Genomic DNA, 853,727 nt, shown 5'->3' with positions numbered 1-853,727 from the left:
GAAAGAGCAACCCTGGTGGAGGCTTGTGTTTGGAGCCTATCCTGTTGTCCCAAGCATATTTTATTCAGCGTACCTGATGTTCTGTATCAGAGCTATATATATAACCCTGTCAATAATCCTATTACTGAGAGGTAGGTACTCATAAAAACGTAATAAATTGATTCTGAAAATGAGTGGGAAGATGGACAGTCATCTTTCAGTGGTGCTCATGGAAGAGACTTGCATTTTAAAGATTCCCATGCCGCTATGTTGCACCTACTGCACCAACAGGTGGCACCCTCAAGCTCCAAAAAACTCAAGTTTGAGCTTTAGAAGATCTGGCAACAATCATGCCAGGATGACTGGTGCCACAGTTACCAATTTTACTTTCAAGTATATTGGTGGAGTAAAGACAGAATCTGGAGATTCCTGGCATTTCAGATCTGGTTACCTGAATGTGGTTTTACTGGTTGGAACAATAAAGGACTGGCTGATTGGCAAAGATCACTGGGTTGTCATTCCTAACTGACACCTTGTTTCTTCCATTGAAATATATACATTTTTTCACCTCCCCCAGTATCCTGCTCTTTTTTATGCTGGAATGATGTGTCTCCAAGTTTATCCATTCTTGGAACTGGACCATTTGGAATAACTGGCTGTGTTGCCGGAATGGTGAAGGATTCTACACAAGCTTGTGATTTATTTTCTCACACTTGCTTTTAAAAATAAAACAAAATTCTTACAAGAATGAAACTTTAAACTTGGTTGCCTTTTGGACCTCACCCAGTTGCCTATATTTGTAAGTTTATTCTTTCCATGTTTATACATTAGATGTTCGAAGAGAACAAAAATAATGTTTGCTCCCTTTCCAGCGGACGGAGTGAATTGTGGCGGTTAAAGTAAAAATCTCTCTATAGTGTGCCAAGATGTTCGGAATGAACGTCGTTAAGCTTAAGGTAATGAAAACCAAAACTTTAAACAGCGGCCAGAGAGCTTTAAGATCTTTTGGGTTTGCTTGGCCATGTAGTTGCTAGTGGTTTTAAAGTGTCTGTCCAAGCCTTGAAGTTCCAATTTACCACTAGCTTAAGCTTTGAAACATATTTTCAATGAAAAACACTGCACAGAGTCCACTTTTTCTGGTTTTTTCTGTGTGTGTTTTTTTTGTTTTCACCCCCCTCCATGTTGATTCAGGATGGATTTCAACTATTAGGATCATTATTAGCTCTGTGAAATGCTGAGATTTAAAAACTTCTTCTGCAGTTTTACGCTGCTCTAGAAGTCAGCTCATTTGTATATTTAGGGCTGATGGTACAAATGCACATAAATTAGAATAATAGAATCATAGAATCGTGGAGTTGAAAGGGACCCCAAGGGTAATCTAGTCTAACCCCCTGCAATGCAGGAAATTGATAGGTGTGTCTCTGTGCGTGTTGATAATTGATCTTTTTTGTGTAATCCAGGAACTTTCTGGTAGAATTATTAAAGATTTCAAAAAAGAGGGGGAAAGGAGTGCAAAGAAGTATTATTTATTAAATGTGTTAGTCACCATATTGTGAAGCCATTGGGCAATTTAGAATCTCTAGCAATTTACAACGCTGTGGCCCTTAACCCCTTCATTTACTAACTAGCATAGATAGGCATTGTTCAGTTTGACTGCAAAAACTCCCACACCCATTGCACTTGGTTGGATTTGTTTCTCCAAGGAGGCATGTGTAGGGATTTGATAGCAGGTCTGATCATCATCTTAATCAGCCTGAAGACTCGCCTCATGTGCAGGCACCAGTATCTCCACTTTCCCTTATGGTTTCTAATTCTTGCAGTTTGATGCTCAAAAACAGAGAGGGGACCTGTCTGATTGATCATCATCACTCTGCAAAAGGTGTGATTGCCTCGACATGATGCTCTCATCAGTCAAAAGTGGGAAGCAAATGGCTTTGTTTGTTTACTCCCTGCCTAACCAAGATAACATGCTCATCCCTCTCTCATCAGTTTGTTCTCCAACAATCACTCTCTGCCCTGGTTCTTGTGTAGACAGTTGGAACTTGCTCCTGAAATTATTTCCATCACTCTTTGTGCAGCAGCTGGAGAATTTGCCCAGTTTTCAAATTCAGGGATAATCGCTTATGATAATCATTGTATTAGTTTAAAAACAAACATTTATTTTCAATAGTCTCCCCTCCCCCACCAAAAAAACCCCCTTAGCATAGGGTGATATACACATTACCCAAACTGATACTGCTGAAAATGGCAGTCCTTCCACTGTACAATGTTTTCTTCATTTTCTCCATCTCCTGATGCAGTTGAGATGTGCCTATCACCCTAGCAAGAGCCAATGATGCAGAGTGGGGGGGGGGAGAAACACGCACTGTAATCTTCGTAAGGAGGGGAAGAAGGAACTTGACACATTTTCAGCAGCCAGTGTATGTTCTTTGTAATCTATCTTTCCACATGAGGTTGGCTATCACACTTTATCCTCACACAATAATCTTGTAGGTTTGGCTGAGGGACAGTGACTTGCCCAAGGCCAAACAGTGGTTTTCATAGCTAAGCTTTGGACATTTCCCAAGAGTGGTGAAGGAGGATGGATAAGTGCCTCACATACAGAAGGGGGAAGGCATGTCTGTCCCCTACAAGGAGATTGCAGTCTTTCAGTGCATACACCTCTCCCATGGGGTATATAGTCATCTTTCTTCTTCAGGCATGACCCAGAAGTGTGCGAGAAAAGTGGCTATTTTGAAACAAGGGAAGGTCTGCCGGTTGGGGCATGAATCGGGGCAAAATTAAGTACTGATGTGCTCTGTTCTCATTAACAAAACCCATGGGTCCTGATGCCACATATGTATGCTCAACAGTTCAACAGGGGAACCAGGCTATAAGCTCTACCACTGAGCTGTGGCCCTCCCCTTTGCAAAAATTATGTTGCAAGGACTCCCACAAAACACATACTGTATTTTATTTTCTTCCCAAGGCAGTCGGCACTGACCAGCTCCTTCCCAGTCTATTTTGGCTTCCACTCCTGTTCCTGCCACTCTTTCTCTCTCCCAGAGCATTTGGTGCATGTACACCAAGCAATTTGAAATATTTCGCTAGCTGGAGTGTCTTGATTGAAATGAAACCATGAAAAGCATGTTTCTGCTGGGATGAAGAAGGGCTGCCTTGTTTCCTGGAGAGATCCGATAAATCTTGTGTCACACCATCTCGGAGCACAATGAATTACAGGGAAGGCATGGAACAATGACCCATTGACAGCCACCACACTTCTGAACTTTCTATGCCTTTTCAGTCCCCAGATACAGGACAAAGAATGATGACGACAACTGTCATTTGCAAGGCATGGCTTAGCAGACTGGGTAACAGAAATGACTTAAAGGAAAGTCTGTGCCTTCTCTTCTACTAACTTTCTGTGTGACCCTGGTTGTGTCACTTTGCTTCATGTTGCTTTATTTATGTACATGCAATCTTAATGCACTGGGAAGGATTAATTTAGAAACCAACAAAAACCAAATGTTTCACAAGGCCCTTTGTTGGGAGAATATGTGCCAAGCAAATAAGCAAAATAAGTGATCACATGGAATCAATTAAGAAGGTATGGATTACATGTGTTTATCGCAATTATCCTAAAAGGTGTATTTTATTCTCTTACTATAAAGAACAATATGAAATGGAGAACATAAAATGCTAACATTCTAAAACAGGCAATATACATCTTTTAATGCTCTTTTAATTTTTTTGTTTTTAAACACAAGCTATCCCCTTCCCCCAAATACTGCCAGGAATAACAATATTATTTTGCTATAACTGCCTCAGATGACAAAAATACAAACATACACCTTAAAAAATTAAAGGCATTACTTGAAGAAACCCTTAAAAATAAATAATGCCAATATAACAACAACAAAAATGGCACAGAGTGTCATCTCTGAATTTATTTCTAAAAAAGGAAAGTTACTTAATGCCAACCTATTCTGTCTTGCCTTTACATTTTAAAAACATCACTGATGTGTCAATTTCTCCAAATCTCATTTCTACCCATTCTTTCACAATAAGACAAGATTGCCTTTCTAATGTGCCACTTCAGAATAGAGGTGAAGTTCAAACATTCCCCACCTATATGTTTATTAGAGGTAATAATGAGGGGCTCACTCCATAATTTGCCATCCCCATTGTTCCTTATAGCTCTGAAAGTTTCTCCGAGGCAGTTTCTCCTACGTACATTCCTTGCCTTCAACTCCAAAGCTTGATTCACACATGCAGCCGGCACTCAATGTATGATGGTCTATGAAGTTAAGATTTACATGTGTGAATGAGACACCGCAAATTAAACACCAGAGACACAGCTTTTGTTTTACCCAAAACACATTTTACTTCAGACATTCATCCGAGATTCATCAAGTGTTAAGTAATCAAGTAGCGAAAGATCAAGCAATCTACACGCGTATGTAAATGAGACCTTCACCCAAGCCTTTTTTATACTTTGGCTTACATTTCCAAATGTTACATTTCACCAGAAATCCAATGAGATAGCATGCCTTTTTTTTAAGCCCTTGGGATTTAGGATTGCCTTCTGCATATACTGCAAAGTGGCAAGGAAGAGACTGTGGAGAATGCGTTAGTTGAAGAAATCTGTAACAGAGCAAAGAAAGCTTATTCTGGAGTAGATGAACTCTGCACCCTTTGACCTCTTCCATCTTGTTTTCATTTCCATATCTCTCTTTTACACACACCCTTTCTCAGCATAGTTACCTCTCTCCCCCCACCAAAAAGCTATTAATCATGCCAGCTCAGAGCCAAACATTAGCTAACAGTGATACATTTGCCAGAGATCAGAAAGATGAGTGGTGCTGATTTAAATAAAATGTGATTGTTGACTTTTGAAACAGCCATGTTTAGGATCAGGGGATTTCTTCCAGCTGAAATCAGTCAGCATTTGTGAGGTCAGGATGGAGAGCTCTCCACTTCTGGTTCAAAGCCAGTTGTTGGAAAGCAATAAAATGGAGAGGAGTGAGATTAGGTGTGACATTATGCACCTTAGATGAATATGCAGCCAGTGAGGATTTCCCCACCTGTCTATGTCCTACTCATACTTTCCACTGTGTCCTTTTTTTGCACTGCTCCTGGCACCCTCTGAGCTCCCCTTCCTGTCATCTCTATTTGGCTGCATTTTCTGATCCTCGGGGATTGCTGCTGCCACCCTGAGTAGAGGAGATACCGCGAGGTGGCATGTGTGAGCAGTGTGGAGTGAAAATATATTATCAACTGCTTCACTTGATGGGGGGGGGGCTGTTCCATTTCTTTCGTTTGGGAGGAAGTCAGCGTCATATTATTATGATAGCTCCATCAACGCCAGCAATTCTGCTGTCAGACAGAGCAATCTCTTCCCTGTGCTGTTCTGCGGGTTCTCCTGACTGTCCATCTGCCCCCCCCCCAGCTGACAGAGGGAGGGAAAGTGGGGGCAGGGAAAGGCCCGTTGTGTTAGCAGGACTCATTGCACTGGCTTTCACTAGCACAATTGTCCAGCTGAATCTGGCAGGCACACACACACACACACACACACACAACACTTGCATTAACATTAACATTTCCTTCACCTACAAAATGAGAGAGCCCAGCCGGAGAAAACACATCACACAATGCTCCTGATCATATATTCCACCCTCCCTGTCTCAACTGAAAATGCATAAGCTGGGCCAGCCCTACCATTAGACAAAGTCACATAGCCAAAATCAGCAGCCTGGAGTGGCTGACATGAAAGGAAAGCAAATTGTTAGCTATTTAATTTACCGTTGTTGCATTTTTACTCACACAGAGATGTGCTTGCATGATTTTCTGTCTCAGGAGAACCAAAATAACTTTTCTAACCTTGGTGCTATGTGCCTTGACTTGTGGTGGGGCGTGCCATTTTCTGTTCCATCCCAGGGAGTCAATTCTCTTGGACTGGCCCTATGCACAATCACACCCCCGCCCTCTTAGAAAAGAATCAAGATGCCTCATTCAGCATAATCTTGCTTGAAAACTGAGCCAAGTGGTTCTAAGAAGAATGCTTCCCTATGCTTGGTGTGGGACAACTGGAAAGTAGACGTGACTTCTGATTGTTTCCTTCTGCTGCAATAAAGCCCACAATTCCTGAATGGAATGGGAATAGGTGATGGAGATGACTGCATACTTCTCCTCCTCAGTCCAGGCAGATTCCAATGGGCATGTCAAAATCATAGTTGCATTATGCTTATCCTCTGTGCCAGTGACATTTTGCTATGTAGAAAGGAACACTTAAAAGACTGGGACTACTAGCTATGACAGCTGAAAACAGAACATCCTTATACAGAGGCAACATTTTTCTGATTTCCAAATGCTAAACGGGTAGAAGCAGAGGAAATGGTCATGTTTGTTTGTTTGTTTGTTTGTTTATAAGTGTCCAGCCTTCCATTACGGTGAAATATGATGACACTGTAGGACTTTGCTAGGGAGAAAGTAGACACTGTGTTTCCTAAGGTGGGTAACATTAGGTACAATGTGGGTACACTGGGAGCCAGTGTAGATCCTTTAGGACCATTGTTACATGATCCTGGCGGCCACTTCCAGTCACCAGTCTAGCTGCTGCATTCTGCATTAGTCGTCGTTTTCAAGTCACCATCAAAGGTAGCCCCACGTAGAGCGCATTGCAGTAGACCAAGCGGGAGATAACCAGAGCATGTACCACACTGGTGAGACAGTGCTTCAGCAGGTAGGATCTCAGCCGGCGTACCAGGTGGAGCTGGTAGACAGCCATCCTGGGCACAGCTCAGGAGGGGTGAGGGACTTAGGTGGGCTCAGTCAGGAAAGCTTACAATCTGCCAAATCCAAACTGTCATCCTGATGGATCTTGGGTTTGGATTGCACTGTCAATTTATGCAGGACATAAAACAATTTTATATATATATATATATATATATATATATATATATATATATATATATATATAATTATATATATATATTCCAGTTCTTCAGATGAGGAATTTCATGTTGGTGCTAACCTGGGAAGTGGAATAAGGGTCTGTCTGTATCTTTCCCCCACCATTTTTTATTTGCTAAAACAGCTTGGAATTCGGTCACTGTTCTGATTTTAATTCACTTGCAAACTGAAATGAATAAACTGGGAATTTATCAAGCTTATACCACAATAAACTTTATGTCCCTAGCTGCATATCATGTTTCCAAACAAGACTTCTTGTGAGAGGGTAATCTCTGGAGGAGATCTTACTGTCTGAGCAGGCTAGATTGAAGCAATAAGGTTAAGCACATTTTAAAAGATATATCCTATTAAGGCTGAAACCATATGCCCACTTCCATGGGAGTAAGCACCGCTGCTCTCATGGAGACGTATTTCTGAATAAATATGCACAGGAATGGGCATAATTTCTCCCTTTATTTTGACAGTTCCCGAAACCTCAATTTCTCCCACTTCAGACAAAGCATGTTCTACCACATTGCTCTGAAGGATTATTACTATAAAATGTTATTATGGTAATAATGCCTCCCATTATGCTAGTGTGATCTGAAAATGCCCCACTCAATTGCCATTTTCTCTTTCAGAGAATTCTGGTTCTAAGAAGACTAAGATCAGAGCTCCTTGATTCTCTCGTTTCATTTAATTACGAGCGAGACTTTTAATTTGTCACAGATGGGAAGGGAATGCCTCTTCGAGCTGCCATTACTTGGATTGCATTGGTTCAGTGATAAGCTTCAAAAAGCTGCAAAGGAAAACAAAATGCCGCAAGAGAAAGTCCAATCTCTGCCTTTACAATAATAGATTGAAACGGCAAGGAACACTGAGAGATAACAAATGGAAAACATTTCTCTTTAGCGCCAATACCACACAATGATAAGCTTTGGTTGAGAAGCAAAGGGAGGTAAAATACAGTTACTCTGTCTTGTAAAGGAAACAGGAGCAGATCATAGTAGGATTCTGGGGTAGGGAGGGTTTGCAGCTGTCACTGCAGAGCGTGATAAATGAGCCAAAGAGATAGAGTGAAATTAAGGGTGTGCCCATGCCAGGTATTTCCCCCATGTTTCATTTCAGTATTTCCCCTCATTGTCCTGGAAAAATGGAGTGGCGGAAGCCAGTCTCTTGATTTCCTTTGAGTGGTATGTATGTTCACAGTTAGGAGCGCCAACTGACAGGCACCTATCAGTCCATTTACCAGGGACTGAGCATTTAGCATAGCAGCCCCTGCCCTGTGGAACTCTATTTATTGACATGTTGGGGGTTTTTAAGCAGGGGTTGGATGGCCATCTGTCACGGATGCTTTAGCTGAGAAACCTGCATTGCTGGGGGTTGGACTAGATGACACTCAGGACCCCTTCCAACTCTATACTTCTGTGACTCTACAATTTTACATTACAGGTGCTTTTACCAACGTTGTCATTTTTCTCTGTTGTATTCCGCAATCCTATTATTTCCTATGAACATGCAGCTTTTGTAAACATATAAACACATGAAATGATCATGTTAATGCTTATTCTCAGCCCCCTCTGCCACCCCCCCCTTCAATCTCTAGTACAGTTAGGGTCCATAATTCTGGCCTACCTTACAATGTGTCCCAGTTGAAGCAATGGTACAGTTCTCTCCGCACAGAGTTCCTCCATGGAGCTGCACTGAGGAAATCATAAGGCGCTGCTTCCAGGTGGGGAGTTGTGAGAAAGATCTCTACCAGGAAGATCCATGTGGCAGTATTATCTTTCTGGATCAGGTACTACTGCCCCCCATGAGGCCATCTCCAAGAGACACTCCATGCAGAAAGGTTTTAGAGCACTGGTCTTCAACTGGTGGGTCGAGACCCCTAGTGGGTCATGGCCTGATCCTATGCAAATATATGGTTGCTGGCATCTGTTTATCTCGAGAGTCAATGGAGTGTGCTTCTGGGGGTGAAGTCGAACTGCTGGAGAATCACAGTGCTTGCTGTAGCTGCAGAAACTCGTAACTGCTGCCTCCTGCATTGCTTTTGCTGTGTTAGCAACATCTTTGTGACCTCCCCAGGGCACAAGCCTGGAGAGTGTGTATGGAGGTCCTGGGCTGCCTGGACAACAGGGCCTCCCTCTCGGCCTACTGGTATGATCCAAAGGAGAGCAGAGCAATCAGCTTAACTGAAGGAGTTGCTGGAAGGAGGTGCACAACACACCATCCAGCCATCTTAGGGACTCCACTCTGGATTTCCCCCTTAGCTTTTTCCTCTCAAAAAGATGTCCTTCAAAGCAGCAGGTACAGATTTTCCCTCAGGATTTGCTCCCAAAGCCTTTCTCATGAATGAGTACAGCTGCAAGGAAGCGGAGGTTTAAATTCAGAGTTGACAAAGCCCTATCGCATTTGGGTACTCCTCGTGACCCGGAGGCACAACAGGGCTTTGCTGAAGCTGGTCAGGTCTCTTCCTCCACTTCTGGGGCCCAGCTGAGAGGTGCTGTTCCGGCATGTTCCGGCTGGAAAAAAAGCCTTGTCCGTATACATAATAACTGTCATTGTCTTCCTCAGGAGACAGGCAGATGGAGTGGCATGGCATGCACATCTTTTCTTGAGATGGAAAATGTGTGTTTCAAGAGAGATGGAAACACAGAGAACAAATTGCTTGCCTTCCAGATCCTTTTCCATCATCGCTCTCCACTCTGTGAGAGCGACAAAGCATCAGAATGTAAAGTATTGCACTTGGGCAAAAAAAATGAGAGGCACAAATACAAGATGGGTGACACCTGGCTTGAGAGCAGTACATGTGAAAAGGATCTAGGAGTCTTGGTTGACCACAAACTTGACATGAGCCAACAGTGTGACGCGGCAGCTAAAAAAGCCAATGCAATTCTGGGCTGCATCAATAGGAGTATAGCATCTAGATCAAGGGAAGTAATAGTGCCACTGTATTCTGCTCTGGTCAGACCTCACCTGGAGTACTGTGTCCAGTTCTGGGCACCACAGTTCAAGAAGGACACTGACAAACTGGAACGTGTCCAGAGGAGGGCAACCAAAATGGTCAAAGGCCTGGAAACGATGCCTTATGAGGAACGGCTAAGGGAGCTGGGCATGTTTAGCCTGGAGAAGAGGAGGTTAAGGGGTGATATGATAGCCATGTTCAAATATATAAAAGGATGTCATATAGAGGAGGGAGAAAGGTTGTTTTCTGCTGCTCCAGAGAAGCGGACACGGAGCAATGGATCCAAACTACAAGAAAGAAGATTCCACCTAAACATTAGGAAGAACTTCTTGACAGTAAGAGCTGTTTGGCAGTGGAATTTGCTGCCAAGGAGTGTGGTGGAGTCTCCTTCTTTGGAGGTCTTTAAGCAGAGGCTTGACAACCATATGTCCGGAGTGCTCTGATGGTGTTTCCTGCTTGGCAGGGGGTTGGACTCGATGGCCCTTGTGGTCTCTTCCAACTCTATGATTCTATGATTCTATGATTCTATGATTCTATGATTCTATGATTCTATGACTGTCTCCATGTGCCAAGGAACTACAGCTCCCACAGTCTCAGCAAACATTTGTTGTTCCAGAGAGAAATAAAATGTGTGTAAGATGCAGGACCGTGGGAAGAAACGGATGCTACAAGGAAACTATACTAATAGTAACATGGGACAAAGGCTATATATATGGGGTCACTCAAAGCAGGCCCCGGAGGAAATAGAGCTTGCTCCCAATTTGCAATGCAGCAAAGATGTGCACACAGTATACCTTTTGCCCAACTTGGCTGTGGAAGTCAGAGAATCCACAGCTGCCTGCAAATATCCATTCCCCTCAAAGTTGTCTGCAAACGACTGAGAAACTTTTCTCCCCCTGCTGGCCTTTCCTTGGTTGTGCTGAATTTCCGTTAACGATGAAGGGCTTTTGTCAGATGGTTTCAATTAGATCCATAAGGATTTCACTAAGAGAAACGGTCCAGTTTTTTGTGTGTGTTTTTTGGTAGATTCACACTTCATGAATTCCTTGGCAGGCTTGCCTTATGTAACACTGATGTTGCTTCGGATTGCGACATTGCGTCACTGGGCCTGAAATGTGTTGGGGACACACTATCTTACTCTCCAACGCTTCACGGGTGAAACTGAGGACACATATCCTTGTCACAACTTAAGTGTGGGGTTTGCTGCAAGGTACCCTGTGAATATCGGCTTTAAGGGCAGGGCTGAAACGTCAGTGACAATAACATCTGCAGTCACATTAAAAATAACTATCTTAACCCACATCTCTGCTACACATTGCCAAAGTTCTTCTGAGCCTATTGTATTGAGAATTGTAGTCCAAACATCTGGAGGGTCACAGGTTCCTCACCGCTGATGTGAAGGATTGCAGTATAAGGAAATTAAGGAACAATATCCTCTCTGTGGACCCATGGGTTTAAACTGTTCGGCTGCCTAATGGCTGTGGCCATGCTGGCTATGGATTTCAGACAAATAGATTAACTATCTTTTGAAACAATGTACAAACAGGAAAGTAACCATCCAGATTTCTCTCTCTCTCAGCTCTGATAGGTTCCTCCTTATCTTCAACAAATGTGGTATGGACTGTATCCAATATTCCTTTTAGCTTAAAAGGCAGTTGCCAAAAGAACCCGCTAGGAATTCCACCACCAATACATTTCTGCCACACATACAAATTTTATTGACAATAAGGAATATAGATTGAAAAAAATCTATATGGGCTGATAGCACTAAACATACGCACAAAATGCTCAACAGGGAGAGGGGTCAAATCATGAATCGGAAGAAAGGGAGAACAGGAAAAGGAACCACAAGACATAGTTTGATGGAGCTTCCTTGAGTGTTGGAGACTTCCTCTTGGCTATCTGAAGTGTTTGGCACCAGCTGTCCAGTGGAAGGGAGTTCTATCTGATCTAGTCCAACCCCTGTGGTACCTCGACAGAACTATCAGGCCCTTCCAATCCTTGAGAAGCTGTCTCTCGATCCTCCATCCCCTCCACCAAGGTGATGTAGAACTTGCTCTCAGTCTTTTCAGACACGTCCTCCTGAAGTTAGCCACAGGAATAAGGTGCACAATAAAGCCCTCTCCACGTTGCAAAGGTATCTTACTCAGGGGCCAGTTTCAGAAATGACATTTTTCCAGCACCCTGCACTATGAAGGGAGAATCCTCCATTCAGGAGCGCATCAGAAATAGTTACTATCAAAGCTAGAAAATAAATTACTGCACTGAGGAGACAGTGGGCATGGAAAAAGGAGGAGCAGAATGTGACACTTGATCCACCCATCCCAAAACACTGAAACAAATTGCGTGTGAACCTGAGTGAAACATTTGGAGCCTGATTTCCTCCCACTTATTGAATTATTCCCATACTAGATAAAGCCACATTTTTCAGGGGGAAGCATCAACTGATTGACTGGAGCTCCCTGTCTATAATATATTTACAGGCACACGCATTCCCTTTGCACGTAGGGTGCGCACAAAAAAGTATGCATAGTTCCTTTATCATTCACATAATGATGGTGGTTATTTCAGGGGTCATAATGTGCATTCAAGAAACTAATGATATTTCTTTTGCCTGCTTCAAAATGGCTGAGTAGCCACTCTGTGTTCTTTCATTCTACGTACAAACTTTTTTCCTTTTTTAGTCGTTGCTGAACTGCAGACATTGGCACAGGTGAAACAAAAGGTTTGGGATTTCTCCTATCTGACCAACACTATTGTCTGCAAACTCTTGATGAAGGGCTCCCTCTGTTGGGAAACTGGAGCAAACTAAATATGAGCTCTTTTTGTTCATTGTGTTGTACTTCCAGGTTGATAACAGTAGTAAAATCACTAGACTGGCCAGTCTGTAGTTACATAATTCATCATTCTCTTTGGTGGTTGGGACAACAATATGCCCAGCAAGTATATTACACATGAAGGATAGCAAAGCTATGGATATTTAGCTTTAGATTTAGATTTAGATTGGCTGTGTGTGTGTGTGTGTGTGTGTGTGTGTGTGTGTGTGTATGCTGTGTACACACTATACATTTAAAACACCCCCAAAGGAATCCTGGGAACTGTAGTTTGTTAAGAATGCTGGGAACTGTAACTCTGGGAGGACAAACTACAGTTCCCAGGATACTTTAGTGTGGAAATGTGCTTGTAATGCTCTCTACATGTATGGTGTATATGGTGTATACACAGCCGAAATCCTTTGCCCTAGACTAATTAACCAACAGGCAAGTCTCCACATGATGGCAGCAGAGTGTTGAATGAGTCATCCTATCCAGCGGTTTGTTACAGACACAGCTACAGTATATGCTGTTTCATTTGAATCCTCTTTGGGACCACAGAACCTATTTTCACACCTGGATGATGTTCCAAAAATGACCAGAGGAATCAGGGCTCACGCCTCCTCCAGCAAGTCCTGATCTTGCAACCTAAGGGATATTACGTGAGGATTCATTCTGTGGCACAACCCAGCTGTGACTTAAGAGAGGAAGACTGCACAGAGATCTGCCCGACACACAAGGAAGCTGGAGATTTCCCATGCAATCTCTGTGGCTGCCGACACTGGTATGAGGATGTTATGCTCGTTTGGTAAGTGGGTTACAATTATTCCATCTGCATAAAACTGTTCTTACTGGGCTGAATGCTGTTTGCGACTAGTGTTCTTGCTTTGCATCCGTTGCATTTTTAGGATGTTTTATGGTTTTAAATTGATATCTATTTGATTCTGTAAATTTGTATGTTAAATCACAAAATTTTAAAACAAATGGATCAAAAATTGAAAGTCATCAATAATAAAAAGAGATTCAAGCGGAAAATGTTACTAGCTACAAAAACGTATACTGTCCAACTTGCCCAAACATACGTATGTAGATAATTTTTGGTTCTTTGCAGAAAGAGGGAAAGAAAGGAACCACTTTGTGTTCCAATATACAAAGGCTTTCCTGCCTTGGATAGTCATGGCAACCAGGAAATGAGTAAACCTCTTCCCTTTCATTTAGAACACAAATCTAGAAACAGACAAATATTTATTTTGTATTTTCTTCCATATTGTACTTTTCTCCATTTAAGATGCATGTGTTTTCTTTTAACCCCACCCCACTGATTTTGGAACCATGATATAGCAGTGAGTGCTTGTACAGAGAATCATAGAATCGTGGAATTAGAAGGGACCATGAGGGTCATCTAGTTCAACCCCCTGCAATGCAGGAATCTTTAAGAGGGGGGAGGAACTAGGAAAAATTATAAAAAAGAAACTGCTCCTAAATTATGTAGAATGTACAGACAAAAATATTTGCGATAGCCAGCTCTGCTTCAGAAGTTTCTAGGTGTTTTTAGTATTCTGAAATAACTCCTACATGCCACAAGAGGGCTATGTATATATTGGTCTAGTTTTCAGACTGTTATTTCTGCAGTAAGTTCTACACGCAAAAAAACAAAACAAAAAACAACAACACATAAATATTAAAAAATATAAAATAATACATTTCTTACCCACCTTTCACCACCAGTTCCCAGCGCAGGATACAATAATTAAAAATTTAGAATTAAAAGTGGTTACAACAGATTTCAGTCACTGGAACAGGGTGGGTCTTGAAAACACACAAAAGACCAGGGTAAAAAGTGCATCTTTAGCAATCGCCAAAAACTGTATAGTGGACCCAGTACCCAGACCTCTGAAGGAGGTAGAACTTCCCTCTTTGTTGCCCTTAGCACCTCAGTGGATCTGTAGGGAAGGAGACAGTCTTTCAGATATTTGGGGCTGAAGTAACTGAGGGGTTTAAACACCAGCGTGAGCACTTTATATTGGGCCCAGAAACAAACTGGCAGCCAATGCAGCTGTTTTAGAACAGAGGTTATAGGAGGCAACCCAAGCCAATAATTTGGCTGCTGCATTTGGACTCGTTGAAATTTCTGAGTCGTTTCTGTGGCAGTCTCACACAGAGCTCATTGCAACAATCCAATCTGGAATCTGCCACAACATCATCTCCATCTAAAAGTTTGCTGCAGCTGGCAAACCAGTCATAGATGGCAATAGCCACCGATGCCACCTGGGCCTCAGGCAACAACACTGGATCCATGAGTACCCCCAAGCTACAGAACTGCTCCTTCTAAAGGAGGGCAACCCCACCCAGAAGAGGCTGCCTTCCCACTTCCTGGATTTGAGAACTTGGAACACAGAAGACCTGTCTTTTCAGGATTCAGCTTGAATGTGTTTGCCCACATCCAGTCCATCAGGGCCTGCAAACACCTGCCCAGCACTCGCACGTTTGTTGTAAACAGCTTTGTTTGCTTTGATAAAGAAAGGATATGTCATTAAAGTAAATAATTAAATAATCAGGACCAACCAGAAGCACCTGGTGATGACAGGAAATTACCATCAATATTGTTGGTGGGCTTAAAGTGTCATCTTTTGAGAAACAGCAACTGTTTGGGTTGAGCAAAAAAACCCAAAAACCCTTCAGTCTTGTTTTGATTGCCAGCTACTTGGAATGTAGCTGGAATGCAAAGGCTTTTCTGCAAGTCACACCCACCTTGCAAAAGCAGATTGGAGACCTTAAAAATATGTGCGTCGTTCTGGCTCAGTTGGTAAATGTGAGGCTCAAGGCAGGAGTCAGGTTTGTCTTTACAGCTGCAATAGACATTCTCATACTCTCTTCTTCCAAGGAAACTGACCCTGAATTCCATATGGCTATGGGAGGGGCTGCAATGAAGCAGGCAAACACATCCAGTGGCGTAGCGTGGGGGGTGCAGGGGGGGGCCCGGCCGCACCGGGCGCAACATCTGGGGGTTAGGGTTAGGGGGCGCAAATCCATGGGTTAGGGGGCGCAAATTACTTGCCTTGCCCCGGGTGCTGACAACCCACGCTACGCCACTGAACACATCTTTTGTATTGTCAACAGAAGGCATCATTTGAAATGATCAGGAAACAGGTGATGGGTAAAGCTTCTGTCTGCTCCCTTGGGGAGCTGCTAACAGCCAGAGAGGACAGTCCTGGGTTAGATGGCTTGAGCTGATATGAGGAAGCTTCTAAGCAGCACTGCTTTTCTAGAAAAAGAGATGCCGGAACTCACTATGAACACCTCCCTTCTTCTCTTATAATGACAATGGTGACCACCTGAGAGGTGCCGGAACTGAGTTCTGGCGAGTTCCGGGTGGAAAAAGCCCTGCTTCTAAGTGATTCTGTGAAAGGGAATTGGAGGTACCTCCATAATTGGAGAAGGATCATATGCAGGTCCACACTATTCCCATTTTCTTCACTGGATCCGGGGCGTTAAAATAAAGCTGCCTGAAGTAAACCCTACACAAATCCAGAGTGGAGTACCTAAGATGCTTGGATGGAGTCTTGTATGCCTCCTTCCAGCAACTCCTGCAGCCAAGCTGGTGCCAAATGTATTGCTCTGCTTTCCTTTGGACCACATCAGTGGGGCCAAGAGGGGGCTTTTGTTGTCTGGGCAGCCCAGGACCTCCATAGAGACTGCCCAGGCCTGTGTCCAGGAGTTTCATTTCAAGCCTCTTCTCATGCCCTTCTGTCCACATACTGCTTTGCCCACAATTTCTCTACCTAATCATGCCTGTGCTCAATTTTTTTCTCAAATTATAAAGTCCCTGGTTCCTGCTACTAGACACTCCCACCCTTCCCACCATATAGATTGTAAATAAATGTGGGCAAAGGGTCTCTGCCAGCCAGGCTCAGGAACTTTACTCCTTGCACTGCCATGGCAGAATTTGCAGAAGCCTTTTCCCCATAATATATGCTGTGTTGGAACTGCTTTTGAAGACAATTTGGACATCAGCTGACTCAAAATGCCAGAATTTTAACAGGTGCTGCCTGCTAAGACCATGTAAAAGAACCACATGGTCTGTCTGCTAGTTTCTGGGCTCAGAAGTGCTGTTTTTGACCTTTAAACCCCTACATGGTTTTGTTAATCCAAATAAATAACTCCTCCCACATACAGTGCAGTGGTACCTCGTTTTACAGACACTTCAGGTTACAGACTCTGCTAATCCAGAAATATTACCTCGGGTTAAGAAATTTGCTTCAGGATGAAAACAGAAATCGTGTGGCGGCAGCGGGAGGCCCCATTAGCTAAAGTGGTACCTCAGGTTAAGAACGCATCTCCGGAATGAATTAAGGTCTTAACCTGAGGTGCCACTGTATTCCACATACAACCCTTGGCTCCCTGTTAGTAGTATAGTGGGTGGCAGTTACAAGGTGTAGAGCCTTCTGGGTAGAGGCACCCCTGTTTGGAACCTGCTAATAAGGCAAATTCATCTATGGTCCTTAAGGAAGTAAGTAAAAAAAAGTTATCATTTTAGCAAGACGTTGGATTTAAGATGGAGTACCAATATTTTTAATCCTTGTCGTATTGGTTTTTTGAGTCTTGTGGTGGATTTTATCTTTATTTATTTCAGTGTTTGTATGAACACTTTCTTTTTGTTTTTTAACTGAATGTGCGAACCACTCAGAACTATGGTTATAGCGTGATATATAAATGTAATAACTGAAGTAATGACTGTAGAAACATTTTTTTTTTTTAACTATGTAAAAAAGTGAGACCAATGAAAGGGTGTGTGTGTCATACCAGTTTCCTTGGAGTGTGATTTGCCTGTTGCTTTGGAAATAAGCTCCAACTTCTGGATGACACAACTTCTGTTGTGACACAGAGGCACATGAACATTAACACAAGGTACTTGCTCTGTGCTAATAACAGATGTCACTACTTTTGGTAGGATTTGTCTTTTTATGAACAGGATTGGTTTAAGGAAGGCGCTGTTTATTTCAGCATTGTTACATCGTTAAGTAGAAAGAGATTTTGTTGTGCTGAAGGACTCTAATGGACATGCCTTAGTCGTATTCCCCCCCCCCCCCGGGAATGTGCAGCACACTTTTAAAGTTCCCAGTTAGCTGCCTGGTGGGGTGTGAATGGGTGTCTTTTCTGGGACAGATCCATACAATTGGCTCAGGCAAAGGAATTCCCAAATTGTTGAGTGTTAGATTTAAACTTAACTGCGGGAGGCAGTGGAAGACAGGAGTGCCTGGTCCATAGGGTCACGAAGAGTCGGACACGACTAAACGACTAAACAACAAGATTTAAACTTAGTTTTGGTCATTCTAGAAATGTGCAAAATATTAAGAAAACTGGATGACACGAGGTTAAAAAAAATGGATCACTTAAGAATCGCCTGAGCTAAATATTCCGAAGCGAGCGCGGGCGTGGCGGGGCTTTAGCAAGAGGAGGTGCACGTGTGTATGAGAGATTTCTTTCATGGGCAGATCGGTTACTCAGCAGACCTGTCATTTGTTCCACACGAAAATGTTTGCAGCGTGAAACCCGACGCTGTTGTTGCTGCAGCAGCAGCTGCCGCCAAGTGGGAGGGCCCAGGAGGAGGAGGAAGGAGGAGAAAGTTCAGCTCCTCCTCCTCCTCTTCTGGGCTCTTCAGTTACAGTATTTTCTTCCATCTCGGAGGAGTTAGGCGAGCAGAGCACGGCTGAGAAAGCAAGAGGAGGACACGCAGCGCTTGGGCGTGCCCTGGACCTTCCTTGACTGCCTTCCTGGGGGCTCACCTGCCAGGTGAGAGGGTTGCACCAGGGGGACGCCGCAGCTGCGCCTTCGTGCCCGGCTGCTGCGGGCGCTGGCGGGCATCGGGCGCGTCTCTGCTGGAAACGGAGCCCCGGGCGAGGCGGGCCTTGAAGCCAGCAAGGCGGGGGACTCCCTGCCACACACCTATAGCAGGTTGGGAAGCGGCCCCTCTTAATTCAAGGGGGCCTGAATCTCAGGGAAGCTGGTGCCCTTCCTCTCTTGGGTCGCCCCGATCTAAACTGGGTTTGGGGGAAGGGCTGCCCTCCCTTCTCAAGCGCAAACATGGCTTGCAAGTCTTCCTTCTCTGCCCGCCAAGGGCGGAGGTGCTGGGTTGGGTCGAGGAGGAGCGGGAGCCTCGGGCTTCCTGCTCCTTGTTGGGCCGAACAGCCTGGCTCGGTGCGGGCCTTGCTCTGCAACAGGGCGGAGGTGACTTTTCCAACTTACAGCTTCCAAAACTTGAGGGGTGCTCAAAAGTTGTAACGTGACTTGGGAATTCAAAAGATTTAATAGGATGTTTGGTGGGTAACACCAGTGTAAAATCGCATAGAAATCGTTAAAAAGGATGGCCAAGTGCTTGTAGTTGTGTAATATATTAATATTTATTATTTAGTGTTACCTGATGTTTTCAGAAGGTAGAATTAAAACGGTTTTCCGAAAGCAATTTCATGTTCTTCTTCATCAGACGTAGACTAACCGAGCTAAATGTTGTCCAAACACAAAAATAGCAGCAGATTTGAATTCCTCAGACATATTTTCAAGACCCCTCGCAGAAGAAAATGGCAAAAAATAAGCTTCACTCCCTAAAATGGCACGCTCTACTCGTGTAAGCTTTTCTGCTTTGCAGCATAGAATAATAGAATCATGGAGTTGTCAGGGACTATGAGAGTCATCTAGTCCAACCCCCTGCAATGCAGGAATCTCAACTGACATGACATATTGTCATCCAACTTCTGCTTAAAAACCTCCAAGGAAGGAGAGCCCACCATTATTATTATTATTATTATTATTATTATTATTATTATTATTATTATTATTATTCCTATTCCTTAAATGTATACTCGATGTCTTCTCTTAATGAATTCTTAACAACAACTGCCTTTACTTGTTTTCTTTTTTAAAAAAACCAACCAGGCAAATTTTAGATTAGAAGCTCCTTGGGGCAGGGACTTTTCTTTCTGATGTTGTGTGTTGTTGCCTTGGCATTGTGAAAGTAAATAATTTCTACGGGGCCGTTATAATAGCTGCATTTATGTTGTTTATTTCTGGCCTTTATAGTGCTTCAAGTGCATGATTTCAGTAATCCTGTAATTAACACCTGCATTTTTTGCCCCCTGTATCCTGGCCTATCACAGCAGCCCTCAAGTGCAGGACAGAAGTTATTTACTTATTTATTCTGTTATTTATTTATACTTCTTCCATCCTCCAAAGCAACATACATGGTTCATCTCTTTCTTCCATCGTATCTTAACAACAGACCTGTGAGGCAAATGAATGACATGCTCAAAACTTCCTTGCAAGTTCCATGCCTGAATAGAGATTTGAATCTGAGTCTCTCCAGTCCTAGAATGAAACTTTAATTGCTTCTCTGCACCACTTGTACATAGGGATAGGCCTGCTCTTGTCAGACTAGGTACATCCCGTGGGCTTAAGGTTAAGGTCGAAGACCTCGAGAACAAATACCTGCAAGCAGATGGGCAGTGCTTGGTGAAATCTCAAACCTGGGATGTGAGGAGGAATTCGGTGCCCTACATAGCATCTTCCCTATGACTAACGGAGGCAGACCAAATTATGTTAGATAAGCAGCTCTATGAAAATTTGCTTATTTGTACATAATATATACAGGGTGTGGAACCATGAGTTGTCTCAGTAGAGATGTTTTTTAATTTTACATGAAGTTGTACACCTTGCCTTCTGTGGATTGTAAAATGCTTTGCACAGTTGGAACGCTATAATATTTTTTATGAAGTGCGCTAGGTACCACACAATAATTTCTAGACATGCGTGATGCAGATTTTTAAGGCCTAGCTTATTTCTGTAAATTTAAGTTGCTTAAGACTGAATTCCATATTATGTTGTCATTGTTACCTGCCCCGAGACCTTAGGGTGAAGGATGAGCAATAAATTGTTTTAGTAGTAGTAATTAATAATAATAAATATTAGAAATGCATAGTGATATGTGTGGATTTGTGGTCTGCGATACTTTCCCTTGTTTCCCAAATGTGGCAGTGTTGTTTTCTTTCACTTCCTGTTTCTGAACTGACAACAAAGAATGTTCTGTCTCTTTATCTTCTATAGTTGTTCCTAATAACATTGCTGTTTCTGGGATCCTGTTTCTGGTTGTTTGTTGCAGAGGATTCTGGTTTAGGGGCTGCTGCACAGGATTATTTTGCTCCCAGGATTATTTTGGGATGTGTGTCTTGTTGGTAGACCTGCCTGAAAGCTACTGTAGTGACTGAAATGCTATGTTGCTGGTCTAGCATATCCCATAATGCTGTTGTAATATGCTAGTGGATAGGGGTGGGGTGCTTAGCCCTCCTCCCTGCCAATGAGTCCAAGCAGCTTTCAGTTCATTTCCCCCCAGGTGAGCTCTTAAACTGGAGCAAGGCCAGTTGAGATCAGACTTCAAAGAACATTTGTAGGGGAGAACTGGCAGCAGGTACAAGAGAGATTAGTCTCTCATTTCAGCCTGCTGACCCCTCTGCTCCGCAAGTCCCATCCCCAACCCCCAATTCCTGGTCGGGAATGGGGTTAGGAATGTTCTTATGCCAAAATCATATGTAGCTCTGCCCAGAGCGTAAGATGTGGGAATCCCCTGGTTCAAATTACCAGTACACATCGCGGAGAAACACATTTGATGGCTCCAAGCCACGGTCTTTTGATTTTTTCACTTCCCCATCTGCAATGTAGGGGATAATTATGCCGGCTCACTTTGTAGATCTCTCAAGTCTAGAGCGATGGGATGGATATCTGCAATGACTGTTCATTCCCATTTAGATTTCAGCCTGCGCAAATCAACAGGCTTCGCAGAACCAGCCAGTATAACATCAGATCCTCTTTTCCCCGCACACTGTTTTAATTTTTTATGTACTGCCACCCAACCCTTTTGAGCTGTGGTGTGAACTTGCCGTGGCAATGGGTGGCCATTTGTGTCTCCCCTGATAAAGTGAGGCAATTGTTACCACAGAATTTGCGTGTTGGCAACTGAACCCTGTTCCCCCCACCCTGCCTTACCTCACCATACTCCGTTGCTACGGGTGCTTCTACCCCAGCTAGAGTAGCGATTAAAAATGAGATTAAAAATGAAGAAATGTACCAGGGGAGAGGCAGGGTTCAGCTGCCTTCGCCCATGCGCAACATTTGTGGTAAGAGTTGCCACCTTCACCACCCGGGTGTTATGCGTGAATTGGGCAGAGAGGCCAGGAAGTGCGTCTGGCCCCTTCATGTCCGGTTTAGACCTTGGTTTCAGCATGTGGACGTCTGGAAAAAGGAATCGGTGTGGCCTCAGTTTGGGCCTTGGAGCTTTAAGTCAGTTCGTTACTCAGTTTCGGACAAATTCCAATCTCTTGGCTTCCATCCCTCAGCTGCTGGGCAGGGGAATGCAAATGCAGAACAGGGTGGTAACGAGGCCAAACTAAAAATAGGAATGTACATTTTGTAGTATTGAATAGCCAATAGGTTGTATTAATTATGACCACTACGTTTCATATAAAAATATATGCAGAAACATAACTCTGCTCTAGTAAAACAGGCCAGAGAATGAATTTTTTTGTAGGGGAGGGTTTCATGCAGTGGTGGTTGCTAGCTACCCCATATTATCCTGAGCCTATCTTGCCTCATAGGGTGGTTGTGAGAGAGAAGCAGCAGCCCAAGGTTGTTTGGGGATTTTTATGGACCCAAAATCCACATACACTCAAATTAATAAACACTGGCTCCAGTCTAGCAGAAGGTTGAACTGCAAACAACCCATTGAAATGACTGTGCTCATGCAAGTCCTCTTCATTTCAGTGGGACCTGTCCAAGAAAACCTCTCGAGTTGCACCTAGGGTAAATGCATTAAATTCTGTGCATCAAATCAATGATCAGGCAGGGAATTTTTTGATTGTGAATTCAAGCGCACTGGATAGGTTTTATTGTTGTAGGCCTCCAAACTTCAGGAAGAAGGATGTGGGAAGAAAACTTCATTAACCGAGGGCTGCTTTGTTTCATTGCCCTTTCTTCCTCATTAACTCCCACATGTTTCTTTGTGCATTACAGCTTTAAGTGCTCAGTAGCAGTTTCTGCTTTCCTTCTAGAATAATTGACTTGTGACATCACTGCTGGCTGTCATGGAAACCATAACAGCCCAGCACAGTGTGTGGCAACCTTCCCCAACTGGGTGCCCTGCATTTTTATGGGATCACATCTCCCATCAAGCCCAGCCAGCACAATGCAGCTTCTTAAAATGGGACAAGCGCTGCAGGAACTGGCCAGGAACTCCACTGCTGATGGGAGCTCTTCTCATGAACTTTCTTACCACCCCAGTTCAAGAAGGATGTAAATACAATGGATGGGATTTGGAGGAGGACGAGGGAGGTATGGAAGAGGTTTGTTAAAGTAATGGGGAAAGACTTCAGGTGTTGAAGATCAGTGTAGTTGGCCAACTGGTGATCCTTTGGCTGGAACAAGCTTTTGAAATAATTGTCCCTGGAAGCTCTGACAAAATCAAGATGTGGCAGAAAGTTTGCCTGTGCTTTTGGCTTGTAAGAAAATGGTTCCCCAAAAAGCGAATCCAACGCTTTAGGTTAAATCCGGATTGTAAATCTAATTCTGTAGAGTTTTGAAGCCCTTAAGATGGCACCAACTTCCTTGCCATCTGTGAAGAAAGGTCAGTTTGTATAGCAAAATATACTCTGGCTCCCAAGTTACTATAGTTCAGACCCTGAAAACATAGATTTGCCATTCCAGGGATACAGTTAAATTAATGGTTTTCAAATTTCATACCTTCTGGAAACCTTTTTGGATGGATCCATCTACTGAGGAACCTTCCTCTATAGAGAAAATTCTGGAAAGCATTAGAGGGGCACTCTGGATTGGTTAGTACATAATGGCCAAACTATGATTTGGTGACTGAGACTTTGCTTGTGCTTATAGTTTGCTTGATTTGAACCCAGTGGCAATCTAAGGAAGTAAATTAATGTGATCTGGCAGCATGGTATGCATGATCATGTGCAATTCCAATCTTTCGAAACCAAGTTGAGAGAGAGCTGCTACTCTAAATATAGCATTTGCCTACAAAAAGATTAGCCTTAAGGTACCAGTGTGGTTTTAAAAGGAAAGTAGTAATAGAAGCTTGCATTTTTAGCTGTATCATAGTATATTCTATATCTTAAATAGTAAGCTTAGTTCCCTGAGTGTCAGTCCTTATGTAGATGGAAATGAAAAGGGGAAGGCAGCAGAATTAAGAAACCCCTCCTCCCTGGGCTTTTTTTAGCTGGAAATCACCGGAACTCAGTGCTGACACCTCTCAGGTGGGCGCTGTTGCCATTCTTAGAGAACGAGGGAGGCGTTCATGGTGAGTTTCCAGCACCTCTTTTTCTATAAGAATAGCACTGGGAACACCAGTATTTACAGTAGTACTTTAAAAGCCTTGAGCAAAAAAATGGAGGTGGGTGGGAACTTGAAACAGATTAATTCTCATTGACCGCATAATGCTGACTGATAGGGAGGAAAAGGAAAATGGGTGGGAAGCTGGGAGTGGTATGGAATATCCTTGAAACTAGCATGGCTGGGGCTCGGAGCAGTCTGCACTGCATCATATATAGGGAGCCACCATGACTAGTTGCCATTGACACCCTTATCCTCTGTGACTTTGCCTACGTTAAAATGCAGGCTTTGCTCTCACAGAAGGCAGTGATGGCCATGAACAAGGAGCAGGGGTGGTTGCCCCAGGTGCAAAATTTCAGCACCTGGTACTTCCTCTATACTGCTGCATGCTTCTGTTGCTGGGCTCCGTTGAAAACGGCTTCTCCATACGAAGCAGGAAGTGAGCTCTCCAGACAACGGAATGACTCTTATCTCTGTGGCAGCAATCTTCTGGGTGACAGGGACGCTGTTAGGCAGTTGAATGCACATACGTCCTCCGTCCATTTCCCTCCCACCCACCCCTGCCCCTCTGCACAGCCCCGGACACTGGCTACCCATGCTATGCCACTGCTAGATGGGCATTGAGCTGATCCAGCAGGTTAAGCCCCTTTAGCTGTGTAAGGTGGTAGCCATCACAACATCTTCTGGTAACTAATTTCTTAAGTTCTGCATCCTACATATTGAAAAAGTCTCATCCTGCCCCAGTGGAGGCTAGTCCATTGCACCACCCTCAGCCAGCCTTCACCTGCCTGCTGTTGTACTTTCATCAGATCCAGGGCTGACTCTAGCTCTATCCACTTCTTGTCTCCCTTGGCTTCTGCCCTACTGGTTCCATGGAGCACCACTCCACCCCCTGACCCAAATGTATATTTATATTGGTGGACATGGCATGAAATCCTACAATCATCTGTACGAAAACTAAACAGGGGAACTCTGCAGTATAGAAACAGTGGCTTTATTAATGCTGCTAGGTAAAAAAAACAAACCCAAAACCCCATGGTTGTAAAAACTGTAGGCCTCTATTTACACTGCAGGCTTTGAGGGAAAGACCTTATTTATCCTTCAGCAAGCGAGTTCTCACATATAAATTGAGAAACTTTGTGCTTCTTTGGGGTATATAAATATGCCTCAGATGTCCAATTTAAAGAAGTCCATTCAGCCGTGTATTTGCCAGAGTCCAGTGATTCACCCTTTAATTGTTTTCTGATGTAAATTTATAAATCCCACTCATGACCTACTTTCCTTTTGGGGAGAAGTATTCTCTTTTATTATTTATTTTAAAAGATTAAATGAAACTGCTAAAGTAATGAAAAATTAATCTGGTGCCTTTAAAAACAACAACAGCATGTTAACTGTTACAATACTTTTTAAAAACGGGTAAAAGTAGTTATGTTGACTCAAAGGAAAAAATTCATATTGGGCCAGTACCTTCATTAAAACAACCAGTTAAGTCACATCATTCATTATTATGCAAGCTTTTGAGCTAAGCACCACTAGATGACTAGATGGTACAAAATAATGCAAGGCAATGGGATGAGGAACAGGATTTTATTTTATTTTATTGGCTGGTGTTCAAGTCACCCACATCTGGATCTAACAATAGTCTTATGATGGAGTGTGGCAACAGGAGCCCAGAAAACTTTCAAAAGAACAGCGAGCATAATATAATCTGCCTTGCTCTTGAATACTGTGGGAGGGTCTACTACCTTGTAAACTTTAGATATTTCATTGGGAAGGGTATAATTTTAAAAGCATTTGGGGGATGATCATCTTGCCCTTGGTACACTGGTCACTATTAAATCCAATAGGAATATGCAGTGGCAAATGGTTCCGGGTAATTCTTTGCTACTGTTTATATAGTTGAATATATTTTGGTGCGCTAATACTTATTAGTGAGGCCCATAGCATTCTTCTGTAGTTATGAGGAAGTTTTACTTTGAGGAAGACTCCTTGGGTTTCCCCCAGAGTTTCAAAAGACTATTTTCCCTTTGGATATTTAAGATGCCTCAGAACATTTCAGTTCCTCACAGCATGCAAGTCTCCTTTCTCTCTTCAATTGATCAAAGTACTTCAGCCAAATTATGGCACACGTTGGGTTTGGTTATATATACAGTGTCTCAGCATGTGGAATGGCTGTAGGGATGTGGCTCCCTTGGTGATATTTTTGTCCACATCTCTAATCTTTCAGTGCAGGAAAATGAATTGATGAGATAGAAATGGATTAAAACTTCCAAATGCCCCAGGACATTGAGAAGTCTGAGAAGTATCTGATCAGACAAGGTTTCATCTGGGTTTCCTGTGAATTAAGAGTAGAATTGCAGAAGGTGGTGCTCTATTCCAGTGAAATGCTAAAATGTGCAACACTTTAATTTAAAAAACTGCCCTGCAACTTCTAGATTAGTAATTCAGGGGCAACACTTCAGAATATCATTTGCAATCAAGCAACAACTTTCTGGTGATAGCTATGCGGTTTCAATCTGATAAAGAGTTCTTAAACCATTGAAACAATACATGTAGAGCTCCAAACCATTTCTTGATTCAGTCAGTTTGTAAAAGCCACATAAATCGGAGTGTTCATTTACAGATGTTTCGCCCGTTTTCTTTTGTCCATGATTGACAGCAACTTGCAGGAACAGTGCGAGTGTCTCACATGTGAAAACCTCTCTGTGTTAGCTGGATTGGGTCTGTTTAAATAGTTGCATCTTGGAAAGGTCAAATGCACCCAAAGGAAATGCTGATAAAAAGAATTGCTGCCTTATCACTCATAACAGGCATGTCATAAAGCAGAGTTCGAGGCTGCAGGAGACAGTGCTTCCTTAGATTAGTCAGGAGTTCACAAACTAATATATAATATGTTACAAAGGCGTCTCATGTGACTTTTAAGGTTTCTGTGTGATACAGTTGGATCTTTCTCAAGCTTATAGGCAGGGCTTTTTTCAGCCGGGACTCTTCAGAACTCAGTTGTGGCACCTTTCAGGTGGGCACCATTGCCATGATAAGAGAACAAGAGGCGTTCATGTTGAGTTCCAGCACCTCTTTTTCCCTAGAAAAATAGCTCTGCTTTTAATGTGTGGCCATCTTCATGTGCATCATTGTTAGGCGCTAACATTTGTAGCTCAAGAACAGGATATGATGGATTAGAAAATTTGTGGTGTGATGGATTAGAAAATTTGCTGGCTGCCTGGAAAAACCCACTGTTTTCAAATGGAGAACATGAAAGAGGCAGGTTCAACTTCATTCAGAAACTAAGCAAAGGCACTTCAGTTTTATGTCGCATGCCACTGAACTTGGTGGAGTTCTTTCAATTCAAACTTCACTTTTGTGACCTAGGCCCACATTTACAGCTGCAATGTCAAAATATTACATTAGACTGTGCTATGGATGGCTTTTGACAGGGTGACCCCACATGTTGGGTTTCTTCCTTGTTCAGCTGGCAATGTGGGTGGCTCCTATCCAAAGTTGCTTGCCTGGCTCTGCAACTCCTAAATATAATTTTCCCCTTTGGGTGGGCCTGAATATTTCTCAGTTGACAGCTGAATGCAGAGTTGGCTGGCTGGTTGCAGGGGTTTGTCTTGTTTGAAACTACGTGGAAAAGGAGGAAAGCTGTAGAGTGTGTATGAACAGACCACGCCAAATGCAACATGTTCTAATAGTTCTTCCTATATTTGGGTAGCTTGTCCTTCTGCTCTGTGTATTTGTACTTGCCCTTTGTCAATATTGTGTCATCAGCATTTATATTTTTAAGGGAGCAAGCAGAACACATGCTCTAGGGATTGCTTTAAAATAATGGCAGTAGGTGCTGAGAGTAAATTTCTCTAGGAAAACCACTATCTATTTTTCAGGTTTGTTTCATGTATTGCAAAATCTAATCAGTTACCAGGTTAGCTTAAAAGCACACCAGTGATTGACTAAAAGAAGTTCCAATTAAGTGGGCAGCATATATATATTTTTACAGAATTGTAAGGCAGGAAAAGCACATTCCATCTGCAAGTTATCGTAACAAACATTCCCCTCTTCTCTCTTTGCTTTCAGAGGATGTTGAGTTACTGCCCCCCCCACCCAATATTCTTTGCAAATTGATTTTGTTTGCCTTTGTAATACCTTTGTAATGCAAGTTGTTTACTCTTTCCAAATTCTGCTGCTGCTGGTGTAAGGCTGCTAGCTGGGATTGCAAAATACCACCAGAGTCCCATCTGATACTGTTTTCCGGAGTTGGTTCCGGGGGCCCTTTGGTGAGTTTGGGGCTGTTTGTTTAAGATACTTTGATAACATATTACCCAATGGAGGTATGGTACCAGAGAGAGAGAGAGAGAGGGGGGGGGAGCTCCACAGCCTGTGCCTGCTTGCAAACCAGGAAACAACATGATGTAACCTCCTGCTTTGTCATTCAGAATTTCACTTGAGCCTGTACATGGAAGGCTGTGGGATTTGCATGAGGAGGAAAGAGGATGCTAGTCAGTTTCGGCGTATTGGTGGATCTAACTCTCAAGATTGTTGTAGTGCTCAAGTGTTTCTGTTTTGGTGTGCTGGCAGGATTGATAACAGCCATCTATCTCCTAAACTTATAGCATTTTTATCCCACCTTTTTCTCCAAGGGGTACATGGTTCGCCCCCCCCCCTCAGTTAATCCCTACAGTTACCCTGCGAGCTAAGTTAAGAGGCTATGACTGGGCAAAGGTCACCCAGTGAGCTTCATAACTGAATGGGGATTTGAACCCTGAACTCCCTAACCCTAGTCCGACACTCGGGGGGAGAAGGCACCTACACATTCCGTCGTGGCGACCGTAAGCTGGGTTTAAGGTGCCATTTGGCGATTAGCTCATATATCTGAGTTTCTAACACTGCTTATTGCATCCTGCACCTGGTGGGAGCGTACTTGCAGTTGAGGCAGGTGACAGGGTGCAGTTGCGCAACATGTTTGCCTCTTTTACGACAGCCGGAATAGACTATGGAATGGACTTTGTTCGCAACCTCAGTTTGAATGGGGAATCCAGGCAACACAGGATTCCATCGCATCCCAGGGATCTCCACGGTGTTCCCCGTATTGTTCTTGTTGCGCCGTTGCAGTAATAACAGTGGGGGTGAACACGTAGCAAGCCATTTGTAGGATTTACTCAGGCTGCAGATAAGAACAGCTCTGCTGCAGGGTTGATGGCAACTGGGAGATAACCAAGAACTTGCGAATTGTAGGGCTCTCGCCACAGAGCGAAGTCTGAGTCATTAAAAAATACATCAAATAAGGAAGGAGGAAGTGCCTGGTTTTAAAAGGGGCTGAAAAAAGGAAGCAAGAAAGGAATTGCTTCTGAGGAGTTGCTTCTGCCTTTCCCATAGGGAAGGGCATTGTGCAAATATTACGGGGATTATAGCGACACTCTAAACACTTGGTGGTACCAGAAAATTGGGTAGGAGCAGTGCCCCAGCTGCACTCAAAGGTCCAAGTGTAGAAGCAAGTGTTCATCTCTACAAACTGAGAGCCAGGGCTTTTTTTTAAAAAAAAAATTAAAAGCCACAGTTTCAAGGTGTCAGGTTCCCTGGTTTGCATTTACGGATAGCTTTGCTGATGAGCCCACAACTGCTGCTAGCAACTAGTCTGTCAGCACTTATGCCTAGATGGGCTGTGTGTGCTGTGCATATTTCCTTGGCTTGTCTCCTGGAACCAGTTCTTACTTGTTACTGGCAAGTGGCTATTTATGCACCTGATTGAATGAACAACTGCCATTCATTCCTTCATTTCCATTCTCCACTTTTAGTTAGTTAGTTTAATCTAAGTCAGGCATAGGCAAACTCCAGCCCTCCAGATGTTTCGGACTACAATTCCCATCATTCCTAGCTAACAGGACCAGTGGTCAGGGATGATGGAAATTGTAGTCCCAAACATCTGGAGGGCTGGAGTTTGCCTATGCCTGTTCTAAGTCATTTCCCCCCTTGCAACAGTTTATTATAACTTTAAAAATCAAAGCGAATTAAGATGGGAAGAACCTCCAAATGGTTTTTAGAATGTCACAGTATAAGCACTTTGGTTTTAAACTGTGCTCATAGACTTGGAAGAGTTGGAGGGGACCCCCAAGGGTCATCTAGTCCCACCAAAGTCCTGCGATGCAAGAATCGAACTCACAACTTTCTGAGGAGCAAAATCACAACTAAGAGCTTTAAAGGCAACAGTTATTGTGGTGTAAGTTTTAGTAGGCTAGAGCTCACCTGATCAAGTGAGTCGCTCTTTCAGATGCAGGATGTCGTTTGGGGGGGGGGGCGTTGAAAGGCCATGGAATCTAAGATACAGCAGAATGAGTCTGTCACCCTAAGGCATTTCTCCCTAAGGAGCTTTCAGATTGTTAAGTAGGAAACTTGAGAAATCTAGAAGCAAAACCAAAGCAATTTCAGTTCCTGGTGTTTTAATGGTGGGAATCCGACCGTTAATTACAGGTCTGCGCAACTACTGACTAGCCAAGCCTCACGCAGCCCACCGTCCGTGCATCATGACCTGCCAGAGGCTGCACTGCTCTCCTCTTTTTAAAGTTCTGCTCTGGCAGCAAGAACAGGTGGTTTGTTGAGCCACTTGGTCAGTCAGTAGGGTGTGTTGAGCCTAATTGTGCCTCGAGTTGTGCTGGCCGGTAGTAGTAATACGTTGTATCTAGCATCCTCAGTTTGTGTTGCAGCGCCTCACTCCTCTGTTTCGTTCAGTCTTGGGGAAACTGGTGATGGAAGAGGAAAATTGAGTGGTTCAGCTCCCCATTTCTCTTAACTCCCTCTAACTTGCTATAGGTGGAAACTTCCCTTGGAAACTGCATGAGGCTTAAAAATTCCAGTACAACATCCTGTTGTTGAGAACTGGCTATTTTCCTCTTGCTTTTGTTCCCAATGTTTCATCCCACCCTGTTAGTAGGCTGCAAATTATCTGGTGGTCGGTTTACATAGAGCTGTGTGGCTTTGTCCCCCACCAAATCAAATTCAACCTGCTGGCTCTGAATGGCAGCCCAGTGAGGACTCAGTGAAGCCTCATGGTTTTCCTACCTTCCTAGAACTGCAAAAATGGGGAGGGGGGTGTTTAGTACCTGGCAGGCCTTAATAGGTTGCTAGTGGGCTACATTTGGCTTGACTGGTCAGTCACAATGGATTCTGGACTGATGTTATTGAATCTGTGATCTGTTGAATTACGCTGGAGGAGGAGGGAGGAGGCATGTTAACTCTATTTTTTTCCCTTTTGGTCTGTGCTGCGTTCCATGTGCTATAAGAGATTAGGGCATGGGTAGGCAAACTAAGGCCCGGGGGCCAGATCCAGCTTAATTGCCTTCTAAATCCACCCTGCAGACGGTCTGGGAATCAGCATGTTTTTACATAAGTAGATTGTCTCCTTTTATTTAAAACGCATCTCTGGGTTATTTGTGTGGCCTGCCTGGTGTTTTTACATGAGTAGAATGTGTGCTTTTATTTAAAATGCATCTCTGGGTTATTTGTGGGGCATAGGAATTCGTTCATTCCCCCCCCAAAAAATATAGTCCAGTCCCCCACAAGGTCTGAGGGACAGTGGACCGGCCCATGGCTGAAAAAGTTTGCTGACCCCTGGCTTAGGGCAATCCTTTTCAGTATTAACCATGGTTGGTGCCAGTGCATTTGTAACAGTGCACCTTGGTTAAATAAAACCATGCAGTTCAGATGAGAGGGTACGAGATGTTTTCCGCTTATAGAATCATAGAATGCTAGAGCTAGAAGGGACCCTGAGGATCATCTAGTTCCACCCCCTGCAATGCAGGAATATGCAGCTGTCCCACGTGGGGATCAAACCTGCAATCTTCACATTATCAGCCAACTGAGCTATTCAGGCTTGTCTTGTGCTTCCTGGGCATGAGTCCAAGCAGTTTTGCCTTTGCCCCACAGTCGTCCCCCCCCCCCAAGAAACCCCCCACTCTTCAGCAGTGAATTGGAGCAAACATCAATCTGGAGAAAATTGGTGTTGGCTCTGATTTAGCAGTAAAGATATCCCTGGGGGCAAGCAGCCGAAGTGTGAATGAGCCCTTAGTTCTGTAACACCTATGTAAAACTATTCTCGTCATGGGCAGCGGCATTGCTGGATATCATAGTTTCAGAAAGTGCTGTGTGAAACAGCCATTTTAATTCCATTCCCAGTTAATTGTGCAAAAAAAAAAAAAGCAATTCTAAAGGAATTTCAAACCTTGGAAAAGACCATGTGGTGCACCTCCTCAACACTGCCATTTCCCCCTAAATCCCTTTCATCTTCCATCTGTGTGTAAAATAGGAATAACATAAGTGTTTTACCAGTTTCACTAGTTCATAACGCCTCTGAGATTATCCATGTGCAGCTTCTGGTTAGCACAGTTCTAACTGGAATGTGGTCCCACAGTATCACCATAGTTCCTGCAGGTAACACAGGGTGGGAAAGTTGGCATAGCAACACACTTTGGCTTCATACAGACGAAATGAATTCCAACCTTGGGGAGGCAGCTAAATCAACAAGCTTCTCTGCCTGCCGACTTGTGTTGCCTCCCAGCACAGTTCTTCGCTTGTGCCCTTTGTTCCCTCTTTACTTGCTGGCATTTGGTGTGGCTGGTAGGAATGAATGAGCCTATTATGGCTGTATTTTTTTAAAAGAACTTTACAGTTCTAGAGGCAGAGGGATCTAAGTATAACATCAAAAACTTGCTCTCCTGGATTTGTTCATAATGGGGCAGATGTTTGTGTGCCACATCTGGAGAAGGCTCCCCTCTTTTTCCTGGTTGTTACTAAAAAGTAATACTAGGTTCCATTGATGTGTTTTCAGTTAGCTATGTTTCACACCAAAGTAATGTGTTTGAGTTCTTGTTAGCTCTCATTTGAAAACCTTTACTTTGAAAAGTAGAAGTTATAAATGTAGCTTAAAATAAAGGAAGTGGCTTTATGTTTTTACTAGGGAGAAAGAACTGCTTGTGCACAGGAGAGCTTGTCTAACCGCCTGATTCTGGGGGAACCACCCTGGGAGTATTATTTAAGAGGGGGGACGGAGGGCAGGGAAGCTGAAGACAAAGCAGGACCTGCTTTAGAAATTTAATCTGCAACATGCATCGGAAGAAAGGGAGAACAGGAAAAGGAACCACAAGACATAGTTTGATGGAGCTTCCTTGAGTGTTGGAGACTTCCTCTTGGCTATCTGAAGTGTTTGGCACCAGCTGTTCAGTGGAAGGGAGTTCTTATCTGATCTAGTCCAACCCCTGTGGTACCTCGACAGAACTATCAGGCCCTTCCAATCCTTGGGAAGCTGTCTCTCAATCCTCCATCCCCTCCACCAAGGTGATGTAGAACTTGCTCTCAGTCTTTTCAGACACGTCCTCCTGAAATTAGCCACAGGAATAAGGTGCACAATAAAGCCCTCTCCACGTTGCAAAGGTATCTTACTCAGGGGCCAGTTTCAGAAATGACTTTTTTCCAGCACCCTGCACTATGAAGGGAGAATCCTCCATTCAGGAGCGCATCAGAAATAGTTACTATCAAAGCTAGAAAATAAATTACTGCACTGAGGAGACAGTGGGCATGGAAAAAGGAGGAGCAGAATGTGACACTTGATCCACCCATCCCAAAACACTGAAACAAATTGCGTGTGAACCTGAGTGAAACATTTGGAGCCTGATTTCCTCCCACTTATTGAATTATTCCCATACTAGATAAAGCCACATTTTTCAGGGGGAAGCATCAACTGATTGACTGGAGCTCCCTGTCTATAATATATTTACAGGCACACGCATTCCCTTTGCACGTAGGGTGCACACAAAAAAGTATGCATAGTTCCTTTATCATTCACATAATGATGGTGGTTATTTCAGGGGTCATAATGTGCATTCAAGAAACTAATGATATTTCTTTTGCCTGCTTCAAAATGGCTGAGTGGCCACTCTGTGTTCTTTCATTCTACGTACAAACTTTTTTCCTTTTTTAGTCGTTGCTGAACTGCAGTCATTGGCACAGGTGAAACAAAAGGTTTGGGATTTCTCCTATCTGACCAACACTATTGTCTGCAAACTCTTGATGAAGGGCTCCCTCTGTTGGGAAACTGGAGCAAACTAAATATGAGCTCTTTTTGTTCATTGTGTTGTACTTCCAGGTTGATAACAGTAGTAAAATCACTAGACTGGCCAGTCTGTAGTTACATAATTCATCATTCTCTTTGGTGGTTGGGACAACAATATGCCCAGCAAGTATATTACACATGAAGGATAGCAAAGCTATGGATATTTAGCTTTAGCTTTAGCTTTAGCTTGGCTGTGTGTGTGTGTGTGTGTGTGTGTGTGTGTGTGTGTGCTGTGTACACACTATACATTTAAAACACCCCCAAAGGAATCCTGGGAACTGTAGTTTGTTAAGAATGCTGGGAACTGTAACTCTGGGAGGACAAACTACAGTTCCCATTATACTTTAGTGTGGAAATGTGCTTGTAATGCTCTCTACATGTATGGTGTATATGGTGTATACACAGCCGAAATCCTTTGCCCTAGACTAATTAACCAACAGGCAAGTCTCCACATGATGGCAGCAGAGTGTTGAATGAGTCATCCTATCCAGCGGTATGTTACAGACACAGCTACAGTATATGCTGTTTCATTTGAATCCTCTTTGGGACCACAGAACCTATTTTCACACCTGGATGATGTTCCAAAAATGACCAGAGGAATCAGGGCTCACGCCTCCTCCAACAAGTCCTGATCTTGCAACCTAAGGGATATTACGTGAGGATTCATTCTGTGGCACAACCCAGCTGTGACTTAAGAGAGGAAGACTGCACAGAGATCTGCCCGACACACAAGGAAGCTTGAGATTTCCCATGCAATCTCTGTGGCTGCCGACACTGGTATGAGGATGTTATGCTCGTTTGGTAAGTGGGTTACAATTATTCCATCTGCATAAAACTGTTCTTACTGGGCTGAATGCTGTTTGTGACTAGTGTTCTTGCTTTGCATCCGTTGCATTTTTAGGATGTTTTGTGGTTTTAAATTGATATCTATTTGATTCTGTAAATTTGTATGTTAAATCACAAAATTTTAAAACAAATGGATCAAAAATTGAAAGTCATCAATAATAAAAAGAGATTCAAGCGGAAAATGTTACTAGCTACAAAAACGTATACTGTCCAACTTGCCCAAACATACGTATGTAGATAATTTTTGGTTCTTTGCAGAAAGAGGGAAAGAAAGGAACCACTTTGTGTTCCAATATACAAAGGCTTTCCTGCCTTGGATAGTCATGGCAACCAGGAAATGAGTAAACCTCTTCCCTTTCATTTAGAACACAAATCTAGAAACAGAGTATCGCCCAGACAAATATTTATTTTGTATTTTCTTCCATATTGTACTTTTCTCCATTTAAGATGCATGTGTTTTCTTTTAACCCCACCCCACTGATTTTGGAACCATGATATAACAGTGAGTGCTTGTACAGAGAATCATAGAATCGTGGAATTAGAAGGGACCGTGAGGGTCATCTAGTTCAACCCCCTGCAATGCAGGAATCTTTAAGAGGGGGGAGGAACTAGGAAAAATTATAAAAAAGAAACTGTTCCTAAATTATGTAGAATGTACAGACAAAAATATTTGCGATAGCCAGCTCTGCTTCAGAAGTTTCTAGGTGTTTTTAGTATTCTGAAATAACTCCTACATGCCACAAGAGGGCTATGTATATATTGGTCTAGTTTTCAGACTGTTATTTCTGCAGTAAGTTCTACACGCAAAAAAACAAAAAACAAAAAACAACAACACATAAATATTAAAAAATATAAAATAATACATTTCTTACCCACCTTTCACCACCAGTTCCCAGCGCAGGATACAATAATTAAAAATTTATAATTAAAAGTGGTTACAACAGATTTCAGTCATTGGAACAGGGTGGGTCTTGAAAACACACAAAAGACCAGTGTAAAAAGTGCATCTTTAGCAATCGCCAAAAACTGTATAGTGGACCCAGTACCCAGACCTCTGAAGGAGGTAGAACTTCCCTCTTTGTTGCCCTTAGCACCTCAGTGGATCTGTAGGGAAGGAGACAGTCTTTCAGATATTTGGGGCTGAAGTAATTGAGGGGTTTAAACACCAGCGTGAGCACTTTATATTGGGCCCAGAAACAAACTGGCAGCCAATGCAGCTGTTTTAGAACAGAGGTTATAGGAGGCAACCCAAGCCAATAATTTGGCTGCTGCATTTGGACTCGTTGAAATTTCTGAGTCGTTTCTGTGGCAGTCCCACACAGAGCTCATTGCAACAATCCAATCTGGAATCTGCCACAACATCATCTCCATCTAAAAGTTTGCTGCAGCTGGCAAACCAGTCATAGATGGCAATAGCCACCGATGCCACCTGGGCCTCAGGCAACAACACTGGATCCATGAGTACCCCCAAGCTACAGAACTGCTCCTTCTAAAGGAGGGCAACCCCACCCAGAAGAGGCTGCCTTCCCACCTCCTGGATTTGAGAACTTGGAACACAGAAGACCTGTCTTTTCAGGATTCAGCTTGAATGTGTTTGCCCACATCCAGTCCATCAGGGCCTGCAAACACCTGCCCAGCACTCGCACGTTTGTTGTAAACAGCTTTGTTTGCTTTTATAAAGAAAGGATATGTCATTAAAGTAAATAATTAAATAATCAGGACCAACCAGAAGCACCTGGTGATGACAGGAAATTACCATCAATATTGTTGGTGGGCTTAAAGTGTCATCTTTTGAGAAACAGCAACTGTTTGGGTTGAGCAAAAAAACCCAAAAACCCTTCAGTCTTGTTTTGATTGCCAGCTACTTGGAATGTAGCTGGAATGCAAAGGCTTTTCTGCAAGTCACACCCACCTTGCAAAAGCAGATTGGAGACCTTAAAAATATGTGCGTCGTTCTGGCTCAGTTGGTAAATGTGAGGCTCAAGGCAGGAGTCAGGTTTGTCTTTACAGCTGCAATAGACATTCCTCATACTCTCTTCTTCCAAGGAAACTGACCCTGAATTCCATATGACTATGGGAGGGGCTGCAATGAAGCAGGCAAACACATCCAGTGGCATAGCGTGGGGGGTGCAGGGGGGGGCCGGCCGCACCGGGCGCAACATCTGGGGGTTAGGGTTAGGGGGTGCAAATCCATGGGTTAGGGGGCGCAAATTACTTGCCTTGCCCCGGGTGCTGACAACCCACGCTACGCCACTGAACACATCTTTTGTATTGTCAACAGAAGGCATCATTTGAAATGATCAGGAAACAGGTGATGGGTAAAGCTTCTGTCTGCTCCCTTGGGGAGCTGCTAACAGCCAGAGAGGACAGTCCTGGGTTAGATGGCCTGAGCTGATATGAGGAAGCTTCTAAGCAGCACTGCTTTTCTAGAAAAAGAGATGCCGGAACTCACTATGAACGCCTCCCTTCTTCTCTTATAATGACAATGGTGACCACCTGAGAGGTGCCAGAACTGAGTTCTGGCGAGTTCCGGGTGGAAAAAGCCCTGCTTCTAAGTGATGAACACTTTCTTTTTGTTTTTTAACTGAATGTGCGAACCACTCAGAACTATGGTTATAGCGTGATATATAAATGTAATAACTGAAGTAATGACTGTAGAAACATTTATTTTTTTTAACTATGTAAAAAAGTGAGACCAATGAAAGGGTGTGTGTGTCATACCAGTTTCCTTGGAGTGTGATTTGCCTGTTGCTTTGGAAATAAGCTCCAACTTCTGGATGACACAACTTCTGTTGTGACACAGAGGCACATGAACATTAACACAAGGTACTTGCTCTGTGCTAATAACAGATGTCACTACTTTTGGTAGGATTTGTCTTTTTATGAACAGGATTGGTTTAAGGAAGGTGCTGTTTATTTCAGCATTGTTAAGTAGAAAGAGATTTTGTTGTGCTGAAGGACTCTAATGGACATGCCTTAGTCGTATTCCCCCCCCCCCCCCGGGAATGTGCAGCACACTTTTAAAGTTCCCAGTTAGCTGCCTGGTGGGGTGTGAATGGGTGTCTTTTCTGGGACAGATCCATACAATTGGCTCAGGCAAAGGAATTCCCAAATTGTTGAGTGTTAGATTTAAACTTAACTGCGGGAGGCAGTGGAAGACAGGAGTGCCTGGTCCATAGGGTCACGAAGAGTCGGACACGACTAAACGACTAAACAACAAGATTTAAACTTAGTTTTGGTCATTCTAGAAATGTGCAAAATATTAAGAAAACTGGATGACACGAGGTTAAAAAAAATGGATCACTTGATATGGAATGACCCGTTGGTAACAGAAGCGGACTTAAGAATCGCCTGAGCTAAATATTCCGAAGCGAGCGCGGGGGTGGCGGGGCTTTAGCAAGAGGAGGTGCACGTGTGTATGAGAGATTTCTTTCATGGGCAGAGCGGTTACTCAGCAGACCTGTCATTTGTTCCACCCGAAAATGTTTGCAGCGTGAAACCCGACGCTGTTGTTGCTGCAGCAGCTGCCGCCAAGTGGGAGGGCCCAGGAGGAGGAGGAAGGAGGAGAAAGTTCAGCTCCTCCTCCTCCTCTTCTGGGCTCTTCAGTTACAGTATTTTCTTCCATCTCGGAAGAGTTAGGCGAGCAGAGCACGGCCGAGAAAGCAAGAGGAGGACACGCAGCGCTTGGGCGTGCCCTGGACCTTCCTTGACAGCCTTCCTGGGGGCTTACCTGCCAGGTGAGAGGGTTGCACCAGGGGGAGGCCGCAGCTGCGCCTTCGTGCCCGGCTGCTGCGGGCGCTGGCGGGCATCGGGCGCGTCTCTGCTGGAAACGGAGCCCCGGGCGAGGCGGGCCTTGCTCCGCCTGAAGCCAGCAAGGCGGGGGACTCCCTGCCACACACCTATAGCAGGTTGGGAAGCGGCCCCTCTTAATTCAAGGGGGCCAGAATCTCAGGGAAGCTGGTGCCCTTCCTCTCTTAGGTCGCCCCGATCTAAACTGGGTTTGGGGGAAGGGTTGCCCTCCCTTCTCAAGCGCAAACATGGCTTGCAAGTCTTCCTTCTCTGCCCGCCAAGGGCGGAGGTGCTGGGTTGGGTCGAAGAAGAGCGGGAGCCTCGGGCTGCTCCTCCTTGTTGGGTCGAACAGCCTGGCTCGGTGCGGGCCTTGCTCTGCAACAGGGCGGAGGTGACTTTTCCAACTTACAGCTTCCAAAACTTGAGGGGTGCTCAAAAGTTGTAACATGACTTGGGAATTCAAAAGATTTAATAGGATGTTTGGTGGGTAACACCAGTGTAAAATCGCATAGAAATCGTTAAAAAGGATGGCCAAGTGCTTGTAGTTGTGTAATATATTATTTATTATTTAGTGTTACCTGATGTTTTCAGAAGGTAGAATTAAAACGGTTTTCCGAAAGCAATTTCATGTTCTTCTTCATCAGATGTAGACTAACCAAGCTAAATGTTGTCCAAACACAAAAATAGCAGCAGATTTGAATTCCTCAGACATATTTTCAAGACCCCTCGCAGAAGAAAATGGCAAAAAATAAGCTTCACTCCCTAAAATGGCACGCTCTACTCGTGTAAGCTTTTCTGCTTCGCAGCATAGAATAATAGAATCATGGAGTTGGGAGGGACTATGAGGGTCATCTAGTCCAACCCCCTGCAATGCAGGAATCTCAACTGACATGACATATTGTCATCCAACTTCTGCTTAAAAACCTCCAAGGAAGGAGAGCCCACCATTATTATTATTATTATTATTATTATTATTATTATTATTATTATTATTATTATTACTATTATTACTATTATTACTATTATTACTATTATTATTATTCCTATTCCTTAAATGTATACTCGATGTCTTCTCTTAATGAATTCTTAACAACAGCTGCCTTTACTTGTTTTCTTTTTTAAAAAAACCAACCAGGCAAATTTTAGATTAGACGCTCCTTGGGGCAGGGACTTTTCTTTCTGATGTTGTGTGTTGTTGCCTTGGCATTGTGAAAGTAAATAATTTCTACGGGGCCGTTATAATAGCTGCATTTATGTTGTTTATTTCTGGCCTTTAAAGTGCTTCAAGTGCATGATTTCAGTAATCCTGTAATTAACACCTGCATTTTTTGCCCCCTGTATCCTGGCCCATCACAGCAGCCCTCAAGTGCAGGACAGAAGTTATTTACTTATTTATTCTGTTATTTATTTATACTTCTTCCATCCTCCAAAGCAACATACATGGTTCATCTCTTTCTTCCATCGTATCTTAACAACAGACCTGTGAGGCAAATGAATGACATGCTCAAAACTTCCTTGCAAGTTCCATGCCTGAATAGAGATTTGAATCTGAGTCTCTCCAGTCCTAGAATGAAACTTTAATTGCTTCTCTGCACCACTTGTACATAGGGATAGGCCTGCTCTTGTCAGACTAGGTACATCCCGTGGGCTTAAGGTTAAGGTCGAAGACCTCGAGAACAAATACCTGCAAGCAGATGGGCAGTGCTTGGTGAAATCTCAAACCTGGGATGTGAGGAGGAATTCGGTGCCCTACATAGCATCTTCCCTATGACTAATGGAGGCAGACCAAATTATGTTAGATAAGCAGCTCTATGAAGATTTGCTTACTTGTACATAATATATACAGGGTGTGGAACCATGAGTTGTCTCAGTAGAGATGTTTTTTAATTTTACATGAAGTTGTACACCTTGCCTTCTGTGGATTGTAAAATGCTTTGCACAGTTGGAACGCTATAATATTTTTAATGAAGTGCGCTAGGTACCACACAATAATTTCTAGACATGCGTGATGCAGATTTTTAAGGCCTAGCTTATTTCTGTAAATTTAAGTTGCTTAAGACTGAATTCCATATTATGTTGTCATTGTTACCTGCCCCGAGACCTTAGGGTGAAGGATGAGCAATAAATTGTTTTAGTAGTAGTAATTAATAATAATAAATATTAGAAATGCATAGTGATATGTGTGGATTTGTGGTCTGCGATACTTTCCCTTGTTTCCCAAATGTGGCAGTGTTGTTTTCTTTCACTTCCTGTTTCTGAACTGACAACAAAGAATGTTCTGTCTCTTTATCTTCTATAGTTGTTCCTAATAACATTGCTGTTTCTGGGATCCTGTTTCTGGTTGTTTGTTGCAGAGGATTCTGGTTTAGGGGCTGCTGCACAGGATTATTTTGCTCCCAGGATTATTTTGGGATGTGTGTCTTGTTGGTAGACCTGCCTGAAAGCTACTGTAGTGACTGAAATGCTATGTTGCTGGTCTAGCATATCCCATAATGCTGTTGTAATATGCTAGTGGATAGGGGTGGGGTGCTTAACCCTCCTCCCTGCCAATGAGTCCAAGCAGCTTTCAGTTCATTTCCCCCCAGGTGAGCTCTTAAACTGGAGCAAGGCCAGTTGAGATCAGACTTCAAAGAACATTTGTAGGGGAGAACTGGCAGCAGGTACAAGAGAGATTAGTCTCTCATTTCAGCCTGCTGACCCCTCTGCTCCGCAAGTCCCATCCCCAACCCCCAATTCCTGGTCGGGAATGGGGTTAGGAATGTTCTTATGCCAAAATCATATGTAGCTCTGCCCAGAGCGTAAGATGTGGGAATCCCCTGGTTCAAATTACCAGTACACATCGCGGAGAAACACATTTGATGGCTCCAAGCCACGGTCTTTTGATTTTTTCACTTCCCTATCTGCAATGTAGGGGATAATTATGCCGGCTCACTTTGTAGATCTCTCAAGTCTAGAGCGATGGGATGGATATTTGCAATGACTGTTCATTCTCATTTAGATTTCAGCCTGCGCAAATCAACAGGCTTCGCAGAACCAGCCAGTATAACATCAGATCCTCTTTTCCCCGCACACTGTTTTAATTTTTTATGTACTGCCACCCAACCCTTTTGAGCTGTGGTGTGAACTTGCCGTGGCAATGGGTGGCCATTTGTGTCTCCCCTGATAAAGTGAGGCAATTGTTACCACAGAATTTGCGTGTTGGCAACTGAACCCTGTTCCCCCCACCCTGCCTTACCTCACCATACTCCGTTGCTACGGGTGCTTCTACCCCAGCTAGAGTAGCGATTAAAAATGAGATTAAAAATGAAGAAATGTACCAGGGGAGAGGCAGGGTTCAGCTGCCTTCGCCCATGCGCAACATTTGTGGTAAGAGTTGCCACCTTCACCACCCGGGTGTTATGCGTGAATTGGGCAGAGAGGCCAGGAAGTGCGTCTGGCCCCTTCATGTCCGGTTTAGACCTTGGTTTCAGCATGTGGACGTCTGGAAAAAGGAATCGGTGTGGCCTCAGTTTGGGCCTTGGAGCTTTAAGTCAGTTCGTTACTCAGTTTCGGACAAATTCCAATCTCTTGGCTTCCATCCCTCAGCTGCTGGGCAGGGGAATGCAAATGCAGAACAGGGTGGTAACGAGGCCAAACTAAAAATAGGAATGTACATTTTGTAGTATTGAATAGCCAATAGGTTGTATTAATTATGACCACTACGTTTCATATAAAAATATATGCAGAAACATAACTCTGCTCTAGTAAAACAGGCCAGAGAATGAATTTTTTTGTAGGGGAGGGTTTCATGCAGTGGTGGTTGCTAGCTACCCCGTATTATCCTGAGCCTATCTTGCCTCATAGGGTGGTTGTGAGAGAGAAGCAGCAGCCCAAGGTTGTTTGGGGATTTTTATGGACCCAAAATCCACATACACTCAAATTAATAAACACTGGCTCCAGTCTAGCAGAAGGTTGAACTGCAAACAACCCATTGAAATGACTGTGCTCATGCAAGTCCTCTTCATTTCAGTGGGACCTGTCCAAGAAAACCTCTCGAGTTGCACCTAGGGTAAATGCATTAAATTCTGTGCATCAAATCAATGATCAGGCAGGGAATTTTTTGATTGTGAATTCAAGCGCACTGGATAGGTTTTATTGTTGTAGGCCTCCAAACTTCAGGAAGAAGGATGTGGGAAGAAAACTTCATTAACCGAGGGCTGCTTTGTTTCATTGCCCTTTCTTCCTCATTAACTCCCACATGTTTCTTTGTGCATTACAGCTTTAAGTGCTCAGTAGCAGTTTCTGCTTTCCTTCTAGAATAATTGACTTGTGACATCACTGCTGGCTGTCATGGAAACCATAACAGCCCAGCACAGTGTGTGGCAACCTTCCCCAACTGGGTGCCCTGCATTTTTATGGGATCACATCTCCCATCAAGCCCAGCCAGCACAATGCAGCTTCTTAAAATGGGACAAGCGCTGCAGGAACTGGCCAGGAACTCCACTGCTGATGGGAGCTCTTCTCATGAACTTTCTTACCACCCCAGTTCAAGAAGGATGTAAATACAATGGATGGGATTTGGAGGAGGACGAGGGAGGTATGGAAGAGGTTTGTTAAAGTAATGGGGAAAGACTTCAGGTGTTGAAGATCAGTGTAGTTGGCCAACTGGTGATCCTTTGGCTGGAACAAGCTTTTGAAATAATTGTCCCTGGAAGCTCTGACAAAATCAAGATGTGGCAGAAAGTTTGCCTGTGCTTTTGGCTTGTAAGAAAATGGTTCCCCAAAAAGCGAATCCAACGCTTTAGGTTAAATCCGGATTGTAAATCTAATTCTGTAGAGTTTTGAAGCCCTTAAGATGGCACCAACTTCCTTGCCATCTGTGAAGAAAGGTCAGTTTGTATAGCAAAATATACTCTGGCTCCCAAGTTACTATAGTTCAGACCCTGAAAACATAGATTTGCCATTCCAGGGATACAGTTAAATTAATGGTTTTCAAATTTCATACCTTCTGGAAACCTTTTTGGATGGATCCATCTACTGAGGAACCTTCCTCTATAGAGAAAATTCTGGAAAGCATTAGAGGGGCACTCTGGATTGGTTAGTACATAATGGCCAAACTATGATTTGGTGACTGAGACTTTGCTTGTGCTTATAGTTTGCTTGATTTGAACCCAGTGGCAATCTAAGGAAGTAAATTAATGTGATCTGGCAGCATGGTATGCATGATCATGTGCAATTCCAATCTTTCGAAACCAAGTTGAGAGAGAGCTGCTACTCTAAATATAGCATTTGCCTACAAAAAGATTAGCCTTAAGGTACCAGTGTGGTTTTAAAAGGAAAGTAGTAATAGAAGCTTGCATTTTTAGCTGTATCATAGTATATTCTATATCTTAAATAGTAAGCTTAGTTCCCTGAGTGTCAGTCCTTATGTAGATGGAAATGAAAAGGGGAAGGCAGCAGAATTAAGAAACCCCTCCTCCCTGGGCTTTTTTTAGCTGGAAATCACCGGAACTCAGTGCTGACACCTCTCAGGTGGGCGCTGTTGCCATTCTTAGAGAACGAGGGAGGCGTTCATGGTGAGTTTCCAGCACCTCTTTTTCTATAAGAATAGCACTGGGAACACCAGTATTTACAGTAGTACTTTAAAAGCCTTGAGCAAAAAAATGGAGGTGGGTGGGAACTTGAAACAGATTAATTCTCATTGACCGCATAATGCTGACTGATAGGGAGGAAAAGGAAAATGGGTGGGAAGCTGGGAGTGGTATGGAATATCCTTGAAACTAGCATGGCTGGGGCTCGGAGCAGTCTGCACTGCATCATATATAGGGAGCCACCATGACTAGTTGCCATTGACACCCTTATCCTCTGTGACTTTGCCTACGTTAAAATGCAGGCTTTGCTCTCACAGAAGGCAGTGATGGCCATGAACAAGGAGCAGGGGTGGTTGCCCCAGGTGCAAAATTTCAGCACCTGGTACTTCCTCTATACTGCTGCATGCTTCTGTTGCTGGGCTCCGTTGAAAACGGCTTCTCCATACGAAGCAGGAAGTGAGCTCTCCAGACAACGGAATGACTCTTATCTCTGTGGCAGCAATCTTCTGGGTGACAGGGACGCTGTTAGGCAGTTGAATGCACATACGTCCTCCGTCCATTTCCCTCCCACCCACCCCTGCCCCTCTGCACAGCCCCGGACACTGGCTACCCATGCTATGCCACTGCTAGATGGGCATTGAGCTGATCCAGCAGGTTAAGCCCCTTTAGCTGTGTAAGGTGGTAGCCATCACAACATCTTCTGGTAACTAATTTCTTAAGTTCTGCATCCTACATATTGAAAAAGTCTCATCCTGCCCCAGTGGAGGCTAGTCCATTGCACCACCCTCAGCCAGCCTTCACCTGCCTGCTGTTGTACTTTCATCAGATCCAGGGCTGACTCTAGCTCTATCCACTTCTTGTCTCCCTTGGCTTCTGCCCTACTGGTTCCATGGAGCACCACTCCACCCCCTGACCCAAATGTATATTTATATTGGTGGACATGGCATGAAATCCTACAATCATCTGTACGAAAACTAAACAGGGGAACTCTGCAGTATAGAAACAGTGGCTTTATTAATGCTGCTAGGTAAAAAAAACAAACCCAAAACCCCATGGTTGTAAAAACTGTAGGCCTCTATTTACACTGCAGGCTTTGAGGGAAAGACCTTATTTATCCTTCAGCAAGCGAGTTCTCACATATAAATTGAGAAACTTTGTGCTTCTTTGGGGTATATAAATATGCCTCAGATGTCCAATTTAAAGAAGTCCATTCAGCCGTGTATTTGCCAGAGTCCAGTGATTCACCCTTTAATTGTTTTCTGATGTAAATTTATAAATCCCACTCATGACCTACTTTCCTTTTGGGGAGAAGTATTCTCTTTTATTATTTATTTTAAAAGATTAAATGAAACTGCTAAAGTAATGAAAAATTAATCTGGTGCCTTTAAAAACAACAACAGCATGTTAACTGTTACAATACTTTTTAAAAACGGGTAAAAGTAGTTATGTTGACTCAAAGGAAAAAATTCATATTGGGCCAGTACCTTCATTAAAACAACCAGTTAAGTCACATCATTCATTATTATGCAAGCTTTTGAGCTAAGCACCACTAGATGACTAGATGGTACAAAATAATGCAAGGCAATGGGATGAGGAACAGGATTTTATTTTATTTTATTGGCTGGTGTTCAAGTCACCCACATCTGGATCTAACAATAGTCTTATGATGGAGTGTGGCAACAGGAGCCCAGAAAACTTTCAAAAGAACAGCGAGCATAATATAATCTGCCTTGCTCTTGAATACTGTGGGAGGGTCTACTACCTTGTAAACTTTAGATATTTCATTGGGAAGGGTATAATTTTAAAAGCATTTGGGGGATGATCATCTTGCCCTTGGTACACTGGTCACTATTAAATCCAATAGGAATATGCAGTGGCAAATGGTTCCGGGTAATTCTTTGCTACTGTTTATATAGTTGAATATATTTTGGTGCGCTAATACTTATTAGTGAGGCCCATAGCATTCTTCTGTAGTTATGAGGAAGTTTTACTTTGAGGAAGACTCCTTGGGTTTCCCCCAGAGTTTCAAAAGACTATTTTCCCTTTGGATATTTAAGATGCCTCAGAACATTTCAGTTCCTCACAGCATGCAAGTCTCCTTTCTCTCTTCAATTGATCAAAGTACTTCAGCCAAATTATGGCACACGTTGGGTTTGGTTATATATACAGTGTCTCAGCATGTGGAATGGCTGTAGGGATGTGGCTCCCTTGGTGATATTTTTGTCCACATCTCTAATCTTTCAGTGCAGGAAAATGAATTGATGAGATAGAAATGGATTAAAACTTCCAAATGCCCCAGGACATTGAGAAGTCTGAGAAGTATCTGATCAGACAAGGTTTCATCTGGGTTTCCTGTGAATTAAGAGTAGAATTGCAGAAGGTGGTGCTCTATTCCAGTGAAATGCTAAAATGTGCAACACTTTAATTTAAAAAACTGCCCTGCAACTTCTAGATTAGTAATTCAGGGGCAACACTTCAGAATATCATTTGCAATCAAGCAACAACTTTCTGGTGATAGCTATGCGGTTTCAATCTGATAAAGAGTTCTTAAACCATTGAAACAATACATGTAGAGCTCCAAACCATTTCTTGATTCAGTCAGTTTGTAAAAGCCACATAAATCGGAGTGTTCATTTACAGATGTTTCGCCCGTTTTCTTTTGTCCATGATTGACAGCAACTTGCAGGAACAGTGCGAGTGTCTCACATGTGAAAACCTCTCTGTGTTAGCTGGATTGGGTCTGTTTAAATAGTTGCATCTTGGAAAGGTCAAATGCACCCAAAGGAAATGCTGATAAAAAGAATTGCTGCCTTATCACTCATAACAGGCATGTCATAAAGCAGAGTTCGAGGCTGCAGGAGACAGTGCTTCCTTAGATTAGTCAGGAGTTCACAAACTAATATATAATATGTTACAAAGGCGTCTCATGTGACTTTTAAGGTTTCTGTGTGATACAGTTGGATCTTTCTCAAGCTTATAGGCAGGGCTTTTTTCAGCCGGGACTCTTCAGAACTCAGTTGTGGCACCTTTCAGGTGGGCACCATTGCCATGATAAGAGAACAAGAGGCGTTCATGTTGAGTTCCAGCACCTCTTTTTCCCTAGAAAAATAGCTCTGCTTTTAATGTGTGGCCATCTTCATGTGCATCATTGTTAGGCGCTAACATTTGTAGCTCAAGAACAGGATATGATGGATTAGAAAATTTGTGGTGTGATGGATTAGAAAATTTGCTGGCTGCCTGGAAAAACCCACTGTTTTCAAATGGAGAACATGAAAGAGGCAGGTTCAACTTCATTCAGAAACTAAGCAAAGGCACTTCAGTTTTATGTCGCATGCCACTGAACTTGGTGGAGTTCTTTCAATTCAAACTTCACTTTTGTGACCTAGGCCCACATTTACAGCTGCAATGTCAAAATATTACATTAGACTGTGCTATGGATGGCTTTTGACAGGGTGACCCCACATGTTGGGTTTCTTCCTTGTTCAGCTGGCAATGTGGGTGGCTCCTATCCAAAGTTGCTTGCCTGGCTCTGCAACTCCTAAATATAATTTTCCCCTTTGGGTGGGCCTGAATATTTCTCAGTTGACAGCTGAATGCAGAGTTGGCTGGCTGGTTGCAGGGGTTTGTCTTGTTTGAAACTACGTGGAAAAGGAGGAAAGCTGTAGAGTGTGTATGAACAGACCACGCCAAATGCAACATGTTCTAATAGTTCTTCCTATATTTGGGTAGCTTGTCCTTCTGCTCTGTGTATTTGTACTTGCCCTTTGTCAATATTGTGTCATCAGCATTTATATTTTTAAGGGAGCAAGCAGAACACATGCTCTAGGGATTGCTTTAAAATAATGGCAGTAGGTGCTGAGAGTAAATTTCTCTAGGAAAACCACTATCTATTTTTCAGGTTTGTTTCATGTATTGCAAAATCTAATCAGTTACCAGGTTAGCTTAAAAGCACACCAGTGATTGACTAAAAGAAGTTCCAATTAAGTGGGCAGCATATATATATTTTTACAGAATTGTAAGGCAGGAAAAGCACATTCCATCTGCAAGTTATCGTAACAAACATTCCCCTCTTCTCTCTTTGCTTTCAGAGGATGTTGAGTTACTGCCCCCCCCACCCAATATTCTTTGCAAATTGATTTTGTTTGCCTTTGTAATACCTTTGTAATGCAAGTTGTTTACTCTTTCCAAATTCTGCTGCTGCTGGTGTAAGGCTGCTAGCTGGGATTGCAAAATACCACCAGAGTCCCATCTGATACTGTTTTCCGGAGTTGGTTCCGGGGGCCCTTTGGTGAGTTTGGGGCTGTTTGTTTAAGATACTTTGATAACATATTACCCAATGGAGGTATGGTACCAGAGAGAGAGAGAGAGGGGGGGGGGAGCTCCACAGCCTGTGCCTGCTTGCAAACCAGGAAACAACATGATGTAACCTCCTGCTTTGTCATTCAGAATTTCACTTGAGCCTGTACATGGAAGGCTGTGGGATTTGCATGAGGAGGAAAGAGGATGCTAGTCAGTTTCGGCGTATTGGTGGATCTAACTCTCAAGATTGTTGTAGTGCTCAAGTGTTTCTGTTTTGGTGTGCTGGCAGGATTGATAACAGCCATCTATCTCCTAAACTTATAGCATTTTTATCCCACCTTTTTCTCCAAGGGGTACATGGTTCGCCCCCCCCCCTCAGTTAATCCCTACAGTTACCCTGCGAGCTAAGTTAAGAGGCTATGACTGGGCAAAGGTCACCCAGTGAGCTTCATAACTGAATGGGGATTTGAACCCTGAACTCCCTAACCCTAGTCCGACACTCGGGGGGAGAAGGCACCTACACATTCCGTCGTGGCGACCGTAAGCTGGGTTTAAGGTGCCATTTGGCGATTAGCTCATATATCTGAGTTTCTAACACTGCTTATTGCATCCTGCACCTGGTGGGAGCGTACTTGCAGTTGAGGCAGGTGACAGGGTGCAGTTGCGCAACATGTTTGCCTCTTTTACGACAGCCGGAATAGACTATGGAATGGACTTTGTTCGCAACCTCAGTTTGAATGGGGAATCCAGGCAACACAGGATTCCATCGCATCCCAGGGATCTCCACGGTGTTCCCCGTATTGTTCTTGTTGCGCCGTTGCAGTAATAACAGTGGGGGTGAACACGTAGCAAGCCATTTGTAGGATTTACTCAGGCTGCAGATAAGAACAGCTCTGCTGCAGGGTTGATGGCAACTGGGAGATAACCAAGAACTTGCGAATTGTAGGGCTCTCGCCACAGAGCGAAGTCTGAGTCATTAAAAAATACATCAAATAAGGAAGGAGGAAGTGCCTGGTTTTAAAAGGGGCTGAAAAAAGGAAGCAAGAAAGGAATTGCTTCTGAGGAGTTGCTTCTGCCTTTCCCATAGGGAAGGGCATTGTGCAAATATTACGGGGATTATAGCGACACTCTAAACACTTGGTGGTACCAGAAAATTGGGTAGGAGCAGTGCCCCAGCTGCACTCAAAGGTCCAAGTGTAGAAGCAAGTGTTCATCTCTACAAACTGAGAGCCAGGGCTTTTTTTTAAAAAAAAAATTAAAAGCCACAGTTTCAAGGTGTCAGGTTCCCTGGTTTGCATTTACGGATAGCTTTGCTGATGAGCCCACAACTGCTGCTAGCAACTAGTCTGTCAGCACTTATGCCTAGATGGGCTGTGTGTGCTGTGCATATTTCCTTGGCTTGTCTCCTGGAACCAGTTCTTACTTGTTACTGGCAAGTGGCTATTTATGCACCTGATTGAATGAACAACTGCCATTCATTCCTTCATTTCCATTCTCCACTTTTAGTTAGTTAGTTTAATCTAAGTCAGGCATAGGCAAACTCCAGCCCTCCAGATGTTTCGGACTACAATTCCCATCATTCCTAGCTAACAGGACCAGTGGTCAGGGATGATGGAAATTGTAGTCCCAAACATCTGGAGGGCTGGAGTTTGCCTATGCCTGTTCTAAGTCATTTCCCCCCTTGCAACAGTTTATTATAACTTTAAAAATCAAAGCGAATTAAGATGGGAAGAACCTCCAAATGGTTTTTAGAATGTCACAGTATAAGCACTTTGGTTTTAAACTGTGCTCATAGACTTGGAAGAGTTGGAGGGGACCCCCAAGGGTCATCTAGTCCCACCAAAGTCCTGCGATGCAAGAATCGAACTCACAACTTTCTGAGGAGCAAAATCACAACTAAGAGCTTTAAAGGCAACAGTTATTGTGGTGTAAGTTTTAGTAGGCTAGAGCTCACCTGATCAAGTGAGTCGCTCTTTCAGATGCAGGATGTCGTTTGGGGGGGGGGGCGTTGAAAGGCCATGGAATCTAAGATACAGCAGAATGAGTCTGTCACCCTAAGGCATTTCTCCCTAAGGAGCTTTCAGATTGTTAAGTAGGAAACTTGAGAAATCTAGAAGCAAAACCAAAGCAATTTCAGTTCCTGGTGTTTTAATGGTGGGAATCCGACCGTTAATTACAGGTCTGCGCAACTACTGACTAGCCAAGCCTCACGCAGCCCACCGTCCGTGCATCATGACCTGCCAGAGGCTGCACTGCTCTCCTCTTTTTAAAGTTCTGCTCTGGCAGCAAGAACAGGTGGTTTGTTGAGCCACTTGGTCAGTCAGTAGGGTGTGTTGAGCCTAATTGTGCCTCGAGTTGTGCTGGCCGGTAGTAGTAATACGTTGTATCTAGCATCCTCAGTTTGTGTTGCAGCGCCTCACTCCTCTGTTTCGTTCAGTCTTGGGGAAACTGGTGATGGAAGAGGAAAATTGAGTGGTTCAGCTCCCCATTTCTCTTAACTCCCTCTAACTTGCTATAGGTGGAAACTTCCCTTGGAAACTGCATGAGGCTTAAAAATTCCAGTACAACATCCTGTTGTTGAGAACTGGCTATTTTCCTCTTGCTTTTGTTCCCAATGTTTCATCCCACCCTGTTAGTAGGCTGCAAATTATCTGGTGGTCGGTTTACATAGAGCTGTGTGGCTTTGTCCCCCACCAAATCAAATTCAACCTGCTGGCTCTGAATGGCAGCCCAGTGAGGACTCAGTGAAGCCTCATGGTTTTCCTACCTTCCTAGAACTGCAAAAATGGGGAGGGGGGTGTTTAGTACCTGGCAGGCCTTAATAGGTTGCTAGTGGGCTACATTTGGCTTGACTGGTCAGTCACAATGGATTCTGGACTGATGTTATTGAATCTGTGATCTGTTGAATTACGCTGGAGGAGGAGGGAGGAGGCATGTTAACTCTATTTTTTTCCCTTTTGGTCTGTGCTGCGTTCCATGTGCTATAAGAGATTAGGGCATGGGTAGGCAAACTAAGGCCCGGGGGCCAGATCCAGCTTAATTGCCTTCTAAATCCACCCTGCAGACGGTCTGGGAATCAGCATGTTTTTACATAAGTAGATTGTCTCCTTTTATTTAAAACGCATCTCTGGGTTATTTGTGTGGCCTGCCTGGTGTTTTTACATGAGTAGAATGTGTGCTTTTATTTAAAATGCATCTCTGGGTTATTTGTGGGGCATAGGAATTCGTTCATTCCCCCCCCAAAAAATATAGTCCAGTCCCCCACAAGGTCTGAGGGACAGTGGACCGGCCCATGGCTGAAAAAGTTTGCTGACCCCTGGCTTAGGGCAATCCTTTTCAGTATTAACCATGGTTGGTGCCAGTGCATTTGTAACAGTGCACCTTGGTTAAATAAAACCATGCAGTTCAGATGAGAGGGTACGAGATGTTTTCCGCTTATAGAATCATAGAATGCTAGAGCTAGAAGGGACCCTGAGGATCATCTAGTTCCACCCCCTGCAATGCAGGAATATGCAGCTGTCCCACGTGGGGATCAAACCTGCAATCTTCACATTATCAGCCAACTGAGCTATTCAGGCTTGTCTTGTGCTTCCTGGGCATGAGTCCAAGCAGTTTTGCCTTTGCCCCACAGTCGTCCCCCCCCCCCCAAGAAACCCCCCACTCTTCAGCAGTGAATTGGAGCAAACATCAATCTGGAGAAAATTGGTGTTGGCTCTGATTTAGCAGTAAAGATATCCCTGGGGGCAAGCAGCCGAAGTGTGAATGAGCCCTTAGTTCTGTAACACCTATGTAAAACTATTCTCGTCATGGGCAGCGGCATTGCTGGATATCATAGTTTCAGAAAGTGCTGTGTGAAACAGCCATTTTAATTCCATTCCCAGTTAATTGTGCAAAAAAAAAAAAAGCAATTCTAAAGGAATTTCAAACCTTGGAAAAGACCATGTGGTGCACCTCCTCAACACTGCCATTTCCCCCTAAATCCCTTTCATCTTCCATCTGTGTGTAAAATAGGAATAACATAAGTGTTTTACCAGTTTCACTAGTTCATAACGCCTCTGAGATTATCCATGTGCAGCTTCTGGTTAGCACAGTTCTAACTGGAATGTGGTCCCACAGTATCACCATAGTTCCTGCAGGTAACACAGGGTGGGAAAGTTGGCATAGCAACACACTTTGGCTTCATACAGACGAAATGAATTCCAACCTTGGGGAGGCAGCTAAATCAACAAGCTTCTCTGCCTGCCGACTTGTGTTGCCTCCCAGCACAGTTCTTCGCTTGTGCCCTTTGTTCCCTCTTTACTTGCTGGCATTTGGTGTGGCTGGTAGGAATGAATGAGCCTATTATGGCTGTATTTTTTTAAAAGAACTTTACAGTTCTAGAGGCAGAGGGATCTAAGTATAACATCAAAAACTTGCTCTCCTGGATTTGTTCATAATGGGGCAGATGTTTGTGTGCCACATCTGGAGAAGGCTCCCCTCTTTTTCCTGGTTGTTACTAAAAAGTAATACTAGGTTCCATTGATGTGTTTTCAGTTAGCTATGTTTCACACCAAAGTAATGTGTTTGAGTTCTTGTTAGCTCTCATTTGAAAACCTTTACTTTGAAAAGTAGAAGTTATAAATGTAGCTTAAAATAAAGGAAGTGGCTTTATGTTTTTACTAGGGAGAAAGAACTGCTTGTGCACAGGAGAGCTTGTCTAACCGCCTGATTCTGGGGGAACCACCCTGGGAGTATTATTTAAGAGGGGGGACGGAGGGCAGGGAAGCTGAAGACAAAGCAGGACCTGCTTTAGAAATTTAATCTGCAACATGCATATTTAAAGTGTTTTATATGTGAAGATAAGGAAAAAATGTGCTTGCAGCATACACATGCAGCATATCACTTGCGTTTGATTGACTGCTGGTTCCCCACTTTGTGAACATGGTGCATGATGTTCACTGTCTGAACATGCATTGCAGGGGGTTAGACCACATGACCTTTGGTGTCCCTTCCAATTCTACAGTTCTCTGATTCTGAGATTAATAAGTACACATCTGCAGCTGTGTCATTAAAAAGGTGCACCAGTTTCCAGCCTGAGGATGAAAAACCACTAAAGTGTCCTTATTTTACCTGTGATTGCAATCATATGAAAAAGTCCCGTAGCTACAGTGCTTTGCGGTTTCCTAAATCTAGATCTCATACAGTTTTGGATGGCAGGATCTCCTGAGATTGCCAGGATCATGAGGTTACAATTCATCTCAGTGATAGTGGCATCAAAAGTATAAAAATGCACAACATGATGTAATGAGAAATAGTTGCGTAGTGGCTAGGATTTGACAAAAAGACCCTTCATTTGTCCACAGATCCTACTTTGAGCCACTTGCCATCTCTCAGTGTAACCTACCACAAAGAATGATTTTGAGGATAATGGGTGAGGATGGGCAGAGCTTCGTGGAAGAAAGGCAAAACGAAGCTAAATTTGATGGTGAAATCCCAAAAGTTCAAAACAATCCCATCTGCTTTAGTTTTAAGCTGCTATGTGTTGCGTATGTAAGAATGTACGGAGAGCCTGCAGGATCAGGCCAGTGGCTCATATAGGCCAGCATCCTGTTCTCAAAGTGCCTTTTTGGAAGCCGCAAGCAGGATCTCAGCACCACTGCCTTCTTTCCAGCGACTGGCATTCAGAATATAGAATTGTAGAGTTGGAAGAGACCATGGGAGTCATCTAGTCCAACTCTCTTCAATACAGGAACATTTTGCCCAGTGTGGGGCTTGAACCTGTGAACCTAAGATTAAGAGCCTCATGCTCTACCAACTGATATAAATAAAATGTGTAATTAACACTTTGCAGTGTATTAAATCATTGTTCTTCTTTTTGCAGTCCTGCAGAATGAGTTATCCCGGGTACCCTCCTGCCGGTGGTTATCCACCTGCTGCTCCAGGTAAGCTTACTGTATTTCATTTAAGAATCATAGTAACCTGGCGGGAATTGGATAACAGAAGGGTGCAAACCAGAGGAGTAGTGCAAATAACCTTGGATTCAGTCACCAGCATATTCAGTTGAAGGGATCTCCGATTTGTAGAGCTCAAGAGGCCTGGGAGAACTGTTGCCAGTCAGAGTAGACAGAATTGTGACTGATAAACTACTGGTCTGACTCTTGTATGCAGCAGCTGCATATAGCTTCCTATGAAGATATAGTTTACATTCCCTGCTGTTATCACCTGTTCTCTCTTACATTGTTAGAAGGAAGGAAGAGACCGTTCCTCTTGCCATGTATTTTGCTCTAGTGTCTGTTATTTATACGCTGCATGTTTTGCAAACAGATGATTATCTATTTGACGGCCGTTTATTAGCCTTTGAAATGCACACATGGTTTTAGCGTAGCTGTAGTGAAGTTGGGGAATTTCAATAGATCCAAACTTTGGTCAAGTGAGAAGCAAAGTATTGTGGGAAGTCAAAAGCCATAAGATTTATGGGAAATGGGTTTTGTTGCTTTAACACTGCAGGCTAACAGTCTCCAAATGTGTGAAGTTGCTTATCTCGGGAAGAAACTTCTCCAGGTTGATTAGTGGCCTTCTGACACCTGGTACCTAACTCATTCACACCCAAACAGCATTGTTATCAACCCTAATCACTCTGGGAATGTGCATCTGCTGAGTATCTGAAGAAGGGAGGAACTCTTTGATTCAAAGTCCTGGGAACTAACGAACTCAGCTGTCACAAGTTAAAATTATTAGTCAATTAGCTGACCATTGGTGAATTTAAACATAATCAGGAATTTTGGTTGGATCTGAGTTCTGTTTCCAAGTGAGATTTAGAAATAAAGATCCTAAAAAATCCGCAATTCGCCCGTCTGTTAGTTGCCACCTTGCTAACAGTTGTCCTGCCTGTGTGTCTTTGTGATGAAGATTCCTGCTGTCTTTGAGATGTGGATTTTACTGAGAACTCTGAAACTATGTATGTAACTAAGTATGTTAGTTAGCTATATTCTACCATGTCTTTGTTTTACTGGTTTGAAATATATAAGAGAAGTGTCTGCTTTTTAAGCATGTTTAATTTTGTTTTTTAAAATAAATTTTAAAAAGAGACCTTTTCCTGTCTTGTGTGCCAATCTGAGGGAAAGCCTGAATCCAGAGCCTGAACAATTAGCCATACTACATCTGTTAAACTTCCTGCCTTTTGTGGAAACAAATTGTAGGTTGGGGCAGCCGGTAACTAGGAAGTATAACCTCCTCCCTTGGGTTATGTCTTCTGGTGCCCTGGCACAGGGGAGTGGTGGCAGCAACTACCTTTTTTGATGCGCTTTGTTCTGTAAAAAAGTACATGCTGCCAGCCACCATTCCTGGAGACCTGATCCATCTGGATGGTAAGGACAGGTGAGGGAGGGGCGAGTGGCCGGAGCATTACTACAGTAGCTTTCAGAGAAGCTGCTGCTTTATGTTGCAACATCTGTTGGTTCAGGGATGGAGAACAGAGCAAAATGGAACTGCATCAAAGCCTGCCTGCTTTTGCCAGTGGCCATTACAGTGAAAATTCTGCCATAGAAATCCATATGCTAACAAACAGATATACAACTGTTCTGTAGCTCTTGTGTATTTTTATTTTTTAATATTTCAGGTGGCAACCCCTGGGGGGCTCCCAGCTATCCTCCTGCAAATCCTCCTCCAATTGGGCTAGAAAATGTTGGAAGCTATGCCAACCAGTTTAATCCAGACTATATGTCAGGCATGGTGAGTAATTTCAGTTGGAATTTGGTAGATCTTCCTGTTTCCGCTAAAGCCAGCTGCGAAATTCTGCTGCCTGAATTTTTGTCTTCTTTTAATATATTTAGATCCTGCTTTTCAAGGAAGGGCCTCATAGCGGTTTACAGCAGTTATAAAGTTACATTCAATTTCTCTTCCCCTTGTCTTCTTTCCATATCTGTCCTTTATTTCATCAGTGGTAAAAGCTGTAACAGACAGATTATGTTCGCAACAGTATTCTCTGAAGCTCCTCCTGGCGGTTGCGGCAACAATACTGTTAGCACATTTGCGAAGCTAAGCAGGGTCCGATATGGTTTCAAACTGGATGAGGGACCATGAGTTCAGATTATTGCATTTCAGGGAGTTGGCCTAGATGGCCCTCGGGGTTCCTCCAAATTTATGATTCTACAGTTCTGTGAAGCACAGTGTGTAACAGGGTGCTCCACATCCCCAACTCTGTTTAACATGGCAAATGAGATATTTGCATACGCCCATATCTCAAGCAGGCAAATGATACAGAATGGTAAAACCCTGTTTATATGCCAATAAAAACCCCATATTATCGAGGAGGAAATGGATACTTTGCAGGTGCAAAGTATTGGACATTAGGATACGCTTACATAGATGAAATGCAGAACATAAAATATAAAGGTAGAAAATATAAAATAAAAATTTCTATGCCATGGTTCAGTGTTGTACAAACAAACCTACCTTCCCTATCATAAGCTTTTTCTGATTAACTGCAGTGCAGCTTGTTGTTCAAATTCTAAACTGTGGTTTTTACTGTAGGTAGAGAAAACAAGACAGATTCATAAACTACGGTGTGAAGTTACCTTGTTTCCACTAAGCATAGTTAACCCACAGTTTGGGTTACCATGGTAACATGGCAAACTGTGGTTAATCAAAACCAGAAACGAAAGATTCCAAATTCATCTCTGCCACTGTGTTGGTGGAGGAGCAGGGAGTACACAAGCTCAGTAGTAGTCTAGACTCTGGGACCTAGGGAGATCTTCTAGCCTGTTCAAAATGATGACCTCTTAATAGTTTGGATTGATGTGGAGCATCACACAGACAATAATAATAATAATAATAATAATAATAATAATAATAATAATAATTTATTTATACCATGCCCATCTGGCTGGGTATCCCCAGCCACTCTGGATGGCTTCCAACCAAATATTAAAAACAATACAGCATCATACATTAAAAACTTCCCTAAACAGGGCCGCCTTCCGTTGTCTTTTAAAAGTAAAATAGTTGTTTATTGCCTTGACATCTGCTGGGAGGGCGTTCCACAGGGCAGGCGCCACTACCGAGAAGGCCCTCTGCCTGCTTCCCTGTAACCTCACTTCGCACAGCGAGGGAACTGCCAGAAGGCCCTCGGCACTGGACTTCAGTGTCCGGCCTGGATGATGGGGGTGGAGACGCTCCTTCAGACAAGAGTAGCACAGTGGACAAGTAGCTGGGCGGTCTTGCCAAGAAGTCCCAAGCTCAAATCTAGTGAACCCCAGAGGTCTTAAGCAACCTCCTATCTTGTGGCTTCTTAGCTGTAATAATACTGGCCTATTTAGATTGCGGTTGTAAAGATGTACATAGAGTGCTCTCAACCCTCAAAGTGTTACAGAAATGTTACGTGCTATTTGAGGCACACGTGCTAACTTTGTGCATTTGATTGTTCAGGCTTCCAACATGTCGGGAACATTTGGTGGCGCCAACGTGCCACAGAGCATGTACCCTCCAGTCCCCGGTGGCTACCCCCCGGTTCCCCCAGGAGGCTTTGGACAAGCTCCTGGGGGCTTTGGGCAACCTCCTCAAGGACAGCAGCCGTCTTATGGAATGTACCCGCCAGCGCCAGGAGGAAACCCGCCAACAGGAATGCCATCTTATCCAGGGTATCCAGGCGGCCCGATGCCAGGAGCAGGACAGCAGCCCCAGCCGTATCCTGGGCAACAGCCATATCCTGGGCAGCAGCCAATGCCGCCGCCAGGGCACCAGCAGCCTATGCCAAGTTACCCTTCTGGCCCAGCTGTTAATCCTTCTATGCCATCTTACCCAGGACCAACAGTGCCCACCATTACTCCCGGAGCGGTAAGAGAACCTCTTCTTAAATTATTGAGCTTCCTTTTCTTCCAGTGTATAATAGGAAAAGTGCAAAAACTAAGTGTTTGATGGCACATGTTGCATCTGTGTGCCCCAGATGCTGTCGAATGCTAAAAAGTGATGGGAAGGAGTTCAATTGGTGGTTGACAGGTGGTGCATGGGAAGGATGCTTGACCCTTACCCCACCACTTTCCACCAGCTATGGTTTCTGGGTATGCGTTTGCCACGTTGAGCGCTGGGGGAAGGACGGGTAGTGATGTGTTGTAAGGGAAAGTGGCAGGCAGGCGAAGTAGCAAACGTTGGCTGATAGCTCCCCCCCCCCCCATTCTTCTTTGGACAATGCAGTCTGGAAACCGAGGCACAGTTCGTGATGCACCATCCTTTGACCCTCTGAGGGACGCAGAGGTGTTGAGGAAAGCCATGAAAGGGTTTGGTGAGTAGTGCTTGCACTCAAAAGTTAGGTGCTTTTTCTTCACGTAATGATGTCCTCTTTGTCCCACCCTTTTGCTTCTTGCACGTTCAGGGATGGTTTGGGTACTGCTTTGCAAAACATTGCAGGTTACGTCTGTGTTCTGGGTAACATGAAAGCGATTCTGACTGTTGCCTCTTCTGCCCTTGGAACACAGCCTGTGACACTGGCCATGGGTCTGTTCTCTGTACCAGGGATTCAGAAATTCCATGAGTCCAACAGATGTATGCCCAAGTACACATAGAATAATAGAAATGTAAAAATGGAAGAGGGTCGTCTAGTCCGACCCGCTGCAATGCAGGGATCTCAGCTAAAGCATCCATGGCAGATGGCCATCCAACCTCTTCTTCTAAACCTCCAAGGATGGAGAGTCCACCAGCTTCTGAAGGAGTCCTGGAGAGTCCACTGTTGAACAGGATCAGAAAGTTCTTCCTTGTGTTTAGTCAGATTCTCCTCCTTGTAAGTTGAATCCATTGGTTCGGGTCCCACCCTCCAGAGATGGAGGGAACATCTTCCATGTGGCAGCCCTTGAGATATTGGAGGAAGGCTATCCGACCTCCTCTCACAGAGGAAAGACTGTTCATGACTACTCTCCCTGATGGAAGCAGTCGTGCTTCTGATTTGCAGTTGCTGGACACAGGAGGTGAGTGTGCACTTGTGTTAAGTCCTCCTTGCGGGGTTCACAAAGGCATCTGGTCAGCCACTAAGAACAGGATGCTGGGCTGGATAGGCTGGATCCAGTAGGCTCCTCTTACACTTAAGGTTGTTTCAGCAAGGCTGCAACCCACCTGCTCTACACCAGATGTCCTATTGAACTTTAGGTATGGGGCAGGTCAAGGTGTGTGTGTGTGTGTGTGTGTGTGTGTGTGTGTGTTGTGGAATAACCAATAAAGCCAGCCGTCCAGATCTGGCTTCCCATCCTTGCTTTGCAAAGTCAGTCACTCATATATACCTTTATAAGCCGGAAGGAACAAGTTTAATGTCCACCACCTCTTCCAGCTAGAAAACGTAAGAGGGATTTTGTGGAGCTTGCTTGCTACCCTTGAGGGCAGGGCCCCCCAACACTCTCCCCAAGCCACCCCCCTTTCCGGTCCTGCTCTGTGCCTGGAGGGAATCTGGTCCTGCCTGGATAGAGAGGGCTGTGTATAGACATCAAACTTTTGCATGGCTGGAATGGAGCCTACTGTGCAAAGATAGAAGGGCATCTGTTGCTGCACTCAAGTTTTCCGTAGTTGCTCATTCTGATCGCAACGCCCAGATTTCTATTCCTTTTTAGCATTTGATCTTTTCTTCAAGGTTGGAAGACCTCAAAAGTTGCTTTTAGCTTCTTTGCTTTTTGTGAAACATTTTTCAGTGTTATACAAATTATTTCTCTTTCCTTTCCCACTGAATTCTGTCCTGCTTTTTTTCTCCCAACTTAAACCTCTCCATTCCTAGTCTATGCAAAACGTGTATGACTCTTCAGTCCAAACCAAATGCACAACTGTCCCTTCCCTCAGAAATTTAAATATTTGGATTTCTTTTTTTTTAAAAAAAGTAATTGGAATGTGTGCGAATACCCCATAATGTCATACAGGCTTAGCTCATCTGTGAGGCTTTGCTGCCTAAAGTACAACAGAATATAGAATCACAGAATCCTAGAGATGGAAGGGACTATGAGAATCATCTATTCCAATAATCCAACTCCCTACAATGCACGGAATCTTTTGCCCAGTGTGGCGCTCAAACCCACAACCCTGAGATTAAGAGTCTCGTGCTCTACCAACTGAGCCATCCCATAGTTACTCATGACTGCCGCAGATTCAAATATGCATTTGAACAAGTGATGCCATGCAGTGTATAAGGTAGCAGGAGAGAATATTGGCCTTTTAAAATTTGGCCTTTTCCGATTACTAAATGCTGGGTTAGATTCTGCTGAAGTGGGTTGATCAGAAAGTACTATGGCGGTGGAAGAGGCTGCACTAAACACTTGATTCTGTATATTTTCAGGAACCGACGAGCAGGCAATCATTGATTGTCTGGGAAGTCGCTCAAACAAGCAACGCCAGCAGATTCTGCTCTCCTTCAAAACAGCTTATGGAAAGGTAAGTTCTCCACCATGAAATTATTCTTTGATTATTGCAACAGAGGAAGAAAGTGGAGGCAGAGCTAAACATGGAAGTCATGTGCAGTCGGTCTAGTTTGTATGTTCTTTGGCTTAGCTTCATGCTGAAGTCACCAGAGGGCTAGGATTTTGTGCCAAGGGTTAAACGGAAAGGGCAGGGTTTGAGGATGGATTTAAAGGGAGGGGTGGCATTTGTGCAGGTGTTCTGGGAGGCAATTTTAGGGCTGCAGCACAGTTAAGGGAGAAGGAGTCTTTTGAAGGAAGCCTTCAAATGGATAAGGATGGTGGAGCTGGGCAGACAAACATCACAGGCAGGAATGCAGAGAGATAAGGGGACAAGGCCATGGGAGGAGTTGTATGTAGGAACAAGGCAGCTGGATCTGAGAATGGACAGGAAGCCATTGAAGAGATTTAAGGACAAGGGGTTGTCACATTATCGTAATGATGATGGTGAATGATTTTGGCAACAAAATAATGAAAGAGACTTTAAATATCTTGACACCCCAATGAATGAGAGGTACAAAATAAGTTTGGTAATATCTTGCAGTTTTCAGCAGGATGACTTTTGTATTCCTCAAACACACTCTCTTCATATCATCAACTTTTACTGGTCAGCCACTCTTAAAAACCTTTGCATCAGAGTTCTACATTTTTGCTAATGAACAATTATCAGCATCATCTTAAGATTACTAAGTGTAAAAGCACAAAATATGTAACAAAATAACAATACACATTCTTCTAAGGAATTACTTTTGCCAGTTTTGTGCTAGCTTAATTTTTAAATGGCACCATGACCCTTTTGAGCAAATTATTTAATAAATAAAATAAGTATTATGTTCCTAGGTTGCTGCTTTTTAGTTTATGACATTGTTTATAATGTGTTCATTTGCTTTTTCCATATTTCTTATGCTGTGAAGTTGCTCTCAGCATATCGTGGACATAAGAGCGGGGTTTAAATTACTGGCTACTATGGTTCATTGCCCTATTCAGCTGAAATAAAACCTAAAATTTGTGTGGCTGCAAATATTCACACTGTTACATTTGTCCTCTGCTCTGGTAGAAATTTAGTTTGTAAACTCCTTTGGGCAGAAATCTTACCTTTACCCTTCCTTATGTTACTCAATAAAGTGCAGTCGACACTGATTGTGCTATATTAATAACTTCACAGATATTACCGAACTTTTCTGAAGTCTGACATTGCAAGAAAAGAGATTCAGATCATTAGTATGCCTTCAATAGGAAGCTTTGGCATAAACCTTTTGTTTCTCATCCTTTAAAAAACTCACTAAATATTACTTTACAAGGGAAACATGTGGTGTTTTTTCACTTAAAAAAAACCAGGATTTGATCAAGGACCTGAAGTCTGAGCTTTCCGGCAACTTCGAGAGGACAATCTTGGCAATGATGAAGACTCCTGTCCAGTTTGATGTTTATGAAATAAAAGAAGCCATCAAGGTCTGTATGGTTTAAATGAAAGCTACTGTTGTTGTTACATAATTATTGCCTCCCTAAATTCTTTATTTGACGCATCATCTTTCTCCTGCTTCAAGCCTGTCTTCAAAACCCACCATTCTGGATTTGCATGTGTGAATACCTATCCTGTGACCCCCTCCACCCAACCCTTGCAGTATCAGTTTTTATTATGCTACTGAATCAAGAGACTTCTGCTTATCTTTCTGTCTCAAGAGCTATGTACAGTGTGATGGGACTACGGTATACCGTTATCAAAAGCAACTCTCCCTTTGTATAATTCTTGGAGGAGGGGATTGCACAGCAGTTGCAGTTTAATCTAACTGAAGAAACTGAGAGCTCTGTTGCAATATTTGCAGTTCCTGCCCTCTACACCTGTGTCATTGCTTAGCCTGTGCTGGCATCCAGCAGTCCACTGAAGTGCGCATATGAAAAAAAATGCAATAATAGTTCTTTTGTCCTTTGTGTGATGCGCTCCTGTCACATGTGAGAGGACACCTCTTTTTAGGTGGCCTTTGTCAACCCTCATTCTTAAAAGTACATTCAGTAATACTTTATCTGTAGACCAGTTAAGTCTATCAAAAAATAGAGTAATCAAACTGAGCAATGGATTAAACATTGCAGACCTAGTAAGAGTACCCTCAGTCCACGTGAGGCCTAGAAATAGGAGTCACGCCAATAAGCCTGGCACTCTCTTAGCCTTAAAGTGGGCATAACCCAGGAGAGAAATGCTTCTGCCTAGTGGTGAGCTTGAGTGTCTCTTCCTTGTCTTAGGGAGCTGGCACGGATGAAGCCTGCCTGATAGAAATCTTGGCATCTCGCAGCAATGAGCACATTCGGGAAATCAGTCGGGCATACAAAGCAGGTGAGTTTTCCTCTCAACTCTGCAACTTCTGCTGTTCTGATAGAAGGCCATCCCAATACCTTTAAAGATGACGGGTTTAAGTTGAGCAGAAACATTTGTAGGAGGAATTGCATTTTGGACATTGAGGTCGAAGGCTGTTCAGTGCATAAGCTGCTGCTTTGTTTATAAATTTGAGCTTTGTTGGTTTGTTGGGTGGGGCTGTCAAATTTAGAACGGAGAAGACAATTTACAAGGGCAAACTGGAGTTCATGAAGGTTCACCCTTTTTCAGGCAGTTGTTTGATCCAGTGGTTTGTGCAGAAAGAGCCACTTAGTGCAATTGTACATTGGTAACAGTTCCTGGAGCTGAACATGCTGTGTGTCTCTCTTTGTTCTCCTTCCCCGCCTCTGTATTTTGTGTGATTGCAAAGTGCTGTACAGACTTGATGCACCACAAAGATTGCAGTCTGTACCTGCTTTTTCTAAGATTAAGACCCATTTAGTTCAACGGTACGTGCGTCTAAGTGGACACATAAGGCAGCAATCCTGCACACAGTTGCTTAAGAATAAACCTCAGTAAAGTTGTTGAGACTTCATCTCCAAGGAAGCATATGCTGGATCAGCTTGCAAATTCATAAAGGACTAACATCAGCTGGCATGGTCAGTGGTTTGGGACGATGGAAATTATAGGCCAGCAACTTCTGAAGCACACTACATTATCTAGGGTTTCATTTGTTTAAAACACATAATTTTAAGGGTTTTCTTGATAGTTCTTGGTTCCTTTTCTGTGCCGTATAGAATCCTATCATGTGTTTGATCCGCCATCTGAGCTTACGGTACCCAAAGTTTGCCCTGATTTAGATGTCCTAGTTTTACTTTCCGGGAATAAAACCGAGAGCTCCCTCTCCCTGCTCCTCTAACAGTGCTCCATAAATCTGTTTGCCCCTGGTGTGCTTACTCCCATTCCCACATATCTTCCCCCCCACACACACATTTTGAAGGGGGCAGAGACATCATCAAAGCACTGCTGAATTATCTTGCAAAGTCCCAGTGTGAGAGACGGAAAAAGCACCAATCACCCCTTTTCTGCCCATGGCAAATTCAAAGGAAGAAACGGATGATGGTTTCTCAAAGTAGGATTTGTTAGTATCTTTGGAAGCCCAGCTTGAGTGATGGAAGGTATCTTGCGAGGAGGAACTAGTGGGCCGCCTTAAATATTCCCTTTGGCTAGTAGGTCAAACCAAAATGGGGCTATTTACACAAACTACTTTTAGTGTAAAATTTCCCTTTTCATCTTTTCCCCCCCTTGATATTTTGGCTGGAGTATAAAAGAGTGGAATGTGAATCCTCCCTCCCCCAAGCAGATGTCCTTGCGGTGTGTTATAAAAAAATAGATAAGAATTATCTCTTCCTCTCCTCCCTTCTCTTTCTTCCCACCCAGTGATCCTTATAATGAAATAAACATGGACCATTTACAAAACGAGTTTCCTTTGTATTTCTCACAGAGCATAAGAAAACTTTGGAAGAAGCCATCAGAAACGACACATCTGGACACTTCCAGAGGCTTTTAATCTCGCTGTCTCAGGTATGCGCAAGATCCTTGCACCCGGTTGTCCTGTGTTGGTGTTGCTATAATTTATACGTAACCCAAGTTCTCCTAAGATTTACATTCATCCATTGAAGTAAAATTCACCGAAGTATTGGGGTGATATCTGTTGTCAGGCATATTTTGAGTCCATTCCTTTCAGTGGTTCTACCCATGAGTATGACTAAGACTGGAGATCACCTTTTTGTTTTTAAGCCAGTGTTTTGAGGTTATGCCCTCTTGCTTCTAATGGAGGGCACAGAACATCCTGGCTGTGCTACTGGATGTCTGTTCCCTATGATGTGATATAATTCAAGACGAAAAGCATTGGAGTTAATGGAATTGTATATTGCAAGTTTCTTCCCCCTAACCAAACAATTCTCCCTCCTCAATTAAAACATTAAAACTTTCCTACCATTTACATTGTCTCTTCTCACTCCTCTCACAGTGGTACCTTGGGTTACATACGCTTCAGGTTACATACGCTTCAGAAACTAACCCAGAAATAGTGCTTCAGGTTAAGAACTTTGCTTCAGGATGAGAACAGAAATTGCGCTCCGGCGTCGCGGCAGCAGCAGGAGGCCCCATTAGCTAAAGTGGTGCTTCAGGTTAAGAACAGTTTCAGGTTAAGAACGGACCTCCGGAACAAATTAAGTACTTAACCCGAGGTACCACTGTACAGAATAGTTTTTTATTTATCATGGCTCAGGCAATGAGGTTATATAACAGACCCCACCCCCATTGTTGTATTTTAAAGTCTGACCTTTTGCTCCACAGCTTTTCACAGAAAGCTTATTTTAACCAATATTTGGAACCTATTGAATCATGAAATCATTTACTTAGTTTGGTTCAAAATGTTATTTTAAATGTAATGTATGTAGATCTCTGATAACTGTTGTCCATCTATATTTTACCAAAGAATCTTAAATTATCAGATCTTGGATATCGAGTTAATAATGATCATGTCTGAAAATATACAGACTGGTGATAATTTGTCTGTCCCATTTAACCTTAATGCGTTGCAATATTAAATGGGAAGCATCATGAAACAAATACGCATGTTTAATGAGCAAATAGAACAAAGCATACTTTAAACTGTTCGGCTTGCTTTTTGCTGGACTAACATCAGTTACAGTATTTCAAAAGCAGTGCTTCATCTTTTGACTGACTTGGTAATTATTTCAGGGAAACAGAGATGAAAGTACCAATGTCAACATGGCGGCTGTCCAAAGCGATGCTCAGGTTGGTATGAAGGCCCAGCCAGGTGGCTGCTGCATTGAGCAGACTCTTGCCTGAAGTGGTTTCCTTTAAACATCTCCTACTTTAATGAAATCTAAAACTTGAGACCGTGTGTACTCCCTCACAACCTGGCATGTTTCTCCTCTGGCCTAATTTCTAGCGTGGAAGTTACCCTGAAAACAGTTTGCTTTTAAAAAATATTCTTCCTGCCCCCACAGTCCCTGTTTTTGAAAAAAAAGGGAGGATTGGTATGGCTTTCCCTCACCTCTACATCGAGCAGTTTGCACGGTTTCCCTTTTTCAAGTTACTACAGATAAATGATCCCAAGATAACAGCAATAAGAAGATTGCAATCAAATATATTTTTTAAAAACCCTTCTCAAATCTACCTGCACCTATTCCATTTTTGGAACGATTTACTAAATGAATTGGTGCTGCAGTAATAATTTCCCTGAAATGTGCAACTTTCTCCTTTTGGTTCATCATGTGGTGAATTTTTTTGTTTATTTCAAATTGTATGGAAGGAGGAACCACACACCTTTCTCAGGGTTGCATAGACTTGTGACTTACAAACCTGTCAAGTTTTTATGAGCGAAAGCACGGAGGGAGGAGAGTTGGAATGTACTTGTGGAATTTTTCATTCACCCCCATTTCACACCAAAAACGTTCGCTCTGTCACATTTTGGCTTGGCTCTAGTTATAAGGAATACGCCACTGCCATTTTCAGTGGCATCCCTTTGTCCCAATATCACTTTGCAAGGATTTTTGCGCCAGTAACTTTCAGTCAGTAGTATGAAGTGGGGGGGGGGGCAAGTGAAATGTGCAGCTTAACAGCATCTGTTGGGATGCAAGGTGAAGTTGTGCTGCGTGCAAGGGGAAGAAAGCAAAATTCAACATGAGCCTGTAGTATTTTGGCTGCAGCCCCAGGTTGCTTGCATTATAGTTGCATCCTTGATTGTTAGGGAGGTTAGCAAAGGTTAGCTACATGAATAAAGGTGTGGGAAAGATATAGGACCAGTCCAGAAATATCAAGATAATTAAAGAATGAGTAGTAAGGGAGAAGAAGCCTTCGAAAGCAGAGTGAAATTTGGAAAGCAGCTGAACTCAAGTAATGACCTGTGATTTTTTCTTTTCTTTTAAGGCGCTGTATGCAGCAGGAGAAAATCGACTTGGGACTGATGAGTCCAAATTCAATGCAATTCTCTGTGCCAGAAGTAAAGCTCACCTAATAGCAGGTAATTTCTGTCTATACTTTGCATCGAGAGGATGTTTGGTGATTGTAAAATTAGGCTGCAACAGTGCAAGAGACTACACATGCTTTTTCTTGACAAGTGGTAACTAATATTTTCATTTTTGATGGTGCCTGAGATCAGCCAACTCTGATCAGATGCAAAGAAGGGCTGGGTTCTTCGACCCTTTTAAATAGTTATGTAGAAATTTGTCAGGTGAGACAAGCTGCACCGCCTGAAAGTCCTCCTTCTACATAACAAAGGGCGTTTGTCCTCCTGTTAGGGTCCACAGTTAATAATTGGGGAGGGGGTGTCTGTAGTGGCGTAGCGTGGGTTGTCAGCACCCGGGGCAAGGCAAGTAATTTGCGCCCCCTAACCCTAACCCCCAGATGTTGCGCCCGGTGCGGCCTGCCCCCCCTGCACCCCCCACGCTACGCCACTGGGTGTCTGTCTGTCATCCAGCCGCCAGATGTCAACTTAGATAAGTGATCGGAGTTAGGGCCATACCAGAGAAAACAACTGAAGGCCTGTGATGGGGCAGTGCAACTGACTCAAGACTTAGCAACAGCCTTCAAGAGCTGGTTGTCAGACTTCACTCTTCACACTCACTTGGCTTAAATGACTGATGATCCCTTTTTTCTCTCTCAACAGTTTTCAGTGAATATCAGCGAATGTGTAACCGTGACATTGAGAAGAGCATAATCAGAGAGATGTCGGGAGACCTCGAATCTGGGATGCTGGCAGTAGGTGGGTGAGGTCTCTTTAAGAGTGAAGATCATAGAATCATAGAGTTGGAAGGGATCCCCGCGGGTCATCTAGTCCAACCCCCTGCAATACAGGAATCCAGATCACAGGCATCCCTTGGTGGGCTCAAACCACCAGCTTTCTGGTTAACAGCCAGATGTACTTGACCCATTGTACCACTATGAATCTAACTTTCCAAATTGTGGTTTGAATGTTCCTTTGCTGCCCTAAACACACACAGTTTTCTGGCCTGGACTGCACTCTTTAAAATATATATTTTTTGAAAAAGATCCAGAAGTTGGGGGATAGCAGGCTATGCATGGCACCTATTGGCTAGCACCTGCGGTATCACCAACCTCTTCTCCCGCAAATTCTAAGAGTGGCTTTTAAAGTATTTGTGTGTTTTGGCAGGGTAAAATGTGACATGTATGTTACTTAAGATGTATTTCAAAGCACAAAAGAGGGGCAAAGCTAAGAGATGATACCCTATCTGAGTCATGTATATGTGTGGAAAGCAAGTCATGAAGCTCGGTTCAACGTGTAGGTGAAAAACTTTGCCGTTCAGAATATTTTATCATATATTTCATGCCACTTTCTATACAGTAGTTCTCTTGAGAATATTTAGCTTTGGCTGCGAGTTTCAGTTTGAAGCTACTTTTACTTCCCCCAGAGAACTTGGTTATAAATTGCATTTACCATTCCTTTGATTTCTTGTTAAACCTGGTTCCCATTTAACAAGTCACAGTTAATGTGATTGGGGAAATGGCTAGGATTCCACTGAGGATGCCCTTTGAACTTGCTACTTCACCTTCCATGCCAGGCACAGCAACCTTTGTCTGTATCCTCTCATCTTTCATTCCTCTGGTTTTGAAGATAAGTCATGTTCAACAACACCATGTTTACATTCTAAGTGTGTTTCTTGGATAGGGGCGAGTGTTGTGCCAAAAGCTTTTGCCATCACCAAGTTCCTTTTCAAAAATGTTAAATAGCTTCTAGGATCACTTACCCTGTCATAAGTGACCAACTATCAACCAGTGAATCCCGGAGTGCTAGTTAAAGTGTCATATTGGCCACAAATTCATTGGGTGATCTTAGGCAAACTACTATACTGACGAACCCTGCAGCACGGTTGTAAGGATTTACAAGGCAATAACATATGAAGCTGCTTGAATATTTAAAATGTGTTCTATAAACACTCACTGTTTTATTTTCGTATAAAATGGCTTTTACTCTTTGCACCAGATCTAACTGGAAATATGTACCCTTTTTTTGGCTCCATTATAGCTTTCAGGATTGTAAGCTTGGTAACTGTATGCAATACTCCCATAGTGTGTGACTAACTTCACTGCCTTCCATTTTCCGGTCTTGAAGTGTAATGTTCATCTACATGAGAAATCTTAACATTGATATCAAAAAAGGAACATACCTTGTATTAGGTTACAAATGAACATCACCATTGGTTCCTTCCACTCCCATAAAATGCTCAAGTAAAAAGGTAGATGCTGGTTTGATAGCTGTTTGGATTGCATGACCGTGTGCTTTTTTTTTTTTTAATCTGATTTTGTGTGATTGTCCCCTTGGTTCCTCCCAATGACATTCACTGAGTCATCTCAACTCCCAGGTTAACCTGAGAAAGCAGATTTCAGCAAAAACAGTATGGCATTGATGTTTTGTTTTGTTTTTTTTTAAAAAAAGGTTAGCAAATGGTTAACAGTCAGTAACCGGTGATCTCAATTTCTTTTTCAGTTAAGTGTGTAAGAAATACACCTGCTTTCTTTGCAGAGAGGCTGCACAAGGCCATGAAGGTGAGTTGAAATCATGTGGTCAGATATTCAAATGAGCTGTTAGAAGCTGACTCTGTTGGGATGTAGATCTGAGCCCAGGATATCAGATTTTAGGGCTGGCAGACATGTTTCACACAAACCTGTGTAACTGTAGCTTGAAAAACCTCTGGAGGCAATGACCGAGCAAGAAACGGCTGCAGGTGTGTGCACATAACCCATTGCCATTTTCTTCATTCCAATTCCTCCCCTCCCACCCGGGTTCCACAGCCCTGATTTTAAATGACAGAGGTGTTGGGGTTGGGGTGTTTGTGACCTGAGATGGGGTGACAGCAGGGAGGCAAAGGGTTTGGTGCCCCCTTTTCTCCCCTCTCCTATTCTCCCTTCTCAGTTGTCCCTTCCTTCCCCCAACATCTTTTCAGGCTAAAAAGGATATGCCAGCCTGTTAACAAATGGGCATGTGTAAGGTTTTGGACTTTGAAATTGTTATCAATTAAGCAGCTGTCCCCAACTCTGTTCTCCATATATTTTGGACTGCCACTCATATCAGCCTCAGCCGTTGTGACCAATGGAGAAGGATGGCAGGAGTTGTATAGTCCAAAGCATATTGAGGGCACCACATTAGGTGAGGCCTGCCATAAAGCCTTGAGCGGCCATTTTGAGTAACAGTCAATGCTACGTGTTCAGAGGGAGCGTCGCAGTCTGGTAACAATTCACATTCTGCCACGTTCTTCGCAGGGAGCTGGAACCAAAGACCGGACTCTCATTCGCATCATGGTGTCACGCAGTGAGGTTGACCTGCTAGACATCAGGCAGGAATACAAGAGGATGTATGGCAAATCTCTCTACACAGACATTACGGTAAGATTGCGAGGGGCTTGTCTCGCTTTCCATGCGTGCCAACTCAAAATGCCAGTGTTCACACCGAAACCTTGAACTTGGCCCAGTACCATTTTTGGGAGCCGGTGCCATGTTCATTCATCTTCACAGCAGGGCTTTCTCCACCTGTACTCTAGCCATCATCTGGCCCAGTGTTTCCCAAACCTGGGTCCCCAGCTGATTTTGGACTACAACTCCTTAGCTAGCCAGACCCAGTGGTCAGGGTTGATGGGAACTGTAGTCCAAAAACCGCTGGAGACCCAAGTTTGGGAAATACTGATCTGGCCTGTTTCATAGGCTGTAGCTCCACAGTATACCAGGGGGCTGGATGTGCTCCACACCACTGTTGTTTTAACAGAAAGCAAAACAAAAACCCCCATCATATTAAATAAGATGTTGCTATTGGAGTGGTGGGGGGGGGGAGGGAGAGAAAAAAATCAGGTGGTTTCTGTCTCCCCAGGTATAAAAGTCTTGTCTATAGGTTCAGAGGGGCAGGGTGTATGCCTTGTGTAACTGGGAGGTTCACCTGTTGGCTTCTGACACAAAGATGATTGCTCTCTTTAACCTTTGGCACAAGATCACTTTTTTCTCCTTTTGGTGTTTCTTACCAGGGTGACACTTCTGGAGACTACAGGAAAATCCTGCTGAAATTGTGCGGTGGAAACGACTAAGTTGAGTCCCCTAGAATTTTGTGTTTGTTTTTTTTTAAAAAAAATTAGCTGGTTTTATGCTATCATTTCACACATGCTGTCGAAACTCCAAATATCCAGAAGTGCCACGTTATTCCTTTCTTTGAATAATATATAATGAGTACAGAAATAAATCCTGCTGTAGAGAGAGAGGCTGCTGCACCAGATAACTGTAGTTCACAAACAGGTTTTTGCTTTCTTATGGGGGGGACACACACTCCACTGTATGGAAGTGGCTTGTGTTGCATGAATAGCTTTTGTTTGGAAACGCCTTTATTTGTGCGTGCCAAATGATTCTATACAGCTTTGTGTCTTACAAAAAAAAGTAGAAAACATTTTTTGTATGTGTGGTGCATGGTGCATTTGATATCTACATGCTTGTTGCTTAAATTTTTAAAAAGATCCTGTTCTGAAGAGTGATTGGGTAGACTTTCAGACCCTGTTCACTCACTGCTGTTCAAGGAGAAATGTAAAAGTCTGGCTAGAATCTTTATGCTGCCTTATGTTTTGAATGCTGGATCTCCCTGAAGTCTGTGATATTGTCCCTAAATTGAAGGAAAAGGGATGTGGTGCGTTGGCAGAATTCAGGACCAAGATGTTAGGAAGTCTGCCAGGGTGTTTGCCATTAGGGTCCCTCCGAATGTCCTGTTTCATGTGCATTCTTGCAGATTTATGCTCCTGCTGATAACCTGGTGGTTATGCATGACCCTACTTCCAAGAGTGCACCTGCAAAAATGTGGCACAGCTATGTTTTCTGCTAGAAATGTTCCAGTTTATTTTTCTCCCATTTTCATGTGCTAAGAGAGCAAGACTGCTGTTGTTGAAGCATCACAGAACAACTAAGACAGCGGGATAGTGTATGGTTGACCCACCACTGTTCATAATGCACTATTGTGCCAATGGCGTGTTACAAAGCACACCCTAAGTCTGCTAAGGCTGATACTTGCCAATGAGAGCTTTCCTCTCCAAGAGGTAATAGCAGCATGAAATGGAACAGTTTGTTTTTTTGTTCAGAGTTGGGATAAGGAGAGGAAAGGGCTTAATCTCTCTGCGCATGCAGAATCCCAACACTTCAAACACACACAGCCATTTTTAAAACTTAAAAATCTACTGGCTCCCTGTTGATGTCTTCAGCATCATATCTAGTTTAGCTCTCAGGGACAGCCTACAATCAAACAAATATTTCCACTCATTCGTTTTTCGATATGCGGAGGATCAGCTTTTTCTCTTGAAAGCAACATGTGAACAAGGCTTCATTGTTACAAAAGGCTGCTTTACAAGCTCCAAACATTTTATTGGAATATAAACAGGAACACAGAAGTCAATGGAGATTCCACATAATGCTCCTCTTTTACAAAAATAGGCACAAAGGAAACCCCCATTGATTTAAGCGTTCAGCACATGTTTCACTTTCCCCATTCAGTTCCCTGATTCTTAGATGGACTTGCCGCTAGCATGATCCAGCCAAAGTTGTCTTTTGGGAGGCTCAAAATGCCTTCAATCTGAGTGTATGCCAAAGCTTTTTCTCTTTGCGTGTTTTTGTAGAATTCTACCTTAAAATCAAATATATTTTTTAAAAGATGATTTGTACAAATAAACCAAATTAGTACCCAAGCCTCCTGCATCAGTGTTCTTATTTCTGCCATGTTGAGAGCATCATTTCTTTGGGATATTCAGCTTCAACCATGGATGGCTCCCCTTGGGGAATGGGTTGTGTCTCAGGCAAATCAGACTAGCGAGCTTAAGCACCATCAGGCAGTTTCTTGAGCAAATGTTTCAGAGGCATGTGCAGAGGGGTTCTAGCTTCTACATAAAACATGAAATCATTCCACTTTGGTTGCTCACTGTGGCTCCTTGGTGATCTGTCCCTTCATAGGAAAGGCTTGAGCAAAGACACGAGGACAAACAAACCCTTTCCTGGGCCACTGAGCTCTGCATCCTATTTCCAACACTGGACAAAGCTGGATATTTCAAGAAGTTTGGAACCAGTTTTTGGCAAGTGTGCCACAAGTCCAGAAGTTAAGAGAATGCCCCTCAGTAGATAGGCACTCAATGCGCTTTCACAAGGTGTTTCAGCTGGGGAGTACTGCCAGATTTGGACATCTTGCTGGACCAGACCAAAACTCCCACCATGGTGCCTCCAGCAATGATCAGCGTTAGATGCCTCTAGGAAGCTTGCGAACAAGGCTGTATATTTGACTGTGCTGCAGCCAGGCTCACACGCTTTCCTGCCCCTACTCTCCAGGAGCGCCATAAGCACCTGTTGCTTATTTTCCCTTGTGGCACCAGTGCTACAGGTTAGCTAGTTAACAGGTTAACCATCCTAAAATTTGAGCAATCAATTAACAACAACAACAATTTCTTTGTGACCAGAGATGCCATTTTGGAGACTACCAGGTACCCCGTGAAAACTTCCAACACTACCTCTCTTAATTTCTGCTCCTTTTTCTTTACCACCAGACGGCTGGACCTTCCGGGACATTTAACTTCTCCACAGGGGTCCTTGCAGTGAGGATTCTTTTAAACAATTTTAGGAGTCTTTAAATCTTCAGAATAGGTGGGAAGAAAACTTCTCTTTTGGTAGTCTGCGTCAGTATGTTAGATCATAACACAGAGGAACTTGTGATGGAATGCTCCCCATCCCAAGTCTGAAGACATCTGTCTGGTCTGGAAGCTTACGAAAGAGTGCAATATGGGTTAATTATGCAGGTGGGAGGTATAGGTATATAGATATTACAGTCTGTTCCTTTGGTCCGTCGTCTTGAAGCTCAACTGGTATCTAGCAAATGAGAGAGAGGAAGGGAGATTGTAGTGGCAATCCACCAAGCCTAGAGAAGGCAGTATTTGTTAAAAAGCAGATGAAGGGTCACATCTCAGTGTTAGCCTTCCACTAACAGAAGCAGGAGGTGCAGTTTTCACTTGATTCTCCCCCCCCGCCTCCCCCAAAACACCCCAGAGATAACCAAATTTTCTAGAGCAGATTTCAGGGCAGCACAGGGTCCTGCAGAGGGGAAACTTCCCCTCTCCCCACCACACCCATCCACTAGTGAAGGTTTTGCTAGATTAAAGCCCTTCTCTGAACAGGATTACTTACTTCATTTACAGAAGGTCAACAATGAATAGTAGCTGATGAACTTGAAACAGATATTTCAGTAGCGTTACACATCTTGGAGTTTTAAGGGTACAGCAACCGACCGTATTATTCCCCAAGTGAAGTGATCTTCAGCGTACAACTGCATTCTGTGCGCTGAATTGCAACATTTACAAGCGGTTGTGGACACTTGGATAATAGATGCACTACATTTCTCTATGACTCATACCTTCAAAGATATCCATCAAGGGAGTTCCAGGAGCAAGAGGAACGTTCCATGCAGTTTCACTTATGGTGTTCAGCAGGGACTTGACTTCAGAGTCAAGAAGATCAACCGTCTTTTCCACCTGCTAATGAAGAAAAGCGAAATTTAGGGTAATCCACTTCTATCAGCATCTCCTGAATTAGCCTGGTTCTATGGCTTAGCATTTTGTGAGAACTCTGCCAAACAGCTTAACTATGGTTGGTTGGTTTCCTCTATATCCCAAAATTTTCCTTCAATGAGCTGGTGTACAAGGTTCTCCCCCCCCCCCATTTTCTCCTCACAACAACCCTGTGAGGTAGGATGTTAATAATAATAATAATTTTTATTTATACCCCAGCCAAGGCCGGGCTCAAGGCGGCTAACAAGCAATAATAAAAACAAGTTGAATGAATACAACTTAAAAACAATATTAAAATATTGAAACTTTAAAATATTAAAATGCAGCCCCATCACAGGAGGAGAAAGGAAAAAGAAAGAGAGGGAGGGAATCAAATTGGCTCCAAGCCAAAGGCCAGGCGGAACAACTCTGTCTTACAGGCCCTGCAGAAAGAAATCAGATCCTGCAAGATTAGGCTGAGAGACGTTGACTGCCCCTAGGTCACCCAGTGAGTTTCATCGCTAAGTGAGGATTTACTGCCAACAAGCCACTATCAATCCAAAGGCCTTGTCTTTTGTTGGCTTATGAATCTTGTCTTCGGCTATGACTTGACGTTGCATGTGAACCATAAGGCTTGTTTGACCACCCTATCACAGCTGTCCAATCTACAAAGGTCCAAGGCAAGAGCAAGGCTGGAAGAGACGTCAAACTTTTAAGAAAAACCGTGGTTTGTCTGGTCATCCTGGGGGGGGGGGGGACTTGTAGTCACCACAAGAACGTTCTCTGTTTTACTGAATGGGCTCTGGGAGGCTCTTGCGCGGGTTGCGGAGGCTTTCGCAAGAGCCTCACAGAGCCTGGGAAGCAAATCGGAGAGCTTAAAGGTTCTTCCCACGATGGGCTTTTAAGCTCTCCGCCTTGGATGCATTTAATTTGTTTGATTTCAGCTGGCTGGCTGGCCGCCACGCACATAGCACTGCAGCTGTACAAGTTAAATATGCGTAAGTTGCAAGTCCATTGTACCCCTTGCCCGCTTGGATTCATCACTCCCACAGAGTTCATCCTTTGCAAGCTACATCCACCGTAAGCCAACCCTACACCAAGGACACTTCAAACAGGGAGAGATCTGTAGAGAGCAGGGTTAGCATTTCTGGTCTTGTGCTGCCCTCTAGTGGACAAGGGTGTTGATTTATTTATTTTTTAATTGATGAGATTAACTGGGCACTGGCCTGGTTTACATGTACCGGTACTTGTAATGTTAAACCACCTTCCTCTGCTGTGGTTGATAGAAGTGTTTTTTGTCTGTTGAGTGTATAAATTTATATTATTTTTATTGTAACAGAACAAAATAAAGCAAATAGAGTTGTAAAGAAAACAAAAACATGAATACACATATTAAACACCAAAAAAGAAAAAAAACAGAAAATGGATATTGTGAGCTAAAAACAAATGAATTTCTTTACCAAAATCATATAGAACACATTGAAGTCCTAAAGTACCAAGTAATACAAACAGCTTTGCCTAATCTTGAACCTTGTTGCTCCAATACACTATGAAAACAATCCTTTTTTTCACAAATACCATCTTACTGGTATTGTCTGGTTCTCGCCATATTTGTAACCTTAACCATATATACACAATGTCCAAAATCTGATTATCCATTCTCATGAATGGCGTCCTCCTCCTCCTCCAGTTACAGAGGGTGATCATTCTGCCTACAGTCAAATTCCCTATTTTCTGTGTACAGTGCCTTTAACATAAAACAAGAGGACCCACTTATAATCTATAAACCTTTATCACTTCCAGTTACGTTCTTATGTCCTCCCCCAATGCAGGGGCGGACTTTGGTAGTTCGGTGCCCTGAGTTGAGGACAAAGTTTAGCGCCTTCCGTGCTATGCATGCTCTCAAGTGCCCCGTGTCAGAGTTTTACGCCCCCTCATCTTGGCACCTGTTCAAGGGAACTGCCGTAAACCCAGCGCTGCGAAATGCTATGACTTCAGGACACAGCCAGAGTATATACACCACAGCCCAGCATTTGCTATTTTTGCTGTACTATATATCTGATTAAGGCACGACAGCGTTAAGTACCAGCAACACAGAACTGTATAATAGCTTGGCTTGAGGCTTACACTGATTGTTTGCTGGGGAACATTCTTCCAGGTCCCATTTCCAAGGATCTGGTGGAATTTCCTGCCCTAGATCTCCCTCCCAGCTGAAGAGGAGTTTTGATTAATAGCAGCTTAGTGGCTCATCCGAACCCACACAAACTGCAGTTACTCTTAACTATAATCTACCAAAAACAAAACAAAACCCCAAGCCAACTTCAGACAGTGATGAAACTGATTTAGTTTACAAAAAACTGTATGCTAGAACATAGTCTTATAACAAGCCAGGCTATTGGTCTATCTGATTCAGGGTTATCAATCTTGCCTAGCAGCCATTTTGCAGGGCTTCAGGTAAGAGATTTTCACTAGGCCTACCTGGAGAACTTTCACATACAAAGAATGTGCAAGCCCCTCATTTTATGATTAACTATAGTTTGGGGTTCAGATGCAATGGTAAACTGTAGTTAAAATGGAAGGAGAAGCTTCTGCTTTCTTCAAAGCCACACCAGAGGGAGTGCATCCTGAGGCTCGCATGAGCTCATTCTCATACCTCTGAATGTTCCATGCAAATACAGCCAGTGAGGGGTTCTTATACGTTGCTGTAAACACATACAAACAGAGGTAAAATAAAAGTGCTGTGTGCAAAACATGTGGATGAAGAATCGAGGCAAGAATGTATTTGACAATCAGATTTCTGCCCAAAGGTTTCATGCACAGTCGTACCTTGGTTGTCGAACGCCTTGGTACTCCTACGTTTCGGCTCCCGAACGACTGAAACCCAGAAGTGAGTGTTTTGGTTTTTGAACGTTTTTTTGGAAGCCAAATGTCTGATGGGGCTTTTGCGGCTTCTGATTGGCTGCAGGAGGTTACTGCAGCCTATCAGAAGTCACGCTTTGGTTTCCAAACGTTTTGGAAGTCGAACAGACTTCTGGAACGGATTCTGTTCAACTTCCAAGGTACAACTGTACTCCCAAAAGTGATCATGGATTATTTGCATCCACAATGCATGAGCTGTAATAATGAATCTATAGCCCTGCTTGCTGGTATACTGTCACGTCTAATTGCCCCTGAACCTTCCCAGCACAGTAGTTCATATATTATTTGTATGTGTCTAACGCAAGATTCATGAAAAGAAAGATGTTGTATTCCCCACCCCACCTCAGTGTGACACAATTACAGATCTCTTGCCCCTTTGACTGCGACCCATATACTGTGCAACCAAATTTTGTGGAAATCCTCAGTCAAACCTGGTATTTTAAGTGAGCCATTTTGGAGAGGTACCAAGGAACAGACTGGAAGAGTAACCTTGGCCTGTAACATTGCTCTGCTAGATCGCCTTACCTCTTGGATAGTATCTAAGCGCTTATGAATTGTATTGTGTTCATCACACCAGTCATTCTGTTCCAAACTCCCTGGGAGATCAGTGACAGGATCAGCAGCAACTGCAAGAGATGGGAAAGCAAGCAATATTAAAACTTTGCCTAGGCCTTGTTTTGTTATTCCACACTATATTTAGGTTTTGCAAAAATACTTAGAATCCCCCATGTGTGGGAACATCCACTGAAGAGTTGAACTCTTAAGGGTTCCACAATTCAGAAGAACTGGGACCTCCTATAGCATCAAAGCTCATCAGGGGTGACTCACCACAGAGATGACCTCTTCTTTCTAAAGTTTACTAGTGTGTGGAGGGAAATATGCCAAAGATCACAACTGTGTGGTTTTTCAATGTAATACCAAGAGAACAGAACATGCAACTGAACTCTGTTAGAGTAAGTGACATTATTTATTGGTTGGTTGATCATCTCAGTCACCCTCCTCTACACATGTTCCAGCTTGTCAATATCCTTCTTAAATTGTGGCCAGAACTAGACACGGTATTCCATTTCTGGTCTGACCAAGGCAGAATAGAGTGGTACTATTACTTCTCTTGATCTTGACACTATACAGTGGTACCTTGGGTTACATACACTTCAGATTACAGACTCCGCTAACCCAGAAATAGTGCCCCAGGTTAAGAACTTTGCTTCAGGATGAGAACAGAAATTGTGCAGCAGCGGCGCAGCGGCAGCAGGAGGCCCCATTAGCTAAAGTGGTACCTCAGGTTAAGAACAGACCTCCAGAACAAATTAAGTTCTTAACCCAAGGTACCACTGTACTTTTGTTGATGCAGCCTGGAATAGCATTAGCTTTTTTTGCTGCTGCATCACACTGCTGACTTGTGTTAAGCTTGTGGACTAGATCCTCAATAAATATTGTTCGTAATATTTATATTGTTTACATCAATAATATTCTGTTGTTGTTAAACATAAGAACAGAAACTGGAGCGCTGTGAGATTAGGCGCATCAGGCCACATAGCGCTAGATTCTAGGAGTGTTTACTCTGGCTAACTGAATTCAAGATTCAGCAGTAAATTAGTATTAGTGCTAACTCTTTACACAGGTTTCTTTATTTTGCCTTTAGCATTGTTTTTATATGAGGGAAGCTGTCTCCTCATAATGGCAACACAAAGATCTCTTTTTAAATCTTTATGGAAAGAAAAACAACATGTAATTAAAGAGTATGGAAAAGGCCCTCCTCAAATATTTGGGCCAACCATCAAACCTTAAAAGGTTTTAGTGAAGGTCCCACCCATTTCAGAATGATGAGTGCAACCAAAACTATGTGGAATTCGCTTGCCTCAAAGTCAGGAAAGTTGGTTAAAAGTGTGTGTAACACTAAACCACCACTGAGCTTTGCAAAATGTTTTTCGGGGGGGGGGGGACAGCAAATGTCAACAATGTATTCCCTGACTTAATATGAAAGAGGCCACTTTACACAGGAAACTCCCAAGATGTTACTATAAAATAAGTACAAATGCTGCCAGCTTAAGAAAATGTAGGCTGTCAGCAGGTTTTTAACTTGGCATGGCAACTCTTGCCTGTGGCTGGTATGTATAATCACCTCAATGAGAAATAATGGAATTTCCAAAAAGAATTTATTTCCATTAATTTACTTCCAGAGAGCATATCCCACAGATCCGTCGTATAATTTGTCCCTGCACAACACTGAAAATTTTCAGCTTTAAAACTCATCTAAAAACTTCATGCCGCCACAACCTTTTCCTCCCTGCCTGGTTATCCTTTGTTGCAAAACAGTCTTCAGTCATTTCACATCTGCTGCCCAAAATGTTCACCTCTTCTATCACTCAGGCATATGACACCCCTCCTCAAATTCCTACCCTGGTTTCCTACATCCAGTGAAATCTCTTCACCTCTCAAGTGCTTTTTCCCCCTGGGGGACACATACCCCTAAACATTTTGTGAATCTTTGTACTTTTGTCCATTTACTGTACAGTCATACCTCGGGTTACAGATGCTTCAGGTTGTGTTTTTTCAGGTTACGAACCGCCAAAACCCGGAAGTACCGGAACGGGTTACTTCCGGGTTTCGGTGGCCGCGCATGCGCATAAGCGCTAAATCATGCTTTGCACATGCGCAGAAGCGCTGAATTGCAACCCGCGCGCGCGCAGATGTGCAGCTGCAGGTTGCAAACGTGCATCTCGCAGGGATCACATTCGCAACCCGAGCATCCACTGTATTTATTTTCCTCGATCTGAACTAAAAAATGGTGATTTTCTTGAGTCAAAATGAGAGTACCCCTAAACATTTTTTTAAGAAAAAAAAGCACTGCCTCTCTCAGAACAGCCTTAGCGTCCATAGGTAGGTTAGGTTGAAACCTGATTAACTGGCCCAAGGTGATTGGGCAAGTTTCTGGGCTGAGTGGTGATTGGAACATGGGTTTCTCAAGTCCTAATCCAACACTAAGGGTTAACAACAATACCATGCCAACTATTGCTTTGCGCAGCAATACAAACAGATGAGAGAAAAAGGCAGACAGCATTTTTATTTTGGAATTAACTTTCAAACCACATAATAATTAATGTGAGTTATTATAATTAAAGAGGCAACGTTCCTAGCTGTAGGACACAGAGCCACACACAGAACGATACAACCAGAATAACAATTTCCACATGTGATATCAACATCTGCTCAGAATTTCTTGGGCCACTGAGTAAGAAGCATGGCAGCTTTGAGGGTTTTTTGCTGAATGCTTCCCTGGACTCATTGTGACTTAGTCCTGATTAAAATATTTCTGTTTTCACATGCTGGGGAAACCTCAGCAAGTTTAAAATCCTGTTTTTTAATGTATTGGGTACAGCAGATAAGAGAAACACAATTCTGCAAGATAAAACATCAGCCAGCGTGGAGGGGGGAAATAGAGTTTTGAGTGAAGTAATCACATGAGCTGGAGGGACGCGGGTGGCGCTGTGGGTAAAACCTCAGCGCCTAGGACTTGCCGATCGCATGGTCGGCGGTTCGAATCCCCGCGGTGGGGTGAGCTCCCGTCGTTCGGTCCCAGCGCCTGCCAACCTAGCAGTTTGAAAGCACCCCCGGGTGCAAGTAGATAAATAGGGACCGCTTACCAGCGGGAAGGTAAACGGCGTTCTGTGTGCTGCGCTGGCTCGCCAGATGCAGCTTGTCACACTGGCCATGTGACCCGGAAGTGTCTGCAGACAGCGCTGGCTCCTGGCCTCTAGAGTGAGATGAGCGCACAACCCTAGAGTCTGGCAAGACTGGCCCGTACGGGCAGGGGTACCTTTACCTTTAATCACATGAGCACAAGCAGTGGCGTGTAGAAAATGGTCTTTTCAAAATAAAAGCTACCAGAAGGCTGGTTCAGATGTGACATTCATGTTTTACCAAGCTGAAAATGAGCATCAGGCATGCAAGCTCCTCCTTTGTCCATCTTTCCTTCACCAACAAACCAGGATCTCTGCATCAAAGCTGGCACACAGGGAAAGCGTAGTTCACAAGCCCAACACTCATTTCTGGCTTCATATCTTCACAAAGATAAGAACGTTTTGCCTGACTCAAAACTGGGACAAAACTTTAACATGTTTTGTCCAAGCTTAGTGGACTGCATATTGCTTAAATCTCATTTAACAAGCAGGTGGAAATAGGGCTTCGGAGGTATAGGGTTCATCCAAGTAGATCTGAAATAGAGTCCTTGGACTGCTTCTGTTTCCCTGCCCATCCATTCCAGATAGCCTTTCTTGCTAAAGTTTGTGGATATCACTACTTTGTGGGGTGGGGGGCGGAATTGGACTAATTGCTCTTTAAATGTAAATTTGAGCTGGACTGCACTTGTCCCACCTTCAGAAAATGCACCTATCCCAAGATGAGGCAGCACACACACCTTCAGAGATAGGGAAATGTTGAGCTTTTTTTTTTTTTTTGCCCAAAATTGTTGGCAAATTCACAAAAAAATGAAGTTTTTGAGCTGTTTTTAAGGAACATAGTCAAAAATGACACTGCCAACATAAGTTGGATTTTCCCAGACATTTTTAGTGATTTTTGCCCGGACACAGATATGTCCAGGAAATTCCAGACATATAGCAACCCTACTAGACACCAAACCACCCCTTCTCACCTGGAGACCCTATCATAAGCTCTCCTCCAATACCTTTGTCAGCAGCCTAATGCCAAAATTTATGAGGAGGTCCAACCACCAACTTGCCAGAGGAAATGCTTTGCTTGCTATTTGTGTGTGTGTGTGTGTGTGTGTGTTATGCTGTTGCTAAAATACAGCCATGGTGGGGCAGAACCAGTGAAAATGGTGACAAGCCAAAGAGGCAAAGTTTCCTCATAAGCCTGAATTATTTGGTTCAGGCTGTTTCTTGTGGTTGCTATCTTCTGTACTCTAGCGTGAGCTAGAGCCTCACAAAGGAGCAGGGTGGAACGTAAGTTCTGATAGAACAAAACAAAGATTATTAACAGTGGATTGCAGCCAAGGGTGAGAGATGATTTCTAAAAAGAAATCTGGGAGCTGATTATACTGAGGTCATTCTCTCCAGCAGAGACCACTTCTTATGCACAGTCTATTTTGATTAATGCAAAAAGCAACCCACCATTTCTTTTCTTAGATATGTAGCCTCAAAGCAGCAATTGTCAAATTGTTCCTGGTGCATTCTCAGTTAACACAGTATGACTGTCAGGCCCAATGGGTCTGGCTCGTTCCCATGTAAACGGAGTCAACCATCTCCCTGGGATCCTCTCCAATGCACAAAAATTCCTCCTCTAGCAAAGCAACATGAAACAGCTTCTTTGGAAAATATAGGGAACTGAATGCATGTCTCTCTTATATGGTGAAGTCAAACAAAAGATCCACAGAGCCGAGGTGATTTTTGTCTGGGTGTTTTTGTCCCACTCGCTTTCGTTTACTTGACAACGTCCCCTCTGTCCAAAATATTACGTCAGGGAAATAAGAACTCGCTTGGCTTAATTCTGTGCTTGCTTTGGCTATCCTTCCTTGTGCTTGGGAAGAAGATAAATATTTCTGAGAGGACTAAGAGCATTTTCAATTGCTCTTCAGTGGTAGATGGAGTTATGTGTCTGTGTGACTATGGTGATACTCAGCACCGATAAGAGTTCTTCAGAGTGTTCAAAGTACTTTACATATATTACTTTGGAGTTATAATTCCGACAAGCCTGTAAGATCTGAGCTCCCTGGAATAGTCCATACCCACCAAGTGTCCCGATTTTCCAGGGATAGTCCCAGAATTACAAAAGTCATCTTGGCTTCTGATTGGATCCTGGAATGTCCTTCTTTACCCCGCCAGTGCCGCCGTAGCTGAGCCTGGAGAGGATAAGCCAGGGCTTATACCGAGCAGTGACAGTGGCTGCCAGGAGCATCCCGTGGCCTCTCCATGGCCAATGATGCCAGCCTCCTCCCTTGGGGAGCTTGTAGTGGCTGCTGGAGAGTGAGCGAGGAGGAGGAGAGGCTGTCGCTGCCGTGGCCCAGCCCTGTGTGACGTGTCAGCTCTCTGAGGGGCAGGCAAAGGGCAGGGCTGCCCTGGGAGGGAAGAAAGTCTTGATTTTTAAAATAACAATACTTTGCGTGTTTGCATCTAATCGTGCTCCTTTCCAAAATTTACTTATTGTGGTCTGTTTTTCTTTGTGTAAATCTACCAAAGAATAAAATAAAAGCGGGGTCAAGGGGTTTTCTCAGGACGGTGGAGTGTCCTGTTGACATAGTTGTATTGGCACCTGCACTTCTTCCAATAGGAAATGCTCTGCGGCAGGGGTGAGAAACACAACAATGGGGGTGTCTAGTGGGAAAAGTCCCTACAGTATTTTCATCTGTGGGATGTTGGAGGGTATTCATTTGTACTCTGCCTTTTGGATCCAAAGTTTCTCCCCCAGCTGGCTACACCTTTCAGTAGCTAACCCATAAAACCTCCCAATTAACCATAAAAAACAGCAATCTCAAACAACAAAAGCTAAAACCCAACCAGAACAAAACAATCATTCATCAATATGTATTTACTTGATTTGTGTTTGCCATTGTGAAAACTTGCCCCCAACTCCATCTCATAAAATCAGAATCACTTCAAGCCCATGAAGTTACTATAGGGATAAAATCCTGATTGTGCTTCCGGGTTGACGCGATCTGGAAATGGCGGATTTCCTCCGAGCTCCGGAGGGAATCGGCTCCACTGAGGATGGGTCTTTGCCGCGCCGGCGACGCGGGGACCCTTAAAAACCGCAGGCGCGGAAGCCTGCGGACTGAAGACTCGGCGGGTGCCTTAAGCGCCCCCCCTGATTCGCAAAGAGCCTTTTTAAAGGCTGCGGAGGGGATACGGGGGTGGCGTGGCACTGAGAGTCGATCGCTACCTCGGTGGAGCGAAGCCGCGAGCCATAACCAGAGAGCGCTGACTTCCTTCCTTGAAAATTTGGACTGAAAGAATCGCCCGTGAGTAAGACGGATTGGGACTTTATAAAAATTCTACCTTGAATTGGAGACGAGCGGGGGGTGTCTAAAAGGAAGTCCGCACCCCCCCTTGCAGACGATCTAAGCAACGGCGCAAGAGCTAAGCTGGAGAGCCTACCCCTGGTGGGGTGAGTTAAAAAGGACATTAACTTCCGAGATTTAACTAAGGGAAATTTTGGGCTGGAGAGTGGAGTTTTGGGAACCTTTTTTTTTGCTTTAACCAACCCCCCCTCCCGGGCCCGGGAACGTCCTGCTTTGGTGCCTGTGTAAGAGCTGTGGAGTTTGACAGCTGTCAAAGCTGTCAAACGGCTGATTTAAAGTGGAAAATTTGTCATCTAAGATCCCTCTGGACTAAGACGAGTTATAATTGAGCTAAAACTGTTGGAAACAAAGTAATAATAATTAGTTAAAGGATTGTTGGTGAAAAGGCTAATAAGTAACCAGATTCCCCCTAGGGGGAATTCTGTGAAACTACAATGGATACAATGGCTGTGGAAGGAAAGTTACTTGTGGAAATCGAAAGGATGTTTCAATTGGTGGGAATCTTACAAGAACAGAGCTTGGCCATGAATAAACAACTTGAGACTATGACCTTGGGAACAGGCAACTCTGCTCTTAGTATTGAAAACCTCAATGAGAAAGAATCCACAGCTGAATGGGAAACAATACCTACAGAGCTGGAAGAGACTAAACAACAAGAAAAAGAAGAAGTAATCCTGGGAAGCAACAACCAAAAGCTGACATCTGCGGAACACAAGCAAGGAAATGCTGGGAACATATCTACTACAACTCTGCGAAAGACACAGAAGAAGAAGGAGGAGGTCCCGGGACAAAATGGGATACAGAAAACTAAAATAAAGAAATACGATTGGGGCCTCCGTTTGGACTTTGATTGTGAAGAGATAGGCTTTGTGGAAATTCTCCAGCAGTTATTTTTGAACCCCCTTGTGGGAAGAGGATACACTTTGATGGTGAAAGAGCTTTTCCCAGACCTGACGACTGACATAAAGGACTACCAACAGGACAGGCGGAGAGGGACTGAAAGGGATTTGAAAGCCTCGGACGTGAGGAACCCAGGCTGAGAATCTTGAATCTGGATCCTTATTGGGAAGGGACAAAAACCGGGGATGGGAGGGAGGGAAGAAGAGACTCTTAAAAACTCTTAAGACTTCTAAGTTTGGTTATTATGACTCTTAATTAAGATAAAATGAAAATCGATGGAAGAGAACTTAAGTCCAACTTAGGTAAATTAATTTTTATTATAAAAAAAGGTAATAAGATGAATAAGAATGTTGAGAGGAGAAATACCAACTTGCTGATATAACCTTGAAACTGGGATGCACGAGGGGAGGTGGGGGGAAGTCAGGGAACAAGTTTATGAAACGGGGATTTGCTGATTTTATATATGTTTTCGTCTTAGTCTTTTCTTTGTGTATGTCTTGTCTCTAAAAAATCAGAAAACCAAATAAAAATTTTATATATATAAAAAAAAATCCTGATTGTGCTATTTGCATTCTAATAATGGGAGCCAAAACCACTGCAGACCGCAGTTTTGTGGCTTGTGATGGGAATATAGATCTTAGGATTGGTGGGTTTTTTTTAAAAAAAATGTTGCAAATATTTTTCAGAGGGGTAACAGTGTTAAGTCTCTTGCAGCAAACACAACAAAGAGTCTTGTGGTGCCTTAAAGACTAACAAATGTGTTATGGCCACAATAATGTTGGTTTGGCTGTTCCAGACTCACTTATACATTTCACTAGAGGACTGTCCACAGCTATGGAGTTTTAATTAAAACTGTAGCAGACATGGTAAGCTTCTGCATTTTGTGTAAAACCTTTCACACTTGTGCCCATATTATATTTCTATTACTTTAAGGTGAAAGTAGTTGCCATCTATTCCCACACCCTTGCCACAGATTGAGGGAAATTTTCTCTTGTACTCCTCAGGAAATAGCTTCAGCTGTAACTGAACATTAGAAGTTTGCAGCTGCCAGAAAGAAATAGCAACCACTGAAAAAGCTGTTTTAGGCACATCTGAGAGTTTGCATGTGCACTGATGTGATTTGAGGTTGGTTGGTTTTTTTAATCTGCAGAGCCCATTGCAAAATGCCTTGGATATTCTCCTCAGGACAAAACTAGAGGTGATGGTGAACCCAGGTATCCCTGTATATCCCAAACATGCATATAATAGGGGGCAGATGACCGTTGTTGTTTTTTTAGAGTAAAAGGGGAGCACAGGTGTTGGGCACGAAATCCTCTGTACCTGCCCATCACCTCCCCTCCCTCTCACTGCACTGTCTTCCCAGCTTGGCATCTAAGCCCTATGAAGGTTAAAAGTGCTTGTGGGAACAGGTTGAAGGGACATAAGCCATAAAGATGGGGAGGGTTTACCATCTGCCCACCACCTCCAGAACACATACAGAGTAGCTGGGAGGGCCCAGTCAGATGGGTGGGGCATAAATAGTAACATTATTATCATCATCATCAACCTCATCATCATCATTATTATACACTTGCCTGCTCCTTTTGCTCTAAACAACAGGACACATGCATACCGATCACATAGGATTGTCACAGACCTCAGTTTAAATTACTGGGCTTCCTGCCACACAGTTTGTTTATCCCTTGATGTCTAGTACTGAGCTACTTAAGAAGAACAAATTATAATAAATAATTTGCTGTGTAATTATGGGAGTTTGCTGTCTGAAAAACGCAAGTCCTCTAAAACCTTGGGCACGTTGAACAGGCTGCATAGTTCTTTGCATCTTGCGCATTATCTGTGGGCACCACAGGTTTCACTTCAATAATGCTTAGTATTTGAACGTACCTGCGCATGTGTGTGCAGGAGCTGGTTTCTATGTGTGCATATTTCTTGCTGAATGGGGAATTGTGTGTGCAGTGTTTGCAATTCTACAGCACGCTCCCACTGCTGGTTTGGGAAGCTGTGGACAAGGGGTCTTAGCTGCCATCCATATGTATCCTGCAGCTATCCTGTTATTTGTTACAAAATACTTTGTTATGATGCATTTCCCCACAAAACAGTTTTGATCCGAACTGAGAAAGAAAAACTGCCTGGCTGTGTTTTAAGGCAGTACAGTGGTACCTCGGGTTAAGTACTTAATTTGTTCCGGAGGTCCGTTCTTAACCTGAAAGTGCTCTTAACCTGAAGCACCACTTTAGCTAATGGGGCCTCCCGCTGCCACCGTGCTGCTGAAGCATGATTTCTGTTCTCATCCTGAAGCAAAGTTCTTAACCCGAGGTACTATTTCTGGGTTAGCGGAGTCTGTAACCTGAAGCGTATGTAACCTGAAGCGTATGTAACCCGAGGTACCACTGTAATGTGTACACATCCTCAAGGCACAAAGCAACTCAAGAAGGTAGTAAAACTAAAGCAGATCCAAAAGAGGAAAGTGGGGGGGGGGGGGATCCAAATCAACAAGTAAAGTCCCAACTTGAATGTATTTCAAGTGAAAGGTCTTATTTTGCAACTGTGTCTGCATTTAGTGCTGCCTGCCAATCAACTGATCTGCCTGCAAGTTGGATTAGTTCCATGGCATTTTCCACAAGTGCTCAAAGGTTTACCTCAGTAATTCTTATAACAGCCCTGTAAGGTAATTCTACATTTTTATTATTATTCCCATACCGCAGATTTGAGGCCAAGGTTGAGAGACAGTGGCTTGATCTGGCAATTGAGAACAGAGGCAGGAACTGTCCTGACTTATAGCTTATTACTCACTGCTTCTACATAATGACTAAAGCAAACGCACAAGAGGGAAGTGAGGATCTACAAGTGGGATTTGCAGCCTATGTTTACTGTGATATAGGCTGGCAGGCAGCATCTGTATACCTGGATAAAAGTAATTAACGCTTGAAGAAATGCCGCAAAAACAACCTGTCTACACAGCCTTTAGCATTTCTATGCCATACCGAAAGAACAGAAAATATAAGAGGAGGGGGAAATGTACCCAATGGAGACAGTGTAAGAGAAGCATGAAAGCCTACCCCATGGCAAAAACAAAAATCTTTGCAGATTTAAAGCAATGTCTAGCAAGGATTTTTATACCCTGTTCATTTCAGTGAGACAGTTAAACACTGGCAAAATTTTCTTCTAGTGAAATAAATTTTAGTCAAATCCTCTGCAAATTAATTCAGAAGTGGGACCCAATAAATTCAATTAGACTCAAAAGTATGTATACATAGAGCTGCAGCCTTCATATTGTTTGCCTTCGCTAGATTGCACCCTTATTCAAGAATGGCAGTGTGTGTCACAAAGGTATCTTTAAAACATTTGTACATGCTAAAAGTCAAAGATCCAGCATCGTGCAAACCATTTCCCCTTCTACACAGTCCAATAAAACAACTTAGAGTGGCAAACACAGCACTATTAACCAAGAAAAAGCTTTAGAGGTAGGCTAACAAGCATCTTCATTACAGTACTAGCTTCTTGAAACACTGAAGTTCTCATAGCAATATAATTCTTAAGCTCTCCAAAACTGAATGCTGTTCAGAGGGCCATATGACTGACTGACAAAAGTGAATCGCACTTGAACCTGCATACCATTTTGGTGATATTACTCTGACTTTTGGCGAAGCCTGACAAGTACTGCATATTTTTGATCCCTGTAAAATTTTATAGTTTGCGTCTATAAAACACGATCTCCAATTGCACAGAGGTCACGCTTATTATACAGGGCTTTCCTTATGTGAACTTCAGAAGTTAAAATATCCCACTGGCTGTTTTGAACCAAGAATGAGCACATTGTATTTCTATCCATCTCTATCGATTTGCTTCCGATGGCTGCTCTTCCCTCGAGCAGATAATGCTTCTAACAAGCTGCCGGTTTTGAAAGACTTACCCAATCCTTGTCCATTCAGCATTAAAATAAAAAGCAGAGGCCAAATGCAAAGCATAGTTTCAGAGGCTCCGTCCGGAGGAATCTCTCCTGGTCCAGCAGATGAAGAGAAATAAGCAGCCTCTCTCCTCAGTATGCACTGGCCCTCTGCAGAACAGTTTGGATTGGCAGCCGGAGAATTGGGAGGAAATAGTCTCTGGCTGCTGAGCCAAGTTTCTTAGGCGGTCCTCGCCTTCCTTTCTCCCCACCCCCATCCAAGCCACCCTTTAAACTCCACATAGGGACCAGTCACCCAGGGAAACTCATTCTAGGCCAAATCTGCTGAAGCGAAAGGTGGGGTGTGTAAGAGTTTATTTACTTATATGGAACACGAATGGAATGTGCCGAAAAAGAGCTCCACTGAATACAACCAGTTGGATCAAGCACAAAGCAGCTGCCTTGGATTTCTGTATGCATAGTTTTTAGTCACTCTGCAGGAGAGAACAAAGTGGAGTTCACCAGTCAGGCCTATTATTACTTGTTTGATTAGATTTCTTTAAGAATTCCACTCTGTCTTGAAAGCTCAGCGCAGGTTACCATAGTTCCAGTATTTTACATGTACTCACAAACTTAAGATTCCCCTCAGAAACATAAATCAGTGGCATAGGAAATAGGCTTTATACCACATCAGACAAATAACTTATCACACCCAGCATTGTCCACAACAGAGATGGGGAACCTTTTGGGCTTCAGAGGCCAGATTGCACCCTGGGGGCCAACAGTGACGGTGGGTGGGACAATTCACCTGCTCAAATCCCTTGTGTGGCTTTCCACACAAGGGATTTTGAAAGCTAGCTGGCTATCAGGTGCTTGGGAACTGCAGCACAAGGGAAATTGCCTGCCTTACGCTTCCTGCTTTGGAAAGCCCAAAGCATAGTACTGGCAAAACATGGGCATATCCAGGATTTATGTCGGGGGGGGGGGCAGGACACTCACCTGTCATCATCCTCTGTCTGGCTCCATCTAGCAGATTTGCAACTCTTTAAATTACTTTCTTTTGACCCCAACTGCTCAGAAAAATCTCTCAAAACCTTTCTACAATTTCTACTTTTAGTTAAGTATCCTTATTTATTTACGTGATTTAAGGGGCAGCTGCCTCCGTCCCCCCCAAATACACCCATGTGACAGAGCACTTCTTCCCCTACCCATCGACTGTTTGGGGGTGGGGGGAGTGAAAGAAGGCTGCATTTTTCAAGTACTGGCTGTGCAAGGGAGAAGTCCTTCTCACAGACAACGCCCTCAATGGGTATTTAGGACCCCCACACATCAGCTGACAAGCAGGGAGGGGGGAGGTCAAATCCTGATGATTTGGCTGCAGGTGCCTGTTCCCTCCTGTGAACAGGCACGCACAGTGAACACAAAATCAAGAGAATTGTGCTCTTTTGTCTTTCCCATCAGCTGATGTCATGAGCTGCACAAGCTGATTGACAATTGGGCGTGGTTTGGGAGAAGTAGTATCATGGGACAAAACTGACTTGCAGACTGGGAGTCCCCCACTCTGGTCTACACTGACTAGAAGCAAATCCGTTATGTCTTGAGCTTGAATCCCAGAACAATAGGCAGGTAGGATTCTAGAATGCAGCAACTTGATTGGCCAGTAGGAGCTGTCCAATCTGGCTCCAGTAGGGAATCAGCCTATCAGGTGTAAATAAGGTATATATAGCCCGGGGTCTGGGCGGGGCAAAGACACAGGATGATTGACTGTTTTCACTATGAGCTGAAATAAACACATGAAAACTGATGGCTCTACACTGAATAAAATCTCAAGGGTCTCTAGGTGGCGTCTTTCCCACTCCCCCCGGAAATGCTGGGGACGGAACCTGGGATCTCTTGCGTACGAAACAATCTCTTGGCCACTACCTTTCACTAAAATGGTTTATCAACTGCTGTATTAATTTATTACTGTTGTACTTTTACCCTACCCTTTCTCCAAGGAGATCTCAGGGCAGCATCCATGGGAATGGCCACATTTTACTTGAACATCAGCCCAGAGGGGTTGCTTAGGCTAATACGGGAGTGGCGGAACCTGTGCTCCTCTAGATGCTGTACAACTCTCAACATCTCTCATCAATGGCTATACAGTTGTACCTCGAGTTAAGTACTTAATTCGTTCCGGAGGTCCGTTCTTAACCTGAAACTGTTCTTAACCTGAAGCACCACTTTAGCTAATGGGGCCTCCCGCTGCTGCCGCGCCGCCGGAGCACAATTTCTGTTCTCATCCTGAAACAAAGTTCTTAACCTGAGGTACTATTTCTGGGTTAGCGGAGTCTGTAACCTGAAGTGTATGTAACCCGAGGTACCACTGTACTGCCTGGGGCTGGGGGAGCTGGAGCCCCCCCCAAGGGACTGTGTGTTTTTAAACAACAACAACCCGACAATTTAAAATACAGCTGCAATTTTGCCATACAGTCTTCTTCAGTGGTGGAGATTGTTTACTGCTTCAGAACGGATCCAGAATACACAATAGCTCAGGCATCTTTAAACAGGGATGTAAACAAAACTGAGATACTGCATGTTCCATGCCACTGAAGAGGACTATGTTCAAAATGCATTTGGCAGCAGAAAGTGTTGTTAATTTGCAAGATATTTTGGGAAATCGTTTGTTCACTATACATTCAGACACTTCGTAAGGGATCATAACCCAATTTTGCATGGTGGTCCCCAGGAGCACGAGCTCCCGGGATCGAGCCCTTTTGGGGGGGCCCAATGTCCAAGAAGAGCGGAGTCCCTTCAATTTAACCCCAATACCAGTTATGTATCAGCAGAGCTACCTCAAAAAGTGTGTGTTATTTTCCATTTGAGCAGCAGCATTAGTCAAAAGCTATGCCACAAACAGGCTGACATTTCTGAATAGTCTTCAACAGCAGTCTCAGGTAAAGCACATTAAAACAGAAAGCACTATGGCAGGGGTTTTCAGTCTTTTGGGGACCACATTTAGAAGTCTGGAAAAACTAGTTGGCACTACCATAAAATGGTTGTCATTGGAGGGGTGTGGTGGCTGCACAGTAACAAAATGGCTGCTGATCTGACCTGCCTTTTCATAAAGGAGAAATCACTCCCCAAGGAAATGAGTGCAAGACAGAGGTTGAGGCTGAGCCCCAGATGCAAAACCACATGCTTGCCTTTACAAAGCACAACAGAACAACCCATTTCACAGAAAGGAAACTGACAATGCTTACCAGAGAAGACTTTGCTTACTATACCAAAGAGTGCTCATGTATCTTAAATAGTCGAATGGCAAAGTTTGTTCTGCAGCACATTTTAAGGCCATTTTCATCCTTTCTGTACCATCCCCTAGTTTTATGAGTCTGTCTGTTTAAATAAGCAGCATCTTCCCACACATGATTCCAAGTATAATAATAGCAGTAAAGCACACTGGTGTTTTTAAAGAGCCACTCAAGAGAAGTATTCAATTCAAAATAATGCCACAGATTTTTGGCACAATAATAGCCTGGAAAGCAAAAGCATTCCTTCGTATTTTTAGTCCTAATATGGACTATTCTGAGAAACTAGTGAAATCATGTGAATAAGAGGTTTCAGCAAAATCTAAGATTCAGTAATACCTTCAAGATGACAGCAGGTGCAGGGACTATCACCCTAATGCGATAGACAGTGTTTTTATTCTATCTGATTAGGTGTTGAGAGAGTGGGGACATGGTTGCTAAGCAACTGCCACCCCAATCCCTCAATTCTACTAGATATCAGTAACAACAAATTCATATTTTGTTTGCAAAGATCATAAAATGCAAAAAAGTGTACATACCCTTCAGTTGCAAAAGAGAGAAAATGAATGCTGATCAATCTGATACACGCTATATATGTGGGATGTAAACACAGGAGCAGTCAATGACAACATTCCTAGAGTGTACATGTTAGAACATGGGGAGGGATGTCTGTCCAGTAAGCAGGTAAACTTCCTGGAACAGACTTCCTTCGCATGTGACAGAGGTGGGTGTGGCCTCACCTGTGCAGGTAAATGATAAAAGCACAGGGCAGGCAGCCATTCTCTCTCTGCCATCTTCCTTCGATGAGGAAACATCTAAGGATGCTCTCTTGGCTCCCAGCCAAGAGAGGAGATAAGGACTATCTTCATATAAGATAGATTCTGGATGTATGTAACCTTTTAAAAGCTGTCTGCCTTCTGGGATCATATTGTGAACAGAACGTGAGTAATGACCGCTCCACGCTTAAAACGGGGGGCGCCCTTTGCGTGGACGCGTGCAGCCCCTAGATCTGGAGCGGCTCCAACAGCATAGGCTTGGTTTGCCTTCCCTCAGGTGGGATACCTGGAGATCTCCGCCTACCTCAGTCAGTTGTCCAATCCCACCTGGGGGAAGCGTTGCCAAGGAGACCAGGCCAGGTAGGGGAGGGATTACCTGCCCACACAATAGAGGGAGGAACAGAATGTGAGTAAACTCTTTTATACTTTTATAAAGACTGTGTCGTGTCTTGTATTTTAAGAGGGAACAAAGGGGAAATTACCAGAGTAATTATTATAGAGGTTCTAGCGAACCTGTGCAGACGTTACCGTTGTGAACTAAAAGGGGAATGTCATAAACTCTGCTGATATTTTGGGAACTTGTTAGCACAAGTTGGATTAGGATATAATCTCACAATATATCCTCTCCTGCACCCCTGAACATTCCCACAATATATATATTTCCCTTGGCTATAGCAGATATTTTCTGGGGGTGCTAATGTGGAGTTATAGGCACTAGGTTCCTGGGAGGGTTTCTATACCTACAAGAGTTGAGTAGAAGAGAGAATCTTGGCAGTGGCTGCTCTTATTACGGTGCCCCTGGGGGCCAGGAAAATGGCAGGTTGCTGTTAAAGGTACAGAAGCAGGACCTGTGAAAAGGGGTTGTCAGCCCAGCTCCTTTACAGGATGCTGAGTGAAAGGAAAGCAGGTGTGCCATAGCTGCTCACCTTATTCTTCTTATTTACCTATACAGGCAGATATATGGTTCTCTCTGTGCCCATTTTATCCTGCAACACTATACCCCGTGCCGGGGTGTATTATGATGAAGGGCAGGCTATAAATACGCCTAATCATCAAACAACCCTGCGAGGCAGGTCAGGCTGACAGCGTCTGGCTCAAGAGTCACTCCCTGTTCCACTTCTGTCTGAAGGGTGCCTGCGAGGAGAAGGGGAGATTGTGGGGAGAGGTGGTAGTAGCTGCATGTAGGAGAAGTGCCGAGCAACCAGGCCCTAGCAGCTGGGAGAGCAGCACCTGTAGCTCTCTGGATGCTATTGGACTCTATCATAATTTCTGACTGCTGCCTGAGTTAGCCAATGGGAGTTTGGAAAGCCAGAGTTTCCTCCGGTCTAGAAGCTGGTGTTTGGCGTTGATGGTGACCAGCTGCAAAGGAAGGCAGGCCTTCTTTCTCTTTAATGGTTGCGTAGGAAAGAGATTTTCAGCAAGTACAGTTTTCTTACCCTGTAATGACAAGCTAGGATTCGCACTTTACACATGCACTTTACACACGCACAGGAACCCTGTCCTCCTGTACAAACATCTGTTCATGCTATGGGCTGTGCATAGTCAAAGAAGTGTGAGTTCAGCTTTACATAGATAGCTGACATTGATAATCAGAAATCTGGAAGATGCCCTAATACATACACACACACAATTGGGTATGTATATACATGCATATATATACCGTATTTTTTTGTGTACAACATGCCCCTATGTATAAGACGGCCCCTATTTTGGGGGCCTCCAATTTAAGAAAATGAGGGGAGATGGGCCAGAGTTGTTGAGCTTTTCTTGGAAGGGAATGCTGAAAATAACTCGCCAGACTGACAATCGCACTCATCACAGAAGCCGCAAAGTATCTGCCTACTCGCCACCAGCAGCCGGCAAGCGCACGCCCAATTGCTGCTGCAGTAGCCAGTCCACAGCAGCCCTTGCCACAGCCACTAATCACCCACCCAATCGCCGCTGACAAGCTCCTGCTCGCGGCTGCAGCCAATCGCCCGCCCCCCTCTGCACTATCCGTGTATAAGATGACCCCCGATTTTGAACATTATTTTAGAGTAAATAAATAAATAAATAGAGAAAAGTACAGTACACACAAACACACGATTGGGTACTAGTAGAAAAATACTGCCTTTTCATATCAGCTTATTCATCACCATCTTTATCATGTTTGCAGAATAATCCTAAAGCCAAGATTGGTCAAGCTCACCTTATCGCTCTATCTCAGCCAAATGACTAACGTCTGACAACATTGTGTGCTAGACATTCATGGATTACTGTGGAAGACCCCTTGGGGGTCAAAATGTGCTTGGTCTTTTTGTTGTTTAATCATTTAGTCGTGTCCGACTCTTCGTGACTCCATGGACCAGAGCACGCCAGTCCCTCCTATCTTCCACTGCCTCCCGCAGTTTGGTCAAACTCATGCTGGTAGCTTCGAGAACACTGTCCAACCATCTCATCCTCTGTCGTCCCCTTCTCCTTGTGCCCTCCATCTTTCCCAGCATCAGGGTCTTTTCCAGGGAGTCTTCTCTTCTCAGGAGGTGGCCAAAGTATTGGAGCCTCAGCTTCACAACCTGTCCTTCCAGTGAGCACTCTGGGCTGATTTCCTTAAGAATGGATAGGTTTGATCTTCTTGCAGTCCATGGGACTCTCAAGAGTCTCCTCTAGCACCATAATTCAAAAGCATAAATTCTTTGGCAATCAGCCTTCTTTATGGTCCAGCTCTCACTTCCATACATCACTACTGGGAAAACCATAGCTTTAACTATATGGACCTTTGTTGGCAAGGTGATGTCTCTGCTTTTTAAGATGCTGTCTAGATTTGTCATTGCTTTCCTCCCAAGAAGCAGGCGTTTTTTAATTTCGTGACTTCTGTCACCATCTGCAGTGATCGTGGAACCCAAGAAAGTAAAATCTCTCACTGCCTCCATTTCTTCCCCTTCTATTTGCCAGGAGGTGATGGGCCCAGTGGCCATGATCTTAGTTTTTTTGATGTTGAGCTTCAGACCATATTTTGTGCTCTCCTCTTTCACCCTCATTAAAAGTTTCTTTAATTCCTCCTCACTTTCTGCCATCAAGGTTGTGTCATCTGCATATCTGAGGTTGTTGATATTTCTTCTGGCAATCTTAATTCCGGCTTGGGATTCATCCAGCCCAGCCTTTCGCATGATGAATTCTGCATATAAGTTAAATAAGCAGGGAGACAATATACAGCCTTGTCGTACTCCTTTCCCAATTTTGAACCAATCAGTTGTTCCATATCCAGTTCTAACTGTAGCTTCTTGTCCCACATAGAGATTTCTCAGGAGACAGATGAGGTGATCAGGCACTCCCATTTCTTTAAGAACTTGCTATAGTTTGCTATGGTCGACACAGTCAAAAGCTTTTGCATAGTCAATAAAGCAGAAGTAGATGTCTTTCTGGAACTCTCTAGCTTTCTCCATAATCCAGTGCATGTTTGCAATTTGGTCTCTGGTTCCTCTGCCCCTTTGAAATCCAGGTTGCACTTCTGGGAGTTCTCGGTCCACATACTGCTTAAGCCTGCCTTGTAGAATTTTAAGCATAACCTTGCTAGCGTGTGAAATGAGTGCAATTGTGCGGTAGTTGGAGTACTCTTTGGCACTGCCCTTCTTTCAAAATGAAGCAGGGCATAGGCTAATAGAGTTCTGCCAAGAGAACAAGCTGGTCATCACAAACACTCTTTTCCAACAACACAAGAGATGACTCTACACATGGACATCACCAGATGGGCAGCATCAAAATCAGATTTATTATATTCTCTGCAGCCAAAGATGGAGAAGCTCTATACAGTCAGCAAAAACAAGACCTGGAGCTGACTGTGGCTCAGATCATCAGCTTCTTATAGCAAAATTCCAGCTTAAACTGAAGAAAGTAGGAAAAACTACTGGGCCGGTAAGATACAATCTAAATCAAATCCCTTACGAATACACAGTAGAAGTGATGAACAGGTTTAAGGATTTAGATTTGGTGGACAGAGTGCCTGAGGAACTATGGATGGAGGCTCGTAACATTATACAAGAGGCAGCAACGAAAACCATCCCAATGAAAAGGAAATGCAAGAAAGCAAAGTGGCTGTCCAACGAGGCCTTACAAATAGCGGAGGAGAGAAGGCAAGCAAAATACGAGGGAGATAGTGAAAGATACAGGAAATTGAATGCTTGGTCTTTAGCATGAATCTAATCATTGCACGGTACATCAGCTCAGCACTGACACATCATTCTCTATTGTTGAGAACATAATTTCTTGGTTTTAGGAATTTCATTCATATTCTGAGTTGGGGCGGGGTGTCTGCCTGGATGATATCTGTGAATCCCTTCCAGGCCTGTGATGTAAATCCCATCAAAAAGGCTGTGTCAAGATAACGGCTTTGGCTGCTAGGTATGTACCACAATTTAGCATAAACAAAGAAGTTCCCCTGTGCCATAGAACAAATGGGTAGACCTTTTCCCCTCAGGCCTTCACCCCACCCCCTCACCTAGCTGCTATGTAGGAAAAGTATCTGTGTATGTGTGTGAGAGAGATACCCTCCAACATTTCTCCAGTGGAAATAGGGATGTCCTATTCAATAATAACAATTATAATAATTTTATGTGCTACCCATCTGACTGGGTTTCCCCTGCCACTCTGAGCAGCTTCCAACATATATAAAAGCATAGTAAAAGTATACAAGGCTGCCTTCAGATATCGTCTAAAGTATAGTTACTTATCTCCCTGGGTTGAGAGTCACATAACTGCACACCCTCCAACATTTCTCCAATAAAAATAGGGACATCCTAAGGAAAAGTGGGACATTCCAGGATCAAATCAGAACCCAGGATGGACTCTGTAAATCTGGGACTGTCCCTGGAAAATATGGAGACTTGGGGGGTCTGGTGTTTTGTGTGTGGGAGGGAGGGGGGGAGGGAAGCTGGCTAGAATCTGTAGAGAGACATGCCTTGTTTTGCTCTGTTCTGGACCTTTGGCTCCCCTGAAAACCTAAAAGGGAAGCAAGGTCTTAGGGGGTGTTGTAATACCACCCATCTTACATGCAGGTTGTATATATGTGTAAATAAAACCCTATATCCTAAAGACACAATAGTCTCTGCTGACTTGCATTCCAAGGAAACCAGACTTCTGGGACCCCTGGAGTCTGTCACTGCTCAGAGACTGAGGTGGCATTTAACAATATGTCTAATGTACATTCAGAGTTCAACTCCCAACAGCCCCAGACAGCTTGGCTGATGGTTGCGGGTGACGGGAGTTGGAGGGCCATGAGTTTTCCTAACCCTGAACGAGCCCAATGGCATAGACACCGCAAAACAACTCGCTGTATAGTCACATGTCTAAGAACAACTGGCCTGCATAACGATGCATATAACTACCTAATGAGAACCATGTGTCATGAAGGGAAGGGGCACTGGGAGGCCTCCCTGAAGAGCCAAGTCTGTTCAAACACAATACGGCTTGTACTACGCTGAGACATCCTGCCAGCAGCGAGTGAGTCAGCCTTCTGAAAAAATTTCTTTGGGGCTTTTCAGTGCCAATATCTGGTGCTAAGTATTGTTTGCCGAAGCTGAGAAAAGCTACACTGGTTCCAGGCCTGCTCTTCAGGACTGCTTGAAGAAAGGTGGGGCTTTGTAGTGACAAAGTACGGTCTGTTTTCTGTTTTTAAACTTCCCAAACTGAGCCCAAAGTTGAAGGCTGTGTAACACACATGCTTCCTTTCTGTTGTGTGACCATATGCCATCAGCTGCCTGTGTCCACTTCAGTAGGACAAATACCGAAGTTGTTTAGAGGTGGATCTCCTAGACCAGTGTTTCCCAAACTTGGGTCTCCAGCTGTCTTTGGATTACAACTCCCATCATCCCCAGCTAGCAGGACCAGTAGCCAGGGATGATGGGAACTGCACTCCAAAACCTGCTGGAGACCCAAGTTTGGGAAACCCTGTCCTAGATGATGGGCAGTGCCCAACATTTGCTTCCTGAGACGGCACCTGAATCACATTGGTGATGCAACCCTTGAAAAATGGTTTCTTTGGAAGGTCCAGTCACAGCAGAGAAGGGTGGGCATGCATTTGCAACAAATCCAATGTGCATAACACGGATGGGGTATGTTTTATAGGTTCCAAGATCAGGTTCCAAGCCCATGGTCAATATGTGCTTGCATTTTTGCGGTACTTTTCACTGACATTTGGGCAATAGTTAGACATAGAAACGGAGGTGCAGTGAGAATACCTGGGTTGGTCCAAAGTCAGCTAGCAGCAGACTTCGCATCAAATACACGTCAACTCTTCCTCTATTTCAAAGAAGCCAGTTGCGGCTAATGTTGTGAGTGCAGCTGCCCTCCTAACCCTGCCATCATTGCTGCTTACCTGGACTTGGCAGGGTCAGAGCAGCGGCAAAGTTGGAGCTGTGCAAGTAAATGGGTGGGACCACTGCCACTAATTTGGAGTTCTCACAAAGCCCTGATCTTGACGCTGCCCCACCCTCGACCCATCCAGCAACACTGGTGTCAGGAGGGCAGCTCCACCCCACTGCAGTCACCACTGCTACATCTCAAGCTTATTGGAACTTACTTGGGAGTAAATCAAGTACTGTATTGGGCCGAACATAAGCCGCACCCGCAAATAAGCTGCACCTTTAAAATTCAAGACTTATTTCTGGTGCAAGCTGCCTCCTGGCACTGCCGCCCTGAATGGGGGATGGCTGGCTCTCGGTGCCCTGCTTCCCAAGCCAGCGCCCGGTTTCTAGCATTCTGGGCGCCTGCCTCCTGGCACTACGGCCTCCCAGCGCTCCTGGCACAAGGTACCCAAGCCGGCGTCCAGGGAGGCTTTGGCGCTGCGGGCGGGCTGTGCACCATTGTCCCACACCCCGATGGCACTCCTGGGCAGCTGTTTCAGCAGCAAGGTCATAAGGATAAGCCGCACTTAACTTTTCACAATCGGAATTTGGGGGGAAAGTGCACCATATATATGGGCCAATACAGTGTAAGATTGAGTTGGAGACACTGGCCAGCTGCTCTGAGCAGCTCTCGGGGCAGAGCTTGCCCCAAAAGTTACCAAACTGTACAACTAAAGAAAATAACATGGGGGAGAGACGACAGCTTTGCCTCCTTGCTTTCTGGGAAATGACTTATAAGTAAACCCCAAAACAAAACAGCCAAACAGTTAGTTGATTCCCTGGCTGACAGGCTGCTGAAAGTCTTAATCCAGATTTAATTTCCCTTTTCTCTTGGTTCAGTCCATCCAGAGTACGAGTTCTGGAGTGGCACTAAGCTGGTCGTGAAGATTGCTTTTAAACGCAGAGTGAACTGTGATTCAAAGCTAAGTCGGTCTAATTGGACACAGCTGGAAGAAGGGGAAAGGGATTTAGATCAATAGGAGTCTAGAACAGCCTAAGAGACTTTGAATGTTTAAGCCTGCAGCTACTTACACTGATTGGAAAGGAAAGAAGTTTAGGTATTCCATTTTGACAGCCCTGATGGATTGTGTAAGGCAGAGGTTTTCAACGTTTTTGAGTCCACAGCTCCCTTGACCAACTACATTATTTCTGTGGCATCCCTGTGGGGCTCAGGAGCCCAGTTATGTCACACCCCTTGCCTGCAGAGCTGGCAGCCTCTCACTCTTTTTCCAACACCCTCCCTTGGGGTGTTCCCTCAGCCTCCTCTCCAATTCCACCCCTGGTCTCTGAGCTGCCTCCCCTATGTCAGAGAGGTTCCCTCTTCAGTTGTTGGGGAAATATACTCTTTTTATTTCGTACCTATGAGCTTTAAGCCCACAGTTCAGTGACACCCTTGGCTCCAGGTGAAACCAAGAGAGTTTGCTGCTTGGGTTGGTCAGGAAAAGGGTATTTTCTCAGAGGTATTTTCCCTCTGAAAAGATAGGTACCCTAAGATGCTTGTAACAATGAGCTACATTCCTAGATTTTGGTCTTTTTTCTGCCCTGCTACTAGTCCGTCCTGGTTTTAGCTACCTGGAACAACACAGGATTTTTAAAAAATTTATTTTTAAGTGCCCTGTACCAATTAAAAACCTTTCCCTATCATGTTTTGTGCTTGAACCATGTGTCAGCACTGGCAGGGGAAATAGGGACATTCCAGGATCAGACCAGAAGCTTTCATCATTCCAGGACTGTCCCTGGAAAATCGAGACACTTGGAGGGTGTGCAAGTGGTAGTATTTAGTTCCATGCTGTGAATAGCTTCAGAGGCTGATTTGTACTTGTGTAGATCAAGTTAAAGAGCTGGACCACACACACACACACACACACACACACACACACACACACACACACCCGAATGGCTGGCAGCCGTATCTGGACCTCCTACACTGCTTTCTGTTCCTGCCTAAAGTTGATCATTGTCTCCAGAGACCACCACTTCTGGATTTGAATGTTGTCCCAGATTACGGGCACCATGCCTTTCCCCTTTGGGGAGTCATCTCAGCCTGGCCTGCTCATTCAGACATGAATCCTGGCCTACATTGACCCTGCATTTGGCTTCACCTTTCGGTGCCTGTTCAATCTCTCTGTCCCCTGATCTTGTTGACCCTGATCCTCTCAAGGCCACTTACACACTTACTCTTAGCAGCCCGCAGAGATTCACAGATCAGAAAGCAAGCTGGCCCGGTTATCTTTCCCAATTGGTTCTGTAACCATCTAGGTGGAGGCGGACATTCTGAGAACTCTTCTACATGCCTTTATCTCATTGGAAAATCATGGTGTTTGATAAAGTGGAAGCATCTTTTGCTGTGCTGAAGGCTTTGGTAATAACTGGCCACAGGGGTCATTCATTGTCAAAGGAACAGACAGCAGAATCACATGGGAAAGCTTAGCAGGATCAGGCTTTAAATAGCCAGCGTCCTCCCAGTGTGTCTGCAAACACACCCCTTCCTTGTGAAATGTAGAAGCAAAGAGAAGAACCAGCCATACTATGAGGAGATGGTCCATATGGCACCTGAGCTGACTAATATATGTGCAAGCAATTTACTGAAATGTGTGGTGAAACATCCAAGAAGGGGAAAGCTAATGTGGGTTATAGCAGTTAGAATACCAAGGTAGGACAAGGGAGAGTTGGGTTCAAATCCCTGCCCAGTCACGAAGCTCACTGATATTATAATCTTTTACATCGGGGTTGGGGAACTTCAAGCCCTGTGGCCAAATGAGGTCCTCCAGCTCACTTATGATCCTTTCCATGCCACACCCATTTCCCCAGCCACACTTTTAATCTGGTTGGAATGTTTCCTTGAATTTTGATAGTTTGAGAATGTTTTTCTTAGCTACCTGGGGCACACAGGCGGGAAACATCAGAGAGAATAGGAATGTGTTCTAACTTGAGGGTTACTCCCAGTAAGTTGATCTGGTTCTCAAAAACTTTTGCAATTGAATAAGAAGATATTAAACCCAAGAGAGCTTATGGCTCATATCAGCGTCCAACCATTTATCTATCCCTAGGCTGCTGTGATCTCTTAATGGGACAAAGTACAAATGTGTGAGTCTGCTGTGTAATATTATTAGTTGTGCAGAATGGGCTTCTTTCTCTTAATGAAGGTCCTGATTAGAGCTGGGCAATATATCAACATTGTGATATACCACCAGCTAAACATCACAATATACCGTTATATCACAATGTCTGAAATAAGGATGGAGATATGGCTGACTTCACGTTTTTCCCACATCATGGTTTCTGAATAGCATACACAGACACAGAAACACACACACACACACACACACACACACACACACACAAGATTCACGATATATTGCCAGGTCAAAAATAATGAAACCAATATTATGGTGTGGACTTCAAGCTGGCTTTGGACAATATATCAATATATCGCCCAGCCCTAGTCCTCATTAATGATATCTGAGACCCGTGACTACTCCAAGCCACTGAAGCTTGTATCCAACCCCAACTGGTTGTAAGCTTGGAAATATAGTTTGAATGAATGCAGGCAGAAGTTAGAATACAAATTGAATTGAGAGCTTGCAGAAGCTGTTGCCAAGAGATTTCCAGGTGGCAGAAGTAGCTTGCCAAGATCTTGGGGTGCTTCATGGCTTTTGGTACAGGATTACTACTGCTTGCTTGCTTGCTAGCATGCATGCATGTATGCTTCTTTCCCATCTGTTGTGCACCTGTATGTTTTGTAAACAAACAGCTTGTTCCAAAAAGCACCATAAGACTCCAGTACTGTACCTTTACCATACAAAGGAGGCCAATGCTATAAAGTTGAAACTGTCTGTCAGTAAAGGGAGTGTGAATGGGCAATATGTACTGGGCAATATGTACAAGTAATTGCCTGGCAGAAGTTCATTTGGGATGGATGGAGGTGGAGGCCAGACTGAAGTTCGTTTTTTGGGCATCAATAGAAAGTGCACCAGGATAATCTGACACCAACCAATAATAGTATTAGTAACAAAGGAAGGATGCTGAATTTCCTAAGGCAGCATATAAAGGAAAAGGGCAGTGAGAAAGTCCAGATTAATTCTTTAGCAAAGACTGTCCTGGTTGCGGAGAGGATTTGAGCAGGATTACAGTACAGAGAGAGCAGGGTCAGCATTAGGGAAATATTCTGAAAGTCGATTGTTTGTTTTCCAACTGTCCCACGAGATTAAAAAGAAAAATCGTTTGTTACTAGACATACTGAAAGCAAGACTTATATTGTTTATATATAATGGTGGTGTAACACTGTCTCCTGAAAGAATTATGAAAGGCAAATCTGGTCAGTTAAAGGCATGAAGAACAGGGTAAGAGGATTTCCCAGCAGCAATAGGGTATGACAGGTGGGAATGAAAGGAAGGCCAGTACAATAATAGCTCCTTTACCCTTTATCTACCATTAAGAAGATGAACAGCTCCGACTATGGCTAGTTAATTTTAAACCCAGGATGGCAACTCAGCACCTTCCAGATTCAGCTCGTCAGTATCACCATATTAGTGAAACACTGTTTGTCAAAAATAATGACCTAAAACTGCCTTGGTGGTCTTTGCATTTTTCTCTAGAAAAAGGGAAACTTGAAGGAAACTTGGGTCAAGACAGACAACGTGTAGAAGCACCTACCATCTCCCCAGATGTTGAAAGGGGCTGAGCAATTTTGTCTCCTCCTCAATCTCTGTGTCCTCTTCTCATTTTTTCCCCCTTTGCGGAGCAATGAGAGACAGAGCTAATCAACAAGAGCTGCAGCACAGATATGGCCTAAGTATGACTTTATGGTTTGCTGCATGAATATGACAGTGTCAGCTCTGTGTGTCCTTACATTCTCTGAGATCTATAAGCCGATTTGTGTGCAGTCTGTTACCAAATTATAACCGTGTTCCAAGAACGGTTAAACTTTGTGACTTTTTGTGAATTTAAGAATGATTTCTCTTATTTTGCAGATATCCATGGCTGGGCTGTTTTCTCCAACTCTCAGTTCTTCATGGTAGGGTGGGAAGCTGTTGTGCCAACATTCCTTAAATTTGCTCTGCAAAAGCACTGGTAAGCATACATTGGAAGTGCAATGTTTGGACTCTTCTGCTCATTTCATTTCCTAGAAAGAGACACTTTGCAGCTTTGCAACAAACCACAATATCGTTCTTCAGCTCAGCAGTGAACATCTAAAGCTTTAAACATTCAGCTAACTGAATGCCAGCGAAGTATAATCCAGGGCCTAACTCAAATTGACAGGGACAGGTTGGCCTGTGAAATAATCTCTTTAAATAGTAGCAGCCAATCCTCAAAGTCGTTTCTTTGTCCCATCTTGAGTGGGAGGACGTCTTTCAGCAGCCTGTTCGCCAGGCAGACTGCTTTGCTGCCCTTCCTGACAGTATTTGGAAAGGCAAGTTTTGCTCATTGGCTGGGACTCCTACCTTTCAATAACAACCAAGACATTGCTATGAATTTTGCTGCACAATTTCTCTACTCCAGGGTTTTTAAGAACCGAACTCCCAGGGAATGCTTCAGAGAAGAAGAAGAATATGACCCTTTCTGGCAAAGGTTGGAGAATGTTGCCATGTGACGTAGACCTAGAGTGTTGATTTCTTCCCCTTAGGAATTATGGAAAGTCCTAGGTTTGTGTCTGGGGCCAAGCCACTGGCCGTCGCCTCCTCTGGATCCTTCCTGCCTCCTTATGGTGCAGTAGTTGGAGTATTGCTTCACTTCTTTGTTTATTTCATTGCCATGCTTTATAGGTAATGATGATGATAATATGTTCTTCTACTTTATCTGCTCCTAATTCCCAAGTAACTGCAGTCTGTGTGTTTATTTTCAAACAGTGGGCAAAAACCATTAACTCTTGAATAAATTGCTAGAATTCAAGGCGCCATCAAGAATTAGATGTGTTTTATTGTGCCTACAAATTAATTCTTGTGGATTTGCTTTAAATCTCTGGATCTTTTGACCTCTTGTTGTAAAGGTTCTGTTGAAAATGCGCGGCAACAGCCCAACAGAAATATCAGTAAATGGTACTTATCTCATGGGTTGTATTCAGTTTTAGATGCATTCCTTTAGCTGTTGTCATGATCACATTAGAAGTATATTTTGACGGGAATTTATGGATCTGCTTAAAGCTAATTGTATTACAGCAGTGTCCAGAGTCTTCAGTTGAGCTTAAGAAGCCTTGTGGAATGTTCAAGACATTTATTTGTCTCCCAGACTTCAGGTCCAAAGACCTAAAAAGTTAGGATAATGCATAAACATTTGAAAGATCAAATCCCAACTTTCCTTGTAATGTGCATGGAGCTAGAAGTAGTGCAGTTGAAGATGCTCTCATGTAAGCCATTCAAATTGCCATTATGTAATGGATGCTTCCACACTAGAACCATTTAGCACTGCTGAGGCATTAGCTGGAAGAATTAAAACTAGATGTACACAGCATTTAATACAGTGTCAAATTATCTAGCAACGCCCATACCCATTGCCAAAATCCTTCCTTCCGTAATGTCTATTCACAAGTAAATTGCATCCAGCGAAGGTCCCCCTGGTAACTTCAACTGACGTTTATAGTTTTTAGGATCAGCTGGTTGTATTACTGCCTATTATCATTTAGTAGTATTATATTGATATAGTATATCACTCAGAGCACCTCACATTCTTTCAGACTGTACAGTGTGATAATTACATGAGTAAAATGATAGACATTATTTTAAGATCAATAAAATCTAAAAGAGCAAAATTAGTCGAAAAACAGCAGGGATGACAAAAGTCAGTTGGAATAAAATATAGCGTCATTTCTGTATTTAAAATAAGAACATAAGACGAGCCGGCTGGATCATGCCAATGGCCCATTTAGTCCAGGATCCTGTTCTCACAGTGGTCCACCAGATCCCTGTGGGAAGCTCAGGACCCGAGGACAACAGCGCTCCCCCCTCCTGCTGCTTCCAGCAACTGGTATTCAAAAGCATATTGCCTCAAACAGTGAACGTGGATCGTGGTCATGGTGGCTAGTGGCCACTGGTAACTTTATTCTCTATGAATTTGTCTAATCTTCTTTTAAAGCCATCCAAATTGGTGGCCACCACTGTCTCCTGTGGGAGGAAATTTCAGCTTTAAGTATGCACTGTGGGAAGAAGTCTTTTTTTGTTGTTGTCTGCCCTGAATCTTCCAATGTACCCCTTCATTGGATGACCCTGAGTTCTAGTGCTATGAAATGGAAAAGCTTTTCTCTTTCCAGATTCTCTACACAATGTATAATTTTGTACATTTCTATCATGTTTCCTCTTTCTCACCTAATATTGAAGAAGAAGAATTTGTAATTAAACATCCCCACTGACACACAGGAACTAACATCGGACAATTCTCAGGAACAGAAACGGGCACGGGGGAGAGGTTATTCAATGGGAAATTGATCACTAATCCCTCAGTTTGGATAGGAAGCACTAAAATAGTCTAGATTTCCAATGGGGAGCTGTGTTATTTAAAGGCACAGGAGCCAATAGTACTAGTGATGAATAACAAATTGCCTGTGAATTGTTCTTTCATGTACACACACAAAGGCACACACAAAATGGGGGAAAGCCTCAATATCAGGTCTGCTCCACAAGGCTTACTGGCCTCCTCATTCCTTCTTGTGTGTAAGTGCAAAATATCACTTTTTCCTATAAAAATGGTAGAAAACAAGTAATTAAAGTCCAAAATAGAACCTGACTGAGTCTATATAAAACTAGAATCTTCCTTGCTTTATATCTTGTTGATCGGAGCTCAGAGATTACTAGCATTGTTATTGGCATCGGTCTTGTCTCGAGAGACAATGGAGTGCGCCTCCAGAGGTGAAGTAAAACCGCTGGAGAATCACAGCGCCTGCTGTGGCTGCAGAGACTGGTAATTTGTAACTGCTGCCTCCTGCATTGTTTTTGCTGTATTAGCAGTACCAGAGTGACCTTTCCAGGACACAAGCCTGGGCAGTGTGTACTGGGGTCATGGGCTGCCCAGTCTGCAAGACCCTCTCTCAGCCTTGCTGATGTAGTCCAAAGGAAAGCAGAGCAATACATTTAGCACCAGCTTGGCTGCAGGAGTAGGTGGAAAGAGGCGTACAAGGCACCATCCAACCATTTTAGGGACTTTACTCTGGATTTGTGTAGGGTTTGCTCCTTAGCCTTTTATTCTCCCAAAGATATCCTGCAAGGCAGTGGGTAGATTACTAATGAACAGCCTGTTAATTGCCCCTCAAATAACCTCTTGTAAGTGCAGTACTTTTGAGTACACATTATAAGAGGATCTTGCTGGATATGATAGTGCTATATTAAATGCTTATATGAAATCTTCATTTTAATTTAACATTCAGCTAATTATTAAAAAGCAGTGTCCCTCAGCAGTACTAAATGGGGCTCTGATGTGGAAGCAAACGTGGTATCTGACAGGCTGTTATAGGACTTTAGCATCTTTCCCGTTCTGCCAGGAGTAGGAGAGCTGGCTGCTAATGTATTGATTTCTTTCACTCCTTTATTGCCTTTTGTACCCATGTGGATTTTCTGTGTTTTCTTCCTCAGCTTTGCAAAGAAGCTATTTGCAAAAAAGTAGGTTTTAAAATCGCATTGCATGTTTTACTAATCCCACTAAAACTGAAATGGAAAAAATATAGGCACGTCTCCAAGTTCTATTATGCTTGCATATTTAACAAACAAACAAACAAAAAACAAACAAACAATCCCCTCAAACATAGTCCCATGCACTGGAAACAGTGAGACTTACTTCTGAATTAAACACATAGGATTTTGTTTTAGTGTGCTGGGATTATACATCAGCTCAATTACTGATTAATAAAGTTGACTATCCAATATACTTTCAGTTTGTTAATTTAAAACCTTTCACCAGAATTATGCATCTACAATCAAGGCCTTTAAGCAATAACCTCAGTGTGACAAGATCCTCAGTGGACTCTTGTTTTGTTTAGGCCTTCTTAAAAAGCGGAACAGGGTGATTTCACCCTGTGACATTGCTCTAGGCAGAGCTTTGTCTAGAGCAGGAGTGGGCAGGCTTGTGGGATCTACTTTGGGGTTTTTTACTAGAACCTTGAGATCCACCAAGCAGAGTCATATACAAGAGACCATTCCACATCCCAAAACTTAGAACAAATCATTTTGAAATCCCAACATATTAAAAAAAACACATCCATGGCCCGATAGTCTACTTTGTATTCTGCATAGAACTATATGACACATTTACTGCTGTCTCTTGAGTTTCCTTGCTGTTTGGTCTCACTGGAGTAGTTTATTAATGTAGCCATGTGTGCTGTGCATATGTATGATATGACACTGAATTTTACTATGTTAGACTAACATGGCTATCCTTCTGGAATCCATCATGTTTGCGTGTCGAGGTCCCCAAGACACCCCCCAACAAAACACAAGTGACACATTATTTTTGTTTAAGGTTTTTGGCATTAAATTACAATTATTAAATTACAAGCAATATGAGTGGTTGCTTAGGCATTGGTTGCGACTATCTGACCCCGAACGGGGACAGTCTGACATTCGTACACCTGCGAAGTCAGAAAAGGGTAAGACACCCAGGGAGAGAGACGGGACTGGGAACCATGCCTCACCTCTCCCTAAATGCTTCCGGGGGCTCTTGTGTGGCCCTAGCCCCTTGACAGGGTTCGGACAAAAGCATGGCGAGCCCTGGGTTCCTTTAACGGAAAACCCTTGCAGCAGCGCTTTTGGAGGGGCAGGCACAGCCAAATCCATACCCCTCCACCAACCAATTCCCAAACCAATGCCTAACCGCAACCTTACAAGTTGTGACGATTTGCTACGCAGTAGGCAAAAACCAAATGGCACCAGCCAGTCAGCCAAATGGACAAAATTCCTACCGGGCCCCTGCCCCAAATGCAGACGACCCCATGACAGGCATAGCAAGGTCAAGCGAACAGCCTAAAATAGGAAGGGTGGGAGGGTGATCCGATGCACGCAGCGAAAAGAGGAAGCTCAATGCTGCGTGCAGGGCATTTAAAGACTAGGGCTGTCAATCAAAAAATGGCAACATATAATTCTCCCCAGCAACAGCCAGGCCTCTGCTAATGGTGGCCAAACTCTTTCCCGCCCAGCAACGGCTGGCTGTCTTGCTAGCCCCCACTCCATGAAGGAGAACACGCTTTGTGGAAATGTGACTAGAGTGGTACCCACTCAAGGCCTTCTCCAGAGCTGACAGCAGCAGTTAGAAGACTCAGATAGGGCTCACCAGAAGCATCATGGCTGCTTTTTATTGGACTTGCTTTATTTTGTATTTCCTTTCATTATTGATTTTTTAAAAACCATTGAAATTTGCAACTACTGTTCCTTGGCCCTGCATGATTTGCAGAGGAGTGGTAAGTGTGACAAGAACGCTCACCCATTTTCTGCATGCCACACCCTCCCACCACGTCTCAAATATGGGTTTGGAACAGAGGCTGGGGAGAAGTAACTGTGGTATGTCTGTATGCAGGGGTTGCACCTTCCACTTACTCCAACTTAGATGCATGTTGCACCCTTCTGGCACTAACTTGAATAGGAGGAGAAGTAGCAAGGCTTTTAAGATACAACGGCCAAGCAAAACACACAAGTCAGATTATGTGGTTCCTGGAGTATCTGATGCAGAGGAAGCTAATCCACAAACTGGCAAGCTGATCTACAACTCATATTTAAAATGAACAGGGCATCTCTTGCTACTGCTTGTAAAATGTGCATTTAACTTGCAGCTTGTGACGATGGTTGACATCACCATTGCTACTCCACTCCTGGAACACAGTCATTCATTTGATCATGAGCATGCATGGTTGTCTGTCATCTTGCAATCAAACTGATTCACTGCATGTATGTGCTGTATAGGGAGTAGTATAGGGAGAGTGTAAAAGATGGAATAGGCTCATTATTATAAATGAGCCAAAGAGAGTGTGATGTATTAAAGGCACTTGAGACAAATATTGTAGAACACAAGCCATTCCAATATTGTACTTTACCCTGGCCTTTGACCCCTGAGGTGTATGTTTTTGGGACTCACCCTATTCTTGCACCTGTGGTTTGTTTTAGACTGTTGCAATACTGTAGTTTAAATTATTTTAACCTGTCCCCGGATGTCATGTTCACAGGAGAGTCATGGAATGGCCCACAAGTGCAATTTTTAAGCTAGCCAAACCAAGAAAATAGTGACTAGATGGGATTGGTGCAGAAAGCCACAATATGTGCACAGAGACAACTATTGGATACTGTTTCCAGACAATAGAGAGTGTCAACTTCTGAGCTACTCAAACCAACAAATTCACCATGTATAGATTACTAGGTTAGATTCATGGAGTAAGCAAAAAGAAAAAGAAAAGTCCACAGAAACTACATTCTAACATCCATTCCGAGCTATAAATGATTTTCCAGAACACCTTCCAAGTTAGTCAAAGCAACCAGATTCACCAGTTCAACATGACTAGATTGGCTTCATGTAGTAAGCCGCAAACTTTTCACAGAAACCATATTCACATGCTGGTTACAGGTCATAAACAATGCTCTAGAAAAATGGCCCAGAACACCAACTTCTAGCCAAACCAATTAAACTCCCCAGTTACAGACAGCTAGATCAGCTTATACAGTAAGACACAGAACGTCCACAGAAACCATGTTCCAATTCCCAATCTTGGCAATAAAAGGTATTCTGGGGAAATGATCCAGAACATCGTCATCAATTAATTAAATTTCTATAATATCTTTTATCGGATGATCACAGGGCAAATTTCTATAGCTAGAGCTATAGATATAAAACACAACATAACAACAAACAGAAACAATACCCTCCCAGAGTTTAAAAGGTCGCAGATGGTTTAATTAGCCAAAGGCCTGAGAGAAGAGGAATCTTTCTGCCTGCCACTTAAACATATGTAACAAAGGCACCAAGCTAGCCTGCCTGGGGAGAGCATTCCACAAGCAGGGAGCCACCACAGAAAAGGCCTGTTCTCATGTTGCTGCCCTTCAGACCTCTGGTGAAGGAGGCACTTGAAGAGGGGCCTCAGATGATGATTGCAGGCTCCAGGTCGGTCGATTTGGATGTTATCAGTTATTAGGAAGTTTTGTGGCTTACTATATTACCCACCATCTGGCTCAATGTGACTTTTGACCTGGGTTTATTTGGATAGCTCAGAAGTGGGCTATTTTTATGGGACAACATTAATCCAAATGTGGTTTATGTGGTAGCTTTGTGGCTTTCATTTGTTTTCATGTAACTGGTAAATTGGGTTAGTTCATCTAGCATAGAAGTTGGCGCATCTGGCTGTATTTCCAGAATGCCGTTGAGTGCCCTGAACTGGCTATCCAAATTTGGTTTCTGAGGACGTTTTTGTGGTTTATTCAGTTCACAGTGTCATCACACAGCTATACTTCTCCATAACATCTGACTCAGGGGAGGTCGTATATGACCTGGAACATTATCTGGGTACAGTGGTGGACCAGATGAGGGCTAGTAAACTGAGCTTGAACACTGGGAAGACAGAGACTTGGTTACTATTTCTGGTTGTTAATAGAAGGTGCCGATATGATATTTTTCTATGGTTTATTACTGTGGATCATGGCATGAGTAAAAAGGTTGGCATAACTTAATATGACAGGAGATCCCCACTATGAACTTTCTTGACCCTGGTCCCAGACTGATCTCAAACGTGTCCTGGAAGGCATCGAGGAGACATATTGAGCTCCTAATACCTTGTATAAAGATCAGCCCATGTAATCTAGTTACCAGTGAAATCTAATCAACATCTCCTGCTAAAGAATGGTTGCTACACAGACAAAATGGTATGACAACTTTTTGTAGGATGCAAACAAGGACGACCAGTTTAGCTATTGCTCACCAGGATTATAATCTTTTACCTTTCAATTAAGCAGAATAAACAAAATAGGAAATAGGCAGGAAACTATGGGAAGAAACAATAGAATAGAATTATTGGAATTAGCCCCTCCAACCTTCTCCACTAGAATGCATTGACTAAAATTAGTACAAAACCCCTAAATTTTCAATGGTTGGTTAGCTCTCCAAGTTCCAACAAGGAACTTGGCACTCTTAAGGAACCAACACACACCCTTTCTCTTGAATGAGCCACAGAATGTGATTTCTGAGGAAGTTTTGTGATTTACTATATCTGTCTGTCTCATTATACCTGGTGAATTTGGCTGGTTTGAACAGCTCAGAAACATGCTTCTGGACTGCTTTTCTTCTAGAACACCATTTATGCTCTGAAACAGATACTGTGGTACCTCGGGTTAAGTACTTAATTCGTTCCGGAGGTCCATTCTTAACCTGAAACTGTTCTTAACCTGAAGCACCACTTTAGCTAATGGGGCCTCCTGCTGCTGTTGCGCTGCCGGAGCATGATTTCTGTTCTCATCCTGAAGAAAAGTTCTTAACCCGAGGTACTATTTCTGGGTTAGCAGACTCTGTAACCTGAAGCGTATGTAACCTGAAGCATATGTAACCCAAGGTACCACTGTACCAGAATGTGGTTCTGTGGATATTTTGTGACTATAAAAATTCCAGGCCATTTCCCTGGAATACCATTTAGTGCCTTGAACAGGTATGGGAGTGTGGTTATAATTGATGTTTTGTGGTTTTCTGCTTCAACCTTTCTAGTAGGTTTGCTTAGCTTGGAAGCTGGTGTTCCAAGCAGTTCATGGTCATTCTGAACTGGATGGGATCTGGGCGTGAATGGATTGATGAAAAGTACACTGTTCGGATTCTTTGAGTTCTAAAATGTTATTCTCAACAGTCTCACACCCCATTGTTCCCAGAATGGGCACTAGAATATGGCTTCTATGGGCATTTTGAGGCTTAATGCACCATTCCTATTGGGTCCTATTGGATGAGTTAAAAGTTGGCTTTGGGGGCTATTTTATCTGGAATATTGTTTATTGCCTGGAAGGAGTATCAGAACATGGCTGCTCTGGATTTTTTGCAGCTTATTCAACCAATACCATATAGCCATGTTTGACCTGTGGATTTTATTGGTTTGGATAGCTTGGAAGTTGATGTTTGAGGTCATTTTTCTGGGATATCATTTAATGCTTGGAATGGGTATGAGGGTGTAGCTTCTGTGGATATTTTGTGGCATACTGCATCAATCACATCAAATCACTATTTTAGTTGGTTGAACTAGCTGGTTGGTTTGGTGAGAGCCACCCAGTCAGATGGGCAGGGTACAATTGTTGTTGTTGTTGCTGCTGCTGCTGCTGCTGTTTTGAAAGCTTGCCTTCTGGGCTGTTCCAAGAAGGTTTAGGGCATGAAGGGGCTAATAAAAAGGATTCTTTGAGTTATAAAATATTGTTCTCAACTGTTGCTGACACTTCCTACTGTGCTCAGAATGGTAGTGTGTGGTTTATGTGGCTTTGTGTTTGATTTGCATTTGGCTTAATATGACTGGTGAATTTGGTTGCTTTGCCTAGCTCAGGAATTGGCGTTTCCAACTATTTTTCCACCATACAATATATTTCTTGGAATGGCAATCTCTCCACTTGATCTCAGTGGAGGTTTTGTGGCTTACTGCATCCATTTCATCAAGTCACTACGTGGCTAATTTGGTTAGCTCAGAAATTGGCATTCTGGGATGTCCAGGGCAATTCCATTCTGCTCCAGGTGGGTTCTGGGTGTGAAGGGGTTAAATAAAAGTTTACCGTTGCAGTGGTTTCAGTTCTAAAATGTTGCTCTCAAGCTTCTGTAACACATATCTTTGTACCCAAAATGGGTATCTGAATGTCTTTTCTGTGGACATTTTGTTGTTTTTTTGGATCAGTCCCAAGAAATCCCATTGGACTGGCAGATTTGGTCAGTTTGACATTCCTGGCACTTTCCCCAGAATTCTGTTTTTCACTTAGCAGGTATCGGAATGTGAAGGAGTAAATGAAAAAATATATTGGAATAGTTTTTGTTTGAAAAAAAACATTGTTCTCAATTGTCTCTACCACATTCATCTGCTTTTTCCTGTGTAAAGGGTTTCCCCATCCTGTTCCAGTTTTTACACTGCCATTGTAGAATGCAAGTACAGGCATCTGTACCCAGGTGTGGCTTTTAACTCTGCTTGTTTCATAAGGCAGTTGTTTCTCTTTCCCTTTTCTCCATAGAGATGAATGTATAGTGAGAAAATTGGATGCCCCTGCACACTGTGAACTTCGGTGCTGTAAGGAGGGGCCAGTAGGAAATGGTCTCATTGGGCAGCGGCCACCCTCCATCAACCCTGAGAGACTGAAAGATTTTGGTGAAGAAGATTACCTAAATGGGGGAGTGAAGACATGGGAAATGAAGATAATCAGCCATAACGAGGAATTGCTAAGAGATCCAGTTGTTCATCCAGAAAGAAGTAGCCTGCCAGCCTACAACAAGTTTATTCGATTTGAAGATATCAGTGCAGCAGCATTCAAAATTCAGTGTGGAGTCCAGAAAACGCCTTGTACGGTATGATAAGCGACTTGTTTCACAACACTAGTTAAAATGCAATGCATCCTAGAAGTTATTTACTTTATCGGTGCCCCACTGGCTTTAGTATAACATATGGATTGTGGCCTTGCTTTAAACTTCTGCGCACAAGGCAAAGATGAAGGCAACTTAGCCCAAACAAAGTGCCTTCCTTTAGCTTTGCTTATACAGGTTGGGCATCTGTTAGCAATGTTTCTCATTATCTCACATGGGTTTCTGCTCAGCATGGGAGCCTCCAGACTGTCAGTATTTTGCAGGAAGAATTTGAGTGCATACTGGAACCTTAGGTTTGCAGAATTAAGGTGAATTAATGCAGCCTTTCTTTCACCCTAGCACAACAAATTCACTTAAAAAACAACCCCATAGACTTTTTGTGGTTTGGAAAGGGGCAGAGATCAAATTAACTCCAGAATGTTTCATTGTTTTCAGTATTCTAGGCTTTCAAAGCAGTATGGAATGGACATATATCTAAAGAAAGAGTTCCTTCAGTACACAGGATCTGTGAAGGAGCGGGGTGTGCTTTACCTTCTGATGTCTTTGCAACAGGTAGGAAAACAAGTGGAGCAAAATCTGAGCATCAGAGTGAAGTGGCTCTTCACTCAATTTATAAACAACCCTGTGAGGTAAGTTGGCCAGAAAGAGAACGCTTCTCTCCCCGTCCCTTAAAAAACCCACCACCTCTGTATTTGACCTTTGGATAAAATCAGCCAAGCTAAGAGGGTCTTCCAAAAGATGAGTCATAGTTAAATGGGAATGTGAACCATGGTTTGCAATGTGTAAGCCCCACTGTCATGGTCTGGTCTGCTGCCAGATCCCATAGGCATTTCAGGGACACACAGGCAACTTGCTCCAGCAAAGGTTGAGAGCAGATTGAGGCCTTGTAAGCTTCTTCCTCCAGACTGCTTCTTCTAGGCTCCATCTCCTTGTAGAGAACTTCAGATTCTTACAGGGCCAACCCTCTGGCTTGAAGATGGGTACTCCTCTGTTCTGTAGCCTTCTGCCAGTGTGCAGCCTGTGCTCCCAGACCACAGAGGTACGGTGAGAAGCATTATGGTCCTCTGATAGGAACCCACAGCTGACAACCTTTAAGCCAGAGGTGGCCAAACTTTTTTGGCTTGTAGATTGCGCTGCCACCACTCCAGGGGCTGCATGCCAGCAGCCAAAAAATGGGCAAGTCCACATTCTCTGGCCTACCACTTTCTAATTGCAACCTCCCCATAAAACTAATTGCTAATCAGTGTCCTATGATTTGATGCTTTGTGTTCTGCAGGATCAGCAAAGGAAAGGTGTGATCGTTGCCTCGGACACTAACTTCTCCATGGCAGTAGCATATCATGCCTCAGAGCACCAAATCCCGGTGTTTGTCATCATGTCCACCAGCACCTTGCCAGCCAGAGTTAAAATGTGCCGCGAGTACGGTGCCATGGTCATTTCCTATGGCTCTACAGCGAGAGATGCTCAGATGCACGCCAAGAGGCTGGCACAAGAAAATGGCTACTTGTATCTCGAAGAGTAAGTGGATATTTAACAGATAATAACCACAACACTCAGGATGACCTTTTATAGCAACATCACTATAAAGATCTTGTCGGAAACACAACTTGAGCCTTACCATATGTGGTGATGAGGAAAAGATGGGCTACATTTTGTCCATCATCATCACTACAAGAACACTGCAGATAAGTCCTCCCTAGGTAGGAATATGAGTAATGGAACATTTCCAGTGTTGCACATTATTTCCTTGGCTAAAAGTAGAAAAGTCCATTTGTTTCTGTAATTCTCTAAGCGGAAAATATAACACATGTATTGGCCGTAGCATCACAATAACTGTTGAGATACCTTGGAACTAGAATATTTTCTTTCTTGCCAGCTGTAAGCGTCAAGCATTCTGGATCTCTGCTTGCTGTATCCACTGATGAGGCCAATGGAATGGGCAGCTTCCAAATGCTATTTGGTACAACATTTCCATTAATTTGTCATCCTGCAGGTTAACGAATCAAATAAAAATAGCTCTTATAATTAGCTCTCTCCACTTCTTCCTGATCTGATATTGCTGCACCCACTTTAAACTTTGTTTCCTTCAGTTTACTCATAAATTGCTTGCTAACTGAAGGAGTTTTTTAGTTAGGATTTGGGCTGCCTTAAAACTTCTTTGTAGCCTTCAGGGAGGTCCTCCAAGTCAGAAGTTAAGGTATCAGATGTTGGCTTTGGGTCATGGAAAGACTTATCCAATGTTGGTCTGCACTGCGTTTCTGCAAAGAACTAAACTGAAAAGCTGTAGTTTCCTGTAAATTCCTTGCTGTCCAGAACACTAAACTGATTTTGCCCTTATAGCAGATTAAGAAAGAGATCCGACACCATTTCTTGCATTTTGAATGAGAGCAGAAAGCACAAGAGAAAGGAGAGCAATAGCAGTATAAGCAGAATAACCCAGAGATTCCTGCCAAGCCATAGCTGGTTTTTGCTGGAAAAACAACAACAACTAGAATAGCCCTCTCAGCTCTCTGAGAGGAAAAATGTACATTACAGACTTAATCTGATTTAATAGTTATGTCCTTTCCTTAGAATATCCTGGGAACTATTTGGACTACAAGGCAGCAAAGGGATCTCTAATGCTGATTCTCAGCCGACTCATCAAAAACAACTCCCAGGATTCTTTTTTTTGGGGGGGGGGGACATGACAGCTACACTTGTAAAGAACAAATACCAGTTTGGAGTACAGATGTGCCCTCTGTAACCCTTCCGTTACCGTAGTCTTGCCGGCCTCCTAGCTGTAGATGATGATTTCCACTAGCTCAAGTCATTTGCAGCAAGTGATGCATATGTTAGTTTTAAGAGTGTGTCTGTGACTTTTGTCACATGAAATTTGTCCGATGCAATAACACTGCCATGCATTTAAGGCAGTAAACAAAAAAAGGAGGTGGGGTGGTGGAGAGTAATCCTAAAATGAGGCTATGAAGCAGCTGGGTTGTACCACCAAGTTAGAGCAGGCAGGTATCTTCTCGAGTCTAGACCATTAAACCACACCAAGACCATATAATCTGCTATGGCTGCTGTTAAAAAGAAATTCATTTGCCTTCACCATTAACGATGGCATGTGCTTTGTTAAATTATCTTAAATTTACTAAACGTCTAAAATACGTAGGACACTCTTATCTCCCTGAATGATAGTGCAGAGGCCTGTTTCTTTCATCTCCTGATCTGGGTATGTCTGGAAGCCTCAACAAGAGATTTCAGTAACTCAGAAGCCTATGTGAACCTCCCAAATTCCATCCAGTCCTTAATCCTATCAGAGTTACTCTAGATCTAGAAATGGGGCAAAGGGAGGAAACTTCACACTGTGGAATACTTCAGGAGATCCAGCTGCACTTGGGTGCTGAACCCTCAGTTTAGGATTTGCGTTCCTAAAAAATTAGTCTTCAAGGTGTTGCCAAGCCATTTGCTGTATTATGGGGAAAAGATAATTTTTCAGTGTGCTCGGTGCCTTATATCCTTGTACAGCTTATTCATTCATGAACAAAATATTCAAAAATAAAAGCAAAGAAGGTGGCGGACTCTCTTTCCTTGGAGGATTTTAAGTAGAGGTTGGATGGCCATCAGTAATGTATGATATACGGTAGCTGAGATTCCTACATCGTGGGGGTTGGACTAGATGACCCTTGAGGTCCCTTCCAACTCTACAATTCTATGAACAAAAGCCATAAATTATACATACAAACTAAATATATAAGCAATGAGAGATGTTATTATTATTTTTTGCATTCCAACAGAACCTGCAGCTGCTTTAGCAACATGCTCATGAAGGTTAACCCTCAGCTATTTTATCACAGCAAATAATGAAGGTATTGTTCATTGCTGATGAGCAAATATTTTCGCTCTGCTTGCTTTTGCAGAGAAGACAGTTCTGTCTATCTATCAGGGCTGGGGACCATGGGACTGGAGATCTACGAACAGGTGCCAAAACTGGATGCAGTGATATTCCCGGCAGGGGCCCACTGTGGACTGCTAGCAGGTTCAGCTGCTGTACTGAAACACCTGAACGAACATATTTCTGTGATTGTAAGCATCTATATGGATTTAGCTCCTGCACGTATGCATTTTGAAAGCTGTACTTGGCTGTATTTTGGTTCAGACTCTAGTAGCATTAAGCCAGCTTGTTGAAACTAACAATAACTAAACAAATTAAAAAATTGTCCAGTAGCACCTTAGAGACCAACTAAGTTTGTTCTGGGTATAAGCTTTCGTATGCATGCACACTTCTTCAGATATTATTCTTGGTATCTTCAGATATTATTCTTGGTATCCGAAGAAGTGTGCATGCACATGAAAGCTTATACCCAGAACAAACTTAGTTAACCTCTAAGGTGCTACTGGACAAATTTTTATCTTTTTATTTATTTTGACTGCGTCAGACCAACACGGCCACCTACCTGTATCAATAACTAAACAGAAAGACATTGGGCTTTGATAGAGGAGTTAAGTAGAAAAGCACACCCAAGGAGCTTCCTGGCAAATGGCACCAAAAGCTTCAGCTTTTGCTCTTCAAATCACATGAGCCAATCTACCCTTAGCCATGCTTCAGAAAAAGGTATTTATGCGTGATGCATTGCGTCAGAATGTATGGAGGGTAGTGCATGGAGCAAATGTGTATCTCACTGAAAACAATGTAGTGAGGAGAGACAGGAATGATAGTTCAAAACACATTCCAAGACACACACACAATTATTATCATTAATATTATTATTACTGTCTTTCTTATATATCTCTCACATTTTTATCAGTTTGGGACTCAATTGGATATGCATCCAATTTATGCTTGTGATTTCTGGTCCCACAAGTGAAATGTGCAGAACGCCTATCTGTTCAAAAATCTCTTGAGGTTGTTCAAGGTGAAAGAGGTCTCTCTCTCTCTCTCTCTCTCTCTCTCTCTCTCTCTCTCTCTCTCTCTCTCTCATGTGTGTTTTAAGAAACCAGCTGAGGGAAATTTTAACCTACAATCAGAACTTGTCCTGCTACCTGTAAGGGTTAAGCCAACCCACTTAAAACAAAGTGCACCATCTAGTGAAAAAGTTCGGCCATGTTGATTTCAAACTAAACTAAAGCTCCAAATCACAGCTAGATCAATGGAACATGAAAGTGCTTACCTTTGATGGATCATAACCTAGATTTGCACAGGTACAAAGAATCGGTTTCACAATAATTTGGTGAAAGTATGGGTTGGGTGCAGTTTGTCAGGGTAAGAGTTGTATCTTACTTACTTATGAAAAGAGTTGTACTCATACTTATGAGAAGAGAGATGTCTGTAGCCCTGCCTCTCTGTAAAATTCACACTGGCTACTGGGTTGCCTAGTTGCAGATGAAAAACAAGGCCTGTGTGGTCGGCATGGCAACCCTATCTGAACTGCTACAAGAATGCTGCTGCTCCTGTCATAGAGGACAGGACCATCAATGGAAATTGTGTTGTGCCATCTAAATGGAGCTTTAGACCTTCAGAGGCAGTTTGTGCCCAGCTATATTTTTTTATCTTGGAGAGCTTTTTATGTGAAAAAAGCGCCCAGACTTTCCATGTCCCCACCTGTAGGCTGAAATGGTACAGTCCAAGGATAAGACACATAATCTAAGTTGATCACATTGTTCATCTCAGGATTCTTAGATTTGGATGGCATGAAAGAGGCAAGGATGAACTTTGTTGCCCATGACCACCTAACAAATCCTTTCTGGTAGGATGCTTTTGCAGTTTGTGTTTGTTAGGTTAAGTCTCATGGGTTATTCTGGCGTAGTTCTCACTGAGGTGATAAAGGTGACTGTACTTTGAACTTGGGAGTTCACGTGGCTGAATCCTCTTTCCCAGTCAACTATTCCTCTTCATCTAAAAAACTGGATGCTGAGGGTATGAGTTCTTGCCTAATTTTCTCTCTGACACATTTGTTCTCTGTATGCACTGAATTGTTCCACATGAAGTTGTATTCAATCACCTGAATCTTCCACCGGCAATTTGAAGTGGCAAAAGACAGTCATAGGTTTGCTGCCTTTGTGAAAACTAGATCTTGTACAAGGATTGAATTTCTGTGTCACTTTGCCTGGTCATAACACACTGCCAGAGTAACTCAAGACTGTACCTCTTTGGCACGGGAGAACATGGCTGAGAGCAGTTGACTGAGACATGGAATGTTAGGATGCATGTTTGAAAACTAAACTGAAATGCTAAACCATCATTTAAATTGGGCTTGTCTTTCTCAGGGTGTAGAATCGGAGAGTTTCCCTGTGTTGCAGCAATCGTTAAAGATTGGTCACCCGGTAGAAGATCAGACCCGCAGTAACCATCAGTTTTACCGAGGTAAGAGACTTTGGCATCTTTTCTACTTTACATATGTTCCCATTCCATTGAAAAGGAGACACTAAGTGGGACTTCCGGAGGCGGCGCGAAACTGTAATGGCGGTCCTCTTCGTTCTCTGAAGAGGGGCTCCGCGGAAAAGGGTCGTTCGCTGCGGCATAGTGACGACCCACCAAGATAAACCACGGGTAGAGTGAGCCCGTGGCCGTGGGACTCGGCGGGCACCAGAAGCTACCCCGAAATCACAGAAGGGACCCCGTAAGGAGATCCGGAGTGAAGGAGGGGGAGCGGTGCTGTGAGTTCATCGCTCTTTCCGCGGAAGTGAAGCCGCGCGGCTGTTGCAGATGAGCGCTGACCTTTCTTCCTAAAAATCAACACTAAACTGCAAGCAACATACCCGTGAGTAAGGGGCTTAAAATTGGCAAAGAATCTGTAAAATCTGGCTGAAATCGGGAGACGAGAAAAGGGAAGTCCGTCTCCCGACATTGCTGGCAAGATCAAAGCAAAGTTTTAAGAAGCGGAAAACGCTTAAAACGGGACTGTGGGAAGTTTTAACTTTCTTGCGCTACCAGACCTGCTTTCTTTTAAACGGAAGATAGAAACGGATATTGATTAAAAGAGGCTGTAAATGGGGACTTTCCTCCTATTTCTTCTCTCCTTTGGGCTGCATTTCTAAAGAGCCAGATCGTCGGGCTGCCGGGGAGTGAGACTGTGCTAAACAGCGGAAACAGTTACAAAAACTTTTTGGAGCGTAATTGATACATTTGAGCAGAAAAGACTGGATGTGATATTGTTACAAGCACCCCTTATGAAACTTTGTTGAACGTTAAAAAGTGCTTTGGGGAACTTTTGGTCTGTGAAGGGACTGTTGGACTAGTGGATTTTACGAGCTGAACTAATTTGGAACTTTAATGGTGGAATACCTCCTTCTTTGTCTTTGAAACTCGCTGGCACTCCCCCTACAGGGCTTTCGGATTATAAAATCCTGGGAATTGACTTTTGTTTTGACTTTCTCCTTGCTGGCTGTTTACAACTGGATCTGTCTTTCCCATGGAACAATAGACAATCTGACCTTGAACACTGACAGATGTGTAATGAGTGGTGCAGGGAGAACAAGAGCGTCTAAAGCTAAGGAATCTAAAGAGGCTAAGGAAAAAGAAAAGGAAAGAAAACCAGCACAATTCGTACAAACAACTCTGACCCAAGGACGCCGATCTTCGGTCCCAGCTGTACTGGTGACACAAAGGGAGGAAGCTGAAATAACCGAGAAGCCCACTGAGGAAGATATGGCAGCAGGTGGGTCAGATATAGTACTAAAACAAATATTGGAGCAATTGTCAAAGTTAAATCAAAAGGTGGACGACCAGTCTCTGAAAATAGATAAAGCGACTTCCTCGATTCAAAAATTGACTGAACAAGTTTCCCAGCACACGCAAGCTATAGAGAATTTGCAAGGAGCAACAGCGGAAAATCGGGAATTAGCTGGAGAAGCAATTCAGAAAGTGGGAGTTTTACAAAAAGAAGTTGAAGAAATTAAAGGAGAAGTCAAGCCTCTGCACAAACAGGTGGGTGAACAACAAGTTTATCTGTCAATGGTGGAACTGAAAAATCACGAGAGCAACATTAAATTGAGAGGTATCCCCGAACTCGAGCAAGGAGACTTGATTGGATATTTGACACAAGAATTTTCGAAGTTCTGGGGTATAAAGGAAGACACAGACTTCAGGATTGTCTCGGCATATAGACTGGGAAGATTGGTAAGGAAAGACAGATCTAGAGACTGTTTGATAATTCTAAGATCAAAGGAAGAGAGAGATAAGATCCTAGGCCTTCACTTCAAAAAAGCAATTGAAATACAAGACAAAAGGGTGGAAATCTACAGAGATATTCCGAGACAGCTGTTGGACCTCAGAGCCGCCTATACAGAATTAGCAAAATTGCTGAGACACAACGCAATTCCCTATAGGTGGGAGTTTCCACAAGGATTATCCTTTACTTACAAAGAAAGGAAGGTTAAAATTAGAACACCTGAAGACAACCAAAAGTTCCTTCACGACCACGGAGAAGATCTCCAAAAAGGAGCAGATTGGCTTCCATCTTTACCAACACCAATACCGCCTAGAGGCGGGCCAACGCCTGCACCCTCGGGATCTGAGGAAAAGGAAGGCACCTCATCTTAAGAACATCTTAAATAGAACAGGATGTCTCTGCAGCTACTTAGTTGGAATATAAATGGCGGGAATTCTCCGGAAAAAAGAAGGAGGATATTTCATATCCTAAAAAAAGAACAATTGGATGTAATATGTCTTCAAGAAACACATGTGACCAGGCTCCATAGGAAAGTATTAATTAATAAAAGACTTGGCCAAGAATTTATCTCATCAGACAAAGTTAAAAAAAGAGGCGTTGTAATATATGCAAAGGAGAACCTGTCACCAAAATTTTTATTTAAAGATGACCATGGAAGAACTCTCGCAATTGAAATTCAAACACAAGGGGAGAAGATTTTGATATTAGGAATTTATGCGCCAAATGATGGAAAATCAGAATTCTATAAGAAGCTGCATGAGACAATGTTGGACTATCTGGACTATTCTAATATTATTGTGATGGGAGACATGAATGGGGTGGTCTCAACAAATATGGACAAATCCCAAAATCAAAACTTAACAACAGACGGCAGACTTCCTAAAACGTTCTTCGAAATGACAGACAATATGGACTTGATTGACATTTGGAGGACAAAGAACCCCTTGGGTAAAGAAGGAACCTTCTTTTCTGAGGCCCATCTGTCATGGACACGAATTGACCAAATTTGGATATCTAGAGGGCTGGCACCTAAAACAAGAAAAGTGGAAATCTGCCCAAAAACCTGCTCCGACCATAACGCCTTGAAAATGGAACTGAGACTTATCCCAACCGGATCCTTCAGATGGAGGATGAATGACACCTTGTTAAGAGATCAAGAGATTGTTAAGAAGTCCCAAAAAACGCTAAAGGACTATTTTGAAATAAATCTGAACACTACGGTGGAGAAAAGAATAATCTGGGACGCAAGTAAAGCTGTAATGAGAGGGTTTCTGATACAACAGAACACAATAAAGAGAAAATTTTGGAATGGAAAAAAGGAAAAAATCCTGGAGAAAATAAGTGAAGGAGAGAAAAAGTTGAGAACCAAACCAAAGTCAAAAGAGGTCTTAAGAGAAATTAAATTCCATCAAGCACAATACTCGAAATTGATTAACCAAGAGATAGAATGGAAAATTAAACAAATGAAGCAGAGATCGTTTGAATCAGCGAACAAATGTGGAAAGCTGCTAGCTTGGCAGTTGAAAAAAAGACAAAAGTTAAATACGGTTACAAACTTAGAGATTCAAGGAAAAATAGTTCAGAAACCAGAAGAAATAAGGAAGTGCTTCCACAGATACTTTAAAGATCTTTATGCACAGGGGCCTCAGAAAGAATCGGAAATAGATCAATTTTTGAGGACAAATGGACTATCTAAAATAAGTCAAGACAAAAGATCAATTCTCAACAGTAAAATAACTCAACAAGAAATTGAAGGTGCCATCCAAAATATGCAACTTGGCAAATCTCCAGGCCCGGATGGACTCACCTCCAAATATTATAAGACTCTGAAAGACTTCTTGATACAACCGTTGTTGGAGGTTTGTAACCAGATTATGGAGGGGAAGAGGGCACCGGAAACGTGGAAAGAAGCATTCATCACATTGATACCCAAGTCAGAAATGGAAAAGACCCAGCTTAAGAACTACCGTCCCATCTCACTCCTGAATGTGGATTACAAAATATTTGCAGACATTTTAGCAAGTAGATTTAAAAAAGTTTTAAATGAAGTAATTCACAAGGACCAAGCAGGCTTTCTCCCTGGTAGACATATGTCTGATAATACCAGGAACATTATTGACATACTGGAGCTTTTGCGAATCAGGAACACAAGGGCGGCTTTAATCTTTATTGATGCGGAGAAAGCATTTGACAACATTTCTTGGATGTTTATGAAGAAAAATTTGAAAGGGATGGGAGTGGGACGGGGGTTTGAAAATGGTTTAGAAGCAATCTATTCAGAACAAAAAGCCAAATTGATAGTGAACAATGTGGTGTCGGAGGAACTCAAAATTGAAAAAGGGACACGACAGGGGTGCCCTCTATCTCCTTTGTTATTCATTTCTGTCCTGGAGGTGCTGCTGAATATGATCAGGGAGGACCGGTTGGTGCAGGGTATAGTGGTCGGAGCGAAACAGTACAAACTGAAAGCTTTTGCAGATGACCTAGTTTTAACATTACAGGAGCCAGAATCTAGCACGAAAAGAGTTCTGGAACTTATCTTGGAGTTTGGTCGGGTGGCGGGATTTAAGCTAAACAAACAAAAAACCAAGGTTTTGGTCAAAAATTTGACACTTACAGAGATAGAGGGGTACCAGAAAGAAACAGAACTAAGTGTGGTTAAAAAAGTGAAGTACCTGGGGGTATCTTTGTCCACCAAAAACTTAAATTTATTTAAAGATAACTATGAAAAATGTTGGGTGGAAATCAAAAAGGATTTGGATATTTGGTCAAGATTGAAACTTACCTTGTCAGGTCGAATCGCAGCTATAAAGATGTGTGTTTTGCCGAAAATGCTATTTTTGTTTCAAACCCTACAGGTCGTGGACAGAATGGAATGTTTTGGAAAATGGCAGAAGGATATATCTAAGTTTGTCTGGCAGGGCAAAAAACCCCGAATAAAATTCAAAATATTAACTGACTCAAAAGAAAGAGGGGGGTTTGCCCTGCCGGACTTAAGGTTATACTATGAAGCTGCAGCCTTCTGCTGGTTGAAAGATTGGTTTTTATTGGAAAACACCGATGTCCTAGATCTGGAAGGGTTTGACAATGCCTTTGGTTGGCATGCATATTTGTGGTATGACAAGGCGAAGGTTCATAAATTATTTAAAAACCATATTGTCAGAAAATCAATTTTTGCCGTCTGGATGAAGTACAAGGATTTACTAGAAAGTAAGACCCCGAGGTGGTTATCACCAGTGGAAGCCGAGGTCTTTAAAAAAAGACCCAATATGGAGGCCTACTGGCCAAAATATTGGGAATTAATTGAAAGAGTGGGAGACAACTGGAAGCTCCAAAGCCAAGACAAACTAAAAAGTAAGGTGCGAGATTGGTTACATTATGCTCAAATTCAAGAGGTTTTTAAAATGGATAAAAAAGTTGGTTTCCAGGTGGAGAAATCGAAACTGGAGACGGAATTACTAGAACCAAAAACTAAGGTACTTTCGAGAATGTATAACTTGCTGCTTAAATGGAATACACAGGATGAGACAGTTAAATCTGCTATGATAAAATGGGCACAGGATGTAGGACATAACATTATGTCTGTGGACTGGGAAAGGTTATGGAACACCGGTATGAAATTTACGGCATGCAGTGCCTTGAAAGAGAACATTATGAAAATGGTATACCGGTGGTACATGACCCCAGTCAAGTTGGCTAAAATATACCACCTGTCTGATAACAAATGTTGGAAATGTAAGGAGGCAGAAGGGACATTCTTTCACCTCTGGTGGACCTGCCCGAAAGTAAAGGCCTTCTGGGAAATGATATATAATGAGTTGAAAAAGGTATTTAAATATACCTTCCCTAAGAAACCAGAGGCCTTTCTTCTGGGCATGGTGGACCAGAAGGTGCTAAAGAAGGATAGAACTTTGTTTATGTATGCAACCACAGCAGCAAGGATTCTTATCGCAAAGTTCTGGAAGACACCAGATTTACCCACACTGGAGGACTGGCAGACACAGTTGTTGGACTATATGGAGTTGGCAGAAATGACTGGCAGAATCCGAGATCTGAGCGAAGAAACAATGGAGGAGGACTGGAAAAAATTCAAGGACTACTTGCAAAAATATTATAAGCTGTTTGAATGTTAAGATTGCGCAAGATTAGGAAATGCTACGTTTTCTGCAATTTGATTAAGTAAATGACAAAGTAAGTTATGATAAAAAAAAACGAGATAAATGTGAAACAAGTATATTATGTTTATTATAAAAGCGTTAAAATTAAATTACAAACTTTTGAAATTGGTAACATAATAGATTTAAAGGTACAATAAGGGTTGAAACAAGGTAATAAATTGCTGATTTGGCTAAAATAATGTACGCAATGTTGGGAGGACGCGAGGAGGTCCGAAAGAAAGCAAGTTGCTGAAAGATGATGTGAAACATATTCAACTCTTCCTTCTTCTTCTATTTTTCTTTATATATAAAAAAAATGTTTCTTGCATGTTGTTATGTAAACAAATCTGTGAACCTATGAAAAGAAACGCAATAAAAAAACTTTAAAAAAAAAAAAGAAAAGGAGACACTAAGTTATCCTGTTTTGTTTTTCTGCTGTTACCTGTGTAGGTAAGGTAGGTGCTCAGATGTTCTTTGCTGTGTTATAAGCTGCAAAATGGCCAAGTATTTTTTTTTAAAAGGTTTCACTTACAATTAGCAGGAAAAATAATTTACTACCTGCCCCCCCCCTGCTTTTTTAAAATGTGTTGCTTCAACCTACAGATGTGAGCGGACCTTGTTTTGGCACCAACTCGTTGCAGCTGACTGGGAAATTTGTTGATAAGGTTGTAACAGTGAGGTGAGTACAGCAAACGAGTAAATCAAGGACAACTATTGTCTGGTATGGTCCTAGAGCACTTCCAAGTGATTCCAAGAGGCATTTAACTTAAAACAAACCCAACCACCACCACAACAAAAGCCCCTGAGCACAAAATGTACTTAATATGATATGAAGAGTGAAAGATTCATTTGGGTTGGAAAGGCATCATAAATCACTATGTAATAAGAAAGGGGCCTGGAATCCCTCAGTGAGGTTGGCTGCTGCAGTCACCTTTTTGTGGCCTTTTTTGACATCCAGGGCACCACAGCCCTTTACAGTCATTTGGTGACATCAATGACAGTCATATGTGCTGCCACTTCCTGTCATGCCCAGTGAAATGCTTTGGGGGAAAAGAAATATGAGAAATCAAGTGATGTGTGCATAAGCAGCCCTCTGTTTGACCCGGTTCCTCTCACTCTTCAGAGAAGAGGACATTCTGATTGCCATGCTGAGGTTGCTGGAATACGAACGAGCCACGGTTGATGCAGAAGGATCCATTGGCCTTGCAGCTCTGGTCACTGGGAAGTTGCCAGAGTTAAAGGGTAAAAGGTACGGAAATATGAGGAAGAGAACTGCGTTTCTTAGATGCAAAGCCTCTCTCATTGCGTGTCCCATATTATCCACTACTTTGGGGTGGAACACATCCAGAACCAAAGGACCCCCTGTTTTGAAGGTATTTGAAGGGACTTCAGCTGTTCTGTGTTGTTTCTTTTCTTAACTTCTGTGAAGCAATACTGGATGAAGGCAGGAGCTAAGCTTGCCAGAAATAATACTTCGGTTTCAGTAAAACCAAGCCCATGCCACAGTTAAAGCACTTTAGCTTATACATTATGGAGACTTCCACCACTCAGTAAAAATGGTGTTCTACTTGAGCCAATGGCCAAGCACAGCTAAAAGGAAGTTTGAGGCCCAGATGATCATTCATCTCAAACCCACTTTTCAATCTTTTGAATGACATTAGCATTCTCTCAGGAGCCCATCTTTGTATTAAGAGTCAGGATAATGTAGTGTTAGCAGTATTGATGCCTCCATTCTTAACTTTCTATTCCAGGAGTAGCATACTCCTGTAACTCTGCCACCTCACTGCCCTTTCTTAGCATACCTTATTTAAAAGCGCCTTCCTGCCACCAAGTTCCTTTCTGGAAGGAGAGACAAGTGATCTCTTCTTGTCCCCTCATCGGCTTGTGACAGTTTGATCCTGCCAATTGCTGGACTGCAATAAGTTTACTCCACAAAGCGCAACATGCAAGCTACTTGTGAGCGGCCTAATTTTGAACATGAACAGATGCTCTACTGGGGAAGAACCAAGCCTGCCATTCAAAACAGTTTTCCTGGGGTGTAAATGGCTGATGTGATAGTACTCTTGGTTGATTTTGTTCATGGATGTCTGTTCTAAAAATGACATATAAACAATAGACTATTTCAGAGACCTGGCTTGAATTGACAGATATCAAATGAATATCATTTGCTTTGTAATCTATGCAAAAGGCAGCTGTAATGGATGGGGGAAAGCAATAACATACTGTACATTTCAGCAGATGTTATCACGCTGATATAAAACATGATGAAGGGACTTCTTTTGTATAGTAATGAATTTCTGGTGATCTTACTCATTTTCCAGAGTGGCTGTTGCAGTGTGCAGTGGTAACCTGGAGCTCTCACTGATGAGGCAGTGCATAGATCGTGCCCTTACACTGGACAACAGGGTCTGCAAATTCTCCATTCTGATCTCTGACTGTCCAGGCGATATTTCAAAGCTACTGGCGATCTTGGCTCGGGAGGAAACAAGGTAGCCTAGAATGATAACCAGGAAGAGAACAGTACTCAAAAAACAACTAATTGGACTGCTGACATTTATTTTATGTTTCATATTTTTTTGGGGGGGGTGTCACATTGAAAGATACAAGAATGGGTTTATTGTTTTCTTTTGAGCTATATTTCACTGAAAGAATAGAGGAGGTAGGAATACACGATTCCAAAGCTCTTCACTGCTCATTCATGTAACACCCAACCATGATTTGGTGTTACATCTGAATTGCATCTGGACTCAGGCGTCTCTTTTGAGATTCTTGGAACTTTTTCAGGTGTTATTTTGTCCCTGGGGTGAGAGGGCCTCAGGCTTGCAAACCCTGCTCTATACACTTTCTGGATACCACTAGAATATAAACCAAGTGCACTCAAAGGCAGCAGGTGTAATCCCTGCAGTATATAATGCAAATGAATGAAGAAGTACAATAACAAGTGAAAAATGAGAGAGATCAGGAGCAGTAAAGAGCTTCAGCCTATCAGCCATATCCTTCCCTTCTCTCTCTCTCTCTCTCTCTCTCTCTCTCTCTCTCTCTCTCTCTCCATACACACACACACACACACACACACACACAGCCCCCAAGCTGCTGGCCGGAAAGTATCTGTGCATTCAAGCTGAAGACCTTGGCAGGCAACCATTCCAGCACAAGCTGGAAGAATCAAAGTTTATGATCTCTCCATGCAATGCTGCAAGGATGCTGCTTGTTCAGGTTTTCATGAGTACAAGCAAAGAGAGTCAGCATGGCCCTCCCTGAGAGAGATAGGAGACCAAATTAAGAAAACGACCCATGACTCTTAAGACTCTGATGCTTTCCTTGATTTTTGCCTTCCTTTCCGCTAATTGGCAGATGCTAAAAAAAGAAAAGAAAATTACTTTCCGCACAAAGAGCATACAACTATGACTAGATCTGCTGTGATCTCACGTACAATCTCTTTGTTCTAGAGTTTTGGACATAAAACAAGAACACATGTACGTGGCGTCTGATCTGTTCACCAGCGAGGTAAGGAAAAGCCTTTCATTATGGCAATCCTGCACAGACTCAGTTGTGGCTGTGTATGAAACTGCCACATACAGTCATACCACTGGTCAATCTAACTCAAATGGCACATGTATTGACAGGCAGTAGCTTCCCAGCATCTTCAGTTGAGTTCTTCCCTAACCCCTGATATTTGAGATCCTTTTAAGTGAGCAGCTAATCTAACCCGTAGGAGTGGGTTAGATAACACTAGAACTGGAGATCCAGTGAAATTGGTTTGTTGTAGCTTCAGGAAAAATAAAAGAAAGCACATTTTTTTCATAGTACATCATTAGCTTATGGAATTCCCTGTCACAAGATGATGACCATGGCCTTAGATGGATTTGACAAAGGGACAGCTCTATGAATGCATGTATCAGGGAGCATTGACCAAGTAGGACTTCCTGGAGCAAATCCCTAAGTTTTTAGTAACGTGTGTCCCATTAGCTCACTTTATACAATTTCTGTGGAATGTGAGTACGGCCATGACAAACATGATAGCTGCATAAAGTGCAATGTTTCACGAGTGAACGGTTCCATCCACCAAGAACTGCTGCGAATCCAATGTAGTCATTTAAATGAACGGAGATTGAGCGTGAACAGTGCTTGGTGGTTCATACTGGCTCCGAGCCTTACTAGACAGCGCAGTTAATCTGAACTCATTAGCCAACTTTTGCTTGAACATTACACATTCGCTCATGGAGAGCTGAGCATTTCCTGGCTCACGTGGTTGCTTAGTGAAATACTGATGGGATGGTTTTGCTTTTTTTACATATAGCATTTATTCAGCCACTTTGGCCAGCTCTGGACAATTTTAATAATCCCCAGTGCTCCAATTATGTTTCGCTGGTAAAACGCAATACAAGAATATTTATAGCTGAAGCTCCCAATTGATTCCAGATTTTTGGAACTTTCATAGCCAGCAGAGATACATAGAATACATTAAAACATACATTGGAAATTCACTCGGCTTGCTAGAGAATAGATTATCTTTACAGAAAAGTACCTGGTTTCAAGAAAAACAGACTTTTGCCTCCCAGCTGCCACATGCTTTCATTTTAAAATGTATAATTTTCTTGGGAAAGGGGGTGGGGGGCGTAAGTTAAATGGGACAATACAATGTATATGAATAGTTGAAATAAAAATCCTTACAGTTTAACAAGATTTTGTGCACACCACTCTAGAAAAATGGTTGTTCTGGGCACTTCCAGACTGTCACTCTTTTCAGGGGGACAGAGAAAAGATCTGCACATAGTAAGGAGCTGCGAAGAAGGTGTGGAATTTTTCAAAATTGATTGGTGACAGAACCAGATAGATCTTTGGCTGGAGGCACCTGACATGTCTGTCACACACTTTGTGAATCCTGCACCTGATTCCACATTCCATGCTTTTTAAAGAGTTGCAGAATTTACACAGCCCTGATCACCAATTCCCCATTTCAAGGCATGCATGGTTCCTGGGATTAGTATTTCTATATCCCTTTTTCCTTGCCCTGGCCTAGCCTGTCCTCAGATTATTGCCCCCTCCACAGCCCTGCCCCTCCTCAGTCTTATGACACCCTGCCTCTGGACATTACTTTGCATTCAGCTGAAAAGCGCTCTCTCTTTCTGACAACACATCCCAATAACTCTATCTTCATGGCAACAGCTCACAGCTACCCTGTTCCTAGTTCTGTGTGAAGGTTTTTTCCCCTCAATGAAGTACACTTTTTACTTCTGCATCTTGTCAGCAGTTTCCTTGACAACTTCCCTCCTGAGTGTTCATGAAATTCTATGAGGTCACAATAACATGTCCAGTGTTTACAGGGGGCTCACAGGCAACTGGCTGGCAGTAGTTTTTAGCCTATTATATGTTTTGCAAGCCAGCCAAACCATATACTGTGTCTCGCTTGCCAACTAGTGTGTTGTAGTGCTGCCAAAATACATTCAATCTAAACCAGGTAAGGGTTAAGATAATTTGTAAATTCAGTTGAGCTGTTATGCCTGTTTAGAAGTGAGTCTCTCTACTGTATCAGTTTTCCAGCTGTAATTTCCTTGATGGTCTTATGTACAGCTTGCATGTCTTCATAGGTGAAGGCCATATGATATACTTTATCAAATAAAAGAACTGGATGAATTACAGATGCTACATCATAGCCATTCTCCATAAAGATGTTGTTTCCCATCTAATGATGGGAAGAATGTGAACACAATGTGGTCCTAATCACCCAGCTGTATACAGTGATCTCAGATGATGGTCCTAGGATGCGCCTGGCTGGGTAGGCAGCAGAGAGTTAGGAAGATGTTGCCCCAGTTTTAGTGGCAGCAGGAGGGGAAGGTATAGTAGGAGTGGGGGAGCTGACCACCATCTGGGGTGGAGACCTATCCATTTGGTTCCTATCCTGATTCTCATATAGTCACTGTTCCAACACATCAATATGAGGGATGGAGATTGAAGGTATGGGGGCAGTAATGAACTCCTTTGTCATGGCTGGACCATGTAATGTCGTTAACTTTGGAACTGTAGCAGCACTTTGCCCCTGTAAATCTGGTGGGTGTTCAGATCGTCTTCCAGTGGAGATGCCAACGATCCGGCCGAAACCCTGGCTTTGCTATGGCATGGCAAGATGAAATCGGCAATTGACACAATCACTCCCAATTATCCTCTCTAGCCCCGTGGAGCCTGAGTGGCTCCTTGATATCCTGGGGAGCTTCTGGCTATAAATTAAGCTGCACAAAGTCTAGAGCCCCAATGGTGCAAAACACACTCCAGAGCCAACTGAATGCTGGCTAGCGCACATAATCATGCTTACCATGTGGCGATGTGGGCTGCGAAGAAGGCTCATTTTGCAGCTTGCCTGGCATCCTCTAGTAACTAGTGGGGAAGCAACCTCTGAAGCACGCAGAGACCCACTGTGACCAACCGGCGACGCATTTGGAGGGTTAAGTCTAACTTCGGAGTGACCTTGATTCCGCAGTTCCAGATGAAGTATCCAGTGCCAAGGATGTGTGGTGGGATCAGTTTCAGCTTATGCAGTCACCTGGTGTACACAAGGTGCTGGTGACCATACGCCCAGCCACTTGCCCTCTTGACACCTGCCCCTCTTGGCTTATTAAAAATAACAGAGGTGACTTGACTACTTGGGTGCAGAATGTGGGTACCACTTCATTGCATGAGAGGGCAGTGCATTCTTTCAGGCCTCAGTTCTTGCCCAGGCATCCTTTGCCACTTGCTTTTTTCAGCCGAGTAACAAAAGTGGGGTTTTGCATTACCTGGGTGAAACTCCTTTCCCAAACACACATTTGCTAGGTGTAGTAGCAGCATTTGTGGGGAGAGTCACTGAGGATGGGAGTGAGAGAGTTAAGTCTTCCTTGCCTGCTGATTTCTCCAGCATTCCCTCCTGTCCGGTCTCCCCAGGCTAGAAGAAAAATGGGACAAATGGGTGAAGGCAGGGGAGGAGTGGTGAGTGGACAGCCTCCCGTTTGCCTTGCAACATGGAGCTCTCAACAGAATGACTTGAATGTATGTGTGAGCTGCGTGCATCAAGATGCGTCACATCGTTGTCTTTGAATGCCTTGAAAGCTGCACACAGTCGGAATATTGAAGATGCCAGATGGGGACTTTTTTAGGCAACAGCAAACACATGTGCTCCATGTGGACGATGGCTTCTTGCCAAATGGCTGGGTGGGGCGCTCCAAAGCGCTCCGCACGAGTTGTTTCCCAGCCCTCATTTATTGTTTTTATAAGGGGAGCTTGCCAGTTCTGCAACTCTCTTAATCTGCACCCCTTTGTTTAGCCTGACATTCCTCAGTGCAGGTGTGCGATAGCTGTTTTTTAAATGTCTTTTTTTCCCAGCAACGAAAAAATTCAGCTGGCCTGGCTTTTGAATTTTAAAATATCCTCTAACACAGGTGAAGTCCTTTCACCTCCTATATGTTGGCCATTTTAACCCCGAGGAAACCTGCCCTCTGGGCACACGGCAGGGCTTAAAGCAGGGATGAAATTTCCTGTAAAACGTAGCAGGGCTCGCTGAGACTTAGCCCTAGTCTGTGTGCCCCCCCCCAAAAAAAGTATTGTGTTAATTAGAAGACACTCAGCACATTCGAGCACACACAAAGTGCTTTTTGGTCACAGATGAAGAACCAGAGCCCTTGTGTACCCCAGAGAAGCAAAAGGAATGACTTCCAGCTCGTAAAGTGTGTCTTCCTAATAACCCTGAGCATTGACACCACTCATTAGAGATACAGCATTTGCCAGGAGTCAGACCTAGAACTGAACAATCTCCTATGATCCCAAGGTCATCTGTGGGGCAAAATACAGAACAATCACACCAGTCCCTGCAGACTTGCCTGGTATTTTTGCTGAAAGAGAAACCGTCAACCACACCTTCAATCGGTTGGCAACAGCGGCATACAGATAAAAACCCAATTTCTGGTCATGGGAATTGGCCCTTAAGAACAGAGTCTAACTTCCTTTCTACTTGATGGTTCCTGCTTGTCTGTGCTGTCAAGAACTTATTCATAACAGCAAACATATACCTGATCTGACGTTTCCTGAGAGAACTGGAGAAAATGAAAGCGAGCCTTAGAAGCAAGACTTTGGGCATTTACAGAAGAATCAGTAACTCACGACGCTTTCAGGAGACAACTGTTATCTTCCAGCTGCTCTGTCTAGGAACGTTGCACTCTGGGGGAGCAGTTGTTATAGCCAAAGGCAGGGGTAGGGTGCCTCAGCCCTGGGGGCCAAATGTGCCCCCCACGTCTTTCCATCCAACCCTCCAAACTCTTCCTGCGCCATGCCTCCTCCCCCAAGCAGCATTCCTCACCAGCCCTGCCCTGTGCTTTTGCCTGAATGGAATGTCCTTTGGAACTACAATGGCTCCCACTCACCTATGTGGAGGTGTGTGTTTGTGTGCACGCATGCCCATCCAGACACTTCTGACTTTTGCATGGTTGAAATGTAACCAGCTGCACAAAGGAAAGATTCACATCTGTTCCTCCATCAGTTTGCCTACAGCACCGCCCAGCAATGGTGTGTGACCCCTAGAATGCTGCTCATGGTGGAATGTGGTATTTGGGGAGAAAAAGGTTTCCTAGAGCGATATCACTGTATGTGGGTGCTTCACACATGGCGGACCGAACCAAAGTCCAACCATTTTATAGTGGCAAAGTTTCTGCGGATGAGAAACCTGGGAATAATCCCACTGGTTTAAATGATGTTTGTTGCTGTTGTTTTGCAGGTCACCTGCATTGTAGAGACCAGAGACAAAATCCACACTGCCCAGTTAAGGAACGCCCTGCTAGACTGCTACCCAATGATGACATGGATGGAGCGGTGATGAGCCAGCCAGTTTTGAAAAGCTCCACGATCATCTTCCTTGTTTCAGTTTCAGGAAAGTTGAAGATGTTATTGTTGCTTATTTCTATAGAGCCATCACACTGTATATGGTGCTTTACAAAGAACCGGGATCGACAGGTTCCTACTATCCCAAGGGGTTTACAGTCTAAAACGGCACTGCAATCAAAAATACAATTGTGAAAGCACTGGTATGTTTAAATCCTGCAAAGTGAAAAAGTTAGGAGAGAGCAGTAGGGTTTCTCTTCTGCGTATTCTCTCAAATAAGAATGAAACACTTATTCTGTATCATGAAGATGAATAACTTACATCTTTAACTTAAGTGCTTCATAGCAGCTGCAGAGTTCCAACTGTAGTCTTTGTATGAGCTATGTATTCCCCACCCCCACCCCCCACATGACACCACCCCCAAATTGCCTTCAGGATGATATAACTGAGAAACTGTTGAGGTCCCTAGTGTTGTATAGACTCCTGTAAAATACAGCAAGTAAATTCCAGAAAGCGACTTCTCCAAGCTCGTCTTCTGTGTAGGCAATTCCTGCTCCTTATGATGATACTTCCTTCCTCATTGCTTGGCTTATTCCACAACTTCCAAGCCAGAAAACATTACTTCAGCCTTGCAATAAGTCCCAAAAAGATTACAAGTCCACAGAAATGTTTACAAGCCTGCCTACTCTATGCTGGTTATTTGTACCACCCTGACAATCCAAAAGAGGGGAGGTGAAAGAGTACAGGATGTCCCAGTTTACAAAATCTTCTCTGGCTCAATACCTGGAGGCAACACTTGCTCACCTTAGGCCAGGGGTCAACAAGGTTTACCTTGCCTGGGCCGGTTCACTTCAGCGGAGATCCCTCTGTGGGCCGGATCGCATGCACACGCCATTTCTGGTGTCTGCATCTGCGCAGATGCGATTTCCAGGGCCACGAAAGGGAGTCCCCGGTGCCGCGCTGGTTCAGCGCAGCACGCGGGGACTTGCCAAGTGGGTGGCTCAGTTTGGGGACGGCTCATGGGCCAGTTAAACGACCCCCATGGACCACTTGTGGACCATGGGCCTTAGGCTGCCAGCCCCTGCCTTAGGCGATTAGGCATGTGAGTGTTTACAAGCCTGAATTACCTGAAAGTTGGGTTTTGTTTTGTTGGCTCCCAGCCCCCACTTTGCACAGATTAAAATGTTAGTGAAAACTTCTTAGGGATGTTGTAGTACTACATGTTATCATGCTAATTTAAAAAAAATAAAGAAGAGAATCAAAACCTTTCTAATTATCACAATTTAAGCAAAGTGTTTTTCCCTGATTGAACACTTCCAATCCATTTTTGGCATTAGTAAGGGGAACCATGCTTCAGTGAATAAGTGTGTTGCGCTAAATAAACTTTTTTTATATAAAAAAAATGGGGGTAATTTTCTTCTTCTTATGGCTGCTGTGGGGAATTCCCCAACCACAGCAGCTATGTCATAACCACTGATATGGATGGAACAAAGTGGGACAAGCATACAGGAAAAGTGCAATACCCCGGTGGTGTGGAAAGTCAATTGCTGTTATGCTTGTAGCTTACAGGGGAAGAGCTATGATTTATTAGCACTACGAATCATCTGTCTGGAAGCAGCCCAAGACTGTAAATCAGATCAGCTGATTAATAGCCATTCAACCTACAAGTCACAGCTATAATCTTTGCAAACCATTTTTCCTCCTGTTCAATCCAAATATGTAGTTACAAAAAGTGAGGTGGGGTATAGAAGCTTGAATCACATAGCAATTGTTCGTGATACTTTGGGGAGGCCTCATACTTTCACCTAGAAGGCTAAGTAATAAAAGATGGCACCCACTGAGTTCATAATTCATTTCTGTATCACTTGCGATTGTTTACATTATTTCTTGCTCTCCTGTAGGTCAATAGTATTTCCATTTTACAGATGGAGAACTGAGGCTGGGACTTGATGAATGCCATCCAGAGAATCTATGGGCAACCTATTAGATTTGGACTCCAGTAGTCCATGAATTATTTTTAAAAACAGACATCTTAATTGCAAATTATTCTAATTGCTAAAGTTGGTCCCTCCTTTAAACGCCAAGGAAATCAAAGGTGTGCTAAAGAAGGAAGATGTGATTGCAGGGAAGCTAAAGGAATTAGTTGTTTCTGTCTTTACCGTGGGAAATGCAAAGTGGATCCCTATGCCTGAACTTTCTGCGGGACTGAGGCAAACAGTTTCAACAAGAGATTAGATTCTAAGGCTTAATGGCAGATTAAAATGACCAGATGACTAGGCACAGATAGTATCCACTGAAGAAGCTTCTGTAAAGTAAGTCCTGTCTCACGTTTTAAGAGGTCTTTGAGAGTGTAAGTAAGCATGTGTATGGGGGTAATCACAGGGGACACAGCATTGTGTACATGGACTTTCAAAAAGCCCTTGATACAGGGTGTATCCAGCACTTCATGCAACAGGTTCCACTTGCAGAACAGACTTCTTCTCCACCTCCTGGTGTATTCCAGTGAGGCTGATGCATGAGAAAGGGCTCTTGCCCCATGTCCTGGTTGCACGGATGGGACAGTATGCTGGACTAGATAGGCCTTTGGTCTGATCCATTGGGACTCTTATGTTTGCATGCCGCCGCCACCAACTTTAAGCATTATATTAACTAAGGAGCTCAGTTTGATTAATGGGAAGTGGGACCACAAGACTGGATCTTCCCGACGTGGCACGCATTTCTGGCCCTGCCCTTTGGCCACATGTTGAACGCAGACTCTTGTAGTGAAGGGACAGGATACCCACACCTGACTGTGTAGTCCCCCCAACTAGGCCCCAAGACTTCCCAAATTCTTTCTTTGAGGATTCGGCAGCTAAAATGCATTAGCTAGAGCTGTATTTCTTTCTTTGAGGATGCAAACTTAAAATATGCATTAGCTTTTGCTGTATAACACAAAGTAGCTGAATGAACAAAGCCTTCTCCTCTTCTCAGTCCATGAAGGCGTAAAAGATGGCCTTGTCAGTGGCGCATTCAACTTATCTTACCAGGTTGCAACTATCCTGGCGCACTGACGCACAGACCCCGGGAATGACACCAGGAGTACAGAAACAATTTCTATTCATCATGAATGGAGATTGTTTCTGCAAACTTACATGTACAAGCTCATGAGGCTGGATTCTGGGGGGGGGGGGGACGACGACGGGACCTAAAGAGAATATAGGCTGCCTGTTTCTACTCTTAAAGTGCTGCTTGCTGTGGTTGACCACGCAAGTGCCTTTCTGCTGCCTGGGAAGCAGAAATAAAAAACTATTTCTCCGAAGCATCCTCGGTGTCTGTTTGGCTCCTCCCTCCCTCCCCGAGAGCAATGCTCATCCTACCCATGGGAAAGGCCTGAAAGGCTACAGTCGGAATCCTGATTGTGCACAGTATCTACGCACATTTCCCTGCTCATGCAAAGGTGTTTGAATTATAGCCATTGAAGGGTGATGGCCAGCAGCACAAGCCTGCTGGGATAGCTCAGTCAGTAGAGCATGAGGCTCTGAAACTCGAGGCTGTGGGTTTGAGCCCCACGTTGGGCAAATGATTCCTGAAACTGCAGGGGGTTGGACTTCCAAACTCTACAATTCTATGTATATGTACCCTTATCACTTGGGAGTCAATGGGGCTTGTGATGAGAGAATATGGGAAGCCAAACGGAATGTTGTTTTATGAAGAACACAAGAATCTTTCTTTCTTTCTTTCTTTCTTTCTTTCTTTCTTTCTTTCTTTCTTTCTTTCTTTCGATAGAGGGAAGTTCTCACTTTGAGGTTGACAAACATTGATGCAAACAACTGAAAAAAGATTAGAACTTTGCTTAGTTGGCATTGTTAAGTGAGAGCTCCTCCTGCTGGCCTTTCTGTGAACATGATCACAGTGATCAGGGTTGTAGATTAAGGCCGTCGTGCTTCCAGTCTACCAGTTCAGACTTAGCTCTCTACTTATTTTATTTTTTTACTTTTTTCTCACACTGCTAGGTGTTGTTGCTGTTGCTGCAGTTGCTTCCAGTTACTAGTTGTATTTCATTATAACGACACCTGCTGTAGCATGCTAGCTAAGAGAGCAAGCTAAAAATCAGAAAGCCCCAGCTTTGACTGTTGCCTCTCTCATGCATTCACCGGGTGACCTTTGGCAATCCACTTTCTGCACCCCCCACATCTGCAGCATGGGGGATAATAATACTGATTTCCATTACAGGGCTGTTAAAGTTTACAACAATATAACGCTCATTTGAGCACTTGAAAGCGCTATGCAAATGTTAAGGATTAGTCCATTGTTTTTCAAATGGTTATGAGATGCCTTTAAATGCTGTAAAATGAATGGTAACGTTACAGGATTCGAGAATGTGAAATCTTCCTGCACACAGTGTCTATGTGCAATACTTGGTGATCAAAATAAAGGTGGGGAAATACAGGAAGAAGGCTGGAAACAGTGACAAAATGCCTTTATTGGAAAGAAAGTTGCAACACTCCCCAGCCACCAATTTAACCAACTAAATTGTATTGGAAATCTTCTGGGTGTTTCAGTAACATTATGTTCCTGCCCTAATCTCCATCGATTATTCTTTATTACCACACTGCAACACCCTTAATCTTGTCTCTGGCTTAATGCAAGCAGACTAGAAGCAAGAAGTCCAGGATTTTGATAAATGCAGTGGAACCTCAGGTTATGTACCATCCTCCTTACGAACGCTTTGGGTAATGAGCTCCACTAACCTGGAAGTAGGTTTCCTGGTAGCGAACTTTGCCCCGGGATATGAGTGGAAGTCGCACAGCAGCAGCAGCAGCGGGAGGCCCCATTAGCGAAAGCACGCCTCAGGTTAAGAATGGTTTTGGGTTAAGAATGGACCTCCAGAACGAATTAAGTTCGTAACCAGAGGTACCACTGTGTATGGGTGGGGAGCCTATATTTGCCTACAGTTCCTCACACCTCATGGAATGCAAGTCTAGAATTACCATATTGGTCTGAATATAAGCCTCACTTTTTTCCCAAATTCTGACCGTGAAAAGTTAAAGTGCGGCTCATATTCGCAGCCTTATGGTATGTAGCTAGGAGTGTGGGGCAAACAGCGCCAGGAACACGGCAAAGCAGCACCCGCCCCATGCGTAGTCCCCCGTCCTCTCCCCCAAGGCTGGAAAGGGAGAGAGCGCCCCCAGTATGCAGCCAGGAACGCAACGGTTTATATTCGGGTATTTCTTTTTTTCTCCGCCCCCCCCCCATTTTTAAGGTGCGGCCTATATTTGAGACAATACGGTATCCTCTGGCATTCCTGAATGGCATTTGAATCTATCTGCTGTTGGAGGGAGGAGACTGAAAAGGTCCTACGTGCACTTGGCCTCCTCAATTTTCGGCTTAATATGTATCCATGTCTACATGGAAATTTTGTGCCAATTAGAACAGGTACAGCAGGAAGTTCTCCTGTCACCCGCCTCCTCAACTGGCGTGACAAGCAGTTCCCAGCGGTGGGGCACGGTGAAAGATAGAGGAGCACGTGGATGGGAACAGTTGCCAATGCCTTGTCTTCTACAGTATTGAGAAATGACAAGATCTCTTTCCTAGTGGGCAAAATGAGAGGGGAAACCTCCACAGGCGAGTCCCTTCATCCCATTATCACGGGGAAGAAACTGGCATGCCAGGAGCTGATGAGGAGTTCCATGAAAGTTCAGTGTCCAGCCTAATCAGATTTCGTGCAAATAATGGGGAAATGCGGAAACATGTGCTTTGCCTCAGCTAACAAAATGGCTTGCGCTGTTCCTGCTATCTACCCAAGTATCATCCTGCATATAATATTAAACCTTTTAATATGCATATTGCAAAATGTATGAAATGAATTCCTGCAGGCAGCTGAAAAAGGTGGCGATGACTTTCCTGTGCTGGTGCTGAGAGACTATGACATTCTGTTCCCAGAGGTTTATCTATCTTGACCTCTTCCCTCCCACTTTTTCACAGGCAAGTCAAGCCACATTTTTTCAGAGGATTTTCAAATATTTCTTTAGTCTGGTTTCCAAACATCTTTACTGCTATTTTTAATGCCTGGTGTGTGTGTTGTTAACCCTTTCTTTTCTTTTTTACACTTAATGTTGGCTTGAGAGATTGTCCTTTACAGGGCTACTGTGAAACTCCATATATAAACTGACTGGGCATTCCAATGTGGACAATATGTTCTCAGGCCAGTTGCAAGCAAAGACAGATTCCTGCATATTCTCCAGCAAGGGCAATGCAAAGTTTTGTCACATCACCCTTTGCCAACCCTCTGGGGGCAACATGCCAGTGGTAGTGTATGGACAAAAGTGGATGCGACCACCCTACACTGTCACACATGCACTCACACAAACAGCTCCCCCCCCCCCATTCCTAGTCAAAAATCAATGTGAGATATTTGCTTGAGAGATCAGGGCAGACCTGTCTATACCCACTCTATAGGGCAGGGATGAGAATGTCTAATTCCCAATTTGGCAGATGGGCAAGGGTTACATTCTGCCTCAAGTCAGACACTACAATGAGAGTAATCCAAAATGGTTGCGCCTGCTTTGGCAAGCCATTTGTGAATGCAAAAACAACATGTTTGTGTATGTATACACATGCACACTTGTACAAAATATCTGGCCGTGCTCCTGGGATGCCCAAGTGCATTTCCTCACCAACTCCTTAGCATTCCTGCTTCAAACAAAGGGAACTGAGGAAAGAACCCGATACGATGACACACAAAAGCAGGTATTGTTGAGTCAACCCCTTCATCCTATTAAGGCCTGGTTATTGTTCAAAATTTCCTAGAAGGTGGTTGGGAAAACCCAGGCTGCATTAGGAATCCTCAGGGAGCCCTATACTTTGTGTTTTGGCTAAAATTAAGGGTGAGGATTTGCTGAACTAAATTTTTGAAATGGGAATGAAGAAAGGGGAGGTATGAGGAGGGCGGTGAAATAAGTTTTAAGAAAATAAGGTTTTGAAATAATACTTGTCGTTTTTCCTTTTATTTTTGTTTTTGTGTATTGTTATGTCTATTATAATTTGTAAAATCCTATATATATATATATATATATATATATATATATATATATATATGTATATGTATATGTATATGTATATGTATATGTATATATATACACTTTGTGTTTTGGCACCCCTGCTTTAAGGATGTGAAACCACCACCCCACCCTTTGTAACAATTTCAGGGCATGCGTTATATTTTAGAGAGAATTATTAGCTTTATTCAAGGCCAGCAGTGAGACAGCTCTCGGAAATTATCAGCTCAAAATGCAGCATTATACCAATTAAGCACCCTGTCTTAGGACACATTTTTATCACAAGATGCAACAGTCAAACAGCTCACCATGTTTCCCTTTGAGTATTAACAGTATAAAGAACAGCAAAAGCTACCTTTAATCATCCAGACAATACCCAGGTAAAACGTAATGTGTTAAAGAGGTGATTCTCAATACAACAAGCATGACGGAATATGCAGGGTGTTCTAGCACAAAGGCAAAATGCTAAAACTATGAGCAGCAGTGTTTTTAAGAGCTGCCTAAAAATAAATCCAAATGAGACACAGAGTTTGAAAGACATTATAGGGCATTTCAGCAGAAATCATCAAGAGAATTAAAAGTCCAAACCAAAGGCAAGAACTATGGTCTAATGTGGCAGAGAGTCCCAACCTTTATATACTTGCTCAGGCACAGAATCAGCGGACCTGTCTCCTGCACCAACATAACAATGGCATGCACTACAGTAAAAATGCACTGCACTAATACAAAATGCTAAAAAGTTGGTAGGGTGGAGGGGTTTATTCAAGCTCCATGCTGGTGCCCTTTGCTTCTCACCTTCGTTCTGCCCCTGAGCTTATACTAGTGAAAAGTCTCTCTAGAGAGGGTAAAATCTTGTAAACCACTTCACCCTGCCAAGCAATGCCATGCCAGGGAAAAACTGCACCAGTAATTTTCCTTTCTCAGATCTGGGTGGTGGCATTGCATAACATGTAGGTACTAAACATGTAGATACTAAACAGATACTAAACACATTGGCCAACACATCTATGAATTAGACACCCACTCATCTGACAGGCACTGTTAATTACTACCTGCAAATCCAACTAACGTGCTGTTTCTAAACCTTCCCCACAGACAGCTCTGTCTATCACGACACAGCTTGGATGAGGAACGCCTAATGAAAGCTCTATCAAAGCGTTCTCTCAGACTGAAACTAGTAGACCTGCTTTGATGTATTTCTTGGGGGGGGGGGCATCTCCCCTAAAGAATTTAAGGCATGTAATATAAAACTACCTTTTAACAGCACGTTGGATCTCTGAGAAATAAAACTGCCCCAGTGGGGTTTCTTGGTCTTGACTGCAGTTCTAATGTGGTCACAGCTTTCTCTCTCACAGCCTTTTGCACTTCAAGAAAAGCTTGCGCCATGCCCAAGAATTTAGTGCCACGGTTATTAACTAAAGTGCTTTGCAATGCATGCAGGTTGTTAAGAGAGCACCAAGAAAACATAAGAGCAAAACCTGCTGGTAGACCATTATAAATCAGAGGGGTGGTGGCAGAGTTTGTGGAGAAAGATTGCAAGATGTTCAAGATGCAATGCTGACCACATCTACTTGCAGATAAACCCCTTTAAACTCTGGGTGGGAAGGTGGGTGAGAAATAGAAGGGGTTTATTTCTCAAGAAAGGGGAAGAAAAGTTAACCAAGCCACCTGCTAAAACTGGAAGCCCAACAAGGATAATCTGTACTGTTGCACATTATTTTTTAATAGTAATTATTATTATTATTATTATTATTATTATTATTATTATTATTATTAAGCACAGCTAAAAGTACTAATGGAGTAGCATTAGCCCTCTTGGTCTATGGTGCGAATGAAAGAGAAGGAAAATGCCACCTTGCCTCCCAGTCACAGCTACACCCTGGACACAGTGTGGCTGCATGTAGAGATCAGTGCTCACAGACCTGCTTAATCTGCAATCCTTACCTGTAAAAAGGGTGGCGGGGGAGGGGAGAAAGAGGCTCATAAAGGAAGGGGACTATCCATACAATCACTTATAGAGGGCAATCCAGCCATGGATGCAGGCAAAACCAGGGGAGCAACAGACAGGTGCAAGTTGGGCCCAAAGGAAGATGCCTCACCACACTTCTATACAGCTCAGTTTATGAATAAGGCTACTGTTAGACCTGAGAAGTAGAGGCTAAAGGTTGCTCTGTGCTTGCTCTGTTTGTCGCCCCTATTTTAAATTGGTCCTATGCAGATATCTTGTGAGTGTTGGCATTTTGGTCCTGACCATTAAGAACTGGATTTATTTCCTTGATCTAAAAAGAAAGGCTCCATCCCCCATTGTCACAAGCTAGTTTCCTCGCTTTGCCCACAGCTGCAAAACCTGCAGAGGAAACGTCTGAAAGAAATTTCTCTTTCCAAGTGAAAGAGAAGATTGCCACACTTTTGAACGCACAAAAAACGTTTAGGAATACACCCATCCCTCTCCCTGAAAAATATACCCCAAAGCTAGACTGCGTTGGAACCTTCTCTTCTGGCTGAATCCTTCACCAGCTTTTCTTCCGGGGGTTGTAGGTCAACAAAAAGTAGAGAGATCCTATTCCAAAGAAAAATGTTTGAACCAACCACAAACGCTGAGTTGAAGGGTCTGTGATGCCTTTCATCCTGCAGTGAAGAGACAGACAGATAAAGCCTGACATTTCTGCATGAATTACCTAAAATCCAAGTTAAGTAGATAGATGTCTATTTTGCCCTCAGCTGCCTGGAGGATGGGCAGAAACTGAAGTTGGGCTGTTATCCACACCCCTGCTCCCTCACCAGAAGCCTTCAGGGAACTTTCCAGGGTGGCATATGATACACCAATGAAGGAAAGATATCAGCAATGCAGTCACTAGTTCCAGATAACCTCCAAACAGGGTTTTGAATCCAAGTGCATATATCTGGGATTTAGAACCATCATACTGTATTGTTACTCCTCTACTGGCACTCACACAGACCAGCCTACTTACACAGTCACTGGCTCCTTCTTGTGCTTCTTTTATATTCTTTTATTTTGCTTACTTCATTTATACATCCCAAAGCAATTAACAATACAAAATCATCAACAATAAAGGCATATATAAACACAATGCAGATAAAGGCCAGGATAAAATTCTGATTAAAAGGCTTCTTAGAAGAGGAAGGTCTTTAAGAGGTGCCTAAAAGACAATAGACAGAGTTCTCAGGGGTAGGTGCCACCAAAATTTAAGGTCCAGTTCCCGCATTATATGGAGCAGATCTCCTGATGAGACGGTATCTGCAAGAGGCCCTCTCCTGCAGAATGCAACCATCAGTTGTATATATAAGGTGCAAGACAGCCTTTTAGGTATCCTGGTCCTCAGATGTATAAGGCTTTGTAAACTAGTACCAGCGCCTTTATTATTATTTTTTAAGAAACCTGACAAAAGGATCAGGGTAAGTTCACCTTCCACAGCTGGGTTGGGTTCCAATGCACAGCACACCTCATTGGTTCAATGTTGGAAAGCACTGGTTGCTTTTTAAAAGGCAAATTCAACGACAGCTCCGAAGTCGGTCCTTGACAGAATTTACTTTAGACCCAGTTCATGCAGATAGGTTGTGAAGATTATTAAAACCTGTGTGTCACTTCCATACCACTTTATGCAGCGAGAGGGAGTGCTCATGCACAACACCCCATATCCGTACCCAGAAAACCAGCTCACAAGCCCAGACACAGCTTTGCCATGCTATCTGCTGTTTAGAAGAGGGCAGAGGGAGGTGGAGGTAGAAGAGAGACCCAAAATAAAATAAAAATAGCTTACTTGCATAGCTTGAGGGCATATAATGCTTCCCCGATGTGGATTAACCAGGTAATTAAATATCTGAAAGGAAGGAAAATAACACCATTTGTAACTGGCGTAAATAAAAGCAAGATAAGGGTTAGCCCAAAACATTTAGGTATTCCCAGGGGGAAAGCCAAACACATTCCCAATCACCAGCTAATTAACAGGGGACACAACCCTGTTATTTCTCATGCAAGCCCTTGTGAAATGGACAGGAGTTCACTGAAGCAACGCAAATATGCTTTGTGCAATGCCTGTTCATTTCGGTAAGCATGGCTTGTGCAAGAGAAACACACAACAGGTGCAGGAATGGGGTTTTCAAAAAGCAGGCAATCATTCTGCCCTGCCCTTTATATTAATGGGCATATTTCTAATAACAAGTTATGCATAGCCTAAACCGGACCAGAAACACTACACAGTCCGAGTGGAGAAAGGCATGTATGGAGCTGCTCTTTAACCCATAGCTGTCAACCGCCCCTTATTTGGCGGGAAACTCCCTTATCCCAGCGCTGTGTCCCGCATTGATGATGTCCCTTAAATTTCCCGGGTTTCATGCGCGCCCAGCTCGGGAGGGAAGCAGCGGCTCGGGATCCTCCATCTTGAGAGAGCGAGCGCACGAGCTGCCATGTCTTCGTCTCTCCCTTTTCCCCCTCAGGGGCACATTGTGAGGAGACGGGTGGCGGCGGGCGGGCAGGCAGCCCCTCTTGCAAGACTTCTCCCACGCTGCCATGGGAAGTCGGAGGCGGCAGCGGTGGCTGCGGCTGAGGAGGCAGCCTGAGGGAGGAGGAAGAGGAGGGGATGGGGAGGGACACAGAAGGGCGGCACTTCAGCCGCCGCGCCGCAACCGCCTCATGCCGGGCTCACGGGCGGCATGGGCGAGAGTCTCTCTCCCTCCCTCCCTCTCTCTCAGGCGGGGAAGGGCCGATGGAACTCCTCGCCCCAGGACGATGGCAGCCCCAATGTGCTGCTTAGCATACCCTCCAACCAGTGCAGTGATTTCCCCCTCTGCATCCCTTTCATAACTCTATTTTTATAAATCATTTGTCCATCCATAGTTCAAATTTTTACTACAAGTTTTCTGTCAATCTTACAGATGTATGTAACTCTTTACAACAGCTTTTCAAATAAATTATAAACTTTCCCCATTCTTTATTAAAGAGGTCCTCTTCCTGTTTTCTAATTCTGCCTGTAAGCTTTGCCATCTCGATGTCGTTCATCAGTTTTGTCTGCCACTCTTCTTTGGTGGGAGTTGTAGACCCTTAGGATCATCTAGTCCAACCCCCTGCAAAACACAGTCAGTTGCAGCCAAAGCAGCATGGCTCCATGAGTGCGGGATTTCTGTATAAGCTAAGCCAAAATCCCTTATTTTGGCTGCTGATCCCTTATTTTCGAGGCCGCTGGTCCCCAAATCTGTAAGTTGACAGCTATGCTTTAACCCAGGTGACAAAAGTGCTCAGGGGAGATAATTATGGGCTGGAAAACTACCAGAGGAACAAAGGCTAGACAGCCTGTCCCGATCCACCCTTCACATGTGTGTCGGACTGGTTTTTACAGTTAAAAAGGAAGGAAGAGAAAAGAATGAGGCCCTGGGTCCATTGTTAGAAACTCTACAATTCTATGACTCTATAATCTCAAATACATTGCTTGACTGTAGCTTGCTCTTCCATTTCACTTGTCCCTCCCAATATGCAAGGAGAAGCACATATATATGGCTGCATATTATATTACTCACCCTCCCACCCACCCCCAAAATCCCCACTGTTGGGGGAGCAGAAGGAATGTGAACAGGTAGAAGATGAGAATTCAGCTTACCCGATATTGAGAAGAGTTTTATGCTTTTCCACCAAATATTTAGTGAAGGTGCCTAATGGTCCCAGAAAGTCATAGGGGATTGTTGAGGGTGAAAAGACTGCCCACTGAGGTGTGCGGAGGGGGAGGGGAGAAAGAGAGATACATTTAAGTAAGCATACTGGAGGTATTGTTTTATTTACTTCAGCTATACCACTTAATATTCCAAATTCCTAAGCGGCATACAGTGGTACCTCTGGTTACGTATTTAATTTGTTCCGGAGGTCTGTTCTTAACCTGAAGCACCACTTTAGCTAATGGGGCCTCCCGCTGCTGCTGCACCACCAGAGCACAATTTCTGTTCTCATCCTGAAGCAAAGTTCTTAACCCGAGGTTATATTTCTGGGTTAGCGGAGTCTGTAACCTGAGATGAATTTAACCTGAAGCATATGTAACCCGAGGTACCACTGTATATACGTGTCAACATAACCCATCATCCTGCAACATCAGAATTCACAACTTTTGTGTTTATCCCCCAGTATCCATACATAATATATGAAATTCGGGGACATCAATACAATGTGGCACAATCCAGAAATTAGCAGCCATTTGACCAGGGGTAGGCAACCGAAGGCCCGTGGGCCAGATCCAGCCCAATCGCCTTCTCAATCTGACCCACAGACGGTCCAGGAATCAGTGTGTTTTTATATGAGTAGCATGTGTGCTTTTATTTAAAATGCATCTCTGGGTTATTTGTGGGGAATAGGAATTCGTTCATTCCCCCCCCCAAAAAAATATAGTCCAGCCCACCACATGGTCTGAGGGACGGTGGACCAGCCCATGGCTGAAAAAGGTTCTGACCCTTGCATTTTGCAATGCAGGGTGTGGAGGACCCTGAAACACTGGACTTAGGCAAGAAAGCCCACAGCTGATGAGATCTCGGTCTAGATCCCACTAAAAAAATAAATCACAATTATCATATAATGTACTTCCAGAATAAACCTCACCAGTACAGTGTGTACTATGCATTAAAGCAGGCTGTCTTCATGAAATGCACTAAAAGTGCACTACGGCGGAAAACATATTTATACTGGACTCCAATCAGGGATTCAGCTCCCCAAAACCTTTGAGTGGGGGGGGGGGGGAGAGACAGAAACAAGAAAAATGGCCTCTATTTCAGAGCAGCAGAAAATAACTCAAGATTCCGGGGTTTGTTTTGGTTTTCCCCAACCCATTCATTTCAGTGGAAGAGTTTAAACACCTGCTTGAGGCTTCTACCCTGTGCCCAGTTGCAGTGGAGTAATGCCCACTGAACTCAATGGGGCGCCCTTCTGAATACTGTAAATTCTCCCCGTGAAATAAATGTGACTTTTAAAAAAACCACCCTTGATTTGGGCGGACTAATCCCTAACATCTTCAAAGCTAAGTACGGTACATAGGGATCCCCTCCAAGCCTTCCCATCTCTGGCTCCCACGGCAAGAGAGACAGAGCTCAGCCCGTGGAGGACGAAGACTTTAACCTCCAGGTCGCGCGTTCGAGTCTCGTCGGGCGAAATGTTCCGGGTTGGACTATGATCCTAGCTGTCAACGTTTCCCTTTTTAAAAGGGAAATTCCCTTATTCCGAATAGGATTCCTCGCAAGAAAAGGGAAAAAGAAAAGGGAAAAGAAAAGGGAAAAGTATGACTATGATCCCCGCACGTCCCCCTCGTGCCTTTTGGAGCACCAGGTGCCCCGGGAGCCTCCAGGGAGGCTGCGCTCACCCCGTAGTAGATCAGGCCGGTCAAGATCGCCACCATTACGAACAGGTTGGAGCGTTGGAAGTAATCGGCGCGGTGCTCGGCCTGGGAGTCCATCGAGCCAGCCACCCTCCTCATCTCTTCGGCGATCGGGTCTGTTCCCGCCGCCTCTTGCGAGCAGCCCCAAGCAAGCGCTCCGGGGGGGGGCGTGGCGACGGCGCCGTATTTGCATACGCCGCTCGCGTCACAGAGAGGGCCCTGTTGTTACGCTCAGCGCAGGCGCGGGGAGGAGGAGGGTTGGATTAGGAGGGATACGCGGGGCTCACTGCCGCGGGCTCCGCGCTGCTGCCTGCTGCTTTTCTCCTCTCGCTTATCTCGGGCAACCGCGAGTGCGAGTCTTTGTGGCAAACTGCTGGCGGCAATTCGCACAATTGGAGAGTCGGAAGAGATCCCCAAGGGTCATCTAGTCCAACCCCGCCTGCAGTGCAGGAATCCCGCCGAAAGCCGTCCCTGCGTGGGCTCGACTTCTGGTTAACAGGGCACTGACCCATTCTGCCACAATTCAGCACAGTAACAAGCGAGACAAGAGGGGGGATCGTAGAATCGTACAGTTGGAAGGGACCCTGATGATCATCTAGCCCCCCCCCCCCCCGCAGAGCAGGGATCTTTTGCCCAGCGTGGGGCTCGGACCCACGACCCTCAGATTAAGAGTCCCATGCGGTACCAGCTGACCTGCCCCTGGTGGTACAGTAGTGCCATGCGCACCTCATTCACACAAAGTCACCACCCACTCATTCGCCTTTCTGGAGCCAGTGTGGTGTAGTGGTTAAGAGCGGTAGTCACGTAATCTGGGGAACCGGGTTCGCGTCTCCGCTCCTCCACATGCAGCTGCTGGGTGACCTTGGGCCAGTCGCACTTCTGTGAAGTCTCTCAGCCCCACTCACCTCACAGAGTGTTTGTTGTGGGGGAGGAAGGGAAAGGAGAATGTTAGCCGCTTTGAGACTCCTGAAGGGGAGTGAAAGGCGGGATATCAAATCCAAACTCTTCTTTCTGGAGTTTGCACACTCACTGAGTCCCCATCCCTAATGTGCTGATTGTCTGCTCTTCTTGCCTTTTCCAGTGCCCAGTGCTTGACCCCTCTTGCTGTTGGCTATTCTGCAGATTAGTTGCGCTGCAGAAGGCGTGCTGGGGAGACCACACATTTCAAGAAACGCAAAAGTAACCTTTGGTAGGTTTTAATAACAAAACAAAAACTCCTTTTACACTAAATTACAATATATCAATAAGCATGACCCATCCATCAGGGTATTGAGAGAGCTACATGTTTAATTAGCATAACAGCTTAATTAACATAACTTAACAGCTCCTGCTAAACTGCTTCACAGCTGTAAAACTAGGTCATGTTATTTGCTCTGGCCCTTAAAGACATACACATCTTGTGAAACAATAATGAGCCTTATATTTAAAGAAACCATTCAACACTTGCTTCTGGTTTGCCTTCCTTCTCTTCTTTTATAAAACAAAAAATGGGCCAGGTTTTGTGTGTCAAAAAGGTTGGTTTTGCTGGACAGGTTGGATCAACAAGTGTTTTTTTTTTTGTGTTTTTATTTTCCTGCCTGCAAATTGTTAATGAATGGCAGCCTCTGATTGGCCATGGTTCCAGGAGGGAGAGTTTAAAAGGAGAGGCTTTGGAGAGACAGTTAGTTTGATGAGAGGGTTGGTTGAAGTGGGTTGGAATTGCGGTTGGAGAGGGTGGGAGATAGGTAGGGAGACAGGCTAGGAGACAGGCTGAGGTATAGAGAGTGAATGGGAGAAAGAGTTGGTTCTGGAAAAAACAACTTCCACTCTGAGCGTTTTGTGAAGGACAGAGTGTGGTGTCCTGTAGGAGGAATAGACCGGAATTTTACTGGGAGGCAGAGGTTGAGGCAGGAGAAGTAGGAGCTGGAAAGGAACAGCCTACTTGGGACTCAAACCTAGTCTGGAGGGGAGAGATTCTTCTAAGGAAAAGAAGAAACTCCCAGACCCAGTGAAGGAAGGGGGTGTGGAGAGCCCTGTGATCTACATCTGAAGGCAGCCTTGTTTAGGGAAGCTTTTAATGTTTGATGTATTACAGTATTTTAATATTTTTTTGGAAGCCACCCAGAGTGGCTGGGGAAGCCCAGCCAGATGGGCAGAGTATAAATAAATTATTATTATTATTATTAGAATGGACCTCCGAATGAGTTAAATTTGTAACCAGAGGTACCACTGTATTACTTAAAGTACCTCAGGAGCAGGATTGTTAAAGGGGTTGGGTAACTGAAAGAAAGTATCACCAGAAAAAAGAACCAAACCAATAATGCAAAAACTGAGGACAAATTTAAAGTGAAATCGCACTGTATTTCTGAACTAACCTAAATTGAATCCATTTGTGTTATATACTATCTTGCCTTAAAGAAATCTTTATTGTTTATTTAAAGAAAACCTGTCTGAGACTCCAACTTACTAGTTACCCCTTCACAAAGCTCCTTCGCAGCATACTCTGGGGCTAGAAATTTTAAGGGGAAAGGGAAAGAAACCTTCAGCTAAAAGGTTGTTTAGTGAGGTGGGGGCAATTTATCTAAGTGAGAGCGGGCCCAACGGCATGAGAGGAAAAAGTGCCGTCGCGTCCGTCACATTTTGTCCTCAGCATTTCTAGCACATGAAAGGAGTCAAAAGTGCTGGCTTCCTGCATGTCACATTTTCCAGAGAAGCCAGAAAAAGGGCTGCAGTGATGGAGAGGAGTGGGAGGGACCTGGTGCCAGAATATCACAAGTGCCAGGCTCTGCTGATCTGGCAGCTGCCTCCCTCTGAAAAGCAGGGGTAAGCACATTGTCTCGGCCAAAGAATGCTAGAAACAGCCATTTATCCCCTCATGGAGCTACAATTCCTGGAACCCCTATGGGTCCCAGGATTGTTTTAAAGGACCATTAAATGTATGGCATGCATGCAGTCCAGAAGTGTAGGTGGATGGGGCTTGCATGCTTGGGCCATCTGGATTTGTTTCTCATAATGTTACACGATGCTTCGCACATTTTAAGTATATTGCTATTACTGCAATTTAAAGCACAGGGGAAGTTTCAATTTAAATAAATTACTCCCAACTGTTTCCCCATGCGTATATTTTCAGAATGTACGTACATGAATGTAAATTACATATTCCCTGGGAGGACATGCATAGTAATTAGTTGCTACTTGACTTTCTATGAGAAGGCTTGCTGTTGCTGAGCCCAACCAACCTCAACTTCATTCTATGCTGTAGTGGTAGCAGAGGGAAACATGCAGCCTTTTGTAAAAAAATAAATAAGGCTCTGTGCTTTAGCCTGATGTGACTTGGTTGATTACTTACTTAATATTAATGATTACTAAATCTATTTCACCTGCCTACAGGAATTAATGACCTACAATGAAATTTTGGAATAAACATATTAAGTGGTTATTTACTCGTGTTGGAGGAGGGTAGTACCTCTGGTGGAGGACACATCATGCTCCTTCTGGGATAGATTGCCCACCTTTGGTCCCCACCCTGCACTCAGCTCTCACCTGTGGCTCCTAGAAGCCATCAGCATGCGACAGCAGCAACATCCTGGGAATGGCTTTGACTGGCAAGCTAAACCAGGGGAGGGTAGCTGATGGGTCTCAAGCCTTTGGTGAGTTAGGGACTTCCCTTGCAGGTGGAGATAGTCTCCAGCTGTTTGAGCAGACGAGACCAATAGTGGGTCTTGAAGTTTTGCAAGAGCTGCCTGTTGCAAAGTTGCATCTGTGTGGGCATTTTCGTTACCTGAGCAGCATGTTGCAGAGAGGAGCAATCTGCTGGAGCTGTCTGAATTTGTTCCCAGAAGATCTGCATTTAACTAAGAGGAAATGAAAGGATGAAGAAATCAGATAATAGGATTATCAGTGCATCAGAATATGAAGGTGTAATTTTGAGAGGGATTACAACTGGGCACGAGCATGGACCTTGTGCCTTCAAAGTTGCTACATGCAGTGGTCTGATTCTTAGAGAATTTTTTTTTTAACATTCATCAGAGCGAAAAGATTAAAATGTCTTCAGCTGTTGATGCAATGGGACATGCTGTTGATGCAATGCAACACCTACAAATGAGAAACATTTCCTCCTTGACTGTTTGTTGTTGTTTTTAAGTATACTTATACATAAGTGCGGGACACGGGTGGCGCTGTGGGTTAAACCACAGAGCCTAGGACTTGCCAATCAGAAGGTCAGTGGTTCAAATCCCCACAACAGGGTGAGCTCCTGTTGTTCAGTCCCTGCTCCTTCCAACCCCAGAGTCGGCCACGACTGGACCTAATGGTCAGGGGTCCCTTTACCTTTATACATAAGTGCAATTGAAGACGCAGTCCTGCAAAAGACTAGTTCTCTAGTTGGAGTAAGAGGGGAATGATATATGAGGAAGAGCAGCTGAAGCATCCCTGAATGAGAGAATGAGCTGTTTAAATCCAGGTTGAGCTAGGCTGTTCTTTCCTTGCTGGTATGCATCCATCCTTCCTTTAAAAAAAATATAAATTCATTATCTGCATTCTGCTGTCAATGTGCATGCCTCTTTACTAATAAAACAGCCAGATCTAAGTCCTGCTGAGCTTCCAGTGTACTATTCAGCCCAGGGAAGGAAGGGTTGGGATGAGAACTGGGGGGAACGTGTATCCTTTCTGGAGGGAGAACATGGAACACATCTCCTGGGCTGCCAATTTCTCCCCAAAGCCTTCTACATGATGATGAATGAGCTGAAGGGACTCACCTGTAGGAATGTTCCCTCTCACTTTGCCCGCTAGGCAGGAGATGTTATCATTTCTCAATACAGTATAAGACAGGGCATTTGCAACTGTTCCCATCCATTTGCTCCTCTACCTTGTCTTTCACCTGCCTCACTTGAGGAATGCTATGGACTGGGAGCTGCGAGGAGCGTCCAAACATTGAGGGGGCCCAACACCTCACTAACAAATATTGTGGGGGGCTCAAAGGGGTCCAGCCCCTAGGAGTCAGCGCTCCTGAGGGAAGACAAGCCATGTGGGGAACTACTTATCCCCCGCCCTCTTCTCTCAAATATCATGCCGATAATTATGTTCAGAATTTGGGCTTCTGGGCTACACAGACACAAAACTGCTTGTTTCTAGAGACCTGTTGCTCTTGGAAGGATGGGGCCTGGTGCTCCCAGGCTGCAGCTCTGTGGATGACCTTAACCCAGCCAAAGCTGCAGGGGACTAAAGCACATTATGAAAGCCTTGCCCTGGTTTGCTTCTCCTTGGGGGGCAGGATGAGGAGGGGGAGCAAGGAGTAAAAAAGGAAATAAACGAGTGGTGGTTTCTCCAGTCAAGTACTGGTATTTTGATACTATACTATACTGAAATATTTACCTAAATGTTTCTTTGGTTGTCCTTGAATTTTCCTGCTGCTCTTGCCACCCCCTCCTGCAACAGCAGTGTGGCGTGCCACACCTTTTGAGAACCACTGTATTAAGCCTGAAATGGAGGACACTGCGACAAGCTCGGTGCCTCAGTTACCACTCGCGCCGACTTGCCTGCTCTCTCTTACATATATTTCCCCGAACAACCCTTAAAACAAATGCTAACTATCCCGGAGTATCCTGTGGGGGACCTTGGTGTGGGGGATAACCAATAAGCTTGGAGTCTCAAGCAGATGTTTTTAAAACAACAATAAAGATTTATTTTAAAACAAGGTATTATAATACAAGTGGAGAAACTTAGGTTACTTCAGAATTAATAAGCTAGTTTTCTGAATTTGTTTCACAGAGGTTTCGGCTTTTTAGTTTGGTTCCTTTCTGAGGCGGCACTTTCCATCTGGTAAAAAGGTAAAGGTAAAGGGACCCCTGACCATTAGGTCCAGTCGTGGCCGACTCTGGGGTTGCGGCGCTCATCTCGCTTTATTGGCCAAGGGAGCCAGCGTACAGCTTCCGGGTCATGTGGCCAGCATGACTAAGCCGCTTCTAGCAAACCAGAGTAGCGCACGGAAATGCCGTTTACCTTCCCGCCAGAGTGGTACCTATTTATCTACTTGCACTTTGACGTGCTTTCGAACTGCTAGGTTGGCAGGAGCTGGGATCAAGCAACGGGAGCTCACCCCGTCACAGGGATTCGAACCGCCGACCTTCTGATCGGCAAGTCCTAGGCTTTGTGGTTTAACCCACAGCGCCACCCACGTCCCTTTCCTTCTGGTACCCACCCCTTTAACAAATCCAGCTCCTGAGGTAACTTTCAGTAATAGTCTTAAGGGCTCACAACCCCACTTCCTTAACTGGGTTTTGGGAGTCTAGAGACCTAAGTAGACTGATCCTTTTTCAGCTACTTCTCCCGTCTCTCCCTCAGTCTTCCAGCAAGATACAGTCCTATTACTCCTGCAAGACTCAGTCTTTCTCTGTACACTCGGAGTGGATGTTTTCTCCTGAACCAACTGTCCCTCCTCAGTACTCTGTATATTTCAACCTGTCTCCTAACCTAACTCCCAACCTTTCCAACCTCAATTCCATCCCCCTCCACAACCACAATTCCAAACCAACCTTACTATCTATCTCCCTCCTGGAACCTCAGCCAATCAGAGGCTGCTGTTCTTTAACCATTTGCTGGCAGGAGATAAAAGTAAAAAGAAATACTTGTGGAACCAACTTTTCTGTCACAGACACCATGTTTGTGTAGGGGCTTTTCACTCTCCTCCCTTCAGTGGCAAATCAGCCCACAGGCTATTCAGGAAAGTCAGAGAATCTTCTGGACTTGCATTCCATGATGTGTGAGGAGCTGCTGCCAAATGTGGGTAATCCTTCCCACTTCCCTTCCTCCCCACTCCCGCTTTTAGCATTATTCTGGACTTGTTTGGATCCCCATCTGCTTGGCATTGACCCAGAGGCAAGATTAAGGGTGGTGTCGCGGTATGGAAATGGATACACAAAGAGTCTCCTATGAATTTTAGGATAGGAAGAAATAATTTTAAAACATCCCGAGTCAGTGTGGTGTAGAGGTTAAGAGCGGTAGACTCGTAATCTAGGGAACTGGGTTCGAGTCTCCGCTCCTCCACATGCAGCTTGGGCCAGTCACACTTCTCTGAAGTCTCTCAGCCCCACTCACCTCACAGAGTGATTGTTGTGGGGAAGGAAGGGAAAGGAGAATGTTAGCTGCTTTGAGACACCTTCAGGTTAGTGATAAAGTGGGATATCAAATGCAAACTCTTCTTTCTGCTCAAATCAAGTCTATTGGATGTCAAAAAGCTGACAGAAAGAGGAAACAATGGAATTGTATGTTGAGTTTCCGATAAAGAAATTATGTCCTTGGCTACGACTTCCACATTCTTGAATATGTTCCCCACACATGATTTGGAATCCACATGTTGCCACATCCACAAGTGCGACTAGGGGTGCAGGTGAGAAGAGAAGTGGGCATTCAAAATGACCGCTGCCTTATCCACAAAATTGGCAAGGCCTCCCTCATTATGATGGCACAGCAATAATTCATTACTCTAATTCACCATATTTTTTTGCTGCACAGCTATGTACTAAGTTTGGATTGATAAGAACAGTTAAGATGCTACATGCAGCAAATAAATATATGGGGTGGGAAACTGCCTTTAAATAACATCACAGCAATGGTCTCAATCAAAATTTGGCTATCACAAGTGTATCCCTCTGTAGGAGCTCGGAAGGGAAAGGGTTTTTATCTCTATAGAAGCTTCTCTGAGAAGTGAGAGAGGATTGTGGGGTTTTTTGCTAAAGAGATTACATTTATTGCAGGAATTGGATGCTTTAGTTGAGACTCCTGAATTGCAGGGGATTGGCCTAGATGACACTCAGGGTCCCTTCCAACTCTGCAATTCTATGATTCTTTTTACTCCATAGATATAATCTAATCAAAATGTACATTATAAAAACAATTATTTACTTATATAACATGGTGTTAGGGATAATCAGCTATAGGTTGGCATGGTTCAAAGTGAGCCCCAGAAAAAGCTTTCAAGACCGGGTATTGAATGTACACTATTATTTTATCCATTAATGCATAGCCTTTCACATAATTCTCTTGTCCCAATAGCTTCATATGGATTTTAAACAACACTGGAGACATATCGCGCCCTGCAGCACCCCACAGCTGAAGAGACAGAGGGTTGAGAAACACTCATCCAATTCTGTCTTCTGGAATTGCCCATTATCTCAAGACAGTTGCAGATTTATGCTCCAGGGACCCATCTTCTGTAGACAGACCAGGAGGATGCCATGGCTGATGGTATCAAAAGCCAATGTGAGAGACTGCTGAAGCAGCGGTGTTGCACCTCATCACTCTCCCCACAAAGCTCATCTAACAGGACGGCCAAGGCAATTTTAGTCCAAATTTAGTAGCCCCCTCTGGGCCTCACTGATGTGGTCCAATGAGTTTTCACAGCATCAGACTGGGCTAACTCAGCAATACATTGCAGCCAGCACACAACTGTGTAGATGCACTGTGGAAATGCTAATTGACAGGCAGCAATTTGCCGTGTCATGAGGCTCTGCTATCAAGACACTGCTCATAACAGCAATATGAGACTTGGAATCAATGGCAACTTCTGCAAGACAGATTGCTCTTCTTACAAACTGATACAGTTTCCTTAACTTTTTATGTTGGAAGAGATTGTCTTAATATCTGCAGCTCCAGAATCTGGGTTTCCAGAACATTTATTTATCTGCCAAATAATATTTATTAGTTTTCCAATTTTTTAACAAACCAATGCCAGGTTACATCTATCTATCTATCTATCTATCTATCTATCTATCTATCTATCTATCTATCTATCTATCTATTTATTTATGTCTGTCTGTCTGTCTGTCTGTCTGTCTGTCTGTCTGTCCCTCATCCCCATTTATCTTCACAACAATTTTCTGAGGTAGGTTAGGCTGAGCTATAAGTGGCTTAAGTCTACCCAGTGATCTTCGTGGCTCAGTTAGCGCTTGAACCCATGTCTCCATGCATTCTAACCACTACACACTGTTCTGTCATGGGTAATAACTACAAAAAGAGTTTTTCTGTGCATGTGCAGATTGTTCTTTTACCCTTGAGCAGTCGCAACCTATCCATATTTATTTAAGAGTGAAGAAGTCAGGTGTCATGGTCCCCAAGCAAACATGACCTCTCTTTTCTAAAAACGAAGCATTGTTGCAGGCAGCACCATGGGCGTAGCCTGGATTTTTCTTTGTGGGGGGGGGGGCAGGACTTTTGTTAGGAGGTGCAGAACCGGCATGATTGGTTAGAACAGAGACTTTATTTGCGTAGCCGACAGGCCATAGCATCAAAGGACAAACACAGATAAATATAACCTCGGAGGGATGGTCAGGACAGGGAGAAAGATAATAATAACCAGATGCAGATAAATTAATAATCTCAGTACTTTAAACTTGGCAGAGGTAATAAAATAATAATAATAAAACATAATGATAATAATAATAATAATAAGATCCTAGGCGAGGAATCCGGGTGGCAACACTGATGTCATTCAGATAGCAGCTCTCAGTCTCATTGCTCTCTCGATAAATTTGGCAACCTTCTCTGTTGTCAAGCTGTTCTGGTCGGCTAGGAGTGAGAACAATTTGGCTTCACAAGAGCGGCCCGGGATGGCAGATAGGAGCGGCGTGATGGTCTCGTCCCTGAGATCTTTATATAGGGAGCAAGACAAGAGAACGTGTGACACAGTCTCCACGTATCCAGCTCCACAGGGGCAGAGCCGGTTCTCGAATGGAATTTTTTGATATCTACCTTCAAGAACAGCTGAGGGTAACATATTTTGTCTGGCCAGTGTAAAGGCCCACCTGAGTTTTGGTATGGTTAAGGTAATAATAATAATAATAATAATAATAATTTATTATTTCTACCCCGCCCATCTGGCTGGGTTTCCCCAGCCACTCTGGGCGGCTTCCAAAAGAATATTAAAATACTATGATACATCAAACATTAAAAGCTTCCCTAAACAGGGCTGCCTTCAGATGTCTTCTAAAAGTTTGGTAGTTGTTGTTCTCTCTGACATCTGGTGGGAGGGCATTCCACAGGGAGGGCGCCACTACCGAGAAGGCCCTCTGCCTGGTTCCCTGTAACTTGGCTTCTCGCAGGGAGGGAACCGCCAGAAGGCCCTCGGTGCTGGACCTCAGTGTCCGGGTAGAACGATGGAGGTGGAGACGCTCCTTCAGGTATACTGGACCGAGGCCGTTTAGGGCTTTAAAGGTCAGCACCAACACTTTGAATTGTGCTCGGAAACGTACTGGGAGCCAATGTAAGTCTTTCAAGACCGGTGTTATAAGGTAGACAAATAAGGTGCCCGAGAATCAAAGTGGGAGGGGGGGGCAGATAAGTGTACCAAGCACTAAATTTCTTAATATAGGCCAGATTATTCTGCAGCTCAATATCCTTCATGTGCTGGTCAATAATGGTTTTTGCCTTAGGGAGACCCATTTTCAGGAGATGCTGTGCTTGGAGGCCACATGTAAGTAGTTTTTGATGCACTACTTTGGACCACCTACTTCTATGAGCATCTTGTGCTACTAGAGGTAGTAGTCCGGATGGGTTTAAATTTAAGCGAAGCCAATAGTTGAATGTTCTTAACCAGGTTCGAGTTTCGACGGAGAGGAGGGCAGTCTCCAGCCGTAGGGCCGCATTTGGTGCGCATGGTGGAACGGCTAGAATCTGTCTTAAGAATTTAGACTGGACCGTTTCAAGTGTGCGGCAATGATTTCCCGTCCAGATTTGGGCCCCGTAGAGTAATTGTGCCAAGGGTTTTGCTTGAAAGACCTCCAGAGCTGCTGGAATATGTCTGCCCCCTTCATAAAGTAAAAGTGAGACAGTATTTTGGCGCTTTGAGATGCTTTTTTCCTAGCATATTTATGATGGGCCTCCTAGGCCCCTGTTGACTGGAAAACTACTCCGAGGTATTTGAAAATTTAGACCTGATTGTCCATCTCCCATCTGTGATGTCTGTGTCTCCTAGCGAAGACCATGACTTTGGTTTTTTGGTGATTAACCACCAGTTGATCTCTCCTGCAGTAGGCTGAAAATTCTCTTAGTAGCCTTTTGAGGCCTACTGTAGTTCGTGATAAGAGAACCGCGTTGTCCGCATAGAGGAGTGATTATTCGGCCCTACCATACACCAGCGGGGGCTGCAATTGGTCTTCCGAATCTACACATTTAAAGGCGCCTCCCGCCGACCTCTTGTCCACTAGGCACTTGGGGGATATAGGCCGTGTGTGTGAGCCTTCCGTAGTCTCAACATGGGCCTCCTTTTTGGTCAATCTGCTTCTCAAGGTGTCCAGTCTGACCAAGATTTCCTTTTGGGCTGGCATCTGCAGTGACCAGAACCGATTTATTAGGGCAAGTTCTTCTATGTAGAAAGAGTCCTCTCTGTCGTTCAAATGAAGTTGAGTCTCAATAGGGGCTATGTTTTCCTGCTGGTGCACTAGGCTCTGGTTTTGCTGGTTTTGTTGCATGTGTACTCTATCATTTTGTTCCTCTGTTCCTGGTCTCCCTTCCCCCTTGGCCGCCAGTAGGGAGGTTAGCGGGGCTCTATTTTCAAATAATCTTAATAAATCTATTCCTTTATTTAAAAATAGATTTCTTGTTCTAAAGATGAAGTTGACCAGATTATGATCTGTGAAAGTGACTGAATGTCCATCTTGATATAGGTAGACTATCATGGAACTTTGAAGTGTCAGGCATAGCCCTAATGGCTTTAGCCCAAACGTAGCAGAGTTTTCCTGTACAGCGAAGAAGCTAGTTGAGGTGGAAATGACTAGTCAGCTAGACTCAGAATAACTATTTACAGGATTTATTAAAAGGGGGGGGGGAAACCAGCAGAGCAAATAAAACCTTTCTCTCTCTCTCTCTTAGTCTTAACCATACACAGCACTCCTACTCCTTCAACACACCTAACACACCAAACTGTGCTAGCATTCCTAGATAACAGAGTTGAGTGCTGGTCGTTAACCAATCAGTGTAAATAGTTTCTAGGTCAAGCAGACCTTGGCTTTCTGCCAAGAGTAAATTGACACTGCCTTGAGTTAATTGTGTGAAGCCAGAATCTGTAAGTTTTCATGAGAATCAATTAACAGAAACTGAACACCCCCTCACAGATTCTGCTGGACAATTAACATCAAATAACACCTATGTAGGAGATTATTTTTCCAGCAAACCTAAACCCTTGCACATTTGCTTGTTCTTTATCTTTGCCAATGGTTTAGTTAATACATCTGCTACATTTTCTTCACTTGATACATAAGTACATGTGATTATATTGTACACAGCAACGTACATTTTGGTATTTTACAGAGATATGTTTGGAATGTGATTTGAAACCCTCCGTTTTACTTAAGGTTATACAAGCTTGATTATCAATGTAAACTCGTGCTGGTTCTCCACAATTTACATTTAAATCTGCTAACAAATGCTTGAAATAAATCACCTCGTTGCACAATTCACTCAATGCGGCGTACTCAGATTCCGTTGATGACACACTTACAACGTCTTGCTTGCGTGACCGCCAGCTGATTAAAGCTCCACCGACCATTATGACTAGTCCTGTGACAGATTTTTCTATCTGGCAAATTTCCCCAGTCACTATCACAGTAGCAACTCAACATTTCGTTCTCGGAAGAATTTAATTGTAACATATAGCCAATTGTCTGTTTGAGGTATCTCAGAACTTGTTTTACCCCTTTCGAGGCATTTAGTGTGGGTTTTGAGACTAATCTACTTAATATGCCTACTGCGTAGCTAATATCAGGTCTGGACCACTGTGCTAGATACAATAAACTTCCAATTACAGAATGATATACATCAGGATGTTCAAATTCAGGACTCTCATCTATATGAAGTGTTTTTATGAAACCTGGATCCATAGGCACCACTGCCCCTTTGCAATCCTGCATCCTGTATGTAGTCAGTAGTTGTTTAACTTTGTTCTGCTGACTAATTAGGCAGCTGCCATCTTGGGCCCAGCACACTTCCAACCCTAGATATGTCCTAACCGGGCCTAAGTCTTTCATTCTGAACTTACTGGACAATTGCTTGGCAAACCTTTTAGTTTGTTTATCTGTTTTGCAAGCATACAATACATCATCTACATAAATCAGACAAAACTCTTGATCACTGCCTGTACCACGTACATAAACACAATTGTCAGCTGTACTCTGCTTGAAGCCAAATGACACTAAGGCCTCATGGAAACATTTGTTCCAAGATCTTGCAGCCTGTTTGAGACCATATAGAGCTTTGTTTAATTTTAACACTCTATTGGAACCTGTCTCATAACCAGGCGGTTCAGCTAGATACAGGTCTTCTGATATTGATGCATGTAAATATGCAGTCTGGATATCAAAGTGGTTCAACAGGAGTTTTCTCTTTGCTCCAAGCGTTAAAATCAGCCTTACACTGTCCCCCTTAGCAGTAGGGGGGAAAATCTCGTCATAATCTTTTCCAGGCCTCTGAGAATATTCTTGAGCCACTAAACGAGCTTTGTATTTGTACTTTCCTGTCACCAGAGGTTTAAGTTTGTACACCCACCTGCAGCCTCCAATCTTTGCCCCCTCAGGCGCTGCTACTGGTGTAAAGACCTTATGCTCATTCAGAGAGGACATCTCTTCCTCCATTGCCTGTTTCCAGAGCTCTGCCTCCTCTTTTGGTAACTTTAACACCTCCTGAAAACTCTTGGGCTCTGCAATTACACTAAACACATTTGCAGTATCTGGAGAAAAACACACCGGAGGCACTCCTTTGTTTTGTCGTTTAGATCTTCTGGGAGAAAATTTTTCTTCTGACCCACTTTCCTCCTCAGAACTACGACCTCTCTTTTGTTGCTTAGCAACTGGTCTCTGGCTAACTCCACTTTCTTGAGAGCTCTTATCAGAACTTTCCTCCCCCTCAGACTCTGATTCTCTGTGTCTACCTTCAGAGTCATGAAGCTCCTGGGAAGGTTCAAACCAAACCTCAGTATTGGCATGTAGTCTCTCCCAGCCACTATGTTCACAAAAACTGGCATTCCTGGAGATCACAATGCCATTTGTCCCTTCAGCAAAGCGGAAACCTTTTCCCAGCTCCTGGTAACCCACAAACACTAACTGTTTGGTCTTAGGATCTCCCTTTTTCCTCATTTGTTTTGGAATTAATACCCAGGCTTTTGATCCAAACACATGCAAATGGTCAATTTTGGGTTTTTTTCTGAAACAATTTAAAGTACGGAGTTGTACCTATTGTTTGATGAAATAGCCTTTTTTGGAGATAACACGCGGTGAGCATGCTCTCCCCCCAATAAGACATCGGCAAATCAGCATCATCAAGCATGGCAAACATCATATTTTGTAAAGATCTGTGTTTTCGTTCTGCAACGCCATTCTCCTCTGGGGGAAAAACGTTCGTTTTCCTATGCCCAATGCCACGCTTTTGTAACCAATCTCTAAAAGCATTTGACATAAATTCGCCACCTCTGTCCGTCTGAATCCTTCTGAGTTTAATGGACAGAAATCTTTCCACAGATGCCACCCAGCCTTTAAACTTAGTGAACACGTCACCCTTATTATTCATGGGAAAAACCCAAGAGTAACGCGTGGCGTCATCCACAATTGTTAATGAAAAGCGCGATCCACCCCTGCTTACAGCAAATGGACCAATTACGTCCATGTGAACCAGCTGTAGCGGTGACTCACTAACTCTGTCACTTCTGGGGTAAGAGACTCTGTGGGTTTTAACCTTTTTACAAACATTACAATCAAGGTACTTGTTACAACTCTTTAAATTACCCCCATCAGCCAATTCAGACATTTTTAGTACACTTTTCCAGCCAGCATGCCCCATTTTCCTATGCAATAAATGCACACAGTTTCCTATGCAATAAATGCACACAGCTATACATGACTATAGCTTTGTTATTCACTGCAGGCTGAGATTTACTGACTACTGCTGCAACTTGAGATCCTGCTTTAAGCCAAAACAAGCCTCCCTCTGACTTAGCAGTGCCTAAAATCTCACCAGCCTTCTTAATAATGCAACTGTCTCCTTCAAAATTCACTTTAAACCCAGCTTTCAGCAAACAATCTATGGACATCAGATTGCTCCTTAATGAAGGCACACAAAGTACATTTTGCAGGCATTCACGAAGACAAGGAACAAAAACTGCACCCCCTGAAATTGCTTCGGAAGTACTTCTGTCTGCTAGAGCCACCTGGCTGCGCTGTGCTGAGTTCTTGGAAACAAACAATTCATCTGAATTTACGATGTGCTGAGACGCTCCCGAATCGACCACCCAGACAGCTTGTTTCTCATCAGCAATCTTGACCTCGGCGGTCAACAGCTGAGCCGACTGTTTACGTTTGAAGAATTTCCTTTTACGCTGCTGCTGCTGATCTCGTCTCTGCTCCTGCACCGGCCACTGAGACTTGACCAACTCTGGACATTGTAGTTTTAGGTGCGCTGAAGACCCACATCGGAAACAACGCCTAACAGCAAACGCTGACTCCTCACCGGTAACCTGCTTTTGCTTCACCTCTGGCACAGCATGAGAACTCCTTCCAAACCGCCCGCCTGTAGAAGCCTCTGCAGCAAATGACCTTTCTTGCCTCTTCTGCCATTCTTCAATCAAACGCCCAGTAACGTAACTGACTGATAAATCACGCTCCTGTATGCCCTCTAGAGACAAAACTAAATTATCCCAGCTTTCCGGGAGACAACTCAAAATAATAGCCACCTTCTCCTGCTGGTCTAACACACAGCCTCTTTCCTGTAGCGCAGCAAACTTTAACTGTAAACTGTGTAGGTGTTCCTGCATTGTAACCCCAGGCTGTAACATTGCCTTATACAATGCCTTGCGAATGAACAGCTTGGAAACCGCTGTCTCACGCACATGGAGTGCTTGCCACACACCTCTAGCTGTCTTGATTCCCCTCACATACGGCAACTGGGAATCTTCCAGCCCCAAGACAATGGTGGCCCTTGCTCTTTGGTCTTTATTGAGGTCTTCATCATCAGGCTTCGCAGGAAACTTACTCACCACTTGCCAGAGACGATCCCTCTGCAGCACTGCCTGCATGCGTTCCGACCACAGCAAGTAATTGGAGTCATTCAGACGCTCAAAAGCCATCTGAACTGGTTGTGAGGCCATCTTGAGAGCGATGTCTCTGGAACCCGGAACCAGCTACTCACAACCACCGAGAGAGAAAACAGGAACCACAGCACTCTGCACACACACACTGCAGCTGTTGTCCTTGTGTCCGCTGCGTCACCAACTCACAACAGTCAGGAACCAGCCAGTGTCCATCTGCTGCCCCAACAGGAACAACAACTTCTGGAACTAACGCCGTTGATGCTGACACCACCACAACTCAGGCTGGCAGCACAGTACCCATAACCTCATGGAACCTTAAAGTGTCAGGCATAGCCCTAATGGCTTTAGCCCAAACGTAGCAGAGTTTTCCTGCACAGCGAAGAAGCTAGTTGAGGTGGAAATGACTAGTCAGCTAGACTTAGAATAACTATTTACAGGATTTATTAAAAGGGGGGGAAAAACCAGCAGAGCAAATAAAACCTTTCTTTCTCTCTCTCTTAACCATACACAGCACTCCTACTCCTTCAATACACCTAACACACCAAACTGTGCTAGCATTCCTAGATAACAGAGTTGAGTGCTGGTCAAATAGTTTCTAGGTCAAGCAGACCTTGGCTTTCTGCCAAGAGTAAATTGACACTGCCTTGAGTTAATTGTGTGAAGCCAGAATATGTAAGCTTTCATGAGAATCAATTAACAGAAACTGAACAGTCTATACTGTCTGTCGGTTGCTTTAACTGCCCCAGGTAGAATGTTGTTTATAATAGTCAGCAAGTGCCTCACGCGGTCAGTCCCTGTGCGAGGACCCAGTGGTTTTGGATAGTTTGTGAATACCATCTTTTCCAGGCTTAGGACCAGGATCCATTCTTTCTTTCTACAGGGGGCTTGGAGTTCCCACGGGTTCCCGTCTATATTGGAGATCCCCGACTTACTTCTGTTTGCAGTTGCTACAGGGGTCCAAGGTGGATTCAAGACAGGAGCATCCAGCTGTAGTTTGGTTGCTTTTGTCAGGCTGGGCGAACACAGGGGGAGAACAGCCGTGGGGGGGCTTATTTCTTTGAATGTACTTGGGGAATTATTTTCACATATGGGGAGGGGTTTGATCTTTGGCGAGTCTCCCTTGTCGATCTCTTTGGTGCCTTGAGCTTTGATTTTTTTTGTGGATATAGGAGGTGATGATAATAAGTTGAAGAGTTTCTGCCACTGTTTTTAACTGATGTGTTGGGTTTTTCTAGATGGCTTAAAATTTTTAATGTTTTTAGTTTTCCTCATCTTGGGTTCTGGTTTTCTTTTGCGTGAGTTCTTTTTGGGTGGTATGTGGATTCTAGCATCTGAGTCCAGGGAATGATCTGTGGCTCTTTTTGCTTGTTTGAAATTCTCCACAAGTGTCAGGAGTAGGCCATTTGTTACTGCTAGGAAGTTTTTTATATTGTAGAGGTCTGTGCGTATCTGATCTATTTGATCGTGTAACTGGTCACCCCTCTCTTCTATACTGTTGGCATTCGCTGTGGGCTGAGGGTCTTGCTGGTTTTCCCTGAGGTTCTGAATTGATTTTTGGTACTCGAGGTCATTGGGGTTGGGGGAATTGGTCAACAAGGCGTTCTCAGCTAGGTCCAGTTCCTGTGCCCAGCTCATGGAATAATTTGGTCTTTCATGCTCAGTTTGTAAGTCTTTGCGTTGTATTGACCAATCCAGCACAGTAGGGGCAATTTCTTTTGGAGTGCTCTCCTGCTGTAGATTCTTATTCCCTTCTTTATGGGGGAAGTAATTGGTGATTTTACTTTGCTTCCTTTGGGGCTCCCACTCCCCCTGAGGTGATATTGGTGCAAATCCCAGGTCCATATAGTTCTTTCTTGTAAGGACCATGTTGAGCGTGGAAAAAGGTAATTGGGAGCAGTTTGCTGGAGTCTCTTAGTCCTCGGTTTTTTGGCTTCACTTGTCTCGCTCACAAGACGGATTATGTTTATCTTCCAGTTTCCCACCTTCGAAAGGTGGGGAGGGTTGTTTTACAAGCAAGGTTTCATGCTTGTCCCTTATCTCGGTGGGCCTCTAGGGTTTCTGCTCCCTTTTCCGTCTTTAGTTCTCAGCTTTGGGGCTTTTAACGCTTCTGTCTTGTGGTGCCTTTCCCCTTATATTTGCAAGCAAAAATACTAAGGCTGTCTCCAGTACCCTCGTCACCCTCAAAGAAGTTATAAATGACTAATAAATCAGGATGGTTTACTGCAGCAAGGTAATAGGGCTTGTGCCAGGGGATAAAATGAAGCAGAACTTGCCTTCAGTTTCAGCCACTCCTTGTTTCTCGGCTTTCTCCGTCGGTAAAGTCTAACAAGGCTACAGATTCCCAGAGCCCAGCAAAATGGTTCTTTTCCTTTCCTAAAAATGACCTGCCTTGTCCCCGCTAACAAGTGGAATGGGCCGAGGTACCAGAGGTTACAGATAAAAATGAAGTGGGGTTCCCTCCAGCCTTTTGTCCCTCTCTTCAGCGAGGCATTTAGAGAACCAGCAGTTTATCAACGTCGCCAGTAAAACAATAAAACGTTAGCTAAGAAAAACAGGGGCAGTGGTGAGGTGATAAGGCAGCCAATAAATCATTAAAACTGTAAAATTAGAGTCCAGGAAGGCTAAAAAAACTACTTAAAAACTTAATTGAAGGCAGGCGAACCTGACTATGCTGCTATCTCTGTTGCCATCCCATGATTGGTTAGTTACTTAAGTATTTCTATTGTTTTGCTTGATGGGGGGGGGCAGCTGCCCCCCTTGCTTACACCCATGAGCAGCACACTTATCTTTGGGCCTGGGAATGAGGCCCTTTACTGGTAACCCATCATCTAGGAAACACAACAAAATCCTGCAGGGAATAAGGATAATCTGTTGGGCACTGAATAACCTCTGTAGAAACAAATCCAGATAGCTCAAGCAAACAAGAGAAAGCAGATAAATAGCATCTTAAATTCACAAATAAGCACTAGGGGGCATTATATCCCAGTGTTTCGCATCTAGATCAGGTCCAAAAAGAACAGTCATTTCAGAAATTATCAAAATTAGGCATACGTATAGCCCAATATCAGATGTATAAAGTATTATCCTGAGTTGCAGGGGATTGTAAGTGAGATCAAAGGGAAAGGAAATGCCCCCAAACCTTCTTAATAATGGACTGTTAACCTAATTATCAGATTAGATTAGATTAGATAAATTTATTGTCATTGTCCGTATATACACAGTATACACAACAACGAAAATCAAACACCCACCCAAAGACCGGGTTCACATATACATTTGCACGTATCTCCGACACTCTCATCCTATTCAAACATAATCTATAAAAACATAAAATCCAGAATAAACATGACCTATTAAGGCATAACATAACCTAAAACCTAAAACATAACCTAAAACCTATCTCATTCCTTCCTACTCTCTGCTTGCTAAACCTTGCAACTGGCCCTGAGATCATTATTTAGTGCAGTCAGAGCTCTTGGATAGAAACTATTCAGAAGGCGTGTGGTTCGTGTTTTCATTGTCCTATATCTTCTGCCCGAAGGCAATAGTTCAAAGAAGTTGTGAGCAGGGTGGGTGGGATCTCTCAGGATATTATGTGACTTCTTCAAAATGCGAGACGTGAAGATCTCATCCAGGGTTGGTAGTCGGAGCCCAATAACATTCTGGGCAATTTTAATTGTTCTCTGTAAAGCTTTTTTATCCGTTTCAGAGCTGCTCCCATACCACAATAATATACTATAGGTTAAGACACTCTCAATGGTACTATGATAATAGGACAGAAGTAGGTGCTGGGATAGATTCAGTCCCCTGAGCATTCTCAGGAAATACAACCTCCCCTGCACCTTCCTCACAACCATATTAATATTTGCAGTCCATGAGAGGTCCTCCGAGATATAAATGCCCAGGTATTTAAAACTACCAACCCTCTCCACTTCCTCGCCATTTATGTGCAATGGTAAAAATACACTTTTCTTTCTCCTAAAGTCAATTATGAGTTCTTTGGTTTTTTTGGTGTTAAGCATGAGATTGTTTTCTTTACACCATTGAATTAACCCCTGTACTTCTTTCCTATAAGCAGTCTCATCGTTCTCACTGATGAGCCCCACCACTGTTGTATCATCTGCAAATTTGATGATTGTGTTGGACTTATACAGTGGGGTGCAATCAAATGTGTACAGGGAATAGAGAAAGGGACTTAGCACACATCCCTGGGGGACTCCTGTGCTTAATACTAGAGTAGAAGAATAGTAAGGTCCCATTCTCACTGTCTGCGGCCTATCAGTCAGGAAATTCCTTACCCACAGACAGATCTTCTGATGTATACCCAAATTGGTCATTTTAAGAAATAACCTGTCTGGCAGAATTGTATTGAAGGCAGAACTGTAGTCCACAAACAACAGCCTTGCGTAGGTTCCCTGTCGTTCTAGATGACTCAATACAGTATGGACAGCGATGGAAATAGCATCATCAGTAGATCTGTTTCTTCTGTATGCAAACTGGAACGGGTCTAAAGTGGATGGAAGACCAGCCTTAATATGATCTAGCACCAATCTCTCAAAACATTTCATAACGACAGATGTTAGGGCTATTGGTCTATAGTCATTGAGAGATACCACCACTGACTGCTTGGGGACTGGCACTATAATCGATGTCTTCAGGCAGGTAGGGACATGACCCTGCAACAGGGATAGGTTAAAAATGTCCGTAAATACGCCAGCTAATTCTGAAGCGCAGTCCCTAATAACTCGTCCCATGATTCCATCTGGTCCAGCTGCCTTCCTAATGTTAACGCTCCGGAAGGCACGTTGTACGTCACAGGTCTGTAATAAAAATGGTTGTCTATCAGTAGTAGTTTCTGATGATGTGCTGGTGGCCAATGCTGTAGTGACGGTAGTTCCAGTTCCCTCCTCAAAGCGGCTAAAAAATTGATTCAGTTGATCAGCCAGGTGCGCACTGCTGCTAGCCAATTCGTTTTTAATATTTTGCCCTGTAATTTGTCGCAAGCCTTGCCATACTCGACGAGGGTCGGAGCTCTCAAAATGTTTTTCGATCCTCCGGCAGTACATAGCTTTGGCGTTCTTAATGCCCCTTTTCAATTTGGCTCTGGCTTCTCTATACTGTTGCCCATCACCAGAGTGAAAAGCAGCATTCCTTGCCTTTAACAGAAGATACACATCCCTGTTTAGCCAGGGCTTGTTGTTAGGGAACACCCGTATTTGTTTGGTGGTAGTGACAACATCAATGCAGCTTTTAACGTAGAACAGTACTGTTGAAGCATATGTGTCCACATTATTCTCCACAAAAAGCGACCACTCGGTGCTCCGAAAGCAATCTTGGAGTTGCTCAGATGCACCTACTGGCCACACATCACCATCTGAACTTATCTTCCTGGCCTCTTCTATTTACAGTTCCTCCCACATACTGTATTTGCTGGCCCTCTGGATCATTTATAGCCTCAGCCCCTTTCAGGATCAACTGATATAAATTATCGGGGCTGGGGGAAGCCAGTTTGAATAACTGATATTCCCATTGATATAGCTCCATATATATTGCAACAGTGTTGATTTACAAGAAAAGATAGTATTGTTTATACTGTTATTTCCTTCTTACAACCAAGCTTCACATACCTTTTGCGGAAGAAAAACCGCAAATGCTAGGTGGTTGAATTGTGGAGGCATTGTTTTTGCAAGTGACACTGTCCTAAATAGTTGGTCTGCCATTTAAATCCTGCAATGAAAAGTGCACCTAGGATTGATTTCAACCTCATTTTTGTGGAGGGAAGATTAAGATACCCCCGGCCAGTATGATCAATAATCAAATATTATTAGAGGTGTAGTCCACCTAATACATTTTCCTGCATTGGAGAGGGTTGGACTAGATGACCCTCAGGGTCCCTGCCAACTTCACCATTTGATGGTTCTGCTTCAGCACTGTGGAGCAGGTCTCTGGGGTTTCAGGTGGGAGTCTCATCAAGCCCTACTACCTGGGAGACACCAGGAGCTGGACCGGGAACCTTCTGCATGCAAACAACATGTTCCGGCACTAAGTTACAGTGTTTCCCATCACTGCAATAAGGTTTTCCCAGTGGCCAGCAATCTGCAGTGGATCTGTTGGCTCTTGCATCAGCTCATTTCCAGCTTCCATCTCTTTGCTTATGCTTGTATCCATGCTTGGAACTCGTGAATGGGCAGAAAACTTTTCTGTCCCACCAAGCATATGCAGGCAATTTAAAGCACATCGCCCACAATGGTCTGCTGGTGTTTGTCTCTAATTACTTTTGCTTTTAATTTTTGATTTTATATATATATATATATATATATATATATATATATATATATATATATATATGCAGGTTTTGGTGTTTTCGGGTATCTTCCCGTGTAAGAGTTGGGGTGTCTAGGCGACGTTTCGACGAGGTCTCACTCGTCATCTTCAGGCTGGTGCTTTCGGCTTCTTGTTACTAGAACAGAGCAGGATCTCAGTGTTTGAGTTCCTATAAATACTGTTGAGGGGGTGTGGTGTATAGCCTCCAACGTTCTGGGCAGAGAGGAAGTTCCCAGGTTATTGTGCCTTTTCTTCTTTTGTTCATTAATTACTTGAGGGATATCTTGAGTGATTTCTTGAGTGATATTCTGAGTACCACTTAGGAGGGTCATTAGGTGTGGATTAGTTGCTAAAGCTTTCGTGTCTTGACCTCTTGAGCTTGTGAAGAGTTTTTCTGAGTTTTTCTGAGAAGAGTTTTTCTGAGAAGATGGCTGTACTGCACTTAGTTGTGCTCTGGCTTGGCTTCGTGTATAGGGGCGAGCTGTGGTTTTGTGTCCTGTGCCAGCCAGATCTGTGTAGGGATTGCAGGGGGGTGCAGCATCCGGAGGTGCCACTATGGTTTGGCTACTGGATGGTGTCTGTAATTTATCTGTGGAGAGGGTCTGGGTTTGGGTCTGGTGTGGTTGATTGGAGATGGCGTTCTGTGTGCCTCTGGTTCTGGTGTCGGTTTTTGTGGGGAGGGCTAATTTCCAGATGTCTGGCAGGCGGGACGTGTCGTCACGCTTGTTCATGTTGTGAGGGTGTTTCTCTATCTCGATGGCTTCCATGATTATTCTCTTGTGGTGATGTTCCATGTTAACGAGCAATTTGGAATCTGCAAAATTAATTTCGTGTCCTGTTTCTTTCATGTGTTGGTAAAGAGAGGAAGTTTTTTCTTCTTTTTTGACGGCATTCTTGTGTTCTGCGATACGTGCATTTATTCGTCTGTTTGTTTGTCCAATGTACGTGGCTGGGCAGACTTTGCAGGGTATTTCATAGACCCCTTGGTTTTCTAACTGGATTTTATCTTTTGGGTTTCTGAGGATATTGGCTATTTTTTGGTTGGTGCAAAAGGCTGTTTTGATATTGTGTTTATGGAGGATTTTGCTAATTTTATCTGTGGTGCCCTTGATATAAGGAAGGAGGGCCATGCCATTGTTTTCTTCTGTGTCTTGGTTTTTGGGGGGTGTTTCTTTTTGGATTAGCTTCGTAACCCTGTTTTGCTGGTATCCGTTGGCGATTAACACATTTGAGAGATTCTGTAACTCAGTTGTCAAGTGGTCTTCGTCAGCCAGGCGTTTGGTTCTGGAGATGAGAGTCTTGGCTACAGAGTTTATTTGTGCAGGGTGGTGGTGTGATTGTGCATGTAAGTAGCGGTTGGTGTGTGTTTTTTTCCGGTAGATAGTGTGTCCTAGGGAGCCATCAGGTTTTTTGTAGATTAGGACGTCAAGGAAGGGAAGTTGGTTGTTGGCTTCTATTTCCATAGTGAATTGTATTTTGGGGTGTAGGCTGTTGAGATGTGTGAGGAAGCTATCTAGTTTTTCCTTCCCGTGTGGCCAAATTACAAAGGTGTCGTCAACATATCTGAGCCAAAGTTTGGGTTTGTGTTCTGACTTGTCTAAAGCATTGGTTTCAAAGTGTTCCATGTACAGATTTGCGATGACCGGTGAGAGGGGTGATCCCATAGGTGCTCCTTCTATCTGTTTGTATCTTTGTCCATTGTGGATGAAGTACGTGTTGGTTAGGCAGTGGTTGGTCAGGTCCAGGATGTATTCGGGGGGATTGTATTTGTTTTGAATGGCTGTCAAGGCTTCATTAATGGGCACTTGTGTGAAGAGAGATACAACATCGAAGCTCACAAGTAGGTCATCGGGATGTAGGTTTTGCTTCTTTATTGTTTCTATGAACTGGAAGGAGTTTGTAACGTGTGAAGCGATAGATTCTGCATAGGGCTGAAGTTGCTTAGCGAGAAATTTAGCGAGATTTTGTAGAGGTGAGCCTATGGAGCTGACTATTGGTCTGAGTGGTGTTCCTTCTTTGTGTATCTTGGGGAGACCGTAGAGTTTGGGGCATCTGGATGATTTTTCTCTGGGGATAATTCTTAGCTGGATTTCTTCACTGATAGGAGAGGCTTTTATTTTGGATTTGGTGGTTTTTTCCAGATAGGTGGTGGGATCTGTTTTTATAGGTTGGTAGGTAGGGTCTTGGAGTAGATTTGATAGTTTTGCTTGGTAGTCCGATGTGTTCATCACAACAGTGGCATTACCTTTGTCTGCTGGGAGAATGATTATGTTGTTGTCTTTCTTCAGGTTGGTGAGTGCTTTCTGTTCTTCTTTGTGTAAATTGCTTCTGGGTGGTTTGCTGGAGCAGAGGATGTTGGTGACTTCGAGTCTGATTTTATTGGCTTCATCTGGGTTGATTTTGGTTAGGCTAGCTTCGACTCCGCATATGATGTTTTCCGTGGGGATGCGTCTCGGGGCGACTGCAAAGTTGAAGCCTTTGGAGAGTACTTTGGTTTCAGTTGAGGTGAGGATCCTGTCTGATATGTTATGTACTGTTTGTTTCATGGGTTGTTGTGGAGGGTGGCTGGGCTTCTGGCGTTTCTCTAGTTTGTGGAGTTTGTTGGTGTGTGTGTCTGTCTTATGTGAGGACTCTGTTTCAGCTCTCCAAACGGCTAGTTGTTTGCATATATATATATATATATATATATATATATATATGCGCAAATGTAAACCACTGTGATATATTATATCTATCTAATATTGCTTGCTGGTACCTCTTCATGCCTTTAGTTCCCTGTCTTGCTGCCATGAAGATGCAGTGATGGGAAACAGTTCACTGGTGACATTTCTGCTAATTGAACAATTGTAAATACAACTGAGCCACAAGAGAAGTAAAAGGAAGCTATTCTGGGAAGTGCAGACCTTCCCACATTTTGTGGGATAAACGTCTGTTTCCGTGGTCTGCTGATGTGAACAGGACCCTTGCAATGTTGCAAGCAGCTTCTTGTTCTCTTGATCTCTGTCCATCCAGGCTTGTAAAGCTGACAAGTGTATCCAGCGGCCTGCTCCCTTTGGTCAAGCAGTAGTACATAAATCCCTGGAGAAACCTCCGCGACGAAAAAGTTGGTTTTGCTGGACAGGTTGGATCAACAAGTGTTTCTTTCTTTTTTTTTCTGCCTGCAGATTGTTAATGAATGGCAGCCTCTGATTGGCCATGGTTCCAGGAGGGAGAGTTCAAAAGGAGAGGTTCTGGAGAGACAGTTAGTTTGAGAGGGTTGGAATTGTGGTTGGAGAGGGTGGGAGATAGGTAGGGAGACAGGTTAGGAGACAGGCTGAGGTATAAAGAATAAATGGGAGAAAGAGTTGGTTCTGGAAAAAACAACTTCCCCTCTGAGTGTATTGTGAAGGACAGAGTGTGGTGTCCTATAGGAGGAATAGACTGGGAGGCAGAGGTTGAGCCAGGAGAAGTAGGAGCTGGAAAGGAACAGCCTACTTGGGACTCAAATCTAGTCTGGAGGGGAGAGATAGATAGATCAATGGGGGGGGGGAATTCTGTGCAGTGTTTGATCTGGCAAGTAGTTTGAGGAGAAAGGATACACACCTGGTGCTTCAGAGATATGCCTGCCCTCACTGTAGTCTTATTCTTATCCTGAATGCAATTGTGGGACAGCCAAGCAGAGCAGTTTCCCAAGTTATCATTCTCTTAGGATTGCTTCACACACTATTTAGATAGACATCTGAATGCTCAACAAATCCATGTAAATTTCAATTCAGATAGAGCTCTTCATGACATCATAGATGTTAACATGGTGATCAGAGTTCTCTGTCAATAGTGTAATCACACTGATGAAGCAATACAGAAGAGTTTAAGTATTAACTGGTCAGGGTGGCAGAATCATTTGGTCTGGATAAATAGAAACTGGTCTAGAGAGCAACATTTTGGAACAAAAATGAGGTTCACATTTAACAAATAAATAATAAGCTCCAACCTCCCACTAAACTACACTTTTAAAAGCTACAATCCTAAAATCATTGAACTTTCCCCCCTTGCAGTTTGCCTTTGCTGTTTTATTACATTTTTAATGGATGCTTATTGTTTTGATATATTGATGTAAACCACTTTGTGAGGTTCCTTTCAAAAGCAGTACATAAGTAAATGAAATGGTAGGGATTGAGAGGGACGTATTTCTGACTAAATGGATCTGTCTTGATTTTTAACAATTAAAAATCAGGATCAACCAAAAATAAAAGAGAACAAAAAACTTCCAAGTAGAGGCGGATTTAGGGCAGCACAGCCCGTCGTCCGTCCGTCCCCCCCGCTGAGCCTGGAGGGGCCAGAGGGGAGCAGAAGGATGAAGGAATGAAAGGAGCAGCATGGAAGGCGAGAGGGGGCAGCCTTCCTCAGAGGCCAGACATGCTAATGTGCTTATCTCGCCTCACGGGTGGGTCCCCCCTGCGGGGTGGGGTGGGGGGTCATTGTGTGAAGAGGGAGCGAAGAGGAGACCGAGGGGAGGGGGGGAGAATCGGGGAGACCAGGGAGAAGGAGGAGGGGGGCGCCTGGTGTGACGCCGCAGGGGAAGCCGTGGCCAAAGGGCGCCAAGGCAGGACATTCGAGGGGGCGGTTTGGGCGGGAAATGGCGCGCGGCGTCAACCTTGATTCTATGAGGCGAGGCGAGAGGGAGTGGGGGATGGGCGGCCGTTGGGACCAGAAAGAGGAGCGGGAAGGACACCCCTCCCCCCCCCGTTGCCCCAGCCAGACGTTCGCTATAGCGCTGATGCTGCGGGAATGTAATAAGGGAAGACAGTGTCGAGAGGGAAGCCCTTCAGAGTTATCTCCTATCCGCTCCCCAGGCGCCACCACAGGGCGCGGCGGCGCCATCTTCCCTCAGGCATGTATATACCGTATTTGGCGGCGTATTAGCGTGTTGGTCTGAGGCAGGCAGGGTTCAAATCCCTGCATAAACGCACGCACACACCACAAACCCTGCACACACACACCCTACTACCAGCCCCGAAGCTCAGTCGGGTGCCTTTGCGCCAGTCGCCGCCTCTCAGGCTGGTCTCCCTCGCGCGGGTGTCGGAGGCTGAGAGGGAAGAAGGAGGTGGGCCGCCTCAAGGTCCCAGGGGGGAAAAGGTGGGGTCCCTTGCCCCCCAGGTCCCTTGTCCCCCCAAAAAAATTTTCTATTCAAGTGGGCGCCCCTGGGTGGGATATAAATAGAGAAATAAGCTCGTGGAATTGAAACCCGGTTTCAGAACCATTTGGCTGGAAAGCAAACCCTGAACCGCATAAGCAGAATTGGTCCCTTGTCTGGTTGTCAGAAGCTCAGCAAGGATTAGCTTGGTTTAAGATAAGGACAAGAGGAAATACTGAATGATGAAGTGATAATGTGTAGCATTATAAACAGAATCTTGTAAGGCATTCCCAATACTCTCAATTAGCATCCTCATTTAACACTTTGAATCCCCTGATTTAACCCAATGTCTGAGTCGCATCATCAAGCTACTGTGGATTTTGGTTTGGGTGAACTCTTCCTTCGTGGAAGTTGCACGCAAATGCAGAGAGGGGATCCAGCAGAACCAACCCCTTTCTGTATTCATGCAACATTTCAAAAAGGGAGTGCATTATGTAGCATAGCAGGCAGGGCTCAGAAAAATCCATCCCCATAGAATCACATGCACAAAAACACACATATATATCTATATCCATATATGGTTTATTGTTTTCTGCAAAAAGTACAAAAATACATTGTGCTTACAACACAATGCATCAAACATTTAACAACAAAACAAATAAATAGCAAACCAAGAAACCAATAGTAATAATAATAAATAATAATAATAATAATAATAATAATAATAACAATAACAATAATGAACAGTTTATACTTATACCCAAATTAAAATAACCGCCAACCCCAACTAAACATTTAACCCACATCAACCCGAAAAAAGCAAAAGCAAAATTGTAACATTTTGAAACATTTCCCCAATTGTTCCGACCCCAGATTTTGACTGTGGCCCTTATTTGAACAAGTGGCCAATTGTTCAGCTTTTATTTTTGATTTCAATATACAAGTGCTCTTAGCTTGCTTGGGCAAAGGGAAGAGAATGCTTCAGTAAAAGGAAAGCCAGATGATGATCCCAGACAAAGGCATTAAAATAACAAACTTTATTGAAAAACTGTAAAATGTATTCATATGGATGAGTATATATCGGGAGTATATATCGAGAGAAGGGAAGATATTGCTTTGCTGCCCATTTTGGTAATCTTCAGGCAACATTTGCACAGGATTTGCAGCTGGATAATTCCCCGTTGCATAAGTGTTCCCCATTGCATGACTGTTCCCCATTGCAGACCAGGGAGTTTTACTGCTTGATGGAGTACAGAAGTTACCATTCGATAGTGGAGGCTGCCTCATCATCTCTGCATCATAATATGGAACTGGGCAGTTGCTTGTCTTGGAAGTCTCACAAAGCCCTGTTCCACCAACAGCAGCTGGCTGGTAATGAACAGGGTTCAATTCCTGGGAGTTCTGCTGCTGTGTGGCATAGATGGGCTCTGCTGGTTGCGTGGTGCTGAGAGGCAGCTGCCAGAACCCTGCTCCTTCATAGCTTTCGGGATAATGGAAGCTGCGTGGCTGGTAATGTTGCTGCGTCGGACTTCTTGCACTGCTCCTCGGAGTGCTTGGACTTCATCTGTCAGAGCGGCTATAAGGAGTTGTAGCTCGGTTCCTGATCATTGTTTTGGACCCAGTCATCTTTGTTCTCGCTCTTCAGTTCTGAAACCAAGTCTGAACAAAAGCTTTCGGGATAATGGAAGCTGCATGGCTGCTTTTTGTGCTGCTCCCCAGACTGTTTGATGGACTTCTTCTTCTGTCACAGCGGCTATAAGGAGCTGTAGCTCGGTTCCTGATCATTATTTTGGAACCAGTCACCTTTGTTCTCGCTCTTCAGTTCTGAAACCAGGTCTGAACAAAAGAAAGGAGAGAACAAAATGCCCATTATTTCCAAAAGGATAGGTAATAATTTCACTTTCTAGCTCAGAGGACCACCGAATATTCGTGCCTCCTGTGGTGCAATTTTTTCAGTGTGGGAGAACTAGGGACTTTGCGGGACATTGGCTAGAAAAGCAATGTTGCTTAACTGTGGTTCCAGCTGAATGCTGCACATTTGGTCTCTCAATGCAAGGTGCTGAAAGCTGCCATCCTAATAGGAATATCCTATGCACACTCCCTTGGGAGTTCGGTCAGGTGGATCAGGCTATAAAGGCAGCCTAGAAAACCAGATGGTTTTATTATCAAATTAGGTTGAAACCAGGTCTGTTAAGAGTTTTTACTGTTCAAACCCAGAACCTTTGATATTTGAAAGTATGTGCCTCCAATAATTTGAGTGGGAAGGAAAAGGAAGCCTTAATCAGGAACCAGGATTTCTGAACAAGTATGGGCACAATTTCTTCCTGCAGTTGAAAAGGAGGGGACACAACGCACCCGCCCCTTACAAAAAGCCTTTACATCCACGGTACAACAGCCCCCCCCATAAAACCCCACAAAAACCCAGGAAAGAGGAAGTTGGCTCTTGAATACGGCACCTTTCACGTTAAGCTCGGAGGCATCAGGAAGATCTAACGCATTCGAATGACAACGAAAGAATTATTCTGAGCGATTTAATTTATCCAGTACTGTATTTGCTGTTTAAGGAAGTCCTAGGAACCTCCACTTTCCCACTTCTTACGTGCACACGATCTTCTTCGATTCCGATGCTCCTCGCCAGCGCCTCCCTAGTCTCGTATCCGGGGTACGGGTTCTCTTCAAACGACTTTTTTAGAAGCTCGACGTGAGATGGGCTAAAAACGGTTCTTTTTTCTCCTATCTCCTCCGGTTTTGGGGTAGCTTCCTCCTGGGAAAAGACAAAGAGGCAAATCTGAAGGAAGCGCTCGGCTTCAACTGAAGCGACACTTGCAGATCTTCCTCCCGACGTGGAAAGCTCGGGGCTGCATCGCCTGCACTTTCCCCCAGAAACGGGCGCTGCCTGAGGTTACACTGCGTAAAACCACCACCGGCTTCAGTGGCAATTCTGTCAACCGCCCCGCTGACCACCCACCCGGCCGAGCGCAGAAGGGCAAAGCATTCGCTTTTTACAGGAAGGCTTTTGTACCTGACATTGAAATCCATGCACTTTGTGGCCTTTAAATAAACCTCCGGTTGCTCTGAACTAGGCTTGAATGAAAACAAAGAATTTTCAGTAAGAAGTTTACGCTCTTATTTCTATGCCTGCCTTCGTTTTCCGCAGCCGATCCTAACCACGTTTATTGGGAAATTAAATCGCCGTTTATTTGAAAAGGATTTAACGTTCATGAAAGTGTGTCCTGTATAGGATCGCACTTTCCACGCACTAAATGCTTCGTGTTTACGAATAAAGGTGTGCAAAGCAGTCTTGTCTGGGCTTCTTCCCAGGAAATAGTGAGACATGTTTAATCTTTCCCCGACTACCACAAATGGATCTTTGAAAGCCTGCCCTACGCCGGGATCCTGACCCAGATGAAACAGAAATCATCTTCCTTCCTACTCATTCCCCTAGAAATCATTAGAGTAATGTTGTTGTTGTTTTTTAAAGACAGTGAATCAATAATCATTTTTTTAAAAGTTTCTGTTACCTTCGTTGTTGGTTGCCATCATGAAAAAACACTTTCTCGCTCTCTCCTGAATTGGTTTTGCCTTAAAAATGGACACTAAGATCCCTCAGGTTCACTCTGCTATTCTGCTGGGGGTTCGGTCTGGGCATTTATCTCCGGTGGGCGAAACCCACCCTTAGTTCTCAGCCGATAAGAGGGAGTCACCTTTTCTTCCGTCGTTTTGCTAAACTGAGTCAATCCCCTCCCTCCCTCCCTCGCCACCCCTTCGGCCGCCAATTGACTTTGACCTACTTTAGTCTGTGATTTCGTCCTTAGCCCTTGGTTTTAAGCAGTGGCTCCAACTTTAAACTGCTGTTGATTCCAAGAAACGACAGACTAGCAGATGTCGTTTATTGCATTTTAAATTGTGTTCATTGCATGTGAAAAAGCAATAAAATACATTTTAAAAACCGGCGTTGATCTGCTTAATATTTCGCTGTTGGCACGTTTCGACTTGGAGCATTATCCAGTGCAGGCAACTGAAGAGAAGAGAATTCAGAGGTGAGGAGAGAGAGAGAACTTTCCGGCGACTGCTACACATTTTCTTTGCCAAGCCAGTGCAAGTAACAGCCCCAGAACTGAATAAAGTGGGGTGTCCCACAACTGCATGGTAGAAAAATCACACTTGCGGTCCAACCAAAGAACACGCCCCCCCCCCCCCGCTTTACCAGGTAGCACACACTTCCTATCTTAAACGGATACTCTCCTTTTTTAAAAAAAAAAATTGTTGCTGTTCTAAAAAGAAGCAAGTGTAAATTATTTCATATCGACAAAGAAGCTTGGAACAACTTAATTCCAATACCCCTCATAGCATCCTCTCTCGTCTAAATAAATTTGTACATCGCCTTGGATGGAGGCAGTGGCCACGGCCAGGATTCGCATCAAATGCGAATAAGACGGTAAATATAACAGCGGCGGCAACCGAAGAAAGAAATATAAGCTATGTAAGCAAGCTATATTTTATTAACATGATTAAATTTGCACTCATTTTTCGCTTAGGTCTGTCACTGCTTGGAACTGATGTTGGGAGAAGTGTAATGTAGTGTAATAGAAGTGTAATAGACATCTGCTGTTGGGTTTTAAAATAGGAAACAAGGGGAGGGGAGTAGAGATTCAGAACTGTTTCTGATGCTGGGGAAGAGGTGTAAATACCATGCTATTTTACCCATCCAAGTTGCCCACTCAGAACTAATATTTGCCCAATAAGGGGGTTGCACGTCGCAGGCACCATGCAGCAAGAGATTTGCTTCCCTCCCTTTAACTAGAACCTAGGATCCAGCAAGGAAGAGCTTAGTACAAAAGCCATAGACTTAGAATACAAGAATTATGAGCCCAGGAACTTGTTTTGAGAATCAGAATTAATGGGAGCTCACAGGCTTTCCACACGTAAATCCGTTCCTGGTTAACTCAAGTATTCTTCATCTCAGCAGTATAATGGAGAGGGGGATTATTTTGCAGTTACTGTATTTATAAACACGGGGAGGTGAAGTCAGGAATCCTTTCTGATCTACTGCAAAACAACCAGCGCTCTTCCCACCTTCTTCCCACCACTGCCATGCTAAGGAAACAGCAATTTAGAAAGCAATTAGGACTGGAATGGGGGAGGGGAAAAGGGATTAATTGCTTCCCCCATCCCACCCTATGCATACAAGCAGGTGATGCGTTATCACAGATCTCCAGTTCAGATAATTCAGAAAAGGGCCGGCAGAGTGATCAAGGGGATGGAAGAATGAGGAAAGGTTGGAGCATTGGGGACTTTTTGGTTTAGAGAAAAGTTGGATAAGAGGTGGCATGACAGAAATTTATAAAATTTTATAATTGCATGGAGAAAGTGGATAGCGGAAATTTTCTCTCCCACTACACATTTAAAAGCTACAATCCTAAAAGCATTGAACTTTCCCCCCTTGCAGTTTGACTTCGCTGTTTTATTACATTTTTAATGTATGCTCATTGTTTTGATACATTGATGTATACCACTTTGTGAGGTTCATTTCAAAAGCAGTACATAAGTAAATGAAATGGTAGGGGTTGAGAGGGACATATTTCTGAATAAATGGATCTGTCTTGATTTATAATAATTTAAAATCATGATCAACCAAAAATAAAGAGAACAAAAAACTTATATGGATAGCATCACAGAGAGCATAAAACACCCAAGCTTCAATAAAGAATTAAACCATGTGGGTGAACCAAAAGGTCTTCACTAGATGATTTAGAGAAGATAAAAAAGGCACCAGGAAAGACTCACTGAGGAGGCTGTTCCATAACTGGGGTACTACTGCCAATAAAGCTCTCTCTCCCTGATCGACACCCACTTCATCTCCTTTTCCGTTTGAAATATTAAAATTATTATATTGCCCAAATACATCCAATCTGACTGCAGGCAATGTGTTATGCCTGCAGATATCAGAAAAAGTGGAGCTGTGTCGACATTTGCTTCAAAAGCTCAATGTATATTTTGAAAGAGCAATCTTTAAATAACCATCAAAGCTCTTTAAATACCCATAACTCTTCCATTCATTAAGTTTGCCTAAACATTCTTTTCACCCTATGTTATTTTACCAGAAATCATGCTTCAATGTGGGTGCTCTTTGGAATGATCTGTAGTGAATTAATGTGTGTGAGTGTGTTAATCTGCAGGTTGTTAGACAGTAACTTTGTGGTTTCTGAAGCCCATTGTGAATAGGTTGTTTTTCATAAAGTGTAGCCTTGTTGAAGAAAAGTATAGTGGAAATTTGATTAAACAAAAGAGTGCTGGAACAGAGACAATAGCAGACACAGCATTCTTTGAAGGGCTTTATAGTCTAGCTGCAGTTTTCAAACAAATGCCCACCAACAGTCAGCATTTGGACAGCAGACTAGGCAGGCATTCAGGTCACCTAAGTACGGTGAGATGTATTAATTTCTATTTAAATTACAGTAATTGTTTTTAAGTTGCCTTTGGCCAGTTGTTTATTTATTTCATTAAATGTATACACCACTTGACAGTAAACCACTTTGCACTTTTACAAACAGATAAAATAATAAAATTGTGGGGGGTGGAAATCAACCATACTTCAGAACACACAAATTAATATTACCTTAAATTAGCACAGAGCCATTGAATGATATCTGTGTCCTCCTTTTCGACAGTGCTGTGGTGGTCACCATTTAGTCTTCTTCCAATGAGTTCTGGGAGGCACCTACTAGGCTATCACTCTAGAAACCCTTTCTCTCACCTAAGGGAATCTAACAGACGCTGGTAGATGGTTTACTCCCAGGCATGTGCAGAGTGCTCACCCCTCATCATTTGGCAACCGCCCAGGGAATGCTAGTGTGAGGGCCCTCAGGGATTTCCTTATGGAGGAGGCAGAGGAACACCAGCCGAATTCCCAGGGGCAGGTTCAGAAGGAGGCAAAATCCTCCCTGGGTTGCATTTGCCTGATCTGACGTCCCAGCCCCCTTGGCCAGACTTACTCCTGCAGGGGGGTCATTTGGTCACCTGAGACGAGTCCCAAAACTGTCGTCCCCCCCAGGGAAGAATGGAGATTGTTGGGGGATCAAGATCAAATGGCGAGGAAAGGCGGGAAGAGACCAGTGGCGCCTCCTCTTTGCCCCGAGGCTGCTGTAGCGGCAGATTTGGAGTGGGGTAGAAGTGAGGAAGATCCAGCTCCCAAGCAGAGGCGGATTTAGGGCAGCCCAGCCGGTCCCCCCCCCCGTTGAGCCTGGAGGGGCCAGAGGGGAGCAGAAGGATGAAGGAATGACAGGAGCAGAATGGGAGGCGAGAGGGGGCAGCCTTCCTCAGAGGCCAGACATGCTAATGCGCTTATCTCGCCTCCTGGGTGGGTCCCCCCTACGGGGTGGGGGGTCATTGTGTGAAGAGGGAGCGAAGAGGAGACCGAGGCGAGGGGGGGGGGGAGAAGCGGGAGACCAGGGAGAAGGCATGTATTACAGCTAATACATGCCGCAGGGGAAGCCGTGGCCAAAGGGCGCCAAGGCAGGACATTCGAGGGGGCGGTTTGGGCGGGAAATGGCGCGCGGCGTCAACCTTGATTCTATGAGGCGAGGCGAGAGGGAGTGGGGGATGGGCGGCCGTTGGGACCAGAAAGAGGAGCGGGAAGGACACCCCTCCCCCCGTTGCCCCAGCCAGACGTTCGCTATAGCGCTGATGCTGCGGGAACGTAATAAGGGAAGACAGTGTCGAGAGGGAAGCCCTTCAGAGTTATCTCGTAGCCGGTCCCCATAGGGCGCCACCATCTTCCCTCAGGCATATACAGTGGTACCTCTAGTTCACAGGCAACCCTCCTATAAAGCTTCATTGAAGGCAGTAGAGCACAAAACGGGGGGGGGGGATTAAGAGCAAGAAAATGAAATAAAGTGTTCAAAATATCCCCCCACAAAGTTTTTAATAGATGCATGTGCCTTAGCCTGCAACATGGGCATTTATAAGTTAAACTTATATGTCTTTAAAGCTTTGGAGAGCAACTTAACACACTCATGGTAGGAAAATCAATTAAACCTTAAATCCCCATCTCAAAGTTCTGTTTTTTAAAAAATGGAAGACTCATGAATGGAAACCAAACTTATTAACACAGAAAAGTGTTACCAAATCTACTTATAGCAGGACCTACAAGTATACTTTTGCACACAAAGAAAATATAGCAACTTCCCACCACATTTATTGCCACCTACTCTAGCCTCAGAGACTTAAAAAGAAAAGGAAAGGGACAGAAAGCCATTGGTACATTAAAATGTGTCTCAGGAATATTCAGCCATTAGTAGACCTGACCTTTTATCTCTAGAACCACATGTACCGCACAACTGACTCTTTTCTATGGAAAAATTAAGCCCATGTTTATATGCTTGCACACAGGAAAGTGAATGTTTCAGCAAATGGAAAGTTAAATGAATACTCGAGACAAGCTAGTAAAGGAACAAACTTTATTCAAAACATTGAAGTCATACATTAAAAGGCATTAAAACAGGGAGCTTGTAAACTATGTACAGGATAGCAAGGGAGGAGTTGGGATGCTAATCTGGAACCTGACTTAAAGAGAAAACTGAGAGTCCGAAACACTTCCATCAACATTCTGCATTTGTACAGGATTTGTAGCTGAATAATTCCCCGTTGCAGACCAGGGAGTAGAAGTGCTTGATGCCATGAAGAAGTTCCCAGCTGATGGTGGAGGCTGCCTCACCATCTCCGTACCGTAATATGGAACTGGGCAGTTGCTCGCCTGAGAAGTCTCATAAAGCCCAGTTCCACAAAAAGCAGCTTGCTGGTAATAAGCAGGGTTCAATTCCAGGGAGCTCTGCTGTTGCGGGGCAGAGAGGTGCTCTCCTGATTGCGTGCTGTGGAGAGTTGGCTGCCACAACCCTGCTCCTCCATAGCTTTCAGCATAATGCAAGTTGTGTGGCTGATAATATTGTTGCGTGTGAATATTTTGGCTGTTTCCTGGACTGCTTCTTGGGCTGCTGTCCAGGCTGCTTCTTGGACAGGTTCTCTCACTGTGGCTATAAGGAGCTGCAGCATGGTTCCCGATCCTTATCCTGGAACCTATCCTCTTTGGTGTTCTGGCCCGTCTGTTTTGAAACCAGATCTGTGCAGAAGAAAGGAGAGAACCAAATGCCCATTATTTCCAAACGGGGAGGTCATAATTTCACTTTCAGTGAAATTATGGTACAACAACCAAGCAAAGATTAGTATATGACAGTGGGATAACCTACGTTAACTTGTTTTGTATTGTGCGAAAGGCATATAGGCATCATGTTCTGTGAATATAGAAGACATTGTTACCATGAATATGTCTTTTTGATCCAACAGAGAGAATTACATTTAATAAATTATGCTTATTCCTCTGGGGTTTCTCTTTAGTTCTCTGCAGCATTTTTCTACTCTCTTCAGCTCCACATTCAAATATCCCATGTTCATAATCTCCAGTTACTGTTAATCATATAGCTTCTAAGTTGGAGTGACTAAATAGTGCTATTTGGCTGTATTTTGTTCTGCAGTATCAGAAAAAGCCACCTTTAAAAGCTCCACAAGTGTACAGTTCCACAAGACTTTCTTTATTGAAGTATAACCTGTGGATGTGAGCTTCATCTGTAGGAAATTGTCAAGCATTTCTTAATGCCAAGTGGATGCCTGCATACAAGACTTAACATCTCTGTGTGCATTTGTGCTGGAAGGCAATTGTTTTTAAAATTCCATAAATATAGTAATAGTAATATCTCACTCAGAAGAGTGAGGTATTCTGCCCTGTTTGGGGTCAGAGTCTCAGAAAACTCGGAATCTGCATCAAATGAATGTGTGCTGTGCATAAATTTACTGGGAAGGAAAAGGAAGCCTTAATCAGGAACCATGATTTCTGAACAAGTATGGGCACAATTTCTTCCTAAATTTGAAAAGGAGGGAGCACAACCCACCCACCCTTTACAAAAAGCCTTTACATCCACGATACGCCCCCACCATCCCGATTCTTACGTGCACACGATCTTCTTCTATTCCGATGCACCTCGCCAGCGCCTCCCTGGTCTCGTACCCGGGGTACTGGTTCTCTTCAAAGGACTTTTTTAGGAGCTCGATTTGGGCAGGGGTGAAAACGGTCCTTTTTCTCCTATCTCCTCCGACTTTGGAGTAGCTTCCTCCTGGGAAAAGACAAAGAGGCAAATCTGAAGGAAGCGCTCGGCTTAAACAGATGCGACGCTTGCAGATCCTCCTCCCGACATGGAAAGCTCGGGGCTGCATCGCCTACACTTTTCCCCAGAATCGGGGGCTGCCTGAGATTACACTGCGTGAAACGACCCCCGGCTTCAGTGGCAATTCTGTCAACCGCCCCGCTGACCACCCACCCGGCCGAGCGCAGAAGGGCAAAGCCTTCGCTTTTTACAGGAAGGCTTTTGTACCTGACATTGAAACCCACGTACTTTGTGGCCTTTAAATAAACCTCCGGTTGATCGGAACAAGGCTTGATGAAAAGCCGAAGCGTAAGAATTTAACTCTTAATTCTACGCCTGCCATCTTTTGTCTCAACTGATCCCAACCACGTTTATTGGGAAATTTAATCCCGTTTATGTGAAAGGGATTTAACATTCAGAAAGTGTGTGCGTAGATACTTCATGCTTACAACTAAAGATGTGCAAACCAATCTTGCGAAATGTTTCCAAGCGAAGACATTTGAGCCCCTGTGTAATCCCTCCCTGGCTACCACAAATGGGTCTTTGAAAGCCTTCCCTACACCCCGATCCTGATCCTGACCCAGAAACAGAAACACCCTTCATTTATAAAAACCGTCGTTTATGAAACCCTGAATTTATATCAATCATTTGAGCAATTTTTTAAAGACAAGGGAACTAAAAATCTTCTTAACAAATCCTCTCTTCTTACCTCGGCTGGTGGTTTTCATCTTGCAAAAGCGCTGCCTCGTTCTCTTCCAACAAACTTGGTTTTCGCTTGCAAAGTGTCCTTGCTCCTCAAGGCCCGCTCCAGGTTTCTGGAGTTCGGCGCCTTTATAGCCCCTCCTGGCTGCCAATTGGCCGGCGCGTTTTCCTTGGAGAGAAGCGCTCCAATGGGGAGGCGGCTTTTGGGGAGGAGCGAGTTTCAAGTTCACTTTTCAAGCGCTGCTTGACCAATCTAGATGGGCTGGAGCGCACCATTAAGGCAAAAAAGGCCCCTTAGTTTTGCTAAGGGGTGACTTAGCATCACCCCTTAGCAAAACTGGAAAATAGCCCCATAGGCTTGGAGATTAGTGCGCACAGTTGAAGAGAAGGGAATTGATGAGGATGGGTTGGGGAGCGAGAGAGCCAGACAGAACTGTCGTTTAGTTTAAAAAAATATTATTATGAAGCTTTCATTTTACATACAGAGATGCGCCAAGACTTAGGCATGTTGAAAGGCTTTGCCCAAGAAGCCTACATGCAGCAAGTACACTCTGAAACCCCCTGCCTTTTGAGATGAAGAAGGCGCCTTCACCGCACCCTTTTCGGCGCCTGCTATAAACTTTGTTTCCTTTACTTTACCTGCAAAAAGTTGCTATGCCTTTTAATCGGTGGTTTTTGCTTAACTGTTATTGCATTTTGCGTGTTTTTCACTTTGACTTTTATCGATAATGTTCCTGCTTTCGTAAGCCGCTTAGAGGTTTTCGTTAAGGTTAGGCGGTGCAAAAACTTGAAGGGAAGAATGTGAGTAACACCATTGCAAATAAAGGGAAGGCAAACTCCTCTTGCCAAGAAGTCAGTAGGGATTTCAAGCCCAAGCGGTTGATGTTAGATTCTCGGAGTATTCACAGTCTCAAGGCACTATCGCTTGTAACTGCAAGGGGGTTGCATTCTGAGTGAAAGCGAGCTTTCCGTTTCCTAGATTTGCTTCAAACGTTGCTGGTGCTTCCTTTCTTTTTCACTTCAACTATTTCTCTTTCTGTCTTTCTATCCCCACAACTTTCACGTGGCCATATTCCTCTGCCTTTCAGGGACTTGCGGCATCCAAATAGCCTGCTGCTCCATCCTACACCCGAGGCAAGATAGTTGCCTCCGATCCTCAAAGGAACTGAAAACTTTCTGAAACCTTCCAGCTCATACAATGAATGTTCCCAGCCCCTGGCAGTTTGTTAATCAAGAATGGTTCCCTGTTGGTACATTCTTTGTTATTTTTGCCTAAGAAAATTAACACAAGGGACCCTCCCTAAGTGTACCTATAAACTCTAATCCTAAGTATGCTGACTCAGAATCGGCAAGGATACTTTTTTCGAGGAAGAACTGCATTTTTTGTGGTGACCTATGGGAATTTCAATATATTTTTCAAAATGTTTCATCTGCAGAGTGTTTTTTATGTGTAGATTCAACCCAGGGCAGCCGATAACGCTGCAATCTTTCCTCATCCACACCAGATGACACACCACCTAGTACCTCTCCTTTCACTAAGATTTAGCAGTCTCTCCTGCGTAATGATGCCCTCTGTTCTCCACCACTCAACTCTTTCCCTCATTCAGAGAGATGGATGTGGGGAAATAAATCCTGCAGCTTCCACTCCCAGAGAGGCGTGCCTGGCATCACTTTGATGTTTTTGTATGTGTCAGGTGAAGACATTTAGATCTAGTTGTAGCTAGTTGTTCTTAGTGCTGGTTTTATCCTCCAACCTTAGCTTTTTGATCTCAATTGGGAGTTGTTTTAATCTTGCCTTTTTTGTATTGTATTACATTTATCTCTCTCTCCAGAGCTGTTCTAGCATCTAGATTCCGGTATTTTGCCTATGTTAAACAGAGAGCAGCTTTGAATCAGGGGCAGATCTCCTTGGAAACCAATGAATCTTAAAATTCTGGGCACCTAATCTCAGAGAGATTTAGTTCACAAGAATAACCATTTTTATTCACACCAGTGTCTTTGACACGTGAGACAACCCATAACAGAAATTCTAATCAAAAACTGATTTTTTAAATGTGGTGATCTGTTGAAGAAGACAACAGTGGTTACCCAGAACTCATTGCTAGTTGTGAAGGGGCCCCCAGAACAGCTCAAGCTACAGGGCCCCTAAAGTGTAGGTCTGTCACTGCTTGGGACTGATGTTAGGAGAACTGTAAGTGATGTTGGGACTACTGGTGCACATTGCCATTCGAATGGTGTGTATGTGCCATGCCATGTGACAAAATATGTGGGGTGGGGCTTTCCTGGGACCCCCACTATTTTATTCAAGTTGGCACCCCTGATAATGGGTGTCGCCCCCCTTGCCTGGCATCACTTTAATGTTTTTGTATGTGTCAAGTGAAGACATTTAGATTTAGTTTCAGCTTTGTATTTTGTTCTTATTGCAGGTTTTTTTCCTTCAGTCTTAGTTTTTTGAATTCAAAAGGCAAGATTAAAACAACTCCCAATTATCTATTGTATTCCATTTATCTATCTCTCCAGAGCTGTTCTAGCATCTAGATTCTGGCATTTTGCCTATGTTATACAGAGAGCAGCATGGAATAAGGGACAGATCTCCGTGGAAACCAATGAATCTTAAGATTCTGGGCGCCAAATCCCAGAGGGGCCCCAGACCTGAATTTAGTTCACAAGCATAAACATTTTTATTCACACTAGTGACTTTGACACATGTGACAACCCCGAACAGAATTATTTTTTTTAATGTGGTAATCTGTCAGGGAACAACCCTATTGAAGTATACAACAGTTGTTACCCATTGATTAGTTGTGAAGGGGAACCCAGAACAGCTCAAGTTCAGGACCCCCAAAATGTAGGTCTGTCACTGCTTGGGACTGATGTTGGGAGAACTGTAATAGTCATCTGTTGTTGGGTTTGAAAACAGCAAACGAGGAGAGGGGAGGGGAGAGGAGTAGAGATTCAGAACTATTTGTGGCACTGGGGAAGAGGTGTAAATACCATGCTCTTTTATCCATCCAAGTTGCCCACTCAGAACTAATATTTGCCCAATAAGGGGGTTGCAAGTTGCAGGCACCATGCAGCAAGAGATTTGCTTCCCTCCCTTTAACTAGAACCTAGGATCCAGCAAGGAAGAGCTTAGTACAAAAGCCATACACTTAGAATACAATAATTATGAGCCCAGGAACTTGTTTTGAGAATTAGAATTAATGGGAGCTCACAGGCTTTCCACACGGTTAACTCAAGTATTATTCATCTCAGCAGTATAATGTAGAGGGGGAGGGGGATTATTTTGCGGTTACTGTATTTATAAACACGGGGAGGTGAGGTGAGGTGAGGAATCCTTTGTGATGTACCGCAAAACACCCATCGTTCTTCCCACCTTCTCCCCACCACTGCCATGCAAAGGAAACAGCAATTTATAAAGCAATTAGGACCGGAGAGGGGGAGCGGACAGGGATTAGTTGCGCCCCCCATCCCACCCTATGCATACAAGCAGGTGATGCGTTATCACAGCTCTCCAGTTCAGATAATTCAGAAAAGGGCCGGCAGAGTGATTAAGTGGATGGAAGAATGAGGAAAGGTTGGAGCATTGGGGACTTTTTGGTTTAGAGAAAAGCTGGATAAGAGGTGGCATGACAGAAATTTATAAAATTTTGCATTGCATGGAGAAAGTGGATAGAGAAAAATTTCTCTCCCACTAAACTACACTTTTAAAAGCTACAATCCTAAAATCATTGAACTATTCCCGCTTGCAGTTTGCCTTTGCTGTTTTATTGCATTTTTAATGGATGCTTATTGTTTTGATATATTGATGTAAACCACTTTGTGAGGTTCATTTCAAAAGCAGTACATAAGTAAATGGTGGGGATTCAGAGGGACGTATTTCTGACTAGATGGATCTGTCTTGATTCATAATAATTAAAAATCATGATCAACCATAAATAAAAGAGAGAGAAAACTTCCAAGCAGAGGCGGATTTAGGGCAGCCCAGCCGGCCCCCCCCCCCGCTGAGCCTGGAGGGGCCAAAGGATGAAGGAATGAAAGGAGCAGAATGGGAGGCGAGAGGGGGCAGCCTTCCTCAGAGGCCAGACATGCTAATGCGCTTATCTCGCCTCCCATTCTGGAGGGGAGGGGGGGAGAAGCGGGGAGACCAGGGAGGAGGAGGAGGAGGGCGGCTGGTGTGACGCCGCAGGGGAAGGCGTGCCCAAAGGGCGCGAAGGCAAGACAGGCGGGGGCGGTTTGGGCGGGAAACGGCGCGGCGCCAACCTGGATTCTATGAGGCGAAGCGAGAGGGAGTGGGGGATGGGCGGCCGTTGGGACCAGAAAGAGGAGCGGGAAGGACACCCCTCCCCCCGTTGCCCCAGCAAGACGTTCGTTATAGCGCTGATGCTGCGGGAACGTAATAAGGGAAGACAGTGTCGAGAGGGAAGCCCTTCAGAGTTATCTCGTAGCCGTTCCCAGGCGTCAGCATAGGGCGCGGCGGCGCCATCTTCCCTCAGGCATGTATATACCGTATTTGGCGGCGTATTAGCGTGTTGGTCTGAGGCAGGCAGCGTTCAAATCACCCCACACGCAGACAGACACACACCCCACAAACCCTGCACACACACACAAAGCGTGTACTGCCCATCTAGGCTCCGAGTATAAATTCAGTAAATAAAAACCATAAGAACATAGCAACCCAGAACATTGAATTGGGTTTATTTGTAGGAGGACGAGGAAAGGAAAACCAGCAAACAAAGTTTAGGTATCAAAGACATAGCTGCGTTGCAACCTATTACTACGTAATTCGTTTATACATTATGTCCCTTTCTCCTCCAAGGTTCAAAGATCACAATGTTTCACCGCGTAAATTGTAACTTGGCAACTTTCCAAGCACAATGTACCACAAAGTATCTTCCTAATATGAACAGCAGCAATGTCAATGTGAGATTAGCCCTGTGCTGGTGGTTGTTTTAATGAACAGTTAAACTTCATGGCTACTGAAACACACGGACCAGGAGGTCAAGTTTCTGCTCGGAAATACGTGTTGAATTAACAGCGCAAATCGTGACATCTCAAAGGCTACCGAATTTATTGTGGCATATACTTTCGTGAACGAAGGTCTACTCTATCCGATAAAGTTTCCCAGTTCCTGAGGAAGAGGACAGTGAGCAGGGGATCATAGAATCATACAATCATAGAGTTGGAAGAGACCACAAGGGCCATCGAGTCCAACCCCCTGCCAAGCAGGAAACACCATCAGAACACTTCTATAGAAGGATATAAAAAAATTCCTTCCAGTAGCACTAAAGACCAACTATTTAGTTCTTGGTATGAGCTTTCGTGTGCATGCACACGAAAGCTCATACCAAGAATTAAATACTTGGTCTTTAAGGTGCTACTGGAAGGAATTTTTTTATTTTGACTATGGCAGACCAACACGGCTACCTATCTGTAAATAGAAGGATATGTGTGTCTCAGATGTTTTAGGGGTGCCAGTGGAAGTCCTCAATCGCACCATTGCACCCCCAGTCCCCGTTTTGGTAACCCTCTTGGGAAGACCATATATTTCTCCCATTTTGAGATATGAAACTAATACTGAGGATGACGTGTCTTGGATATCCCCTTTATTGTGAGCTTTTTATTCATTTATTGTGGGAACACACAGGACTGTAAAGTGAGATAAAAGTACGATTCTCAAAAATGGAATATTAATGTCCCTAGCCAAGGCCAAATATTCTGGAAATATTTACTATCAGGTATAAATGGTCTGGAATCCACTTCACATACCCTCATAAACAGACATACTTGGATTCCAAGGTTGATGAATCAAAAATAAAAGGCTACTTTACAGCTAATAAATGCAGCAATCTCTAGATTTCAATGTTATATGGAAGTTTTATCTATCTGTCAGTCTTGTGAACTGTCCTGAGATATTGTGATGAAGGGTGGGATATAAATCAAGCAAGAAAGCAAACAGAAAGTCATATAGCGGACAAATAAGTCTTATACTTTTAACTCTATAAAAATCACACAAAAGTAACCCATGTGGTACAGTTTGCAACTTTTCACTACCACACCAAAATACACAATATTGGGAATGCTATTAACATTGCAACCTTAACCGCTATAATGAAGAAAATATTGAGATAAATTGCAACGTATTGTATCCCAAAGGATACAAGTAAATGTTTTCCTGGAAATTCTGCTAGTCCCTACTGTAAGTACCTTACAGGAATACATATTTAAATCAGTTGCCTTCTGCAGAAATACATCGAGCTTCTAAGCGATCATGATGGCAGAGATTAGAGACATTTCATCGTGTCTCTCCCACCCCCAATGTGAGCCCTCTTTTGTCCAGGGATAATATTTCCTGAGACAGTACTGATATGTTTGCTGAGGTTTCCACATCTTTCTGCAACACCCCCGACCTTCACGGAAGCTGTTTTTTCAGTAGTAAAAAATGTATTTCTTACTCGAAAAAAAGTTTCCTTGGCGATTCTGAGTCAGCATACCTATGAATAGGTACTCTTAGGGAGGGTCCCTTGTGTTAATTTTCTTAGGCAAAAATAACAAAGAATGTACCAACAGGGAACCATTATTGATTAACAAACTGCCAGGGACTGGGAACATTCATTGTATGAGCTGGAAGGTTTCAGTACGTTTTGAGTTCCTTTGAAGATCGGAGGCAACTATCTTGCCCCGGGTGTAGGGTGGAGCGGCAGGCTATTTGGATGCCGCAAGTCCTTGAAAGGCAGAGGAATATGGCCACGTGAAAGTTGTGGGGATAAAAAGACAGAAAGAGAAATAGTTGAAGTGAAAAAGAAAGGAAGCACCAGCAACGTTTGAAGCAAGCCTAGGAAACGGAAAGCTCGCTTTCACTCAGAATGCAACCCCCTTGCAGTTACAAGCGATAGTGCCTTGAGACTGTGTAGATTCAGGATTTGGTTGCGACGTCTGTCCGGGGCTGAATACTCTGAGCATCTAAGTGAAAAACACGCAAAATGCAATTACATTTAAGCTAAAACCACCAATTAAAAGGCATAGCAACTTTTTGCAGGTAAAGGTAAAAAGGAAAGGAAACAAAGTTTATAGCAGGCGCCGAAAAGGGTGCAGTGAAGGCGCCTTCTTCATCTCAAAAGGCAAAGGGTTTCAAAGTGTACTTGCTGCATCTAGGCTTCTTGGGCAAAGCCTTTCAACATGCCTAAGTCTTGGCGCATCTCTGTATGTAAAATGAAAGCTTCATAATAATATTTTTTTAAACTAAACCACATTTCTGTCTGGCTCTCTCGCTCCCCAACCCATCCTCTCAATTCCCTTCAACTGTGCGCACTCCAAGCCTATGGGGATATTTTCCAGTTTTGCTAAGGGGTGATGCTAAGGGAAGGGTGCGCTCCAGCCCATCTAGATTGGTCAAGCAGCGCTTGAAAAGTGAACTTGAAACTCGCTCCTCCCCAAATGCCGTCTCCCCATTGGAGCGCTTCTCTCCAAGGAAAACGCGCCGGCCAATTGGCAGCCAGGAGGGGCTATAAAGGCGCCGAACTCCAGAAACCTGGAGCGGACCTTGAGGAGCAAGGACACTTTGCAAGCGAAAACCAGCTTTGTTGGAAGAGAGCGAGGCAGCGCTTTTGCAAGATGAAAACTACCGGCCGAGGTTAGAAGAGAGGATTATTAAAACGATTTTTAGTTCACTTGACTTTAAAAAATTGCTCAAATGATTGATATAAATTCAGGGTTTCATAAACGAGGGTTTTTATAAAGGAAGGTTGTTTCTGTTTCTGGGTCAGGATGTAGGGAAGGCTTCCTAAGACACATTTGTTGCAGCCGGGGAGGGATTACACAGGGGCTCAAATATCTTCGGTTGGAAACATTTCGCAAGATCTTTCCTTATAAGCATGAAGCATTTGCTGCATTTTACTGCATGAAGCATTTACACACACATTTTCTGATTGTTAAATCCCTTTCACATAAACGGGATTAAATTTCCCAATAATCGTGGCTAGGATCGGCTACGGAAAACGATGGCAGCCATAGAAATAAGAGCGTAAACTTCTTATTTAAAATTCTTTGGTTTGTTTTCATGCAAGCCTTGTTGAGAGCAACCGGAGGTTTATTTAAAATTAGTTTCCATTGTTAAAAACCAATTCAGGGAGAAAGATCTGCAAGCGTCGCTTCAGTTTAAGCCTAGCGCTTCCTTCAGATTTGCCTCTTTGTCTTTTCCCAGGAGGAAGCTACCCCAAAGTCGGAGGAGGAAGGCGAAAAAGGACTGTTTTCAGGCCATCTCACGTCGAGCTCCTAAAAAAGTCATTTGAAGAGAACCAGTACCCCGGATACGAGACCAGGGAGGCGCTGGCGAGGTGCATCGGAGTCGAAGAAGATCGTGTGCACGTAAGAATCGGGATGGTGGGGGCTCCCAAGACTTCGCTAAACCGCACATACTGGAAGAATTTGAAACACTCAGAATAATCCTTGCGTAGTCGAAGGCCTTAATTCACCCTGGTGCCTCTCAACATATCGCGAAAGCCGCCTTGTTCAAGAGCTAACTTCCTCTTTCTTGGTTCTTTTTTTCGGGGGGGGGGGTGTGTATCGTGGGTTCTGGGTTTAAATCATTTTTAAAAAATCTTCAGAGACCCAGCTTAGAAATCTAATTTCTGCTTAGTGCTTAGAAATCTAATTTCTGCTTAGTGTTAAAAGTACATTAAATCTGGTTTTATAGGCTGCCTTTGCAGCCTGATCCAGGTAATACTAACTCCCAAGGTAATGTGCAGAGGACTGCAGCCATAAGCAGCTTGCACTGGGGAGACTAAAACGAGTTAAGCTGCATTGCTTTTTCTGGCAAAAGTTGAGCAAGTACTTAGTTCTCTCCTACAGAGAAATTGGCATTTAGAAATATATATAAATACACTTCCCTGCCTAGTCCATTACCCCCAGGAGACTTGGGAGGCTGAGGCAGAAGACCCCAAACAGGGCAGAACAAATGGGTAGGTCTTCTGAGTGAGCTATTTAAAATTACTATTACTATATTTATGGAATTTTAAAAACAATTGCCTTCCAGCACAAATGCACACAGAGATGTTAAGTCTTGTATGCAGCCATCCACTTGGCATTAACAAACACTTGACAATTTCTTACATGTGAAGCTCACATCCACAGGTTATACTTCAATAAAGAAAGTCTTGTGGAACTGTACACTTGTGGAGCTTTTAAAGGTGGCTTTTTCTGATACTGCAGAACTAAATACAGCCAAATAGCAGTATTTAATCATTCCAACTTAGAAGCTTTATATTTAACAGTAACTGGAGATTATGAACATGGGATATTTGAATGTGGAGCTGAAGAGAGTAGAAAAATGCTGCAGAGAACTAAAGAGAAACCCCAGAGGAATAAGCATACAGTAATTTATTAAATGTAATTCTCTTTGTTGGATCAAAAAGACATTTTCATGGTAACAATGTCTTCTATACTGGTTCTCTCCTTTCTTTTATTTAGGTCTGGTTTCAAAACAGAAGGGCCAGAACACCAAAGAGGATAGGTTCCAGGATAAGGATCGGGAACCATGCTGCAGCTCCTTATAGCCACAGTGAGAGAACCAGTTTAAGAAGCAGCCTGGACAGCAGCCCGAGAAGCAGTCCAGGAAACAGCCAAAATATTCACACGCAACAATATTATCAGCCACACAACTTGCATTATGCTGAAAGCTATGGAGGAGCAGGGTTGTGGCAGCCAACTCTCCACAGCACGCAACCAGGAGAGCACCTCTCTGCCCCGCAACAGCAGAGCTCCCTGGAATTGAACCCTGCTTATTACCAGCAAGCTGCTTTTTGTGGAACTGGGCTTTATGAGACTTCTCAGGCGAGCAACTGCCCAGTTCCATATTACGGTGCGGAGATGGTGAGGCAGCCTCCACCATCAGCTGGGAACTTCTTCATGGCATCAAGCACTTCTACTCCCTGGTCTGCAACGGGGAATTATTCAGCTACAAATCCTGTACAAATGCAGAATGTTGATGGAAGGGTTTCGGACTCTCAGTTTTACTCTTTAAGTCAGGTTCCAGATTATCATCACAACTCCTTCCTTGCTATCCTGTACATATTTTACAAGCTCCCTCTTTTAATGCCTTTTAATGTATGACTTCAATGTTTTGAATAAAGTTTGTTCCTTTACTAGCTTGTCTCGAGTATTCATTTAACTTTCCATTTACTGAAACATTCACTTTCCTGTGTGCAAGGTTAATTTTTCCATAGAAAAAAGTCAGTTGTGAGGTACATGTGGGTCTAGAGATAAAAGGTCACGTCTACTAATGGCTGGATATTCCTGAGACACATTTTAATGCACCAATGGCTTTCTGTCCCTTTTCTTTTCTTTTTAAGTCTCTGTATCTGAGGCTAGAGTAGGTGGCAATAAATTTGGGGAGAAGTTGCTGTATTTTCTTTGTATGCAAAAGTATATCTGTAGATCCTGCTATAAGTAGATTTGGGAACACTTTTCTGTGTTAATAAGTTTGGTTTCCATTCATGAGTCTTCCATTTTTTAAAACACAGAAGTTTGAGATGGGGATATAAGGTTTAATTGATTTTCCTACCATGAGTGTGTTAAGTTGCTCTCCAAAGCTTTAAAGACATATAAGTGTATCTTGTATGTGCCTTAGGCTGCAACATGGGCATTTATATCTATTAAAAACTTTGTGGGAGGATATTGTGAACACTTTATTTCATTTTCTTGCCCTTATCCCCCCCCAAGGTTTGTGCTCTACTGCCTTCAATGAAGCTTCAATGAAGTTGCCTGTGAACTAGATTGTGCCCAATACAGTTTGCCTTCTGTGCCGTTCAGCCTTGATTTAACCAGGTTTAATAATAATAAAATAAGTCAGTTAATTTTAGATTCTAAATTGGACCCTCTTAGGACAACTCATTTAGAAGTAGTCCCACTGAACGTGCTAATACACAACCAAATCAACAACAGCTGCAACATGCTCCCCGCCCGCCGCCCAGCAAAAACCGTGAAACAACTGAGCCTAAGAGTATAAATCTAGCAAAGCCTAAGACATCTCCAAATGGTTTTTTCAGGGCTTTTCACAAACAATGCTACATTATTGGCATATCATTATGTTCCCTGTTCATTCAATTATATATTCACATCTAAATGATTCTGCTAATGGGTCAGTGGAAAGTGCGAACAGCAGTGGGGATAGAGGACATCTCTGTTGAGTACCTCTACATAATTTGCATGAGTCTGAATTTGCTCCATTCACTGAGATATAGGCTTTAGGCTTGGAATATATTACAAATCCACATCATAAAACCTCACCTGCCCAGTCCACTATATTTCTCAACACTGCACTATGGAATTTAATGGGGCTGGGCACTAGATTTGGCAAATCAAACTGAATCTAGTGGATTTGGCCTGCCCTGCCCCTTTAGTCCTACCCTGATATAGGACCAGATCTGGGTTGGGTGTGACCTACGTTGGGATAGGGCTGATCTGGGTCCACATCTTAGTCTGTGTGTGTGTGTGTGTGTGTGTGTGTGTGTGTGTGTGTGTGTGTGTAAGCACAGCCCTGGAATGACTCAAGATGTGATTATGGCTGCCAACCTAGATGGCTTTCTCAAGAGATTAGGCAAATTCATGAATGCTAAGACTATCAGTGGCTACTAATCGTTATGGATATATGCTATCAGAGGCATATCAATTGCTGGGAAAGAACAGGGCAAAAGGGTACCCACCTGACCTGTGTCCTGCTTTTGGTATTGCATAGTGATATGGTTGGCTACAGTGTAGAGCAGAATGCTTGGAAAACCTGGCATTCTCCTAAACAGACCTCATATACAGAAAGGTGGTCACATATGCACAAATTAGATGTGATACAAGAGATCTATGAATAAAATAGCTACAAGTAGTTCTTTAGTTGTCAACTGACCAGATCTTCTTCCAGAATCATTTGCAGTTAAATAAAAACAAGCATTTAATGCATGCAATTTTAAAACCAACCAACCATATCCTTGCCTTCAGAAGATGCACTCAGTCTGTATTGATTCTGTATGTCCCTCATCCCTAAGAAAAAAGAAAAAAAGCTGCTTTCTCTCTTGGAGATGACGAGTACTCTATCCATTGTAAATAAGCTCAATTAAAAGCAAAAGTAGCCATGCTGGCCCATTAGAAAAGAACAACTCCAACTGATAAAGACCACAGGCTGAGATGCCATTCATCTGAGGCAGTAGAATCTAGCACAAAAGTTAGGACCCAATTCACAATGACTTTTTCAGATTACCATTTCATTATTTTTTAAAAAGATATTTATTGCAAATTTTAAACAAAAAATCACCAAACATATAAAATACCATCACCAAGATATAATAACGAAAAAAGAACAGAGAGAGACAAAAGAATAAACATAGAATAGAAAAGATACAACAAAACAACTATCCATAAATCATATTTCCATAACCTTTGGACTTCCTCACATCTCCCTTTCCTGCATTCTCAATAATAAAGTTATAAACAGCAATTTATTACCTTATTTCAGTTCTTATTTTGTAATTCTCAAATATTATGTCTCAGACTTTGAATATTTTTATCCAATACTTAACTGCTTAGTTTAAACATAATATTGCTTCAAGTTTCATCTTTTTCTTGAGCATCACTTATTCTCATATATCTTTCAGCTAAATTGCTGATGCCATGTTATTTTCTATCTGGCATTTTTTTAACATTCATATAGCTTATAATGTTTTTGTAAGTAGTCCTTAAACTTTTTCCAGTCCTCTTCCACAGTCTCTTCTCCCAGGTATCGAATTCTACCAGTCATTTCCGCCAGCTCCATATAGTCCATCAGTTGCGTCTGCCACTCTTCCAGCGTGGGCAAATCTTGGGTCTTCCAATGTTTTGCGATAAGTATTCTTGCTGCTGTTGTTGCATACATAAAAAAGGTTCGATCCTTCTTTAACACCCTCTGGCCAACAATGCCCAGAAGAAAGGCCTCTGGTTTCTTAGGGAAGGTATACTTAAATACAGCGGCGTAGCGTGAGTTGTCAGCACCCGGGGCAACGCAAGTAATTTGCGCCCCCTAACCCAGGGCAAGGCAAGTAATTTGCGCCCCCCCTAACCCCTAACCTGCGAGTTGCCACTGGCGCTGCCGCCCAAACGACGCCGCTTGCCCGGAGGGGGGGGGGCAGAGAGGCGAGGAAAATGCAACGGCCCAGCAGCTGTAGCAGCACCGGCAGAGGCGGGGCTGTGAGGAGGGGCTGCCTGGTGCGTCCTCCGCGGCGAGCGCTGAGAGCCGCTGCCTGCCGGGCGCCTTCAGCCCGGACGCGCGCACAGCTCGTCGGTTCCGCGAGACATGCGGCTCCGCTACAGCCTGCGCCTGAGGCTCTTCAGCGACTCCGGAGGCGGCGAGCGCGCCCCCCCCCAGATGTTGCGCCCGGTGCGGCCGGCCCCCCTGGCACCCCCCACGCTACGCCACTGCTTAAATACGTACCTTTTTTAACTCATTATAAATCATTTCCCAAAAGGCCTTTACCCTCGGGCAAGTCCACCAAAGGTGAAAGAATGTTCCTTCAGTCTCCTTACATTTCCAACATTTATTGTCATGCAAATGGTATATTTTTGCAAGCTTGACTGGGGTCATGTACCACCTATATATCATTTTCATAATATTTTCTTTCAAGGCATTACATGCCGTGAACCTCACACCGGTGGTCCATAACCTTTCCCAGTCAGCAAACATAATGTTGTACCCAATGTCCTGTGCCCATTTTATCATGGCTGATTTAACTGTTTCATCTTGAGTATTCCATTTTAACAGCAAGTTGTACATTTTTGAAAGTACCTTAGTCTTGGGTTCTAACAATTCTGTTTCTAGTTTCGATTTTTCCACCTGGAAACCTGTTTTTTTATCCAAGTTAAAAATCTCCCTAATCTGAGCATAATGTAACCAATCTCGCACTTTGTCCTTTAATTTCTCAAAACTCTGCAACCTCCAAGTATCTCCAACTTTTTCTAATATTTCCCAATATTTCGGCCATTTGGCCTCCATATTTAGTCTTTTCCGAGCCTTAGCTTCCATTGGTGACAACCACCTTGGGGTCTTGTTTTCTAGTAAGTCTTTGTATTTTATCCAGACATTAAATATTGCTTTCCTGACAATATGGTTCTTGAAAGCCTTATGCACTTTTACCTTGTCGTACCACAAATAAGCATGCCATCCAAAGGCGTTGTTAAACCCTTCCAGATCCAGATTACCATTTCAATCCTTAAGCAATCATTGTAAAATTGGTGCAGGGCGAGTCTTGTAGCACCTGAAAGATTAACAAATTTATTATGACACACACAATATAATTCACTTCATTGGATGCATAAAGTATTATCCTGAGTTGCAGGGACACAATTGGTGGGGAGCTTGTAAAAAGAAATCAGAGGGAAACTAAATGCTGAATTATACAGTTGAGGATAATGACCTTTTAAATTGCAATGATGCTCCAAAAACAGTAGTTGATAACACAGACATCCTTGCACTGGTAAGCCAGTTTTTAGCACATCCAGTGTGATTTTAAAAAATGTAAACCCGGCACCTATTGTACTGATTCCATCTGCAAATAATAGCACTGGTGCATTGTAATACAATGGTCTCATGGTTGGAGGTCACTTCATTCAATAATGAACACCTTAAGGTCAGTGACAGAGCATCCTGAGAAACTGAAATGTTCCCTCACTGGCTTTTCTATACTGCCATTTCAGATTTGTGCTCATTCATTCTTTTGCATAGACCAGCTAGAAGGTCATTCTTGGCAAATGATGGCATATATTACTTTGGAAGATGAGCAGGTGAATTAGCCCCTCAGGTTGTATTGACATTCTAAGCTCCTGTAATAATTATGTTAAACCAGATATGGGAATAAAGTTGGTACCTGGCTCTGCCACAGCGCCTGGTCCCTCTTGTCCACAATCCTGTTATATGGCCTGTTACTCATGAAGAGGTGTTTTTAGGTTAATGGGCTGTCATCCAAGGCCTGTGATAGGAAAGTGTCACAAATGCATCTCAGATAGAAGAGAGGCTTTCAGTTCTGTAGTCACTCTTGTTTTATAACAGATTGAACTAAGTAGGTAATTGACCTGATGTGATCAATCCTCTCCTCTGAACAGGTTGGGTCAACAGGTTGGATCAACAAATGTTTCTTTCTTTCTTTTTTCCTGCCTGCAGATTGTTAATGAATGGCAGCCTCTGACTGGCCGAGGTTCCAGGAGGGAGAGTTTAAAAGGAGAGGTTTTGGAGAGACAGTTAGTTTGATGAGAGGGTTGCTTGAAGTGGGTTGAAATTGTGGTTGGAGAGGGTGGGAGACAGGTAGGGAGACAGGCTGAGGTATAAAGAGTGAATGGGAGAAAGAGTTGGCTCTGGAAAAACAACTTCCACTCTGAGCGTATTGTGAAGGACAGAGTGTGGTGTCCTGTAGGAGGAATAGACCGGAATTTTACTGGGAGGCAGAGGTTGAGCCAGGATATTAGGAGCTGGAAAGGAACAGCCTACTTGGGACTCAAATCTAGTCTGGAGGGGAGAGATAGATTCTTCTAAGGAAAGGAAGAAACTCCCAGACCCAGTGAAGGGAGGGGGTGTGGAGAGCCCTGTGGTCAATTACTTAAAGTACCTCAGGAGCAGGATTGCTAAAGGGGGTGGATAACTGAAAGAATGTATCAAGGAACCAAACCAATAATGCAAAAACAACTGCGGACAAATTTAAAGTGAAATTGCACTTTATTTATGAACTAACCTAAGTTGAATCCATTTGTGTTATATACTATCTTGCCTTAAATAAATCTTTATTGTTTATTTAAAGAAAACCTGTCCGAGACTCCAACTTACCAGTTACCCCTTCACAAAGTTCCTTCGCAGCATACTCTGGGGCTAGAAATTTTAAGGGAAAAGGGAAAGAAACCTTCAGGTAAAGGGTTATTCAGTGAGGTGGGGGCAATTTACCTACGTGAGAGCCGGCCCAAAGGCATGAGAGGAAAAAGTGTCCTTGTGCCTCTTGCAACCTCCTCTTGCACCTTTTTTGTGCTTTACGACAACCACCATCTGCTTGCAAATACCCCCTTCTTGGGCAACATGGTGAAGAGAGAGGTGGAGGAGCTGTTACAGGAGTTTCTGGAGGATACAGCCCATCTGATCCCTTATATCACAGTTTGATGACTGAGGTTTTCAGGGAAGACATTGGTGGTGGTCCCCCATGGTTCAGATGGCATCCCAATAGACCTGTTGAGATTAGATGTAGAATGGTGGGCCATAAAACTTGTGCCGCTTTTTAATTCTATCTATCAATCAGCCCTTGTACCTAAGTCGTGGAACAACTCAATAGTGGTACCGATCTTTAAAAAAGGTGATAGGAATTGCCAAGAGAATTACAGGCCTATAAGTTTGTTACCATGCATAAGTAAAATCTATGCCAAATCTCTGCTTATTAAATTGGAAGAATGGATGCTGACAAAAGGTCTACCTGGTAAAGAGCAGGCTGGTTTTAAGGCAGGCTCGTCAACTCTTGACCAGTGTCTAGTGTTAAGTCATCTTGTGGATAAATATGTCATGAGAAATAAACAAAAACTCTTTGTGGCATTTGTGGATTTAAAAAGTGCCTTTGATTCGGTCGACCGCAACAAACTATGGACTAAACTAGAACACCTTGGTATCGACCCATATCTACTTACACTGATTCAAAGTTTACATTCAAATAACCAAATTTATGTTAAAGTATCAAAAGATGGTAGACTTGCAGGTCCTATTCTGAATAATCGAGGAGTTAGGCAAGGCTGTATCTTGGCCCCTACCCTATTTAATCTATTTTTATCTGACCTACCAGTATTTCTTCAAAACGCAACCACTCATACTCCTTATTTAAACAATAGCCCACTCTTTTTATTACTCTATGCAGATGATGCTGTAATTATTTCACTCTCTGTTCTGGGTTTAAAAAAATTATTTAAGAGTTTCTCAAACTACTGCTCTCTCAATAATCTTAAAATTAATTATGATAAGACAAAGATTATGCAATTCAGAAAGAGAGGGAACCCAAAAGGCTGTATAATTAATGGACATCTAATACAGGAAGTTAAGCACTTCAATTATCTGGGAATCACATTTAAAAATAATATGAATTGGAATACACATATATGTGCTGCAATAGTTAAGGCCAAACTGACAGCCCACCATATCAAATCCTATTTTTTCTCTCCAGTAGGAAACAGATTTATTCCAGCTGTATTGCAAGTGATTGACATGAAAATTTGTGCCCAACTTCTATACGGCACACCAGTGTGGATTTCAGGTGACCTCAAGAGGTTGGATAAATTTCACGCATCCCTTCTGAGGTCATTATTAGGACTTGCAAACTCTGTAAAATATGAAACAAAATGTTGTGAGCTGGGAATATTGTCTTTATCAGTAAGCGCATGGTTGAGGACCTTGAAATATTGGATCTTCCTCCATTATAGAGCCCTATCCCCTAATTCTCTACTTTACGATCTTTTAAGTGATAGTGTAATCTACAATTTATCATTGATCTGTAGGAGAAAACTGGATTTGATAGGGCTCACTCTAATTGACTTTGAAATCTCTGATCCCAAAGAAACATGGGAAATTATCAGGAAGACTCTCACAGAAAAAAGTGTTCTCGCCATGCTTGAGGTTGCAAAGCATAGCACCTGCTCTCCTATCCACTTAAATCTCCCTTTGTGTAGAGATTTCCAAAAGGGATACATGACAAATCTGAAGAAACATGAATCGTGTAGGCTGTTTATGTTGGCCAGATTTAACATGTTTCCCTCGGTGGTAGTGAGAGGAAGATACTTAGCTATCCCAGAATCAAAGCGTCTCTCCAAATGCAGAAAACAGGAACCCGATACTCTAGTGCATATATTCTTTTCCTGTGATTTTGGCAGTTATGCCAGAAAACAATTATTTGAGGCCCTAAAATTTAATAGACAGATTTTTAAACAACCAACTGTTCAGGACCTGCTGGCGGACAGCGATGACCAAATTACTTTAATAGCGGCTGAATTTTTAAGTGCTGTCCATGAAGAAAGAATGGGCCATGATAAAGAGACTTAGTGGTTTTTAATGGTAGGTGATGTTGCTGTGTTGTATTATATTATCTATGTACATCGATTTATTTCTTGGAGTTAAGAATAGGACTGGGATAAATTGTGTTCGCTGAGCCCGTATTTTATACAGTCTGTATATGATGTTTGTTATTGTGTGGTGTGCTATGCCTAATAAAGGATTTTGAATTGAATTGAATTGAAGACAAAAGGATATTGGGAAATGATTTATAATGAGTTGAAAAAGATGTTTAAAATTACTTTTGTGAAAAAAACTGAAGCTTTCTTACTAAGAATTTTAGATCCAGAAATACCTAAGGATCAGAATAGACAATTCATGTATGCTACAACAACTGCTATTTGCCCAAAGATGGAAAGAGGACAAAGTACCTACAAAAGAAGAATGGTTGATAAAGATGATGGACTATGCTGAAATGGCAAAAATGAATGGGAATATCAGAGATCAAGGGGACAATAAATTTAATAAAGAATGGGGAAACTTTATAAGTTACTTAAAAGAACACTGCAAACAATTAAAAACATTGGCAGGATTCCAAACAGCTCTTGCAGTGTGGTGGGAACTATGGTAAAAACTGAGTTTTAAGGAAATATGGAGAATATTATATGCTGCAGTTGGAAAAGAATATCTTGGGAAACCATGGAAAGGTGGAGGGAAGTCTCGGGATTCAGAGAATCCTATGTGTAGAATGACTATGATTTATGTGAGATGATAATTGTTAAAAGCAAAAATGAATAAAAAAAGAATGTAATAGATTTACAATACATTCTGATTCTTACCATGCTTCTTTTAAAAACAAAACAAAACAAAACTCCTTACTACTTTACTGAGTAGAGATAAACAACTAATGGCCTGGGAACTCAATCCATGTATTGGGAATCATTCAAATCTATCATCCATTTGCAAATTCTAAAGCCCACACCTCCATACATTTACTCCATGCACTATGTGAAATCTACTTCCTACACTAAAAATAGTTTGTCTGTGTTACACAGAAAGTGACTTGGAACCAAGCCAGACCTAATTTTGTAAGTTTATCTGTAATAAACTCATTTCTTGTTAATTTTAGAAATGGCAAACACAACATGGGGGGGCAGGTGGTAGTTATGGATTCAGATCTGTTTGCGGTGCTAAGGAATGGGTTTAAAACACCATGCCATTTCACCCACGTTGCCCCCTCAGAGCTAGTATTTGCCCAGCAGGAAGGGTGGAGGTTGCAGGCACCATGCAGCAAATTTGTTCCCCCCCCCCGGCCCATTTTATTTTATTTTTTACTGTATAGAACCTACAATTCTGAATTTAGGGGAGGGGGATTACTTTGTTGCTGTTATTGATAAACATGGGGAAGTCAGAAATCCACTCTGATCTACTTAAAATCACCTAGAGCTCATCTGATTTCCGGCCATCCCTACCATGTGAAGAGAATAGAAGCTTGGGAAGCCATTCAGATTGGTGGGGGGAACAAAGCAGAAAGGGTTAAAAATCCCCTTTCAAACTCTTTCTGACTCCACCCACCCCACCCCTCAGCTGCAAACATGTGATGCCTTATCACTGATCTCCAGACATTGAGTCTAAATTGATATCAGCTGTCTAGCAAGCCTTTGTTCACATTGGTGGGAGGAGTCAAACTGCCACAACTGTGTTGTTAAGGGATAATAATAAAGATTGCTTAACTACTGATTACTCAGTACTGTCAAGAACTGATCGCAAATGCCTTGTGTGTTAAAATGTCTGGTTTGTTTTGCACAAAATTGTCAAATGTCATGAATTAAAATAAAGCAAAGGCATTCTAAGGGGGAAAAAACAAAACTGCCAAGAATCAAAAGGCTTTGTGAAGAACACAAAATGTTGACCCTGAGAAAACTGGAGCACTCCAGTCTCTCAGCACTCTAGAATGGCAGTGGCAATGGTAATAGAATGTACAGTGGAATGGATATCTATACACATTACGTGAACTCAGAAATCAGGCTCAGTCTTCACAATGTGCTGCATGTTAGAATGTTGTTCCTCTAGGGAAAACACCATGAAGATGCTATATAAAGTAAAGGGTAAAGGGACCCCTGACCATTAGGTCCAGTTGTGAGAGACTCTGGGGTTGCGGTGCTCATCTCGCTTTATTGGCCGAGGGAGCCAGCATACAGCTTCCGGGTCATGTGGGCAGCATGACTAAGCCACTTCTGGCGAACCAGAGCAGCGCATGGAAACGCTGTTTACCTTCCCACCAGAGCGGTACCTATTTATCTACTTGCGCTTTGACGTGCTTTCGAACTGCTAGGTTGGCAGGAGCAGGGACCGAGCAACGGGAGCTCACCCCATCACAGGGATTCGAACCGCCGACCTTCTGATCGGCAAGTCCTAGGCTCTGTGGTTTAACCCACAGTGCCACCCGTGTTCCAAGATGCTATATAGATGGCATCATACCCCCTTGAAACTAGCGAAAATGCGTGTTAAAACATATTCACACAATGGCAGTGATCAGTCTCATGATCAATTATGGTTTATCATGCCAGGAATTCCCCTTCATGGATCACTGCCTTGCCGTGGCGAAGGGGCTTGAAGAACTTAGAGAAGCTATGAACTATGCCGAGCAGGGCACCCAAGATGAACAGGTCATAGTGGAGAGTTTTGACCAAACGTGATCCACCTGGAGTAGGAACCGGCAAGCCACTCCAGTATCCCTGCCAAGAAAACTCCATGGACAAAGACAACAGGCATATAAAAGTTATGACGCTGGAAGATGAGCCCCTCAGGTCGGAAGGTGTCCAACATGCTACTGGGGAAGAGCGGAGGACAAGTACAAGTAGATCCAGAGCTGATGAAGCGGCTGGGCCAAAGCCGAAAGGACGCTCAGTTGCGGATATGCATGGAAGCGAAAGGAAAGTCCAATGCTGTAAAGAAAAATATTGCATAGGAACCTGGAATGTAAGAACCATGAACCTGGGTAAGTTGGATGTGGTCAAAAATGAGATGGCGAGAATAAATATTGACATCCTGGGCATCAGTGAGCTAAAATGGACGGGAATGGGCGAATTCAGTTCGGATGACTATCATATCTACTACTGTGGGCAAGAAACCCGTAAAAGAAATGGAGTGGCCCTCATAGTCAACAAAAGAGTGGCGAAAGCTGTACTGGGATGCAGTCTCAAAAATGATAGAATGATCTCGATACGAATCCAAGGCAGACCCTTTAACATCACAGTAATCCAAGTTTATGCACCAACTACTGGTGCTGAAGAAACTGAAATTGACCAATTCTATGAAGAATTACAAGACCTTATAGAAGTGACACCAAAGAAGGATGTTCTGCTCATTATAGGGGATTGGAATGCTAAAGTAGGGAATCAAGAGATAAAAGGAACAACTGGCAAGTTTGGCCTTGGAGTTCAAAATGAAGCAGGGCAAAGGCTAATAGAGTTCTGCCAAGAGAACAAGCTGGTCATCACAAACACGCTTTTCCAACAACACAAGAGACGACTCTACACATGGACATCCCCAGATGGGCAACATCGAAATCAGATTGATTATATTCTCTGCAGCCAAAGATGGAGAAGCTCTATACAGTCAGCAAAAACAAGACCTGGAGCTGACTGTGGCTCAGATCATCAGCTTCTTATAGCAAAATTCAAGCTTAAACTGAAGAAAGTAGGAAAAACCACTGGACAGGTAAGATACAATCTAAACCAAATCCCTTATGAATACACAGTGGAAGTGAGGAACAGGTTTAAGGATTTAGATTTGCTGGACAGAGTGCCTGAAGAACTATGGGTGGAGGCTCGCAACATTATACAGGAGGCAGCAACTAAAACCATCCCAATGAAAAAGAAATGCAAGAAAGCAAAGTGGCTGTCCAACGAGGCCTTACAAATAGCGGGGGAGAGAAGGCAAGCAAAATGCGAGGGAGATAATGAAAGATACAAGAAATTGAATGCAGATTTCCAAAGAATAGCAAGGAGAGACAAGAAGGCCTTCTTAAACGAGCAATGCAAAGAAATAGAGGAAAGCAACAGAATGGGAAGAACCAGAGATCTGTTCAAGAAAATCGGAAATATGAAAGGAACATTTCGTACAAAGATTACCATAATAAAGGACAAAAGTGGTAAAGACCTAACTGAAGCAGAAGACATCAAGAAGAGGTGGCAAGAATACACAGAGGAATTATACCAGAAAGATATGGATGTCTCGTACACCCCAGGTAGTGTGGTTGCTGACCTTGAGCCAGACATCCTGGAGAGTGAAGTCAAATGGGCCTTAGAAAGCACTGCAAATAACAAGGCCAGTGGAAGTGATGGTATTCCAGCTGAACTGTTTAAAATTTTAAAAGATGATGCTGTTAAGGTGCTACACTCAATATGCCAGCAAGTTTGGAAAACTCAGCAGTGGCCAGAGGATTGGAGAAGATCAGTCTACATCCCAATCCCAAAGAAAGGCAGTGCCAAAGAATGCTCCAACTACCGCACAATTGCACTCATTTCACACGCTAGCAAGGTTATGCTTAAAATTCTACAAGGAAGGCTCAAGCAGTATGTGGACCGAGAACTCCCAGAAGTGCAAGCTGGATTTAGAAGAGGCAGAGGAACCAGAGACCAAATTGCAAACATGCGCTGGATTATGGAGAAAGCTAGAGAGTTCCAGAAAGATATCTACTTCTGCTTCATTGACTATGCAAAAGCCTTTGACTGTGTTGACCACAGCAAACTATGGCAAGTTCTTAAAGAAATGGGAGTGCCTGATCACCTCATCTGTCTCCTGAGAAATCTCTATGTGGGACAAGAAGCTACAGTTAGAACTGGATATGGAACAACTGATTGGTTCAAAATTGGGAAAGGAGTACGGCAAGGCTGTATATTGTCTCCCTGCTTATTTAACTTATATGCAGAATTCATCATGCGAAAGGCTGGGCTGGATGAATCCCAAGCCGGAATTAAGATTGCCGGAAGAAATATCAACAACCTCAGATATGCAGATGACACAACCTTGATGGCAGAAAGTGAAGAGGAATTAAAGAACCTTTTAATGAGGGTGAAAGAGGAGAGCGCAAAATATGGTCTGAAGCTCAACATCAAAAAAACAAAGATCATGGCCACTGGGCCCATCACCTCCTGGCAAATAGAAGGGGAAGAAATGGAGGCAGTGAGAGATTTTACCTTCTTGGGCTCCATGATCAGTGCAGATGGTGACAGCAGTCACGAAATTAAAAGACGCCTGCTCCTTGGGAGAAAGGCGATGGCAAACCTAGACAACATCTTAAAAAGCAGAGACATCACCTTGCCAACAAAGGTCCGTATAGTAAAAGCCATGGTTTTCCCAGTAGTGATGTATGGAAGTGAGAGCTGGACCATAAAGAAGGTTGATCGCCGAAGAATTGATGCTTTTGAATTATGGTGCTGGAGGAGACTCTTGAGAGTCCCATGGACTGCAAGAAGATCAAACCTCTCCATTCTGAAGGAAATCAGCCCTGAGCGCTCACTGGAAGGACAGATCGTGAAGCTGAGGCTCCAATACTTTGGCCACCTCATGAGAAGAGAAGACTCCCTGGAAAAGACCCTGATGTTGGGAAAGATGGAGGGCACAAGGAGAAGGGGACGACAGAGAATGAGATGGTTGGATGGTGTTCTTGAAGCTACCAGCATGAGTTTGATCAAACTGCGGGAGGCAGTGGAGGACAGAAGTGCCTGGCGTGCTCTGGTCCATGGGGTCACGAAGAGTCGGACACGACTAAACGACTAAACAACAACAACAACAACATGCCAGGAATAAGGCTGTAATACAAAGAAATCCTGTAATCTTAATTTTCAGATGAGGAATTCTCTCACAGTTAACTGAATAGATAATTTGTGCTCAAGCCAAGGAAGTTGGACCATCAACTCCAAATCAGCCTGAGATGACTCTGTCTCTCTAAATAATTATCTTCTTTATGGACACAATCAAGCCCAACCTTATCATTAACTTGTATACATTCCAAGGGGCTAGGGTTGAGAGACAGAACTTGTCTAGGGCCATCTCTTGAGTTCATAGCTAGATAAGGCAACATGAATGAAACAAAAGGCAACATGAATGAAAGGAAAGTTTCCATGCTATGCTAACAGGACATGAATGTATCCAGGCCCCATAAAAGTGTGTGTGTGTGGTTACTTATACATATATATTCACTCACACTAAAGTAACTATTGTCTTACTGAATAGAAAACCCTCTTTTAACTGAGAAATTTGGAAAGTATGAAACTGAAGTAGAGACAAGCTATTTGTTGTTTTGTTTTTTTTAAAGAAACAACTATGAAGAGAGGCCATTTTCAGAAATGATTCTCAAAATAGTTATTTTTATTCAAATCTTTATTGGCATTGATCTACAAAAACTGGCAAGGCACTGGAAAATAAAAACAACAACAAAAAAGTACTATATTCGGCACCTGCTAAAAGTGTTTTTGCTTAGGATAGCCTATCTAGGCATGTAGTAATTGGAATGTGTTTTAATATAGTTTTAACTTACTGCTGATTTAAATTATATTCCAAATTTTAAAAATACTTGTTTTTAACTGTCAGTCATTGGTAATTTTAATGTTTTGTTTATAGAGATTCTATTACAATCAAGTGATCTTTAAATGTTTCTTTTTAATGTATCTTTATTAAAGATTTTCTTGGTTTACAAAAGTGTGTGCAATCTCTCTCTCTCTCTCTATTTTGTCTTTAAATGTTTTTAATTAATTAATTGTTTTTAAAACCCTCCTAAAACTAGACAAATAGAGCAAATCAGCAGCTCTTCCTGCATCCCTAAATCAGACAGGAATAATCCAATGTAGATCAGTCGGTGGGGGAAATTCTGTGCAGTGTTTGATCTGGCAAGTAGTTTGAGGAGAAAGGATACACACCTGGTGCTTCAGAGATATGCCTGCCCTCACTGTAGTCTTATTCTTATCCTGAACGCAATTGTACGACAGCCAAGCAGAGCAGTTTCCCAAGTTATCATTCTCTTAGGATTACTTCACACACTATTTAGATAGACATCTGAATGCTCAACAAATCCATGTAAATTTCAATTCAGATAGAGCTATTCATGACATCATAGATGTTAACATGGTGATCAAAGTTCTCTGTCAATAGTGTAATCACACTGATGAAGCAATACAGAAGAGTTTAAGTATTAACTGGGCAGGGTGGCAGAATCATTTTGTCTGGATGAATAGAAACTGGTCCGGAGAGCAACAATTTGGAACAAAAATGAGGTTCACATTTAACAAATAAATAATAAGATCCAACCTCCCACTAAACTACACTTTTAAAAGCTACAATCCTAAAATCACTGAACTTTTCCCCCTTGCAGTTTGCCTTTGCAGTTTTATTACATTTTTAATGAATGCTGATTGTTTTGATATATTGATGTAAACCACTTTGTGAGGTTCATTTCAAAAGCAGTACAAAAGTAAATGAAATAGTAGGGATTGAGAGGGAGGTATTTCTGACTAGATGGATCTGTCTTGATTTATAGTAATTAAAAATCATAATCAACCAAAAATAAAAGAGAACAAAAAACCTCCAAGCAGAGGCGGATTTAGGGCAGCCCAGCCGGTCCCCGTCCCCCCCCCCCATGAGCCTGGAGGGGCCAGAGGGGAGCAGAAGGATGAAGGAATGAAAGGAGCAGAAGGGAAGGCGAGAGGGGGCAGCCTTCCTCAGAGGCCAGACATGCTAATGCCCTTATCTCGCCTCCTGGGTGGGTCCCCCCTGCGGGGTGGGGTGGGGGGTCATTGTGTTAAGAGGGAGCGAAGAGGAGACCGAGGGGGGGGGGAGAATCGGGGAGACCAGGGAGAAGGAGGAGGAGGGCGCCTGGTGTGACGCCGCAGGGGAAGCCGTGGCCAAAAGGCGCGAAGGCAGGAGAGGCGGGAGCGCATGCGCAGGGGCGGTTTGGACGGGAAACGGCGCGCGGCGCCAACCTGGATTCTACGCGGCGAAGCCAGAGGGAGTGGGGGATGGGCGGCCGTTGGGACAGGAAAGAGGAGCGGGAAGGACAACCCTCTCCCGTTGCCCCAGCAAGACGTATCCTTATAGCGCTGATGCTGCGGGAACGTAATAAGGGAAGACAGTGTCGAGAGGGAAGCCCTTCAGAGTTATCTCGTAGCCGGTCCCCATAGGGCGCCACCATCTTCCCTCAGGCATATACAGTGGTACCTCTAGTTCACAGGCAACCCTCCCATAGAGCTTCATTGAAGGCAGTAGAGCACAAACCTGGGGGGGGGGGTTAAGAGCAAGAAAATGAAATAAAGTGTTTAAAATATCCCCCCACAAAGTTTTTAATAAATGTATGTGCCTTAGCCTGCAACATGGGCATTTATAAGTTAAACTTATATGTCTTTAAAGCTTTGGAGAGCAACTTAACACACTCATGGTAGGAAAATCAATTAAACCTTATATCCCCATCTCAAAGTTCTGTTTTTTTAAAAATGGAAGACTCATTAATGGAAACCAAACTTATTAACACAGAAAAGTGTTACTAAATCGACTTATAGCAGGACCTACAAATATACTTTTGCATACAAAGAAAATATAGCAACTTCCCACCACATTTATTTTTACCTACTCTAGCCTCAGATACAGAGACTTAAAAAGAAAAGGAAAGGGACAGAAAGCCATTGGTGCATTAAAATGTGTCTCAGGAATATTCAGCCATTAGTAGACCTGACCTTTTATCTCTAGAACCACATTTACCGCACAACTGACTTTTTTCTATGGGAAAATTAAGCCCATGTAATATGGAACTAGGCAGTTGCTCGCCTGAGAAGTCTCACAAAGCCCAGTTCCACAAAAAGCAGCTTGCTGGTAATAACCAGGGTTCAATTCCAGGGAGCTCTGCTGTTGCAGGGCACACTCTCCTGGTTGCGTGTTGTTGAGAAGTGGCTGCCACAACTCTGCTCCTCTATAGCTTTCAGCATAATGAAAGTTGTGTGGCTGGAAATATTGTTGCGTGTGAATATTTTGGCTGCTTCCTGGACTGCTGCTTCCTGAACTTTGCTTCAGGATGAGAACAGAAATCATGCTCCGGCGGCACGGCGACGGCAGCAGGAGGCCCCATTAGTGGAAGCATGCCTCAGGTTAAGAACAGTTTTCGGTTAAGAATGGACCACCAGAAAGAATTAAGTACGTAAACAGAGGTACCACTGTGTATGGGTGGGGAGCCTATATTTGCTTACAGTCCCTCATGCCTCATGGAATGCAAGTCTAGAATTACCGTATTCGTCTCAATATAAGCCTCAAATTTTTCCCAAATTCTGACCATGAAAAGTTAAAGTGCGGCTCATATTCGCAAGCTTATGGTATGTAGCTAGGAGCATGGGGCAAACAGCACCAGGAGCACGACAAAGAGGCGCCCACCCCAGGCGTAGTCCCCCATCCTCTCCCCCAAGGCCAGGAAGGGAGAGAGTGACCCCAGTATGCAGCCAGGAATGCAGCAGTATATACTGGGGTATTTTTTCTTTTTTTCTTTCTCCCCTCCAATTTTTAAGGCAATACGGTACCCTCTGGCATTCCTGAATGGCCTTTGAATCTATCTGCCATTGTTGTTGTTGTTTAGTCATTTAGTCGTGTCCGACTCTTTGTGACCCCATCGACCAGAACACGCCAGGCCGTTGGAGGGAGGAGACTGAAAAGGCCCTACGGGCACTTGGCCCCTACAATTTTCGGCTTAATGTGAATCCATGTCTACATGGAAATTTTGTGCCAATTAGAACAGGTAAAGCAGGAAGTTCTCCTGTCACCTGCCTCCTCAACTGGCGTGACAAGCAGTTCCCGGGGGTGAGGCACGGTGAAAGATAGAGGAGCACGTGGATGGGAACAGTTGCCAATGCCTTGTCTTCTACAGTACTGAGAAATGAAAAGGTCTCTTTTCTAGTGGGTAAAATAAGAGGGGAAACCTCCACAGGCGAGTCCCTTCAGCTCATTATCACGTGGAAGGCCCTGGGGGAAGAAACTGGCATGCCAGGAGCTGCTGAGGAGTTCCATGTTCTCCCTCCAGAAAGGATGCCCATTCCCCTAGTTACCGTCCCTCATCCCATCGTCATCCCTTCCCCCTCTGGACTGAATGGTACACTGGAAGCTCATCAAGGCTTGGATCTGTCAGAACATTAGAAGCTATAAACTGCCTGCACACAGGGTTTCCTACCCTTCTGTGAAGCAGCTGCCTCAGGCGACAAATTCTGAGGGGTGGAAAGAGGCCCAAAATGTCTGCCATGTTTTCTGCCCTGCACTCCATATGCTATTCTGCTGCCCTAGAGTGCAGTTGAGGACTCTGCCCCATCAACAGTGCTGAAATTTCAGTGACCAGCCTAATCAGATTTCGTGCAAATAATGGGGAAATGCGCAAACATGTCCTTTGCCTCAGCTAACAAAATGGCTTGCGCTGTTCCTGCTATCTACCCAAGTATCATCCTGCATATAACATTAAACCTTTTAATATGCATATTGCAAAATGTATGAAATGAATTCCTGCAGGCAGCTGAAAAAGGTGGCGACAACTTTCCTGTGCTGGTGCTGAGAGACTATGACATTCTGTTCCCAGAGGTTTATCTATCTTGACCTCTTCCCTCCCACTTTTTCACAGGCAAGTCAAGCCACATTTTTTTAGAGGACTTTCAAATATTTCGTTAGTCTGGTTTCCAAACATCTTTACTGCTATTTTTAATGCCTGGTGTGTTGTGTTGTTAACCTTTTCTTTTCTTTTTTACGCTTAATGTTGGCTTGAGGAGAGATTGTCCTTTACAGGGCTACTGTGAAACTCCATATATAAACTGACTGGGCATTCCAATGTGGACAATATGTCCTCAGGCCAGTTGCAAGCAAAGACAGATTCCTGCATATTCTCCAGCAAGGGCAATGCAAAGTTTTGTCACATCACCCTTTGCCAACCCTCTGGGGGCAATATGCCAGTGGTGGGTATGGACAAATGTGGATGCGACCACCCTACACTGTCACACATGCACTCACACAAACAGCTTCCCCCCTTCCTAGTCAAAAATCAATGCAGTCTTAGGGGAAGGGAGAGATTTGCTTGAGAGATCAGGGCAGACCTGTCTATACCCACTCTATAGGGCAGGGATGAGAATGTCTAATTCCCAATTTGGCAGATGGGCAAGGGTTAAATTCTGCCTCAAGCCAGACACTACAATGAGAGTAATCCAAAATGGTTGCGCCTGCTTTGGCAAGCCATTTGTTCTTAACACATCTGTAGTGTGAATGCAAGAACAACATGTTTGTGTATGTATACACATGCACACTTGTACAAATTATCTGGCCGTGTTCCTGGGATGCCCAAGTGCATTTCCTCACCAACTCCTTAGCATTCCTGATTCAAACAAAGGGAACTGAGGAAAGAACCCGATACGATGACACACAAAAGCAGGTATTGTTGAGTCAACCCCTTCATCCTATTAAGGCCTGGTTATTGTTCAAAATTTCCGAGAAGGTGGTTGGGAAAACCCAGGCTGCATTAGGAATCCTCAGAGGGCCCTATACTTTGTGTTTTGGCACCCCTGCTTTAAGGATGTGAAACCACCACCCCATCCTTTGTAACAATTTCAGGGCACGCATTATATTTTAGAGAGAATTATTAGCTTTATTCAAGGCCAGCAGTGAGACAGCTCTTGGAAATTATCAGCTCAAAATGCAGCATTATACCAATTAAGCACCCTATCTTAGAACACATTTTTATCGCAAGAGGCAACAGTCAAAGAGCTCACCATGTTTCCCTTCAAGTATTAACAGTATAAAGAACAGCAGAAGCTACCTTTAATCATCCAGACAATAGCCAGGTAAAACGTAATGTGCTAAAGAGGTGATTCTCAATACAACAAGCATGACGGAATATGCAGGGTGTTCAAGCACAAAGGCAAAATGCTAAAACTATGAGCAGCAGTGTTGTTAAGAGCTGCCTAAAAATAAATCCAAATGAGACACAGAGTTTGAAAGACATTATAGGGCATTTCAGCAGAAATCATCAAGAGAATTAAAAGTCCAAACCAAAGGCAAGAACTACGGTCTAATGTGGCAGAGAGTCCCAACCTTTATATACTTGCTCAGGCACAGAATCAGCGGACCTGTCTCCTGCACCAACATAACAATGGCATGCACTACAGTAAAAATGCACTGCACTAATACAAAATGCTAAAAAGTTGGTAGGGTGGAGGGGTTTATTTAAGCTCCATGCTGGTGCCCTTTGCTTCTCACCTTCGTTCTGCCCCTGAGCTTACTCTCTAGAGGGGGTAAAATCTTGTAAACCACTTCACCCTGCCAAGCAATGCCATGCCAGGGAAAAACTGCACCAGTAATTTTCCTTTCTCAGATCTGGGTGGTGGCATTGCATAACATGTAGGTACTAAACATGTAGATACTAAACAGATACTAAACACATTGGCAAACACATCTATGAATTAGACACCCACTCATCTGACAGGCACTGTTAACTACTTCCTCCAAATCCAACTAATGTGTTCTAAACCTTCCCCACAGACAGCTCTGTCTATCACGACACAGCTTGGATGAGGAACGCCTAATGAAACCTCTATCAAAGCTTTCTCTCAGATTGAAACTAGTAGATCTGCTTTGACGTAGTACTTTTAGCTGTGAAAGAAGAGCGACGGGTTGGATCAACAGGAATATATCATGAAGAAGATACATCAGAGGTTCGGTATGTCAGCAGGACTGGATGGGGGGGAAACTTTTTTTCTTTTCTACTATGTGATTAACCAATAACCCCTCCACAAGTCAGAACTGTCATCTAACTTACCTAAGCAGGATGATTAAAGACTGTGTGGAAATGAATTCTAACCAAAAGTCTGTTTTAAGGATATTATTAAGTAAAGAACAAGAGCTTTTGGAATGACGCAGCAATAAAAAGAGAGTTGCCATGTTGGCAGGTTCTGTCGAAAGATTGACGACCGGGAGGAGGAATGGATTTGTTTTCATACTGGATTCCTGGCGAACCTCCTCAGTGGTCTGAGAAAGGCGACAGACCTGTGAAGATTAATGACGGTAAGAATGTCTTTATTTATGGAAGCGATGCTATACGGAAACCGTCTGGATATGGCTCTTGGACGAACGGAAATATCCACACAGGATTACAATTTGTCTTAACCCGTTTGTGGAGACCATCAGAGGTCACAAAGAGAAAGGAAAAATATATGAAAACAACAAGAAGAGATGTGGAGAACAACAAGAAAGGATTGGATAGAATTGTGAACATTATTTGGGCAGATTTGTGGACATTAAAGCAGCAGCAAGAAGATGATTGGATCCCCTTCGGAACTTGAAATATGGGTACCCCCAACAAAAATTTAAAATTCGGCTTTGTAATTTGGAATTTATGTGATTTGATTTGATTGGTCGGTTAATAAAAATTATTTTAAAAAAGAAAAAGACAGAGAAGATTGCCACACTTCTGAACACACAAAAAATATTTAGGAATACACCCATCCCTCTCGCTGTGAAGCACGTGAAATATAGGAGGTACCCACTTAGGGTTAAACAAGGATCAGACAGACGCAGCAACTTCGAGAAAAGAAGGTGAGGTTTATTGCTGAGCAATAACGGACCCAGTTGGAATCCTTTCCAAAAGACTGGGACCCAGAAGCATACAAATCCTGAGAATATATACCTGAGCAAATCACAGATCATGAGACAATCATGAGACAGTCACGAACGCCAGCGAAAAATAACCAATGAGAGCGCTTCTTGCCATGCTCCTGATCTTACGCAGAGTTCACTCCTAACTTCTGCTTTCCATTGTCTGCACAATGATGCACAATCTGACCTTTTCCCTAGTTCTGACAGAACAGGGAAATAAGACTCAGGGTGGGAATCTCCTGGCGCTACCTCCCCCTTATGCATCTGCTCTGTAGGGAGTTTTTGTGGTTTGGCCCTTCCTGTTTTGTGGACCATTTTAGCCTGTAGTTGAGGGGGGGATTTGTACCAGCGCCTTGTGATTCATGGCTTCCCTTTTCCTATAGGGTGCAGGATGTTACTAGGTGAAAGGTCGGTTCTGGACTTGCAGTTCCAAGCAGTTTGCAGTTAGCTTAGGCAAAAAGCTTTTCTTGATTCAAATGGATTATGATATTACTGTAAGCCCTGCTATGTGTGCATATGTGAATATATTGATTACTGATAACTGATTAGATGAATAGCATAAGGGTAGCGCCCCTTTTCTTGCTTCAGCTGAAAAATATACCCCAAAGCTAGAATGTGTTGGAACCTTCTCTTCTGGCTGAATCCTTCACCAGCTTTTCTTCCGGGGGTTGTAGGTCAACAAAAAGAAGAGAGATCCCATTCCAAAGAAAAATGTTTGAACCAACCACAACCGTTGAGTTGAAGGGTCTGTGATGCCTTTCAACCTGCAGTGAAGAGACAGACAGATAAAGCCTGACATTTCTGCATGTATTACTTAAAATCCAAGTTAAGTAGATAGATGTCTATTTTGTCCTCAGCTGCTTGGAGGATGGGCGGAAACTGAAGTTGGGCTGTGATCCACACCCCTGCTCCCTCACCAGAATCCTTCAGGGAACTTTCCAGAGTGGCATATGATACACCAATGAAGGAAAGATATCAGCAATGCAGTCACTAGTTCCAGATAACCTCCAAACAGGGTTTTGAATCCAAGTGCATATATCTGGGATTTAGAACCATCATATTGTTACTCCTCTACTGGCACTCACACAGACCAGCCTACTTACACAGTCACTGGCTCCTTCTTGTGCTTCTTTTATGTTCTTTTATTTTGCTTACTTCATTTATACATCCCTAAGCAATTAACAATACAAAATCATCAACAATAAAGGCATATATCAACCATCAAAATGTTTATTCGGCTTTACGCCCATCATAAAGCACAACACACAAAACAAATCAAATAAAACAGTGGTCTCGTACAAGCCACAAGTAATATAACACAATTCACAGCTCACAAGGACAAATATTGGCAATTCAAAAGAAAAATTTAAGATTAAGATTAAAAAATTTAGACACTACGCTAAAATCAATATCTGATGTCATTATCGAAAATTCTTATAACTATCAATAATCAGCTAACATTCCATTCCGTCTCTTGTACGAGAGGACGGCTGTTAGGAATTTAGCAACCTGTAGGGTAATATCAGGATCCACATCTTGAAGAACCCAGGCAAGCTGTAGGTCTACTGGTTTGTCAGCCATAGGCTGGATTATGGAGTTTAGTATACTAGCACGAGCTGAACTGTACATAGGGCAGATAAACATAACATGATGTAGAGATTCAGATGTTTTCATTTCACAAGCACACATTGAAGGGACTTGGCCCTTAGTGAATCTATGTCTCAGCACGTTTGTTGGAAAAACATTGAATCTAGCTCTAATGAAGGCATATCGGTGAGATGCGGCCATAAGCGATGTTAAGTAGGACGGAGCACGGTAGATAGGGGTTATGCTGAGATTTAATGGCGAGCAGGCTCCACCACCAGCTAAGAAATTTTGGTATAGCTCCGCATCATCCAGCCTTTGATTTATACACCTTTTTGCCACGTTTAGATCCAGTTTGAGCAATTCAGTGGGCGAGATCTCATAGGACAGCAATTTGGCATGGATTTTTCCTGACCACAAATTTGTGAAGTCATCCCGCCACACGCATTGAATGAGATAGTGGTTCGGGAGTTTATGCCATAGGGATATCCAATAAATCAAAACTCTCCTCCATAAAACTAACTCCACTGAGGGGATCTTCATTTCTAAGCGAATAGCCGCATTACTTACACATGTTGGTAGATTTAAAAGTCAGCATAAGAATTGGCTTTGAAGCGACTCTAAAGGTGAGAGGTTTGCAAAGGCAGCCCATAAAGGTGCAGCATAGGCCATTGTGGCCATCACTTTGATGCTATACACTTTCAAGGCCGCAGGGATGAATAAGGCCCCCTCAGAGTAGAAAAAACGGAGGAGGGAATGTGATAGGGCTTTTGTCTTGTTTTGAAGATATTCAACTTGTGCTTTCCACCCTAAATTATATTGAAAAAGGCATATATAAACACAATGCAGATAAGGGCCAGGATAAAATTCTGATTAAAAGGCTTCTTAGAAGAGGAAGGTCTTTAAGAGGTGCCTAAAAGACAGTAGACAGAGTTCTCAGGGGTAGGTACCACCAAAATTTAAGGTCCAGTTCCCACATTATACGGAGCAGATCTCCTGATGAGATGGTATCTGCAAGAGGCCCTCTCCTGCAGAATGCAACCATAAGCTGTATATATAAGGTGCAAGACAGCCTTTTAGGTATCCTGGTCCTCAGATGTATAAGGCTTTGTAAACTAGTACCAGCGCCTTTATTATTATTTTTTTAAGAAACCTGACAAAAGGATCAGGGTAAGTTCACCTGCCACAGCTGGGTTGGGTTCCAATGCACAGCACACCTCATTGGTTCAATGTTGGAAAGCACTGGTTGCTTTTTAAAAAGCAAATTCAACGACAGCTCCGAAGTCGGTCCATGACAGAATTTACTTTAGACCCAGTTCATGCAGATAGGTTGTGAAGATTATTAACACCTGTGTGTCACTTCCATACCACTTTAGGCAGCGAGAGGGAGTGCTCATGCACAACACCCCATATCCGTACCCAGAAAACCAGCTCACAAGCCCAGACACAGCTTTGCCATGCTATCTGCTGTTTAGGAGAGGGCAGAGGGAGGTGGAAGTAGAAAGAGACCCAAAATAAAATAAAAATAGCTTACTTGCAAAGCTTGAGGGCAATTAATGCTTCCCCGACGTGGCCTAACCAGGTAACTAAACATCTGAAAGGAAGGAAAATAACACCATTTGTAAGTGGCGTAAATTAAAGCAAGATAAGGGTTAGCCCAAAACATTTAGGTATTTCCAGGGGAAAACCAAACACATTCCCAATCACCAGCTAATTAACAGGGAACACAACCCTGGTTTTTCTCATGCAAGCCGTTGTGAAATGGACAGGAGTTCACTGAAGCAACGCAAATATGCTTTGTGCAATGCCTGTTCATTTCGATAAGCATGGCTTGTGCAAGAGAAACACACAACAGGTGCAGGAATGGGGTTTTCAAAAAGCAGGCAATCATTCTGCCCTGCCCTTTATATTAATGGGCATATTTCTAATAACAAGTTATGCATAGCCTAAACCAGACCAGAAACACTACACAGTCCGAGTGGAGTAAGGCGTGTATGGAGTGGCTCTTTAACACATAGCTGCCAACCGTCCCTTATTTGGCGGGAAACTCCCTTATCCCAGCGCTGTGTCCCGCTGCTTATTGATGATGTCCCTTAAATTTCCCGGGTTTCATGCTCGCCCGGCTCGGGAGGAAAGCAGCGGCTCGGGGTCCTCCGCCTCGAGAGAGAGAGCGCACGAGCTGCCATGTCTTCGTCTCTCCCTTTTCCCCCACAGGGGCACATTGTGAGGAGACGGGTGGCGGCGGGCGGGCAGGCAGCCCCTCTTGCGAGACTTCTGCCACACTGCCAGAGGAAGCGGTGGCTGCGGCTGAGGAGGTGGCCTGAGCAGTGGCGTAGCGTGGGTTGTCAGCACCCGGGGCAAGGCAAGTAATTTGCGCCCCCTAACCCGTAGATTTGTGCCCCCTAACCCCCAGATGTTGCGCCCGGTGCGGCCAGCCCCCCTGCACCCCCCACGCTACGCCACTGGGCCTGAGGGAGGAGGAAGAGGAGGGGATGACGAGGGACACAGAAGGGTGACACTTCAGCAGCCACGCCGCAACCGCCTCATGCCGGCAGCCCCAACGTGCTGCTTAGCATACCCTCCAACCAGTGCAGTGATTTCCCCCTCTGCATCCCTTTCATAACTCTATTTTTATAAATCATTTGTCCATCCATACTTTTCTGTCAATCTTACCAATGTATGTAACTCTTTACAATAGCTTTTCATATACATCATAAACTTTCCCCATTCTTTATTAAAGCGGTCCTCTTCCTGGTTTCTAATTCTGCCTGTAAGCTTTGCCATCTCGACGTCGTTCATCAGTTTTGTCTGCCACTCTTCTTTGGTGGGAGTTGTAGACCCTTAGGATCATCTAGTCCAACCCCCTGCAAAACACAGTCAGTTGCAGCCAAAGCAGCATGGCTCCATGAGTGCGGGATTTCTGTATAAGCTTATTTTGGCTGCTGATCCCTTATTTTCGAGGCTGCTGGTCCCTTATTTTCAAATCTGTAAGTTGACAGCTATGCTTTAACCCAGGTGACAAAAGTGCTCAGGGGAGATAATTATGGGCTGGAAAGCTACCAGAGGAAGAGGAACAAAGGCTAGACAGCCTGTCCCGATCCACCCTTCACACGTGTGTCGGACTGGTTTTTACAGTTAAAAAGGAAGGAAGAGAAAAGAATGAGGCCCTGGGTCCATTGTTAGAAACTCTACAATTCTATGACTCTATAATCTATGACTCTATAATCTCAAAATACATTGCTTGACTGTAGCTTGCTCTTCCATTTCACTTGTCCCTCCCAATATGCAAGGAGAAGCACATATATATGGCTGCATATTATATTACTCACCCTCCCACCCACCCCCAAAATCCCCACTGTTGGGTGAGCAGAAGGAATGTGAACAGGTAGAAGATGAGAATTCAGCTTACCCGATGTTGAGAAGAGTTTTATGGTTTTCCACCAAATATTTAGTGACGGTGCCTAATGGTCCCAGAAGGTCATAGGGGATTGTTGAGGGTGAAAAGACTGCCCACTGAGGTGTGAGAAGGGGGAGGGGAGAAAGAGAGATACATTTAAGTAAGCATACAGGAGGTATTGTTTTATTTACTTCAGCTATACCACTTAATATTCCAAATTCCTAAGCGGCATAGAGTGGTACCTCTGGCTACATACTTAATTTGTTCCGGAGGTCCGTTCTTAACCTGAAGCACCACTATAGCTAATGGGGCCTCCTGCTGCTGCTGCTGCACCATTGGAGCACAATTTCTGTTCTCATCCTGAAGCAAAGTTCTTAACCCGAGGTAATATTTCTGGGTTAGCGGAGTCTGTAACCTGAGACGTATTTAACCTGAAGCATATGTAACCAGAGGTACCACTGTATATACGTGTCAACATAACCCATCATCCTGCAACATCAGAATTCACAACTTTTGTGTTTATCCCCCAGTATCCATACATAATATATGAAATTCGGGGACATCAGTACAATGTGGCACAATCCAGAAATTAGCAGCCATTTGACCAGCGGTAGGCAACCGAAGGCCCGTGGGCCAGATCCAGCCCAGTCGCCTTCTCAATCTGACCCACAGACGGTCCAGGAATCAGTGTGTTTTTACCTGAGTAGAATGTGTCCTTTTATTTAAAATGCATCTCTGGGTTATTTGTGGGAATAATTTGTTCATCCCCCCCCAAAATATATAGTCCAGCCCACCACATGGTCTGAGGGACGGTGGACCGGCCCATGGCTGAAAAAGGTTCTGACCCTTGCCTTTTACAATGCAGAGTGTGGAGGACCCTGAAACACTGGACTTAGGCAAGAAAGCCCACAGCTGATGAGATCTCGGTCTAGATCCCCCTAAAAAAATAAATCACAATTATCATATAATGTACTTCCAGAATAAACCTCACCAGTACAGTGTGTGCTATGCATTAAAGCCGGCTGTCTTCATGAAATGCACTAAAAGTGCACTACGGCGGAAAACATATTTATACTGGACTCCAATCAGGGATTCAGCTCCCAAAAACCTTTGAGTGGGGGGAGAGAGACAGAAACAAGAAAAATGGCCTCTGTTTCAGAGCAGCAGAAAATAACTCAAGATTCCGGGGTTTGTTTTGGTTTTCCCCAACCCATTCATTTCAGTGGAAGAGTTTAAACACCTGCTTGAGGCTTCTACCCTTTGCCCAGTTGCAGTGGAGTAATGCCCACTGAACTCAATGGGGCGCCCTTCTGAATACTGTAAATTCTCCCCATGAAATAAATGTGACTTTTAAAAAAAACACGTTTGATTTGGGCGGACTAATCCCTAACATCTTCAAAGCTAAGTACGGTTCATAGGGATCCCCTCCAAGCCTTCCCATCTCTGGCTCCCACGGCAAGAGAGACATACCTCAGCCCGTGGAGGACGAAGACTTTAACCTCCAGGTCGCGCGTTCGAGTCTCGTCGGGCGAAATGTTCCGGGTTGGACTATGATCCTAGCTGTCAACGTTTCCCTTTTTAAAAGGAAAATTCCCTTATTCCGAATAGGATTCCTCACAAGAAAAGGGAAAAGTTGGCAGCTATGACTATGATCCCCGCACGTCCCCGTCCCCCCCCCCCGGGTGCCCTTTGGAGCCGTGGCGCCCCGCGCTTCTGCGCATCAGGTGCCCCGGGAGCCTCCAGGGAGGCTGCGCTCACCCCGTGGTAGCTCAGGCCGACCAAGATCGCCACCATTACGAACAGGTTGGAGCGTCGGAAGTAATCGGCGCGGTGCTCGGCCTGGGAGTCCATCGAGCCCGCCACCCTCCTCATCTCTTCGGCGATCGGATCTGCTCCCGCCGCCTCTTGCGAGCAGCCCCAAGCAAGCGCTCGGGAGGGGCGTGGCGCCGGCGCCGTATTTGCATTTGGGGAGGAGGAGGGATGGATTAGGAGGGATACGCGGGGCGCACTGCCGCGGGCTCCGCGCTGCTGCCTGCTGCTTTTCTCCTCTCGCTTATCTCGGGCAACCGCGAGTGCGAGTCTTTGTGGCAAACTGCTGGCGGCAATTCGCACAATTGGAGAGTCGGAAGAGGTCCCCAAGGGTCATCTAGTCCAACCCCGCCTGCAGTGCAGGAATCCCGCCGAAAGCCGTCCCTGCGTGGGCTCGACTTCTGGTTAACAGGGCACTGACCCATTGTGCCACAATTCAGCACAGTGACAAGGGAGACAAGAGGGGGGATCGTAGAATCGTACAGTTGGAAGGGACCCTGATGATCATCTAGCCCCCCCCCCCGCAGAGCAGGGATCTTTTGCCCAGCGTGGGGCTCGGACCCACGACCCTCAGATTAAGAGTCCCATGCACTACCAGCTGACCTGCCCGTGGTGGTGCAGTAGTGCCATGCGCACCTCATTCACACAAAATCACCACCACTCATTCGCCTTTCTGGAGTTTGCACACTCACTGAGTCCCCATCCCTAATGTGCTTATTGTCTGCTCTTCTTGCCTTTTCCAGTGCCCAGTGCTTGACCCCTCTTGCTGTTGGCTATTCTGCAGATTACCGTAATCCTTCCCACTTCCCTTCCTCCCCACTCCCGCTTTTAGCATTATTCTGGACTTGTTTGGATCCCCATCTGCTTGGCATTGACCCAGAGGCAAGATTAAGGGTGGTGTCGCGGTATGGAAATGGATACACAAAGAGTCTCCTATGAATTTTAGGATAGGAAGAAATAATTTTAAAACATCCGGAGTCAGTGTGGTGTAGAGGTTAAGAGCGGTAGACTCGTAATCTAGGGAACTGGGTTCGAGTCTCCGCTCCTCCACATGCAGCTTGGGCCAGTCACACTTCTCTGAAGTCTCTCAGCCCCACTCACCTCACAGAGTGTTTGTTGTGGGGGAGGAAGGGAAAGGAGAATGTTAGCTGCTTTGAGACACCTTCAGGTTAGTGATAAAGTGGGATATCAAATGCAAACTCTTCTTTCTGCTCAAATCAAGTCTATTGGATGTCAAAAAGCTGACAGAAAGAGGAAACAATGGAATTGTATGTTGAGTTTCCGATAAAGAAATTATGTCCTTGGCTACGACTTCCACATTCTTGAATATGTTCCCCACACATGATTTGGAATCCACATGTTGCCACATCCACAAGTGCGACTAGGGGTGCAGGTGAGAAGAGAAGTGGGCATTCAAAATGACCGCTGCCTTATCCACAAAATTGGCAAGCCTCCCTCATTTATGATGGTATGGCAATAATTCATTACTCTAATTCACCATAGTTTTTGCTGCACAGCTATGCACTAAGTTTGGATTGATAAGAACAGTTAAGATGCTACATGCAGCAAATAAATATATGGGGTGGGAAACTGCCTTTAAATAACATCACAGCAATGGTCTCAATCAAAATTTGGCTATCACAAGTGTATCCCTCTGTAGGAGCTCAGAAGGGAAAGGGTTTTTATCTCTATAGAAGCTTCTCTGAGAAGTGAGAGAGGATTGTGGGGTTTTTTTTGCTAAAGAGATTACATTTATTGCAGGAATTGGATGCTTTAGTTGAGATTCTTGAATTGCAGGGGATTGGCCTAGATGACCTTCAGGGTCCCTTCCAACTCTGCAATTCTATGATTCTATTTCCTCCATACATATAATCTAATCAAAATGTACATTATAAAAACAGTTATTTACTTATATAACATGGTGTTCAGGATAATCAGTTCTAGGTTGCCTTGGTTTAATGTGAGCCACAGAAAAAGCTTTCAAGACCGGGTATTGAATGTACACTATTATTTTATCAATTAATGCATTGCCTTTCACATAATTCTCAAGTCCCAATAGCTTCATATGGATTTTAAACAACAATCCTAAAATCATTGAACTTTTCCCCCTTGCAGTTTGCCTTCGCCAAAAATAAAAGAGAACCAAAAACTTCTTCTTCCGGAGGCGGCGCGCTCAGCAATGGCGGTCCTCTTCAGTTGCTGAAGAGGGGCTCCGCGGAAAAGGGTCGTGCGCTGCGGCACAGCGACGACCCATCCAGACAAACCACGGGTAGAGTGAGCTCGTGGCCGTGGGGTTCGGCGGGCACCAGAAGCGACCTCGGATACGCAGAAGAGACCCCGTAAGGGGTATCGGAACGTGGAGGGGGTAGCGGTGCTGTGAATCCATCGCTCTTTCCGCGGAAGCGAAGCCGCGCGGCTGCTGCTGATTAGCGCTGACCTTTCTTCCTTCAACAACTGAATTGAAACAACTTACTCGTGAGTAAGAAATCTAAAGTTTTATTCGGAATTAATTTGGTGAAATTCGGCTGAAAGCGGGAGACGCTAAAAAGGAAGTCAGTCTTCCGGCTCTGCTTAAAGTGTCAAGCAAAGACTTTTCTAAAGCGGAAGCATTGAAAGGAGCTTAAAAGAAGTTGGAATTTACTTTGCAAACTTGATCTAGACTGTTCAAATCTTAAAAAAAAGTTATAACAGCTTCGTAAGTGGATTAAAACTGTGGTCTCTCTTCTTCCCCATCTGTGGATTACAAAGTCTCGAAACCCAGCTCCCGATCTGCTTGGATATAAGTTGTATCGGACTGCGGTAACTGTATATAAATCACAAAACTAGATCGGGCTATTTTGTATCTGGAAAAGAAAAGGGAACTGTTGCATGCACCTTCGTTAAGAACTATTATTCTCTGCAGTTAAAATTGAATGGAAGATCCCCCTGTTTTGGATGTTATTTAACTTTTATTTTTTCTTTCTCCTTCTTTGTGGGAATTTAATGGTGGAAACTCTTTATCCTTCTCTTCTAAATTTGTTTTTGGGAGCTCCCCCTACTGGATTTAGAACTAATAGTCTCTGAGAACTGCCGGTTTTTTTTTCTGGATGTTTACTCTCTCTGGATTGTTTCCCATGGGATTTACAATTTGACCTTGATCCTGGGACAGCTGTGGAATGAGTGGCGCACCAAAAACAAGGGCTGCAAAGAAAGCAAAACAATCTGAACTTGTGCAAACAACTTTGCCTGGACAGCTACGCAGATCGTCTGTTCCAATTGTGACAGGTCTGCAAGAAGGACAAATTATACAACCACCCTTAGGGGAGATGGCTGCTGGAGGGATAGATCCTGTTTCTAAAGAAATATTGGATCAACTGGCAGCACTGAATAAGAAAGCTGACGAACAGGCAGCTAGATTTGATGAACAATCTGCTAAATTTGATCAGGTGACAGCTTCCATTAATAAATTGACAGACCAGGTCACTAAAAATACACAGGCAATAAGTAGTATTGAAAAGGCCACAACAGAAAACCGAAAATTAGTTGAAGAAGTAAATACAAAAACAGACGAAAACAAAAAGAGGATAGAGGAATTAAGAGGGGAGGTGAGGCCACTGAGTAGACAGGTAACTGAACAGCAAGCGTACCTGTCCCTGGCAGAATTGAAAAACAGGGAAAATAATCTCAGATTGAGAAATATTCCAGAATCCGAAAAAGAGGACTTGATCGGCTTTTTGACAACAGAAATCTCCAAATTTTGGGGATTGACAGAAGAGAAGGACTTTAAAATAGTCACCGCTTTTAGACTAGGAAGAGTGGTCAAGAAGGATAAACCAAGAGATTGCTTGATCATTTTGAGATCAAAGCAAGAAAAAGACAACATACTCGGCCTACATTTTAAAAATTCTTTGGTGATACAGGGAAAGACGGCAGAAATCTTCAGAGATATACCAAAACAGCTTTTGGATTTAAGAACCACGTATAAAGACCTAGCAAGCCTATTGAGAAACAATAAAATCCCTTATAGGTGGGAATTCCCTCAAGGACTATCTTTTACCTTGAAAGAGAGGAAGGTAAGAATTAGAACAGCGGAGGAGCAAGAAAAGTTTCTAAACGATCACGGGGAGGACCTTCGGAAAGGAGTAGCAGGAGCCTGGCCACCTCCTCCGTTTGGTGTTAACCCGGTTCCACCTCCAGGTGAAGAAGACAAAGGAGATACCCCTACTGACAAATAAATTGATCCAGGATGTCTCTGCAGTTACTTAGTTGGAACATAAATGGCGCAAATTCTCCCGAAAAAAGGAAGAAGATTTTTCACATTTTAAGAAAAGAGCAATTGGACGTTATTTGTCTTCAAGAAACGCATGTGACCAGGCTCCACAGGAGAGTGTTAATTAATAAGAAACTAGGCCAAGAGTTTATTTCATCAGACAAGGTTAAAAAAAGAGGAGTAGTGATTTATGCAAAGGAGAACCTGGCACCAAAATTGGTATTTAAAGATGAACAAGGAAGAATTTTGGCGATTGAAATACAATCACAAGGAGAAAAATTTCTGATAGTTGGAATATATGCACCAAATGATGGGAAATCGGAATTTTACAAGAGACTGCACGAGACAATGCTGGATCATACTGACTATACCAACATCATTTTGATGGGAGATATGAATGGGGTAGTCTCTACCTACATGGATAAGTCACAAAACCAAAACCTGAACAAGGATGGCAGACTTCCAAAGACCTTCTTTGAACTTACAGACAATATGGATCTGATTGACATTTGGAGGACAAAGAACCCTCTAGGCATGGAGGGAACTTTCTTCTCTGAGGCCCATCTATCATGGACAAGAATCGACCAAATCTGGATATCAAGAGGACTGGCACCTAAGACAAAAAAAATAGAGACCTGCCCTAAAACCTGCTCCGACCACAATGCTTTGAAAATGGACTTGAGACTCACACCAGCTGGATCCTTCAGATGGAGAATGAATGACTACTTGTTTAGAGATCAGGAGATTGTGAAGAAGGCCCAAAAAACGCTGAAAGACTATTTTGAAATAAACTTGAATACTTCGGTGGAAAAGAAGACAATCTGGGACGCAAGTAAAGCCGTTATGAGAGGGTTTCTGATACAACAGAACACCATCAAAAAGAAGCTCTGGAATGGTAAAAAGGACAAGATTTTGGAAAGAATAAGAGAGGGAGAAAGAAAATTGAGATTAAATCCAAAATCAAAAGAGGTCTTAAGAGAAATAAAATTTTATCAAGTACAATATACAAAATTGATAAACCAAGAAATCGAATGGAAAATTAAACAGATGAAACAAAGATCATTTGAGTCGGCGAATAAATGTGGGAAGCTGCTGGCATGGCAGCTGAAGAAGAGACAAAAATTGAACTTTGTTACCAATCTGGAGGTTGAAGGAGAATGTATTCAGAAACCAGAAGAAATTAGAAAGTGTTTCCAGAGATACTTTAAAAAGCTGTACACCCAAGGACCACAAGCAGAGATTGAAATAAATAATTTCTTAAAAAGTCATGGCCTGCAAAAACTAACACAAGACAAACAAACAACCCTGAACTGTAGAATAACACAACAGGAAATTGAAAGAGCCATTCAGAATCTGCAAATAGGCAAATCCCCGGGCCCAGATGGGCTTACCTCCAAATACTACAAGACTTTGATGGAATAGTTGATACAACCATTAATGGAGGTATGCAACCAGATCATGGAAGGGAAGGGGGCACCAGAATCGTGGAAAGAAGCATTCATCACTCTGATACCAAAATTGGAATCTGAAAAGACTCAACTCAGAAATTATCGTCCCATCTCACTCCTAAACGTGGATTACAAAATTTTTGCTGATATTTTAGCAAACAGACTGAAAAAAGTTTTGAATGAAGTAATTCATAAGGACCAAGCAGGCTTTCTCCCTGGTAGGCATTTGTCTGATAATACTAGGAATATTATTGATGTTTTGGAGCTACTTCAGACAAATATGAATACAAAAGCAGTTTTGATTTTTATAGATGCGGAGAAGGCCTTCGACAATATATCTTGGAAATTTATGAAGAAAAATTTGGAAGGGATGGGAGTGGGAAGGGCGTTTCAAAATAGTATTGAAGCAATCTATTCAGAACAAAAGGCTAAATTGATAGTAAACAGTGTGGTGACGGAGGAGTTTAAAATTGAAAAAGGGACACGACAGGGGTGCCCCCTATCACCCTTGTTATTTATTTCTGTCCTGGAGGTTTTACTGAACTGGATTAGGAGGGATCAGCTGGTGGAGGGAATACAGGTCGGAGAAAAGCAATACAAACTTAAGGCCTTTGCAGACGATTTGGTTTTGACACTACAGGAGCCAGAAATCAGTACAAAAAGAGCTCTTGAACTAATTTCTGAGTTTGGTCGGGTGGCGGGATTCAAGTTGAACAAACAAAAAACTAAGGTTCTGGCAAAAAACTTGACATCTGCAGAAATAGATGGGTTTCAGAAGGAAACAGAATTAAATGTGGTTACAAAAGTGAAATACCTAGGGGTTAATTTGACTGGGAGAAATTTGAATTTATTTAAGGACAATTATGAAAAATGCTGGTCAGAAATTAAAAAGGACTTGGAAACTTGGTCAAGATTGAAACTTACCTTGTCGGGAAGAATTGCTGCGGTAAAGATGAATGTATTGCCAAGAATGTTGTTCCTGTTTCAAACCCTTCAGATCGTGGACAGAGTGGAATGTTTTGGAAAGTGGCAGAGAGATATTACGAAATTTGTCTGGCAGGGCAAAAAGCCCCGAATAAAATTTAAGATATTAACAGATGCAAAGGAAAGAGGGGGGTTTGCCCTGCCGGACTTAAGATTGTACTATGAAGCTGCATCTCTCTGCTGGATGAAAGACTGGTTTCTGTTGGAAAACACTGATGTCCTAGATCTAGAAGGGCATAGTAATGTGTATGGGTGGCATGCATATTTGTGGTACGACAAGGCAAAGTCTCATAAATTGTTTAAAAGCCATATTGTCAGGAAAGCTTTACTTATTGTCTGGACTAAATACAAGGACTTACTTGAAAGCAAGACCCCGAGGTGGTTATCACCGACGGAGGCTAAGGCCATAAAACTACGTAATATGGGGAGTGGCTGGTTGAGATATTGTGATATAATTGAGAGAGATGGTGATACTTGGAGGTTGCAGAGCTTTGAAAAATTGAAAGGAAAGGTGCGAGACTGGTTTCATTATGCCCAAATTCTAGAGATTTTTAAAAAGGACAAAAAAATTGGTTTCCAGGTGGAGAAATCAAAATTAGAGACAGAACTACTTGAACCTAAGACGAAAGTGCTTTCAAGAATGTATAACTTGTTGCTTGAATGGAATACCCAAGACGAGATAGTTAAATCAGCAATGATAAAATGGGCACAAGACATTGGGTACAACATTATGTCTGAAGACTGGGAAAGGTTGTGGACCACCGGTATGAAATTTACGGCATGTAGTGCCTTAAAGGAAAACATTATGAAAATGGTATACAGGTGGTACATGACCCCAGTTAAACTTGCAAAGATTTATCACTTGTCTGATAATAAATGTTGGAAATGCAAGGAGGCTGAAGGAACTTTTTTTCACCTCTGGTGGACATGCCTGAGGGTGAAGGCTTTTTGGGAAATGATTTATAATGAGTTGAAAAAGGTGTTTAAATACACCTTTTGCAAGAAACCAGAGGCCTTCCTCCTGGGCATTGTGGGCCAGAGAGTGTTAAAAAAAGATAGAACCTTCTTCTTATATGCAACCACAGCAGCAAGGATTCTTATAGCTAAATACTGGAAAGCACAGGAACTACCCACGCTGGAAGAATGGCATTCGCAGCTGATCGACTATATGGAATTAGCCGAAATGACAGGCAGAATCCGAGACCTGGGAGATGATGCAGTGGAAGAGGACTGGAAAAAATTTAAGGACTATTTACAAAAACATTATAAGTTATATGAATGTTGAGAGTTTGCTAAGTGCATTGGAAAAACACGCCTCAGTATTGAAATTGGTAAATGATAGAAACTAAGTCTTAAGATTTTGAAACGTATAAATTATGGATTATATAACTAAATGAAAACACAAAAACAACTGAAATAAGGTATTAATTTGCTGTTTATTTTTCATTGTAAAGAAGGCAGGGGATGGAGGACGTGGGGAAGTCTGGTTGATTATGAAAATTGATCTGAAAAAGTGAATTTCTTCTTTTTCTTTATAACTTCCTTTTCTTTTCTGTAAAACCGCTTTTGTTGTGTTACTGATGTTGTATTTTTACCCTGGAAAAAAGCAAATAAAAAAACTATTATATATATAAAAAAAAAACTTCTTTTGCAACTTTATATGGATGGCATCACAGAGAGCACAAAACACCCAAGCTTCAATAAAGAATTAAACCATGTGGGTGAACCAAAAGGTCTTCACTAGATGATTTAGACAAGATAAAGACTCACTGGAAAGGAAAGACTCCCTGAGGCGGCTGTTCCATAGCTACGGTGCTACTGCCAATAAAGCTCTCTCTCCCTGATCGACACCCACTTCATCTCATTTCCGTTTCAAATATTAAAATTATTATATTACTCAAATAAGTCCTATTTGACTGTGGGCAATGTGCTAAGCCTGCAGATATCAGAAAAACTGGAGTTGTGTCTTGACATTTCCTTCAAAAGCTCAATGTATATTTTGAAAGAGCAATCTTTAAATAACCATGTAAGCTCTTTAAATACCCATAACTCTTCCATGCATTAAGTTTACCTAAAAATTCTTTTCACCATAAGATATTTTACCAGAAATCATACTTCAATGTGGGTGCTCTTTAGAACAATCTGTAATTAATTAATGTGTGTGAGTGTGTTAATCTGCAGCTTGTTAGACAGTAACTTTGTGGTTTCTGAAGCCTATTGTGAGTAGGTTGTTTTTCACAAAGTGTAGCCTTGTTGAAGAAAAGTATAGTGAAAATTTGATTAAACAAAAGAGTGCTGGAACATAGACATAGCAGACACACCATTCTTGGAAGGGCTAGCTGCAGTTTTCAAACAAATGCCCACCAACAGTCAGCATTTGGACAGCAGACTAAGCAGGCATTCAGGTCACCTAAATACGGTGAGAAGTATTATATTTCTATTTAAATTACAGTAATTGTTTTTAAGTTGCCTTTGGCCATTTGTTTATTTCATTAAATGTATACACCACTTGATTGTAAAACAAAAAACTGCAACGTGGTTTACAAACATAAAATAATAAAATTGAGGGCGGTGGGAATCAACTATACTTCAAACCATACAGATGAATATTACCTACATTAGCACAGAGCCATTGAATGATATCTGTGTCCTCGTTTTCGACAGGGCTGTGGTGGTCACCATTTAGTCTTCCTCCAATGAGTTCTGGGAGGCACCTACTAGGCTATCACTCTAGAAACCCTTTCTCTCACCTAAGGGAATCTAACAGGAGCTGGTAGATGGTTTACTCCCAGGCATGTGCAGAGTGCTCACCCCTCATCATTTGGCAACCGCCCAGGGAATGCTAGTGTGAGGGCCCTCAGGGATTTCCTTATGGAGGAGGGAGAGCAACACCAGCCGAATTCCCAGGGGCAGGTTCAGAAAAGGAGGCAAAGATGAAAAAGGGGGCACAGGCTTCAGGGTGAAATCCTCCCTGGGTTGCATTTGCCTCAGCTGACGTCCCAGCCCCCTTGGCCAGACTTACTCCTGCAGGGGGGGTCATTTGGTCCCCTGAGACGAGTCCCAAAACTGTCCCCCCCAGGGAAGAATGGAGATTGTTTTTTTAAAAAAAATTTTTATTAGTTTTACAAAAAAAATTTAGGACAATACAAACATATAAAAAGACATACAAACACGTATAATTTCATAACCTTTTTTCATAAACCGTGTTTCTCAGACTTCCCCATACCTCCCCTTTCTGCATCCCAATGACCAAAAGTTTTTAGCAACTCTAAATATATCTGTCAATCCTCTGTCCTCTCAATCTCTCCTTCAATCTAATCTTGTTTCGCTGTAACCCTTTCTTACTCAAACCTCGACATTCTAACATTCATCAAGTTTATAAGGGAAGAATGGAGATTGTTGGGGGATCAAGATCAAATGGCGAAGAAAGGCGGGAAGAGACCAGTGGCGCCTCCTCTTCGCCCCGAAGCTGCTGTAGAGGCAGATTTGGAGTGGGGTAGAAGTGGAAGCGGAGGAACATCCAGCTCCCAAGCAGAGGCGAATTTAGGGCAGCCCAGCCGGTGTCCCCCCCCCCCGCGCTGAGCCTGGAGGAGCCAGAGGGGAGCAAAAGGATGAAGGAATGAAAGGACCAGAATGGGAGGCGAGAGGGGGCAGCCTTCCTCAGAGGCCAGACATGCTAATGCGCTTATCTCGCCTCCTGGGTGGGTCCCCCCTGCGGGGTGGGGTGGGGGGTCATTGTGTTAAGAGGGAGCGAAGAGGAGACCGAGGGGACGGGGGGGAGAATCGGGGAGACCAGGGAGAAGGAGGAGGAGGGCGCCTGGTGTGACGCCGCAGGGGAAGCCGTGGCCAAAAGGCACGAAGGCAGGACATGCGGGGGCGCATGCGCGGGGGCGGTTTGGGCGGGAAACGGCGCGCGGCGTCAACCTGGATTCTATGAGGCGAAGCGAGAGGGAGTGGGGGATGGGCGGCCGTTGGGACCAGAAAGAGGAGCGGGAAGGACAACCCTCTCCCGTTGCCCCAGCAAGACGTTCCTTATAGCGCTGATGCGGCGGGAACGTAATAAGGGAAGACAGTGTCGAGAGGGAAGCCCTTCAGAGTTCTCTCGTAGCCGCTCCCCATAGGGCGCCACCACATCTTCCCTCAGGCATATACAGTGGTACCTCTAGTTCACAGGCAACCCTCCCATAAAGCTTCATCGAAGGCAGTAGACCACAAACCTTGGGGTGGGGGGAATTAACCGGGGGGGGGGAAGAGACGTGACCTTTTATCTCTAGAACCACATGTACCTCACAACTGACTTTTTTTCTATGGAAAAATTAAGCCCATGTTTATATGCTTGCACACAGGAAAGTGAATGTTTCAGTAAATGGAAAATTAAATCAAGACTCCAGACAAACTAGTAAAGGAACAAACTTTATTCAAAATATCAAAGTCATACAATAAAAGGCATTAAAAGAGGCAGCTTGGAAAATATGTACAGGATAGCAAGGAAGGAGTTGGGATGCTAATCTGGAACCTGACTTAAAGAGAAAAACTGAGAGTCCGAAGCACTTCCATCAACATTCTGCATTTGTACAGGATTTGTAGCTGAATAATTCCCCGTTGCAGACCAGGCAGTAGAGGTGCCTGATGCCATGAAGAAGTTCCCAGCTGATGGTGGAGGCTGCCTCACCATCTCCGCACCGTAATATGGAACTGGGCAGTTGCTTTCCTGGGAAGTCTCAGAAAGCCCAGTTCCACAAAAAGCAGCTTGCTGGTAGTAAGCAGGGTTCAATTCCAGGGAGCTCTGCTGTTCCGGGGCACACTCTCCCGGTTGCGTGTTGTTGAGAGGTGGCTGCCACAACCCTGCTCCTCCATAGCTTTCAGCATAATGCAAGTTGTGTGGCTTGTAATATTGTTCCGTGTGAATATTTTGGCTGTTTCCTGGACTGCTTCTTGGGCTGCTGTCCAGGCTGCTTCTTGGACGGGTTCTCTCACTGTGGCTATAAGGAGCTGCAGCATGGTTCCCGATCCTTATCCTGGAACCTATCCTCTTTGGTGTTCTGGCCCTTCTATTTTGAAACCAGATCTGAACAGAAGAAAGGAGAGAACCAAATGCCCATTATTTGCAAACAGGTAGGTCAAAATTTCACTTTCAGGTATAACAACTAAGCAAAGATTAGTGTATGACAGTGGGAGAACCTACGTTAACTTGTTTTGTGTTGTGTGAAAGGCATATAGGCATTATGTTATGTGAATATAGAAGACATTGTTACCATGAATATGTCTTTTTGATCCAACAGAGAGAATTACATTTAATAAATTATGCTTATTCCTCTGGGGTTTCTCTTTAGTTCTCTGTAGCATTTTTCTACTATCTTCAGCTCCACATTCAAATATCCCATGTTCATAATATCCAGTTACTGTTAATCATAAAGCTTCTAAGTTGGAGTGACTAAATACTGCTATTTGGCTGTATTTTGTTCTGCAGTATCAGAAAAAGCCACCTTTAAAAGCTGCACAAGTGTACAGTCCCACAAGACTCACTTTACCTGTGGATGTGAGCTTCATCTGTAGGAAATTGTCAAGCATTTGTTAATGCCAAGTGGATGCCTGCATACAAGACTTAACAGCTCTGTGTGCATTTGTGCTGGAAGGCAATTGTTTTTAAAAATTCCATAAATATAGTAATAGTAATTTTAAATAGCTCACTCAGAAGACCTACCCATTTATTCTGCCCTGTTTGGGGTCAGAGTCTCAGAAAACTCAGAATCTGCATTAAATGAATGTGTGCTGTGCATAAATTTACTGGGAAGGAAAAGGAAGCCTTAATCAGGAACCATGATTTCTGAACAAGTATGGGCACAATTTCTTCCTAAATTTGAAAAGGAGGGAGCACAACCCACCCACCCTTTACAAAAAGCCTTTACATCCACGATACACCCCCCCCCCCCAAGCTGAGATGCACCAGGGTGAACTAAGGCCTTCGACTGCGCAAGGATTATTCTGAGCGTTTCAAATTGTTTCAGTATGTGCGGTTTAGGGAAGTCTTGGGAGCCCCCACCATCCCGATTCTTACGTGCACACGATCTTCTTCGACTCCGATGCACCTCGCCAGCGCCTCCCTAGTCTCGTATCCGGGGTACTGGTTCTCTGCAAAGGACTTTTTTAGGAGCTCGACGTGAGATGGGCTAAAAACAGTCCTTTTTCGCCTTTCTCCTCCGACTTTGGGGTAGCTTCCTCCTGGGAAAAGACAAAGAGGCAAATCTGAAGGAAGCGCTGGGCAAGCTTAAACTGAAGCGACGCTTGCCGATGTTCCTCCCGACATGGAAAGCTCAGGGCTTAATAATCATTTTTTTAAAAGTTTCTCTTACCTTCCTTGTTCGTTGCCATCATGAAAAAACTCCCTCAGTTTCGTTCACTCTGCAGGGGATTCGGTCTGGGCATTTATCTCCGTTGGGCGACCCCACCCTTACTTCTCAACCAATACGAGGGAGTCACCCCACCCTTACTTCTCAACCAATACGAGGGAGTCACCCCACCCTTACTTCTCTACCAATACGAGGGAGTCACCCCGCCCTTACTTCTCTACCAATACGAGGTTTCCCGGTTGCGGAATGCCCTCCCAGTCAGCTGCCCCGTCTTCATCATTATTGCGTTTCACCCTTGCTTCTCAACCAATAGAAACAGTTACATTCTCTTTCAAAAAATCAGTTGCTTTGCCAAACTGGCTCAAACCCCTCCCTCCGTCGACACCCCTTTGGCAATTGACTCTTCATCTGAATGGAAGAGAAGAGAGAGGGGGGGGGAGAGAAAGAGATCTTTCGGGCGCCTGCTACACCTTTTCTTTGCCAAGCCACACCCGCATTGTACAAAAATGACACTTGCGAGGTCCAACCAAAGAACCCCCCCCCACACACACACTTTAGCACACACTTCGTTTCTTAAACGGGTACTCTCCTTTTTAAAAAGGTTTTGTTGTTGTTCTAAAAAGAACCAAGTATAAATTATTTCATATCGACAAAGAAGCTTGGAACAACTTAATTCCAATACCCCTCATTTCAGCCTCTGCCGTCTAAATAAATTAGTACATCGCCTTGGATGGAGGCTCTGGCAACTGCCAGCAATCATATCAAATGCGAATAATACGGTATACATAAGAGCGGAGGCAACCGAAGAAAGAAATCTAAGCTATGTAAGCAATCTATATTTTATTAACATATGATTAAATTTGCACTCATTTTTCGCTGGTTTTGAAAACTTAGGAAACAGCTTACGTTCTTTTCAAAACGGTGCATTGGATATTCAAGGTCATCCGCCATCTTAGAAGAGGAATTCCTTGCACCAAGAATGCCTTTTCCAAGCTGGTACCTGCAAGTTAGGATTCGTATGTTAATCTTTTAAAAACCTAAATAAATAAATAAAATGACGGTGCCGTTGTAGTTGGTTTAAATTGCTTTAATTCAGTCTGGACAGTTAGCCCATTTAAAGAGGTTCCCCGGTTGCGGAATGCTCTCTCTAGTGAGCTGCCCCGTCTTCATCATTATTGCGTTTCATTAGGAATTTGAAAATATTCCCGTTTGCTCAGGCATTTGGTGGCTGCAGAATAATGTTCCTGACAACCCCGAGATCAGCGGACAGAAGAATAGTTGAAAAAAACAAACCAACAAACCTCCTATAATTACTTTTAGGATTCTTCCAAACTGAAATTGCTTTTAGGTGTTTATTTTTTTAACGTTCGAAATGTTTTAGAATGTTTTTGCTTTGTTTCTGTTTTTAAAGTGTGTACTGTTTCTGTTTGCCGATCTGGGCTCCGAAGGGCGGCGTATAAATTCCGTAAATAAAAACCATAAGAACATAGAATTGGGTTTATTTGTAGGAGGACGAGGAAAGGAAAACAAGCAAGCAAAGTTGAGGGATCAAATACTGTACATAGCTGCGTTTCAACCTATTACTACGTAATTCGTTTATACATTATGTCCCTTTCTCCTCCAAGGTTCAAAGATCACAATGTTTCAACGCATAAATTGTAATTTGACAAATTTCAACGCAGAATGTACCACAAAGTAACTTCGTAATATGAACAGTAGCAATGCCAATTTGAGATTAGCGCTGTGATGGTGGTTGTTTTAATGAACATTTAAACTTCATGTCTACTGAAACACAGAGACCAGGAGGTCAAGTTTCTGCTCGGAAATACGTGTTGAATTAACACTGGGAGGACGCCTAAGGGGGCAGTTTCAATAGACTGACCTTTGCTGTAACTCGAGGGGTGTTTTCTATTAGGGATTTTGGGCAGAAAACCAATAGCAACCTAACCCGCAACCTCTGAGCTGCGACAGACTTGTCCACCACTCAACTCTTTCCCTCATTCAGAGAGATGGATTTGGGGAAATAAATCCCGCACCTTCCACTCCCAGAGAGGCTTGCCTAGCATCACTTTGATGTTTTTGTATGTGTCAGGTGAAGACATTCAGATCTAGTTGCAGCTAGTTGTCCTTATTGCAGGTTGTCAATTATGAGCCCAGGAACTTGTTTTGAGAATCAGAATTAATGGGAGCTCACAGGCTTTCCACACGTAAATCCGTTCCTGGTTAATTTAAGTATTCTTCATCTCAGCAGTAGAATGTAGAGGGGGAGGGGGATTATTTTGCGGTTACTGTATTTATAAACACGGGGAGGTGAGGTCAGCAATCCTTTGTGATCTACTGCAAAACACCCAGCGTTCTTCCCACTTTCTTCCCAGCACTGCCATGCAAAGGAAACAGCAATTTAGAAAGCAATTAGGACTGGAAGAGGAAAGGGATTAATTGCTTCCCCCATCCCACCCTATGCATACAAGCATGTGATGCGTTATCACAGATCTCCAGTTCAGATAATTCAGAAACGGGCAAGCAGAGTGATCAAGTGGATGGAACAATGAGGAAATGTTGGAGCATTGGGGACTTTTTGGTTTAGAGAAAAGTTGGATAAGAGGTGGCATGACAGAAATTTATAAAATTTTGTATTGCATGGAGAAAGTGGATAGAGAAAAATTTCTCTCCCACTAAACTACACTTTTAAAAGCTACAATCCTAAAATCATCGAACTTTCCCCCCTTGCAGTTTGCCTTTGCTGTTTTATTACATTTTAAATGGATGCTTATTGTTTTGATATATTGATGTAAACCACTTTGTGAAGTTCATTTCAAAAGCAGTACATAAGTAAATGGTGATTGAGAGGGAGGTATTTCTGACTAAATGGGTCTGTCTTGATTTATAATAATTAAAAATCATGATCAACAAAAAATAAAAGATAACAAAAAACCTCTTTGCAACTTATATTGATGGCATCATAGAGAGCATAAAACACCCAAGCTTCAATAAAGAATTAAACCATGTGGGTGAACCAAAAGGTCTTTACTAGATGATTTAGAGAAGAAGGCACCAGGAAAGACTCCCTGAGGAGGCTGTTCCATAGCTGGGATACTACTGCCAATAAAGCTCTATTTCCCTGATCGACACCCACTTCATCTCATTTCCGTTTCAAGTATTAAAATTATATTACTCAAATAAGTCCAGTTTGACTGTGAGCAATGTGTTATGACTGCAGATATCAGAAAAAGTTGTATCTTGACATTTCCTTCAAAAGCTCAATGTATATTTTGAAAGAGGAATCTATAAATAACCATCAAAGCTCTTTAAATACCCATAACTCTTCCATGCACTAAGTTTGCCTAAAAATTCTTTTCACCTTAATTTATTTTACCAGAAATCATACTTCAATGTGGGTGCTCTTTGGAACGATCTGCAATTAATTAATTAATGTGTGTGAGTGTGTTAATCTGCAGCTTGTTAGACAGTAACTTTGTGGTTTCTGAAGCCCATTGTGAATAGGTTCTTTTTCAGAAAGTGTAGCCTTGTTGAAGAAAAGTATAGTGGAAATTTGATTAAACAAAAGAGTGCTGGAACAGAGACATAGCAGACACAGCATTCTTTGAAGAGCTTTATGGTATAGCTGCAGTTTTCAAACAAATGCCCACCAACAGTTAGCATTTGGACAGCAGACTAAGCAGGCATTCAGGTCACCTAAATACAGTGAGAAGTATTATATTTCTATTTAAATTACAGTAATTGTTTTTAAGTTGCCTTTGGCCATTTGTTTATTTATTTCATTAAATGTATACACCACTTGATAGTAAACCACTTTGCAGTTTTTTGTTTTACAAACAGATAAAATAATAAAATTGATGGGGGTAGGGAATCAACCATACTTCCAAACGTAAGGATGAATATTACCTTAAATTAGCACAGACCCATTGAATGATATCTGTGTCCTCCTTTTCGACAGTGCTGTGGTGGTCACCATTTACTCTTCCTCCAATGAGTTCTGGGCTATCAAGGCTATCACTCTAGAAACCCTTTCTCTCACCTAAGGGAATCTAACAGACGCTGGTAGATGGTTTACTCCTAGGCATGTGCAGAGTGCTGACCCCTCATCATTTGGCAACCGCCCAGGGAATGCTAGTGTGAGGGCCCTCAGGGCTTTCCTTATGGAGGAGGGAGAAAAACACCAGCCGAATTCCCAGGGGCAGGTTCAGAAAAGGAGGCAAAGATGAAAAGGGGGCACAGGGTGAAATCCTCCCTGGGTTGTATTTGCCTGTGCTGACGTCCCAGCCACCTTGGCCAGACTTACTCCTGCAGCGGGGTCATTTGGTCCCCTGAGACGAGTCCCAAAATTCCCCCCCCCCAGAGAAGAATGGAGATTGTTGGGGGATCAAGATCAAATGGCGAAGAAAGGTGGGAAGAGACCAGTGGCGCCTCCTCTTCGCCCCGAAGCTGCTGTAGAGGCAGATTTGGAGTGGGGTGGAAGTGAGGAAGATCCAGCTCCCAAGCAGAGGCGGATTTAGGGCAGCCCAGCCGGGTCCCCCCCCCCCCGCGCGCTGAGCCTGGAGGGGCCAGAGGGGAGCAGAAGGACGAAGGAATGAAAGGAGCAGCATGGAAGGCGAGAGGGGGCAGCCTTCCTCAGAGGCCAGACATGCTAATGCGCTTATCTCGCCTCCTGGGTGGGTCCCCCCTTCCGGGTTGGGGCGGGGGTCATTGTGTTAAGAGGGAGCGAAGAGGAGACCGAGGGGGAGAAGCGGGGAGACCAGGGAGGAGGAAGAGGGCGGCCAAGGTGACGCCGTAGGGGAAGCCGTGGCCAAAGGGCAGGACATGCGGGGGCGCATGCGCGGGGGCGGTTTGGGCGGGAAACGGCGCGCGGCGTCAACCTGGATTCTATGAGGCGAAGCGAGAGGGAGTGGGGGATGGGCGGCCGTTGGGACCAGAAAGAGGAGCGGGAAGGACAACCCTCTCCCGTTGCCCCAGCAAGACGTTCCTTATAGCGCTGATGCGGCGGGAACGTAATAAGGGAAGACAGTGTCGAGAGGGAAGCCCTTCAGAGTTCTCTCGTAGCCGCTCCCCAGGCGCCACCACAGGGCGCGGCTATCTTCCCTCTGGTACCTCTAGTTCACAGGCAACCCTCCCATAAAGCTTCATTGAAGGCAGTAGAGCACAAACCTGAGGGGGGGAGGATTAAGAGCAAGAAAATGAAATAAAGTGTTCAAAATATGCCCCCGCAAAGTTTTTAATAGATGTATGTGCCTTAGCCTGCAACATGGACATTTATAAGTTAAACTTATATGTCTTTAAAGCTTTGGAGAGCAACTTTACACACTCATGGTAGGAAAATCAATTAAACCTTATATCCCCATCTCAAACTTCTGTTTTTTAAAAAATGGAAGACTCATGAATGGAACCCAAACTTATTACCACAGAAAAGTGTTATTAAATCGACTTATAGCAGGATCTACAAATATACTTTTCCATACAAAGAAAATATAGCAACTTCCCCCCACATTTATTGCCGCCTACTCTAGCCTCAGATACAGAGACTTAAAAAGAAAAGGAACAGAAAGCGATTGGTGCATTAAAATGTGTCTCAGGAATATTCAGCCATTAGTAGACCTGACCTTTTATCTCTAGAACCACATGTACCGCACAACTGACTCTTTTCTATGGAAAAATTAAGCCCGTGTTTATATGCTTGCACAAAGGAAAGTGAATGTTTCAGTAAAAGGAAAGTTAAATGAATACTCGAGACAAGCTAGTAAAGGAACAAACTTTATTCAAAACATCGAAGTCGTACATTAAAAGGCATTAAAAGAGGGAGCTTGGAAAATATGTACAGGATAGCAAGGAAGGAGTTGGGATGTTAATGTGGAACCTGACTTAAAGAGAAAAACTGAGAGTCCGAAACAATTCCATCAACATTCTGCATTTGTACAGGATTTGTATCTGAATAATTCCCCGTTGCAGACCAGGGAGTAGTAGTGCTTGATGCCATGAAGAGGTTCCCAGCTGATGGTGGAGGCTGCCTCACCATCTCCGCACCGTAATATGGAACTGGGCAGTTGCTCGCCTGGGAAGTCTCACAAAGCCCAGTTCCACAAAAACCAGCTTGCTGGTAATAAGCAGGGTTCAATTCCAGGGAATCCTGCTGTTGCGGGGCAGAGAGATGCTTTCCTGGTTGCGTGCTTTTGTGAGGTGGCTGCCACAACCCTGCTCCTCCATAGCTTTCAGCATAATGAAAGTTCTGTGGCTGGTCATAGTGTTGCGTTTGAATATTTTGGATGTTTCCTGGACTGCTTCTTGGGCTGCTGTCCAGGCTGCTTCTTGGACGGGTTCTCTCACTGTGGCTATAAGGAGCTGCAGCATGGTTCCCGTTCCTTATCCTGGAACCTATCCTCTTTGGTGTTCTGGCCCTTCTGTTTTGAAACCAGATCTGAACAGAGGAAAGGAGAGAAACAAATGCCCATTATTTCCAAACAGGTAGGTCATAATTTCACTTTCAGGTATAACAACTAAGCAAAGATTAGTGTATGACAGTGGGAGAACCTACGTTAACTTGTTTTGCGTTGTGTGATAGGCATATAGGCATTATGTTGATCCAACAGAGAGAATTACATTTAATAAATTATGCTTATTCCTCTGGGGTTTCTCTTTAGTTCTCTGCAGCATTTTTCTACTATCTTCAGCTCCACATTCATATATCCCATGTACATAATCTCCACTTACTGTTAAATATTAAGCTTCTAAGTTGGAATGTCTAAATACTGCTATTTGGCTGTATTTTGTTCTAAAGTATCAGAAAAAGCCACCTTTAAAAGCTGCACAAGTGTACAGTCCCACAAGACTCACGTTACCTGTGGGTGTAAGCTTCATCTGTAAGAAATTGTCAAGCATTTGTTAATGCCAAGTGGATGGCTGCGTACAAGACTTAACAGCTCTGTGTGCATTTGTGCTGGAAGGCAGTGGCGTAGCGTGGGTTGTCAGCACCCGGGGCAAGGCAAGTAATTTGCGCCCCCTAACCCGTGGATTTGCGCCCCCTAACCCGTGGATTTGCACCCCCTAACCCTAACCCCCAGATGTTGCGCCCGGTGCGGTCGGCCCCCCCTGCACCCCCCACGCTACGCCACTGCTGGAAGGCAACACTTTATGCCTGGCAATTGTTTTAAACATTCAATAAACTTAGTAACACTAATTTTAAATGGCTCACTCAGAAGACCTGCCCTGTTTGGGGTCTTCTGCCTCAGCCTCCCAAGTGTCCTGGGGGTAATGGACTAGGCAGGGAAGTGTATTTATATATATATTTCTAAATGACAATTTCTGTGTAGGAGAGAACTAAGTACTTGCTCAACTTTTGCCAGAAAAAGCAATGCAGCTTAACTCGTTTTAGTCTCCCCAGTGCAAGCTGCTTATGGCTGCAGTCCTCTGCACATTACCTTGGGAGTTAGTGTTACCTGGATCAGGCTGCAAAGGCAGCCTATAAAACCAGATTTAATGTACTTTTAGCACTACGCCCATCCATTGCAGAAATTAGATTTCTAAGCTGGGTCTCTAAAGATTTTTTTAAAATGATTTAAACCCAGAACCCACGATACGCCCCCCCCACCAAAAAAAAGAACCAAGAAAGAGGAAGTTAGCTCTTGAACAAGGCGCCTTTCGTGATAAACTGAGAGGCACACGGGTGAACCAACTACGCAAGGATTATGCGGAGCGTTTGAAATTGTTCCAGTATGTGCGGTTTAGGGAAGTCTTGGGAGCCCCCACCATCCCGATTCTTACGTGCACACGATCTTCTTCGACTCCGATGCACCTCGCCAGCGCCTCCCTGGTCTCGTATCCGGGGTACTGGTTCTCTGCAAAGGACTTTTTTAGGAGCTCGACGTGAGATGGGCTGAAAACAGTCCTTTTTCGCCTTCCTCCTGCGACTTTGGGGTGGCTTCCTCCTGGGAAAAGACAAAGAGGCAAATCTGAAGGGAGCGCTGGGCAAGTTTAAACTGAAGCTGCATCGCCTGCACTTGCCCGGGAGCAAGTCCCGCAGAAACGGGCGCTGCCTGAGGTTACACTGCGTAAAACGACCACCGGCTTCAGTGGCAATTCCTTCAACCGCCCCGCTGACCACCCACCCGGCAGAGCGCAGAAGGGCAAAGCTTTTTACAGGACATTGATTTCCACGAACTTTGTGGCCTTTAAATAAACCTCCGGTTGCTCGGAACAAGGCTTGAATGAAAAGCCATAGCGTACGAATTTAACTCTTATTTCTATGCCTGCCATCTTTTGTCTCAACTGATCCCAACCACGTTTATTGGGAAATTTAATCCCGTTTATGTGAAAGGGATTTAACATTCAGAAAGTGTGCGTGTAAATGCTTCATGCAGGAAAATGCAGTAAATGCTTCATGCTTATAAGGAAAGATGTGCAAACCAATCTTGCGAAATGTTTCCAACCGAAGACATTTGAGCCCCTGTGTAATCCCTCCCCGGCTACCACAAATGGGTCTTTGAAAGTCTTCCCTACATCCTGACCCAGAAACAGAAACACCCTGCATTTATAAAAACCGTTGAATTTATAACCCTGAATTTATATCATTCATTTGAGCAATTTTTTAAAGACAAGTGAACTAAAAATCTTCTTAACAATCCTCTATTCTTACCTTGGCTGTTGGTAGTTTTCATCTTGCAAAAGCGCTGCCTCGCTCTCTTCCAATACATCTGCTTTTCGCTTCCAAAATTGCCCTTGCTCCTCAAGGCTCGCTCCAGGTTTCTGGAGTTCGGCGCCTTTATAGCCCCTCCTGGCTGCCAATTGGCCGGCGCGTTTTCCTTGGAGAGAAGCGCTCCAATGGGGAGGCGGCTTTTGGGGAGGAGCGAGTTTCAAATTCACTTTTCAAGCGCTGCTTGACCAATCTAGATTGGCTGGAGCGCACCCTTCCCTTGGCATCACCCCTTAGCAAAACTGGAAAATAGCCCCATAGGCTTGGAGATTAGTGCGCACAGCTGAAGAGAAGGGAATTGAGAGGATGGGTTGAGGAGTGAGAGAGCCAGACACAACTGTGGTTCATTTTAAAAAAAATATTATAATGAGGCTTTCATTGTACAGACAGAGATGCGCCAAAACTTAGGCGTGTTGAAAGGCTTTGCCCAAGAAGCCTAGATGCAGCAAGTACACTCTGAAACCCCCTGCCTTTTGAGACGAAGCAGGCGCCTTCACTGCACCCTTTTCGGCGCCTGCTATAAACTTTGTTTCCTTTACTTTACCTGCAAAATGTTGCTATGCCCTTTAATCGGTGGTTTTTGCTTAACTGTTATTGCATTTTGCGTGTTTTTCACTTTTACTTTTATGGATCATGTTCATGCTTTCGTAAGCCGCTTAGAGGTTTTCGTTAAGCTAAGGGGGTGCAAAAACCTGAAGGGAAGAATGTGAGTAACACCATTGCAAATAAAGGGAAGGCAAACTCCTCTTGCCAAGAAGTCAGTAGGTCTTTCAAGCCCAAGCGGTTGATGTTAGATGCTCGGAGTATTCAGCCCCAGACAGACGTCGCAACCAAATCCTGAATCTACACAGTCTCAAGGCACTGTCGCTTGTAACTGCAAGGGGGTTGCATTCTCTTTCTTTTTTCTTCTTCTTTTATTAAAGATTTTCTTGTTTTTCAGAAGTATGTGTAATGTCTGTCATATTTTTTTACATGTAACATTTTTACAAATCCGTTTCATTTGTTGAGACATTAGGGGGAGAAAAAAAGCGGTGGAGGGTGGGGATATGAGTGGGGGTGGGTGGCGATGTTTCTATTATGCTTAATTTATGTTGGGTTTGGTGTCAGCGTTGCTTGTGCTGTTCACTTCTGTTCCTAACGGGGTTGCATTCTGAGTGAAAGCCAGCTTTCCGTTTCCTGGGCTTGCTTCAAACGTTGCTGGTGCTTCCTTTCTTTTCACTTCAACTATTTCTCTTTCTGTCTTTCTATACGCACAACTTTCACGTGGCATATTCCTCTGCCTTTCAGGGATTTGCGGCATCCAAATAGCCTGCCGCTCCACCCTACACCCGAGGCAAGATAGTTGCCTCCGATCCTCAAAGGAACTGAAAACGTACTGAAACCTTCCAGCTCATACAATGAATGTTCCCAGTCCCTGGCAGTTTGTTAATCAAGAATGGTTCTCTGTTGGTACATTCTTTGTTATTTTTGCATAAGATAATTAACACAAGGGACCCTCCCTAAGAGTACCTATAAACCCTAATCCTAAGTATGCTGACTCAGAATCGGCAAAGAAAATTTTTCGAGTAAGAACTACATTTTTTTGGTGAGCTATGGAGAATATATTTTTCAAAATGTTTTTTTAAAAAAAGCATTTGCAGAGTGTTTTTTATGCGTAGATTCCACCCAGGGCAGCCGATAACGCTGCAGTCTTTCCTCATCCACACCAGATGACACACCACCTAGTACCTCTCCTTTCACTAAGATTTAGCAGTCTCTCCTGCGTAATGATGCCCTCTGCTCTCCACCACTCAACTCTTTCCCTCATTCAGAGAGATGGATGTGGGGAAATAAATCCTGCACCTTCCACTCCCAGAGAGGCGTGCCTGGCATCACTTTGATGGTTTTTTATGTGTCAGGTGAAGACATTTAGATCTAGTTGTAGCTAGTTGTCCTTATTGCAGGTTTTATCTTCCAACCTTAGCTTTTTGATCTCAATTGGGAGTTGTTTTAATCTTGCCTTTTTTGTATTGTTTTACATTTATCTCTCTCTCCAGAGCTGTTCTAGCATCTAGATTCCAGTATTTTGCCTATGTTAAACAGAGAGCAGCTTGGAATCAGGGGCAGATCTTCTATGAAACCAATGAATCTTTATATTCTGGGCGCCTTATCTCAGAGGGATTTAGTCCACATGCGTAAAGATTTGTATTCGCAGCAGAGTCTTTGACACGTGAGACAACCCAGAACAGAAATTCTAATCAAAATCTGATTTTTTAAATGTGGTGATCTGTTGAAGAAGACAACAGTGGTTACCCAGAACTCATTGCTAGTTGTGAAGGGGACCCCAGAACAGCTCAAGCTACAGGGCCCCTAAAATGTAGGTCTGTCACTGCTTGGGACTGATGTTGGGATAACTGTAACAGATGTTGGGAGAACTGATGTGCATTGCCATTCAAATGGTGTGTATGTGCCGTTGCATGTGACAAATTATGTGGGATGGGGCTTTCCTGGGAACCCCCCTATTTTATTCAAGTTGGCACCCCAGATAATGGGTGTCCCCCCTTGCCTGGCCTCACTTTAATGTTTTTGTATGTGTCAGGTGAAGACATTTAGATTTAGTTTAAGCTTTGGATCTTGTTCTTATTGCAGGTTTTATCCTCCAAGCTTAGCTTTTTTATCTCTATTGGGAGTTGTTTTAATCTTGCCTTTTATCTATTGTATTACATTTACCTATCTCTCTAGAGCTGTTCTAGCATCTAGATTCTGGCATTTTGCCTATGTTATACAGAGAGCAGCTTGGAATCGGGGGGCAGATCTCCTATGAAACCAATGAATCTTAAGATTCTGGGCGCCAAATCCCAGAGGGGCCCCAGACCTGACTTTAGTCCACATTCTTAAACATTTATATTCACACCAGAGACTTTGACACATGTGACAACCCAGAGCAGAAATTGTAATCTAAATCTTATTTTTTAAATGTGGTGATCTGTCAGGGAACAACCCCATTGAAGACAACAACAGTGGTTACCCAGAACTGACTGCTAGTTGTGAAGGGGCCCCCAGAACAGCTCAAGTTCAGGACCCCCAAAATGTAGGTCTGTCACTGCTTGGGACTGATGTTGGGAGAACTGTAATAGTCATCTGTTGTTGGGTTTGAAAACAGCAAACGAGGGGAGGGGAGCAGAGATTCAGAACTATTTGTGGCACTGGGGAAGAGGTGTAAATACCATGCTCTTTTACCCATCCAAGTTGCCCATTCAGAACTAATATTGGCCGAAGAAGGGGATTGGAAGTCACAGGCACCATGCAGCAAGAGATCTGCTTCCCTCACTTTAACTAGAACCTAGGATCCAGCAAGGAAGTACAAAAGCCATAGACTTAGAATACAAGAATTATGAGCCCAGGAACTTGTTTTGAGAATCAGAATTAATGGGAGCTCACAGGCTTTCCACACGTAAATCCGTTCCTGGTTAATTTAAGTATTCTTCATCTCAGCAGTATAATGTAGAGGGGGGAGGGGATTATTTTGCGGTTACTGTATTTATAAACACGGGGAGGTGAGGTCAGCAATCCTTTGTGATCTACTGCAAAACACCCAGCGTTCTTCCCACCACTGCCATGCAAAGGAAACAGCAATTTAGAAAGCAATTAGGACTGGAGGAGGAAAGGGATTAATTGCTTTCCCCATCCCACCCTATGCATACAAACATGTGATGCGTTATCACAGATCTCCAGTTCAGATAATTTAGAAACGGGCAAGCAGAGTGATCAAGTGGATGGAACAATGAGGAAATGTTGGAGCATTGGGAACTTTTTGGTTTAGAGAAAAGTTGGATAAGAGGTGGCATGACAGAAATTTATAAAATTTTGCATTGCATGGAGAAAGTGGATAGAGAAAAATTTCTCTCCCACTAAACTACACTTTTAAAAGCTACAATCCTAAAATCATCGAACTTTCCCCCCTTGCAGTTTGCCTTTGCTGTTTTATTACATTTTAAATGGATGCTTATTGTTTTGATATATTGATGTAAACCACTTTGTGAGGTTCATTTCAAAAGCAGCACATAAGTAAATGAAATGGTAGGGACTGAGAGGGAGGTATTTCTGACTATATGGATCTGTCTTGATTTATAATAATTAAAAATCATGATCAACCAGAAATAAAATGTAGCCTTATTGGAGTAAAAATGTAGCTTTATCGGAGTTAAAATTGGAGTTAAAATGGAGTTAAAATGTAGCCTTATTAGAGAGAAAAAAAACTTCCAAGCAGAGGCGGATTTCGGGTAGCGCACCCGCCCCCCCCACTCGCGCTGAGCCTGGAGGGGCCAGAGGGGAGCAGAAGGATGAAGGAATGAAAGGAGCAGAAGGGAAGGCGAGAGGGGGCAGCCTTCCTCAGAGGCCAGACATGCTAATGCGCTTATCTTGCCTCACAGGTGGGTCCCCCCTGCGGGGTGGGGTGGGGGGTCATTGTGTTAAGAGGAAGCGAAGAGGAGACCGAGGGGACGGGGGGGGGGAGAAGCGGGGAGACCAGGGAGGAGGAGGGCGGCCGGTGTGACGCCGCAGGGGAAGCCGTGGCCAAAGGGCGCCAAGGCAGGAGAGGCGGGGGCGCATGCGCGGGGGCGGTTTGGGCGGGAAATGGCGCGCGGCGCCAACCTGGATTCTATGAGGTGAAGCGAGAGGGAGTGGGGGAGGGGCGGCCGTTTGGGACGAGAAAGAGGAGCGGGAAGGACACCCCCCCCTTGCCCCAGCAAGACGTTCGTTATAGCGCTGATGGTGAGGGAACGTAGCCACTCCGCCAGCACAGGGCGCGGCGGCGGAGGAGCCTTCTTCTGTCAGGCATATATATGTTTGGCGGCGTATCTGCGTGTTGGCCTGAGGCAGGCAGGGTGCAAATCCCTGCACACACACACACACACACACACACACACACACACACACACACACACACACAGTGTGTACTGCTGATCTAGGCCAGTATAAATTCAGTAAATGTAGTATAAATTCTGTAAATAAAAACCATGAGAACATAGCAACCCGGAACATCGAATTGGGTTTATTTGTAGGAGGACGAGGAAAGGAAAACCAGCAAGCAAAGTTTAGGTATCAAATACATAGCTCAGTTTCAAACTATTACTACGTAGTTTGTTTATACATTATGTCCCTTTCGAGATATTCAAGATCCAGCAAACTACCGCCCTATAAGCCTTCTGGACATCGCATACAAACTTTATACCCGGTACTTATTAAACAAGCTGACAGATTGGGCGGACCATTCTAACCTGTTCAACCAGGAACAGGCAGGATTTAGAAAGGGCCACAATACGATAGGTCACTGCATGGTACTACAGACCCTGGTAGCTAAATATGCAAAAGCGTATAAGAGCAGACTCTTTGTGGCCTTCGTTGACTTGACATCTGCCTTCGATTCAATCTGTAGAGATAGACTATGGAAAAAATTATATGAAACGGACATTGATAGACGACTTCTAAAAATTCTCAGAGAGCTACACACAGACATTACAGTCAAAATCAGAACTGGGCCATCAGGAACTCTTATGGACCCACTGCCATTGGGGAAAGGGGTCAAACAGGGATGCCTGCTAGCCCCATTTCTTTTTAACATTTATATAAACGACATTGTTCAGTACATGGCAAAGTACAAGTCATCGGCTCCAGCCCTTGAAGGTAAACGCCTGAATATATTGCTATATGCCGATGACATGGCTTTAATGGCACTCACCCGAAGAGGCTTACGCAGCATGCTGGAGGGGATCGCAGCCTACTGTTCCCATAACTCACTAAAGATAAACTATGACAAAACAAAAATTGTGGTGTTCACTAGAGCTCGCCACATCTTTAGATGGTCTTTAGATGAACATGTGATTGAACAGTGTCCTTTTTTAAAATATCTGGGTGTTACATTCCAGGCTACATCTAGTTGGCTAGCCCACTTTAAGGCTGTAACCATTCTAACACGAAGAACAATTGGTGTTTTGCTTAGTTTCTTCCATTCCAGGGGGGGACAACTGGTGATCCCGGCATTAAGAGCTTTTGTTGGGAAAGCTATCCCCCAGATGTTATATGGGATAGAACTCTGGGGATGGAACCAGAGGTTGTTGGAACGGCTTGGAATTTTGCAAAATTACTATCTCAAGAGAATTCTAGGCCTTCCTCAAGGAACCCCAGCAGCTTTCTTGAGGGTGGAGGTTGAATTACCCTCTGTATCTGCCAGGGCCCACTTAAGATTCCTACGATTTTACATCAACCTTGCAAACACTTCAAACACCTTATTGGCCAAACAAGCCTTTGTATCTTTTCAAAAGAACACCACTTGGCGCCAAAACTTATCTGAGATCCTGGTTAGATACACCCTACCGGAGTTTAATATCCTTAAACTGTGGAGCCAGGACAAAGTCCGGAAATGGATCCTGGAGAGAGACGCTTTGTTAGATATCACAAAAATACAGATCCTAGGGTCCTCCCACTGGTTTCCCCGACTGAAAGCAGTCAAAATCTGCGCCAATTATTTGGCGAATATCATCAATCCCACTCTTCGGAGAGCCTTTACTATGGCCCGTTTTCAAACCATTCCTACGGCCTATCTGTCAGGCAGATATGCAAAAATCCCAGTAGAGCAGCGTATATGTCCTTGTTATATGAGAACCAAAGAGGATCTCATACATTACATGTTGTATTGTCCCATCTATTCGGCTTTCAGGGATGCAATGTTACAAACTATTCCCAAATCAATAGTCAACTCTGAGGACCAAGTAAAGTTTTTACTGGTGGACGCTGATCCACGGATTTCTCACGTGGTAGCGGTCTTTGTGGTGAAGGCTATTAAAACTAGGGTATGGTTCCTGGATGAAACAGTGAGGTCCCTCCCATTGCTCTCCTAACCTGTTGCTGTATCTTCTTCCCTGAATGGTGGGGTTTATTGGGTAGTTTCCTTGCTGGGACAGCATGGCATGAATTTTAGCCTACTTTTATAATTTTATTGTTTATCTTTTAATAATGTTTTATGGTATTTTGTGTAAAGGCATGGACCTCACAAATTTAACTTGTCAACTTGTCATTATGTCCCTTTCTCCTCCAAGGTTCAAAGATCACATTGTTTCACCACGTAAATTGTAACTTAGCAACTTTCCAAGCACAATGTACCACAAAGTAACTTCCTAATATGAACAGTAGCAATGCCAATGTGAGATTAGCCCTGTGCTGGTGGTTGTTTTAATGAACAGTTAAACTTCATGGCTACTGAAACATACGGAGCAGGAGGTCAAGTTTCTGCTCGGAAATAAGTGTTGAATTAACAGCGCAAACAGAGGAATAAGCATAATTTATTAAATGTAATTTCTCTCTGTTGGATCAAAAAGACATATTCATGGCAACAATGTCTTCTATACTGGTTCTCTTCTTTCTTCTGTTCAGATCTGGTTTCAAAACAAAAGGGCCAGAACACCAAAGAGGATTGATTCCAGGATAAGGATCGGGAACCATGCTGCAGCTCCTTATAGCCGCGGTGAGAGAACCCATCCAAGAAGCAGCCTGGACAGCAGCCCAAGAAGCAGTCCAGGAAACAGCCAAAATATTCACAAGGAACAATATTATCAGCCACACAACTTGCATTATGCTGAAAGCTATGGGGGAGCAGGGTTGTGGCAGCCACCTCTCAACAACACGCAACCAGGAGTATAACATAGGCAACTACAACGGCACTGTCGTCTTATTTATTTGTTTGGATTTATAAAAGATTAACATACGAATCCTAACTTGCAGGTACCAGCTTGGAAAAGGCATTCTTGGTGCAAGGAACTCCTCTTCTAAGATGGCGGGTGACCTTGAATATCCAATGCACCGTTTTGAAAAGAACGTAAGCTGTTTCCTAAGTCTTCAAAACTAGCGAAAAATGAATGCAAATTTAATCATATGTTAATAAAATATAGATTGCTTACATAGCTTAGATTTCTTTCTTCGGTTGCCGCCGCTCTTATGTATACCGTATTATTCGCATTTGATACGATTGCTGGCAGTTGCCAGAGCCTCCATCCAAGGCGATGTACTAATTTATTTAGACGGCAGAGGCTGGAATGAGGGGTATTGGAATTAAGTTGTTCCAAGCTTCTTTGTCGATATGAAGTAATTTATCCTTGGTTCTTTTTAGAACAACAACAAAACCTTTTTAAAAAGGAGAGTACCCGTTTAAGATACAAAGTGTCTGCTAAAGTGTGTGTGGGGGTGGGTGGGTTTCTTTGGTTGGACCTCGCAAGTGTCATTTTTGTACAATGCGGGTGTGGCTTGGCAAAGAAAAGGTGTAGCAGGCGCCCGAAAGATCTCTTTCTCTCCCCCCCCCTCTCTCTTCTCTTCCATTCAGATGAAGAGTCAATTGCCAAAGGGGTGTCGACGGAGGGAGGGGTTTGAGCCAGTTTGGCAAAGCAACTGATTTTTTGAAAGAGAATGTAACTGTTTCTATTGGTTGAGAAGCAAGGGTGAAACGCAAAAATGATGAAGACGGGGCAGCTGACTGGGAGGGCATTCCGCAACCGGGAAACCTCGTATTGGTTGAGAAGTAAGGGTGGGGTGACTCCCTCGTATTGGTTGAGAAGTAAGGGTGGGGTCGCCAAACGGAGATAAATGCCAAGACCGAATCCCCTGCAGAGTGAACGAACCAGAGGGAGTTTTTTTTCATGATGACAACCAACAAGGAAGGTAAGAGAAACTTTTAAAAAAATGATTATTAAGCCCTGAGCTTTCCATGTCAGGAGGAACTTCGGCAAGCGTCGCTTCAGTTTAAGCTTGCTCAGCGCTTCCTTCAGATTTGCCTCTTTGTCTTTTCCCAGGACGAAGCTACCCCAAAGTCGGAGGAAACAGGAGAAAAAGGACCGTTTTTACGAGACTAGGGAGGCGCTGGCGAGGTGCATCGGAGTCGAAGAAGATCGTGTGCACGTAAGAATCGGGATGGTGGGGGTTCCCAAGACTTCCCTAAACCGCACATACTGGAACAATCTGAAACGCTCTGAATAAAACTTGCGTCGTCGAAGGCCTTAGTTCACCCTAGTGCCTCTCAGCTTATCTCGAAAGGCGCCTTGTTCAAGAGCTAACTTCCTCTTTCTTGGTTTTTTTTTGGTGGGGGAGGGTGTATCGTGGATGTAAACAAATAGCAGTATTTAGTCATTCCAACTTAGAAGCTTTATATTTAACAGTAACTGGAGATTATGTACATGGGATATATGAATGTGGAGCTGAAGAGAGTAGAAAAATGCTGCAGAGAACTAAAGAGAAACCCCAGAGGAATAAGCATAATTTATTAAATGTAATTCTCTCTGTTGGATCAAAAAGACATATTCATGGTAACAATGTCTTCTATATTCACAGAACATAATGCCTATATGCCTTTCACACAACACAAAACAAATTAATGTAGGTTCTCCCACTGTCATACACTAATCTTTGCTTGGTTGTTATACCTGAAAGTGAAATTATGACCTACCTGTTTGGAAATAATGGGCATTTGGTTCTCTCTTTTCTTCTGTTCAGATCTGGTTTCAAAACAGAAGGGCCAGAACACCAAAGAGGATAAGGATCGGGAACCATGCTGCAGCTCCTTATAGCCACAGTGAGAGAACCTGTCCAAGAAGCAGCCTGGACAGCAGCCCGAGAAGCAGTCCAGGAAACCTCCAAAATATTCATATGGAACAATATTACCAGCCACAGAACTTTCATTATTCTGAAAGCTATAAAGGAGCAGGGTTGTGGCAGCCACCTCTCAACAACACGCAACCGGGAGACTGTGCCCCGGAACAGCAGAGCTCCCCAGAATTGAACCCTGCTTATTACCAGCAAGCTGTTTTTTGTGGAACTGGGCTTTGTGAGACTTCCCAGGCGAGCAACTGCCCAATTCCATATTACGGTGCAGAGATGGTGAGGCAGCCTCCACCATCAGCTGGGAACTTCTTCATGGCATCAAGGACTTACACTCCCTGGTCTGCAACGGGGAATTATTCAGCTACAAATCCTGTACAAATGCAGAACGTTGATGGAAGTGCTTCGGGCTCTCAGTTTTTCTCTTTAAGTCAGGTTCCAGATTAGCATCCCAACTCCCCAACTCCTTCCTTGCTATCCTGTACATATTTTACAAGCTCCCTCTTTTAATGCCTTTTAATGTATGACTTCGATGTTTTGAATAAAGTTTGTTCCTTTACTAGCTTGTTTGGAGTCTTGATTTAATTTTCCATTTACTGCAACATTCACTTTCCTGTGTGCAAGCATATAAACATGGGCTTAATTTTCCCATAGAAAAATGTCAGTTGTGCGGTACATGTGGTTCTAGAGATAAAAGGTCAGGTCTACTAATGGCTGAATATTCCCAAGACACATTTTAATGCACCAATGGGCTTTCTGTCCCTTTCCTTTTCTTTTTAAGTCTCTGTATCTGAGGCTAGAGTAGGTGGCAATAAATGTGGGCGGAAGTTGGTATATTTTCTTTGTATGCAAAAATATATTTGTAGATCCTGCTATAAGTAGATTTAGTGACACTTTTCTGTGTTAATAAGTTTGCTTTCCATTCATGAGCTTTCCATTTTAGATGGGGATATAAGGTTTAATTGATTTTCCTACCATGAGTGTGTAAAGTTGCTCTCCAAAGCTTTAAAGACGTATAAGTTTAACTTATAAATGCTCATGTGGTAGGCTAAGGCACATACATCTATCAAAAACTTCTTGGGGGAATGTTTTGAACACTTTATTTCATTTTCTTGCTCTTAATTCCCCCCCCCCCTCGTTTTTTGCTCTACTGCATTCAATGAAGCTTTATAAGAGGGTTGCCTGTGAACTAGAGGTACCACTGTATATACCTGAGGGAAGATGGTGGTGCCCTATGGGGACCGGCTAAGAGATAACTCTTAAGGGCTTCCCTCTCGGCATTGTCTTTCCCTATTACATTCCCGCAGCATCAGCGTTATAACGAACGTCTTACTGGAGTAACGTGGGGGGTGTCCTTCCCGCTCCTCTTTCTCGTCCCAACGGCCGCCCATCCCCCACTCCTTCACATAATGACCCCCCACCCCGCAGGGGGGACCTACCCGTGAGGCGAGATAAGCGCATTAGCATCTCTGGCCTCTGAGGAAGGCTGCCCCCTCTAGCCTTCCCTTCTGCTCCTTTCATTCCTTCGTCCTTCTGCTCCCCTCTGGCCCCTCCAGGCTCAGCGCGGGGGGGGGGGGGCGGCGGCTGGGCTGCCCTAAATCCGCCTCTGCTTGGAAGTTTTTTCTCTCTTTTATTTTTGGCTGATCATGATTTCTAATTATTATAAATCAAGACAGATCCATCTAGTCAGAAATACGTCCCTCTCAATCCCTAACATTTCATTTACTTATGTACTGCTTTTGAAATGAACCTCACAAAGTGGTATACATCAATATATCAAAACAATGAGCATCCATTAAAAATGTAAGAAAACAGCAAAGGCAAACTGCAAGGGGGGAAGTTCAATGATTTTAGGATTGTAGCTTTTAAAAGTGTAGTTTAGTGGGAGAGATTTTTCTCTATCCCCTTTCCCCATGCAATGCAAAATTTTATAAATTTCTTTCATGCCACCTCTTATCCAACTTTTCTCTAAACCAAAAAGTCCCCAATGCTCCAAGCTTTCCTCATTGTTCCATCCACTTGATCACTCTGCTTGCCCTTTTCTGAATTATCTGAACTGGAGATCTGTGATAACGCATCACCTGCTTGTTTGCATAGGGTGGGATGGGGGGAGCAATTAATCCCTTTCCCGCTCCCCCCCAGTCCTAATTGCTTTCTAAATTGCTGTTTCATTTGCATGGCAGTGGTGGGAAGAAGGTGGGAAGAGCGCTGGGTGTTTTGCAGTAGATCACAAAGGATTGCTGACATCACCTCCCCGTGTTTATAAATACAGTAACCGCAAAATAATCCCCTCCCCCCTCTACATTATACTGCTGAGATGAAGAATACTTGAGTTAACCAGGAACGGATTTATGTGTGGAAAGCCTGTGAGCTCCCATTAATTCTGATTCTCAAAACAAGTTCCTAGGCTCATAATTCTTGTATTCTAAGTGTATGGCTTTTGTACTAAGCTCTTTATTGCTGGATCCTAGGTTCTAGTTAAAGTGAGGGAAGCAAATCTCTTGCTGCATGGTGCCTGTGACTTCCAGCCCCCTTATTGGGCAAATATTAGTTCTGATGGGTAAAATAGCATGGTATTTACACCTCTTCCCCAGTGCCACAAATAGTTCTGAATCTCTACTTCCCTCCCCTCATTTGCTGTTTTCAAACCCAACAACAGATGACTATCACAGATTTCCCAACATCAGTCCCAAGCAGTGACAGACCTACATTTTGGGGGTCCTGAACTTGAGCTGTTCTGGGGGGCCCTTCACAACTAGCAATGAGTTCTGGGTAACCACTGTTGTCGTCTTCAATGGGGTTGTTCCCTGACAGATCACCACATTTAAAAAATAAGATTTAGATTAGAATTTCTGCTCTGGGTTGTCACATGTGTCAAAGTCTCTGGTGTGAATGTAAAGGTTTAAGAATGTGGACTAAATTCAGGTCTGGGGCCCCTCTGGGATTTGACGCCCAGAATCTTAAGATTGATTTGTTTCGTAGGAGATCTGCCCCTGATTCCAAGCTGCTCTCTGTTTAACATAGACAAAATGCCAGAATCTAGATGCTAAAACAGCTCTAGAGAGATAGGTAAATGTAATACAATAGATAAAAGGCAAGATTAAAACAAGATCCAAAGCTGAAACTATATCTAAATGTCTTCACCTGACACATACAAAAACATTAAAGTGATGCCAGGCAAAGGGGGGGTACATCCATTATCAGGGGCGCCAGCTTGAATAAAATAGGGGGGGTCCCGGTAAAGCCCCATCCCACATAATTTGTCACATGGAACGGCACATACACACCATTTGAATGACAATGCACATCAGTTCTCCCAACATCAGTTACAGTTATCCCAACATCAGTCCCAAGCAGTGACAGACTTACATTTTAGGGGCCCTGTAGCTTGAGCTGTTCTGGGGTCCCCTTCACAACTAGCAATGAGTTCTGGGTAACCACTGTTGTCTTCTTTAACAGATCACCACATTTAAAAAATCAGATTTTGATTAGAATTTCTGTTCTGGGTTGTCTCACGTGTCAAAGACACTGCTGTGAATAAAAATGCTTATGCATGTGGACTAAATCCCTCTGCGATTAGGTGCCCAGAATCTTAAGATTCATTGGTTTCGCAGGAGATCTGCCCCTGATTCCAAGCTGCTCTCTGTTTAACATAGGCAAAATGCCGTAATCTAGATGCTAGAACAGCTCTGGAGAGAGAGATAAATGTAATACAATAGATAAAAGGTGATACGGACCGGGGGGGTGCCCCCTTCTTCCCCCCCTCTGAATCACCCGATTCAGTTTCAGACTCAGACTCAGAACCTTCATCAGTGGGTGTGGGTTGTTGTGGTTGCTTTTGACTATCCTCAGTCTCATCACCGTCATCAGGATAACATTGGAAAATTCCCACATTCTCCCCCCACTTTGCATTGTACTCAACACTTCTCGTGAGCTTAATTGTCTTAGAGTCAGTCATCTTTATTCTGTAAGACCCTTTCTGATAACCTAGAAAGATACCATGCAATCCACGCTTGTCTAACTTGGAGTTTTGTGGTGAGCGAACCCACATGTCAGAACCAAAAATCTTCATGTGTTTGATGTATGGCTTCTTGCCAAACATCTTCTCATAGGGGGTACAACCAATCGCTGAAGATAACCTGCGATTGTAACTGTAAACAAAACACGAGAGAGATTCGGCCCAATAACTCTCTGGAAGATTGGCATCATGCAGCAAGGTTTTTAACCCTTGAAGCAATGTCTGATTTGCCCGTTCCGCAAGTCCATTCTGCCATGGCGAGCGAGGACTAGACAAATCGTGTTGAATTCCTTTCTCAGTCAGAAAAGCTTCAAACTGCTGAGAAGTGAATTCTCCCCCGCGATCACTGAAAAGAGTCTTTATCTTCTTACCATGCACATTTTCCAACCAAGCACAGAATTCCTTGAACCTAGGAAAAGCCTCTGATTTCTGCTTGAGATTGTACACAAAAATATACCTAGAAAATGCATCAATGAGAACCATGAAGTACCTATTTCCACCCAAAGAGGGCGATAGTGGACCAACCAAATCAGCATGAACAATCTGGTATGGTTCTGTAGCTTGCCTACTAGACACCTTACCTTTCGCAGCCATTTTCACCTTGTTTGCTGCGCATGCTTTGCACTTCATGTGGTACCTGCAGGGTTTAATAGTCATACCTTCAACCAAGGCAGGCATTTTAGATACTGCCTCAAAATGCAAATGACCAAATTTTCTATGAAAATCATGAATACATCCTGCATGCAAACTTTTGTTAGAACCTGCAATGCAACAAGTGTCATCCTTTTCAACATCATCATAATACAAAACAAACAAACGATCAACATATTCAGCATGCAATACATAATCATTTTTCTTTGTGATGATGCACTTCTTGTTCTTGAAGGACACGTCAATGTTCCGCTCATTCAGCTGTCCAACGCTGAGCAGATTATGTTTGGCGTCTGGCACGTAAAGCACATTCTGTATCGATAAGTCCAAACTGTGAAGAACAACAGTTCCGTAGCCTTTACTGGGAATAGTGTGGTCATCCGCCTGGTGAATTGCACCTTCCTGCGGTGTAAAAGACACAAACAGTCTCTTATCGTTGCACATGTGGTGAGTTGCCGCTGAATCAACAACGAAGAAAGATCTAGATGTCTTCTGGACCTCTGCAACCTTTGGAGTGAAGCGTGAAACCATAGCCTTGTGCTGCGTTGTCCTAGACACCGGACCTTTGCCTTTGCCTCGGCCTTTTCCACGCGATGAGCTTTCGCTGCGCTGCTCTGTCTTGGCCCTGGGATATCTGCATTCCCTCTTCATATGGCCTAGACGTCCACACGAGTAGCATTTCACTGCCTTCAAAGCTTTGGCGCCATCTGGTGGTTCCACTGCACTAAGGGACGACGTCTGTGAAGACTCCCCCTTGCCCATGCAGCTAGCACCCCGGCGATCCGCTTCATTTAAAATCACGGCAGTAACAAAGTCCACTGTCAGCTGAGCGGTTGGCTGCACAGCAATCTGGGTTGCAACAGACTCCCAACCTGAACCCAAAGATTGTAGTATCATGAAAGAATACACAGCCTCTGGAAAGTTGAGTCCTCTCTGTTGCAGCTCATGTCTCAGATTTTGCATCTCCATCAGATGTAAACGCACATCTCCACCTTCAGCAAGAGCCATATTATGCAGCTTGTTAAAGTAAAACATAGTGGATCCAGCTTCTGTCCTTAAGTGAGCCTCTCTCAAAGCGTCCCAAATTTCTCTGGCTGAGGTCTTATCACACAATAGACAGAGCTCTTCTGGGGATACTATCAATGTAAGAGTTCCCCTTGCTTTGGAATCTTTAGCTTCCCATGCATCTGTAACTGGAAGGGTTTCTGTAATCACCTCAAACAAACCCTCTTTCCGCAGAATTGCCTCTGCATACAGAACCCAGTCTGCATAATTTTTCTTGTTGAGCTTAGGAATCCCACAAGCATCCTGAAGGGCCATCATGACTCTGGCATTAGCCTTCAGCGTCATATATGCTGCTTTAAATCTTGCTGCGTCACTGCTGCAGCTGCTTTATTCCAAAAGCGCACTTAAAAGTTACTTTCGATTTCCCCAGCATAGTAACTTGAGCCTGGGAGCCTTTTGCCTATTCCCTGCAAAACGGCTTTAAAAGTTCAAAGTCCAGCCATACAGCAAGTAACTAGAAGCTGGCAGGCTGCCCGGAGCAGTAGCACATACCTCATCAATCACTTTTACGCGCAGAGCGATCTGTCCCTCTGCATTCCGATCCTTTGCCGGCACTCCGATTCGACTTCTGGAGCCCATAACCACGTGTTGGTTTAAAGCAGAGTCCCGTGCCCAGCGGAAGGATGAGGAGTACGTGCTGCATACTCTATATTGCTTATTTATTTACAGTTCAAAGCTGGTATATTACAGAAAGACATCTTGCCTCTGCTTGAGCAGAAAAATGCATCCTCTCTCCTCGACAGCTCGGAGAGAATCACACAGTGAAAAAACAGGAAACCAGTGTACGTCACATCCAGCCTCCCTTTCCCGTGAGAAACTCCAACAGTACAGACTGTGGAATGTAAACACCTGTCTCGTGACAAGCCCTTTCGCTGCACAGTGAAGGAAAGCAGAAACCAACAGGATTAACCCCAATGATTGAAGATTTCCTCGAGAAAGGAATCCTAGTTCCATGCGCTTTACCCTGTAATACCCCAGTGCTCCCAGTGAAAAAGCCCTCAGCAGAAGGAGCCCCAATCCGGTATAGATTTGTTCAGGACTTAAGACTAGTAAACCAATTCGTCATACCCCGCCACCCGGTGGTGGGCAATCCAAACTCTCTACTAAATGCCATTCCGGCAGGGACAACTTGGTATTCCGCCGCGGACTTATGCTCCGCTTTCTTTAGCATACCCCTAGACCCCGCCAGCCAATTCCTCTTTGCCTTTACCTGGGGACCCAGCCAATTAACATGGACAAGACTGCCCCAAGGTTATGTGGAGTCGCCCGCAATTTTCTCCGCGGTGCTACATCAAGATTTAGAAGATATACGTTTACCTGCTAACGCCGCCCTCCTTCTCTATGTAGACGACCTCTTATTGTGTTCTACTAGCGAGGAGGCATGTAAAGTCGACACAAAGCATCTCCTGTCTGAGTTAGCGAAGAAGGGACATAAAGTGTCCCCCAAAAAGCTTCAATATTGCAAACAGGAAGTGAAGTACCTCGGGCACATCCTAGGAGTAGGCACCCGAAGCTTAGCCACCGACAGGATAGAAGCCGTCACTAAAATTCCCCTCCCAAAAACTAAGCGGCAGTTACGCGGCTTCCTTGGGATGGCCGGCTTTTGCCGAGCGTGGATTGCCGGCTACAGCGAAATCACCAAGCCTTTAACCATCATGACCCGCCAAGACCACCCGGACACACTGGTCTGGGAAGAGGAAGCCTATAAAGCTTTTGAAAGACTAAAACGGGAATTAAGGTCTGCCCCTGCCCTAGGACTGCCCGACTACCGCATTCCCTTTAACCTGTTCATTCATGAACAAATGGGGGTAGCCTCCGGTGTCCTAACCCAACCATTCCGGGATCAAGAAAGGCCAGTAGCCTATTACAGCTTGCAACTGGATAACACCGCAAAGGGGGCAGTCAGTTGCCTAAGAGCCATTGCCGCTGCCGCAATCCTCCTCGAGAAAGCTCAAGAAACGGTTTTAGGTCACGAAATCACCATTCATGTACCTCACTCAGTCTCAACCCTCCTTACCCTAAGAGGATGCCACCACTTTTCAAATTCCCGCCTCAACCGGTATGAAGCCCTCCTACTGACCCCGTCTAATGTCACCATTAAGCGAGTAAATTCCCTAAATCCAGCTACCCTATTACCCCTCCCGGATGATGGCACCCCACATCACGACTGTGCCACCATAGTCCGCCAGGCTGAGAAACCCCGGGAAGATTTAGACCACCTTCCCTTAGAGAATCCCGACCTCATACTCTACACGGATGGCAGCTCCAAAGTCATCGACGGGATTAGGAAGACTGGGTATGCAGTAGTCTCTGACTTTGAAGTACTAGAATCAAACCCAATCAACTCGCAGTACAGTGCCCAAGCCACCGAATTAATTGCTCTCATACGTGCCTGTGAGATTGCTGAAAGCAAAAGGGTAACCATATACACGGACAGCAAATATTGTTTCGGACTAGTACATACAACAGGACAAATTTGGCTTCAAAGAGGCTTCTTAACTGCAGCCGGATCCCAAATTTCACATGCGGCCCTAGTAGAAAGACTCCTCATGTCAATCCATTTACCTAGTGCAATAGCGGTTGTCCATTGCAAAGCACACACTAAAGGCAAAGATCCAGTCTCCAGAGGTAATAGACGAGCCGACAAAGCCGCCCAGGTAGCTGCCCTCCGCATCCCGAATGACGAATCTGAATTTCAAGCCCTACAACTCCCTGCCGACCTAGATCTATCATGGAACTTTGGAGTGTCAGGCATAGCCCTATTGGCTTTAGCCCAAACGTAGCAGAGTTTTCCTGCACAGCGAAGAAGCTAGTTGCGGCAGTAATGACTAGTCAGCTAGACTCAGAATAACTATTTACAGGATTTATTAAAAGGAAAAATAAAACCAGCAGAGTTTCTGCATACAAATAAAAGCAAAATAAATCCTCTTTCTCTCTCATAACCATACACAGCACTTCTAACTCCTAACACACCTCACATCAAACTGTGCTAGCAATCCCTAGATAACAGAGTTGAGTGCTGCTCGTTAACCAATCAGAGCGAGTAGTTTCTAGGTCAAGCAGACCTGGGCTTTCTGCCAAGAGTAAATTGACACCAGCTGGAGTTAATTGGTGAAGCTAGAATCTGCAAGTTTCCCACGAGAACCAATTAACAGAAACTGAAACCGAAACTGAACACCCCCTCACAGATTCTGCTGAACAATTAACTCCAAATACACCTATGTAGGAGATCATTTTTCCAGCAAACCTAAACCCTTGCACATTCGCTTGTTCTTTATCTTTGCCAATGGTTTAGTTAACACATCTGCTACATTTTCTTCACTTGACACATAAGTACAGGTGATTACATTGTCTTGTACACAGCAACGTACATTTTGGTATTTTACAGAGATATGTTTTGAACGCGATTTGAAACCCTCTGTTTTACTTAAGGTTATACAAGCCTGATTATCAATGTAAACTTGTACCGGTTCTCCACAATTTACATTTAAATCTGCCATCAAATGCTTGAAATAAATCACCTCGTTGCACAATTCACTCAATGCGGCGTACTCTGATTCCGTTGATGACACACTTACAACGTCTTGCTTGCGTGACCGCCAGCTGATTAAAGCTCCACCGACCATTATGACTAGTCCTGTGACAGATTTTCTATCTGGCAAATTTCCCCAGTCACTATCACAGTAGCAACTCAACATTTCATCCTCGGAAGAATTTAATTGTAACATATAGCCAATTGTCTGTTTGAGATATCTCAGAACTTGTTTTACTCCTTTCCAGGCATTTAGTGTGGGTTTTGAGACCAATCTACTTAATATGCCTACTGCATAGCTAATATCAGGTCTGGACCACTGTGCTATATACAATAAACTTCCAATTACAGAGTGATATACATCAGGGTGTTCAAATTCAGGACTCTCATCTGTATGAAGTGTTTTTATGAAACCTGGATCCATAGGCACCGCTGCCCCTTTGCAATCCTGCATCCTGTATGTAGTCAGTAGTTGTTTAACTTTGTTCTGCTGACTAATTAGGCAGCTGCCATCTTGGGCCCAGCACACTTCCAACCCTAGATATGTCCTAACCGGGCCTAAGTCTTTTGTACACCCACCTGCAGCCTACAATCTTTGCCCCCTCAGGCGCTGCTACTGGTGTAAAAACCTTGTGCTCATTCAGAGAGGACATCTCTTCCTCCATTGCCTGTTTCCAGAGCTCTGCCTCCTCTTTTGGTAACTTTAACACCTCCTGAAAACTCTTGGGTTCTGCACTTACACTAAACACATTTGCAGTATCTGGAGAAAAACGCACTGGAGGCACTCCTTTGTTTTGTCTTTTAGACCTTCTGGGAGAAAATTTTTCTTCTGACCCACTTTCCTCCTCAGAACTACGACCTCTCTTTTGTTGCTTAGCAACTGGTCTTTGGCTTTCTTGAGAGCTCTTATCTGAACTTTCCTCCCCCTCAGACTCTGACTCTCTGTGTCTACTTTCAGAGTCATGAAGCTCCTGGGAAGGTTCAAACCAAACCTCAGTATTGGCATGTAGTCTCTCCCAGCCACTATGTTCACAAAAACTGGCATTCCTGGAGATCACAATGCCATTTGTCCCTTCAGCAAAGCGGAAACCTTTTCCCAGCTCCTGGTAACCCACAAACACTAGCTGTTTGGTCTTAGGATCTCCCTTCTTTCTCATTTGTTTCGGAATTAATACCCAGGCTTTTGATCCAAACACATGCAAGTGGTCAATTTTAGGTTTTTTCTGAAACAATTTAAAGTATGGGGTTGTACTTATTGTTTGATGGAAGAGCCTATTTTGGAGATAGCACGCGGTGAGCATGCTCTCCCCCCAATAAGACATGGGCAAATCAGCATCATCAAGCATGGCAAACATCATATCTTGTAAAGATCTGTTTTTCCGCTCTGCAACGCCATTCTCCTCTGGGGAAAAAACGTTCGTTTTTCTATGCCCAATGCCACGCTTTTGTAACCAATCTTTAAAGGCATTTGACATAAATTCGCCACCTCTGTCCGTCTGAATCCTTTTGAGTTTAACAGACAGAAATCTTTCCGCAGATGCCACCCAGCCTTTAAACTTAGTGAACACGTCACCCTTATTCTTCATGGGAAAAACCCAAGAATAACGCGTGGCGTCATCCACAATTGTTAGTGAAAAGCGCGATCCACCCCTGCTTACAGCAAATGGACCAATTACGTCCATGTGAACCAGCTGTAGCGGTGACTCACTAACTCTGTCACTTCTGGGGTAAGAGACTCTGTGGGTTTTAACCTTTTTACACACATTACAATCTAGGTACTTGTTACAACTCTTTAAATTACCCCCATCAGCCAATTCAGACATTTTTAGTACACTTTTCCAGCAAGCATGCCCCATTTTCCTATGCAATAAGTGCACACAGTTGTCATGTATAGCTTTGTTATTTACTGCAGGCTGAGATTTACTGACTACTGCTGCAACTTGAGATCCTGCTTTAAGCCAAAACAAGCCTCCCTCTGACTTAGCAGTGCCTAAAATCTCACCAGCCTTCTTAATAATGCAACTGTCTCCTTCAAAATTCACTTTAAACCCAGCTTTTAGCAAACAATCTACAGACATCAGATTGCTCCTTAATGAAGGCACACAAAGTACATTTTGCAGGCATTCACGAAGACAAGGAACAAAAACTGCACCCCCCGAAATCACTTCGGATGTACTTCCGTCTGCTAGAGCCACCTGGCTGCGCTGTGCTGAGTTCTTGGAAACAAACAATTCATCTGAATTCACGATGTGGCGAGACGCTCCCGAATCGACCACCCAGACCGCTTGTTTCTCATCAGCAATCTTGACCTCGCCGGTCACCAGCTGAGCCGACTGTTTTCGTTTGAAGAAGTTCTTTTTCCTTTGCTGCTGCTGCTGCTGCTGATCTCGTCTCTGCTCCTGCACCGGCCACTGAGACTTGACCAACTCCGGACATTGTCGTTTTAGATGCGCTGAAGACCCACATCGGAAACAACGCCTAACAGCAAACGCTGACTCCTCACCGGTACGCTGCTCTTGCTTCACCTCTGGCACGGCATGAGAACTCCTTCCAAACCGCCCACCTGTAGAAGCCTCTGCAGCCACCGACCTTTCTTGCCTCTTCTGCCATTCTTCAATCAAACGCCCAGTAACGTAACTGACTGATAAATCACGCTCCTGTATGCCTTCTAGAGACAAAACTAAATTATCCCAGCTTTCCGGGAGAGAACTCAAAATAATAGCCACCTTCTCCTGCTGGTCTAATGCACAGTCTCTTTCCTGTAGCGCAATAAACTTTAACTGTAAACTGTGTAGGTGTTCTTGCATTGTAACCCCAGGCTGTAACATTGCCTTGTACAATGCCTTGCGAATGAACAGCTTGGAAACCGCTGTCTCACGCACATGGAGTTCTTTAAGTGCTTGCCACACACCTCTAGCTGTCTTGATTCCCCTCACATAGGGCAACTGGGAATCTTCCAGCCCCAAGACAATTGTGGCCCTTGCTCTTTGGTCTTTATCGAGGTCTTCATCATCAGGCTTCGCAGGAAACTTACTCACCACTTGCCAGAGACGATCCCTCTGCAGCACTGCCTGCATGCGTTCCGACCACAGCAAGTAATTGGAGTCATTCAGACGCTCAAAAGTCATCTGAACTGGTTGTGAGGCCATCTTGAGAGCGATGTCCCTGGAACCCGGAACCAGCTACTCACGACCACCGAGAGAGAAAACAGGAACCACAGCACCCAGCACTCACACGCTGCAGCTGTTGTCCTTGTGTCCGCTGCGTCACCAGCTCACCACGGTCAGGAACCAGCCAGGAACAACAACCTCTGGAACTACTGGAACCAACACCGTTGATGCTGACACCACCGCAACTCAGGCTGGCAGCACAATGCCCATAACCTCATGGAACTTTGGAGTGTCAGGCATAGCCCTATTGGCTTTAGCCCAAACGTAGCAGAGTTTTCCTGCACAGCGAAGAAGCTAGTTGCGGCAGTAATGACTAGTCAGCTAGACTCAGAATAACTATTTACAGGATTTATTAAAAGGAAAAATAAAACCAGCAGAGTTTCTGCATACAAATAAAAGCAAAATAAATCCTCTTTCTCTCTCATAACCATACACAGCACTTCTAACTCCTAACACACCTCACATCAAACTGTGCTAGCAATCCCTAGATAACAGAGTTGAGTGCTGCTCGTTAACCAATCAGAGCGAGTAGTTTCTAGGTCAAGCAGACCTGGGCTTTCTGCCAAGAGTAAATTGACACCAGCTGGAGTTAATTGGTGAAGCTAGAATCTGCAAGTTTCCCACGAGAACCAATTAACAGAAACTGAAACCGAAACTGAACAATCTAACTCAAATTTACAAGTCTGCCCCAGAGGATGAAAAAGCTATGTGGGAATCCCTAGGAGCCACAGAACATAATGGTATCTGGACCCTCCCCGATGGAAGAACTGTCCTTCCAAAGGCCTGGACTCCAAAATTAATGAGGGTTCTTCACCAACGGACACATTGGGGAAAGGGGAGGTTAATGGAACACGTAATTAGATCTTGGTATACTCCAGGGATAGCTGCCGCCGCTGCAGCAGCATCAAAGAATTGCATTACCTGCCACCAATTCAATCCTAAGCGCGAACCTAGAAAACCACCAGGAGCTAGACCATGGGCCTTTGTTCCTTTTGAGAGCCTACAGCTTGACTTCATTGATCTACCTCAATGCCAAGGGTTTAAACACGCTCTGATTATAGTGGACCAATTCTCCTCTTGGGTGGAGGGATTCCCTTGCCGAAAAGCCACCACATCAGTAGTCGCTAGGGCCCTCTTACAGGACATTATTCCCCGATACGGAATGCCCCGCCGCCTAGACAGCGATAGGGGAACTCACTTTACTGCCGAAGTAGTGCAACTAGTGGCCAGAGCTCTCCAAATCAGGTGGGACCTCCATACACCGTACCACCCACAGTCCTCTGGCCAGGTAGAACGCATGAACCAGGAGATAAAAACACAGTTGGGAAAACTTTGTAAACTCACTGGGCTGAAATGGGTAAACGCACTTCCACTGGTCCTTCACAACATACGCAGCGCCCCAACTGAACGTCTGAAACTTTCCCCTTTTGAACTTTTGTTCGGGAGGCCTCCTCCCGTATACAATGCTTCATACCCCCTCTCCGAACTAGAGGTGGGGGAAACAGAACTTACTAATTATATTGTTCAGCTCCAGACACAACTACAGCGTCTTCACAAATACACGGCCATCGAAGGACAAAATCTACCCATTGACGTCCAAGCCCACTCCTTCCATCCAGGCGATTGGATCGTCGTCAAGGCATACCAGAGGGTACCCCTCCAACCCGTGTGGGAAGGCCCTTACCAGGTACTACTGACCTCTCCGACGGCCGTGAAGGTAGGGGAAAAGAGCGCCTGGCTACACCACACGAGGTGCAAAGGGTCACCACCACCCCAAGAAACGCCGGAGGACTCCGGAGAAGATTACACCTACACGACCCCACCTTCCACACCGGACACCTACATCGACGACGAGGAACAGACCGGACCAGCAGATCGGGGCCAAGATCGGGCTCAACAGACCGGACCAGCAGATCGGGGCCAAGATCGGGCTCAACAGACCGGACCAGCAGATCGGGGCCAAGATCGGGCTCAACAGACCGGACCAGCAGATCGGGGCCAAGATCGGGCTCAACAGACCGGACCTGACACCACGACATCCAACTGGACGTCCGAGATCGTCCCAGACACCGACGCTATCAAGCTTCGCTTCTAACGCTTTGACAGCTCCACTTGACAGCTCCCTACGTCACCGCTTCATCTGACAGCTTCGTTTGACAGCTCCCTGCACCACCGCTTCATCTGACAGCTCCACTTGACAGCTCCCTACGTCACCGCTTCATCTGACAGCTCCACTTGACAGCTCCCTACGTCACCGCTTCATCTGACAGCTCCACTTGACAGCTCCCTACGTCACCGCTTCATCTGACAGCTTCGCTTGACAGCTCTCTACATCACTGCCTCATCTGACAGCTCCGCTTGACAGCCCTCTACGTCACCACTTCATTTGACACCTTCGTTTGACAGCCGCGCTTTGACAGTTACGAACTATATCTCTCCCTACACGCACACCGGCCATGGGTCTTATCTGCGCCACCCTTCTTCTCGCCGTCTTATCCAGGGTCATGTTTACCTTGTCGGACCACTGCACAGGATTGCAAACAGACTATCACTTCTTGGACTATCACGAGGTCGAGACAGGGGGAAGGTCTAACCCTGACCGAATGGGGGACTTTGATTTTTGCCTTCCTGAGTCTCGGACCCTACTGCGCCATTCTCTAGTACCCCGACTCACCAGTGACGAGTACTGGGAACTTTTCATCCGAAATAAGGACCTACGCCGTATCGGGTCTGCCGCCCTCACTATAGACCATTCTTCATACCGCCTGGCTTGCCATAACGGGACTTATCTCCTTTACAAGGACGGAGAGATCTCCCAAAACCCAAACTGGACTGAAGTCGAGATAGGAGGGGCCTCTCATGCTTACACAGACTCCAACCACCCCTCTGGAAACTTGATTTTCGGGTTCCAGTGTCTCCTCTCTACCCCAGAAACCCGGAAGCCTCAACTCCAGGGACTCTGCCTGCGACGGTTCTGCTGCTTATGGAACCTTGGGGTTACTCATGAGTGGAAAGGGGCCTAATATCTCGAAGGATGGCACCACCCCATACACCCTTCACGCCCCCCCTCCTGGGACCACGTCGGACCCCTGAGATGCGGCGGTATCGCCAGGGGCAGGCGGCTACTAAACACCACTGACCCACTCCACCCAGTCGGCACAGCACCCCGACAATCCGGCACTGACTCCACGCTCCCGGGAGAGGACCTCCTCTCTTCCTGGGAACAAAACTCCTATATCAAACTCCTCAGCCAGGTGGCAAAGGAAGCACCCTACCCAGACTGCTGGATCTGCGCACATGCGCCCAGCCACCTCCAGCAGAGCCTTCCACTGGTTCCAGTACCAGTGACCCTTGAGCAATTCCGTTCCGGAAACGTCACCTCCTGGAACCTAACTGCACTCAACTTGACACATCAATACCTCTATCTTACTGGCCCTACAAAGGGACCCCTTTGCCGCAGCTTCTCCGGGGAAGGAACCTTCATTGGGTCCAGTACATGCACCTACGCTCTCGAAATCCTACCAACTGGACTAGTCACCATCACCAACACCAGGGGTCCCCGGACTTTTCCTAACCTCACTACCGCCTGGGCCGCTGTCGTTGGACACCCCTTGGACTGGAAGCCCCAACCCACGGACTCCATGCTGCTGCAGACCTTTGCTTCAGGCAGAATGGAGTCTTACCTCAGCGGCTTATTCTGGGTGTGCGGACATCACGCGTATACCTGGGTGAGCCCACACATGTCCGGATCCTGCTTCGTCGGCTACATCGTTCCCGGAATTAGGATAGTCCCACACCTACCCCCCGGGAGACAAAGAAATAAGAGGGAACAGAAAGAGCTGTCAGATCTGTCAGATGTCGCTGCAAATGGAGAGACCGTAGGCCGGGCGCTTTTCCCCGCCTACGGTGCCGGTTCAAATCACGTGGATATTCTCCGACTCACCGACATCCTCCTTAAGTTCATGCAGGAGGCGACTCAGATAAGGGCTCTCTCATGTCGGAACAATCCGAGGTAAGACAATTGAGCCTACAGACGAGGATCGCGACAGACTTCCTCTTGTCCAGTCAAGGAGGCACCTGCGCATTAATAGGCACAGAGTGCTGCACATATGTGACTGACCAGACCTTAAATATAACTGGACATTTAAATATCATTCATGAACTAGCAGGGAAGCTCCACGATATCCAGCATGAGGGGCTATCCGATGTGGACTTATGGGGATGGTTGCCCAAGCTAGTATGGCTCAGACAACTATTGAAAGTCGTGTTGTTCATCATTTTAACTGTTTTCCTTTGTGTCTCTATCCTATGTTGTACCATGCATTGCATCACCCCTTGCTGTTCTCTCCTCCGTCACTCTACTTCTCCTAACTCCTTTCCTCTTCGAGCCTATTCCCGCTCCCGACATACTCCCACTTTCCCGGACTACGTACAGATGAGGCATTTGGGGGAAGGGGAATATGAGATCACCGAAATTTAGTGCTCCAATGGTGCGGAGAAAGGATTTGCAAGTTCTTACAGAACTTTAATGCAAATCTATCTCCGAATGGGGGACTGATACGGACTGGGGGGGTGCCCCCTTCTTCCCCCCCTTCTCCTTGAACGTCCGAGGCGATGACCTCGAGGGTGCCACAGCACACTCACCCTCAGCCCCCTCACCGTTGCATAAGCACCACACTTCTCCCAGACCCCAGTAGAACCCCTTTTCTCCTTCTTTCTACGAGCGAAATAAGCTCAAATATCCCCCTATCTTTTCCTATGCCTATCTGCGCTCCATACTTAGAACGAGTAGACCTGGTGTTCCTGTTTCTCCGCTGATTCATATGGCCGCGCTTTGGCCAATCACAGCCATGCATTTATCCTGCAGGAGCTAGCTCAGGGAGCTACTGCACGCCTCATTTCACCCCTGACAAGCTGCTGACGGCCCCCCACTGCGAGAACAATGGATCCGAAACCAGAGACCTCGTAAAACTGTCAAAATCCGGTTACAATGTATCCATTCTTGCTAAAATGTATCTATTCTGTTTCCGCTTTTGATTCATACTACGGAATAGGCTGGAAAGCATTAAAATCTTTAGAAATTGATATAAAATCAACCGTAACTCCGATTTCCTCACTTTTGGCGTCATTCAACTCAGCTCCCCTTGGACTCCATAATGCTATCCCTACTACCATAATCCCCAAAGCGGCAGGTCACATACACAGGAACTTCTAAATCCTGTCAGATCGTTTCGCCAAACCCTTCCTCCGGGCAATGCGAAGTGGCAGACGATGCATATCTCTAGCCCATTGTCTTGCCACCGCCGGTACTCAATAAATGTTTATCTATGTACATTTCTTGCTCTGCATATCCCCCCTCCCTCATCCGAAATGTTAATGAATGTAACCCCACCTTTCCCTAATCTATTCATGACGTGTAAAATATATTCATGATGTAATTCGCGAAACATGACCTTCCCATAATGTATTCATGACGTTTCCTGCACTGTATTCTGGGTCATGGAGGGAACTTTTAAAAGCCTATGTCACCCCATTCTCGGGGTTCAATGCCATTTTGAACCTGTTGCGCAATAAACTCGGATCTTCGTATTTTGCTCCTGTGTCCGGCTGAGCTCCTTTCTTCTCCGCAAGGACCCGCGGACTCTGTCCGACGAGCTGGGTGGCTGTGCACTCACGCACCCAGATTTTTCCGTAACAAAGGCAAGATTAAAACAACACCCATTTGAGATCAAAAAGCTAAGGTTGGAGGATAAAACCTGCAATAAGGACAACTAGCTGCAACTAGATCTAAATGTCTTCACCTGACACATACAAAAACATCAAAGTGATGCCAGGCACGCCTCTCTGGGAGTGGAAGGTGCGGGATTTATTTCCCCACATCCATTTCTCTGAATGAGGGAAAGAGTTGAGTGGTGGAGAACAGAGGGCATCATTACGCAGGAGAGACTAGTAAATCTTAGTGAAAGGAGAGGTACTAGGTGGTGTGTCATCTGGTGTGGATGAGGAAAGACTGCAGCGTTATCACCTGCCCTGGGTGGAATCTACACATAAAAAACACTCTGCAAATGAAACATTTTGAAAAATATATTGAATTTCCCATAGCTCACCACAAAAAATGTAGTTCTTACTCGAAAAAAAGTTTCCTTGGCGATTCTGAGTCAGCATACTTAGGATTAGAGTTTATAGGTACACTTAGGGAGGGTCCCTTGTGTTAATTATGTTATGCAAAAATAACAAAGAATCTACCAACAGGGAACCATTCTTGATTAACAAACTGCCAGGGACTGGGAACATTCATTGTATGAGCTGGAAGGTTTCAGAACGTTTTCAGTTCCTTTGAGGATTGGAGGCAACTATCTTGCTCCGGGTGTAGGGTGGAGCGGCAGGCTATCTGGATGCCGCAAATCCCTGAAAGGCAGAGGAATATGCCACGTGAAAGTTGTGGGGATAGACACTTCCGGCAAGCGTGAACTCACAGCGGGTGGGGATTTTGCCGCTGGGAAAATCCCGAGCTACTTAGGGGGAGAAGGGGGTGCAGATGGGCGTGGAAGCCCCCCCCCATTACCTCTTGAAAGGTGTCAAGAGGGCTAGGACCCCAGCAAGACCACAAGCGGCTCGCTTGGCTGTCAGGTAACTTCAAACAAGTGAAACGAAGAGAACTGCGGAGCGGAGCGGCAGGTCTAGGGGAAGCCATTACCTACCCCCAAGCAACGAAGCCCCGGTCTCGCTGAGAGAAGCGCTGCACTCTCAAACCAGACGAAACCTGGGATTAATTTGATTCGGCAAATGGACAGAACTAAAAGAATTCCGGGGGCTTAAGAAAACAGTGGAGTTCGGCCATTATTCGAAATCTACAAGGCGCAAGGTAATCTTCAGAGCGGAGAAAGGCAGTGAAATCTATTAGCGGGTCACATTCGTTTCCCTGAAAAGCTGCAACATTAAAGTAGCCGGCGGGGGGAAGTTACAAAGTATCAAGTGCCGGTCGTATTTAAACAGGGAAGAGAAAGTACTATTTCATGAACTGTAAATTCCTAAGGAGCTGGGGGGGGGAAGCGAAGGAAGAAAGACCCGTCTCCCTTCACAGCAGCGGGAAAGTAAGGAACGAGAAAACGGAAGTGTAGGACCTGATGTGATTATGGGAACTAAAAGACGTAATAACTGGAAAATACAATTAAATGAGACTGTTTTGAGGGAAACCACCTCTGTCTGGTAGTGTCATTTGGAACTGGGGTGCTGTTGAACCCAACTGATATTTAAGGAGTTCTTTAAAACCACTCTTTCATGTCCGGGAGTTGGCTTTAACAAAGAAGGTGTTGGTTTCGATAAAGACAAAGAAGGACATCTAGTGGACAAAATAGGATAAAACAACTGGTTTTTTCTGTGTTTGCTCTCATCGCTATCTATTCAACGTTTGACTTTATAGACTTAGGGATTTTCCTCTGTGTGCTTTCTCAATCTTAACAAATCTTAGCTAATAGGAATAGAGCCTACTGGGTCAGACAGACTTCAGCTGATAGAACACCACTTTTGTCACCTTCATTTGAGCTGGAAAAACCCTCCTATAATATTGGTGCACAGGACTGTAGAGGCGACAGTAAATCTGAGTATAAACTGGGATTGTCAATGCTAACCACAAGAAAAAAGCCACAAAGCAAATATCTGGACTAGCCTGAGTGGAGGCAAGAAGAAGAGTGGAAGAACGGTTGGAATGCTGATAACTCCTCTTTGGACTTGCTAATACAGCTAATATTATAGGGGGGGCATGATATTGAGGGCTGTGTAAAACTAGATGGAAATATTTGGGACTGGGCAAAACCCGTTGTCCATATTTAACCTCTTGGATTAGGGAGAGAGGAAGGTGCTTAGTTGACAACACGTAATTGATAAGTATAAAATTGAAGAGTGGGAACTTTTGAGTTTTATAGATACAATGTCGAACACAGCAAAGAGAGCAGAGGGAGGGACACCAATAGAAAGAAAGGGATCCAAACAGGAAACAGACTTCAAAGCAGATATTTTAAGAATGTTTGCAGAAATTAAACAAAGTGAGAAAAACTTAGAAGTAAAATTAGAACAAGTAGACAATAAGATAGGGAAAATGGACAAAAAAATGGACGAAACAGTTAATGAACTAAAAGGGCAAATAAAGGAAGTATTTAGGAGGACACAAGCTGTAGAAGAAGGTTTGAAAAAAACAAGATTAGAAATGGGAGAGGTGAGATATGAAGAGGACAAATTAAGAGCTGAGGTGTTAGAATTGAATAAAGTGCAAGAAGATATGAAAGATACAATAGCTATGCATGAATTAAGACAGAGGGAGAATAATTTGAGACTTAGGGCAGTACCAGAAACACAAGGAGAAAACATTAAAGAGAAATTGATAGCAGAGTTAGCACAATGGATGGAACTACCAACAGAAGAGATAGAAAGGACGATACAATCCGCCTTTAGACTAAAAGTGAAAACAACCAGGGCTAAAAAATTTGTGGGTGATTGCCTGATTACATTTAGAGATAAGGAAATGAGAAACATGATCCTGCAAAGAAATAGAGAAAAAAGGTTGTGCATTAACGGGAATTATATAATAATTTTTAAAGACATACCAATCAGAATTCTGAAACGTAGAGAGTCGTACAAGGCACTTGTGCAAACATTAAAGAAAAACAACATTGAGTTTAAATGGGAATTCCCGGAAGGGATCTCATTTACTTACAGGAGTAAGAGGCACAGGTTGATCAGTCCAGAGGAAACTGGGAAATTTTTGAGAAAATATAAAGAGTTGAGGCTAGAAAAAGAAGAGGAAAAAGGGGAAGAGGCAGCAGGGGGCCCAGACTCCGAGGAAGAAACAGAAAGTAGAGGAGGAGGAGAAGAGGAACAAGAGGTTTAAAAATCAGTCAAAATATAAAAGGGAAAATAAGCAAGACTAAATTCATTTATTATGGCATTAAAAATTTGTAGTTGGAATATTAATGGAATAAATGATAAGAAAAAACGAAATAAAACTGAACAAATACTAAAAAAAGAAAACCTAGACATCATCTGTTTACAAGAGACACATATAGCAAGAAGACATAAAAGAGTACTGATAAACAAAAGATTGGGAAATGAGTTTATCTCCTCAGATAAAGATAAAAAAAGAGGAGTGGTCATATATATCAAAAAGCAAATCGAAGCGCAACAAATTTTTAAAGACGAGGAGGGAAGGATAATGGCGGTCCAAATTAAGTGGCAGGGAGAAAACCTAATTATAATCGGGTTATATGCTCCAAATGGTAACAAGTTGGATTTTAAAAAAAAATTAGAAGAAAAACTAGCAGAGTACACAGATCAGAAAATGATGATATTGGGAGATATGAACGGGGTGGTGTCCTTAGAAATGGACAGACTTAGGGAGGGAAGTGGTAAGGATGGGTAGCTACCCAGAACTTTCTTTTCATTGGTCAAAAACTGTAACCTGATAGATAGCTGGAGACTCAGACACCCACTGGTAAAACAGTTCACGTACTATTCTGAGCCTAATCAGTCACTGTCCTGAATTGATCAGATTTGGACCTCAAATGAGCTGACTCCAAGAATTTTAAGGGTGGAGATCCAAGCTAAAACTATATCTGATCATAATCCAATAAAATTGGAGTTGAAAGGCTGGGAGGAGAGAACTTTTAGGTGGAGACTAAAAGACTATCTTCTGGACGATCAAGAAGTGGTTGAAAAAGCCCAGAAAAGGTTGATAGAATATTTTAGGGAAAACATGAATAAGGGTACCAAGACAAAGGTGGTATGGGATGCAAGCAAGGCAGTAATGAGGGGCTTCTTTATCCAGCAAAACACGATTAAAAATAAAGGAAGAGAAAAATGGAAAAAAGAGATCTTAAAGCAGATAATGGATAATGAACAAAAGTTAGTCCAAAAACCAAACAGCAAGAGAATAAAGGAGAATATTAAAGCATTGCAGGCGCAGTTTGCAATGTTGATAAATAGAGAAGTGGAATGGAACATCAAAAAATTGAGACTAAGAAGTTTTGAATACTCAAATAAATCAGGGAAGCTGCTAGCATGGCAGATAAAAAAAAGGAAAGAACAGAGTACAATAAATAAAATAATACTGGATGGTGAAGAAAAAACTAACCCCAAGGAAGTTAGGAAAGCATTTTTGGACTACTATAGTGGATTATATAATAATAGAGAGAGACATAATTTGAGGAAGATTGAAAGATTCTTAAAGGATAAAAAGGTTCAGAAGATACCAGTAGAGAAAAAAGAACAACTGAACACTCCAGTAGAGATAGAAGAAATAGAAAAAGTAATAAAAGAACTAAAAAGAGGGAAAGCCCCAGGCCCGGATGGGTTTACGGCTAGTTACTACAAAGAAATGAAGGCTGCATTGCTGCTCCCATTGAAGGAAGTGATAAATAACATCTTAAAAGAAAGAGAAAAACCAGAAACATGGAAAGAGGCATTCATTACATTAATCCCAAAACAAGATGCGGATTTATTGCAAGTTAAAAATTACAGGCTGATCTCATTGTTGAACATAGATTACAAAATTTTTACAGGAATTCTAGCTAGCAGAATGAAAAATATATTGTTAGATTATGTTCATGGAGACCAAACGGGCTTTCTACCGGGGAGGCAGATGAAGGATAATATAAGAAACATAATAAATATCATAGAATATCTGTCGGCCAAGAGTGACAAACAAGCTATACTGATGTTCGTGGATGCAGAGAAAGCATTCGATAACACAAATTGGGATTTTTTGTTAAAAAATCTAGAATACATGGAGGTTGGTGCAGAGTTTTTTAATGGAATAAAAGCAATCTATACGGAGCAGAAAGCGAAATTCATCATAAACAACGTAGTGTCAGAAGAAATAAAGATAGGGAAGGGTAGAAGGCAGGGCTGTCCGCTTTCCCCATTGCTGTTCATAACTGTATTGGAAGTGTTACTTAACTCAATAAGACAAAACAAGAAGATAAAGGGAATAACAATTGGACAAAATGAATACAAGGTAAAGGCATTTGCAGACGATTTGCTAATAACAATAGAAGACCCGACGAACTCAATAAAAGAGATATTGGAAGAACTAGAGCAATTCGGCAAAGTGGCTGGTTTTAAGTTAAATAAAAGTAAGACTAAATTAATGACAAAGAATATAGATCTAAGTACAATTGAAGAAATACAAAAGCAAACAGAGATAGAGGTGGCCAGAAAGGTGAAATATTTAGGAATATGGATAACCCCCAAAAATATAGAACTATTTAAAAATAATTATGAAGTGGTATGGAAAGAGATTAAAAAGGATTTGGTGACGTGGGGGAAGCTAAAATTGTCTTTCTGGGGCAGGATAGCCATAATTAAGATGAATGTACTTCCGAGAATGTTGTTTTTATTCCAGAATATTCCGATAATCAAAGGCACTAAGATATTCAAAGAGTGGCAAAGAGAGTTCTCAAAGTACGTATGGCAGGGTAAAAGACCGAGGATACAGTTTAAATTACTGACAGAGGCAAAAGAAGGGGGGGGGGATTCGCACTTCCAGATCTGAAACTATATTATGAGGCATCATGCCTATGTTGGATAAAACCGTGGATAAAATTAGATAATAAAGAACTTTTAGATCTGGAAGGCCACGACAATAGATTTGGGTGGCACGCGTATCTATGTTATGAAAAGAAGAAGGTACACAAGGGATTTGAAAGCCACATCTTTAAAGGTCCTTTGATAGAAGTATGGGAGAGGTACAGATTTTTATTGGAACCCACAGTCCCACACTGGATGTCCCCACTAGAAGGCACAAGTGTTAAAAAGACCAACATGAGGGATAAATGGGTTACCTATGAACAGCTGCTAATTAAAGATGGGGGGAAGTGGAAGCTAAAACCATATGACCAGGTTAAGGAAAAGGTGCTTGATTGGTTCCATTACTTTCAAATAAATGAAATGGCTAAGAAGGATATTAAAGATAGAGGATATGCAGAAAAAGATTCTAAATTCCAGACTGAGATAATAAATAATGATTACAAAATCCTATCAAAAATGTACAACCAGCTGCTAGAGTGGAATTTAATAGACGAGGAAGTGAAGTCGGTAATGATACATTGGGCAAAAGACTTCGGTTATAATATCTATTTTGAAGAGTGGGAGAAATTATGGGGAAAAAATCTTAAATTCACGGCATGTGTAACGTTGAAGGAAAACTTAATGAAGATGTTATACCGTTGGTACATTACCCCTGCGAAACTAGCAAAAATGTATAAGACATGCAGTAAATGTTGGAAATGCAGGGAAAATGAGGGGACTTTCTACCACATGTGGTGGGATTGCAAAAAAGGTTAAAGGTTTCTGGGAAAAGGTATATACAGAAATGGAAAAAATTCTAAAATATACTTTTCAAAAAAAAACCCAGAGGCCTTTCTGTTAGGTTTATCAGGAAAAGAGATTAAGAACAAAGACGGCAAATTTTTCCAATATGCAACAAGGGCAGCAAGAGTCCTATTAGCCCAAAACTGGAAACAACAGAAAATACCGACAATAGAGGAGTGGAGAGAGAAACTATTAGATTATGCGGAACTAGATAGACTGACGGGAAAAATTAGATATTTGAGAGATCAAAGATTTATGGAGGAATGGGGAAAATTCGTGGAATATCTGGATAATTTAAGTGAGGGACAAATAACGCTAGTAGGGTTTAAAAGAGCTCTGTGATATTTGTAAGAATATTGTCTAAAGAAAAGGGTGGAAAGGATTTTAATAATGTCAATAGATAGTAGGAGATGCGAAAGTATGTGTTGATAGACAACGGAGATTTGCGGAGACGCTGAAGGAAGTCTTAAAGAATGAATCGGTTGAATACAAGATGTGGTTTATTTGATTTTTATTTGTTTTGCTGTAAACTAATAAAAATTATGCTGAAAAAAAAAGAAAGTTGTGGGGATAGAAAGACAGAAAGAGAAATAGTTGAAGTGAAAAAGAAAAGAAGCACCAGCAACGTCTGAAGCAAGCCTAAGAAACGGAAAGTTCTCTTTCCCTCAGAATGCAACCGCCTTGCAGTTACAAGCGATAGTGCCTTGAGACTGTGTAGATTCAGGATTTGGTTGCGACGTCTGTCCGGGGCTGAATACTCCGAGCATCTAACATCAACTGCTTGGGCTTGAAATACCTACTGACTTCTTGGCAAGAGGAGTTTGCCTTCCCTTTATTTGCAATGGTGTTACTCACATTCTTCCCTTCAAGTTTTTGCACCGCCTAACCTTAACGAAAACCTCTAAGCGGCTTACGATAGCATGAACATTATCTATACAAGTCAAAGTGAAAAACACGCAAAATGCAATAACAGTTAAGCAAAAACCACCGATTAAAGGGCATAGCAACTTTTTGCAGGTAAAGGAAAGGAAACAAAGTTTATAGCAGGCGCCGAAAAGGGTACGGTGAAGGCGCCTTCTTCATCTCAAAAGGCAGGGGGTTTCAGAGTGTACTTGCTGCATCTAGGCTTCTTGGGCAAAGCCTTTCAACATGCCTAAGTCTTGGCGCATCTCTGTCTGTACAATGAAAGCCTCATTATAATATTTTTTTTAACTAAACCACAGTTCTGTCTGGCTCTCTCGCTCCCCAACCCGTCTTCTCAATTCCCTTCTCTTCAACTGTGGGCGCTAATTCTCCCCGCCTATAGGGCTATTTTCCAGTTTTGCTAAGGGGTGATGCTAAGGGAAGGGTGCGCTCCAGCCCATCTAGATTGGTCAAGCAGCGCTTGAAAAGTGAACTTGAAACTCGCTCCTCCCCAAAAGCCGCCTCCCCATTGGAGCGCTTCTCTCCAAGGAAAACGCGCCGGCCAATTGGCAGCCAGGAGGGGCTATAAAGGCGCCGAACTCCAGAAACCTGGAGCGGGCCTTGAGGAGCAAGGGCAATTTTGGAAGCGAAAAGCAGCTTTGTTGGAAGAGAGCGAGGCAGCGCTTTTGCAAGATGAAAACTACCGGCCGAGGTAAGAATAGAGGATTGTTAAAACGATTTTTAGTTCACTTGTCTTTAAAAAAATTGCTCAAATGATTGATATAAATTCAGGGTTTCATAAACGATGTTTTTTTTTATAAAGGAAGGTTGTTTCTGTTTCTGGGTCAGGATCAGGCTATAGGAAAGACCCATTTGTGGTAGCCAGGGAGGGATTACACAGGGGCTCAAATGTCTTCGGATGGAAACATTTCGCAAAATTGGTTTGCACATATTTTACTTGTAAGCATGAAGCATTTAGTGCATTTTACTGCATGAAGCATTTACACACACATTTTCTGAATGTTAAATCCCTTTCACATAAACGGGATTAAATTTCCTAATAAACGTGGTTAGGATCAGCTGCGGAAAACAATGGCAAGCATAGAAATAAGAGCGTAAACGTATTACCTAAAATTCTTTGGTTTGTTTTCATGCAAGCCTTGTTCAGAGCAACCGGAGGTTTATTTAAAGGCCACAAAGTGCGTGGATTTGAATGTCAGGTACAAAAGCCTTCCTGTAAAAAGCGAAGGCTTTGCCCTTCTGCGCTCGGCCGGGTGGGTGGTCAGCGGGGCGCTTGAAAGAATTGCCACTGAAGCGTTCTCTACCGGGGGTCGTTTTTACGCAGTGTAACCCCAGGCAGCGCCCGATTCTGGGGGAAAGTGCAGGCGATGCAGCCCCGAGCTTTCCATGTCGGGAGGAAGATCTGCAAGCGTCACTTTTGTTGAAGCCGAGCGCTTCCTTCAGATTTGCTTTTTTGTCTTTTCCCAGGAGGAAGCTACCCCAAAGTCGGAGGAGATAGGAGAAAAAGGACCGTTTTTACTCCTGCCCAAATCGAGCTCCTAAAAAAGTCCTTTGCAGAGAACCAGTACCCCGGATACGAGACCAGGGAGGCGCTGGCGAGGTGCATCGGAATCGAAGAAGATCGTGTGCACGTAAGAATCGGGATGGTGGGGGCTCCCAAGACTTCCCTAAACCGCACATAATTTGAAACACTCAGAATAATCCTTGCGTAGTCGAAGGCCTTAGTTCACCCTGGTGCCTCTCAGCTTATCGCGAAAGGCGCCTTGTTCAAGAGCTAACTTCCTCTTTCTTGGGATTTTTTTTTGGGGGGGGTGTATCGTGGATATAAAGGCTTTTGAACATAACGCTTATATGCCTTTCGCACAACACAAAACAAGTTAACGTAGGTTTTCCCACTGTAATACACTAATCTTTGTTTGGTTGTTGTACCTGAAAGTGAAATTATGACCTACCCGTTTGGAAATAATGGACATTTGGTTCTCTCCTTTCTTCTGTTCAGATCTGGTTTCAAAACCGACGAGCCAGAACACCAAAGAGGATAAGGATCGGGAACCATGCTGCAGCTCCTTATAGCCACAGTGAGAGAACCAGTTTAAGAAGCAGCCTGGACAGCAGCCCAAGAAGCAGTCCAGCAAGCAGCCAAAATATTCAAAATATTCACACGCAACAAAATTACCAGCCACACAACTTTCATTATGCTGAAAGCTATAGAGGAGCAGAGTTGTGGCAGCCACCTCTCAACAACACACAACCAGGAGAGTATTCCACGCAACAGCAGAGCTCCCTGGAATTGAACCCTGCTTATTACCAGCAAGCTGTTTTTTGTGGAACTGGGCTTTGTGAGACTTCCCAGGCGAGCAACTGCCCAGTTCCATATTACGGTGCGGAGATGGTGAGGCAGCCTCCACCATCAGCTGGGAACTTCTTCATGGCATCAAGCACTTACACTCCCTGGTCTGCAACGGGGAATTATTCAGCTACAAATCCTGTACAAATGCAGAATGTTGATGGAAGTGCTTCGGACTCTCAGTTTTTCTCTTTAAATCAGGTTCCAGATTAGCATCCCAACTCCTTCCTTGCTATCCTGTACATATTTTCCAAGCTCCCTCTTTTAATGTCTTTTAATGTATGACTTCAATGTTTTGAATAAAGTTGGTTCTTTTAATAGCTTGTCTGGACTCTTCATTTAACTTTCCATTTACTGTACTGAAACATTCACTTTCCTGTGTGCAAGCATATAAACATGGGCTTAATTTTCCCATAGAAAAAAGTCAGTTGCGCGGTACATGTGGTTCTAGAGATAAAAGGTCACGTCTTCTAATGGCTGGATATTCCTGAGACACATTTTAATGCACCAATGGCTTTCTGTCCCTTTCCTTTTCTTTTTAAGTCTCCGTATCTGAGGCTAGAGTAGGTGGCAATAAATGTGGAGGGAAGTTGCTGTATTTTCTTTGTATGCAAAAGAATATTTGTAGATCCTGCTATAAGTAGATTTGTTAATAAGTTTGGTTTTCATTAATGAGTCTTCCATTTTTTAAAACACAGAAGTTTGAGATGGGGATATAAGGTTTAATTTATTTTTCTACCGTAAGTGTGTTAAGTTGCTCTCCAAAGCGTTAAAGACATATAAGTGTAACTTTTATGTGCCTTAGACGGCAACATGGGCATTTATCTCTATTAAAAACTTTGTGGGGGATATTTTGAACACTTTATTTCATTTTCTTGCTCTTAATCCCCCCCACCAAGGTTTGTGCTCTACTGCCTTCAATGAAGCTTTATGCGAGGGTTGCCTGTGAACTAGAGGTACCACTGTATATGCCTGAGGGAAGATAGCCGCGCCCTGGCGGCTACCAGATAACTCTCGGCATTGTCTTCCCTTATTACTTTCCCGCAGCATCAGAGCTATAACGAACGTCATGCTGGGGCAACGGGGGGGGGGGTGTCCTTTCCGCTCCTTTTCAAATAAATGGCGATTTAATTTCCCAATAAACATGGTCAGGATCGGCTGCGGAAAACGATGGCAGGTATAGAAATAAGAGCGTAAACTTCTTACTGAAAATTCTTTGGTTTGTTTTCATGCAAGCCTTGTTCAGAGCAACCGGAGGTTTATTTAAAGGCCACAAAGTGCGTGGAAATCAATGTCAGGTACAAAAGCCTTCCTGTAAAAAGCGAAGGATTTGCCCTTCTGCGCTCGGCCGGGTGGGTGGTCAGCGGGGCGCTTGAAAGAATTGCCACTGAAACGTTCTCTACCGGGGGTCGCTTTACGCAGTGTAACCCCAGGCAGCGCCCGATTCTGGGGGACTTGCTCCAGGGCAAGTGCAGGCGATGCAGCCCCGAGCTTTCCATGTCGGGAGGAAGATCTGCAAGCGTCGCTTCAGTTTAAGCCGAGCGCTTCCTTCAGATTTGCCTCTTTGTCTTTTCCCAGGAGGAAGCTACCCCAAAGTCGGAGGAGATAGGAGGAAAAGGACTGTTTTTAGCCCATCTTACGTCGAGCTTCTAAAAAAGTAGTTTGAAGAGGACCCGTACCCGGGATACGAGACTAGGGAGTCGCTGGCGAGGAGCATCGGAATCGAAGAAGATCGTGTGCACGTAAGAAGAGGGATAGTGGGGGGGGGGGTCCTAGGACTTCCTTAAACCGCAAATACTGGATAAATTTAAATCGCTCAGAATAATTCTTTCTTTGTCATTCGAATGCGTTAGATCTTCCTGATGCCTCCGAGCTTAACGTGAAAGGTGCCGTATTCAAGAGCCAACTTCCTCTTTCCTGGGTTTTGTGGAGTTTTATGGGGGGGGGGCTGTTGTACCGTGGATGGAAAGGCTTTTTGTAAGGGGCGGGTGCGTTGTGTCCCCTCCATTTCAACTGCAGGAAGAAATTAAGGCTTCCTATGTTGGACTAAATTAAGGCTTCCTATGTTGGACTAAAGAATGGATAACCCTAGATAACACCGACCTATTGGATTTGGAGGGCTTTGATGCTAGGTTTGGGTGGCATGCATACTTATGGCATGATAAGGGGAGAGTGCATGCAGGATTCTCCAACCACATTATAAGAGGGGCGCTGGAAGTATGGAATAGATGTAAGAGACTGGTAGAAAAGGATACCCCATGGTGGCTGTCACCCATTGATATCCTAGCAATTAAGAAACTAAACATGGAAGGCAAAAGGTGGACATACGCTGATCTCCTGAGAAAGTCTGATAAAGGATGGGAAATCAGGCCCTACGAAGAGTTAAAAGATAAATTAACGGGATGGTTTCAATTCCACCAAATTAATGCCCTATGGAATGAGCATAAAAAGGTCGGAATGAGCAAGAACAAATCCAAGTTCCAACTAGAAATAATAGAGGGGAAGTCTAAACTCTTAACCAAAATGTACAACCAACTACTAGACTGGGACACTATGGACGAGGAGGTTAAAGAGGTTATGATCAAATGGGCCATAGACTTAGGATACCCCCTAGAATACGAAAGATGGACAAAACTATGGAATAAGGATATGAAATTTTCAGCCTGTGTCGGTCTCCGAGAAAATATGGAAAAGATGATGTACCGTTGGTACATCACACCAACAAAATTAGCTAAAATGTATAAAACCGGAGACAAGACCTGCTGGAAATGTAAGAAGAAGGAGGGAGACTTCCACCATATGTGGTGGACCTGTGAGGAGGTAAAGAAATTTTGGGCCTCAGTTTATGATGAACTAAAAAAGATTCTAAAGTATACCTTCCCTAAAAAGCCCGAGGCATTCCTTTTAGGAATGGTCAGGGATGAAATAAAGAAAGACGACCAAACCCTATTTCAGTACGCAACAGTATCCGCTAGGATACTGTTGGCACAGAATTGGAAAACACCCAACGTCCCAACAATCAGAGAATGGCAAACCAAACTAATTGAGTATATTGACTTAGCAATAATGACACAGAAAATCAGACAACAGAAAAACACCAAATTTATTAACGATTGGAATAAATTCCTCTCATACATGGAGACGACTTTAGGAAATATCAAAATCACAGTAGGTATAATATAAAAACTGCGAGGTAGTAATATTGGTTAGCAAAAGACACTGCCGAATATATTGTTGAATTACAGCTCACGTTGTGGTGGTGGGAAGTCTAACAATGTAACAGATGTGTATAAGGACTTAGTACCTGAACAGTATGGAATTTGATTTTGGATTTATTTAATTTTTTCCCCTTCTTTTTTCCTTCTTTGATGATGTTGTTTTAGTGAACGATGTATATGTGTTTTTAAGTTGTTGGAATAAAGATATTTTTAAAACTTAAAAAAAAAAAGGCTTCCTTTTCCTTCCCACTCAAATAATTGGAGGCACATACTTTCAAATATCAAAGGTTCTGGGTTTGAACAGTAAAAACTCTTAACAGACCTGGTTTCAACCTAATTTGAGGATAAAACCATCTGGTTTCCTGGGCCGCCTTTATAACCTGACCCACCTGACCGAACTCCCAAGGGAGTGTGCATAGGGTATTCCTATTAGGATGCCAGCTTTCAGACCTTGCATTGAGAGACCAAATGTGCAGCATTCAGCTGGAACCACAGTTAAGCAACATTGCTTTTTTAGCCAATGTCCCGCAAGTCCCTAGTTCTCCCACCCTGAAAAAATTACACCACACGAGGCACAAATATTCGGTGGTCCTCTGAGCTAGAAAGTGAAATTATGACCTATCCATTTGGAAATAATGGGCATTTTGTTCTCTCCTTTCTTTTGTTCAGACCTGGTTTCAGAACTGAAGAGCGAGAACAAAGGTGACTGGTTCCAAAATAATGATCAGGAACCAAGCTACAACTCCTTATAGCCGCTGTGACAGAAGAAGAAGTCCATTAAACAGCCAGGGGAGCAGCCCAAAAAGCAGCCATGCAGCTTCCATTATCCCGAAAGCTTTTGTTCAGACCTGGTTTCAGAACTGAAGAGCGAGAACAAAGATGACTGGGTCCAAAACAATGATCAGGAACCGAGCTACAACTCCTTATAGCCGCTCTGACAGAAGAAGTCCAAGCACTCCGAGGAGCAGTGCAAGAAGTCCAACTCAGCAACATTACCAGCCACGCAGCTTCCATTATCCCGAAAGCTATGAAGGAGCAGGGTTCTGGCAGCCATCTCTCAGCACCACGCAACCAGCAGAGCCCGTCTTTGCTGCACAGCAGCAGAACTCCCAGGAATTGAACCCGGTTCATTACCAGCCAGCTGCTGTTGGTGGAACAGCGCTTTGTGAGACTTCCCAGGCAAGCAACTGCCCAGTTCCATATTATGATGCAGAGATGATGAGGCAGCCTCCACTATCGAATGGTAAAACTTCTGTACTCCATCAAGCAGTAAAACTCCCTGGTCTGCAATGGGGAACACTTATGCAACGGGGAATTATCCAGCTGCAAATCCTGTGCAAATGTTGCCTGAAGATTACCAAAATTGGCAGCAAAGCAATATCTTCCCTTCTCCCGACGCCTTCTAGGGTTACTCATCCATATAAATACATTTTAAAGTTTTTCAATAAAGTTTGTTATTTTAATGCCTTTGTCTGGGATCATCATCTGGCTTTCCTTTTACTGAAGCATTCTCTTCCCTTTGCCCAAGCAAGCTAAGACCACTTGTATATTGAAATCAAAAATAAAAGCTGAACAATTGCCCAATTGTTCAAATAAGGACGAAAGTCAAAATCTGGGGTTAGAACAATTGGGTAAATGTTTCAAAATGTTCCAATTTTGCTTTTGTTTTTGTTGGGTTGATATGGGTTAAATGTTTAGTTGGGGTTGGCGGTTACTTTAATTTGGGTATAAGTATAAACTGTTCATTATTGTTGTTGTTGTTGTTGTTATTTATTACTATTGGTTTCTTGGTTTGCTATTTATTTATTTATTTGTTTTGTTGTTAAATGTTTGTTGCATTGTGTTGTAAGCACAATGTATTTTGTACATTTTGCAGAAAACAATAAAGCATATATGGATATAGATATATACGTGTGTGTTTTTGCATGTGATTCTATGGGGATGGATTTTTCTGAGCCCTGCCTGCCTGCCATGCTACATAATGCACTCCCTTTTTGAAATGTTGCCTGAATACAGAAAGGGGTTGGTTTTGCCAGATCCACTCTCTGCTTTTACGTGCATCTTCCACGAAGGAAGAGTTCACCCAAACCAAAATCCACAGTAGCTTGATGATGTGACTCAGACATTGGGTTAAATCATGGAATTCAAAGTGTTAAATGAGGATGGTAATTGAGAGTATTGGGAATGCCTTACAAGATTCCAATCTGTTTATAATGCTACACATTATCACTTCATCATTCAGTATTTCCTCTTGTCCCTAATCTTAAACCAAGCTAATCCTTGCTGAGCTTCTGACAACCTGACAGGGGACCAATTCTGCTTATGCGGTTCAGGGTTTGCTTTCCCTCTGCTTTCCACCCAAATGGTTCTGAAACCGGGTTTCAATTCCACGAGCTTATTTCTCTATTTATATCCCACCCAGGGGCGCCCACTAGAATAGAAAATTGGGGGGGGGAGGCCAGGTAAGCTCTGCCCTGTTCGATTTGGGGGTGGACAAGGGACCTGGGCCCAAGAGTTGGCTCCTAGGACCCCACCTTTTCCCCCCTGGGACCTTGAGGCGGCCCACCTCCTTCTTCCCCCTCCGCCCTCTCAGCCCCCGACACCCCCGCGAGGGAGACCAGCCTGAGAGGCGGCGACTGGCGCAAAGGCACCCGAGTGAGCTTCGGGGCTGGGAGTAGGGTGTGTGTGTGCAGGGATTGTGGAGTGTGTGTGTGTGTGTGTGTGTGTGTGTGTGTGTGTGTGTGTGTGTGTGTGTGTCTCTGCAGGGATTTGCACCCTGCCTGGCCTCAGGCCAACACGCTAATACGCCGCCTGAGGGAAGATAGCACCGCCGCCGCGCCCTCTAGTGGCGCCTGGGGACCGGCTACGAGATAACTCTGAAGGGCTTCCCTCTCGACACTGTCTTCCCTTATTACGTTCCCGCAGCACCAGCGCTATAACCAACGTCTTGCTGGGGCAACGGGGGGGGGCGGGGGTGTCCTTCCCGCTCCTCTTTCTGGTCCCAACGGCCGCCCATCCCCCACTCCCTCTCGCTTCGCCGCGTAGAATCCAGGTTGACGCCGCGCGCCGTTTCCCGCGCAAACCGCCCCCGCGCATGCGCCCCCGCCTGTCTTGCCTTGGCGCCCTTTGGCCACGCCTTCCCCTGCGGCATGTATTAGCTGTAATACATGCCTTCTCCCTGGTCTCTCGCTTGTCCCCCCTCCCCTCGGTCTCCTCTTCGCTCCCTCTTAACACAATGACCCCCCGCCCCACCCCGCAGGGGGGACCCACCCGTGAGGCGAGATAAGCGCATTAGCATGTCTGGCCTCTGAGGAAGGCTGCCCCCTCTCGCCTTCCATGCTGCTCCTTTCATTCCTTCATCCTTCTGCTCCCCAGGGCTTTCTCGGCTGTGGCTCCAATCTGGTGGAACGCTCTGTCACAAGAGACTAGGGCCCTGCAGGACCTGCCATCTTTCCGCAGGGCCTGCAAGACAGAGCTGTTCCACCAGGCCTTTGGTCAGGGCGCAGCCTGACTCCCTCCTCTGGCAATCTGCACAGAATTTTGCTTAACGGTTGCCATCAATTTGATTTTAATTAATTTTATAATGGAATGTTTTTAGAATGTGGTATTATTTGATTGTTGTTAGCCGCCCTGAGCCCGGCTTCGGCTGGGGAGGGCGGGATATAAATAAAAATTATTATTATTATTATTATTATTATTATCCACAGAGCTGCAGCCTGGGAGGAACAGGTCTCTAGAAACAAGCAGTTTTGTGTCTGTGTAGCCCAGAAGCCCAAATTCTGAACATAATTATCGGCATGATATTTGAGAGAAGAGGGCGGGGGATAAGTAGTTCCCCACATGGCTTGTCTTCCCACAGGAGTGCTGACTCCTAGGGGCTGGACCCCTTTGAGCCCCCCACAATATTTGTTAGTGAGGTGTTGGGCCCCCTCAATGTTTGGACACTCCTCGCAGCTCCCAGTCCATAGCATTCCTCAAGTGAGGCAGGTGAAAGACAAGGTAGAGGAGCAAATGGATGGGAACAGTTGCAAATGCCCTGTCTTATACTGTATTGAGAAATGATAACATCTCCTGCCTAGTGGGCAAAGTGAGAGGGAACATTCCTACAGGTGAGTCCCTTCAGCTCATTCATCATCATGTAGAAGGCTTTGGGGAGAAATTGGCAGCCCAGGATATGTGTTCCATGTTCTCCCTCCAGAAAGGATACATGTTCCCCCCAGTTCTCATCCCAACCCTTCCTTCCCTGGGCTGAATAGTACACTGGAAGCTCAGCAGGACTTAGATCTGGCTGTTTTGTTAGTAAAGAGGCATGCACGTTGACAGCAGAATGCAGATAATGAATTTATATTTTTAAAAAAAGGAAGGATGGATGCATACCAGCAAGGAAAGAACAGCCTAGCTCAACCTGGATTTAAACAGCTCATTCTCTCATTCAGGGATGCTTCAGCTGCTCTCCCTCATATATCATTCCCCTCTTACTCCGACTAGAGAACTAGTCTTTTGCAGGACTGTGTCTTCAATTGCACTTAAGTATAAGTATACTTAAAAACACCAATAGTCAAGGAGGAAATGTTTCTCATTTGTGGGTGTTGCATTGCATCAACAGCATGTCCCATTGCATCAACAGCTGAAGACATTTTAATCTTTTCGCTCTGATGAATGTTAAAAAAAACTCTCTAAGAATTAGGCCACTGCATGTAGTAACTTGCATGCTCGTGCCAAATTGTAATCCCTCTCAAAATTACACCTTCATATTCTGATGCAATGATAATCCTATTATCTGATTTCTTCATCCTTTCATTTCCTCTTAGTTAAATGCAGATCTTCTGGGAACAAATTCAGACAGCTCCAGCAGATTGCTCCTCTCTGCAACATGCTGCTCAGGTAACGAAAATGCCCACACAGATGCAACTTTGCAACAGGCAGCTCTTGCAAAACTTCAAGACCCACTATTGGTCTCGTCTGCTCAAACAGCTGGAGACTATCTCCACATGCAAGGGAAGTCCCTAACTCACCAAGGGCTTGCGACCCACCAGCTACCCTCCCCTGGTTTAGCTAGCCAGTCAAAGCCATTCCCAGGGTGTTGCTGCTGTCGCATGCTGACGGCTTCTAGGAGCCACAGGTGAGAGCTGAGTGCAGGGTGGGGACCAAAGGTGAGAAACTTATCCCAGAAGGAGCATGATGTGTCCTCCACCAGAGGTCCTAGCCTCCTCCAACATTCCACACACTAGAAAATAACAACTTAATATGTTTATTCCAAAATTTCATTGTAGGTCATTAATTCCTGTAGGCAGGTGAAATAGATTTAGTAATCATTAATATTAAGTAAGTAATCAACCAAGTCACATCAGGCTAAAGCACAGAGCCTTATTTTTTTATTTTACAAAAGGCTGCATGTTTCCCTCTGCTACCACTACAGCATAGAATGAAGTTGAGGTTGGTTGGGCTCAGCAACAGCAAGCCTTCTCATAGAAAGTCAAGTAGCAACTAATTACTATGCATGTCCTCCCAGGGAATATGTAATTTACATTCATCTACATACGTTCTGAAAATATACGCATGGGGAAACAGTTGGGAGTAATTTATTTAAATTGAAACTTCCCCTGTGCTTTAAATTGCAGTAATAGCTATATATTTAAAATGTGCGAAGCATCGCGTAACATTATGAGAAACAAATCCAGATGGCTCAAGCATGCAAGCCCCATCCACCTACACTTCTGGACTGCAGACACACCGTACATTTAATGGTCCTTTAAAACAATCCTGGGAGCCATAAGGGGGCCAGGAATTGTAGCTCCATGAGGGGATAAATGGCTGCTTCTAGCATTCTTTGGCAGAGACAATGTGCTTACCCCTGCTTTTCAGAGGGAGGCAGCTGCGAGATCAGCAGAGCCTGGCACTTGTGATATTCTGGCATCAGGTCCCTCCCACTCCTCTCCATCACAGCAGCCCTTTTTCTGGCTTCTCTGGAAAATGTGACATGCAGGAAGCCAGCACTTTTGCCTCCTTTCATGTGCTAGAAATGCTGAGGACAAAATGTGACTGACGCGACGGCACTTTTTCCTCTCATGCCGTTGGCCTGCTCTCATGCCGTTGGCCCGCTCTCACTTAGATAAATTGCCCCCACCTCACTGAATAACCCTTTACCTGAAGGTTTCTTTCCCTTTTCCCTTAAAAATTCTAGCCCCAGAGTATCCTGTGGAGGACCTTTGTGAAGGGGTAACTAGTAAGTTGGAGTCTCAGATAGGTTTTCTTTAAATAAACAATAAAGATTTATTTAAGGCAAGATAGTATATAACACAAATGGATTCAACTTAGGTTAGTTCAGAAATACAGTGCGATTTTACTTTAAATTTGTCCTCAGTTGTTTTTGCATTATTGGTTTGGTTCAGTTTGGTTCTTTTTTCTGGTGATACTTTATTTCAGTTATCCACCCCCTTTAACAATCCTGCTCCTGAGGTACTTTAAGTAATACAGTGGCACCTCTGGTTACAAACTTAACTCGTTCTGGAGGTCCATTCAAACAAACAAACAAACAAACAAATAATAAATACCCTGCCCATCTGGCTGGGCTTCCCCAGCCACTCTGGGTGGCTTCCAAAAAATATTAAAATACTGTAATACTTCAAACATTAAAAGCTTCCCTAAACAAGGCTGCCTTCAGATGTAGACCACAGAGCTCTCCACACCCCCTCCCTTCACTGGGTCTGGGAGTTTCATCCGTTTCCTTAGAAGAGTCTATCTCTCCCCTATAGACTAGGTTTGAGTCCCAAGTAGGCTGTTCCTTCCCAGCTCCTATTCTCCTGGCTCAGCCTCTGCCTCCCAGTAAAATTTCGGTCTATTCCTCCTACAGGACACCACAGTTTGTCCTTCACAATACGCTCAGAGTGGAAGTTGTTTTTTCCAGAGCCAACTCTTTCTCCCATTCACTCTTTGTACCTCAACCTGTCTCCCTACCTATCTCCCACCCTCTCCAACCACAATTCCAACCCACTTCAACCAACCCTCTCAAACTAACTATCTCTCCAAAACCTCTCCTTTTAAACTCTCCCTCCTGGAACCATAGCCAATCAGAGGCTGTCATTCATTAACAATTTGCAGGCAGGGAAATAAAAAGAAAAAAAGAAAAAACACTTGTTGATCCAGCCTGTCCAGCAAAAGCAACCATTTTGACACACAAAACCTGGCCCATTTTTTGTTTTATAAAAGAAGAGAAGGAAGGCAAACCAGAAGCAAGTGTTGAATGGTTTCTTTAAATATAAGGCTCATTATTGTTTCACAGGATGTGTATGGCTTTAAGGGCCAGAGCAAATAACATGACCTAGTTTTACAGCTGTGAAGCAGTTTAGCAGGTGCTGTTAATGTTTATTAAGCTGTTATGTTAAGCTGTTGTGTTAATTAAGCCCGTAGCTCTCTCAATACCCTGATGGATGGGTCATGCATATTGATATATTGTAATTTAGTGTAAAAGGAGTTTTTGTTTTTGTTATTAAAACCTAGCAAAAGTCACTTTTGCGTTTCTTGAAATGTGTGGTCTCTCCAGCACGCCTTCTACAGCACAACTAATCTGCAGAATAGCCAACAGCAAGAGGGGTCAAGCACTGGAAAAGGCAAGAAGAGCAGACAATCAGCACATTAGGGATGGGGACTCAGTGAGTGTGCAAACTCCAGAAAGGCGAGTGAGTGGTGGTGATTTTGTGTGAATGAGGTGCGCATGGCACTATTGCACCACCACGGGCAGGTCAGCTGGTAGCACATGGGACTCTTAATCTGAGGGTCGTGGGTCCGAGCCCCACGCTGGGCAAAAGATTCCTGCTCTGCGGGGGGGGGGGCTAGATGATCATCAGGGTCCCTTCCAACTGTACGATTCTACGATCCCCCCTCTTGTCTCGCTTGTCACTGTGCTGAATTGTGGCACAATGGGTCAGTGCCCTGTTAACCAGAAGTCGAGCCCACGCAGGGACGGCTTTCGGCGGGATTCCTGCACTGCAGGCGGGGTTGCACTAGATGACCCTTGGGGACCTCTTCCGACTCTCCAATTGTGCGAACTGCCGCCAGCAGTTTGCCACAAAGCCTCGCACTCGCGGTTGCCCGAGATACGCGAGAGGAGAAAAGCAGCAGGCAGCAGCGCGGAGCCGGCGGCAGTGCGCCCCGCGTATCCCTCCTAATCCAACCCTCCTCCTCCCCAAATGCAAATACGGCGCCGGCGCCACGCCCCCCGGAGCGCTTGCTTGGGGCTGCTCGCAAGAGGCGGCGGGAGCAGACCCGATCGCCGGAGAGATGAGGAGGGTGGCGGGCTCGATGGACTCCCAGGCCGAGCACCGCGCCGATTACTTCCGACGCTCCAACCTGTTCGTAATGGTGGCGATCTTGGTCGGCCTGAGCTACCACGGGGTGAGCGCAGCCTCCCTGGAGGCTCCCGGGGCACCTGGTGCGCGGAAGCGCGGGGCGCCACGGCTCCAAAGGGCACCCTGGGGGGGGGGGCGTGCGGGGATCATAGTCATAGCTGCCAACTTTTCCCTTTTCTTGCGAGGAATCCTATTCGGAATAAGGGAATTTCCCTTTAAAAAAGGGAAACGTTGACAGCTAGGATCATAGTACAGCCCGGAACATTTCGCCCGACGAGACTCGAACGCGCGACCTGCACGGGCTGAGCTATGTCTCTCTTGCCGTGGGAGCCAGAGATGGGAAGGCTTGGAGGGGATCCCTATGCACCGTACTTAGCTTTGAAGATGTTAGGGATGAACCCGCCCAAATCAAGCGTGGTTTTTTTAAAGTCACATTTATTTCACGGGGAGAATTTACAGTATTCAGAAGGGCGCCCCATTGAGTTCAGTGGGCATTACTCCACTGCAACTGGGCACAGGGTAGAAGCCTGAAGCAGGTGTTTAAACTCTTCCACTGAAATGAATGGGTTGGGAAAAACCAAAACAAACCCCGGAATCTTGAGTTATTTTCTGCTGCTCTGAAATAGAGGCCATTTTTCTTGTTTCTGTCTCTCCCCCCCCCCCCACTCAAAGGTTTTTGGGAGCTGAATCCCTGATTGGAGTCCAGTATAAATATGTTTTCCGCCATAGTGCACTTTTAGTGCATTTCATGAAGACAGCCGGCTTTAATGCATAGCACACACTGTACTGGTGAGGTTTATTCTGGAAGTACATTATATGATAATTGTGATTTATTTTTTTAGGGGGATCTAGACCAATATCTCATCAGATGTGGGCTTTCTTGCCTAAGTCCAGTGTTGTAAAATGCAAGGGTCAGAACCTTTTTCAGCCGTGGGCCGGTCCACCGTCCCTCAGACCATGTGGTGGGCTGGACTATTTTTTTTGGGGGGGGGGGAATGAACAAATTATTCCCACAAATAACCCAGAGATGCATTTTAAATAAAAGCACACATTCTACTCAGGTAAAAGCACCAGACAGGCCCCACAAATAACCCAGAGATGTATTTTAAATAAAAGGACACATTCTACTCATGTAAAAACACACTGATTCCTGGACCGTCTGTGGGCCAGATTGAGAAGGCGATTGGGCTGGATCTGGCCCACGGGCCTTCGGTTGCCTACCGCTGGTCAAATGGCTGCTAATTTCTGGATTGTGCCACATTGTATTGATGTCCCCGAATTTCATATATTATGTATGGATACTGGAGGATAAACACAAAAGTTGTGAATTCTGATGTTGCAGGATGGTGTGTTATGTTGACACGTATATACAGGGGTACCTCAGGTTACATATGCTTACTTAAATGTGTATCTCTTTCTCCCCTCCCCCTCCGCACACCTCAGTGGGCAGTCTTTTCACCCTCAACAATCCCCTATGACCTTCTGGGACCATTAGGCACCTTCACTAAATATTTGGTGGAAAACCATAAAACTCTTCTCAATATCGGGTAAGCTGAATTCTCATCTTCTACCTGTTCACATTCCTTCTGCTCACCTAACAGTGGGGATTTTGGGGGTGGGTGGGAGGGTGAGTAATATAATATGCAGCCCTATGTATGTGCTTCTCCATGCATATTGGGAGAGACAAGTGAAATGTAAGAGCAAGCTACAGTCAAGCAATGTATTTTGAGATTATAGAGTCATAGAATTGTAGAGTTTCTAACAATGGACCCAGGGCCTCATTCTTTTCTCTTCCTTCCTCTTTAACTGTAAAAACTAGCCCGACACACGTATGAAGGGTAGATCGGGACAGGCTGTCTAGCCTTTGTTCCTCTTCGTCTGGTAGCTTTCCAGCCCATAATTATCTCCCCTGAGCACTTTTGTCACCTGGGTTAAAGCATAGCTGTCAACTTACAGATTTGGGGACCAGCAGCCTCGAAAAAAGGGATCAGCAGCCATAATAAGGGATTTTGGCTTAGCTTATACAGAAATCCCACACTCATGGAGCCATGCTGCTTTGGCTGCGACTGACTGTGTTTTGCTGGGGGTTGGACTAGATGATCCTAAGGGTCTACAACTCCCACCAAAGAAGAGTGGCAGACAAAACTGATGAACGACGTCGAGATGGCAAAGCTTACAGGCAGAATTAGAAACCAGGAAGAGGACCGCTTTAATATGAATGAGGACCTCTTTAATAAAGAATGGGGAAAGTTTACAATTTATTTGAAAAGCTATTGTAAAGAGTTACATACATTGGTAAGATTGACAGAAAAGTATGGATGGACAAATGATTTATAAAAATAGAGTTATGAAAGGGATGAAGAGGGGGAAATCACTGCACTGGTTGGAGGGTATGCGAAGCAGCACGTTGGGGCTGCCGTCGTCCAGGGGCGAGGAGTTCCATCGGCCCTTCCCTGCCTGAGAGAGAGGGAGGGAGGGAGAGAGACTCTCGCCCATGCTGCCCGTGAGCCCGGCATGAGGCGGTTGCGGCGCGGCTGCTGAAGTGCCACCCTTCTGTGTCCCTCCCTATCCCCTCCTCTTCCTCCTCCCTCAGGCCGCCTCCTCAGCCGCAGCCACCACTGCCGCCTCCGGCTTCCCCTGGCAGCGTGGCAGAAGTCTCGCAAGAGGGGCTGCCTGCCCGCCCGCCGCCACCCGTCTCCTCACAATGTGCCCCTGAGGAGGAAAAGGGAGAGACAAAGACACGGCAGCTTGTGTGCTCGCTCTCTCGAGGCGGAGGACCCCGAGCCGCTGCTTCCCTCCCGAGCTGGGCGCGCATTAAACCCGGGAAATTTAAGGGACATCATCAATAAGGGACAGCAGCGGGACACAGCACTGGGATAAGGGAGTTTCCCACCCAATAAGGGACGGTTGGCAGCTATGGGTTAAAGAGCAGCTCCATACATGCCTTACTCCACTCGGACTGTGTAGTGTTTCTGGTCCGGTTTAGGCCATGCATAACTTGTTATTAGAAATATGCACATTAATGTAAAGGGCAGGGCAGAATGATTGCCTGCTTTTTGAAAACCCCATTCCTGCACCTGAACAGAGGGAGCCATACAATAAGACAAGCTCATCTTCGGTACCCTTCAGAGGCAGTGGCATGAGAGGCAGATAGAGCCTATGGCAGAGCCTGTTGCGTGTTTCTCTTGCACAAGCCATGCTTACCGAAATAAACAGGCATCACAGAAAGCATATTTGTGTTGCTTCAGTGAACTCCTGTCCATTTCACAAGGGCTTGCATGAGAAATAACAGGGTTGTGTCCCCTGTTAATTAGCTGGTGATTGGGAATGTGTTTGGCTTTCCCCCTGGGAATACCTAAATGTTTTGGGCTAACCCTTATCTTGCTTTAATTTACGCCAGTTACAAATGGTGTTATTTTCCTTCCTTTCAGATATTTAATTACCTGGTTAATCCACGTAGGGGAAGCATTATATGCCCTCAAGCTATGCAAGTAAGCTATTTTTATTTTATTTTGGGTCTCTCTTCTACCTCCACCTCCCTCTGCCCTCTCCTAAACAGCAGATAGCGCGGCAAAGCTGTGTCTGGGCTTGTGAGCTGGTTTTCTGGGTACGGATATGGGGTGTTGTGCATGAGCACTCCCTCTCGCTGCATAAAGTGGTATGGAAGTGACACACAGGTTTTAATAATCTTCACAACCTATCTGCATGAACTGGGTCTAAAGTAAATACTGTCAAGGACTGACTTCGGAGCTGTCGTTGAATTTGCTTTTTAAAAAGCAACCAGTGCATTCCAACATTGAACCAATGAGGTGTGCTATGTACATTGGAACCCAACCCAGCTGTGGCAGGTGAACTTACCCTGATCCTTTTGTCAGGTTTCTTAAAAAATAATAATAAAGGCGTTGGTACTAGTTTACAAAGCCTTATACATCTGAGGACCAGGATACCTAAAAGGCTGTCTTGCACCTTATATATACAACTGATGGTTGCATTCTGCAGGAGAGGGCCTCTTGCAGATACCATCTCATCAGGAGATCTGCTCCGTATAATGCGGGAACTGGACCTTAAATTTTGGTGGCACCTACCCCTGAGAACTCTGTCTATTGTCTTTTAGGCACCTCTTAAAGACCTTCCTCTTCTAAGAAGCCTTTTAATCAGAATTTTATCCTGGCCTTTATCTGCATTGTGTTTATATATGCCTTTATTGTTGATGATTTTGTATTGTTAATTGCTTTGGGATGTATAAATGAAGTAAGCAAAATAAAAGAACATAAAAGAAGCACAAGAAGACGCCAGTGACTGTGTAAGTAGGCTGGTCTGTGTGAGTGCCAGTAGAAGAGTAACAATATGATGGTTCTAAATCCCAGATATATGCACTTGGATTCAAAACCCTGTTTGGAGGTTATCTGGAACTAGTGACTGCATTGCTGATATCTTTCCTTCATTGGTGTATCACATGCCACCCTGGAAAGTTCCCTGAAGGCTTCTGGTGAGGGAGCAGGGGTGTGGATAACAGCCCAACTTCAGTTTCTGCCCATCCTCCAAGCAGCTGAGGGCAAAATAGACATCTATCTACTTAACTTGGATTTTAGGTAATTCATGCAGAAATGTCAGGCTTTATCTGTCTGTCTCTTCACTGCAGGATGAAAGGCATCACAGACCCTTCAACTCAGCGTTTGTGGTTGGTTCAAACATTTTTCTTTGGAATGGGATCTCTCTTCTTTTTGTTGACCTACAACCCTCGGAAGAAAAGTTGGTGAAGGATTCAGCCAGAAGAGAAGGTTCCAACGCAGTCTAGCTTTGGGGTATATTTTTCAGCGAGAGGGATGGGTGTATTTCTAAACGTTTTTTGTGCGTTCAAAAGTGTGGCAATCTTCTCTTTCACTTGGAAAGAGAAATTTCTTTCAGACGTCTTCTCTGCAGGTTTTGCAGCTGTGGGCAAAGCGAGGAAACTAGCTTGTGACAATGGGGGATGGAGCCTTTCTTTTTAGATCAAGGAAATAAAGCCAGTTCTTAATGGTCAGGACCAAAATGCCAACACTCACAAGATATCTGCATAGGACCAATTTAAAATAGGGGCGACAAACAGAGCAAGCACAGAGCAACCTATAGTCTCTACTTCTCAGGTCTAACAGTAGCCTTATTCATAAACTGAGCTGTATAGAAGTGTGGTGAGGCATCTTCCTTTGGGCCCAACTTGCACCTGTCTGTTGCTCCCCTGGTTTTGCCTGCATCCATGGCTGGATTGCCCTCTATAAGTGATTGTATGGATAGTCCCCTTCATTTATGAGCCTCTTTCTCCCCTCCCCCGCCACCCTTTTTACAGGTAAGGATTGCAGATTAAGCAGGTCTGTGAGCACTGATCTCTACATGCAGCCACACTGTGTCCAGGGTGTAGCTGTGACTGGGAGGCAAGGTGGCATTTTCATTTGCACCATAGACCAAGAGGGCTAATGCTACTCCATTAATACTTTTAGCTGTGCTTAATAATAATAATAATAATAATAATAATAATAATAATAATAATTACTATTAAAAATAATGTGCAACAGTACAGATTATCCTTGTTGGGCTTCCAGTTTTAACAGGTGGCTTGGTTAACTTTTCTTCCCGTTTCTTGAGAAATAAACCTCTTCTCTTTCTCACCCACCTTCCCACCCAGAGTTTAAAGGGGTTTATCTGCAAGTAGATGTGGTCAGCATTGCATCTTGAACATCTTGCAATCTTTCTCCACAAACTCTGCCACCACAAACTCTGATTTATAATGGTCTACCAGCAGGTTTTGCTCTTATGTTTTCTTGGTGCTCTCTTAACAACCTGCATGCATTGCAAAGCACTTTAGTTAATGACCGTGGCACTAAATTCTTGGGCATGGCGCAAGCTTTTCTTGAAGTGCAAAAGGCTGTGAGAGAGAAAGCTGTGACCACATTAGAACTGCAGTCAAGACCAAGAAACCCCACTGGGGCAGTTTTCTTTCTCAGAGATCCAACGTGCTGTTAAAAGGTAGTTTTATATTACATGCCTTAAATTCTTTAGGGGAGATTCCCCCCCAAGAAATACGTCAAAGCAGATCTACTAGTTTCAATCTGAGAGAAAGCTTTGATAGGGCTTTCATTAGGCTTTCCTCATCCAAGCTGTGTCGTGATAGACAGAGCTGTCTGTGAGGAAGGTTTAGAAACAGCACATTAGTTGGATTTGGAGGAAGTAATTAACAGTGCCTGTCAGATGAGTTGGTGTCTAATTCATAGATGTGTTGGCCAATGTGTTTAGTATCTGTTTAGTATGTACATGTTTAGTACCTACATGTTATGCAATGCCACCACCCAGATCTGAGAAAGGAAAATTACTGGTGCAGTTTTTCCCTGGCATGGCATTGCTTGGCAGGGTGAAGTGGTTTACAAGATTTTACCCTCTCTAGAGAGACTTTTCACTAGTATAAGCTCAGGGGCAGAACGAAGGTGAGAAGCAAAGGGCACCAGCACAGAGCTTGAATAAACCCCTCCACCCCACCAACTTTTTAGCATTTTGTATTAGTGCAGTGCATTTTTACTGTAGTGCATGCCATTGTTATGTTGGTGCAGGAGACAGGTCCACTGATTCTGTGCCTGTGCAAATATATAAAGGTTGGGACTCTCTGCCACATTAGACCGTAGTTCTTGCCTTTGGTTTGGACTTTTAATTCTCTTGATGATTTCTGCTGAAATGCCCTATAATGTCTTTCAAACTCTGTGTCTCATTTGGATTTATTTTTAGGCAGCTCTTAAGAACACTGCTGCTCATAGTTTTAGCATTTTGCCTTTTTGTGCTTGAACACCCTGCATATTCCGTCATGCTTGTTGTATTGAGAATCACCTCTTTAGCACATTACTTTTTACCTGGCTATTGTCTGGATGATTAAAGGTAGCTTCTGCTGTTCTTTATACTGTTAATACTTGAAGGGAAACATGGTGAGCTCTTTGACTGTTGCCTCTTGCGATAAAAATGTGTTCTAAGATAGGGTGCTTAATTGGTATAATGCTGCATTTTGAGCTGATAATTTCCGAGAGCTGTCTCACTGCTGGCCTTGAATAAAGCTAATAATTCTCTCTAAAATATAATGCGTGCCCTGGAATTGTTACAAAGGATGGGGTGGTGGTTTCACATCCTTAAAGCAGAGGTGCCAAAACACAAAGTATAGGCCCCCCAGAGGATTCCTAATGCAGCCTGGGTTTTCCCAACCACCTTCTAGGAAATTTTGAACAATAACCAGGCCTTAATAGGATGAAGGGGTTGACTCAACAATACCTGCTTTTGTGTGTCATCGTATCGGGTTCTTTCCTCAGTTCCCTTTGTTTGCAGCAGGAATGCTAAGGAGTTGGTGAGGAAATGCACTTGGGCATCCCAGGAACACGGCCAGATAATTTGTACAAGTGTGCATGTGTATACATACACAAACATGTTGTTTTTGCATTCACACTACAGATGTGTTAAGAGCAAATGGCTTGCCCTAGCAGGCGCAACCATTTTGGATTACTCTCATTGTAGTGTCTGACTTGAGGCAGAATTTAACCCTTCCCCATCTGCCAAATTGGGAATTAGACATTCTCATCCCTGCCCTATAGAGTGGGTATAGACAGGTCTGCCCTGATCTCTCAAGCAAATCTCTCCCTTCCCCCAAGACTGCATTGATTTTTGACTAGGAAGGGGGGGAGCTGTTTGTGTGAGTGCATGTGTGATAGTGTAGGGTGGTCGCATCCACATTTGTTCAAACCCACCACTGGCATATTGCCCCCAGAGGGTTGGCAAAGGGTGATGTGACAAAACTTTGCATTGCCCTTGCTGGAGAATATGCAGGAATCTGTCTTTGCTTGCAACTGGCCTGAGAACATATTGTCCACATTGGAATGCCCAGTCAGTTTATATATGGAGTTTCACAGTAGCCCTGTAAAGGACAATCTCTCAAGCCAACATTAAGTGTAAAAAAGAAAAGAAAGGGTTAACAACACACACACCAGGCATTAAAAATAGCAGTAAAGATGTTTGGAAACCAGACTAAAGAAATATTTGAAAATCCTCTGAAAAAATGTGGCTTCACTTGCTTGTGAAAAAGTGGGAGGGAAGAGGTCAAGATAGATAAACTTCTGGGAACAGAATGTCATAGTCTCTCAGCACCAGCACAGGAAAGTTCTTGCCACCTTTTTCAGCTGCCTGCAGGAATTCATTTCATACATTTTGCAATATGCATATTAAAAAGTTTAATGTTATATGAAGGATGATACTTGGGTAGATAGCAGGAACAGCGCAAGCCATTTTGTTAGCTGAGGCAAAGCACATGTTTCCGCATTTCCCCATTATTTGCACGAAATCTGATTAGGCTGGACACTGAACTTTCATGGAACTCCTCACCAGCTCCTGGCATGCCAGTTTCTTCCCCCACAGCCTTCCCCGTGATAATGGGCTGAAGGGACTCGCCTGTGGAGGTTTCCCCTCTCACTTTGCCCACTAGGAAAGAGATCTTGTCATTTCTCAATACTGTAGAAGACAAGGCATTGGCAACTGTTCCCATCCATCTCCTCTATCTTTCACCGTGCCTCACCCCCGGGAACTGCTTGTCACGCCAGTTGAGGAGGCAGGTGACAGGAGAACTTCCTGCTTTACCTGTTCGAATTGGCACAAAATTTCCATGTAGACATGGATACACATTAAGCCGAAAATTGTAGAGGCCAAGTGCCCATAGGGCCTTTTTAGTCTCCTTCCTCCAACGGCCTGGCGTTCTCACGTGGAAGGCCCTGGGGAAAGAAACTGGCATCCCAGGAGCTGCTGAGGAGTTCCATGTTCTCCCTCCAGAAAGGACGCCCATTATAAATAACTTATAAATGCCCATGTTGCAGGCTAAGGCACATACATCTATTAAAAACTTTGTGGGGGGGATATTTTGAACACTTTATTTCATTTTCTTGCTCTTAATTCCCCCCCCCCCGTTTTGTGCTCTACTGCCTTCAATGAAGCTTTATAGGAGGGTTGCCTGCGAACTAGAGGTACCACTGTATATGCCTGAGGGAAGATGGCGCCGCCGCGCCCTGTGGTGGCGCCTGGGGAGCGGCTACGAGATAACTCTTAAGGGCTTCCTTCTCGACATTGTCTTCCCTTATTACGTTCCCGCAGCATCAGCGCTATAACCAACGTCTTGCTGGGGCAACGGGGGGGCGGGGGTGTCCTTCCCGCTCCTCTTTCTGGTCCCAACTGCAGCCCCTCCCACACTCCCTCTCGCCTCGCCTCAGAGATTCAAGGTTGGCGCTGCGCGCCGTTTCCCTCCCAAACCGCCCCCGCGCATGCGCCCCCGCCTGTCTTGCCTTGGCGCCCTTTGGCCACGCCTTCCCCTGCGGCGTCACACCGGCCACCCTCCTCCTCCTCCTCCCTGGTCTCCCCCTTCTCCCCCCGTCCCCTCGGTCTCCTCTTCGCTTCCTCTTAACACAATGACCCCCCCCACCCCACCCCGCAGGGGGGACCCACCCAGGAGGCGAGATAAGCGCATTAGCATGTCTGGCCTCTGAGGAAGGCTGCCCCCTCTCGCCTCCCATTCTGCTCCTTTCATTCCTTCATCCTTCTGCTCCCCTCTGGCCCCTCCAGGCTCAGCGGGGGCGGGGGGGGGGCGGGGCGGCTGGGCTGCCCTAAATCCGCCTCTACTTGGGAGCTGGATCTTCCTCACTTCCACTTCTACCCCACTCCAAATCTGCCTCTACAGCAGCTTCGGAGCAAAGAGGAGGCGACACTGGTCTCTTCCCGCCTTTCTTCACCATTTGATCTTGATCCCCCAAAAATCTCCATTCTCCCCTTCTTCCCTGGGGGAGGGGGACAGTTTTGGAACTCGTCTCAGGTGACCAAATGTCTTGGGCCGGCCCTGCCGACCCCCCTGCAGGAGTAAGTCTGGCCAAGGTGGCTGGGACGTCAGCTCAGGCAAATGCTCACTTTTTCAACTTTGTCTCTTTTTCTGAACCTGCCCCTGGGAATTCGGCTGGTGTTTCTCTCCCTCCTCCATAAGGAAGCCCTGAGGGGCCTCACACTAGCATTCCCTGGGCGGTTGCCAAATGCTGAGGGGGAAGCACTCTGCACATGCCTAGGAGTAAACCATCTACCAGCTCCTGTTAGATTCCCTTAGGTGAGAGAAAGGGTTTCTACAGTGATAGCCCAGTAGGTGCCTCCCAGAACTCATTGGAGGAAGACTAAATGGTGACCACCACAGCACTGTCTAAAACGAGGACACAGATATCATTCAATTGGTCTGTGCTAATTTAAGGTAATATTAATTTGTGTGTTTTGAAGTATGGTTGATTCCCCCCCCCCCAATTTTATTATTTTATCTGTTTGTAAAGCAAAAAACTGCAAAGTGGTTTACTATCAAGTGGGGTATACATTTAATGAAATAAATAAACAAATGGACAAAGGCAACTTAAAAACGATTACTCTAATTTAAATAGAAATATAATACTTCTCACTGTATTTAGGTGACCTGAATGTCTGCTTAGTCTGCTGTCCAAATGCTGACTGTTAGTGGCATTTGTTTGAAAACTGCAGCTAGACCATAAAGCCCTTCAAAGAATGCTGTGTCTGCTATGTCTCTGTTCCAGCACTCTTTTCTTTAATCAAATTACCACTATACTTTTCTTCAACAAGGCTACACTTTCTAAAAAACAACCTATTCACAATGGGCTTCAGAAACCACAAAGTTGCTGTCTAACAACCTGCAGATTAACACACTCACACACATTAATTAATTACAGATCGTTCCAAAGAGCACCCACATTGAAGTATGATTTCTGGTAAAATATCTTATGGTGAAAAGAATTTTTAGGCAAACTTACGGTAATGAATGGAAGCATTATGGGTATTTAAAGAGCTTAGATGGTTATTTAAAGATTTCTCTTTCAAAATATACATTGAGCTTTTGAAGCAAATGTCGACACAGCTCCACTTTTTCTGATATCTGCAGGCATAACACATTGCCCACAGTCAAACTGGACATTTGAGTAATATAATAATTTTAATATTTGAAATGGAAATGAGATGAAGTGGGTGTCGATCAGGGAGAGAGAGCTTTATTGGCAGTATTTTTTAAATACTGAAATATACTATTCCTTTTTTAAAAAAACCGAAGTTTGAGATGGGGATATAAGGTTTAATTGATTTTTCTACCATATGCTTTATTTCATTTTCTTGCTCTTAATCTCCCCCCCAAGGTTTGTGCTCTACTGCCTTCAATGAAGCTTTATAGGAGGGTTGCCTGTGAACTAGAGGTACCACAGCATTGGTGCTGTTCATATTAGGAAGTTACCTTGTGGTACATTCTGCTTTGAAATTTGTCAAGTTACAATTTACACGGTGAAACATTGTGATCCTTGAACCTAGGAGGAAGAAAGGGACATAATGTCTAAACGAACTAGTAATAGGTTGAAAAGCTGCTATGTATTTGATACCTCAACTTTGCTTGCTTGTTTTCCTTTTTTCGTCCTCCTACAAATAAAACCTATTCAATGTTCTGGGTTGCTATGTTCTTATGGTTTTTATTTACTGAATTTATACGCCGCCCTTCGGAGCCTACATCGGCAAGCAGAAACAGTACAAACTTCAAAAACAAAAACAAAGCAAACAAATTCTAAAACATTTTGAACATTAAAAAAATAACAATTTTAAACACCTAAAAGCAATTTCAGCTTGGAAGAATCGTAAAACTAATTATAGGAGGTTTGTTGGTTTGTTTTTTAAATCATTCATCTGCCCGCTGATCTCGGGGTTGTCAGGATCATTATTCAGCAGACACCAAATGCCCGAGTAAATGGGAATATTTTCAAATTCCTAATGAAACGCAATAATGATGAAGACGGGGCAGCTCACTAGAGAGAGCATTCCGCAACCGGGAAACCTCTTTAAATGGGCTGACCATCCAGATTAAATTAAAGCAGTTTAAACCAACTACAACGTCACTGTCATTTTATTTATTTATTTAGGTTTTTAAAAGATTAACATATGAAAAAAACATATTAAAAATTAACATATGAATCCTAACTTGCAGGTACCAGCTTGAAAAAGACATTCTTAGTGCAAGGAATTCCTCTTCTAAGATGGCGGGTGCCCTTGCATATCCAATGCACCGTTTTTAAAGGAACGTAAGCTGTTTCCTAAGTCTTCAAAACCAGCAAAAAATGAATGCAAATTTAATCATATGTTAATAAAATATAGCTTGCTTACATAGCTTAGATTTCTTTCTTCGGTTGCTGCCGCTATATACGGTATTATTCGCGTTTGATGCGATTGCTGGCAGTTACCATCCAAGGCAATGTACATGTACAATGTACAATGTACCATCCAAGGCAATGTACTAATTTATTTAGACGGCAGAGGCTGGAATGAGGGGTATTGGAATTAAGTTGTTCCAAGCTTCTTTGTCGATATGAAATAATTTACACTTGCTTCTTTTTAGAACAACAAAAACCTTTTAAAAAAGAGAGTACCCGTTTAAGACACAAAGTGTGTGTGTGGGGGTGTTCTTTGGTTGGACCTCGCAAGTGTGTTTTTTGTACAATGCGGGTGTGCTTTGACAAAGAAAAGGTGTAGCAGGCACCCGAAAGGGGTGTCGATGGAGAGAGGGGTTACACCCAGTTTGGCAAAGCAACCGATTTTTTGAAAGAGAATGTAACTGTTTCTATTGGTTGAGAAGTAAGGGTGAAACGCAAAAATGATGAAGACAGGGCAGCTGACTGGGAGGGCATTCCGCAACCGGGGAACCTCGTATGGGTTGAGAAGTAAGGATGGGATTGCCCACCGGAGATAAATGCCCATACTGAACCCCCAGCAGAATAGCAGAGTGAACCTGAGGGATCTTAATGTCCATTTTTAAGGCAAAACCAATTCAGGAGAGAGCAAGAAAGAGTTTTTTCATGATGGCAACCAACAACGAAGGTAAGAGAAACTTTTTTAAAAAATGATTATTAAGCCCTGAGCTTTCCATGTCGGGAGGAAGATCTGCAAGCGTCGCTTCAGTTTAAGCTAACCAAGCGCTTCCTTCAGATTTGCCTCTTTGTTTTTTCCCAGTAGGAAGCTACCCCAAAGGAGGAGATAGGAGAAAAAGGAAAGTTTTTACCCCAGCCCAAATCGAGCTTTTAAAGAAGGGGTTTGAAAAAAACGTGTACCCCGGATACCAGACCAGGGAGGCGCTGGCGAGGAACATCAGAGTCGAGGAAGATTGTGTGCACGTAAGAAGGGGGAAAGCGGGGGTTCCTAGGACTTCCTTAAATCGCAAATACTGGATAAATTTAAAACACTCAGAATAATTCTTTCGTTGTCATTTGAATGCCTTTGCTCATCCAGGTGCCTCCAAGCTTAACGTGAAAGGTTCCTTAGTCAAGAGCCAAATTCCTCTTTCCTGGGTTTTTGTGGGGTTTTATTTCGGGGGGGGGGTGTTGTACCGTGGATGTAAAGGCTTTTTGTAAGGGATGGGTGCGTTGTGTCTGCTCCTTTTCAAATTTAGGAAGAAATTGTGCCCATACCTGTTCAGAAATCCTGGTTCCTGATTAAGGCTTCCTTTTCCTTCCCAGTAAAATTATTGGTGGCACATACTTTCAAATATCAAAGGTTCTGGGTTTGAACAGTAAAAACTCTTAACAGACGTGGTTTCAACTCTAATTTGAGGCTAAAACCATCCAGTTTTCTGGGCTGCCTTTATAGCCTGATCCACCTGACTGAACTCCCAAGGGAGTGTGCATAGGATACTCCTATTAGGATTGCAGCATTCAGCACCTTGCATTGAGAGACCAAATGTGCAGCATTCAGTTCGTACCACAGTTAAGCAACATTGCTTTTCTAGCCAATGTCCCGCAAGTCCCTAGTTCTCCCACACTGAAAAAATTACACTACACGAGGCACAATTATTTGGCGGTCCTTTGAGCTAGAAAGTGAAATGATGACCTATGCATTTGGAAATAATGGGCATTTTGTTCTCTCCTTTCTTTTGTTCAGACCTGGTTTCAGAACAGAAGAGCGAGAACAAAGGTTCCAAAGTAATGATCAGGAACTGAGCTACAGCTCCTTATAGCCGCTGTGACAGAAGAAGAAGTCCATTAAAAGCCTGGGGAGCAGCCCAAAAAGCTGCGCAATAACTCCGACGCAGCAATATTACCAGCCATGCAGCTTCCATTATCCCGAAAGCTTTTGTTCAGACCTGGTTTCAGAACTGAAGAGCGAGAACAAAGATGACTAGGTCCAAAACAATGATCAGGAACTGAGCTACAGCTCCTTATAGCCGCTGTGACAGAAGAAGTCCAAGCATTCCAAGAAGCAGCGCAAGAATTCCGACGCAGCAATAATAGCAGCCATGCAGCTTCCATTATCCCAAAAGCTATGGAGGAGCAGGGTTCTGGCAGCCGCCTCTCAGCACCACGCAACCAGGAGAGCCCGTCTATGCCACACAGCAGCAGAACTCCTAGGAATTGAACCCGGTTCATTACCAGCCAGCTGCTGTTTGTGGAACTGGGTTTTGTGAGACTTCCCAGGAAAGGAACTGCCCAGTTCCATATTATGGTGCACAGATGATGAGGCAGCCTCCACTATCGAATGGTGACTTCTGCACTCCATCAAGCAGTAAAACTCCCTGGTCTGCAATGGGGAACAGTCATGCAATGGGGAATTATCCAGCTGCAAATCCTGTGCAAATGTTGGCTGAAGATTGGCAGCAAAATTGGCAGCAAAATTGGCAGCAAAGCAATATTTCCCTTCTCCCGACGCCTTCAAGGGTTACCCATGCATATAAATCCCCCCCTAACTTTTAAATTTTGTATATTTTAAAGTTTTACAATAAAGTTTGTTATTTTAATGCCTTTGTCTGGGATCATCATCTGGCTTTCCTTTTACTGAAGCATTCTCTTCCCTCTGCCCAAGCAAGCTAAAAGCACTTGTATATAGAAATCAAAAATAAAAGCTGAACAATTGGCCACTTGTTCAAATAAGGGCCACAGTCAAAATCTGGGGTTGGAACAATTGGGGAAATGTTTCAAAAGTTTCCAATTTTGCTTTTGTTTTTGACGGGTTGATATGGGTTAAATGTTTAGTTGGGGTTGGCGGTTACTTTAATTTGGGTATAAGTATAAACTGTTCATTATTGCTATTATTATTTATTATTACTATTGGTTTCTTGGTTTGCTATTTTTTTGTTTTGTTTTTTAATGTTTGATGCATTGTGTTGTAAGCATAATGTATTTTTGTACTTTTTGCAGAAAACAAAGCATATATGGATATAGATATACACGTGTGTTTTTGTGCATGTGATTCTATGGGGATGGATTTTTCTGAGCCCTGCCTGTCTGTCATGCTACATAATGCACTTCCTTTTTGAAATGTTGCCTGAATACAGAAAGGGGTTGGTTTTGATGGTTCCCCTCTCTGCTTTTACGTGCAACTTCCACGAAGGAAGAGTTCACCCAAACCAAAATCCACAGTAGCTTGATGGTGTGACTCAGACATTGGGTTAAATCCTGGAATTCAAAAGGTTAAATGAGGATGCTAATTGAGAGTATTGGGAATGCCTTACAAGATTCTGTTTATAATGCTACACATTATCACTTCATCATTCAATATTTCCTTTTGTCCCTAATCTTAAACCAAGCTAATCCTTGCTGAGTTTCTGACAACCAGACAAGGGACCAATTTTGCTTATGCGGTTCAGGATTTGCTTTCCAGCCAAATGGTTCTGAAACTGGGTTTCAATTCCAGGAGCTTATTTCTCTATTTATATCCCACCCAGGGGCGCACACTTGGATAGAAAATTGGGGGGGGGGGACCTGGGCCCAAGAGTTGGCTCCTAGGACCCCACCTTCTCTCCCCTGGGACCTTGAGGCGGCCACCTCCTTCTCCCCCCTCCGCCCTCTCAGCCCCCGACACCCCCACCCCCGCGAGGGAGACCAGCCTGAGAGGCGGCGACTGGCGCAAAGGCACCCGAGTGAGCTTCGGGGCTGGTAGTAGGGTGTGTGTGTAGGGATTGTGGTGTGTGTGTGTCTGTAGGGATTGTGGTGTGCGTGCGTGCAGGGTTTGTGATGTGTGCGTGCGTTTATGCAGGGATTTGAACCCTGCCTGGCCTCAGACCAACACGCTAATACACCGCCAAATACGGTATATACATGCCTGAGGGAAGATGGCGCCGCCGCGCCCTGTGGTGGCGCCTGGGGAGCGGATAGGAGATAACTCTTAAGGCTCCCCGCTTCTCCCCCTCCCCTCGGTCTCCTCTTTGCTCCCTCTTAACACAATGACCCCCCACCCCGCAGGGGGGACCCACCCAGGAGGCGAGATAAGCGCATTAGCATCTCTGGCCTCTGAGGAAGGCTGCCCCCTCTCGCCTTCCCTTCTGCTCCTTTCATTCCTCCATCCTTCTGCTCCCCTGTGGCCCCTTCAGGCAAAGCGTGGGGGGGCTGTGCTGCCCTAAATCCGCCTCTGCTTGGAAGTTCTTTGTTCTCTTTTGTTTTTTGTTGATCATGATTTTTAATTATTATAAATCAAGACAGATCCATATAGTCAGAAATACCTCCCTCTCAATCCCTACAATTTCATTTACTTATGTGCTGCTTTTGAAATGAACCTCACAAGCATCCATTAAAAATGTAATAAAACAGCTAAGGCAAAGTGCAAGGGGGAAAAGTTCAATGCTGTTAGAATTGTAGTTTTAAAAAGTGTAGTTTAGTGGGAGGTTGGATCTTACTATTTTTTGTTAAAGGTGAACCTCATTTTTGTTCCAAATTGTTGCTCTCTAGACCAGTTTCTATTCACCCAGACCAAATGATTCTGCCACCCTGACCAGTTAATACTTAAACTCTTCTGTATTGCTTCATCAATGTGATTACACTATTGACAGAGAACTTTGATCACCATGTTTACATCTATGATGTCATGAATAGCTCTATCTGAATTGAAATTTACATGGATTTGCTGAACATTCAGATGTCTATCTAAATAGTGTGTGAAGCAATCCTAAGAGAATGATAACTTGGGAAACTGCTCTGCTTGGCTGTCCTCCAATTGCATTCAGGATAAGAATAAGACTACAGTGAGGGCAGGCAGATCTCTGAAGCACCAGGTGTGTATCCTTTCTCCTCAAACTACTTGCCAGCTCAAACACTGCACAGAATTTTCCCCACCGACTGATCTACATTGGATTATTCCTGTCTGATTTAGGGATGCAGGAAGAGCTGCTGATTTGCTCTATTTGTCTAGTTTTAGGAGGGTTTTAAAAACAATTAATTAATTAAAAACATTTAAAGACAAAATAGAGAGAGAGAGAGAGATTGCACATACTTTTGTAAACCAAGAAAATCTTTAATAATGATACATTAAAAAGAAACATTTAAAGACCACTTGATTGTAATAGAATCTCTGTAAACAAAACATTAAAATTACCAGTGACTGACAGTAATAATAATAATAATAATAATAATAATAATAATAATAATAATAATTTATTACGGCCGTAGGCCCATACAGATAAAAAAAAGACATAAATAACAGCCTGTGCACGTGGGAAAAAACAGCCGCTAAAACACTACTATAACAATAAAATACTATAAGATGGAATGGCATACTACGCCTTAATTAGCTTGTGGTGCTCCTTGGCAACGCTTTTGGGTAAGGACAGCGACCAGGAACCTAGCCACTTTCAGGGTCGTATGGGTATCCTTATCCTGCAAGATTTGGGCAAGGTGGAATTTTGGTGGGGTACCCTCTAGTTTCTGTATGATTGATCCCAACAAATTTGCCCGTGGCACCTTGAATAAGGGGCAAGTGAACATAATGTGCTGAAGCGACTCCGGCGTCTCCTTATCACATTCGCACATGGCGGAGGCTTGGCCCTTTGAGAATCTATGTCTCAGGACATTGGAGGGAAAAACGTTAAACCTCGCTTTGGTGAAGGCCAGCCTATGGGCAACAGTCGAAAGGGAGGAGAGGTATGATGGAACGCAGTAAGTTAAAGTGATACCAATGTTCTGGGGCGAACAAACACCTCCCCCCAGCGTATAATTTCGCTGTAAATCGATGTCATCCAGTCTTTGGCGGATCAGTCTTTGAGCAGTGATTTGATCTAGTTTTAGGGAATCTAAGGGAGAGATTCCATAGCTCAGGAGTTTGGCATGAATTCTACTAGTCCAAAGGCTGGAGAATTCATCTCGCCATAAGCATTGGACAAGGTAATGGTCTGGTAATCTATGCCACAATGATAACCAATAATTGAAGACTTGCTTCCACAGGCAAGTTTCTAAGGATGCGATCTTCAATTCTAGTCGCATGGCTGCGTTGCTTACGCACAGGGGGAGCATTAGGAGCCGACGTAGGAATTGGTTTTGCAGAGTCTCAAGAGGAGCAAGGTCTGTCATCACGGCCCAGAGCGGGGCAGCATAAGCAAGCACGGGAACCACTTTTGCCTTGAACACCTTTAGGGCCGAGGGAACATGCAAAGCTCCATCCGAAAAGAAAAATCGGAGGAGCGCATATGACAGAGTTTTGGCCTTGTTAAGTAGGTGTTGAATATGTGCTTTCCACCCCAAATTGTATTGAAAAATAACTCCTAGGTATTGAAATTTTAGGACTTGCTCTATTTTTGCTCCACCAAGCTTCCATTCGTATAATCTCCGACTTCTGGCGAAAATCAGAATCTTAGATTTAGCATGATTGATGGTTAATTGGTTGAGTTGACAATACGTGGCAAAGATCTTCAGAGCTCTGGTTAGTCCAACACGTGTATAAGATAGAATTACCGCGTCGTCTGCATATAAAAGGAGTGGACAGCGGTAATCCGCTAGTCTAGGCGCATGTGTACTTGGAGATGAGTTGACTAGGGGTGCTCGCATGTCGCTGATGAATAGATTGAATAGGCAGGGAGCCAATATACATCCTTGGCGCACTCCCTTGTTTATTGGTATCGAATTTGTGAGGTCGCCCGCAGGAGTAAGTCTCACTCTGGCAAGGGTATCTTTGTGGAGCTGACATATAAGCCATAAGAGTCTTCTATCGATGCCCTGTTTCGCAAGTTTCTCCCAAAGAATATTTCTAGGAACGCTGTCAAAGGCTGCCTTAAGATCTAAGAAGGCAGCACACAGGTAGCCCCGGGGAGGGGAGGAGTACTTCCGTGCCAGATGGTAAAGAACTATTGCATGATCAGTTGTAGAGCGTTTAATTCTGAACCCTGCTTGTTCGTGGCCAATCTGGTTAGTCTCATCTACCCATCGCAATAGTTTCGTCAGCATAAAGCTGGCATAAATTTTCCCTATGATCGAAAGGAGGCTGATGTTACGGTAATTTTCCGGCTCCATTCGAGAACCTTTTTTATGAATTGGTACTATAATGGCCTCCTTCCATATTTTGGGGATGAGACCAGAAGTGTTGATTGCGTCGAAGGTTTTGGCCAAGATGCCAGCCCACCATTTTGGGTGTAGTTTGATGGCTTCAGCAGGGATCAGGTCGGGCCCTGGGGCTTTGCCCGGTTTCAGCTGGGCTATTAGCTTGGCTATTTCGTCCGGATCGGTGGGAGGCCAAATAGGTAGGTGGGAAAATAGATGCATCAGATGGTCGGAGGGAGCATCTGCCTGTGAGAAACATTTCTTCAGGAACAATTCCCATGTCGGTGCAGGGATGACTGCCCTTGGGTATTTCCTCACCCTTCTGTTAATCAGAGACCAGAATTCCCTGGATCTATGTGATTTTGAAGCAGTAATCAAGGCCTGCCAGCGATTATGTTGCCACTCACGTTTGGCAATTTTCTGTGTGCGTTTGTAAACTTGCTTGGCTTGTGCATAACTAGCTGGCAAAGTAGATGCATCGGAGGTCTTATATACATTATATATAGCACGAAGGCGCTGTCTTGCTTGTTTGCACTGAGAGTTATACCAGGGGGCACCGTAAGTATACTCGTTTCGATTTAATATTTTGGGTGGTAACCTGAAGAAGGACGTAAGATCAGTCGTATGATGGTGGAAGCGTTTCAACACTATGCTATGCTCGTCTGAGGCAGAGCCTATGTAGGGATGGGGCCCGAGGATTTCTTTTTGAAAGAATTCCTGATACCTTTGAGCCTGGGTCTCCGACCATTTGATTCCTCTTACTTGGAGAGATACGTTGGTTACCATCTGGGTCGCATGTCTATAGGCCTCCGACTGCCAATTCAGGGAAAGCTTGGCTACAAGGGGAAGATGATCACTAGATTGTACATTCTCGATCTTAAAGGTGGAAATACACTTAAGTAGATCACTGGAGACCAGCAGGTAATCGAGGACGCTGTTTGATTTAACACTCAGGTGAGTGAAATCCCCTGGAATATCAGGGAGGCATGTGCCATTTAGGGGGACCAGATTTAAACGGATGGCCATTTGGTAGAGGAATACTCCAGCCTCATTAACTCGTTGGTCTTTAGAAGTTCTCCTCATGATATGTTCCAGATCATAATTATCAAGGTTTGGGGTAACCCACCATTTGGCTTTGGTCAGCGGGTCCCAATTTGCTGCTGTGCGGGCATTAAAATCGCCACCTATTATGGCCGGGGTGTTAGGAAACTTGACATAGCATGAGAGCAAATGCTCTTCTAGCGAGCCCCATTTAGAGCCCAGTTCGGAGGAAGAACCCCTGGGTGGCAAGTAAACATTTGTGACTGACAGTTAAAAACAAGTATTTTAAAAATTTGGAATATAATTTAAATCAGCAGTAAGCTAAAAAGATATTAAAACACATTCCATTTCTACATGCCTAGATAGGCTAGCCTAAGCAAAAACACCTTTATCAGGTGCCGAATATAGTACTTTGTTGTTGTTATTTTTATTTTCTAGTGCTTGCCAGTTTTTGTAGGTCAATGCCAATAAAGATTTGAATAAAAATAACTATTCTGAGAATCATTTCTGAAAATGGCCTCTCTTCAAAGTTTTTTTTTTAAAAAAACAGCCAACAACAACAAATAGCTTGTGTCTACTTCAGTTTCATACTTTCCAAATTTCTCAGTTAAAAGAGGGTTTCCTATTCAGTAAGACAATGGTTACTTTAGTGTGAGTAAACACACACACACACACTTTTATGGGGCCTGGATACATTCATGTCCTGTTAACATAGCATGGGAACTTTCCTTTCATTCATGTTGCCTTTTGTTTCATTCATGTGGCCTTATCTAGCTATGAACTCAAGAGATGGCCCTAGACAAGTTCTGTCTCTCAACCCTAGCCCCTTGGAATGATAAGGTTGGGCTTGATTGTGTCCATAAAAAAGATAATTATTTAGAGAGACAGAGTCATCTCAGGCTGATTTGGTGTTGATGGTCCAACTTCCTTGGCCTGAGCACAAATTATCTATTCAGTTAACTGTGAGAGAATTCCTCATCTGAAAATTAAGATTACAGGATTTCTTTGTATTACAGCCTTATTCCTGGCACGATGAACCATGATTGATCCTGAGACTGATCACTGCCATTGTGTGAGTATGTTTTATCATGCAGCCTGAAAAGAAGAGCTGCATGGTGAACCCAGCCCATAACTATGGTTTATTTACTATGGTTAAATGTTCTAGCTAGTTTAGAAATCTTAGCTAATGTTAACCAAAGCTTAGTGTTACGTGTGAACCTGGATACCCTCCTTGGCTATGGTTAAAGTGCCATTGCCCAAAACTTGCAATGTTGTCAATGAAGTGCTGCAAAAAATTCAAACTGCTCTGACTGTGCTTTTAATGATTCTACAATGCACTGAATCAAGATTTAACTGATTATCTGCCTGATGCCTCAGTTGTAACCATGGTTTATTAACTGTGGTTAATGTTAATAAGGGGTTAGTGTTATGTACAACCAGGCCAATGACATGTTCTAAGATCTGATCAGTAGCTTCAGTAAGAATTTATAAACTAGTTTGTGAAGGTTTTAATTTCTAATGGTAAGATGCCTAAAAGAAAGATCTCTGGGTTTTTTTTCAAGGTGAGTTTGAATAGTTTCTTAAATTCATTATAGATGTTATCCCAGAATTCCCCAATGACCACATATGGTAAAATAACCCCACATCTGTTTTACATCTCCAACAAATCGGTGATCCTCCTTTATACATTTTCGCTAGTTTCAAGGGGGTATGATGCCATCTATATAGCATCTTGGGATGCGGGTGGCACTGTGGGTTAAACCACAGAGCCTAGGACTTGCTGAAAAGAAGGTCGGCGGTTCGAATCCCTGTGATGGGGTGAGCTCCCGTTGCTTGGTCCTTGCTCCTGCCAACCTAGCAGTTCGAAAGCACGTCAAAGTGCAAGTAGATAAATAGGTACCGCTCTGGTGGGAAGGTAAACAGCGTTTCCGTGCGCTACTCTGGTTCGCCAGAAGCGGCTTAGTCATGCTGGCCACATAACCCGGAAGCTGTATGCCGGCTCCCTCAGCCAATAAAGCGAGATGAGCACCGCAACCCCAGAGTTGGTCACAACTGGATCTAATGGTCAGGGGTCCCTTTAGCCTTTACTTTATATAACATCTTCATGGTATTTTCCCTAGAGGAGCCACATTCTAACCTGCAGAACATTGTGAAGATTGGGCCTGATTTCTGAGTTCACGTAATGTGTATAGATATCCATTCCACTGTACATTCTATTACCATTGCCACTGCCATTTCTAGAGTGCTGAGAGACTAGAGTGCTCCAGTTTTCTCAGGGTCAACATTTTGTGTTCTTCACAATACAGTGGTACCTCGCAAGACGAATGCCTCATAAGACAGAAAACTCGCAATACGAAAGGGTTTTTGGTTTTTTGAGTTGCTTCGCAAGACGATTTTCCCTATGGGCTTGCTTCGCAAGATAGAAACATCTTGCAAGTTTTCTTAAAACCGTTAATACAGTTGCGACTTGACAGAAGCAACTCCTAGCACGCGGTGTGGTAGCCTTTTTTGAGGTTTTTGAAGACTTTGGTGATTTTTGAAGCTTTTCCAAAACTTTCCCGACACCGTGCTTCGCAACACGGAAAAAAGCAAGATAAAAAAACTCACGGAACGAATTAATTTCGTCTTGCGAGGCACCACTGTACTAACAAAGCCTTTTGACTCTTGGCAGTTTTTTCTTCTTCCTTAGAATGCCTTTGCTTTATTTTAATTCATGACATTTGACAATTTTGTGCAAAACAAACCAGACATTTTAACACACAAGGCATTTGCGATCAGTTCTTGACAGTACTGAGTAATCAGTATTTAAGCAATCTTTATTATTATCCCTTAACAACACAGTTGTGGCAGTTTGACTCCTCCCACCAATGCGAACAAAGCCTTGCTAGACAGCTGATATCAATCTAGACTCAATGTCTGGAGATCAGTGATAAGGCATCACATGTTTGCAGCTGAGGGGTGGGGTGGGTGGAGTCAGAAAGAGCTTGAAAGGGGATTTTTAACCCTTTCTGCTTTGTTTCCCGCCACCAATCTGAGTAAATGTATGGAGGTGTGGGCTTTAGAATTTGCAAACAGATGATAGATTTGAATGACTCCCAATACATGGATCTAGTTCCCAGGCCATTAGTTGTTTATCTCTACTCAGTAAAGAAGTAAGGAGTTTTGTTTTGTTTAGTTTTTAAAAGAAGCATGGTAAGAATCAGAATGTATTGTAAATCTATTACATTCTTTTTTATTCGTTTTTGCTTTTAACAATTATCATCTCACATAAATCATAGTCATTCTACACACAGGATTCTCTGAATCCCAAGACTTCCCTCCACCTTTCCATGGTTTCCCAAGATCTTCTTTTCCATCTGCGGCATATAATATTCTCCATATTTTCTTAAAACTCAGTTTTTACCATAGTTCCCACTACATTGCAAGAGCTTTTTGGAATCCTGCCAATGTTTTTAATTGTTTGCAGTGTTCTTTTAAGTAACTTATAAAGCTCCCCCATTCTTTATTAAATTTATTGTCCCCTTGATCTCTGATTTTCCCATTCATTTTTGCCATTTCGGCATAGTCCATCATCTTTATCAACCATTCTTTTGTAGGTACTTTGTCTTCATTCCATCTTTGGGCAAATAGCAGTTGTTGTAGCATACATAAATTGTCTATTCTGATCCTTAGGTATTTCTGGATCTAAAATTCTTAGTAAGAAAGCTTCAGGTTTTTCCCCAAAAGTAATTTTAAACATCTTTTTCAACTCATTATAAATCATTTCCCAATATACTTTTGTCTTCTTGCACGTCCATCACGTGTGGTCAAATCTGTCTTCTTTCTCTTTACCCTTCCAACATATATCTGTAGCCGTTCTATACATTTTTGCTAACTTGGTAGGAGTTCAGTACCAGCGATACATCACTTTCATATAATTCTCTTTCAACATACAGCATGTTGTAAATTTTAAATCTTCCCTCCATAATTTTTCCCATGATGCCAATTGTATATTATGTCCAATATCCCTTGCCCGTAAATCTACCACATTCTGATTCTTGCAATGCATTTTAAAAGAATCTCCTTTTGAAATATGTATGCTCAACAATCCCATTTCTGCATTGATCATGAAGACCTTCACTGCTGCAAGAATTTGACTATGCACTTTGGAAAGTATGATGGTTGCATTGAAAATGAGTGGCTTTTGTCTTGCCAGCCACAGAATTTTAACAAGGCCAGCAAGTTGCTAACCAATCAGAGAATCAGGAAACCATCTTAAAATACAAAATGCAAACTAGAGAAGGTTTTGTCAAGTTTCTGAAGTTTAGAAGGCAGGAGAGCTGTCTAAACTCAGTCAGGACTGGGTCCATAATATTGAATGCCTATAATCTGTAAAATACAAGCTGTTCATCTGAACTATTGGGGACCACCACCAATGTCTTCCCTGAAAACCTCAGTCATCAAACTCTTCACCATGTTGCCCAAGAAGGGGATATTTGCAAGCAGATGGTGGTTGTCGTAAAGCACAACAAAAGGTGCAAGAGGAGGTTGCAATGGGCACAACGACACTTTTTCCTTTCATGCCTTTGGGCCTGCTCTCACTTAGATAAATTCCCCGCGCCTCACTGAACAATCCTTTACCCGAAGGTTTCTATCCCTTTTCCGTTAAAAATTCTAGCCCCAGAGTATCCTGCAGTGTACCTTTGTGAAGGGGTAACTAGTAAGTTGGAGTCTCAGACAGGTTTTCTTTAAATAAACAAAGATTTATTTAAGGCAAGACAGTATATAATACAAATGGATTCAACTTAGGTTAGTTCAGAAATACTGTGCAATTTCACTTTAAATTTGTCCTCAGTTTGTTTTTGCATTATTGGTTTGGTTCCTTGATACTTTCTTTCAGTTATCCACCCACTTTAGCAATCCTGCTTCTGAGGTACTTTAAGTACGTAATTGACCACAGGGCTCTCCACACCCTCTCCCTTCACTGGGTCTGGGAGTTTCTTCCTTTCCTTAGAAGAATCTCTCCCCTCCAGACTAGATTTGAGTCCCAAGTAGGCTGTTCCTTTCCAGCTCCTACTTCTCCTGGCTCAACCTCTGCCTCCCAGTAAAATTCCGGTCTATTCCTCCTACAGGACACAATCCGCTTCACAATACGCTCAGAGTGGAAGTTGCTTTTTCCAGAGCCAACTCTTTCTCCCATTCACTCTTTATACCTCAGCCTGTCTCCTAGCCTGTCTCCCTACCTATCTCCCACCCTTTCCAGCCACAATTCCAACCCACTTCAACCAACCCTCTCATCAAACTAACTGTCTCTCAAAAGCCTCTCCTTTTAAACTCTCCCTCCTGGAACCATGGCCAATCAGAGGCTGCCATTCATTAACAATTTGCAGGCAGGAAAGAAAGAAAGAAGCACTTGTTGATCTAACCTGCTCAGCAAAACCAACATTTCGTCACAGAGGTTTCTTCAGGGATTTATGTACTACTGCTTGATCAAAGGGCGCAGGCCCCTGGATACACTTGTCACCTTTACCAGCCTGGATGGACAGAGATCAAGAGAACAAGAAGCTGCTTGCAACATTGCAAGGGTCCTGTTCACATTGACAGACCACAGAAACAGACATTTATCCCACAAAATGTGGGAAGGTGCTGCACTTCCCAGAATAGCTTCCTTTTACTTTTCTTGTGGCTCAGTTGTATTTACAATTGTTCAATTAGCAGAAATGTCACCAGTGAACTGTTTCCCATCACTGCGTCTTCATGGCAGCAAGACAGGGAACTAAAGGCATGAAGCAGTACCAGAAAAATTAGCTAACAATATTAGAGAGATATAATATATCACAGTAGTTTACCTTTGCAAAATAATTAAAAACAAACACCAGCAGACCATTGTGGGTGATGTGCTTTAAATTGCCTGCATAGGCTTGGTGGGACAGAAAAGTTTTCTTCCCATTCATGAGTTCCAAGCATGGATACAAGCATAAGCAAAGAGATGGAAGCTGGAAATGAGCTGATGCAAGAGCCAACAGATCCGGTGCAGATTGCTGGCCACTGGGAAAACCTTACTGCAGTGATGGGAAACACTGTAACTTCGTGGTAGAAGGTGTTGTTTTCATGCAGAAGGTCCCCAGTCCAGCTCCTGGTGTCTCCCAGGTAGTAGGGCTTGATCAGACTCCCACCTGAAACCCTAGAGAGCTGCTCCACAGTGCAGAAGCAGAACCATTAAATAGTGAAGTTGGCAGGGACCCTGAGGGTCATCTCTTCCAAGCAATGCTATTACAATGCCCTACAAATGCCCTACAATGCTAGAATCCTATTGTTTTTCTACAAACAACAAATGGGTAGTTTAAAAAGACCCTACCATCAGAAACCATTTCCTCCATTAAATGCATAGTTTGGAAACTGAAAACACACTCATTGAAGACTGTTGGGACACAACAAGAATAATAAACCAACCAAACAATGAACTCTATAATATTCTTTCCTTGTGGTCTCAAAATATGAGCAACCCATAAAAATCATGAACAGGAGACAACCCTATCATTAAAATTTGCAGTGTAATCCTTATGATTATGATTGTTATTAACTATTAAACAATCAACATTAACTTACATAACAGCACACAACAATACAATATTTACACCACACACTACATCCTTACAATCTACAACTACTTTTCAAAGAAAGAGGGAAAAGGAAAATAAAGAAAAAGGTAAAGATAAAAAATTAAAGTAATTAAAATAGAATTCCGATTATTCTCATTGTACTATTTCTCATTTTGTTATTTATCACACAGTGCCTTATTGTTGTTCTGTTCTCCAAAATCTTATCAAAGAAGTTCGATTGTATTTGTTATCACAATAATTTTTCAAATATTCTTTAAATACCATCCATTCCTTATTGATCTTCTGCATTGGGTATCCTGTAACTCTCCCTGTCATCCTTGCCAATTGTAAGTATTCTATCATTTTAACCTGCCATTCGGTTTTTGTGAGGGGTCTTTTCACTTTTCCAATTCTTCGCCACCAGGATGCTAGCTGCTGTTGGTTCGTATATGAAGAGTGGTCTGCTATTTTTAAAAAATTCTGTCAACATTATTCCTAAAAGGAAGGCTTCTGGTCTCTTTGTAAATGGGAATTTTAGTATCTTTTTAAATTCATTACTGTATATATGATGTCCCAAAATTGTCTTATACTCTTACATTCCCACCACATATGCATATACGAACCTTTACCTTTTTGCATCTCCAGCACACATCTGATCTATTTTTATACAACTTGGTCAGGGTACGGTACCATTTGTACATCATTGTCATGATGTTTTCTCTAAGATGATAGCATGCTGTAAACTTCATGTCCACCTTCCATAATTTCTCCCACTGGTTCATGCGAATACTATATCCAAGTTCTTGGGCCCAACACACCATCACCTCTTTCTTTTACCTGTTCTTTTACCTCCCACTCAAGATGTAGACTGTACATTTTTGAAATATATTTTCCTTTGGATTGGATTAGTTCTTTTCCCAAATCTGTTGTCTCATTTTCAAATCCTTTTTTTTAATCTATACTTAATTTTTCATTTAATTGAAAATATTGTAACTAATCCGTCAGGTACAACCTAATTTCTTCAAACTTCTTCAGCGTCAATTTGTTATTGTTTTCTTCTAATATCATTCTATACGTTGGCCAGTCTCCTTTCATATTTTTCTTTTTTACTGCCATGGCTTCTGTCAGTGAGGTCCAGTCTTAGGTTCTAGTATTTCTTTATATTTTCTCCCATATTCTATAAGGGGATTTTCTCACTATATGGTTTTTTTTATAAAAAAAAAAACCTGTGTACTGTCAGCTTCTCATAGACATACATGTGCCACAGAAATAAAATCCACTGAATTAAATGGGACTTACTCCATAGCGTGTTTAGGATTGTAGTCTAAATTTTAAAATGAAATAAAAATAAGCTTTCCTTGCAGTTGTGGCTGTGAATGCCTATTTTATTCAGTTGTATTTTATCCTTTTCTGATACTCTCTAAACAGCTCTGAGACTTTGGTAATCATCCAGTTTTGTTTAACCTGTTCAGAGGGGAGGGTTGATCACATCAGGTCAATTACCTACTTAGTTCAATCTGTTATAAAACAAGAGATGCATTGGTGACACTTTCCTATCATAGGCCTTGGGTGGCAGGCTGTACTTTATTTCATGAGTAACAGGCCATATAGCAGATATGTGGACAAGAGGCTCAGTTGTTTCAGGGTTTTTGCTGGGCAGTGGGCGGGTAGCATGTTGCAGCTGTTGTTCGTTGTGTATTAGTAAGTTCAGTGGGACTACTTCTAAATTAGTTGTCCTAAGAGGGTCCAATTTAGAATCTAAAATTAACTGACTTATTTTATTATGACTAAACCTGGTTAAATCAAGGCTGAACGGCACAGAAGGCAAACTGTATTGGGCACAATCTAGTTCACAGGGAACCCTCCTATAAACCTTATATCCCCATCTCAAACTTCTGTTTTTTTAAAAAAATGGAAGACTCATTAATGGAAACCAAACTTATTAACACAGAAAACTGCTACCAAATCAACTTATAGCAGGATCTACAAATATTATTTTGCATACAAAGAAAATACAGCAACTTCCCACCACATTTATTGCCCCCTACTCTAGCTCATAGGCGCCAACTCCATGGGGCTTGAGGGGGCGCGAGCCCCCTCAAAAAAATTTTTTGGGGGGGCTCAGCCCCCCCAATAATCTCGGGCGGGCGCCCTTCCAGCAGAGCGCCGCCGCCGTCCCCCGCCTCCTCCTCACCTGCTCCTTCGCCAGCCAGCCAGCCGCGCGCCCTAATCGGAGGCACTGCCGGAAATCCCGCGAGAACAGGGGAATCCTGACTGGCCACACCTCCCAGCCAGCCAATCGGCTGGCTGGGGGGGGCGTGGCTTGCCCTATTTAGGGCCGGAGCCACTTTATTTGCATATTCATGAGCTTATTTATTATTCATGAGCTTTCCCGGGCCCCCCCAATATTTTTTCTAAGTCCGCGTCCCTGACACAGAGTAGCTTGGAATCAGGGGCAGATCTCCTACGAAACCAATGAATTTTAAGATTCTGGGCGCCAAATCCCAGAACATAAGTAAATGAAATGGTAGGGATTGAGAGGGACGTATTTCTGACTATATGGATCTGTCTTGATTTATAATAATTAAATATCATGATCAACCAAAGATAAAAGAGAACCAAAAACATCTTTTGCAACTTATATGGATGGCATCACAGAGAGTATGAAACACCCAAGCTTCAATAAAGAATTAAACCATGTGGGTGAACCAAAAGGTCTTCACTAGATGATTTAGAGAAGATAAAGAAGGCACCAGGAAAGACTCACTGAGGAGGCTGTTCCATAGCTGGGGTGCTACTGCCAATGAAGCTCTTTCTCCCTGATCGACACCCACTTCCTCTCATTTCCGTTTCAAGTATTAAAATTATTATATTACTCAAATAAGTCCAATTTGACTGTGGGCAACGTGTTATGCCTGCAGATATCAGAAAAACTGGACTTGTGTCTTGACATTTCATTCAAAAGCTCAGTGTATATTTTGAAAGAGAGCAATCTTCAAATAACCATCTAAGCTCTTTAAATACCCATAACGCTTCCATGCATTAAGATTGCCTAAAGATTTTTTTAACCATAAGTTATTTTACTAGAAATCATACTTCAATGTGGGTGCTCTTTGGAACGATCTGTAATCAGTCAATCAATCAATCAATCAATATGTGTGAGTGTGTTAATCTGCAGGATGTTAGACAGCAACTTTGTGGTTTCTGAAGCCCATTGTGAGTAGGTTGTTTTTCAGAAAGTGTAGCCTTGTTGAAGAAAGGTATAGTGGAAATTTGATTAAACAAAAGAGTGCTGTAGGACTAGAGGAAGAAGGAGCGGAAATATTGCTGGTGGAAAGGGCCAACCAGAAGCCTACAATTGTGGAATATAAAGAAAACAAGGAATTTGTGGATTACAAAGAAAATAAGATTCGGATGATGAGAATTTGGACTGAAATTGAGTATGAAGTAGGGAGTGATCCCTTTATGGAGATGAAAGGGGAAGCCTTTGGGACATTTGGATTATTGGGACTCAAAAGAAGTAAGAAATATGATTGGGGCTCCCTTTTGGAATATGGAGGACTGGTTGGAAGAAACTTGGATCCTATTGGGAAAGAGCTCCTTCGAGACCCGATGACCAACACAAAGGACTATCAACAAAATCGGCGGAGAGGGACTGATGGGGACTTGAAGGCCTCGGACGTGAGAAATCCAGGCTAAGAACTGATATTGTGGACTTTTTTCTTTCTTTCTTTCTTTGTGTTTTGGGGGATCGTAACCGGGAAAGAGGGGGGGGGTGAGAGCTTCTGAATCCAAAAGGAGGAGAATTTTATGATGTTTAAGTTTAGTGTGTTTAGTAACTAATATTTAAAATTGGGAAATTTGTGGAAGGGAACTTAGGTCGACCTTAGAAAAGGATGTTAAGATTAGAATTGATGTATAAGTTAAAATTGGTTAATTAAGAAGAATCAAGTTTTTTAAAAAAGACTATAATAATATTTTGAAGATGAGAGTAAGAACTTGCTGAGCCAACTATTGGAATTAGGATGTATGAAGGGGTGGTGCGGGGAAGTCAGAGAATGTGGTTAAGAAAGTAAGGTTTTGAAATTATGCATGTTTGTCTTTGTCTCTGTGTGTTTGTGATGTCAATGTAAAATGTGAAAACTCAATAAAATTTATCAAAAAACAAAAAAAACAACCAAAAACAAAAGAGTGCTGTAACAGAGACATAGCAGACACAGCATTCTTTGAAGGGCTTTATAGTCTAGCTCAGTGTTTCCCAACCTTTTTTGGGCAAAGGCACACTTGTTTGATGAAAAAAATCTCGAGGCACACCACCATTACAGCCCCGTGACATCAGTGCGCAGCGTCACGCCGGGAGGGACGCACGAAAGTGTAAGTTTCAATTTTTTCCCCTCCCCCTTGCCGGGGAACCTCCAAGCTTTGGGGGTGGGGGGGGGAGGAGGCAGCAAAGCGAGGCAAGAAGGAGAGCGCGGCTTGGCTGAGTGAGCTTTGGCAGGGGCAGGGAATGAGAGCCGCGAGGCGGGCGCTGCGGACGGAGGCGCTGCCCACCGAGCTCGCAGGCAGCCAGGCAGGCAGACGGCGAGAGCCCCGCGCTGGGCGGCCTCTCCTCGCCGCCGCCGCCCCGCCTCTCGCCGCCCGACTCACCCGCCTCCCTCCAGGCAACATCTCGCGGCACACCAGGCAACATCTCGCGGCACACTAGTGTGCCGCGGAACAGTGGTTGGGAAACACTGGTCTAGCTGCAGTTTTCAAACAAATGCCCGCCAACAGTCAGCATTTGGACAGCAGACTAAGCAGGCATTCAGGTCACCAAAATACGGTGAGAAGTATTGTATTTCTATTTAAATTACAGTAATTGTTTTTAAGTTGCCTTTGGCCATTTGTTTATTTCATTAAATGTATACACCACTTGATTGTAAAACAAAAAACTGCAACGTGGTTTACTAACAGATAAAATAATAAAATTGAGGGCGGTGGGAATCAACCATACTTCCAAATATAAGGATCAATATTACCTTACATTAGCACAGACCCACTGAATGATATCTGTGTCCTCGTTTTCGACAGGGCTGTGGTGGTCACCATTTAGTCTTCCTCCAATGAGTTCTGGGAGGCACCTACTGGGCTATCACTCTAGAAACCCTTTCTCTCACCTAAGGGAATCTAATAGGAGCTGGTAGATGGTTTACTCCCAGGCATGTGCAGAGTGCTCACCCCTCATCATTTGGCAACCGCCCAGGGAATGCTAGTGTGAGGGCCCTCAGGGCTTTCCTTATGGAGGAGGGAGAGCAACAGCTACCTTGGCCAGACTTACTCCTGCAGGGGGGTCATTTGGTCACCTGAGACGAGTCCCAAAACTGCCCCCCCAGGGAAGAAGGGGAGAATGGAGATTGTTGGGGGATCAAGATCAAATGGCGAAGAAAGGCGGGAAGACACCAGTGGCGCCTCCTCCTTGCCCAGAAGCTGCTGTATTGTCAGCCACAGAACTTTCATTATGCTGAAAGCTATGGAGGAGCAGAGTTGTGGCAGCCCCCTCTCAACAACACGCAACCGGGAGAGTGTGCCCGCAGCAGCAGAGCTCCCTGTAATTGTACCCTGCTTATTACCAGCAAGCTGCTTTTTGTGGAACTGGGCTTTCTGAGACTTCCCAGGCAAGCAACTGCCCAGTTCCATATTACGGTGCGGAGATGGTGAGGCAGCCTCCACCATCAGCTGGGAACTTCTTCATGGCACCAAGCACTACTACTCCCTGGTCTGCAATGGGGAATTATTCAGCTACAAATCCTGTACAAATGCATTACGTTGATGGAAGTGCTTCGGGCTCTCAGTTTTTCTCTTTAAGTCAGGTTCCAGATTAGCATCCCAACTCCTTCCTTCCTATCCTGTACATATTTACAAGCTCCCTGTTTTAATGCCTTTTAATGTATTACTCTATGTTTTGAATAAAGTTTGTTCTTTTAATAGCTTGTCTGGAGTCTTCATTTAATTATCCATTTACTGCAACATTCACTTTCCTGTGTGCAAGCATATAAACATGGGCTTAATTTTTCCATAGAAAAAAGTCAGTTGTGCAGTACATGTGGTTCTAGAGATAAAAGGTCACGTCTACTACTGGCTGGATATTCCTGAGACACATTTTAATGCACCAATGGCTTTCTGTCCCTTTCCTTTTCTTTTTAAGTCTCTGTATCTGAAGCTAGAGTAGGTGGCAATAAATGTGGGGGGACATTGCTGTATTTTTTTTGTATGCAAAATAATATTTGTAGATCCTGCTATAAGTAGATTTGGTAACACTTTTTTGTGTTAATAAGTTTGGTTTCCATTCATGAGTCTTCCATTTTTTAAAAAACAGAAGTTTGAGATGGGGATATAAAGTTTGTGCTCTACTGCCTTCAATGAAGCTTTATAGGAGGGTTGCCTGTGAACTATATTCTGCCCAATACAGTTTGCCTTCTGTGCCGTTCAGCCTTGATTTAACCAGGTTTAGTCATAATAAAATAAGTCAGTTAATTTTAGATTCTTAATTGGACCCTCTTAGGACAACTAATTTAGAAGTAGTCCCACTGAATTTACTAATACACAACCAAATCAAGAACAGCTGCAACATGCTCCCCGCCTGCCGCCCAGCAAAAACCCTGAAACAACTGAGCCTAAGAGTATAAAGCTATCAAAGCCTAAGACATCTCCAAATGGTTTTTCACAAATAATGCTACATTATTTACCAATATCATTATGTTCCCTGTTCATTTGATTATATATTCAGATATAAATGGTTCTGCTTATGGGTCAGTGGAAAGTGCGAACAGCAGTGGGGATAGAGGACATCTCTGTTGAGTACCTCTACATAATCTGCGTGAGTCTGAATTTACTCCATTCACTGAGATATAGGCTTTGGGCTTGGAATATATTACAAATCCATATCATAAAACCTCACCTGCCCAGTCCACTATATTTCTCAACACTGCACTATGGAATTTAATTCGGCTGGGTGCTAGATTGGGCAGATCAAACTGAATCTAGTGGATTTGTCCTACCCTGCAATGCCCCTTTAGTCCTACCCAGATATAGGACCAGATCTGGGTTGGGTGTGACCTAGGTTGGGATAGGGCTGATCTGGGTCCACATCTTAGTGTGTGTGAGTGTGAGTGTGTGTGTAAGCACAGTCCTGGAATTACTCAAGATGTGATTATGGCTGCCAACCTAGATGGCTTTCTCAAGGGATTAGGCAAATTCATGAATGCTAAGACTATCAGTGGCTACTAATCATTATGGATATATGCTATCAGAGGCATATCAATTGCTGGGAAAGAACAGGGCGAAAGGGTCCTCAACTGACCTGTGTCCTGCTTTTGGAATTGCATAGTGATATGGTTGGCTACAGTGTAGAGCAGAATGCTTGGAGAACCTGGCATTCTCCTACACAGACCTCATATACAGAAAGTTGGTCACATATGCAGTAGAATCTAGCACAAAAGTTAGTACCCATTTCACAATGGCTTTTTAGATTACCATTTCATTCCTTAAGCAATCATTGTAAGATTGGTGCAGGGGGAATCTTTTTCAATCCTGCAAAACCAACAGAAGAGTCTTGTAGCACCTGAAAGATTAACAAATTTATTATGACACACACAATATAATTCACTTCATTGGATGCATAAAGTATTATCCTGAGTTGCAGGGACACAATTGGTGGGGAGCTTGTAAAAAGATACCAGAGGGAAACTAAGTGCTGAATTATACAGTTGAGGATAATGACCTTTTAAATTGCAATGATGCACCAAAAACAGTAGTTGATAACACAGACATCCTTGCACTGCTCATTCATGAGTTCCAAGCATGGATACAAGCATAAGCAAAGAGATGGAAGCTGGAAATGAGCTGATGCAAGAGCCAACACATCTGGTGCAGATTGCTGGCCACTGGGAAAACTTTATTGCAGTGATGGGAAACACTGTAACTTAGTGGTAAGAACGTGTTGTTTGCATGCAGAAGGTCCCCGGTCCAGCTCCTGGTGTCTCCCAGGTAGTAGGGCTTGATCAGACTCCCACCTGAAATATAGTATCAAGGAACCAAACCAATAATGCAAAAACAACTGAGGACAAATTTAGAGTGAAATTGCACTTTATTTATGAACTAACCTAAGTTGAATCCATTTGTGTTATATACTATCTTGCCTTAAATAAATCTTTATTGTTTATTTAAAGAAAACCTGTCCGAGACTCCAACTTACCAGTTACCCCTTCACAAAGGTGCTTCGCAGCATACTCTGGGGCTAGAAATTTTAAGGGAAAAGGGAAAGAAACCTTCGGGTAAAGGGTTGTTCAGTGAGGTGGGGGCAATTTACCTACGTGAGAGCCGGTCCAAAGACATGAGAGGAAAAAGTGTCCTTGTGCCTGTTGCAACCTCCTCTTGCACCTTTTTTTGTGCTTTACGACAACCACCATCTGCTTGCAAATACCCCCTTCTTGGGCAACATGGTGAAGAGAGAGGTGGAGGAGCTGTTACAGGAGTTTCTGGAGGATACAGCCCATCTGATCCCTTATATCACAGTTTGATGACTGAGGTTTTCAGGGAAGACGTTGGTGTTGGTCCCCCATGGTTCAGATGAACAGCTTGTAATTTACAGATTCTAGGCATTCAATATTATGGACCCAGTCCTGACTGAGTTTAGACAGCTCTCCTGCCTTTTGAACTTCAGACACTTGACAAAACCTTTTCTATTTTGTAGGCATTTTAAGATGCTTTCCTGATTCTCTGATTGGATAGCAACTTGCTGGCCTTGTTAAAATTCTGTGGCTGGCAAGACAAGGAACTCATTTTCAATTCAACCATCATACTTTCCAAAGTGCATAGTCAAATTCTTGCAGCAGTGAAGGTCTTCATGATCGATGCAGAAATGGGATAGTTGATCATACATATTTCAAAAGGAGATTCTTTTAAAATGCACTGCAAGAATCAGAATGTGATAGATTTACGGGCAAGGGATATTAGACATAATATACAATTGGCATCATGGGAAAAATTATGGAGGGAAGATTTAAAATTTACAACATGCTGTATGTTGAAAGAGAATTATATGAAAGTGATGTATCGCTGGTACTGAACTCCTACCAAGTTAGCAAAAATGTATAGAACAGCTACAGATATATGTTGGAAGTGTAAAGAGAAAGAAGGCACATTTGACCACACGTGATGGACGTGCAAGAAGACAAAAGTATATTGGGAAATGATTTATTTATTTATTTTTTAATAATTTTTTATTGCTTTTTTTCCAAGGTCAGAATACATCGTCAATAACACAACAAAAGCGATTTTACAGAAAAAAGAAGAAATTATAAAAGAAAATTCACTTTTCCAGATCTATTTTCATAAACAACTGGACTTCCCCACATCTTCCATCCCCTGCTTTCTTTACAATGGGAATGAACAGCAAATTGATACCTTATTTTATGTGTTTTTGTGCTTTCATTTAGTTATATAATCTGTAATTTATATTTTTCAAAATCCTGACTTAATTTCCATCATTTACAAATCTCAATACTGAAGCATGTTTTTCCCAAAAACTTAGCAAATTCTCAACATTCATATAACTTATAATGTTTTTGTAAATAGTCCTTAAATTTTTTCCAGTCCTCTTCCACTGCTTCTTCTCCCAGATCTCGGATTCTGCCGGTCATTTCGGCTAATTCCATGTAGTCCATCAGCTGTAAATGCCACTCTTCCAGCGTGGGTAGCTCCTGTGCCTTCCAATGTTTGGCTATAAGGATTCTTGCTGCTGTAGTTGCATATAAAAAGAAAGTTCTATCTTTCTTTAACACTCTCTGGCCCACAATGCCCAGGAGGAAGGCCCCTGGTTTCTTATGAAAGGTGTACTTAAACACCTTTTTCAACTCATTGTAAATCATTTCCCAGAAAGCCTTCACCCTCGGGCATGTCCACCAGAGGTGAAAAAATGTTCCTTCAGCCTCCTTACATTTCCAACATTTATTGTCAGACAGATGGTATATCTTTGCAAGTTTAACTGGGGTCATGTACCACCTGTATACCATTTTCATAATGTTTTCTTTTAAGGCACTACATGCCGTGAATTTCATACCGGTGGTACATAACCTTTCCCAGTCTTCAGACATAATGTTGTACCCAATGTCTTGTGCCCATTTTATCATAGCTGATTTAACTGTCTCATCTTGAGTATTCCATTTAAGCAACAAGTTATACATTCTTGAAAGCACTTTCGTCTTAGGTTCAAGTAATTCTGTCTCTAGTTTTGATTTTTCCACCTGGAAACCAATTTTTTATCCTTTTTAAAGACCTCTAGAATTTGGGCATAATGAAACCAGTCTCGCACCTTTCCCTTCAATTTTTCAAAACTCTGCAACCTCCAAGTATCACCAACTCTTTCTATTAACTCACAGTATTTTGCCCAGCCACTCTCCATGTTATGTAGTTTAATGGCCTTAGCCTCCGTCGGTGATAACCACCTCGGGGTCTTATTTTCAAGTAAGTCCTTATATTTAGTCCAGACAATGAATAGGGCTTTCCTGACAATATGGTTTTTAAACAATTTATGAAGCTTTACCTTGTCGTACCACAAATATGCATGCCACCCAAAAGCATTGCTGTGCCCTTCCAGGTCTAGGACATCAGTGTTTTCTAACAGAAACCAATCCTTCATCCAGCAGAAGGATGCAGCTTCATAGTACAATCTTAAGTCCGGCAGGGCAAATCCCCCTCTTTCCTTTGCATCTGTTAGTATCTTAAATTTTATTCGGGGCTTTTAGCCCTGCCAGTCAAACTTCGTGATGTCCTTCTGCCACTTTCCAAAACACTCCACTCTGTCCACGATCTGGAGGGCTTGAAACAAAAATAACATTCTTGGCAATACATTCATTTTAACTGCTGCAATCCTTCCCGACAAGGAAAGTTTCAATCTTGACCAAGTTTCTAAGTCCCTTTTAATTTCAGACCAACATTTTTCATAATTGTCTTTAAACAAATTCAAATTTCTTCCGGTCAAGTTAACCCCCAGGTATTTCACTTTTGTTACCACGTTTAATTCTGTTTCCTTCTGAAACCCATCTATTTCTGAAGGAGTCATATTTTTTGCCAAAACCTTAGTTTTTTGTTTGTTCAACTTAAATCCCGCTACCCGACCAAATTCAGAGATTAGCTCTAAAGCTCTTTTTGTACTAGTTTCTGGCTCCTGTACTGTCAAAACCAAATCGTCTGCAAAGGCCTTCAATTTATATTGTTTTTCTCCGACCTGTATTCCTTCCACCTGTTGGTCCTTCCTAATCAAGTTCAGCAGCACCTCCAGGACAGAAATAAATAACAAGGGTGATAGGGGGCATCCCTGTCGTGTCCCTTTTTCAATTTTAAACTCCTCTGTCACCACATTGTTTACTATCAATTTAGCTTTTTGTTCTGAATAAATTGCTTCAATACCATTTTGGAACGCCCTTCCCACACCCATCCCTTCCAAATTTTTCTTCATAAATTTCCAAGATATATTATCAAAGGCCTTCTCTGCATCTATAAAAATCAAAACTGCTTTTGTGTTCAAATTTGTCTGTAATAACTCCAAAACGTCAACAATATTCCTGGTGTTGTCAGACAAATGCCTGCCAGGGAGAAAGCCTGCTTGGTCTTTATGTATTACTTCGTTTAAAACTTTTTTCAATCTATTTGCCAAAATGTCAGCAAAAATTTTGTAATCCACGTTTAGGAGTGAGATGGGACGGTAGTTCTTAAGTTGAGTCTTTTCAGATTCCAATTTTGGTATCAAAGTGATGAATGCCTCTTTCCACGATTCTGGTGCCCCCTTCCCTTCCATAATTTGATTACATACCTCCATTAGTGGCTGGACCAAATATTCCTTCAATGTCTTATAATATTTGGAGGTAAGTCCATCTGGACCTGGGGATTTGCCTAATTGCATATTCTGAATGGCGCTTTCAATTTCCTGTTGTGTTATTTTATAATTCAGGGCTGTTTGTTTATCTTGTGTTAGTTTTTGCAGGCCATGACTTTTTAAAAATTGGTTTATCTCGGTCTCTGCTTGGTGTCCTTGGGTAAACAATTTTTTGAAGTATCTCTGGAAACACTTTCTAATTTCTTCTGGTTTCTGAATACATTCTCCTTCAACCTCGAGATTGGTAACAAAGTTCAATTTTTGTCTCTTTTTCAGCTGCCATGCCAGCAGCTTCCCACATTTATTTGCCGATTCAAATGATCTTTGCTTCATCTGTTTAATTTTCCATTCAACTTCTTGGTTTATTAGTTTCGCATATTGTGCTTGATGGAATTTTATTTCTCTTAAAACCTCTTTTGATTTTGGGTTTAATCTCAACTTTTTCTCTCCGTCTCTTATCTTCTCCAAGATCTTGTCCTTTTTACCATTCCGGAGTTTTTTCTTAATAGAGTTCTGTTGTATCAGAAACCCTCTCATAACAGCTTTACTCGCGTCCCAGATTATTCTCTTTTCCACCGAGGTATTCAAATTTATTTCAAAATAATCTTTCAGCGTTTTTTGGGCCTGCTTTACAATCTCCTGATCTCTAAATAAATAGTCATTCATTCTCCATCTGAAGGATCCAGCCGGTGTAAGTCTCAAGTCCATTTTCAAAGCATTATGGTCGGAGCAGGTTTTAGGGCAGATCTCTATTTTTTTAGTCTTAGGTGCCAGTCCTCTAGATATCCAGATTTGGTCGATTCTTGTCCAGGATAGGTGGGCTTCAGAAAAGAATGTTCCCTCTTTACCTAAAGGGTTCTTTGTTCTCCAAATATCAATCAAGTCCATATTGTCTGTAAGTTCAAAAAAAGTCTTTGGAAGTCTGCCATCTTTGGTCAAGTTTTGGTTTTGTGACTTATCCATGTAGGTGGAGACAACCCCATTCATGTCTCCCATCAAAATGATGTTAGAATAGTCAATATGGTCCAGCATTATCTCGTGCAGCTTCTTATAGAATTCCGATTTCCCATCATTTGGTGCATAGATTCCTACTATCAAAAATTTTTCTCCTTGTGCTTGTATTTCAATTGCCAAAATTCTTCCAAATTCATCTTTAAACACCAACTTTGGTGCTAGGCTCTCTTTTGCATATATCACTACTCCTCTTTTTTTAACCTTGTCTGATGAAATAAATTCTTGGCCTAGTCTCTTGTTAATTAACACTCTCCTGTGGAGCCTAGTCACATGTGTTTCTTGAAGGCAAATGACATCTAATTGTTCTTTTCTCAATATGTGAAAAATCTTTTTCCTTTTTTCGGGAGAATTTGCGCCATTAATATTCCAACTGAGAAGCTGTAGAGACATCCTGGATCGATTTATTAGCCAGTGGGGGTATCTCCTTTGTCGTCTTTGACTGGAGGTGGAACCGGGTTAAAGCCAAACGAAGGAGGTGGCCAGGCTCCTGCTACTCCTTTCCGGAGGTCCTCCCCGTGGTCGTTTAGGAACTTTTCTTGCTCTTCTGCTGTTCTGATTCTTACCTTCTTCCCTTTCCAGGTAAAAGATAGTCCTTGAGGGAATTCCCACCTGTAGGGTATTGTGTTATTCCTCAATAAGCTTGCCAGGTCTTTGTATATGACTCTTAAATCCAGTAGCTGTTTTGGTATGTCTCTGAAGATTTCTGCTGTCTTTCCCTGAATTACCAATGAATTTTTAAAATGTAGGCCGAGTATATTATCTTTTTCTTGCTTAGATCTCAAAATGATCAAGCAGTCTCTTGGTTTGTCCTTCTTGGCCACTCTTCCCAATCTAAAAGCGGTAACAATTTTAAAGTCCTTCTCTTCTGCCAGACCCCAGAACTTAGATATTTCTGTTGTCAAAAAGCCGATCAGGTCCTCTTTTTCTGATTCTGGGATATTTCTCAGCCTAAGATTGCTTTCCCTGTTTTTCAATTCCGCCATGGACAGGTACGCTTGCTGTTCATTGACCTGTCTGCTCAGTGGTCTTACTTCCCCTCTTAATTCCTCAATCCTCTCTTTATTTTGGTCTGCTTTAGTATTTGCTTCCTGAGCTAATTTTCGATTTTCTGTTGTAATCTTTTCAATATTGCCTACTGCCTGTGTATTTTGAGCGACTTGATCTGTCAGTTTATTAATTGTAGCTGTCACCTTATCAAATTTAGCCGCTTGTTCCTCAAATTTAGCTGCTTGTTCATCAGCCTTCTTATTTAACGCTGCCAGCTGATCCAATATTTCTTTAGAAACAGGGTCTAGCCCTCCTGCGGCCATATCCCCAAAAGCTGGCTGCTGGGGTTGTCCTTCTTGCAGACCTGTCACAATAGGAACAGATGATCTGCGCGGCTGCACAGGCAAAGTTGATTGCAAAAGTTCGGTTTGTTTTGCTTTCTTAGCAGCCCTTGTTTTTCCTGCACCACTCATTCCACAGCTGTCCAAGCGTCAAGGTCAAATTGTAAATCCCATGGGAAAGACAATCCAAAAAAAAGTAAACATCCAGACATAAAAATTCCAAATCAAACAGCAGTTCTCAGAGACTAATAATTCCACAATCCAGCAGGGGGAGCTCCCCAGAAATTAGGGAGAAGGATAGAAAATTTCCACCATTAAGTTCCCACAGAAAAAATTAAGTAAAATCCAAAACAGGGGGGGGGGGACCTTCCAAATTCAGTTTTAACTGCAGAGAATAAAAGTTCTTTATAAAGGTGCATGCAACAGTTCCTTTTTTACAGCTTACAAAGTAGCCCAATGTGACTTTATATATTTTTTTTTATATATAGTTACCACAGTCCGATGTTTCTTTGTATCCAGACAGACCGAGAGCAGGGTTTCATAGCTTTGTAATCCACAGAAAGATAGAAAGAGGAATCACAGTCTTTGTCCACTTATAAAACTGTTATAACTTTTCTTTAACTTTTAAGCAATCAAATCCGAATTTGCAGAGTATATTCCAACTTCTTTTGAACTCCTTTCAACACTTCTGCTTTAAAGAGTCTTTGCTCGATGCTTTAAACAGAGCCGGAAGACTGACTTCCTTTTTAGCGTCTCCCGCTTTCAGCCAAATTTCGCCAAATTAGGTTCAAATAAAGCCTCAAGTTTCTTACTCACGAGTATGTTGTTTCGATTCAATTGTTCAAAGAAGAAAGGTCAGCGCTAATCAGCAGCAGCCGCGCGGCTTCGCTTCCGCGGAAAGAGCGATGGATTCACAGCACCGCTACCCCCTCCACGTTCCGAAACCCCTTACGGGGTCTCTTCTGCGTTTCCGAGGTCGCTCCTGGTGCCCGCCGAACCCCACGGCCACGGGCTCACTCTACCCGTGGTTTTTCTGGATGGGTCGTCGCTGTGCCGCAGCGCACGACCCTTTTCCGCGGAGCCCCTCTTCAGCAGCTGAAGAGGACCACCATTGCTGAACGCGCCGCCTCCGGAAGCCCGGGAAATGATTTATAATGAGTTGAAAAAGATGTTTAAAATTACTTTTGGGGAAAAACCTGAAACTTTCTTACTAAGAATTTTAGATCCAGAAATATCTAAGGATCAGAATTTATGTATGCTACAACAACTGCTATTTGCCCAAAATGGAAAGAGGACAAAGTACCTAAAAAAGAAGAATGGTTGATAAAGATGATGGACTATGCCGAAATGGCAAAAATGACTGGGAAAATCAGAGATCAAGGGGACAATAAATTTAATAAAGAATGGGGGAACTTTATAAGTTACTTAAAAGAACACTGCAAACAATTAAAAACATTGGCAGGACTCCAAACAGCTCTTGCAATGTAGTGGGAACTATGGTAAAAACTGAGTTTTAAGAAAATATGGAGAATATTATATGCTGCAGTTGGAAAAGAATATCTTGGGAAACCATGGAAAGGTGGAGGGAAGTCTTGGGATTCAGAGAATCCTGTGTGTAGAATGACTATGATTTATGTGAGATGATAATTGTTAAAAGCAAAAATGAATAAAAAAGAATGTAATAGATTTACAATACATTCTGATTCTTACCATGCTTCTTTTAAAAACTAAACAAAACAAAACTCCTTACTTCTTTACTGAGTAGAGATAAACAACTAATGGCCTGGGAACTCAATCCATGTATTGGGAGTCATTCAAATCTATCATCCGTTTGCAAATTCTAAAGCCCACACCTCAATACATTTACTCCATGCACTATGTGAAATCTACTTCCTACACTAAAAATTGTTTGTCTGTGTTACACAGAAAGTGACTTGGAACCAAGCCAGACCTAATTTTGTAAGTTTATCTGTAATAAACTCATTTCTTGTTAATTTTAGAAATGGCAAACACAACATGGGGGGGGCAGGTGGTAGTTACAGATTCAGATCTGTTTGCGGTGCTAAGGAATGGGTTTAAAACACCATGCCATTTCACCCAAGTTGCCCCCTCAGAGCTAGTATTTGCCCAACAGGAAGGGTGGAGGTTGCAGGCACCATGCAGCAAATTTGTTTTTCCCCGCCCCATTTTATTTTATTTTTTACTGTATAGAACCTACAATTCTGAATTTAGGGGAGGGGATTACTTTGTTGCTGTTATTGATAAACATGGGGAAGTCAGAAATCCTTTCTGATCTACTTAAAATCACCCAGAGCTCATCTACCTTCGGACCATCCCTGCCATGTGAAGAAAATAGAAGCTTGGGAAGCCATTCAGATTGGTGGGGGAAAACAAAGCAGAAAGGGTTAAAAATCCCCTTTCAAGCTCTTTCTGACTCCACCCACCCCACCCCTCAGCTGCAAACATGTGATGCCTTATCACTGATCTCCAGACATTGATATCAGCTGTCTAGCAAGCCTTTGTTCACATTGGTGGGAGGAATCAAACTGCCACAACTGTGTTGTTAAGCGATAATAATAAAGATTGCTTAAATACTGATTACTCAGTAATGTCAGGAACTGATTGCAAATGCCTTGTGTGTTAAAATGTCTGGTTTGTTTTGCATAAAATTGTCAAATGCCATGAATTCAAATAAAGCAAAGGCATTCTAATGAAAAAAACAAAAAACTGCCAAGAGTCAAAAGGCTTTGTTAGCATTGTGAAGAAAAACAAAATGTTGTCCCTGAGAAAACTGGAGAACTCTAGTCTCTCAGCACTCTAGAAATGGCAGTGGCAATGGTAACAGAATGTACAGTAGAATGGATATCTATACACATTACGTGAACTCAGAAATCAGGCCCAATCTTCACAATGTGTTGCATGTTAGAATGTGGTTCCTCTAGGGAAAAACCATGAAGATGCTATATAAAATAAAGGGTAAAGGGACCCCATTAGGTCCAGTTGGGACCGACTCTGGGGTTGTGGTGCTCATCTCACTTTATTGGCCGAGGGAGCCGGCATACAGCTTCCGGGTCATGTGGCCAGCATGACTAAGCCGCTTCTAGCAAACCAGAGTAGCGCACGGAAACGCTGTTTACCTTTCCACCAGAGCGGTACCTATTTATCTACTTGATCTTTGACGTGCTTTCGAACTGCTAGGTTGGCAGGAGCAGGGACCGAGCAACGGGAGCTCACCCCATCATGGGGATTCGAACCTCTGACCTTCTGATCGGCAAGTCCTAGGCTCTGTGGTTTAACCCACAGTGCCACCCGCTTCCCAAGATGCTATATAGATGGCATCATACCCCCTTGAAACTAGCAAAAATGTATAAAGGAGGATCACCGATTTCTTGGAGATGTAAAACAGATGTGCGATTATTTTTACCATATGTGGAATTCTGGGATAACATCTATAATGAAGTTAAGAAACTATTCAAACCCACCTTTTAAAAAAAAAACCCAGAGATCTTACTTTTAGGCATCTTACCATTAGAAATTAAAAAAAACACCACCAGAAGGAAAACCTTCACAAACTAGTTTATAAATTCTTACTGAAGCTACTGATCAGATCTTAGAACATGTCATTGGCCTGGTTGTACGTAACACTAACCCCTTAGTAACATTAACCATAGTTAATAAACCATGGTTACAACTGAGGCATCAGGTAGATAATCAGTTAACTCTTGATTCAATGCATTGTAGAATCACTAAAAGCACAATGAGAGCAGTTGTATCTTGAGAGCAGTTTGAATTTTTTGCAGCACTTCATTGACAACATTGCAAGTTTTGAGCGATGGCACTTTTAACCATAGCTAAGGAGGGTATCCAGGTTCACATGTAACACTAAGCTATGGTCAACATTAGCTAAGATTTTTAAACTAGCTAGAACATTTAAACATAGTAAATAAACCATAGTTATGGGCTGGGCTCACACATCATGCAGCTAAACCATGGTTTAATAAACCATAGTTTAGTAAGCCATGGTTTAGCATTCTATACAAACTGAAATGCTAGGCAGGTTGCTGGAAGTCACAAGGGCTTACTGCCATCAGCAAAGCAAAACATTTCCAAGCAAACTCTGCCAATGAGTGGGGGTAGTCCACATGCTTCAGAACTCCTCTTCTTTTCAGGCTGCATGTTAAAACATACTCACACAATGGCAGTGATCAATCTCAGGATCAATTATGGTTCATCATGCCAGGAATAAGGGTGTAATACAAAGAAATCCTGTAATCTTAATTTTCAGATGAGGAATTCTCTCACAGTTAACTGAATAGATAATTTGTGCTCAGGCCAAGGAAGTTGACTCTCTAAATAATTATCTTTTTTATGGACACAATCAAGCCCAACCTTATCATTCCAAGGGGCTAGGGTTGAGAGACAGAACTTGTCTAGGACCATCTCTTGAATTCATAGCTAGATAAGGCAACATGAATGAAACAAAAGGCAACATGAATGAAAGTAATGTTTCCATGCTATGTTAACAGGACATGAATGTATCCTGGCCCCATAAAAGTGTGTGTGTGTGTGTGTGTGTGTGTGTTTACTTATACATATATATTCACTCACACTAAAGTAACTATTGTTTTACTGAATAGGAAACCCTCTTTTATCTGAGAAATTTGGAAAGTATGAAACTGAAGTAGACACAAGCTACCGTATTTGTTATTGTTGGCTGTTTTTTTAAAAAAAAAACTATGAAGAGAGGCCATTTTCAGAAATGATTCTCAAAATAGTTATTTTTATTCAAATCTTTATTGGCATTGACCTACAAAAACTGGCAAGCACTAGAAAATAAAAATAACAACAAAAAGTACTATATTTGGCACCTGATAAAGGTGTTTTTGCTTAGGCTAGCCTATCTAGGCATGTAGAAATGGAATGTGTTTTAATATCTTTTTAGCTTACTGCTGATTTAAATTATATTCCAAATTTTAAAAATACTTGTTTTTAACTGTCAGTCATTGGTAATTTTAATGTTTTATTTACAGATATTCTATTACAATCAAGTGGTCTTTAAATGTTTCTTTTTAATGTATCTTCATTAAAGATTTTCTTGGTTTACAAAATTATGTGCAATCTCTCTCTCTCGTCTTTAAATGTTTTTAATTAATTAATTGTTTTTAAAACCCTCTTAAAACTAGACAAATAGAACAAATCAGCAGCTCTTCCTGCATCCCTAAATCAGACAGGAATAATCCAATGTAGCTCAATCGGTGGGGGAAATTCTGTGCAGTGTTTGAGCTGGCAAGTAGCTTGAGGAGAATGGATACACACCTGGTGCTTCAGAGATCTGCCTGCCCTCACTGTAGTCTTATTCTTATCCTGAATGCAATTGGAGGACAGCCAAGCAGAGCAGTTTCCCAAGTTATCATTCTCTTAGGATTGCTTCACACACTATTTAGATAGATATCTGAATGTTCAGCAAATCCATGTAAATTTCAATTCAGATAGAGCTATTCATGACATCATAGATGTTAACGTGGTGATCAAAGTTCTTTGTCAATAGTGTAATCACACTGATGAAGCAATACAGAAGAGTTTAAGTATTAACTGGTCAGGGTGGCAGAATCATTTGGTCAGGGTGAATAGAAACTGGTCTAGAGAGCAGCAATTTGGAACAAAAATGAGGTTCACATTTAACAAAAAATAATAAGATCCAACCTCCCACTAAACTACACTTTTAAAAGCTACAATCCTAAAATCATTGAAGTTTTCCCCCTTGCACTTTGCCTTTGCAGTTTTATTACATTTTTAATGGATGCTTATTGTTTTGATATATTGATGTAAACCACTTTGTGAGGTGCATTTCAAAAGCAGTACATAAGTAAATGAAATGGTAGGGATTGAGAGGGAAGTATTTCTGACTAAATGGATCTGTGTTTTAATAATTAAAAATCATAATCAACCCAAAACCAAAGTGAGCTTCCAAGCAGAGGCGGATTTAGGGCAGCGCAGCCGGCCTCCCCCCCCCCTGCTGAGCCTGGAGGGGCCAGAGGGGAGCAGAAGGATGAAGGAATGAAAGGAGCAAAATGGGAGGCGAGAGGGGGCAGCCTTCCTCAGAGGCCAGACATGCTAATGCGCTTTTCTGCAAAGAGTACAAAAATACATTGTGCTTACAACACAATGCATCAAACATTAAAAAGCAAAACAAATAAATAGCAAACCAAGAAACCAATAGTAATAATAAATAATAATAATAATGAACAGTTTATACTTGTACCCAAATTAAAGTAACCGCCAACCCCAACTAAACATGTAACCCACATCAACCCAACAAAAGCAAAAGCAAAATTGGAACATTTTGAAACATTTACCCAATTGTTCTAACCCCAGATTTTGACTGTGGCCCTTATTTTAACAAGTGGCCAATTGCTCAGCTTTTATTTTTGATTTCAGTATACAAGTGGTCTTAGCTTGCTTGGGCAAAGGGAAGAGAATGCTTCAGTAAAAGGAAAGCCAGATGATGATCCCAGACAAAGGCATTAAAATAACAAACTTTATTGAAAAACTTTAAAATGTATTTATATGGATGAGTAACCCTAGAAGGCGTCGGGAGAAGGGAAGATATTGCTTTGCTGCCCATTTCGGTAATCTTCAAGCAACATTTGCACAGGATTTGCAGCTGGATAATTCCCCGTTGCATGTGTTCCCCATTGCATGACTGTTCCCCATTGCAGACCAGGGAGTTTTACTGCTTGATGGAGTGCAGAAGTTTTACCATTCGATAGTGGAGGCTGCTTCATCATCTCTGCATCATAATATGGAACTGGGCAGTTGCTTGCCTTGGAAGACTTACAAAGCGCTGTTCCACCAACAGCAGCTGGCTGGTAATGAACCGGGTTCAATTCCTGGGAGTTCTGCTGCTGTGTGGCATAGATGGGCTCTGCTGGTTGCGTGGTGCTGAGAAGTGGCTGCCAGAACCCTGCTCCTTCATAGCTTTCGGGATAATGGAAGCTGCGTGGCTGGTAATGTTGCTGCGTCGGACTTCTTGCACTGCTCCTCGGAGTGCTTGGACTTCTTCTGTCAGAGCGGCTATAAGGAGTTGTAGCTCGGTTCCTGATCATTGTTTTGGACCCAGTCATCTTTGTTCTCGCTCTTCAGTTCTGAAACCAGGTCTGAACAAAAGCTTTCGGGATAATGGAAGCTGCATGGCTGCTTTTGGGGCTGCTCCCCTGGCTGTTTAATGGACTTCTTCTTCTGTCACAGCGGCTATAAGGAGTTGTAGCTTGGTTCCTGATCATTATTTTGGAACCAGTCACCTTTGATCTCACTCTTCAGTTCTGAAACCAGGTCTGAACAAAAGAAAGGAGAGAACAAAATGCCCATTATTTCCAAATGGATAGGTCATAATTTCACTTTCTAGCTCAGAGGACCACCGAATATTTGTGCCTCATGTGGTGTAATTATTTCAGTGTGGGAGAACTAGGGACTTGCGGGACATTGGCTAGAAAAGCAATGTTGCTTAACTGCGGTTCCAGCTGAATGCTGCACATTTGGTCTCTCAATGCAAGGTGTTGAAAGCTGCCATCCTAATAGGAATATCCTATGCACACTCCCTTGGGAGTTCGGTCAGGTGGGTCAGGTGATAAAGGCAGCCTAGAAAACCAGATGATTTTATCCTCAAATTAGGTTGAAACCAGGTTTGTTAAGAGTTTTTACTGTTCAAACCCAGAGCCTTTGATATTTGAAAGTATGTGCCTCCAATAATTTGAGTGGGAAGGAAAAGGAAGCCTTAATCAGGAACCAGGATTTCTGAACAAGTATGGGCACAATTTCTTCCTGAAGTTGAAAAGGGGGGGACACAACGCACCCGCCCCTTACAAAAAGCCTTTACATCCACGGTACAACAGCCCCCCCCATAAAACCGCACAAAAACCCAGGAAAGAGGAAGTTGGCTCTTGAATACGGCACCTTTCACGTTAAGCTCGGAGGCATCAGGAAGATCTAACGCATTCGAATGACAGCGAAAGAATTATTCTGAGCGATTTAGAAGCTCGACGTAAGATGGGCTAAAAACGGTCCTTTTTCTCCTATCTCCTCCGACTTTGGGGTAGCTTCCTCCTGGGAAAAGACAAAGAGGCAAATCTGAAGGAAGCGCTCGGCTTCAACTGAAGCGACGCTTGCAGATCTTCCTCCCGACATGGAAAGCTCGGGGCTGCATCGCCTACACTTGCCCGGGAGCAAGTTCCCCAGAATCGGGCGCTGCCTGGGGTTACACTGCGTAAAACGACCCCCGGTAGAGAACGCTTCAGTGGCAATTCTTTCAAGCGCCCCGCTGACCACCCACCCGGCCGAGCGCAGAAGGGCAAATCCTTCGCTTTTTACAGGAAGGCTTTTATACCTGACATTGAAATCCACGCACTTTGTGGCCTTTAAATAAACCTCCGGTTGCTCTGAACTAGGCTTGAATGAAAACAAACCATAGAATTTTAGGTAATACGTTTACGCTCTTATTTATATGCCTGCCATCGTTTTCCGCAGCCGATCCTAACCATGTTTATTGGGAAATTAAATCGCCATTTATTTGAAAAGGAGCGGGAAGGACACCCCCGCCCCCTCCCCCGTTGCCCCAGCAAGACGTTCGTTATAGCTCTGATGCTGCGGGAAAGTAATAAGGGAAGACAATGCCGAGAGTTATCTGGTAGCCGGTCCCCAGGCGCCACCACAGGGCGCGGCTATCTTCCCTCAGGTATATACAGTGGTACCTCTAGTTCACAGGCAACCCTCCCATAAAGCAGTAGAGCACAAACCTTGGGGGGGATTAAGAGCAAGAAAATGAAATAAAGTGTTCAAAATATCCCCCCACAAAGTTTTTAATAGAGATAAATGCCCATGTTGCAGTCTAAGGCACATACAAGTTACACTTATATGTCTTTAAAGCTTTGGAGAGCAACTTAACACACTCATGGTAGAATAATCAATTAAACCTTATATCCCCATCTCAAACTTCTGTGTTTTAAAAAATGGAAGACTCATTAATGAAAACCAAACTTATTAACTTATTAACAAATCTACTTATAGCAGGATCTACAAATATTCTTTTGCATACAAAGAAAATACAGCAACTTCCCTCCACATTTATTGCCACCTACTCTAGCCTCAGATATAGAGACTTAAAAAGAAAAGGAAAGGGACAGAAAGCCCATTGGTGCATTAAAATGTGTCTCAGGAATATCCAGCCATTAGAAGACGTGACCTTTTATCTCTAGAACCACATGTACCGCGCAACTGACTTTTTTCTATGGGAAAATTAAGCCCATGTTTATATGCTTGCACACAGGAAAGTGAATGTTTCAGTAAATGGAAAATTAAATCAAGACTCCAGAAAAGCTAGTAAAGGAACAAACTTTATTCAAAATATCAAATACAATAAAAGGCATTAAAAGAGGGAGCTTGTAAAATATGTACAGGATAGCAAGGAAGGAGTTGGGATGCTAATCTGGAACCTGACTTAAAGAGAAAAACTGAGAGCCCGAAGCACTTCCATCAACGTTCTGCATTTGTCCAGGATTTGTAGCTGAATAATTCCCCGTTGCAGACCAGGGAGTAGAAGTGCTTGATGCCATGAAGAAGTTCCCAGCTGATGGTGGAGGCTGCCTCACCATCTCCGCACCGTAATATGGAACTGGGCAGTTGCTCGCCTGGGAAGTCTCGTAAAGCCCAGTTCCACAAAAAGCAGCTTGCTGGTAATAAGCAGGGTTCAATTCCAGGGAGCTCTGGTGTTGCGGGCCACACTCTCCTGGTTGCGTGTTGTTGAGAGGTGGCTGCCACAACTCTGCTCCTCTATAGCTTTCAGCATAATGAAAGTTCTGTGGCTGGTAATTTTGTTGCGTGTGAATATTTTGAATATTTTGGCTGCTTCCTGGACTGCTTCTTGGGCTGCTGTCCAGGCTGCTTCTTGGACGGGTTCTCTCACTGCGGCTATAAGGAGCTGCAGCATGGTTCCCGATCCTTCTCGTGGAACCTATCCTCTTTGGTGTTCTGGCTCGTCGGTTTTGAAACCAGATCTGAACAGAAGAAAGGAAAGAAACAAATGCCCATTATTTCCAAACAGGTAGGTCATAATTTCACTTTCAGGTACAACAACCAAACAAAGATTAGTGTATTACAGTGGAAGAACCTACGTTAACTTGTTTTTTGTTGTGCGAAAGGCATATAGGCGTTATGTTCAAAAGCCTTTATATCCATGATACACCCCCCCCCCCAAAAAAAAGAACCAAGAAAGAGGAAGTTAGCTCTTGAACAAGGCGCCTTTCGCGATAAGCTGAGAGGCACTAGGGTGAACTATGGCCTTCGACTACGCAAGGATTATTCTGAGTGTTTCAAATTGTTCCAGTATGTGAGGTTTAGGGAAGTCTTGGGAGCCCCCACCATCCCGATTCTTACGTGCACACGATCTTCTTCGATTCCGATGCACCTCGCCAGCGCCTCCCTGGTCTCGTATCCGGGGTACTGGTTCTCTTCAAACGCCTTCTTTAAAAGCTCGATTTGGGCAGGGGTGAAAACGGTCCTTTTTCTCCTATCTCCTCCGACTTTGGGGTAGCTTCCTCCTGGGAAAAGACAAAGAGGCAAATCTGAAGGAAGCGCTGGGCAAGCTTAAACTGAAGCAACGCTTGCCGAAGTTCCTCCCGACATGGAAAGCTCAGGGCTTAATAATCATTTTTTAAAAGTTTCTCTTACCTTCCTTGTTGGTTGCCATCATGAAAAAAACTCCCTCAGGTTCGTTCACTCTGCAGGGGATTCGGTCTGGGCATTTATCTCCGTTGGGCGACCCCACCCTTACTTCTCAACCAATAAGAGGGAGTCACCCCACCCTTACTTCTCTACCAATACGAGGTTTCCCGGTTGCGGAATGCCCTCCCAGTCAGCTGCCCCGTCTTCATCATTTTTGCGTTTCACCCTTGCTTCTCAACCAATAGAAAGTTACATTCTCTTTCAAAAAATCAGTTGCTTTGCCAAACTGGCTCTAACCCCTCCCTCCGACACCCCTTTGGCAATTGATTCCTCATCTGAATGGAAGAGGAGAGAGAGAGAGAGAGAGAGAGAGAGAGAGAGAGAGAGAGAGAGAGAGAGAGAGAGAGAGAGAGAGAGAGATATCTTTCGGCGCCTGCTACACCTTTTCTTTGCCAAGCCACACCCGCATTGTACAAAAATCACACTTGCGAGGTCCAACCAAAGAACACCCCCCCACACACACACTTTAGCACACACTTCGTATCTTAAACGGGTACTCTCCTTTTTAAAAAAGTTTTGTTGTTGTTCTAAAAAGAAGCAAGTGTAAATTATTTCATATCGACAAAAAAGCTTGGAACAACTTAATTCCAATACCCCTCATTTCAGCCTCTGCCGTCTAAATAAATTAGTACATCGCCTTGGATGGAGGCTCTGGCAACTGCCAGCAATCGTATCAAATGCGAATAATACGGTATACATAAGAGCGGCGGCAACAGAAGAAAGAAATCTAAGCTATGTAAGCAATCTATATTTTATTAACATATGATTAAATTTGCATTCATTTTTCGCTAGTTTTGTAGACTTAGGAAACAGCTTACGTTCTTTTCAAAACGGTGCATTGGATATTCAAGGTCACCCGTCATCTTAGAAGAGGAGTTCCTTGCACCAAGAATGCCTTTTCCAAGCTGGTACCTGCAAGTTAGGATTCGTATGTTAATCTTTTATAAATCCAAACAAATAAATAAGACGACAGTGCCGTTGTAGTTGGTTTAATTTGCTTTAATTCAGTCTGGACGGCCAGCCCATTTAAAGAGGTTCCCCGGTTGCGGAATGCTCTCTCTAGTGAGCTGCCCCGTCTTCATCATTATTGCGTTTCATTAGGAATTTGAAAATATTCCTGTTTGCTCAGGCATTTGGTGGCTGCAGAATAATGCTCCTGACAACCCCGAGATCAGCGGACAGAAGAATAGTTGAAAAAACAAACCAACAAACCTCCTATAATTACTTTTAGGATTCTTCCAAACTGAAATTGCTTTTAGGTGTTTGCAATTGTTATTTTTTTAACGTTCGAAATGTTTTAGAATGCTTTTGCTTTGTTTCTGTTTTTAAAGTGTGTACTGTTTCTGTTTGCCGATGTGGGCTCCGAAGGGCGGCGTATAAATTCAGTAAATAAAAGCCATAAGAACATAGAATTGGGTTTATTTGTAGGAGGACGAGGAAAGGAAAACAAGCAAGCATAGTTGAGGTATCAAATACATAGCTGCGTTTCAACCTATTACGAGTTCGTTTATACATTATGTCCCTTTCTCCTCCAAGATTCAAAGATCACAATGTTTCACCGCATAAATTATAATTTGACAAATTTCAAAGCAGAATGTACCACAAAGTAACTTCCTAATATGAACAGTAGCAATGCCAATTTGATATTAGCGCTTTGCTGATGGTTGTTTTAATGAACATTTAAACTTCATGGCTACTGAAACACACGGACCAGGAGGTCAGGTTTCTGCTCGGAAATACGTGTTGAAGTGTTGAATTTACACTGGGAGGACGCCTAAGGGGGCAGTTTCAATAAGGCTGACCTTTGCTGTAACTCGAGGGGTGTTTCTATTAGGGATTTTGGGTAGGAAACCGAGAGCAACCTAACCCCCCACCTCTGAGCTGCGACAGACTTGCATTGCAGGGCTGTTGTGTCAGTCCCTCAAACCCACGGAGAAGGGATTGCATTGGGATTGCATTCCGTTTCAGATACGAAGTGTGTGCAACCTTGTAAAGGGGGCGCGTGTTCTTTGGTTGGACCGCAAGTGTGATTTATGTAGGATGCAGGTGTGGGACACGCCACTTTATTCAGTTGTGGCGTAGTTACGTGCACTGGCTTGGCAGTTTAAGGTTGGAACCACTGCTTAAAACCAAGGGCTAAGGACGAAATCACAGACTAAAGTAGGTCAAAGTCAATTGGTTATTACTGGCGGCCGAAGAGTCAACGGCCCAAGGGGTGGCCTGGGAGGGAGGGAGGGGATTGACTCAGTTTAGCAAAACAACTGAAAGAAAAGGTGACTCCCTCTTATTTAGCAGTCTCTCCTGCGTAATGATGCCCTCTGTTCACCACCACTCAACTCTTACCCTCTTTCAGAGAGAAGGATGTGGGGAAATAAATCCCGCACCTTCCACTCACAGAGACATCACTTTGATGCTTTTGTATGTGTCAGGTGAAGACATTTAGATTTAGTTTCAGCTTTGGATCTTGTTCTTATTGCAGGTTTTATCCTCCAACCTTAGCTTTTTGATCTCAATTGGGAGTTGTTTTAATCTTGCCTTTTATCTATTGTATTACATTTATCTATCTCTCTAAAGCTGTTCTAGCATGTAGATTCTGTCATTTTGCCTATGTTATACACAGAGTAGCTTGGAATCAGGGGCAGATCCCCTACGAAGCCAATGAATTTTAAGATTCTGGGCGCCAAATCCCAGAACATAAGTAAATGAAATGGTAGGAATTGAGAGGGACGTATTTCTGACTATATGCATCTGTCTTGATTTATAATAATTAAATACCATGATCAACCAAAGATAAAAGAGAACCAAAAACATCTTTTGCAACTTATATGGATGGCATCACAGAGAGTATGAAACACCCAAGCTTCAATAAAGAATTAAACCATGTGGGTGAACCAAAAGGTCTTCACTAGATGATTTAGAGAAGATAAAGAAGGCACCAGGAAAGACTCACTGAGGAGGCTGTTCCATAGCTGGGGTGCTACTGCCAATGAAGCTCTTTCTCCCTGATCGACACCCACTTCATCTCATTTCCGTTTCAAGTATTAAAATTATTATATTACTCAAATAAGTCCACTTTGACTGTGGGCAACGTGTTATGCCTGCAGATATCAGAAAAACTGGACTCGTGTCTTGACATTTCCTTCAAAAGCTCAATGTATATTTTGAAAGAGCAATCTTCAAATAACCATCTAAGCTCTTTAAATACCCATAACGCTTCCATGCATTAAGATTGCCTAAAGATTTTTTTAACCATAAGATATTTTACCAGAAATCATACTTCAATGTGGGTGCTCTTTGGAACGATCTGTAATCAGTCAGTCAATCAATCAATCAATCAATTAATATGTGTGAGTGTGTTAATCTGCAGGATGTTAGACAGCAACTTTGTGGTTTCTGAAGCCCATTGTGAGTAGGTTGTTTTTCAGAAAGTGTAGCCTTGTTGAAGAAAAGTATAGTGGAAATTTGATTTAACAAAAGAGTGCTGTAGGACTAGAGGAAGAAGGAGCGGAAATATTGCTGGTGGAAAGGGCCAACCAGAAGCCTACAATTGTGGAATATAAAGAAAACAAGGAATTTGTGGATTACAAAGAAAATAAGATTCGGATGATGAGAATTTGGACTGAAATTGAGTATGAAGTAGGGAGTGATCCCTTTATGGAGATGAAAGGGGAAGCCTTTGGGACATTTGGGTTATTGGGACTCAAAAGAAGTAAGAAATATGATTGGGGCTCCCTTTTGGAATATGGAGGACTGGTTGGAAGAAACTTGGATCCTATTGGGAAAGAGCTCCTTCGAGACCCGATGACCAACACAAAGGACTATCAACAAAATCGGCGGAGAGGGACTGATGGGGACTTGAAGGCCTTGGACGTGAGAAATCCAGGCTAAGAACTGATATTGTGGACATTTTTTCTTTCTTTCTTTCTTTGTGTTTTGGGGGATCGTAACCGGGAAAGAGGGGGGGTGAGAGCTTCTGAATCCAAAAGGAGGAGAATTTTATGATGTTTAAGTTTAGTGTGTTTAGTAACTAATATTTAAAATTGGGAAATTTGTGGAAGGGAACTTAGGTCGACCTTAGAAAAGGATGTTCAGATTAGAATTGATGTATAAGTTAAAATTGGTTAATTAAGAAGAATCAAGTTTCAAAAAAAGACTATAATAATATTTTGAAGATGAGAGTAAGAACTTGCTGAGCCAACTATTGGAATTAGGATGTATGAAGGGGTGGTGCGGGGAAGTCAGAGAATGTGGTTAAGAAAGTAAGGTTTTGAAATTATGCATGTTTGTCTTTGTCTCTGTGTGTTTGTGATGTCAATGTAAAATGTGAAAACTCAACAAAAATTTATAAAAAAACAAACCAAAAACAAAAGAGTGCTGTAACAGAGACATAGCAGACACAGCATTATAGTCTAGCTGCAGTTTTCAAACAAATGCCCGCCAACAGTCAGCATTTGGAAAGCAGACTAAGCAGGCATTCAGGTCACCAAAATACGGTGAGAAGTATTATATTTCTATTTAAATTACAGTAATTGTTTTTAAGTTGCCTTTGGCCATTTGTTTATTTCATTAAATGTATACACCACTTGATTGTAAAACAAAAAACTGCAACGTGGTTTACTAACAGATAAAATAATAAAATTGAGGGCGGTGGGAATCAACCATACTTCCAAATATATATAAGGATCAATATTACCTTACATTAGCACAGACCCATTGAATGATATCTGTGTCCTCGTTTTCGACAGGGCTGTGGTGGTCACCATTTAGTCTTCCTCCAATGAGTTCTGGGAGGCACCTACTGGGCTATCACTCTAGAAACCCTTTCTCTCACCTAAGGGAATCTAACAGGAGCTGGTAGATGGTTTACTCCCAGGCATGTGCAGAGTGCTCACCCCTCATCATTTGGCAAACGCCCAGGGAATGCTAGTGTGAGGGCCCTCAGGGATTTCCTTATGGAGGAGGGAGAGCAACACCAGCCGAATTCCCAGGGGCAGGTTCAGAAGGAGGCAAAGATGAAAAGGGGGCACACGCTTCAGGGTGAAATCCTCCCTGGGTTGCATTTGCCTGAGCTGACGTCCCAGCCCCCTTGGCCAGACTTACTCCTGCAGGGGGGTCATTTGGTCCCCTGAGACGAGTCCCAAAACTGTCGTCCGTCCCCCCCCCCCAAGAAGGGGAGAATGGAGATTGTTGGGGGATCAAGATCAAATGGTGAAGAAAGGCGGGAAGAGACCAGTGGCGCCTCCTCTTTGCCCCGAAGCTGCTGTAGAGGCAGATTTGGAGTGGGGTGGAAGTGAGGAAGATCCAGCTCCCAAGCAGAGGCGGATTTAGGGCAGCCCAGCCGGTTCCGCCCCCCCCCCCCCCGCGCTGAGCCTGGAGGGGCCAGAGGGGAGCAGAAGGATGAAGGAATGAAAGGAGCAGAAGGGAAGGCGAGAGGGGGCAGCCTTCCTCAGAGGCCAGACATGCTAATGCGCTTATCTCGCCTCCTGGGTGGGTCCCCCCTGCGGGGTGGGGTGGGGGGGTCATTGTGTTAAGAAGGAGCGAAGAGGAGACCGAGGGGAGGGGGGGAGAATCGGGGAGACCAGGGAGAAGGAGGAGGAGGGCGCCTGGTGTGACGCCGCAGGGGAAGCCGTGGCCAAAGGGCGCCAAGGCAGGACATTCGAGGGGGCGGTTTGGGCGGGAAACGGCGCGCGGCGTCAACCTGGATTCTACGCGGTGAAGCCAGAGGGAGTGGGGGGTGGGCGGCCGTTGGGACCAGAAAGAGTAGCGGGAAGGACAACCCTCTCCCGTTGCCCCAGCAAGACGTTCGTTATAGCGCTGATGCTGCGGGAACGTAATAAGGGAAGACAGTGTCGAGAGGGAAGCCCTTCAGAGTTATCTCGTAGCCGATCCCCACCACAGGGCGCGGCTATCTTCCCTCAGGCATATACAGTGGTACCTCTAGTTCACAGGCAACCCTCCCATAAAGCTTCATCGAAGGCAGTAGAGCACAAACCTTGGGGTGGGGGAAATTAACGGGGGGGAGAGAGACGTGACCTTTTATCTCTAGACCCACATGTACCTCACAACTGACTTTTTTCTATGGAAAAATTAAGCCCATGTTTATATGCTTGCACACAGGAAAGTGAATGTTGCAGTAAATGGAAAATTAAATCAAGACTCCAGACAAACTAGTAAAGGAACAAACTTTATTCAAAATATCAAAGTCATACATTAAAAGGCATTAAAAGAGGGAGCTTGGAAAATATGTACAGGATAGCAAGGAAGGAGTTGGGATGTTAATGTGGAACCTGATTTAAAGAGAAAAACTGAGAGTCCAAAGCACTTCCATCAACATTCTGCATTTGTACAGGGTTTGTAGCTGAATAATTCCCCGTTGCAGACCAGGGAGTGTAAGTACTTGATGCCATGAAGAAGTTCCCAGCTGATGGTGGAGGCTGCCTCACCATCTCCGCACCGTAATATGGAACTGGGCAGTTGCTCACCTGGGAAGTCTCAGAAAGCCCAGTTCCACAAAAAGCAGCTTGCTGGTAACAAGTAGGGTTCGATTCCAGGGAATCCTGCTGTTGCGGGGCAGAGAGATGCTCTCCTGGTTGCGTGTTGTTGAGAGGTGGCTGCCACAACTCTGCTCCTCCATAGCTTTCAGCATAATGAAAGTTCTGTGACTGATAATATTGTTCCATATGAATATTTTGGCTGTTCCCTGGACTGCTTCTTGGGCTGCTGTCCAGGCTGCTTCTTAAACTGGTTCTCTCACCGCGGCTATAAGGAGCTGCAGCATGGTTCCCGATCCTTATCCTCTTTGGTGTTCTGGCCCTTCTGTTTTGAAACCAGATCTGAACAGAAGAAAGGAGAGAACCAAATGCCCATTATTTCCAAACAGGTAGGTCATAATTTCACTTTCAGGTATAACAACTAAGCAAAGATTAGTGTATGACAGTGGGAGAACCTACGTTAACTTGTTTTGTGTTGTGTGAAAGGCATATAGGCATTATGTTCTGTGAATATAGAAGACATTGTTACCATGAATATGTCTTTTTGATCCAACAGAGAGAATTACATTTAATAAATTATGCTTATTCCTCTGGGGTTTCTCTTTAGTTCTCTGCAGCATTTTTCTACTATCTTCAGCTCCACATTCATATATCCCATGTACATAATCTCCAGTTACTGTTAAGTATAAAGCTTTTACATCCACGATACACCCTCCCCCACCAAAAAAAAAAAACCAAGAAAGAGGAAGTTAGCTCTTGAACAAGGCGCCTTTCGCGATAAGTTGAACCATGGCCTTCGACTGCGCAAGGATTATTCTGAGCGTTTCAGATTGTTCCAGTATGTGCGGTTTAGGGAAGTCTTGGGAGCCCCCACCATCCCGATTCTTACGTGCACACGATCTTCTTCGATTCCTATGCACCTCGCCAGCGCCTCCCTGGTCTGGTATCCGGGGTACTGGTTCTTTTCAAACTCCTTCTTTAAAAGCTCGATTTGGGCAGGGGTGAAAACGGTCCTTTTTCTCCTATCTCCTCCGACTTTGGGGTAGCTTCGTCCTGGGAAAAGACAAAGAGGCAAATCTGAAGGAAGCGCTGGGCAAGCTTAAACTGAAGCGACGCTTGCCGAAGTTCCTCCCGACATGGAAAGCTCAGGGCTTAATAATCATTTTTTAAAAAAAGTTTCTCTTACCTTCCTTGTTGGTTGCCATCATGAAAAAAAACTCCCTCAGGTTCGTTCACTCGGCAGGGGATTCGGTCTGGGCATTTATCTCCGTTGGGCGACCCCACCCTTACTTCTCAACCAATACGAGGGAGTCACCCCACCCTTACTTCTCTACCAATACGAGGTTTCCCGGTTGCGGAATGCCCTCCCAGTCAGCTGCCCCGTCTTCATCATTTTTGCGTTTCACCCTTGCTTCTCAACCAATAGAAACAGTTACATTCTCTTTCAAAAAATCAGTTGCTTTGCCAAACTGGCTCTAACCCCTCCCTCCGACACCCCTTTGGCAATTGATTCCTCATCTGAATGGAAGAGGAGAGAGAGAGAGAGAGAGAGAGAGAGAGAGAGAGAGAGAGAGAGAGAGAGAGAGATCTTTCGGCGCCTGCAACACCTTTTCTTTGCCAAGCCACACCCGCATTGTACAAAAATCACACTTGCGAGGTCCAACCAAAGAACACCCCCCCACACACACACATACACACTTTAGCACACACTTCGTATCTTAAACGGGTACTCTCCTTTTTAAAAAGGTTTTGTTGTTGTTCTAAAAAGAAGCAAGTGTAAATTATTTCATATCGACAAAGAAGCTTGGAACAACTTAATTCCAATACCCCTCATTTCAGCCTCTGCCGTCTAAATAAATTAGTACATCGCCTTGGATGGAGGCTCTGGCAACTGCCAGCAATCGTATCAAATGCGAATAATACGGTATACATAAGAGCGGCGGCAACCGAAGAAAGAAATCTAAGCTATGTAAGCAATCTATATTTTATTAACATATGATTAAATTTGCATTCATTTTTCGCTAGTTTTGAAGACTTAGGAAACAGCTTACGTTCTTTTCAAAACGGTGCATTGGATATTCAAGGTCACCCGCCATCTTAGAAGAGGAGTTCCTTGCACCAAGAATGCCTTTTCCAAGCTGGTACCTGCAAGTTAGGATTCGTATGTTAATCTTTTATAAACCCAAACAAATAAATAAGACGACAGTGCCGTTGTAGTTGGTTTAATTTGCTTTAATTCAGTCTGGACGGCCAGCCCATTTAAAGAGGTTCCCCGGTTGCGGAATGCTCTCTCTAGTGAGCTGCCCCGTCTTCATCATTATTGCGTTTCATTAGGAATTTGAAAATATTCCTGTTTGCTCAGTCATTTGGTGGCTGCAGAATAATGCTCCTGACAACCCCGAGATCAGCGGACAGAAGAATAGTTGAAAAAACAAACCAACAAACCTCCTATAATTACTTTTAGGATTCTTCCAAACTGAAATTGCTTTTAGGTGTTTGCAATTGTTATTTTTTTAACGTTCGAAATGTTTTAGAATGCTTTTGCTTTGTTTCTGTTTTTAAAGTGTGTACTGTTTCTGTTTGCCGATGTGGGCTCCGAAGGGCGGCGTATAAATTCAGTAAATAAAAGCCATAAGAACATAGAATTGGGTTTATTTGTAGGAGGACGAGGAAAGGAAAACAAGCAAGCATAGTTGAGGTATCAAATACATAGCTGCGTTTCAACCTATTACGAGTTCGTTTATACATTATGTCCCTTTCTCCTCCAAGATTCAAAGATCACAATGTTTCACCGCATAAATTATAATTTGACAAATTTCAAAGCAGAATGTACCACAAAGTAACTTCCTAATATGAACAGTAGCAATGCCAATTTGATATTAGCGCTTTGCTGATGGTTGTTTTAATGAACATTTAAACTTCATGGCTACTGAAACACACGGACCAGGAGGTCAGGTTTCTGCTCGGAAATACGTGTTGAAGTGTTGAATTTACACTGGGAGGACGCCTAAGGGGGCAGTTTCAATAAGGCTGACCTTTGCTGTAACTCGAGGGGTGTTTCTATTAGGGATTTTGGGTAGGAAACCGAGAGCAACCTAACCCCCCACCTCTGAGCTGCGACAGACTTGCATTGCAGGGCTGTTGTGTCAGTCCCTCAAACCCACGGAGAAGGGATTGCATTGGGATGGCATTCCGTTTCAGATACGAAGTGTGTGCAACCTTGTAAAGGGGGCGCGTGTTCTTTGGTTGGACCGCAAGTGTGATTTATGTACGATGCAGGTGTGGGACACGCCACTTTATTCAGTTGTGGCGTAGTTACGTGCACTGGCTTGGCAGTTTAAGGTTGGAACCACTGCTTAAAACCAAGGGCTAAGGACGAAATCACAGACTAAAGTAGGTCAAAGTCAATTGGTTATTACTGGCGGCCGAAGAGTCAACGGCCCAAGGGGTGGCCTGGGAGGGAGGGAGGGGATTGACTCAGTTTAGTAAAACAACTGAAAGAAAAGGTGACTCCCTCTTATTTAGCAGTCTCTCCTGCGTAATGATGCCCTCTGTTCACCACCACTCAACTCTTACCCTCTTTCAGAGAGATGGATGTGGGGAAATAAATCCCGCACCTTCCACTCACAGAGACATCACTTTGATGCTTTTGTATGTGTCAGGTGAAGACATTTAGATTTAGTTTCAGCTTTGGATCTTGTTCTTATTGCAGGTTTTATCCTCCAACCTTAGCTTTTTGATCTCAATTGGGAGTTGTTTTAATCTTGCCTTTTATCTATTGTATTACATTTATCTATCTCTCTAAAGCTGTTCTAGCATGTAGATTCTGTCATTTTGCCTATGTTATACACAGAGTAGCTTGGAATCAGGGGCAGATCCCCTACGAAGCCAATGAATTTTAAGATTCTGGGCGCCAAATCCCAGAACATAAGTAAATGAAATGGTAGGAATTGAGAGGGACGTATTTCTGACTATATGCATCTGTCTTGATTTATAATAATTAAATACCATGATCAACCAAAGATAAAAGAGAACCAAAAACATCTTTTGCAACTTATATGGATGGCATCACAGAGAGTATGAAACACCCAAGCTTCAATAAAGAATTAAACCATGTGGGTGAACCAAAAGGTCTTCACTAGATGATTTAGAGAAGATAAAGAAGGCACCAGGAAAGACTCACTGAGGAGGCTGTTCCATAGCTGGGGTGCTACTGCCAATGAAGCTCTTTCTCCCTGATCGACACCCACTTCATCTCATTTCCGTTTCAAGTATTAAAATTATTATATTACTCAAATAAGTCCACTTTGACTGTGGGCAACGTGTTATGCCTGCAGATATCAGAAAAACTGGACTCGTGTCTTGACATTTCCTTCAAAAGCTCAATGTATATTTTGAAAGAGAGCAATCTTCAAATAACCATCTAAGCTCTTTAAATACCCATAACGCTTCCATGCATTAAGATTGCCTAAAGATTTTTTTAACCATAAGTTATTTTACTAGAAATCATACTTCAATGTGGGTGCTCTTTGGAACGATCTGTAATCAGTCAATCAATCAATCAATCAATATGTGTGAGTGTGTTAATCTGCAGGATGTTAGACAGCAACTTTGTGGTTTCTGAAGCCCATTGTGAGTAGGTTGTTTTTCAGAAAGTGTAGCCTTGTTGAAGAAAGGTATAGTGGAAATTTGATTAAACAAAAGAGTGCTGTAGGACTAGAGGAAGAAGGAGCGGAAATATTGCTGGTGGAAAGGGCCAACCAGAAGCCTACAATTGTGGAATATAAAGAAAACAAGGAATTTGTGGATTACAAAGAAAATAAGATTCGGATGATGAGAATTTGGACTGAAATTGAGTATGAAGTAGGGAGTGATCCCTTTATGGAGATGAAAGGGGAAGCCTTTGGGACATTTGGATTATTGGGACTCAAAAGAAGTAAGAAATATGATTGGGGCTCCCTTTTGGAATATGGAGGACTGGTTGGAAGAAACTTGGATCCTATTGGGAAAGAGCTCCTTCGAGACCCGATGACCAACACAAAGGACTATCAACAAAATCGGCGGAGAGGGACTGATGGGGACTTGAAGGCCTTGGACGTGAGAAATCCAGGCTAAGAACTGATATTGTGGACTTTTTTCTTTCTTTCTTTCTTTGTGTTTTGGGGGATCGTAACCGGGAAAGAGGGGGGGGGTGAGAGCTTCTGAATCCAAAAGGAGGAGAATTTTATGATGTTTAAGTTTAGTGTGTTTAGTAACTAATATTTAAAATTGGGAAATTTGTGGAAGGGAACTTAGGTCGACCTTAGAAAAGGATGTTAAGATTAGAATTGATGTATAAGTTAAAATTGGTTAATTAAGAAGAATCAAGTTTTTTAAAAAAGACTATAATAATATTTTGAAGATGAGAGTAAGAACTTGCTGAGCCAACTATTGGAATTAGGATGTATGAAGGGGTGGTGCGGGGAAGTCAGAGAATGTGGTTAAGAAAGTAAGGTTTTGAAATTATGCATGTTTGTCTTTGTCTCTGTGTGTTTGTGATGTCAATGTAAAATGTGAAAACTCAATAAAATTTATCAAAAAACAAAAAAAACAACCAAAAACAAAAGAGTGCTGTAACAGAGACATAGCAGACACAGCATTCTTTGAAGGGCTTTATAGTCTAGCTCAGTGTTTCCCAACCTTTTTTGGGCAAAGGCACACTTGTTTGATGAAAAAAATCTCGAGGCACACCACCATTACAGCCCCGTGACATCAGTGCGCAGCGTCACGCCGGGAGGGACGCACGAAAGTGTAAGTTTCAATTTTTTCCCCTCCCCCTTGCCGGGGAACCTCCAAGCTTTGGGGGTGGGGGGGGGAGGAGGCAGCAAAGCGAGGCAAGAAGGAGAGCGCGGCTTGGCTGAGTGAGCTTTGGCAGGGGCAGGGAATGAGAGCCGCGAGGCGGGCGCTGCGGACGGAGGCGCTGCCCACCGAGCTCGCAGGCAGCCAGGCAGGCAGACGGCGAGAGCCCCGCGCTGGGCGGCCTCTCCTCGCCGCCGCCGCCCCGCCTCTCGCCGCCCGACTCACCCGCCTCCCTCCAGGCAACATCTCGCGGCACACCAGGCAACATCTCGCGGCACACTAGTGTGCCGCGGAACAGTGGTTGGGAAACACTGGTCTAGCTGCAGTTTTCAAACAAATGCCCGCCAACAGTCAGCATTTGGACAGCAGACTAAGCAGGCATTCAGGTCACCAAAATACGGTGAGAAGTATTGTATTTCTATTTAAATTACAGTAATTGTTTTTAAGTTGCCTTTGGCCATTTGTTTATTTCATTAAATGTATACACCACTTGATTGTAAAACAAAAAACTGCAACGTGGTTTACTAACAGATAAAATAATAAAATTGAGGGCGGTGGGAATCAACCATACTTCCAAATATAAGGATCAATATTACCTTACATTAGCACAGACCCACTGAATGATATCTGTGTCCTCGTTTTCGACAGGGCTGTGGTGGTCACCATTTAGTCTTCCTCCAATGAGTTCTGGGAGGCACCTACTGGGCTATCACTCTAGAAACCCTTTCTCTCACCTAAGGGAATCTAATAGGAGCTGGTAGATGGTTTACTCCCAGGCATGTGCAGAGTGCTCACCCCTCATCATTTGGCAACCGCCCAGGGAATGCTAGTGTGAGGGCCCTCAGGGCTTTCCTTATGGAGGAGGGAGAGCAACAGCTACCTTGGCCAGACTTACTCCTGCAGGGGGGTCATTTGGTCACCTGAGACGAGTCCCAAAACTGCCCCCCCAGGGAAGAAGGGGAGAATGGAGATTGTTGGGGGATCAAGATCAAATGGCGAAGAAAGGCGGGAAGACACCAGTGGCGCCTCCTCCTTGCCCAGAAGCTGCTGTATTGTCAGCCACAGAACTTTCATTATGCTGAAAGCTATGGAGGAGCAGAGTTGTGGCAGCCCCCTCTCAACAACACGCAACCGGGAGAGTGTGCCCGCAGCAGCAGAGCTCCCTGTAATTGTACCCTGCTTATTACCAGCAAGCTGCTTTTTGTGGAACTGGGCTTTCTGAGACTTCCCAGGCAAGCAACTGCCCAGTTCCATATTACGGTGCGGAGATGGTGAGGCAGCCTCCACCATCAGCTGGGAACTTCTTCATGGCACCAAGCACTACTACTCCCTGGTCTGCAATGGGGAATTATTCAGCTACAAATCCTGTACAAATGCATTACGTTGATGGAAGTGCTTCGGGCTCTCAGTTTTTCTCTTTAAGTCAGGTTCCAGATTAGCATCCCAACTCCTTCCTTCCTATCCTGTACATATTTACAAGCTCCCTGTTTTAATGCCTTTTAATGTATTACTCTATGTTTTGAATAAAGTTTGTTCTTTTAATAGCTTGTCTGGAGTCTTCATTTAATTATCCATTTACTGCAACATTCACTTTCCTGTGTGCAAGCATATAAACATGGGCTTAATTTTTCCATAGAAAAAAGTCAGTTGTGCAGTACATGTGGTTCTAGAGATAAAAGGTCACGTCTACTACTGGCTGGATATTCCTGAGACACATTTTAATGCACCAATGGCTTTCTGTCCCTTTCCTTTTCTTTTTAAGTCTCTGTATCTGAAGCTAGAGTAGGTGGCAATAAATGTGGGGGGACATTGCTGTATTTTTTTTGTATGCAAAATAATATTTGTAGATCCTGCTATAAGTAGATTTGGTAACACTTTTTTGTGTTAATAAGTTTGGTTTCCATTCATGAGTCTTCCATTTTTTAAAAAACAGAAGTTTGAGATGGGGATATAAAGTTTGTGCTCTACTGCCTTCAATGAAGCTTTATAGGAGGGTTGCCTGTGAACTATATTCTGCCCAATACAGTTTGCCTTCTGTGCCGTTCAGCCTTGATTTAACCAGGTTTAGTCATAATAAAATAAGTCAGTTAATTTTAGATTCTTAATTGGACCCTCTTAGGACAACTAATTTAGAAGTAGTCCCACTGAATTTACTAATACACAACCAAATCAAGAACAGCTGCAACATGCTCCCCGCCTGCCGCCCAGCAAAAACCCTGAAACAACTGAGCCTAAGAGTATAAAGCTATCAAAGCCTAAGACATCTCCAAATGGTTTTTCACAAATAATGCTACATTATTTACCAATATCATTATGTTCCCTGTTCATTTGATTATATATTCAGATATAAATGGTTCTGCTTATGGGTCAGTGGAAAGTGCGAACAGCAGTGGGGATAGAGGACATCTCTGTTGAGTACCTCTACATAATCTGCGTGAGTCTGAATTTACTCCATTCACTGAGATATAGGCTTTGGGCTTGGAATATATTACAAATCCATATCATAAAACCTCACCTGCCCAGTCCACTATATTTCTCAACACTGCACTATGGAATTTAATTCGGCTGGGTGCTAGATTGGGCAGATCAAACTGAATCTAGTGGATTTGTCCTACCCTGCAATGCCCCTTTAGTCCTACCCAGATATAGGACCAGATCTGGGTTGGGTGTGACCTAGGTTGGGATAGGGCTGATCTGGGTCCACATCTTAGTGTGTGTGAGTGTGAGTGTGTGTGTAAGCACAGTCCTGGAATTACTCAAGATGTGATTATGGCTGCCAACCTAGATGGCTTTCTCAAGGGATTAGGCAAATTCATGAATGCTAAGACTATCAGTGGCTACTAATCATTATGGATATATGCTATCAGAGGCATATCAATTGCTGGGAAAGAACAGGGCGAAAGGGTCCTCAACTGACCTGTGTCCTGCTTTTGGAATTGCATAGTGATATGGTTGGCTACAGTGTAGAGCAGAATGCTTGGAGAACCTGGCATTCTCCTACACAGACCTCATATACAGAAAGTTGGTCACATATGCAGTAGAATCTAGCACAAAAGTTAGTACCCATTTCACAATGGCTTTTTAGATTACCATTTCATTCCTTAAGCAATCATTGTAAGATTGGTGCAGGGGGAATCTTTTTCAATCCTGCAAAACCAACAGAAGAGTCTTGTAGCACCTGAAAGATTAACAAATTTATTATGACACACACAATATAATTCACTTCATTGGATGCATAAAGTATTATCCTGAGTTGCAGGGACACAATTGGTGGGGAGCTTGTAAAAAGATACCAGAGGGAAACTAAGTGCTGAATTATACAGTTGAGGATAATGACCTTTTAAATTGCAATGATGCACCAAAAACAGTAGTTGATAACACAGACATCCTTGCACTGCTCATTCATGAGTTCCAAGCATGGATACAAGCATAAGCAAAGAGATGGAAGCTGGAAATGAGCTGATGCAAGAGCCAACACATCTGGTGCAGATTGCTGGCCACTGGGAAAACTTTATTGCAGTGATGGGAAACACTGTAACTTAGTGGTAAGAACGTGTTGTTTGCATGCAGAAGGTCCCCGGTCCAGCTCCTGGTGTCTCCCAGGTAGTAGGGCTTGATCAGACTCCCACCTGAAATATAGTATCAAGGAACCAAACCAATAATGCAAAAACAACTGAGGACAAATTTAGAGTGAAATTGCACTTTATTTATGAACTAACCTAAGTTGAATCCATTTGTGTTATATACTATCTTGCCTTAAATAAATCTTTATTGTTTATTTAAAGAAAACCTGTCCGAGACTCCAACTTACCAGTTACCCCTTCACAAAGGTGCTTCGCAGCATACTCTGGGGCTAGAAATTTTAAGGGAAAAGGGAAAGAAACCTTCGGGTAAAGGGTTGTTCAGTGAGGTGGGGGCAATTTACCTACGTGAGAGCCGGTCCAAAGACATGAGAGGAAAAAGTGTCCTTGTGCCTGTTGCAACCTCCTCTTGCACCTTTTTTTGTGCTTTACGACAACCACCATCTGCTTGCAAATACCCCCTTCTTGGGCAACATGGTGAAGAGAGAGGTGGAGGAGCTGTTACAGGAGTTTCTGGAGGATACAGCCCATCTGATCCCTTATATCACAGTTTGATGACTGAGGTTTTCAGGGAAGACGTTGGTGTTGGTCCCCCATGGTTCAGATGAACAGCTTGTAATTTACAGATTCTAGGCATTCAATATTATGGACCCAGTCCTGACTGAGTTTAGACAGCTCTCCTGCCTTTTGAACTTCAGACACTTGACAAAACCTTTTCTATTTTGTAGGCATTTTAAGATGCTTTCCTGATTCTCTGATTGGATAGCAACTTGCTGGCCTTGTTAAAATTCTGTGGCTGGCAAGACAAGGAACTCATTTTCAATTCAACCATCATACTTTCCAAAGTGCATAGTCAAATTCTTGCAGCAGTGAAGGTCTTCATGATCGATGCAGAAATGGGATAGTTGATCATACATATTTCAAAAGGAGATTCTTTTAAAATGCACTGCAAGAATCAGAATGTGATAGATTTACGGGCAAGGGATATTAGACATAATATACAATTGGCATCATGGGAAAAATTATGGAGGGAAGATTTAAAATTTACAACATGCTGTATGTTGAAAGAGAATTATATGAAAGTGATGTATCGCTGGTACTGAACTCCTACCAAGTTAGCAAAAATGTATAGAACAGCTACAGATATATGTTGGAAGTGTAAAGAGAAAGAAGGCACATTTGACCACACGTGATGGACGTGCAAGAAGACAAAAGTATATTGGGAAATGATTTATTTATTTATTTTTTAATAATTTTTTATTGCTTTTTTTCCAAGGTCAGAATACATCGTCAATAACACAACAAAAGCGATTTTACAGAAAAAAGAAGAAATTATAAAAGAAAATTCACTTTTCCAGATCTATTTTCATAAACAACTGGACTTCCCCACATCTTCCATCCCCTGCTTTCTTTACAATGGGAATGAACAGCAAATTGATACCTTATTTTATGTGTTTTTGTGCTTTCATTTAGTTATATAATCTGTAATTTATATTTTTCAAAATCCTGACTTAATTTCCATCATTTACAAATCTCAATACTGAAGCATGTTTTTCCCAAAAACTTAGCAAATTCTCAACATTCATATAACTTATAATGTTTTTGTAAATAGTCCTTAAATTTTTTCCAGTCCTCTTCCACTGCTTCTTCTCCCAGATCTCGGATTCTGCCGGTCATTTCGGCTAATTCCATGTAGTCCATCAGCTGTAAATGCCACTCTTCCAGCGTGGGTAGCTCCTGTGCCTTCCAATGTTTGGCTATAAGGATTCTTGCTGCTGTAGTTGCATATAAAAAGAAAGTTCTATCTTTCTTTAACACTCTCTGGCCCACAATGCCCAGGAGGAAGGCCCCTGGTTTCTTATGAAAGGTGTACTTAAACACCTTTTTCAACTCATTGTAAATCATTTCCCAGAAAGCCTTCACCCTCGGGCATGTCCACCAGAGGTGAAAAAATGTTCCTTCAGCCTCCTTACATTTCCAACATTTATTGTCAGACAGATGGTATATCTTTGCAAGTTTAACTGGGGTCATGTACCACCTGTATACCATTTTCATAATGTTTTCTTTTAAGGCACTACATGCCGTGAATTTCATACCGGTGGTACATAACCTTTCCCAGTCTTCAGACATAATGTTGTACCCAATGTCTTGTGCCCATTTTATCATAGCTGATTTAACTGTCTCATCTTGAGTATTCCATTTAAGCAACAAGTTATACATTCTTGAAAGCACTTTCGTCTTAGGTTCAAGTAATTCTGTCTCTAGTTTTGATTTTTCCACCTGGAAACCAATTTTTTATCCTTTTTAAAGACCTCTAGAATTTGGGCATAATGAAACCAGTCTCGCACCTTTCCCTTCAATTTTTCAAAACTCTGCAACCTCCAAGTATCACCAACTCTTTCTATTAACTCACAGTATTTTGCCCAGCCACTCTCCATGTTATGTAGTTTAATGGCCTTAGCCTCCGTCGGTGATAACCACCTCGGGGTCTTATTTTCAAGTAAGTCCTTATATTTAGTCCAGACAATGAATAGGGCTTTCCTGACAATATGGTTTTTAAACAATTTATGAAGCTTTACCTTGTCGTACCACAAATATGCATGCCACCCAAAAGCATTGCTGTGCCCTTCCAGGTCTAGGACATCAGTGTTTTCTAACAGAAACCAATCCTTCATCCAGCAGAAGGATGCAGCTTCATAGTACAATCTTAAGTCCGGCAGGGCAAATCCCCCTCTTTCCTTTGCATCTGTTAGTATCTTAAATTTTATTCGGGGCTTTTAGCCCTGCCAGTCAAACTTCGTGATGTCCTTCTGCCACTTTCCAAAACACTCCACTCTGTCCACGATCTGGAGGGCTTGAAACAAAAATAACATTCTTGGCAATACATTCATTTTAACTGCTGCAATCCTTCCCGACAAGGAAAGTTTCAATCTTGACCAAGTTTCTAAGTCCCTTTTAATTTCAGACCAACATTTTTCATAATTGTCTTTAAACAAATTCAAATTTCTTCCGGTCAAGTTAACCCCCAGGTATTTCACTTTTGTTACCACGTTTAATTCTGTTTCCTTCTGAAACCCATCTATTTCTGAAGGAGTCATATTTTTTGCCAAAACCTTAGTTTTTTGTTTGTTCAACTTAAATCCCGCTACCCGACCAAATTCAGAGATTAGCTCTAAAGCTCTTTTTGTACTAGTTTCTGGCTCCTGTACTGTCAAAACCAAATCGTCTGCAAAGGCCTTCAATTTATATTGTTTTTCTCCGACCTGTATTCCTTCCACCTGTTGGTCCTTCCTAATCAAGTTCAGCAGCACCTCCAGGACAGAAATAAATAACAAGGGTGATAGGGGGCATCCCTGTCGTGTCCCTTTTTCAATTTTAAACTCCTCTGTCACCACATTGTTTACTATCAATTTAGCTTTTTGTTCTGAATAAATTGCTTCAATACCATTTTGGAACGCCCTTCCCACACCCATCCCTTCCAAATTTTTCTTCATAAATTTCCAAGATATATTATCAAAGGCCTTCTCTGCATCTATAAAAATCAAAACTGCTTTTGTGTTCAAATTTGTCTGTAATAACTCCAAAACGTCAACAATATTCCTGGTGTTGTCAGACAAATGCCTGCCAGGGAGAAAGCCTGCTTGGTCTTTATGTATTACTTCGTTTAAAACTTTTTTCAATCTATTTGCCAAAATGTCAGCAAAAATTTTGTAATCCACGTTTAGGAGTGAGATGGGACGGTAGTTCTTAAGTTGAGTCTTTTCAGATTCCAATTTTGGTATCAAAGTGATGAATGCCTCTTTCCACGATTCTGGTGCCCCCTTCCCTTCCATAATTTGATTACATACCTCCATTAGTGGCTGGACCAAATATTCCTTCAATGTCTTATAATATTTGGAGGTAAGTCCATCTGGACCTGGGGATTTGCCTAATTGCATATTCTGAATGGCGCTTTCAATTTCCTGTTGTGTTATTTTATAATTCAGGGCTGTTTGTTTATCTTGTGTTAGTTTTTGCAGGCCATGACTTTTTAAAAATTGGTTTATCTCGGTCTCTGCTTGGTGTCCTTGGGTAAACAATTTTTTGAAGTATCTCTGGAAACACTTTCTAATTTCTTCTGGTTTCTGAATACATTCTCCTTCAACCTCGAGATTGGTAACAAAGTTCAATTTTTGTCTCTTTTTCAGCTGCCATGCCAGCAGCTTCCCACATTTATTTGCCGATTCAAATGATCTTTGCTTCATCTGTTTAATTTTCCATTCAACTTCTTGGTTTATTAGTTTCGCATATTGTGCTTGATGGAATTTTATTTCTCTTAAAACCTCTTTTGATTTTGGGTTTAATCTCAACTTTTTCTCTCCGTCTCTTATCTTCTCCAAGATCTTGTCCTTTTTACCATTCCGGAGTTTTTTCTTAATAGAGTTCTGTTGTATCAGAAACCCTCTCATAACAGCTTTACTCGCGTCCCAGATTATTCTCTTTTCCACCGAGGTATTCAAATTTATTTCAAAATAATCTTTCAGCGTTTTTTGGGCCTGCTTTACAATCTCCTGATCTCTAAATAAATAGTCATTCATTCTCCATCTGAAGGATCCAGCCGGTGTAAGTCTCAAGTCCATTTTCAAAGCATTATGGTCGGAGCAGGTTTTAGGGCAGATCTCTATTTTTTTAGTCTTAGGTGCCAGTCCTCTAGATATCCAGATTTGGTCGATTCTTGTCCAGGATAGGTGGGCTTCAGAAAAGAATGTTCCCTCTTTACCTAAAGGGTTCTTTGTTCTCCAAATATCAATCAAGTCCATATTGTCTGTAAGTTCAAAAAAAGTCTTTGGAAGTCTGCCATCTTTGGTCAAGTTTTGGTTTTGTGACTTATCCATGTAGGTGGAGACAACCCCATTCATGTCTCCCATCAAAATGATGTTAGAATAGTCAATATGGTCCAGCATTATCTCGTGCAGCTTCTTATAGAATTCCGATTTCCCATCATTTGGTGCATAGATTCCTACTATCAAAAATTTTTCTCCTTGTGCTTGTATTTCAATTGCCAAAATTCTTCCAAATTCATCTTTAAACACCAACTTTGGTGCTAGGCTCTCTTTTGCATATATCACTACTCCTCTTTTTTTAACCTTGTCTGATGAAATAAATTCTTGGCCTAGTCTCTTGTTAATTAACACTCTCCTGTGGAGCCTAGTCACATGTGTTTCTTGAAGGCAAATGACATCTAATTGTTCTTTTCTCAATATGTGAAAAATCTTTTTCCTTTTTTCGGGAGAATTTGCGCCATTAATATTCCAACTGAGAAGCTGTAGAGACATCCTGGATCGATTTATTAGCCAGTGGGGGTATCTCCTTTGTCGTCTTTGACTGGAGGTGGAACCGGGTTAAAGCCAAACGAAGGAGGTGGCCAGGCTCCTGCTACTCCTTTCCGGAGGTCCTCCCCGTGGTCGTTTAGGAACTTTTCTTGCTCTTCTGCTGTTCTGATTCTTACCTTCTTCCCTTTCCAGGTAAAAGATAGTCCTTGAGGGAATTCCCACCTGTAGGGTATTGTGTTATTCCTCAATAAGCTTGCCAGGTCTTTGTATATGACTCTTAAATCCAGTAGCTGTTTTGGTATGTCTCTGAAGATTTCTGCTGTCTTTCCCTGAATTACCAATGAATTTTTAAAATGTAGGCCGAGTATATTATCTTTTTCTTGCTTAGATCTCAAAATGATCAAGCAGTCTCTTGGTTTGTCCTTCTTGGCCACTCTTCCCAATCTAAAAGCGGTAACAATTTTAAAGTCCTTCTCTTCTGCCAGACCCCAGAACTTAGATATTTCTGTTGTCAAAAAGCCGATCAGGTCCTCTTTTTCTGATTCTGGGATATTTCTCAGCCTAAGATTGCTTTCCCTGTTTTTCAATTCCGCCATGGACAGGTACGCTTGCTGTTCATTGACCTGTCTGCTCAGTGGTCTTACTTCCCCTCTTAATTCCTCAATCCTCTCTTTATTTTGGTCTGCTTTAGTATTTGCTTCCTGAGCTAATTTTCGATTTTCTGTTGTAATCTTTTCAATATTGCCTACTGCCTGTGTATTTTGAGCGACTTGATCTGTCAGTTTATTAATTGTAGCTGTCACCTTATCAAATTTAGCCGCTTGTTCCTCAAATTTAGCTGCTTGTTCATCAGCCTTCTTATTTAACGCTGCCAGCTGATCCAATATTTCTTTAGAAACAGGGTCTAGCCCTCCTGCGGCCATATCCCCAAAAGCTGGCTGCTGGGGTTGTCCTTCTTGCAGACCTGTCACAATAGGAACAGATGATCTGCGCGGCTGCACAGGCAAAGTTGATTGCAAAAGTTCGGTTTGTTTTGCTTTCTTAGCAGCCCTTGTTTTTCCTGCACCACTCATTCCACAGCTGTCCAAGCGTCAAGGTCAAATTGTAAATCCCATGGGAAAGACAATCCAAAAAAAAGTAAACATCCAGACATAAAAATTCCAAATCAAACAGCAGTTCTCAGAGACTAATAATTCCACAATCCAGCAGGGGGAGCTCCCCAGAAATTAGGGAGAAGGATAGAAAATTTCCACCATTAAGTTCCCACAGAAAAAATTAAGTAAAATCCAAAACAGGGGGGGGGGGACCTTCCAAATTCAGTTTTAACTGCAGAGAATAAAAGTTCTTTATAAAGGTGCATGCAACAGTTCCTTTTTTACAGCTTACAAAGTAGCCCAATGTGACTTTATATATTTTTTTTTATATATAGTTACCACAGTCCGATGTTTCTTTGTATCCAGACAGACCGAGAGCAGGGTTTCATAGCTTTGTAATCCACAGAAAGATAGAAAGAGGAATCACAGTCTTTGTCCACTTATAAAACTGTTATAACTTTTCTTTAACTTTTAAGCAATCAAATCCGAATTTGCAGAGTATATTCCAACTTCTTTTGAACTCCTTTCAACACTTCTGCTTTAAAGAGTCTTTGCTCGATGCTTTAAACAGAGCCGGAAGACTGACTTCCTTTTTAGCGTCTCCCGCTTTCAGCCAAATTTCGCCAAATTAGGTTCAAATAAAGCCTCAAGTTTCTTACTCACGAGTATGTTGTTTCGATTCAATTGTTCAAAGAAGAAAGGTCAGCGCTAATCAGCAGCAGCCGCGCGGCTTCGCTTCCGCGGAAAGAGCGATGGATTCACAGCACCGCTACCCCCTCCACGTTCCGAAACCCCTTACGGGGTCTCTTCTGCGTTTCCGAGGTCGCTCCTGGTGCCCGCCGAACCCCACGGCCACGGGCTCACTCTACCCGTGGTTTTTCTGGATGGGTCGTCGCTGTGCCGCAGCGCACGACCCTTTTCCGCGGAGCCCCTCTTCAGCAGCTGAAGAGGACCACCATTGCTGAACGCGCCGCCTCCGGAAGCCCGGGAAATGATTTATAATGAGTTGAAAAAGATGTTTAAAATTACTTTTGGGGAAAAACCTGAAACTTTCTTACTAAGAATTTTAGATCCAGAAATATCTAAGGATCAGAATTTATGTATGCTACAACAACTGCTATTTGCCCAAAATGGAAAGAGGACAAAGTACCTAAAAAAGAAGAATGGTTGATAAAGATGATGGACTATGCCGAAATGGCAAAAATGACTGGGAAAATCAGAGATCAAGGGGACAATAAATTTAATAAAGAATGGGGGAACTTTATAAGTTACTTAAAAGAACACTGCAAACAATTAAAAACATTGGCAGGACTCCAAACAGCTCTTGCAATGTAGTGGGAACTATGGTAAAAACTGAGTTTTAAGAAAATATGGAGAATATTATATGCTGCAGTTGGAAAAGAATATCTTGGGAAACCATGGAAAGGTGGAGGGAAGTCTTGGGATTCAGAGAATCCTGTGTGTAGAATGACTATGATTTATGTGAGATGATAATTGTTAAAAGCAAAAATGAATAAAAAAGAATGTAATAGATTTACAATACATTCTGATTCTTACCATGCTTCTTTTAAAAACTAAACAAAACAAAACTCCTTACTTCTTTACTGAGTAGAGATAAACAACTAATGGCCTGGGAACTCAATCCATGTATTGGGAGTCATTCAAATCTATCATCCGTTTGCAAATTCTAAAGCCCACACCTCAATACATTTACTCCATGCACTATGTGAAATCTACTTCCTACACTAAAAATTGTTTGTCTGTGTTACACAGAAAGTGACTTGGAACCAAGCCAGACCTAATTTTGTAAGTTTATCTGTAATAAACTCATTTCTTGTTAATTTTAGAAATGGCAAACACAACATGGGGGGGGCAGGTGGTAGTTACAGATTCAGATCTGTTTGCGGTGCTAAGGAATGGGTTTAAAACACCATGCCATTTCACCCAAGTTGCCCCCTCAGAGCTAGTATTTGCCCAACAGGAAGGGTGGAGGTTGCAGGCACCATGCAGCAAATTTGTTTTTCCCCGCCCCATTTTATTTTATTTTTTACTGTATAGAACCTACAATTCTGAATTTAGGGGAGGGGATTACTTTGTTGCTGTTATTGATAAACATGGGGAAGTCAGAAATCCTTTCTGATCTACTTAAAATCACCCAGAGCTCATCTACCTTCGGACCATCCCTGCCATGTGAAGAAAATAGAAGCTTGGGAAGCCATTCAGATTGGTGGGGGAAAACAAAGCAGAAAGGGTTAAAAATCCCCTTTCAAGCTCTTTCTGACTCCACCCACCCCACCCCTCAGCTGCAAACATGTGATGCCTTATCACTGATCTCCAGACATTGATATCAGCTGTCTAGCAAGCCTTTGTTCACATTGGTGGGAGGAATCAAACTGCCACAACTGTGTTGTTAAGCGATAATAATAAAGATTGCTTAAATACTGATTACTCAGTAATGTCAGGAACTGATTGCAAATGCCTTGTGTGTTAAAATGTCTGGTTTGTTTTGCATAAAATTGTCAAATGCCATGAATTCAAATAAAGCAAAGGCATTCTAATGAAAAAAACAAAAAACTGCCAAGAGTCAAAAGGCTTTGTTAGCATTGTGAAGAAAAACAAAATGTTGTCCCTGAGAAAACTGGAGAACTCTAGTCTCTCAGCACTCTAGAAATGGCAGTGGCAATGGTAACAGAATGTACAGTAGAATGGATATCTATACACATTACGTGAACTCAGAAATCAGGCCCAATCTTCACAATGTGTTGCATGTTAGAATGTGGTTCCTCTAGGGAAAAACCATGAAGATGCTATATAAAATAAAGGGTAAAGGGACCCCATTAGGTCCAGTTGGGACCGACTCTGGGGTTGTGGTGCTCATCTCACTTTATTGGCCGAGGGAGCCGGCATACAGCTTCCGGGTCATGTGGCCAGCATGACTAAGCCGCTTCTAGCAAACCAGAGTAGCGCACGGAAACGCTGTTTACCTTTCCACCAGAGCGGTACCTATTTATCTACTTGATCTTTGACGTGCTTTCGAACTGCTAGGTTGGCAGGAGCAGGGACCGAGCAACGGGAGCTCACCCCATCATGGGGATTCGAACCTCTGACCTTCTGATCGGCAAGTCCTAGGCTCTGTGGTTTAACCCACAGTGCCACCCGCTTCCCAAGATGCTATATAGATGGCATCATACCCCCTTGAAACTAGCAAAAATGTATAAAGGAGGATCACCGATTTCTTGGAGATGTAAAACAGATGTGCGATTATTTTTACCATATGTGGAATTCTGGGATAACATCTATAATGAAGTTAAGAAACTATTCAAACCCACCTTTTAAAAAAAAAACCCAGAGATCTTACTTTTAGGCATCTTACCATTAGAAATTAAAAAAAACACCACCAGAAGGAAAACCTTCACAAACTAGTTTATAAATTCTTACTGAAGCTACTGATCAGATCTTAGAACATGTCATTGGCCTGGTTGTACGTAACACTAACCCCTTAGTAACATTAACCATAGTTAATAAACCATGGTTACAACTGAGGCATCAGGTAGATAATCAGTTAACTCTTGATTCAATGCATTGTAGAATCACTAAAAGCACAATGAGAGCAGTTGTATCTTGAGAGCAGTTTGAATTTTTTGCAGCACTTCATTGACAACATTGCAAGTTTTGAGCGATGGCACTTTTAACCATAGCTAAGGAGGGTATCCAGGTTCACATGTAACACTAAGCTATGGTCAACATTAGCTAAGATTTTTAAACTAGCTAGAACATTTAAACATAGTAAATAAACCATAGTTATGGGCTGGGCTCACACATCATGCAGCTAAACCATGGTTTAATAAACCATAGTTTAGTAAGCCATGGTTTAGCATTCTATACAAACTGAAATGCTAGGCAGGTTGCTGGAAGTCACAAGGGCTTACTGCCATCAGCAAAGCAAAACATTTCCAAGCAAACTCTGCCAATGAGTGGGGGTAGTCCACATGCTTCAGAACTCCTCTTCTTTTCAGGCTGCATGTTAAAACATACTCACACAATGGCAGTGATCAATCTCAGGATCAATTATGGTTCATCATGCCAGGAATAAGGGTGTAATACAAAGAAATCCTGTAATCTTAATTTTCAGATGAGGAATTCTCTCACAGTTAACTGAATAGATAATTTGTGCTCAGGCCAAGGAAGTTGACTCTCTAAATAATTATCTTTTTTATGGACACAATCAAGCCCAACCTTATCATTCCAAGGGGCTAGGGTTGAGAGACAGAACTTGTCTAGGACCATCTCTTGAATTCATAGCTAGATAAGGCAACATGAATGAAACAAAAGGCAACATGAATGAAAGTAATGTTTCCATGCTATGTTAACAGGACATGAATGTATCCTGGCCCCATAAAAGTGTGTGTGTGTGTGTGTGTGTGTGTGTTTACTTATACATATATATTCACTCACACTAAAGTAACTATTGTTTTACTGAATAGGAAACCCTCTTTTATCTGAGAAATTTGGAAAGTATGAAACTGAAGTAGACACAAGCTACCGTATTTGTTATTGTTGGCTGTTTTTTTAAAAAAAAAACTATGAAGAGAGGCCATTTTCAGAAATGATTCTCAAAATAGTTATTTTTATTCAAATCTTTATTGGCATTGACCTACAAAAACTGGCAAGCACTAGAAAATAAAAATAACAACAAAAAGTACTATATTTGGCACCTGATAAAGGTGTTTTTGCTTAGGCTAGCCTATCTAGGCATGTAGAAATGGAATGTGTTTTAATATCTTTTTAGCTTACTGCTGATTTAAATTATATTCCAAATTTTAAAAATACTTGTTTTTAACTGTCAGTCATTGGTAATTTTAATGTTTTATTTACAGATATTCTATTACAATCAAGTGGTCTTTAAATGTTTCTTTTTAATGTATCTTCATTAAAGATTTTCTTGGTTTACAAAATTATGTGCAATCTCTCTCTCTCGTCTTTAAATGTTTTTAATTAATTAATTGTTTTTAAAACCCTCTTAAAACTAGACAAATAGAACAAATCAGCAGCTCTTCCTGCATCCCTAAATCAGACAGGAATAATCCAATGTAGCTCAATCGGTGGGGGAAATTCTGTGCAGTGTTTGAGCTGGCAAGTAGCTTGAGGAGAATGGATACACACCTGGTGCTTCAGAGATCTGCCTGCCCTCACTGTAGTCTTATTCTTATCCTGAATGCAATTGGAGGACAGCCAAGCAGAGCAGTTTCCCAAGTTATCATTCTCTTAGGATTGCTTCACACACTATTTAGATAGATATCTGAATGTTCAGCAAATCCATGTAAATTTCAATTCAGATAGAGCTATTCATGACATCATAGATGTTAACGTGGTGATCAAAGTTCTTTGTCAATAGTGTAATCACACTGATGAAGCAATACAGAAGAGTTTAAGTATTAACTGGTCAGGGTGGCAGAATCATTTGGTCAGGGTGAATAGAAACTGGTCTAGAGAGCAGCAATTTGGAACAAAAATGAGGTTCACATTTAACAAAAAATAATAAGATCCAACCTCCCACTAAACTACACTTTTAAAAGCTACAATCCTAAAATCATTGAAGTTTTCCCCCTTGCACTTTGCCTTTGCAGTTTTATTACATTTTTAATGGATGCTTATTGTTTTGATATATTGATGTAAACCACTTTGTGAGGTGCATTTCAAAAGCAGTACATAAGTAAATGAAATGGTAGGGATTGAGAGGGAAGTATTTCTGACTAAATGGATCTGTGTTTTAATAATTAAAAATCATAATCAACCCAAAACCAAAGTGAGCTTCCAAGCAGAGGCGGATTTAGGGCAGCGCAGCCGGCCTCCCCCCCCCCTGCTGAGCCTGGAGGGGCCAGAGGGGAGCAGAAGGATGAAGGAATGAAAGGAGCAAAATGGGAGGCGAGAGGGGGCAGCCTTCCTCAGAGGCCAGACATGCTAATGCGCTTTTCTGCAAAGAGTACAAAAATACATTGTGCTTACAACACAATGCATCAAACATTAAAAAGCAAAACAAATAAATAGCAAACCAAGAAACCAATAGTAATAATAAATAATAATAATAATGAACAGTTTATACTTGTACCCAAATTAAAGTAACCGCCAACCCCAACTAAACATGTAACCCACATCAACCCAACAAAAGCAAAAGCAAAATTGGAACATTTTGAAACATTTACCCAATTGTTCTAACCCCAGATTTTGACTGTGGCCCTTATTTTAACAAGTGGCCAATTGCTCAGCTTTTATTTTTGATTTCAGTATACAAGTGGTCTTAGCTTGCTTGGGCAAAGGGAAGAGAATGCTTCAGTAAAAGGAAAGCCAGATGATGATCCCAGACAAAGGCATTAAAATAACAAACTTTATTGAAAAACTTTAAAATGTATTTATATGGATGAGTAACCCTAGAAGGCGTCGGGAGAAGGGAAGATATTGCTTTGCTGCCCATTTCGGTAATCTTCAAGCAACATTTGCACAGGATTTGCAGCTGGATAATTCCCCGTTGCATGTGTTCCCCATTGCATGACTGTTCCCCATTGCAGACCAGGGAGTTTTACTGCTTGATGGAGTGCAGAAGTTTTACCATTCGATAGTGGAGGCTGCTTCATCATCTCTGCATCATAATATGGAACTGGGCAGTTGCTTGCCTTGGAAGACTTACAAAGCGCTGTTCCACCAACAGCAGCTGGCTGGTAATGAACCGGGTTCAATTCCTGGGAGTTCTGCTGCTGTGTGGCATAGATGGGCTCTGCTGGTTGCGTGGTGCTGAGAAGTGGCTGCCAGAACCCTGCTCCTTCATAGCTTTCGGGATAATGGAAGCTGCGTGGCTGGTAATGTTGCTGCGTCGGACTTCTTGCACTGCTCCTCGGAGTGCTTGGACTTCTTCTGTCAGAGCGGCTATAAGGAGTTGTAGCTCGGTTCCTGATCATTGTTTTGGACCCAGTCATCTTTGTTCTCGCTCTTCAGTTCTGAAACCAGGTCTGAACAAAAGCTTTCGGGATAATGGAAGCTGCATGGCTGCTTTTGGGGCTGCTCCCCTGGCTGTTTAATGGACTTCTTCTTCTGTCACAGCGGCTATAAGGAGTTGTAGCTTGGTTCCTGATCATTATTTTGGAACCAGTCACCTTTGATCTCACTCTTCAGTTCTGAAACCAGGTCTGAACAAAAGAAAGGAGAGAACAAAATGCCCATTATTTCCAAATGGATAGGTCATAATTTCACTTTCTAGCTCAGAGGACCACCGAATATTTGTGCCTCATGTGGTGTAATTATTTCAGTGTGGGAGAACTAGGGACTTGCGGGACATTGGCTAGAAAAGCAATGTTGCTTAACTGCGGTTCCAGCTGAATGCTGCACATTTGGTCTCTCAATGCAAGGTGTTGAAAGCTGCCATCCTAATAGGAATATCCTATGCACACTCCCTTGGGAGTTCGGTCAGGTGGGTCAGGTGATAAAGGCAGCCTAGAAAACCAGATGATTTTATCCTCAAATTAGGTTGAAACCAGGTTTGTTAAGAGTTTTTACTGTTCAAACCCAGAGCCTTTGATATTTGAAAGTATGTGCCTCCAATAATTTGAGTGGGAAGGAAAAGGAAGCCTTAATCAGGAACCAGGATTTCTGAACAAGTATGGGCACAATTTCTTCCTGAAGTTGAAAAGGGGGGGACACAACGCACCCGCCCCTTACAAAAAGCCTTTACATCCACGGTACAACAGCCCCCCCCATAAAACCGCACAAAAACCCAGGAAAGAGGAAGTTGGCTCTTGAATACGGCACCTTTCACGTTAAGCTCGGAGGCATCAGGAAGATCTAACGCATTCGAATGACAGCGAAAGAATTATTCTGAGCGATTTAGAAGCTCGACGTAAGATGGGCTAAAAACGGTCCTTTTTCTCCTATCTCCTCCGACTTTGGGGTAGCTTCCTCCTGGGAAAAGACAAAGAGGCAAATCTGAAGGAAGCGCTCGGCTTCAACTGAAGCGACGCTTGCAGATCTTCCTCCCGACATGGAAAGCTCGGGGCTGCATCGCCTACACTTGCCCGGGAGCAAGTTCCCCAGAATCGGGCGCTGCCTGGGGTTACACTGCGTAAAACGACCCCCGGTAGAGAACGCTTCAGTGGCAATTCTTTCAAGCGCCCCGCTGACCACCCACCCGGCCGAGCGCAGAAGGGCAAATCCTTCGCTTTTTACAGGAAGGCTTTTATACCTGACATTGAAATCCACGCACTTTGTGGCCTTTAAATAAACCTCCGGTTGCTCTGAACTAGGCTTGAATGAAAACAAACCATAGAATTTTAGGTAATACGTTTACGCTCTTATTTATATGCCTGCCATCGTTTTCCGCAGCCGATCCTAACCATGTTTATTGGGAAATTAAATCGCCATTTATTTGAAAAGGAGCGGGAAGGACACCCCCGCCCCCTCCCCCGTTGCCCCAGCAAGACGTTCGTTATAGCTCTGATGCTGCGGGAAAGTAATAAGGGAAGACAATGCCGAGAGTTATCTGGTAGCCGGTCCCCAGGCGCCACCACAGGGCGCGGCTATCTTCCCTCAGGTATATACAGTGGTACCTCTAGTTCACAGGCAACCCTCCCATAAAGCAGTAGAGCACAAACCTTGGGGGGGATTAAGAGCAAGAAAATGAAATAAAGTGTTCAAAATATCCCCCCACAAAGTTTTTAATAGAGATAAATGCCCATGTTGCAGTCTAAGGCACATACAAGTTACACTTATATGTCTTTAAAGCTTTGGAGAGCAACTTAACACACTCATGGTAGAATAATCAATTAAACCTTATATCCCCATCTCAAACTTCTGTGTTTTAAAAAATGGAAGACTCATTAATGAAAACCAAACTTATTAACTTATTAACAAATCTACTTATAGCAGGATCTACAAATATTCTTTTGCATACAAAGAAAATACAGCAACTTCCCTCCACATTTATTGCCACCTACTCTAGCCTCAGATATAGAGACTTAAAAAGAAAAGGAAAGGGACAGAAAGCCCATTGGTGCATTAAAATGTGTCTCAGGAATATCCAGCCATTAGAAGACGTGACCTTTTATCTCTAGAACCACATGTACCGCGCAACTGACTTTTTTCTATGGGAAAATTAAGCCCATGTTTATATGCTTGCACACAGGAAAGTGAATGTTTCAGTAAATGGAAAATTAAATCAAGACTCCAGAAAAGCTAGTAAAGGAACAAACTTTATTCAAAATATCAAATACAATAAAAGGCATTAAAAGAGGGAGCTTGTAAAATATGTACAGGATAGCAAGGAAGGAGTTGGGATGCTAATCTGGAACCTGACTTAAAGAGAAAAACTGAGAGCCCGAAGCACTTCCATCAACGTTCTGCATTTGTCCAGGATTTGTAGCTGAATAATTCCCCGTTGCAGACCAGGGAGTAGAAGTGCTTGATGCCATGAAGAAGTTCCCAGCTGATGGTGGAGGCTGCCTCACCATCTCCGCACCGTAATATGGAACTGGGCAGTTGCTCGCCTGGGAAGTCTCGTAAAGCCCAGTTCCACAAAAAGCAGCTTGCTGGTAATAAGCAGGGTTCAATTCCAGGGAGCTCTGGTGTTGCGGGCCACACTCTCCTGGTTGCGTGTTGTTGAGAGGTGGCTGCCACAACTCTGCTCCTCTATAGCTTTCAGCATAATGAAAGTTCTGTGGCTGGTAATTTTGTTGCGTGTGAATATTTTGAATATTTTGGCTGCTTCCTGGACTGCTTCTTGGGCTGCTGTCCAGGCTGCTTCTTGGACGGGTTCTCTCACTGCGGCTATAAGGAGCTGCAGCATGGTTCCCGATCCTTCTCGTGGAACCTATCCTCTTTGGTGTTCTGGCTCGTCGGTTTTGAAACCAGATCTGAACAGAAGAAAGGAAAGAAACAAATGCCCATTATTTCCAAACAGGTAGGTCATAATTTCACTTTCAGGTACAACAACCAAACAAAGATTAGTGTATTACAGTGGAAGAACCTACGTTAACTTGTTTTTTGTTGTGCGAAAGGCATATAGGCGTTATGTTCAAAAGCCTTTATATCCATGATACACCCCCCCCCCCAAAAAAAAGAACCAAGAAAGAGGAAGTTAGCTCTTGAACAAGGCGCCTTTCGCGATAAGCTGAGAGGCACTAGGGTGAACTATGGCCTTCGACTACGCAAGGATTATTCTGAGTGTTTCAAATTGTTCCAGTATGTGAGGTTTAGGGAAGTCTTGGGAGCCCCCACCATCCCGATTCTTACGTGCACACGATCTTCTTCGATTCCGATGCACCTCGCCAGCGCCTCCCTGGTCTCGTATCCGGGGTACTGGTTCTCTTCAAACGCCTTCTTTAAAAGCTCGATTTGGGCAGGGGTGAAAACGGTCCTTTTTCTCCTATCTCCTCCGACTTTGGGGTAGCTTCCTCCTGGGAAAAGACAAAGAGGCAAATCTGAAGGAAGCGCTGGGCAAGCTTAAACTGAAGCAACGCTTGCCGAAGTTCCTCCCGACATGGAAAGCTCAGGGCTTAATAATCATTTTTTAAAAGTTTCTCTTACCTTCCTTGTTGGTTGCCATCATGAAAAAAACTCCCTCAGGTTCGTTCACTCTGCAGGGGATTCGGTCTGGGCATTTATCTCCGTTGGGCGACCCCACCCTTACTTCTCAACCAATAAGAGGGAGTCACCCCACCCTTACTTCTCTACCAATACGAGGTTTCCCGGTTGCGGAATGCCCTCCCAGTCAGCTGCCCCGTCTTCATCATTTTTGCGTTTCACCCTTGCTTCTCAACCAATAGAAAGTTACATTCTCTTTCAAAAAATCAGTTGCTTTGCCAAACTGGCTCTAACCCCTCCCTCCGACACCCCTTTGGCAATTGATTCCTCATCTGAATGGAAGAGGAGAGAGAGAGAGAGAGAGAGAGAGAGAGAGAGAGAGAGAGAGAGAGAGAGAGAGAGAGAGAGAGAGAGAGATATCTTTCGGCGCCTGCTACACCTTTTCTTTGCCAAGCCACACCCGCATTGTACAAAAATCACACTTGCGAGGTCCAACCAAAGAACACCCCCCCACACACACACTTTAGCACACACTTCGTATCTTAAACGGGTACTCTCCTTTTTAAAAAAGTTTTGTTGTTGTTCTAAAAAGAAGCAAGTGTAAATTATTTCATATCGACAAAAAAGCTTGGAACAACTTAATTCCAATACCCCTCATTTCAGCCTCTGCCGTCTAAATAAATTAGTACATCGCCTTGGATGGAGGCTCTGGCAACTGCCAGCAATCGTATCAAATGCGAATAATACGGTATACATAAGAGCGGCGGCAACAGAAGAAAGAAATCTAAGCTATGTAAGCAATCTATATTTTATTAACATATGATTAAATTTGCATTCATTTTTCGCTAGTTTTGTAGACTTAGGAAACAGCTTACGTTCTTTTCAAAACGGTGCATTGGATATTCAAGGTCACCCGTCATCTTAGAAGAGGAGTTCCTTGCACCAAGAATGCCTTTTCCAAGCTGGTACCTGCAAGTTAGGATTCGTATGTTAATCTTTTATAAATCCAAACAAATAAATAAGACGACAGTGCCGTTGTAGTTGGTTTAATTTGCTTTAATTCAGTCTGGACGGCCAGCCCATTTAAAGAGGTTCCCCGGTTGCGGAATGCTCTCTCTAGTGAGCTGCCCCGTCTTCATCATTATTGCGTTTCATTAGGAATTTGAAAATATTCCTGTTTGCTCAGGCATTTGGTGGCTGCAGAATAATGCTCCTGACAACCCCGAGATCAGCGGACAGAAGAATAGTTGAAAAAACAAACCAACAAACCTCCTATAATTACTTTTAGGATTCTTCCAAACTGAAATTGCTTTTAGGTGTTTGCAATTGTTATTTTTTTAACGTTCGAAATGTTTTAGAATGCTTTTGCTTTGTTTCTGTTTTTAAAGTGTGTACTGTTTCTGTTTGCCGATGTGGGCTCCGAAGGGCGGCGTATAAATTCAGTAAATAAAAGCCATAAGAACATAGAATTGGGTTTATTTGTAGGAGGACGAGGAAAGGAAAACAAGCAAGCATAGTTGAGGTATCAAATACATAGCTGCGTTTCAACCTATTACGAGTTCGTTTATACATTATGTCCCTTTCTCCTCCAAGATTCAAAGATCACAATGTTTCACCGCATAAATTATAATTTGACAAATTTCAAAGCAGAATGTACCACAAAGTAACTTCCTAATATGAACAGTAGCAATGCCAATTTGATATTAGCGCTTTGCTGATGGTTGTTTTAATGAACATTTAAACTTCATGGCTACTGAAACACACGGACCAGGAGGTCAGGTTTCTGCTCGGAAATACGTGTTGAAGTGTTGAATTTACACTGGGAGGACGCCTAAGGGGGCAGTTTCAATAAGGCTGACCTTTGCTGTAACTCGAGGGGTGTTTCTATTAGGGATTTTGGGTAGGAAACCGAGAGCAACCTAACCCCCCACCTCTGAGCTGCGACAGACTTGCATTGCAGGGCTGTTGTGTCAGTCCCTCAAACCCACGGAGAAGGGATTGCATTGGGATTGCATTCCGTTTCAGATACGAAGTGTGTGCAACCTTGTAAAGGGGGCGCGTGTTCTTTGGTTGGACCGCAAGTGTGATTTATGTAGGATGCAGGTGTGGGACACGCCACTTTATTCAGTTGTGGCGTAGTTACGTGCACTGGCTTGGCAGTTTAAGGTTGGAACCACTGCTTAAAACCAAGGGCTAAGGACGAAATCACAGACTAAAGTAGGTCAAAGTCAATTGGTTATTACTGGCGGCCGAAGAGTCAACGGCCCAAGGGGTGGCCTGGGAGGGAGGGAGGGGATTGACTCAGTTTAGCAAAACAACTGAAAGAAAAGGTGACTCCCTCTTATTTAGCAGTCTCTCCTGCGTAATGATGCCCTCTGTTCACCACCACTCAACTCTTACCCTCTTTCAGAGAGAAGGATGTGGGGAAATAAATCCCGCACCTTCCACTCACAGAGACATCACTTTGATGCTTTTGTATGTGTCAGGTGAAGACATTTAGATTTAGTTTCAGCTTTGGATCTTGTTCTTATTGCAGGTTTTATCCTCCAACCTTAGCTTTTTGATCTCAATTGGGAGTTGTTTTAATCTTGCCTTTTATCTATTGTATTACATTTATCTATCTCTCTAAAGCTGTTCTAGCATGTAGATTCTGTCATTTTGCCTATGTTATACACAGAGTAGCTTGGAATCAGGGGCAGATCCCCTACGAAGCCAATGAATTTTAAGATTCTGGGCGCCAAATCCCAGAACATAAGTAAATGAAATGGTAGGAATTGAGAGGGACGTATTTCTGACTATATGCATCTGTCTTGATTTATAATAATTAAATACCATGATCAACCAAAGATAAAAGAGAACCAAAAACATCTTTTGCAACTTATATGGATGGCATCACAGAGAGTATGAAACACCCAAGCTTCAATAAAGAATTAAACCATGTGGGTGAACCAAAAGGTCTTCACTAGATGATTTAGAGAAGATAAAGAAGGCACCAGGAAAGACTCACTGAGGAGGCTGTTCCATAGCTGGGGTGCTACTGCCAATGAAGCTCTTTCTCCCTGATCGACACCCACTTCATCTCATTTCCGTTTCAAGTATTAAAATTATTATATTACTCAAATAAGTCCACTTTGACTGTGGGCAACGTGTTATGCCTGCAGATATCAGAAAAACTGGACTCGTGTCTTGACATTTCCTTCAAAAGCTCAATGTATATTTTGAAAGAGCAATCTTCAAATAACCATCTAAGCTCTTTAAATACCCATAACGCTTCCATGCATTAAGATTGCCTAAAGATTTTTTTAACCATAAGATATTTTACCAGAAATCATACTTCAATGTGGGTGCTCTTTGGAACGATCTGTAATCAGTCAGTCAATCAATCAATCAATCAATTAATATGTGTGAGTGTGTTAATCTGCAGGATGTTAGACAGCAACTTTGTGGTTTCTGAAGCCCATTGTGAGTAGGTTGTTTTTCAGAAAGTGTAGCCTTGTTGAAGAAAAGTATAGTGGAAATTTGATTTAACAAAAGAGTGCTGTAGGACTAGAGGAAGAAGGAGCGGAAATATTGCTGGTGGAAAGGGCCAACCAGAAGCCTACAATTGTGGAATATAAAGAAAACAAGGAATTTGTGGATTACAAAGAAAATAAGATTCGGATGATGAGAATTTGGACTGAAATTGAGTATGAAGTAGGGAGTGATCCCTTTATGGAGATGAAAGGGGAAGCCTTTGGGACATTTGGGTTATTGGGACTCAAAAGAAGTAAGAAATATGATTGGGGCTCCCTTTTGGAATATGGAGGACTGGTTGGAAGAAACTTGGATCCTATTGGGAAAGAGCTCCTTCGAGACCCGATGACCAACACAAAGGACTATCAACAAAATCGGCGGAGAGGGACTGATGGGGACTTGAAGGCCTTGGACGTGAGAAATCCAGGCTAAGAACTGATATTGTGGACATTTTTTCTTTCTTTCTTTCTTTGTGTTTTGGGGGATCGTAACCGGGAAAGAGGGGGGGTGAGAGCTTCTGAATCCAAAAGGAGGAGAATTTTATGATGTTTAAGTTTAGTGTGTTTAGTAACTAATATTTAAAATTGGGAAATTTGTGGAAGGGAACTTAGGTCGACCTTAGAAAAGGATGTTCAGATTAGAATTGATGTATAAGTTAAAATTGGTTAATTAAGAAGAATCAAGTTTCAAAAAAAGACTATAATAATATTTTGAAGATGAGAGTAAGAACTTGCTGAGCCAACTATTGGAATTAGGATGTATGAAGGGGTGGTGCGGGGAAGTCAGAGAATGTGGTTAAGAAAGTAAGGTTTTGAAATTATGCATGTTTGTCTTTGTCTCTGTGTGTTTGTGATGTCAATGTAAAATGTGAAAACTCAACAAAAATTTATAAAAAAACAAACCAAAAACAAAAGAGTGCTGTAACAGAGACATAGCAGACACAGCATTATAGTCTAGCTGCAGTTTTCAAACAAATGCCCGCCAACAGTCAGCATTTGGAAAGCAGACTAAGCAGGCATTCAGGTCACCAAAATACGGTGAGAAGTATTATATTTCTATTTAAATTACAGTAATTGTTTTTAAGTTGCCTTTGGCCATTTGTTTATTTCATTAAATGTATACACCACTTGATTGTAAAACAAAAAACTGCAACGTGGTTTACTAACAGATAAAATAATAAAATTGAGGGCGGTGGGAATCAACCATACTTCCAAATATATATAAGGATCAATATTACCTTACATTAGCACAGACCCATTGAATGATATCTGTGTCCTCGTTTTCGACAGGGCTGTGGTGGTCACCATTTAGTCTTCCTCCAATGAGTTCTGGGAGGCACCTACTGGGCTATCACTCTAGAAACCCTTTCTCTCACCTAAGGGAATCTAACAGGAGCTGGTAGATGGTTTACTCCCAGGCATGTGCAGAGTGCTCACCCCTCATCATTTGGCAAACGCCCAGGGAATGCTAGTGTGAGGGCCCTCAGGGATTTCCTTATGGAGGAGGGAGAGCAACACCAGCCGAATTCCCAGGGGCAGGTTCAGAAGGAGGCAAAGATGAAAAGGGGGCACACGCTTCAGGGTGAAATCCTCCCTGGGTTGCATTTGCCTGAGCTGACGTCCCAGCCCCCTTGGCCAGACTTACTCCTGCAGGGGGGTCATTTGGTCCCCTGAGACGAGTCCCAAAACTGTCGTCCGTCCCCCCCCCCCAAGAAGGGGAGAATGGAGATTGTTGGGGGATCAAGATCAAATGGTGAAGAAAGGCGGGAAGAGACCAGTGGCGCCTCCTCTTTGCCCCGAAGCTGCTGTAGAGGCAGATTTGGAGTGGGGTGGAAGTGAGGAAGATCCAGCTCCCAAGCAGAGGCGGATTTAGGGCAGCCCAGCCGGTTCCGCCCCCCCCCCCCCCGCGCTGAGCCTGGAGGGGCCAGAGGGGAGCAGAAGGATGAAGGAATGAAAGGAGCAGAAGGGAAGGCGAGAGGGGGCAGCCTTCCTCAGAGGCCAGACATGCTAATGCGCTTATCTCGCCTCCTGGGTGGGTCCCCCCTGCGGGGTGGGGTGGGGGGGTCATTGTGTTAAGAAGGAGCGAAGAGGAGACCGAGGGGAGGGGGGGAGAATCGGGGAGACCAGGGAGAAGGAGGAGGAGGGCGCCTGGTGTGACGCCGCAGGGGAAGCCGTGGCCAAAGGGCGCCAAGGCAGGACATTCGAGGGGGCGGTTTGGGCGGGAAACGGCGCGCGGCGTCAACCTGGATTCTACGCGGTGAAGCCAGAGGGAGTGGGGGGTGGGCGGCCGTTGGGACCAGAAAGAGTAGCGGGAAGGACAACCCTCTCCCGTTGCCCCAGCAAGACGTTCGTTATAGCGCTGATGCTGCGGGAACGTAATAAGGGAAGACAGTGTCGAGAGGGAAGCCCTTCAGAGTTATCTCGTAGCCGATCCCCACCACAGGGCGCGGCTATCTTCCCTCAGGCATATACAGTGGTACCTCTAGTTCACAGGCAACCCTCCCATAAAGCTTCATCGAAGGCAGTAGAGCACAAACCTTGGGGTGGGGGAAATTAACGGGGGGGAGAGAGACGTGACCTTTTATCTCTAGACCCACATGTACCTCACAACTGACTTTTTTCTATGGAAAAATTAAGCCCATGTTTATATGCTTGCACACAGGAAAGTGAATGTTGCAGTAAATGGAAAATTAAATCAAGACTCCAGACAAACTAGTAAAGGAACAAACTTTATTCAAAATATCAAAGTCATACATTAAAAGGCATTAAAAGAGGGAGCTTGGAAAATATGTACAGGATAGCAAGGAAGGAGTTGGGATGTTAATGTGGAACCTGATTTAAAGAGAAAAACTGAGAGTCCAAAGCACTTCCATCAACATTCTGCATTTGTACAGGGTTTGTAGCTGAATAATTCCCCGTTGCAGACCAGGGAGTGTAAGTACTTGATGCCATGAAGAAGTTCCCAGCTGATGGTGGAGGCTGCCTCACCATCTCCGCACCGTAATATGGAACTGGGCAGTTGCTCACCTGGGAAGTCTCAGAAAGCCCAGTTCCACAAAAAGCAGCTTGCTGGTAACAAGTAGGGTTCGATTCCAGGGAATCCTGCTGTTGCGGGGCAGAGAGATGCTCTCCTGGTTGCGTGTTGTTGAGAGGTGGCTGCCACAACTCTGCTCCTCCATAGCTTTCAGCATAATGAAAGTTCTGTGACTGATAATATTGTTCCATATGAATATTTTGGCTGTTCCCTGGACTGCTTCTTGGGCTGCTGTCCAGGCTGCTTCTTAAACTGGTTCTCTCACCGCGGCTATAAGGAGCTGCAGCATGGTTCCCGATCCTTATCCTCTTTGGTGTTCTGGCCCTTCTGTTTTGAAACCAGATCTGAACAGAAGAAAGGAGAGAACCAAATGCCCATTATTTCCAAACAGGTAGGTCATAATTTCACTTTCAGGTATAACAACTAAGCAAAGATTAGTGTATGACAGTGGGAGAACCTACGTTAACTTGTTTTGTGTTGTGTGAAAGGCATATAGGCATTATGTTCTGTGAATATAGAAGACATTGTTACCATGAATATGTCTTTTTGATCCAACAGAGAGAATTACATTTAATAAATTATGCTTATTCCTCTGGGGTTTCTCTTTAGTTCTCTGCAGCATTTTTCTACTATCTTCAGCTCCACATTCATATATCCCATGTACATAATCTCCAGTTACTGTTAAGTATAAAGCTTTTACATCCACGATACACCCTCCCCCACCAAAAAAAAAAAACCAAGAAAGAGGAAGTTAGCTCTTGAACAAGGCGCCTTTCGCGATAAGTTGAACCATGGCCTTCGACTGCGCAAGGATTATTCTGAGCGTTTCAGATTGTTCCAGTATGTGCGGTTTAGGGAAGTCTTGGGAGCCCCCACCATCCCGATTCTTACGTGCACACGATCTTCTTCGATTCCTATGCACCTCGCCAGCGCCTCCCTGGTCTGGTATCCGGGGTACTGGTTCTTTTCAAACTCCTTCTTTAAAAGCTCGATTTGGGCAGGGGTGAAAACGGTCCTTTTTCTCCTATCTCCTCCGACTTTGGGGTAGCTTCGTCCTGGGAAAAGACAAAGAGGCAAATCTGAAGGAAGCGCTGGGCAAGCTTAAACTGAAGCGACGCTTGCCGAAGTTCCTCCCGACATGGAAAGCTCAGGGCTTAATAATCATTTTTTAAAAAAAGTTTCTCTTACCTTCCTTGTTGGTTGCCATCATGAAAAAAAACTCCCTCAGGTTCGTTCACTCGGCAGGGGATTCGGTCTGGGCATTTATCTCCGTTGGGCGACCCCACCCTTACTTCTCAACCAATACGAGGGAGTCACCCCACCCTTACTTCTCTACCAATACGAGGTTTCCCGGTTGCGGAATGCCCTCCCAGTCAGCTGCCCCGTCTTCATCATTTTTGCGTTTCACCCTTGCTTCTCAACCAATAGAAACAGTTACATTCTCTTTCAAAAAATCAGTTGCTTTGCCAAACTGGCTCTAACCCCTCCCTCCGACACCCCTTTGGCAATTGATTCCTCATCTGAATGGAAGAGGAGAGAGAGAGAGAGAGAGAGAGAGAGAGAGAGAGAGAGAGAGAGAGAGAGAGAGAGAGAGAGAGAGAGAGATCTTTCGGCGCCTGCAACACCTTTTCTTTGCCAAGCCACACCCGCATTGTACAAAAATCACACTTGCGAGGTCCAACCAAAGAACACCCCCCCACACACACACATACACACTTTAGCACACACTTCGTATCTTAAACGGGTACTCTCCTTTTTAAAAAGGTTTTGTTGTTGTTCTAAAAAGAAGCAAGTGTAAATTATTTCATATCGACAAAGAAGCTTGGAACAACTTAATTCCAATACCCCTCATTTCAGCCTCTGCCGTCTAAATAAATTAGTACATCGCCTTGGATGGAGGCTCTGGCAACTGCCAGCAATCGTATCAAATGCGAATAATACGGTATACATAAGAGCGGCGGCAACCGAAGAAAGAAATCTAAGCTATGTAAGCAATCTATATTTTATTAACATATGATTAAATTTGCATTCATTTTTCGCTAGTTTTGAAGACTTAGGAAACAGCTTACGTTCTTTTCAAAACGGTGCATTGGATATTCAAGGTCACCCGCCATCTTAGAAGAGGAGTTCCTTGCACCAAGAATGCCTTTTCCAAGCTGGTACCTGCAAGTTAGGATTCGTATGTTAATCTTTTATAAACCCAAACAAATAAATAAGACGACAGTGCCGTTGTAGTTGGTTTAATTTGCTTTAATTCAGTCTGGACGGCCAGCCCATTTAAAGAGGTTCCCCGGTTGCGGAATGCTCTCTCTAGTGAGCTGCCCCGTCTTCATCATTATTGCGTTTCATTAGGAATTTGAAAATATTCCTGTTTGCTCAGTCATTTGGTGGCTGCAGAATAATGCTCCTGACAACCCCGAGATCAGCGGACAGAAGAATAGTTGAAAAAACAAACCAACAAACCTCCTATAATTACTTTTAGGATTCTTCCAAACTGAAATTGCTTTTAGGTGTTTGCAATTGTTATTTTTTTAACGTTCGAAATGTTTTAGAATGCTTTTGCTTTGTTTCTGTTTTTAAAGTGTGTACTGTTTCTGTTTGCCGATGTGGGCTCCGAAGGGCGGCGTATAAATTCAGTAAATAAAAGCCATAAGAACATAGAATTGGGTTTATTTGTAGGAGGACGAGGAAAGGAAAACAAGCAAGCATAGTTGAGGTATCAAATACATAGCTGCGTTTCAACCTATTACGAGTTCGTTTATACATTATGTCCCTTTCTCCTCCAAGATTCAAAGATCACAATGTTTCACCGCATAAATTATAATTTGACAAATTTCAAAGCAGAATGTACCACAAAGTAACTTCCTAATATGAACAGTAGCAATGCCAATTTGATATTAGCGCTTTGCTGATGGTTGTTTTAATGAACATTTAAACTTCATGGCTACTGAAACACACGGACCAGGAGGTCAGGTTTCTGCTCGGAAATACGTGTTGAAGTGTTGAATTTACACTGGGAGGACGCCTAAGGGGGCAGTTTCAATAAGGCTGACCTTTGCTGTAACTCGAGGGGTGTTTCTATTAGGGATTTTGGGTAGGAAACCGAGAGCAACCTAACCCCCCACCTCTGAGCTGCGACAGACTTGCATTGCAGGGCTGTTGTGTCAGTCCCTCAAACCCACGGAGAAGGGATTGCATTGGGATGGCATTCCGTTTCAGATACGAAGTGTGTGCAACCTTGTAAAGGGGGCGCGTGTTCTTTGGTTGGACCGCAAGTGTGATTTATGTACGATGCAGGTGTGGGACACGCCACTTTATTCAGTTGTGGCGTAGTTACGTGCACTGGCTTGGCAGTTTAAGGTTGGAACCACTGCTTAAAACCAAGGGCTAAGGACGAAATCACAGACTAAAGTAGGTCAAAGTCAATTGGTTATTACTGGCGGCCGAAGAGTCAACGGCCCAAGGGGTGGCCTGGGAGGGAGGGAGGGGATTGACTCAGTTTAGTAAAACAACTGAAAGAAAAGGTGACTCCCTCTTATTTAGCAGTCTCTCCTGCGTAATGATGCCCTCTGTTCACCACCACTCAACTCTTACCCTCTTTCAGAGAGATGGATGTGGGGAAATAAATCCCGCACCTTCCACTCACAGAGACATCACTTTGATGCTTTTGTATGTGTCAGGTGAAGACATTTAGATTTAGTTTCAGCTTTGGATCTTGTTCTTATTGCAGGTTTTATCCTCCAACCTTAGCTTTTTGATCTCAATTGGGAGTTGTTTTAATCTTGCCTTTTATCTATTGTATTACATTTATCTATCTCTCTAAAGCTGTTCTAGCATGTAGATTCTGTCATTTTGCCTATGTTATACACAGAGTAGCTTGGAATCAGGGGCAGATCCCCTACGAAGCCAATGAATTTTAAGATTCTGGGCGCCAAATCCCAGAACATAAGTAAATGAAATGGTAGGAATTGAGAGGGACGTATTTCTGACTATATGCATCTGTCTTGATTTATAATAATTAAATACCATGATCAACCAAAGATAAAAGAGAACCAAAAACATCTTTTGCAACTTATATGGATGGCATCACAGAGAGTATGAAACACCCAAGCTTCAATAAAGAATTAAACCATGTGGGTGAACCAAAAGGTCTTCACTAGATGATTTAGAGAAGATAAAGAAGGCACCAGGAAAGACTCACTGAGGAGGCTGTTCCATAGCTGGGGTGCTACTGCCAATGAAGCTCTTTCTCCCTGATCGACACCCACTTCATCTCATTTCCGTTTCAAGTATTAAAATTATTATATTACTCAAATAAGTCCACTTTGACTGTGGGCAACGTGTTATGCCTGCAGATATCAGAAAAACTGGACTCGTGTCTTGACATTTCCTTCAAAAGCTCAATGTATATTTTGAAAGAGCAATCTTCAAATAACCATCTAAGCTCTTTAAATACCCATAACGCTTCCATGCATTAAGATTGCCTAAAGATTTTTTTAACCATAAGATATTTTACCAGAAATCATACTTCAATGTGGGTGCTCTTTGGAACGATCTGTAATCAGTCAGTCAATCAATCAATCAATCAATTAATATGTGTGAGTGTGTTAATCTGCAGGATGTTAGACAGCAACTTTGTGGTTTCTGAAGCCCATTGTGAGTAGGTTGTTTTTCAGAAAGTGTAGCCTTGTTGAAGAAAAGTATAGTGGAAATTTGATTTAACAAAAGAGTGCTGTAGGACTAGAGGAAGAAGGAGCGGAAATATTGCTGGTGGAAAGGGCCAACCAGAAGCCTACAATTGTGGAATATAAAGAAAACAAGGAATTTGTGGATTACAAAGAAAATAAGATTCGGATGATGAGAATTTGGACTGAAATTGAGTATGAAGTAGGGAGTGATCCCTTTATGGAGATGAAAGGGGAAGCCTTTGGGACATTTGGGTTATTGGGACTCAAAAGAAGTAAGAAATATGATTGGGGCTCCCTTTTGGAATATGGAGGACTGGTTGGAAGAAACTTGGATCCTATTGGGAAAGAGCTCCTTCGAGACCCGATGACCAACACAAAGGACTATCAACAAAATCGGCGGAGAGGGACTGATGGGGACTTGAAGGCCTTGGACGTGAGAAATCCAGGCTAAGAACTGATATTGTGGACATTTTTTCTTTCTTTCTTTCTTTGTGTTTTGGGGGATCGTAACCGGGAAAGAGGGGGGGTGAGAGCTTCTGAATCCAAAAGGAGGAGAATTTTATGATGTTTAAATTTAGTGTGTTTAGTAACTAATATTTAAAATTGGGAAATTTGTGGAAGGGAACTTAGGTCGACCTTAGAAAAGGATGTTCAGATTAGAATTGATGTATAAGTTAAAATTGGTTAATTAAGAAGAATCAAGTTTCAAAAAAAAGACTATAATAATATTTTGAAGATGAGAGTAAGAACTTGCTGAGCCAACTATTGGAATTAGGATGTATGAAGGGGTGGTGCGGGGAAGTCAGAGAATGTGGTTAAGAAAGTAAGGTTTTGAAATTATGCATGTTTGTCTTTGTCTCTGTGTGTTTGTGATGTCAATGTAAAATGTGAAAACTCAACAAAAATTTATAAAAAAACAAACAAACCAAAAACAAAAGAGTGCTGTAACAGAGACATAGCAGACACAGCATTATAGTCTAGCTGCAGTTTTCAAACAAATGCCCGCCAACAGTCAGCATTTGGACAGCAGACTAAGCAGGCATTCAGGTCACCAAAATACGGTGAGAAGTATTATATTTCTATTTAAATTACAGTAATTGTTTTTAAGTTGCCTTTGGCCATTTGTTTATTTCATTAAATGTATACACCACTTGATTGTAAAACAAAAAACTGCAACGTGGTTTACTAACAGATAAAATAATAAAATTGAGGGCGGTGGGAATCAACCATACTTCCAAATATATATAAGGATCAATATTACCTTACATTAGCACAGACCCATTGAATGATATCTGTGTCCTCGTTTTCGACAGGGCTGTGGTGGTCACCATTTAGTCTTCCTCCAATGAGTTCTGGGAGGCACCTACTGGGCTATCACTCTAGAAACCCTTTCTCTCACCTAAGGGAATCTAACAGGAGCTGGTAGATGGTTTACTCCCAGGCATGTGCAGAGTGCTCACCCCTCATCATTTGGCAACCGCCCAGGGAATGCTAGTGTGAGGGCCCTCAGGGATTTCCTTATGGAGGAGGGAGAGCAACACCAGCCGAATTCCCAGGGGCAGGTTCAGAAGGAGGCAAAGATGAAAAGGGGGCACACGCTTCAGGGTGAAATCCTCCCTGGGTTGCATTTGCCTGAGCTGACGTCCCAGCTACCTTGGCCAGACTTACTCCTGCAGGGGGGTCATTTGGTCACCTGAGACGAGTCCCAAAACTGTCGTCCCCCCCCCCGAAGAAGGGGAGAATGGAGATTGTTGGGGGATCAAGATCAAATGGCGAAGAAAGGCGGGAAGAGACCAGTGGCGCCTCCTCTTTGCCCCGAAGCTGCTGTAGAGGCAGATTTGGAGTGGGGTAGAAGTGGAAGTGAGGAAGATCCAGCTCCCAAGCAGAGGCGGATTTAGGGCAGCCCAGCCGGTTCCGCCCCCCCCCCCCCCGCGCTGAGCCTGGAGGGGCCAGAGGGGAGCAGAAGGATGAAGGAATGAAAGGAGCAGAAGGGAAGGCGAGAGGGGGCAGCCTTCCTCAGAGGCCAGACATGCTAATGCGCTTATCTCGCCTCCTGGGTGGGTCCCCCCTGCGGGGTGGGGTGGGGGGGTCATTGTGTTAAGAGGGAGCGAAGAGGAGACCGAAGGGAGGGGGAGAGAATCGGGGAGACCAGGGAGAAGGAGGGCGCCTGGTGTGACGCCGCAGGGGAAGCCGTGGCCAAAAGGCGCGAAGGCAGGACCGGCGGGGGCGGTTTGGGCGGGAAACGGCGCGCGGCGTCAACCTGGATTCTACGCGGCTAAGCGAGAGGGAGTGGGGGATGGGCGGCCTTTGGGACCAGAAAGAGGAGCGGGAAGGACACCCCCCCCCCCGTTGCCCCAGCAAGACGTTCCTTATGGCGCTGATGCTGCGGGAACGTAATAAGGGAAGACAGTGTCGAGAGGGAAGCCCTTCAGAGTTATCTCGTAGCCGATCCCCAGGCGCCACCACAGGGCGCGGCTATCTTCCCTCAGGCATATACAGTGGTACCTCTAGTTCACAGGCAACCCTCCCATAAAGCTTCATCGAAGGCAGTAGAGCACAAACCTTGGGGTGGGGGGAATTAACGGGGGGGGGGGAGAGACCTGACCTTTTATCTCTAGAACCACATGTACCTCACAACTGACTTTTTTTCTATGGAAAAATTAAGCCCATGTTTATATGCTTGCACACAGGAAAGTGAATGTTGCAGTAAATGGAAAATTAAATCAAGACTCCAGACAAACTAGTAAAGGAACAAACTTTATTCAAAATATCAAAGTCATACATTAAAAGGCATTAAAAGAGGGAGCTTGGAAAATATGTACAGGATAGCAAGGAAGGAGTTGGGATGTTAATGTGGAACCTGATTTAAAGAGAAAAACTGAGAGTCCAAAGCACTTCCATCAACATTCTGCATTTGTACAGGGTTTGTAGCTGAATAATTCCCCGTTGCAGACCAGGGAGTGTAAGTACTTGATGCCATGAAGAAGTTCCCAGCTGATGGTGGAGGCTGCCTCACCATCTCCGCACCGTAATATGGAACTGGGCAGTTGCTCGCCTGGGAAGTCTCAGAAAGCCCAGTTCCACAAAAAGCAGTTTGCTGGTAATAAGCAGGGTTCAATTCCAGGGAGCTCTGCTGTTCCGGGGCACACTCTCCCGGTTGCGTCTTGTTGAGAGGTGGCTGCCACAACTCTGCTCCTCCATAGCTTTCAGCATAATGAAAGTTCTGTGACTGATAATATTGTTCCATATGAATATTTTGGCTGTTCCCTGGACTGCTTCTTGGGCTGCTGTCCAGGCTGCTTCTTAAACTGGTTCTCTCACCGCGGCTATAAGGAGCTGCAGCATGGTTCCCGATCCTTATCCTCTTTGGTGTTCTGGCCCTTCTGTTTTGAAACCAGATCTGAACAGAAGAAAGGAGAGAACCAAATGCCCATTATTTCCAAACAGGTAGGTCATAATTTCACTTTCAGGTATAACAACTAAGCAAAGATTAGTGTATGACAGTGGGAGAACCTACGTTAACTTGTTTTGTGTTTTAAAGAATCTGAAGAAGTGTGCATGCACACGAAAGCTCATACCAAGAACTAACTTAGTTGGTCTTTAAGGTGCTACTGGAAGGAATTTTTTTATTTTGTTTTGTGTTGTGTGAAAGGCATATAGGCATTATGTTCTTGAATATAGAAGACATTGTTACCATGAATATGTCTTTTTGATCCAACAGAGAGAATTACATTTAATAAATTATGCTTATTCCTCTGGGGTTTCTCTTTAGTTCTCTGCAGCATTTTTCTACTATCTTCAGCTCCACATTCATATATCCCATGTACATAATCTCCAGTTACTGTTAAGTATAAAGCTTTTACATCCACGATACACCCTCCCCCCCAAAAAAAAAAACCAAGAAAGAGGAAGTTAGCTCTTGAACAGGGCGCCTTTCGCGATATGCTGAGAGGCACCCGGGTGAACCATGGCCTTCGACTACGCAAGGATTATTCTGAGCGTTTCAGATTGTTCCAGTATGTGCGGTTTAGGGAAGTCTTGGGAGCCCCCACCATCCCGATTCTTACGTGCACACGATCTTCTTCGACTCCGATGCACCTCGCCAGCGCCTCCCTAGTCTGGTATCCGGGGTACTGGTCTTCTTCAAATGCCTTCTTTAAAAGCTCGATTTGGGCAGGGGTGAAAACGGTCCTTTTTCTCCTATCTCCTCCGACTTTGGGGTAGCTTCCTCCTGGGAAAAGACAAAGAGGCAAATCTGAAGGAAGCGCTCGGCTTAAACAGAATCGACGCTTGCAGATCTTCCTCCCGACATGGAAAGCTCAGGGCTGCATCGCCTTCACTTGCCTGGGAACAAGTTCCCCAGAATCGGGCGCTGCCTGAGGCTACACTGCATAAAACGACCCCCGGCTTCAGTGGCAATTCTTTCAAGCGCCCCGCTGACCACCCACCCGGCAGAGCGCAGAAGGGCAAAGCTTTCGCTTTTTACAGGAAGGCTTTTGTACCTGACATGGATTTCCACGCACTTTGTGGCCTTTAAATAAACCTCCGGTTGCTCTGAACATGGCTTGAATGGAAACAAACCATAGAATTTTAGGTAATACGTTTACGCTCTTATTTCTATGCCTGCCATCGTTTTCCGCAGCTGATCCTAACCACGTTTATTAAGAAATTTAATCCCGTTTATGTGAAAGGGATTTAACATTCAGAAAGTGTGTGTGTAAATGCTTCATGCAGTAAAATGCACTAAATGCTTCATGCTTACAAGTAAAATATGTGCAAACCAATCTTGCGAAATGTTTCCAACCGAATACATTTGAGCCCCTGTGTAATCCCTCCCCGGCTACCACAAATGAGTCTTTCCTATACCCTGATCCTGACCCAGAAACAGAAACAACCTTCCTTTAGAAAAACCATCGTTTATGAAACCATGAATTTATATCAATCATTTGAGCAATTTTGTTAAAGACAAGTGAACTAAAAATCGTTTTAACAATCCTCTATTCTTACCTCGGCCGGTAGTTTTCATCTTGCAAAAGTGCTGCCTCGCTCTCTTCCAACAAAGCTGCTTTTCGCTTCCAAAATTGCCCTTGCTCCTCAAGGCCCGCTCCAGGTTTCTGGAGATCGGCGCCTTTATAGCCCCTCCTGGCTGCCAATTGGCCGGCGCGTTTTCCTTGGAGAGAAGCGCTCCAATGGGGAGGCGGCTTTTGGGGAGGAGCGAGTTTCAAGTTCACTTTTCAAGCGCTGTTTGACCAATCTAGATGGGCTGGAGCGCACCCTTCCCTTAGCATCACCCCTCAGCAAAACTGGAAAATAGCCCCATGGGCTTGGAGATTAGGGCGCACAGTTGAAGAGAAGGGAATTGAGAAGACGGGTTGGGGAGCGATAGAGCCAGACAGAACTGTGGTTTATTAAAAAAAAAAATTATAATGAGGCTTTCATTGTGCAGACAGAGATGCGCCAAAACTTAGGCATGTTGAAAGGCTTTGCCCAAGAAGCCTAGATGCAGCACGTACACTCTGAAACGCCCTGCCTTTTGAGATGAAGAAGGCGCCTTCACAGCACCCTTTTCGGCGCCTGCTATAAACTTTGTTTCCTTTATTTTACCTGCAAAAAGTTGCTATGCCCTTTAATCGGTGGTTTTTGCTTAACTGTTATTGCATTTTGCGTGTTTTTCACTTTGACTTTTATCGATCATGTTCCTGCTTTCGTAAGCCGCTTAGAGGTTTTCGTTAAGGTTAGGCGGTGCAAAAACTTGAAGGGAAGAATGTGAGTAACACCATTGCAAATAAAGGGAAGGCAAACTCCTCTTGCCAAGAAGTCAGTAGGTCTTTCAAGCCCAAGCAGTTGATGTTAGATGCTCGGAGTATTCAGCCTCGGACAGACGTCGCAACCAAATCCTGAATCTACACAGTCGCAATGCACTATCGCTTGTAACTGCAAGGGGGTTGCATTCTGAGGGAAAGAGAACTTTCCGTTTCCTAGGCTTGCTTCAGACGTTGCTGGTGCTTCCTTTCTTGTTCACTTCAACTATTTCTCTTTCTCTCTTTCTATTCCCACAACTTTCACGTGGCATATTCCTCTGCCTTTCAGGGACTTGCGGCATCCAAATAGCCTGCCGCTCCACCCTGCACCCGGGGCAAGATAGTTGCCTCCAATCCTCAAAGGAAGTGAAAACGTTCTGAAACCTTCCAGCTCATACAATGAATGTTCCCAGTCCCTGGCAGTTTGTTAATCAAGAATGGTTCCCTGTTGGTAGATTCTTTGTTATTTTTGCATAAGATAATTAACACAAGGGACCCTCCCTAAGAGTACCTATAAACCCTAATCCTAAGTATGCTGACTCAGAATCGGCAAAGAAATTTTTTTTCGAGTAAGAACTACATTTTTTGTGGTGAGCTATAGGGAATTCAATATATTTTTCAAAATGTTTTTTTTAAATAAAAGCAGTTGAAGAGTGTTTTTTATGTGTACATTCCACCCAAGGCAGCCGATAACGCTGCAGTCTTTCCTCATCCACACCAGATGACGCACCACCTAGTACCTTTCCTTTCACTAAGATTTAGCAGTCTCTCCTGCGTAATGATGCCCTCTGTTCTCCACCACTCAACTCTTTCCCTCATTCAGAGAGATGGATGTGGGGAAATAAATCCCGCACCTTCCACTCCCAGAGAGGCGTGCCTGGCATCACTTTGATGTTTTTGTATGTGTCAGATGAAGACATTTAGATCTAGTTGCAGCTAGTTGTCCTTATTGTAGGTTTTATCCTCCAACCTTAGCTTTTTGATCTCAATTGGGAGTTGTTTTAATCTTGCCTTTTATCTATTGTATTACATTTATCTCTCTCTCCAGAGCTGTTCTAGCATCTAGATTCCGGTACTTTGCCTATATTATACAGAGAGCTGCTTGGAATCAGGGGCAGATCTACTACGAAACCAATGAATCTTAAGATTCTGGGTGCTTAATCTCAGAGTGATTTAGTCCACATGCGTAAACATTTTTATTCACAGCAATGTCTTTGACACGTGAAACAACCCAGAATAGAAATTCTAACCAAAATCTGATTTTTTAAATGTGGTTATCTGTTGAAGAAGATAACAGTGGTTACCCAGAACTCATTGCTAGTTGTGAAGGGGACCCCAGAACAGCTCAAGCTACAGGGCCCCTAAAATGTAGGTAGGTCTGTCACTGCTTGGGACTGATGTTGGGAGAACTGATGCACATTGCCATTCAATGGTGTGTATGTGCCATGCCATGTGACAAAATATGTGGGGTGGGGCTTTCCTGGAACCCCCACTATTTTATTCAAGTTGGCACCCCTGATAATGGGTGTCGCCCCCCTTGCCTGGCATCACTTTGATGTTTTTGTATGTGTCAAGTGAAGACATTTAGATTTAGTTCAGGTTTGTATCTTGTTTTTATTGCAGGTTTTATCCTCCAGTCTTAGCTTTTTGATCTCAATTGGGAGTTGTTTTAATCTTGCCTTTTATCTATTGTATTGCATTTATCTATCTCTCCAGAGCTGTTCTAGCATCTAGATTCCGGTATTTTACCTATGTTAAACAGAGAGCATCTTGGAATCAGGGGCATATCTCCTAGGAAACCAATGAATCTTAAGATTCTGGGCGCCAAATCCCAGAGGGGCCCCAGACCTGAATTTAGTTCACAAGCAGAAACGTTTTTATTCCCACCAGTGACTTTGACAGATGTGACAACCCAGAACAGAAATTCTTTTTTTTAAATGTAGTAATCTATCAGGGAAAAACCCCATTGAAGAAGACAACAGTTGTTACCCAGAACTGATTGCTAGTTGTGAAGGGCCCCCAAAATGTAGGTCTGTCACTGCTTGGGACAGATGTTGGGAGAACTGGAATAGTCATCTGCTGTTGGGTTTGAAAACAGCAAACGAGGGGAGGGGAGTAGAGATTCAGAACGATTTTTGGTGCTGGGGAAGAGGTGTAAATCCCATGCTATTTTACCCATCCAAGTTGCTCACTCAGAAATAATATTGGCCCAATAAGGGGGCTGGAAGTCACAGGCACCATGCAGGAAGAGATTTGCTTCCCTCCCTTTAACTAGAACCTAGGATCCAGCAATAAAGAGCTTAGTACAAAAGCCATACACTTAGAATACAAGAATTATGAGCCCAGGAACTTGTTTTGAGAATCAGAATTATTGCGAGCTCACAGGCTTTCCACACGTAAATCCGTTCCAGCTTAACTCAAGTATTTTTCATCTCAGCAGTATAATGTAGAGGGGGAGGGGATTATTTTGCGGTTACTGTATTTATAAACACGGGGAGGTGAGGTCAGGAATCCTTTGTGATCTACTGCAAAACACGCAGCGTTCTTCCCACCTTCTCCCCACCACTGCCATGCAAAGGAAACAACAATTTAGAAAGCAATTAGGACCGGAGAGGGGGAGCGGGGCAGGGATTAGTTGCGCCCCCCATCCCACCCTCTGCATACAAGCATGTGATGTGTTATGACAGATCTCCAGTTCAGATAAATCAGAAAAGGGCCGACAGAGTGATCAAGTGGATGGAACAATGAGGAAAGGTTGGAGCATTGGGGACTTTTTGGTTTAGAGAAAAATTGAGTAAGAGGTGGCATGACAGAAATTTGTAAAATTTTGCATATTGCAACGTATTGTATCCCAAAGGATACAAGTAAACGTTTTCCAGGAAATTCTGCTAGTCCCTACTGTAAGTACCTTACAGCAACACATATTTAAATCAATTGCCTTCTTCAGAAATATACCGACCTTCTAAGCGATGATGATGGCAGAAATTAGAGACATTTAATCGTGTCTCTCCCACCCCCCAATGCGAGCCCTCTTTTGTTCAGGGGTAATCTTTCCCGAGACAGTACTGATATGTTTGCTGAGGTTTCCACATCTTTCTGTAACGCCCCCAACCTTCACGGAAGCTTTTTTTCAGTAGTAAAAAATGTACCGGTAGGTGGAAATAAATGTGGTGGGACGTTGCTGTATTTTTTTGGTATGCAAAATAATATTTGTAAATCCTGCTATAAGTAGATTTGGTAACACTTTTTTGTGTTAATAAGTTTGGTTTCCATTCATGAGTCTTCCATTTTTTTAAAAAAAACAGAAGTTTGAGATGGGGATATAAGGTTTGTGCTCTACTGCCTTCAATGAAGCTTTATAGGAGGGTTGCCTGTGAACTAGATAGTGCCCAATACAGTTTGCCTTCTGTGCCGTTCAGCCTTGATTTAACCAGGTTTAGTCATAATAAAATAAGTCAGTTAATTTTAGCTTCCTTCCAGTAGCACCTTAAAGACCAACTAAGTTAGTTCTTGGTATGAGCTTTCGTGTGCATGCACACTTCTTCAGATACTTCTTCAGTGGAAAGTGTGAACAGCAGTGGAGATAGAGGACATCTCTGTTGAGTACCTCTACATAATCTGCGTGAGTCTGAATTTACTCCATTCACTGAGATATAGGCTTTGGGCTTGGAATATATGACAAATCCATATCATAAAACCTCACCTGCCCAGTCCACTATATTTCTCAACACTGCACTATCGAATTTAATGGGGCTGGGCGCTAGATTGGGCAGATCAAACTGAATCTAGTGGATTTGTCCTACCCTGCAATTCCCCTTTAGTCCTACCCTGATATAGGACCAGATCTGGGTTGGGTGTGACCTAGGTTGGGATAGGGCTGATCTGGGTCCACATCTTAGTGTGTGTGAGTGTGAGTGTGTGTGTAAGCACAGTCCTGGAATTACTCAAGATGTGATTATGGCTGCCAACCTAGATGGCTTTCTCAAGGGATTAGGCAAATTCATGAATGCTAAGACTATCAGTGGCTACTAATCATTATGGATATATGCTATCAGAGGCATATCAATTGCTGGGAAAGAACAGGGCGAAAGGGTCCTCACCTGACCTGTGTCCTGCTTTTGGAATTGCATAGTGATATGGTTGGCTACAGTGTAGAGCAGAATGCTTTGAGAACCTGGCATTCTCCTACACAAACCTCATATACAGAAAGGTGGTCACATATGCAGTAGAATCTAGCACAAAAAGTTAGTACCCATTTCACAATGGCTTTTTAGATTACCATTTCAATCCTTAAGCAATCATTGTAAAATTGGTGCAGGGGGAATCTTTTCAATCCTGCAAAACCAACAGAAGAGTCTTGTAGCACCTGAAAGATTAACAAATTTATTATGACACACACAATATAATTCACTTCATTGGATGCATAAAGTATTATCCTGAGTTGCAGGGACACAATTGGTGGGGAGCTTGTAAAAAGATACCAGAGGGAAACTAAATGCTGAATTATACAGTTGAGGATAATGACCTTTTAAACTGCAATGATGCACCAAAAACAGTAGTTGATAACACAGACATCCTTGCAGTGGCGTAGCGTGGGGGGTGCCAAGGGTGCCGGCCGCACCGGGCGCAACATCTGGGGGGGCGCGAGTCCAGAGGGAAGGGACAAGTTCCTTCCTCCGCCGGGCTCCCCGCAGCCACCGCCAGCCTTGCGCCCTAGCGCGCGCGCGCCCCCCGCCGCCGCTGCGGCTGCGCTCCACTCACTGCTCACAGGAGGAGCAGCCGCTGCAGCAGCACCGACGCCTGGCCGGCACAGGCAGCCTCCGCACCCCGACGCACCACCGGGCCTCGCCGCGCCCTGCGCTCCCCAAAAACCTCCGAGAGGAAGCCGGTGGGCGGGCGAGGCCCGGCTAAGCCTCTCGCCAGCGGGTTAAGAGGCTTTCGGTTTCGTCAGCAAGTTTGGCGGGCTTGCTCACGAGTAAATGAGTGGTGGATCATCCCCCTAAGGGTGTGTGTGTGCGCGCTAAAGAAAGGCTTCCGGTTTAAGTTCTTTGTTACGCTGAATGTTTATCTTTTAAAGATACATAGTAATAATAAAAATAAATGAGAAAAACGAAGGCGTTTGATTTTGCTGTGCATGGTGCCCTTTGGGAACTGGCAAGGTGGGTTTTGAAGCTACTGCTGCAGAGTGGCGTAGCGTGGGGGGTGCAGGGGGGCCCGGCCGCACCGGCCACACTGGCCGCAACATCTGGGGGTTAGGGTTAGGGGCGCAAATCCACTGGTTAGGGGGCGCAAATTACTTGCCTTGCCCCGGGTGCTGACAACCCACGCTACGCCACTGCATCCTTGCACTGGTAAGCCACTTCTTAGCACATCCAGTGTGGTTTTAAAAAACATAAACCCAGCACCTATTGTATTGATTCCATCTGCAAATAATAGCACTGGTGCATTGTAATACAATGGTCTCATGGTTTGAGGTCACTTCATTCAATAATGGACACCTTAAGGTCAGTGACAGAGCATCCTGAGAAGCTGAAATGTTCCCTCATTGGCCTTTCTATACTGCCATTTCAGATTTGTGCTCATTCATTCTTTTGCATAGACCAGCTAGAAGGCAACTGATGGCATATATTACTTTGGAAGATGAGCAGGTGAATTAGCCCCATTCTTAGCTCCTGTAATAATTATGTTAAACTAGATATGGGAATAAAGTTGGTATCTGGCTCTGCCACAGCGTCTGGTCCCTCTTGTCCACAATCCTGTTATATGGCCTGTTACTCATGAAGAGGTGTTTTTAGGTTAATGGGCTGTCATCCAAGGCCTGTGATAGGAAAGTGTCACCAATGCATCTCAGATAGAAGAGAGGCTTTCAGTTCTGAGGTCACTCTTGTTTTATAACAGATTGAACTAAGTAGGTAATTGACCTGATGTGATCAATCCTCCCCTCTGAACAGGTTAACTGGATGATTACCAAAGTCTCAGAGCTGTTTAGAGAGTATCAGAAAAGGATAAAATACAACTGAATAAAATAGGCATTCACAGCCACAACTGCAAGGAAAGCTTATTTTTATTTCATTTTTTAAATTAAGACTACGATCCTAAACACGCTATGGAGTAAGTCCCATTTAATTCAGTGGATTTTATTTCTGTGGCACACGTATTTAGTCTATGAGAAGCTGACAGTACACAGTTTTTTTTAAAAAAAACCATATAGTGAGAAAATCCCCTTATAGAATATGGGAGAAAATATAAAGAAATACTAGAACCTAAGACCCCCTGGTGGACCTCACCGACAGAAGCCATGGCAGTAAAAAAGAAAAATATGAAAGGAGACTGGCCAACGTATAGAATGATATTAGAAGAAAACAATAACAAATTGACGCTGAAGAAGTTTGAAGAAATTAGGTTGTACCTGACGGATTAGTTACAATATTTTCAATTAAATGAAAAATTAAGTATAGATTAAAAAAAGGATTTGAAAATGAGACATCAGATTTGGGAAAGAACTAATCCAATCCAACGGAAAATATATTTCAAAAATGTACAATCTACATCTTGAGTGGGAGGTAAAAGAAAAGGAAAAAGAAAGGGGTGATGGTGTGTTGGGCCCAAGAACCTGGATATAATATTCGCATGAACCACTGGGAGAAATTATGGAAGGGGGACATGAAGTTTACAACATGCTATAATCTTAGAGAAAACACCATGACAATGATGTACAAATGGTACCTTACCCTGACCAAATTGTATGAAAATAGATCAGATGTGTGCTGGAGATGCAAAAGGGTAAAGGTTCGTATATGCATATGTGGTGGGAATGTAAGAGTATAAGACAGTTTTGGGACATCATATATATAGTAATGAATTAAAAAAGATACTAAAATTCCCATTTACAAAGAGACCAGAAGCCTTCCTTTTAGGAATAATGTTGACAGAATTTTTTAAAAATAGCAGACCACTCTTCATGTACGCAACAACAGCAGCCAGCATCCTGGTGGCGAAGAATTGGAAGAGTGAAAAGACCCCTCACAAAAACCGAATGGCAGGTTAAAATGATAGAATACTTACAATTGGCAAGGATGACAGGGAGAGTTACAGGATACCCAATGCAGAAGATCAATAAGGAATGGATAGTATTTAAAGAATATTTGAAAAATTATTGTGATAACAAATACAATAGAACTTCTTTGATAAGATTTTGGAAAACAGAACAACAATAAGGCACTATGTGATAAATAACAAAATGAGAAATAGTACAATGAGAATAATCGGAATTCTATTTTAATTACTTTAATTTTTTATCTTTACCTTTTTCTTTAATTTCCTTTTTCCTCTTTCTTTGAAAAGTAGTTGTAGATTGTAAGGATGTAGTGTGTGGTGTAAATATTGTATTGTTGTGTGCTGTTATGTAAGTTAATGTTGATTGTTTAATAGTTAATAATAATCATACACTCTAAATTTTAATGATAGGGTTGTCTCCTGTTCATGATTTTTATGGGTTGCTCATATTTTGAGACCACAAGGAAAGAATATTATAGAGTTTGGTGTTTGTTTGGTTTATTATTATTCTTGCGTCCCAACAGTCTTCAATGAGTGTGTATTCAGTTTCCAAACTATGCATTTAATGAAGGAAATGGTTTCCGATGGTAGGGTCTTTTTAAACTACCCATTTGTTGTTTGTAGAAAAACAATAGGATTCTAGCAGTGTAGGGGCTTGGAAGAGATGACCCTCAGGGTCCCTGCCAACTTCACCATTTGATGAAAACTACAAAAATACATTGTGCTTACAACACAATACATCAAATATTTAAAAAAAAACAAATAGCAAACCAAGAAACCAATTGGGTGTTGTTTTAATCTTGCCTTTTATCTATTGTATTACATTTATCTCTCTCTCCAGAGCTGTTCTAGCATCTAGATTCTGGCATTTTGCCTATGTAATCCAGAGAGCAGCTTGGAATCAGGGACAGATCTACTACGAAACCAATGAATCTTAAGATTCTGGGTGCTTAATCTCAGAGGGATTTAGTCCACATTTGTAAACATTTTTATTCACAGCAGTGTCTTTGACACGTGAGACAACCCAGAACAGAAATTCTAATCAAAGTCTGATTTTTAAAATGTGGTGATCTGTTGAAGAAGACAACAGTGGTTACCCACAATTCATTGCTAGTTGTGAAGGGTCCCCCAGAACAGCTCAAATTCAGGACCCCCAAAATGTAGGTCTGTCACTGCTTGGGACAGATGTTGGGAAATCTGTAATAGTCATCTGTTGTTGGGTTTGAAAACAGCAAACGAGGGGAGGGGAGTAGAGATTCAGAACGATTTGTGGCGCTGGGTTGAGGTGTAAATCCCATGCTATTTTACCCATTCAAGTTGCAAACACAGAACTAATATTTGCCCAGTATGGGGATTGGAAGTCACAGGCACCATGCAGCAAAATATTTGCTTCCCTCCCTTTAACGAGAACCTAGGATCCAGCAATAAAGAGCTTAGTACAAAAGCCATACACTTAGAATACAAGAATTATGAGCCCAGGAACTTGTATGGAGAATCAGAATTAATGGGAGCTCACAGGCTTTCCACACATAAATCCGTTCCTGGTTAACTCAAGTATTCTTCATCTCAGCAGTAGAATGTAGAGGGGGAGGGGGATTATTTTGCGGTTACTGTATTTATAAACACCAGGAGGTAAGGTCAGCAATCCTTTGTGATTTACTGCAAAACACCCAGCGTTCTTCCCATCTTCTTCCCACCACTGCCATGCAATGGAAACTGCCATTTTGAAAGCAATTAGGCCGGGGGGGGGGGGGAGCCGGACAGGGATTAATTGCTCCCCCAATCCCACCCTATGCATACAAGCATGTGATGGGTTATCACAGATCTCCAGTTCAGATAATTCAGAAAAGGGCCAGCAGACTTATCTAGTGGATGGATCAGTGAGTAAAGGCTGGAGCATTGGGAACTTTTTGGTTTAGAGAAAAGTTGAATAAGAGGTGGCATGACAGAAATTTATAAAATTTAGCATTGCATGAAGAAAGTGGATAGAGGAAATTTTCTCTCCCACTAAACTACAGTTTTAAAAGCTACAATCCTAAAATCATTGAACTTTTCTCCCTTGCAGTTTGCCTTTGCTGTTTTATTACATTTTTAATGGATGCTTATTGTTTTGATATATTGATGTAAACCACTTTGTGAGGTTCCTTTCAAAAGCAGTACATAAGTAAATGGGAATTGAGAGGGACGTATTTCTGATTAGATGGATCTGTCTTGATTTATAATAATTAAAAATCACGATCAACCATAAATAAAAGAGAGAGAAAACTTCCAAGCAGAGGCGGATTTAGGGCAGCCCAGCCGCCCCCCCCCCCTGAGCCTGGAGGGGCCAAAGGATGAAGGAATGAAAGGAGCAGAATGGGAGGAGAGAGGGGGCAGCCTTCCTCAGAGGCCAGACATGCTAATACGCTTATCTCGCCTCCTGGGTGGGTCCCCCCTGCGGGGTGGGGTGGGGGGGTCATTGTGTGAAGAGGGAGCGAAGAGGAGACCGAGGAGGGGGGGAAGAAGCGGGGAGACCAGAGAGAAGGAGGAGGAGGAGAGCGGCCGGTGTGACGCCGCAGGGGAAGGCGTGGCCAAAGGGCGGCAAGGCAGGACTGGCTGGAGCGCATGCGCGGGGGCGGTTCTGGGCGGGAAACGGCGCGCGGCGCCAACCTGGATTCTATGAGGCGAGGCGAGAGGGAGTGGGGGATGGGCGGCCGTTGGGACCAGAAAGAGGAGCGGGAAGGACACCCCTCCCCCCGTTGCCCCAGCAAGACGTTGGTTATGGCGCCGATGCTGCGGGAACGTAATAAGGGAAGACAGTGTCGAGAGGGAAGCCCTTCAGAGTTATCTCGTAGCCGCTCCCCAGGCGCCACCACAGGGCGCGGCTATCTTCCCTCAGGCACATATATATTTGGCGGCGTATCAGCGCCTTGGCCTGAGGCCAGGCAGGTTCAAATCCTTGCATAAACACACACACACACACACACACACCCTGCACGCACACACAAAGTGTGTACTGCCGATCTAGGCTCGGAAGGGCGACGTATAAATTCCGTAAATAAAAACCATAAGAACATAGCAACCCGGAACATTGAATTGCGTTTATTTGTAGGAGGACGAGGAAAGGAAAACCAGCAAACAAAGTTTAGGTATAAAATACATAGCTAAGTTTCCGCGTATTACTAGTTCGTTTATACATTATGTCCCTTTCTCCTCCAAGGTTCAAAGATCACAATGTTTCACCGCGTAAATTGTAACTTGGCAACTTTTCAAGCACAATGTACCACAAAGTAACTTCCTAATATGAACAGCAGCAATGTCAATGTGAGATTAGCCCTGTGCTGGTGGTTGTTTTAATGAACAGTTAAACTTCATGGCTACTGAAACACACGGAGCAGGAGGTCAAGTTTCTGCTCGGAAATACGTGTTGAATTAACAGCGCAAACAGTGTTTTGACACGTCAAAGGCTACCAAATTTATTGTGGCATATGCTTTTGTGAACGACGATCTACTCTATCCGATAAAGTTTCCCAGTTGCTGAGGAAGAGGGCAGTGAGCAGGGGAGATGTGTGTCTCAGATGTTTTTGGGGTGCCAGTGGAAGTCCTCAAGAGCACCATTGCACCCCAGTCCCCGTTTTGGTAACCCTCTTGGGAAGACCATATTTTTGTCCCATTTTGAGATATGAAACTAATACTGAGGATGACGTGACTTGGATATCAGCTTGATTGTGAGCTTTTTATTTATTTATTGTGGGAGTCTCACAAAGTGAGATAAAAGTACGATTCTCAAAAATGGAATATTAATGTCCCTAGCCAAGGCCAAATTGTCTGGAAATATTTACTATCAAGTATAAATGGTCTGGAATCCACTTCACATACCACCATAAACAGACATACTTGGATTCCAAGGTTGATGAATCAAAAATAAAAGGCTACTTCACAGCTAATACATGCCGCAATCCCTAGATTTTAATGTTACAGGCGCTTCAGGTTATAGACTCCACTAATGCGAATAAAGTTTTATCTCTTTATCTATCAGTCTTGTGAACTGTCCTGAGATATTGTGATGAAGGGTGGAATCTAAATCAAGCAAGCAAGCAAACAAACAAACAAACAAACAAACAAACAAACAGAAAGTCATATAGCAGACAAATAAGTCTTATACTTTTAACTCTATAAAAATCGCACAACAGTAACCCATGTGGTACAGTTTGCAGCTTTTCACCAGCACAAAATACACAATATTGGGAATGCTGTTAACAGAGCAACCTTAACCATGCCTACTCAGAAGTAGGTCCTAAGTCCCAAGAAAGTTAGGCTAGCAAAGCATCCTAAATCTCCCTTCCAAAATAAGAGAATTTTGAAGCAAATTAGTTTGGACACATTTCTATATTCTGGAACGAATAAGAAGCCCTTTATATTCTAGGTAGATGTTCCACCGCTATGATGAAGAATATATTGACATAGATTGCAACGTATTGTATCCCAAAGGATACAAGTAAATGTTTTCCAGGAAATTCTGCTAGTCCCTACTGTAAGTACCTTACAGGAATACATATTTAAATCAGTAGCCTTCTGCAGAAATATATCGAGCTTCTAAGCGATGATGATGGCAGAAATTAGAGACATTTAATCGTGTCTCTCCCACCCCCATTGTGAGCCGACTTTTGTTCAGGGATAATCTTTCCTGAGACAGTACTGACATGTTTGCTGAGGTTTCTACATCTTTCTGTAACGCCCCCAACCTTCACGGAAGCTTTTTTTCAGTAGTAAAAAATGTAGTTCTTACTCGAAAAAAAGTTTCATTGCCGATTCTGAGTCAGCATACCTATGAATAGAGTTTATAGGTAGACTTAGGGAGGGTCCCTTGTGTTAATTATCTTATGCAAAAATAACAAAGAATGTACCAACGGGGAATCATTAGTGATTAACAAACTGCCAGGGACTGGGAACATTCACTGCATGAGCTGGAAGGTTTCAGAACGTTTTCAGTTCTTTTGAGGATCGGAGGCAACTATCTTGCCCCGGGTGTAGGGTGGAGCGGCAGGCTATCTGGATGCCGCAAGTCCCTGAAAGGCAGAGGAATATGGCCACGTGAAAGTTGTGGGGATAGAAAGACAGAAAGAGAAATAGTTGAAGTGAAAAGAAAGGAAGCACCAGCAACGTTTGAAGCAAGCCTAGGAAACGGAAAGTTGGCTTTCACTCAAAATGCAACCCCGTTAGGAACAGAAGTGAACAGCACAAGCAACCCTGACATCAAACCCAACATAAATTAAGCATAATAGAAACATCGCCACCCACCCCCACTCATATCCCCACCCTCCATCCCTTTTTTTCTCCCCCTAATGTCTCAACAAATGAAACGGATTTGTAAAAATGTTACATGTTAAAAATACGAGAGACATTACACATAATGTCTGTAAAACAAGAAAATATTTAATAGAAGAAGAAGAAAGAAAGAGAATGCAACCCCCGTGCAGTTACAAGCGATAGTGCATTGAGACTGTGTAGATTCAGGATTTGGTTGCGACGTCTGTCCGGGGCTGAATACTCTGAGCATCTAACATCAACCGCTTGGGCTTGAAAGACCTACTGACTTCTTGGCAAGAGGAGTTTGCCTTCCCTTGATTTGCAATGGTGTTACTCACATTCTTCCCTTAAAGTTTCTGCACCGCCTAACCTTAACGAAAACCTCTAAGCGGCTTACGAAAGCAGGAACATGATCGATAAAAGTCAAAGTGAAAAACATGCAAAATGCAATCACAGTCAACCTAAAACCACCGATTAAAAGGCATAGCAACTTTTTGCAGGTAAAGGAAAGGAAATAAAGTTTATAGCAGGCGCCGAAAAGGGTGCAGTGAAGGCGCCTTCTTCATCTCAAAAGGCAGGGGGTTTCAGAGTGTACTTGCTGCATGTAGGCTTCTTGGGCAAAGCCTTTCAACATGCCTAAGTCTTGGCGCATCTCTGTCTGTACAATGAAAGCCTCATTACAATATTTTTTAAAAATAAACCACAGTTCTGTCTGGCTCTCTCGCTCCCCAACCCGTCTTCTCAATTCCCTTCTCTTCAACTGTGCGCACTAATTCTCCCAGTCTATGGGGCTATTTTCCAGTTTTGCTAAGGGGTGATGCCAAGGGAAGGGTGCGCTCCAGCCCATCTAGATTGGTCAAGCAGCGCTTGAAAAGTGAACTTGAAACTCGCTCCTCCCCAAAAGCCGCCTCCCCATTGGAGCGCTTCTCTCCAAGGAAAACGCGCCGGCCAATTGGCAGCCAGGAGGGGCTATAAAGGCGCCGAACTCCAGAAACCTGGAGCGGGCCTTGAGGAGCAAGGGCAATTTTGGCAGCGAAAACCAGCTTTGTTGGAAGAGAGCGAGGCAGCGCATTTGCAAGATGAAAACTACCAACAGCCAAGGTAAGAATAGAGGATTGTTAAAACGATTTAAAACGACTTGTCTTTAAAAAATTGCTCAAATGAATGATATAAATTAAGGGTTATAAATTCAACGGTTTTTATAAATGAAGGGTGTTTCTGTTTCTGGGTCAGGATGTAGGGAAGGCTTTGAAAGACCCATTTGTGGTAGCCGGGGAGGGATTACACAGGGGCTCAAATGTCTTCGGTTGGAAACATTTCGCAAGATTGGTTTGCACATCTTTACTTATAAGCATGAAGCATTTGCTGCATTTTACTGCATGAAGCATTTGCACACACACTTTCTGATTGTTAAATCCCTTTCACATAAACGGGATTAATTTTCCGAATAATCGTGGTTAGGATCGGCTACGGAAAACGAAGGCAGGCATAGAAATAAGAGCGTAATCTTCTTACTGAAAAGTCTTTGGTTTGTTTTCATGCAAGCCTTGTTCAGAGCAACCGGAGGTTTATTTAAAATTAGTGTCCACTGTTAAGGCAAAACCAATTCAGGGAGGAAGATCTGCAAGCATCAGTTCAGTTTAAGCCGAGCGCTTCCTTCAGATTTGCCTCTTTGTCTTTTCCCAGAAGGAAGCTACCCCAAAGTCGCAGGAGGAAGGCGAAAAAGGACTGTTTTCAGCCCATCTCACGTCGAGCTCCTAAAAAAGTCCTTTGCAGAGAACCAGTACCCCGGATACGAGACCAGGGAGGCGCTGGCGAGGTGCATAGGAGTCGAAGAAGATCGTGTGCACGTAAGAATCGGGATGGTGGGGGCTCCCAAGACTTCCCTAAACCGCACATACTGGAACAATTTGAAACTCTCAGAATAATTCTTGCTTGGTTGAAGGCCTTAGTTCACCCGGGTGCCTCTCAGCTTATCGCGAAAGGCGGCTTGTTCAAGAGCTAACTTCCACTTTCTTGGTGTGTGTTTTTTAGGGGGGGCGTATCGTGGGTTCTGGGTTTAGATCATATTAAAAAAAATCTTTAGAGACCCAGGTAGAAATCTAATTTCTGCAATGGATGGGCTTAGTGCTAAAAGTACATTAAATCTGGTTTTATAGGCTGCCTTTGCAGCCTGATCCAGTTAACACTAACTCCCAAGGTAGTGTGCAGGGGACTGCAGCCATAAGCAGCTTGCACTGGGGAGACTAAAACGAGTTAAGCTGCATTGCTTTTTCTGTCAAAAGTTGAGCAAGTACTTAGTTCTCTCCTACAGAGAAATTGGCATTTAGAAAATATATAAATACACTTCCCTGCCTAGTCCATTACCCCCAGGACACTTGGGAGGCTGAGGGAGAAGACCCCAAACAGGGCACAACAAACGGGTAGATCTTCTGAGTGAGCTATTTAAAATTACTATTGCTAAGTTTATTGAATTTTTAAAACAATTGTCAGACATATAAAGTGTTGCCTTCCAGCACAAATGCACACAGAGATGTTAAGTCTTGTATGCAGGCATCCACTTGGCATTAACAAACGCTTGACAATTTATTACAGTTGAAGCTCATATCCACAGGTTATACTTCAATAAAGCAAGTCTTGTGGGACTGCTGTACACTTGTGCAGCTTTTAAAGGTGGCTTTTTCTGATACTGCAGAACAAAAGACAGCCAAATAGCAGCTTTTAGTCATTCCAACTTAGAAGCTTTATATTTAACAGAAACTGGAGATTATGTACATGGGATATATGAATGTGGAGCTGAAGATAGTAGAAAAATGCTGCAGAGAACTAAAGAGAAACCCCAGAGGAATAAGCATAATTTATTAAATGTAATTCTCTCTGTTGGATCAAAAAGACAAATTCATGGTAACAATGTCCTGTATACTGGTTCTCTCCTTTCTTCTGTTCAGGTCTGGTTTCAAAACAGAAGGGCCAGAACACCAAAGAGGATAGGTTCCAGGATAAGGATCGGGAACCATGCTGCAGCTCCTTATAGCCGGAGTGAGAGAACCCGTCCAAGAAGCAGCCTGGACAGCAGCCCAAGAAGCAGTCCAGGAAACAGCCAAAATATTCACATAGAACAATTTTATCAGCCACAGAACTTTCATTATGCTGAAAGCTATAGAGGAGCAGAGTTGTGGCAGCCACCTCTCAACAACACGCATCCAGGAGAGTGTGCCTCGCAACAGCAGAGCTCCCTGGAATTGAACCCTGCTTATTACCAGCAAGCAGCCTTTTGTGGAACTGGGCTTTATGAGACTTCCCAGGTGAGCAACTGCCCAGTTCCATATTATGGAGCGGAGATGGTGAGGCAGCCTCCACCATCATCTGATAACTTCTTCATGGCATCAAGCACTTATACTCGCTGGTCTGCAACGGGGGATTATTCAGCTACAAATCCTGGACAAATGCAGAACGTTGATGGAAGTGCTTCGGGCTCTCAGTTTTTCTCTTTAAGTCAGGTTCCAGATTAGCATCCCAACTCCTTCCTTGCTATCCTGTACATAGTTTACAAGCTCCCTCTTTTAATGCCTTTTAATGTATTACTCTATGTTTTGAATAAAGTTTGTTCTTTTAATAGCTTGTCTGGAGTCTTGATTTAATTTTCCATTTACTGAAACATTCACTTTCCTTTGTGCAAGCATATAAACATGGGCTTAATTTTTCCCATAGAAAAAAGTCAGTTGTGCGGTGCATGTGGTTCTGGAGATAAAAGGTCACGTCTTCTAATGGCTGAATATTCCTGAGACACATTTTAATGCACCAATGGCTTTCTGTCCCTTTCCTTTCCTTTTTAAGTCTCTGTATCTGAGGCTAGAGTAGGTGGCAATAAATGTGGTGGGAAGTTGCTGTATTTTTTTTGTATGCAAAAGTATATTTGGAGATCCTGCTATAAGTAGATTTGGTAACACTTTTCTGTGTTAATAAGTTTGGTTTCCATTCATGAGTCTTCCATTTTTTAAAAAACAGAAGTTTGAGATGGGGATATAAGGTTTAATTGATTTTCCTACCATAAGTGTGTTTAGTTGCTCTCCAAACCTTTAAAGATATATAAGTTTAACATGTATGTGCCTTAGCCTGCAACATGGGCATTTATATCTATTAAAAACATTGTGGGGGGATATTGTGAACACTTTATTTCATTTTCTTGCTCTTAATCCCCCCCCCAGGTTTGTGCTCTACTGCCTTCAATGAAGCTTTATAGGAGGGTTGCCTGTGAACTACATTGTGCCCAATACAGTTTGCCTTCTGTGCAGTTCAGCCTTGATTTAACCAGGTTTCGCTTCTCGGCCTTTTGGCTAAGATCAAGTGTAGTAGTGTAGGTTTAGTCATAATAAAATAAGTCAGTTAATTTTAGATTCTAAAGGACAACTAAATTAGAAGTAGTCCCACTGAACTTACTAATACACAACCAAATCAAGGACAGCTGCAACATGCTCCCCGCCCGACGCCCAGCAAAAACCCTGAAACAACTGAGCCTAAGCGTATAAAGCTATCAAAGCCTAAGACATCTCCAAATGGTTTTTTCAGGGCTTTTCACAAATAATGCTACATTATTGGCATATCATTATGTTCCCTGTTCATTTGATTATATATTCAGATCTAAATGGTTCTGCTAATGGGTCAAGTTCTGCTAACAGTGGAAAGTGCAAACAGCAGTGGAGATAGAGGACATCTCTGTTGAGTACCTCTACATAATCTGTGTGAGTCTGAATTTACTCCATGCACTGAGGTATAGGCTTTGGGCTTGGAATATATGACAAATCCATATCATAAAACCTCACCTGCCCAGTCCACTATATTTCTCAACACTCCACTATGGAATTTAATGGGGCTGGGCGCTAGATTGGGCAGATCAAACTGAATCTAGTGGATTGGTCCTACCCTGCCCTGCCCCTTTAGTCCTACCCTGATATAGGACTAGATCTGGCTTGGGTGTGACCTAGGTTGGGATAGGGCTGATCTGGGTCCACATCTTTGTGTGTGTGTGTGTGTGTGTGTGTGTGTGTGTGTGTGTGTAAGCACAGCCCTGGAATGACTCAAGATGTGATTATGGCTGCCAACCTAGATGGCTTTCTCAAGAGATTAGGCAAATTCATGAATGCTAAGACTATCAGTGGCTACTAATCGTTATGGATATATGCTATCAGAGGCATATCAATTGCTGGGAAAGAACAGGGCGAAAGGGTACTCACCTGACCTGTGTCCTGCTTTTGGGATTGCATAGTGATATGGTTGGCTACTGTGTGGAGCAGAATGCTTGGAGAACCTGGCATTCTCCTAAACAGACCTCATATACAGAAAGGTGGTCACATATGCACAAATTAGATGTGATACAAGAGATCTATGAATAAAATAACTACAAGTAGTTCTTTAGTTGCCAACTGACCAGATCTTCTTCCAGAATCATTTGCAGTTAAAGAAATAAAAACAAGCATTTAATGCATGCAATTAAAAAACAAACAAACCATATCCTTGCCTTCAGAAGATGCACTCAGTGTATACCGATTTTGTATGTTCCCTCATCCCTAAAAAAAAAAAAAAAGCTGCTTTCTCTTTTGGAGATGAAGAGTACTCTACCCATTGTAAGTAAGCTCAATTAAAAGCAAAAGTAGCCATGCTGGCCCATTAGAAAACAACAACAACAACTCCACAATCCACAGTAGGGTAATGTGTTTATTGAAATCAACAGGAATGCCAAACAAGTATGGCAAGCTCTCCAGAACTCTTCACCAGACAAGGTGTTTCACAAAGCAGGGGGTGAGGGAGATCAGAGTTTCTTTCTTATTTAAGCACAAAAAGATGTTGTAATCATGACCTGCAAGATAAAGACAACAGACTGAGATGCCATACATTTGAGGCAGTAGAATCTAGCACAAAAGTTAGTACCCATTTCACAATGGCTTTTTCAGATTACCATTTCAATCCTTAAACAATCATTGTAAAATTGGTGCAGGGGGAATCTTTTCAATCCTGCAAAACCAACAGTAGAGTCTTGTAGCACCTGAAAGATTAAAAAAATTATTATGACACACACAATATAATTCACTTCATTGGATGCTTAAAGTATTATCCTGAGTTACAGGGACACAATTGGTGGGGAGCTTGTAAAAAGATACCAGAGGGAAACTAAATGCTGAATTATACAGTTGAGGATAATGACCTTTTAAACTGCAATGATGCACCAAAAACAGTAGTTGATAACACAGACATCCTTGCACTGGTAAGTCAGTTTTTAGCACATCCAGTGTGGTTTTAAAAAACATAAACCCAGCACCTATTGTATTGATTCCATCTGCAAATAATAGCACTGGTGCGTTCTAATACAATGGTCTCATGGTTTGAGGTCACTTCTTTCAATAATGAAGGTCAGTGACAGACCATCATGAGAAGCTGAAATGTTCCCTCATTGGCTTTTCTATACTGCCATTTCAGATTTGTGCTCATTCATTCTTTTGCAGACCAGCTAGAAGGTCATTGCATAGATCAGCTAGAAGGCAACTGATGGCATATATTACTTTGGAAGATGAGCAGGTGAATTAGCCCCATTATTAGCTCCTGTAATAATTATGTTAAACTAGATATGGGAATAAAGTTGGTATCTGGCTCTGCCACAGCGTCTGGTCCCTCTTGTCCACAATCCTGTTATATGGCCTGTTACTCATAAAGAGGTGTTTTTAGGTTAATGGGCTGTCACCCAAGGCCTGTGATAGGAAAGTGTCACCAATGCATCTCAGATAGAAGAGAGGCTTTCAGTTCTGAGGTCACTCTTGTTTTATAACAGATTGAACTAAGTAGGTAATTGACCTGATGTGATCAATCCTCTCCTTTGAACAGGTTAACCAAAACTCGATGATTACCAAAGTCTCAGAGCTGTTTGGAGAGTATCAGAAAAGGATGAAATACAACTGAATAAAATAGATAGGCATTCACGCCACAACTGCAAGGAAAGCTTATTTTTTATTTCATTTTTTAAATTAAGCCTACGATCCTAAACACACCATGGAGAAAGTCCCATTTAATTCAGTGGATTTTATTTCTGTGGCACACGTATTTAGTCTATGAGAAGGTGACGGTACACAGGGTTTTTTTAAACCATATAGTGAGAAAATCCCCTTATAAAATATGGGAGAAAATATAAATAAATACTAGAGCCTAAGACCCGCTGGTGAACCTCACCGACAGAAGCCATGGCAGTAAAAAAGAATAATATGAAAGGAGACTGCCAATGTATAGAATGATATTAGAAGAAAACAATAACAAATTGACGCTGAAGAAGTTTGAAGAAATTAGGTTGTACCTGACGGATTGGTTACATATTTTCAATTAAATGAAAGATTAAGTATAGATTAAAAAAAGGATTTGAAAATAAGACATCAGATTTGGAAAAAGAACTAATCCAACCCAACGGAAAATATATTTCAAAAATGTACAATCTACATCTTGATTGGGAGGTAAAAGAACAGGTAAAAGTAAGAGGTGATGGTGCGTTGGGCCCAAGAACTTGGATATAATATTCACATGAACCACTGGGAGAAGTTATGGAAGGTGGACATGAAGTTTACAGCATGCTATCATCTTAGAGAAAACATCATGAAAATGATGTACAGATGACACCTTACCCCGACCAAGTTGTATTAAAATAGATCAGAAGTGTGCTGGAGATGCAAAAATGGTAAAGGTTCGTATATGCATATGTGGTGGGAATGTAAGAGCATAAGAGAGTTTTGGGACATCATATATACAGTAATGAATTTATTTTTTTAAAAAAAATAGCAGACCACGCAACAACAACAGCCAGGATCCTGGTGGCGAAGAATTGGAAAAGTGAAAAGACCCCCCAGAAAAACCGAATGGCGGGTTAAAATGATAGAATACTTACAATTGGCAAGGATGACAGGGAAAGTAAGAGGATACCCGATGCAGAAGATCAATAAGGAATGGATAGTATTTAAAGAATATTTAAAAAACTATTGTGATAACAAAAACCTCCTGGCAGATCTTGAGTGACTCTTTTAATATAAAGGTGTAAACAATAGAACTTCTTTGATAAGATTTTGGAAAAGAGAACAACCATAAGGCACTGTGTGATAAATACTGTAACAAAATGAGAAATAGTACAATGAGAATAATCGGAATTATATTTTAATTACTTTAATTTTTTATCTTTACCTTTTCCTTTATTTTCCTTTTTCCTCTTTCTTTGAAAAGTAGTTGTAGATTGTAAGGATGTAGTGTATGGTGTAAATATTGTATTGTTGTGTGCTATTACGTAAGTTAATGTTGATTGTTTAATAGTTAATCATAATCATAAGGATTACACTGTAACTTTTAATGATAGGGTTGTCACCTGTTCATGATATTTATGGGTTGCTCATATTTTGAGACCACAAGGAAATAATATTATAGAGTTGTTGTTTGTTTGATTTAGTTTTCTTCTTGAATCCAAACAGTCTTCAATCCGTGTGTTTTCAGTTTCCAAACTATGCATTTAATGGACGAAATGGTTTCTGATGGTAGGGTCTTTTTAAACTACCCATTTGTTGTTTGTAGAAAAACAATAGGATTCTAGCATTGTAGGGCATTTGTAGGGCATTGTAGCATTGTAGGGCATTGTAGTAGCATTGCTTGGAAGAGATGACCCTCAGGGTCCCTGCCAACTTCACCATTTGATGGTTCTGCTTCTGCCAACTTCACCATTTGATGGTTCTGCGGAGCAGCTCTCTAGGGTTTCAGGTGGGAGTCTGATCAAGCCCTACTACCTGGGAGACACCAGGACCTGGACCTAGGACCTTCTGCATGCAAACAACACCTTCTACCACTAAGTTACAATGTTTCCCGTCACTACAATAAGGTTTTCCCAGTGGCCAGCAATCTGTAGTGGACCTGTTGGCTCTTGCATCAGCTCATTTCCAGCTTCCATCTCTTTGCTTATGCTTCTATCCATGCTTGGAACTCATGAATGGGCAGAAAACTTTTCTGTCCCACCAAGCCTTTGCAGGCAATTTAAAGCACATCACCCACAATGGTCTGCTGGTGTTTGTTTTTAATTATTTTGCAAATGTAAACTACTGTGATATATTATATCTCTCTAATATTGTTTGCTAATTTTTCTGGTACCTCTTCATGCCTTTAGTTCCCTGTCTTGCTGCCATGAAGACACAGTGATGGGAAACAGTTCACTGGTGACATTTCTGCTAATTGAACACTTGTAAATACAACTGAGCCACAAGAGAAGTAAAAGGAAACTATTATGGGAAGTGCAGCACCTTCCCACATTTTGTGGGATAGATTTCTGTTTCTGTGGTCTGCCGATGTGAACAGGACCCTTGCAATGTTGCAAGCAGCTTCTTGTTCTCTTGATCTCTGTCCATCCAGGCTGCTAAAGCTGACAAGTGTATCCAGGGGCCTGCTCCATTTGGTCAAGCAGTAGTACATAAATCCCTGGAGAAACCTCTGCGACGAAAAAGTTGGTTTTGCTGGACAGGTTGGAGCCCACACCTCCATACATTTACTCAGATTGGTGGCGGGAAACAAAGCAGAAAGGGTTAAAAATCCCCTTTCAAGCTCTTTCTGACTCCACCCACCCCACCCCTCAGCTGCAAACATGTGATGCCTTATCACTGATCTCCAGACATTGAGTCTAAATTGATATCAGCTGTCTAGCAAGCCTTTGTTCACATTGGTGGGAGGAGTCAAACTGCCACAGCTGTGTTGTTAAGGGATAATAATAAAGATTGCTTCACTACTGATTACTCAGTACTGTCAAAAACTGATCGCAAATGCCTTGTGTGTTAAAATGTCTGGTTTGTTTTGCACAAAATTGTCAAATGTCATGAATTAAAATAAAGCAAAGGCATTCTAAGGAAGAAAAAAAACTGCCAAGAGTCAAAAGGCTTTGTTAGTACAGTTGTGCCTCGCAAGACGAAATTAATTCGTTCCGTGAGTTTTTTTGTCTTGCGGTTTTTTCGTCTTGCGAAGCACGGTGTCAGGAAAGTTTTGGAAAAGCTTCAAAAATCACCAAAGTCTTCAAAAACCTCAAAAAAGGCTACCACACCATGTGCTATGAGTTGTTCCTGTCAAGTCGTAACTGTATTAACGGTTTTAAGAAAAAGGAAACAAACTTGCAAGATGTTTCCATCTTGCGAAGCAAGCCCATAGGGAAAATTGTCTTGCGAAGCAACTCAAAAAACCAAAAACCCTTTCGTATTGCGAGTTTTCCGTCTTGCGAGGCATTCGTCTTGCGAGGTACCACTGTATTGTGAAGAACACAAAATGTTGACCCTGAGAAAACTGGAGCACTCTAGTCTCTCAGCACTCTAGAAATGGCAGTGGCAATGGTAATAGAATGTACAGTGGAATGGATATCTATACACATTACGTGAACTCGGAAATCAGGCCCAGTCTTCACAATGTTCTGCAGGTTAGAATGTGGTTCCTCTAGGGAAAACACCATGAAGATGTTATATAAAGTAAAGGGTAAAGGGACCCCTGACCATTAGGTCCAGTTGTGACCGACTCTGGGGTTGCGGTGCTCATCTCGCTTTATTGGCTGAGGGAGCCGGCATACAGCTTCCGGGTCATGTGGCCAGCATGACTAAGCCGCTTCTGGCGAACCAGAGTAGCGCACGGAAACGCTGTTTACCTTCCCACCAGAGCGGTACCTATTTATCTACTTGCACTTTGACGTGCTTTCGAACTGCTAGGTTGGCAGGAGCAAGGACCGAGCAACGGGAGCTCACCCCATCACAGGGATTCGAACCGCCGACCTTCTGTTCGGCAAGTCCTACGCTCTGTGGTTTAACCCACAGCGCCACCCACATCCCAAGATGCTATATAGATGGCATCATACCCCCTTGAAACTAGCGAAAATGTATAAAGGAGGATCACCGATTTGTTGGAGATGTAAAACAGATGTGGGGTTATTTTACCATATGTGGTCATTGGGGAATTCTGGGATAACATCTATAATGAATTTAAGAAAATATTCAAACTCACCTTTAAAAAAAACCCCAGAGATCTTTCTTTTAGGCATCTTACCATTAGAAATTAAAACCTTCACAAACTAGTTTATAAATTCTTGCTGAAGCTACTGATCAGATCTTAGAACATGTCATTGGCCTCATTGTACATAACACTAACCCCTTATTAACATTAACCATAGTTAATAAACCATGGTTACAACTGAGGCATCAGGCAGATAATCAGTTAAATCTTGATTCAGTGCATTGTAGAATCATTAAAAGCACAGTGAGAGCAGTTTGAATTTTTTGCAGCACTTCATTGACAACATTGCAACTTTTGGGCGATGGCACTTTAACCATAGCTAAGGAGGGTATCCAGGTTTGCATGTAACACTTGTCAGCATCGCCCTAGAGCCAGTGCACCAACTGGACTCATGCACCTCAACCCCGACTGGGCTAGGCGAGCTGGGTAGCACCGCCAGAGACCTCCTTTCTCACAGGAACAGGTCACAGCACTGTAACACTAAGCTATGGTTAACATTAGCTAAGATTTCTAAACTAGCTAGAACATTTAAGGTAAAGGTACCCCTGCCCATACGAGCCAGTCGTGTCCGACTCTGGGGTTGCTCATCTCGCTTAAGAGGCCAGGAGCCAGCGCTGTCTGAAGACACTTCCGGGTCACGTGGCCAGCGTGACGAAGCTGCTCTAGCGAGCCAGCACCAGCACAGCGCACGGAAACGCCGTTACCTTCCCGCTAGAAAGCGGTACCTATTTATCTACTTGCACTTAGGGGTGCTTTTGAACTGCTAGGTGGGCAGGAGCTGGGACCGAACGACGGGAGCTCACCCCGCCGCAGGGATTCGAACCACCGACCATACGATTGGCAAGTCCTAGGCACTGAGGATTTACCCACAGCGCCACCCGTGCCCTTAGAACATTTAACCATAGTAAATAAACCACAGTTATGGGCTGGGTTCACCATGCAGCTCTTCTTTTCAGGCTGCATGCTAAAACATACTTACACAATGGCAGTGATCAATCTCAGGATCAATTATGGTTCATCATGCCAGGAATAAGGCTAAATAAAAAAATTCCTTCCAGTAACACCTTAAAGACCAACTAAGTTAGTTCTTGGTATGAAGAAGTGTGCATGCACACGAAAGCTCATACCAAGAACTAACTTAGTTGGTCTTTAAGGTGCTACTGGAAGGAATTTTTTTATTTTGACTATGGCAGACCAACACGGCTACCTATCTGTAACAGGAATAAGGCTGTAATACAAAGAAATCCTGTAATCTTAATTTTCAGATGAGGAATTCTCTCACAGTTAACTGAATAGATAATTTGTGCTCCGGCCAAGGAAGTTGAGCCATCAACTCCAAATCAGCCTGAGGTGACTCTGTCTCTCTAAATAATTATCTTCTTTATGGTATATATTCCAAGGGGCTAGGGTTGAGAGACAGAGCTTGTCTAGGGCCATCTCTTCAGGTCATAGCTAGATAAGGCAACATGAATGAAACAAAAGGCAACATGAATGAAAGGAAAGTTTCCATGCTATGTTAACAGGACATGAATGTATCCAGGCCCCATAAAAGTGTGGGTGGGTGTTTGCTTGTACATATATATTCACTTACACTAAAGTAACTATTGTCTTACTGAATAGGAAACCCTCTTTTAACTGAGAAATTTGGAAAGTATGAAACTGAAGTAGACACAAGCTAGTTGTTGTTGTTGTTGTTTTTTTTTTAAAAAAAACAACTATGAAGAGAGGCCATTTTCAGAAATGATTCTCAGAATAGTTATTTTTATTCAAATCTTTATTGGCATTGACCTACAAAAACTGGCAAGCACTAGAAAATAAAAATAACAACAAAAAGTAGTATATTCGGCACCTGCTAAAGGTGTTTTTGCTTAGGCTAGCCTATCTAGGCATGTAGAAATGGAATGTGTTTTAATATCTTTTTAGCTTACTGCTGATTTAAATTATATTCCAAATTTTTACAATACTGGTTTTTAACAGTCAGTCATTGGTAAATTTAATGTTTTGTTTACAGAGATTCTATTACAATCAAGTGGTCTTTAAATGTTTCTTTTTAATGTATCTTTACGGAAGATTTTCTTGGTTTACAAAAGTATGTGCCATCTCTCTCTCTCTTGTCTTTAAATGTTTTTAATTAATTAATTGTTTTTAAAACCCTCCTAAAACTAGACAAATAGAACAAATCAGCATCCCTAAATCAGACAGGAATAATCCAATGTAGATCAATCGGTGGGGGAAATTCTGTGCAGTGTTTGAGCTGGCAAGTAGTTTGAGGAGAAAGGATACACACCTGGTGCTTCAGAGATCTGCCTGCCCTCACTGTAGTCTTCTTCTTATCCTGAATGCAATTGTAGGACAGCCAAGCAGAGCAGTTTCCCAAGTGATCATTCTCTTACGATTACTTCACACACTATTTAGATAGACATCTGAATGTTCAGCAAATCCATGTAAATTTCAGTTCAGATAGAGCTATTCATGACAACATAGATGTTAACATGGTGATCAAAGTTCTCTGTCAATAGTGTAATCACACTGATGAAGCAATACAGAAGAGTTTAAGTATTAACTGGTCAGGGTGGCAGAATCATTTTGTGTGGATGATTAGAAACTGGTCTAGAGAGCAACAATTTGGAACAAAAATGAGGTTCACCTTTAACAAAAAAAATAGTAAGATCCAGCCTCCCACTAAACTACACTTTTAAAAGCTACAATCCTAAATTCATTGAACTTTTCCCCTTGCAGTTTGCCTTTGCTGTTTTATTACATTTTTAATGAATGCTTATTGTTTTGATATATTGATGTAAACCACTTTGTGAGGTTCATTTCAAAAGCAGTACATAAGTAAATGAAATGGTAGGGATTGAGAGGGACGTATTTTTGACTAAATGGATCTGTCTTGATTTACAATAATTAAAAATCATGATCAACAAAAAACAAAAGAGAACAAAGAACTTCCAAGCAGAGGCGGATTTAGGGCAGCCCAGCCGCCCGCCCGCCCCCCCAGCATGGAGGGGCCAGAGGGGAGCAGAAGGATGGAGGAATGAAAGGAGCAGAATGGGAGGCGAGAGGGGGCAGCCTTCCAAAGAGGCCAGACATGCTAATGCGCTTATCTCGCCTCCTGGGTGGGTCCCCCCTGCGGGGTGGGGTGGGGTCATTGTGTGAAGAGGGAGCGAAGAGGAGACCGAGGGGAGGGGGGGGAGAAGCGGGAGACCAGGGAGAAGGAGGAGGAGAGCGGCCGGTGTGACGCCGCAGGGGAAGGCGTGGCCAAAGGGCGCGAAGGCAGGACAGGCGGGGGGCGCATGCGCGGGGGCGGTTTGGGCGGGAAACGGCGCGCGGCGCCAACCTTGAATCTCGGAGGCGAAGCGAGAGGGAGTGGGGGAGGGGCTGCCGTTAGGACCAGAAAGAGGAGCGGGAAGGACACCCCCGCCCCCCCCCGTTGCCCCAGCAAGACGTTCGTTATAGCGCTGATGCTGCGGGAACGTAATAAGGGAAGACAATGTCGAGAGGGAAGCCCTTCAGAGTTATCTCGTAGCCGCTCCCCAGGCGCCACCACAGGGCGCGGCGGCGCCATCTTCCCTCAGGCATGTATAGATTTGGCGGCGTATCTGCGTGCTGGTCTGAGGCAGGCAGGGTTCAAATCCCTGCATAAACACACGCACACACCACAAACCCTACAGACACACACACCACAACCCCCCCCCACACCACAATCCCTATACACACACACACACACACCCTACTACCAGCCCCGAAGCTCACTCGGGTGCCTTTGCGCCAGTCGCCGCCTCTCAGGCTGGTCTCCCTCGCGGGAGTGTCGGGGGCTGAGAGGGAAGAAGGAGGTGGGCCGCCTCAAGGTCCCAGGGGGGAAAAGGTGGGGTCCTAGGAGCCAACTCTTGGGCCCAGGTCCCTTGTCCACCCCCAAATCGAACAGGGCAGAGCTTACCTGGCCTCCCCCCCCCCCAATTTTCTATTCTAGTGGGCGCCCCTGGGTGGGATATAAATAGAGAAATAAGCTCGTGGAATTGAAACCCAGTTTCAGAACCATTTGGCTGGAAAGCAAACCCTGAACCGCATAAGCAGAATTGGTCCCCTGTCAGGTTGTCAGAAAGTCAGCAAGGATTAGCTTGGTTTAAGATTAGGGACAAGAGGAAATACTGAATGATGAAGTGATAATTGTGTAGCATTATAAACAAATTGGAATCTTGTAAGGCATTGCCAATATTCTCCAATAGCCTCCTCATTTAATCTTTTGAATTCCATGATTTAACCCAATGTCTGAGTCACATCATCAAGCTACTGTGGATTTTGGTTTGGGTGAACTCTTCCTTCGTGGAAGTTACACGTAAAAGCAGAGAGGGGATCCGGCAGAAACAACCCCTTTCTGTATTCAGGCAACATTTCAAAAAGGGAGTGCATTATGTAGCATGGCAGGCAGGCAGGGCTCAGAAAAATCCATCCCCATAGAAGCACATGCACAAAACCACACATATATATTTATATCCATATATGCTTTATTGTTTTCTGCAAAAAGTACAAAATACATTGTGCTTACAACACAATGCAACAAACATTTAACAACAAAACAAATAAATAGCAAACCAAGAAACCAATAGTAATAATAAATAATAATAATAGCAATAATGAACAGTTTATACTTATACCCAAATTAAAGTAACCGCCAACCCCAACTAAACATGTAACCCACATCAACCCAACAAAAGCAAAAGCAAAATTGGAACATTTTGAAACATTTACCCAATTGTTCTAACCCCAGATTTTTACTTTGGTCCTTATTTGAACAAGTGGCGAATTGCTCAGCTTTTATTTTTGATTTCAGTATACAAGTGGTCTTAGCTTGCTTGGGCAAAGGGAAGAGAATGCTTCAGTAAAAGGAAAGCCAGATGATGATCCCAGACAAAGGCATTAAAATAACAAACTTTATTGAAAAACTTTAAAATGTATTTATATGGATGAGTAACCCTAGAAGGCGTCGGGAGAAGGGAAGATATTGCTTTGCTGCCCATTTCGGTAATCTTCAAGCAACATTTGCACAGGATTTGCAGCTGGGTAATTCCCCGTTGCATAAGTGTTCCCCATTGCAGACCAGGGAGTTTTACTGCTTGATGGAGTACAGAAGTTTTACCATTCGATAGTGGAGGCTGCCTCATCATCTCTGCATCATAATATGGAACTGGGCAGTTGCTTGCCTGGGAAGTCTCACAAAGCGCTGTTCCACCAACAGCAGCTGGCTGGTAATGAACCGGGTTCAATTCCTGGGAGTTCTGCTGCTGTGCAGCAAAGACGGGCTCTGCTGGTTGCGTGGTGCTGAGAGATGGCTGCCAGAACCCTGCTCCTTCATAGCTTTCGGGATAATGGAAGCTGCGTGGCTGGTAATGTTGCTGCGTCGGACTTCTTGCACTGCTCCTCGGAGTGCTTGGACTTCTTCTGTCAGAGCGGCTATAAGGAGTTGTAGCTCGGTTCCTGATCATTGTTTTGGACCCAGTCATCTTTGCTCTCGCTCTTCAGTTCTGAAACCAGGTCTGAACAAAAGCTTTCGGGATAATGGAAGCTGCATGGCTGCTTTTTGGGCTGCTCCCCTGGCTGTTGAATGGACTTCTTCTTCTGTCACAGCGGCTATAAGGAGCTGTAGCTCGTGTCCTGATCATTATTTTGGAACCAGTCACCTTTGTTCTCGCTCTTCTGTTCTGAAACCAGGTCTGAACAAAAGAAAGGAGAGAACAAAATGCCCATTATTTCCAAATGGATAGGTAATAATTTCACTTTCTAGCTCAGAGGACCACCGAATATTTGTGCCTCGTGTGGTGTATTTTATTAAGTGTGGGAGAACTAGGGATTTGCGGGACATTGGCTAGAAAAGCAATGTTGCTTAACTGTGGTTCCATCTGAATGCTGCACATTTGGTCTCTCAATGCAAGGTGCTGAAAGCTGCCCTCCTAATAAGAATATCCTATGCACACACTCCCTTGGGAGTTCGGTCAGGTGGGTCAGGTTATAAAGGCAGCCTAGAAAACCAGATGGTTTTATCCTCAAATTAGGTTGAAACCAGGTCTCTTAAGAGTTTTTACTGTTCAAACCCAGAACCTTTGATATTTGAAAGCATGTGCCTCCAATAATTTGAGTGGGAAGGAAAAGGAAGCTTTAATCAGGAACCAGGATTTCTGAACAAGTATGGGCACAATTTCTTCCTGCAGTTGAAAAGGAGGGGACACAACGCACCCGCCCCTTACAAAAAGCCTTTCCATCCACGGTACAACAGCCCCCCCCCCAATAAAACCCCACAAAAACCCAGGAAAGAGGAAGTTGGCTCTTGAATACGGCACCTTTCGCGTTAAGCTCGGAGGCATCAGGAAGATCTAACGAAATCGAATGACAACGAAAGAATTATTCTGAGCGATTTAAATTTATCCAGTATTTGCTGTTTAAGGAAGTCCCAGGAACCCACACTATCCCTCTTCTTACGTGCACACGATCTTCTTCGATTCCGATGCTCCTCGCCAGCGACTCCCTAGTCTCGTATCCCGGGTACCGGTTCTCTTCAAACTCCTTCTTTAAAAGCTCGATTTGGGCAGGAGTAAAAACGGTCCTTTTTCTCCTATCTCCTCCGACTTTGGGGTAGCTTCCTCCTGGGAAAAGACAAAGAGGCAAATCTGAAGGAAGCGCTCGGCTTCAACTGAAGCGACGCTTGCAGATCTTCCTTCCGACATGGAAAGCTCGGGGCTGCATCGCCTGCACTTTCCCCCAGAATCGGGTGCTGCCTGAGGTTACACTGCGTAAAACGACCCCCGGCTTCAGTGGCAATTCTTTCAACCGCCCCGCTGACCACCCACCCGGCAGAGCGCAGAAGGGCAAAGCCTTCGCTTTTTACAGGAAGGCTTTTACCTGACATTGAAATCCACGCACTTTGTGGCGTTTAAATAAACCTCCGGTTGCTCTGAACAAGGCTTGCATGAAAACAAACCAAAGAATTTTCAGTAAGAAGTTTACGTTCTTATTTCTATGCCTGCCATCCTTTTACGCAGCCGATCCTAACCACGTTTATTGGGAAATTAAATCGCCGTTTATTTGAAAAGGATTTAACGTTCATGAAAGTGTGTACTGTATAGGATCGCACTTTCCACGCACTAAATGCTTGGTGTTTACAAATAAAGTTGTGCAAAGCAGTCTTGCCTGGGCTTCTTCCCAGGAAATAGTGAGACATACTCAATCTCTCCCCGGCTACCACAAATGGGACTTTCAAAGTCTTCCCTACGCCGGGATCCTGACCCAGATGAAACAGAAATCATCTTCCTTCCTACTCATTCTCCTATAAATCATTAGAGCAATGTTGTTGTTGTTTTTTATAGACAGTGAATTAATAAACAATTTTTTTAAGTTTCTGTTACCTTCGTTGTTGGTTGCCATCATGAAAAAACTCTTTCTCGCTCTCTCCTGAATTGGTTTTGCCTTAAAAATGGACACTAAGATCCCTCAGGTTCACTCTGCTATTCTGCTGGGGGTCTGGGCTTTTATCTCCGGTGGGGGAACCCCACCCTTACTTCTCAGCCGATAAGAGGGAGTCACCTTTTCTTCCGTCGTTTTGGTAAACTGAGTCAATCCCCTCCCTCCCTCCCTGGCCACCCCTTTGGCAGTTGACTCTTCGGCCGCCAGTAATAACCAATTGACTTTCACCTACTTAGCCTGTGATTTCGTCCTTAGCCCTTGGTTTTAAGCTGTGGTTCCAACTTTAAACTGCTGTTGATTCCAAGACTAGCTGACGTCGTTTGCCTTAACAATGGACACTAATTTTAAATAAACCTCCTGTTGCTCTGAACAAGGCTTGGAAGAAAAGAAACCAAAGAATTTCCAGTAAGAAGTTTACCCTCTTATTTCTATGCCTGCCATCGTTTTCCGCAGCCGATCCTAACCATGTTTATTGGGAAATTCAATCGCCATTTATTTGAAAAGGAGCGGGAAGGACACCCCCGCCCCCCCCCGTTGCCCCAGCAAGACGTTCGTTATAGCTCTGATGCTGCGGGAAAGTAATAAGGGAAGACAATGCCGAGAGTTATCTGGTAGCCGGTCCCCAGGCGCCACCACACGGCGCGGCTATCTTCCCTCAGGTATATACAGTGGTACCTCTAGTTCGCAGGCAACCCTCCCATAAAGCTTCATTGAAGGCAGTAGAGCACAAACCTTGGGGGGGGGGGGAAATAAGGGCAAGAAAATGAAATAAAGTGTTCAAAATATCCCCCACAAAGTTTTTAATAGAGATAAATGTCCATGTTGCAGTCTAAGGCACATACAAGTTACACTTATATGTCTTTAAAGCTTTGGAGAGCAACTTAACACACTCATGGTAGAAAAATCAATTAAACCTTATATCCCCATCTCAAACTTCTGTGTTTTAAAAAATGGAAGACTCATTAATGAAAACCAAACTTATTAACAAATCTACTTATAGCAGGATCTACAAATATTCTTTTGCATACAAAGAAAATACAGCAACTTCCCTCCACATTTATTGCCACCTACTCTAGCCTCAGATACAGAGACTTAAAAAGAAAAGGAACAGAAAGCCATTGGTGCATTAAAATGTATCTCAAGAATATTTCAGCCATTAGAAGACGTGACCTTTTATCTCTAGAACCACATGTACCGCACAACTGACATTTTTCTATGGGCAAATTAAGCCCATGTTTATATGCTTGCACACAGGAAAGTGAATGTTTCAGTAAATGGAAAATTAAATCAAGACTCCAGACAAGCTAGTAAAGGAACAAACTTTATTCAAAATATCAAAGCAATACAATAAAAGGCATTAAAAGAGGGAGCTTGGAAAATATGTACAGGATAGCAAGGAAGGAGTTGGGATGCTAATCTGGAACCTGACTTAAAGAGAAAAACTGAGAGTCCGAAGCACTTCCATCAACATTCTGCATTTGTACAGGATTTGTAGCTGAATAATTCCCCGTTGCAGACCAGGGAGTAGAAGTGCTTGATGCCATGAAGAAGTTCCCAGCTGATGGTGGAGGCTGCCTCACCATTTCCGCACCGTAATATGGAACTGGGCAGTTGCTCGCCTGAGAAGTCTCATAAAGCCCAGTTCCACAAAAACCAGCTTGCTGGTAATAAGCAGGGTTCAATTCCAGGGAATCCTGCTGTTGCGGGGCAGAGAGATGCTCTCCTGGTTGCGTGTTGTTGAGAGGTGGCTGCCACAACTCTGCTCCTCCATAGCTTTCAGCATAATGAAAGTTGTGTGGCTGGTAATTTTCTTGCGTGTGAATCTTTTGAATATTTTGGCTGCTTCCTGGACTGCTTCTTGGGCTGCTGTCCAGGCTGCTTCTTGGAGTGGCTCTCTCACTGCGGCTATAAGGAGCTGCAGCATGGTTCCCGATCCTTCTCGTGGAACCTATCCTCTTTGGTGTTCTGGCTCGTCGGTTTTGAAACCAGATCTGAACAGAAGAAAGGAGAGAACCAAATGCCCATTATTTCCAAACAGGTAGGTCATAATTTCACTTTCAGGTACAACAACCAAACAAAGATTAGTGTATTACAGTGGGAGAACCTACGTTAACTTGTTTTGTGTTGTGCGAAAGGCATATAGGCGTTATGTTCAAAAGTCTTTATATCCACGATACACCCCCCCCAAAAAAAAAAAATCCCAAGAAAGAGGAAGTTAGCTCTTGAACAAGGCGCCTTTCGCGATAAGCTGAGAGGCACCCGGGTGAACTAACGCCTTCGACTACGCAAGAATTATTCTGAGCGTTTCAAATTGTTCCAGTATGTGCGGTTTAGGGAAGTCTTGGGAGCCCCCACCATCCCGATTCTTACGTGCACACGATCTTCTTCCATTCCGATGCACCTCGCCAGCGCCTCCCTGGTCTCGTATCCGGGGTACTGGTTCTCTTCAAAGGACTTTTTTAGGAGCTCGATTTGGGCAGGGGTGAAAACGGTCCTTTTTCTCCTATCTCCTCCCACTTTGGGGTAGCTTCCTCCTGGGAAAAGACAAAGAGGCAAATCTGAAGGAAGCGCTCGGGTTAAATTGAAGTGACGCTAGCAGATCTTCCTTCCGACATGGAAAGCTCAGGGCTGCATCGCCTGCACTTTCCCCCAGAATCGGGTGCTGCCTGGGGTTACACTGCGTAAAACGACCCCCGGTAGAGAACGCTTCAGTGGCAATTCTTTCAACCGCCCCGCTGACCACCCACCCGGCCGAGCGCAGAAGGGCAAATCCTTCGCTTTTTACAGAAAGGCTTTTGTACCTGACATTCAAATCCACGCACTTTGTGGCCTTTAAATAAACCTCCGCTTGCTCTGAACAAGGCTTGCATGAAAACAAACCAAAGAATTTTAGGTAATACGTTTACGCTCTTATTTCTATGCCTGCCATCGTTTTCCGCAGCCGATCCTAACCACGTTTATTGGGAAATTTAATCCCGTTTATGTGAAAGGGATTTAACAGTCATAAAGTGTGTGTGTAAATGCTTCATGCAGTAAAATGCAGCAAATGCTTCATGTTTACAAGTAAAATATGTGCAAACCAATATTGCGAAATGTTTCCAACCGAAGACATTTGAGCCCCTGTGTAATCCCTCCCCGGCTACCACAAATGGGTCTGTACTATACCCTGATCCTGACCCAGAAACAGAAACAACCTTCCTTTATAAAAACCCTCGTTTATGAAACCCTGAATTTATATCAATCATTTGAGCAATTTTTTATAGACAAGTGAACTAAAAATCGTTTTAACAATCCTCTATTCTTACCTCGGCCGGTAGTTTTCATCTTGTAAAAAAGCTGCCTCGCTCTCTTCCAACAAAGCTGCTTTTCGCTTCCAAAATTGCCCTTGCTCCTCAAGGCCCGCTCCCGGTTTCTGGAGTTCGGCGCCTTTATAGCCCCTCCTGGCTGCCAATTGGCTGGCGCGTTTTCCTTGGAGAGAAGCGCTCCAATGGGGAGACGGCATTTGGGGAGGAGCGAGTTTCAAGTTCACTTTTCAAGCGCTGCTTGACCAATCTAGATGGGCTGGAGCGCACCCTTCCCTTGGCATCACCCCTTAGCAAAACTGGAAAATACCCCATAGGCTTGGAGAATTAGTGCGCACAGTTGAAGAGAAGGGAATTGAGAAGACGGGTTGGGGAGCGAGAGAGCCAGACAGAACTGTGGTTTATTTTTTAAAAATATTGTAATGAGGCTTTCATTGTACAGACAGAGATGCGCCAAGACTTAGGCATGTTGAAAGGCTTTGCCCAAGAAGCCTACATGCAGCAAGTACACTCTGAAACCCCCTGCCTTTTGAGACGAAGCAGGCGCCTTCACCGCACCCTTTTCGGCGCCTGCTATAAACTTTGTTTCCTTTCCTTTACCTGCAGAAAGTTGCTATGCCTTTTAATCGGTGGTTTTAGCTTGACTGTAATTGCATTTTGCATGTTTTTCACTTTGACTTTTATCGATCATGTTCATGCTTTCGTAAGCCGCTTAGAGGTTTTCGTTAAGGTTAGGCGGTGCAGAAACTTTAAGGGAAGAATGTGAGTAACACCATTGCAAATAAAGGGAAGGCAAACTCCTCTTGCCAAGAAGTCAGTAGGTCTTTCAAGCCCAAGCGGTTGATGTTAGATGCTCAGAGTATTCAGGCCCGGACAGACGTCGCAACCAAATCCTGAATCTACACAGTCTCAAGGCACTATCGCTTGTAACTGCAACTGGGTTGCATTCTGAGGGAAAGAGAACTTTCCGTTTCTTAGGCTTGCTTCAGACGTTGCTGGTGCTTCTTTTCTTTTTCACTTCAACTATTTCTCTTTCTGTCTTTCTATCCCCACAACTTTCACGTGGCCATATTCCTCTGCCTTTCAGGGACTTGCGGCATCCAAATAGCCTGCCGCTCCACCCTACACCCGAGGCAAGATAGTTGCCTCCGATCCTCAAAGGAACTGAAAACGTTCTGAAACCTTCCAGCTCATGCAGTGAATGTTCCCAGTCCCTGGCAGTTTGTTAATCAATAATGGTTCCCTGTTGGTACATTCTTTGTTATTTTTGCCTAAGAAAAATAGGCCAAAGATTAGGTTCCCTGTTGGTACATTCTTTGTTATTTTTGCCTAAGAAAATTAACACAAGGGACCCTCCCTAAGTGTACCTATAAACCCTAGTTACAGATAGGTAGCCGTGTTGGTCTGCCATAGTCAAAATAAAAAAATTCCTTCCAGTAGCACCTTAAAGACCAACTAAGTTAGTTCTTGGTATGAGCTTTCGTGTGCATGCACACTTCTTCAGATACACACTATAAACCCTAATCATAGGGATGCTGACGCAGAATCGGCAAGGAAACTTTTTTTCGAGGAAGAACTACATTTTTTGTGGTGAGCTATGGGAAATTCAATATATTTTTCAAAATGTTTTTTTTTATAAAAAAAAGTATTTGCAGAGTGTTTTTTATGTGTAGATGCCACCCAGGGCAGCCGATAACGCTGCAGTCTTTCCTCATCCACACCAGATGACACACCACTTAGTACCTCTCCTTTCACTAAGATTTAGCAGTCTCTCCTGCGTAATGATGCCCTCTGTTCTCCACCACTCAACTCTTTCCCTCATTCAGAGAGACGGATGTGGGAAAATAAATCCTGCACCTTCCACTCACAGAGAGGCGTGCCTGGCATCACTTTGATGGTTTTGTATGTGTCAGGTGAAGACATTTAGATCTAGTTGCAGCTAGTTGTCCTTATTGCAGGTTTTATCCTTAGCTTTTTGATCTCAAATGGGTGTTGTTTTAATCTTGCCTTTTATCTATTGTATTACATTTATCTCTCTCTCCAGAGCTGTTCTAGCATCTAGATTCCGGCATTTTGCCTATGTTATACAGAGAGCAGCTTTGAATCAGGGGCAGATCTCCTACAAAACCAATGAATCTTAAGATTCTGGACACCTAATCTCAGAGGGATTTAGTCCACATGCATAAACATTTTTATTCACAGCAATGTCTTTGACACGTGAGACAACCCAGAACAGAAATTCTAATCAAAATCTGATTTTTTAAATGTGGTGATCTGTTGAAGAAGACAACAGTGGTTACCCAGAACTCATTGCTAGTTGTGAAGGGGCCCCCAGAACAGCTCAAGCTACAGGGCCCCTAAGATGTAGGTCTGTCACTGCTTGGGACTGATGTTGGGAGTACTGGTGCACATTGCCATTCAAATGGTGTGTATGTGCCGTTCCATGTGACAAATTATGTGGGATGGGGCTTTCCTGGGACCCCCCTATTTTATTCAAGCTGGCACCCCTGATAATGGATGTACCCCCCCTGCCTGGCATCACTTTAATGTTTTTGTATGTGTCCGTTGTGAAGGGCCCCCCAGAACAGCTCAAGTTCAGGACCCCCAAAATGTAGGTCTGTCACTGCTTGGGACTGATATTGGGAGAACTGTAATAGTCAACTGTTGTTGGGTTTGAAAACAGCAAACGAGGGGAGGGGAGTAGAGATTCAGAACTATTTGTGGCACTGGGGAAGAGGTGTAAATACCATGCTATTTTACCCATCAGAACTAATATTTGCCCAATAAGGGGTTTGGAAGTCGCAGGCACCCTGCAGCAAGAGATTTGCTTCCCTCACTTTAACTAGAACCTAGGATCCAGCAATAAAGAGCTTAGTAGAAAAGCCACACACTTTTTTGTTTTTAGATAAATTTATTGTCATTGTCCATATATACACAGTATACACAACAACGAAAATCAAACACCCACCCAAAGACCGGGTTCACATATACATTTGCACCTATCTCCGACACTCTCATCCTATTTAGACATAATCTATAAAACATAACATGATCCAGATTTAATAGCATGACCTATTAAAGGCATAACATAACCTAAAACCTATCTCATTCCTTCCTACTCCCTGCTTACTAAACCTTGCAACTGGCCCTGAGATCATTATTTAGTGCAATCAGAGCTCTTGGATAGAAACTATTCAGAAGGCGTGTGGTTCGTGTTTTCATTGTCCTATATCTTCTGCCCGAAGGCAATAGTTCAAAGAAGTTGTGAGCAGGGTGGGTGGGATCTCTCAGAATATTATGTGACTTCTTCAAGATGCGAGACGTGAAGATCTCATCCAGGGTTGGTAGTCGGAGCCCAATAACATTCTGGGCAATTTTAATTATTCTCTGTAAAGCTTTTTTATCCGTTTCAGAGCTGCTCCCATACCACGATAATATACTATAGGTTAAGACACTCTCGATGGTACTATGATAATAGGACAGAAGTAGGTGCTGGGATAGATTCAGTCCACTGAGCATTCTCAGGAAATACAACCTCCCCTGCACCTTCCTCACAACCATATTAATATTTGCAGTCCATGAGAGGTCCTCCGAGATATAAATGCCCAGGTATTTAAAACTACCAACCCTCTCCACTTCCTCGCCATTTATGTGCAATGGTAAAAATACACTTTTCTTTCTCCTAAAGTCAATTATGAGTTCTTTGTTTTTTTTGGTGTTAAGCATAAGATTGTTTTCTTTACACCATTGAATTAACCCCTGTACTTCTTTCCTATAAGCAGTCTCATCGTTCTCACTGATGAGCCCCACCACTGTTGTATCGTCCGCAAATTTGATGATTGTGTTGGACTTATACAGTGGGGTGCAATCAAATGTGTACAGGGAATAGAGAAAGGGACTTAGCACACATCCCTGAGGGGCTCCTGTGCTTAATACTAGAGTAGAAGAATAGTAAGGTCCCATTCTCACTGTCTGCGGCCTATCAGTCAGGAAATTCCTTACCCACAGACAGATCTTCTGGTGTATACCCAAATTGGTCATTTTAAGAAATAACCTGTCTGGCAGAATTGTATTGAAGGCAGAACTGTAGTCCACAAACAACAGCCTTGCATAGGTTCCCTGTCGTTCTAGATGACTCAATACAGTATGGACGGCGATGGAAATAGCATCATCAGTAGATCTGTTTCTTCTGTATGCAAACTGGAAAGGGGCCAAAAGTGGATGGAAGACTAGCCTTAATATAATCTAGCACCAATCTCTCAAAACATTTCATAACGACAGATGTTAAGGCTATTGGTCTATAATCATTGAGAGATACCACCACTGACTGCTTGGGGACTGGCACTATAATCGATGTTTTCAGGCAGGTAGGGACAAAACCCTGCAACAGGGATAGGTTAAAGATGTCCGTAAATACGTCGGCTAATTCTGCAGCACAGTCCCTAATAACCCGTCCCATGATTCCATCCGGTCCAGCTGCCTTCCTGATGTTAATGCTCCGAAAGGCACGTTGTACGTCACAGGTCTGTAATAAAAGTGGTTGTCTATCAGTAGTAGTTTCTGATGATGTGCTGGTGGCCAATGCTGTAGTGACGGTAGTTCCAGTTCCCTCCTCAAAGCGGCTAAAAAATTGATTCAGTTGATCAGCCAGGTGCGCACTGCTGCTAGCCAATTCGTTTTTAATATTTTGCCCTGTAATTTGTCGCAAGCCTTGCCATACTCGACGAGGGTCGGAGCTCTCAAAATGTTTTTCGATCCTCCGGCAGTACATAGCTTTGGCGTTCCTAATGCCCTTTTTCAATTTGGCTCTGGCTTCTCTATACTGTTGCGCATCACCAGAGTGAAAAGCAGCATTTCTTGCCTTTAACAGAAGATACACATCCCTGTTTAGCCAGGGCTTGTTGTTAGGGAACACCCGTATTTGTTTGGTGGTAGTGACAACATCAATGCAGCTTTTAACATAGAACAGTACTGTTGAAGCATATGTGTCCACATTATTCTCCTCAAAAAGCGACCACTCGGTGCTCCGAAAGCAGTCTTGGAGTTGCTCAGATGCACCTACTGGCCACACTCGTATCTCTCTAGTTGATGGTCTAATTCTGCGTACGAGAGGTCTATATGATGGTATCATAAGTAGGGATATGTGGTCTGACTGCCCCAAATTGGGCAAGGGCTTGGTCTTGTATCCATGCATGATGTTACTATATACTCGGTCCAAGGTGTTTCCCCCCCTAGTGGGACAATCAACATACTGGTGGAACTTAGGGAGCACAGTCCTTAAATCGGCTCGGTTGAAATCACCAGCAACCACAAGTGCTCCATCCGGGTGGGCCCGCTGCTGTCTGCTAATAGCAGTTAGCAGGTGGCCCATGGCTGTAGTAGTGTTTGCATCGGGAGGTATATACACCACTGTTATTATAACAACATTAAACTCACGTGGCAAGTAAAAAGGGCGGCACTTCACCACTAGGTACTCCAAGTCAGGAGAGCAATGCGTGTCCATTTGTTTAATGTCCGAGCTCCAGTTGTTGTTTATATAAACGCAAATTCCTCCTCCTCTGCTCTTCCCGGATTTGGCGGTTCTATCCGCTCTAATTACTGAGCGTCCTTCTAGCTGCAGAAGTCCCTGTGGAAAGGAGGGATCCAGCCACGTCTCTAGAAGGACCATAACACAACAGTCCCGGATACTTTTCTGCCGAGAGGTAATAAGTTTCAACTCCTCTACCTTGTTGGGTAAGGATCTCACATTTGATACAAGGAGACTTGGCAATGCAGGCTTGTGGGGATTTTTACCTAGCCTCACTCGTAGTCCAGCCCTGCAACCCCTCTTCTGCTTGCGCCCTCTCCGTTTCCTTTTCTTTCTGGCAAGGAGAGCAAGGGGAGTATCCCAAGAATGTGCAAGATATGAAGGCTCTCTGATAAGCTCAGCTGGAATGTTATAGGTTGAGACCTCCTGGTTGCAACCTTCCCCTCTGCCGATACTTAAGAGCTCTTGACGACTATAAATTACTTGTGCCTGAGTATTCACAGTCCATAGCAGCAATAAGTTCACAAATAAAAATAAAACACAAATCACTGAATACCGGTCTTCGGAGTGCCGAGCCGCTGCAAGTGCTTGCGCCGCCATCTTATCTCCCTTAGAATACAAGAATTATGAGCCCAGGAACTTGTTTTGAGATTCAGAATTAATGGGAGCTCACAGGCTTTCCACACGTAAATCCGTTCCTGGTTAACTCAAGTATTCTTCATCTCAGCAGTATAATGGAGAGGGGGAGGGGGTTATTTTGCGGTTACTGTATTTATAAACCCGGGGAGGTGAGGTCAGGAATCCTTTGTGATCTACTGCAAAACACCCAGCGTTCTTCCCACCACTGCCATGCAAAGGAAACAGCGATTTAGAGAGCAATTAGGACGGGGGGGGGGAGCGGGAAAGGGATTAATTGCTCTCCCCATCCCACCCTATGCATACAAGCATGTGATGCGTTATCACAGATCTCCAGTTCAGATAATTCAGAAACGGGCAAGCAGAGTGATCAAGTGGATGGAACAATGAGGAAAGGTTGGAGCATTGGGGACTTTTGGTTTAGAGAAAAGTTGGATAAGAGGTGGCATGACAGAAATTTATAAAATTTTGCATTGCATGGGGAAAGGGGATAGAGAAAAATCTCTCCCACTAAACTACACTTTTAAAAGCTACAATCCTAAATTCATTGAACTTTTCCCCCTTGCAGTTTGCCTTTGCTGTTTTCTTGCATTTTTAATGGATGCTTATTGTTTTGATATATTGATGTAAACCACTTTGTGAGGTTCATTTCAAAAGCAGTACATAAGTAAATGGTGGGGATTCAGAGGGACGTATTTCTGACTAGATGGATCTGTCTTGATTCATAATAATTAAAAATCATGATCAACCAAAAATAAAAGAGAGAAAAAAAACTTCCAAGCAGAGGCGGATTTAGGGCAGCCCCGCCCCCCCCGCCCCCTGCTAAGCCTCGAGGGGGCCACAGAGGAGCAGAAGGATGAAGGAATGAAAGGAGCAGAATGGGAGGCGAGAGGGGGCAGCCTTCCTCAGAGGCCAGACATGCTAACGCGCTTATCTCGCCTCACGGGTGGATCCCCCCTGCGGGGTGGGGCGGGGGTCATTGTGTTAAGAGCGAGCGGAGAGGAGACCGAGGGGAGGGGGGGAGAAGCGGGGAGACCAGGGAGGAGGAGGAGGAGGAGGGCGGCTGGTGTGACGCCGCAGGGGAAGGCGTGGCCAAAGGGCGCGAAGGCAGGACAGGCGGGGGCGCATGCGCGGGGGCGATTTGGGCGGGAAACGGCGCGGCGCCAACCTTGAATCTCTGAGGCGAAGCCAGAGGGAGTGGGGGATGGGCGGCCGTTGGGACCAGAAAGAGGAGCGGGAAGGACACCCCCCACCCCGCGTTGCCCCAGCAAGACGTTCGTTATAGCGCTGATGCTGCGGGATCGTAATAAGGGAAGACAGTGTCGAGAGGGAAGCCCTTCAGAGTTATCTCGTAGCCGCTCCCCAGGCGCCACCACAGGGCGCGGCGGCGCCATCTTCCCTCAGGCATGTATAGATTTGGCGGCGTATCTGCGTGTTGGCCTGAGGCAGGCAGGGTGCAAATCCCTGCACACACAAAAACACCACAATCCCTGCACACACACACAAATTGTGTGTACTGCCGATCTGGGCTCCGAGTACAAATTCCGTAAATAAAAACTATAAGAACATAGCAAAACGGAACATTGAATTACGTTTATTTGTAGGAGGACGAGGATAGGAAAACCAGCAAACAAAGTTTAGGAATCAAAGACATAGCTGCGTTTCAACCTATTACTACGTAATTCGTTTATACATTATGTCCCTTTCTCCTCCAAGGTTCAAAGATCACAATGTTTCACCGCGTAAATTGTAACTTGGCAACTTTCCAAGCACAATGTACCACAAAGTATCTTCCTAATATGAACAGCAGCAATGTCAATGTGAGATTAGCCCTGTGCTGGTGGTTGTTTTAATGAACAGTTACACTTCATGGCTACTGAAACACACGGAGCAGGAGGTCAAGTTTCTGCTCGGAAATACTAGTTGAATTAACAGCGCAAACAGTGTTTTGACACGTCAAAGGCTACCAAATTTATTGTGGCATATACTTTTGTGAACGACGATCTACTCTATCCGATAAAGTTTCCCAGCTGCTGAGGAAGAGGGCAGTGAGCAGGGGAGATGTGTGTCTCAGATGTTTTTGGGGTGCCAGTGGAAGTCCTCGAGAGCACCATTGCACCCCCAGTCCCCGTTTTGGTAACCCTTTTGGGAAGACCATATTTTTGTCCCATTTTGAGATATGAAACTAATATTGAGGATGACGTGACTTGGAAATCAGCTTTATTGTGAGCTTTTTATTTATTGTGGGAGCCTCACAGGACTGTCAAGTGAGATAGAAGTACTATTCTAAAAAATGGGATATTAATGTCCCTAGCCAAGGCCAAATTGTCTGGAAAAAATTAGTATCAGGTATAAATGGTCTGGAATCCACTTCACATACCACCATAAACAGATATACTTGGATTCCAAGGTTGATGAATCAAAAATAAAAGGCTACTTCACAGCTAATACATGCCACAATCCCTAGATTTTAATGTTACAGGCGCTTCAGGTTATAGACTCCACTAATGTGAATAAAGTTTTATCCATCAGTCTTGTGAACTGTCCTGAGATACTGTGATGAAGGGTGGAATCTAAATCAAGCAAGCAAGCAAGCAAACAAACAAACAAAGTTATATAGCAGACAAATAAGTCTTATACTTTTAACTCTATAAAAATCACACAACAGTAACCCATGTGGTACAGTTTGCAGCTTTTCACCAGCACACCAAAATACACGATATTGGGAATGCTGTTAACAGAGCAACCTTAACCATGCCTACTCAGAAGTAGGTCCTAAGTCCCAAGTAAGTTAGGCTAGCACAGCATCCTAAATCTCCCTTCCAAAATAAGAGAATTTTGAAGCAAATTAGTTTGGACACATTTCTATTCTGGAACGAATAAGAAGCCCCTTATATTCTAGGTAGATGTTCCACCGCTATAATGAAGAATATATTGAGATAAATTGCAGCGTATTGTATCCCAAAGGATACAAGTAAATGTTTTCCAGGAAATTCTGCTAGTCCCTACTGTAAGTATCTTACAGGAATACATATTCCTGTATCCATACCTCTTCAAAAATATACCGAGCTTCTAAGCGATGATGATGGCAGAAATTGGAAACATTTAATTGTATCTCTCCCACCCCCAATGTGAGCCCTCTTTTGTTCAGGGATAATCTTTCCCGAGACAGTACTGATATGGTTGCTGAGGTTTCCACATCTTTCTATAACACCCCCCAACCTTCACGGAAGCCTTTTTTCAGTCGTAAAAAATGTAGTTCTTACTCGAAAAAAAGTTTCCTTGCCGATTCTGAGTCAGCATACCTATGATTAGGGTTTATAGGTACTCTTAGGGAGGGTCCCTTGTGTTGATTATCTTATGCAAAAATAACAAAGAATGTACCATCAGAGAACCATTATTGATTAACAAACTGCCAGGGACTGGGAAATAGTGGAAGTGAACAAGAAAGGAAGCACCAGCAACGTTTGAAGCAAGCCTAGCAAACGGAAAGCTCGCTTTCACTCAGAATGCAACCCCATTAGGAATACAAGTGAACAGCACAAGCAACGCTGACACCAAACCCTACATAAATTAAGCATAAAAGAAACACCGCCACCCACCCCCACTCATATCCCCACCCTCCACCCCTTTTTTTTCTCCGCCTAATGTCTCAACAAATGAAACGGATTTGTAAAAATGTTACATGTAAAAAATACGAGAGACATTTCACATACTTCTGTAAAACAAGAAAATGTTTAATAAAAGAAGAAGAAGAAAGAAAGAGAATGCAGCCCCCTTGCAGTTACAAGCGATAGTGCCTTGGGACTGTGTAGATTCAGGATTTGGTTGCGACGTCTGTCCGGGGCTGAATACTCCGAGCATCTAACATCAACTGCTTGGGCTTGAAAGACCTACTGACTTCTTGGCAAGAGGAGTTTGCCTTCCCTTTATTTGCAGTGGTGTTACTCACATTCTTCCCTTCAAGTTTCTGCACCGCCTAACCTTAACGAAAACCTCTAAGCGGCTTACGAAAGCAGGAACATGATCGATAAAAGTCAAAGTGAAAAACATGCAAAATGCAATTACAGTGAAGCTAAAACCACCGATTAAAAGGCATAGCAACTTTTTGCAGGTAAAGGAAGGTAATCTTAAGAGGTAAGCTCCTAAAAAAGTCCTTTGCAGAGAACCAATACCCCGGATATGAGACCAGGGAAGCGCTGGCGAGGTGCATCGGAATCGAAGAAGATACCATAAGGTAAAAGAAAAGGAAAGGAAACAAAGTTTATAGCAGGCGCCGAAAAGGGTGCAGTGAATGCGTCTGCTTCATCTCAAAAGGCAGGGGGTTTCAGCGTGTACTTGCTGCATCTAGGCTTCTTGGCACATCTCTGTCTGTACAATGAAAGCCTCATTATAATATATTTTTTTAATAAACCACATTTCTGTCTGGGTCTCTCGCTCCCCAACCCATCCTCATCAATTCCCTTCTCTTCAACTGTGCGCACTAAACTCCAAGCCTATGGGGCTATTTTCCAGTTTTGCAAAGGGGTGATGCTAAGTCACCCCTTAGCAAAACTAAGGGGCCTTTTTTGCCTTAATGGTGCGCTCCAGCCCATCTAGATTGGTCAAGCAGCGCTTGAAAAGTGAACTTGAAACTCGCTCCTCCCCAAAAGCCGCCTCCCCATTGGAGCGCTTCTCTCCAAGGAAAACGCGCCGGCCAATTGGCAGCCAGGAGGGGCTATAAAGGAGCCGAACTCCAGAAACCTGGAGCGGGCCTTGAGGAGCAAGGACACTTTGCAAGCGAAAACCAAGTTTGTTGGAAGAGAGCGAGGCAGCGCTGTTGCAAGATGAAAACCACCAGCCGAGGTAAGAAGAGAGGAGTGTTAAGAAGATTTTTAGTTCCCTTGTCTTTAAAAAATTGCTCAAATGATTGATATAAATTCAGGGTTTCATAAGCGACAGTTTTTAAAATGAAGGGTGTTTCTGTTTCTGGGTCAGGATCAGGATCGGGGTGTAGGGAAGGCTTCCAAAGACCCATTTGTGGTAGCCGGGGAGGGATTACACAGGGGCTCAAATGTCTTCGGATGGAAACATTTCGCAAGATTGGTTTGCACATCTTTACTTGTAAGCATGAAGCATTTGCTGCATTTTACTGCATGAAGCATTTACACACACATTTTCTGATTGTTAAATCCCTTTCACATAAACGGGATTAAATTTCCCAATAATCGTGGCTAGGATCGGCTACGGAAAACGATGGCAGGCATAGAAATAAGCGTAAACTTCTTATTTAAAATTCTTTGGTTTGTTTTCATGCAAGACTTGTTCAGAGCAACCGGAGGTTTATTTAAAATTAGTGTCCATTGTTAAGGCAAAAACAATTCAGGGAGGAAGATCTGCAAGCTTAAGCCGAGCGCTCCCTTCAAATTTGCCTCTTTGTCTTTTCCCAGGAGGAAGCCACCCCAAAGTCGGGGGAGAAAGGCGAAAAAGGACTGTTTTTAGCCCATCTCATGTCGAGCTCCTAAAAAAGTCCTTTGAAGAGAACCAGTACCCCGGATACGAGACCAGGGAGGCGCTGGCGAGGTGCATCGGAGTCGAGGAAGATCGTGTGCACGTAAGAATCGGGATGGTGGGGGCTCCCAAGACTTCCCTAAACCGCACATACTGGAACAATTTGAAACGCTCCGCATAATCCTTGCGCAGTCGAAGGCCTTAGTTCAGCCTTGGACCCCTCAGCTCTTGAACAAGGCGCCTTTCGCGATAAGCGAACTTCCTCTTTCTTGGTGTGTTTTTTTTTTGGGGGGGGGGCGTATCGTGGGTTCTGGGTTTAGATCATATTAAAAAAAATCTTCAGAGACCCAGCTTAGAAATGTAATTTCTGCAATGGATAGGCTTAGTGCTAAAAGCACATTAAATCTGGTTTTATAGGCTGCTTTTGCAGCCTGATCGAGGTAACACTAACTCCCAAGGTAATGTGCAGAGGACTGCCGCCATAAGCAGCTTGCACCGGGGAGACTAAAACGAGTTAAGCTGCATTGCTTTTTCTGGCAAAAGTTGAGCAGGTACTTAGTTCTCTCCTACACAGAAATTGGCATTTAGAAATATATATACAAACACTTCCCTGCCTAGTCCATTACCCCCAGGACACTTGGGAGGCTGAGGCAAAAGACCCCAAACAGGGCACAACAGACGGGTAGGTCTTCTGAGTGAACCATTTAAAATTACTAAGTTTATTGAATCTTTAAAACAATTGCCAGCCATAAAGTGTTGCCTTCCAGCACAAATGCACACAGAGATGTTAAGTCTTGTATGCAGCCATCCACTTGACAATTTCTTACATGTGAAGCTCACATCCACAGGTTATACTTCAATAAAGCAAGTCTTGTGGAACTGTACACTTGTGCAGCTTTTAAAGGTGGCTTTTTCTGATACTGCAGAAGAAAAGACAGCCAAATAGCAGTATTTAGTCATTCCAACTTAGAAGGTTTATATTTAACAGTAACTAGAGATTATGCACATGGGATATATGAATGTGGAGCTGAAGAGAGTAGAAAAATGCTGCAGAGAACTAAAGAGAAACCCCAGAGGAATAAGCATAATTTATTAAATGTAATCCCCCCAGTTGGATCAAGAAGACAAATTCATGGTAGCAATGTCTTCTATACTGGTTCTCTCTTTTCTTCTGTTCAGGTCTGGTTTCAAAACAGAAGGGCAAGAACACCAAAGAGCATTGGTTCCAGGATAAGGATCGGGAACCATGCTACAGCTCCTTTTAGCCGGAGTGAAAGAATCCGTCCAAGAAGCAGCCTGGACAGCAGTCCAAGAAGCAGTCCAGGAAGCAGCCAAAATATTCATATGGAGCAATATTTTCAGCCACAGAACTTGCATTATGCTGAAAGCTTCAGAGGAACAGGGTTGTGGCAGCCACCTCTCAACAACACACAACCAGGAGAGTGTGCCCCGCAACAGCAGAGCTCCCTGGAATTGAACACTGCTTATTACCAGCAGGCTGCTTTTTGTGGAACTGGGCTTTATGAGACTTCCCAGGCGAGCAACTGCCCAGTTCCATATTACGGTGCGGAGATGGTGAGGCAGCCTCCACCATCAGCTGGGAACTTCTTCATGGCATCAAGCACTTATACTCCCTGGTCTGCAACGGGGAATTATTCAGCTACAAATCCTGTACAAATGCAGAACGTTGATGGAAGTGCTTCGGGCTCTCAGTTTTTCTCTTTAAGTCAGGTTCCAGATTAGCATCCCAACTCCTTCCTTGCTATCCTGTACATATTTTACAAGCTCCCTCTTTTAATGTATGACTTCGATGTTTTGAATAAAGTTTGTTCTTTTAATAGCCTGTCTGGAGTCGTCTTTTAACTTTCCATTTACTGAAACATTCACTTTCCTGTGTGCAAGCTTAATTTTTTCCATAGAAAAAAGTCAGTTGCGCGGTACATGTGGTTCTAGAGATAAAAGGTCACGTCTTCTAATGGCTGGATATTCCTGAGACACATTTTAATGCACCAATGGGCTTTCTGTCCCTTTCCTTTTCTTTTTAAGTCTCTGTATCTGAGGCTAGACTAGGTGGCAATAAATGTGGTGGGAAGTTGCTGTATTTTCTTTGTATGCAAAAGAATATTTGCAGATCCTGCTATAAGTAGATTTAGTAACACTTCTGTGTTAAAAAGTTTGGTTTCCATTAATGAGTCTTCAATTTTTAAAAAAAACAGAAGTTTGAGATGGGGATATAAGGTTTAATTGATTTTTCTACCATGAGTGTGTTAAGTTGCTCTCCAAAGCTTTAAAGACATCTAAGTTTAACTTGTATGTGCCTTAGCCTGCAACATGGGCATTTATTAAAACTTTGTGAGGGGATATTTTGAACACTTTATTTCATTTTCTTGCCCTTATTCCCCCCCCCCACCAAGGTTTGTGCTCTACTGCCTTCAATGAAGCTTTATGGGAGGGTTGCCTGTGAACTAGATTGTGTCCAATACAGTTTGCCGTCTTTGACATACAGCCTTGATTTAGCCAGGTTTAGTCATAATAAAATAAGTCAGTTAATTTTAGATTCTTATTCGGACCCTCTTAGGACAACTAATTTAGAAGTAGTCCCACTGAACTTACTAATACACAACCAAATCAACACAGCTGCAACATGCTCCCTGCCTGCCACCCAGCAAAAACCCCGAAACAACTGAGCCTAAGAGTATAAATCTATCAAAGCCTAAGACATCTCCAAATGGTTTTTTCACAAATAATGCTACATTATTGGCATATCATTATGTTCCCTGTTCATTTGATTATATATTCAGATCTAAATGGTTCTGCTAATGGGTCAAGTTCTGCTAACAGTGGAAAGTGTAAATAAAAAAATTCCTTCCAGTAGCACCTTAAAGACCAACTAAGTTAGTTCTTGGTATGAGCTTTCGTGTGCATGCACACTTCTTCAGATACTTCTTCAGTGGAAAGTGTGAACAGCAGTGGAGATAGAGGACATCTCTGTTGAGTACCTCTACATAATCTGTGTGAGTCTGAATTTACTCCATTCACTGAGATATAAGCTTTGGGCTTGGAATATATGACAAATCCATATCATAAAACCTCACCTGCCCAGTCCACTATATTTCTCAACACTGCACTATGGAATTTAATGGGGCTGGGCGCTAGATTGGGCAGATCATATTGAATCTAGTGGATTTGTCCTACCTGGCCCTGCCCCTTTAGTCCTACCCTGATATAGGACCAGATCTGGGTTGGGTGTGACCTAGGTTGGGATAGGGCTGATCTGGGTCCACATCTTTGTGTGTGTGTGTGTGTGTGTGTGTGTGTGTGTGTGTGTGTGTGTGTGTGTAAGCACAGCCCTGGAATTTCTCAAGATGTGATTATGGCTGCCAACCTAGATGGCTTTTTCAAGAGATTAGACAAATTCATGAATGCTAAGACTATCAGTGGCTACTAATCGTTATGGATATATGCTATCAGAGGCATAACAATTGCTGGGAAAGAACAGGGCGAAAGGGTACTCACCTGACTTGTGTCTTGCTTTTGGGATTGCATAGTGATATGGTTGGCTACAGTGTAGAGCAGAATGCTTGGAAAACCTGGCATTCTCCTAAACAGATCTCATATACAGAAAGGTGGTCACATATGCACAAATTAGATGTAATAGAAGAGATCTATGAATAAAATAGCTACAAGTAGTTCTTAGTTGCCAACTGACCAGATCTTCTTCCTGAATCATTTGCAGTTAAAGAAATAAAAACAAGCATTTAATGCATGCAGTTAAAAAACCAACCAACCATATCCTTGCCTTCAGAAGATGAACTTAGTCTATACTGACTCTGTATGTCCCTCATCCCTAAAAAAAAAAAGCAAAAAAAAAGCTGCTTTCTCTCTTGGAGATGACGAGTACTCTATCCATTGTAAATAAGCTCAATTCACAGCAAAAGTAGCCATGCTGGCCCATTAGAAAACAACAACAACAACTCCACAATCCACAGTAGGGTAATGTGTTTCACAAAGCAGGGGGTGAGGGAGATCAGAGTTTCTTTCTTAATTAAGCACAAAAAGATGTTGTAATCATGACCTGCAAGATAAAGACAACAGACTGAGATGCCATTCATTTGAGGCAGTAGAATCTAGCACAAAATTTAGCACCCATTTCACAATGGCTTTTTCAGATTACCATTTCAATTGGTAAGCATTCATTGTAAAATTGGTGCAGGGGGAATCTTTTCAATTCTGCAAAACCAACAGAAGAGTCTTGTAGCACCTGAAAGATTAACAAATTTATTATGACACACACAATATAATTCACTTCATTGGATGCATAAAGTATTATCCTGAGTTGCAGGGACACAATTGGTGGGGAGCTTGTAAAAAGATATCAGAGGGAAACTAAATGCTGAATTATACAGTTGAGGATAATCACCTTTTAAACTGCAATGATGCACCAAAAACAGTAGTTGATAACACAGACATCCTTGTGCTGGTAAGTCAGTTTTTAGCACATCCAGTGTGGTTTTAAAAAACGTAAACCCAGCACCTATTGTATTGATTCCATCTGCAAATAATAGCACTGGTGCGTTGTAATTCAATGGTCTCATGGTTTGAGGTCACTTCATTCAATAATGAAGGTCAGTGACAGAGCATCCTGAGAAGCTGAAATGTTCCCTCATTGGCTTTTCTATACTGCCATTTCAGATTTCTGCTCATTCATTCTTTTGCATAGACCAGCTAGAAGGTCATTGCATACATCAGCTAGAAGGCAACTGATGGCATATATTACTTTGGAAGATGAGCAGGTGAATTAGCCCCATTAGCTCCTGTAATAATTATGTTAAACTAGATATGGGAATAGAGTTGGTACCTGGCTCTGCCACAGCGTCTGGTCCCTCTTGTTCACAATCCTGTTATATGGCCTGTTACTCATAAAGAGGTGTTTTTAGGTTAATGGGCTGTCTGAAATAAAGTACAGCCTGCCACCCAAGGCCTGTGAGAGGAAAGTGTCACCAATGCATCTCAGATAGAAGAGAGACTTTCAGTTCTGTAGTCACTCTTGTTTTATAACAGATTGAACTAAGTAGGTAATTGACCTGATGTGATCAATCCTCTCCTCTGAACAGGTTAACCAAAACTGGATGATTACCAAAGTCTCAGAGCTGTTTGGAGAGTATCAGAAAAGGATAAAATACAACTGAATAAAATAGGCATTCACAGCCACAACTGCAAGGAAAGCTTATTTTTTATTTCATTTTTAAAATTAAGATTACAATCCTAAACACATTATGGAGTAAGTCCCATTTAATTTAGTGGATTTTATTTCTGTTGCACACGTATTTAGTCTATAAGAAGGTGACGGTACACAGGGTTTTAAAAAACCATATAGTGAGAAAATCCCCTTATAAAATATGGGAGAATATATAAAGAAATACTAGAAACTAAGACCTCACCGACAGAAGCCATGGCAGTAAAAAAGAAAAATATGAAAGGAGACTGGCCAATGTATAGAATATTAGAAGAAAACAATAACAAATTAACGCTGAAGAAGTTTGAAGAAATTAAGTTGTACCTGACGGTTAGTTACAATATTTTCAATTAAATGAAAGATTAAGTATAGATTAAAAAAAGGATTTGAAAATAAGACATCAGATTTGGAAAAAGAACTAATCCAATCCAAAGGAAAATATATTTCAAAAATGTACAATCTATATCTTGAGTGGGAGGTAAAAGAAAAGGTAAAAGAAAGGGGTGATGGTGTGTTGGGCCCAAGAACCTGGATATAATATTCACATGAACCAGTGGGAGAAATTATGGAAGGTGGACATGAAGTTTACAGTGTGCTATAATCTTAGAGAAAACATCATGAAAATGATGTACAGATGGCACCTTACGCCGATCAAGTTGTATTAAAATAGATCAGAAGTGTGCTGGAGATGCAAAAATGGTAAAGGTTCGTATATGCATATGTGGTGGGAATTATACAGTAATGAATTTAAAAAGATACTAAAATTCCCATTTACAAAGAGACCAGACCAGAAGCCTTCTTTTTAGGAATAATGTCAACAGAAATTTTAAAAAATAGCAGACCACTCTTCATGTACGCAACAACAGCAGCCATGATCCTGGTGGCAAAGTGAAAAGACCCCTCACAAAAACCGAATGGCAGGTTAAAATGATACAATACTTATACTTGGCAAGGATGGCAGTGAGAGTATACCTGATGCAGAATATCAATAAGGAATGGATAGTATTTAAAGAATATTAAAAAAAACTATTGTGATAACAAAAACCTCCTGGCAGATCTTGAGTGACTCTTTTAATATAAAGGTGAAAAACAATAGAACTTTGATAAGATTTTGGAAAACAGAACAACAATAAGGTACTGTGTGATAAATAACAAAATGAGAAATAGTACAATGAGAATAATCGGAATTATATTTTAATTACTTTAATTTTTTATCTTTACCTTTTTCTTTAATTTCCTTTTTCCTCTTTCTTTGAAAAGTAGTTGTAGATTGTAAGGATGTAGTGTGTGATGTAAATATTTTATTGTTGTGTGCTCTTATGTAGGTTAATGTTGATTGTTTAATAGTTAATAATCATAATAATAAGGATTACACTGTAAATTTCAATGATAGGGTTGTCACCTGTTCATGATTTTTATGGGTTGCTCATATTTTGAGACCACAAGGAAATAATATTACAGAGTTCGTTGTTTGTTTGGTTTATCATTCTTGTTGCGTCCCAACAGTCTTCAATGAGTGTGTTTTCATAGATTTCCAAACTATGCATTTAATGGAGGAAATGGTTTCTGATGATAGGGTCTTTTTAAACTACCCATTTGTTGCTTGTAGAAAAACAATAGGATTCTAGCATTGTAGGGGCTCATGGTACCTCATGGTACCTTCAAACTTCTACGATTCTATAATACCGGCATTATTTTGGCAGACATACTTTGAAAAAAGAAAATTGCTGTGAAGAATATCATGGTGTTATGACCATTAATCAATGATTACCTTTGTTTCCAAGTTCTTATTTAAAACAGCTATGACTCAGGAAGTCCATGGTTCAATTCTAATGTCTGCTAAAAGCTCACTAATGTCACAATCCAATGCACACACTGCTCTCAGAGTAAACCCCATAAGACACAGGCTATGTAGACATTAGTGGATTAAAACACATTGAGGTCATGCCCCCCTGCTGTGTTTCACATCATTTTAGCACATTGCTGTGCATACCAGATAAAGGGTTTAGGTCTGATGTCTTCATCTGATGTGAATTACCTGTTTGGTTTCCCCTTGCCTGCAACTCCTATCCACAAAGCTGTCATCTGCTCAAGTGCAACAACTGTCTGAAATGCACACACCTCAGCTTAATTGAAAAGTAAATGTGGATTATGTTTTTGACATGGTGGGAAACTGGTTTCAGGGCAAATGTATGAAACAGCAGCATTTCTCAATAAACTTTGGAATAGATATGGATTGTGGGAAGTGTCATGCCTACACGCGGTGGGAATGCTCTGGAGCCACAGTAAATGGTAATGTGTACACAGCCAAAGATAAGTCTGGGATGTAAGCTGTAGGTGGCCTTGAGCAAGACCCCCTGCCCCCCTGACCTTTGCAGCTGAGATAATGCTGATCTATCTTACAGGGTTGTTTAAGGATTGCAGAAAGGTATTTTTGCTCAAATGCATTAAATTAGAATCTTCATAATCATAACCTGATTGTAATCAGCCTCCTGATGTGACTCCTTGGCGTGCCCACAACTTGTCAAGGTTAAAAAGTGATAACTTTACATTTGAGAAAAGCTTGTACATCAGATTTTAAAACAAAAACCAACTTCTTATAATTGCAACAGTAGAAGTTGGCCTTCTCCCAAGCTGGTGCCCTTCAGTTGGACTATAACTGAATCATAGAATCATAGAATCATAGAGTTGGAAGAGACCACAAGGGCCATTGAGTCCAACCCCCTGCCAAGCAGGAAACACCATCAGAGCACTCCTGACATATGGTTGTCAAGCCTCTGCTTAAAGACCTCCAAAGAAGGAGACTCCACCACACTCCTTGGCAGCAAATTCCACTGTCAAACAGCTCTTACTGTCAGGAAGTTCTTCCTAATGTTTAGGTGGAATCTTCTTTCTTGTAGTTTGGATCCATTGCTCCGTGTCCGCTTCTCTGGAGCAGCAGAAAACAACCTTTCTCCCTCCTCTATGTGACATCCTTTTATATATTTGAACATGGCTATCATATCACCCCTTAACCTCCTCTTCTCCAGGCTAAACATGCCCAGCTCCCTTAGCCGTTCCTCATAAGGCATCGTTTCCAGGCCATTGACCATTTTGTTTGCCCTCCTCTGGACACGTTCCAGTTTGTCAGTGTCCTTCTTGAACTGTGGTGCCCAGAACTGGACACAGTACTCCAGGTGAGGTCTGACCAGAGCAGAATACAGTGGCACTATTACTTCCCTTGATCTAGATGCTATACTCCTATTGATGAGGCCCAGAATTGCATTGGCTTTTTTAGCTGCCGTGTCACACTGTTGGCTCATGTCAAGTTTGTGGTCAACCAAGACTCCTAGATCCTTTTCACATGTACTGGTTTGCTGGCTGCGGCTGTGAGCTCCAGTCCAAAACGTCTGGCGGGCACCAGCTTGGGAAAGCCTGAGACGAGTAGTGACTGCCAACAGAAAGTTGTGTTCCTGTTCAGGGCTCCAGTGAGCCTTAATTAGGAACCACATAGTGATCTTTGGAGTGCACAGGAGTACAGGGTGCACCTTTACCCTCTACTCTTTGAAATTACTATTATTATTTATCGCATTTATATTCCCACAAGTGTCAGTTCCTAGTTTTTAAGGCTTCACCGCCCTGCGGCTCCAGTCCATACACTTTGCCATAGTTGAAGGACGCTGTTGCAGGATCTCCTACGAGCAGAGAGCTTGCTCATGGGGATGTGGTGTGTCTGAGGGTTTATCCCTCTACAATGCCGGCTCACCCATGAGGTGAGGTGACTGCCGGGCGACAGGATCCAGCGCCCTATTCCTGATGTAAATCTTCCCGAGGGGGAGGTGCCATTTTGGGGTCCGCTTCAGGTGCCAAAATGTATTGGGCTGGCCCCGCCCCACTCCTTGCCGGTTTGCCCAATCTATTCAAGGACTCCAGCAGCCTTATTCAATTATTTAAAACTCCCAGCGGGGAGATCGATTGGGTATTCCGTTAACTTTTTATTACGGGACAGCCCTCCTGGACACCTCTGAAAAATTGGCCTGTTTTGCCAAAGAGCAGCAACTTTGAGGAGAAATGACTGTGGAGACGAGATGGCAAGTTACATTCTCCAGGGAAGCAAACTCTCCATCTGACAGAACGTCTGGTTTAAATGATTCTTTTATCCTTGTAATGTATTTTATTCTGCCTTGATTTTCTCTTCTGCGTTTTATCTTTTGTAATGGCTTTGGGCTGACAAAATTAATAAGTGATGAATAACAACAACAACAATATAGTCTTTTGTCCCTGTTCTGACAGGGGAAAGGGGTGCTGGAAGGGGTGTCACCCTCAGGGCCGGATTTAGGTTGATGAGGCCCTAAGCTACTGAAGGTAACAGGGCCCTTTATATGTCCAGCTGTCCTTTGTCAATAACAAACTGTCACTTTTTTTGTGTTGAATATATGCTATATGGTAATTTATGGACCGAATAGGAATCTAAAGCCATTTGAACATAACAAAATATGCAGAATGTAGGCACCCTACATATTGTTGTTGTTGTTGTTTAGTCGTGTCCGACTCTTCGTGACCCCATGGACCAAAGCACGCCAGGCACTCCTGTCTTCCACTGCCTCCCACATATTGGTCAAACTCATGTTTGTAGCTTCGAGAACACTGTCCAACCATCTCGTCCTCTGTCGCCCCCTTCTCCTTCTGCCCTCCATCTTTCCCAACATCAGGGTCTTTTCCAGGGGCTCTTCTCTTCTCATGAGGTGGCCAAAGTATTGGAGCCTCAGCTTCACAATCTGTCCTTCCAGTGAGCACTCAGGGCTGATTTCCTTCAGAATGGATGGGTTTGATCTTCTTGCAGTCCATGGGACTCTCAAGAGTCTCCTCCAGCACCATAATTCAAAAGCATCAATTCTTTGGCGATCAGCCTTCTTTATGGTCCAGCTCTCACTTCCATACATCACTACTGGGAAAACCATAGCTTTTACTACATGGACCTTTGTGGCAAGGCGATGTCTCTGCTTTTTAAGATGCTGTCTAGGTTTGTCATATATATATATATATATATATATATATATATATATATATATGAATGTCTATATATATATACATATATATATACACACATACACACACACACACACACACACACACATATATATATAGGACCCTATATATATAAATGAGCAAACCAGTAATATTTTAGGGAGCAGGCTAGCAGGCGGGGCCCATTACAGTACTTACACAACACAAAACACTGTTGCTGTATGTAAGTTTATTTTTACTTTATCTGTTTTTTATCTTATATTTTGGAAATGTACAACCCGTTTTTCCCCCTTTATTTTTTTTGGGGGGGCCCGAAAGAGAGTGGAGCCCTAAGCTATAGCTTCTTTAGCTAAAACGTAAATCCGGCACTGACTCACCCTATAGCTGCGTCTGGAATGCTTTCTATTGCTCAGGGAAGGAAGGGCTGAGGCTGGTTTGGACTCATAACACCCAAAAATCCCCTGTGCAAAACACTCCTCGGGGTAACCTGGGCGCCAACCGCCGACCCGTTTCAAATATCCCGGCTGCTATGGTTCCCGCCCACCTCCCTCCGGTGCCTCAGGCATTGCCTTCCTTTCCTCTCTCCCTCAGCTCCCGGTCCCCCCGGAACAAATAGTCGCGCGCCGTTGTTTCCGGGAGGAGCCACGAGAAGTGAGCACCGGCAACCACACGCTTCTTCCGTCTGGGCTGCCCATGAGGAGGAAGGAGTCGTCTGGTAAGCCGAGCTCGGTGGTTTCTGTCCCGGGAATTATTGCTGTTGTCCGAGAAATCCCGACCCTCCCCCCGCGGTAGAAGCGATTTCTCCGAACCATAAGCCGTAAGAAAAGCGCTTCTATGAATGGTAGGAGAAATACTAAGGCAGAGTATTTAAAAACGCGGATCATATCCGGGATGGCGAGCAAAGCGCTCATCCACGTGTAAGGCTAAGAAAATCAATGCTGCTCCCGAACGAAGCACCTCTTCCAAGGCTTGCGAGTTTCTGGCCTCTCGCTTCCCCGCACGGTTCATTAATAAAGTGCTGCCCCTATTTTGTCTTCCGGGAAGAGGTGCTGAATCGATGCTGGCTAGAAATCGGACCTGCGTGGTGCTACTCGGTTTGCCATTCTTCAGGTTTCATCTCCGCCTTCCAGCTGGCAAAAGAATAGCTGTTAGTGGGGAATGTTGCTTGAGCACCTAGGGTTCTGTTTACCTGCGATTATTTATTATGCTATTTAATACACACAATCCCTGGTTTACATGAGATGCTTTAACCAAGATACAAGTACTATTCCAATATTTTTTTTAAAAAAAATTAAAAACAAAACATTGTAGTAAAACTTGATAATCTTGGGGACCCTTGCATAAAAAGGTACGGTTTCCAGAAGTGTCTTAAGTCCTGTTTTCTACTCCCTAATTGCATTTGGGAAGGTGTTCCAGAGGGAGGCTGCCCTCACACAGAAGGCTTCCTAGATATTATAAAGTGGCAGTCCATTGATTGTAGTACAGTGGTACCTTGGGTTACAGACGCTTCAGGTTACAGACTCCGCCAACCCAGAAATAGTACCTCGGGTTAAGAACTTTGCTTCAGGATGAGAGCAGAAATTGTGCGGTAGCGGCAGGCCCCATTAGCTAAAGTGGTACCTCAGGTTAAGAACAGTTTCAGGTTAACAATGGACCTCCAGAACAAATTAAGTTCTTAAACCAAGGTACCACTGTACAGCTAGCAATGCTGCCTCCTGAAGAACTTAATGATTGGTTGGAAGCACAGAAGGGGAGGCAATATAAGGGGAAGCAGACTACTTGTTTCAAGTTATTTAGGGTTTTATATGGCAGTAGCAAGACCTTGAACATGGGTTTGGAGCTAACCTCCCCTGATGAGTGCAGTAGGATTTAATTCCAAGTAAACATGGGTGTGTGTGTTCAGACCACACTTTGTGTGGAAGCTAGTACAGTGGTACCCCGCAAGACGAATGCCTCGCAAGACGGAAAACCCGCAAGACGAAAGGGTTTTCTGTTTCGGAGGCACTTCGCAAGACGAATTTCCCTATGGGCTTGCTTCGCAAGACGAAAGCCCATAGGGAAATCTCCGGGGACCTGTTTTAAATTGCTGGCGGTCGGGAGCAAAGACTTTCGCCCACAGCTGGCCTTCAGAAGAGGTCCTGGACCTCTTCTGAAGGCCGGCGGGGGGCAAAAGTCTTTGCTCCCCCCGCCTGCCTTCCCGGGACAGCGGAGAAGTCCCGCCCCGCTCGGGATGGCGGCGCAGAGCTGTCTGCCGTGCCGGGATCAGCGCGGGCTCTGCACGGCCATCGGGAGCCGGGGGAGAAGCCCGCCCCGCTCCAGATGGCCGCGCAAAGCTGTCTGCCGTCCGGGGACGGCAGGCACATCTGCGCCGCCATCCCAAGCGGGGCGCTAAGTCCCGCCCCGCTCGGGATGGCGGCGCAGAGCTGTCTGCCGTCCTGGGACTGCAGGCAGATCTGTGCCACCATCCCGAGCGGGGCGCTAAGTCCCGCCCCGCTCGGGATGGCGGCGCAGAGCTGTCTGCCGTGCCGGGATCAGCGCGGGCTCTGCACGGCCATCGGGAGCCGGGGGAGAAGCCCGCCCCGCTCCAGATGGCCGCGCAAAGCTGTCTGCCGTCCGGGGACGGCAGGCACATCTGCGCTGCCATCCCAAGCGGGGCGCTAAGTCCCGCCCCGCTCAGGATGGCGGCGCAGAGCTGTCTGCCGTCCTGGGACTGCAGGCAGATCTGCGCCACCATCCCGAGCGGGGCGCTAAGTCCCGCCCCGCACGGGATGGCGGCGCAGAGCTGTCTGCCCTGCCGGGACTGCCATCCCGAGCAGGGCAGGAGCCTCCATAGGCGCGCGTCACCTCTCCAGCCGGGGGAGGGTCGCAGGGGGCTGCTTTAGCCCCGCGCGCGCTCTCCCAGCTGTAGAGGTGACGTGCGCCTATGGAGGCTCCTGCCATAGGCGCGTGTCACCTCTCCAGCCGGGGGAGGGTCGCAGGGGGCTGCTTTAGCCCCGCGCGCGCTCTCCCAGCTGGAGAGGTGACGTGCGCCTATGGAGGCTCCTGCCATAGGCGCGTGTCACCTCTCCAGCCGGGGGAGGGTCGCAGGGGGCTGCTTTAGCCCCGCGCGCGCTCTCCCAGCTGGAGAGGTGACGTGCGCCTATGGAGGCTCCTGCCATAGGCGCGTGTCACCTCTCCAGCCGGGGGAGGGTCGCAGGGGGCTGGGGGGAGATAGCGATCTCCCTGCAGCCCCTTGCTGCAAAAGACGTCGGGGGAAGCGGGGAAGCGAAGCGCTTCGCTTCCCGCTGCTCCTGGACCTCTTCTGAAGCAAGGGGTTGCGGGGAGATAGCGATCTCCCTGCAGCCCCTTGCTGCAAAAGACGTCGGGGGAAGCGAAGCGCTTCGCTTCCCGCTGCTCCCGGACCTCTTCTGAAGCAAGGGGTTGCGGGGAGATAGCGATCTCCCTGCAGCCCCTTGCTGCAAAAGACCGGGGGAAGCGGGGAAGCGAAGCGCTTCGCTTCCCGCTGCTCCCGGACCTCTTCTGAAGCAAGGGGTTGCGGGGAGATAGCGATCTCCCTGCAGCCCCTTGCTGCAAAAGACCGGGGGAAGCGGGGAAGCGAAGCGCTTCGCTTCCCGCTGCCCCCGGACCTCTTCTGAAGCAAGGGGTTGCAGGGAGATAGCGATCTCCCCGCAGCCCCTTGCTGCAAAAGACGTCGGGGGGAAGCGGGGAAGCGAAGCGCTTCGCTTCCCGCTGCCCCCAGGACCTCTTCTGAAGGCTGGCGGGGGGCAAAAGTCTTTGTCCCCCCTGCCTGCCTTCCCAGGGGCTTTTAAATCGCCCCGGACAGCAGAGAAGTCCTCCGCTGTCCGGGGCGATTTTAAAATGCCGCCCGCCAGCATTTTAAGATCGCCCCGGACAGCGGAGAAGTCCTCCGCTGTCCCAGGGTTTTTTAAAATGCTGGGGGTGGGAAGAAAAGCCCTTGTCCCCCCCCCAGCCTTCAGAAGAGGTCCGGGGACAGACTGTCCCCGGACCTGGTCTGAAGGCGGTTTCCCTAGGAATGCATTAATTGATTTTCAATGCATTCCTATGGGAAACCGTGCATCGCAAGACGAAAAAACCGCAAGACGAAGAGACTTGCGGAACGAATTAATTTCGTCTTGCGAGGCACCACTGTATTTTACTAGCTAAAGTGAGCAAACATTCTCCTCCACTTTTATTCCACCCAAGTGGATATACAAAGGGAAAACAGTCAGTTGCCACCTACTGAAAGTTGGGAATTAGGTCATTTTATTTTATCATCTTTTTTTTAGACAGTTGTTGAAGCACCTTCACTTCTCACCCAATGAATGATGCATATTATACATAGTACATTTGTTTGTTTATCTTAACATTACATTGGTAAAAACAGGTATTTTGCCCTGAGTGATAAAACACCAAGAAAAGCGATGGAGGAAACCGATAAGAAACATCACCGCAAGAGACATAGTGGGCCAAAGGCTGGCAAGAAAAGGAAGCGTCATTTGAAAGATTTAGGGCTTGAAGATGAGGAGGATGCCCGGAAAAGAAACCCAAAGGCCTTTGCGGTCCAATCTGCAGTCAAGATGGCCAGAACTTTCCACAGGTGTGGAACTGCTAGACTTCGTTAGCATACTGGTTTGCTCCTCCCTGTTAGAATGCTTTATTCTTACATTTAGCGTTTTCAGCTGCAGGTTGTGTTCTTCAGCTTAGAATTTGTAACTGTATAACACTCTGAGCTGTCTTCATATATATTCACATGATAGATCTCTCTCCATTTTGGTATGATGTGTTTTTTCTTAATCTATATCCTGTTCTTTAGGGAAACCAGCTTTTTAGCCTCACAATAATCTTATGAGAATGATTACACTGAGTAACTAGCTGATGACTGTCCACATCTAGGTCCATGAGTTGCAGCTGATCTTTTAGTTCTCATAGTGCTGTATAGGACTCCCAAATCATTTCCATGTAATTTTATGGGACTCAATGCAATCCTGATGTGAATGGATGTAACTAAATGGCATGAGATAATTTCCTTGGATTCTAGGCTGTTGTGGTACATGCAGGGTGGGGGGAGGAATTTGAGGATGGGTGAATCTTTGGTCTGAACAACTGGTGTTATTCTTGTTTTTCTGTGTGGCAGGGCACTTGTCCTGTCTACTTTGTAGCTTACAGTAAACATTATTCTTAAAAACAGGACCCAGGATTTGAAGACGAAAAAACATCACATTCCAGTGGTTGACCGCACTCCATTAGATCCTCCTCCTGTCGTTGTGGTTGTGGTTGGCCCTCCGAAAGTTGGAAAGAGCACCTTGATAAAATGTCTTATTAAGAATTTCACCAGGCAGAAGTTAGTTGAAATCCGGGGTCCTGTAACAATTGTGTCAGGTAAGAACTGACCCACATTAACAAAAGATTATGTACATGTGTGTGTTTGGTTTATGTTTAAAACAGTCCTCAGTTCAAACCTACTAACAGTTGGATGTTTTTAAGTACTGTTGATTTTCATGGAAGAAAATGGAAGTGCTTACAGAGTTCTGCTGTTTTGAAATAATTGTGGCTTTAAAGTACATTACTTTGACTGGACCCTGCCCTACATAAAAAAATCTATACTTCAAAGCTTGGGAGAATGGTACAGCTTTTATCTAGTGCCTGAAAGTTAGACTAGTTGAGTGTTCTTGGGGAGTGTCCACAAATGGGGTGCCACCACAGAGAAGGTCCATTGGCCCTTTGCCTCCTGCTGCATTTTGGATGGGAAAAAGTACTTGGAGCCAGGGCATCCAATGATCATGAATAGACAGGTGGTCCATATTTGTCTGAAAAGCAAGAACATAATTAGAGGAGTGAAGTGTGCTGTACATAATCATATGTGCTATAAGAAAATTTGAATAAACTAAAATCAGCCAAAATCATTTTAATTTCCCTGCTGGCCTATCTGATTTTGACAGGAAACCAATTATCACAGGGTAGTGTGATCTGATGTTCTCAATCAATGAGCTGAAAAGTATTGTCACACTTTTAATGGTAGTACTAAAATCTGTCATGTTTTGCTCTTCACCTTTGTTTACAGGTAAAAAGCGTAGGCTTACCATAATTGAATGTGGATGTGATATTAATACAATGATTGATCTAGCTAAAGTTGCCGATCTGGTGAGTTGTATCAGTATATGACGAGCTTTTCTTGCTATAAAACAACATATGCTAATTATAAACTTGGGAAAACATCATACACTAATTACAAGATGGATACAAGTCAAACTGTATATTTCTCTAGAGTTGAGCTCTATAAGTAGTAGTTATACACTGCAATTCTATGTGTGTGCTTAGAAAAAAGACCTATTCAGTGAATAAATTGGACTGATATACTGGATTAAGCATATTTTCTTTGAAAGAAGGAAAATGTTGTTTACTATGCAACATGCACTTTATTTGATTCAGGTGATCCATTGTTGATAGTTGAATCATTATACAAATTCTTTTCTTTATTAAATTCTCAATATATGCTAGTAATGTTCTGAAAAAAGTAAATTGAGAATTTAATTTATACTGAGCATTAACTTTTTCCAGCTCATTGTTGATCTGCATGTTTCCCCCCTGACAGTTTTCTTTCCATTTCTCAGGTTTTAATGCTCATTGATGCCAGCTTCGGATTTGAAATGGAAACATTTGAATTTTTAAACATTTGCCAGGTACATGGCTTCCCCAAAATTATGGGTGTTCTTACACACTTGGATACCTTCAAGAATAACAAACAGCTCAAGAAGACTAAAAAGAGATTGAAGCACAGATTCTGGACAGAGGTTTATCAGGTATGATATTGCATCAGTGGCTCACCCTGTGAGTTGAATGTAAAACATTTAGAGTTGTAACCAGTGAAGCTAGAAGGCTGCATTGTAACTCTTCAGTGTGTTTCTGTTACAATTTCCTTTGGATCCTTCCTGAAAATTTGTCCTTTATATAGTTCCATATCCATTCATGGTTAAAGTCACAAATTTGGATTTGGATTTTAATCTGGAAGATAATTATCTACAGTTTTGTGTAATGAACTTTCCACAGTTCAAATGAGTTTTCAAACCCAGTACAGATTTTGGTACTTGTATGACTTTGCTGTAGGTGCACTCTTTGTATAGCATTTTAGTCTTACCAGTAATCTTGATGCAGGACTGCAGTGCACTGAAAAACATGGCAAGATAACGTTTGCTGCAGTTTGTATAAATTGAGAGTGCAGGCCAAGTGTATGGATCACAGGTGGGGAAACACACAATGTGATATCCAGAAACATTAGGGGGAAGGAGATTGTAATTCAACTTGGGGATGCAGTCCTGGTGGCAATCCTGCTGGTTATAATGGCCATAGGTTAGCATAACATGCTTGATATGAGGTTGGGCTTCTCTTTCTCCTCCTGGGGGGACTTCAGAGGTGCATTTTTTTTTGCTTTAGTTAGCCATTGTTCATTTGGTCATCTGGCATGACAAACTGTGGCCAATACATAGCTCTCCCTGAAATTCTCAGGAAGCTGAATTCCCCCGTCAATATACTTGAGGTGCTTTTTCTTCTTATTGTGCAAAACTGCATCATGTACACAACTCCGTGTTTATTTTCAGAGGAAATCACGCTTATGCTAGAGAAACAGTAAAGTGTAGTGTCTTGCTTCAGTTGTTCTGTGAATTATTCTCTTAATTTGTCAATTTAGGGTGCCAAATTGTTCTATCTCTCTGGGATGGTACATGGAGAATATCAAAAACAGGAAATCCACAACCTGGGGCGCTTTATTTCCGTAATGAAATTTCGTCCCCTTACGTGGCAGACGTCTCATCCTTACGTACTAGCAGACAGGTAATTCCATACCACACACCTCTCATTTCCCCTGTTTCCCTCCCAGCACTCTGCAATGTTGTTAGATTACTTTTTATTTATTTATGTGAAAGTACTGTGAATCTTTCCTTATTTTCTGTAGGATGGAAGACTTGACAAACCCTGAAGATATCAGAGTTAATCCAAAGTGTGACAGGAAGGTTTCACTTTATGGTTACTTAAGAGGAACGCACTTGAAAAACAAAAGTCAAATACATATGCCAGGTTGGATACCACCACTTATTTCTTATTTTTTATTTCTTGCAGCACTGTGTCTTGTTAACAAAGGACAGCCTTGTATTAAGAAAAATACAATTTGCACATACATTGTTCCAATGAAGTGTACATGGAGCCCTTTTTAAAAGACTATGTTCCTGCAAACAGCTATCTTCCAATCAGCAATATTTTAGGGTTTAAACATTGCCCCCGTATTGCAGATTGGAAGGCTGAGGCTGTAATCCTATACACACTTTGCTGGGAATACCTGTTGAACCGGAAGTCAGGTGTTTAGTTTTGCCAGTCCATTGCTGTGAAACTCTTCTCCAGAAGAGATTTGGCAGGCACCCTTGCTTTTGACTTTTAGGTGTTTCTTGAGACTTTTTTTATGCTTACAGGCCTATGCAGTTGTTTAATTTTTTTACTGAGTAGCCTGTTACTTTAATTAATATTCTATATCGCTTTTAAAGTTGTATTGTAACCTGCTATTTAAGTAAATATAGAAAATACAGAAAAGTAAAAAACAAATATGGGAGATATATAATTAAAACTTGGGGTTTGTTCATATAGGCATTTTCCAGCTGGGCTCATTTTGCCAGTCTCTCTTCATGAGATTCCTGTACCTTAACAAGAAATAAAAAAATGTGGTAGGAGGTCTCATCCATACAGTACTTACAGTACAGATCACTAACACAGTGAAATCACTGTGGTCATTTCGCTGCATGCGTGGCTAATTTTTAGCACTTCCTACTTGGACCCCGTTTTGATTTTCTGTGCTTCTTCTCATCCAGGCGTTGGGGATTTCACAGTGAGTGATGTCAGTTTCCTGCCAGATCCCTGTGCGCTCCCTGAACACCAGAAGAAACGTTCCTTAAATGAGAAGGAGAAGCTTATTTATGCACCACTGTCAGGTGTTGGGGGCTTAGTTTATGATAAAGATGCAGTTTATATCGACCTTGGAGGAAGTCACACACATAAAGAAGAAGAGGTGAGGGTTAATTCTCTAGCAGTTGGTAATGTAGTGTTAATTCTTGTACAGTACTGAAGCCAGTTGTATGTACCCCTGACAGACTTCTCTCCCCAGCCTGCTTGTTGAGATGTAATCTCTTGGCATAAGTACCACTATGGTCTCAGCTAATTTACGCAAACAGCAAAATAAGTATATTTAGAAAATAGTTGCTAACAGAATTTTGGTTTGTCAGGAGGAAACGAGACCAAACCATGAACTAGTCCAGAGCCTCATCTCTACGCACTCCACTATTGATGCCAAAATGGCGTCAAGCAAAGTGTCTCTCTTCATGGATTCCCAACCGCTAGAGACTGACATTGACAACCAAGGGTAAGTTGATAACCCTTGATTACCAAGGGGGCAGTTGAGAGAATATTTTACTTTTTAATGTTTGCAGTTTTAGTCAGCCTAGCAGATTTTGATGTGTCCCAAAAAGTTTTTTGGGGGAGGCGGAGACCGTTTATGGCTCCGGAATCAATATCAAAATCCTTTGCATGGGGCCCCCATGCTTAAGAACTGCAGCACGAGGGTATTGACAGCCCTTTGTTTTGGAAGTCTCCCCCTATTTCTCCTTTCCACCCCAATGTTGGAGGTGGAGAAATGTCATTTGGGGAGTTTTCAAAGAGCAGCATTGGGAGGGGAAAAGGGTTTCCCTTCCTTGTGCAAGGCGCGTTCTTACTGCGCACCAGCGGATAGGTGATTGGGGCTTTTCCTTGCTCCAGCAGAGAAACAATCAGGAACTTATGTTAAGCTCCCAATTGTTCCTTTGAACAATCTTTACCTGTGCCACCCCCGACAGAGCGGGTGAGTGTGGCTTTCCAAAAACAGCCTCACAAACCAAATTTGACCTATGGCCTGGAAGCTCCCCAGATATTCTTTGCAGTATCTTTGTTTTCAAATAGTTCGTGATACTTCATTTTTGCTTCTTTTGGAAGTCTGTTTGAGATGCCTAAAGAAGAGAAGGAAACTGACCCACATACTGGGAGGGTACGTCGGAAGGCACTATTTGAAGACGAGGAAAAAGAAGATGGTGGAAGTGATGAGGAGGAAGATGAAGAAATGTCTGAGAGTGGTAGTGATGGTGATGATGAGGATGGGCAGCAAAGTGATGAAGATTTCCCAGATCCGGAGCTGGCCCTGAGATCTTCCAAGCGTTTTAAAAAAGGACCCAAACAAGGAACCCTAACAGAACTTCCAGCATTTGCTGATAGCGATGACAATCTTGAGATAAGTTCGGGTGAGGAAGAAGAAATGGGCCTTGATGTGGACGGGGAAGATGGAGAAGGAGATGGACAAGAAAGCGAGGAGGAGAGAGTTGCTGATTCTGAATCTACAGCTGGAAACACAGATTTATTGAATAGGTCTGCATGTGGTGAAATGGACAAAGAGGAGAGAAATAGTAGAAATCTGCGTAGAAAGGTGGCTGCCGCTACAGATTCTGGAAATGGGACAGCAGAAGAAGCATCAGCATCTGAGATGGAAGAATCATCTGCGGAGGACAAAGGAGACTCAATGGAAGATTCTGATACGGAAGAATCTGAGGGGGAAGATTCCCAGCCGCAGTGTGCTGGAGTTAAAACACAGGAATCAAAGTTTGACAAAAGCGAGGATGATGTTGAAGGTCTGTTGAAAGAGGAAGAGGAGTATAAAGAAGCCTCTGACTTTTCTCTAGATACAGTTGGTATGTACACACTGCTCTCTTGGCATGTTTGGCATGACATTCAATTGAGATTGCCCACCTTCTTTGGTGTTGTTCATTTGCTAGTAAAAGGAGCTGTGTTACTTAGGAATTATGATGGTCTGCCAATTATTTCTGTAGCATAAATGTAGTTCAGTTTAATTGCTCTTTTGTATTTTTGTTTTCATATTTCTAGTGGAAGAGGATAAAACTGTAGGTCTGTGTGCCCGAGAATAAGTCCCACTGAGCTGAATAGATATGTATAAGATTACCTTGTGAACCATGGGTTGGATCCAGACCAAGTTACTTGCCCTTAGGTCCTATTGAAATCAATTTGAAAAGTTAGCCATGACTTAATTTAGGCTGCAATCCGAATCCCATTTACTTGGGAGCAAGTCCCATTGAATTAAGTAGGTCTTTCTTCTGAGTAGACATGGTTGGGTTTGTGCTGTTAGTCTCAATGATCACAATGTGAACTGTGGGCAACTAATTTGCATACCTACTTAGTCCTATTGAATTCAACAAGGCTGTCTCCCTGCTAAGTGTAGTTAGGACTGAAGTCTCAGTTTGGATCCAGCCCCATGCATATGAGAGGGGATTAAGAAAAAGTGAACTCATATATTTTGGAGATTAATAGCAGCAGGGACCATTTATATTAGTGGTAGAATGGACAGTTGCGAATCTGAGCGAGCATTGAATCTGCTCAGTTAAAGAAACCATGTTGTCCCCCCCCCCCCCAGGTGCGCTTAAGTGGAAAGAAGGCATTACTCAAAAGGCAGCTGAAGCATTTCTGAGGCAACAACAATCGGCTCCCAATCTTCGCAAACTTATTTATGGAACAGGTATAATAAATTCACTGCTTTCCCTTAAACAGTTTAAGAAAAGGGACTAACAGACTGGGTTGTGGAAGGAGAGAAAAAAATAACATGTTAATCATTTGTGGTACATTGGCTGCATGAAAGAAGAAGAGGTCCAACTCTTTCCCATTTTATGAAAGCTGCTCTGGTTGGTCCCAGAATATTTATTTGCAACCAAGTGTGGTCCCTGATAGGCTTTCTGGGTTCTAATCTGTGTCCTTCAGCACAGTTGACCAGCTTCCCAGCAGTTGGCTCAGCCCAAAATCAGATTGTTGGAATCAAGTTTCAAGTTCTTAAGAGGTTATTGGTTATTTTGTAGCATATCGACCATGCTGATGATTAAGGGCAAACAATAACACAGCAAACAATAACGCAGATTCAGCAAACAATAACACAGCAAACAATAACACAGCAAACAATAACACAGCAAACAATAACACAGATTGAAATTATGAAGCTTGGCAAGCTATAGTTGGGAAAGACAGAAGATATTCCAGTGAGGTGGATCAACTTAGGTGGATCAACTTAATAACAAAAGCAAGAAGAGCAACTAAGATGACATTATTAAGTGTTGATTATGATATAATATTGCTATGTTTAGAGGAGAAGAGACTTGGAATTCAAAGAATAAGAGTCAAGATCTTTGTCATACATTTTGTAATAGAGGATACAGTGGTACCTCGGGTTACATACGCTTCAGGTTACAGACTCTGCTAACCCAGAAATAGTACCTTGGATTAAGAACTTTGCTTCAGGATGAGAACAGAAATCGTGCTCTGGCGGTGCGGCAGCAGCAGGAGTCCCCATTAGCTAAAGTGGTGCTTCAGGTTAAGAACGGACCTCCGGAACGAATTAAGTACTTAACCTGAGGTACCACTGTCTTTATTTTTCACTGCACAAAAACAAAATGCCTTTCTCTCAAGCTCTCTGGCATATGCAGAGGACTGGAAGAGCTTCAGGCTAAGAACGGACCTCCAGAACGAATTAAGTACTTAACCTGAGGTACCACTGTCTTTATTTTTCACTGCACAAAAACAAAATGCCTTTCTCTCAAGCTCTCTGGCATATGCAGAGGACTGGAAGAGCGATGGGGCTGTTTCTCAGTTGTGCAGACATTTTCACTATGCACCCTAAACCACTGGACAAGTGAGTGGGTGGAGGGAGGGAATGTATGTCAGTGAGCATTCTTCTCACCAGAAGACAAAACCCATTCAGTCCTGGGGAATGGATTTGCGGGTGCTTGCTCCCAACTCCTTAAGATTGCACCCTAGTAATGAAATATTAGAAGATGCAACATTCCCAGGGCTTCCTTTCAAAGTATAACTGTGAAGCACTTCTGTTTTTATTCAGTGGCTGAGAATGAGGGGGAGGAAGATGAAGAAAACAATGAGCTTGGAGGGTTGTTCCGCATCAGCCGTCCCAACGAAGAATCAAAGCGAAAAGCCGATGCCCTTGACTGCTCCAAATTCCCTGTGGAAACCCCACAAGATTGGGACTTGGACGAGGTGCTTACTGTAGATTCTGTATTCTTACTGTATTCTTAGAGCAGTATGCTGGAGGGATGGTTGGTTGGTGTGCCCTTCACACAGTCCGAGCTATTCAAGAAATTTAATAGAGGGAGAATTAAGAGAAACAGCTTCTAGGTGGCAGATGCACTGGGAGGACTTATTTGCTAGATTGATATCCCAGATACTGTATTCATAATAAGACAGTGCATACGGTATATGCTCACTTGCTGGTATCAATGGAGGTTGGGAGGAGTGGAAGTGGTGATGATGGTAGAAACATAATTTACCACTCCCACAAATTTGAGGATCTTTGAGAATTGTGGATTAGACTTGCAAAAAGAGAGGAGCTGGAGTTTGGAAAGGAAAAGAAGCAACAATCAATAGGGTGGAGATTAGTAGGGAACTAAACTGGCAATGTTTGGGAAGGATGGTTAAGGAAGGAGTGGCAGTATTTGAATTGTGCATGCATTTTTTTGTTTGTTTATGTTTGTCTATGCTGGTCAAATGGAAGGATAATTTTTAGGGCAGGTAGTCTTTTCTGTGTGGAAGGGTGCATAGACTAAGAAAGCCACTTTGAGGCATGATACTGCAGATCAGGTATAGGCAAACTCTGCCTTCCAGGTGTTTGGGGACTACAATTCCCATCATCCCTGACCACTGGTCCTGTTAGCTAGGGATGATGGAAGTTGTAGTCCCAAAACATCTGGAGGGCCGAGTTTGCCTATGCCTGCTGTAGATTATTTGATGCCTCACTTACATGTTGAGTATCCAGTTTACTGTACCTGATAGTCCTTCATTTTTGAAAACACAGTGTCCAGATCTTACTTTCATGGCTTCCTTGACAAATCTGTGCGTTGACCGTGTTCAGAAAAAACAATAGATTAGAAATATTAACGAATGTTTTTGTATGGGCGGCTCAGATTGTTGCAACTGGTAAAATAATTGCCGCTACAGTGGGTCAGTTCTAGAATTAGCGTGTGTTTGCAGCAGAAAACAAGTTTGCTACTCTGCCTGCAGGTTATGGACAGTATCAGAGACTGTTTTGTGACTGGAAACTGGGAAGCTGATAAAGATGCTGCAAAACTGTTGAAGGAGGATGGTAAGTTGGAGCCTTTTCCTATTGTTCTCTTAATAGTTGGAAGGAAAGGTCTGAGCAGCTATGGGTGGACCTGCTTCAGGGCCAGCTTTAGTGGGTAAGGGCTGATGAAAATATGGGTTTCAGCAGGGGGGGGGGGAGAGTTCTGCATGTGGAGACAATGCTGAAAACTAAGGAGGGTTTGGGAGGGACACTTTTTTTGTTTGTTTGTAGAAAAACAGTATCTGGGAGATCGTTTGGGAGATCTGTGGAGCAGGAATGGGCTCTGGAAATGGCTGATTTCCTTTATTGGAAGATCTGAGTGCCATTGCACTCACCTCCTTGTTTTAGTGGAAGACTTTGTATAGCCACTGAATGTATGCACACAGAAGACAGAGTACAAAAATGTCCACACATATATATACTACCTCCCACCTGCCAATTTTTCATGTCTTATGAAAATATCACAAATGAAGGGACCATGGGACCATGGGGTGTGTGTGTGTGTGTGTGTGTGTGTGTGTGTGTGTGTGTGTTTGAATGAAAACACATTCAGATGCATGCGTAAAATTTATCGATGACAAGCTGAAAGATTTACTGTCTAGGAGAAACTAAGGCAGAAAATATTAATGATTTTGCTGATGTTTACTTTTTATAGAAGAATTATATGGCGATTTTGAAGACCTTGAGACAGGAATTGTACACAAAGGCAAAGCAGCTGATCAAGGAGATGAAGTAGGTTTGAGAGAATTAACTGTGATTCATTTGTTGAACAGGTGTTCAAAGCTAGGAAGTTACAGATTCTCTTGTCAAGAGAGACCCAAATTCTTCAGCAAATATATGATACAGATCATGGGAATTTGAAAATATTCAGCATATTTTTTTCTCGGTGTTAGCAGATGTGTATTTGTTCTTTGTTTGCAGTTTTTGAGTGTCATTGCATCTCTTCTGTGTGGGACTCATAATTACCTTTGAACTGTTCAGAGCCCACAACTTTTTCCCTACAACTTTTTCCTTACTTTGTAGGATATCAGCTGCTGCACGTAGCTCATCTTAAGCTCTTGTCAGAACTGCTTAAATTCTCACATAAGACACTTGTCAAGTGGATTACAGTGGCAATTTTTTAAAGATTTCACAGACACTATAAACCCAATAATGTTTATCTGTTAATGATGCACAGATTGAGTTTGAACATTTTTTTGCTGTTTTGACTCCTTGTTACTGATGATCACTAGTTAATTACTTGAATGGGCAAGCCATAAATTTTGATCTTTCTTAGGCCTTAGGTCTAAGTTGAAAACAAAAAGCTGCAGTATTAAAATGACTTGTAATTTTGTTCCCTGAGGACAAAACATACAGAATAAAGCTCTCTTCCCCCTGCCTTCCCCATTAGGCATCAAGCGAAGAAGAGAAAGAGAATAATAATGGGAAAGATGACAAATCTGGTGAAGAGGAAGAGGAAAAGAAGAAGCGGATGGATAAGAAACGCAAGCTGAAGAGGATGTTTGATGCTGTGTACGACGAAGGAGATGCCACCTACTTTGATGACCTAAAAGGGGAGATGCAGAAACAGGCACAGGTATAAATTTCCTACCTGATCGGGAACTTCTGTAGCTTAGTGGCCAGAACTGCAAGACTGAATTAGATCGGACTTCCTTCTGAGTAGACATGGTTAAAAGGTTGAAATATGGTTCGGGATATCTCTGGTTTGAATTTCCCTCTTTTTCCACAATTCTAGGTAACCCCTTCGTGTCAGCTTCAACCCTTATTTATCATAAGAAAAATAACACAATGTATGTGAAATGGTTTGAACTCTCTAACATGCACTCTCCAGCTGTAAGGCACTAAGTATTATACAGCTTGATGGCAATGTTTTATAATTTGAAAAGAATGTGTACATTTTCCTTCTAGTTCATTAACCTGTACCAGGAGGCTCATAATGCAAATGTTCATTATTATCATTATTGGTTTACAAGTATTTTTTCTGTCAGTTTAACGGATCTCCGAACTGCTTCTGTCACACAGCTTAACCGGACTGAATTTGAAGATCAAGACGACGAGACCAGAGTTCAGTATGAGGGATTCCGGCCCGGAATGTATGTACGGATAGAACTGGAGAACGTCCCGTGTGAGCTGGTGCTGCATTTTGACCCACACTATCCAATTATCTTGGGTGGCCTGGGAAACACCGAAGGAAATGTGGGATATGTGCAGGTATGCAGTCGCAACACTACGTTCTCCTTTATGGTGCAGAATTCTTTTGTCTCTCAGTTCATCACCTCCTGTGTGACCACATTTTCCCACTCCTATATTTCTGGGTTAGGGTTGCAGCACTTGCTTATTCCACTTTTCAGATAATTATTGTCCCGCAATGCAGCTTTCCTCAAGGAGAGAGGGATGCCATGGCATCAGGCTTGCCAACTAAAAAGGCAATATTTGCAAGGGAAAGTGGGTGGAGGGAAGGTAGAGGAGGGAGAGTCATCCATCAGGTCTAGAACAAAGCATTTATTCCCATTTGGGGCTGGGCTGATCTTTTCTTACTTGCTTATTCAGTGCCAGAACAATTGCACTGAGTGTGGAAGAAGCTCTCATAAGGAGATTCTTTGAGCAGTGCCGCTCTTCTTACCTCCATGGAATCATATCTAGCTGTTTCTTCACATGAATGGCATTCCAATTTGCTGCTACATAAAAATCCTTCGTTTTTTGCCATCCTAGATGGCTTTCAGTGTGCCTCCACATTCCTTGCCTGCATCTCCTTTCTGCAGACCCTTGTCAAAGCTGGTTCTAGAACATAATTGTACTGCCAAGGCTGCCAGCCCTTGTGTGGAATGTCTTTTCTGCTCACAGAAGGGCTATCTTACACCTCATGATAAAGATATTTATGAGAGATTATACTCAGCTCACAGCTAGTTCTTAGGCAAGACTTCGCAGAACTTTCCTTCCTTTCAATGGTCCTTTGTATCAGTCTCTTTGAGGATGAAAGTTGCAAAATATTCTATGTGTTTCCTTGATCCCTGTTATCATTTTCTGTTTCCAACTTCTCAAAACATGAGGCACCGAACCACTCACTGCATTTTATATAGTGCAAGATGGCCTCAGTACTAAGACAGGATAAGGGACTGCTGAAATAATTACTGGCATAAATGTAGGAGTTTGCTTTTGATGAAACATCCTTGGTTTTCCTCAGATGCGCTTGAAGAAGCATCGCTGGTATAAGAAAATACTTAAGACTCGCGATCCTCTCATTTTCTCATTGGGCTGGAGGAGGTTTCAGACGATCCCTATGTACTACATTGAAGACCATAATGGCCGTCACAGGCTGCTCAAGTATACACCACAGCATATGCACTGTGGCACAACTTTTTGGGGTAAGAGCAAACTCTGCAACTTCCCAGCCTCAGGAACAGCACTGGTAAAGCCACCTAATGATGATGAGGAATTGTTTGAAGCTTTATGTCAAAGCAGTGGTGGAATTAGAGGGGGAAATGCAAAACCCGTGCCTCTGCCTCGTTTATCAAATTTACAGGGCTAGAAGGAGATTGACTGAGCCACAGTCAAGAAAAAGGGTTTGCTATTTCAAGGCATGGATTATGTCTTGTTTACCTAGCCAGGGTGTAGGATAAGAAATCATCCCTGGTTCACACAATGGTAAGCCAAGATAAGGGAAGCTTGATAAAAACTGAGATAAGTAGATACTGGCAGCCATGCAGGGGGAGGAAGGGGGAGCGTGTGAGTCAAGCTTTGAGCCAAAAACAAATTTAGTTCATAATAATAAGGCTAAGCCATGGCTTAGCATGGTTTTTTCCTGTCCTGGATCCCTATGTATTGTTGGGTTGTAATTCACATAATCTGCAGCCAGCATGGCCAATGATCTGGGCTGATGGGAGCCAGGATTCCAACATTATATGCAAACCCAAAGTTGAGGAAGGCTGGTTTAGTGATACATGTGAACCTGGCCACCGTGTTAAGAGCCAGGTCCAAGAAAGCTTCGTATTTCTTTACCTTAAACCATGCTCCCTTGATTATTACTTGTGCCGGGGGGTGGATATACAGTGGACGCTCGGGTCGCGAACGTGATCTGTGCGGGATGCACGTTCGCAACCCGTGTCTGCGCACGTGCAGGTTGCAATTCAGTGCTTCTGTGCATGTGCAAAGTGCGATTTAGCGCTTCTGTGCATGCGCAACCGCCGAAACCCAGAAGTAACCCGTTCTGGTACTTCCGGGTTTTGGCGGTCTGCAACCTGAAAAAACACAGCTGTAACCCGAGGTATGACTGTATTAAGAACATTACCTCGGTTTTGAAAGGAAGCATTTTGTATTTGCTTTTAACTCCCTCATTTGCCCTGGGTTTTACTTTTCTCACTACGTTTTTAAGTGAGGATATTCGCCTTTGAACCATACACTGAAGGTTTGGGTCAATCTTGTTTGTTAGGTCCTATCACGCCACAAGGAGCAGGGTGTCTGGCAATCCAGTCAGTGAGCGGAGCAACAGTAAGTATTTACCATGGACGGTTTATAGTTGGCCTAGGGTACATTGCAGGGGGTTGGACTAGATGACCCTCAGGATCCCGTCCAATTCTATGATTCTGTTGGTGGATTTATTTGTGAAGTGTGCAGGACGGCCATATGGATAGATAAGTAATGTAGGAAATAAGATACAGTACTCGGCTTCTACTTGCTAGGGCAAGTTCCTTGGTGAAATGTTTCCATTAGTCAAGGGAGGGGGAAGAAGAGAGGAGTTTCTCCTGTTGCATTGCTGAGTTTTGGACCAAGCAGAAGCAATGTGAGAGTCTCACTATTTCTGTATGTCGTGTGAAGCCAAGTGTGATGTGTGAGGCCCTTCTCTCCCCCAGCTTCTCTGGTATGCATACACATACAGTAAGCCAGACCAATATTTATAGACCCATGAGCAAAATAAATGAGAAATAGAGAAAAGCACCCTGAAACCTGCACTTTCCAATGCATTTCCACGCCCCATCCTGTCTGCCTGCATGTGTGTTCGTACATGCGTGCACCTGGATATCTTATAACAAATACAAGCAAGTTTCTGTGCTTTATATTTCAGCCTGATTTTCGGATCGCGGCCACTGGAGTTGTGCTTGACTTAGATAAGTCCATAAGAGTTGTGAAGAAATTAAAGTTGACCGGTTTCCCATTCAAAATTTTCAAGAATACAGCATTTATCAAGGTATGTGTTTGAGCAGTAGGAATGTTGAGGACCCTCTTGGGGGTCAGCAGAGTAGTAGTTCTGCCGCCTTCAGAATTTTGGTGTGTGGGTGGGTCCCACCACCACCACCAAAAAGCTGCATTTTCTGTGGCAGCCCTTGAGTTGTGGAATTCCCTACCTATAGAAGTGCATCTGGCACGACCAATATGCAACTTTTGGGAAATGCAGAAGATGTCAACCTTTGCTTGTTGACACCGGAGATGTGTGTTCTCAGGACTTGCCCTATTCCTGCAGCTTTAATTTGTTGTAGCTGTTTTTAAATATTTAATTATAACTCACCCTGGGAGTTGCTAGTGAAGGGTGGAGAGTACATTTAATTACTGCTGTTGTTATTATTTCCAGAGGCAGCATACCTCTTAATGCCTGCTCAGGGAAGTTTTTAATATTTAACGCTGTATTGTTTTTAATACTTGATTGGGAGCCGCCCAGAGTGGCTGGGGAAACTCAGCCAGATGGGTGGGGTATAAATAATAAATTATTATTATTATTATTACCTAGGCTGCCAGCAATGGTGATGAACTATGGCCCTGTTTCAGCTGCCCCTAAAACATCTGGCTGGCTTCTGTTGTGCATAGGGTGTTATGGATCCTTGGCCTGATCCAGCAAAGCTGTACCTACCAAAAATGGTAGCCAGGATCCTGAATCTTTGTCCCTAACCTTTCCCTACAGTCCTCAACTCCATTGAAAGAATAGCAAAAGCGTCATGTGCCGGGTGACACCCTATGATCTTGGATGCATAATGGATATTTTAAATGCCCAATGCATGTTTCTAAAAGCCTTACGCAATTTTCCTATTAAGTCAACATCTCCTGTGTTGCCTCCTTGTGCCTCCGATAAGGACCTTATTGAAATGTGTTGGTCATTTTCCAGGACCATTTTGAAGTTGCTCCCCCACCCCACACCTTTTAAAAACTTCTTTGTGTTTTAAACTCCTTTGGGAAGGAGCTTTTTTTATCTGTCATGCTCCATTTTGAACTTCAGACCCTATCTTGGAAGTCAGCTGGGTGTAACTGGGTGCTATGACTCACTCAGTGGCTCCATTCTTTGCTGTTATCTCTCTTAGGAGACAGTTTGGAACAGGCACCTCCCACAAAGACAGTATCTTTCCTTTTTGAAATTCAAAGTCTTCACCCAGCTCCCTTTTGTGATGCAAGCGTCTCTTTTCAGTATGTTTTTTGAATACGGACAAGAAGTCTAGTATGGTTGTTTTGCAGTGCAGGTAGTCCTTCCACATCAAGTAATCCCCTTTTTTTTACACCACGTCTTCCAATTTTCTTAGTATTTTGATATGGAATGACCCTCCCGTGTGAGCTTCAAAATCAGTTAGGGCCAATAAACTGGGTTTGAACTTTGATGAAATGGAGCCTCCGTAGGTAAGTAGCTCCTGCAGAGTGTTAGAAACTCAGATATATAATCTAATCACCAAATGGCTTCTTAAACCTAGACTATGGTTGCCACAATGGAATGTCTAGGTGCCACCCCCCACCCACCCTGATGGGATTTTATTAGTATTATTACCCATTCCATCACTATATAGTTTTCTATTTAAAGAAGAAATCCCAAAGCAGTTTACAACACATTTGAACAAACGGGAATAAAACTAATTCAGGTTTCAAAGGAAATATTTCAGATCCTCCTCTAAGTGACATTTTGTTCCCCCCAGTTGCCAACCTGGTGTCCAGAGATCTCCATGTGATTGCAATTGGACCCGCACCAGTTGCAAAACACACCTGGCGCCTGGCTAATTTTGAGCACTGCTCCTGCGTCAAGAGGATAGGCCAGCAGCCTGTTCTGGACAGGGTTGCATGCCCTCCAAAGGAATAGATCAGGCATCCCCAACCTGCGACCCTCCAGATGCTTTGGCCTACAACTCCCATGATCCCTAGCTAACAGGATCAGTGATCAGGGATGATGGGAATTGTAGTCTAAAACATCTGGAGGGCCGAAGGTTGGGGATGCCTGGAGTATTTGTCGTTAGAGGCACAAATGACATATGTGGCTAGGAGTTTCTTTGGGACATAGGAAGCTGCCTTATACCACGTCCATTGGCCCATATTGTTCAGTATGGTCCACAATGATTGGCAGCAGCTCTCTGGAGTTTTAGACATGGAGTTTCTCCCAGCCCTATCTGGGCTGTTGTTGAGGATTGAACCCAGGAACTCCTGCAGGTAAAGTACTTCCCCTGCAGGCTTTTACAAGCTTTGTCTGGTGTGCCAGCTATGACCATGTCTGGACTGGGATAACTTGGGAACTGTAGCCCATGCCTTTGTAACATCAAGGTTGGATTACTGCAGTGCACTCTCCGTAGGGCTGCTCCTCATGCAGAAGCTCCAGCTGGCACAGAACGCAGCAGATGATGGGGGCAACATACTGTATCTCTGTTTAACCATCTGCATTGGCTGCCCACTTGCTCCCAGACCAGGTCCAAGGCTCTTGTGTCAGTATACAAAGCTGTGGACAACTTGGGTGCAGGATCTCTTAAGGCCTGTGCGAGCCCTTTTATCTCTGCTCAGTCACTGGGTGAGCGCTGTAAGTTGTGGCTTGTCTTACAGAGGCCTTGCTGTGTTGAAGAGCTCACTGCTTGTCCTATGTGGAGTAGGGTACTGTCCCAGCAGATTTGGCAGGCATCCTCACTTTTGATTTTCAAGCGTCTCTTTCAAGCAGGCCTTTGCAGCTGTTGAATTTTTGTGATAAGCCAGTCACTAATGATTGTATGGTTCTAAATCAAAGCTTTGCAAACTTTTCATGTTAGTGACACACTTTAGACGTGCATCATTTCATGACACGGTAATTCAGTCTTACTATTAAACCAGAGGTTAAACTAACCCCTTTCCAGCCCCAGAAGGAGCATGGGAAGTATTGACACTGCAGCTGACACACTAACATGTCACGACACACAGTTTGGAAAGTTCTGTTCTGAATGGTGCTTCACGTTTTAATGTTGCACACTGCCCCAATATGATATGGTGGCATAAGGATAATTCTATTAATAAATCAGTAAAGCATACAGGGCAGTCATCTGGCTGGCCTCCTCTGTTCCCCAAGGCCTCACAGAAGCCTACACAGCTTTGGTATAGAAGGGGGCTTTTGGGGATATTGCAATATCAAGCTCAGTATGAAGTTTTTCATTCCTACTTTGTTTCACGTCAACATAGGGGATGTTTAACTCTGTACTGGAAGTGGCCAAGTTTGAAGGCGCAGCCATTCGTACTGTGAGCGGCATCCGAGGTCAGATTAAAAAAGCCCTGCGGACACCTGAGGGCGCCTTCCGAGCCACCTTTGAAGATAAGTTGCTAATGAGCGGTAAGTGGCACCTTCCAGTTGCTTTGCAGGATGATTTTTTCAGGAGCCTTTCTTTTCAGGAATTGCCAAAGGTGAGGTTGCACCCCTGTCATATCTGTGGAATGAATTGCACAGTCTTTCTGAGAGGGCAGGTTTCTCAAACTCTGCTATGCCTCCTTTAATGTAAAAAAGCTCTGCCCTCTAGTGGTGATCAGTGAAGTTGTCACACCAGGCTGGTATTTCTGATCATAGTTTCAGTGCATCCCTCCCCCCCCACCCCTATAAAAAAAGTATTGGTAGCAAGGGGTTAGTTTCAGAGATGCTACCTGTGTTCCTATAGTTGTAGCAATACCGTTCTGATTTTTACATTTATAGTAAGAGGCAAACTCAATAAAGTTATGTTTCTGCTTTGTGCTCTGGATTGCTGTCGTCTTTAAGACCGTCTCAGATTCCTGTGGTGGCAGTTGGCGTGTTCAGCTTCTGTACAGGGCTACAGTTTTGTACAGTGGTACCTCGCAAGACGAATGCCTCGCAAGACAAAAAACTCGCTAGACGAAAGGTTTTTCCGTTTTCGATTTGCCTCGCAAGACGAATTTCCCTATGGGTTTGCTTCGCAAGACGAAAACGTCTCGCGACTTTGTTAAACCGTTAAAACCGTGCTTCGCAAGACGAAAAATTTGCTAGACGGCAAAACTTGCGGAACGAATTAATTTCGTCTTGCGAGGCACCACTGTATTGTATTGTGTGACAGCAGGACCGGGGTCTTGCACATAACAGCAGAGTGAGGTGGTAGAATGGGCAATGTCACCTTCTGCTGGGAAAACTTCTGTATAAGTAGAAAACTAGTGGTACAGGGCAAAGGTTGAGCCAGAACCTGATGTGCTGGTTTTGTATTGTGTTCTACTTTCACATAAGGGAGATTCAGAAATGACATTCTCCTGCCACTCTTCTCGTCTCAGGGCTCTGTTGCCTCACTCTGCTTGCAGGTCTAGGAGGGGAACCCCTTAAGATGCAAAGCTGTCATCCAGATATGTGGGCATGAGGGTTCACCTGCAACTCTGCAAAGCTTGCCTCCTTAAAACAGTTTTAAAAGCTTAACCAGTTTCTTCCCTTTCTAGATATTGTTTTCTTGCGGACTTGGTATCCTGTCTCCACCCCAGCCTTCTATAACCCAGTGACTTCCTTGCTAAAGGCTGTGGGTGAAAAAGACTCCTGGGCAGGAATGAAGACAACAGGCCAGCTAAGGCATGAGAAGGGCATCAGACTAAAACAAAACAAAGATTCTCTCTACAAGGTAGGGGGTGTATGTTGTTTTGTGTCAAAATATGCATAGATTTTATCTTGAATTGCCTTTGATCAGCAACACTCAATAGCGGCACTATTAGTGAAATAGTGGAGGCTCTGAGTGTGAAAGGGACCCTGAGGGTCATTAGTCCAGCCCCTGCAATGCAGGAATATGCAGCTGTCCCTTATGGGGATCGAACCTGCAACCTTGGCATTCTCAGCACCATGCTCTAACCAGCTGAGTTATCCACCTGGTGATTTTGTACCTGAGATTCAGGATAACCCTGGGGGAGGACCTTCTGTGATTTCACAGGCCTATGTAAAGCGGGTTGGGCAACATGTGCCCCTTATTCCAGATGAGGTTGAACTACAACTCTCATCAGCCCCAGCCATTAGCCCTGCTGGCTGGGTCTGGTGAGAGCTGGAGTCCCAACATGTTGAAGTGGAAGGCACAATTTTCCCACTTCCGATTACTAAAGTATTCCGGCTTTAAAATTATAAAATTGCTTTCAGCCCCCTTGCTAGATATGCGGCAGTACATAGAACAGGATTCTGTCTGTCCGCAACAGTTGTGACATCATTTGATCTGTAAAATGATGATGAAGTCTGTTCATGAGACCCTGTTTTTGAATTACATTTATGCTAAGGGAGCCACTGCAAGGCAGTTCCCTCCTGCGTTGCTCAGATAACATAAATAGAGCTCACCCAGTGACTCTTGCTCTTGTCAGTATAAGCTAGATGTCATCACAGGCAAAAATGACAACATGAACTCCTCCTACATAGCCAAGGATTCAGATATTACATTTCAGTTGGGAAGGAGCTATGAACATAAGCCAAGAGATTTTATTTGCCTATTTTCCTCATTATAATACAGAATGTAATGGGCAAGTTAGAAAGCAAAATGAATGTTGCTGTTCAATTTACATTCACTCTTTTTTATTTTAGCCTATAATGCGAGAAAAGAAACATTTCAATAAACTGCATATTCCAAAAGCGCTTCAGAAGGCTTTGCCATTTAAAAGCAAACCTAAGCTTCAGGAAGGAAAAGGAAAAGTCACAAAGGACAAGTGGAGACCAGCTGTTATCAGGGAGCCTCATGAAAAGAAGGTAAGTTGTTTCAGGTTTTGTAATAATCCTTTATTGGGTGCAAGAACCACTTAAAAATAGCAAGTTAGGAGTTCTTTCTGATCGCTGACCAATATTGGTGTTTTTAGTCCTCGTTATTTTTGCTGTAATTTACAAGGATTACAAGTTATTCACAACCTGCAACACAGATTTCTACGTCAATGATTCCTTCCCATAAAAATCAACAGATTTGTCAGGAATTTCCCTGAGATGTGGATTGCAGCTTAAACTTGGACTAGGACAGTGTTTCTCAAATTTGGGTTCGCAGCTGTTGTTGGACTAGAACTCCCATCATGCCTGACCACTGATCCTGCTAGCTTGGGATGATAGGAGTTGTAGTACAACAACAGCTGGAGACCTAAGTTTGAGAAATACTGGACTAGGATCTGGGAGACCAGATTTCAACTCCACACTCAGCCATGCAGCTCGCTAAATGACTTTGTCCTGTCCCTCATCCTAACCTACCTCAGGATAAAATGGAGCAGGTGGGATGGCCATGTAAGTTGTCTTTTAAGAAAAATCCATCCATCCAAAATTTCTCAGGCAGACAGGCAGCTGTGGTTGTCTTGCATCCATTTCTATGGCCAAGGGAGTAAAGGGACTTCCAGTTTGTTGTAATCCTCCAATGTAAGGCAATTTGACTTGTAGCTTTTAGGATAGTAAACAAATAAAAATGTACCAACTGGTATATGACTGCCATGAATCTTAAAGGCCTGCTTTATGTAGCACAGGATGACTGCAATGAATCTTAAAGGCCTGCTTTATGTAGCACAGTGGTTCTCAAACTTTTTTTCTCTGGGCCACACTTCTAGAATAAAAATTTGCGGCTCGCACCACACCAATTTTTGTTCTTGATAGGAAATACACTGAGAAACAAAATGAAACAATTCCTTGATTTATAACATAGAACACAGCTACTTTCTAAGCTGATCATGGGACATCCACAAAGTACAAAACAATGCAGCTACAGCTACATGAGAACATGAATCATTCCCACAATATAATATTGGCTGTCCTGGAATCTTCCCACCGAACTCACCATCCTCTCCTGCCACGCCCTTTGAGAACCACTGGTGTAGTGTGTTTGATCCAAGAAACAGTGGATACAGTTATCAAGATACAAATTGTGTTAATTATCCTAGAGGGAGATGGGTGTGATAAATGGAACACAACCAACAGATCTGTTTGATATAAGAATCTGTTTGATAGGAGAGGGGGAAGTTCCTGCTTATGTCATTGCTAAGATTTTGATCTTCCTGAAGTGCATGTGCTGATTTGCATGGCTGCAGCTCAGTGCTAGTGAGTAGCGTTTTAGTGCTGGATCTCCTTTTCTAACAGCAATTAAATCCTGGGAAATCAGCCCTGTAATTTGCCAGTTCTTGCTCCCATTTGTCAGCCCTGAAGTTCAATATGTACATAACACACATTGTTCATTGTTTTCGTTAAGATTGCAGCACTTCTGTCTGCTTTGGGCACGGTACACAGTTACAAGCTGAAGAAAGCCAAAGTGAAACATCGGCAGCAGCTTAAAGAACGTCTCAAAGGGAGGCAGAAAGAGGAGGAAGAGAAAATAAAGAGGCAGAAAGAAGCAAAGAAGAAGCTCTTTCGCATTATTGGACAAAGGGAGAAAAAGCGGCAGAAATCAAGCCTGAGAGGATCTGCTGAAAGGGAGAAGTGAGTTTTCAGCAGCCACCTGAAGGAAGCGAGAAGACATTTTACCCTGGAGTGCCCAGTTAAGAGCAAGACCCAAAAATACTGTTAATAAGGTTCTGGACTCCAATGAACTTGCCTTGGAGGAGAAAAAACAATGACAATGTCATTTGAAAACAACAGTATCAGATGTAAATTATGGTTTATGGTGTTTACCCCGCAGTATGCTTCAGGAAGAAGTGAAGGTGTCACACACTTTGTGGTCTCTGATCATTCATTGAAGTATTTTACATGTGATTATTTGGATGGGATTCATGTTTGCTGTTAGTAAAAAATGTTTTACTAACAATGTTTACAAACATTTACAGCAAATGTTGTTTGCTGTTAGTAAAAAAATGGATCATGCAGTTGTACATGGTTTTAATACTAATGTTTGAATGAGATAAAAAAATGGGCAGCCCAAGTTGAATCTGTTCATGAGTTATTTCTTACACATTGAAATATTGTGCATTTCTCTAGGAAAAGCCATGCTTCCTAAGAAACGTGAAAGCAAATCTTTCTGCCAAGTAGCTGAACTTAGATCCAGCAAAATTTGTAGTGCACCTTCTGACTACATTTCATCTGTGGAGAGTAGACTGCTCCTTATTTATGCAATTACTTGATCATTGCCAAAACAGAATAATTGATAACTGATGGGGCATCATTTGACCTGCTTGAATCTTGACAAATCCTACACTGATCTCATTTCTGAGGGTGAAACTATGTGTTGTGTTTTATTTATAAAATTGTTATCCTTTCATTCTGAGGCTTGTACCTTACTCAAGGCAGCTTACATACATAAAAATCACATTCACAAATACAACTTATCAAATACAAAAAATATGGGTGGGATATATCAAACAGTCATCAACACAGGACTGCCACCAAAAATGCTAGCTCAGTGTCAAGGGTTGTATTTAAAGGTAAAGGTACCCCTGACTTTTAGGTCCGGTCGCGGACGACTCTGGGGTTGCAGTGCTCATCTCGCTCTATAGGCTGAGGGAGCCGGCATTTTGTCCGCAGACAGCCTCCGGGTCATGTTGCCGCTTCTGGCAAACCAGAGCAGCGCATGCAAATGCCATTTACCTTCCCGCCAGAACGGTACCTATTTATCTACTTGCACTTGACGTGCTTTTGAACTGCTAGGTGGGCAGGAGCAGGGACCGAACAACAGGAGCTCACCCAGTCGTGGGGATTCAAACCACCGACCTTCTGATTGGCAAGCCCTAGGCTATGTGGTTTAGACCACAGCGGCACCCAAGCCCTGTTTGGAAGAGACCCTTTAAAATTAATGAATTTAAGTTAGTCATGGTCATTAATTCAATGAGTCTATTTGTGAGTTACCCACTGCCTTGCAGGACATCATCGGGAGAGAAAAAAAGGCTACACAAATCTGAATGGAGTTCCTAAGGTAGTTTGATGATGCCTTGTATACCTCCTTCCGGCAACTGCAGCCAAGTTGTTGCCAAACGTATTGCTCTGCTTTCCTTTGGGCCACATTAGTGAGGCTGAGAGGCAGCCAGAACCTCCATACATGCTGCCCAGGCTTGTGCCCTGGAGAATTCACTTAGGTGCTGCTAACGCAGCAAAAACAATGCAGGAGGCAGTAGTTAGAGCATGGGTAGGCAAACTAAGGCCCGGGGGCCAGAGCCGGCCCAATCATCTTCTAAATCCTGCCCACAGACGGTCTGGGAAGCAGCATGTTTTTACTCGATTAGAATGTGTCCTTTTATTTAAAATTCATCTCTGGGTTATTTGTGGGGCATAGGAATTCGTTCATTCCACACACACACCCCTCCAAAAATTAGTCCGGCCTCCCACAAGGTCTGAGGGACAGTGGACCGGCCCCCTGCTGAAAAAGTTTGCTGACCCCCGAGTTACCAGTCTCTGCAGCCACAGGCAGGCACTGTGATTCTCCAGTGGTTTGACTTCCTCACTTCCAGAGGCGAACTCTGTGGTCTCTTGAGACAGACGGATGCTAACAGCAACTATTCTGAATGGACAACCGTTGAACCAGGTTTTCTCCCCACCACATATGTAGTACAGCTACCTTAGTTTCTTGATGTCACACTGATAGTTTCTTGATGTCACTATGATGTTTCCCTATCAATGGCAGCCATTTGAGGGTGAGTTGTGTGTACAGTATGTTACAGAAGTGGCAGAGTTTGTGGTGACCTGTTAGGCATAGTATGTCCTACTTCTCTAACAATATAATAAATAAATAAATATGGGAGCAGACTCCATATGTGTAATTTGCATTTGCTGAGTTACCAGCTGAGACCTAGACTTCAAATTCCTTTATCTCATATACACATATGAAAGTAATTAAGCAATTAAGGACCTCTGATCCTTGTGACCTCTGATCCTTATGCAATGAAGCGCATACAGGTTCGTTGGTAAACAAGTTTGCTTAAGAAAATGACGACAAATGCAAAGACTGTCTTTTTGCTTTTCTTAGGAATGAGCTTTGTGCAAAACAGCAATTCAGGTAAGAGAACATGGAAGCCTAGTGTTTTTCAAATAGGTAGCTTACATTTTTTTTGGGCTGTTTGGTTTTATGGATTGTAATTGGTTCTGTTTACAATGGGCAAACACATTATAATCCAAACATTCCTGCATGTGTTGCAAATATATGTTAAAATGTATTAAAATCATAACAGCATGATTGCTAGATAATTCACCTGCAGTTCAGTTCTGTATGTCAGGGAGTTTTGCATGGAGTCTCTTAGCAAGTTTTTTTAAAAAAATGAATCAGTTAAGGCAGGGAATTGGCCCTCATTATTAATGGAGCATTTATTTCAACAATATTTGGGACATTCAATGTACATCTCTCTCCCAGCCCCCATGTACATGTTTAGCTCTTTAACAATATAAAGCATAAGCTGGTGAGGGGAGGGCTTACATATAGAGAAAATTGAACCTGCACTTCGGCAGAGATGATGCCAAATTTTGTACACAACACTAAATGTGTGTGCAAATGTCCAAGAGCATAGGAGATGCTATATAATAGTGCATTGTCAAATGCAAAGCTCTTTTGTATTTTTCTGCTAGTTGACAGCTGCAATACTGTGGCAGAAAGCAATATTTTGCTGGTGGTTTCTAGCATGGCATGTGTTGCTCAGAAAACATTTTCCTTGTGTGCAATTAGATAATGAACTGAAGCTTGACCAGGCCCTGCTCTCTGTCAACAATTACCTTCCTGAACGAATTGCTGCTTTCTATGTCTCTGAAGCCTGCTACAAAGTAAGTAAAAAAAGGGCATCGCTGAGAAAATAAGGGCTGTGCTATCTGTAATAATGTGTGGGGAATCAGCTGAGTTTAGGGGGGTGAGGGTTTGTGGTATTGCAGAATTTGTTATCTGCTTGATCACAGAGCATCTAGTGTTTCTGTGAAGCAGTACAAATAACCACAGGCTTGCAGCCCACAGATCAGGCTAGTTATTTCAAATCAATATGGGATTTCTCAACTCCTCACCAGATAGTATAAGAACATAATAAAGACCTTCCTGGATTCAGTTAATAGCTCATTAGCATACCATTTTTCACTCTTTTGTTAAGCAAAACACATGCAAGGTGATTAGCTAACATTTAGTCATTTCTCAGGAGGGTGGGAAAAGTGAGAAAGGGGCAGGACTTGTTCATTCCAAAGCCTCTCCCTTCCTTACAAGAAATAGTATTTTTTATTTAAAAAAACAACAGATTCCCAGTAGGCAGTTAGTTGTTCTAGCTCCAGAATTTACCCAGTGCTCCCCAAAAGTCAGCACACTTCTGCTACGCATTAAGGACAAACGGATATATTTTCCTCCCTCCTCTTTCCACTTCTAATGTGGGTTAACTGAACCTGGCAATCTTTTTGTCTGCCTCCTGTACCAGCAATAGCTTGAAGCCATCCATTCAGCAGTTTGAATAGACTACTAGAAACTGGATTTGCATGCGTTGACCTTTACACAGTCTGAATCTGAGATGAGGCCAGTATCAGGCTTATACTAAAGTCATGCAAGATTTATCATGATGGAAAATCTCATATCATTTTAAAGTTATGCCAATGATCTACAGAGATAAACCATAGCATAAGATCAGATTCACACACGTCTGCTCCCAAATTGCCTTGAAACTTGAATAAACATATATAAAAGGCAATTCATAAATTAATAAAAATGATAGTAGCAGGGCTTATTTTTCAGCTGTGAACTTTCTGGAACTCACTTCTGGCACAGCTCAGGTGGACTCCATTTCCATTATAAGAGAACAAGGGAGTTCCAGCACCCTTTTTTCAATAGAAAAATGGAGGAGAGAGAGGAAATTAGTCTACTGGAAGGAGGAGGATATTAGGGTTAAAAAAGTTAAAAGGTTAAACAGCCACAAAAATCTCCCTGTTTTAGGCAGGAAGACCTCAGGAGAGAGGAAGGAGACCACATTTTTCTTTTTCTCACCCAGAACTGGTTGCAATTAAGTTATCCAGTTTAGGCCTGGCTGACATCCCTGAAATAAAGCCCTTCCGTTTATATTCATTCGCTCTCTCTCTCTCTCTCTCTCTCTCTCTCTCTCTCTCTCTCTCTCTCTGTTTCAGGAATGTTGGGAAAGACAAATGTGTCTATCTTATTGTGCCAAGCTAGCTGGAGCCCTGAACACCTGTTAAGGCCTGTGGATACATTGCAACAGTTGGCCTTCTTGTTTTGATAATAAAGTAGAGTTCCTCAGATCCACTCTATTCTAGATAGTTTGCTGGCATTCAGATTAATATCCCATCAGCACAGCCTGCTTCCCCTCAGCTAGATTACTATCCCCATCGGGGTCTTAAATCATAAAAGACGTGTCTGTTTATTCCCTTGTTTCTTTAGTGTCTGCCTCAGCCTCTCCTCACAGTTTCACCGGCTACCATGGGAGCTCCTTCAAACACAAGCGTGGCGGTTAGTTCCCGCTTTGCTCTCACAGTCACAATGTTTGCAGAAGCAGATGCAGTTGCTCCTGTTTGCAGGTAAATCGTGCACAGATGCATTTCAGGGAGGCGGTTCTGAGAGAAAATGGTGGGAACTTAAGGCCGCTTCACACACTCAGGGGAATCATGAGGCGAAACCTTTCCTGTACTGTATAATTTCAATGTTACTAAAAATGATACTTCATGGCAAAAACCTTACACCCAGAATGATATAATATTGGTGAGAAGTTGTTTATGGGCTTCTGTAAGTCTCCCTGAGAGGATTACTGTACTTTCCCCTGTATATGACTAGGTTTTTTTTACTTAAAAATTATGTGAAAAATTGGGGGTTGTCTTATTCATGGATAGTGAATGGTGGGGATTTCTTAAATTGGAGTCCCTAAAAATAGGGGGCATCTTATACATGGAAAAATATAGCATATTCTCGGCTGCTGAGTATACAGAGAGGGTGTTTTATTTGTTCCTAAGGCAGGCCAGAGGTCTGGGAGAATTTTTGAAATTTGCTTATCCAAAGTCTGGAAATCAAATTCTACTGGGGGTACAACTTGGAAACAGATTGGGCGTTTAGTTGTCATATCTACAATCCAGAGGTGATTGGACACTCCCTTCAGATTCTTGTAGTTTGTCTGAGTTGCAGGCCTCTTTTTTTGTCTGTGACTTAGAGATAAGCAGTTGGTTGCATGAACTGGGCCTTTTTGCATTGCAAAAGTCTCTCACATACCCCCAATCCCCCCTTGGCCTATTGTTCCCCATTCTAGGATAATGTGGCATCCAGCCAGATGAGGTGAGAAAAGGCTCACCTATTTGTCTTTATGGCAACAGGAGGTGAACAGTACTTAACTGGCCAGATAAGGCTACAGTCATACCTTGGGATAAATATGCTTCAGGTTGAACGCATTCGGGTTGCTCTCCGCGGCGACCCGGAAGTAATGGAGCGCGTTACTTCTGGGTTTCACTGCTTGTGAAGCATAGACGGTCAAAATGACGTCACGTGCATGCACAGAAGCGGCAAAACGTGACCCGCGCATGCACAGATGCGCTGCTGCGTCTTATGTTCTGTTCGGGATACGAATGGGGCTCTGGAACGGATCCCGTTCACATCCCGAGGTACCACCGTATTACCCTACAAATAAACTGGCTGATTGATTCAGGGGGCATCTTCTGCTAGATTCTAAATTCAACTGGATGCAGAATCACAGGCCTGGAAGGAACTCATCCAGACGGACCCCCCCCAACCCCCCCCCCAAAATCTTTAACAGTACTTTACCTTTATTTTCCGCTTCACACACAGGGGAATCATGAGGCGAAAACTTTCCTGTACTGTATAATTTCAATGTTACTCAAAATGATACTTCATGGCAAAAACCTTACACCCAGAATGATAGCACATTGGGGAGAAGTTGTTTATGGGCTTCTGTGAGTCTTCCTGAGAGGATTACTGTACTTTCCCCTGTATATGACTAGGGTTTTTTTTACTTAAAAATTATGTGAAAAACTGGGGGTTGTCTTATACATGGATAGTGAATGGTGGGGATTTTTTAAATTGGAGTCCCTAAAAATAGGGGGCATCTTATACACGGAAAAATACAGTATACTCTCTGCTGCTGAGTATACAGAGAGGGTGTTTTATTTGTTCCTAAGGCAGGCCAGAGGTCTGGGAGAACTTTTGAAATTTGCTTATCCAAAGTCTGGAAATCAAATTCTACTGGGGGTACAACTTGGAAACAGATTGGGTGTTTAGTGGCCATATCTACAAACCAGAGGTGATTGGACACTCCCTTCAGATTCTTGTAGTTTCTCTTAGTTTTTTTGTCTGTGACTTAGAGATAAGCAGTTGGTTGCATGAACTTGGCCTTTTTGCATTGCAAAAGTCTCTCACATCCTCCCAATCCTACTTGGCCTATTGTTCCCCATTCTAGGATAATGTGGCATCCAGCCAGATGAGGTGAGAAAAGGCTCACCCATTTGTCTTTATGGCAGCAGGAGGTCAACAGTACTTACCTGGCCAGATAAGGCTATTACCCTACAAATAAACTGGCTGATTGGTTTAGATGGCATCATCTGCTAGATGCTAAATTCCACTGGATGCAGAATCACAGGCCTGGAAGGAACTCATCCAGACAGACCCCCAACAAAAAGAAATCTTTAACAGTACATTACCTTTATTTTCCTACTTGCAACCTCTAACCCTGCCTTAACACTTATACAAAACCACTCCTGACATGCTAGTGTTTTAATTAATATATCAGAGAGAGAGAGAGAGAGAGAGAGAGAGAGAGAGAGAGAGAGAGAGAAATCAGAAATCTGCTTATACACAATATAGACAAACAGAAATACAAAGGCTAAAACATTTGCAAGGCTCAGTGCCAAAGTTCCAAAACAAGTGTGTTGATGTCTTGGAGTTCACTCTCTGTTCAAGAGAGTGAATTTGGGCTTCATGGTTCAAAACCTTGCTCAAGAAGGTAATTTTGAAATGGTCTGTAGAAGCATTAGCTTTTTCACGTGAATTTAAGAGCAACATATCATCTCCAAAATCAATGGTAAAATCCTTTCCTCAGCCCAGGGAACAATTTTAAAGCAGAAGTCCTGTCAGAACTGATCACATTACCATATACTGTATTTTTCTGTGTATAAGACTATATTCCCCCCATTTTTTTTTTAAAGTTGAAAATTGAGGGTTGTCTTATACACGGAATGTTGCAATTAATTATTTCTTAATTTGGGGCTAAAAAAAATACATTTGAGGCCGTCTTATACATGGGGGTGTCTTATACATGGAAAAATACGGTATATATTTTCAGAGTAATCAGTCGGGCCAAATTTAGATTGAGAAATGAAAGACAACTAGGGTAGAGTGTCTGCAGTATAATACTTTTGCAGTAACAAATAATAAATTGGTTAGCCTTTTAAAAGTGCTACAAAACTAACATAGCTATCTCTCTGGAAGATTTTGCAGCATCAAGGACTTGGTACTCCTTAGAGCTAAGCAAAAGCTGTGAACAGGGATTGACAGGATTTAGTTGTAGCCTCCTTCCCCAACTCCTCCTTTCACTGGGCCTACTGTGAATGGAACCAACTTTGGCTATAATCTGAAGAATAAATTCTGGGGCTAAAGTCATAGGATTTGGGATTCAGTCTGGTTGCCCCTTTCTGCTTGAATATGGCAGAGTCCCAATAACTATCATGGTCTTCTATAATCAGTACTATAGTCAGCAGTATCAGGGGGTCAGTCCAGTGTCAAAGGATGGAATGAAAAATTGAAGCTGACCCTAGTGTGAAAAATGAAGATTGATATTGGTATCGTGACCTCTGGCATTGCATAATAGGACTTTTATCCCTCCACCTTCTTCCTCCCCCCCCCTTGCTTGAATGAACTGGGATGATTTACTGATGCTGTCTTAAAATGGGACAGTAGTACCGAGGGAGAAGCTGAATCTCCCTCACCCTCATCTGAAAACCACTGCCCTCCCCGTACCCTTTGGCTGTTCTTTGGTTGAACTTCAGTGCTGTGAGTGTAGCGGCTGGCAGATGGTTCCTAATTTAAAATGTGCTGCCTGACATCAGCTCCAAATTTGCGTCGCTGTCAGATTTTTTATGTTCCCTCAAGTTTGTCCTTTCATGTACTTGACTTCCCCCTTGATAAGCAAGAAAATGCATTTCCTGTCTGTGAGGGTTTGATTAGCTGCTTGTGCGTGAAAACGTGCTCCCTCAGAGTTTGTGCGCCCCCACAAACCTCCGTGTGTGACGGAGCTCCTCAGACATGTCTGCTCTAGTCACTAGTAGAGTCCGACAGTGGCTGTCTGCGGAAGCGTTTCCAACAAAGAAGTTCCTTAACGGAAACGCGTCTCCTGGACTCACGGCGTGACAGTTTCCTGCGAGGTATGGGTCTCCCTATGGGAGACTCCGATACCTCCCCACTGTTTTCGCTGGAAGCCTCCCTGAGCCCTCCCTCCTGCTCGCATTCCCTCAGAGACCCACTCCTCCCCCTGCTGGTCCCTGCTTCAGCAGTTGAGTCTCTTTCATCCTGCCTGAGTCCCTCCACCACCTGATGCTCTGATGGCAGTTCCCTGACATCCACCTCCCCTCCAGGGCCCCCCTCACCCCCTCCCCATTCCTCCCCCCTGGGAGGTGAAGGGCTAAAACCCCGAAACGAATCTTCCTCATCTTCTGACGTCTCGAACAATTCTCTCCATCGATCGTCGTCCTGGCCAGCTGAATCCTCCTCCTCTTCAGAATCTGGGAACCCCTCCAACTCCTCTTCCTCGTCGGTGGTGGCAAAGTATTCCCTTCGGAACCTCGCTACAGGCTGAGGTTTACGTGGGAACCTCTGATGAAAAGTCTCTATTAAAACCTCGTCATTGACATCCTCTGCCCTAACCCAGGTGTTTTCCGACTCCGGTTCCCCTTCCCACATTACCAAATACTCTACTTGATCTCCCTTCCACCTGGAATCGAGGATCTCCGCTACATGGTAGCTGTGTTCCTTCTCCTCCATTGCTGGTCCCCTAGTGACCCTCCCCTCACTGTCTCCTCTATACGGTGACAGCAACGACCTGTGAAAAACTGGGTGCAGCTTCATGTGGTTCGGTAACCGGAGCCTGAAAGCCACTGGATTGACCTGCTGTATGACTTCAAACGGACCCAGCCTTTTGGGTCTTAATTTCTTACAACCTCCTTTGAATGGCAACCCTTGGGTTGACAGCCACACCTGGTCCCCCACCCTGATGCTTTCACCTTCCCTTCTGTTTTTGTCTGCTTGCCTCTTATATTCCTCCTTAGCCCTGTTTAAGTTGAGTTGGAGCTGGCGATGGATCGCTTCCATTTCTTCCACGAACTGTTCTGCAGCTGGAACGCTCCAGTTCTCCCCCTCCCCCCCTGGGAAGGCTCTGGGATGGCACCCGTGATTAGCCAAAAAGGGGCTCATCCCCGTGGACACGTTCTCTGCATTGTTGTAGGCAAATTCTGCCAACGCCAGCTTCTCCACCCAATCATTCTCTCTGTCATTAACATAACACCTCAAATATTGTTGGAGAACCCCATTTGCTCTTTCCGCCTGCCCGTTGGTTTCAGGATGACGGGCCGTCGAGAAATTAACCTCTACATGCAGTAAGCTCATGAGCTTCCTCCAGAACCTGGAAGTAAATTGTTTCCCTCGGTCTGAAACCACCCTCAAGGGGGCGCCATGCAACCTAAACACATTCTCTACAAACAATTTGGCGGTTTCTTCTGCTGTAACCGCATGTGAGCAGGCTATGAAGTGGGCCATTTTAGTTAACAGGTCTACTACAACCATGATGGCTGTTTTCCCTCTAGACCTTGGCAGATCAGTCATGAAATCTATTGCCACTGCTTCCCACGGTCTCTCAGGTGTGGGCAGTGGTTCTAATAAACCAGCCGGCGCCTGCCTCTCCCCCTTGGCTCTTTGGCATTGTTCACACCCTCTCACATACTCCCGCACATCTTCCCTGACCTTGGGCCACCAAAATTCCCTGGTAACCAGCCACATGGTTTTGTGTTGCCCAAAGTGCCCTGCTGTGGGGCTATCGTGCAGCTGCTTGAGTACTTTCTCCCTCAATTCCCCTTCAGGTATATATAACGCTCCCTTATAATACAATGCCCCATTTCTCTCCTCAAAACCACCGGGTTTGTCTTCCTCCCCTCTGAGATCCCTGAGTTTCCCCTGGGCGTATGCATCCTGCACCGTACCCTCTACCAATTCCCTTTGCCCCACCAAAGTCGCCCCACACACCCAGCGGTCCTCTGGAATGATATGGGTTTCTTCGGGTGCTCCCTCCCCCTCCAAATATTCAGGCTTGCGTGAGAGAGCGTCCGCCCTAACATTCTCTGGGCCTGGCACATAACAAATCTCAAAGTTAAATTTGGAGAACTCTTGGGCCCACCTCAACTGCCTTTGGTTGAGCACTCGCGCCGTTCTCCAGTACTCTAGATTTTTATGGTCCGTGCACACTTGCACTTTATGTTGTGCACCAACTAGCAGATGCCTCCATCTCCGGAACGCCTCATGAATAGCAAGCAGTTCTCGGTCGTACACCGTGTAGTTCCTCTCGGATTTGTTCAGCTTCCGCGAGAAGAAGGCACACGGACGCCACTCCGACTCCTCCTTCCCCGGCTGCAGAAGAAGCACCGCCCCTATGGCTCTGTCAGATGCGTCTGTTTCAACCCTTAGCTTCTTTCGTAAATCCACATGCAGAAGTTGTTCTTCAGAGGCGAAGGCCCTTTTCAGTTCCTCAAACGCTCGCCCCGCCTCCGCCGTCCATACAAACTTCTTCTTACTGCTGAGACAGTCAGTGATGGGCGCCGTCAGATGGGCGAAGTTGCGGATGAACTTACGATAAAAGTTTCCAAACCCTAGGAACCTCTGCACATCCTTCTTGGTTTTGGGTGTTTTCCATTCCAGCACTGCCTGTACCTTGCCGGGATCCATGGCCAATCCCTTGTCTGACAGGCGGTACCCCAGGAATTCCACCTCCTTGGTATGGAACCGACACTTCTCCAGTTTGACCCACAGCCTGTTGGCTTGCAGTCTGCTCAACACTTCTCTGACGTCTCTTACATGTTGCTCCTCATTCTCAGAATACACCAACACATCATCTAGAAAGGCAACGCAATTCTTGTAGAGCAAAGGGCCCAGCACGTGGTTCATAAAAGATTGAAAACACGCGGAGCCTGCTTGTAATCCAAATGGCATAACGAGGTATTCAAACGCCCCCAAAGGGGTAAACATGGTGGTTTTCCATTCATCCCCTTTCCTTATGCGTATCAGGTTGTACGCCCCCCTTAGATCCAGCTTTGTGAAAATCTTTCCCTTCCTCACCATGGTCAAAATATCATCAATTCTGGGCATAGGGAACGCCACCGGTTCAGTCACTGCATTCAGCCGCCTAAAATCACATACAAGTCTCGGCTTGTCCGCATTTTTTTTGTCCACAAAGAACACTGGGCTCCCCCCTGCTGCTTTGGACTCTCTGATGAAGCCTCTCTTCAGGTTCTTGTCAATGAACCCTCGCAACTCCTGCATTTCCCTGTCTGACATGGCATACAACTTGCCCACGGGAAGCTGTGCTCCAGGGAGTAAATTGATCTGACAATCAAAGGGTCTATGAGGTGGTAGTTGGTCAGCTTCCTTCTCGCTGAACACGTCGCTGAGATCTGCATACTGTGGTGGTACCTTCACCTTTCCCATTACTTCAGTCCCTGCTAGGGTGGCTTGGGCCCCTACTGAACCCTTCTCCCCTTTGCAGTGTTCTAGGCAATGTGCTGAACCAAAGGACACCACTCTTTGATGCCAGCCAACCAGCGGATCATGTAGAGCTAGCCAGCTCATTCCCAAAATAATGGGAGCGCCTCCCAGGGTGGCCACATTAAACGCTATCAGTTCTGTGTGCCTTGCCACCCTCATTATCATTGGGACAGTCTGCAAGCGGACTCCTCCTCCCAACAACTCCCTGCCATCAATCGTGGTCACCTGCAGGGGGTTGCTTAAAGGGATGGTCTGTATCTGGTGTTCAGCAACAAACTCCTTGCTCATAAAATTGCAGGAGCTGCCTGAGTCCAATAGCGCCTTTATTTTTAGGGGGTGCCCATTCTGCAGCTCTAGCGACACTTCAATCACTAGAGCAGGTCGAGGAGCTTCTGGCACGGGCACTTTCACTGCTCTTTGGCCTGGCTGCAGTGCCCCAATTGTGGCAACCAGGCGTTGGCTTTTACCTGCTCCGCTCCCCCTTCTTCTCCCCCCTCAACAGCTCCCACCATCCCTTGCCATTCCTTCCTCTGGGGGCAGACTCTGGCAAAGTGGCCTGGCTGTTGGCAGAGATAGCATTTCCGGGGGCCCTTTCCCTCCTTCTTAGCTCCCTCGCTGGTTTTTGAAAATGCGCGCGCGCGCGCTGTTCCGATTTCCATCGGCTCTGCCGGCGGGAAAGCTGGCTCAGGAATGTCTGGAATGCGGAACTCCTTCCAACGTTCCCCTCTCCCTTCCCGCCTCTCCAAGGCTCTTGCCTCCTGCCGCGCTCCTATGGTCAGCGCAGATTTGGTCAGCTGATCCAAAGACTCCGCCCTGGGGCTCCGTGCCAGCTCGTCTTTCACCCCCGAAGAAAGACCTTCTTCAAATAGCATTTGAACGGGTGCCGCCGATAAATCCCAACTCAGTCTGTGAATCAGCATGGTAAACTCAGTCCAATATTCACGGACAGATCGACTCCCCTGCTTACAAGCCATTAGCTGTCTGCGCACCACCCCTTCCTCAATATCGCTGGAAAACATGATATCCATTGCACGAAAGAACTTCATTGTGTCCTTTAGTATGTCATTGTGCGTTGCCATTAGGGGTCGCACCCAGTCTCTAGCCCCTTTCTCAAGATGCCCAATTACAAAAGCAACTCGCGATTCCTCATCAGGGAACTCATCGAACTGCACATTAAGGGCATATTGCATCTCTGTCCTAAAAGCATGGTAGTCCTTGGGGTCCCCCCCAAATTTCTGCACCAATCCTGGTACCTTTCTGGGGAATTGAGTGGCTCTCCCCTTCTTGTCTGCATCCTGAGCCCTTCTCTCCTCCAGCCTCGCCGTCTGCAGGGCCAGTTGAACCTCCAACGCTCGGTATCTATCTTCCAAGCTTGGACCAGCTCCAGCCCCTGCTCCTCCGGTTCCGGTTGGTTCGCTCATGATGCCTTCTCTTGCACAGGCAGCGTACAAAGACTGTCGGACTGCTGTGAGGGTTTGATTAGCTGCTTGTGCGTGAAAACGTGCTCCCTCAGAGTTTGTGCGCCCCCACAAACCTCCGTGTGTGACGGAGCTCCTCAGACATGTCTGCTCTAGTCACTAGTAGAGTCCGACAGTGGCTGTCTGCGGAAGCGTTTCCAACAAAGAAGTTCCTTAACGGAAACGCGTCTCCTGGACTCACGGCGTGACAGTTTCCTGCGAGGTATGGGTCTCCCTATGGGAGACTCCGATACCTCCCCACTGTTTTCGCTGGAAGCCTCCCTGAGCCCTCCCTCCTGCTCGCATTCCCTCAGAGACCCACTCCTCCCCCTGCTGGTCCCTGCTTCAGCAGTTGAGTCTCTTTCATCCTGCCTGAGTCCCTCCACCACCTGATGCTCTGATGGCAGTTCCCTGACACTGTCCTTTCTGCTATTCTCATATTTTAGTGAATTATATTAATTTTGATCCATTTGTCTTTGGCTTTCTTCTCTCTTTGCTGCACACCATTCTATTTTCACTAATCTGTAAGGTAGATTTGAATCTTCTCTCTCTTTATACATGCATTTAAATTTTTTTAAGCCAACAGAAATGTACTTGGGGTACATCTGATGGAGCTCTTTGATGCTTGAAGTTAAGCCTGCAAAAATAGTTTAAGTTAAGAAAATATACATTTGTGTGTCCTGTTTCCACAGTATTGTGTTTCTGGTTTTTCAGGAGAAATATATAAGAAGTAAAAGAGCCAGCAGATGTATCACTGAAATGTCATTGGTTTCAAAATATTTTAAATTGTATATATGTATATGTTTTAAGGCTACAATTTGTCCTTTTGGGAATACAATTTCAATAAGGTGTGTTACAGTGGGCCCTCATCAAATTGTATTTCCCAGATATTATCTGGGATATCAACTGTTGAGGCCTACACCTCACAAAGGATATTGTAAAGCTGGAAAAGGTGCAGAAGGGGGCAACCAAAAAAAAGGTGCTGGAGCAACTCTCCTTTATGGAAATGCTTCAAGATTTGGGCCTTTTTAGTTTAGGAAAAAGGCTATCCATCCATGGCCTCTAGCCATCATGGCTATGTTCAACCTCCACCATTAAAGGCAGTGTATGCCTCTGAATAACAGTTGCTCCCCATTTATTCTTTCCGATTTGTTCTTATGCATTTTCGTTCAGTTGGAGAGCTTTATATGGAGAACAAGGCCGGTACTTGCTAACTGTCAAGCCCATCAGGAATACAACTGAAGTCTCTTGTACGTTAAGTGTGGAGAAAGACCCTGAGAATGGTTACATCCGTAAGTATCCAAAACATTGTTAAATCACTTTACATAGGGAAGGGACTGATGTGTTACAAATATGTTTACCGATAAGAGTTTAAATTGAAGTGTATTTCAGTCAAAAGTTCATCTGAGCCTATTGAGCTTCCAAGAGCTTGTTTCAAGTTGTTTTATTCATGTCCTGTAATAAATTCATGTCCTGTGTTTCATTATGAGTCTAAGGCAGCTAACAATTTCAAATGAATTATCAAAGGCAGTTATTTTTGGTTAGATGTCTGTTCCATTATCTTGGCATGCTGACTTTGGGTTGCATTAGAGTGTTTTGTTGGTGCTTAATGGCAGATTGTGAGCCAAACCCTCTGCATTGCAGGTTGATCAGCTGTAGCTGAGATCACTTTTAGGGACATCAAACACAACAACCTAACAGTACAGGGCATGAGTCCACACCTCTCTTGTGCTTTGCTGATTGTCAGCCAAGCATGGCTCAGAGCAGGTGAGGCACCATTGCCTTTGCTACAGTTGGCCCTTGTTAGCATCTCCTGGGTTCTGTCCATCAAACTAGATTTATTGAAGAGGAACATAATGTCAGTGCTGGATGTTGCCCTGACTTTGCCACCCCTTGTTCATTCTTCATCTGGCACTCTCTCTCCTCATCGGAGAGTTCTTGTAATGCAAGGCAAGATACACTAAAGTACCACAAGGCAATCCATTTCCAGAATTTTGTCACTGACAGATGCAGTTGTCGTTTTCCCGCTGCAGGACAATCTTTCTTTCCAAACCCATAATTTTGGAAGTGATTGCAGAAAGTTACCAACGTTCCTATCATTCACAGGATTAGAAACGTAAGAACTAAAACCAGGTGATTCCACCCCCATTGAGGAAGTAAGATAATGTATCTTTCCTAAGAGATTTGGGAGTAACAAACCAGCCTTGAGAATGCTTCAGTATGTGTCCAGGTAGTGACTCATCACTGCTTGAAAAACCTCTCTAAATTCTGTTAAGCCAAAATATGGTGATTTGTGATTGGAAGCAGCATACAGGAAAATTTGCAAAACCATTTAAACATACTAATGCAAAGTTCAGCGTAGTTGATTTGATTGCATAAAAAGAAAACTTAAGTCCTTAATTTAAGGGCAAGGTTATACACAGATAAATGTTTCATGGTGCCATTCTGATGGGCTAAAGTCAAGAGTTATTGGTGGCGAAATAACCACAGGGGTGGTGGATTGAATGTATCCTTGTTGACAGCAGGAGCAACTAATAATGATGCTGTTTCTTAAAATATGTAATCCCTTATGCTTTTAATTAGGGTCACAACATAGACTGCAATCCTAACCCCACTTACCTGAAAATAAGTCCCAGTGAAGTCAGTAGAATTTCCTCCTTTTTAAATATATTTTACTGATTTTCAAAAAAATGGAAAAGTACAAGCAGGAAAAATAAAAGGAACATGCAGAGAATAATACAGATCTGCAATTCAAGGGATATCTTAGTGGGCAGCGGGACAGATAAACCATGGCAGATTAAACTGGCTTTAAACTTTAGGTATGCAATGGAAATATGCAGTGGTTGTGTTAATGTATGATACTAAATTGCCAATTTGCACCTGTGAAAACTGAGAACAGGAACTAATTAAAGGCAAATTGAGGGGCAATTTATCCATATTGTTATGGCCATTTTAAATAGAAGGAGGCGGCTTCTAATTAAAGGCCCAATACCCCTGGGCTGGGTGGCAATAGTGATTTAAGTGAGGGGAAATCGCTACACTTGAGGTCTGAAAAAAGGAGTATGGAATAGGGTTAGGGTCAGTGCTTTTTTCCTAGAGAAATACCGGCAGGTTCGTACTGTGAAGTTGTTACAGTAAGTGCCACACTTTTTAACAACAACAAAAAAGAGGTGTCGGTAGTATGTACGTTTAGCAGTGGCGTAGCGTGGGTTGTCAGCACCCGGGGCAAGGCAAGTAATTTGCGCCCCCTAACCCGTGGATTTTAGCACTCGAGCCAGGTAGGGGCAGAGAGCTGCGAGTGCGAGCGCCCCACCCAGATGTTGCGCCCGGTGCGGCCGGCCCCCCCTGCACCCCCCACGCTACGCCACTGACGTTTAGTACCCCCTTGACAAAAGCACTGGTTACAATTGCTTAGCAGTGACAATGTCTGAATTTACTGTAAATGTGTCCTGCTTTTTTTGCTTTTCTCTTCATTTTCCTGAACTGTCAGTCAGCATTATTTGCCCACTGAGCATGTTAAATTCTCATTCTTCTGCTGTTGTTGTTTTGTTCTTCCCTTAGGATTCCCCCTCCCCATTTGTTTTGTGCTACTCTGATTCTCCCAAGCCTACTGTGCATGGATAGTATTGTTTTGCTATATAAAGTCCAGTACCCTTTGAGATGCGGGTGATGCTGTGGGTTAAACCACAGAGCCTAGGACTTGCCGATCAGAAGGTTGGCGGTTCATATCCCCATGACGGGTTGAGCTCCCGTTGCTCGGTCCCTGCTCCTGCCAACCTTCCAGTTCAAAAGCACGTCAAAGTGCAAGTAGATAAATAGGTACTGCTCCGGTGGGAAGGTAAACGGCATTTCTGTGTACTGCTCTGGTTCGCCAGAAGCGGCTTAGTCATGCTGGCCACATGACCCGGAAGCTGTACGCCGGCTTCCTTGGCCAGTAAAGTGAGATGAGTGTCACAACCCCCGAGTCAGCCACGACTGGACCTAATGGTCAGGGGTCCTTTTACCTTTACCCTTTTACCCTTCGAGAATTTAGTTCGCTGTTAAATGAATTTTAAATTTTTTTATATCATGTGTCAGGAAACTTTGGCCCTCCAGATGTTGCCATCAGCCCCAACAATCATGAGAGTTGTTGTTTAGCAACATCTGGAGGGCCAAAGGTTCCCCACACATGATTTATATTATTTAGATCAGTGTTTCCCAAACTTAGGTCTCCAGCTGTTTTTGGAGTGACTACAACTCTCAGCATCCCTAGCTAGCTGGACCAGTGGTCAGGGATGATGGGAATTGTAGTCCAAAAATAGCTGGAGACCCACGTTTGGGAAACCCTGATTTAGACAGTCACAAGGACATCCCCCACTTATTTTAATTTAGTAAGTAAATATAGAGTTTTGTGCCTATTCATCAATTAACTCCCTTGGACATATTACAAAAAATTAAACAGCAGTGTGTTGTTTTAAACATTTGGGTACTGATAAAGTGACTTCCTGAAAAATGTATGGGTACAATAACTTCCTTTCTTGCTTTATAAAGAACATTCCCATTGATAGCTATTAAAAAAATGAACTTCCAAATTAGCCCTCAAATTCTTTCAAGTTTACTTCTTGCTACCTATGCTGCCCAGTAGAGGGAGCCACACACCTCCAAAAAACATGCAGCTCTGGGAAAAGTATCTGTCCTCAGCTGTTGTCCTTTGGGTGCCCCTCGCTGCTAAAAGCAGAAGTGGGGGAGTTAAAATGACATTTTCCTAGCATGCTTTTACAATTTGGGTGAAGAATAGGAGAGAGAATGAATTATGGAGTAAAAAAGTAATAATTTATATACTGTAATGCTTCAGAATGTTTAAAAGCAGGCGTTTCAGGCTTGTCAGATTTGCTAGAACCTAAAGATCTACCAACTTCAGGTGCAAAAGACCTACAGGTAGAATTAATGAAGTACCCTTGAGCATATTCTGAGTCTAGGATTCCACCCCCCCTGCCTGGACCAGTACTGAACATACCGTACTTTCCCCCTGTATAAGACACCCCTGTGTATAAGAGCCCCCCTATTTTGGGGGACTCAGAAAAATGGGGCAACATGGCCCAGAGCTTTTTTGGGGGGAGGATTTCCAAAAGTTGTTGAGCTTGTGTTTTTTTTTGGGGGGGGGGAATTGTCCAAGGCTGTTTGGTGAGCTTTTTGGGGGGAGGGGGATGCAGAAATTCACTAACCATAATGACAGACGCTGACAATCGCTCACGTCACAGAAGCCAACAAGTGCCTGTCCTCTCACCAACAGTAGTCAGCATTCGCACAGCTACAACCAATCACCAGTCCCCTCCTAGGCACTATCCGCCCCCCCCCCCCCGCTTTTTAACATTATTTTGTAGTAAAAAAACCCTTGTCTTATACATGGAAAAGTATGGTCGCTTATTAGTCCTTTCACATGTAACTCCATTGCTGGTTGGTTTTCTTGATTTTAACAGCCTTGTTTAAGTCAAAAGAAAGCTGTTTTGTATTGTTTCAACAACTGGGCTTCAGAAGCCCTTGCTGATTTCCTGCAGATCACCAGAGATCTTTCAGTGGATTCCAATCAACCAGGTGATTCTGTGAAATAGTCATTAGTTGCTGGACTCATAAAATAGGTATCTTACAAAGGAGGAAAGCTGGTTTATACTGTATTTGATATCAAATTTTTGCATTGTGATTGGTTCAAGGCAACGGCAGATGTATTGTCTCCTTTGTGGAGATGTAAACTTATCACAGAGACATGAAAAACATTTCTATTCTGGCAGCTGTAACAGGCAGGAGGTCTCGGGCCATTTTCTTTGTGAACAAGATTATGTGTCATAAAGCTGTCAGGAGCCGGTTCTAATTTGACAGTTTGTTGGCTCTGGAGACTGCAAGACGATGCACATTGGAGATGGGGATATCTTACAGATGCCACAATATCTTTGCGGATGGCACTGATAAAAGGCGGGTGAATTTTATGGGCAAGTGAAATTGTCCTTCCAAAGAAATAAAGCCGTATTCTGTGCTTTGACAGTAGTATGTCACCCGACACACTGTGGGGCAACAAAGCTGCCTCAGGGTTTAGAGCAGTCTTAATTTCATGTTGGAATCAAGCTACAGATTGTCGGTTCATCAATTCTTTCTGAAAGTTAGGGTTGTAAATTTAATCAGTAGATCATAACATGCAGTCCAGCATTTCAGATGAAAACATGGTTTCTCTCTTGTGTAACACCCATGTTCTCTCTCCAAGAAATGTGGCTTGAACCCTCTTCTTCGCCTGTTCTGCAATGGTCTGTCCTGAGCTGGTTTCTGAGAGCCAAACTAGCCATGACAAGGGAGATTTGTCACTCAGAAGCAGCTACACCTCCAGTTTCTAGTTTGGATTGAGGTTACAGCATTGGTTGAAGGATTCTAATTCCTCCCCCATCCCCTGCCCAATATTTTCCTAACTGTAAATCTCCTTCTCTCAGAACTGGTACTAGCTACTGGGGCAAAAGATGCGAGGAGAGGACAGAGAAAGGATTCCATATTGTAGCAGTCTTTTTACCTCCATGATAAATAGCAACTTCAGGGAGGAATTGCGGAAATGGTGGAAGTGAGAGGTTTAACAGTGCCACAGCCTCAATCCAAATCTCTCTCTCTCTCTCTCTCTCTCTCTCTCTCTCTCTCTCTCTCTCTCTCTCTCTCTACTTCTGGTTGAAGAAGTCATAAGATCTGCCCAAGATCTCTTCTGTTGTGTGTTGTTCAGCCCTATGGGCTTAATATACTGTCCATAGCGCCAAGGAAATTTTAATTTCACAATTTGATGCAATTTGATTTATTTCTGACTCTATCCCATGGGCTCAAAGTAGGTTATAGCAGTTTTCTTTCCTAAATGTAAATTGTTCTGTGCAAAAGGGCCTCACAATCTAAGTAAATCAAGTTGCTGGGGGATAAAAGAGGCCAATTTTAAAAAAAGAACATTGTAAGCTTAAAATCATATGCTGTAATTTGGCAGCATTTCATATACTGATATGCAGTTATGAGAAAATAGAATAGAAAAAGCAAATAGTACATATTTCTTGTTAATGTGCATGTCTATTGTCAAGATGCATAACCCCTTCAGATTTTAAATTACAGACTCTGGGACTGAAATATGAAGAATGTCAAGTGTAAAAACTCTCACTAGTGTTTTTAGTTTTACTTAAAAAAAAACAGCTTCTGTCCTAAAGGCAATAGAAAGACAAAGATTTGTGTGGAGTACATTACTATGGATAGGTACTTAAAAATCATGGATAATCACTGGGGAACCAGGAATATATTGTATTAGTCAACTAAAGCTTTAGTTGACTGACTGGCGAATGCACATTTTAATCAGCAGGTTTAAAAGTTAGCAGCATGTTCGTTTTGAAGTTATTTTGGTTCTGGTCTGTTACTGTAATGTTGTTGTTGTTTAGTCGTTTAGTCGTGTCCGACTCTTCGTGACCCCATGGACCAGAGCACGCCAGGCACTTCTGTCCTCCACTGCCTCCCGCAGTTTGATCAAACTCATGCTGGTAGCTTCAAGAACACCATCCAACCATCTCATTCTCTGTCGTCCCCTTCTCCTTGTGCCCTCCATCTTTCCCAACATCAGGGTCTTTTCCAGGGAGTCTTCTCTTCTCATGAGGTGGCCAAAGTATTGGAGCCTCAGCTTCACGATCTGTCCTTCCAGTGAGCGCTCAGGGCTGATTTCCTTCAGAATGGAGAGGTTTGATCTTCTTGCAGTCCATGGGACTCTCAAGAGTCTCCTCCAGCACCATAATTCAAAAGCATCAATTCTTCGGCGATTAGCCTTCTTTATGGTCCAGCTCTCACTTCCATACATCACTACTGGGAAAACCATGGCTTTTACTATACGGACCTTTGTTGGCAAGGTGATGTCTCTGCTTTTTAAGATGTTGTCTAGGTTTGCCATCGCCTTTCTCCCAAGGAGCAGGCGTCTTTTAATTTCGTGACTGCTGTCACCATCTGCACTGATCATGGAGCCAGGGGTTACTGTAATAGGGAGTGATAAAAGTATTAAAGATGGTAGTCTAATAGTGAGTGTCAGCTTTTGTTTATTACATTGTGTTGGGCATTTTGCCAATGCAAGAACCAATTTAATGAATCCATGTATTGGTTAAAATCCATTAAATCGGTGATCAATGACATATTTGACATTCAATTGAAGATTCATTTAGATGATTATTCATAGTATCATGCTTCACTCTGTTCTGGTTGAGTTGCCTCCTTCCTAGTCAGAGCAGCCTTTTCCTGCAGAGGGCAGGCTGACCATATAAGTCTCCAGGCAGTTGCTAACCTAGAAAAGGCAACATGTACATGCGAACTCTCTTAATTTGGCTCAGAACCGCTTGGGTTAGGCTTCAGGTTCCATGTAAAATAGAGATGGGGAGCCTGTGGTCCTCCAGAGGTGGAAGGACCATAGGCGCCGACTCCATGGGGCCTGAGGGGGCCCGAGCCCCCTCAAAAATTCGTTTGGGGGGCTCTGCCCCCCCAATAATCTCGGGCGCCCCTCCAGCAGAGCGCCACCGCCGCCCCTCCCCCAGCCCAAAATGCACAGGGTCGGGCTGCATGCCTCCTGCCCTCCCTCCCGAGCAAAAGCTCCACCCAATTTCCTTCGGAGCTGATTAATAGGCGCAGCACGCTCTCCCCTATTCGCTCACGAGGAGGCGGCGCCACTTTATCTGCATATTCATGAGCTTATTTATTATTCATGAGCTTTTGCGGGCTCCCCCAATATTTTTTATAAGTCGGCGCCCCTGGGAAGGACTACACCTCAGACTACACCTGACCATTAGCTGGGCTTCCTGGGCTGATGGGAGATGGAATTCAAAAACATCTGGAGAGCCACTGGTTCCCCACCCCTGATGTGTACAGTATAAACAGAGAACAGCTGAGAAGTGGGCCCTTGGCTGGTCTTGCAGTCCTGGCCGGTGCCCAGCCTGCCACCCTCTGGAACTGGTCCTGATGTTAGGAGCCAACATGTCCAGGTTTTAACTGAAGGTGGAGCTGCTTGCCTGCTTGTGGGTGTAAACAGTTCTCCCAATATTAAAACCACATAACTGTTAGGCTGAGAGAAATGAATGCAGGGTCAAGGTGTTTTCTGTTTTATTCAGGGTAGCTGTCATTGGTTGGAATCAGCCTACTCTTGTTCTGCATCCTAAATGATTACATACCCTCTAACATTTCTTTGATGACGACAACAACAACAACAATAATAATTATTATAATAATTATAATGTAATTATTTATACCCTGGTTGCCCCAGCCACTCTGGGCAGCTGCCAACATATATAAAAACATAATGAAACATTAAACATTAAAAGACTTCCCTATACAGGGCTGCCTTCAGATGCCTTGTAAAGGTTGTATAGTTACTTATCTCCTTGGCTTGGGGGCCCCATAAGAAGAAGAAGAAGAAGAAGAGTTTGGATTTGATATCCCGCCTTTCACTCCCCTTCAGGAGTCTCAAAGCGGCTAACAATCTCCTTTCTCTTTCTCCCCCACAACAAACACTCTGTGAGGTGAGTGGGGTTGAGAGACTTCAGAGAAGTGTGACTGGCCCAAGGTCACCCAGCAGCTGCATGTGGAGGAGCGGAGACGCGAACCCGGTTACCCAGATTACGTGACTACCGCTCTTAACCACTACACCACACTGGCTCTCTATAACTCCTTACCCCCCCCCCCCCAATATTTCTCTGATAAAAATAGGGACATCCTAAGGAGAAGCAGGACATTCTGGGATCAAATCAGAAACTGGGACAGCTTCTGTAAATATGGGACTGTACCTGGAAAATAGGGACATTTGGAGGGTTTGCGATTAACTCCAATATTATTTGTACAATGATCAGGCCAATCTGTTCCTCAAGTCAAGAGACTGCCAGGATTATAGCCACTGCTCTCTTTCCCTGCAACAATACAAACAGACACTGCTCTGAGCTGCACAGAAGTATTAAAGGCACCTAGCTAAGAAAGCAGGAGACATCTTTTCTCTCCATGAAAATCCTTTTAAACTATGAATTCTGATGCCGTAGAAGAGACCTCTTTGACCCAGTGCCCTGCTTATCACATTTACTGGTTAGCTGAGCCCTCCTCCCTTTATAAGAACACTTTAACCCTTATCCGTGTAGGTTAACTTGGGCGTCTGCAAGGGGGAGGGGGAGGGGATGTCCATTTATTTAATTATACTTGGCCCATGTGAGGCAACTGGGGTAAGGCGAGTTCATGGCCTTGCTTTGCAGAGGAGTTCATTTTGTTCTCACAACAAGTTTATACTATTAAGCTGGCACATCCGGTCAATATCTAATTTAGCGCAGCAGGCAAAGCTCGCTGACAAGCCTGATGACAAATGTGGTCCTTGCAGGCAAGTAGCAAAAAGAGACAAAAGGCAACAGGGCTGCCAAAGGATTAACTGCTTAAAACCCCATTTGTTTTTTTTCTTGAATATTTGTTCAGCTGGTTGACTTGAAAGATAAGCCAACTTTAAGGTCATACTGCAATAAAAAATGTAGTAACCACCTGTTACCAACAGTGTGGCATATGTAATGCCATCTCGGACAGAGTAAAAGTCAGAGAGAAAATAATAAAGCGAGTATTTGAAACTAAGCAAAACGTACGTACCAGCTGACTCTCCATAAGAATCAAAAGACAACAAGCTGGGGGTTCCCCACCCACCCAAATTTAATGTTGAAGGTACCAGTTGCAGCATTTTGAGCAATTGCATGAGGTCTTTCATCTGCAAAGCCAGGTTCACACTGCACACCAGGAAATCAAAAATTGGCTTGGCAAGTGAGTCCTATCCTTTTCCTTAAGTGTCAGCCAGCTTAGGCACATAACAGGTCTAGTGCATTTATCTTGCTCTCTGCTCTTCCTTTGCCTTACTAAAATATGATAAATATTTTTTTAAACAGTTGCAGAACTGCCCCAGAACATACGTGTTTGTGTTTGTGTGTGTTGGACAGATAGAAAAACCTTGTCCTGTACTTGTGAGGGGAGTGAATGAGAAGTGCTGAACAATATCTTTCTAGAATTCAAACTAGGCTCTGGAACCAAGTTGTGGCTCAAGTTAAGCCTTGTACCATTCCCTATCCCCATGTGTATCCATACGAGTTTGTCTTTGGGATATTCTCTTTTCACTACCATGCCAACCCTGGGCACCCTCAGTGTATTTTCATTTGCTATAGCTCATGCCCCTTTTCATTAGCTGCCATTGCTTCATGTCTGCTATTTAAAAGGGGGGAATAATGCAGGTGCTGATACATGAATGTGCCATGTCATTCATGCTATTGCAGGGGGTTGGACTAGATGACCCTTGGGGTGCCTCCCAGCTCTACAATTCTGTGATTCTGTGCTGGATTAGAGCAACAGTAGCCTGTGGCCAGGTGCTTTTGGAAACTTGCAGGAAGGGCCTGTGGGTGATGCTTTTCCCCTGTGGGTTTTATCCCTACCACCTGTTGTTTAGAAATACAGTGCATCTCTCTATGGAAATCCTATTCTCAGCTTTCATGATTAATGAATAAATGCATGCTTAATCCTCCAGCAAAAATATACGAATAGCCTCTCTTGCTGAGTCCAAAAGTGGCTTTCTTTTTCCATTGGCAGCCTAGCTAGATGAGTGCCAGATCAAAAGCAGGATATGAAGGTCATAAGCAGGACATGGAGTAGTTTGACCCAGAGAACAGAGGCCAGTCTCTGGCAATTGTTTAGGAAGGTCTCCAGCTTTGACAGTGCACTTGGGGGGGGCTCTCTCCTCTGTTAGGGGGCTTATCAAGTGGTGATGGTGGGTACAAATGCTCTGAGCAATGGTAGGCAGCCTGGTCTAGCTGCCATTAATTTCCCCACAGTGCTCCAGAATGAACTACATTGTGCTAAGTTGGAAACAATAATTTGTAACAGCAGACTTTAGGATAAGGTTAAGCAGGATAGGCTGCTTCCCTCCGCACCAGACAATGGCCATTTGCATCTTTTACAATAAGTGTGTAATGTAACATATTTTTCAGCTTAGGAACTCAAAAGGGCTTTATACTTGGGAATGAGGGAGAAGGTTGGGGATGACCTTCATTACAGACCTTCCAAGTGTCCCTATTTTCCAGGGACAGTCCCAGATTTACAGAAGCCATTCTGGTTTCTGATTTGACCCTGGAATGTCCCGCTTTTCCTTAGGACGTCCCTATTTTCATCGGAGAAATGTTGGAGGGTATGGTAGAGCGTCCCTATTTTCAATGGAGAAGTGTTGGAGGGTATGGAGTTATCCAACCCCTGAGTCATCTGAAGGCAGTCCTGTATAGGGAAGTTTTTAAATGTTTAATGTTATGTACTGAAGTTCTCACCCTGGGCCAGCAGGGGGATACTGCAGATAGTTATGCAAATGAAGGATCGAAAAGTGACGTTCAGTGATTGGATAGTTTTGTATGCAAATGAAGGATCGAAAAGTGACGTTCAGTGATTGGATAGTTTTAGAACATTGCAACAGTTACAATTGTTCTGTAGCTCTATATAAGCAGGCTGACTGAGCTCCTCAGCTTAGTTCTGTTCCAGCTTACAAAATAAAGAGCTGCTTTGGAGAAATCACTGTGTCATCTGCTATGTCAACCCACAACTTAACATTTAACTTTTTATTATGTTTTTATATACAGTGGAACCTCGGGTTACATACGCTTCAGGTTACATACGCTTCAGGTTACAGACTCCGCTAACCCAGAAATAGTACCTCGGGTTAAGAACTTTGCTTCAGGATGAGAACAGAAATCACGCAGCGGTGGCGGCGGCGCAGCAGCAGGAGGCCCCATTAGCTAAAGTGGTGCTTCAGGTTAAGAACAGTTTCAGGTCAAGAACGGACCTCCAGAATGAATTAAGTACGTAACCAGAGGTACCACTGTATGTTGGCAGCTGCCCAGAATGGCTGGGGCAACCCAGTCAGATGGGCAGGGTATAAATAATTAAATTATAATTATGGAACAGGACCTTCCTACTTTGATTGAAGAAATGTTGGAGGGTATTTCATTATCATGTTCTTGTTATGTGGTTTTGAGGTTGAGTGTAGGGCTAGAGCAATCAAAGCGTTTTGGGCGGAAATTGTTCTGAAAATGTAACGTGTACCTTTTAAGCATAGGGACGCGAGTGGCGCTGTGGGTTAAACCACAGAGCCTAGGACTTGCCGATCAGAAGGTGGGCAATTCGAATCCCCGTGACGGGGTGAGCTCCCGTTGCTCGGTCCCTGCTCCTGCCAACCTAGCAGTTCGAAGGCACGTCAAAGTGCAAGTAGATAAATAGGTACTGCTCTGGCGGGAAGGAAAATGGCGTTTCTATGTGCTGCTCTGGTTCGCCAGAAGCGGCTTTGTCATGCTGGCACATGACCTGGAAGCTGTATGCTGGCTCCCTTGGCCAATAAAGCGAGATGAGCACTGCAACCCCAGAGTCGGCCATGACTGGACCTAATGGTCAGGGGTCCCTTTACCTTTACCTTTACCTTTTAAGCATATTCTTTCCTTCACATAATTGTGGGTGCTGTAGTTTACCTCTCACAGAGATACAACTCCCAGCAACCCTTAAGAAACTCCAGTATCCAGAATTCTTTGGGTGTGTGTATGTATGGAAATGTGTTTCCAATATGCTTTAAAGGTATTGTGTGTGCAGCCTGTGTCTACAATTTTTGGATTGGCTTGCTTTCGATCAAATTTGAAAACACTTCATTTTAAACAGAATCAGTTAAAGCAAACAAAAATGGCATCGTCAGTGCTACTACTGGCATAATCGCAAAAGAAAGCTTGATTGCTATCTGCTAGTGGGAAAATCTGAAGCTCAAACCATACAGGAAGAAGTTGCAGGCAAGTAGCACACAGCTTAAATGTTTGTTTATTTTCCAGCACCCCCAAGCTCCAAAGTGGGGAAATCAAGGCTTGGAATAAACCTGTTCATAAGCTTTGAACAGGCTTTGAAATATTCCTCGTCAAAAATGGCCCATTGTTTGGTTATTCAAGTGTCAAGAGCATACAAATGGAAACATAGGGCTGTCAATGACTCATTTTTGAAGAACCGAGTGTGTGGGGGTTGTATTTTGTATGTAAAGAGTGGATGACTCAGGGCTGCTAATCAATGATATTTTGCTATAAGCAGAATCGTAATTTACCAGCCACACTTGGGCCAGGTGGGACACAGCAGTTTTTAAGCGTGTGCCTCTTGCTATGTTCTCTCCACACAATGCATGTGACGTAATCATGTGGGCAGTGTTGTCTTCACCCTTTTCCTGCTTCTGTGTATCCACATACAGCAACATTTTGAAGAAAATGGAGTGAGGGCAGCTCAAACCCCGATGGCTCAGTAGTTAAGGGGCTGGAAAGGGATGTCCCAGTCGCTTCAGGCCTTCTTCAGCACAAAGCAAGAGGGAGCAACCATGTAGAAGTGCTCTCCTCCTTTCCCTGAGAGTTTTGCTGGGGAGTTCAAGGTGGGGTACATAATTCTCCCCCTCGCAATGTTATCCTCACAACAACCCTGTGAGGCAGGTTAGACTGAGAGACTGTGAGTGGCCCAAGCTGAGTTTCATGCATAAGGCCCTACACACCCACCCACCCTCCCACCCACATTCCTTGGTGGCACTTCTCCTTCCTCATTCTCCCATTCTGGCAACAGGACTTAAGTAGGCAATCCTGACGGAGAACTTAGCTCCATCTCCAGCTATGGTGCTTCCTGCCAGCCTCTTTGACCTCCTTGAACTGCCTGTCCCACTTGGTTGATGACAAGAATGAGCTGGCAGTAAATCACAACCTCACAAGTTGAGGTTACCTCTTTATTAGCAAAAACAGGATCTTCACAGGCCTAATGAGCACAGCAACTCATCTTCCCCATGAGACTGAAGGTCCTTGCCTCCTCACAGCTGCCTAAGTTCCCTCCTCTCCGGGGCTTTTCCTAAGCATACTGAGACTGGGCCTGCATGAAGCTAACTTCTCCTCCCCCCTCTTCATGCGCCTCCTGGTTCTGGGAGACCTGTGAGGAGCCGAGTTTGTTGCAGCAGAAGGGGGAGACACCCATGGCTCTTCACCAGCCAGACATCTCTGCCTCTTGGCCTCCTCTCCTCTCCTGCTTCTGATTCTGGACTTCTCTCTGCTACAGACACTGCCTGCTAACTAAGCCCTGTTGCCCCTTCAGCTTCCGACACCTCCCCACCCCTAGTCCTTTCCCTCTGCTCCTTCTTACCACTCATCTTCCCACCACCACTCCCCGGGCTCTGAGTCTTCTTCCCTTGGCGGTTCCCACCACCATTCCTTTTTTTATTTCAGATGGTTGTGGGAATGGGGTGGCGGAAAGAGACTCATTCTCCCCACCTCCTTTCCAGGATGGTGAATGGGGGCTGGGAGTGGTGTGGTAGGGACCTCAAAGTGCACATTGGCCAAGGTCCCCTAAAACCTGGTTCCAACTCCACCACGTCTTGAGGATGCTATGTGTGTCCCTGCTCTGTCCTCCCTGGTGGTGTTGTGGACACTTAAACGCCTCAACTATGCCAGTCAAGGAAGTAGATAGGGGCCATGGGAGCCCACTAGCTGCCCACCTTGGGCTCTGCACCTAGGGACAGGCCTGTGGGGCAGGGCTAATAGTGTGAGATCTGCAGTTCAGGGTCCATCTCTCTCTCTCTCTCTCTCTCTCTCTCTCTCTCTCTCTCTCTCTCTCTGTGCGTGTGCGTGTGCGTGTATAGAGCAATAAACCTTGGTGATTAATGCTTTTGGCAACACTTCACCCTCTCCCTGGCCAAGATGTCAAGACTTCTCAAAACTGCTCCTGGGAGCTTCCTATTTTTTATTTTTTTTATTAATGATTAGTTGCACTATGGTGCAACTGCAAAAAAAATGAAATAAAAAATGTGTGGGAACAAAAGTCTCGCAGACATGCAGGCCTGCATGCATACCACTCTGAGGTAAACTTCATGTTGCAGACTAAGGAGAGATCTGCTCAGAAACTCAGGATCTTGCCACAAAACATCTGAAGAGAGGACTCCCCCCTTTTCTTTCCTTTGGGATGAAGTAGTAAGCAAAGCATGGAGACCTCTTTTACGCCTCAGGCTTCTCAGCTTAGCTAATGAATACTGCCTGATTGATGAGCTGTATCTCTATTTTTTTCCCTTATTCATTACAAGCATGAGGAATCAGGGAGAAGGAGGCTTAGTTCTCCTCCACAGCCTTGCTCAGAACACAGATATCACCCAGACCCACCCACACAGAGATAGGACCTTTGTGTGTGTGGAGGGGAACTGCCCACTGTGCAGACGGCCCAATCTGCCGTCTGGTGTAGGATGGGGAGGAGACAGATAAACCTCTCCTCCCTGCACACCGGTTTGATTAAAAAAAGTTATAGCAGATATGAGCGTTTGGCTTTTTGTTTGTTTGGGAGGGGGTTGCCTTGTTCGGGGGTGGGAGTGGGGCCTGGGGGGGGGGAGAGTACTTCTGAGCATCCTGCATTTTTCTTGTGTGAAATGGATATTTCGTGCTGCCTGCAATGCTTTTCCTCAGATTTCTGAATGTGCACTCAGCCGCCAAAACTCTGGAGACCCATAGGCGCCGACTCCATGGGGCTTGAGGGGGCTCGAGCCCCCTCAAAAATTTTTTTTGGGGGGGCTCAGCCCCCCCAATAATCTCGGGCGCCGGGGGCGGGGGCTCCTGCCTCGCTGCTTTGCAGCACCACCGCCACTGCCAAGGCACTGCCGGGGGAAATTTCCTTCCTCCTGGCGGTTTCAGCCCCCGCGAGAACAGGGGAATCCCGACTGGCCACACCTCCCAGCCAGCCAATCGGCTGGCTGGGGGGGCGTGGCTTGCCCTATTTAGGGCCGGAGCCACTTTATTTGCATATTCATGAGCTTATTTATTATTCATGAGCTTTCCCGGGCCCCCCCCAATATTTTTTATAAGTCCGCGTCCCTGTGGAGACCACTGCTTTAATGGGGGTAGTTTGTTGGTGAGGGCCTGTTCTTGTAGTTCTCCTTGTGCCTCAGTCAGATTGCTTCCCCTCAAAGAATCTTGGGCGCTGTAGTTTACCCCCCACAGAGCTACAATTCCCAGCGCAATGTGACCTATGGACTATGCCAGTGGTTTTCAGCCAGTGTGCTGTGGCACTCTGGGGTGCCTTGAAGGATGGTCAGTGGTGCTACAGGCAACACTGGTCTCCATCCCTTTCTCCTCCCCTCCCTCCCTCCCTCCCTCCCTCTGATGCCCTCTGTTGTCTCTGCCTCTCAAAGGCTTGCACAGCTGTTTGTTGCAGCAGCCGCTGGTGAACGGTGCCTCTGGAGCTGGTCAGGGGGTGCTGGTTGCCAGGAGCTGAGGCATCCTTGGAGTAAGCAAGCAAGTGGGTGAGGGAGCCCATCCAGCTAGTCCACCAGCCCTTGCTGTTGGGAATGGACAGTCCCAGGTTCCTGTGGGGCAGTGTGAGGAGGCACCTCTCTTTGGGGCAGCGGGGGCAGCTCAGAGACCAGGGGTGGCAGCAGCAGCTGCCCACAGGGCTCCCAAGGAGAGGGGAGAGGAGAGGAGGCCGAGGGAACACCCCATAATGGGGGGGTGTTTGGAAAAGGGTGAGGGGCTGCTAGCTTTGCAGGCAAGGGATGACATAACAGGGCTCCTGAGCCCCACAGGGGTGCCGCAGAAAGAACGTAGTTGGTCAAGGGAGTTGTGGACTCAAAAAGATTGAAAACCTCTGGACTATGCATGTATTCCAATGGGAAGTACTAAGCAGCTCCAAGCAAATACATGCAATTAATAATGATAATAGTAATAATGACATAGCTGTATCTCCTCTAAAGAGCTAATTGAAGTGTGAGGATTGAGGAGGTCTAGTTCCAGCCTTCCAGGAAGTATTGAATTAATTGAAAGCCGGTGCTGGGGCTGTTTTAGATCAAGAGAAAGGACCGGAAATGCAGGGCAATAATTAAGAAAGGAGGGGCAACCCCAAACTGTCACCCACCCACTGACAACTCTCACTGTTCCCCAATCACACATTTCCCTATTCACACTATTGTTCTACTCTATTTCTCTCCCCCCTCCTTAGTAGATTTTCCTGTGGTATGAAAGAAGACAGATGCAACTGTTTAGTGATTTTCAAACTTTGTGCCAAAGGAGAGGCAGAAGTGTGTATTTTAAACCCAAGCATAATGTTGGATGCCTCTATCAGTATGCTTGTCGCACTGGGGAGACCCTGTGCAGTATGGATTCCCACCCTCAATGGCACCTTCCTGAGGATTTACTAAATTCTTGGGGTTTACTAATACAACTGATCAGGGGGCGTCAAGTTGAATAAAATATTGGGGGGGGGGCAGGTAAGCCCCTCCTCGCATAATCAGTCACATGACAGGGTGCACCCACACCATTTGAGTGGCAATGCCCATCAACTTGGGGGGCAGTCCCCTCAAATATTTTATTGGGGAGCCTGAATGGACCTTGGCCCCTAGGAGTTGGCTCCCGTGCAACTGATGGTGATGAAGGAAATCCCAGAAGTATTGACATAGACCAGCAGGCACAGATGGTCATGTGAAAATATCTAAGTTGTGTTTCGTTACAGGAACAAAATGCAGTCCGTGCTGAACATTTTGATTTGGAGTACACCTTGCTATTTTCATGGCTTTCAAATGGCAACTGTGAACAAATGGTTTCATGCTTGGCCTTAATGCTTCGTTTTGCTGGCAAATAATTTTTAAAAGCCTTTTGAAAGCCTTTGGTCTCATTTGCCTCCTATATGAGCTAACTTTTAAAGAATGGGCACAAATGCATTTAAGGCTGTTTTGATGCTGTCCTAAAATACAATATTTACTATCCATGTGGTTAAGGGAAGTTATACTTACTGAATATGTATGACGTGTAACTTTTTGGAACTTGTATGTCTGCTATAACAGTATGAGTTGCAGTTTTATGGGCTTTATCATCTTTTTAATTTTTTTTAAAATTTGTAATAAAACATGTAAACATAACAGAGGCACCACAGGATCAACAGTTAATAAACATACAAGCCGGCTAAAGGAATAAAAGGTGATTCTCATTCATGACTGGGTAAATGTAAGATAACATCTCTGGTGCGAAGTGTAGGTATTTTTTTTTTTAATGCAAGAATATCCTTAAAAAACAAAAAAACCAACAACTTGTGTACATATTTAAGGGTGTATTTATAGGGAGCAGTGTCTCTGGGCCCTTTGATATCTTCTTTTATCATGTAATCTCAGTAAGCAAACTCAAAGCAGACAAATCCCTGCACTTAAGCCCACAGATTCCGGTCATTTGTGGCAAGATTTGCAGCAGGGTATTAAAGATTTCTTCATAAGCTGTGAAGAATCAGATCATCCAAGTTCACCGTGTTCTCTCCACTCCGTTATTAATCCCCTTTTCCCATTACGTGCGTGTCTGTTTACTTTTGCAGAGGCGCTTTATGTATTCTGAAGGACAGCTTCCTATATCCTACGTAAAACACACCACAGTCTTTCCTGTGACCTTTTCTAAAGGCGTTTGTAAAGCAGGGTCCTTTCCCTTAAGAGCAGAGCAAAAATCTGCATGCTCTGTGATGCGGTGAAAATAAATGGCTCTGTTTAATAGAAAGTACCGCTTGGAGCTGTTAATTTAGCTTTTGGCAGAGTTGCACAAAATGATCCTATGCTGCAATATATATTCAATCTGGGTGGGGGGAGGGTGGGGGAATAAAGAATACTTCATATGGTGATGCCTATATTGGAAAAATAAGGGTGAATGCATGTGCTGTCATTAAACTGCTGCAAAAGAATATTTGCCTGAGACATCGCTGGAGGCACGAAGCACAACTCCTCTCTTGCATGTGTCTCCCTACTGATGGGGCTTGTCAATCTAGAAAGGTAGCCAATCTAAAAGAAGGAAAATTCTGATCCTAAATCTCTTCTGCCTTGTGGGATATCTTCAGGGGAACAAAAAGGCTAAGGAGTAAACCCTACACAAATCTGGAGTGGAATGCCTAAGGTGGTTGGATGGCGCCTTGTATGCCTCCTTCTGGCAACTCCTGCAGCCAAGCTGGTGCCAAATGTATTGCTCTGCTTTCCTTTGGACCACATTAGAGAAAGCGGGGGGGGGGGTGTCTTGTTGTCTGGGCAGCCCAGGACCTCCATACATGCTGCCCAGGTTTGCATCCTGAGGAGATCACTTCAGTGCTGCTAATGCATCCGTTTGGCTTCAGCAACGTTGTAATGTGTATTCATTTTGAATAGCTGCATGGTCCTCATAAAGTTGTGAATCTTGATTTCCTTTCCATTTTCAGCAAGAGGAATGAGGGCCAGAGTTTATACTGTTCCTGGGCTGGTGAGTAGAGTGGCCATATGCCCTGCTTTGCAAAGGTGAAGTTGCCTATCAACAGTTAGTACCTGGACAACAAACTGATCAGGTACACCAGCCATCCAGTCTTTAATACTGTACATTAGAAACAGGAATCATGTAAATTCAGCCCATCTTCATTTTAACTCCGGAGGGAGCCATGCCAGTAAACTTTTCTACATAACTTTGTATGCAAGTTGGCACTCAGGAGGCCGTTCGAGTGCTCACTTTTTATGCTAATGACAGATTTAGCTCTGAAAATCCATTCCATGTTCATTGCTAGTTTATAGCCAAGAACAAACTATATCAATCTCTCAAATGGTATATGAGACTCTTTTAAAAGCGTTCTTTTTCTGGTGCCAAGGACATGAGGTAAAGGACACTCACAACTTCACAAACATGTGCATCATTGCTTATTTGTTGCTTAGGATCAATGCATCTTCCATCAAGATGCACTCAAACTGCCATATACTGTTGCTGGGTAAATGTCTTTCTTTCTCAGTTAGTGGGCCTATCTGGAATGTGATGATATGACTGCCCCATGTATCCAGACCCTCCAAGTGTCCCTATTTTCCAGGGACAGTCCCAGATTTACAGAAGCCATCCCAGTTTTGGATTTGATCCCAGAATGTCCCACTTTTCCTTAGGACGTCCCTATTTTCATCGGAGAAATGTTGGAAGGTGACCCCGAGCTAAGGAGATAACTAACAATACAATCTTTAGAAGACATTTGATGGTAGTCTTGTATAGAGGTTTTTTTAAAAAAATGTTTAATGTTTTATTATGTTTCTATATATGTTGGAAGCCAAGCCAGTCAGATGGGCGGGGTATAAATAATAAAATTATGATGGTGATGAAATAGGACGTCCCTATTTTAATCGAAGAAATGTTGAAGGGTATGTGTATCTGCCTGCATAGCAAAATAAGAGGGGGGAAAAGTCCCTCTAACTGGGAGGGAGCACCTAAGGTTCTACCAAAATTTTTGTTACTCTTTACTTTTGGATTAGAGTGTTGAAGTACTCTTGACCTGTTTCTTGTCTGACAGAGCAGAAAGTGGTATAGAAACATATGCAGGAGTACCTTTGGATCTGAGGGCTGCTGGAGGTCACTGGAGAAGCCTAGAAGTTTAAGTCTCTGGGCCAGAATTCCTTATCTCTTAATACTCCCTATAGTATTAGTCAGCGATGTTATCATATTAGGCAGGGCTGTGAGGTTGACTGGTTGTAGTTTGCCTAGCTTGCTCATGGCTGAAGTAAGATTGGAACCTGGGAATTCCTGCTTATACCTCAAACTCTTAGACACTGTATCACACCAGTTAAAACTTCTTGTTTTTTAATCACATTTCTTTGAGAACCACATGACTGCAATTACCTATTTGAAATGCATGCACCAGGCAGCCATTTTTTTAAAAAAACTTTTTTTCTCCTTGCCCCACATAAACTACTGTATGGAAGGAAACACAAGGCATAACATGCTGTATAAGAAGGTAAAACATGAAGCAATCCTTCTGTTCAATTTCATGCAGTCTTCTCTGTGAGGCAGTGCTTTCAGGCTACATTAATTCTGAACACAATTGAATGGTATCATCTCTGTGCTGTTCCGTTGGAGGGACGTTCTGTGAAAAATAGGCAAGTGCTTAGTTTATAGACTCGGGAGGACAAGGGGATTTTTTAAAAAATAAAAAAGAGTTAATAATAGCTCATCATTCATTTCAACAATATGAGTGAACTAATGGGCAGTGGGTAAAATAATGGCGTTTCTTCATACCTATTCATTGACTTTTGTGTGTTTTAGGATCATATATGCCAATATGACATGGACAATTACACAAACTTGCTATCTCTCTGGGCACATCTGCTTTGGTTTAATAGTAATTTCTTCTCTTATGCAAAATCTGTGGAGCTGTAGTGTGTTGTAGTGAACAGTGTGTTGGACTTAAACCAGGAAGACCTGAGTTTAAAACCTCCTCTATCATCATGCACACCCCTATAACTCATTAGATTATAGTGAAATCTCGTATATATGGAGTTGATTGTGCTTTGGGGTATTTTATCTGATATGTGCAATTCAGTTCAGACATGGAAGCCATCGCTTAATATTGCCATCCTCAAGTGGCAAGCATGTAGGCATGGACCAGCCCCCAGTTTGAAGAGGAGGTAGTCCCATTTGGACTTCCTTCATCGCCAGTTTCCTTTCATACTGAATGTGGCGACCCTGTTGCTGCTTTGTAAAATATCCAGCACTGAAAGTACTTGGAGTGTAGTCAAATTTTATTTCTTTTGAAGAAAGCTCATCAAGATTAAATAATGCATGGCACATAAAATTTACTTGGCTTGTTTAAGGCAGTGCACGTTAATTAAGCTAACAGGAGTCAAGAGCAGCCAGAATACATGGCAAACCAGTCAATGATTTCTAAAAATAAATATAGCATTATTACACATCCTCTAATGTAATAACGCTATAATATGTTGGTGACGTTTCCAGTGTGTGGAGTGATTTGCACCCCAGAACACCTTGATCCAACATTGTAAGACAGAGCCTGTCAAGCCTTAGAACTGTGTGGGGGAGAAAGGTGGGTGCTGAACAACAACCCAATCTCTGAGCGGTGTGTGATTCCAGGAGTTCCAGGTGCTTACAGTGTCTGTGTTTTCTTTTGGCAATGAGGCACAGTGGTGGCCATGGTGTCTTCATGATATATGGTTTATTTATGCATATATACAACCTGAGCCTACGATGGAGGGGTTCAAAGCATTAGCACCCCAAAATGGTCTTGTTTCTCCCATAGCTTGAGCCTTGGATTCAAACAGAAACCAACCAATACTCTGCCTTTCTGGCTTTCTAGCTTGCTGCTTTGTTTCTCCGTCACACCACATTCCCGTCCCCACTGCCCAATTTATGGTTACCTAGAATTGCAACCATTTGCTCCAGTTTGGTGATCAACACACTGATGGGCAAAGCTATCTGTGGACACCTGGTGTGTTTTAAAGGGGCCAGATCCAGCACGTGGACCGCCAGTTTTTCACCCTTGATTTACTTCGTTTTAGGTTTCTTGTCAGCTTTTATGTGGGTAATGTTGTGGCCTCATCAACACACTCTAGCCAGCTAAACTCACATCTAATCCACACTTCCATTTAAACCCATCGTCAGCTTTATTAATGGCTTGAAATCAATTTTAACAGCAAATAATTTACAAATGCAGATGACCAGGCTGCAACTCAGTGTGGCAGAGAAGGCCAGAGGCGATCAGTTTTAACCAGGCCTAAACAGGATTAGATAAACCTACACAAGAGCAACCAATTGAAGATACTAGATACTAAGGATTGATCAGATGCTGATGGGGTTGCAGAAGAAAAATCGAAAACAGTTCTAAACACACACACTAGGGGGCAACATAACAAACAACACAATACCCATTGGGGGGCAGAACACATTATAAAAGTTTATTTTGAGAGCCAGGATGGTGTAGCAACTAGAGTCTGAGGAAGTTCATGTTTAAATCCTCACATATCTTACTTGCTGAGTGAGCTTGGACCGCTCCCTCTCTCTACCTCATAGGGTTGTTGTAAGGGATAAAGGAAAGGAGAGGGGAACATTGCATACACTATCCATTCCTGAGCTCCTTGGAGAAAGGGTGAGATAAAATGAATGTAGTAATAATGGTATTGATTTTGATATGCCTGTTAATGTCTGCCCCCCCCCCCCGTTTGCATGACTGAAGGCTACTTCACATATGATGTATGTGTGTGTTTTATAAATAGATCTACATGCACCAGGGAGCCTCTCTGATGTGTGCATGGTTTTTTCCCCCAACAAGCATACACAGCTTTCAAATAATGCATTTTTCTCTGCTGTTGGGCTGCAATTCTAAATGACCATAGACTAAGCAGGGGCAGTGCATGCACCCAATTGGGTCATGTTTTGGAATTTTTCACTGCACGCTGTTGCCCAACAGAAAGGGCAAGGTGCTTTCCTATATGAAACTGGATAACTGAGCAGTAAAAAACAATCTCAAAGCAATAGGAGAATCTGTGCACAAAGATTAGCTGGGCATAGGCAGGCTATGTACTGTGGGCAAGCCTGAGTTTTTTTGCTCTGTCTGTGTGGATTTAAGATTCTGCCGATATACTGAAAGTCAGACACTGGATAAAGCAGTAATTAAAATACTGTGTTAGGATATCAAGAGCAGGAGTCTGTTTTTGTAATCAATAAAAGGTGTCAGACAGCCAAATAGCTGGAAGTTACAATTCCCCAAACTCATGTGCACTGCTATTACACTGCAGCTTCATTGTTAATCAATTGCCTAACATCTGCGAAATGTCTCTTTGGTAAGATGTGGAGAGCTCATCCCCTCCTCTCCATGACCCTAACTAAATTCTGGGATAACAATAAATGCTGTTAACTTCATAGACACGTTGAAAAGAGGCAACTGGAAACTTTCTCATACCTAATAGAAACTGGTGCTAACCAAATGACTGTATGTGGAAGGTTTCCTTTTTATTTTTTTTCTGAAGGAGCAATGAAGCAGAACCATCCATTTCATTACTGGAAATGACCCAACGCCTTCCCCCCTCCCAGAGTGGGCAGGGGGAGGGCAGTGGCTATTTCTTCTAGAGTTTTAAAATGAATTGCCAAATTAAAGCACACTTTGTTCCTCAGAACACTGTGGTAGGCAGAATGTTCATTCACATTGGCTTAAAATATTCCTCCAGGTTGCTGAAACATTCGGAAGGGTGGTTGCTTCTTTGTTATATAGTATTTCATCAAGTGTTTCATGCACATTGACCATGTTTGGACATAACACTGAACCACAGCTTAGTACTGCATGAATGAGCCAAACCTCTTTCTGGGCTCCTCTTCACCTCTCTTTATTCTGCACTGCTTGAAGAATGAATGCAGAATTGCTTAGTTTTAAGTCAGCCATGCCTTCTTGCGTCATCTGAACTGAAATTTGTGGTTACCACTAACTATGGTGAGGTTCAAAACAAACTAGCTTAATAAACTGCAGTTTGCAGCTGGCTTCTTTCGAAACGAACTACGGTCAGTGCTAAAACGCAGTACCGAGTTCAGATGAAACAGGAAGCTATGGATAGCTAAAAATAAGAGGAAAAGCTTTCAAAATCCTCCTGGCTGAACAGGAAGGGAGAGTGTGTGTGAGCTGGGGTGGAGGCTAGGCAAATTCATGTAGTGTTTAGTGCTGTGTCCAAACTTGGCCACTGTCTCCGTGGTCCTTACTGGGAATCACTTCAAACACTGATTTTTCAGTTCTTAGTGTTCAGCTTTACAGGGCCAAACATTATCTCTGCAATGGAAGCCAATATTATGATTAAGACATGCTGAAAGGGCAGCACCAAAAACCAGAAAAGGGGTCAGAAATCCAACAGGTGCAGGAGACAAACTTAGTATATTGAGTGCTTTAATCTCTATCCCAACAGGGGACTGTTGCTACCATGTTGCGGGTGGTGGGCAGAAACTGAAAAGTGGTTTGCATAAGGTCATCTGAAACAATTGCTTGGATCCAGTGTCCCCTGTGTGAGACAGTGAGGATTTTCTGATACTGCCAATGTCCCTCTTCTGTTTCTGCCCCCACGTCCTTGTGCATCCATTTTAACTTCCTCTTACCCTTGGAGGAACTTACGCAGAACACTCTGTGATTCTTTGGATCCAAGCCAATCATTATTTGGAAAGAAAGGGGGATTTTAGATGATAATGTCCATGTGCAGAATTGTGATGATCAGAGTTGAATTCTGGGCGAATTCCCAGCCCTTTATTGATTTTGTTTTCTCAGCAAAGTGGAGCAAAGCAAAACAAAACAGAAAAAAGGAGAATTTGACAGTTAGGCCAGCTTGAGGTGGAAGGCAGGGGTCTGTTTCAAACTGGGGCAATGGCTGTACTTATGTGAGATGTTATTTCAGTGCCATTTATTTCCTATCAGCAGTAGAGCAGTGCTCTTGTAGTAGTTACACATTTCCCATTACAACTGATGTCTGCTGACTTGCTTTCTGGTGAGAGAAGTCAAACTGTGCAGGTATTAGGAGGCAAAGGTCAGCTGAAGACATGGTCCGACTGAGGATCAGGTATTCTCAGGCAAATCTGCCACCTGCATTCTTGGTGACACAGATTAATTACATTCCTTCCAATCTGGGAACAACTGGTTTGAACAGAACCAATAAATGAATGACAAGTTGCTTATAGAATCACAGAATTGTAGAGTGCAAGAGGAAACATGAGGGTCATCTAGTCCAACCCCCTGAGATGCAGGATTTTTTTGCCCAATGTAGGGCTTGAACCCACAACCCTGTGATATAAGAGTCTCATGCTCTACTTACAGAGCTATCCTGGAGTCTAATTTGTCTTAATAATAACTTGCTAGTTTGCAAATGCCAACTGTTCCTGACTAATTTGTAAAATTTGAGGTGTATTCTACCATAATCACTTCCTGTGCCAGGGTGTGACCCATAGTTTGCATGGTATGACAAGCATGTGGAAGCAGCGGCCGGTGGCTAGCAGGGTGTGATCCTGCTTCCGCATGTGGTTTGTCTATGCGCTTTGGTGAACTTGTGCATAACTTCTCTCAGTGTGGTTGAAGCTCTTTGCATTTCCTTGTTGACACAGTGCTTACCTTACTTATAACAAACTGGAGTTAGGATTATGGAATCATTTAGCAGGTGACCAGGACTATAGCATTTAACCCACTAATGTCACCTTTGGTATTAAATAGCAAGCTCCTTTTGCTTAGGATGTATATTGCTAGAACTGGTGGAATATGCAATTCCATCTGCTTTTATGGAAACAAACTGGGGGAAATGGTCCAGCTGTGTTCAGAAAAGGAAACACAATCAGCAGTGACATCCTTCAAAATCTGATGCACTTATGGTAAAAATGCTTATTTGCAGGAATTTGAAAGCGATTGCTTTGTTTGTTGGAAATGGTTTTAAGAGAATGAAACCTAATTTTACAATTTTTGTATTATATGTGTCCAGCAATTTTTAACACATTAGAGCAGTGGCAGCTATACTTGATATGAACATGAGCTTGCAAAACCTTAACTCTGTTTCTTTTTGAACCATTGGGGGCGGGGGCGGGTGTGGTGGTTATTCAAGGTCAGCAGCACCGGGAGGCAAAAGTGAGTCTGTCCAAGGCAATATTTATGAATGGGCTTTCATCTGCCTCTAATTGAAATTAGCATTGAGTCATTCTCTCCCCCCCCCCCCGCCAGTAACTTTCCAAGGAGACAAATTTAACTTGACAGAGGAATAAAAGGTCTGAACTCAAGCTCTCCAAAAGAGTACAAAATGTGGCCAAGCTCGTAAATCACACCGCTAAATTGTAATGTGTATGCTAATTGGTCTCAAGTTCCATTTTTAACCTTTCCTTTAGCATCATAAGGACAAGAAGGATATTTTAGCATGCAGCAGACAAGAGACAGAGAGAGAGCTTAAAGCAGACTGAGGAAATGGACATTCTGAAGGGCTGCATGTCTCTGCCCAGAGCTCCTTCATGCTGGACCAAGTAGCTTAGATGGCTAAAATGAAACCTCTGTTTCAGAGACAGCATAATTCCTGAGTATCAGGTGTTGGGAACAAGCAGCAGAAGAGAGTCATTGCCTTCATGCTTTGCTTGTGAGCTTCCCAGAAGGACCTAGCAGGCAGCTGCTGAAATCAGAACGCTAGGCTAGATGAACCCTTGGTCTGATCCAGCAAACCAATGCTTGATTTCTTTTCTAATGTTTTTCTTTTTAATTTCAAGTATTAATTTCAAGTGAGAACTACAGAGCTTAGGAGTTGTACAGAAAAGAAAGAAAAACAACAACTGATGATTGTAGCAATGAGGCCATTCTTACTATCTCCAAAGAAGCGTAGAATCTAGTCAGGTATGAATTAGAGATGAGATAATTCTCTTTTTTTGGCCATATCTCAGAATTAATTATTCAGATGTTGAATGGAATAATTTAAACTTTTAAATTCAAATTCTAAAGTAAAAATTTACCTCAGGATTTGCAGCCCGAGGATTTGCTCACCCTCTTGGTGGGGCGTCGTTGTGGGACAGCGAGGGCTCTCCTAAGGCCCTGACAAGGGAATCACAGCATCGGCGTCCCGTCTGGATAGGTGGTGTGGGCGTAAACCTGTGCCACCTTTCAGGAGCTGGATCCTAGCCTGCACCTGGGATTGGTAAATGGGGGTGCAGGCTTGGACATGGGCTGGGCCAGGAGCGGAGCCAACGGAGCAGGAAGGCTTCCCTTGGGTCCACGCCCTGGCCATTTAAACAGCCCGCGCCTGGGGCCCTACCTGCTTTTCCTTCATCTGGAAAAGTGCTTTGATTTTGTTGGTGCCTTCTCTTGGTTGTTTTGATGGGAAGAGACCAATATTGACTGTTCGTCACTTTCAAATGATATGAAATACAAGCGAACAATCAAATGCTATCCATTATCAACTAGGGGGTAATGTTGAGCATCCTAATACTCAAATATTCAAATAATATCCAATATGTATTTGGCAGCAAAATCTGAGGAGAACTTTTGGGGGGAAATGAATTTCAGTTCCAGAATTCATTCGTTTTTTTCTGTGCACAGGCATATTTCATTTTTTAAAAAATAACTAGTCGTGATGCATCGCTCTACCCTCTCAGAAAAGCCTGTGACAAATGAGACTCAAGCACATATTATTGACTCTGAATTTCTGCCCTGTCTCCCTCAATGGGCATAGCACAAGGATAGAATATCTGGTTTGTGTGCAGAAGATTCCATATTCAGATTCTGGCATTTCCAGGTAAAGCTGAGAGAGACCTTAGTTTATAATCCTGGAAAGTCACTACTAGTCACGGCAGACAATACTGAGCTGGATCGACCAATGGACTGATTCGGTATAAGCCAGTGTTCATGTTAGTCTCCGTTGCAGAACACTAGCTTCCAACTGCCAAAAAAGCATCTGTCTGGTACAAACTTGCACTACTGGAATGTGGCCAATACTGAATGCAGTCCATCAAGTAGGATAAAAGTAGTACACATTCCCATTATATTAACAACAGCAAAATGTCTTGTGACACCTTAAACACTAGCAAAATTATTTTGGCATAAAGGGTTCATGGACTAAAGTCCACTTCATCATTAGCATTACACTAAGTTATATTCACACCTTTCAAAATTAGTTCCAGCTGCCTTGCATCAGAAAGCCAGGCTGTTTGTTCAACAAGCAAACCTACCCACTCAACCATTGCCAAATTGGCATCTTGCTTTCGGTTTCAGCACGCCATAACACCAGATTCAAGAGCTTTCTTGGTGGGCCAATCTGTTACTGATTGTGCTAACCTGCGGAAGTATTCCCCAGAGTTACATCGGTTTCCTGTTTTGAGAAATTGCTTCTGCATGACTTCAGAGGCTAGCTTGGTATCTGGGAGCTCTACCAGCAATTCCATCAGCAGTGATACATAACAGCCCACATTTCACTGGCTTCATCCCCATTCTAGCCATTGACTTGTTCGCCTTATTATTGCCTGAGAAGCAAAGGCATGGTTAATTGTTTCATATGGACCATGAATTCTAGCGTCTTAAATGAACCGTGACTGTGAGTGAGGCTATGGCTCTTCCAGAACCGATGAACAATTGCTCTCATGTGGTGAGGAACTGACTATTCTTAACAGGCTATCGTCCAAAAACTATGTATTCAAAATGTGGCTTGGAAACTGGCTGGTTTCAAGGGATTACTGCAGACTACTGGGTTCAGGATTCCTGCTTAAGCTGGGGCAAACTGGGAGGTTAGCATCACACTGGACTTTTTTCTTATCAAGCAAAACCATTCCAAGATGTTTAGCTGCAGAAAACGTATCCCCCCCAAAAAAAAACTAACCAAAAGATTGCAGACTCTTTTAACTGCAGGGTTATTTTGTGCCCAGATGTATTTTAGGCAACAAAGAGTTGCTTACCAAGAAAGAGGACCTTAGTCAATGCCACACAACCTTAGTCATGCCTCACAGTCACACCTACTGAAATCAGTGTACCTAGTGCAGGTGGCGCTGTGGTCTAAACCTCTGAGCCTCTTGGGCTTGCGGATCATAAGGTCAGCAGTTCAAATCTGTGTAACAGGGTGAGATCCTGTTGCTTTGTCCCAGCTCCTGCTAACCTTGCAGTTTGAAAGCATACCAGCATGAGTAGATAAATAGGTACCGCTGCTGTGGGAAGGTAAATGGCATTTTTGTGCGCTCTGGCTTCCTTCACAGTGTCCCGTTGCGCCAGTGGTTTAGTCATGCTAGCCACATGACCTGGAAAGCTGTCTGCAAACAAACGTTGGCTCCCTCGGCCTGAAAGTGGAGATGAGCACCTCACCCCATAGTTGACTGGACCTAACCGTCCAGTGGTCCTTTACCTTTACTTTTACCTTTACCTGAGTATATTATTTATTTCAAGTATTTATAGACAGAAAAGATCACAAAGCAGTTTGAGTCTGGCTTCGGCTGGGGAGGGCGGGATATAAATAAAATTTTATTATTTTATTATTATGAACCCTAAGGACAGCATGGATTGAACCTGGGGACTTTCTTCATGGACATCATGTGTTCTGAGTTTCTTGCTCTTCCCTTTCCCCATGTCCAGCCATGTTCGATTGTGGCCAATGTGTTCTTCGTAAAACAGAACTTTGTCTGGAACCATCTAGAAAGTACAATGCACATGATATGAACTATAGGCAAGATTTTAGAAATTAAAGTTTTATGAGTTTCAGAAAATATCATAAATATCATCTGTTAAGCAATCCAGTAACCTGAATTCATGCAAGAAATCATGGTTTGCTGGAGTGTTGGTCTGGGGAACCACGGTACACTTTCACTTACCTGCGTGAGCAGTGAAAGGAAGGAGAAATCTACCTTCTTGTGTCAAGTTAGAACCATGCCTCATTCTCCCTTGCCTCTCTTGTAGTCTTGGCCGAATGACTTAACTCTCTTCCCTCTTTTTCACTGTTTATTGAATGATGTGGAAGCAGCTGGCAATAATGAGTTTTACCACTTGGAGGTGCTACTTTACAAATATATAGAACAAAAGGGCACTAACAGTAATGTCTTGTTTCTAGTGAAACTGCTAATTTCGGACTGTGTTACCTTCTTACCTTCCTCAATGTCACTTTTCTCCTTGTTGTTATTATTTATCTTGCGGTTCAAATTGTGACTAACTTTCATGTTCAAAGGTTATGATTCTCAGCATGCTTGCTGGGCAATAAATTGCAATGAAATCAGGGGGACTCGTGTCCAAGTAATATGCATTGTGTTGGGCTGCACAGCTAGCTTGCCTTTGGAGTACACTAATTAAAACTTTCCAGAAAATTAAGAGGTAGCATTTCTCATCTTGACGCTGTGGACCAGAAGTGATGAGCAACTATCCATCCTTTCTTGCTAGATGTGAATGGACCATAGCTGAATGGTAGAGCTCATGCTTTGTGTGTGGAAAGTTATTGCTTCAGTACCTGGCTTCTGCTGGCAGGGCTGTAAAGGCTCTCTAGCTGAAACCACAAAGAGCTGCTGCCAGTCAGTGTACGCACTATTGAGCTAGGTAGATTAATGGTTGGACTTGATATAAGGCAGCTTCCTGTGTTTCTGCGCGTGCATGTGTGTGCGCATGCAGACACACCTCTTTTGTCATGTAGTCTGACTTCTTAATCAATGTTCTGCTTTCAGAGGCTTTTGGTGTACATTTACTTTTTTGCATTTTACTGACTAGAATTAATTTGTATGGTCTGTGATCTCAGTTATTTGAGATAAAATGAACAAGAATTCTGTGAGGAGAGTGATTGTAACTGTAGGTGTCAAGTAACATGGGGATTTGGCATTTTTTTCACAATTTGCTGTAGCTATTGATGGTGCTTCTTGGTCTGCAGATAGAGAGCGGTTGATGAACTTTTTAAAAAGCCTACAGCTCTCTATCACAGCAACTCCCCCCCCCCCCCAAAAAAAACCACCACACGCCCTAGTACAGAAACTTCCATATTTCATTGGTGAATTTTGAAAACCATTATTTGGGCCTGAAAACCATGCTCTCTCGCTCTTTTTTTTTTAAAGTGATGAATTCAATCTGTTTTCTCTGAGTATTCAAATATTTTGTTATGTGCAGCAGACTTTTTGATGCTGGCTTGGACCAACTGCCAGAATGAAGGCGCTTGATGAGGAGCTTGGCTTCTAGAAGTCATCGTTGCTGGGGTGACAATATCAACAGAAGGAGGGGATCACTGGGGAGGAGAGGGCTGCCAGGGAAAGGAGGCAAAGCCTGGCTTCTCCAACCCTGGTTAGGAAGTCACAGCTAGTGCAACTAGCTGTAATGTAATGTGGTTTGAAGGAGCTCAACCAGCCAACAGCCTTGCTCCCACATTTTGCACCAACTGCAGCCTCTAAACCCATCCCTCAAGAGCAGCTGTACACAGAGCGCATCACAACAGTCCAGTTGTGAGGTAACCAGTACAGGAGTCAAAGCAACTAGGCTACCCCTGTCCAGCCTTAGTATCATTGGGCTCCTGCCAAGGCAAACATCCCTGCAGCGGACTCACTGACATTCTCTGGAGACTTTTGGTGCTGCCTGTGTTTGCCTGCTGTCTCTGAGCATGCAAGGAAAGTCAAAAGTAAGTTTCAGCAGCACCTTCCACCTGCCTTGGGTCTGGGCTTGGAGCCACCAGCCCAGCCATTCTTAACTGGTTGGTTTACATGGTGGAAAGAAAAGGGTGGTGGAATGAGTTTGGCAGCCCTTCCTTCCAAGGTGAGGGGGAGTGGCCTAAGCATGGACTTAACACCTCCACGTATTACCATATTTTCCCATGTATAAGACGCCCCCATGTATAAGACGCCCACTACTTTTGGGGACCCCAAATTTAGAAAATGAAAATATGCACTATCCATGTATAAGACGCCCCCAGATTTTTAACTTTATTTTAAAGTAAAAAAACCTAGTCTTATACATGGAAAAGTACAGTAATTAGAGTTAAACATGTTGGTTATATGAGGCTGATTTATATGTGTTATATTGCCACGCCTGGCCATAAATACGTATTGACACACTTGTATCAGGCAGCCAGAAAGACAGAGGGCTTAAATAGAGGAAACAAAAGAATTGAAGGTACCTCAATCAATGCTCTGATTTTTTTTTTTTAAATGGGATATTTTAAGGGGCTATGGGGAGGGTGACCCATGTTACTAATTAATTCTGAGAGACAGTTCTTGGGCATTGGTTTGATGTCATTACGATGCATAGTGCAGCCAGATATAGTTATTGAAGTGTTATAATTCCCCTGTCTGAGAAATACGTATGAAAATTCACTCTAGCTGTTGGATGGATGAATATTTAAGAAACTAAATCCATGGAAAATAATTCTGGGATGAGGCGTCTTAGCCTTAGACACACTGGCTAACGAAGTATTCGATTTGTATTATTAGCTCTGCTGGAAATAGTCCAGTAGCATTTTATTTGATTGGGCTTGTATCTTCCATTGTACGCTTGATGAATAGATATTGCTTGCTGGCAGGATTATAAATCCAGTCAGATTTGTCATCAGTTTGCAGTTACAGGAAATAAGTTACATATGGTTTTATAAGGCAGTGGGGGGAAATAGAACCTTCCAGTTAAAAATGAGCGAAGTCTGTGGCATCCACAAACTGAGGCTAAATTTGTCATGTAGTAAAAATGTTCCTTGACTCCATCACTTGAGACTCTGGGGGTGAGATGGAGAGAGCACCTCTCCATAGAACAACCCCTCTGCACTAGAAAACTAGAAATCAGAGAGGCAAGTATAGCCTGTTCTGACAAGTTTATTCCTTTTCTGCATGCTGGGATTTTGTTTCTCAGTAGAGTATTCAATTATTTATTCAACTATTTATTAAATTTTTATATAGCTCTTCACTCAAGGCTCACAGGGCAGTTTACAATATCTGACACACACACCCCAATTCGCAGTCTAAAGTGGTACAGTCCAATTTTACCATTTTTCCACAGATCCAGTTAATTTGTTCAAAAGTACTGTAGTGATCTTTGAGCGGGCCAAAAGCTTCCCGTCTCCCGTTAATTCTAGCTACCGGTATACAGTGGTACCTCGGGTTAAGAACTTAATTCGTTCTGGAGGTCTGATCTTAACCTGAATAAACCTGAAGCACCACTTTAGCCAATGGGGCCTTCTGCTGCCACCACGCTGCTGTTGCACGATTTCTGTTCTCATCCTAAAGCAAAGTTCTTAACCCGAGGTACTATTTCTGGGTTAGCAGAGTCTATAACCTGAAGTGTCTTGTAACCTGAAGTGTCTGTAACATGAGGTACCACTGTATATTGATATATTTTTATTTATTTATAATTGTTCACATCCATTTCCTCTTTGCTCCCATACTGAACATCCATCCATTTTATTCCTCTTCAAGTAACCAGAGATTATCACATAGCAAATTTAGGTACTGGATGACATAATTAGGGGCAAATGAAGCTCATTTACAATGAGAACAATGCTTCCCAGGAAGTCCACAGGTGGGGGCGGGGCGGGGGCAGCATTCCTCAGGATAGAAACTATTTGTGTGAGGGGGCTCCTTGCTTAGTAAACGCCACCTTGATTTACCCATGGTGGGCTTTAAACGAGCTTTTGCACCTTAAGTGAAAACCAAGACGATCACAGTGCCAAGCTAGAGACTGTGCTTTTGTGGGAAATATAGGTGCTTGGACCCTAGAGGTGAGAAAGTGGAGCCCCAACTGAAACAAACAAACAAATCAAAACAATTCATCTTGTGCAACTTTGCCCTAGGGCACAAAGATTTTGGAGGTCTTTAAGCAGAGGCTTGACAACCATATGTCAGGAGTGCTCTGATGGTGTTTCCTGCTTGGCAGGGGGTTGGACTCGATGGCCCTTGTGGTCTCTTCCAACTCTATGATTCTATGATTCTATGATCTCTGTGGATCTGCCCTAATTGTTTCCGGTCATACACTGTAGGTACTGCGATTTCTCCTTCCAATTACAGTGGCACCTCAGGTTACAGACGCTTCAGGTTACAGACTCCACTAACCCATAAATAGTACCTCGGGTTAAGAAATTTGCTTCAGGATGAGAACAGAAATTGTGCAGCGGCAGCGGGAGGCCCCATTAGCTAAAGTTAAGAACAGTTTCAGGTTAAGAATGGACCTCCAGAACAAATTAAGTTCTTAACCCGAGGTACCACTGTATAGCTCCTTCAAGGACACAGAGTGCCATTCAAGGGCAGTCGTGCACTTGGGGGATGTAATGGACTTACAGGAGGCCTAAACAAAATAAAAAATTCCTTCCAGTAGCACCTTAGAGACCAACTAAGTTTGTTATTGGTATGAGCTTTCATGTGCATGCCCACTTCTACAGGAGGCCTGTGTGCCCTCTGGACTTACTGGTCTTAAATCCCCCCCCCATGCTATTACTCTCCAGCAGTCCTCAAAAATAGGGACATTCTATTCTACATCAATTTCAATGCTAGTTAGTAGTATTTATTGATTTGGGGTTTTCTTTCCCCCCTCAGAGCTTCCCTAAATGCAATACATAAATCCCCAGTTTTCTGTGCTTTAAAGTGCCCCAGTTTTGTGTGTTTCCTCTAATAACTTTTGTACACTTGACCAGGAGGAAATGTTCAAGCAGTAATACTGGCGTAGAACAGAATGTCCCTGTTTTCAGATGAATGTTGGAGGTATTATGTTCACTTGCCTCAGAAAGTAGTACGCTAGCCCTGCTGTGTTTGGGGGACTCCTCCTGCTCATTCTTCGGATATACATCTGCCCCAGAATATTGTCCTGACCGCAGCATATTTCTGACACTTGCAAGTGTGAGGAGACAATTGGGTGCAATTGGGTGACACAGTATGAAGACCCAAGGGCAGGTGTGGAGGCTAGAAAGTGGGCCACATATATGATATATGAACGGATTTGTCAGAAACATTTCTTTGCCTGTACTGTATTCCAGTGTCAAGAAAAGTAGTCTGCATTATTTTCTTTATTAAAAGAATCCATGACTGATCACCCCATCACAATGCTTTCTTATCTGCAGCTGGAGGTAGTCATTTTTCTTAATGGGGTGCTTTTTTGGGGGGGGGGCAGAATGAAATTGTGAAATTATAGATAAACTATTTAGCGTGGCGTTTGCTAATGGTATGTAGTGAAAGGATGTGGGGTGGAGTGGCGGGGAGAAAGAGAATCTTGTAACTCAACCACAAGTAGCTAAATTGCTATTTTTCTCTTCAGCTTTGTTGGTTGCTTTTGCCTGCATGATTGCCGTGGCCCTCCTGTATTTTCTTGGACTTTATGTCTCCAAGTAAGTCTGTGTAAGTGATATGTGGATCTATATGTTTTTGTGCTATGTTTTAAATCTGCAAATTATCATTGAATTTTTTATTTCTGCATTTATTTATTTTAAAGTATAGACACATAAAGAATTAGAGTAAACAGTAATAGTTTTAGTCCGTTTTTATGGGTGTGGGCCTTTAACTGGGTGACAGGAGTGGCCATTTTCCATGTATGTGGCTGGTGAAAGCACATTTATGGAGGTATATTGCCAGTCACAAAGTTCAGCTTGCCCTGTTGACCTGGTTCTTGAATGTATTTTTAAAGATATCTACAAGGAGCTTCATCCATCCAGGACCACCAATTGTTGCTCATGGCAAGTATGCCCATACCTAGAATTGGATTTTGGCCTATATCTGTGTGAGATCATCATACAGGCATCGAATGGCCAATTTCTAACACTTTTAATCTATTGTGTGATTACTCTTGATATTTTTAATTCAGTAAAACTAGATGCACATATGCACCACCAGTGTTGGCAGTTTTCTCTGCAGCCACTGTCGTGGCCATTTCAGTGCAAAATGTGGCTTGCTTCTTTAACAGAACAAGAAGCCACAGTGCAACGTCAAAGAAACCTCAGGCAACATGTGTGGTTCTTCCCGATGTGTGCGGAGTGCTTTGTTGGATCATGGCATTGGCCTCCCTCTTCTTTATTTCCTACAAATTTGAATAAACTTAAATTATTGTGAGCTTCTTCATTGTACATAGGGAATTTAGGAACTCACACCATCTTTTGAAAGTTAGTGGGTAACCTTCTGCACCTTAAATTCCTTTGGTGTTTTTAAGGAATTTTGTAAGCCAGTGTGGTGTAGTGGTTAAGAGCGGTAGTCACGTAATCTGGGGAACCGGGTTCGCGTCTCCGCTCCTCCACCTGCAGCTGCTGGGTGACCTTGGGCCAGTCACACTTCTCTGAAGTCTCTCAGCCCCACTCACCTCACAGAGTGTTTGTTGTGGGGGAGGAAGGGAAAGGAGATTGTTAGCCGCTTTGAGACTCCTTAAAAGGGAGTGAAAGGCGGGATATCAAATCCAAACTCTTCTCTTCATCTATTAAGTTACAGGAGACAAACTCCTCTTTAAACTGTTACTTATATTCAGGTTTTCTAATTCTAGGTAACATTCAAGTCCTAGATTTATAGACAAGTTACTTTTTGAATTCTTGCAGACTTCAATGTACCCGGGTACACTGCCATTGCCTTCAACACAAACCTACTTCCATTGTAAGTATATGTACTGCTTCACATTCTTTAAACATTTATGGGAGTATTCAACTAAGTTTTACTTACAGTAGATCCATTGAAATGAATAACTCTTGACTAAACAAGGCCAATTAATTTAAATAGGTCTACTCTGACTAAAACTTAATTGAACCACCCTTAATTGTGAAATATTCATGTCTCATACAGTGGTACCTTAGTTTAAGAACAGCCCTGCTTACGAACTATTCGGTTTACAAATCCCCAAAACCGGAAGTAGTGTCCTGGTTTGTGAACTTTACCTTGGTGTAAGAACAGAACCCGAATAGCGGAAGGGCACCGGTGGCGGGAGGCCTCATTAGGGAAAGCGCACCTCAGTTTAAGAACAGTTTTGGTTTAAGAACGGACTTCTGGAACGGATTAAGTTCGTAAACCGATGTACCACTGTATATGTTTCTAATGCGCATAAATTTCTGCAAATACCTCCTTTCCCAACCTGGTCATGTATTAAAGTGCAATCCCTGCTGCATTGGTGGATTTAGTAATTAAGAGTGCTTATTCCTGAGTTTTGAGTGTTAGGCATAAAAGCACCCTCCTTTTTATTAAACAGAGTGCCTTGACCTGTGTGATGTACTACGTTTCAGCATTCTATTTGTTGTGGAAGGATCTTTTACCATTTTGATGCCCCCCCCGAGAAAGTGAGTTGTGTCCAAGCACTTGCGAACACAGCTTGCACTTTTCCACACTAATATGTTCCTGGTTGCCACTGCAAAACCACCTCTCACAATCTGGTGATGCTTCCAGGGTTTAAAGGGGGAAATTCTTCACCCCTCTGATCCTAGTATACGCGTTGATGTTCTTTTTGCAGTGTAGTTTGCCCCTAAGTATGCTGCTTAGAGGAAAGTCAGTGGCGTAGCGTGGGGGGTGCAGGGGGGGCGGCCGCACCGGGCGCAACATCTGGGGGGGGGGCGTGCTCGCACTCGCAGCTCTCTGCCCCTACCTGGCTCACTCACTCTCTCTCACTGCAGTGCTGGCTGTGCGAATCCGATCCGAGCCGCTGGGTCGCCACCCACTGTGGAGGGGGTGGGTGCCAGGCATGCGGTGCGGAGAGAGAGCGAGGGACTATCTGGGGGGGACAGTGCAGCGGCCGCCCGGCGCAGCGCTGGGCGCGGAAGAGAACCACACCAGACCAGACCAGGCAGCAGCAAGAAGAAGCTGGCAGCGGCGGCAGGTTAGGGGTTAGGGGGCGCAAATTACTTGTCTTGCCCCGGGTTAGGGGGCGCAGATTACTTGCCTTGCCCCGGGTGCTGACAACCCACGCTACGCCACTGAGGAAAGTTCCTTCCTTCTGGCCTTTTTAGGCTGCTTCCAGACCACCTGATTATTGAGCATTCATCATGATTTGTGTTTACCAAGTTTGCAGGCATGCTGGATGACACCAGCTCTTTACTCAGCATTCATTCTGATCTCTTTGCAAGTTCAAACAGCATTACATCAACCAGTGTTGTTTTTACGCTTTACATTTCCACATCACTTTCCTTATCTCAAAATGTCTGATTTTGGGGAGAAGGAGGTTTGTTGCGCAAGAGCTCTGCATCAAATTTAATTGCGCAACTTGAATTTTCCAGCATGTGATTGAATTTGCCCATCTGTGATACCACCCCAAAACAGCGATAGCCTGGAAGCACCCTTAGAAGACTGTCTGTTCTTCTCTGATAGCAACCCTACTAAGCAGATAAAACGCTGTGGGGCTCTTGTTTGTGTCCCTGTCTTGCTCAATAGTGCTTGCTGTCAGACAAGATGCTGGGTGATGTACTTTTCTTTGCTTAATGTGGCAGCTAACTTGACAGTAATGAGAGAATGCCACTGCTGGAGACAGATTTGAACTGCTGTCAAGAGCAGTCAGAGTAGATGGAGGTGTTTAAAAATATACGTGGCAGGTTTGTAGAAGAACCTCAGGGTGTATTCTTCTACAGCAGGTGGTTTTAAGCAGGTTTTTTGCTAGCCTCTGCTTGAGATATTCAGGCTACGAACGGGCACTGTGCTTTGTTAGTGGGCTGTGACCATATGAGGAACAAGTTCTGGAATGTGTGTGTCAAAACTCAAGATCCGTGTAGTCAGGGGCTGGGGCCAGAGCTTCAGCTAGGGCTGCAGCTGACACCTTCATTGTTGACCAGGCAAAGTCAAGAGGCCAGGCAACTAGTACAAATACCCAGAGGCCTCATTCTGTTCACCCATCACAGTGGCTGATATAATGCTCCTTTCCTCTGGGCTTACAGTAATGCTATTCCCCACTTCTGCCAAGGCATCTCTCCCAGAAGTTGTTAGCCCTCATACAATGCCCTTTTAGAGTTTGAAAAAACTTGTACAAACAGAATGAGACTTCCTGATTTAATACTGATTGCTTGTCCACTGGCATTAGCAGTAAATTTGTTTGCAGGAAATAGGCAAATGTTTGTACCCTAGAGCAACTTGTAATCTATCATATATACTCAGAAAATACTGAGTATGAGACCAGCAGGGATAAGAATGTTCTGCTGGTTTCTTTTTTAGGTGGTACAGCTTGTGTGTAGTTCATAAAGTATTTCTCATCCTTCTAAAAGAAAAATGGATCGCAATTATGAGTTGGTTCGGAATGGGCCTCAGTTGGCTAGGTGGATATAATGATATAAAACGGAAATAAAGTAGGTGATGCCATATATCAAGCAAGGAAAAATTGAGTTTGGAGAGATGCAATCTGGCCTCTAGCTCAGGCTTTTAATCTTGAAGGGCATTTTTTAACATGATGTGATTGCTAATAATACTTCACAGCAGGTTTTAGGAAATTAACATTTTTAAAGAGAAAAAGAAGCACGCACACACCAATGACTGGAACATACGATTCCAGAATCTAAAATTCCCAGATGTCTAGATTTTGGCTTGATGTTAGACTTTTAAGGACAACCTATTAATTAATTTAAAACAAATGCTGTGCCCAAATATTTTTTAAACAAATATAAAAATGAATTAAAGATACATCCCGCACAATGATCTGCAGATGTTTGCTTTTCACTTATTTTTGCTTTTAAGTTGCTTTAAACTTTTTATGATTTCATTGTTTGGTTTTACGTTCTTATATTGCTGTAAACTGATGTGATATATTTTTTATGATACAGTAGTATATAAATATTTTTATAAAAATAGTAAAATTAAAATTAAATTAAAACAGCTAAAATATTGCCAGTGTTAAAATTCAGCCTCTTCAAAGTTAATGCTGTGTCCACCCTACTCCAGGCAGAAGTAGCTGGAACATACCTAGCAAAGAAATGTCTAGCTGTTCCTTAGATACTCTAATTTGTTGAACAGATTGTTGCTCAGCTACTAGCTGTGGTGGTAGTCTTCTGAATGCCACTTGCTGGAAACTGCAGAAGATGAGAGTGCTCTTGTACGTGCGCCTTGCTTGCAGGTTTTCCACAGGCATCTGGTTGGACACTGTAAGAACAAGATGCTGGACTTAACGGACCATTGGCTTGATTTGGCAGGTTCTTCGTATGTACTTATAACATATAAGAAAAAGAATCAGTCTTGGCATCTGTTCACCTGCTGTTTGTTTGAGGGGACCCTCCAGACTGGTGCATTCTGTAACACGTTCTTGACACATGTGTGTGTGTGTGTGTGTGTGTGTGTGTGTGTGTGTGTGAGAGAGAGAGAGAGAGAGAGAGAGAGAGAGAGAGAGACATACACACGTGTTTGTTTGTGTTGGCCTCTATCTGTCTTGGGAGACAATGGAAGAGCACACCTGCGCATGAGTGCTAGATTTATTCTGCCTTAATTTGTTCTGTAATACTTCCCCAATGCTACTACATTATTGTTATTTTCAATCTGCCCTTCACCCTAAGGTCCTGGGGCAGCTTGGAACAAACCTCTCTTTCCAACAATATGCACTAAATGGAAAGGAAGCACTGTGAGTGGTTTATTTAACTACTCTACACAAGCATGTTGAATGTAAAAACTTGCCTTTAGTGGAGAAAGGGAAGTCCCTTGCCTTGGCACCTACTACAGGCACAACAGCTGGAGAATACTTTAAAACATGTTTGCACACCCCTTCACCTGGAGCTCCTGGCAAGAAGAGCTACCCAGCTGTTCTTCACTTATCATGCAGTGGCTCATATTCTTCCCCAATCTGATGGTGGCTGCTTCCCCCCACCCCCCACAACCCATCACATTTATCCTCACCAACAGCTTGCCACAAGCTGTCAGGAAGAGGAAAGTCTGGTTCTCCCATTTGCTTAGGTCGGAGTTTTTCAAGCTTTTTGGGTCCACAGCTTCCATGACCAACTACATTCTTTCTGCGGCACCCCTGTGGGGCTCAGGAGCCCAGTTATGTCACCCCTTGCCTGCAGAGATGGCAGCCTCTCACCCCTTTTCAAACACCTTCCCTTGAGTGGTCCCTCAGCCTCCTCTCCTCTCCCCTCTCCTTGGGAGTCGTTTGAGCAGTTACAGCTGCCATCCCTGGTTTCTGAGCTGCCCCCCCTGCCCTAAAGAGAGGTGCCTCCTCATACTGCCCCACAAGGGCCTGGGAGGCACCCCCTGGCCAGCCCCAGAGGCACCATTCACCTGAGGAGCTTGTAGCCAGGACTGCTGCAACAAACAACTCTTCAAGCCTTTGGGAGGCAGAGACATAAGAGGGCATCGGAGGACGGAGGGAGAGAAAGAGGGACACAGGCCAGTGTTGCCCGTGGCACCCCTAACCATAATTCAAGGCACCCCAGGTGCCATGGCACACTGGTTGAAAACCACTGGCTTAGGGGAAGGCCTCCATCACCAGAATGAGGTATATTTGGAGAGTAGACTGCCTGTTGTGGATTTAATTGAGCTGTACTGGCAGTGCCTGAAAGAACTTGCAGTTGCACTGTACAGAATAACAGAAGGATGAGCATGCTTGGAAGTATTCTCCAGCTGCTTCAGCAGCCATTGGTGGAAAATTGCCTGCTGCCTTCTTTCAGAAGCGAATACAGGCACAGGGTGGCTTTGTTACATTGCACCCTTTAATTAAGATAATTACATGTGAATTGGCTCATAGAAAGGGGAGGAGGTAGATTTTTAGGAATGGTGGGCCCAAGCATTGCATCCAGAAAGACATCTGCTTCTGAGATGTAGTGAAGGGAAAACAACTCTGCACTGTGTTCTCTGCTTCCTGAGCTAAGACCAGGAGGAATCCATATGAATAAGATGTATATTGGGGCCCAAACACACAATTTGACAACTTCTCTCTTGGAGATCATTTTAAAAAGCCAAACCAAACCTGAGGACTGATTGACGTCACCACATGGTTTACCTGTTGATTCCCTGGAAAATCTTAACCATGATGAAATGCTAGAAAATGTCCTGTTATATAGAACTGTTGTCCCAAACAGTGTGGGAATAGTACATTTAAGAGTGTGTGCAGTTCCCATTCATGCCTCCCCAACTTTCCTGCATCTGCATTTAGAAGCCTCTCTGTGATAAGGAAACAAATAATCACATGGCAAGGTGGTTCTTGGACTACGTCACAGCAGATGAGGAAATCACATGACAGACTTCTCTCCCATATCAATAACTCTTCTTGTGGAAAGCTGAATGTGAGGAGAAGGGGTCCAGCTTTTTTCTTTCTTTCTGAACGTATAAAATTTCTCCAGGACATACTACCTTTCAACAGGGGTTTTGTAAGCAGTGGTATTCAGTGATGTGATTCCCTCCACGTACAGTTAAAAAGGTAAAGGGACCCCTGACCATTAGGTCCAGTCGTAGCCGACTCTGGGGTTGCAGCACTCATCTCGCTTTATTGGCCGAGGGAGCCGGCGTACAGGTTCCAGGTCATGTGGCCAGCATGACTAAGCCGCTTCTGGCGAACCAGAGCAGTGCACGGAAATGCCCTTTATCTTCCCGCCAGAGTGGTACCTATTTATCTACTTGCACTTTGACATGCTTTCAAACTGCTAGGTTGGCAGGAGCAGGGACTGAGCAATGGGAGCTCACCCCGTTGCGGGGAATCGAACTGCTGACCTTCTGATAGGCAAGTACTAGGCTCTGTGGTTTAACCCACAGTGCCACCCGTGTCTCCCATGTACAGTTAGAGGTGGTTTAATCCTGGAACATTTTTTTAAACACATGATGCTGCTGGTTTTATATATCAGAACACAGGTATGAGCCAAAAGTTGAGGTCAATATACTTTCCAGACAAGAGAGTAAAAATGTGCCGTAGCTTCCAGTTATTGCTTAAAAATACAAAAGCCTAGATGAGGCAGCAATTTACTTAAGGAACCATTTCCATTATCAGTGAATCATCTCTCTTTATTAGATGAGAAAGGCAGGAATGCCAAGTCTTTGGGCACAAAATCATAAGTCAAAATGTCTCAGAGGAACCTGTACTTTTCCATGGTTTTTGCTTGGCTGTCTATATTACCTCTACCCCTTTGCTCCTTATTTGTGTGTGTGTTAGTTTAGAATTTGATCTGACCTATCCCAAAGGCCCGGAATGGGTAACAGCTGTAGAGAAAAGACAAAAGATCCACCTAGGCTTCTAAGCATTTTAATTTGGGGAGATGCCTTCCCAGTGTTTTGCACAGCCAGTATGGAAATAGTAGATATAGATTAGTACCCAGCCTTTTTACTTTGTGAAAAGAAGGAGTTTCCATTCAAAGAATGAGAGAACAACACTTCTTCCATTTACAGAACAAAAACACTGGATTCTACGCACAGGGTTGGACTTGGATTTCAAATAACTCATGTTTTACCCCACTCCTTAAAACAGCATACCCTCCCAACATTTCTCCGATGGAAACAGGGATGTCCTATTCCATAATAATAATAATTTTATTATTTCTATCCCGCCTATCTGATTGGTGTGCCCCAGCCACTCTGGGTGGCTTCCAACATATGTAAAAACACAATAAAACATCAAACATTTGAAACTTCCCTATACAGGGCTGCTTTCAAATGGCTTCTAATGGTTGTATAGCTACTTATCTCCTTGACTCAGGGGTCCATACCCTCCAACATTTATCTGATGAAAATAGGGATGCCCTAAGGAAAAGTGGGCCATTCCAGGTTCAGATCAGAAATGGGGACGGCTTCTGTAAATCTGGGACTGTCCCTGGAAAATAGGGACACTTGGAGGGTTTGAACCAGGGTTGAGGAACCCCTGGTTCAAACCCAGGGTCCAAATGCAGGCCTCTTTATCTGATGCACAGAACTTTCTCCAGGCCACACCTCCACTCCTTAAGCCACACCCCTCACTGGCTCTGCTTCACACCTGAAAGTTTTTGCCTGACTAGAATGTGCCCACAAGCTTTGAGAATGCCTCTTGCTTGCCTTGATGGAGGACAGAGAGGGGTGTAGAAACTAGCTGGCATGTGGCTCAGAAGAGAATGTAGCCATCAGTCTGAAAATGCATCCCCACCACTGCCTTAGAGGAAGGGTGGGATGCCTGTTGGCATCTTTCTGTCTTGGGAGGCAAGGGAGGAGTGTGCCTTTGGGGGTGAAGTCAAACTGTTGGATGGTTACAGTGCCTGCTGTGGCTGTAGAGACTGATACGGGAGAGAGATGTTTTGCTGCAGGTGAGACAGATGAAGGTGTCCAGCTGTGCTGGTGCAGCTGCACCATGGTGTTTCCTCTCTCTGTGTTCCTCCTAGCGGTCATTCCTCCTCTGGTCACTGCTATGGATGCGCAACCTGTCTCCAGGCACTGTGATTACCTTCAAGGGATTCCTACCCGGTGGGGTTGGCGTTCCCAGGCTTCATGTCACGCCTGCAGACATCTTTGTATCGCAGAGTTGGTCTGTCGATGGGCCTGGTGCCTGAAGCCAGCTTCCCGCAGAGCACCTCCTTGGGGATCCTGACATCTTCCATTCTGTGTTCATGTGAGAGGGATTGCTAAGTTCCTTGGGAGGGAAGCACTGACATAGCAAAATGCTACAGTTCTTTTGGAAATCTTGCTTAGCGTATGCTCTTTAGTGTTCCATGACTGTATTACTGCTATTGAAGTGGGAGCCCCACCGATGAGACAATACCTGGCTTGGCTCCATAATATTTTATGTTTTGTTTAGATACTGTACTTTCAACTTGTTATGTTTGGAATAGCAGAAGCGTTTGGCATTGCTTCTTTGGAGTCTAGGAATCTCCCAAATGCAATTGCAATCCCTTCTCAAAATAGGAGAGCACCGACTCCAATTTAATTTTCTGGGAAATGCTGAGTTGATTATCGATTTGCTTGACATCCTTGGCTTGGAAGAGGCTCCTAACATCTCCAGTGTGATCTCCAAGTCAGTGTCTGTTAAAAGTCTGCTCTGCACTGCCACTTTCATTTCAGTTTGTTTTTCACTATTCTAGCACAAATATATTTATGCAGTTCCATAGAAAAGAGGGACACTTTGAAAGTGGATGGTCAGTTAGTCCAGTTTAGCTTCTGATAAAATTATTTAGCAGAAACAAATCAATAAGGTGTCCAGGAAGATAAGACAGAACAGGATTTTTCCAGTATTGAAAGTGTGATAAAACTATTGTGTGTGGCATAAGCACTCATATTTTCTTTTGTCCCACTGTAGTCTCTGGTCAAAAAGGTTTTGCAGGTTTTTGAAGCAAAATAAAAGTTTTTAAAACCTGTTTAAACAGGTGCAATACTGGGACAGAAAGAAAATAGTGTGCATCTTAGAGGCAGCGAGGATTCTGTCCTGATACTTTCAACTTTGGGAGCGGAAAGTATAATAATTTTTCTGCTCATACAATACATGCAGGTTAAAAAAAAGAAAAGAATTTGACACTGAAGGAGCAAGGGTGGGGCTATGGCCAGGAAGGCCAACAGCTTGAGACATCTATCCAAACTGGCTAAACATGTACATGCATAATATCTGGCAAAAATCTAGGTTCATACAAACTTTGTAGGTGTCATCTGCACAACTAGAAACCATGCCTAGTCAAAGGCAGCTTTGGATTTAGGGTGGTGTGGGCAGTTCCCTTGTATAGGGCACTGAGCTGAGGGGTGCAAAATAATAATAATAATAATAATAATAATAATAATAATAATAATAATAATAATAATAATACCACCTTATTTGGGAACCTATTGAAAAGAGCCATTAAAAAGCAACTGTACCAACATGAATTATTGTGAAAATAATAAATTCTTGGGGGTGCCAAATGTTGGCTCCCTTCAGGGCACAATGTTACCAAAGTCAAAGGTTCCCTGAATGTGCAATCAAAGCCTTTGTGTGTAAAGTCCTACAGACACTGGGTGAGAGCCATTGTTAGTCATATTTAGAGAAGTATGAAATAAATGGGTCTAAGTAACTTCTGTTTATTGTTTTCAGTGGGTCTAATCTAAGAATGAGTTAGTTTGATGGTGAACAAATATGCATACACGCATATAGGATGAATGTCTGAATTACGCTTTTGCTGCTCTCTTCATGTGAATAGCAGTAGCAGGGAAAAGTGTCAGCTCAAATATACCTTAAGGTGTAAATGAAGTATTGACTTAATTAAAAATGCTGATGTTTTAGGGCTGCAACATGCAACAGTGCAATTTACCCATCACTCCTAGGTAAGTGGATTGTAGCCATAACTGATTAGTTTATCAGAAGTTTTTAAAATCAATGTAAAAAGACATCACAGTTAATTAGGCAGCAATTTCCTTTAAATAATTTTTTGATGCAAGTAATTATGAAAATTGCAGTTGGCAACACCATGTTACAAAGGGCATTGCCCATTTTCCTTCAGGAAGGAGGGGAATAACTCTTCTTTTTGATATTTTATTAAAAGTTGATTAAATAAACACAAAAAAATGTTTTGTTGTAAACCGCTCTGATATTTTCATAAATAGTGATAAATATTTTTTAATAAATAAATGAGACTGAGAAGTTATGTTTATCTCACAACAACCCTGTATACAACCTGCAAGAGAGGTCTGTTAAACAAGATAAAGCCACTGGAGGAAGATAAATAAAATACTGTAAGCGACTGACAAACACTATAGTTCTTCCATTTGTAAAGTCTCGCAAGAAACAGGATTCCCCATACAGAGCACCAACAAAACAACCTTCTAAACCTGCTGTGACATTTGTCTGGATATGAAAACAATTCCGTAACCGATAGACTACCCCTTTGTTTTTTCTAACTCTAGTCTAAACAATCAATGCACAGTAAAAATTAGCATTCAGGCTTCTTTCTGCTCAAGACTTTCTGTGATAAATGATGATTCTCTTTCTTGGCCTCTCAATTGTGGTTCAAAGTAGTTAGCATAATGAATAATTTCCTGAACAATAAAAGGACCTCTGTCTTTAAGAACAATGTTTTAGAGTTTGTAACACTATTTTATTTAGTAGTACTTTTCAAGAAGATTTAGAAGGGACGTCTCTTTTTTTGCATATGTTGCTCGGTAAAGTATCAACTTCACTGAGGATATATAATGAATTTTTGTCCAACTGTGGATCCTTATGATCCTTATCTAGCCAAAATGACACCATTCACATGGAAGAGGCAGGCTTGGAGAAATCTCACCGTTTGCTGAAGTACAAAAAAAACTTTAGAGAAAAAAAGCCTAAGGGGAAACCCTCAAAAACAAACCAGTGCAAACTGAGCATGCTTAGTGAGCATGGAATACTAACTTACTGGCTGACATCTGGAAGACAAAAAATAGAAACCAGAAAAATGAAGAGGGAGAGTGGAATGTCATATTCTGGAATGCACACAGCTGGCTGGAACCCTGAGTAGAAGCACTCCATATGGCAACATTTTCTTGCAGGTCCTGCTTGCAATGAGAGAGGTGCAGAGCCAGAGCCAGAGTTTTATATTCCAAGCAAAGCTAGTTATGTTGTTTTAATTTCTGAGTCCTCCTACATCTCTAATCAAGCATCCATTTTCCAAGTGGGGCAGAACATCCTGGGCTGAAATATGGCTGGGTTGTCTAATGTACGCTAGATCAGGCCATTGGGTCATCAAGAAGACCAAATCCGTTCCTCTTTCCAAAGCTCCTTCCCAGCTGGCAGCAAAGCTGGGTGAGTGAACTCCTCCCCTCTCGCCAACTGGCTGAGAGGTGAATGTCACGGTCTGGTATACGAAGTCCTGGCGGAGGACATTGCAACCAGGGGCAAGATGGTGGGGTGGGAGCAGGAACAGGAGTCCGGAAGCCAGAAGTCCGGAAGCCAAGGGTCCAAGGAAACCAGGAGTCGAGGAGTCAAGGGTTTGAGGATCAGGAAACAAGGAGTCAAGAAGCCAAGGGTCTGAGGATCAAGAAGCAAGGAGTCAAGAATCCAAGCGCAGCAAGGCAGGAAGCGTGTTGCTGTGGCAAAGAGCCCAAGGGAAATGCTGGTCTTATATCCCTTCCCGGCTCTTGCCACCAGGTGCTGTGAGTTACCAATTGACCTCACCTGTGCGGCCGCGTCTTGCCTCTTCAGAACAAACTTCGGAAAGCCCCAGTCCTGCGAAGCCCTACTGGTCACAGGGCCTGGCTCCTGCACGTACTCCTGATAGTGAGGCATTCTGCAGAGCTTTGCCCAGTGGTCCCTCTCTGTCCCTAGAAGCAGGGAAGAAATAAAGCAGCTGGGCCAGTGGAGTTCTGTGCTGCTTCACTGCCACCATAGCCTCCCTTACCTGGGTTGCTTCCTCGGCAGTGTCCGGGTGGAGCACTTTTAGGAGTGCCGCCTCTTCTGTTTCCGCTGCCTGAGGCAGCTGCTTCACTCCATGTCAAAGTGGGCCGGCTCAGTGGAGAAGACATTTCTATGTGTTCCATGCACACCAAACAGAAACAGACGTCCTAGTCTGCAAACAAGCAGCCCAATCCCATACAGATCTGTTCACACAAAGATTTCTAATAATGAGGCCCAAGCACTTGCTTCTTTCTGACAGCCAGAAAATAAAGATATCATGTATTCAGCTTTCAGTATCTCTACTTCTACTTTAACTACAGATGGTAACCAGTCTAACCAAAGAAGTAGAGTAGAGTTTGTTCTGTGGAATAATTAATGGCCTGGCAACTTACATAGTTCTGCATCATGGGTTTGTGACCTTCTGGTGAACATTTGCTGACCTTGCTTGCTGTCTGAAGAGTTGGATTAACTAAAAATAGATGAGACTAAATGAAGTTCTCTCTTAAGAACACTTCTTCCAACCAAAGACATAAAACCATTTTGAAGTGACCCCAGTGTAAGGCACTGGAAAGGTCAGGTGCCCATTAATATCCACAGTTGTGACAGACCCATTATAGTTTGCAGTAACAGAAGAGCAAATTCTCCATGTCCAAAGGTGAAAAATGACTTTGAGAGGCCAGTTTTATTAGAACTTTTGGAATTCACAAGTTGGGTTTTTTTTTTAAAAAAATGTTATCCAATTTCTTCTTCTTCTTCTTCTTCTTCTTCTTCTTCTTCTTCTTCTTCTTCTTCTTCTTCTTCTTCTTCTTCTTCTTCGCTTAATGAATTCATTCACTCATTTAATGCTGCCATTCAATATATATTGTCTTCTTACAGTAGCTTGCAACATATAAAAACAAAAGACATATAAAAATAAAACAGTGCACCAATAATAATTGCAGTGATGAAACACTTTACACTAATCCAATTCTGCCAGCCTCATAAAAAAGAAAAGAAAAGAACCCTTGGTAAGCCAGTCATGAATACAAATATTTTTCAGGGTTCAAATGTATTTCTTCACTCTAGGTCATCACATCATAGAATAAAATGGAGTGGGATGGGGGATAAATACCAGAGCCGTAAGTCATCACACCATAAAATGAGGGGATGGATCTAACACAACAAATGACATGAAAAAGTTAAATAGAATCAAAAATTAAAATGTTTTTAGAGCCCATTTAAATGAGAACAAAGAGGCGGCTGATTGTATCTCTCAGGAGAGGGAGTTTCACATTCATGGGACCACCCACATAGAGCCACTATCTTTCATGCCCAGTAGCATAAACCTTATCTGTGGCAGGCAAAGGAGTAGAATCTCTGCCATGGATCTTAAATCTCTTGCAGGTATGTTTGGGCACAGGCCATTAAGTATGGAATTATCCATATTGTACCTAAGAAGCAAATTCTTTTTCTTTCTACACCAAGTTTTGGAAAGAGCAGAGGAAAGGTAAATGAAGTTAAGCCCAGAGTTTCCTTGCTCATAATCTCCCTCACTTCAATATTAAATCTGTGCAGAGCTTGAATGAACTATTAAAGGATTTAGACATCATCATCTGTTTCTCCCTTAGCCAACCTGTCCCTCCTGCTTTCCCAGGAATATATCCTGCCATACGGAAATGTATCTTTCAGCTGTGTGTCCTCTCCCCTTACTAATTACTAATCCATGCTAATTTGTTACATGTTGGGGGGGGCATGGAGAAGCTCTGTTCTTGAACCCCTGGCCCACATTCCAGCACATCAGTTTGTCACTGAGCTAGGTAGACCAATGGTATGACTTGGTATCGGGCAACTTTCTATACTCCTAAACATTGTTGTGTGTGGCATTTATATCTATTTCTCCAATTCTTTTCTCAGGCCAAACAAACCTGAAAAACCTGTGTGATCAGAGGCACTAGTTAAGGAAGAAATTAGGGTCGTTTTTGTTAAGGGCATGGTGGCACCAATGCATTCCCTTCAGTTCATAAAAACCTAACCTGTTTATAACCTACATAGAACATCTGTAGGTATGTATTGAGAATGGGATGTCACATTAGCACCCAAAGCTGTTGCTGCTGATCTAGCTTGTCCAGTTTAGTTAATCCTAGAAGCAACTTGCTAGAAAATGGGTTGCCATAATTTTTGGAGAAACTGCAGCAATTATTTTACAGCAAGCTAGCAGTCTCTGTGCATATGCTGGGTTACATTAGCGCTTGCTCCTGATAGCCTAGAGCTCTAAAGCACCATTCTTTGCCAAGGAGGCGGCGGCTATCTCCAATCTGGCATCTGAAAATGACAAAGCGATCTATCAAACAGAATTAGGCAGGCAGATCCTTCCTGTTCTGTTTAGCGTTGTAATTCAATATGGCCAAGCCAGAGGCCTAACCAGGAGAGAATCGTCCCTTCAAATCTAATGAAGCACGGCTCGCCTTTTGCATCCCACAAGCATTAGCATGTAAGCTTCCTCTATTTTTAAATGGAGATGGGCATACTGTACATGTCAAGCAGAATTTATCAAGCCGCTGCACTACTTTTGCAGGATACAGATCCTTCGGTAACTCTGCAGGTGGCGAGATTCCTGAATGCGGTTATCTCACACACAAAAACAACCAAAAAACAACAACAACACCAAAACTAATCGGACAGTTACGATGAGAGTGCATGTCGGACCTCGTCTTCAGTTTTTCTTTTTCTGTGATCCGTCCCTTGGAGCTCTCTGGGCCCCAAGCTGTTATTTGGCTCTGCTCATTGACCCACCCTAGTACCGTGATGTTCACCCTTTGGTGTCGAATATATCGGTCCTTATGCCTCTGTGCTTTTATGTTTGTACATATTTTATGGGCTAATAGCCGTAAATAAAATAAATAAATAAAAAATTATCAAGGTATTTTGGAGGCAATCTACATTGGGCAATAGTTCAGTGGTAAAAACACACTGTGAAATACCAGTTGTTGACTTCTGGATCCTTTGAAAAGTTGTATGTTTGCACACTTAGGTTTTGATGCATTATTTCCTGTTCTGAGAAATATGGGCAGTGCCACACTGACATCCAGGTCTTAAAGTGGGCAAAAACGTGATTGTAAAAGAGTGGCACACAAATCTCTATCCGTGAGAAGCTGTGCATAAGGCAAGGTTCCAGAAACCATTTTAAAATTAATGGTGTGTTTTTTTAATCATCTGTTTGAAAGGAATGTGTTGCTACGATGCTTCCCAACATAATGCATTCCCAACATAGTGCATCCCAGAAATGTAGAATTCAGTATACCATCAAACTCAGCTTTCTATTAAAATAAGTTAGGAAAAAGCCAATGACTAGACCATATGGCTGCAAAGATTGGATGGAAAATGCAGAGACAACCTCATGATACCTCAGAAGTGTGGATATACAGTGGTGCCCCGCAAGACCAATGCCTCGCAAGATGGAAAGCCCGCTAGACGAAAGGGTTTTCCATTTTGGAGGTGCTTCGCAAAACGAATTTCCTATGGGCTTGCTTCACAAGACGAAAATGTCTTGCGAGTTCCTGCGGGGTTTTTTTTCCTCCCCCCCATTTTTCCCAAGCCGCTAAGCCGCTTATCAGCTGATCCTAAGCCGCTAAGCTGCTTATCAGCTGATCCGCTAAGCCGCTTAACAGCTGATCCGCTAAGCCGCTAAGCTGCTAATAGCGCTAATCCGCTAAGCCGCTAATGGGCTTGCTTCACAAGATGAAAAAACCGCAAGACGAAGAGACTTGCGGAATGGATTCTTTTCGTCTTGCGAGGCACCACTGTATAAGGTGGGGAAAATCCTGCCTGGAACTCCACCCTCTGAGCAATACAAAAGAGGCATATTCACAATTCACAGAGAAACAGATTGGAATGATGTAAATTGTAAAACACCCAGAGAAACCACATTTGGGTTCTTGCTTTGGACCATAAATGGTATTCTGGAAAAAAAGTACCTGAAATGGCAACTTGTGAGCTAGACAAACCAACCAAATTTCTGAGTAGTAATAATGACTGCTAACAAACTGCTTCAATTGTCCATTTAACAGTAATGGAGTAAGGCACCGGAGAGACATAAAACTTCAGTTTGCACCTTCAAAATCCCCGAGGCTGAATCTCACCTCTTTTACACAGAATCTGCCTCTACTAGGATGAGTGCCAGATGAGGAGTGTGACCTTGGGAAGTCATAGGGGCTAGCTCGACAAAGATTTTGACCGAGTGTGCGGCAGCTGTGGGGAAAAAAGAGAATTCCATGTTAGGGATCATTAGGCAGTGCCGAAAATAAAACTGCCAATATCATAACACCATTATATAAATCTATGGTGCAACCACAGTTTCAGTCCTTTGTACAGTTAGTGAAATGAGAAGTTTCCCCACCATTCGCATCACAATGCCAGAACCTGGGGCATCCAATGAATGAAGCTGAATGTTATATGATTTGGATAAGGACAAACCACAGAAACTACGTCTTCGCACAACACATAATTAAAGTATGGAATTTGCTCCCACAAGATGAGTGATTGCTACCGACTGGGATGACTTTAAAAAAATGTTAAATGAGTTCATAGAGGTTAAGGCTTCCAAGATCTGATGGCTCTGTTTTACTTCCACGGTGAGAGGCTGTATGGCACTGGATACCATTAGCAGGGAATACCAAGTGGAGTGACTACTATTGTACTTGGGTCCCGCCTGCTTCTGAGCTTCCCCTAGGTTTGCCACTGTGAGAATCAGGTGCTGACTAGATGGACCTTTGGTCCGCTGCAACAAGACTCTTCTTATGTTCTAATGTGTGAATTGGAGTGCTTTGCCTGGCTTGCAAATTGATGTTACAGCCCATACCAGTCACGTGTCACCGGTGAATTTAGTTAGTTTGACTGGCTCAGAAGGAGGCATTCTGGGCTGTTTACACAGAAAATGGTTTTTGTCCTGCAATGCATATTGAAATATGGTATCTGTGGAGGTTTTGTGGCTTACTTCATCGTGCCCATTGGGTCCAATGCGACATTAATTTGGCTGGCTCGGCTGGCTCAGAACATGACATTCCATTTTTTGGAGTAGCGCTTGATGCTTGGAATGAGTATTGGGGCATGGTTTCTGTGGATGAACCGTGGCTCGTTGCATCAATCCAAAATGCTTTTCATGCTTGGAATGGATATTTGACCATGATTTTTGTGGAAGTTTTCTTCAGGATTCCTTTCTAGACTTGTGTGACTGATGAATTTGGTTAACTCAGTTAGCACAGAAGTTGGCATTTTAGGCCATTTTATGGTGGGGAATACCATTTATGGCCCAGAACTGGTATTGGAGTGTGGCTTCTGTGGACATTTTGTGGTTTACTCATTCTGACGAATTTGGCTAACTTTGCTAGCTTGGAAGTCTCCATTCTAGGCCTTTCAGTTGTGTTCCAGATGGGTTCTGGCAATGAAGAAGTTTATAAGTGTGTGTGTGTGTGTGTGTGTGTGTGTGTGTGTGTGTTCTTAAGTGTCTCTAACACATTGCAGTTTTTGACAGCAGTTTTATGTGTAAGGGGGTAATTCTGGCCCATTCTGCACCAGCTTCGACACATCCTCCAAATTCTTAATGTGGCAAAATTATTATAATGACCAGCATGAATGGGAAATGTCTTTCCTAACAGTTCAAAAAGAGGCCAACATATGATGCCCCCCTGCAGCCCTTGTGCTGTTTTCCCAAAACTGCTTAAGCAAAGCACTGGGTTTTGGGAAGGAGGCACGAAGCTCTGACAGGGTCCTAGAGCCCTCCACGCCTTCTTCTCAAAGCTGGGAAAGTGCTATCTAGACTTTGGGAAGGAAGTGGGAAGCCTCTAGGAACCTGTCAGAGTCCTCATGCCTCCTTCTCAAAGCCCAACACTTTGTTTACCTGGCTTTGGGAAGGCAGTTGGAGGACTGTGGCGGAGGTCAAATATTCCTGGGGGTTGCCAAAAAGGGCCTTGAGGGACTCATGTTGGACCACTTTGCTCTAAGTAATTAGCAAAACTCTAATCTTACATCAATGCTGACTTCCAGCTTTTTCATTCTTTGCCATGCTCTGACCCTCCTTGAATGGAGAACTTGACTGTCAACAAAGGTACATCACACTTTTCTCCACTTTCCCTTTTAGGAACTTAATTCTGCCGAGAGCCCAAGACCGGTGGAGGAGAAACCCAAACGCCGAAGACTCCTTTCCCTGGACACATTTAGAGGGTAAAGTCCTGCACCATGTTGATTTGCCATAGTCTTTAAAATTAATTTTTACAATACAGTGGTACCTCGGGTTACAAACACCTTGGGTTACAAACATTTTGGGTTACAGACTCCACTAACCCAGAAGTAGTACCTCAGGTTAAGAACTTTGCCCCAGGATGAGAACAGAAATCACGTGGCAGCAGTGGGAGGCCTCATTAGCTAAAGTGGTTCCTCAGGTTGAGAACAATTTCAGGTTAAGAACGGAGCTCCAGAATGAAATAACTTTGTAACCAGAGGTACCACTGTAGATGAATTTATACAGTTTATCATTTAAACTTGGAGCAGTGTTTATATCGTGCCTTCTTACTGAGGAATGGTGGGTGCAATGGGTTATGCAGGATTCTTAAGCCCCACCTTTTCTGATGGCTGCAAATGCTACTGAGATGCTCATTTTGGGATTTAAGCAGAAACTGCTCACACAACTTCAGACTCATTCACTTAATCATATGGTCTAGAAACTTGGTTTTAAAAAACAAAAACAAAAAAGTTGTTGGCTGGTTTTGAATTCTAGACCCCCACTCCTGTACTTTCCTTTTAATAGAGAAGAAGACACATTCTCTTTAGTAGAGAAGGGCATTTACTCAGCCCTTGGCTAAAGGCTGTGGTGTTTTTCATACAGCAAGTTGTTTTGTTTGTGTTCATGTAACTAAATGAGGAAAACAGTTTTCAGAGCAATACCCTAGATACTACTATAATATAAATAGTAAGAGAGCAGGAATGTTAATGCCATTTTGAGAAAAATGGTGGATTACTCGGATTCATAAAGACATGAGAGATAAGCAGTTGACCAGATCTTTTCCATGTGCTTCTGCAACTTCATTTTCTTATTACTATAGTTGTTACAATCCCACTGGGAGTAAAAGGTTAACATTGTTACTGCAGTGGATTTCCCCCTACCCTACTGCCTGATGAGCTAGTAAGTCTCTCTCTCTCTCCATTATTAAAAGATTTTTCTTAGGTAGCAAAGGTACATATGATTCTGTTTTCAAACCACAGAGTCCTTCATACAGGTCAGTTACATTCAGAGCGAGACATTACTGTTATAGGCAATATGTAAACAATAGGAAATGGAGCCAAGCCAAGAATCAAACCATTGGTATTTTAGATACAGTGATATTTTCCATTGTGTCTATTCTACATTGCCATTTTTAAAGGACAGAGTTAACGTCTAGTAGCTGGCAGAGGGAGCTTGTGAGTACATTAACTACTTAGCTAGTTATGCTGTTAAGAAGGTGCAGAATTCATTAGAGGTACATTGGGTACAGGCAACACCCCCATTTACATGGAGGGATTATATTCTGAGGCATTGTGTGTGTCAGTGAAATCACGTATATTTGAAACACCATTGGAAAAGCCCTTTTGTGATATTTTTGTGACGTTTTCAGGTTACTTCCAGGTTTGACACAATGCATGCTTGTGTGATCAAGCATATATTGAACGAGCCAGTTCCCAGGATTCCTTTGGGGAAGCCATGACTGTTGAAGCGTGGTAAAAGAGTGCTTTAAATATATGGTAGGGTGAGACTGCTGTTTGTCTAAGGCAATCAAGGGAGTTCATAGTGAGGCAAGATTTGAACCAAGGATTTCAGGCGCACAGTCCACTCTCTTCAATGCCATACTACCCTACCTCAGTACTAGCAGTGATGGGGACACGGGTGAGGCTGTGATCTACACCACTGAGCCTCTTGAGTTTGGTGATTGGAAGATTGGCCATTTGAATCTGTGCACATGAGGAGGGGGGAGCTCCCATTGCTCTGTCCCAGCTCTTGCCAACCTAGCAGTTCGAAAGCACACCATGCAAGTAGATAAATAGATACTGCTGCGGCGGGAAGGTAAACATCATTTCCGTGTGCTCTGGCTTCCGTCACGGTGTTCTGTTGCACCAGAAACAGTTCAGTTATGCTGGATGCTGACCCGGAAAGATGTCTGCGGAAAAACGTTGGCTCCCTCGGCCTGAAGCGAGATGAGCGCCACACCCCATCGTCGTCTTTGACTGGACTTGATCGTCCAGGGGTCACTGACCTTTTACCTTTACTAGCAGTGATGTGACATGCTTGTTTTGCTTCTGTTTAGTCTGCATGCATGCAAGCAAATGTACAGTTTCTCCTAGGTGGTTTCCTACTAAGTAGCTGCTAACTGGGATCCTATATAATGAAAAGGCACAGAGGTCATGAACTGGTTAGGAGGCAATTTGGTTCCCTTCCCGCATGCCTGCCAGGTCACCAAAGATATCAGCCTGCTCTGGCTGAGTAGCTACTACAATGAGCTGCTTGTGGATTCTGAAGGAAAAGCAAGCCAATATAGCCCAGTCTGGCTGCCTGAGCGACACTTAATTGCATTTCATGGCATCTGATGCGGCATGCTCTTCCAGGGAGGAGATGGTGCAAAGCTAATGCTGTCACCACCATGTATTGTAATTAAGGTGAGAGATAATGTTATGCCATTTGGAAAACAAGATTTAAGCAAACATGTACTCAGGAAAGAAATGAGGCTTTAGGACATATTTTTCCCAAAGGGATAGCAAAAGGGTCTTATTAATTTATGGCATTTATATCCTGCCCTTTAGCCAAAAAGGCTCTCAGAGCAGCTTACAGAACTCTGTGCTAAGATGGTCCTTGCCCTCCAGCTCGCAATCTAGACATGGCACATGAGGTAAAAGGAATGGGAGGGAGAAAGGAAAAGCAAGCTAAGTTTTTTTTTAAAAAGTTACAATTCTTATAATGCAGTTATATAGATAGTTTTGCTTATGCAGATTCTGTTTCTACAAGAGCAACAACTCCCTGTCAATGTCAGTGGTGGTTCTGGCTGCCTTGCCATTGATAAAAAGGAGTCTCACCCCAGAAGCAGTCTTTCTCCCAGATCAGCTGCAGGAGCGGAGCTGGTGATAATGTCTGCATTATTCCATCAGACTTGATAGAACTACGTTGATGGCAGTTAGATGCCTTCCAGGTGGGGTCTGGATGGAATTAACCTTCTCCCTTGCCATGTCCATGGCAGTTCTTAATAAGGCATAACAGTATGTAAAGCAAAGGTGGTCATATTCTTCTTCAGGCAAAGTGAAGCAACTTCCTCTGGTGGTGGATTTTGGGTAAGGGCAGCAGAGTAGAAGACAGATCTTGCCATGTTGTGTGAGTCACCAAGGTCTCTTGCTCAGGCGCCACTGAAATGAACAAAAACATAGCAGTTGCATATCAATGAGCCTTGAGCTAGAAGAACTTCTGGAGAACTTAAGAGCCCTGTGAATGGATCAGACTGTTGAGATTCCTGCATTGCAGGGACCCTTCCAACTCTACAGTTCTATGATTTGGTGATTCCTCTCTAGTTTAGCATCCTGTTACCCAAAGTGGCCAGCCAGCTGCCTTTTGAAAGATTACAAGCAGGGTAAGGAGGCATTAGACTCTTTCTGCTATTGCTCCCCCAGTAACTGGTATTCAGAGGCATGGTACCTCTGATCGTGTAGGTCATATACTGCCATTGTGCGAATATGTCTAATCTCCTTTTAAAACTATCCAAGTTGGCAGCCATCATCACATCCCAGGGTAGGATATTCCAATCTAAAGCTACAGAATGTAAGAGTTCACATTGCTTGTTCTGAAGCCCCTGCCATTTTGTCATTTTAGATGAGCAAGGGGAAATATTTATCTCTACCCATTTTCTTCACAAAGCATAATTTTATCAACCTCTTTGTCTTGTCCTTCCTTTCCAGTAGATTCTACTCCATTTCAGTTAGCATTAGGGAGGTCATTTGAATTTTCCCTTCTGATATCAAAATATCTTGAGCAGGCCCTGATTTAAAATGATGCAAAAACTGAATGTTCTATAAACGTTTGCTGCATAACTCCCCCCCCCCTTTGGTATATCAGGCTGCCAAATACTCAACTAGTACATTTGGCATCCAAATATACAACAATTCCTTTGGTCAAATCTGAAGCCTATAGGGCATTTCATATAATAATATCCAGGTCTAGGTCCCATTTGGATTTTAATGTTACAAATGGCAGACTTGACCTGATCCCAACCCATAAAATAGAGCAGTATCACCCAAACCTCATGTAAACACAACCAAAAAAAGTAGGCACAATACATACTTTTCTATAATAACCCAAATCCAAAAATATTTGGGGCTATTCAGCCTTTCTTCGGGAAAATATTTGATGCTCAGTGTAGCTGCATTTGAATAGCCTTATAGGTATGACGAGTCAATGTTGAATCAATTCCTCTGTTGCTTGGTTACAAGGCAGATGATTAATCAACTAAAATTATTTAATTAGTGGGCAACTTTATCAGTCATACAAGACTATGGATTGTACTAGCCTGGTTCTTCTTCTAAAACACTTACAAACATATATTTAAAATGCTTTAAATGTGATCCATAAAGATCTTCTTAGGGCAACTGACCTAGTTGAGCACATTGATCAACTAGAGTCTCCCACTCCACTCTATGCATTATGTTGATGAGACAGATGTATAGCTGGCAATCTACAGATATTCCCACTTGCTTAATGAAAATCTGTTTTCTACACTGTCATTGTCTAGGACCGAATATATCTATCATTCTCAACAGGTTCCGGCTTCGTGCTGTACAATGCAGTGATGTGGAACTCTCATGATTGCTAATGCTAAACATGAGTGATGTGTTAATATTCCTTGCTTCACCAAATAATTAGATCTTTCATTTTCTCCCTGAGGCCTTCTTTCCCTCTGGAACCTCTCTCTACTTCTCAACAAATCATTTCCCCTCCCTTTATCTGTTGCCCTTTTTATGGTTCCAAGATTTGTGTAACTGCCATCAGTTCTTTGGCTTGCTTTGCTAAAATGCCAGTAAGTGGCATGCTGCACACTCTGTGATGTTGGCTTCCTTACTGAGCTGCAAACACTGTCCAGTAGAAATGTGAGCTTTCCCCTGATCTCCCCACCTTGCCTTTTGTGTGTGTCTGGGGTAATAAAGTTCAGACTAAGCCAAGCCACTGGACCTCTGCAAGAGTGAAGGTTCCTACCTTAGAAATGTTGCAGCATCCGAAACCATCTCAGATGGCTTAGGGTGGGGAACTATCTAAGGACCTAATGGAGACCTAAAGGATAGGTTGTGATATTTGGGCCTGGCACTGATGCTTTAGTTCCTAACAGTGACTGTGGATGCTAAGAATATAAATTGCTGTAGGATCATCAGACATTAGAAATGAACATAGCAGCGTTGAAAGGCAGGCATGGAAGGCGGGCAAAGTTTCTGCATCTCAACTCCCTCAAATGTTGCCACAAACTCCTCAGTCTGTCCTCCATTTTGAATAATGAGTTGGAAGGGACCCTGAGGATCATCTAGTCCAACCCCTGCAATGCAAAACCATACAGCTGTCCCTTACTGGGATTGAACCTGCAACCTTGGCATTATGAGCACCACGTTGTCATAAACTAGCAGGACAATGGGGAGGAGGAAGAGGATCCTGGCGATGGGTGTACCCTATGGTTCAAGACAGACACTCTAACCAACTGAGCTTTCCAGCTCAATCCAGATGTTGTAGCTCAGGGATGGGGGAACCTTGGGCCTGGGGGCCAAACAGTGTCTAGCCCTGGGGACTTTCCTGAGCCACACTGGAATGTGTCCTTGAGCTCTGATAATGCCCCATAGATGGAGGTTAGGGAGGGGTTTGTGAGCATCTGCAGAAATCAGCCTACTGTGCAAAGGTAAAATTTGCATTTATTACTATGTCTGCTTTTGCCTCTGACCCTGGTCATCTTTGGCATGTGACCCCTAGAAGACTGCCCGGCAAGGAATGCAGCTTTTGGGCAGAAAAAAGGTCCCCAGCCCTGAGCTAGATGGTAAATGTCAAACAGTGTTTCCTCAGGGTGGTCAAAGCAGTCTTGATGGGCTGACTCCTGCTGGTGCGGCTTCCGTGGGAGAAAGAGGCTCAGGTGTCTTTGCAAAGAGTACTGTACATTGGGACACACTGCACCCCCACCCCAGTCCCTGCACTAAATAAGCCTTCCCTTTCCATGTGCATTGGCTGCTGTTTTGCTAGCCCTGTGCTTATTTATCTCATAAAATGCACACACTGATAAATTGTAGGGAAAAACCTCAAAGCAGTATAATCAGCCTTCTCACTGACTTAGGGAGTTGGCAACCTGTATGCTGACTAGGCAGTTTTAGCCAGATGTGTGCCATCTGTGTAACAAATTCAGGCTGAAAAGGGTAACCTGTGCAACTCCTTGCCACTCAGCTCTGATTTAGGGGCTGACTTCCAATGTACTTACAGTTGGGGGTGATTTCATCAACATGAACCCCAGTGGTGAAAGAAAACAAAACCCTGCAGTGCGCTGCGTCTATTCAGCCGTAGCAAATGGTGCTGCTGGAAAGAGGCAGGTAGTGATAAACTGACTTCCAGCACTGGGCTTGAATGACCCTAAGGACTAGATTGCACCGATGTTATTTAAGCTTCCCAGTATATGAATCTTGGGTTGTTGACATGTCATGTGACATACGTGTCATAATTCATTACTACTTTGACTTTTTCAGCATAGGATGCACTTACAAACATGCGGCTGAAATAGTTGTATTAATCTTTCTTTGTGGGTCAGATGTCATCTGTTTGTGGCGGGTAATGAATCATGAATCAAGGTCCATGACTTGATGTAATGCCTTTTCATATAGCAAAAAGCAGCACTGCGCAGCCAGCATGGATTCTCCTGTGTGCTAGTGTCCTGGCTGTCCTGAATTTTAATACATTCCTCCTCCTGCATCATATAGATGAGGTTAGAGTCCATTGATCTTCTCCTCATTTAATTAACATCTTGATTTTTCCTACAGGTTCAGGATATGCTTTGATCTCTTTTGATCTTGATCTGCATCTAAATAATTGAGGCTTTGGTAGAAATCTTTTATAAATGAGCTAATCATTGTACATTAAAACCTATTAGAGTCAATCTATTTTATTCCCATTGGGGGAGACCAAGTGCAGGAGGAGGTATGGAAACGTACTCAGCTGTGTCAAAAGAAGCAGCTATAGAGGTCTGAGACCAAGCAGCACTCTTCTGCTACTTTCCTGTAATTCCATTAAAAAAACCCTGTTATGCAGTGAGGTGAGAATGTTCAGCTGCTAAAATTGGAGGCTAACAGCCATTCTACCTTTAATTTACTTTTTGAATGGGACCTATTAAAATTAGGAAAATACATATAAATATACATAAGCAGCTTTATATATGTCAGCAATATTGGCATTGATTTGAGGAATCAGATACTCTATTTTTCAGTTCCAAGAAAATCAAGAGTGGTTTGCAATTAACAAAAAATTAACTCAAACTGCAAAATGCTAAAACGCTACTAAAACAGCGGAATAACCATCTCTGGGCTCTTACTCAGGGTTCATATTTCCTTTGGCACGAGATCACAGCGGAGATTGTGGTGTCTATATGATATACGGTTTATTTACACATATATGCAACCTGAGCCAGTGATGAAGTGGTTCACAGCATTAACATCCCCAAAGGCTCTTGTTTCTCCCATGGTCATGGCCTTGGATTCAAATAGAAATCGAGCATTGCTCTGTCTCTCTGACTCTCAGCTTTGCTGCTGGCTTCTAGCTCACATCATTCAACTCTCAGCTCTGCCTTTGTCTTTCTAACTGCCCACAAATTGAAGGAGGGGACCTCACCCATTTTCTGCCTTGCACAGAGCCCCTTTCCTTTGTTCTCTTGATGGCTATTCCAGGAATTTGAATCCTTGATTAAATTTTAACACTTGCTGGATTAGAACGGTCTCAGCGTACAGCCTACTCTCCCCCAAATTCATGGGGGGGGGTTAACCATATCCCCCTCCCTAACATGGTTGTGACAAAAATCCCCCTCTCGGAAGCTGATGGTGGAAGCCTCCATGGACACTGATGGAGCTTGGCCCTCAGGTTAAGTCTTCTGAGCGTTCCATGCATTCCCATTGAATTGAACAGGGAGGGAAGTAGACTGAACTCCACCACTTTGCTGCTGCAAATTGGGACAGTTTAATCCAGCAGCAAATGTTGGAGAACTGGAAGTGTTAGCACAGCCGAAAGTAACAAGAGATCTGGCAGAAAAGAAGATCTGAGGTTCATTGCAGCTTGAGCATTAAGACTCCAGTCTAAGGATGTAGTAAGGGAACTTGAGAAGTGGCGAGGTAGAAAGGACCAATCAGGAGACTTTACAGTCGCCACGGTTGCTCTTTTGTTCTAGTCTGAGGATTGTTGCTAACCAATGTAACAACTGAGGTTTCAGAAACAATGGGTGCAAGACCTCTTCACAAACTACGTACATGCCAAAAAACTAGGTTTATAACCAGCTGTTTAGCTGACAGGGAAGGGAGTTGTAGCTAATTCTAACCTATTTATTGAGCATTTGTTCTGATGTTTGTGGGGTGGTTGTACAACAACGAGCATTCATCCCGATTTGCTTGTGGGGTGTTCTTCCTGTTTGTCATTTGTTCAGTACATTTCCTTGTCACTTTCCAAACTGCAAAAAATCTGGTTTTTTGTTTTAATAAAGTAGATTTGTTGTGCTAGGGCAACTGAGGGCTTTAATCCACTTTAAATGCACAAACCTAAAGTTTTGATAAACAATTGAGTCACACCGCAAAATCTTGAGAGAGTGTAGCCACTTGATACGTGTTTGCGTTTGACTCATTCAAAGTAGGCACACTTTTCCAAAATCCTAAGTTCAGATATAAAAACTCACAAATGTGTGAACTGACGATGGAACTAAGGCTAGAACCTCATTCTGGTATAGGCAGTTACAGTATCACCTAGTTTTGTCTAGAAGGCAGCTGCTTTGGTTCATGTTCAAAGGCTCCCACTGGGACTGGATAGTGGATATCAATGACAGCTGGCTTGGTTGATATAAGACTTGTTTAACTGAGGGGTAGAATGGGGAGGGGAGGCTTAAAATGATCAATTTTTATGACTAGCGTGCAAGTTGAGTATTGTGCTTATGTCACTGTGTGAAATACACCCGTGTGTTGGCTGAGATGTACTCCTGCTGTGAAACAATAAGGTCTTGACCTTTTAAAGCAATTAACCACCGCATATGTGTTTAAACTTTTAACTCCAGTGGGATTCCTCAGATGTTGAGAGTTAAGTATGTGCTCGGATCAAAGGCTGGCTTTTTTCAAGTCTTAACGCCGTAATACTAGCTAGTGATTTTTGGTGCCTGCCTTCAAGCACTTTGCTATGTGAAGGTTAGATCCTTTCAAAGGGTTTCAGGTTGAGCATCAGAATATTTAACTGGGAAAGGAAAATGGAAGCCCAAAGAGGGGAAGAGTGAATTGATTTCCTTGCACCTTAACAGGTTATAGTATCCTTGAGCTGGAGGAAGACACAGCTGGTTGGTTGGCTGGCTGGAACATTCCTGTTAGGCTGAAAAAGATTCCCCACCCATGCTCTAAGGGTCACATTCCTTTGTGAGGACTCTTCTGGGGTGTGGTCAGACTTATACCACTCTCCATCCTCCATTCAGATAGGGAAGCGTATTATCACAGGTCAAGAAGACATTCCAGCCAGGTAAAATTGGTAGACAAAAGCATACAGCAGGGTCACTGAGGGGTATAGCCTGTACAGAGTCTTGACAACCAGATGTAGAGGTCTGGAGGGCTGCATTTGACCCAAAGGAGGACTGACATTCCCTGCTTCTGTGTTAGGGGGTGAGGATATACAGCAACATTTCTTGCAGGCTCCACTTGTACATATGACATCGTTAGTCACATAGCCTTTCTGAATGTCTTAAGAAAGAAAGATGCTTCAGGAACGTAACTTCCATATATAAGAAGCCTACCAATGGGAGCACTTCAGATATGACATCTACTACATTCAACGTATACACAACATTGGAGGTTTCCTACCCTCCTTTTTACTGCTTTCAAACCTGTGGTTGCACAGGAAGGAAATCATTCACTCTTAGCCCATATGTATTTTAACTTATTGGCAACTGCTAATATTTTATAACTGCCACCACCAAATTTATCCAGGTCAGCTTGGATGTCCAACGTAAACTCAAGCTGTAGGGAGGAACAGCTTTAAGGTCTGAGATTCATCTGTCTGTTCCAGCCATAATTTCTGAATCCCTCTTCTCTAATCTGGGCATTAAGTTCTTTCAAAGAAGCGTGTAACCAAACAATCGAAGCAGGATATTTCATAAATCCTGGGCCCAGACTGATAAAACTGTGACACAAAGAGGAAACAGGCAAAAGACAGCTCAAGACAGCAAAATACAAGATTACTTAGGTGGATTGCCCTTCTTCATTATGTGGCTAGGATAGAATTACTAAGCAGGGCCTCAAAACGTCCAGGTTCCATCCTTTGCCTTAAGCCATTTCCAAATGGATTTGGCTGAATGTTCCCTGGAACAGCTCCAGCACAGCATGTTTCTTTTAAGAAGGTATTGGGAGAGTAAATGCGAAGAGAGAGTTCCCCTTCCCCACCTGATTATGAGCCCACCTCCTTCTTAATACTTAAAATGCTTCACAATTGCACAAAGGTTATCCACCCACCCTGTTGATGTAATCTAGCCATTATTTTACAAGTGAGAGGAGAGGCTGCTAGAGAAATGTTTTTGGATAGCCAGGCTGCAAAGCTTTAACCAGGTCTGGTGGAAACTACAACCTTCAAATTGTTACTGGACTACAGCTGTCTTCATCCCCAACCACTGACTTTGCTGACTGGGGCTGATGGGAGTTGAAGTCCAGAAACATTGGGGGGGGGCGTTTCACAGGTTCCCCACCCTGGTTTCAACTGATCTCACATTATCACCTCTGGGCAAATCTGGCCTGGAAGAAAAACCTAGGTAAACCTCATGTACTACAGCTGGATAACGTCTGATGTGTAACATGCTGATTGAGAGCTGAACCAGAGAGTCAACGAAAGGATAGAATGTCACCCTGACATCTCTGTGGGGGACACGGAACAGGTGTTTCAGAAATTCTCTAGAGCAGTCCAGGTTGCCCAAATTGAAAGTAGATGGAAAGGGGTGGGGTGGGGATACAGGCTTCTGTAGTCTACATAACAGACAAAGGATTCTATCCAATAACTGAAACAGACATGAGTTGCTGACTCTTCCCCACCATCTCCACCCTGGAGCTTTGCCCTTTTCATAATGGAAGCTATTATGACAAGCTGGGCAAACACTGGAAATTGTGGTGAATATAGGTCAGGTGCATCATAGCCCTATGGACTCTTCTTGCATCTGAGAAGAAACTTCTCGGAACATTTTTGATTGTCTCTTTCTAAACAAAGCAGATATTATGAAGGGACTATAGGTCTGTAGAGCTCTCTCTCATCCAAAGAGAACAAACTCTGTAGCATCTGCTTTGGAACTTCTTGCCATTTGGAATTGGGGAGTGAATAGATTTACATTATTCGGCTATACATGCCCCTGAAGATATTTTTTTTAAAAAATCAAAATGCATTAGGCAAGTGATTAAAAAAAAAAGGCAAAGGACCCCTAACAATTAAGTCCAGTTGTGAATGACTTTGGGGTTGCGGCCAAGGGAGCTGGTGTTTGTCCACTCTGCAGACAGTTTTTCTGGGTCATGTGGCCAGCATGCCTAAGCCGCTTCTGATGCAATGGAACACTGAAAGCAGAGCAGCGCACGGAAATGCCGTTTACCTTCCCGCCAGAGGAAGGTACTTGCACTTTTTGGTGTGCTTTCGAACTGCTAGGTTGGCAGGAGCTGGGACCAAGCAACGGGAGCTCACCCCATTGTGGGGATTCGAACCACCAACCTTCTGATCGGCAAGCCCAAGAGGCTCAGTGGTTTAGACCACACCGCCACCTGCGTCCCTAGGCAAGTCATAGGTATTAATAAGTCACTATTTTAGAGAACTGTTTTGAGCTTTGCCTCTCCTTTCCCCCTGATTTCACTCCCAGGCTCCTGTTCCCTTGACTGCCTTTGTTCTTGCTGAGTGCTTGTATCCTGTTCCAGCCTCTTCTGGCCACAGTCCTCAGTAGCTTAGACCAGGGATGGAGAACATGTGGCTGTCCAGATGTTGCTGTTGGACTCATACTCCCACCAGCTCCATCAGGACCAGTGTTTAGGGATCTGTGGTTTGGCAACATCTAGAGAGCCACAGGTTCACCATGCCTGGGTTACCCCCTGGCCTGTGTTGGTTTTTGCCTCCAGATTTCCTCCCCTTGCTTTGTGACTCTTTTCTCTCCTGCTCCAGCATTCTGCCCCACTTCCTCTTCCAGACCTGCTAGCATTGATACTTTCATCACTGTGTGCACAGCTGGCTGTCCATAGCCCAGCAGAGAGGAAAAATAGAATGTGGGGTTCCTTTATAAAGTGGGTATCGGAGGCATCATTGTTGGTGGATATGAGAACTCACATTGTTAATACCTTCCATGCCCTCCAACCTGGCACTGCGTGTTACGTGCTATTTGGGTCATTTGGCCTCTGCTCTAATTTATTACCTATTCATTGCTCTGCAGAGATTACAGGGTACTATGTGAAAGACTTTGACTTATTGTATTTGCAAAAGCCATATGCATTAGTGGGAAATGTGTGCCAAATATGTTCCATGTAAGACTTTGAAATAAATTCAAGCAACCTTCAGCTCCTGCACAATAGTTTGTGAAGTTGCCGAATGAAAAACTTGTGGTTCCCAGCAAAAACACGGGTATGCAGCCATCTTTCCCAGTTTAAACAACCAATAATGCTTCCCTAAGAGTGAAAAAGAACCTGACGTTTTATAGCGTTATGGTCCTGGAAGAAAAAGAATGAGTCTCATAGGAGCCACAAAAAACAAGCTGTCATCTGTACAGTGAGGCTTTGAAGTATGTAGGGCTATTTGTTTTGCATTTACTGCTCCTCGTTGTCCATGTTCATTCTTCCCTGTGAGCTTCAGCCGCTAAGTGAAGAAAGCAGTCTGTACAAGTGAAAGCTAAAGAGCAGTAGCCAAAGTGCACCTTGTGAATGTGAAATCCAACAAGAAAGGACTGGCTTCTTAATTGTATTATCTTTAAAAACATGACTCGGAGACCGCAATGCATATCCCACCTTGACATTGACCTTCATTCCTCCGTCACTACAGCACTAAGCTGCCTGATGGGATTTTGTCCTGCTCTGCCACTTGTAACTGGAACGTCCTTCCAGAATACCTGTGCAGTTCACCCTTTCTCTTCCTCTTGAAACAAAGTTGAGTATCCATCTGATCAAACTTAATTTCCTGTTTGTTTTTGCTTTTCTGTTTCCTCTTTCTCTGTGATTTGATATGCTTCCCTCTCCTCCCGCACACCTCAGTTTAGATTGTAAGCTGCTCAGGGCAGGGGCCTGTCCTCTGTTGTTGTTACTCAGTAAGTTCTATGAATACTGATGCCACTGCACAAATAGAAATATTATCACAGAATGGTGCTGGACTATCTTTTCCTGTTTATAAACTCCCCCCTTTCCCTATTTATTAACTTGAGTTTTAGCAAAGCTTGTAGCATGCCTGATGGCTTACAGACTGCAGTCGGCGAGCTGCCAAGTGCTTTGGGCGCAACCCAGTAATTTTCTTAAGGGTATGCAGAATTTGTGTATTAGTCCTCTTAAGAGTTTCAGACCAGTTGCCTTTGACAAGGGCAAACAAGGAGGTTTTCATGTTAGCAGGTTTTACAGCCACCGAGAACTGAAGCGCGGAATCAGCAGGTGTCAGATTTGTGGCTGAAGTGACTCACTTCAGGCGGTATGATCCGGCAACATATAAAGTAGATGAACTGCGTTGTCATGCCCAGTGGTGCGGCCCACACCACCAAGGGGATTGTGCTGGGTGGCAATGCCCCACACGATTTTGCTAGTCTGTGCATTTGATTACAGTCATACCTCGGGTTACAGCCGCTTCAGGTTGCGTCTTTTCAGGTTGCGGACCGCCGAAACCCAAAAGTACCACAACGGGTTACTTCCGGGTTTTGGCAGTCACGCATGCGCAGAAGTGCTAAATCGCGCTTTGCGCATGCACAGAAGCACCGAATCGCAACCCACGTGTGCGCAGGCGCGGGTTGCGAACGTGCATCCCGCACAGATCATGTTCGCAACCCGAGCGTCCACTGTATTTATCTCAAGCATTTATTTATTTAATTAATTTACAACATTTATATGCCACCCAATAACGTAAGTCCTTTGGACAGCTTCTAATAAAAATTAAGACAAATATGTATAAAAAGTGATAATTAATACATAACTGCAGTATAAAATCTGACATCAGAAAACCAGCAATAGAAACCAAAACAATGAAGCTCATAGCAGCACTCAGATATCATGGATCTTAAAATGCAAGGAATACCTCAAAGATCTGAAACTCATTAAAATATTGTAAAGCAGGGCTTTCCCCCCAGTCGGCACTCACTCGAACTTTGTTCTGGCAACTCTCAGGTGTGTGCCATTCCTATTATAAGAGAACAAGGCAGGTGTTCATGGTGAGTTCTGGCACCTCTTTTTCTAGAAAAAACCCCACTGTAAGATCAAAAGATTGGGTGCCAGGTGGGCCTCCTTGGAGAGGTCATTCCAGAGTTAGGGTGCCACCACCTTCCAGAAGGCACCTACTGGACCTCACTGGTATTCCCAACTTGTACTTGAGGTGGTTTGTGGTATGTTTCAAAGTACAATAAAAAAGAGTTACAGGGAGGATCAAAAGAGTTTATAAGCCTCCCCCACTCCCCCACAATCCTCACTTGCATTCGAGACCCAACAGCCACCCCCTCGTTGGAATAATAATAATAATAATAATAATAATAATAATAATAATAATAATTTTTTATTTATACCCCGCCCATCTGGCTGGGTTTCCCCAGCCACTCTGGGCAGCTTCCAACTGAATATTAAAAACAATACAGCATTAGACATTAAAAACTTCCCTAAAGAGGGCTGCCTTCAGTTGTCTTCTAAAAGTAAAATAGTTGTTTATTGCCTTGACATAACTCACACAAGGACACAGATATTAGGTTTATGTTATTGGGCAAATTTTGGCCACAACTTTATTGAAATTACAGAATGTGAGCGGTATTGGCTTAGGCATTGATTGGACCTGACTATATCTGACTCCTGCCCATTGTGCAGGAAGCCCAGTAAGGGTAAGCCACTGGTAGGGGGAGCCCTGTCGATGCGAACCAACTCAAGATCCCCCTGGTGTTCCCGTCCTCGAGGTCGTGTCAAGGCCCTAGCCCCCAGCTGGGCTTCAGACTAGATCAACACCCCCGGATTCCTTTAACAGAATACCCTTAAGCATGGAGGGGGAGGTGATGGCCACACTTCCCCTCCCCCCCACAAGGTCAAACAATGCCTAACTGCAACCCTAACAAAGTTGTGGTGATTGCTACGAGGTAGGCGAAAACCAAGTGGCCAGTGCCAATTTGCCAAGTGGAAAAAATCCTACCAGGCCCCTCTGACAACCAAGGCGACCAACCGAAGTCCATAGCAAGGCCATTGCCTAACCTGCAAAATAGGGAAGGTGATTGAGGAAGTGAGCCAAAGAGGAAGTCTTCTGGCTCGCTCCTCAGTTTAAACAGCCCTGGCCATGCCCCCCCCCCAGCCAGCGGATTGGCTGGCTGGGCTCTGATGTGGCCGGGATCCCCCAGGCAATGGGGGACAAAGTCCCCCCATCCCCGGTGGGGAGTGGGTGGCCACGGTCCACTGCAACTCCTCCCCACTGGGAAGTGGAGCGGATTTGTACCAACTGCCACTCTGCTGCTGAATCCATGGGCCACAGTAGGTCTCGGAGGGAATGACTCCAGCTTTAAAATGGCTGCAGGAGCAGCCAGAGATATTACAAGAGTGGCATATTGTGAAGCCATAGGGAAGTCATCACTGCACAGCTAGGGTAATTTGAGATACCTGATTTGAGAATGGAGGAGGAAATATGAGGATGACCTAGGACAACTGGGAGACTGTATATCCCCTGCTGTCCACAAATGACAATAAGGCAAGTGGGAGACCAACCAGGCCTCATCCATCAGCCAAGAAGGAGTTCAGCTCCAACTGCTAGTTCCCTTGAAAAAGCAGGAGCAAAGGCGGGGGGTGGGGGTGGGGAGACTCTGGCCCCACCACATGCCAACTGAATAAGAGCCTCCAACTGCTCTTCAAGCAAGAATGTAGCAAGGGAAGATCAGCCTCACTGCAGTGGAATATAAACACCCACTTGTAGTGGACCACTTTGTTTTGACCTTGAAGAACTGATCTCCCTCCTCTGCCTCTTTCCTTCCACTCCACTCCCCTTTCCTTCTGCCACTTGCCTTTTTACTTTGTAAGCCTGATGGCAGGTTACCTCTCTTTTTTTTATGTGATCTGCTTTGGGAGTGAACAATTGCCTTAAAGTAGGGTGAAAATACAGTTAGTAAATAAACAATGTCAATTAGGGTGTGTTGAAGAAGGCTGCAGCACAGGAGACATGAGCAGAAAAGGTTTGCTACGCCTCTACACCCCATTTCATCAGTCTTGGTTTAATCTGTACAATGTTGTTGTTGTTTAGTCATTTAGTCATGTCCGACTCTTCATGACCCCATGGACCAGAGCACACCAGGCACTCCTGTCTTCCACTGCCTCCCGCAGTTTGGTCAGACTCATGTTTGTAGCTTCGAGACCAGTGTCCAACCATCTTGTCCTCTGTCATCCCCTTCTCCTTGTGCCCTCAATCTTTCCCAACATCAGGGTCTTTTCCAGGGAGTCTTCTCTTCTCATGAGGTGGCCAAAGTATTGGAGCCTCAGCTTCACAATCTGTCCTTCCAGTGAGCACTCAGGGCTGATTTCCTTCAGAAGTATAGGTTTGATGTTCTTGCAGTCCATGGGACTCTCAAGAGTCTCCTCCAGCACCATAATTCAAAAGCATCAATTATTTGGCGATCAGCCTTCTTTATGGTCCAGCTCTCACTTCCATACATCACTACTGGGAAAACCATGGCTTTTACTATACGGACCTTTGTTGGCAAGGTGATGTCTCTGCTTTTTAAGATGTTGTCTAGGTTTGCCATCGCCTTTCTCCCAAGGAGCAGGCGTCTTTTAATTTCGTGACTGCTGTCACCATCTGCAGTGATCATGGAGACCAAGAAAGTAAAATCTCTCACTGCCTCCATTTCTTCCCCTTCTGTTTGCCAGGAGGTGATGGGCCCAGTGGCCATGATCTTCGTTTTTTTGATGTTGAGCTTCAGACCATATTTTGCGCTCTCCTCTTTCACCCTCATTAAAAGGTTCTTTAATTCCTCCTCACTTTCTGCCATCAAGGTTGTGTCATCTGCATATCTGAGATTGTTGATATTTCTTCCAGCGATCTTAATTCCGGTTTGGAATTCATCCAGCCCAGCCTTTCGCATGATGAATTCTGCATATAAGTTAAATAAGCAGGGAGACAATATACAGCCTTGCCGTACTCCTTTCCCAATTTTGAACCAATCAGTTGTTCCATATCCAGTTCTAACTGTAGCTTCTTGTCCCACATAGAGATTTCTCAGGAGACAGATGAGGTGATCAGGCACTCCCATTTCTTTAAGAACTTGCCATAGTTTGCTGTGGTCGACACAGTCAAAGGCTTTTGCATAGTCAATGAAGCAGAAGTAGATGTCTTTCTGGAACTCTCTAGCTTTCTCCGTAATCCAGCGCATGTTTGCAATTCGGTCTCTGGTTCCTCTGCCTCTTCTAAATCCAGCTTGCACTTCTGGGAGTTTTCAGTCCACATACTGCTTAAGCCTGCCTTGTAGAATTTTAAGCATAACCTTGCTAGCGTGTGAAATGAGTGCAATTGTGCGGTAGTTTGAGCATTCTTTGGCACTGCCCTTCTTTGGGATTGGGATGTAGACTAATCTTCTCCAATCCTCTGGCCACTGCTGAGTTTTCCAAATTTGCTGGCATATTGAGTGTAGCACCTTAACAGCATCATCGTTTAAAATTTTAAATAGTTCAGCTGGAATATCATCACTTCCACTGGCCTTGTTATTAGCAGTGCTTTCTAACGCCCATTTGACTTCACTCTCCAGGATGTCTGGCTCAAGGTCAGCAACCACACTACCTGGGGTATACGAGACATTCATTTCTTTCTGGTATAGTTCCTCATTGTATTCTTGCCACCTCTTCTAGATGTCTTCTGCTTCTGTTAGGTCCTTTCCACTATATAATCTGTACAATAGTCTATTCTTATTTTATTTGAGTTTGTATTTCACCCTTTCCTAGACGTTAGGTTATATAACACATTACCTAAGATGAAGAAAGAAGCAAAAAACATGAGGCCCATTTCAGTGGTGAGAACCTTCAGGCAGATGCTCCAGTGTTTCCACAAAACTTCATGTGTTCAGAAGGCTTCCCTGTTTTCTTTTTTGAACCACTGAATGTTTTCCACGTGCAGTGGTTTGCAGCAAATCCCTTGTATGTGTGGCTTCTTTCTTCAGTCATAGAAGAGAATGTGAGTATTTCTAATTGTACTGTATCAGACCAAGCTAAGATATATAAAATTTTAGAAATTACCTAGAGATTATTGAAAAATGTTTCTCTGAACCTTGGAATTCTGTTGTGGTAAAAGCCTTTATAAACAATGTACATTATGTATTTTTCTCTCCCTCTGCTGGACCACTGCATCCAATACACCAGTGAATTTTAATCTTCCTTGGATGAACGAATCCCCAGGTGTCTTGATAATAATTACGACATGTTGTACCATCTGTTGAGACGCTTAACTCTCCTCATCCTTCTTTAGGACTGTTTAGATTTCTCTGCGATTTGTGTATTGTTTTCTTCTTCTTTTTTGAAAGCTGCTGATGGAAACGTGCTTGACAGATCTCTTACTGTTATCTAGTCTGATGTCTGTGATCTTTGCAAAAGAGAGGGGGAGAGTTTCTGTCTAGGAAATGAATCTTGGGATTAATGCAGCCCCATTGCAGAGGATAAGTTTTCTGGAATTCAGCTACAGGATCTCCATTGTATAGGTAGACAAGATGGATGCGGAGATAGAACTACACATTGTTTTTAAATGGCTGAGGAGAAGTAGCTGGAGACAGGAAAAATGTGATGCCTGTCAGGCTTGTAAGAAGCAAAAGCTTGGGTGTATTAAATTGAATATTATTCTTCAGTGATTGCTTTTTCAAGAACAAATCTTAGGTAATAGGTAGATGCGGTCTGAGTTAAAGGATGTAGGCACTGTCGGAGAAGTCATAGAAAGCAAGGTTCTGCCTCAGCTCATTACATCTCCTCGCTGTCTGCTGATTAAATGAAAGCACGTTTTAGATACAGTAACTTTGGCCTGGGTATTTGTGGCATTGTTGTGCATGTAATGGTTTTAATAAATTTCATTTGCCGAACCAAACAGAGGCACTCACCAGCAGACTGAATGATGGCTGGAGTGTGTTAACTCTTCAGGAATCAACTCTCTGAAACAAGGAAGAGAGAGAGAGACAGAGTTGTATTAGGATGTGCAGAGTAGAAGTCGTTCCCTCTGCCCTCATATTTGCACAAATTTATGATATGCGCAGTGTGCACTGGGTAACTGAGTAGTAATATTGGCACTGTTAATATGTTAATAAAAAATATATATCTCCAAATTGCATTGATTTAAACATTTTCTTGCCCATTCCCTAGCCACTTAAAGGCATTTTGAACAAAAAGATCTTACATGAAGTAATGGGGGGAAGTGGGTATGCAGAAAGAGAAAAGAGGCTGGCTCCACCCATTTGAGCTCTGGCCCTGCCCACTTTTACCTCCACCTCCACCGGCATGCAGTCCCTTACAGATTACCTCACCCATGGTCTAGGCCAGTCTTATGTATTGTGGTGGGACAATGGGGAGGAGTTGATGCTTTAGATATGCTGGACTCGAGCCATTTAGTGTTTTATAGATAACCATGAGCATCTTAAATTTTGATTTAAATCTTAAATTAGGACGCGTGTGGCGCTGTGGGTAAAACCTCAGTGCCTAGGACTTGCTGATCGTATGGTCGGCGGTTCGAATCCCCGCAGCGGGGTGAGCTCCCGTCTTTCGGTCCCAGCTCCTGCCCACCTAGCAGTTCGAAAGCACCCCTAAGTGCAAGTAGATAAATAGGTACTGCTTTATAGCGGGAAGGTAAACGGTGTTTCCGTGTGCTGCGCTGGTGCTGGCTCGCCAGAGCAGCTTCATCACGCTGGCCACGTGACCCGGAAGTGTCTCTGGACAGCGCTGGCCCCCGGCCTCTTAAGTGAGATGGGCGCACAACCCTAGAGTCGGACACGACTGGCCCGTACGGGCAGGGGTACCTTTACCTTTTACCTTAGATAATCACGAGGATCTTTAATTTTGTCCAGAAAACAATAGGGAGCCAAGAGCCAATAACTACCCAATCTCTAATTTCCATACTCACATGTCATAATTCAATGCTTTCAGTCTCCCAGCACATAATATGGGGAGGGTCTGGACCCTGCACTAGTCTCCAGTAGTCAAGAGAAAGCAGGCCAGTTGGTTTCAAAGTGTGACATCATAGAGGCTGATGGGGTGACACTTCCCAGATGTATGCAAGTGTGTGTGGTCCAAGGGTTAATCCCCGTCATCCTTTATGACAGGGATGGGGAACCTGAGGACCTCCAGATTACAACTCCCATCATCCTGACTATTTGCAATGCTGGCTGGAGTTGATGGGCATTTGAGTCCAGCATCTGGTGAACCATAGGTTCTCCAATCCTACTTCATGGCTTGGCAAGGAATTCTGGAAATTAGTTTTTGGTGCTATAGCCATACGAAGAAGCAGAATATTTTGGCCTGGTTCCACCTGCCTGCTGTCTTCCAAAGGAAATGAGGGACAATGGGATGAGGCACCCACTGGATCAAATTACTTTCTGAACTGGTAGAGTTGTTTTATTAAAATGGGATCCTTAGAGTTTGCATAGCGAGAAGTTTTGATTTCCCTAAAAGGATCAAGTGCTCACTTTAGAGGAGCGTTTGTAATTTTGCAGGAGTTAAATATCTGACCCATAAATTGTTAGCACTGGGTCACAGTTAGTGAACTCCCTTTCAAGAGTTAATTTTATTTCACAGCTCTGGGGAAAAGTACATTTATCTCAGGTTGGTTGGCCTGCTCTGTATCACTGCTTTGTTGCATTTTGCCCTTTGAGGTGAGAACCAAAGTACTTTTGGAATGCTGTGCTGTAATTTTGAATCATATCCCCCCTTGGAATAATTGCAGCATTTATAGCTAAAACCCAAGAGACGTGCTGTTGAAAAGGAAATGAACATTTTTCTGTAGAAGAAACTGCTTAAAAGAAATCAGTAGACTATTTGCTCCCATTCATACCTTGTTGCCTTTGTTCCTCCTCATTATCAAACTTTACACTGTCAGTCCTTGGGGCCACACTTATGCATCATGCTAATGGATAGTGCTGCATAAAATCATGAATACCAGTAGTCCAAAATAGTATTTCTGCAGCTCATTCTTCCCATTATTGCAGAAGGATTAACTGATATTACTTCATTTATTTATTCACTTTCTATACCACCCTTCACTCGAAGATCACAGGGTAGTTTAGAATACAGGTAACGACCGATTTATGTGCATTAGTTTTGTGCGCGACTGCACACGCATGCATAGCAGTGATCTGGAAGTGGCCAGAAAAGGGGGCAGACTGGGGGTGGGAGCATGGCAGGGGCATAATTTAAGCGCTGTGCAAATCAGGGGTTGCCTGTATTAAAAACATAAAAATACGTAACATAGAATCAAACAAAAATAATAACCTACATACACACTGTATTTTATTGTATTTATTTATTTAAAGTCATTTGGTGCCAGTCTAAAAGACTCAATTTACCTTAGTGCTATGTCTGCATTGGTATTACCATAGGTTTGTGCTTGTGTTGGGTGCTATTGAGCCTGATCTGAAAACAGTATTGAGGGATACTCTAGGAACAGCTTCTTCCTTAGCCTCCTTACTGCGCTACAACAGTATCCTGCTATGAATTACCATTTCCTCTCTCTCCATGTACAGAAGTGAATGAATGTCCTGTTTTGTTCCCTGCTTCCCATGATTCTAATTAATATAAATACTTCCTCTTTCTTGCAGCAGCAGCAGCAGCAGCAATCAGGGATCACTTTTTGCAACTCGTTTCTATCCATTTTCTTTATCAGCGGTCCTTGTTCCTTCCATCCCATCTGCGTTTCCTTGACCATCTGTCAAGGCTGAACATATGATCCTGCCTTGCACTGGGTCAGAATGTTGGCCTACCTAGCTCTCCAAGGGGAGCTCTCCAAGGTCTCAAGCCTAGGTCTTCCCAGGCCTGCTATCCAAAGTTCTTTTACCGGAGGTGATGGGGATTGAAACTAAAACCTTATGCATGCGAAGAATATGCTCTGTTACAGAGCTGCAGACCTTTCCCAAGATTCTCTCTTGACACCGTTTTAAAGTGAATCCATATGCCATTTTGGATAGGAATTAAGCTTGGTCTTACATGGATTGCACAAACTGCAGTTCTAAACGAAGCAAAACCGACATCCATAATCAGTATCATACATGAATATAACAAGGGGAAAAGCTGTAATAAGCCAGGAAGAGAGGAGGGAGGAAAGCCTAGAAGATTTCTATATCAAATTACTGTGAATTTTCATGCCAGGATGTGAACTGAGTACATTCAAAGTGGAGGGGATGTTCAGCTGACCTTTTCAGCTGTTTCGAAATGGACTTCGCCAGTGACAGGGAAGTACTGGAAAAATTAGCTGTGGCAAAGAGGCACACTTTGCCTGTGGGTAGGGTTAATAGGCCAGCAAAGCCAGCCTACTGCCTGTCAGAGTAGATTACACATCAAACTGTGGCTCATGGGTTCTATTTACTTCTTTTAAACCATCATTTATAGCATGCATTTTCTTTGCAGTACAACTCAAGAGTGTGATGGTGCTGTTGGCTGTGGTCTTTTTTGACATGGGTTTGGTTGTTGCAAGCTAGAGAAAGTTTGAAAAAGTTTTGGTAGGGTCTGGAGAAAAGAGACAATCACAGGAAAGCAAACAAGATCAACTGTAGTAGACCTGTGGCTAGTTTGTCAAATATTAACACAGTGGATGCACCCAAACTGTGATATGCACACACACTTTAATTTGGTGATCTAATCTGGGAGTAAAGCGCCAAAGACTCGAGACCATAACTGAATATAACCTGCTCCTTCCTATATCAGAACATGAGACTTTTAGAAATCTCTTCTCCCCTGGAAATCTGTTGCTGCTCAGATTTGTGACGGCTAAGATAGGCCAGGAAAATGTGGAATTCACCAAGCTAAATGTAACTCACTATTCACATATACTGTCCCACCAGGAGATGCATGAATCTGCCTGTGACTGAATTTTTTTTTTTTTTGCTTTTGTTGTGTGCCTAAACACTGATGCAAAAGTGATGGTTGGGTGCATATGTAAACATGCCATCAACCTGGCAATATTCAGGTTGCTCTATCTGCACTTCCAGCTTTTCATTCCAAGCCTCCAGTTTAAAGGCTTTGGTCCTGTATACCTGAAGGAGCATCTTCACCCCCATCATTCAGCCCGGACACTGAGGTCCAGCTCTGAGGGCCTTCTGGCAGTCCCTCATTGCAAGAAGTGAGGTTACAGGGAACCAGGCAGTGGGCCTTCACGCCTGCCCTGTGGAATGCCTTCCTGTCAGATGTCAAGGAAAGAAAAAACTATCTGACATTTAGAAGATTTCTGAAGACAGCTCCATATAAGGAGGTATTTAATGTTTGATCTTTTGCTGTAGTTTTATAATTTGTTGGAAGCCACCCAGAGTGGCTGGAGCAATTCAGTCAGATGGGTGGCACATAACTAACTAACTAACTAACTAACTAACTAACTAACTAACAAACGTCTCTAGTTATCTCCCTCTGCAACAGCTTCAGTCTTGAACTCCGTCTTCCTTTAATATGCTTTACCCCTGGTGGAGTACACCATGGAACATGCTTCTGCTCCTGAATGCTCCTGTATTCAAGTCCTGCTTGCAGGATTCCCAAAGGCATCCATTTGGCCAATTTTTAAGAACAGGGTGCTGGACTAGATGGCGCATTGGCCTGATCCAATAGGCACTTCTTAGATATGTAATATGTAGGGGGCTGCTCTAACCACTTACCCTTTTCAGTTTACCAAGGTTAGCTTCAGGTAGAGGTGTGCCTGGGCAACTCAATTTTCCTTTTGTAAAGTTCTGGTCCTGGTAGATGAAAAAAGCTATAAAGAAATTTTTTGGGGGGCAGGCATGTATTAGATTACTCGGAGGACTGGGTTTGATGGTTGTGTGTGTGCTTCCAGTGTAACATCTGAAGCACCTCTTCTCACCCCAAGATAATGGAACGTGTAAACATCAGTGGGTGCATCTCTCCCTGTGAATTTGCCCCATTTTTTTGGGGGGGGGGGGAAATGAAACAAAATACCTGCATGTCAAAAATACTACCACATGACAGGGGGAGAGAGAGGTTTACTGTAGCGTTTCCCCCAGTTTGCCAGTGTTCTTCATCATGGAGCTTTTTATGTGGGGGAGCAAAATATGAACGCCCCTGCCTTCTGCATCTTTAAGTCGTACAGTCTAGGATTCTGCTATCACAGTCTACCACCTCATTCTGAATAATGCATAGATTTGGATCTAAATGTTGATTGGGTAAAGTGTCTCCATAAAAGCCATTTGTGTGTTGTCATAGCACAATTGACAGCATTTACCCAAACACTAACATAAATGGTCTGGTGTTATAACTGGCACCTCATTGTGGTTAAACTTTAGTTCTTGAGAGCAGTTAAATATTTGGAGTGATATAACTAGGCCTATTAATTTAATGATGCCCCTGTGGTACGCCTTGTACAATCATCATTTATAGCAATCAGGAAATGGGTCACTGTGCAATTAGTGACATATATACAGAGACGAGCAATTCTATAAATGAAGCAGAAGTAGTAATTTCCTATCCTGAATGGCTAGGCCTTTTGTTTGACAATTTTCTGTGCAACTGCTTTGCAGCTTATTGATATAGGAATCACTCATTGTTAATGAGAGGAAAACATGTAATTTATATTGAATCCCTGAAGAATATAATCATTAATATCTCCCATTTCTATATTATAGCTTTAATAGCAGAGCTAAGGCTGCTGCCCGATTATACTTTTGTGGATCACTCATGTTTCGGAAGCTTGGTCTAAAATAAATACAAAGTGTATTTTGAGCAGACGTGGGCATGACAGGCTAGATATAGACACAAGTGGGAGTCCACAGGATCTGGATGGATGTCTGAGGGTGGCACACTCAGGAAGGAGCTGCAGGACCCTGGACAGCTCCAAACAGATAATTTGCTTGGTCTAGAGCTCAACTGAGGCCTTTTATTTCTATCAGTCCAAGCTATCCCACAGAAACTTCATCCTTTTCCTGGAGAGTCTTGAAGGTGTAATCCTCTGGCACATCTCAGCCAGTCCTGACCAGGCTGGGTTCCTCCTCCTCTGTGTCAGAGTCGTGACAGCTGCTCAGGGTCAAGAGCATATATATTCAATGGACGCAAACTTGTGCATCTGCACAAGCAATCAACCCAGTCAGTTTCCCCCCAATATTTGTGTTTGAGGGAAGAAAGAGGGTTTTGGAGGTCATACAAAAGCAGCCACAAACACTGTATTACATATACAGGCCGTTTTATGGGCAACTGAGCATTTGGGATGTGTTCATTAGCTGAAGGGTGTGTGAATCCTGAAAGGTGCCCTGTAGCGTGGGATGGAGTTGCTGTTGTCTGGTTTCATTTTATTTTTTTGCTGGTCATTTTGGCTTTTCCCTGGCAGGAGCAAGGAGCAGTTCTCCTGGCAAGCAACATTCTGTACTGTACTTTTGTCTGCTGATCATTGTCAAAGGCTTCACTGCTGCAAGTGTAGCACAATATAGATGCCTAAGATTATGGTGCTGCTCCCCTAAAAGCTTCAGTTTTCTTTCCCTCAGTCCCTGTGATCTCTCAGGTTATCCCTTTGATTATTCCTTCTATGCACCAAGTCTTTCCGGTGCACAGATTCTTAAAAGTCATGTCCACACTGCTTATTACTGGAGATAAGCCCTTATTATGGTCCAGTTGATCTTGGTACAAAAGCTATACATTATAAAATGTCATTTAAGAGAGAACCCCCCCAAATTCTATTTAAGATAACTAAATTCTATTTATAGTTGGTTATCATTTGGTATTCCTATCACATGCCTTCCAAGCAATCGCTGTTCCTAGGTCTTACGTAATTGTGCTCTAGAAACACTGTGTGCCAATCAAAAGGTTAATAATTCTGCAAGGAGAGAGCAAGGACCAATCAAGGAAAGGCTCCAGACGTAGACTATTTTAAGTAATTGTGCTGCAACAGAGATGTAATGAGATGGTGATTATAGAGCTGATCATTCATAATGGTCTGAAGCTGAAGATTTGGCTGGTTGTTTCAGATCAGTATGTGAACTCCAGCCTTCCTCATCACTGCAGCTTCTAGCTGTGTGTGAGAACCTCTTCTCTCCAACCATTCTCTCTGCCAGTTTTCCTCCCCCTATCAGAGTCTAACTTCTGGCATTTTCTCCTTTCTGTCATTCATCTGCGCCACTTTTTCTTCCAACCCTCCTTTTCTAGGTTCCATTGCGTTCTTCAGACCTCCCTTTTCACGGACTTCTTCCTTCTCTTTTCCTAGTGTAACAAAAGTTTCTTGGCCTATGTTTTACTTGATAAGAAGTCAATGAGATATAACTTTGTATTCCAAAGAGTTAATTATTAAAAATGCTTTTAAGACTTACTCATTGGAGTTAAACACATATCAAAAGCTCCCAGTCTATTCGGATGAATAGTTCAGGCACTTTTGGTTTGTGTTTTTGGTTTTGTGAGTTTGATGGTTGAACAAGAGTGGATAATTTATTATGTAATTTATTATTTCTTAATCACAACATGATCAGCGGATATGGCTGCAACTTAGATTGTGATGAAGCCTATTTGCAACAAAAGACACCTATGTGAATGAGTTAAAGGACAGTATGAAATAAGGACAGGTTATTATTTTGAAGGGATCACGCTCTAGCTGAATTTATTTCATCTTCAATGACAGCCAGTATTTCAGCGTGGAATTTCTATATACAGTCAAAAGTGTCTGGCCTGGTGTTAATTGTTCTGTCTGAATTAATATGGCCATGTTATTTATTGGAACAGAGCAATCAGACCCAGCTGCTGACTGTAGCATGGGGGGCCCATTTCAATTAACAGGCCTATCCTCCCAAAGGAGCAATTGCATGAAATGAGCAGCAGGCATACAATGAAAACAGAGGGGGTGGGTGCCTGCCTTTTGGAGAACAAAGATAGTGTTTTGTGCAGGATAGAAGATAATCAAAAACATCCTTTGCTGCACCAGTTTACCTTTTGTCAAACTGGGGATAAATTTCAATTTGAAAACCAAGTATATTTACTAGCTTCATGGCAAAAGTCATCTTCTTTGTCTGAGGTCTGAAATAACTGGCTGGATAACTAACTAAATTGTGAGCATGCTCAAAAGTTATGCTCAAAAATGATTTATTTTTTGTGTGCATAACTTTCACTGCCTTATGCCCTGTGTTTTCTTCTTTAAGGGTCTACCCCTGCCCTTTACTCTGCTGTTTTGTAAATCTGTGTATATTACATATGCCAGGTTTTGCTGGTGTGGTCACATTGCCATATGCCACTGTACTAGTGCTATACTGGGAGGTATGGCTGGCTGACTTATTTAGCACCTGAGGTTGTGCCATTGGACTGATTTAACAGTGCTTGTGTAAGATGAAGTTCAATTTTAGAACACCCCATTTGTCTTGGGGAAATGTCTACAGTCCATTAGAAGTGCTCTTGATTCAAAGAAGTAGGCATTATTCACTCCACTATGCCTTTTGTTGTTACTTTGACTCATTGATGATATAAAATTCCCCAGGGAGCTATTAATCCTTCTGCTACTGAAATGTTAGTAAATTTTGGTACATAGGGCATCACCTTCCTGCCTTTTATAGCACTGATAGTTTGTTGTGTCTCATCTCATAGCAGCATATTGCTTTTCTCATTAGGAGCTTCGATGTGGCCAATTTCATTGGCTTTTTCATTTGTGCTTCTTTAAAATCATGTTCTCTGGTGAATTATGAGCCAGTAAAACACCGGCTCTTTGATCAGAGCACATGTGTCTGGGTGGTTGTTCAAGAATACTGCAATATTATATATTCCAAGCAATACAAGCACACTAGGTGTCAAGATGTAATTCAAGTTGTGCCTAATCAAAAACACTGTACAACTTCATCGCTTGTCAGTTTTGTTTTTATTGGGTTAAATAAACGGGGGTTAAAATACTCAACACAGTACAGGAATAACTAAGCAAACAGGAATAACTAAGCAAAATGGAAGACAGAATGCATTATGAACTTTTTAATGGTTTCAAATATGATGGCCCTGTCTTTCTTAATAGATAGCATTATTTGTTAAGTACTCAAAGAGCTTCACATACACGATCCCTACAACTACGATGTAATTAAGACTGGTACAATTATCACTACATTAGGGGTTATTTTGTGTTTGCAGGTGTGTGAGAGAGACAGACAGAGAAAGACAGAGACAGAGAGAATGGCTTGCCTAAAGCCATTTAAACTACAAACTTATACTTGCTTTATTGGGGGTATGTCTTATTGAATTAAATGGGACTTACTTCTGAGTACCCATTTATTTATTTCATACAGTGGAAACTTCTACATTCTGAGAACCAACAAGAATTTAAAACTGCAGAAATAAAGTAGACTGATTTGGAAGGGCTTGGGAGCAAATAACAGTCTTCAACCAAAAAAACACCCATGTTGGGCCTGCAGAGAACTGGTACCACAGTGCTTTCCCAGATAAACATATGGCACCATCAACAGATCTTCATCCACAGAACTCAGTGACCAGGAAGGGATGCAGGGGGAGAGATGACTTCTCAGATATTATCCATATCCATTTGATTGCACTGTTGGTGAGTTTGTTGCTAAGATTTGCCATTGTTGCACTTGCCCAAGTGAAGAGAAACATTTGCTCTCTTTGGACACTAATATATTGTGTTTTGCATGCCTGATGTTTGGTAGTAATACACTTCCAGTAAAGGGTTGAGGGACACTGTTCTCCTGTGGCTACTGTGAGCTTGGGGAGGCAGCAACAGCAACAATAGTCTGAGGAAGAGGACTGTATTTCCTTACTGTTCCCTCAGTGCTTCCAGCAGTCTCCTGCAGCAAGCGGTTCAGAAGCCAGAAGCTGCTGATTCCATCTGCTCAATGAGACTTTCAAGCCTTTCAAAAGAGTGTAAATAGAGCTGAAATGAACATTTTAGAATTAAGAGGTTTAAAATGTTATGATAGTTTAGACAATGTCATGGAATTGAGACAACTTCTTGGGGGGAAGAGGAAACAGGGATGATCCAGCTCACCCTATGTGCATAGCTAATATACAATTTAAAAATAATCTCTTCCATAAGTTTAAAAAGACATGAGCAGATTCGATCCATTATAAAATGAGGCAATTGTATATTGAGTTGAATGTCGACAGAATCTAAAATGCAAGTGATTCAGTCAAGCAAATAATCAGGATCAGAAGTAGCATTATATTTAATAGATAAACACACTACTTTTGTGAACAGATTGTATGGTATTCCCCTAATTATATCCCTTTTTAAATTTCAGATATCCAAATGGCTTGCAAATACTGTTGATGTTTTGCTCTGAGACTCAGAAAAGCTTTGTAGTTCCTCTTAATTCCCCACCCCCTTGCTTGTAATATGTACGGTAACTTATGAAATGGACATACTTTGACACTTTCACTTACATTAAATATTCCGGTGATTATCGTTTGCAGTTAGCTGAGGCATGAAAGCTTTTCTTTAGCGGATGTTTTCTTTATATTTTAATCCAATCCTCTTCTCAGTTCGTCATGTTGTAAAATATCATCAACACAGTAATAGCCCTACACTCAGAGCCATCCCATGATATCTCTATCCCTGATACAGATAAAATGTGTGACTTCCTGCTCTTCTGTGAAAGGAATCGGGAATGGGAATCAACTTTTATTTCCTGCCCTTGGTCCCTCTTCTGTCTTCTTCCAGTCAGATGGGCTGGAAACAGAACAGGAGTCAATCCATGATGGTTATCTGAGGCACAGCAGTTACTGACTGCACCACATTGGGTACCTCTGGTGTCAGAAGTTACGCTGATGGAGCAAAGGAGGCGAGAACAACAAACATTATCATTTTCTGCCTTCAACTTGCTAAGTGGTGAAAATGAAATCCAACTGATCCTTTCTGAAAATGGTGTGAAATATTTGTCATTTGGAAGCATAAGCTCTTGCATACTTTCACAGAAAACACATCAGTAGTTTTGAAACAATTTTAAGCTGAGATTCCAAGTTGAAACTGGGACTTGGTAGCAATTAAAATCCTCTTTGTCGGAGGCTACCTTGAAAGTGTATTAATTGGCACATGGCATTAACTGATACCTTGACATTAGAATAAAGTGAATAATTAGGAGACAACTGAATTGCTTATGACCTTATTGTGAAATTACCCAATTGTTTTCTCTCCTCATTGGAGAACTCTTAGTTCACTGTGCATTGAACCATATCAGTATTAAAATTTAATCTTTCCCTTTTCTATCAGAAGTGACCTGCAACAATTAAGCTACTGTGTGCATCTCTGAGGAGGGGACTGATTTAAATATTGTAAATTTGACCATCTCTGTTTATTTTCTCTGCTGCTACCAGAATGGAAAGGAAGGTGGCAAAAAACCAGCAAGAATTTGGTATAATACCATTATTTGGGCTGTACCGCTTTTCGAAAATGACTTAACCTCTGCCTCTGTTGCTAGGACAACTAATGGACCTAATTGGAAAAATCTATGTTAAAGAGACACAGGGTGTGAATGAGTAGAGGAGCTGAAGAATTTCTGAAGTGTTATGGTATAATGATGAAATTAATGGACTGAAATGCTATATGACCAAATTGTATTCCCTCATCACTTCATATTTTAACTCCCAAACTTGCATTTCCCCCTCAAATTGTTGATCCTGTACCTCAAGCTTATAAATACTCCATGAAAAGTTCCTATAAAAACACAGGTTCATTTAACACACCAATGCAATGCTTAATAACCTGCAATATAATCTGAAAATTGCAACACATTCTCCTGGGATTAAAAATAATGTCTCTAATGGCATTTTCACATGGATTCATATTGACCCACAAAAGAGTTAAGAATTAGATCATACCATATAACTCTATCGAATTTTTAGACAGGGTCCACGACAAGCATGCCTTCTTTGACTCTCTGCTCATTATGTTTCAAGATATTTAACTGACCTGAAATCAATGAAGCTGTGTTGGATTTCTTGAAAAGATATAACGGTAAAAAGAGAAAGAAGATCTCAAAAAAAAGGTTTTTGGTCTGTTCAGAGATCTCAGGATCCAGTCCCAGTCATGCCAAAATCTGAAATGTTGACTACTCTTAAATAACGCATAAGGAAAAGTGTTTCTTCCTAAAGTGTTTCTTCCTACCCATTTCCACCCCAACATTAAACTAGCTGTGTTTGTCACTTGATAGCAGTACCAGGACATGTTTGTGTGTTTCATTTGGGGATCCTAGGATTACTGACCAAACACTTGTATATTTGTGGAGAAATATTTGTACCTGAGTCCAGTGTGACGTGTGAACAGATCTATTAATGATGACTAGGGCTATCTTTTTGATGCAATCCTTATTTTGCAATGCTTATTTATGAGTGCTAGTGCTGGCTAGTAGCTCTGAAGTTTTTCTGCAGACTTTCCCCTCACTATATTTTGCTGCTTCCTTCAGGATTCAGATAAGGAAAATATCAGTGTCTCTTCTTTCTGTTACCTAGCCTGAGAAATACTTGTATCCGAATGGTTAATAAATCACTTCTGGTACCTGAGCATTAGCGTGGAAAGATAAGTGGTACAAATATTCTTATGTTTTCTGGGCTAGCAAAGACACGCTCCCTAGAAATACAGCTGATAGCAGTGGATCATACGAGATAGCAGGCTAGCACAAAAATAGTTCTTTATAATAAGAATAATAAAAAGCATGTAATGGCTTAGAAAATGAGACAAAAGTGCTAATTTGTTTGCAGAGCAAGCTGAAGCAAAACCCACAAGAGAGAGAGGAAACAATGTGAAAAATTAGAATGTAGGAAAAGTAATATTACAAAGTGTGTCAAAGCACCCACAGATACGGTCAGTACAAATGAATAAAAGAGGAAATGAATGGTTTTCTATGTTTGCCATTGGTAGGCAATATGTTTGGTGCGTTGGGTTGTTGCTAGTATGGTTTCTTGCTTTAAATCATGTAAGAATCATATCATAAAGCCATTAAAAATATATATATGGTGGCATTGCTCTTGGAGCACAGTGTACAGTTCTGGTTGCTACCCCTTGAAAAGGGTATTAGAGGGCTGAAAATAGTTAAGAAAATGGTTAAGAAATGCTTAAGAAAATGATCATGGGGCTGGAGCAACTCCCTTATAAGGAAAGGCTACATTTTAGTTTAGGGGGAAATGAACAAGAGGGAGATGGTGATGATGATGATGATACTGGCTGGGTTTCCCCAGCCATTCTGGGCGGCTTCCAACAAAATATTAAAATACAATAATGCATCAAATATTAAAAGCTTCCCTAAACAGAGATGTATAAAATAAAGCACAACGTAGAGACAGTACACGGGTGGCGCTGTGGGTGAAAGCCTCAGCGCCTAGGACTTGCCGATCGAAAGGTCGGCGGTTCGAATCCCCGCGGTGGGGTGCGCTCCCGCCGCTCGGTCCCAGCGCCTGCCAACCTAGCAGTTCGAAAGCACCCCCGGGTGCAAGTAGATAAATAGGGACCGCTTACCAGCGGGAAGGTAAACGGCGTTCCGTGTGCTGCGCTGGCTCGCCAGATGCAGCTTGTCACGCTGGCCACGTGACCCGGAAGTGTCTGCGGACAGCGCTGGCTCCCGGCCTCTAGAGTGAGATGAGCGCACAACCCTAGAGTCTGTCAAGACTGGCCCGTATGGGCAGGGGTACCTTTACCTTTCCTAGAGACAGTAGTTGGGGAGAGATTTTTTTTCTCCCTCTCTCATAATGCTAGCACTTGGGGTCATCCACTGAAGCTGAATGGTGTTGGATTCAGGACAGACAGAAGTTCTTTTTCACCCAGTGGACAGTGATGGCTGCAAACTTGGACAGCTTTAGAGGGGAGCCAGACAGCTTCATGGCAGATCAGGCTGCCAGTGGTTTCTAGTCATGATGGCCATGTAATGCTTCTATTATCAGAGGCAATGTGCTTCTGAATACCAATTGCTGCAGATCATGAGCTAGAAAGGAATACTGCACACGTGTCCAGTTTGAAGGATTCGACTAGGTGCGTCTTTGATGCAGCTGGGCTCTTCTTAACGGTTGTGCGCTTTGCTATTGGAGTAAACGGACAGTAGCCACGTACCAGGCCACTGTGGTAAATGAGATGAGCAGTAGCAGGCCCATGGCCTGTCAAAAGGCTAAAAACAGAATAGCTTTATTATGAGGAAGTGGGTTAGGTAGGATATACAGTGGTACCTTGGGTTACATACACTTCAGGTTACATACGCTTCAGGTTACAGATTCCACTAACCCAGAAATAGTACCTCGGGTTAAGAACTCGGGTTGAGAACAGAAATCGTGCTTCAGTGGCGCGGAGGCAGTGGGAGGCCCCATTAGCTAAAGTGGTGCTTCAGGTTAAGAACAGTTTCAGGTTAAGAACGGACCTCCAGAACGAATTAAGTACTTAACCCACTGTAACAGAGGAAAGAGGACAAATGTAGGAGGCAAGCAGATGAATGGGTAACAATGGTTCTTAACTGGCCCCACACCCGTGGACTACTGTAAGTGATGATGGACCACTTAATAAATTAATTTTCTTCACTCCCAGCATCATTATCAAAAACCAGGGCTATGTTATGAGTATCATGGTCCCTAGGCTACTAAGGCTACTAAGGCAGGTTCTTTTAACTGATTCATTTTTAGGGAATAGATAGTAGATTGCAGAAGCACTGTGTTATTCTGTTAGATAACCCCAGCCCAGTCAAAACAGACTTGATCTTCATTGTCAGAAGAAATAAATCGGGTGCAAATCCCTACTGTTCTGTGGACCACAGTTTGAGGAACATTGTGCCCGAGAATCTGCGGAAGTGAAATATACCACTTAAAATGGTAAGTGGCTAAAGACAGGGACCTGTCTTTAGTTTTCGTTGCTCAGTAAAGCACCACATATACACTGAAGGTACAATATAAATAATACTAAATGCTTCTGCAACAACTTGAATGAATGCTCATCTTAATTTCTTCTTGCTGGTATCCTTGACATTTTCAGTTTTCAAAAAAAGATGCACCAAATTTAATTTATATTAATCTGTCCAATGAAGATTTCATGGGAAAGTTTAAACAAGCTTGAGTCAGTGGTGCATTCTGCTATCTGCATCATAGCAACTGCTGATGCTATTTCATGGAGCTAAATCACACCTGTTGCTCCAGGACTTTTCTTACTGGGTTAAATGACAGCCATCCTTTACTGCCACAACTTACGAGCCACCCCCTACGCAAAGGGTAGGTAAAATACCACAAAGAACCCAATACTGCCTGCAAAGCACCCAAAAAAAGGGCCTATCATTAAGTAATTCAGACTCAGAATAGTCTGGAAAATGAGCACCATGTTATAAGAAGCAGCTGGTTACGAGAAGACCAAGTTTTGGCTTAATTCCAGTTCTCAGTATTTGTTGCTTAAGGGTTTCAAGGTTAAATGGGACCAGACAATCAGGAAAACGGTTCCTGAATTTTAATTGGATGGCTACTTCACTCCATAGTTGGCCTGCCATCCAAAAGGAAAAAAGAAATGAATAAAATGAACCTAGTAACAGATGTACACATGAGATCTATAAGATCTCTGTGTAACTGAAAGATATATGTATTACCATATGTCTTACTGTATATGTACGCACTACTGAATACAAAATGAATGTATTACTAAAAAATAAATATCTAGTATGACCACCACTTTCCTTTATTTTGCCTCCCACTAGGTTTTAGTAAAGACTTTGAATAATATTTTAATAATAAGATTTATAGACCCATTGCAAATGGGACAGGACAAACTGTTATGAAGTGTTGGACAAATTTAAACTTTACAAGAAGTCTTGCAGGGTTACTTTCTTTTAATAATATGAAGCAGCAATATTTTCACATGAAATCTTACCAATGGGAAAACAGTTTTGTGTAGATGTCCAAATCCATTGCTAGGTATTAAGCATTTCCTCTTCTCTTTAAATACAGCTACATCTGTATTGAAAATTTAAGAGGATGGCTGAAGTTGATGATTTTAGCTGTTATTGTTCTTCATTTTATTAAAGGAGGTTTTATTATTATAGTATACTTCTGATAGTGCAAGCTGCCCTGAGGGCAATGTGGCAGAGTTCTTTTTAACAACAAATACAAATATGCATAAAGGCATGTGTTGATGCAGATATTTCTTTTAAAATTTATATATGATTAATAAACTGCCATATTGGGTCTCCTTTGTTAGGCAAAAATAAGAATAAAATTCCAAATGTATCTAACACTAAAAACTGATTTGCTGGATATTTCTGTAAAAACATGGTATGGCATATTTTCAAATAACTAAAAAAGCAAGTTAAGAGGCGCTCTGTTTTTCAAAATTTTGCATATTAGGCAGAAAAATAAGAGTATAGAAATGGATAGAATAGTCTATCCTTCAGGAGTCAGCTGTGGTGGCTGCATGAGGCATCTCTCATAGCTTTTCTAGCAAGTGCAAGAATTAATTAATGCCATCTATCCTTCTGCTTCTGACCTCAGGTTGTCATATTCTGTTTTCCCACTCATTGATCTGTAATATAACCTTCCATTTCCTGCAAGAGCTGTTAAGTAAAAGAAAATGCATAATGGTTGTGCTCCTGAACCACCATAACACCTGCACAGTGCTGGGGGTGACGGAACATGGGAAGACTAGAAAGAGCATCAGCAACTTGCACAGTTGAAATGATGCACTGTCATATTTTCGGTTACAATTTCAAATTGAGAAAAATGTGGAATATTTAATAACCAGCTGTTTGAATAGTATTTTTCCCATTGTTCAAAACCAACACCAAAAACAGTGTCCCTCTCTACCACCTTCTTCTTCTTCTTCTTCTTCTTCTTCTTCTTCTTCTTCTTCTTCTTCTTCTTCTTCTTCTTCTTCTTCTTCCTCCTCCTCCTCCTCCTCCTCCTCCTCCTCCTCCTCCTCCTCCTAAAATGCTCTCTCTATTAGCACCTAAGTGCATTGTCATCCCAAGGGCAAGCATGAAAAGTATTCATTAAACTGAAACTAATTAATCTCCTCTGTCTCCTTTAAAAAAAATAAATGATGCCAAAAGCAATATATTTTTGTATGGTTAGGCTAAAACAGCAGCTGCTGATGGCTCCCTACAAAACAAAATGAGCCAAATTATCAATTTCCGTAACTCTCCTTATCTAGGACCAGAGGAAGCTGCTGCTCACTATGACCTGAATGTTTTGTTTATACGAATATTTTGTTACAACAGCCCTTGGTTGCTGTATGATCTGTGTCTTTTTGAAGGTTCAAGAACCTGAAGCTGGCCATGCAACCTAGTGCAGCACCTTCATGAGAGTAATAATGGACGTGCAATTTCACAAACTTGAATGAAGCATAGGTGTCTCTCTAGAAAGCCTGGAAGGCACAAGCAGACTCGGCCCCGGAAGTTGGTCAACAAGACCCAAACATATGGCTCCTAACCGCTACATGGTAGTTTTCTGGAAGAGGGAGCTACCGGCCTCATTATGCACCTCCACTGCGGATGGCCAAAGGGTGATGCTACAATTCAGCATGGATCTGGGGTCAATTGCATTCCACCTGGTCTGATAAAGCTACTGATTCTGCCCTGACATTTTAGTCTCAGCAACTTGTGGTTAAGGTGTGGACAGAAGTATTTTTAAGAGCTGCTCCAGGTGTCCTGTTTGTTGAGTATTCTTCCTGATTTGCTTGGTTTAAATAGAATTTTAAGGTGGGCAAATGGTCCATTGCTTAGTTGCAGTTGGGTAGTGAGGTATACACATATTTCTAAGACAATCTACATATGCAGTGGGTTTATTTATATCCCAGCGAACCTCAGGCAACATACATGTGGTTCCTAGGCACTCACCCATCCAAGCACTGACCAGACCTACAGTACAGACCTGCTTAGATTCAGTAAGGTGGTAACCTCCTGTCAAATGGCAAAATCTTTTCCAGGCTATACCATTTCAGACTGCATTTTTAGGGCTGGACTTATGAATGTGCTTCCAACAGAGATATAGGTGGGAGAAGCAATCCTTTCTGCACATAGAAAAATAGCATGCTAAGATTCCTTTGTCTTGCTGTGGTAAAAATATATATAGATTACCTGTTGTTGTTTTCTTTTAATGCATGCTAAGAGTCTTTCTTTAAATTATTTAACACAAACTTACCCATTTGCAGAGAAGAATGTTATCATTCTAAGTTGTTTAGTCAATCTGATTTTTAGTCTGATTTCCAAACTTTAGGTACGACAGTGTCACTGCCCCAAACCAGCAATTTTTCACCTGGTTTCCTGACCCATTAACTCTTTTCCCCTTTCAGATTTTCTCTCACCATCATGGTTTTTCTGAACTGTGGAGGCGGAGGCTACTGGTTCTTTGAGCACGCTGCGTGGAATGGTAGGGGACAACTTCCCATTGCATTTGCTGCATCCCTAAGCACTTTATACAAATCAGCAAACTCATTATTGATCTCCAAAAGAAACAGGAATTAATATGGCCTACCATATCCTCTGTAGGTAAAGAGTATTTAACAATGAACTCTGCTTAAACTTCATAAAAGCCTCTTCAGCAAATCAGCAGGAAAAAATATTGATCTTAAAATAAGCATGTGAATGCTAATTGTATTTTGCCTTTCCACTGGAGGACCATTACTTTATTTAGCTGGAGTTCATCCTTTAATTTTATTGTCTCAGTGCATTGTCTATGAGGCCATTTTCTTTAGGTTTAAGCAAGGTCTGTAACAGCTCCGTTTTGCTGACCCTTCCTTTTTTGCAAGGAGTATATTGACTTCTGAGAGCTAGAGAAGCTTTTAAGATCATGTTACAGTCGCCCCAATCTGAGTTACATATTGTGTAACAATGGTTTCCTGTTATTGGGCTCTCGGTTAAATGGATTAGCATGATGCCAAGTACAATAATTGCCTCGCTCTGTATTTTAGCTCAGAAATCAATTGGCGGTACTTCTGAACTGCCATCTTCATAACACAGGCTTTAATTACATGCACAGTTTAATCTGGGAAAACCACACGTCTTTTCCAGTCCTGCTTCAGTCACGAGAGTATTGGTTTGGTGGATCTCCTCTTACAACTTGTCAACGCTCAACAAATGTTTCTTGAAATATTCCTCTGTCCCTGCCAATTGGCACTGGCCCACTGACTCTGTGAAACAAAGTTAGATATATCTTCATCACTTTTGTGTTGTGAAGTTACTGAACAGAGAAAAGAGCATACTAGTATTGAAGGGTCATTTATTTCATATTATGTTGTCCTCACTTACTAATGTGTATGTGGACTGTTATACAGTGGTACCTCGGGTTACATACGCTTCAGGTTACATACGCTTGAGGTTACAGACTCCGCTAACCCAGAAATATTACCTTGGGTTAAGAACTTTGCTTCAGGATGAGAATAGAATTTGTGCAGCAGCGGCGCAGGGGCAGCAGGAGGCCCCATTAGCTAAAGTGGTGCTTCAGGTTAAGAACAGTTTCAGGTTATGAATGAACCTCCAGAACGAATTAATTTCTTAACCCGAGGTACCACTGTATACACTTGCATGGCCATTCACATGTTACATAAAGTCTGACCAGCTGGAGCTTCCAAGCCAGGCACAATCTACCAGTCATTCATAGTGGCTTGCCAAGTCCTTGACAACTCTTCTGTTTTTGAGGTCCAGGCAGCAAAATTAGAGTTATAAGGCTCTGGATTGCTTGCCATACATTGCTAGTGGGCTGTGTTTGACTTGGTGTGCCATAACCTGGGCAGGGTCTGTGTTTTAAGACATGGGACCCATCTGCACTATACATTTAAAGCAGGATTATATCACTTTGAACAATCACAAGATTCCCCCAAAGACTCTTGGGTTGTTAAGCCTACTGACAGTTGTTAGGAGAACTGCACTTCCCTAAATCCGGTGCTGTTGTGAGGCATTGACCTTCACGGAAATGTTTCTTTGCACATTATTTTAAAAAATGATTAGGCAAATTAAAGATATGAGGAGCAAAGGAGGAAGTTACTATGTGCGGGTACAGAACCTGAAGACATACACTTAAAAATAAGCAACCTGTTTTATTAACTCTGCCTGGTGAATAGTACCTCCTTCTATAGCGGCAATATATCTCTCAATATCACATTCTGGGAACAATAAGAGGGTGGGAATCACATTTGACCTCTGATTGTGAGGTTCTGACTCATATCTACTAGTGGAATGGTCTCCCTTACCAGGTTGTGGACTCTCCTTCCTTGGAGGTTTTTAAGTAGAGGTTGGATGACTATCTGTCATGGATGCTTTAGTTGATATTTCTGCATTGCAGGGGGGTGGACAAGATGGCCCTTGGGTCCCTCCCAACTCTACAATTCTATTAGAAACAAAATGTTGAGTCAAAAGTACTAAATACGTAAAATAACGGAGTAGATGAACTCTGGTCAGTGAAAGCCCAAAACTTTTTGCTACCTGAATTGGAGACCTTTAAAAACAACAACCAATTTCTGTACCATTTAATCTTATGTCTCTATCTGTCCACCCCCTCATAGTGCCTCTTGAAACAGGTCTTCATCATGGCAGGACCTTCAGAGGACAGGACCACACTTCAAAACGACCTTGACAGATTAGAGAACTGGGCCAAAACAAACAAGATGAATTTTAACAGGGAGAAATGTAAAGTATTGCACTTGGGCAAAAAAATGAGAGGCACAAATACAAGATGGGTGACACCTGGCTTGAGAGCAGTACATGTGAAAAGGATCTAGGAGTCTTGGTTGACCACAAACTTGACATGAGCCAACAGTGTGACGCGGCAGCTAAAAAAGCCAATGCCATTCTGGGCTGCATCAATAGGAGTATAGCATCTAGATCAAGGGAAGTAATAGTGCCACTGTATTCTGCTCTGGTCAGACCTCACCTGGAGTACTGTGTCCAGTTCTGGGCACCACAATTCAAGAAGGACACTGACAAACTGGAACGTGTCCAGAGGAGGGCAACCAGAATGGTCAAAGGCCTGGAAATGATGTCTTATGAAGAACGGCTAAGGGAGCTGGGCATGTTTAGCCTGGAGAAGAGGAGGTTAAGGGGTGATATGATAGCCATGTTCAAATATATAAAAGGATGTCACATAGAGGAGGGAGAAAGGTTGTTTTCTGCTGCTCCAGAGAAGCGGACACGGAGCAATGGATCCAAACTACAAGAAAGAAGATTCCACCTAAACATTAGGAAGAACTTCCTGACAGTAAGAGCTGTTCGACAGTGGAATTTGCTGCCAAGGAGTGTGGTGGAGTCTCCTACTTTGGAGGTCTTTAAGCAGAGGCTTGACAACCATATGTCAGGAGTGCTCTGAGGGTGTTTCCTGCTTGGCAGGGGGTTGGACTCGATGGCCCTTGTGGTCTCTTCCAACTCTATGATTCTATGATTCTATGATTCTATGGCAGATGGCAGGGCTAGCCATGACTGGGGTGTGACCCAGCAAGAAAATTATGCTGCTTTTATCTGGGCATTGATCTTGGTTTTCAGTGCTTTGCCATATCTGAATCTGGGTTATACGAGCCAACTCAGCAACAACTCTGCTGTGAAAAATCCCCTTGCCCTTTGAAGTAAGAAAATTCAAATTCGGAACTCCGAACAAATGAAAGAAGTAAAGAAAACTTACACAAATATGCTTACTCTGCATAAAAGGTGTGGCATATTTGCCTTATTCAGAAACCAAAAATAATTTGTGTAAGAGTCAGAATATTTTTGCAAGGGTTATTGTACTAGCAGGAGGCAATCATAATGACTGGAGGATGTGTAAACTTACAAATGCTGTAGTATTTGCAAACAATTCTAGTATGCTTCCAAATGTATTCATAGGGCCATGAGGAGTAGCAAGATGCTGTGTCAGACATCAGATCCATTTTGTTGTTCTTATCTACCACATGAATTGGTAAACTGTATTGTTAAACAATCAGCATTTTAAAATCATTGTTGTGTTTTCATCCATAGGACTGACAGTTGCCGATCTGGTCATGCCCTGGTAAGCTATCAAAAACTGCTCAGCAATATCATTTCTTTCTGCTCTGAAAAATTCTTTGAACTTGTTCACACATGCATGGATATCACTTGGTTATTTTAACCTTAATGCCTTGTAGTTAAATATATGAATGGATTTAAATGACTAGCAGGTTATGTGAAAAGGCCAACTTTCTTACCTTCCTGGTCACCTTAAGGGGTTTCGCTTTGCTATTTGCTTTAGTCTCACACTTAGGACTTTGCCAAACTGAACAGTAAGCCCATAATTTACCCAGTATGATCCAGGGATCGTGCCTAAAGCCAAAACCACATACAATCAAAGCCCATTGGGTTCAGTGACAGGTGGGATTGCCAGTCATTTTTCCTGGAACCCTGCCCTCTTTCCACTTCTTAAAATAATAATATTGCCACACAAAAATAAAACTGAATGCACACAACTTAAATGTGCATAAATTACGGACTTACTGTATTGGCAAAACTATAATTTGACACTTATAATCTGCATAGGCCTGACAAGTGATGGAACAGAATCCCTTAACTTCCTCATAACAGCCATTTTCTTGATCAATAACCCACTCAGACTAGTAGCCTTTTTCTAACATGAAAGTTCCTTTTCAAACTATTTTTTCCTGTTCAAATCCGCCTTCAAATGTAACGCTGAATAGAATGACGGTATCTTGGTCATGTTTCTTAGGTTAAAGGTCAATGTAACCTTACATAATTTTGCTTTCTATTACAACCAGTGATATATGATGGGCAAATTCTTAATACTTCTGAATTCTGTGATTAATAATAACATATAATGTTAGTCTTTGTTCCAAGATGGGTGCATATAGAGCTTTCTCGGCAACACAGATGCAATTAAAAATTCCAAGCGATGCATTCTGTTCCAAGTCAGAGTCTCTGTGTCCTAAATCCTAGTAACGACATTCGAGATATTTGAGCTTCCTCTGTGCCATATTTTCCCCATCTGTATCAGTTTGTCAAGGCAAAAGCTATCTAAACAGTCATTCTCTCCAACATCTATATACGACTGTCAAAATACCCTAACTCAGCAAGCATCCTATCAGCAGCATATCCCCTTCCCCATTTTGGTCCAGTCACCAGGGGGGTATTCATTTTTGCTTCAGCAATAAAAAAAACAACCAAACCCCAACAAATGTAATGGAGTTTATTTAGACCCCCTTGCTTTAAGTAAGCAAGTTTTAAATCTATCGTGTGCATTCCTGTAATGTAAGGTTGATGTTAATGGGTTGTAAAGTGGGTAATAATTTTCTTACTGGCCCCTTCAATCAGATTAGATCATGTTATTGACCATGCTGTTCGTTTTATAACCACAATCATATTGTGGAGGAAGATCTTTGGCAAGTTGCACATTTATAAGTGCCCATTAAGGCAAAGAATGACAGATTTGCACATTTGGCATTTTTTAAAAAAATGTCCTTTCCCTGAAGACTGTTTTCCTCTCCACATCCTGAATTAGCATCTTTACATCCGTCTCAGGTTTTCATGCTGTTCAAGCAATAGCTGATTGTTCAGAACACTTATTTTATAAGGCAAAGTTGTTAGTCACATTTTTAAAATATATATATCCTCTTGGAGCCATTTTGCTTATGTTCATCTTCTTGCTCTTTATTTCCCCTTTCAGTTGAACTGTGTCTTTACTTTTGTTTAGACAATGCTGCCGTATTTGTTAAAATGTTCTCTTAAAATAGCCCCCCTGCTCCCCAAATTATATACAATCCTATTCCCTCTCTGACTTCCCTTTTTCATTATATTGAAAATAGTTACCAATTACTTCATTAATTATTTCCATTTCATGTTCACTTCAAAGTAATGGTGTATTTAATTTAATAGTGTATTTAATTATGCTTTCAACCATGTTTCAATCTCTATATTGAGGTTTTAGTTTAAACTCAAATAAATTCTCCAATAATTTGTCTAATCAACTTTTAAAGCTATGTAAGCTGGTAGTTATCTCCACATCTTGTAGTACTGAATTCTACCAGCTGCTTTATTAGGAATTTTGTGCCTATTAAACTGCCAACTATTTAAAAAAGAACTTTTAGTTGATTAATCTGTGTTTTGACTGAATTAATTGATTAGATGTAAATCAATTTATAGATTATTTACAACATTTCCTCTGTCCTCTGGGCAGTTTACAAAACTCAGTAATAAAATAAAAAATGCAAGCAAAATAAATTTAAAAGCAATGAAAAACAATAGTACGTAACCAACAATGTAAAAATAAACACAAAGCTAGCATAAATCAATATGGCAAAGTTACCATTCATTAGAACTAAATGCAACCTTTGTTCTTTGTAGGTGCAAACTTGCATTGGTTTTATAACTATTTTACAATAAAACTATTACCATGCACCAAAACCTGTCCCTTTATTCTGGACACATCAGCTGCTCTCATCTATTCACTTCACAGCTCTCGAAAACAGACTTCTTCTCTTTATACATGATTGGTTTAGACCTAGTCTTTTGCCATCATTTCTGATTTGGCCCTTTGCCATTCCTGATATTAAAAGTAAATTTGAAAGAATGACTCTCCAACTGATGAATGTTGGGTTACTGGTTGCTGAAATGGATATACCCAAAAAAGACTAGTTGGAACAGTTCTTTCACTGAATCATTTGCCCTAATACTGACTTTCTCTTGCATAAAGAGCAGGAGGCTGCTAGCATGTTACTATAGCTCCCAAGCTCTAGGAGACAATCTAAGGGGATTTCCACAAGGGCCATTTCCTCTACCACAGCCCTCTTAGCCAACAAGGCAAGCTGCTTTTAAATCTGAGTTGTAGTTTGTCTCATCTACTAGGAATGGTGATTTCCTTTCTAGAAAATAATTTTATTTACTTCTGGAACACCCATTTTGGAAGTGTGAGATGAAAATATATCCCCAAACAAATGCCCATTCATCCTTACCTTCCTTGTCAATGGAGATTTTACTTAGGCGAATGGAGTCCAATAGATTTGAATCGAAAGGAAAATCAATGAATGTATGGTTGGAGTTGGGTTGTTGACAAATCCTTGATGTTTATAGGTTTGTTTTCATCATTGGCACATCAGTAGCACTGGCTTTCCATGCGATGATGAAAAGAGGAGTGAGCCGTATCCAGCTCTTGCGTAAATTGACCTGGAGGACTGTGATCTTACTCTTGATGGGACTCTGCTTCCTTAACTATGGACCAAGAGATGGTCCATGTAAGTATAATTGCCTTTCGGTCGTTAGTGTTTTTATCATACAATCACGTACAATATCCACACTTATCTTTCCTCCGTGCTTTCCAGGCATGGCTTGTGCTTTAAATCTCTATGGCCAAGTGCCCCTTGCTTCCCCCCCTTTTTTTTTTGCTGTGGGGCATTGCTGGCCCTGCCCCCAGTGTCTCTGTGCAGTTCTGGGATACTCTGTCCAGTTCTGGTTGCTGCAATTTAAGAAGGATATTGACAAGCTGCAAGATGTGCAGAGGAGAGCGACCAAGATGATAAGAGTCTGGAAACCAAACCTTATAAGGAATGGTTGAGGGAACTGGGTATGTTTAGCCTGGAAAAGAGGAGACTGAGAGGAGATCTCCATCTTCAAATATCTGAAGGACTGATGCATGGAGGATGGTACATGCTTGATTTCTGCTGCTCCGGAGGATGGGACCCAAACCAATGGCTTCAAGTTACAAGAAAGAAGATTCCAACTAAACACCAGGAAGACCTTTCTGACAGTAGGTGATGTTTTACAGTGGAACGGACTCCCTCAGGAAGTTTGGGAGACTCTGTTTCATTGGATGTTTTTAAGCAGAGGTTGGATGGTCATGGATGATTTAGTTGAGATTCCTGCATTTCGGGGTGGTGGTGGACTAAATGACCTCTACAGTCCTATGATGGCTGCTCCCTCCCCAATCTTCTTGTGTTTAGAGAGAAGGTCTATGGGGCCTCGTGAGCACATATGACTGAGTTCCTCATAGCAAGGAGACTTGTAACATGTTTGCAACCCACTTCAGATCGTCCTGCTCAGAAGGAGAAAGTGAAGAGCCTCCATGTGGCCTTTTGAATTCATGAATAGGACTATTATTTTCCCCAATGGTGCATGATTATCTCCATCTGCAGATAGAAGATCTAGGCTTTAAAAATAATGAATGGTTAAAACCATTTATTGAATGTGGGACCCTACTATGCTTTCTAAAAAGAAGTCCCTGGTGATTTATTTTTATTTTTTGGGCCTTTTGAGCAATAGTTGCTATAGTTTTATTTGCTTGTTTTGCTAAATACACAACAGTCTGCAACAGCAAATTACAACTTTGCATTCACCAGCAGAACATATCTAGTTATTGCCTATTAAAGTCCCAGCAGCTGGTGCTGGGCATGTCAACTGTTAACACTTTTCTGCTTTCAGCAAAAATGGCTTGCTAATTTAGTTTGGCAAAACAGAGAGGTACTTTTAGTGACAATAATCTGATCTGGAGACTTTTAGAAACAACAATTACCAGACCGGAGGTGTCTCATTTCTGCTGCCCCCAATGGCAAATCCTGTAAGCACTGGAAGTATTTGGGAAAGGCAGCAACAGTCATGGTGGCATAACACCCTCTGTGGATCATTTATTTATCAGAATTCTTTCTCCTCCCTCCCTCTCTCTCTCTTTTGGCTGTTACATGCAGCATCCATTTTCCAGCAGAAACCAAAGACAGCTCTTTTTATGCAGCCCAAGGGAAGAGAGAGAAATGTGAAGGAACTAAGAACTTGGCACTTAGATTAGATATGTTTGTGACTTTTTTATTTTTTATTTTTTTGCAAATCTCTGCACTTCAGTACTGCAGGATAGCCAGTTCCAAGTGCTGAGTACTTATGGAGCCATTGCGGTGTCGGCTTTCAAATCCCGATCTCCACCCCCGAAATGCATTATGTTCTTGACAGTTGCCCTTTTAAATCCACAGTGCAGTGCAGTTGGGGTTGCACATATTTCTTCCTAACCATGAGTTTCTGCTTTCTTTAAAGGAAGAGCTTAATAATGGAAGCCTTAATAAAGTTCTGTATTTGCAGGATTCTGAAGCTGGAACCAGGATAGATGTATGGTTTTCTCTGTAGAGGACGGCACTGTGGGTGGGTGGTATTCAGATAGGTTTTCTTCAGAGTGTTGGCATCCATCTGTCTTGGGAGGAGTGTGCCTCTGTGCTATAGCAGGGCAGGATGTAAGAGACAATGGCTGTCTTAAAACCCCCAATCCAACTCAAAAGATTCAATTAAATATATTTTCCTTCAGCTTCTAGCATAGACATTTCCTCCATAGCAATCCTGCTGCTGCTTCACCATCATCATCCTTTTACAGGATTCCTTTTACAGGATTTACAGAGCAATCTCAGGCCTGTTTGCTTAGAAGTACTACTGTGTTTAGAGGACTAGGTTTCCCAAAGGTGTGCAGAAGACTATAAAGAAAGTCACTCCCATTGCTCTAAAAAGCATCCTACCTCAATAAGATTATCAACAGCTGACAGTCCTAAACCTAAAAGAAGCTTTAGTCTAGTGAATAAGATTAGGAAAGGGACGTGAATAATTTCTGGCAGAACAAACAATGTTGAACATCACCTTAAGTAGAGTATAAATGGACTGCATTTTTAAAATGTAAAAGTATTCGGGTATACTAGCAGGTCCCAGTGTTAAAAAGAATTCAGCTAACAATGAATTCAGTGTTTGAGAAAGATACTTTGGCCTGGGAAAGTTTTGTCTGCTTGCAGTTTTAGCAGAGGACACTAATGGGTTTGAGACAGCATTTAAAAGGGTGTTTGGATGAATACCTTGCCTTATGATTTGTGTTGCCACAGAAACAGGGTGTGGAATTGTCTCCATCAGACCCTAGGCCTTATTCCATCTGAATAGGGCCTAGGGTTTGATGTATCCACATCTCAGTTCCTTACCTGTAAAATTGATGTCATAGTGACTTACCTCAAAGGGATAATGGATTGTACAGCATATCGTCCAAGTGCCCCGATTGTTCAGGCATAATCCCAGAATCATGAAAGCCTGGCTTCTGATCTGATCCTGGAATGTCCCTATTTCCCCTGCCACTGCTGCTACTGCTGAGGTTGAGGAGGAGGATGAGCTGGCCCTTGTCCCAAGAAACGGTGATGATGGCAGTGGCGTCTGCTAGGGTGTATCCCATTTCCTCTCTGTGGCCACCACTAACTAGCCTTCTCCCTTGGGCAGTTTGCAGCAATTGCTGGGGAGCAGTCAAGGAGAAAAGGCTGCTGTGACTGAAGCCCAGCTCCGCGTGATACGTTGGTTCTGAGGTGCAGGCAGAGGGCAGGGCTGCCCCAGGTGGGAAGAAAGAGGAAATGGAGCACAGCGCAAGGAGTCTTGATTTATTTATTTATTTATTTTTAAAAAGCTTTGTGCTTCTGCGTCTAATTTTGCCCGTTCTTCTGATAGAAAATGCTCTGTGGGAGACAATGACCAAAAAATTGGGGGGGGGGCGGTTGATGAAGGCCAGTTGGAGGGGAGTGAGAAATGTCCCTATTTTCTTCTGAGGAATGTTGGAGGGTATGGTATAGTGCTTAAAAGAATTTGAAAGCAGCGAAAACATTAGTAAAGAAAAACATTTAACAGTTAAGAATTTGTAGGATAAGCTTTATTATATGTTCCAGATATTGAGGCATCAGGCATAAGCCTGCATTTTATTAATGTTTGATCAGGACTTGTATATTAAAGAGTGAGCTTAAAAGATTTTCAAACGATTCATGCCAGGCAAGAAGGCTAGCTGCTTAAGAAAACCTTGGCCATTCTCCTAAGACAAGGGGCCCCTTTTGATTTATAGCAGAAAACAATTCTCAAAGTCGTAAAAGCTGAAAATACAGACTAAGAGCAGGACATTGACCCTACATGTTACAGAAGATAACAAAGGCAGAGATAAATATAATTAGGAATGGGCAAATAGTAAAATGATACCATGGGCCTCTCTTAAACCTTGAGCTGTATTTTCTAAGGCCAGAGGCAAATGGGAGAAAAAACATCTAGCTGGCAGAAAGAGAGGCTTTTTGGGAAGTCTTTTTAAAGCATCTAGCTGGGAAGTCTTTTTAAAGCTGTTTCTTCCTTAAACAGATAATGGGAAAAGCAGCTTGCTGAAGGGGGGGGGGGATGTAAACTGAAGAGCCTTCTTCTGAAACTGTTTTAAACTGAGTTCTTCTTTTTTTTTCTCTTTCTCTCTCTACTTTAAAAAGGCCTTATTCCTTTTAAAAGGTTACCTATGATAATGTATGAAGTATATTAGCTTAAATATATTGGCTTAAATGTAACTATGCAAAGGATTTAGAAAGTAACAGATTTAGATGTTAGATTCTTATTTCATAGAATCATAGAGTCCTAGAGTTGGAATAGACTACAGGGGTCATTGAGCCCAGCCTCTTGCCAGACAAGAAGACGCCATCAAATGCTGTCCTGATATATGGCTGTCAGACATTTGTTTAGAAACCTTCAAATGAAGGATATCTTTCAATGTTGATGTGAAACTCAAGATCCTTGACATATGTTTAAGATAAAAATTTAAGATTAACCATTTGTTTTAGAAGGCAATAGGGCAGGGAGGGCAAGAGGTGAGCTGGTAATTAAGATTCCTTGTTGAGACACATGTAAGATATATTACTACTTATTTGTCATTTATAGATGTAACAATATATAGCTCTTTGTGTTCCTTATAAGGACAGGAGGATGTGGGTGTATCTTTTAGGATTGGATATAGCAATCAGCCAATAGGAAATCCAACCAGGCTGATTGGACAGAGGCAGCCACAGGAGGAGCAAAGGGGGCTGGATTAAGGGAATATAAGGGCTGGCCATAATGGCAGGAGCCAGGCCAGAGCTTGGTAACCATATACCACTGTGCCTCTCATTTATTTGTCTGACAAATAAATAATTATTTTAATTTCTCTATTGCTGCGTTGAATATTTCATTCCAGCTAAGCGTTAACCACAAGCAGGGTGCTACATTTTATGGTGCCTGCGACTCGGATAAGTGGTCTGCTGGAACGCAGCGCCTTCGCCTCACTGGACGGGGTACAAGAGAGAGGACAACTGTGCCTACCCAGCGCGCACTGGAAAATTTTTTTCCAGGGGAACGCAGCAGTCTCGTCTGTCTGATACCCTGCTCACTGGCGGCGACGGACCGGGGGGAAACGGAACCAACCAGGGGTAAGTGCACAAAGGGATTTTTGGCCCTCCAATTAACTGGGAGGAAGAGAAGTCTTGATCAAACTTCTGCGTCTCAGTAAGTGGGAACTGAGTACGCTAGGTGGTTGGATACATCAGATGGTGATCTGGTGGGGGAAAAGGGAAGAATGGGAGGTAGTGTGTGGTGAAGTATCTAACGCATTGTATGTGTGAGAAAGTACAGAGCAATCTGTAGCTGACCTGAGTGTGGAGTGGGTAGTACTTCGGTTCCCAGTGAGGCGACTCCATCTGGGCAAGGAAACCCACGAAGCGTGTGTGTGAGTGACTGAGTGGATACTTCACAGGGCCATACAATGGGAGTTGGGGGTTCAAAAGGGGAAAATACACCTCTTGAATGTATGTTAAATAATTTTAAGAAAGCCTTCTCAGGGGCGTATGGAGTCAAAATGACGCCAGAGCGCTTGAGAACGTTATGTGAATTAGAGTGGCCGAAGCAAAATACTGGATGGCCATCTCAGGGAACTTTTGATATAAATTTAGTAAGCAAACTTTGGCCTAACATCGCCAAAGAAATTGGAGGGTGCCCAGAACAATTTTCATATATAGATCCCTGGCTGAGCACATTAAATAAAAATCCTCCATGGATAAGGGAATGCAAAGTCCAACGATGCAAATTATTGGCTGTAAAAGCCGAAGCTAGGAAAGGAATCTTGCCAAATAAACTCAAACCCATTTTTGAGGGACCAGAGGAAGAGCTGCTTCCACCTCCACCTTATGCTCCACATCGAAGGGAGCCTAATCCAAACACTCCACCAGTTGTAACCCCAAGGCAAGAAAGTGGAATGAATAATGGGGCTGGAGTCACAGAACTTGATTCCTTGATAGATTATGAAAAATATTTTCAGGAGGCATTGGAGTCCTATAATAAAGCCCAAGCAGAAGTGGTTATTCCATCTGTGAGTCCCAGTAGAACTCCATCTACAGTCTCTTTTAGTGAAACAACTGATTGCCTACCCCAAACCCCTGTACATCCAAGTCCTAGAGAATTATTACAGAAGTTACAGGGAGACCTTAATCGGTCAGCAAGCAATACAGCCAGGCGTATAAAGCTGCTAAAAGAACGCCTTGGGACAAATACCATCCCCTATGATTTGAGGCCTCTAGAGCAAAGCGAAGAGAAAGATCACGTAGTAGCCCCTCTCAGAAGAGTATTTGATGCACTTGAGGAGCCTGTGCTGGTTAACGGGCAACTCGGACCACGGCCACCTCGAACTTCGACCCTGCAATATATTCCATTCACGACTACAGATCTGATGAATTGGAAAACACACACCCCATCTTTTGCAGAAAAACCTCAGGCTATGATGGACTTGGTGACTTCAATAATAAATACTCATAGTCCTACTTGGACAGATTGCCGCCAGCTCCTGAATACTCTGTTCACCACTGAGGAAAGGAGAGACATAATTGAAAAGGCACAGATATATTTGCGTGAGCAGGCCAGAGTGGGAAATATTTATAATATTGACCGTCATCTCCAAGACAACTTTCCCTTGGAAGATCCTAATTGGGATCCAAACAATGTAATTCACCTGGCCAGACTTACCACCTACCGCCAGACGCTTGTGCAAGGTATCCGCAGGGCATGCCAGAAGCCCACTAATATGTCTAAAGTCTCAGAAGTAGAACAGAAACCAAATGAGAGTCCAGGAGACTTTTTAGAGAGGCTGCAAGAAGCCTATCGTATATGGACTCCTTTTGACCCTGAAGCCCCTGAAAACAGCAGAATGATTACTGCTACATTTGTGGCCCAGTGCGCTTCTGACATTCGTAAGAAAATTCAGAAATCAGAAGGATGGGAAGGGATGCTGATGAGCCAAATTATGGCCATTGCACGCCGAGTTTATCGGAATAGGGATGAGGCTGAGAAACAAGAGAAGAAGAAGTGGCAGAAGGAAAAGATGGTGATGCTAGCCACAGCAGTGATGTGTTACCCATAACACACTGTTTCGTGTTCGGTGCACACCCACAAAAAGACTTAAGTTGTCACCTTTTGAGCTCCTGTATGGGAGACCGCCCTCCTTTGTTCAGGATATTCCAACTGACCTCAAACAAATAGGAGACCATGCGATACAGGGACAAGTGCAATCTCTCTCCCGTGTTTTTGTCTCTCTCCCGTGTTTGTTTGTTTCTCTTAACAGGTGGGTCCTCGAGCGCACGCCGTGCAGCATTGCCGTGCCGATTCATCAGCTCCAGGCTGGCATAGCATATGGGTGAAAGAGTGGAAACGTGATCCACTTGCACCTAAGTGGCGTGGACCTTACACCGTCTTGCTCTCTACTCCAACAGCGGTGAAGGTAGCTGAGGTGACCCCCTGGATTCATCACTCCCGTTTGAAGAAGTCCGAAGGCAGTTGGACGTGCAAAGGTGACCCCTCTAATCCTCTTAAACTGACTCTCTCCAAAAACCCCTGTATCTAGCCCTACCGGGAACGGGCTAGGTCACGGGCAACATTAGACGACCGGCCTGCTGCAGCCACAACCTGGAAGCTGGCTGACCTGCGCACGCCTGAAGCTTGAGGAGCGTCTGAACCAGAGACTGTGAGCGGGAAGATTCTCTTATACAATTGATTGACTGCCCCCTTGTGGAACAATTATCAGGGATATTACACATTGGGGATCCTCGGGATATATGTTTTGGTCTTGGTGGTTCCCCATTCCTGTCACTGGGGGAATTATATTGGGACTAATATTTATTTGCTATCACTATAAGGTAATCTTTTGTGGAAGGAATGCATATGCTAGACATCAACATGATTCTATTATTAATCCTGATCCCTTGGGAAGGGGAAGGGTCCTTGAATCTGGCCAAATTGACTAAATATGGATTCCGCCATGACCACAATATGTGGGTAGGTTTAGCTGAAATGGTAGCCAATGTTGCAAATAGGACCAATTGCCTTGTTTGCTCTCTCGGGCCAGATGATTCAGAGGGAGGTATGCCCTTATTACCGATACCATTAGATGCCATTGGTATGGTAAGCGAAATACCACACCAAACAGAAGTACAGAATTTCCCCGGATGGAACTCAACTAAACCATTACGAGTTATACCTGTACAAGGGGAATTCTGTGTACATAAATCATCAGATGCAGCTGATTCTACCATGATAGGCTCTTCTCATTGTCACTATACTTGGGATAATATTAAGAATACCTGGGCACACGATACTACCTATCGAACTCGGGATGCCTTGCCCTGTGCACCTCCTTTTATTCATGCATGGAAAGTAGTATGGAACATAACTGTGACAGAAAAAGGCAATCTAACATACTGCACTGTGAACTCTCTACCTCTTTTGCTATTTCGCCTTCTGTACTCCACGTACCAAAGACCTCAGACACGATGGTTGTGGTGGATATGTGGAGAATGGGCATACAAGAAACTCCCCTCCAAATGGAGTGGGACTTGTTTCCTGGGATGGGTATTACCACCAATGTGAATTATGCCCACTAGTTCGCCCAAGCGAACACGAAGAAACGCTGATATTTCTCATATAGCAGGAGGAAGTACCCAAAGTTGGAGCGGTACTGATGATTGGCCACCAGAGCGCATTATAGCCTATTATGATCCTGCCTCCTGGAATCCTGGTGAGCTCATACAAGGGGCACGGGATCCTATTTATAATCTAAACAGAATAATTCGATTGCAAGCAGTAGTGGAACTTGTAACCAATGCAACGGCCCGGAGTTTGAGACTTATTGCACAACAGTTGGATGAAAGTAGAGCCGCCATTTTGCAGCTGAAAATGGGAATGGATTATGTACTTGCCAAGCAGGGAGGCCTATGTGGAGTCTTGAACTTGACAGGGAATGCCTGTTGCTTTAACATTTCAGATAATGGTGAGGCAATCCGTGTGTTGGCCACAAAGATGGAGAATATAGCACATGTCCCAGTACAAACATGGGAAGGATGGGATATGGGATGGCTCACCAATTGGTTGCCTAATGTCACAGGACTCAAAGGGATACTATTGTCTTGCTTGTTTTTCTTGACAGTAGTGGTAATGGTTTTATGTATGATGCCATGTATCATTTCATGTTTTAGAAGTACAATTAGCAAGATGGTTTCAAATGAAACTCTACCTCATATCATGGCCCTATACAGAGCTTTACCTCAGGAATATGATGAAGGTCAAGCTATCAAGGACACTTGGGACGAAGGTCCTTGAGCTTGAAAGGGGGGAATGAGGCATCAGGCATAAGCCTGCATTTTATTAATGTTTGATCAGGACTTGTATATTAAAGAGTGAGCTTAAAAGATTTTCAAACGATTCATGCCAGGCAAGAAGGCTAGCTGCTTAAGAAAACCTTGGCCATTCTCCTAAGACAAGGGGCCCCTTTTGATTTATAGCAGAAAACAATTCTCAAAGTCGTAAAAGCTGAAAATACAGACTAAGAGCAGGACATTGACCCTACATGTTACAGAAGATAACAAAGGCAGAGATAAATATAATTAGGAATGGGCAAATAGTAAAATGATACCATGGGCCTCTCTTAAACCTTGAGCTGTATTTTCTAAGGCCAGAGGCAAATGGGAGAAAAAACATCTAGCTGGCAGAAAGAGAGGCTTTTTGGGAAGTCTTTTTAAAGCATCTAGCTGGGAAGTCTTTTTAAAGCTGTTTCTTCCTTAAACAGATAATGGGAAAAGCAGCTTGCTGAAGGGGGGGGGGGGATGTAAACTGAAGAGCCTTCTTCTGAAACTGTTTTAAACTGAGTTCTTCTTTTTTTTTCTCTTTCTCTCTCTACTTTAAAAAGGCCTTATTCCTTTTAAAAGGTTACCTATGATAATGTATGAAGTATATTAGCTTAAATATATTGGCTTAAATGTAACTATGCAAAGGATTTAGAAAGTAACAGATTTAGATGTTAGATTCTTATTTCATAGAATCATAGAGTCCTAGAGTTGGAATAGACTACAGGGGTCATTGAGCCCAGCCTCTTGCCAGACAAGAAGACGCCATCAAATGCTGTCCTGATATATGGCTGTCAGACATTTGTTTAGAAACCTTCAAATGAAGGATATCTTTCAATGTTGATGTGAAACTCAAGATCCTTGACATATGTTTAAGATAAAAATTTAAGATTAACCATTTGTTTTAGAAGGCAATAGGGCAGGGAGGGCAAGAGGTGAGCTGGTAATTAAGATTCCTTGTTGAGACACATGTAAGATATATTACTACTTATTTGTCATTTATAGATGTAACAATATATAGCTCTTTGTGTTCCTTATAAGGACAGGAGGATGTGGGTGTATCTTTTAGGATTGGATATAGCAATCAGCCAATAGGAAATCCAACCAGGCTGATTGGACAGAGGCAGCCACAGGAGGAGCAAAGGGGGCTGGATTAAGGGAATATAAGGGCTGGCCATAATGGCAGGAGCCAGGCCAGAGCTTGGTAACCATATACCACTGTGCCTCTCATTTATTTGTCTGACAAATAAATAATTATTTTAATTTCTCTATTGCTGCGTTGAATATTTCATTCCAGCTAAGCGTTAACCACAAGCAGGGTGCTACAATATTGCTATTTATACTAGACAACAAGGCAGCCACCCCTGCAGGAACATAATTTGGGGAGAGGCCTTCACCTGAGCCAAATTCAGAATTTTAAGCGTGAGCAACAGGAAAATAATCTTAAGTGTAGGAAGTTTCTCTTTTGGACAGCTTTGCGTCTGAGCCCTACAGGTCTAGAATTATGAATTTTAAGCCTCCAGATTATATTTTATTATCTTCCTGATCCACTACCTCCCTTCTTCATTGGCTTTTGTGCTCAGATGTGTTTTGTACCGAGACTCCAAAAGAAATCTTGGAAATAATTGAACCAATTCATATGGCTGATTGTGTCTCATATTCAAATATGAAATGAAGAGAGGAAATGTAATAAAAGATTATATTTAATACCAGTACCTTAGTCTATGCCTGGCTGATTGGCATGATGCAAATTTTATCATACCTGACTCTTTCAGGGTTCTGAAAATACAATAATTTAATAAATAACTAAATGTGATTGAAAATGAGCTAGATGATATGTTGTGAATTTGACTTGAGTTTTCAGTATCTGCCAGCTGGCTTTGTAGTTTCCCAAGAGTAATGTGAAGGGTTTCTACCATGTATCATATGATCAAAAAACCTAATACTAACCCAATCACACCCCAGTACAATCTAACATTTTTTCGTAATGTGATGGAAAACAGGTAATATTATACCACACTTTTCCATTTATCTGAATCGGAATGGACTTTCTCAGCAACGTTTCAATTCTAGTATTTTTTACACTCATCCCATTAGTCAAAGGGTCTTTGGTTGCCCACCCCCGTTCATGGTTCATGCCAACATTTGTGTGTTTGAAAGGCAAGACAGGATTATATATTTAGCAACACAGCGATTTCATTCATATATATATATATATATATATATATATATATATATATATATATATCAATGCAATTTCAGTCCTCTCTGAAATGATTCCACACAAATACCTGTTTCTGTTTCAGTGTATCTGAAGAAGTGTGCATGCACACGAAAGCTCATACCAAGAACTAACTTAGTTGGTCTTTAAGGTGCTACTGGAAGGGTTTTTTTTATTTTGACTATGGCAGACCAACACGGCTACCTATCTGTAACACAAATACCTGTGAGAGCATAAAAGTTAGGGGGGAAAATGGTATGTCTGCAACCTAGCTGGCATTGCATGAACATAGGAACATGAGAAAAACTTGCTGGATCAGGCCGATGGCCCATCTGGTCCAACATCCTCTTCTCACAGTGGCCAACTAGAAGGCTGTGGGAAACCAGCAAGCAGGGTGGGGGCACAAGAGCCCTCTTCTCTTCTGTGGTTTCCAGCAACTGGTATTCAGAACTGTTGCTACCTCCAACTGTGGCAGCAGAGCATAGTCCCTGTGGCTAGCGTTCATCAATAGTCGTGTCATAGCTAGTAGCCTTTGAAGGAGGGACGTCTTCATATCAAAAGGGCAAAATTCTAAATCTCCTCATTCCAGCACTAGCAAGCCAAGCTACACCCAGGACAAAATGTCAGGACTGTGGGGACTCTGTTATCTTTTCACAACTGAGTAAGGCTTAGCTGCAGGGCTAGGAGGAGCTGCTAGCAATATTTCGCTAAATTTACAGAATGCCAAGATTTGCTAGTATCTTATAGTGAGCTAGCCTATTGGTCTGTCAGTCCCAGTATGGTCTATCCTGAGTGGCAGTATCTCTCCAGAGTTTCAGGCTCAGATATTTTTTTCCAGCTCCATTGGGGGCAGCCCTCCAGAAGTTGTTAGACTATAGTTCCCATCATCCCGGCTAGTGTTAAGTGATGATGGGTGCAGCAGTCCAGCAACATATGGAAGTCACCACATTGGCAACCCCTGATGTAAATAATCAGATAAGTCTCCAGTGCTTACTCACCACAAGGAAAATGGACTGTAAAATACTGCCCCCTACTCAAAAATATCCTACAGCTTGAAATGGAGAGCATAAAACAAAATGATTGCCTTAGACAAATGACATTCCCATAAAATTTGACTTTAGTTCATTGTCCTTTTATTCAGAATGGCCAAGTTCCGCCTCCATGAGAGCAAATGAGAAAGCCAAGCACTCTTCAGCAGCCTCCTCTTCTGTCTTTGTCCCCTTTGTGCTTGCACAACAAAAGAGCAGTACATTAAGAATAAATGGCAGTAATGGACTGATGGGAATACTTCCCCTTTAAGTGGACAGCACAAGCTGGATGGAGCCCAGAGCTTTAAAAGTATGAAACCTGCTGATTAATCCTCAGATTCACTATTGTAAATGTAAGCACTTTAAGTTGCTGGGTGGCTTTGTGGAAAGGACAGTATTTTAGAATAGAGAACAGACAGCTTGATTGGGAGAAAGTTGAGACATATCTGAAATTGTCAAAATGTCTGGGCACCTCTAAGGAGACTAGCTAACTTTCATCTCTCGGTAGTGGTGGGCTGACAGGGAGGCAAAGACATTGATGCACACAGGGCGCAATGAAGGTTGCATAGAGGAACTTTCTCCAAATGTTCTGTAGTTCATTGAGCGCATTGTCAGAGTGAGGCTGTTGATGTGGACAGCTATACCCAATTCCAGACCTGAAAGCGTTTGTTTTTTTGCAATCCAGGGGTTCTGCTGCTCTTGGCTGGAGGTGACACTGGGGAGTTGAGCTGAAGCCTGATGTGCAATAGGCTCAAAGTGCTACTTCAAAGAGTTGGCCTATCAAAGGCAAAAGGTCAGCTCCTAGGATCTATGGTGAATCTAGAATAGCCTTCACCATCCTAGTGCCCTCCGGAAATTTTAAAATGCCACTCCCACTAGCCTCAGTCAACACGATAGCTCAGTTGGTGGAGCATGAGACTCTTAATATCAGGGTCATGGGTTCGAGCCCACGTTGCACAAAAGATTCCTGCATTGCAGGGAGTTGGACTAGATGACCCCTGTGGTCCCTTCCTACTCTGCAAGTCTATGATTCTGTGACTGTGCTGGCTGGGACTGATGCAAGTTGTAGTCCAAAACATCTGAGAGGGCACCAGGATGGCGCATACTGATCTAGAAGTCTCATACTGCCTGTCAACTGCAAAGGCTATTCTTGCACCCATGTATTCCCTACTATGCCTGAAGAGGCTTCTGGGACCTGGATGCACACAATCACTTGACTCCAAGCCTTAGCCCATAAGTTTCTTGGTATTGGAACCAAATCCTTGATGCATCTGATTACTCAGTAATTTTGGGCCAAATAGAAAAATATGTAACATGCATGATTGTAAATCATGTACTGGATTTCCCCCCTCAAATTGGGTCTTATATGTAACATTCAGCTTTGTACCTACAGTGTCATGGAGCTGGGCAAGGATTCCAGGTGTTCTGCAGCGTCTTGGATTTACTTACTTCATTTTGGCTTTGATGGAGACCTTCTTTTGCTTAAAAGACCTTGGCAGATATCAGGTGAGATGCAATGGGACTGAGCTTGGAAAAACATACCCTTGCTCACTTTTGAGTACCCAGCAATGTGTGTGGCATCCAGCTAGCCTCATATTATTAATGTCTTCTATTTTACCAGTTTCCAGGACTGCTGACTTTCTTACCTATAATCTCACTCTCTGGCACCACTAAATTTCAATCAGAAATAATCTCGATTGTCCCTTTACCTTGGCTACACTGTAACCAATGCCCTTGCTTACTCTCCTCTTGGTAGTGAGGTATATTATGCTCAAAGGTTTCACAAACTGAATCTCCACACAAGTTTTACAAGTTAGATAACTAGGTATTATTTACTATATGACTGTACTGAATATCTTTTCCCCCTGTTGTTAATAATGAAGAACTCACATGCAATTTTATTTGATCTTCCTTATACAAACAAAAAGATAAAGCTGCTGAGGTCAACATTTACAGATGATAAAGGCAACCCACCCTTTACATAACTTAGATATTCCTTTATGCAGCTTGATTTTGTTAAATACCATGATCATAATAGTGGAAATAATAATAGTTGTTGTTGTTGTTGTTGTTGTTGTTGTTGTTGTTGTTGTTGTTGTTGTTGTTATTCGGCTTGTTCTCTTGTATATGTCACCCACCCACCCACCCTACTGAAGCTGTTTTCCATAGGAAAAACACATCGAGATTTTATTACATGCACCTTCTATCAAGGTTTTCTTGTGTACATGCTTGGGCTTCACAGGTTGAAGACAGAAGTAACATGTTGAGACAAGTGAGGCCACTTTGAAAGCACCCTCACTATGTTCAGTAGAAACAGACATTTTCTTTTCCGGGATGAGCTCTGCATATTTTCAATGCAGTTCAGTGTGAAGAATTACTAGGAGAAAATGGAAGGAATGTATTGGCTAGCACCTTCTCCATCGCCAACTCACACAGCCCAATCCAATAGCTGTTTATGCAAATCCCGTTCAATAAAGGTGAATAATGAACATATGACATGCATTCAATTTTAAATATATATATTTAAAATGGATAGCTTGCCCGGAGACTGAGGGGAGGAGCTAAACCAGTATTTGACTTTCTGGTATTGTGCTTATGTGTATGTAAGGCAAATCAGAAATCTGGAATTGCACTGGGGATGCAGGGCCATTTGTGATGAGTGTTTTGTTTCTGTCTTCACCCTCTGAAAAAAGAGGATGCTTCCAGTGGCTTCCAGGCTGAGAAGATCAAGACATAAATTAGAGGGAATGTTACAAATAATATTTCTTCATTGGCAAGCAAGTGAACTGAGTGACCTCATTCCTCCCTCCCTCCCTCCATTTCCTTTTATCTCTGACTTGGACAATTCTGTTTTAAATTTGGTTTAAATGCGTATTTATAGACCAGACTCTAGTGTCTTCTCCTAGTGATAATGATCAGCTAATAATGATAAATACTTTGCTGATGAGCTAAGTATGTAATTACACAACAGGCTGCAGTCACTCAATAGAGCTTTTACAAGCTGCTGGATAACTGTCTTTTAATAACAGCCTACGTATATGTTTGCATTAGAGATGGCAATGGGTGTTGTGGCACAGGCCCCAAATTAAAATGATGTGTGCATTAATGTGGGGCAGATTTTATCCTTCCTGTTTTATTTGATGCTTCTTGGATCAGGCGCTTGCACGAGAGCCACCTTTGTAACCTGGCACCAAAGGCACACATTTAAAGATGGCTGTTCTCTTGCACATTCATGTTTGAAAAGATGCCTTCCAGTCCCATTTCATGCACAGACCAGACATCTCTCAGCATTTAGCAGGGGAAAGGGCTCCTTGAAAGTGAGCATCAAGGGAACACTTCAGTAATCCTAGCAGCTCTCCTGCATATATATATATATATATATATATATATATATGCTTTCGTAGATTTTCACGGGTACAGGAATGCAGGTTTTGGTGTCTTCGGGTGTCTTCCCGTGTAAGAGTTGGGGTGTCTAGGCGACGTTTCGACGAGGTGACGAGTGAGACCTCGTCGAAACGTCGCCTAGACACCCCAACTCTTACACGGGAAGACACCCGAAGACACCAAAACCTGCATATATATATATATATATATATATATATATATATATATATATATATATATATTTGCTTTCGTAGATTTTCACGGGTACAGGAATGCAGGTTTTGGTGTCTTCGGGTGTCTTCCCGTGTAAGAGTTGGGGTGTCTAGGCGACGTTTCGACGAGGTCTCACTCGTCATCTTCAGGCTGGTGCTTTCGGCGCTCTGTTCTAGTAACAAGAAGCCGAAAGCACCAGCCTGAAGATGACGAGTGAGACCTCGTCGAAACGTCGCCTAGACACCCCAACTCTTACACGGGAAGACACCCGAAGACACCAAAACCTGCATATATATATATATATATATACACGCCTGGCGTCAGTAAAGCCAACTCTTTATTCAAATAAACCAAAACAGTGCAGACCTAGTGATCCCAGCAACTCTTCCCAATCGGTCTTTCTTGCCTCTGTGAGGCAGTTGTGAGGACTGAAGGTCCTCAATTTCCCACCACTCTCTAAGGCTCCTCCGCTGGTTGCTTCTCTATCAGCCTAAGGTACCTTTGTATTGTCTCTCATTGCTTTGCCCTCTTCATTCCTCTCTGTGTTCTGGGAGACCAGCGGGCAAGGGAGCTGGTCACAGCAGGAGAGGGAGACCCTATGGCTTCTTCAGCAGCCTGCCTCCACTCTGCTTCTGCTTCTGAGCTGCTCTCTGCCACAGCCTCTTCCTGCTCACTCAACCCTATTGCCTCTTCATCTTCCAACACCTCCTCCTCCCGCTCTACTCCCTCTTCTCCCTCTGACCGCTCACCCTCATGCCCCCTATCACTGCCCTGGCTCTGAGCCTTCATCCTCTGGGAGTTCCTCTGGGGGTTCTCCTGCTGGTGCTTCCCACCACTTGTTTGCATCCAGCCAGTCCATGACACACATGGAGAGCATAGTAGATTGCATTGTCTATAGTCTTCACAACAAACTTTCCCCTGGTTAGCACATGGGAGATGAGATGAATAAAGTTCTCTCTTTTTTTGAAGGCATATTGCACACAGCCTGAACACATGCAAAATCACTGACCTAGTAGCTGGGCAACTGCTTGATAAATATGACCTTATGGCTTTTTATGAGCACTCAGCATGCTCATTCACCCTCCCTCCGTAGGTATGCCTAGGATTTGATTTGATGGATTGTCTTCAGGGTTTTTTGCATGTGAATCAAGTGACGGAGACAGGAAGTGGCTAACATTCTAATTGCTGCTTTCACTTTCATGTAGTTAAGAGAGCAATTTCCTATTGATGTGTGTGAAGGTGGGGGAAGAAAACTTTTGGGGGTTAAAGAGTGGTTCTGACACACATTCTTCTGGAAGTGGCCATATTTATTTTCTTGACCGTATCTCTGATCTTGTGAATTTCCTTCTCTTTGAAGTTTGGTAACTGGTGGGCTCCACTAAGGGATATCGTTCTCTACTGGCCAGAGTGGGTAATCATGGTGATCCTGGAGACCCTTTGGCTGTGCCTCACATTCCTGCTACCTGTCCCTGGATGCCCCAGGTAAGCAAGTCTGAATGCACAGTAGAGTAGAATTTTCATAATGGAAAAAAGGGCATTCTATAAGTGTATTCGTAAAGGTCTTATTCACTATCATGAAAGGTCATTTCCTAAACAACCTATTGTATGAAGGGCACATAACTCCAAAAAGAGGCCAATAGTTTTACCCATTTTCCAAGTGAAAGAATATTCTCTGTGTACTCCCCCCCCCCCCCCGCAACAGGATCTTTTTCTTTGCAGTGAGAGAGAAAGCACTGGAGGCTCATAGCATCTTTGTAACATCTGTTAATTTGCAAGCACACAATTATAGCTTATTGAAAACAAGCAGATTCAGAGAGCGGGCAGCAAGTGCCAATCCTGAATCCCAAAGTGTGACATTTGCATCCTACTTCTGCCAACGCCAGCCAAAAAACTCCCATCTTTCCGTCTGTCTCAGTTTAAATGGCAACTGCTGTATTTTCTGCCACACACAAACACCACTTGTCAGGTAGATTTTCCATTAAGGAAATATATTCCAGTTATTATCTCCAACTGAGAAAATATCAGCTGGTTAGCAAGCCCTGACCACTGGTCAGGTGACAGAAGGGGGCCAATGGAGTTGCAACTGGTGCTCAAAAGCTTTTAATTCTGAGTGGGCTGCTCAGATTCAGTGCAAACTGCTCCCTGAGTGTCCGCCCCCTGACTATCCATGTTCCTCTTTCCAAGCCCATTTGCTTTCCAGCTTGATTGTTCGGTCAATATCTACTTGAGTTCAGACAGCCAGACCTGGTAGAAACATACCTTTGCATTAAACTTGCTTCCATTTACAATCCATGTTGGAAATAATTGGACCCTAAAGAACCCTCCACTCCCATTCTAAGTGACACCTGCCAGGCAGTCATTTTTAATGCCCTTGTGTATTATTCCCCAGTACACTGAGCCCTTTCCCCAAGTCCAGTTAAAAAACATTTGAGAGCTCGTCTGTCCCAGATTCAAGGCAGAATCTCACCTCTCCCTGTCCTTAGGGTTGTGCTGTCAGTTCTCATTTATTTGGACCGAAAATTGAAGGGCAGTGTCGGTGGTGTTAAATTTCAAATCCCAATTTTGGAAATGAGTGAATTAAGCCCCCTTAAAACCCTATTCTTTGGGAATTGTAGAAGAGGGAACAGGGCTGGCTTGGTGTGACTGATACATACCTAGTAATATACGCTGTCGGGTGTTTTTGGCTGTGTTTCTCAAGCTCTTTCATGTACCCCAGGACATGCATCCTTTAAAAAGGCACTGGCAAGGCAAGGCTGTCATATGCTATGTGTCCTGCTGTTTTATCATTTAAAATAATGATCTAGCCATCAGCAGACACAGCTTGAGGTGCATGCAAGGGATTGCAGAAGAGCTGTGTGAAATAGATGTATCAGTTTGTGTTTTAGTATGGGATCATTTGCATGTCTTAGTGAATAAGGCAAAGCTATATTGCTACCTCTTAACAATTCCCCCTCCCGTTACTTAAAACGAAGCAGAATAATTTTTTCCCCTTGCAGATAAATGTTGCTGTTATCTTAAAACAACAGAAGTGAAAAAGAAGCCAATCTTCTCTTTCGTGGCATGTGAAGAGAGAGAAAAAAACTGTGTAGGAAGAGTTATTTATGGGAAACAATAACGTCCCCTACCCCATTACTGGTACTATGACAGTAACCTAGATTTTGCACCGGAATCTTACAAGTCTTGCACTCAGGGGAGGTTGAAGGAACTTTGGGTTGTTTCCCTATTTCTTAGTACCACACAAGTCAATGGAATGATAACGTTCATCTTTCTCTACTCAACCCCATTAGTTACCCCATTAGAAAATGAAGTATTTTGAAGCACATTAGATTCTTCGAAACTTTTCTTCTTCAACTGGGTAAACTTTGTAGAGTTTCTCTACTGCTTGCACCTGCAAGTTAGCAAAGATTTTTAGTATGAGATACAGAGAAAGTCAATAGTTATTTGTTTATACATTTCATTGTACACACCATACTTCTGCTGCAGAATTGATTTAAAGCCGGTGGTGATTGGTTGGCTATTAATGGTAGAGAGAATTTTTGCAAAATTGCTTGCAACAGGAAGTTAGCGTTCAGGTTCTTCTGATGCACCCAAAGTGCAATAAAAGGGACTTGTGACACCTTGATTTCAGTTGATTGGGAGGAAATGATATGCCACAGAAATACAATAGATAGAAAGAAGTGTTCTTGAAAGTGTAAAAAGATGGATGCAGCTTGTTCCTCCATTTCAGATTGCTCATGACAGAGTGTGATTCTTTAATCTCTTTCACTCCGTGGAAGCTAATATGTGGCCATAAATCACACACATCAACTTCTCGAGGAATAAAACACTCTTTTTCCCAATGAACATTGGACCACGACCCTGAACTATTTAAGAAGAAATGCATGCTTTCATGCACAGAGGTGGAAGCCAGGTTTAACATGGCCACGTTGGCTGTGACCCATTCTTCATTTAAGGCTATGATCCTGACCCATTCTTCATTTTGCATCATTTGTTGAAATGGTGTTCCTGCCACCTTTTAAAAAGTTAAATTAGCACTTCCGGAGGCGGCGCGAAATAAGTAATGGCGGTCCTCTTTGCGCTGCGAAGAGGGGCTCCGCAGAAAAGGGTCGTTCGCTGCGGCAAAGCGACGACCCATTAAGATAAACCACGAGCAGAACGAGCTCGTGGCCGTGGGATCCGGCGGGCACCTAGAGCGACCCCCAAAACGAAGAAGGGTCCCCGTAAGGGGGTCCGGAAGCGCGGAGGGGAAGCGGTGCTGTGGATTCATCGCTCTTTCTGCGGGAGTGAAGCCGCGCGGCTGTTGCTGATGAGCGCCGACCTTTCTTCCTTAAGAATTGGATTCTAAATCATCTACTCGTGAGTAGGAAAAGTATTAATTTCGGGACTACAAAGTAAAAATTTGGCTGAAAGCGGGAGACGAGAAAAAGGAAGTCCGTCTCCCGGTAGTGCTTAGAGATCAAAGGCAAAGGAACTGACAAGCTGGAAGCAATAAAAAGGGATTTAAAGACGGGAAGCTTCATGCGTCTGGTGGAGTTTGGTAACTGAAGGGAAAGGCAAGCTTTTATTTTTCTATCTGCTACTGTTCTGACTTTACTTGAGGATCCTCTCCCTTACTGGACTTTTAAAACTTTAAAAACCCCAGTCCCGGGCTTGCAGGGGGTAAAAAGCTTCTTTGCGGATACATATACAAAGTTGAAACGGATACATAGAGGCATCATTGGTGGATACAATTAAATAACTGTATCTTGCATCTTCAGATAAACTATTGGGACAATATTGAAAGGGCTTTGCCAGTGGAAAAAAGCTTTCTTTGAGGACTATTGTTAATTTACTTAACTGCAGGAACTTTAATGGCGACTGAACCTTCTTCCTTCTTTCCTGAACTGTAACAACACTCCCTCTAGTGGAGTTTGGGATTTACAAATTCCTGAGAACCAACTTTGTTTTGACTCTCTGTGGCTTGGTTATCTACTTTGAGGCCTGTCTTTCACATGGAACATTTGACAGTTTGACCTTGAATCCAAAGGCAGGTGTGGAATGAGTGGTCCACCGAAAACAAGAGCTGCGTCGAAAGCAGGAAAAGGCCAATTAGTACAAACAACTCTGATTTCCCAGGCTCGCAGATCTTCAGTCCCTGCTGTTTTACAGGGAGCTGTACCCTCAACAACAGCTCCATCTAAGGAAGCTGAACAGCCAACAACTGAGGATATGGCAGCAGGGGGATCTGGAACTCTTTTAGAGGAAATGCTACAACAATTTGCAATTTTGAACAAAAAGGTTGACGATCAAACTGCTAAAATTGACCTAGCTACATCTTCAATTACTAAACTTTCTGAACAGGTGGCTAAGCACTCACAAGATATTGGGAGTTTAAAGGACGCTACATCTGAAAATCGGAAATTGGCCGAGGCTGCGAATGAAAAAGCAGGCCAAGCAATTCAGAAAGCGGATGAATTGAAAGGGGAAGTAAGGCCGCTTTACAAACACGTCAGCGACCAGCAGGCCTACCTGTCTATGGTGGAACTGAGAAACAGGGAAAATAATTTGAGATTACGCTCTATCCCAGAGATTGAGAAAGAGGATTTGACTGGCTTTTTGACAGCAGAATTTTCTAAATTCTGGGGTATAGAAGAAGATACAGATTTTAAAATAACAACTGCATTCAGACTGGGAAGAGTTGCCAGGAAGGACAGGCCTAGAGACTGTTTGATCATCTTAAGGACCAAGCAAGAGAGAGACAAACTACTTGACCTACATTTTAATAAAGCACTTGAGATCCAGGACAGAAGAGCTCAAATTTACAAGGATATCCCTAAACAACTACTGGATCTCAGATCAAACTACACTGACCTAGCTGGGCTTTTGAGAAGCAACGGAATACCCTACAGGTGGGAGTTTCCACAAGGCCTATCATTCAACTACACAGGAAAGAAGATTAAAATCAAAACGAAAGAGGATAGCCAGAAGTTTCTGCACGACCCCGGAGAAGACCTGCAGAAGGGAACAGCAGGTCCTTGGCCTCCACCTGAGTCTGGGAAAGTGCCAGCACCCTCGGATTTAGACAAGAAAGAAGACACCCCATAAAGAGCAACAACAGATTAATACAGGATGTCTCTACAGCTGTATAGTTGGAACATTAATGGCGCGAATTCCCCGGAAAAACGCAAAAGGATTTTTCATATTTTGAAGAAGGAACATTTGGATATAATCTGTCTGCAAGAAACCCACGTGACCAGGCTCCACAGGAAAGTGTTAATAAACAAAAGACTAGGCCAAGAATTTATCTCATCAGATAGAGTTAAAAAGAGAGGAGTGGTGATCTATGCAAAAGAGAACTTATCACCAAAATTCTTGTTTAAAGATGAACAAGGAAGAATCCTGGCAATTGAAATACAAATCCAAGGAGAAAAAGTCTTGATATTAGGAATTTACGCACCAAATGAGGGGAAATCAGAATTCTACAAGAAGCTTCATGAGACATTACTGGATTATCTGGACTATTCTAACATCATTATGATGGGAGACATGAATGGGGTGGTCTCTACATATATGGATAAGTCACAGAACCAGAACCTGACCAAAGATGGAAGACTACCAAAGACTTTTTTCGAACTAACTGACAATATGGATTTGATTGATCTATGGAGGACGAGAAACCCCCTAGGTAAAGAAGGAACTTTCTTTTCTGAGGCCCATCTGTCATGGACAAGAATCGACCAAATTTGGACAACTAGAGGTCTGGCACCTAAGACTACAAGAGTAGAAATCTGCCCAAAGACATGCTCCGACCATAACGCTATGAAAATAGAAATGAGATTTACTACTGCCGATTCCTTCAGATGGAAAATGAATGACAACCTGCTAAGAGATCAAGAGATTGTAAAGAAGGCCCAAAAAACTTTAAAGGACTACTTTGAAATTAACCTCAACACCTCGGTGGAAAAAAGAATAATCTGGGACGCAAGTAAAGCTGTTATGAGAGGGTTTCTGATACAACAAAATACGATCAAGAAAAAACTTTGGAATGGGAAAAAGGATAAGATATTAGAGAAGATAACAGCCGGAGAGAAAAAATTAAGACTGAATCCAAAATCAAAAGAGACTTTAAGAGAAATTAAATTTCACCAGTCACAATATATGAAACTGATCAACCAAGAAGTGGAATGGAAAATTAAACAAATGAACCAAAGATCTTTTGAATCTGCGAATAAATGTGGGAAGCTGTTAGCTTGGCAGTTGAAAAAGAGACAAAAATTAAACTATGTTACCAATCTAGAAGTGGAAGGAAAAAATATTCAGAAACCAGGAGAAATTAGAAAGTGCTTCCAGAAATATTTCAAAAAACTGTACACCCAAGGGCCTGAGGAAGTGACTGAGATAGAACAATTTCTGAAAGATAATGGCCTACCAGAATTATCTCAAGAGAAGAGATCAATCTTGAATTGTAAAATAACACAACAGGAAATTGAGGTTGCCATACAGAACATGCAGTTAGGCAAATCCCCAGGCCCTGATGGACTTACCTCCAAGTACTACAGGATGTTAAAGGACTACTTGACACAACCATTAGTGGAGGTTTGCAACCAGATTATGGGGGGAGGGAGGGCACCAGATACGTGGAAAGAAGCATTCATCACTTTGATACCTAAAGTGGAAACTGAAAAGACTCAACTCAAGAATTACCGTCCCATCTCACTCCTGAACGTGGATTACAAAATATTTGCAGACATTTTGGCAAATAGATTTAAAAAGGTTTTAAATGAAGTAATTCATAAGGACCAAGCAGGCTTCCTCCCTGGTAGACATTTGTTTGATAACACCAGGAACATTATTGATATTTTGGAACTTTTACAAACAAACATCAATACTAAAGCAGTGTTAATTTTTATTGATGCGGAGAAAGCCTTTGACAATATTTCTTGGAAATTTATGAAGAGAAACTTGGAAGGGATGGGAGTGGGAAGGGGGTTTGAGAACGGAATACAGTGGTGCCTCGCAAGACGAAATTAATTCGTTCCGCAATTCTCTTCGTCTTGCGGGTTTTTCGTCTTGCGATGCACGGTTTCCCATAGGAATGCATTGAAAATCAATTAATGCGTTCCTAGGGAAACCACCTTCAGGCCAGGTCCGGGGACAGTCTGTCCCCGGACCTCTTCTGAAGGCTGGGGGGGGGACAAGGGCTTTTCTTCCCACCCCCAGCATTTTAAAAAACCCTGGGACAGCGGAGGACTTCTCCGCTGTCCGGGGGATCTTAAAATGCTGGCGGGCGGCATTTTAAAATCGCCCCGGACAGCGGAGGACTTCTCCGCTGTCCGGGGCGATTTAAAAGCCCCTGGGAAGGCAGGCAGGGGGGAGCAAAGACTTTCGCCCCCTGCCCGCCTTCAGAAGGTGTTCCCACCCCCCCCGCCCGGCTTCGCAGCAGCACTACGAAGCCCGGCAGCTGGGGCAGCTGTTCCCGCCCCCCTCCCCCCTTCGGAACATCGTTCCGAAGTGGGGCGGCTGGGGCAGCTGTTCCCGCCCCACCTCCCCCCTTCGGAACATCGTTCCGAAGTGGGGCGGCTGGGGCAGCTGTTCCCGCCCCACCTCCCCACTTCGGAACAGCGTTCCGAAGTGGGGCGGATGGGGCGGCTGTTCCCGCCCCACCTCCCCCCTTCGGAACATCGTTCCGAAGTGGGGCGGATGGGGCAGCTGTTCCTGCCCCACCTCCCCACTTCGGAACATCGTTCCGAAGTGGGGCGGCTGGGGCGGCTGTTCCCGCCCCCTCCCCCCTTCGGAACATCGTTCCGAAGTGGGGCGGCTGGGGCAGCTGTTCCCGCCCCACCTCCCCACTTCGGAACAGCGTTCCGAAGTGGGGCGGATGGGGCAGCTGTTCCCGCCCCACCTCCCCCCTTCGGAACATCGTTCGGAAGTGGGGCGGATGGGGCAGCTGATCCCGCCCCACCTCCCCCCTTCGGAACATCGTTCGGAAGTGGGGCGGCTGGGGCAGCTGTTCCCGCCCACCCCCCCCCACTTCGGAACATCGTTCGGAAGTGGGGCGGCTGGGGCAGCTGTTCCCGCCCCCCTTCGGAACATCGTTCGGAAGTGGGGCGGCTGGGGCAGCTGTTCCCGCCCCACCTCCCCCCTTCGGAACATCGTTCCGAAGTGGGGCGGATGGGGCAGCTGTTCCCGCCCCACCCCCCCCTTCGGAACATCGTTCGGAAGTGGGGCGGATGGGGCAGCTGTTCCCGCCCCACCCCCCCACTTCGGAACATCGTTCCGAAGTGGGGCGGCTGGGGCAGCTGTTCCCGCCCCACCTCCCCCCTTCGGAACATCGTTCCGAAGTGGGGCGGCTGGGGCAGCTGTTCCCGCCCCACCTCCCCCCTTCGGAACATCGTTCCGAAGTGGGGCGGCTGGGGCAGCTGTTCCCGCCCCACCTCCCCCCTTCGGAACATCGTTCGGAAGTGGGGCGGATGGGGCAGCTGTTCCCGCCCCACCCCCCCCACTTCGGAACATCGTTCCGAAGTGGGGCGGCTGGGGCAGCTGTTCCCGCCCCCCCGCCCCCCTTCGGAACATCGTTCCGAAGGGGGGTGGATGGGGCAGCTGTTCCCGCCCCACCACCCCCTTCGGAACATCGTTCCGAAGTGGGGCGGATGGGGCAGCTGTTCCCGCCCCACCTCCCCCCTTCGGAACATCGTTCCGAAGTGGGGCGGCTGGGGCGGCTGTTCCCGCCCCCTCCCCCCTTCGGAACATCGTTCCGAAGTGGGGCGGCTGGGGCAGCTGTTCCCGCCCCACCTCCCCACTTCGGAACAGCGTTCCGAAGTGGGGCGGATGGGGCAGCTCTTCCCGCCCCACCTCCCCCCTTCGGAACATCGTTCGAAAGTGGGGCGGATGGGGCAGCTGATCCCGCCCCACCTCCCCCCTTCGGAACATCGTTCGGAAGTGGGGCGGCTGGGGCAGCTGTTCCCGCCCCACCCCCCCCCACTTCGGAACATCGTTCGGAAGTGGGGCGGCTGGGGCAGCTGTTCCCGCCCCCCTTCGGAACATCGTTCGGAAGTGGGGCGGCTGGGGCAGCTGTTCCCGCCCCACCTCCCCCCTTCGGAACATCGTTCCGAAGTGGGGCGGATGGGGCAGCTGTTCCCGCCCCACCCCCCCCTTCGGAACATCGTTCGGAAGTGGGGCGGATGGGGCAGCTGTTCCCGCCCCACCCCCCCACTTCGGAACATCGTTCCGAAGTGGGGCGGCTGGGGCAGCTGTTCCCGCCCCACCTCCCCCCTTCGGAACATCGTTCCGAAGTGGGGCGGCTGGGGCAGCTGTTCCCGCCCCACCTCCCCCCTTCGGAACATCGTTCCGAAGTGGGGCGGCTGGGGCAGCTGTTCCCGCCCCACCTCCCCCCTTCGGAACATCGTTCGGAAGTGGGGCGGATGGGGCAGCTGTTCCCGCCCCACCCCCCCCCACTTCGGAACATCGTTCCGAAGTGGGGCGGCTGGGGCAGCTGTTCCCGCCCCCCCGCCCCCCTTCGGAACATCGTTCCGAAGGGGGGTGGATGGGGCAGCTGTTCCCGCCCCACCTCCCCCCTTCGGAACATCGTTCCGAAGTGGGGCGGATGGGGCAGCTGTTCCCGCCCCACCTCCCCCCTTCGGAACATCGTTCGGAAGTGGGGCGGCTGGGGCAGCTGTTCCCGCCCCACCCCCCCACTTCGGAACATCGTTCCGAAGTGGGGCGGCTGGGGCAGCTGTTCCCGCCCCCCTCCCCCCTTCGGAACATCGTTCCGAAGTGGGGCGGATGGGGCAGCTGTTCCCGCCCCACCTCCCCCCTTCGGAACATCGTTCCGAAGGGGGCGGCTGGGGCAGCTGTTCCCACCCCACCTCCCCACTTCGGAACAGCGTTCCGAAGTGGGGCGGATGGGGCAGCTGTTCCCGCCCCACCTCCCCCCTTCGGAACATCGTTCCGAAGTGGGGCGGCTGGGGCAGCTGTTCCCGCCCCCCTCCCCCCCTTCGGAACATCGTTCCGAAGTGGGGCGGATGGGGCAGCTGTTCCCGCCCCACCTCCCCCCTTCGGAACATCGTTCCGAAGAGGGGCGGCTGGGGCAGCTGTTCCCGCCCCACCCCCCCACTTCGGAACATCGTTCCGAAGTGGGGCGGCTGGGGCGGCTGTTCCCGCCCCCTCCCCCCTTCGGAACATCGTTCCGAAGTGGGGCGGATGGGACAGCTGTTCCCGCCCCCCCTCCCCCCTTCGGAACATCGTTCCGAAGTGGGGCGGCTGGGGCAGATGTTCCCGCCCCACCTCCCCACTTCGGAACATCGTTTTAAAATGCTGGGGGTCGGCAGCGAACGCTCCCGACCCCCAGCATTTTAAAACCTCCCCGGGACAGAGACTTCTCTGCTGTCCCTTGGAGATTTTAAAATGCTGGGGGTCGGCAGCGAACGCTTCGCTCCCGCCCGCCAGCATTTTAAGATCTCCCCGGGACACGGGGAGATTTTAAAATGCTGGGGGTCGGCAGCGAACGCTTCGCTCCCGCCCGCCAGCATTTTAAGATCGCCCGGGGCAGGCGGCGGGGAAGGCAGGCGGGGGGAGCAAAGACTTTTGCCCCCCGCCGGCCTTCAGAAGAGGTCCTCTTCTGAAGGCCGGCTGTGGGCGAAAGTCTTTGTTCCCGACCGCCAGCATTTCCCTATGGGCTTTCGTCTTGCGATGCAAGCCCATAGGGAAATTCGTCTTGCGAAGCGCCTCCAAAACAGAAAACCCTTTCGTCTTGCGGGTTTTCCGTCTTGCGAGGCATTCGTCTTGCGGGGTGCCACTGTAGAAGCAATCTATTCCGAACAAAAAGCTAAGTTGATAGTGAACAATGTGGTGACAGAAGAACTTCAGATTGAAAAAGGAACACGTCAGGGGTGCCCCCTGTCCCCTTTATTGTTTATTTCAGTCCTGGAGGTTTTGCTGAACATGATAAGGAAGGATCGGCAGGTACAAGGAATACGGGTCGGAGTGAAACAATATAAACTGAAAGCATTTGCAGATGACTTGGTTTTAACATTACAGGAGCCAGAATCTAGTACAAAAAGAGTTCTAGAACTGATACAGAAATTTGGTCGGGTGGCGGGTTTCAAGTTGAACAAACAAAAAACTAAGGTGTTAGGGAAAAATTTGACAGCTACTGAAACAGAAGAGTTTCAGAAGGAAACAGAACTAAACATTGTTAAAAAAGTGAAATACCTGGGGGTCAATCTCTCTTCCAAGAACTTGAACCTATTTAAAGATAATTACGAGAAATGTTGGTTAGAAGTTAAAAAAGATTTAGAAATTTGGTCAAGACTGAAGTTATCCTTGTTAGGCCGAATTGCAGCTATAAAAATGAACGTTTTGCCAAAGATGTTGTTTTTGTTTCAGGCCTTACAGATTGTGGACAGAGTGGAATGTTTTGGAAAGTGGCAGAAGGATATTTCTAAATTTGTCTGGCAGGGCAAAAAGCCCCGAATAAAGTTTAAAATACTAACTGATGCAAAGGAGAGAGGGGGATTTGCCCTGCCGGACTTAAGGATATATTACGAAGCTGCAGCCTTCTGCTGGATGAGAGATTGGATTTTGTTGGAAAACACTGATGTCCTGGATCTGGAAGGCTTTAATAACTCGTTAGGTTGGCATGCGTATTTGTGGTATGACAAGGCAAAAACACATGGAATGTTTAAAAACCATATTGTCAGGAGAGCAATATTTATGGTCTGGAAAAAATACAAAGACTTATTAGAAAGCAAAACTCCGAGGTGGGTATCACCAATAGAGGCCAAGGCTCGGAAAAAACCCAATATGGAGGCCGGATGGCCGAAATATTGGGAAATAATAGAGAACATTGGAGACAACTGGAGGTTGCAGAGCTTTGAAAGGTTAAAGGGTAAGGTGCAAGATTGGTTTCACTATGCCCAAATCAATGAGGTTTTTAAGCTAGATAAAAAAACAGGATTCCAGGTGGAAAAATCGAAACTTGAGACAGAATTGTTAGAACCAAAGACCAAGCTATTATCGAGAATGTATAACTTGCTGCTTAAATGGAACACTCAGGACGAGACAGTTAAATCAGCCATGATAAAATGGGCTCAGGACATTGGTTATAACATCATGTCTGAGGACTGGGAAAGGTTATGGACCACCGGTATGAACTTTACTGCATGTAATGCCTTGAAAGAAAACATTATGAAAATGGTATACAGGTGGTACATGACCCCAGTCAAGCTTGCTAAGATTTACCATTTGTCCGATAATAAATGTTGGAAATGTAAGGAGGCTGAAGGGACATTCTTTCACCTCTGGTGGACCTGCCCAAGAGTGAAGGCCTTCTGGGAAATGATATATAACGAGTTAAAAAAGGTGTTTAAATACACTTTCCCTAAGAAACCGGAGGCATTCCTCCTGGGCATTGTCGGCCAGAAGGTGTCAAAGAAGGATAGAACTCTTTTCATGTACGCTACTACTGCAGCAAGGATTCTTATCTCTAAGCATTGGAAGACTCAAGATTTGCCCACACTGGAGGACTGGCAGACGCAACTGATGAACTACATGGAACTAGCCGAGATGACTGCAAGGATCCGAGATCTGGGAGAAGAAGCTATGGAGGAGGATTGGAAAAAATTTAAGGACTATTTGCAAAAGTACTATAAGTTATATGAATCTTAAGACGCCGTATGATTTGGAATGTTAGCCCCAGCAACAAAAGTGGTATATATAAGAAATTGGATAATTTTTATGAAAGAATTAAGGTTTAAATGGGTAAAAATGACAATATGTTATATTTTAAGAGTAAATGGAAAATAAGAGATTTAAACCTAAACTGCAATTGAAAGTAAAAAAGAAACACATGAAACAAGGTTATAATTTGCTGATAATTTTATTGTTAAGAATGCATTGTGCGGGAGATGTGGGGAAGTCCGATAGAATTCTGAAATAAGTTGATGAAATGGTTGAGATTCTCTGTTTTTTTTCTTTCTTTTTACTGTCTATGTTCTTTCTTTTCTATCTGTAATTTGGAAAAAACGCAATAAAAATTATTATAAAAAAAAATAAAAAGTTAAATTAGGAGAAGCCTAGCTGAATGAATTTTCAATACCCAGAACTCCTATGTTTTCCACTCTAAGCACTGACAATCTGGTACCAATTTCATGCACATATGTGCAGTTGTATTCGTGGAATCAGCTTAGCATAAAGTCAGTGATGGAATATGCATTCTACACGCTCTTAGAAGCTGTGCAGAAACTGCAGCTGGGGAGATGTGTGAAAAACTAGCTCCATGTTTTCAGATTAAGTTTTCTATAGCGCCAGTCATAGGCAAATGGAATTAAGTTGATTTGTTAAGTTTGTAGGATTCTAGGGAGGGTGTTCATTCTCACAAGCGTTGGTGAACCACATTAGCGGTTTTTTGGAGCGAGCCTTGAGGAGTGGCTCATCCTCCTGACGGCTTTATGAAATGCACCTGCAGTTTAGACACAACATGTTGAATATGCAAACATACGAACTATAATGTTTGCTAAGTCTACTGTGTGCCTCAGAAGGCAAGGTCCTGCATTTTCCAAGTAATGCTGGAGACAGATTTGAGTAACTGCTGGTTTGCAGTTTGCTAAGGGTGAGTAACCATTGCCTCTTTGCTCTAGTATTCCTTACTGCAACCCAAGATCGTTTTGCCACAGGCAGGATCTAATTTAGTTAAGTGAGCATAAAATCTCCCATATTCCATTTTAAGAGCGTTACAAGCAGCAGACTAGGCTTCCCCAATGCCCAGCAACACATTTTTCTTAACCATTTCTTGCATAAGAACCAGCTAGAAGATGGGTTCACATTAGGGTTGCCATATGTCCTCTGCTTCCAGGACACATCCTCTTTATCATGGGCAGAGTCATCATCACGATCCATAGTTAAAAGTAGAAGTTGGCAAATGTCTCCTCTTTTTTGCTCTTCAAAATATGGCAAACCCAGAGATGAACACAAATGTCTGCTCACTACCATGTGGATTTTAGTTTGTCTTTAAAAATGCTATTATACCTCTATTGCCACCCACAGCTATATTGTGCAGTTGCAGCCCTGCCAGCAGGTAAACAATACCTGTTTTCTGCTTGGAAAGCAATATTTGAAATTTGAGGGTTACATTCTGAGTGTATATACTTTCAGTGAGTAAAAGCTAAAATTTTGTTTTGTGAGAAAATGCAGCTTTGTTGGGGATGAATCCGCACAGTAAATATTGATACAATAGAACCGGTTTTATATTCTAATCATGATACCATCCTCCACTGTTTTCAGAGACGGAAAAAGCAAAGGCACATCAAACATTTGAATTAGTAGAGATGTGTTTTGTAGATATTTTGCGGCAGATGGTACATCTCAATTAGGGAAGCATGTTTTCAGATTGCCGTATTCTAATGCATTTTAAAAATTATATCTCATTCTGGGGGAAGATCAGAGAGGCAACAAAAACCATGATTGCCAGAATTAACAGAGCTTTTTGGCTTTCAGAGATCAAAAGGATCATTACACTTAATGGTGCATGTGTAGTAAATGCTATTCAGGAGTTGAAAATAAGCTCACTAATTCGTTTTCAAATTCTTGTCATATCAGACTGGCCTTGTGACGAAAAATAAAATCAGTTCCAGTGTTTGGAAAACTGACAGCTGCAATTAATATTGTGTGTTCTCTCTGCAGAGGTTACCTGGGCCCTGGGGGGATAGGAGATGATGGAAAATACCCCAACTGTACTGGCGGTGCAGCGGGGTACATTGATAAGTTGGTGCTTGGAGAGGACCACATATATCGCTACCCTACATGTAAGGTAATTGATTATCTGCAGGGCTGGCTTGGTGAAGTGTTTGTAAGTGCTGGGTTTATCTGGCCTTTGGCTTTTATATGATAACATCGCTTAGCCATTCCCTTCCTTCTCCTGTCAGACATTAGCCAGGTGCAGCCAAACAAAAGGAACACTTATTGTGGCACCGTTATCATACTGATTTTTTCCCCTCACCCCCAGAGGATGGAAGAAATCTAGTGAGAAAGCAGTGTTAAGGTTTGACAGCCAGGAGTTTCAGAGTCAAGTTCACAAGCAATCTCAGCTCTTTGGGATTTACCTTTGCATATAATAGTATAAGAAACACCACAATTTAGCTGGACAAATGCTCTCTGTCTGTCCTGTCTCTAATCCAGATGTTTCAGGAAGTGTTAATACCTCTGTGTATTAAGAACATTTGACAGAGCATTAATTCCTGGTCTCTAGAAACTGATCTCTTTTTAAATACAGTGGTACCTCGGGTTAAGAACTTAATTCGTTCTGGAGGTCCGTTCTTAACCTGAAACTGTTCTTAACCTGAGGTACCACTTTAGCTAATGGGGCCTCCCGCTGCCGCCGCACCGCCACCTCGCGATTTCTGTTCTCATCCTGAAGCAAAGTTCTTAACCCAAGGTACTATTTCTGGGTTAGCGGAGTCTGTAACCTGAAGCATCTGTAACCTGAAGCGTCTGTAACCCGAGGTACCACTGTATAATTTTCAAGTTGCTGGGTATATAGATCAGGCGTTTCTAATTTCTGTATCCTTGAAGGACCACTGTGATCTTCAGAGAGTCACCCAGTGCCTAAAAGTGTATTTTGTTGCATGAAACAACTTACCATACTTAACAGCAGTTCTGTGCTCCGTAGTAAGAAGCTGGCATCATCTAGCACCTTCCAGTGTTCAGCATTTTATATACATTTGCACGTGACGTACAAAATCCAAAAGGGAGCTGGGACATTGAAAAGTGGAGCACCTGCCTTGCAAATATTTATCTTTATCTGAAAAGTGAAGTTGTGCGTGAGCTTTTTGCTCACCCCCCCCTTCAGTGATAGAACATCTGCTTTGCATGCAGAAGGTCCTCGATTGAATCCGCGGCATCTCCAGGTGGTGGTGAGAATGCCCTCTGTCTGAACCCTGGATTGCTGCTGCCATTCAATTTAAGTAATGGTGTGCTAGATAGACCCATAGCCTAACTCAGTATAAGACAGTTTCCTATGTCTTGTTTAGAATTTAGGAGGACTGTTAAAAGGTAAAGGTAAAGGGACCCCTGACCATTAGGTCCAGTTGTGGCCGACTCTGGGGTTGCGGCGCTCATCTGGCTTTATTGGCTGAGGGAGCCGGCATACAGCTTCTGGGTCATGTGGCCAGCATGACTAAGCCACTTCTGGTGAACCAGAGCAGCGCACAGAAACACCGTTTACCTTCCTGCCAGAGCGGTACCTATTTATCTACTTGCACTTTGATGTGCTTTTGAACTGCTAGGTTGGCAGGAGCAGGGACTGAGCAACGGGAGCTCACTCCGTCACAGGGATTCGAACCACCGCCCTTCTGATCGGCAAGTCCTAGGCTCTGTGGTTTAACCCACAGCGCCACCCGCATCCCCAGGAGGACTGTTAGAGGCCTGTTAAAATCCTCTTGATGGCTTATGTGGCTTAGCAGGCTACCAGCTGGCCATTTTTGAATAGACAGAAGACGAAGAAAGCAAACTAGCTTGTCAAACACAGTGGTGTTTAGATCTTCTGTCATTGGGTGCCTTGTCTACAAACAGAACTACTGGCACTGCCAAGAAAATGCTTTCTATCTGATACTTTGGAGGCTCTAGACAGCAACTAGTTTTCTTAAGAGGGTCAGGGCGCAGGCTAATGAGTTACCAGTTTTCCCATAAAGTGGCTGCAATAAGCCCATCCCTTCATCTGCCGTCCTGATGAGGCAGTTGGCTTCTGGAATGCTGAAGGAACACTGTTGCTGTGGTGATGCTAGGAACAGGAGCGGCAGACCAACAGAAGTAAAGACAGTTGTGGGAAGAAAGCAGGCAGTGAAAGGAGGCTGAGTGGCAGCGTGGGACTAAGAGCCTAACCCGGTGGCAATGCTATGCTGGCAAGTCTCACAAACTACATTGGCTGCTCTCTCCATGTTCCTTTTTAACCTCTGGATTGGCAAGTCAGAGAGGCTAGGTTCGCCTCAAGGGCAGCTAAGCAACAGTTCTTACTGTCAGGAAATTGTAGATTTTTAGTTCTGTATACATTTTTGCTCAATTTCTCTGTGGAATGATTTAGATGGCTATGCACAAAAAGGCAGTGCTAGAAGGCAGTGAAGGAGAGTGAAATTCTAGGTATACAGTGGTACCTCGGGTTACATACACTTCAGGTTACATACGCTTCAGGTTACAGACTCCGCTAACCCAGAAATAGTGCTTCAGGTTAAGAACTTTGCCAGAAAAGTGTGCATAAGATACATGTATTAGTGAAAATAACGGGGGGGGGGGAGCACTATATTAGGGGAAATTGCTTTGCAAAAATCTGCATATTGGGAAAAATTGCAAAGAGAGAGAGAGAGAAAATTTCACTAAAATACTGTTTGATTCTCACCAAGAGCACATCCTTGCCTCATATTAGGTCCTTGGCCAATTCTGTGGCACTGGCAGTTAAAGGATATCAGACGGGGGGGGGGGGGAATTTGGAGACCCATTGCTAGCCAGGATTAATAAATATTCGGAGCTAGATGGGCCACAGTTCTGATACACACCAAAATTCATCCACCCTCCCCAAATCTCATACTCCATTTTAAATCATAATTGTGGTGTCCCTTGCAGCCCCCCCAAGGGTCCAGGCCCAGTGCAACCAAACTGGTTGCGCTTCCCTAAATCTGCCTCTGTTTGGATGTCTTTGGTATAGAAATGGTAATTTATTTTAAAAAGGGAGTTACATTTTTCTGGCACAGGATAAATGTACAAATGAGCCGGCTGCCTCTGAACTTCTTGCATTAATGACTGTGTTTGATGCAATGAATAGATATGCATATTTAAGGAAGTGAGACAATTTGGATGTATGCCACATTGTCTTATGTGGCCGACATTTATTTTGTGACCTGTAATAATGTAAATTGAGAGGCTGCCTGCTGTTTTAGATATTCGGAGTTTTGAGTAACCAAAGCAATGTTTTCTTTCCTGTTAGGAGCTGTACAAAACCACTCAACCTTTTGATCCCGAAGGCATTTTGGGTACAATCAACTCCATTCTGATGGCTTTCTTTGGACTTCAGGTAATTTGATGTGTTAAAAGTGCTGTGGTCAATGCACTGTACACACGAGGTTCTTTTGGATTCACATGACCGGATTTTCCTCATCTCACACAGTAGCAGCCATGGATAGCTGGGTTATCAGAAGGTGCACACTGTAGAATTGATCCCTCCCTTGGCTTTGTTGGTGTGTGTGATGGGCAAGGGACAGTAATAGGACCAGTTTGCTGAGCTATCTGAAGCCACCAGCTGGTTATGGAACAATGGAGGAAGGGCAGGTACATGGAACAACATTGTTCATCAGAGACAAATGGCACATGGTGGATATGCAGTCAGGTGGATGTGACCCCTAGGTTTTTACCCATAGCCACAGTAAAAAGCAGCAGTCTGTTCCAGATGTTCATGCTGAGAGGAAGGGGCTGCTAACCTGTTACCTGTGGGTGTTTGATCTCATTAAAATTATCCTGTCTTGAACTGTCCGTCCCCCTCATTGGATGGATACTCATCTCTTCCCCGCATGGAGCAAAAGGTAATTCAGATAGAATCATAGAATCATAGAGTTGGAAGAGACCACAAGGGCCATCGAGTCCAACCCCCTGCCAAGCAGGAAACACCATCAGAGCACTCCTGACATATGGTTGTCAAGCCTCTGCTTAAAGACCTCCAAAAGTAGGAGACTCCACCACACTCCTTGGCAGCAAATTCCACTGTCGCACAGCTCTTACTGTCAGGAAGTTCCACCTAATTTTTAGGTGGAATCTTCTTTCTTGTAGTTTGGATCTATTGCTCCATGTCCGCTTCTCTGGAGCTGCAGAAAACAACCTTTCTCCCTCCTCTATGTGACATCCTTTTATATATTTGAACATGGCTATCATATCACCCCTTAACCTCCTCTTCTCCAGGCTAAACATGCCCAGCTCCCTTAGCCGTTCCTCATAAGGAAAAGTAACAAGTGCCACCATCCTGCTAGCCCTCCACACTCATGTACTTCCCACAGCTGCTTCGGGTATTTAAAAAAAAACCTTTGGGAAAAAACATTTACTTGGCTGAGCATCATGTGTAGCTTGACGCTTGAAAAGCATATCCCCCAGTGAAGCGATGATGGTACACTCGCTATTGCATTCCCTGGGAATGAAATCTGTCTCAATGTTGTGTCAGAACCAGACCACAGAGGCCAAAGGGATTTATCTATTAGTCTGATGTAGGAAAATGGTTCTGAAAGGGGAACCATGAATTGTCATCCTCAGGCACATCAGTAGAACTTTATGTGGGGGACAGTTATGAAATAATAATAGTAGTAGTAGTAGTAGTAGTAGTAGTAGTAGTAGTAGTAGTAGTAATACCCTATCCATCTAGCTGGGTTGCTCTTGGTTGCTTCCAACGCATATAAAAACAGCAAACATTAAAAACCTTCTGATACAGATACCTTCAGATGTGTTCTGAAAGTTTTGTAGTTCTTTTTTTAAAAATAATATTTATTGCTTTTACAACAATTTAAACACTACAAAAAAAAACAACAAAGAAAAAACAATACATTACAATACAAAGACACTGCCTTACACTAAAACATTAAACTAACAAGACAAAACAAAAACAATTTAAAAACACATCAACAAAGAAAAGAAAAGAAAAAAAATAAATAAATTTCAATGTCTTATCTTTCTTTCACATATTTCCACAACCTCCTCACACCTCCCTTTTTGTATTCCACTTCTATTAATTATTTCAGCAATTCCTTTCCATCTTCCCCTGTTTCCTATCTGTCAGGGAACTGCCATCGGAGCCAGAGGGAGAGGGAGGGCTCCAGAGGGATACCGGAGAGCGTGCCAGGAGGGAGAGAAGCAGCACATCTTCTGGGGAAGGAAATCAGCGTAACACCAGTGGAGAAGGGGGGCAGATGGGGGAATCGGCGAGCTGGCTCCGAGACTCTTCGCCGGGAACCAGTGGGGAGAGCCCGGGTCCTCCGATGCCCACACCCTCCCTGCGCAGAAGGCTTCCGTGCAGGGAAACTAGGAGGAGACTAAGTGTCAAAGAGCTTCTTTGCTGGAAGAAGTTCAAGAAACGCCCACTAACGGATTCTGCCAGCGATTGAGACAGTCACGGGCATGTGGCTGTCCAGACAGAAAGGGTTCATACAGGCAACCAGCCAAGAGTGGCGCTGATTTACACACAAGCAACCCCTAGAACTATTACACTATCCTATAATTATCTTAACACATTTCAACCTTATTTTTCTTTTAATACTCTATTAATCTATTTCTACTTAATTCCTTATAACCTTTCTACTAAAGCCATATCACTTCATTCCAACATTCTTCTAGCATTCCTTAATTTTACAATATTTCTGTAAATAGTCTTTAATTTTTTTCCAGTCTTCTTCCACCAACTCTTCTCCCAGGTCTCGGATTCTGCCAGTCATTTCCGCCAATTCCATGTAGTCCATCAACTTCATCTGCCATTCTTCCCTGGTGGGTAAATCTTGTAGTTCTTTATCTCCTTGACTTCTGATAGGATGGCAACACTTTTCCTCTATAGGAATGGTGTTTTTTAATGTACCTTAAATATGTTTCTTTGTTTTTCTGTCCCATCTTTCCTCAAACATAGAGAGAGCAGCTCCCATGGAATTTCTCAGTAGACCCCCATCTGTATACTACTAGCCAGATTCAGACTTGCGGTGTTGAACTTCAACAATGGAATACCGCATGGTATTCTTTGGGTCCAGAAATGTTGATGTTGAAAGAAAGATCTGTAGGCAGGAATCTGCAATTATTTAGTATCCTGCTTTTGAGTCTTTCCTGTGTAATCCTTGTGGATTTTTTCACTGCAGGGCAACATTTTCCATATGGCAAAAGCAACCAAGCAACTGTAAAGACCGACAAATTGATGGTGGCATAAGCTTTCCTGGACCAGAGTCCATTTCATCAGATGCCACAATCAATTTGTTCATCTCTAAGGTGCTGCAAGACTCTTGATTGCTTTTGTTGTGATGGGCTAACACAACTAGTCCCTCTAGAAATATTTTATATGTAGAGTTCTCTGTGTAAGAAACCAAGTTGCATCAGAAACAGCTTGTGTGGACCTTTTCACTTTGTGACCCTCCTGTCCCTTAATATTGCCTGTGAAGTGACTTTATGAGAAAAAAGAGGCCCAGCCATTTTGTGTATAAGCCCACAATGGATCAATAACAGAGAGGTGTTCTTTTGTTTTTTTTTTTTTTTTTAAAGGAGAGCAAGAAATCTTGTTTCCTTTTTAGCATTTTAAAAAAAGATATTAATTTGTTTAACAGATGCTGCACATCATAAGAACATGAAGTAAACCGGGTAAAAAGCACGGCCTCTTTTGTATGAGATGTTTAAGAAAATTGGGTGTTTCGTAAATACATGGAAAAGCTGCTTTTTAAAGGCGTCTTTTATGGCTCCCTTGGTCAGAGGATAGTTACCCGTAGAATTTTGAAACCCAAAGCTCATTACAACTTTATGGGACTCTTGTTTCCTAATTTTATGAGCACAGTTAATTCTCAGGCTTGTATGAGGTGTCAGGTCTGTCAGCTGGGAGAGGCAGAGGGAGGATTACCAAACAAGTCTGAGAGGCTCGTTCCCCCACAATGTTCCTCACTGGCTCTCAGGACCCTTTCAGCAGAGTCCTCCTTCAGGACAGCTGCTGCCTGACATCATGGTACAGGCTAGAATTCCCTGCAGATGTTTGCTGTGTAATTTGCTGAGAGTGGTTTTTGAAACCAGCCGGGTATTGAGACTTCGGTCTTAACCAATTATTGCTGTTAAAGGAAGAGCTTTTCAAAGCTGATCAGCTTCCATGAGTCAAGTGAGGGAAAGGTACATATGAGATCTGCAGGAATGAAAAATAGTGGCATACACAATGTGGGACCATTTGTCTGTTTTTGGCTCTTCATAATTTCTACTCTGACTGGTAGTGCCTCTTCAGAGTTTGAAGCAGAGTCATTCTGTGGAGTCATTCCGAGCCTGCCAAGCTTTTGCCCTGATCCTGCTATGCTTGTGTACAATAGGTTGTGTGCCTGTAGCTCACAGATCATTGTTATGGTGCTGATCAGCTATTCAGGGTTGTAAGTCACTGTGGCTTGACCAGGGCAAGATAAAATGACTAACAAATTGAATAAATAATAATAAAATAATAATTCAGGAAAGGAGCGGGCAGAGTGATAGTAACCAAGCCTCCACTTCCAAACAGCTAATTGGATCTCTCCCCAATTTTCTGATTAGAGCTGGTTCAGGAAAGAAACCTTACATGTAACTGGTTGCGTGCTTCTCCTTATCTGCCTACTTCTGTACAACACACGCCCTATAGATGTCTCTAGGTCTGCATGACTGATACAGTGCAAATGCTTATTTAGTGCTCCTGAGGAATATTTTTTATCTAATAATGGTGAGACTTTTTCCATTTGGTGGTTGTACTGATTTCTCCTTCTTTCTGAAGGTAATTAGGCCCTTTTTATTCTGCCTGCACTCAGTTCTCCGACTGTTATGGCTGAACTGTTAAGAATGTGCTCTTGATATTTGCAAATCTTGTAGTGCAGCAAATCTCTGCAATCCCTATTCAGTGATAAAGATGGTGAGATGTCTTGAAAACTCTCTAATGGATAGCACTCACTCAGCCAATGCTTGTGGGGTGGCTCTGTGGGACATTTCCCTTATTTAGCCATTTAAGTTATCTGGGCAGTATTCCATAGTAACGCTTATATTTTTCGTGCTTTGGCTGGGCTTCTATAAAGCATTGTAAAGTGTTAATGGTGAAAACATGTGCATTAAACATCCCAGTTTAGGTGTTTTATTTTTGTTCTCCTACACGTCATGCCTTCTTTCCAATGTTTTAGCTCCTGCTGGAATCAGTAAGGTAAAATAAGCTTCACTTTGACTGCTTAAATCCTCTTATTCCTAAAGAAACAGCTGCACAGTTGGTGATCCTGTCCTGACCTACTGTGGCAGCAAACCTCACTGTTAATGACAGAGACCACCTCCTGGTGATAATCATTACTAGTGCAGCACAGTTATTTGCTCTCTATTCCAGCAGAAGACTGTGGGCAGGCACAGATGTAACGTTAAGGTTCTCTTAGCAGCTTCCCTTCTGCATTAGAGGGGCAAGATGTGTGCTTTGTATGTTGGTGTTAGTATTCTGTTCCACTAGCCCCCACCCCAACAGTATTCATGTATTGGTGATGCTGTTCTATGGTATCTCCATTGCCACTTGCAGGGGCACTTGCCTCAGTCTCACCTGCCTCAGATGTAATGGAGATATAGAGTTGGGTACCATCTCCATTACGGGACGCGGGTGGCGCTGTGGGTTAAACCACAGAGCCTAGGACTTGCCGATCAGAAGGTCGGCAGTTCGAATCCCCGCGATGGGGTGAGCTCCCATTGCTCGGTCCCTGCTCCTGCCCACCCAGCAGTTCGAAAGCATGTCAAAGTGCAAGTAGATAAATAGGTACCACTCCAGTGGGAAGGTAAACAGCGTACCTGTGTGCTGCTCTGGTTCGCCAGAAGCGGCTTAGTCATGCTGCCCACATGACCCGGAAGCTGTATGCCATCTCCCTCGGCCAATAAAGCGAGATGAGCACCGCAACCCCAGAGTCGGTCATGACTGGACCTAATGGTCAGGGGTCCCTTTACCTTTACCATCTCCATTACATTTGAGGCAGGTGAGGCTGTGCAAGCCCTGGGCTGGAATCTGGGTGCCATGGTGGGCTGGATGAGGGTGAGTAAATTGAGCTTGAATCCTGGAAAGATGGAGGCCCTGTGGTGGTGGTTCCTATGTCTGGGAAATAAGCCAATTGCACTCCCTCTGAAGGAGCAGGTCTGTTGCTTGGGGATGCTCCTTGATCCATCTTTGACAACCAGGGGCCCAAGCAACCTCTATGAATAGGAGAAAGGTAAAGGTAAAGGTACCCCTGACCATTAGGTGCAGTCGCGGATGACTCTGGGGTTGCACGCTCATCTAGCTCTATAGGCCGAGGGAGCCTGCGTTTGTCCACAGACAGCTTCTGGGTCATGTGGCCAGCATGACAAAGCCACTTCTGGTGAACCAGAGCAGCGCACAGAAATGCCGTTTACCTTCCTGCCAGAGCGGTACCTATTTATCGATTTGCACTTTGATGTGCTTTCGAACTGCTAGGTGGGCAGGAGCTGAGACCAAACAACGGGAGCTCACCCCATCACGGGGATTCGAATTGCTGACCTTTCAATCGGCAAGCCCTAGGCTCTGTGGTTTATGCCACAGCGCCACCCGTGTGCACCTTCTTTAAAAACCTCACTGGCTGATAGGGAAGTACTTATGGCTTCAGCAGCATTGTGATCATGCAAGGCAACTTTCTGTTCACAACAGCACGCTAGTATTAATTTGATACCTTGTTGTTTCTAGACAGATGACATCTCATTTTTTAGCTACCATATTTTTCGCCCCATAGGACGCACCGCCCCATAGGACGCACCTAGTTTTTTTGGGGGGGGAAATAAAGAAAAAAAAATATTTCCCCCCCCCCAGGCACGGGGCTGGCGCGGGGGAAGCCCGAGCTTCCCCCGACCCCAGCCCCCAGAACAGCCTGCTATCCGCAAGCCTAGGGAGCCGCGCCGGTCTCCCCAGGCTTGCGGAGAGCGGCGCGAAGCCCAGGAGTGCTCTTTAGCGTGCCCCAGGCTTCGGAGTGCAGGCAGCTCTGCGCAACCCTCCGGAGCCCGGCGCTGCTTCGCGCCGGGCTCCCGAGGGTTGCGCAGGGCTTCGTGAAACCTGAAGAGCAAGAGGGGTCGGTGCGCACCGACCCCTCTCACTTTCCAGGCTTCAGCGAAAGCCTGTATTCACCCCATAGGATGCACACACATTTCCCCTTCATTTTTGAAGGGGGAAAGTGCGTCCTATAGGGCGAAAAATACGGTAATTCTGCAGCCTTCAAATCCATTTCTTTTCCAGAGAAGCTGTCCTGATGTCACTAGGAAATAATGAATTCTGGAATAATGAATTGAAGTTGGATGAATTTGTTCCTCTAGGAAATATTATTTTTAAAAATGTATACCCCCATCAGCTGCAGTCAAGTGGCATTTGTTCTGCCAATATTATTTAGATGGTGGTATAATTTTTCGACAACTAAGCAGGCAGAAACTTTCACTCACACTCCCCAAGCATAAAAATTGGGGTTGTTATTAATGCATATGGAAAATTAGTTTTGGAAAGGAGAATTTTCCCACACTTCTGAATAGCTGTTGAGTGAAAACTGCTGATTAACAGAACACAGCCTCATTGCCACTTCAGCTTTGCCAATTGCCATGACTGTAATATTGTCTTCCCACCAACAGTAAAATAAAATTCCCATCAGCTACAGCCAGGGCAATGTTTGGTCCCATATGCTGTGCTCTTCAATAAGCAGAAATCCGCCTTCATAAAAACAGTAAGGCCATCCAAATCCAGGCCTGGATCACATCATTCACTCAGGACAAAATAGTCAATCTAATCAGTTTTGCCTCTGATACCTAAACTAGTTGAAGGATGATTTTCAGTTCTACAAATACTACCGCAAATCATAAATTGTGGGGAAAGGTTTCTACTAGTGAGAAACATACTGGGCTGGACGGTGGCGGAGTAAGCTGCATGGGCGCACGGAGCGGTGGCCATGCAGTGCACCCAAGGGTGGTCAATCCGCTGCACAGGGGGCGGGGCAACCTTCCGCTGCAGCAGTGTTTGTGCAATCCTCCACTTGCAGTGGGATCCTCCACTCATGGCTGCATCAGCGGCGGGATCCTCCACTCATGGCTGCATCAGCAGCGGGATCCTCCGCTTGTGGTGGCAGGATCCTCCACATAGTGGTGACATTTTGTTATAACTGGAAATCGGAAATGTAATAACTACAGGACCCACCCTTAAAGCATAAGGGAGAATTTTCATGTGAGTGGACTGAAACGACTGTGAGGCAATAGGTTTTCAGGTTTGTTTCTTTAAAAAAACAGTATTTGTGTTTATTTCATGTGTTATAATCTTTAAAACACATGCATAGTAAACAAAGATTATTATTATTATTATTGGTTTGATTTTTTTAAAAAAAATGTTTATTGAAAGGCAGTGGCTGACAACATCAGTCCTTTTTTCTTTTCTTTTGCAGAACAATAAAACAAATACATTTCCTAAATTGAGATAAAGCCTTGATGAATTGGGAAGTGAAGATGATAAGCTATGCTTCTTGTGGTCTCTTTAATTGTATTCATTCGAAGTTCTCATTGGCAGGAAATTACATCAACCACTAACTCCTTTTACAGAAGGACTATATCTGATAAAACAGGAGGAAGGGGGGGGGAATCTGGCAGGCATCTTTGAAAGTAACTTTACTCCTCTTTCAAATGCCTTTCAAATGCACTCTGACGGAAAGATAGGCATGTAATTTTATGAAAGAACATTCAGACAGCTGTGAGCCTGAATGCTCACGTGCTTGTCCTCAGAAAATCAGAGGACATGGTCATGTCCTAAGAATATTCTTTGCAATGAGGAAGGAATATTGGCAAAGCCAATAGCCTTCCTTGGAAATTGCTTTAGAATTCATTGCCTTTATGAACATAATTACCACGTGTTCTTGTTCTTACTCAAATTTCTGATAGGCAAGTTATTGAGTGACCTGACTTGTTCCAATGGGGTGCAGCCCATGAGGCATGCTAGGCAAGGGGACCAACCTGGAATGAAAAGGTGCCCAGTAGTAGCACATGGTAGCAATGAATAGCTGGCATTCGTAAACAAGGTAGCAGGTTGCAAAGAAGTAAGTGATCACAGTGGTCAGGATTAACAGCACCTGGGACAGAGCCAAGATAGTGCCGATATTGCTCCTATAAGGGGCTAAGTTCACCTGAGCTGTTATATCCTGGCACAGGCTTCATGACGGCCCAGGCCTTGCTGGGAATGGAAAGGAACTCATAGAGCTTATGCTCTGGCAAAGAGCATTACATGTATTTATTTGTTTTTATTTTCTTCTAACTCGGCACACTTGCACATGTAGAGCAAAGCAAAAGTTAACATTGTGCACATTCTTCATAACATTTATGGTATTTAAGTACAGCATTCATCAGTTGCACTTTTGGCCCCTTGGGAAACTTCAGATGCATCTTTTGGCAGTTCAGGTGGTTGTTTACAGGGATCTCAAGGAGTTCTGAATCAGAAAGCAGTGTTGCCTACCTGAGTCTTCCCCTTCCTGGGGATTCACATGACAGAATGCTCCTCCACAAACAATTTTTGTGTAGACAGAAAATTAGCATGCCAGCGAGAAGGCTAGGCTTCAGTTCTATACCCTGACATCCTAGTTTTCTGTCTACAGGAAATTGTGTGTGTGTGTGTGTGTGTGTGTGTGTGTGTGTGTGAGTGTGTGTGTGTGTGTGTGTGTGTGAGAGAGAGAGAGAGAGAGAGAGAGAGAGAGAGAGAGAGAGAGAGAGCGCGAGCCCCCAGTGGCTGTTTGAAGCAGGCACGGGTTTCCCCGCACAGTGAGAACTAAGCCATTTTCTGTATGGCTCCCAAGGATCAATTTCTGCTTCAGGGGCAATTAAGGAAAGTCATTTCCAAATTAGGTTTATATGCCGAGGGAGGGGTGTCTGGCGGTCCCCCAAATATGGATAGTGTCAGACTGCAATTCAGGATTTAAAAAATGCAGAAAGAGGAATGTGTTGTCCCAAGATAGAATATTTGGGAGCAGTACTTGGACAGTGAAGATATTCTTCCTCTGCCTACCAGTTTGCTTGGACCACTTTACTTCCACCATGAGAATACTAATTTTAAAAATTAATGTTTGAAAAAATGTGAGGAACATGATGTAGAGCTTGGTTGGAAGGAATTATTTCCCATTCCATGTTGGTTGGGCTTATTTATGTGTTTAATTGTATAAATGACATGAAATATTAATTCTTCATTTATGTGTTCAAAGCATTCTGCTTTTTCCATCAGAAATTGTGTTTTCTGCTCCCCCGTTTTTAACCTCTCGGATGTTTACACAGAGTTATGTCTCAGTTGAATACTTATGACCCATATTTTACATTTGTTTCTAATTTTCCTCCATCTGGATTTATCCTAACAATGACAGGTATAAAAATCCATGATGCAATATAAGCTATTTACTTAATAATAACAAACCATGCAAATTCAATTGGGATTTCTTGAGGTTCTCCACTTGTATTTTAAGGTTCCCTAGGAGATTATTGTGTTGGTCTTTAAAAAAAATAATTAAGGCATTTTATGAGTTTGGACAACAATTTATATATAACAGGCATGTCCAACAGGTCGATCATGATCCACCGGTCAATTGGGGTGGTGTCTTAGGTCGATTAGCTTTGTGTTCCAACTTTGGGCAATCCCCCCCCCAATAGATCACAGCTGGTCTTTTTATACCGTGAGTAGATTGCAGCCTCTTGGGAGTTGGACATGCCTGATACATAACAATTGTGTAATGCTACTCAGAAGAGCTAGAATCAGAATTGTTGAATTCCAGCATTGTGAGTTCTGAATAACTTTAGACTGCAGAGGAGGACTTATGTGATGTATGTAATGGAGAAGCTAGCCTTTCACCACGGTGTGCTTATTTTCTATGTACAGGATTTTTTTTGTATGAAGGATCACAAAATCAAGTGAGCCCAATTACCTGCAGTCTGCAGTGGTGCCACTCAGACACAGGTTTGTCAATTTCGGTTCTTTTAGTTTCTTATTTTCCCAATCTTTAATTCAGCTCTCCTAATTTGCAGCAATTCACTTTTAAAAAAAGCAGCTCGTGAAATTTTGTCTGGATTTCTCCTAATGAATTTTTATGTGCACTTTTGACCAAAGTACATATTTCTGCAAGCAGTTTTCCAAATATAAATACATTTTAATGTTGTTTTCACTACTATCTTCCTTTTCAATGCACACTTTCCACTAATATATGCATTTTTGTACGCATTGGTTGGGTGGAGAACTGTATCACAGAATTCGGATGTGGATTTTTAATAAAGGTTGTGTTTTGGTTTGCATATTGTTGCAGAAAGTTCAAATTTGATAGATTTGACTTTAAATGCATATTGAATTTCTTGTATAGCCTTACCCTGAATATCAACCTTTGTAGTTTTGCGGTGCGTACCTAGCAGCCCAGTTAGAAAAACTGCCATATTATTATTCTCCTTTCTCCCGGTCAACAAAATTATGGGCAAGAATTGGGCAGCATCCTCCAAACCAGGGCACCACAAAGTTGGAAGCCATCCTTGCCAGTACTTATTGCCCTGTAGGTTTTCTTCTGTAGCAGCCATCCATTTATTAGACTGAGAAGCAGAAGTGATGACATGTCACTAGGGTGACTCAAGCAGAAGAAAGAAATATTGGAACTCTTACAAAGGCATCTGTTCTCATGAGTTTGATTTCAGATTTGACAGAGAGATGAATTCTGACAAAGCCACAAATGGGAATGATTACTTAGAAATGGAAGTTAGATACTGAATCTCAAAGGGTTACTTTCCCATAAATCTGTGCTCTCTCGCTGAAGTTTTTAGTGGTAAAGGGTGACAAGAAGTGAATATGCTTAGGACTTAGCAAACTTAATTCAGGAGTCAGACACATTTTATGATACATTCCCACATGGCTTTAGTTACTTTTCTTTCGTTCAGGCAAGAATGCATCGATGTTCTCATTTTCACCCATATTTGCAGATGCCACTTTAGTTTTAAGAATATGTTAGTATGCATTGGAAACATTATTTATTTAGAAAAATGTGTCATATGTTTACAATGCTAAACAAGTGTAGCCGTGACAGACAATCAATTACAATACAAAGTAGAAAACAAGGAAATCGTATTTATTTAGAAAGATAGAAGAGAAGGAGCCAGAAAGGGGCAAAATAATAAGAAAGAAAAGAGGGGAAAAGAGTGAGAGGGAAAATTGTGTGTGTGTGTGTGTGTGTGTGTGTGTGTACATTCTCTGCATCATGTTTGGTTTGGAGTGGGATGTAATTGGAAATAATGTTTATGTAGCGGAACCTCGTTTTTTGAGTGTCTCAGAAGCCGAATGATTCAGAATCCAAATGCCAAAAACCCGGAAGCGAATGCTTCCATTTTTGAACACGCCTCGGAAGTTGAACGGCTTCCAAGGCGCGTTTCTCTATTTTCCCCATTGAAATTGCTGACCGCCCATTGCGTCTTGGTTTGATGAACGTTTTGGAAGTCGAACAGTCTTCCAGAACGGATTATGTTTGACAACTGAGATTCCACTGTAATATTAATTCCAATAATGATGTTAGGGTTGTAGCCAACAAAATAACCTGGTTATAGAATGGAAATTCCCCCCATATCTCTTCACATGCCCCACCCCCATCTGCTCTGGAGATTTCAGGGAACCTCTAGAACAGACTTGGGCAGCCCAGAGGAAAGGAGAGGTGGGGGAACTTCCATAGCAGAAGCCCTTGACAAAAAGGATGACTTCACTGAATACAACCTTTGATATCTCTCCACAATCAAATCAAATAAAACATACAACGGTACATTGTCTTGAAATCTTCAGTTCCAATGGTTTATAAATAACCTCTGCCATTCTATGAACCTATAGTAAAATGATAAATGATAAAATAGTACTATTTTACTAAGATGCATAGTAAAAGTATTTAAAGAGATTGTTAACCTCCTTTGGCTCTCCATCAGGTGCTTATGGTTTAAAATAGCTGATTGAGGACTATCATTTTAATTATGCAACATTACACTGTTCCTAGTCATTTCTTGAACCATGTTGGTAGTGGCGCCTGCCCTGTGGAACGCCCTCCCATCAGATGTCAAGGCAATAAGCAACTATCTTACTTTTAAAAGACATCTGAAGGCAGCCCTGTTTATGCTGTATTGTGTTTTTAATATTCAGTTGGGAGCCACTCAGAGTGGCTGGAGAAAGCCAACCAGATGGGCAGGGTATAAATAAAATTATTATTATTATTATTATTATTATTATTATTATTATTATTATTATTATTATTTTCTTGTATAGCTTCACTTCAGTCTGACTTGTACAGGAGAACTTCCCAGTGAATGTTAGTTAGTACTGATGAGGGTGTTGTTTGGATTTTCTAATTCAAGCATAAAGGCACTATTTAGTAAGCAAAGCCATCAGATCAGCTATGGTTCACCTTCAGCTGCCCAGCTTTTCTGGCCACTGAGTCACTTCTGGGCAGCCTAAGGATCATTATGGGGTCAGTTCACACATGCATGTTCATCACTTGTGACTTAGCATGGAGTGGAATTTTCAGTCGAACATGCGAACTCCATGTCTCCATGGGAAAATATTGTGTTTTGAATTGACTCTGAGTAATATGAAAACTCTAGTGACAAACATATATGTAAGAACTGCACCTTAGAACTGCAAGACTGCAATCCCAAGCAAATGTAATATATGTAATTTTCACTGAACTAATAGGACCTCCTGTAGTTTGCAGGCCCCTGTGGATATGTTTAGATAAGTAGATGGGTTGTGCATCTTTCACTTAGTTTGTGAATTAGGTCAGGATTGTCTGAAACAAAATGTGTAGAGATAAATTCGTTTCTAAACTTGAGGACAAATAAGATGCTGTGGAGAACTGACAAACTTTCACTGTACTTTTTTTGGAAGCAGCACACCTCTAGAGCAGTAATTTAAGTCTTAGCATCTCTGTGATGTTGAGCTCTTGCTGCGCGCTTGTTTAGGCTTCCATCTTTTTCCTGTCACTGCAGGTGTTCCTTAGCTCTGTTAATACAACTTTACGCATTAACAACATAAACAACATGGGCCAAATGCCCTCTGGTTAGAAAATGAGTATCATTTCCCCAATTTATAAGAAAGCGAATAGGAATGATCCACAAAATGATTCGCCAATTAGACATCTCCCCAAAGCTACAGTATATGCATGGCATCTCCTTCAAAAATGATCAGACACGTTACAAAGTAACAACATTATTCTGAGGAGGACACAGAATCATTGATCAATGTTTTACAACCTTACATTGTGATCTCTTGGGGGTGGGGAGAGAAATGCAAAGGATGCATGCACAAAACATAATCCACAGTATGGGAAAAATCATGGCTGGCACATGCACAGACCATGCATCAATGCCTTACACTCTACTGTAGGAGCAAGTATTGTGCTTATGTGTGCACAGGCTTACACGTGCAGCATTAATGCGCATGCCCAAATGATGGGTAGAATTCAACATTGCACTATTATAAATGTTCCACCTGTGCAAGCATACCAGCTTGCCAGACAGAATAACCCACCTTTCCCTTTGTGCAGTTCTGGGGGTTTTGACCCCCACCCACTGAGCCAAATTTGTGCAATTTTCCTCCTCCATGTGTCCATACTTGGAAAAGGAGGTGGGGTAAAGTTGCATGGCATGGGCAGTTCCTAAGAACAGGCAAGTTATGCATGTGGACTCCATGTCAAATGTTCTGCTCTTTGTGTGCGGGTGTGGATGGAAGTGGAGGAAAGCGTGAACTGGATGCTGCCTCAGACTTTGAACTGGCCATTCAGTTGTTATTGTTTCCCAAAACTTCTGGGTCTTTCTTAATTGCTCTGCCCTGCAATTTTGCATGGCAGCCAAGTGCTAAATGGTACTCCCCCTGGGAACAAGTAATCACATTGCTGTGAAGTCCTTTTGGTGTCAGTACGAGCATCACCTACCAGGTGTTGCCTCAAATTTCTTAGAAGGGCAGGTGGCTAAAATATGTCTCTCAGCACCACTGTATTAAGAAGCCGATTAACAGTGACTCATGGCCACTCCAGTTTCCTGTTGATGATTTCTTCACAGTCAACAAAACCTCGCCAAACAACCGAGACTGTGTTTTTAAAAGAAAAGGCTAACCTTTAGAAAGACTTGGAGTTGATACGTTCACTCATGCTGCTGAAGCTGGGGAGAGCAAAGCACAAATCTTTTCTTTAAAAAGACTCTCAAAGTTTGTAGAAAAAATCCTTATACCTTTGTATTTTGCAGTGCAGCCTGTTTCACATAGTAATGATACAGATGGAATGAGACATCTTTTCAATGCACTCTCACCACATTGTTGTTGCTGGGGTTCTACCCTTGTGGGACAGCCCCAGCCAATCAGTTCTCTGTATGGTTATGGCCGCGGGTGATTTAACCGTGGTACAGCCGGCCAGCACCCTGCTTTAATTCCATGGTGGGTGTGTGACAACTGAATGTGCGTCTGAGTTGACATTCTGTCCCTGGCGTTTGGTCTGTGAGAGCCCATTCACATGTGCAAAGATTCTTCCCTTGAAGCAGCCCATAGTATAGAGTTCTGCCATGCTTCAAGGATACGTTCTTTCTTCCATGATCTCCTGTATGCACTGCTGTGGCTGCTGCCAGAGCTGCCCTTGTAAAAAGAACAGGGAAGAGGAAGGAAAGATTTGCATGGGACGGGGAGAACACCCTACAAGTTGAGCATAAACACAGAATGGGAGAAGAACCTTCTGGCATGAGAGCAGAAGGAGAGTCTTTAAACCTCTTTTGTTGACCACCAGCATTACGCTTTCCATTTTTAAGTTGCTTGGGAAGACGATAATCAGACATAGCCCAGGTCTGTAAAGCTGCTTTCCAGCTGCTTAGAGGGGGTGGTGCAAGGCATCTGGGCATTGGCAATGCTAGCCAAGCCCTGGCTCCGTGACCCACCTAAACAGAGGGAATTATTTTCCTGGGCAGCTAGCAGAACCCCTCTTTGCTGGGCACGGGGCTGCCACATGCCCTGGCCTCCACAGGAGACACACAGTCCCTCTCTGCATCTCCATTCCTTTTCGGCCACCATCAAACGAGGGCGATGGCCACTGGATTACTGATCCCACACTGAAGAGCTGCCCAACCCATCTTCAGGTCCCCCACTAAGTGCCCCCCTCCAGAACCCACCGCTCTCAGCCGACTCTCAACTGCTTCCCCCCCAACATCCAAACTCCCTTTTCAAGCCTCTGCTAATCTTCTCCCTCCACCAGAATTCCACTCTTTCTCTTCCCCCCTCCATCCCTGCTTGACTTTCCCTTGGGAATTCTAATAGCATTACCTCAATTACCCTATAACACACAATATTTCTCATAGATTTGTTGGAGGACCCCACTAAACCCTAGAAATTAATAGGTGGTAGGGATTTGGGATTATTTGCCATTGAACTGGAAATGGAACTGGTTCTTTATTCTCCCTCATTTCTTGCTTTCTTCAGTTTCTGTTTCAGCATGTTTCTGTTTCAGCTAAGTTTTCCTTCTCCATGTAGCTGCCTATTGCTCTGCCCTTTCTTCTCCTTCTGACCTCCTTTTCCCATTGTGTAGGCAAGAAATGCTACAACACCGCTGCCGCTGCCACAGATGGCACTTGCACCACCATGTTGGGGATCAGGCAGTTGGAGTACATTACATCTATACTGTACCAATTGCACTGGTTGCAGGTGTATTTCTGGCCCCAGTGATAATGATAATTCACCTGCACCCCCATCAAACCTGCCCAGGTGCCCACCAACAAACACAATTAGGCTGGTGGGCACACAGAACAGGGCCTCTGTAGAAGTGGCCTGGCAGTGATAGAATGCCATTCTGCCTGAAGTTAGGTAAGCTCTGAGCCTCAGCATCCCTCAAGGGCAGGCGTCAATGAAATAGTGGACCTTCTCTGGATACTGAGGCTAGATCTAGTTATTCTCTCCAGGTTAAAGCAGGAGCTGGACCCGACAGGCAGTGGCTTGCTTAAGACTACTTACTGAGTTCATAGCTAGGGTGAGATTTAAACTCGGAATGATAAGCTGGGCTTGGGCCAAGGCTTTGTTCTGACCCCTTCCTTTTTGAAGAATACAACCAAATGTTTCTCACAGAACTGAATTCTTTACAACCTGAATTTTCTGGAACTATATTTACAACCCCTGACATTTAATTCTGAGTTGGTTCTCCGCAGAGTCCTCCTCTGCACTTGAAAAACAGTATTTTTTAAAATGGAAGGGAGCACAAAGAAGTTAGCCTTCGTGGCATGCATTCAGTTATTAATCACTGTGACAGCCACATTTTCTTTCAGACTGAACGCTACTCACAAATACCAAGGCATGATATTAGCTTGTGCGAAAGAAGACCAGATATTGAATAAAGGACTCTCTTTTTCTTATTTCTTAAAATATTGGATTGATGGGACCCTGGCAATCAATACTATTCTTTTTCTCATTAAAGGCTCTTGCAAGTATTTTGCTCCAGAGCCTCAAAGAGCACATTTCAGCATGAAGAAATCTGTCAGTTTCTAGTAATGGTACATTAACAAGTTAAGTAAAAATTATGGATGAAATGTTTAAGCCTGATTATGGAGTGCCATTGGTTTTAATGAGTTTTGATAGGAGGTTCAGAGACTCAAAACCACACAGGCCTCATCTTTTCCTTAGTTTAAGACAATGCAATCTCTGTCCTGCACCTTCTACTGCTCCCATAGCAATTCTGAATGTTGTCTATTCCAAGTGTTGTGAGCTCCTATTGGATAGTGCTTGTGACATCAAAGTCCAATGAGGATATTTCCCTTGTCACGCTGCAATGGCCTCTTTGTACATAGAACTCTGCCCCCTCTCCTCCTCTGCATCTCCCTTAAATCTGTTCTGATTCCTCAACCCTCCGGAGAAGATTTGGGGGTACACAGAGTGCACATGGCGGGGGGGGGGCAGGGAAGAGATGTCACAAGCAGGTGTCAGGAGCAGGTCAGCAATAACTCACACAGGATTAGTGAAGTTAACTCTTTAATCAAAGAAATAGGACAGCTCATAAAGCCAGGCCTAGTGAGTTCAACAATGCTTCCCGGTAGATCTTGCCCCTATGAGGCAGTTGTGAGGACTGAAAGTACCCACCTTTTCCTTAAGTTTCCTCGTCCCCCAGGTTCTTCCCAAGCAATCTGAAACTTTGTTGCCTTGCCTGTCTTTTCTCTGCCCTCTTCATACCTCTTCTGGAAGACCAGGAGGGAGGGAAGCTGGTTGCAGCAGGAGGGGGAGACCCCCTGGCTTCTTCAGCAGCCTGACTCATCTCTGCCTCTTGCCCCTTCCTCCTCTCCAGTCACTGATTCTGGACTGCTGTCTGTCACAGACTCTTCCTGCTCATTAAGCCCTGTTACCTCTTCAGCTTCCAACGCCTCTTCTTCCCAGTTTGCTCCCTCTTCTCCCTCTGACCACTCATAGTCATCCTGCCACCCATCCCTTGGCTCTGAACCTTCTTCTCTCAGGGGTTCCCCAGCTGGTACCTCATAGCAGTGCTCTGCATCCAGCCAGTCCATGACAGGAGAGTAGGACAATTCCATTGATCAAGCATAAATCCTTGTGCTGACAGGATGCGCTAGTTGGATACCATCTTAAGAGTCCAAGCTTCTGGCTGGAGAGCAGAAACTGAGTGTAAAGATGAACAAGAGTTCTACCCCAAAATCAACTTAATTCACCCTTAGTTTGACCTGTAGTTATGGGAATGACTTTCGGGTGCTGTTCAGCATTTTTTGAACTAGTTCAGTGAACTTCATTCACTCCACTCAGCTTCACTCCACTGCTTCTTAGTGATGTGATTTTAAGCACTGCTGCTATCTGGAAAGAGATTGTTTTCATATGTTTATTATTATGAGATTCATAGTTGATTTTTGACCTGGTTTATAATGGTTTTATGTTATGAACTGCTTTGAAAAGCTGCTGGTTTGGCTCTGGAAGATGTTATAAAAATATCTGAATAAATAAATATTACATACATTAAAATTGACATCCATACACAAACCAGCTCTAAATGTAGGAACATGCAGGTGTATAAAAAAAGTATCCTCAGTGTGTGTTTTAGTGGCACATTGATGAATTGAAATTTGCAAAATAAGACTCCACATTAAAAGAGGTCCCTATTACCTCCATTCATTTCTGGAATCTTGCAAGTGTTTTTCCTACCTTTGGAACATGGCGGCATTCTGCATGTCTGGCCTTACAGGGAGGTAAATATTCCATTCATCACTACTTTTGCAGGATCAGGGCATTCATACCATTAATTACTAGAAAGAAACAAGTTTCCTTCACAAATAATGGATATTGATGCCTACATTGGCTTAAGGTATTGTTGGTTCTAATGGTCCCAGTTGGAAACTTTTAGCAGGGCTGGCAAAGATTTCTGCTTATCCTCCTGAATGGCTCCCTACTCAAGATGCGTTATGGAAAAATGCCACAGACTCTTTCTGCCTGAGAATTTGATTTCACTTAAAACAAATAATCTTCCTCTGCAAACAGATTTCTCACCACACAACTTAGCCCTGAATCACAAAATCGCTCATAATCTTAGGTGATGACAGTGCAATTTTGACATATGGATGGAGATACTGCCTGATTCAGGAATAGGATCCTGGGAAGAGGTTATAGTGAGAAGAAGTTCAAGAGTTTTTAGATTCCTGCTGCATTTGCACTTTAGAATAAACATATGTCTGGACAAGGAGAGAGCCATAGGGACATTGGAGGAATCTGTGAAAATGGACTATCAAGCAAATTTCCTTCCTCCACCTATTCAACACCTATTGGACTCTAGCCAGGAAAGCTGCTCTTCTTAGTTCTCTACAGTTAACTTTTTAAATGCATGCACACTTTATACATAGATAGATACATAAATTGTTTTGTAGTGTGCATTATTTGCATAGTCGTGGGGGGTATACAGCTTCTTCTTTATTTGTTGCTAAAGTGTTGTTTGTTGCCAAAGGCAACCTATGTGCTTCCTAACTTTGTCTTAAAATGCCCACCCTGGTGGTGTTGTTTGTCCCCCTGCAAAAAAAACTCCCTGACATTTGAATACCATCTCTTTCAGAGTTTGGAGCTCCCTCCCCAGGTCTCATGAGGAAGCGTTTAAAGGTCTAGGGAAGAGACAGCAGCCAGGGTAGAACTGGTGCAGTGCAGGCATTATATGAATTGTGAATATTCCTGACTTAGCCTTAAGAAGAGCCCTGCTGGATCAGACTAAAGTTCCATAGTCCACCACACTTGTTTCCTAAACCAGGGAATCAGATGCCCACAGAATGCCACAAGCAGGACATGATTGCAATAGCCTCCCACTGTTGCACCCCAGCAGCTGGTATGCCATCTTGGAACAAGCATGTAGCCATCATAACTTGGTAGCCTGACTAATATGCAGTAGCCATGTTCAGCAGCTCTTCTGAAGAAGTTTGTAGGGAGCAGCGCTGGGCTGAGTTTATGTTTAGTAATGGCTACTGCCAGAGACGTAGGGTGGCGCTGTGGGTATCAGAGCCTAGGACTTGCCAATCAGAAGGCCGGCGGTTCGAATCCCCGTGATGGGATGGCTCCCGTTGCTCGGTCCCTGCTCCTGCCAACCTAGCAGTTTGAAAACATGTCAAAGTGCAAGTAGATAAATAGGTACCGCTCTGGTGGGAAGGTAAACAGCGTTTCTGTGCACTGCTCTGGTTTGCCAGACCCGGAAGCTGTATGCTGGCTCCCTCGGCCAATAAAGTGAGATGAGCACCACAACCCCAGAGTCAGACACGACTGGACCTAATGGTCAGGGGTCCCTTTACCATTACCTTTTACTGCCAGAGACATGCTTTCCTTTTCATCAAGCCCACACCCAGTCGGTTTCTCTCCGTTCCTTATTCCCCCTTTCATTCCTCTGTCAGTTCTGCTTCCTTTCTCAATCCTGATCCTCCACTTTACCCATTTCAACTGTGCTGGTCGCGAGGGTTAACCGTGCGGCGAGGTCTGAGTCCTGTTCCTGCCTGCACTGTGTCCTACTCTTCTACCAGTATGGTATGGAGCGGTATGGAGGCTGTCCATCAAAGCTGAAGCGGGGTCCAAGGCAGGGAGTCAGGTGAGGTCAGGAACTCTGGCAGAAGAGTAGGACACGGTGCAGGCAGGAACAGACTACCAACAATGTTGCTCCCACAACCTGGGACTGGGGCTGGCTGGCTTTTATCTGCCCCGAGGCATAGGGCAGCCCCGGTCCACAGGTGACCTGCCTCTCCTGGCCTGGAGGCGAGCACTCCTCCTGCAGGAACTTAGTTCCCTCTGCCTCTCTGTCCTGAGCTTCTGCAGCTCAGGAGAGGCTGAAGTGTTACCGGACCCAGAGGCAACCTCACCTTCCCCTGACAGGGCTGAGAGTGGAGCACCTGCAGGCAATGGGTCCTCCATCACCTCCGGAGCCAGAGCAGACTCAACTGGTGCCTGGACCTGAGGATCCAGCACAGGTGAGGACCCTTCAGGCTCAATCCCCAGCTCCGGCTCAGCTGGTTCTGGAGGCGGGGACTCCTGTGCAGGCTGGGATTCCTCAGGTTCAGCTTCCGAGTCCAAATCCCAGGCCATCACACCAACTCTGGGCTGAAAGCTAAAGTGGGTCAGCATTAATGCTGTGCTGAAACTTGCCCTCCCAATTCCTTGTAAGTTTTATTCTGTGTCGTACAGAGTTTTGAGATTTTTTTCTTTAAAATATAAAGCAATATAGAAATGAAAGAATAAGAATAAGAATAAGGGGACTTCTGTGTATGGGACAGATCAGTCGGTACAGCATGAGACTCTTATTCTCAGGGTAGTGGGTTCAAGTCCCATGTTGGGCGAAAGATTTCTGCATTGCAGGGCGTTGGACTGGAAGACTCTTGTGGCCCCTTCCAACTCTACAATTCCTCAAGTCTATGATTCTTCTCTCTCACTCTCAGGGTGCTTTAGAATTTATTCATAATTCTGGTGGGTGCAAGTTTCAACTTAACTTATCATTGTGAGGTGGCTGAGGCAGGTCTGTGTAGTTTTCATGTCATTAATGTCTCTCCAGTACACTGCACCCCCTTCCCAACTCTCCACACCTTCTGGCTTTGAAAAGGCCCCATAGGAAGAGTTAGATCATGATGCCTTCCCATGCCAGGCAGCACAGTGAGTATTTATAGAATGAAATGAAGGCGCAATCGCAAAACATCTTGACCTACCTCAAAAGGAAGGCAAGTGTAAGAAAAATCCTGCTCTCTGTCTTGAGGATTTCATTGTGATTTTCTCTTCCCTCTGATAATTTATGAATGCTGTTTCTTCTCTCAGTAATTGATGGGGGATGGTTGGGGGAAAATGTGGGAGCATCAGAGAGCCATGTCTCAGGCACAGAAAACTGACGGTCTGATCTAGAAGACTTCCCTGCCTTTGTTCAAGTTACATTCCTCTCTGCCAGCTTCTGCCTGTGGCAAAATGTATGTGTTCAAGCTGCCCTTTGCCACCACTTTAGCGAGTTAGCTTGCCTCTTTGAGTACAAGGTGAAAAATAAACCATATTAGGTTACTGAAAATAATCACTGCTTCCCTGATTTTTTTGTTTGTATTTTCATTATGTTTTTCTGATTTGCAGTCGGGGAAGATTATCCTAATGTACCGTCAGCAACCACTGAGCATTTTAAAGAGATTTCTCATCTGGGCTGTTTTGCTGGTGAGTCGTTGAAGCCTGATGTTTTAAAGATAATAGCATTAGCGGTGCTGCCAGGCCCTTGTTATTTTTAATTACAGTAGTTGCTCACAAAATGCAGATAATCTAACAAGAAGGGAAATGGTCTAGGGCCCCAAAGTATTGCAGCATGCCATCTTGTTATCTCCAACTGCTCTTCAAAACATCTACTTCTGCTATAAGGTATCTAAACTGGAAGTAATCTGGTATAACCCTTGTTCAGCTCTTCCCTCTTTCTTGGTGGGGTCGGGGCGGTCCATCCTGTTTTGCCACCCGAGGCAAAATGGGTAGGTGCCTCATACCTCATGCCTCACGCCAAAGCCTTGCTTACTGGGTTCACACAACTTCAACTTCTGGCAAGGTCTTGCAAGACGCTTGTTACATCTCTCCAGAAACCAGAAGCCCCAGGCGCTTCTCCTTGCTTCTCTGGCAGGGGCAGTGGTGTGCGAGCGGACAGGATTTTTTAAAAAATCCCCTCAAAATTCAAAGTTCAGTTCCCATTTCCCCCCACATCATTGGAGATTGAATAGTTACCATTAGCCTATTTATCATCATTCTGCTAGCTGGCTTTAATGGAATCAATATTAATTACTGAATATCAAGCGTAGTCCGAAAACAAGACACAGGGCTGTTAATGTCCCTGTAGCTTCCAGAGAGTGAAGAGGGCTTATTGACATGATGTTAGCCGTTTCTAGGACCACCTCTGTTCACCACCTTAAAAAATGATTTCAAGATTTAATGATTTCATAAATTCATGATTTCATGATTTCATTATTCCATGATTTAATTCACGATTTCATGAATTTATGATTTGGTTCATTATTTTTCACGAATTCATGATTCAATTCATGAATTCATGATTTCATGATTTAATTCACGAATTCATGATTTAATTCAGGATTTCTTGAATTCATGATTTGATTCAGGATTTCATGATTTCAAGAAAAGATGCCTTGATTCAGCAAAGAGCCACATTCAGCAGAGGAACCCTGGAAACAAGTGGGTGGGTTGCCTGGATTCCCACCACCCTCTGTAGCTGTGCACATGGAACCCTGTCAGAAAACTGGTTTGTGTTTCCTTTTGGGAATGAGGCACAGTGGAGACTGTGGTGTCTTTATGATATAGGGTTTATTTACATATCCAGGCAACCCCCAATGTGTGTGGGTGTTGTATTCTGGGTCAACACATGCGATTGCAAAGTTCACGGAAGACTGCTACACAACATTTTGCCCCTTTTCCGGCCATAGTCGGATTGCCATGATGTGCGCGTGTACGGTCGCATGTCAGTTGGACGCATGATGGAGGGGTTCACAGCATTAACGCCCCCAAAGGGTCTTCTCCCATAGTCACAGCCTTGGATTCAAACAGACCTCCAATATTGTTCTCTGACCCTCTCTCCGGCTTGCTGCTTTTTTCCTCACACACACTTTCAGCTCTGAGCTCACTATCCATGGGTTGAGGGAGGGGGCCCTGCCCATTTGCTGTCTGGCACAGAGCTCCCTCTCCTTTGCTTTCACAGTGCCCCATCACCTTTCTTTTATTCTCTTAATGGCCCGTTATTAATGTGATCTCTTAATGTGATCACCTGAACATAGGAAGCTAGCCTGGTTTGATTAGCTTTTAACACTTGCTGGGTTCAGAAATTATGTGTCTTGCACCCAGTTTAACCTACCAAGACTTGATTAAATTCTAACACTTACGGGATCCAGGAATTTAAAGGGGTCTGGCACTCCCAAACTCATAAGAATATTGTCCTTTTCCATATAACAGTTTTATAAGTTAATGTATTAAGTCACTTTATTGGGGAAAGGAAAACTCTGTTGTCTGAATTCAAAGGCCAGACTGAGGTATTCACCCAGGAAGGGTAGAGAACACACAGTACTCCTCCTGTTCCTTCCCTTTCTATTTTTGTTTTCGCCTGGCTTGGGGCCCATTGCAACATTTTATTAAAAAAAAAATTATATCAGTTCTCACCATATTTCATTAAAGCACTTAGCTAGAATGCTGAAAATCTCTCCTTCATGTCCTTTCCCTTCCATTCACCTTCTAACTTATGCACATAATTTTTGAGGCCTGCTTCAGGTCCAAAGGCATGGTTTGCCAAGACGCAGACAGGTTTCTATGTGCTCCTCTCAGGAGCTGTAGGCATGCCAAATGTTTAACATCATTGACCGTGAAACACGGGAAAGTCTCTGCGACAGCCAATACCTCTTGCAACAAGCTAGTGATCCACTTTTGATACTATGTTTTTAAGAATGAATGATGTTTTAGGAACTGTGTGCGTGTGTGTTTGCTTTCACTTAGATTTCTACCTAATCTAAACGGTCATAGTAAAGTCATCTGATGATATCCATCCAAGTGTTAGGGGTTAAAGTTACTGATAATTCAAGAGCTGCCAATGGGCTACATCTCCCAAACAACCAGCAACTTCCCCAGTCTGTAGGTGTGAGGAATAGCAGATATATCAACTGGGACACAAGTGCAGATTAAGACATTTCATTATTTAGCAAGAAAAACTGACAAAACACTCAGAACAATATACTGTATATTTCATGTCTGTGGGTAGGACTCTTCAGTCAGAAGAGAAGACACCTTCCTGAACTGAAGGCATGTCTTTCACAGTTTCAAAACTGATTTAGACCCAGCTTCTATGATGCCAAGCTTTAAAACTTCATGACTGGATAATTCCTATTTATGAAGTTATGTAAGCCCTCCTTTCATGAATGCCTCCTGGAGTCTGATGCTCTGAAACTAGCTAGCATCTCCTGTTTTCATGCCTTACTGTGCCTGTTAACCCCCCTACCTCCATCTGGTAACTCAAAATAAAATTTTCCATGTCCTGTCCAAAAACCACAGCTTTGAATCATCCCCTTCGTGCACCAAATTTCCTGCTAGGCTTTGCATTTACTGGACAATTTCTCAATTCTTCCTGAACATCTGTGATAGTAAAACAATACCATAGATGTCAGCTCTTAATAATTTGGGTAATTTTCCGTTGTCAGCTTATTTCAGCTAAAACTCATTTGGAGTTCAGTCTTCTCCCTTGCATTTTAAAGCTGCAAACATTTATTTATTTATAAAAAATATTTATACACCACTTTTCATTGTAAAAAAAATCTGAGTGGTTTGTAACAATTATATGTAACATTATGCAATACAACCCATATTGAAATGTTAAAATCAGAAATCAACTATTATGGGAACGCGTATTCTTAATTGCCTGCATAAGTCTGGTGGTTAGCAGGCAAGTTGAAACCAAAGATGTGCTGAATCTCTGTTGGCAGAGATCATATTGTGCCGATGACATTAATGGCTCTGATTCTTGTTGCTGTCAGATGAGCCTTGCCAACAATGCTCCTGCAGTGATTGAGCTGGGATCAGGTGGTCCCAGTGGTATGCTGGAACTACCGTATTTTTCGCCCCATAAGACGCACTTTTTCCCCTCCAAAAATGAAGGGGAAATCGGGGTGCGTCTTATGGGGCGAATGCCTGCAAGCCTCGCGCGCCCGGCAGGAGGTCCCACCGGGTGCGCAAGGCTTGGGGCGGCAGCAGACTGCTTGCACGCACCTAAAAGCTTGGGGCACGCTGAGCTCAGCACGCCCCAAGCTCCTGGTGTAGCGCAGCTATCCGCTAGCCCTGGGAGAGCCCCGTGGCTCTCCCAGGGCTAGCGGACTGCTTGCCGGCACGCAGAAGCTTGGGGCGCGCTGACCTCAGCTCGCCCCAAGCTTCTGGATTAGCGCAGGGGTCCGCTAGCCCTGGGAGAGGCGCCCGGCTCTCCCACGCTAGCGGAGACCTTGCCGGCACACAGAAGCTTGGGGCGCGCTGAGCTCCGCACGCCCCAAGCTCCTGGTGTAGCGCAGCGCACCTGGGGGGGGGGAAATAAAAATTTTTCCCTTTATTTCCCCCTCAAAAATCTAGGTGCGTCTTATGGGCCGGTGCGTCTTATGGGGCAAAAAATACGGTAAGTTGTTCAGGGCTTTGTAAATTAATACAGGCACTTTGAACCTGGCTCAGTAGTAGTTAGGCCACCAGTGCAGATGTTTGTAACAATGGAGTCACATGTTCTCAGCCAGAAGCCCCTTTACCACCACCACTAGTCTGACTGCTGCATTCTGCACCAGCTGGTGCTCCCAAACCAAGTTCAAGGGCAGATCCACACAGAGCACATTGCAGTAATCTAGCCTTGGATTACTATAATGAACACACAACTTAAATCTTTCCGTTAATAAAACCATTCACAAAATTGGTTCCCATGTCCAAGAAATGGGTCACCTGCCTACCCTGGATGGGGTTGCACCCTTTCTGAAAGAACAAATTTGCAGCATGGAGGTGCTTCTGAATCCATCTTTGTCACTGGAAGCCCAGGTAGCTTCTGTGACTAGAAGCACCTTTTACCAACTGCAATGGTTACAACAACCATGACCATTTGTTTGGCTGCTGTAGATCATGCATTGGTTAATTCAAGTTTGGATTACTGCAGTACAATGCACTCTATGTGGAACTTCACTCACACTTGTTCTGGAATCTGCAGTTGGTGCAGAATGTTGCAACATGATTTCCCAGAGACCTGCACTATCAAATATGGACTTAAAGGACCTTGAATGCCTCCAACAGCTAGTCACCTTCTACTCACTGATGCAGAGAAGAACATTGCTTCATGCCCTCTGTATGAGCTGCCAAAGACATCTGGTTGACTGCTGTTGAAAACCGTGCGGCACTAATTGTGTTTCCATGCTCAGATGCAACAAGTTTATATCAAATGACTGCTTCAGCATGTTGCCATCTATAACACAAATTTGATTCCCTTCAGGCTTCCCTGGACTGATAGTTTTGTGACTTGACCTTAAATATCTCTGAAAATCCTAATAAGCCACATTCACCATGTAGTGAAGACTGAGATAGAACCACCAGCAATCGTCCTTCGATTACATCCTGCCCATTCAGCAAGCATTTCTCCATTTTCCAAAGCACAGTGATAAAGATCTTTGCCACTCCCCACTTTTTTGAATGGCAGATCTTGCAGTTCATGTGAACAGGATGATGGTTCAAGTCTGTCAAGACTGATTATGCCAATCTCAAAGATCCCCAATCTTGACTCCGAGGTGGGAAGAGTACCTCCCTGGTCACTTACTTGAATGAGGACTTGGATGATTGATGCATCAAATTAAGAAAATCAATGGAATGTTCATTTACAAAAAATTAATCAGTTAGCATAGTTCTCAATGCAGTCTTGTTTGCCTCAACATAAAAGGCAAATGCCTGATTAATAGTGACAGCAAATGAGCTAACAAGTGTGCTGAAATGCACTTGGATCAGACATGCTGGAAAAGCTGGTCAAGAAGTAAAACAGATTCTCCTTCTATACCTTTTGGATTCTGGTTTTTTCCCCATTGTTCACCAAAAATATTTCAATTATTTGGAGTAGTGGGTTGAATATTTCACATGTGGTAGTTGTTATGTGATTTGAATTGCTTATTACTGCTCCTGGGCTACCAGAACTTGACCTGGTGAATGGTCTGAAGGCTGATAGGCCGCCTTAAGCTAATCAGGCCTGGCTCTGTAAACTGCTCTGATGGGAGAAAACTTGGGAATAGGCTGTAATCTGCTCCAAGCTCCTCAGAGGAAGAGTGGACTATCAATTAAACAAATGTCATCCATTTAGCAGGTATATGGGTGGTGCTGTGGTCTAAACCACAGAGCCTAGGGCTTGCAGATCCGAAGGTTAGTGGTTCGAATCCCCGCGACGGGGTGAGCTCCCATTGCTCAGTCCCAGCTTCTGCCAACCTAGCAGTTTGAAAGCATGTCAAAGTTCAAGTAGATAAATAGGTACCACTCTGGCAGGAAGGTAAATGGCATTTCCGTGTGCTGCTCTGGTTCAACAGAAGTGGCTTAGTCATGCTGGCCACATGACCCAGAAGCTGTACGCCGGCTCCCTTGGCCAGTAAAGTGAAATGAGCGCCACAACCCCAGAGTTGTCGCGACTGGACCTAACGGTCAGGGGTCCCTTTACCCTTATACATATATAAGAGAGGCTTGATGGATGTGGGAGGCTGAAACATATGTTTAAGGGTGCATGCCTGCTGCAAACTCCCTCTTCACACAATGTTACTACATAAAGTGTGTAGCTGCTGTTAAATTGCAGTTGACTGTAGATGCCCTTTAGATATTCTCCCAGCCATGTGGGAGCAATTTATTGATGAGCAGCTCTTGCACAGCAGGAGGAAAATTTAACTACCCTGACCGCATCGGTGCCAAGGCTGGCCCTACCATTAGGTAGATTAGAACAAGGTGGATGTCTTGGGGGCATGTGGGGCAGGCCAGGGGGCAGCATTGACATTTGGGAGGACAGAACTGTGTGTGCTGCATTGGCTGCCTGGTGCTTTATAGCTGTCCAATCGCCAATAGCGAAGTAAGCTTCAACTGCTAGTTCATTTGGCTTCCAAACATGGAATTGAGGGACATCTTGACATTTCACTTCACAGCAAAACCTCTTAGACCAGTCCTGTTGGGGACCATTAAAGGTAATTGAAATAGCAGATAAAATTATCTGCTACCATGAACTGTAGTGAATTTGCCTCTGTGATCATTTTGATGAGTTCAGTATATGGTTGTATTAAATTACAAAACTGAGTCTAGCCATTGGGTCCATTTTGTCCAGTGTTGGCATCTGTGGCTAGAACAGGTTCTTGTGGGTCACAGGCAATTGTCTTTTCAAACCATCTCACAAGAAAGCCTTTTAATTGGAAATGGTGGATCAACTGGGTTATTTTTCTTTTAAAAACTATGTCTTAATCTGTGCAGAATGGGTGCTCCTTGCTTTCTGCCATTCTCTCTCTCTCTCTCTCTCTCTCTCTCTCTCTCTCTCTCTCTCTCTCTCTGGCTGTCAGCACAAAATGGTAGGGAATAGAAAGAGACCATTGTAGGTGACAAGTTGGAAATTATGTGTTTGCTCAGCCATGGTATAACAAGCCTGGAAGGCACAATTGACTGCAGCAAGCAGAAATATTTCCAAGCCATTGATCCAGCTCCACACACCATGCAGGAAACCCAGACTGCAGCTTGTCAGAGGCAGTTAGCAGTGGCTTTTGTAAAGCTGCCTCCTTGAGGATCTGCTCTTGGACCTTGCTCAGCAGGGGGCCTTGATTTCTAAAGATGAGTACCAGTGTTTGGAAACAGGTTTGCTTCATCGGTTCATATGTTGTTTCACAGTTCCTCTAGTTACACGATTGGATCTTCCATGCAGTCCTTAATGGGGTCGATTTCTTATGAGTAGAAATGTAAGGCCTTTCTGTAATAATCCATTTACAACAGACAAGTTGTGCGGGAGAAAGAAGGAAAGCAGTTGCACACATAGATGTTATTCATCTTGAAGCAGACCAGTTCTATAAGCAGCAGCAATATGTTCAAACGGCTTCTTGCCTGTTCGTCTCCAAATCTAAAACTTCCTTTTCACTAGCTAACATTTGAACTTGCTTTTTACCTTGTAGGTAGATATGGCCTGCATTCCAGCCATAACAAAGGGGCACAACACAGGTTGGGACACAATCCTAACTACTGCATCACATCAGCACAAGGGTTTCCACTTCTGTAATGGGCCTTTTCCTCCTCTCCCACACCCAAGCACACTCCCACGCCCTTCCCACATCTGCTCCAGGTGGTTGGGGGAACCCCTAGAACAGATTTAGAGCATGTGCCGTGAAAATCACTGCACTGGCAAAACGGTTTCCTTAGCTTTGCATTGGATTCCACCTACAGTCCTTGTTAGCCTTGATCTTTGCAACACTGGAAAGTGTTTTGGTTTGCAGAAAATAAAGTATAATTAGGTTGAGCATTGGATTACCAGCAGGCAGCATTTTACTCACCAGTAACCCTCTGTTTTGTTAGGTAGTCAGTATCAAGATCTAAAAAGTCATAAGATTCTCCCTGACTCTGCTCCTCACCCGACAGGTTCCACACCTTCCCTCTGCCCATGAGCTGCTGTATTGCAATAGACTCCATTTTCAGCTATGGCTCTACCTTTCCTGGCATAACCTAAAACTCCTAAGGGGGGCAGTATTCTTGAAATTGAAAGCTGGCCATCATAGCTGAACATGGCATTGCCTTGTTCATAAACTAAAATTTCATGTCAGTATTATTTCTTATGCCCGGTGAAGGGAATGATAGAAATTGAAGATGGGCCATATCCATGCAAGATTTAACTCTTAATGGCCAACTCTGAAGCGCTCTTCTTATTTACATCTCCTCCTCTGTGTTCTCGCCCTTTGTTCTTGGGGGCAAGTGTTCTTGTCAATCTCAAAGGCTTGACAAAGGCAACGCACATGACTCATGTCACCTTGAATTTGTCTTTGCATGTGCAGTATGCCCTAGTGTTCATACACAGCACAATCTAGCATGGCTTTTTTAACAGGTCTGATTCTTTCTGGGTGTCACTTACATTAGCAGTGGTGCAGTTAGCCTTGCCAAACCTTTCAGCTTGGGCACCTATTTTGTGATATTCTTGTTACTCAGCATTTAGGAGACCAAAGTGAATGTTTAATTCCACTAGTAACACAGTTCCACAGAGGGAACTCCATTTAGCGAGGGGGATTACTGTCCTTTGTTTCATGTCACATGTCATTATCCTTTAGAGTCACCTATATTTCCACCCAACTCATTAGTGGTTCCACGCATCAAATGGCTATTGTTATAAACATGCAGATCCCTTTGCTTAGCAAAACAGGATAGACTATTTGGTCAGTGTTGGAAACATGGCTGAAATTGCTCTTGAGGTGTTTTTTAAATAAAAAAGTAACCATAACCAATGCTCTTAAAATAGGCAGAGTTTCACAATTTAATTGTGCATGTTTCCAAATGCAGTTCTTGAAATTTTTGCTCCCCTTAACAAAATATGAAATGGTGCCTCTGGTATTATAGAGCACCTAAGTGAAATTCAGCTTCATGTGCGCTGGGTAACACTTTATTTGCAAAGAGGTCAGAGCTAGTATTGTCTCTTCCTCACACAGCCAGTCAGATTGTGCCTTTGCAATGAATTATGGGTCCGCCATCAGCTATCTGATCTTGCCCTTGCAGACTAGATGGCACTAATGAACATTGCCATGACACAAAATCAAACCTAATTTCATTTTGTGAGGGACAGCTGTGACTTTTGCTGTAAATATGATCCTATTGTGGTTTGGTGTGTGCACGCTGCAGTGATGGATAGCTGCATGTAACGTTAAGAAATGTTGCCATCACTTGTCAGTACAAGCCTATGTGAAATAAGCCCATTTTTTAAAAGGCATTAAAAGAAACTTGTCGTTTTTCTAAGGCTCAAGGCAGGAAGAAACATTTCCTTATGCTAGTGCTATATAACAATTGCAGACTTAAAGGATGGATGTAAGGCAAGGATGGGGAGCCTCCATCCCATAATTTCTCTTTGCCTCTCTATCCTGCCCTGAGGACTATCTCCAGGACTGCTCCTTCTCTCCTAGGTTGGCCAGTTGAACATTGCCCCCCCCCCCCGGGAGAACATGCATCATCAAAAAAGAGAGGACCAAAGAGACTTATCATTTGCATAAGATTTCCATATGCTAATTTACATATAGATGCATATGTAGAAATAATACTGCAATTTAAACAGGAATATAGTAAATCTTGCCAGGATGGGGAACAAGACTGTGGGCAGGTGAGCTGCTTACAGTGCAGGCCAACTCCTCCTCTCCCTTCTTATCGTTCTTTATTTTTAAACTACACTTGGACCGGACAACCCTTCAAACAGTGGACTCTCCTGTGTTCAGTAGTGCACATGGCCATTCTGCCTTCTCTCCAGGCCAGTCTTGCTTCATCAGACCACTCATCTCCCTGGATCTGCTCTGCACTCTCCTTAAGTGCTTTTGCCTGGCTGGAATGTGTCCTCTTTGGTGTGTTGGAGCTTTTCAAGCAGGAAAAAATAACGTGGTGCCTTCCAGATGTTTTCACCTACAACTCCCATCGGCCCCAGTCATAATGGCCAATGGTCAGGGATGATGAAAATTGTAGTCCAAAACCTTGGAGGGGGCTACGTTGGCTGCACCTGTCTCAGGGAACCACACACACACACTCCATGCCCTTTGGCATTGGTGACACACAAAATATTTACCGGGGGTATTGGCAGGTTCTTTTTTTCTGACATTATCCTGTTATTCAGTTCCTGAATATACCATAAGCTAAACAGAGGATCTCTCAAGGTCAGGCATGCATATGGAGGAGCTGTGATTTAAGTGGGACCGCTGCAATGTAGTCTTCAAAGTACTGTGAGATAGTTCAATATATTGCCCTTTTTTTAAGACAGCCAATGTGCAGTACAAAATTGCATGTCCCAGCTAAGCCACTTTTGACCTGTGAATAACATTTGTGAAACTGGATAACATGTGCTTCAGTGCACATTAGCCAGTTTTGCATGTGTTATTTGTTGCACACATGATTTTTCTTTATTTCTTGGACACAAGCAATGGTTGCTGCAGTAAGCACTGATCAACACATCTTAATGTGGTTGTGTATTTACACCTTAAATTTTGTGCTTTTAACTGCAGCATGAGGGCTTTTATTATGCATGTTTTTGGCTCTTTTCTGTTTTCCTCTTTGTAAGCCTTTTCAAGGACCACATAGGTTGAAAAGCAGCTCTGCAATAAAGAAATAAAATCATGTTTCAGCATTTTTTAATCTACTTTTCTCTGCAGGAGGGATGGGAAGTGAAATTTGCCATTGCATATTTGTGCAGTTTCTGCAAGACCTTGTAAACTAGACCAGAGAGGGGTATAATCTGGGAATGCCAATTCCTCCCCACCCAAACCTCCTGAATTTCAAACATATTTCAGCATCCAATCATGTTTAGAGCCCATACCCAAATTTGCAACATGAGTACATTTCTAACTCATTCTGCACACACACACACACACACACACACACACACACACACACACACTGCTTTTCTTTTCATGCTAGTAACATGCCATTTCCTCACTCATCTTTCCACCTAAATTGCAGTGCTCTGTTTTGCTGATTTTAAAGCACAGAAACTGAACAAATATAGATTTTGGTAATCTTTAACTAAGTTTTAAATGAGTTTGAGGTGGGCTTGTGTACGTTTGAACACACCACAGTAATATAGCTAATCTTGAGATTCTTCCCAACCTTTTATTACAAAAACAACCCACAATAGATTTTCAAGGACAGTAGCTCAGTGGTAGCACACACGTGATATCTGAGTGCTAGTAAAATGCAATTTCCCTGAAAATAGGGCTGCCTCGCCACCTCCATTTACTGACCACTGTGCCTTCAACAGGAATCAGGCATTCAGAAAATAAGCAGAGGCAAAATCATATGTGAAATCTCTCCCTTTTGCTTTTTTTTGAATTACCAATATTAACACAAACTTGCTACCTTTAATCAGGGTTTGGAAGCAAGCTTCTGGCTCTCATTGCAATGTTTGTTTTGAAGCTAGCAGTGGTTGTCTTTCACATTGGTGCTGGCACAGTTCATCACCAAGAGATTTTTCTCTACAAAGAGAAAGGACAGGGGAGTTCACACATGCAAAAGGAAAAGAGGAGGAAGCAGTGTGTGAGCCTGCAGAGCACATTCAAATGCTTAACCCGTGGTCAAGGGATAACAATATTATATCTGCACCAAGCCTTTGTTTGGAAAGTCCATAAAAAGTAGTGGACCAACCCTAACTCCCAGCTGAGAGCAGTGGGACTGAACAGAGCATCAGAGCCATTGTCACGTCTGAAGTCTGGTCATTTATGTCAGCCAGAGTAGAAGAAAAAGTGGGTTGGGACTGCTCTGTAAAGGAACTAATTTTCTTTTCTGATTATAACCATGCATGAAAGTAGACTATTTTGCCATTGGCTTTTTCAGCTGCTCATTATTGGCTGGTGGGGAAACTATCAAAAACAGTTGTGTATGATCATTTTCTAATTACATAGAAAATCTCTTTATTTCCATCTCCTCCTGCCTCCCACTGCCCTGATGTTTGATTTCAAAGCATCCCCATTATTGTGTTACAACATGAAACCTGAAGCATTCGTTAAACCACCTCAAAGCTGATTTAACCACAAATCCATTACACTTTAAGGCAGTTGATACAGCTTGTAAAAGTCCTGAATTTCCCACACACTACAAATTAAACGTTTGGAACTGTATCCATTAAGCTGTATTATCCATAATACTAATATGCAATAGGGAAACTTTTAGCTATTTGTGATAAAATAGATGCCTTACCCAAGACTTGAAGATAAATCTTTACATGTCAGGTTGGCAGCAGTTGAACAACGAGTATTATTCACATGAATACAATGTGCTTTTCTCTCTTGAGCCCAACGGAGGGTTTAGTCTTTGTTTTCAAAACTCCTTCATAAGAGTGCGTAAGTTATTAATCCATAGCTTGCTTAAATCTCACAAAAATCCTCCAGACAGGGTCTGCTTGAAGTCACCACACTCTCAGTCAAAGAATCAGCTAACAGAACAACCAGCCAACTGCCAACTGCCACCTCCTTTCCCCAATACCATTTATTCTTTGTGAAACGCATTTACAATGCAAATATAATACAAATACTAACAGAAACACCTGCTAGATGAGTCATTTATTGACAGCCAGGGTTAACAAAAGAAAATTTCATGTTTCTGCCTACTTACTGAGTCTGTGTCCATGCGTGCAGGATTGAAGCAGGAATGGGAACTTATGGTCATCCGGATATTGCTGGACTCAAATTATTATATTATATTATATTATATTATATTATATTATATTATATTATATTATATTATATTATATTATATTATATTATATTATATTATATTATATTATATTGGCTGGGACTGCTGTAGCATATGGAGGGTCCCAGGTTCCTGTAGTAAAGTATATGATTCAAAGAGACGCAGCTGCTAGGCCACAATGCTGCACATGGCTGATGGGCAAAGTTTGGTTAGTGGGTCTCATATTGTATAAGACTTCTCTGGTGGTATCACTGCAGTCTCAGCTTAAATGCTCAATTCCAATACAGGGGGTGGAGGGGAACTTGACCGGTATAGTATAAAATTCTGTACTTCTCTCTCTGCTGCTTTTTTAAATTTTAAAAAAAGAAAGGAGTAATGTCCCCCCCCCCCCTTGGTATGAGGGACAGGGAGGCACCACAAAATGGGGACTTCCACATGTTAAATTCCCTCTCACTTCAAAGCAAAGCAAAGCGAACCAAACCAACCAGAGCAGCAAATCATTTCTTTTTCTCCCTGCACCCTGCACCCTGGATCTGACTCGCTGCTCCTACGGCTGCTTTGAATTATGACGCACTGTCACATTTATAGGGTGATTTCATCAATTGATTTATTTAATTAATTTAGCGTTTTTAACATCGCACAGAGGGTATGTGACAGAGTGTGGCATTAGCAATTTCCTTCAGCAATAGATTTATTTGAGTTTTGTCTGCCAGGATTTATTTGAAAAAATACCGAAGGCAGCCTTCTGGCCTTGCTGTTCGTTGTGGTGCAAACACCAACAGCTTGGTGTCGAAAAAGAAGACAACCAGGCCAAATGTTCCCGAGGCTTAGAGACAGCAAAGCTACTGGAGTGGAGACTTAGCTTGCTTCCTTACCATCTTGTTCAGGATATAGGACTATAGGGAGCCTTTGGGATAAAGACGTCCAGGTCTCCATTTCTCATGAACAGGCCAGTAAAGGGCTTCATTTGAGCCATGGCGTAATTCTAGAATGTGTCTTCAATAATAAGGTCCAAGAAAGAGCAAGTAATGCTGGCTGGCAGCTCATTTAAGTAGCTTGCAGTAAGGGATTCATGTGGACCAGGCCTTGGAATCTATTTCTGGAGGCAGATTTGTCCCAGGGTCCAGCAGTTGCTGGCCACTATAGCAAAGTTTTATGCTAAGAACTTAGTGCAGGCATGATGTCGGAACACAACAGCCTCATCCAAGATGATGCTTAAAAATATTAAGATTGTCTTCTGTCAAGCTGTCATTTGTCAGTACCTTGACCAATTTCTCCCACCAAACAGTACAAAATAATGTTACTACTGTGTTCAATCTCTCTGGCATCTTTGAGGTTCTTTGACTCAGGCTGATCCAATTTCTGGAAAGGGCTTTGTTTTAGGAAACCTCATACAATAAAATAAAAACAATCACACTTTCAAATCAAGGTCTTCTATTCAGTTCAGTGCCTCTCTCTTTGCTCTGCAATGCATCTTTTGATTAGTTAATCAATGGAAACACTTAGAACTTGGCACACAATCTGTTCCTTCCTCTTCCTTTGCCTCCCCTCCCCTCTCTTTTCTGTTTTCCCTGCGTTAGATATGTTATCACTTGCTATTGACCTGTTCTCTTTTCCTTCTTATTAAGGGGATTATCTCTGCCATCCTAACCAAATGTACACAAAATGAAGGATTCATCCCCATCAATAAAAATCTCTGGTAAGTGCTTTCAAGTCTACCTTATAAGTTTGATTGATGCAAGTCATGGCAAAATTTGCTCATAGTTTGCATCATGCCAAGAATAAGATGAAAGATGTGAGATACCAGACACCACTCGGTTTGCCCTATTAAGATGCTTCTATTGTATTGCCCCTGGTGTGATGTGGTTTACGTTATCCCCTGGTGTGATGTGGGCTGTATTACAAATGCTGATCAGCTGATCTCCTGCCATTGAACAATGACTCACTGCTTGAAGATTGGCTCCATTGGAAAGCATTGCTTTAGCGGTTGATTGGCTCATTCCTACATGCAAGGCTTCATTTGCTGCTACAGGCAACAGCTGCTGAGCATGCATGTATGAGCCATCCCTCTGAGTGGTCTAACCATGTAACAAATGCATGTAACAAAGGAGGGAAGGGTCATAGCATGCAAAGGTCCCAAGCTGGACCCCTGGCATCAGTGCAGGAAGGGCCTCTATCTGCATCCATGGAAAGCTACTGTCTGTCGTTGCTCATGTCCAAAACAGAGGCATTTATGAGAAAGTAAAGGAACAAAGTTTACTTAATGATGCAGACTCCATGGCTAGGAAAGAGCAGATTCTAGTCTGGGTCCTCTTGCAAGAGAGAGTATTAGCAGCAATAAATCTTGTCTGACCCAAAGTTGTGGGTTTGAGCCCTGTATAGGGCAAAAGATTCCTGAATTGCAGGGGGTGGACTAGATGACCCTGGTGATCCCTTCCAGCCTCACTTGGTACAGTATAAAGGCAGCTTTCTGTAAGTCTGATAGCTGCTGTTCCTCTGGAGAAAAGCTGCTCCAAGGGGGTATTTAGAGCAACACCAGTGGTACATGGCAGTCTGTTTAACCTTTTCCCTATCTGCCACTTCTCCACTACAGAGCCCCCTCCCAAAGGGTGTCAGGCATTTGTTAACATGCAATTCTGCTATCAGCTACTGTTTTCATATTTACTGATAGCCATCTGGTTGTGGCATCCATTCAACTGGTAATAATACGTGGTTAGAGCTGGTTCTCACTGGGGAAGGTGGGGCTAGGATCCATAGCTGTCAACTTTTCCCTTTTCTTGCGAGGAATCCTATTTGGAATAAGGGAATTTCCCTTTAAAAAAGAGAAAAGTTGACAGCTATGATAGGATCACAAATGTGCTATATATTCACACTATCCACCCTGACAATGTAGGCAGACATTGCACTCATTACCAGGAAACACAGGCTGGCGGCAAGTACCATTCTGCTGCCAGTAATTCAGGAAACTGGCCTAGACCTCAGATGGTAGAATCAGAGCATTCTCTTTTCTAGTGGGTTAGACTGAAAATTTATGGTACAGTGATGATCCTCTCATGAAAATCCATATAATAATATTTATCTTAAAAACCAATGCTGTAGTGTGACTTGATACTGTAGCTCTCAAATGCCTTGGTTCCCCCTCCCATTTTCCTTTTAAATAAGCACAAGGGAATTGTAGCAAAGAGACAGTGCCCGTCTTTCATGTTTTCTAGAAAGCCTGAGAATATGCAGTGACTCCTAATGGAGAGTTAACTAGTTTTGAACACCTATAGGGGTTCAAATGAGTCTGGCCATTATCTCCAGCCCTTTTTATGGTGCTTATCAGAGAGGATGAAACACTTGGATGAAGCACTTGACGGTTTTAAAGGGAAAGTGAAAAATCAATAGCTACTTACAGCCCTTGCAGTATGCAAATGAACAGCCTAGCTGGCTGGGTCTAAGGAAGGGCATGGAAAAAAAAATATCATGTAGGACAATAGACTTTTGAGCCAAGAGGAAAAATATGCTGCCGCAAGTAAACGTATAGCTTTACTGAAGTGAAACTGCTACACCCACTTGCTGGTTTTTTTGACTAAAATGGCAGCAAAATTAAGAGATTTGATGAAACTTGCACAGAAATTGACATGACGTGACCTAACTATAAAAAAATATTAATGTGATGAATGAGAGTTTTCAGTTTCTGAAGATATCCTGGGGTAGATAATGGCAAAGGACTGTTCTTGTTAAAGTGATGTAGCCTAGTGACTAACAAACATAGCCCATGTATGCTTGCTTGGAAGTAAGGTCCACTAAGAATCAGGCATGGCTAACCTAGTTGCATCTGTCTCAGGGAGTGATGATGGCCGTTATGCATTCTTTGCATGTGTTGACGTATTCCAGCACAGGAGCATTACAAATTGTTTGGGGTAGATTCAACAAAATAGCTGCACTAGGGGGAGCCAGTGCTACAAGTCCCGCTAGTGCAACAGGGTTTTCACTCCACTGCTCACCCACTGCACCCCTCTAAATCAGCTCAGGGAGATTGGGAGAATCCCCAGAACAGCACACTGGGGTGGTGAGACCATTACGTCTGGCAAGCAAAAATGCTTGCACTGATGGAACAATTGTATTAACACAACATTGAATTCCACACTCAGTGTCCCTCAATATTTTGTGGTTAAAACTACAAGACAGGTTAAGATAGACCTGCTAACAATGGTGTTATCTCTCACAGTTGCTCTTGGATTTCGCTCCCATTTATATGAGAGCGGGCTCATTAGCCCATGGCTAGAGAAAGGGAGCAATTTTATTTCATTAATTGACTAACTGAATGAATTTCTAGGCTGCCTTTCAACCAAAGTAGTCTATAACACAGATAAAATTAAGAGCAATTCAAATGGGACCATGAAAATCCCTTTTCCCGTGTCTTCTCTGTTCCATAGCACATGGCTAGGTGGGTTTCATACTCCAGTACAGTGGTACCTCTGGTTACATACGCTTCAGGTTACATACGTTTCAGGTTACAGACTCCGCTAACCCAGAAATATTACCTCGGGTTAAGAACTTTGCATCAGGATGAGAACAGAAATCGTGCAGCGGCAGCGCAGTGGCAGCAGGAGGCCCCATTAGCTAAAGTGGTCTTCAGGTTAAGAACAGTTTCAGGTTAAGAACGGACCTCCGGAACGAATTAAGTACTTAACCCGAGGTACCACTGTATAGCCCCACACAGTGAAGTTCTGCCTTTCTGGTTGTTTTCTGTGTTTGCTAGGTCTTTGTCCTTTGTCACCACCCTGAGCTGCTTCTCATTTGTCCTGCTGGGAATCATGTTCTATGTTATCGATGTGAAAAATTGGTGGGGAGGTCAACCTTTCATTTTTCCAGGTAAGACATTGCAGCTGTGGCCTATTATAACATTTGATTGGGGCAGTAACACCAAGGTAAGTTTCTAAAAGTAGCCCTGTGCAGACATTCAATCTACATTGAAAATGACATGGGGTAGGGGGGCAGGGTCACACCCGCTGGTCCTGCCCCATCATTGTCCATAGCCTCCATGCATGGAAGAGTCTGTCCCTACAGGGACCTGTCCACATACACTGCTGACATGCAATCTGTGCTTTGTGTTACAGATCTGCACATAAAGAGCTTATGAGTTTCTACAAGTCCCAACTCCCTTGCATATACGCAGGTCTGCACAGATCAAACATCAGCACAGGACTATTGATGAACGTTTTTTCAGTTAGAGTAGCCTAAAGGACAAAACCCTACTTCCCTCCTCTGCTTTTGACAGCAAGTGAAATATTTTTCTTTTTTATTTCTCTTATTTTCCAGAGCCTTTCCAGGCTACTTATGTTGCTTTGGCTTTTGACCCAGCAGTGTAGTCTCTGTTTTGATTGTGGCTGTTGTGCATTTTAACGTTTTATTGAGAATCTATTTTATAGATTGTTTTTATGTGGTTGTGGGTTTGCTTTTGTTCTTAACTATTAGATTTTAATAGCTTGTTGAAAGTTGCTTTGCCTGCTTTTTGTAGAAGGGCAGAAAAATGACTAATGAATGAATTAATACTAATGAAGCTTGGTGGTGGTGCACATAGACACCCCGCAAACCCTTGCCTGAGAATTGCACAATGTCAATTCCAAAACACATGAAAAGGCTGCTCTGTGATTCATTTAAGTGCTTATTGACATTAACAAGTGATGCTACTTTGAGAGTGCAGTGACTGTACCTGGTGGAAGCCAAGGATAAATCATTCTGTATTTTGCTCAGTCTTAAGACTTCCTCTGGAGCCACTTGGCAATCTCTACTTAATTATGTGTTTGTTCAGGAATACAGACTAGTAATTTATGAAGCTGTTATGCCAAATGGCTTATGTCTATCATAGGTCATAACTCAAGTCTCTAAGCAGCTAGACTTTTGCTCTCAGCAGTCCCTCTAATGCTGCTTAGCTATACATTGCTGATCTCATGCTGGACAATGCAAGTTAGATTCAGGTTCTCCCAGTCAATTTCTCACTGCACATACCCTCATTAGAGTGTAGGCTGCAGTTGCCCCTGACAGCTGTCCTTTGTGAAACAGTGTCCCTGTTTTATTTCCATCTTTCCTTTGGAGGCAATGTCATGCATGCTTTTATAAAACGTTAATGTGAATGGTCAGAGTTGCCACCTTTCAGGTTACAGCCCTCTGTCAAGTAGCGTCTCTAGAATCTAGATCCTAAGGACTTGTCAACACCAGAATTTCCGTCTCAGATTTCCGCGGTGCCCTGTGTGATGCCAAAGTTTGGTGCTCCCCCACCTCTCACACTCCATTCTAAATCATATTGCCGCATCCCCTGCACAACAGGGGATAGGTTTCTGCCTCTATAGGTGCACAACATCAGAATGCTGCAGAAGTGGGCTTAAGCCCACTTTCTGCCTCTATAGGTGCACAACATCAGAATGCTGCAGAAGTGGGCTTAAGCCCTACTCTGTTAGGTGCAGCTTATCTGAAGTGTAGCCCATGTTAGTGTTCGTATCCACTGCTGCTTCATATAGTGTGAATGCTGGTAGTCACAATGACCATGCTTCAATTTAAAACTGTTATTTTAAATAATAATAATAATAATAAAAATCTGCCCCTTTGCAATTGTTATTGACTGTGGTTGTAATGGTTTTGTTTCTTGTAAGCTGTCTAAAGGGCCCAATAAGGTCAAAAGGCAGGTTTAGAAATGTTAAGACCCATAAAATAAAATATCATCTGACATGGCTGGTGGAAGTGGAAGAATAAAGCGGCTCTGTCACATGGTCATGTTGGAGGTGGCAAAATGAATCACCACTAGTATCCTCACCCTTAAACTTTGGGTAAGGCGAAAAGGCCAATTACAGTAATGATTCACACCCCACAAGGAAATGTTTGGGCAAAATAACTAGCTATCCTTCAGAATTGCATTGCAGTGATTTTTAATATACGGATTGTCACACAAAGGTTATGCAAGCTACTGTGGTGTAATGGTTAAGAGCAGTAGATTCATAATCTGGTGAACCGGGTTCGCATCTCCGCTCCTCCACATGCAGCTGCTGGGTGACCTTAGGCTAGTCACACTTCTCTAAAGTCTCTCAGCCCCACTCACCTCACAGAGTGTTTGTTGTGGGGGAGGAAGGGAAAGGATAATGTTAGCCGCTTTGAGACTCCTTCGGGTAGTGATAAAGCAGGATATCAAATCCAAACTCTTTTTCTTCTTCATAATGGTATATCCTAAACTATGTTTCTTTCTATGAATTTACAGGGATGAATTCAATTCTCATCTACGTTGCAAGCTCCCTCCTGAGCACATACTTCCCTTTCAATTGGGAAATGAAGTTTCCGAATTCCCACGCCGAACCCTTGTTTCAGAATCTACTAGGCACTTCACTTTGGGTATTAGTTGCTTATCTCCTCTATAGGAAGAAGTTCTTTTTAAAAATATGACAGCGTGGGATTCAGGAACGTAATTTCCTCTCTGCCCCCAGCTCTTGTAATACGATTATGATAACTGACAATCTCAAAACCTGAATCCTACACAGGATATGGTGGTGCTGCCGCTCCATGTCTCTTCTCCATCTCTTCTTGCAACATGTGACATAAAAATGTGTGATGCAACAGTACCATCCTTGCATCACAATAATATGAGGCTGGAGTGGGGAGACTTCAGTCACAATGCCATTACATCTCACTTTGTTTAAACATTACAAGGCAAAGAGGCAGAATATAGAGAGAGCAGCAGCTCTTTGTCTCATATAGTATCTGGCTCACTCCCAAATCAGTCCCAGGAATCCAATCTCGGCACCAAGCAGCAAGACAGGTAAGGAAGTATTCTGCCAAAACAGTTTCTCATGGACACCCATTGGAATTGACAATGTATCCATTCCAAAGATCGGGGATAGGGAACTTGTGGCCCTGCAGGTGTTAGATAAATTCCAACTCCCATCAGTCCCAGCCAACATGGCCAAAGGTCAAGGATGATAGGAGCTGCAGTTCATCAACATCCAGAGTCCACATGTTCCCCACACAATGCAAAATGTTGTATTGGAGCTGGCCCCAAATATCAACAATGGTATGAACTTCTGTCATGAACCAAATACGTTGGTACTGAAGTTTAGCTGGTTTCACTGATTCTTTGTGTACTTGCTCACTTTTATCAAATGTGTGCCTCAAAGGTACAAAAGAAATAAACAAGCAGCTTAAACAGTTGATTCAAGGTGTCATTTCCCTCATTCACTGATGTACTTTAAAAGCCTATAGTTGCACATTTGCGTTTAGCAAATCTCAAGTCATGTGAAACTTGAGGACATACTTCCCTAGGAAACAGGGTTAATGTGAGGACAGCATGTTGTCACCTCACTCTTCTTAAAAGTGAGGACTCTTCCTTTATGTTGTTGTTGCAGTATCAACCAGACCACAGATGTCTGATATCTGCTACCTTTAGGGCGTGATGCTTTTGATAACTTTATATTAATACAGCTTGGGGCTGTAGTATCCCCCACAAGTGTTCTAGTGGTGTTACATTTACTAGTCTAGTGTATCTGGTACTCGAGGCAGAAATCTTTATTCTCCTTGCTACAATCCTATGTCAGCAGCCTACTCCTCTGACCAGAAAACAGAAGCTAATAAACATTTTATTCATTGGTTACCCAAATCTATCACTGCCTAAACATGATTCCCCTACCCAGGAAGCCACCATTTTTCTCCACCCATGACAAGAAATAAGTATTATTATTATTATTAATTAAATTTCTATACCACCCTTTCTCCAATGATCATAGGGCTGTTTACAATATAAAAACACAAAACTGCATACTATAATAACAAACCAAAACAATACCCCCCCCCACACACACATACAGTTTAAAAGACCATAGGTTGTTTAATTGGCCAAAGGCCTGGAGAAGAGGAATGTTTTTGTCTGGCACCAAAAGATATGTAACAAAGGCACCAGATAAACCCTTCTGGGCAGAGTATTCTACATGCAGGGAGCCACCGCAGAAAAGGCCCCACTGTCATGTTGCTGCCCTCTGGTCCTCTCCCATCACTTGATATGCTACAGTTCTTTTTATGGTTGAAGGCAGGGCCTTGTTTTTATTTTGCTTTTCAGTTAAGCATGGCTAGCATCACATCACTACATTGATCTCCAGCACTGGTGAGAACCTAATTGCGCTGTCCTTCAATCAGTGCTGAAACTACAGGATCTTAAGTGCCTCGCATAGGTCAGGGTTATGGCACTCCATGGGATTTATTTAATTTTAAAATTTTCAACCATTTATATTTAATCTGAGCTAGGGAAAATAGTGAGTCACTTTGTTTCAGCATTGTGAGGCCTCCAGAATGTCGCCACTAACTAAGACTACAGGGTAATATTAATATATTTCAAAATAGGGAACTTTCTCTCAGCAGACTTGTTAAGTTATATCTTAGTATTGTCTTGCAGTGTGCATTAATAATAAAAGATAATTAAATGTTATTTTTAAAAAAGAAATTGATGTGCTTATACTAGTGTTTTTGAAGCTATCCAGGAATATTTTCATACGAACCTCTCTATTCAAAACCCCCTGGATACCACTGTATATTGTATGGGGGGGTGTTTTGGAGCATGTATTTGGCCTTGTCTGATGAGCCTCATCTAACATGAACAGAGAATAAGCTAGTGTGATCTGAGAGTGTATCCTATGCCAAACGTTGTTCATGGCTGCACATTGCAGGGGGGAAATCAGGAGTTACAAGTGAGTTGTATGTCTGCCATTACTGATCTTCAGACTGCCTGATATGCTTCCAAGGAATACCAGGATTCTCTGAAACACTGTTGGAAGACCACTGGGTTATACCTGTACAGAAGCTCATTTTTGTGGAAGTTCTTAGCAAGCTTGGCGCCATTACCACGCACAAGGACTTGGAAGTACCTGATCCTGCTGTGGCCTTAACATTGTGAATGGGATCCTCCCCTAGCCCCTTGTGCTATTTACTGGAGGATGACTAGGAGAGTATCATCTACAGGAATGAAGGCTGCCGCAGAGTCTTTGGCCCTGGATGACTCTTACATGTACATTGGAATGAACACACAATGGAGGAAAACTCCCATGATTAATCTGCCCACTAGACTTCTTAAGCAGGATCCTAAAGAAGGAATTGTATGTCAAGTATTACTTTTTCAATTAATGGAAAACTCTTCTTGTTGTTGTTTTTCAAATAAGGGCTTTACCTTTTATATTCAGATTTATACTAGGTTTCTTTTTTATTTGGAGTTCTCAGAGTAAAGGAATACTCCTAGTCCTAGCTCCAAATCCCAAGAGTCTGTGAGTAGCCAATTTCTGTTTGTATTCCAAAGTCATATGAAGAGTACTCTCTGGCAACCCAGCCTGGAAGAGGCTATACTGTGAATATGACAGCTAGGCAATATTTGGTTGGCGATATTAGAGAAGTGTATAAGTTCCTCTGAAGAGGAAATCAGCCGGACTTGACTCTAGGTAAGTGGGATATCAACAATGTTTCCTAAACCCTCCAGTTGCTGCTGTATGGAAGTTTTTGTTTGTTTGTTTGCATTTATATACCACTTAATTGTGACAAAAACATCAAAGTGGTTTACAAAATTGGGATCCTAAATCATATTATTTTCATTTTTTTAAAAAACTCAGTAAGAGCAAGGGACAGTGAATGGAGAGCACAAATATTTCAAAAACAGCTGGCTGATGCTATAAGGATTCCCTGTACTTCTAACATATCTTTTTTTCTTTTTTCCTAACATATCAAAACAGTCAAATAATCAAGGGAAACTTATTTTTTGAGGGAATATTGTAAAATATTGATTGGGGAGAATTAATACTGAAAGGGAAAATTATTTCTGAGGATCTGGCTTGGAAAGGCATTATTTGTGGGGTAGGGGTGTCAGAAGAGAATTTGGCAGGGAAATTAAACTGTGAAAAGAGAAGCTGTTTTCTGTATGTTTGGGTGATAATTGTGTTTGGCCACTGCAGTAAAAGTACACCAAATTCATCTTAGTCCAAAAGCAGCGATCCAGATACTTCTGAAAACTCGCAAGCAGCGCAGGAAGGTATGCCAGATACTACAAATGTATTTCAATTTTTAATGTGTTGGCTTGCTCTGCAAAATTCTAGCAATTTCTCTCTCAGGGGTGGGGAATCTGTGGGACACCAGAGGTTGCTGGATTCCAACTCCAGTATGGCCAGTGATTTGGAACTGGAATCTAAGAACATATCAGGGGTGTCACAGAGTTCCCACCACTGACGTAATATTTCTTTTTGAAAACAACAACTGATATTGTGATGCCCCTTGTGTTACCCACTTATGAAAGACCAGTAGTACACAATCCCCACTCTCTGTAACAGATTATGCCACCTTCACTTAGCCTTATCATTCTGCATACAATTCAGATTTTAATCTGAATTGATTTGTTCCCTTTTAATTGCAGGGAAGAAGCAATCAAGGGCTGAAAACTAAACATTGATCATTCATAGCATGAAACTGGCACCTATAGCATATTCTGCCTGATTTGCCATTAACTTGCTGCAGTGGTCTGCTTTTTCTGCAACTGTTGGCCTGTGAATGGCCATTGAGTTGTTCAGTTCCTGCACTTTGCTGGCCAGACAAGCCATTGATAAAAAGGGACGTTGTGGTTTTGAATTGCAGACAGACCAATCAATCAGGGGACAAAGGATGAAGGCAAGTTATTAAAATTCAAACTGCATCTCAGCTTCCTGTAGAATTTTTAAAATTATTATTACAGCTAACTTCATCAGCAGTCAGAATAGACATGAACTTGCCGGCAACTGACATTTAAAAACTTCTATTTGTTATTTACTTCTTATTTTTATGTGTCATTATCTTTGCCTGAACACTGGGCCAATATGTGTGACAGGAGATTAAAAGTCCCAAGTCCCTTCATACTTTGTTGAAATAAAGTTTAAAATAAATTAAAATTCATTAGATTTTTGCAAAGCATCAGAACAGATTTTTGGCAACACAATGTTTTTAAATTGCACAACCTTGGGGGAATCTAATATAGACTTGTATAAAAAGTATGATATATTATCTGGTTGCCACTAGCCTTCTAAAGTGGGAAATGGCTGTGCTGGATAAAAGACATTAAATGTGTTTTCTGGAGTCTGTTTCTCCGTAGACCCACAGCTGAGGTCAATGCAGAGCAGAAATTTTCCATCCCCTGGAGCAGCTTGCCATGAACTTGATTATATGACCATATAATGGTGTATCAGATGTATCTGTAGGTGTTGGATTAATATGCAAATACTGGAAGATTATGTTATACCTCTTTTGGTCCTATTTGCAGAGCTGGCTGCTTGCTCATTTTACAGTGTTTTTTTAATGTCATTTTATTTAACAGTTCACAGTTTAGAGGTGGGGAAACCATAAAGGCTATTCCACCTCCCTTTTACAAGCTGAGGCCAGAAAAACACAGTAGAATATTAGAAATACAAATGACAAAGGCAGGAATGAAATCATAAGCCACTTGCCATCACACTCTCAGGGTGCTCATGATTCTGGGTGGGGAGGTGGCAGAGGGCGAGGCTTCTCTTAGGAAAGGCAGCTGCTGACGGATCCAGATTTGGGGGCTGGACAAAGTGCCTGGTGACTTTACAGGGTGACAGGTGACAGTGGTAGTATGGGCATATGCAGTAGTGCTGAAAGGAAAGTTTGGTGACTAGCAAGCAAAAGAGGGAGCCAACATTTTCATCTCTCCTCATTGCTCTCAATGTAGTGTCACAGTGGATTAACGGTGAATTTCAGGCTCCATTCCAGACAACACTGGGGTTCCTCAGAAGCCAATGAAAAAGGTCAGCAATGGCAGGGCGAGATATTAGGGCATAGGTGCCAACTTCCTGGTGCCCTGGGTGCCCAAGCACCCACAAAATTCTTCATGAAGGGACTGGACACCTGCAAATTTCAGTGTCATACACGCTGTAGGGCACCCACGGTCACAGGGCCAAGTTGACACTCCTGCATTTGTGTCCTCAGTCCTCATCTGACATGCTCAGTACTACACCACAGTGGTCTGTACAAGTTGCATATTCATAGGTTCCACATAGGTATATTTGGCTGAATGGACAAAGGCTGGGAATAGGGTCCGTCACCATGAACACAACTCTCTCCTCCATGTATCCTGCTCATCATCTAGACAAGGCTTGGATCTTAAATCAAGAACCACATTTCCTCATGGTCAACCAGGGGCCTGTGGTGGGTGGGGCCAGAGGTGAAAGGGGACAGGGCAATGGGTATGACTCCTATAATTCCATGGTAGGTTATATATTCCAGCCAAGCACAAGTTTCTGTAAGCCCAGTTACATTTTCCGTACAGACAAGCAAGAGGCATTATCACTGTTCAGTAACACATTTCAGCCACACAGAAACACTCAGGGAAGGTTGTGGAACAGGGCTGGCATGGAAAGTGGGCAAGAGAGAAGGTACGGCCTAGGGAGAGTCCCAAGACCTGATGCTCCCCACCTGTATTCTCCTGTATTGGAACAGGAATAAACAAAGCACTTAGCTTCCTATAAACACAGCCTACTCCAAGCAGTCAAAATGGCGGTCTTGCCAAGTTTCAGTGGGGAGCTTCCAAACTGAATGCACAAATGCAAAGGCCTCACTCTTCCATGTTCTGCATAGGTGGGCTAGGAGAGAGATGCAAAGACAGGTTGAGGGCTGAGGCACAAAACTGGCAGCATCCCTTGGATTTGGCGAAGGAGAGGCTCCAGGTGGAAAGAGGACTGTGGCCAACTTTCCATGGACTTAATGGTTGGTGAGTTTCAATGGTCGCTATTTTTGCTTAGTGCATATATTCCTTTATGATGATGCCCCATCTTGACTTATGCAGAACAAAAAGCATACTTTCAAATTCCTGCCTTCAGCAGCAGGAAGCTGATTATCTTCCAAAACTGTCGTAACGAAAGGAAGGCAATGACTGCTAAACTGAGCAATTGCTTTTCACTGGACGCTTAGAAATCTTTGACATCCACCTCCTTACACCATAATGAGTGTGTTAGTCTTTAAGGTACCAGAAGATTATTTTTCAGGAAAAAAAGACCAACAAAGTTGCCCTTATGGAATTTATTTGGAGATTATCAGGGAAAGAAACCAATAGGAGAGTTACAGTACTTAAAAGTTGCCTTGGGCACCTTTGAAATTAAGTTGCTAGCTTTTACCATATTTATTACATTAATATCCAGCCTTTCTTTCCATCATAGCACTCAAGGGAGCATACGCTGAGTTTCCCAGACCAGTCCCAGACCTGCTAAGCTTTAGCAAGATGGTTTTTACCCCAGCCGATGAGAAAATATTTTACTGTTTCTATGACTAGTTGGTCATTGATTGACAAGAGAACAGTTTAAATAAAGATTTAAATTGGTCTCCCCAGGAAAGGCAGGATCATGTGCTGAACCCCTCAGGTTGCATCCTACTGTTGCATAGGATGCTGCTGCATGTATTATTATTTTTTTGTACTCCTAGCTAAACTGACCATGCCAACTTCAAATCTCACATATGCCGCATATGCCGTCTTGTGAAATCTTAAAAAGTATCTTTGCAGTCAAAACCAAGTGCAAATTCTCACTCCATTGTGTATATTCATTTGAAACAGAATATGTTTTCTGTTAATATATAGGAACCCTCAAACCATGCATCGTTTATTCTACCTAATGTGCTTCTTTCAAATTCAAATAATGCAGAAGCATTTGTTGGAAGCAGCCAAGTGTGCTTTCCTTGTCCTCGTATATAAAAGTGCAAATGTTAACCATGAATTTTAAAAAGGTCACTGCAGTTGGTCAATCAGTATAAATTGGATGTAGCTTGTGGGCAGAAATGAATCTAGTCAAGCACTTAGGTCTACGGTTTCCTTGACTCTTCCATGAGCTCTTCTTAGGCTGTGCTGTTCATCTTCCTGCTTAAAGGTCTAGTTCGTAGGAATATGGGAAGCTACCTTATACTGAGTCATTGGTCCATTTAGCCAGCATTGCCTTTCCAGATCTTCAGACAGGACTCTCTCCCAGCCTTCCTTCGAGATGCTGGGGACTGAACTGGAGACAAAGTAGATGCCCTGCCATTAAGCTACGGCCCTCCCCCAATTGATCCTATGGTGGGGCACGGGACTTGTTAGGAGGCCCTTATTCCCCCCGCAGGGCTACAATTCTCAGAGTGATTTAACAATCACCCCTCATTCAGGGGAGCTCTGGGAACTGTAGCTCTGTGAGCAGAATCGGGCTATCCTAACAACTCTGCACAACTCGGTTGTGCAAATGAGCCAAATGAGCCAAATGCTCCCAAAGGTGAGCATTTTGCTTTCATTCTACATTTCAGTAAATGTTGAACTCTCCTCTGTACCCAGCAATGCCAGGAGCAGACTGGTAAAACCACTGGGCTTGAACAGAGAGCTGGGGGGGGGGGAGAGTATACTTCCAGCAGAATAATAACAGTACAAAATTGATGGTCCTTAGAGCAAAACTTATTCTTTCTGTCCTGTATTCCCCTCCACTTCCCCCCATGTCCATTTATCAATCACGGAACTTTTTTTGTTTGTTTGTCAGTATAGATCTTGTCCTCTGTAAACTGTCTGTTTGTGTAATGGATGGATTGGTTCCTGCTTTGCTTCATTCAGACGGAGGGCAAGTTCAGATGCCATATGCCTCAGAGAGAAAGCAAGGCAGAACCAGAGAGGACAGAGGAGGGTTTTAGAGGACCTCTGGCTGCTCTTTTCAGTTTTATTGTTAGATCCATCCATGGGTGACAGTTGTATGTGGTGAGGGTGAATTTAAAAACAACACTACCCCAATTTTGTTTTAGCATAATGGAGAATGAAAAGAAAACACTAATGAAGTGCATGTGTGTTTTGCTACAACAGGCCACGGCTACTGCTGTCACAAAATGGCACAATTACATATGATTTAAATCCTACTGAGATAGATTCATACCTCATACTTCACACAGGAATTGGGGAACATTTTCTGTTAATGTTGGCTGATCCAGTCCCTTTGGCTGGCCACGGTTGCAAGTTCCACAGTCGCACTTGGTCATTTGATAACTGGTTTTCAAATAGCCCTTTAAATAAACATCAGAAACTCACTGGTAACTTAAGACCAGGCCTTCCCACTGATTCCCTGGAACCAACTGACCAGTTTGGATCTCTTCTTTCAATAACAGTCTGTCGTTGCCCTGACAACGCTTGGGCCCAGAACTCTGGCTTGCCAGTCCAGGTGAAGCTGCTGATGCAGTGAAACAGAGTGTATTAATATGCTCACGATGTCAGTCATTTCCCCCAAATGACTGAACAATTTAGCCATTTTATTAAACCAGTGAGTGAAATAATGATTTTGTGAAGTGATTTAATTTCCGTCATTTCATCAAAAGTATTGGTTTCACAAGGTTACTTTCACGGGGAAGGGCAAAATCCATTCCTCAGTTGTGTGGCCGGCTGCACATGGGAGGAAACCTTCCCCACACCCACCGTGCACAATGTCCCAAACACCCTTCAGCCCCACCCTCTTTCCCAATGCAAGACGTCGATCCCCATGCAGATCCCTGCTTGGGTGTGTGTGATGACCTACTCTTCTCACCCAAACTTCATCTGTTGAGCATACAGTCCATGAAAGATGAACATTCATGCTGCTTTCAATATAAAACTTGAATATAAAATTGTAAGACATGCACTGCAACATTTTTACATGCAAATTTGAAATATGTGAGTAGCCCTCCCCACCAGGGTTTGGGTTGTGGAGATGGCTAATATTTACATGTACCCTTGAACCTATCTAAACAATCTTGCAGCATTGCTAGTGAGGGCTGAGGATGCCTGTAACACAGGTTTTAGTCGTGCCAGGAAGTTTCCTTGACTTTTTAAGATAATGTCATGTTGACACACTGGATCAAATCCTTCCAAGGTGGTTTTATGCGATATGGTATGCTGACATTACCCATGCTCCCTTAACTGAGAGCAACTTGTGGGTGTGCAATAGGTTTCCGGCCACATAATCTTCTGAGCAAACATAATGCTCCTTCTGCAGGTTAATCTGGGTTTTTTATATATATAAAAGCAGCACAAATGTCAGTGAATCTGAATAAATTACCTGTCGAAGGAAAGAGCCACCACTTCTCGGTTTTATTAATGTTCTTTTAGCACAGAGGCTTTGAACTTTAACAGATATATTGCAAAGCTCAAAGTCCTAACTGCAAACTTGTACAAAATGCAAAAAAGACATTAAAATAATTCCTAATTAAGAAAATCAACCTGCCCAGTTCATGTGTTTTACAAAAGGGAAGAAGAAGAAGAAGAAGAAGAAGAAGAAGAAGAAGAAGAAGAAGAAGAAGAAGAAGAAGAAGAAGAAGAAGAAGAAATTTTAATCCCCTAATGATCTTTATGTGGGCCTGGGGCCCTTGATGCCAGCCAGATGTCAAGCGTGGCTTTACATCTTCTGAGACAGTGTAGCTGGATTCTTTAACCTTCTGGAAATGATCAAGGGAAAGCTGGTGTAACATAATGGCCAAGTTTGAACTGTGAGCCAGGCAGTCCTTGGGTAAAATCTCACCTGACATGTCCTGTAGCAGACCTTACCCTCCATTAAAGTGGTAGAATTTTATCACTTTTTTTTGTTTGTGGAGAAATTTTCTACATCAGACCACTGGGTCCCACCAAAGGGGTCAGGATTCCACCCCATGTTCATTCAGTGATCCTGATTCTGTGTTTTTAAATTTAGCACGTGGAGTTTTCAGCATCGCTCATATCTCCATGCCAAGGAAATAGCAAACCCACTTTGACCTGTTTAACTTCTGTTAGGTTTCTGTTAAAGGTGCAGGGCCAATAAAATGAAGGGAAAGTCAAAATGGGTTGCACTGCATTCCTGGTGTGGTGTGTCCTCTGAATATAATATAATATAATATAATATAATATAATATAATATAATATAATATAATATGTGTGTAGATACAGCAATGCATACTGATTTCTCAAGTCCTTATTTTGTGCAATGTTTTAATAGTCTGGGAAATTGTCTTGATTACATTACAGTTCAGATGCTGGGGAGAAATGATGAATTCGCTCTCCCTATACATGCAGATCAACTTTGGACACCCCCATCTGGGATCCTTCACCATTTGAGGTGAGCAAGGGCAGCACAAGAAGAGATTCTTATTAGGGGTGGTAACCCTCTTGCAGAATGTTCTCCCCAGGAAGATTTCCATACCTTTTAACCTTTCTATTAGACAAACCCCATTTAATTCTCCCAGGCCTTTTAATTAACTCTTTTTAATCCTTGATGGCATAAAATTTTAATTGAGGCTCTTTTTAATCTCTGTGCATTTTAAATCTTTTGTTAGTGTTAATACTGCTGATCTCTCTTTATTGATTGCATTGGAGGGGGTCGAGGTTTGTAAACCTGCTGGGATGTGTATGTGTTGGAGGCCAGATAAAAATCCACATATGTGTGTTGTAAAACAAGGGGTTTTTTTGTCCGCTTGGGTATTTATGCCATCTACAACACTTTGTGCTGAGAACAGGAGGAAGCAGGAGCGTGTGGTTTGTTTTTCCACGCGCTACTAAGTTTGTACAATCACAAATGTGATTCCCCCGTTCAAAGGTAATTTCTCTTCTTGTAAAAGCTGAGTGAAGGAGGCAAATTAAGACCTGCAAGGCAAGCTACAGTGCACCTAATGTTTTATTGTGACACAATTGTTTGTTTCTTTGCTTTTGAGTTGAAGATGTAGGGCATAGACTCTTTCCTGCCCCCACCAGCCAGCTGAATCCATCAGTGGAGGTATTTTCCTATTCCTTCCAGCTGCCTGGCCTGCTCTATGCCTTTAACAGCTTTTTGATGGGAGGAAATCAGCAGGTGAAGCTCCACAGCTTGGAAATAAACATTAACACCTCCTGATGTCTGCCAAAGAGACAGCTACAGTGCTTTGTAGAAAGTTGGCAGCTGTAGCTGCCACTGACTCTTCCCAAATCCAATCAGATGCCATTAGTGAGGAACAGGAGGAGTAATAAAATCACAGCAATGTGACCATTGCCTTTTACTTTAGTCAAACTCACAACCTAGGCTGACTGGTTTACATATATCGAGCATTATTGGGTCTTTGACTGAAGATTCCACTCTGTATAGATTTGCAAAGATTTGACTGTACAGATTTGCATAGATTCTATTCTCAGGTGATAGAAGCAGTTGGTTTTTAAACAGACTGTAAATTGAGAGAATTCACTGGTACTGGACAGCCTGGCTGTATGTGCTGTGGGAAAAGTTTCTGGGAAGGAAAACAGCATTTTTCTTTTCTTTTGACAAAAAGAGGAGCTATTTCTTGTTTTTCTTTTTGGTGTGTTTAGGTGGTGGGTGGTGGAAGTACAGCCAGCAGGACACAGACTTCTAAAAATAATCTTGAAAAGTTGGGATAAGGGCTGCCTGTTCTCCTGGGCAAACATGATGAATAATAGTTTCATATGAAAATTCCTCTTGATGGAGAATCATTGGCAGGTAAATTGGTTTCAATTGAGTAGGCTTCCCAAAATAATTCCCACAATGCATTGCATTAATGCTGAGGATCATATGATGCTATTTTTAAAAATTGTATTTCATGAAACATAGCACAAAGAAGAGTGGATATGGTTTTATGTCCCATGTTTGCAAGGTCAAGTAAACCAATGGGCATCTTATGATAACTGCTACTCAAATGAAGTCCTGGTAGTCTCTCCCTCCATATGCTCCCGGGAGCACACCAAATATGTACAGAAACATGCCATATGCCAGAACAGTGCCAGGATCTGCCGGATCCCAAAGCCTAAGGTGGATGGGATCTTCTCAGAAGAGGAAGCAGTCCCAGTGCTTGCTCTAGCCCCCAGTCTCTCTAGCCCCCAGTCCCAGTGCTTGCTGGGATTATGATTTTGCATTCCTTAGCAGATATTTTGGAATACTCATTGCAGAAGAACACATCACCCTTGGGCTCAGCTGGATCTGCTTTCTACAGCTGCATATGAAAGGTTCAAATAAAGCATAAACCCCGATATCTATAATCTCTTTCTCAACTTTCAGTGACTATTGGGTATTTCAGTAATGGGGACCAGTGAGGCTCTGAGTCTGCTACATTTCCATATGTGGAAAAATATGTTTGGCTCTGAGGTTGGGAAAGAGGAGAACAGAAGGGGCCTAAAACAGAGCGAAACATTCAAATTAGAAATGTTATCTTGATGCTGTCCTCTGAGAACAAACTAAAACCTCTCTTTCTGTATTGGTTTTAGTTACTATATCTGGAAATATGCCACTCCCTTTCATTATATTAAAACAGGCCTGATATAACCTCTTTCTCCCCCTCCCCAGCCCCCCTTTATATATGCCACCCCCACCCCCAGTTTTTGAGGAAGCCTTGCCTGAAAAGCTGACAACTCACAGAGAGACCTATTATAGCTTTAATTACTCGAAGTCAACGCACAGGAGAGGAAGATGTCGTCATTTTAAGACTTTGCATGTCTAAGTGCATTGCCAGGAAGAAGTAGAAGAAATGGAACGAAAAAGCTGCAATGATGATTTATACGTCTTGGCTTAAGCTCAGGTAAAAAGACACAACCCAAACTCCATTGATATCCAGCATCTGTTCACGGGAATTCTTTTGTTTCGGATCCAAGTCTGACTTGTTGTATTATCATACTGACTGGTACAGTGCTACAGAAACACAGAAGGTAGATACAGTAGTGATGCTCAAAGCACAGCAATTGTTTCCATGCTGCAAGGTTGTATTGCTGCAGTCTAGGGAAAGAAATAAGAGACAGCTACACCATAGATAATACGCACAGCTTGACTAAACAATTGGGATAATTATAGTACCAAAACATTAACCTTCCAGTACTTTTTTTGTTGGCTTTATTCATTTCTACCTGGGTCTACTCTGGTAGCCAAGTATCAATAGATAGAATGATATTAGGGCTTTCTCAATATTTTGCAATATTTATGCTTGCAGAATAGAACCTTTTTTGGGAGCAGGGACCTACACATTTTATGAAACCAATAAGTACAGAGGGACCTCGGGTTACATACGCTTCAGGTTACAGACTCTGCTAACCCAGAAATAGTGCTTCAGGTTAAGAACTTTGCTTCAGGATGAGAACAGAAATTGGGCTCCGGCGGCGCAGCGGCAGCAGGAGGCCCCATTAGCTAAAGTGGTGCTTCAGGTTAAGAAATGTTTCAGGTTAAGAACAGACCTCTGGAACGAATTAAGTACTTAACCCGAGGTACCACGGTACAGTTAATAGATCTAGCATAAGGTTCAGCTGCCCCACTTAATTATTCTGATGTATCCCTGGCAATTTATTATCATCATTTGGGGGGGTGCTTTTCAAAAATGATGTAGGCATGAGTTTCTGGTATTCAGTTTTTAGCCTCTTCCCCTGATCTAGCCAAGGATGGGGAACTCCCAGCTACTATCAGCCTTAGCTAGCATGGTTCAAGGTGATGGAAATTCTAATAGCATCTGAAGGGCCAGAGGATCCCCAATCCTGGTATAAGCTGAGAGCTCATATGCTGTAGCTCTTGAGGTTTTTTCTTAACTGTTGATGCCCTGTTGTAGGACTGTTATGTTTTGCTGGTTTGTCTTTGACTGAAATGCATGCTCTTTGCTTATAAAGCAAGCCACGATGGGCTATGGCAGAGCAAAAACCAAGGCAGCTTCCAGCAAAATATAGGGGTGGTGGTGGATGACATTAAGGCAGTATAATTGGGGAAAGTTCCTTATTTTTGTCTGCAACATGCAGTAGTGTGTTAGCTTGGTGTATATTGCACCAAAGCATTTTATACAATATTTTATCCAAAGTAGTATGTACAATTCCCCAGTTTCAAATGATTTGATGGCAGTTCCACAGTAGTGGTACATTTATTTACAGGTGTATATATCCCTGATAAGATGGCTTCTTGAGTGATTGGGTCTCATGTTTTTGCTGAGAGTTGCAGATGTGTACAGTATAAGTTAGGGAAATATTATCAGTGGACCTGTGTGCTGTTTCGCAGATGAGAATAGGGGGTGCAAACCATTTTGCTGGGGCATGAGTGAGAGAGCGTCAGCTGTGTTGCCATACCATCAATCAATGGTTTTAATTACTTACATGATTGAATAATAAAAATCCTCACTGCTGAATTGATTTCTTGGCCTGGCTAATGCCTGCTTTATGCTGAAGCAATTTTTCACCCAAGCCAAATACTGTGTTATCAAACTGCAGGGATTGTTTTCATATAAAGACTCAGAAAGGGAGGGGAAATGGACAATGAGAACTCTGCACCACAGTGGCGTAGCGTGGGAGGTGCAGGGGGGGCGGCCACACCGGGCCCAACATCTGGGGGTTAGGGTTAGGGGGCACAAATCCATGGGTTAGGGGGCGCAAATCCACGGGTTAGGGGGCGCAAATTACTTGCCTTGCCCCGGGTGCTGACAACCCACGCTACGCCACTGCTGCACCAAACTGATGTGGAAATGGGCTGAGGAGTAAGCCCAATACAGACAGTCCCTGACCAAATACAGAGTTTTAACAGCACAGAAGCATCAAAACTGGAAGATTTTCCACATGCCTGGCAGACAGCAAGTGAGTCTGAAAACATCCAGAACTTGCTGAGATGCCTCACAAAGCATGACTAGTGGTGTCATCACAATGAGCATGTGACAATGTTGTCAGGTTTGGAGGAAGTCCATTTATGCAGGGCACAGCTTTTATGTCTAGAGGGACATGGCTAATATATCTGCATGTACAGAGATCAGTTTATATATATGCACACTGCTGCGGAAAATATGGGAAAAGAGCAGGGTTGGCTGAGCTGCCCCAACAACTGTTACCAAGAGGAGTATGTAACAATGCCATACAGGCAATTGTCTTGGTTATATGCTGAAGCCTTAGATGATATATGTTAAACTGTGAGGCTTGCTTCAGCCTGTTGGAATGTGAATAGATGCTAGGTGAGGGTATATTTATTAGACACTATCCTTCCTTCCTTCCTCTCGTTTGTGAGTTCAGCAGAGTGCCATCCCTTTGCAGCTTAAAAGGTAAGCTTAGATAGGCTAGTCTTAGCCTTTTAGTTTAAGTAATCAAAAAAGTTTTAAGGACGCGGGTGGCACTGTGGGTTAAACCACAGAGCCTAGGGCTTGCCAAACAGAAGGTCGGTGGTTCGAATCCCCGCGACGGGGTGACCTCCTGTTGCTTGGTCCCTGCTCCTGCCAACCTAGCAGTTCGAAAGCATGTCAAAGTGCAAGTAGATAAATACCAGTAGGTACCGTTCCGTGTGCTGCTCTGGTTTGCCAGAAGCGGCTTAGTCATGCTGGCCACATGACCCGGAAGCTGTATGCCAGCTCCCTTGGCCAGTAAAGCGAGATGAGCGTCGCAACCCCAGAGTCGGCCACGACCGGACCTAATGGTCAGGGGTCCCTTTCCCTTTACCTAATCAAAAAAGTTTTAAGGCAGGCTGAATTATCTTGGTATTTCCCCCTTTTTGCCCCCTTAAAACAATAATCACAGAGTCTTGTAAAAGATAAAAATAACATTTATTCACTCAGAATACTTGTTGAAGAGTAACAGACACAGCAGCTTTGTTCAGGCAGGCTTAAAATGGTAATTCAGTTATATAGACATACTTAAGTCTAGCTTAAAATGCAATCTGAGCATTTAGCTCAGACTCAGTAGATATTTTCACATTTCTGGCTTGGTGGAAAGTGACGAAAAAGAGGCAGAGGTTGTGCCCAGGGAAGTAGAATATATAGATAACCATGGGATTATCTAGCACATGGGTAGGCAAACTAAGGCCCGGGGGCCAGATCCGGCCCAATGGCCTTCTAAATCTGGCCCACGGACGGTCCAGGAATCAGCATGTTTTTACATGAGTAGAATGTGTCCTTTTATTTAAAATGCATCTCTGGGTTATTTGTGGGGCATAGGAATTCGTTCATTTTTTCTTCTTCAAAATATAGTCCTGCTCCCCACAAGGTCTGAGGGACAGTGGACCAGCCCCCTGCTGAAAAAGTTTGCTGACCCCTTATCTAGCAAAACATGAATTGTTGGTTTGACTAAATATCTGACACTGCCTACCTTGGGCATCAGAAGAGGCACCTGTGCTGGATGTTTTCAAGGCGGCACTTCTGCATAAGCATCATAGTTTCTATGGTCTGCAGCTATTACTGGCGGAGGGCATCTGTGTTCCTGCGCAAGCCACGCCCCCTTAGGCTGCTCCTGCTGCCGCAATCACTGTAGCTGGATGCATTAAGCAGTACTGGCTGGCAGAGTGCAGGAGTACAGCGGCAGCAGCTGGCGCCCCTCCCCTCCCTACGGGTCCTCCTTCACAGCCTGCCCTTCCCCACATCCTTTCACCACTTGCGGAATTCTGGACTGTGTATAATGTAGTGAGAAGCCGTGGTGCCTTAAGGGTTTTAGTGATGGTCCTAGCATGTTGGGGGCAGTTGGAGATTATGGTGTGTGTGTACACACATATAGGAATGTTATTGTCAAAATCCAACACAAAGTTATGCTTACTTAAACCCATTTGTTTCAATGGGCTTTAATGAAGTGTAGGTCTGCTTTGGATTTGGGTCTGTTATCTTCAAAAAAAAAAAAAAGAACCACACAAATAAGGCCTTGCTAGTCATCTTCTTCTTTTCCTCTTAAGACTAAGATATGACCTGGTTGCAGACAAGTATTCTCTCTTTGTTTTTAATCACCAGAGCACCATATATTTTAACAGGTGCCTTTTAGCATGGCTGTGGATTTTTTAAAGGCAGTCTAATCTTTTATTGATTAAGTTTTTGAAACATATGGTGAAGAATGTAAATCAGCTTCAAGAAATAATAGAAACCACTGTGTGTTAACTTACAGGTTAGTCCCCTATAAGTCCTCAGTCTGATATTTTTATACAAATTCCTATAGTATCAAAATTAAATTTTATTCCAGAAGATGTTATCTTTCCTTTATGAACTTTATGTTCGTGGACATAAATAATATTAATGTTAGCTCTGTTTCTCGTGGATTTTACCCATTAGTTAGACTGAATTCCTATTTCTGTAAAGGGAAAAAAACACAGCCATTTCATGTACAGTCATACCTCGGGTTGAAGGAGCTTCGGGATAAGTATTTTCGGGTTGCGTGCTGCAGTGACCCGGAAGTAACGGAGCATGTTACTTCCGGGTTTCGCCACTTGTGTATGTGCAGATGGTCAAAATGACGTCATGCGCATGCACGGAAGTGGCGAATCGTGGCACGCACAGACGTGCGGATGCAGGTTGCTTTCGCTTCTGGATGCAAATGGGGCTCCGGAACGGATCCCATTCACATCCAGAGGTACCACTGTATATGCAATCATCACTTAATTTCTTCACACTTCATTGCTCTGTGCATTGGTCACAATTCAACACAAAATTGGAGCTCTTTGGAATTGTTGGCTTGACGAAAGCTAACTGAACTGGATTGTGGCCCACATCACTGAGAGCTTAGGTCATGACTAATTTGTGGCCTAAATTCAGCTGACTTAGTCTGGATCCAACCCTTCAGTGTGTGAACTACTGTAACTGAAAAGGACTAGATCTAAACTGCCGTCAGGGGATATGAGAGCCAGTGTGGTGTGACGGTTAGAGTGTTGGACTAGGACCTGCGAGACGAGGGTTTGAATCCCCACTCAGTCATGAAGTTCACTGGGTGACCTTGGGCCAGTCACCATCTCTTAGCCTAACCTACCTCACAGAATTATTTTACATTATGTAACATCAAATTCATTTCTATAGATTGAATAGATATGTCATATTATTATCCATAGTTGCTAATAACCTTCTATATGCTGTATAAGCTTGTTTCAGATATCAATATATTTGTCCAAACAAAGTCTAGTTCTACAGTGGTACCTTGGTTGTTGAATGGCGTGGCTCCCGAAAGCCGCAAACCCGGAAGTGTTCTGGTTTGTGAGTGTTTTTTGGAAGCTGAATGTCTGACACGGCTTCCACAGCTTCCGACTGAGTGCAGGAAGCTGCGACTTGGTTTTCGAATGGTTCCAGGAGTCGAACGGATTCCTGGAACGGGTTAAGTTTGACAACCAAGGTACCACTGTATAGACAATCTGTTCATATGTTTGCACTCAAAACACCTTCTAGTTTATACTAGGATTTAAAATATATTGTTTTGAACATCTACCCCACTATCTAGCCTGCTAAGACTCTCAAGGCAGCTTACAACAATAAAAAACATGCCTAAAATATCAGTCAAGACTATAAATACTGTCCAATAAAATCTAGGAAATCAATAAAATAAAACAGCAATAAGGCCTTAAAACCTTTACAGTAAAAATAATATATATAGTGGTCTGCTCAGTCATAGGCTTGGCAGAACAATGTAAGTTTACTGGTTTCTTAAAAGGTTCCTAGAGTTTGGGTTTGGCACAGTTACTTTAGTTGCACTTGCCTGTATCTCTGCATGGCAGTTGTGTGGACACTGCTGATGCCAAACATGGGGTGGGGCCAGAAACACACTTTGGCACACTTTCCCTGCGGCCAACCCATTTTCTCCCCAACAATCACTTCAGAACGGGAGGGCTCATTTAGTGCTGCTGACCTGAGTGGGGTGGATGGCAGAGAAAGCATAGTCGGAGCTCCATCCACACCTCCAGTGTTTGATTAGTTGTAGGGAACAGAAAATGAGCATCAAGTTCTTTGGTCTCAATTCCCTTTCCCCAGTTCTGTTCCTTGTGGATTCCCGCTCCCCAGGTTCCTTCCCAATTCCAAACTCTGATGTCCACAAACTTAAGTAGTTTTTGTTAAGGGTGCTGAGAGTTTTAAGGAGCAGGGCTGGCCCAAGACATTTTGGAACCTGAGGAGAACCACAAAATGTTGTGTCCCCCCCTTCCTGCCAAGAGCGAAGATCTACATCAGGAACAAGGAGGAAAAAGATCTACATTGCAACAAGGGTGGGAGGCAGGCATGCCATTGGGGAGGGGCCCCCCAAATTAATATATATTTTTTTTCAAATTCTGCAGCAGCCTGACATCATGTACACATGCTGAAGTCGCGCTGCCCTGGTCCCCCTCAACCGGTGTGTTTGGTGGGAGGACAGCAGCAGTGTTTTCTATTCACCCAAAGGCCACTGTAGAGGCAATGAAGCACGGGAACGTAAGCGGGTACTCGCTTGGTGCTAAATAAGGATCAGTAATGGAGAATAAGAAGGTAAGGTTTATTGCCAGGCAATAAGGACCCAGTTTGGAATCTATTCCAAAAGGAACTGGGACCCCGATTGACAGAAATCCAGAGGTCTTTATACCTGAGCAAATCACAGCAAATCATAGATCATGAGACAACCATGAGGGATTCACGATATTGTCAGCAAGAATCAGCCAATTAGCAAGCTCTTGTCACGCTACCAGCTCCTGGTCAAGCACTGGTCAAGCACAGAGTTCTAGTTCTGCTTTCCGATGCTTGCAGTGACGCTCTGTCTAACCTCTCCCCTAGTTATGACAGGACAGGGAGTTTGGAGATTTTGTGGTTTTGCTCTTCCTGTTCTGTGGATTAATTTAGCCTGTATCTGAGGGGATTTTGTACCAGTATCTCTGATTCACGTCTTCCCCTTGTCCAGGGTACACGGATGTTTGTAGGGGAAAGGTCGGCTCCTAACTTTGCTGTTCCAAGCAGTTTGCAGTTAGCTAAGGCACAGCTTCCCTTTGATTCAAAATGGATTATAAAATACTGTAAGCCTTGATTATGTGTAAGCATATATGAATATATATTGAATATATTGATTACTGATAACTGATTATATGGATAGTATAGGGGTAGCCCTTCTTCCTTGCCTCAGCAGCATTAGCATTAGCAGGCCTCCTGAGGAAACGGCCAATTCATACCATGGTATGTATTCCTTGGAGGCTGGATCTGCTGCCCCTGTGCATCCTGCCGCCCGAGGCAGTCGGCTCACCTTGCCTCATGTGGGTGGGCTGGCCCTGGTAATGAGACGCACTTTCCCCTCACAGAGCTACAAATTGCAGAGTGGCTTAATGATCCCTCATTCTTCACAGAGAACCCTGAAAATAGTAGCTCTGTGAGGGGAATGGGACCCTGCCAACAACTCTCAGCACTCTTAGCAAACTTTGGTTCACTGGATTCTTTGGGGGAAGGCATGATTCTTTAGAGTGGGGTGATACTGCTTTAAATGTACAGTGCAGGTGGGACCTGCCTGTAAAGACTCAAGGGCAAAATCTCATCTGGTATGCCTTATACCAAGTTCATCTTGCCCTTAATTCTGTAACCCTCTAGACAGGGGCAGAGGAAGGGGGTGCGGTGAGGGTGGGTTGTCCCAGGTCTCACCACTGAGGGGGGGGGTGACAAAATGCCAGGTGGCATTTACTGAGGGGCCTGCAGTGTGCCTGAGCCACACGTCTCTCCTGGGAGTGATGAAGTGGCTTAGGCACCCTCCGGCTCCATGCTGCCCCAAACGGTCCACCCCCCCCCACCTGTAGGGTGGCTTACTGGGAGGAGGCAGGCAGACTCTTCGGAGGCTCCGCGGAGCGCCCTGCCCCGGCTCGCCCTGCCCCCATGGGCAGCTGGCCCCGCCCTGGGCACAAGGCATGCGCACCACCCCAGGTGCCCGATCAGCTTGCTCTGCTGCTGCCTCTAGAGAAGCAGAAAATGGGATTTCTCTCTTGTGGTTGCAGAGTTATTTGTTTTTAGCAGTCACAGTGTGAGGCACTGCTTGGGTGAGGCATAAATTTACATGTAACATTACCTCATGGAATCCCTAAGTTTTTTTTTAAATGAGCTCGTTACCTAAGTGGTTTAAGAAAAAACAACAACAACAACAACAACACGTCACTTAAAGACATATTAAGCCTCTACCCCACTTGGCACATTTTTAGTCCTCATCCCACTATTCTTTCCATAGAGCCAAATATATTTGTGAGTGGCTTTTCCACACCTTAACTTCTTCCCCCATACAGAAGTGCGGTGAGGAAACCTAGTCAGTTTGACCAGTACGGATGTCTCTCCTTTTTCACCTGACAGCATCAATTTCACTGAAGAGCACAGTGGTGTCAGTGCTAAAGAAAAGGAATGCTAAAGGAAATTTCATTTGTTTACTTATTCCATTTCTGTCGCACTCTTTATCAATTCATAATCCCAGGGTGGGTTTAACATGAAATATAGCGGTAATAAAATACCACAAACAATAAAGCTTAGCAACAAAAACAACGTTTTAAAACCTCTTGTTAAAAGAGCAGGCAAACTTGGCAGTGTCCAAGATCTACCCACTCTGGAAGAATGGCAGATGAAAGTGATGGACTATATGACATTGGCCGAGATGACAGGCAGAATCCGTGACCAAGGAAAAGAGACGGCGGAAGAAGAGTGGAGAAAATTCAAAAGTTATCTTAAGGACTATTATAAACTCAATGAATGTTAGAGTGTTGTGGTTTTCTGGAACAAAGGGATACAGTGATATAAGGTCAGAATATAGAGATGACTAAGATGACAGAGGTTGGAAAGTAACAATTGGGAGTTGCTTAAAATCATGGACATTGGGATGCAGAAAGGGGGGGTATGGGGAAGTCCCAGAAAAGAGGTTTATGAAGTTATGTTATGAAATTATGCGTGTGTGTTTGTCTTTTTGATTGTTTGTTTGTTCTTTAAAATTCTGTAAAACTAATAAAAATTAAAAAAAAAAAAAACAAACTTGGCAGTGTGTGGGGGAACCCAAAAAAGATACTTGTGGGATTGTATCCGAATCTATATGGGCTGGAGAAAAGGATGGTGACATTTAAAGTGGGAAAAGAGCACCGTAAATAGCAGTATGTAATGTGCATTGAGTTAAAGAGGAGGAAGATTCCTTAATGATAATTAAAGAGCATATGTGACTTGGTGTAGATGCTGGAGAAGTAACAAGTATGTATTTCAAATAGCTATTAGTAGTGAGTATGAAGTATATGATCAGAGTATGTCTATAAAATGGTAGTTTGTGGTGCATTTATGTAATCCAAGTGATGCTTAGGGTTTGTTTGTTTTTTAGATTATCAAAGGATGCACATTTGAATCCCCACAAGGATTCATCATATGGATGCTCTCTGTATTCATCCCTAAATGAGCTAGTGGTGTTTTCTGTTCACAGCTACCTCATGCAACTGTTTGGCGGTAGTAATGCTTCCTATGCAATTAGTCTTCATGAGTTCTGGTGAACACAGTGACAATCCCTCTTGCTAGATCAGGATGAATGCATGTTTCTTATGGTCATAAGCTGTGGGAGCCAAAATATGACTGTTATTCCATAAACATCTAACTGTACAGGTTTCAGGTCAGGTTTATTAGTTCTGCCTCAAAAACCTAGAGACAATACAATAACAATAAAGGGATTAACATTTTAATGAGCCACAGCAAATGCTCATAAATGGAAATTTTTGGCATTGGATGAACCAATGAAAATTTATTTTGGCAAGGTATTTAAGACAAAACTGAGTACATTACAGCAATGTAAGGAAATTCCTCAGCATGTTATCATGCTGCACAGCAAAGTCTGTGATCAAAATTAGCAAGCACCTATTAACAGCTTCAGCGTTTAAAACACAGCATCATACAAGGCAACTTGTGTAATTTTTAAAAAGAAAAGTACAATGATTTGATTGATCTGCACTCACAGTGCAGAAATAAATGAGTCCTCAAGTCATTTAATGAACTAGTGTGAATTTTCAAATCCTTATTCATTCATGAAGCTCATAGGCAGACCTTGGGCCAGTCACTATCTTACAGCCCAGCTTACTTCACAGTCTTTTTGTGAGAATGGGGAAGAAACCCATACAAGCTATCTGAGCTCCTTGGAGGAAGGGTGAAATACAAGTGTGATTAGTTATAGAAAGCAGCCTACAGAAAAATATCAGATTTCATTCCTGGGGTTTTTTTTGCGGGGACGGGGACGGATTACATTGTTGTAGAATTAAGCAATGGGTTTTGTTCTTACAAATAAAATAAATGAGGGCTGCCATTTCACAATATTGTGCTAATTTTAAAAATATTTCTTTACAATGCTTCAGTTCAAAGAGTATAACATTTTAAGGACAACCTGAGATGATACTCTTATGGTTCTCAACAATGTACACAAGTTAGAATTGGGAATCCCTATCACCTCATAAAGGGTACCTCCAGATGGCCTGTTTAATGACATTTCATACTGATTTGTTTGTGCAGAGACAAGGTGACAGCTATTTAATGAGCAATCACTTGGTTTATATCTGGGGAGGCTAGACGACATCACAGAAAAGCAGGTTTTATTTTCCTTGAATTTCCTCATTACTTTTCTTCAAGCAAAAAGTCCCATCTTCCGGGAAAGTCATACAATAAACCATAAATTCGTAACCCAAATTTGCTGGCATATGATTGAACGCCACCCCAGAATAGCAACAGTCTGGAAGCACTTAAAGTTCTTCTGATTTACTGAGGGTGAAGAAGAGACTCCAAAGATTGTGATGAGATGACAAGGAGGGACGTTGGCTTTGCAATGTCAAAAGGATAGGCTGCTTTCAAGGAAACTGGATGGATTTCGAATGTTTCCTTGCAGTGAGTAGACACCAAAGGAATTGTGCAGGTGTTGTGGTGTAGGAGTGAGGGAAGCAACTTGGCTGCATGGGGAATATGGTGGAGCTGGTAGCGCCAAGCCAGGTGGACGGAGACCCACGAAATATTTGCTGTCTCTCCTAAAGGGTGGAAAATAGCAGTTATTCATTTGCACATATGGAATCATTTCAGTGTATGCATACTTAAAACTGTCTGTTTACTGACAGCGAGAATTACTTTAAAATGCTCAGTTAGCCTGACTACTAAGGACATTTTGAATGAAAATAATTCTTCTCGCTAGAATGATTTCCCTTCTACTACAATACATTTCCTTTCATTGTCTTTTTTCCAAGTCTCTGCTGAAAAGATTGAACCCATCTGTTCTATTACTGTTGTCTCATCTTTCCTTAGCGAGATATTATTTATCACAAAACGAGTTACAGTGTGACAAAGAGTTTGTCAAAATTCAATGATGAATCCTAATCGATAGCGCAGCCTTCGTATCTCAGAGTAGGGGGAGGAACTCTCCCCTGTGACAAACCAATAATGAAACATTAAAAACTATCCCCTGTTTAGATTCCCTGAGTAATTCCACCGAATTTTCTGCAATCACCCCCCCCCTTTTAAGCACACTTTTCTTCTGTTTTCTTTCTTTCATGGCTCTCAGGGCAGTGTAGATGGGGGACCTTACTGGTCCCCCCATGCAAGTACTGTAACCAGATCCAAAACTGCTTGGCATCATGAAAGTGCTTTGTTGTAGGACTTGTTTAAAATGTGGTCTTGAGGTATAAATTGTAGGGAAATAACTACATAACCATGAGCACAACCATGAACCCCAAATCTGCTAGGCATGAGGATTGGGTGGATATCCCCTTCACTGATGATGTGATTTTTTTGTGGTGGCATAAATGCATGTTGTGGCAAGTTTCCCACCCATTACATCTATGGAAAGCTACAATGGCATAGATCTTGCGGTGTTTTTGCTGGTGCTAGCCAAGGTTTGGCTTGGGAATGGGGTGTTCTGGAAGCAGACGCAGCCTTGGATTTGCTGGATCCAAAGCCTCTTCATTCCTCCAATGGGCCCCCGTATTGGGTTCCTTACCGACTCTAGCCTGAGGCTAGCACAGATGCTCCCCCATTTCCTCTCTCTCAACAGTGAGAGAAAGTTGAAAAACAGTGGTACCTCGGGTTACAGACGCTTCAGGCTACAGATTCCGCTAACCCAGAAATAGTACCTTGGGTTAAGACCTTTGCTTCAGGATGAGAACAGAAATCGTGCGGTGACGGCGTGGTGGCAGTGGGAGGCCCCATTAGCTAAAGTGGTACCTCAGGTTAAGAACAGTCTCAGGTTAAGAATGGACCTCCAGAACGAATTAAGTTACCAAGGTACCACTGTATGGGCAAGAAACACCCAAGCCATCCGCCATGGTTGGTGTAAGACAGCAGAGCTTTGGGTCATCTGCTACTTCACCAGCCCACTTTAGTTTGCTTTGCACATCATTTAAATTTCTTCTGGGGGCAACCCAAACTTGAAATAAACATTAGGCCTGAGGCCTTATTCAGCTCAGTATAATCTCTGGCATGCTAGTTTGCTAAATTGTGTTTTCAGGCAGCAAAATGTCTTGGGCTGGCCCTGATTATGGTAGTTTTAAAAGTTTTGGGATGAAAAATTCTAGGACCTTTGTCTAGAGCTGAAGACTTGTTGGCACCTGAGGCGAACCACAAAATGGCACTCCCTCTCCCACCAGGGAAGAAGGGGTAAATGAATAGCTACATCAGGAACAAGTGGTGGGGGGATGAAGATCTACACTGGGAACAAGAGTGGGAGGGGACTCACAGTACCTCCTATTGGCCAAGAGGCCACTGTAGAGGTGGAACTGTGGGGGCAGGGAGAGGTCTGATCACCAAGGAGTGCACTGCAGCTATTGCTGCCACTCTGGCAGCAGCAGTGCATTCATTGGTGGCTAGCTCTGCTGCCTCTGTAGAGCCTGTTGCCTGAGGCGGTCTCCTCACCTTGCCTCATGGGTGAGCCAACCCTGCCTCAGCCCAAATGTATTGGTCCCCATGACTTTTAAAAGCCTTTTCATTCGTTTCATTCATTTTTTGTTTTAAATGATATTTATTAAAAGTTTAACAATTACAAAAAAGAGGGGGGAAAGACAATAAAGAGTTACAATACATCAAAAAAATAAAAAGCAGAATAAAAAACAATACAGCACAGCAATAAAAAAGAAACAAAACAAAAACATTTAAAAACCAAAAACATTTAAAAACACATCCAGTATTTCCATGTCTTTGTCTTTCATTTACTTGTTTCATCGACCTCCTCACACCTCCCTTTTTTGTATTCTAATTCAATTTAGCTATTTCAGCAAATCCTTTCCATCTTTCTCAATTTTTGTTCTATAAATAACCTTAACCCAATCTGACCTTAGATTTTACACTTTGGCCCATTAACAATCCATTACCTTATCTTACCATATAAAGCCCTAACGCTTAAAGCTTAAAACTTATTTATACATAATTCCTTAAAGCATTTCTATTAAAGCCAAATAGTTTCATTCCAACATTTTTTCTAACACTCATTAATTTTACAATAATTCTCTAAATGAATTTTTAAACTTTCTTCCAATCTTCATCCATCGTCTCTTCTTCCTGGTCTCGGGTTTTGTCAGTCCTTTCTATCCCTTCCATCTAGTCCATCAACCTGGTGACCTTCTATCCGAGGCTCTTAAGTCTTTTCCATGTCCCTTCTGCAGGTCTTCTTCATGTTTATACCTGCACTTTACTTTGTCTTCTGCTGATCTTATTCTTAATTTTCTTCCTTTCTCACTGAGGGGTAGATCTCGGGGAGACTCCAACTTGACAGTATCTTTATCTCTTCTTGACAGGTCAGCCCATTCTCTATAGTCAGCACTGAAATCTAAAAGATATTTGAAGGCATGTTTCAAAGTCCCTCCAAGGTTAAGGGCCTCCACAACTCCAAACTCCCCCTGGCCCAAAACCAAATCCCAAAAGTCAAAACATCCCTGCATAGGGGGATCTATCCGACTTCCCATCTCCAAACCAAACAGTACTCCATCTCTCCAAATCTGACTTTCTCCAGGTTCAGTCGTCAAAAACAACAACTTATGTTCCTGCAGGGCCGCGACTCTCTCCATTTCTATTACTTGAGGTTCAGCAACAACCTCCTCCTTTGTCTTCTGCACAACTTGCTCCATTTCTATTACTTGAGGTTCAGCAACAACCTCCTCCTTTGTCTCCTGCACAACTTGCCCTGTCAAAACAAATTCCTGGGTTGGTTCCTGAGTGATTTCTATATGAGTATTCACTGTTTGTCCAAAATTGCTAACTGCAACAGTCATCAAATCCATCTTCTCATGTAGCTGTTCCAGTAAAGTGCTTGTCTTGCAAAAAGCAAGCACTAAAACTTCTTCTGGGCACATTCTTATTCAAGGTCAATGTCTGGTTCCCACGATCTCTAATCTCTACAGCTGTAGAAGTCCCCAGATCGACTCCGGCAACAGTTTCACAAGCTCCCTCTAAAGGAAACAATTTCTGTTTGTATCCGTCTTTTTAAAAGCAGATCCAGCAACAAAATTCCTTTCGTTTTTTAGATATTTTGTTCCTTTTAAGTGCAAAAGGAAACATTGGAATCAATATGTTTTTCGTTTTTAACTATCTGTCAAAAAGAAATGTATTCACAGTCAATGAACTTCCTCAAAGCATCTGTCTCTGACACCCGTTCCCAGGTTCAAGACGGTGGAAATTTATCTTTCTTTACTCTCTCTCCTGCAGGTTTAAACAGTCTAAGATTTCCCCCCTCTTCTCCTGCTTCCAAGGGGGGTTTGGTAGTTTTAACTGATGGAAATTTAGTCCTTTACAAACGACTTTCCAGACTTTAGCTTGCAATGTCTTTGCTTCAATCTATTTACAAAAGCGGAAGGCGGACTTCCTGTTTAGACCTTCCCGCTTCAGTACCAAATTAAGATGTTTCATAGTCCAATTTTCCGTTCTACTCACGGGTAGTTGTTTAAAATCCAATTGTCCTCAGGAAAAAGTCAGCGCGCTCTGGCAACAGCAATGCGGCTTCACTCCGTGAAAAGAGCAGTCGATTCGAAGCACCGCGCCGCTCACCCCACGTCGCTCCGGATCCCCAAAACCGGGTTTCCCCGTGAGTAGGGGAGGCGCAAAAGGTGCCAGCTGAATCCCACGTCCACAGGCTTCTCCCGCCTGTGGTTCTTGATGGGTCTCCGCCTCGCCATGGCGGTCCAGACCCTAATTTCCATGAAGTGGATTCCTCCCGATCAGAGGAAATCCGCCATTGCTGGAGGCGCTAACCCGGAAGTTTCATTTGTTTCATTCAATTGTTCTTTAGTTTTAGATGGCACCCATATTGATTCATTTATGGGTTGACATTCTTCAAAAAAATATGATTCAAGAACAAGATCAATTGAGGGTAAAACATTTCCACACAAACCATTGATTTGAGGCATATTTTGCCTGCGTGTTGTCTTTCCTACATTATTATCCTGATAGAGATTCATTAGTTTCTACTTTTCCTGCTCTGTTAATTTCCAGCTCTCAGACTGTCTCTACAGATTCCCAGCATGCAAAAATAAGCAAGCAAATCTTTCTTGAATGCAACCCCCCCCAACTATTTTATATGAGCCCTTTCAGCAATTTGTAAGGACCCTGGGCTTCCTTACCCAAGGGCACAACTTAAACGAAAGCCTTCAAGGTTAATGGTGTGGGTGGTTTTCTTAAGTTCAGTGGGATTTACTCTCAGTATCTATGCACAGGACTGCACCCTATGTCAACGCTGAAGTAAGTCTCATGAAAGAATATAGAAATGCAGCCTAGAGGATTTGGGCCCTACTGACATGGTGTATCCAGAAAACATTAGAGGGCATAACCTGGGGAAGGCAGGGATGTTTCTTTGTGGTGGGGCCTGACTGGGGCCTCCAAGTAAGGCAGCTTAGCAGGACTGGGAATGTAGAGAAAGTTCCTTCATGCTGTTCTCATTGTTGATTGGGATATGAAGCCAACACAGCACAGGAAGTCTGTGGGCTTTGTGGGTTATGGCATCTGCCAATCTGCAAACCAATGGGCAAAATTAGCAGCCATCATTTGCAATATCTTTTATCTTTGTAATTTGGAGGGTGTGATTTTTTTATTTTTTATTTGCTATATAACGTGATGGAAAGAAATAAAGAGAGCTCTGTTTTCTAGAAGTTAGGTGTGAGCAGAGGATGGTGAGCAACAGTGTTTTGTAGATAGCGGGAACAGTTATCCTACATGGTAGGGATAGCGTTGATTAGAAGAGGGAACATTTCTCGGAAAGCATCAAATAGAGAGCTGGAAAGCTGATTTCAAGACAGAGGTGCTGGCCTTCTACTTAACATGCTAGTTTTATTTATGAAGATGTTTTTGAAAGCAGGAACATACGATCATGTGAGCTGCTACCCACAGTTCTGGAGTTCTGAACTGTGGCATGGTAGGTTCTGAAATTCAGGCTTATAACCTCCATAAGGACTAGGCCTGTATGCCTCAGCTCAACCATTAACTCACCACCCATGTTGGCCTGTAACAGTAAGCCAAGAAGTTTGGCTTAACAAACCGCACGGTGCATGAACTCCTCACTTTGCTTCTCTTTTGGTGCAGGCAGGTAAAGCAGGAAGAGGCTAGCTTAACATTACATCTGAGCCTGAGGTTGTGGTTTGCTTTGCCCTAATAAGCCAGGATGCATAAGCCAACAAGAATGGTTTTAGACCAGCAAGCAGTTCTGGCTTGGTTTACAAAGCCATTATTCTTGGATTATGATTACATGTAAACACAGTCACTTAGTGGCCTTTTATGTGAGCCCCTATATTTGTTCTTCAGCCTGACCCTCCAACTGCTGATCTGTATTACTAGTTGGTTGTTTTATTTATGAATGAAATAAAGCGAATACATTGTTATTCAATGTTATTTTTATTATTAATTAAATTTGTATACCGCCTTTCATCCGAAGATCACAGTAGTAGAATAAATGAATAATATTGTGCCCTCCCTCAGAGTTGCTGAGTTCACTTTGGGCTGTTTTTTCTTTTCTTTTTTAAGGAGACTGCAGGAAGCCATTTGTGCAAAATGCGAATGCATGTAAATTCATCGCTGCACGCTGCAGTCACATTGGCTCAAATCCTTGTCACTCCATCATAGTTCCTGGAAGCAAGGCTGTCTCTTCTGGTTCTGTGCACTGCACCTCCCACCGGTATAGCTTTATCCTGGATTCAGGAATGCTTCTGTGACCCACAGGGAGCTTCCGTTTCCTTCTGGTGTGCTCCCTCAACAAACCAGCTATCCATTCTCTCCGATCAGATGAGGTATGCTCTACGTTGGGAAAGTCAATGGGCCTCTTAGTGCCCATCTCTGTGTAGAGCAGAGGTTTTGACCAGATGATGACCTGCAGGCTTTTTAGTACTTTGATTATGACCTACGTTTGACTAGGACTATGATTCAGCAGTGACCTCACTGCTCAATATAGATCATTTATATTTTATGCTTCCAAAGTTTAATGTTTTTGCTACTTAGGTAAGCACTGCAGGATGGACTAATATTTTCTATTAATGGAAATGATGCTTGTTGTTGCTTTTTAAAATAAAATTGAAGGAAGCTGAAACAGACTTGATTGATTAGGGCTATTTATGAAAGGTATGGCAGGGGAGACTTTGCCGCAGGTTAGCTACTTTGCATGGGGTTGTGGATGTGAAGGTTAGCAAATAAAGGTACATTTTCAGCATTACCTGGATGGGGAAATGCAGCAGAAATTGCAATTGCTGGGGAACAAGCCTGAGATCTTCTGAATGCAAAGCAGGCACTCTATACCAGTGAGCTACAACCCTTCCCAAACTTCTGTGGTAAACAACAGCTAGCCTCTCAGGATGGAGTTGTGGTTCAGGATGAGTTGTCAGTCCTATGTAGAGCCAGAAGAGAACTTGGTGGATCAATGCAGAGCCTAGCACAGTCTGTGGATGTAGGCTGGAGATCCAGAAATGGAGTCAGTAACAAACTTCATTATTTGTTAGGGCAGCTTTGAGGTTTATTGGCTTTTCAGACTGCTTGAGCTTGGTTTAACTGGTCAGACAAATATATCATGGGCAGCTGTATAGTCGCCTACCATGCCTCAGTTGCTCAAGCAATGCAGGCATTACTACATGATGAAATAGGCTGAGAATTGACCAACCATGAGAGCCTTTGGATCTGATTAAATGACACATAAACATGATAGACTGAAGGCCTAGAGGATGATATTAGCAGATACATGGCTGTGATCATTGCAGAAAATTTCTGCACTGCATTCAGATAGTCTGTGATTAGATTTTCTGTTATTCTCCATTTGGTTTTTTAATGTGTCGTGAATGAAGTCCTCATTTTCTACTAATTTTGAGGTGGGTGGGTGTTTCAGTTGTTTATTTAAAGCATTTTCACCCTGCTCTTTTCCCAAAGAGCTTGCAAAAATCTGTAAAGAGACAGTTCTTGCCTTCAGACTTGCAATGTGAAACACACAACACACATGGGTGGGAAGGAGGGAAGTAGTGCTAAAGTAATCAAAAGGCTCATAAACCCTGATCAATCAATAGGTACACTAGGTGTTCCTTGAATAAGCGAAAGTCATTCTAGTCTTTAGATATTTCAAGGAGGGCAAAGTTGCCACTGGCTTGGCTGATGAAAACAGCATAACAGAGAGTTGGGGTTGGGGGCAGATTATATGTTGCATACAAAGGAAGCCACAATGGCTGTTCTAAAGAAAAAATAAAATCAGCTTTAGGAGAGGTGATTTTGATCAGAAATCTACCCCATTTGCTTTTCCCCAGGTGGGATTCCAGACATGTGCTTGCATGAGGAATCACAGAAGCAGCAAATTGCCTACAGCCATAAAGACACCTAGCACAACCTCCTTCATTTATTCCAAGCAGAGAAGACTTGGCCAATACGGCAAGTGAAGGAATCACTCTACAACACAGGAGCGATGGCAAAATGAAAGTGAAACCAAAAAGGAAACATTCCAAGGCATACACAGAGAAGGGAGTGATCACAACCCACAGTGTAACAAGGCACAGCAAATGTTCCATTTGTTTTTAAGCATTCAATAACTCCTGGTAGCTTGGTTTTATTGGAAGAAGAGATAGCTGCTTGGTTATGAGAAAAGACTGTTCTACATTTTGTAATCACTGACTCAGGCACAGCAGCATCACCTGATATTGCTCATCTGGCACATGGTGTACCCTGTGTGCAATTCCAATGCAGCACTCGAGAACAGTTTCCAATAGCTCTGAAAATTGGATAGACTTGTGATCTAAAAGCAAGAGGAGCTGCTGACAAATAGTGACAGTAAAGTTACTGATGTCATCATTAGGTTTGTTTTGCATCAGCAGTCAGGCCAGCCAGAGAAGTATTTTCCAAACTTGTCATACTTCCTCACCACAAGGCAAGTATACTTTCTTCTTCTTCTTCTTCTTCTTCGTCGTCGTCGTCGTCGTCGTCGTCGTCGTCGTCGTCTTTATATTGCCCTTCATCAGTAGATTTCAGGGTGGTACACAGCATAAAAATACAGTGTGAAAGAGTAAGAATTCCCCACGCTTTGTAAGTTTTGTATGAATCACTGTGCTTCTCATGACTCCAGATTGGAAGGAGACAAGTTCAGGGGAGGTGACTCTTGTAGACTCAGTTAAGGGAAAGAGCAGTTATGGCATATCTGAGGGTGGGGAATTATGGAATTGAACATGATGCAGGCATATGGCTCAATTACCCACCTTCCAGGTTCTTGGAGTGGGGTAAGGGACCTCAGAGCAGTAAATCCTGCAGAGATGCAGCTTTCAAGCTACTCTGGACCCAATAGTTCCTTATATTTATTTCTCATGACAGAGACTTTGTGAATTCCTAGACTGGATACTTGCAGATATGAACATATTCTTACTGGTGTGTGCATTCATTTAGGGCTCCATAATACTGAGTGGTTTTAGTAGCTGTTCTTAGGGTTTCTCGGGAACATAAACATAACATTTGCAGAGTATCTAAGTAATGCTTCCTGGGCAAGCAATGCATAATGTTATCTGAAACTTCCAGAAGCCGAAAAGCATTCCTATGGATTGATCTTCACCCAAGCGAGTAGAGTCATTTCCCTTGCTACCCAGCAGCTAAGCTGGGTTTGCTGCTGCATATGCACTCATCTCTGATGAGTGTGCCTGTATGATGTAGGTGTTTTCAAACACCAATTTTTAAATTTTTATTCTTAAGGCTTGTGAAAATCCCCAGTACACTTAACTTGAGAGTAAGCCCTGTCAACTTCTTGCAACATATTCCAAAAAAAGGGACAGGTCCCAGTGTGGAAAGTTCATCCAACTTTTCTCCCCTGAAAAAGAAATTGTACACAGAGGGAACTACAGAGATGGTGTTGGCATTATGCAACAGAAGTGGCTGAGGCACTCAAGTGCTTCCATTCCGCAATGCATGCAACGTTTGCTGGGGCTTTTAGCTGAGTATTGATGGCTTGCTGGGAAAGCTAATAGGTTGAGAAAAGTGCCCCCCCTCATTTGTGGTTCAAAAGTGGTGTTACACTAATAAGCAGCAGCTGCGGGCATACATTCTAGGCTACTTTGGGCATCTGCCAGGTAGCTTGCCTACCCTTAAGCATCCTCTCACCATCAGACAAAAATATCTGTTTCCCCAGCAATTAATTATTCAGCATGTTTAATGTATCCAGGGCGGGGCAAGTTACTATTCTGAAATCGGTACCTTCGTATTAAGATGTAGTTACAGAGGACAGGCTGCTGTTGCTCTATCACTTCTCTTCCCCGCCCCCCTACCCTGCTCCAGATCTTTTGGTAACTCCTTTCTGCATGTTTGTTTGGGTGTCTTCCCGGTTCAACCCCATCCCTACTTTTTGCCTCGATTTTGCAGGCCCAACCTTCCGCACCCAGCTCTGGGCTTGTCCCAACCCCTCCGGCCATTTTTCAAGAGCCAAGCCTTCCACTCTGCTTTTGCTATCTTGCAACCAAGCCCGGCGAAGGGAGCAGATGACGGCGTCCCCGGCCTCTGCGCCTGGAAGCTGTATGGATGCAACCCCATCTCCAAACTGCTGGGAGCTTTCGTTTTTAAAACGTTGCGCAAATTATGCAAGGACCAGTTGCGTTTCCAAATGCTGGTCTTTTGCATTAGGCGCCCTCGCCCAAACTTCCTACACACCTGGAGTTTGCAGCAGCAGCACCTGTAGCAAAGCCGTCCTGAGCTTCCCCTTGACTCTGCCCTCCTTTCTTGAGATTTGATCCCTCCCCTCGTTTTTCTTTTTCGGCCCCCTTCGGCGGGTCCCTTCCTGCCTCTGCAGCCAGGCGCCCTGCCCCCTGATCAGTTTCACACTCCTCCTCCCCCCCCCCCGCTGCTGCAATTTGTTCATTAACTTGGGGTGGGGGGAGAAAGAGAGCGGCTTGTCCATTTGCTGCCTGGACCGAGCCATCCGCGCAGCAGCTCCACCGCGAGGAGGGGGAACAGCCCTGCTCGCTCGCTCGCTCGCTCTGTGCCTGCCTGCCAGCAGCCTCATTAGGCGCACGGCAGCTCCGCCGCAAGGACCCAGGCAAGTTCCCAGCTGGCCCAGACCACCCCAGGCGGCAGCCAGCAGCACCACCGCCCCTCGCTCAGCACAAAAGCCGAGCTGCTCTTAGATCTTGCGGAGCAGAGCGACTGAACTCCTTCCATTCCCGGCTGGAGGGAGGCGTCGGAGCGGCATCCTTTCCCCCTTCGCCTGGGAGGGGGCGCTGCAAAGTGCACTTGGAGAAGATCAATGCAGCCGTGCAGTTCCTGAGAGCGCCAGCCGCCTTGGAAGCAAACGGAGCAGATCTTAATTTCCACTTTTCCCCCCACCACGGTCTGAACCCGCCCAAATCTCTCTCCCCCCTCATCCTCTGTTCCAGATTCAATGAAGAAGCACCCCGTAGACTCCGATGGGCGGCTAAAGACCAACGGGAGTTGAGCCAGTGCTGCCTAGGCAGGTGGGCTGAATCCGCCTCGTCCGTGCGTGCTTCTGGGTCTCTACCTCTCTTTCGATTTCTGGGGAGAGTAGAGACCTGGGAGGCGCCCAAAGCGAGGCTCTTCGCGACCCAGGCCGGCAGGAGCAGACGGGAACCCCCCCTTCCAGTCAAGCCCTTGGTCTTGTTGGCGTTTGGCAGCCGCAAGTGAGAAGAGGGGGATCTGGAGACCCTTTGGAGGATGGGGCGACCTGACTGAGGAGCGGACTGTCGTCTCCCCACCCAAGACCCAAGCGCCTGCTTTGGAGGGAGCGCGGAGAACTATCTTATCTCGTGCACGTTTGAACTCCAGAGAGCCTTGCCAAGACTTCTTCCCTGCCGTCGAAGAAGTTCGAAGAGGCGATGGGATTATTGCGAGGGGGAAAGATGCCTTTAGCCCGTTGGGCGTTAAGTGTCGTCGTCCTATGCGAGGGTAAGTAGATCTGATGGGGAAACCCTCTTCGCACTGGTTTAGGGCACGATTCAGCCAAAGTTAACGCGTTACAGTAATTGAATATACTCTCAGTGAGATGCGTTTCCTTGTAAACGTACAGCTGCCTCCTCGTTCCGTGGATTTCTGTGCAGAGCGTTGAGCACCTGCTCGGCTTTACTCTGCTGAGATCCGTGGGTGTGTTGCAGCCCCGTTTTACGCATGTTTACTCGTGTCTAAGGAAGCCAATCTAAGAAGCTCACTTGCTCGGGAGTAAGCCCCATTGAACTAAGTGCTGCTTCCGAAGAAACATAGGATTGAGTTGTGTGTCCCAGGGAGTTCAGTGGGGCTTACTCCTGACTAAGTTGGCATAGGACTGCAGACTTCGTGTGTGTTTATTTGGAAATAAGGTTCTCTGTATTGGGGAAGGGGGCTTATGTCTTAGGAAATGTGTTTCGGATTACCGTCTTAAAATGCTTAACTTTTACTCGGATCACCCTTCCTGGTGATGACAGACTGTGCTCCGAAACGATCCCACCCCTTAATATGCCTGTGATCTTTAGCTCTTGATTTACTCTTTTATTTCTTTTTCTTTTTACAATCTCATCATACTTGTGTATAAACCCTGATTTCAAACAAATCAAGATGCAAAAAGGGGGAATGACTTTTTAAAAGTTTATGAAAGATCTTTAAAACAAAATCTTTCTCTCTCCCTACCATCATCAAATTAAATTGGCTTCAGGTTGATAAATGGAAGAGCCTACAAGATGAAAAGTTATTGGCTCGCCACACAGATGATGCTTCCCGCAGCTGTTTAGTTTCTAAGGCAAACAGAAAAAGCCATTATCTTCCTCCCCTCCATCTGGCCGTGTTTGCCAAAGCGTTTCTGATGTTTACGTGAATAAATCAAAGTTTGTGTGTTGTAAAGAAACTTGTTCGCACTCTCCCGGGGTGAGGGTCCCCTTTAAATCATTCAAAATAACAAAAGCCAAAACAAAGGAATACCTTTTTTCAGGTAAACATCAGTGGCTGATCTAGAGGAGGATCGTTTGCTGAATGCTGGGTCGTGGTTAATAATTTTAAACCAGTTCACAGTGGTTTTAAATAGCCATCAGTTAAAAACAGTGAAAAATGGAGGTTTTGGTTTGAGTCTTGGAAGCACTGATTGACTTACCCAAGCCTTTTCTTCTTCTGCCTTACACGTTTCTTAAGAATACCCGGGGCCCCTTACCCTATTTCAGATCTTCCTTAAGTCCATCATTCAATCTAAACTTCTGTGCCTCTTCAGTTGGTATTTGTAGCTTGAAACCATAACACCAAGGTCAAAATCGATAGAATGCAAACATTTTAAAGCCCCGTTTTCTCTTTATACTCAAAAGTGTACTGAATGTTTTCAGAAATGTGTTTAATAGAGATTTTTTGCTTAGGCTATGCCTCTTTGTATTATTCTCTAGATAATGGCAGCGGCGGCAAAATAGACAGGTCCCTGCCCATAGGAGCTTACAATCTAAATATTGATGGTATGGGTGGAAATGGAAGGAGGGGAGAGGGAAGGACAGTATATTATCCTTCTCCCAAAATCCTTCCCCCCCCCAGCAGTACAGTGTTGTATTTTTTGAATACACATGTTCATGTTTTGGAAACTGATGTTTCACTGTAAAATGCTTCATCATATTTATCACAAATTAATTTGGAAGCTGCTTTTAGGTCTCCTCCTTTAAACTGAATATGGTTTAGTGCAAATTCTAATCCAGAAACTGAATATGTTTCTCCCTTTAACATTAATTTGCCGCCTTCTTTACTTCTTTAATGTTTGTAACCTTTATGCTTTTATGTTCTTAGCATCTGCATACTGGATGAAGAATAGAAACACATTTTCAAAAATAGCCCATCTGCTTTAAATATCAAAGCTTCTTAGATGACAATACTGTGGAATTGACCTGAGATTAAGTCCCATTGAATTCAATGGAACTTGCTTCTTGGCAAATGTGCGCAGAATTGGGTTATTGGTTTTAACAAATAGAAAACCGCTAGAAGGGTTGTTTCAGAAGAAATGCTGTGAATGCTTGTGAGTCCGGATTGTGCCACTTGTGAATTGGGGTGTGTTTGTGTATGTCAGAACTTTTTTCTCTTTCAGAGCTTGTGTGTATGAGAAACAGAAATTTAGCAGCTACAGATGTGCCGCCCATTGCTGTATTTGTGTGCTGGGTAATGCTGCCCCCATGTAACTTAACACCTGTCTAGCAGCATGTGCCATGCTAAATGCAGATCTAGATAGAAAGGAAAAGAACACAGATTTTCTTGTGTGTGGGCTGGAATTGCAGGTGTAGGAGATCTGGCGAAAAATACCAATGGTCAATGGCGAAAACTGCAATAAGGGAACAATGCAAGGGAAAGTTCTCCTGTTTAACCAGTATCTAAATGTGCAGGAGCTTGCAGCTCCCATTCATTTCAGTAGCTTAATTAACCACAAACCCCAAAATATGGGAGGCGGCATTGCACAGGAGAACTCCCCACGACACTGGTTTGCATAGGACCAGAGGTGGTTCTAGAGAACTGCAAGATGCAGCACACTTATATTTGAATGCTTGCCAGTTCTGAACTTCCTTTTAGTGAGCATTTGCAAATGCTGCTCAGTTTCCTCCTTCCTTACTCACCGAAGCTGATTGATCTTAAATACCAAATACAGGTTGTGGGTCCAACAGGAGGCATAGCTGAGTCTTTTTATCTAACCGTCTTTTCTCCTCGTTATCTTAGTTGAGCTTCATGTGAACTGAAGTCTGCTAATCATTTTATTTATCGCATTGACTAAATATTTATTCTATTCAAAAGCATCATGAATGAGTGTTAAGAGTCAATGTCAGGAGATAACGTTCTAAAGTGGGGCTGAAGTCCAATTGCTGCTCTTGTCTCACATGCAAGACTCTTGCCTTCTGCCTCATGAGGCTTGAAAACAAACTTGCCACTGGAAGTGCCCCCTTCCTCAGCAAAGTAACAAAGTTAGCTTCCTTAGGTGCACATTTTCCGCTTGTGGACCTCAGTAGATGACTAATGCCATTTTAAATTTTTGAGTCAACATAGCTGCAGATGCTTATTAGGACAATGTTAATTAGGAATGCAGGGTGTCTAGCACAAAAGGTGCCTATTGTGTGGGAGAAATGAAGTCGGAAAGAGGTGTGACACCAGCTCCTATTTATGTTGCTGAAATATCCACATAGGTAACAGGAAAGTACTGTAGACTTCTGGATGAATTTTGAACGCTGCCCACCCAGATTTATTGATCTTTGACCAATTAGGTAGGGCCATTTCCCCTGCTACCCGGAGGCCAAGCTGCATTTGCCCCTGAGAATGCCCCCAATCCCTGTCTCTGAGTGTGCCTGGGTGATGTAGGTGTTTTCAAAACACCGACTTGTCATATTTGGGTGAACTTAGATGTACATCTAAAAAGTAAAAAGTGCTTCTTCCTTAGAACATTACATGTGCACTGTACTTTAGGGCAGTGATTCCCAAACTCCCCTCCCCCCTTGGACCGCTTGAGAATTTCTGGGGGTCTTGATAGACCCCTTAATGGTGGTTGGTTTGTTTTTTGCCTTCTGTAGCAATTGTAATGTAATGTGCTGTGCTAGGGTGTGTGTTTTTGTTTGTTTTGTTTGTTTCTTTTATTTATTCTATTGTATTTTATTGTGTTGCAGTTTGGATTCAGCAAATAATAAAATACACGTATGAAAACTAATAGAAGCAGAAAAAATACAATTAAAATCAATGTGAATATTTAATGCACTGCGCCAACTGTTCCCAGCCACTGCTCCTGCTGTTCTTCACAGGCAGACAACAATGGACCACCTGAATGAGGCATGCAGATCACTGGTGGACCGCAAACCACAATTTGGAAACCCCTGCTTTACGGAGCATTTCCCCCATATATACCTCTCCAATGAGCTGCTGAGAGAGCCAGCCCTCCTTTTACATAGGGTGAGGTGGCTGCCTTCAGACAGCTGATTTTGGGAATTGTGAACGGGCAACAAATGGACGTTAAATGTATTGTATTTTTTTAATCCCAGGGAGAGCTGCTTGTAATGCTTTGTGTCTTGGGTGCTAAAATAATCTGGCCAGCCTTGATACTTAATGCAACCCGATTTGATGGTGCACAAGGCAGGGGGTTTCATTTGCTGTTCTGCCTCAGACACCAGCATGTCTTGGGCTGGCCAGCCCCCCCCCCCACTTCGTATACGCTCTTCGACTGACGTTGGAACAATGAGGGCACAGGGCAATGGTTTCACAGTTTGGGATGCCCTCCTTATGGAACTCATAAGTACGACAGATTTTTTGTGTGTACCCTTTTTGTTGGGAAGTTAAAGCATTTTTTATTTGAGAAGTACTTCAGAGACGACGGATTCTAAATGGGAATTTTGCTGCTGCAGGCTCTGGGCCACACAGGTTTTAAAACGTTTGGCTTTGATGGATGTTTTCATCATATGCAGAGAAGCATGTAACAAAGAGCAGTTCTGTTGTGTGTGGCTCAGCAGCCAACACACCCAAAGTCCTGCTGACTAGCCGTGCCCTGGGCAGGAGGTGGTGGTGTGGCTGCTGTTCCCATTTCTCTTTCTTTCACAAAGGGCGATAAGTAGGCCAGTCCCAGGGCTGGCATAGCTTTGATGCCCATTTGGGAGCATGTGGGGCCAGCTTAGAATCATTGGCATTATTCATGGAACTTGCCCTGACAGCCACAAGGAACGTCCTGTTTTGGCCCACACTGTTGGCAGAGGACATAGGTGGTACCCTGACAGTAGGCCTTCCTCTCCACCAGTGGCAATGGCGCTTATTCCACTTGGTGACTAAGCCAGCCAAATGCCAACTGCAGGAGTGCACACCCGCCCCCCGCCCTCTCCACACACCATGCTTTATAAATAATATTAATAGTTGACGTGGAAAAATGATGAGGAAAATGTACGCCTGATCTTTTTATGTTGTTTTTTGTTGGGATGTTTTTATTTATTTAATTTATGGACCGTCAGGTATTAGTCATGAGCTCATTATTATTTTTACAGAACAATGAAATCTTAGGCTGCTACCAGTAAGACAAAAAGCCTTTATCTCTAATCCATACTGAAGGTTAGAGAAAAGAAATATGGCTTGTGCTCGGATTGTAATGCATCTTTGGTTTATTCAAAGTCGCTAGCATTTCAGGGCAGCTTTCCACTTGCCTGGACTGCACCACTATAGACTGCTCTCTGGGCTCCCGTGATTCACTGTTGCTCCTTCCAGAGAAGGCAAGCTGTGGTGATACAGTGGTACCTCGGGTTACAGACGCTTCAGGTTATGGACTCCGCTAACCCAGAAATAGTACCTTGGGTTAAGAACTTTGCTTCAGGGTGAGAACAGAAATCGTGCGGCGGCGGCATTGGGAGGCCCCATTAGCTAAAGTGGTACCTCAGGTTAAGAACAGTTTCAGGTTAAGAACAGACCTCCAGAATGAATTAAGCTCTGAACCCGATGTACCACTGTACTGCTTGCTTGCCTTAACAGGATGGATGGTTGTGTGTTGATACTTCTGACTTTTGTGTTGCCTGAAAGTAGCCTATTTTGCAATGGCGGGAGTCACACTTGTTGTCTACTTTTGCCTTTGGCCCTACCTACGTCTGGGATGTGGCCCCTGCACCAGGAAGGTTTCCCTTGAGTTTCCCCACCCCTATAGAATAATTACTATAGGCAGATATTGTTCTACTGTGAATAAGGCTTTTCACCAACGGAGGTGGGAAATCTTTTTCAGCCCGAGGGCCCCAGTTACCTTATGGGCAACCTTATGGGGAGGCCAGATCCTATTGGTGGGCAGGACCAGAGGTGAAAAAAATGGGGTGGGAGACACAAATATGACTCTTACATTTGTACTTTGTACATTCCAGCACCACAAAAACTAGAAGTTCCTACACACGTCATCATCCTCCATTCAGTCAACCAGGCACAGTTCAAGGCATTTGAGGAGGGTGTCGAATAGTACCGGGAAGGGCTGTGGCCTCAGAAGGAGGCATGGCCTGGGAAGAGTCCCAAGGGCCACATAGGAAGTTATTGAGGGCCACATTGGGCCAAATTTAGCCCCAGGCTGGAGGTTCCCCGCCCCTAATTTAAATTAACCAGTTGGTGGACCAGGAATCATTGGTGTTAAAGTCAACAGCCCACCATTGGGTCAAAACCAAGTTGGGGGGGGGGGGAGAAGCTACCGAAACTGCTTATTAATTGCCTTGTGCTAAATCCTGAGTGAATAATGGCCAATCTTAAATTCAGTTCTCTGAATTTTGCTGCAATTTGTTACTTGTTTTTAAAGATCCCTATTTTAGCATTTTAGTGACTTTATTATAGCACACAAGTTTTATATATAGTTTTGACTACACAGTTTTGCAAGCAGTTCCCACTAATACACATCTGTGTATTAACTTAACCAATATATTTATTTTGTGCACCCTTCCCCTCTTTTAGGCATTTTCCTAAATATTATTTGGTTGGTGAACAGCACAGCATATATGTGAATTTTGAAGAAAAGCTGTGTTTCAGCTTGCGTATTGTTTCAGGCTGCAGCAACTATAGATAGGGCTCGCGTTCAGACTAAGCTTTCCCTTCATAGCTTTAGGTACAAACAAGGCCTATAGCCACTGAGTATTCTGGAGACATGTTCGATTTAGTAATAAACTTTTTCTGCAGTAGGGATTCATAATAACAGCTATTGATCGTAGAAAACACACCTTGTATAGGTCTTCCTTTGTTAAAGTTGGAAGACAGAAATAGCCGTTGTGTGGAATGCTTTTAATATTTTTTTTAATTATTTGCTTTTATGACGAAAACTAAACTATGTATAACTTCATAAACATATCAGTGACATATACCGGTAGTTAAATCTCTGCTGTACTGTAAAATATTGGTTCTTTACTTGCAACTGGAATTCTCCTTACACAGTCATTCCACAAGGCCATGTGTTGCCAGTGGTCACCAGCTATGCTTGCTTTGTGCTACAGAATGCTTTTAATTCATTATACTAGTATGGATTAATTTAGTAAGTGTATCTTCTGTTCAATATTGGACTGTATTACTGATGTGGTGATACTGTTCCCCCGCTCCACCCCATGGCTAAATATCCTAGGAGATTCTGGTTACTTATGTGTTGCATGCAAAGTTTCTCTTAATTTTAACAGGAAAGGAATTCCTCTGGATGAAGGGAATTTTTTTTGTTGTGCAAGATCTGCTTAGATCTTGATGATCTTGGCTTACATGATCAGATCTGGTCCACATCTATATTCAGCAGTTTGGCATCAAGTGGTTTATTTGCAGACCATTTTGAAAAGTGCCAGGCTGTTTTTACACATGATGCTAAAAAGAAGCATCCCCTGTGAATATTAATGGAGGAGAAAGCCATTTGTCAGTCAGGGTGACAACCTAGACAACGCATGTTTTCAAACCGTATTACAGAGTGCTGAATGCACGAGTGCCGTGTGTCCTTAGCTTCTTTTAGCTGAACAAATCCCTTTTTAAATGGTCTCTCTCAATGTCGTCTCCCCTTCCCCCCCCCCATGCTGGAAGAAAGAAAGAGCCTAACATATATTATAATCTCCACTTCTGGGAAATGGTAATGAGAGCAGACAGTAAAGTCAGTTCACTGGTAAAGTCAAGGGCCAGGTTAAAAGTGGATACAGGGTGGGAGTTTTTTTGTTTGAGATGTCAGTCTGGTTTGGTAAGAGGAGGCTCATGGAAATGTGTGATTTCCTTTGGAGGTGGAGAACCCTCCAGTGTCCATCAGCCCTCACCAGCATTGGGGATAATTGGAATTTTAGTCCTGTGATATCTGGAAGGCCACAGATTCCCCAGTCTTGGTGTAAGTCAATCATTACTTCACTTTTCCTGCAAGCTGAGGATCAAACTAGTTGCAGTGATGGCATGACTTGATAGGACTTGCAGTGAATTCTTAAAAACAAGGGCAGGACAGAGGGCAGTTAAAAATGCAGCGTGAATGGTAGTGAGAGTTGAACTCTTTGCTTACCTGTGTTCTCTCTTCCCCAAGTAGCCACATTTTCCTCTGGCAAAGGCTTCTTCTGTTCTTGGAGCTCCAGTTGGCAAAAGCCTACATGGTGGTAGGGACAAGGCTCTCATCCCTTCCCCACGGTGTGCTCTAAATCATCCATTGTTTTTTATGGTTTTAGTTGGAGGCTTGATTCTAACATGCAGGTCTGGCATTGTCAGGCTTCTTTTGGCTGTGTGGCCCACTTTTATTCCTCGGTTAAAATTGGAGGCACGCTTCATGACCTTTACTCCTTTAAACGGCTTAAATGTGTTGGAGTAAGAATTACCTGCCTTCGGATGAGTCCAAACCCAGTGTTTCTGCATGAGTCACTGTTCTTAGAAGGCCAGAACTTGGTCTCGTGCAGAGTTGCAGCAGGCAGCCTCTTCTGTGGGGTAGCTGGGTGCCTTGAAGTCACATCATCTGTAAGTGATTAAAATCACTGTTTCAGTACACTTGCATTTCCCTTGTGGCAAACTGTTTTGGAATTTTCACTTGGGTTATGACCTGCACTTTAAAGGCAGAGAAAATAGACTTTGGACACACAATTGACTTCCTTTAAATGGCATAGATAATGATGGGGATGTTTGTTTCAAGCACTTGTTTCTTGCTTCTCCAAGACTGGAGGCAACTTCTAAGAAAGTTAAACAGTAAACCAATACCAGTCATAATATCACAAAATCTAAGATCACAGTCTCATAAACAATGTTCCGTTAAAGAAAAGCAATACTCTTTTTCCAGCAACAACAATATGGCAGTAAAGATCTAGAAGCTTGTTCAAGAGCCATAGGCACTTTGGAAGAGGCCGGCTTAGCGTCCTTTCTGCAAAGCTTAAAAGCACAGCAGAGTTCCGAACCATACAAGGTTGGTTGTTCCGTATCCTCAGGGCAATTTGCAGTGAAAACCCTGCTCCTCACCGCAGATGCAGTATCCTTAGCCAACAGGGACACAGGGCCCTTCTCCCAGGACATAGACAACTTCTATGGGGAAAGGCATATGTGGATCCCTGGTTGTGACAGGGAAGAACCAACCCGCTGTAGGGCACAGAGTGCAGAAACCTGGACAGACCCAAAGAATATAAAAATATCAGATGTTGGTTTCATGCTCAGGTTGTCATGCCTCGGGTGGGTCCCACCACCTCACTTTTAAAAGGCCCTCTTCCCAGTTTAATGGGGGTGGTCTCATGATCTGATTGGGCTCAATTGTTTTAAACAATTTTTCAAGTTTTGTTGTGGTGGTGGGAGAAAATAATGTTCTTGGGCTCTGTTTCCTCCTCAGAATTCCAGCCCCCAATCCTTTATCACTTAACTATTTTGGTGTATCTCTTGATGAGTTTTGTTATGACCAAAGATCCCTTGGATGGCAAGAAATATGAAGATTGAAAAGCCAACACTTTTATGTGAAATCCTGAATTCAGTGGGACATGATCGATAGGGCAGACCACTTTATTAAATTAGGTTTGTCACATGGACTGATGGTTCACATTAGTCTTGTATCTACATACTAGGTTATGGTAGGATAAGTGGAAACTAGTATTTGTATACCAAACCCTTAGAAGACCTAGTGGACACTGACCTAGCCTGTGGTTACTATTGTTGGGTACAGTTTCTGCTGCAAGAAGGGCTTTAGGTTTTAACTGGATATATGATTTACTTTGTATGAGCCAAAAAACACCCTGAAATGTCACATTGTAGAAAGCAAAACTCTTCCAAGTCCATAATAGAATAAATTATGTAGATGCCCAATATTATGTAAATTTTTCACTCAAGCACATTTATTTCTCAGCAAGTTGCTATTTGTTTTCATCCATAAACAAATACCACCTTCAAACTTCAACCAGTATCTAGTGATCTAGAATGTAGGAGTAAAGAGAGCTGAACTCCAAAGGTTAAAGCAGATAATCTGTCTCTTTGATGTTTATATAAACTTAAATAAATAAGGTATGGACATATATTGAGACATGAGAAATACTGAATTGTGGCTAAACAGCCTGCATGCTACCCAGCCTGTGCGTATGTAATTTTAAATACAGTGGTATCTCAGGTTAAGTACTTGATTCGTTCCGGAGGTCCGTTCTTAACCTGAAACTGTTCTTAGCCTGAAGCACCACTTTAGCTAATGGGGCCTCCCGCTGCTGCCGCGACGCCGGAGCACGATTTCTGTTCTCATCCTGAAACAAAGTTCTTAATCCGAGGTAATATTTCTGGGTTAGCGGAGTCTGTAACCTGAAGCATCTGTAACCTGAAGCGTAGGTAACCCAAGGTACCACTATACCATATGCATTCCTAGAAGACTGGGTTCAGTTTGTGAATCCAAGAGTCTCAAATTCCAGACCATAGTCTTAAGTACTGTTTAAAGATAACATGCCAAAATCAATGGGGTGATCTAAATAGTAATATATTGTACAGAGCTTGGGCATTAGTGTCAGGAGGAAGCAAACTATTTTGGCTGACTTGCCAATTTGAAGCTTGTCTACACATTAGTTACCTTATACTTGTTTGCACATTAGTTCCTTCATCCATTCGAGTACCTTAGCACCCTACAGGAACATCTCTATTCTGGACTGTTGTTTGTTTGTTCCAGCAGGGAGCATAGGCAGCTAAAGAGAATATGTTGCAACAGGGCTCAACCAGCTAAGAGTCCCCATAAGGGCAGCCAGATACTGAGCGCACTGCAACTTCTCTGCTCCTGGGTTGGTCTCCAGCTCTGCCAGGACTAGGCTCTCCAGCTGGAGAGCCGCCTCCTAGCCTTGTGCTTTTGGCAAGTTGAGATTCCCTGTCACTGCTGCCAGCCACTCACCCTAGCAGCCACCACAGCTTTTCTTTGCCAGAGAAAACAAGGCATTCACTGTACGAGCTGCTTTTCCTTTTCCTCTCTCTCTCTCTGGCTTCATCTGTGATTTTCCCTACCGTTATCTCTTCCAGCTACAGGCAAGAGCAGTCACTGCCAAAGCAAAATCTGAAAACAGCCCATGCAGTGGTTTCCTTGATGCTTCCAGCTAGGAAAACCTGGGGCTGCTTGGAGGAGGAGGAGATGCTGCTGAGAGTGCAGGTTGAGTCATGGGGTGGAAGTGTGGACTGTGGCTCCAGGTGCCTGTACTGGCTGTTTGAATGCAAGGCTGGTAGAGTTTCCTGGATATGGTTCTGCATTAAGAGGTTAATAAGGGTACCTGCTCTGTTCGTCTGGTATTCTATTTCTTTGAATAAAACCTGCACAAGTGCCTTTTGAAAAGCTGATTCATGTTATTGATTGGTTCAAAAATGGTATTTCCCTGTTAATGATCCACTGATGGGAATTTACTTTTAGAGATTCATAATGTATGTTCATGAAGGATGGCAATGATGCCCCAAGCTTCATTAATTTGAAACTGTTATTAATTCAGGCAGTTAGTAGTTGCGATTGCAACCGTATGATCTCCTAATGATATTATGGCATCTGTTGTGTACAAACATTACAGGATGCAGCTTAACAACAAAAAGCCCTTCCAAACAATGTGCTGGAGGTATTAATCACTTTTGATGCTGAAAGTTGCATCCATCTTCACTTTGGGTGCTCAAGCAGAAGCCATGGTAGAATCTAGAAAGGCCACTAGCTATTCCATTCTGTGATCAGAGACTGGGCTGGATTGAGTCTAAGCTAGTCATGCTTTAGTCTCATTGAAACCAACAGGACAAACTGAAGACTAATTTAAGAATATCCTTGGGCACAGTGAAGAGAAAAACCAAGCAGAAGAAGTGTGCATGCACACGAAACCTCATACCAATAACAAACCTAGTTGGCCTCTAAGGTGCTACTGGAAGGAATTTTTTTATTTTGTTTCGACCAAGCAGAACTGCCCAATCCAAGCTCAGTCTGGCAGGGAAGATTTCTTGTTGTCTTTCTGTCTCACTCTCCAATTCACTCCTCTGCCCTCCCCTTCAGACATGTATTTTCCCTTTATATTTTCTTCCAGTGGCACAACTCTGCCAGCTCCAGAGCTGTTCTGCTCCCTTCCCCCCTTCCAGGCAGATGTGGGGGGAATGGGAGGTTTCACTCCGTAGATGTTACTGCCATTGAAGTGCCAGCAGTGAAGTGGGCAAGGGCAGCAGGGTTTTCTACCCCTTGAGAGGCTGGATCCCTCTGCAGGCAGAGAGGAGATCTGCTATGTCTTTAGGTCTCAAGGCATCCTTCCAGGAACTCTTGTTTTGTGTCCTTAGTCTTGATGCAAGCTTATTATTATCTCCTAGAAATCTTAAAACTGTTACGGCATTTTTATTTTTTATTTTTAAAAAGCTTGTCATTCCAGGGTGGTGGTGGAGGACAGGAGGAGTGGATGGGGCAAGAGAATGCATTTTATGCCTTCTGTTTGTCTTAAGAGGCCTGGCAAGTTTGAGGGATAGTGTGGGAGGAGGTTAGGGAAATATCAGGAAATTGGTCTCTCCCTCTTGCCTCAGTGGTGCTTTCAGAACCCTGCAGAACTTTGGAGGAAGGGTTTAGTAGGAGTGCACGTTGGTATCCGCCCCAGACTCTATAAAGCAGTGGTTCTCAGACTTTTTTCTCTGCGCCACACTTTCATAATAAAAATCTGCCACTGCAGGTGTTTTTTTATTGATAAGAAATATATTGGAAAACAAAAGGAAGCAACTCCTAGCAGTGCTTGATTTATAACATTGCACGCAATTACTTTATAATACGACCACGGGACACCCAGAAAGTATAAAATAGTGACCTACAGGAATCATTCCCAAAGTATAATTTTTAAAAAGCCCCTTGCATGTTTACCTTAACTATGTATGGAAACTCAATGGGAGGTGTGAGCTTGCTTTTGCTGGGTAATTTCATTTATATTAAGTTGGATCTGAGACAGGCAAACTCATCTCATCAATTTCTCCCTAGCCTAGCCTAATACTACACTATACCATAACTGCACTGATATGTTCAAATGTTTATTTGATTGCCCTTGAATCTTTCCGCCACACTTGCCATTCTCTTCTGCCACACCCTTTGAGTACCACTGCTCTAAATACTCATGATCTGTGTCTTTCTCACCTTGGTCCTACAAAACATGTTTCTGGGCATTTGCTTTATATTGCTCAAAGAATTTTCTCAACAACAGGACTTTTAAATGAAGTTTCAGAAGAGTCTGTATTTCAGAGACACCGTGTTGTTATTTTTTTAAAAAAAGTCTGAAATGGCATGAATGAGCCAGTAGAATTGGAGAAAGCTTTCAGAATAAATTACGCCTTGCCACTAGCAGAAATGTTTTTTTATTGAAAAAAAACTTTGCTCAGTTAATTATGATACAAATACACTTATTCAGCCAAATTACCTTTCAGAATCTGTCTAACTAAATCAGTGGTTTCTCTGATTCTGCAAAGGAAGATGGGTACATTATCCCTAATGGTTAGCTAATGGCATATGCATTTAGAAAACTAATTAAACATTATATTTAGCAGATATTAAAAAGTTGCTTCTGTTACTCTAATGGGTTGTTTTTATTTTTTTTATTTTCTTTTAAAAAACAACAACATTAAGGAGAAACTTACAAAGGAAATAATAGGAAAGTAGGTGGTTTGGTTTCCAGTCCATCAAAACAGATTTCATAGAATCATAGAATTGTAGAGTTGGAAGCGACTCTGAGGTCCAACTCCCTGCTATGCAGGAATCTCAACTAAACCATCCATGGTCGTTGTCCACCCAACCTCTGCTTAAAAACCCCCAATGAAGGAGAGTCCACCACCTTTAAGGGGGTCCATTCCACTGTCACACAGATCTTACCATCAGAATGTTCTTCCCAGTGGCATAGCGTGGGGGGTGCAGGGGGGGCCGGCCGCACCGGGCACAACATCTGGGGGTTAGGGTTAGGGGGCGCAAATGCACGGGTTAGGGGGCGCAAATCCACGGGTTAGGGGGCGCAAATTACTTGCCTTGCCCCAGGTGCTGACAACCCACGCTACGCCACTGGTTCTTCCTGATGTTTAGTCGGAATCTCCTTTCTTGTTACTTGAAGCGATTGGTTCTGGTCCTTCCCTCTGGAACACGAAAAAACAAGTTTGCTCCATCTTCCCTGTGGTATTTGAAGATGGCTATCATATCTCTTCTCCGTCACCTCTTCTCCAGGCTAAATGTACCCAGCTCTCTCAACCATTTCTCGCAAGGCTTGGTTTCCAGACTTGATCATCTTGGTCACCCTCTTTGTACACATCCCAGCTTGAAGATTCTTCTTCAAATTTGGTGTCCAGTATTCCCAGTGTGGTCTGACTAAGGCAGAATGGAGCAGTACTATGACTTTCCTTGACCTGGAGACTATGCCTCTATTGATGCAGCCTAGAATAGCATGATCTTTGTTTGCTTCTGCATTACATTGTTGACTCATGTTAAGCTTGTGGTCTAGTAAGACCTCTAGATCCTTTTCACAGGTACTACTGGCAGATGGTTCTTCCTGCCTAAGTGTAGAACCATACATTTGTCCCTATTGAAATTTCATTTTCTTGGTTTTGGCCCAGTTCTTCAATCTGGGAAGGTGGTACAACTGGCTGTTCCTATCGGGCATCTCCGAGGACACAGGGCATGGGAAGTGTGCACCTTTTATTTCCACAGTGCTGCAGCTAGAGCTAGATTGTGTGCAGGTCTTTGGGAGAGTTTGGGGACTGTTTCTGGCAATCTACATGTTTTGTGATCTATGTCTTTTGCATTCCGTACCTAAGCCAAATTTTGGCCAGACCAGGCAATGGGAAATAGCTGTGGGTCAGTGGTAGAGCACATACTAGCCATGCAGAGGATCCCAGGTTCTGCCCCTGGTATCTCTGGGTAGACTTGGTAACATCTTAAGTTTTAAGCCCTGAAAAGCCACTACTAAATGTACCATTTGGAATAAGGCAGTTTCTTTGGTTCTGTGCTTTTGTTGTTGTTGCTGCTGCTGGCAATCTTCATTGCAGAAAGCTGCCCCATAACTTTCTACCGGTGAAACTGCAATGTGATGGCTGTTATCGAATGTGCATATCTATCTGTCTGTCTGTCTGTCTGTCTGTCTATCTATCTATCTATCTATCTATCTATCTATCTATCTACATATCTGTCTATCTGTCTGTCTGTCTGTCTGTCTATCTATCTATCTATCGAATTTCCAAGCCAACTCAGTGGATTTTTTAAAAAATAATTACTCCCATCATTTGGAACTTTGCCTTTTGTGCCTTCAGTGTAGCTCCCTAAAGCACATTTTTTTCCAGCAAGCTTTAACTTTCTTAAGCAGGCCCTGCCCTGGGGGAGCGAGGAGTCTATTTCACAGTCTAATACATTTCGCCATTAAAGAGCTTCCTCTTTTAATTCCAGGATATTCCAGAAGGAAGCACTTAATTTGAACTGCATTGCAATGAGTAGAAAGCTAGCCTTCTGGCATCCAATGCTTCCTAATTATTTGCCCTGGGGAGAAGAGCGGATGGCAGCGGAAGTGGAAGCAGAGGCTCTGGAGAGAAAGGAAAGATGGGAATGCTCCAAATTAAATAAACCATACCGAGAAGGAATTGGAGGTACCACATTCTTCCTTTCCGGAGACTCCCTAAAACCTTCATTTATTTTTTGACTTGCAGCTGAAAGGTTTCACTGTCACCTCTTCATTGTTCTGCAGTAGAACAACAAAAAGCTGTAACCATGTGGAACAAATATTGAGAAGCAAACTGTTTAAGCACATGGTACACTTTGTCGCATGCTTGGGTTTCCAATATTTCAGGTTTTTCTAAAGCGAGACACTTGATTCCTTCCTAACAAAGCCTGAGAAACCAGGAGAAGAGGGGATTGGTTTTGTTTTTTTAATGATGTGAAAGATTGGAAAGAAAGTCCAGCCCTGCCTTACCTTCCTGCAATGCCTAAAACCTGAATAAAAGCATGTCAACTAAAAGTTGGCAGTGATGGTAGGACAGGACTTGAATAGTTCCTGGAATGCCTTCTGCTCAGGGGATTATACATGAGGTTCAGCATATAGGCCTAAAGACATCATGGCAGGAGGTTTCAGAGATGCACCTAAAATGTTCCTGTTTGAAGCACTCTCATGCCACTTGAACAGTCATGGCCTCTGCCATAAAATCACAGGAACTGTAGTTTGTTAAGGGTGCAGAGAACTGTTAGGGGAGCCTGCACACAGTTCCCAGCACCCTTAACAAACTAGGTTTCCCAGGGTTCTTTGGGGGAAGCTGTAACTGTTCAAGTGGTGTAAGAGTGCTTTAAATGTATGGCGTTGAAGTGACCCGGTAAGAATATGGGAAGCTGTCTTACACTGAGAGAGTCCTTTGGTTCCTCCAGATCAGTATGATCTTTTTTGACTGGTGGTGTCTTTCCAGAATTTGGGATCAATCAAGGACCATTGAGCTATGGGCTGCCTCAAGCCCAACCTTGGATTAGTGCAAAGATGCAGATTCTCAAAGGAGAGCTCCCAGAAACTTTGCTCCTTTTTTGCTGCTGTGCTAAGCAAAGCCAAGGTTTGGCTTAGGAGGTTATCTTAACCTAGACCCAGACAAACTGCTTTTCATTCCAGTTCATATATTCACTCCAGTTTTCCTAGTTCCTTATAGTTCTGAACATTTCCATACACTGACTATCTGATACTTCTGAATGCCCAACTTTATGAATGCCCTGTGCTGTAAGTCATCTTTATATCCCCCCTGGCATCCACATTTGGGTCTTATTTTAATTTTTCTGGACATACAAATATAGTTCCATTACAGTACCTGATAGTTAATAAGCCACTTGCCAGATATGTTTGGAAAACAAGTCAGGAATGGGCAGTAGGGACTAGGCGAGCAGAAAAGAGACTATAATCCTCCTTGAGTATTGCTAATCATGAGGTTCGTTTTGCATTATTATGGAATCCTAACTGTTGAGGGAACTCGCCCTGTGGCTTACTTGACAGGAAAAATGGTGATGAAGTGACTGTTCCTCAGTGTTTGCCAGATACTGGAGTCAGGGGAAGAGGGAAAGCAAGAAAGAAATGAAAGGTGAGAAACTGGCAGTGTCTTTGGTTGAGTCTGGTGAAGCTCTTTCAGATAGAAGCATTTTTGGAGTGAGTTCAGTTTGAACACTCATCACTATGTGCTTAATGGTTCTGTGCTTAGTCATGCAAAAGGCCTCATGGTATATTTTTCATTATCCACCTCTCCCAGATTTTTTGAAAGCTGTCATTGCATTTTGCAGTTATAAGCAGCAAAATCTGGTATCCTGAGCTGCCTTCCATCCTGTACACTTTCAAGTTTAGCAGCTTAATGGAGACCATTCCAAATTGGCTTGTCTGCTGGGAAATATTGTGTATTGTATAACTCCCATCATCCCCGACCCATTGACTATGCTGACTGGCACCCAACAACTAATATGTCATTCAGGGATTTGTGTTATTTTCATGGGCTTTTCCTATGTGCTTCATTTCAACACCACCACCCCCTGCAATAGATCAATCATATAAATAAATAAATCTGGAGGGCTACAGATTTTCCAACCATGTTGTAGTGGATCCTGGGTCACGTTCCAAGATTGAACAGTAAATCTCAAGGAGAGCTAGCTAGGCTTATTAGCAATATAATGCTCCCATACAGCTGCTCATTTGCACGGGAAAGGTCATCAGTGGTGGGCAAACTCTTTTCGGGAAATTTGCCACCATCACTACCTCAGTAAGCTTCTAAGGAAACTCAGGATTCACCAGAACACAGTTGGAAAGCTATTGTGATGTTGTGTGGTTTTCAGAAGGCAACCCCCTCTGCTGCCCAAGATTCAGTAAAACTACTGATTTGCTCCAATTATGTTTTGGTATACTGGCTTTCCACAAATGGTGGTTTTAACACAACAAGAATGGACGCTTTTAGATCTCCTTCCATTTCATGCAAAGAGAACGGGGAAGCACACAAGTCCAAGGCTCTTGCTGGCTTGTTCATGTAACAACAACCCATAGTTTGTTGTTACATCTGAACCTGGCCCAGAAAATCCTGCCCATTTTAAAAAACGTATAAATTCTGCGGAACTTTGGGGAAGGTGCTTGAAAAGTTCAAAATTGCATGCCTTGACAACCAACACTTTAAACTTTGCATGGCTCAAAAGCTTTCCTCTGACTCTTGCTGTTGTTTGAGGAATAAAACTCTGTGTGTTCCTGTGTGGAGGGGGAAAGGCTCCAAGCATAATACATGATCAAACCCCAGTTTTGTTTAAAATCTGCTGTGTTCCCTAGAGCATTGTGTACTTGCTTTACCCGGAGAGTGTACTTTTTACCAAGCCCTCTCCCGGAGGTTGCACATTATCCTGTTACTTAGTTAAGAGGGGCAACTTGCCTTGTGTGGCGACAGTTTGGGAAGAGGCATAAATAAGACACAGTTAATTGAAAGCAGATTCCCACTGTCTACCTCTAAAACCCACCCAGTCCATTAAAGCTCTCATGAATGAATCACTTTTGCAAAGAGAACTCTTTGCTCTTCTTCTGCCTCACTAAACTCTTACCTGGGGGAGGTAGAAGCTCTTGAATTTGGTGACATTGATTACTAGGGAATAAACAACACGGTTAAGGTACAGTGTAGCGTTCAGAAGCCAGGAGGACACAGAGATTTAGCCCTTTGAACTTGCTTTGTTTCAATGAGTGGGTACGGTTGGTAATTGATACAGTGATAAGGAAAGGTCTTGACTGCATTACCTGGTGTCAGCTTCCGCTGCGCCCTGAACGGAGACCACAGACTGTATTTCATTTGAAGTGTGCTCATGCAAGAACAATAGATCACAGATTTAAGATGGGGCCTGGCTACTAATGCAAGAGAGCCAGGTGGAGCAGCGTGAGAGGTAAATAGCCTTTTGTTTGCCTTTTAAGAAATAATAATCGGGGCAGCTGCTGCTGGAAAAGGATTATTTATAGCAATAGCAGGTTAGGCAAATCAAGGGCAAAACTTTGCACTGTTGTGTCTTTTAATTTCTGAGTTACATCTTTGGGAGGGAATATTACAAATACCACATAGACTTACCTTAAGCATCAGCAAGTCATTTTAAGAAGAGGATTAAAAAAAAAAAGCAGTAGCAGCATTTTGTCTGTTAATCTTTTTCAGTTATCCATTGGTTTTGAGTTTGTGTGTGTGTGTGTGTGTGTGTGTGTGTGTGTGTGTGTGTGTTTTAAGATTGTGCAGTTCTCTTTCACTTGGTTCATTCTTAAGTCAGCCTGGACAGCTCAGTTGGTTCAAGTGTGGTGGTGATAATGCCAAGGTTTCAGGTTTGATCCCTGTATGTATGGGATGGCTGCATGTTCCTGCATGGCAGAGGGACTAGATGAGGTCCCCTCCAACTCCACAATTATTTGTTTCTAGGTTTACAACATTAGGCCCATGTGCCACATTTTGCTTAGATAGGGAAGGACAATAGCTCAGTGGTAGATCATCTGTTATGCATGCAGAAGATTCCAGGTTCAATCCCTAGCTTTTTCTTCTTTGGCAATCACTTGTAGCCGAGTAAGATTGTCCTCTATGAGCACGGTCTTAACAGTGAGTCCGTAAGGGACTGTGTAGGCAAAATTTTTGCATCATAGTAAAATCTATGATGCATGAATATAGCCTCACTACACTCCTTGAAAGTTGTTCAGACTGGCTAAGTGTGAGTCCATGTACAGAAAACCCCCAGAAGGGGCAGATCTTGCTCGGCAATGGATTAATATGTCTTGTTAACAATAAGCTTGAAATAATAGTACTGAAAATTCAAACATGAATGAAAGAACATAGCATGGAGAGGAACAAGCTGCCATACCTCTGAAATAATTGACCATCACGACAACTAGGTTAAAGGATGTGCTACAGTAGGCTTTCTTGATCAACATCAATAAAACATCTAAAAATAACTACACAGATATAGTCTAAGTTGATTAGCAGTAATTGCCCTGAGTCAGTGTAGTCACTGATTGGTGATGTCATGTGTAATATTTTCTTAAAGTGATTTTAGCAGACGTAGCCTTTTGAAGAGCTCTTATAGTCGGCATAAATATCTTCCTGGTTCCAAGCTGGATGCCAACAGTCAATGATATGTCTAAATATGACATAATACGGTATTAGATTATATCTTTGTGCTTTTCTTGTTATATGTTGCCAAAGAAAAATGACAGCATCTGTCTTTTTAATGCAAAAAGGGAGCCATTAAAATCTTTGAGAAGCAGAGCATGGTAGCAGGGAAATCATATAAGAACAATGAAGGTGAGCTTTCAAATATTTATCTAGGATCTTCAATCCTCTTAGTCACAACATAAGCATTTGACTTTTCTGCAAAGTCTGGAGATGATAACAGTGGAGAGGTTCTTATACTATGCTCATGAATTGAGGCAGAACTTATGTGCATGTATAGAGGAGAGGGCATAGTTGGCCTGCTCTCTAAAAAGGTCTGGGCCTGACTCAATATGTGTTTGGTTAAAATGTAGTAGTAGTAGTAATAGTAGTAGTAGTAGTAGTAATAATTAATAATAATAATTAATAATAGATGCATTATAGGACTCCTCCCCCATATAGGTAAAGGTAAAGGTAACCCTGCCCGTACGGGCCAGTCGTGTCCGACTCTGGGGTTGCGTGCTCATCTCGCTCTAGAGGCCGTGAGCCGGCGCCGTCCGAAGACACTTCTGGGTCATGTGGCCAGCGTGACGAAGCTGCAGCTGGCGAGCCAGCACCAGCACAGCACACGGAAACGCCGTTTACCTTCCCACTATAAAGCGGTCCCTAGTTATCTACTTGCACTTAAGAGTGCTTTCGAACTGCTAGGTGGGCAGGAGCTGGGACCAAAGGACGGGAGCTCACCCTGCTGCGGGGATTCGAACCACCGACCATACGATCGCCAAGTCCTAGGCACTGAGGTTTTACCCACAGCGCCCCCCGCGCCCCCTCCCCCATATATATATATGAGGGATATCCCTCAAGTAATTAATGAACAAAAGAAGAAAAGGCACACTAACCTGGGAACTTCCTCTCTGCCCAGAACGTTGGAGGCTATACACCACACCCCCTCAACAGTATTTATAGGAACTCAAACACTGAGATCCTGCTCTGTTCTAGTAACAAGAAGCCGAAAGCACCAGCCTGAAGATGACGAGTGAGACCTCGTCGAAATGTCGCCTAGACACCCAAACTCTTACACGGGAAGACACCCGAAGACACCAAAACCTGCATTCCTGTACCCGTGAAAATCTACGAAAGCATATATATATATATATATATATATATATATATATATATATATATGTATATATATATATATATATATAACCTATTGCAATGCTATGAGGAAGAAAAGGTACTCCTCTTCAGACTGGGCCAATAGTATTTTTCTCAGTCCTGGTCAATCCAGAAGCTTCCTACTGCTTGCCAAATGCAGGAACTAATGTTGGGCACCCACCTCCATTCTGTGCCTGAAAAAGATTCTGAGGCCAACATGATAACTCAGCTGGTTAGAGCATGCTGCTGATAACCCCAAGGTTGCAGGTTTGATCCCCGTATGGGACAGCTGCATATTCCTGCACTGCAGGGGCTTGGACAGATGATCCTCAGGATCTCTTCCAACTCTACAATTCAACCTGGTATGCTGGCCTGCCACTTCCTTCAGTACAACGTCACAGATACCACACTGGACTTGAGGTCTATTAATAGACACAGGCCAGGGACCCCTACCTTTCAGTCATAGCGAGCATGGGGAACCATTCCCATCCTCAACACAATAGCAATGCCAGGATCATACAAGCTGCCCACATTAAGTGAAAAGTATAATTTTGTGTTTACAAGCTCTTAGCAGTTAAATAAGTATGTAACTCTGGCTCTAGTTTTTCAAATGTCTCTTCCAAGTACCGATTCATTAGCTTTCCGCTTCACCTCCCTTCTCCAGTTATCAGTCTTTCCCTCTACAAGGGCATTATGAACCAAAAGTTGCACATTTGATTTGGAGGCATCCTCCTCCAGCAAAAGCAACTTTTTAAGAAATAAATTGGAGTGGGAAATGAATGAATGGATGAATGGATGCATGCACGAATGCCTGTTAGTTGGAAAGACCTTTTTTCTTTTTCTCTTCCGCCCCTTATCACAGTTATCTTCCAGAAGGCAAAGAACCTCAACCCCCCAAAAAAGTCCCCTTAACCGTCAATCCAATCAATTAGGATTTGCTCCCAATCAATAATTAACAAAAGCTTTAAATCAATTCAGCTTTGCTGTACTAGTTGTAATACTTAATGTTTAACAAGGAACTGTAATCCTCTTTCACAGTTGAAGCATTTGGCTTTGTAGAATGTAAAAGTGATGACTGGATAAGTTAAACAATGGCCAGGATCCAACCTACTCTCTCCAGTGTTTTGAGTGGAAAGTGTTTCCGTTCAAGTGGAAGGGGCTTTATTTCCTGCTGGTGAGAGTCCATTGGGCATTATAGGATGTTGCTTCAGAAGCGTTGTGGTGGGGGTGGCTTTGTGGGGCAGCAGAGGATGCTGTTGGAAGGGGGTGTTGAAAGGAGATCATCATTCATGGCACTTTAGACCCCACCCATAGCTTGCTTGCGGTTTCACAAGAAAACAGAGCAGGAGCCATATTTAGTTGGCGTGCTATGTCTCAATGTCAGGGTAATATGAGCCATGGCTCATTGGGGCTCAGCCCAAAGCCAGCATTCAGGGAGAAGGATCAGTCGTCTCATAAGAAGAGGATATTTCAGAGAATGGGCAGAGTGCCTTCCAGTGCTGGTTGGCAACACTAAACTAAGCTGACAGAGAGAGGGCCACTCCCTGGAATGGTTGTAACAGTCATGGTGGATGCAGTGATGGCTGGTCCCCTTTCTTCCTAGTGCCATTTGTCACTTCCGATTACTGAGAAAGGGGGGGATAAGGCAGCGGAGAGTTTGGTGAGGACGCAATGCCAGGAGCTTTGGATTGGCTCTGCCACTGCACATGCACTGAGCTCCCTGCTTCCTTCTGTGTCCCAAGTAAGGATGCAGGCAGGAGGGAGCTGGCTGAGGGCAGAATGAAGTTGTTGGAGCAGTGCCCCATTTGTCCCCATTGACTAGCTTCCCCTGGTACCTTCTCAGCACTGAGTAATCAAAACCAGCCGATAGGCATCCAGGAAGAGGGGAAGGGCTTTCAAGTCAGCGAATGTGTCTTATTGGTATGCTTGAATTCCTACACCTCTTAAATTAGAAATGAAATCCTTAGGGTAGTCACAAATAACTGGCAATTGCCAGATAGCCATTTAAAAGGTTCCCGTGTGTCATTTCTCCCTACCATCCTGTTACTTCTCCATTTCTCCCAGATTATTGAGCCTTGGTAACAATGGTAGTTTTACCATGTGGTTAGAGGTTCCAGGCAGCCATCTATCTCGCCATGTGGATACAATTACCATATGCTAAGCTTTAAAGTGATGACTACTTGGCCTGCAAGCATTTATTTTTATAGTCCAAGGTAAAAAATTTTTTTTTTTTTCAGGATGGAGGCTTTGAGCAATTTTACTTTGGGATTTTCTCCAATAATGAAGCCTCTGTGGAGAAAAGGAAGTTCATTCTCTATCTCTGAATATAGCTTCTCCATCTCTGGTGACGCCATAATTAGAAACTGTACATCCTTCCTACATATCTGAAGCGTTTTTCTCCCCACTGTGTCAGCATTATATTTTAGCATTGTGGTCAAGAGCTAAGGCCATAAAGGTATTTTTAAACTAAAGTTCCTTTAAGCCAGTAAATTCAGAAACTCTTTTGACTTGTGGCCTTCTAAAAGTCAGTTTGCCTTTTGGAACTCCTTTCCCACTGAGCTTTTTTTAAAAAATGAGTGAGAGTCGCCTGGGGTATCCTCTATCCATTGTTGGGCTCCAACTCCCCTCTGTTGAGGCTTTCTTTTTACAATCAAGTGGTCTTTTAAGTTTTATGAGCTAAATAAATGAACTAGAAGGGAAGCCATGGGAAAATACTAAAATAATATTTAGTGATGGGGGATTGGAGATTGGAAATTGAATTTAATGTTTCTAAAACCCCTGAGCCTGTTTCAATCCAAGTCCATGATGACCTGAACTTTGTTCCTTCCCCATCTGTGAGTGTCCCTATTACCCACTTTTCCTAACTTAAACAAGCAAAATGGGTTTCAGGCAGGATTTGAGGAGCTACAGTGGTACCTCTGGATACAGACACTTCAGGTTACAGATGCTTCAGGTTACAGACTCCGCTAACCCAGAAATAGTACCTCAGGCTAAGAACTTTGCTTCAGAATGAGAACAGAAATCGTGCTGTGGTGGCGCGGCGATGGCAGTGGGAGGCCCTATTAGCTAAAGTGGTACCTCAGGTTAAGAACAGTTTCAGGTTAAGAACGGAGCTCTGGAACAAATTAAGTTCTTAACCTGAGGTACCACTGTATAAACATCAGAATTGAGTTCTGGATGCTGCCACAACTATAAGCAACAGCATCTACTGGACAGTGGGAAACATAGAAGCAGGGCTGGGTGCTATCTGGTTTTCAACACCACGATGTACACCAGCTAAATATAACAATATATCCCCATATATCGGCAGTGGTGGAGGGTCTTGCTGGGCCTCCCTGCAGTGGCAAGGGGCCCACCGTACCTCCCCGCAGCAGCGGAGGGCCTTGACGAGGCTCCCTGCGGCGGTGGAGGGCCTTAAAATATAAGGAAGTAGTGGATTTAATAAAAAATATAAAGTAAACTTCCATATAATATATTTAATGTATTTTCAACTAATTTAAGAGTAGTTTAAGTGATTTACTAGCCAACTTGCATCTGCTTCCCCACTCAGAGGTCCCACTTATAGTTTCAATCTATGCATGTATAAGCCCCACTGAGTTCAACTAAACTTGCTTTTACTTTCCTGGGAGTAAGTCTTGATGATTTCAGTAGGGATTGCTTGTGAGTAGATATGCATTTGCTTGCACTGCTTACCGACAAATCCCCTCCCCATCATTCTCACATAGTACCCAACCTCCCATTTCAGTATAAGGCAGCCAGCTAAACATTCTCCTCTCCATTCAGTCCTCCACAGAAGCCCCCCTCCCCCCGCAAAAGCCCCCATACCACCAATCTCTCCTTTTTTAAAATCTCTCTTCCTTTTAAGGGAGGGAAGGAGGGCAAGCAAGCAAGCAGAGACTTAATCTCCTTTAAATAAATTTTAGAAACCTTCATTTTTAATATGGGGAAAAACTATTTAGGGGGAACCACCAGAAGATAAAATAAAAACTCTTCCCACTCTCTCTTTTTTTTGGGGGGGGGGGGTCAGTGTGAGGAAAGAAAGAAGTGTTTTCCAGTTCTTTGTTTACATTCTCCGTTTACTTTGTCCCTGGATCTTTAATTGTCTAGCCATGGGGGTCCCTCCTGGATTGTTAGCAGGCTCTGCATAATTAGCTGAGTTCTAAGTGGAAAGATACAGGTGAAGCTAGAAGAGTTTGCTGCTTTTTGTGAGGGCTTATCCTTACTTCTTATTGGCTAGGAGGGAGTACAGTGGTGCCTCACAAAACAAAATAAATTCGTTCCGCAAGTTTTTTCGTCTAGCGAATTTTTCGTCTTGCGAAGCACGGTGTCGGAAAAGTTTTGGAAAAGCTTCAAAAATCACCAAAAACCTCAAAAAAGGCTACCACACCGCGTTCTATGAGTTGCTCCTCAAAGTCAAGTCGCAACTGTATTAACGGTGTTAAGAAAAAGGAAACAAACTTGCAAAAAACGCAAGACGTTTTCGTCTTGCGAAGCAAGCCCATAGGGAAATTCGTCTTGCGAAGCAGCTCAAAAAACGCAAAACCCTTTCGTCTAGCGAGTTTTTTGTCTTGCGAGGCATTCGTCTTGCGGGGCACCACTGTATACAGTGGTACCTTGGTTCTCAAACTTAATCCGTTCCAGAAATCCGTTCCAAAATCAAGGCGTTCCAAAACCAAGGTGTGCTTTCCCATAGAAAGTAATGAAAAACAGATTAATCTGTTCCAGACTTTTAAAAACAACCCCTAAAACAACAATTTAACATGAATTTTACTATCCAATGAGACCATTGAGACATAAAATGAATGTACTGTACTATAAAATAAATAAGACAGTATTGTAGATGATTTAGAATCCCCCCCCCCTTACCTACACTGATGATAGTCATTGTTTGGATGGGGGGCTTTTATCCATTTCTGCAGTCACACACAATCAATCAATCAATCAATCAGTAGCTGAACTGGGTTCCACACAGTCACAAAAACAAATTAACCGAAAAAGCCCCCAAAACACAAAATCAACAGCAAAAACAAAAGTGCCAAACTTAATCTGTTCCGGTAGTCTGTATGACTTCCAAAATGTTCGAAAACCAAGGCACAGCTTCTGATTGGCGCAGGCACCCCGGAAACAATAGCCAACAGCTGCATCAGACGTTTGGCTCCTGAAAAAGTTTGAAAACTGGAACACTTACCGGAACGTTTCCAGCATTTGGGAACCAATGTACCACTGTGTTAACTTGTTGAAACACTACAATGTTGTTTTAATACCTGGCATTCAACGATTTATCACACAGCCCTATATCGGAGCCACATTTTCTTGGGACTGTGATCTGGATGTGCTGACATGCGCTTGCTTCAGCATCCATTGACCTGGGGAAGCAGTGTACAATGCCTTGAGAATTTCCCACTATCTGTTTCCATGGAATGCTTGTGCCACTTTCCACCTCTTTGTGATGTCAACTAATGTTGCAACAAGTATGTGTGGCAATTGCCTCAAGTCGGTCTTGGCAGCTCATTGCCTTGGTAAGGTGAATTTGGATAAAAGAGGAAGGGCTGGCTTGGAGGTTAGTAACAAAGAGATCTCTAGGCCCCATAATGCTCTAGCCTTCTGATAGCATCATCAGGAATGATGGGACTGGGCAGGAAATATATGGAGAAAGCCTTGTCTCCCACTGCCCTGCCTTTTCTGTGGTTGGATTAGAGGGTGATTTAAATACAGTGGTACCTCAGGTTAAGAACTTAATTCGTTCTGGAAGTCCATTCTTAACCTGAAACTGTTCTTAACCTGAGGTACCACTTTAGCTATTGGGGCCTCCTGCTGCCACCACACCACTGGCCCATGATTTCTGTTCTCATCCTGAGGTGAAGTTCTTAACCTAAGGTACTACTTCTGGGTTAGCAGAATCTGTAACCTGAAGCGACTGTAAGCTGAGGTACCATGGTATATGTGTCCCATGTCTGGGTCCGTGTTTGAAATTCTCCAGGCGCCAGGTGCAATTTACACCTGGCTATCGGCCACTTGAGACGAAGTTAAGATGTCTGGACGTGCATGCCTGGGGATCCTTGGATCATTCCTGATTTCACATACAGTGGTACCTCAGGTTAAGTACTTAATTCATTCTGGAGGTCCGTTCTTAACCTGAAGCTTAACCTGAAGCACCACTTTAGCTAATGGTGCTTTCTACTGCTGCCGCCGGAGCACGATTTCTGTTCTCATCCTGAAGCAAAGTTCTTAACCTGAGGTACTATTTCTGGGTTAGCGGAGTCTGTAACCTGAAGCGTATGTAACCTGAAGCGTATGTAACGCTGAGGTACCACTGTACTAGCAACACATCCTGTAGAATTGTATCCATTATATTTTATCAGCACAATCAGAATGAATTTGAGGAACCAAAAAGTCGTCTTGAAAAATGCTACTTTTGAGCTGTCTGGCCCAAAAATGGCAGCTAGGCATTCCGTTTGGGTGACTGTAACCCTGGTTTAAAGAGCCACTTGGTGCCTAGCTTATATATCTGAGTTTCTAACACTGGTTTCGGGTGCAGTGTGGCAACCCCAATTTGGAGCCATGTGGGCAACCCTCTGAATGTTTGTCCTTATCGTGCTATTGCTGTAGAAGTGCTAAGCTTCAGATCAGCAGCTTGGAACAGTGATCAATATGATAGCCACTTCATTTGAATGCCTTCCTGACAGGAGATAGACTTTCTTAATTGTTATAAGTGCCAATACAGTTGAGAGTCTGTTGGTATTCATCCAACTTCCATGTGAGTGTTGGCTGTGTCCTAGACTAAGCTTGAGTCCCTACCCACTTTTCAAGGTCTTCAGGTTACCAGTAAATTATATCTATACACTTGGCAATTTCTTTGCAAAATCCTGCAACTAATTGAAATGCCCTATATCAAACAGCAGACCATCAAAATAATTGCAGAAAAAATGGGGGGAAGGCTTCAATTTAAACTTTGAGGACAAAAGCTTTGATGCAGGGGAAATCAGACAAGGTCCCTCCCCCGCCCCTGCTTATATGGAAGCTTGCCAAAGGTTGCATTTATGTTCATTGAAACTTTAATTCCAAAAACCAGCACTTAAATGCTAATAGGAACAGGGTTTAGAAGCTAAACTGCCCTTCTCTCTCTCTCTCTCTCTCTCTCTCTCTCTCTCTCTCTCTCTCTCTTACACACACACACACACACACACACACACACACACACAGACCAGAAATGTAAGTTAATTCCCCATGTGTTTTTCTAGTTTGCTGGCATTTCTTTACAGCACAAGGGAGAGAGGAATTTTCCCCTTACTCCTTCCAGTATGTCAGTAGGCAAAGCAGTTACAAATTTGTGGGAAAATACTGTTTGTGTATCTTTTTCTGTTGGAATTTCAAATAGGGCTAAGCTGAAACGGCCTATGTTTTAATTTGACTTTGTTTTCACACAGATTAGAAAATCTCCCTTTTCCAGTAATTCTTCAACACGCGCTCCTAAAACAATTCAACCATGTTTTCAATGGCATTAATGCTAGAGAACATTCAAGTTACTGTATACACCTTGGGGCTCCTTGGATCAACCAGATATCCCAGGTACAGTCATACCTTGGTTTGCGAACGTGATCCATGTGGGAGGCACATTTGCAAAGCGCAGTGCTGCATCTGTGCATGCACGTGATGCGATTCGGCTCTTCTGCTCATGTGCATGACGTCATTTTGCAGTTTTGTGCATGCACGAGCGCCAAAACCTGGAAGTAACCCGTTCCGGTACTTCTGGGTTTGGCGCGGTCCGTAACCCGAAAACATGCAACCCACAGCATTCGCAACCCAAGGTATGACTGTAGTGGCAAAAGAGGAAGAAAGAGGCGAGCCTCACACTGGTGCCCAAACATACAAGAAACATTAATAATATGAAATTTTCAAGAATCATAGACTTTCTAGAGTTGGAAGGGACCACGAGGGTCAACTAGTCCAGTGTGGGGCTCGAACCCATGACCTTAAGAGTCTCATGCACTGCTAACTGAGCTATGTGTTTCTGTGAGGCACAAAAACAGTATTTCGGGTGGGCCCTTAGAGGGCAATTGGAATGCTGCTTCTTTTCTGTGCAAACTGTACTCTGAGCAGTCACCCTGTTGCTCAAGTGCCACTGCTGCTGATACAAGAGCATTCAAGTTGCTCCCTAGAGAGCCTGCACTATGGATGTCACCCTTTTGGGTGTTTCTGCATCTGACTGTGTCACCTTATTTTAGACACTGAGGGAAGCAGCAGAAAAGTTGCTAACGGAGAACGTACAAAACTGTTTTGGCAAAAAAGGGAGTTTTCTAGTGTCTTGTGTTCTGTTTGGCAAGCAGTTATTCGGTACTTGAAGTACATATTGTGAGACAAAAGTAGAATGTTGCAAATATTTGGATGAGCCTTTACTGTAGATCAGGATGTGGGCTTGATGATCTTCACCTCTTCCTTTTCCCCCAAAGGGAGCAATCACTGTGATACAAGTAGCATATTTGTGTTACACTTTGGAAACCTTGGATAGTCCCTGTTTTGACCTTGGAAGACCCATTGTGACAAACATTGAGAACAGGGTGCTCTCCTGTACCAGTTAGATTTTGTTCTGTATAACAGCTGGAAAGGATAAGGAGTTTGTACATGCGACTGGGGCTAGGGGTGAGGGAGAGATTGAATTCAGTTTGCATTAAAAATTGAACCTACCTAATTTGCACTGCTCAGGACAGTGGGAGAACTAAAACACAGCTGTCCTTCAAAATGTGTGCACCTCTGAATCTCGTTGTGATGCAGTTCTCGAACCAAACGTTTACAAAAAAGTATATATTAGTGGAAACATGCATTACATTAGAGAAAACCACATGCAAAAATATGTTTATTAGGAGAAAGTCACACTAAAATGCTGATGAATTTTCATGTTACACACACATATTTATACACATGCAATGCAGATGAGGTGCCCACATATATGTGTGCTCAATATAACAAATGGAGAGGGTCACAAATCATACTTTCCCCATGCCTTCCCAAGTATATATACATGCTAGGCCTTAGGGTAGATTCAGATTAGGAGTATGAACTTTGGGAATTCTATTGCAAAGTGACTTGATCTATGCTTCCTGGACTAATGTGCAGGTTGGAACTTAATTATCTGCCGGTGTTCCCAAATATTGGAACTTTTTTATATTAAAAAAAAGACACAGGGAACCTTGTCTTTGCATACTGTTTTAAAACTATTTTTGACTCAGAAGAATAATTTCTAAGTGCATTTTAAACCTATTTTGATACATTTCCTTTACTCAATAACAATTTCAGTTGAATGCAGAAATGGCATGGAACAGATTTATAGGTGTGCAAATGCAAAAACAACCAAAAATATACTGATTTGCTTAGGCCAAAACACAGGTAAGCAAGATTTCCCCCTAAGAAATGCAACTTATCACATGAAACCCCAAGCTTGAAGCACTATCTTGAAACGCGTCTGTTTTACTGGTGGTTCAGAAGGCTCAGTTATTGGTTGGTATGGTTGCCAGAGTTCTTTGTGCTGCAGTGTGTCTTCACAGTTAGCTCAAAGGAAAGTACAAAATAAAAAAAAAGGAAGAGGTGAGAGAAATGAGCATGAAGGGACAGGACAGGTGCTAGTATTTTGTGGACATAACAAGGGCTGCTGAACACTGATTTACTAAGTTTCCCTCTACATGATTAGCAGATGGAATTGAGTTTCCACTTTTGTTTTCCACATATATTATCCATGTGTGAGAACTAAGGGACTCTGTTAAAGTTATCATATAGTAAACACTGTTTGTTGCTTCTCTTCAAAAAATGCTTCCTGGTTGGTCTGGGGGATCAGTTTGCCCTTTTAAAAAAAAAAAACTGGAAATACTTGAATTGTAACTATTACTTTTTAAAAATCTCTATATAAAACAGCTTCTAGTATATAAAACAGAACACAATCAAAATAAAAACAGGATACTGTCGTTAGTTTCCTGTTCTTGCATTTGTGTCACACCTGCTCACAGTGCTACAGCATCAGGCGCTCACAGATCGTATATCATTAACTCATGTAAATGTTATTAACAAGACTTGAGTCAATACTGCTGCGCATTGTACAAGCGATTACTCTGTCAGCTTAGGGCAGATCCACACCTCGTATTTAAGAGCACATCCAGTTGAACATTTAAAACTTCTGATTTCCCTCCAAAGAATCCTGGGAACTGTGGCTTGCGAAGGGTACTGTGAATCATAGCTCCGTGAGTGGGAAACTGCAGTTCCCAAGAGTCTGTGGGAGAAGCCATGTGCTTTCAGTGTGCTTCAAATGTATGGTGTGGTTTTGCATTTAGTCCTCCACAGAAAGGGTTGCTTTGTTTGTTTGTTTTTTGGTAGATCAGAATATTTTAAAGACTATTATAAAGGCATTGGTGATTCACATTCAGTTTCTTTATGCACTCAAGGGCAGTTCTAAATTCTGGAAGGATGCAAAATTCAGTGGTGGATTTCAGGCCGACTGGGGATGGGACCTTCTGAAGTATGGGAGGCAGAGGCTACATGGGAGAGCTTTATTTGCACTATGCAGTCCATAGCAGTCTCATTGGTCTCTGTAGAGGCCCTGGTGTTTGACCTAGTTGGCCTAGAGGTCTATGCCCTCTTCTCATGGTACTCACTCAGAAAGATAAACAGAGCTATGAAGGGGATTTCGTAGAATTGTAGAGTTGGAAGGGATCCTGAGGGTCACCTGTCCAACCCCCTGCAATGCAGGAATATGCAAGTGTCCCATACAGGGATTGAACCTGCAACCTTGGTGTTATCAGCACCCGCTCTAAACAACTGAGCTATCCAAGTACTGTACATCTTTAGGCCAACACCCTGAGGTAGCACAGTCCATTCCAGCCCCTAGTCTTTTGAGAGATAACATACCAAAGGAGACAACCTTTTCTCTACATAGACCAGCGGTTCTCAATCTGTGGGTCCCCAGATGTTGTTGGACTGCAACTCCCATCATCCCTGAGTTCTGGCCTAGCTAGCTAGGGGTGATGGGAGTTGTAGTTCAACAACATCTGGGGACCCACAGGTTGAGAAAGTCTGACATAGACTCTCCAATATGCTTTAGGGCTTAAGGTTCTTAATCATCTGGGAAACCTACTCCTCTCTAAATCAACCTTATGAGGAACGGTTAAGGGAGCTGGGCATGTTTAGCCTGGAGAAGAGGAGGTTAAGGGGTGATATGATAGCCATGTTCAAATATATAAAAGGATGTCACATAGAGGAGGGAGAAAGGTTGTTTTCTGCTGCTCCAGAGAAGCGGACACGGAGCAATGGATCCAAACTACAAGAAAGAAGATTCCACCTAAACATTAGGAAGAACTTCCTGACAGTAAGAGCTGTTCGACAGTGGAAATTGCTGCCAAGGAGTGTGGTGGAGTCTCCTACTTTGGAGGTCTTTAAGCAGAGGCTTGACAACCATATGTCAGGAGTGCTCTGATGGTGTTTCCTGCTTGGCAGGGGGTTGGACTCGATGGCCCTTGTGGTCTCTTCCAACTCTATGATTCTATGATTCTATGAACCTGTGAGGGCTGCAAGGAGTGAAACCATCTCCAGGGTTGAGGCTGAATGCACAGCCCCGTTGAATCTGCGTTGCCCTTTCACAGGAGTAACAGGCAAAGAGGGCTCTTGTGCAACCCGGTGGCAACTGGGGATTCAGCGGGGTTGTTAGGTATCCCATTTCAAATGGAATTTGCTGGGTCTACAAATCATGCCAAGTGATTCATTTCCCCACAAATCACCAAGTTTTCAAACCTATCCATTCTTAAGGAAATCAGCCCTGAGTGCTCACTGGAAGGACAGATTGTGAAGCTGAGGCTCCAATACTTTGGCCACCTCCTGAGAAGAGAAGACTCCCTGGAAAAGACCCTGATGCTGGGAAAGATGGAGGGCACAAGGAGAAGGGGACGACAGAGGATGAGATTGTTGGATAGTGTTCTCGAAGCTACCAGCATGAATTTGACCAAACTGCGGGAGGCAGTGGAAGACAGGAGTGCCTGGCGTGCTTTGGTTCATGGGGTCACAAAGAGTCGGACACGACTGAACAACTAAACAACAACAACATAATTCAAGTATAAATAAGTTACATAAAGACACCCCATCTTGATCCATAGACATTCAACTGAGATTTCAGCTTCCATTTATGTGAGGCTCTGAGCTATGTCTGATTTGTTCCAAGTTGAGTTGTTGGAGGTCTAGTGATGTTCTTACCATGTGTCTGAAATCAAAGGTGGAAAATTGCAGTACTTTCCTCTTCGGGGATTACATTCCATCATCTTTGCCATATCTTAGTAACACCGTCTGCTCTTAACATTACCGTACATTTCCGATGTACAGTGTTTTTTTGCCAGAGCTGGAGCAGAGCGCATGTTTTCCCTTGTTTTGCTGGAAACTACAGCAGATCAAAGATGCTTCATGTAATGATCATCAGTCTGCACGGAGCGTCTCTGTGTTACATATTAACCAGCTTTGATGCCTCTTTACATGAGGTCACAGCTTCCCAAATTAATTCTGTCACAGGAGAGGATTCATTAGATTCTTAATTGACTATTTCCTTACAAACAAGCAGGAAGGAACTTCTAGAAAACAAAGTAATTAAACAGTAAGCAATGCACATAAATCATATTTCTGAGCAAATTAATGAAAAAAATACAGAATTTGTTGCACTTTATACAAAGGGTGTTTTTGTTTGTTTGTTTTTTGGCAAGTGTACAAGTGATAACCCAGAGTCCACAGCCAATGTTTTTGAAGTTGAAGCTTGGTTTTTTAAGACAGGCTGCGTATCAATCCTGGCTGCAACTTCATGGGCATGGGGAATTTGTGCCTTTTTCTACAGAGTTCTTTCCACCATGAATATGTTTGCAGTTGATCAATGTAAAGTTGGATGTCTCATGCCAGTTTTAGACCTGTGGCAGAAACTGATTGCATCAGTTTACTTTGTGGATTGAAAAACAGAATTGTGCCTTCACAACCCCATTGAATGTTTGAAAAGGGAATAGCAGTTCTTCATAATGAAAGCACTTTCACGTGAGAGGTGCATCGTTATGTTTGTCGCTCAGTTCTTTAGCAGTTTTCAGCTGCCAGCAGAGGCTTTCACTGATTTTTTTTTCATATATAAAAGAATAACTACATGATACTGTTCCAACTACGTTTTGAAAATAAGGAAAATGTTGAAAAAAGTACCTCCTGTATTGCCAGTTTTGTGTGAGGCAGTGGGATGGTGCAAACTTTTTATTCCGCTCTTAGAGCTGAGCTGAATTTCCATGTTTTGATTTTTGTGTTTGAAAAGGAAGTGCTTTTGGTGAAGTGTTACAAAAATTGCGCAATGCTTAAAAGTGTTCCTACGCTTTGTCCAAGTGTTGAATATTAATCACAGCTCCAACAGCGCTCTTCAAACTCCCTGGAAGTCTGAGTTTCACCCAGAAAATATATTTAGTAGGGGCGTCTAACCTGTGGCCTTCCAGATGTTGTTGGACTCTATCACTCTATCAAGCCAACATGACTAATAGCCAGAGATGGGGGGAACTGCAGTCCAACAAAATCTGGAGAAGCCACAGGTTAACCACTTCTTATATTTAGGAATTCTGCCTAAGATTTATCTCATTTGGGTCAGAGAAGTTCCCTGAGTTCAGTCAGTCAAGTTCATGGACTGCACAGTTCTCTTGTTTCTAAGCTCAGATGTTTCCTTGTGCTGTGTTCTGTCAGATAACTACACTCCAGAGACAGTTCCTTGGAACTTTATATAAAAAAGAAGCTTTTGAAGGCTTTTGAAGGCTGACCTCCTGGACCTGGCTGCCTGAGACCCCTGGTGCCTTGTTTCACATGGGAGGTAGCTATAATGAAGATGGTTCTGAAACCAGTATCACTCCTGGGAGGTGAGGCACAGCTCTGAGGTAATGTGGGAGACATGGCCCTAAGAACTATCATTTGAGTGTAGCCTATGATATAGGGCACATGCCAGAGACCATCTTCAGGTAGGAACCATCTTTGGTATATAGACCCATTTTTTAAAAATGGGTTTAAAAAAGGAGGGTTGGAAATTGAAATAGTTGGATATCTAGACCGCCATATTTGTTCCAGTAGCCTAAGCAGGCTGTATGATGGTGGGAACCTGCAGCCTGTTTTGCTCTTTTAGCTCTTTCACATCATCTTTAACTCAATTACAAATACCCTACCAACTTTGGATATGCTTTTTAAAAAAAAAAATACATAAAAGTTGATAATGAATAGTAGTAGCCTCTGTTCATATAGTGAGTACCTTTCTTGTTGAGTACCTGCAGTCTATTGAACATATTTAGATTTTTGTTTAAAGAAGTGCCCCATCTCCCTTTACAACAAATCCAATCTAGGTAGGTTTTTTTTTTAGTAAAACAAACAAATTGTAGCATATAGCTTGCTGAGAGAACTCCCTAACTGCCTTCAGATCTTGGGCTGGTACGACATACCTAACAGCCCCTTCTCAGTTTCACCACTGACTTGCTCCTATTAGAACAACGTGATCCGATGCACCGTATTTTTGCAGGGACCCCCTTGTTTGATTCCTATGGTCAGCTTATATTTCAAAGTGACTGTGTTGCACTTAGGAAAAGTACAGTAGCAGCTAATTTGTATGACTTGATGTCTGTTGCTGCTGACTAAGAGAAAGGGACAGGAAAGAGCAGCTTTGGGGGATAAGTATAAGTAGCACTACACTCCAATCTGGCTACCAAGTGATTCAGCTTCATCCCATGGTTTAGCTCAACAGGTCATTCTCTGTGAATTACTGTTAATACAACTTTCACAGACAGTTAGCATTAATATTAAAGAACGAGAGGCAGATAATGCTTGAGAGTGTTTCCGTTTCCTTTTTCGCTAATTGCAGTGTCATATATTATCTCGTCAGTTACACACTTAAGAGAGATTCCCTAGCAAGGTATGTGAAGTCTCTGAGGAGATAGTATTGCTGTATTTATTCATGAAGATACAAATAATCACTTCAGACCGGGGCTGAAATGGTAGAAAGAGAACTGCAACACAGTGCTTCTCAGATCCTTCTTCTCCACACCCCCTCTCTCTTCCTCCTCTTGTTATCCAAAGTCTCACCAGATGTTCATACATGGTTGTAATGCTTTCAAGGGACCTATACAGAAGCAGAGAAAGTCATCCCAACCAGCCCTGTGCCCTTCCCTTGCCTTGTCCTATATATGAAGGTGAGGCTTAGCAGTTACATGGAATTGTGACATCGTAATAACGCTGTCTGTGTCATCAGTGAACCTGGAGAGAGGCGTGTGAAGGTGATGGATCAGTTACTTCATATATGATTATCATTTGTTGAATGCAGAGTCAACTGGAGACTTTTCTTTGTGTGAATGAGCCCATTAGAGACCAAGCAACACAGATGGAAGACTTCTGTACCCTACGAAAAAGAAAAGAAAAGGTAGCTGTGAATTACGGTGGCAGGGAGTAGACACTGACTTTTCTATTTCTGGGATGCCAAATTGTCATCTTCTGGGAGCACTTATTCTTCCTTTGGATGCCCTGTTGCAAATGTCAGTGGAAAAGGGTGGTGGTGGGCTGTGCTCATGTTTGAGTGGGCTCAAAGACCAACCTAGCAGTCTGCCCAAATCTTTTTTCAATACTGGTCATCATCACTGGGGGGAGATTTGAACCAAGCCCTCCATTCTGAATCAAGCGCTGTATTCTTACTCTTTCCCCTTGAATTGGCATTGAACACAGTATTATTAGAGTTGCACACAAGAAGAGCATTCACAAGAAGAGCCAGTGTGGTGTAGTAGTTAAGAGCGGTAGATTCGTAATCTGGGAAACCGGGTTCACGTCTCTGCTCCTCCACCTGCAGCTGCTGGGTTACCTTGGGCTCGTCACACTTCACTGAAGTCTCTCAGCCCCACTCACCCCACAGAGTGTTTGTTGTGGGGGAGGAAGGGAAAGGAGAATGTTAGCCGCTTTGAGACTCTTTTGGGTAGTGATAAAGCGGGATATCAAATCCAAACTCTTCTTCTTTTCTTCACAGCCACCCACCATTTTGTGTGAGTAGTTTTCCACCCTCCTGTTGGATTGGACCATCATTTTTACACCTAAGGTTCTCTCATGAGATTTGGTAACAGGACATGTGCACGTTGTACTCTGATGCTCTGCTCACTTAAAGGTGACCAGTGGGGCAGGTGAAATCTTGCTTTCCCACTGTGAATGGGGGGGGGGACATAATTAAGTACTTGTAAGGACGCGGGTGGCGCTGTGGGTAAAACCTCAGCACCTAGGACTTGCCGATCGCATGGTTGGCGGTTTGAATCCCCGCGGCGGGGTGAGCTCCCGTCTTTCGGTCCCAGCTCCTGCCAACCTAGCAGTTCAAAAGCACCCTTAAGTGCAAGTAGAAAAATAGGTACCACTTTATAGTGGCAAGGTAAATGGCGTTTCCGTGTGCTGCGCTGGTGCTGGCTTGCCAGAGCAGCTTCGTCACGCTGGCCACGTGACCCGGAAGTGTCTTCGGACAGCGCTGGCCCCCGGCCTCTTAAGTGGGATGGGCGCACAACCCTAGAGTCGGACACGACTGGCCCTTATGGGCAGGGGTACCTTTACCTTTTTAAGGAATAAATCCTACACAAATCCAGAGTGGAGTCCCTACGACGGTTGGATGGCACCTTCTGCCCCTCCTTCCAGCAACTCCTGTAGCCAAGTATTGCTCTGCGTTCCTTTGGACCACATCAACAAGGCCAAGGGGGGAGGAAGCCAAGGCTCAGAAAAGACTCAATATGGAGGCCAACTGGCCGAAGTATTGGGAAATACTAGAAAAAGAAGGAGATACTTGGAGATTGCAGAGTTTTGAGAAATTAAAGGATAAAGTGCGAGATTGGTTACATTATGCTCAGATTAGGGAGGTCTTTAAGACAGATAAAAAAACAGGTTTCCAGGTGGAAAAATCGAAATTAGAAACAGAACTGTTAGAACCTAAGACCAAGGTAATCTCAAAAATGTATAACTTGCTGTTGAAATGGAATACGCAGGATGAAACTGTCAAATCAGCTATGATAAAATGGGCACAGGATATTGGGTACAATATTATGTTTGCTGACTGGGAAAAGTTATGGACCACCGGAGTAAGGTTCACGGCATGCAGTGCCTTGAAAGAAAATATTATGAAAATGATATACAGGTGGTACATGACCCCAGTCAAGCTGGCAAAAATATATCATTTGCCTGATAATAAATGTTGGAAATGTAAAGGAACTGAAGGAACATTCTTTCACCTCTGGTGGACATGCCCAAGGGTTAAAATCAGGGTTCAGGCCTCATCATGGGACTGAAACTGCCTTGGTCGCACTGGTTGATGATCTCCGGCGAGCTAGGGACAAAGGTGAGAGTTGTTTCCTAGTTCTGCTGGATCTCTCAGCGGCCTTTGATACAATCGACCATAACATCCTTCTGGACCGTCTAGAGGGGTTGGGAGCTGGGGGCAGTGTTATACAGTGGTTCCGCTCCTTCCTCCTGGGCCGTGTTCAGAAAGTGGTGGTGGGAGATGAGTGTTCAGACCCTTGGGCCCTCACTTGTGGGGTGCCTCAGGGTTCCGTCCTCTCCCCCATGCTTTTTAACATCTATATGAAGCCGCTGGGAGAGATCATCAGGGGGTTTGGACTGGGTGTTCATCAATATGCAGATGATACCCAGCTCTACCTCTCTTTCAAATCAGAACCAGTGAAGGCGGTGAAGGTCCTGTGTGAGTGCCTGGAGGTGGTTGGAGGATGGATGGCGGCTAATGGATTGAGGTTTAATCCTGACGAGACAGAAGTACTGTTTTGGGGGGACAGGGGGCGGGCTGGTGTGGAGGACTCCCTGGTCCTGAATAGGGTAACTGTGCCCCTGAAGGACCAGGTGCGTAGCCTGGGAGTCATTTTGGACTCACAGCTGTCCATGGAGGCGCAGGTCAATTCTGTATCCAGGGCAGCTGTCTACCAACTCCACCTGGTACGCAGGCTGAGACCCTACCTGCCCGCGGACTGTCTGGCCAGAGTGGTGCATGCTCTAGTTATCTCCCGCTTGGACTACTGCAATGCGCTCTACGTGGGGCTACCTTTGAAGGTGACTCGGAAACTACAGCTAATCCAGAATGCTCCAGCTAGACTGGTGACTGGGGGCGGCCGCCGAGACCACATAACACCGGTCTTGAAAGACCTACATTGGCTCCCAGTACGTTTCCGAGCACAATTCAAAGTGCTGGTGTTGACCTTTAAAGCCCTAAACGGCTTCGGCCCAGTATACCTGAAGGAGCGTCTCCACCCCCATCGTTCTGCCCGGACACTGAGGTCCAGCGCCGAGGGCCTTCTGGCGGTTCCCTCATTACAAGAAGCGAAGCTATAGGGAACCAGGCAGAGGGCCTTCTCTGTGGTGGCGCCCGCCCTGTGGAATGCCCTCCCATTGGATGTCAAGGTGATGGACAACTACCTGACATTCAGAAGACATCTTAAGGCGGCCCTATTCAGGGAAGCTTTTAATGTATGATATTTTAGTGTTTTTTAGTTTCTGTGGAAGCCGCCCAGAGTGGCTGGGGAAACCCAGCCAGATGGGCGGGGTACAAATAATAAATTATTATTATTATTATTATTATTATTATTATTATTATTATTATTATTATTATTATTATTATTAAAGCTTTCTGGGAAATGATCTATAATGAGTTAAAAAAGGTATTTAAGTATACCTTCCTTAAGAAACCAGAGGCCTTCCTTTTGGGCATTGTCGGCCAGGGGGTGTTAAAGAAAGATAGAACCTTTTTTATGTATGCAACAACAGCAGCAAGAATTCTCATCGCAAAGCACTGGAAGACCCAAGATTTACCCACACTGGAAGAATGGCAGACGCAACTGATAGACTACATGGAACTGGCTGAAATGACTGGCAGAATTCGGGACCTGGGAGAAGAGACGGTGGAAGAGGACTGGAAAAAATTTAAAGACTATCTACAAAAACACTATAAACTGTACGAATGTTAGAAGAATGCACGATTGAAAGTAACATGGCAGCAGTAAATTCTGTTGTAAGATATATGAGAATAAGTGAGGTTTTAAGGAAGCGATGAAATTTGAAGTAATATTATGTTTAAATCAAGCAGTTAAATTTATGATAAAGTTACCTTAAATTCGGGACATAATATTTGAGATTTACAGAATAAGAACTGAAATAAGGTAATAAATTGCTGTCTATAATTATGACCGAGAACGCAGGGAAGGGCGATGTGAGGAAGTCCAAAGATTAAGAAAATATAACTTATGAACAACTGTACTCTACATGTACTTTTCTTTTACTCTTTGTTTATTTTTTAATTTTGCTTTGATTTTTTCTGTGTCTATGGTGATGGTATTTCATATTTTTGGTGGTTTGTATGTTGTTTAAAAAATTGCAATAAATATATTTTAAAAAAAAAAACAAGGGGGGAGGGTCTTGTTGTTTGGGCAGCCCAGGAGCTCAATACACACTGCCCACGCTTGTGCCTTGGGGAAGTCACTTCAGTGCTGCTAACACAGTGGTTTTGACTTCACCCCTGGAGGCATACTCCATTGTCTCTCGAGACAGACGGATGCCAACAACTTGTAGTATGCTCATAAGAGACTCCTTAGTTATATGTGTTTAATTATTTCAGTACTGGGAGCATATTCAAGAGTAAAGTAAATATGTATTCTGTATGTATGTGCAAAGCAGTGTTTTGGAAGATTGAACATCGCTTTGTAGACAAAAACCCCCCTCTGCTACTCATTTTCTGCATAAGCTCAAGGAAGCACATAGGAAATCAATTTTGTGGGGGATTCCCTTCAGAGACCGCCAACAACTCATGCCTTCCCACTTCCATGATTTTATGCTAGGATAGTGAAACATCAAGTAGTTAAATATTTGCAATTGAATAACTGTCAATCATCATTAATAACTGTAGCCATCTTAAGAACTCTCGCTTCCACCACTGCTCTGATTGATTACTGAAATATGATACTTAACCACAAATAGTGGGTTATTAATAGCAAGCATCATGGTTTGTCTGGTAACCTCGTTATCTTTTCTATATGTTAAAAAGAGAGAGAGCCCCGGCTTCACAATCAGAATAAATAAGGATATAGTTAATAACACGACCTGGTATCAATAAGATGTGGTGAAATCCTAGGGATAAGAAATGGGACTTTTTATTCTGTGATAGAAATGCTGTTCTCTGAAAATACAGCAAATGTAGTTTAAATAAGTGTCATAAAGAGGCCTTCTTTGCACAGTGTAAAGTATATAATTAGGGGAAAATCTTTTGCCTCCTAGTTTGTAACCAAGATTCTCTCCCCGCCCCCCCCCCCCCAGCAACTGAAACCACCATAGTTAAGCCTGGTTTTGTGAGCTTGACAAGTTTTTGGGTGGAAAAAAATTATCAAATGAAAACTGAAGAAAAAAATAAAAGACTAGAAATAACAGAAACAAATCGTAATCAATAAACATTCCTAAAATAAGTTGTCATTTCGGGCCAATATTCACTCAGTGTTCATTTAGAAACAAATGATTGAAGAGATCCCTGATAGACTCAGCCAATGAAGGTTTTCTTTCAGCTTCATATTTAATTACCTCCCGTCTATCTGTGTGTGTGTTTATTTATTTATAATATTTCATATTGACAAATGATGCAAATAAATTGTGTACATAAGTACGATAATTTAGTTTGCCCCGAGTAATTAATTTTTCAGAGCGCTTGTACCCGGCTCTGCAGCCTGGAAAACTTCATGCACAGCTTACAAATCAATACAAATATCACAAGCCAGCCCTCAGGCTTGGTTTACTCTTGTTTTTTAAATGTTTGTTTTTGTAAGCTGATTTGAATCCATCTTTTTGCAGAGGGAGACTCATGGTAAAGACCTGTATCTAGATATGTAAAAGTGTGACCAAAAAAACCCAACAACATTATCATCAGTTGCCCCACCCCCAATGCCCTTCTGCTTCAACCCTACTGACTGCTGTTAGGAGGAGGGTGGAGACTTCATGATGCCCTATTTCTATGAATGCTTATTTCACAGAAAGCAAGTGGGTCTTGATATGGGGCTGCAGACTGTATACACAGCATAAGATGCTGGTCAGGAGGTGATTTGGGGATGGAATTACCTTACTTGCAATGTGCCACAGCGGGGAAAGCAACAGCAGGCCAATGTATTAATTGCTTTTTAAAGCCATAAACCCCACCCTCCTTGTCTTTTGTTAAGACTCCCACTCCAAACAGAATTGTGCACCCAGGCACCTTATTACTTCTTTGGAATTTAATTTATGGAGCTGGATAATGATGATTGATGACTGGGGCAAGCAATTGAAGAGGAAGTGATTTTGGAGCGGGATCTGGGTGGGCAATTAATCGGGGGTAACTTAATTGGATAGGTCCTTATTAATTTGGGGTTATCTGGGGTGGGGTGCGAATTAATTGAATACTGCAATTGATTTGTGCTGATCTGAATGGAAATTAATCGGCTTGCCTTCTGTGAAATTTAAATTGCAGCAATGGTTTCTAAATCTGCACCTGTACATGTAGAGTAGTGCATGTAAATCTATGTCGTGTTTTGCCCTCTTTTTGGACACCCTGCGAGGAAGGAGGTGGGGGAGAGACAAGGATGCCAAAGGATGAATGTGGGCAATTCAGCTGCATGCATTTGTCACTTGGTTACAGTTTGGGATAATGATTAAGAGGTTAAGCTTGGGATAGGGAACTTTTTTCCAATCTGAGACTGTATATTCCCTTTTGGTCTAAACCACTGAGCCTCTTGGGCTTGCTGATCAGAAGGTTGGCAGTTTGAATCTCCGTGACAGGATGAGCTCCCATTGCTCTGTCCCAGTTCCTGTTAACCTAGCAGTTTGAAAACAGGCCAGTGCAAGTACCGTATTTTTTGCTCTATAGGACGCACTTTTTCCCCTTCAAAAATGAAGGGGAAATGTGTGTGCGTCCTATGGAGCGAAGACGCCATAGCCCCGCGACCCTCTCCCGGCTGGAGAGGTGACGCGCGGTTATGGCAGGAGCCTCTCCGCTGTGCCTTTCCGCTGCTCCCTGACCTGCTCTTTGGGGCTGGTGGGGGCTTCCCCCCGCCTGCCCCAAAGAGCAGGTTGAAAGGAACCTGAAGGCTGGAGAGCGAGAGGGGTCAGTGCACACCGACCCCTCTCGCTCTCCAGGCTTCCAAGGTAGCCGCCTGAACGCACCTTAAACGGCACCTTGTTTTAGAGCGGGAAACCAAGAGGTGGAAAGTCTCCCCCTCTCTGTGCAGCGCCTCTTGCCACTTCACTGAAGGGGCGCTGGGCAGAGAGGGGGAGATTTTTTTTTTCTTGTTCTCCCTCCTCTAAAACAAAGTGCGTCCTATTGTCCGGTGCGTCCAATGGTGCGAAAAAATACGGTAGATAAATAGGTACTACTGTGGCGGGAAGGTAAACGGCATCTCCATGCACTCTGGTTTCCACCACAGTGTTCCGTTGTACCAGAAGCAGTTTAGTCCTGCTGGCCACGTGACCCAGAAAGCTGTCTGTGGACAAACTCTGGCCCCCTTGGCCTGAAAGAGAGATGAGCGCCACAACCCCATAGTCGCCTTTGGCTGGACGTAACCATCCAGGGGTCCTTTACCTTTTACCTTTATTCCCTTTTGGGCACCACAAGCCAGTGGGGGGTGGGGGCCAGAGTCAAAAGTGAGTGAAACAATGAATTTACCCTTTTACAGTAGGGTAGTCTCTACACACACTCAAACCACAAGCATCGTCGTCAGAGTGCAAGGACCCTCAAGGAGGGTGTGAAGGAAGGGCAATGAGAGGCATGACCTGGGACGAGGCCCCTTGCAAGAAAGGTAGATTTTGAGGAGAGATCCATGCTGTAGGGGGTAGCAAGAGAAAATGGGTAGAGCCATACGGTGGTACCTCGGGTTACAGACGCTTCAGGTTACAAACTCTGCTAACCCAGAAATAGTACCTCGGGTTAAGAACTTTGCTTCAGGATGAGAACAGAAATTGTGTGGTGGTGGCATGGCGGCAGCATGAGGCCCCATTAGCTAAAGTGGTACCTCAGGTTAAGAACAGTTTCAGGTTAAGAACAGACCTCCAGAACGAATTAAGTTCTTAACCCGAGGTACCACTGTACTTGTGATAAGTAAATTTGCATTTGACTCTTGCTAGTTGGAAGGGCCGCGGGTGGCACTGTGGGTTAAACCACAGAGCCTAGGACTTGCTGATCAGAAGGTCAGTGGTTTGAATCCCTGTGACGGGGTGAGCTCCCGTTGCTCGGTCCCTGCTCCTGCCAACCTAGCATTTCAAAAGCACATCAAAGTGCAAGTAGATAAATAGGTACCTCTCTGGTGGGAATGTAAATGGCATTTCCATGTGCTGCTCTGGTTCGCTAGAAGTGGCTTAGTCATGCTGGCCACATCACCTGGAAGCTGTATGCCGGCCAATAAAGCGAGATGAGCGCCGCAACCCCAGAGTCAGCCACGACTGGACCTAATGGTCAGGGGTCCCTTTACCTTTACCTTTATTGCTAGTTGATTAAAGACATGAAAAAATGGGTGCCTTTCAAGTTTGATTCGTGACAAAAACTCCACAGAGTAGTGAGGTGCAAAATAAAATGGCAGTAATAAATTATTGCGGAAAGGTGGAAAACAACAAGGGCATTCTCTTAAGAGCTGTTAGTTTTCATTTTGCAACTTGTCAGACCCTTCAGCAAGAAATTATTAATAAATGTTCACCTCCTTTATTACTGTCCTAGATTATCAGTTTAATGTATGATACATTAGAACAAATCACAAAGGCAGCCGTAAATCGTGCTACAGTGATTCATTGCTAGTGGCAGTGGTCTTGTGAATCATGACCATATTTCAAAGGAATTATGTAATGTTTCCAAATAGAAATGTGTACCTGCAATGCACAGCATTCTGTTGGGTCTTGATTAAGCAAGTCCAACAATAAGAGACAGCTAAAAGTGCAGTCCTGTGTTTGTCTATTCAGAAGGAAGTAGGTATACACTGTACTTTGTATATGGACAAGAGCTGAAGCAGTGGGCTGTAATTTAGGGAATGCTGCGGCTAAAGAAACTTTAGCCTGGTTGTTTGTTAGCTGCTTTGGAAAGAGATGCCTATTAGGCAAAAAAGCTGCTGGCTTTTCAATGTTTTCAATTTTTTTCAACGTTCAAAATTTTCTTGGCACCATAGTTAAAATTCCGTGTATACTAGGGATAGGGAAATATTATTTTTAGCCAGAGAGCTTCATTCCTTTCCAGGGGACGGGGGAGTGGGGCACACAGGCTAGGGCTGGGTGAGGCCAGAGACAAAAGTGAGCAGAACAACTAGCACAAATCTTAGCTTTCAACAGTAGCCTAGTTCTTAACACACTCTTGCACCCCTCTCTGTCCTCCACACAGGCAAGGAAGAGGCATTCTAGCCAGGCAAAACACTCAAACAGGGTCAGTGAAGGTTGCAGGCTTGGAAGAGTGGTTATGGGTGGGGAGAGTTCATAGGGCCAGATATAGAGAGGCCTGAAGTTCTCCATGCATGACATATACCACAATGCCATAGATCAGTGTTTCCCAAACGTTTTTGGGCAACGGCACACCTGCTTACCGGAAAAAAATCTCGCGGCACACCACCATTAAAGCCCCGCCCCGTGACGTCAGCGCGCAGCGTCACGCCGGGAGGGACGCACAAAAGTGAACGTTTTTTCCCTCCCCCTTGCCGGGGTGGGAGGAGGCAGCAGAGCGAGGGCAGCTGAGGCGGCGGCGGCAGCTGAGGCGGCGGCGGCTGCGATAGCGGGCGGAGGAGGAGCCGTCGCCGGGAGTTGCTGCTGCTGCTGTTGCTGCTGCTGCCTGGACATGCCGGCCTCCTCCTCCTCCGCTGTCTCGCGCTCCTCCCTTTTGCGCGCGCTGCCCCGCCGCTCGGCACCACCACCGCGGAGCCGCCCCGGCTCGACGCGGATCCTCGCCGCCGCCTCTCGCCGCCGCCTCTCGCCCGCCTCCCTCCCACGGCACACCAGCCGGTGTCTCACGGCACACTAGTGTGCCGCGGAACACCGGTTGGGAAACACTGCCATAGATGATGTCACTACTTTCAGGGAGTCTGGGATGTTGAAATTAAGGATGCTCACTAGGAGAAACTCTTAGAATCAGGCATCTCTGGTCACCTTGCATCTAGCTTTGTGTTCATTGAAGAGAAAGGGAATTTATGGGGGAAGACAAATACTGCACAATGTTCATATTAGTCTATGGACCTAGGGACAGAGGTTGCAAAAAGCACGAGTTCAATGAGAAAGCACTTAAGATTAGTTAAGAGGGTTCAAATGCAAGTTGTGTGATATAAACGGTATGGTGTGATCCCAGTGTGGTGTATTGGTTAGAGTGTTGAACTAGGACCTTGGAAGATCAGGGTTGAAATCCCTGCTCAGTCATAAAGCCCACTGGGTGACCTTGGGCCAGTCGCAGTCTCTCAGCCTAACTTGCCTCACATGATGGTTGCGAAAATAAAATGGAGAGGCAAGAGAACCATGTGTTGAGCTCCTTGGAAGAAGCTCAAGCCTTGTATAAAGTTAATAATAAATAAAAATAAATGGTGTAAAGACCTCAGAATCAGCACAGTAGCATCCCCCCCCCCAGGTAATGTGGTGAGTGAAGAGCACTGATGAGGACAGGGAGTATGGGACTAACAAGAGTCTCTGATGTGGGGCCATAAAGACTTTTCCCTGCCATGGGTGGGGTGAATCCCAGTACCTGCATTTCTTAGAAAATATGTTTGTGGAGAATATTGTTTTAGCAGTAGAACAAATCTTGCAGGACGCCCCTGCCTTGCTTTCCAACCATAGGTTTAAATTGCAGTGTTGTTGGCTCAAGTTAGATTCCAGTGCCATAGTTGTAACGTATTGTATTATTTCATATTTGTCAGTTTGTTTCCTTTATATGAAGCAGAGAAGCACCTGAGAGTTCAGGTATCAATGCTTTTGACATCTACACTCCTGGTGCTGGATTCATTCAGACCAAACGAAATAACTGCATAAAGCAAGGCTCCTTTGCTGCATATTTTACAGCTCCATACCTGCCTTTATCAGTGCTCCTTCTTTAACAGTTGTAGACCTGTTCAGATTTGTGAACAATGTGGAAAGGCAGCTGTCTGAGGGAAGGAAATATAGAACCACACTTCAGAGCTGCCTGCTGAGAATGAAACTGTAGGAAATGGGTTCTGATTAAGCTCTAATTAAATAAAGTGCTTAGTAGTACCAGGAAGGGAAATAAAAAATGGTACTGAGAGTGATCCGTTGCTTTCATCATAGACTTGATTAAAAAAACATTTTGACCTTTTCTGTGCAGTTTTATTGCATATGATTTTGAAATTACTGTTAAATCAGTTTAGGTCTATAGTGTAGGTATGTCAAATAGGTCAGGGTTGATTTGATACAGTGTGGGTTCATGCATTAGCCACTGGAAGAAGAGTGTTCACAGGAAAATTGCTTGAAAATTAAGAAAGGTTTAATATAAGGGAGGTGTTTGGGATGGATAAATGACTCCAGAGGGCAAGTGGTCAGTTATGGGCAGCTGAGATTGATCAGCTAATTTGTTCCTCCCCTGCTTTCTGTTTTTAAAATGTTATCATTTAGATAGCATGTGCAATTCCGCCCCCATACATTTTTATTAAAATGTCCATTTTAACAATACAGTACAGGAACTTAAATTAGCAAAGAGAGTGAACCAATATGACCACCCATGCTTGCTTTATTGTGATATAGATAAACATAGTTAACAAAAACATTTGTAGAGGATTAACACAATAAGGGACGTGGGTGGTGCTGTGGTCTAAACCACAGAGCCTAGGGCTTGCTGATCAGAAGGTTGGTGGTTCGAATCCCCACCACAGTGTGAGCTCCCATTGTTCAGTCCCAGCTCCTGCCAACCTAGCAGTTTGAAAACATGTCAAGTGCAAGTAGATACATAGGTACCGCTCTGGCGGGAAGGTAAACGGCATTTTCATCCGCTGCTCTGGTTTCGCCAGAAGCAGCTTAGTTATGCTGGCCACACGATCCAGAAGCTGTCTGCGGACAAACGCCGGCTCCCTCGGCCTAAAGAGCCAGATGAGTGCACAACCCCAGAGTCATCTGCGGCTATACCTAACGGTCAGGGGGTACCTTTACCTTTACCTTTACCTTTTTAACACAATTCACAAACATAAACATTGCATCAGCTCTAGAAGGGAATGCAATGAGTTGCTGGAGAGCCAAATTCTGTGTGCTACATGGAATATGGAGGTAACATCCTCTACCTGAGGCTGCAACATTTCTTGGGTTGTCCCCTGCACTGCTGATATCTGACTATTGCACAGTTCAAGATAATAACATATTTAAAACCAGTTATGGTTATAAAATTAAAGAATAAGAATATATTCATATTCACATATCACCACTTTTTAAATATTAGGCCCATCTAGGCATATGAAGCAAATGTATACCAAACTGCCCTTTTTTACAAAACCAGTGTGGCAGATCAGTTTCTACACTATTGCTTTCCTTTTGCATTTTATTGAGCAATGGATTGAACCACACGGCAGCTGGTACAGCTTTTTAATTTTTGTTAGGCTTTTAATACCCTGCCCTTCAGGATGTTTCCAGAATAGCTCCCAGTGCAAAAATGTGATACAACGATGCTGAAATTAACAAGCATTACAAAGCAAGTTGTCCAGATGACCTGGTGTCAAAAAAGCAGTAAACCCAGCCACAGCTGAAGTTTCCTAGGGAGCGAGTTCCAAACCTGGAATGTGACTCCATAGAAGGTCCCCGTGTCCAGTCACCACCTACCAGATGGGGGTGGGATCTGTAAAAACTTATGAGGCAGATCTCAATATGGAGGCAGGTATTTGAGGAAGAGGTGGTTAATCTAGCAGGATCAACCAAAGAACCAGCTGGACAAATATATCTCTTGAAAGTTACAGAAAGGAAATGTGTTGCCTTTGCAAAGTGCTTTTTTTAAAAAAAAGGTCCACCTAGTCATTGTACATATTGCATTCCTTCATTTCTGTATCTTTTCCAGTTGCCTTTGGCCTCTACTTTCCCCGGAGGGAATATCATGAGAACGTCTACCTTGACCAACCCAGCGGAACCCCCCTGCTGCAGATCCATGCCTTGAAAGATTCGGAAGAGGAGAATACATATTTTTGGCTGTGCCCACAACTCCACATCCCACGAGCTGGAAGTAAAGACAACCTCTGGTTTCAAATCCAAGAGAAAACTGGACTTCTTTTCCTCAATAAGAGTCTAGATAGGGAGGACTTCGATATGCTGTGTAAGTCATGCAGATGAAGCAGATGTCCTCATTGCACTAGTGTGGGGGGTGGGGGTGGGGGGGTGGTATCATGTTTACCTTCATTTGCATCTGGTGGAATTTATCCAGATACTAATTGTTACCAAATCAGTAGAACTCTTCATTGAATGGAAGGTACTCTGGAACCTCTTCCTAAATATTGGCACAGACACCAATAAGAAGACGGGTAACCATGTCAGTCACCTGCAAGAACAACAAACAATCCTGTTGTTACCCTAGAGATCAAGAAATTAATCATCACGTTATTCCCCCACCCAGTCAGCCCCTTGCCTATAGAAACATATCATACCACAAATACATTAGTTTTAATGATTGGCACAAGAAGAGATGCATCAAAAATAATGTGATTCTGTTTTGTTTACTTGTTGTTAATGTGTGGAGACAGAGAATTAGGCCTCAAAGGATGCTCGCAAGTAGCAGTTTATTATATGAAGGTTGCCCAGAGTGTCTTGGCCATTTACCTTCTCATGTGTCCTTCTCTGCTACTTTGGTTCAAGCCACTCACTCAAAGGAGATAACACTTGGACGAATTGTTCTAATTGATTCTTGGAACGTGTAACAGATGAGTGAAATAACAACTCTCTGCACTCTAAGGTTATGTTTAACTTACTTGTAAACCCAAAATCCTAGCTCTGAATGAACTGTACAGAAAGAGGAACAAGAACAAACCAGAGACTTAATTGTTGTTTGTTGCGGTTAACAGAAAATTACAATTCTTTATTTAAGATTGGGTTTTTTTCTACGTCATTCTTCGGGCCAGTCTTGGAAAGCAGTATACATGGAAATATTAAAACCCTAATAAAAGAGCAAAGACAGACTGCAAAGGGGGGGGAGTTCCATGAAAACCCTTTGAAAGGTCTTCCCTCCCATCAGGGCAAGGTGATTCAGTGGCACTTGGGGGAAGGAGAGGCCAAATAGCTCAAACAGTAGAGCATGAGACTCTTAGTCACGGGTTCATGGGTCCTGGGTTCGAGTCCCACATTGGGCAAAAGAGTCCTGCACTGCAGGGGGTTGAACTAGATGGCCCTCAGGATCCCTTCCAACTCTACCATCCTGTGATTCTGTGATCAAAGCAGGAACACTTTAGAGCTACATGGTGGGCAGCTGTTTGGGGTGCTTTGTCTAGGTGGGTATAGAACCATAGATGATGGTGAATTGCTAAAATGAGGGTTCTTTGTAATCTTCCCTGTTTCTCTTGTCTCCTCCCTAATAGTTCCAGGAATTTCGGTATCAAAGCTGATCCTCCAAGTTTTCGTCTCACCCCAACCTTTCCAAGGGAAGGAGTGCCATGAATCTTATACCAAAGTATTGGTGAAGCTTTCTGTTATCAATTCCACCATGCCAGCTTGCAGTTATGGGATGCCAAGCCAGCTCTGTTTTTCCAATATGGACCTTTCTTTTCACATCAAGGAGAACAAACCACCAGGGATATTCCATCAGCTCCAGTCATATCCTCTGCAAAACCAGTGCCAGAATGCAAGCATTTCCTATGAGGTGATAGCAGGTAAAGCAGCTGCTTGTCCAGTGGGCAGCGGGGACCCTGTTTGCCTTCGCAAATCCTTATTTCATTGGGTTTTCTGCACAGCTTTAGAACATACTTCCAGATATGGTTCCCATGAGCCTCTGGAGGAGGTATTGGAAGCTGAGAAAAAGTTTACATTGGAAGGCACTTGCATAGGTAGAAGCCACATGTGAAAATACATGGTCAAAACATTTGGAAACTTGGATTAGGTATAGAAGTTATACCATTCTCCCCCCCCCCCCATATGTGCAGTGGTTCAGCAAATTCCATAAATTAAAAAAAACACCTTAAGCAACAGATTTCATGGCCTTCATTGTTTAATTAGGAATATTTCACTATTTTCAGAAAAGCATTAAGTAAACACTGTATCAGTGATGGTTGAAATTCCATATTAAGAAGAATTATCGATGGGAATTCTGGCTAATACATTATAATGGTCTTGAAAGAGAATTTTCACATCCCCACCATTGCGGCAAAAGTCTTGGAACGTTTATGTGGCTGGGTATTCGCTGAAGTGTTTAAGGGATTCCAGTGATTCAAATTTTAAAAATCCAAGCCAAACCAATGCTAGTTTTCCTCTTCATCTTGATTATGATGTAACTTACGTTTTGAGGTGCCTTGAGCATCTGGGAAAGGCAGGTAAAGAAGCATTTAAAATAGATAAATAGAATAATGAACCTTTCCACATTTTCTTTCCTGTAAGACTGGAGCAGGGGTGTCTCAAAGCAGTGACTTTTAGCAACAGGACAAAGGCACTTCCTGCAGTACAGAAGTGTCTTGCCTTGGCTGCGAATTTTTGACCTGTTCTCTGCTGTCCTTCAGCACCACCACTAAGGAGGAAGGAACAGTCCTCTGCCTCAAAAACTACCTGAGCCTGCCTTGTAAATCTCCTTTCAGCTTTCTCTTGCTCCCTGAAGTTTCATCTCCCTCATTTCACTCTGTTGCAAGATTTAACGTGCCTGCTTTGATACAGGGTGCAGGTAGTCCCCTTTCCCTTGCTTTTCCACTGAAAAATATTCAAAGTGGGTAACAAGATCATAGCTAAAAACATTACGCCATCATTAAAGATATATAAGCCTAAGGTTAACTATATATAATAGAACAATGAAGCATTAGAAACAATAACTATCCCTTAATTTAACAGAAGAAAGCAACACCCTTTGAAAGTTTTGTCATGAGCCACAGTTCATCCATTAATAGTTCATTCGCTAGTGTGGCAAAGGCACACTAGACAGTAGGCGTGGTGGTTCTTTATCACTCGGGGGTGAGTGGGTCTTCCCTAATGATATGAGGAGGAATGAAATGCCAGACAGAGCAAACCAGAGATACAATAAAGGTATAGAACAGGGGGAATCCTTTCAACCCCTAATTGCAGTATTTTATATCCTTTACGATTTCCAGAACTCTATAAAGAGTTCTAAGATTGAAGAATGGTGTGAATAACACATACATGTAAATTGACTGGATTTGAGTTGCAGTTTGGGTGTTGCTGATAGTGAATTGTCTACTTCTGGCATAGGATCCTTTCCCCCCAAGGTTGTATCACAGAGAGCTCCTGCTTTGTTAGTGATGGAATGAGACTGTATTCTTGCTGTGTTCTAGATAAAGGTGTGCCATTTCTTTACAACATGGACACGGCGAGTATCAGCGTGGCACAGCCTCTGGATCGAGAGGAGCGAGAGAAGTATGAGCTGATTGCCAAATGTACTGTGACAGAGGGTTCCAGGGAAACTTTTAAGGAGGTGCCATTTCTTGTAGCTGTCTTTGATGAAGATGACATGCCCCCCTTCTTGCCTAATGACACAAACACGGCAGATGCAGTTGTGGAGTTCAGCAGGAAAAAGGTAACGCTCCATGATGGTGCAATGTGCTACTGTGACTTGTTGGTGATTTAAGAGTCCTTTGCAACCTTCCCACTTCCTCCCATGATTTTTGCATGTTTTGAAGGGCTCTTTTGAGCACATCCATGCGGAAATGTAGAGTTGGGGTCCATGTAAAGTTTTCCTGTAGTAGGACCTGGTAGGAAACATGGATCTTGCTTGTCCATCTCAAGAGTTACATGGATAAATTTTCAGTGAAACACTTCTTCTTGAGGGTTTCACGGGAGCACTTCCAAAAGTGACCGATGAATACAAAACGTTCTCCCAGAATATGGTGCTAATCATTAATTCCCTCTAGTAGCAACTTTGGGTTGTCAGATACCAATGAGTCACAGTGTAATGCCGTTTACACACTTGGAGGGCCTCCAAAACACGCAGAAGCATATAAGGTTGTAAACCAATAGAAAATAAATGTTCTAAAGGACCCTGTGAGCTTCCAGGACATACGGAACATTGAGCTCATTGAGATAAGAAAATAGTAGAGTAACTCATTTCATTGTCTGGAAATGGAACTTCTAGGGTCACATTACATTGAATGCAAATTACAGGAGATCTTTCCCTCCCTGCTGCCTATTGTTTGGTGGTCGAGGAGGAAGATGCAGCCACCAATTACAGCTTTGTTAAAATCCTGAATTTCTCCATTGTTTCTGTTAGCAGCATAAATGTCTGCTCTGGGGTTGTGGAAATATGTCTGAAGCAACTGGAAGTCGGGGCAGTGTGTGTGAATCTTCTCAATTAAATCTGTGTTTGAGGGCAGTTGAGCCATTGAATATTGAAGGCGTCAGCTGAAATATCAATGGAAAATGGAAGGAGACGAAGGGAACTAGCCTGCTTAAGTCCCACTCAGTCTATAGTCAAGTGAATGTACATCATAAGTTTTAAGGACTCTCCTTCCTGCACTTCATTTCCTCTCTCTACCCCAGCTGTATTGCAATAAAGCAGTCAGATGAAATTTGGAGTGTTCAGGATGCTATGGCAGTAGGCTTTCTTCAATAAATAAAGCAGTCAGGGTCAGAGCTAGTAGCTTGCCCCAATCCTAAATAAATGAAGAAATCTGAGACCCTTTTATATAGGACAATGGGGGAAGATTTTAGGAGTGTCCCCTCTCCTACCCCACCCCATTTCACTCTTAAACACTCCAGAGTGCTATTGTGTTGGAGCTCCCTTTGATACAATCTCATATTTTTGTTAAAAAGTTCTAACAGATTTATCATGAGAAATGTAAGTTTTAATTTATAGGCGTGTTTCTTTCCTGGGCAACTTATTTCTTTGGCTGCTAGATTTTGCGTAAGAGGAATTTACCGTTTTTGAATATTTGCTGCCACCAACAGGCCAGAACCATTTTTCCCCATTTTATCCACCTCAGCTGGCTCTGGAAAGTTAAAATTGAAGGACCACCGTATACTCTGAATGCTGAATGAAAACCTGTATGCTAACTATTCACGAGCAAGCTTAATCATGTATGCAATGCTGGTTTGAGGAAGCATGTCTGAATGTAAAACCAGTAATCCAGATTCCTGCTTATTGAGATCAAGCAGACACCTTTACTGTACTCTTTTCTAATGGGATAATTATCATGACCTTGTAAATCTGTTGTGTACTGAAGCACTTTACATTATATTTTTCATCCTAGGATAATGCTTAAATGCCAAGCCAGAAATAATATATTGTGACTGCAAGCAATTTCCTCCCACCTATTCTCTTTTAAAGGGCACCGTCATTGCAGAATTAACTGTCTATGATGCAGACACCACCCCTATTTTCCCTATCGACAGTAGCAGGAAGAAGTACACTGGCACCATAAGTACATCTGATCCATGGGTCAAGGAGACATTTCAAGTGGAGCACAACTTCCATGAGATCTTGTTCAACCCAAATGGCAGCCAAGTGAGGGGAACACGACACGAATACAGTAAGTTTATGTGGATTATTATTCCCAAAATATTATGCTTACAAAGAACTAGTTCCTCTTTTTGCTGCTTTATCCAGCTTTTGAATCATAAGCTGGAGATGTGAGATAATAAATAATAGTATCAGACTTCCGGGAAGGCAGGGAATGTCATGAGATAATAATGCATTGTGGTCCAGTGGCCAGTGCTAAAGAGAAAATTGTGATGCTGTAGCAATAATCCTTTCAGCCAGTAGGGGCAGTATAGAATAGTCATAAATCAGGGTAGACAACCTGGTAACCTCCAGACATTCTGAACTAAAAGTCCCATCAGATTCAGCCAGAATGGCCAATGGCCAGGAATTATGGGCGTCATAGTCCAGAACATGTGGAGTGTTCCACATTATCCCTTTCACAGATAACAGACCTGACTAATCACCATTGGTGGAAGTATAATCTCCCATGCTTTGCAACAAACTAGGACCTGTTTGAGCACTGCACTGTAATTATTTATTTATGTTGAGATATACACCAGCAACAGACATGGCCCTCCCTTGTGGAATTGGAGCAACAGTTGGATTTTGCCATGGAAAAGTGTTTCAGTTTTCAGATGTTCAAAGAAACCAAGGTTGCCTTTTATTAACTAAATCCCTTACAATAAACTGCCTTTACTATGGAAGGCAAGAATATGCAAACCATGGGAACTTGCCAGGTATGCTTGAAAATCCTAACCAACAATGGAATGCCATTGTGCTCACAGCTCAACGGTTCATGTTCAGTACCTTCAGTTCAGTTCATTTGTTGGCATAATTCCCAGTTGCGTTAGTGGACTAAAGATAAAGATTTGTGTCCTAAAATAAACCAGTTAACAATTTTAAAGTTCAAGATGGTTTGGAGCATTTTCAAATTTTAGGAGATGGAATTAACTGGCCTTTTCAATATTTATATGGTGACAAGAAACCAAGAGCTTTTAATTGCAACTGTTGTGCAAAGACATATGGTCAGATTATATTCCAGTCTGTACAATGAATAGTAATACTGTTTCCTTTAAATGAAAGTCTAATAACTGTTCTGGTTCAGAAATAACAATCTTGGTCCAACAAGCCATGGTTTATCGGATCAAAAATGAGACTTTCACCTGCATTCTCCTGCAGGTTGTTGTTATTTTAAAATACAATACAGTGGACCCTCCTGATATGAACTTCATTTGTTCAAGGGGTCCGTACGTACCCCAAAAAGTCCGCATCTAGAGGTGCCGCTTCTGCGCATGTGCATGGCGTGATAGAGCGCTTCTGCACATGCATGCGCGGTGAAACCTGAAAGTAACATAACCCGGGGGTCCGCTGTATTAAAAGCAGTTTACACTAATTACAATCAGGAAAATACGGTAGGTCCTAAAATATATATCTGAAGTGTCCAAGGCCAGAGTAAAGAAGTATGGCTGATGAAAACTGCATAATGAAGGGGCCAGACACATCTCTGTGACAAGTATGATTGAAAAAGGGCTGAAGAGCCTATGTTGGGTCATGTAACTGTTCCAAATAAGATTGTTTCTTCTGTTTCTCTCTGATGCACATGCTTAGTGGGTTTTTTTATTTGTCTTATAGAACAGAGCTCTGCACACCGTTATGCCTGTGCCCAATTTTCGCCACAAGCTCTACATTGTAGAGTTTGAGACTCTTAATCTCAAAGTTGTGGGTTTGAGCCCCACTTTGGGCAAAAGATGCCTGCATTGCAGGGGGTTGGGCTAAACGATCCTTGTGGCCCCTTCCAATTCTATGACACTCTGATTCTACAATCTGCTCTTAGGGTGCCTTTTTCACTCCTGCATGCCAAACCAGCCGTTTTTGCCCTGCTTTCTGTGTCCACTGGATGTCTCTCTTGACCGCCTTTCTCTTTCCTCGAGAGAATATCCCTGAAGTGTTTATGTATTGCGAACTTAATGAGTCCAGTCTTCTGTTTCTGCAGGACTGGTGTTAGGCAAGAGCATTTCAGTTACTGAAAGCAGCTCCCACCAGGTGGACGTTATTGTGAACGACACAGAATACCAGGGGCTTAACAAATCCCTGATGCTCCACTTCAATGTCACCATTCTTCCAATCAGCATCCAGTTTTCAAACGTGACATATCAGTTCACAGTGAACAGAAATGCTGCCAACTTTTCACAAGTAAGGATTGTGCGCTCTTTTGTTCCATTTGGAAATTCAGCTTGGAATTTACAGTGCCGGAAAACGTTTATATAAATGAATATCCTTCAGAAGTTGATTATGTCCTTTGTTGTCTTTCCAACTTTTTTTAAATAAAAAAAAATAGTAGAATTTCTTGTGCCAAGGGCGGGCGTGTTTTGCTAAGGAGTGCTTCCTCTCAGGTTGGAAAGAGAGCACAGAGTCCCCTGCCATTTCTGGGGAGTTTCATTCTGGGGAGTTTCATTCCAGAAGGGAGATGTCTCAATGGCTACCCTGGTCCTCTTCTCATACAGCTTCTCAGCTCTGATGTGCAAGGTGTAGAGTTTCTTCCTTGTTAAAGTCTGTCCACTGCTGCACTTCTAGGCTTGTAGAAACCAGTCCCTCTAGGTTGAATATTGTAGTGTGTCAAACCTTGGCTGTGTGGGGTTGTTCTAGGGAGTCTTGAAAAGTGACATCATAGTAGGCAATTTCAGGGCCACTCAAAAGGTATGAAAATGTTCATATTAGGGATTTTGACCTTTTTTTAAAAAAAGTCCAGTTGTTTAGAAAGCATCAAAAATTCAGCGCACCTCATGTGAGTCTTGCAGTGATGGCAGCTGGGTTAAGCACTAGGCAACCCTCCCTGCTGACTTCCACTGCTGAGCATGTACCACCCATCAGCCTACCCTGTGCTAGATCATACTACTCCCTCATTTCCTACATATTTACCCCGCTATATGTTGTTTGTCTTTCAGTAGATCTAGAATACTAGCTGAGTGTACATTCATTTTTTTTAATGAATGGGCAAGATGAAATGAAGGGCCCCTTTGTTTCATTCGTTTTTATTAAAGAAACGAATGCACGAGTTCCGAAATGATTCCAAGCATCGTATAAATAATCTGATACTCAAAACTATTTTAGCTTTCATCCCCACCCCTTATGAGTCAGAATAGGTCAGATGGAGGTTTCAGAGAAAGCAGTGTGTCAGGAGTCTGCCCGGTCTTCAGCTCAAACACATTGTAACCAAAGTGTCCAACATTCTAGTTGGTCTTTCCCCCCATAGAACCTTCCAATCATAGTGCTAAGCAGAGGGAATTGTGAAAGTCTATAAAAGAGAGAGAGAATGCTTGGGTTTTTGTTTTTGCCCCTGCAGATTTTCTCCTCCATTAATGAATATTTGCAGGTCTGTCTTTTGGTTGGTTTGTTCCTTGTCTTTCACAAAAACAGTTCCCACTCAGTCACCCCCTTGCAGTTCCTTGAAACATTTTCAATCCACTTCTCACTGTATTACTCCTACCTCTCCCCACTCCCTTGTGTTTACTTACTTAAAGTATTTTCATCTCCCTCATCGCTTGACAAGGCTCCTAGAGTGGCGTACGTTAGATTGATAAAAACAGCAACATATGATTAAGGCAGTAAAAATAGGCTATTTAAAGAGGTGGCACTTACGACAATTTGCTGCTGCTTCCTCTCCTGCTCACAGGACAGTTGGTTTTTAATGGGCACCGGGAGAGGAAGAAGGGACCAATCTCTCCCGATGAAGTGATTTGCAGTTTATATTTTAGAGAAATACATTAATTAAAAGTTACACAATCTTGGTAAATCGTACTCTAAGTAGATTAATGTTGGATAGCACCCACAGCCTGTGCAAGCGTATGAATTGGGGGAGACTGGGGGAGCAAGTGGCACCCACATAGTTGCAGAGCAATTTAAGCTTCATGGGTCCACAGTGGTTAATGGCTGCTGGTAATTTGTCAACGCAAAAACTGCTACATCCAAAATCCACTTGGCAGTGGCTGAAAGACACTGTGGCAAGCAGAAAACACCCACACCTGGCAGTGGAGACAAAGACATACAATTTCCACCAGTGACACCAAATCCTGACGTACCAGCCACCCAAAACACACACAGCCACCAACACATGCACATAACAAGCACACCCCGGTGCAACACTGTAAACAAATGCATGTACACACACTGGCACCCCTGAAATGCACAGCAATCACAGCCCCCGCATGCTCCCCCATAAATCAAGAAACCATGACAACACAAAGAGAGCAATGCGAAGGAGAGCTCTATTGGAGCCATGGAAGCCCACACAGTCACAGCAGCATGCAGTAATGACAGGCAGACCAAATACCCCTTGCTCCCATAGGGGACACTCCCTCTCAGATGTGGCAGGTGGAGGTGAGCAGGCACATCAGTAGTGGCGATGACACCACAGCTCACATCCTAACCATAGCTAGATTGATGGCCTTCAGCATTGGATAATGGAGCACCAGTCTCTCCCTGGTGGCCACCCAGGACCCTGGTATGGCACCAGAGCATCATTCTCCCCCTGCAGCACAGGGGAAGAAGCAGAGCGTGTCTGGAGTGGCTGAGCACGTATCATGCGTGCCTCCTATGGTTGATGCCAGGCGCCTCTGCAACCTGTGTGGTTGTGATCTGCAAAACAAAAGTCATACAAGAGTTAGCTTATAGACACAGGTGTCATGTTGGCTAGTGGCTTAGCAATCTTTTACTCCTGTTAGGCACCTACTGCAAAAAGTGTACCTAGTGTGGGGTTGATTTCCCCAGATTGGGCCCAGCCCATTACTTCCTATGTGACTTCAGCTGGAAGGGGTATTTTATACTTGTCTGTTTCCCCCTCGACAGTGAAGGTCTCAGGTCTGTTGTATCCTAACCTACCCAACACGGCAGACTTGGAGTTCTGATTGCACCTGGTGTGTTTTTGCTGTTCCAATGAGTGTCTTTAGTTAAATTTGCAAAGTTAGTTCTATTTACAGTTAGTTTACATCGCTGTTGGGCTTTGCCTTTTTATTGTCTATAAAATCGGTTCCCTTGTTCTTTTCTGTCTAAAATTTCAGATAGGATCCCTTGGATGAGAATTTCTGAAAGCTTAATGTTAATTGGATCAAGAACCCCCCCCCCAAAAAAGTTGCAAAAGCAGCAAAACAGAAACTGGGTATCCTATTGAAGGCAATGGGAGATGAAAACTAAATAATATAAAAAAATATATGAATGAAATAACTAAATAAATGAAGTTTTAAAAGTAAGACTGAATGGATTAACCAAACTAAACATTCCTCTTCACCCCTATAATTAGCATAACATTGTTTCTCCCCCATTTTTGAACAGCGTACAAAAATAGACTTGGAATGCCTCCTCCCGAGTCTTGTAGATTGAATATACATTACAGATGCATTCCATATGTTTGTGCTTCAGGCTTGCTTCAGGTTTTCTTCAGACTGGCTTGCATTTATCAGCATGTGGAGTTCAGGCATCAACTTATTTACTGTTTTGTCCTGTGGAAACTTTCTAATGCAGATTTTCAGGAAGAGAGGAAATAATCAAAATACTTGGGATCTGGAGCTTACCCTTCCATAAGAAGTGCCATTCCATCTCTGTTTACAGACACAGGAAATCAGCACCCTCCCTTCCTCGTTCAATTTGAAGGGTGGTAGTTGTAGGTAATAATTGTTACTGCCTTCTAAGGGGGAAGATAGCTAGCAAGCTTGCTCTCTCTGCTGTGCAGGTATCTTCTCACCTAAGCCAAGTGCTCCATGCAAATGCCCAGTCATGTGCAGCCCCAGTTTGTTTGGTTCTTGCCCCAGGAGGGAAGGAGGCAAGCTTCTGCCTTCACCATATCAGGTTGGTACATAACCCGGTGTGCATATGATTTGGGGCATAGCATCTCCCCTCCTTCCTCTCGATTTGGGTGTCAATTTAAGATCTGCAGCAAGGAATTTGATTCAAGCAGCTCCCTCCCTAGAGGGTGGCACTCCACATTCTTGAAGTATTAAGCATAACCTGGAATGATTAGCTAGCACAGGGGGAAGTTCAGGATGAACTAACGCAAAGGCAAAATGGCCTTTTGCCCCGAGGAGAATATGAGAGTATGAAGAAGCAATGAACATTTGGGCTGATGCCATTTCTCCATTTTGACAGTCAAGTGAATGAATGAAGAATCATGAACGTGGCCTGGCAGCAGCCTGTCCCACATCAAAAATAGGATTTAACCCCCCAGTGGCTTCAAAAAGGAGGCTCTATCCACTTGTTCTCAGGCAAAATTATCACGTGTGATTTTTTAAGGAGGGAAAGCTGCTGTGAATCTCACAGTACACATACTTTCCATTTGGATTGCAGTTGGGGATAGAGATACATACAAATGAAATGAGATGCTGTATCTTTTTAAATTTGTGTTTTCTTGTCTGGTTGTAGAACAAAAACATCGTGGGGCACTAATTGAGCTCGGTTCATCAGATGTTTGCAGAGTTACCCTTGGGGTGTATGTGTGTATATGAAAAGAGAGAGATGGGATCTGTAAACAATGTGCCCCAAAGGCCATTATATATAGAGGTACATAGCCCATCTGTGCAAAGGTCAAATGTACATAATAGTATTTACCGTTAACTTTGCATTGAAATGTCACATGCCTTCTATAATGTGTGAAATTCATGGCTTTTGGGATCTGCTGTTTGCAGTGTTATCTTCTGCACGCATCTCTGTGTGTGCATGTGTGTGACCTATCTACGAGGGAGATCACTCAATGTGTCTTAGTCTGTGAAAGCTTATGCCACAATAAACCTGTTAGCGTTTTAGTTGTTGAATGTTGGCTACTGTCAGGTTGCCAGTCAGGAAAGTCCCTTTCAGTTGGCCCCACCTACTTGGTTGCAGTGTTCGCGTACGTGTGAAAGAGCACACCCCAAAGCAATTCCACCATGGTTTGATGGGTGTGAGAGGAGGAAAGCAATGCAGGGCCATAGAAAATCATGCTTACAGCCCAGTCCTATGCAAATCTGCTTGGAAGTAAGCTCTGCGGAATGCAAGGGATTTATTGACATACAAGTGTGGATAGTATGGCTTTAAATTTGGGAGCCCTTTATAGATGCTTCTTCACATATTTAAATGTGGTTTCCCCAACCACATGAGCAAGAAAATTATTGTTTCGCCTGCAAACAAGTATTTCTACCAATCCAGTTGTCATCGGATCCCGCAATGTGTGAAATTGTGTCCAGAGTTGCAGAGCATTAGCATCTCTGAATATACTGTTGCTTCTCTATGATATTAACTGTTGATAACATGCATGAGGCCACCATTAGTGCTGCTTCGGTATGTTTGTTGCTGGTGGCATTTTTGATGATGATTTCCCTTTTTCTTTGAGCCCAGATAGGAAAAATCTGCATTGACAACTGCATGAGGTTTTATGGCGTCAACGTCACCTATAGCTTACAGACCCCCAATGTCAGCTGCTATGCTGTGGAGATTGCTCAGGGCCCTGAAGACCAGTATGGGACCCTCTACGTGAATGATTCTGCTGTGCTACAGAGACCTGACTGTAAAGAAATCCAGTATGCTGTACTAGCTAAAGAAGAGCAGAGCAGGAAGGAAGCGCTCACCCATGTTACCATTGTCCTTGATGGATCACGTAAGTTGTCTCTGGGCTTTGGTCTTGGTGGTGATATGAGCTCTGAATATGCAAAGCCTCAAATACTTGAATATGCAAAATATTTGGTTTTCAGGCCTTTTAATGCAGCAGCCCTTGCATGTGAGATATAGGCCACAGGGAGCCTGTTAACACCCTCCCTTCTCTCACTCTAGAGAGCAACACAGAACTGTGTTGTTGGATGAAATCCTTTGAATTCAAAGGAAAGAATATGCTCTTTGCATTTTGTAAGCATTGGGTAGACGCTTACATAATTTTCTGGTGGTGGTATAGCCCTTCTCCTCCTCTTCTTTGTAGCTATACATACCGATGATGGTTGCCCAGACTCATGTTCGATGAGCAAGACCCGATCAGAATGTGAAGAGTGTGGTGGCCTTGGAGCGCTAATGGGAAAATGCCAATGGAGACAGGGAAGTGGTAAAGGTATGTCCAGACATTCAGCAATTGAATGGGAATCTAGAGTAGGGCAGATCTGAAGAGAGCATTGAAGAGCATGGGCAATTCTGTCACTGGGAACCTCAGTCGGATATTGAGGACATTCAGGGCATTCTTTGTTACCCTGAGTTGCAAACATATTAATATTAATTGATCATTTTATTCCTTGAGCAGCCTTTACTACTGTGTGTGTGTGTGTGTGTGTGTGTGTGTGTGTGTGTGTGTGTGTGTGTTTGAGAGGTGATACTTAAAGATACTGTGAAATCAGATATTGTGATTGCAACCTATAAGAAGTCAAATACACTCTCAATTCCTCTCATCCTTCTCTTAGACAAACACTTTTGTATGAGATTTTGTGCAGGAAAGAAGAATAGTGCTATGTCATCTATTACATAATGAGTCGCTGATAAGATAGCTTTGTTTGGAGTGGCAGCATATGTATTTAAAGGTGAATTCCTTCAGACCAATATAGTAAATTGCCATGGAGACAACTTATATTAGGATCAGTTTGATTCAGTCTTGGAGGTGTACAGCAAGCAGCTGGAACAGTGGCTGTGATAAACACACACACACACACACACACACACACACACACACAAAAGAAGAATTACTATGTGCTTCTTCAGGGGGTGTTCCAAGGCCTGAAGGAACCAATTTGCCTTGTAAATGTTTGCTGCTAAAATTTAGCAAAGTCCTAATCAACTTATTTGAAGAGGTGTAGAAAGAGCTTTCAGATTCAGAAAGTCACCTGAACTGAAAAATAAATATAATTACAGTCTTTCCTTTGACGGTTTCATGCAGCATCACTTTAGGGAGCATAAAGGGTAATTTTTCAGTAGCTCATCTTGCAGTGTAAAGATGCTGAGGCCACAACATGCTAAGTTCCTTCTTTTGTTTCTTGTTCTTAGGAATAACAACAAACTATTCCACCTGCAGTCCAAGCATCAAGACCTGCCCGGATGCTATCTGTGACGCTGTTGAGAGCAGAGATAAAAAAATATGCCCTCAAGATTGCACAAGTATGGAATCGACACCTCTCAATTTTCTTTTCTCTTGAGTTTTGCTTTCCTACTTCTGGGTCAAGCTGTTGCTTTATCTTAAATGTGAACCAGGGCCAAAACGTTTACAACTGTCTTCAAGGTTGTGCAAGTTTCTTTTAAGGCAGATAACAGCTGTGTTACTTTTTGCATTCAGACTGATTTATGCAGGGTGCCTGTATAAACATTAGAATGTGCTTATTCTGTATTTTATTTTATTGTTTTTTGAAAATAGCCATGACCCAAAGAACTACTCTAGGAACGTAACAAAAGATTTTCTACTTGGTTTTTCTCTGCTAGTTGTTTTATTTTGGTCCAACCACAGCCACTCTGCATTAGTGGCTACTTCTGAAGATGCCCAGAGTTTCAGGGTGGCTATCTCAAAAAAATGAACTGGAATTAAAAACACAACATAGATCCAAAATAATTTTTTTAAAGAAAGGTTATGTCTTGAAGGTATTGGTTTCTATTTTATTTAAATGTGATAATTCTCACTTTAGGCTCTGATGTTGCACCAGAACTGCACCATGAGTTCTAGTTCCATAGTTACTGGGTTGAGTGGTTATATTCAGTAATAGCATACATCCTGCCTGGATAGTTTAATGTTCAGTTAAAGGGTTATATAATGTAGTTATACTTAGCACTTTTGTTGAGTGCCTTGAGCCAGAGTGTCTCTGAGCACTCTGCAAAAGTTGTTAAGTATCTTTATTGCCATTTAAGATGAGGAAATATAATAGGAAAAAAGGCTAAACTGATTCTTCCAAGAAGTGAAAAGGGATATTATTTTCCTGGTTCTCCCATTATCCTCCTCCTGTGCGCTATACTGGGCTGAAGTCCAAATTTAATGTGTGTGTATTTCTTAGTTACCTATGTATTGTAGCTAAGTATGCTCAGGGTAGCATTCATGTGCTGCAGTCCTCCATTTGACCCCCTTGGTTAAACCCAGTGGGATTTACTTTGAATAAGCAATGGCAATGGGCTGTAAGGGTTCCCAGCTATTCACCCATTCAGATACTGGCCTGGCATGTTGAGTCTCAGAAGACACAGGTGCACTCATGTGTGTGACAGGTACACCTATCACATCGTACATTATCTCTTGATACCCAGACCACAAATTAAAGTGGGGTTCATTCTTCTAGGGGCAGCTTGCCCTTGCACAGAACTGTGCGATAGTAGGAAGCAGACTCAGCATTGTGGTATTGTAAGCAAAATTCTATGCTTCTCTTATATTCGGGAATGCCTGTGCACTTCTTAATGGATTCTCATCATCAGCTGGCACTGACTGGTTTGCTGAGCCTTGATGAAAAATCTTCTGTTTAAACATATGGTTCCCCACATCCCTCTGCGGTAGGAACTTCCACTGGAAACTGCTGCAAGGTTCATTTTCTTATGAGGAGAGAGCACTGGAAACACAAGGCATTTTTGGGGGACATCTGTTTATTTACAAGTATACACACACTGAACATGGGACAGCAGACAAGCACAGAGAGAAAATGCTCATCTATAAAATACAATCAGTTTTCCCCAAAGCAAACAGAATCCACTTGGACCACCCATCCAGTTTTTCCTGTCAGCTGCAAAACTCAGACCTTTGTCCCACCTACTGCTACATTTCAAAACCAGACTGTTTCTTCCTCGTCACGCATGCATGCATGCATTGGCAAAACATTGCTTTTTACCCCCACCCCCAGTAAGCAAGTATACCCTACATTTTCCCTTGGAAGCAACAATTCATCTTTAGAGCTCATTAGAGGAATACATGCAGATGTTAGGCAGGCAAAAGCTAATGGATAGTCCATTCTTTTCCTTGACACTCATACAACCCAATAATTTTTCTATTATTGTCATGTCCTGCTTTCGCTATCCCTCACACCTCCCAGTGGTCTTCCCAAACCCTTCCAGTTGTGTTGGACTACAACTCCCCCCCCCCCGAATGGTAGCCACACTAGCTGGAGCTCATGGAAGTTGTATTCTGGAAGATGCCCTTATTGAGGAAGACTGGCCATTCTCCATTGCTTCCAAATCACCTCCTCCTACCCATGCCTGTTTCCCCATCCTCCTTTGCTATGCTGTAGCATCAACCTGCCTTGTATTTTATTTGAATCTGTTCTTGAGCACCCAACCACAGCCACCACAATGGCACTAGGGGAATAAGTCCGTTCCACCTATTGCTGCAAGAGAAGTGATGCCCATTTCCAAATGCTGTCTGTCTCTCCCGTTCTACCAGCTTGTGGGGAGGGGAGAAAGAAAGCTATGTTTTGCAAGCAAGAGCAGCAAAGCAGAGACGCTCCATTTGCAAATGCCAGCTTTGTCTCTTCCCCTGCCAATCAATGGTGGGGAAGAGAGAAATGAGCAGATCGCCATCCCTGTGCTCAGTGCTTTGAAGGGTCCCTTTCAGTGTGGTTCCTGCTGCTGTGTTGTCACCAGGGTAGGATGCAGATTGCCACCCCTCTCACCTTGCCACTCAGGACACCAGCAGCTCCCCCCCCCTCTCTCTCTCTCTCTCACACACACACACCCTAAGTCCGGGTCTGGCAACATATTGTGTGCATAGATTGATGCATACAGTTGCATATGGATAAGCGTCATTGATTTGCTAGAACTCAGTCATGGCATAGTGGGCAGGATTATAGCTTCGAAGACTATTTCCAGTAAAGTAAAGCTAGCAGTGGTGCAGCTGCTTTTGCACGTACAGCAAATCTATACACCATTGTGAATTCCGTTTCACGTTTGTCTCTACTGTCATATTTTAAGGCAGGCTGTTTTGTGGCAGCAACGGATAATCATCATAATAGCCACACAAAACAAGGTATCATGTGATTGCTTCTTAGAGCTAAGCTCCAAAGACAGATGCCAGTTTTTGCGCCCAGATTTGTTTCTCATGTTTTTACAAACGAAATTTCAAATGCTCAACAGGATAAACCCACAGAACATACTGACATGATATTTTGAGCCCTGGCTGGGGAATGATGCATGCTCACATTTGTGTTTAATTTAGGGACCAACATTGTTGGTGGCCACCAGAAAGGCCTGAATGGACTGGGAATCAAGGCAGGACATGGAGTTTGTCACTGCTTTCCAGGAACTAGCTGTTACTGCGAGAAAGATGATATCAGAGGTAAGTCTGAAGTTTATTTACTGACTTTACGCTTGTGCTATTGAATGCGCCAACACTTCCATCTTTGATAGATAAAAACTTCTCTGTGTGTGCTCTTCCTCTTTCTCTCTCACATGTACATGGGATGGAAGGGTGCATACAGGACACAACCGCAGATGGAAACTGAAAGATAGTGTATTTCTTCCTGCCAAGGAAACATTCAGTACACAATGAGATTTTGATGTAGGAGCACATTGAAATGAGTGATCATCCTCATGCCTTCGCTAATGGAAATAAACTTCCACACATAACTGTCACCATCTCCTTACTGACTGCCCTCAGGTCACTGTGTGCTGGTTGTGGATTCTGGATTCCACATGCCGATGACTTACAGCTGGGATATGTGCTCTCCACAATACCCAAAAGCATCTCCCTGACTATACTGTAAAGTAGCACACATTGCATGAGTTGGGGGCAATTGTGTTGTGAGCTTCCTTGCCCCAAAGCTTTGTCAATGGCAGGCACTCATAAGATGCTGGCCGCAACTCATTTGTTAATAAAATCAGCTTCCAGAGGATGGGAAATTCCCTGTGGCCATGTACACTGATTGCACTATGGTAATAGCAGTAGTAATACAATATGGAGATAATTATTGTGATGTTTAGATTATCATTTTTAAATAGAGATGGAAATGAAGAAAGAGCAAGCACTTTTAATTTTCCAAGGACTCCCCCCCCCATTTAATGGCTGACATTATCCTTTAATTAACTCTTGATCAAAAGGGAGAGTAAAGAAAATTAAAGATTGAGTGAGATGGGACTGAGAAGAACTAAAGACAGAAGGTGTATCTCAAGCTACACAGTTGGCTTGATTTGGCAACACTGTTCAATGCAGCCTGCTGATTTTAGGGAGCAAGTATAGCAGCTTTTTAGCAACAGTAAAAGCTGCTTTAACATCTGAGAGTATGTTAGGTAGCTGATGTAGGTGTTCCTCTACTTCTCAAGTTGTTTTCTCCTAATACTTGCTTTCAATAGAGGTGCTTTAAATGTGATTGTTAATTGGCATGGAAAGAAAAAAATTGCGGCAAGTGCCATGACCAAATTATTCTTTATCCACAGAGCCATTGTGTGATTACATGTGCAAAACTGTGATTGCAGGAGGAGTCCTGCTATCCTTCATTATTTCAGTACTCCTTTCTTCCTACTTCATCCATCGCTATCACAAGAATTCTCCAAAGCCACCTATTGCTTCTGCAGAGATGACCTTCCGCCGCCCTGCCCAGTCATACCCCATAAGCTACTCATCGACAAATGTCCGTCGACCATCAATGGACTCTGAGAACCAGATGTCAGTAGACACGTTTAAAATACCTGTAAGTTTTTCCAGTTTTCAGCTACTTACCATTCGAGGCATATGGAGAATCAGCTTCTATTTACTACTGCTGATTTACCAAGTGTGCGGAAGAGTTCCTGCTTTACTCCCACCATTGTATTTATTTTTCAAATCCTTCTAACAGCTGCCACCTTGTATCTTTACTGTGTCTGCTGTTTACTAGAGCCTTAAATCTACATAGTAGCAGTGGTACTTTCAGTTTGGCATAAAACAAGCCAGGTTCACAATATAAGTAAATAAAAGCAACAAGTTGTTCTTTAAAGGGTAAAATAAGGTAAATATTATACCATACCCTCCAACATTTATTCCATGAAAATAGGGACATCCCATTCCATGATAATAATTTTACTGTTTATAACCCACACATCTTACTGGGTTGCCCCAGCCACTCTGAGCAGCTCCCAACATATATAAAAGCATTAATTGTTATTTTTTTTAAAAAACGTCCCTATACATCCTAAAGAAAAGTGGGACATTCCAGGATCAAATAAAAAACCAAGATGGCTTGTCTAAATCAGGGACGTCCTTAGAAAATAGGGACAACTTGGAGGGTCTGCTATACTTAAACCTGTTACTGTTTCTTGAAGATTTAGGTTTGCTCTAATAAAGGCTACTGTTACTTTAAGCGGTAGTTGCTTGTAAATATGGAAACTTACACAGAAGTGAAGGAGAGGAGGAGGGTGGAAGAGGAAAAACTGGCAGCAGGGAGAGAGGGGGAGCAGAAATGAATGGAAGGAAGAGAGAGGAAAGGCCCCTCTTCAAGAGATCAGTTCAGACCTCTGGCAGGAGTAATCTGTCTCTTTTCTGATAGTTGATAGCTGTCTTGGGCAGAGAGATATACAGAAGGGGGCAGAAAGAGTTAAGGGGGGCCCTACCTACAAGGGGCACTGGCCCCACCCACAGCTGGCATGCAGCTACCAACAATTTATCCCTTAATGCAGGGGGTGGGAATCCTATGCATAATGCTACTTATTAATGTAATTCGTTCAGTTTCCTTTCTTCGCGTATGGCCAATATTCATATGGCGTTTGAGATCTTGGAAAACAACTTGCTGCAAGTTTATCTGCCTGAAAATTAGACCCATATGAATAGAAAACGTTCCATTCAATTCTGTGGTTGTTCCACCTAATACAATAGCTTGTTTGTTAGTTGTACGTCCTTTGGTATGGAACCATAAATGACCGCTTGTTCTACTGGAATGAACAATTAGATTACAGTTAACTAGTCCCTCCAAAAGTCTGCAACTAATTATTTTAGCGTTTCCTAGCAACCTAGTTTGGCTGCTCCTCACTGTAGCTGTATCAGCCATACTAGTACAATACTAAAACCCGTTTGCTTGCTTGAGAAAATTTCAGCTTTTAAAAAGCCAAATGAATAGCAGTCTTTTTAAAAATAAAAAGATAGCTTGTGGTCATCATGGCCACCTGCCTTTATCCTGAGCTTTTGTTTTACTATGATTTGAGACTACATGTTTGCATACGTAGTTCTACTGACTAGGTCAGGAATGACCAAACTTGGGTTTTCCCGGCCCCCTTGCTATCCTTCCTGCATCATATTGGGGGTCTCAGTTGCTATGCACTGCTGCTTCCTACTTGGCAGACAAGCCTTTCGTTTGCCATGGGGAAGAAGGGTGACTGCAGAGAGCCTTACAACACACAGCCTGACACAGGGAAGGATTGCAGGGGCTGTGAGTGTCACATGCTGTACTTCCTCCTCTCCCATTTTCTAAAAAGTGGCCTCTCATCCCTTGGGGGGGCTCACTTCCAACAGCACTGACTTGGCTGAGCACCCTGTAAGAGAACCACATTCTGGTTTTGCACCAGTAACAGGCCACCCCTGAGGCCTCTGTGTCACTGCAAAGGCCTCTGAGATGACTTGTGTGTTACTAGCTGGAGGATGAAGTAAGATTTGGCACGTGACATTCTCCAGCCTTGCTTGCACATTGCAGGCTCCCTTTCCAGTCAGGTTCTTGAACCTGGCTAGACTTCTGTAGGTGCAGCCAATATACTGGGGTAGGAGAGCTGAAAATACCATATTGGCCCAAATATAAGCTGCACCTTTAAAATTGGAAGGGGGAAAAGAAAAAAATACCTGAATCTAAGCTGCTCCATTCCTTGCTGCTCCTGGCTGCATACCGTAAGGTCGTGAATATATAACGTTTCACGGTTGGAATTTGGGGAAAAAGTGAGGCTTATATTCAGGCCAATACGGTAATAACAATATATTTCACATCTGGTAACCAAGGCACCCCTTTGGTTTCAGACAGTACATGGGTTGTCAAGTCTAAAAAGCCCGGGACACAGAATTTTAGAGGCCTCTAGCAGCCATGGTGGCTCATTCACCAGAAGTAATGTATTTAGCTTTAACTTTGGAAGTGTATACTCGATTCTGACCAAACTAGGCCTACTGGTGTATATTTTGCTCTATGAGGCTTAGTTTGGTCAGAATTGAGTATGCACTTTCAGGGTTGGTGCTAAATGCATTGCTTCTAGTAAATGAGCCACCATAGCCACTGGCATTTGCCCTGGGCCACTGGAGTAGAATGAGGTAATAAATAAATAAATGTCACATAAAAATGAAGAGTAACATCAATAGTGGAAATATTCTTCAGACCCATATGCTACCTTAATTTGCACCAAATAATTTTATGGAATCTAGTTTATGAAATGATCACAGAGCCACAGGTTACCAACCTTAAAAGTCCCATTATAAGCTATGCAGAAAAAGCAGCCAAATTAATAATGCTCACTTAATGCCTAAGCAAAACAGAATTCTGTTTAAATGGTAATCTGGTGCATATACACGAAAGGACAGAGGGTGAAGGCTCAGTTCCAGGAACATTAAGCTCAATGTGGTTACTAGTGTCATAGCCTTAAAAATCCTTCTCTGCACAACGGGGAATCAATGTTGGAGGCATTTTGGGGAGCTTTTGCCAGTGAAACACTGTCTTTTTGTGCATCTCATTTGTCTCCCTAGGCTATATTTAGATGTTAGGGGATGGTACTTTCATGGAGGCAAGTATGCTGTTTGCTTTTGTTTCTCTGTTGGTTTATACAGTCATCACTGTTCTGTGACTGTCAAGCTTGATAGGTTCCCGAAACAGAAAGGCAATTGTTTGAGATGAATGGTTGAATTCTAAAACAAGCCTCCCTTCCCCTTTCGTTTCCTCAAGCTTATAAAGTGGGGAAATATTTTTACCCAAGAGCATTTACTTCTCATTTCTGGCAACACTGATGGCAGGAGCGCAGATAGTTTTCACCCTAATTGCCACCTATCATGTGCATATACTGGCTTCGTAGTTTTATAAAGGGCAACCGCACCTGGGAACTTCAGGGTTGGGAACTAGTCCAATAAATTTCCATGGATGTTTTTTGATCAGGCCTCAGAATCTTCTTCAGTGCAGAAGGAGTGTGTCACTTCAGCCACTGTGTTTGGCAAGCAGGGGGGGAAAAACCATTTGGGTTCGCCTGGTCTGGTATATATTATTGCTCTGCCAAAAGTTATCCTCTGTGGTTTTTTCAACCATTATCCATCAGTTTATAAGAAAAGAAAGTGAAGGTTGTCTCTAGCCCTGGGCAATATATCAATATGAGGAGTACAAGGAGCAGACTGTGAGGTCAGCTTCACTCATCAGTGTATCACTGGTGAAACCACCACCACTCCTGAGTCCCTCTGCTAGCGACTTTCTCCAGCGAGTGTTGTTAGCAGAGGGACTCAGGAGTGGTGACGGCTTCACCAGCGATATATCACGGAGTGAAACCGCCATCCCACTCTGCCCTCATACTGCACAGAGGGACAAAAAGGCTGCAATCTGCATCTTTTAACTGCTTGGCTGAGGAGTGTTCAGTTACCGCTCCCCTCAACTGAGCAGTTAAAGGCTCCCCCAGCCCAGCGCTGGCTCCCACGCAAGTGGGGAGAGCTCCGGGCATGGCTCTGCTGGGGATTGGGAGCCTTCTTGTGCCCCAGCTAAGCATACAAACAAGCTGCCTTGTCCCAGACTGCTAGGGGCTGGGGTGAAATCACCTCAGCTCCCATGATGAGAGCTGTGGCGATTTCACCAGGCGCCTGGCAGGCTGGCAGCAATGCAGCTTGTTTTTTCAACATCGGCAGGCCACGATGTTTGGCTGGTGATATACCGTGATGCTGAAAAGCTTATATCGCCCAGCCCCAGTGGACTCATTTTAAAGATATTGGGGGGCGGGCAGATTAAGGTGAAAGGAAGGGCTTCCTTTAAAACAAAATCAGTGAGTGTATTGCTCTCTGGCTCCCGGTAGCTCAGCATCCCCAGGTCCCTGTGCTTCAATTAAAGCCCAGGTATCTCCTCCCTTAGGGCTTTTTCAGATCAGGAAGCACAAACAGCCAAGGAAAGGGGAGAGTGCTGGAGAAATCTTTAATGGAAAGAAAAACGCACATACCACACTTGGCTAACTTGCAACAACCATAAGATAAGCTCAACCTTACACCCACTGTATTTTTTATTATTAGTATCTAAAATTACCTGCTAATGAGGCAGAAACTTCTTTTGCAAGGGAATAGAACTATTGGCAGATTAAAGAAGGTATTGGGGCCTTTCTTCCCCATTTGGCAGAGAGAGAAGGCAGGTTGGAAACAGTATCAGATGACCTGCAGTGGAAAGGAGAGGGAAGTGCCCCCATCATATGCTGTTACTCTTCTGTCTCATGAGATTTACTTTTCCTCTAACACAGGAAGATCCAAAGTGGGAATTTCCTCGGAAGAACCTGGTGCTTGGCAAAACGCTTGGAGAAGGAGAATTCGGGAAAGTCGTCAAGGCAACTGCTTTCAGGCTTAAGGGGAAGGCTGGCTATACTACTGTTGCAGTCAAAATGCTAAAAGGTACTTTTTCTGCAAGCGCCTGGAAATATCTGCAAATGATTTGGTAAATTATGACAGAGGTCCAGCTTGGAAGCAAAAAGCTGCCGGATCCCACATACATTCCAGCCGGATGTCCTAAAGCGTTCTATTTATATTCTGACATTTCCCCCTGTGCTTCATTGATGAGGGCAGTCACTTCCACGGGGCACAAGGACAACTTGACTTAGCTTGGCCAATGTAGCTCACTTAAATTGTCATCTCAACAGAGGCATTTCAAGAGCATTCTAAAAATGCTGCGCTTTTCAGCTTTAGCTGAACTCTTTCTTACAGATACTTTAGAGTACAGTATAAAAATAGCACCTCATTGTCACACATAAGATGCGAAAGAGCAACATGCTCACCAGATCTTTCTCTCTAACTATAGCTGCTCTATCGATATACAATGGCCAGATCTAGAGTATTTGGTTTGTCACAGCAGAGTGTGACAGAAGCGAAGCAGTAGCTTGGGAGGAAGGCCAGCTTGCCCATGGGTATGCCCATTGTTCCTTTTGCTCTCCTTCATCTGCCTTCCTTTTCCTGCATGCAGAATGGTCGGGAAACTCTTAGCTTAGATATGTCCAGAGTGAAGAGAGAACGCACTTGGCCTGGCGTGGGGCCACTTCCCCTTTCCCAAACACATTGGCATTGGGCTGCAGTATATCAGGGGAAGCAGTGATGGGTGAACCAAGGGAGATGAAAGGTCGTATTACCCATCTCTGCAAAGTAGTAATAACAATTTCAAGTTATGAAATGGTAGGGCTATTAAAAAGCTGAAGATCATCTAGTTGAGATATCTGTACCAGGCAGAATGTTATAAACCTCAAAGAGCAGTTAAGGCATTATTAGCCTCTTGTTGGCATCCATCTGTCTCGAGAGACAATGGGGTGTGCCTCCGAGGTGAAGTCAAACTGCTGGAGAATCACAGTGTCTGCTGGGGCTACAGAGATCGGTGACTCATAACTGTTGCCTCATGTGCTGTTTTTGCTGCGTTAGCAACACCAAAGTGACCTCTCAGGGGCGCAAGCTTGGGCAGTGTGTATGGAGGTCCTGGGCTGCCCAGATGAGAGCCTTGTTGATGTGGTCCAAAGGAAAGCATAGCAATACATTGGGCACCAGCTTGGCTGCCGGAGTTGCTAGAAGGTGGTTTACTGGACACCATCCAACCATCTTAAGGACTCCAAATTTGGGTAGAGTTTACTCCTTAGTCTTGTCTTCTCCCAAAGATGTCCTGCAAGGTAGCGGGACATTAACCTGTATCACCCAGTTAATATTGTGACCAAGCAGGAGCTAGCTATCATCATGCCTACAGTGCAAAGAGGAAGTTTCAGATACCTTAATTCTCAGCATCTGCTTCCAGGTTCCACTGAGTATGCAGTAACAGTGTCCGTCCCCCCAAGAACAAGGGGATATTAGCAACAGACCTGACTTTTTGGTGCTGAATCATCTGCAAAATATTACTGTAAGAGGAGCAGTTTCAGTTAGATTTCTTCTTTAATGTTCTCAAGTGGTTCTCACTGTTTCTCTTTGCCACCACATCGCAGCAAGTTTTTCAGGCAAGATACTCAAAGCCATCAAAGAATACAGGAGCAGTTTGGCCTGCATTTGTTCCCTACCTGCTACAGCTTCCTTTGCAATAGAGTGATTAGAAGGTTAGGGCTGAGACATGAGGGGTTGTTATGGCAACCCAACTGTTAAAGGTGGGTGTCAGTTAGAGAATCTAGTGGAGCAAGTGTTTTCAAGATAATTTAAGATTCTTTCATGAAAATAAACAAGCCTGATTCACTTCATGCCTCTCAGTACCCTCTTCTCTGGATTGGAAGAGGCTAATTTCTTCCACGTGGGTAGAAATCAAGGAAGCACTTTCAGGCTTTCTATACATTATTCATTTAAGGCATTTTAAACCTGCTCTTCAGCTGAAAAAGGCTCCCAGAGTGGTTTACATGAATAATTAAAACAAGGAACACCTTGCCCCTAATTTGTTTAAGATGTTTATTTGCAACCAGTAAGTGCCAGTAGTATGTCAGTATTTCAATATTATGGGAATAGTGTTTGTAATTAATATATGGTATTTCTTCCATTGCCCTGTTCTGCAGAAAATGCTTCCCAAAGCGAGCTGAGAGATCTGCATTCAGAGTTCAATCTTTTGAAACAGGTCAACCATCCACATGTCATTAAACTCTATGGAGCTTGCAGCCAAGATGGTAAGTGAGAGTCACACGTTATACAAGTGGGGACCATTTTAGGCATGTCCAATTTAGGATGACTGCTGACGCACGGGTCCTTTTGGACCTGGAGGAATGCGGTAGGACAGGGGCAGGGTGGGCTTATGCGCATTCTGTTGATGTGCGCTGTGACCTGGAGCGCAAGCCCCATGGAAATGGGGAGTTGCCTGTATATAAAATAAGAGACGGTATGTAATCCCCAGAGTGCCGCAAGAGAAATACAAGCTTGGCACAGTCAATCAATCAGTTTTTCAGTCCTGTGCCCCAAAGTATCCATCAGCAGAGGAGGCTGCCTTTTATTTCTGCTGTGGCACTTTCACTGCTCTGGTCATTCCTACTTCCAAACATATTCCACTGGGGGCCTGTTTTTGGGCCCTACCTTCGCATTGGATGTGATTGATTTTCTGGTGAAAAGATCAACAGAAATCTGGGCTAAGGAGGCGGCTTGCAGAATCACCGGGCTTTATGGGACAAAGGTGCTGACGTCTTAGATATTGAAATACTCCCATTACATGTGTATTAGTCAGCTAAAATGGTAGTATCTGCGGCCACCTGCTTTGGACATGACAGGGACACTTTCACAGTGATAGGTACAATCCAGCAAAACAAGTAAGAAACACACATACACCTTACTGATAACTTTTTGGATTTGGTCAATTACCGTATTGGCCCAAATATAAGCCACACTCAAATATAAGCCGCACCTTTAAAATTGGAGGGGGAGGGGAAGGGGAAAAAACCCTGAATATAAGCTGTTCCCTTCCTTGCTGCTCCTGGCTGCATGCTAGGTGGGTGGGTGGGAGGTGCACTGTCATTGCTGGAGGCCTTTCCTGTTCCTCGCTCTCTCGCTTCCTGGCCTTGGGGGAGAGGACGGGGGACTACACATGGGGTGGGCGCTGCTTTGCTGCGTTCCTGGCTGCATACCATAAGGTCGTGAATATAAGCCACACTTAAAATTTTCATGGTCGGAATTTGGGGGGAAAGTGAGGCTTATATTCAGGTCAATACAGTAAGTGACAGATGCTTAGTTTAGAAATAATATTCCATAGGACGGTGCAATAAAACAGCCAGAGGGGGAATTATTAGTCTGGTAACTTAGGCATTCATTTCAATAGATCTGATGGCAATTGTTGTTGCATAGCAACAGTCTCACATTTGAAGGGGAACTGTGCCTTAAGGGACTGGCTTGTGATTTGTTATACTGCCATACTGAAGTTGGTTGATTTGTGCAGCCATATATTCAGCAGCACCCCCAGTTTCTGAACTTGCTAATCAGCCACATTCATTATATGTTTCCATATGGCACAATTTATAAGAATTTCATTTGTGGCTGACGGCATGTGGGGAAGGTTTTTGTCGTCTCCAAAGCCCTGGGAGCAGGATTCCATAGGAGTCCCTGGGGTCAGAGTTTTAGTGCCCTGCTTAGCATCTTGTCCCTCCTATGGCTAGCACAAGCAAGATAAATTACACAAAGTCTATGCAGATGTATTTAATTCGAATAATGTATACAGGCTGCAGCATCCTGCTTTTGTGTATATAAAATTTGGATTCATTTGGCCTGGAATTTCAGGGTGTTGTTATTTTTAAATCAGAGAAGACACAAAGCCCTGCCTAACAAAGATAAATACAGAGCTAGGTTTTAAGGTTGGTGAATGAGTAAAATTGATACAAGCTTCGCACTCTCTTGTTAGCCTGGTACAATAGGGGAGAATGCTAGGAATCCTGCTGTTTCTGGTTTGGATGCTTATATTCTCTACATTCTGTTAAAGCTGGGATAGGAGAGCTTTGAACCTCCAGGCCTCTGTGTTCAATATTGTAGCATGGGGGAAAGCATTCATGTGGGTGGCTGTGATGAGGCAAAGCTTGCTAATGGACTGAAATGTCAGGATCTTTTCTGCAGGAATCTATACTTGAGAGCTTTAACAAACCACTGTAATTAGTGTGCAGGGAGCACAAGATACTGTGAGGATTACCACAGGCTGCAGAAAATAATGTTCATACCTTAAACTGAGTGCTTTTGATTGGTTTCTCTGCACAGACCAATTTGCATAGAAATCTTCCTTAAACATTCCATAAAACCAAGGAAACATCACAATTTATCTGTCCGACTTTGGAAGAAATGCAGCGTAACACAATTGATTGCTTTTCAATTACCTGTCTCCATGGTGGGAGAACACTTCTGAACATAAGAATTCACCTTATAGCACTGGGTTTTGTTGTGCTCTTTTTCATAGAGAAGTTTATACAGTGGTAACTCGGGTTAAGAACTTAATTTGTTCTGGAGGTCTGTTCTTAACCTGAAACTGTTCTTAACCTGAAGCACCACTTTAGCTAATGGGGCCTCCTGCTGCCGCTGCGCCGCCGGAGCACGATTTCTGTTCTCATCCTGAAGCAAAGTTCTTAACCTGAGGTACTATTTCTGGGTTAGCGGAGTCTGTAACCTGAAGCGTCTGCAACCTGAAGCATATGTAACCTGAGGTACCACTGTATATTCAGATTTGCTTGATATGCATAATTTAGGCTGTAGTGCTGCAAGGGAGTAAGACCCGTGGATCTTAGTGGGACTTAAGTCTGAGTAAGCATGCCTAGGACTAGACTGTTAAAATAGGTAACAAAATTAAATGGGTTTTTTGGGGTGCAGGTGTTTGTTTGTTTTTAAGTACAAGGTGTATAAATCTTGCTGATATGCTGCTTTACTAATTATTGAGAACAATCATTTTTATGTATCTTTTTATGCCTCAGGGCCTTTGTACTTAATAGTCGAATATGCTAAATATGGCTCCTTGAGGAGTTTTCTGAGGGAAAGCCGGAAAGTTGGGCCCAGCTATATGGGGAGTGATGCCAACAGGAATTCCAGCTACCTGGACAATCCGGACGAGCGAGCCTTAACCATGGGTGACCTGATCTCGTTTGCATGGCAGATATCTCGTGGAATGCAGTACCTTGCTGAAATGAAGGTATGGCGTCCCTCATTCTCACCCTCTCTTTGCAGCCTTCCAAGTAAGCATACATGACAGCTAAACATCTTTCTTTCTTTTCCCCAAAGCTTGTACATCGTGATTTAGCAGCCAGAAATGTCTTAGTAGCCGAAGGGCGTAAGATGAAGATTTCTGACTTCGGTTTGTCACGAGATGTTTATGAGGAGGACTCTTACGTCAAGAGGAGCAAGGTATAAACACAGTCACTGGCAGCCTGGGATTGATAAATTGATAAGGAAACTATACACATTAGTAAGAGAACTTCTGGACACACACATTGAAACATGTCTAGCAGGACTCATCAGTGCACAAACTTTTGTGTGCCTTGAGATTGTAAAAAGGAACAGCTAATATAGGTTGTGTAAAACCTGTGTATGTAGCCTTCTGTTTTTGATCTTGTGCAAGCTATTTACTTTCAATCCAAGGGTTTTCCCGGTGCATCCATGTTTTGCTGTAATCCATATGAATGAAATGCACATTTTCTGATAAAAGGCATATGAGACTACTTGACAACATGCATGTTAAATGTGACAAAAGTGAAATGAAAACAAATGTGACATGAGAAGCAGTGCTAAACAGAACTTGCAAGCAGTAATAGTTCTTTATTTTCCTGCCAGGGTCGGATACCTGTGAAGTGGATGGCAATTGAATCTCTCTTTGATCACATCTACACAACACAAAGTGATGTGTAAGTCTATGTATTTATGTTCCCTGTCATGCAACTTTGTCTTTGTACTCATGCTGTGCCAGAACACCTCAGGCTGAAGAGGCCATCTGCTCTAAAGCCCTACTGTAGAAAACAGAGTAAGTTGTAGCAGGCTGGATAGTCAGCTTCTCAACCACAAGATACCCAGCATCTCCTGCAAGGAGGAGATTAAACCTTAGCTAGCAGTACCTCAAGGTTTGTTTAACAAGCTTTTACTGGCCAAGGCATTCATGAAGCCTCACTTTCCGCTAGCTTTCTGCAGTCCTCCAAACGCATTTGCTGTAACACTGGACAATATAAAGTGAAATGGATTGCTGTAATCTGGACAAGGCTGAATTTCCCTAGAATCAGAAGCCCTCTAACCCAGGGATGGGCAACCCTTTTCTGTCAAGGGCAGCATTCATAGAATTGTAGAGTTGGAAAGGAGCATCAGGGTCATCTAGTCCAACCCCCCTGCAATGCAGGAATCTTTTGTCTAATGTGGGCTCAAACCCATGACCCTCATTCTGTACTGACTGAGCTATCCTATGCTTGAGGGCAATCTGTCAAGGCTGCATGCCCACAATAGGCAGGGATGGAGCCAAAAGTGGGCATAGCCACCCATTTTCTCTTTGTCTAGCACCCTGTTTTCTTTCCCTTTCCCCACCAAATGAGTTGCTAGCAGAGGGACAGGTCACTCTTGCCACAACGCTGTAATGATGAAGGGGGGAACCTTTAATCACTTGATGCCGCAGCGTAATCTTTAGATTACATGATAGTTCCACCCTTGAACCTACTGTCCATTGTAGTGGATTGTCTCTGACCCCCCAGCTCCCCAACGTGCTATTTTGCCCTGCAAAGAATTGCAGCTCATCAGATTTCATACACAACCAGTAAACCTCTATCTTTAATGTTTGTCTAAAGTGGAGGATCTGAGGACATACATAGCTCTTGGTGGGAGAAGCCTGAGCCACGCCACTTTCTCTCTTTTGTGCCGTTATGAAGCACAGAGGCTTTCTTGAATGCAAGCTGGTGAATTTACCCTTCAGAAATCACAGGGTTTTTGTCCATTTTCCTTTTGCTGGCATTCCTGTTTTCTCTCTCCTTGCCTCAGTAATGTTCTGTATCTGTGAAATGAAATAGACTCCGTCTGAGAAATTGTGGTTTCTTTAGTATGAGGTCACATTCCCAGGATGTTAGGTGTCGGGACTTGTGTGGCTCTCGGAATGCAGTTTGAAGAACTGTGCTGGGTTCTGGGCATGAAGAATTCTTTTGTACTTAGCAAGCTTTTTGCTTATATTCCAGTGACCAGCAGAAGTAACCACAGAATGCTGGGAAATAGCCAGCTTGAACCGTACCGGGGGGGGGGGGGGAGAGAGAGACTTTCCACCAGCTAATGAGGGGAGCTTAACAAATACAATCTGGCTATTTAACATGTATTCTGCTGGTGATGTTACTTTGTGCAAGTGTTCATTCAAGTCCACGTCTCTCAGCGTGATTCATGCTAAGGAACGGTGTTTTGGCAATGTGCACTGATCAGTTAATTAGAACTATAGGTGGCCAACATTCATTTAGTGCTAAACATCCCTGCAAATCAGTCACCTGAATTTATCAATGTGTTTGTGACCCTTCTGTGGAACCTTCAACTACAGAAGCATGGAAGGGCAGCATCACCTCCATGTGAACTGGCAACTGTGGGAAACAATGTTGGTCAGATAATGGCAATACAACTCTTGTGTCTCAGTTATCTGATTGAAATGTGCTATTTAGCAGTGAACAGGTCTAAGGCAAACATAAAGCATGATAAAGCACAAGTTACACAGGGCTGGGGAACCTTTGGCCTTTGGGCCAGATTCGGCCCGCCAGGCCTTCCAATTTGGTCCACCAGACCATTTCCCCAAACCCACACTTACCTGTCCTACACCTGATGTCCCATGTGAAGTCAGTTGCCGGGAAGGTAAAGATGTTGTTGGATCAGCTATATGTGCACCTGAAACCAGAAGATAGCAAGAATGAATCAATGCTACACATCAATCCTGCTTGGTCAATGTCTACCCCCCGCCCCTGGCTAACTTAATATAGGTGGGCAGGCCATTATGATGTCAGATGATTGACAACTGGGTGATCCTGGGTGATAGCAGCATAAAATGGTGAGGGACATGGGGAGTGGCAGATCTTCAACGAAAAGCAACACAAAATGCAATAAATAAATTGAGGAGCTTGGAATAGGTATAGGTTAGTATACTAACTAACTAACATGACCCATAAGGACTCCTCCAATGCTATAACTAATTCTGTGGCAAGCTGTTTTTACACAAACAAGGGAGAACCTTAGAAATAAAATTCAAATTACTGTAAACCCTGTTTGGCATCATCATAGAGAGAATGATAAAACTGTGTGGAAGAGGCACAGATTCAAATAAAAGGCATATAAAGGGAACAGATGGACTTCAAAAACTCTGTGAAAGGTTATCTGACTTAATTAATTAAACCAAACATCAAGGAAGTTGCAGAAAGTTTCTTTCCATGCTAATAATAATGGTCTGGTTAAGAAAAGAATGTAAAAAAATCATATGACCAAATGAGGCAAGCAGTTCAGTTATGCAACCATTTTTGCAAACCAGTTCCTTACCGAAGTAATTTCTTAAAATTTATGAAGCAGAATGAAAAAGGTTTCAGTTGCCAAAAATTTCAGGAGGAATCCCATCCTAGTTAGTTTAATACAGCTTGTGACTGCAAAGCTTAAAAGTGTTGAAAAAGTCCCAGCCACTTAGAACACATTCAATCTCATTCAGCTCATTAGAAAAATGCACTGTTAATCACTTTGGTTACAGGGCAGTCACTTGCACATTACAAAAGAAGAAGAAGAAAGAGAAAGAGTACAAGTTTGCCTAAATTTTGCATGTGCTAATAGATACATACATCTTTCTCTATGTACAGATGCACATTTATAAATAATGCCGATACCTTAAATAGAACTACAGTGGAACCTTGGTTGTCAAACACTTCGGAAGTCAAACATTTTAGCTTTCAAACGCTGACAACCTGGAAGCAAATGCTTCTGAGGCGCATTTCTCTATTTTCTCAATGGATTGTACAGACCGTCCATTGAGCCTCCGTTGTCGAACGTTTCTGAAGTCGAACGGTCTTCCGGAACGGATTACATTCGACAGCTGAGGTTCCACTGTACAGTACATCTCACCATCGTGGGGAATACTGTGGCCAAGTGATCTGTGTGCCTGATCTGTTTGCTGCCCAGGTGCTAACTGTTGAGGGACAACTTCAATGCGCCCACTCTCCTTTCTTATGGTTATCTTTTAATTAGACATAAGCAGGGCAGCCCTTTGAATAGAGGATTGGAGCCACTGATTTAAGGGGAATAGCCGTGTCTCCCTTTCTCTGGATTGTGTTTTGTGACTAGGATTGTTGATCCTAGTTATTTGAGAGCTAAAATAAAGCTTTTCCTTTTTTAAGTTAAATGCACAATTGCAGCGTGCAGTTCAGCGAAGTTGTAATAGAACATTGGGTTGTATCCATCATTAGTCATATTTAGAGTAGACCCATGAAATTAATGCAAATGACTAACTTTTATCTATTCTGAGTAAAACTTAGTTGTATACAACCCCATAGATTTTGCAGTGTGAAAGCGAATTCTAGAAAACAATCAGCTTCATCAGATATATAGATTTAGTTTCACCAGTGCACAACTGATGTGCAGTATGGAGGCTGGAGTAAACTTCAGTGTAAGCCCATTACCTTAATGGTTCCAGTAAATATTCCTTTCTTTTGTTCTCAGATGGTCATTTGGAGTTCTGCTGTGGGAGATAGTCACTCTGGGAGGTAACCCTTATCCAGGTATTGCGCCTGAGAGACTATTTAACCTCTTAAAAACAGGCTACAGAATGGAGAAGCCAGAAAACTGCAGTGAAGAAATGTAAGTAGCATCAAGCTGCCAGCATTGCTAATCAAAGAGATTCCATTAGTTGATTATACGAATAAAATATTATGATCAGCTGCTCTGATTTAGGTCTTTTCCAGACAGAAGGTCTTGAAGATGTAGCTTGAGTGAGTTTAGAAAAACAAAGAGGAGGTGTCACACCTTGCCATCATAATGAATTGTGAAGCAGTGAACATAAAACTGACATGTAAATAGACCAAAGATATGAGCTGGAGCTAGGTGAAAAATGTATTCACTGATGCATTTGGGGGAGGCAGGATAATGTACCCATCAGACAATTCAAAACAGAAGTTGAGCATACCCAAAAATTCTTGCCTCAGATCAACACACCCATGGCAGGATAGGCTATTCATATGCAACCATCGTTTTTCCTTGGGGAGCCAATTATATACAAGGGTGTAATTCTATGGTTAAGAGATGGCTGAGTCGTTCAAATGGTACACCAGCCACATAGGAGCTGCTTGCGGAAAAGGCAGCACCCATGCCACTATAGAGCATTTGAAGGACACCAATGAGTGCTTTTAGGGCTGCGAGTAAGTTTGTTTCTTCATTCGCTTACACAGTGGCTTAGTTTTCGGCTCAGACAAACCTGCTTTAACTTGCAGGCTGAAAGGCATCTTACAAAGGATTTTTTTTTTAGCCACCACCAAAAACATTGGATCCAAAAGCAATTTAACCATAAATGGGTTGCTTGTTACGGTATCTTATCTTCCTGGCTGTTCCAAACAGCCAACTCTCTGTGCAGGCTCCTGCTTCTCCCTCAGTCCTGGGGAAAGGCAGTAGGCAGCTTTGCATGGATTCTTCACTTTTTTAAAACAAAAAACAATGAAAATCACACAATGATAAAATTGAATTCTGCAGTCTGTATAAATTAGATGTCCCAATAGCACCCTGTCTCTGCCTGCTTGCCACTTCCTTGTTGATCACTACGTGATCTGAGTAGAAGCAGCTTGTTTATACAAGTTAGCCAAGGGTTTTGTGTAGAGGAGGAGGATAAGAAACCATTTTATTTTTTTTTGAGCCAGAGAGTCACATTCCCTTGTGTGGCTAACCTTCTGAGGGGTGGGCAATGTCACAGTAGTGGAAACTCACCTGAAATTCTCACATGTCTACACACATACAGCAATTAGGTATTAGAGGGTTTTTCAAGCTTAATTGCTTAGCGGGGGTATGATCTTAATGGTGAGCACAGTCAGTAGGGAGTGAAGAGTTAATATTTCTCTCCATTGTTGCGGTCTCCATGAAGATACCGTCCCCCTGCAGGGCAGTTAAACTTTTTAAAAACACTTCCATTGTTACCAGTGGTAACATTTAAAAAACCCAACCTAACTCCTGGATTGAGGTCAGATAAGGAGGGGAGACCCCACAGGTTACATTCAGCCCATGGGGTGGAGGTTTCCCCTCCTTGGTGTAGACACTTTGATTACTCTGGCGCTGTTGCCACTGCTAAATGTTTGGGTCCATTTGTGCATGTGAAGCATCTCCACAAAGTATTTGTATTAATCAATATGTGTCTTCCTGAAGGTACAATCTGATGCTTCGCTGCTGGAAACAAGAACCAGATAAGAGGCCGACATTTGCTGAGATTAGCAAAGAATTAGAGAAAATGATGGTAAAGAGTAGGGTAAGTGCCTTTCAGGCTTTATCACTGTGCATGAAGGAAAGGTGGAAAGATTTTCCAGTGCAAGGATTTACATACCAGTAATTGGTAAGACATTGTCCATTTTTCACCTTTGAAAAGAATTCATCTTTCAAAGAATGATTCATCTTTGAAAAGAATGAGATCAAATAAGAGTCCAAACGGGGGATATTTGAAATTGGGAAGCCCTACCTAATGAGAGGAGGTTGATGGTTCAGAGGAAGCGATGCAATTGCATATCACAAAAAGCTTTTTCTGGTGGCTGATTACATTTTTTATATACACCAACAAACCTTAATGTGCAAAAAGGCACTTATATTCACTTGGTATTAAACTTTTATGTTCCTTTTGACCCTAGACACCACTCACTTACCTGTTTGCAGCAACATATGATTGCAACGAACAGGTGTTTTGAGAACACAAGCTGCATTCACCAGAGACAAGATTACCTGTGCCCCCCTCTTAAATGGCCATTTATGGGGCAAGCCCAGGTTATTTGCTCATAAGCGACTTGAGTCTGTTTCAGAAATTGTCATGGAAGGAAAATTCTACAACAGTTTTCTTTGTCTAGTTGTAAAAGCTAAATAACTAAATAAATGAGTAGCTGAAGATCAAACTCCTGTAAAGAAGAAACTGTCTTATACCTGCATTCAGGTTTCAAGTCACTTGTTTTCTAAGTGATGTACCCTCATCTGACCAAAGTGTTGGAAGTTTATGGGCTGCGTTAAGGTACCCTTCCCCCAGTTCCTCTGAAAGCTTTGGTGCCTTTAAAACTGTTTCTTCTGGCAGCTGCTGCTCACAGCCAGCTCCAGTTCTTTACAAGGCCCTGTGATCTCTGCCCTCGCCCCCCAATCAGAAGAGCTGATGTGGGTGGGCTTTGGCTCATTGGTACTCCTTGACAAACAGAGCTAACTGTGAGCAGCAGCTGCTGGAGAAGAGTTTTTCAAGCCACAGAAGCCCCATTAGAAGCTTGGAATTTGACCAAGGAAGAAGAGGAGCACATTCCTGCCCAACCTCATTTCCTTCTAGTTGAAGGGGAGACGTGGAAAACTGCATTTGCATGTGAGAAACCTGTGCTGAATTATACCAACCCCATTGACTGCCCCCTCAGATTAGATATATACTTTTATGAAATATATGTTAGTTATTGCTGATCACTGCCCAAAAGTTTTCCTTTAAGGCTCCAGGCATTTGGGGATGTATCATGCTGCAGCCCTAGCTTCACTTAGCTGAGGGAATTGGGCTGTCATTCATTCATGTAAAACCCAAATACCTATTTCTCATTAAGTAGAGAACAACAGATCATTTAAGTGTAGATCGATGCAAAATGTCAAAATCCAGAGGTCGATTAGTGCAGCAGAGAAAAAGTAGGTTTTGTTAAGGTTTGTATTTTGTTTTGTTTTTTTTACTGGAACCCCCAAAGTGGCTCACCAAATTAATCAAAAATACTGTTCTGTGAAAAACATTTTTTAAACAAAAGTCTGGATAAAACACAAACTTTCTTCTTAAAAGGTTAGTATAAAAGGCCAAGCACAGCCAGGCTCGGTTACTTGATTTCTAGGAGTCCTTTTAAAGTCAGTTCCAAAATGGCAATTTATTCAAAATGGCATCGAAAAACAGGTTTGGGAGGACACACCTCTCTTGCCTGCCTGGAGTAGCTTCATCTAGTCCATAGGTGCTTTATCCAAGTATTTGCTAAATGAACCTTCCCCTCCCCAAATCCAAACTCTACAGGACTGGCAAAGTGTAAGTATCTCCCCACTCCTTGACGAGTAAACTAATCAAAATTCTGCATGATGGTAAGATGCTGGGCTTGAGAAAAATCGCTCAGGTAAGCTTGTGCTAATAGGTACTAGCATTTACATGGAAAAATACATGGCCAGAGGAAAAGGTCCGGCAAGTTGCTGTGTATGATGGACAGAGGTACCCATAAAATAGACCCTGCTGATTTCCCAAACTGGATTTTCAAGCTTTTTAAGATAAAGAAACTAGAATGTCAGGCTGACCAAACCTTAACTATCAGGACATCTGGTTCATCACGCTCTGCAGCAACAAATAGCTATTTGCATACTTGGTAAGTGTAGTTAATGTGTTCATTAACTGCCTCTCAGAAGAGTTTATAGTTATAAATACACACACACTACTCCAAGACGCAGTTTTCCAGGAAGGGCAATACTATGCCATGAGTAGGGAGTTGGACCTAACAGTGCACAGTCCAGATATTCATAAGGAATAATGGGATTTTAAGAAATCCAGATGATTCAAAAAGCAAAGATTCACAATGCAAGGAAGTCCATTCCAGAGTAATCAACTCACAAGTAATGTTTGTGATTTTTTCAGTGAAAGGGAAAAGGTGGACAAGGTGCTTGGATCAGTCAGGAAAACCACTTGTGCTGTGGACCCTTGGCCCTTGCTAGCAGGGAGGGGACAGCTGACTGGGCCAGGGAGATGATTAATGCCTTCTTGCAAGAGGGAGTGGTCCCTGCCCGCTTGAAGGGGGCACTGGTAAAACCACTTCTCACTGGCTGCCAATGCAAAGTGTTGATTTCACCTATAAAGCCTTAAACTGCTCAGGACCTCAAAGGCCACCTCTCCCCGCATGAACTGACCCAGACCCTGCAGTTATCACCAGAGGCCCTTCTTTGCCTGCCTCCACAAGAGGTCCAGAGGGTGGCAACATGAGAATGGGTCTTTTCTGCGGGGGTTCCCCATGTGTAGAATGCTCTCCCCAGGGATGCTTGCCTGGCTCCTTTGTTACGTATTGTTAGGTGCCAGGAAAAAACATTCCTCTTCTCCCAGGCCTTTGGCTGATTCAACAAACTATAGCTTTGAAACTGGGGTGGGGGTATTGTTTTTGTTTGTTAGAATGTTATATATTTGTGATTTTATATTGTATACCACCCTGTGATCCTCAGATGAAAGGTAGTATACAAATTTTATAAATATGATGATGATGATAAAGTATTCTTCTTCCCAAATATGGTAGTCAGGTAGACCTTGTCTCATAAAGCCATCTGATGGAGCAGACCAAAAGTCTGATTTCAACAGTGGCTAACCGGATTCCTCCTGGAAGCTTATAAGCATGTAATGAAGGCAACAATCTTCTTTTGTGGTCCTATTCTAAATAAGTACTATTAGAACTTTACTGTATCACTACACCACCTCACCTAGCATCTTATGTCCAGCTGTGGCTGTTTCTGAAATTTCACAGAAAAGGGGGGCATTACCCTTTCTAGGGGGCTGGAATCTTCCTGATTCCAGCAGTAACCCTTTCCCAACGTACCAGATTCATCAAATAAATCCATTGCTTCTGAAATGGTTCCCGATTGCTCAGAGGAGCTTCTGTGCCATGCTGATAATCATACTCGGAACGCTTCTGCTATCCTGGAAGAGGCACAACATTTTCCAAGTCTGCCTGCCAGACTCACTATGTTAACTTGCTGGCAAAGGACATCGCTCATGGGGAGCCGTAATTGAGCATATGTCTAAAGAAGCATGTCTAGTGTTACTCCAAACAAATGTGTTGCCAAGGATACCATTCTTGCAGAAAGCAGGTTGGTGATGATCTCATCCATACTGATCCTTTAGTGCTCAGTTTAAATGGTGAGAAATGTGGATAGAAATGATAGCCAAAGAGCTGCACTCTCAACCAACCCTAATCCCTCCTCTCTCTTTTCTTAAATCTGTTTAGGACTACTTAGACCTTGCAGCTTCCACCCCATCCGACTCCTTGCTATATGATGATGGACTCTCAGAAGAGGAGACACCCCTCGTGGATTGTAATAATGCTCCCCTCCCTCGAACCCTCCCTTCCACATGGATTGAAAACAAACTCTATGGTAGAATTTCACATGCATTTACTAGATTCTAGCAACACACACACCCAAAGTGATTTTCTTCTGCACTGTCCTCACACTCTCTGTAATATCCTTTAGAGCGTTATTTGTCTGAATGAAATCAGTCAAAATTTGCTTGGCAAGTCTTTCTTTTCCTTTCATTTGTCACTGTCAAAACTCTGCATTAGGTTCTTACTTTAGCCGGTTCTGCAGCTGTGTTTAATTTTTTAATTTTTTTTTAAAGAAAAAGGATGTGAAAACGTGCAACTTTACTAAATATATATTGTATAATAAAGAAAAAAACTAATTCCTAGATCAGGGAAGTACTCTCAGGGGAAGTTTAAAAAAATGCTAGCAAATATTCAATTAAAACTATACTTTTCGGTATCCATGGAATTGAGAGCACTTCAAGTGCATCATTTAATATGGCATCTCTAATTTTAGGTAACTTTTTTTTTACTACTTGAAGATTTTTATTCCCCCCTTCCCCTCACATTTCACTGTTAAGAGTCCATTGCATAATAGTTCTTGTTTTTATTCTGATGGATTCCTGAATTTCAACTGTTGCCTGTATATTTTAAGTTCCCAGTCAGCCATGGCTGCTTACTAAGTAGTGGAATTTAGGGTGGGGGCAGAGAAGAGAAGTCTAAAAGAGTCAGCTTACAATGCAGAGAAGTCAGAATAGAGCAAGTACAGCTGTGTATTTCATTGGAAGCTGAATTGGTGAGGACCACATGAAAGCAACCTCTTCTGTTTTCACATGCTTTTGGTTTCTCATGAAAATGTCAACATCTAAGCCATGTTTTGAATGTTGTCGTAAGTGTCTTAAAAGGAATGTGCTTTAATATTGTGGTGGTGAGATGGACAGTAAAGATGGTTCTTGCCAAAACTCCTACATTTTTTGGTCTTGTAATTAAATGCTCTACATGCCATTTAATGCTTTCAAATTGCTATAATTCAAGCCATGTGGCTTTCCCCCTTTGCCCATATTTTTATTTGTCAGCATTGAGGTACTGATTTGGAGCCTAATATTGGAGCCCCCATTCTTCAATTCATAGTTAGACTCTTAAATTAATGGGCATGTTTTTAAGATGGCTTATGTACCAGGCTAATCTTTACGAAGTCAATGATTTATTTGAATGCCCCTTGAATAGTCTAGAGTAGACCATAGTTGTTATATTCAGGTTCCAAAAGAAATACTTGGAGATTTATTTGTGTCTTAGACTTCAAGGCATCCTTGCAAGGAGTAGTCCTGCCCCACCCCCCAAACTAAACAGAAACAATTAGGTGATTCAGGAAGAAGAGCGAGAATCAAATCTGACATTCATGAGACATTCACTGGCCCTGTGGAAGCTGTTCCAGGGCCCATTAAAAATATATATGCTTATGTACATACATCCTATTGACTTCAATGGGATGAATGTTTTTAGGAGTGAAACATGCATGCTAAGTATTTAAACTTGTCAGAATGAAAGACTATGTAGGCTTACTACTGCTTTGAGCACTTTATTTACCACAGGAATACTCCATTGCAATAACCAATCTGCTGTATTCCCATGAAGATACAACATTGTGAGATCCAAAGACCTATCAGGAGCTTGTACTGGGGATATATATCAGGAGAGCACTTTATTTTTCATTGTTTTGGCCTTCACTGCAACCTGTGCTTCAGTGCCTTTCAAACACAGTTATCTGTTTGGTTTTCTTGTGTTTTCTTTTCTTTTCTTCTTTTTGTGGTGGTGGGGATATTTTGTAATTTGGCTTGCAATTGTTTAAGGGAGTTTTGCCAAGGGCCTTACTGTCTGCACATGAAGTTTTGGTTCTTCAGTGCAGAAAAAATTATCTGTTTTCATTTTTAGGCATGTCATACCCGAACTGGCCTGAGGAGAGCCCCGTTCCACTCACAAGATGCGATGGCCCTAAGTCTGTGTTTTCAAGATATGCAAATGATAGTGTATATGCTAACTGGATGGTTTCACCCTCAGCGGCAAAATTTATGGACAAGTTTGATAGTTAACAGTTTCTTGGTAAAAAAAAAAAAAAGGTAATGGACTCAGGAGGGGAGCAAATGTCCAAAGAACGGCCTTCCCTTTGGCTCATTCTTTGCATAGTAACAACTGGTTGAAGCTACAGGAACATCTAGAATGGGAAATGTTCCTCTTACTTTTGGGTAGTACCTAAAGTGTCTTCTCTCTCGTGTGATGAATACTATAATTGACTCCCTGCCCCCTTTTAAAGTTGTATCAAACTGGGTCACATGATAGTTTCAATTCCTCCGTTGGTTTTTGCCATTCTCCAAGCAGTCCATTTTGGTAGCTGTGTTTTTACGCAGTAGGACCTTCCTACTTAACAATGTTCAGGGCAAAGACCCAGTTCTGGAATGGATATGAAGAGGGTGGGGGCAGGGGAGGACCACTGTTGTTTCACTATATAAACTGCTATCTCTATGGTCATTGCTAAGAAAAAGCAAACTGATCCAAGCATGAAGCACAAATTACATGATGGGAACAATTTTCTCTTTAAAAAAATTCCTGAGTTTGCTGTAGCGTTACGTATTACCATGTTGTTGGCAGTAACAAATCCTGAGTTAATGGGGTTTTGGGACCAAGACATTGAACGATTCTAGTCAGTGCTGAGATTCAACTTTTCAAGTCTTGGAACCCTATAGAAATATATTGTTCCATCTTAATGGGAAAAGAGGTTTTTGTTGAAAAATCAGGGTTAAACTATTCTTAACTTTAGCACAATGGAAAGTTTTTGATATCAGATATACTTTAATAGACTTGACCTACAGAGTGCCCACCTGACACAACTTTTTTCTTTACGTCCATTTTACTGATGTCTCAAAATCTGCTCAGGATGTTTTGAAATGAGCTGAAGCCAAGGAACCTGGTTAGCAGTCATGCCCAGAGGGTTTTTGTCCTTTTGGCTCAAAACTCTCTTAATTTCTGCAACCCAATTGCACAACCATATGGGACAATGCAGACACAGCACTGGTTCCCCGTTAAGAATGGTTGATACACTGGGAGTCAGGCTTAGAATTGTGTGCAGCCTCCCTCCCCCTTAATTGCATTTACATGGTTTGGATCACCAATGTTCACCATGGTTAATGTTAAACAGGGTTCCCCATATCCCAGGATTCGAATCCCTCTTCAAACTTCTTCCAGACCATGGTAAAAATGGGAATCCTGGTTAGCCACAGTTAACGTTGGTGGTGACAAACTGGTTGTGGTGAAGGAGAAACAGCCTGCAAAAGAAAGCACACCTTCCCAAGGCCAGTTCCTTGTTTTTAACAACAGGTAACAGGGACCTCCTCTTGCATTAACCCCTGGAGAACTTTTAATTTTCACACTTATTTTCTTGTGAATCATGTGCAGACAAAACTTTTTATTCAATGTAGTCTTTACTCTTTTTTTCTTTCTTTTTTCTTTTTTCTGTCCATATGGCTAATATGTTTAAGGGTTTGGGTTTTGTTTTTTTGAGAGTAAAGCTAATAATTGATGTGATGTTTTAACTTTAGTGTGGTGTTCTGGAAGATAATCTGACTCCTGCAGAGGTTAGATAAAATGTTTGATACACACAGCATTATGTTACTGTATTTTGTTATGAAGTTACAATGTTAAGGAAGGGGAATGCTGGAATGTTAACTCAATGTGTTTATCCTTTTTTGGATACTCTTGCATAATCAAAAAATTATACCAAAGTATTGCTTCTGTCTCTTGGGTTTCAGCTATGTAGTTCTGTGTGTCTCTTTTACATGTCCCATATTCCAGAAATCAATGAGTCAGATTGCCAAAAACTGTAACCACTCTTTTAATGCAAGAGGTCTGAACACCTCAACAGGATAACATTGTTTGAAAGTAAGCCTGTTCTCAGACCAAGGGACAGGTTAAAGTTATTGTTCTGTAAGCTAACTACTACGCTAGACACTGTGTTTACAATAAAAGATAACTGCCTACAGAGATGTGAAACAGCCCTGATTATACTGTAACAAGCAATCATCTCAAATAATAAAAATGTAAATGTCATAGGCTTGCTACTTCATTGTTGTTGAGAGGAATTATTTGTAAGGACTCAAACCCACAGTGGGTATTCCTGGTGTGTCAACACCTAACCCAAGTCAAAGGAAGGAAGGACAGACAGCAAACCAATATATGAGCTTTATAAAAAACCTTTTGGATCTAAGCTTGACCACACTTCTGACCAACAAAGAGAGCACTTCCTCCTGCTAAATACAGATCACCTTTGCTTTCCTCCTACTCTGCTTTTGCTGCATCCTGTTCTTAAATACCAAAGAGCTGGATCTGAACTGTACCATCTGTATCTGCCTTTTTTACTAGAATTAAGGAGAAATCATATACATGGGTGGTGCTGTGGTCTAAACCACTGAGCCTCTTGGGCTTGCTGATTGGAAGGTCGGCGGTTCAAATCCCTGCAACAGGGTGCGCTCCTGTTGCTCGGTCCCAGCTCCTGCCAACCTAGCAGTTTGAAAGCACGTCAAAGTGCAAATAGATAAATAGGTACCGCTCCGGTGGGAAGGTAAACGGCATTTCAGTGCACTGCTCTGGTTTTGCCAGAAGTGGCTTAGTCATGCTGGCCACATGACCCGGAAAAACTGTCTGCGGACAAACATTGGCACCCTCGGCCAGTAAAGCGAGATGAGCACCGCAACCCCAGAGTCGTTCGTGACTGGACTTAACTGTCAGGGGTCCTTTAACTTTTCCTTTTAATGCTCACCTTTTTTATTTTTTTTATAATATTTTTTATTGATTTTACAAAAAAATTTAAAACAATACAAACATATAAAAAGACATACCAACACGTATAGTTTCATAACCTTTTTTCATGAACCTTGTTTCTCAGACTCCCCCATACCTCCCCTTTCTGCATCCCAATGTGCAAAATTTTGTAGCAACTTCTAAATATTTCTGTCAAGTCTCTGTCCTTTTAATCTTTCCTTCAGTCTAGTCTTGTATCGCTGTAACCCTTTCTTTCTCAAAACCTCGACATTCTAACATTCATCAAGTTTATAATAGTCCTTAAGATAAATTTTAAATTTATTCCATTCTTCTTCCGCCGTCTCCTTTCCCTGATCACGGATTCTGCCAGTCATCTCAGCCAATGTCATATAGTCCATCACTTTCATCTGCCATTCTTCCAGGGTGGGTAGAATGCTCACCTTTTTTTGGCCAAATTACGTTGTGAAAATTAAGGTGCACATTAGATTTGAGTAAATACAGTATATTCCCTGGGAATAGTCACAACTATCTGATTTCCCATGAGTTGAGTATTCCCAGGTATAGCAGCTTCCAAACGGAATACTTGATCCTCATTTTGCAACAATTACAGCATGTGGATAATACCCCGTTTTTCTATTCCAGTATTTTATGGTATGAATGGCTGTCCTATACTCTTGAAGTAAGCAAAGCACTGAATCTGATACATCTTATAGTCAGTAGTTAATCTTTTAGAGGACAGAAGGTATTCCATATCATTTGCTATTCATTTTTTGGTCCTTATGCAGCCACTAACCACCCCAATACATTTTGCTGCCCGAGACAAAGATGCACCCCCCTCCACTCCATGTACAGAAGCAAATTAGCATGGCAATTAAATTTTTCTTCATTACTGGTGATGGGACACCATCCTCCCCCATTGAAGGAGATGGGTATGTTTAGCCTGGAAAAGAGGAATGGGAGAAGATCTGATAGCCATCTTCAAATAACTAAAGGGCTGTCACATGGAAGAGTGGAGCAAGCTTGTTTTCTCCTCCTCTGGAGAGTAGGACTCAAACAAATGGCTTCAAGTTACAAGAAAGGAGATTCTGGCTAAACATCAGGAAGAACTTTGTGACAGCTGTTCAACAGTGGAATGGTCTCAGGAGGTTGGACTGTCTTTCCTTGGAGGTTTTTAAGCAGAGGTTGGATGGATGGCTGTCATGGATGCTTTTGCTGAGATTCCTGCATAGAAGGGTGTTGGACAAGATGACCCTTGAGCTTTCTTCCAACTCTACAATTCTATGAATTCTTTGCAGAAGAACCAACAAAGACAAACTCCATGAGGGTAGGTATATATTCCATATTACAAGCAGAGCTACCCTTGCTCCCTCCATACAGCTCAAATGAATCACAGCAACTGGATTCATGTAGAAGAAGAAAGAATGTGCAGCAACTTTGGCTAGCTTCAGCAATGGCCAAAAGTAGCAAACAGCATTTATAAGCAAAATACTACAGAAAATGCTCTTTTCTCAGACACCCCACCCCAATAACCAAGGTCCTTTGCACTCCGTCTGAAGCAAATTTCAGCTCTGTTGGAGTACCTTGACCAAGATTGTATACAATGATGAGCTCATAATCTAATTGTGGGTGTTGTTGCAGATTTGCTAAGTTTTCATATGTGCTTCGCTAAAGCATGACTTAGTGACCTCATTTTGTCACAAACCCGGCAGTTCTTTCAAGCGCACAAATCACTATTGTGGAACCTTGCATTTCCTGGCACAATAGCTGAAGAAATGCTTAAACACTGATGGTGTTATTTTAGTTACTTCCGCCTGACACTCAAAAATATGTTTATAATAATGGCACTCTTTCTGCATGTTCATTTTAAAATCAGGCAACTCCACATATTCTGTTTCATAGCCATGCATATTAGTTGTTTTTGTTAACATCTAGGGCCAAAAATAGATTTAACTGTAGGAATGGAAGAAGGGGACATAGATGTGGATTCAGAACAGGGAATGTATTAACCATTCAAGTAAAGCAGCTAAGGATTCTTTCTGAGCTGAGAATATTTCTGCAGACTCCTCTTTTCTTAAACTTTTTCAAATGAGCCAGTTAAATTAAAAGATGTCATATTGCATACATGGGCTGTAATCCAGAAATTAGGATGGTCAGTTCTGGAAACCAGAGCTAATGCCTAATTCGCATTTATGCTACTCTGTCACGGCTGTCACCTGGCCAGGTGACATATGGGAAGGACCAAAGTATATATGAACCTAAAAAAAAAACTAAAAAACAACTAGAGAAGGCAATAGAAGTGGGATTGTGGGATTGGCTGAAAGGTGGAAAGGGTGTGGTCCAGAAAAACAGCCATGCTGTGGAGGTAAAAGGGGGAAGCAGCAGAAAAAGAGAGACTGCAGGCTAAAGAAATAGGCCCACGCTTTCAGTAGTTAGGCATGTGGAAGAAAAGCACTTAAAATGGGGTAAGTCAGCAATTACCTACATCAGTGCTTCACAAGTATGACTGCTTTTTAACATAAAAAAAAATCCATGGACCTGCCCTATGCTATTTTTTGTAATTTTATACTCTATTATTATTATTTATTGAATTTATATACTGCCCTATACCCAGAGGTTTCAGGGTGGTTCACAGAACAAAATCAAAATATAAAACCACAAAAAATATAATAAAAATAAAAACAACCCAATAACCCCCCCCACACACACATTTTAAAAGGGCATAGGATGTCAGTCAAATCAACCAAAGGCCTGGTTAAAAATGAATGTTTTCCCTTGGCTCTTCAAGGTGTATTATGAAGGCGCCAGGCGAACTTCCCTGTGGAGAGCATTCCACAGATGAGCCACTGCAGAGAAGTCCTGTTCTTGTGTTGCCACCCTCCGGACCTCTAGAGGAGTAGCCACATGAAGAAGCCCCTCAGAAGTTGATCTCAGGGGTCTGGGTAGGTTCATAGGGAAAGAGGCGATCCTTGAAGCATTGTGGTCCTGAGCCGTTTAAAGCTTTATAGGTAAAAACCAGCACTTTGAATTGGGCCCAGAAACTAATTGGTAGCCAGTACAGTTGGACCCAGGATCTGTGTAATATGCTCAAACCGGTGAGCAATCTGGCTGCTGAATTCTATACTAGCTGAATTTTCTGAACAGTCTTCAGAGGCAGCCCTACATATAACACATTGCAGTCATCTAACCATGAGGTTACCAGAGCATAGACAACAGTAGTTAGGCTATCCCGAACTACTAGGGGCATAGCTTGGGCCACAAGCCGAAGCTGATGGAAGGCACTCTGGGCCACTTGAGGCCACCTGAGCCTCAAGCGACACCAAAGGATCCAGGAGTACCCCCAAGCTATGAACCTGCTCCTTCAGAGGAAGTGTAACCCCATCAATATCAGGCGACCTCCCACCCATCCGCTCTAGGGAACCACCCACTAACAGTGCCTCAAGTCCTATCTGGATTGAGATTCAGTTTGTTGGGTCTCATCCAGTCCATTACCGAGGCAAGACACTGGTCCAGCACTTTCACTGCCTCACCTGAAGATGTAAAGGAGAAATAGAGCGGAATATCATCAGCATACTACTGACAACATACTCCGAACCTCCGGATAACCACACCCCCAGTGGTTTCATGTAGATGTTAAAAAATGTGGGGGTTAGGATTGATCCCTGTGGAACTCCACATTGAAGGTTCCACGGGCTGAAAAGCATTACCCAAGCAATACCCTTTGGGAATGACCATCCAAGTAGGACTGGAACCACCGCAAAGCGGTGCCACCCACCCTTAGTTCAGACAGTCACTCCAGAAGGATACCATGGTCAATAGTATCAAAAGCCGCTGAGAGGTTGAGAAGAATTAGCAGGGACATGTTTCCCTTGTGTGTCTCTCTCGACAGAGGTCATCATACAGAGCAATCAAAGCAGTTTCTGTGCCCAAACCGAGCCTAAACCCCAACTGAAATGGGCCAAGATAGTATTGTTTTCCTCTTTGAAAACCAACAAGAAGAGAGTTTGGGCATTGAAGCTTCAGCCCTGAGAATTTATTTGGGAGTGAGTTCTATTAAACTGGGCAATTGGGACAGATTAGGGATTCTGCTGGTTTACCACCCATCTCGCTGTCAAGCAGTCTCCCTGCCTGAGCTGAAAAAGCTGGTCTCAGAGGCGGTGTTGAGGACTCCCAGACTGCTGGTTCTGGGAGACTTCAACTTCCATGCTGAGGCAGCTGGAAGTGGGGTGGCAGAAAAAGGTCCTCCTTTCCTTCCACTCTGCAGTTTTAATCTGAAATTTTAAACACAGTACTAGAGCACCAGAATGCAGAAACAACCCCCATCATTCTTAGCTAGCAGGACCAGTGGTCAGGAATGATGGGAACTGTAGTCCAAAAACAACTGGAGAGACCCAAGTTTGTGAAACTCTGGTCTAGACTTTACAGCTTGAAAGCAAAGCAAAATCCTAAACTCTGACTGTGTATGGGCATGTGTAAGAGAGAAAGAGATCCCTGAGTTGGTGTACCTAACCATCAGCAATATAACTATAAATAAAAAACCAGGCAAGTTCCCCCCACCCTTTACATGTGAGACTAGTCTCTTCAAAAGAGGATGAGGAAATAAATTGAGCCCTTTGATGTAGCACTACCGAATACAAGGCAGGGAGACACCTCCCCTTCCATACAAATATTCCCAGAACATTGTGGAATTGAAATCCAATGATAAGATGAAAGCAGAATAATCAAAGGAGCATAAGAACACAAAATAGTGAAAGTATGGCAAATAAAAAGGTGAATGTGTCAGTCAAGTCTCCCTAGTGAGAGTGTGGTGAAAACAGAGCTGCACTGCTGACAAATGTCTTCTTCCCAAGGTACTACCAGCCTGAAAATGTTTTATTCAGAATAATGGCTCCTTTAAGGGAAGTAGCACTACTGTATTATGTAATGGGAAAGCTAAAAACATCTTCCGTCAGTTGGATGGCACAACTGAACAGGCCTTCTCTCCAGTGACACTTGCCTCATCTTAGATGGCAGTGGCACATATAGGAGTGCACTAAGAACGATATGCATGCACAGGTAGGTTGATGTGGAGGAGGAAATCCCCCAGGTATCTTCATCCCAATCTAGACAGCAGTAAAGCATGCACAGTGCAGCAGAATAGCTTTCTAGAGGAAGCATGTTGCAACAGATGACTTACAAACTAGCCCCGTCTGTCTGAGTGCTTATCTGCTCCCTTGTACTCAGCTTTCATGTTTGTATATAAAACTTCACAACTGTCCAATACACCTTCATCACAAGGAAGCAGAGCTTGTAAAAAAGTGCCCATGGACATCCAGCTACACAGGGAAATGGGGAGTGCAAAACAATGCCAAGCCTCATACTACAGGGAAAGGGTGGAGGGAACTAGCACCTCCACCTGGCTTATTTGATCTGTGCAGGTGGGGGGGGCGCTTCTGATCCTGAAGGATGCAAGCCTTGTGCAGCCTATTTCATTATAATTATACACGACTTACTAGACTTCAACAATATTTGTATTTTAAAAAAATTAAACATGCAGCATCAAATTCCAGATGGGGATTTATGACATAACAGCTCAGGAATTGTAAAGTGTATTGAAACAGATTTCATGAACATTTTCAAAATTATTACTTGCACATTTTGGCTTTGCTGCTCATGACTAATTTACAACAATAAAAGCAGCATCACATGGGGATCATTGCTGGAGTTATTCTACCATTAAGGTCTGAACCATGGAATTTTGTAAAAGGCCCCTCTGGCAAATCAAGCTAATGACTTTCTGACAGCTCCCAAAAAGCAGAGTGCAATCTATGCTGCCTTGGAAACACTTCTTTACTAAAAGCACTGCTTCTTTAGAGTTGAATCTTCTTCTCCTTCAGTTATTTTTCAGTTTACTACCAGGTATCTGTTCCTACCTCCACTTTGCATTTACAGTGGTACCTCAGGTTACAGATGCTTCAGGTTACAGACTCCGCTAACCCAGAAATAGTACCTCAGGTTAAGAACTTTGCTTCAAGATGAGAACAGAAATCGTGCAGCAGCCGTGCAGAGGCAGCAGGAGGCCACATTAGCGAAAGTGGTACCACAGGTTAAGAAAAGTTTCACGTTAAGAACGGAGTTCCAGAATGAATTAAGTTCTTAACCTGAGGTACCACTGTACTGTTCTCCCATTTGTTATCTTTTAGGATGTAAAAAGCCTTTATTTTAGTAATATATCATCTCCTTTCCACTCTATCATAAAAACAAAAATGCCAACAGACTGAACTAGTGCACCTCTATTCTGAACACATATCTTTTTCATAGTTCCACTAACAATTCAAAGAGATGGAATCATTTCCATTTTTTAGTTAAAAAAACAGCTGATCTTAATTGGTAGGGCTCAATACTGGAAGCGGTTACATTTGGAAATAGGAGATAAAGGTGGGGTTCAATGAAGACAACATGGGTGTAAATCACAAAATGTGGCATTGTTCTTACACGGGAAACTTTGCATTTCCTTGGTGTAACAGCATGAGGCAGATCCCACTATCACAGAAACATTTAGCAGCAGCTGCTGTAGCATGATTAGAAATGTGCTTCATGGTATGTAAGTGGATATAAAGACAAGTGTTATGTTGCCATCCTTTGATACTACAGACCACTTCTGTGAGGAAGAGAGGGTCTGTAGAGATCTGTGATAGCAAGTGTCTCCTGAAACACTGCATTATCCTTCAGCCCTGCCTGAGGGTAAATAATTGCTACCATCCTACATTATAAAACAAAATAATATCACTGGTACATGGGAAACAGTCCTACTAGAAAAGCTAACCAACAGATTGAAATGAACACAGGGACAAACAAGGATGCCCTCACCCTAGTATGGCTCCCCTTTATTACATATACAGCCCCCCAACACAATAACATAACTCCCACCCCAACAGCATACAAATTGCTATGGCTAATCTGACCCAACACACACACACACACACAAAACCCTCACTGCAATCAACTAAATGCAACTAAGCATGCTCTGGGTGCTCCAACCTCTCCTACTGCCAACAAAAGCAAACAAACAGATAAAGAACACATCCTCACAATGCTGACACAATAAACTATGAAAATCTTTTCATAAAAGCAATAAAAATACAATGAATTAACAATAAGCAAACTTTAAAAAGGTACCATGTCTCACTCTGCCCCTAAGGCCAGGGTCCTAAATTCCCAAAGCAAAAAAATCTGGTGTACCTCCACTAATTCACTAACTGCTAAGCCCCCCCCCCCCGCCCCAAAGTTCCTGACTGGAAAAATACACAGCCAGCGGTCACCCAGCATCTCTGCAGTGCATAGTTTCAAGCCAGGGCTCTGCCTAGCTTACAGGTGAGGGATGGGATAGAGGGCAGACGCTTAAGAGCTCTGCTTCATCATTTAGGAGTTCAATGATGTTCCATTCCAACCACTGACAAAACAATACCTGGGTTGTTGGTTTTTCTGGGGGCTCTCCCAGTTCCCTGCAATGCCTAGACTTACCCTCTACTTGCTGCCTGCTCTCCATTGTCAGCTGATGTTGGGTCCTGAAAGGATTGTTATGTGAGCTTTCATCCTAGTCAGACTACTAGGTTCTGGCTGGAAATAACAGCTGATTCTCATTGCCATCCTATAAGCTTCAGCTGTGCTAGCACAAATCTACATAATTCACTATGATGCACCACAGCTGCCCTAAGGAGCTTGGTTCTTCCTTTACTTGAGGCCTCCAACACTATTACTTTAAACAGGATCAAAAGGGGAAATGGGAGTCTTCCACAGTGCCAAAGTCTCAGCACTGCTGCCACCAATTGCAACCAATCAACCAACCAATCAATCAATGAATGTCTAGTAGCACACGAAAGCTTATACCCAAAACAAATTTAATTGGTCTCTAAGGTGCTACTGGACAATTATTTATTTATTTATTTTGGCTGCGTCAGACCAACACGGCTACCTACCTGAATCTAGAACCAATTGCCTAGTTATTCACTTTGTCTCAAGGCCAGTAGGATCCTGAATTCAGGAGTAACTTATACGAGAAGGAATCTAGTCGTCTGCTGTACCAGTTCTTCCAGACTTACTTCTATATATATACACCATTTCAGCACTTACTGGTAACTTTCACCTTTAACAGTCAAGAAGTTTGTGGGTACTACTAGCGTTGCAAGTTATACAAGGCAGGATGTATATTTAGCAATTTAACTAAGAAGAAATTATAGGCTGTCACAAGGAAAGAACAATAAACTGTAAAACACTAAAATTAAGCAACGTGTTTCAGAAGTCTTACTCTAGACTGGTGTTACATCAAGAGTGGTTTTTCAAAGCCGTTGGAGTAGTTTTCTCAGTTTCAAATGAACTTTAACTCCAGCAGCCCTAAAGACGTTGCAAAGGAGGTTGAATATGGAGGAATCAGCCACAGTCCTCTTAAATTCCCTTTTACAGGAAACCTGCCTAGTAACCTGAGAACAACATCATAAACTCTTAACTGTAAGCTAATGGCAGTTGTTCACTAAAGTTCACTAAAGTCCAGTTAGAACAAATATGGCAACTTTTGTCTAAGACAAAAGAAACTTCTTCTGGGTAGTATGCAGAAAACAAATGGTCTTGTTCCGAAGACGTAATTAAGAATATTTCCACTGGAGTCTAGACAATGCAGTTAGCCGTTCACTATCTTCCCTCAGTCAGTTCCTGTGACAGGAGACATTCCTCCTGATATCAGATCCTAAACCATTTAAACCAAGAACCAGCACCATGAATTAGACCCCCAAATAAAATGGAACCCAGTGCAGCTAATAAAGTACATATAGGTATAAGAAGGTCAAATGACCATGTTCCCGTCACAGGTCTTTCTACCACATTTTGTACCATCAACGAAAGTTTGTGAACACCTTTGTTTTATTGATGTTGATCTACATAAGCCATCTTTCAAGGATTAGCCCTCCCATAGTGGCTCACAATGTATTTTTTAAAATGATAGTATCTTATAACATAATTACAAAGCCTAAAACCACACTATAACAGGCAGCCCCATGTAAAATGTATCATAGTACTCTGGCATAGGCCATGTGCGTAGCCAGGATTTATGTTGGGAGGGCAGGAGTGTTTTTTTTTGGGGGGGTACCGAGCTATCTGCGACTCAATTGATCAGTTAGTTAAGTATATTTATTTACTTGATGGGGGGCATCTGCCTCACCTGCACTCCCCTGGCTACAACCATGGCATGGGCCTATGTCAGGCTTAGGCAAACTTGGCCCTCCAGATGCTTTGGACTACAATTCCCATCATTCCCAACCACTGGTCCTGCTAGCTAGGGATCATAGGAGTTGTAGGACAAAAACATCTGGAGGGATGAGTTTGCCTATGCCTGGCCTATGCAACAATAGCAAGATCAGCTTCCTCCAAGAAAGACCACATATTGGCCTAGGTATCACCTGCTTATCCAGGCAGAAGACAGGATCCATAAATATCCCCAGGCTACATACCTGCTTCTTTAGGAAGAGTACAGCCCCACCCAAAACAGGCAAAAAACAGCTTCCTAGGTCATACCTGCCTCCTGTCATCCATCATTCCATTTTGTCTGGCATAAACTCCAGTTTGTTAGGCCATATCCAATCCTTTCATTGCTTTCAGATGCTGATTCAGAATTCCCACAGCTTCCCTACAATCAGATCAAAAGGAGATTCAGAGCTGGGCAATCTTAGCCAGTGGTTTTGTGCAGATACTGAATTAGACAGACCCCTGCAGAACGCCCAAAGCCAATCGTCACAGGATTGGAAATGTGTTGGAGAAAGACAAAGCAGAGAGGAAAAATGGGTAGTTTATTCCCCAACTAAAGAAGTTGCTTATTTGAAGAGATGGTATAGCATGGATGGTGGCCAAGTTAGAGGTGACATCCACATGGCTTCCCCCCAATATTCCTGGGAATCACAGGAGCCAACTCTTAGTGGCCAAGGTCCATTTGGCCCCTGCAATAAAATATTTGAGGGAACTGCCCCCCCCCAGTTGATTGACATTGCCGTTCAAATAGTGTGTGCATGCTGCATCACATGATTGACCATGTGGGTGGGGCTTACATGTGCGTCCCTACCATATTTTATTCAAGTTGGCACACCTGTTGGGAATTGTACTTTGTTAAGGGTGCTTGGAATCGTAGTTCTGTGAGGGTGTAAGCAACACTTCCCAGGATGCTTTGGGGCAAGCCACATGTTGCGGACGCTGCCAGAGTACGTATGAGCTGCGATTCAGTTGTTGCCTTAATTATAAATCCTATCTCAGCCATTTAACTTACCAGATGGCCTCTGACAAGCCACCGTATTTTCTGAGCGTCAGTCACGCATCTCCGTATGGGCGTAACAATACTGGCCTGCCTTGCAAGGCCCGTTGCGTGGATAAACGGCCGTTATGTGGAACGCTTCCAACACTCGGCGAAGTGCCGCTTGTCGCTGTTGCAAAGAGCAACAGCAGAAGCGAAGTACTTTATGAAATGCGAGGCGTGAAGAGCGCGCCCGCGGAGATGAGGCGGAGAAGGGACGGTGCTCCTCTCGAGGCGAGAGCCGCCGCTTCAGCCTGGGCTGGGATGGCGAAAGGGGCGCGCGCCGACGCCTCTCCGCGCAAAGGGACGCGCGCGAATTGTGAGGTAATTTTTGCGTTGTGAGGCGAAGCCACTTTATGCAGGCGCGCGCGCAGGGAGTTGAAAACGCAGCTCCGGGAGGGTTTTGTCCGCGTCAGCCGCTGGGGTCCCCGTAGGGTGGCGTCGAGAGGAGGCGAGACCCGTCGCGTGGGGAGGGGGTGGGGGTTAGGGCGCCCGCCCCTGTGGCCGCGGGAGGGCGCCTGGCCTCGCCCTCAGATGGCTCACCCCTCTGCCAGCAGGGCGGGTCGGGTAGCATGGACAGGAGGAAAGCGAAGAAGAAGTGGCAGCGGCGGCGGCGGCAGCAGCCACGCTCCCCTCCCGCCGGTGCCTATCGCTTTAAGGGGCTGCCGCGGCCGGGAGGAGAGTAGTGGCTGAGGCGCGCCGATGCCGCCTCCTCCGCCTCATTTCCTCGCTCGCTCACAGGAAGTGGGGCCGCTGCTGCGCGGCGCAGCCTGCAGTCCAACAGCAGCAGCAGCAGCAAGAGCTGCTAGTTGAGCCGAGGAAGCAGCAGCAGCAGGAGGAGGAGGGGCTCCGTTTTGAGGTGAGTCTTGCGGGGCGCGCGGGCCACGTTCGCCGTTCTCCCCTTACTCACCCCCCCCCTATCTCAGCGTCCCCGTGGCTTTGGCGCATCTGCCCCAAGCAGGTTCTCCCACTCCTTTCTTCGCTCCCGGTGCCACGATTGCCGCCCACCGACCCACCCCCACCATGACACCCAAATCTAGGCTCTCCAGAGCAGGTCTAGTCCAAAGTCCTTTGCGCACGTAACGAAAACATCTCGCCCACCTCGGCTCGTTGTTGTGCCCACTAGCCCACCCCCGGTAATGTATGTGTGTGCAGGATGGGTAACAACTCTTGGATACCTACCTACACACCTGCGTGTGTTTTTTTTTCTTAAATAAAGCCTCCGCCTCGCCGTATCTTAACCCTTTCTTTCCTCCCGCCGCCCCATTACAGAAGAACCTTCTATCCTTCCTTCCTCAAAAATCCTCTCGGGGCTTCAGGACGCCAAGCCGAAGATCTCTGAATGCAAATCGGGTGACGCCTTGTACTCCTCATTCGTGCAGTCTGGTTCCACCAGGCAACATCCCCCCCCCCCCCACTCCACCTTTCCAGAGCTTACATATCTTGGGGAATAGCGTTTCTGTCATAGGAATTACTGGTTTGTCAGTATATACCATCAAAGCTGGTGGTTATTACGAATAAATTGATATAGGTTAGACTAAGTTGAAATGATAGAAGATAGCCTGGCTGGCTCAGTTGGTTTAGAGCATGGTGCTCATATTGCCAAGGTTGCAGGTTCAATCCCTGTACAGGGCAGCTGCATATTCCTGCATTGCAGGGGGTTGAACTAGATGACCCTCAGGGTCCCTTCCAATTTTATGATTCTTTGTGCAGGATTCTTTGGTTGTTACCTTTATTCCTATTAATCACAATTGTATTTTTTATCTGTGCCTTATCTTTCCCGGACACACTTTTCCTAGCCTGTTTTCTTCAAACAATTGCGTAAAATCACACTCCACTCTTGCAAGTTGTCCGATAGCTGCTTCAGTTGCAACCAGATTTTTTCCTCCGTGCGCAAAAGCATGCAGTGGAGGAATAGAAAGCCATCTGTTTCTGTCATAGTAGTTTCATAGGCAAAAGGATAGTTAAAATGTGTCGCAAGATGAGCAGTCCACATGCAATAACTCTGGGCCGTGTACCCTCTATATTTTCTCTCTGTTGCATTGTGCTGTATGTTCTCTTCCTTCCTTCCACCCGTAAATTTGTAACTTAGTTCCCTCTATTTTGTGCCTGTTCTTTTCTTCACATATCTCTTCTCACTTAGATACAGAAAGAGAGAAAACTCATTATTTCTTCAGATCCCTTACAGAGTAAGCTGTTTTGTAAGCAGTGGTTTATCCCATGCAGACTGGAAGGCTGTGGGTGGTAAATGGATGGTGTGCTACACAGTATTTAGCATGTGTTTCTCTCAAGATGAGGTGCTTTGTTAATGAAGAACTGAGGGCTTTTTTTTTTACTAGCAACAATCAGATCACTCATATTTCCTGTCTTTTTAAAAAATAGTATAGGACAGGGATTCAGAACTGGTAGACCTTTACATGTTTCTGGACTTGAATTTTCATTAGCCCAGCCAGCATGGCCAATGGTCAGGGATGGGAGGTATAGTCCAGCAACATCTTTGAAGGGTTCCCCATTCCTGGTGCAGAGGAGCGAACAGATAAATTACTCCTATCATTTTATTTTGTTGGATGTTCCTCTTTCAAGTTTGAGAGAAGAACCAACTGAGGTATTCCAAACTGTGTTACAGAACTGGTCATGGCTACGAAGCTGAACCATGAATCAGTAAAGTCTCTGTTTCGTATTTTGCCTCTGCCACGAACTCTCTAGGTAGCCTCAAGCAAGTCACAGCCAGTTTCCTCTGGAATACGGCGATAGTACTGACCTAATTTTACAGGGTGGTTGCAAGTTTAACATTAAACGTGTCGTACTGGGAAAGCACACAGTAAATTGGCAGGATGTTTCGGTATCATGGGAGGTGAGAAGTGCATGGATTGCCGTAGCCTTAAGCAAAGCCAACTTGCATTGTTGTGACACAGTGCAGAAATCATCTGGCACCAGTTGAATTAAACTATATTGGAGTTTGCAGTAGGAATGGTGAGGTGACGTTACTCACTTGAGATTCAACCCTTTGGTGCTTTCCCAGATAGATGAATTGGCTTGGGCATCCCCAAACCCTTATGTAGCATAGCTACTTAAGAGTGGGGGCAAATCAGTTCTGGTGTCCCATTGCCCCTGTTTAAATGTAATGATCCCATAGTAACTTATGTCTGGATTACGATTGCTCCCCTGACCCATGTCTCTTCTTTTCTTGGTTCTAGGCAGAAAAAAGTCAAAGCATGTTGATTCATTCTTTTGTAATGTCTATCTCATCTGAGATAGAACTAAACTATAGGATATGTGGGAAGTTGTTATGAAACCAAGGGCATCTATTAGCCCTACATGAGTCTTGCTGGTCTTATCTGGCACAAACTAAAAGAGAACACCAGATATGAATTGTGGTTCTTGGCTTTAGGCTGCATTCTTTTTCTTCTTCTTTTTTTTAAAGTTTAAAATATGCAGAATCATCACGTAACGCAGATTTCTGGTGCTTTAGAGTATTCATACCTAGATTCTACACCAGGGGTCCTCAAACTATGGTCCGCGGGCCAGATCCAGTCCACCAGAGTCCTGAACCTGGCCCACCCAGCAACTGCAGAACCCGCCTCGCCCCCCCCCATTTTCCTTTTCCCACGGGGAGCTCTAAGCAAACGCTTGGCGCACACAAAAAGGGAAGCAGCAAAAAGTAGCAACAATTCCGTTCCCGGCATTCTGAAAGGGCCCCTCCCCCTCCCCCTCCCCACCCCCAATGTTCCAAGGCTTACCTGCACCAGTTGAGGAGGGCTTGGAGGGGAGACCTGCGACACCGCTGGGCTGCTGGGGAAGCAGGATAGGGCTAGCCGAAGGTGCTCCTTTTAATATATGTTGGTGTGGCTGCTTGCTTGATCACCTCTCCCTCACCGACGGTCACAGTTTCATTGCAAACACAGGAGGGCAACGTAACAGTGGGCGAAGCTCCCTTTCTCTCTGCCTCTCTTAGCTCCCCACCTTTTCCCCTCCCCAAGCCCAGGCCAAGAGACAAGCTCAACAAGTATAGGACCAATTTAATAATAAGGTGTTTTGGACAGTACTGCAAGTAATTGGGAGGTGGGCAAAACTCAGTGTTACTCTGCATAGACCCATTGAAATTAATAGACCCAAGTGACTCGTGTTCATTGTTTTCAGTAGATCTACTCTGAGTGATCTAGCAAACTGGCATTGACTACAACCCATAGCATAACATTTTAAGAGCCAGTGTGGTGTAGTGGTTAAGAGTGGTAGACTCGTAATCTGGGGAACCGGGTTTGCGTCTCCGCTCCTCCACATGCAGCTGCTGGGTGACCTTGGGCTAGTCACACTTCTCTGAAGTCTCTCAGCCCCACTCACCTCACAGAGTGTTTGTTGTGGGGGAGGAAGGGAAAGGAGAATGTTAGCCGCTTTGAGACTCCTAAGGGTAGTGATAAAGCAGGATATCAAATCTAATCTCTTCTCCTCTTCTTCTTAAATATTGTATTGTTTTTCCTGTTTTTGCACTACAGATAAAATACAGTGGTACCTCTGGTTGTGGATGGGATCTGTTTCGGAGCTCTGGTCGGATCTTGAGGTTTTCGCAACCGGAGGTGCTTGTTCTGCGCATGTGCGTGGTGCGGTAGAGCACTTCTGTGCGTGCATGTGCGGTGAAACCCAGAAAATTTTTACTTCTGGGTTTGCCGCATGTGTATCCCAAAGGATACATAACCACAGGTGCGCGTAAGTAGAGGTACCACTGTATGTGCAGTGTGCATAGGAATTTGTTCATTTTTTTTTCAAACTACAGTAGTACCTCAAGTTACATACACTTCAGGTTACAGACTCGGCTAACCCAGAAATAGTACCATGGGTTAAGAACTTTGCTTCAGGATGAGAACAGAAATCACACAGTGGTGGTGCGGCAGCAGCAGGAGGCCCCATTAGCTAAAGTGGTGCTTCAGGTTAAGAACAGTTTCAAGTTAAGAATGGACCTTCAGAACGAATTAAGTTCTTAACCCGAGGTACCACTGTATAGTCTGGCACCCAGCAATGTCTGAGGAACAGTGAACTGGCCCCCTGTTTAAAAAGTTTGAGGACCCCAGTTCTACACCATATGAAGCACCATGTCACAACTTTCCTGTTTCTTTGAAAACATATTGGTGATCTCATTTGGTTAAGGAAAATATGTTCATGAAATCATCAGTACAACTGGCAGATGTCTACTCTTAGAGTGGGTTAAATATTTGTTCCCATCTGTCCTTGCTTTGGTTAGAGAAAAAATTAATGGAAAAAAGTTGCATAGAAAAATTGAAAGCTGGTCACTTGAAATCACGTGGGCGTGAAAACTGTTGCTTTGTAAAGAGAGCCAAAATCTTGGCTATCATTCTTTCTCGCATAAAGCCTCTGTTGCACTGATGGAACGGGAAGGAAAGTGCTTAGAGTGATCAGGTATTTGTGTTTGTCTTTTGATTATGCTTAAGGGACTGGATTGTGGGCTTCAAGCCTATGCATGTAAACTATCAGCACCTTTAAAGACCATAGAATCATAGAAATACAGAGCTGGAAGGGATCCCGTGGATCATCTAGTCCAACCCCCTGGAATGCAGGGATCTTGTTCTGGGTCGGCTTGAACCACCAACTTCTGGTTTACATCCACACACAGTGATTCATTGTGTCACAGAGTTAAAGGGGAGCTCTGGTAACTAAGGTAATCAAATTTCTCGTTGGTTAGGTGTCCTGTTTTTTACACCCCCCCCCCCCCGCTATTTTTAATTTCTTTCTTGAGACAGAATAATTTGCCCTGATTGCTGTAGCCGGGCACCAGTAACATTTTGCTTCGAGGAACTGAACCATGTTCAGCTATGGTTCACATCAATGCATGTGTGTCCCAAACCATGATTAACAACATCTTTCATGTAAGAGGAACGGAAATTTGTCATTCTGTGCCCCACTTCTGACCCCTCAACCTTGGTTAAAAGCTAAAGAAAGTTGTTCCTATGCCAGCTCCAAGTATTCATTTGCAAATTGTAGTCAGTAGTTACCTATGCTGCCCATAAAAGTGAGAAAATTCAATTTACTGACATGGTGATTAAAATATACAAGTTCTGGAGATATATGTGTGGGATTACACACTGCTGCTTAATAGAAACTGCATGTACTGTCTATTACTGTATGTTAATTTCACAAAGAATCTTCATGTAATTATGGCAAACATTTTAACTTAAAATATTATTAGTTTTTCTAATTGCTCTTGGGTAATCCAATACTGAGGGGACACAGGTGGCGCTGTGGGTTAAACCACAGAGCCTAGGACTTGCCGATCAGAAGGTCAGTGGTTCGAATCCCTGCAACGGGGTGAGCTCCCGTTACTCGGTCCCTGCTGCTGTCAACCTAGCAGTTTGAAAGCACATCAAAGTGCAAGTAGATAAATAGGTACCGTTTCAGCGGGAAGGTAAATGGCGTTTCCATGCGCTGCTCTGGTTCGCCAGAAGCGGTTTAGTCATGCTGGCCACATGACCCGGAAGCTATACGCCGGCTCCCTCGGCCAATAAAGTGAGATGAGTGCTGCAACCCCAGAGTCAGTCACGACTGGACCTAATGGTCAAGGGTCCCTTTACCTTTACCTTTAATCCAGTATTGACAATAGAAACACTCCTACTTTTCCTAGTTTAGTTATCATGGATATATTCAAAGAAAAGCCAAGAAAGTTTGCTGCAACAAAGATTAAGGCTGCTTTATGGCTGCGAATCTAAAAAGACAACTAGGAGAACTCACGTTTTGTTTTCTAACGAAGTCCATAAATATGTCATATTGTAGGACTGTTGAAGTCTCTGCTGCAACACTCTGTGCAATGCTAGACACTTGCAATGTGAATGAGTTAGATACAATGTTGGAACTATTTGACTAGCTGAATGTTGAGTAATTCAACAGTTCTTGACTGTGGAAATTTTGTTGCATTGACGTGTCCTAATCTCAGTGTAGCTTTTAACTGCACTGCTGTAAAAGAACCTGGAAGTGCTGTTATTTGCTTTGCTACTTTAAAGTCTGCTGATCTTCTAATTGCATTTTGTATTTCTGTCCCAACCCTGAAGGAGTTAGGTTTCTGGAGATGACTGCTCCAGGGTAATGTCGCAGCACAGATGTCAAATATCATGCTATTGTAGTATATAAAGTAATGACTTTGTGTGCAGATAATGATGATGGTGAAGTATTCTTGGTGTTTGGTGCTATTTTTAAGAAATTTAATGTAACTGAGTGGTAGGAGTAGCCATTTGTGCAAGGGCTTAATGAGACAGCTGGTGCTCAATGTCTGCAGAAATGTCCTTCGCTCGTACATGTCTTGTTTTGGAAGCAATATGCACATAATACTGAAAAAGTCTTTACAGTCAGTTTATATGTTGAAAAACTGAGGTCTACAGTCTGACCTCAAATGTTTCATAACTAAACCGATTTCCATCTTATCCACACAGGCTTGGGGCATCTGAGCCTTAACTCTACAAAAAATAATAATAGTGACACAGGTAGTGAAAAAAGTCTACCATCCCATCTGTGATGGGCATGAGGTTGAGAGAGGATTTTAAAACCTGCTCTGTTGCAATTTGATTCTGCTCCTTGTCTCACAGGTTTCCCCCTCTTAATGAAGTAGTGAGGGTGACTACAATTGAAGAAGAGAAAAAATGTTCAGTTTCCTTGTAGTTGCAGCTTATTGCCCCACATGCTACTGCCCTGGATGAGAAAGAGTGGCTTAGGGGAAGAAGGGTGTTTAAAAATGGTGGCTCCCTGAAAACTCTTTCCTCCCCTAGCTTATAGACAGAATAGTCCTAAATTTGCATGATGGGAAGATTAAAGTGACAGATTGCCCATCATTTCCAAAGGATGATGTTTTTCCTTTTTTGAACAGGTGGAATCTATGTCTTCAGTACCCTCCAGCTGAAACCAAGCAAGTCCAAGGCTGGCCCCAGAACACCCCATTTCAGGTCCTCCCACCAGCAAACCCACCTGTGCTCACCAAGCTTTCAGTGGGCTTAGTGAGGGTGTGTCTTGCTACCAAAACTCATCTCTGTGAGCAGAGGGGCACTTCTACCCTGTTCAATGCCCTCTAGATTATGCCTCATTTATTTGGCAAATATATAGGCAATAGGCATGAGCACTAGGCTCTCAGGCAGGCACACACCTAAATACAATGTGAACAAATGCAGTAAAAATACAGACTAAAACAATGGAATTGGAAAGCAGCAGGCCAAGAACAGCTGATAAAACTCAGCAGAAAGCTGAGAAACAGTGAAATCAGCTGGTTACCATACTGGAATGCCTGGACAAATAACAAAGTATTTCACTGATGTTGGAATCATATTTGGGAACACCCTTCTGATGACAGAGGGGCTTGTAACTGAGCGTCTGACAATGACTAATGGTCAGACAGGAACATGTGGTTGAAGTCAGCCCCTCTTGTACGTAAGAACTTGTGCTTTGAATTGTGCCTGACAATGGACCGGCAACAAATGTCACTGTTTAACTACGTGGGAGAAACTTTGTAAAGGGCAGTGCCAGTTCAAAATGCAGCTGTCTGGCTATCAACAGGAGCTTCTGTGAAGTCTTCAAAGGTAGCCCATGTAGTTGACCAATCTAGTCAACTAGTCATCTAGAGGTTGCTAGGCCATGGATAATGGTCAACAGGTTTTCTCTTTCCCAGGGGGTGGGGAGTCGCAGCTGATGCACTAATCCAGGGGTCTGCAACCTGCGGCTCCGGAGCCACATGTGGCTCTTTTACACCTTTGCCGCGGCTCCGGGGCGGATACTAGCGAGGGGAGGGGGCGCATTGTGTGCCCCGACACTCCCCACTGTGGCGGGCGCTGTGCTGGCTGTGACGTCGCATGGGGGCGGTGTGTGCATTAGTCACACACCGTCCCGGCGTCACCTTCCCGCCCGCCCGCTACATTGTAAGTGGCATGTACGCTGGTCACTGTTTTGAAGGGGAGTGAAGAATACACACACACAAAAAGGTAACTTGTTAATTTAACGTTTATTTCTATGAGGAGTAGTAATTCTGAGGGGTCAAACAAAGAAATAATAAAAAAGTGACAAAAAAGTTATTTTTACAATGACGAGTTTTGCGGCTCCCAGTTTTTTTTTCCTTCGGAAACGGGTCCAAGTGGCTCTTTTTGTCTTAAAGGTTGCAGACCCCTGCACTAATCCATGGGTAGGCAAACTAGGGCCCGGGGGCCGGATCCGGCCCAATCAACTTCTAAATCTGGCCTGCAGACGGTCTGGGAATCAGCGTGTTTTTGCATGTGTAGAATGTGTCCTTTTATTTAAAATGCATCTCTGGGTTATTTGTGGGGCATAGGAATTCGTTCTTTTTCTTTTCTTTACCAAAATATAGTCCAGCCCCCCACAAGGTCTGAGGGACAGTGCTGAAAAAGTTTGCTAACCCCTGCTAATCATAGCTGAATTCTATTGGAATTGAAAAATAGTGTTTTATGGTCTTCAAATTTTTGCTTCAGATAATAAAATTTAGTGTTTCACGTAGAGGTATATGGCACTATGGAGTGTGATACAGTCTGACTGTTTATACAATACCTGCTCCCATTGCAGACTGCGTGTGTACTGTCTTGCTATGGCATGAATAAGGTAGGGTTGGCCACTGTGCGCTTGGCATTGGTAACTTCAAGACTGGACTACTGCAATGTGCTCTATGTGGGGCTTCCCTTGGGCTTTACCTAGAAGATTCAGCTGGTAAAGAATGCAACAGCTAATTTGTTGATCCTATCAACACCAAATAACAGCTTTGCTGGAAAGACTGCACTGGTTGTAGTGGCTCTCTGTTGTGGAATGCTCTCCCCAGGGAGGTTCACCTGGTGCCTTCATTATACACCTTTAGGCACCAGGCAAATGTCTTCCTCCCTAACCAGGTCTTTGGCTGATTGACACTCAGTGCCCTTTTGCTGTGCTCCTCAGATGGGGTACTGCTGGGAACAACTATATGCCCCCGAGGTGCACTTAGCCTGTCCTGGAAACTGGATTTTCAGTGCTGTAGCTCCAGCCTTCTGGTATTGTTTACCAGCCAAAACTAGAAAGGCACCTAGCAAGATGATGCTGAAGACGTTTTTGTTCAGGAAGGCTTTCACCGAGGTCTCTCTACTAACAAACTACTTTTCTATGAGTGGAGAGTGTATGTTTGCTTGTTCTTGGGGATAATTCAGCATGTAGCTGCCAGCCCCTAAACACCTACATTCTGCTGCGGTGATTCAGTTGATTGTAAAAATGGGCCCAGTGTTGGAGTAGGCAAGATGAAGCTTTTTAAAAACTTCTGATAGCTGAGGCATTAATTTTCTCAAGTAAAAATCATTCTGTGATGGTACAAACTCCATGCTGTCTGGGGGCACCCACCCGCTGTGCTTCTGTGTGCATTCCTGACACCACCTTGGGGTGGCTTATTTTGCTGTGCTTCTGTATCAAGAGTGAATTATTTAGTTTCACTCAATGGCAGAGACATAACAGAATTACAGGCCCCTAGCAATGTTTGATTAGAAGGGGACAAGGCTAGAGCAGTGAATGAAGCAGTGAAAGCAGCAAACAGCCATTTATGAAGGCAAACAATTTTTTGTGTTCAGCTGAGTCTTAAATTTATTTTTAAGTCTCATGTCATGACCACTATTAGTGGGTCTTGGCAAAGATGTTTACTGTTTACAAAGTTTACTGCAGATTCCTAGTTAATAAAGTGAGGGTTGCTGGAATAGTAGCAGAGGATAAGGCATTTGAAAGGAGGTTCAGTCAGTGCAGTAGGGAAGGATGAAGTGATATAGCTTAATTTCAAATTAGGACAGACTCAGTTTAACCTGTGGCCTGTTCATTATCTTCATAACCACACTTGCTACCTTTAAAAGAACAGAAATAATGAATTCTATGCTCTGCATCCATTGTTGGAGGCAGTCTGATTCCGAATACCAACTCACCCTTACCAGATGACTTTGCAAAATATATGATGAATAAACCAGTGATCTCAAGCCCATAGCGGATTGGGGGAGGAAGTCTGAAAGCTTTTCTAGTAGGTCCCATGAAGATTCATGAAAGCTAACATTTCCTGGAAGTAGAATAAGAATTTTGCTTGAAAAAATGTGTCACTTTCCAAATGGCAAAATCAAGGAAAAGTCTGGGAACATTTTTCTCTTGGAGGTAAAATTGCTGATGATCTTAAACTGAGTCAGATAACCACAGAACGATGAAGCCAAAGGACCATTTTGTAGCCTAAAAAAACACCCTTAAGATAGTTTTGGGAAATGAAGTTTGCATATGTATCAGAAGGATATATTCAATCACACCATTATTATGATAGAAGTGTTTGGTTGTCTAACAGAAGCCATTATTAATTTTGTCTGGCTTATCTTTGCTTTAGAGTATGTGAGATTCTTTTGCAAGAAGTAAAGTGGTTATCTTAGTCATACGTAGTTGCCATTTTTTTGTCTTGCATTTTGTGGGAATTGTACTAATAAAATGCCCATAACAGGCCATCAGGGGATGCTGGTTTAAAACTTGGGACATCAAAGAGCTGAGTCTTAATCATAACTGGTGAGCTGTCTGGGTCTTTGTGTGTTTAGAGGTAGAGTAGGTCTCATAAGAAGAATCAGCCTCAACTGAGAGCCTGATAAAGATCCTTTGGGTACTGGATCTGTCCCTTGAGCTGCTAGGTTTACAATGCATATTGGTTTACAGTGCTATTGCATCTGTGTAGTCTGCCAAAGTATTCAGTTTGTTAGATGATGGCTGCCAGCCTTATTCTCTGAAGAGAGGGATACTTGCTTCTCAACTCTGAAGTGTGTTTGGAGGTTGAAGTGACTGGTTAAACAATGCTGTGTTCTTTCGCTGTTCTTATATGTCAATAAGCAGAACGCTGTTGTCAAAAGGATGTTCTCTCAAACTTATGCTGCGATGGTTTCCCCAGAAACTCAATGGATTGTTTCTATGTTGCTATTGTTAGCCTAGTCTGTGCTTGAGGTTTAAATAGACTGAGCTTTCTTGTTCCTGTTCATTCTACTCAGATATGAATATTTTACAGCCTTCAGTTAACATGGTAATGCATACAATTTCTGACTTACATGCCTTAAAAAAATCTATTCCAGAACAAAATCCGATTGTCATGAATACTTATGCCTTTGCAGCATTTTGAGTGGACTAAGAATGTTTTGAACAGAAAACGTTTTTGTTAAATATTTGAAAGTGGGTTTAAGCCCTGCTGCTGCATTCCCTCCCCCAGAATTTGGAATTTCTCTACACGACCCCTAAATCTGCTCTGTTTTCCTTCACCCCCCTTAAACTTGTTATAATAAATACTTTTTAAAGTCCTTGCATTAGCGGAACTGATTAGTTAGATACAGCCCATAGAGATTGGAAGCTTGGTGTTGGTTTTTTGTCTCATACTTATCTCCTAGTTTGGTACATATGATGCGTTTTGTTTCTTACATCTTGATTCACCACATCTGGACTCTAGTCAGTGACTTGAAGATACACCTGGTGTTAGTTACTTCAGTATGCATGTAGATATTAATTTATAATTTTATCTGACCCTTCCCTACGCCCAAAACACTCTTCCTAGTGGAAAGGCCTTAATACTCTGACAGGTCTTCAGAGATAGGTGTTTGTCAATTGCGGAGGAGCTATTGTTAGTACATCTCTACAGTGCTTTTAGCACTTTGCATAGGGGTAGTTTTGTTAATAGGTTCTGCTGAGACTGTTTTAGGATTGTGGGAGGGTTGGTCTTTACCTACCTGCAGTTATGTAAGTCATGCAAGTTGGAAGGCAACCCTCATAGTTTGTTGTTTTAGAACCATAAAGCCCCTCTCAAAATACAAGTGCACATTCTAATATTTTTGGAATTCTAAACCTCATATTTGACTATCCATTTTTTTACCTGAAAAAACTACAGGTTTCCTGTGTACCCTTTTCAGAAGAAGGTAGATGTTCCTGCATGGTGACAGAAAATATAATTGGAAGTATTAGTTAAATTCACTAACTTCTTAATACATTGCCATTTAAATAAAAAACTGGTTATGATGCATTCCAGAAATGACAAAAATAGCAGGGGAAAGAATTCTGACAACCACTTATGTAGCTGGAAAAAAAGCTGTTTTTTACTAGTCTGTTGGATGAGTTTGTTTCAGACATTTCCACAAGAAGGAAATCACTGGTGTGTAACCCAGTAGAAAGAATTGAAGGTTTACAACCCGCCCCTGTCATGGGCCATCGCAGAAAAATAAATTTTGTGATTCATCATGTCTACATTTTTAGGATATTAAAACTTGCCTTCGTGTGTTTTCCAGATGTTTGCCTGTTTTGTAATTCTAACTGAGTGTACTTTTCATTTAATTCTAGGCCCTCCCTTAATTTTGCTGACTCAGATTACAGATTTCCAAGACGGAGGAGAGAGAAGCATAAGCACCGGAGGAAAATATCCTGCAGACTGCCCATGAAAATTACTATTGCTCAAATATTTATGGCTCTTATGGTGGTGCGCAGATAGTGAGAAAAAATATTTTTTAAATTCCCCCACGGCTATAAATTGCAAGATTTTTTTGCTTTATACTTATCAGAATTTGATACGTTTTCAACTTGTTGTCTTTGGAATACAGAAGCATAGCAAATTCACTACACCTCCAAAAACATATGTTTAGACAAATTGCCCTGAAAGTAATGGGGGGCTGTATCTAACTGTTTAGACTGTAAATGTTTGCAATAATGGAAGTTGTAGCAATACTGGGATTTGCTATCTCTGCAGTATTGCTTGAGCAAGACAACAGTTGCAAGTTTCCCCCCTTATTTGCCTCACACAAATGGATGTATCAGTAGAAATAGTTTTGGTTCAGCTTACAAACAATTGCTCCTTTCAGAAAATACTAGCAAGACATGACCAAAAACATCAGCTGTTTTAGTTGGAATACAACTTAAGTGCCGTAAGAATGCCTAGAAGAGGCATAATATTTCAAGCCCGAACTCGGTGGCTGTTGGTCGGTCTTGCCTTGCTGTTGAGTTTGTTGCTGTTTATGTACCTCCTTGAATGTGCTCCACAAACGGATGGCAATGGATCACTTCCTGGCATTGTAGGGGAGAGTTTTGGCAAGGAACACTACCAAGCCCTCCTGCAGGAGCAAGAAGAACATTACCAAACCAGAGCTATGAGCCTCAAGCGCCAAATTGCTCAGCTAAAGCAGGAGCTTCAGGAAATGAGTGACAAGTTAAAATTGTTACAGGAGAAGAAAACCCCAAGAGTCAACAGCATGGGCTATCAAGGCACCAAAGAACAAGCACCCAATGATCTCCTGGAATACCTGCATTCTCAAATAGACAAAGCTGAAGTGAGCATGGGGGCCAAGCTGCCTAGTGAATATGGAGTCGTTCCTTTTGAAAGCTTTACTTCCATGAAGGTGTTCCAGCTGGAAATGGGGCTAACGCGACACCCAGAGGAGAAACCTGTCAGGAAAGATAAGCGAGATGAATTGGTGGAAGTAATTGAGGCTGGCCTTGAGGTAATCAATAATCCAGATGAAGAAGATGGTCAAGATGAAGATGACGGAATAGGGGAGAGACAGCTTTACAATGAAAACGATTTTATAGAAGGTACTTTATGCATTTTTGAATTCTAGTTCATAATATGGTAGTCTACACCAAATGGCAGAATTTCTGAGACTGAAGACCGGCTTTCCCCAACCAGGTAGTCTGTAGATGCTTTGGACTACAATTCCTTGCTGCATATGACCAGGGATGGCAGGAGTTGTAGTCTGAAACATCTGGAGGATGTAGAAGGTTGCAGTAGGTCATTAAATAACAGGTTTGGGGGATGGCACCATGAAATTGCAAGCACTGCCCTTGACTTGTGTGTGAATTTCCCTATATCCTTTCTACCTGCGGAAGCTTCCAACACTGGTTCTCCAAGTGAGTTTCTAAGCATACCCAGTTTACTTTAACTTGTGTAGCCTTTGCATCATTACCAAGCCAGATAGAGGGCGTAAGTGTGTAGAAGGTAAGGGCATGCACTTTTCTGCGGCTCACTCCTGTCTCCTTAATCCCGATTCATCCCTTGAGACTGAACCAGCCTTGTTTTATGGATATCCCAGGAACGATGTACTTTTCTTTACTGGTAACTGCAATGATATCCGGTGGAATTCAGTGTCATGCTTTGATTAGCATTCTGTCTGTGCAAGCATTTTGACTTGCCACACAGAAAGTTCCCCGTTCTCTTGCCCCCATGTGCTCTTCTCAGGGTTTTTACCCCTCCAGAGCCAATTTTGGGAGGTGCGGGGTGGGGAATCCCTGTTGTGCATGTGGAAGACTTGAAACAGGTCTTCCACTACTAACAGGGCTTGCTAGTTAAATCCCACCCATTGCAGTCCTTCTCTTATAATATTTACTCTGTTGCGAATTTAAGGATTAATGATAACTACAACAGAAATCCAGATACTCAATCAAAGCAGGAAATAGTTACTGGCCTAGTGTTTGTGATTTATTTAATTACTTGTTTATTAAATTTGTATACCATCCTATATACCTTCAGGTCACAGGGCAGTTCACAGGATAAAATCACAATATAAAAAACATCAAAATAAAAACAAAAGCAACCCAATAACACCCCATCCAAAAAAATTCCAACCCACATTTTAAAAGGGCATTGGATGTGAATCATGTGAATTGGATGTGAAACATGATGTATTTCATGTATGCCCATGTGTGTGTAGAGAAGAAGCATTATATTATTGCTCAAGAAAATGAACAACGGTTAGAACCAGATCATTTATATGGTGTAAATCTGCATGAAGCAGTTGGAATGGTGCAGATTTGACAACTGCCAGCTAAGTAGTCCAGTTGAGGGTTAAAAAATGAAACAAAACAAACAAAAACCTTAAATCATTATTCATTTTTGGATCAACTTTTACAATTCCAAATTTAACTCTATTGCTGTCGTTATTTAAAGGAGAGAGACTATCAATGACACACTCCCCTGCCTGATGAAAATATGTCATAAGCTTAAACATTTCTGGACTTTACACTTTTGTGTGTTCCATCCCCCCCCAAAAAAAATAAATCTGACTGGCCTGAAGTCTCAGCATTCTGTTTTGCATGCACAACTTGTGGTGTATCACTGTCATATGTGTTGGACTACTAGGAGCTCAGTAAACCACCTGAGGGTTTTTCCCCCTGCTTACCATGGTTTAAAAAACAGGGAAAATTGTCCGGTAGCTGGTGGGTTGCATCTTCTCTGGTGTGCAGGACTGCCAGTTATTGCATATGTATATAATATATTGCTTACTCATTCAGTATTTTGGCATCTGATTTATAGGAGGCCACTTCATACCATGTCAGAGCATTGATCCATCTAGCTTAGCACTGTGTGCTCCAGACGTGGGGGGACCTTTTTCAGCCAGGGGGAAACAATCCCTTCTTGGCAACCTAATGATCTGTAGGATGAAAGGGAAGACACTCACAAATAAAAAGCCCATACAGTGTCCTTGGCCACCTTGCAACGATGAGACAAACTCAAAACCCTGCCCATAGTAAACTTCTAAAGGAATTATCAAGTGCCCTGGGAATGAAGCAGAAAAAAAATAGAAGTCTTTTCTCAGAGGAAGAAAACCTTTGAGAAATTGGGAGGACAGATATCAGCATAGAACTAAAACCAGGTAAATACTGAAGTACTGTACGGGGGTTAAATATCCCCCTCACCCCCATAGACAGCAGCTCCATATTCTTGACTTCTTCCCCAACCCCTGTCCACTTTCCACCAGTCCAGTAACAGATGGCATATTTTTTAAATCACAAGTTGGCAGGAGTACTTCAGTATGTCTCAGGCTGCGGTATAGTCCTGTAATGGGGGTAATAAGTTACATGCAGCACTCAGCATTTTTAGAGTAGTCTGGTGGAACACATATTAGCGATCCCAGACTGGGTGTACTTGAAACTTCTCAGCTGAGTTTTCAAACCAGTACACCCTGTGCCCCAAAACGTAGAAAACTGCTGTGACCACCCTTGACTGGCGCATGAATATATTCACTTGTTTAGGAATCTTTGCAGTTCATTATTCTTAGGCTCTAAGAAACTTAACAATGATGGTTTCACTTCATTGCTAATTCTTTAGGCAGAAAAAAAGGTTTTTCTTTTTCTTTTGGATGCTGTGTCATTGTTTCCAAAATGCGGTCAAAAATATGGCAATGATTTCTAAGACTTATTGAAAATGTTCATGTCTAAGATTGCCTTGAGACTGTCATTTTCAAGAAATTGCACCACAGTGGTAAGTACTGCTCTTTTTTTATGCACCTGCTTTGTCTCTGTCGTCATGTGTACTTGTGCAGTTTTGTGAATTGCTATCTCAATCTTCAGGTCTTGATAATTTGTTTGCTCCATGAAGGCGCCCATGTTGGCATATTGTTGAATTCTACATAATGTATGTGAAGTGCTTTGAATACCCAGAAAGCACTCTGTAAATACCAAGACTTTTACATATGCATTTCCCTTAGGAGCAATGCCTTCAGAACAAAGTGAGCATGTTCTCTTCATGGCCACGTGTCTTCAATGTTGGGTTATAGTTGCTGTTGAATCATTCTGCAACACTTAAAGGAAAATCACTCTGGGCAGTAAATCATTAGAGTAGGTTAGTAGCTGGCCGCAGTAATGCTACATCGCCTCTTTTCGGTACGTTTCTTTTTTTTTTAAGGCAGTTAGTCTGCAGTTTATAAGATGAGGAAATAGCATTGACTAAACTTTTTCTGGCAAGCCAACAGAAGACTTTTTTTGGTCAGAACTGAGCAACTATGGCAAACAATGACTAAATCTTCCCCTCTTAATATTTTGTTCCCTTTGGTCGTTTCAGTATCTTGTATATCTGCTCACTTCATAAAAATTGTTGCCTGGTTAGCTTGCATCAACAAATGAAGTAGTTTTCCAGACAAATTCAACTGCTTCACTTGATATTCTTGCCTTGTTACTTTTTTAAAAAAATGAATTTTAAATAAGAGTTGTTCAGCACTGGAACAACTAGAATTCTATGATTCTATACTTAAAAGCACTTTTAGGGATTAATCACAAATGTTTAACTCTTAAGAACTGTGCACATTACAAACACACATCACAACGGCAAGTAACAGTAACCTAAAGCATATTTTTTTAAAAAATCGAAATTGGCATCTTTATCAGAATATTTAGGTTTTCAAATTTTCAGTAAGCAGGCAGTTGCCGTTGTTAAAATACCCATGCACAATTAAAATTATTATCCCTTAACTGTGACTCTGTCTAATGATATGGAGAAACCGAATTCAGGTTAAACCATGAGATCTCAACAGAATTTGGGTTTGAAGTTCTTTGGGAGTTGTAACTGTAAATGCAGTGATGCCAGTATGTATAACACCATAGCAGCCGGTAGGCTAACCTGTGTCCACTCAAACAACTCAACAAGAAAAACAAAACACCTTCGAGAATTTGGCTAGATGCACCCAGACACCATTCAAGAGTTAATTGCTATGGATTTTCCCCATCACCACCAGCAGAATGCTGGTATTTCTGATTTTTGAACTTATAAGCAGGTTTTAGTTGCGTTGTCAAATAATTTGTTTCACTCAGCCACAGAATAGTTGTTTCTAATTTGGCCATTACAACTCCTGAAATTCCCAGCCATTTCACAATAATGGCTTGTGGCATTCTTTAAGTCATACGATAAAGACAGAAAATTGCAGAGTTCACTCTATGCCCATCCAAAAATGCCTCATTTATTTTTTTAAAAAAGCAAAACAAAACACTGAAGAAATGAGAATAATCAGCAAGGGGGAGGAGGACAGAAATCATCTGAGCAGTGGAAAGGCCTCAGTAATTCCAGTAGTACAGACAGAATGTGCAGCAAAACATAGACTGCCACTTGAGCAGGCGAGCAAACATTGGGATGAGGTATTTGTGCTTTTCCCTGTTAGCTACCAAACCAGTTAAAATGAGTGCAATGTATGATGGAAATAATCATAGATAGGGAAGCTGTTGGTTTTTCCAAAACTCATTTCCCTGTGTAGTTGAATCCTTCATGGAAAAATAGCCTAGGGATTAGTCAGTGAACCACTCTGTTGCAAAGAGTGTTGGGTGATGTTTTTGTTTTTTTCCAGAAATGTTTGCAATCTCTCTGGCAAATTCGTTTATAAACTCTTGGGTTTAAAATATTTTAAGAGTTCATTGCTCACTTGGACCCATTCAGTTTTAACAGCCATTTAGCATTGCCATTTCCCCTGATGAATACTCTTGATTACCAAGACTACCATATACTTGGTGTGGGTTCAAAAATGATATACCAGTTGATAAGTTTGCAGCTTGCCTGGTTGAAGCCGGAAACCATTACATCCAGAAAATGTATCAGTTTTATTTTATTTGCTGATTCAGCCATTCTGTCATAACAAGTTTACTGTACAAGGAGTTTGATATAAATATTGCAGCTGTTAACCTTGAGAAATAAACATGGAAATAAATGGACTGCTGATAGTTTTCAATGCATACCAGTAGTCTTTTGCCTGCTTTTAAATTTCCAATGTGTTTTGAGCAGGGCCGGGGGTGCAAGGGGTGTGGGGCACTCGGGCGCTGAATTCTGGGGGGTGCCAGGCTCCCACCACTGAAGCCGCCTATATAACAATAATAATAATAATAATAATAATAATAATTAATAATAATAATTTATTTATACCCCACCCATCTGGCTGAGTTTCCCCAGCAACTCTGGGCAGCTTCCAATCAAGTGTTAAAAACAATACAGAATTAAATATTAAAAACTTCCCTAAACAGGGCTACCTTCAGATGCCTTTGAAAAAGAAGATAACTGCTTATTTCCTTCACATCTGAAGGGAGGGCATTCCACAGGGCGGGCACCACTACCGAGAAGGCCCTCTGTCTGGTTCCCTGTAACCTCACTTCTCGCAATGAGGGAACCTCCAGAAGGCCCTCGGTGCTGGATCTCACTGTCCGGGCTGAACGATGGGGGTGGAGACGCTCCTTCAGGTATATAGGACCTAAGTGTATTGTATTGAGCTGCTATGCGGCAGCAGGGTCAGCGACACCTTTGACACGACTGATCTTGCGCCACCTGCCTGGCAGCAGCAGGCAGACAGACAGGCGGCGCGAGATCAGTCATGTCAAAGGTGCCACTGACCCCGAGTGAAACTCGTATATGCACGCTTGCAAGGGCCCTCCCAGCTCCTCTAGAAATAAGGTTGCTCCCACAATGAAAGGCTGCCCGAGATGGCTCTCCTACACATGCGCACAATGCCTGCCCGTCTCATCTTTCAGACACCTTCCTATGACCGTAAGCACATGCACATTGATAGCATTGTACATATTCTACAGGAAACTGGATATACACATTTAAAATTTGTCCATTCAGATTATGTAGAAAAATCAATATTCCTTAAACGTCAGTGAATGAATTAGCATAGTATATTGCAGCAGAACCAAGCCTACATTGTGGAGGTAAATTGTGGCCATTTTTAATTAGGCGGTCTTGGCAATTGCACAAGTTATTTGTGTTTGGGGTAGGCTGATACGTTTCTAAGAAAGATTGGGAGCAGAAACAAATTCTTCATACTGTTAGAATAGCTGATTTGAGTCTGTTAGTGAAAGGAACACATAACGGACTCTTAAAATGAACCCCGGTTCAGGTGATGTCAGTAAATCATGAGCTTTGCCAAACTGCAAGCTCAGACATTGGAGATGGGATGTAGTTTTGAATGGTAGTTTGCCACATAGCAGTTTCTGGATTTTTCTTCACAAATGCCATTTCAGCATAAAAGCAAGAGATAGAAATCCAGAAGTTATTTTTTCAGAAACGTCTGTTAAGAGGTCTGAATGCAGCCTATTTTCAGACTCTTAAATTATTTTTGGTAGGGGCATGGTGACCTAGTCCTCAGTGGACTGAGTAGCTGAGCAGAGCTTTGACATCATTAGTCTTGACGGGATCTGTAGAAATCCACGTAGGACTGGTGATTAATTCTCTAGCAACTATGCATGATAACTCTGTTTGCTCATAGAGAATTATAATCTTCTGACAATCTCTGCAAACTCTGGGTGTTTCTCCCCACCTTCAACCCTATGCTATGCATATTTACTTGACAGCTGTGCATTGGACTTTTGTGGGACTTAGTCCAGGGGATACTTGTATAGTATTGCAGTCTTCAGGTATCTTAACACTTTCAAACTACCAGTACAGAAAGACAGGTGTTGTCTTTATTCTTATTCCTTTTGGGTTTTTAATCATTAATGTTGTACAGTCATACCTTGGGTTAAATATGCTTCAGGTTGAGCGCTTTCGGGTTGCGCTCTGGGGCGACCCGGAAGTAACGGAATGCGTTACTTCCGGGTTTCGCCGCTCGCACATGTGCAGACGGTCAAAATGACGTCACCCGCATGCGTGGATTGTGTTTGCTTCAGGATGCAAACGGGGATCCGGAACGGATCCCGTTTGTATCCAGAGGTACCACTGTATAGTGTTGGCCGCATTATTGTTATATGTTTGCTATTAACTAGAAATTGTGTGTGTGTGGAGGGGTGTTAAGTGGAATGTAAGTTGAGCAGTAGGCCTGGGCGATACATTGATACATTGCCTGGAAACCTGTTTAAAGTTAAGATCGCAAGAGCGATTCCAGAATTTTGGAGCAGGAATCCCCGTGTTTGCGTTTGCAGTGTCACACGGTGCCCTGGCTGAAGTGCTCCACTCAGAACAACGCTACCTGCCTGGCCTTGTTGCCAGGAAGCAGCAGGAGCTATGCACAGTGATGCTGATCATCTGCATGGCTGGCAACTGCCTCCTACTTCCCTGCCTCCTTTCCAACATCATAATATATCGGGATATCACAAGTTTTAGCTGGCGATATATTATGATATATTTCAAAAGCAAATTTTCCTAGCCCTGTCAAACAGTTAATGTGCATGACAGCTAGTCATTGCGCACATTCACTTGGCTTCATGGAGAATGTGCATATAATGCTTCCATGAAGAAGGAATAGTGCACATTTCCAGGTCAATATGCATAATCTTCAACAGGCCTTGGAGAATGTGTGCATATTGACTGCTTGTGTGTTTCCCACAGGCATTTGGTTGGTCACTGTGAGAACAGGATGGGGGACTGAATGGGCCATTGGCCTGACCTAGCATTATTCTTATTAGGTTTTTTCCCCTTCTTGCTTTTTTTGTGTATTTTGTGTTTTTATCTTGTATTTTTAATTTGTGAACTGCACTGAACTCTGCGGATGTAGGGTGGTATACAATAAATAAAAAAAATAAAGTAAAATAAAACCTTTTTTCTTCCAGTAGTTCCCTGGAAAATATTTGGCCAAACTGTCATCCTAGCTTCTCCACTGATAAATATGATATAGATTTTAGAGAGGCTGTTTTTTCACAGCTCTATGAAAAACTGTTCCCTTAAACTTACCCTTTTGATCCTTTCCAGTTAAGCAAATATTTAACTCAAAATTTTCACTTTGAGCAGCATTTATAAAAATTTCTGCAAATGACAATAGTGTTTGTTTTAATTCGGTTTACCACAGTTCATTTTCTATCAAGGAAATTGATGGAGAGAAAATTATTTACCTCTTGCAATGGTAATGCATAGCTGGCATTTTTTGAGGCCAGCTATGGAAATAGTTTGCTATACTATTTGGTTTCTGTAATGCATATTTGCTCTTTGGAGGCAATACAAGTTTATTGTCAGTGTTTGCCAAATTTGTCATCCTTTGGTGCAGGACTTCTAAATGCTGGCAGATTACATTAAGGATACGGGAACTAGTTAGAGGGGGGGAAATGATAATGCTTTCTAGTACTTGTTCCTTTGCACCTTCTGCTTCTCCCCCCCCCAAAAAAAACCCTGAATGAATTATGTACACTTAGCCTTTGATAAGCCTAAAGAAGTAGCATATTTTTTCTTTTTCAAAGAGAAATTGGGAATGGTCGTTTCAACTGCTAAATCAAAGATTGCCAACGGGTACTTTTATAAAAACTGTATTTGGTAGTAATTATAATGAAAGCTTTCTTGAGAGCCTGATGTTGCCAATAAGCAGGTTAGACTTAAATGAGTACAAATTTGTTCTATGAAAGTCAGCCAGCTGATTTTAAAGTATTGATCTTCTTGAAGAAGGATCAGTCGCAGCTTAACACAGTCAAGCCAAGTCATCTGCTTCTTAGTGTAGGACTTGACCTACTAAGCATCTTAATCTGTCAATAAAATTCTACAATAGATAATGACGGCAGGAGTCTGATTTTCATTTTGAACATTGGTTACTGCAGTCTCTCTCTCTCTCTCTCTCTCTCTCTCTCTCTCTCTCTCTCTCTCTGCCCCCTCTCCCTGCAAGTGTGCAGTTTACAACTTGGCTAGCATTTTGAGAATAGGAGACACACTTGGGATGGTGCTTTTGTTGCAGAAATAGTTAAGGAACTGCCTTGTAGAATCAGATCATTGTTCCATCTGCTGTGACCTGCAGCAGCTTGTCTAGCATTTGGCTAAGGTCTTTTCCTCATCTTGGTACTTGAAATACTTTAAGTGGAATTACGAGGGGTTGAATCTGGGGTTTATATATGAGAAGATTGTGCTCTGGAGTTCCTTTCACATTTTCAGTCTTGACAGCTGAGTTTGTTTGTTTTTCTACATAATAATGTACCTGGCTGAGCACCATCCTGAATATTGACACTCTCCTCACAATGTATAGTAATTCCTGAAGCAGTGGAATTTGTCACTGAGTTTAAAGTCTGTGACTGAATCAGTTCCTCCTGTAAATTGTTCCTAAGGTTATTATCGTACTGAGAGAGACAAAGGGACACAATATGAACTGTTCTACAAGAAGGCAGATGATATGGAGTACAGGCATGTCACACTGTTTCGTCCATTTGGGCCCCTAATGAAAGTGAAGAGTGAAACTGTTGACATCTCCAGGTCAATAATAAACATCATTGTTCCCCTTGCTGGAAGGACGGAGGTTTTTGCACAGTTCATGCAAAACTTCAGGTAAGTGCTTCAGAAACTAGGCCCTATACCAATCCTATGTAGTCATTTTCTACAGTAGAAGGCAAATACAGTGAATCTTCCAATCAGCTATAACGCTTAGTGGTATTGTAGAACACTGGTAGTTCCAGTTTGGAGAAGCATCTTCTGAGATGCTTTTTTGCCTCTGAAATATAGGCTAGTGTGCAAAATGTGACCATAGATTGCTGGAGCATTTGGTACCTGATGTGCAATGGATTAAATATTAGCCACATCTCAAGAAGCAGTAAGGGGAAGAAGGCATAAAGGATGAATGAGCTGTGCCCGTTTGTCATTCATTTATAATGGACATCACACCTATAAGCCTTTTATTCCCGACAGTGCAGTGACTTAGTGATTAATTTGATCAGATTGATTTCTAGGATGCAATAGGTAAATGTATTTGCAAATAGAACAAATCCAGTATGCGATATTTGCTATTTTAAATTACATAACGCCTTGTTAAGCTATTGCAATACCAAATACTTGTTTTGCTTCTCCAGGGAAGTGTGCATTAACCAGGACAAGCGAATTCACCTCACAGTTGTATATTTTGGACATGAGGGGCTTTCTGACGTCAAGAGCATCTTAGAATCAGTTGCTAGGTGAGTTGAAAAAGTTCAAACTTTTGATTATGTAAAAAACAAAGCAGCAATTAGCTGTTTAAATTTGTCTTAATGAGGTGCTGGTATAATGCTTCCCCCCAGATAATGCAATGGGTTTTGATGACTGGCTGGGGTTAGTAGAAAACCTTGCAATGTTATTTGCATTTTAGTGAGTAAGTAGCAAAGTTTTTATTTTTCTGAATTTATTTTTTAGCAAAATCAATATTCTACTGTTCCTTTGCAAGAAAACACATTGCAACAAACCACAACAAACACAAATCAATGCAAAAACCTCACATAAGAATAAACAGCCTTTGTTTAAAAAAGCAACAACCAGAGGGGGAAAAGACCCCAAACTCAGCAGCAGCAGCAGAAATAATAGAATCAGCCATTACCAAAAGCTTCCCAAAACAGCTGTTTCTTTATTTCATATAGCTGTATACTGCTTAATACCAGAGTAGTCTCTAAGCAGTTTCTAAAAAGATGTCACCTCTAGTAGTGTTGAGGCCAGGTTGGCATTTCTGGGGGAAACAGTTCACAATGACTGTATTGGGGAAATCTCTATATTCGCTGAATTCATGTAACTATTAGATAGCTTTTTTGAACAAAAATCTGTGGTAGCTCTAAGATTTGCTGATGTGGCAATTTTTTCTAAAGCATAAAAATATCCTATGCCAGTAGGAGATTTTAAATGACAAAATAGAGGATGCTGATAAGCACTCAAGAGACTTCCATATGTGTTTATGGTTCTTTGTTCAAAATACATCTACATTGGTAAACGGGGGGTTTTTTTGGGGGGGGGAGTGGTAATTTACAGCATACTTATTGCAGGCAAGGTGTTTCAAGTTTTTCTTGAAACTATTTAATTTAGTGGTAGAAGTGAAATCTTGCTACCATCTTGATCCTATATATTTCTGTTTCATATCGGGGAGAAACTCTTTTTACCTGGAGCAGAATATAGAAACTAAAGATAAAAATGTATTGACTTGCAAAGAAGGCACCAAGAGTTCTAGAGTTCAAGTGCCACTACAGATAACACTCTAATTTGTGAACTAGTTGCCCTTGCTTCTGACAGAATCCAACAGAAACATATCCCAATTGGCAGCATCCATAAGTGCAAAACCTATTCCATAAAAGAGATAGAGCCCAGGCTGTGTATGAAGCATAGTTTGCCAAGCTGAAGCTGATGTGTCATAAACTGAACATTTTAACATCACTATTTTTCTATGTTCCCACCCCTCTTTTTTTTTTCTTAGAGAGGCTAACTTTCATAATTACACCCTGGTTTCTTTGAATGAGGAATTCAATCGTGGTCGGGGACTAGATGTGGGTGCCAGAGCCTGGGAAAAAGGCGAGGTCTTGATGTTCTTCTGCGATGTTGATATTTATTTCACAGCCGAGTTCTTAAATAGCTGCCGCTTGAATGCTGAGCCAGGTATGTTCACACTAGGTTTCTAAAGTCAGCAGAGGCAGCCAAGGCTTCTGGAAAGTGGGAGGGTTGCAAGTCCCACCAGCTCTACTCAATACTGCTTCTCAGTGCTCTTCCCATAGAAGTGTCTGCTATCATCCATGATAGTTAAATGGAATGAAATGGCTCAGAGGCAGGATTCCTCCACATACCAGATCCTGGGGACAAATAGGAATGTTGTCTCTATGCATCACATGCATAGTTCCCACTGGCCACCATGAAAAGCATAACACTGGGATAAGTGTGGGCAGATAATTTGTTAGGGACTGGAAATTTGAGTATAAAACCAAGATGGGAACTGAGCTTCAAATAGTGGAGTGGCATAGGCCACCTGGTAGAGCATTCAGCGCTGCATGCAGAAGACCCCCAAGTTCAACTCACAACATCTTCCATTAGCACTGGAATGTCTCCTGTCCAAAACCAGAAAGCTGCTGCCACTCACGTAAACAGTTATGAGCTACATGGACCAATGTTCTCACTTGGATTAAGCAGTTTTCTATCTTCTCTTGCCCAGCACCCCCACAGGCAGGGGACAACCCCACTGTGCATCTTTAAACTGGCACTGGACCTCTTCATTAGATCCTACGTAATAAATAATTAAATCTTGGTCTCCCCAAGATGTGACACTCTAATCACTATCCAACACCCTTGGCAAGAGCCACATCTGGAATTGGGCCAAAATTTACAGCAATGGCAAAGACTATACCTTTTATTTTAGAGGGACGTTGAGGTTAGGAGTCATGTGTCTTTCACATACTGGTGTTTGACCCTTTTCGAAAGTTTTATTTATAGTTACCTTCATCAGAACGATCTCTTCCAGTCAGAAATAATTTTGAACACTGTTGCTTTTAACTCCTCGGGTTATTTGATGCTCTCGTTCCAGACCCAAATATAATATTTGGCTGTGCATGCTTGGTTCCATTCCCCCTTTGTGCTGTGACTGATGCATAACATGGGTTTTTTGAGCAAAAGTCTTAAGAGGCAGACTTTTTTCTTTTCTTTTGCTTGTTAGATGGATTACTGTTTAATAAAAAAAATAGAGGAAACGTGCAGCTGCTTTTTTCTGCCCAAAGATGTCCCATAAGGAGTAACAAATCTCTCCTGTCTCTGTAGGGAAGAAAGTTTTCTATCCTGTGGTATTCAGCCTTTATAATCCTGCCATTGTCTATGCTAATCAAGATGTGCCACCCCCTGTGGAGCAGCAGTTGGTAAGTGACTGGAGTTTAAAGAAGCTTAAAAACCTTGTTCTCCATATTAACCGTAGCAGCTTCAATGCAGTGTTTGATGGAAGAACTGTTTATCGTGGAAAGTAAGTCCTTTAAATTTAGCTCTGTTGAGCCTTCTCCATTAAGCAGAGAGGACAAGAGTCAGATCAAAAGAAGAAGAAATTTGAAATATTTAAAACACTGCATGGGATGATGAAAACTTATAAATTAAACACTCGTTGAAACATAAAACAAATGTGTAAATGAGCACATTCATTTACATGCCATGGAGCATGTAAATCATTAAATGCTACGTAGGGGAAATTCAAATGTGAAATAAATAGAGCGAATAAAGATTTCAGCAATTTACTAAAGAACAATCAACTTAGAAGAATTTGGAAATAAAAATAATTAACCAAACAGATACTAGTAAGCCTTAAATTGCATACTCCTTAAATGTTCCATAGTCCAAAAAGCTTCCTAAATTCCCAACAATTCATCCGGTTAACCTAAAGATAAAAAATGGAGAAGGAAGATTATAGCTTTATCCACATATAGACTGGTGCTAATGCCAGTTATCCTCTTCATCATCACCATCATCTTCATCATAATTTTTTTTTGTATCTCACCCTCCCTGGCCAAAGCCGAGCTCATAGTGCCTAACAAGTAAAAATAGCACAGTGTACAAAAAATCACAGTCAATTAATTAAAATACATTCTAAAATCAATTCAGAATTAAATTAATGGCAACCATTGGGCTAGAGTTCTATGGGGATTACAGAAAGAGAGAGGGGGTCAGACTGTGCCTTGGCCAAAGGCTTGGCGGAACCGCTCTGTCTTGCAGGCCTTGCGGAAAGATGTCAAGTCCCACAGGGCCCTAGTCTCTTGTGGCAGAGTGTTCCACCAGATTGGGGCCACGGCCAAAAAAGCCCTGGCTCTGGTCGAGGCCAACCTAACCTCCCTGTGGCCCCGGATCTCCAAGATGTTTTTATTTGAAGACCGTAAGGTCCTCCGTGGGACATACCAGGAGAGGCGGTCCCGTAGGTACGAGGGTCCTAGGCCGTATAGGGCTTTAAAGGTTAAAACCAGCACCTTAAACATGATCCTTTACTCCAGAATTTACCCCGCACTCTTCAGTAAAAATAACAATAATTCAGCAGCATCTACAAATGGTGCATGCAAACATCTTGCAAAGCTTGCAGAATTTTGTGTTCAGCTTTTTTTAAAAAAAAAGTATCAGAGAGTCAGTGGTCAAAGGTGAAGGATTCTACCACACCATTTGCAGAAAAAGAAAATGGCATGTTCCTAATGATACATGGTGTTTGCTTCATTAAAGAAGAAAACAGAGAAACATTAGATGAGGGCAAAACTGGAAATCTGTTACAGTATAATGTGTAGCGCACTGGCTGGAGTACGAGGTAGGCTAAGGTCCTATTCATGCTGCATGTAAAGCTGTCAAGTAGGGAGCTTCCAAAGCTGAAGGCCTATATGGTCAAGGAAGGCTGCTAAAGCTGGGGATCACACAGGAAGTTCATAGAAGGCCAAGGAGATAGAAGAAGAGGAATTGCGGTGTGTGTATCTTTACACAGGCTGATTTGATTACTTTGCACCTACTTCTGCCTGCCAAATGTGCCTATGGAAGTGCCGCCAGCAGCATCCCAGAAGCATAAAGCCTTCAAACTGAGCTTTGCGGGGCTGAGCCAACCCCGGATCCATTAAATCCTGTGTTATCCCTGCTGCTGCACCAGGTGTGACCTGGGCCCAACCAGGGCACCAGCTCCAGGCTGGCGTTGCAGTCATTCTGCCACTGCTTCTTCATGAAGCCAGGCTATGGGCGGGGCGAGTTAGGATTGCTTCCTTAAGTCTCACTTCAGCTTGAACTTGATGGGACAACGGACATGGAAATCCCAGCGAAAACACATTCAGGGCACATTACGACCGTGTGTTGTTATAGAGAAGCGGGTAGTCTGCATGCCAGTGTTGCCTGTTATGCCTAGTTTTGCCTTGATGCCATTGTTTCCTTTTGGCACTGCAAATTTTTGTATGATTTCACTAACACATGCATTTTTATGGACACTGTATCCCGACGTATGCATTTTTGTACATGCTTAATTGGCTAGACAACTGCAAAATTTGAAGGACAGCTGTACTTCGGTTCTCAGATTGTTTTGGAAACTGCCAATTAGGTACCTTTAAATGCAAATCGAATTGAAATTCTCCCCCATCTCTAGTGGGTGGCGAGTGAATTGTTTACTGGGATAATTAATTTCAGATCCTGCTTCTTTTCAAAATGCCTAAATATGCATACTTTTATAATTGTAGGTGCACAAAAAGGATTCTGGATTTTGGAGAGATTTTGGTTTTGGAATGACTTGTCAGTATCGAACAGATTTCTTGGCTGTTGGTAAGATGCTTTGCTTTATTATTTTTGTCTTGGATTTTGTCAGATATCCTCTGTTTACTGATTGACATGGGAATGTTGCTTCTTGCTGGATATTCTGCACAAATACCCAGCTCTAGTGACTCTTGCTCTCACTAAGGAAGAAAAATGATTTCTTCCAGGAAACTATTACTTTACATTATTTCTGTCCGGCCTTTCAGTCTAAAGACACCCAGGGCATACTTAATTAAGTCATGGTTCTTGAACTTTGTAGGAAAAAAATGTGTGAGTTATTCACCCATTCGGTTTCTTACTTGAGCATTTAAAAAGCTAGCACAAGCCTCACAGCTTAGTTTTGTCTATATATGTTGGCACCACCTTGTGGCTTAACTGAGTTTTGATATTGTGTAATAGCTTTATGTCTTATTTTAGTTACTGTACAATATTAATGCTGCTTTTAAAAAATGCAGTAGCACTGCACCAATATTTTTGTGTGTGTGTGTTGCCTCTCTTCATATTTTTAATTAAGGCAAATTACTATTTACTTCCTGTGGGCAGCCCAAGCCTAAGTATGTGTCACTTCTCCAGCTTCTAGATTTTTTTTGTTCCCTGTCCATGAAAGATGAGTATGTCCATAGTGCCATAGGATTAGGTTATCTAAAGAAGAGGAACAATTCCTAGGGAAGGGATAACTGGAGGAGACAAATAAAGCCAATTCAGTGGAACAAGAGTTTGGAGGGAAATCAGAAACCATTCCAAAGAAAAAGAGAAAGGAATAACCACTTTTGCTATAGAATTCATCAGTCTTGGTAATTTTGTGTGTCCCCACTGATTGTTGTTTGGCTTTGGGGCCTTAACTAAATCTTGCTGATTTTTAAAGGAAACTTTTTATTTCAAAATTTGACTATTGCTGACAAGGAATTGCTCTTTTGCCGTGTCCATATTACAATTTTTTTTGCTTTTAAACAGCTCATGTTTTTCTATAATCTGGACTTCTCAGTTTATTACTTGTATCTTGTTGTACACCTGTGCTAATTATTTTAGTATTTTTTCTGCCAGAAAGGGTGCATTTTATGCTACTTCTGTTCTTTGTGCAGTGTTGTGTTTAATACTGAATTTTCTTTTAATGCTTTTAATAAATAAAATAAATGATAAATTGCAATGACTAATATTTCTTTGCTTTATTGCTTGCTTTAACTGCAGTTGAAAGTAGAGGGGATTGTTGAATGGGAAAGTGTATGTATAAATGGCAGTGCTTTCTTGTAAAAAATGTGTGTGTGCATGTTCATAGCTTCCCTTAATGACTCTGGAAACTAATTCTTCTCTTTCAGGAATAAGATTTTATATGACATCAGGACCTGAGTACTAGCATGTGTGTAGCTATAGCTTTCTTGCAGAGCTTATAGGCAATTGTTAGCTTATATCAGGGATGAGGAATATGTGGACCTCAAGAGATTGTTGGACTCCATTCCTTTAATCCCTTACCATTGGCTGAGGTTGGTGGGAACTGGAGTTGAACAAACTTTGGAGGGTTATGGGTTCCCCATTTTTGGCTTTCACCTATCTTTAAGTTACAAGAGTTCTCGGACTTCATTTTTTGCCATCTTCATGTTTTAAAAATGGCGAATACAGTGGTACCTTGGGTTAAGTACTTAATTCGTTCTGGAGGTGCGTTCTTAACCTGAAACTGTTCTTAACCTGAAGCACCACTTTAGCTAATGGGGCCTCCTGCCGCCGCCGCCGCACCACCTGAGCACGATTTCTGTTCTCATCCTGAAGCAAAGTTCTTAACCTAAAGCACTATTTCTGGGTTAGCGGAGTCTGTAACCTGAAGCGTATGTAACCTGAACTGTATGTAACCCGAGGTACCACTGTAACTGCTAAAGAATTAGCAGCAAGATGGTGCACTCATTGTGCAGATTTTTCATGATTTCTGATGGATCTAGATTCTGGAAGCTGTTCACAACTGAGGACAACAGTTGAATAATTCCAACTAAAATATAAGATGTGATCATCTTTGTTAAACAGGTAGCCCTTCTTTGTTAGTGATTACATACATAAAATTTTGTTGACTCCTAGGTAATTAGAATCTGAAGCTCTTCAGACAAGGACTTGCCCTTTATTACCTAACTTGCAGCTTGAGATCTCTACTTTGAATTATCTTTTAACCTTGTGAGTCCTGCTGGTTTATCTTGCTTGGAGATATAGGATCTTGAAAATGAATGTATCTTCTCTACACCTCTGCTTGTGAAGTAATTTGATTACAGCATTTCTGATTTCTGTCTTTGATTTATTGCAGGGGGCTTTGACTTGGAAGTCAAAGGCTGGGGCGGAGAAGATGTCCACCTTTATCGAAAGTACTTGCATGGTGATCTAATTGTGGCCAGGACCCCAGTCCCTGGCCTCTTTCATCTCTGGCATGAGAAGCATTGTGCCGATGAACTGACTCCGGAGCAATATCGCATGTGTATCCAGTCTAAAGCCATGAATGAGGCCTCTCACTCTCACCTTGGGATGCTGGTGTTCAGAGAGGAGATTGAGACCCACCTGCGTAAGCAGGCGTACAGGACTAACAGTGAAGCAATAGGTTAAAATGACCCTCAGTGCAATCCTAAGACTCTCGAGCTGCTATGAACCAGCATCGTTTTGAAGCCTTAATTATAACTCAGCTAAAAACAACAACGCAGTGCCTCTCTCTTGCTGAAGATGATTTCAAAGATCTTTCTCTGGCCAGCTGTTACCTACACATTGCACCAGATCAGGCACTTGAGCGAAAGGAAGCATTTCAGTTTGCTTTTAACATGTCTAACTGCATGGGGGGTTGTGGGCAAGGGAACAAGAACAGAGTATATTAACTTTTCTGCATCTAGATTTTTCTTTTAACATTTTCATTTTTCAGATTTGCATTATGTGGGAATAAGAGTCACAACTGAATGAAAAACTGCCTTCTCCACTGCCTAGCATTATTCTGTGCTGCTTGCTTCACTGTAGTTTTTTTAGAAAGGGACACTATAAGTACTTACGCATTCCGTGGGAAGAATAAAGCCCTGAGGCAAGAGCCCGTGGAGAATTATATGCAAAAAACCCCCCACCATGGTATGTTGTGCAGCCAGAATCACTGAATTCGCCTTATTAACCATCAGGTACATAAATCAACTTGCAAAAATATGTATTTAAGGTATTTAAAAGAAAGGACGTTGAACAGTTTACAATAATAGTGCATTTCTGTTCTTTATTGGATTGTAAATGAATTGAGCTTGTATGCTGTCTGCTTATCCTAGCTACTGGCCAAATAATTTTATTTTTTTTTTTTGCATGTTTTGGGATGTAGAAAGAAATGCTGTCTTGAACATAAGCAGTTCATTTCACTGCCTCATTATTACACTTCTGATATCCTTTGTTCTTCAGGTGAGTGTTGAAGTCTCTGTCACTTGGGAGAGGGGACAGGAGGAAAGACGGCAATCGCTTGCTAACTTGGGGCTGTTTTATTTTACTTTTGGCACTGGGCACAATAATGTCTCCTGCTTAGGCTCCATTGAAACGAACAAGAGTTGCAGAAAAGCAGAGCTGTGCTTTTGTGCAGTCTCTTATCCGTTTTGAATGGGGTCTGCGACAGGAACACTGGGAGCATTGTGCCAATTGAATTTGTGGGCAATGAAAATAATACGGCTTTTAGCTCTGAAAGACTATGTACTGTTTGAAAATAGTTCTGGACACTGATCTTTTTTAAAAACATGTAATTTGCCTTTATAACATTGTGACGAACAATGTAACTTGTCTGAAGTGGAGAGAATGTAATGCAAGTTGGCTTGCTGTTGTCTTCTCTTTATAATTAAATTGAATACTACTGTGTTTTAATATAGGACTGGTTTCTTGTTTTGAGGTCATGAAGCAATGTGCTACAGCCCTAAAGTGCATTGTGAATGCATATAGTGTAGTGTGGCCAGCAAAAAAGAAAGCAAATGTTGTGTACTTCCAAAGATACAAGTTATGACTGTAGATTGAAGATGATGGCATATCTTCTGTGAGGAATCGGATGCATCAAAATCCAATCGCATGAGAAATCAGGTGCATAGTTTCTGTTACATGGGATGCTGCAAAGAACAGTCACAAAAGGGTTTGTTTGTTTTTAAAATCAAAGTGGCACCTGATATTGGCGCTGTTTTTCCTGCCCATTTCAAATAAAGAAGAATAATGGATTGAAGATGGAGTTGGGAAGCCACCCTTATTAGTTAACTATCTACACCTTGCTCCTGCTATAACTGAACTGATTTCATTCTTCTGTACCTTCACAGGCTGATACCATATCTGTCTTTTCGGACAAAGGTAAAGAGCTATATCAATGCTGTGAGTTCCTGGTTTTGTTTTCCAGGAATGCCCCCATATTCCAACAACCTTTCATCAGCGTAATAGCAATACTCTTTCTTTGCTTTTAATTTCACATTTTGTAATGTTCAGTGTGTCATTCTGGTAGTGGAATAAGAAATGCCCAACCAAATGAACTTTCAGTCACACAAGTGCCAATCCGTAGAAGAATTTCCCCAACACCAGATTATTTAATCGGTTAAGAGAACTGCCTTGTGATTCAGTATCTGGGAAAATTGCCAGCAAGACAGAAGACGGAAGATGAACTGCTTTAAGGACATAAGAGACCAGCTGGATCAGACCAATAACATGTTTGCTCCAGAACAAATGATGTTAGTAAAATAATGGAGGATGTGGCTTTTCAGCATAGGAACTGCACTGAGAATCTTGGGCAGCAAGCCCAAATTGAAATAAGGGCAGGGGTTCCTGCAGCAGAAAACATCCAGCCCCTGTTATTGTCTCTGTATGTCTTCCTTGCAGCTAATAGTTTGGGAGCCATGGGGGAAAGGGCTCTTGCACTGATGAATTGATGTGGGGCTAATGTATGCACCTAACTTTTTTTAAGGAAAAAAGAAGAACATTGGGAAAACCAAATGCAGAACTCCCACATAACTTGCTGTTTGATCACTTTGACAAGGATCCATATTTAGGCTCATGTATAGGATTTGCTCATGTAAGGGACATGGGTGGCACTGTGGGTTAAACCACAGAACCTAGGACTTGCCGATCAGAAGGTCGGCGGTTCGAACCCCCATGACAGGGTGAGCTCCCGTTGTTCGGTCCTTGCTTCTGTCAACCTAGCAGTTCGAAAGCACATCAAAGTGCTAGTAGATAAATAGGTACCGCTCCAGCGGGAAGATAAACGGCGTTTCCGTGCACTGCTCTGGTTCTCCAGAAGCGGCTTAGTCATGCTGGCCACATGACCCGGAAGCTGTACACTGGCTCCCTCGGCCAATAAAGCAAGATGAGTGCTGCAACCCCAGAGTCAGTCATGACTGGACCTCGTGGTCAGGGGTCCCTTTACCTTTACCTTTATGGGATTTGCAATAGCCTGGTGGGATTTGACTTTTGCTTGGCTGACCCCCCACCCTCATGCTGTGTCATAAACTGCATTTTAAACTTCCCTTCCTTTGCTGTGCAGCATTTAGCAAGAGGGAAGTTGAGAGTAACAAGTGTAAAATATCCCAGGGCACCCAAACTGATTCCGCAGTTAATCTGGATTTAACCAGTTGTCTACAGTCAGAATATCTGTCCCAGGCCACTTTGTAGGTCCTGTGAAGTTGGCCATATTCACAAGCTTATTATTCTGCTTGTGGGATACCTGGCGTTCCCTTCACTATACCGAAGTAAGGGAAATTTAAATAATAGATTGTATTTTTTGAATAATATTTTATCCCACTTAGGGTTTTTTTTGGATTTCCTTTTGTTATCTGTTTTAAAACTGTTATTACTGTGGTGGAGTGAATTTTATTTACACATTTGCACACCAACCCAGAATAGTTTTAATGAAGGTTGTCTAAGTAATAACTTCACAAAGTCTCATTATAGGGTTGAGGACATAGCAGCCTACATAATACATCAGTTTGATCTTGACTGCTCAGCAGTTCTCAGAGTCCAGCGCTGAAGGTGTAGAGCAAACTTGATTATCGTGGGGAGCTTTTTGTGTCAGCTACCAAAGGCCCACAATCTGCTTCCATGGAAGTAAAATTGTAATGCTTGACCTTGTATTTGCTGTGTGTATTTTTGGTGTTGCTCATACCTGTCCTTTTGGTTTCACAGCTGGATATGTTGTGAATTGTTAATTTCCTATGAGAGAGACTAGGATTCCTAAGCGAATTCAGTTTCCTTTAACAAATGCAACTCCAAGCAAACACTCTTTAAAAAAAGCTTTTCCTAGGGAAGAACTCTTATTACCCATGCTGTGTTTTATTGTGGGATTAATTACAGCTTTTATGAGAAGGCGTCTTGACCTGTCTCTACTCACTGAGAAATAGAACAAGACCCTGTTTGTTCAGTGTTAATCAAAAGTAAATTGCATGGTATGCAAGGATCAAACTGTCTCATTTCTGTCACTGTTCATCAGCAAATAAATGCCCAGTGTTTAAATTCCCCTTTCTTTTTGTCAAATTGTGAAGCATCAACACAGCTTGTCTGGTTTGTTCTGATGTACCTAATAAGACAATTGAAAGCATATATTCACATCTCTTTCTATAAGTGGGAAACAATGACTTCCCAGAGAAGACAGTATAGAGGAGTTGGTCAAAGCTGTAGTATCCTAAATAAGGTCATTCTACAGATTTAGTTGCCAAGATTGAATCTGCTCCTTTTATTTTCACTCCACTTCTTAGAGCAAACTGTTCTGTGAATAAGTCCTCCTGGACCATGAATAACTGAGGGTGATTTTCCTGAAGTGAACCAGATTCCTATTCTAGACAAAAAAGCAGCTGTTCAGCGGAGCTGTCTAGAAACTAGCAAATTTACTGAAATACACAAGAGCACAACTTGCAGTCATGGTCCAGTTATCAGAGTGCTTTCATAAGGAAGGAACCAACAGAGTTGCTTTCTTTTTCCCAGGGAAGAAACATTTAAAAGCAAAATGAAAGGTGCAATTTGATTAGGTTACTGTAGGCTGTCCCAAAGAGGAGAGCTGTAGAGGGAAGTGAGAAGTGATATTATGACAAGTCAGAAAGAGGCTACATGTTGGCATGTGGGAAGGATGGGGGTTGCAGCTGTGGAAGTTGGCAGGAGATACAGTTGTACCATTCCTTTCTTAAGTTTTGTCTGAAACACAGGGAGGGGCAACAAAGCTGCTTACCATCAGGTTTAATCGAAAGAGCAGGACACTTTCTGTAGCCTTGGAAAGACTTTATGAGGTAGATGCCAAGATTGCCCAAACCCAGGAACTAAGGAATCTTGTTTGGACTAAGCGGCAACAAAAATCCAACCTGAGTCCACCACCAACCAGACCTTGCAAAAATAATAAGCTGCCGCTACTCCCTGTTGCCCCCTAGCCTGGGTTAGGAGTTCCCCAGACCTTACTGGATGCCCCTGCAGATAACTCATACTTCTAGAGCAGGGATTCCCAAATTTGGGGTTTCAGCTGTTGCTGGACTACAACTCCCATCATCCCTAGCTAGCAGGACCCAGTGGTCAGGGATGATGGGAATTGTTATCCCAAAACACCTGGAGTCCCCAGTTTGGGAAACCCTGTTATAGAGAATGACCTAAGAACTGCATCAGAATTTCTCAACCAACCAGAAACTCAGGACTTCCAGGACTTCAGTAAGTGCATTCTCACAGTCCCACAATTGCTGTTAATCAAGCAGGCAGCCAAACTGACCTTGAGCTCACAGCCATCACTAAAGAACACAGGTGCACTCAATCCATGATCTCACATCCTTATTAGTAAGAGCTTCCTTTCTCACCAGAATTCAGTTATCTGGTTACTCGGAAGCCTATAGAAACAAAAGTTTGGTGAAGGCCTAAGCAGAAGTAAGGCTTTTCTGGACAGCAGAGACCACTAGATGCGGAAGTACAGAAAAAGAGCACTCAAAGCCAAGTTTCCAGAGTCAATCAGACTACGCTTATAGAAATGCCGCCTCTTGAATCACCATTGTCTGAAACAGGTAGGCAACCTTTTGTCTGGTGAGGGCTGCATCCTATTCAGGGTAATCTGGTCGGGGAACACCCCTTCTCCCTGCCTTTCGCCCTCCTTGCCACCCACAAAATTAGGCCATGGGTCACAGGCTACCTATCCTGATCTAAAAGTTCAGGTATTCAGAGGTATAAGACAAGTACCATCACAGGAGCCGACCAGACCAAGGTCCTGTTTGCATGGCCATTCCCCAGAATGAACACTTGAAAAATTAACTGGTGTATAAGGCTGCAGTCCTGGGACCACTTGCCTGAGAGTAAGCCCAACTGAATTCAATAGGACTGACTTCTGAGTAGATCCAGCTCAGATTATGTTCCATGGGACCAAGCAGAAATGCTTTTGCAAAAGTTACTTTAAGTATTCATATTATTGTATATGTAGGCAGGCGAGCTACTACTTTTTTGTGGGCTAGTCTCTTTTGTAGATTAATTAATTAGTGATTTATTGGCATACTACATTTCTACCCTGCAGCTGTGTTCACTGAAGAACTCTGATTCTGCGTTTGATGGGGTCACCTTCAAGGTTTGTGGCTAGTTTTCTTAGCTTGCTATGTGGTAGATCATTGCTCTGTCAGTTTTGTTCAGGTGCTATACTGCCTCTAGCTGAATGCCTCATTGTATAATAATAATATGTTAAAGTTTTACAGATAAATTACATCTGTCTCACGTGTATTGTGCATTGTGACTCACCCCTAGGCAATACAACTAATAGCTAAATAGTATAACCAAGTATTGCTGGGTCCTGAAGCAGTGCAGCGTGATAGACTAGACTAATTGCTTGGTGCCTTCTAGCCCCTGAAATCTATATGTCTATGGCTCAGGTTTTTATCTTCCTCCTGTGATAGGTGTAGCTTAAAATATTAAGACTCATTGACATACAACTTCTATATACCTTGATCAGTTTACTTTTTGTGTCCACCTGGTGGCATGTGAGATCTTCAGCTTTTTATGTAGGATTTTGTTCTACTGGATGCTTAAAACTTGTCTTGTGAAATTAAAATCCATTTTCTGGAGATGTAGATTCAGTCCAGTTTGTTCCCGCTACAATCAATGACGGGAATTTTTTGAGTACCATTTTGCTTTTTACGAATGTAACAAGAAACTCTTTCACACATAATGTAATGTAATGGATTTGTCACCAATTGTACGCTCAATAGGAAGCCACTCATAGCTAATCCAGACTCTTGAATGAATACACCAGTAGGACACAGGTGTTCTCAAATACCTGTTCATTGCATTTGCACTATATTTTAGTTGCACACTTACAAGCCAACAACTAAGGCTAAACACATTCCGCATGAAGAGGTTCTGTGACTAAGCACACTTTTGTGTCCTGAGCTTATGGCAAGCAGTCAATTCCTTATTGGAAATGACTGGATCCTTTCCCCAGTGACTGTTGGCGTCCCAAAATTCTAGTAGGTGCAAAGAAGGCTGGCATATGTGCTCTGACTTATTGCTGCACAATCTGCCTTGCATATAAAAGACACCCTTCCCTTTGTGCTGTATACAAACTATTCTCTCTTTTGTAAGGGAGAGGTTTCCCTTGTCATCGACTTGTCCTATAGCAGAACTCACCTGGCATTCGGTCACCTCCTGCTTCTTAGCTCCTGCTTGCAGGGGGCTGACTAGCCTAGATGATCCTTCTGGTCTTTTCCAACTGTATGATTCTATGACTCTTGACTATGGAATCCTGG

The 853,727-nt window shown here is 43.3% G+C and overlaps 18 protein-coding genes and 21 long non-coding RNA genes across 78 annotated transcripts; 15 read left to right on the top strand and 24 right to left on the bottom strand.

The window, feature by feature from the left end:
• Positions 1-38,588: 38,588 nt before the first annotated feature.
• ANXA11 (annexin A11) lies at positions 38,589-73,142 on the top strand. 2 transcript variants are annotated; one of them, XM_081191327.1, is made up of 16 exons: positions 43,183-43,229; positions 43,278-43,379; positions 54,533-54,593; positions 56,270-56,382; positions 58,078-58,485; positions 58,843-58,930; positions 60,956-61,050; positions 62,412-62,525; positions 63,315-63,405; positions 64,889-64,968; positions 66,154-66,210; positions 67,348-67,441; positions 68,087-68,182; positions 69,926-69,984; positions 70,699-70,821; positions 71,451-73,142. In XM_081191327.1, exons 2-16 carry the CDS (start codon positions 43,350-43,352, stop codon positions 71,508-71,510), a joined length of 1,569 nt encoding a protein of 522 aa, XP_081047453.1. In that variant the 5' UTR covers positions 43,183-43,229; positions 43,278-43,349; the 3' UTR covers positions 71,511-73,142. The 2 variants fall into 2 exon arrangements, with proteins under 2 accessions (XP_081047454.1, XP_081047453.1); XM_081191328.1 differs by lacking the exons at positions 43,183-43,229; positions 43,278-43,379 and adding an exon at positions 38,589-38,751.
• Positions 72,802-130,393, bottom strand: PLAC9 (placenta associated 9). 5 transcript variants are annotated; one of them, XM_081191379.1, is made up of 4 exons: positions 130,263-130,393; positions 78,426-78,526; positions 74,849-74,969; positions 72,802-74,307 (listed from the first exon to the last, which is right to left on the bottom strand). In XM_081191379.1, the coding sequence occupies exons 1-4, from the start codon at positions 130,264-130,266 to the stop codon at positions 74,297-74,299; spliced, it is 237 nt and encodes a 78-aa protein (XP_081047505.1). In that variant the 5' UTR covers positions 130,267-130,393; the 3' UTR covers positions 72,802-74,296. The 5 variants fall into 5 exon arrangements, with proteins under 5 accessions (XP_081047505.1, XP_081047506.1, XP_081047504.1 ...); XM_081191380.1 differs by having other exon boundaries at positions 74,849-74,966; XM_081191378.1 differs by lacking the exon at positions 130,263-130,393 and adding an exon at positions 120,910-121,034.
• On the top strand, positions 104,754-140,514 carry SRR (serine racemase). Of its 6 annotated transcripts, none has more exons than XM_081191319.1 (13): positions 104,754-104,957; positions 105,136-105,235; positions 108,724-108,750; positions 115,300-115,630; positions 116,081-116,197; positions 116,922-117,163; positions 119,545-119,710; positions 121,892-121,988; positions 128,556-128,631; positions 129,076-129,201; positions 130,274-130,441; positions 131,402-131,459; positions 136,693-140,514. In XM_081191319.1, the coding sequence occupies exons 1-13, from the start codon at positions 104,909-104,911 to the stop codon at positions 136,789-136,791; spliced, it is 1,656 nt and encodes a 551-aa protein (XP_081047445.1). In that variant the 5' UTR covers positions 104,754-104,908; the 3' UTR covers positions 136,792-140,514. The 6 variants fall into 6 exon arrangements, with proteins under 6 accessions (XP_081047445.1, XP_081047450.1, XP_081047447.1 ...); XM_081191321.1 differs by lacking the exon at positions 104,754-104,957 and adding an exon at positions 105,789-105,927 and having other exon boundaries at positions 105,170-105,235; XM_081191320.1 differs by lacking the exons at positions 104,754-104,957; positions 105,136-105,235 and adding exons at positions 105,480-105,575; positions 105,665-105,927.
• A 3,477-nt stretch (positions 140,515-143,991) lies between these two features.
• TMEM254 (transmembrane protein 254) lies at positions 143,992-151,368 on the bottom strand. The gene is made up of 4 exons (XM_081191361.1): positions 151,186-151,368; positions 149,449-149,552; positions 147,616-147,675; positions 143,992-146,461 (listed from the first exon to the last, which is right to left on the bottom strand). Exons 1-4 carry the CDS (start codon positions 151,297-151,299, stop codon positions 146,344-146,346), a joined length of 396 nt encoding a protein of 131 aa, XP_081047487.1. The 5' UTR covers positions 151,300-151,368; the 3' UTR covers positions 143,992-146,343.
• Positions 151,369-152,511: 1,143 nt separating this feature from the next.
• LOC308585611 lies at positions 152,512-176,439 on the bottom strand. Its single transcript, XR_014007535.1, has 3 exons — positions 176,328-176,439; positions 154,961-155,033; positions 152,512-154,465 (listed from the first exon to the last, which is right to left on the bottom strand). It is a non-coding gene; the product is annotated as an uncharacterized lncRNA (long non-coding RNA).
• A 2,301-nt stretch (positions 176,440-178,740) lies between these two features.
• On the bottom strand, positions 178,741-185,608 carry LOC308585609. Its single transcript, XR_014007533.1, has 3 exons — positions 185,305-185,608; positions 181,285-181,449; positions 178,741-180,521 (listed from the first exon to the last, which is right to left on the bottom strand). It is a non-coding gene; the product is annotated as an uncharacterized lncRNA (long non-coding RNA).
• Positions 185,609-186,902: 1,294 nt separating this feature from the next.
• On the bottom strand, positions 186,903-189,848 carry LOC308585581 (homeobox protein prophet of Pit-1-like). Its single transcript, XM_081191350.1, has 3 exons — positions 189,591-189,848; positions 188,688-188,851; positions 186,903-187,803 (listed from the first exon to the last, which is right to left on the bottom strand). Exons 1-3 carry the CDS (start codon positions 189,607-189,609, stop codon positions 187,252-187,254), a joined length of 735 nt encoding a protein of 244 aa, XP_081047476.1. The 5' UTR covers positions 189,610-189,848; the 3' UTR covers positions 186,903-187,251.
• Positions 189,849-193,869: 4,021 nt separating this feature from the next.
• Positions 193,870-201,079, top strand: LOC308585573 (uncharacterized protein). Of its 3 annotated transcripts, none has more exons than XR_014007492.1 (3): positions 193,870-194,327; positions 197,787-197,950; positions 199,052-199,193. XR_014007492.1 is itself a non-coding variant. In XM_081191335.1 (3 exons), the coding sequence occupies exons 1-3, from the start codon at positions 197,021-197,023 to the stop codon at positions 199,691-199,693; spliced, it is 1,002 nt and encodes a 333-aa protein (XP_081047461.1). In that variant the 5' UTR covers positions 196,909-197,020; the 3' UTR covers positions 199,694-201,079. The 3 variants fall into 3 exon arrangements, 1 of the variants encoding a protein (XP_081047461.1); XR_014007493.1 differs by lacking the exon at positions 193,870-194,327 and adding an exon at positions 195,027-195,782; XM_081191335.1 differs by lacking the exon at positions 193,870-194,327 and adding an exon at positions 196,909-197,216 and having other exon boundaries at positions 199,052-201,079.
• LOC308585602 lies at positions 199,733-201,728 on the bottom strand. Its single transcript, XR_014007522.1, has 3 exons — positions 201,555-201,728; positions 201,286-201,380; positions 199,733-199,836 (listed from the first exon to the last, which is right to left on the bottom strand). It is a non-coding gene; the product is annotated as an uncharacterized lncRNA (long non-coding RNA).
• Positions 201,729-215,722: 13,994 nt separating this feature from the next.
• On the bottom strand, positions 215,723-245,129 carry LOC308585597. Of its 2 annotated transcripts, XR_014007513.1 has the most exons (5): positions 244,992-245,124; positions 241,992-242,085; positions 240,794-240,957; positions 239,034-239,803; positions 215,723-216,370 (listed from the first exon to the last, which is right to left on the bottom strand). It is a non-coding gene; the product is annotated as an uncharacterized lncRNA (long non-coding RNA). The 2 variants fall into 2 exon arrangements; XR_014007512.1 differs by lacking the exon at positions 241,992-242,085 and having other exon boundaries at positions 215,725-216,370; positions 244,992-245,129.
• Positions 216,405-221,484, top strand: LOC308585595. The gene is made up of 2 exons (XR_014007509.1): positions 216,405-218,151; positions 218,206-221,484. It is a non-coding gene; the product is annotated as an uncharacterized lncRNA (long non-coding RNA).
• LOC308585586 (transmembrane protein 254-like) lies at positions 221,191-228,164 on the bottom strand. The gene is made up of 4 exons (XM_081191360.1): positions 228,004-228,164; positions 226,258-226,361; positions 224,383-224,442; positions 221,191-222,028 (listed from the first exon to the last, which is right to left on the bottom strand). Exons 1-4 carry the CDS (start codon positions 228,115-228,117, stop codon positions 221,911-221,913), a joined length of 396 nt encoding a protein of 131 aa, XP_081047486.1. The 5' UTR covers positions 228,118-228,164; the 3' UTR covers positions 221,191-221,910.
• Positions 245,130-246,841: 1,712 nt separating the features above from the next.
• LOC308585578 (uncharacterized protein) lies at positions 246,842-344,482 on the bottom strand. Its single transcript, XM_081191346.1, has 4 exons — positions 344,463-344,482; positions 249,730-249,926; positions 248,859-249,022; positions 246,842-247,515 (listed from the first exon to the last, which is right to left on the bottom strand). The coding sequence occupies exons 2-4, from the start codon at positions 249,785-249,787 to the stop codon at positions 246,946-246,948; spliced, it is 792 nt and encodes a 263-aa protein (XP_081047472.1). The 5' UTR covers positions 249,788-249,926; positions 344,463-344,482; the 3' UTR covers positions 246,842-246,945.
• LOC308585622 lies at positions 258,655-259,969 on the top strand. The gene is made up of 2 exons (XR_014007547.1): positions 258,655-258,711; positions 259,303-259,969. It is a non-coding gene; the product is annotated as an uncharacterized lncRNA (long non-coding RNA).
• On the top strand, positions 284,858-287,795 carry LOC308585580 (uncharacterized protein). Its single transcript, XM_081191349.1, has 3 exons — positions 284,858-285,821; positions 286,598-286,761; positions 287,130-287,795. The coding sequence occupies exons 1-3, from the start codon at positions 285,803-285,805 to the stop codon at positions 287,688-287,690; spliced, it is 744 nt and encodes a 247-aa protein (XP_081047475.1). The 5' UTR covers positions 284,858-285,802; the 3' UTR covers positions 287,691-287,795.
• Positions 298,916-305,767, top strand: LOC308585584 (transmembrane protein 254-like). Of its 2 annotated transcripts, none has more exons than XM_081191353.1 (4): positions 298,916-299,089; positions 300,487-300,590; positions 302,444-302,534; positions 303,686-305,767. In XM_081191353.1, exons 1-4 carry the CDS (start codon positions 298,976-298,978, stop codon positions 303,839-303,841), a joined length of 465 nt encoding a protein of 154 aa, XP_081047479.1. In that variant the 5' UTR covers positions 298,916-298,975; the 3' UTR covers positions 303,842-305,767. The 2 variants fall into 2 exon arrangements, with proteins under 2 accessions (XP_081047479.1, XP_081047480.1); XM_081191354.1 differs by having other exon boundaries at positions 298,919-299,089; positions 302,475-302,534.
• On the top strand, positions 311,649-448,605 carry LOC308585576 (uncharacterized protein). Of its 4 annotated transcripts, none has more exons than XM_081191341.1 (3): positions 311,649-311,979; positions 446,707-446,870; positions 447,947-448,605. In XM_081191341.1, exons 1-3 carry the CDS (start codon positions 311,904-311,906, stop codon positions 448,508-448,510), a joined length of 804 nt encoding a protein of 267 aa, XP_081047467.1. In that variant the 5' UTR covers positions 311,649-311,903; the 3' UTR covers positions 448,511-448,605. The 4 variants fall into 4 exon arrangements, with proteins under 4 accessions (XP_081047467.1, XP_081047466.1, XP_081047468.1 ...); XM_081191340.1 differs by lacking the exons at positions 446,707-446,870; positions 447,947-448,605 and adding exons at positions 414,995-415,158; positions 416,257-417,583; XM_081191342.1 differs by lacking the exons at positions 311,649-311,979; positions 446,707-446,870; positions 447,947-448,605 and adding exons at positions 413,295-414,409; positions 414,995-415,158; positions 416,257-417,584.
• On the top strand, positions 311,988-313,892 carry LOC308585604. Its single transcript, XR_014007527.1, has 2 exons — positions 311,988-312,272; positions 313,036-313,892. It is a non-coding gene; the product is annotated as an uncharacterized lncRNA (long non-coding RNA).
• Positions 349,312-351,011, bottom strand: LOC308586125 (uncharacterized protein; the record flags this gene model as incomplete). Its single annotated transcript, XM_081192400.1, has 3 exons — positions 349,312-350,319; positions 350,699-350,898; positions 350,993-351,011. The coding sequence occupies 3 exons, from the start codon at positions 351,009-351,011 to the stop codon at positions 349,747-349,749; spliced, it is 792 nt and encodes a 263-aa protein (XP_081048526.1). The 3' UTR covers positions 349,312-349,746.
• Positions 357,773-359,727, bottom strand: LOC308585605. Its single transcript, XR_014007528.1, has 3 exons — positions 359,589-359,727; positions 358,427-358,590; positions 357,773-357,879 (listed from the first exon to the last, which is right to left on the bottom strand). It is a non-coding gene; the product is annotated as an uncharacterized lncRNA (long non-coding RNA).
• LOC308585599 lies at positions 390,021-397,276 on the bottom strand. Of its 2 annotated transcripts, none has more exons than XR_014007517.1 (4): positions 396,424-397,276; positions 392,544-392,637; positions 391,366-391,529; positions 390,021-390,818 (listed from the first exon to the last, which is right to left on the bottom strand). It is a non-coding gene; the product is annotated as an uncharacterized lncRNA (long non-coding RNA). The 2 variants fall into 2 exon arrangements; XR_014007518.1 differs by having other exon boundaries at positions 396,429-397,276.
• Positions 390,803-391,193, top strand: LOC308585620. The gene is made up of 2 exons (XR_014007545.1): positions 390,803-390,888; positions 390,929-391,193. It is a non-coding gene; the product is annotated as an uncharacterized lncRNA (long non-coding RNA).
• Positions 397,350-400,364, bottom strand: LOC308585589 (uncharacterized protein). Its single transcript, XM_081191372.1, has 3 exons — positions 400,170-400,364; positions 399,230-399,393; positions 397,350-398,562 (listed from the first exon to the last, which is right to left on the bottom strand). The coding sequence occupies exons 1-3, from the start codon at positions 400,186-400,188 to the stop codon at positions 398,011-398,013; spliced, it is 735 nt and encodes a 244-aa protein (XP_081047498.1). The 5' UTR covers positions 400,189-400,364; the 3' UTR covers positions 397,350-398,010.
• Positions 406,697-426,993, bottom strand: LOC308585594. Its single transcript, XR_014007508.1, has 3 exons — positions 426,642-426,993; positions 425,334-425,389; positions 406,697-406,781 (listed from the first exon to the last, which is right to left on the bottom strand). It is a non-coding gene; the product is annotated as an uncharacterized lncRNA (long non-coding RNA).
• On the top strand, positions 418,896-420,051 carry LOC308585614. The gene is made up of 3 exons (XR_014007539.1): positions 418,896-419,019; positions 419,089-419,344; positions 419,943-420,051. It is a non-coding gene; the product is annotated as an uncharacterized lncRNA (long non-coding RNA).
• LOC308585612 lies at positions 419,006-419,766 on the bottom strand. Its single transcript, XR_014007536.1, has 2 exons — positions 419,265-419,766; positions 419,006-419,165 (listed from the first exon to the last, which is right to left on the bottom strand). It is a non-coding gene; the product is annotated as an uncharacterized lncRNA (long non-coding RNA).
• LOC308585574 (double homeobox protein 4C-like) lies at positions 428,843-435,236 on the bottom strand. 6 transcript variants are annotated; one of them, XM_081191337.1, is made up of 4 exons: positions 435,118-435,236; positions 430,832-430,995; positions 430,036-430,068; positions 428,843-429,858 (listed from the first exon to the last, which is right to left on the bottom strand). In XM_081191337.1, exons 1-4 carry the CDS (start codon positions 435,134-435,136, stop codon positions 429,202-429,204), a joined length of 873 nt encoding a protein of 290 aa, XP_081047463.1. In that variant the 5' UTR covers positions 435,137-435,236; the 3' UTR covers positions 428,843-429,201. The 6 variants fall into 6 exon arrangements, 3 of the variants coding, with proteins under 3 accessions (XP_081047463.1, XP_081047462.1, XP_081047464.1); XM_081191336.1 differs by lacking the exon at positions 435,118-435,236 and adding an exon at positions 431,755-432,112; XM_081191338.1 differs by lacking the exon at positions 435,118-435,236 and adding an exon at positions 431,755-432,112 and having other exon boundaries at positions 428,843-430,068.
• A 1,847-nt stretch (positions 448,606-450,452) lies between the features above and the next one.
• LOC308585607 lies at positions 450,453-452,109 on the bottom strand. Its single transcript, XR_014007531.1, has 3 exons — positions 451,626-452,109; positions 450,942-451,028; positions 450,453-450,842 (listed from the first exon to the last, which is right to left on the bottom strand). It is a non-coding gene; the product is annotated as an uncharacterized lncRNA (long non-coding RNA).
• A 5,488-nt stretch (positions 452,110-457,597) lies between these two features.
• On the top strand, positions 457,598-483,932 carry BMS1 (BMS1 ribosome biogenesis factor). Of its 2 annotated transcripts, none has more exons than XM_081191288.1 (23): positions 457,598-457,725; positions 461,395-461,607; positions 462,199-462,389; positions 463,072-463,151; positions 463,622-463,810; positions 464,695-464,837; positions 464,959-465,080; positions 465,863-466,059; positions 466,274-466,410; positions 467,016-467,761; positions 468,499-468,600; positions 469,966-470,120; positions 471,141-471,222; positions 471,857-471,933; positions 472,592-472,777; positions 473,224-473,412; positions 474,386-474,566; positions 475,631-475,689; positions 476,264-476,386; positions 479,581-479,728; positions 480,826-481,001; positions 481,937-482,098; positions 483,564-483,932. In XM_081191288.1, the coding sequence occupies exons 2-23, from the start codon at positions 461,432-461,434 to the stop codon at positions 483,792-483,794; spliced, it is 3,852 nt and encodes a 1,283-aa protein (XP_081047414.1). In that variant the 5' UTR covers positions 457,598-457,725; positions 461,395-461,431; the 3' UTR covers positions 483,795-483,932. The 2 variants fall into 2 exon arrangements, with proteins under 2 accessions (XP_081047414.1, XP_081047415.1); XM_081191289.1 differs by having other exon boundaries at positions 457,715-457,851.
• Positions 462,596-468,488, bottom strand: LOC308585601. The gene is made up of 2 exons (XR_014007521.1): positions 468,031-468,488; positions 462,596-462,817 (listed from the first exon to the last, which is right to left on the bottom strand). It is a non-coding gene; the product is annotated as an uncharacterized lncRNA (long non-coding RNA).
• On the bottom strand, positions 482,360-483,557 carry LOC308585618. Its single transcript, XR_014007543.1, has 2 exons — positions 482,873-483,557; positions 482,360-482,829 (listed from the first exon to the last, which is right to left on the bottom strand). It is a non-coding gene; the product is annotated as an uncharacterized lncRNA (long non-coding RNA).
• A 455-nt stretch (positions 483,933-484,387) lies between the features above and the next one.
• Positions 484,388-675,918, top strand: LOC308585567 (heparan-alpha-glucosaminide N-acetyltransferase-like). Of its 4 annotated transcripts, XM_081191315.1 has the most exons (18): positions 484,388-486,293; positions 486,954-487,048; positions 488,646-488,782; positions 498,635-498,753; positions 533,966-534,035; positions 535,227-535,281; positions 552,972-553,054; positions 590,679-590,755; positions 594,328-594,358; positions 597,406-597,566; positions 611,407-611,519; positions 614,968-615,092; positions 629,268-629,394; positions 632,560-632,646; positions 654,913-654,990; positions 669,366-669,436; positions 672,485-672,597; positions 674,975-675,918. In XM_081191315.1, exons 1-18 carry the CDS (start codon positions 486,224-486,226, stop codon positions 675,154-675,156), a joined length of 1,794 nt encoding a protein of 597 aa, XP_081047441.1. In that variant the 5' UTR covers positions 484,388-486,223; the 3' UTR covers positions 675,157-675,918. The 4 variants fall into 4 exon arrangements, with proteins under 4 accessions (XP_081047441.1, XP_081047444.1, XP_081047443.1 ...); XM_081191317.1 differs by lacking the exon at positions 488,646-488,782 and having other exon boundaries at positions 486,088-486,293; XM_081191318.1 differs by lacking the exons at positions 669,366-669,436; positions 672,485-672,597; positions 674,975-675,918 and adding an exon at positions 659,537-660,369.
• Positions 538,405-573,466, bottom strand: LOC308585613. 2 transcript variants are annotated; one of them, XR_014007537.1, is made up of 5 exons: positions 573,386-573,466; positions 572,377-572,427; positions 555,932-556,255; positions 550,975-551,083; positions 538,405-538,728 (listed from the first exon to the last, which is right to left on the bottom strand). It is a non-coding gene; the product is annotated as an uncharacterized lncRNA (long non-coding RNA). The 2 variants fall into 2 exon arrangements; XR_014007538.1 differs by lacking the exons at positions 538,405-538,728; positions 550,975-551,083 and having other exon boundaries at positions 555,308-556,255.
• Positions 650,310-667,649, bottom strand: LOC308585596. Of its 2 annotated transcripts, XR_014007510.1 has the most exons (4): positions 667,243-667,649; positions 666,406-666,521; positions 665,530-665,645; positions 650,310-651,147 (listed from the first exon to the last, which is right to left on the bottom strand). It is a non-coding gene; the product is annotated as an uncharacterized lncRNA (long non-coding RNA). The 2 variants fall into 2 exon arrangements; XR_014007511.1 differs by lacking the exon at positions 650,310-651,147 and having other exon boundaries at positions 665,511-665,645.
• A 12,144-nt stretch (positions 675,919-688,062) lies between the features above and the next one.
• On the top strand, positions 688,063-803,359 carry RET (ret proto-oncogene). 6 transcript variants are annotated; one of them, XM_081191295.1, is made up of 24 exons: positions 688,063-688,272; positions 705,352-705,614; positions 707,106-707,719; positions 710,199-710,724; positions 726,077-726,273; positions 759,989-760,240; positions 761,493-761,783; positions 763,404-763,645; positions 765,392-765,593; positions 767,538-767,737; positions 772,904-773,162; positions 773,478-773,603; positions 774,524-774,634; positions 777,651-777,770; positions 778,868-779,121; positions 783,848-783,995; positions 786,107-786,214; positions 788,978-789,192; positions 789,282-789,404; positions 789,831-789,901; positions 793,695-793,832; positions 795,381-795,480; positions 799,187-799,334; positions 801,191-803,359. In XM_081191295.1, exons 4-24 carry the CDS (start codon positions 710,717-710,719, stop codon positions 801,346-801,348), a joined length of 3,471 nt encoding a protein of 1,156 aa, XP_081047421.1. In that variant the 5' UTR covers positions 688,063-688,272; positions 705,352-705,614; positions 707,106-707,719; positions 710,199-710,716; the 3' UTR covers positions 801,349-803,359. The 6 variants fall into 6 exon arrangements, with proteins under 6 accessions (XP_081047421.1, XP_081047423.1, XP_081047422.1 ...); XM_081191297.1 differs by lacking the exons at positions 688,063-688,272; positions 726,077-726,273; XM_081191296.1 differs by lacking the exons at positions 688,063-688,272; positions 705,352-705,614; positions 707,106-707,719 and having other exon boundaries at positions 709,768-710,724.
• On the bottom strand, positions 698,947-737,344 carry LOC308585598. 3 transcript variants are annotated; one of them, XR_014007514.1, is made up of 3 exons: positions 737,208-737,344; positions 719,055-719,188; positions 698,947-699,389 (listed from the first exon to the last, which is right to left on the bottom strand). It is a non-coding gene; the product is annotated as an uncharacterized lncRNA (long non-coding RNA). The 3 variants fall into 3 exon arrangements; XR_014007515.1 differs by lacking the exon at positions 698,947-699,389 and adding an exon at positions 717,987-718,097; XR_014007516.1 differs by lacking the exon at positions 698,947-699,389 and having other exon boundaries at positions 718,941-719,188.
• On the bottom strand, positions 790,777-814,493 carry LOC308585592. Of its 2 annotated transcripts, XR_014007504.1 has the most exons (5): positions 814,356-814,493; positions 813,614-813,725; positions 812,355-812,440; positions 791,812-791,888; positions 790,777-791,025 (listed from the first exon to the last, which is right to left on the bottom strand). It is a non-coding gene; the product is annotated as an uncharacterized lncRNA (long non-coding RNA). The 2 variants fall into 2 exon arrangements; XR_014007505.1 differs by lacking the exon at positions 812,355-812,440.
• An 86-nt stretch (positions 814,494-814,579) lies between these two features.
• On the top strand, positions 814,580-847,872 carry CSGALNACT2 (chondroitin sulfate N-acetylgalactosaminyltransferase 2). Of its 2 annotated transcripts, none has more exons than XM_081191326.1 (8): positions 814,580-814,703; positions 827,712-828,953; positions 838,125-838,341; positions 838,860-838,961; positions 840,218-840,396; positions 841,543-841,637; positions 843,957-844,038; positions 846,314-847,872. In XM_081191326.1, the coding sequence occupies exons 2-8, from the start codon at positions 828,296-828,298 to the stop codon at positions 846,604-846,606; spliced, it is 1,626 nt and encodes a 541-aa protein (XP_081047452.1). In that variant the 5' UTR covers positions 814,580-814,703; positions 827,712-828,295; the 3' UTR covers positions 846,607-847,872. The 2 variants fall into 2 exon arrangements, with proteins under 2 accessions (XP_081047452.1, XP_081047451.1); XM_081191325.1 differs by lacking the exon at positions 814,580-814,703 and adding an exon at positions 814,947-815,238.
• Positions 824,831-828,804, bottom strand: LOC308585606. Of its 2 annotated transcripts, none has more exons than XR_014007529.1 (3): positions 828,665-828,804; positions 825,299-825,426; positions 824,831-825,220 (listed from the first exon to the last, which is right to left on the bottom strand). It is a non-coding gene; the product is annotated as an uncharacterized lncRNA (long non-coding RNA). The 2 variants fall into 2 exon arrangements; XR_014007530.1 differs by having other exon boundaries at positions 825,305-825,426.
• Positions 847,873-853,727: the final 5,855 nt, after the last annotated feature.

The sequence above is a fragment of the Podarcis bocagei genome (genome assembly GCF_964188305.1).
Source record: "Podarcis bocagei genome assembly, chromosome: 4".
In the NCBI taxonomy this organism is placed as follows: domain Eukaryota; kingdom Metazoa; phylum Chordata; class Lepidosauria; order Squamata; family Lacertidae; genus Podarcis; species Podarcis bocagei.
This window is presented reverse-complemented; position numbering and strand designations above follow the sequence as displayed.

What these genes read in the sequence shown, in the direction of transcription:
- LOC308585576 (XM_081191341.1), top strand. Translation starts at nt 311,904, where the DNA reads ATGTCCATTTTTAAGGCAAAACCAATTCAGGAGAGAGCAAGAAAGAGT. An exon ending in GATGGCAACCAACAACGAAG is followed by an intron (nt 311,980 to 446,706) that starts GTAAGAGAAACT and finishes GTCTTTTCCCAG; the next exon opens with GAGGAAGCCACCCCAAAGTC. An exon ending in TCGAGGAAGATCGTGTGCAC is followed by an intron (nt 446,871 to 447,946) that starts GTAAGAATCGGG and finishes TCTTCTGTTCAG; the next exon opens with GTCTGGTTTCAAAACAGAAG.
- LOC308585578 (XM_081191346.1), bottom strand. Translation starts at nt 249,787, where the DNA reads ATGTATTGGAAGAGAGCGAGGCAGCGCTTTTGCAAGATGAAAACTACC. An exon ending in GAAAACTACCAACAGCCAAG is followed by an intron (nt 249,023 to 249,729) that starts GTAAGAATAGAG and finishes GTCTTTTCCCAG; the next exon opens with GAGGAAGCCACCCCAAAGTC. An exon ending in TCGAAGAAGATCGTGTGCAC is followed by an intron (nt 247,516 to 248,858) that starts GTAAGAATCGGG and finishes TCCTCTGTTCAG; the next exon opens with ATCTGGTTTCAAAACAGAAG.
- LOC308585567 (XM_081191315.1), top strand. Translation starts at nt 486,224, where the DNA reads ATGACGACAAATGCAAAGACTGTCTTTTTGCTTTTCTTAGGAATGAGC. An exon ending in TGAGCACGCTGCGTGGAATG is followed by an intron (nt 590,756 to 594,327) that starts GTAGGGGACAAC and finishes TTTCATCCATAG; the next exon opens with GACTGACAGTTGCCGATCTG. An exon ending in ATCGCTACCCTACATGTAAG is followed by an intron (nt 629,395 to 632,559) that starts GTAATTGATTAT and finishes CTTTCCTGTTAG; the next exon opens with GAGCTGTACAAAACCACTCA.
- CSGALNACT2 (XM_081191326.1), top strand. Translation starts at nt 828,296, where the DNA reads ATGCCTAGAAGAGGCATAATATTTCAAGCCCGAACTCGGTGGCTGTTG. An exon ending in TGAAAACGATTTTATAGAAG is followed by an intron (nt 828,954 to 838,124) that starts GTACTTTATGCA and finishes ATTGTTCCTAAG; the next exon opens with GTTATTATCGTACTGAGAGA. An exon ending in CCCCTGTGGAGCAGCAGTTG is followed by an intron (nt 841,638 to 843,956) that starts GTAAGTGACTGG and finishes TTATAATTGTAG; the next exon opens with GTGCACAAAAAGGATTCTGG.
- LOC308585574 (XM_081191336.1), bottom strand. Translation starts at nt 431,776, where the DNA reads ATGATGGCAACCAACAACGAAG. An exon ending in TCGAAGAAGATCGTGTGCAC is followed by an intron (nt 430,069 to 430,831) that starts GTAAGAAGAGGG and finishes TCTTTTGTTCAG; the next exon opens with ACCTGGTTTCAGAACAGAAG. An exon ending in ACAGAAGAGCGAGAACAAAG is followed by an intron (nt 429,859 to 430,035) that starts GTGACTGGTTCC and finishes GCGAGAGCAAAG; the next exon opens with ATGACTGGGTCCAAAACAAT.
- PLAC9 (XM_081191376.1), bottom strand. Translation starts at nt 89,804, where the DNA reads ATGCTTTGCATTTGGCCTCTGCTTTTTATTTTAATGCTGAATGGACAA. An exon ending in GCTGAATGGACAAGGATTGG is followed by an intron (nt 78,527 to 89,749) that starts GTAAGTCTTTCA and finishes CATCTCTTGCAG; the next exon opens with TTGCTGCTGATCCTGTCACT. An exon ending in GCTTAGATACTATCCAAGAG is followed by an intron (nt 74,970 to 78,425) that starts GTAAGGCGATCT and finishes TTTCTTCATTAG; the next exon opens with CAGGTGGAAAAGACGGTTGA.
- LOC308585580 (XM_081191349.1), top strand. An exon ending in TCGAAGAAGATCGTGTGCAC is followed by an intron (nt 286,762 to 287,129) that starts GTAAGAATCGGG and finishes TCTTCTGTTCAG; the next exon opens with ATCTGGTTTCAAAACCGACG.
- RET (XM_081191295.1), top strand. An exon ending in ATACCGAGAAGGAATTGGAG is followed by an intron (nt 726,274 to 759,988) that starts GTACCACATTCT and finishes TATCTTTTCCAG; the next exon opens with TTGCCTTTGGCCTCTACTTT. An exon ending in ATGCCCTCAAGATTGCACAA is followed by an intron (nt 774,635 to 777,650) that starts GTATGGAATCGA and finishes TGTTTAATTTAG; the next exon opens with GGACCAACATTGTTGGTGGC.
- TMEM254 (XM_081191361.1), bottom strand. Translation starts at nt 151,299, where the DNA reads ATGAGGAGGGTGGCTGGCTCGATGGACTCCCAGGCCGAGCACCGCGCC. An exon ending in CCGGCCTGATCTACTACGGG is followed by an intron (nt 149,553 to 151,185) that starts GTGAGCGCAGCC and finishes CGCACACCTCAG; the next exon opens with TGGGCAGTCTTTTCACCCTC. An exon ending in TATGCCCTCAAGCTATGCAA is followed by an intron (nt 146,462 to 147,615) that starts GTAAGCTATTTT and finishes TCTTCACTGCAG; the next exon opens with GATGAAAGGCATCACAGACC.
- SRR (XM_081191319.1), top strand. Translation starts at nt 104,909, where the DNA reads ATGAGAGACAGAGCTAATCAACAAGAGCTGCAGCACAGATATGGCCTA. An exon ending in GATAAGGTTGTAACAGTGAG is followed by an intron (nt 128,632 to 129,075) that starts GTGAGTACAGCA and finishes CTCACTCTTCAG; the next exon opens with AGAAGAGGACATTCTGATTG. An exon ending in CCAGAGTTAAAGGGTAAAAG is followed by an intron (nt 129,202 to 130,273) that starts GTACGGAAATAT and finishes CTCATTTTCCAG; the next exon opens with AGTGGCTGTTGCAGTGTGCA.
- LOC308585581 (XM_081191350.1), bottom strand. An exon ending in TAGAAGAAGATCGTGTGCAC is followed by an intron (nt 187,804 to 188,687) that starts GTAAGAATCGGG and finishes TCTTCTGCACAG; the next exon opens with ATCTGGTTTCAAAACAGACG.
- BMS1 (XM_081191288.1), top strand. Translation starts at nt 461,432, where the DNA reads ATGGAGGAAACCGATAAGAAACATCACCGCAAGAGACATAGTGGGCCA. An exon ending in ATGGCCAGAACTTTCCACAG is followed by an intron (nt 461,608 to 462,198) that starts GTGTGGAACTGC and finishes TCTTAAAAACAG; the next exon opens with GACCCAGGATTTGAAGACGA. An exon ending in ACTGACATTGACAACCAAGG is followed by an intron (nt 466,411 to 467,015) that starts GTAAGTTGATAA and finishes TTCTTTTGGAAG; the next exon opens with TCTGTTTGAGATGCCTAAAG.
- LOC308585573 (XM_081191335.1), top strand. Translation starts at nt 197,021, where the DNA reads ATGCCGTCTCCCCATTGGAGCGCTTCTCTCCAAGGAAAACGCGCCGGC. An exon ending in GATGAAAACTACCGGCCGAG is followed by an intron (nt 197,217 to 197,786) that starts GTTAGAAGAGAG and finishes GTCTTTTCCCAG; the next exon opens with GAGGAAGCTACCCCAAAGTC. An exon ending in TCGAAGAAGATCGTGTGCAC is followed by an intron (nt 197,951 to 199,051) that starts GTAAGAATCGGG and finishes TCTTTTATTTAG; the next exon opens with GTCTGGTTTCAAAACAGAAG.
- ANXA11 (XM_081191327.1), top strand. Translation starts at nt 43,350, where the DNA reads ATGGATGGGATTTGGAGGAGGACGAGGGAG. An exon ending in TTTGGAGGAGGACGAGGGAG is followed by an intron (nt 43,380 to 54,532) that starts GTATGGAAGAGG and finishes TTCTTTTTGCAG; the next exon opens with TCCTGCAGAATGAGTTATCC. An exon ending in CAGTCGGGCATACAAAGCAG is followed by an intron (nt 63,406 to 64,888) that starts GTGAGTTTTCCT and finishes TATTTCTCACAG; the next exon opens with AGCATAAGAAAACTTTGGAA.
- LOC308585586 (XM_081191360.1), bottom strand. Translation starts at nt 228,117, where the DNA reads ATGAGGAGGGTGGCGGGCTCGATGGACTCCCAGGCCGAGCACCGCGCC. An exon ending in AAAACTCTTCTCAACATCGG is followed by an intron (nt 224,443 to 226,257) that starts GTAAGCTGAATT and finishes CCTTCCTTTCAG; the next exon opens with ATGTTTAGTTACCTGGTTAG. An exon ending in ATTGCCCTCAAGCTTTGCAA is followed by an intron (nt 222,029 to 224,382) that starts GTAAGCTATTTT and finishes TCTTCACTGCAG; the next exon opens with GTTGAAAGGCATCACAGACC.
- LOC308585584 (XM_081191353.1), top strand. Translation starts at nt 298,976, where the DNA reads ATGAGGAGGGTGGCGGGCTCGATGGACTCCCAGGCCGAGCACCGCGCC. An exon ending in TCGGCCTGAGCTACCACGGG is followed by an intron (nt 299,090 to 300,486) that starts GTGAGCGCAGCC and finishes CGCACACCTCAG; the next exon opens with TGGGCAGTCTTTTCACCCTC. An exon ending in TATGCCCTCAAGCTATGCAA is followed by an intron (nt 302,535 to 303,685) that starts GTAAGCTATTTT and finishes TCTTCACTGCAG; the next exon opens with GATGAAAGGCATCACAGACC.
- LOC308585589 (XM_081191372.1), bottom strand. An exon ending in TCGAAGAAGATCGTGTGCAC is followed by an intron (nt 398,563 to 399,229) that starts GTAAGAATCGGG and finishes TCTTCTGTTCAG; the next exon opens with ATCTGGTTTCAAAACAGAAG.